This window comes from Hypanus sabinus, chromosome 3 (assembly GCF_030144855.1).
Source record: "Hypanus sabinus isolate sHypSab1 chromosome 3, sHypSab1.hap1, whole genome shotgun sequence".
NCBI classification, from domain to species: domain Eukaryota; kingdom Metazoa; phylum Chordata; class Chondrichthyes; order Myliobatiformes; family Dasyatidae; genus Hypanus; species Hypanus sabinus.
Window position 1 is genome coordinate 55,443,918 of NC_082708.1, and position 1,153,433 is coordinate 56,597,350.

Here is a 1,153,433-nt window from a genome sequence, read left to right on the forward strand (position 1 = left end):
CGCACATTAAATCTTACCCAGTTGTTACATATAATATAAATATCATCATCTCAACACGTGTACGCGTCTCCCAGGGGTCACGTTCAGTTCGGCGTTGGTGGCAGTGCAACCCCCATCCCCTAACCTACAAAATCCACATGAATCCACAGAATCACCACGCAAGGAAGGTTCTCTACCCGTCCGGTCTGCAAAGACTCGTTAAAAGGCTTCTGAAAGAGAGTCCTCACTTCCTTATTACTTTTCCCATGGCCTTGCAAATATTCCTTGTTCAACGAATACGGTGGAGACAAATTATTTAAATAATGTCATTCTAAAGGGAAAATAAAAGTAAAAGGAAAATTCATTCGGCTATGCCGTAGTAAATGTAGATTAAACCGAATTAAAGAACTACTTGAACTTAGTCAAAGATTGATTCAAAACTAAGAGCTGTTACCATCGCAAGTCACCGGTTATCTTCTTCCACACTCAAGTGGGAATGATTTCATACTTCAACACGATTGACGTTTTTATATACAATGAAAGACGTTGAAGTTTCGTGAAACAATTGACCATTAGATTGAATGAGCAGTCTATATTGAATTGTCATTTCTCTATCTAATATGACTTTTGCTATTTCAATTAAATTCAATAATTGTTGCATAACAATGTCAAGAAATGAGATAGTATACTCATTTTGCATGCCGCGTCTTAGCTCACTGCATATAGAACGACTGTATATAATTTTAGCAAGATATTAGTTCCAGCAGGATTATTCAAACAAATTCTAAATGCTATATATTATTTGGCAATATAATTTCAAGCATTTACTTGCACATTGACTCCTATAATTTATTTGCATTTCGGAATAAGCCTCGTGCGTCCATTGCAGGTTACCGGGTCTAATTCTGGTCCTTTGTCATTTGCCCGAGGGAAAATTAATCTCTGGATTGTATATGGTGACATATATGTACTTTGATAATAAAATTACTTAAGTGTTGAACTTTACTTTGGTCTTATAGATTACAGGAGAATGGGGTTGAGAAGGATAACAAATTAGCCATGATAGAATGGCGGGAAAAACTGCTCCTGTGTCTTTTGGTCTTATGAACATACGCCATCTAACTTAACATAGTAAATCGACTATGTATGACACATGTATAATATGCGTTACAGATATGTGCAGCCGCCCATCCGCCGTTCATGATTGGCCTTCTTTCGTCGTATTTGAGGCCAAAAGGCTGTAATTTTATGTGGTTAAAGGAGACTAACAGATTACATTTATTATATATTGGTCTCCAACTTCATGCGACAATACTCTGGACTACGCAACTTTTGTAATAACAATTATTATATACAGTATAGATTTGAATCTGAACACGGTGTGGATTACCGTGGTTATTTGTTTCAACGGGAAGTGAGTGTTCTGCTGCATGGCAAATGTGATTCAGAGAGCTTTGGGATCTCACCTCGTATTGTGTCAGCTTGGGGTGTGTGGGGGGGGGGGAAGCGTTTAGTTTGTAACTCATTCCAAACATAATGTATTGTTAAGGGACATGGGTGCGGTACAATCCCACTGTTCCGGGACTGTACAATCAGATTTCTGACTATGGTACTCCACTTGCTTCATGGAACAGGAATGACCACCAAACCCGATGAAGGAAGGCCAAAAATGGGCGGAGGGTGGGCGGCTGCACACATACGCAAGCTTACGTGCTTAGCATGTTCCTGGGAGAACTATAAAGTCAAGGCATATGACCTCTGAGGTTGACTTTTGTTTTTCTGAGTACCAATTGATAACTTGCACACCGTTCACCCATACTAAACACCATTCGCATAGGAAGGTTAATTTGACACGTTTTTCAGAGGAAAAAAATTGTTTGTAATTCTTACCGAGTCACACGAGACCGCAGATGTTAGAATCTGCAGCAAAAAACAAACTGCTGGAGAAACATAGTGAGTAAGACAGCATCTGTTGAAGGAAATAGAAAGTCGTCCTCTGGGAATCTCCGCCCCAATGTCGATTGTCCATTTCTCATCACAGATGCTGCCTGACCTGCTGAGTTCCCGCAGCAGTTTGATTTATTATTATTATTATTCTCTCAGTACTCAGAACTACTGCACAGGAAGAGGATGGCAGATACCTGTGCAAAACTTGATCCATTGTTTGCTATCTCCTGATCTTTGGCTAATGTTGTTACTGTTTCCGGGGCTTCTGACATAACACCGATTTCCAGATGACTCATTAGGCCCTGGTGCGTATTTCTTAGGTAGTCGTAGGAGACATAAATCCAACTGAATTGCCATAGGTAAATTAAACTAGTTTCCTCTAACACACTTAATAAATTAATTGCCACATACGTTGTCTTTAGTTTCGAAAAGCGAGCGAGTGTATTATGAATTAGTACCAGAAAGGTCTGATATTAGAAAGAGCAATCGGAACTCAGCTTGCCCTTCCTTCCACTTGTACTATGCAGTTTGGCTTAAAGCCTAAATTTCTCAGTTAACGTATCCCCACAAATGAAAGCTGGCTACTGACTGAACTTTACTCAGTTTTCTTTTTGCATTGTAATCGCGATCCGCAGGTGAATAGTGCTTGAGTGATTCTCTATGAAAACTGCGTTAAAATGCAAAATGCAAGGACTGGAGAGCTTGGAAGCGGCATTGTGGTTAGTGGCTATTGATAATTGCCCCCCATAAACATGATGGAGTTATTTCCCCCCTGAATTCTCAAAATACTGTTTTACACACACACACACACACACACACACACACACACACACACACACACACACACGTGTGCGTGTGTATTATTGGGAATATATGTTATTAGTGGGGTATTATTGCGAAAGTAAAAATGAAATTGAAAGCTTTTTCCGTACTTTGAATACATGATAATGCAGCACAATTAAAGCACAGTGCACGAGACCCGAGGATAAGGTTCACCGAATTTAAAGTATAGATATAAAAATCGTCAAACACATCATTTTCACAGCGCTGATAGAATTCTCACAAGAATTTTTGTGAACTGTAGCCATGGCTGAATGGTTCCTGCACATCGAAAATGATTCTGATTCAAGGTGGGCCACAGTGGTCGCAGTTATATCACTTCCTCCAAATCCGCTGTATAATTTTTAAGAAAAATCTCAATTATATCCTGAACAGCTGAGCAATATTCAAAAACACTATCTCTGATTAACTTATTTCTACTATGGATGTTTTCCGATTTACGAGTGGCTTAAATAATCCATACAACATGGTTCGCAAGTGTCAAAGTCATTTCAAAATATATATTAAAATAACACATACCTGTTCAGCTTAGTAGTGTCCCGCCGTATGTACCTTACATGAAATCTAAATCAGGATATAATAGAGTTATGGTAAAGACCATCTGTTGTTCATTTGAACAATCTAAGAAAAAGTGGACAGGTAAGTATCTGCCCACGCATTTCACACGGCCATACTCAATATCACAATAAGACCAAGGTATAAGACTCACTGTTAACAGCATGGAACAGAATTTTATCCAGTACTCCAACCATTAAACACATATGCCTCATGACATTTATCTTCAAGGTGTGTGCACAATCTACTGATTATGTAATGTACGTAGTTATATCGAACCATATTGTTATTGGTAAGAATATAATTTAGTCATTCCATGAGTACATTTCGTCCCATATTATCCTGTTTTGGTGCATGTTAACGAATACTACATCTCTCTACAGAGCAGAAAATTACAGGGGTCGTCTGTTTTGACTGGAGCTTGTGTTGACTCTGTTAATAAGGAGTCAGTCCATACCGGTCTTAGATTATCTTTCCTTATGTTGATAAAAATTAACCGTACAGCAGTTCATTCGTATACACAAACACAAGCACAACCAATGGTTAACAATCACGTACCCGATCAATTTCAGAATAATATTTTACCGGCCATTAGTTTCCATAAAGCTCAATGTGATTGTTATTATCGTGTTTTAATGATCTCTGAAACATGTACTAATTTTAACGTAAATTGTGGTTATAAACGAATTGGATTATATAATTCCAAAATCTGATTTTAAACACATATTGAATTGTAAATACAAGAATATGAAGCCATTATCGCCACCCGCGAGTAATCTCCTAGTGATTCATATATGCAAATCTTTGGTATTGGCTCGTCAATAAAAAAAATGGAGAAAGCAATTTCCATTTGTTCAATACACTAAGAAAATAATATTTATGAGGAAGTTAACATTGGGAGATACTTGGAAACAGTTCAGTAACAATGTTGTATGGCTTAATTTGTATAGGAGTCTATGGTGAAAGGGTTAAATAGCTCTAGGGCTTGTTTGATGTTTCAAATATTATCTCCCCTCCCCCATCCTCGATTCTGTCACGTTTGCTTTCCTCATCAGAATTCCTCTGACTTTGACAACCTTGTTCTTCACGTACTGATTCTCCACACTGGAGCCATGCTGGACAGGAAAACATTGGAAATAGTGGAATATTTGAAAGTATCACAGCCATAATCAAAACCACCACCTCATAAAAAACAGAATAAAAAAAAACTCAACTTGGCATTTATCTGGTCGAATCCAGAGTTCCTTTATCAGGCTTCAATATCGACTCGAGCAAGGCTACGGTTAAAGTGGAGAAATAAAACATGAAATATTTCAGCACCCTGCTACAATGTACATTCATCACTTTAAAATTGGACATTTATGATTAGAATATACACGGCAATCTTAATTATCTGCAAATAGAAGAAGTAATGAGGTTTGTTTATAGACATTTAACTTTTGCTGTTGGAAACCACACCGACAAAAAATAAGGATGTTGTATTAATTTGCTAACCAGAAACCACATAAACTGGATAAATCAAGCAGCAAACTCCCGAAGTATATCTTTAAGGTCTGCAATAAAGTCTGTATAAAGTCAATTTGTTTCCCCACTGGATACAACAGAGCAGTTTGAACAAAAGAACTCTCTACCTTTGTGGAGCTGTGCGGGAATCATTTCAGAGTCGGCTGATCCCGCACGGGTCACCGAATTCATTTGCTAAAAACTTCTATATTTCTCTTGAAGGTTTTTTTTTCTAGTACAATTGCACAGTATCACTTCAGACCCAGATTGATTACGTTGTTCCATCTAACAATTACTTCAGGTCGGTAAAGGTCCACGAGTGATCTTACGTTTTTTTTAAATTATTGGAGCATTAGAACCAATGGGTAGACCTGGCCATGAAACGAGAAGTCCGAACAATTACGCTTTAATAAGATGTTGCATGGAATATGTTGATTTATCAAGTTACTACATAGCTGCCTGTAGGCAATAATTTAACTACCACATCTATGCATAGTCATGCCTAGGTTCTTAAACATTCAAGTCTTGAACAACACGAATATAAGATTTTAATACATCCAAGTTGAAGGTGACAAATTAAATACAGTCTTTTAAAGTGGGATGCCGTATAGAAGGCACTACGCGTTTCTAGTATTAGTTTCTGTAATCAATCTAAAAGTAGCGATCAATTAAAAGATCATAAGAGATAAATAATAACGAGGTATAATTCAACTTAAAAACCAACCTGCACAATATACAGTCATGCGCAGAAAACTGTCACTTTAAATGCCTTAGTTAGAAATCTCGCGGGGCTTTAGGGAGGTTTAGCATAACACACGGATTCAGGCTCGAAGTGTAAATGTTTCCCCACCAGATGGAGTGACCTGTTCAATTACTACCAAGTCTGGGCAAGCACGCAATTCCTTTTCACTAGTCAATCTGTAATACTCTGCATGAGAAATCAGCTAAAGAACGGCCCACATCACAGAAAGAAAAACCATGGAGCACTATGCACTACGCTGATACAATTCTCTAAAATAAGCCTCATAATCCATTTTTGGAAACAAATCCAATGGCAGAGAACATTTTATTAACAGAAAGTGATGTTACTAAGCAATACGACTGACACATTCTCTCCGATATCTACCTCATCAGCCATATAAACTTTATTCAGTTTCGAAGTTCGGAATTTATTTGCAGCTGTGAATCTACACACACTACAAACAAGTTAACGTGGAGAATTGTTATTCCATTGTTATTCTTCGCCCAAAAAGTAATATAAAAATTCACTTTATTTCAACTCCACTAGAATTTGGTTGCTAAGCAACCGGTGCTAGCTAATCGATCGGAGAAATGAGGTTTTCTTTTAAGGCTGCTGCCTTTTAATGAAACCTGGAAAACAACTTGCAGTACGGGCAGCATCTGTCTTACGTGAAGGCAGTGCAAACTCTCGGCAAGAATCCTTACAAGCAATATCAGCACCTGTTAAAACAGATTCCCTAAATCATAATGGCCTTCCGCACAGCAAGGGTGAAGACCATGTTCGGCTGTACAGATTGCAACAATTTTTTTCAGATATATTTCTTTTCTTCTTGTATTTGGGAGCGTGTATCGAATAAATTATTGCACGTGCAAACCTGTGCCATGCACTGTTATTTTTCCCAAGGAGGAGGGAGTGGGTGGGTCAGTGGGAGGTTGGAACAGCTGAAACTGTAGCATTTATTGCAATGGGAACAGAGGTGAAGCAAGCAGAATGGAGTCACTTTGACTTGAGAGCCTAGATGGGCTTTCATGGCGATTTGCAAGTAAAATACGGATCAGTTCAACAAGACGCAAGCATACACCTGCGTTTAAACGTGACTGCTGCATATGGTTTTGAAAAGTTAAAGGTACTCGTATATAAAACTACTCTGCTTTGTGATTTCACCTTTCTGCTCTCAATATTAAAAATAGAATCAATTTGATCTCGAATTACGCTCACACTATTAGGCATGCGTACCAAGCATTTAAAAAAACTGTTTATAATGACGAAAGTCAACTATGGAAACACTCAGTAGTCAATGATGCCTTCCCAAGCTTAAGAACTATTCTTTCACAACGCCTTCTGCCACTGGCATGTAACATGTTGTCAAACTGTTGCTAGATTAAATTACAACACACCTTTGTTAGTGCAAGAGAATTAAGAAGGTAAGATATAGGAGCAGAATTTGGCCATTTGGCCCAAAGAGTTTTGCTCCGCGATGAACCAGAAACTAATATATTCATTCCACCCCTGAACTCGAATATCAAACCGCAGAATGAGTACATCTACCCACTGACATTAGTTTTTGGCGTCGTTTCTGATCCATTTCTAAAGTAGCACAACCTAGGCTCAGATGTCAGATTAGTAAATCGTTCCCGAGTCGATCCATGTCAAGCAAAAGAAAAGGAAGCATACTACTGGCAATTCCTTTAAAAGATAAGACGAGTTTATTACAAGTATTTCAACATTTGTTTCGAATGAAATTGGTGGAAACAGAGATTAATTTCCACGTTGTGATATGGGAAAACTTGCATAAGTATGCAAACTCAATTGAACAAGTTCGGTACAAAATACACCTGTTGCAGCAGCTCGTGGGTTTTGATCAATTAACAGTTAAGTTGGCAGCACAACTTCAATATAAAGTAAATGCTTGTGTGGTCAGTTCAGAATGTTCTTATAACTTTAAAAAAGATCAATCACGTAAAACCTCATTGAATAAATGATATTTTTGAATTTCGCTTATTTTTAAACAATTGCCAGTTACAGTGAAACTTACCTCACCGGCTGGTAGACTTATCAGCAACTTAGTTCACTCTTTCTTGTGACAGCTGTACTTGAAGCCGAATAAATTTCAACGGATGAAAGTCGCAGCTATTTCTGCACAAGCATGACATGTACTTTTGAATAATAAGTCCAAAACCCGGCATTCTCTTTCCGAAAGCGTTGTGAGATAACTTCATCACAATAGCAGCGGTTCAAGAAAGCAACTCAACCCCACCTTCCCAAGGGCAGTGCGGGATGGACACTAAACGCTGGCCTTGGAACGACACCCCACATTCCGTAAACGAGTGTATAATAACCATAAACATTCGCAGAATCAATAGAAACTGACGTAAGCATAGAGTAAAATATGTAATTGAAACACAGACACTGTGCGTGTATCTCAATGGCCCTACAATTTCTCCCAGATGATTATGGATATTCTAACAAGCCCAGTGAGTAATTGATAGTAAGTATTTTAACATTAGGAATTAGGAGATTTTCATAACACGACAGCTAGAAAACATGATGCGGCTTAGAAAATGCGATTCGCTGTAAAGGGAGGATAGCTAATATGTCGCTGGAAGATACAACTAAAGAGCAGAGAAAATAATGCAGGTTAGCAAGGGACCTTTCTACAAGTATACATATTCCACTTCAAATGGAAATAATACAGGAAATTATAAAAGTAAGTCCCAAGAAAACACAATGATAAAACAAAATCGTATTATACGATAAGCGGGTTAAATGAGTTCTTAGACCCAATCTGCTGAGGTAATATCAAACAGTTCAAAGTTTGCCACCTAGAATATTACGTATATATTGTATATAGAGATAGTGATTTATTACTCCGCCTTTGATTCTGCGTTTTTTTCACAGACTCGTCCAATAGATCGTCTCAGAATTGAGTGCAATTCTGGATTTGGTTCAAAAGGGGCCTTAAATAGAAATTCGCCGGGATAAATCGAACTAATCTGGAAAAGAGTGGGACACTTTTTATTGCACGCAATTCTCGAGTGGCTCTTCTGGGATCTAATGGAACACTTATAAGTAATCCAACGTTAACGCTTCATTTCCTCCAGAACATCAAACTTACAGAATCAGGTGTTGGCCTAAATTTCGGAGGCTTTAATCGCTCGGGATTGACACATGAATCATTCAGAATTGCACTACTTCATGAATACACGGATTAACACCCTCCAGGAGAGTTTATACAGTTCTCATCATTTCCCAACAAGCAGCCCACTTCATGTGTAAAACAAAATGTATTTTCGGAATCACATGTTATTAGTTGCTAACATCTTACTGACAAGCCTAAATTCCCATAGCGCCCACTATTCATTAGTATCACCGTGCCACTTATCAGCGCGGTTCTCAGTAACCACAAGTACCGAGAAACGTTTCTATTTGGGACTTAACAACTTCTGGTATTGTGATCTAGAATTCCCAGTACAACGCTGCGCTGACCCAAACTTCCAATTGGTATACGCCGCATGCACACATTTTCATAAACTAAAACAATGGCAGTAAAATACAATAACAAAATGATCATACATTCCGAGATCTAACAGTAATATAGCACTTCACTGACGTCACACGCCGAGCTGTTCAGGGAAAGAATATAATCCAGTGCATGCCAACAACCTAACATGTGTTGTCACCTCGTGTGATTATTTTGTATTTTAAAACAATAACGAATCTCTGCACTAAGCATCCCGCTACATCAATCTCCAGCACAACTCGTACCATTAGGGACGTTTTGACAGTCAAATATATCTAGACTGGATTAGAAGTATCGTTTCAGGAAATACAGAAAAGGCAGAATCACAATAGCATCGCACATCAATGTCAGCCTGCCAGGCATTTATATATTAAAAAAACGTTGAACTATAAAATAGTAGGAAAGCGGATATTCTGAAATATTTCAGGGAGCATATTTTGTTTAATTCTGAACACATTGCTCAAGCATGAAGATTATAATTGCGAATAGAAATGCAATAAACATAACTGCATCATACTTCCTATTCTACAATTGTATTTCTAGTAGGATGCTACAAATATAAAGCATAGGGGGGAAAAGAACAACAGAAAACTGTTATAAATCAAAGCGGTTTACGACCTTTGTCCGCAGGTAGGTTAAATATTAAATGCCATTAAAGGATTTCATAATAGTCTATAATTTTATTTTAATACATTCCCTCCATATGATATGTGGTTTACCTTTAGAGCTGTACTAGATTTCTTTTAGGGAAAAACGCCTTTAATTACGTATAACCAGACGCCCTTGTTCTATTGGACCCTGCTTTTGAAATACAGAGTAAACCAGTAAACTCTATAAACACAACCATTCAGTGAAACTGTGACCTGCGGATGAACTTCTTTTTGAAAATTCATTTACCACTCAACCTAAACAGCTCTAATATGTTTATTTCGAATAAATTACTCCATATTTAAACCGACCGATTAACGTCCAATATTTTTGACAACGCTATTTGTTTTGGTTTTTAAAAAGAACGAACTAATGGCGCAGAAAAAATACACAACTCAATACAGCAGACGGTGAGGCTTGTTATATTTTCCGTTTTGGAAATTCCTTAAAATATGGAAAACAGGTACAGGGCAATCATCCAAACTCATCAGATGACTTAAGCGTGATTAAAAGCCTATCTGTGTATGATAACATGGAAAATACTCTAATTAACTTTCATTTAGAAAATCATAACTTAACGCAAACTATCCTTTCAAAATAAAATAAAACGTGTACTGTTTAAAACTAAAAACTATATTAAATATCAAAACCGAAATGAATCATACCCCATTGAATTTATGGTTCATAAATAAATAAACTATTTATTCTGGGCTAACACTTTTCTTCAACAGAATCCCACTGTTATTGTACACCAGACACATGAGCCATAAAATCGTTTGACTCTAACAAATTTATTTCTTGAATCATCTCTTACGGAATCACTACTCAAATTAAATTACAATCAAATTATCACATCAAAAGATACCCTTATTACCTAACAACTGTCCATTTTTCATCGCATTTATTTGTGCTCGTTTTGAAAACATCTAATACAAGATCTGGGGAAAAATAAATTACCGTTTTGCAGCAGTTCATAGGTATTCTGAATAAAATATTAAAAGAAGTCAATTTTGATGAAAATATAAAGTAAATATTTTTAGATCAGTAACTGATCTACTGACTCTATATTGCCGTCTTTGTAAAGTCTATATTGAAACCTACCAAGAACACTGCTTGGAAATGGCAGTTTTATACAGTCGCATCCACAGCACCCATTCATTCAACTTGGCAATGGTTTTAGAAGAGGATAAGTTCAATAAGTGCAGCTGCAGATGGTGAAGTGTTTTTTTTTCTCTTTTTCTTTTTAATAAAAAATGTTTCTACTCCATTCGGCTGGAGGTGAAATTAGAAAACATTGGGGCGAAGGTTTTTTGGGGGATGGTGTCGGGAAGGGGGTGGGGATGAGGTCGAACACAACATAATGAACCAATCATCAAAGCCACATCTGGGACGATTTCTCGCCCAAATCCCCCAGTCCTTTGTCTTGTCTTTTCCAACAAGCCTCGCCGCTGAAAGTTCCATCTGTCATTATTTTTGGATCAACCCTTTCAATTATTTTATCTTGAAATTTTCCCTGCCTTGCAGGTTTATGTTGTTCGGAAGTTTTGCGTTTTAAAGGCCCTCTTTTACCGGTCTTCCTTTCTATATAGTCAGTACAGATCATCTCCTTTTCTTTCTCAGATGCCGTGATTTACATTAAGAAGAGTTTCTCTATTACAAACAACAGAATGAAAGATTTTCGTTCTTTCCATGTTACCGATGCACCTGACAAAACCAAGAAAAACAAGCCGCTTGAAGGATACCAGGCACCTTACAGTTAACCAGCGACCACGGCCGATCTCACTGGACCAAATCTAAAATTATTTTATAAACCAGTCCTTCTGAAACAGCAGGGAAATGAATTCACACTTATCTGGAAGTATCTGGGGGCATGGGAGTGGGGAGGGGTCCACCTGTCGATCACCACAAGCCAAGAGGGTTCAGATTTTTCATATTAAAAAAGACACCTGCAGTTTTAATGCACTCATTCTATGCAATCGCCAGCCTCACAATCACAGTAGAAAACCTGCTATCATTGCGATAGTCCTGATCTTGTTGATTTCGTTCTGTTCCATATTTTTTTAAAAAAAAATCCAGTCTAAACAGTCTATTTTTAGTGTTTTGCTTTCACTGAACGGCGGTTTGTAGTCCATGGTGAGAGGGCGGTGTGTCGGCGTTTACATTGCCGACCTGTGAGTACACATCGTCCGTCTGCTGCACTCCTCCCGGCGGCGTCATGCGTTTCTCTTTCTGCCTCCGATTGCAGAACCAAACCCGGACAACTTCTTTTTCCAACTGCAGGCTGTCTGCCAGGCTTGAGATCTCCTGTGCCGAGGGCTTGGGGCATTTCAGGAAGTGGCTCTCCAAAGCTCCCTTGACACTGACCTCGATCGAGGTGCGCTTCTTTCTCTTCCTGCCCTGAGCCGCTATCTTGTCGATGCTTGTGGGGCTACCGGTTGAAGAGTCGGCTTCTTCCAGCCACTTGTTCAGCAGAGGTTTGAGTTTGCACATGTTCTTAAAGCTCAACTGCAGCGCTTCGAACCTGCAGATCGTGGTCTGCGAGAAGACGTTGCCATAGAGGGTCCCCAGCGCCAAGCCGACGTCGGCCTGAGTGAAGCCTAGCTTGATCCTCCTCTGCTTGAACTGCTTGGCGAACTGCTCCAGGTCGTCCGAGGTCGGTGTGTCCTCGTCGGAGTGGTCGTGGCTGTGGTGCTGCTGCCCGTGATCCACCAGCTCCGGCGTGTCCCTCAGCCCCGGGTGCAGGCTCTGTCCTCCCGCTTGACTCAACATGCCGTTAACGGTGAACCCACCGGGTTGCGAGTAGATCAGAGGCTGAACGGCCGAGCCCATGGAAGGCAGGTGAGCCGTAGTCGTCGTCCCCCAGGCGGTCGGGTGGCCGCCGTGAGACGGCTGGTGCGGCGGCAAGTGAGGCGGGCGGTGGTGGTGCAGTGGAGCGGCTCCCGTGTGCAGCTCGTCCCGGCCCACGACCTGCACCGACGGCTTCACGTCCTGTTGCTGCTGCTGTTGTTGCTGTTGTTGCTGCTGCTGCTGCTGCTGTTGACCCAAGGGGCTGCCGGACATGGCCGAGGACCAGGGCGAGCCGGCATCGGTGTGCGGCAGCGCCGTCACCCACTGGTGTGCATGGCTGAGCATGTGGCCGTTGCTGGTGATGGCCCCCTGCATGAAATCGCTTTGCACCATTTTCGAGGGATCCCGGTACGTGGTCGCCTGCTGCATACCGCCTGAGTCGCTGTGCACGATAGAGTTGGACGACAGGATGCTATTGCTCGGCATGTAGGGATTGGACGCCGCTGTCGCCATCGCTTGGCTTTCCCCCTCGCTTGTCTTTTTTTTGTAGCAGTTGTTTGATTGCCAGAAATAAATAGAAATAAAAGTGTTTTTTTTTAAATCCCTCTCTCTTTTTTTTTGCTTTCGTTCTCTTTTTTGTTGTTGCTGAGAGTTTTGTTGTTGTGTAATGGGATGCTGGTGGTGGGACTTGGTAAAGCTGCTGTTTGACAGCTCCCTTCTCACATAGCCAGTGTTTACCTCGGCCGCCGTGCCGCGCTCTCCCCGCACACCACAAGAAAAGGAGGAAGTTCAGCCAGAAGCTCCCGCTGATTGGCTACCTGCTGAGTGATTGACGCGTCCCGACTGCGAGATTCGGGCGCGCGGCTTCCTTCCGGCGGTTCCGATTGGCTGCTTTTTAATTAGGGGAATGTCGTTGTGTTTGTGGTTTGGGTGAGGAGGGGTCGGTGGAGGGGGGGGGAGGGAGTGGTGGCGTGGGGTGGGGAGTGAAGGGAGATGCGACCAAGCAGAAAAGCTGCAAACAGTTTTTTCTCTTTTGTGGTAAATCAAGAAAATAGATATTTTTAAAAGAAAGATATTGACCAACATAATGGCGGGGGGGGGGGGAGGGCAAGTTGACAATTTCTGACTGAAGGAAAATTTAAACTTACTCCTGACTAGTCCAAACACGCAAGACGTGTGTTCACGAAAGTAATAGTAAGAAATTCATTCGGCTCATCTTGCATTGTAAACAGAACCTTTTTGGATAGTAGTCCAGTTTCATTTCACCACTTCACTCAGATCTGAAAGAATGAACTGAGTTTAGCAATCGACTTTAGTCCTATACACGATCTTAACAACTTGGGTGAGAGGAAGCGATTCATTTTAACAAGCAAGAGTTTTGTTTTAAAAGAGAAGAAATATATTTTCTAGTGGTAGTTAACCCGTTGTACTCGAACAATTTAAGCGTATTATTCTCTTCTTTACAGGGTTGCGAAAGAGTTTACAGATGTAACACAGATCTCATTTAAATCTCTGATCTCCAGGTGCAGTCGCTGAATAGTCTGTGCCAGAGCCCCAACAGCATGTTTTCCTTTCCAGCAGATTTTCCTTGGACCACTCTCAAACCGAGTCTCGTGGTTTTGTTTACACTGAATGGAGAGTATAGCAGTGGTGCCATGGGGCCGTCTTTCATTAATATACAGTGAGGATTTTGTCTAAATTACTGCTACGAATTTCACAGTACACGCATTTAAAGATGTCTCAGGTGGACTGCTGAAACCCGAATGTGCCGCCAAAAAGAGCTGCGTTAAAAAAAAACTTTAAGGTCAATGACAATGTAGGGAAAGACCTGAATGTATTCTGTCTTTAAAAAAATCCTTAAATTGTTTTCCCACCAAGAAAAAAGTAAAACATCAGAGAACAATTTGTACTGATTTACATTTGCATAAATTTTCATATATTTTGGTGAAAATAATAGACTAGCGAAAGTCGGGCTCAGTGAAGCCAGTATAAGGGCACATCCTAGCGAGGATCGACCAGGAACAATTCGGAGCGAAGGTAAAAAGCAAAATCAGTAATCCAAATACGCGAAACTTTTCTATACTATTTACCAGTTGAAAGCGGCTATCCCGTTGGTAAGTCTGCATTTTTATCGCAAAGTGTTTATTGACAGCGTCAGCTCGATTTTAGAAATCGGGACTTTAGAGGTTTTGCAATGTTAGTCTCGTTTTTTATGTGATATATTTTGTCAAAATCGATCTGTTTTACAAAAGGACAAGTGAAGAGCATGGGGCAAGGTCACAGTGGTTATGAGATTCTGGTACTAACTTTGAAGCGAAAACGCATTGAGAGATCTCACGGAAATAAACAGTAACTCTGAAGTAGATGGTGAAACGATACCACCGTCTATAAGCGAGCCCTGTGGTTTGTAGAAGTCCTTCCACAGGCTATACCCTCAATCATAACCAACTTGGCTGAGTTCTCCGGAGAGGTGGGTGCGAGCGTCCTGCTCAGACACGGACGTACACGCCGCCATCTCGCAACATTAAAATAATCTTCTTTAACTTTCCTTCCATCGAATATAAATGCTGAAACTCAATGCACACCGGAAGCACTTCGATTGTCAAGGTCAAGTGTAAAAGAAATCTTCCAAAATATGACATTTCAGGCAGTGTCTTCCTCCGCAGCTCCTGTCTTTAAATCGAGGCACTTCGTATTAGTGATTCCAAAAAAAGATTCGAGCAGTGACGAGTGGAATTAATTTGAATGTCAGGCTTTCTTAAAACACCACACAGACAGACAGACAGACACACACGCGCACACACACACACACACACACACACACACACACACACACACTCACACACTCACACACACACACACACACACACACACACACTCACACACACACACCCTCACACGCGCGCACACACACTCACACTCGCACAGACAGACAGATAGACAGACACACACACACACACACAGATATATATGTATGCGCGCACACACGTGTGATTACATAATATAACGGACCATAGTTTTACACCGTATTCAACTTTGATGCCTCTTTTTGATTCATTTTCATTGTCCGGCTTATTTTATAAACATCGACGTTGCTATGTTGTGAAGAGTTTGTGGGTACATGATGTCATAAGTAATTTTATTTGACCCTGTCGTGTCAGTGTTTTCTAAAATCCATAAATTATGACATTAAGCTCACATTGAAACCCTGACTTAAAGAATCGGTAACAAAATGTATCAGCATTAATATGATTTCTTTTCATTGTTCATGTTTTCATTCACAGGCCAACTCATCTTTTCAGACACATATATTTCACCTCCATCACGCTCACACATAGTCCATTCTGTATCACACTTACACTTTCACACAAACACACGCATTTTCACTCTTACCTTCCTTCCTTCCCTGTGTGCCCCTTTGGAACAGATGCCATGTAGAGCTGTTCCCCGAAGATCATTTGTTTTCTTGACGGGGTGCATTTCTGCGCACAGCGTTTTCGTTGCCATAGAGAACTAAATAAAAGGAAAGAACAGTAGTCACATTAACCTATATGTTTGTGCACTCGGGTTTAGATAAAGGATTCCATTTCAGCCAGGAAGAAAGCCCGGGACCCCGAGTCAGTGTATAGAGCTCTCTATATAGTCTCAATAAAGGTAGCTGTCTTCTGTTCCCAATTCTGACATTTTAAAACATATAGCTTATTTTTTATTTGGATGGCGTTAATTTTGTTAGACACGGGGTCTAGAGCTCAAATGCAAATTTGGCGAGTTTGAAAGACATTGCCTTTGCGCGCTGTGGGCGGTAGGGAGCACTGTCGTGCGGGGAAAGGTGCAGCAGAGCGAAGAGGAATAACCAGAGCTTGGGTGAAGTAATGAAAAGACGCAGGAGAACGAGGGAAGGCACAGAAAGAGTTTATAAACAAAACAATGTAGTGAAAAATAAAAAGTCAAATAACAACCGGTTAACTGTTTTGAACAGTAGACGTTGCGTGTGGCTACCATTCGCTTAATTTCTATTGGAAGTTTGAGAGACTTCTTAAACATAAAAAAAACATTAATTACTTTTCGCACAGCGACCAAAACACTTGAAAACGATAGCTACTGAGATTTTACCGGGCAGGGAAATTTTTAAATTTGAGAAATGTATTATTGACTACTGAATTGCGTAAGGGAGAGGCAGGCGCGAGGTGGTGATAAATGTTTTTCGTTAGTGTAAAATTCAAAGTACTTTACTGAAACACTTCCATACAGTAGCCTGTGACGGATACTCGGCAGAAACTGCAGGCCAATAGATCAGCATTAGTCTCCTTAATTGTTTTTTTTGCTGAAGTTGATAAATATGTATACCTGTCTGTGTTGTTGCTAATTACTTAGTTTTGCAATGGTCTACAGTTATAAGATGAAGAGAGGGAGGGCTCAGTCTCATATTTTTATATGCAACTCCGATCCCCCAGCTTATTTTAAGAAGTTTGAATTAACTTTGTTACGGTTGGCTTGAATATTAAATAAACACAGACCGTCTCCCTGGAGTTAAGGTGCATGTCGGAGTGTACTTTATGATGCTCTGATCGTTAACAGAATGTGGCGATAGTTTGGGGAAAACTTTGATTTAAAAGCTTAATTCTGATGTGAACAACCAGAAGCTCGTTTTGCTTTAGGGGATAAAAACTAGGTTAAACATCTGTAGTTTTGAGAGGGGTCTGGAGGATTGGAGAAGGTTTAGTGAAAATGCGACTTCCCACTGAGTTAAATTTTCAAATCAAAGCTCTGAAGTAACATAGGGAATTAAAGAGGCGAAATAGCACGTGAAACGTGTCACTGAGAGAAAAAGGATGAAAATCATCTTGGGATAGAGACTATTTAAAAGTCCCAGAGTGCGTAAAGAGGAGTGATTCTGCTCGCTAAAAGTCGGGGATCTTTCCGGTGATAATTAGTTCATTGCTTCCATGAAGTATCCCCATTATTTACACTGCAACATACTGCAATAATGTACCATTCTGGGAGACCGTCTACTGTGTCAGATGCCAGATTATAGATTTTCTTCCAGTTTGTGAATGTTGTGTAATTTTATAAACGGTAAATTATTTTCATACATTATAAGCCTCAACTTGTCATTAAAAAAGTTCAACATTCAGCACAAAATTAACGTTTAGCACAATTCGCAACGCAGATAACGCAGAAACAAGTTGTTCATCTGAAACTGTGGGTACGCAGTTTATAGGTTCCCAGGGATATTTGTGCATCATTAACTGCTGGAGATGAAAAATACACTCCCGATAAACATTTCCATGGTGATTGTGGCAATTCCACTCATTGTTTCCGGACCGGTTTATATTCGTTACTGTTCTCATTTGACACCTTATAATTCCAACAGCCCGACCTTACAGGCATTGTCCACAATGGGGTGGGTTAGTTATCTCTAGTAACATCGCTAATTATTGCATTTCTACGGAGAAAAAGTTATAGAAGGGCTCGGCTTCTGCGCTGTGTTTTGCATGACTCTGCATTTAGCGGAGTACAATATTACAAAGCTGAAGAACGCCTTCATTACACTGTTTATTTACAATTAACAGGCAGCATTGTTTTAAGGTGCAAGGTGTACGTTTACTACTGAAGTTTCAGATTGCCCGTCGAATAAGTAATTAACCTATTGTTCGATAGCGTACAACATATGCAAATATATTTACATTTTTTTGAGTTAAATCGGAAAGATATGGGGTGGGTGGTACACAGATAATGAATTTGCAAGTAGATATTTTAACATTTAAGCACACACACGCGCATAAGCTGTATGTTGCAATTATTACGCGATAATACAGGACAATTGTAACCATCTTGACAGCACGGATGGAAAACGCAACTTTCTACATCTTTAATTGATTATCGGCAACCTAACACTGACAAATTATGTTTCGCTACATAACACCTCAGGAGAAAGGCGCATCTTAGATAAGTAATGGTCGGAACATTAATATACAGAACATTAATGCTAAATGAACAATATTGCTACACAAGGCGGACTTGTTGATTCTGTAATGGTTAACTAAATGTAGGTTCAATTTGTATTGATTATCAACTCATAACTTCAGTATAATTTTCTAATCTGACAATAGATAGGATTCTAATATAAACACATTAGTCGCGCGGTTAACTTAGGACCTACAAAACACTGACACCATTTAAAGAAAGGAATTAAACTAGTACACAAAGTTTCGGTGTGTATCACTTTCGATCGTAGGTAATTGTTGAATCCTATTCAGGCGTAGCATGGAATTTCATCCTACTGAATTGACGTGGTTGTGTCAAGTGCCTTTTTGTTATAAAAAGAAAGTTATATTTACGCTGTTCTCAATAAAAACAATACTAAATAAATGTCCAGGCCCATTCCCAATCCCGTTGACGAGTTACAACCTGTGCAATTCAGTAGTGGCCATCCAGGTTTCTCATAAAGATCAAAGAGTCAGATTTTATTAATTGTTTGGCTGAGAATTCTGCATCATTTATCGACCGAAGCGAGTTAGAAATCCCCATTTTATAGAAGCTTCACGTGGGAGGCCCTTCATCTGCTCGTCCCCTCCCCCCAACCATTCTCAGCCTTCTTAATCTTAAATAAGATTTTAAAAAAGCGAAGCACGCACAAGAATGGACATATAACCGCAAAGTCTTATTGAAAGGGTTGTTTTGCTGCTAAATAAAAAAAAGATTGGATTCGTGAATGATCGGCAAACACTTGAATCTTAGTATGGTTCGATTTTCCTTTGGATTGTCTCTGTTTTAGCGATATTAACTCGTTTTATGACTTAACAAAGTTCATTCTGCATCTATCAAATAAACCAAGCACGGATTTCGAAGAGGAAGGTTCTTTATGTAATGGAAAACAGGAACATTGTTTTGGAGAATTGGTCTCTCTGGTTATGGATTGGAATAGCTACTTCACAGTGATTGCTCCGGCTGCTTTGTTGTGCACTAGCTTCATGTTAAAATATGCTTATCATTCATCCTGCTTCTTGGATGTGTTTCTGCTGGTTTTGTATTAGGGGTTAAACAGGATGTTGCTGGAGCCCGGATAGCATCTATCCCCGGACATTTTTCAATTGTTTCATGATCAGGATATGGCTGTCACCTATTCTGCATTATGTCTCCCAGAGGCCCTGTGCATTCTATATAGTTTGAATTACATTTGTGTGTACGGTGCCTATCTCCGAGACAGTAAGGGCGTGTAATAGGTCTAGTTCAACAACACTGTCTTTCTTTTAGCATTGTTTACAGAGTTGCTGGTTCGCTTGCAGGTGACGGTATTTGCAACACATGCCAGTTAATTTTGCTTTTTGTTTAATCTTCAGATCAATTTGATATTGGAGTATGCATTTTGCCTACCAGATGATTGTCCGTTGTCACGTTTTATTTAATGCCGCCGTGACATTGGAATATACATTTTATTCTGCAAATAAGAAAAAAACGTTCTTTTTTTTGCAGCGCTTTTACAAAGTTCTTTGATATGCAATGTTGCTGCAAATATTCAAATATAACAGTTTTTTCCCTCAGTGCAGCCTGAAAGGAATTTCCAACACGTATTATCAAGGGGTCTTTTTCTTGCTGTTTGGCGTTAGTTGAAACTGGTAATGTTCTGAGTGTGCGATTAGAGACTACATGTACCCCGCTGTCAGAGGCTGGGTGCAGAGCGCAGCTCTTGCAGTTCCCGTGGCTGCTCTTTTCCTTATTGTTAACATTAGAATGCATCTCTGCGAGTGGGTGCGGATTGTAATAGTTGCACTCGGCGTGGTCGCTCTGTTTTTGTTTGTCAAACAGGGCTCATCCCCTGGGAGCTGGGCATGTGGCGTATCCCTGCCTAGGATTACATTAATCAAAGCATTATTTCCCGAGGGATTCCCGTGCACAAATGATAGTATATCGTAATAAAATTGGATGGCAGGGAAATGGAATGCCAAAGTAACCTGCTCTCTTAAGATAAACACTAAAGCTAAATTATCTCGGTGTTGGACCTCCCCGAATTTCACAGCACCTTCACGGAACTATAATTATAACCATGACACTGGGATTTTAATATATATATATATATCATATATATATATACACACACACACGATATCTACTGTTACAAACATCTAGGTCCTGGCAGGGCAACGTGCGGCAACCAGCATCCAACGATTTCAAACACAAGTACTGTGAGCTGTGGCTGCCGAACATCAGCCACGGTGACAGAATAATGGAGCCTTCCAGCAGAGACAAGGCAGAGAGCGTACTGAGTCGCAATTATTGTGATGCAGAGCGAGATAAACGCTTTCAAACGCTGCGGAATATCTAAGTCGCTGCAGTAAAGGTCAGACTATCCTGATTACGTTACAAAAACATGCAGGCTGCTCACAGCCCCTGAATCCAACTGTACAAATCTACAGAAAAATCTACGGGGAGCTGCCTCAAAATTAAACGAATGCAACTGTAACCTGGACCAATAGAACATCGCCTGTAACATCGGAGAGATTCCCTTCCTCGTTGCCTCTCTTGGGGGAAATATCGGTTCTGAGTATGTGGTATTTAAAATAAATCAGCGCCTCGCCGAAACGGGAGGCGGTTTCTACGGTCGAAATAGAAAGGAGCCGAATTAAATAGCAGCCAGGATAAGAGCATTTGTACTTCAAAAGAACGGGAAAATTAGAAAGCAGGAATGTTTGAATTTCGGCCTCGAACAAAAAAATACAGTTGGTGCTGCAGTGGAAGAATAAATCACATGCAAAAGTAGTAGATATTGTCAGAAAGAGAAACAAAGACAATACCATAGATGAATGGAAATTTGAAGTACAACCAGCGAGTTATATAAAAAAAAACTCAGCAGGCCAGGCAGCATTAGTTTGAGAAAAAGAAAGCAGAAGGATAGAGTTTGCCTTTCTGTTAGGTGGCTTTCTGCAAGGCCAATTAGTGAAACCTGGGAGATTTATTCTTAAAACAAAACAATTCTTAAAAAAAATCAAAGATCTGGGGTAAGGCACCAGCAAGTTTTGAAAGCAAATAGGACTAAGGGGCAGAGAGTAGTTTTGACTAAATCTGGGTTTTGAAAGTTCTGTGCCCTAGCATATGGAAAACTCTGAAGGAGATAAAGAGCCACAGAGTTAGAGCTTCTTTAAACACTGACGGAAGCAGTGAGTTGCACTTCCAAGGGTTGATGCAAAAAGCTGATGCAAGACATCCTGGAAATCAAATGCAGGTAGCAAAGTTAGCATTTTTATTTGGATGGTATGGAGTTATGAGCAGAATTTGTATACAATTGTACTTTTAAGGTAGAGGGTCATAGGAGATTGTATGAAATGGCTGAGGACCAGAGACATGACTGGCAATAGGGAGTGAATATAGAAGTTGGTTCTGGATGTTAAAGTGGGAATCAATCAGCGGGCAGATAAACACCTACCAGAATATTGATAGACAATAGATTTATGAAGTCTGAATTCATCTGTTTTTATAACTGGAAGGGGACATATCTGGGTGGTTTAATTATTGGTCTACAAACATGCAGAAGTGTATCCAGATCTCTTAACAGCAGTATGAGAATTTGACATATTTTAAAAGTTTATTAATAAAGAGCAAGTATGACTAAAGGCGACCATGAGGCATGGACTCAAATCAATTCACTGTTGATTTTAGGGAGGGAAAATGTTCTTACTTTGTCTAACCACCATCTGATGCCAAAGTAATTGACTCTTGCCTGTCCTCTGAAGTGGCTCAGAAGCTGTTCAGTTTCCAGGGATGTGAAATAAATGCTGGACTCAAACACATCCTAAATTTCACAAGAATGAACATATAAAATATACAGCTTGGTTCAAATATGTATATGCGTTCTAAACATAAACATATTAACATTTTTGACAGTGATAATACATACATCTATCAAAATAAGTCATGATTAAGCATTAACAGACATATGTACATATTTATAACAATATATATGCAATGGCTAGTGCTTACATTACAGGTACAAATCCTCCAGTCACTAACAGCTATACACAACAACAGATTTTGGTATCCACACAAAATGAGCAAATATGCACATAGGGTAGTGGTTAGCATAATGCCGATACAGTGACAGCCACCAGGGTTCGGTTCTCACTGCTGTCTGTGAGGAGTTTGTACGTTCTCTCCATGACTATGTGGATTTCCTCTGGCTGCTCTGGTTTCCTCCTGCATGTTAAAGGTTGGTAAGTCACATGGGTGTAATTGGACGGCGTGGGCTCAGTGGACCTGTTAAGGTGGTGCATCTCCAAATAAAATAAATAGAAGAAAATTTATCCATTAGATCCTAACACTCAATTGCACAAACAAAATTGATACATAGAATAATCAAGAAATACCATTTTTTCATGCAAATGTACCATATTCACATTTAGCAAACAACACTTTCAAATTCATGCAAGATCATCCTGCAACATGTGCATTAATAATCTTCAAAAATCTATTTAATATTTGTAAAGTAATTGGCATGCTCCTTACACTTACATGCATTACAGTAATCGTAAAGCATCCATATAACAGAAATGTACTTTTTCATCTGCATACAAAATTAATTTGATACATATACATTCAGATTTCTGTTGCAGGTGAAGATATTATTAACTCCCACACAAAACCTCATTAGAAATGCAGTAACTATTATGTGTCATGGTCTTAGAAAAAACACTATATCTCAAAGTTCAGGCTATACCAATGCACATGGAAATGCACTGATTCACATGCACATAGACCATCGATCTACTCACAAGCTGTTTTTATTTGCTGGTATTCTTTAAATTTTATTTTAGAAGACCAATGTTCATGAAAAAAGATTTCAGTGTTTGTTAAATTGAAGATCTTTGTCCTGGGAGCAGATTTGTAATTTGCTTTTTAAAAATATCTGTATGCCATTGTTAAAGTAGCAACAAATATGTAAAATTACTCTGATATTTTGAAATGTAAATGATGTTTATGTAAGGACCTGCACATGCAAGAACATGATTACACAGAGAAACCCTCAACTGTGTACATGCAGATCTTTATAAAAAAGTCTAGTTATGTTGAATGTTGGTCTCCAAGAATCCTAATCAAAATGGTGCTCCTATTAAATGATCTATTATTAATTATTTCTATATCCAATCACAAACACACTCTCCTACATATCCTTTACAACAGCAAGAAATATACATTGCTTGATGCATGTTCCTAGATAAATGTGTTTTTTTTTTCATTTTGTATTCATCAAGAATACACTTATATTAATATTTTCATACACAACAGTACATATGAATGCAGTCAAATGCATATAAGGAAATGCACAGAGATACTCTTCCTATACTTACCAGATATATTCATGGAAGATATAATGACATAGAGACACTATACATAAAGTCCAATATAAATACAATTTCTCTCACCACTAAAAATAATCATATGAAACGATATTGTTAAACTACAAATTGCCCACACTATTTTTCTCCATAGGCTAGTAGTTGTTCCAAACTCAGTCAGATTTTTTTTAACACACGCAAATGTGATTAGACAATGACACACACAGATGTAAAAAAAACACATTTCTAGTACAAGAATAATTTGAGCAATGCACAGTGTGAGATATATTTTACATAGAGACACTTAGGTAACGCACTCACGTGGCAATATGCTTGCACTTAAACACTCCCCTGCACCCAACGCATTCAATACATCAGACTGAGTGAATTTTCCAAAAGCAGGGGTGGTATGCTTATTGAAGATAGGTAAAATCAGTTGGCTAATATCATATTCTTACATTATGTATGAATGATGTACTTAAATTATACTGATATTAAAAGTGAGTATTAGACTGTTAGTATGTAAACTTCCCAGAATGGAATTTTTATCAATCACACTGCTTGGATATAAACCTTTAGTTTTTTTCCCCAATTATCTTCTAAAACCATTATATTTAATTTGCATGCTTTAGTTATAAATATAAATCAATATAAGGAACGACAGAAGTCAAGGAGAATCAGACAGACAGTGAGCCCAATTGCTTCTTTTTTTGTATGCACATATTTTTTAAACTGTTGTGTTTAAAGCTCTGCCTTCTTATTATGTGAACTACGGTATACATGACATTCAGGAATTTGTCCCAGCCTGCCAGGTCTCAAGGCACTTTTTAATGTAAGATCCCAGATAAAAATTCAGAGGTACTGATTCACAATAATAAGGAGAAAAAAAGCAATTTAAAAATATTGTATGTGTTACTACTGACATTTGTGTGCATGCTTGTCACAAGCTAACATATAGCTGTGTAATGACATAATATTGGTTATTAGCATTCCTGCATAGGAGCATTTCTTGTGCGTTAATGCTGTTGGCACATACTCTGTACGAGTCACTCTAGTTCAGTGTTCCATTTACTTCCACCAGTTAGTATTTGTGACTATGATGGGGATGTATGTGCTTGCGAGAGGCAGGGTTCTTGTTATAAACCAATGAGAGAGTAAAATATGTGCATCCAGTCTTATATTTTCTTTATTGGTATTTTCCATCCTGGAATACATAGTGCATGAAAGTATGGCTTGTAAATGCTGTTCGCCTTTCTTATACTGCTGGAGGTCTAGATAGAGCATTGCTATAATTGTATCAGAGCCTCTTCATTTTATCTCCTTAGAATATATTTTATTTTCTCAGACTGACTTTTTCTGTGCATATGCATAAGAAGGAAGCTACACATACATTCATTTGCCCAGAATTTGTTTGGGATAATCTCTACAATTATTGTTCCATTATGCTCCCTTGCTAATGCCAACTATGCAGAAATCTCTTGAAAATGATCAGAAGATTCTGATGTAAAATAAATGGATGTTAGCAAAAAGACAGGATATCCCAAGGAATATGTGAACAATCAACTTTCTTTAGGTCCCTCATTATACTATAAATGTTACAAAAATTAAACAAAACTGAATCCATCAAACTCTTGCTTATTTATATTAGCATAATGCAAATAAGAATGTCTAATTGTTGACAGTTTTCTTTTCCCAGTTTGAGATGCCATAAATGAAACAATCAGATGTATCGAAAGTACTTTCCAGGTCTCATTAGGTAAAATTTACAAAACAATTAAAACAAAAATATGCTAAAAATAACAAAACGGTAATTGTAATATTTGGGTTTTAAGTCACAGTGATCAGAACTGAACTTATGCACCAAAAATTGTATTTCTAATTGTTAAACATGCCATTGAGGAGCTACGATAGTAAGTTATGTTGCCCAGATAATTGAGGAAGTATAGGTGAAGAGATACTGTAGCGTGATACTGGAGAAAGTTGCTACGTGCACATTTACTGAGAAAAAGGCACAACTGCTTTCTTACTTTTGCTCTGCATTTTTCCTTCAATTCCAAGCAGATGAGCTTCTTTAAGTATGGAAGTATCAATATACATGTGAGATGTGAGTAATAACATATATCTTTAAAAAGTAAACTCTCTGAATCATGGAAATGCTAAATTACGCACTAAGATTCCAGTAGTGAATCTAACTCATTTAATAATCACTTTATGCTAATTATACATTTCACATTGGTCATTGTGTGTGTGTATGTGTGCATGTGCGCACGCATGCGCGCGCACACAGGCATAATATCACAATAATGTATTTTGTCCTGTAAATTTCTTAATGTGTGTTCAGATTTTAGATAAAGCATTTAGGTAGCAGTAGCATCATACATGAATCTTTTCTTTCATTGCAATGTAGATAGATTCAAATAGTTTTGTACTTCATTCAATTTTTGTGTATCTCAGCTATGACAATACAATGTTTATAGTTTGTTTTTAACAATGCTCTTATGCATTATAGCTTTCTGTGTTATTCAAAAGGTTGGCGAACACTGATGTTCTACAGGGTTCTGTTTTGGGACCCCTGCTCTTTATGATTTTTATGAATGACTTGGATGAGGAAGTGGAGGGTGGATTAGTAAGTATGCAGATGATGTGAAGGTCGGTGGTGTTGTGGATACTACAGAAGGTTGCCATCGATAGGATGCAAAGCTGGGCTGAGAAGTAGCAGATAGAGTCCAATCCAGAACATTATGAAGTGATACAATTTAGAAGATTGAACCTGAAGGCAGAATACAGGCCTCTTTACGGTGTGTATGAATAGAGGGATCTTGGATCAATGTTCATCCCTCAGTGTTGCCACACAAGTTGGTTTGATGGTTAAGAAGGCAAATGGTGTGTTTGCCTTCATTAGTTGAGGACTTGAGATCAAGAGCCATGAGATAATGTTCCAGCTCTCTAAAGCTCACTTAGAGAGTTGTGTTAATTTCTGGTCCTCTCATTAAAGGAAGGATGTGGAAGGATTAGAATGGGTGCAGAGTAGATATTCCAGAATGCTGCCAGAATTATAAAATGTGTCTTATGAGGATAGTTTGAGCAAGCTAAGGCTTTTCTCTTTGGAGTGCAGGAAATAAGAGGTGAGTTGATAAAGATTATAATAGGCACTGATGGAGCTGTCAGTCAGCAACTTTTTCCAGGAGTGGAAATGTTTAATACAAAAGGGCACAATTCTAAGGTGATTGGACGATGGAGGCGATTTCAGAGGGAGGTTTTTTACACAGAGAGTGGTAGATGCATTAAATGTGCTGCCATGGGTAGCAGTTACATTAGGAACTTAGAAAGCCACATGGATGAAAGAAAACTGGTGGGGTATGTGGGAGATAAGGGTTAGATTGATCTTGAAGCAGGTAAAGAAGACCCACAACATCATTGACTGAAGGGCCTATACTGTGCTGTACTATGTTCTAAAATTTGGTTAAGAATACCACCTTTAGAATTTAGATGCTCCTTTCTCAACTATACTTCGATTGGATTTCCTTTTGTATCTGAGGGTGCAAGTCTGAGAAGTGATGGGATAACTTTAAACTCATCCTTTGTTCAATTTGAATGTTGAGTTGTGGGGTTAACATAGTTATTAGCCCTTCGTCCCTGCTCTTAATTTTTGCTGACTCTGAGATGGGTAAAGGCTCTGCTTCAGACTGTTAGGGTCTGAACTGAAATGTAAAAACACAAAAGATTGTCTTTCAATTTCAAATCCTGCAGGTTCAGAAACAACATATTTCTGCTAAGCTGGATGATTTTATTTTTATGTGGAATAGTTGTGTTTTAGAAGGGGGAGTATGGACAATTGAGTTTTCCAAGCTTCAGCCTTGCTCCTCTTTCCTCCAACTACCATTCAAAGTAAATTTCAAAGTTCAAAGCTAACTTATTATTGAAGTACATATATGTCACTATATACAGCCCCGCAATTAATTTTCTTGTGGGCATACTCATTAATTCCATAACAGAATAATAGCCATAATAGAATCAATGAAATACCACACCAAGCTGGGCATTCAACCAGTGTGCAAAGGACAACAAACTGTGCAAATACAAAAAGAAAGAAATAATAATACTAATAAATAAATAAGCAATAAATGAGAATGAGAGTCTTTTAAAGTGAAACTATAGTTTGTGGGAACATTTCAATAATGGGGCTAGTGAAATTGAAGTTATCCCTGTTGGTTCAAAAGCCTTGTTTGAGAAGCAATAATTGTTTCTGAACATGATGGTTTGAGTCCTGAGGTTCCTGTACCTTTTTCCTGATGGCTGCAGCTTGAAGAGAGCGTGTCCTGGGTGGTGGGGGTCTCTGATTAAAGATGCTGCTTTCCTTCAACAATGCTTCATGTAGATGTGCTCAATGGCTGGGAGGGCTTTATTCGTGATGGACTGAGCTGCATCAACTACTTTTCCTAGGGTTTTCCATTCAAAGGCTTTGGCACTTCCATACCAGGCTGCGTTGCCACCAGTTAATATAATCACCACTACACATCTATAGAAGTTTATCAGTTTTAGATATCATGCTAGATCTTCACAAATTCTTAAGGAATTAGAGGCATTGCTGCGCTTCCTTCATAATTACAATTACATTCTGGACCCAGGACAGGTCCTCTGAAATAATAACACCAAAGACTTTAAAGTCACTAGCCCTCTCCATCTCTGATCCTCTGATAACGACTGACTCATGGACCTCTGGTTTCCTTCTTCTGAAGTCTATAATCAGCTCTTTGGACTTGCTGACATTGAATTAGAGGTTGATTCGGTTACAGGTTTCTGCTCCATTCCCAATGGCTGTTGTTCCCTTCAAGTGCAAAAGTGATTTAAAAAATATAAGTGTAACCTAGCAGCTGAATTTGCTTCCTTCTCAGAGTGCAGTATGTCATGTATTTCAGGACCAGCCATGTACTGACACCACTGTGGGTAAAAATTCTTCCCTGCTGTTTGACAAGCAATTTATTTTTCTGTGGAGTTGGTTTGGTCCTGGTGTGGGCTGCAAGGTGTGTGTAATACTCTGTGAAAATCACTGACACCATTCTTAAATGAGTGGTGTTACTTTTCATTAAACAGCAAGGTCTTTCTCTGAGCAGAAAATACAAGAGATTGCCTTTGAGTGACAATGATAACATTGCTTCGAAGCATTCAGCTATGCAGTACACCAAGGCAGGTTTTCCCAAACTATTTTATACCACGGAGCCTTAGCCATTAATCGAAAAGTCTGTGGACCCCAGGTAGGGAACCCTTGCACTAAGGTGTCACCCAAGCCTGATGTTTAACTTGGAGAGTGGGAATCAGCTCAGAACATCCCCATCCTCCTGAAAGATGTTACCTCCTGAACTTCATCCATTGCAATAGGAAATGGCAATTGCTCAGCCCGCAGAGGGGTGATAACAGGCAGCAGCGATCCTAGGAACAGTCTTCAGCACCAAAATAAGCTGCGTTGAACAGGTCTGGAAACACTTTAGCATAAACCGTGGAATGAGGGCTTAAAGCAGTGAAGGCCAAAAGCCTTTCTTTAGAGGGCAAAAAGAAAACAAAAATATCCTAATCATTTAAATAGTCCATCCTTTTGTGGCATCTTTGTCTTCTGTGAGCTTACTCTGATTTCATTACCAGTTATTTTAACGTGTGATCCTAGCTGAAAGCATTATGAGATTTTAGCACTGATCCCTTTAGGCATAGAGCGAATGGACTTTGCAGGGTAAGGTGATGGGAGGAGAATTTATTTTCATTTAAAAACTTATAATTAAGTTATTTTAGCATTTTAGTTTCAAATCTTGATTGACTATGGTAATTAAGTTTCCAACTTACGTGAGAGAATTTGAACTCTTTAACTGAACTCAAGTGATACAGATGTTATGTCTGTGGTGGCAGTAAGCCTAACATCTGTAATGGGAAATTGCTATAATCTATTCTTAAAAAGTTGTAAAATGGCACTTGGAAATTGTATAATCGGATTAGGCTGTGGCAACATGAACTTGTGAAATGAATATCATATTTGACTAATCTGTTAGAATATTTTTTAGCTGTAACTAATAGAATATATGAGGGTGAACTATTTAATGTGGTGTATTTGAAATTTGAGAACACCTTTATTTAGGTGCCGTATCAGAGGTTCTTGGTGTTCAGTTGGAAGTGTGTCCTTGCACACGATTTAGTAAAAGTTAACATGCAAATTCAACAAATAGCTGTGAAGACACCATTTCTCTTTATTGAGTATGACTAAAAACTATCACTTCATTTTTACAGGAGCCTTGCTTGGTGAGACCATATCTAGAGTTTTATCCACCTAAGGAAGGATATAATTGTGAAAGGGAAGGAAAGTGAAAATGACCTTGGGGATGTAGGGTTTGTTGTATGAGGTGATATTCAACAAATTGGGCCTATACATAGAATTTAGAGGAATGCAAGTTGATCTCAACTGTTCAAGATTCTGAAGGGACTTGTCAGGGTGGATGTGGAGATGATGTTTCTCTAGTCTTGAGTGATTAGAACTGGGAATCAAAGCTGCAAAATAAGGAGTCAGCAATTTTGGAAGAATTGTGATGAATTTTCTCTGTTTAGAAAGTAGTGGATCTTTGGAATTCTCTCAAGAGGACTGTGGTAGTTCACTTGATGACTACATGCAAGAAATCAATGGGGCTTTGGTAAGAGAATCAGGGGAGTTTCAGAAGAAGGAATTTTGTAGGAAGGTGCTGTTGAAGATTGGCTCTGATTTTGATGTATGGTGAAAATGGGAGAAGGGGCCAAATAACTTCCTTTAAGCTCTTGTTCAAAAAATTAAACATGGCCTTCTTCAGTTTGTAAATAGGTAAGGTCTAAAACCTATCTTTATGTCTTCTCCTGTTATATTTTATCATCCCAAAAATAATCTGTCCATAGTTATTGGTTTTCTCTGTCCATTACTCAATCATCAATCTATACTGCATCAATATATTACCCAAATACCAAGACTCCTAATCTTATATCCTCTAAAATCCAAGTATATTATGTCCACTAATTCTCACTTATGTATAGTACCTGGAGAGTTACGTCTTCTAAACTCTGACAATTCTGTCAATCACTATTTCCTTTCAACAAACTGATCATATTGTGATTTCCCAATAGCTTATACTGTTTGATTGTATACTATGACGGCAGACTATGAGGTATGTTCTTCTAGTTTGCATTATGCTTCAGTCCTACTGTGGAGGAGGGTGGGGACAGACATATCAGTGTGGGAATGGGGGAGGAGAATAACAATAGCTGGCAAATGGGAGACCTAGAAAGTCTTAGTGGACAGAACACAAATGGTCAGTGAAGTGTTCATCAAGTCTACACATGGTTTTCCCATTGGTTCTCCTCTTCCACTGTTCCCATCTGCCCTCTCCACCTTGCTCACTTATTCCATTCTCCACTTTCCTTTGCTTTTAGATTCCATCACTTCAGCCCTCTATCACCTCTGCCTATCACCTTCCAGCTTTTCCGTCCAAGATTTGAGAATAGTTCTGAGGTTTACTCCCTTTGAACCCATGAGGGATCTCAATGGAATTCTCACAGGATGGTGAAAAGCTAACTAAAAGTAAGTTGTATTTTTGGCAGCAGGAGTATTTGAAATGGTCCCATGCAAGCATCAAGCAGCAAGGTATTAGTAAAGAGCAGAAACCAAAATAGTACATAGAAACAGAAACAATGGAAATATACAGAAGTCCAGGTTGCAACTGCAGAGAGAGAAAAAGAAGAGTCAACATTCCAGATTCAAGGTTTGTGATTATTCATTGGCATGTACCACATTAATGCAGTTTCATCAACTCTGAGATGCATATGTTACCAGAATAAAAAATCTCAGAGGAATTTCTGGGTTATTGAAGAATTGAGATACTGGAACTTGAAGTGTGCTATCAATTTGAGGAATGGAGATTTAAAAGAATGAAATATGCTCTGTCAGGCAATATATCCAGAAATGTGTGCCATTGGTTCTTCAGGCTATTGTTTAAATCTGTTCTCATTCCTTTCACCAAAGGGGATCCTCATTATTCTGAACACCTCAACTTTCAACTTTCAGTGCTTCTGTAGTCAGTCCCTATAACATTGTTCTCTATTTTGTGGAATCTTTCCTTGAACCTCTCTTCATGCTTTGCATGTTCTTCATGTCCTTGTACTACAATATTTATTTGGTTCAATACTCCAATTGTGATTGAGCCAGCAATATATAAAATTTTCTCATCATTCGTTATCTTTGTACACTTAGAAAGGTCAGACACTAGTTAGCTTTATAAGCTGCCTTCTCAACTTTCACTACTGTGTTTGAAAATTACTGTACAAGTACTGTACATCAGAGCCTCACTATTTTTACATTCTCCATAGATTTGTATCCTTCATATTCCACTGCCTTTTCTCTGCCTTCTTGCAAATATATGCCACTTCAGACTTTTGAACAATAAAACTATATACCCATAACTTCTATGCATTGAGCCCAGTGATGGAACACTTAAGAGAGGTTCCAGCATTAATCTACACAGGGCTGGTATTTGAATGGCACCCTTTCATTTGAATGGTTCCACCAACCCTGTTGAATCAGTAAAGTCCTTGGCTTATTGTACTTAATTATAATATTTTTAATTATTTGTTGTTACATTTTTTATTAATTTTGTCTGAATTATATAGTTTTCAAAACAGATAATTAGATCTACTGACTACAATAATTAGATCTCTGACTTTCAGGGGCATTTCAAAATAACTAATAAGCCTTTGGCAACTAATGAGCTGTTGAGGGTTGTCAAGGCATTATGGATATGGAAGCTCAGGATGTGCTGCCTGAGGCCTACTAACCATTGCAGTCTACTCTGCCTCCTCGAGTATCTATCTGATGTGCAGGCTGAGCTTACTGGTCTATATTTGGAAAAAGTGACATATGTGAGGATATCATCCAATGAATCACAGAGGAACACCAAACTTACCTATTTGAAAAGAACAGAATTTAACTCAGTCAGTGGAGTGAGTAATGTGAAACTGCAGAAGTCAGTTGGTCAGAATATCCGAAAAGATTTGCAGTGAAGCTTATCTACATCTTAGTTCAAAGCAAAAGAGCCTGATCTTCCCATTTCCTTTCTCTTCAATTTATTCCCGATTTCAAGTAAGTGAGCCAATTGTTTTTGAAATGGTAGGAGATATCCAGCCTTCATAAAAAAAACTGAGAATTGAGCTATATGCCTAAAATAGTATTTCCATTTTTATGAAAGCTCTTTTGTTACCCCTCCATGTGTTCTGTATTTTAAAACATCAAAGGTACAACTCTTCATTACCCAAAGCCAGAAAATGGTCAATTTGTGAGAAAGGGATTTCATTGTGATGTGGAAAGCACAGTGGACCATATATAATGCTCATTCCTAGACACTGCTCTAGATCACCTTAACTGGCGAAAGTGTGAACTAGTGAAGCATGGGAGTTTTGAAGAAGCAATCTGAACACCAACAGAGAAAAAAGCAGGTTTATCAACACTGTCCATAGAGTGATGACAAGCTCAAAGGATCCTAATGGTGTCCTGAAATCACAGAGTCACAGAGAGGGACAGCACGAAACAAACCAGTTTTGCTCATTACGTTGTACCCGCCGTCAAGTATCCATTTTTACACTAATTCTACCAGAACACATTTTCTTCACCCATATTACAATGAACAAGTAATACTACTTTCCCACACTGGGGAAAATTAACCTATCAACGCATACCATTTTTTGGAAGTAGGATTAAGCTAGAGGGTGCAGAGAAACCCCAGGGAAAATGTACAGACTCCATACAGATGGCATGAACGGTCAGGTTTGACTCCAGTTCTGTAGAGCTGAGAGGCAGCAGTTGTGCTAGCTGAACTATGTATTTGTTAGGAGGACACGGGAGAAAGAGGGAAGCCTGCATATTTACTCTGCTGCTATTAGAAAGCCTGGTAAAATGTCTGGTATAGAAAATATTATGGGAAAGTCCCACAGAGCATGATAAATGTGATGACTGATAGAGATACAGTATGACAATTAACATTGGGTGGAAGCGATCATTATATAGTGAAAACAATTATAATGGAAGAGAACAGTTTCTGAAGCAAATGATTTCCATGGAATAAATTACAAAAAACTAAGTCTTCAAGAAATTAAAAAACAAAAAAAATCTGCAGATGCTGGAAATCCAAACTGGAGGAACTGACCAGGCCAGGCAGCATCTATGGAAAAGTGCAGTCCATAGTTCTGGCTGAGACCCATCAGCAGGAATGTAGAGAAAAAATGAGGAGTCGAGTTAAAAGGTGGGGGGGGGGGAGGAGGGGAGGGAGAAGCACAAGCTGAAAGGTGAAACCGGGAGGGGGGGGGGATGAAGTAAAGAGCTGTGAAGTTGATTGGTGAAACAGAGGCAGGGCTGGAGAAAGGGGAACATAATAGGAGAGGACAGAAGGCTTTGGAAGAAAGAAAAAGGGGGGAGGAGCACCAGAGATGGGCAGACAAGCAGATTAGATGAGAGAGGGAAAGGAGGATGGGGAATGGTGAGGAGGTGTGGTTGTGGGCATTACTGGAAGTTCAAGAAATCCAATGTTCATGCCATCAGGTTGGAGGTTACCCAGATGGAATATAAGGTGTTGTTCCTCCAACCTGAGTGTGGCCTCATTGTGACAGGAGGCCGTGGATAGACATATCAGAATAGGAATGGGAAGAAGAATTAAAATTTGTGGCCACTGGGAGATCCCACTTTTTCTGGAGGATGAAGTGTAGGTGCTTGGTGAAACAGTCTCCCAATCTTCATCAGGTCTTGCCGATATACAGGAGGCCACAACGGGAGCACCGGACTCAGTATGTGACCTAACAGACTCACAGGTGAAGTGTCGCCTCACCTGGAAGGACTGTTTGGGGTCTAATGAGGGAGAAAGTGCAGCACTTGTTCTGTTTGCAAGGATAATTGCCAGGAGGTATATCAGTGGGGAGGAGGAATAGACAAGGGAATTATGTATGGAGCGATCCCTATGAAAAGCAGAAAGTGGGGGGGGGGGGGGAGGGAAAGATGTGCTTGGTGGTAGAATCCCATTGGAGGTGGCGGAAATTGCTGAGAATTACGTGCTGGATGTGGAGGCTGGTGGGGTGGTAGCTGAGATCAAGAGGAACCCTATCTCTGGTAGGGTGGCAGGAGGATGGGGTGACTGCAGACATGCATGAAGTGGAAGAGAAGCTGTTGAGGGCTGCGTTAATGGTGGAGGAAGGGAAGCCCTTTCTTTGAAGAAGGAGGACATCTCCTTTATTCTGGAAATAAAAGCCTCATCCTGAAAGCAGTTACAGCGGAGACATTGGGAGAAGTAGATGAAGTTTTTACAAGTAGCAGGATGGGACGAGGTATAGTCCAGGTAGCTGTGAGAGTCCGTGGGTTTATAATAGACCAGTAGATAAGCTACCTCCAGAGGTAGGGACAGAGAGATCAAGAAAGGGGAGGGAGGTATCAGAAATGGACCAGGTAAATTTGAGGATAGGGTGGAAGTTGGAGGCAAGGTGGATAAAGTTGATGAGCTCTGAATGGGTGCAGGAAGCAGCACCAATGCAATCATAGATGTAGCGTAGGAAAAGTGGGGGACAGACGCCAGTGTAGGCTTGGAACATAGACTGTTCCACGTAGCCGACAAAAAGGCAGGCCTAGCTGGCTTTCATGTGAATGTGCGTGGCTACACCTTTTGTTTGAAGGAAGTGGGAAGTGGAGGAACTTGTTCATTTGGTGGAATCAGAATCAGATTTCTTATCACCGGCATGTGCTATGAAACTTGTTAGCAGCAGCAGTTCAATGTAATACATAATATAGAGGAAGAGAAAATAAAATAATAAATAAGTAAATCAGTTACAGTATACATATATTGAATAGATTACAAATCATGCAAAAACCAAAAATAATATATATTAAAAAAGTGAGGTGGTGTTCAGGGGTTCAATGTCCATTTAGGAATCAGATGGCAGAGGGGAAGAAGCTGTTCCTGAATCGCTGAGTGTGTGCCTTCGGGCTTCTGTACCTCCTACCTGATGGTAGCAATGTGAAAAGGGCATGCCCTGGGTGCTGGAGGTCCTTAATAATGGACGCTGCCTTTCTGAGACACCGCTCCCTAACGATGTCCTGGGTACTTTGTAGGCTAATACCATAGATGGAGCTGACTAAATTTACAACCGTCTGCAGCTTCTTTCTGTCCTGCACAGTAACACCCCCACCTCCACACCAGACAGTGACACAGTCTGTCAGAATGCTCTCCACAGTACATCTGTAGAAATTTTTGAGTGTATTTGTTGACATACCAAATCTCTTTAAACTCCCAATGAAGTATAGTCACTGCCTTGCCTTCTTTATTATCCATATGTTGGGACCAGGTTAGGTCCTCAGAGATCTTGACACCCAAGAATTTGAAACTGCTCACTCTCTCCATTTCTGATCGCTATATGAACATTGGTATATGTTCCTTCGTCTTCCCCTTCCTGAAGTCCAGTATCTGCTCTTTCATCTTCCTGACGTTGAATGCAAGGGTGTTGCTATGACACCACTCCACTAGTTGACATATCTTGCTCCTGTACGCCCTCTCATCTCATCTGAGATTCTAGCAACAATAGTCGAATCTCAGCAAATTTATAGATGGTATTTGAGCTATGACTAGTCGCACAGTCATGGGTGTAGAGATAGTAGAGCAGTGGGCTAAGCACACACCCCTGAGGTGCACCAGTGTTGATTGTCAGTGAGGAGGAGATATTATTACCAATATACACAGATTGTGGTCTTCTGGTTAGGAAGTTGAGGATCCAATTGCAGAGGGAGGTACAGAAGGAAATAGACTCTGCACCAACTCGGCCCAGTCAGGACAGATGGTGCTTAAGTTGTTTTTTGTGCTGAATCCGTTAAAGCTGCTCTGGTAAAATAATTTTGGAGTTCTCATTTATGTCTCACTTGTGGTGACTGGGATCCAGTTTGAATCACACAAACACTCTTTCAATAAACAACCAAGGGACCTGATACAGGAAAGGCAAGTGATACTTGTGATAGTGCGAGCGTGAGTTGGAAAGATACTGCCAAATTTAATGCAGAACTGTTACCAAATTTTATTGCAATGTAGAAGGACTTTATTATAATTTTCCTGCTATTTCCCTTACCGGAATTGGCAAGAGTGCAAGGATAGCTGTCTGCCAGGTGGGAAAATCAGAAGCAGGAGGCACTGTCATAGATTCTTAGAGATGGTCAACAATCAGGGAGGAGACAACTGTAGAGTAGAGCTTGGTACAGTGTGAAAGTTATCAGGCTTGGGAGGAATGAGTTCAGTTAGGGTTTGGTGGGTCTGGTTGCCAACTGATGCAACATATTCCATAAGATTTGCTTCTGTTATTTGCCCATGTGGTTCAGCGATATTTACCCACCATTCACAATGTCACTGTTTTTTCTGAGCTGAGCATTTACAGATCAGCAAGCCTGCTCAAAATTTGACTTTTTTTTCATGTTGATACTGATATTTCATTCTGCAGAAGAATGCCTTCCATGCTGCTTGTCAAACGGAAGCAAGCTATTAAGCAATAAAGAGTAAATGAAAAATAAAATTAGGTCATCTCACTGACCACATTAGATCACATAATCCCAGCTTCAGAAATGACAAAGGACTGCTCAGAGGCTAAAGCAACTAAACTTGGCGCATTAAAACTCACTATAGTAAACCTGGATTGCAAGGAACTGCTCTCTTCCTGAGTTCATGTTTCCCTTCTCCTACCTTAGATGTCTCTCCCTTCTTCCTCCAGTTTGTACTTACCACTGTCGCAGTTTGTGCAGGGTGTCTCTGTCTCACTTCAGTATGGAGGCACTGATCACAATTCACTTGGATAGTTGTGGAGAAGGAAGAAGATGAGTTGACAAAAAGGGACTAGAAGGAGCCATTTGAAGGTGAGCAACCGTCAGAATAATAGAAGGGAAGTGTGAGAGCTCACATTGGATACATTCCCAGCAAAAGGGGGAAATCCCAATCTAGAACTGCTGGTTGTAAGAATGTTGTAGAATAGAATAAAGCAAAGAAGGGAACCTTATTATGCTGCAGAAAGGATATAAAAAAGGCAGAGAGTGACATTAAGAAGCAAAACGAGCATGACTAACACAATGCATGAGTACATATTGGCAGGAAATATGAAGGGAAACATGAGATTAATTTCTTTTTAGCCATACTGTGCGGAGTAGACCCTTCCAGCCTTTGAGCCACACCACTCTAGCGACCCCTGACAAATCCAATTAACCCTAACCTAAGCATGGGGCAATTTACAATGACCAATTAAGCTACATGGTACGCCTTTGGACTGTGGGAGGAAACTGAGCACCCGGGGAAAATCCATGCATTTCACAGGGACTCCTTACAGAACGGTGCGGGAATTGAATCCCAAATGCTCTGAGCTACAATATTGTCATGCTAACTGCTATGCCACACTCTCACCCAATTTTGAAATATGTGAAAGGGAAGAGGATTAGAAAGGAGAGAGGAGATCCTTTGGAGACCAAGGTGGTGGCAATGAACATAAGAAGGAGAAGGAAGACTCTGTTGCTCCCTGGACTCCAAGGCATGTTGTGTAAAGCACTTAATTTCTAATTACAAGTAGGTGTCTTGGTTTAAGAATATGAATAAAGTGTCTAGTAATCCAAGTAGATGGTACACAATTCCCTTACTCGTCAACAAGATGAACACAACTGGTAAACACTAAGTGGATGGGAGAATTTACAAAGAAATTTGTGTTTGTAAGTTCTACTCCAGGCAAAGTAGAACTTAGTGGAATTAGTACATTCTTTTTCTTAGGCAGCTCCTTGGGCTGAAGGATTAATTCTTCCATTCTGTTCTGATGATACCCTTCCTCTCAGCTCACTTTCACTTTACATACTTTCTTCTTCTTGAGCTCTTCCAGCTTCCTTTCACACTCAATTCTCCTTCTCTGTGTCCCTCTGGCCTTTTCTCAAATTCCAGCTGCTACCTGTGAGGGCAAAGTGGCCCACTGACTATTGCTGCTTACTGTCTTTACAACTACTACCCAACTGTGCATCACCCTCCAACCCAGACCCTGCCTCCTTCTTCTAGGACCTTCTTAAATCAAGGGAGCTTTGACTCCAATGCTCCTCCTCATCATAAGGTATCTCTCCCTCATGTACTTCCATTAATCCGAGGGGACTACTTCATTTCCTGTTCTCCTTTGAAACCAAGTGTGTCCCTTTCCATTATGCTCTTTTGAATCATGCAATCCTCTGCAACCTTCATTCGAAGCAACAACTATGAGCATCACACAATTTCTAGGCACTTTAGGTATCACAAAAGAAAATTGCAGCATCTCTTAAAGCTCAGCAAGACACTTGCTGGAACCGTTTCATCGATTTCTCTGAAGCATTTGAACTGGTGCTCCTGCAGCTGTCTTTGACTAAATTGGAAATGATGGGAAATTATTTTAAATAGGATTATGTACCCTGGCTGCAAGGTGATCAAATCTATTACAGAACTATTACAGAGAGATGAGCGCCCAATGGTTGTCTGGAAAATGAGAGACAGTGAGGGGAAAATCACTTGAGTACTTTTTCAGACATTCATTTGTTTTTCTGGTTCAAATCTTAGACAGGCATTTAACTGGACATCCAACATTAAACACAAAATTGGCCAGCTAATTTATAAATATTCAGTGCACCTATTATTGGATGGTGATTGCAGCTTCAGAGCACAAATACGTACAATTAGACAGTGTATACGGACCCCAGATGTGAGAGATGCTGATTGATCATTTAGGAGAGCAACTGAGAGTTAGGAGAGTTAGGCATTCAGTTTGGTGACGCTAAAAGTTCTTCCAGGACTCTCCTGCTTTCTTCTTAGGAAACTGTTACCTCTTAAAGGCCCAAACTACGAAATGTCTCTGAGCAGAAATGTACTGCTTTCTGAAACCAGAGCTGCGGACAATCTTGCTATTGTGGCGACCCATTTCCTGGCGCATCCGAACCGACTCACAATTAGATAGCCTACAGGGGTTTGCGAGCACAGAGCTTTGGAGCCTCTGCGCCATGGGGGGCCGGTTGAGGGAGGCTTAAAAGTGAGGCTGAAGTTTTCGAATAAATTTTTTTCCTTCGACTGCAGTTACCGACTCCGTGTCGTAATTTTAGCGCTGCGTGTAGCACACCGCTACACTATGATCCTTAGCTGGTGCATGGGTGAACCACTGGTGCCACTTCCCTTTTGGGCCAATGTCAAAATGTTTCCCACTTTTCAGGAGAGGAGTGGGCCAGTTTTATTCTCTGTTATTTACTCTAACATTCGTTCTGACAAACATCATCTTATGGAATGGCTGAGCCTCTATTCTGGCAACTTCAATGATGTGAAACTCCTTTTCACAAATGTTACGGTGTCTCAACTTGATATCTTGTGCTCAGTTTGGAGAGTCGTAGAACGTTGTCACATGATAAATTAAAACTTCCGTATACAGTCCATTGATTGGGTAAGGTTATAGCCTGATTCAAAGTAACATAGAAACAGGAGCAGTAACATATAATTAGGAGCTGAAAGCCCACGGTTTGCAATTCTGCACAGCAAGTATCTTTTTTGCAGACTATTTATCATACTTATTTAAATTTTTTATTGAAACCATTTACTTTTTGAAGGACCTAGGCAGAGTATTTAGTTAAAATTCTAGTTAGGAATTTTAATAAATGTGCATAAGAGGTAGTACTCAGTAGCATTTCAAGCCCCTTTGAACCATTTACTCTTTTAAGAGCACAAGGAATCTCAGTGTATGACTAGGTTCACCCTTGAACTAGGCAGCATGCCAGACACACATACTAATTGGTAAATAGATCGAGATGTGCTACGCAGAGTGTTGCATGCCAAGTGTTGGTGAGGACTAGATTGCAGTATGGTCGTTGATGAAGTGCCAGTCCCAAAAAGCTGAGTGTCCTTTTTGTTGAATTACACTTTCATTAAAAGCACCTTGGAACAATTTTCTGCATTAAATGTTGCATGTCGCAAGTTGCGACTAATGTGTTATATGACTTCAGGCACCTTCTTTTAAACAAGGATGCTGTATTAACGACGTAAAATTGAGAAGTATTTTATGCCCTAGAAAAAAGTATTTGAAGGTGAACTGATTAATCAAATGAGACTAATGCTTGGATATATGCTGCCATCTTCCACTAAAGTTGTTGTGGATATTGATTGCAGCTTTGCAATCTGTCATTGAGCACACAGCAATCGGAGCTGTCATGCCAACCTCAGTGGATCCTCATTTCTCATGAACTGTTCCATTGCCAGCATAAGGACTGTAGGGACACTTCATTTTGCTTGGAGCGCAGATAATAGTGACAATGAGATATTTTAAGAACCTAAGATACAAAATGAAAATGCTCTTTCTGATTGCCAATAATTATGAAGAGATGTTCTTCATCCATGGACTAACTAGTTGGCGCTCATGTCAGAAGCATTTTGATAACCTTGCACAATAGGATGCCAGATGCCTCCTCAATTTTGAGTAAAAATGGCCAAGTCACATTCATGCTGGTTGCATTAGTTATACTTGCAGATTATAGACTTTGTGCATCCCTTGAAGTTCTACGAATAGCCATCTTACCATTCACCATTACAGCCTTCGGGTCACAGAAGCATGTTGTACTAAATAGTCACTGTGCACTGTATGAAGAAGTTTATGGCAAACAAAAGGTAGGGGTTCTGTAAACATGCATATCGAACAACTTATAACCAAGGCATTTTTACTTATTGTTTTTTGTAATACTTTCATTTTCAAAAGTTAGCCAGCAGGGAAAGTATATATATATATATAAAAACAAAAATACCAATCAGTTGTTAACTGATCGTAAATTACGAAATTAGTTAGCAAACAATACCAAAACATAAATAGAAAAAGAATGGCGGATTGTATATTTCAAAATGTTCACTTCTGATTTGAAGCACCCACTTTTTTTAACACATGCTGGTCAACAGCCAAGCTACAGGAAAGCATCTGTGAGGTGTATTGGGTATTTGGAAAACCGAATCTTGGCATTCACTCAGTCTCCAGTCTGTGGGCAGAATCTCATGCTCTGTTTATACTGCCCACCCAAGAGTTGGCTGAGAGTGAACAGGGAAGCAGTAAAACATTAGCAGCATCAGAGAGAGGTCTGTCGATTCTTTGAGGCTCAGAGTTTGCCTTCAAAAGAATGAAAGGTAAAACATGCAAAAGCAAGTAGACTGAGAAGAGGGTCCACAAGACACATAGATAAAAACACACCCAAAGCTTGGTTTGAAAAAAGAAGAAATATCCAATGCACTATTCTTTATGTGCTTATTTTTCTATATTGGTTGCTAATTAATTTCATAATTTATGATCACTTCACTTTATTAGTGTCCTCAATTTTTTATACCTTATCTGCTGATTAATTTCTGAGTAATTAGAGTGTTACAAGGAACAATAAATAAAAGATGCCTTGGTTGTAAGTTGTTCAATATGCATGTTTATTTAATGCATATTTACAGAACTTCTACCTTTCATTTGCCACAAATTTCTCAATATAATGATTACTTACTACAAGGTACTTCAGCAATCTAAGGTCGACAGTGCTGAATGATAAGATGGCTATCTGTGCAGAGCTTCAAGGGACACAGAAAGTCTATGATCTACATGTATGACTAATGTTACCATTCCAACAACAAAAGAGACTTGATCTATTTAGCCACTTCTGTTGTCGAATTTCACTGAGCACTCATGCTTTGATCTTCTTTTATTATATCCTTAATAGGTCCTTCCATTGGAAGAATTTTTATCTTCTCCTCTTTGGTCATCTTTCATTTGTACATTTCTGACATTTTCGGGTGTGTCTTCTGAATACAAATTTTTCAGTTAAGAGTATGAAGCGATGGTTGCTTTGCATTTCCAGTGCAAAGTTTCAGGTGTGTTGCCTGAATTATGGTACAAGAACAACCTCTTGATGAGTTTGAGGGGATACTACCTGACATTATTTAACCTGAATTATCATGGAACTACAGGATGAGAGAGGACTGGAAACTATTCAACTCATCAAGCCTGAACTAGCTCTTTGGCTGGTTCAGTCCTCAATGATCAGCCATTTTCCATATTCCTATGTTCACCCCAAACTGGAGGAGTCAGTGTTCAGATGTAACTTGGGCAACAAACTGTTGTGGCAGTAATGCATTTGCCCAAGCCAATCATTCATAAATTTTTATGTAAACCATTAAAATGATTTTAACTTGCGATGAGAGCCTGATACCTGGAAGCAAGTATACCTATGTCACTGGCTTTTTAGTTTTGCCTCCTTTGAGTCACTGCCATTGGGTGAGAGGTCATCCAATGTGAAGTGATTTCAACTCCAGTATCAAAACGGTCAATTGAAATATGCCAATTGGCAGATGTGGATTTGGCTGACAGAGAACTGAGAGTCGAAACTACCTTTCACTCACATCTACCTGGATGTGGTGTTGGGGCCTCTGAGAAACATGATCAATGATTCTCTATTTCACTGATTGTCCTCAGGGTCAGCAACTGTGCTCAGCTGAGAAGAGCTTGGAGAGGGCAGCACCCTACTCCCTACTGCATGGAGTCTCCACCACGGTCCACGGCCTCTCCGTCAATGGATATTCACTTGTGACGAGGAAATACTGGGTGACTGGGTGACAGGAGCAAATCTGCGTGCTGCTTGCCAGTACTCTCACAGGGATTTTCGTCGTCTTTAGCGTTCAACAGAGTGACTCTGCATGGTGTGCATTCACTATACACGTATACAATATACAGTAATTCCTCTGTATGCATACAGGTGAAACTTCTCCAGTTTCTTCATAACTTGTACTTATTGAAGTCTGCTGTCAACACCCCTACTGCAAACTTGTTCCAAAACCATTTGCCAATGGTGTCACTTAATCTTCCGAAGTATCATAACACAGACTTAGCTGTAACTGTTTCCTTAATCACTTGCTCATAAAAATCCAACAAGCATCAATTTATATTTTTTTTGACCAGATCTCTGAGTGGCTCCATACATCTAAAAATTAGCCTTATTTGTCATGTGCACATCGAAGCATTAAAACATACAGTGAAATGTTTGTGTCAAACAAAATCAGCAAAAGTTATGCTGGGTAGTCCACAAGTGCTGCCTCATTTTTGGTGCCAACATAGCATGCCCACAACTTAGTAACAAAAACCATATGTCTTTGGAATGTTTGATGAAACCAGAGCACCCAGAGGGAACCTACACAGTCTTAGGGAGACTGCACAAACTCCTCCCAGACACTGGGGGAGAATCAAACCCTCATCTTACAGCTGGTTGCTGTCATGTTGCAGTAACTGCTAGGCAGTTGTGATCAAATGGGGCAGGAATCTGCTCAGATAGCTGATGCACCCAAGAGAATTTTGTACTCCTGTAACATCTGTCAGGTTTAGTGTCTCCTTGACTACCTTGACTTCTATTGGATCTGGTGAATGCGTGCCCTATGAAGGAGTAGTCCTTCAATATGAAACTTAAGATTTGTTTGTTCATCCTTAGTTGCATCTGTTCCATCAGGTCTCTCCCACATGCAGGGCATTTCTTCTTTTAAGCACCCCTTAATCCATTCATCTGCTTCTGGTTATGGCTTAACTTTTCTCCGAGAGCCAAGAAGTCATGCAGCATAGAAACATTCCCTTTGGTCCAATGAGTCCAGTACATACATCCTGAATCTCCACCTATAAGAGCATCATATAGGCCACCAAAGACATTTTTGGTAGGATCAAGTGACTATACAGTCCTATCCTGGACCCACAAGTTCTATTGCAGGTGGGACATGTATATGTGGTAGTGGTGGTAGTGATGGCAACCATGGCTGCATTTCTCCTGGCTCTCTTCTGCTGTCTTCTGGTTGTTCTTTCCATCTCCAGAATATGAAACCGTCCCTACACAGCTGTCGCCAAGTGTTACGGTCAGCAGCAACATCCTCCAGGTCCTCAGGTCTGATCTCGCACTTCCTTAAAGCATTCTTTAGCTGATCCTTATCGTGCTTCTTCAGCCCTCCAGCTGAGCATCAACTATGATGTAGCTGGCCGTATAACACTCTGCGGGTTAGCCGACATGGGGGCATCCTTATCACGTGCCCCAGCCACTGCAGCTGACTTTGGGTGATCATGGCCTCAATACTTCTGCAGTTGGTCTTTACAAGCATTTCAGTGTGAGGCACCCACTTACACCAGGTAATTCCAGGATGCGCTGAAGGCAGCTTATGTGGAAGCGCTCCAAGGACTTGATGTGATGGCTGTAGGTTACCCAAGCTGCACAGCTATAACGGAGGGTGGTGACACAGATCTGCTCCTACACACACACACACACACACACACACACACACACACACACACACACACACACACACACACACACACACACACACACACACACACACACCATTTACAATAATCTCTGCCTCACGATGTTGTGCTGACACAATAAACCATGACCATTGTGAAGATCTAGGCTGGATTGTACCAAAGAGTACCCAAAGCATTTCTGTAGCATTATCTGAGAATGAATATTGATGCATCAGGTGATTTATATGGGGTTTATTGTGGTGATGTTGGGCTTGGATGACTGGATACGTGATGACACAGAGGCTATCGGTATCCCTATTTTCCTAACAACCATTTCCCAATCCCATTTCTGAGTCTGAAGAAATTTGGGAACCAGGTCTTGGTATAAATTGAAGGAGCTTTGTCAACTGCCCAACTGTTTGCACAGGCTTGCACCTACTGAACATTAATGGAAGAAATAATGATTGTCAAATGTTCTAGCTGGATTGACATGAGTGTGACTAGAAAGGCATTGTTCATCTATGGAATCCAGTTAGTACCACAAAGCCTAACAAAACACCATTTCATTCTAACTGGCTTTATCAGTGACAAAGAAGTTATTAGCGACCTATCTGGTGCACTTATGTGTGGATGATTTGGACACATCTATCATAGAACTAAGGTGGGTTGTAGATGCTAAAAATTGCCTCCTTGACATCTATTGTAAGGTCTAGGAGCAACAAAGGTTTCTTTAAAACTGGATGTGATATTTTGAACCTTCAGAAGACATTGTTGCCAAGGAAACCAAGTCTTTGAACTTTGTTTTGTTGGCATTGTCACCTTTTATTGGCACAGTCACCTCTTTGTTGGTTGTCCCTCAGTTGATTCTCTCTCTGTTGTGCAGCTCTGTGCTTGCGACTCGCTGCTCGCAGGAATTGTTGCCATGCGGCTGCTGACAACTCAGTCTGCACCAAAGCCCCCATTTAAGGCAATACACAGCCTGGTACATAGAAAGCAACCTCCAAAATGTAACACGTAATCTCTCAGCAAAAACGTGGCAAAACAAATCCTTCCCCATGTATAAATCGCATTTCAGTAAGGGTGGTTAATTGAACCAACATTAGGAAGTCAGATAGCTGTATAGTAGAGGATAGTATAATATAGGAGAGTACCGTAGAAAATAAAGATTAAAAAGATCACTTAAGTTAACCAACAAATAAAATATTATACTGGGTTTCCACCATGTATCTGAATGCTGCTTTTCATATCGCTATGTAGTTCACATACTTCAGCAATGGAAATCATGTGGAAATTTCTAGGTTTGTGTTTTTACTCTGAAATGATACCCTGCTGTATATATGGAATGTAATTTGATTTATTTTATTTTATTATCAAATACACCAGGTTGCAATGAAATTGCTTGCTGGCATGAGTGAGAGAATGAGGCCTCCATTGGTCTGGGGCAACCATGGACGGTCTAGATTATTAAACCTGGGCAGTATGATATGGAGAGCGAGCTCCCTCTTTCCACACATCTGATGAACCCAAAGGAACAGCAGAGACTGATACAGTTTGGTATCAGCAATGTCGCAGGAGTTGCCCGTCAGCATTGATATCAACGTAGGACTGCCTTAGGGACCCCAGATTTTTCCTTTGGGGCTTACTCCCGAAGCCTTCCCCACGGGTGGGTAGAGCTGCAAGGCAGCAGAGGTTTGAGATCAGAGTTTTCCCGGATGAGACGCCAACTGTGACAGGCGAGCCCCATCTGCCCGAAGCAGCTGTTTTAAAGCACCTTTGCCCCTTCTCCTGTCAGTAGAAATAGTTCCAACAGGTTTAGTAGCTAAGTCACACATGAAGCCCAGGAGCTGGACTTGGTTGTCAGAGGCTATTTGCCTCCTTGACAGCCGTTGCAAGGTCTAGAAGTAGGATGCTGCACAAATGCAGTGCTGCAATGGGTGGTCGGGCAAAATGGAGTAGTGCAAATAGAAATACTGAAGTGACAATAACAGAATATCTGAAAAAGGGAGAATTAAGAGCCCTAGACTGTGACAGATCCTAGGAAGGAGCTTGTAGTAGGTGATTGGCTGAGAAGTCTGTTACCAGTGGGGAAGAAGCTATTCTTAAGTGAGGACATCCAGGCTTTCAAGGTCCTGTACCTTCTCCCAAAAGGTAGTAGTGAGAAAATGGGGTGGAGATGTAGGATGCCATTCTTGATGTTACAGCTACCTTCCTTGGAGTACCTACCTTCACAGTTGACTGTGAAGATCAACTGGGTGGAAGGAAGTGCTGAGGCTATGATGGACTGAGCTACGTTTCCCAGTATGTGCAGGCCCTGTCGCTCCAGAGTAGTTGCAATGCTAGGCTAAGATGCAGGATGCTTTCTATTGTGTATCTGTACTTCTAGATAATTGTCAAGAACGTGCTTGATTTTCTCAGATGCCTAGAGAGATAAATACATATACTGATGCATGTTTTTGCATCAGTGTGGTCATTTAATTGCTTTTGGTTTTCAACTACTGGCTGGTAGTCATTGAGACAGGATCCTTTATTGAAATTACCATCCTGCTTGAAGTTAAAACTTATTATAAATATAACTCCAACATAACCATTTAAATTGTATTTGACCATCTGGAAGGTAATTCAGAATTTTATTTTGTAATATATTAAACTTGCAACAAACAGTTGATGAAGGTGCCAGGTAAGTGATGGGAAAAAAGCCACAAGCCCTGCTTGCTCAAGTTTGGTGAGATAAAAGGAGGGTCAAACTCAGTGTTGGATCAAATGGGAAGTTGCAATTTCAGCTGTTACTAGTTAAACATTCAGCTTACTTCAAAATTGAGGCCTCCTGGTTATGAGGGCACCGTATTAGGGGAAAGATGAGTTGATCAGTCACAAGCAGGTGTACTTGATCAGGTCAGTGGTGGAGTCACACTGGCTCATTATGGAAGAAAGGCAAGGGGGTCATTTGTGCAAACTTTCACATTGTAACAGTAAGTTTATCTCAGGTAAAGGTACTTCATCACAGAAAAAGGAATGGGACTTCTAATATTTAGAAAATTCCTGATCAGAACTTCTGCACCACAGGTGGTAATTCAGTTACTGGTCTGCTGTAAGCATCAGTAGGCAGGGGAATACACCAGTCTGACACCGCACTAGATAGCAGAAGTTCTGTATGTATTAGCAAGTTTTCCTAAAGTTGACTCAGGTCATGAATTGCTGCTGTGTGTTCACTTTGCATTCAGTGCCAAGTTCCAGGAAACCTGTGAACCAATGTTAAAGTCAAAAGAGTTGAAATGTTTTTCTGACTGCATGACTAGTATTTGCCAATGGCAATCTATGTCTTCTGAGGGATGTCTCACATGCTCCAAATATACATCAGTGAAAGATGAAGGCTAATAAACTACAGTCAATGTCCCAAAATGCAGTCAGTTTTGCAGACTTCTACTCCGTACTTGCATAGGAATATTTTATCATTCAGTCCTATGCAACTGCTTATACAATCAGGACCTATCTGAAGCCAAACTGGGGTTTTTCCTACAGTTTTTTTTATCAAGTAGTGTAATGGTGAAAATGATACATATTGTGTAGACCATCAAATAATGTTGATATTGTCAGCCACACTCTATATACCTTATCAATAGTTTTCAACCACTTCTACTTTTAGTTTCATGGTTAACCTGCAGCTGGAGACAATTATGAATATCTCCTCTACTTCTTGTCCAATTTAACATTCTATTGAAGTAGTGTGTAAAATGGGTGCCATGGTACTCCATTTTACAGCTTGGGCCAGTCTGGAGTTTGGAATTCAATTCTGTTGTTGTTCTGTAGGGAGTCTCTGTACATTCTCGCTGTGGAATGTGTGGGTTTTTCCCTGGGTGCTCTGGTTACCTTCCATTGTCCAAAGGCATATTGGGTGGGATAACTGGTCATTGTAAACTATCCTGTCATTAGGTTAGTGTTAATCGGGTTTGTTGGGTTTGCTGGGGTGGTGTAGCTTGTAGGGTCTACTCTGCAATGTATCACTAAATGAAATTGAACAAAAATGGTGTATTTGGCAAAACAAAAGTTGGACTTGAATCTGAACACGAGTCTTCAACACCATTCCTATCAGGTAGTAAAGGATGGATTCTCAAAGCTTTTTAAATGACAAGCTTTAGATAGGTCCTGGCTTTATGTGGAGGCGCACAGGACTGAATGTTAACATACTTCTATAAGACCATCAAAATTGAAAAATGGATTCTGATCATTTTAAAGATGCATTTCTATACTATATTATACAAAATATATTAATTTATATTTGGAATAAATGAAGGTGGTATGATTTAATATAACCAAAATTATACCTTGTTTGCAAATTATCATTATGTTTTGGCAACTACAGGTGCAATTCAATTATTTCTAAGTATCACTGGTAAACCTGAATGATTGTTCTGTCATTACCAACCTACAGTTTTGGATATGTACTCTATGAAAGTAGTTGTGCAACTCAAACTAAACCCAAACTGACTGGCAAATACACTAAAGACAAATGATTTAATACTTTTTCAGGAGTTCTTCCAAAATGTAAGTTCAATATGCAGTATGTCAGGCAGCTGCAAAGTGGCATTTTCAAGAGTGCCAATTTGAATCGCGTTATTATCTTTGAATGTTTTGAAGTTAAATATTTTAATGTCCACCTTGAAAATTAACTGTTGCAGGGGAGTGTCAGTATAGCTGTGCACACACGACTGAACATGGATCATGAATGATGCTGGCCAAACCTGAACTTTTCAGCAATGCCAGCGATATAACCTATATATATATTGGAGACACTGAGATCAGTAGATGGATTACATTTATAAATTAAAACTTATTTATTTGATTCAGTTCTTGCAAAATATAAACCACTTTTGTTGATTTTAAGAGACAATGCAATAAATACACACCAATATTTTGTGATAACAGATATATTAAAGAGATTATGGCAGAGTACGCTATAAACCAGAGAATTCTGGTTTCCTTTCTGTTTAGGAAATCATAGTAGCCATATTCACCAGAATGAGTTGGAGAAATTTATATTTTGGCCAAAAAGCTGCAGATTGTCCAAGTGGAGATGAAGTGTTGTTCCTCCTGGTTACATTGGGCTTTGATTTTTGATTTTTTTTTCCCTTACTTTTCTTGGCCTGGATCTGCTGCCTAACCTGCTGAGTATTTCCAGCATTCTTTGCTTTTAGACAAATCTATGGCTAGTTGAGTGATGAGCAAGACCACTATAAAATTAGATTTTATAGTCCCAAGGCATACTTCACATCTCCACCGCTGTAAAGACAAAAGGACCCACTTAGAGGAGTTGGCATAATTCTTATGGTTTTATTTTAACGGTGCTATGCATTCTCAAGGTTGTTGTGATTATTTTCACAATCTCTCCTAATTTTGATCAGATGTGCGCACAATAATCTCTGAAAACTTTTGACTGAATCAGTATTGCCACATTTTCAGCTGCTAAGGAGATCATGATGGGCACTTATAAACCTACGAACCAGGTCAAAGCATGTCACTGTGGCTTGAAACCTAAGTGCTTTCTTCACTGCTTCAGCACTACACTCAGCAACAATTAATATCTCCAAAGTGTCAGAAATGGCTTTCGAACTGTTAGTTACTGATTCGATTGCCCGACACCTTGCAGCATAGTGAGATGGTCAGAAAGACTTTAGCCCACAACATCCATCAAAGGGGAGGAGAAGAACCCTTAGATGTTCTCAAAAGGCAATGAATTGATAATTTCACAATGATCATGAAGCGAGATCAAAGCACTTCGAACCAAGACCCACTTGTTACTAATTTCTCTCAGAATAATTTTCAAGCTCTGGTCCATAACATCTGAAGCAGTTTTGGATCAACATCTTTGATTTATTTAGCTCTGCCTGACATCTGGCTCTGGAGAATTGATGCATCATCACAACGTTCTCCTCTCCTGCAATCCATATCCAATCTGCAATGTACAAACATCCTCTTTATTGCCAAGAATATCAACTCTACATACGTTTCAGAGCAGTCATGCATTCCAATAAAACTTTCATGCCTGTGTAAGGTCTGACAAGTACTGTAGTGCTAATAATATTTGCTCACATCCCACTAAAATTTGTGCTTTAACTGCAACTTTTGAAGTGGACTTCTGCCTTCTTAATTTGAGAAAGATGTTGGAGCGCATCTTCTTGATCAGTCACTTCATTATATCTCCTGACACATGCTTTCCTGTATGTACACGGTTGTTATTCAGTGTCAGTGTGCAATACTCATTTTCATAACTTTCAAAAGTTGCTTCTTCTAACTTCATCGTCATAACTAGTAGCGAGATTGTGCAAACGGCTGAGTTATTTGAAAAGGTTCAACAATCCTTTTCTTGTTCAGCCATCTTTTGCTGAATGCATGGATACCTCCAGCAATCGCACTCTGTAAGATATGAGTTTTCATTCAATCCAACATCGCACAACTGTCATTTCTTCAATTTTTATGCCATTTTTTATCTCCAGAATTTGAAAATGCAGAATGCTATTTTCCTACTTGAATGCTGCCAAATTGTGCCGTAGGTTCTCATTCATATCTTGGTTAAGGCAAGATTTTCCATCACTCGTAATTAAAATATCTTGCTCTTGTCTATGTACTCTTGCAAGTCATGTGGTAAACATTATAAAACCATCAGGACTGCTCTGATGAAAGGGCATTGACCTGAAACATTAATTTGGTTTCCATGTTTTATTTTTTATGTTTTCATTGCAGTATTTTACAGTCCTAGAATTATTAGTGCATTTTACATTTGAGCATACATTGACCACATGTGAAAATAATTGGCTGTCGCACAAGTAACTGAACTAATCACAGTCTGCATGTAGTCAAAAATATCTTCTCCCTTAGGTGCCTCAAAACTTGAAATATTTGTATTGAATTAAACTTGACTTGTGCTTGCAGCTGGGATTTAAACTATTTAGGTACTGTGACCAGATTCCAGGGACAGCCATGTTAAAATACTGGCACAATGCTTCACAAATGCAGAAGTGGTGAACTATCCAAATCAGGCAACATTCTAGTGCATTGTCTCTTCATTTCTCTACACCATCCTTCCAATGGTGCTGCTATGTCCAGCTCCAGTAATCCTCGGGTGCTCTTTGTATGGAGTTATCATATTCTTCCTCTAACCACGAGGTTTTCCATCATATGCTTCCATCAAGTGCATCTCAAAGATATGCCAACAGGTGAAATGGCCACTCACTGGTGCTGATAGAGGATGAGGGCAGAGTTAATGCACACAAGGGAGCGTAGGTTTGGGAAGACAATTAGGGGTATGGGACTCGGGAATACTCTGAGAGTCATCATAGGTATGAAGGGTGAAATAATGCCTTCACTTGCTTTGTAAGGATCATCTAGATTAATGGCTGTAACTGTCTTGTGGCTTGAATGTTGGCAAAGTGAGCTGTCACTCCAAAACATATCTCAGCCAGTAACACCCCCGTTACAAAGTGACAGAGGTTCTCTGTTTTGTCCTGTCTCATCATTTGGCATGAGATTCTTTTCCTATATCAACACTTCTCCTTTTGTGCCAAGAGATGACTTTCTTACTAGCCAGGAACCCTGATGTTTATGTTCCATCGTTCAATTTTAAGTGGTTGATCAGGCTGCCATGCAGATGCATTAGCAGCAGAAAATTTCCTGCTCTGTTATGTGTGCCAACTTCCACTGATAAGTAGCTCCCCCCATCCCCCCCCCCTTCCAAAGGCACGCACAGCATATCCAATTAGTTCAATCACGGAAGTTTCACTGGGTCTGCAATGTGTTCATGCACTGTATGCTGCACACTGATCTCACTGCCCGACAATAAACCTGCTGTTCAGCTGGGGAAGTAGTTTTTACAAAATCATTGTTGCATTCTGTACAATATTGGCTTGACAGAGGCATGCATGATAACATTCATGGAGAGCATCTACGAATAAGGGGAACATGGTTTCACAACAGTCCTTACCATAAGACCATAAGATCTAGGAGCAGAATTAGGCCATTGGGTCCATTGAGTCTGTTTTGCCATTTCATCATGGCTGATCCATTTTTCCTCTCAGCCCCAGTCTCCTGTCTTCTCCCCGGATCCCTTCATGCCCTGACCAATCAACATTTGTCTTAAATATAGGTAAAGACTTGGCTTTCACATCAGCCTGTGGCAACAAATTCCACAGATTCACCACTCTGAAGAGATATGGCGATGGCCATGAGCTCTGCACATGGTTATTCAGCTTCTGAGGGATTGTTTCACAAACCAGGGAGCACAAAGCTCATTCGGATGAGGAAGAAGAGGAGTGTTGCACATTGCTGTCATGGCAGGTGGAAGCCTTCTCTTGTAGCACTGGATCTATGTGTGGGTGGCTGCCTCCTGCTGCTCAGTTTTGGGACAGCTCAAGGTGTTGATGGCTTCCTCCTTCTATAGCCCGACAGCTACAACTCTCTGATCCTGGGACTACAGCATGAAGGCACATTTTGTCTCAGTGTTATTGTGACGCCAACTCTAGAAACAACTGAATCTCATACTTAATTTCAACTCCACAATTTGAAAGCGAATTGTGAGGTCACCATCATTAATTCATCCAGTTGGGAAGGAAATCAAAAAATAATGGGGCAGATTTTTTTTATTTTTGCCTAGCCTTCCAATTCTGGCAGTGTCTCTCCAGGAACAGTGCTCTTCCAGGCCCCTAGATCATAGGTCTTCAACATGCCAGAGAACAGCACAGGGGCTATGCCAGCGCTCACAGCCTCTTGAACACGGAATGACTGCAGCAGGCTAAACCACTGCTGTACAGTCCATGCTCTCTTCTCAATACTACCACTGCACATGAGTTACAGAAGCCTTATGTCCCACACAAAGTGCTGAATGAACTCAGCAGGTCAGGCAGCATCTAACAAAATGAAAAAGAAAACAGTTGAAGTTTTCTGCCAAGAGATCTCTTCAGGACCATGATCTGAAACATTAACACTTTATTCCTTTTCATAGGTTTCGCCTGACCTGCTGAGTTCCTCCAGCATTTTATGTGTGGTAACCTGGATTTACAGCATCTGCAGAATCTAAACACAAGAGATTCTGCAGATGTTGGAAATCCAGAGCAACACACAAAAAATGCTGGAGGAACTCAGCAGGTCAGGCAACATCTATAGAACTGAATAAACAGTCGATGTTTTGGGCTGAGACCCTTCTTCAGGACTGGAAAGGAAGGACAAAGATGCCAAAAACTCTGCAGAACTTCTTGTGTTTATGTTTAGTGTTAGGTTCCATGCCACCAGTTTTAGGAGCCGTTATTATCCTACAACCCTCAGGCTCCTGAACCGGCCTGGATAACTTCACTCAACATGACTCAACCAACAGACTTACTTTCAAGGACTCTACACGTTATGTTCTCAGTATCTTTTTTATCTGCACTCTTTGTCTTATTTTATACATTGGTTGGTAGTCAGTCTTTGTTTATGTATAGTTTTTCATAAATTATATTGTATTTCCTTGTTTTCTTGTAAAAAGCCTGCAAGAAAATGAATTTCAAAGTAGTGAATAATAACATTTATGTACTTTGATCATAAATTTTACTTTGACTTTGACCCTTCCGCGCTCAGTGGCCATCAACACCTGCCAGTGCTCTTTGAGTCAGAGAGTCACAGAATGCCAGAGCACTGAAACAGGTCCTATGGCCCATCTAATTCACGTCAAACCACTTAAACTGCTTACTTCCATTAACCTGCACTTGGACCACAGCTCTCCATATCCCTCCCATCCATGTAGCTATCCAAAATTCTCCAAAATGTTGAAATCAAAATCGCATCCATTACTTGCGCTGGCAGCTTGTTCCACACTCTCACTACCCTCTGAGTGAAGAAGTTTCCTCTCACGTTCCCTTTAAATGCGTCACCTTTCACACTTAACCATGACCTCTAATTGTAGCCTGCTTGCATTTACCTTATTTATACCCCTGATAATTTAGTATATCTCTATCAAATCTACCCTCAATATTCTACATTCTAGGGGATGAAGTTCTAACCTATTCAAACTTTAATTATAACCCAGGTCCTCTGGACTCGATAATGTTGTAAATTTTCTCTGTATTATTTCAATCTTAATTACATCTTTTCTGTAGGTAGGTGACTAAATCTGCACACAATATACCAAATTAGGCCTCACCTACATTTTATACAACATCAACATAACATCCCAACTCCTGTACTCAATATATTGATGTATGAAACAAGGTGCCAAAAGCTTTCTTTATGACCATATCCTCCTGTGATGACACTTTTCAATGAATTATGGCCCTGAATTCCCAGATCCCTTTACCCTACAGCATTCCTCAGTGCTTACTCTAATTGGTCCTCCAAAAGTTCTATACCTCACACTTGTCTGCATTAAATTCTACCTTCTATTTTTCAGCCCATTTTTCCAGCTGGTCCAGATTCCGTTGCAAGCTTTGATAGTCTTCCTCACTGTCCACTACACCCCAATTTTGGTGTCATCCACAAATTCGCTGATCCAGTTAACCACATTATCATCTAGATGGTTGGTATAGATGACAAACAACAATGGACCCAGTACCTATCTCTGCAGCACTCCACTATTCGCTAATCAGAGAGACAACCATCTACTACCACTCTTTGGCTTCCTCTGTGAAGCAAATGTCTAATCCAATTTAGTACCTCATCCCGAATGCCAAGCTACTGAACCTTCTTGACCAACCTCCCATGCAGAATCCTGTCAAGGGCATTGCTAAAGTCCACGTAGACAACATCCACTGCCTTACCTTCATCAACTTTCCTGACAACATCCTTGAAAAACTGGTTAGACATGATTTACCACACACAAAGCCAGTCCCTGTCTATCCAAATATTTCTACTGTATATCCAGTCCTTTAGACTATCTTCCAATAAATTTCCCACGATTGATATCAGGCTCACTGGTTTATAATTTCTGGCTTATTCTTAGAGGCTTTCTTGAACAACCAATGATTCCACTACCACTACAGATCACATCTTCTTCCACTTCTATTCTGAGCCACGGAGCCAGACTCAATGCCAGTGACCTGCTTGCGGCAGCCTCTCCCTGGTATTCCCCACTAACAGTATACACTTATTTTTGAGTGAAACAGCCACAGGGGTACTCTGCACTGGCTGTCCATTCCCTTTCCCTTTCCCTCTCCTGACAGTCACCCAGGTATCTGCCTCCTTCATCTTAAGGGTGACTACCTCCCTGTAGCCTATCACCATCTCATTCTTCCGTATGAGTCATAGGTCATCAAGTTATAGCTCCAGTTCTTTCACACGGTCTCTAAGGAGCTGCAGCTCGGTGCACTTTGAGCAGATGTAGTTATCAGGGAGACTGGAGGTCTCCCAAAGTCCCCACATCTCACACAAGGAACATACCACTAACTCTGGACCCATTCTCAGTGCACTAGCTGTGTACTAACAGAAAGAAAACTTATTGGAAACTTACTTAGAGCCTATGTCTGTTCTCTTGAGTCATCGTGATATTCACAAAGCCTGATAAAAAGGAAAGACAATTTTAAGCAGTGTAAAATTATTATTTGTAAAATCTAAAATCTGAAGTAACATATACACTTAAATACAATGAAAATAATTTAAAATCACTTAATTACACAGCAGGAGCTCAATGTACCTTTCTCCGGCTGCTCATATCGTTTGACACTATTCCACTTTTGCAAGGTTTACTTGATTCAGGCTAGGTGTACAAGCTTCTGAGTCTGTTGCAGGGCTGACTGATACAAGGGCAGCTGACAGGACAGGTAATGGGGCAAAGGATGCTACTGCTGCCCTCCACCACACCAACACCAGATTTCTGGTGAGAAGTGTATGTAATAATTGTATACAAGCAGCAGATTATCTACTTGAATAGTGCTAGCACTGTGACTGAAGAAACATTTAAGTTTAGTAGCCTCATCAATACCAGAGTGTTGAGAAGGTAAAATTTAGGATTGCTAGAATTTAAGTTGTTGGAATAGTTTTGGAGCAACCTCCATGAAGTGTTGGTTACAGTGTCTTAATATCTGTTGGGAGATCACAGTGGGTCGAGGTGTGCCTGTGGGAGGAAAGGAATTGGTGCTATTTTAGGTCAAAACCCTACATCAAGGCGTACGCATCAGCACTTTTTCTGCCAGTTATGTTTCCTCCCCTGTACTGGAACATGACCTGAGCTCTGCTCTGCATTCCCTGCTGTTGATCTCCTGACACTATCTGAAAAATTATTTCCAGAATCTTCCCTTACCTTATGAGTATGAAATAATGATAAGTACACTTATTAGCAGTTTTACAAAAGCCTTAGTTACCCAGTCCACCAAAATATTTAGAGCAGGAGCTTAAAGTGACCCCCACAAGTAGGGCTAATCTGAGGCTAACTCATAATGTTGGATGAAAAGAACTTTTGCTCTGCGGGCTGATCCGATGCTGAATTGGTTACTTGAAAATGTGAAGTAAACCAATATTCAAAAGTTTGGAGTATGTTCAAACCCCTGTTTCGTATTTTGACATTGCTGTCATATTACTGGCATTAAGTTTGTGCAGTTGTTTTCTTGTGACAGATATAACATATGTTATTAGCAATTTCAGTCCAGGTTAGTCAGGAGAACCTTTCAATTTATTGCAACCTACATTCATATTTAATCAATACTATTCTACTAGCTGTAGGACATAATTGGCTTGGTGTATTTAGACTACGTGAAGTACAATTTTACTTACACACATATTCAGACTTGTCAGGTAGCATATCATTAACATGGGCTTGTTTACAATATCCACCTGCATTCACCAGATGTTGTTTTATTAACATTTCTTTTGATACTCATTCTCATTAAAATACTGTATTAAAGTTTGGAAATCTCTGATCTTATTTCAAAGTGCTTCTCTTAGATACAAATAACCACATTTCAAAAATCGATCAGTGCAATGGAAGTTAAGTTTAAAGGGCACGAGTATTTGGTAACTGCATTTGGAACTGGTGTGGATATAGTGAATGGCCAGTAGAAATGGAAATATTTTCTAAGGAAAATGTAAGCAACAGCTTCCCTGTAATAGCAAAGAGTTGGTTTCAGTACAATGGCAAATAAATTGCTATCTCAATGCAATGAAGCATTGTGGCTGTTAAATTGGTGGTCAGTAGTCACTGACCCCTCACTAATTCATCATTGCTTGGCAAGAGTGGTATGGGTTACTTAAACAAAGTGCAGATTGGATGTAAGCTAATTGATTGGTGAGGCACAAACCAATTTCTATTCTGTACCTTCTAGTATTGAGACCAAGGCCAGCTCTACAGTTGATGCACCTGCCTTCTATTGAAGTTACCTGATGCATTGCCCACAGAGAAATGGCTTATCTAGTCATGCAAATGTGATGTAAGGTAGGAAGTATTCAGATGATATGACTAACATGCTTTCCCTTTACCTTTCTCTTGTTTTCAGTACTTAAGTTGTGTAGAGAAACCTAAATCCCCAGTGAGAGTAGTCCAGAAAAATTGTTGGGAACAATCAACAGACCTATCATGTCCTAGGGACACTTGATATTCTGATACCTAAATGCCTGAGGCTCTTCAAATGCTTCAACCAGTACAGTCTGTCAAATTATGTACATAGAATGGCCTCATATTATGGATAGAGATTAATGTACTTCTGCAAGACACATGCAACTGTGATCAAATTACATTCTCATTGACAGGCCTCAGATTTTATTTTAGGATTTTGGTACATCATAAGTAATATTTATGCCTATATATCTAAGAAACTAAGAAAACAAAATGGAAAAAATAAGAAGATGGCACAAGGTAGAGGTCGTGTTTCAATATGTTTAAAGTCTAAACATGCCTGTGGGCAAATCCAGCTATACAGCTAGAACAAATATTGAAGATTTATTTTGACTGTACCAAGATTTATTCTTTTGAAGTCGAGTTGACTTAACATTCCCAAATGTTACATATTATGGATGTCTCTCTTCCTAACACTCACATATATTCACTTTCTACAACACATATCAAATGTGCTGTGATTGCCATGTACACAACGATAATATAAAGCATGTTCATAAATAAGTTACACATTGAATATCTTTATCTTACACTTTGAACATTGTGACAATTGCAGATATGCAGCTGATAAATTATGATTTCAGTCTCACATTTTGCAAATCATAATTATCATATCTAAATATTATTTTGGATTAACCATGTCACATTCAATGTTTCATGTCGGCTACTGTTATATTATGCATTATGGGTGACATACATGAATATATTATGACAGATTTAAATAATGATTGTTGTACATGCATATTGTTGCAGAAGTTCCTCAGGGGAGTGCCGTAAGCCTAGGCATCTTTATTGTCAAAGATCTTCTGTTATCATGATGTCAGAATAGGAGATATTTGCTGAGATTCACACAGTGCTCGGATGAATTCTAACCATACAGATAATAGTATAGTTTGGGCCAGATGCAGCAGCTTAGGTAACCTGTAAGTTTCTATTTATATGTGGTGAGCAATGCTCATGCCCCACAACTGATAGTCAATGGCCTTCTTCAACTGGAAAGTACTAAACTATATCCTCTTGATACCCAATGGCATTACCAATATAGGATGCAGATTAAGGCCTGAAGGCCTTAATGACCATAACGTTAACTGGATGCATACTGTAGTTAGAAGAATGGCCCAAAGGATTGTTATTCTGTAGAGACTGCTCATTACCTAAAACCCCAAAGTCTTCCCACCAACAGGACACATACTAGGAATCTGACTGGATACTTCCCCTCACCTTGGTGAGTGCAGAACCAATGGAATGCAAGAAGCTATACACCATCAATTTTGATCTGGAACATTTTTGTTCAGTAGCTGGCAAATGGCAGTTTAACTGAAGGAATGGTGAGTTGATATACAGATGCCTAACTACACTCACTGGTCACATTATTAGACACTTATTGTACCTAATAGAGTGGCCACCGCGAGTACTCTTGTACTGTTCAACGTGTTGTGTGCTCTTCTGCACACAACTGTTAAATAACACGTGGTTACTTCAGTTACTGCCAGCTCAAAGTTCAAAGTTCAAAGTAAATTCATTATCAACCTAAATATATGTTAGCATATACTAACCAGAGATTTATTTTCTTGCTGGCATTCACAGTCAGAGACGCAATAGTGAAAAAGTGAACACATGGATTCTATTGTGTTTCTTGGAGCAATCTGGACATTTTCCTCTTACTGCTCTCATTAACAAGATATTTTGTCCATAGAACTGCCACTCGCTGGATGTTTTATTTTGGCTTTTTGCACCATCCTCTATAAACTCTAGAGATTGTTGTGTATTAAAATCCCAGGTGATCCACAGTTTCTGTGATACTCAAACCACCCCATCTGGCACCAACAATCACTTCATGCTCAAGGTCACTTAGATCACATTTCTTCCCCATTCTGATGTTTGGCCTGGACATCAACTGAACCTCTTGACCATGCCTACATGCTTTTATACATTGAGTTGCTGTCACTTGATTGGCTGAACAGGTATTTGCATTAATGAGCAGGTGTACACTAAGTGTATAGATATGATGGTTTTAAATTCTTGTTTGTTGGTGGCATTATGGAAACCAAAGAAAATTTGTCATGCAAGTGTCAGAGAGATGAATTATATGGTTCACTGACATTGTATACATAATTTCACTCTTCCTCCACCTTGTTCTAATATGCTTCACTATCTCTGGTGCAATAAATTAGGCCTAAGCATCACCATTCTGGAGTCCTTTAAGATAAGTTGATACAGTTGAAACACATAGCATACTTGATGAGATTTCTTGAGGATGTTGCTTTAATAAAAATTACTTTCAGCCATGTCACTTGAATTCCTCACTGGAATCATAATGATGTTTTAGGGGAAGATCCTTTTTCTCTGAGCAGCCATGTTGCAAACCTACTTAGCAGCATGAATAGATTTGGGTGGGTGGATTGTTTTTCTCACTAATGCTCTCTGCACTGTAGTGTATTTTCTATATATTTGGTTTTTGTTTAAAAATTCCAATTCCCAGTATCTGTAGTATTCTGCTCTTAGCATATAATTTACCTGTTTTATTTTCATATGGTATTTTGAATTCTAACAATGAAGAGAATGTATTTGTGTATAAAAGGCCATAGGTTATGCTTGCTCATTCATTTTATTGGACAGAAAAGAAAATAACAGAAGAAACTGAAAAAAAACTCACAAAGGACACAAATCGAAAAGTTCCCAAAATACCCTGATGCCATTAAATAATTATTGTGAAACACATTGTGAATTTTGATTTAGCAATCAAACACCAAGCATAACATACTTTAAAAACAGACTTCATAAATGGGCCATGAAGATAAGATATCCAGGTTATATTAAGAAATATTGTACTCATCCACGTCGTCTGTCCACAGAAACCTGATATTCCATCTGCTGGTTCCAAAGTTTTTGAGTTCACAATGCTTTCAGAGGACATTTCTAGGTAGTAAGTGTCTTCAAAGGATTACTTTTTAAATAAAGCATTGCAACTAAACAGTCAATATCAGGCAATGTCAAAATTCCACTTTCCCACTAAGGTCAGTAATAATTAAGTGAATATTTTGTACTTTATCAGTTCTTTGTAAGTTAAAGTCATGTTTCAAATTATTTCATTATATAACTTTTTATTAAAGCTACATTATTAGTTTTCCTAAAATATGTAATCAGTAATAAATAGACAATGAATTTTGACTGTGAGAATCCTTTCGATGCTGCATTATAAGCCAATCTGTGGGATTTTGTGGGGCTGTTAGAGATTGAGATTCCTACAAGTTTCCTGAATTGTCCAAGAAGCAATTTATTGGTTGACTGTGGATCAAAGTTTAGTATCTGGAGATGCAGAAATTAACTCTTCATTACATATTCTTTAGTTATCTGACATTTGATCTAATGGTCATGCCATGGCCAGTAATAGAGGGTAACATATTTAATTGGAGTTTAAAAAACTGCATGACTCTGTGCAGTGAAAATTCCTTAAGATATTAGTTCTTCTTTCATCTTTTAAGTAGGCAATTGAACACACGGCCAACAAAACTTAAAGATAAGTGGATCAAATTATTGTGGCATAGCACTGTAAAATTATCTACAATCAAATGATTAACAAAAATGAGCAGGATTATGTTCAGGAAAAAATCATATAAATGTTTTATGATAAGTTAGTGGAAGCATCCAATGAGAGTTATCCTTTCCTAAAAAAATTGGTTTTATTTTATGATCAAGCTCATAGGAGAATTTGATTCTCTATTTTATTAATAACCAATGACAGCTACATTTTCCACCAGTAATGTTAAATTATAGATTATTGTATTATGAAGAAATCTTGATGTAGCACTTTCTGCATTATGAATCATAATGGAAGATGTCTTTCTAAGTGATCTTTTTTTTTGTATTTTAAGACTCCATTTACTCGGTCATTTGTAACCTAGCCCGGATGGCCACTGTCATTATGTATATAATTTTGAAGTGATACTTAAAGGTTTATGTGATGATAATTCCTAGGAAAAAATAAGGCTATTGTTCTGGACTTAAAAAAGCACAAAATTTGTTACTAGCAGAGGCATAAAAATTCCATTCACAAATCACAATCTTTTTAAAGTATTAATTTGTTTTCAGACATGATAGTTAATTGATGCAAAATAGTTTTTGGTTTCACACCTGCTTAATGACAGCTCTGTACGTTTCTATGCTATGGTGTAGTGCAATTGTTGTCTCCCGGTTAGAATGAGAAAACTCTCAGCTGGCATCACCTTGCTGGCTTTGACTCATTTTAATTTTATAACGTGAGGGCACAGAGTACTGGTACAACAGTCAACTGTTCACTCCCCAACTAACACACCTCACTTTCCTCCTAGAATCTGTCATCAAATCATCCCACCTTTCCTGTCCCAGGAATCCCTGTCCACTCAGCATATGCTGGCAATTCTCAGTTCCAGATGAGATTCAAAGTCTTAATCTGGCTACAGTGGTTGAAGAAGAGGTCCAAAACTTATAAACCAAGTACAGTTTCTTCTTAATTATACCATTTTGAAGATAATATTTCTAGTTCTTGTAGCAAGATAATTTTAGCTTTATTTTTTAGATTAACTTAAATAACTTTATGAGAAGTTTATGCAATTCAGTTTAATTACTTGAGGAGTCTTTATGAGTTGGTTAGGAATTTATCCTTGATTGCTGATACTAAACATGCAGTATGGTAGTGTCCATGTTTTGTATTCCACTTTTGCAAGTCAGTCCTTCAGACTTCAGTGGAACTGAAGCACACTGTGCAGCCACTGGTTACTATATTAAGAGTTTAGCACTAGCCATCAGGGACAGATTTGATACCTGCTCCTTCATGCTGTTTTGAAGCTGAAGGCAGCACATTACTTTCACAAAGTACACTGCAGATGCTGTGGTCAAATCAACATGTACAAACAAGCTGGATGAACTCAGCAGGTTGGGCAGCCTCCGTTGAAATGAGCAGTCAACGTTTCAGACCTGACGAAGGGTCTTGGCCCATTGCTTTCACCTTTTGCTACTTCCAGAAATAGGAGAGGAAATAGTAACGCTGCCCAAAGCTTTGCTGAGATGGTGGCTCCTATATAATTTGGCAGGTTGAGCTAGGATTATTTTCATTTGGGTTATCAGGTGCAGATAAATATTGCACCTCACTTCATATGCTACAACAGCATTAACAGCAGAGTCAGCTGACAAGCTCAGAAAATAAATGGGGCTGTGCACTCTCAAAAGTTAGGGGAGAATTTAAAAGCTCAGGTTAGAAACATTATTATTTTGTTATTTTTAGACTGAGAAGTTCAAACAAAGTTATATCTTCATTTGAAGGCTTTAGTATGGAAACCGCATTTTAAGCTTTGTAAACACTAAAACAGAATTCACAATCTAAGGTCATAATATCCATTTCTGCATCTTCTGCCAATGTTCTACTGATGAATCAGAATAAACAAAACTCAAATATTATACAAGGTCATAGTTTTGAACATTAATGAATTAGAGACTCCTCTCACACAGACATTAATGGCTGAATTGCCTGTTCTATGTTCTGAGCTTAGATATTGTTAATAACTAGATCCAGGAACCAAAAATAGTTTACTCTTATAGTCACTCCAGATGGAAAACAATAAAAGTTAGTCAAAGAGAAACTATTATTAAGTCTGGTGGGCTGGGGTGCAACTCTATTGGATATGTTTTGGATAGTAAGTTCATGAACTTCTTAAAAATAGTTTCAGAAAATAGTCATTTGAGTGAAATATTTTCATTATTACTTTCTATTGGGACTGTGAAGCAAGAATTTGCCTTTAGCACCAGTGCAAAACTGTAACCCCACACATCCTGATAATATGTAATATGCTTTCCAATGGAGACAGAAAAGACTGTAAATGCTACATTCTGGAGTGAGAAACTGCTGAAGCAGCTGAGTAGCTTAAGCAGGATTTGTGGTAGCAAAGAGGTAGTTAATGTTACGGGGCTTGTTGACTACCTCTCTGCCTCCACAGATGCTGCTTGACTTAGTGGATTCCTCCAGCTGTTTGGTTTATGCAATATATATTCCTCTGGATATTTTGTTCAATTGGTTTCTTTAGAGCCATGTATGAGAGGATTAAAACTGTTATTGTTTTGCTTTCAAAAGAGCAACAACCCAAAGAGTGTCAAATTAAAGAGGTATTGCTTTGTGTCATTATGAATATTCTTGTCTTAAATTATTCCTGCATGGGTTTTCTTCATATTTTCCATCTCTGGCTTTTTCTATTACTTGAGAAAACGTTCAGTGAAGATGTCAGATTCTTGCTCTATTCTTCTGCTGGCTGAACGTCGCTTCTTTCAGATTCCAACTAAACGTCATCGAGAACCTCTGGCTGTGGTAGGAAAGTACTTTAGAATTAATAAATGTGATAAGCATATTTCAGATCTTTTCTAATGACTGAAATCCAACATAACTCTAAAATCTCTGCTCTTCAAACAAAAAAAATCTCTTCCATCATGTTAACTTCAGTGGCTATTTGCCAAAAATAAAAAGAATCATTTCTATCATGTTAACTTCAATGCCACATTATCTTGCATAAAATATTATGGCATAAGTTTTGCAATGTTTTTGTCTTTTATCATATTTTTATCTTTAAACAGAAACCATAATAATTTTGTTGGTTTGAAGAAAATAACACCATGCAACATATTAAACAGATCAATTATCAAAGGTGAAATAAAACTGGATGCCAGTGATTTGAAATTAAATAGGGCTAACATTGGATGTGGTTAGAATCAGAAAACAGCTAGAATACTGAGAATTCTGTCACTTCAGCTTGGATGGCATGGGAACAGGGATGCCTAAAGTGAAATGGACATCTTTAACGAGAGAGAAGAAAATTGCCCGTGGTTCCTGATTGCGATGCAGTCACCCTAACTGTAAATGAATATAAGTCAGGTGAAGACAGCTTTGAATTTGATTGCTCACAATTTGTGAAGAGTAGCTATCAGTACTCTATATAGATAATGGGCACTTGCACATGATACAGGAGAGCCAAGAGCAGCTGTAAGCACTGGTAGGAAAAGAGAGAATTGGTGCACACCCCCTGGCTGACACCACCCCATCATTTGCATATCATGAAAGTGTTTTAGTTGGAATAAATCACAAATAAATTGAAACAGTGAGTATAAAAATTTCATCTCTTTGCAAGCAGCAGTATGTGCTATGCAATGCTAATCAAAATCCACACCTTGTTCATCCTTGCTTTTTCCTCATAAGGAAGTTTATTCATTGACTTGTACCCACTACCAAATTTCTCTCAGTTTTAGATAGGAAGACATCCAGCAACCATTTTAACAGGAACAATCAATTAAGTTAACAGAGAAACAATAAATCAATCAGTTAATTCCATGCATCTTTATGAAAAATCTGAGTTAATTTAAACACCCATAACCATGGTAATTCCAGAGAGACAGGTTTCATACCTAAATGACTTACCATTGTAGCATTTTATATAAAGAACACCAGATGACAAGAAATTACTAATAAGTGCCATCAACCAAGCCCTTACGCTTTCCCTGTCGTTCAATATGATCGTAATCGATCTATACTGGCCTCGGCTTCTCTTCTGTGCCTCTTCCCTATAACCCTCCATTCATTAACCTTTCAAATATTTATCTATTTCATCCTTAAATATGTCTAATAATCTGGTCTCCAACATCATGTATGGCAGAGAATTCCAGAGATTCACTAGCCTTGAAGAGAAGAAATAATTACGCAACTCAGTTTTAAATGACTGGCCACTTATTTTTCAGTAATGGCTCCTTGTTCATGTGACTCTTCCACAACAGAAAAGATTTTAACATCCATCCCACAAAGTCCACTCAGAATCTTTCATGAAGCTCATTTAGGAACTTCTATGCTTTAAAACGATCAACCCTCATTCTTTCAAACTCAATACACAGACCCAAACTCTCTAGCCCCTCTTGAAAGGACAGATTGTTGTTAACCTTTCATTGGAACTTATTCCTAAATGCATTTGATTAGATTTGTAATTACTATTTTGCTAGTATTAGATTAGATATTTTCCCTGTAGTTTATACTTGCTATAGTTTTATACAATCAGCTGTTTGTCAATACAGTAACTGTTTAGTGAATTTTCAGTAATAGTAGTTCAGTTAGTTCTGTATTTTTCCACAAGTTCCCCTATAGCCTGTCTCAAGCCACTGAACCTGATTATTCTATAGGCTACTTCCTAGCAATGGAATGTTTCTTTATTTATGTAGTTCAAATAACTTTTACTACAAGATAACCAAGCTTCTTTGTCCTTTTTCTTTCTTTGTTCTCTCCCTTCATTACAGTAGAGTGAGCTGGTTACTGTTATTTCTTTGTTAGGAAGAAATGGCTATAAACACAAGATTTATGCCTTATTCTTGACTTCCGATGAACTTCTGGATCATAGCATCTCCATCCAAGTATGTAATCATATCTAACACCCAACGAGATAAAGTGCAAGCAATTTGGTATGGTAACACAATGCAGCAGAGTACGGGTGATCTGGTTAAATCAGGGGTTGCTGGGCACTGTGGCTCAAAGAGTTTATTCTGCATTGTATCTCAATAAATCAACCAAAAGGTTTGGCAGATCATTGACTTCCTGAAATTCCATTATTATGATACAGGAAGAGAAACAGGAGAAAAATTATAGAAACTCACCTGCCCATCAGATTTATCAGCTAACCATGATCTCTTTTGACGAATAGTCTTGGAAATTTTAAAGTTGTACCATTTGTACAGCAGATCTCTTCCCAGACTAGAGCTTTGATCATTTAACTGTTTTGCATCATGAATTAACTGTTGGAGAAAAGAAAGACACAATAAAAATAAACAATTTGTATTCTTATAATGCAACGTTTAATGTGAAGTGGAAATGGATGGAACTATACTGTCCATGTCACATTTGTAGAAAGCTATTTTTAAAATTTGCATTGACTTAAGTCAATCTGATCATTTTTTAAATTGAGAGATGCAAGTGCAGAGCCAAAGTACATAAGGTCTACAGAATAGGAAAGGACTAAGGTTGAGTTAATAGGGCAAACAACTGAGAAGGCCCTAGAGTGATCCTAGAAATTGGATTGCATCTGATTCTGAAGTGCTGACCGTCTATATCTTTCTGAATAGAATATCTGAAAACTCACCGAAGTCTAGTTTAAAATGGAATTAGGATAGATTTACACCCAGAATCGGGTACCATAAAATGATAATGCAGTTCCCAGTGGACTCAGTTAATCAAGAAAGAGCTTCAGCTCTTAAAGACACACTCCCTATAGCTGTCGGACAGCAGCAAAACATATGCTATGACCGATTAGAGCATCTGTAAAAAAGTGCATGGCAGGAAGTGCTTGCACGTCCTTCTACAAGAGTGGGAATCTATAGCATGTAGCAAAAATTTGTGATCTTACAAGGGACGTTAGGGTGAGATACAGACCATGCTCCTATGCATACTTACCCAGACATGCACAGTCACATGGTCAGCCACAGTTCAATCACACTCATGTAGACTGTTCATGACACAAACTGTTATCAATCCTTCCCCAACCCCCACCTACTCCACCCTCTCTTGCATCCTCCCTCACATGCTTAGTATTCTACCGAGTCTACCAACCATACAGAGGACATGCTTCAAGAGATTGAATAGTTAAACACTACCTTTACACAATGTCCTCCATTCCTTTAATTTAGATTAAGACATTGAGGAACTAGAGGGAGGTGAGTAAGATGGTGCAGGGACATTGGGGCCTTGTGAGCTTATTCCTTCACCATGTTGGAGGAGACCATCTTTTTCCTTATGGGGCAAGGTTTATAAAAGTAGAGTCTATAAGAAGTCAGCTAGGTAAACTCACAAAACCATTTCATTGTGATATTTACGTCTGCAGAGATCTGAGCTAAGGTGACTTCATAACCACTTGTGCGGTTGCTTCACTACGGGCAGAGTATACCAGCCCCAGTTTTTCAGAGGAAGCACCCTATTTCCCTTGAGCACCATCCTTTTGAGTTATGATCCTTATTGTACTTCCACCATTTGTATCACCCCAATACATACCTCAGTTAAGAGCAATAATCTATACCGCAAGGAGCAGTGATCATAATGTTAGCCCTACGGTTCATCATTATAGATTTCCCTCCATTCTGAACATCTGTTCCACCATCACTTAGTGCTTTTCATAGCCAATTTAACATCCATATTGACACTGTCATGTTAACCCTATGGTTATCATTTTTGCTTATGTCTTTAATGTAGTTTCTAACCTTCAGTTTGAACTCCACACAATATTTCCTCCATCCCTCATGATTTCCTTCACAATCACACCTCCCTAATTTGTATTCTTGATGAAATTCTGTTTTTTGTTATGCCCTTATATTTTACATTGTACTTTAGCTATCACATTTACTGCCAACATTTACCGTGCAGGGCTGCTGGCTTTGGAAGCTGATGTATGTTGAGTGCTATCTCATGAACTGAGATGTGAAATGTAATCCTCACCTTTCATTTTAATGTGTGAAACCTTTACTATGCAAGAAATCAAATTAAATCAGAACCTTTGTTGTGGTGAAAATTTCTAAAGCATCATAGGAATCACCTCATTAATCAAAGTTATTGGCTGCACAAATAAAAAACACAAATAGATAAGAATTAGTGAAGTAGGCTATCTGATCCTTTATAGCTGTTCTAGTTCAAGAACATGGCTGTCTGCCATTATCCTGCACTACCCATGTCCCTTAATACCTAGAAATCTAACATCTCTGTTTGAATGAACTTAATGACTGAACCTCCACAGCCCTCCAGTCCTGAGTGATCCCTGAATGAAGAACTTTCTCCCCACTTCAGTTCTAAATGGCTTATGAATGCAAAGCCACATTCTAGATTCTTCTGAGGGAAAAAGAGCTTCTCTATTACCCTGTTGAGTCTCAAATCTTGTAAGCTTCAAAGAGACGACCTCTCCTTACTCTGAAGTCTAGAGAATACAGGTTTAATCTACTCAACTGCTCCGTTTACAGCAAACCCGCCATACCATGAAATAATCTAGTGAACCTTGGTTGCAGTTTATACAAGATATGTACACCCTCTTTATGTAAAAAGTTGAGTATTGTATACAAGATTTAAAGTGCAGTCTCATTAAGGCCCTGTTCAACAGTAATAATGTGTTTTTACTTCTGTACTTAAAAACTCTTTTAATAAATGTCAATGTACCATTTGGGTTCTTGATTACTTGATGCATCTTCACATCTACTTGCAGTGATTTGTGTACAAGGATAATTAGATCTCTTTGAACATCAGCATCTCCCAGTCTTTCACTATTTAAAAAGTACTGTGCATTTCAGTTTTGTGCTCCAGATTGGATGACCTCCCATTTTTCTATATTATTTCCCACCTGCTCTGTTCTTTATCATTCATTTAACTTGTCCACATCCCCTTGAAGACTGTTTACATCCTCGTGATCCTCAGTCTTACATCATTAGCGAACTTCAAGATAAATATTCATTGTGAGTCACAAAATTTTCAAAGAAATCAGGCCGCAATATAACTTAACAAAACATCTTTAAAATGATCGATATTCACCTGTGGATCTGACCAGGTGTAAGGAATTTCGTCTGCTTCCACCTTTCTCTTATGTTCACGATAGAATGCTTCACCCAGTCGGCTGTCAATTTTGTTTTCCTTCATTAGATTTTTGAGATTTATTAAGTCTTCATCGTCTTCATCCTGGAGATTTTTGACATCATCCTTAACTATTCAGATAAGAGCACAAAAGCTTTCAGAATTAACCCTTTTTTTTATTAGTCTCAACATAATTCAAATTAAACATGTTGGGAACATGTACTAGGTAAGGCAACATCTGTGTAAAGGAGAAAATGAGTTAACTTTTCAGGCTGTAGTAAGAAATCCGATTTTCTTAACTTTTTCTCTTCCTTTAAATATCTGACCCTCAGAGTTTCCTGATCCACTGCTTCAACTAGAAACTTATTCTGTGATGGTTCCTTCTTGCGGTTTTATTTTTTTTCTGCAAAGTGCAGCAAGCCAGGTAATAGTTGCTACAGTAGTTAAGAATGTTACACAACACTTATTGTTTTGTTGTAAATTGCTTCCAACTTCAGGAACTTGATTTGAGCTTTTTCTTCCTCTCTATGAGCTGTAAGATTTATTTTTAATCTATTTAATGCAGGAGTGGATGGAGTAGGCCATATTCTCTCAGTAGTGATGGCTATTTAAATCACCAAGACATAGTAATGTATGAACTAAGTGCTGATAGCTGGAATTAGTATAGTAGGTACTTCACGGCAAGAATGGGTTTAATGGGCTGAATGGCTGGTTTCTATCCAGTAAGACTATGACCCTATGGATGTGGATGTTTCTGGAAAATTGTTAGTTATGGTCTAGCTCTGAATTAAATGGCCTCTTCAGTCTATGGTTGAAGTCAATTGCATTGTTGTGGAACTAGAATCACGTTTAGGAAAATCTCCGACATCAGTAAAGCATATGGTTTATCTTGACAACAACCAAAAAGTTGCACGACTACTCTTAAAGGTAACTATTCTAAGATCATTAACTACTACCTTGGCTGGATTTTGAACATAGCCTCTGGATTATTAGTCCAGATTTCTGGATTACTAATCCAGTAACATAACCACTCCCCTTCTATATAATCCTGTGAAACAAATTTGGGCAGTCTCAAAACAATTTCAAAAAGGCACATACTCACAGCACTAAAAAAAAACTGTAATTTGGCACAAATTGCCATATTGGGCAAAGATTTGCTCTCTGCACCAGGTGCAATGAAATCAGAAATACACTTACCATTTCATTATACCCAAAGCACAGAGCAAATCTTCTGCTTAAATTGGCAATTCATTGTCGAAAGAAAGTAAGGATATTTGGTAGAGGAAAGAGAAAGCTTTACAGTTGTGCAACAATGATGACATCATTGTTAAAACACCAGTCTTACAGAGAAAAAGATTTATGATTCTTCTAATGAAACAATACTGCAAAACAAAAAAAGGAAATTAAAGATATCTTAAGTCAGCATGACATAATTATAAAATTTAATGTATTATGGTGCCAATGATAAATTCCTGTTGTCTTAGTTTGGAAATGGTGCACTAAATATATATCTTCCAATCAAAATTACAACACCCAATGGTCAATATTCCATAATTGCAGAAAAGTAATTCTTATGTTGAATGTGCAAGGAACTCAGTGAAAACAGAAGTAGATTCAACTCCTAACCTGAATGATGGATGTTTAAGACACATTGCTTAGAAAACATTGAACTTTGTGGTTTACATTTTAATACTAATTGGCCATGCCAATAAATCAATGGAGAAAATTTCACTTGAATATTCATTGTGCATTTATGCATATAAATTGGACTGTACTAGTTTTGATGTGCAGCATTTAATCCCAAATCAAATCCCTGGTAAAATCAAAATCACAAAACTAGTCAAAAACAAAATTGAAATAGTTTCAGGGTGTTTTTCACCCAGAAGTGTTTACTAAAACAGGACCTGAATTTTTCATATCGGGGCTTTATCGAAGTCCATGCAAAGCTCAACATTCTATCAGAATGGAATGAGAGAGGGGTTTCAACTGTAAAGCACACACTTCCATGGCAGCCATAATTCCCACAATAAATTAAAGGGATGTTGGTCCTGGTCAATGAGATTTAGAGTCATACAGCACAGAAACAGGCCCTTTGGCCCATCTAGTCCATGTCAAAACTATTTAAACTGCCTACTACATTTGTGTGAAGAAGATCCTAAAGGAGAAAGGAGCTTCACCAAAGTTACCATAAAAAGAGCTTGGTATGGAGGTAGCGATCATAACTTCATCAATATGAAGCCCTGTTAAAAGGAATTTCATGTGTTCATGGTGGCCTTCCAATCATTGTTTACGTCTTCAGAATTGAGTGTTCACAGAAAAATGTATGTCATCCAAAGGTCTGTATTATTTAGGTGAGATCTCAATCATAGAAATGCTGTAACAAGCTAAGAAATTACAATGTTGATTTGTTCATTCATATGCTATAATCAATGGACACGCTAAAGCAAGGTGTGGGAGATTGTTAAACATACTCAGGTCTCCCCAGCTATTTATTGATATGTCATGCTGATGGTGTTGATTAGAATGTATAGAGAGTCACTTAGTTTACACAGGGATCATGATGTGGGGGTTCCTTAAGAATGCTGTCGCTCTGTCAGGATTTCCTTTAAATTCTTCCCTCCTCTGCTCTGCTTGGCTTTGGATGATGAACAGGGAAATTATGCTCCAGCCATCTTTCTTCTGCTTCCCTTTTAGTTTGACTTCTTTCCCCAAGATTTGTTTGTCTTCATGAAATGGTTACTCTTTTCACTTTGCAAGTCCACACATTACGCCTCGCACAGATGAAATTTGTAATATAGTAGGTATGTTCCTCCTAGATTGATGCTTGCAGTGTCATTTCCCCCTGAAAGACTTTCCAATGTTATCATGGCTCTTGTTGTACCTGTACTCTGCTGTTGTGTTTGGAGAATGCCCATTTGGGAAGAGTCTACACCCACAGCCTTCATAGGCACTACATCCTACTTGGACACTTTCTCTGAACAATCCATTTTTAGGCTAAGGGTTTCCAGGAAATCATCATGTGACATCCTATGGGTATGCATTCAGTTATGGCCTTGCATCTGAAATACTCTCTCCACAGAGCTGAAGATCATGTCAGCTTTCAGCTTTCAACAATCATGAAGTAGCTGGTAATGGATCATATAAAATCCCATCTTCCAGCTATGTTGGACCCTTTCCATTTTGTTTAGCACTTAAATCAGTCCACTCTGTTCTGACTCCCTCAGAAAATAGTGCCTCATATGCTAGGATGTTGTTCATTGACTTTGGCCTGGCATTTAACATGATCACCCCTCAGAAACTGGTGGGTAAGCTGTCCTCATTGGGACTCAACACCCCTCTTTGTAACTGGATCTTGGAATTCTAGATGGAAAGAACTCCAGCCAGCCTGAGTTGGCAGCAAAATCTCAAGCTCCATCTCACTGAGCATTGTTGTTCCCCTAGAGTTGTGTGCTCAGCCCACTGCTGTTCATCCTGCTGACTCACAACTGCACTGCCAAATCCAAAATAACCACATTGGGTTCGCTCATGATACAACAGCGACTGGCTTCTTCAGCAACACTGATGAGTTGGCACACAGAGAAGGGCTCTAGAGGCTTGTCAAATAAGTGTGAGAACAACAAGCTGAGTCTCAACACAGACAAGACAAGGGAGATGATTGTGGACTTCTAGAAGGGGCAGGTTGACCACTCTCCATTTGCACATCAATGGCTCTGCCATGGACAGAGCTCACAGCACAATGTTTCTTGGCGAGCGTATAGCGGATGATCTAACCCGCACCCACAACACCTCCTCATCGGTCAAGAAAGCACAGCAGCCTCAACACTTTCTGAGGAGACTGAGGCATGCAAGTCTTGCAGTCCCCGATCTAATAACTTTCTACAGGATCCCCATTAAAAGTGCCCTGTCTGGCTGCATCATTGTGTGGCTGAGAAGCTGCAAGACCTTACAGTAAAAACTGCTGAGAGTATCACCAGGGTCTTCCTCCCCACCCTATTTGTGACACTTATCGGGGGCATTGTATAAAAAAGGCCCAAAGCATTGTTCAGGATCCCTACCACCCATTCCAAAACCTCTTTGACCTTTGGAGGTGCAGAAGCATTAGGATTAAGACTGCCATCTCAAGTAACAGCTTCTTCCCTCAGGCTATGAGACCCTGCCACTGCCGAGGCACTGTCCCTATGACAGCGAGCAGTAAACGTGCTGTGCACGACATGCATTTTCAATTATATTTATTAACTTATTTAATAATATTTTGTTTTACATTTTGTGTGTGATATGTTTTGCAGATGCATTGTGGTCTGGGTGAATGCTGTTTCATTTCGTTGTATATACTGTATGTGCAGTCAGATGACAATAATCAAGCAACACACACAAAATGCTGGAGGAACACAGCAGGCCAGACAGCATCTATGGAAAAAAAGTACATTAGACATTTTGGGCCAAGACCCTTCTGCAGGACTGGACAATAGTCATGATCAAGAATGTGAGCTTTCTTGTCACTTCTTCCACATGACCACACCATTTCTACCAACTTGCTGCTCAGTGCAGCATCAGAGAATGTACCCAGGCATTCTATTCTTGAAGAAATGATTTTTCCCATTTTGTTCTCACTGAGGAATAGATGTTTTGAGCTTTCAGAGTTGCTGGCAATGCTGTTTTCTATTTGGCTATCGCCCTTACATTTAATGCCCATCATCTTCCTTACTTAACAGTTTTTGGAACCTACAGAGCTTTGTTGTCTCCGTGTATTGCCTTCTAGTCCAGGGATTTCCAAATATTTTATGCCATAGAGCCTTACCATTAACCGAGGTGTCAATGAACTTATGTTGGAAACCCCTGCTCTACTCTCTCGCTCTTTACCTCCACCACTCCTCCCCACACTTATCCATTTGTCCATCGTCTCTCTTTTCTCCTGGTTGCTCTTCCACCTGCCGACATGTCCAATCTACACACTGTGTCCTGGTGTAAGGGCTTGACCGTAAATGTTGATGACTCCTTTGCTTCCACCAGTGCTACGTGATGCACGCAGTTCCTCCGGCAACAGGTTTAATTTGTATTGGTATTTACACTTATTGAGGAAGTTCAAAAAAGAGCAAATGTACATGCTACACACATCACACTACACAGTATTGCACTGTTGAAAAGGACATGTTCTGTCTGAGCCTTGTATCCATTGCAACTCCCTCCTACTGGCTCAAATCAACAGTCCTTCCACATCTTTCAGTTGAAGCGTTTAAAATCTTTTCCATTGCTGAAAAAAACTAATACCATGCCTGGGGTCACCTTCATTAAATCCCACTTGTTAGCCCATTGTTCAAGAGGGCAAGTAAGGCATGTAGGCCCTTGTGTAATTTCTATCCTGTCAATTAATCCTACAAATTAAATAATCTCAGAAACGGCAAGATAATACAAATAATAGGACTTGAGCTGTTTTCTGAAAAATCAACATGCACATGTGTCAATATTAAAATATAGGCAATCCATACTGTAGGGGTTGGACCTACAAAATAAATATAGCAACATAACAGTACTGTACACCACCTACTTGTGAGATTGTCATTGATAAACTCTGAATTTGATTAACTGAGCTGGTAGTCAAACAAGCCACGGAAGCAAATTTGTTTTTGGAAACTAAAGCAGCAGTCAGGAGATAGTTCATGGACACTACTTGCATGGACTTGGAGAAGACACTTGATTTAGTGATTTGAAATGAGATGGTTTGATATAGGTGAAGCTTATCAGATTGAAGACAAATTATTGACTTGTTTAGGAAATAGCACGACTAGCAGTATACTGTACGTGCTATCAGGTGACATTTGCCATGCTACCTCTGTTAAAGTTAGTTAGATCACATCAAAAAAAATCTTGGTTTTTGCATGGATTGTTACGGACACAACAGCTGAGGGACAATACTTTAGACTTAGAAGGATAGAATAGCATAGAATTAACAGAATGATAAATGGGCCTTGAAATTTGATTTCATACTTAACACAATGTGTTAAAATATTGGTGCATTTAATACCATGACCCAATCAGGTGATTTGTACCTTAACTTGTTTGTTAAGTGAGTCATTACCTAGGGAAATGAATAAATAGTCAATGTTTTGGACAGCCCCCAGGACTAGAAAGGAGCCTGAATAAGATGTAGGGGGAGGGGAAGCTAAAAGGTGACAGGTGAAGCCTTGTGGATGGGGAAGTGGGAGGAGATGAAATACGAAGCTCGGAGGTGATAGGTGGAAAAGGTAAAGAGCTGAAGATGGAAGAATCTGATAGGAGAGGACAATGGATCATGGGAGAAAGAGAAGGAGGAGGGGCACCAGAGGGAGGTGATTGGGCAGGTGATATGAAGAGAAGAGGTAAGAAGCAGCCAGACTGGGGAACAAGTCCAGAACTATCAAACACATCTCATACATTAACTCTTTCATTCCTGGAGTTGTAACACAACACAACACTGCTGATCTACCTCACTCCTGTACACACAGAACTCAACCAGCTGATCTATCTTATTCATGACTTGATAAGTCAAAAAACCTGTTTTCATTCTATATTTCTCTACAACTCAGTGAATCTAAGTTTGTGAAATGTTCTTTGTTCTGTACTGTTCCCAGGTTCCAAATTAATCTGTTGGCATGTTTGAATTACATGTGCCCTTTAATGGGAGGCCTGAATATCTATTGCAAAAATAACCTTTAAAAGTGTTGGCATCTTCTATATGAAGAACTTTGAAAATTATAATCTTCTGGTTTAAAATAACGCTACTGAAGTTTTATGACAGCTTCCTAGTAATTCAGAAGGCAAGAAATATAACTAATGTAATTATTAACACTTTCTTATGAGGTAAATTGAGCTATTGTGATACTGAGAGGGGGATCTTGATGATTGGGCATCTTAGGATCTCCATACCTTCTACCCAGGCTTGTGATGATGATCATCACTCCAATGTCCTTTGAGTCAGATGGATGCCAACCACAATCAGACAGACAGACAGACAGATATACTTTCACCACAATCACCAGAAACAATGATGAGGCAAGTGGAAGCAGAACTGACTCAAGGGATGAGCCATGCTGGTCCGTCGTAAAGTCAGGACGCAATGCGCTCAAGGTAGTTTTGGAAACGGAGGTGGAGTTGGAGCGAGTGACTTGAAGAGGAGTTGCGGTGGAGAATTTTTGTTGCCTGTCCACCTAGACCGGGTGTGCAGGTGGATCATTGTAAGCGCCAAGCTGATTTGGAGAGGTCGAGACTGTTTCAGGCTGGGTGATGAGGTCTAGGCCCTGCACTGGGTCTGGTGGAGCATGACCTATTGTTTGGACATTTTAACTGTCAGACCAGATAGCCAGGGTGCTGGGACTGGAGGTGAGGGTCGGGCCAACTTTGCTTGCACTCCCGCAATGTTAACTGCTCTCTCCACGGTGCTGAGGCTGTGCGCCTGCTCCTGCTGCTACACACTTTGAGTCTGCAAGTTTCGCGGTGGCTTGCTCTGCTATGTGATGAAGTGGAGACTGAGCCTTTGGATTTACTTTGGCTGCTTTTGGGATTCGGGTCAATGGACTCAATTTGGTGTGGAATGCTGTTGCTTCTGTTGTTTGCATGACTCGTGTGTTTTTTCTCTTTCTGTGCACATTGGGTGTTGGTCTTTCTTGATTTTAAATTGGGTTCTTTTGTGTTTCTTGCTTTGTGGCTGCCTGTTTGCAGACAAATTTCAAGGTTGTATAATTTATACATATTTCGATAATAAATGTATTTTGAATCTTTGACTTTGAATCTACATGTACTTTTGAAATAAGGCAAACCATCAGAAACCTCCAAGAGAAGAAATTTCATGGAACAAATTTATAAATGAAAAATGTTAAGACGACTATCTACTATCGTTTGTGCTCAGTTTCAGATTTACTTGGTACAATCCTTACAAACAATTGTAAATTAATGTTCCTTTCTTTTTAAGAGCAGCAATCTTGTTGTTTGCCTCAGGCTGTGGATAGAAACTGACAATCTCTCACTGGAAGCAACAAGCACTTCAGGCATTCAAAAAAAAAACTCTGTTGTTCTGGGATAACGTATCCTGTCTCACTGGATGCTCAGCCCAGGTTGTGTTTCTCAATCATGTCTACAGAAATAAGTGCAACATAGCCTTTCTTGACCCTATTTCTACAAGGGTTAAGGTTCTGGAATGATTGTAAATTCAGCAACTCAGCCTCACTCTGCTGCAAGCATGTTGATGCCTCTCAAAGTAACAGAAATACTCTTTTGAAGGATCAACACAGTAAAGTACATATTCTTCCTGCAGTTTTTGGTGAAATAGCAGAAACAACAAATGCAGCTGTTGCACTTGTACTCACTCTGAGGAAATGTTTTTACCACACATGTTTCCTTTCACTTGATAGACTGAAATTGGCTCATCTGTTGATGTTCAGTTTGTCATGTATCATTCCTCTCTGTATCGGTACAAAAGCTATTTGAGAGCAATGTCTCACCAGGATTACATTCAGAATGAAAGATGAAACAAAATGTCCCTAACCAATGGCAGTGATATGCTGTTGTCTTACAAATAGCTGAGAAAGTGCATAATACAAAATATACTGACACAACTATAATAATAATGAAACTGAAATATATAACAAATACGCACCAGTCAGGAAGCAAATGTGGAGGGAGGAGATAGTTAATGTTTAGCTCAAATACCTTTCATTGGAGCTGGTTAATGGAAGCCCACCAACTTGGAATGCTATCAAAGAACTCTGAATTTCTGAGCATTTCCTAAATATTCAGATTTTTTTTCAGTTATCTGGCATTTTGCTTTTTTTTTCAGACAAATTAAGGATTATCGTGTCAGAGATTTGTACAGCATTGAAAGAAGCTCTATCAGCTCATCTCATCCATGCCAACCATAATGCCTAGATATGCTAATCCCAGTCTCGTATCTGTCTGTGCCTTCCCTATCTAAGTTGGCACACTCTTTATTCTATACTGATGCTTGGCTGTAGTACTTCCCCAATGATGTCTAACTAGTTTTAAACTGAAACTTCTGTTTGCATACATATGTTAAGTATTATTTTAACTGCTTATTCTTTAAAATATCTATCAGTAGTACACCCTATCTAGAGTTTCATAAAGAAAAGACAATTTTACTACTGTCATCAGGAAAACATGCACACTCTGTACATAGTATTCAACAAACATAAATCAGTAAAGCCAATCTCTCTTTTGCTACCCAAGACACAAAATGCACAGATTTCTCAATCCCACTATAATGGCAGTAAGACACCTGTACGACTTAAGAGGTTTCATATCCTGCAGAAGCAGCTTGTAAACCTCAGAAACGTACTTCTGTATTTTCCATATGATATGTGTGCACTTCCCCTAAATCCCACAGATTGCTGTCTCTCATTTTGTCCCCAAGCCTACAAGGCCTCTGTTTATCACTGTTCCTCAACCCTGGGAGCTCTGTCTCATGCAATGTCCCAAAACCTAGCAGATCGTTGTCTCCTATGCTGCCTTAAAACTGTTGGGATCTCTGCTTCCCATGGTCCCTAATTTCATATGATTGTCTCTGGTGCCACCTTTAAACCCATGGAGCCTCTGTCTCTTGAACTCTCCTGAAACTTAAAGAGCCTCTGCTTTCTGCCTTTAAACTGCAGTGCTAATTTCAATCTCTGCCTCTGGTGGTTACTGAACTCTGGGGTCGGTCAGCAGATGAACCATTAACTGCTGAAACTTATCAGGTGAATGGTATATTGTAAGGTATTTCTCAGACCAGGCTGAGCTAGAAAATGAGGCCGTGCTGAGGGAAGAGAGTCAGAGAATGGAGGGTGAAAGCACGGGGTCAAGCATCCAAGGTGTAAGGGGGTGAGGGAAGAAAGAGAGCAGTCTTTGATGGCGATTGTTCTACAAAGAGATATGGAATTTTTCTTATGGCTGGAATCTGAGTGACTGTGTGCAAAGTGACAGGGGGGATACCAGAACCTGAGAGGAAAGGGAGGTGCAGAGAAGGAAGAGAGGACCAAGTGGCAGTAGTCAGGAGAATGGAGGGCCTTTGAAGGAGAGTAGGAGGACGTCCAGTGTGGGGGATCTGAAGAGATGCAATAACAATGTTATACAACCCGAAATAACTCTTTCTCTTCCTAAAGATGTGGCCTGACCTGCTGAGTATTTCCGGCAATTTCTGTACCTATTTTAAATTTCAAGCATCTGCAGGTTTTTTTTTGAAATTCACTTACTGTAGCTGTTAATTTTTGCAGCTCACCACTGCTGGCATTGAAACAGGCAGCTCCCCTTTCTGAATGGCCGCCATTAATGTTGCTGTAAATTTACCCAATGGAAGCAGTCCAGGCTTTTCTCTCAGCAACCGAAATTAAACGCCTCACTTTCCAAGTAAATAAAAGTGGAAGCTATTCTGTCCATCATCTCTGCATATTGAAAATTGTTGCTAATGATTTTTATCATGGGCTTTTAAAGAATTAGGCTATTTTGCCTGAAAGCTGGGTAACTGACAGCTTTTAAGAATTGCCTAGATGTGCACTGGAACTGCTTTAGTGTAGAGGGCTATGGGTCAAGTGCTGGGTGATGGGGTTAAGATGGAAGTATGCCCACTGGTTGGCACGGTTCCATGATTTCCAATTCTATGACTCTGTGATTCTGATTTACTTGAGACAGAACTCTAAAGCAGCGTTAGTTCACACAGTGCCTGAGTCTGAAGCCAAAAAAAAAATAACAAATGCTGGAAATCTGAAATAAAAGAAAGCAGAAAATGCTGGAAGCACTCAGCAGATCAGCTAGCACTGAAATACTTTCTTAGGAAATAGAGACAGTTTCTGATTCCCTTTCCTATTCCTAACCTACTAGATCTCCAACATTTGTTGTGGCTGTGTAGCATCTAAATGGTGCTTCAAAACTTGAATGAAGCAAATGAGTGAATTATGGTTCATAAACTGGACAAGATCGCAGCCTTGAAACTTTTTCAGTGAAAGAGATGGACAAAGAGTAAAAGGCAAGAGTTCACTTGGTAGAGAGAGGAATAATACTGGGGAGCTTGGGAAATGTCACAGATTTTACAATGCTCGGAAGTTTCTGTGGAGCTGAGATTGTTGAAGTGGTGGAAGTTCAGTGCAGCAAAAGTCAGGATGATATGATGATAGTGAGAGTGCTGTCATCCAGGCCTTTGAAAGCCTGACTCTCACTTGTACAGCCTTTTCTGCTCAAGCCTGGGAACCCAGGTCACCAAGCATACCAAGGTGAGATAAAGATGCAAACAAACCATTCATGTGCAGCACTTACTATTGGGCAGTTCGTTTACTAATTCTCAAGGATTATTTGCCTTTAACACAGATTTAATTTGTTACTAACTACTGAAATATGATTGATACTTAACTACATAAATGACAGGATTCAGAATTGCTCGAAGTTTCAATTGGATCAATAACTGGATAAAAATGGGCAACCTTGGGCTGTAACTTCAGAGCAGAACAGTGACAGGCTGAACTACTCTCCTTGTGCACACGAAAGATGAATGAGTGTGAGTTTTCAGAGTCCTGTTAATCGGACAGCAAGGTAGCAGTTAGTGGAACACTGTCACAGTGTCATTGACCTGGGTTCAGTTCCGCTGCTGTCTGTGAGGAGTCTGTACATTTTTCCCGTGACCGTGTGGGTTTCCTGCAATGCTCTGGTTTCCTCCCACGTTCCAAAGGCTTATGGATCAGTGGGTTAATTGGGTGACACGGGTGTAATTGTGTGGTGTGGGCTTGCTGGGACAGAAGGGGCTGTTGCAACCTATGTATCTATATAACAATAAATAATCGGTGACCACAAGATGAGAACACGACAGGTCAGCTGTTCGGTAAAATTCCAAAACATGATGATGCCGGCAAGCTGCAGGGAGCTGCACTGTTTGTCACCTCAATAATCCCACAGATCACAATACAGTCTTCAGATTATAACAGAGTTCTGTTCCTGAGGACCCAAAAAGTTTGTCAGTCGGAAAGGAAAGAAAACAATGTGTGGGAAAGGATCACAGAAGCTGTGATGGGAGAGTAAGCAGGCAGGGGAGGAAAGGCCACCAGTGGCTTAGTGTGTGAATAAGTGTGTTTGCATAGCATGCCAGCTCAGCCCAGACCCTGATTGCTGCAGCTTATGGGGGGGTGGGGGGGCGGTGAAGGCACATCCAAATATCCCAGGATGAGTGCAATCCCCCAGAAGTCACTAAATCCACCCCTTCCATCCCATCAGTACCCTTAACACTTCTGTGTATGCACAGGGTAGGTTAGGCATTCATAGTCTGGGGTGGATATATACTCAGCTGGAAATGTGCCTGTGCTCCATTGTTGGAGGAACTGAAACAACATTGTAAGGAATACTCAAAGACAACTTTCTTGAGCAGTAGTATCATAATAACCAGAAATCGCTTTCAGTAATTCTGACTAATGGATAAATATTGATTAAGAACCAAAAATATTTCTTTGCTCTTCACAAAGTTAAAGCCAGTTGGTATTATCCTTCAATTTGAGAGACAACAGTTGGAACCTCAGCTTAGTGTTTCATCCAAGTGATAAAGACTCTTATAATGCAATAGTTCCTTATAACTGCACAGAGCTGTCAGAATTGAACACAAAATCTACCAATACAGTGGCAATAGAGGGCTACCAATTGAGACACCAAGAGCACAGATTGTCAATGAATTCTCCCACTGAAAAGTTGCTGATGGTGGATGAAATTCAATTTTGAGAAATCTCCAAGGTATCAGTAAAATTCCTGCCTCTGACCAATTAATGGCAATTAGTTGAAATCCTCAATGATGATTATTCTAATCTCTTATTACTTTTGAAAGTTTCTGTACATTTTTTTCTGTCACTTCATCCAATATTAAATGAGCTGTTAGCAACCCCATTTTAGACACATGATTTTCCCTTAGATATCTATCCAGACTGATTCTTTTCCTTTGATAACCACCAACTCAGATTCTATGTGTTTTATTCATTGCTACTCAATAGCTCCCTTTTTGCCTGAAATACTCACACCGGACAGCATCTGTGCAGAAAGAAAGTTAGGTAATATGTCAAGTCCAAGGCATACCAAAAGATGGTAAAAAATCTGAGGAGTAATTGATTTTTCAGGACGTAAGCACATGCAAGAGGAGAGAAATAGAGAACAATGAGGATGGTCTGCCATAGGGATATCAAATGGTAGAGGGATGAAGGTGCAAGACAAGAAATAACAGCACTGGACTGAATAAAGATACCAAAATTGGGTCTGAGCGTATGATAATGGGTGTGATGGAATAATTATTATCTGAGCAATTGGGAGCAGCTCTTCATCAAAAAGTACTGAACTCAATATTTACTTCAGGTAACTGCACTATCAAGGCATTGTACTTTAACTTATTGTCGTAGATGAAGACTCTGGGTAGGGGTAGTAGATTAGGAGCAGGGCAAAGAATTAAAGTGAAAGGTGACTAAAATTTGGCAGCATGCTTAGGTCCCTGATGGAAAAATTTTATAAGGTTGTCAGCAACTTATTTCTTCACTCACCACCTCCAAACCAATTTAGAGGAGGCCACCTAGTGAACATCAAATGAGATACTGTGTACTGAACTGAATCAACCAAATCAATATTCAACCCTGCAAGTGGGCTTGAGGACCTACACTTTGGAAAAATATGGACTTGCATTGGAATGTACTTGAAAAAGGGAATGGTTATTAGTTATGATTGAGGCCTGAAACAGGTTATTATCAAGAGTGGAATAATTAACTGGTGCCTGCCAGTGGTTTCATGCTGAACATGAAGTAAAATGGCAAGTATATTGAACGTAGAGTGTGGAGGAAAGGAAGGTGAAAATGCATGAAACACAATTTCAGTTTTGCAGAGCAGAATTCTGGGAAAAGGGAAGAGCTCTGTGAAGTAATGTGGTGAAGAATGTTAGGGAGAAAGCGAAAGGAAGTCATATCAAAAACATTTTGTGGAAAGGTGGAAAGGAGTTTCAGTGTAGGTGTGCTCGAGACAGAAAACTTGGTTAAAGGAATAGAATATGTACAGGGGTCAGGAAATGAAGCTTCACATTAGGCACAAAACAGACGTTGATTGAAAACCTGGCTTCCAAAATGGATAAAGAACTTAAAGAAGAGTTAGGAATGGAGCTTGAGAAAGTAACAGAATTTATTTGGAATAACCTTTCATCAGAACTAGGAAAAGTTTGAAATTGAACAAGTCTTAACTTGCCAATAATTGCAAAGCTTTTCTCTCTTCTCTGTCCTCATTCAATTTCCTTCTAATTCAGCTCTAGTTAACAAGTCTTCATCATCTTCTAAGCCAACACTCCACCACTGAGTCTCTCTCTTGGTCTCCATTCTATCATAAATATTCCTTTTATTTTCTCCACCACCTCCCCTTGTCTACAACTTGAAACATATTCAATTTCCAACATTTCCCAGCTCTGATTTCAGGTCATTAATTCAAAATTCAACTCAATTTCTCTGTCTGTAGATGCTGCCTGGCCCCCTGCTGAGTGTTTTTGGTATTTTCCACTCATATTTCAGAATTTCAACATCTGTAATTGTCTTTTGCTTTTCTGTTAGTATATCATATCTACTTTATTACTTTTGAGCAATCATGTGAAATATGAAAAATGTTGAATCCATTATCTTTCTAATACTTATCTACATCATGAGATTCACGCACTTCCTCGTTTTTCATCCTTATAGGTTCCCCGCAAGGTTAACATAAACTTGTTGATATGTCCTGATATCAAGTCCTTGTCCTTTCGGTAACATTTCAGAACGGAACCAAAAAGATCAGTAATCTGAAAAAAACGTATAATTTAAGCAAAGGTGAGTTCAGACTTTGTTTTTTCTTTCTGAAGTAGGTTCAAATCATGGTAGCAATTTTGGAAATATGGATGCTAATTAGTGCTGCAGGTACAAGTGTGTAACCAATCTTACAGAGTTCTTCAAAGAAGTTACCAGGAAAATTGAAGGAAAAGAAGGAAATGTTGTCCACATGGTCTTTAGCAAGGCATTTAACAAGATCCAGCTTGGGAGGTTGATCAAGGTAGTTCAGTTGGTCAGCATTCAAGATAAGATAGTAGATTGGATTAGACATTGACTTTGCGGGAGAAGACGGAGAGTGGTCATAGATGGTTGCCTCTTTTACTGGAGGCCTGTGACTACCGGAGTGCTGCAGGGACTAGTGCTGGATCCATTGTCATTTGTCATCTGTACCAATAATCTGGATGAGAATGTGGGTGACTGGGTCAGCAAATTTATGGATAACACCAAGACTGGGTGAGTAGTAGACAGCGAGGAAGGCTATCAAAGCTTGCAGTGACATCTGGACTGGCTGGAAAATGGGCTGAAAATGCAGATGGAATTTGCTACAAACGAGTGTGAGGTATTGTACCTTGGTAGGACCTACCAGGTCTTACACAGAGTACTGATGAGTGCAGTAGAATAAAAGGATCTGGGAAGATAGGTCTGTAATCATTGAAAGTGGTGTCACAGCTGGATAGGGTTTTGAAGAGAGCTTTTGCCATTTTGGCCTTCATTAATCAAAGTACTGAGCATAGGAGATGGGATGTTATGTTGAAGTTGTATAAGATATTGGTAATGCCTGATTAGGTGTATTCTTTGCAGTTTTGGTCACCTACCTACAGGAAAGGTGTAAATAAGATTGAAAGAGTACAGTGAAAATTTACAAGGATTTTGCTGGGACTGGAGGTCCTGGGTTGTAAGGAAAGCTTGTATAAGTTAGGACCTTATTGCTTGGAACATGGAAGATTGAGGGGAAATTTGATAAAGGTATACAAAATTAAGAGGGGTATAGATAGGATAAATGCAAATGGGCTTTTACCATAGAGGTTGAGTGGGACTACAACTAGAGGTCGTGGGTTAAGTGTGAAAGGTGAAAAGATTAAGGGGAACATGAGGTGAAACAGCTTTTTTCAGGTGGCTGAATGAGTGTGGAATGAGCTGCCAGAGCAAGTGATGCATGCAAGCTTGATTTCAACGTTTAAGAGAAGTTTGGATAGTAGGGATATGGAGTCCAGGTGCAGGTTGGTGGGAATAGGACTAGAAATGGTCTGGTTCTGTGCTGCACTTCTCAGTTACTCTATGACTCCAAGTAAAGCTGAAAATGTAAAAAGCAAATCTTAATAGAATACAATCAGAATTATTATCATTGTAATATGGTGCAAAATCAAAGTGAAATTATTAAACTAAATTGGATTGGAAGGAGAGGCTTGCATAAGTACCTCATGTTTGAATTAACAGAAAAAGAATGGCAGGGAGATACACTGGGAGGAAATGAATGAGTTCAACTGAAGAGCTAATGCAATGAAGGGTAAATGTGTACGTCCTTGTGTCTGGAGCATGGGAGAAATATACTGTGAAGTAACATACCCATTGAATCCAATAGAGGAGATCTGCGATGGAGAAAGGAGACCAGATTTAGGAGAAAGAGTACATAATAAGCATTTTTAAAATTGTTAGAATGTAAAATAATGTTTAAAAGACTTCTCAGAACAGGAAGAACATTCAAGTCTTTGATATATTGGAATTTTTGAAGGAATTACAATTTGTTGAGAAGTTTGGTAGTAAAATGAAAACAAAATTGTTTGAAGGTTGTAGTAGTAAAAGGGGAGAGATGAAAAATATCAAATCCCATTAAGTACAGAACAACAACAAGAAATGTTTTGCAGGAAAAGCAGCAATATATTGATCCAACACAATGATTTATCTATTAAGAAGCTTAAGAACAATATTTCTAACACACAAAAATAAGTTTTGCATTCACACATGAAACATAATGCAGAAATTCAAGTTCGAATTCAAGATGTTGAATTGACAGACCACTGGAATAAACATGGGTGTTGCAAGGCAGAGTTGATTCATGTCTGCTGCTTCCAGTGCAGGCACCACTTCTGTGATTAATGTGATTGCCACTTGCATCCAGCAATAATCATTTCTTTAAATGGCTGTACATCACAATAGGGGGTTATGTCTAGTTAATAATTTTTAAAGACATGCCACACAATTTGAAGAACAGGATCATTGGGATTGCAAGAAGTAGACCATTCATATTAAAATGCAGTTGGTTCACATCTGAGTCATTGAACCATGGAGTCATAGGGAGATAGGGCATGGAACAGACCCTCAGCCCATCAAGTCAGTGCCGAAAATTATCCATCTATTTACACTAATCCTACATTAATCCCATTCTACCTGCCTGATGAGCCTATAAAGCTCAGGACAGACTTTAACTGTTAAATAAATCATCACTGGTGAAGCCAATTGGTTTGAGAAGTCACATAATTAGTTTATGGAGATCACCATGTGCAGTCAAGGTGTTTCAATTGATTATATTAAAAATACACCTGTATCTGGAAGGTTCAACTGCTGCTGAGTCAGTTACCTGGCAAAATCTACACCATGAAGTCAAAAGAACACTCCAAGCAACTCTGTGAAAAGGTTGTTGAAAATTTCTAAGTCACTAAATATCCTTTGGAGTACACTTATGTCAGTCATCAAGAAATGGAAAGAATATGGCACAGCTATAAATCTGCCTAGAGCAGATCATCCTCAGAAACTCAGTGACCGTGCAAGAAGGGGACTTGTGAGGGAGGCCGCCAGGAGACCTAAAGGAGTTACGAGTTTCAGTGGCTGAGATGGGAGACACTGTGCATACTACAACAAACCTGGGTGTTTCACCAGTTGTAGTTTTATGGGAGAGTGGCAAAGAGAAAGCCACTGTTGAAAGACACTCACACAAAATCTTGGGTAGAGTTTGCCAGAAGCCATGTGGGAGACTCTGAAATCAGCTGGAAGAATGTCCTATGATCTGATGAAACCAAAACTGAGCTTTTTGTCCATCAGACTAAATAATATGCTTGGCATAACCAAACACCTCACATCATCAAAAACACACCATCCCTACCATGAAGCATGGTGGTGGCTGCATCATGCTGTGGGGATGCTTCACTGCAGCAGGTCCTGGAAGGCTTGTGAGGGTAGAGGGTAAAATGAATGTAGCAAAGTACAGGGAAATCCTGGAGGGAAACCTGATGCAGTCTGCAAGAGAACTACGACTTGGAAGAAGATTTGTTTTCCAGCAAGACAATGACCTCAAGCATAAAGCTAAAACTGCACAGGAATGGCTTAAAAAAGCAAAGTTAATGTCAAGGAGTGGCCAAGTCAGAGTCCAGACCTCAAATCCAACTGAGATTTTGTGGCTGAACTTGAAAAGGGCTGTTCTTTCATGATTCCCATGCAATTTGACAGAGCTTGAGCAGTTTTGTAAAGAAGAATGAGGAAAAATAGCAGTGTCCAGATGTGCAAAGCTGATAGAGACCTATCCACAGAGACTCAAGGCTGTAATTGCTGCCAAAAGTGCATCTACTAAATACTGACCTGATAGGGGTGAATACTATGTAATCCATCATTTTATGTTTTATATTTGTAATTAATTTAGATCACTTTGTAGAGATGTGTTTTCACTTTGACACAAAAGAGTCTTCTTCAGTGTCAAAAAAGCCAAATTAAATCCACTGTGCTTCAATGTTGTAAAACAATAAAAATGAAAACTTCCATAGTGGTTGAATACTTTTTGTTGGCACTGTATATTGGTGAGACCCGATGTAGATTGCGAGACCACTTTGCTGAGCACCTATGCTCCATCCGCCAGAAAAGGCAGAAATTCCCAGTGGCCACCATTTTAATTCCACTTCCCATTCCCATTCTGACATGTCAGTCCATGATCTCCTCTACTTTCGCAATGAAGCCACACTCGGGTTGGAGGAGCAACACCTTATATACTGTCTGGGTTGCTTGCAATCTGATGGCATGACGTTGATTTGTTGAACTTCCAATTAATGCAACCCCCTTCACTATTCCCAATTCCATTTTCCCTCTCTTACCTTATCCCCTCACCTGCCCATCACCTCTTATTGGTGTTTCTCCCCCTTTTCTTTCTTTCATAGCTTTCTGTCCTGTCCTATCAGATTTCCCCTTCTTCAGCTCTGTATCTTTTTCACCAGTCAACTCCAAGCTCTTAACTTCACCTTTCTCCCCTCCTCCCCATTTTATCTATCACCTGGCCTTTCTTCCTCCCTTCCAACTCTGATTCCTCATCTTCTTTTCTCTAGTCCTGATGAAGGGTCTTGGCTTGAAACATCGACTATACTCTTTACCATTGATGCTGCCTGGCCTGCTGAGTTCCTCCAGCATTTTGTTTGTGTTCCTTTCTGGCTTTTCCTCTCTTGACATCCCCTGTGTGCACTCTCCTCCTCTTCCTAAATTGCAGTATGAATCTCTACTTGTCTGTGCGTATTTTATAACAGTTGGTTTGAATATAGAAGAAAATCCTTCAGCAGCTAATACAGTACACATCTCACTATTTATTTCAACTAAATTGCTTTGCACTCAACTCTTTATTGTTACCACAGACTTGCTGCTGTTGTGAAGGCTTTTCTATCCTCAGATCCTTGCCTCTTTTTCAAATCTTTTGCAATTATCCATGTCCTCAAAAACAAAATACTTGGCACTTTTGTTCTTGCAAACTGCCTCTTCACTTCCAGCCTTCTTTTCTTCTCCAAAGTGAATGTATTGTACTCTTCCAATTCAAAGACACTTTCTGCTAAACTCCTCAAGCCTAACCTCTCCAAATCAGGTTCCTAGCCCTGCCAGGTATCAAAGCAAGACTAAACTAAGTCACAAGTGAAATCCTTTCTGAATAGGACAATTGCATCTTTTACACCTTTTTTTCTTGAGTGGCCCAGAATCCTTTATCTTCTTATACTTCTTCTTCTAACACTTCTCTGCAATTCACCTGGTGTGGATCACAATCAGTTTTTACTTCTCTATCCAGCTATAGTCAGAGAATCAAATTTCTATCCATTATTGCAACAATAATTCTGATATTACCAAAAATCTATACCTAGCCCTCTCCTAATTTTCATGTATATTCTGGCTTTGGTAACATCAGCCCAAACATCAGTTTTTAAATGGAGACAAGAAAATGCAGATGCTGGAATCTCCAGCAACACATAAGACATTGAAGGACGTGGGTCAAGCAGCATTTATAGAGGGTAATGGACAGACAAATTTTAGGTCAAGATCCTTCATCTGGGAGGGTTTGAGCATGCACAACACTCAGCAGATATTTTCTCAAACTAAATAGTGCAAAATTTGACATAATTCTCTTTGTCCTCAAACTCCCCTCCCCAACTACCAACTCCATTCTGTATTCTGGTAGTTGCTAGAAACCGAGCCAGATGGTCTTACTGTCATACTGGACCACAGAATAATTTTGAGACCTTCTTGTCACTTCCTGAAGATATTCCATGAAGATATTACCTTTAGCCTTAAAATTAAAGTGCATCATGCGTAGACTCTTGATCAACATTCTGTCAAATTAAGATTATCCAAAGGTTAACAGAGGATGAGAGGTGACCTGATAGAAGTGTATAAGATGATGAGGGGGATTGATCATGTGGTTAGCCAGAGGCTTTTTCCCAGGGATGAAATGGCTAACACGAGGGGGCACAGTTTTATGGTGCTTGACAGTAAGTACAAGGGGGATGTCAGCGGTAAGTTTTTCACACAGAGGTTGGTAGATACATGGAATGCACTGCCAGCAAAGGTGGTGGAGGGTCTTCTGAGAGACTCTTAGATAGGTACATGGAGCTTAGAAAAATAGAGGGATGTGCAGTAGGGAAATTCTAGGCAGCTTCTAGAGTAGGTTACATGGTTGGCACAATATTCTGGGCTAAAGGGCCTGTAATGTGCTGTAGATTTCTATTTTTTAATGGTTCTATGTTATCATGGTTATCATAAATGGAAAGAACAATTTTTCACACGTAACGTATTGGAATTAGAAGTTTCTAGGTGAATACAATGTGTGTTTGGTAGATATTTGAACACTCTTTCCCTATTCCTACTGTGTTTATGCAAGCAATGGTTATTGATTTGTTATTGTCACACAAACCAAAATACAACGAAATGCTTTATTTTGCATACCATCCATGTAGATCATTCCAAAGCATAATTATCTCAATGTTGTGAAAAACGGGAAATTAATAACAGACAACAGAATGTATGGTTATAGGTGCAGAGAAAAGTGCAGTGCAGATGGACAAATAAAGTACAAAGACCTTAATGAGGTAGAATGAGGAATCAGGAATTAACCTTCATTGTATAAAAGGTGAATTCAAGAGTTTTATAGCAGTGTGAGCCTCTATTCTATTCTACAATGAATTTTTGCTTTATACGTTGCTATTTAGAATCTTTCTCTGTGAATTTGCACATTTCTAAGTTTCTTTCACTACATTTCAATGCTCCTTTCAGAATGCTTGCATAAAGCGTTGTCATTTGAAATAGGTCAAACATCAGGTCAAAAATTAATAGTGTTAGACTCCATGTATGCTGTGGTTGTGATTTTTGTTCCGAACGGTACCCATGCATGTGAGTAGATGTTTGAAAAGCCAGCTTTTCAGTACTGTCTTAAAGGAGAGATGTAAGAAAGAGGGGTAGGGAATTTTGGTTAGGTAATTTTAGACTATGGAACTTTGGCGGCTTAAGGGACAACTAACAATAATGAAATGATTAAAATAGGGAATGTTTAGAAGGCTGGAAATAGAAGGCTGAGAGACTTGTAGAATGTGTGAAGGTTACAGATGCAGAGGAAAGGATTTGAAAATAGCGATGAGAATTTTAATTTGAAGCTTTGGTTAATTGGGTGCTTGCATGAGTCAGAAGGCACAGAGATGATGCTGAATGGAATATAGTGCAAGCCAAGAGATATGGATCAGAATTTTGCATGGTGTTAAATTTTCTCCACACTTTCTAAAGACATTAAATAAAAAAGGGATGAAAAAGTAAACCTACTAGGCTCCCTTAATTACAATTATCCTTCAGTGCCTCACTGACTAATATGCCTTCAATGAGATTTTAGAATTGGAACTGGACAAAGTACAAAAAAATTAAAATGATTTCTAAATTGGAGTTGCTCCTTTATGAAATGGGGCTGGTAATAGGTATCCTGGGGAGATTATAAATGTTTAGAGAATAAGAAATGTAGCATTTCAGAATGTGATAGAAAGTAAATGATAGCACTGTAAGAAATAGAGCATTTTGGAATGACCATGAAGCACTTCAGATGTAATCTTTAAAATAAGATTGTACATAATTGCCCCATTTATTGATAGAAAGCTGCTTGAAACAAAGTGAAGAACATTCTCAGAAAGCAAGGATTCTGCAATTGTACATAATTGATGTAGGAAGATGGCTTTATAGGGACAGGCTTGACTTTAGACTATTCCCAAATAGTATGATGAGTAACTTGTACTACCTTCTCCTTGGTAGCTCTGTTCAATGGATGATAATGATTTTGGAAAATCAATTTAGGTTTACTGAGAAAGTAGAAGGGTGTCTTGATGAAAGATCTAAGACCTGAAACATTAAACTGAATTTTCTATTGTCCTCTCTCCCATATGCTGCATGTCAGCTCAGCATCTCAAATATTTTCCTTTTTTTCAGATCCACTGCATTTTCAGAATTCAGCTTTTGAAGCATTTGAAGTGGTGCATTTAAGATCCCCACAAGGAGCATGCAAAGGGTTGTTAACAGGGGTGACAACACCCTCCAACTACCATAACTGCCACCCTTAAGGGTGTAGACAAATGCATGTGTTTACAGTGAGTATCAGTTTAAAACAGTCCTCCAAAAGTGGTAGAAGTGAAGGGTCCGCATATGTCCTTAATCTCCAGTTTGATCCATGCCAGAGCCCAGCAAATGAAGAAGGAGCTAGATAGATATCTGATGGATAGGGGAATCAAGGGATATGGGGACAAGGCATGGACTGGGTATTGATAGTGAATGATCAGCCATGATCTCAGAATGGCGGTGCAGACTCGAGGGGCCGAATGGTCTACTTCTGCACCTATTGTCTATTGATTCTTCAGTCATCAGTGCCCATCAATCAGAGAGGCCATGGAAATAAACAGCAACTGTTTTATCAAATGAGACTTAGAAATTACTTAATGAAGGTTAAACTTGGATTCCATATTTATGACTTAGGAAGCTGCTGACACAATGATGGAAGCTGTGAACACCGCCCGAGATGGAGGATCTTCATTGCTGCCCTAAATGCCAATGGCTTAACAGGCAAGGAGAAAGATTTACCTTTACCACTCGATTCCTTGCCTTGTCACAGGGCTCAAGTACACTCGGAGCAGAATATCAAAGAGAAAGGGAGAGTTGCTGACCTAAAATAGGAAGTAGCTTCCCTTTGGTATGGACCAATTAATTAAAATAGAAGTGGGTTGAAGTGGAAACTCTCTGGAAATTTAACTCTCTCTGATACAAGGAACACGGATGTGGTTATTGGATATGTGTTATCATAGCCTTAGGACATCACTTTAAATTCCTCAAAACAACATAATTTGCCCAATCATCTTCAGCTACTTCAATAATTATTTTGTCTCTGTCATAAACGATGAGGAACGTCTCTTCACTGATGATCATATAATTTACATAATTATTAAGCTACAATAATATCTCATTTCATGATCTGATAAAATCAGTCTTGGCTTGGCAACTGGCAAATACTACATAATTACGAGGGATGATGTCTCCAGCAAGAAACATTGAAAACTTCAGTGGCATCTCTGTGGGGAGTTTTTCAACAATCGACATCTTGGGTCCATTATTGTTCTGAAGCTTGTTATTATTAAAGCTATGATGACAAATGCAGAGAGGTGGCTAGGAGATGTCCAATGATCAATATCTGAGAAACACATGGATAAAAGCAGTAAATGACCCCTCTACAGTTAGACACTGGGCCCATATTATGCAATATCCAATGAAAGCACTGTGGTTACTCAATAAGGTATTGCAACTGCCAAATCTCTTCATTTCTAGCACTAAGAAGGGAAAACTATCCCTCTATATCACACATCATGGATATATACTGTTGTTTATTTATTGACAAGCATTTTCTATTTTTGGAGCACAATTATGGCGACAATTTTAAAGTGAGTACTATGAAGAATGTAGCATTTATAATAAACAAGAAAAAAAAATGAAGATTTTCTCCGGCAAGTGAAAATTGACCTTTAGTCTGATTTCACTCTTCATTTGAGTTGATCATCTCTTGAGAATGTTTTTGGTCAATGTAAATCTTTTTGCTTTATAAAGTAGTCCTGCAAGCTGTCCGTTTGTGCATCAAGGGGCAGTTCTGGAATAGTCAATGAATGCAGACTTGTCTCCAATCCAGGGAACATCCTTATAACATTCCTCCTTCTTTACAATGTTTGAAATGAAGGATCCTCACAGCATAATTTTACCAGCTCATTCTGTACTGCAGATGTAGTGTGAAATTCCAGCTATTTTAAAATCCAACTCACTCATTGACAAAAACTCGCTCAAAAGAGGGAGGCTAACTACCTAGTCCTGATATTGAATCACATTATCATCACTGAGTTTCCCCACTCTATGCCTTGGGCATTGCCATCGATCAGGATCTAAACTGGGCCAGCTGAATAAATAACACAGACAAAATGCTAGAGGAACTCAGCAGGCCAGGCAGCATCTGTGGCAAATAGTATAGTCAACGTTTCGGGCTGAGACCCTTCGGTAGGACTCAATAGTTGCATAAATGCTGTGGCCACAGAGCTGGGCATCCAGCTGTGAGAGACCCACTTCCTGAGACCAAAAACTTTTCCACACCTTCAAGATACAAGTATGAGGAATACTGGAATATTTTCCACTTACCTGAATGAATGCAGTACCAGAACATTTCAAGTAGCTCAAAACTATCCAGGACAAAGCAGCTCATTTAAACAACATCCCATCCACAGAGAATCACTCCCTCCACGCTTGGTGCCATGCATGCCTCATCGGCAAAATATATTCTAAACTGCATCCTAGGTTTGTCTGACAGCATTTCTCAAGCTGTGACCTCTACAAAGGCCTCATCTACATGACAACACCAGCAGCTGCATTTCCCCTCTAAATCATGCACCATTCTGACCTGGAAATATATTGCTGTTCCTTCTTTGCCTCCAGTCTAAATCATGGACATCACTATGTAATAGCACTGTGACTGTAGCTTCACCAGAAAAACTGCAGCAGTTCAAGGCACAACTTTCTCAAGGACGGTTCAGAAACGTAAATAAACACTGACTTTACATAGGGGTTCCCAACCTTTTTTATGTCATGCACCAATACCATTAAACAAGGGATCCCTGAACTCCAGGTTGGAGTTGTCCAGATGCCCAGATGTTTGCCTTTTAATGTTCTTATTCTGCATTTTTCAGTGCAATATACCACATAATACTAATAGGGGAGATATGACTGCCTGAAATTTAAGAATTTTTAGTTATATATTAATTTCATGAAAATATTTACACTCTTTATGACTGGTCCTTGAAGTTTTAATAGCAATAAATCTGGACTTAACTGAAATAGGATCTTTTCTTTAAAAGAGAGAACACCATGTTTTCTTTATTGATTCAGTCCTGTTAGTGACTGAATGTAATGTTCTCTCAATCAGAGACTGTGTTAATGTCCTGGAGATCACTTGAAGCATTAATGGTCAGCTTCCTAAGAATAATAACAGATTATAGAGTTAGAGGAAAGATAATGATGGCTTTAGTCTAAGAATGTACTGTTAAGCACAGTCTGGGGAAGGAAGTAAACATCCAGGTTATTATCTCTCTAGGTTTCCTATTCTATTTTAGGCACTGTCATCCCAAGCATACAAATGCTTACCCATTTAGACAAAACTCCTGAAAAGTGGGTTTAAATAATAATTATCTGGTTATTTATAGTAATTTTTTCAGTCTATTCTTTATTTGGTCTTAAGGTGCAGAGATGAATATCAAAGAGTTTACCTCCCTTGCACATGCAATTGATGCATTGAATAAACAGCTCTTGTCAGTAAAATAAACAGTCAATTAAAAACTCAGCAGAATTGGCCAGAAGAAGAAGTGTGAATAGGAACACAGACAGCAGGGGAATAATAATGTTGCCTTTGATGTTGCTGAAAAATCATTTTTAAAGAAGGTTTCCTTTATGTTGATGTTATTATTCAAAAGGATTGGCTTGAAATACAACTTGCTTGATTGAATAGAAGCCATAATGATGGAAATAGACAGATGGTTCAGGAGTACTTGGATATCGGGAGTGTTAGTTAATATTGCGGATTTGAGCTCATCATCTGAAAAGTGCAGTTACTAGCAAATGGTCTATCAAAGGGTTGCTAATTTATCCTTTCTCTTCATTGTTGTTAGTACTCTTCTTCAGTGTAAATAGTGAATTGATAGTGCTTGTTCTTCCATGAAATGTAAGTGTTCTTACGTATCCAAATGGATATTTGGAGGGACAAGTCACTGCCAGGCTCTATGCTGTTGAGGACACAAATGTTTAACTCTACAAGTAACACCATCCGTCCTCACCCAACCGTCTTCATTTTGCTCACCCTACTGAAAGGGATTGTTGACTTTGGGAGGGTAGAGGAGGGCCGAGGAGTTGTGGCTATATATCTAGAAGCTGATCGCTATCGTGATTTTCTATTACATGATGTTGCATGTTCTATTTATTTGTCTAGAAATGCAAACTAAAAGAAAATTAGTTTTTTTTTCCAGCTCAAGTTCTATAAGAGTGAATTTTACTCTGAAGCTGGCACCTTAAAGCCCAGGTTGATTCAGGTGGTGGATGTGGAAGTTTCTGATCAGGTCCAGGTCCAGGATGACATGGAAGGGAACCCATGACCTTTCCTCTGGGCTATAACCCTCAAAATTCACCAAATAGTAGCACAAACCAGGTGGGAGTCCAGAAGCTGATAGACGGTGTGTACACTGGCTGATCATCAATGATACAAAGAGTCATGGACAGTCTCAGACAGCACAGAAGGTCCTTTATGCAGAGAACACGGAAGGTGGGATTGGTAGATAAGACGGGTAACAACTGCAGACAGTGTTGATGTGACAGATGACTTTGAACAGTCCAATGTAGCATGTTGCCAGTTTACAAAACTCAGCCTGCAGAGGAAGGTCTTTGGTGGAGATCCAGACATCGATAGACCAGCTGCTTAGCCGATGGGACTCCTGCCTCGGGTTTCTGCTTGTGAAACAGAGAGGATGGATGACCAAACTGACACTCAAAAGAGACATGCCCATAGAAGAGTGGTGCAGAGTGTTAAAAGCAAACTCTGCCCAGGGCAGGTGGTCACTCAAGAAGAATGGGCTGATCGATACAAGGCTCCTCAGGGTTTTCTCCAGGTCCCGGTTGCTCCAGTGAATCAACGGAAGGCCCTCCAGAACCAGGAGGTAAACTGAGGGCCTCAGTCGGAAACAATATCCCAGGGAAAGCCATGCACTCTGAACACATGTTTAAGCATAAGGTTAGCCATCTCCCAACCTGAGGGAACTAGGGTGGGGGCACAGAGTGGCAGATCTTGGAGAACAGGTCTACTATCACCTTAATTGTGATGGTTGTAGACTGGTAATGAAGTCCCTAGAGATATGGGACCAGGGATGGGCAGTAAGTGTAACAGCCCCTGTGGACATGATCTGTGTTCTTTGTTCTAGGTGCAGATAAGACAGACTGCCATGTACAGGTCATGCCCGGCTATCAGAACCACCTCCTGCTGAATTCTGTTGGCAGAGATAGAGATGAAAAGGTGAGCTAGTGGGTTATTCCCTGGTTCTGCCTTGTACTGTTGTACTCCTCTGATGATGGTCTCAACCTGCCATTGGACTGGTGCCACCAGATTGGACCTCAGGAGATTGGGTTCTGGGACAGTAACCATGTCTGGTGGTTCAAATTGCCTGGAGAGGGCATCCAGCTTCTGATTCTTCAAACCGGAGAGTAGATAATAATAAAATCAAAATGATTAGTACCACCAAACTGGCATGAAATTGAACTTTGGCCAGGGTCTTGTGGTCTGTTAGAACACAAATGGATATTTAATGATTTCCAGCCAATGTCTCCATTCCACCAGAGTTTCCAACAGCTCTCAATTCCCCACGTCATAATTCATCTCCGTGGGAGGGAGCCACCAGGAGAAGAAAGTACAGAGATGGAGTTTCTTGTTAGACGGGTCATTACGAAAAAACCACCCAACCTCAGCATCTGAGGTGTCTACTTCAACAAAGAGTGAATGGCAGCTCTGGGTCAGAAAGCACAAAGACAGGAAATGCTGTGAAACTATATTTCAATTCTTGAGAAGCTACCTGGGCTTCTGGGGTCCAGCGAGATGGGCTGGAGATTTGCAAAACTTGCAAATTCCAGAAACCACTGGAGTTGCTCGATCATGATTGGTAGCAGTCAATCCCTACTAGCCTGGGTCCTGCTAGGGCCAATCTACAGATTTCCCCTTGAAACGGTAAACCCAAGGAAAATCTTGCCCTATTGTCCTGACACCTTGCCCTATTGTCCTGTTTATTATTTATTGTAATGCCTGCACTGTTTTTGTGCACTTTATGCAGTCCTGTGTAGGTCTGTAGTCCCCCATGGGTTTTCTCGGTGTTTTTTACATAGTTCAGTCTAGTTTTTGTACTGTGTCATGTAACACCATGGTCCTGAAAAATGTCTCAATTTTACTATGCACTGTACCAGCAGTTATGGTCGAAATGACAATAAAAGTGATTTGACTTGACCTGACATGAAACTGTGGAGATGTGGATTTCATTCTTCTTCAGTTTGACAAACAGTTGATTCTGGATTAAACATTGAATTTCCCACTGAACATGTTGGCCATGTTTGTGATGGATTTTGGAGAAGATGAGTATATCATGAATGTAGACACACAAAAACAAGCTGATGTAGCATCTCATTGGGAACACCGTTGAGAAGGCCTGGAAGAAAGCAGGGGCATTGACTAAGCCAAAGGGCATCATGAGATACTCATAGAGGCCAGTGTGTGTGCTAAAGGTCGTCTTCCATTCATCACCTTCTTGAATGTGGAACAGATTGTATGCATTTCAGATTAGTAAAGATGGTTGCCCCCTGCAGCAACTTGAAAGCCGTGGTACACATGGTCAGAGTCCACCATCTTTTCTCACCACGGAAAAGTCCGCACAAGCAGAGGATGTGGAGCGGCAGAAGAAACTGGGTGCTAGGGCATCATGGACATACTCCTCAATGGCCAGTTTTTCTGGAACTGACAGGTCAGATAGGTTCCAGACAGTCATACAATGAGGCAGGAGTGTTGTGGCTGTTTTCTTGCCAAGTCTGCCATGCTCAGGATGAATGTGGGACAGCTTGGGAGAGGCAGGAGGCAGCCAAGTAGGGTGGGTAGGCAGACCAGGAGAGGTGGGTAGGCAGGAGGCCCAGCAGTGAGAAGACCATTCATGGAGTGTATGTGTGGACTAGTCAATTGATGGGTTGTGCAGGGCTAACTAGTGGTGTCCTAAGATCACCAGAAACTCAGGAGAATGAATAAATTGAAACTAGATAATTTTGTTATGATGTTCGACATGTTGACAGATGGGAGCAGTGAGGTGTCAGATCTTCCCAGAGAGAATGACAACCGTCAAGGACGCATTGGGATGTTCTCTTCTCTTTTCCTGGAGATGATTGAAGTATCGATCCGCATCTTGAGGACCTCAACAGCGTCTCTGGCTGCCAATTCGTTTTCAATTGCACCAGATAACCAATGGTGGAATATGACTATAATGGCACTCTCTACTGCCAGGGTGTGGAACTCAGTTGTGTAGTCAGCCATGCTACAGGGACCCTGACAAAGTTGGAGTCATTGATTGGCAGCCTCTCATCTGCTAATTGGGTAGTCAAACACCCTCTTCATCTTCTTGGTGAAGAGTAATATGTCTGCACAACTTGGACAGTTTTATTCTGAGAGCACCATAGCCCAGGCGAGAGCATTGCCAGAAAGGAGAGAGATTGTAAAGGTCAGAGGGCAACTTAGAGGGTTGCAGCTTGAAAGCCAGAAAAAACTGGGTAAGAAACACTCTATGTGTCTCTGGGTTGCTCAAAATTGCCCTTATACCAGTAGTTTCAGGGTGGCAGCAGGGGCTTTGCTGGCTCAGCCAGATGGCCCCAATGAGCAACAGCAGGGTGGTTAACACCTGCTGGAGTATATGTTCATGACTTCTGGCTGGCCAGCACTGATGGATATGCATTCTCTTCTGGATCCATGAGTGTCACAGTCCTGTTGTAACAGATGTGGTTGCAGGCTGGGTTTTACAAGGTGAAGTTTCATACCTTTAACAAGTGGACTTCCAGGAGAGACTGAGATCAGGTGGACCCAAATGCATACGGAGACCAGAGACATGGATGGAATTGAACACAAGTCTTACATTGTGGATTGGTTATTAGAAGACACTGGCTAGGACTCAGAATCACTACACACAGGGCAGGTAAACCCCATACTGAACAAAGACAATGAAAAATGAAACTTAAATGGAGAAACAAAACAAGGCACAGGTGCATTGATAATGAAAACAAGACAGATGTGAAAGTAGTCAGGAAAGGTGCTAGCATGGATAAAGCATTGGTTGATTGGCAAGAGGCAAAGACTGGGAATAAAGGTTCTGGTTGGCTGCTGGTGACTAGTGATGTTCTACAAGGTTCTGTGTTGGGACCGATTCTTTTTACTTTATATGTCAAAGACTTGAATGACAGAATTGATGGCTCTGTGGCCAAGTTTGTAGACAATATGAAGATACATGGAGGGGAAGGTAGTTCTGAGGAAGTAGAGAGGCTACAGAAGGACTTGGACAGATTAGGAGAGTGTTGGTGGAAGAAATAAAAGTTAGCCATTTTCTAAATTGAGAGAAAATTCAAAAACTTGAGGTTCATAGGGTCTCGGAAGTCGTTGTGCAGGATTCCCTAAAGGTTAAATTTCAGGTTGATTCAGTGGTGAGGAAGGCAAATGCGATGTTAATATTCATGGTGAGAGGACTAGAATATAAAAGCAAGGCTTTAGAAAGTAGTGGTGAGGCCTCACTTGGATTATTGTAAGCAGTTTTGGGCCCCGTATCTAGGAAAGGGAATTTTGACATTGGAGAAGGCTCAAAGGAGGTTCACAAAATGAATCTGGGATTGGAAGCCTTGTCATATGAAGAGTATTTGATGGCTCTGTGCCTCCGTTCACTGGAATTCAGAAAAATGTGGATTGACCTCATTGAAACCTATCAAATGTTGAAAGCCTAATAAAGTGGATGCGGAGAGGATGTTTCCTATGGTGGTGGAACCTAAGGCCAAAGGTCACAGCCTCAAACTAGAGGGGGATTCTTTTAGAACGCAGGTGAGGATGAATTATTTTAGCCAGAGAATGGTGAATCTGTGGAATTCATCACAAAAGATGGCTGTGGAGGCTAAGTCAGTAGATATATTTAAGGCAGAGTTTGATAGACTCTTGATTAGTCAGGGCATGAAAGGTTACAGGGAGAAGGCAGGAGATTGGAGCTGAGAGGGAAAATGGGTCAATCATGATGAAATAAGGGTACAGACCTAATGGGCCAAATGGTCTAATTCGGCTCCTATATCTTGTATATCCCAATCTTCATTTTGCTTTCAAAATGTTTTCACGGTTAAATGAAACTCATATTCTTAACTTCCAAATCTCTAGCAAATTTCTGCAGATGTACCATGGAACGCATATTGATTGGTCACATCACAGCTTGCTAAGGCATCATCCATTATTAAGGACCCTGACCATCCATGACATGCCCTCTTTTCATTACTTCTCATTACTATCATTATGGGGGAGGTATAGGAGCCTATGGATATGCATTCAGAATTTTAAGAATAGTTTCTTCCCTCCACCTACAGATTTCAGAACAGTCCATGAACCCATGAACACTACTTCACTATTTTTCACTCTTTTCGCATTATTAATTAATAATTAATTAATGGAACAGTTTTTTATGTATTGCACTGTACTGCTTTCGCAAAACAATGAATTTCACTACATATGTCAGTGATAATATACCTGATTCTGTCTTTGATTGATTGCAGGACTGCCAAATTGTCTCCAGCTAGGTTGAATATATTGCTTGTTGTTGCATGCCTCAAACCACCACTCAGTGATTGGAAATCCACACTACAGAAGCTGCTTAGTCTTTTATGGTACTTCTCTTTGAGGTCAGTACTAAACATATTTAACAATTCCGTTGCTGTTAGTCAGATTATCTATGCTATGTTTTCCTTTACATTTCTATTAGAATATTGAAATGAAAACAAATATCTCCTTACTTAATTGCATATTCTGTCACATCACATACCCTTGACCATCAACATCACCACTGAGAAATGCACTGCATTTGCCTGACAGAAAATGCAACTCATCAATAGTTGGGAATGAACTCATAAAATGTTAGGAAAGGATAAGGGGGTGGGGCTAAATTTGATGATATTCATCCAAAGCAAACTGAGACTGTGAATTGTAACTAATCTGATCTCATGGAATAGTATGTAGGCAACATGGTATCTTTGTAGCGTTTACTCATTTCAGTGATGCTGTTTATAGATTGAACCCTCAGCATGTGGTTATTGCATGAGGTTGTCTTCAGTTAAAATTCACCTACAGTTCATAATGTAGAGTTCAATTTTGGTGAAAAGAGGCACTTTTGATATCCCACAACTTCAAGCAACTCAAGACAGTACCACACATTTTTAAAATCACAGCAGCTTAAGGCTCCCTCACAACCATAGTGTTCAACATTACCTAAGAGCGATTTTGTCCAATGGAGAAGAACAGGGATCTTAAACCATCATGGCAACCAAACAGGAGGGAAGGGACATTCACCACCTGTGAGGCAAGATAAAGAGCCTGAACAAACAATTCAAAAACAGTTTGCCTGACGAAGAAGAAGATGATGTCAAAGATCTAACCAGCAAACTGCGGGAATTGTTGTGGCAGCTCGGGAGGGTGGAGCAGCTGCAAAAGCAAAGAAGGAAGAAAGAGAGGAGGAGAACCACTATTGTTAAAAACCCAGTCAGGTTCATCAGGCCTTTGCTCAGCCAGCAAAAATCAGCCACCCTATCCAGCTCAAAGCAGAAGGTGGAAGAATTTCTGTGGGAATCACACAATGATCCCTGTAGGAATCAAAGACTAGAATTCAATCCACAAGTCACCCAACCAAGAATCCCAGAAACTGAGCTGAACGTGGCAGAGCCCATGTGTCATCAAGAGACCAAAGTCATCTGCTGCCCAAGGACCAGGTGGTATACCCAACAAGGTATATAAGAAATGCCCAAAACACCTTTGGAGGTGCAGGAGATAATGAGGAAGATTTGGACCAATGACTCTATCCCTCCAAGCCAGAAAATGGCAGTAGAATGCTTTGTTCTAAAGGAAGAAGATTCCATTATGATCACCCAGTTTAGGACAATCTCTTTCCTTAGCATGGAGTGCAAGATATTCTCTGTGCTTGCAAGAAGGCTGACCTTTACTTATTGGAGAAACACTATATCAACACATCCATCTAGAAAGGTGGCATCCCGGGTTTCCCTGGGTGCCTTGAACACATCTCAATAATCAGCCAATTGATCCTGAGGCCAGGCAGAAGAAAGGCAACCTAACAGTCACCTGGTTAGACCTAGCCAATGCCTATGGATCAATTCCACAGTTACTCATTGAGGTTGGCCTGGACAACTACCATATTCCACCAGTAACATGAAACATGATCACCAGCCACCTAGGAGGATCTAAGCTATGCTTCACTTCAGCCCATTTTACAACCAGGTGGCAAGATCTCCAAAAAGGAATTCCAACCGGCTGTTCCATCTCCCCCATCTTGTTTATCATGGGTATGAACCTCCTCCTATCAGCAGCAGCAGACATAACTCGAGACCCAGCATTGGAGCCTGGGATCTGACAACCTGCAATACAGGGATTCATGGATGACATCACAGTAACCATTGTAACCCATGCCCAAGCAAGATGGGTATTGGAAACCTGGACAGCATAGCTACCTGGGCTAGGATGACCTTCAATGCCAGGAAGTCTAGATGCATGGTGATCAAAAGGGCAAGGTTACTAGCAAGTTCAGTCTTCAAGTACAGGGAGAAGTCATTCCATCCATAGAGGACAACCCAGTAAAGAGTCTTGGAAAGTGGATTGATGGACAGTGTCAACATCACCGACACTGTAAAGCAAAATTGACAAAACCAGACTCCCTGGTAAATTTAAAAATGGGTCTTCCAACATGGTCTTCTTCCACAGCTGCCCCGGTGTGGTGAACTACATATACCTGTCTAGGCACGACCCCTGATGACTGCTCCTGTGGCTCCTCCCACAGACCCCGGTATAAAGGCGATTGAGGTCTGAGCCCGGCCTCTCTGTCTCCAGGATGTAGTATGGTGGTCAACCACTGCTTGTTCCTTCTTCCAGTCAATAAAAGTCGATATCTCGCCTTTACGTCTCAGGGAGAGTTATTGATGGTGCATCACCTGGCTTTTCACGGTGTACAAGTTCCCCATGACCACTGTAGAAGGCATCGAGAGGAAAGTCAACAAGCACTTGCAGAGTTGTCTAGGGATCTTCCCAAGTTTCTCTTCAGTGGGGCTCTACACAAGATCAGGCCAGCTACAATTCCCATTGTCATCAGTAGTGGAAGAGTTCAAGGTGGCAAAGTGTAGAGTTGTGTTCACACTGAGGGGCTCCAATAACAAACTAATAAATCGAGCAGGAGTCACAACAAGATCAGGCTGAAAGTGCGATACTAACTCAACTATGGACCAGGCAATGAGCTCCCTGCAATTGAGAGACATCATTGGTTACCCATGCCTGGAACAGCAAGGCCTCGTCTCAGCACACTTCGAAATGCAAGGGATTAGTGTGACATGGTCCAGGCAGAGGTACAGAATTGTGAGGACGAAAGGCGGATATCGAACGCAGTGGAACTGGGTGTCACAGGACGCCTGGACGAAATGGAATCTTCCCAAGCACAAGATCACTTGTGCAAAGCTTTGGAGACTGGAGCCCTTCCGCATTTCTTTCCTCCTGTGGTCCGTGTACGACACTCTCCCTACTCCGTCACAGCTGCACAGATGGGGGCTGAGAGAGGATCCCAGCTGCAAACTTTATGGTCAGCGGGATTCACTGGCACACATACCGTCAGGATGGAAAACAGCTTTAACGCAAGGTTGGTTTAGGTGGTGCCACAACAAAGTCCTACTGTTCCTTTGCTGACACAGTGGAGCAGGAGAGGGGTAAAAAGAGACCAGCTGGCAGAGAGACAAACAGGGCAGTCATTTTCATCAAGGAGTGGACATGCTGGTCATTTCAAAGAAGCTTAAATCCAATCTGCTGCAAACTGCCAAATCATGGGAAATGTGGGGAGGAAGCTGTGATTCCTGGAGATGGTTGAAACCACACTTCGACCAGATATTGTATCGTTGTCTATCGAAGACAAGAAAACTATCCTGGTGGAGCTCACGGTACCATGGGAGGAAGGATGTGAGGAGGCTCATGAAAAGAAGGCCCTGAAGATCCAGTCCTTAGTCCAAGAGTGCAGGGACAAAGGATGGCAGATGTGACTATTCACCATAGAGATCTGCTGTAGAGGGTTCCCAGCAAGATCAGCATGAAGGTGATAGATCTGTGCTGGGCCTGATGAAAAGAGCAAGAACCAAGAAGCTCATGGGAAGGGGGAGGAAGGAGAAAGAGCCTCTTGCTGGATACGGAACAGGCGAGAGGAGTTGAGCTGGAAGGCAGGAGCAGATGGGCAGTGACTTGGCCAGTGCTGCTAGCCCACCAGTGAGAGAGGGTAGTGGTTAAGGGTAAAGACACTCTGAACATTGGGCGTAACCTGATGACATCTGCTCCTGGCCAAAAGCTACGGTTACCTCATTGGGCAACTGTAGAGATCACCCCAGTGTATGATGCAAGAAAGACCAACCAGTAATTAACTTCCAAATGGTTGATGAGTATTTTAAATGGTGCTTGTCAGAGGTCTTTCCTGATTGGCACTCATCCATGATAGTTAAGAGAGTCTGTTAGTTGAAGTGTTGAGCTCTATAATAGTTATGTTGAATGCTGATTGAAGTTATGATCTGCCTTCACCCAGAGGAATCACCCTAGCACTTAAATTCTTCACTGATATACCACGGGCACCATTTTGGAGTTCCATCGACTTTTACAGGGCCAAATCAAATTGCACTATTGAGCCAAATTCAATTCCCATCCACTTTCCTTGTAAAACATTTCCTTCCAAATAATGTCTGTAGCTTCAAGCTAGAAAATGTGGAGAAATTCAACATTCAGTTAACAACCAGAAAGACACGCAATAGGTCCAGAACTGAACATGCTGTGAATGCTAATTCAGCAAAAGTATAATAAAAAAAGAAAAATAAAACCAGCAGGCTCTCTAGCCATTATCCTCACCATGATGCAAGTAGATCTGAGGCACTTAAATAACTGAAATAGGATTAATTACGCAAGTTGATGTATAACATTATATCTCACAGTAATTTTATATAATGCTGTGGTTCAGTGTACTTCTACTGGACAATCATGAGTGTATAATAAGAGTGTAATAATGTAGCTAAATTACTTTTTAACATGGAACATTCTTCCGAGCACAACAATTTGGTACTCTACATTTCACAGATTTTGAGACATGATTTTTATTCTTGTCCAATAGGGATGGTTACTCAAATTTACAAGACTTATATTTGGAAGTGGGAGCAATAGGAACCTGCTGCTCAAAGACTAAGAGCATATCACAGGAGCTCTATTGTAATGTGCATACTCTTATCTATAAGCAGTTACACAGCCTGTAATTCATGGAGAATGGCATCTGTACATTCCTTTTTGCTTTTTTTTCTTGATAAGATTTGCTGTAGATAGCCTTTCAAAGAAGGCTGAAATAGGCATTCTAATTCTGATTCTAATGCACCAGCACAGCTTGAATGCATTAAAATCATTTTCCTGGCTGCTCCTTTCACATCTCTTTTCATGAAATTACATCTTTTATTTACTTACTTTATTTCTCTTTAAACATTTTTTTCACCCAGTTTTCTTTGTCCCATGTTTTATGGTTCTAGTCAGAGAATGGGCAGATGGCCTAGTCTGAGTCCTTTGTCAATTGTAGTCTTGAGCTGTCCGTGACTCAGTAAATGATAGCATCCCGATCTACTTATCTGCAAATTTCTATTCCCCACGCGCCAGAAATTAAATGTCAGTGGTGATGCTGAGATTTAGAATTACCATGCAAGGTTCTTTTCATCTCCTGCTAAAAACAGACTGAAGTATCATTTTTTTAAGTCAAAGAATACAGATCTTGGAAAGTAATATTCCTGAGAAAATTATTTAACTTCTAACTAGTAATCAGAAATAAACAATAATGAAGTACTTCTCCAAAGATGTTGTTTTCAATATACAAATACAACTATAGAACAATTGAAAATATTATCAATCCAATTGTAACTTTACACACAAGAGAAAAATCAGCAGATGCTGGAAATCCAAACAACAAACACAAAATGCTAGAAGAACTCAGCAGGCCAGACAGCATCTATGGAAAAAAGTACAGTCGATGTTTCGGGCCAAGACCCTGTACTGTTTCTCCATAGAGTCTTGCCGAAGGTTTTCAGCCCTAAATGTTGACTGTACTATTTTCCATAGGTGCTGTCTGGCCTGCTGAGTTCTTCCAGCATCTTGTGTGTGTAACTTTGCATAAGTGTTAAGGCCGAACTTGTATTGTGTGCAGTTCTGGTTGCCACACCACGGGGAAAAATGTGATTGCACTCAAAGAGTATAGAGAAAAATCAGCAGGATCTTGCTTGGATTTGAGGACTTTCGTCATTGGTAGAGATTGGATAGACTGGATTTATTTCCGCAAGAGTGAAGTATACAAAATTATGGGAGGTATAGATAGGGTAGATGCTTAAAATCTTTCTTCCATTGAAGGGCTATCAAAAGGAAGAGAGTTTGTGTTTAAGATTAGAGAAAGAAGTTTCAAGAGAATTTGAGGAATAAATGTTTTCACAAAGTGTGTTTCACATTTGGAACCCACTGTCAGAGGAGGTAGTGGAATCAGATATAATTACTCCATTTACAAAGGTTTTAAATAGACAAGGAATTGAAGGTTATGGTTCCAATATGGGCAAATAAAATTAGTACAGATGGGAAAACATGTTGCTATGAACCTGGTGGGCCAAAGGGCCAATTTGTGTGCTGCATAACTCTGATTCTACGATTATATAATCAACACATGAATGAATTAATATTCAATAATTAAATAATAATAGAAGATACATGCTTACAGAAGAATCCAATTTTCTCTCAGCTATAGTGTTTCTTTGAAAGTGGAGCACTTATTTAGTGCATTTATACAAGAACTGTCTGGAGTAAGGTATTTATTTTCTAGGTTGGCTGGATACACACTGTTGTGTTGGTGCATCATTTGTAGTTAGGATGAATGTAGAAATGCTGACTTCATATACTGGCGAATATTTATCTGACCATGATCAGAGACAAGGAATTCTCACATGTACCATACTTTGGTAAATTGTCTATTTGTAGCTTTTTACTGAAGGATTTCTTTTGGTAATTTGCAGATGATTCTCATTGAAATATTACAAAGTGGAAATGCCATTCCCAATGTGTCAAGTTAAGACAAAACATATTGGACCGACAACATTTGTTGCTTCAATTTGGCTTGTTCCGATATAGATAACGTTATATATACTGAGTGAACATATAGTTGATTCCGACTAATTGAGATACATGAGGCCCAGTACAATTAAGTGGCTGTTCTGATTAGCTGAAGTTTCATGGAAATATTTAAGGTATAAAAAAAGCAAACTACTGTTTAACTGAGTAATGAGCTGTGTATTTAAATGAAGTACAGAACAAATTAGAACATTATCAATACCACTACAATTTTATAAAACTGTGAATTAGTTCCAAATAATTATCAATGGAGGAATTCATTCAGTGTACACTGCCGTGTTCTTTTGATGGACTGTAAATGAACAAAATCAGAGCAGACACCTAGTGCAGGCAACGGACTGACGCCATACAATGCATCCAACTATTCCATATTCCAAATCTTCATTTTATTGTAACAATCAAGATGACTGTCAATACATTCAAATTTTATGTAGTTCCTAATTTGCTGACACAATGAAATCATTTTATTTTCACTCACGGCCACTGAATGTTTGAAACTGCAGTGAGCAAAACTGTTCTGGGTTTTCTTCCTGGTTATTTCTCACCCACTATCAGTGCGAAAACTCACTGCTTTTCAAACACAAGTACACGCAACTGACACTAATTAAAAACTGCTCTAAGCATGATGTAGTGTTGAATGGTCACGCAAGTGTGCAAGGCTGATGGTAGTTAAAAACTGTTTGGCAACAGATAAACTATATAACCATATAACAATTACAGCACAGAAACAGGCCATCTCGGTCCTTCTAGTCTGTGCCGAACGTTTACTCTCACCTAGTCCCACTGGCCCGCACTCCATTACTTTCCTGTCCATATACCTATCCAATTTTACTTTAAATGACAATACCGAACCTGCCTCTACCACTACTACTGGAAGCTCGTTCCACACAGCTACCACTCTCCAAGTAAAGAAACTCCCCCTTGTGTTACCCTTAAACTTTTGCCCCCTAGCTCTCAACTCATGTCCTCTTGTTTGAATCTTACCTTCTCTCAATGGAAAAAGCCTATCCACGTCAACTCTATCTATCCCCCTCATAATTTTAAATACCTCTATCAAGTCCCCCCTCAACCTTCTACGCTCCAAAGAATAAAGACCTAACTTGTTCAACCTTTCCCTGTAACTTAGGTGCTGAAACCCAGGTATCATTCTAGTATTTTATTTTGTTGACATCTTTCCTATAATTCAGTGACCAGAACTGTACACAGTACTACAAATTCAGCCTTACCTATGCCTTGTACAATTTTAACATTACATCCCAACTTCTATACTCAATGCTCAGATTTGTAAAGGCTAACATACCAAAAGCTTTCTTCAGCACCCTATCCACATGAGATTCCACCTGCAGGGAATTATGCACCATTATTCCTAGATCACTCTGTTCTACTGCATTCTTCAATGCCCTACCATTGACCATGTATGTCCTATTTGGATTATTCCTACCAAAATGTAGCACCTCACACTTATCAGCATTAAACTCCATCTGCCATCGTTCAGCCCACTCTTCTAACTGGCTAAGTTTCTCTGCAAACTTTGAAAACCTACTTCATTATCCACAACGCCACCTACCTTAGTATCATCTGCATACTTACTAATCCAATTTACCACTCCATCATCCAGATCATTAATGTATATGACAAACAACATTGGACCCAGTACAGATCCCTGAGGCACACCACTAGTCACTGGCCTCCAGTATCCACCACTACTCTCTGGTATCTCCCATCTAGCCACTGTTGAATCCATTTTACTACTTCAATATTAATATCTAACGATTGAACCTTCCTAACTAACCTTCCGTGCAGAACCTTGTCAAAGGCCTTACTGAAGTCCATATAGACAACATCCATTGCTTTACCCTCATCAACTTTTCTCGTAACCTCTTCAAAAAATTCAATAAGGTTTGTCAAACTTGACCTTCCACGCACAAATCCATGTTGACTGTTCCGAATCAGACTCTGTCTATCCAGATAATAATATATACCATCTCTAAGAATACTTTCCATTAATTTACCCACCACTGATGTCAAACTGACAGGCCTATAATTGCTAAGTTTACTCTTAGAACCCTTCTTAAACAATGGAACCACATGAGCAATACGCCAATCCTCCGGCACCATCCCCGTTTCTAATGACATTTGAAATATTTCTGTCAGAGCCCCTGCAATTTCTACACTAACCTCCCTCAAGGTCCTAGGGAATATCCTGTCAGGACCTGGAGATTTATCCACTTTTATATTCCCTAAAAGCACCAGTACTTCCTCCTCTTTAATTGTCATAGTTTCTATAACTTCCCTAATGGTTTCCCTTACCTTACACAACTCAATATTCTTCTCCTTAGTGAATACCGAAGAAAAGAAATTGTTCAAAATCTCCCCCATCTCTTTCAACTCCACACATAGCTGTCCACTCTGATTCTCTAAGGGACCAATTTTAGTCCTCACTATCCTTTTGCTCTTAATATAACCATAGAAACCCTTTGGATTTATTTTCACCTTACTTGCCAAAGCAACCTCGTATCTTCTTTTAGCTTTTCTAATTTCTTTCTTAAGGTTCTTCTTACATTCTTTATATCCCTTGAGCACCTCATTTACTCCATGCTGCCTATCTCTCTTTTTTAGATCTCTCATGTAGACAGCTCTCTTTTTCCTAACCAAGGTTACAATATCCCTTGAAAACAATGGCTCTCTCAGACTTTTAAACTTCCCTTTCAACCTAACAGGAACATAAGGATTCTGTACCCTCAAAATTTCACCTTTAAATAACTGCCATTTCTCTATTACATCCTTCCCATAAAACAAATTAACCCAATCCACTCCTTCTCATCCCTTTCACATCTCCTCAAAGTTAGCCATTCTCCAGTCAAAAATCTCAACCCTGGGTCCAGTCCTATCCTTCTCCATAATTATATTGAAACTAATGGCATTGTAATCACTGGACCCGAAGTGCTCCCCAACACATACCTCCATCACCTGACCTATTTCATTCCCCAACAGAAGATCCAACACTGCTCCTTCTCCAGTTGGTACCTCTATGTATTGCTGCAAAAAACTATCCTGCACACATTTTACAAACTCCAAACCATCCATCCCTTTTACAGAATGGGCTTCCCAGTCTATGTGTGGAAAATTAAAATCTCCCACAATCACAATACTGTGCTTACTACAAATATCTGCTATCTCCTTGCAAATTTGTGCCTCCAATTCTCACTCCCCATTAGGTGGTCAATAATACACCCCTATAAGTGTTACTACACCTTTCCCATTTCTCAATTCAACCCAAATAGTCTCCCTAGATGAGCCCTCTAATCTATCCTGCCAGAGAACCGCTGTAATATTTTCTCTGGCAAGCAATGCAACACCTCCCCCTCTTGTCCCTCTGATTCTATCACACCAGAAGCAACGAAATCCAGGAATATTTAGTTGCCAATCACACCCCTCCTGCAGCCATGTTTCACTAATAGCTACAACATCACATTTCCAAGTATCAATCCATGCTCTAAGCTCATCCACCTTTCTAACAATGCTCCTAGCATTAAAATAAATGCATTTAAGAAATTCTCCACCTCTTCCTCTCTGTTTATCTCTAACAGTCCAAAGAACTTTACTGTCTTCTTTTTCTTCCTTCTCCCATACATCTGTTCCTACACTCTGGTTCCCCTCCCCCCTCGTATCTAGTTTAAATCCACTGGAGCCTCTCTAGCAAACCTACCTGCAAGAATATTTGTCCCCCTCCAGTTCAGATGTAAACCGTCCCACCGGAACAGGTCCCACATTCCCTGGAAAACTGCCCAATTATCTGTAAGACTGAAGCCCTCCCTCCTGCACCATGTCTTCGGCCACATGTTGATCTGCACTATCTTACTATTTCTAAACCCACCTGCACGTGGCACTGGTAGCAATCCTGAGATTGCTATCCTGGAGGTGCTGTCCTTTAACTTGGAACCTAGCTCCCTAAACTCACCTTTCAGGACCTCCTCACTCTTCCTACCCATGTCATTGGTCCCAACATGGACCACGACATCTGGCTGCTCACCCTCCCTCTTGAGAATACTGAGAACTCGATCTGAGAGATGGCGGACCCTGGCACCAGGGAGGCAACAGACCATCCGGGATTCTCGATCTCTTCCAATGAACCTCCTATTTGTCCCCCTAACTATCGAATCTCCTATCACTACTGCTCTCCTCTTTTCCCTCCTTCCTTTCTGAAGATCCATTTGAAGATTTGAGGTCAACATAAACACCTACAAGAACATTAGTTCTTAATGCAACAATAAATTAAACAAAAAGTCAAAAGTGAAAATTATCCAAGATCAGAACAATCTCAGAGTGAGGAGCAGGTGACATTTTGAGGCAGTAGGAAAAGCTTCAGGTTTATCACCCCCTTTTTTCATCCCCCTTTTGTAGGGCACAGATTTTTCACAAACCCTCAACTAGTGCTTCACTCTGGTGGGCTTGTTTCATGTGCAAACTTGGACAGTGAATGCCGACAGGTTCTTTCCTATTGTAGGAACATGTAGCTGAGTGAATCCCGTATTTACACGAGTGCACTTATATCAGCAGTGCCCGGAAGATGAACATGAGTGGGAAATCTGCTCTGCACCCCCAACAGCTTCTGATCACCTCCACCCTTCCCCACAATCTACGTGCTTTAACTCAAGGACTTCTCCCTGATTTGGATGACATAATGCAAAGCAGTTAAGCATTCTGTCTTCGTGATCATTATTGGACTGCATTTTGTTGCTTCTGCTGACTGAAGAAGTTACTGATGGAGCCTACTGATAACCATTTTACAAGTAATAACACATATTACTAAATGAATGACTCTGTTACTATACTTTCTTCTGTAGTAGTAATGATGGTTGTATATTCCATATTGCTGGACAATCATAATCCTTGAGTTGATGCATGATTGTGACATAATTACTGTATGTTTATCAAGCAATTCTCTTTCATCGATCTGTGGGTAATTATTTACTCAGTATGTATTGAAAAAAATCTTTGTTGTGAAGTTAGCTGTAATCCAGTCTTCAAGCTCAGATGATGGTTATGAAGGAGCTGAAATAATATTAGTATTGTAACTGCCATTAACCTGAGCTATGCACACAAAATACTGGAGGAACTCAGCAGGTCAGGAAATGTCTACAGGAATGAATGAACAGTTGACGTTTTGGGCTGAGACCCTTCTTCAGGGCTGGGAAGAAAGGGGCAAGTCACCAGAATAGAAAGGTGGGGAGAGTAGGAGGATTAGCTGGTAGGTTATAGGTGGAGCCAGGTGAGTGGGAAAGATAAAGGGTTGGAGGAAGAGGAATCTGACAGGGGAGGAGAGTGGACCATACAGGAAAGGGAAGAAGAAGGAGCTCCAGCGGAGATGATAGGTGGGTGAGATGAAATGTCCAGAGTGGGGAATAGAAGTGTGGGAAGGGAGGAGGGAGGAAAAAATTGCCAAAAGGAGAAATGGATGTTCATGCCGTCAGGTTGGAGGCTACCTAGACGGAATATGAGGTGTTGCTCCTCCACCCTGTGAGTGGCCTCATTGTGGCAAAAGAGAATACTGTGCACCATCACGTTGGAGTGGGAATGGGGATAGGAATTAAAGTGGTTGGTCACCCAAAAATTCTGCTTTTGGTGGATGGAGTGGGCGTACTCAGTAAATCTATACGATAGTAACTAAAACAGGATCAATAAAAGATCAGAGTGCATAAGACAACAAACTGTGTAGCGCTATTATAACTAAATAGCATAAATACCAAGATCATGAGATAATGCGATAAAGACTTCTTAAAGTAAAGTAAAATGAATATTAGAAATGACTGGGGACCATCTTGGCCACCATATGTGGAACAAAATACAGAGTTAATATTGACCTGGACCTTTATCTCTTTCTCCCTTGTACCTGCTGCTTGACCTGCCGAACATTTTGAAAAACTTGGATTCAGTTTTAGACTTCCTGTCTTTGAAGTATTTTGCTTTTACGTTATCACAGATAACCCTAATTTGGTGTTATTTTACTGAATTCAAGCAATGTTATGTAGTTGGGTGTCTCATAAAACAATTAATTTGCTGTCCGTGATTGCAATTGTGCTTTATCAAGTAAGTGGTCCGCTGGCTGTGACTTGCAGAACACAGTAGCTGCTGGAATCCAAAATAAATATTGGCTGGTAGAAAACTCACCAAATATGCGCATTAGTTACCTGAAATTCTTGAATTTGGTATTAAGTCCTGAGGACTACAGTGTGGGTGGGTGGAAAATTTGAGGTGTGATTTCTAGAGTTTACCTTGGACTTAACTGTAATGGTTTGCTCTTCGAGACTGAGATCCAGGTGACAGTGGCCATTAAAACTTGCTCACCCTTCATTAGCTGCAGTTTAACAGTGATTTTATCAACATAGTCGAGCAGCCAAGTGGCCTACTCTTGCTCCAAATTTATTATGTTCATATGTGTCCTTTCATAAAATGTTCTTAATTCAGAAAAGGTACAACAAAACATTAGCCATAGATGGTGATAAGTGGGAATGGAAAAGAAAACCCTGGCCGAATGAATTCTTTTCAGAAGGACAATAATATTAGTGCCCAATTGACAAATGTGACTTCAGAAGTACGTTAATGGCACTGGAGCCTTTGGGAGAGTCCGAAGTCACAAAAGCCATTCAAACTGCTGTATAATTTCAACTCTTTCCTCCCTTATTTTGACTGGTGAATTTATGTTTCCAATGAATGAGAACTGAGTGAGGTCTGTTGATTACTCTGCAGGCTGCATCATCATGTACATTGACTGAAATTCACAAAGCAGGATCATGAAGGCCATAAGCCAAACAAACTGAAGCTAAAGCAAGCTGAAGCATACTCACTGTAAGTTCCCATTTGCCTTTGGGGTTCTCTCCCCAGGAGTGGACGGTCATGAATGTCCAGTTGATTAGTCCCATTTTGCTGTTATCAGCCTTACGAAATCCCAGGAGTTCAGATTTGGTACCATTTGGGGAGGTGAGATGAATGCTTAAGTCTCCACGGCAAACGCTTGATATGGTGACAGTCACCTGAAAAAGACAGATCCTTTAGTATTTGTACGATCAAACAAATGTGCCCAGTCAACACCTGTTCCCAGGGTTTTGTTTGATGTATAAAATGCTCATGCGAGATTCATCACAATCATAAAACATTTTTCAGCAATTGCACTGTATTTCCTTCCTGGCTCTTGCTTTGGGAAATCATAACAGATAAATCCAAAGCCACAATAGTGATTTTTATCTTCAGATCGAAGGATTCAAACTAAAGAACTGAAGAGTAATGAACCATCATGACTGACACTTAATTATCATTATACAATGATTCTTCTTATAAAGTTATTCTGGGCTGCTTTTGGGTCATTGTTGTTTCAATGGTTCAATGGTTCGATTTACTGTCAGGGCATGTATACAGTATTCAAGCTGAAATCCATATTCTTCACAGAGATCCACAAAACAGAGAGAGAAAAACCCAAAAAACTGAATGACAGCAAAACATTACAATCCCAAAGCCCCTCTCCCCAATGCACACTCAGCAGCAAAGCATCAACCCTCCCCCTTCCTCTTCTCCCACTTGTTCCAGCAAAAAGCATCGGAATCACACCCTGCCCCCACCACCACCCATTTTGCAAGCAGTAGCAAGACCCTAGAGACCATGATCCAGAGTCCGTCAAAAACTACTGTCCATCACAACAGGCCCTCTCTTTCACCGAAGAGGAAGAGAGAGATATCGCTCCTGTCTCATTAAAGGGGAGACCAAGTTTGTCATCTGCCTTAATAATTTGAATAACAATGTACAAGGCATGGGAAGTTTGTTGATGACTCTAAAATAAGTGGTATAGTAGTTAATGAAGAAAGTTATCAAAAATTACAGGGAGATATTGATCATCTAGTAAGCGGGCCAAGTGATGGTAAAGGGATTTTGATTCAGGTAACAATGAGGTGTTGCATTTTGGAAAATCATTCAAGGTAGGACATTCACTATGAACTGGTGGATCTTGGGGAATGTTGGAGAGCAGAGAATCTTGGAGTATAGGTATGTGGCTTAGTAAAGAGGTGTCATGGGGAGATGGTGGTGAAGGAGACTTGGCAAGCTGGTCTTCAGCATTGAATGTATCGAGTACTGAAGCTGGAAAGTCATGATACAGTTGTCCAAGATGCTGATGAGGCTGCACTTAGAGTATTGAGTTCAGCTTTGGCCATCCAAAGATGTTATCAAACTTGAAAGAGTGCAGAAAAAATTTATGAGGGTGTTTCCAGAACTCAAGGGACTGTGTTATAGTGAGCGCTATAACATTTTGTATTGGAGTCTAGGAAATTGAGAGGAGATGTTATGGAGGTGTATAAAATCATGAGGGGCATTGGTAGGGTGAAGACACTCAAACCTTTTCCCCCGGGTTGGGGAATCAAGAACTGGAGGGCATATGTTTAAGTTGTGAAGGGAAAGATCTGGTAGGAACTTGAGGAGGTAGTTTTTTTTTGCACAGAGGGTGTAATGGATGTGGATGAAATCTCAGAGGAAGTGGTTGATGTAGGTACAATAACAACTTTTAAAGGCATTTGGATAGGCATATGGTAGTAAAAGTTCAGAATGTCATGGGCCAAACACTGGCAAAAGAGACTAGCCTGGATGGGCTTCTTGGTTGGGCTAAATGTTCCATTTCAGTGCTCAGATCCAGTACAGATTGATAAGTCAAATGGCCACTTCGGTGTCATAATACACAAGCTCAGAATATTATGTTAAGGCTAATAAAAATCTCCTTGTAGGAAATCAGTGGGGAAATTGCACAAAAAGATTGGACTAATGTTGTTTGAAAAAGATCCTTGGGCCTCAAGTAAATGAGAAGCAATTGGTTGGTCATCATAGTGACAAATTGGATCAGCAGCATGGAAGTGGGAATTGGGAAGGAATCTTCCTCACATTTGGATTCAAAGGCTTTAGAGTTCAACTAAGTTATTGAAAACCCTCCAAAAAATGCGATATCAATAGGATTTTGAGCGGCCTGATGACAGGGAGTATCTAATTTTTGTAATCTGCGGATATTGCCTGTGGTATTAGTGTTTTTTCAATTTAATTTATCTGAGATCAAAGTGCAACGTATCAGTCATTTGCAGGAAGAACTTGGGAAATTTCAACAGAGTTTTTGGTAAGTGCCGCAATGTATGAAAATGACACAATTTTTGGGCACTTTTATCGTCTGTTCCTTTTCCGTTTTGTTGTCCGAGGGCTGGATATTTGGGGACAGGGAAGTTGATGTTCTTTTAGAGTTCCGTTAGTTTTTTGTGCAGGGGGTGGGGTTGTTTTTTGGGGGTCAATGTTCCAGTTTCAATTTGTGTGGGGGAGGGGTATTTTGGCAGGTTCGTTATTGGGATGCTGTTCTTTTTCTGTTGCGGGGGAGGGGAGTGGGTTTGATGTTTCTCTCTAAACGACTTTCATGTTCACTCTTTGTTTCTGGAGAAGACAATTTCAGAGTTGTATGTGGATACATGCTTTGGTAATAAATGAACCTTTGAAAATGCTACAACAATTAACTGTCTCACACCAGTGCAGATTTTTTTCTTTGACAGGTTTGTAGCTGTAATCTCCAGGACAATTTCCTGAGTATACATCAGTGAAGAGGACACTAAGTGTTCCAAGTGAATATCAGAAAAATTGCAGGTACGCTGCCCATGATAATCTTATAAAGTGAGCAAGGTTCCCCACCACAGGGAAAGTAATCTGATATTCTAACAGTTTAGAGGCCAGCTTTAATTCTATGAATCATGCAACATACTGACAGGGAAAGCATTCAATTTTATAGCTCCATGTCTTGATTACTTTCAATAATTTCTCCTCCTGACCCCCATGCCTCAATCCAGGCATCGACTTCCTCTAATCCCTCCCAAATAAAGTACATATATGGAACAACAATGCAATCCAAAATGACAATTCTATTTTTAGCAACTCTGCATTAATATGGGTTCATGTTAACTATATCATCATGTGCTCAATCTCAGTCCTCTGTCCTATTCCCAGCAAAAGGAGTGTGGGACATCAAACAACATATAATTATCCTACATTTTAATACCAGTGGGGCTATTATGTTAAGTGCACAGCTGAGAACACTGACAAAATTCACATATGATTGCAACACTGAATTCAATTTCATTGTAGTGTCAGTTTTGTAACCATGGAGGTGCCAGCCTATTGTTTCACTGAATGAGGCGATTTTACAAGTACTTTCCGGACACCTCCATAAGTTAAAGGTCTGGCTCTAGTGAAGCTAAATTTAATCTGATCTATTAAGAAGTCATTAGAGTTTCTTCTACAGTGACAGCAACATAAAAAATAAAATCAATATTGCACATGTAATAACTCCTAATTTTTATCAAACGTCATTATGGAATTAAGCCATTCTCAGTAAATGAATGGACTGGGATATTTGCTTTGTCGATGAACACTGCAACCATATTTAGAATTTCTTATTATATCATCAATTTCCTCCCATTTTATCTCCTTTTTGCAAACAGTATTGATTTGGGTGCAGCTTGTTTTCTGTTAATAAAAGCTTGCTGTTGCTTTTGCATTCATGAAGTTGAAGTGAGGAGTATCAAGTTTGCAACTTGGCACAGTCGAGGTCCCGTCTCGATGGCCAATCCGTGAAATAAAGTTGCAAGTTGGGCTGATGTACAGCACCGAGAATGTACTGCATGGACAGCGGCACACACTGTACTTTCCAATGAAGACAGAAGCTGACAACCCAGCTAACTGCATGGGCTAATCTTACTATTGGAAAAAAAAGCAGTAGCAGTTTTTCTGGTTTCTGGTAGGTATTTTTACTTCAACTAAAAGCACTGAAACAGATAAATTAGAGACTTAATTTACTGTTGTTTTGTGGGATCTTGTTTTACACATACAGAGAATATAGACAAGGATAAATGGCTGCCACATTTATCCATGCAACAACTGTGGCCTGCACTTCAAAGAGTTACTCGTTGGTTGGGACATCCTGCTGACATGATAAGTGCAAGTTTCCTTCTTAAATATAATTTCTGTTGCTTTTTCTGGAAATTGCTACTCTGTCAACAATAATCCCAGCAATGAGCCCACTGTGCAGCATCTGCTTTACCAGCTTGCTGCCCTGCAATTAAAGGTGGCACATTAGGAACGCTTAAAGTTTCCTGAGACAAAATTCAAATTGATTTGTAGTTTGGATGACTGTTTCAAACCTAAGTGATGGCATAGCCTCTGACTATAAGGACATCCCTTTAGAGCAGAGATGAGCCCTTTAGCCAGAGAGTGGTGAATCTGTGGAATTCATTGCCACAGATTGCTGTAGAGGCCAAATCACTGAGAATATTTAAAGCAGAAGTTGCTAAGTTCTTGATTATTCAGGGGGTCATCAATTACAGTAAAAGGCAGGAGAATGGGGTTGAGAGGTATAATAAGTCAGCCATGATGGAATAGCAGAGCGGACTTGATGGGTTGTATGGCCTCATCCTGCTCCTATATCTATTTGTATTTTATGACCATAGCCATATCTAAAAGATAAGCTGTAGCACAGTGGTAAGAGAGAAAATGTTGACGTTTATGGCCAACAGTGCCAAGAGTACTTAGTTAAAGTATTAAATGTTGATATTGTAGTCAAGTATAGCAGTCACCTCTACACAATGGGATATACAAAAATGAAATTAGATAAATGAGTAATTAATTTGTTTTTGCTGGTATTGGTTCAGGTATAAATGTTAAACATTCTTTACTCTTCTTCAATCAACGTTTTGAAAACTTTTATGTCCAAAACCATATGTTGCTTCAGTATCTCAAATAAAGGTTGGGATCTCCATAATGCAGTAACCCCTCAGCACTGTGCCGAACAGCCTGCTTAAATTAAATTATCTGCATAAATCGTTAGAAAGGGGCTTGATTGTACAACCTTGATTCTATGACTAAGACGCTGAATCATGCAACACTGCATAATCTATTACAGTGAACGAAAACACATGACTTGGAGTACTTGTACAGTAATTGATAAAAAGGAACCTAAAATAAATAGATCTGACCTCTATCTTGGCAATTTTTAATTGCTAAGATGAAACATTTAATTTTCTTGAACTAGTCAATTGATCAGCCAATGAAAGGCATGCCAAAACAGAGAAGTATCCATGTTGCCAAGTGCTGGCTTCTAAATAAATCTTCAATATTTTTATTGGATTACAGCATAAACAATCCTATTATTAGCCTCAGTTACCAGCAGGTTGAGTGTGCTGCATTGCACTAAATTCTGGTTCATCTGATAAAGTTAGTCAGACAGATTTAACAGGCAGCATTAATTTTTTAAATTTAAATGTCAGTAAAATATTTATTAGTGTTTACACAAAAAATTCTGACTCTACATAATTTGATTTATGTCAGCCATTGCCTGCTTCATTTATCTCCATTTTATGAAATATGGTTAGACTGGTGAAAGCTGTGCTTGTTAGAGCCTCTCTCACCTCTACATGCTCGAGTGTGTCAATCGCATTCTCTTTTCCCTGGCATGCATTTGTTTTCAGACTCAGCATCAGAGAACCTTTTGTGGGAATAGATCTGGAGGATTGAACAGAAGAGAGGAGAGGAAAATAGTCATTTTACAGAAACAGTAGCTTTTAAATAAAATGGCACATTCCAATCATTTAGACGGCACAGATCCACCACTGTTAGATAGTGCCCCTGCTTTTTTATGCACTTTTCAAATGTTCTGTCTATTTTTTAAAATCTCTTCTGGGAAAGAGGCTTGAAAGTGAGTTGCAGGTCAAGGCAATAATTACCTGCTGCTAGCGATGCTCTCTGATGGCTTGTTCTACCTTTGCAGCCATGCATTCCCCAGTCACCAGGGACTTCACGTTACCTATTCTAGTCACATCAGTTTCTGCTGATGACAGAATCGTGCCCTCATCCATCACATTTACATTTCAAAATGCCATACTGCTGGTATTGATTAATTATTAACAACTCTGGTCACTTGTGAGGATTATCAAATCTTGAGTCTGGGTTATGGTCCCTTTCATTTCCATACTCCTCTTATACATATTCTTTCCAATATTGATTCAATCTGCCTTTTAGATCTGATCATTTGGATGTACTAGTGGCACTCACCAAATTACATCAACTGTTAAAATACATGATGAAAAATTAACGGGTGTTATTGAATAGAGCCGACTATTCTGGTGCAAAACCAGAAATTGCTGGAATTGCTCATGGGATCAGGCAGTAATTGTGGAGAGAGAAATACACTATTTGCTTCAGGTTGATGACCCTTTATCAGAACTGGAAACATTTTTAGAAAGAAGATGTGTTGTAAGTTACAGAAAAGGTAAGGCAACAGATCTACAGTACAATCCTGAAGCCTGCCCCACAGATGTTTACCAACCAGCCAAGCATCCCCAGCTTTCTGTTCCCTTGCAGGACAACTCATGATTCAGATTTCAGTAACTGCAGTATTTTTCAGTCCAGTCCATGGTCCCTTTTAAAGTATCAGCTTCTATCTGTCCATGTTTCATTTTGGGCTTTCCCATTGTCCTTCTTTATTTCAGATTTCCTGCAACAGTTATGCTCTATATTGCACAGTTTCACTGTTCATTCCATTGTTGTCCCTCTGATTAACTCTCCTTTGAGTATATTTGCTGTCATCAAGAAGATTTCACTATTTCTGTCTCTGTGAAATCCATACCCACCCTGAACTACCCTACCAAAGACATTCCTTTTTTTCTCTTCCTCCCTCCTCAATGCTTGCAACTTAAAATTTGCGTGTCTTCTAATCTGCCTCAATTTGAGGAAGGGTAATCAACTTAAATCCCCATTTATTTGCTTTGTTTCTCTCTCTGTGGATGCTGTCTGAACCACTGTCCATTGTGAGCATTCTGTGCTTTAATTTCAGCTTTCTAGTATCTGCAGCTCTTACTTTCTCAATCACTATCCTGGCATCTTCGTGATAAATTTTCCAGTGGGGAATTGGCTGCATCAACTTCAACAAGAGGATGGAGTTAACATATCCAATTACGCACTGGCAGCTTTCTAATCTTGGCTGTTGTTGAGGTGTGGTTAAGATGAGAAAGCAGCTCTGAGTTTATTACTGAGAAGTAACTGGAGAATGAGAAATTCCCCAATCAGTAGATTTATTTATGATATGCAGGTATGGCTGTGGCAGCAGTGAAGACCATTGAGTGAGCATTCCTGTACTATACTAGAGAACAAATGGAGGATGTTTGTTTATCCAGTTTGATCCAAACTCAAATTTTATTAAAGCATTTAGCTTCTGACATAAATATTACACCTCAAAGATTGTGTTTGACTGGCTGTGCAAGTTTTTGCAGTTGAGTGAATGCTAACCAGAGTAGGTGGTGCCCCTTCCTTTGAAGCTGAAAAAAACCCAAAAACCAGCCAAGAGCCATAGTGAAACAGACCACTGATCAGACAGAACCTAGATAGGATGACTCATCTGAGAAGTAATTTCTTCTCGTGGAAGGTTGTGAATCTATCCAAGGTCTGTGGATGCTGAATCACTACGTAGATATGAGGTTAAGGCAGAATATTTTTGACTGCAGGAAGGTAGGATTGGAGCCAAAGTTCAGATCAGCTGTCCCCTTACTCAGCGCTGGAGGAGGCCTGCGGCAGATTTAAAGTTAGAGCCAGATGGGAGATGAGGAGCTTTTGTTTTACTTGAGTTACATTAATCTGTAATGTAGTGTCTGACAGGCTGAATGAAGACAAAGAGGAGCTTTCAGAAGGGAATGAGATAAAAACAAAAAGCAGGAAATTGTACAGTTCTGAGGAAGAAGCGTTGGAGTGGTAGTGTGGACTGCTCTTTCAAAGTGCTTGCATTATGAATGGCATCTTCTGTGCTGTAAGGTTAGAAAAGATGCACTTGCTTTGTGCCTTGTTCTTCAGCAATTTCCTAAAGAGTTGTATGCGTAGATAAGTCAGAAAGAAGTTCTGAGATCCAGCAAAGCTCTTGGCTGTGTGCAACTCTGAATAAATTCCAACTTTTCAAATGTAATGTCCATGTTCCAAACTGAAAGCAAATCAAAGATCTAGAAAGTGAACAATAGTTGACCAACAACTTCAAATAACTAGCACAACCCAGAAGATGCCAACAACTTGAGTGCTGCTTGAATGAGGGGAATTTTACAGCTGATGTGAACCCTACTCTCACCAGACAAGCCTACTTGTATCTCTCATCATTGCACAGAAGTCTGAAGGGGGATCTCTGATACTTGTTTCGAATCTATTTCAGTTATTGCTTAATATAATTCCTTTGGATTGAGTTCAATTAAACTAATGCAAGCTGTAAGTGAAAATCAGAAAATTTCAGATGCTAGAAACCTGAAGTAAAACCAGAAAATGATGGCAACTCTATGACTCAGCAGATCTGGCAGCATCGGCAAAAAGTGAAAAGTTAATCTTTCAGCTCTGGGACCCTTTGCTACAACTCAGAAACTGAGAAAAGCTTTCCCTCCTTCTGATAAATTGCATCAGACTTGAAATGTTATGTTTCTCTTTCCTGACCTACTAAATGTTTCTGGAATTTTTATCTCAAATGTTACTCCTTATCTCTTAGCTATCTATTTGTTAGCCAGCTAAATCATTGAACAAGTAAAAAAAAGCAGGTTTCAATCTCGTGATGAAATTTGGGGGCGTAATACTGATGTTCTGGCCAAACTTAACACTGCATCCCTGGTTTTGGTTACCTTGGTAACCATAATGCTTTGAAATCCACACAGTTGTTTCAGTTTTTTTTAGTTAAAATTACAGGTGACCTGGAACTGCCTGCAATTAAAGTAATTAACATTGATCATTTTCCCCAGGAAAATAAAAAAAAACTGCAGATGCCAGGAAGCTGAAATAAAAAAAAGGGAAAAAGAAAATGGACATTTTCAGCAGGTCAGATAACATCTGTGAGAGGAAAACAGAGTTCACATTTCAGGTCACTGACCTTTCAGCAGAAGCCTATAAAGTGCTATTTCATATTTTTAGGGTTTTTCTATGTTATACTGTATACATTATTTATCTCTGTATGCATTATATGTTTTTCTATGTTATACTGTATACATTAGTTTTCTATGTTATACTGTATACATTAGTTATCAGAGATTTTTTATATATAAAATTGCAGTCTGTCCAGTATTTATCCTGAGAAATAATGCAACATACCTTTGTTGTTGAAAAACATAATGATTCACACATTGCCTTTGAGGACCAACTGGTTTCCACGTAACAGCTTCCTTCAGAATTCGCCCAGCATCAAGCAGACCAAATCCATATCTATGAGCAAAAACAATGACACATACTGAATATAAACAGTTAGATCTGAAAATTACAAGCACTGCACCTCATCCAGTAAATAACATATTCGAGAAAAAACACACTGAAAAGGGCAGTCACTGAAGAAACTGGGGATTTTCTCTGTCCTTAATCTTTTGGCTCATTATGGTTAGTGGTAGCACTTAAATAGTCTTCAAAGGCACTTTTCAGCTTTTGCACTCATGCCTTTTTAAACACAAGCTATTATTCTGATAAATTAACCTAGTCATTATATTAATGAAGATGTAAGAGATTATTTAGAAACTGTTGCTGAAACCAAGAGGACTTTTCAGCCTGTTCTTTAGCTGCCAGCCAGCATAGCCTCTGAGCTCCCTTCATAGACATCAGCAACATACATCAGGGCAGTAACAGGAGGAAGAAAACAGGCACCATATTGGTGACAATACCTTTAGAGGTTAATGAAAATCCAATGTTATTCAACAGCTGTTTATTCTTCATTTTAAATGGTGTCAAATTGTGTAAGCTGCGTAAAAACCAACAAGGACAATCTATATATCTATATCTACCTACACACCTGCAGTGGAATACATTGGGAACATTACATTTTGGCCCAATTAAGCCCTGGCTCCAATTTTCATAGAAATAATTATAAAGGTATAAAGAATACAAACTACCTTTTAACTGAGTAACAAGTTATTTATTTCAATAAGATACAGAATAAATTAGAATACTACTAAAACTACTACAGTACTTCCGTATAAAACTGTGTATTAATTCTTAACAGTTATACAATTGTGGTATTGTTAATGTTCTAAATGTTCTAATCTGTTTTGTATTTCATTTAAATGCATAGTTTGTAACTCAGTTAAATAGTAGATTGCCTTTTTTTATAACTTTTTAACTATTTCCATGAAACTTCAGCTAATTAGGTCAAAATGTACTGGTCCTGATGTATCCCAATTAACCAGAATGCACCATATATGATTGTCTACTTATTTGGTTCTAATCCAGGAGAGAGAGAGAGAGAGAGAGAGAGAGAGAGAGAGAGAGAGAGAGTGTGTGTATATATATATATAGGTATGTATCGATGTGTGTGTGCACGCGGATGTGTGTGCATGTATACTGTACAATATATCCTGTATCTCTTGGATTAGAACCAAATATGTGGACTACAGGAATTTTTCATTAAATTAAAGATTGATTCCTGCCTATTGTTGTCTAGCCATTTTTGCATCACTAACAGCAACCTATAGGGTGAAAATAGGGTGAAAATAATGGTGGGAAAAGAAAGAGAAAAACGGACCAAAGTTGACAGGAAGAAAAGCCATTTAAAATAACAATGAAATTTCAGCAGCAGAAAATATTTGCGCACAAATTAATTCTGCTCATCATTGTTTTCATGAAATTTGTAAATGCAGAATTAATATAGATGTCCCTACCAACTTCCTCCTGAATAGAATTGATAACAAATTTGATTTAGAATGTGAAGTACGTATAACTCTTGCAATGTAGGAAAATTCCCTTTGAAAGTGTTATGAGCTTCAGTGGTTAACCTACAAATATGGAATTTCCATAGTAGCAGCAAATGATAGATTTTAGTTATATGCAGTAGCATTAAAGCTAATCAATGATAATGACTGTTAATTTTCTATGACTTCCCCCACCTCCAAGTTTCCTGCTGAGATTATGTCCACATGCAACTGCAGGTGATATCTGTTCCACAGTGAGTTAACACCAAATTTAAGTGTGCTTGAAAATGATAAACCATAGTATTCTAGATGCTGGAAGTTGGACTTAAAAACAAAGAATACCAGAAACACTTAGCAAGTCAGACAGCAGCTGTGGAAAGAGAAAAAAGTTTTAAGATGTAGGTTTGTGCAGGAAGGAATTGATAGGACCGAGGATTTTCTCTGAGAGGGTGATACTATTTTCACAGAAAGATCTCAATGATCAATGAATGATTGAGAGAAAACACAGGGGCATGTTCAAACTGTTAGATAGTATCTCTGGGGAAAGAATGAGTTACCATTTCAAGTCAATGACCTTTCATCAAAATGAGAAGGAACATAATGTTTGAAAGATCAAGCAAAGAATCGAGAGAACTCTCCTTACTAGTTTTGCAAAGTGAAGCTATCTCTTGTAAAAATAAATTCACAAAGTTTGTCAATTATCAAACTAAATAAATCAGACTGATCAAACAGATCAGTCTAGATGTGGAATTAAGAACAATTCAGAACTCAAGTAAAACCTGTATTGAATTTCTGCCAGTGTGCTTTTCAACAATCAGTGATTGGGTATGCTCCAAATATTCTTCCCCTTGAGAACGGATAGGCTGAACACAAGAAATTACTATTTCAAAATAGCCTCTAATACTGATAGGACACTACAGGAGAAGACACTTATTTTTGTGTGGAATATTGAATAAGAAATTGTACAGGTAAGCCATTACTGTGATCTGTGAGTTCATTGCCCCATTTCTTGATGTCGCGTGGATAAATCTTCTCACTGCATAGCAGTGAAATCCATGGCTGCTGTTTTGTTGATTACTTTTTGTCATGAGGTCCTTTCAAGATCATGGTGGAGATTGCAATGGAATTATTCACTACACTCAATTTATTAAGGAGCAGATTCTTTTTTACTGTTTCCTTCATGCTTCATTCATTTTTACAAAATAAAAACAACAACAAAACAATTGTTTGTCCAGCAGAAGCTCCACCCCAGACCGGAATGTGCTCAACTACATACACGTTGAGATATAGACAGCCTTTGAACAATTCACTGTACTGACTAGGAAGATATTTTACTCATAAAACATTAAGGTGATCTGCAATAAAGGGATTTTCTTTTCTTTTTGTTTAGTGTTACATTGTTCATTTCATATTTCTGGTCCCATTTAAAGTTTTCTTTTGGATACTATCTTTGGCAAAATCAAACATTTTCAGTAATAAGAAAGTCTTTAGGCAAACATATCAACTTTGGTTTGTATGATGAATTGCAACCAAATTGAAAATGACAATAAATAATATCTGCACCTTCAAAGTCATCCATTAGTGTCCTCTATTCTACTAATCCTGGTTTTCCTCCCTCTGAGATACCCAGCCAAGTCACTGACTAATATATTCTATTAGATGTCCACAAAGAAATGTGATTGGTCAGCAGGCTTTACACAATATCTGCTTTTTGAAAGCTGCATTCTTAAAGAAAACTGCTTGGTAGGCACTACGGAATATATTGTGAACATAGAGTTTAGCAATGTAAAAAAATACAAAAGCCACATTTTTAAGCAAGTCCTCAGGAGTATTTCCTCAGTTATTTTCAATAAAAACTATAGACTTAAACACAAATTAATATTGAACAATTCATGAATTGTTCAAAGATAGCTTCTTCAATGATAGCACTTGTGTACAAGTTGGAGTAGTTTTAAACCAAGGCAACAGTGTTCAAATCCAAAGAATAAAATTACAATCAACCACATGAGGCAAGCAGATATCCATAGAACAAGCCATTAGAACGCTAAAGAATAGCAAGTGTATTTTGGATAGATCAGGCAACATGCTTTCATGGACCAGTATTACTTCTCTGTGTTGTATGTGACATTGTATGGTGACAAGAAAAGACATGATGCACAGCAGAAGTACAATTTAACACTCTTTGATACCAATCTCCAAACAGTACTATTTCACCATTGTTGGGAGATTTGTTGAATCAAGTAATTAAAGACAATTTTTGTATTTGTTGTAAAAACATTATTTTAGCCTGACTAGCTAAAAAAATGCAAATCTTGCATTCAGATAGAGCCATTCACATTCCTCACAAAGTCTTCCAAAAATAGAGTATTTTTGTAGGAAGTCAACGTCGATTGCAAGAATGGATAGGATTTTTTAATTTGTGTGAAGCAAGTTTTCACGAACACCTCTACAATTGTGATCAATAATGTGTTTTTGATGGGTAATTATTGGACAGGTCACCTAGGATACCTCTCCTGGTCTTCTTCACAATGGTACTCAATAGGAAACATCGATCATCCCTCTGTTTCCACAGATACACCTAACCTGTGGAGTTCCTCCAACAAATTGTCTTCTTCTTTTCCAACGCATACTGTCCTCATTTACACTGTCTTACAAATAAATTTCACTTACTTAACTTCATTTAATTCTGAACTTCTGCTCTGTATTTCCTTCAGTTGCAAGAGGCTTTGAGGTAAATGGCCAATACCCTTCAACAAAGGCTTTAAGAATATGAGGTGCCATCTCCTAGTCTTTGACTGCTGTCAGTTAAGTATCCCTTGTCAATGGAAATTTTAAAAAATTCCTGCGGATGTGCAAGTCTGAAATTAAAAAAAAACCCCAAAATTGCTGCAAACAGCAGGTCAGGCAGCATCTCTGGAAAGAGAAATAAAATGAATGTTTTAGGGCTGAGACCCTTCATTAGAATACAACAGAAAAATGGGAAAAAATAAAATCAAGATAATGGAATTTCAAAATATAATGGATATCCAAAATATACTGTATGGTGGAAACCTGCGGAAAGAGAAACAGAGGCTGATGTCTAGAGACTCTTTGTCACTCTGTAGATGTTGCCTGACCTGTTGAGTGCATCAGGTATTTACCATTTTTATTTAAGCTTGTTTAGATTGAAGTTTAAATGTCAGATTAATTCCTTAATGTGTTAATCAATGGAGAAGAAGCTAAGATAATGGAGAAAATTTTGAGGGTAACTTTCCCTGTGTAACTGTCTTTTGCAGATTCTCTCTTGTCTATGTTACTGTCAGATGCTTCGGGATTTCTGTCTGATTATTTTATTGAGTTGCTGGTGTTTTTTTTTAAACTGAATTTGATGGTTCTGCATCCCTTCTAGGACATAGCATGTACAATGGGGCATTGCTTGAATAACCTGCACCAGACAGTTCAGTGAAGATCAGGAATTATATGGGATGAAGTTAATTTAGAACTTTTTACGTTAGCTGCATTTATTTAAATAAATGCTGCATAGTGGCACCGGACTTTAGATTGTACTGTAAGAGCACACCAGAAGGTTTATAGATATTAGAACCCTGCAGATATCTGGTTTATTGTGGGGGTGGAACTGGACTCTCTGACGGTGGTGTCTGAAAAGAGGATGCTGTCCAAGTTGCATGCCATCTTGGACAATGTCTCCCATCCACTCCATAATGTACTGGTTAGGCACAGGAGTACATTCAGCCAGAGACTCTGAGACACTGAGATGCAACACTGAGTATCACAGGAAGTCATTCCTGCCTGTGGCCATCAAACTTTACAACTCCTCCCTCAGAGTGTCAGACACCCTGAGCCAATAGGCTGGTCCTGGACTTATTTCCACTTGGCATAATTTACTGATTATAATTTTTATTATTTAATTATTTATGATTTTATATTGCTATATTTCTACACGATTCTTGGTTGGTGCAACTGTAATGAAACCCAATTTCCCTCGGGATCGATAAAGTATGTCTGTCTGTCTGTTTGTATTTTTATACCTTAGTAAATGATGGCACATGGATGGAGGAGTTAATCTGGCTGCTTCGCAACTACTGGGACAATTTTGGACCTGTACTGCTGAATGTATGGAGCTTGCATGTTCTCTCAGTGATTATTCCAATTGGTTCTGGATGCTGTGGTTTCCTACCACATCCCAAAGGAGAATGGGCAGCCACATGCTCTGTAAGTCACCCCCACCTCCCCAGTGTAGCTAATGGCACAAAAGAATCATAATGTAAAAGGCCCGTGGGTGTGCCAGGGACGCACACGGTGACAAACATCAAGTGCTGCTGATAGATTATCAGCTGGATGAAAGGCGCTGTTCGGTCTGCCCAGAACTCGTTGGTTTACCAGCACATTGAGATGCCTGTGGAGAAATGCTGCCAAATGGCACATTGCGGGCTGCAGGAGTCTGTGCTGTGGGGTGCACTGAGGCTTGTTGCAGCCATTGCAAGTCTCACTGGGGGAGGCCCAGGGTGCAAGCTGCTTCTCCTACTTGGGTGTAGGGAAGAAGCCCCTGAATTGTTGTAGCGGATAGTATACCACTCCAGAATGCCACATGACTGGCAGCAGAGCTATTAATGAGTATGAATGTATTAGAACAATAGGGAAAGCATTGATCTTATAGGTAAAGAATGAATAAGTATTGAGTGGTTTATTCTTGCAATTTTTAAAATTATGAATGAAGTTTATTTTGTTAAAAAAAATATGCCTGTGGGTTTATGAAGAGGGTGTGGAGAAAGATGCAAGGACCTGCGACACGGTTCATCCTGGGAAGCTGTGAGACAGAGGACTCTCTGATCTACAGGCTGCTCCCAGCTACACACACAGCGATGAACATCAAGGGCTGCTGGCAGCTCATCAGCACAGTGAAAGATGCTTTTTGGTCTGCCGGAAAGTTGCTGATGGTCAGCACATCGAGATGTGCATTGAGGAATGCTGCCGACCTGCACATTACAGGCTGCAAGAACAGATGCCGAAGGATGCACTTGGTGGGGAAGGGCTATCGCGCACAGTTCTTCAGCTACTGTAGGAGGGGGGACTCAATTATTGTTAGTAGTATACCACCCCAGTGGGCAATGAGTGCAGTGGCATAGAAACGAAACAGAAATTAATACAATGAATGAAAAGGCAGTGCACAATTTATTCTTCCAAATATCTTTTGTTATAAATAAAGTATGTGTTGATATAAAGAATAGGCAACTGATGTAATAGTTGATGACACAGGTAAGTGAGAAAGAGAGCATTCTGGTAGATTTTGCCTGATCTACAGAGTTCCTTCAGTGTCCTGTGTTTTGCTCTAGATTCCAGCATCTGCAGTCCCTTGTGTTTCCGTGTGAGAAAGAAAATTCTGTAAGTTTTGTAGATTCAGGGAAATAAGGAGAGAGCGATTGAGACTGCTGGACTGCTTCCACTAGAAACCACTGAATGGACTACTGAAAGCCTCCTTCTGTGCTGTAATAACTGCACTTATGCATTTTAAGGCAATATTCTGGTTCAGTACAATGAACTCTGGATTGTATCTGAGGTGTTTAAGACGTAGGAGTGCAAAATGCTTGCTCAGTGGAATGTCTTAGTACCAACAATTTCCTACAATGTAGTTTGCAAAGTACATAGTCCCAGAAGACTGGTGGAAAAATGACGCGTCCATCCTTCCTTCCTAAAGGAAAACTAAACACATTCATAAAATTATACAAATACTAAAATATTTCCTAAAAGACGAGTAATAAGAACATCTAGTCATAGAGAATATAACTTAAAAATATCTATGTGGCTTACTAAAAGGCAGATTGTATTACCCAGCATCGAGTTCCCTTAAGGTATAACCAGAGAGGACAATGATGGCATAGTGGATATGATAAATATTCTATGAGTTTTCAACAGGCAAAAAGCAAGGTCTAAGTGGTATAAGCCAGTTGAAATGACTGGCCCTATCCTTTCACTGAAGTTCCATAGATTAATAACGATTTGGGTTTGCTTAGTTACCTTCTGAATATTGCTGGCAAATTATAAACAGTGTTTAATACAGTGAGGGGAGCAGAGGGAACTGAGAAACATGGCATGGCTGTCTCCATTCACCTTGCTGGGTATCGTGCTGATAGTTAAGGTCACTTCCCTGCGAATAAAACCACAGGGTTATAATGGGCTTACTTGGAACATTAAAAGTGCAGCTCCAGCCGAGTTTGGCAGTAGGCCCACTGTGGAGGAAAATTTAGCTCACCAAATATAAACATTTCAATAAACAAAAGATTTTAAGCAGCTGCTATAAAGCAAGTAAATGAGAGATAATTAAAATGTCACATCAAATTTTACTGTCGACAAGTTAGCTTGACGGGCAGCAAAAGTAGGAAATCCATTTATTTAAACTATCATTAGGCTGGGTGAATCCTGACTGGTCTGCACTGTTGGCCAGTTAGATGCAGCATCAACAGCTCAGCTATTAGAAAACTGCAATGAAGTTGAGATCTTTCACTAACAGATGTTTAATATTTTATTTGAGAAATTTTGATCTTGATATAGAAAATTTTGTCCTGTGGTCAATGAAAACTTGATACCATAACTTTGCTAGGGAAATCTATCATTCATTAACTAAGTAACTAAACCTAATGTTAATTATTGCAAATCTACAGCTATTCATGATGTTCAGTCCGCTCATAATGTAAAACTCCTCAGAAACAAAAATAAAATCCAGATTTATAGACTTACAACTTACACCCACCACTCAGAAAAAGAAAAAGGTGCTGCAATTTTAACTTTAATGTGTAAAGGCACTTTTAATCTGCTTAAATAAGATAGATTGTTTCATGTTTTCTTTCAGTTAGGGTATAGTGTTACACTTAGGAGGAATAACAAGGGGTTATTCAAGTAGAATTAGCATCAAGAAGGTAATTGGAACTTAGGAGTGGATTCAGTGTATAGGAGCTTCCAACGTGACCTTGATTATGTATCAATGGGTGGCCAGTGTGCAGGTGCAGGAATTTGAGCAGTCAGAGGCCATTATGTGGGATCCATGGGAATGGTCTCCAGTGCAAAGGTTAAGTTATAAATTAACTTTATGAATGGTGATTAACTTGGTGTCCTTCAAAGATCTTGTCGTTTACAGTATGCATGTTAGCAGGAAGTTTCTGGGAAGCACTAACAAGCACACAGCTTATTTCCTCATAATCACATGCCAACTTAAGAAAATAAGATTTCTTTGATAAGTATCTTTTATTTCCAAATACATGGAAATCTAAAAATGTTTAATTGTATAGTTGTGTCACCAGTGAGAAACAGTATTTTGATGAAAGTAATACATTATTTTTCCAGTTATTTTAATACATATATTAACAAGGTTTACTAAGAATTCATTTGTAGTGCAAACAGAATAAGTTCAGACAGAAATTTCTCCACCTAGACGATTGATTTCTTAAATCACACAAGAAAATTAATTTTACTAGTAGCCTATGTGCTCAGATGTAACAAGACTACTGAGCTGTTCAAGTATAGTATGTCTTTACTGTCTTCCTTAACCCTCTTGTTCAGAGTCTACTAACATACAGTTCAACTTATTCATATCTTATTTTTACTGTGGTCACTGGGAAATATAAACTACATTTCTACCTCAGTGTAATTTGTAATATGTACAGTATATCTTTTAAAAAGGTATTGTTGCAACAGAAAGTCCAAACAATGTTGACATCATCACTTAACTGGGCAAAAGACTGAGACAACATGAAACTTTGTTTTGATTTAGCTCTCAATAACCAAACTGCTCCAAGTGAAATTAGTTGATGCCTTGAACAATTCAGAAGACAAAACTTCCTAAAAAAAAATGGCTGGAGAAAACCAGTGATCTATAGTATGGAAGGGATACAAATAATATACTGTAATAGCAGTTGGAAGATTTTCAGGAACTGCTTCATGGAAACTTGTCAAGTTTCTTTAAGCTTTGATACACATTGGGTTCCTCCCAAGCAAATCTACAGCTTATATAAATCTCCACAAGCTCTGTAGTATCATGTATTTCTTTAGAAATACAGACCTGGGCAGTGAATGCTGTTTGACTTTTTCCAACAAAGCAAGATTACTAACAGACATGTGCCAGACAGGGTGGTTTGAGTATCTCAGAGACTGCTGATCTCCTGGAATTATCGGGCACAATAGTCACTAGAATTCACCGAGAGTGGTGTGAAAAATGAAAAAAAAACTTCCAGTGAGTGGCAGTTCTATGGGAGAGAATGCCTTGTCAATGAGAGAGGTCAGAGAGAATGGCCAGACCAGTTCAAGCTGACAGGAGGGTGACCGCAACTCAAAAATCTCGTGTTACAACAGTGACGACGAGTATCCCTGAATGCACAATATGCTAAACATTGAAGTGGATGGGCCACAGCAGCAGAAGTCCACAAACTCACTCAATGGCCATTTTATTAGACATAGTCTTCCTGTTTGCCAATTTCACTCCATAATTGGACCTCATGAGCTTATTTGGGGTTAGTTTATCACAAATCGTTGCTAACACCATCAGAATGATCCCAGCTATTACATTAGAGTGCTGATTGTAGACAGCAAACAAAATCAACCAATGGTGCAGCATGTGATGTCACAGCATCAGTGCTCAACAGAATTGACTTAAATTCAGAGCTCAGCTTTCCATCCATACAGCTGAGGAAAATTAGAACTTGGGAATGAGCAACTATTCTTCATGCTTCATCCTCATCAAGAATTTTGTCAAAGGATTCTTCACTGGAATCCTAAATTGGATTACAGTACAAATTCCAACAACTGGAAAAGCAGACTAACATTTTTTCAATCAGGAAGTTCAGCTGCATGATTCAATCTGTTAATCACTATCCAGCCCTTAATGTGCCCATCAGCTTCCTAGAACCAATATTTACATAATTCCCCTGCTATTCCAGATACATGGATTAGAAACATTCAACTGCAATTAAAAACCAAGTGAGGCAAGTGTCAAACACAAGAGATTCTGCAGATTTTGGTCATCCAGAGTAACACGTACAAAACACTGGAGGAACTTAGCAGGTCAGGCAGCATCAATGGAGAGGTATAAACAGTTAACGTTTCGTTTCGAGACCCTTCATCAGGATTAGAAAGGAAGACAGAAGAAACCCATAAGTATTGCAGAAACTAATTCACAGTTAAGGTCCACAGTAATGCAACCTCCGTCTAACTCATCTGATGGGATATGCACAGCAGGGAGAAGTCAGCTGTACAAGGCCTCCAGCAACCGAAGAATCTGCCAAGTGACCAGGTGATGGTTTTGTGATGTTTTGAAGACCACCAAGAAAAATAATCGTCAAATACCTGACCATCATCACCTCTGGTGTGAAATCAGAGGACACAGGCAGTGCTGTGCTGAAAATTCTTGGCTTTTGAAAGTCTGTAAGGATTGACTGCAGCCAAAACTGTTGCTTATCCATGCCATGAATAAAGCATTGATATAAAGCACAATTTATAATGGTTGGATGTATATCATTACCAGCAATCTACCCTTCTTTTACTATGCATTTTAAAGCATAAATATAACATCACAACCACAGCTCCTTCAACTGCCACAAACAGTAACCTGAATGATCTACTGTAGTAACATCTATGCCCTGAGGTTTGTTTGTCCTGATCTGTATTGGCCCGGTGGGTTTAAATGAGTTAGTATGGGTATTCTACCTATGGCTTAGTGCCATATTATCTGAAGATAGCTAATTTCCCAAGTGGCGTTAATTTTCAACATCTTAATTCTAAAATCTTGCTGATATATGCAATATTGATTTTAGAGACATTTTCAAGAACCAAGTCCTGTTTCTTCTTAAACTTTTAAACCCCCAAATTTGCCGCTGAATTCTAATTGTTAAACTGTGCTTTAAAGGTTAAACAAACCTCTTTAGGTAATTCAAATGTAATGCATAAATTTTATGAAAATTCTTGCACTATGAAAGTCAGCAAAGGCAGAGAACTTGCATATTTTCTTTACAAGCAAATCCTGGGTGTTACACTTGTTATTGTATGAAGGTACAATGATTAGTTAATTTGAAGTGACTTTAGACTTTGAGGTTTAAAGAGTACAATGACTTTCTCATCCTGGATTCTATTTAGCTAGGGTATAGATGCAAGAATCTCAGAAGGATTGTGGGTAAGTATCTCCAATTCTGTGTAGCAGTTCAGTCAGACAAAGAAAATGAATCGTGAATTCAGCTTTGTAGGGCAGTAACAACTCAGTATTAGTGGTATAGCCACCATGCAGTTCTTGAGAAACATATAAAAACATAGTCAAAAAGAATGTGGATATAATAAAAGGTACATAAGCAGCACAGACAGAGCATCAGCTCCCGCTCCCTTCAATTTACCACCTTCTGAGTTAATGACAAGCATAGAAAAGTTGAATCAAATCATTAAAGGTGATGGAGAAATTAATCAGAAATATGCTGCTACACACACAGAATACTGGAAGAACTCAGCAGGTCAGGCAGCATCTATGAAAAGTAATTATGTTTTGGGCCAAAACCCTAGACCCATAGACCCTAGATTCCAGCATTTGTGTGTGTTACTCTGGATTTCCACTACCTGCAGAAATATGATGATTTCTTAGACCATAAGACCACAAGACATAGGAGCAGAATTAGGCCATTTGGCCCATCAAGTCTGCTCTGTGTTCCATGATGACTAATTTATTATCCCTCTCAATCCCACTCTCCTGTATTCTCCCCATAACCTTAGACCATCCTTATTGATCAAGAATCTAGCAAGCTTCGCTTTTAAATATATACAATTATTTGGCCTCCACAGCCACCTGTGGCAATGAATTCTACAAATTCACCACCATCTGGCTAAAGAAATTCCTCCATATCACTGTTCTAATGGGACGTACTTATATTCTGAGGCTGTGCCTTCAGATCCTAGACTCCCCCCGCTATATGAAATGTCCTGTCCATGTCCAACCTATTTGGACCTCCCAATATTCAGTAGGTTTCAATGAAATCCCCCCTCATTCTTCTAAGCTCAGTGAGTACTGAGTCATCAAGCATCAAGCACACCTCATATGTTAACACTTTCATTCCTGGGATCATTCTCCTGAATCTCTTCTGGATCCCCTCCAGTGTCAGCACATCCTTTCTTAGATAACGGGCTGGAAACTGCTCACAGAACTCCAAATGTGGTTTGAATAATGCCTTATATATAAAGCATCCAACTCTGTAAATAAACTGGGGCATGTCTTTTAAAAGTGGATAAAGCAAACTTCCAATCTGAGATTATTCATCAAATTCAGTAATGTATCTTCAGTGTTAACTAAAGAGTCCAGTTATTTTCTTTCCTTTTCTAGCTAGTATTAATCTTGCACATGACATCAATAAATTTTAATACAACTCCTCTCTTATCATGACTGGACTGACAGCAGTGAATAATACATACTTAAAAAAATATTCTAACAATCTGAAGTTGTGGCACGAGTTACCTGAATCATTATTTTCTCTGGTCTTCACTTTTTACAAGTATAAAACAAATCTGATAAAACAAATATTAGGTGAAATCTCCATTTTTATTCAAAGACTGCAAAAGTACTTTACTGATTTTACCGCACTCTTCTTTTCCAACTGTCATTTACATTATTTGAATTGAAGAAGAAATATTTTTACATTATCAACTAAAATATTGAAATCAGACAACATTAGCATAATTCATGTTATATTTAATAGCAGAATGGTTATAACCTTCAAGTTTCATTTATATAGGACAAACATTTTTGGCTTATTGGGGAAACTGTACTTTGTAATTAATTTAATTTGCATATATAAAGTGTGTCTAACGAGCAGCATGCACTGATATGCTACTTCTTAACATAATGAATATATCCTGTAACTTTTATGCAGATAGGCCTTACTGTTTTTGAGTTATAGAGGAAAATCTATTTTGTAATTAACCTAATTAGAATATGTAAATCACACTAATTAGCACATTGTTAATATGTTCTCCCATGTAGCATAACAAATGTGCCCTCTAAGTTTCAGAAAGATAGTGCTCAAATTGTGCAGTTATTGATGAAAACATGGAAAACTTTATTTTGATCCTTGTGCAAATCCATAGCAAATGTAAAATAGTAGTTTTGCTATTCAGCACCTTTTTAAAAATATATATACAATCTTAAAAGTTATGTTGGAAAATAATATAGAAAGGTTGTAACCATGTTTTCTCCTTCATTTTCCACATTGGATTAGCACCTTCCCAACATGGAATTGAATTCAACCCAAACTGAATGCCTCACCCTGATATTGGTTTCTATGTTACGTCCATCTATGTGATTGAAATTCTCAGTGTGACCATAATGCAAATCCACCCAGTATCCATTATCACTTGGACTAATGTGACAAACTTGATTAAAAAAGTTTAAAGATGCAGATATTGACGTTATAAAGTACCAGGTATTATGATGGCATTGGGCATTACATTGCATTTTTGCTGTAGAATTGAAATATGGGGGAAGGATAAAGATCATGCAACATGGAAGCCATCAGCACGCTCTGTGGATGGAAGTGGAGGGGGCTTGAACACCAATGACTCTACTTTCCAGACCCAGTAAGGAGGAATATTCAGGTTATTTCTGTCTCCAGGATATTAATTTACTTTAGAGTCCTTGCTGACCTTCCATTAGAGAAACCACAGCAAAAACATAAACTTCAGGGATAGGATAAGGTGACCATTGGCTCTGAAGTGAATCTTTGTACCCCAATTATCATTTTCTATTTATGATTCTTGCTATGATTAAAAATTTGCGACAGACAGACAGACAGATCCCGAGGGAAATTGGGTTTTGTTACAGCTGCACCAACCAAGAATAGTGAAGAAATATAGCAATATAAAACCATAAATAATTAAATAATAAGTTAATCATGTTGGGTTGTAACATCTTAGCTGCTTGCCATCTTTGTTCTCAAAAAGGGGAAATTAAAATTGCTCCCTGTTGTTAAATATCTTGGTAAGACCAAAATACGTTTTCAAAGAATTGCTTCTGATGACTTCATTATTTGTCTTCATTTGATGCCTCTACCAAGACCCAATCCCTTTCCTCCGGTCCCTTCAAAAGAGCGGCATTTTATTAAGATCAATATAATTCCTACTGAGAAACATAAGATAGGAATTAAATCTCAAAACAATGACTATCATACACTTGTTGGGCCAAACGGCCTGTTCCAATGCCTTCTATCATACCTAGTCCAATGTGAACCAGATTATCTGACTACTATCACCGTGGTTTGATGGAGATTACAATGATCAATTTGATGTGATGTATTGGTATAATGCATTACACCAGTGAATAAATTTCAAAAGTACTTCATTGGCACTAAAGTGCCTCAGGAAGAACAGAGCTCATGAATGGTGCTACATTAACGCCACTTATTTCCTTCATCAGCGCATAGGTAAAGGGGTAATGGACTTCTCCAGTTCCTTTTTAACTTCTATATGCTGAAATGTTTGTTGGCTTCCTGATCACTACACTCCTTTGTGCCCCTGCATTTACTCAAGTAGTACAAAATATACACATGATCTCTCTCTCTCACTATATATATATCTATTTATCTCTCTTTCTTTCCTACTCCCTCTCTCTGACAAACTGCTCATCTTACTTTGGTTCTAAAATTTAAGGTTCTTGCTTATTCTTGGTTTTCTGCTCTTTACCATACATGCCAAGACTCTTAAGTTCTGCAATTCTTTTTGTATACTTTTCTATTTCTAATTGTTTTCTCTCCTATTTGAAGATGCCGTAGGAAGCCAAGTACTTTGGACCAAAGCTTTGATTAACGTCATCTTCCCTTCACTTGGTGTCCGATTTTGCTTGATGAACGACTTTTAAAGTGAGCAGGGATGATTTATTACATTTGAGGGGCCATGCAATAGAAAGTTGGGTGCCACAGTTCCAATTTAAATATCAATTTTTTTATATGAGACTTTAATATATAACTTTCCAACTCAGATATATCTACCTGAGGCAAAATAATATTAAAATCCACTGCCATTATGTGGAATATTTTGACCACAGGGAACACTTAAACAACAGGGAAAGATTTTAAAACAACATAAATAAAAGCACTGGGATTAAAAGAAATTAACATTCTCTAGAATAGAATTGAAAATCTTGCTCCAACGATCCTAAGAATTATCTAATTCAATAGTCTGCCTCAGCAATTGTTAAGTACCTTTTCCAACCAGTCTTGGAGATTTGTATTCTCAGAGACTTGGGAGGACTCGTCTGTCATAGGCCGTCCTCTGGTGGTGAGAAAATACTGGGATACAGAAATATACAATGATTGGTCACATTTTTAATCTAAGAGCTGCATGGTCCAGCAAACACTCAACTGAACACAAAGTACACTGCAGATGCTGTGGTCAAATCAACATGTACAAACAAGCTGGATGAACTCAGCAGGTCGGGCAGCATCCGTTGAAATGAGCAGTCAACGTTTCGGTCTGAGACACTGTCCTGACGAAGGCCGAGTCCTGATGAAGGGTCTTGGACCGAAACGTTGACTGCTCATTTCAATGGATGTTGCCCGACCTGCTGAGTTCATCCAGCTTGTTTGTATGTGTTGAAACACCCAACTGAGGTGTCCTGGATATGGGAGAACAATTCAAAAACAATTTTGTTTATAGGAATTTGTTGCACTGTTGTCAAGAAATGTATTTCCTACTTTGTTTTACTGTGCGAAGGTAATCGTACTGAATGCTGCAAGTGAATTTGATCACAGATATTCCTTCAGAATGCAATTGTTTTTAAATCACACCTTCAAAATAATTATGATTTGGTCTCATTCTCATGAAGTGCTTTCTGCCTAATTACTAAATGGCCGGAAAGGTTTAAATGGGGCATGTTATGAGATCATGACTATCTATTTCTTAGCACAAAGAGATAGCATAGTTATATCTGCTTTGTTAGATACTGGGTATATCTAATAATAGCTTTCTACAAGGTATCAATGGGAATAATTAACTTGACCTAGAGTCACAAGATACAGCACAGAAACAGTCCTTTCAGCCCATTGAGTTTACATCGATCAACAACTTCTCAGTTACATTAATTTCATTTTTAAATTTCTAGTTTTTTTAAAAACAGAAGACTAATAAGACAAAATTCAAATTTGCTGCCCAGTGTCCTTTAATGCTTCATCATGCTACAATTTTGAAAATGTGACACGTAATGGCAAATGCTTCAGCAATTACTGGAGATTCCTTTTGTGGGGGTTTTGTTTACGTTAGACTGCAGACATAAGATTCAAATTTGAGGACAGTGGTAAACACTTATTCCTTACAATAGTGTTTTAATAATTAGTATCCACAGTTTATTGCTGATAGCTTTATGTAAGTGGATCATATCTCATAGGTAGAGAATAAATGTAATAAAATAATAGTACTGAAAATGCCTCTGAAAGCTTATATGATATAACAGTATCATTAGGATTTTGAAGCTAGCCCCTGTGCATGAATAATTCATAACTGTATGAGGTACAATAATGATTCCAGAACAAGGGAAAGTCATTCTGTATAGTCCTCAATTTTTCCAAATGCACTCTACAGTCAATAAAATTCTTCTGAAGTATAGCTATTGTTATAATCAGGCAAATGCACCAGGCAATTTTTACCTAATAAAGTATTACAAATATTAAAAAGTAAACAGAAAATAATACAGTATTTTTTTCCCGTAAGTGATAATTAAGGTGCAAATATTGGCTAGAATACAGGGAGATATTATATAAACATATGAATTAAGAGCAGGAGTAGTACGCTCAGCCTCTCAAACCTGCTCTGCTTTGTCATAAAATGGTGGCCAACAAAGCAATCCCCCTTTCTGCGTCAGGTCTCTCCAGTATAAAGGAGGCCAACAAAATGATCCCCCTCGATTTAACATTTAACTTTAATATCTTTCCTCTTGAGCTGAAGTAAGGTCAGGAACTCAAATGACATTCCTTTGCACTGTAACAATTCTATGGTCCTAAAGGGACTGCATCTCCAAGTGCAACACCACCTCAGGACAGCAATGGAACACAACACGAATGTGGACGTATGCTTCCAGAGGTGACCTTTACCTATATACTTCTGATGTGGCACCACTTCTGTGCCAAGGCTGATACCACAATGTGGCTGCGTGTAATCTATGAGAAATGTCAATCTCGTGTGTAAAGGTCTGGTAGGGTATTACAGATGATAAACTTCTTTATGAAACTTGCAAAGAATCGTATTTGAGATTTTTTGATGGTTAAAGAGCTTGCAATTATTTAGCAGTATGGACCCTTCAAAGGGATAAAGCACAAAGGATTTCCAATCAGTTTACATAGGCCAGTATAGGGAAATAACATTTGGCCAATTTTAGCCTCTATTAAAAGTTCATAGTTTTCAATAAATGTCATGAAGATCTTAATCACTCCTGCTTTGTAATAAGCATGTTGATTTTCTGAAGCTATTTTTGATGTTTAAAAAATCCACATGATGCATTTTATACAGTTGCATAGCACAAAAATTTTATTAGAATTTTGAACTGTTTTTGCAGCAATTAGAAAAAGAGCTGCTTAACCTTTTCAGAGATTTGATGTCCTTCCTACACTGACCTCCATGGGCTGTGTTTAATAGTTATTATGCAAGATCAGGTCTGCATATGATTCTTAAATAGTTCCCATTAACATTTCCAAATGATGCCATTTAAGATAAATCTGCCAATTGTATTGAACCTGCTCAAATGTGGATGCCAATATTCCTTTCACATGTGGAATTGACCTATTTATAAAACTTCATCAACCATTTGTGCCAAAATTCTGTTTAATCATAATTTAGTACATCATACCAAGAAACAGCCACATTACTATGTAATCCTTAAACTTCTGCTCTGTAATTTACATAAGTATTCACTCAACATAACTTAGAATGAGACAAGTCATGTTCTCATGGAATATGAAACATATTTAATAACACAGCTCCAACTAATATTGGAAAGTCATTTTCTATTAGGTAAGGTTCAAAGTAAATGTAAGCATTAAATGGTTAAGGATAATTTCATTAAAATTTTGCAAACAAACTACTTCAAAGAATATCTGAGCTGAAAAAAGCAGCAACACTTGAATTATAAGGATAAGGAACTGCTTTGTGCATTTCATTATCTTTCACAACTGACTAATGTGGAGCATCCACTATAGTATATTATCTGATATTTTAAAAAAATCATTCCAGAGGGTTCTGTTCTTTCCCCACTGTAAAATAAGACAAATTTAAAAGAATTGTGGAAATAAGTAGATTCTATTTGATGCTTCACTTTTTTTTTAAATGATGAAACTCTGACCAAACATCTGTATACAGTACACTTTTCAGCACTGAGCTGTTTCAAAGCTCAATTGTGCATTTTGCAGATAAAGTGAGAAACTACTGGAGGCTGTATTGTAAGCAGTGGTTGCCATGGCAACTCCAGTTTCGAGAGCTGGTTCTCCATTACCACTTAATTTAGGCTTCCTAATTGCATTCCACTGAAATAGTAGCGACAATATCTGCAGAGCTAAACTGCATGCCCAGTCTAGCACAAACCTCTTTGAAACAGGCTTTTTGAAAGCCAGGAGCTATAAAAACCCAGCATGATGCAGAGTATATGAGAAACCTGTAGCTTGGATGTGCTACAGACTGCTTTCTCATCCTCAGGAAGTTCAGCTGCACCACTTCAATCTATGAGTTCATCCTACATAAAGATCATAAAGCACGGCCATGTGGAAACTTGCCTCTGGACTGACATTTCTGTGTAAAATACGTTTAATTGTATGCAGCACATGGTGTCATAGCCATCTTATTTCACCACACATCAGCAGGTAGTCAGGAGAAGGCCATACTTCCCTTGAACTGTCCTTGTCCCACAATACAAGGAGAACAATACGTTCACAGCTTAAATTATTTGCGATTGTTCAGCTGTGCGCTGAGCAACCGTCCGTACGTGACCTAAAGAGAGTCTCGTCAGAACCACTAGACATAAAAGCATTCCAATTATCGACCATGCTGCTTTAATAGAGGAGGCAACTAATATGATAGTGAAAGTGATTCTGCCAGCAAGGAGCTCTTTGTAACTGTCAGATTAACACTTGAGCCAAATTCTTGTAAATCAGTCACATTACGTTAGTGGTTGCAAATAAATAGTGAAGTCATTCTGAATGTAATCACACAATATTCATTTCCTACACAATGTATGTTTCATGTTGTAAACTTTCCTAATTTTAAGAATATTAATTATTTTCCAATTAAAATGATTAGACTGAATGGGGGGGGGGGTTCTTGTTTAAAAATATTATATAATAGTTCCAGATTATTATTTGAAGTTTAGACTGGACTAATATAAATACAAGTTATTTATTCTGCCATTTAAAATATTCAAAAATGCAATGTTATCAGGATTTTTTAGATATTAATTTCTAGCAACAGTAAATTCCTAAGTAGGCAGATTATTTAAACATAAGGTACTTGACAGAAACAAAATGTGCTGTAAGTTTATACACTATTCTAAATTATTAGCACTGAGCTAACTAAATTTTACAACTAATAAAGATAATTAAATATTAATAGTATCTTGATATTCGGTTAATTCATTAACAGTCCCCAGAGCAGTCAGACATCACAACTACTGATCCAGAATAGATTGAGGGGAAACATAGTTTGCCTGTTTCTCTAAAGGGAAGTGACACAGAGTGTGATGTTGTTTTGTGATTAAATTTAGGGAGGGAACAACCTCAACTACCGTACACTCAAATATTTTACGCAGACTTAGCAGGAAATGGGACTTCAAATGCACCGTGCAACACAGAGGAAGTAACTCTCAAGAGAAATTAGCAGTTAAAGTGAATACAGATATGGGCTTGAAATGTGCTTCAAGGTGAACCGCACTATGGTGAAACCATTTAAAAAAGAGTGGACAACTAATGGAAGTTTTACCACAACACAAAATCAATTTTTATTTCCTGCATTGTACTGTGACACCTTTGCTACTTTTGGCTTTTAAACTACCTGTTCTTCCAATTTTAGAGAATTGTGACTTAAAACTGGTTTCTTAATAAGATGTGAATGATAGAGTATTGTTTCTATGTTTTACAAGTGTCTTTAGGGTAAAATAGCTTGAAACTTGCAATAACATGGCCTCTCTACTTATGAGTATTTTAGTCTTAGGCAAAGCAAATGAATTATTCTATGATTAGGGTCTGGAAAATACACAGACTGCTTCCTGTTGGACATTAGCAACCTTAGAGCAGCATTCTTTAGAAACAAGTACAACTGGTAAATGAAGCAATATTTTAACAAGAAATAAGATGGAAATTTGTTTAGGTCTGAAATTTTTGGTCTGAAAATAGTTCATTGCATTTCCCAGACATTGTATGTAGGAGACTCATTCAAATTTTATCTATGGACCACATCAGCCAGTCTTACAATCTACTGACATGTAGACAGCTTCCCTGCATGCAGTCCTCCGGAGATGTTGGTGGCAATGCTGAGAAAACATCCAGCAACAGGAGAAGAGAGTGGCCAACACCAACCTGCAGTAGTGGCCTGGAGAGAGAAACGCTGCTCCTGATCCCCTTGGCCCTTCATTATAGTAAGCTATGATTTACAAGTCTACTTATTGATTGTCTCTAGTTGTTCTGTAAAGGCAAAATCTTAGTCTGTGGTATGAATTTGAATCTGAGAGGAGCATAAATTCATTGGAACCTTAATCAGGTTTTAGGCACTTTTATGATGAACTATTGTTTGCTCAGTAAACGGAAGTATGTCTGGACTTCAGGAGCCATTTGGGCACAGTAAAAAAGGATTATGAAATTGATCCTTACAGTTGAAAAGAATAAGGGATAACCTTTTTCAAATTTATAATACCTTACAGAGGCTTGGCAGGGTAGATGTTGAGATGTTTTCACTAGTGAGAGAGTTTGAATAAAGGGGCCTAATATAAGGGGTCCAGTCATTTAACAAGGTGGTGTATAGAAATGTCTTCTCTCAGAGTATAATCATTCTCTGGAATTCTCTGCTCCAGAGGTGTGTGGAGACCAGATGAATAAATTTATTTAAAGTGGAGATAGATAGATATTTGAAAGATTAAGGAACTGAGTGTTATAGGGAACTGTACAGAAGAGGGAATAGAGGGCAGCATGGGTCAGCAGTAATCAGATAAAATGATGGGCAGGCTTGAAAGAGAATGGTCGCTGAATTCTGCTCTTATTTTCCTGTGGCTTAAAACTGGTTTATTAATAAGATGCAAATGATAGAATATTGATCTTCTTACAAAAGGAAAAAGGATAAGTTGGAACCAAAGTTTAGGCAGACAAAAACAACAGAACAAATGCCAGAATCACTCATCAGTCAGCATCTGTAGAAGGAGAAGCAATCAATAGTTCAAGTCCAAGACCCTTCATCAGCAGAGTTTTAGATATTGCTCAGAATCCTTTGGTTGGTATGCTTATGATGGTAGACTTCCCACTCATTCAAGTAGGGCATAACAAACAGTGGTGCAACTTACAGCTCACCTAATAAGTTCTGATTGGCATCAGAAGTCTAGAGGATTTCCTTGTGAGGCTTAAAGAAACCCCACTAGAGTTCATGAGAAAAAATTCCAAGACCTTTCTTAGGCTGCTTTGGTGAGAGACTCATTTCTGTTTCTTTTTAAAATTCATATAAAAATTTCAGGTTTGGTTATAAAAATTGTGGATCTCAGAAAAGGACCTAATTTGCCTTGGGCAAATTTCCTCACTGCTTGAATTGAATATGCATGATGGTTAGGTCCTATCTACTAAACTGACCTGGTGATTATAACTATCCACACATATAGTTTCATTAAGGGATAATCGTGCTTCACTGTCTATGAGTTAATTCAGTATTGTGGAATATCACTGATTAGAGGATCTTCCAACATTTACAATGCCAGTAATAAATCATAACATCTTGTTTGAGAGGCCTTGTGCAGAGTCAAATATAAACTGAAGGTTAGCGCATTGATTCACAAAACAGATATCTAATTGAATAGTAAGGATTGCAGTGTTTGTTTAAATAATTTTCAATATCTGTGCCTGCTTGTACAAAATCAAACGTTCTTAGGGTTTGTCATAACTAACACTCAGATAGAATTTCGGAACATGGAAATATGCCCCTTGTCTCAAATCGTCTAGACAAGATGTTACTTGTTTTAAATAATACTTAAGTGTAAGCATTATCATTTAGGTTACTAAACTCAGAATTGTAATGTAAGTCTTGAAGATCATCAAATGTAATAGTAAGTTTCGAGTGTTATTCTAGTTATATAAAAATAATGATAGGATTGTGATATCAGTCATTCTGCATATTTAGCGTTGAGCACATGAGCTCAAGATTATTGTGGCAATATTTGTTTACAGTTGTTTGATAGATTCTATTTAATATTATTACTCATTAGATGGTTTTCACTAAAAGCATGATAGCCCATATTTACTTGTATCCAATTGTTACATAAAAGCCTTTACAAATATTTACTATTTGTGCGACACTATGGGACACATAATGAACAGTTTGATGCTTATTCAAGTAAAAAATTGGTTTTGTACTGATGTTCCAATGCTTTGTCTTGTAGATTTACACATTTTATATCAATGAATTCACAGTTCAAAGGAAATAAGCACTCATGGATAGTCATTCAAGCTGAGTAAATTCTATGCATGAGCAAAAACTGCATACAAATATGGAAAAAAAATCTCTTATCATTATACAATGCTTAGTACTGATTAAAACGAATAGAAATCTAAGAAAGGCAAGAAAATAAAAGTTTGGGTAAGACGAAATCTTTGCTCAAAACTGCGGCTCACTTTTTTTATTAAACTTTCAACCAATATTATCTTCCCGATGTGTGAGAATTGACCAAGTTTTCAGTTAGGATTTATGATTATGGAAATTAGCTCTCGCAGAATCAACAGAACATAACTAGAGCACAATAGCTTAAAACTTAAGTGGAGATATAAGAATCACAATGAGTGGGTCACAAAGACAACTTTAATAAACCATATTAATGCCTGATATGAGGTAATGTTCTAATCACTCTCAGTGGAGTCACTGGAAAGATAGCTTTTGGTTACTATTGAGAGGTGTACCATCAGTTGATTGATTTATATACTGCGGCATTCAGGGGAAGAACTGAGGAGTTCTTGCTTCAGCTGTTTTACACTATCAATTAAAGTAGTGGCAATGTGGTTTAAATTGGGATAGAACTTACAAAGAGGGCAATAGCTGCGAAAAACAAAACAAAAAGATCTATGAAACTGAAACCAATGAGATAAATTCTGTGCTGCAGTGGAATTTTTGTTGTAATGAAGTTGGGCAGACATTTCTATGTACTGAGGTTTAACAAGGGGCCCCAAATTAGGTTACAGATTTATGCAGATACAAAGAAATGAATATTAGACTATTCAGATGATAATTTCTGTTCCATTATTATGAGGTCATAGATAATGTGCATCTTAACTCCAATCACTTACAGCATTCAAAAATAAATATCATGGAGATGTCGTCTCACTGTCTTAGAGCTCAAATCTTGATCATGAGCTTGGGTACTGTTTGTGTTTACTTTGTGCATTCTCTCTGTGAGCAGGTACTTTTCTCTAGAAGCTGCTTGGTAGGTTAATTGGCTAGTGCAGGTGGCTGGTAAGAGCACAAGACCATAGACCATCATATACAGGTGCAGAATGAGGCCATGACCCAATGTGAATACTGCACCTTTCAATCATGGCTGATTCTTACTTTCTCAACCCCATTTCCCCCCGTTCTTCCTATAATCTTCAACATCTTTTCCAACAAAAACATCAATAGCTGGCTTAAATATACCCGACGACAGCCTCCACATATTCCTGTGGCAATAAATTCCAGAGATTCACCACAGTCTAGCAGAAGAAATTTTTCCTCATATCAGTTCTAAAAGGATGTGCTTTCATTTTGAATCCATGTCCCTGGATCCTAGATTCTCCTACTAATGGAAACACCCTCTCCATGCCCAGTTTATCTGAACCTTTCAGTTTTTGGTAGATTTCAATGAGGTCCCTACTCATCCTCCTGAGCTCCATTGAGTACAGGTCCAGAGCCATGAAAAACTCCTCATACATAAAGCCTTTCCTTTCTTGGACTATTCTTGTGATCCTCCGCTGCACTCTCTGCAGGACCAGCACAGATACAGGGTCCAATTTGCTCACAATATTCCAAATGTGGTCTGAGCAACAGCTTACAAATCCTCAACAGTACATCTATGCTTTTATATTCTTGTCTTCTCAAAATGAATGCAAACATTGCATTTATCTTCCTTACTACCAACTCAGCTTTCAAGTTAATGTTGAGGGAATCTTGAACTAGGCTCAGAAGTCTCTTTAAATGTTTGATTTTTGAGTTCTCTCTCCATTTAGAAAATAGCCTGTATCTTTATTCTTCCTAGCAAAGTGTATAACACTGCACTGTATTCCACCTACCACTATTTGCCCACTCTCCAGGCCTGTCCAAGTTCTATTGTTGCTGTAGCACTAGCTGTACCTCCATCTGCCTTGGTATCAGGGCAATATTAATTGGCATGTGTGACTTGGACTTCTAATCTTTTTTTTTCCAGTTCTGATGAAGGGTCTCGGCCTGCACTGTTGTCTGTTTACTCTTTCCACAGAGTGAATGGGTTATGAGGAAATAAGTGAGCGAAAATGGATTGATGTGGTTTCTCTGAAAACTGGAAGTTAGATGGACTGCATGGCCTTTTTCCATGTTTCAAGAAAAATAAGAGAAAATATCAGAAATAAAGAAAAGGCTACAATGCTCCTTATTGGTATAATAGGAGTGCACTTCCATTTCCTGGTACTTACTTGGCCCCTTTTCTAGAACAGCTTCAATGCACGTCAACGTTGTTTTATTCTCTAACTATGCATTTAGTTTTTTAAACTTTTTCTATTATCCTCTTAATTTGACAGCTTTAGTCAGATTTATGAAGATTCCCTGGTCAATTATTTCTTTAATCAAGCATAGAATAATTTCAGTCTTTATTTGGGTGATCTGTTAGTTAAGATATTGGAAATAAATTTCATTGACATAGAGTTCTTAGGAAGAATTGCTACAATCTTAATTGGATTGATAAACTAAGTTTAATTTCTTTAACTGCATTTATTCTGCTATTTCATACTTACATCAACATTCATCATGAAAATTCTCACATTAACTTATCTTTATAATTTTCAGAAATTTTAAATTCCTTCTTTACTCCCATCTTCTCACTTTTTGCAAAAGTTCATCTTCTTTAAAGTACAGGCTTTGTATCTAGCACTTTGGTGCTTTATTCAGCTTCCTTAGTTGAGTACATTCTAATTTTGTCAAGTCTTTTTTATTTTATCAAACTGTTAAATATCTCAGTACTAGCTTCTGATTTGATACAACAGCCACATATGCATCTGTTCAATATTCTTGCACCTAGTGCAAAAGCACACTTAAAGTGCTAGAATTAAGTTGTTTTTGGCTCACACCCTCTGTGAGTAAAGCTAACTCACGAAATCTATGCCCAGAGAGTCAGGACACTTGTTAGACCAAAGCAAAGGCTATTAAGTTGCTATTACATGCAAAATACTCTTTTATTATATTTTCTTTTGACACATGAAGCCATCTATCACATATTTTTCCTACTGATTTGGCACATGGATGTTAGAAAAATTAAGGGCGATGTAGGAGGGAGGGGTTAGGTTAATCTTAGAGTAGGTCAAATGTCAGCAAAAAACCATGGGCTGAAGGATCTGCACTGTGCTGTAATATTCTATGCCGTGTGTTTGAATGTCAGCTCTCACGGCAAACCCATCAGATCCATTTCCCAGTTATTTTGCAGAACCCTATTCTCTCTTCCATGTTACTCCCAATGTTCCTATCACACATCGGCACTAGAGATAATTTACACAATCAGTTAACCCACCAGCCAGCACATCTTTGAGAGCACCCAGAGGAAACCCAAGTTTTCAAAGGCAGAAAAAGAAGATCCACAGAGACGGCATCAAAGGTTGTAGGAAGATACGTACACCAAACCTCAGCTGAAGATAAGCCTGGCAGTTGGTGATTAATTTACATAAATTGAAATGAACATAAATTCTCCTCCAGATGTTACCTTTCAAGCTTCTTCAACATCCAGGATAGACACTGGCGAGGCTGCCTTGTGTTTCAGTCACTCAGATCAAACCAGGTAGCTCCAGGAGTTCATTAGTTTTCCATAGTTCTATCCTTAAAAGACATAGACCTTGAAGTGCACTAAGCCTATCCTACCAATGAGAGCTTCAAGCAGGTAGTTTAGGATGTCTCCTAAATGACTGCCCAAGCATTGTGCCAACCTGTTTTGTGAATGTGAGATAGCTGAATACTAACTAAATATAGTTTATCTCTCTGCTTTCCACTCTGCATAAAATGAATTCTTCAAGTTCATCATTGCTGCATTCAACCTGCAATTGATACAAATTCTGATTTATTTTTAGCATCACCAAAAAATAACAATAGCTTGAACAAGTGCAGCCCCACTAACACAGAACAATAAATGGTTCTGGGACAGTGCCGACACTTATAGTGCGTTCCCACAATGCCTCTTTTCAATCAGAACTATTCTTCCATTTCACTCATAAACTAATTCACAATCATCATTGTGTGTCCCTGTGTACGGGACCATTTTACAGAAGTGCCAGAGAAGTTTCTCTGAATGTAAATCCTTTCAAACAACCACTTTATAAAGTGCAATTTATATTAGTTATTATGCTGATCAACCTACATACATTATTAGGACTCCTGTTTAAAAAACAGATTTGATATTGAATGCTAATGGACACTTAATAAAATATATATTCCACATTATGCTAGATACTAATTCGGGTCTCAGTATCGATGATATATGTTTTAAGTTAGACAGAGACCAGAACAAGAATTAACCACATTCATTTCTTACTGAATACAAGGCTTAGCTCAGATCATTAGTTCATTCTGTTTCACTGCCCAAGTTTAAAGGCTGTGTTACTTCTAATTATGTGCTGTAAAAGACGAAGCCTTGTATGTCCAACAGCCTGCTAAAGTTCTGTTCTCCATAAAGAGTATCAATTATTTTTCACAATGTAAAACCTTCCTGGAGTGTAATAAAACCTAGTGCAATTATAGTTAGCCAGTAGTCTTAGTTCCAGATCTGATTAACAAGGCTTTCCTGTGAAGATTGAAGATATCACTGTGTGTGGTAAAGAGAGCTCATCCAAATTTAGTGGCTTTAAAAAGTCATGGAGATGGGAATGTTAATCCACCTTGTATTAGTGAAAAAAGTTCATCAACTATAGGAAACCCTCAGTTTTATTGCACTTTAGAGTAGAAAGATGGTGTAAGGTTTCTGCCGAGATACGAAGAACAAGCATACTGAAACAAGGAAGCTCATTTGAAAAAGAGTGACCAGAATCTTGTTAAAATAATTATTTTTAGGAAATGTTTTAAACAGATAAAGGAGATGAAGAAGCAGATGGAATTACAGAACATGAGGCCCAGTTAAAAGGGAGCCTGACTCCTTGTAGACGAGGTGAAGCAAAGGAGAAATGGATAATTGGATGGAGTTAAGAGGACTGGGAAATTCATTGAACAGGGACATTGAAAAAGGTTTCATTCATGAACAGTTTGAGAAGAGAGTTAAATATAAGGAAAATAAATTTAAATTAAATGGGAGCTTAGGGGTAAAAATGACACTGCTGTTGCACCACAGCACCAGCCACTTGGGTTCAATCCTGACCTGTGAGGAGGTTGTGCATATCCTTGTGACATCAGCTTCCCCTGAGTGCTTTGGTTTCCTCCCACGTTCCAGAGATATGCTCTTTGGTAGAATATGATGGTCATTGTAGATTGCCCTTGTAGTAGTTTGGATAATAGAGTTGCTATGCACATGAGAAGCATAGGTTACTGGGAAAATTAGTGAGAAAATTAGGTTTGTTTTGGGAACTAGCATAGACTTGATGGACCAAAATGGCATTCTTCCATATCAAAATATGAAACTGAAGTCTGTGAGGGAAGGGGTGCTTGGTGAGAACGGTCTTTGCAATGTAGATGACATGGGACTGGAAGCTCAGATCCTGGATGAATAATCTACAAACTTTGCAAAAAGGTATCGGTCCATATGAGGCAGTGTCTGAGTGGGGCTTGAGATGTGGGTGAAGGGAGGGACCTAACAATAGTGCTGGAGATGATCGGACTGGTCTTCCAAATGTTGAAGTGAAGCCAATCGAAAGCAATTAAGGACCATAGGTTTGTCTAGTCATCCATAGAGTCAGCAGAGCTGTTGTTTGCCTTGGAAATCCAGAGCTGGTTGTCCACCAGCAAAAATTTTGGTGTTTTAATGGTGTAGCAATAGCTTTACCACTTTTTAATATTACTAAGGCAGAGTTTTCAACCACCCTAATACAACCACAGCCACACTATATTAAGATCTTTGCTTATGGGGTTTCCTTGTGTGATGATGCCATGAAAGTCACATCGCTATTTTTAGCCTGACATCTCCTATTGGTCCATTGCAAGTTCTCAAAGATGCCAGTTGATGAGTGACACAATGGAAGAAATAGGTTCTGTAATGATGGCATCAGTCTAGGAGATTGTTCCCTAGTCAGGCTGGTGAAGGTGCAGAAGGTAAGTTCTTCAAGGAGGACCTGTATGTTTTTCAGTGCCTTGGATATACCTGAATTGTGGACAAGTCACTGTGTACAGAAGGGAGATCAGATGAAGTCTTGTCTCTTTGAGCTGGAGTTTGTATAATTTCCATATTGCAGCAGCAGGAAGTGGGAAATTAGTGGCAGTAACCTGGGTTGAATGTAAAGCTAAGAATTAGCATGACATTAACCCCAAAAGCAAAGCATTTTAGAATATAAACAGAGGAGATCCTGCAGATGCTGGAAATCCAGAGCAATGTAGAACATGCTGGAGGAAATCAGTAAGGCAGGCAGAATATATGGAAGGAAATATACATCTGGAGAAGAAGGATGCTTATGTAAGAATGCTGTTCTTGGACTACAGTTCAGCATTCAACACCATAATTCCCTCCAGGCTCAACAAGAAGCTCAGAGACCACGGCCTTCACCCTGCCTTGTGTAGCTGGATCATGAACTCCCTCTCAGATCGCTGGCAGGTGGTAAGAGTGGGCTCCTTTACCTCTGCCCCTCTGACCCTCAACATAAGTGCCCCTCAGGGCTGTGTACTAAGCCCCCTCCTTTACTCTCTGTATACTCATGACTGGGTCACCAACCACAGCTCAAATCTGCTAATTAAATTTGTTGACAACACTACACTGATTGGCTTAATCTCAAGTAATAACGAGGCAGCCTACAGAGAAGAAGTCATCACCCTGACACTGTGGTGTAAACAAAACAACCTCTCCCTCAATGCCGCAAAAATAAAGGAGCTGGTTGTGGACTACAGGAGGAATAGAGATGTCCAGACATCAATGGATGTGGAGTTGAGGGGGAGGACAGCTTTAAGCTCATCGCCATCAATATTACCGAGGCTGTGTGGTGAAAAAGGCACAACAGCAGCTCTTTCACCTCAGATGGTTGAAGAAGTTTGTTATGGTCCACCAAATTCTAAGAACTCTCTATAGGGGCATGACTGAGAGCATCCTGACTGGCTGCATCACTGCCTAGTATGGGAACTGTACCACCCTCAATTGCAGGACTCTGCAGAGAGTGGTGCGGACAGCCCAGCATATCTGCAGGTGTGAACTTCCCACTAGTCAGGACACTTGCAAAGATAAGTGTGCAAAAAGGACCCGAAGAATCATTAGAGACCCGAGTCACCCACAAACTGCTCCAGCCGCTATCATCTGGGAAACAGAGCAGCAGCATAAAAGCTCCAGGACAGCTTCTTCCACCAGGCCATCAGACTAATTAATTCATGCTGACACAACTGTACTTCTATGTTATTTATTAGGTCTCTATTCTTTGGAGCATAGAAGGTTGAGGGGGGACTTGATAGAGGTATTTAAAATTATGAGGGGGATAGATAGAGTTGATGTGGATAGGGTTTTTCCATTGAGAACAGGAGATTCAAACAAGAGGACATGAGTTGAGAGTTAAGAGGCAAAAGTTTAGGGGTAACATGAGGGGGAACTTCTTTACTCAGAGAGTGGTAGCTGTGTGGAACGAGCTTCCAGTAGAAGTGGTAGAGGCAGGTTCGATATTGTCACTTAAAGTAAAATTGGATAGGTCTATGGACAGGAAAGGAATGGAGGGTTATGGGCTGAGTGCAGGCCGGTGGGACTAGGTGAGAGTAAGTGTTCGGCACAGACTAGAAGGGCTGAAATGGCCTGTTTCTGTGCTGTAATTGTTATTTAGTTATATTGACTACTATTCTGTTGTACATAATATTTATTAAAAATTACTATAATTGCACATTGCACATTTAGACAGAGACGTAATGTAAAGATTTTTACTCCTTGTGTATATGAAGGATGTAAGTAATAACGTCAATTCAATTCAAATAATCAGTCCGCATTTCAGGTGGGGATTCTCAACACCTCATCTCACCTACCCACTAACCTTCTCTCTCACCTGTCATCTGCCAGCTTGTACTCTGTCCCTTCCCTCATCTTATTCTGCTTATTCTCCTTCCTTTCCTGTCCTGATAAACACTGTTCCCACTAAGCTGGCCACACAGTAACTGAAATGCTCCCATACCCATCGCCTTTGTTGCCACACATCTGGAATAAAGATAGACCATAAAAATTTTACAAAACATGAGTGTTTGTTGTACAGGTGTCTCCCCCCCCCCTTTGCAAAGGTAGAGTGTTCCTATGAAACCTTTCTTAAGCTGAAATGGAGTAAAGCGAAGAACCATTCATTTATATGGGAAAAATTTTCGTAAAAACGAAGATCCTCTTTGTAATGCAATAACAGGTTTCTAATGTAGGTCTTTTGTAAAAGTGAAGTGGCATAAAGCGAACATTATGTAAAAATTCATAAAACACCTCTATTGTATTTCATTATACCCTTTTGTACACGTATTACACAATTAAAATATTTAAAATGCTGTGCAGTTTTAGGGCCATGTAAAATTTTCCTGCTGAGAGAAATGGTTGGTCCGCACAGCTGTAAAAAAAACATTAGAGGGAACTCTGCAGTCTCTGCCTGAAATATCCATTCTTTATTCCCCTTCATAGATGCTGCCTGGCTTGCTGAGTTCCTCCAGCATTTTGTGTACATTTCAGGTTTTGTCTGAGCTTGCAAGAGGTCACAGATCTCAGTGAGGATAAAGAATATAAAGTGAATGATGGCCCTTTAAGCAGCATGGTTTTGGGGTAAATACCAGTAAGAAAAACTGGCTGTATAATGAGTAAATAAGAACTGTCATTTTTCAGATCAGTGAGAATGATCAGTGAGTTGCTGCCCAACTGTAGACAATACTTCGGGGAGTTTTGTGTCAGAAAGATAGTGCCAGGATAAACAATAATTTTGTTTAAAATTTGGGTGTCATAGTTCCTGGCATGTATTAAGGCATACAGAAGTGTACACAGCAGCACAATATTAGCAATTATCAACTGCACAGCACTGAATTGGTCAAAGGCTACAGAGATGTTGAGGAGGACTGCTGATAAAGTATTGAGGTCATGGTCTAATACAATAATCATATTGCACTGAAAACACACAGTTGATGTGTTTTTTTTGCATCATGATTGCAGCAAATAAAGACAGAAAAATAGTGAATTATTAATAAAACTGGTCTTTGAAATTTAACAACTCCCAACTCGTCGCTTCAGTTTTATTTGAGGCTGTGAAGCAGGATACTCATATAAGGCTGATACAAACACCTGATGCAAATCGGTTGCTGATTTAAACTGTAAATTAAAAGTCAATGCACGTATTGGGCAGGTAATTAATTAAATTTAAGACCTTATAGCGTAAGAACTGACTGGGTGCAGCCTCTGCTGAAACTCTGGGGAAATCACGTTCAATCTGGGTCATCAGGATGCGAACTGAAGGAGATCTCAAGGGTTTGAAACAAGAAAAAGGATTTTATTTTCCTTTAAAGCTTGTTACTGCTAAAGCCTGCTGCCACTTCTTGGATTCAGCTTTTGACTGCACTTATACAGTAGCTACTGATCTCAAATAGTACAGTTACAGTCAGGCTGGCAGGTTCTCTTTTAATCTTAAGGTTGGGGGGAAAAAACATAGGGATCACAAAGAATTGCCCTGACTCTTCTTAAACCTGCTAATTTATGGAATTTAAACCTGAGCTTTATGACCTTATGTATGGATGTTTTTATGGCTTTTGGGGTGAGAGGGTGGGGAGAGCATGTGGATGCATCCTTAACCTTGACACCAGGCTGACAACGCAGTATGCAAGACATGTTCTTCCAGCAACTGTGTATATAACTTGATGTTACGCAGTGTTTGTTATGAGAACATTTGTGCTTCTGCTTGCCTGCACTTTCACCTACATGTCACCACCTTTCACATGATCGTGGAGACTGCTAGAATTATATCCTTTTGTTGTTAATAGCAAGGTTTTGCAAATCAGGTTCAATACTAGTCAAATGTATAGCAAAAGCTTTATAGCCAGCTCTAGTAATACAGACTAACCAATAGTGATAACAATATCTCGTCCTCATTATTAAACCTTATAGTCTCCTTGATCAGATTTGATAACTTTCAACATCTAATGCAGAATGCTGGGTGTGAAAAGGAACAGCGCAGGTAATGGCAGAGATAATATCCTCTCTGGTTGCTAGCACGAGTCCTGGAGGTTGTGTTGCCTGCCTGCTGGCAAGTCTAAGGGCAGCTTCTCAGGGATGGAGAGGGACATGGAGTGGGATGGGAAAAGACCCACATGTCAAGGATCAGATGAAAACCAACAATAAAGACAGGATAAAGAACGAGTTTCTACTGAAGGGGTATGAACATCTTAAAACCTAATTACAAAAACCAGAACCACAAACAAGGTAATCTCTGGATTATTATGTAAGCCACGTGCAAATTGGGTGAATAAGAGCAGAGAATTGAATGCACAGCTTGAAGTGTTGTGTGGGAGAAATGTGCTTTATTTTATGGGGCACTGGCACCACCTTCAAGGAATGAGGAAGCTTTTCTGCAGGAATGGGCTTGCCTTGAATTCGGCTGTGACCAGTGTCCTACTGAATAAACACATAGGCTGTAGCATAGACTTAAAATTAAAAGTGGAAGGGAGGTTTCTGATGAAGGAATGCAGAGATAAAGAGGAAAGACAATGTCATAGTCTGGGTAGAGAAATGTGAGATGATAACTGAAGTCTGTTAGAAAGGAACAGAGACCCAAATGCAAAATTATGCTTTTAGTTAAAGTCAGTGCAGGAAGAAATATGATACAATGTAAATGAATTACTGACACAAATAGAAAGAAATAGGTAGGATGTGATAGTCATGACAGAAACATGGTTACAAGGGAACCAAGGTCAGGAATTAAGTATTCCAGGGTACTTAACTTTCTGAAGAGATAGGCAAAATGGAAAAGGGGATTGGATTGCTTTTATTATAATAAAATGACAAAATCCATAGAGATAAAGGATCATATCTCAAAAATTGAAGAATTATAATCATGTTGTGTGTAGCTAAGAAGCAGACAAAGCAGACAACATTGGTGGAAGTTGTCTGCAGGCTGAAATGGCAAAGTAGAGCATAGTATAAATCAGTAAATTAGAGGGGTATGTAATAAGGGGTTTATAATAATCACAATGTTTATGCATATACGCTTCTGATTCTTGCTCAGCTTTAATCCCTTTGAATTTGATCCAATACGACTATCATGGTACCAGCTCAAAAGATTGCCAGGGTGCAATTTAAAAATCCTATCCTCTTTAAGTTTTTCGAACTAAGGTGAATCCATTTAACATTGGGAAAGTTGAAATCCCTATAACAGTGATCTTATTGTTTTTATACCACTGTGATTGGTCGACATTTTTGTTCATTCATCGTCCATTGGATATTGGGAGGCCTATCATATAACCTCAGCAAAATGATTACCCCTCATTTTTCAAACTCTACCTATAAGGAATGCTTCTAAGACATCCTACCTCATCTATGCAGTGATGATCTCCTTAATCAATATATGTTGTGGATATATGATTAACCACGAATGGTACAGCTATTATCCAAAAATAGTTTAACTCAGAATCAGATAGTTAAGGACCCTTTCATGAAAAGAGCACAATCAAAATTATATAAGACCATAAAATATAGGAGCAGAAAAGTCGCCAATTTGCTTCATTGAGTCTGCTCTGCTATTCAATCATGGCTGATCCTTTATGTTCCCTGTAGACTGAATGTGATTTAGTCCGATCTGAAACCATGGTCTGAGGTCTCACTGATATAAACAACAAGAGTTTTGGAGTTACATTAGGGAGAATGTCATGAGAAGTGTCCTCTTTTGTAAATTTGTCTACCCTTCTGCAGATTGAAAATGGACACTGGCGGTTGATGTGGGAAACACTTCTCGGTACAAATATTGGTAGAAATATGTTACACCACAAACCAGACTCAAGGCTTCTTTATCAATCTGTGCATAATTTTTCTCTGCAGTGGTAGAGAATGTGAAGCACTTCCATCACTCATAACATGTAACATGACTGCATCTATACCCTAAAGTGAAGTGTCACAGGCAAGCTTCACTGTATGATGTGGATCATAATGTGTAGGTAATGTCTGACATCACCATTTCCTTTACTTTTTAGAAGGCCAAGTCAAAGTGTTTTGGCCATTGCTATTTCTTCCTGATCTGTGGCAATGAGTTCAAAGGGTAGAGCACAGTAGCCTGGTTTGGCAGGACCCTGTTATATTATATTTAAAAGGACTGCAACTGTGACACTTCCTTTGACCTTGGGGCATCCACCACTGTTTGAGTTTTCTCAGCATACTTGTGTAATCCTTATGCGTTGATTGTGACACCGCAGTAAGTGAAGCTTAGTTTAAAGCATTTGCACTTGTTGCGTCATGCTCTGCGTCCATACTAACACCATCTTGAGATTTTGGAGATGTTCTTTTCCATCCTTTATCAGGAACAATCATGTCAACCTGGTAACACTGAGCATCTGGGCAGCCATGCAGAACCTGGTCCATAGCTTTCAGATGCAGATGCTACTCCTAAAATAAGCCTATAATAAGGATGAAGCCCTTTGTGAATATTTATTTATAGACAGACACCTTGGACTCTTCTTCCATTTCCATCTGTTGACAGGCCTTAGCTAATTCCTCTTTGATGAAGTATTTTCCTCCAGAAGGTTTTGCAAATATATTCTCTATCCTGGGCTTTGGGTATTGATCTGTGTTTAGTAATCAGTTGATGGTGGCCTTAAAATCACCACAGATCCTGACAGACCCATTGCTCTTGGTTATGGGGTCCATTGGTCTTATCCATGGGCTCCAGTCAACCTTGGAAAGAATTCCCTCAGCTTCCATTCGATCTAGCTGACTAGCTACTTAATGGATGGTAAAAAGAACTGGATCAGCTTTGTAAAACTTGGGCATGGCATTTTCATTTTACACTATTTTACCCATGATTTATCTGAGTTTTCCAATGTCATCCTTGAACACTGCTGTGGCATCATCAGGACATTTCTTATTTTGATTTCAGTTGACTTTATTCCAGTAAATGGTGGATGGATCTCCAGTCAAGTTCTAGTTGTCTCAGCCAATCATATTCCAACGATGATGACCCTCCTGTTTTGACACATACAAGTCCAATGTGGTTTGTTGGTTGTTGTATTTCACTGTTGGGTGGATTTCTGCAGCTTTCAGTTCAATATCTTTGAAATGCCAATTAAACTCATTTTGTGGAATGACTGAAACAGCCTAGCCAGTGTCCAATTTAATTTTAATTAATTTGCCATTCACTCCTGGTGTAAGCCATTTTTCTTGTCTATTGCTAGCTTTCTCATAGTAAATCTCAAGGCTACACAGTCCTGTGTCACTCCCATCATTACAAAATATTTGATCAACAGCATGCAGATTAGTGTTTTTTTATGAAGCTGCAACTTTTTATCTTTTATTTTTCCCTGTGTAGTCCACTTCTTTTTGTCTGCCCAACATGCTCTTTCTATTTGACCTACTTTGTTGTATTTTCTGCATGTTTGCCTTTAAACCTGTATTGGTAAGGTGTATGTGATGCTCCTGCCACTACAGTAGCATAATTTCTTCGGCCAGGCTGGTTTTTGTTTAGATGCTGCAGTTTTATTCATGCTCACTCTCTTTCTTGACTGCAACGTAATTACATCCCTGTCTGCTGTTTCTGTTGATAGTGATTTCAACTGCCCTTTTAAATGTGAGTTGCACTTCATTTAGGAGCTGATTTTGAATTGCAAGATTCCACAATCTCTATGATCTCTCAGTACATCATTAAGCCCTTTACTGAACTGGTACAAACTCTTCAATTTAGCCATGTATGCTGAAATGGTCTCCCCCACTTTTTGATTCCGCTTATGAAACCTAAATCATTCTGCAAGTAACAGTGATTTTGGTTCTAAATACTCCTGAATCAAAGACGTAATGCTGTGGCTTTATAAGGTAATGATGTGTCCTCACTTGGAGTATAGTGAGCTGTTTTTGGCCCTTATCTAAGAAAAGGTGTGCTGAGAGGTATTGGAGGAGGTTCCCAAGAATGATTCCAGGAATGAAAGGATTATTATATGAAAAGTGTTTGATGGCTCTGGGTCTGTACTCACTGGAGTTTAGAACAATGTGAGGTGACCTTATTGAAACATATTGAATATTGAAATGACTAGATAGAGTAGATGTGCGGATGATGTTTCATATACTAGGTGGGTCTAGGATCCGAACTTCCTCTATTAGAATAGGGGGATGTTAATTTAGAACAGAAAAAAGGAATTTCTTTAGCCAGAGGGTGGTGAAACTATGGAATTCATTGCCACAGGCAACTTTGGAGTCTGGGTCATTGGGTATATTTAAAGCAAAGGCTGATAGGTTTTTGATTTGTCTATGTGTGAAAGGTTATTGGGAAAAGTCAGGAGAATGGGGTTGAGAGGGAAAATGGACCATCCATGATGAAATGGAGGAGCAGACTCTATGGGTTGATGGGCATTATTCTGCTCTTATGTCTTATTACTTTCACGATATCAGAAAACTGAGTTTTGCTGGTTTAATTGGAGCAGTCAAACTCCTAAGCAAATTGTATGCGCTTCCACCTCGTACACTCAGCAAAGCTAGCACTCACATTTTATCAGATATACCAACTGCATCTTGCTGCACTTCAACAGGTAGGTAATCACCACTGTTACATTTTGTAACTCCCAAACATAAAACTAATTGAAAGGAAAATGCAGAGTTAGGAATAACATTTGTACTCTCGTTTTATTTTTACTTTAAGTGAGGTGCACAGTCATGATGTGGTGGCGTAATAACGTATGCCATTCACGTACTTTTGCATATAACCCATAATGAATCATTTAAACAAAGATCACTTAATCAAACAATATATCCACAATATTACTCAAATAGTACTGAAATATTAAATGCACAACAAGAACATATTTTTCTAAGCCCCATGTACCTATCTAAGAGTCTCTTAAAAGACACTATTCTATCCGTCTCTACCACCTTCGCTGGCATTGCATTCCACATACCCACCCCTCTGTGCGTGAAACACTTACCTCTGACATCCCCCTTGTACCTATACCAAGCAACTTAAAACTATGCCCCCTTATGTTAGCCATTTCAGCCCGGGGAAAAAGCCTCTGACTATCCACACAATCAATGCCTCTCATCATCTTATACAACTCTATCAGGTCACTTCTCATCCTCAGTTGCTTCAAGGAGAAAAGGCCAAGTATTCTCAACTGATTCTTATAAGGCACGCTCTGCAATCCAGGCAACATCCTTGTAAACCTCCTCTGCACTCTCTCTAAAGTGTCCATTTCCTTCTTGTGGTGAGGTGGCCAGAACTGAGCACAGTACTCCAAGTGGGAGTTTTCTGCTTAATATGAACATAGACACTCAGTATTTGAGTGTATTCAAGACACGGATTAGCAATTTTTTTGGATATGATAAAAAAAAATCAAAGGATATGAAGTTAGTCCAAGAAACTGATACTGAGGCAAAAGATCTGAACGAATGGTAGTGCAAACATGAAAGGCTGGATGGGGTAGACCTGATTCTATTTCTTGCATTCTTAATGTTGTATTTCATTGCCCACTTGAGGATTTGAGAAAATCTGGGCAGAAAATTGTCTTTCACCACTAGTGCTAAAAGACCACTATAGTACTAGCTGCCCAATGCACTTCTCTCAGTAATTAGAGGTAATAGAAAATCGATTAGTTGATGATTTCCTATTTTTTGTGTTGGATCTTGACTATAGGGAAATGATTGGTAAATTAAATTACTCCACTTAAAAGTAATCCAGTTTTCGAAAAATCTGGTAAAATGCAGCATAAGTAACATATGTTTACTTATTGTTTGAATAGGAACTCCTTTGACTTCTTTAAGTGGTGTCTCCAGTTTTTTAATGATTTGTGCAGAGTAAGTTGTGATTGATTTTGCCATTCCATACCAAGAAGTAGAGAAATACCAAATTAATCTCACTAAGATTTTCTTTGCATCTAAATTCTTAAGAGAATATCAATTTTCTCAGTATGTTATGCTGTTCAGTCTTATGACAATGAAACAATGGAATCCATGCACAATATTAGTGAACAATGTTTAGATCTACAGATATACTCTGTTTGAACTCTCTACAGGATTTCACAAATACTTAGGACACGTACAGTAGCTACGAATAAATGACCCACCTTCTCATTGTCAGCTCATTCAACTCAATTCTAAATTCACTCAAGTAATGGTTGATTTATTGTTAAGCACTGTCAGCAGTTTTTATATTTTCACATAGAGTATCAAGGTTCTAATGAAGTCATTTTCATATCCTGAACATACTTTCTAAGGCATGTTTATGCTTTTGCCACATTTCCTCCTCCATTCAGGTGAACCAAATACTGAAAATGTCTGTTCAAATGAAACTTGCTGCAAGTAATTTACATGTACAACATAAACAACATCCTAATACTATTTCCAGAAACTTAATTAGCCAACAATGGACAGCAAGTAGAAGATACTAGAAGGATCAAACAGGTAGATGCTAGAGATGGTTTTTAAGGAAGAGATAGAGGCAGAGATGCTTTTGGAAGGGTAGTTCAATCATGTAGCATGATTAATTAATAGCATGGTCTCAAATGTGAATGAAGGGAGGGTGTACACAATTCCAGAATCAGAGAAAGACTCTGAGGAGGTGATGTAGCTGGAGGTAGGTACAGAAACAGGGAGATACAAAATGTTGGAGTCCATTTGAAAATGACAACTGACTTTAACTGAGAAGCCTAATTACTTAATTCCTGCAATCAATTAAGTAAACACAGCTGATTTAAAGACTGCAATATCGTTAACTTGTATTTTTACCTCATCCCAAATCACCCATGAGAAGTAAATAAATCTTTCTGTCTGGAGCAACCCAGGTAGCTCTTCTTTAATAGAAAATAAATAATATGCAATCCATCATCTGGCGCAAAGTTCATCATTGGCAAGATGAAATATGTATGTATAATAGCACATGCATACCATAGCCTGCTTACTTTGGTTCCATTGGTGTCAGGAAATTATTTTTTTTCGCAAGAGGAGTAGAACAGCCAAAATCTGCTATACAGCACATACAAGTTCAGTTCAAACAACCAAGAATGAACTTCTACATCAGGTCACTTTCAATAAACGTTTCTTCAACTACTGATTCAAATCAACTAATGATGTTGTAGATTTTTGTTAAATTAATAAGTTTAGGTGAAAGGCTAACATTTATTGTGCGGAGGTCACCACGTGTTGAGAAAGCACAGATGACAAAATGTATGAAGATTCACTTTATTTGTCACTGGTACTTTGAACCACACAGTGAAATGAGTTGTTTGCATCAGAGCAAATAAGCAAGGACTGTGCTGGGGAGCCCACAAGTGTCGCCACTCTACTGGCACCAAATTAGCATGAACACAATTCATTAGCCCTACCCTAACTATATGCCTTTGGAATGTGGGAGGAGACCAGAGCACCCAGAGGAGAGCAACGTGGTCACTGGGAGAACAATACAAGCTCCTTACAGTCTCTGTAAGTTCCCTCACAGAAGTGAAGGAACAGTGGCTAGATAATACTGAGCAGACATTTTAAAAGATTGTTGATTTCAGAACACAGAAAGCAATGTGCAAGGATAATCAATGACACTGTGAGTCTTGACATTATACACAACCGGAGGACCCTTCATGTTCCTCGAGCACAGTTCCTTGAGCATGGTATGAGCAGGACATTGACAAATACCACATTCCTGAAATGGTAGGATAAGCTAAAGTTTTAGTGGAAGGTCACTGAATAAAAGAGGTTGCTTTTTGAATACAAAGAAAGAACGGCTGCTACAATGGAGTGATAGTCGCAAATAGAATAATTTATGAGATTAGGAAGGCAGAACTGGATGCTGCTCAAAATTACTTACTAGGATCATGATGTCTGGTTAGCCTTTTCCATAAAATATTCAAATTTCATGTTCGGATCAATGTGGTGAATAAACACTGACCTTGCTTTTTACTCTTTGTCCAATTTCCTCACTTGCCTGCGAGGGCCACTGACTAAAACTGAACTCATATCAAGAAAGGACGAGAGAATTTCTCTACACTGAGGCATGCAGAAAGAGGAGGAGCATTATAATAAAGTTAACACTATGAAAGGACTCCAAGGACACAGGAACAGGAACTTAATAACCTCATACTGCATGGTCAAGATCCGATCATCGTCAGATTCCATTCTGTACTACTGCCCACACACAATGCACCTACCTAACCACACTCACTCTATCAGATTTCCAATCTCACACATACTGAACATTGCCGGGAGTTTTACAAACTGACTCTGCATAGGATCACAACTGCTCAGATGTGATACCCACTTCACTAAGATGCAAGTCACTCATTTACATACTCCTCTCTCTCTTAACCAGAGAACAAAGCACACGGCTGTTTCCTGTAATACAGAAAACATCAGACAGACAGAGAACAAGCCTGTATCAGCTGACTCACAGCCATGAAGCCAAGAGAGCTGATAGTTACCTGAGTGGCTGCCACTGAGTGCACGGTCAACGTTAGAGTAGAAACCATTGAATATAGTGGTGTAGACATAACTAATCTTCTTCTTTACATCCTATCTGCTCTATATCCTGTTTGCTATTTCCCCCCACTTTTCTCTGACTTAAAATCAGCACATGGTGTAAGAACTCGTCTCCACCCACCATGACACTATCCTTGTACTTTATTCCTTCAGGCCCTCACATCCCAAGTGGCAACTAGGCAGTGAAAGGGAAGATGAATGTGTGTGCTGCCTGATCTGATGCTGCTGAGCTTCCCTAGTGTGTTGGAACAGTACTTATTCAGGCAAGTAAAGAGTACTGCATCCTACATTTGACTTCTGCCTTGCAGATGGGAGGAAAGTTTTAGTCAGTGAGAAGTTGGACCACTGATCACAGTATATGCATACTTTCTGACCGCTTAGACCACAGAGAAAAATAGAACTAAGGTTTCCGCTTGAAACCACGCCATTTCAAAATGGCGGCCACACCACTCCAAGATTAGCAGCACGATAATCACTCCTTTACTCCAGTGCTGGGGTTGCACAAGGTTTGACATCACTGTCTGCCTATAACTCAAATCTGGCTATGTAATATACATTCCACTGTGATACCAGAGTGCCAGCGCATGTAAACTGCTTTAAAGTGTGGGTACATCAACCATGTAGCAATTCGAAAGACATCAATAGTTAGGGTTCCAATACCACACAAAATTTTGTGGACTGAATTTCAATTTGTGTTCATCCAAAGGATTTTAAAAAAATTGATATTCTGAAGCAAAGTCACAAATAAGATCGAAACAGAACTCATTACAAAACTTCATAATATCAAGAATGTCAAAAATGTTGCCAGATCAATATTGTTTTAAACTTATGAAATATAATTTCATGGTACTATTACATTTCTGATAATAGTTGATACATAATTTCATATTTTGCATAGATAAGCTACTGCTGGAATAAAGAAGCAGATTCGAAAGGCAACAAAACCTGTTCAGAGAAGATTTGTAGAGAAGATCTCGGACCAGAACACTGGAACCATCACTTACAATGTTACAATGGTTTGATTGTCACATATAATAATAAATAGCTCTGTCTGTTTTCACTGTATTTCAGTTACAAAGAAATCAATGTGAAGAAATACAGAAGCAATTTTCTGAACATATGTTTGAGTTTTGAAAATGCAGTGGAATTGGTAATGAAATAGAAGTGGAAATCCATAGTTCAAAAACTGACCTGAAGCAGAAATTCTAATGTTACTGAACCTGCCAAAGGGTGAACAGAAGAAGCATTTAGTTCTGGAGTGTATCACTAGGACCAAAGCCTGAAGGGTAAAAGTTAAGATCTTTTAAACTCTAATGAGTTTATTGGTTGTTATTTTCCTAAGTTTACCAGATAATACAATCATAAAACCTTCAGCACATCAAGAGGTTTTTCCCATTATTCCAGCCCTGGTGCTTCCATATCAGAGCAATTTATTTTAATTGAATTCCCTTGTACCTATTCCAAACATTAACTCTTTGCTTTTTCAAGTGCTTTCTTTTATTCCCTCTTAGACATCATGACTAATTTGGTTTCAGCAGCCTCTTATGGCAACTGATTTCATCTCACTGAGTATATTTATTTCTTTAATATATAACATGCATTTTCTCTGTTTCTGTGCAGAGCACAAATGGGAAAATACAATGTCACATTGATAATAACAATATATGTGTGAAGACTGAAAATATTATGGCACTGCTTGTGGCATTTTGTGGTTGTTTTTTTTTCTCATTAGCTAACTGTTTAGATTGAATTGATCAGGTAGAGAGCTATAGTCTCTGATGATCATGGAAGCTATGTTCTGTTATCTCAAGTTGTCCTGAGAATGTGGCAACACCTTCTTTTTGAAGCTGTGGACAAGCCCTCCCTTTTCTCCTATGGTCCATCTCCTCTCCTATCAATTCCTTCTTTAGCCCTTGATCTTTCCAATCCACCTGATTTCTTCCTTCCCCCTACCTTTTTATGTCAGTGTTTTCCCCGTCTCAGTCCTGAAGAAGGGTTTCAGCCAGAAATGTTGACTGTAGATGCTAACAAGTTCTTCTAGCATTTTGTGTGTGTTACTATGTCAAGAACACTGTGTCCAAATTCATTGCAAAGCTGTGTAAAACCAACTTCAAGTTCACTTAAACTGAAGGCTTAGGGCTGAAAATATAGAGATTATGCAAGAGATAATAGGAGTAATCTTACATATTTGTGATCTTAGAATGGTGTTTAGGCTTCTGAAGTTTTTAACTTAGCTATCTCTATGGTTTTGGTTTACCCACAGTGGTATTGGGTAGTTAATTCTACCACTCAAATATTGAGGGAATAACAATATTTGCCCTTAACATATAGCATGTTACATTGCATGATCCAGAAAATGTCATTAACCAAAAATCTATGCAGTTCACCAGAACTTTCTAATTATAATGATATATTGCAATCAGGAGTTACACACCTGTTTGTATTATGCTATGTAATAAATCCTGGAAAATCTGTGTAAATTTGATGGTAAGTTCTCATGTAAATTGCATTGACTTAATCAAAAGACTGCTGCCTCATGCTGAAGTCATTTAGATTTCCATTTTGTCAATTGTTTTTTGAAACTTGCATCATCTCTAAGATTAATGTCTGAATGTTGAATGGAAGCAATATCATACTTGTTATTGATCCAAATCAATCCATTTTTTTCTGTCTATCACACGCCTTCAACCTTCCTTCTCAACCTGAATAACCATCTCCTTCCCAAGCCTCCAGATCTCCCATCTCCACCTGACAACATCCTCCATTTCTTTTGCTTCACTGCCTTGCATAATTCATGTATAATTTGTTCTAAGATTTGTTTAAATCTATGTACCTGTGATGCTAGTGCAAACAAATTTTTCAATGTACCTGTACCTCAATCCACTTCTGTAAATGATAATTAACCTAACTTGTCTTGACTTTCAACTGCCTTTTCCTTCTTGACAATTTTCCTTCCGAGCCCACTTACTCATCCTGTCACTCCTGTCTGAATTTGTCCCTTCCTAAAAGTTTCATTCTGCTTTTTTATTACCTCCTCAGTCATCATCACCCTCTTCTTCTTCAAAAGCTCCTACTTATTCATCCTTCTCTCTTAAACATCACCACCATTTTATCAAATCCTTTTCTCCCTTTCACTTCTTTCTCTTTTGACCTTCATCAGCCTGAGTTTCTCTGCACTTTCCTTCCAACTGCACTTGCCTCTAGAATGGTTCCTGTGGATGAATGTTCTTTGTTCAAATTCTCTGCCAATTTCCCATGCTGTGTTTGAGGCAAAATTAGCTGCTAAATTGAATTTTAGGTTCAGAGGTAAAATAGCTGACACTAAAGAACAGAAATTATATGTGAATTTATAAATTCGTGATTTTTGAAGCAATCTTTGCCTTGAGATTATCAATCATTAATTCGGCCTTAGATGTACTACAGACCTCTAGGAATATCCAGTTATTAATTAAAATTAATTGTTGTGTTGCCGAAGCACACTGGAAGACAACCGGGAACACTTAACAGCCTGCAGGTATGCTGAGGTAGTAGTGCACACTGCTAAATGCTGCAGTTTTCTGTAAGGGTCAGACAGAATGCTAAGCCTGCACGGAGCTTGTCTGCATGTGCACAGAGACAAACAGCAAACCGTGTGAAATGTCCTTTGGAGGCAGTACTTCACTAACCACGTAAGAGCTGCTTCTGCATGACCTGGTCTGAAGCCTTGTAATTGGCGCAAGTATTATTCTGAAGGTTTCTAATTTGTCGTCATTTCCAACTAACCTCCTCACTGCAGATGTTTTTGGGATTCTCATCACTAAACCTTGTTCAATTGTAACTTAGGACTTTCCTGCCTATTGATCGAACCCCATTCTTTGATTCCCTTTCACAATCTCCAATCTCCATCCATGTAGAAGAGGTGACTTTGAATATGTTTTCTCTGCATGGTCTATGCAAAGTAACATGGAGCATGCGTGTGACAGAATACTGCTCTGGGAAATCCATCCTCAAAGTATGCATGCTGTATCATTGGGTTAGCATATCTAAGGAGGTGTGGGTCGATTTCTAGACATCTTCAGAGGAAGGTTCTTAGGAAGAATTAATGACTCAAAACATCAAAATGATTTCTCTTTCCACATATGCTGTTCAACTGGCTAAATTCTTGTAGTTTATCTACTTTGGTTTCACATTCCAGTTTCTTCAGTTTTATTCGTCCTTCATCCCATCGCTGATAGCTATATTTTAACTGGAAGTTTCAATGTGAAAGATCATTGGATCACCCAGCTCCTTGTCCAATTGTTAAGTGTTGGTCATGTTGCATTGCGTAACAATCATGGATGTAATGACAGCATTAATGCAGAATTTGCTGCTGTCCCACAAACCTCATTTCTGAATGCAGAAATTCAGAATGCAAGTTCTGAATGCAACTTCAGAATGCAAGTTAAATAACGTCATTGTGGTTGAGGAGGTAAATAATAGGATGAAACAGCACCAGAGCGCTCCGCAGTTGAAGGCCAGTGTTCCCGGATGTTGGCTCGGCGGGTGCTGCAGAGATCAGCGATCTCCAGGTCAGTGAGTTCCAAGTCAGAGGTTCAAACAGCAGGAGTCACAGGGTCAGTGACCCCCAAGGCCTCCGGGGTTGGAGGTTTGTGTGAGCCTAGAAGTTGAGGCCTGAAGGTCAAAGACTCATGATCAATGAGCCCTGGGGTTGATACCCAGAGGTCGATGGGGTCTGTTGGGAAAAACTGAAGGTTGAAGTCCAGAAACAATGGGTCCCGAGGTACAACCTGAAGATCGAGGTTGGGGAGTCCGGAGGGAGAGGCCAATTGGTCAAAGCCCATGTGTTGGGTTGTCCAAAGGCCAGAACCCTGGTGTCTATGAGTCTAAGAGTCCAGGGCCAATTGGAAGCTCTGACACCACCCACCCTGGGGTTGGAACCTATTTGTGTGTGTGAGGGAGTGAGTGGGTCAGTAGGTGGGATGGTGGGTAAGAGGATTGTTTTGCTGTTGTTTGTTTTGTTTTTGTTGCATACACTCACCTTGCCAGTGAACATGAATAAGAAACTTTTTCACTATTTTCATTGAGAAAGTCTGAAAATTTAGCTTTGTCAGCTTTTCCCACAAAGTCCTTTGAGTTTAGTTTGGTCATGATCTATACAATCGTGTTCCAAGTCATGGCTTGGAAGTCATGACACCTTTTATTATCTGTACGAGAAAACAAAACACTCAACAGGGAGCGCTGAGACTATGCCTCGCTAGAAATTGTTACCAGTGTGCTCTCCTGCACCTTTGCTCTTCTGGTGATGCATTTGTTATAAATATCAGGAAAGCTCACTCAGATGGCTTTGCTACTTGTGTAAATTCTGAAATCTATTCACTGGCAGCCTTTAATCATGAGCAGACTAAGGAAAAAAGTGTTTTATGCAAAATCTGCAGTGTCACACTCCCAACTGTTATGCTGAGATAATGATTGCAGGTGGCTACGCCGCTGACCCTGGCAGTATAAGAGGACCCAGTGGGAGATCATCGTACTCGTATACCGTTGCACGGTCTCTTATCACCAGGTGAAATTCAGTTGGTCAAGGCTGTGAGAGAATTTACTGTTCATCATAGAATCTCTTTATGTGCACGTGAATAAAGACATGTCTGATTTATTGCCTCAATCATACTGAGCTGAGATACCATCCAAAAGTAAGAGTTTGGGAGTCAGAAAGTGCTTGACTCTGCAATCCTCCTTATTAGGAAGCATTACTACCACTATAGAACAAGGAATTGGAATAACGAATTAATGGAATGGTGTTAAAGAAAGAACCAAAGAGTTCAAAGGCAGAAGGTTGAATTGAAGCCTGATATGGTACCGACCAAGTAGGGAACGCACACATCCACCCTCTAACATTCAGCTTCCATGTCTGTGCATCATGGTGCAGCAGTGAGAAATCTGTCTGAACATAGATGCTGGAATATCTAACCTCTTGCTCCATTGCTGGCGTTAACCATGGAACCAGGTGGAATTTCTGAATCTCACTAAACTGGAGGGGCAGATACACTTTACAATTGGCACTGCAGCTTCATACCAGACATATATAAACCTCTATTCCATTGAATGAAGCAACGACTTTCATTATAAAGACAGGTTGAACAAGTTAGAGCTTTTCTCTTTGGAGTGAAGGTGGATGAGAAATGATATGACAGAGGTGTACAAGATGATGATAAGAGGCATAGGTTGAGTGGACAGCCAGAGACTTTTTCCCAAGGTGGAAATGGTTAATGGCCATGATGTTAAGGTGATTGGAGGAATGTATAGGAGGGATGTCAAAGGTAAGGGTTTTACACAGAGAGTGATGGGTGCGTAGAACACACTGCCAGGGGTATTGATAGGCATATGGATGTTGGGAAAATGGAGGGCTATGTAGCAGGAAAGGATTTGATTATTCCTAGAGTAGGTTAAATGTCAGCACAACATCAAGGGCTGAATGGCCTGTATTGTGATGTAATGCTCTATAGTTTTCAGTTTAAGTTTTTATTTGATTTCTTCATTTCACTTGACACTAATATGTCTTAACTAATTCTCTTAGCTTAATGAAAATCAATAAAAGTTTAATATTCCTTTAACAATGTATTCTTTTATTATGTTTAAATATTAGTGATATTTGAATACATTGAGACAGGCCAGGTCAAGCACAATGCAGTCCATTATTTCCAGGAGTAAAAGAGCAGAGTGGTAAGCCACAAGAGAGCAAACATCACTTGGATTCAGAAATAGAAGCATGGGACAAGCTTCCATTTGTTGTCGGGGAAAGAATAGTGAGGGCTAATAATTGCTAAATTGGGATGTAGATTGTGTTAAATTGGCAACAGGGAAACACAGACAAAGCCTACATGTAGAGACATGGAACGTAGCAGTGACGACACCCAAGTTTCAGTAATTATGTTATAGCGTGCACTCATTGTTGTGAGAGAAAACTGGATGTTCTGTTAGACTTTTAGAACACAGAAACATAAAACACAGAATCATAGGAAACCTACAGCACAATACAGGCCCTTCGGCCCACAAAACTGTGCCGAACATGTCCTTACCTGAGAAATTACGTAGGGTTACCCATAGCCCTCTGTTTTTCTGAGCTCCATATACCTGTCCAGGAGTCTCGTAAAAGACTGTATCATATCTGCCTCCACCACTCTTTGCGTGAAAAAACTTATCCCTGACACCTCTTCTGTACCTGCTTCCAAGTACCTTAAAACTGTGCCCTCTCGTGCTAGCTATTATAGCCCTGGGAAAAAGCCTCCAGTTATCCACATGATTAATGCCTCATCATCTTATATACATCTATCAAGTCACCTCTCATCCTCCGTCGCTCCAAGGAAAAAAGGCCAAGTTTACTCAACCTGTTCTCAGAAGGCATGCTCTGAAATTCAGGCAACATCCTTGTAAATCTCCTCTACACTCTCTCTAAAGCAAACTGCCTGATAGCCTCATACTTCCCCTTATTTGCCACACCCCCACCTCTTTTGCCTCCCTCCATGTCCATTCTGAAACATCTAAAGCCTGGCACTCGAAGTAACCATTCCTGTCCCTGAGCCATCCAAGACTTTGCAATGGCCACAATATCATAGTTCCAAGTACTGATCCACGCTCTAAGCTCATCCACTTTGTTCATGATGCTTCTTGCATTAAAATAGACACATCTCAAACCGTCAGTCTGAGCGCATCCCTTCTCTATCACCTGTCTATCCTCCCTCTCACATTGTCTCCAAGCTTTCTCTATTTGTGAGCCAACTGCCTCTTCCTCCATCTCTTCAGTTTGGTTCCCACCCCCCAGCAATCCTAGTTTAAACTCTCCCCAGTAGCCTTAGCATACTTAGCAAACCTCCCTGCCAGGATATTGGTCCCTCTGGGATTCAAGTGCAAAGAGTCCTTTTTGTACAGGTCAGTTCTGCCCTGAAAGAGGTCCCAATGATCCAGAAATCTGAATCCCTGCTCCCTGCTCCAATCTCTCAGCCATGCATTTATCCTCCATCTCATTCTAATCCTATACTCACTGTCGCCTGTCACAGACAGTAATCCCCAGATGACTACCTTTGTGGTCCTGCTTCTCAACTTCCTTCCTAACTCCCTGTTGTCTGCTTTCAGGACCTTCTCCCTTTTCCTGCCTATGTCGTTGGTACCAATATGTATCATGACCTCTGGCTGTTCTTCCCACTTCAGGATATTGTGGACGCGATCAGAAACATCTCGGACCCTGGCACTACCATCCTTACTCCTCTCCTGTGTACACAGAATCGCCTGTCTGACCCCCTGACTATAGAGTCCCCTATCACTGCTGCCATCCTCTTCCTTTCCCTACCCTTCTGAGACACAGGGCCAGACTCTGTGCCAGAGGCACGGCCACTGTTGCTTCCCCCAGGTAGGATAATCATTTTATTCTGTAATCGAGACCTAGTCTGTTACTTAACTGATTCTTCCTGTAGCTACTATTCTGTTATCAAAATGTAGTTTTTCTAATCTCATCAACTGAGAATGTAAAAGCCATGTTTATGAATTCATACACAAGCAGATCAGCTTTGATTGGTCTCTTGGTGAACACCATTTTTTTTTTGACAAATCACCCATTATTTCAAACCTCAACTCCGAGTGGCCTTTCCTACAACTTTTTGGTTACTGTGCCCCATTTCCCTTCGGTTTTTACATGATGATCACTACTAATGACACAAGCAGCCTGATCTTTCTGGCCTTCTCTGAGATCTACATGACGGCAGTTGTTAGGTGTCCACTCAACAATATCCTTAATCCCTGCTTGAAAAATGGCAACATTACTGACTCCTGGGAATTCCAGGCCTGTGACCAGAGTCATTCATTCAGGACACCAATGCAATCCTTAATTCCAGTCTTTAGAAGCATAAAGAAGCCCAGCCTTAACATAGGAGTGATGCAAGTGATACATTCACTTATGATATCAGACCCTTCTGCCCTCTCGATGAAGTAGTCTGTAGTTCTCACACTGAGCTCGTCATTCATGTCAGAGCCCACAGAAGTGAAATGGAAGCAGTCATCAATGAACCCAAGGGGCTGTCTTAAAAATAAAAGATAAAGGTGGCAAATCAGTTTAGTTACCTCAGCTGTGCTTTTGGATCTATCCTTTCAAGAGGGTGGATAATTGTAATGATTCCAGGGTGCTCGCATGGGTCGTACTGCTCACATTCTAGATTTAACCTATTTGTCCACACTCACAACCTCTGCATACATATTAAGTGATAATTCAGCATTTCACACAGAACGTAGGGGTGAGGGCGAGCCTGAACGAGCTGTAAGAAAGTGGCTGACACAAATAGTACAAATGGTTAAATCTGGAATGTTACCGGTAAAGTCATTCACGTAAAAAAAAGTTATTTTCACTCTTAACAGAGTAATTTTATAAATACCCATTGTGTCAACGATACTATACAACCTGAGTTTTGGGAGGCTGAGAATGTGTCACCTTTCTGCTTTGGACAAAATGAAATTGTTTCTGCACACTTTACATTGGTTTCATTCTCAATGAACAAAGTTCCATTTCTCCTCAATGTTGTTCAGCGAAATTTTCCAAAATTCCTCTCTGAATTGCTAAAAATGGTGGAGAAAAGAATCTTAGATAAGTACTAAGAATGGTACACTGGTATTCCGTGACATAATTTCAGAGCCCCATTGTCTGATGTGAGAATGCTCAGTTTAATTAGTGCCAGGAAAGTGCTTGTAATATGGTGAGATGACAATCTGATATATATAGATGGGCATACAAAAAGCAACATAATCTTCTGGTGATAGGTGGAAGCAGGATCATTTCATCCCACTGTTGCTTTGTGACAGCACATTAATAGGCTGATGAAGTAATTCAACATAGATGTGTCGTCTAATTGGATTTAAGTGTATATAGAATAACAACTTAAAAGAAAAAGTATTGAAAAAGTGCACCCTGTACCCATCATTATGCTCTTCTTGAAGTACTTTTTGCATTTTCCTTCCCGCGCCCATCCTTCATTCTCTGGGTGTATGTCACACATAACACAACAGAGAAGGGAGCAGGTAGATGACTCGTTCCCATCCTTCTGCCAGTAGCTGCAAGAGTGTGAGAATCTCTTGGGCTCAACTGCCCCTTAATTGTTCCTCCTGTACACTCTTCAAATGACATGGCACCTCATGACATGTGGTTTAGTGTCACAATTTCAGGCATTCCAATGTTATTCATGCACGTGGAAAAGTCAGGGAGGAAGCTTAGGGCATGATTCATAACTATTCATAATTTGGTGTGTGTGACGGTGCCACAGTTTAAAATTTAAACAAGCAGACATTTACTAACAAAACTTAAGAGTTGTCCCAAGCCTTTACTAACATGATAGCAAGATTTCTATTGACACTAATTGATAACTGAGAGACTCCTCCTTCTTAACCCGTTGACTTTTGCACTTCTCCTTCGCAGACCGCTGCTGCTGCAGTGTTCCCATTCATTCAGTCATGCTTGACCTGGAGGTCCTAGGTTAATATTCCCTAGTGTTATTCAACCCAGGATCTTTTCATTGTTCCACTCCGCTGACCTATGCCTCTCTCACATCTAACAAGGTGATTGGGAAAATAACTCATTTTTCATGTACTATTTCACAGATCATCTTTCACTTCCTTCTGCTGCTTTCCTTTTCTGAAACTTGCCAAAGGTTCAACTTGCAAAGCCCTTTTTTTTGTAGGAGGAGCAGCACTATTTCTGAACCCACAGCATTGTGAAAGTGATGCCTTCTTGACCTTTGAAACAACTTCCTATATTTCAATTGTTAACTTATTAGGTTTGGATTGCCAACTGGGAAGAAAATGACTTTTCCCACAGTCACCTCCAGTGAGAAACTTAGGCTGGAGCTGGAAATTGCCTCTGCTTAAATAGGTCATTGAAATCTCAGTCTTTAACAGGTTCCTGCACAGTGCTGACACAGCTATTTAAAAAGAAACAACAGACATGTTCTATATTGATATTGATATTATTGTAAGTTATCAAGTGATTGTTACAGTGTTTATTATTTTCATTCTTCCTTTCATTTCTATTTATATAACACCTTTAATGAATAAAAAGTGCTGAGGCATATGAAACAGAAAACCTGATACCCATACATGGTGACAATGAAAGCAGACCAACATTAAAATAGTTAAAGAACTATATTTGACCGAGATATTGACCAGCTCCATTAAAGAGGAAGATCTGAGCAAAATCTGAAAATACAGTCTCTCAGAGAAGGAATTTTAGAACTTGTGATCAGGTGTAATGACACAGAGGTTTCTTCACACTGCAACAGTACTGTGGGTCATTGTAATACTATTTTGAAAGTTATACAAACAGCAAGCACTATAGTTGTAACATACGTAATTATTCACCCCCTTTAATATGACACTCCTATTCATCACTAATGCAGCCAATTGGTCTTAGCAGTCGCATAATTAGTTAAATGGAGCCCTGTTATTGGAGACCAATGAGCAGTCAAGGTGTTTCAATTCATTGTAGTAAAAATATACTTGTATCTGGAAGGTCCATCTGCTGGTGAGTCATTATCCTGGGAAAGACTACACCATGAAGACAAAAGAACACTCCAAGCAACTCCACAAAAAAGTTATCGAAAAGCACAAGTCAGGAGATGGATACAAGAAAATTTCCAAGTCACTGAATATCCCTTGGAATACAGTTAAGTCAATCATCAAGAAATGGAAAGAATATGGAACAGCTGTAAATCTGCCTACAGCAGGCCGTCCTCAAAAACTTAGTGACTGTGCAAGAAGAAGACTAGTGAGGGAAGCCACCAAGAGACATATGACAGCTCTGGTGGAGCTACAAGCTCCCATTTACAAGCTGAGATGGGACAGATTGTTGCCTGGGTGCTTCACCAGCTTTATGGGAGAGTGACAAAGAAAATGCCACTTGAAAAAAAAACTCACATGAAATCTCACTGAAAGTTTACCAGAAGGTATATGGGAGACTCTGGAGTCAGCTGGAAGAAGGCTGATGAAACCAAAGTTGAGCTTTTTGGCCATCAGACGAAACGCCGTATTTTGTGTAAGCCAAACAATGAACGTCATCAAAAATACACCATCCCTATCGTGAAGCATGGCGGTGGCTGCATCATGCTGTGAAGATGCTTCACTGCAGCAGGCCCTGGAAGGCTTGTGAAGATAGAGGGTAAAATTAATTGCAGCAAAATACAGGGAAATCTGGAGGAAAATCTGATGTAGTCTTCAGGAGAACTGTGACTTGGGAGAAGATTGGCTTTTCAGCAAGCCAATGACCCCAAGCATCAAACTAAAGCTACATAGGAATGGCTTAAAATCAACAAAGTTAATGTCCTGGAATGGCCAAGTCAGAATCCAGACCATAATCCAATTGAGAATTTGTGAATGGATTTGGAAAGGGCTGTTCACTCATGATCCCCATACAATTTCACAGAGCTTGAGCAGTTTTGTGCAAAACTGATATAGACCTAATAATACAGACTCAAGGCTGTAATCGCTGCCGAAGATGCATCTACTAAATACTGACTTTGTGGGCTGAATCCTTGTGTGATCAATTATTATTTGTTTTATATTTGTAATTAATTTAGATCATTTTGTAGAGATCTGTTTTCACTTTGACACAAAAGAGTCTTTTTCTGTTGATCAGTGTCAAAAAAGCCAAATTAACTCCATTGTGATTCAATGTTGTAAAACAATAAAACATGAAAACTTCTAAGGGAGGGGACTACTTTATATAGGCACTGTAACTAACATTACTGGTTCAGCTCAACAGTTCCTACCATATTTGGCTTTTGCACGTTTCAGTCTATAGGCCAGACCTTTGCATAAAACTCTCACAGGAATAGGAAGACTAAACACATTGAGGATGTTCCTGGTGTCTGAGAAATCCAGATACAGAGATCACAGACTTTTGGTACCACCATACATTTTTTTTAGTGTGTATGTGGAAAACTACCACAGAAAGTTCTGGATATCGTCATTATACATATTTCAGAGGGAGATGGAAATATTTCCTGAGATAATAGCATATGCGGAAGAAATGAGAACTAGATATGGAAGAGGAGGATCAGCCATGTCTGTGTTAGAGTAGGCTTGAAGAGAAAACTATGTTATTCCTTCATATAGCATCTTTTAGCTTGTACTCCTCCCCCTCACCCCACTTCTTTATTCTGGCATCTTCTCCTTTCCTTTCCAGTCCTGATGAAGGGTCTAGGCCTGAAACATTGACTATTTATTCTTTTCCAGTTCCTTCAGCATTTTGTGTGTGATGCCCTGGTTGGTTTCTACTCCTGATTTCAATGTTTCTATCTGTGGCCAAACATCGTAGTGTCAGAACCACATTGCTGAAGTCAGGTTATTTGCAAAGCGATTGTGAATCTGAACCCAAACTGTCCTGCCTTGTGGCAGACTGAACTGAAAGGATTTAATCTTATTCCTTGAAGGGCACAGAAACAAAAACACTATACTACCTTTTTACTATCTCTGCCATACAAAGCAGTGTCTTCTATATTAGGAGACATGACTGTTTACCTCTAGCTTTTTGTCCACTGCATTATGGTACCATAGGGACACATAATGAATTCTGACTCCTCTGAGCCAGAAGGTCAACAATTCCTCCTGATCAATAACTCTCCTGGCTCAGTGACTGAAGGACTTTTCTTCAATTTTCCTGAGTGGGAGATTACAAAGAATAAAATAAGAAATTCTCCCACCAGCTCAGTGGTTCAGTGAGTTTACTTGGCTGAGCTGAGCCTGTCACAAAACTTTTAGATTACAGTTTCAGTCCTCTCTTAGCTTGCTGATATTACTTTTATTATTGTTCTGACTGACCTGAGTTATGGAACCAACATTTTCACTCTTCATCACTAGAAATTGGTAAGCTGGACTGAGAGAAGTTGGTGCTGGGTTCTGTGGATGTCAGACTGCAAAGGGACTCTCCTCCTGTGATGTTTCCAGTAGTTAATACTGTGACTACATGATTTGAGAGTTGGGGGCAGAAGTTTAAGGGAAACACGAGGGGGTATTTCTTTACTCAGAGAGTGATAGCTGTGTGGAATGAACTTCCTGTAGAAGTAGTAGAGGCCAGTTCAGTTGTGTCATTTAAGGTAAAATTGGATAGGTATATGGACAGGAAAGGAGTGGAGGGTTATGGGCTGAGTGCGGGTAGGTGGACCTAGGTGAGATTAAGAGTTTGGCACGGACTAGGAGGGCCGAGATGGCCTGTTTCCGTGCTGTGATTGTTATATGGTTATATGGTTAATATGTACATTGACATTAACTATCACTGATAATGAATGGCCTGAGTGGACTGCATTGTGGAAATCCACAGCATCCACATAACCAGTCCCACAGCATGGGCGGTGGTGTGAGAGGAGCTGGGTGTGGTGGGGGTGTGATTTAAGGATTTTATGTTTTAGCTGCTGTGTCTGGGTGGGTGATCTGTTAGTTTTTGTGTGAGAGAGAGGGCTGGGGAGGTGAGGTTTGAGGGTTGCGAGTTTTCTTTCCTCTTCCATGCTGGAGGGGGCCTCAACAACTTCTAGGGTTTTTCTGTATTTTATGGCTCCCTGTAGAAGATGAATCTCAGAGTTATATTCTGCACACATGCTTTGGTAACAAAATGAACCTTTGAAGCCACAGTACAGAGAATGGTCCTTAACTCGGAAAATGAAGGTGCAGAAATCATATGGCAGGAGCTAAGAAACAGCAAGGGACAGAGATATTTGTAGGACTTCACTATAGGCCTTAAACATTACTGGTAATGTAGGAGATACTATAAATAAAGAAATGAGGGGTTCATGTCCAAAGAGGACTTTAATCTACGTTTGTATATGTAGACCAGACAATTTAAGTTATCAACAATAATGTGGAGGACAAATTTATGCAGCATGTTAGAAATAGTTTTCAGATATGTTAAGGAACCAGAGGGACAACAGGCTATTTTCGATCTAGTAATAAATACTTAGTCTGGATTCATTAGTGATTTAAGAGTTAAAATGCCTTTAGGGAAGAGTGATCTTAATATAATAGCTTTTTATATAAAGATTAGAAGTCATTTTGTTCACTCTGCAACAAAAGTTTCAGCTAATTTAAGCAAAGCAAATTTACAAAGGTATGACGAGCAAGTTAGCCATGGTAGACTGGGAAACTACACTAACATGTTTGACAGTAAATCAGTAGTGCCTAACATGGAAAGAATTAATGAATTCCAACATAGTTTGAAACAAACCTGTATCCCTTTAAGATGCAAAATGAAAGTGGTCTGACTGTGGCTAATGAAAATGCTAAAGGCAATATTAGATCAAAGGGAGAGGCTTGTAATGTTGCCAAAGAAAGTGTAAGCCGGACAATTGGGAAAATATCAGATTTCAACAAAAAGAGATCAAGAAATTAATGAGGAAAGGAAAAGAAAAATTCCAGGGTAATGTACTGAGAAACAAAGAAGCAGACTATACAGTTTATACTAGTGTAACACAGAAAATGTTTGCAAAATTTAGTGTGAGACCCTTTAGCACAGGAGAAATAATACCGGGAAATAAGAAAAGGCAAAAACAAAAACGGTTGTGTATTTACCATTTCAGTAATACCGTTCAATTAAGCATACTTTGCTGTTTACATAATACATTGCAGATTATATGTAAAATCACGTAAATGGCATAAGTCAGCATGCCACCATATTATAAGTGCACAGTTTGCTAAAAGTAAAAAGGGAGTTTACACACACCTTTAGGGCTCTCCTGGTTTTCTTTTGATTTGTTTTATGTTTTGGAATTACAAAACTTAACTGTGGCAATGAGGAAATTTAAGTGAACCCAAAATGACAACTTACCTAATGAAGTGCAGTGAGACATTCAATTTCAAAAAAAGGGCAGCATGCATTCTTCACAAGAGGGTGGAATTAAAAAAATGGCGGAAAAAACTCAAATTCACAGGTTCGTGAACAGTGAGTACCAGGAGATGTTATTCATAAATTAAAAAAACAGCAGACATGGTTTGCTGCATTGGAAAGACAGGCACATTCAATTGTATATTTATTAAATTGTGCAGTTTTTAAAACAAATGAAAAGTAAGTACCAGCTTTGCTGTATCTATTAGGTGTGAAAGAATACAGTTTACTTAGATGTTTGATGGCTCAAACCAATCTGCTGAATTAAGCTTTCCTGATATCATGAAAGAAATGCAAGAACATTTATAACCAAAACCATTTTTGATTGCAGACACTTTAGGTTTCTTGGAGTCCATTTCAGCTTACATAGCTGAATTGAAGAGGTTGACTGCACATTGTCATTTCAGTGATGGGATTAATGATGTACTGAGGATCATTTAGTATGTGTAATCTTCTGAGAAAGCAAGAAAGAAAGCTCCTAACTGAAGCACAATTCACATTTGAAAGAGTAGTTGAAATCGGTGTATCAATGGAAACAGCAATAGAGATGCAATTGAATTGCAGTCAGGATTGAAAATGAGAATGAACAAGTTTACAGCTTCTAAACAGAAACCTGCCTGGCCAAACAAATTGTATTATCATTGAGGCAGGGCTCACATACATCAGACCAGCACAGATTTAAAGAGGAAACTTGCAGAAAATGCAACAAAGTAGAACACATACAAAGAGCATGTTGAGCAGACAAAATAAATGGACTGCACAGGGAAGAGATAAAAAGTCAAGTTGCTTTTTCAAAAAGAGCACTAATCTGCATACTGTTAATGACAAATCTGATAATGATGAGAGTGACACAGGACTGGGTAACCTTGAGATTTTCAGTGTGAAGCCTAACAATAGACAAACAATATGGCTTACACCAGACATGAACAGCAAATTAATTATAAAAGTAATTGGACACTGGTTCAGCTGTTTTATTCATTCCACAAAATGAGTTTGAATGGCATTTCAAAGTTACTGAACTGAAGCCTGCATATATCCAACTAAAAGATAAGTCTAGTGAAATAACATTCATAACAGTGAAGGAGAACAACCAACAAGCCACATTAAGCTTGCATGTGGTATAAACAGAAAGGCTAGCATTGCCAGTCATCATTGGCTGAGACCACTATAGCTTGATTAGATTCTAACCAAAATTTGCATGCCACATCCCCTGAAATAGAGACTATTGAAAATGAAATGAGAAAGGCACTGGATGATGCCACAGCAGCATTAATGGATGGCACTGGAAAATTCAAACCAATCAAGGTAAATCACAAGCATGAGAAAATCTGCAGATGCTGGAAATCCAAAGCAACACACACAAAATGCTGGAGACACTTGACAGTATCTATGGAAAAGACTAAACAGTTGTTGTTTAAGATCCAGACTCTTCTTCAGGATTGAGAGGGAACAGGTGAGCTGCCTGAATTAAAAGGTCAGGGTAGGGGAGAGAGGCTAGCTAGAAGGTGAAGGGGGAAAGGACCTAGGGGGAAGAAATAGGAAGGTAAGAAGAAGTAAAAGGTCAGAGTGGGGATTAGACTAGGAAGTGGAATTTATGTTCACTGGAAGGAGAAATTGATATTCATGCCATCAGGTTAGAGACTACCAGACAGAATATCAGGTGTTTATCCTCCACCCTGAGGGTAGTCTCCTCTTGGCACAAGAGGAGGTCCGTGGATTGACACATAGGAAAGGAAATGGGAAGTGAAATTAAAATCTTTGTCCACTGAGAAGTCCTGCTTGTGGCAGATGGTGCTCGACGAAGTGGTCTCCCAATTTATGAGCGTAGAAGAGGCAGCTTCAGGAGTACTTAATACAATAGATGACCCCAGTCGATTTGCAGGTGAAATGTTGCTTCACCTGGAAGGACAGTTTGGGGCTCTGAATGGAGATAAGGGAGGAGGTGTAGCACTAGACCGCTTGCAGGGATAAGTGCCTGGAGGGAGATTAGTTGGGAAGGATGAATGAACAAGGAAATCACAGAGGGAGTGATCCTTGCAGGAAGTGGAAGGTGGGGGAGGTAAAGTGGGATCCCTTTGGAGATGATAGAAGTTGCAGAGAATACTGTGTTGGATGTGGGGGCTGATGGGGTGGTAGGCAAGAACAAGAGGGATTCTATTACTATTATAGTGGCAGGAAGATGAAGTGAGCGCAGATATATGGGAAATGGAGGAGATGTGAGTGAGGGTAGTATTAGAAGGAGGACATCTCAGATATCCTGGAATAGAAAGCCAGATGATGAAAACAGATGTGGTGGAGGTGTGGAAACTGAGAGAAGGGAATAGCCTTTTAACAGAAAATAGGGTGGGAAGAGGTATAGTTGAGATAACTATGGAAATCAATAGGTTTTACAGGAGATGGGTGAAGAGGAATGGTCAAGGTAAAATAACATTAAATGAAAATGCCACAACCATGTTTTACACAGCCCATCCAGTTCCTTATACTAGCTTGATAAAGTAACCAGTGAACTAAACTGAATGGTAGCTGAAGGAATTCTTTCCAAGGTTGAGTTGAGTCCATGGGCACCACCTGTGGACCCAGTAACCAAGAAGAATGGGTCTGTCTGGATCTGTGGTGATTTTAAAGTCACCATCAGTCCAGTACTGAAAGACAATTGATACCCTCTGCCCAGATTCTTTGCAAGCCTTTGCAAGACTTCAGCAAAGTTAACTCAGCTGAGGCTTACCTACCAATAGAAATGGAAAAAGAGTCCAAAGTGTTTCTCACCATAAGCACTCACATAAGAGACATTGTAATAGGTTAATTTTTGGAGTAGCATCTCCATTTGAAAGCTATGGACCAGGTGCTGCAAGGCTGCCCAAGTATTCAGTGTTACCTGGATGACATCATTGTCACTGGTGAGGATGACAAGGAACATCTCCAAAATCTCAAGGCAGGGTGAAAAAGATTCGAAAATTATGAGCTCAGAGCATGACACAACAAATGTAAATTCTTTAAACCAAGTATCACTTACTGTGGTTACTCCATTGGCGCACAAAATTTACACAAGTGTGCTGAGAATATTGAAGCAGTGAGCAGGCCTCAAGGCCAAAGAACATGTTGCAATTGTGGTCCTTTTTAGGGTTTGTTAATTACTGTAACAGGTTCCTGACAAAGCTGGCTAGTATACTTCACCCCTTGAACTCATTATTATAGACTGGGAAGAAAGGGCAATGGATAAAGCAGTGTGAGGTGGCTTTCAAAAAGGTGAAGGAAATCGTGATGGCAGACAATGTACTCACACATTATGATCTACAACATCTAGTGAAGCTTACCTATGATGCCTCACCTTATGTTATAAGGTGCAGCCATATTACGTGTTACGAGTGATGGAAGTAAATGCCCCACAGCCTTTGCATCACTTTCCCTTACCACTGCCGAGAAAAATTATGTACAGATTGACAGAGAGACCTTGCATTTGGTTCGGGGTGTAAAATATTTCAACCAGTACTTGTATGGGAGAGAATTTACCCTCTTTACTGATCATCAGCCTCTAGCGTCTATTTTCAATCTACAGGCAGATATGTGCCCAAATAGGGAAATGGACTCTGTTTTTTGGATGGCACAAGTACAAGATTGAATTCAAGAGAAAACTGATGGATTGCCCCATTTACCCTTGGAAAAATAAACACCTGACAAATTTACAGAAGAGAACCACCTTCTTGACATATTCTCCCTAAAGCAAATTGAATGTCTCTCTATTAGGGCAAAGGTGTGATCTAAAGTGAAACCAGAAAAGACCCAAAATGGCTGGAATGTACAACAGAAATTCAAGTTCCCCCATTTTTAACAGTGCTAATGTTATCTGGAGATGGCACATCAATCAGTTGAGGAGAGCAGAGTCAATTGTTAGAGAGGAACGATGCCCAGAACCATCAGAACTATTTCCTGCAGTCCAAAGGTCAATTCCTACAACCACCAGGAGGAGGTCCCTGAACCTGAGATTGTTTCACAGCCACAAATCTCACCTGCCGTGCAGAGTGACACCACACTCCCCCATCAAGAAAAAGAAAGACGTTGTACCGTAAGAATGAGAGATCCGCCACAGTGAATAAATCTTTCGACCTAAATGGACAATTTAAAATTTACTATACCTTGGATGTATATTGTAGTTGTACTGTATAGAACATTGTGTGGTGTGTATTTTTTTATATATACATAGATAACTAGAAAACAATACGTTATATATTTGAGTTGAGCTGCATTTTGTATTGAGTTGGAGTTTATGGCTAAGCAGGAAAGATTGTTGTGTATTTAATACTTCTATTATTTGAGTAATATTGTAAATATATTTGATTAACCATTCTTTGTTGTTTGCATAACGATTGTAGGCTAGATGTCACAGTATGTGAATAGCATATGCCAGCATGTCATAAGTGGCACCAAACTAAAGGAATAATAAAGTTTACATGCATCCCTTGAGCTCCATTGTTTTTCTTTTGATTAATTTTATGTAGTTACAAAACAAAATTATTTTAGGACTGTGAAAGAAGACATGCAAAACTTACTGAAAGTAGTGGAGAACAGTCAATTTAGATTAAATCAGGTGCTAAATGAAATCAGCATTCATTTAAAAATTAACGGGATTGAAAGCCAATAAATTTCCAGGACCCGTTGACCTATATCCATAGTTTTGAATGTGGCGATAGGGAAGATATCAGATGCTTTCATTGTAATCTTTCCCTTTTCCATTGATTCGAGAATAGTTTTAAGAGATTGTGAGTTGGCAAGTGTAGCCTCATTATACAAGTAAGGCGGGAGAGAGAAAATGGAGAACTAGCAGTTAGCTTTGCAACAGAGCAAGGATAATAGAGGGCACAGGCCTCACTTTGGGGTTTAAAAGGTGCTTAAGCAGCCTGCAATGAATTTTCTGTTTATCCAGCCGAGCATCCTAACTCAGCATCCAAGTATCCAAGAATCCACCCAAGTTAATGTCCCCTTAATTAATATATGATATGCTTCCTGTTTTACTGAGAATCTTCCATTCAGTTTACAATGTAGGGTCAAAGTGTGTATTGTACAATGAATGTTATCATTGATTGCATGTCTGATGCTGAAGATATGTCAAGAATGCTATTACAGATCATAACCAGAAATGTTTGCTTTAATTTTGCAGAAAGTACAATTTCATCCAGAAGTGATCATTGATGTGATCTACTGTAGAGAAAGTTGATTTTTATGTGTGGTGTAAATAAAAACCAAATATAAAAGCTTCTTAGTGGTGGACACTTACTTTTCATCAGTTTGTAGACAAAGGATATGATGTTAAAACCAGTGTATCCATACTGTCTGTATAAATGGAAAAAGTTCAGCCTTATAATGGTTTGCTGGTCACAGCAGGAGAGGTGTAGTTTCTATACAGGTTTTTGCAATCAATAAAATACGCCACAGGAGGAATGATTTATCTTGTTGGTTGCAGAATCTGTCACAGAGAAAAATTGTAAAAGATCAATTTACACATTTCAGTCTGAAAAAGCCATTGATGTAATGTTGCTGATCAGCTTTTGGCCAAATGTACACCAGTAATCGGTAGATAGCTTGGGACACGGCTTTGAATGTGGTTGGTTCACCAGTCAAATTATAAATGGACTTTGTGTTTCACAAAATGAGTACTCGGCCAATGGATAACAGGATTCTTTGACCCGTGATAGGTTACCTAGCTAATTCCTAAAGTGATTATGTCAGAGCTGATTAGCTGTTTTTCCTTACGGAATACATGCATCATTTTTTTTCTGTGAGAAAACCTTACTCTGAGCCCAACTAGTTTAATTACAGTCAACCTTTTCATTACAGGTCATATGAGTCTGGCACTAGGCAGGAAATAAGGATACACACTACCTTCCTGCAACAAATACACTAACTACTAGTTCTCAATTTAGATTAATGAAGTTTAAGTCATTTGTCTTGATTACTGATTGGTCAACACAAAAATCAGCCGAGTGAATCATATAGACAAAGTATGTTTTAGGTTTGGTTTTCTACTGAATGACCTGATGCTAACCAGACTGATATGAAGACACTGCCATTGATCTTATTACTCCTGGACTGACAAAGAGATTGTTATGGAAAATTTCCAAATATGGATGAGTGTCAACTAAGAATATGACAGAGCTAATTGGTATAAAGCAATTGTATAGATGAAAGCTTTATAGTGCAGCCACATCCAACTATGGAAGGTACAGTACCAAAATATTTCCAGCAAACTGAAGTGGAGACCCTAGAAACATCTTCATCCCCATTGATGGAAGAGTGTTGAAAGCAAAGCTGAAACTTTTGTAACCACCCTCAGCCGAATATGCTGAGAGGATGATTAATCTACAACTTCTTCTAAAATCTCACCATTTGTCACCAGTAAACTCACTTCACATACTTTTATGAAACAACTGAGAGCACTGGCTATAGAAAAGGCCAGACAATGTTCTGGCTGCAGTATCGAACCATTTCAGAACCTACAATGCATATCCAAGTTATTCCAGTTCAAAATCAACATTGGACCTTGATGCACCATCAATAACTCTCTGAGATGTGAGGTGAAATATCGGCTTTTATTGACTGGAAGAAAGAACAAGCAGTAGTTGACCACCATACTACATCCTGGAGACTGAGGGCAGGGCTCAGGCCTCAATCGCCTTTATACCGGGGTCTGTGGGAGGAGCGGGGGGGGGGGGGGGGTGTCCAGACAGGTATATGTAGTTCACCACAGACCTTAGATGATTTATGCTACAATTGGCCAGGATATGCCTTGTCACTAGAATTAACCTCTAATCCAGTGTCATCAGTAGAATGATGTTTTCAGCAGTACTATCAAGAAGAATTTATCACCAATAACCTGCTTGCTGATGTTCAGATCATTTTCACCGGGGGCCACTTGATGCCAGCCTAAGTCCAAGCTTAACCAAAGACCTAAATTCTGGAATGAAATAACTCTGAATGGCACTGCGACCAGGTAATCACAGGAAAATTCTCCACTGCAATACTGAACCTCATATGTGATTGTTAGAGATCTGTTATCCCATCTCCAGGATGTCAGTGCAAAAATTATTCTGGACAGTCACTAGGGATGACCACCTTCAGTCACTTCCTTTCATTTCCCTTCCATCATAAGGTCAGAACTGGTGTTGGCGAGTATACATTGTTTAATTTGCAGTCTTTCAGAATATCAAGCAGTTGTGTTCAGCAAGACCTGGGTGTTAGCCATAGGCAGATAATTGGCAAATTACATTCACTTTGCACAAGTGACCACTTCCGACAAGAGAGAGTCCTACCATTACTATTTGTCATTCAATGGCAGTCGGACTGGTAAATCTATGCACTTAACTTTACTCAGGTCACCAGTGAGAGGAGCCTTTGCTGAACCAGCTAGAAAAACACCAGATTGAAGACAAAAGGTTAGCAGCTGGGTAACCTGTAGCAAATAGCCCTTTTTTCCTGATTCATGAAGACTTTCTATCAACGATAAGGCATAACTCAAGAGAATGATGGAATATTCCACGTGTCTAGATGTGTGCTGCCCCAGATTTATTCATAATACTATCCAAAATAAACCAACCTCCTTGAATGGTATTCATCACTATAATTATTCTCCTCTCCATCACTTACATACGATGACTTCAATGTGCAAAATGCACAGAGGTCATTCAGCAAAGCTAATCGACCTGTATTTGCTAAAGACATACTTTTTAACCATTAAGATAGTGGATATCAAGGAACATCAACAAGCACACATTCCCCTTTAAGCCACACATTATGCAGTCTGTTATCAGCTTTGGGGTTTAATCCTCAAACTTCCTATCTAACAGAGACAATGGAGTACCTTAACCAGAAATACTGGTGTGTCTCTAAAAGTGGTTCACCACTACGTCTTCAAGAGCAGTTAGAGATGGCTGGAACACACATAATTAATTTTTAAAACACCTATAGTTGTGATGGAGTGGGACATTATTCAAACCCACTATTTCATGAGTGATGATGTGCCAGTTAGAAATGAGCTTATTTGCCACTCAGTTCCCTTTCCAGTATTCAGCAGTATGCTTAGCAGGTGAGAGTATCCAGAGAGAACCCAGATTTCACAGATTTGTACAGACGATGATAGAGATCGATAAATGAGCATACGTATTCTCCTGTAGCCATACTGGTTGGCAGGTAATGATGAATATAGGCACTTGACATGATTGTCGTCAACCTCCTCAAGTCATCTTTCATTATGTACCAGTTCAACCATGAAATATTACAAAAGGAATACATCAAAATCTCAGTCATTGGGTTGAACTTGACTTTCTTAGGATGGATCACTGAACATTACATGATATGCTTTATGTGGCTCTTTTATTATTGTTACTGAAGTCTTGTGAATCCTACAAAGTAGTTCAGTTTCCTAAAGAATTAGGAGTAATATTTAAAAATGTTTTATATACTTATACTTAATGTTTAAACTTATTTTTATTTTATTTGTTAAAAATAAATCAATTAATTTATTGATTGGCTCATTTAATTATCTATTGAATTATTTAATTAAAAATCAGAATTTAGTGTGAAAGGATAAAAAGCTCCTTTTGTTTAAATTAATGATGAAAGATTTTTTTGTCAGAAGTCCAACAAAAATGCATTAAACTCTGATTAAAAATATAGTGATAATGAAAGCCTAAAAATCCTATGGCCCTTCAAGTATGTTGTTGCTCACGAAGCTTCCCTTGGGAGCACAAGACACTATAGATGCGAAAATCTGGAAGAAAAATCTTAACAGAGCGCTGGAGGAAATCAATGGTTTGAGCAGCACATGTAGAGTAAAGGGATAGTCAAAAGGGAAAACAAACACATGAAACCAGTTCATTTGTTGCTCGAGCTTCCCTTGAGGCCTTTCAGATTTGGTAGTGAGCTTCTTTTCAGGTCAAGATAAAGTTTTCTCCTAGTGTTCTTCGAATTATTTAAATTATGCCACAAAGACTAAAAACATTTTCAATGGAGAACCCATATCGATCAAGCTATGAGCAAATATTCTGAACCCTTATAATCACAAGAGACTCCGCAGATGCTGGAAATCCAGAGCAACGCACACAAGATGCTGGAGGAACTCAGCAGGTCAGGCAGCATAATGGAGGGGAATAAGCAATCCACATTTCAGGTCAACACCCTTCATCAGGATTGGAAAAGAAGGGGGAAGAAGCCTGATGGGTGGTCATCAAATAGAAAGAATGTCCCTCATGATGCAACTTGTGAGAGACCCCTGAAGACATTAGCCAGAGAACTGGACATCACAGGGATTGGGACTTGACCCAAAACACTGACAGATTATTCCCTTCCATAGATGCTGCTTGACCTGTTGAATTATTCCGAATCCTTGGTGGACATTTTAATCATGAATTATTGGTCTAAATATAGGGAGATCTACTCCATTTTGTACAGTGACATTTATACTTTGGTTTGGTTGCTTTTAATTTGCCAATAGAGGTCCTTGGCAGAGAAGTATGCTGCAGAATAAATGACAAACAGAATCACTGCAAATTTACTGAACAAAAATTAATTGTGTGGCACAAGGAAATTATGTGAATGTATCTCATATAAAATTTTCCTATAATGATGGAGAAAACAATACAGCTATCACAGGCAAATAGATTTGTGGCTCTTTTTAAAGCTATGTGTAGAATGCATATAATAACTCAGTTAGGTTCTGTTCGAATGGAACAGATTGTAAAATTGAGGTAACCTGAATTGATTAAGTGAAATAATCGGAGAATCTATGTGAAACCAAGCATTTTAAGGTGTTTCTCATGTCGTTAGTTAACCTGAAGAGAAACAAACAGCATTTTTTATTGCACATACAGTTTTTATTGTCCTTGTTTAACTTTCTCATTGAATTAATACTGCTGCCAATTTCATTAGGTACAATTTGGACTAAACAAGTTTGCTGATGACACCATTGTTGTTGGCTATATCAAAGGTGGTGATGAATCAGCATACAGGAGGGAGACTGAAAATTTGGCTGAGTGGTGTAATAACAACAATCTCTCACTCAATGTCAATAAGACCAAGGAACTGATAGTAGGCTTCAGAAGAGGGAAACCAGAGGTCCACGAGAAGGTAATCATCGGAGGGTCAGAGGTGTAGAAGGTCAGTAACTTTAAATTCCAGGGTGTCACTATCTCAGAGGACCTGCTCTGCGCCCATCATGTAACCATAATTGCGAAGAAAGCACAACAGAAGAAAGCTCCTACTTCCTCAGGAGTCTGTGAAGGTTCAGCAAAACCTTGGCAAACTTCTATAGATGTGTGGTGGAAAGTGTGCTTACTGACCACATTATGGCCAGGTATGGGAACAGTAATGCCTTTGAGCAGAAAATCCGACAAAATGGGTAAAACACTCCCAATGAATGAACACATCAACATGAAATGCTGCCGTAGAAAAACAGCATCCATCATCAAAGATTCTCATCACTCAAGCCATGCTTTTATCTCACTGTTGCTACCAGGTAGAAGGTCCAGGAGCCTCAGGACTAGCACCACCAGGTTCAGGAACAGTTACTGCCCCTCAACCATCAGGCACTTGAACAAAAGGGGATAGCTACACTCATTTAAGGACTCTGTTCTATTGCTATTTCATACTCATTATTTATTGCTATTTATTTATATCTGAATTTGCACAGTTTGTTTCCAGTTTCCAGTTCCTGATGTTTACAGATACTGTTCTATAGATTTGCTAAGTACACCCACAGAAAAAGAATCTCAGGCTTGAAAGTGGTGACTTGTATGTTCTTTGATAATAAATTTTACTTCGAGCTTTGAATATACAGTAGCTACTGACATGTCAAGGTGACAGCTTAGGATAAAGAAAAGCTCCTTAGAGATTAGTTAGTAGTGATTATTCTCTTTTGAGTTCTGAAGTTAACAAAAGTAGTTTTGGTTTTATCCGTTTGCTCACATCAGTCTGTGACTTTCAGTTTTAACTTGAGAACTTTATATTTTCTTTTTTTTTAAACAGGGATTGAAGTCTGAGGGAGAAAGGAAATAGGAACTGTGCTATTTCATGGAAGTTTCTAGAATTTGTGTTTATGACGTCAATATAACTTTTTGAATAGTGTCCCCTGCCAATTTTCTTAATTCACTTCTAAGTAAATTGGGTGTACAAGAAAGCAATATTTTTAATATCCATATCTTATCACATTGTGGTCTGTAAAGCCAGCAGTGAGGAGAACCACTGGCTTTAGATGTGTCTCCCTCCATCATTCAGCAGTGAAATATACGGCTTCAATTGATATACCAAGTTAGCATAACGAAATACAATAAATATTTTAACAATTGAAAAAGTGGATTAAACATGAATAATTTGATTTCAATGGATGACCCACTACTTTGTCAAAACTATTTAGACACAATAACTTATGTATGATATATGAAGTATCAAATTATATATGGTCCAATGTTTTAAATATTTTAGATGTTTTCAATTCCACTTTAATTTTTAATTTAAGTTACTTTTTGCCAATTATATTATTTTGTGATACCTCTGATGCCTTCTCAGAAAAGCAAATGTAACAACCAGAATAGTGAATTTAACTTTATTTACTGGAGTGGACTTTTGCTAGTTTAATGTAACTGTACAAATTCACAGCCAACAATTCTGGTGACAGTCTTTATGATCTTCCTATCTTCTTATGATTCCACATTATTACACGTAAATTATGAATGAATTGTAGTTGCTTTGTTTGGTGTTAATAAATCAATGCATTTCTAACTAAAGAGGCAGATTGAAAATCTGGCTGAGTGGTGCCACAACATCAACCTCTTACTCATTGTCAGCAAGACCAAGAGGCTGATTATTGACTTCAGGAGGAGGAAACCAAAGCTCCATGAGCCAGTCTTCATCAGAGGATCAAAGTTCAAGAAGGTTAGCAACTTTAAACTGATAAAGGTGTTAGCATTTCAGAGGTGTTGTCCTGGTCCCAGGACATAAGTGCAATTACTAAGAAAGCAAGGCAATGCCTCTAGTTCCTCAGAATTTGTGAAGATTCAGCATAACAACTAAAACTTTGACAAACTTCTATAGATGTGTGGTGGAGATTTATTATTAACTGTCTGCATCACAGCCTGGTATAGAAACATCACCACCCTTGAGTATCTTACAAAATGTGGGAGATGTAGCCTATTCCATCATGGGTAAAGCCCTCCCCACTAATGAGCACATCTACAAGGAGTGTAGTCGCAGGAGAGGAGTATCCATCATCAGGGACCTCCACCGCTCTTTTCTCATTGCTGCCATCAGGTTCTGAATAGTAATTACCCCTCAGCCATTAGTCTCCTGAACCAAAGGGGATAACTTCATTCAACTTCTTTGAAATGCTTCCCCAATCTATGGACTCACTTTAAGAACTCTCCATCTACATGTTTTTAATATTTATTGCTTGCTTGTTTGTTTGTTTATCTATCTATCTATTTATTTATTAATTATTTTTTGCATTCTTTTTGTATTTGCACAGTTTGTTGTCTTTTGCACACTGGTTGAACACCCAGGTTGCTGTAGTCTTTCACCAATTCTATTATGGTTATTATTCTATTATGGACAGCGAATATGCCCGCAAGAAAATGAATCTCAGGGTTGTATATGGTGACATACATGTACTTTGATTAAATTTTGTTTGAACTTTTGAACTTTGAATATGAGGTTCTCATTTGCAGAGTTTGAAAACTGTTTGCATTCCTAACCCCTTTTCCATGTAAGTGTGCAAAATTAATCCTAGTCAGAAATATTGCATGGATTGTTGATGATACTGGATCAGGACTGAAAGGGAAAATAGCCAGTATAAAAGGGGTGGGGGGGAAGGAGAGCAATGGATCAGTCCTCTTCCTTCTTTATGCTGGCCATCACTTCTCTCTACTCTCAATCCAGATGCAAGGATGTGATCTAAAACATCAGATATTCCTTCCCAGATATCCCAGACATCAGATATCCACTGATTGTGGATGATCAGCCGTGATCACAGGGATTGGTAGTGCTGGCTCAAAGGGCTGAATGGCCTACTCCTGCATCTATTGTCTATTGTCTATTCCTATTCTGTCTGACCACCACTCTACACCCCTCACCACAGATGCTGTTCAATCTGTTTCATTCCTCCCACAGACTGGTTATTGCTCCAGAATAACTTCTCATTTTCAACCAATTTAGATTGCTTTGGCAAACTTTGGTTTGATGTTGACAAATTTAAGGGCTTGAGCCGGTTAGAGATTACAGCATATGTCTTGGAAAGTTGTGGTTTGTCATGAAATAATAGAAGGATGTAAAGTAGAATTGGGACAATGGAAATTGAGAGAAGAATATGGAATTGAAGTCACAAGATGATCAGCAAGTTGATACACGAAGAGTTGTTGTAAGATAATGGAGTGTTGAAACCATTTGGCAGTGATTGTGTTTGAGGTTAAATAGTACTGGAGCATGTCCGGATTTCTGGAACATTTCATCCAGTGCTTTTTTATATATAAGTAATACATGGATTTAGAGGAAAGATTCCAAACTGAAAGTGTTTTGCATTTTTAAATCACAATGCCATTGTAATAATGTTTGTTAAGGATGTACAAGTTTGAAACATATTTGTAATGTGCAAAAATCATGTTAATGGTCAGCTGATGATGCACTAAAAGCATGACAGATTGTCCATGTTATATTTCAGGGAAGCTTGACACTCTAAATTATGTGTTATCACCATCGTGTTCCAAATGACACAAACAATAATTTCTATTGGACTAGATTCATACTTTTAATTAAATCTGAGATGAGATTTAATTGACTGTTTACACAGAATATATTTCCTACATTGTCCTTCTCTTTCAACTTTTCCTTGGTAACAGTATTCATATTTTAAATCATTACATATATAGCAGTTACTGAAAATCAAAGAAATAAAATATTACTTTTTCTGAAATATCACAAGCATTCATTCATTTTCCTTTGGTTATGCCAGTATACATGTTTTGCTGTGGTTTAAAAAAAAATACCAGCTTTCTCATTAAAGCATAATCAACACTTTATCTATTATTTGATTTTTTCTCCTACCCAGTGTAAATTGTATCAAGAGTTATGTAATAAAAAGTAATATAACTGGATTTGACCCATCTGCAACTGCCTGAGGTAATTAATTTTCTATGTTTAGTAGTCAGGAATGTTTATAAAAGGTGTACGTATGTTATTGCATGGGGGTGGGATGGAGCTTATTCAACATAACTGACATTCTTGGCTTTAGTTGTTATGCCAGTGAAGAAAGCATTTCTCAGCCTGTATATTTTTCTCTATCTTGGATACAGGAAACTGCTTATTTATCAGCTTTCCCTCCACTCCCCTGAGAAGGTGGCCTAAAACTCCAAGCTGCAATACCGAAGAATATTGTTCTAACACTATCAAATAGCCCTGAAGAGTTTAGGCTCAAATTAAAAGCTTCCCATACTTCTGGGAATATATGTGGCTTTAATAACTGAAATGTGTTTTTACTTTCCATTACTAAGGTCATAAGGTTCCCAGAGAAACAAAATTTAACAATTATTTCGACCTATTTTCTTCACAAGTGAAATTTTCAATATATTATTTGGTCTGCAAATTCAATGATCAGGACCTACTTTATTCATAACAATTTTCCAATAAAACAGATTTGCAGGGGAACTTAATTTTCACCACTCTGTTTGTGCTGCGAGATATCAGCTGTTTTAGACACCGACTTTAAATGGTGACTGGTTTATAGAGAAAAAAATCATACCTAAGCTTTTTTTTTGAGTCATTTTACTTTTTATTGCTGATAAATCATGCAGTCAAATTGAGAAAGCTTAATGATTGGAATTCTTCATGGATAAACTCCTGTCTTTTTATTATTAATGGTTACTTTTAAATGTTTGCCTTAGTTTCACTGGGGTGGGGAGGCAAGTAGGTATATTTTATTTTCCAGTGAGCTGTGTAATTTTGATGGGAAGATGGAGGGGGTAGTGTGGTAAATATATGTTGCATTGGGGTCTTGTGCCGGACTGCACACTGCCAATCATACCACCCCACCCCCTCACTGTTCAATAGATTGCTGACATTCATTGTCTCAGTGTTGCATGAAGAACAGTGACTGGGATAACCTACTGGAAGGTTTCTGGGTTCATATTTAAAAACCCTCAGGGTGAAGGAGCAGTAATGGAAGTTACATAGAAACATAAGAAACCTACAGCACAATGCAGACCCTTTGGCCCACAAGGCTGTGCCAAACATGTACTTACTGTAGTTGAATGAAGCTAAAATAGTAGGCAACACCCTTTGTAAGATGAAGCAGAAAACTGTGGTGAATATGTTATAATATCAATAATAACATTGGATTTTTCTTGCTTACACTTGTCCTAACATTCTGATGTGTTTAAAAATGTTCAACCACAATTATCTGGAAGAGCAGATATTTCTTTATCACTGGAGATAAAAATAATTATACCATTGTTTTCCCACAATGTCAATTGCAGGGCAGTATGTCACAGAGAGTGTAAATATTGGCACTGTTTTCAATACCTTTATTTATAGTGAGTATGCTTTACCACAGCATATCCTTGAACTTCCAGAGTGTAGAAAATACAACCAGTTCTCTCAATCAGGAAATAGGGATAGTCCAAGGTGCCTCTGCACTAATTGTTGTTTTATACCATCAAATAGGAAACCAGAAAGATTGTTCATTGGTGACTCCACCTTTCCAGAGTTGACTAACGCAGTATTCAAAATGACTCTTTCAAAGCCGACCAACACCAAGAAAGTACATGGATAATGAAGAAGGGGACTTGAATAAATTTATTCATTGGGATTTATGTTCAAACACTTCCTGTCCATCCTCAAAGCATTCCCTAAATCATTATCTAATGATTCTCATACCCATTTATCTCAGTATCAGTAGTGTGGGTGGAAAAGCAGGCAAATTTTTTACCCAGTGAGCTATATGCTTGTGGATATATGTCTGTTGGATGGCTGGGTGGGTGGAGAGAGGGCAGTGCAGAAGTTCACTGATAACGGGGGGCATGATGATTTGAGCTGTATTTTGGCCCTCTAAATGAATTAAAAGTAATCAAACTGGGGATCAATTTAATTTATACTAGAGTAATTTTACTTTTCATTCCTGATGAATAAATACAGTCAAATTGAGATGCTTTCAAATTCTTCATGGATTGTGCTGTTTATGATTATTAACTGTTTCTTTTAAATACTTGCCTCAGTATCACTGAGGCAGAGAGATGAAGTAAGCAAACTTCTTATCCAGTGAGCTGTGTAAGCCATGATGCATGTCTGTTCAATGTTTGTTTCATTTTCTATTTACATATTTAATATTTTTCTCCTATAAATTCCGTAATTGTATTTATATCTCAGATTTTAGGGCAGTGATGTGAATTCCATGGGGGCAAATGCCTAAAACCCAAATGGCTGTAAGATGGGGGTTGCCTGTTCTCTTCATCTGGAACATATCAAAGTACGGTATAACACAAGACAAAGGGAACTCTAAGGTTTCTGCATGCTTTATTGGAGGCAATCTGAAACAATTTGATAGAGCACTAAATATTTTTAGAATTATGTCCATAGCTAGAGGAAAAATTAGCAACTAACCCATGAACAGTTGATGATCGTCTCTAACAACACTGTTGGCTTGGGGGAAGGTTGTCCTTCCTGATGATGATTGTCACACAAGAGGTGGTTGGCTGTAACATTGAGGTCCAAATTGGCAGCTGCAGATCATGCCACAATAACATTATTTACATTATGTTATTATTTTGGACCCTGATAATCTAATAACATTATTTTGGACCCTGAAGGATAAAAAGTAGCTTCTGAACAAAGCAAAAAGTGTTTTTCAATACAAGCAGAAAAGTACTGAAGAACTGTTTTTCACAGGAGAGATTTTCAATAGTTTGAATTCAGTTCAGTTAAGGTTGATTCAAATCATTAGAATAATTCAATATTCTTCCAATTACTTGAATAAATAACGGAATATTTGGATAACATTGCAAAGCTATTACACTGTCAAAGTTAAATGTGTGCTCGGGATCTTTTACAAAATGCAAATATCTCAGTCGACCAAAACCCTACATCACTTGATGCTTTTTAGCCAATTCAGCTAATAACTTGAAACCAATTTCAGCAGAACATTTATTTATGTCAGTTTTCCATCGAATTCCTAGTCCTAGAATGTTAGATCATGGAAACTGAATTGCTGGCTCAAAATATTTTGTGAAAAGAATGTTAAACTGCCATTTTGAATGAGGTGATAGTATGATTGTGGCTTTTAGATAGGTGCACGAGTATATAGGGAATGGAGGATATGGATCATGTGGAGGCAGAAGAGATTAGTTTAACTTGGTATCATGCCCATCACAGACATTGTGCACCAAGGGGCTTGTTCATATGCTGTACCATCCTATGTACCTTGGCTCCAAGAAATAACACTGAGGAATGAAACTCACATCCAGAACGTCTTCTGATATACATGGTAATAATAAGTTAATGCTGCCAGAAAGGTGCACCTGGGCAATCTTTGACTGGAAACAAAGTCCAGCAAAGAGGATTGCTATGTTAACATTTACCCAGAAGGTAATTTTAACGTTAAATTTTGGTGAATTTCCAGAAAGCACTGACAGAAGAGGTAAAGAAACGGCTGATGGGAAAAGAGGGAATGTGGTGATGATCAAAGGTACAGATGAAGATGTACTGAATGAATCACCAGCAGAAATGGATAGAGGAAATTGATCAGCAGGAATTTAAAGAGAAAGAACTGGTACAATTCAATTCTGCATAACTTAGAATTTATTTAATCTGCAGTTTGTGCTATCAGCCAGGAAACTGAGAGGAAAATAACATTTGAAATTGATAATAATGTAACTCCCAACCTTCTTTAATTGTGGTAAGAGCAAAATGGTTGCCAACTACAGGAGGAATGGAGACAGACCAGTCCCTATTGACATCAATGGATCTGGTGTTGAGAGGGGGAACAGCTTGAAGTTCCTCGGCAAAAACATCACAGAGGATCTCGTGGTGTGTATGTATCGGCTGTGTGGAGTAAAAGGTCAGACAGTTGAAGAAGTTTGTTATGGCCCACCAAATTCTGAGAACTTACTATAGGGGCATGATTGAGAGCATCCTGACTGGCTGCATCACTGCCTGGTATGGGGACTGTACTTCCCTCAATCGCAGGACTCTGCAGAGAGTGGTGCAGACAGCCCAGCACATCTGTAGATGTGAACTTCCCACTCTTCAGGACATTTACAAAGACAGGTGTGTAAAAAGGGCCTGAAGGATCATTGGAGACCCGAGTCACCCCAACCACAAAGAGTCCCAGCTGCTACCATCCGGGAAACAGTACTGTAGCATAAAAGCCAGGACCAACAGGCTCTGGGGCAGCTTCTTCCACCAGGCCATCAGACTGATTAACTTATGCTGACACAATTGTATTTCTATGTAATACTGACAATCCTGTTGTACATATTATTTATTCTAAATTACTATAAATTGCACATTGGAAATTTAGACAGAGACATAATGTAAAGATTTTTACTCCTCATGTATATGAAGGATGTAAGTAATAAAGTCAATTCAATTCAATGCCGTACATCTGCCATGGTCTGAAACTTATTTCTACTATAAAGGCTGCATTATCCATTCCACTTGCACTTCCCTCTATTCTGAATGATGCAATACACTGTGTTATTGGACTATATATTTCAGCCTCAAACCCTGCAAATGTTGGCATTTGAAAGGATATGGTGAACCTTGTACATTTACCATATAATGTTAAAGAAGGTGATATAGCAGGAAAATAGAAAGACAAATTATGTTTTTAGGTTTTATTGGAGGGGGTTTGGAGTACAAAAGGAAGGAATTTGCAAAAGTTAAACAGGTTTTTGGTGACAATATTGTTGGAGTACATTGGTTTTGAACTGGTCTTCTTTGCTATGGAAGAATATACTAATCTTTAAAGGAGGGTAACCTGGCCACAATCAATTGATTGTTGAAAGTTATCATAAATTATCTCTATCTCTTTGCAGTTTAGAAAGTGTGGTTCTGCATTTAACTTTTAACATTTGACTGGCTGAAAGTATGGATGGATGCTAAGGCTGCAGAACCTAAAAGTGGGGATCATAGTTTGGCAATAAATTATTATTTATTTATTTAGTATTGCAATTGAGTAGAAATGTCCACACTCAACAAACTGTGAACATGTGGAAATATCTGTCTCAGTCTTATTCAAGGCCGATGACATAAGTCATGGATGCTCTGACATTAAAGGAATGTCAAGTGAGGGCAGAAAAGTCAAATTGAGACAGAAGATCAGCATAACCCTGCTGAAGTCAGGGCTGGGCTTGAGGGACATACTGCTTGTTTGTGCTCCTGGTTTAGATTCTTATGTATTCAGATTGATAAGGAGCCACAACTTGTGGGAAGCCAAAAGTACTCCCAAGGAACTAATGGTACTTTCACACTATTGTTGAAGATGTCCTCTGTTATTTTGGAACAGTGATTTTCTACTCTTCAGAATAATGGGGCAGGAACTGCTAACTACTTGGTTATTCATTTACTTGCCTGGGAGTGAAAAGAAGTTCAAAAGAAGTTTTTTGTTGACTGGGATGATACTTCCTTAATGATTTTGTCAAAGAAAAATGCATTCTGACTTTCTCACAGTAACAAGCCAGCCAGTAAACATAATATCATTTCAATAAGTTGTAATCACAGTCCAGAACATTTAGAACACAGAACATAGAACATTACAGCACAGTAAAGGTCCTTTAGCAAACAACATCATGCCGACTTTTTAACCTGCTCTACGATCCATCTAATCCTTCCCCTCTACATAGCCCTCCATTTTCTCTGTCATCCATTTGTCTATCTACAGTTGATAGAACATTACAGCACAGTACGAGCCCAATATCCCACATGATTATATATTGATTTCAAGGTAATTTTGTAGACTTTCATATGTAAAATTCTTAGACACCTTCACAGATTATTTATGTATTTTTTATCCCAGTAATTATGACAATACAAACACAAAAAAACACAACAATTGAAATTGCAGATGATACAAATATAGGTGCCCCTCCAGGTAGAGTTCAAGAAGCAGGGAGGCTGCAGAAGGACTTAGACAGATGAGGAAAATGGACAAAGATGTGGCAAATGAAATATTGTGTCTGGGAGTGTATGTGCATGTACTTTGGTAGAAGAAATAAAAGCATCAGGGTTCCCAACCTGTTTTATGTCATGGACCAATACCATTAAGCACGGGGTCCGTAGAACCCCTGTTCCAAGTGAAGAGAAAATGTTAAAAATCCAAGGTGCAATGGGATTGGGAGTCCTCGTGCAGAATTCCCTAAAGGTTAACTTGCAGATTGGGTCAGTGGTAAGAAAGGCAAATGCAATGTTAGCATTCAGTTTGAGAGGACTAGAATATAAAAGCAAGGGCGTAATGTTAAAACTTCATGAGACACTGGTAAGGCTTCACTTGGAGTATTGTGAGCAGTTTTAGGCCTCTCATCTAAGAAAGGATGTACTAACATTGGACAGGGTTCAGAGGAGGTTCACAAGAATGATTCCAGGAATGAAAGGGTTAACAAGAGGACCAAATGATGGCTCTTGGCCTGCACTGACTGGAATTCAGAATAATAAGGGGGCGGGACATCATTGAAACCTATCAAATGTTGAAAGGCCTCGATAGAATGGATGTGAAGAGGATGTTTCCTTTGTTGTCACAGCCTCAGAATAGAGGTTCATTCATGTAGAATGGAGATGAGAAGGAATTTCTTTAGCAAGAGGATGGTGCATCTGTGGAATTCATTGCCACGGGTGGCTGTGGAGGCCAAGTCATGGGGCACACTTAAGGCAGAAGTTGATTGATTCTTGATTGGTCAGGGCATGAAGGGTTACAGGGAGAAGGCAGGAGAATGAGATAGAGAGGGAAATGGATAAGCCATGGTGAAGTGGCAAAGCAGACTCGATAGGCCAAATGGCCTAATTCTTCTCCTAGATTTTATAGTCTTACAAGAGACTGCATATTTTGGAATCTGAGCAAAAGGCAATGGCTGGAAGAACTCTGAGATAAGCAGTATCGGTGGAACCTAAAGGATGGTTGAGATTTTGGGTCAAGGCCCTCTTTGGAAGTGAGAGTGTAGAAGTAAGATAGCCAGCATATGGAAGTGAGAGAGATGGGTGAGGTAGAGGCTGGTTGGTGATAGGTGTAACTAGATGAGTGTGGCTGATAGCCAGATGGAGTCAGGAGATTGTGGGAGTTTTGAGACAGAGAGTGACAGTTGAAAGGACACCTGAATTTCTCCCTGCCGCTGTAGGAGATGCAACACATCCATTTAGCTGCTCCCTCAATCAGGGATCTTCCAAATGAGGCAGAGATTCAGTGCATCTCTTCCAGCCTGATCTACTGCATTTGGTGCTTACAATGTGGACTCCTCTGTATTGGCATGTCCAAACATATGTTTGACAAATGTTTGGCAAAGTCCCAGTGCTCTGTCTGCAGTGGCCATCTTGAGCTTTTGACTGCATGCCATTTCAACTCTGCTTCACATATCCACAATGACCTGCGTTTCCTTAGCCTCTTGCACTGCTTTTGTGTGGGCAAATGCAAACTAGAAGAACAACTTGTACTCCTCTTGCATAGTCTACATAGAACATAGAATTCTCCCACTCACCCTGTCTTCTTTTCCCACTCCCATCAGTTCACTGATGGTCTATCTCCCTTTGTTTACATTTCCATCCATCCCTTCCTCATTACCCAGGTTCATCATACTCCCCCATCTGCTTTCACCTGTCTGTCATCGTTTCCTTACCCAGCTCCACCTAACACTTGCCGGGCCCTTCCTCAGCACTCTCCATAATCCCTTTCCCACTGGCCAATGGCGTCATTTGGGAGGTGGGGAGTGAGCAGGCACTCAGCCCAAATATCAAAGGTTCAAAAGTTCATTTTACTGTCAAAGTATGCATGTAAAATATAACTCTGATATTCATTATTTCCAGGTAGTCAACATGCTTCACCTGTTGAATTCTTTCTGCAGTTTATTCCTTGATCACAACTGTGGGATGCTTTACTGAATTAAAGTATTGTAATTAAATTATAGAATTCTCAACAGTTCCATAATCATTTAAAAAAAAGAAAATATCAAGTACGGAAGATTTCATTGGTGGAGAGGTGATAATGCAGGAAGGAATAATTGACGCATCAGAGCTTTGCCAATACCGACAACAACAATATTGATGACATGTCTTCACAGCACCATTAATGTAGTAAAATATTTCAAAGCTCCTCCTAGGAATAAGGTTTGATACTCAATTGCAGAGGGATGTTCTGAGCAGATGGAATAGTTTCATGGACTGTTTAAAGGAGGAATTAAAGTCAGAGATACAGATTTAGAATGGGAATTTTAATGCTTAGGGCCTTGGCAGTAAATGCCACAATTTCCAGTAATGAAAGTATAAAATTCAGAGATCATCAATCAGCCAGATTGGAGGAGGCAAAACATTTGAGGTTTATGGGGCTTGAGAGGTTACAGAAATAAGAAGAGGCAAGGAAATGAAAGGGATTTGAAAGTAATTTCAAAATCAAGGCATTGCTTAATTGTCTTATTCATCTCAAGGGGAATCAGAATTAGGTTTAATATCATTGGCATATGTCGTGAAATTTGTTGTTTTACAGCAGCAGTACAATTCAGTCCATAATAATAAAAACTATAAATTGCAATAAGCACACATAAAAATAAAATAAAATAAATAAATAGTGAAAAGATGAAGAAAAATTACTGAAGTAGTGTTCATGGGTTTATCATCCATTCAGAAATCTGGTGGTGAAGGGGGAGATGCTGTTCCTGAAACATTGAGTGTATATCTTCAGGCTCCTGTACCTCTTCCTTGATGGTAGCAATGAGAAGAGGGCAAGTTCTGGACAATGGACGTCCTTATGATGGATATTGTTTTTTTGAGGCACCGTCTATTTAAGGTGTCCTGGATGTTGAGGAGGCTAGTGCTCATGATGGAACAAGAAGCTGATTTTATAACTTCCTGCAGCTTTTACTGATACTGTGCCATACCAGACTATACCCCTCCATATCAGATAGAATGCTCTTTGGTGACATACTAATTCTGCTTAAACTTGCAATGAAATATAGCTGTTGTTGTGCCTGTGTTGTAATTGCGTCAATATGTTGAGCCCAGAATAGACCCTCAGAGATGTTGACACCCAAGAACTTGAAACTGCTCACCCTTTCTACTTCTAATCCCTTGATAGTGACTGGTGTGTGTGCTTGCAAATTCCCTTTCCTGAAGTCCACAGTCAATTCCTTGGCCTTTCTGACTTTGAATGCAACACCACTCAGCTAGCTAATCTATCTTACTGTTGTAGGCCTCCTCTTCACCATAAGAAATTATGCCAAAAATAGTTGTGTCAGTGGCAAATTTATGGATGGTGTTTGAGAAGTGAATAGATACACAATCGTGGGCTAGGCAGACATCCTTCAGGTGCACCAGTGCTGACTGTCAGTGTTATTTCTGATCCATACAGAGTGTGGTCCCCCAGTAAGGAAGTCAAGGATCCAATTGCAGAGAGAGATACAGATGCCCAGGTTTTGGACCTTGTTGATTTGAACTGAGGGCATGATTGTGTTGAATGCTTGTTGGGTTTTGCTTTGTTGGAAGTAATCCCTGCAAACCCTGCATCTAATTCTGTCTCTAACCTAAATTGGAATTGGGACAGGACCAAGTGAAATGACGTAAGCTTGAAAAGCAGAATGGAGAAGCTTACAAATGGTAGAAAATACAGCATATTGGCAGAAACTGAGGATACAGCACCCTTAGTGTGGTTGTGAAGGTATAGCTTAGGGAGGTGGAGGAGTGCCTACTGGACCACTTTGAATCGGTGGATTGGTCAATATTCAGGGATTCATCTTCATATCTGAATAAATATGCCACAGTTGTCACCAGCTTCATCAAGGCCTGTGTGGGAGAATGTGTGCCTTCAAGAACATATTGGACATAACCAAACCAAAGGTTGTGAATGAACCAGGAGATCTGCAGTATGCTGAGGGCTAGATTTCTGGTGTTTAAGACTGGTGATCCAGCTTCATGTAAAGGTCCAGGTACAATCTACAGAAGGCTATTTTAACAGCAAAAAAACCCAATTCTAATTGAAGTTGGAGACCGAAACACGTGCAAGTCAGCTCTGGCAGGATTTGCAGGCAATTACTTCCAACGAGGTGAAATCTAAAGTCATGAATGCTGTGATGTTTCACTCCCTGATAAACTCCATACCTTTTTTGCATGCTCTGAAATAAAACTACACCTGAACCCTCCAAGGTGTTAGGCCATGCTGGTGTGTGTACCTGGTAGGGAACTGAAAATCTGACCCACCTAACTATCCGGTGTGTTTAAGGACGTCTTCAATCTCTTACTGCTGCAGTTGGAGATTTCCATCTGCTTCCCAGGATGTCAATCATACCAGTCCCCAAGAAGAGCAGGGTGGGCAGCCTCAACGACGATTGCCCAGTGGCGCTCACATCTACTGTGATGCTGTGCTTTGAGAGGTTGATCAAGGCTCGAATCATCTCCTGCCCAAGCAAGCACATGACCCACTGCAATTCACCTATCTCCACAATATCTCTACAGAGGATGCAATCTCACTAGCTCTCCACTCAACCTTGGACCATCTGGACAACAACATGTTTATTGATTAAAGCTCAGCGTTCAATTCCATCATATTCTCTGTATCAATCAACAAGCTTCAAAACCTGGGCCTCTGTACCTTACTCAATGCGAGACCACAGTCAGTGGAGATCAGAAAAAATACCTCCTCCTCACTGAATATCAACAGCGGCACACCTCAAGGATGTGTGTTAGCCCACTGCTCTACTCTCCCTATACCCATGACTGTGTGGCTAGGTACAGCTCAAATTTGCCGGTGGCACAACTGTTGTTGGTAGAATCTCAGGTGGTGATGAGGAGGCATACAGGAGTGAGATAGATCAGTTGGTTGAATGATGTCACAACAACAACCTTGCACTCGGCATTAGTAAGACCAAGGAAATGATTGTGGACTTCAGGAAGGAGAAGTCAAGAAATCATCACCGGTCCTCAATGAGAAGTCAGCTGTGGAAAGGGTGAGCAGTTTTATTTTCCTGGGTGTCAACATCTCTAAAGATCTATCCCGGGGCAACATATTGATGCGGTTATAGAGAAGGCACAACAGAGGCTGTATTTCATTCATATTTTGGGGAGATTTAGTATGTCACGAAAGACTTGAAAATTTCTACAAGCGTACTGTGGAGAGCATTCTAACTGGTTGCATCACCGTCTGGTCTGGAGGGGCCACTGCACTGGATCTGAAAAAGCTGCAGAAAGTTGCAAACTCATCCAGCTCCATCATGGGCATTACATATTTAACTTAATTTTTATATATATATTGTATATATTTCTTATTACAATTTATAGTATTTTTGTTTCTGCGGTGTACTGTTACTGCAAAATCACAAGTTTCAAATTATACTAATTGTGATTCTGATTCTGATATAGAAGACAGCTAGAGTGAATTAGAATGATTAAGACTAAAGGTTACAAAGGCCTGGACGAGCTTTCAGCAGATGAACAATAGTATCAATGTTATAAAGATGGAAATAATTGGTCAAAGTGATAGCACGGATGTGTGATTATAAGTTCATCATTGGATCATATATTATACCAAGCCTATAGAGTCTTAATTTCCCTGAAACAACTGCTGAATAGGGACATAGAATCGACAACTTTGGAACAAAGTTTATGGCAGGGACATCATATCTGAGTATTCCAAATTTGATCCTTATGATATACTGTATAGTCAGCAGAAATTTCTGGTCAAGTAGTATTGATCTTGCAGATACAGTCTCACAGCCTAAAATTAGTTATAAATTCAAAAGAGATGTTTGTGAAGTAAGAATAAGTTTTGCCAGTCTACTAATGGAAACTTGGTAGATTAGGTTAAAATGTGTTCCTTTGGTGGCACGTTCCATTTCATACAAAAGCGGTTAAGTTGTAAAAAGCAATGAAAGATAATGATGCAGAGTTTTTGGGCAATTTTGGCTCTCTTTTGGGCTGGTTCAGTACTGTGCAGTTATTGAGAGGTAATCTATCTGTCTCTAATGGCTGGTGAACATAATGTCTAATCAAATGAGAAATTAATTCTTGGTTGATAGCACTAAATGTGTTGGAATGGATTTCAAATGCAATTGTAACTTCTACCAACCGGGGATGAATTTCTAGGCTATAAAAGATAACTAACCTTTGATTTAGTTGAGAAATAGAAATTCTTCAATAACTTAAGAATACAATTCAAGCCCTTGTTATCTCACATGACAATTCTTGTGATAACCCATACAAGGGATAATTGGTGTCAAGCTAACAAATTTTAAAAGAGCATGGTAGTAAATGTAATCCTTTTGTTGAATAATCATTACCAATAATTTATTTTCTGTCATATAAAAAGTATGAGGAGATCCTTCCACAATTTCTCAAAAGATAACACCGTGGAGTCAGTGTTGTGATTGTTTTCCAATATTATCATGTGGTTTATACCCGTACATCCCTTGTATCAAATGTTTGACAAGAAACAGAAAAATGGTAAATTGGAAACAAGGAGCCAACGCATTATAAAGGATGGTAACAAGTGACATTGAATTTGCTGCCTAATTCATACACTCTAAATGGAAACTTCAAGTGAGAAAATAACTTAGGAAAGATAATTACTATGCCTATTAAACAGCTTTATGCATAAGTCATCAAAAGCCATATCTCCATCTTAACTAGGGAAGCTGATCTAAACTCACATTAGTTTATAGTGTAGCTCAGGCCCATAAAGCATGATATCAATTTGTTTTAAAAACACCTTTTCAAGAACTTATTACACACTTTAGAGATATATTCCTTTGGCTCCAAGCAAGAAAAATTACAGGTGCAGTAACAGACCATTTTTCCAGCAGCTGGAATAATGCTGTATACCAGTCACAAGGGAGCAGTAAAAATTACACACAGACAGCAACAGGGCAGAAGCCCACAAAGCCGCAGTACTGCGAATGGCACGGCCAGACAGCATGCTAATAAATCAAGATAATTCTCTTTCTGCCTTGAACTTACACCCGACTACAATTCATTGGGAACAGCAGAAAAAGTCTGTTACTGGAATTCAGCTATACTGGGGGGAACGTGATTAGTCATCGGCCAGATTGAGCCTCGATTGCATCTAAATGGTCCACTTTATGAACCATTTATCTTCCACTCAGACCATTTTCATTACAGAGAAACTGATGCTGAGCTCCCAGCTGTAAGATCAGCCTTGTGAAAATTAATAACCTTTTTTTTGCCAGTTCTCCTGAATATGTGAACAGCAGCATTTGTCCGTGTTTTGTTGCTATTTGCATCTCAGCATCACTGGCAGTCTTTCAATTTTCTCAAGTCTCTTAGCCTTTGCCCCCTGTTTCGCTTTCCTTACACAAACAATCCATCCTGCACATTTAAAATTCTCTCAATGCCCTGACATCAGGATATAGCCTTAGAGCAAGTAGCAGTTTACACAGGAAGGACTTTTATTAATTCCTCTGTCCTAGTTTAGAGCTAAAATATAGGGATCTTGAGATTACTGCCTGGTCCCTTAAAGACCATTTAGAGTAGTGCAATTTTAAGAGGGAGACCTTTATTAATACTTGCTTAAACAACTGACTGCAGAGAGGGCAAGGGCTATGGCTATGATGGAAGATAGGCTCTTAGTGATTCCAAGTCACATGATGCATGATTCATGATGGGCACAGTGAGCAGTTTGTTGCTACTGATATATATGCTGATACAATTACAAAGGCACACAATGAAATTATGCAAGCTTATGCAGTGTTGATAGCTATTATCCACTGTTAAGAATTAGATCAAATGAATAAAAATCCAAACAGGAAATGTTAAAGATCTTTTGGAGTTGATTCAGAATTGTTTTGTCACAATATTTATTAATCAAGGGTATGTGCCTGTTGTGCACTTCACTATACTGTGAGTAGTTTATTAGGAAATAAATAGAAACTGATTTCACGTATATATTGCACTTTATGAATGCAGCATATACAAAGTTGGCAATTACATCTAAGCTTACAGTTATCTTACAAAATGAAAAATATTTTATCGTTATTTTTAAGAAACACTTTATTATAATCCTTGAATTCTCTCAGAAGTATTGATTCTAGAAATCTCATCTAGATTTTGAAGCAAAATGAGTTGAGAAAAAAAATTGCCATATTAGCTAAACTCAGGTAAGAGTGTGAGTGTGTATTTAAGAATAAAAAAGAGAAAGGTGCAAAAGGACAAAATGTGTTTTTTTTTGGTGGAATGATATTATTAAATCTAATTTTGCATTTACTTCGTCTCACCTGAAACTAGAAAAAACAAAATTAGGAGATATTTAGTTTATTTCTGGTGTACTGCCATCTAGTAGCTATGAAATTGAATTGGCCACAGAGGAAAGATCAATGTCCAGATACTTATACCCAGTGAAAAGGAAGAGAAATTACCCTAGTCCTCAGTATCAAAGCGGTCAAAAAATTATAAGCCTAAGATTTATTCTAATTAATTTAGCAGTGGTGATGGGCCAGGTAATATTTGGTCAAATATCAATGATAGAGAAGATGGAGAGATCCTTGAGTTACACTTAAGGTATTTAACTCCATTTCTTTTGAGGTGTGGCCTACTCTCAGTTTTTCATGTCTTGAGCACAGTGATACTGCAAAAGTAGGCAGGCACAGATATTGTATCATGCCATTTTGACCATATTAAAACATCCTGGGTTACTCAAGTGCTACTTATAAAAGTTGTCTAAATTATAGGAATATTAATTGTGAACATCACAGGACAGTGCTGTTGGGTTTCCTGAACAACATTAATGTTATTGGTTTCAACACACATTCCCGTACTGATTTGTTCTCACAACTGTTAACATGTAGGTACACACATGTAGGTACAAACTCCACATCCAAGCCTTAAAGGGGTGTTGCTACTGAACCGAAGGCTACTGATATCATGGGGAGAGTGCTCACAAGGGGCTTAATAGAGTCTATTAAATCCAGAATTATGGGAAGTTTGTGTTGCAAGCAAATGCCCATACCCATTTTATCTGCTCCTATGGCATAAAGGAAAAGACCATAAGACCATAAGATATAGGAGCATCACGTCTGCTCCATCATTTCATCATGGCTGATCTATTTTTCCCTTCAGCCCCAACCTCCTGCCTTCCTCCCCACCCTATCTCCGGTACCCCTTCAGGGTCTGACCATTCAAGAATCTATCAACCTCTGCCTGAATTCTCTCATGAAGTATGGAGTTTGACTGGACTATTGTAGCAGTGTGCTAAAATGGTTGGGTGCACCAGTACAGAATTTTCCTGAGGTTCAGAAGCTGTGACTGGCTATGACCCAGCCTGCTTATGGACATAGTGGTCCAAACACATTGAGGTTAGGAGAGGTCACAGGTCTCAGTGATGACAAAGGATGCAGATTGAGTGTCGGCCTCATTAAGGGCATTGTTAAATGGAAACATGGCCAGAGAAAATGAGATATTTGCCATAGGTGAAATTTGTGTGTTGAATTACCATTGAAGCACCAAATTTCTTGGTGTTCACCTGACGGAGAATCTCACCTGGTCCCTCAACACCAGTTCCATAGCAAAGAAAGCCCAGCAGTGTCTCTACTTCCTGCGAAGGCTGAGGAAAGTCCATCTCCCACCCCCCATCCTCATCACATTCTACAGGGGTTGTATTGAGAGCATCCTGAGCAGCTGCATCACTGCCTGGTTCGGAAATTGCACCCTCAGATTGCAAGACCCTGCAGCGGATAGTGAGGTCAGCTGAGAAGATCATTGGGGTCTCTCTTCCTGCTATCATGGACATTTACACTACACGCTGCATCTGCAAAGGAAACAGCATTATGAAGGACCCCATGCACCCCTCATACAATCTCTTCTCCCTCCGGCCGTCTGGGAAAAGGCTCCAAAGCATTCAGGCTCTCATGGCCAGACTATGTAACAGTTTCTTCCCCCAAGCTATCAGACTTCTCAATACCCGAAGCCTGGATTGACACCTTGCCCTACTGTCCTGTTTATTATTGATTATAATGCCTGCACTGTTTTCATGCACTTTACGTTGTCCAGTGTAGGTCTGTAGTCTAGTGTAGCTTTCTTTGTGTTGTTTTTTTTTGTGTAGTTCAGTCTAGTTTTTTGTACTGTGTCATGTAACACCATGGTCCTGAAAAACGTTGTCTCATTTTTACTATGTACTGAAACAGCAGTTATGGTTGAAATGACAATAAAAGTGACTTGACTTGACTTGATGTCATCTGGGAGAATTTAAAACGTGTTTAGGAAGAAATGAGGGGGTAAGTTTCCTGACGAGCAGTAGTGTAGTGCAAATTAAAAAATGTTGTTTTACCCTAAGTGAAGCAGTTTCCTATGACATGAAATATTTTCAGTTGATTGAATAATTTTCTAGCTTTTATTATATAATTTTAGTTGAAAATGACTATTACTTTCTAAAACTTCATGCATAACAATGCCATTGTTTAATTCATGTTCTTTTTATGCTTTCTCTCTACTTGCCAGCAAGAAACTAAAGTTGGCACAATTGTTTTACCTTCAAGTTAACTTAACAAGCAATAGCATGTTTGTTTTTGTGTCTGAAATTTATCATATTTTTAGGTTGAATATTTTTGCTTCTGCAGCTTTCTGATGAAAACTGATATGTCTTTTAGTAGGCTTTAACAAAAGAATATAAAAACATCTATGTTGCAGTTTTATAAATCTCTGATTCAGCCGTATCTGGAATATTGAATTCAGTCCTTGTCACCACATTATCAGAAGGATGTTGAAGCTTTGGAGAGGGTGCATTAAACGTTGACCAGGATGGCATTAAGAGAGGTTGGACAAATCTGGGTTGTTTTCTCTTAAGTGAGGGATGAGGAGGGGAGATCTGATACAGGTTTAAAACACTATGAAAGGGATCGATAGAACAGAGAGCTGTATATGAAGTTGACATTGTGTAGGAAGGAGCAATTAGTTTAGTTAGATGTTTGATTACTAATTTAATTAGTTTGGTACAATGTTGTGGGCAAAAGGGCCTGTTCCTTTGCTCTACTGTTCCACGTTCCATATTCTACATAAGTAACAGAAGCAACAGTGAGTCATTCGAGCTTTCAAGCCTGATCCCGCACATCAAAGTCATGCCTGGTCTACTTCAGAGATATTTTTCAACATGATCATGTTGATTCTCTTAACACTAAGAAATCTAATAACCTCTTTTATAAATGAACTCAGTGATTGCTCACTGAGGCATGCTCTGTTACAGAACCACCACTCTTTAAGGCTCCTCATCTCAGTCCAAAGCAGCTGGACCTTAATCTAAGACTTGTCCTCCCTTTCATCTAGCCTGTCAAGACTTGTAAGAACTTAGTGAATTTCAACATGGTCTCATCTTGGTCTTCTAAACTCTGGAGAATAAAGTGAAAATCACAAATTAAAAAATCCAGATGTTCAAAGTCTAAAATAAAAATAGAATATACTGGAAATAATCAGCAGGTCAAATAAGAAAGCAGAGTTAATATTTTAGATTGAGACCTTGTGACATGCTTACAGTAAGATTTCCCTTTTGAAACCATCTCCTAAATGCTAAAATAACATTTGCTTTCCTAACAGTTTATTACACTTGCATGTTGGATTCCATGGCTTGTGTACAAGCACGTCTGAGTTCCTTGTGAACATCCACACCCCCAATATCTCATCATTAAAAAAAATCATCAAGGACTGTACATGAAAATGGAATATCACCATTAAAGAATCAAATGGAATCTGCTAGTCTGCCAGAAATCAGATAACTTGGTTTGCAGAGGAATGGAGAGATAAACTAGTATATTTAAAAAAAAATGTTTTTGTTTGAACACCTACATTTGTCTCATTTATTTAAGTCACAGCTGTCAGCTGCTTCCTCACCAGTCAATATGACAAACAGTTATGGGATGTTGAATAAACTGGAACACATATACAGAGTACTATCTTTTCCATTGCACATCAATTTTGGAGGAAATACATTCACTGATACATTTTACTATAGCTTGAATGAAGTACAAAATTAATGCCAATTTAATACTTGGTTCTTGAAATTTACACTCAGTGGCCACTGTGTTAGATGCACCTGCACACCTGCTCATTAATGCAAATATCAAATTTTTGTATGCTCACTTTGACAACCAAAGTATGGAGGAACCTCCACAAAGTCTCAAAGCCACCAATGACACTGTGATTTTAGTCTCTGAGGCTGATGTGAGAGCACCTTTCAGGAGTGTGTACCTACGGAAAGCATCCAGGCCAGATAGGGTATCTGGCTGAATACTAAAAACTGATGAACTGGCTGGAGTGTTCACTGATATCTTTAACCTCTCACTTTGGCAGTTAAAGGTACCCACCAGCTTCAGGCAGGCTTCATTTAAACTGGTGCCAAAGAACATGATAACCTGCCTCAATGACTATCATCCAGTTACACTTACATCTACTCTGATTAAGTGCTTTGAGAGACTGGTGATAAAACACATCATTTCCTGCCTGAGAAGTGACTTTCATCTCTCCAATTTGCCAACCAGCACAATGGGTCCACAACAGATACCATTTCATTGGCTCTTCACCCAACTGTGGAACATCTTGACAGCAAAGGTGCATATGTCAGGAATCTATTTATTGACTACAGTTCAGCATTCAATACAAATTAATAAGCATCAAGTCCTTGGCCTCAATACCTCCTTGTGCAATTGAATCTTTGATTTCTAATGTGTACTTAATACTTCAGCAATATTTGAGTAATATTGTAAATATCTTGTTTGATTAAGCATTCTTTGTTATTCACATAATTCATTATGGGTTATATGTAAAAGTACACAAATGGCATACGTTATTACACCACCACATCACAAGTGTACATGCCACATTTAAAGTGAAACTAAACATAAATGAGTTATCCTCAACTCTGTGTTTTGCTTTCAATTAGTTTATGTTTTGGAATTACTAAAAATAACAGTGGTGAAAAGGAATTTTTAAAACAAACCTGAGATGACTACCTATCTATTGAAGTGCAGCGAGATGTTCCAACAAAAGTGCAGCATTTTTTCTTTGCTAGAGGAGAGAGCTGGTTGAGTTAAAGAGAAAGTGCAGCACATGGTACGCTTGGAAAAGGGGAGAGATGGTTGAGTTAAAATAAAAGGCAGAAAAAGGACAAAATTTATGGGTTCACAGACAGTGAGTACTAGGTGATAATAATCATAAATTTAAAAACAAACAAGAAATGATTGGCTACATTGTAAAGATCAATGCATTTGATTGCAGAAGAGCTAACTGAATGATGTATACTGAACAAATTGAGCAGGATTTAGAGGCAAATGAAATAGCCAATGCAAAGTGAGTGCCAATTTTTCTGAGTGTAATAGGTGGAAAGGCATACAGTTTGCTTAGAAGTTTGACTGCTCAAACCAAACCAGCCAAAATGAGCTTTGCTTATATTGTGAAGGTAATGCAGGAACATTTAGAACTGAAACCCTTGTTGATTGCATAATGCTTTAGGTTCCATTCGCAGAATCATAAGGAAGGGCAGTTCATTTCTGCTTACATGGTTGATGTGAAGAGATTGTCGGAGCATTGTCAGTTTGGTAATGGGCTTAATGATGCAATGACAGATTACAGAGTTCGTGGAATCTTACAAGAAAGCATTCAAAAACAGCTCCTAACTGAAGCACTGCATACATTTAAAAGAGCAGTTGAAATCGCTGTATCAATAGAAACTATAGATATAGAGACAAAATTGAGTCGCAGTCAGGAATGAAAGTGGATGGGAAAAATATTGCAACATCTAACAAAAAAACATCTGGGCTGAACAAATTCTGTTACCATTGTGTCAAGGGCCCACATACGCCAGACCAATGCAGGTTTAAAGGTGAAGCTTGTAGAAAATGCAACAAGGTAGGACAAATTCATGGAAACGCTGATGGATTGTCCTTTTTACCCTTGGAAAAGAAAATTCCTGAAAAAATTACAAGAGGGTATTCCTCTGGAAGTATTCTCCCTAATGCAAATTGGAAGTATCTCTATTACGGTAGACATGATCCAAAGGGAAATCAGAGAAGATCCCACACTGTCTCAGGTCTACCTGGAAGCCAAAATGGCAGAAATATGCAGCACAAATTCCAGTTCTCCCATTTTTATCACTGCCAGGATGAACTTGCCCTGATAGATGTTGCCTAATGTGGGGACTGAGAGTTATTGTGCCATCCAAACTTAGAGTTAAAGTATTGGATCAGCTTCATGCCAGTCTTCTTGGCATGGTCTAAACTAAAGTGTTGTCTGGTCACGTGAGATAGATCAGCTTATCTTTTCTCATCACTGCTATCAGGAAGAAGGTACAGGAGCCTTAGGACCCACACCATCAGGCTCAGGAACTGTTATTACCCCTCAACCATCAGTCTGTTGAACCAGAGGGGATAAATTCACTCAACTTCAATCACCCATCACTGACTATTCCCATAACCTGTGGACTCATTTTCAAGGTTTCGTCGTATACTGTTCTTGATATTTATTCTTTATTTGTTTATTATTTTTTCTCTCTCTTTTGTATTTGCACAGTTTGTTGTATTTGGCTGTTTGTCCCACCTGTTGAGTACAGTCTTTCATTGATTCTATTGTGTTTCTTGGATTACCTGTGCATGCCCACATGAAAATGAATCTCAAGGTTGTATATGGTGACATATATTTACTTTGAAATAAATCTAATTCGAAATTTGAACTAATCAGCCAATCGTGGTAGCAACCCAATGCATAAAAGCATGCAGACATGGTCAAGAGGTTCAGTTGTTGGTCAACCCAGATGTCAGAATAGGGAAGAAGTATGATGGAAGTGACCTTGACTGCAAAATGTTTGTTGGTGCCAGACTGGGTGGTTTCAGTAAAGTGCTGATCTCCTGGAATTTTCACACAAAACAATCTCTAGGTTTTACAGAAAATGGTGTGAAAGAAACAGCAAAAAGCTGTTGTTAGAAAGACAGTTCAGAGAAGAATAGCCAAAGTGGCAGTACTTAATACAGAGTGTACTTCAGTATTTCAAAGATGGTAAAAACAGAGATTTCATTCTTAAGTTCATAATGACCAGAATGGGTCCTCTGTTCTAACCTAATAAATAATCAAATCTGTTTATTTTCCTGAAATAGCCAGTCAAAGATTCCTTTTCAAGGATTATATCCTGGAAAGGAAGCTGCTGAATATCCCAGGCAATAATGTTTTCAGATTCCATTCATTCACATTTTCATCCAAAGTGAAATACTGTTCTACTCTAGACAAGGTACAGAAGTAACTTCGGAATCCTATTTGCAAACTTCATTGGAAGTCGGGAGTCAGAATGTAAATTGGGGAATAAAACTGAAACAGAAGCAGTGTTGTGCTGAGGCAAGGATATAGATGATTTCTTTTTTTGTAATTTATTTTTTTATTGAAGTTCATCATCAAACATTTCCATAAGAGATATTTCAGACATTGTACATATATATCATATAATCATATATATCACAAATCTCCACAAAGTATTTATCTGAGGTATACACTTATAGGAAAGAGTGGAAAGAAAAAACAAGCAAAAGGAAAGAACTATGTACAAGTAGGGAGTGATCTTTTTTACAACAGATTCATTGATTTGTGAGAATAAAATCAGGCCTATGAGGCATTATGTAGTTAAATCATTTTTACCAGTATGAATCAAATTGTTCCAGCTTATGGTTAACAGATGCTGTTATCTTCTCCATTTTGTAAATGTCCATTGTAATTTCCATCCATGTATTTAAAGTTGGGATCTCCTGTGATAACCATTTCCTAGTAAGAGTCTTTTTACCAGCCACCAATAATATATTCATTAAATATTTATCTCTTTTCAACCATTCTTGAGGTATATATCCAAAATATATGGTCTTACTCTCTAAGGGTATTTCGCTTTTAAAGATGTCTTGTAGGGCATTGTGTATCCCCATCTAATAGTTTTTGATAACAGGGCAGTCCCAAAAAATATGATAATGATTTGCATTTTGATTTCCATAATTTCTCCAGCAAACAGGGAAGTTACTATCATAATGGGATTTCTGAGAGGGTGTAATAAAATATCTTATCAAGTTTTTCCATCCAAACTCCCTCCATTTCTGTGAACTGGTACACTTCCATTGATATCTCCATATTGTTCTCCATTCTTCCTCAGATATAATTATCCCTCCTTCCTTCTCCCATTTTGTTTTAATGTATGAAGTCGAATGTGTTTTAAGATTTGACAACCTCTTATACATGCTTGAAATGATTCTATTACCATTATCTGAATTATATGCTTTTCTAAAGAGCTCTATCAAGCATGTATTTGCCTTGGTTACATTTTTAAGCATCTTATTAACATATTGTTGCATCTGTAAATACCGATAAAAATCTTGTTTTTCTAATTAAGTGTTTCTCTTTAAGCATTTCAAAACTGAACAGTGTTCCTTCTTTCATTATGTTGCAAAGAACTGTTATTCCTTTAGCTGTCCAGTCCTTAAATCCAGTATCCAATTTATTTGGTGTAAAATCTGAGTCATATGCACACCATTTAAGAATTGCAATATCTCCCTCTAGATTATATTCTTTTATAGTAGTTTTCCATATTTTAAGAGTCAATTTCACCCATGGGTTATCAATAGTATTTATGTATCTTTGCAGGTTGTTATCAGCCAAAATTGCCTGTATGGGGATGGGAAGTACCCGCTCCTCAATGTTTTTCCATTAAGCGTCATATGATGGGTTGCACCAACATATCACAGCTCTCAACTGTGCTGCAAAATAATAATCTCTAAGAGACGGTAGGCCCCATCCCCCCTTTTCCTTTGCTAATTGCAAAGTTTTGAGACGAACTCTAGGCCTTTTACCCTGCCAAATATACCTTGATAGCATCTTGTTCCATTCATTGAATTGATTTTGATTAATCTCTATTGGTAGGGTCTGAAAGAGATATAACAGTCTGGGCAGTACATTAATTTTAATAGACTCAATCCTTGAACTGAGACTGAGAAAAGGAATCAGGTTCCATCTTGCCAAATCTTCCTTAATTTTTTTATATAAAGGCTGATAATTACATTCTGATAATTTTGTCAACTCTTCTGGTATAATGAAGCCCAAATATTTGAATGACTCTGTGTGCCATGCCCAGGGGTATCAGATTTTCAATTTCTCTTGGTGGGCTATAGTAATATGAAAGTAATTGGGTTTTATCTATGTTGATCTTGTATCCTGATAATTGACCATATTGTTCAAAGGATTGCATCAATTTAGGCAAAGAGTATGTTGGTTGCCCTAGATAGATCAAGATGTCATCCGCATAACAAGCCAATTTATGCTCTGTCCCTTTAATAGTAATTCCCCTGATATCTTCATTCTGTCTGATGTATTGAGCTAATGGTTCCAGATACAACGCGAAGAGTAGTGGTGACCATGCACAACCCTGTCTCGTGCCCCTTTCTAGGGTAAGACTATTTGATAAATATCCATTGATTTTAATCCTAGCAGTAGGATTGTCATATAGTGTCTGTATAGTTTTAATAATTGTGTCTTGGAAACCAAATCTATGTAAAACACTGTAAAGGAAATTCCAATTAACCAAATCAAGTGCTTTTCTCAGCGTCCACGCTTATCACTATTGCTTCGATTTTTTTTTGTATATGATCCATAATGTGGAGTGTCCTTTGTATATTGTCCTGTGTCTGGCATTGTCGTATAAAACCTGTCTGATCATTACGTATCAGTATGGGTAGAAACTCCTCTAATCGTTTGGCCATGATGGAGGTAAATAACCTATAATCTACATTAAGAACGGATATTGGTCTAAATGACCCACATTCCATTTTATCCTTGCCTTCTTTCGGTATAACTGAGATTATCGCTTCCTTCCAACTGGGTGGCATTTGTGTCTTTTTTAGAGCCCAGTTCAGTGTGGGGAGTAAAACAGGAATTAACTCATGTTTAAATTCTTTGTACCACTCTGCCATATACCAATCTGATCCTGGTGATTTGCTTAATTTAAGCCTATTAATTGCAGCTTTTAATTCAACTTCAGTTATATCAGCAGTCATCATTCTATTTTGTTCTTCGCTTAAAGTGGGTAACTCTAGAGAATTCAAGAAGGTGTCAATTTGGGTTATGCTTCCCCCTGGAACTTTGGAATATAGAGTTTTTTTAAAACACTTCAAAAGCTTCTTGAATTTCACTTAGCTTATTTTTTTTATCATTTTCATTCTTGGGTCCCTAATTCTATGAATTGTATTTTCCGTTATCTTTTTTTTCCAGTTTCCACACCAGTATTTTCATAGATTTCAATCCACTTTAATAATATCTCTGTTTCAGAAACATTAAGTTTTTCCTGATTTCTTGCGTAGCCAAATTATTTATCTCATCCTTAATTCTTTTAATTTCCCTTAATGTATCCTGTGCCAAATTCAATTTGTGTTTTTTCTCTAGTTCCTTCAGCATATTTTGTAATTCCTCTAATGTTTTATTCCTTATGTTTTTCTTATATGAAGATATCGCTATAATTTTCCCTCTTAAGACCGCCTTTAGAGTATCCCATAACATGGGAGGTGAATTCTAATTCTAAGTAGAGACCAATTTCTTTTTTAATTTGTTCCTTAAAGTAGAGATCATTGAGTAGACTTGAATTTAGTTTCCAAATAGTATTCTTTGGTTGTAGGTCAAAATCAACAGATAAATATATAGGTGCATAGTCACTGACATCTATTGTCCTAATTCCACAGGAGTTTATTTTGTCTTTGTCTTTTCCAAATGTTATGAAATAGTCTATTCTTGTATATACAGAATGGGGAGCAGAATAATGAGTGTAATCCCTTCCGTCAGGGAACAGGTCCCTCCATATATCAGTTAAACCAACATCCTCAAAAAGTGTATTAACTTTCTTATGTAAAGATTTTGTTTCATAGGTTTTTCTATTGGAACAGTCTAAGTTTGGTTGTAATTGTAAATTTAAGTCTCCCCCACATATCAGGAGACCTTCTGTTTCTGTTACCATAATATCAGTAATTTTCTGAAAGAAACCAATATCACTTCCCGGGGGTGCGTATATATTCAATAGAATAACTGAATTGCCATCTATATTCCCCATTACCAGAATATATCTGCCTTCTTTATCTTCCATTTTGAATACATTTTTCAAAACTTACCTGACTTGAGATAAGAATAGCAACTCCTGTCCTATGTCCTGATTCATATGAGGAGAAAAACAGATTAGTGAAGCCCATTCTCTTTATTTTTTTATTCTCATTATCACTTAAATGAGTTTCCTGTAAATATACTACATGGGTTTTTTTCATTTTGGATAAAATTCTCTTACACTTGATTGGATTTAATAGCTCATTTACATTAAAAGAAAGGAAGTTTACCTTGTCCTTAGCCATCTGTATTTATCTGTCAATGTATCATTGAAATTAGAATAAAACTTAATCGATCTACTCCCTGAACAAATAAGAACCAAGAAACGCAAATAATAACAAAAATGGCAATGAATGTGTGATTCCAAGGCTGAGGTCTCTAGTAGATGACCCTACGTTGAGCTAGAGGAAATGTCTAGCTGTGGGGGATAACCCCTCCTACTTGTGAGTTGAGGGCCCCCATTGCAGTATTCATAAAAGTCAGTGAACAAATCCATTACACAGAAAAGGTTTCCCTGTGTACTCCTATATATACATGTGTATATATATATATATATATATATATACATACATACATACACACACACACATATTACATGCATACACATATATGCACACATATATGTTCTCATTTTGGTGGGGACAAAGGAGTAAGTGAGCGAATAAAGAATAACAACTAAGTAATATAAAATCCACATTATAATCAGTGTTTCTTGAGATAGGTATATCACCATGTACTTTTGCTTCTGTTTAGCTTCTCAACATTTTTAAAGTTAGCCAAACCTTATGGCTCTTCTGAAGGGGGTGAGAACTGTCTTTGGGAAACTCCTGGTCTCTTCCTGATATCTTTTTCTCGGCCTCCTCCTGTCTCCTGCCTTCTCGATTCTCGCAGTATTTCCCAGATGGAGTGGGATAACTCCTGAGTCAGGCTTTCCTTCATTTTGGTCATGCTGACGGGCAACCCTCTGGCCTTCATGTCTGTAATCGCCTCTTCCACTGCCTGGTACAACCGCATCCCGTTGTTATAAAAAACTCGAAGTTTAGCAGGGTACGGATTTTGAAATCTAATCGTATTTTGCTTTCGTACTCGCTTTACTTCAAAGTATTCTTTGCGTTTCTGGAGGACCCCGGGGAGGGGGGGTAATCTTTGTTGAAATATATTATCATCGAAAAACACTCTCTTCTTACCCCAGACCCTTCATAGAATCTGTGCCTTGCTGCTCTACCAAAGGAATTTAATTATTATTGAGCGTAGCTTTCTATCCTGGGTAGGTTTTGGCTCTCTCGATTTCCAGTTCCATAGCCGGGGGAAACTCCAGCGCGTCCCGCAGTAACTTTCTGACAAACTCCGTCATGGATGAGCCTTCCGCTCCTTTGGGAATATTGTAGATTCTGATATTTTTCTGCCGTGATCTTCCCTCCAGATCAAGCAGTTTACCTTCTTGGTGATGTATTATTTTTAATGTCTTGATCAGTATCCGCTCCACGTTTTGAACGCGATCTTCCACCTTCTCAATGCGGGTCTCTGCCACCGCTATTTTTTGATTGACGCTGGCGAGCTCCGACTTAATATTACGGAGCTGCTGCTTTATATCTTTCTGGACCTCCATTATTTCTTTCAGGATTTCGAAGACATTCGCCGCTTCGACTGAACGAGGCCCGGTGACCGCCTCGCTAGCACGCGGTCAGGTCGGAGCCGCTTGCTGCACTCCTCTTGGCCGCAGGCTCCGCAGTGTTGCTTGTTTTATTTCTGTTCTTCTTCCCCATTCTTGCCCTCTTTTCAGTTCAAATATTTTTTTGAATAATATTATATTTGACGGGTTAATGGAGCTTAATACGCATTTTTCCGGAGGAGCTAGTGACTTAAGCTGCCATTCTCGACGATGATCTCTAATCGCGATTTTCAATTGTCATGTGGATTTTGAGGAATGGAGACTAATGAGCCGAGCTAACTAGCAGTTAGGATTGAGAATGCAATTTACAGCGGTTTTAATGATTTGAAGTTTGTGCAAGACAGTTGCAAGAAAGCTGACAGAGCAAGGCTGATACAATATTGTAAGTGGATGCAATGCATGAACAGGTGAGAATTTCACCACCAATATAATGAGATGGAGAAGACAGCATAAGGGATTATGGATAGAGAATTTTGCTGACGAATATGATGCAAAGTTTGAAACTAACATGGAGCTCAAAAGAAAAAAAAATGTTATAGAATTATGGGGAGGAACCTGTCAACTGACTGGTAGGAAAACCAGACAGGGCAATACCTGACAATGTGGGAAAAGGCTCCGGAATATCCCTTTCGCAAAAAGCACAAATCCATTCTGGCAAATAGTTGCCTGATCAGTCTGCTCACAAACAATCAGCAAAGTGATAGAACATTTCACCAACTGTGCTACGAAATGGCACTTGACCAGAATTTAGTGGGGATTGGGATCACTCTGTGACCTGGCATATTCTCAATAGGTTGAAAAAACCTCCCTGTTCATAAAGATACATAGATAAACATAACCAATCGCAGATAGACAATGGGATTTTTGCAGGATGGCTGGGCTGAGGAGCTCGCACGACTTTCATGGAAATCTGGGCCAAGGGACTGAATTTCAGTGGTGAGGTGAGAGTCAGCACTCTTAACATCATGGTAGTATTCGACAAAGTGTAGCATCAAGACATCTCAGTCAATGTTCAATGGGAAAATATCCAAGTGGTTGGAATGATAGAAGTGAGTGTTGGAGGTCAACCAAATCATCTCCAGATTATCTTCAGGGCGGAGTCCTAGTTCAACATTTTCAGCTGTTCTATCAGTGACATTCCTGCTGGCATATGATTAGATGTTGAAAAGTCTGAGGATCATTGTATAATGTATAATTCCAACCCGAAGTCTACAGCAAATGAGCAGCCCATGCTTGCAAGCAGTGTGATTTAGACAGCATTCAGGCCTCAACTAAATAGCGGCAAATAATATCTGTGCCACTAAAGTTCCTGGTAATCACCATCTGCGGCAAATGAGATTCTAGCCATCTACCCTTGACATTCAGTGGCATTACCATTTCTAAGTCCATCATCAATATTTTGCAGGTGACCATTGAATGGAAACTTATCTACATCAGCCTTGAAAATAGTATGGTTACAAGAGTAAGTAAGAGGCCGTTGGTGAGTAATTACTCCTAATATCTTAAGGTGTTTATAAAATCTACAAGGCAAGAAATAGTTCCAAAAACTCTCAAGAGGCTTACTGTCATCCAGGTCAATGTCAACGTTCATAGTTACAAAGAGGTTGCTGAGCCCTGTTGTAATCACACCAGTTTCTCTGCAAATCAATAAAGTAGGTTTAGAAAGAATTATTAAATCTCAAACCTTTGCTAAACTTGACCTAAGTTTGAAATTATATATGATCTGTTCATTGAGCAACCAACCATTAGGTAGTTTTAGCATATATATTCCAATATAGTTTTATATTTTGTCTTTTCATACTATAATGGACTATAATCTAATTTAAAATGAGATTACCCAGTTGGGAATCAGATTATGAATTTGAGCCAAAAAGATCATAAAGTTTTTACTACCAGATCTCAATCAGGAAAGGTGTTTAACATTACCACAAGTTTAGACATTGTGGAGTTGGATAAGGAGACACACATGGTTTTTATCTAAAGTGCTGAAAGTGTGCTTCTTTGGATATTGGATATAAAAATCAAACTTGAATGCTCATTGGGTGATGTCGACTATTAAAACTCACTATTCAAGCTGAAATGTGACACATAGCTGTCAGCACAAGGTATTCCCCCACTGGATGACAGCTATGTAGATGTGCCTATCAGGAATCAACTTCAGGAGGTGAACAAGGAGTAAACTGCAGGAAAGCAATGTCAAGAAATAATAGTTCCTACATCATGTGCAGGTAAATTATACTTCACAATGGACCACTCAACTACTGATGTAATCCTGCTGGGCTAAGTTATAAGAAACAGTACACATCAGGTGAGAAGTATATTTTAAGAAAGTAGATATCAAAGTCTTTAACCCCACCTGAAAATTTTTAAAAAATCATTCATAAATAGAAGATACATCATATGATATGCATGTATGAATTGCAGATATGATTCTGGTGGCAAAACTAGGCATCTGGGCTCAAGTTTATAAAAGTATTCTATCAACTATTAAAATTCTATTAAAAGCTCCTGAATTATTTAATTTCTTTATCTTGATATATAGTTAGACCAACACATTAAGAGATGTGTTTAGAGGTAGTAAGCACTGCAACATGTTCTGAGGTTTATACCTTTCGTCTTTGTAGCCTCTCAGTTGATTAATATCATATAGTCAGATAAGAAGGGCCTCTTCAAAAGAATAAAAAGAGTTAGCCTAATCCATCATGCAGCTTTAAATAATATATGGTACACCGCAACTTCAAAGGATTATTTGTATTCAAAGTCTTTGTAGTATATTCCAATGCAATACAACCAAAAGGCAATAATATGCAAGCCCAACTAGTCCTTTGAGCATCAATGCAAATACCATTCTTATCATGTGCAAGAGTATGTTTTATTTAACCAAATATCAGCCTAAAATACATAAATCCATATTTGTGAAAATAATTGAATTAATGCAATCTTTTCCTTGCTATCAGCGATTTTACCTTTGTTTCCAAGATTAAAATGAACTTGGATTGCTTACATTCCACAGATATGTAAATTAAGGTTGCTGTCGTTGACATGTTGTTATCGTGCGGGCATCTTATTAACAGTGCACTGGATTGTGTAGTCAAAACAGCTTTAATTTAACCTGTTAATTCCCACTTTGTTGATCTTCTGCCAATCAGGAAAGTGATAAACTCATGAGAAATGCCACTAAATTACATCTACTTATCAATAATTTGAGTTTTACAACACAATTCATTTCAGTTTTAAACCAGAGAAGACGTCCTATTTGAATGGCAGGTGGAAAGTGGAAATGTATTGGGCCAAAATCTTCTGTCGAAGGCAATGCAACAGTATTTGCCGCTAACTTTGAAAGAAAACTCCCTATAAAGATGTAGCAATTTGTGTGGTAAACATTCACTTTTCTGATATATTGCTGTCAGGAGTCAATTCGAGGGAATCCCTAGCGTACTGAAGCTGTGCTGTCATCAAACAGATTGAGCAACCAATTACTTTAGACAATTCTCACAGACACCATACCAGAAAATAAAATTATGATTACTTGGACAATTTGTATGTTGCTATTAGGACTGATCTCAAATATAAGCATATGATTAATACAGAAGTTGAAATATATTTTAACATGACTATATTTAAAAATGCAAATGAGAGAATTATTTTATTGGGATAGAGTTTATTAAACAGTTATTATGGCCTGGTACATCTACAAAACTGATATGCCACTCATGCAACAAAATGTAACACCCTCAGATGGCTTTCAGTGGACTAATTCCTAGAAAAGTCAACTTAAGTATATTCCTTTGAATCTGCTGAAGGGACAACGAGCAGGATTACTGATGGTGATGGGAGGAGGGGAATGCTGCATTACTGAGAAATAAATAAGGCTTTCCTCATTGAAATGTACACAAAAATCCCAAATTTATGGTAGCTCAAGAATATTTTTCACTCATCATTAAGGTAATGATTGATCTTCTACAACAAAACAAAATGCTGAAAGAACTTAGCGGACCAGGCAGCAGCTATGGAGGGGAATAAACAGTTGATGCTTCAGACTGAGATACATCATCAAGACTGGAAAGGAATGGGCCAAATGCCAGAAGAAGGAGGTTGGGGGGGGGGGTGTAGGGGGAGGATGAAGAAGTACAAACTGTCAGATGGTAGGTGAGAGTAGGTGAGGTGGAAGGTGGGTCTGTGAGAGACTGGAAAATGAAGTAAGAAGGTGGGAGGGTTAGATGCAAGAGGTAAAGAGTTGAGGAAGAAAGAATCTAATCAGAAAGGGCAGTGGACCATTAAAGAAGGGGACGGAGGAAAGGAACCAGAGGGAGGTGAAGGGCAGCTGAGGAGATGAGAAAGACTGAGAACATAACCAGAATAGGGAAATGGTAAAATAAAGAGAAGGAAGGAAGGGGAAAAAATACTGTTGGTTCGAGAAAACAATGTTTGTGTCATCAGGTGGAGCTTACCCAGATGGAATATGAGGTGCTGCTTCTACAAGACTTCTATTTTCCTGCACTACCACTCTATACCTTGATCTCTTGGAATTTCAGGAACCTATTCATCACAAACTTCAATGAATTCAGTGACTGAGCCTTCACAGCCTTCTGTGGTAGACAATTCCAGTAAATCACTGGCCGCTGAATGAAGGCATTTCTCATTTCATCCATAAACTGTCCATCCTTAATTCAGAATCTTTGGGCCCTGATTCAGACTCCTGAGCTAAGGGAATTACATTCCTGCATTTAGAATGTTAGAGCATTATTTTTTAGATAAGAAATCAAAACTGTGCAAAATAACGTAGATAGTCTAGATCAGGGTTTCTAGCCTGGGGTCCACAAGATCCTTGCTTAATGATAATGGTATTTAAAAAAGCTTAGGAACCCTTAGTTTATATAATCTCTTGAAGGTCTTACATCCAATTATTCTAAGACTTCCTTACTTCTCTATTCAAATTATGTCATAATGATGATCAATGCAAACTTAGCCTTCTTAGATATATGTTGCACCTGCCTATTGGCTCTCTGTAACTTATGTGCTCACATGCCCAATTCTCAGAGTAATAATGGTGAAAAACAACAGTTTTAGTGTCAGTATGAATGCAAGATCCAACCCATTGTTGGCATTAATGGACTAATTATGACACGAGGGAGTTGTGGCAGAATTGCTCAGTGGAGATCCAAGATAAAATTGTCTAGTGGATGCGTCACGCAAACACTCTTCATGGAAATGTGGCCTTTTCGCCAAGTATTAACTAAAAATTATAGTCAGTGGCGCATTCAAGAGAGATGGCAATAAGTAATGGAAATGAAAGACCAAAGAGAGCAGAGGGTTAATTGTCATTTGATTTTAATATATCAACTAGCAAGTAAACACCAGCAAGCAGAAACCTTGAATGAGGGAAAATATATCAATTCTAGAATATGCAAAAATCTACTCGGAGTTAAGGGTACAGATTAATGGCTAACTAATGTGAGTTTCTATGTGATATATTTATAAAATCATGCAGGAAGTCCAAAGTTTCAAGTGGTTGATTCATATGATATGGAGTCCTGACCCAAAAGTACATAGTATTTAAATTATTCAAAAATTCAAATAAAGATCTGATCTAGCAAATAGATATTCATCATCTGTTTAAATTACAATACTTTTCCATCAACCTATTGGAATAACTGCCATGCTTCTAGTTGGACCAAATGACAGATGTTTAATGGAATACTTCATTTGTTGCAGGATCAGAAAACTTATTAAGGGCAAACCCCCTTCATTGTTGTAGTAAGGTTTCTGAGACTTATTTCAGAGTCAGAATCAGGTTTATTATCACCGGCATGTGATGTGAAGTTTGTTAGCTTAGCAGCAGCAGTTCAGTACAATACATAATCTAGTAGAGAAAAATAATAATAGTAATAAATAATTTTTTAAAAATAATAATAAATAAACAAGTAAATCAATTACATATATTGAATAGATTAAAAAATGTGCAAAAACAGAAATACTGTATATTAAAAAACAGTGAAGTAGTTTCCAAAGATTCAATGTCCATTTAGGAATCGGATGGTGGAGGGGAAGAAGCTGTTCCTGAATCACTGAGTGTGTGCCTTCAGGCTTCTGTACCTCCTACCTAATGGCAACAGTGAGAAAAGGGCATGCCCTGGCTGCTGGAGGTCCTTAATAATGGATGCCGCCTTTCTGAGACACCCAGCTTCCGCTTTTTAAATGAATGATAATGCACTATTTGTTTCCTTCAGGGTCAACTGATTACTACAAGCCTCTTCCACTATTGTCAAATTCTTGAAATTGTACTGGAAGCCTCCTGATGATTTCCTCACCCAACATGGCAACGCAGAACAGACAATATATATTACTAATGCTGCTTCCAGATGAACTGTGTTGGCAATGGAGTGAAAATGTCATCAAGGTCCAGTTATGGCTTTACAGTATTTTATGGGGAACACCATTAAAAAGTCCATGCAAACGGCTGCACTAGTAGTAATTGTAAATGCAGTGATAGAATCAAAGGCTAATACAGCACTCTGCAAAGCGATCTGTCCGCTTGTGACAATACTGTAATTAGCTTGCCTCCAAAATGCTAGGCATCTGTAGCCAGTAGGTGAGGTACTGACATCTGTATCTCAGCAGAATGAATTGTATCTCTTTGGAACGACTGTGCAGAAAGGCTCCTTCTGCACTTCACCACCCATATCAGTCAACTTGATGGATTGTTTCTGTCAGAACCGAGTGAAAGTGCCTTGGATGCTGCCTTATGAGGTAACAATCCACAATAAATAGGGGAGTTGGATGCTGGCCAAAAGGCAGGTAAACCATACTATACTTCTTAATATTTCTTCAAGAAGTCCTTAAATAGATCACGGCACTGCTGTTATTTGTTGTATTATATGTTCAAGGAGTCGACATTAATGCTTGTGGACTTCACTACCAAGATACAATAAACTCATATGGCTCTTTCCCGCTTGACAATACACTGGCACTTGAGTGAAATTTACAACACTGTAGTCATGATGATATTGTAATGGTTACCTTGAATTTTGGCCCAAAATGTTGGTATGAAAATCATGGTTGAAGTGATTTTGTGTCAGAAAGCAATGCAGCTTGGCATTCTGGATGTGAGTTTGAAATATTGCTTCATCGCTTCCTCGGAGCTGCAGTTTGTTCATCTTGCATCAGATGGACCAGCTCATAACTAATTGCAAAATAACATTCCAGCTATTAAAATGGGCATTTCATTACTATAATCAACAAAAGAACGATTGTGCAATTTGCTCTTTCCTGAGTTATAGAAACAATTGTCCTTAGAAAAGAGGGGCAGCGATATTTGTAAAGCTACTTGTTGTGCATTACCCATATTTCAGCATCTCAACTATTATAAACCATTTACTTGATAAAGAGTTGACATGCATCAAAGTAAGGTATATGATATGAGTCTGCAGAATTAAGGCTTAAAGATACAGATCATAATAAACAGGTATTACTGTATAAAAAAACTGCATATCCATTTAAGCTCATCTGTTTTCATTTATATTCTATATTTTTAGTCTGCATTTTGGAGTATTTGTTTCCTATTAAATACATTTTTAAAAAGATTCTGTGGAACCATCTTGACAACATAATTATAGATCATACCTGTTCAAACATTGATGAGCACTTTTGGAAAAAAGAACAACCTTAAATTTACAAGCATCCAAGGGCATTATTTTGCCGTTCACCAGGGATGGTTAAAATGATATCACAGGATTTAAAAATGGATCAGCTGTGCATAATGACCATAGAAAAGGTAGCCCTACTATATTGACTTGGTCTTTGCCTATTTTGCACGTATAAGATGCAATATAGACCAGTTTCTACCTCATTGACTCAAATTCTTAAGCATACAATGGTTTCAGTAGCTTGGAAAGAACAGCAATATCAAATAGTTGGGGGGGGGGAGGGTTAATGGGACTTAGGAAATCTGCAAAACCTTACCAGTATACTAGGCAGTCAGTTTACTAAAAAACATAAAAAGACCTGATTTCACTGAGATTTTTGTGTGTGAGAGCTAAGTCTCATTGAGGAATTTATTGATAAATTAAACTGCTTTTCAATTGGGACAAGAAAATAATTAATGCCACTTTCATCTTCCCTCCTCACCTCAAACAGTGAATTAAGCTGGTCTTTCAGAATGGCAATAAGGCACACCTTTTCACAATACTTACCTCAGATGGAAAACATTCTTTCTGTAAGGTTGAAGCAATCAATAATAGATATACCAATGGTTCTTAAAGGTCTCCATTAAGGCAAATTTACTACTGCAATGAACTGTTAGGCTGGACTTGAGCCAGGGCGTTTCCTTGATAAATTTGATTTGATGATGTCAGAGGTAATGCAATGTCCTTAAGACAACTCATTGTGGGCTCTATTACAAAATTCCTGTGCAGTACAGTAAACTTACTTTGACCCAAAGGTCAACCATCCTATCAAGCACGCCAAAGGTCTACAAGTAGTCATGGCAGAATATGTAAGGATGGTCTGCAAATGAGAGACTAAAGCTCATTGGGTATGGAGTACTGTGGAGTATCTGGTGTCATTAAAAAGAAATGTTAAAATGCATGTTATAACTGGGGTGACAAACTTGACTGCTTCTCCCTTGGGTTTCTGTTTAATGAGCAAGGAATGAAACTTGTGCATTGAAAGTCACCATTATTTTCACACTACCTGCATCAACTGGGTCAAACATGTTTGATGAAACTGTACTTTATGTTGTATTTGCAAGACTAGATTCAGGTTTGCCCTTCTAATGTAAAGGTCATAGGGTCGCAAATTCTGTGAAATTGTACATCTCGCTCTAATTTTCCATTCTCTATGATTTAATCTAAGAGAAAAAAAATTGTTTTGCTGCAGTTGTGTGATTGTGTAATTCAAGCCTATTAGTAGTAAATGAAACACCAGTATCTAGCCTCATTATCTGGAAAGGCCAGGACTGTAACTAAACAGATTTAAAAGTATGGAAGTACATTCTGCAAAAAAAAAATGCTGTAAGCGTGCCTCTCTGTAGGATTGAGAGAAGTATTCCATAATTAATTGTTAAATCTGACAATGATTTTATATGGAGTTTGCAAACAATTTTTAGTCTGGTTATTTTTATGAGCTATATCAAATACTCTTCTTTGCATTGATCAATAAGAGGAACAGATTTCCTTGGTGGGCTGTCATTTTACTTCTGGTTAAAAACATAAATTAACATGGAATGGTTAAAAATTGACTGTGTGTGTCTGAACTGAAACGTCAGCAGATTCTAGTATTTACTTTACTAATCTCAATTTATTTTGTTGTGCACACAAGCAGTGAAAAAGACAGAGCTTGTTTATTTGTTAAGAATTATTGTACCGTCAGTACTGATTAGAAACAAATGTAAAAATAATAGAATGTCTATCCTCCTACATTATTTTATGACGAGATTCCTTTCTAATTCAGCGTAGGAACAAGGGAAAAATAAGAACTAAATTCAGCAGACACATTGGAAGGCACACATTATTGCTTTCTGATTTCTCTGGCAATAAATTCTCTGATCCAATGATGATCCCAATTCAGAAACATTTCTAGGGCTCATCACCTATATATTTTCTTCCAGATATGTAATTCAGTTATAATCCTTTAAGGTGCGGATGTAAAGTCTTTAACTATCGCTATCATGGTATGCTGAATGTTCTCATTCTTGGTACCAGGAAATACTGTTGACCTTTGCTGCTAATCCCAGTTTTAGTGACTATAACTGCAAGTCCCAGTATTGAAATCCTGTGTCACAGTCTGATAATCTCATTACCACCAATGACCCCTCCCACCAGTGTTAGTACTTTGAGGGGAATATCTCTGTACAGTTAAAAAATAGGTAGTCATGTGAAGCTGAACCCAGCATAATCAGACTTCTGCTGTTGTACAACTAAGACCGGTTAATAACATTGTATAGACTCTGAAAATCTTTCTCACAATCTTTCTTTGGGAAAAAAGATAACAACTGTATATGAAATAATTAATAGTAAATGAGGCAGTTACAAGCTTATACAGTGTCACTGATTAACAGCTATTATTTGAGCTCCACTGGATAATAGGCTCAGTATTCTTCTGTCTATGTTCAATTAGCAGGGTAGAGGAGAGAAAGGCAGGGCAATCAAATACAGGTGTCTATCACTGGATTTTCATCACAGGTTCAATTTTTCATTGTCTACAGTATTAACTGGCCATTATTTGATCACCCACCACGTGGAAATTATGGTTAAGGATTGAGGGCCTATAGACATCATGTTCAGCTGCTTTCTGCTGATTGATCACTACTAGATGTTGACAGTGATTCCCGGAGAGTAACCGATGCTAGGAAGACCAAAAGATGAGGTACTGCTTTCTTTGGTTAGATGCCAGATCCTCACAATGTTTCTTTTAATCCTTTCAATACTTAAATAAACACCATCTTCAAACAGCTGTGTTAGTGACTTTGCACACTGCTCGATGCACTGTGATCATTCACCAAGACGATTGCAAGAAAAATAAGTAAAGGGTCTCACGAAAAGACACTTGATCCATACAGTTGGTCCATTCACCAAGATGAACCTGATTGTTGTAACAACTCCTATATCTCACTGCTCCACATGTACTGTACACTGCTTCTGTAGTAGGCACACCCACCTAACAAAGGTGATCAACCATAGCATGGGTACCATACAGGACACTGCAGACCCTCCATGGCACCTGACTCTTGTGTTGATTTTCCTGGTGCAGTGCTTCATAGACTAAACTGTGGTGCTGCTGGTTTGGAGGCAGATAGACCGAGAGCACAGAGCAGATATGGACGTGGTGCATCCAGCTTCTGTCATGTGATAAGATGCAAACTTCCTTGCAGTTGTTTATTCAGACCATGATGTGTAACAGGCCCAAAAATGTGGATCAAATGCTTTTTCATGCAGCCCTTTACTTATTTCTCTGACAATCTGTAGTTGTGACAAGATCATGTCCCTAAGCATTTTGTATGGAGGTCTCTATTGGAATTAGTTTTCCCTATTTCTTCCTTGCCAGTCATGGTTTCCTGGGCTTTTTGATATTAATGTTGAAATCAATAAGGAGAATCAATTTGTTCCTCATTGAGACTTGGATCAGATTGCTCACAGGTGGAGTGGAATTCCTTTTTGGCTTCATTCATTGAGTACTTCTTCAATTTTACCTTTTCAGAAGCAGGTCTACCCACTACCTTGTTTCCTGAACTGGCCTTCTCCTTCTCATCATGGTGGCAATCCCAATCCATATATCAAACACCCAACATACAAGAAAAGAACAAGTCACAAAAATGGCAAAAAGTGAGTGAAGACACATAAAATATCAAACATCCAACATTAAGACAAGAGCATTCAGGACATCATTAGGTTTTTCACTCATTGGATTATTCGTGTCTGGCTTTCGAAGCTCTAAACAGTATTTTGAAGTTTCGAAGATATCTGTGTCGGAATTCTTCTGTAGTGGCACGGCCTTTGCACATCAGCTGCTATATGATCTTTACAAAGCAAGATCTTGGTCCAAAGAACCAGGCGGTTCAGATGACTGGACCTCAGGATCTGATGTATGGACTTTGACAACATAGCAGGCACAATATTACACAGATAATGCACTCACTGATTTTGCACTCTGTTTCTGTAGGAAGTGGTATATTAATCACTACTGAGGTTATTCCTTTGATTGGCAATATTGCTTTTATTAAGTAATTTATCAATATTCTGATGTAAGAACTTCATTACTACAAAATAGAAACAAGTCCCAATGTCATAGAGTGAGTAAAATGGAGGGAATCCAGCCAGTGTAGAGCACCTTTGGAATAGTTGGGATGAAAGTCACAGAACAAACTATAGTTGCTGGGAATTTTAAATTAAAAGCAGAAAATACTGGAGACATTTAGCAGGTCCGGGTACAGGTGGTAAAGGGAAACAGAATTAATGTATCATGTCAAAAACCCTTCATCAGATCCGGAAAAGAGAGAACGTCTTTCATACAGTTCGGTTGTCTACGTGATTCCAATGTTTACGGAGCCGTCTGGTTAAAAGAAGGAGGCGAGGGTGAGCGTTTAAATACTCAGGCTTCATACTGGTACGACACATTGCTCACCTTAGTCTCAGTGTCCATCAGCATCATTAGTTCAAATCGGGACTTGTGGGACAGAAGTGCTGGTTGCAATGCTTTGCTCAGCACATTTGACGTAAAGATCAAAATTAATTCTACCTCCTGGCAAACCTATGTGTTATTCCATTTCTGAACCTCCATCCAGTACTCTTTGCTGAGTAGCTGTAACTTGGGAACAAAGATCACTATTTTGCTGCCTGAGCAGTCTGGTAATCTTTTACTCTTCATAACAGTGTGAAATATATTAAATCACATTTGATGCACCTGAACCAGTGCAACTTCATTCATATGTTATGAATTTTAAATTTAATACCACAGCATATTTTAAAGTGATGTATTTATTAAATGGCTGAGGTTGAACAATATTAAAATATGTGAAGAAATTCAGTTCAGTCAAAAACAAAATGAAAAGAGTCTGACAAGTTTATGAAGTAAGCACAATAACACTATTGTTTTAATATGTTGTACCTTAAAAATACAGACTCTAGAGAATGTAGATAGGGTATAGATTTAAAAAAAATACTATATCTATTACTGATGCATGCTATTACTTTCAGAGTGTTTAATAAATACCATTCATCGTTATACTCAATTGGACAAACAGTTTCAGTCATTTACTAACTCTGTGAACCAAACTACCTTGATGTTTTGAATTCCAGAGTTTCCTCCATGTAGATCCTTTTTTCAACATTCGATGCAAAATTTTAATTACAACTTTTAGACCTAATTTTATTATAAATTTTGGGAGTTGATTAATTTGACAGTTTTTTAAAGTACAATGTATAATTAAAAGGAGATTAAATAAACCACATTGCAGACAACTGAGATCAGAAAACAGACGGTAGTAGTGACAATCCAAATCAGGTTGTTCACACCAGAACTTGACTTCAGTGGACTACAGACTTTCTTTCTTAGATCATAACCATCCCAAACGTTCTCTCTTCTCCTGTTTCCCATTGGGCAGAAGGTAGAAAAGCCTGAAAGCATGCACCACCAGGCTTGAGGACAGGTTCTTCTCTACTGTTGTAAACTATTGAATGGTTCCCGAGTACAACAAGTTGGACTGTTAACCTCACAATCTACTGTGTTATGAACTTACATCTTATTGTCTATCTGCACTGCACTTTCTTCATAGCTGTTAGACTTTATTCTACATTCTGTTTATTTTACCTTGTACCACCTCGAAGCACTGTATAATGAATTGATTTGTATGAACAGTAGGCAAGACAAGTTTTTCACTGTAGCTCTAGACGTGACAATAATAAAACAATCCTGTTCCAATTCAAAATACATAAATTGCTAGAAATACTAAGCCTGTCAAGCAAGATAGAAACCCTTGGACCTGTAACATCAGCTACTTCTCTTTCCATAGATGCTGCTCGACCTAGTTTTATTTCATTTCCTACAGATGCAGTTCTTTGCCAATTTACCTTTCCTCCCAGGTAATTGGCTGAATTCCTTCTCACTACAGGTCTTTATAGCATTTGGCATGCAATGACATATTGGGCTCGAATTTTCTGTCAAAATAATTGTGAGGCTAATTGTGCTTGCCATTATTTTAGTAGAAATAGTACAACACTTCAGCCAATGAGTAGATTCACAATTAAATGTCAATATTCAATAAATTGCTGCCAGAGTTGTGGCATGAAACTCCATTTTGCTGCTCCTCTCACCAACATAATGCACTGAGTGTCATTACATTGCTTTGTTTCCCTAGGAGATATGAACCAAACCTGACGCAAAAAGGTAAGGCTTGTCATTTTAAACTATTTTAATGATATGATATATTAATTAGTGTTGTTCAACCTCTGGTAATATAAATGTGTCTACAGCAAGTGTGTGCAGTTTTATACCTTCAGGTGTTATTTGAATCATAAAACCATAGAATAGTTAGAATACAGGAGGAGGGCACTTGGCTGTTCTTATACATGCCAGCACTCTACTGAAGCTATTCTCTTGTGTTTGAGATTTTTAAAAAATGTCTGAAACTTCCTTGTAATTTCTTTTTCCCTTTTTAAGGATTTATTCTTTCTATCCAACGCTCTTTCCTTTTCTGATCTTTACCCAACATTCAATTCACCCAGAACAGACAACACACACATTGTCATTGGTGCTTCTATTAATTGTTTCTCAAATCTTCAGTCTTTTTGTTGCCCTGTTCATTCAGAGCCCACTTTTACACCTCACTGTGCCATGCTTTGTCGGCTCTTGCATCCATCCTAAATGATGGCATATGTGATACAATTTACAAAGCGCAAAAGTAAATTTAATGAAACTTCTGTAATATGTTAGAAGACTTTAGAATTGCAGATAAAGATATGTCTTTTTATAGACAACCAAAATATTCAACTTATGTTACATTTTATAACTATGCCAGTGCTGCTTATGATATAGTTGGTTTGTTCTGAATTCAGCTACCATGACCTAGGATCACTCCTTACCTTCTGTGCTGTATGGAATTTGCTCACTCTCCCTGTGACCATGGTCACCTCCCCCAGGAATCATTATAAATAGTGCTTATGGCCCACACGTCCACGTGTGAAGTGTCTACATATCTCTACTAAAGCCACTTGCTAGCACTTGGTATGTAGCCTTCAACAGCTTGGCGATTCAAGTCATACTTCTTTAAATACAGTGATAGAACCTGTCTCCCCCGCCGTCTTAGGCAGTGTGTTCCAGATTGCAATTACCCTCTGGGTGAAATTAATTTCCTTAGGTTCTTTCTAGCGCTGTAAATCCTCACCTCAAACCTTTTCTCTTTGCGTTTAGTCATCTCCATTATGGAAAAACCTTTTCATTATCCACCCTGTCTTGACCGATGGACTCTTTCATTCTGAGGAAAATAGACTGAGAATACCCTGGCTTCTTCTCACCTCCCAACATATACTGTACCCTTGGTAGGTGCTGAATTAATCCTGGTGTCAGTGTGTGGCAGGAATATCGGGGAGAGGTGATGGGTATGTCAAAGACAACACGTCACAGGGAAATGAGCTAGGGAATGGAATCAATTAGATTGGTCTCAGAAGGGGCACAGATTTGACTGGTTGAATGACATTTTTGTGGGAATATGTTAAGATATGAATGAAAACATAACAAATACTTTGGATGTACATCTAAGAATAGATGTTCTGGCATCGGACAGGGTCTGGGGATGCTTTCCAGAATGACCCCAGGAATGAAAGATTAACATATAAGCCTCCTGACCTGTACTTGCTGGTGTTTAGAAGAATGAAGGGAATTTCATTGAAACCTGCTGAGTATTTAAAGATCAAAATACAGTGGATATGGAGAGGATGCTTACAATAGTGTGAGAGTCTGGGTCCAGAGGGCACAGCCTTAGAATAAAAGGATGTCTCTTTAGAACAAAGATGAGGGTAGTGGATCTGTGGTATTGGCAACTGTGGAGGCTGTCACTGGGTATATTTAAAGTGGATGTTGGTAGGTTCTTTATTAGTAAGGGCATTAAAGGTTACGGGGAGAAAGCAGGAGAATGGGGTTGAGAGGTTAATATATCAGCTATGATTGAATGCCAGAGAAGATCTGATGGGCCAAAAGGCCTAATTCTGTTTTTATGTCTTATGGTCTTATAGACTAATTACAGCAGGTCTTTTATTTAACATCAATGAGGGGAAAAACAATTTTTCAATGCATACAGAATCTAAATGAAGGATGAGCCTACATGAGCTAAAGATATAGAAAGGTCATTGGCTATAGAGGTATGAAGAATAAGCTGCTTATTAAACTTTAGAAGATTGTTTCCCATACAGAACAATAGATATGTAGAACAGTCTGCATGCAAAAGCAATTAATTTGAGGTTGCTTTACTCCTTTAAAATGTAACTATGTTGGAATAAAAATCAGAGGTAGATAATCAAGTACCTGGTGTAACACTGTAGGATAAAACCTTTGATTGTGCTCCTACTTTTGTGGCAATCCAGTCCTACCCGACTATACACACAGAGTATACATATCTGTTTCTGAACTATTTGTTCAGCGACAAATTAAATATCATGCCAAGCTTTCACCTGTAATGTTGTTAGAGTCAGAAAGCAAAAGGCTAGTACTTGGAAACATTGCTGCTCTTCTTAAAGGTCGGCACTAGTGTGTTGAAATAGGCTGGATCTGTGAATGCAAACTTACGAGTGAAAATGGTGAATAATGCTGATGCAGTCATTTCAATGAAAATACTACATTTGGTAGAGATGGATATTTATGCCATCACCCTGAGTCAAAATTACTCCCCTGTTTGTTAAACTTTTATAATGGCACTGTGAAAAGCTCGCTGACAACACAACAGCTCTTCTAACCCTTAATTCCCCAGTAGTGGAACCACTTACCTTCCTCATTCTTACCATTTTCATACTCATTGCTAAATAGGCTCTCCCACTAAACATCCTTTCATTGCAGCACGGTTTTGTGAGACACAACCTTTGATCCACGTATGTGAAATATTGGATTCGTACTTGGATGCCACTGAATATAAAGTCAGAGCATTATAGAATATTACAGCAGAGAACCAGGCTCTTCAGCCCACCTAGACCGTACTCTGTCTAGTCTTATTGGTCTGCACTCATACCCTCTCATCCATGTATCTATCCAAATTACTCTTCAATGTTGAAATTGCACACACATTCACTACTTCTGCTGGTGCCAATTCCACACATTCACCACTCTCTGACTGAAGAAGTCCACTTCATGGTTCCCTTAAGCATTTCACCTTTCACCATTAGTCCATGATCTCTGGTTCTAGCCTCACCCAATATCAGTGGAAAAAGTGTGGTTGCATTTTCTCTATCTATACCATTCATAATTTTGAATACCTCTATCAGATCTTCCCTCATTCTCCTATACATCAGAGAATGTTGTTCAGACAGACATCTCAATATTTTTCCATTTTGCAGGTCAAACAGAACCATGGTGGAAGGCAACAAACATTCATCATGGTAGGGTTTACTAACCTCACCAACACTCAATATGATCATCTTCATGTGCACAAAGAAAGATGGGACAATGTGATATAATGTTACTCTTGCGTTTACAGTTCTTATTCTTGGTAACGTTGGGAATGTTTCACTTTTATCATATACACAAATTGTTTGTGTGGTTGGTTCAATTAAATTTATATTTAATAATATTTATACTGGCCCTTTCTTTAACTAGAATCATCAACAAAACAGCTGCCACTGCCACTCCATAAAACAGAATTGTGCTGCTTTAGTGGCTAAATGAACAGGCCTAACCAACACGCTGACGAAGCTGTGTTGACTATGATGCATGCTTCTGTTTCTAAGCTCAGGTACCTGTAACAAATACCGTGCATTTGGGGGTTATATTCAAAGACTAATTGATCAATGAGGTCTGGAGCCCACCTATTTGATACTGCTGTTGTCCTGAGGAGCTGCACTTCATCAGAGGAAAAAAATAGATGATTTGGGGATGCAACTCTGTCAGGAACAAGCTGACATGAAAAGAATGTCAATTCATTTGCACAATTATTTGTTCAGCTTGTGTTGGTGATTGTGGTGTTGGGGTTGCTCCTAGAAAAGGGAGTATAGATGAAATAAAGTCATTTACGGCCTCCTGTAATGTTGGGGGAAAAGTAGTTTGGTTATATTCAGTTTAGAGTTGGCTGCAATCAGGTAGGGTGATTAATGAGGTTACAGATTGTTACTTATTCTTTTAGAATTAGACAACAAAAATAAAACAATACAAATGCTGAATTATTCTATCCAGTGCTGTCTATTGGTAGCCACGTTGAGGTAAAGAGGGTTGATGTCCTGTCACAATATAGGATGGGCAATGGGCACTGGAAAATTTAATTTATTTGAAGTTAGAAGACATAAAAAGTTGCAGGTACTTCTATCTCATGAAACGATGTTTTCAAGGATTTGCCATTTCTTGATTTAGCCTGACATTATCATGCCCCAACTTAATCCTCTTTCTTCCTCCCTTTCTATGAAAATGGAAAACGAGGATATCCCTGTGGATCTTGAATCTGCTCCTGATGTCATCCTGGAATGAAAATCTTCCAAAATGTCCCTGTCAGAAGTGGATAATGGTCTATGCAGGCCAAATGGTAAGAGGAATCAGGTAACAGTTGCCTTGCAGTGGCAGAAGTAGGTCATAAAACACTTTCGATGAACTTGAGGCTGAGCTGACATGGTCTTATAACATTCTCAAGGTCCTTTGGGACTGTAGCAATAGGAAACTGGGAGCTGCAGTGTGACAAGTCCTTATTATGATGTATGTAAATTGGAACATATAATTCACTATATAGTTCAGTGAAAGACCCTTAGCACACAGAATTTTTTTGGGAGAAGCAGTGGATAGGAGACTGGTTTTAAATTTATTTGGCATGATCATGAAAAGCTGCTAGACAGTTGTGCTATGTTAGACACTATATGAAATTTATCTGGATACTGAATAGAGATTATTTCTTTCTTTCAGTCCTTCCTCAATAATGTTAAATGCCCCATCATGTAAACTACACAAAACACCAATGGAACTCATTTCATTAATATTTACTGATTTTCCAATCATCAAATATATTGATCAATGATTGGACATTCACTTTTCTAAATGTATACTAATAATTTGAACTTGGGTACGCAAGGCTCAGTTTCCAAATCTAAAGCAAGTACAGAACATGAAGTGACAGACTCAACAGAAATGGCTTAAGATAGTTCTGAGCTGTAACCTCTGATGAAGTTGTGGTTGACTTTTAGTTGATTTTTTTTGGGTTCCTGGGAATGGATTTGGGGATAGAGATGAAAGTTAGGGGTCAGGTTAGGGTTTAGGATATGTGGGAATTTGATCAGGTCAGAGCCTCCATTCCACGTTCGAAGGCCAGTGACATATATATCGGTCATCAGCAAACTGGGTCAGAATGTCTACCTGGCCGACCAGCATGGGTAAAGTCTGGTAGTTCCCCCCCAACCACTCCCTGGGTCAGCAAGTTGCCAGGGGGTTCTGGAGTTGGAATTTCATACGAGTAGAATAAATGAGGTCCAATGACAGCCTGGAACTGTGAATCAGTGAAACCAGAGTTCAAGGCCTAGTGTTTGGGGTACTGTCATCACCAAGTCTGGAGTTCAAGGCCTGGTGTTGGTGATCAGCAGATTCTGGGGCTGATTCCAAAGACAGAGGCTCAAGAATCAAATCAGAAGTCTGGAAATCGAGACCCATTTGGCTAGAGCCCCGGTAGTAAATCTCTGCAAGTCTGTTGGGTAGCTGAAGGTCAGATGTTGCTGCATCTGTTAATCTGTTATCTGAGTCCACTGGAGGCTGAAGTCCATCTTGGGTTAGAGGACTATGTGTGTATGTCGGTGGAAAGGAGTTAAGGGGCTTGATTAGCTGTTGTTGTTTTGTTGCTTGTCGCATTGTTGCTTTCTATGTTGTTTTGCTGAGCATTGTAGGCATGCTATGTTAGCACTAGAATGTGTGGCACCACCAGTGGGCTGCCCCCAGCACTCGCTTGGGTGTGTTGGTTATTAACACAAATGACCCATTTCACTGTACGTTTGGATGTATATGTGATAAACAAACTTGAATCTTGAAAACAGACAGGTAGAGGGAACTTAAGGCATGCAAGACTTGAGAATTAACATAGCAAATGCTGTATTACACTTTGGTAGAACAAACAGATAGGGTGTAATTCTATTAAAAACTGCAGAGTGGACAGATCTGGAACCATATGTGTACACAATGTTGATTGTGCAGGACAGGTTGAAAATATAAAGCACAGCACAGGAACAGGAACTTCAACCTTTGATGTTATGCCAAATATACATCCCTGACTTTCTTAAATTAAGAAAGGAAGTTATGAAAAAATTTTCTTAATACGTATATACTGGTAATTTGAAGACATTTGCTTTGGCTACAACTAAAATATTATTTCTCATTTTGGTGCAACTCTTTGTAAAAGTTTCAGAGATGATATAGAAAAGAATTACAAGAAAGTTTCAGTTATATGGACTGATTGAAGAAACACAGACAATCTTCCTTGGATCAAAGAAAATTGAGAATAATACTGATGAGGGTATTTAAAATGACAAAGGGTCTACCAGGGTTTCCGAATCTGTGGTTCACAGACCCCTTGCTTCATAGTATTAGTCCATGGATTAAAATATGTTGCAAACCTCTGGTCAAAACAGACTAGATAGATACAAACTGTTCCAATTGGTGGAGTCAAATACTAAAGGACATAGAAGAGACAGACTGGTAAAAAGCAAACCAAAGAAAAGTGAGTGTTTTCTCAATCAGTAATCAGCATTTGGAATACACAGCTAGGGTGAGTAGTGGAGGAAGATTTAACTGTACAAAAGGAAACCAGAGAACACTCAAAGGAAAATTATTGCAGAGCTATGGAGTGAGGTACGGGGAGTGAGGTAGCTCTTGTATAAAGTGAGGATGGACACGATGACTGAATAGCTTCCTTCCACAGAACATCCTTTCTGTGTGATTTTGTGCTTCCAGGCAGCTCCCTAGTTAATAACATTGTCAGTATGATCAGTACTCAGCATTATACCTATGCACGTGATAGAACCTGAATTATAGTATTTGAGTGAGGGTCTCACCTAAAACAGGTTGGCACTAGTGTTGCTCAGATTATCTAATTATCTTTCCTAATTATTACATTCTTGAATACAGTGAATCAAATAGTGACATGTTTCCATTTAATGGAACAGCAAAATGACAATGATTCTTCAATCTAATACTTGTATCTCTCAAACTGGAGAGACGACCACACTGCTCTCAGCTGACTTCTACAGCCTTGGCAGTGACTTGAAGTCACTCTGCAGAATGGAAGTAAAAACTGAGGCAGCCTGGACAGCAAAAGTCATACATCACTGCCTTATTCTATCTCCACTCCCAACTTTGTTTTCCTGGCACTGATAGCATGCATTCAGTAGAAGAGCAGAATGGTCTGACAAGTGAGCTCTGGAACCAACCAAAGTTTGCAGGATTAAGCTAAATTTGTTTCAGTTAAATAACCTACCTCTAGTATTCCAATATTGTTGGCAATTCCCTGTGCCAAAATGGAGCTTAGAGAATGAATTGCTAACACTAAGGTTGGTCAGGTGCCTCAGAAATGAAATAGGCATGGCTTGTAAACTTGTTTTGTCAAACATTTGAGCTTCATCTAGTGCCTGGAAACCTGATGTGGCCTGTACTATGGTTGCTAAAAGAAGTGGCACAGCAGGTTTCTGGCCTGTGAAAGCAGATAGGGAAAGTCTTAATCAATCATCTTTAACATTCTTGACATTGTCTCCTGCATCATTAGTCTCTTTTGAATTGGATAAAGTCTTTGTAGCTCTTACTAGGCAGAAATAACAAGAATCGACAAAGCAAATTTTCAACAAAGCCTATCCAAGTGTTCATATCATACAGTGAAGAATACAATTAAGCATTTCAAATATTTCATGATATGGTCTTATTCACCATCTTCACACTTAATTGCAGTAATCCACTCTAATACTCAGTGTACAGTATTGTTTACTTTTGCTATAAAATCATAACACATCTGTTACTGATTATAAAATCTCAGCCAAATTCTGCTCCAACTGGAGATGTAAATACCAAAAAGTAAAAATAACTGTGAAGATAATACAGGGGCATTTCATTTGAAACTATCTTGTTTTGTTTATATCATGCATCCTTCAAAACTATGAAAATTAAAAAGGAAGGAATACACCCTGCTAGGTAACTATTCAGAGAACCAATCGTCATGAAATATATGCACCTACTAGCCTGTCACTAGTAAAGACATAGAGTACAAAGAGAATAAAGGTCTGGAAACTCTGGACTTTTCCTTTCAGTCTCATAGTTAATTGGCTCAAACAACAATTAATTTGGTGAATTAAATTTGGCTATTTTTAGCAACCTAAAGCAAGAAATCCTATCTTAGGGCCTTTAATATAAAATTTTGATAATGCTTAAAGCAATTTAGTACTTTAGCAATGGGATTCTGGCAGAATGACTCTCATTCTGTGAATAGCCTTGTTCACTGATCCTTCTGAATCTAATTCTAAGATAAATAATTCCAGTGGGAAGATAGTGTATTTGTGAAATGACCGCAGTGCCATCAACAATTTTAAAGACCAGATCAAGAGAAGAGGAATGACCCTGAGTTGGGCAAAACATTTTGGTGCTGAAATCTTTACTTAAGACTTAGGAAGCCCATTAAGCACCTGTCTTTGAAGTGAACTAATCTTCCTACTGAGGTGACCCAAATCTGTTTGTTGCTTTGATTATGCTTGCATAATCAATCACCACCCGCACAGAGGAAGAAATGAGATGGGCTTGGAGAAAGGGATTGGTAAAATGTTATTGTTGGTGAGCCATTATCCAGCAATCAGTGCAGTAAATGCAGGAAAATCACATTCATTAATCCCTCCCCAGGATTCTCTCAGTGCCAGAGGGGTTAGGTTTAATCTGGCCTGCTTTCACCTCTCACACTGACTGCTGTATTTAAATAACATTGTGTCCAAACACAGTGACTGCTGTCCAGCAACAGAACTGGTGCCTGTGTGTTATTTTTACAATAGAGTTAACGGTTCACAATGAGATGCTTCTGTGTGGGATAATTTATTGGTCCTTCTTAATTGAGTAGCTCATCTGGGGATAACGTTTCAGAGAAAGTGCTAAATTGTTTAGCAGAAATCAAAGATTTACTGAGGGTTTGGTTCAATGCTGCCAAATGTTGACTATTTTTTGTTCTGCTTATCAACAGCTTCCTAAGGCCATGTTTTTATTGATAAATGCACAACCCCTCACATTAACACTATTAGCTTATCTGCCATTAACTTTATTTCTACTCTTAAGATTTTTTTTTGTCCCAGCAGGCTGCTGCCTCAATATGAAAAGAGATAAAAGCTGGATTTGAGCAAGAAATAGTTCACTCAGTGTAGGGGAAAATGCAAAAGATTAAACAAATGGAAAATTGAAATAAATATTAACGAAAGAAGAAATAAGCACATGTAGGGCTCAAAGTTCAAAGTATCAGAGTGTGTATATGTCAGTATATACTACCCAGAGATTTTGGCAATATTTTTTGTCAGTTGGATATGTTTTGTGTGGTTGAATAAAACAGAGTTAAGCCTTGAAAAGCATTTGACACTTGAAACTTGTGTACTTGCACGGGGATTTCTAGGAAACCTGGTTAGTTGTCAAAACTGTGCTAATCAGCCATCAATTTATCATGAATCTTTACACTAGAACACAACTCCAAAATGTGTTGCTGCCTCCAGACAGGGGCAGTAGCTTGATTCCATTTATGGGAACTGAATACAGGGATATTTAATTTAAAACGGACTTTGCATTGAAAAACAATATGGTTAGAGGCTAGACTATACTGGGCAACCCATTTTGGGCACCAAATGTTGTAACGTAAGCTCATTTCAAAATGAAAATTGACATTCACTCCAGATGTATTGATGAGCTTTGAAGTCCTCCATGCTCCTGATGTGACAAAATATAGAAAGAAAAGTCTGGTCATGATTTGAAGATCAGAATGGCTATCTATGCCTGGAAGCAAAAGAGATGAGGCAACCTTATAGGATTGTTTGCATCTGTATTTACTCAGCAGATGGACACAGAGTCTATAGAAGTGAGGCAAAGTAGCATCAACTTCATGGAGCCTATACATTGGAGGAGGTGTTTGCTGTCCTGAGGCAAATCAGGGTGGGTAAATCCCCAGAGCCTGACAAGGTGTTCTCTCAGACCCTATGGGAGGCAAGTGCAGAAATTACTGGGTCCCTAGCATAGTTATTTAAATCATCCTTAGTGACAGGTGAGGTACTGAAGGATTGGAGGATAGCCAATGTTGTTCCGCTGTTCCAGAAAGACTGAAAATAAATCAGGAAAATATAGGCTGGTGACTACTACATCGACTTAGGCCTTAGGGGTTGACGCCGGGCTGGTGGGAAACTTATTGGAAGGTATTCTAAGGGACCAGATAAATGATACTTGGACAGATATGGACTACCAAATACTTTGTGTGCGGTAGGTTATGTCTAACTAATTTTATAGAGATCTTTGAGGAAGTTACCAGCTGGAAAAATAGGCTGAAAAATGGCAGATGGAATTTGATGCAGACAAGTGTGAGGTGTTGCACTTTGGGAGCACCATCCAGGGTAGGTCTCACACAGTGAATGGTACGGCACTGAGGAGCGCCATAAGACAAAATGAATCTGGGAATACAGGCCCATAATTCATTGAAAGTGGTTTCACAGGTATATAGTGCTGTAAAGAAAGCTTTTGAAGTATTGAATGCACTAGATGGGATGTTATGTTGAAGTTGTATAAGACATTGGTGAGGCCTAATTTGGAGTATTGAGCGCAGTTTTGGTCATCTACCTACAGGAAACATGTAAATAAGGTTGAAAGAGTACAGAGAAAATTTACAAAGATGTTGCCGGGCCTGGAGGACCTGAATTATGAGGAAAGACTGAATCGTTTAGGACTTCATACCTTGGAACATAGAAGATTGAGGAGAGATTTGCTAGAGGTATACAAAATGATGAGCGGTATAGATAAGGTAAATGCAAGAAGGTTTTCTGGGATTTCCATTGCAGCATATCAGAATGCGCTGCTTGCTTCAGTATTACTCATAGAAAACTGCCTGGGTAAGCTTCGTGGTCTGCCATTAAAAAGCTACTTTAGGAAGGTTCTTTGAAAGTGATATACTTACCCTATCACCAACCTCAACATCTTTCTTGTTTGTGATTCCCAACTGCAAAACTCGTGACACTCACACAAATCCAGTATCAGATATTTCTAATTGTCACCTCACCCAAATGGCAATCTACTATCGGATTCATCCTCCCATAACTGATCTGTGGCTCATCCTGCCTTTGACCCAAAAGCCCTACCTCAACTTTCAGTATGACCCCTGACTCTGCAGGACATCCGCATATGAGTGAAAATCCTAGCTTTGCATTGATAGTCACTGTATATGTTGATGGCTTTCATGCACATCTGTTTTTCACGTGTAAGGGACCTAGAAGAAGAAATTACAAACTTCAGAATACACAATGTGTATCCAATGTAGCTGTCTTTTTTCTCAATAAAACGAGTGCACATAGACACTTGGGTTTATGTTTTAATTTCAGAAACTGTCACCTGAAATAGAGAGGTAAAGTGTACTTTTTATGTTAAAAGATTTGTGGAGACAGTTAAGAGACTGTTAGATAGGTATGTAGATGAAAGAAAAATAGAGGTGAATGTGGGAGTGAAGTGTTAGAGAGAAGCATTGGAATAGGTTAGAAAGTCAGCACAACATGATGGGCTGAAGGTCCTATGCTGTTCGAAATGATGAGCGGTATAGATAAGGTAAATGCAAGAAGGCTGTACTGTTCGGTGTTCTATGTAAGTGGGCATGTGGTGCTACTTCACATGAAATAAGATAGGCATGGAACAGATTTCACAGCACAGAACTGGGTATCAATAAGGTACAATGGGAAAGCTGTTGGACTACAATCTCCAATCTGTAATCTAATCATAAGGTTCACAAATATATTATTCATCTCTCTATCATGAAGACAGACAAATCATCAGCAGCACCAGACATGGTTACCGATAAGGACATAAAAAAAATAGAAGCGTGCATCATTTTTATGCCTCTTATACATGGTACTTTAATAGATACACCTATACAACTGCTCGTTAATGCAAATATCTAATCAGCCAATCATGTGGCACCAGTTCAATAAAAGCCTGTGGACATGGTCAAGAGGTTCAGTTGTTGTTCAGACCAAGCATCAGAATGGGGAAGAAATGTGATCAAAGTGACTTTGACTGTGGAATTACTGTTGGTGCTAGATGGTGTGATTTGGGTATTTCAGACACTGCTGATCTCCTGGGATTTTTGCACACAACAATCTGTAGAGCAGATTCCCAACCTTTTTTATGCTATGTACCCCTACTATTAAGTGAGGATTCTGTGGATCACAGGCTGCGAACTCCTACCCTAGACTTTATAAAGAAAACCAAAAAAAAACATCCAGTAAGAGGCAGTTCTGTGAGCAAAAATGCCTTGTTAATGAGAGAGGTCAGGAGAAAATGGCCAAACTGATTCAAGCTGACAGGAACGTGACAGTAACAAGCTGAACCTTGAAGTGAATGGGCTACAGCAGAAGACCATGAATATACATTCTGCAGCCATTTTTTTTAGGTACAGGAGTTGAAGTGACCACTAAATATTTGTTCTCTGCCACTCACTAAGATAATGTCTGATCTTTAGCCTTAGCACTATTTTCTGCACTCGATGATGCTCTTAATACTGAATACCAATTTCTAATTGGATATAGTTAGTGATTGAGCCTCCACAATCCAGTTGGCTAGATTTCAAAGATTCTTTTCCTTTGGTGTAGTAATTTCTTTGGAACCTATTTTGGAATGTGACACCTGTTTCTAAACCCTTGTGTCAAGGGAACAATCTGTCCCTGTAAGTTTTGATGAGATCAGCTCTAACTTTCCAAACTCAAGACCATCTATGTCCAACTGGCATAATATCCAAAGCTACACTCTTTGTGTCATCTGCAAACTTATAGGCCACCCTTCCACTACCACATCCTTATCCAAGTCATTTATGAAAATCACAAAGAGAAGGGGTGCCAGAGAAATTCCTTGCAGAACATCACTGGTCACCGACCTCCAGGTAGAATATCTACTACCACCCTCTGCCTTCTGTGGGCAACTACCCTTGAAGGAGACCAATATCAAAGGAAAATAATATCAATGTCACGAAATTGCCAGGGAATGATCATCACGAACAAGAGAAAAGTGAATAACCCACCCTGAACACCCAATAACATTACCAAGTACCCCATCATCAACATTCAGGGGAGGGCGGGTATCAATTTTCACTAGAAGCTGAACTGAGCCACATAAATACTGTGACCAGGAAAGCAGAAAATGCACTGGGTATCCTGCAACATGACCGCTTGATGCCGTTCACATGATATATGAAATATAGGACGGAATGCGCTTTTGATGAATGGAACTTTAACAACACTCAGGGAGTTTAACAGGATAAAGTAGCTAATGGGACACCCATCACCTTTTAGATTAATTGCTGCATCAACCAGCAGAATATGGCTGCTGTGTACACTATTAATAAAATGCATTGCATTTGGCCCTTCCTAAATTTCTGCTATCAACAAGCACAAGGGTAACAGAGAATACCACTAACTCTTGACTACGTTCTATCACTACATTCTTTCACTCTGGGTCTAAATCTTGTAAGTTCTTAATCATTAGTACTTCAGCTGAACCAGGAGAAGAATGTCTGCAGCAATACACCAAGGTGATTCACCAGGTTCTTTGCCAAGGTCAGTTAAGGTTGGGTTTTAAATGCCAGGTTTGCCACAATATCCTCACTCCTTGAATTTAATGAAAGGTAGACCATCAGTTTTCTGGGAGGGAGAGGGAGAGAGAGAGAACGAGAGAGAGGTAGGGAGAGGGAGGGGGAGACACACACACACACACACACACACACACACACACACACACACACACACACTCACTCACTCACTCACTCCAGGCTTTCTGGCAATCACATGCTCGTCAAAGTTATTCTAGAAGTTTTCTGAACTTGCTAGAAACCAAGGAAGAACAAGGCAGATTGGTGGCTAGATTTTCCAGTGAAATACTGGACTTTGTAGGAGCATGAAGAGGTCCTTTAACAAAGTGCAGCCAGGAATGTTAAGGAATGGGGTTGGGAGTGAGGCGGGGGAAGGGGGAGATGTGAATACAGCTTTTGCATTTGATGACATAGATGCTTAAACAAAGCTTTCAAAAACATAATTAAAAATCTCATCTCTGGGAAATTGCATCAGCTGTCTCAGGTTCCACTGCTGCTCACCATCTGGTGTTCAGACTTCTGCCTTGCAAGCCCATGCTGCTCTTCTACAACTGCAATTGGTAGCATTGCCATTATGGGTTTGGATTTCTGTAGCTGAAAGAGAATTCCCAAAATCTGTCCTCCATCAAATTATTGAGTTTGCTGAGGTGGTGCTTATGGAAAGTGGCAATGACTTTGTGTCCCCACAGCTGCTGAGAAGCAGCATTCAATCTTCAAGCTCTACTACTCCACCATTAATCTTGCTGTAGCCTGTCAACCAACTAGACCAGACTAACGTCACTTCTAGTGAACAGGGGAAGTTTGAAACAAGGCACCATTGACTGTAGCCTCCTCCACTACAAGTCAGTAGCCTTCCTTCAGCCATGCCCTGACTACTCAGGATTACACACCTGGTCAGTGGACAATGGTAAATTCTGGGATCCGTCCAGATTTTACCATTCTGTCAAATTACCTACTAGCCCAGACTTCTTTGGAATTTGGGAGGAAACTCACATAACTTAAAGGAGAAATGGAAAATGCCACACAGGCAGCATTAGCGATTACAAATGAACCCAGGTCACTGTAGCTTCTATTAGTTGCCCAGTTAAAGAGGGATTCTATGGGCTTCTATTTCTGGCATTCAACCATTTGAAAGTATTTTGCTGTCTTTTTTAGTTCAGAATTAACAACCTCACACTTACCTGTGATGAAATCCATTGGCAGCAGTTTGCCTGTGAAATGTTTGATTAATTTCTCCATGAAACATAATATGCGTACAGTATGTTATCTGCCCTTGTGCTATTGAAAAACTGAAGAAGTGCTTTTCTATCCTAACAGCTCCTGGTCATTAATGTGGTGAATAGCTCCAGCCCATACAGAAATCCTTGCACAGCTCCAGGTCCATAATTCCTTATATCTATCACCTACTTCTTAGCCAATTTTATCAGCCAATAATAAAGGAAGCTAATAATAAAGGAGAGAGAGAAATAAGAGATAAAAGAAATAAGAAATAAAACACATTATTTGTCAAAGTTAAATTATGTTTAGTTAGCACACTTAAATTTGCTGATGAATTAGGAGAAAGGATCAATGAGAAATTGCTCTTAGCTCCTGCTGGATGATCCACTCCAATTTGTCTACTGTTACGCAGGTCAAATGCAGATACCGTTTCATTGGCTGTTAATTCAACTTTGGAGCATCTGGACAGTAAAGATTCATACATCGGATTGCTCATCATTGACTGTAGCTTTTTTCCAATGTCCTTGAATGGAAAATCCTACAAAAAAATAGTGGATACGGCCCAGTCCATCATGAGTAAAACCCTTCCACCATTGGGCACATCTGCACAGAGCATCGTTGCAGGAAAGCAGGATCCATCATCAGGGAACCCCACCATGCAGGCCATGCTCTCTTCTCACTGTTGCCTTTAGGAGGAAGGTATAGGAGCCTTAGGACTCACACTGACAGGTTCAGGAACAGTTATTACACCTCAACCATCATGCTCTTGAATCAGAGGCCATGGCTTCACTCAACTTCATTTGCCCCATCATTGAACTGTTTTCACAACCTATGGACTCACTTCCAAGGACTCTTCAGTTCATGTTCTTTATATTTCTGGCTTATTTATTTATTATTATTATTTCTTCTTAGTTTTCTTTTGCATTTGTACAGTTTGTTGTCTTTGTTCAGTTTGTTCAGTGTTGTACACTGGTTGTCTGCCCTGTATGATGTGGTCTTTCATTGGTTATTGGATTTATTGAGTATGCTTGCAAGAAAACAAATCTCAAGGTTGTCTATGGCAACATACCGTACATGTACTTTGATAATAAATTTACTTTGAATTATAGATGTGGAGAGTATATAGACTGGTTGCATCACAGCCTGGTGTGGAAACAGCAATTCCCTTGAACAGAAACACCTACAAAAAGTAGTGGATGTGGCTTAGTCCATCACGGGTAAAGCCCTCCCTACTGTTGTGCATATGTACATGAAGTGCTGTAGCAGGAAAGCAGTATCCATCATCAAGGACCACCACCATCCAGACCATGCTGTCATCAGGAAGAAGGTACATGAGCCTCAGGACCCATACTGTCAGGTTCAGGAAAAGTTATTACCCTTCAACAGACTCTTGAATGAGAGGGGATAACTTTACTCATCTTCACTCACCCTAACACTGAACTGTTCCCACAACCTATAGACTCACTTTCATTGACCATAAGACATAGGAGTGGATTAGACCAATCAAGTCTGCTCCACCATTCCATTATCAATGATTTATTATCCCTCTCAACCCCATTCTCCTGCCTTCTACCCATAACCCATGGCCTGTCTAATCAAGAACTTATCAAACTCCACTTTACTACCATCATTTTTCTGTGGTTCAATATCTACTCTTGCCTCCCTTTTTCTCTTTATATATCTGAAAAAAATTGGTATTCTATTTTATATTATTGGCTGGCTTACCTTTATATTTCATCTTCTCTCTCCTTATGGCTTTTTTGTTGCCTTCTGTTGGTTTTTAAAGCTTCCCAATCCTCTAACCCCACTAATTTTGCTATATTATATGCTATCTCTTTTCGTTCTATGCTGTCTTTGACTTCACTTGTCAGCCACAGTTAGCTCATCCTTCCTTTAGAATACTTTCAAGAACACTTCATCTCTTCTTCTCAATATTTATTGTTTATTCATTATTAATATTTTGTGTTTTTTCCTTTGTGCTTGCACAGTTTGTTGACTTTTGCACATTGGTTGTTTGTCCATCTAGTGTGCGTCTTTTTCACTGATTCTATTGTGTTTCTTTGTATTTACCATGAATGCCCACATGAAAATGAATCTCAGGGTAGTATATCATGACATATATGTACTTTGATATTAAATTTACTTTAAACTTTGAAATAAGCTTCCAAATTTAGCTCAGAACAAGGATCTAGTGCTTTCCCAGTGTATCTGACAAATAAACTCTTCTCAGGCTTCCTGCCAGTACAGGTATTGATTTTAACTGATGTTTCAGTGACAAATTCCTCCATCTTTATGAAACGTCAGTTAAAATTGATACCTGTACCTGGCTGGAGGCCCGAGAAGAGTTCAGTTGTTAGCTCAGAACAATTCAGCAGATGCTTTGTCAAATAGTTTTGGAATTTTATATAGATAACACCTATTGGCATTCCTATAACAAACCCATCTTCAAAAAAAGTCTGACATATTTGTCGGATATCTTATATTTTTAATATAACCACATAATCTCTTTTTATAAAAGTGTTCATTCACTTTGTCTTTAATTATAGACTGTAGGAAGTTCCTGATAATAGATTGTAGATAAACAAATGTGTAATTATTAGGTTTGGTGGGAATTTTAGAGGAATTGTGAAAGCTGATTGTATGGCTGCCAGTGGTAGACTAATCAGATTTGAAAATGCTCAGAAGTCATTATTATCGGTTGCAAACATCTCAGAAAGTTATAGTTTGGAGAATATTACAAGCTAGAGAGAGAGAGTGCATGGAGGGGTTTGAAACATGGATAAGAATTGTAAGCAGCTGGCTTTATTAACTGGGAACACATGTAGGCACTGAAAGCTTTGGTGTCATTGCTAAGGAACATATTGTATAGGCAGAAAAGACTTCGATGATATCACATTTGCATGCAGCAAATTAATGTAGATATACTGAAGTGTAGTTAATGGAAGAGAAAGTACTGATGATTATTTCCCTGGTAGGAGGGATGAGGCAATGGTGGAATCAGATGGGTTTCACTGAGTTTATCTCCAGGAAACTGAGAAAGACGTGGTTGTGTCACCGTTCAGTTGGATGACATTTCTGCTCATCCATTGAGGGATGGTAAACCATCTGACAACTGAGGGACAGTGGATATGATGGCAAGATAAACCTGGGTGTCAACAAGGTATGTCAGGAATTTGATACTGTTTTTGGATTGTGTTTAGATGAAAAATTAAAGGGCAAAGTATAGAAGCTTGTGAGGCACCAGAGATAGTGGTGAGAGGTCCAGAAAAGATTCCATCAGTGGCTGTGGTTTGATCAATAACTACTAGTACTGTAGTAGAGAACGGGTAGAAGAAATATAAGAAAGGAAAGCTTGTGAGAGTAGATTAGTCAGTAGCACAAGAAGGACTTCCGGATATTATCAAGTCTTCATCCTCAAAACTGGCCATAATACATGTAAAAACAGACTGCAACTTTGTTTCTTACAGTTCCTATACTGAACTAGTGAAAAGGTAAACAAAAGAAGAGTAAGATTAATTAAGGACCAAAAGCAAAACCTTCTTGTGGAATTAAAAGGCTTGGATAGATAATTGAAAATAATATTGCCAACATCAAGCTTTTGAAATAAAAGGTTGAGAAATTAAGTCAAGTAAAATCAGCAAGATGGGAGACATTAAAAATACTGGCAAAAGAGAAAGGTCATCTAGTCGAGCTAGCATGTATTCAAGATTGCTGAAGGAAGAGAGGATGGAAATTATGGAAGCTCTGATCATTATCTTTCTATTCTTGGAAATGGTCTGTTGTCAGAGGATTGGAGAACTGGAAATGTTGCACCACAATCAAAAAAATTGGTGAGAAGTCTAAACTTGGCAATTATTAGCTAGACAGCTGAATATTAATAGTGAGGTCACTTTTAGAGATAGTGATCCAATATTATTTTAACAAGCACTTGGCAAATTTAATACCAGCATGATTTATCAAAGTTAAATCATGTTTGGTTAACATACTTAAATTAACTGATGAATTTGCAGAAAGGGTCAATGAAAAAGTATGGTTACTATTGAATGAATTAATTTTCAGAGACATCATGTAACAGAAGGGTAAGTAGCCGATTTAATGAATGATGCTACATGGCTATGAAAATGACTAAGTTCCAGAAAGCAGACAGCAATGATGATCTGTTGTTCACCTAAATGGAGGGAAAATCTTGTGGCAGGTGAGCAGAATGGGGTGGAGTGATGGTAACATTGGGATAAATGTTGGAGACCTGAACTTGGTTACTCAAGTCTTAAAATCAAAATTTGCATATGAAACAAAGGAGATAGCATTAGATTTCCAAAGGGCATGCAAGGACTGGTGAATACACAGACACCTTGCTAACAGAATTTAATACAGAGAAGTTTGAAATTTTCCTGTAGGTTGGAAAATTGAGCGGAAGCAATAGAAACTAAATTGGCAAAATTTAGCTCAAGAGCATGGAACCGTGGCAGCATATGTATTTGTAGGCTATGTCAAATCCAGTAGAAGACATAAAAGATTCACAAAAGGCTGGATAGCTCTAAAGATGGAAAAGGCATGATATATTTGAATAAAACATTGCCTACTTCAGTTGCAGCATTGAGATTAATTCTGGGTACAACTATTTAGGAAGGATTTCAAGATCTCAGGAAAGCTATGAGAATGATGAGAGTGATAAAAGATGGCATATTGGAGAAATGAAAATTGTTCTTCTTAAGCAAAGAAACTGAAAAGGAGATTTGATAGATATTATCAAGATTGCTCTGTAGCAGTAAATAGTTACCAGTGGCAGAAGAACAGGATGATCAGAGGACATCAGTTGTAAAATCTGAACACATTTCTTTTTAATGCAGCAAAAATTATTCTGATTATAAATGCACTGACTGAAAGGGAGCAAGCCGTACTAAAAAAAACTTTCAAAAGGGAATTGGATGAGTACTGGAATCTGAAATATCTGCAGGAGTATGGGCAAAGATTAAGGGTCTAGAATCATTTGGATACTTCTGTGAAATACATGCAGGGAAGGTGGGATAAATTGTCAATTTGCATTCTGTATCATTCTAAGATTCTGATCTACCAAACAAGAAAATTTAAAATAATGCACAAAATATTACAGATTTTGATTTTCTCTTAATATTGAATTTATGATTTCTGGTTACTTGCCGGCCAGTCATCAGAGTTCCCTATTGACTCAAACAGCTCCCCTGCCACAATCTTCTTTCAGTTCACCATTGATCAGCAATTCCTAGCAATTTACAACATAGTTACAATTGAATGAGGTAGACCAAATTGTGAGTCCACATCAGTGAGACCATACCTATTTGAAGATGAAATACCCAAATTGGAGGCATTCAGATGACTTCTGAATGAAAAATATATACATGAAAAAAGCAGGAGATGCTGGAAATCCAAATCAACACACACAAACTGCTGGAGGAACTCAGCAGGTCAGGCAGCATCTGTGGAAAAGAGTACATATTGATGTTTCGGGCCAAGGCCCTTAATCAGGACTGGAAAAAAGTTGAGAAGTCGAGCAAGAAAGTGGGGGTTGGAGAGAAAGAAGACAAGTTGATAGGTGATAGGTGAAACTGAAGGAAGGGGAGTGGTGAAGTAAAGAGCTGGGAAGTTGATTGGTGAAAGAGATAAAGGGCTGGAGGAGGGGTAAATCTGAAAGGAGGGGACAGAAGGCCATGGAAGAAAGGAAAGGAGGAGGAGCTTCAGAGGGAGGTGATGGGCAAATATGGAGATAAGGTGAGAGAGGAAACAGGAATGGGGAATGGTGAAACATGGTGGGAGGACGTTAATGGAAGTTAGAGAAATTGATGTTTATACCATCAGGTTGGAAGCTACCCAGACAGAATATAAGGTGTTGCCTCCTGAGTGTGGCATCATCGCGGCAGTAAAAATAATACTTTAAAATAATACATGGAAATTAACTGAAGCATTAAAATTAAGCAAAATAAAGGAAAGAACACTTAACTGTACTTGCCTTTACAAACAAGTTAGTGATCCATTTCATGTGAATATGACTGAGCCACCCAAGTCAATCACAGCTAAGGAGTAACTGAGGAACACTATGCAAAGTGCATCCAACTCCTCAGATTAGCAAATCAATGATGCATTCAGCAGCAAAGCGGGAGGGAAGAAACACCAACATCTGACTTCCAGCTTGTACTTAACAACCACATTTCAATGCTCAGGCAGAGAGATCAGGAACATGATGGCCTGTTCACTTCAACTATCTGGTGGTTCGTGACAGAACTGTTGTCTCATGTACAGCACAATCTCATCTTTTATATTATCAATATTGCTCAATTATTTCTTCATTAAAGTGATTACAATATAGTGTAATAATCAATGATATGATTTAATGTTCAACATTTCTAAAACCTTAGGCATTTAGAAATTACAATGACATTTTTATAACAAAAATAGTAGAAATAGGAGCAGCCCATTAGTCCCCTGGGCTTGTACTACCATTTAATATGACTGCACTTTATCCTTTAGCTTAGTGCCACTTTCCTGCACTAATTTCACATCCATGATTCATTCCTTCAGTATCAATAAAAGCTATCGACCTCTGCCTTGTACATGCAAAGTGACTAAGCCTCTAGAGTTCTTTTAAGTAGAAAAATCCAGATATTCACTATTCTCTAAGTGAAGGAATTCATCTCTGTCCTGAATGGCTGACACTTAATGTTGAGATTGTGAGTGCTTGTCTAGACATCCCACCCAGGAGAAACATCACCTCTACATCTACCCCATCAAGTTCCAGAAGAGTTTTATATTTCAATCTCCTAAACTCGCTGGAATACAGCATGAAAATAAAAATAATTGCAGATGCTGGAAATGACAAACAAAATCAGAAACTGCTGGGAACATTCAATAGATCAGTTAGCTTCAATGGACAGAAGAACAGAGGTAATATTTCAGGACAAACATCATTTATCATGTTTCCTGTGACAAGGCTTGAACTTAAATCAAAATGCATCGGTTCAAAAGAGGCCGTAGAGAGTCTCTGCCAGCTCCATCTCAGGCACAAGTCTCCCCACCATTGACAACTTTGAGAGGAGATAACTCAGAAAGGCAGCATCCATCACTGAGGACCCTCCCCATCTGAGACGTGCCTTCTTCACATTGCTAAAGTTTCAATTTGTCTAAGTAATGCCTTTACTTCCTTAGAGGTTTATGGAGATTTGGCATGTCAGCAAACATGTAGGTATATTTCTATAAACAAACAATGGAACTATCCAGAGTGGCCTGGTATAGAACCACCAATGCCCAGAATGGAAACAGCTTCAGAAAGTGTTGGATACAACCCAGTACATCACAAGCAAAGCCTCCCACCATTGAGCATGTTTACAGGGAATGCTGCCACAAGAAAGCAGCATCCATCATCAAAGGCTATCACCATGCAGGCCATGCTCTCTTGTTGTTACTACCATCAGGCTGGAGATACAGAAGCCTTAGGTCCCACACCATCAGGTTCTGGAACCGTTATTACCTTACAACCATTAACTCCTGAACCAGCAAGGATAACCATTCTACAGCTTGCAGGCTCTCCTTAAAGGAACTTTTACAATTTATGTTCTCAGCTTTATTTTTTATTTGCACAGTTTGTCTTATTTCATCATTCTTTGTTGGTGTATAGTTTTTTTTTTGTAAATTCTATTGGATTTCTTTATTTCCCTATAAATATCTGGAAGAAAATTAATCTCAAGGTAGAATATGGTCACATATAGGTGTTTTGACAGTACATTTTACTTTGAAGATGCATACTCAGTGTTTTAGAAACAGCTGCTTCGCCATCATCATAGATTTCTGAATGGTCTACGAACCCGTGAACATTACCTCACTATTTATTTATTTTAATTTTAAACTTACAGCAATTTTTTTTTTATAGCTTGCACTCTATTGCTGCCACAACCAACAAATTTCATGATATATGTCAGTGACAACAAACCTAATTCTATTCTGATTCTGAACTTGGTTTCTGTATTCACAGATGCTGCCTGGCTTCTTGAGTACAACATCTTCTGTTCTTGTTTAAGAGAATACAGGTTTCCCCCGCTAGCCAAAGGTAGAGCGTTCCTATGAAATGGTTTGTAAGCCAGAATGTCGTAAAGTGAAGAAGCAATTACCATTTATTAATATGGGAAAAATTCGTGAGTGTTCCCAGACCCAAAAAATAACCTACAGAATCATGCCAAATAACAAATAAAACCTAAAATAACAGTAACATATAGTAAAAGCAGGAACGATATGATAAATACACAGCCTATATAAAGGAGAAATACTTCTATGCAATTATTGCAGCACTGTAGTGCAGCGAAAATCTCACTACTTAACGGAAGCAGTCTCAGTGGAAGCAACCTTTCAAACCTTTAAGCAACCTCAGTCTCAGTAACCTTTAAGCTATGAAGCTGCCAAATCAGACCAAATAACACATAAAAATACACAGCCTACATAAAGTAGAAATAATGTATGTACACTGTAGTTTCACTTACCGGAATCGGGAAGACAGCGAGCACACTGATGATGATGTGTTAGGCTGAGTCGTCGGAGGTCGGGGTGCTCGGCAATTTTTTCCAATAAATTGCAGTTTTGTCACAGTTAAACACTTGCTTATATGAATAACCACCTTCCGCAATTATTTTCTTCAGTTCTGCTGGGAACTTTCCAGCAGCTTCAGTATCAGCCGAAGCACTCTCTCCAGTAAACTTTAAGCTTTGAAGCTGCCCTCGCCTCAGAAACTGATCAAACCACCCATGACTGCCGTTAAATTCCACTTTCACAATACTTTCATCACCAGTGTCCAGTGCTTTCTGTTTCAGCTTATTAAAAAGACTAACTAATTTCTCCTTAAGTATAAGATAACTTAATGGAACACCACGCTTTGTACACCCATCAATCCACTCAAGCAATAGACTTTCCATTTTATCCATTATTAGATGCCAACTAAGAGAGACCACTTTGCTACGAGCAGAACCAACAGTAATATCGGCAGCTTTCAAGATTCTTTCTCTGTGCGTATAAATATTGCGAATGGTGGACGCAGGCAAGATCAACATGCGGACAATGTCCTTATTTTGTTCACCATGATCGAAACGCTTAATTACGTTCAGCTTTACGCTAAGTGTAACACCCCTACGAGCTCTTTTAGGCTTTTCCGATACCATAGAACTCATCTTGCTAACAGATGCACAAAATAAATCGACATAAAGCACAGATGCTCACAAGCACGTGTTTAAGCAATGGCGGCTAGAATGCAGTTCTGGGCGAGGAGCTTGGCTGCCTTTTATCGTAACAGTGAAAACACCTTCTGTTAGTGAAAACAGGTAACTTTCGTAACAGCGAGATGTCATAGAGCGAATGTTCGAAAAGCGGGGGCCCCCTGTGTAAACCCACTCTGCTGACCCTCCCATCATGTGGCAAACACTGTCATGCCAGGAATCAATTGGTGAACTTACATGCCTTTTGTCAGAGTTACTTATTTCCTTAGGAAGGGAATTCCCAAGCTTTGTTACCCTTTCATTGAGGAATTTGTTTCAATTTCTCTTCTGAAGAGTTGTCCCATTAGGATAATAACTATCTAAAGGAAGGTTAGCATCTTCTGTCATTAAAGTTTCGTATTTTTCAATAAAATCATCATTCAGTCTCATAAACTCAAGATGGTATGGGAACAACCTGCTTTAGTCTCCTTATAAGACAAGCGTAACATCTCAGGAATTAGAATCTAGTGAACTTTTCCTACACCCCCCACTCTCTTCATCACAAATAGATCTTTGTTAGGGGGACCAGACCTTTACACAATATTCCTGAAGTGGTCTCAGCAGGGCTCCATGTAATTAAAATAATACATTTCTACTCTTCCACTCAAATCCACTCGCAATAAAAGCCAACAAACTCTTTGCCTTCCTAACTGCTTGCTGAAACTGCCTATTAAAATTTAGTTATTCACGTACAAGCAGAAATCATCCCTTTGAACAGTAAAGTTTTTACCAAATAAAAAAAAGATCACTTTTAATTTTTCTCTAACAAAGTGGATGACCCAATATTTTCCCAAGTTCTGCCATGACAGTGCCCAGTCACCTATCTTGACTAAATCTTCCTGATGCTCCTGAACATCCTCATCACAGCCAACACCTTCAGCTACCTCTGTATCATCTGCAGACAGCATTATATAGCATATAGCATTTGATCACCTTATCAAAATTACAGGTGCATTGTGCCCGGGTTTCAGCATTGATCTCTGCTTGCCCTGCTAGTCACACAGTAGTTCCCCAACCTGAAAATGATTTGTGTGTTCTTTCTGTTTTCTTTTATTTTAATGATCTTGAATCTGCATCCATAAATTAGACTTCACGTCATGTGCTCTAATTTTGTTCAACAATTCTTTTCTGTGCTACCTTATCAAAGGCCTTGACAATGAATATACTGGTTTCTCCCTATACTTTCCATTGTTTATAGCTTCTAAAAACCGCAACATGTGTGTTAAATATGAGTTTCTTTTTTAAATCCACATTCACTTTGCCCAGTCCTCTTGTTACTTTCCTAGTTACGACTTCCTTAATTATAAATTGCCTCATTTTTTGAAACACTAATGCCAGAATACATGCTTTATCATTATTTTCCCCTATTCTTCATAGAGCTACTTTTAGTAACAACACTTGAATGCTTCAGTCTTCATATCCTGAATGACCGGCCTAAGATTCCCATTGTGATAGTGTAACTTTCTCCTGATGGTAAATATCTGTGTCACAGCCTTCCATTGTTTAACCCATGGGCAAGGAGAAATGAAAACCAGTCACTTCTAGTCATAAAGCTAAAACATATGAGCATAGTTAAATCTAAAGAAAATCATTTTGGATCTGCTGCAGGAAATAGTTTCATTCTCAGACAGAAATCTTTAATAATTTCAACAGGAAAATATGCCTAACGTTGGAAATCTAAGCATTTTAATCAAACGTATATCCAAATGTAGATAACACTTGCAATTAATAGGGAAAACAGTTATGTTGCTTCAAGCAGCATTGAGTACTTTTTCTCTTTATTATTTTGAATTTATGATCCAGGGCAGTTTTGATCTAATGGTATTTTTTCACTATTGTCATCTCCAATTCAATCAACCAAATCTGATCATATTGCTACTCCTTATATATGAGGCACAACTCCACAAACAAAATCTTTCATGAATTGCTTTCTTACTTGTGATGAACATGGTAGCCTGCTCCATTAATCTTCCAGCCTTCGTTCATGGGGTCAGTGATTTTGCAGGTTTGAACAATCAGGTGCTGCACATCTCGCCATGTGAGATTAGGACTAAATAAAAAGAAAATTGTAAACAAACTGAATCATATTACTCTGGTATAGAAGAAATGGATTTAAATTGTCAGCTTCAGCTTTCCATCTTCAATCTACATTATCCTGCACTCGTAGTCACATGGAAGACAAAGAATAACTCAGCAGTGTATACAATTTCTCCAGATGAAGAGTAGCAGACTTACCACTAGACTGACTGCTTTTAACATTTTTGATTGACTCAAATATAAATGTTTGTAATAAAGTTTTTTTAATCTCTCAGCTCCATCAAAGGCTCTAGCCTCCCCACCATCAAGGACATCTTCAAAAGATAATGAAGGACTCTCAACACACAGGACATGCCCTCTTCTCATTACTACCATTAGGGAGGAGTACATAAGCAAGAAGATGCATACTCAACATTTTAGAAAGAGCTTCTTCCCCTCCACTATTATATTTCTTTACCCATGAACACTACCTTGCTATTTTGCTCTCTTTTGCAATATTTATATTTATATGTTTTTATTATAATTACATAATTTTTATGTATGGCACTATTGCAAAACAGCAAATTTCACAATATTTGTTTGTAATAATAAAACAGATCCATTAAAATATTATAGCTATTTGCTTGGGAAGAGATTATTCTAAAATTCTATTCTCTCTGCTATCTAGTATCCTTTGGTGTGAGGGATGGGCTGGTATGCTGTTGTCAAGAACATACTGGTTGCATGAGATTTGCTCAAAAATAAAACATTACTTTACTAAACATGCACAATATTGAAAGAGATTGCTGAATTGCAGTATATATTATTTGCTTATCCTTATAAGTACCAATGTTTTACACAGCTGTTCTATATTTTAAGGCTAAGCTTGGTTAATGTAAAACTTGCTTAACATTCTTTTATTAAAAATTACCAGTTACATGAGAATTCCAGATGCCCAAATCCAGATAAACAAGAGTTTACTGTATTTATATACTTCAGTAATTTTCCTATGTGCCCTGGATTCACTTTTGTTTCTGGTAATCGTTAATGGTAGAATGTGACCTTATTATTGCCACATTTTCTCCATGACCATACTCCTGGACTTAACAGTTTGCAGTGAGAAAACTGCTATAGATTTTGGACCAGTACCAAAATTAATCTTCCAGCATCACCCTCTGCAAGGATAAGTGTGACTTTCATTTTCAGCTAAGGGACATGTAATGCTATATGTTCCATGACTTGCCTGCTGATAAGGCCATAACCAACACTATGAATGAATGAAAATTTCTCACATAATAATGCAGCCCATGTAAAGAGGAAAAAATACCAACACAATATTATTTTAATACAGTATTTATTCAGCAGTAAATATGCATCTCACCAAGCCAGTGCCATTGTGGAAACAACAAAACATCACATACACAAACATTCACACACAAAGACAACCTTTGCTAATTTTAAACTGCATTTGTCATACACAAAGTTAAACATTCATACTTATTTGCATGCATTTAATGGGATAAACTGGTGAACCTATACCATTTCAGTGTTTATCCAAAAAGAGAAATGACTGTTCTATAGAGTGATGGAACACTACAGCACAGAAACAGGCCCTTTGGACTTTTAGTTCATACCAAACTATTAATCTGCCTAGTTGCATCGATCTGTACCTGGACCATAGGCCTTCATGACCGTCCTATCCATGCGCCTATTCAGTTTTCTTAAAAATTGAAATTAAACTCACATCCGCTTCCACTGGCAGGTTGCTGCACATTCTCACTATCATCTGAGTGAAGACGTTTTCTCTCTTGTTCCCCTTTAGCATTTCACCCTTCACCCTTAACCCAGGACCAGTGTTTCTTCTAAGCTGCTTGGGTGTGTTGCCACACAGTAACAGAAATGCTCCTGTGCACACACCCTTCATTACTGCACAGCTGGAATTTTCTTTTCTATAATATTAATATAGTTGTGAAATTTTGCTAATATAATTTTGTAATTAGATTGGCTGGTGATGTAGTGACATCAGCGTCAGACTTCGCTCCGCAAAAAGCAAATAGCTTGTTATGATAGTGCTCCGACAACTCCACCAGGAGTTAAGGGTGCACACACATACACGCACACACACACAAACACACACACAATTTTGTAATTATGATGATATAATATTGAACTGTATGCTAATATAATTGTGAAATACCCTGTAATTAATTGTGTTAATGATGTAATTCATACATTTTCTAAATAATAAATTATCTAAACCTTTACTTTGAAACATCTTAGAGTTTTAACACATTTATATTGACAGCGTTTCATGATAAAACACTGTTTTAAATTGTAACAGTAAACACAGAATGGAAGTCAGTAGCTATTGTTAATAAATTGCCGGCCACTGATATTTTGAACTATATGCTTAGAAATGAAGAATTTAAAGAATTGTCAATTCTACTTGACATCGTTGGACCACTTCAAGCTTCTAGTACTGACTGTAAACAAAATGCAGTTTTATGAATTTAATCAAATATAAATCCAGAAACAGAATAGAAGTGGAACATTTGAATGATCTAATGAGGATCTTTCATCTGGATGCAAAATTAATCTGACAGTGTTAATAGAGAATTGATTTATAATAAAGTTCTGCTCCATTTTCAGGCTTTGTAAAATTTTCCTGCTTAGAGCAATGGTTAGTCTGTGCGGCTGTATCAAAAATTAGAAGGAATTTTACCCATGAGCTCTAGTTCTAGTCTCACCCAACCTTAGTGAAAAAAGCCTGCATACATTCACCATATTTTATCCCTCATAATTTTGTATACCCCTATCAATTATCTTGGCAATTCTGGACAATGTTTTTCACCCTCTGCATGCCACCTTGGCTGAACAGAGGAGCACTTTTAGTAATAAACTAAGACAACTGTGTTGCTCCACAGAGCACAATGTGAGGTCATTCTTACCCTCGGCCATAGGCTCTATAATGAGTCAACCTGCAGCTGGGGAAGTAATGACCTCCCTCCTGTTGGATGCTTGTGGTAACTTATTTTTTATTCTTTCTACCTCTCTTCTAATATTTGTATCTGTGCACTTGTAATGCTTCTGTGACACTGTAATTTCCTTTGGGATCAATAAAGTTTCTATCTATCTATCTGTCTATCTATCTACATTATTATCCAGATTGTTGATATAGATGACAAACAGCTTGCAACACACCGTTAGTCACAGGCCTTTAGTCAGAGAGGCAACAATCTACTACCACTCTCTAGCTTCTTCCGTGAAGCCAGTTTCTAATCCATTTCACTATGTCATCCTGAATGCCAAATGATTGAATCTTCTTGACCAATCTCTCATGTGGAACTTTATCAAAGGCCTTGTTAGAAAGAGCAAAATATAATATAGAATCCCATCACACAGAAACACACATACTTTATTCCACATTTTGACCTAAATGTTAATTTTGGGACCCAGTGTTGGCATTAAACCGTTCCGCATCAGGCATACTAAAGATGGAGGTAGAGATAAAGGTTCCTCTTCTTCATGATTAAGGAGAGAAGAATCACGATCTTACTTCTTAATATCACAATAATAATAATAAATGTTTGCATGTTTTCCCCATATGTCTTTGCAATGAAAACAATACCCAAGTGCAGTCATGACAGAAACTGCATAGTTTTGATCTGTGAGCTTTAGCAGATGTAATATAATATAACCTGTTTTTTTCCCTTCATTTTTTATGATATGCTGACTGTGCCTGAATTTCTTTCCCAACTCTCATTGCCCTTGAGAATATGACACTGGGTCTTCTTTGTGAATAGTTGCAACTTATGTGTTGAGGGTGGTTTCATGGTGCTATTCAGTAGGTTTCAGGGTTTTCTCCGAAGAGCGAAGAGACTGAATTAATGTCCAAGACAGATAGAGACATGGCGATTATCAGAAGTGTATACTGTTTCCTTAGGCTTGTCGACTTAGGAGGATGTGAATTGCTGAACCATATCATTTGGGTAGCACACATTATAACAAGGGTGTACAAATTGAATAGGGCTGGTTGGAAGGATTGTTGTCATGTCACTAAGCTCTCGATCTCCCTTCTGTATTCTCTGACACATCACCATTTTAGATACGGTCCACTATGGTGGTATCATTTGTAAACTTATAGATGGATTTAGAGCAAAATTTCGTCATACAGTTGTGTGTGTACAAAGATTAGAGTAGATAGCCATATTGGGCACCAGTGTTGAGGATATTCATGGCGGAGGTGCCACAGCCTATCCTTACTGATTGTGCTCTTTTGATCAGGTAGTCAGGGATCAACTTGCAAAGTGCCATTTTGAATTCCAGGTTGAGGAGTTTGGAGATGAGTTTGCTTGGAATATACAGTAAGCAGTTTATTTACTTCATTATAATGGTTATGATTATTTCCTATCTATTGAGATGTTGAATTAACATTAGCTTTGATCTTGGTTTACTCATTTATTTTTCTTCTCATTATTTAAACCTACTAGACTAATTTTAAATACCATTGATGATCAGAAACCTTTCAAAACAGTTTCAAAATGAGTTGTCAAATATTGTTGGTTTGTTCTGGGGTTGGAGCTTTGGCACCTAATACCTGAGATGTGCCTGCTTCACTTCCCAGGTATGTGGGGCTAGCTCAGTTTGCTCCATTTTTAGAACAGTGTAATATGGACAGGAGGGCACTGCTGCTGGTTATTCTGCTCTGAGGTTCAGATACAGAATGACCCAGACTTATTTATTAAAATGCATTAGAGAGCTAGTAAATAATTGGAGCATTAAAATCAAATTAAACAGATACAAAGAATAAATAATTAAATTTTTCCTTCCTGCTTTCCAGCTTAGGAATGCTTAATCTACCTTTCCAATTCCATCCTGCCACAGAGTCACAGAGGTGAATTCCTCAGAGTGATACTCAAAAACCCAAGCATGGTTAGGCTCTGTTGCAGGATTGCACAGTTGCTTATGTGTTATTTTTTGATGGCAAAGAGGCTATTCAGCCTATCATGTCCATGTTGGACCCTTGCAGATTAATCCTATCATTTGCATTCCCTTTCTTCTATTTCCTTATGGCTTTGTGTCTTACTCTCTTTTGCATGCCCATCCACTTCCCTTTGAATCTTTTGCCACTCACCCACATTACCATCTTCAACATGACTTTGGCATGTGGGAGGAAACTGGGGCACAATGTGGAAACCCAACTTTGCATGGATTTCATCCAAATGGTCACACCCAAGGTCAGGACTGAACCAGGATCTTGAGCTTTGAGGTAATAGCACAAGATGATGTGCTACCATGCTTCACATGGCTTATCTCAGATTGACAATGGCACAGTGTAAATCCAGGATGCATTGAAAGACTGAGCCCTTAAGGCTCTCACAAGAACTATTGGTTATGATCAGGTCAATATGGCACATTATCATTTTGGGGTATGCCTCAGGTTATGAAGAACATCTTACAAACCCATTTAAGTTTCTAAAAGAAACTTAAGGATTTTATTTTTATTTGTCAACTCCATTAAAAAATATAAATAAACTTTTCCTGGAGTTTACACTCATTATTATCTTTCAACTGGGATCTGTACCATTACTCAGTAAAACATAACCAATCAGCAGGTAGGGACCAACCACTATAAGTAAGCTTTGCTGCACAGGTCGCTTTCCACCACCATTAGTAGCAACCCAATTTATGAAACCATTAGTGACACTTTCTTTCCTGCAGATAAAAACAGTCAAAATTATCTGGCAGCAATTAATCTTAATGGCTGTGTGCAGTAAACAGCAATGGGCTAATTCCAGTTCTGTCAGTCCCATCAAACAATCCCACATTAGGCAGGTTTTCACTGGTCCATTAAGGAAATTCAGTACAACAACAAATCTGGTGCTGAAGGCACTGAGCATTACTACAGTGATCTTCTGAAACCATCATTATCTTTTAAATAGTATATCCCCAGTGTATTATCATTGCACTCTACATTAGAAATACTTTGATTAAACTCCCCTAATTCATAACAGACAGCTGCAAACCATTTAAGCAGTTAATCTCAACACAACGGCTATTGAAGAAATATAACAAATGAAAGCTGTAAACTCTAAATCATTACTGCAGCAATGACTTGTTTTTGTTATAGCAAAGGGCTCACTTGAGAGGGTTTTTGTTTGTTAAGAAGAATTATATAGTGCATGCATTGTCCTTGTGTAACCGTTTTTTCCTCCTCACATTTAATAAAAATTTTCTAAATCGCAATGTGTTCAATTGATTAGAAATGTTATTAATACTGCAGCACTAACATTTGGATATCTATTTCGTTAGGAAATGATAATTATGAATACCTTTCCCTTCCAATGTTATATTTTGAGCTCCTTGGTTAAAAAAAAGGTAGCCAAGAATTAGAGGCGTGTTTCAAACCAATTTCCGTGCACAATGCCAGCCCTACTGAGTGGATCACAGAAGTGTTTCATCCAGCAAGTTGAAGAGTATTTCTTCTAAGAGATTTCACTTGCTTTGAATAGAAATGGCAAGAAAAAGACATTTACCTCTGAAAAAAAGAAAGACTCCCATTTATATAGGGCTGTTCCATTTGTTTTTGGATGTCTCAATGAGCTTTAAAGCCAAAGAAATACTTCTGAAGTATAAGCATGACACCATATTGGCAGTCAATTTCCTGAAACAAGCTCCCATTAAGAGCAGCGTGAGCACATCCAGATAACTTTCCCAGATGTACTGATCGAGAGATAAATAATAATCAGGTCACTATGGATAATTTTGCTGCTCTTCCTCAATATAGTGCCACTGGGATCCTATCCATTCACGTTAAAGAGCAAATGGAGCCTCAGCATTTTCAATAGCATTGCTTAAGTTCTGCAATGGAGATTTTGGTGGTTTAGTCTTTTGGAGCAGGACTTGAACCCATTACCTTAAATCACTGGAATTAGCAGAAGAAACAAAACCTTGCCATTTATGAAAAAAATAAACACTTGGTATTTCTGAAACTTGCACAGTCAAATACTTTGGGATTCATTATTTTCTCTGAGTGTGTAATATTGTAATAGTTAGGATTGATGCAATTATTGCCCTTACCCACATAAAGGTGTTACACTGTTAAATAGTATTTCACATAACAGCTATTTATTGCTGTGTATAGTTTGCCCACTTTATTGCCTCCCACGATCAGAATGTGAGCACTAGAGTCTTCTCTTCCGGCCTGCTGAAGTTCCTAAATGAACTCCCATATCTGCCCACCATACTCCGGGTTCACCTCTGTAATTTCTCACACTTCTAAAATGGTAAAACTGCCAGAAACAACTTCTCCTCCTCTCCCCATTTGCAATCTGTAAGGATCATTTCTTCAAAGCACTCTGTATGAACTTCCCACTTCCGCTAATAACCACTCCCCCTCACATGGCATCAAACAGATGAGATGTCACATCTGTCTCTTTATCACCTCCCTCTCACCTTTCAACATCTGAACAACAGTTGTGATGTTATGCTGAAGTTGTACAAGACATTGGAGAGGCCTAATTTGGAGCATTGTATGCAGTTTTCATCATCTACCTGCAGGAAATATGTAAATAATATTGAAATAATACAAAAAAAATTGTAAGGATGTTGCCGGCACTGGGAAGATTACAAGAAAGATTGAATAGGTTAGAACTTTATTCCTAGAACGTAAAAGATTAAGAGGAGATTTGATAGAGGTTTACAAAATTATCTGGGGTATAGATAGGGTATATGCAAATAGGCATTTTCCACTGAGCTTGGGTGAGATAACAACTAGGGGCTCATGGGTTAAGGGTGAAAGGTGAAATGTTTAAGAGGAACATGAGGGGAAACTTCTTCACTCAGAGAGTGGTGATAATATGGAATGATCTGCCAGTGCAAGTGGTGGAAGAGATTTTGATTTCAATGATCAAGAGAAGTTTGGATAGGTATATGGATGGGAGGGGATGGAGGGCCAGGTTCCGGTGTAGGTTGATGGGACTGGGCATTTGAAGTGGTTCGGCACAGACTGGATGGGGTGAGAGGCCTGTTTCTGTGCTGTAGTTTTCTATGGCTGTATGACTCTAATACTTTCCAGATGAAGTAGCACTGATCTACAAGAAAGCCAAATGTAAATTGGACAATGACTTTGCAGAATGGCAGCATTCAGTCTGCAAAAATGATCTGAAGTTTCCAGATACAATTCTCTGTGTCATTCCCTCTCAAATTTCTGTAATTGGCCTTCTACAGTTTTAACAAAATGCAATGTAAGCTTGAGGAGCAGTTTCTTATCTTCTGTATTGCCTTCCAGGCTCAACACTGAGCATAACAATATCAGATAATCTGCATTTTCAGTGCTTTTGTTTCAGATTTCCAACATTCAGTGTGTCTGTTTGGTCTTTGCAGATAATTGCTTTCCTCAATCACACCTCCTCCAGACCTAATTTCAGTTTCCTTCTATAACTACTATCATTTAATCACACTTAGTTTCTGCAAATAATAGAACTTTCTTTACGTGAGCAGGAGGCATGAGGAAGCATGAGCATTCAGATTTTGAGCCTGGAGTTTGGGGTCCCATCATCAGCTTGTCCAGGGGTTGATAATGAAGATCGAAGCTTGAAGTTTGATCAAAAGTTCGGAAGTTGAAGCCCAATGGACAAACTGTGGAGACTGGAAAATGAAAGCTGGAAGCCCGGAGTCCAGTCCTGGAGGAAGAGGACTGTCTATGTGTGTGGGTGGGTGAGAGGAAAGAAAGAGACTTGCTTTGCTGTTGTCTCCTTGTGATTTGTTGTGTTCGCTGTTGTTCTGCTGAGCATTGTGGGCATGCTATGTTGGTGTGGAATGTGTGGTGACACTTGTGGGCTGCCCCCAGCACGTCCATAGATGTGTTGGTTGTTAACACAACGACACATATCACTGTATGTTTCGATGTGTGTGATAAATCTGAATCTGAACTTTCAGTATCAGAATCAGGTTTGATATCACGGGCATATGTCATGAAATTTCATGTTGTTCTCTGATACCTTCTTTCTTATCTTTGCATCTTGAAAACTGTTTATCTCTAGCTTTTCTCTATTTTAATGAAAAAATCACTGGCATTAAACAACAATTTATTCTCACTTCACCAATAATCCCAGATCTGCTGAGTATTGCCAGTTCCACCTCTGTTCCATCCAGAGTTCCATCCAGCTTCATTATCACTGGATCAAGATGTTCAAGCTCCTTTCTCAGCAACAGTGTAGGAGCACCTTCACTAGAATGGCTATAGTTGTTCAGAGATTGCTTACCAAGTTCATAAATGCAAGACAGAATGGACAACATAATGGTGTCCTTGTTACCACCATGGTTGGTATCCGTCTGTCTCGAAGGACAATGGGTGATGATCATCATCACAACCCTGGGTAGAAGGTATGGAGAACCTGAGATGCCCAGTCATCAGGATCCTTCTCTTGACCTCACAAGTGTAGTCCAAAGGAAAGCTTATGAAGCGATACGTTTGGCACCAGCTTGGCTGCAGGAGCTGCCGGACGGATGTTCAAAGATGTCCAGCCGCCTGAGGGGCTCCACTCTGGATTTGCTACCTTGGCTTACTCCTGTAGCCTTCATCTCTCCCGGGGCTACTTACCCACAGCTGAGGATCTGGTTCATGAGCACCAGGGCATGTCCCCACACTGATGAGCCTGCGTGCTTTATGTGCAGGAGGCACACCTCCTCCCCATCCTCTGTAGTTCTCCGAAAGGAGTTCAGTTTCCACCTGTCGCCAGCGAGGAGGCGGTACATACGGCTTGCTACTGGAGTTGCTATGTTCCGGCAGACAGAGACTTACACATTCCGCTCTCCTTTTTGGAAGACTGTTAGCCAGTGGTGGAAACTGAAAGTGAGGGCAACAGGCAGTACCCACTACACGAGACACACCACAACAACCATATCCAAAAGTAATTAAACAAAGGTCTATTTTATAGTATACAAGATGCTTTATCGCTTTAAAGTGGAGCCAATTCCAATACCTGGAATGCATATTTGTACGTGAGTGTTTATGTGTGTGTGAATTTTAACACAAATCTTGCTGCCCCTCAGTATTTATTTTCAATTATCCAAAGAAGCAGTCAGAAAGCAAGACCCACCATAGCAATTTACAATGACATACAGAGTACCCAAACTGCTCTTTTTGAACTTGGTGGCACTTCCAACAGTACAGGCACTAGCTGTATGTTTGCGTTGTTTGTGTTAAACTGAGTTGTCAAGCTTTTCTCTGCAACATGCTGAATAGCATATTCTTCACAATTACACTTAAAGTATACGAAAAACAAATAGATAAATATAGTAAACTGTCACCATAAAATGTGAGAGCTTTGATGATATGCCATGTACACTTATAACTAAATACTTCAAAATAAAACATTCGCAAGTGAAAATCAAAACATGCCCTGAATTATTAGCACTTAAACTTGTCCAGAAATTTCTTCGGCTTCTTCAATTTCAGCTTTTTGAACTGCCTCGTCCTAACAGCAAAAACACAACCAAAGATGACAGTGAATCAGTTCTGAAATATTTGGATTAGAATTTCTTTGGTGTATAAGTATCTGCCAAGACGTTACGGATTTTCATCTGTTGTTTCAGCATTCTTATATTGTAAGTGGAATTTCCCCCAATAACCTTGAACATGCTGCTGGATCCAAGTACAGAAAGCAACAGCAGCATTGATCTAGGTAGCAGATTGGAATGGAGATTACTATGAAAAAAAAGGGAAGCAAATTTCCTTATGGAATAGATTAGTAAATTAAATGATCAGAAGCGGAAAGGGTGAGTAGTTCCAAGTTCTTGGGTGTCAACATCTCTGAGCATCTATCTAGGGCCCAACATATTGATGCAATTATAAAGGAGGCATGACAGTGACTATATCTCACCATATGTTGGGAGTTTGAGGAGAATGTTGGGAGTTTGAGGAGAAGTAGTATGCTACCAAAGACATTTGTGAGTTTCTACAGATGTACCACAGACAGCATTCTAGCTGGTTGCGTTGTCATGAGGCATGGAGGGGCCACTCTTTGGGATCAGCAAAAGCTGCAGAAAATTTTAAACTCAGACGGTTCCATCGTGGGCACTAGCCTCCCTGGCATCCAGCGCAGCTTCAAAAGACGATGCCTCAAGAATGTGATATCCATCATTAAGGACCCCCAGCACCCAGGACGTGCCCTCTTCTCATTGTTATCATGAAGGAGATGGTACAGGAGCCTGAAGACACACACTCAACTTTTCAGAAACAGCTTCTTCCCATCCGCTATCAGGTTTCTGAATGGACAATGAATCCATGAACACTTCCCTCAGTATTTTCCCTCTTTTTTTGGATTACTTAATTAATTTATTTTTAATATGTACTTCTTATTGTAATTTATAGTTATTATTACTATGTATTGCAATGTGTGTTGGCTCATGGCCAAGTGGTTAAGGCATCCGTCTAGTGATCTGAAGGTCACTAGTTCGAGCCTTGGCCGAGGCTGTGTGTGTGTCCTTGAGCAAGGCACTTAACCACACATTGCTCTGTGATGACACCGGTGCCAAGCTGTATGGGTCCTAATGCCCTTCCCTTGGACAACATCGGTGGCCTGGAGAGGGGAGACTTGCAGCTTGGGCAACTGCCGGTCTTCCATAAAAAAAAACCTTGCCCAAGCTAGCGCCCTGGAAACTTTCCAAGGTGCAAATCCATAGTCTATCAAGACTAACGGAGCCCTACCATTGCAATGTACTGCAACCGCAGAACAATAAATAGCACAGTATTTCACTGCTGAAGTTATTAAACCTGATTTTGATTCTGATATCCTTCACCATCAAAATGCACGGTGAATGCCTAAACTTTCAGCCGGTGCCTCTATACAAAAAACAAACTTCCATCCAAAGACAAAAGACGTTTTACTTCATTTTTTATCTGGTTTTGACATAATGTAGAGTAATTTTAAAAGTAAGCGAAGTCTATGTTTGCACAGGAGCTGTGGAATTGTAACACTTTGCCTTGATTTGGGGTCCTAAATGAAGTGGCAATCGAGACAGTGGATGTGTTCATTTTTAATACTCCAGAATTCCTTATTAACTCACAAGGACATTTAAAAAAAATCAACATAACTAGGCAAAGTCAACTTTGTTTTGTGAAAGGGGTATCATGTTTGTCTATTTCAGTGGAGCTATACAGGAGCTAGTAGTTGTATGATACCTAGATTTCCAGAGGACATTTTATATGATGCTGCATCTAAGGTTGTTGTGGAAAATTAAAGATCATATTGTAGGAAGTAACATATTGGCATGGATACAGGATAGAAATCTAAAGAAAATAGAGAAAGGGCATAACGAGACTAGATTTTTGGCCAAGATCTTCCTTGTCAATGCAACATTTGCTATCTCCGATTAGTTCCCGTCTTTCCAGGCAATCGCTCATCACATGCTTCAGATTTTTTTTCCAATAATTTCCCTGCTACTGGTACTAGACTCATTGTCTGTAATTGCTAGGCTTTTCCACACTACCTTCTTTGAAAAGGGGAACTAAATCTGCCATTTTCTGGTCACCTGGTACCTCTCTGGTTGCCCGTGATGATTGACAAATCTCAGCCAGAGCAGCTGCCCAGACTCCCAAAGCAGCCTAGGATAAGACCGATTTGCCCTGGTGATTTATTTACCTTCAAGTTCACTAAGACATCAAGTACCTCCTCTTTATTCACAGATACTTGCACAGGAATTTCACTTCTCTGATTGCTGAGTTCTTCAAATACAAAGTCCATTTGCTTTGTGAACAATGAGGAAAGGATTTCATTTAGGACCTCACCCACAGATTGCTCCTGCTGTCCCTATGAACCCTCCTCTTTCCCTAGTTACTTCTTTCCTTTGGACACGTGTGAAATATTTACTGATTTATCTTGATCCTGACAGCTAGTGATATTTCCTGACCCCTTTCTGCCTACAGGCCTCCTCCATATTTAGTATTTTATACCTGGAATATGCCTCCTTGATGTCCAGGGTTCCCTGAGCTTGTCACCCATGGCTGTCACACTTTTAGGAATATGTAGGTCCTGAACCCTCATTTATTCTTCCGATGTTTCCCACCATGCAGGTACAAGCCTACCAATAAATCGGCACCCCTAGCCTGCTTTTTACTGATTCTATCTATTTTCTAAGAAAATTGGCTTTCCTATAATTTAAGACCTCTATTCCTGGTTTACCACTATCTTTTTCTATAACCACATTGAAATATATGGAATTATGGTCACTAACATCAAAATGTTATCCACTTTAGCTCTCTCCAGCTGGAGGCTACCCTCCTCAAGGTAAGTAAGGCTCCACCATGTTCTACATAGTGGATCTACTCTAGTGGGTCATAAAGCTCTTCTGAATACACTTCAGAAATTTTACCCACATCCCTCCCCCCGCTGAGCCTGTCAATCCCAGTTAATATTTGGGAAATTTAAATCCCCAGTGGGATGTGAGCAAAAACCATCTCTTGGCTTTGCTCACATATCTGTTCTTCTGTCTATAATACATCCCCAGCAAAATGTCAACACATTTTTTGTTTTGAATCTCTACCTTTATGACCTCCCTTGATAAGACTTCTAGGATGACCTCCTTCAATACTGAAGTAATAAAGTAGAAGTAAAGTACTTTTCTCTATTATCAAAGTATAAATGATGTCACCAAATACAACCCTGAGATCCATTTTCCACTACACATTTATAGAAGCTGTTGAAGTTTTAGATGTCATGCCAAATCTCCACAAACTCCTAAGAAAGTAGAGGTGCTGCCATGCTCTCTTCATAATTGCACTTAGGTGCTGGGCCCAGGCCAGATCCTCCAAAATAATAACACCTAGGAATTTAAAGTTGGTAGCCTTCTCCACCTCTGATCCTGTGATGAGTGCTGGCTCAGCAATCACTGATTTCCTTTTCTTGAAATCTATAATCAGTTCATTGGTCTTGCTGATTATAATGCATGGATCTATTTCTTTTAGAGCAATGGCTCCCCTTAGCATTATGTATGGACTGTCATCTATGCATGCGTATTGATCTGTTGTCTACGTATGCACATTTTCTCTCTCTCTCTCTCTTTCTCTCTCTCTCTCTGCAATGTAAATTCACCAGTTAAGCTATCATACTTTTATTCAATTAATATGTAGTTGCATAGACACAACAAATTGGCGATGAGCACAAACCTGAATGTCAGGGAATATCACCAAATGCACCAAGTTACAGGATGAGATGGTGAGAGGAAAGAGTTAAACAGTACCAAGAAAGCTGTCAGGGACACTAACAAAGGCATGTGTGAGCAACTGCACAGTAGACAGTGAGAGATGCACAACTAGCAAAGGTAAAGTGAAAATAACGAGACAATGGCTTCAGCTGGGAACATTGACAAATTTGAGGGTACTAATGAAGGCTGGGAGTCATACTTTGACTGTATTGTAATGCGAACAATATGGATGAGGAGAAGAAAGCCCACACTCTTCTTAGCTTAATGGGTGCTAGAACTTACAGTCTCTTAAGCAACAGTAACCCCTGAAAAGCCAGCAAGCAAAATGTTGGACAAAATTGTTACAATCTTACAAATCACTTGAGCCCTAGACCACTGGTAATAGCTGAGAGATTTATATTTTACAAAAGGAACCAGTCAAAGAATACATTACAGAACTGCACATACTTTCCCAGTACAGTACTATGACTTTAGAGATAGACTTTCTGGTGCATTAAGGGATAGGCTTGTATGTGGCATGTGTAGTTAAAGCACACAAATGAGGCTACTGGCAGAAAGAGTCCGAACCTTAGATTGGACATCGACCACTGCAATATCATTACAGACTACAGCAAAGGATGCAGAGGAACTACAGAAAAAATAGTTTAAAATGTGAAATGCACAATACGTTCCTGAATGGAGCAAAAAGCCAAAAATGTTACGATGTGGCAAATCCTCCGCTGATGCAAATGACTGTTGGTTCAAGGAAAAAGTTTACAGTAAGTGTCACAGAAAAGGTCACATAGAGAGAGTGTGCAAGGCAGATAAAAAGCACAACTGAGTCAGAAGTCTCAAACACAAAACTAAGCAAATGCATAACGTGACTGAATGTGAAACAGATTCAGACAACACAGACTCAGACAAATGTGAACTGTCATGCCTAGAACTGTAAAGGATTACTGAAGCAGATCACAAAATCATACGGCTCACAATAGATGTGTCTGATGAAAAATTGAATTTGGAGCTGGGTAACACAGACCACGATACAAGAACTGAACCACTGATGAACAGAGCGGATGGTGGAGGTCAAACGTGAAGATGTCATGTGGACCAGATACTGGATGCGCAGCCGAGCACATCTGAAACTGACTGCCTCCGAGAAGACAGACACATTACAGCCATGGGACCGACCTCTCAGTGATGATCATATCACTGACTGCAACGTGATATGGGAAACTGAGAACGTTGTCTTAGGCAAGACACCTATCAAACCTAATGCCACTCCACAGGTCCAGAGGCTCTATCCTGAAAGAAACAGAGCACCACCCAAAAGACTGAACCTTGAGTAAGGAGAACTTAATTAAGGACCATTATTGTGAAAGCATGTTTATTTGAATACGGTTTGTAAAATGGAAATTGAATGCTCGATACATTTACAGTTTTATGTTGTATTAATCTAAAGGGGGAGGAAGTGTAATGTATGGATCTATTTCTTTTACAGCAATGACTCCCCTTAGCACTATGTATAGACTGTTGCCTATGCATACATATTGATCTGTTGACTATGCATGCACATTGTTCTCTCTCTCACTGCAATGTGACTACACCAGTTAAAGCCATCTCCCAAGTGCGTGCTTTTATTTAATTGATATGTAGCTGCCCAGACACAACACTGACAATCCTTGTCTAGCACTGCAAAGCCACGTTCTATTTTACATCCCCCACTGCCTCACTGCCCTGAGATACTGAGCTGTCATTCCTGCTTATCTTTCGACCATGTCTCAATGACATCTGAGGGATCAGTGCCAGGGCTTCAACATGAATAAAAATTACTCAGACAGAGGTGCTAAAGGTATAGTTGCTACATCTGCTAATGAGACAAATATAGGTAGAAAACCAAGCTGTGTAGAGCCCATAAAGAGGCTACAAAGAGACAGTGAAGTTAGTGAACAAAGATCTGGTAAACAATATGGGAAAATGTGAAAATGTTCATTTCCACAGCTTGGACCTCGAGCCTGCTCTGCAATTCAGTAAGATCATGGTTGATCAAAGCTTCCACATCCATCTTCCACCTTATCTCCATTACCTTGATTCCACTATCAACTGAGAAACTAATTATTTCAGCTTTGAATATATTTAAGGATTCAGTCTCTACAATATGGGGCAAGAAATTCCAAAGGCTCACCATCCTTTCAGATACAAAATCCTTAGATTTATTCCCTCTGGTTAAAGACCCTTCTTCCCAACATTCGGCCCACCAAGCCTCAAGGATCCTAAGAATCTTACATTTCGAGTCCTGACGAAGGGTCTCGGCCCGAAACATTGACTGCTCGTTTCAACGGATGCTGCCCGACCTGCTGAGTTCCTCCACCATGTTGTATGTGTTCATTTGACCACAGCATCTGCAGTGTACTTTGTTTTTACATTTGAATAAACTGTTCTCTTATTCATCCAAACTCCAATGAATATGTACCCAACCTGCATAAGCTTTCAATGCAAGAAATACTCTGTATCTGGGATTATAATACTGAACCATCTTTGAATGCCTCTAATCAATGATCTGGATGATAACGTGATTAACTGGATCAGCAAATATACAGGTGAGATCAAAGTTCAGGTGTAGCAGACAGTGCCTGATTCATCTGCAAATGTGAATACAGCACATTCACTTCCTTCCTCAAAATCATTAATGTATATTGTACAGTGTAGATGGGAAATAACATCTCTTCCTCACTGGCAATCAACTCTGATGCACCTCAAGGATGCATAGTTAGCCCACTGCTCTACTCTCTCTACACAGCTGTGTGGTTAAGCACAACTCAAACACTGTCTACAAATTTACCAATGACACAATCATTGTTGTCAGAATTTCAGATGGTGACAGGGAGGTGTACTGGAGTGAGATAGATCAGTTGGTTGAGTGGAGTCAAAATAACTACCTTGCACTCACTGTCAGTAAGACCAAGAATTGATTGTGGGCTTCAGGAAGGAGAAGTGGAGGGAACACACATCCGCCCTCATAGAGGGATCAGTGGTGGAAAGGATGAGCAGTTTCAAGTTCCTGGGTGTCAAGATCTCTGAATATCTATTCTGGGCTGAACATATTGATGCAATTACAAAGAAGGCGTGACAATGACTATATTTCATGAGGAGTTTGAGGAGAATTGGTGTATCACCAAAAACTCTCATGAATTTCTACTGATGTACCGTAGAGAGTATTCTAACTTCCCAACCTCCAGGCCACGAAGCGTGCAACGGTGCAGCAGTAGCCCGCACATCTTTAACAAAAAAGCCAAAATAAACAAGCTAATTAATTACGTGATGGGGGCATCTAATTAATTAGCTTGTTTATTTCGGCTTTTTTCTTAAAGATGTGTGGGCTACTGCTGCACCCCTGCACGCATCATGGTCCAGTATCTGTCCGCAGCCCGGAGGTTGGGGACCACTGTTCTAACCGGCTACGTCACTGTCTCATTTGGAGGAGTCACTGCACAGGATCGGAAAAAGCTGCAGAAAGTTGTATGCTCATTCATCATAGGCACTGACCTTCGAGGACATCTTCAAAATGTGGTACCTCAAAAGATGGCATCTATCATTAAGGACCCGCATCACCCTGGCCATGCCGCCTTAGACCATAAGATCATAAGACATAGGAGCAGAATTAGGCAATCCAGCCCATCAAGTCTGCTCTGCTATTCCAAAATGGCTGATCCTGGATCCCACTCAAACTCATACACCTGCCTTCTCACCATATCCGTTGATGCCCTGAAAGATCAAGAAACTATCAACTTCAGCCTTAAATATACCCATGGACTTGGCCTCTATTGCAATCTGTGGCACAGGATTCCACAGATTCACTACTCTCTGGCTAAAAACATTCCTCCTTACCTCTGTTCTGAAAGGTCACCCCCCAGGTTTGAGGCTGTGCCCTCTGATTCTGAATATCCCCACCATAGGAAACATACTCTTCACATCCGCCCCATTGGGTCCTTTCAACATTCAGTAGGTTTCAATGAGATCCCACTGCATTCTCCTAAATTCCAGTGAGTACAGGCCCAAAGCTGCCAAATGCTCCTCATATGTTAACCCCTTCATTCCCAGAATCATCCTTGTGACCCTCCTCTGGATTCTCTCCAATGACAACACATCCTTTCTGAGATATGGGGCCCAAAACTGCTAACAAAACTCCAAGTGCAACCTGACTAATGCCTTATAAAGCCTCAGCTTTATCTCCTTGTTTCTACATTCTATTCATTTTGAAACAAGTGTCTGCATTGCATTTACCTTCTTTATCACAGACTCAACCTGTAAATGAAACTTCTGGGAGTCCTGCATGAGGTCTCCTAAGTCCCTCTGGACCTCTGATGTTTGAACCTTCTCCCCATTTTGACAATACTCTGCATTGTTGTTCCTTTTACCAAAAAGCATTATCATACATTTTCCAACACTGTATTCCATCTGCCAGTTTTTTGCCAATTCTTCCAACTTGTCTAAGCCCTGCTGCAATTGCATTGCTTCCTTAGCTCCCCTCCACCTATCTTCGTATCATCCACAGACTTTGCCATAAAGTTATTATCCAAATCATTTGCAAATAATGTGAAAAGTAGCGGTCCCAATACTGACCCCTGAAGAACACCACTAGTCAATGGCAGCCAACCAGAAAAGCCCTCTTTATTCCCACTCAGTGCCTCCTGCCTATCAGCCATTCCTCTATCCATGCCAGTATCTTTCCTGTAACACCATAGGATTTTATCTTGCTAAGCAGCCTCATGTTGAACCTTATAAAATGCCTTCTGAAAATCCAAGTAAATGACATTCATTACCTCTCCTTTGTCCACCCTGCTTGTTACTTCCTTGAATAACTAACAGATTTCTCAGGCAAGTTTTCCTTTTACAGAAACCACATTGACTTTGACTTATTTTATCAATAGTCTTCAAGTACCCCAAAACCTCATCCTTAATAATATACTCCAGTACTTTCCCAACCACTGAGGTTAGGCTAACTGGCCTATAATTTCCTTTCTTTTGCCTTCCTCCCTTCTTAAAGAGTGGAGTGACGTTTGCAATCTTCCAGTCCTCCGGGACCACGCCAGAATCAAGTGATTCTTGAAAGATCATGACCAATGCATCCATTATCTCTTTAGCAGCCTTTCTCAGGAGTTTGTAGTCCATCTGATCCAGGTGACTTATCCACCTTGAGACGTTTGAGTTTGTCAATAAGTTTTTCTTTTATAATAGTGATGGCCATTATTCTTGCTCCCTGACACTCATGGACCTCTGGCACACTATGAGTGTCTGTTACGGTGAAGACTGATGCAAAGTACCCATTAAGTTCACCTGCCATTTCTTTGTCCCCCATTACTACCTCACCAGCATCATTTCCAGTGGTCCAATATCAACTCTTACCTTCCTTTTACTCTTTATATAACAGAAAAAAACTTACAGTATCCTGCTTTATATCATTGGCTACTTTGCCCTCATATTTCATCCTTTCCCTTTTTATAGCTTTTCTAGTTGTCTTTTGTTTTATTTTAAAAGCTTCCCACTCACTTTTGCTACCTTGTATGCCCTTTCCTTGGCTTTTATGCAGTCCTTAACTTCCCTTGTCAGCCACAGTTGCCCACCCCTGCCATCTGAAAGTTGCCTACCTCTTCTTATTCCTACCATCAAGGATGAGATAAAGGAGCCTGAAGACACACACTTAACATTTTATTATGTTTTGCAATGTACTACTGCCACAAAAAAAGACAGATTTCACAACATATGCCAGTGATATTAAACTTGAGTTTGATTCTAATTCACGGCCATGGTCCCAGCAAACTGATCTTTAGGAGGTTATATAAATTGGGAGTGATTACAAATTGAGTACTTGAAAATATCCCTCTTATCCCCATGTATTATCCAGTACTCTATCCATGCCAATATACTGTGTTACCTTCCACACCATGAGCTTATCTTGCAAAGCAATGTTCTGTGCATCTTGCTAAATAACTTTTGAAAATCAAATTATATTACATCTATCAATTCTGTTCTATCAACTCTGCTCAATTTTTCAGAGAAGTATATTGTTTCCCCTTCATTAGTTCTGTCTGATTATATGACTTTCCAAATATTCTGCTTTAATAATTAATTCCAAAAATAATGGAAATTAGACTAATCAACCTAAAATCAAAATTGCTTTTTGCCACCTGTCTTATTGATTAAGTGTTTCACATAGCCTGCTTGCCAACATTTTTCTAAAACTAAATATTTTTAGAAGATTGCACATATTTGGATTGCAATTATGAAATAAATTCACCTTCAGCTTCTGAGAAGAAGAATAAATTGCATTGCACCATTCTCAAATTTAACCACAGATCTGAGATAATAAATAAAATCTTTCTGGACTGTAAGGGCTGACCATAAACCTCTGCTTTGGTCTGCAGTTCTGCTTTCCTATAACATCCTGCTTGTTGCGCTTCTCCTCATCCTTCCTTAGATGGTTCAGCAATAGGGTTTGGTCTCCTTGAAGAAAGAACTGAGTGATGGAGTCTCACTTCAGTTTGGGGCAGATGGTGGTGTGGTCAGTGATGTTTGTGTTCCCCACATAACTGAATTAAATATAATTGAGTGAAGGTAGTCGCCTCTTACCATTTGGCACTGCTTAGCAAAGTCAGAATGAGCATTTAAGGAGCCAGTTGCTCAGAAAATAATGCACATAACAATTACAAAATAAAAAAATTAAATCTATTAACCCATGAATACAATTAATGATTTCCTTTTGATGGTCAAAGGGAAACCATTTTTAACAGTGTCATAAAATGAGTGACTCAGAATATTCAAATGTAACTCCTGCATTACTCACCATCTCACCATTTGTTTGTATAGCGATGAACAGAGATAGCAGAATTTGTTGGCATATCTTTGAATATAGTTCTAATTATTTACAAATAGAAGCACCTCAAGACAGGGTGTAAAATGATATATTTTTCTGACACAAGAGTTAAATTCTATGCTCTTGGAGAAAACTTAGTTTGAAACTGATCATTGCTTTCTCTGCTTGTGGGATATTGGTAATTTTACTTTTTAATATCATCATCAAAACAGATGACAATAGTTTCCAGTTGCTTTGTCTCTGTTCACTCCAAGGAAACAACCAATCAGAAAACAAAAGGAAAGGTTCAAAGCTACAATTATAAGATAAATATTTTGAACTCAGTTCTCAAATGTGCAATATGAGCTTTGTCCTGATATCCTCTGGTATGATCAGCAACAGATTCCTGTTATAATATCTGATTCTTATTTAATGCAACTGATATGGATTAGAAATAAAGAGAGTTTTATATTTAACAATGTTTGAATTTCACATTCTAAGAGATTGAATCCAAAATGTCATGTTCCTGATAGCATTCTTATTATCGAATCTTAGGGTGAAGCTCAAAAAAAAAACTTGAAGGAGAGCCCAGCTTCAGACTTAGCTCCCAAAGAGAGGAGCCTGAATGAAAATAATAGTGGTGTAGTGGTGTGCTACACGCAGCGCTGCAATGATGACACGGAGTCGGTGAGCTGCAGTTACAAAAGAGGTTTATTCAAACTTCGCGGCCTCACTTTAAAGCTTTCATGATCCCGCCCGGGGAGGGTGGGAATGCTGTAGGGGGTGCGTATTCACAGTCCCATCCCGTGCGCGGGCTTTTCCCCTTGCTGGTGAAGCAGGCTTGGTGCCCTCTTTGGGACCGGCCTCAATGCTGGCGCGCGCCGCTTTGTGAGCCAGTTCGAGTGCGCTGGGAAGTGGGTTGCCACAGTGGGAAGTTAAGCAAGGTATAATTATAAAATCTAAATGATGAAATATGAATGGTTAAATTTAACACATAGAAGGGAGTTTGATTATAATACTAATTTTACCATTATTTCCATGAATTTGTTGGCATATCTTTGAATATAGTTCTAAACTATGAGACAGAAAATATTGCGACTACACAGGATATCGGGCAGTATCCAAGAAGAGAGAAGCAGGGTTAATGTTCCAAGATAGTAATAATTCTTCACTTGTGGATTAAGTTCTACTTTATCAACAGGTACAGAAAGAAAGGGAGAGTGAAAAGAAGAAAAGGTTTATAGAGGTGATAATTTTTGTTAGTTTTTTGCTGTCTTAGATAATAAGATAATTGATCAGTAATGTATATCTCTATGTTATGTACATGATAAAGTTCCTCAGACAAGCTTCTCCTGGCGACTGATTTATTGTGATTACATTTTACCTGGACTTTCTTCAGGGAAAGGGGTCAATACCTCTTATCTCATCCTATTCATAAAACTCTATAAAAATACAATGTTCACATCTGGATCTTAGCAACCAATAGCTCTGAAAGTTTGAATTCAGAGCAAATGTTTGGAAATAGTGATTACAAAATGTTATTATCAATCTGCAATCTGCCAGCAATTTACAGTTAATTTATCAGTGACCATGCAGCTGCAGTCAGTATAACTAAGAACCCTAAATAACCATTACATTTGCTTTGAAAATATTGTGTATTTGCAGGCAAAAGGAAATCACTGGAGTAATTAGAAAGGTACATCGTAGTGCACATAATAGTAGGAGGCTGTTTTATTATAGTCCAACATATCATTAAATTTACAATTGTTATTTAATGTGGCACAAGCATCTTTCTGATTTTCATCAAATACACTTAAGTAATTACAACTTTCTTAGTTCATTGGCTCTGACAGATGGCTCGGCTAGCAAGCATTATATTTAATGGAATGTAAGTTTTTCTCCAACACAGAGTAAAAATGTTACATGTGTACGAGAATATATCGCTACAATGTCTCAAATAATAAAGAGAAGGAAAATGTCATAAGTGTTCATAGGTAAAGCAATATATCTCTATTGAGAAAGATTTAAGATTTGAGTTCACTGACCTTTGGTCAGAATTAAAGAAAATTAGTGTTTGAACAAAGTGGCATGATGAAAGAGGAGACTAACAAACATGAAAGAGAGGGAAGCATAAGGCAGTTAGACCCTCATTTCTGCTTCCCCATTCAACAAGAACATGGCTGATTGATTTTTAACTTTGGCACCTCTTTTCTGTAATAACCCAGTTTCCTTGATCCTTTTAATATTTAAAATCTAACAATCTTTGTTTTAAATGCACCTAGTGACTCTACTGGCATCTTGGATAGACAACTCCAAAAATCAGAAGCATCTGAATGAGGACAGTTTTTTTCTTATTTCAGAACTGAATGGCCAAACTTCTTTGTGAAATCTAATTCAGACAACCCAGCTAAGGAAACTTCATTCTTTCATCTACCCGGTTAACACCTCAGAGAATTTGTATGATCAACTTTAATTCTTCTAAAGCCTGGAGAGTATAGGCCCTCTTTGCATAATCTGTCCTTTTGGTACAAGACCTGTGCAGGAACAATACTGGACCTCCTCTCTCAGCTCTTCTAGGGACATATATAACGCTAATGAGTTATTTTTATTCTTGTACTTACATCCTCATGCAGCATAGGCCAATATACCATTTACCTTCCTATTTCCTGTACCTGTATGTTATTTGTCAGTGGTCACATACAAGGACAGCCCGATCCTTTGAACAGCAGCACCTTGTGATTTCTCATTCTTTAATATAACGCACAACTTCTAAACTTTTAGCTAGAAAAATGGATGAACATTTTTATACATCCACATCTCGTCACTTAGCTTGTCTATTTCCTCCTTAAACATTCTCCTCATAACTGCTTCCTGTATTTATGTAGCCCTTCACTGAAATCACTGACATAATTATGAGCAACTAGGGCCTGAACTGGAGGTAAAAATCAACTGTTTGGTGTTGCAGGGTGTAGAGGTTGAAAACCACATGTGGAACTCTTCCACAGCAGATGCTTGTGGAATAATTGCTGAGTAAGTTATCATCTGGCGAAGAAAGAGGAATTCACAGCTTTTTGGGCTCATGGGCAGAGATCTGGAGGTGAAATTTATCATTGGTAGGGGTACCAAATGGATAGGAGTACAAGGGTAGCTATTTTGCATCTTTCCTGTCTTTTAATTGACCTTCATGAAGAAAATTTCAGCAGATTATCTTACTAAATCAGGTGTTAACTTTGTGTTTAGGATATCAATGCCATCGAAAAACAAGGAAGAGGTTTAGTTGAACGATACCAAAATCAAGTTGGTGGGCTAAAGAGACCAGAAGCTATATCTGTTGATTGTAAGATTACTGAAGTAAATATTCAAAATTATGAACAATCTGAATCATCAAATAAGAAGCAAATAAGGTAATTCCTAAAGCAGACACAAATAGCAGCAACCAGAAGATATAAGCTTAAACAAACAAACAAATGAATAAATAAATCAGCGAGAACCAAAGCTGAAATCATACAACTCAAAGTTGACAATGTGTACTACCAAAATATTGGCTGATTGGATGATGAAGGCAATACACACACATTGCTGGAGGAACTCAACTGGCCAGGCAGCATCTACGGAAAAGAGTAAACAGTCGCTGTTTTAGGTTGAGACCCTTCTTCAGAACTGAGAAAGAAGGGGAAAGTTGCCAAAATAAAACGTTGAAAGACAGAAAAGAGGCTAGCTGGAAGGTGATAGGTGAAGCCAGGTGGGTGGGAAAGGTCAGGGGCCGGAGAAGAAAGGATCTGATAGGAGAGGAGTGGACAAAAGGAGAAAGGCAGATTTGATAGTAACTTCAAAAAGGGGGTTGCATAAAAGCCTGAAAGAAAGCAATGTAAAGGGTTTTATGAAAAAAAAGAGTGAGTGGCTATTGTTAGATAGTTCACCCAAAGAACCAGCACAGGCATTGAAGGCTGAATGAGCACCAACAGGTGCTGTATTATTTAAGATTCCAAGATGTAAAGTGCAGCTAATCAGTTCCCATGTTTTTTGCACCTTTGCCAGAATATAATTTTACTCCCAAGGTTTTGCTGAAGGACAGTTGGTAAAACAAGTTTAGGAGAATATTATTTTAACTCTGCATGCCTTCTAAATGATGAAATGAAAAGGTCCCTCCTGTTTTCTCGAATAATGAATGGAAGGTTTGCTCAGCTATTTATTGATGCTAATATCAAGTGAAAATGACTCAGTGCAAATCATGACAGTCACCTGCCAAAGAGATCTGTTTTATTCTGCAATTGAACGACAAGCCCCACAACCCCTATGACCTTTCAGCTCCTAACAATATGGATAAGAATCTAAATATATGCTAAATCCACCCCATAAAATACAAATAAATGACATGCATTTTATTGCCCCTTCTGTCATTACAATGGGTGCTTCAGGTGACCCTGTGTCTCCAACAGTGTATGTGGCTGTTGGAGACATCTGTGATCCATGGTGCAACAAACCATCTGCTCTTCCCACATCTACTGGAGAAGCTCCCTAAATTAACCGAGTGCAGTTTTTTAAGGTGCAGTACGACTTGTATTTATTGACCTACACATATACCGTACGTAGCTGTGTTTTGATTCTACAACACCTTTATACTCCAATTTAGGGTCAAGTACTAAAAGCAGATAAATGTAACAACTAATCCACATTTCTGGTCACTTTCAAAAGTCTGTAATCATGAAAATTATTGTCAGTGAAAAGGACTGGACCAGATTATGGTGGCTGGAGATGGAATCAGTGTCAGGCAGCAGCAATTTACATAATAATAGGTTCTGAGTGTTTCATCAGCACCTTTTGTTTGCTTAGTCTGCAGTGCTACAGTAAATTGTAAAAAAGTCATTCCTCTGCAATCAGCTGCACAAATCAACAGTAAATAAAGGAAAAGGAAAATAAATTTTTGATTAAAGGAATAAACAGAAACAGTTAAGATCAATCTTCTGTGACATATTTGTGACTTAGATCAACTGAATTTTTTTTAACATTTACTTGTGTACTGTATTGTGATTTTCCTGAAGTGCAAATAGGTTCACTTCAGTGGGCTTTACACAAGAGGAATCACATACACTGCCCCAGTGGTGAATTGTTTTAGTCACTGCAACATAAAAATTTATTGCTAGGAAAAAGAAGTCAAATTGCCATATAATAGTAATTGCAATCTTCAAATAATATTAAAATTAAAACTGTTCCTGAATGATGTCAAATATTCTTGTATTTCTTAAGCACAAGAGATTCTGCAGATGCCGGAAATCCTGAGTGACACACACAAAATGCTGGAGGAACGGAATATGTCAGGCAGCATCTATTGAGAGAAATGAAGGTGACATTTTAGACTGAGACCCTTCATCAGGGCAACTCCTTCAGCATTTTGTGAGTGTTCCAGCATTTCTGTCCTGTATGCTGAATCACAGGTCTTTCTGCTACATGGCCCAGAGCCTTTACTTGAATTTTAAAAGACTGGTCTTAGCAAACATCTTTTGATTATTTTTCCCTAAAGGCCCCTAAACAAAATATTTGAAGGACTGTTTGCAGTGGTGAGTTCTTTGTTCTTCAAAGGCTCTCTAAAGACAAAGAGGGGTTTAAGAGAATAAAACGTGCAGTGTCTGTAAAAAGTTTCATTCCCTTTGGAAGTTTTCATGTTTTATTGTTTTGCAACATTGAATCACAGTGGATTTAATTTGCCTTTTTTGACACTGACCAACTGCTGGTGAGTCACTATCCTGGCAAAAACTACACCATGAAGACAAAAGAACACTCCAAGCAACTCCACCAAAAGATTATTGAAAAGCACGAGTCGGGTGATGGATACAAGAAAATTTCCAAGTCACTGAATATCCCCTGGAGCTCAGTTACTTCAATCATCAAGAAATTGAAAGAATACGGCACAGCCGTAAACCTGCCTGGAGCAGGCTGTCCTCAAAAACTAAGTGACTGTGCAGGAAGCGGACTAGTGAGAGGGGCCACCAAGAGACACATGACAGCTGTGGAGGAGTTACGAGCTTCAGTGGCTGAGCTGGGAGAGACTGCCCAGGTGCTTCACCAGTCACAACTTGATGAGAGAGTTGCAGAGAGAAAGCCACCGTTGGAAAACACTCATGAAAACTTGGCTAAAGCTTGACAGAAGACGTATGGGAGACTCTGAATTCAGCTGGAAGAAAGTTCTATGGTCTTATGAAACCAACATTGAGCTTTTTGGCTGTCAGACTGAATGATAAGCTTGGCATAAGCCATAAACTGGGATGCAGCTCCCAGGACTGGACAACATCTATTCAAGCAGACTCAGCAGGAAAGCAATCAGCATAACCTGAGACATCACACACCCCAGTCATTCCCTGTTTGACCCGCTGCCATCCAGCAAAAGGTTCAGGACACTAAAAACCAGAACAAATAGACTGAGAAACTGCTTTTACCCCAGAGCTGTGGCCTCCATCACACCACTCCCACAGAACAATGACTGAGACTGTGAGCACGCACGTGCACACACAAGGGCTCAAATACTTGCACTAATGGCACATTGTGCATTACTATGATATTCTGGTGCTGCTGCAGCTTATTTTCTTCTACTTATCTATTTAATACTTTTTTTTATTACTGCCTTGTTTTTATCTACTGACTTATGTAATTGTCTGAGAGGAAGCAAAACAGACTTTCATTGTACCTATGGATAATGACAATAAAGATCATTCCATCAACAAAAACAAACCATTCCTAGTGTGAAGCATGGTGGTGGCTGCATCATGCTGTGGGGATGCTTCAGTGAAGCAGGACCTGAAAGGCTTGTGAAGGTACAGGGTAAAATTAATGCAGCAAAATACAGGGAGATCCTGAAGGAAAACCTGATGCAATCTGCAAGAGAACTGCGACTTGGGAGAAGATTGGTTTTCCAGCAAGACGATGATTCCTAACATAAAGCCAAAGCTACACATGAATGCCTTAAAAACAACAAAGTTAATATCCTAGAGTGGCCAAGTCAGAGTCCAGACCTCAATCCAATTGAAAATTGTAGCTGGAATTGAAAAGGGCATTTCACTCACAACCACCAGACAGTCTGACAGAGCTTGAGCAATTTTCTAAAGAAGAATGTGGAAATATTGCATTGTCCAGATATGCAAAGCTGATAGAGACCTATCCACACAGATTCAAGATTGTAATTGCTGCCAAAAGTGCATCAACTAAATACTGACTTGAGGGGGAGGGGGAGTAATAAAACAATCAATTATTTTGTGTTTAATACTTGTAATAAATTTGTAGAAATTTGTTTTCACTTTGACACAAAAGTGTCTTTTTTATTGATCAGTGTCCCAAAAGCCAAATTAAATCCACTGTGATTCAATGTTGTAAAATGATAAAACATGCAAACTTTCAAGGGGGGGGGGCATGTGTGAATAATTTTTATAGGCTCCAGATAATGTGCACCCGAGTGATCAAATTCCATAGTCTCCCAGCAGTCTGCTGTAATTTCAATGCAAGTGCTACAAAGGTCTTGGAGTTGAGGTATACCCAAGACTTTAAATTTGACCTCTTTTGGAAGGACATTTTAAACCGATGCACATATATTACTTCAATGTGCTTAATGATTACTGGGTAGATCCATGCTCTTGCTACTTCACTCACCATCAAGCCCTCACATCCACTCCCCCTTCCAAATTGTAAAAATTCCTTTTGCAGTGATTTGAACTCATAATATTCTGTGAGCTGCTCATTTTGACAAGCTCTGCTATTTCAGTAATCAAGAAAATTGCAGTTAACAGCTACATTCTACACTCATGCCAAATTCTTCCAGCACCTTTGTCGCTCTAAGCTTTCTCTCCCATTGCGACATTTTGTAATATAATTTCTCCCAAAAGAACCATTTACTACATTCTCAGTTCTCTTTATACCATCCCGTTTGCACTCAACATCCTTCAATGTTGCAGTCAATATTATGAAGATCTTTATGTCTCTTTCCCCAGGCATTACCATTTTTTTTTAACATGCATTCCTCCTCAAGAAGCCAACTTTGAGTCAGCTTTTCAATCACCTGCAAAGCTTTTCCATGACCTCCCCCCTCACTTGAAATCACTGATCATTTTGCAGCTGGTACTCCTTTCCCCCTGCCCCCTCACCTTCCTATTCTGGCTTCTTTCCCTTTCCTTTCAGTCCTCATGAAGGGTCTTGATCTGAAATGCCGATTGCTTATTCCTCTCCATAGATACCGCATCATTGCTGAGTTCCTGCAGCATTTTATGTCTGTTACTCTGGATTTCCAGCAATAGCCCAATCTCTTGTGTTCATAATTTTGTTCCTTTTCTCATCTCTTCTTTTTATTTCTCTATTATATTTGGATTGTCACCTTGCAGTCCATACTCCTGCCTCTCCAAAGATGTTAAGATTCCTTCAGCAGAGTTTCTGTCTCACTCACTGTACTAAAAGTGCAAGGTTAATACGTTCTGAATACATCATCACTCTTCACAATCCTGTCTTAAAAGGAGAGCTTTTGTGCAGGTTCAGGTCATGGAGCTAACAATCTGAAAGAGTTAATCTCATGCTCATTTTACAGTATTGGTTTCTTGTTCTTTTCCCCAAGTCATCATCCTCTGAGTACCCTCTTACCTGCACAGTCTCTTGTTATAACTTCTGCAGGCATTAGACCACTGCCATACTTGTGTCACTACCACTGTGTATTTCACTGTTAAATGATTACCCAGACGTTGTTTCTGTGACAATTTCTCCCACAAGAGCCATTTTTCGTTACCTCAGTATAGTGTGCAAAGGAGTGGTGGAATCTTTGGGGTGGTGATGGAAATGTGGGAAGAATAAAATAGGTTGGGGTAGCTTTAGTGTAAAACATGTTGCTTAATGGTTGCTGTAGATTCAGCAGGCTAAAGGCCTAATTTCTGTGTTATTTCTTTCTATGATTACCTTCATAATTGAAAAATAGATACATTTTTATATTGCAACTACAACCAATATTAATTTTTGAAGCTGAATTGAGCCCTTTTCCTCATTGAAGGATGTTCCAAACAATACAGGCATTCCATTTGTTCATTTAACTCCTGGTTTTGGATAAGATACCTCACCAAGCATGTTAACTTCCACCAATGGCAATCCCACTTCTGATTCATTCTATTTCATATTTGCTGACTAATCTGGACTTTATCACTAGCCTTCTCATAACTAATCTCTACAGCTTCTAAAGAAATCAAAAATTCACTATTCACCACTCATCTTTTGCCACCGTCCTCATTTGGTAAACACATTGTCTGCAGTGCACCATATTTAAAATCTTAACATAATTTAGAATTCCACTGCAGTGAACAACCTCATCTTTCCAATTTTCCATAGTCAACATCTAACAGTCTTCTGATATTGATGCTGTGTATTTAAATCTTTGCAGCAGTATTGGTGGCATCAGCTTCAGCTGTCTCCATCCAATTGCCTTGGATTACCCTTGTATCTCCAACCATCCTTCGACCTCCAACTTCGAGAAAGCTTGCTTAAATTCCAGCTATTTGACCAAGTTTTTAGTTAGCTCTTCCACTTCTTGTTCCTCCGTGACCTTTCCTTTTGTGTTAAGGTACTTCATAATATAAGTGGTGATTGTTGATATCATTCTGCAAGAACGGATCTTGTAACTGTTCTTATTACAATTGCTTTTTCTGAGAATGGAGACCTAGGGGCTGATTATGCAGTTCACTGCACTGGGACTGCTTCTCATCAAGCATTGCCTGTGCCTCCGCTGAAATGAAGTGACCTTGTACAATAATGCAAGGACAGTTCATTTAAATATTTCTGTGACACTGCTGACATGCAGTGCATGACACTTTGAAAGCAGCACGTGGTCAAGGGCTGGGATGCCGAGTGCGTTACCATGTTCCCTGGTACTAAAAAAAAACAGGAGAGCTGGAAGGGCATACCAAGGAGATAGTCAACCGAGATCCCATTCTCTTAATTCTCTAATACATTTAAAAGATAAGAATTTGGAAATAAAACAGTTTTGTTTTCTGTGCACAATGGTAGCAGACTTCAACATTTTGAAGCCCCATAACATTAACCTGCACAAAAACTTCCCTTTAGATTAACATTATTTTCTAAGTGAGAGCATCTGAGGGTAACCTAAACAAAATATAAGTATTCTCAGTGTTGTGCCACAGCGCTCGATCTTGCTTCTTCTTACTATTAACAGTAACGATGTGTGCTCTTGCTTCTTTTCTTTTCCTGGCTCCTGCTGAAGGCTGTTTCTGTGTGGTCATCACAGGAGTGCAGGGCTAGAGTTAAAGGTACCGCTCATTCTATGATTCGAAAGCCTAATGACACTGCCTGTCCTGTCACAGAATGACTATCAGTGTTCAACCTTCAACAGAAACACGAGGGATATAAACAAGAAGTATCTAATTATTTTTTAAACGTGAAATATTTTGATGTCTTTTTAACAAGAACAAGCATTAAGTTTAACACAATTATCTCTATTCATTAGAGCAAGTTTGATCTGGTACCATAAACTAAGGCTAAAAATTTCATAAACATTTTAAAAGTTATCCTGCCATTCCATTTTATTTTGTTTCTAACTGTGATATCAATTTGACTAAATGGGAACATAAATGTACTTAAGATTTGCAAATAATTATTAGAAATGCTGAGGGACATTTAGTTTTGATGAACTCACATAAATATCTACAACTACCCTGCTGCTTTAATTTTACCTCCAGTTGTTTTATTATGTTAAGAATTATCAGTAGGAAGCACTATAAAATTGTTATTGGTGCTGCTGCGAGATTGCCTTGTATACAAAGCAAACTTGCTTTTGTTGCTAAACAAGTGAAGGCAGGTTTTAAAATTCAAACTTGTAAAATCTTTGATCTCAGGGGAGCACCAAAACAGCCATTGCCACTGACAGTAAATCTCTATGTAGGTGGAAACACTTCAAGCTTTTCAGTAAGTACATATGCCAAGTAAGTAGGAGGAATTAAACACCATGAAACCTTTAGAAATCAGGGTGCAAGAAAACACATAGCAGGAAGGAAGCATCCGGCAAAATGGCAACTAGTTAGCAGCTGCCACTATGACCTCTAACTGCATCCATGGCAACTAGGCTAAAGATGAAGTTCAGTTTTATTATTCTCACACCCACAATGTCAAGCTTGTGAATCCCAGTGCTATTCTGTAGCTGAAATCAGTAAACAGATCTGTGTTCATTGGACCAGTGCTGATATCCTTTAGCTAATGAGTGCAATCATCACTTTCTTGCCAGAAACTGCTGCATGAAGAGATAATATGTACTATGGTAATATTTACCCAAAACATGATGAAATGGTCACAGAAAGGAGCAAAAGCGTAACACAATGCAGAAATATTCCTTTTTCTTCTGTGCAATATGGCCTATTTGTGTTTTTAATTTGGGTGCTGTTTTATAAGGAAACAAGCAAGCGGCAATATGTTGAAAATATACTCTGGCTTTCCACAGGAGCATTATTTCTTCAGAGACTTCATAAGGAGAAAACAGAAAGCACAACAGCAGAGGAAATTATGGACTCTATCTAAGTTCATTATTGTTCAAAACTCTGTGATAAAGATATTCAGCTATCCCACTGATTAAAATTCACCTTCAAGTTATTTAGTAGTGTTCAGGATCACCAATAGGAAGCACCACAGTATGTCGACACTGAGAATTTTATTGCATACTAAGCAAAGATGCTTTGATATCAAGAGAGTATAAAGAGACTTAATATTTAGTGTTACATGACCCATGAAACTTTAAATCTAGCGCTACCTTGCAGCACCTAAAGACAAGTGAAAAAAAACAGGTTTACATTGCACCTTTGCAAGCACAAGTATTTTTCCAATTTTCACTTTCTTGCTGGTGCAAAGGCATTAGATTGATGTTCATTTCGCCTAAACTCTGAAGGCTGCATTCAATTCTGGAATGTCCCACATCCAACACCCCTGACCCCACTCCATCACAAATGTATTTATACTGACCGCCACAACTGCAATGCCTTCCAATTAAACTTCAGCATCTCTCATTTAAATTCCATAGGTTTGTTCAGTTCTTTCTTTATAATCTCCTCTTCTCTACAATTACTCTCCCTCAGCTCTACACACAATCAAGCAAAGGCAACATGATAAAACATTATTTGCCAAATTTGTTAAAATTTTATTGAAGATGGAATAAACAGGATGGATAAAGGAGAACCAGTAGATGTGGTGTATTCAGTTTTCCAGGTGGGATTCAATAAAACACTATATTTTGAAAAGAGTTAGGGAGGTAATAAATTGGTATGGATGGAGAGGTGTTGAACTAACATAAAACAGAGAATCAGTGTAAATAGGTCACTCCGATGGGCAATCAGTATTTAGTGGAGTACCACTGGGACCTCATCTATCTCTAATGATAAACAAGTCAGCAAGTTGTGAAGAGGACGGAGCCTTCGAAGAAATATATATTGATTAAATAAGTAGGCAAAAGTTGGCAGATGGTTTATATCATAGGGAAATGAAAGGCTATCACTTTAAAAGTCTGAAAGAAAGGACAACTTGTTATTTAAATAAAGTAGCACTATAAAATGGTGTGGTACAAGGGCACCTATGAATCTTTACGTATGCAAAACAAAAGTTTAACATGCCTGTACATTAAGACATTAGGAAGGTTAATGGAATGTTGTCCTTTGTAAAATTGGGTAAGTTTTGATAAAATTTTACAGGGCATTGGTGAGATCGCACCAGGAGTTTTGCCTGCTGATAAGAACCAAGATGGCGGCGCGATGCAGTTTGCAGCGGCCACTCCGGAGCTGATATCTGTTATCTGTTAAGTGGGGTGCCGTGCACAATCCTAATCTGATGAAAAACAGATGCGGGAGCATGGAGGAACATCTGGAAATCTCCAGGAAGGCCTTCTTCATTGCTGCTGCTGTTGTGAGGTCCGGGTCTCTGCTGAGAAGAACAGGCCCCCAGTCCTCGGGGTCGCGTTGCCGATGGCCGTTGGCAGGGGTGTCATAGTGCACTCAGCAGAGGATGGTGCTCAAAAAGGCTGTGCCTCTCTGAGCTCGGTGACTTGGAGGTTGGACAGACTCAGGAGTCCGCTGCGGTTGGGGTGCTTTCACTGTGTGCTACGCCTGCGAAGGTTGGGTCCGACGGAGCTTTCATTGCGTGCTGCGTCTGCGAAGCTGAGTCCGGTGCCGTGGAAGCCCATAGCGGGGATATTCCCTTCTGCCACCTGGGTGTGTTGATGAGTCTATCGGGACCCTGGAAACTGTACTGTGGTTTCTTTCGAACTTATAGTCTTTTAACATCTTTGGACTATTTTTACTGTGCCTATGGCCTGCTTTTTTTTATCAATTATGGTATTGTAACTATACGTTAGCTATAACTATATGTAAATATGTGGTTTTGTGTAGGTCTTGTAGCTTTAGTTTTTGCTTTGTTGGGTGGTAGAGTTGGTCTCCTGACTTGGTGTGTCTGGGTAGTCTTGTTTTGTCTGGTGAGTTTGATGCTTCTTTCTGGGGAACATGCTAAGATGGTAGCGCGATATTAATGCACAGCAGCCTCTCGGGACTCTGGATTTGGGGATTACCAAACATTATGTGGATTTTCTGGTGTAGTCTGTTTTGTCATGTGCTTTTGTGATATAATTCTGGAGAATGTTGTCTCATTTTTTAACTGCATTGCATTTGTGGTTTCTAAATGACAATAAACTGAAACTGAACTGAACTGAACTGAGCTGAGCTCCAATATGTTAGGGAGGATGTGGAATCTGTGCTTTGGAATGAATGCAGAGGAAGTTCACCAGGATGATCCTGGGATGAAGGGAGTGGATATATGAAGAGTAGTTTGGTGGCATGGATATGCAGTAGTTGGAGCTGCTGTCACAGAGATACAGGAACATAGATTCAGTTCTGACTGCATTCGTGATATCAGCTCAACTGGCTGTTATAAATCACCCCTGAGTTCACATTAATTGGCATGGTGCAGGTTAAAAGAACATTGATGGGCATCTGTGAAAGTGAACACGTTGAAGGGGTACTGTGAATCAGAGAGAAATGGAAAGCGACTGAGGGGACTGCTCCCCTGAAATCTAGCATGGATCAGATGGGTCAAGTGGTCTCTTTCTTTCCTGATAAAAGCAGAAGCAGGATCTAGAGATTTGAACTCACTTGAAAACAAATGAAAACTGACATATTCCACCATGTCTCTTCCCCTCACTCCAAATTAAAATCATTTATCTGCTCCTGAAGGTTGGCAGATTATTTCTATTCCCCCAAATTCCATTATGTAACCATGATCACCTAATTTGCTCAGTACTTATGAATTCAAGAGCAAATAATAATTCAAAAGCAAAATGCCATGGATGTTGGAAATTAGAAACAAGAAAGAAAATTCTCAGCAGATTAAAGTGGACCTGTAACCTGTCATCAGAACAAGAAGGAGCATTATTTTCAAATAATTTTAGTACAGAAGCAAAAGAACTCTTTGTCCTAATTTTAGAAAATATAAGTTACCAACCTACAGAAACCCACAAACTTGGCCAATTATCAAACCTAATTAACTGAACTAATCAAATCCTTCTGCCTAGACAAGGAACTAGGAACAACCGAGGTTTGAACTGAAATCTGGAATGAGTGTATACCCTTTGGAGTTTAGAAGCATAAGAGATGATCTTACTGAGGAGGACCAAAAGTGTCAATGCTGAGTGAATGTTTCTCCTCATGGAGATATCCAGAATAGGGGAGCATACTTTCAGAACAAAGCTCATCAATTTCGAATGGAAATGGGGAGCACTTTTTTCTCTCAGTGGATCCTGGTTCATTTGGATTTTCTATCAGGGAATTGTGGGCTCTCTACTCACAGCCTAGAGTGATGTGGAAATTAATCATTGAATATATTTAAGTGAGGACTAAAAGACCTTTAAACTATAGGAGAGTCAAGAAGTATGGGAAGAACATGGGGAAAGTTGTATTGAGGTCAATAGTGGATCATTCTGATCTTACTGAATGATGATGTTTGCTAGAGAGACTCTTGCTCCTGCTGCTTCATGCCTTTATTGTTATTCTTGTGCAACAAGCAATGCCTGCTCCCTTTAGCCACCGTAGCTGTGCCTTCAACTAACTGCTAGGAATCTCAAGGACTGGACGCCAGTGGAGTTGCTTTTTTACGGCAGCAGTGACCCAGATTCAATCCTGACTTCTGCGTGGAGATCGCACTTTTCCTGTTACGAAGCAGATTTCCTCCTTGCACCACAGATTTTTTTTCCATCATATTCTAAAGATGTGAAGAATGGTATGTTAATTGGCCCCTGTAACTTACTCCCAGTGTGTAGTCGAGCATTAAGATCTTGAGGAGTTGGTCGGATCACGGGGAGAAAAACAAAAGATTAGTATAATTAGACACCTGAAGGTTGGCATAGATTTAGTGAGTAAAAGGACTGTTTCCATCATTCTCTATGACTCCAGGACTTTAAAATACCTCATATTCCCACTATGTATTATATTTATCCAATTTTCCAGCACTTTGCCTGTAGCCTGCTCTGTCTTGGTGTTTGCTCAAATGCTTATTAAGTGTTGTGAGAGGTCCTGTCTCCACCACCTTCTGAAGCAGGGTCTTCCAGATTATGACCACCTCAGGCCAAAATTAATTCCCCCTCAGATTCCCTCTGAACTCTTATTCCTCACTGGTTCTAGATACCTTGGCACTGGAGAAATATTTCTTATTATCTGCCCTATCAATAGCTCTCATAACTACGTATATCTCTGTCCAGTTCCCCTTCAGCCTGCTCTGGTCCAAGGTAAACAAGTCTAGCCTGTCATAACTGAAACATTGTCTCTTGGGGATCTCCTTCAAAATCAGATTTATTATCACTGGCATATGTTGTGAAATCTGTTGTTTTGTGGCAGCAGTACATTGCAATACTAAATATAAAAAACAGAAATTGCAATAAGAAATACATAAATATGCATAAAAATTGAATGAAATTAGTAGTATAAAGACAGAATGAGAAAAGTGAGATAGTGTACATGGGTTTATTGTCCATTCAGAAATCTGATTGTGGTGGGTAAGTTACTTCTCCTACAATGTTGAGTGTATTTTTACAGGCTCCTGCACCTTCTCCGTGATGGCAGCAATGAGAAGAGGGCATATCCTGAGAGATAGGGGAGCTTAATTATGGATACTGTATTTTTGAGACATCACATTTTGATAGTGTCTTGGATGCTGGGGGGTGGGGGGGGGGCTAGTGTCCATGATGGAGCGGGCTGGGTTTGTTGCTCTCTGCAGTTTTTTCCCATCCTGTGCAGGGCCCATCCTTACTATCCAGTGATGCAACCAGTTAAAATGCTCTTCATGGTAATCAGTTTAAATTGACGAGAGTCCTTGGTAACATAACAAGTCTCCCCAGTCTCGTAACGAAATCTAGCCACTCTTGTGCCTTCTTTGTAATTGGATCAATATGATGGGCCCAGGATAGATCTTCAGAGATGCTCAGGAACTTAAAACTGCTCACCCTTTCTACTTCTGTTCCCTCAATGAGGACAGGTGTGTGTTCCCTCCATTTTCCCTTCCTGAAGTCCATAACTGATTCCTTCATCTTACTGATGTTGAGTGCAAAGTTATTGTTGTGACACCACTCAACCAGCCGAACTATCTTACTGCTGTATGCCTCCTCATCGCCATCTGCCAACAATAATTGTGTCGTCAGCATATTTATTGGTAGTGTTTAAGCTGTGCCTAGCCACACAGTAGTGGGTGCAGGGAGAGTAGAGCAGTGGGCTAAGAATGAATTCTTGAGGTGCGTCACTGTCGATTGTCAGTAAGAAGAATATGTTACTTCTGATCTGCCGCTGACTAATGAAGAAGTCAAGGGTCCAGATGCAGATCGGGGTACAGAGGCCCATGGTTTGGAGCTTGTTGATTAGTACTAAGGGTATGATGATGTTGTACACTCAGCTCTTTTGTACTCTCTCCAGCACAATCACATCATCTTTTAGTTTGGCAAATGAAACTGCACACAATATTCTAGCTGTGGCCTAACCAATGTTTTATAAAGTTATATACCAAGTCGTTACTGCACTTATATATCTGCCCTGGCTAGTGAAGAGAAGCATCTTGTACACATTTTTCGCCATGCGATATATCTGCAAAACCTTCTTTTGGGATCTTGAGACTTGTACACAAGGTCCCTTTAAACGAAGTCCCTTTGGTTCTCAATACTTCCTGGTGCCCTAATATTTATGACATATGCCGTATTATTTTCTGAACCCCAGAATTCATTGCCTCAAACATATCAGGATTAAATTCCATCCGTAATTTTCTTGCCTGATTTACAAGCTGATCAGTATCATTCATTAGCTTAAGACTATCCTTCTCACTGTCAATAATAACACCGATTTTTGTGTTATCTACAAACGTACACATCACATGTCCTACATTGCTGTTTATGTCATTAATACACATAACAGATGACAAGGATTCCAGAACTAATCTCTGTGTTACACCACTGCTCATAGGCTTCTAGTCAGAAAAGTAACATTTCACCATAATTATTACCAAGTCAACTTTGGATCCATTGTGCCAGTTTCACCTACTTTCCAGGCATTATAAAAGGCCTCAGTGAAATCCATGTAAACCATACCAACCACACTGCTCTCATCAGATACTTGTTCCAAAAGCTCAGTTAGTCAGTCAGGATCTCCAGTAATCTCTACACTGATTCTCCCTAATTAACCTTTCCAGGTGGACTGCCCCTCAGAATATTTTCAATAATTTCCCTCCCTCATACCTTCGACTAACTGGCCTATAAGAACATGAGCTATCCTGTTGGTATCATTCAGAGCTCAGTTCTGGTCAACGAAGGTTCAAATATTGTTCTCTGAGCTCCAGTAAAACCCGACCCTTAAATCCCATGGCAAACTGGGAGTGATTTTATCAGAACCTGGCAATTTATCCATCTTAACACTTGCTAATACATCTAAGGCCTTGTCTTCTTTAATCTGAACGTGCTTGCGAATTTTATCATCTTAAGTGAAATTTCCAGCTGGAATGTTTTTCTCCTGTGAAAGACATTGGTTTCAGACCTTGTCATATCTTTTGGCTCCATGTACACATTGTACCCATGGTTACTATTATGACTTATCATAAGATATTAACATACACTATATAGGAGCAGAATTAGGACATTTGGCCCATCGAGTCTGCTCTGCCATTTCATCGTCTGATCCAATTTTCCTCTCAGCCCCAATCTTCTTCCTTTTCCCTGTATCCATTCATGCCCTGACCAATCAAGAATCTATCAAACTCAGCCATAAATATACATACAGACTTGGCCTCCACAGCTGCCTGTGGCAAATAATTGGACAGGTTCACCACTCACTGGCTAAAGAAATTCCTCTTCATCTCCATTCTAAAAGGATGCCTGTCTATTCTGTGGCTATGTCCTCTGGTCTTAGATTCTACCACTATAGGAAACATAGTTATAGAATGTCTTAGATTTTCCTTAATTTCATGTGCTATGAAGTCATACAATATGGATACAGGTCCTCTGTCCTACCAAGATGCCTGTCTAAGCTTATCTAAATTTTCCTGCATTTGGCCCATGTCTTTCTAATACATTCCTATGCATGTTGAGTAGGGTAAATCTGAGAAGATTATGACTAAGTTTGATAAGTCTGAGATATGGCTGGAACACTTGGCGAAAAAAGAGAACCTTCTCACTTTGTTGCAGATGAGAAGTAAACCTCATAATTATTGAAGTGGAAGGCACTAGTAAATGGCAGCCCAATTTTTAAGTATCTACCGTAACAAAGTGTAGGACTCTTCTATTTAACATTGAACAAATGGAATAGTTCTTTGTTCACACAATGGTGTTGATGTGGAGGATGAGGGTAAAAATATTCAGTGTGTGGCCTTGCACACTTGTAAGGAGAACCATGACTTGACTATGATTGTTGGGGCAATCAATGTCCCATTAAACAAAATAATAGAAAATCTGCAAAACTGTTTCAGCCCAGCACAGTTAGAAATGTAGAAATTTACAAGCTTGCAACTCAGATTAACAAATAAAACGTTTATTCTAATATATCTGCTTCAGCATTGCCACCTTATCGCATTCTTGGATTGCGCACCATTTGATAATTTGTTTGTACAGTAATCAAAGACATATGAAATTCAAGATACAACACATACTGGATCTTGTATTTGAACAGAAATACAAAGTATCTGCACTTAGAGAAATATCTTTCAGGATTCATGCATGAAAATTAAAAGGCACCAAACTTATATATGAAGCAAACCAATTGCTTAAATGAGAAAAAAAATACCAGTAACCAATGCAATGCATGTTCAAGCAGAGGCTAAATCTTCACAGACTATTGAGTGAAACCCATTATGCTGGTATTAGGAGTCAGTAAGAGTTTCTGGTTTTCTGGAGATTAATAAGTGACATTTAAGAGTGGTACATAAAAGACTATATAATTTGTTAATTTTTCAATATTTGTATACAGAGTTAGCAGGGTAAAGAATCTGACTTCTAACTATTCCAAATTTAATGTTGAGGGTGAAAATCAAAGTTACTTGATAATTTACAATCACAAATGATTAAGAATCATATGAACTAAATTGAATGGAATGGCATACTGTGCAGAGGATGAAGATAGTCTGCAGAGAGATATTGATAGGTTAAGTGAGTGAGCAAAAGTCTGGTAGATGGAGTACGATATTGGTAAATATGAGGTCAAACTTTGAAAGAAAAATAGCTCAAATTATTAGTTAATGTGAAAGAATGCAGCCTGCTCTTATGCGGTGGGATTTGAGACTACTTGTGCATAAATTGTAAAAGATTTGTTTGCAGTTGCAACAGGATACACAAGTGTAAAGAAGATGAAATAATTGTTACTCCAGATCTGTTGTAACACAAAAATAACACAAAAGATAAAAAAAACTTAATTAAAATAAAAAACCACAATAAATATTCATACGTAAGATAGATTTTATATATAGATAGATAGATAGTTTGATTTACATCTATAAAATGAAGCTGGGCTGTACATAAGATGACTGACAGAAAATAATAAAGTAATGGTGTAGTTAGTGGGTGGAAGTGTTGATATGTCTTACTGCTTGGGGAAGGTAACTGTTTTTGAGTTTGGTGCTTCTGGTGTAGATGTTAGCCTCCTCCCTGGAGGGATTGGGACAAACAGTCCATGAAAAAGGTGAATAGTATCCTTCATGATATTACTGGTCCTTTTCCAGCACCTTTCTCTATATGAGTCCTTAATGTCAGGTAGGCTGGTGCTTGTGATCTTTGGGCTGTCTTGACTACCCATTGTAGACCCTCCTCTCCACCCCAGTGCTGCATTTGTACCAAGCAATGATACAGCTTGTCAGGATGCTCTCTACCATCCAGTGGCCCTGACCTCATGCATCATGAACACCTTAGAGAGGCTGGTCAGATCAGCCCTCGATCCCCTGAAGTTTGCCATCCATCGACACATTGGACGATGCTGCTACCTACCTGCTGAACAAAGCTTATTCCCATTGGATAAGCAGAGCAGCACTGCGAGGATAATTTTTTTTGGATTTCTCAAGTTCCTTCAATACCATACAGCCCTCATTGCTGGGGGAGAAGCCCCATTTAAAGCAAGTTGGCACTTCCATTGAATCCTGGATAATGGACTACCTGACTGGCAGACCACAGTCTGTCACTTCAGAGCTGTGTATCAGATATGGTTATAAGCAGTACCAGGACCCAACAGGGCACTATATTGGTTCTCTTCCTGTTTACTCTGTATATCTCAGATTTGAGATACAACACTGAATCATATCGTCAGCAGAAATTCTCTGATGACTCAGAAATAATTGTGTGCATAAGGAAGGATGGGAAGCTGAATACAGGGCCCTGATGGAAGATTTTGTCAAATGGTGCAAGCTGAATCATCTGCAGCTCAACATCAGTGAAACAGAGAAGATGAGGAAATATAAGCCTACACTGCTCCCTGTTGATGGTGAGGACATGGATGTAGTCAGGACCTACAAGTACCTGGGGGTGCACCCAGATGACAGACTTGAGTGGAGCGCCAACACAGATGCTGTGTACAAGAAGGACCAAAGTTGCCTTTACTTTCTAAGGTGACTGAGGTGCCTTGGAGTATGCAGACTTAGGGATGTTGGTGGCTGATAGGAAGCATATGGGGATAGCACCCTGGATGAGTGATGCGATGAACTGTTGTGCACACTCCCTGAGTACTCGACTTGGGCTGTTGTCTGGCTGGGCCACTTTACTGGGCTTGACTTTCTGTAGAGTTCTTCTCATGTCTGCTGCAGTTAAAGACAATAGCTGCTCTCCTGGGAGGGGTGTAGTTTTCATGGCTGGCATTGTGTTGCATGCCTTGAAGTGTGCATACAAGTTTTTAGACATTAGGGAGGAAGGCGTTTCTGGTACAGTCTATGCTATTTTTCTTTCCATAGTCTTTAATGCCCTTGATGCTTAGCCACATACCCCGGGGTTCATTATTGGACAGATGTTCCTCAATTTTTTTGTGCTAGAGAGCCTTTGCTCTCCTGATGCCCAAGATGTGATTTCTCTTGGCTGCTCTGAGAGTTGTTCTGTTACTGGACTTGAAGTAAGGAGCACACCTCTACGTTCAGCTAGGGCTTGTATTTGAGCCATGAGATGACCTTTCATAAGGTACTAACATTCTCTACACACTCACTGATGTAGCTGATGGTAGAAGAGGCATATTCCTCGAGTTCAACAAGAAAGGAAATTAAATGTTGGCCTTCATTGCTAGGAAGATTGAATTTAAGAGTTGGGAAGTTATGCTGCAATTGTATAATTGTACTAGTGAGGCTGAACATGGAATAGTGTATGCAGATCAAAACTTTTTACTTGAGTAAAGGCATATGTGCTTTAGAGGTGGTGAGCAAGAGGTTCACTGGGTGGATTCCGAAGATAAAGAGAGATTGTGTTGCTCTTCAACTACTCTCACTGGAATTTAGAAGTATGATAGGGGATCTATTGAAACATCCAAAATTATGAAAGGGATAGTGTGGGAAAGTTGTTTCCACTGGTAAGTGAGACTTGTGCTGGGGGACATAGCCTCAAGATTCAGGGGATTAGATGTAGGATGAAGATGAGAAGAAACTGCTTTTCCCAGAGAGTAGTGAATCTATGGAATTCTCTCCCCAGCGGAATAGTTGAGGACACTAACTTTAATATATTTAAGATGCTTTTAGATAGATAGGTAATGGGAAAAATGCCTCTTTGATATTTGAGGTAGGAGCAGAGTCGTCTGCCAAATCAGACATGACCAACTGGCAAACTTCTGCTCCTTTTCTTATGTAGAATATAAAACTACACCTATATAACAAATTAACATTCAGGTTAAAATGTTAAAATCAAAAAATATTCTAGACAACTATGGATAAGACTATGGCTAATGAGGATGAATTTCTTTTGCCAGAGGGCCGAGAATCTATGGAATTCATTGCCACAAATGGCTGTTGAGGCCAAGTAATTGGCTATAGTTAAAATGGAGTGTGGTCTGTTCTTGATTAGTAGGGTTGTCAAAGGTTATGGGGAGAAAACAGGAGAATGGGGTTGAGAGGGAAAATAAGTCAGCTATGGGCAATGGTGGAGCAGATTCAGTGCCTGAGTGGACTAATTTTGCTCCTACTGTATGCTTTATTGTTTAAGACACAGAATGGGTTCTGAATTCATTGTGACATTTTACTCATGGGAAGTAGAAGCTCCAGCACTTTTGTGGAAGCGGTCAGCGGACATCACGAACATTCTGTCAAAATGGAGAAATGTAAATGTGCTTTGGTGCAGTAGGAAGTGATTTAATTAGGTCAGTGAGGATTTGAAAACAGGATGAAGCCGATTAAAGAGATAACTGAGGTGTTATAAGAGCCTGGAATGTTACTGAGTTCTGGTCATTTCCAATTTTGATATAATACCATGGCAGATTTCCGCCAGCCTTGTCATAATGTCAAGACAACATTATCAAGTATTAAAGAATGAAATTGTGCTAGTGGGGCAAACATCAATAAAAAGTATTCACCTCTGCAGGACAAGACGCAGTAGTGAATCCTTTCTGCTGCACTATGAGCTAAAAGATCCTTGTAATGCTTCCAAGTGTGAGGTTACTGTGATGAAGCATATCATTGACAAAGACCATAAAAGACTATTGTTTGCATGTTATACACATGGATCAAAAATGAAAAAAATCTCTGTTCAAGAGAAGGGGATGTTGGCAATTATATTTGAAGTTATAGTTTTCCCATTCTTCTAGCACTAACTGTAAGACTTTGACTAACATTTTGAGGTATGTCTACTATATTCATGATGGCAGTATCAATAATGCAAAGGAAGACCATTCAACTGTCAGAACGCAACTAGCAATTTGTTAAAACTATGTTTTGAAGAAACCACTGTGGACATAGCATGCATATTTTAGCACAGTAGGCAATAGAAGATGAATTCCATGTCGTAACAATGGCTTCACAGAAAGGCCCACTTCTACAAAAGGTGCATGAACACGTCTTTAGTGTATGAAGTAATTTAGATCGAAGTCTCAACCTGATGTTCCACTCACCCAGGTAAAGTGCATGCGCAATACATCGCCCTGTCCTCTCCCGGTGTAGTGATCGCCGCGTGGTCACTGTCCAGCTTGCTAGGCAGGAGGCCACGGCAAATGACCTCTCCTACACTACTGTGTCCGTAGCAGCACCTTCTCATTGGTGCCCCCCGTTTCCACTGAGCTTACTATGTCATGGTGCAACCGAGTGTCCAGTGGTATAACTGGATGGGTGGGCTGGGCTCATTAGCCTTGGTTGGCAGCCAGTCTAAGAGAAGGGCAACTCTGACTCCAAACCCGGGCAGGTGGGGCTCATCAGCCTTGTCAGGCCATCCACCTAGGAGAAGAACACTCCGATGTAACTCCTACGACCCAAGGACCTCGCTGTCACCATCCCAAGTTGCTAGGCTATGGCAGATGAACCCAGGGTGTAAAGGGTGGGGCCAGTACCATGCACACTGCACTCCACTTTAAAAAAACCATTGCGCAGGCAGAAGGACACGGCCCACGTCTACGACCATCCTCCCTAATGGCAGACGTGGGCAGCTCCCTTTCTAAATCTTCGCTCGCGAGCCAAGCCATGCTGATGATATGTAGCATCCTAACATGAACCTATAAATCAGTATGAAAAATGTGGAAATGATTTAATATTTATAAAAGCCCTTTAAGCAGACTGAAATAAAATTATCATTATTTGATCTCAGATTACCCGTCAGAAAGTAAGCCCTGGGTGCCTATTCCTTGCAATTCCTGCACCAACTTTCATCCCACTGCTGCTGGTAGAGACGTAATCCTAATCATTGGTCATTTATAAAACACACAGCAATATGGATGTCTTTTCAGTTGAGCACTTCATTGGAGTGGTGCTTTAGAATGGCAGTTCCATAATGTTGCTCAAGGCAGAATGATGTCCATTCTTTTCTAAGCATTGGAGTGTTTTGAAGCAAATGATACAGCCAATGAGATGTGAGTGCCATTTTGCTGAGTGAAATGGATTTAAAGGCTGACAGTTTGCTTAGAAGTTTAACTGTTCCAACAAAAAGAAAGCTGAAATGAGCTTTGCTAATACCGTGAAAATAATGCAGGAATAATTAGAACTGAAACCATTGTTACTTGCAGAGCACTTTAGGCTTCATAAGCAGTATCAAAAAGGGAGTCCATTTCAATGTAGGTGGCTGATTTGAAGAGATTGTGAGCTCAGTACTGCGCTTAATGATGCACTGAGATCATTTAGTTTGTGAAATTTTACAAGAAAGCATTCAAAACAGCTCCTAACTGAAGCAGAACTTACTTTTAAAAGAACAGTTGAACTAGCTGTATCAATGAAAACAGCAGACAGAGATGCAACTGAGTTGCAGTCAGGAATGAAAGTAAGCATGGACAAAATTGCAATGTCTAACAGAAACAGAGTTGGCCGAACAAGTTGCGTTGGCAGGGCAGGGGCTTACATACACCAGACCAATAGCTAAATAATAATAATAAGTTGAACAATGCAGGAAGTAACACAAAGTAGGACACACTCACAGTACTTGTCAGGCAGAGAAAATGGACTGCACAGGGAAGAGATAAAGATAAAAAGATAAAAAGTCAAGTTGCAGTTTCAAAAAGAACACTAATCTGCATGCTGTTGATCCAATATCTTGTAATGATGGGAGTGACACTGGACTGTGCAGCCTTGAGATTTAAAATGTGAAAACTAACAATAGACTAGCAAAACGGCTTACACCAGAATTGAACAGCAAAATAATTAAAATTGAATTGGACACTGGCTTGGCTATTTCAGCCATTCCACAAAATGAGATTGAATGGCACTTCAAATATACTGAACCAAAGCCAGCAGACATACAGCTGAGAACTTGTACTGGAAAAATTAAAACTCCTGTGGGAACGACATTTGTAACAGTGAAGTAAAACAACAACAAGCCACATTGGGCTAGTATGTGGTTAAAAACTGAAGGCCCAACATTGTGGGGATGTGAGTGGCTGAGACAATTACAACTTGATTGGAAATCCATTCACTATTTGCATTCCACATTACTTGTAATGAATTCAACTGCAAGTGAATTAAGAATGGTACAAGATGATGCCTCAGGAGTCTTCAAGGATGGCACTGGAAAACTCAAATATATCAAGGGTAAAATAGTGTTAAATGAAAATGGTACATCCAAGTTTTGCAAAGCCCATCAGGTTTCTTATACCATCCGTGATAAAGTATTCAGTGAGTGTTGAGGCCAAAGGAATACTTTCCAAGATTGAGTGAAGGCCATAGGCAACACCAGTAGTCCCAGTAGCCAAAAAGAATGGGTCTGTTAAGATCTGTGTGTGATCTTATGGTCATCATCGTCCCTGTATTGAACGTAGATCAACACCCTTTGCCCAGGATAGAGGATATCTTTGTAAACCTTTCTGAAGAAAATCCCTTCAGCTAAGTGGACTTAGCTGAGGCCTACCCACAGATGGAAATGGAAGAAGAGTCCAAAGTGTTTCTCACCATAAACACTCACTAAGGGCTTTATTGCTATAAACGTCTTATTTTTGGAGTAGTGTCTGCATCTGCACTCTGGCAGAAAACTATATACCAAGTGCTGCAAGACTGCCCAGGCAATCAGTGTTACCTGGATGGCATCATTGCTACCAGTAAGAATAACAAGGAGCATCTCCAGAATCTCAAGACAGTGTTAAAAGATTATAAGATTATGGGCTCAACTAAGATGGAGCGGTTATGTTGTTTGGATGAAAGACGAACGTCTGCCGAAACAAATCTTCTACTCCCAGCTTAAAGAAGGCAAATGTAAAAGAGGTGGACAACAGAAGAGATTCAAAGACATCTTAAAAGCCAACATGAAGAAATGTAACATTGACATCAACAATTGGGAAACCAATGCCAAGGACAGGAAACTCTAGCAAGCCATCATCTGAGAAGGAACAGCAACTTCCGAAACCAACAGATATGCAGAATTAGAAGAAAAGAGAAGAAAATGGAAAGAGAGGCAGCAACAACCAAAGCTTGATCTGCCTTCTGGAACTACCTGTCCTGAATGCCGAAGAACTTTCAAAGCCAAGATTGGACTAATAAGCCAATTGAGAACCAATAAATAGATCAACAGAATGAAGACCATCATCCTCGACCTCGAGGGATAGCCACGATGACGAAAGCATGACACAACAAAAGTGAATTCTTTAAACCAAGCATCACTTACCGTGGTCATGCTATTGACACACAAGCATTACACAAGTGTGCTGAGAAAATTCAAGCATTGGTGGATGCTCCACGGTGAATGGAAATGTCACGGTTGTGGTCCTTTTTAAGAATTGGCACCTATTGTAACAGGTTCCTGCCATACCCGACTACTGTGCTCAACCCCTCGAACTCATTACTGCAGATCAGAAAGAAATGGCAATGGACAAAGCAATGTGAAGTTGCTTTCCAAAAGGTAAAGGAAATGGTGATGTCAGACACTGTACTCACACATTATGATCCACATTGTCCAGTGAAGCTTGCCATCCACTGTTCAGGATGTCAACACATTGAGAAGAAAGATGTCCGAAGTTGTCAGAACAACTTCCTGCATTCCCAGAGTCAACTCCTACAACCATCACAGAGGAAGCCCCAGAACCTGACATTGTTTCACAGCCACAAGTCACTCTTGCTAAACAGAGTGATGTCCCCCTTATTAGGAAAAATGTTATCCCACAAGAGTAAGAAATCCTCCTAAATAATGTGTGTGTGTAAAACTGGGCAATTTACTGGCAAAACACCTAACTGGTGTCCTGTACCTAAAAGCAAGGTGGCAGTGATTTTAAGGCTCTGGGTCGGATCCTCAGTGGGTGTGATGTCTCATATACTTCTTGATGCAATTCGCTGAATTCAACCTCCCTGTATTGTCCTTGCCAATGCAGCAGCATTTTCAATTTGGAAGAGAGTGGAGGGAAGCTGCTAGGCAGCAATGTCTTTAGTGATTTTTGTGGGGTTTTGTGTCGTACTCCTGTCAATCCACCACATTTTGTATTTGATTTCATTTAGATGATATCAACTCATCTACTCCATCCTGGTAGGGCAGCATCTGTGGAAATGAGCAGTCATCGTTTCGGGCCAAGACCCTTCGTCAGGACTGAAGAGAGTTCCAGTGCAGGAATCGAGTGCAGGTAGAAGGCCTGGTGGGAGGAGGGTTGAAGACGGGAGAAGGGGTCATCAATAGGGGGAGGGGAATCCTCTTCAGTCCTGATGAAGTGACTCGGCCCGAAACATTGACTGCTCGCTTCCACGGAGGCTACCCGACCTCCTGAGTTCCTCCAGTTTGTTTGTACGTGTTGCTTTGACCACAACATCTGCAGTATACTTTGTGTTTACCATCTTGGTAGCATCTGTACTTAGTTCAATATGATTGCTGTGCATAATTTCACCAAATACAAGAGGTTGATGTAGAATATTACATGCAAAGTGGCAATTCCTGACCAAACTTCATTTGCTGAAGAATGCTCAGCAGCTGTAGCAGGGCTTGAATGTGATCGCCTCCTATAACGTGAAGCCAAGTGACATAGGTGGCAAAAGGTTTTGCTCCCAATTGAGCTCAATGCCTTTTTTCACTCAGCTTTATTGTCAAAACATGGAGGTATCTTCACAGCCTCCCACAGCCCCCAATGACGCTGTCATTTCAGTCACTGAGGCTGATGGGAGAACATAATTCAGTAGAGTAGACACACCGAAAGCATCCTGCCCAGATGGGGGACTTGGCTGAATAGTAAAGACTTATGCTGATCAACTGGCAGTCTGAGATACCAGGCTTCAGTTATACTGGTGCCCAAGAAGAATGTGGTAACCTGCCTCAATGACTATCATCCTATAGCACCTACGACCAATGTGATGAAGTGTTTTGAGAAGGTGGTGATGCAACATATCAACTACTGCATGAGGAGCAACTTGGATCCATTTCAAATTGCCTACTGTTGCAACAGGTTGACAGCACGTGCCATTTTATTGGCTCTTCACTCGAACTGTAACATCTGGGCAACGAACGTGCAAACATCAGGATGCACTTCATTGACATTCAATGCCATCATCCTCTCAAAACTAATCAATAAGCTCCAAGACCTTGGCCTCAATATCTCCTTGTGCAACTGGATCCTCGATTTCCTCACTTGCAGACCCCATCAGAACAGATTTGCTCCGCAATCACCATCAGCACCACAAGGCTGTGAGTTTAGCTTCCTGCACTGTGAAGCTAAGCAGAGCTCCAATGACATACATAAGTTTGCTGATGACACTATTCGTAGGCTGAATCAAAAGTGATGACGAATCAGCATATAGGAGGGAGATAGAAAATCTGGCTGAGTGGGGCCACATCAACAACCTCTCACTCAATGTCAGCAAGACTGATGAGTTGATTATTGATTATGGGAGGAGGAATCCAGGGGTCCATGAGTCAATCCTCATCGGGAGATCAGAAATAGAGAGAGTTAGCAACCTTAAACTCCTTGGTGTTATCATTTCTTTCTTCTTAGCACTTCTTTCTATTTTCTGTGATTGCTCACAAGAAAACAAATCTCAGGGTTGTATATGGTGACATAAATGCAATTTGATAAGAAATATGTTTTGAACTTGGACCAATTGATAAATATCTCATTTCATTATATCCAATCTTTCATTTCATGAAAACAGCATCATTCAGTGAAATAAATGCATAAAATAAAGTGGAAAGTGATTTCTTTTGCCCAAAATGTTAATGCATGTGCTTTTTGTTGCAGTTTTTTTGTTATTTTACCTCATGAAACCTTGGACTGTTTCTTTCTGCTTGTTCTAATTTTATATACCTAAGGGAACTATACTTTTGTTATAAAAATTAGATCCAAAAAGGATGTGGAATTTGAGTTGTAAAGAGGATATATGCAACAGTTAGCCTGATTGATTTTTGCACCTGAGTGCCTTGACACATCCTCTTTAAGGGAACATTTTCTCTCTAGGAATATCCTACCAGGAATATTTTCAATCTTTGTCAGATTACCCTATCAATTTCTAACACCATGGCCAATAAATTAACTTGGACCAGTGTTCAAGTGTCCCCTCGAAGACAAAAAACCCAAGCTCATCATAAAACTGGTCTTCAGACCTCATCAGAATAATGATGCAGAGCTGCTGACAGCGTCATGCTTTTACAAGCAGTTTGCTCAACTGAAGAATTGAATGTCAGATTATCTCCTTTGCTGTCAGCAACTCTCAAGCAAGTCTTGAAAAGGTGAAGGAGTATAGTAAGAAGATTGTTCATAAACACAACTTCCAACAATTGACAGAAATGTTGTGGATCAGGATAAAAAATACTGTTCCATCTATTTCGATGTCAATTTCAAGTCATTAATTGGACATGCTACTAACTGTCGCTGCTGGATAGACCATATAGACATCTAGAAATTACAAACAGAACAGATCCAGCCCAGATTTCCAGAAACATCCATTTGTTTTGTCAGAGATAAAAGAAACTCAAATCTGGAAGAAGAATCTGCTGAGGGAACTCAACAGGTTGAACTGTAAGTGTGGGAGGAAAGAAGCTTGCATTTTATTTGAAAGAAACAAATCAATTTGTTCAAAGCACCACACTGAATTTCAAATAAACACTGCCTGAAGCTGACATGAACCAGGACAATTATTGAAGACTCAAAACAGGACTTCTTTCCTCTTCTAAACCAAAGTTCACTCTGGTCAAAATCCTACCTTTAGCATGATGCTAAAGCTGTCCATTATTTAAGTTCAATCTGTGCAACAACTAGGTATATTTGGCCGCTCAGAAATAATATTACGTTGTGTAAAAATCTTAAATCATAAGGAACACTGTTTTCTATCGTATGTATGATTACTGCACTTGTGACACCATGCACACTAAGACATTAGAGATTTATTGGAATTTTGGGACACTGAGAAATTGTCAACAATCATTACTGATGTGGGATCTCCTGGAAACCATGCAATTAAACTTGCATACTTCTATCACCAGTTTGATATTAATAATGACATACTATTATACAAAGGAGAGGAAGAAAGGTCTTCCTGATTTCCTGGATAAAAATTGTCTTTTAACTAATATCACTAAGATGGCAGATCCATCTTCAGGGGGAAAAAACTGAAAATGCTAGAATTACTCAGCAGGTTAGTCAACATCAGTGGGGAGATGATCAGAAATGGTGTTTCAGTTCAAATAAGTTTCATGAAAATATTTCTGAATCCAGGAACAGATATTCCACTATGTATCTAATTTACATGTTTCCATATGTAGGAGTGGAAAATAGAGATGAGCAGAGCAGTGGCAGGGAGGGGGAGGATGGGGAAGGGGGTTAGAGTGACTTTCACCTAATTACATTTTTCACCGTGATCAGGAATACCTTACAGAAAACCTTAGTTCTAAAGTCCAATTAGCATTTCAGAACAGTATTAAATGTACTATGTTTGCATTTGTGTGATAATACTTACTTGGCCTGAAGGACCAGTGCAATTATACCAGCTGCTATTGGAGCTGCACTGGAAGTACCTTTGAAGGTTGTGGTGCATTGATTATCAAGTTCTGTTGTCACCTGTTGAAAACAAAGTAATTGCACATATTATACTATTAAACGGCTTAGCACTCCAATTAGTTCCCACCCACAACTGCAACAACATTGAGCACAAAGAAACTATGAAATGTATTAAGAAGTATTTATAATGGCACAATATGAAATATGTTAACAGAACCATAACTATAATGGAATATAATACTTGCTTGATATTAAATATGACACATTATTTCACTGACCTTAACATAAAGCAGTAATTGCTTAGCTATTAGAAACATAGAAAATAGATGCAGGAGTTGGCTGTTCAGCTCTTCGAGTCTGCACCGCCATTCAGCATGATCATGGCTGATCATCCAACTCAGAACCTTCATAGAACATTGAACATAAAATGAAGAACTATGCTTTCCCTCCATACCCCCTTATCCCTTTAACCACAAGGACCATATCTAACTCCCTCTTGAACTGGCCTCAACTGTTTCCTGTGGCAGAGAATTCCACAGATTCACCACTCTCTGTGTGAAGAAGTTTTTCCTCATCTCTGTCCTAAAAGGCTTCCCCTTTATCCTTAAACTGTGACCCCTCATTCTGGACTTCCCCAACATCGGAAACAATCTTCCTGCATCTAGCCTGTCCAATCCCTTTAGAATTTTATACGTTTCAATAAGATCTCCCCTCAATCTTCTAACTTCCAGTGAGTATAAGCCTAGTCAATCCAGTCTTTTTTCATATGAAAGTCCTGCCATCCCAGGAATCAAACTGGTGAACCTTCTTTGGACTCCCTCTATGGCAAGAATGTCTTTCCTCAGATTAGGGGATCAAAACTGCACACGATACTGCAGGTGTGGTCTCATCAAGGCCTTGTACAACTGCAGTAGAACCTCCCTGCTCCTGTACTCAAATCCTTTTGCTATGAATGCCAACATACCATTTGCCTTTTTCACCGCCTGCTATACCTGCATGCCCACCTTCAATGACTGGTGGACAATGACACCCAGGTCTTGTTGCACCTCCCCTTTTCCTAATCGGCTGCTGTTCAGATAATAATCTGTTTTCCTGTTCTTGCAACCAAAGTGGATAACCTCACATATATCCACATTAAATTGTATCTGTCATGAATTTGCCCACTCACTTAACCTATCCAAGTCACCCTGCATCCTCTTAGCATCCTCCTCACAGCTAACACCGCCGCCCAGCTTCGTGTCATCCGCAAACTTGGAGAAGCTGCATTTAATTCCCTCGTCTAAATCATTAATATATATTGTAAATAACTGGGGTCCCAGCACTGAGCCTTGCGGTACCCCACTAGTCACTGCTTACTTGGCCTATTTGTAAATCCTTATGGCATATTGGTTTATGTTTTTGATTTGAGCAGAATAAACACATAAATGTGGTTTTACTTGAACCAAATTTATAACATTTTCTATTCCAGTATCTTCACATGAATGGAATCTGCAGATAATAAACACAGGTTGAGTATCTCTTATCCAAAATTACAAAATCTGAAAACTTCCAAATTCTGAAAATTTTTTTGAGCATTGACATGACAAATGTAAATTTCCAAAAGGCATTGGGAAGGTTCCTAGTCAATGTGCAGGTCTCTGTGCATCACAGACAGTTCTGAGAAGTGGCCTCACATATGTAATGAGCAGGTTAATGAAAATTGAAAAACACTACATAGAACATAAAATGAAGATCTCGAATATGTATTGAAAGAGTGGATTCATCAGCATCAAATATAAGTATATAGCTAGGGTGCCTAAGACCTTTGCACAGTACTCTATTTGTCAACATGAAGTGGAGAGCATGTTTGTAAATCTGGCAGGAGCAACATTTGATGGGAATGGTAAGGGTGGAGTGCTAGAGGAGGGGTATGGGATATGTTACAGAGGAGTAGTGCCGGGGGGGGGGGGAATGGGACAGCTAGCCCTGAGACACCAGGCAAGGCCCTTTTATTGCAATTAATGATTATGACAGAATAAATCTCTGGTGCTTCCAATTCCCTCTCTTCTCCCTTTCCCTTTTCCCAATCATGATTCCCCCTTCCCACTCCCAGTCCACAATGGAGGTCCTATTTCAGAATCAGGTTTATCATCAGTTAAATATGTCTGAAATCTGTGTTTTTTTGTCTGGCAGCAGTAGAGTGCAATACATAAAATTACTACCGTATTCTGCAAAAATCTTAGACACCCTAGCTACATATATATGCGAGGGGTGAGTGATATGTTCATGGCCTAAGGTAGAAGGGGTCAATTTTAGAAAACCTAGCACATTTATTTATCAACATAGTCCCCTCCTCCATTTACACACTTAGTCCAGCAGTCGTGGAGCATACAGATCTCGGACCTCCAGGAACTGTCCACAGCAGGGCTGATTGATATGTGGTCTAAGGTAGAAGGAGGTGAGTTATACAGCTCTCGTTACATGCACATGCAGTTCAACTTTTTGAGTGATTATGCAGAAAGTTTGAAGTTAATAACTCTTTGGGGTGATTGATAAGTTTGTGGCCTAAGGTAGAATGATATGAGATATTAACTTCAAACTTTCTGCATAATCACTCAAAAAGTTGAACTGCATTTGCATGTAGCGAGAGCTGTATAACTCATCTCCTTCTACCTTAGGCCACAAACTTATCAATCACCCATCTGTGGACACTTTCTGGAGGTCCAAGATCCATATGCTCCATGACTGTTGGACTAAGTGTGTAAATGTAGGAGGAGACTATGTTGAAAAATAAATGTGCTAGGTTTTCTAAAATTGACTCCTTCTATTTTAGGCCACGATCGTATCAATTACCCCTCGTATATGCCTAAGAGTTTTGCACAGTACTGTATACATCTGTGTATATAGTATATATCTTGCACATGTATCATTCATTTAACAAGATAACTCCCTTTATGTGTGAGGTTTCTAATGATCTTCTGAGAATATAAGGCACTTTAAGAACAATATAAGTGACATTTGCATGTGCATTTTACTGTTGACATTTCCAGGTTAGGCAGGTCTCACTATGAAATATTGATCAATGATAGTAACATATTGCCTATTTTCTTCTAAATAGTGGTTCACAAATAGTAAAAATTGAACTAATTGCTACATGCTATACGCTTCAGTCTAGTTCATCAACAATATTTTCAAAAGAGAGACAGGACTGTTGTCACATAGTTGACAGTGTAGGTGTTTGGAAAAGACAACTAAAAGCTTCCTTAAAGCAGCAGGTTTTAAGGAAGATATTGAAAGAAGAAATAGGAAGTCATCTTTCAGGACTTCAGAATTAGTGGAGTATTGATATCTCAAAGAGGAGATTACCAATGCATTGGAAGGATGAGGTATTTGAAAGATGAGAATTTTAAGGTTAAACCATTACTTAGCTGGGAGCCAATATGTCAATGCTGGGAGATGAATTAATGGGGCTAGTTGTGAATTAGGACATGGGCACATAGTTTTAAAAGACATCAGGTTTAAGGAGTATATTCTGAGAATGCAGGCCAGGCTTGTATTGAAGTCTAGAGGTACCAAAGTTGTGAATGAAAGTCTCTGCAGCAGATAGACTGCGGAGGAAGTGCTATTACAGAATGCGACATAAATCCTCTGAATTATGCTATAGATGTCTGTTTTATGCTTATCTCAGGATCAAATGTAACTATGAGTAGTGAGTGAGAAGGCAGTGTCACTGTAGGGCGGGAGCCATTTGAAAAGAACAAGTCTCATTGGGCATGAGTCATAATTTGAAGTAGTGAGTGAGAAAGTGACATTATTGCAGGGCAGTGCCATTTGAAAAAAATGACCTTATAGGTAGAATAAATATGAAAGACCTATTTACCTTAGAGGGCATTTAGCCTGGGGAAGGAACAGAAAAACAAAAAGCTACAGATGTAAAATAATTGATAGATTAGAGAGGAAATGTGCCAACATGGATCGAATATTCGCTAATAAAATGATGGAGGAGCCATAAACTGTAATCAAATTTAAAATATATTTGAAGTGTTATGACTTGTAGGTTAAGGATCTAGAGCTGGACATTGGGATTAGGCTGGAGCGCTCCTTATCAATCAGCATGGACAGAATATGGAAATGGCCTTCTGCATCTTAAACTGTCCATGATTCTATGATCTATTGCAGGAGATGTTCCTCATTGATAATTTTGGAGCTTAAGAAAATCCCCAGATAGAAAGGTTATAACTTTGAGTCACAGGAGGAGACAATTAATCCTAGGGCATTACCCAGCCAAAATTCTGCATTGATGTACTCGGCCAGAGATGGCAAACATAACCATAAAGCTCTTACTATTTATCATTTCTAAAGGTGTGAACAACAGAGATTTTTTCCTGTAATTTCCATTTACTTCAGTTTTGTTAATGTTTGTAGTCAAATGCTGGCTCTGTCTCGAGGGCAGTTACTTTCTCATCACCTCTTCAACTCATTCTTTTATCCACTTTTCAACCAAGGTAGCAACAAAATCTCAAGTCAAACGATTCTGCTGAAAATCACCACAGAACAGGTTGTTGATGTGACACTTGATAGTGCTATTTATGACACCTTCCAATATTTGCTGCTGACTGAGACTGGTGTGGTTAAATTGGATGATTTTGCATTTGTTCTCATTCTTTTGTGCATTGGTTTGGCGAACTGCAATAGGTAGTTCTGGGGCAAAAACGTTCAACAACATCATTGTCAGGGTTCAAAGCTTTTTTGTAATCAGTGATGTTTTTTCTAACATTAGGCACTATTCTTAAAAGATCCAGCAAAGAAAAATTTGGAAATATTGGGTGGAATAATATGCACAAATCATTTGAAGTGCCAGAGCAGGTTGACAAAACAACTTCTCTTGTTAATTTAAATTATCAGGGATAATTAATATATGGGTGTCGATAAACAGGAAGCCTTTGAATTTATCTATTAAATGTGGAATTGCTAAATTATAGGAAGTTTAACAAGGCATTTGACAAAGTCCTACATGGGAGGTTGGTTAAGAAGACTGAGTCAGTTGCCATTCAAGATAAGGTAGTAAATTGGATTAGTCATTACTTTTGTGGGACAAGCTAGAGAGTGGTAGCAGATGGTTGCCTCTCTGACTAGAGGCCAGTGACTAGTGGTGAGCCACATGGATCAGTGCCAGGCCCCTTGTTGTTTATCACCTATATCAGTGATCTGGATGATAACGTAGTAAACTGGATTGGCAAATTTGTGGATGACACCGACACTGGGGTAGAGTGGACAGCACGGAAGACTAGCACAGCTTGCAATGGGATCTGGACTAACTGGAAAAACGGGCTGAAAGCTGGCAGATGGTATTTCATGCAGAAAAGTTTGAGGTGTCGCAACTTGGGAATTATACAATGAGCAATAGGGCACTGACAAGTGCAGTGGAGCAGAGGATCTGAGAACATAGATCCATAATTCCCTGAAAGTGGCATCACAGATAGGTATTGTCATAAAGAAAGCTTTTGGTACATTGGCCTTCATAAATCAAAGTACTAAGCAGCAGAGTTGAATTTGTATAAGACACAAGACATGGGTGAGGTTTAATTCGCAATATTGAGTACAATTTTGCTCATCTACCTACAGGAATGTGTCAATAAGTTTGTAAGAGTGCAGAGAAAATTTACGAGGATGTTGCCAGGGCTTGAGCACCTGAGTATCCATGATTCTCTGATTTGATGCAGGAGATGCCACTTCGATATAAAAGCGGAGGGATTGAATTGGTCAGGACTTTATTCACTGGAGCATAGATAAACGTGGGGAGATTAGACAGGGTAAATGGAAGCAGACTTTTTCCACTGAGGTTGGGTGAGACTAAAACTAGAGGTTAGGGGTTAAGGGTGAAAGGTTTAATATTTAAATATTTAAGTGGAACATGATGGGGAGCTTCTTCACTCAGAGGGTGGTGAGAGTGTGGAATGAGCTGCCAGCAGAAGTGGTGGATGTGTGTTTGATTTCAATATTTAAGAAAAATTTGGATAGGTACATGGATGGGAGGGGTATGGAGGCTAAGTTGCAGGTGAAAGTCGATGCGACTAAGCAGATTAGTGGTTTGGCACAGACAATATGAACCAGAGGGCCTGTCTGTCCGCTGTAGTGCTCTATGGTTCTATACTCTTACGTATTCGTGGCCTCATGAAATTAAAAACTACTTCAAGGTCAAATAACTACTCTTGAAACACAGGAAAATGTAGCAATCACTTGGTATAAATAAAGGTTTCACAAAGCACATGCACTAAATAGGCAAATAATATATTTAATTGTTGTTGGTTGAAGGATAACTGTTGTTCAGGATGCAAGGATAATATATTTGTTCCACTTTGCTGAAGATAAAGAGTGCAAAACTTTCTAAGTATTCCCTGATGCTTAAGAGGGAAGGATGCGGCACTTAAGACAAGATCAAACAAAAAGCAAGTCAGTTGACTATTGTTCCTATCCCAGATAGCAGTTCAGTAGATCAGAATCAGAATCAGGTTTATTATCACCGGGATATGCCATGAAATTTGTTAACTTTGCGACAGCAGTACAATGCAATGCATGATAATATATAAAAAAAACTGTGAATTACTGTAAATATACCGAAAATTTAAATTAAATAAGTAATGCAAAAACAGAAATTTTAAAAAAAGTACTTGGAGTACTGTGTTCAGTTCTGGTCACCTCATTACAGGAAGGATGTGGATACTATAGAGAGAGTGCCGAGGAGATTTACAAGGATGTTGCCTGGATTGGGGAGATGCCTTATGAGAATAGGCTGAGTGAACTTGTCCTTTTCTCCTTGGAACGATAGAGGATGCGAGGTGACCTGTTAGAGGTCTATAAGATGATGAGAGGCATTGATCATGTGGATAGCCAGAGGCATTTTTCCCAGGGCTGAAATGGCTAACATGAGGGGGCATAGTTTTAAGGCGCTTGGAAGTAGGTACCAGGGGGATGTCAGAGGTAAGATTTTCACACAGAATGGTGGGTATGTGGAATGCACTGCCAGCAAAGATGGTAGAAGCAGGTACAATAGGGTCTTTTAAGAAAATCTTAGTTAGGTACATGGGCTTAGAAAAATGGATGGCTATGTGATAGGTTTCTATAGTAGGTTACATGGTCAACACAACATTGTGGGCCAAAGGTCCTGTAATGAGCTATAGATTTCTACGTTTCTATGAGGAAATGTTCATGGTTTCAATGACCATTCAGAAATCGAATGGCAGAAGAGAAGAAGCTGTTACTGAGTCACTGCATGTGTGCCTTCAGGCTTCTGTACCTTCTTCCTGATGGTAACAATGAGAAGAGGTTATGTCCTGAGTGGTGGGTGTCCTTAATGATGGATGCTGCCTTTTTGAGGTACCGCTCCTTGAAGATGTCTTGGATAGTACCTATGATGGAGCTGACTAAATTTACAACAGCTTACTGCAATCCTATGCAGTAGGCACCTCCACTCATACAAAACGCTGATGCAACCAGTCAGAATATTCTCTATGGTACAACTGCAGAAACTGTTGAGTGTTATAGGTGACATCCAAATCTTCTCAAACTCCTAACTGTTGTCTTGTCCTCTTTATAGCTGCATCAATATGCTGTGACCAAGTTAAGTCCACAGAGATCTTAACACCCAGGAACTTGAAATTGCTCACTCCCCCCACTTCTGTTCCCTCTACAAGGAATGGGGTGTGTTCCCTCGTCTCCTTTCTGAAGTCCACAATCAGCTGTTTGGTCTTACTAAACGGTTGAGTGCAAGGCAGTTGCTGCGACACCACTCAACTAGCTGGTATATCTCACTCCTGTACACCCTCTCGTCACCATCTGAAATTCTGCCAACAATGGTTGTATAATCAGTAAATTTATGGATGCTGTTTCAGTTGTGTCTAGACACACAGTCATAGGTGTAGAGAGAGTAGAGCAGTGGGCTAAGCACACATCGCTGTGGAGTGTCAGAGTTAAACATCAGTGAGGTGGAAATGTTATTTCCAATCCATACAGATTCTAGTAAGGAATTCAGGGATCCAGTTGCAGGGGGAGGTACAGAGACCTAGATTCTATAGCCTTTCAATCAGAACTGTAGGAATGATGATGTTAAACATTGAACTCGAGTCAATTTCCAGCATTCTGACACGGGTATTTGTATTGTCGAGATGACACAATGCCGCGTGGAGTGCCAATGGGATCCATTCTACCGTTGACCTATTGTGATAAGAGGCAAATTGCAATGGGTCCAGCTCCTTGCTGAGGCAGGAGTTGATTCTAGCCATGGCCAAGCTCTCAAAGCATTTCATCATCATACATGTCAGTGCCACTAGACGATAGTCGTTAAGGCAACTCACACTGCTTTTCCACTCAGTGCTGCAAAACATACAGTACACTAACGAGAGAAAATCTGCAGTTGTTTGAAATCTGAGCAGCACACACAAAATGCTGGAGGAACTCAGCAGGCCAGGCAGCATCTAGGAAAAGAGTACAGCTGACATTTTGGGCTGAAACCCTTCATCAATCCTGCCGAAAGGTTTTGGCCCAAAACATCAACTATACTCTTTTCTTTGATGCTGCCTGGCCTGCTGAGTTCCTCCAGCATTTTGTATACTAAACTGGTAAGTTAAGCATGGAATTAAGAAAATCTTAATTAAGACAATCCACCTGTAATGCAGTATATGAATATAAAAGCTATAAAATCTTCACGGACAAGTATTTCCTGGTAGTTTAATATGCTGTACTCACAGCAGGTATATGTTTAACTGTGGATCTGTAACTTGACAAGCACCTGCTCAACCTTTTATTTTAAGACTTATAAATACCATAACATGAGGAGGAAAGACAATTGGCCTAACAAACTATCAAAACTCTCAAGCATAGCATACAGAAAACCAGGAAGAGTATTCAAAAGCAATTAGAAAAACATGACATTAATAACTTAAAAAGAAATGAGTGAAAACAATTAAATAATTCATACTTTTTAAGTAACATCATTTAATTCTTAAAAAGGTAAATTACCAAATTCTTAACCTTAGTTCCTTTTATTTTGAATAAATGGAAATTGTGTTCCTGCACCAGGGTACACCTAATATAGGCAGATTTCTAGGAGAACTATCAAGGTTTCCTTAAAAAACTTACCAGATTCTCAAGATACAGGATTTTCAGGTAAGAACAAACAGAAAAATTATTTAAGAAGTAATTTTCTATTTTGTTATCTTAAAACATACATATGGTTATTATATTTCTAGTTCTCCATTGTTACAATTGAGTACTAACTCACCATTTCGAGTTCAGGAGACAAAGCAGACTGAAAGGGTATTTCACTTGATCCTCCTGTAGGAGTTACTGCTATAATTCCTGAACAAGCCTCTGTGTAGAAGGTACTGAGACCCTGATAACTAACAGCTCCAACTGCCACTGTGAAAATACTATTCACATATCCATCAGCGCCGCAGTGATCGTAGACCAAACCTCCATTTCCTGACGCCCACACAAAAATATTCCCTTTACCATTACGACCCTAAAAAATAAAAAATAAATAAAAATAGTGTGCCTTCCCAAATGAAGTATACTCCTAAGACATTCAGTTATAAATTGTTGCTTGATTTCTTGATGATGTAATTCTTTTTTTGGATGAGAACTTCCCTGGGCACACTAAGAATTAGTTTCAAAATGAGGAGGTACATTCATTGCAAATACATCCATAGTATTGCACTTTAAGTTCTTTCATTAAGTGCAAAGAAAGATATGTTTACTTTACTACCCTAAGCTGAAAGTAACATCTGTTGAATTCCTTAATAACTCTATGAGTCTATAACTTTAATTTGAAGAATAAGGTGGAGCATTTATAAAAATGGCTAGAAGAAACAGTCATATATGCTGACTTCCAATCATGAAATCTTTGCTTAAAGGGGAGGGACAGAGCAAGGCATTTCTATTCTGGCAAATATTCCTGTTACTTGTAGACCTGGAGTCTTTCACATAAACTTGATGAATAATTAGCTAATAAAAATATTGTTTTTCTCTGGGTGCTAAAATTATAACAGAATCAGAATCAGGTTTATTATCACTGAATATGTTGCGAAATTTGTTAACTTAGCAGCAGCAGTATAATACAATATGTGATAACGTGGAAACAAAAAAAGTAAATCAATTACAGTAAGTATGTATATTGAATAGTTTAAAAATAGTGCAAAAACAGAAATAATGTATACTTCAAAAAAGTGAGAACATTGGTTCAATGTCCATTTAGGAATTGTATGGCAGAGGGGAAGGAGCTCTTCCTGAATCACTGAGTATGTGTCTTTTAGGCTTCTGGACCTCCTTCCTGATGGCAACAATGAGACGAGGACATGCCTTGGCTGATGGGGTCCTTAATAATGGATGCCATCTTTATGAGGCACTGCTCCTTGAAGGTATCTTGGGTACTATGGAGACTAGTACCCAAGATGGAACTGACAACTTCCTGTCGCTTCTTTCAGTCCTGTGCAGTAGGCCCCCCCCATGTCAGAGAGCAATGTACCCCCATTCTAACATGACGTGATGTTAGTGATGACACTTATTACAGACAGTTGAAAGATACTAATTAATCTGAGGTATTAGCACAAAAACAATTACTATCAGAGACCATCTTAATATGGCCTGCTTGATATCTACTTTAATAAATTTAGCTCAATATCAAAGTAAGGAAATTGTCAAAGTACATATATGTTGCCATAAACTACCTTGAGATTTATTGTCCTGTGGGCACTTACAGGAAAATGAACAAATACAATAGAATTTATGAAAAATGATATACAAAGAATAACAAACAGCCAATGTACAAAAGAAGATAAATTGTGTAAGTAAAGAAATAAATAATACTGAGAACATGAGTGGTGGAGTCTTTGAAAGAAAATCTGTAGGTTGTGGAGTCAATTCAGAGTTTTGGTAAGCAAAGTTATCCATGTAGGTTCTAGAGCCTGATGGTTGTAAGGTAATAACTGTTCCTGAACCCAGTGGTGATGGACTTAAGGCTTCTGTACTTCTTGCCTAATGGTAGCAGTAAAGAAAGAGCATAACTTAGATAGTTGAGGTCCTTGAAACATCCCCTCCCCTCTTCTTCTATTCCCCACTCTGACTTTTAACCTCTTCTCACCTGCCTATTACTTCCCCGGGTCCCCTTCTCCTACCCATTTTCCTATGGTCCACTTTCTTCTCCTATCAAATTCCTTCTCCTCAGCCCTTTCATTCCCACCCTCTTGGATTCACCTATCACCTTCTCATTCCCCTCTTCTCAACTTCTTTATTCTGGCAATCTTCCCCTTCTTTTTCAGTCCTGCAGAAGGGTCTCGGGTCAAAATGTCAACTGTTTATTCATTTTCATAGATGCTGCCTGACCTACTGAGTTCCTCCAGCTTTGTTGCTTGATGATGGATGCTGCTTTCTTGTGGCAGCACTTCATGTACTTGTGCTCAATGGTTGAAGGCTTTGCCTTTGTTGGACTGGGCTATATCCAAATTTTCAGTAGGCATCTCCATTCCTGGGCACTGGTGTTTCTATATCAGGTTGCAAAGCTGTTAGAATACACTGCACTGTAAGTTTGTCAAAGGTTTAGGTGACATGAAGAATGTGTGCAAACTTCTAAGAAAGTAGAGAAACAAATCCTCTAATATGATAATGCCAAGGATTTTAAAGTTATCAAACTTCTCCATGTTCAATCACCTAATGAGGACTGGCTCCTCACGTCGTCAATAATCAGCACCTGTTTTTGCAGATTTTGGGTGAGAAGTTATGATGTGGCACCATTCAACCACATTTTCAATCTCGCTCCTCCATGCTGATTAATTACCACCTTTGACTGGGCCATCAACAGTGGTGCCATCAGGAAATTTAAATGCAGCATTGGAGCTGTACGTAGCCACATAATCATAGGTAAAACACAATAGAACAAGGCTAAGCACGCAGCCTCGTGTTTATAAGCCTATGATAGAATTCACCCTGTAGTTTGAAGGGAGAAGATAAAATCAGCTGTATCAGCATTACAGTGGAGTAAAGGGAACTTTAGAGGCATGAGAGAGGAGCTGGCCAATGTTGATTGGAAGAGGACACTAATAGGATGGCAGCTCAACAGCAAGGGATGGCGTTTCTGTGAACAATTCAGACGGCATGGGATAGATACATCTCAAAGAAGAACAGGTATACTAAAGTGAGGATGAGGCAACTGTAGCTGACAAGGGAACTCAAAGACAGCATAAAAGCTTGAGAGGATGTGTATAATATAGCAAAAATTAGTGGGATTCTAGCGGATTGGGAAGCTTTTAAAAACCAACAGAGGGCAACTAAAAAGCAATAAGGAGAGAAAAGACGAAGTATGAAGGTAAGCTCACCATTAATATAAAAGAAAATAGCATAAATTATTTTCAAATAAATAACGAGTAAAAGAGAGGCAAGGGTAGTTGTTGGACCATTGGGAATTGATGCAGGTCAGGTCAGAATGGGGGACAAAGAAGCTGCAGACAAACTCAATAAGTATTTTCCACTAATCTTCACTATTGATGCCGCACAATCATTGGTAATAGGCCAGAAATATGCCAGAAATTTGAGTGTCAGGGAACAGAAGTAAGAGTAGCTGCTATTACTAAAGTGAAGGTACTTGGGGAGATAAAAGTTCTGAAGTAGACAAGTCAGCTGGACCAGCTGGATACACCCTGGAGTTCTGAAAGAGGTAGCTGAAAAGATTGCAGAGCTATTAGTAATGATCTTTCAAAAATCACTAGATCTGAAATGGTACCAGAACATTGTAAAACTGCAAATATTACCCCACTCTTTAAGAAGGGAAGAAGACTTAAGAAAGGAAATTATATGCCAGTTAGTCTAACTTCAGTGGCTGGAAAGGTGTTAGCGTCGGTTATTAAGGACAAGGTTTTGGGCTACTTGGAGGCACACAATAATATATAGACCAAATTCAGCATAGTTTCCTTAAGGGGAAATTTTACCTGACAAATCTGTTGGAATTCTTTGAGGAAATAACAGGCAGGGTAGACAAAGGAGAGACAGGGGATATTGTTTACTTTTATTTTTGAGGGCCTTTGACAAGATGCCGCACATGAGGTTGCCAAACAAGATAAAGACACATGGTATTACAAGAAAGATGCTAGCATCGACAGAAGATTGGATGACTGGCATGAGGCAGAGTTGGAATAAAGAGGACCTATTCTGGTTGGTTGCTGGTGAAAGTGGTGTTCTGCAGGGGTCGGTACTGGGACCTGCTTCTTTTCACATTATATGTCAATGACTTGGATGATGGCTTTGTGGCCATATATGTGGATGATACAAAGATAGGTGTAGGGCAGGTAGTGTTGAGAAAGCAGTGAGTCTACAGAAGGGCTTAGACAGATTAGGAAAATGGGCAAAGGAGTGGCAAATGGAATATAGTGTGGAGAAGTGTATGATTATGCGCTTTGGTTAGGAGGAAGAAAGGAGTGAAATCAGAAGTGCAAAGCAACTTGGCAGTCCTTGTGCAGGCTTTCCTAAAGGTTAACTTGCAGGTTGAGTCGGTGGTAAGTAAGGCAATAAAATGTTCTCATTCATTTGGAGAGGACTAGAATATAAATGCAAGCAAGTAATACTGAGGCTTTAGAAGACATTGGAGTACTATGAGCAGTTTTGGGCTCCATTAGTAAGAAAGGATACATAGCCAGTGGAGAGGGTCCAGAGGAAATTTGCACGAGTGATCCTGGGAATGATAGGGTTAATGTATGGGGAGCATTTGATGGCCTTGGGCCTGAACTCGCTGGAGATTAGAAGAATGAGTAGAGATTTTATTGAAATCTATTGAATATTGAAAGGCCTAGATAGAGTGGAGAGGATAACTTCTATAGTGTGGGAGTCTGACACTGGAGGGCACAGCCTCAAAATAGAATGATATTTCATTACAGCAGAGATGAGGAGGAATTTCTTTATCGACAGCATTGTGAATCTGTGGAATTCATTGCTACAGACAGCTGTTGAGACCAAGTTATTAGTGTATTTAAAGTGGAGGTTGATAGGTTCTTGATTAGTAAGTGTTTGCAAGATTATAGGGGAAAGGCAACAGAATGGCTTTAAAAGGGATAATAAATCAGCCATGATGAAATGTCACAGCTAACTTGATGGGCTGAACAGCCAAATTCTGCTCTTGTATCTTATTTTTTTATGGTGCACCTGTGTTGATGCTGATTGTGGAGGAGATATTGTTGCCAATCTGCACTGACTGGGGTGTGCAACTAAGCAAATCAATGTTCCAGTTGCACAAGGAGTTACTGTGGCTCAGGTCCTGGAGCTCAGTCATGAGTTTTGCAGGGGTGATCATGTTGAATGCTGAACTGTAGTCAATGAAGAGCATCCTGATATATATATGCCTTCAGTGTCCAGATGTTCCAGAGCTGAGTGAAAAGCCAATGAAATGGTATCTGCTGTTGACCTTTTGTGACAGTAGGCAAATTAGAGCAGAACCAGGTCACCCATCAGGATGGAGCAGATAAGTTTCATGACTAATCTCTCAAAGCACTCCATCACAGTCGATGTAAGTGCTACTGGGCGATAGTCATTGAGGTAGGTTATTATGCACTTCTCGGGCTGCGGTATGACTGAAGTCTGCAGGTGGGTACCTCAGACTGTCAAATCAAGAGGTTGAAGCTGCCCACAGCACTCCAGCCAGTTAATTAGCACTGGTCTTCAGTACCAGATGCTCTTGTGGATTCACCCTCCTGAAGGATGCTCTCACATTGGCCTCAGAGGCTGAAATCACAGAGTCAGGGGAGGCTGTGAGTATTCAGGAAGATACCTCTATGTACTGTTTGTCAAAAGGAGTTGAGCTCATCTGTGAGCAAAACCTTGTTGCCATTTATGCTGCTTGGTTTTGTTTTGTAGGAGGTTATGGCACTCAAGCCTTGCCACAGCTGTTGAACATCCTCCTCTGATTCAAGCTTGGTCTGGAATTGTCACTTTGCATGTGAGATGGCTTTCTGAGGTCATACCTGGACGCCTTGTACCTTCCTGAACTGTCAGCCCTGAATGCCATCCATCTAGTTGTACTGAATAAAAGCAAATATATTATAGGCAGCCAGTGTGAATCAAAGGCGGTTTGTTTTTGTAATATGCAAAGTCACATTACAGTTTTTCAGGATGGCACAGTAGCATAATGGTTATCACAGTGCCAATGACATGGGTTTAATTCTAACCCTGTTTAAATTGTCTCCCTGTGACCAAGTAGGTTTCCTTCAGCTGCTCTGGTTTCCTCCCATGTTCCAAAGGCATTTGTCACATGGATGTTACTAGGCCAGAAGGGCCTATTCCATGCTGTGTCTCTAGAAAAATCTCCTTTGTATTTCTGTACAGAGTACATATTTATATTACTAAATTAAACTCTGGCAACAAAGAATCTAATGCAGCATTCATTTGTTAATGAAGCTTCGGGGCCTAACAGGTAAGAAAAACTAAGTGGCTTTCTTACTTTAACAATAATAAAAAATTCAATTGCGTATATTTATTGGCACATATGTATGATCTTTGATGGAATTCAGTCATAGAAAACTTCATCTAAAACTTTCCTGGTTCCAAGATGTTTAAGAATAGATTTACACCAACAATCCTTCATCTCACAACTTTAAAAGAGGCAATCTTATCTAGGCAGCCATTAGTTTCTTTACAAACTAGGTCAATGTCACTTACATTTATCATGAAACAATCCTTTAAATAAAGTCTGTTTCAATATCTGCTCTGAATTTCTTACCTTCTCTGCCCCTTCTTGAAGTGCTTTGAATGTTAATACTTTGGGGCCATCAAGGTTCTCCCCATTGTCTTTGGGGCCCCAGCAACAGCTGTAGATATCAATATAATTGTTCTTGTAGGTGAGGGCTGCTGCTTCTATGGCATCAGTCACTATTCCATCTAAGGCGCGAATGCCTAAATCAGGAATACAATACTTATGGTTATATTGAAATGTGGCAGGGCATTTACTTTTGCATAATAGATTTCTTTTGATGAGCCATTACTATTAGTTAATAATTGCAGTGATATGTAAAACAATAGATTGGTATTTCCTCAATTTTCCTGATGGAATGCAGTCACTATTAATGTTGTCAATTTGTACAGAGCAAATTCCTGCGAACTACAATGCAATCATATACACCAAATGGACTGATTGGCCCAACCTACTACAGTATAAGTTTATTAGTTAGACAAAGCCTTATTCTGTGGTCCCACTGCAGGTTTAGAACTAGCAGCAATTCTGTAGTGTAGGCCTCCATTAGTCTACTAGCAGCAATTACAAGTATGGGTTATTGTATTAGTATAGAATATTGAAATTGATGGTTTGATCACCGGGGATTAAACAAAGTATGTGAGGAGACTGTAGGTTACTTTGCCTCAATCTTTCATTGTTCACTCAGTTCCACAATTGTTTTCTTATATATTGGAAAACTATAACTGTAATGCCAATAAAGTAACAATAATAGGCCTGCCATCAAATTGGAAGGAAGGGCCTTGTGGTAGATTCGCTCATTATTGTTGCATTGCATTATCAAGGAAAAGGAGAAACCTAATTTTGATTGCCATCCGTACCGGTCATTTCATCACATCTGTACATTGAAGCAGTACAAAGAAAAACAATACAGAATCATGAGAACGTCTGCAGATGCAGGAAATTCAAAGCAACACAAACAGAACGTTGGAGGAACACAGCAGATCAGGCAGGGTTTATGGAAAAGAGAAAACAGTCAACGTTTCGGGCCAACACCCGTCTTCAGAGACCTGAACGATGACAGAGGTCAATGTAAATTGTTATAGCTGCAGTGCAGACAGACAATATGGTGTAAGGCCATGACAAGGCAGAACATGAGGTCAAGAGTTCACCTTTATTTTAAAAGTGAGACAGAGACTTGGTGACCTTATAACAGTGAGACAGAGGCTTGGTGGTATGCACTTTCAGCCTTCAGAATTCTCTGCCTGATGGGGGTGGGGAGGTGGGGAGAGATTAGAGAATATTCAGTAGGGATAAGGTCTTTTGTTATTTTAGCTGCTTTACCGAGGGAGCAGGAGAAGTAGACAGAATATATGAAGGGAGGCTGACTTTTGTAATGTGCTGACCTGTGTCCACATCTCTCTGCTGTTTTTTGCAGTCTTGGGCAGAGCAGTTGGCATTTTGAGGTGTAATGTATTCAGATAGGATGCTTTCTATGGTGCACGTATAAAAATTGGTGAGGGTCAATGGGAACATGCCAGCTTCCTTTAACTTCCTGAGGAAGTAGAGGTGCTTATCTGCTTTCTTTCCAAGGGCATCTACATGGTTGGCCCAGGACAGGAGTAACACTTCTCCATAAGTAAGAGAGCTGGTGGCCCAGCTACTCATAATATTTAGTAATCATCTGAATTACAAAATAGAGAGTATATTATCCAATACTGCAAAGATAATATAAAGGAATACAAAAAGTGTACTGAAGCTTGGAGCACGAGATTAAAAGGAGACATTGAAGGGGTCTTGAATATTCAGAATCAGAATCGGGTTTATTATCACTGGCATGTGACGTGAAATTTGTTAACATAGCACAGCAGTTCAATGCAATACATAATCTAGCAGACAGAGAAATAAAAATCATAATAAATAAAATAAAACATAGTAATAAATAACCAAATATATTGAATGGATTAGTAAAAAATGTGCAAAAACAGAAATACTATATATTAAAAAAAGTGAGCTAGTGTCCAAAGCTTCAAAGACCATTTAGGAATCGAATGGCAGAGGGGAAGAAGCTGCTCCTGACTCGCTGAGTGTGTGCCTTCAGGCTTCTGTACCTCCAACCTGATGGTAACAGTGAGAAAAGGGAATACCCTGGGTGTTGGAGGTCTTTAATAATGGACACTGCCTTTCTCAGACACCAGTCCATAAAGATGTCCTGGCTACTATGTAGGCTAGTGCCCAAGATGGAGCTGACTAGATTTAAAACCTTCTGCAGCTTCTTTCGGTCCTGTGCAGTAGCCCCTCCATACCAGACAGTGATGCAGCCTGTCAGAATGCTCTCCACGGTACAACTATAGAAGTCTTTGAGTGTATTTGTTGATGTGCCAAGTTGCTTTGAACTCCTAATACAGTATAGCTGCTGTCGTGCCTTCTTTATGACTACATCAATATGTTGGGACCAGATTAGATCCTCAGAGATCTTGACACCCAGGAACTTGAAACTGCTCACTCTCTCCACTTCTGATACCTCGATAAGGATTGGTATGTGTTCCTTCGTCTCACCCTTCCTGAAGTCCACAATCAGCTCTTTCTTCTTACTGATGTTGAGTGCCAAGTTGGTGCTGCAGCACCATTCCACTAGTTGGCATATTCCACTCCCGTATGCCCTCTCGTCACCAGCTGGGATTCTACCAACAATGGTTGTATCAGCAGCAAATTTGTAGATGGTGTTTGAGCTTTGAGCTATGCCTAGCCACACAGTCATGTGTATACAGAGAGTGCCTGTCTGTTCAACATGGGTGGAATGTGTGATTATTCATTTACGGCCAAGGCAAGTCAGAAGAATGAGGGTTTAAAGAGACCTAGGAGGACAGGTATGCAGACCAATCAAATATAGTAATCGGGTGCCAGTTAGAAAGTATTTGAAACATAATGAAGTGGAAGATGAATTAAAATTCTGCACTTCTATACCAGTGGTCCCCAACCACTGGGCCGCGGCCCAGTACCAGTCTGTGGCCCGGTGGTTGGGGACCATTGATACAAACCCAGATTATGTCAGTTCAGGGACAATTTGTACAGTTCAGGGCATAATGCATTAGAAAGCATATAATAGCTTTAGTAAGAGACCAACACGGATTTACCAGAATTTACCCAGAACTTGGGGATTTGATTCAGTGGACCAAGTACACAAAATAAGTCAATTTCCCACATTATAGGCTAGGGATGATTTGGTTTCATTACTCATCTGAGAAGAATCTCTCAGGTAAGTGGGATGTAATTGGATAAGGGAATATAGCTATAGAGCCAAGCTGTTTGGAAGAGACACCAAAGGATATTTCTTGATGTACAGTAAAAGTGTCCACATAAAACAAAAGCAATAAGTGCAAGGTCAATCAATAATTTAAAACTGATATCAATAAAACTTTTCTAGATAGGGGTATTAAAAATATTGAAACAGAATCAGAATCAGGTTTAATATTACCAACATGTGTCGTAAAATTTGTTAACTTTGTGGCAGCAGTACAATGCAATACAAGATAAATGTAAAAAAAATGTGAATTACAGCATTAAGTAGTTAAATTAAATGAGTAGTGCAAAAACAGAAATCAAGAAGTTCCGAGATAGTGTTTATGGGTTCAATGTCTATCCAGAAATAGTACAGAAGAAGGGAAGAAGCTGTTCCTGAATTGTTGAGTGTGTACATACAGGCTTCTGAGCCTCCTTCCTGATGGTAACAATGAGAAGAGGGCATGTCCTGGGTGGGGGGAGGGGGGGAATCCTTAATGATGGATGATGCCTTTTTGAGAGACTGCTCTTTGAAGATCTCTTGGATATTCTGGAGGCTAGTGCCCATGATGGAGCTGACTAATTTTACAACTCTCTGCAGCTTACTTCCATCCTGTGCAGTGGCCCCCCACTCCCCCCATACCAGACGATGAAGCAGCCAATCAGAATGCTCTCCACAGTATATCTGTAGAAATTTTTGAGTGTTTTAGGTGACAACCTATTCTGCTCAAGCTCCTAATGAAATGTAACTGCTTTGTTGCTGCATCAGTATGTTGGCGGCTTGGAAGTGGATGGTGTAACAGGGCAAATGTGATTGCACTGTATCATGGAACAATTGTATTGTAGAGAAAGCTACACAGAACAACAGTCAAGTTACAATACTACACAAGATGATAACAGGATGGCAGCATTGTCTTTCTACAAGGATAGTTTGATCATTGGCATAAATTGTGATTGTTTATTGATCCATCCAAACCACTTTTCATGTCACCCATAAAGTGCCAGCAGTAGACTAAGTATATCACCTAATTTAACAGTTCATTTTAAGATTTCTAATTCAGCAGATTGGAATTGATTTGGTCTCAGTGGGGAACAAAGCACACGGCTTGAACATATGAACAAGAAATGCCTGAGAACAGCAAATGTGCTAATAGTAGGCAAAAGAACCAGCCAATAATTCTGTGCTCAGAATGTAGAGATGGAAATGTGACAGAGCAGGACCTTGTCTTGTTGCCACATGCAATTAGAGTGTTGAACAGGCCTATTAAGAGAAAAAGTGAGCATCTAATACTCCCTACTACAGTGCGAGCAGCTGCTGTGAGTGGAACTTTCATAATCTCAGAAGGACCTGTGTAATGTCAAAGAAGACAGAAAAGGTGAGGAATTCTCAGGTAATTAACAAGGAAGATAGCTGAATCAATTAAACATCAGCCTTTGGACTTTTTCACGGTTTCATGGCCCTTATCTGATGGCTTGGCTGGCCACGAGAGAGGTCCTCATAGTCAAATCCTTTCTGTACATTTGATATATCATCCCCATTGCACAATGCCCTCAGGACCAGTGAGGCGGGAAAGAGGCAATCAGCCATCTCTTTGCAGATTGTGGATTTGCTGTGAGAGTGTGAAGAAGGATACAAGGATCTTTGTTTTGGTTCGACCCCAGCAACGGTGTAACAGAGGACTCTTTGGTCTACATACTGTTCACAGGAGTACACACAGAGAAACGTGGAGGCCTGTCAGCACAGCAAGATGTCTGTAATGGGAATGTTTCAGACTGGCAAAGGGGTGTGCTGAAAATTGATGCTACCAATGCAAAGGCTCTGAGGGGGACAACCTCAGTCTAGGCTCCTTTTAATATTTCACATGGAAGGGCTGAATCAGGTGAAGAAGATCCTCAACATCAGGGGCCACATGAGTATATATAATGAATAAAGCTTATTTTTGAAATAACAAACAAGGCTTAGCTTCAGACCTAAATTTCAGTGCTGTCTATTTGGAACTTCCTGTAACTGCATAGGTTTCCCCAGGTGTTCAGCTTTCCTCCCACATGCAAAAGATGTGTCAAATGATAAGTTAATTGCCAATTGTAAATTGTCCTTCATGAGTGCAGGTGAGTCATAGAAATTGGGGGGTAATTGATAAGAAACCAGAGAGAACAAAACTTAAATGGGATTATTGTAGTATGGGTGATAGTCAGCATGGACCAAGTGGGTCACAGGCCTTTTTCACTGCTGTATCCTGCGCTGACTCTTTGACTATCCATATATGTGGATATGAGGAATAAAACACTGATTTAATACGTTCAGAAACCATTATGGCAGCTAGGAAAGTTATATTTAGTTAAAATAATTTGAAAGAATGAGATGATGTCTGTGGTAATGTTAGTGAATGTTGTAAAAGCCTTTTGAGAGAAAAAAATCTGTCCATTCCTGTTTGGTTTATATGTGGCTTCAGATTCATAAAGATATGAAAGACTCTTCATAGCCTGTTAAAATGGGTTAGAAAGCCATTGAGTTGTACCAATAGTCTATGGACAGGCAAAATAAAGATGGATGGATCATCTGACATTTATTTTGGACAAGACAAAGACTCCTCAAGCACTGCAATTGTATTTTTACTACTACCTAGTACCTGTCAGAACTGGGAGAGCAGAGGAAGATTAAACAATAGTCTAAAATTGTAATTGTAAAGGGATTGTGCCTTTCATCTGAGATCCACTCTATCCTATTACCATTATCAGAGAGTTTTCCATTAGGATAAACACATCTGAGCTAGTGTTGGTCATTTGGGAGGGAGCAACTTTGTGGCATGTCTTCATTGACATCAGTTCTCATGAAATCTCTTTGCATTCTGTCAAATAAAGGAAATAAAATTACTGGCTGAGAGCCAGCTATTCTCTCTTTCTCAGTTGATAATTCTGTACTCTTCCATATTGAACACCACTTGGAGAATATTCTGGGGAGAAGCAACAACTAAAAACATACACAGAATGGAGAACATCATTACCCATTACCAATAGTGAATTAATTGCTACTCACATAGTTAAGTCCTCAAGAAAAATTGGATTTTGGCAGGTGTTGAGATGACTAACACAAGGACTAAACCAATTTGACCTTGTCCTCAGAAATCTGTCTTGGGCAAGTGCACTTGCAAATGAAAATCTTTGCGTAGTCATATGTTTGTACTGATGGTTTTTGTCTTAATATGCGGCACTACCACCATGTTAAATGAAACAGTTTCAGATAACATCCAGTAAATGAAATGTGGACATTCATGAACATTGACAAATATCAAAAGCTGGAGAACTATATTCTACTAGAATATAACTCAAACCTAAATCCTGGTACTTCCATGACCATCAAGACTGGGGACTGATCCATGCTCTTTAAGGAAGATAGAAGAACGTGCCAAGAGCAGCACTAGATATGCTTAAAATTATATCTCAAAATCTGAATAATACAATTAGCAACATATGAGATCAAAATTCTATAGTTTTACTGCATCAAGTTGTGAATAGTGTTGGATATTTAAACAAATAGTCAATGGAAGTGGTTATTAAATATGCCCACTCTCTTTAATACACACTTCTTCACAAAGTGGAAAATTAACTAACTGTGTTGTTTACACAGAATCTGGGCAAGTAGTTTGTGCCCATCCATGGCAAGATCTGGATAACGTACATGCTAATAAATGACAATCAACATCATGGAAAAAGATCCTATCATCTCTTGATATTTAATGATACTACAATCAATGAATTGATTACAATCAATATTCTATCAGGCGTAACTCACAAGGAACTTAACTGGACCAGTACATATAAGAGCAGGTCAAAGGTTACACACATTCTCATTAATAATGCACCTCCACACTCTCCAAATTTTTTCCATTAACAACTGGGTAAGTCAGGTATGTGATGGAATACCGGGTACTCTCCTTTTGCTAAGACCGTTGCAACTCCAGTAATACCCAGAACGCTCAATGCCATCCTGAACAAAGCAGCCCACTTAACTGAAATCCCATCTACTACCTTTAAAAATCTGTTTTACTGGTGGCTTGAAACTACACTGTGTACCATCTACAGGATGCACTGCTGCAACTTGTGCGCCTTCTTTAACAGCACATCCTGGATCCACAATAGGTGGACAGCAAATGCAAGGGCCTGAGTTCACACACATCCTGACATAAAATAAATATTGGTGCTGGCTCAGAGTCTTTGCTCCTTAAATGGCTATGACTGTGGCAGTACCTTCAAAGCATGGACAGAAACTTGCATCTTACCATCAGCTTCACGAGGGCTGCTTGGGATAGACAATAACAACTAAACATGAAAACAATACTCGCATGATGAAAGATCACAATAAAACCAGTGAACTTTCACATTTTAGGTCCTTAATGTTTGATATGCACTGTTACAATAAATAATCCTGAAAGCTGTCAACTACAGAATCTGTGCCTGTAGCAGCTAATTAACACCATGGATTCCTCCTGCAGGAGAAGATAACACACTATGGCAAAGAATGTCAGACCACTGTTGAGAGGACGTGCTATCATTCAACATTTAATGGTACACATAAAGGAAATGATCATAATGATTAGTATTAACTATGCCTCACAGTGGGACATGAAGACATGAAGACCTTTACTCTTCCTGTAGACTGCAAGAATGTAATCCTTTTCTCTCCCCATAAGTATTCCACGTAACAGCAGCTCAAGCAGACCAAAATTAAGAGTAAGGTTGTTTCCATTGCCAGGACATGATGGAGAACATTTGCTTTAACTTACGGATGACCATTGACTTGGGCCATACTTCTCCTAATCTGACTGCAGTCCAATGACAATGACTCGGGGGAGTACAGGAAGCAAGTGCACACAAAATACTCAAAGCACAGGACATTTGAGAATCAAATAATGTAGAGTTCAGTACTGAACTTGATATGTGAGCAGAATTAACAAAAATAAAATGTCAGCCTTGAGCCAAAGAACAAAGCAAAGGCTTACAAAGCCAATCTCAGAAAATATCTCAAAAATACACTTACAATCTAACACTCTTCTGCAAGGGTAGAACTAGGTGGCTTGGGTCTCATTTGTTTTTCTTTCTCTCTTATTCCTATCTTTATTGCAGAATAAGTGAGGACAGATTCCTACTGGGGAGTCTATGGTTCAACTACCATTGGTGCAGAAGGACAGCTGCAAGCAGAATGGGTAATCAGCAGAATGTGTTCCCGGTCTCTTTGCAAACTCTTATTGGATGAGTATGCCACTGGTGGTACAAGCGCTGACAGTTGTGGGCTTCAAAATGAGGTGTGACCATAAATGTGGTTTGTGATTCCTGCGAGCACATTTGGGTAAACTCTCGAAACTCAGCCTGCCTGATATACATAATGAGTACAGCATAATGCATTGCCACTAATTTCAGGAAGGTTAAAGGCATTGCACATTTGCACTCTTACTCATTAGTGAACGCACCACACACCACTGCTGCCCTCCACCTGCTCCCCAAAGCAACTTTACACAAGATAATGACGGGATCTCCTTCCTTCCCTCTGCACTATATTATAATAGCATTGCTTGGAGTTTACCAAATCTCCTTTCATGAGAGAGAAATGGGAACTAAAGCGATAAATGGCACAGTGTAGGATCTAGTATAGGCACACCTTGGAGTTCAGGACTGCCTTTGAATTTCTTTACTTTCCATGTTATAGCCTGTTTCACAGTCCTTAATAAAGAAAGCAAACCTGATTTAAAAATGAAAGTGACAGTTGCATCATCAGCAGCAATATCAGTGACACAGAAAGGCAATTAAAGTTGAAAATGAATGTTCTGGAGTGTAGCAGAACTCTCACACAGAGTGACAGCCAATCACAGCAATGCCATTGTTTAACTCCAAGTCTAATGCCAAAGCCAGTATTTTGTAGCGCATTCCATTTGTGCTAGAAATGCTGAAATACAGATTTTATATTTAGGAAGTTGCTGATAAAAGGCTTTACTAAAATCACAAAGAAAATAGCAAGGTACTTGTGCTAAATCTCTATGATCTGTTTGCATCAAGAATGGACTTGTATTTGATTTTCTGTTGCCCACACTCCTTTAACAAAGAAACTATTCTAATAGAAATAAGGCAATGGCACAAAGACAGTAATATTAATCAATATTCAGAATTTCCTTGGCACCAAAGTACAAACGTTCGTACAATCATTACCTCCAATATTTGCATTGTATGCAATACCAACTCCACAGAAGCTATTGTTGGCTTCCATTGCTACTTCTCCAGCACATTTAGTTCCATGACTTGGAAACATGAAAAACACAAAGGCAGAGTCTGTGTAATATACATATGATATAAATAAATAACTACACACACAAACCCTCATCATTTTCACACATGATTCAGAACTATACCAATTCACTTTATATTATCCCCATTGGTTTTTCATAGTGAAATATTGTTGGATAAATCATGTTTACCAACTGGTCGCCCCACAGAGAAACATCAATTGTCACCCACTTGACATCTAGGATGATGTAGAATTGCCAGTGTCTTTTGAAATGTGGAAGTCTGCCGAAGGTCAAAAAGCTTTTTCTCTGTTGTTAGATTTACCACTGAGCCCAGCAACAGAACACTGACATTTTGAAGAGATGGTGTGCATGCACTGTATCTGACCTTTGGCTTTACACCATGGGCAACAAATTAATAATATTTAATTATTTGCGAGTATTTTTATGCTTCTTAAATTTTGTTTGTATTTTTAATTGCATTTTCTGGTATTAATTTTCAAAAGCTTCTGATTTTGCATTGAATTGTCAGGTGATCTAGGGTCAGGACCTTAGATTTGCAGGTTAGCGCCTGTCCCACCACCTCTACCCACATTCACACACACACTCACACACACACACACACACACACACACACACACACACACACACACACACACACACACACACACACACACACACACACACACACACACAACACTCTTCAGATGTGAAGAGTTGCACAATCTGAATGTAAAAGATGTATCATAGAGTGGTGAGTATGGGCAATGGGCCAGTTCCAGTATAATCTAGCTCATTATTTTCAATGTATTGGGTGCTATCTGTGAGTGGAGTTTGCACATTCTCCCTATTACTGTGTGTGATTTCCCTGGGCCACTGCTGTATCTAGACTCTAACGTGTAGGTACATTATAAGTGGGATGAGAGAAGCGTGAGTGAAAATGGGTAGTCAGCATGGGGTACATAGACTGAAGGACGTCTTTATGTTTGATTGAAACACTTTACCTGCCACGCATTACCTCATTCCTTCATTCACAAGTGAAAATTATGCTTGTCATATTTATTTTATTTAGGAGACGGAGAAGTAGGAAGGTGTCAAAGTGAGTCCTGGGGTAATAAAAATGTGGGCTGGAGGCCAGTAGCCAAGAAAAATGTAGGCCAGAAATGCATGATATTTCAGAAGTAAATAGTGAAATAGAACAGCAGCAGATCGGATGTAGAAAATGGTTTAGCTTGAGATTTGCAGTTTGCCAAAGTTCTTCACAAAGTATAAAGGGACAGCCAGGAAGAAGGCTGAAATGTGTGGAAGTGTTTACAGAAGCCAATGTAGGCTGCCTTTGCCTTTGGTGATATTTAGTTTTTGTTCCATTAAATTAAAACTAAACTAAATGTCAGTGATGACAGCAATTGCCAGTTGGGGTAGCATCCAATAAACCAAACATGTGCAAGTACCTGACACCAGATTTACTGTATTAATCAACTGCCCATTTTAGAAAATGACGCCACGTTTTTTAAAAAAAAGCTTATTGGAGATAAACTGGGTCATGATCTGCAATAAGTTCATGGCTATTTGACAGAGTCCAGATTGCAAACAAAGTCTGACCTCATTATAAAGACTTCGGCATTCAGTCACCTCACAATGCTCAGCTGCCTTTCATGCATAATCTACAGGACCATTTTGTGAATGGGGCCAGTTGAAGCAAGCTGGTGCTAGCTGAAGCCACACATGCACATTTTAAAGGACATCTGCTGTGTGAATATTATTGGCAGGGTCAACATTTAATGTTTATTCCTAATTATCTTTTCAAATTTAATGGTGATCTGTTTTCTTGGACCAGGCTACGTGGTGAATGTGTTCTCAATGCTGTTAAATGAGTAATTCCAGGATTTTGACTTAACAATGACAAGAAATGCCAATTTCATTTTCAAATCAGCATGGGTTTTCATTTGATTCTGTTCACACACACTTGCTTTTCCTCTCGTTGTTGTTGGTAGTCATTATAGTTCAGGAGGGGGTGCTGTCAAAGAAACCCTGATTAGATTAGTTGCTACAGAGCATCTTACAAACAGGCCAGTCAAGGTGGTTGTCTTGTCATCAATCTTAAGCTTCTAGACTTGAGTGTTGCTCAATCTCTACTCTTCCATGTAAATGAAAGTTTTGCTGTGCAGAGTCTTCAGACAAAGTCACTCTAACCTCTGACCTACTCTTAAAGACACAGTTTCCCAGACTCAGAGTCAGGTTTATTATCTCTGATATATGTTGTGAAATATGTTATTTTGCAGCAGCAGTATAGTACAATACATAAAAATACTATAATTTATAATAACAATATAAAACATATCTAAATAATGCAAAAAGAGCAAAATCATGATGTAGTGTTTGTGGGTTCAGAATGCAGCTGCTTTGTCCAATTAAATTTCAGATAACCATAAGGACATTGATCTGGAGGGAAGTAAAAATGGTAACATTGTAGATGAGACTTCATTGGGAGCATTGAAAGTAACAGATGAGATTGGAGGAGGCTCAAGGCTCACTACATCACTGGAAGGGTGTTTAAGTCCTAGAAGATGATGAGGGAGGAGGTGAAGGGATAAGTGGTGCACTTCCTGCTATCGCAGGAAAAATACCAGGGGATGGGGAGGAGATGAACAGACCAAATACGAAGTCTGTCCCGTGCATAAACCACAAATGTGGGGAGAGGTTAAGATGTGCCTTGTGGAATCTTCTTGAAGTTGATGGAAATGCTGAAGGATGATATCTTGAATGCGGAGCCTAGTGAGGTAAAAGGTGAGGACCAAGGGAATTCTCTCTCTGTTCTACCTAGTTAGGTGGGTCTGCAATCAGTCTCCTGCATCTCTATCTTCTATCACACTCTTGGAATTCTTAGAAATGTTAGAAATACATTAGAACAGGAGTTGAATCTTGCTCCACAGAAGGTCCAGCTTCTAATTCCATTGTACAAACAAGCTGGATGAACTCAGCATCCCGCTTTCAGTCTGCCTCCTCTTCTAGCTGCCTATCACCTCTCTCATGATTCTGCCTTCTTCTACTACCCATAGTGCTTTCCTCTTTCATTCCTTCTTCACCTCCCTGGCCTATCCCCTCCCTGATTCCCCTCCCCCACCCCTTGATCTTTCCTCTGATTGGTTTTTCACCTGGCACCTTCCACCCTCCCCCCACCTTTATAGGTCCTCTGCTCCCTCCTTCTTCTGTCTTGACAAAGGTTCTTGGCCCGAAATGTTGACTGCTCACTTCAACAGATGCTGCCCGACCGGCTGAGTTCATCCAGCTTGTTTGTACGTCTTGATTTGACCCCAGCATCTACAGTATACTTGTGTTTTCCAATTCCATTTTAACTGCAGTAAGTATGTGATTGTTTCAGTTATTTTTCTTGTCAATGTTAACCTCCAGCATGTTGATGTAGGTAATGCTATCAAATGCCAAGGGCAGTGCTTATTCTCCCCTGTTCCAGTTAGTCATTATCCAATGTTATGTGTAGCTAATGCTAGTGCTCGTGTATTATCTCATGCCTAAATGCTACATGGCTTTTGTGTATACAGGCAGGAAAGCTTTGTTGTCCGAGAAGCAAAATTCCGCATTTCTTACACTGAAAGAATAATGTTATTGCAGTTTCTCCCTGCTACCCTGTTCTGAAAGTGATCCAATCTCCTCCCTGCCCCTTGATTCTCCTCCAGCTCCACTGATGATGGACATTGCTGAACTTGTGTGATTGTCAGCTTGAGGAGAATGCAACGACTGACAATTAATTATGAATGAGAATCAGAGTCGGGTTTATTATCACTGATATATGTTGTGAAATTTGTTTTATTTGCAGCAGCAGTACACTGCAATGAATGGAGTTACGGTCAGTTACAATAAGAAATATATAAAAGTTGTGAAAAAGAGAGCAAAGTGGTTTTCATGAGTTCATGGACTGTTCAGAAATTTATTGTGAGAACCTTTCCGAAATGTAATGCAATGTGCAGACAGAAGGAGCTTTACTGGGGATGCTGAAGGTCTGCCGATTGGTAGTGTACTGACATCTGCATCAGGCTTCAAGCCCAGTGGTCCTGAATTTGTGCAAAGTTGAACGTCAAGCTAGCAACTCAGCCTCATAAAAAACAGAAAAATGCTAAAGAAAAGCCAGGATTACCAACCAATGTGCCTCAAGGCATGGAGAGGGACAGCTGAATGCCCGCTCAGTCTGTAGCAGATAGCAACAATTCTCTCATCTTAGAAATGAGTTCTTCTTTTAATTTGAGTCCATCATGGAATCAGGAGCAAGATAGATAGAGGACAGCCCTTGTCCATAAGTGATAGAGAACAAGTGCAAGGTAAATGCACCGTGAGGGCCCCTTGGCTAGTTGATATTGTCCATCAAATTTTGGTGCACTTAGCTGTAGGCCAACAAATGATCAGCTCAAAAATCCTCCGCAGCTCTGGTGTAACTCCACATTTTCATGTAGAATCATTAAGCTGCTGTTGGATCTCTCCTTTGCATTATACCATTGAGTGTACTGCATTTCTGCTGATTCTGCTGCTTCCTGTCCAAGGTGAAGTTCAAAGTCAATTTACTATTGAAGTACATATATGTCACCATGCGCAATGATAACTTTGCTTTATCTACCTATTTTACTGATACGTTACTAATACAGATATGCAGCCGGTGGCACTAGAAACAGCTGAGAGAGGCTGGTGGGTGGGGGGGATAATGAGAAAAAGAAATCATGGCCACAAGTATCTTAATTGCTCCTAGAAAGGTAGTTCTCACACAGATCAACGGCTCCAATCATGACAGTATCAAGTGGCTTGTCTTAGTTTGAAGAAGAGTCTCAACACTTCCTGAAAAAGAGAACATAGGCACACGATCCCATTGATTTCAATGGGATTTCCTTCCAATAGTTAAGGAGATCAAGGGAAAATCTAAATTTTTTCAACTATTTTGCTTTAGTTTAAAGTCTTTGAATGTTTCATGTGCCATTAATTGAATATTTTTAATTTTTTTAAAATCAAATGATATGTATTATTCTTTAATACCTTATTTTAATTTTAACAGATCTGAATGTTGGAGATATTTATAAACTGTTAAAATCCATGATAGTTGTACTTAAGACAAAACCTAATCCCCCCTCCCCCAGCCCATCCAGGAGCATTTAGGGGCAGGATCTCTACAATACATTATCCAAAGCCAAGGTGTCGGATAGACCTTTGAACTTGATTTAAATATGTAGGAGAGATTGCGCTGGTATTTGTGGGCAGTGGGTCTGGTCCAGCAAGATTTGGGGCTTAGGACATCAGTATTACCCTTCCCCATTTTACTATACTAAATGTCTACTACTGAGAAATCTACAAGTCATACTAATCTACAGTTCTTGCATCCATTTTGAGTTTCTGCAATTAATCCACTTTTTATTTTTAATTATTAGTAACCTTAGTAAGTTTGCTACTGTTTTCTTTCCATTAATAAATATAATCACTGCTATGTCCTTCACATTATTCTACTAAAATACATTTTTCTTTAAGATGGATACTAATGAATTACTTGAAATATTTACCCATTCTGCTCATTCATAGAATTTGGAATTGGATCATGCTTTTCATCGAAGTAATCATTGAAATCAAAGCTGGCATTAGGATCCTGTGAAAATAAAATAGTGAAAGTGATACATTTGTCTATAGATATATAAATAAATCATGTATGTGAATGACAAAGGTATCATCATATGTGTGCTGCTGGCAACAAAAGCAGGAATACCGATATTTTAGATTTCTTTAAGATTGTAACTCTGATTCATTGACCACTACTATAACTGTTAATTTTTAGTTAAACAATATGTACAGTACAAAAAAGAGTCTTTTTTCTAAATGACCTATTGGCAATACTGATCAATGGTACTGGCCAAAGGGCTTCAGTGTTCTTGTAACGTGAAATGAAGAGAAAGTAGCTCCGATGGTTACATCATTAGGTTACATTGCAACATTTAGGACAATTGAATAAAATAAAGATTGTGATGGTTTGTAGCACAGAAATGCTGAACAGAAAAGTTAAACACACAATAATGAGGTTGGGTGAGTAAATGAGTGTAGCAGCATTGCTGCTAAGATGGTAAATGAGACAAAATATCAGCTCTAGCAAAGCAGGCTATAATCGAAGGCGAGAAATATGCAATGAAGTATCGGTGTCCTTCACAGCATACTTGGAAAGGATGAAATGTTCCTTATGGTTAATCATCTTCTGAAAGCAGAACGTCATTTTGAATATGCGTAGATGCTGAATACTGCTATAATGGAAAGGTTATTGTATTGATGGAAATTGAGTAAAAAAAAATTGAAACGCATGAAGTCCCAAAGGGACTTAACAAGGTGAATATGGACAGGGTGTTTCCTTTTGTTGAGGAATGTAAAATTAGGGGTCATGATTCAAAGTTAAGGCATTGTCCATTTAAGAGAAATACCGTTAAAAAAATCTCTCCGAGTATCAAGAATCTCTAGAGCAGTCTTCTTCAGTGAGCAATGGAGAATGAAACTTTGAACATTTTAATGCAAAATTAAGTAGAAAAGTGATAGGAAGGGAGTGAAAACTTACAAATGATAACACAGATGTGAGATTACATTTAGGTCAGAGAATGTGAGGAGAATGAAATGGGTACTTGCTGGTCGCTGGTATGAAGAACCTGCTTTTGTACTTTATCTCTCTACACCTCCACATATTTAGTGTCCACTTAAATACTATGAAATCTAGCTTGGAGATGCTATGGCACAAATATTGCCTAGTCAAAATCAAGATTGTTTTTGCAAACTCTTGGAGATTAATTGAAAGAACAAGAGGCAATGCCAGTGTCCTCTCCCAGGCCACCATCCCAAGTACTGAGGACTTAGATACTTTAAGATGATAAAAATATTATTTGCATGCTCAACACCAAACTCCTGGTACAAGTTCTCTTGTAGGAATGACAGAGGAAAAGTTTAAAGGATGTACTCAAAGCCTCCTTGACAAAATATAAAATCTCTTTGGAATCCCTGGCTCATGGTCCTTCTGAGTGGAGAAACAGCATTCAGGATTGAATTTAGAAGCTTGAGTGGTGCATTGGGCTCATTATACCTTGTACGAGTGTCAGAATGAACCTTAGAAACTTCCTGCTCACCTAACCAGGCAGCTAGCTGCTATTCAATGTTTAAACCTACAGAGGTGGACTGGAAGCGTGGCAGCCATAATCACAAGATAATGTCCAAGAAGAAGAAAATGTATTCATATGAAAAAATAGAAAGATAGTTTAGATAGAAAGCTCAGAATTGTCCAAGATGATGAAAAGATTGCAGTGGAAGTCATAGCGAGCCACCCTGATGTGTTGGCTTTTATTCTAGAACTAGAAGGAAAATTTAGGAAAAGGAGACATGAATTAACAGTGAATTGAATGAAAATGGCACTGGTTCATCAGAATAAGAAATAATTATACAAGACCCCAAATATAGTCAAGAAGGTTTAAGACAGTAAATTAACAGACTAAACCTGTAATTATTTTCCATACTGGTTAACAATTTGGCACATATGCAAATATTATGATATTTTTCTAAGTAAGGTGTAAGCACACAACAGTTGTTGTAAACATATAATAAAATATCAATCCACATTTTAAAGACTATAAACTATCTCCAACATGTTTTATAAGTGTACTATCATCACTAAAGATATTTTGATTCATACAATGCCTTTAGTAAAGTCAATGTTTTTAAGTGCTTTGCAGGTATTCCTAGAGATTTTCTTTGATCATTAATATTAATATTTACAGACTCTCAAGTTTCTAGTCATTGCAAACTTTCATTAAATTGGCCACAAAAACCACTTTGCTGAGTGTTTGCATTGACAGGGTATTTACAAAATGAAGTATTGTGCCAATAGTGAAAACTTGTGTTTACTGACTACAAACATTGCAATACAAATATGCAAACATATGCAAAATGGAATCATTTGAACTGATTCTACAATATTTGTGAAACTTCTCTAAATTCCCAAATGTTTACAGAGAACTGAATCACATTGACTTTAACGTCCTGCTACTAATATTAAAACAGTGTAACAGTTTTTATATGGTTCATATTTTTGACTGGTGGGAGTATGGGAGAGAGAGTGGTAAAGTCAACAACTCCCAGATTATTTCATGTGTCCATGGAGGTTCTACTTCTGGCAAGATGGTATTAACTCCCAGTGAACTGGAAATAAGATCCCAATAGAAATGTTGGATTTGGAGCTCTCAGCCATGGGGATTGGTCAAAGTAAATCGTGTAAAAGGGAAGATGGACAAGTGAGGATGCATTGAAATATTTGAATAAGGGAAATAAAAAATTAACGCTGGCATAGAAAGGCAGAATTAAAAGTCTTGTTTCTGTGACACACATCCAATGCAATGCTGTGCAAATTACCCAGGCAGTTGTGGCCCACTTCACTTCAATTCTGGTTGGTTGCTCTTTCTGTCTGCCTTCCTTTCAGTCTTCCAGTCATGTCCAAAGGGGATGCTTACTGATTCATCAGAAAATGGCTTGCACAAGCCTCTTGAAATCAGCAATAATTTATTCAGCATTTGCCATGTAATGCACTATAGAGTTCTGCAACTTGTAGATGGCAAAGCTGGGCATAGTCCATATATATACATTGACATTGGGTAAGGCTTGTATGCCAGGTACACCTTGATGTGGAGCTAATGGTTTCAGGATCATTCATGCAACTGGACTGAATGCATTTTGATGCTGGAATGACACACTTAATGCCCCCAAAAATGGGCAACAATAACCAAAAGTTCAGGGAAAATAGTTTTCGGGTTTAAACTAAAGATGATTAGAAATAAGAACTGTGTGAACTTTCAAACTTATAACTGTATTTAATGATATCACAGCTGTTCCAGCTTTTCCACCATATCCCCATATCCCCGATTTCCTTATTACTTAATCACCTATCTGTCTTAGCTTTGAACATATTCAAGGAGCTAGCCTCCTCAGCTCTCTGAAATGAAGAGTTCTAAAGACTCAAAGCATCTGACTGAAGAAATTTTACTTAATCTCAGTCTTAACTGTGTACTTGCTTATTCTGAGAAAATGGCACCTTGTCCTAAAATTTTCCGCAAGGGGAAACATCTTCCCGGAATTTATCCTATCCAGCATAATGTGCATCTTCAAGGTCCAACATTTCTGTCATCCTGATGTCACTATTTTATCAAGTAAATGAGCAGATTTCTTTCGTTCCTAATTCCAGCACCTGCAGTTTCCTGCTTAGATTTATTCACCTCTTACTCACTTCTCAAGCCCCGCTTAGAATCTCTCCTCCTTATTAGGATATATTGTCACTTGGAATAATGAATTGACTCTTTTAACATCCGCCAATGCAGATCTATTGTGTTATCTACTCCTCCATCTCAACAATTTGCCAGTTCAATTCAGGCTCTCAATTTGCATTCCATTATAATCCTCAGAGTTTACGTTTAACACAATTGTTTCAAATTCAAGTTTTCCACTCGAGTTGAATGCTAAATTCTGTTGTCTTCCGATCACTCCTTCCAAACAGATTTTTTTTTCTCTGAAATCATTTATTTTACTGGTCTTTTTGAACATAGATAGATTCAAGATAACCTGTTCTCTGGTTAGCCCCACAATCATTGCTTTAGAAAACTATCACAAATTCTACTATATCTATAATACTAATAAGATGTAGCTACTATTTCCCATGTGTCCTACCTAAACCACATGAAAATTAAGGATAGCCACTACACCTTGTGTACTGCATTACTTCTTGATCTATATTCTTTCTTACTGTTTGGTGGCTGATGCACTACTCAAAGTTCAAAAGTTCAAAGTACAAAATACACTTTTTTATATATGTCTCCATATACAAAATATTAATTTTCTTGTGGGCATACTCAACAAATCTATGGAATAGTAATTATATCAGGATCAATGAGGGACCCCACTAGGGTCTATAAACAGAGTGCAGAAAAGAAGAAAACTGTGCAAAAGGAAATATAATTAAATAGCGAGAGCATAAGATCCTTGAAAATGAGTGCATGGGTTGTGGGAACATTTCAATGATGTGGCAGGTGAAGATGAGTGAAGTTATCCCCTTTTGTTCAAAAGCTTGATGGTTGAGCGTTAGTAACTGTTCCTGAACATGTGTGAGTCCTGAGGCTCTTGTACCTTCTTCCTGAAGCATCTTTCTCTGCTTCTCTTCTTTCATTTGCTGTTTTTTTCCTCCACCCAAATGAACTTCTCAGGCTCAATCGTTAGTCACAATCGTGCTTATTTCATACATTATTAACAAAACAAAATGGTTGCTGTGGTGCCTCTGGTGTGGTGGTGTAGTGGGCCATGCTCTCACTTTCAGCTCCCATTGCTGGCCAGCAGTCTTGCAAGAAGGAAAGCAGAAAGTCTAAGCCTCACCCTGCCAGTACATAGCCTTTCCAACAGCAAGCCTTATGCAGTGCCTCCTCACTGGCAACACACGGAAACTGAATTCCTTTCAGACTCAGGCTGAACCACAGAGGACAGGGAGAGCGTATGGCCCCTGCAGACAAAGCACACTGTCCCACCGGTGTGTGGACACGCCTTGGTGCTTATGAACCAGATCCTCAGCTATGAGTAAACAGCCCCACTGCCTTGTGGGCAGACTCAGGAAAGAAAAGGGTCAGGAATAAACCCAGACAGCAAATCTGGAGTGGAGCCCCTAAAGTTGTTGGATGTCATTGAACATCCTTCTGGTAGCTCCTGGAGCCAAGCTGGTGCCAAACGTATTGCTTCATAAGCTTTCCTTTGGACTGTACTGGTGAGGCTGAGAGGAGAATCTTGATGACTGGGTATCTCAGGTTCTCCATACCTTCCATCCAGGCTTGTGATGATGATCATCACCCATAATCCTTTGAGACAGGCAGATGCCAACCAACCAATCAACCATTAACAAAACTATCCACAACTTTTTCCTTCCCTGTCCTCCCTAAAAATCAAATACCTGTGAATGTTGAATTTCTTCCTTTGACTTCCATAATCGTTATCAATTATACTTACTGTTTGTGCTCCTGGTTTGTGGTTTCAGATATAATGAGTATTTGGATTTTGGGATCTGTCATTTTACTGCTTTTCCTTATGTTAATCAATGTCTGTATTGAACATGATGGTAAATTAAGCTAATCCCTTCTGCCTGCACATGATCTATACCCATCCGTTCAGAATATCTAAACAGTAAAGGCAAGGATAAAAATGAAAGACAGAGAAGTAAAAAACAAAAACAAAGTTAGGTCAAGTGGAAAATAAACTGCAGCATAGACCAATTGCATTGCCGGAGATGTTAGTGGAAACAGAAAAATAGTAGCATTCAGGAGGCTTTTAGAAAGACAAATGAATACATGAGTCTGTGAGACTCATACACCAATTTTCCTTTTCGAAGATGATAAGCACAATAGAGAGTTTACAAGAAGTGAGTACAACTCATTTTCACCTGTAAGCAAGCTATTTTTAGTTACTGCTGATATCTGGCTGAATAACGATCAGAGGAAACAATGTTTACTTTCAACAACAGATATGTGGGGAAGAAACCTCATCATTAATTCGCTCAGCATGTTTAAAGAAGGAGCCTGGAGTTTCGAGGAAAACATACTGTATATAAGACGTAGTGGGAGACAGGAAAGTACAGTATGAGCTGCCATACAGGAGATGCTGCATCTATGTCATTATTTCCCTTCAGTTGGTTTACTGCTTCAAAATCTGACATTAACATGTGAGTAAATGTCAAGTCTGGCTTTATAGTTCAGACACAGAGAATATTAATCACCTTAGACAGACATAGGACACAGAAGCTGAAGTATATCAGGTGAATGCTTGAGCTTTCTCAGTTATTCAATAAAACCAGAGCTAATCTGACCTTTGGTCTCAACTCCATATTCCTGCCTGATTGCCCGAATGTTAAATTCACAAATAAGATTCTTTGTCATGTTTCTGGACACTTTAAAATAACATAAAGAAAGAACTTTGCCTCTGTGTTTCAACAAAATCATTTCCTCCTTGCCAATACCCTCATAACAGCTATGTGTCTGCCCAGAACACCGGATCTTATGGACCTAGCAGGCTAAAGATACACAAGAGATAAATTTAATTTTGGTGTGTCTATTTTGTTGACAGAAAACAGGTGCAATGTAGTAACAACCAAGTAACTTATGTAGTCTGATCTATGCAGATACCGTATATGGCCCACAGCTAACTTGCTTGGTGCATAACTAGACAATGCTATATATATGTTTTGGGGCCCAAATGAAGGATAAAAAGCATCAATTTTCATGGCAACATTTGGAATCTGATGTATGTCTGGTGTCAGCTGGTAACAAGCTTCCTGTGCATGCTAATGAGTGGTCTAATGACCCTACCCTGAAGTTTTGCATGTGTCACCAGTGAAAGGGTAGTTTTGTTTTGAGTTTTAAACTATTAATTGGTAATTAGACAGGCCTGGACCCTCACTTTTAGATTGGCTGCTTCATCCCATGCTTGCGTCTTTCTCAGAGCTTAGACAGGCTGGTGGACAGGGAGTGGTGGCAGAGTAACATTCAGGGCTATGTCCTTGCAGGAAGAGCTTTGTAAGGAGTAATAGAATGTGAGCGAGGTTTGTGAATTTCTACACTGGGGGAGGCCTGCAATGCAGATGATTTCCCTGTGAAAAATCTGCCTACTCATATTAGCAGCAGTACAAGTCTTCCTCTCCTTGAATTTCAACTGTGGGTGACCTCATTAAACATGTAAGCCACAAACTGTGAGATATGGCAGAGCTCAGTGGCAGCAGCTTGGAATAACCCTGAGGATAGGAATCTTGGCCGGTTTGACTCAGAATCTGAGGGCACACATAAGACCATAAGATACAGGAGCAGAACTAGACAATTTGGCCCATAGAGTCGGCTCTGCCATTTCATCATGGCTGATCCAATTTCCCCCTCAGCCCAATCTCCTGCCTTCTCCCTGTATCCCTTCATGCCCTGACCAACCAAGAATCTGTCAACCTCTGGTTTAAATATACATAAAGACTTGGCTTCCACAGCTTTCTGTGGCAAAGCATTCCACAGATTCACCATTCTCTGGTTAAAGAAATTGCTCTTCATCTCCGTTCTGAAAGGGTGCCCCTCTATTCTGAGGCTGCGGTCAATCTTGTGAAAACTGAGCTGGCGTACCACTTAAAACAGTCTAGCTACGAACATGGGTTCCTTTAAGTCAACAACAGACACAGGTGATACCCTCCCAAATACTGCATGACCTTTGACACCATTCTGGGCAGTTCTGCCCTCCAAAAATGTTTATTGGGCTAATTAACATTCTGCTTGAGGATCAAAAGTAAGCTTCCTGATAGGTACTAAGAGGACAAGGAATGTTTGGATCTATACGATACTGCATTCTCAGCATTGTCAGAAGGATTTTCTTGTTGCATGATAGTACAATCAGTGTCCACTTTATTGGCCATAGGAGTGGAACCTGGTGTGGTCTTCTGCAGTTGTCACCAATCCACTTCAAAGTTCAATGTGTTGTGCATTCAGAGATGTTCTTCTGCACATCACTGTTGTAATGCGTGATTTTTTGTGTCACCTTCTTGTCAGCTTGAAACAGTCTGGCTATTCTTCTCTGACCTCACTTATTAACAAGGCAATTTTGCTCACAGAACTGCTGTTCACTGGATGTTTTTTTTTGTTCTCACAACATTTTTTGTGAACTCTAGAGAATGTTTTATGTGGAATTCAGTAGCTTCTGAAATACTTTAACTATCTCGTCTGGCACAATGATTCCATGGTTAAATTTAAACTTCTTCCCCATTCTGATGTCGATCTGAACAACAAGTGAACCTCTTGGCCACGTCTGCATGCTACTTTTATGGATTAGGTTGCTGCCACATGATTGCCTGATTATTAGATTTTTGCATTATTGAGCAGGTGCACGGGTGTAGCTATTAAAGGAGCCACTGAGTCCACAAAAGTTCAATTGATCAGGTTTGGCAGATCAAAACTGGAATCTGTGGGGCATCATCAAAATGTAAATTGTACGTCTCTATATTCTGCAGGCTTAAGGTCAAACAATTTCACCATTTTAATAAAGGAAGGTCAACTCAGGCTACATAACAAGAGTAAAAACCATGCCAAAAAGTGAAATTGAAAATTGGTTTTCGACAAGATGAAGCTACAATATAGATACTCACATGTACAAATACATAAGCAACAGACTAAAGCTTTTTGCATTCTCACAACATCCAGTCATGAATAATGGTGGGAATTAAAATGAAGGAGGGTGCTCCAAGAGCAGTGACACAGTCCTGTTCATGAATACACAAGACATGACTTGATGCATTGGTCTTAATCTTCGGGGATGGATTAGTCATCTCATAATCTTTCTGAAGGCTTGACCATCACAGAAACCAGTCAACAGACAACTTGAATCACTTCACATAACATGTGAAAGAAACAATTGCTAAAGCACTGAATATAGTGAAAACAATGGGATGATGCAGTTGTAAGATTAAAGATTTTCCCTTCTGAAATACCTGTACATAAGGTCTTCCAGTGCAGCTACAATATTGACTTTGATCAAGCAATATGGAAAATTGTCCAGGAGCATCTTAACCACAAGAAATGCATTGAATCTAATTGATGCACCATCAATAACTCTCAGAGACGTGAGGCGAGATATAGGCTTTTATTGGCTGGAAGAAAGAACAAGCAGCAATTGACCACCATGCTACATCCTGGAGACTGAGGCCGGGGCTGTGTCTCCAATCGCCTTTATACGGGGTCTGTGGGAGGAGCCACAGGAGCAATCAGCGGGGGGGGGGGGGGGTGCTTGTCCAGACAGGTATATGTAGTTCCCCATTAGTCCATGCTGAGTCATCAGTAAACTGATAGAAGATTACAAACACTATCGAACAACATTTACCCCTCAATAACTATGCACCAATGCACAGATTTGTCTTACCTATGGTCACAAAACGTATTGCCATCTTGCTCCAAACATTGGAATCATAAAGTCATAGTAAAATACAACACAGTTTGGCCCTTTTGTCCATCTAGTCCACGCTGTATCATTTAAACTGCCTAGTCCCATTGACTTGCACATGGACCATAGCCCTACACACCCCTTCCATCCATGTACCTACCCAAACTTCTCTTAAATTTTGAAATCAAGTTCGCATACACCACTTGCATTGGCAGCTCATTCCACACTCTCATGACCCTCTGAGTGAAGAAGTTTCCCCTTATGTTCCCCTTAAGCTTCTTACATTTCACTCTTGACCCATGACCTCTATTTTAGTCCCACCCAACCTCAGTGCAAAAATCCTGCTTGCAGTTACCCTATCCATAACATAGAAACATAGAAAACCTACAGCAGAATACAGGCCCTTTGGCCCACAAAGCTGTGCTGAAGATGTCATAACCCTCATAATTTTTGTATACCTCTATCAAATGTCACCTCAATCTTCTCTGTTCTAAGGAATAAATTCTTAATCTATTCAATCTTTCCTTGTAACTCAGGTCCCTCAATCCTAGCAACATCATTGTAACATTTATCTGTACTCTTTCAACCTTATTTACATCTTTCCTGTAGGTATGTGACAGAAGTGCACTCAATGTGTCAAATTAAGCCTCACCAATGTCTTATACAACAGCAACATAACATTCCATCTCCTGTACTCAGCACTTTGATTTATGAAGGTTAATGTATCAAAAGATTTCTTTTTGACCCTATCTGCCCATGCCACCACTTTCAATTAATTACGGATCTGCACTCCAAGATCCCTTGCTCTATGGCGCTCTCAGTGCCCTGCTGTTCAGTGTGTAAGACCCACCTTGGTTGGCCCTACCAAAGTGCAACACCTCACACTTGTCTGTATTAATTTCCGGCTGCCATTTTTCAGCTCATTTTTCCAGTTGGTCCAGCTCCTGCTGCAAGCTCTGATAGTCTTCCATTACTCCCCCAATCTTGGTGTCATCCACAAATTTGCTGATCCAGTTAACCACAATATCATCCAGATAATTAATATAGATGACAAATTACTGTGGACCCAGCACTGATACCAACGGTACTCCCTAGTCACAGGCCACCAGTCAGAGGAGCAACCTTCTACTACCACTCTCTGGCTTTGCCCACAAAGCCAATGTCTAAACCAATTTACTACCTCATCCTGAATGCCAAATGACTGAACCGTTTTGACCAACCTCCCATGTAGGACCTTGTCAAATACCTTGCTAAAATCCATGTAGACAACATCCACTGCCTTACCTACATCAACTTTCCAGATAACTTCCTTGAAAATTTCTATAAGATTGGTTAGACATGACCTAGCACACATAACACTATGCAGACAATCCCTAATCAGTCCATATCTATCTAAATATTCATTTATCCATTCCCTTAGAATCCCTGCTAATAACTTTCCTACTACTGATGTCAGGCTCACCAGCCTATAATTTCCTGGTTTATTTTTTAGAGCCTTTCTTAAACAGTGGAACAACATTAGCTCTCCTCCAATTCTCTGGTACCTCACCTGTTGTTAAAGATGATCTAACTATCTCAGTGAGGACCCTGGCAATTTCTGCACCCGCCTCCCACAGGGTCCAAGGGAACACCTTGTCAGGTCCTGGGGATTAATTCACCCTAATTTGTCTCAAGACAGCAAGCTCATCCTCCTCTGTAATTTGTCTAGGGTCCATGACCTCTCTGCTGCTTTGCCTCACTTCTTTAGAGTCTGTGTCTGTCTCCCACATAAATCCAGATGAAAAGAATCCATCTAAGATCTCTCCCATCTCTTTTGGCTCCACGTATATACTGCCATTCTGATCTTCCAGAGGACCAATTTTCCCCTTGTGATCCTTTTGCTCTTAACATATCTGTTGAATACCTTATGATTCTTGTGCACAATGTCCGCTAGGGCAACCTCATGTCTTCATTCAGCCCTCCTAATTTCTTTCGGAAGTGTTCTCTTGCATTTGTTCTACTCCATTGGTACCTTATGTGTTCCTACCTGCCTATACCTGCTCTACATCTTTTTTTCCCTCTTAACCAAGGCCTCAATATTCTTTGAAAACCAAGGTTCCCTAATCCTGTTATTTTTACCTTTTATTCTGACAGGTACATACAAACTTCATACTCCAAACTTTTCACTTTTGAAGACCTCCCTCTTATCAAGTGCAATTTTGCCAGGAAACAACTTGTTTCAATCCACACTTGCCAGATCCTTTCTGGTACCATCAAAATCGGCCTTTCTCCAACTTAGAATCTCAACCTGCGGATCGGGCCAATCTTTTTGCATTTTTACTTTGATCACAATAATCACTAGATTATCATCACTAGGTGCAAAGTGTTCCCCTACACAAACTTCCCTCACCTGCCCCCTCTCAAGTATAGCACACTCTCTCAGTGGGGCTTCTATGTACTGATTAAATGAACTTTCCTAAACACATTTGACAAATCTATCCCATCAAATCATTTTACAATATGGGAGTTCCAGTCAATACATGTAAAGTTAAAATCACCTACAATAACAATCTAATGTTTCTTGCAACAGTCTGCAACCTCTCTACAAATTTGTTACTCTAAATCCTGCAGACTGCTGGGCAGTCTATAATATAGCCCCATTAGCATGGTCATACCTTTCTTATTCCTCAGTGGCACCCATAAACCCTCACTGGACTAGTTCTCCAGTCTGTCTTGACTGAGCACTGCCGTGCCATTTTCCCAGACTGGTAACGCCACTCCTCCTCCTTTAATCCCTGCCGCTCTGTCACATCAAAACCAATGGAGTCCTGGAATATTCAGCTGCCAGTTCTGCCTGTCCTGCAATCAAGTCTCACTAATGCTTACAATATCATAATTCCAAGATTTGAACCATGCCACAAGTTGATTCTGTCTTTCCTACAATACTTCTTGCATTGAAATATATGCAGCTCAGAACAACAGTTGCACCAAGCTCAAGTTTTTGATTCCTGACTTTGTCTGAGGTCTTAATAACATCGAAGGGTGAAACTTCGGACGATGGCATCTAACGGCGACTCCTTTGCTTGCATCTTCAGAAACAGCTCTATTTCCATCTTTAATATCTCTATTTTTCCTTTTCAGGGTTCTTTTGAAGACCCTGAACTGGAGTTACACATTGCCTTTGGTTCTTTGGGGAAATGGGACCTGCTCTCAGGGCCTCAAGACCAGTCGCTTTTCAATTTGCCAAGGACGCAGCCTGGAAGAGTAGCATGCCTTCAGGGTGCTGGATTTTCAAGGCTCTGGAGGTGGGCAGATTCGAGGTCGGTGCCGCCGCCTGATGTGTTGTGGGAGTATACGGAAGATCGAAAGCAGTGAGCTGGCTGCTGGGTGTGTGCCCAGAGACCCGAGTTCTTTGGGCACAGAGCTCAGAAAAAATGATACAACAGACTTTTTACACCATAACGAGTTGTTTTGTTATGTCTCCTCTCTGTGAAACAGGGACACCTCCATTTCCCTTATTAGGGAGAGAGAGGACGCCTGTGGTATGTTGAATTACTGGGTGAGTGAGTAGTCTTTGGAGTACTGCAAGTCTGTGTCTTTATTGATGCTTTGCTGCGTGCTTGAGTGCTCGGTGGAGGATGAAGATGCTTTTTTGCTTGTGGGGGGGGTCATCACTTTGCTGCTGCTTATGCATGGGAGGGGGGAGCTGAGGGGGACTTTGGGGTTCCAACATAAAACTGTCATTCATTCTTTGGGGCACTCCTCTGTTTTTATGTTTGTTTGTAAAGAAAAATTATTTCAGGATATATTTTGTATACATTTCACTGACATTAAATGTGCCTATTGAAACCTGCTGAAACATCTGTCATCATGACCTCTCCACTGTCTGTTCTGGCACTCTGGTCCCCATCCCCCTGCATTTCTAAATTAAACCACACCCAAAACACTGTGTAGCAGTAGCAAACTTTCCTGCTAGGATACTGGTTCCCCTCTAGTTCAGTTGAAACCTGTCTCTTCTGTACAGGTCTCACCTTCCCTGGAAGAGAGCCCAATAATCCAAGAAGCTGATGTCCTCCCTCCTACACAAACTCCTGAACCACATGTTAAACTGTATGATCTTCCTATTTCTGGCCTGACCAGCACATGGCATGAGTTACAATCCTGAGATCACAACCCTGGAGGTCCCGTCATTTAACTTAGCGCCTGACTCCCCGAACTAACTTTGCAGAGCCTCAGCACTCTTCCTAGCTCTATCATTGGCATGTCCATGGGCCACGACCTCTGGCTGCTCACCCTCCCACTTAAGAACACTGAAGACTCAATCTGAGATGTCCCACCCTGGAACCCAGGAGGTAACATACCATCTGGAAATCTCATTCTCATCCGCAGGCCCTTCTTTCTGTTTCCCTAACTGTTCCCCTATCACCACAGCTCACCACTTCTCCCCCTTTCCCTTCTGAGTCACAGAGTCAGACTCAACGGCCCAGATCTGACTGCAGTGACTTTTCTCTGCTAGGTTATCTCCCCCCCCCCCCCAACAGTATCCAACATTTATACCTCTTGTTGGGGGAGATGACCACATGGGCACTTTGCACTGGCTGTTTCACCATTTCCCCTTTCTGAGTGTCACCTAATCTTGTGTCCTGCACACAGGGTGTATATTTGTGCTTTCTATATGTCCTATCTATCAACCCCTCCGCATGCCAAGTGATCCAAAGTTCATCCATTTTTAGCTCCAACTCCTTAAAGTGGAGTGTTCGAAGCTGCAGCTGGATGCACTTCTACAGATGAAATCACCAAGGACAGTGGTGGTCTCTCTGCCTTCCCACATCCCGCAAGGTGAATATTCAACTATCCTGCCTGGCAACTCTATTTTCTAACTGTGCCAGTATAAAGAAGGAAACAATAAATAAACTGGAAAAAACCTACCTACAGTTTTTATTGCTGTCTCTCACTCAAGGCTTTCCTTGATGAAGACTGAAAGAGCAAAGGCTTCAAATAACCACTCTACCACTGTCCATTCCATCAAAGGCCGCTCCAATATAGACAAAATAATTGGATTCCGCAGATAAGTGAAAATAGCTGAATAGACCAATTGTGACATCAAAAAGCCAAAATAAAATTGATCCAATGGGAATCAAGAAGACAATTCTCCATTGACTAAGGTCAATACTTATCATGAAGGTATCTCCAGGTAGCAGCAATCCTAATATGGTAGAAATATCTATTCAGAGAGAGGGATAGAACTCTAGTGCTTTAAACTTACATAAATACAACTATGAACATACCTACATTGAAGTGGAAATTTAGGTCAGTGGGATAAAGTTATTGAAATGCAGTTGTATTCAAATAGATTTTTAGAAATACACAGAATAGAATGAGAAAGGAAAATTCCAAGAGTAGGTCTCACCATATATGGTTAACAAAATTTAAAGCTGTTAAAAGTGGGATATCAATCAAAAAATGAGCACAAATGTGAAAAGACAGGTGGCAGATCTGAAGGACGGGTAGAACATAAACAACAACAATGAATCAGTAGATGCTTTAAAAGACAGGGAAAATTAAAATAAGATATGGAGCTTTGGCAGAAAAACCAACAGTAAGGGTTTCAAAGGTATTTAGCAAAGATGTTTTGAAGGGCTAGGAAAATTAATCAGGTATTTTGCTTCAAGAAGTGAAAATAAAAGAAAACCATAAATGCTGGAAGTCTAAAATAAAAAGAGAAAATTGTGAATGTGAGGCATTTTCTGGGGAAAGAGAAATAACATTAACATTTCGCTGTGATGACCACATATCCGATGGGGAAAAGAAAGAGAGAAAAAACATTAAGTCCGATTTAAGTTGCATACAGTATTGAGGAGATTTAGATAAGAAAAAGGGAATGGGTTTCCTACAGAGATGGTGAATATTTTCTACAAAGGTTCATAAGTCTTTGGGCCTTCCTTCTTCAAATGCTAGTGAAGGCAAAGCCATCAAATATTTTTATTATATTTTTAAGGCTGAAGTAAATAGATTTAGGATAAACAATGCAGTTGAAGGTTACTATGGCAAGTAGGAATGTTGAGTTGAGGTTACAGACAGATTATGTATGATTGTACAGACTGGCAGAGCAGGCATAAGGGACTTCGTTGCCTACTCTCATTCGTAATGTATATGTGCATATGCTCGTATTGTACAACAAGCACAGAGGAAGATGTCTGTGGCTGCTAGGGATCAACAATCTCAGCCTCAGGTTATTGCTATGTGAGTTCAGGACAATGCTCTAAACCTAACATTTTAGTTCATTAATATCTTCCCCTCTGGCATTTCACCTCTTTCTGATCGCTTTATTACTTCCACCTTATTTTCAATCGTGATCGTGGTTATTTTCGTGAACAGAAACACTGTGGATTCAGAGCTGCACTGCCAGGCCCTAATGTCCACCGCACTGAGACAGGTTAAATAAAGTCCGGGGTTCCTCTGGGTCCTAAAGACCACTGCACTGAGACAGGTTAAAAAAGGAACTTGAACATCTGCATTTTTTTGTTATCCGTGGGGGATCTTGGAACCAATCCACCACAGATAAGGAGAGCCGACTGTATACCAAATGACTTGGCCTTGACAGTCATCTGTGGCAATCAATTCCACAGATTCACCACCCTCAGGCTAAAGAAGTTCCCCTTCATCTCTTTCTTAAAGGGATGTTGTCCTTGCATTCTGAAGCTGTGCCCTCTGGTCCTGGACTCCCTCGTGATAGGAAACATCCACGACCACTCTATCGAGGTCTTTCAATATTCAGTAGGTTTTAATGAGATTCTCCCTCATTATTCTAACCTCCAGTGACTACAGACCCAGAGCCATCAAATGCTCCTCATACTTTAACCCTTTCATTCCCAGGATCATTCTTGCGAACCTCCGCTCCAATGCCAGCATATCCTTTCTTGGATAAGGGGCCCAAAACTACTCACGATATAATAGAACAGAAAACCAAATTCAGCTGTGATCCACCTGCTTTTCCATCTTGGCTAATCTTGGACCTGTCACATTGAGCAAATTATGAAGAAAGGTATGTCAGCCTCAATATTTTCATGAGAGGAGATATGGCATATCACCAAAGACTAACAAATTTCTACAGGTGTACAGTAGAGAATATTCTGACAAGCTGCATCACTGTCTGGTATAGAGGGGTCACTGCACAGGACTGGAAAAAGATGCAGAGGGTTGGAAAGCCGGACAGGTCCATGATGGGCACCAGTCCCCCCCCCCAGCATCAAAATCCGATAGCTCAAAAAAGCGGCATCCTTTGTTAAGAACCCCCTTCCCCCCATCACCCAGGACATGCTCTCGTTTTATTAATACCAACAGAGACATTGCACAGGAGCCTAAAGACACATGCTCAAAACTTCGAGAGCAAATTCTTCCCTTCTGCTGTTAGATTTCTAAATGGGCAATGAACTAACCCATGAATACTACCTCAATACTTCTGCTGTCTTTTAAATTTAAGTTTTTAATATATATTTCTCATTGCGATTTATAGTATTTTTTATGGATTTCAGTGTAATGCTGCTGAAAAGCAACAGATTTCACAAGATACTGTATGTCTGATACTAAACCTGAGTCTGATTCTAAAGGAAGGTGGTCTGATCCTGTTATAACTTCCTGGTGGAGGATATGCTGCCTGCCCATTAGTGGACAAAGAAGTGCCAATCTCCTCTCAAAGCTCAGTTGGATTCTAGGGGGATGGGAATGCTGTTAATATGTTGGTTGACAGTGAGATGTGTTGGTATGGTTCCTGTTAATGAGTTAAGTATCTGTGTCCGGATTGTCAAGGATACCTCAGTTATCTCAATAACCTTCTGGTTATTGTGTTCCTCCTGCCTTGATTCTCTTCTCCCAAATCATTTACTAGTTCTTCTTTAGATATAGGAGCAGAATTAGGCCATTTGGCCCATCGAGTCTGCTCCATTATTTCATCATGGCTAATCCATTTTCCCTCTCAGTCCCAGTCTCCTGCCTTTTCCCCGTATCTCTGACCAATCAAGAAGCTATCAACCTCTGCCTTAAATATACATACAGACTTGGACTCCACATCTGCCTGTGGCAATGAATTCCACAGGTTCATCGTTCTCTGGTTAAAGAAATTTCTCTTTGTCGCTGTTCTGAAAGGACACCCCTCCATTCTGAGGCTGTGGCCTCTTAAATTTCATTTCCTCTTTCCTGCCCAACAGATCAGACCATTTGTACCTCCTTACTACCTGATTCTCCTTACAGCTGTTATATTGTAATTGTGTGTAAACTCTTTGTCCAGAGAAGCACACACAAAATGCTGGAGGAACTCAGCAGGTCAGGCAGCATCTATGGATATGAATAAGCAGTCGATGTTTCAGGCCAAGACCCTTCACCAGGACTGGAAAGGAAGGGGGAAGGATGCCAGAATAAAAAGGTTGAGGGCGGGGAGAGGAAGGAGGATGGCTAGAAGGCGATAAGTGAAGCTAGGTGAGTGGGAAAGGTAAAAGGCTGGAGATGAAGGAATTGGATAGGAGAGGAGAGTGGACCATGGGAGAAAGGGAAGGAGGAGGGGTACTGGGGAAAGTGATAGGCAGATGAGAAGATGGAAGTGGCCAGAGTGGGGAATAGAAAGGGAGAGAGGGAGGAATTTTTTTTGCATGGAGTAGAAATCAATATTTTTGCCATTAGATGGAGTATAGGGTGTTACTGCTCCATCCTGAGGCTCATCACGGCACAAGAGGAGCCATGAACCGATACGTTGGAATGGAAATTAAAGTATTTGTCCCCCGGGGAGCTCTGCTCTTGGCAGATGGAGTGGAGATGTCCGTGTATTCTACATTTAGGTGTAAACCATTAGTATTTAGAACAAGGAGCAAAGGGCAGAGTATAGAGCCCCACTCATTCTCCCTAAATGCAATGTCAAAATAAACCCTTTGAAGACAGCCTTAATCTATGGATTCAAACCCTTTCCCATAACCTTCACTTTCATGCAGAGTGCATATACATCTGTGAAGAAGAAAAAAAAAATTGATAGTCTTTGGTGACGTACCAATTCTCCTCCAGCTCCTAGTGAAGCACACCTGCTGACGTGCCTTCTTTGTAAATACATCCATGAGTTGGGACCAGGATAGATCATCAGAGACGTTGACACCAGGAACTTGAAACTGCTCACTCTTTCCACTGCTGATCCCTCGATGAGGACTGGTGTGTGTTTCCCTTGACTTTCCCTTCCTGAAGTCCACAATCTATTCTTTTGTTTTACTTGCGTTGAGTGCAAGGTTGCTGCTGTGATACAATTTAACTAGCTGATCCATCTCGTTCCTGAATGCCCTCTTGTCGCCATCTGAGATTCTCACCAACACCAGTTGTTATCGGCACTTTAAATGCACTTTAACTGGACAGGGTGCTGGTGAGGACACATCTGGAGTACTGCATGCAGCTCTGGTTTCCTTACTTGAGGAAGGGCATGCTGGCTTTGGAGGTTGTGCAGATGAGGTTCACCAGGTTGATTCCAGAGATGAGGGGTTGAAACTGTGAGGAGAGATTGAGTCGCCTGGGACTGTACTCACTGGAGTTCAGAAGAATGAGAGGAGATCTTATAGAAACAGAAAATTATGAGAGGGATGGATAAGATAGAGGCAGGAAAGTTATCTCCACTGGTAGGTGAGACTAGAACTAGGGGACATAGCCACAAGAATTGGGGGAATAGATTTAGAATGGAGATGAGGAGGAACTGTTTTTCCCAGGGAGTGGTGGATCTGTGGAATTCTCTGCCCAGTGAAGCAGTGGAGGCTACCTCGATCCATAGATTTAAGACAAGGTTGAATAGATTTTTGCTTAGTAGGGGAATTAAGGGTTATGGGGAAAGGGCAGGAAGGTGGAGATGAGTCCATGACCAGATCAGCCATGATCTCATTGAATGGCGGAGCAGGCTCGACGGGCCAGATGGCCTAATTTTGCTCCTATTCCTTATGTTCTTATTATGAGACCAGAAGTGGTGATGAGTGCACAGAACGTGAATTGCAACTCCTCAAATAACAGAGCAGTCTGTGCTTGGATGGTGCAAAATCCAGACAACATTCGGGCGTTAGTAGATATGCTGCAGATATTATAAATGCCACACTAGTGCCAGGCAATAATCATCCTTCACAAGGACAGTGTAACCACCTACCCATCATCCTTACCAAGTACTCCATCACTTATATATTTCAGATGGACATTAGTTACAAAACTCTCTTAAGTAGTGCATTAAATATTGGATTCCCTGTATCAAATGATTCACCTCTTGACTCCCAAAACCAGTCAGGAGTTTGATGGTTCACTCTCTATCTACCTGAATTCATCTGATTACTGCAAAACTCAGGAAGCTTGATTCCACTTAGAGCAAAGCAACATATCCTTGTAGCACACAGTTCAGCAGCTTAAATATTCATTCTCATCAGTAGCACTTCATTATATCTGCAGGAATGAGAACTTATAGAATACACTGCAGCAACTCTACAATTTAATTGATACCTTCTCTAAACACTTCCACTTGTTAGACAAAAAAAGACAATAGGAGCCTGGAGGCACCACCATCAGATGTTTCTCTCTAAGTTAAACACCGCCTTGACTAGGAAAATGTTCTCATTCTTTCATTGTCACTGGGTGTAAATATTGGAACTTCTTATCAAATTGAAAAGTGGAGAACCCTTCACTGGAGAGATTGCAGAGATTAAAGACAATTGCCATTTATAAATAGTCTTTAAATATATCAGATGCCTTTATGAAAGAAGATGTATGTAGAAAATCACCTGGAAATAATGGAAATAATAGAGAACTTCTAGTCTAGACTAAATGATGAGCTCAATAAATTAGTACACATTTAAAACAACCTTTTATTAGTAATATTAATGGTAACAGAAGGGGGCTAGTTTCCAGAACCTGATGTTCTATATCCCAGATGTTGAAGGAGGTGGTCAAGAAGATGAAGGATTCTTTGGTTGTCAACTTTGAAAACTCAGAAACCGTTTATTTAGATTGGGTTTTAGCAAATGTTACTCTGCTGTTTAAGAAAGGAATGAGAGAGAAAACAGAATTATAGACAAGCTAAACTGACATTAAAGGCTTGGAAAATGCTGTAATTGTTAGCAGGACACTGAGAAATAATAATTGGATTATTATTTTCCGAGGCTGTAACTTTCCATAGTAAATCACTGTTTGGGACTTCAATTGCTAATAAAAAAGTGTGTCATTAAGTAATTCTCTTCAGTCTGGAGAGAATTAACTGAACTCCAAAGGTGTATGAGAATTGAACTTTATTCATGGCACCCAATGTCTCCTATGATAGGGATGACTTAACTATTGCCAGATGATCACTTCCTCGAATCTGGTCTTGGTGGATACCTGGGGTTCAATGTGTGACAGCATGGGAGCCTAGTCTACATCATTCACTAGTTCTACCTGAAAGCAACGTTCATTGCCTATGCACTTGAGACTTCAGTCATTGGGGGATTACTGAAATCTATGATGGAACAAGAGATGGCACTATAGTTTCACCCATACTTTTAATTACACGAACACTTTCCCATGAGTAATCTACAGTTAAGTGAAAACATGGCATTTTTATCAGCTATGTCAACAGCACTTACTGCTAAAATTTTTGAAACCAGTATTTGCATTTTACTTAAAAATGAGACAGAACAATAGGAGACTAAATAGACTAAATTTGCTAGTCTCTCAGTCAAAGCAGAGTAATGTCTGTTGATGCATCCTTCTACTTAACTGTCAACATTGGACTGAATATTCTCTTCTAAAGCTCTAGTGGATTTCTCATTTCATTTCTTTTCACTCCTAAACTTCTCATATTACTCCATTACGTGCACTGATTTCTCTGTCTGACAGCCATTATTCTTTCTCACCAGAGTTTTGTGCATTAGGTTCACTCTTTGCTTCCAATCTAATTGTGTCCAACAAAGGGTCCATTCTGTTCACTTCCTCAGCAGTATATATATAGGACATTACTTTTTCTGAAGTTTTCTCCATTATTTTTCCTTACTCTACTATCTATTTAAGCTTTCTGCCAGATACATGTTTTAATTTCATGCTCATTTTCTATCTTTCACTTCCTGTTCCAAATACTGTTATAAATCCGCCTGCAGACGTATTTATTACTTTGGATAGAAAACGTTCCAGAAAATTCCTTTCACTGCTCAGTCTTGTAATATTCCATGAAGATGGTGTGCCATAAATGTTTTCAAAGCTCCTATTTAGTGTTAATGTTACGTCTCTCCCTGTCTCTGTCTCAGCTTTAAGAAGGCTACATGTGATCTGTTTCTTTTTGGTGTGGTTGCCAATTTCCCCTAATGACAGTATTGGCTTCTGTTCAAATCTTGGTCTATCAGAGCCAAGTAATAAGTGGGCTATTTAATCTTGGAAGTAACACTGAGTCATCCTGTTCTCACTTCCCCCCTGGCCCCCCCATCAAGCTTACTGGACAGGAGTCAGGAGGTAAACCTATCAGATTTATTTTTTCCTTTAAGTAGTTGATGTCAATTGCAATGTTTAAATTGCCACCTAGTATTTTTTGAGCACAGACCAAGAAATAAACCATGAACTTTCTGATCTGTAGTTCAATCCTGTTATGTATTTACTGACTACACCTTTAATTTAAAACAACAACCACATTTGACCTATTCTTACTAAACTTGATGATTTTGTTTGCTAATTTTCTCGAATACACTTCAAGTTTTTTGGTTTAAGAACTGATATAGTTTCAATCTCAGTTGTTAGTCACTAACCTTAAGCAACAAATTAATTTTCTCATATTTAGGCAGAGCAATGCTAAAAGTTATCTGCCCAGTTCTTAGGGCTATGTTCAAGGCTAGAACACTCTTTTGCATTATGAACTTAGAAAACCACCATTTCTATCCTTATTTTCCACTGGTTTTATTCCTGTTCTATTTCCAAAAATGCTTTAGAATTTTCATCTTTGTGAAGCCAGCATGTCAGAATCTGACAGCAGTGATTTTTTTTTTAAAAAAGAAGGAAAACAAATCATAAATATATCAGCCAGTTATGAGCAGGTAATTCCAAACATTGTTTGTAAAAGCCCTGGATTAGAGAACTACAGAAAGGTCATGGTTGTACAGAGAAGTAATAGGAGAGAATTGCATTGTGATCAAATGATCAGTATCCTGTCAGGGTATCTTAGTTGAAACAGTACAGATTGACCTGGAGTATAAAGTAAATTACTAAGTTTCTGGAAGTGGTTGGATTTACCTGGCATCTCTCTGTATCAGGCAGAAAAACAGCCTTTCAGGATATTGTACTACCACCTTTTAAACAGACACAACAGCCAGCTTCTTACACGCTGCACAGTGTAACATCTGGGAAGCAGGAGGTAGTCAATCTCATGCTACTTTCAAAGGATTGGTGGAACAAATTATTATTTTAGGTGTTTTGTTTAATATTTATAAACTTTTCCTTTATTATTAACTTATTCAGTTAGATAAGAACATTAAACTTCAGAAAGAGAAACAGGAATAGTCCATTTATCTACAAGACTCTACTCCATCAATCAATATGATAGTGTCTGATCTTATAGGTCGGCACTACTTTCCTGTACCAGCCACATATCCCTTGATTCCCTTAATAGCTGAAAATCCATCTTCCTCTTCTTGACTATACTAAGTGATTGACTTTCCATAGCTGTCCTAGGAGGAAACTCCCTTAATTTTACTCTTCAGCAGATAATAAGATTTGTTCTCATTGCTTCCCTGAATGGCTGACAACTACTTCGAAACAACTTATTTTGATATACAGTATAAGTGGTTTTATACATCCCACTAGAGAAGCAACAACTCTGCCTCTATCTTCTCAAGTTCATTAAGAATTCAAGAGGCCACTTTCTCAGCCCTTTAAAGTTAAAAGAGTATGGGTATTGTCAACTTCATGTCTTCTCATAGAATGAATTTGCTTTCTCAGGAATGAATCTGGTGAATCTTTACTACACTCTTCTATCGTAAGCATTGGTATCAATATAGGTTTATTGTTGCCACATGTACAGAGATGCAGTGAAAACCTTAGTTTTGCACGCCATCCATACAAATCCTTTCAAAACAAGCACAATGAGGTGGTAAAAGAGAAAAATGAAAACAACGCAAAATATAGTGCTTCAGTTACAGAGATGGGGAAGTGCAGTGCAGATGGACAAAAAGGTGCACGAGCCATGGCAAGGCAGTTTGTGAGGTCAAGTAGTCTACTCAAACATTTTATAACAGCAGGACAGAGCTGTCCTTGAGCTGATGACATATGGATCTTTTGCCCAGTACATAACTTTCCTCATGTATTCTCACCAGGTTCCTCTATAATGGGAGGATTTCTCTAATTTCTCTTCTCTTGTACTCAAAGGCCCTTTCAATAAAATATATAATTTGCCTTCCAAATTGTCTGTGTACCTGAACGTTATGTTTCAGTGACCCCTGTATAAGGGCGCCAAGGTACACCTGAACACCAAATCCTTTCACCATTTTAAGCTACTTTGCCATTCCATTTTTCTCCACCAAAACAGAAACCTTTGTTGAAAAGTTGGCTCAATTTGGCTTGCTTTGAAAACAGGTTGGAAGAGCTGTTCATTTACAAACTGTGAATAGAGTGGATGTGGAGAGGATGTTTCCCATGGTGGGAAAGTCTGAGACCAGAGGACACAGCCCTGAGGCTGTTTGCAGTAAATGGAGGAGGTCCTTTTAGAACAGTGATGAGGAGGAATTTCTTTAGCCAGCGAGTGGTGAATCCATGGAATTCATTGCCACAGGTGACTGTGGAGGCCATCATTAGGTATATTTAAGACAGAGGTTGCTAGATTCTCAATTAGTCAGGGCATGAAGGAATATGGAGAGAAGGCAGCAGATTGGAGCTGAGAGGGAAAATGGATCAGCCATGATGAAATGACTGAGCCAACCTGATGGGCCAAATGGCCTAATTTACAGATGAAGTTAAGTCAACACTAAATGGAATATGGCTTGAATCACATTCCTGTCATATGTAGCTTCCTGTGGTGAGATAACACTGAAGATATTGATCTCTGTGAACCCTTCTCCATGAGTTCTAGTGACTACCATTATGAGCATTCTGACTCAACAACTCCCTACTACATTGCAGCAATGTTAATTTCACCCACATCTCACCACTGGTGTGACTCTATGGAAATTAGTTTAAAGGATCCCTAGCATCAGCTGATGCTGACTGAACCATATTGAAGATACAGTAGCCCATCCTGTCTAATCACCATGGGAAGTGAATGTACAATTTTGGTATGTTCACTCCACAGTTGTCAAACTAGTCAGAAATATCAGGTTGAGCTGGAGCCGGGAGAGAGGTCCTGCTTGGTTAGGGATCAAGGACACCCTGTGCAGCTGACGTAAAATGCCAGTGTGAGGAAGTTCCCCAAGAGATCAAATGGTTTTAGAGTTGGAATAGGTTTAATGAGTATGAGGAAATCAGGGCCAATAGACTCATTGACAAATCCCAGCCACACCTCCAGCACTCAGCTAACAAACAAATTCAGTCAATTGCCAATCCTACTGAATATTTCCCTGCACACTTTCCAATCCGACGCTGACACATAAGACCCATTGTTTTTATGTACAATCAGCTACTCAATGATGGCAGACACATACACAGCTACAATACAACACATTACTTCTCTCACAGGAGAAGGAGGCAGTGAGGTAGCAGACTATGCCCAAAGGTTCAGTCATCTGGAAGAAAGATACTCTTGATTATGGGATAGGATACTGCAGACATTATAGGCAGCACCTGGAGAAGATGAATGTCTTTGCACATTTGCTCTTTCTTCGTATGTCCTATTGTTCCACACTCTTTGTTTGTATGCTACTGCTACATGATTGGCTGATTAGATATTTGAACTTATCTACCTAATAAAATGGTCACTGCATGTACATGTTTAGGAATAAGTTTCTGAGCTAGGAGAAATGGAGGGAAAAAAAAGCGCTAGTGCATGATCTGGTGTTCCTGGCCACCAGCTCTGGCTTTACTACTTTTTTACTTAATGGGCAAAGTTATTCATATGTGGAATATCACCAGCAGCAATCAGCTCAAGTCAAGCCACTGAAAATGGATTGCTTGCATCCTGAGCCTCTGTTGGACCAGGTTATACTTAAGCTCTGCAGAGAGAACGGTGATAAAAATGAAAAGTGCACATTGAAAATTTGGAACGTTGTTAGGTTTGCTTAAAAGGCTGTCGAGAGGATACAAGAGAGTTCAGCTCCAGCACTTCCATATAGGTTTACAAAGTGTCTGGTTCCCCGAATTTCCAGGATGGAATGGTAGTCAGGTCCATGTTAATGCACAAGGAACCAACCATGGTGGAATGTGAGACAGCAGAACATCTGGCATTCATTCAAGTACTGAGAGAAACTATCCAACATTAGAGTGCATTGTTGAGAACTTGAGGTCTATAACATGAGCTGATTTTGCTGCCATGACGCTGTTGTCATATAGTGCTGTTGTCATAGCTGCAGAACTGCAGCAGTCTGAACTAGAATATATGGGTATATTCTAACAGGTTGTCCTGTGCTATGCTACCAGGGTTTCCCATGGGAAGGGCATTTGATTCCATGGAATGCAAATCTGTAACATTATTCCATCTTGAGGATGATTATCAGCCAGGTACCATGACAGCTACTACTCTTGGGAGTTGGTCCAGTACGAACTCAACCGAACTAGACCAAACACTGTTTGTGAAAATCCTTAATGGCCTTTTGTTGTCTCCATCATTACAAGGGTACAGCTCTCAATTAGGCTGGTTGCATTTAGTGACAGAAAACTGTGTAGAATTAGTAGAGCAGAAGACATTCTCTAGAATTTGCACGAAAGCATTAGGAAAACAATGGTATGGAATCTTCCATTTATCCTCTCCCAGCTTTGAACTTCATCCACCCTCCCCTATCTCCTCACTTGGTCTCACCTATGACCTACTACCATATATTCCTTCTCTTCCCCAACCTTCTTTTTTTGTCTTCCATCCCTTCCTTTCTATTCCTGATGAAGAGTCTCAGCCCAAACTCGCTGACTCGCTCAGTTCCTCCAACATTTTGTGTGCATTGTATTGATTGAATGAAGAAAAGCTGTTTTGTGGTTTCTTTCATGGCTTTCAGGAATAACTTTCCTGGTTTACTGCAATGCTGCTGGTGAAGTAATATCCAATTGTTCTGTTGGGTGGGCAGTTCCAGAATTGTTTTAGCTTAGGTACAGCAACTTCAGCTCCAAATCCAAACCATCTAGAACCTGAGGGCTGACCTGCAGTGCTGTGATACTCAAACAATAGAAAATCTGCAGATGCTGGAAATCCAAGCAACACACACAAAATGCTGGAGGAACTCAGAATGCCAGGCAGCATCAATGGAGAAAAGTACAGTCAAAGTAAAGTCCTGCCAAAGGGTCTTGGCCTGAGACATCGACTGTAGTTTTTTCCATAGATCCTGCCTGGCCTGCTGAGTTCCTCCAGCATATTTTGTTGCATTGCCTGGTATTGTGGTATTTATGCCTTTGTTGTCCTTGTTTCTCAAGGCTGAATTGTTTTCCTTTGCTGCCAAGAAAGCCTGGATGAGTTGCGAACACTAGCCACAAAGCATTGATTTTGCATAGAAAAGTCAAAGGTGTGGCACTGTAGATGGCTAGGTTTCCCTGAATGAATACAAATTTCTTCAATAACTTTGGAGCTGTACTCAGGAGATAAGTAGACGTAATTTTTTTATCAACCCTGACTTGTACTTTGTAAGTTAAGAGACAGGTTTCTCACTGTAGAATAACTAGCCTGTGATAAACTGCTGTGTTCCTTTGAGTTTATTATATAGTCAAAATCAGTGCCTGTTCAATGATAATCCATAGAATGGATCTTTCCTCAAACTGAATGACATGAGAACTTGGAACTTATCATCTCAAGTTTAAATATTGGCAACTTAGTTTGCTGCATGGGTCCACACAGACCATACAGTGTGCAGAGTCAATTTCATTTGGAAAAGAGAAAAAAAAAGAGCATCTATGTGCAAATTGTAAATTCAGATGTGGATACCATCCTATCCATGTGCAAATGGTATGAACCATGTGAAAGTGGTTAGCTTTATTTGCCACGTGTACATAGAAACATAGAGTGAAATGCATTGTTTGTGTCAAATCATCAATGAATATTGTACTGGGCAGCATACAAGTGTTGCTACACTTCCATAACCAACTTGCTAACTTTACCCCTGTATTTTTGGCATTTGGGAGAAAACCATAGCACCCAGAGGAAACCCATGTGGTCAAGGGGAGAATGTTCAAACTCCTTACAGCCAGCTGCCTGAACTGAACCCTGCTTGGTTATCACTGCCACTGTATAGCATTACACAAACTGCCATGCTACACTGCCGTCCCTAAGTGAGAATAAACTGAAAAATGACACAAAGGTTCCAACAGGTTCAAGTTCTGTGCAAGTGTGGGAAACTGTACTGATTCAGCTATTGATATAATGGAAGAGAAATTGAGAGAGGGTGCCTGAATACATAGAAATGAGGTTTGTTCCATTACCTAATGAAGGGACTGGCATAGCTGGGACCTGGGGATACACCTTGAAATTGGTGCAATTGCAGGAGAACATGTTCAAGTCAAGAACAAGTTCAATCTCACAAAAGGGAGTGGTTGTGGAAGGGCTCCTGCTCAAAACAGAAGTAAAGGATCCTCATATCATCATTGAGTGGGATGGAGACCTGGAAACCTGAAACTGCTCCAGTGACAGGGGGCATCAGAGATGTCATGAACGTACTTGGAAGGTTTTGGATAAGGAGGAGAACAAATAGAGTCCAGGTAGGAAGACATAAATTCTGTGGGGTGAGAGCAGGCAGAAACATTGGGTCTCTCAGCACAGTCCTGCTTGGGATAAGTAGAAAGCAGGTTATACCAGTTTAGGGGAGGGGGTAGGATGGTAGGATGAGGCTGGAGGCTAAGAAATGGGGCTGCGAGTAGAGGATGGAAAATCAGTCAATGAAACAATGGCCTGCCATTCAGTGTAGTGGTCACAAAACAAATGGTTATATAACGTGGTGTTTGACAGCTGATGCTTTGTTTCTGTAAGGTACAAACCATTTCACCAAATGACAACAGCACTACCCTCAACTGCAGGCTTGATGATGATATTAGGAGTGAATATCGGTGAAAAGGATGTTGCAATTCAGAGCAAGTAGTTTAGCATAAGTAGGGTCGGTGGAGAATTGAAAATGTCAATGTGTCTGCGGATCTAGAAAGGGTTAAAGGTGGGATCGAGTTGGATTGAGAATTCTGGTTTCAGGAGAAAGGGTTAACAATTGGGGTGAGGCATTCTAACCAAATATTTGAACATGAAAACGAAGAGTACGATGATATTTCAAAGGAGACCTAATGGGATGAAACAAAGGAGTCTGCTGAAAACTGATTCCATGCAGTCAGAAAGGGGACACTCAGGAAGGGTAGAGGAAGCATAGCAAAGGAATCAGAGAGAGATGGAATTGGAGGAAAGTGAAGAGGCAGAAAGATTTAGAGGAGTATCTTTGAATTCAAGAAAAATCAAGAGAATAGGTCAGTAAGTAATCATAGGATTTGTTCCAGCAGCTAAAATATTCAGGACCACAATGTCCTCTGTGCCTGCAGGGAATATTATCCAGTTGCTGTTCCTGCAGCGGGTGGCAGCTTTAATTGATCACTTATTTTGTAATTCCTGCCTCCAGAGACATGGCTGCTGAGGTATGTAGACATAGCAACCTGTACTTTGAAGATACAGAGAATAGGGCCTCCTGGCGGAGTCCTTCACTCCTGCACCTTCAGCTTCTACTAGCAAGAGGAACATGCCTTCAGGCTTCCCCCTCTTGCTCTTGGTCACGCTGCAGGCTCAACAACAGCTCTGCAAACAACTTCCATAATTTCCAAAAAAAAAATCATGACACCTCAGAGCATAAATCAATAAATCACAGAAATCTTTGCAGCTCCAATATTCAGCCTGTGGGTCATTGTGAGCTTTTCTCCAAACCCATCTTAATCAACTGGCAAGTACTTAGGATAGATTTTTAAATGACACAGGTGAGCAGTTTCTTCTTGCTATCTGGGATGGCTTCCTAATTTGGCAGGGGAAGCATCAAATTAGCATTGCATAGCACTACAAGCCAGCATGATGTACTCTGCATCCTTCTGACAAGAGCTACTCAATTTTGCAAGTTATGTGGGGAATGCAGTATTCTTGTGACTGTGATTTGCAAATGAGAATGAGCACGCATTGAGACCTGCAGAGCCATTAAAAATGGCATGACACACTCAAGTTTCTGGGTCAGTGTTTTCCATCAGGGATGTGTACCAGGTCAGATAAATGAGTCTTTATGCAGATAAGCAGATCTATCCACTGCTATTGAAACAATTCAAGCCAGCAGCCTATGTCTCTCACCTTACCAACTGGTAGGAATATAGAAACAAGGTCAGCAGTTTCTAAAGTTAAAGCAGTGGGGCCTCGGGACTAAAAAGCAATTGAGGCTGGAAAAAATTCTCATGTGGGGTGGGGAACGATGAATTAAATGCCATTTGACTAGAAAATGAAAAATGATTTATACCATGCACCCCAGATCTTTTCTCAGAATTTGTTGTCACTCGTTTACACATGCTAAACCAGTGACAGCACAATTAAGAGATTTTTAATAATGTCTGCAGTGAAAGCAAGGGGCAAGTATGTAATTATTTCAGAGGAGACATGATTTAATTTATTTGATGTTTTACTTTGTTCACACAGCTGGCTTTGGGATGAGGTTGGGAAGTAAACCCAATCTCCAAGGATCCGGAAATTACCAACAAGGATTTGTGGGAACTTCCTCTGAGCAGCAGCTGGGGACAGAGTGAGAAAACCAGAGCAGTGGGAATGCAATGGCTATTATGTCAAGACCTCAGCTGGGCATAGAGGACCTATGGTCATTTTCTTCAATATAAAGTTAAAAGCAAAGTTCATTGAAAATAAAAAAGTAAGATCATTTTTACATCATTGGCAGATAAAAGGTAGATAGAGAGAAGGGGGAGGAGAGGGGAGGGAGAGGGAGAGAGGAGGGAGAGGAGAGGAAGAAGGTGAGGGGAATGGGAATGGGGGAGGATGGGTAGGGAGAAAGAGTGAGAGATGTACGGCTCAGAAACAGTCCCTTCCTTCTCTTGAATCTGTGGCGAACACCATGTGACTACATTTACACTAATCCTATGCTAGCCCATTTTTATTCTACGCATATTCCCATTAATTCCTTCCAGCTTCTACTTGGGGCATTTTAGAGTGGCTAATCCAGCACGTTTTATGGACTTGGAACAAGAGCTCCTAGCATAACAGATTGCTGACCAGAGAAAGAGCACAATACTGAAGAGCAGGCATATGGAAAATGCAAATTCGTAGTTTGCTGCTTGATATTGAGTTCCATCAAACACCACTCTGATGGGAAGACACTAAGTAAAGTGTGGATATATGGTAAATGAATTTATTCTTGCATTTATATAGACCATTTCACATTTTCATCGTGGAGTGTTTTATAGCCAGTCTGAGATTTTTTTTGAAATATAGTCACCATTGTAATGCAAGAAATTTTGCAAACAAATTTTGCACAGGAAGCTCTCACAAATATGAAAATAACATGACCAGATAATTTTTATTTTTGATTAGGAGATACGTACCAAACCATTGACACAAATGCACCTGGTTTTCTTCAAAATATAGGATCTCTTATGTCAAAATGAACTAAAACATAGCAGAATGGACAGTGCAGCATCCCCTTAACTCTACTTCCATTCATTTTATTTTCTCTTCCTTCTTTTCCACAACCCTTTAAAAAACTTTAGTTTCAGTCTCTGTTTTTTGGTTACATCTGCCTTTTTCTGTTTTTTTCTTTGGTTTGGAATCTGAGATAAGGCATGTTGTACTGAGAATGGACCCATCCTTGGCAAGATTGCAAAGAGATGCTTCTTATCACCTACATATATTATTTCAGCTTTCACAATCCTTTCACTCCTACTTTTATCTCCAAGCTCCTCATCATTCTGTCTACTTCCTTTACCCTCAACATCTCCCAAAGCCTTTTTTAAAAGTTTCTTTATCTCTTCATCTCCTTTGTTTCTCTTTCAATAACCTTCACCACAATCTCTCCATTCATTTTCCTTCCGAGCACTCATACTTCTTAAGGATGAGTGGCAGCAGATCAGATGTTTCTCCTACCTGAAGTAATTTTACTCCTGACCACTCCTGGTCTCCCATCCCTCTAGCTTTCTTTCTAGATTCTATGGCTTTAAAAATGTTTTATTTTAAAGAAGCATATCACATTTAAGTGAAAAAGTGTTGCACATCTCCTATTCTCTCAGTTTTTAGATTTAGAGGTGCAAGTAATTAGCATCACACACAAAATGCTGGTGGAACGCAACAGGCCAGGCAGCATCTATAAGGAGAAGTGCTGTCGACGTTTTTGACCGAGACCCTTCGGCAGGACTAACTGAAAGGAAAGATAGTAAGAGATTTGTAAGTAGGAGGGGGAGGGGAAAATGCTAAATGATAGAAGAGGACCGGAGGGGGTGGGGTGAAGCTGAGAGCCGGAAAGGTGATTGGAAAAAGGGATACAGGGCTAGAGAAGGGAAAGGATCATGGGACAGGAGGCCTCGGGAGAAAGAAAGGGGGAGGGGAGCACCAGAGGGAGATAGAAAACAGGCAGAATGATGGGCAGAGAGAAAAAAATACAACTAAATATATCAGGCAAAAGGCAAATGGTATGTTGGCATTCATAGCAAAAGGATTTGAGTACAGGAGCAGGGAGGTTCTACTGCAGTTGTACAAGGCCTTGGTGAGACCACACCTAGAATATTGTGAGCAGTTTTGGTTCCCTAATCTGAGGAAAGACATTCTTGCCATAGAGGGAGTACAGAGAAGGCTCACCAGATTGATTCCTGGGATGGCAGGACTATCATATGAAGAAAGACTGGATCGACTAGGCTTTTACTCACTGGAATTTAGAAGATTGAGGGGAGATCTTATTGAAATGTATAAACTTCTAAAGGGATTGGATAGGCTAGATGCAGGAAGATTGTTTCTGATGTTGGGGAAGTCCAGAACGAGGGGTCACAGTTTAAGGATAAAGGGGAAGCCTTTTAGGACCGAGATGAGGAAAAACTTCTTCACACAGAGGGTGGTGAATCTGTGGAATTCTCTGCCACAGGAAACAGTTGAGGCCGGTTCATTGGCTATATTTACGAGGAAGTTAGATATGGCCCTTGTGGCTAAAGGGATCATGGGTATGGAGAGAAAGCAGGTACAGGGTTCTGAGCTGGATGATCAGCTATGAGCATACTGAATGGCGGTGCAGGCTCGAAGGGCTGAATGGCCTACTCCTGCACCTATTTTCTATGTTTCCATGTTTCTATGTTTTTATCAGGGATGGGGTAAGAAGGGGAGGGGCATTAACGGATTAGAGAATTAGAGAAGTCAATGTTCATGCCATCAGCTTGGAGGCTACCCAGCTGGTATATGAGGTGTTGTTCCAAGGATAAGGGCCAGGAGGGAGATTGGTGGGAAGGGATGAGGGGGACGAGTGGACAAGGGAGTTGGGTAGGGAGCGATCCCTGTGGAAAGCAGAAAGGGGGGGAGGGAAAGATGTGCTTTGTAGTGGGATCCCGTTGGAGGTGGCGGAAATTACGGAGAATTATACGTTGGATCCCTAGGCTGGTGGGGTGGTAGGTGAGGACAAGGGGAACCCTATCCAGAGTTGGGTGGTGGGCGGATGGGGTGAGGGCAGCTGTGTGGGGAATGGGAGAGATGCGTTTGAGAGCAGAGTTGATGGTGGAAGAAGGGAAGCCCCTTTGTTTAAAGAAGGAAGACATCTCCTTCATCCTGGAATGAAAAGCCTCATCCTGAGAGCAGATGTGGCGGAGACGAAGGAATTGTGAGAAGGGGATAGCATTTTTGCAAGAGACAGGGTGGGACGAGGAATAGTCCAGGTAGCTGTGAGAGTCTGTAGACTTATAGTAGATATCAATAGATAGGCAGTCTCCAGAGATGGAGACAGAAAGATCAAGAAATGGGAGGAAGGTGTCAGAAATAGACCAGGTAAATTTGAGGGCAGGGTGAAAGTTGGAGGCAAAGTTAATGAAGTCAACAAGCTCAGCATGTGTGCAGGAGGCAGCGCCAATGCAGTCATCAATGTAGCGAAGGAAAAGAGGGGGGTGGATACCGGTATAGGCTTGCAACATGGACTGTTCCACAAAGCCAACAAAAGGTCAGGCATAACTGGGACCCATGCGGGTGCCCATGGCTACACCTTTGGTTTGGAGGAAGTGGGAGGAGCCAAAGGAGAAATTATTGAGAGCAAGAACTAATTTGGCTAGACGGAGGAGAGTGGTGCTAGAGGGGAATTGGTTAGGTCTGGAATCCAAAAAGAAGCAGAGAGCTTTGAGACCTTCCTGGTGGGGGATGCAGGTATATAGGGACTGGAAGTCCATGGTGAAAATAAGGCGGTGAGGGCCAAGGAACTTAAAATCACTGAAAAAATTCAAAGCGTGAGAAGTGTCACGAAAATAGGTGGGAAGGGATTGAACAAGGGGGGATAAGACAGTATCAAGGTATGCAGAAATGAGTTCAGTGGGGCAGGAGCAAGCTGAGACAGTAGGTCTACCTGGACAGGCAGGTTTGTGGATCTTGGGTAGGAGGTAAAAATGGGAAGTGCGGGGTGTGGGAACTATGAGGTTATATATAATAAGTAATTAATAAATTAATAATATATTAAGTAAATAAGTAATATAATAAGTAATTAGCATGTCTTTTTTTTTGCTGTCAAATCAAACCAGTGAGTAAACTGTAGATTGGCTTCAATGTATAAGTTTTGGAATGATATAAATAAAAGGACATTTTAAAAATCTCTCACTCTATCTTATTTACTTCCCATATGTCTCTCTGTTTTACTTAACTTTGGCTTTTTCTCTGTCATTCTGTTCTGGAGTTCAGTGTCAATTCCCACCCTACACCCTCTGCACCAGCCCCCTTTCCACATGCCAAGAGTTTACTAGCTGAAGTGGTCAAAAGAAACAGCATTTTCCTCTCTTCACCTCTGGAATAATCTGAATTAGTGCAACCTTGGGGTACCACCATCATCTTTATACATTAACCCTTCACCATCACCAGAGCCATTCTCATAAAAGTCCACTGGACCCCTTAGCAGAAGCACATCGTTTCATGGGTATCGAACTCAAGGCTGATTACAATACTCCAAATATGGGGCCTTACAATGTCTCAATATTATACCTTTGCTTTTATATTCTAGACCTCTCAAAATGAATGCTAACATTGCATTTTATAAACATGAGAAAGTCTGCAGATGTTGGGAATCCAAAGCAACACACCCAAAATGCTGGAGGAATTCAGAAGGTCAGGCAGCTTCTACGGAAATTAATCAACAGTCAATGTTCAAGCTGAGACCTTTCTTCAGCACAGAAAAGGAAGGGGGAAAATTGTCAGAATAAAAAGGAGGAGGAAGGGGAAGGGGAAGGAGAAGGAGGCTAGCTGGAAGGTGATAGATGAAACCAGGTGGGTTGGAAAAGGTCAAGGGCTGGAGAAGAGGGAACCTGATAGGAGAAGAGAGTGGACTAGATGATAAAGGGTAGGCCCCAGAAAAGCAGCACAATGTTTAGTAGTCACTATAAAGCTAATTGCTAATCTGTATAAGTGGTACCAGATAAATGGGGACTAGGTTGGATTATTCAACATTTTAAAAATAAACTGAGATAAGTTTGAGCTACTATGTGTCGTATTTCTTAATATTTTATTTCATATGTTCATGCCTAAATGTTGTTTAATCATGTTGTTAAACCAGATAAAATCATTAGGTTAGCAATTTAAGTAGCACAAACTGGAATCCGTATTAAGTATTGCACAGAGGAACAGCAGAACCTCCATTACTTAAATTTAATAAAATATTTAGGCAATACACAATTGTTTTAAAAGCCCAAACTGCTTTTACATCAGGGATATTACAATTACAGATCTCTGTCTGATCCAGTATTCCTCTCATTCAGTTGCTGAATAGTGATAGGGATGACTGCATCTTGTTTGTAAAGCATTCCATGTGCTGAAAATAAGTAAGTTATATATTGCACAAGCATCACGTGTAATTCAATTGATTAGACGATTTCCACTGATATCAGCAAAACAATGGAAAATACACTGGTCCAGAAATCCAAAGGCATGATACATTTTTGACAGAATTATGTAATTGACATTTGATTTAATCCAGAGAGAAATGTTTCTTTGCTATGAAAATTGCACTGGGCATTCCCAACAAGAACACCCCTTTGTGCTGATGACACCAGTCATGCATGGTATGACATTATTCTCCACTGCTCCATTGACGTTTTGTGGATAAGCATAGACAATGCAGTCTGAAGGGAACTCTTCACTGGGTCTGAGGGCCTCAGAAATTCAGGGGGGTGATGGTGATGACTGAAGTAATCATTTGGATTTTGTTGTATCATCCTTGTTTAGGCTGATTAGAGTACTTAGGCCATCTCACTTTCACGTTCTCAGGTCAACATAATGGTAACTGTAAAGCTACTTGACTGTGTTTCAGTTGCTCTCAATGTTTCAAGAACTTTAATAAATACAATCCTTTCGTAAGCAAATTGGTTATCACCCATGTTACAACTCTGCCTATACTAGAAATATTTCATTAGTGAATTGACCTTCTGAATGGGGATTGCTCCAGTATAAAATCAAAGCCCAAGTTCTTACAACTTTTTCCATGCCTGACCCTGCCCTAGAAAATTAAATGTAACATGCTTTTAACCTTATGAGAATGAAATATTAAATTAATACATTTGGAACTTCTAACTTCCTTACAAGTTATTTTTGCACTAAGCAAATCATGATGACCTTGATAAGGTACTGAACTAACCAGGTCTGGCATGGTCTGACCCTACACGTATTATTGGAACATACAAGCAACCTTCCCCAAAGATGACACATGTGGTCAAGTTTCTGGACTCCGTCCCTTCGTTACGAAGGTGTTGCGCAAATGCAAACTTGCTGTTTTTTAAATGTTAACACTTCAATCTGCAGAGGCATTAACATGTTCCTAATAATTTTAAAATGAATATAACTATAACTTTATTAAAGCCTGAATATAAAATCCTGAAGAACAACCTCTACTTACATAATTTTTCTTCAGATCTGTGTTTCTGTGGTCAACACCTGGAAAAGAGTAGTGAGAATAAATTAAACATTTATGGAACCATGATGCGCACACAAAGATATGAGCTTTTAATATTTCTCTCCCTGCAGGTAGAGGCAGGCAGTGGTGTGATGGACATAAAAAGGAGCAACACAACACAGGATGCAGATGAGATTCTGAAGCCTGGAAGTATGAACAATTTGATTGTGATTCACAAACTACACTATCAGCCATGCGAAACAGGACATACACTACCTTTCTGCCTTACTGCTTCTGCTGCTAAAACAAAGCACTGCCATTCTCAGCAGGAGGCTAAATCCAAATGAAATTTTATTTAGACTGCAGAGACTGGGTTTTATAAAAGCTGCTTGGGGAGATGGAATTCTGTAGTTGCAGTGGATACATGCATTGCATATGAAAATAAAGCAGTAGATAATATATTTATTGATTGTAGGTGTGGTAAATATTTGTTACCAATAGAAATACCAATCCTTCAGCCAATTCATTAAAATATTTAGACAGTTAAAAACAAGCTACACTGATAATAAAAATATATAATTAATACAGTGTTCTATTAACTTGTACGTATTTTGATTACTCTGTTTGGATCTGCACACTGTATAAAAGAAAAGGCCAACGTTAATATACAATATAAGAAGAATGCAGGAATTAAAGATATTACACAACTTTGGGATAATACTCTAATTAATATTTACAAGTTCTACTTCACCAAAACATTGCATTGTATTGTCAATACACCAAAATTTGGAAAAAAACTTATAATCATGCAACACAACACAGTTAACTTTACTCATTGTCTTAAACTGCATTGAAAATTAAATTGTTCTTTATTTTTTCATGCCTCCGTTTTATAGATAGCTTTGAATCATTCTTCAGCTAATTTTCCTGCATTGAATTACATTTCCTAAAACAGGACAAAGACACTTACTTTCAAGTCTGATCACATTACTTTATAATTCAGTCATTAAAGGGTTTTAATTCACCTCTTCTTTCCGAATGGAAATATTTTAAATAAGAATGACCAATAATTTGAAATTACAGACTAGCTTTGTGTAGAATTAGGAAGCAACTGCTAGTTGCTCCATAACATGTTAACTTACAAAATGTGCCAGCCTTTGAAAAGTATTTGTATGTTCCGCTTCTAAAGGGTGAAGGTGTTTGGCTCCAGTTGCATTCCAATATTTCAGAACATAATTTAGATGAATCTTTAGTACAGAGAGAAGAAAGGTCTTCACAGAGAGACAGTTTTTGCGAATCCAAGTGAAGGGCCTATCCCTTGAAGATTGATATCAATGGCCTCATTGTAGGTTATGGAGGAACCTGGGATTTTTTTGGCTTGCTAATCAACATTTAACCTGATACTAAGGCCATTAGGGCAGTCTGAATGGCAATGCTTGTCCATAGGCTGTCTCCTTTCATAACATTATAATTGAGTCTAATTTCACAGGTACTCGCTAGCTATAATGTGAGATCTTAAGAAAAGTTCTTTCTCCTTATCAACATGCAGAATAATTTTGTTCTGAATTTTATTGGTGTTTTTGATAGATTTTAAACTTTTTGCAATCAAGATTTCTTTCCTGATCTGTTATAAATCACTTTCAAACTCCAGCATTTAAAATTGCCCCTCTAACATTCTCCATATCCCAAAACCCTTCAATCTCTTTCCATCCAAGATCCTGTTCTGTGGACACCATTCTGTTAATTCCAACCCACTATAACAATGTTGACAACTACCTCAGCTCTGTTCCTTGTTCTTTGCTCTCTTTTACTTCCGTTCTCCATCGGTTCCAATATTTGGCCCAGACTTTTATTATCCCTTAAGGACTTGGCACACATTTTCTTTCTGCCTATTTGAGAAACCCTTTGGTATTTGACATCACAGCAAGACAAGTTGTCCTGATGTTAATCATCATGGCTTCTGTCAATCATGTGGTTAGAAGCCAGGGGGGTGGAAGGCAAGATCAGCACTTTTCAGCATACAAACTGGTTTGAATAGCCCAGCAATAAAAATAAAATAAGCTTAAAGCAGATCTAGTCAATCTCATTTCTTTAGTGATAACCCTTTAGTCTGAAAAAGATGAATCACGAAACATTCTGCAACTCGATTACATTCTCTGGGCAATGGTACAGCAGCTAATCCTGGATCAACATGGTGTTCAAACTACAGTGGGGTTAATAAAGAGGAAAGATTGGCCATTTATTCTGCTGAATTACAACAGCACTTAAATATATGTACATGTATCATAGTATGGCATTTAACCTGTCTGGAAATGGAGGATTTTTGATGACCATTTATAGCAAATTATTTTAATAATACATAAATTGCGACTTATTTTGCATTAAAATATACAGAAAGAATGAATACACGCAAGTATTTACATATCGTTATTTCAAAGTAAAGCTTAGAAAATGGCTTTTAGAGAATTATAGAATCTAGGTTGCAGAAAGAGCCATTTGTGTCTGTACTGATCAAAAAAGAAAGTACACCCCTATCTAATCCCATCTTCCAGAGGTCCATGACACTGCAGGTTACAGCTTTGCCAGGTTTTCATCAGTCACTCCAAAGAGGGTCTGGTAGAACTTACTGGATTAAAGTAGGGGTTCATATCATACAGATTTCCCGAGGAGGAATTCCTGATCTGCCGACTAATTATAAAAACCAATAATGCCCAGGAATTCACTCCTCTCGCGTCAGCCCGAAGCAGGAAGTGTGCAAACCAAGTGGGTGGAGATGACCTGATTTCCAACTGGACAGGGTATGTTTTGAAGAAATTCTTTTTTGAATGACCCCTTTAGCTGATTCAGAGATGGTTAAGCATTTGTTTGAGATAACTTCCCTCACGGTGAGTAGATCTTCTATTTGTGTTTGTAACTGGGTTCTGATTTAGTGGATTTGCTGAAGTATGTGTCTGTCTGACCTTATACAAATGATCCTGTCCTTCCATTCACTCACTCACAAACATGTGGAGGGCATTGCTGGGGTAGCAAGCCACAAATATTTGAAGGACCCTGTTTTCCTTCATTGTAATTATATATTAATTATCTTTCATTTTGAAAGTCACAGGGCACATCCAAAAGTGGAATACATTAGTGTTTTGCAGATCACCTGGATTTTGACTTCAGTGTTGATTCTTCAGTGCTCTAAGCTTTCAGAAAATAAATTACAATATATTCACCAAATATTATAATATGTTTTTGGAGGTAATATATACTTCTCCCATTATTTTAATGTGTTGCATTTTCCCATGTGAATAACAGAGCAACACTCTACCTCCATTACCATTTCCCATTCCTCTTAGTATAGAGAATAATACCACACAATTTCTTGCATCACTGGTTCTACTTTTGGGAGGAAAAAGATTCAGGGATTGTATTATTTGAGAATTGCCTATATTTAAAAGAGTTTTGAATATTTTATTGCTTTTAAGAATTAAAATAAAATGATACTATGGGTACTCTATCGAATTTTCAATAAAGCAAGCAAAGTATGTAAATTGTTGTAATGCTGTCAACATCCTGTCCTTATAATTGTTCCCTATTCCACATTAAAAGGCTCAATAATGTTTATAAAATGTTGTGGAATCCCGGTAGGTTTCCTATTTAACAAGCCATGTATGACAAATCACACTGTAATGTACTATGTTCTTAATCTTTAATTAGAATGTGAAAATCTGCTGCTGAACCAGTTAACTTTGACACATTAAATCTTCTGGTTAAACTGACTCACAGGAAGTGCACAGATGAAACATTGTAACAATCTACTGCCTCTCTCCATTCACCCAGACAGTCTGGAAAGGATGATAACATCTTGTAATACCTGCTCCGCACTAATTAATCGCTGTGGTATTTAGGACCATTCAAGTAGACAAATATGACAGAGACAGGGACAATTAGGAACCTTGTTCAAGCTACATTAACTTTTCTAGTTATTACAACAGAGCAACTAGTTTGCTTGTAAAAGCTACTGTGGGATTGTTATACATTAGTCATGCAATTAAAAAAATGTGGTGTTATGTTTACTATAGTTCAAGATAAAAATAACCACAGCATCCCCAGCTCAAAAATGAACATAGGGCCAGACATTTTAACACTTTCCTTGACATTGAGATTTGATTCAGCTACAATTCAGGTGGCAATATGTTGTGTATTTAATATTGCAATAATACTTGGGGGATCTTGTATATATATTGTTTGATTAAGCATTCTCGTTTCTTTAAATAATTAATTATAGGTTATATGTAAAAATACGTTAATTGCCTAGGTCATCACGCTACCACCTGATACGTGCGCATCTCACCTAAAGTAAACTCGAACTACACCTGTATTTCTGGACTCCCTTGAATTCTTTGAATTAAATTTAATGTTTTGATGTTACAAAACATAACAAATAACCCAAATTTTGTCCTTAATTTAATTCATTATAATAAAATGCTGCATCTATGGACCTCTAAGATTCAAAATTAAGTCAGCTCTTTAGAAAAATATATTAACAATTATTTGCTGACATCCACATTAAAACAAATGAAGAGGACATACTTTTGGGATGGAAGATTGATCTGCTGATGCTTGTGTCAGTCTCAGTCATCCAATATTTGGGCCTAGTACAATATTCTGAAACGAACAGTCAACTTTACTCTTTGATAAGCAGTACAGACGTAAACCCCTTAATTATCTAAGGATTCTTATTTATTACGGACAACACTGGATTTCCCATTGATAGTCAATGTTTCTTTAGCAAAACTAATAAAGTTGTTGTAAATATTTGTACAATCTCTTGGCACTCTTGAGGGTCGCTAAGTCTCAAAACTTTCCAACCAGAGTTGAAGAAATATGGTGCTCTCTCCATCAAAGAAATCCCATGCTGCATTCTACAGTCATGAGATTTAGAGAATCTTCAGCATCGTATTTAGTGTTCAGGCACTTGGATGAGATAGATCTATTACCACCAACAGTAATTGCAGAAGACATAGTGGGTGGTTGCAGACTCTCAGTGGAGGAGGCTGGAAATGATTTTAGAAGATGACTTTAAGCAGCTCATGGCTAGAAGGCATATCTTCAGATGCCACACTTAAGAATGAGTAATATTCGTCTTCCAATAGATTACTTGGAACGGTGGGCCACCAAGTCAGGGAAATGACAGGGGCCAGGTATCCCTTCTAAAGATGGCATTATTTATCTTTACATTCCTGGCCTTTTACAAGGTCAATGACTGAAGACATAAAGGCACGATATCTCTCAGTTCAGATTAGTTTGCAGACTAACTGTCTTCACATGCCGTGATTACACTACAACCTTGTTAAGAATGGCTGGCTGGGATTTACTTAACATGCTTTTACAATTAGCACTGGACTCTCACAAATTTGTCATCTGCCGCTTATCTCAGGATTGAGATGAGAAGAGACTTCTTCTCTCACTGGATGGTGAACCTTGGGAATTCTATACCCAGGAGGGCATGGAGGGAGGGTCAATCACTGGGTATTATAACAGTTACATGCTCAGAATAAGTGGTCAGCCATTCAAGATTCAGAAAAGGTGTTTTCACCCAGAGGGTAATGGGTCTTTGGAAGACTAATCAACAAGGTTATGGTGCTCAGTTTCTGAGTATATTCAAGACAGATGCCAATAGATTTTTTAGATATTAAATAATTCAAAAAATTTGCAGTTAGTGCAGGAAAGTGGTGCTGAGATAAATTATGTTCAACAACTATGCTTATGAAAAAACAAGCACACTAAGCAACTTCAGGAACATTGAAATGCATTTAAATTAACTCAATTAAACTAAAATTAAAAGAATTGGGATCACAGTTACTCTTTGCCCTTTAATCAGTTTTTCCCATTGAAATCTACTGACCACTGGATTTGAACTAGTTTAACATGCAGATCATCCAGTCTAAATCTTTGTAAATTGCAAGTTCCTTGCTAAACCTTCTGACAAGGTGCATTTGTACTAGAACTGGCAAACAGATAATAGGAACTCTCCTCACAGGTCCTGGACTTACACCTAGTTGCATGAATAAGTACACATGGAGCTATGCTGGCAGTATATGTATATACTTTTCAATTGATTGTAAGCTTTGCTTGAATGCCGGTTTTGATATTGCAGCTAAATATCGTTATAATCTCATCAGTAAATTGTCTGGAAGATGTAAATGGAATTTCAGTATGAACCCGGATATACATTATCCACTTGATTTTTAGACATCCTTGAGAATCAAAGAAGTCAAGCTTCAAAACTTACTGTGGGAAAATACATTATTTCTTGATCAGAAAAAAAAACTTAACACCTACATTAAGAATACTATGTAAGTCATTTTGGAAAGATCTAACAAAATCAGACTGTATTTTTAGTAACTTTAACATAAGGTAGGATAAATCAAACACAGGGAGAAGCAGGAGTTGTAGAATCATAGTAATTAAGTTGTACAGCACAGAAACAGGTCCCTTAGCCCATCACATCCAAGCTGAACTTTTTGACCATTTGCTCTAAGCCAATGTGCCCTCATACAGATAGTATCCTACCATGTCTTGGCATTTTAAGTGTTTAAATGCCTCTTAAATATAGACATTGTATCTGATTCTTCCACCACTTTGAAAGCACATTCTAGATGTGTAAATGACATACACCTCAGATTCTCATTAAAAGTCCTACCTCTTGCCATAAGACTATTCCTTCTTGTTTTAAATAGCAGTGTAATGGGAAAGAAAGAGATTTAAACTTTCTTTTCTAGCTATGCCTCTCATAACTTTATATGCTCTATCAAGTACCCTCTGTCTCCTTCATTCCAGGGAGAACAAGCCTATTTAATTTCTCTCCATAATTGAGGTCATTTAATCCAGGTAACATCCTGGTGAACCTCCTTTGCACTTTATCAAACTTTTTTTTTAGGATAACTGGCATTTGGAATTTTAAAGGGATTTAAGTAGTGAACGTTGATGGGGGTGGGGAAGGGGGAGAGAGGGAGAACACAGTTGTCAGTTTCAGGGCATCAGAGGATACACAAAAGGTCAGAGTAAAGGTCGGAGGCTTCAGGATTAGACCACCAAAGCTGGAAGTAACAAAACAGCCAGCAAAAATCAAACAGCAAGTTACAGGAAAGATGGTCAGAGGCAACAACCTCGGAGAGGAAAGGAGAAGTTACAGATCAAACGGCAGCTTGTAAAGACAGGGCTCAAGGACGGTTATTTGAGGAAAACAGTTCCTGAAGATGTGGAATGCTTTCAATGCCAGATAGCATTGGTTTAAAAGGGGGGCGGTTTGGAAACTTTGGAGGATATTAAATCAAATGAGCAGAATGTGACAAAGTGAGAGATTGAAGAAGAAAAGCAACAAAACAGTGGAATACTTCATGAATTGGACCTTGATGGTCAATAGTCTATGAAAAAAATAATAAAAATATTTTAAAATTCTCTAAGATACCCTGTCAATTTATGGCTTTGCAAGAAACTCAGCAGTAACTTATGAGCAAATAGAACAGAGTTCAATGCTGAGAATTTCTGTGAAGAAAGTTCCACAAGCAGAAGTGAAATCTCATTACAGTATCATATTCAGGGTAGAATTTTAGAATGATGCAAAATATTGAAGAACAGTTATTTTTACTTTTCTGATGTTAGGTGACTATTAAAGGAATACTATCTATCAAAAAAAGTAAACACAAAAGATTCTGTAGATGCTGGAAATCCAGAGTAAAACACTCAAAATACGGGAGATACTCAGCAAGTCGGGTAGGATCTATGCAGAGAAATAAAGGATCAACATTTTTGGCTGAGACCCTTCATCAAGATCTGATGAAAGGTCTCTGCACGGAATGACGACTCTTTATTCCTCTCCATAGATGCTGTCCGACCTGTTGAGTATCTCAAGTATTTTGTGTGTGTTACTATCAAAAAGTATCTTTGATCATCCCATTCACTTCAGTAGAACAGGCATTTTTTTTTAATAGAATGACATTATTCATTGCTGTCCTAATGAATGTCCTAACTTCTATTTTGTATGCTTGCAAAGAGAAGATAAAATGTGTTTGCCATGTTCTTGCGATCAATGGCCTTTTATAAATTTGGCACAATGTTTGATCCTGGATGCGGCACCAATCAGATTTCATCTAGTCCTCAATTGCATTCCTCAGTTTTCATAAACCCGAGGGAATGCTGGAGAAGATTCAACTGAGCATTTGTGAAATCAATGGAACTAATATTTTAAAAATTCCTGAATGTACTCTGGATTTTATGGGGAAGGCAGAAAGAATCTTGGGGCCCAACAGAATTAAACCTTTAAAACAGACCCTTGACTGATTTTAATGAAAGATACTGGTGCTTCCATTTGCTATAATTCTCCAATTACTGGCCACAAATCTAGACAATAAACAAAGTCTCTTGGAGCTTATGTTTCTGGAACAGCAGTAAGAGACAGACATGTATCTCCTCATAGTTTTCTCCTGGTATGCATTACGTTAGGCACACAAAAGTCGTAATTTATAATAAAGCACAGAAAACATCTTATAGAAGACCCATACTATTTACCATGAATAAATTGAAACATAAGAATACCGTGAAACACCTTTAATCTGGCATGCTCTGGGCTTTGGTGCTACCGGACTGGCAGGTCTTCCACACTAATAGTTCTTTTTCAAATGAATAATTTAACACACTTTAAATTCACAATTGATTTTAGATATTACACAGTACAGGGGCTCCTTCGGTTCCAAGTTATTTGAAATATGAAAATCCACCTTTAAGCAAATTCTCCCATGTATTTTAAAATATTTTTCAAGCTAGTAATAACAATAAAAGAAACTATTCATTAATGACTGGATACATTACTATGTATTCCATTACTAATTATGAGTAACACTATGGTCATTATTCAAAGAAACAAAAACACTTTAACAACCATATGTCAAGTGTTATGATATGGCTAGCTACAGAAAATGTATGCTTCTAACGTATGGTGAAATCAGCTTAAAGATAGTTCTTAGGCATGATCTGTATGCAATCTAGTAACCACCTGTGAAGGGGTATAACAGCTTTTCCAGTGAGCCCAGTCAGTTTCATGGGCACACTGAATCTGGAGTATGGGAACCTGGTGCCAGTAGGCTAGATGGAGTGCAGGAACGTTGGCCCAGGACCGCAAGAGGGAATGTGGAACACAGGCTTCACTGCATTTGAGGAAGTGCAGGGAATTGTGGCTTCAGTGTGCAGCAGAGCGAGTGCAGGAATCTGCACCCAGAAATCCAAATGCCAAACAACTGGGATTTCCAAAGAATTGGACAATGGAATATTAAAACTAAACTGCATTTTTTACCACTAGGCATTGACAATTTATAGATATTGAATGCATAAGGAATATGTTGAACTTGTCATTAATCGCCACTTCTCCTATAGATGTTCTGTCATATATCTTGCTGACCAAACTCAATTCTAGACAATCATAATGATTCTCCCTTGGTCCCAGGGACAAATGTTCCTCTGGAAGGCCAGCCCCCTGTTGGTCAGTGAAACCTGGCAAAAGTACAGGACCTGTTGAAGTACAAAGGGACCAGCAATCTGCCTCAAACTCTTTGTCAGCTGGGGAAATGCTGCTCTCAGGCTCAGTGCCTGTCAAAGCTTCCACTGACATTGAATGCTTGTGAATTTCAGAGACACTCAGAAATACTTAAAAACAATTAAGTACATTTAAGCCAACCAAATTAAATCAGAAGTGCCTAATAACTGCTCTCCTGACAGCTGCTTATCCCCATTTATTTCAAAGTGACTGCTATGCTTGAACTAAGTTAGCCTTACACATTTGGGAGGTTACCGAGGAAGCCGCCACTATTGGACTCCATCAGGACTCTACCAGCATACTGCAGGATTCTCTGGATAAGCAAGTGCCCAGAGTGCAAGATCACTCTTCAGCCTACACACAATTAAGAACTTGAAAACCATCAGATACAAGTGAATAGAATGTACTAGGATAGAAATTTCACGGAATATCTGTTTATCTAATGCCCATCTTGCTGTTATGCTGCTATCACTTCGCCCTGCATTTAAAATGTGGTTGCGTGTTATGTGTTAAATAAAATACATGTCATTGTTGAAGCTTGTGCCCATTTATTGCTGACTAATGATGAAATAATTTCTCCCCCCACTGATGATAGCTAAAATATGAATAACATTTCAGTAGTGAACTTTACGCTGACAAATAAATATTAATTCAACCATGCTGTTATGTAATAAGCTTTCATAGCATGCTAATGATTAATGTTAATGGTGGAATCCATAGCCTGCTAATCATACACAAAGGAATCCCATCAAGGCATGTGGTTATCAAACTATTGTACAAAGAAGGCAATATGTCATTCCAATCTCATTAAAATGCAACATGCATGGGTCACCAATATGGCATCAGATTTACATATTTACTGCAAAGAGAAGCTTTTCAATACCCTTTTCCATTGGGTGATCACAGATTAGTACATCACTGTGTAAACTGTATTACGTTAGTTACATATGCTCTTTTTTTTCTCATTACTCAGTCTCCCCTATTTTGTTACTTTATTGCTTTTCTCTCATTCACTTAAGCATGTGTTAGACTGCCTTCCAAAGATTCTAAAATAAGATTATATTTTTGCCTTCCAAAAATAAATATTTTATTTTAAAATTCTCTTCCTTGGTTTAAGTTAGTACATTTATGGGTGACATAAAAGCTGGTGCTATAGTGAACAATGAAGAAGAATATCTACCATTTCCACTGGAGAAGATCAGCTGGGAAAGTGGGCCAAGTGTGTGATGTTGCATTTAGAGAAAGTAAACAATGGCAGAACTTGCACAATAAAGAGCAGGCCCACAAAGTGTTATGTCACAATTTCATAGTTTCCTGAAAGTGACAACATAGCACTTGGCACAGTTGCCAATGCAGTGAGTGCAGGCCTTGGGAACCTCCAGTAAGATGGCAACATGCTTTGTCGCAATGGCCTCTGCAAATCTAAACGAGATGTAATTGTTCATCCTTTGCGTCTTTTGAGTGATCCCAAGACACTGCTGAATACTGAAGACATCATGTGCTGTAGGTCTGTCACACTGATGAGTTATTGGATGGAGGTGGAGCAGGAGTATTGCGCCCTGTGTTACTGATGGCTACACCCACCCAGGGAGGAAGGCGTCAGAGGTGGTGTGTGGTCCAACAAACAGTGCGAATGATTGTGTTGGACATTTTTCTTGTGATTGCAAGACCTTGTTGGACATTGGTACTGGAGAATGCTGGTTCAATGGTGAGACCGACGGCAGGGCCTCGGTTGTTGTGTACACCAAGCCTTCGTGCTGTTAGGTCGCTTATTGCAGTTGCCCAGGGGAAGAGATGCTGGAGCTGGCGTGGGCGAGAGCTGGAGTCTATGCTGGGTTGGGGGTTCCCCCTCTGTTGGCACTGCTCTCCAGTGTCTGCTCAATAGAAGACGAGCTCATTGTGTCTTCTGTAGCTGCACTAGTGCGTGATGAGGACTGCTGCAGCATCAATCTACAGGCCATGACACTCAGGGACCTGGGCTATCTATCTACCTATCTATATATATAGAATGGATTCTGGTTAACCTGGACACATTGGAACCTGTACATTTTGGCCCAATTAAGCGGCAGTCCCAATTAGCCGAAGTTTCGTGGAAATAGTTAAAAAGGTATAAAAAAGACAAACTACCATTTACCTGAGTACCAAATTAAGTATTTAAGTGCAAAGCTCAAGTAGAATACGAACAATACTACAACAGTACTATAATACAGTACAGTTGGCCCTCCTTATCCACGGGGATTGGTTCTGGGACCCCCCGTGGATACCAAAATTCGCGGATGCTCAAGTCCCTTATTTAACATGTATCAGTGCAGAGGTCTTTAGGACCCAGTGGAACCCCGGACTTTATTTAACATGTCTCCGTGCGGTGGACATTAGGAGTTGGCGGCGAGCTCTGAATCCGTGGTGTTTCTGTTCACGAAAATAATCACGTTCACAATCGAAAATAAGGTGGAAGTAATAAAGTGATTGGAAAGGGGTGAAATGCCATCGGTCATTGGAAAAGCGTTAGGCTACAGTTGGTCAACGATTGGAACAATTTTAATGGAGCATGAGAAAGGCCCTGCCCCGATGAAAGCTACGATTATTACTAAGCAACGCAGTGATTAAATTATTGAAATACAATCATGTTTCTTGTGTTTTATACGCATAGAAAGCTAAAGTATATACTATATACTAAGAAAAATGTTTGACTAACTGACGCTAAATAATACCGGATGTACTTGTTCCGACTTCAAATCTGACTTAAAGATGGACTTGGGAATGAAACTCATTCATAACCCGGGGACTGCCTGTACTTCAAAGTCATTTCTAGATTACTTTCAATACCTCATACAATGTAAATGCTATGTAAATAGTTGTTATACTGTATTGTTTAGGGAATAATGACAAGAAAAAATAGTCTGTACATGCTCAAGCAACGAGTGCTGGAGAGAGAACTTCAGGGTTTTCCTGATCCGCGGTTGGTTGAATCCACAGATAAGAAGGGCCAACTGTATAGTCGTTTCTAATAGTTATCAACAGAGGGGTAAATCAAGTTACACTGCTGTGTTCTTTTGATTAACTGTAAATGAATCAGATCAGTGCAGACACTTTGAGTCGATAATAGACTGCCTTCATACAATTTTTTGACAATTGCATCCTCCAAATCTTCATTTTCATTGTAGCATTCAAGATGATTGTTGATATCTTCTAATTCTTCGTAGTTTCAAACTTGTTGAAGTAGTAAATTCATTTCATTTTCACTCCTGGCTGTTTCTGCCATCTCCAAGCCTGAATGCTTGAAACCTCAGTGAGCAAAACAGTTCTGAATTGTCTTACTGCTTATTTCTCAGTGACACAATTCATTGCTTTTATAACACAAACACTTTTTAAAAATGATTCACTCTAAGCACAGTGCAGTATCTAATGGCCACTCACATGCACGTGAATGATGCAATTTAGAAACTGTTCAGCAACAGGCTCCTGCCCCAGTTAAGCAGCGTATTACCCCAAATAAATGAAGGGAATCTCAGCTGTTTTCTCAATTTTTGTTCTTTAAAAGGTGTCTGAAATAAGCTGATGCCCTGATTAACTGGTGACCCAACTAACTGAAATTCATTGAATGTGTGTTGTGTGTTTCACTGCTAACATTATGGCCTTTAGAAGCAGTGTTTGGGTTATGGTTGGAGATAACAGGTGCTTTGAAATGTGAGCTGGCTCCTTTGTTTGGCAGGAGATGAAGAGAGAAGGTGTTGGAGAGAACCAGTCATAGGATTCGACCTAGTAGGGGACTGTGATTTGATCGAACAAGCTGCCGGTGTACACTGTGGATCGGTGAATATGTTTGACTTTTGGAAGAGATGAGCTCCAACATGCACACTTGACGGTTTAATTATAATGGGCCCTTTTAGTTTTTTATTTTATTTTCTTTACTAATCCTTTAGGTAAGATTCATAAATATAATTCCTTTAATTGTATGCAGCGCGCTGTCTGTTGTTTCTTGGCACCAAGTTGTAACAGGGTGGCAAATTACACAGCGCCCACACAAACCGGGGTTTGGGGTGGGACAAGCTGTCTCAATCTCACGGTTTTGCACCCTCGCCCTGGAGGAACACTACTTTGTGTGGCTGTATTCATGTGTATGGTTGAATGACAATTAAATTTGAACTCGAACTTGAATTATGTTTTAGCTGTACGGGACAATGGTGAGACCACACCTAGAATACTGTGCACATTTCCGGTCGCTTAGCTGAAGAAACAATGCCATTAACCTGGAAAAAGTGTAGAAGAGATTCACAAGAATATTATTAGGGCTGGGTGTGTTCCTGTATAAGAAAAGACAGTATAGACAGGTGAAAATTTTGTTGGAGTGTAAGTGGTTGAGAAGTGACCTTATAGAGGTATATAAAATCAAGAGAGGCAACCATCTCAGGTAGGCAACTTGGTTACAATAGGTGTTGAGCTGAAGTGTCTGTTTTTCTTGCTATGTAAGTTAAAGTTTTCAAGTAACTCCATATCAGAGTCCTTCCTAGTTTTTGTAGTCTTCATCAATCCAAAAAAAACCTTTGAGATCTTTATCCCTTTCAATTCTGAACAATTGATCTCCCTGAATTTAATTCCTCCACCACTAGCAGCAGTGTCTTGTGATGCCATAGTTCTGAACTCTGGAAGTCTTTCTCAAACTTTCTGCACTTCACAATTATTTTTCCCCTTTCAGACACCTAATAATCTGCTGCTTGATCTGTTGTCATCTGCTCAAATGGATATCCAGAGGAAACCCTACAATTGTTGGAATCATGTTGAAAACAATGTAGTCACAGTTGATGAAGGTCAGCCACCTCAGCCCAAGGACATTCTTATACTGTTGGTGTTCCTTGGGACAGTGTCCCAGGTCTAACTATTTAAAGCTGCCTCATCAACGACCTTCATTTCAACAACAGGTCAGAAACATACTTGCATTCCATGCCAAACCAAACTTTATATATTAAAACAATTTTTACTACTCTAACTTAAATGAAAGGGCACTATATAATAATGAACAGTTTTTGGCATCAGATCAGCATTATTAGTTTTCATTAATGAAAGAGCAACACACAAGATTTTGGAGGAACTCAGCAGGTCAGGTAGTCCATCAGCATCTTCTTCCCAACCTTCTTCCAGTCATTCCATGGTCTAGTTATCTTGCCTATCTGAATCCATCTTCTTCAGCTCATTGCCTCTTCCTCCTATCACCTCCTAGTCTCCCACCATCCTCACTTTCCCCACCTGCACTTAATTACCTACCCTCTCAAATGTCAGATTGTGCTCATAACCCTTCCCCACCCTTTTATTTTGACTTCTGCCTCCTTTCTTCCCAGTTTGGATGAAGAGCCTTGGGCCAAAACGTTGATAGTTCATTTTCCTTCATAGAAACAGCCTGACCTGCTGAGTTCCCTCCAGTGTTGAGTGTGTGTGTGTGTGTGTGTGTGTGTGTGTGTGTTGCTGCAGATCTGCAGCATCTGCATTCACTTGTGAAGGAGTTTAATTTAAGGGTAGCTCGTGCCAGGCAGATCAGACCTGTGGAATACTTCCCCCGCACAACGTTGTAAGTCAGGAATGCTCCCGGTATCCCTTGCAAACATTTGTATTCGAATGTCTCCAACTGCATCCACAGGTCGTCTGCATGTGGAGCTGGAACTCTGCATGGCTGAGAAGTAGATAGATAATATGTGTAGTGTGCTGGCCATTCTTCAGGCAGAGAGGAAGGGAATTGGTGACTGCCAGCCAGAGCGGTGCAGGTATCCTGTGTGTCGTTCATCCCCTCAACAGATAAACCATCTTGTTTACTATTGATGAAGCTTGCATCTCAGGGGAATGAAACAAGATTTTGGCATTGCAGGTTAATCTTCAGCATGAGAGGGGAGGGAAAAGAATTAGAATGAAAATGACTGTGAATTCCATTGTAAGGGGATCAGCTGTGTATTTCTGATGCCGCAGATATGGCAGCAAGGCGGTGTTGGGCTCAGTGTAAGCATCATCTCCCAGGCTAGCATGTCCACCACTGAAGCTCTAATTACTCTCATTTGATTATGATGGACAGCTGCACTTGCTTCCTTGACATCAGGCTTGTTTTCATTAGAAGAGGTATTGGATGCTTGAGCAGTCTCAAAGGTAGATAAATTCCTAGGCCGGATGATGTCTATCCTGGGCTGCTGTGGGAGGCAAGGAAGGAGATTGCTTGGGCTCTGACAGAGATGTTTGAATGTTTGCTGGCTGTAAGTGAAGCCCCAGCTGATTAGTGGAAAACGAATGCGGTACGCTTATTCAAGAAGGACATCAGGGATAAGCTAAGTAATTACATCAGTGGTAAGGGAATTACTGGAAAGAATTCTAGGGGACAGAATTAATCTGCATTTAAAGAGACAGGGATTAATCAAAAATATTCAGGGTGGCTTTATAAGCGGGAGATCCTGGCTGACCAACTGAGTTTTTTGAATAGATAACTAAATATGAGGGCAGTACAGGTGATGTGCATATGTAGTCTGCATTTGCTTTGACAAGGTCCTACATGGGATACAAGGCAAGCTGGCAAATTTGATCCAAAATTGGCTTCAGAGGATGATAGTGAAGGTTTCAGATTCAGACTCAGAATAGTCACATACACTAGGGCACAAATAAATCCCTTGCTCACATGAAACTCACAGAGTGAAAAGCCTGTGACAAGTAGTGTACCAAAGGCATTATCCTGGAATTCTTAGTGCATGTTACATACATAAACATTTTGGATAAAATTTTGAGTAGAAAACTGGGAACCCAGATGAAAGCAAGGCAGTAGACATTGTTTACATGGACTTTAACAAAGCCTTTGAAAGGTCGTGGATGGTAAAATGGCCTGGAAGTTTAGATCACAGGGTATCCAAGATATTAAGTAGGCTGGTGGAAGGAATCAGAGGGGGGCAGTGGACAGTTCTTTTTCAGATTGGAGGCCTGTAACCAGTGGTATGCTGCAGGGGTCAGTGATAGGTCCATTGTTCATATATATTATTGATTTGGTTGAGAATGTAGGTGGCTTGGTTAATTAATTTGCAGATGATATCAAAATTTGTGGGATAGTAGACAGTGAAGAGGTTTATCTGGGGTTCCATCAGGGTCTAGATCAAATGGTAATGTTGACTAAGTAATAGCAGATGGAGCTTAGGCAAATATGAAGTGATGCATTCTGGAACGCTAAAGCCAGGCAGAAATACACAACACAGAGAAACCTAGGGGTACAAGTACATAGTTTCCTGAAAGTGGCAACACAGTTAGGCATGGTGGTGGTCTGAATGTATGACACGCTTGCTTGGTTTCATCAGTTGGACTTGGGATGTCATGTCACAGCTGTACAAGATGTTGGTGAGATCAGATTTGGAGTGTTATGTGTTTTTCTGTCCAGCATATTATAGGAAGAATGAGGGGGATGGATGAAAGATTCACAAGGATGCTGCTAGGAGGGAGGGTTCCAGTTACAATGAGATACTAAATAAGTGAGGAATGTTTTCCCTTGAGTAAAAGATGCTAAGACAGGTTTATAAAATTATAAAGCACAGTATAACAGGCATAGTCTTCTTCTCAGGGATATAAACTCTGAAACTAGAGGCCAATAAAGTGAGAGGACACTAAAATGAGAGCGGGACATTTTAAAGAGGACGTGATAGACAAGTTTTTCATATGGACACTGGCCGATGTATGGAAAAATCTGCCAGAGGCCAGAAGAATTACAATGTTAAAGAAACACATTTGACAGGAACATAGAAAAGAAAGGTTTAGAGGGGTGAAGGCCAAATGCGGGCAAATTTATGCAGCACACTTACCTTCATTAACTGGTACATAGAATATAAGAACAGATAACTTATGGTACAACTCTATAAGACAATGCTAAGTCCTGAATGCAGCTCTGCAGTGGGGAGGGTGCAGAGCAGGATGATGGCTGGGATGGAACATTTCATTATAGAGGATGCACTTGATGGGCTAGTTTATTTTCCATGGAGCGGGGAAGGCTGAAGTGGAATCTGAGGAAGGTATACAAAATAACACAGACCACATATGGGTAAAAGTTAAGAAACTTAAACCCATAGCGGAAATCTAAAACTAGAGGGCATAGGTTTGGGAATGGGAGTATAATGATTAGAGGGAATCTGAGGAAGAGCTTCTTCAATGAAAGTACGGCAGGTGTTCTAACAACAACTTAACAAATAACTTGAGACACCAGACCATAGAAAGCTACCAAACAAGTGCTGGTAAATAGGATTAGTATAAATGGGTACCCAATTGTCAACATGCTCACAATGAGCAGAAAGGCATGGTTCTGTGCAGTATAACTTATGACTATGATTCCATGACTTTCAAAATAGACATTCTATTCAAAGTTCTGTCATGGGAGGAGGTTGCCAGACAAACATTGGAAAAAAAAATTCAAAGCTTTACTGAAGGATGTGTCTCCTGGGAATCTTTAGCTTATGACCGCGTCGTGCGGGCAGCGGAGTCCGTGGAAGCAGAGTCCTGGGCTTTGGCTAAGTGGGCTTCGGCGTAAGGGGACTTCGGTAAGCCTGTGTGATTGCTCGCTGTGGGGAAGAAGGTAAGGTCACTAGGTGCTTTTTAGACTTATTCTATCAATCCAGTTCAGGTATGGGGGAGACAGTCAGAGCAGTGGTGTGCTCCGTATGCAGTATGCGGGAAGTCAGGGTCAACACAGTTGTCCCTGATGACCACACCTGCAAAAGGTGTATCCAGCTGCAGCTCCTATCAGACCGAGTTAGGGAGTTGGAGCTGGAGCTGGATGAACTACGGATCATTCGGGAGGCAGAGGCAGAGATAGATAGGAGTTATCAGGAGGTAGTCACACCAAAAATCCAAGAAGTCGGCAGATGGGTGACGGTCCAGAGAGGCAGGGGGAGCAGGCAGAGAGAGCAGAGCACCCCTGCGGCCATTCCCATTAACAATAAGTATACCGTACTGGATACTGTTGATGGGGATGACCTACCAGGGATGAGATGTAGTGGTCCTGCCTCTGGCACAGAGGTTGAACCCTCAACTAGGAAGGGGAGGAGGGAAGAGAAAAGAGCGATAGTTTTAGGGGATTCTATAGTCAGGGGGCAGATAGGAGATTTTGTGGAGCAGATCGGGAGTCTCGGATGGTATGTTGCCTCCCTGGTGTCAGGGTCCGGGACATCTCAGATCGGGTGCAGGCTATTCTTGAGTACGAGGGCATGAACCCAGATGTAGTGGTCCATGTAGGGACCAACGATGTAGGTAAGGTGAGTGAGGGGGTTCTGCTTAGAGAGTTCAGGGAGTTAGGAGTGAAGCTGAAAGGCAGGACCTCCAGGGTGACAATCTCGGGATTGCTACCTGTGCCACGTGCGAGTGAGGCAAAGAATAGAATGATTATGCACATTAATACGAGGCTGAGAGCATGGTGCAGGAAGGAAGGGTTCAGGTTTTTGGATAATTGGTCTTTGTTCCAGGGACGTTGGGATCTGTTTCGAAGGGACGGTCTACATCTGAACTGGAGGGATACTAACATTCTTGCAGGAATGTTTACCAGTGCTGCTTGGGGGGTTTAAACTAGATGTGCAGGGGGCAGGGATCCAGAATACGAGAGAAGATGATATGAGGGACAGGTGGGGAATACACGTTTCCCAAATATTAATTGCGTAAAGGAGAAAGGTGAGACAGAACATGTGTTGGAAAAGTTACATGTACAGAGGGTTGGTCAGAAGGAGCATGGGGTTAAATGTGTAGAAGGTTTGGGTGATCTTGAGAAGGTCATCAAAATTCAAGGTGCAATTAGCCCGATGGAAGTTCAAGGAGCTGGGTTAGGTACAATAGACAGTGTTTTAAGCAAAGAGAGGAGGAATGGGCTAAGAATTCTATACTTGAATGCGCGTAGTGTCAGAAATAAGACAGATGAGCTTGAAGCTCAGATGAAAATGGGGAACTACGATATTGTTGGGATAACGGAGACATGGCTGCAAGGGGATCAGGCCTGGGAATTGAGTGTACCAGGGTATACGTGCTATCGTAGAGACAGAAATATGGGAAGAGGGGGTGGGGTGGCCCTGTTGGTGAGGAATGAGATTCAGTCCTTAGCAAGAGGTGACTTGGGAACAGGGGAAGTAGAGTCTGTGTGGATTGAGCTGAGAAACAGTAAGGGTAAAAAGACCCTAATGGGTGTTGTGTACAGGCCTCCTAACAGTAGTGTGGATATTGGGTACAAGTTGATTAGGGAGTTAACATTGGCATGTGCTAAAGGTAATGCAGTCGCTATGGGAGATTTCAACATGCAGGTGAACTGAGAGAATCAGGTAGGTGCTGGACCCCAGGATAGGGAGTTTGTGGAGTGTCTAAGGGATGTATTTTTGGAACAGCTTGTGCTTGAGCCAACCAGGAACGAGGCTATTTTGGACTTGGTGTTGTGTAATGAACAGGAATTGATAAGTGATCTTGAAGTAAAGGAGCCATTAGGAAGTAGTGATCATAACATGATAAGTTTTTATCTACAATTTGAGAGGGATAAGGGCAGATCAGAGGTGTCAGTGTTGCAATTAAATAAAGGAGACTACGGAGCCATGAGGGAAGAGCTGGCCAAAGTTAAATGGGCGGATGCCCTGGCAGGAAAGACAGTGGATCAGCAGTGGCAGATATTCTTGGGGATAATACAAAAGATGCAAAAGCAGTTCATTCCAATGAGAAGGAAGGATTCAAAGAGGGGGAAGGGGCCACAGTGGTTGACAAAGGAAGTCAGAGATTGTCTAGCATTAAAGAAAAAGAAGTATGACAAGGCTAAGATGAGTGGGAATACAGATGATTGGGAAAGATTTAAGGAACAGCAGATCTTAACTAAAAAAGCAATACGGAGAGAAAAAATCAGGTATGAGCTCAGTCTAGCCAGGAATATAAAAGGGGATAGCAAAAGCTTTTTTAGCTATGTGAAGAGAAAGAAGATAGTTAAGAACAATGTTGGCCCCTTGAAGAATGAATTGGGAAACAGGGAAATGGCAACAGAATTTAATGCGTACTTTAGATCTGTCTTCGCCAGGAGGACACAAGCAATCTCCCAGATGTATGGATGGGCCAGGGTCATAAAATATCAGAGGAATTGAAACAGATTGACATTAGGAAAGAAACTGTGATGAGTAGACTGATAGGACTGAAGGCTAATAAATCCCCGGGTCCAGATGGTCTGCATCTGAGGGTTCTAAAAGAGGTGGCTCAGGAAATTGCGGAAGCATTGGTAAGCATTTTCCAATGTTCCTTAGATTCAGGATCAGTTCCTGAAGATTGGAGAGTGGCTAATGTTATCCCACTTTTCAAGAAGGGTGGGAAGGAGAAAATGGAGAACTATCGCCCTGTTAGCCTAACGTCGGTCGTGGGGAAGATGCTTGAGTCCATTATTAAGGACGAAATAGTGGCATATCTTGATGGCAGTAATAGGATTAGGCCAAGCCAGCATGGATTTACCAAGGGCAAATCATGCTTGACTAATCTGTTGGAGTTTTTTGAGGGTGTAACAAGGATGTTAGACGAGGGTAAGCCAATGGATGTAGTGTACCTAGATTTTCAGAAGGCATTCAATAAGGTGCCAAATAGGAGATTGGTGAGTAAAATCAGAGCTCATGGCATTGGGGGCAGGGTTTCAACATGGATAGAAAACTGGTTGGCAGATAGAAAGCAAAGGGTAGCAGTGAATGGGTGTTTCTCGGACTGGCTGGAGGTGACTAGTGGGGTACCACAGGGCTCTGTATTGGGACCACAGCTCTTTACGATTTATGTCAACGATTTAGATGAGGGCATTGAAAACTATATCAGCAAGTTTGCTGATGATACTAAACTGGGTGGCAGTGTGACATGCGAAGAGGACGTTAGGAGAATACAGGGAGACTTGGATAGGCTGGGTGAGTGGGCAGATACTTGGCAGATGTCATTCAATGTGAATAAATGTGAAGTTATCCACTGTGGAAGCAGGAACAAGAGGGCAGAGTATTGTCTGAATGGTGTAGAGTTAGGTAAGGGAGAAATGCAAAGAGACCTAGGAGTCCTAGTTCATCAGTCAATGAAGGTGAATGAGCAAGTGCAACAGGCAGTGAAGAGGGCAAATGGAATGTTGGCCTTTATTACAAGGGGAATTGAGTACAAGAGCAAGGATGTCCTTTTGCATTTGTACAGGGCCCTGGTGAGACCACACCTGGAATATTGTGTACAGTTTTGGTCTCCAGGTTTAAGGAAGGACATTCTGGCAATTGAGTAAGTGCAGCGTAGATTCACTAGGTTGATTCCTGGGATGGCAGGGCTGTCTTACGCAGAGAGATTGGAGAGATTGGGCTTGTACACACTGGAATTGAGGAGATTGAGAGGGGATCTGATTGAAACGTTTAAGATAATTAAAGGATTTGATAGGATTGAGGCAGGAAATATGTTCCAGATGTTGGGAGAGTCCAGTACCAGAGGGTATGGATTGAGAATAAGAGGTCAGTTATTTAAAACAGAGTTGAGGAAAAACTTCTTCTCCCAGAGAGTTGTGGAGGTGTGGAATGCACTGCCTTGGAAGACGGTGGAGGCCAATTCTCTGGATGCTTTCAAGAAGGAGCTAGATAGATATCTGATGGATAGGGGAATCAAGGGATATGGGGTCAAGGCAGGGACTGGGTATTGATAGTGAATGATCAGCCATGATCTCAGAATGGCGGTGCAGACTCGAGGGGCCGAATGGTCTACTTCTGCACCTATTGTCTATTGTCTATTAACCACTCAAAGTGGAAAAAGAGCTTTTGGTGTTGTATTGAGATGTACCAAGAGTGCAGAACCTAATGAACCATCCATTCACCTGTCCTGAAAGCCAACTCCTGCTCCATTGGTGGAGGAGTCTGCAGTTTCCCCATTATCCTGAGTGGAAGCAAGCCACACTCTATCCTAAGAGACTATCTCGTAAGATAAAGCTAGGGTCATGGATAACATGGAATGGCAACAGAAAATCTTAAGGTAGGAGGTCGAAAACATTGGCACCGACGAAACTAATGCGAAAAGGATGTAGTCCTCCAAGACTCATTCAAGGAGTTAAATTAAGAAGATAGGCCAATTGTGAGTGAGTATAGGAGCATGAAAATAGATTAGTGAATAGCTGCCAAAATGATGCAGGAGGGAGGGATTTAGGTTCCTGGGACATTAAAGCATGACAGCTTATACCTAGGCAGGATGAAGACCAAGATTGTCAGTAGGCTGCTTGCTGATGTTGTGGGAGAGGGTTTTAACCCGAAAGGAAGCAGAATGGGAAACTAATAAAGACTGTGAGTGAGAAAGAAACAATGACTGAAATGAAAGAAGGAAAAGTAGAATGAAAAAAGGCAGGAAATCAAGGGTGAAAGGTAAATATGGTCAGAGAATAAAAAAAAGCAAGTGATTAAAAATGGCAAACCAGCCAGCCCAGAAGTTTTATAAGTTAATGCTTGAAGTATTCATAATAAGCTAGATGAACTAACAGCACAAATAGTGGAGCACTTGTGTGATCTGATGGCCATTACAGAAACACAGTTGCACTGAAACAGAATACTCAGCTATATTTTATACTGCATACATACTTCGATAATAATTGTATTTTGAATTTGATTTTAGAGAAGATGGGCATGATGGAAAAACTAATGGGTTAGTATTGTCTATAAGATTTGAAGTAAATACTGTAGTGGGAGACAGGCTAGGTTCAGAAGGTGTTCAATCACTGGGCGGAGGGGCAAACAACAAGGGAATGGAGTTGCTGGTGGGTTTAGTGTGCAGATCCCTAAACAATAGTCACACTATTTAAAATGATATAATTCAATAAATAAGTGATGTGTCAAAAGTGCAAAGCAAGATAACAGGATTGGATGAATCCAGTAATTGGGATAATCAAGCTGGAAAAGATAGTTACAAGAATAAATTCATAGAGACCATTTAGAATGATATGCTAGAACAAAAAGCCACAAAACTAACTAATGAACAGGATGAGTTAGATATGGTAATAGAGAATGTATAAGGTTTAACAAGTGACCTCAAAGGAACAGATCCCCAGGATGTAGTGATCATGCTATCATTTTTAATCGATCATTGAGAGGAAGAAACCTACATAATAAACAACAGTCCTTGAATTGAATAACAGAGATTACAACAGAATGAGAATAGAGTTGGCTGAAGAGGACTGGGCTGTTACATAACCAGAAAAGACAACTGGCAAGCTTTGGCAGACATTTAAAGATACAATTCATGAAGTTCAGCAAAACTCTATCACTGTAAAGAGGAATGATTGGAGAGGGAGGATTGAACTAACCATGGCTAATCAAAGACATTCAGGAGGTATTAAGTTGCAAGAGAATTTCTACAAGGAGGTGATGGAAAGGCACAAAGGGTCATAAAGGAAGCTTTAGGCACATTAGCTTTCATAAACCAGGACGCTGAGCACGGGAATTGGGATGTTATCCTGAAATACTATAAGATGCTGGTGAGGCCAAACTTAGAGCATTTTGTGTAGTTCTGTTTACCTACTAACAGGAAAGAGATCAATAGTCATGAAACAGTGCGGAGAAAACTTACATGAATGTTGCTGGATCTGAATTACAGGGATAGGCTGAACAGGTTAGGACTTTATTCTCCAGAGCACAAGAGAATGAGAGGAGATCTTATAGAAGTATACAAAATAATGGGAAGTATAAATAGGGTGAATACATACGGGTTTTTTCCCCTCCGGTTGAGTGAGACTACAATTAGAGGTCACAGGTTTAAGATGAAAGGTGAAATATTTGGGAATCTGATGGGGAACTACTTCACTCAGAAGGTGGTTTGAGTGTGGATTGAGCTGCCAGTGGTAGTGGTAGATAGGGATTCAGTTGAAACAGTTAAGTGAAGTTTGGATAGATACATAAATGAAAGGGGCATGCAGGGCTTTGGTCCAGGTGTAGGTCGATGTGACTTGGCAGAAAACAGGCTGGCACGGACTAAACGGGCTAAAGGACCTGTTTTTCTCCTTCACTGCTCTGTGACTCTCTGACTGTCTGACAAAATCTAGAATGGATCTCAAATCCAGCAAATGAGGACAAGAGTGATAGGAAAAGAAAAAGAACTGAACTGAGTGTAAACCTGCAAGAAATATAAAAGTTGCGAAGTGAAGTATAATGTGGGTAAAAAGAAATTTTGGAAGAAAGAACAAAAAAGTACCATCTAAATGAAGAGAAATTGCAGAATGTTGTAGTACAAGACGATTTAAGGGCCCTTATGCATGAAACACATACAAATACAACTGGTGGCAGAGAAAGGAACTGGAATGTTGGCCCTTATTTCTAAGGAATATAAAAGTACGATGTCCTGTTGCAACTAATGAGGTCACATCTATGGGTAGAAGGCAGAAGAATGTGGTTGGGTGGGATAATAAATGGAATGGCGGAAAAGAATCAATAGACGGAATTATTCTGCTCCTATGTGTTATGGTCTTATCATCTTATGATGAGAATTTTGATTCATAATAGATATTACTTTATTGAAGGCATGTAATGAGAGTCCTTGACAAGAATGGCTTGGACCCAGATGCTGGGGTATCCAAGGTTAGGATCGAGACACAGCTTTGAACTGGATCACGAATCTGATCACAAAACAAACAACAGACAAGATCATGAGTAGGCTTACGATTGAGCACTGACCCTCAGTTCGGGTGCTCCTTAAATGCTCAATCCTTGGTGCCCGAAATATGATTGCTAATTAGTGGGACTGTTCTGAATCTTTAAAGGTGTCATGCCAAGCTGCCTATACTCCGGGGAGTTGGAATGTCTAAACCTCAGAAGCTGGCAAGGTTAGATGTGTGTCGTAACAAGACAATTCAGAGAAAGTCACCAGCTTAATCTTAAATATAGAAGAATTATCTTACAAGGAAGGATTAACACTTTGATGGTCTTCTCTTTGGAAATGAGAAGAATGAGGGATAACCTTATTGATAGATATAAGGAGTTAGACATGGTAAGTGCTGAGAACAGTGGCAGAATGAGAACCATTTCAGAATGAGCTGAAAATTGTGAGATTTTTGAAGTTCTTGTGACAGAAAGCAGAATCCTTGGTATATTTAAGCCTGAGATAGATGGATTTCTACTCAGTAAGGGAAAGGGCAGGGAAGTGAACAAGGAATGTTAGATCAGTCTTGATGCTACTGCACAGTGGAGTAGCTTCCCAGGGCTGAGTGTCCTACTATTGTTTCCATTTCTTACTGTTTTATGATGTTCCACAAACAAAGGACAACATCATGAATAGTGTAATACTTCATTTACATTAAGCAATAGCAGCTTAAATAAAATTAGCATACCCACCACTTAAAACTAAGAGGATTTTTTTCTTTCTCAGAGATTTATGAAACTCTGGAATTATCTACTCTTGAGAGATATCGGAGTTGAGCAATTAAGTGTGCTTAAGACTGGGATAGATAATCTTTTACTCTATATCCAAATCAAGAATTATGTGAAGTGGACTGAAAAATGGAGTTGAACTAAACTTAAAACATAGAACTGAGAAGAGTACGGTGTAAAAACAGTCCTTCCAGCAGACTACACTCAATCTGAGCAAATTGACTGGTTGCACACATGCGGCATCACTCCATTCTCTGTCTGTTCATGTGTCTGTTTAAATACCAATTAAACATTGCTCTCATTTGGCTTCTAAAACCTCCTCTGGCAGATTAGAACACTCTGTAAAAATTGACATTTCCATTCTCTGTAAAAGACTCTGACTATCTACCCTATCTATGTCTCTCATAATTTTATCAGCAATCTCAATTTCTCTTTATAGCTAATACAGTCTAATCCACACAACATCACGGCAAGCCTCTTCTACATCCAGTCTCGTACGCTTTCTCTAGCTTGGTGGCCGGAACTACACACAACACTCGGGTGGCCTAACTAAAACTGTATACAGCTGCAACATGACTTGCTGAATTTTACATTCAGTGCTCTGATTAATGAAGACAAACACACCAGGCAGCAGTCTTATCACTTGTTTTGCCATTTTAAGGGAGCAGCTCTTTTTAGCCACACGCACATCTTTAGATCAGATTTCACTGATTGACAACCAGCTCAAGGGCTAAATGGACTGATCAAGCCCTGACTTGTAGACCCCAATCAGTTTGGATTGGCAAAATCATCTCCTCTACAACCTCCATCAGCACAGGTGTACCACAGGGATGTATGCTTAGCTCCCTGCTCTACTCACTTTACACCTGTGTGGCTATGTACAGCTCCAACACAGTATATAAGTTCATTGATATCACCACCGTTGTGGGCCATATCAAAAGTGGTGATGAATCAGCATACAGGAGGGAGACTGAAAATTTGGCTTAGTGGAGTCATAATAATAACCTCTCATTCAATGTCAGCAAAACCAAGGAACTGACTGTGAACTTCTGGAGAGGGAAACTAGGAGTCCATGAGCCAGTATTCATCAGAAGATCAGAGTTGGAGAGGGTCGGTAACTTTAAATTCCTGTGTGTCACTTTCAGAGCACCTGTCCTGGACACATCATATAAATGTAATTGCAAGGAAAGCATTACTACGCCTCTATTTCCATAAGAATCTGTAGAGATTTGGCATGGCATCAAAACCTTGACAAACTTCTATAGACATGTGGTGTAAAGTGTATGAGAATACCAATGTTTCTGAGCAAAGAATCCTATAAAGGTAGTGGATTCGGCCTGGCATATCATGTGTAAAACTCTCCCAACCATTGAGCACGTCTACATGAACCAATGTCATACAGAAGCATTATCCATCATTGAAGATCCTCACCGCCCAGGCCTCACTTTTTTCTCTCTGCTGTCATCAGGTAGAAGGTACAAGTGGCTCAGGACTTGTACCACCAGGTTCAAGAACAGTGATTACCCCTCAGTCATCAGGCTCTTGAACAAAAGAGGATGACTACGCTCATTCCTCTTCTGGTGATCCCACAACCAATGGTTTCATTTTAAGGACTCTTTATCTTGTTATCTCATGTTCTCGTTATTTACTGCTCTCCAAACTTCATTGCCCTCCCCAAACTTCTGTCAGTTGCTGAGATGGCAGACCTAGTTCTCCAATATGTAGTTCGCCTCTACCATTTCCCTTAGGACATTGTGGGCCCACAAGTCATCTCTTGCTTCTGGCAAACCCTCTGCTCCCTTCCGCAACTCTGGCTATCATCCGCAGACCAACAGTCAATCAGAAAGTGCCAATCAGTAAGTGGAGAAGCTTTTGTGATGCTTCGCCACTTCCGACCCTTCCACATAGAAGAAGTATCTGCTCTGGGCTGAACTGCCCCACAATCTACACAAGTCTTCTGCCATGGCAATGTCAGCTTTTGAAGGGCTTCCTGGCTACCAACCCTATGGAAGAACGATTGGTGGATGTCCCATCTGCTAGGATTTGGGTTCACCACTACTGGAATGCTCAGAAAAGGACCATCCTTGCAGCCAGCCGTGCCTACTACCGCCAGTCCAACCACTGCTGGTGCACAGGCAGACTACTCTGGTCTGGGCACCTCATCTGGCTGTCTACCCAAGATCTGTCCCTGCGGACCAACTCTTGCAAGCTCTCACCCTGATTCATCGAACCCTTAAAGATCATCCACTGCATCAATCCAGTCATTTACCATCTCCAGCTGCCCCATCTCTCAAGATAACTCCTACCTTCCATGTGTCCTGCCTCAAGCTCGTTGCCATTGACCACTCAAGCCACCTGAGCCTGCACCTCTGAAACCTAGGATGGTGGAAGTTGGTCCAGTGTACACAGTTCACCAGTTAATGGATTTACATGATCTTAAATGGGGTGTGCTGTACCTGGTTAACTGGGAAGGGTTTGGCTGGAGAAGAGGTATTGAGTGACGTTCAGTTTAATTTTGGATCCATCGCTCATTGCAGAGTTCCTTTGGATCCATCCCGATCATCCTGTTCCATCAGTTGCCAGCCGTAAGCAGGGGGTGGGTCCTGCCTGCTTGCACAGTGAGTGGCCTTCCAATCTCCACCCAGCCACTTCTTTTGAACTCATCACCTGCAGCCTATTTAAACCCAGTTCTCTTCCACTGTCCTTGTTCACCCAGTGAACCAGCCAGTCTCCACCAGTAGCTTCTAGCCTTCAGTTACATCATTGCCATGTCATGTTAAGTATCCATTCTCTCCTGGTTTGTGGCCCCTCATTGCTAGTTATTTTGAAGTTTATTATTGAAGTGATTACTCGCCACTGTGAAGTTGCCATTGCTGCTCTGTGTTTGGTTCATGCTTCCTCTACATTCCCTGGCAATATCTCTCATAGTCTCATGAGTATGATCTTTCTTTTACATATGTTTGACCTGCTTCCTATGAAATGCAATATTTTCTGATCAATTTCTCTGTCTTCTAACTTCTCTCCAGATGAAATGTCTCTGTGCTTCATATCAGATGCATCGGTGACCAGCTGATGTTTTATGACTGTTGGTTTTGGTTACCACCACCCTCCACTCCAGTGGAAACATTCTTGCTTGATCTGCAGATAAAGGCATTTAATAAACAGAAAAAACTCTATTGTGAAACACCTCAGCTGCTATCAGTTCAATTTACAATTCAGTTATCTTTCCTAGTTTGAAAAACAAATTCAATTAGAATAACAGAAATGAAAAGGATTCTCCACTGCAGAATATTGGAAACCCGAATCCAAGTTATGAGATAGTAGAGATGTATGAGATATATTAGTTCTGAGGCTCATTTTACCCAACTTTGTCTTTCAGTCACTGACTGACCTCTCATGCACTTCCAAAACATCATCAAGAAGTACTCTTACCTTACATTTGTTTGCTTAAATTAATGGCATATTTAACATAAGGGAGGCAATAAAGGATACCTTGATTGAAAACCAAAAAGTAAATGATTTTCAGAACATTAGTTTTCAGTGGGACTCATTGAGGCTGTGGTTTAGCTAAAACTTTGAAAAGTTGACAGTATATTTTTTGGGTTGCATTTTGTAAAATAAATGTAAAGATCATCCTAGCATAGCTGAAGCTAGCATCTCCACCCTTGAATCTGTTGTCTCAAAATTTAAAAAAACAGCTCAATGCACAAGAACAATTATTTCTCAGCTGAGCTGGAATGATGTCAGCTTTCTGATTACAAACTGCTTATTTATGCTTTAACAGCTGCCAAGAGCAGCAAATAAGTGGCTAAAAGAGTGTCTAGACCAGTCATTCAGTTCTCTATTGTTTGAGTGTTGCTACCTGGTTAACAGCAATCAGAACAGCTGTCTGGACTGAACGGAAGAAGGGTCAAGCAGGCTATGATTGACACAAGGCCCAATTGGTCAGGCACAGGCACCCTGATGGCCCCTTGCTTTTCATACTTTGTACTCTAAAGGGAGTAGCTGTGGTCTTGCCTTGGGGTTGGAGGTGAAAGGAAATACTTAGGCGTAATGAAAAAATCCTCTGGCCAGGTTGGTGATCATGAACGCTTCCCTCAAGGGAATGCTGTACTATCATTGAAGGTTATATATTATTCATTTCCAATTTTAAATCATTGAGTTGTATATATTATAAATGATCATCCTATTTGACATGAATTTTTTGTTGCTTAATGTTGTGACTCACTTCAAGATTTTGGCCTAGAATTTTCAGCTGAATTTGCATTGGTTTGTACCTTTGATTCTTCTGAGCATCTGATATCGAGATAGATGGCTTTAACTAGAACAAACCTTGAACTTAATTGATAGGGTTAATCACTCTTTTATCATATGGTAGGTTTAGAAAACTATAATTATCTTGAAGAAACAGTTTACAAAGCAATTTCTGAAATTATTTTGTGAAATTAAATAGTAAATTTGTCATGGACATTTCATTGATGTCTATAGATGTATGTAGTCAAAGATTACCTGAGCCAAGATCATTTGCTTTACTTGAAGGAAATACTGCCTCAGATTATCCTGGGGCCATGTATCATTGCAAATACTTATATGGAATATGTGTGTTTGAAAAATGAAAAAGAAGAAATTGTAGAGGAATGGGCCTATGCATTTAACCAAACTTTTGCATCTTCCTAAGAGATTTTCACACTGCATTCACTGCAAAAACTAATTTTAAGATTCTGACAATTTGAAATCAAGTTTGGACACATGATCAGCTGAATGGCATAAAATTTCAATGTCTATTATTTTGCTTTCCAGATTAATAGTAACATCTGTGTTGCTGTCACTTTTACTTAAAAATAGTGGAGGTAGTGGTGCCTTGATAATGTAGCATGTTTACTTTGTTCCTAGGGAGCTTGGTTGTTAACCAAATGCTGCCTTCTTATGGGTATTCATAGCTTTTCGGAAAATCAAGGCCAGAAAAATTTAAAAAATCAGAATAATTAAATCACAAATATGTGGAAAGGCATAATTTTCTTCCTGGTGAACCTATTTTCATGATATTTCCCCTGACAAAATGCACTATTGTTTTTCTGGCAGGACCAGGTTCTTCTTCCCATCTGATTGGTGTCTGATTGACTGTCTGGTGCAGACTCGAGGGGCCGAATGGTCTACTTCTGCACCTATTGTCTATTTATTGAGAGGGAAGATGCTGACCCTGCTTTATATTTCTTGGGGGTGTACAGGTTACTGAGTGGACTGAGCACTGCCATTTCACCCAGTTCATCCAATCAATTTCCAATAAGAATTAGTGTGCCTCAACTGGTTTTCCATTATGCTCACTTCAATGAAATCCTGCTGGTCAGGAAAGCAAGCAGGAAGTTGTCAACAGTGTGATCAACATGCTAGACAGCAGAATTTATATTTACATCATTAATCATTTCAATGCTGGGATGTCCAGGACAAAGTAAAGCTTCATAGAATCATGAAAAGAAATGACACAGAAGGATGTGATTTGGCCCATAGTATCAACACCAGATGTAAAAGAGTCCCTTGCCCTAATTCTGACTCCAATATGGGATCCAGTGCCCTGCAACATTTCAAACGCACATCCACCTTTTAAATGTGTTGATGGTTCCTGAATCTTCTGTTCCTTCTGACATCAAGTTCTAGCCTGGATGACGCTCCCCTCCCACTTCCGCCAACCCACCTCAGCTCCCTCTTAGGATTGGGAGACTTTTCCCAATAACTTGGTCAACCTGCGTGCTGCTCTGAACATTGCTGTCTCTCCAAAAGGAATGAAAAACCATTACCACAAACTAAGCAAACATTTAGTGTCTTAATTTAAATTATTAATGATTAATTTAGGATTATACCATTGCAGAATTTGATTAAAAGCAAAATATTTTAAATCTCATTATATCCAATATGTGTTGATTGAACAAAATGGGAAATCTGGACTTAGAAATGGCTCAATATTAATATGTTTGCAGTAATACATTGTTATGATTTTCCCAAGTCCTGCATCTGAAAGTTCTATGAATGAGATCTTCCAGAAAAAATATGCAGAACTACATACGTTAGAGGGTAAAGGCACAGGGATAATCTCCGAGTCGACATGTTATTCTTCCAGCACAGGGGAGTTTGTAATTGGGGAAAGATCTTTTGAAGGGACTACCAAAATCCCTCCAGGGACTTTACTGGGTGCAAGCTGCCAGGGAAGTCCCTGATGAGACTGAATTCCTGCCCTTTGGGGATGGCCATGTTGCAGGCAAACCTCTATGCTTGGATTACCTGTTCCTCCAGGATGAAGGAAAAATTGATTTTGCAGGGAATTTGGACAGCTTTCCTAGCACAGCAGTGAGCAGTAAACCATGAGATATGGCAGATATCAGCAGCAAAACAGAGGCAAGGAGCTTTGAGTGATGGTAAACCTGAGAAAAGCAGTCCAGGTGAGGTTGTAATGAAGGATGAAACTGGTCACCTATCTTTGTGGGAATAGAGAATGCAGTTTGAGTGCTAACTCTTTTAATAAGTTCAGCTTCAGGAGAAACAAAGTCACTAAATCTTGGTTGTTTAATGAATAAATTTTTAAAATAACTGTCATTTTGGAGACATGTGAGATGGAAAATCTCAGTCTAGACAGACAGCCCATGCTACTCCATCATTTGACAGTTTTAACATTAGAACCAAAGGTGCTAAGGAGAACAAAAATCCTCTCAGAGGTGATGAGACAGGGAGAAATGTGTGCCAAATGGCTGCCTAAATAAAGTATTGTAACAGGAAAGGAATGGAATGAGAGTTTTCTGATACATTAATTGTCAAAGCATGTTTCAATGGAGAAATACAAAAAGGATAAGTAAAACAGATCTAGCTGAAGAGGTCAAAGAAGTACAGACCTATTGCATGTATAACCCCAGGCAGTGTCAGCAACTATGTGCAATGGAGAAATGTTCTGTTGCATCGGTCACAATGTTGATGATATTACTTTGTTCCACTCAATTCTCTCTATCCAAAAAAATTACTTGGAGAGCCGCTGTGTCTGTTAGTTTAAAAATGTCAGTGAATACCAACCCATCTGTGTCCTCATTCTTTGGACTCTCTATGATTAGCCAATTAAAACTAATGTACATTAATGTCCATTCACATTAGATCTTGCTGTTGCCAAAATCATTTGGGTCTCAATGGGAAGCTCTCTAACTTCTTGCTTGAGAACTGCAAGCAGGAAATATAAGAGGAATCTCTCTAAAATGGGAGATCAATCTGCCACAGATTCATCCAGCTGATATGTTCAAAAGCTGCTAATCCTCTTTGTTATGAATGGCTGGAGAGTTTTGTGTTTGGATATTTAGGGTTAAGAAGCTGTAGAATTTGTTTCAAAGATTGGTAGTAATAATATTTGTTAAAGACTAGGGTTAGTTACTGTTGTTATGCAGAAAAAGATTGAAGGAATATAGAAATGTATGAGCTAATATGATTAGAATTACTGTGGATTCCAGTTAATTGGGCCATTCATTATTCAGGGCAGCTGTTTATTGGGGACAATTCTTAAAAGAACAAAAGCTTAATCGAGAAAGTAGCTGGGATTCCCTTAAGGGTACAGTGCTACTTAATTGGGGCAGGAGACAGTTGGTGCAGAGAATCTTACTAGTGTCAGACGTGTGCGTAAATGTGGCTGTTAGAAAGTACACCATGCTTAGACCAATCAGCTTTTAAATAGAGTTAGCTGCATGTGTTCAAAAAGCAGTGAGTTTTGTTAATGATAGTTGGTGAGAAATATGCAGTTAGAAAATCTAGAACTGTTTTGCTCTCTATGGTTTCAAGCATTCAGGCTTGGAGATGCCAGAAATGGCCAGGAGTGAAAATGAGATGATTTCACTGTTTCAACAAGTTAGTAATTATGAAGGTATCAACAATCACCTTGAATATTACAAAGAAAATGAAGATCTGAATGATATAACCATCTCTAAAACATTGTATGAAAACTGTACTTTTTCTGCATTAGGTGTTCTGTCCTGATTTTGTTCATTTACAATCAGTCAAAAGAACAGTGCAGATGAATTCCTCTGTTGATAACTATTAGGAGCCAATACACAGTTTTATAGTACTGTAGCAGTATTGGTAGTGTTTGAATTTGTTCTGTATTTAATTTAAATAAATAAATGTTTACTCAATTAAATGGTCTTTTGTCGTTTTTATACCTCTTAACAATTTTCATGAAATTTTGGCTGATTGTGACAGGCACTTAATTGGGCCAAAATGTACTGGTCCTGATGTGTCCCACTGTGTTTGTTTATACTAGGGGTGATTGATATGTTCATGGCCTAAGGTAGAAGGAGTCAATTTTAGAAAACCTATCACACTTATTTTTCAACATAGTCCCCTCCTATATTTACACACTAAGTCCAGCGGTCGTGGAGCATATGGATCTTGGACCATGGTGATTGATAAGTTTGTGGCAGAAGGTAGAAGGAGATGAGTTATACAGCTCTCATTACATGCACATACAGTTCAACTCTTTGAGTGATTATGTAGAATGTTTGAAGTTAATAACTCATCTCCTTCTACCTTAGGCCACAAACATCAATATTATGCCAGTCTAATGAATCATATTTGGTTGCATATGTGTCCCTCTATTCATGTGTCTTTCCAAATGCCTTGAGAACATATTCCTCCCTTGGCAGCACACCTGAGGCAAATTGCCTCTCACATCTGCTTTTGACTTTTTCCTTCTCAGCTTAACCCTATTCCCTTTAGTATTTACCATCTCCACCCCGGAAAAAAGACGGTCTATCCTAATTATGCCTCTTATGATGTTATATACCTTTAATCAGGTCAGTCCTCCCCCTCAGTCCCAATGCTTTAGTGAAAACCGAGCTTGTTCAGCCTCCCTGTACATTTTGGCACAGATTCTTGGTGAATCTCTTCTGATCTCTCGCCAAAGCCTCCTGTAGTGTAGTGAGCAGAACTGCACACAACACAGCCTAATGAAACCAAACCCCTTTCAAAATCTCCCACTCCCTGATCCCTTGCCCCAATCTTTGATGCCATTTCATCATCCAAAGCCCAGCTCTCACCGGTTACCTTGAGGACCAATTCTGTGTTATCAATCACTACTTATTTCCCGCCCCACCCTCACAGATCTTGTTCTACCTGGAGTCATCAGAGGGAAGATTTCATGCAAAGCCTGTTCTATCTTTAGAATTCCTTTGGCCTCATGCTTGTGAGACGTTGCTGCTCCCTCAGGCAAAACTGGCATGGATTCCTGTTCAACACAGCGCTGGTGTGTGTCTTTGGAGTGAAAGAATTTCAGGGCCATTGTGTTACATTGATAATGGTGGCACAAGGGCAGAGAAAATATGTGATTCCTTATCTTTTGCTCAAACATTAGAAATGTTATGTTGCAACATGAATGTGAACTAGAAATGTTACATGATGTAGGATCCTCATTTATATCTTTGTTTTGTACTGGATTAATAGTTATTGTTGGCAAAGTAGTTACTGTTGATGAAGGCTCATAGAAATATTTATCGTTAGAATTGCAATAATCTTTGCATCAACTTTTCCACAACTTCAGATTCTGAAGCTCAGACCTAAGGAAGATCATATTCTTTCAGGTTGTCTCTAGTTGCGTATTAGCACTCAAGTTGAGGATTTCAGAACAGATATCTATATGGTGTTCTTGGACTCTTCACCCTCATCTCCCATTAATTCCTTTCTTCAACTTCTATTCTGAAACTTTCCTTTCCCCTTTCTTATATTATTTCTGCCTTTCATCCTCCAACCCTTCCCCCTCTCCAGTTTCACATGTTTGTTCTACGATGGAACCAAAACTAATGAGCTTATAGTTCTTATTGGTCTACTTTGACACAGCACACAACAATGATGATGGTGAGGTCTAGCTTACTGAGACACATTACAACCTGATCATTATGCTGACACATCAGTGTCTGGCAGTGCTCAATAGGCCACTTTATAAGCAGATTTTAGCTTGGTCGTTTTGTGCTTAAGTTCAATATCAGTCTGGATATGATGGAATGTGTCAGGGCTGCTGACCTTGTATATCACAGCCTGTGTTGTCTAAATTAAAATGATAGATCCTAGGGTAGATTTTAACATTTTATGGAACAATTATTAAATACAACAAAACTATATATTTTTGACAAACTTCTGTAGATGTGTAGAGGAGAGTATATTGACTGGTAGCATCTCCTCCTAGTATGGAAATACCAAAGCTCTTGAATGGAAAATCTTACAATAAGTAGTGGATATGTCCCAGTCTATAACAGGTAAAGCCCTCCTCTCCGCTGAGAACATCTGCATGGTGTAATGTCGCAGGAAAGCAGCATCCATCATCAGGGATTTCTATCACCAGATCATGCTCTCTTCTCACTGCTGCCATCAGGAAGAAGGTACAGGAGCCTTAGGAATCACACTAGCAGGTTCAGGAACAATTATTAACCCTGAATCATCAGGCTCTTGAACAGGAGGGGATAATGTTCAAGGAGTCTTCATTTCATGTTCTTGATATTTATTGTTTGTTTGTTTATTTATTATTATTATTATTATCATTATTTCTCTTTTGTATTTACACAGTTTGTTGTGTTTTCCACATTGGGTATTTGTCTGCCCTGTGGAGTCCAGTCTTTCATTGATTCTATCAGGGTTCATGGATTTATTGAGTATGCCTAGAAGAAAATGAATCCCAGGGTTGTATATGGTGACATATAAGTACTTTGGTAATAAATTTACTTTGATATTTGAACTTTTGAACTTTGATTTTGCAAAATAGGTCATCAATGCAATCTCAAGAAAGTTCTGCTTTTTCCTGTACCCAGCAATTAATGTACTGAAAATTTTCGGGGGACTGTGATGGGAATATCAAAAACAAGAGGGCATGGGTTTAAGGTTAGAAGTAGGAATTTTGAAGGGGATCTAGCGGTAAGTTTCTACATAATGCTATCCAGTTGATAACTTAAATTCACTGCCAGAGGATGTTGTGCAATCACTTACAATGATTACATTGAATAGGTATTTAGACAGGCACTTAACTAGGTAAGACATAGTAGGACATTGTCCTATTGTGGGCAGGTGGAATTAGTATAATGAGCAAAAGGATCAGCATGGATGTGATTGGTCAAAGGGCTCACTCCTATGCTGTAAAAAACTACTGTATGACTGTGTTTATTGAAGAACAGTGGCAAGGGTAAATCCTCCCAGAAGAATTCCAAGTCAGTTTCTTTTCCAGAAAGATAATAACATGTTACAAGGATATGAAATATGTGAAATAACTGTAAAATTGTGTCTACCTTACACTAACATTTAGTTTGTGTGATGAAAATTCATTGCAAAGCAGAGTGAAACTCCTTATGCTTTTCGGTGATCTTCAGCAAAGTGTTCACTTTGGAATCAATCTGGTTTAAATCTGCAGTTGCTTTGTCTAGGTGAAGGGAAATTATTTTGTGTTGATCTCACTACATCATTATAAATTAATCATGGTATGTGTCAGACTTGCTAAGTAGATTTGACATATAGGTTATAGACATGATGAAAGAATCATTGCCATACAAACTAGTCAAAGCAGAGTCTTTGGTCATTCTTTTTCCTTTGTTTATATAAGTTGATTTTATATTTCCCACTTTTTAAATTTTCTGAACATGTTATATTGTTAGAGGAGTGTTGAAGCAATTTTAGTTCAAAATTTGAACAGAATACAAGGACCATTTTCCAAGTTTATAGCACTACGTGAGCTAAGTTTGTCAAAGATGTTCAGTGACAAATTTAATATGCTATCCACAACTTCCTGACAGTCAAAGACAGCAAAGTGTCTCCCTGCCTGGAATATGAAAAAGTTCTGAATTATTTCCAATTCTGAGTTGTTTATTGATAAACAATTGATAATGTTGTGATATGTTTAAAGTTTCTTTGCAAGTGTAATGTCAAATAAGATTTAATAACAAACTACAAAAACAGATCTTCGGGAAGATGAGCAAAAGGGAAAACTTCAACAGAGCTTTATAAGGGATTAAAGATATTGAGATTTAAGGAGTAAATTGCTGTATTATGGCCACAGCTGAGAAAGATGTTGTTTAAAGTTGAAGATGTTCAGGGAGTCAAGCTTGGATGAGTCTAGAGTTATAGGGTTGGGAAATATCACTATGATTTACAGAACTGAAATCCTGAGAGGATTTTAAACTACGTACTATATGAGAATTTAAAGATCCAAGTAAAACTTGACAGGGAGACAATATAATATATATATTATATATATCAAACCATATAGTGAAATGAGTTGTTTGTGTCAAGTCAAATCAGTGGGGATTGAGCTGGGCAGTTTGCAAGCGCCGCCATGCTTCCAGCACCAACATAGCATGTGTACAACTTACTAACCATGACCATATGTCTTTGGAATGTGGGAGGAAACTGGCAGAAACCCACGAGATCACAGGGAGAATATACAAGTTCCTCACAGGCAGTGGTCGGAATTGAACCCCTACTGGTGATTGCTGGCATTGTAACAGTGTCAACCTAACCATTACTCTACTGTGCTACCTTTATAGATCAGCTGTCAGAAGATGATAAGTGATTGCGACTTTGCCCATCAGAGCGCACAGTCTTCAGAACTGAGTTGGGTGTGTGGGGAGGAGCAGCCCAGCCTAGAGGTAGCAAAGGGAAAGGTGAGGATTGTGCCAATAGATAAGACAGGAACAGCTTTGAATGAGGTAATAGAGATAGAAATAGACCATCCTGGTGATGATCAAGATATACGACAGAAGCTCATCAGGTTCTCAAGTAGAAATCAAGGCTGTGAACAAATTGGTTTAGCCTCCGTTTCTTTAATCTCCAAGAAGCTTGCCAATGCTAAACATATGCATGGCATATCTTCCTTTCATATTGGACACTGCTAATTACTTTCTCCTGACTTCCCTTTGCAAAATACCCTGCAGCAAATCAAATTCTTTACAGTTTTATCCTGATCTGACTGTGATTGCTTTGTTATTCTTTGGAATCTCTTCTCTGTGGCAGTGATGTAACTGATGTTATTGTTTTTGGCATGGAAGGCTTCATAGCCTATTTTTCACTTTCCATCAAACCTGAGTATGTTTCATAATCATACCTTGATCAGACTTAAATATCTCTGACATCTTTTTCTTTCCTATAAGCTTTGCAAATTCACTCGTTGGCACCCCATATGTAATCTTATTGAACAGAAATGCCAAGTGTTATTTTGTTCTTGTCATTTCAGCCCCTCATTTAAGACCTGGCATAACTTTGATGAATGTCTCTTTCCAATCACCTTCCTTCAACTTTGGCGGTGGAAACACTTCCTCTCCAAGGAGGAAGATCTTCGCAACAGAATGACACTATCATATCACTGGGGCTGCTCGACCAGCTGCATTCTGGAGCAGTTTTTTGATGGTCTGTCTTCTTGTATGTTCAATTGCTGCCAAAACTATTCATTTCTCACTCTGATTTGATATTTCCTTCTTCTTTTATAACACACAAATTGTTTATCACCTTATTAATGTTATTCTAATTCATTGTTGCCAGTGTGGCTGCCAGTTGGATTATTCTGCTGTCAATCTCATTCCTCCGGCAACCTGCTTTTAAATTGGACACCTGCTTACCTTTGATGGCGTCTCTACAATTTTCTCTCCTAAAGACATCAGTTCCTTTAGAGATTCAGATCTGTTCAGGCCAGTTAGATTTCATGTCTTAACCAAATGCCAATGAATAATGGATAATGTTTGAAAGTGGGAGATGACAAGTGCATCACTATTCAATAGTATCCTCTTTGTAATTCATTTTGAATTAGGGACTTTCAGAAATTTCCCTGCTTTCAAAACAGGGCAGTAATGGTAACAGTAATAATTCTGAAACTAGCCAGCTGAGAATAGCCATAGGAATCACAATGATTCCTTCTTGCTAAATGTAAGTACATGAGAATAACAAGAAATGATTATATGGCCCCTCAAGCCTACTCCACCATTCAATAAACTATGGCTGATCTTCTGTCTCAACTCCAATTTCCCACAAGAATGTTATTCAAATGACTGACCAATACAAGGTGCTTCCAATGCTCTGAGTGAAGAAACTTATCCTCACCCCAGTCTTAAAAAGCCAAGTTTAAATTCAGTGGCCATTCACTGAATTCTGGACTTTCTGGATAGAGAAGACTGCCTGCTCCGGCATGACGGTACTCCCCTCACACAACAAAATCATCAAAATGACGGTATTCCCCTCACACAACAAAATCATCAAAATGGTCCACTCACTTAGTCACCCTTAGATATTACAGGGTATATTGACGGTTCCTATCTCGTATAACACGAATGAGGGATCAGATGGAACAATGGTTTAGCTTTCTTGACATTGACTTTAAAACCAATCCGAAATATTGGAATGGTATTCATGTCTTTGTCTATTGCTTCATGCTTGAAGAGAGTTAGAGTTATCTCAATCTATGTGAGAGTGAGCACATGTCCGCAAGATGCAGTTATCTTTAACTCAGCAGCCGTTGGAACTAAATTGAAATGGAATGGGAACTGAAAATGAGAACTGTGCTTTTCGGGAAGCAATTGGTTTATCCCCATTTGTGGAACAGACAGAGGACTCTTTATTCCCCATTAATGTCAATGTGATATGATGTGTTTCCCATTGGTAGCATAGTGTGAAAAGTAAAAATGTATAATTTCCAGACACTTGGAAAATTCATCTCAATGTGTAAATATTTAAAGAAAATCACTTTTTATCTGTTAATAAATGGTGTTAACAGGTACAACCTTAGTTCATTATTAAATATATGAATTAAATGTACCATCCTCTGTAACATTGTAACTGTACTTGGTACAGTGACAGTCATCATTTCATAAACAATACTTTTGGTCAAACTAAACACTTTATTGATCATGTATATAGTTTTTTTTTACTGCAGGACTGGCCTATTGTGACACTTTGGAAAAGGAAATCACTAATTGCATTAGTAAACTGAAGTTTTCAAGCAATAATGGTGAATATTTGACCGTGCTGAGAAGTTAAAGAAAACAGCTAGATTAACAGTCATAATGAACTGTGAATCTGATTGATTTCCTTTGTAATCTGCCGGTATTCACAAACTGATTATAATAATCATTGGACTGCCAGTTCCCTGTGATTCTGCTCAATCCTGCAGAATATTAAGAAAGCAAAAATCCCAACATCTCTATCAATTCAACTAGCAAATACATGTATATGACCCATACACTTGTTATTATTCCTCCAACCAAAAGGGCAACAAAGTAAAACTGAAAGCAAAACATGTCAGGGAACAAATTTCTAAGAGTTATCGGATTTTCATGTGGAATTATTAATAATCAAATGAAAAGACAGGATAACATTTCAAGTTTGACTCATCACTAGTTCTGACAAAGAACACCACCCACATAGTAAAAATGTATTATTTCAGATGTTTATGAACATAATCTGAATATTTCAGATTTTGCGTGGATGGTATTTTATCTTCATCTTCTAGAGTAGGCTTCACTTAAGGGGATTTGTTGGACAAATTATAAACGTAGTAAGTTGTGAGAATGAAAAGGACATAAAGCTTCAGAGTTCTGGAGATTTCTATAAACTAAACAATTTCCTCATGGTTTTCCATGTCATCCAAAACCCTAGATAAATTACAGCCACATTATTCACTCCCAGCCATCCTGGATTCGATATATCATGTGCTTACAGAAGTGGTGCTGCAAGAGCTGGGCACATTAATATGTTGTAACACCATTCTAAAAGGGTCTTTCCCATATGACTTACACAGGAGATTTGCACTGGCAATTACCTTGTTTTATATTCTCTCGTAGCATGGCTGATATTAATTTGTGCTTCTGAACACTGAGAAGGTTTGTCACATTTTATTGACTAGTTTTGAAGTTTGATTTCAGAGCTTGTATCAGCCACAATGAGATTGAGAACGTAATGGAATACATTGCTAACAAAGTTCTTTTTTTCTTGTTTGGAGATTGTTGCTTTGTTTTTTTATGGGGAAAAAAATTTGATGGAAGAAATCAGGTAAAGTTAATCAGATGGCAGGGTGAGGAGTTAGAAGGATGAAACTGAGAAATTAAAATAATGGAACCTTAAATTATTCACTCCAGATAATTCTGGCCGTTCTTCCTTGCAAGAACCACACAAACCGTTATTTAGATCAATTTTAGTACTGCAAGCAGAGCACAGAAATATATTTAGGGTTCATCATATCATTGGCTACACTAAAAATGCCAGTGCGCAAAAATATTATTAAAACAGTCCTAATATGATTTACAAATCATCCTTACTAGACTCCAACTAACTAGAAATCAAACTATACTCTGCCAACTACTTTTAACAAGCTTCACTATTTCACTTGGTCGATACTCCCTGTGAGTTTAATTTACTTTCCAGCTTTGAATCTATTGCAAATCAAATTAAATATTTTTTTTTACCACAGCAATAATTTGTAAAGTTACAGCAATAAAAAAATAGTACTTGCTGCTTAGATAACTCTCTCAAAGGTTGACTTGTTGTTGACCATGTCTCAATCTTAAAGGGAATTTACCATTTGGAATACATACGATATACTTTATTCAGTATTCAATGTTTCAAGTTTCAAGTCTTATGGTAAATATGCATTAATGGAATGCATGTTTGGTTACCTAAATGTTAGGCAATGGAATAAAAAAAACCTGCCAATGAAGTGTTTGTTTTCTGTAATGAAAGAGCTACAGATTACACCTTCATAAATTAATATATAACAGTAACTGTCAACTGCGCCCTCTCTGTTCAAGTGATGCTACATCAGAAATTTAGCAAGTAATTCTTTGGGAGTTGGAAAGCCTAACTTGAAACATCTTGTCACCATTAATAATAGATTTTTAAAATATATTATCAGTATTAAAGTATCATCAGATTGATTGAATATTTGTATTTTGGTCTCAAAATAACAAAAAGGCATGGAATGTTATTTTTAATATTTTCATCTGATCTAAAATTAGATGGATGTATTTGTTGGTCCTGGCCTGCTTCGGGAGGGAAGTTCCAGAGCAGCTGTTTAAGGTAATGAGTGCCCCCAAATGGCATCAACATTAGGATGATAGGTCTGCATGAATTTTACGAGTCTGGGTATCAAGGTTGCCTTCACCCGAGGGAGTTCACAACCAGTGAAAAAAAAGGAGGCAGATGTGTGAATAACTGGTATTGTAAATCTTCACCGTGGCAACCTGCAAGCAAAAAAAAAGGCCAATCTGCAGCAATCCTGCAACTTGTGAGCAAAGTGACATTGCAGAACGTGAAAGGATTTTTCCATAGCAAACTTAATGCATTGCTCACAGAACACCACAAGAGAGGGGAAAAAAAACTGTGAAAAGAGGTTGGAAGGAATTACTTTAACCATGCAGCACGGTCATTTCAAATGAATAGTGTTTACTCGCAGAATTTAAATGAGAAGATTTGGTGGCAAAGGTTTGGTCTATGTATATGTTTGTGCACATGGGGGGTTGGGAATTATGCAAGCAAGAAAACAATGAGCAAATTGGACCCTTAACAACACAGCACAAGGTCATCACATAAGTCACAGTGTTATTGTTGGGGTGTGGATGGGTGGGGAGGGGGTAGACGATAGTAGTTTCTATCATGGAAACATGATGGCAAAAACCTCTCTTCTATACTTGGGAAATATTATTTTGGATTACGATCACCTTCAGCTTTACTACAGGGTTTTACTGAGGTATGAAAGCAATCACTGCCATTAATTGCACAATTATGACACAATATATGATATGGATACTGCCACACAGCTGAGAATATAGTCAGCTAAATAATATTGTTTCATAACTAGCAAATAAAGCTCTGAGGGGACAGAGGTGACTGTTTCTGGCTCAGACTCATTAAGGAACCTGAACCATATTGTAAGGGAGAGATATTTAATTATGGGCTGGACTGATAACACAGATCATGGCCTCACTGGGAGAAGTAGACCCTGTGCTATCGAAAGCTGGCTGTTCCAAACATCAATTACCATCATTATGTACAGCAGCCCTGCAAAATATAGTGTGCTACGTATTTCAGCAGCGACCCGTGAACAGGCCTACATAGATAAATTTATTTTCACGGTCATTATTAAACAGGTGTGGAGACGGAATTCCTCATTGCCGGACTGAGGATAAAAGAAAAATTTGTCTGCCCCTTTGCTGAAAGAGCAATTCATTACAGACTGCTCCACGCAGACAGACTTTGTAGCCTTGGTTCATTCTTTGCCTCTGCTGCCTGCCTAAATGAGAGATGGGAGTACATTACCAACTCATGGGGTACAGCAAACAGCTTGGCTTCGTCAAATAAGCTTTACTCATCAAAGAGAGGTCAAAGGCCAAGAGAGTAAAAATGACCAATATTTTAAAATGTAATCCAAATTTCTGAGTGTATTTTCTGCATGTCCTATGATGGCAGGAGTTAAAAAAATGTTAATGCAATAAATGCATTTCATATTTATAGTGGACTCTAGTTGTGTAATAATGTAGAGCTTAATTCTTTTAATCTTTAATCTTAGCAATAAAGGTAGATGGCCCGCATAGTGTAGCTTAATATTTTCCAGTTATCCCTTGCATCAAGCTGCTATTTATCTCAAACCTTGTTATTTGAGAGCTACCTACTATCATCAGCCTGACCTCTGTTGAATGCATATTAATTTTACCTCAGTATTGCTACCACATCAATTAATAATAAGTGACTGTTCTCAACAAATGAACATGTCCTGATAAATGAGTGCCCTGACTTAATTATCTTGTACAAATAAAGAGCTTCTAAAGATGACACTGCATATTACTTTTAATATGGAAACCTACTAAAATGCTTCACATTTTAACAGGTTCTAACTGTAGAGGTTTCAAGTAAAAGTCAATCATAAAGTATTTTATCTTAGTAAAATGATGTTTCTAAAAAAAATTTAATTTTGTCCCATTAACTTTATTTCTTTATTTTCTTAAGGTGCCGTTTTTGTAATTATAGTTTTGCAGATGTAGGATTCCTTGGATTAATGCTACTCACAGGTGCTTATCTTAGTGGGTGAGTCAATGCGAAGATGAGCAGCCTACCAGTGAATCACAACATGCGTCACAGCTAAATCAAACTTCAGTGCATTGCCACTTTCCAACATGTGTCTCAGCATAGTGATTAGGAGACAGAAATATAGCTAATTAGCCCTCTACCTTTATCCAGTTTTAGTAGGGCCAACTGCTCCAGCCAATTCCGGTCTAATTTCAAACCAGCTATCTGCATGAACCAGCCATCAAAGCTGGGATCTTTCTGACTACAACAACTTAGAATGACAAGATATGGTGTGTGTTTTTCCAGGAAATATCACAGAATCAAGGTATTCCCACATCCACATTTGAAACTGGAAGCAGCTATTTCAGGTCTGTATTGATGTTATATTTCATGTCAATTCTAAGCTTTAGCTGTCTTTGCAATGAATAGCAAAGCTACGGTTTGGTGCTGTTTCAACAGATCTTCACAGACATAGTTCTTACTGACATGAGGCTGAAAGAACATAAACGAAAATACTAACCTTGATAGGCTTTATCTCATAGTGTTTTAGGAGCTCATAAAGGAATTGAGAAGGTAGTTAGCAAGCTTCTGGGTGTTCTCTCCAATTCCATCACTATTGCTTCAACATTGTCAACTCAAATGAGCATGTTAAGACTATGAGAAATAAGGATAATAGTAAGCCACCTCAGTCTACTACTAAACATGGTCAGAGCTGATCACTTTCATGTCCTGTCTCATTATAGCCAAAGCCTGCTTTAATTCCAGTTACAAGTTTGCAGGTGACACCACAACAGTGGGCTGGATATCAAACCATAAGACTGTGTGCAGGAAGGAGACAGAACCTATTGGCATGACGCTAAGACAACAACCTTTCCGTCAGTGTCAGAGAAACAAAGAAGTTTGACATTGACTTCAAGAGTCAGGTTGGGATACGATGTATCAATGGTGCTGGAGTGGAGATGGTTGAGAGCCTCAAGTCTCTAGCTATACAGTATCAACAATGTAAAAACATAAGAACATCAGAAATTGGACTAGGAATAAGAATCAGGCCCATTGAACCTGTTCTGCCATTCAAGAAGGGAATGACTGATTCAGCCATGGATTCAATTTCCTCAACATACCCTTTCTTTTAATTCCTCTGCTACCGAATGAAACCTACCAAATGTTGAAAGAACTAGATGTGGGGATATGTATGATGGGGGTATTCAGAACTAAAGGGCACAACCTCAGAATTGAGGGGCAACACTTTAGAACAGAGGTAAGGAGGAATTCTTTTAGACAGAGAATAGTGAATCTGCGGAATGCTCTGTACTGGAGGCCAAGTCCATGCATATAGTTAAGGCAGAAGTTGTTTGTTTCCTGATCCGTCAGGGCATCAAAGGATATGGAAAGAAGGCAGGTGAATGGGGCTGAGTGGGATCTGGGATCAGCCATGATGGAATGCGGAGCAGACTCGATGGGCTGAATGGCCTAATGCTTTTCCTATATATTATTACGGTCCTATGGCTTTATGCAAAATATCTATCTGTGTCTTAAATATATTCAATGAAGTAACCTCTACTGCTTCTCTGGGTAGAGAATTCCACTGATTTACGACTTTCTGGGAAAAGCAGTTTTTCCTCATCACCATCCAAAATCTACTGCCCTGAATTTTAAAGCGATGCCCCGTAGTTCCAGTTTCACCTACGTGGAAAAATGCTTCCCTGTCTCTATTATACTTAGCAATTTTAGAATTTGACATATTTCTAAAATGATCCTCTCTCATTTTTCTCAATTCCGGTGAAGTATAGTCACAGATGACTCAATCTCTCCTGACAGGCTAACCTCCTCATCTCCAGAATCAACCTGATGAACTTTCTCTGCACTGGTTCAGAAGTTGGTTCTTCTAAGAAGACAGAACTGCATACAGTATTCAATGTGTGGCCTTTACCAGCACAGTGTATAGTTGCAGCATAACCTCCCTGCTCATGAGATCAAGTCCTCTAACAATGCATGTCAGATTTTTGTTTGCATTCTTAATAATTCGTTGCACTTACAAACCAACATTTTGCAATTCATACATAACCTTCTGCAATTCTGCACAGCACCCCATTCACAAAACCTATCCATATTTCGCTGCAATTTCTCTGGATCCTCTACACAATCTGACTTTTTTGCTTAATTTAGTGTCATCAGTGAATTTATGTATGCTATAGTTGGCTCCTCTTTCAAATTGTTAATGCATATTGTGAACAGATGCAGGCCCAGCACTGACCCCAGTGGGACTCTGCTTACCACTGACTGACACCCATTCATTCCTCTATATTCTATTGGTTAACCGATCCTCTATCCATACTCACAACTTCATACATCCGTACCTTATGGATAAGTCTTTCATGCAACAGATTATTGAATACCTTTTTGAAATCTAAGTACACAACAAGCACCTGTTAACCTCTATGCACTGCACTCACTATATCCACAAGGAATAGCCATCAGTTTTCCAAACAGGACCTGCCTTTCATGAATCTGAGCTGTGCCTGCATGATGGAACCACTTCTGTCTAGATGTCTTGCTCTTTCTTCCTTAATGTTAACTTGAAACTTTTACCCAACTACAGATGTTAAGATAGATGCCCTGTAGTTACCCACCTTTTGCCTACATCCTCTTTTCAACAGTGTGATAGTTGTTGTCTTCCATTCCACTGGAAGCTGCCCAGAATCCATAAAATTTTGATGAATGATCACAAGTGCATCCAGTATAACTTCCACTATTTCTTTCAGTATTTCAGAATGCATCCCATCAAAACCACCAGGGGACTTGTCTACCTTTAGGCCCATAACTTTGCTCAGCACTACATCTTTAATGATAGTGCTTTGTCCTGGTCCAGCCATGTGGACATGATTGCAAATAATCATCCCCTTTGGTTCCCCTTCCTCATGAGGGTAAGGAAATTTGGCATGTCCCCAATGATTCCTAACACTGCCTACAGGTGCACCTTAGAATGCATGAGATCTGGATGCATTGTACAGTGCAACAGCCATAGCATTTGTTTATCTTCTGTTGTGTTGTCACAAAAACCCTGGTAGGAAAGAAACAGAACAATATGATAATACATCTTTTGCCATGGTAAATAATCCAAAATGCCAAAAGGATGCAAGTCAGTGAAAAGACTAACTCCAACAAAAAAAAAGGTTAAATTATAAATGACAAAATTGGAAAATGGTCATAATATGCACAGAATATCCAATGTAACTGAAGAATATACAGAACTGATTAAAGGGAAATTAAATCATGAACATGGCGGAAAAAGCAGAATAATTTTAATTTCAAAACATGTAACCTTTACCACCAAACATGAAAGCAACAGCTGGTGAATAGGATCACCACCATCTGCAGGTTCCCCTCTGGTCATGCATCAAACGTATTCTGAAAAATATCACTGTTCACTGGGTCTAAATCCTGGAACTCCCTACCCAACAACCAGAAGGATGGCAACAGTTCAAGACAACTCCCTACCACCTTTTCATAGGTAATCATGGGGACAATAAATACTAGCTTTACCAGTGAGGCACATATCCCACAGAAATGAGTGAAATAAAGCAACAAAAAAAAAAATTATTTTACCAGAGATTTATGCATTACTGTGATTTATGCAACATTAACCCACTACCTGACTTTGGGCATGCTGTTGCTAGTTCTAGAATTCAGTACATGACATACTGTTACGTTAAAACCAGCTCAAGTAACAAAATAAACAAATGAATCTGCAAATGTGGTCAAAGATGGAAATTTCTGCAGTGTACCTGTATATAATTAACAAAAAAGGGTTCATTTCTCTGGCCTGGATTTTCATTTGTTCCATCATTGGATGGTGAAGAGTCACTTTCCTGTGTCAACCATCTTTTACTGACCCATTAAATATCAATGATAGCTGGGAAGTGAGGACCAGAAGCTGATTACATTTTCTTCTTATGGTACAAGGGTTTATTGAAAGTTACAAAGTTGCAACTATGGTACAAGGGTTGCAACTATGGTACAAACTACAAGGGTTTATTGAAAGTTGCAAAGTGGAGCCATTAATATTTATTTTGCAGACAGAAGACCGATAAGTGGGTGGCTTCTACCATATCTATTTATATTGCAACTCTCCCTCTTTTCCATTTCCTCCACAATGCCCTTTGGTGTAGTGTACATAAACCATAGAATTATTTGACATGGATGGTAATCTTTCAGTTTATTGTGTCACCTTCAATATAAAAACACATGGCAGTACCTCCTCCTGCATTTTTGCATCTCCCTTTATGAGGTGCAGACTAGTTGGGTGGAGCCTATCTTCATGCTGATGGGACACTGTTATTTCTTGACTGTTGGCTACTGTTTTGGCTCTATTCTGATGTAAAAAAATACTAGATTTGCCCATTCACCTCCTTGTCACCTCCATTCAGGCCCCAAATAGTCCTTCCAGGTGAGGCAACACTTAACCTGCGAATCTGCTGAGGTTGTCTGTGGTGTTCATTGCTCCTGATGTGACCTCCTCTACATTGGTGAGACCAGTTGTAAGTTGGAGACTGTTTTGTCAAGCACCTCCACTCCATCCACCAAAACTGGAACTTCCCGAGCATTTTAATTCCGATTCCCATTCCTGTTCCAACATGTTAGTCCATGACCTCCTTTTGTGTCAAGATGAGACCACCCTCAGGGTGGAGGAACAACACCTGATATTCTGTCGGGTAGCCTCCAACCTGATGGCATGAATATGAATTTCTCCTTCTGGTAAAAAAAAAGTTTTCACACTCCCTCCCCTCTTCTTCTATTCCCCACTCTGACCTTTTGCCTCTTCTCATCTGCCTATAACCTAACCGAGTCCCCATCTCCTTCTCTTTCTCCTATGGTCCACTACCGTCTCCTATCAGATTCCTTCTTCTCCAGACTTTTAGCCTTTCAAACCAACTCACTTCTCCTTTCGCCTTTTAGCTATCCTCCTTCTCTTCCACCCATATTTTTATTCTGGTGTCTTCCCCCTGCCTTTCCAGTCCTGAAGAAGGATCTCAGCCTGAAACGTCGAACATTTTCCTAGATGCTGCCTGACCTGCTGAGTCCCTTCAGTATTTTGTGTGTGTTGCTTTGGAATTGCAGCATCTGTAGACTTGCTCATACAAGAAGAACGTTTGCTCATTGTTTTTGCTTTTGAAGCCAGCTGAAGCTATTTTTAATCAATCAGTTGGAAATACAAATTCTGCAAGTTTTAATCTTGAAATTGCATTACTACTGAAACTAACTTTAGGCTGATGGGGAAGAAAACTAATGGGGAGAACGTTATAGCCAACAGAAAATGCTACATGGTATTCATCCTCTAGAATTGTTAAACTCATATGCACTTTATATTTGAGGCTAGCACAGCTCACTGTATCTCAATCCCTGCTCAATCATTTAAACAGGATACAACAGCTCCATACATTTTTCAAAAAAAGTCTATGCAGCATGACCATATTGCCAAAATGGAAGGCTTTCAATACCTAAAATTTTAACACTCTCTTCCATAGATGGATCACAGTAAATGATCTTTTATTTCTGTTTGCTTAAACATTTCTCCAGTATTTCTCATCCTCGGGCATTGATATCAAGTTAATGGATTGTTCCATTGCACCATCATTCACTGTGTCAGACCCTGTTGGCAATCTACTTGAACTACAGGAGAGGGGGCATCATGATTGACCCCACAACATCCCCAATAGCTATTGATACACATGTGCTTTCAACAAGATCACTGAGTAGGGATCTGGAGAGGCGACTGAGATCAGCGCTGCCACTCCAGTCATTCAACTGAGGCAGAAGAGAGGAGAAATCTCCCAAACCTGTATGCATTATACACACTGAATCACTAAAGGAAACCGTTCAGTAATGTTTGCAGAAACAAATACAAACAGGATATTGGCAGGAAAGTTTTTGAAGGTTACTTACATTGATATCAAATTTTAATATGATCACATGAAAACAAGTGCTAAAATGCTGTCTTGCTTTGGAACATGCCAGTTTTGTGCAGAGTCATCATCTTACACTGAACACTTCGCATGGGAGTACTGCATACGCCAGTGTCTACCTGTGCTGTGTGAAACACGGATATAAAAACAGAGTCTCCCACTATGGTTATTAAGGTAAGTGATTACTTCAATTGGGATAGATAGATAGATAGATAGATAGATAGATAGATAGATAGATGGGATAGATTTGGGGTACTTTAGCTTTGAATTGGTCAGATCTGGGAGGGAAAATAACATGCCCCAGTGAATAGTAGGATTTTGTGAAGCCCTACCCTTCAAATTAGGAAGACATCTGTGTTATTTGGCTCATAGCTAAAAATATGGAGGACATTTTCCAAAATCCTGTTCGTCGACTCTTGCATTCAAGGCCTACTCAGATCTGAGATGCTTATATGTATGCACTTAAGTGTCTTAACAGCTCAACTGAAATGTGTTGAGGGCTGACTGATATCACAGTTACCTGCACTGCAACAACTGTCATCAACGGAGGACTGTTATACAACTTCCCATGAGCATCAATTACATTTAGCAAACACTGTTTAGCTTCACCCTTATAGCACAGAGCTATAAATCACAAGCTCTTCAATGGGATCTCTTGGCCACCAAATCTCATTTACAGAAACAGGCCATTCAACCCAATCGCCTATGCCAGTGTTTATAATCCACCTGAGCTACCCCTTACACTAACGACTTCTTCTTACCTTGGACAGTTACCTCTCTGTTTCCTTCCCTCATGTATGCAACAATTAATTTCACATTTTAAAAAAATCTCCAGAAACATTTAATATGGGCTAATGATATCACTGTATTGTCAGATAGCACCTGAGTAATTTTATTTGCATGCTTTAGGTGCACTAAATGCTGGAACTTTAAACATGCAGGTGGTCGGTAATTAAACTACTATATCCGTGAAGTGGAAAGGCACCATTAGTTAACTTTGCTTCATGAATTAACTGATAGGGAGGACACCAGAAAAAAAATAAACAGGTGTTTTTTGGTCAAATTGCAAACCAATTTATCGTGCAAATGATCAAGCTGCAGTGTAATACAGGACAATGAGAGCATTTTGCTGTCCTGCCTAACATCCTACTCAGTGCTGCCACTTTAATAAAAGGAGTGTATAGGAATCGCACTGTAAGGATTATCTTATGCATTTAAATTACAATTGAACATTACATACTTTGAAAGCACATTACTGTAGTTTAGAAAAAAATCTATTTTTAATCTTGCTTTTCATTAAGTAGCATGTAATCAAAATACAGAATAGGAAGATATTCAAAGTCTAAGGTTTACTTAAATATTTACATAAATAAAAGGGGTACATTCTGAACTTTATTTAACAACTGAAGTGTTTTTAGGCATGGTAGAGGGTGTATAGGGGACAAAATCAACTGGTCTTTCTTTTGTGTTATTTAGGAAGTTTGCTTCAGGGTGTACGTATGTGGATTACAACCAGGAATACATTGGATTTGACTATGGCAGAAATATTGTTGAATGTCTTCAGCTGAAAGTAAACAATGCTCCTATAGTGTGTCCTTAAGATCAACAACAACTCTCTGCCCAAACTGACTCATGAAGTTAAATCAAATGGCAAGAGACCACCAAAGTCGATGGATGTGCACACAAATATTAGCCAATAGATTTGGGAGACAAGGAGGGAAAATATAAACAAATATAATTTTCAGACAAGACTTACCGAAGACAATTGAGACAAATTAGAAATGCAATTTAGTATATCTTGAATGTAAATGTTATTAGAGGAACTTCTTCAATGGACCCTTAGGATTAATTACAAAACTTCTAGATAACCAAACTGAATTTGCACGAATACATATTTTTTGAATATTTTAACAATATCTAATTGAAGTGAGTAAAAGGATGGAAGATAGCATGAGTGGTACACTGTTGTTATATAATTGTATCAATTTCCAATCCCATATATTAGCCAGTGATATGCTCACAACTGTCTTGCTGTCTTCATTCTATCTGAAAAATAATCTTGTTTCTGTTCTATGTTGATGTAGATATGAATCAGTCACCTTGCTCCTCAGATAAATCCAAACATGAACTTCATAATTATAGAACTGACGATCAGTTTGGTTACATGTACCTTTCCTAATTATTAAGCCTTTATTGGTGCTAAGCAGATTTGGGTTAAGGTGCCAGAAAGCACTAATACAAAGGGCTGTGAAATTAATTTCTAATGTTTTTATCCTCTTCATGCTAATATATTGACTTCCAGAGAAATATTGAACCTAAATCACATTGTTGCACTTTGTATCTTGTAGTGCCTCCATCAATAACAAAACTATTTTGGTCTAAATTCAATAGCAGAACTAGTCAGACATGGAAAAAATATTTTGAAATTTCTATTTTGTTCTAGTTCAAATGGCCAGATACATAAAATCAGTTCACTACAATGTCACCTGCGCTTGGAAAAAATGTGTTGGAAACTTTTAATAAAATGTTGCACGGAGTAAATTAGTGCAACCTCACCAAAGCACAAACAATTGTCTTCCTGAATTGTGCTGGAAGTTGTGTGATTCTCTGTCTTTCTCATTTTAAAAGCACTGCCTTAGCGAGCTGAACTTGTAAAGTTTTCTTTGGAGCTGCTGTTGGTTGATTAGATCTATTTCAGCCTGGTAGCAGTAATAGGCTCCTTTCTGTGAAACTGCTTACCCTCTGCTCCCTTGGCAGCTGGAGAAACTAGAATTAATCAGGTCTGCTGGGAACTTCTTCAGCTTCTCCGCAGGCTGGCGTCTCAGGAATCATTTGCAACAGAATCTTACTGTCAAGTCTTTGTCATTTAGGCTTTTGATTATGCTTTCTCTTTACAAAAAAAAATGGAAATGGATGACAGATTTGCCTAATGTAGAGTTTCACTGGTTACTTTATATAGACATCTATTATTACCCTTTGTGCTGCTCATATACTGAAGATAGGTGAGCACAAGAAATTTTTGGCACAGAAAGGAAGGACATCTTTGCAGGTGATTGTTCCACTTTTAATTAAGATGGTTCATCTGCTAATGAACCTAAGCTGGCAACATTGACCGTGTTGCAATTTCTTCACTTCAACCAAGACTCTTGACCTTGTTTGAAGTTTGAGACAATAAAAAACATTAACAAAGTTTTAATGGAATAAGATGCTTCTGATTTTGCATAGATTATTTTTTAATATTAACTAGAATAACTACTGTTGAAAATCAAACATTCTGGTGAATCTTATGTTAGTAATTGTTAAAACAGTTAGGGCTGTGTTTTCTATGTCATTCATTATGAAATGTGCTGTTTTATAAATAACCTACAATGTTAGTCATTCATATTAGCTCTTATACACTACATATTTCAATCTGCCTGATCGACTAAATTGCAGTTCAGTAATTTTATTAAACATTTCTGAAGTTATAAATACAGTACATGTTAGGAAGTGTAGCACTTTTAAAGTATGTATTTAATGTCACTGTGATGCTTAAGACTGTTTTTTATATTCCCTCATGGTCATTCAAAAATTAACTAATTTTGGTTTAGTTAAGCACATATTGAGTTCAGCAGGAGAAAATACTTAACGAAGACAAATTATGCAGAAATCCAGGATATGTTTGTTCCTCGGGCCCCTGCTTAGAAATGTTGAGGCTCCCAGAATTGGACTTCTAGAATATGTACCTCTTGGCATACAAATAAACTACTTCTGCACTGAATGACAATTAAAACCCACTGGGTAGAGGAAAAAAATGTACAACATATTCTTAACTTTAGACATGGAGGCAGTATCCCAGTTAACAGAGCACTATAGGTATGAGGTATCTCCAATTTGATGTTTGGAGTGATCTGCAACCACATCTATTCTCTATTTACTACCTAAATTTGGCATTGAATTTGGAACCTAAACTACAAAATGCCTCTGCATTCAGATAAAATCTACAGCTTCAAATTATTTGTGGAAGATTACATGAAAGGAGATGGAATCAAGATTCATTTAACAATAAATAATCTTCAAACAAGAATCAAATAAGCCAGTTTAAAATTTTGTCTATCTGTTCATTAGTGGAGTTGGGAATATTCTGTTCCTTCTCTGCTAATGCCTCTTAACAACTGTGTGGTATCTTACTTTAGGATTAATGGATATGAAGATGAATGAATGGTTTGACTTTTTTTGTAAGTTCATGGAATTAGTTTTCTATCTACAAAAACCTTTCAAACATTCATTTAACGTTGTCCCTATGTAGCATTAACAATCAATTTCTAAAATTGATTTTCCCTTTAAACAGCAGGATCACCACGTCTCAGATGGAAAAGCACAGGAATTATTAATAATGGCACTAGTCCTTTTTCATATATCCTGTAGCTAGAGTATGCCAAGCTTATGCACACATTTCAGAAAACCTTTTGCTGTTAATGTGACAAATATGACTCATACCATGAATGTCATAATACAGACATCATGCAATTCCTCTTCTATGTGCTTTGGCAATGTAGTTAAAGTCTCTCTGCCCCCTATGCTCAGTTAATGTTTTACCAAGAACAGGCATCCATCCAAACTCGTGGCTCATTTTTACATAGGCTTTGAAAGAGGCTGTGATTCCCAGGCTCTGTTCTCCTATCTCTCAGCCAATAATTTATGAAATATTCAGGTAATGTTGAAATACATTCCTCATGTTAGTTTCCTACTTGCCATTTCCCATCAGATTCCCTGTTCATTTTAGGGCTCCATACAAGCAGCAGAGTTAATGTCCTGACAAAGGAAAATGCTCATAATGGATCAAGCAATGTATTTCTTCTTGACAAAGTAAACTTCTTGATCATTGATTATGTTCCCTCTAACCACAATTACAATATACACAACGGAAACCAATAAAGAACGATTACAAGTAATAACATTTATTTTACATTTCAAATATTTGTGAAAAATGCCAGCTTAAAGAAGCAACAATTGAAAGGTATTTAGTCAAACTGATCAGGGAATTTCATGTCAAAACAGACAGAAGCAATGATGTGGTGATGGATAGTGGTAAAATATTTCTTCCCTTACAGATTACATTGGTGTCAGAAAATGTGTAGTGATAACTAATTCTTCATGACAAGAGAGGGAAATCAGGATGATAACTTACACTGCATTGCATGGTTTTCAGAGGCTGACTGACTTTAGATTGGTATGAGCAGAGATTTGGGAGAAAGCCTCATGTCTGCTATCTGCTGTAACATTTCACAACCAAGAAAAGTCAACTTGAGAACATGGGTACATTGGCCATCCATTTCTATAGATTAGAATAATGAATTTTGATTTGATTATTAGAATACAAATCAAATAGCAAAAACAAAACTTTTTGTGCACTCTACAAGAAAATGCACCTCAATTTGTTTTCTATAATAGATATGTCCTGGTAGGGATTTCATTCTGAGCATGATGACTGATTCTGCCCAACACTGCATCTGTTTCATCTGCTCACTCCTTCATCTTCCCCCTCCAAGTTGCCATTTTAGTTTATCTGTATGTTGATAAACTTAGATCCGCTTTGAACAAGCATAATTAGCAATGTTTTAAAAGTTGCCTCTATTTCTTTAAACAGCTAAAGTTTCCTTCATGCACTTAAAAATCACGTCTTTGATGTTTCATGAAGCAATGCAAATGGGTTTATCACATAACATAAGCCTTTATAGTGCCAATCCTTCTGATTGACTTGATGTTAATCTACTGTATTTCATTTTCAGAAATCACTAAAACTATTTTCTTGTTACATTGGGGTATATTAGTCAGTTTTTATTTACCAAATTGAAACAAACATTACATTCAATAGTTTTAAAACATATGCTTTTAACTTGTGCACCCAAATAAATAATTCAATTGATAAAGTTTTCTTGAATTCCCATAAATAGTGGAAATTGATTAATTCATCTTATGTGACAATGTCAATTTTGTGCAAATAGTCTGATTTTTAAAGCTAGTGCAAAAGTATATAGGAATACAAGATGAGCTTGAAGCAAATTGCACTTTAAATTCTCCAAATATTTTGTTAATAACTGTTTGGAACTGTGAAAAGTCCAGCAGAAACTCTGGGCAACACTGCATAAGAATGTAGAAACATAAGAAACATAAGAAACATAAAATCCTGCTAATTAATACTTAAGAGTGGTTTATCACAGCGACACCTTTATATTTCTGTCCTGTTCATTTTTTTCTTCACTACTTAAATGGGTCTTCCTTCTAAAGATAATCTTATTACATTAAATGGTAAATGCATTTCTGCACTCTGGAATGTTCACAAATCAATGTTTGGAGTTATTTTTAGAGCTTAGAGAATCTTTAAGTTCACTGCAATGAATCACAAAAAAGTACAATGCAAAAGGAAATTTTGAATCAATTCTAGCTCAGCGACCACCCAATTTGCATGAGAGATTCAAATTGGATCCATTCACTCTTTCCAGCATGTGCTACAGATGAAATGTTGTAATTTCTATTGGCTGGGGGCTCAGTGGAGGCTGTCTGGCAGAAAGCCACTCTAGGGAGGGTGATGAAAGAAAGGAAGAAACATATAGGCTAGTCAGTCTGGTTAGGTCTGGGAAGGGAGCCCAGTTTAGTAAGGGGAAAATTGCTTATCTTAAGCTAAGGGCTATTTGGAACCCCGGGAAAACAAAGTTGGACTAGTGATGTAGAACATTGTGATTCACGAAGCGTTTAAAGTTAAGTGAAGCAAGTCAAATTGTGATTATAATCTCATACTGTACATTCACTTGTTCTTATAAATAAAGCAGCTTAATAAATTGGCCCTGACCAAGTCCTGGAAAAGCATCTTCATTAACTTACTGGGATAGAATGTGCAAAAAACATGCGCCAGTCATTTCTATAGAAACAGCTTTGCGTCTTGGTGGAAAATTGAGTGAAATGGCATATTTCATAGAACTTGTAGTGCAGAGATGAACCATTCAGCTCCAAATAAAAAGAGTCCAAGGCAGTTCCATAATATTACGCAGTGAATAATATCCAGCAATAGCCACCACGCTATTAAAAAGTTGCAATTCATGATGTCTTCATTTTGTGAAATGAAATATAAAACCGCTTCTTTCTTCTCTAGCTTTTGACTCCAGTAATATCAAGGCACATGAGCAGTCTCTTAGTAGACCTTTTCACCTTCAAGAATGGTATAAATTCTCTTTGATGGAAATACAGGAAGGTGCAAGTGCTGGAAATCTGGAGCAACCTACCTTTGCTGGAGGAACTCAGCAGGTCAGGCAGCATCTATAGTGGGAAATGGGCAGTCAATATTTCCAATTGATGTTTTGAGTCCAAGTGAAGGGTCTCAACTTAAAACATTGACTGTTCATATCCCTCCATAAATTCTACTTGATGTTCATTTTTTAATGCAATCTAACTTAAACAAAATATGTCTTAGGAGGAGGCTCATTTGCTTTAGATTATTTCACTAAGATTTTCAGGATGTATATTGTATACATTTCTCTGCCATTAAGTGTACCTATTGAAACCTTTTTAAACTATGAGGGAATATAGCCCCATATCTATTCTGTCATTTTCTTTTTAAGCCTCCAATTAGATCATTGCTTAATCCTAATTTCCTCATTACCATAAGATTTAGCCCTTAGCTTTCATTATTCACAGGAAATGAATATTGAATCAATACCAACGTTTATTGGCTAACTCTGGATGTTCTATGGTAACACACTGCAGTGCTGACGGTGAAAAAATCTCCCACAGAGTTGTTGGATGAAGAGTTTCAGAACATTTTCCAGTGATACGGAAGTAACAGCATTATGCATCCAGATCACAATGATGTGCAAGTTGAAGGGCAACTTGGAAGTGTGGTGTACCCAGCTCCTTGCTATGTTGATGCACGCAGGTGATAGAAGGTAACAAACCTTATGTCTCTTGGTCACATTCAATGCAGGCATCACTCTGATGAATTAAATGCTAGATTATCTTTCTTAGCATGAATTATCCAAAACCTGAAGCAATCTTCCAGAGCTGTGGATAACCTCAAATTTCAGCCTAGATCAGTTGACTCCTATCAGAGGATTCTGGATCAAAGCCTATTTAGCACAAAGTTCAGTTTGACTCCATTATTGAGAGAGTGCTTCAATGTCCCGCCTTTTGGATGTAAGGATAAACAAAAGATATATTTGTCTTTTCACCAGGACAAAATATTCAATCGGTCTTACAGTTAAGCCGTATTGGAAGTTCATTTGTTTAATATCTTCTCTAATGAAAAATGGGAGAAATTCCTCAATATCTCATTTAAAGATGGAGCTTCTGATAATGCAGAACTCTACTGGAATTGCAACACAATAATAGCATGGTGGCCATTGCCTGCATAATGGAACTGTCATGTCTCCTTTGAACTTATCCCCTCTCACTTAACCAAATGCCTTCTTATATCTATTATAATATATTTCAACCCTGGGAGAAAGATACTAGTTGTCTGTCTATGCCTCTCATAATGTTATAAACCTCTATTAGATCTTCCTTTGTATTCTGCCTCTCCAGATTAGAAAACCCAAGTTTCTCCAATCTTTCATAGTTGAATGCAATACTCCAAAAGTGGCCTATCTGGAGGTTCATAAAGTTGCAGCGTAACTTTCCAATGTCTGAACTCAGTTCCTTAATTAATATAGACAAGCCTGCCCGATGCCATCTTTGCCACCCTATCGATCATCTGTGCATCTATTTTCTGGGAGCCATGGACTTGGACCTCAAGATTCCTCTGTACATCAACACTATTAAAGGCCTTAACATTATCAGTGTACTGCTCTTTTACATTCAATCCCCAAAGTGCAATACTTTACACTTTGCCTAATTAAACTCCATCTGCCATTTCTATGCAACTGATCTACATTAGCAAATTTGAAGATGACACAAAGCTGGGTGGCTGTGTGAAATGTGAAGAGGATGTTAGGAGAATGTAGGGTGACTTGGACAGGTTGGGTGAGTGGGCAGATGCATGGCAGATGCAGTTTAATGTGGATAAATGTGAGGTTATCCACTTTGGTGGCAAGACCAGGAAGTCAGATTACTATCTGAATGGTGTCAAGTTAGGAAAAGGGAAAGTACAATGAGATCTAGGTGTCTTTGCTCATCAGTCACTGAAAGTAAGCATGCAGGTACAGCAGGCAGTGAAGAAAGCTAATGGCATGTTGGCCTTCATAACAAGGGGAGTTGAGTATAGGAGCAAAGAGGTCCTTCTGAAGTTGTACAGGGCCCTGGTGAGACCACACCTGGAGTTTTGTGTGCAGTTTTGGTCTCCAAATTTGAGGAAAGACATTTTTGCTATCGAGGGAGTCCAGCTTAGGTTCATGAAGTTAATTCCCGGGATGGCGGGGCTGTCATATGCTGAAAGACTGGAGTGACTGGGCTTGTATACACTGGAATTTAGAACGATGAGAGGAGATCTGATTGAAACATGTAAGATTATTAAGGGATTGGACACGGTAGAGGCAGGAAACATGTTCCCGCTGATGGGTGAGTCCAGAACCAGAGGCTACAGTCTAAGAATAAGGGGTAGGCCATTTAGAATGGAGTTGAGGAAAATCCTTTTCACCAAGAGAATTGTGGATCTGTGGAATGCTCTATCTCAGAAGGTAGTGGAGGCCAATTCTCTGCATGCTTTTAAGAAAGAGTTAGAAAGTGCTCTTAAAGATAGTGGAGTCAAGAGATATAGGGAGAAGGCAGGAACAGGGTACCAATTGTGGATGATCAACCATGATCACAGTGAATGGTAGTGCTGGCTCGAAGGGTCGAATGGCCTACTCCTGCACCTGTTATTTCATGTCTATTGTCTATTATCCTTCAGTACCCTGTGTCAATTTTCTGTGCTATCCACACCACCAAATTTTGTATCAACTGCAAACTTACTAACTCACTTATTGTATCTACATTTTCACCCAGGTCAATTATATACATCACAAGCAGCATGGATCCTTGTGGAACACCACTAGTAATGGACCTTCAGCCGAAATAACTTTCATCAACCAATGCCCACTGTCTTCTATTGGCAAGCCAATTCTGAAACCAAATAGCCAATTCACAATGTATTCCATTAATCTTCTAAATGAGTCTCCCTTGAGGAACCTTGTCAAATACCTTTTAAAAACCACACAGACAATTTATTTCTTAAAAATCTGTTTTCCAACTTCTCTATTGTTTTTTAAGATTCTTTTTAAACCTATCAATTTGAACAAAACTTAGTTCATTTGCTATAACATCTCTTTATATAACTCTGGTTTTGCTTTGTATTATACCTCTGAGGCATAGTGAAATGTTTTGCAATATGAGAAAGGTTTTTTTTAGCATTTTCTGTGTTGTACATTTTTTTGCTTAAACAATATGCCTAGGAGTTATTCTTCTCCATAGTTTTTATCTTCAGATAATCCCCTGCTTTTTCTAAGTGACAATGCTAAGTTTCTCCAGTAATTATTCATTAAGCAGATATCCTAATACTGGGGATCAGTCTTTAGCCTTTTCTCTATTCTTCCACCAAGCATGTCAATGTCTTGCTTGTTTCTTGGCAACCAGAACAGGAAATTATGTTCAGATTAAAGTGAACCTAAGCACCGTACGGTTTAACTAACATTTCCTTTGAACCATATTATGATTTTGGATATACTATATGGTAAAACCTCTTGTTTGTTTTGCTGATTGATACTCTACCTTGGTTGGATGGATTTAGCATTCAGTCTATACTTGAGAAGTATGTAAGTCATCTCCAGCTATCCTTCTACAATTTGAGATGTATGGTTCTCTTCATTATGGTAACATCTTTCATTGTTCAGCCTATTTACATTTCTGTTTGGTTGATACTATAACCTCTGAGGCACCTCCTTCAGTTTTACTACTTATCTGATTTGGACCCATCTGCCATACAACAGTCTTGGGGTTTCATTTCCAAAAGAAGTTCACTCATGTCAATTAGAAGGGACTTTGTTATCAACTCTGTTTTCTATGGGCATCTCCACACATTCCCCCTTACCTGGCAGTACACAAAGACCAGCATTACCACTACCTTTCTCATCAACCCACTTATTCTTCGTCATTTTGCTTCGACCACTTTATTAACATTTCTATTTCTAGTCTATTAACTGCCTTATTAATTCTCAGAATGTATCTTGATTTGCTATAACTTTAATAGCCTTTCAAACGAGAATGTACTGAAGTCATTTTGCACTGATATAAAACATATCAAAGGACTTATAAGGTCAAATTGGAATTAGTCAAGAAAGGATCTCAGAGAGATTGGCCTGTTTGGACCCTTCCTTTCTGAACTTAACTTGTAGGTACTAAGATAATATGTCCATGCCTGTCACCTGGTCATCTTCCATTTCACCAGGAGTTTGAAAAAGGATTGCTTTAGCACAACTGTGAGATACAGTACAGATCTCTAGAGCAGGGTTTCTCAACTGTGGTCCATGGAGCCCTTACTTAATGGTATTGGTCCATGGCATAAAGAAGATTGAGAACCCCTGCTCCAGAGGATGGAAAATGTACCCAATGTGGCCTTCAACCTGAAGATTACCATTGTTTTTGCATAGACCCTGGGTACACAAACTTAGGCATCAGATCTTTTTCTGCCCTGGGGTTAAGAGGGACGTGTCTAACCATTCCATGTTTTATTCATTTTGTGTCAGACTGTACCACCTGTCTCTCATAGATTTTTTTTCTATTCATCGGGCAATGGTCTGCATAGAATTTCCTCAAGGTCCTGCAGGAAACAGATGGTAGATCCTGTTAGATAGATCCTTGAGCAGACTGTCAAAGACATTTTGCTGAATGGCTCATCACCAACACTTTTCAATAAAAATCAAATCTCTGCTTGGCTGGTAGAGAGGAAAGTTCTTCCTGTCAAATACGTCATGCAAATCTGGAATCTCAGTTCTACCACACGTTGACACTGAGGTGCCAATAGCTGGGGAGACTGTCATCCATCTCCTTCTGGAATATACATTTGCCAAGAAGTTCAAGATGAATATGCAATGGTCAATGTCAAAGTTTCTCCTATACAGTACATAACACATATGTACTATGCTCTTCCTGAGGAAGTACAATGAGACAAATACTGATCACAAATGGAAAATTATCAATACTGCAGAAAGCTTACTTTGTTTACCTGAAAATTGCGGATCTAAGGCAAAGAACTTTTCACAACCAAATGCTAGTGACGTTGATATGTCAGAGCTCAGGATCATCTGTTGCAACATATACTGAAACTTGGCACTGAAGCTCAATGGGGAAAGGTCATGGTTTAAATCCCTCCAGCCATTGCACATTGTGGGGCTGGAATCTGTAAAGACCACTCAGACATCACTCATGGCTTATATGTAAAGGAAAAATTGCCAACATGCTTATATATTATAAATCTTGCAGCCACATGAAATGATATAATAGTGAATAGAGACAAATAAGTTTCTGTTTTATGCATTTACAAATTTTATGGATAACATATATTCTTGTACAGTGAAAGGCCCATGCTTTTTTTATTATATAGTGAATCCCTTCTACTATATCCTGTCTGGTTCATATGTTGTATCATTTCTCTTTATTTAGTTACTAGTTTGTTTATTGATCAATTTAAAATTACATTTGCTGGTTAATTTTGGAGAAGTATCCTTTGTGCATCCTTTAAGAGTGTTGCATTTGCTATTAACTAAGAAATTAAAAGCAAGCTTCCAAAGTCTATTTGTTTCGAATGTTGCCTTAAACAAATCTAGTCACTATAAAGCTTAGAATCTCCATTTTGGAATAATCATTACTATGACATCTTCCAGAGGATATAACTACCATTCTGCAAATATTTTTGAGATTTTTAAAGAATCAATATTAAAATTGGTGAAGAGGCCATCATTAACCACGTATCAACTCTGTTTACTCTGTTTATGTAACAGTCCTGATGAAGGGTCTTGGCCCAAGCTGTTTATTCATTTCCGTAGATGCTGCCTGATCTGCTGAGTTCCTCCACCATTTTGTGTGTGTTGCTTTGGATTTCCAGCATCTGAAGGCTTTCTCATGTTTATGTTTCTCTATTTTTGATTGAATACTTTATAAAAATAGCTTCTATGTTTTTGCGTATCATTCTCTGTGGTTTCTCATTTTGTGTCTGTAATATATCCCCATAGCTGATATTCTCCACATGGCAAAAAACCATTAAGAAGAGTTCATTTCTAGCTTATATTTCAATGTAATCAATTTCCTTTTCCTTCAATGTGTTCCCAAATCCAAGAATACAGCAGCTTCTTTTATTGCCCACACATTTCCTGATGTGTGCATTCCTACTTCTAGCATCTATATTTAGCCACATTTATGATATTCTGGTCTTATTGTTGCCCATGACTATCACACCCTCCAGTTTTCCCATTTAATTTCCAATGTTTCTACATCTTGTGATATATTTGTCTTTAATATTGTTCATGGTCTGCTTTTACATAATACTTCACTTGCTCATCAGCTGTAGCTTCTTCAGATGGAAACCTTGGAAACACCATTAAAGCAATCACATCATTTTCACTTTCTAGCAGATTCAACACTGAAATGACAGTTGATGTGGGAAAATTCCTATACAAATTCATAGCCTTTATGAAATATATGAAGATTTCTTGCCCAAACCTCACTGTTCACTGCTTTCTAACCTATTGTCTTATCTTATTTGAAATTATATTTTTTTCTGCCCTTTCTCCTAAATAAATCTCTGTTGTTGTCTTGAGTTTCACCAGAAATCTCTGTAGTCCTTATTTCATTCAAGACCAGTTCATTTTTGATGTGGGGCAGCATGGTAGGGTAGCGGTTAGTGCAATGCTTTACAACAGCCAACTGTAAGATCAGGGTTCGATTCCGGCCTCAGTCAGTAAACAGTTTGTATATTCTCCCTGTGATTGCACGGGTTTCCTCTGGGCACTCCAGCTTTTCTCCCCCACCCCCCCGCCACCGTATTCCAGAAAAAAAAGGAGACTGTTGTTTCCAGCGGGCAGCAGAGTGACAGGCAGTGGAGTGGTGGGGCTTTGGCTCAACTGGCTTAGGCAGTAATGGGACTAGGTGAGGTAGGAAGTATGTGTGTGAGGCCAGTTTTCTGTGCTCTGTATCAGATTTGGGGTACCTGGAGTCTCCCAGCCTCCTGTCAGCCATACCTGCACCAGGTGTGTCAAGCTGCTGCTCCTGAGGGACCGAGTTAGGGAACTGGAGATGCAGCTTGATGACCTTCGCCTGGTCAGGGAGAGCGAGGAGGTGATAGAGAGGAGTTACAGACAGGTGGTCACACCAGGGCCATGGGAAGATTCATGTACTAGAGAGTACCCCTGTGGCTGTATCCCTTGACAATAAGTACTCCTGTTTGAGTACTGCAGTGGGGGGTGGGGGGGAACAGCCCACCTGGGGGAAGCGGCAGTGACCGCGCCTCTGGCACAGAGTCTGGCCTTGTGGCTCAGAAGGGCAGAGAAGGGAAGAGGAAGGCAGTAGTGATAGGGGACTCTGGTTAGGGGGTCAGACAGGCAATCCTGTGGATGCAGGAAAGAAACTCGGATGGTAGATTGCCTCCCAGGTGCCAGGGTCCGGGGTGTTTCAGATCATGTCCAAGATATCCTGAAGTGGGAGGGTGAGGAGTCAGAGGTTGTGGTACATATAGGTACCAATGACATAGGTAGGAAAAAGGAAGAGGTCTTGAAAGGAGAATATAGGGAGTTAGAAAGGGAGCTGAGAAGTAGGACCTCAAAGGTAGAAATCTCGGGATTACTGCCTGTGCCACGCAACAGTGAGAATAGGAATAGAGCGAGGTGGAGGATAAATGTGTGGCTGAGGGAGTGGAGCAGGGAGCAGGGATTCAGATTTCTGGATCATTGGGACCTCTTTTGGGCAGGTGTGACCTGTACAAAAAGGACAGGTTGCACTTGAATCCCAGGGGGATCAATATCCTGGTGGGAAGGTTTGCTAAGGCTACTGGGGAGAGTTTAAACTAGAATTGTTGGGGGGTGGAGACTGAACTGAAGAGACTGTGGAAGAGGATGTTGGCTCACAAACAGAAAGCTTGGAGACAGTGTGAGAGGGAGGATAGGCAGGTGATAGAGAAGGGTTGTGCTCAGACCAAAGGTTTGAGGTGTGCCTATTTTAATGCAAGGAGTGCTGTGAACAAAGTGGATGAGCTTAGAGAGTGGATCAGTACTTGGAGATATGATGTGTTGGCCATTACAGAGACTTGGATAGCTCAGGAACAAGATTGGTTACTTCAAGTGCCGGGTTTTAGATGTTTCAGAAAGGACAGGGAGGGAGGCAAAAGAGGTGGGGGTGCGGCGCTATAGATCAGAGATAGTGTCACGACTGCAGGAAAGATGGTCGCCATGGAGGTATTGTCTCTGTGGGTGGAGGTTAGGAACAGGAAGGGGTCAATAACTTTACTGAGTGTTTTTATAGGCTGCCCAATAGTAACAGGGATATTGAGGAGCAGATAGGGAAACAGATCCTGGAAGTGAGTAATAATAACAGGGTTGTCATGAAGGGAGATTTTAATTTCCCAAATATCGATTGGCATTTCCCTAGAGCAAGGGGTTTAGATGGGGTGGATTTTGTTAGTTGTATTCAGGAAGGTTTTTTGACACAATATGTAGATAAGCCTACAAGAGGAGAGGCTGTCCATCAGATTCAGATTCAGTTTATTGTCATTTAGAAACCTGGTCAGGTGTCAAATCTCTCAGTGGGAGAGCATTTTGAAGATAGTGATCATAATTCTGTCTCCTTTGTCATAGCATTGGAGAGAGATAGGAACAGACGAGTTAGAAAAGAATTTTGAGGCTATCAGGCAGGAAATTGGAGGTTTAAATTGGAAACAGATGTTCTCAGGGAAAAGTATGGAAGAAATGTGACAAATATTCAGGGGATATTTGTGTAGAGTTCTGTATAGGTCCATTCGAATGAGACAGGGAAGTTATGGTAGAGTGCAGGAACCGTGGTGTACAAAGGCTGTAATAAATCTAGTCAAGAAGAAAAGAAAAGCCTACAAAAGGTTCAGCAAGCTAGTTAATGTAAGAGATCTACAAGAATATAAGGCTACTAGGAAGGAGCTTAAGAAGAAAATTAGGAGAGCCAGAAGGAGCCATGAGAAGGCCTCTTCCAAGTACCTTTTGGAAAGCATCAAGTTGGATAAGTCGCTGGGACTGGATGAAATGTACCCCAGGCTACTGTGGGAGGCAAGGGAGGAGATTGCTGAGCCATTGGCAATGATCTTTGCATCATCAATGGAGACGGGAGATGTTCCGGAGGATTGGAGGGTTGCGAATGTTGTTCCTTTATTCAAGAAAGGGAGTAGAGATAGCCCAGGAAATTATAGACCAGTGATTCTTACCTCAGTGGTTGGTAAGTTCATGGAGAAGATCCTGAGAGGCAGGATTTATGAACATTTGGAGAGGTATAATATGATTAGGAATAGTCAGCATGGCTTTGTCAAGGGCAGGTCGTGCCTTATAAACCTGATTGAATTTTTTGAGGATGTGACTAAACACATTGATGAAGGAAGAGCAGTAGATGTAGTGTATATGGATTTCAGCAAGGCACTTGATAAGGTACCCCATGCAAAGCTTATTGAGAAAGTAAGGCTGCATGGGAGACAAGGGGACATTGCTTTGTCGATCCAGAACTGGCTTGCCCACAGAGGGCAAACAATGGTTGTAGACGGGTCGTATTCTGCATGGAGGTCGGCCACCAGTGGAGTGCCTCAGGGATCTGCTGTGGGACTTACTCTTCATGATTTTTATAAATTACCTGGATGAAGAAGTGGAGGGACGTGTTAGTAAATTTGCTGACGACGCAAAGGTTGGACATGTTCTGAATAGTGTGGAGGGCTGTCGGAGGTTACAGCGGGACATTGATAGGATGCTAAACTGGGCTGAGAAGTGGCAGATGGAGTTCAACCCAGATAAGTGTGACGTGGTTCATTTTGGTAGGTGAAATATGATGGCAGAATATAGTATTAATGGTAAGACTCTTGACAACGTGGAGGATTAGAGGGATCTTGGGGTCTGAATCCATAGGACACTCAAAGCTGCTGCGCGGGTTGTCTCTGTGGTTAAAAAGTCATACAGTGCATTGGCCTTCATCAGTCTTAGGAGCCGAGAGGTAATGTTAGAGCTATGTAGGACCCTGGCCAGACCCCATTTGGAGTACTGCACTCAGTTCTGGTCACCTCACTATAGGAAGGATGCTGAAACCATAGAAAGGGTGCAGAGGAGATTGTCAAGGATGTTGCCTGGATTGGGGAGCATGCCTTATGAGAAAAGGCTGACACTAAGGTTGGAGGTGTTGTGGATAGTGTGGAGAGCTATCAGAGGTTATGGCGGGACATTGATAGGATGCAAAACTGGGCTGAGATTGGCAGATGGAGTTCAACCCAGATAAGTGTGAAGAGGTTCATTTTGGTAGGTCAAATATGATGGCAGAATACAGTATTAATGGTGAGACTCTTGACAGTGTGGAGGATCAGAGGAATCTTGGGGTCCTAGTCCATATGACGCTCAAAGCAGCTGCGCAGGTTGACTCTGTGGTTAAGTAGGCATATGGTGTTTTGGCCTTCATCAACCGTAGAATTGGGTTTAAGAGCTGAGGGGAAATGTTACAACAGTATAGGACCCTGGTCAGACCCCACTTGGAGTACTGTGCTCAGTTGATAGCTTCTGCAATTCGGGCCTCACCAGTAGCCCAGCAGGAAATCCCGACTCTCCCTCGTGGTCTTCCGGAGCATCCACTAAGAGGGCTTCGCCCCCAGGAACTCTGGGAAATTTGGGGGTCCCTATCATTCTCGCTACTTCCCCAGGGCTTACCACCGTCAACTGGGTGAACCACAGTCCCCCGTTTAAATTCGGTATCCGGCCCAATGCTGCCACGCACTTCCTCAAAATCAGCTCGAATCACTGGATGCACAGACAATGTCCCCAAAAAGCTCTCACCTGCCTTCTCCTTGCAACAGGGGTGTTGGTCCCCACCAAAAGCGCTCTCTAATGCATCTGGATACTCAGCAAAGGGAGCAGAGGGTTGGTTAGGTGTCACAGCTCTTACTACATCAGACGCCAACCCCCTCAAACTTCCTACCAATCTCTGTTGTTTTCATCATCACAGCACTGCCACTCATCTAACAAATGAGAGGTCTGCTCCACCCAGATCTCATGCTCCCTTTCCCCCTCGGGGATGAACATTATTCCAGAGAAAATTCTCAGCTTCTGGTCGGGACCTTCTGCCTTTGCACTGGGCCACTTATTTGCCAGCACAGTAAGGTCTGATGTCAACTCAGAAACTGCCCTCCTCACTGGGGGACGGGGTCTAATTAAATCCGACCATTCTTCCCCACTCACTCCTCAGAAATGATAGAACCCTGTCTCAGTTCTGGTCGCCTCACTACAGGAAGGATGTGGAAGCCACAGAAAAGGTGCAGAGGATATTTACAAGGATGTTGCCTGGATTAGGGAGCCTGCCTTATGAGAATAGGTTGAGTGAACTTGGCCTTTTCTCCTTGGGGTGAAGGACGATGAGAGGCGACCTGATAGAGGTGTACAAGATGATGAGAGGCATTGATCGTATGGATAGTTAGAGGCTTTTTCCCAGGGCTGAAATGGTTGCCACAAGAGGACACAGGTTTAAGGTGCTGGGGAGTAGGTACAGAGGAGATGTCAGGGGTAATTTTTTTTACTCAGAGAGTGGTGAGTACTTGGAATGGGTTGCTGGCAGTGGTGGTGGAGGCAGATACAATAGGGCCTTTTAAGAGGCTTTTAGATAGGTATGTGGAGTTTAGTAAAACAGAGGGCTTTTGGTAAGCCCAGTAATTTCTGAGGTAAGGACAAGGGCACAACTTTGTGGGCCGAAGGACCTTTTATTGTGCTGTAGGTTTTCTATGTCTCTATGTATATATTAGGGTTGGTGAGTTGTGGGTTGTTCGAGCAATTTTTGGTTTAGCACATTTACATTTAGCAAATGACTTGGGCCACCAGTCTTCACATCTGAAAATGTATTGTGGATTTAAGTTGGTGCAGCTCTGAACGATGGGTTTCTAAAAGCTGTCAATCTCAGACCAGACAATGCTGATTAAAATTCATTTGGATGTCTTTGGTGTGCGTGTGAATATGGAGGTGTGAAGTTTCTGTGTAGTTTCAAAGAAAGCATTGTCCATACTTTTGTAAATATGGAATTATCCTTTGATGTTTCACACATAAATACTGAGCCCTACATTGGGCCAGCGAGACCATTCACCAATAGCATCTCCGTATGATACCTGCTGTACCTTGTTTTGTCGAATAAGAAATCTGCTTTGTATCAAGCAGCACCTTTCTGTGGTGGCTTCATTCATGCAACAACATGGGTGTGCTAAGTTGGTGCCGAAAGCATAGTGACACATGTAGGCTGCCCTGAACAATCTTTGCTGATTTGATTTGAGACAAAACAATGCTCTTCACTGTGTTTCAATGTACATGTGACAAACAAAGCTAATCTGATATCCCTGCCAATTATGCATGATGAAAACATTGCTGCCAGAAAATAATTTACAACCTCAGGTTGATATCAGTGTATTTATTCATTTTCCTATATACTGCAAATAAAGAGAGTAGAATTTTGCTCCGATTCAGAATACTGAACGAATGCACTTCTAAGGGTCTGTTTCTCCATTTAATTCTTTATTCATTTATTCTAACCTTGACAACTATCATCTATTTCATTTTTTGGCCCCACAGTATTCCTTCTAAACCTTCTTTGATGCCTACTGCTTGAAACAGATCAAGGCCAAGAAATAGTTCATCAATCAGCAGGTATTGACTGCCCTTATAATTTACATAACTGTCCACATTCCAAAGAGTCTGCCATCCTCTACAATCAGTCTTTGACACGGGACTGGAATCATTGCCTAGCAAAGTTTTTCTTTAATAATTGTCTTCTCCACCATGGTCCCATTATTACTTGAGTGCTAAACACTTGACTTCTTTCAGTCCAAAGTCTGGGACAGTTTGGCAGAGCTTTCTACTTTGCTTCCTTTAGTAAATTACGGACACCTAGGATCATCAGGTTGAATTCACGCATCACTTGTCTCTCCACTTGTAGCAGACTGATTCAATCTGTGAGTGTTTACTCTCAAGGTATGGCACTTCTGTAGCCTAATCACTCAGCTTAAAGAAGTCACATGCTCCATCTAACACCATCTGCTCTCTTTCAAAAATCTCCACACCTCAATCAGACTTCTTAAGTTCTTGTTCTTTGCCTTCTAAATCTATGGATCTCTCTTTATAGTTAGAGATTAGCAGATAGTTTTGTATGTCTTCATTCTGAAGTTGCATCTGGGTCTCTCATCTGTGAACATCTAATAGTAAACTGACTCATACTCTCCACCTTGGTTACATCGCTCAGCTGTTTCCACTTGCTTCATTTCTCTCCTGTCACCTTTAAGTAATCCCAGGTGTCTGCTTTTAAGTTTGTTTCTATCTGGAGCCCACATTTAATTTCTGCTTCTCTCAGGAGTGTTGTTTTACTTTTTCCTTCTTTTGGGTACTCTTGTTCATCAGGACTTGTCTCAGAAGGTCCTATTGGTCAGCTGCTTCCCACAGGTGTTCTCTTTCATCTTATTTCTTCTCTCCTGCAACCCTTTAACCTTAACTTCTCAAGTGCTTGCCCTTTAAATCTGCTGCTCTTACCCTTTAAGAAGATAGCTGGAGCTATTGATCTGTTTTTCTTACTTGCTCCCCTATTTTGTTACCTGACAGCTAAAGCTTTGTGTAGTTCGGAAGTCTGGAGAGAATTGAGTTTATTTAAAAGTTGCCCGGTCATGCTGAAACTTTTGCTTTAGTCAAAGGACTACAGGTCTTTTCCTGCATTGGAGATGTCCTATAACACTCTATTTATACGCTTAGCAACATTCACAGCTACTGATAGTCTTCTTGTATTGATGATGGTGTTTTAATTTGGTATCCGTGTTCAGGTTTGATTGCCAAAGCATTTGGTAGCTTTAGAATTTTGCGGGAATCCTTTATGAGCAGCTGCCGCATGTTTGTTCCACTGCACTGATTTGTATTTTTTATTTGTGCTATATTTCACTTGCAATCTTCATTGCCCCTGACGGAGACTGTGATCTTTCTTTGCCAGCATTTAATTCTTTGGCATCTGTCCACTGAATGCCTGCAGATATTTTTCCAATGTTGGCGGAAGCACTCCCTGACAGCTGCCTCACTGGTCATCCGAACATCCACATCTGAATTCAAAGTTCCTGCTGCATGTCTTTAATAATAGCTCTTTCCAGACATCTGGCTTTTAGCAAAAATAAAACTCTGCTCTTTGTTCCCGCTATTATAGGTGGGACAACTACAATTGAATAACCACTGCAAACAATATAAACTAATTAAAATAGGTGCATAATATTGCTAATTAAAACATTAATGTGAAATACCTTTCACCATTGAAAGCCTTTAAACAAGCAGGTTACTTTTTTAAAACAAAGAACCAAAAAGTTCAATAAAATACTAACATGTTTGCTTTTAAAATTGCACTGTGGGGATTTTACAAATATCATACCTTTACATAAATATCCAGATTCTTTATGTACTGTACAGACACCTTTGCTTTGCTTAAACTACAAATTTTAAATAAAAGATACTCATCTTTTGGGTTTTGCCAGGGGAAAAAAATGTTAATGGATGTGAAGGAGACCGAAAGAAATGAAATATTTTTTTGGCAACGTGAAAACGCCATGAAAGTAATGCAATACCTTTTCATATCTCTAATGATGTATTAAGTGATTAATTTTTATTATAGGTTACGCAATATCTGAGAGTTTCATGCTTTTTAGTCATTCAGGATTCTAACTGTCCACCCATAACTTTTAAAGAAATGCTGGCTCCCTTATATACGTTCTTTTGCTGTAGGTAAACCAATATAAAACAGATTGCATTATACAGCAATGGGAAACCTAAACACTAACATTTTTGTAAGTTAAATTTATTTTATGATTTTGAAAAAAAGATGAAGATGAAAAGCTCATTCAGCGTGCCAAGGCCATCTGGTTTCTTATTCTACTGACCAAAAGGAAATTGCAAAAACACTGACATCTTCTGCTTTGATTTATATTATCATTTGTACAAAGGTTCCAGTCACATTTCTGAAGTTTATGAAGATAAGTTAGGAAAATATTGGAATGCTTAGAAAATACTTCCTGCCATATGCAAGCACTTTTATAAAAGAAAATAGACTGCAAAGAGTAAAACAAAACAAGGAATAATAAATAAAATGTATTTGTGGAAAAAAAACTGCAATCATCAAAATTCTGAAATCAAAAATCTCCGATGGTCAAGCAATAAGTGTGGAGAGGGAAACAGATGACAGTTCAAGTCAATGACCTTCCAGAATCAGAATCAGACTTTAATCGCCAAGTACCTGTGCACATACAAGGAATTTACTTCCGGCAGATGTTGTCTCTCTGCTCATAACAATAATAATGATAAATATAAATGAAAATATAGATTATACATACAGGTAGTGCAATCTAAGTAATAGTTAGCCAACAATTAACCAGCAGTTAACTGTTCAGCAAAGTGACCGCAGTAGGGAAAAAACTTCTCCAGTGCCTATTAGTCTTAGTCTGGAGGGATCTGAAGTGCCTACCAGACAGAAGCAGTTCAAACAGTCTGTGCGCAGGAAGGAAGGAGTCCTTTATGATGTTCCCCGCCCTCTTCTTCAACCTGGAAGAGTACAGGTCCACAATAGAGGGCAGGGAGGCTCCAATGATGCGCTCGGCAGTCCTCACTGTGCGCTGTAGTCTGGTTCTATCCTGCTTGGTGGCAGCTCCAAACCACACAGTGATGGAGGTGCACAGGACAGACTCAATGACTGCAGTGTAGAACTGCAGCAACAATTCCTGAGGCAGACCATATTTCCTCAAGAGCCACAGGAAGTACATCCGCTGCTGGGCCTTCTTCAGGATGGAGCTGATGTTCTGCTCCCACTTCAGATCCTGAGAGATGGTGGTTCCCAGGAACCTGAAGTTCTCCATGGTGGACACAGGGCTGCCGAGGACTGTGAGGGGGGAACATAACGGGGGGATGTCTCCTGAAATCCACTATCATCTCCTTTGTCTTGAGTGTGTTCAGCTCCAGATTGTTCCGACTGCACCAGAGCGCCAGTTGGTCCACCTGCTGTCGATATGCAGACTCATCACTGTTCTGGATGAGTCCGATGATGGTGGTATCGTCTGCAAACTTCAAAAGCTTCACATAGGGGTTGGAGGAGGTGCAGTCACTGGTGTAGAGGGAGAACAGCAGTGGAGAGAGGACACACCCCTGGGGGGGCGCCAGTGTTGGTGATTCGAGTATCCGAGGTGACCTGTCCCGTCCTTACCTGCTGACTTACCTGCTAATCCACCAGAATTATGTAACAATCACGACTAAAGAATTTTTAAAATACAGTCGAAAGATTGTTGACCTGAATTACTAACTCTACTTTTTCCTTCGTAGCTGCTGCTTGACCTGCTGACTATTTCAAGCTATTTTTTATTTATCATGACTTTACACACCAGAAGTAAAATGTGAAGGAGTACAAATCATTAAACAAGTATTATCAAAGTTATGAAAATCTCCAAGCACTAGGCTATCACAATCTCAATGTAAAATGGAAAAAAAAAATCCTCAACATTTTGTGTAAGATTGGAAGAGTTTCTTTTTCACTGACTGAAGATTGCTTTACTGTCCTGTTTCCAATTAAATGCCTTGACCTAAACACCCATCATTCTTACTGGAAGTAATTATTTGTTTTCAGATTTTGTGCATTCATCAGTTTTTTCTTTCTATAAACAAACAGCATCTGGATGCTATCAATATATCTTAGGTTTGTGAATTTTCAAACAATTACTCCTGATCTTATTTAACTATTTTGTTTATGGTTGAAGGAATTGTTCGCATGGCTTACATTTAATCTTCATCTCTAATTGTTCTTGAGAAGTGAGCTGCCTTCTTCCACTGTTGTTGCATATCTATTGATGGTGAGCCTAAGTTTTGCTAAATAATGAGCAGAGCACATGGCAGCTACAGACTATACGTGAAACTGGACAACATAGCTTACCAGTGTTCATATATCGTACATCTATTAAACATTTAAACTACATTACACATTTCCTTTTTGTAAGTGTATGTTATAGAATCATACTATTCACAAATTTCACCTGTGCCCAGGTTTTCTAAGCTTCCTTGATGTGTTGTGCAGGGAGCTCCAGCACTTGGACCCTGCAAATCATAAAAACACTCCAATCTGGATTCCTTTATAAAACGGAACAAAGAAAAACTGCAGATGCTGGAAAGCTGGAACAAGAACAGAGAATTCTAGAAGCACAAAGCCTATCAAGCAGCATCAGATGGAAGGGATAGGAAGAGTTAACATTTTGGGCTCATCAGATATTTTCACTGTTGTCTCCAGCTTCCTGTCTAAAATATAAACATGCTTTCATTTTTACATTTCCAACTCTGATGATGAAGGGTCCTTGACCAATTACATTGTCTCTGTTCCCAGCGAGATGTGACCTGCTACATGCTTCCAGTATGCTGTTTCTTTCTGCACTGAAAATTAAAAGGCTTGTGAGTTCAACTGAATACAAAGTATACATTGCTGTATATGTTCTTCCATGAGTTAGTTAAATCTGGTTCCAAATCCTTCTCTCATCTGGAAGAGTAAAGCAAGAGTTCTGAAAATACTGGAAATTTCTCAGAAAATGAACCTGTGGCAGAGACCTTTCAGCTAAGAAGTATTCAGTCCCATTACAGAATCTTATGAATGGTATAATTTCAATGTAATGGATAGGTATAAGAAGGATGTGAGGAGTACAATGAGATAGAGCATTTCACTTATGAGGAGAGATTATTTTCCTTGGTGATTGCTGGTGGCTGGGGAGGAAGAATCTAAATGAGATATATAAACTTCTGAGAGGCACTGGAAGGATAGTTAGTGAAAAAAATACTTTCCCCTTAGCACATTTACCTAAAAATTGGAAGCATAAGTTTAAAGTAAAGAAACTTGAGGAAGAATTTGCTATGTATTTAATATTTCAATAATATTTGAGTAATCTTGTTGGTATATTGGTTGATTAAGCATTCTTGTTCATTTAAATAATTAATTGTAGGTTATATGTAAAAATACATTAATTGCATATGTCATCACGCTACCACGTGATACATGCATGTCTCACTTAAAGTAAAGACTAAGTCACACTTGTTTTCGGACTCTCTGAGTCTTCCTTTGAACTAATTTAATGATTTGAAGTTACTAAACTGAAGAGAACTCTTCCTACAACAGCACTTGTGCCTTCATTGGATTCTGAGCAAGTTGGGGAAAATAAAACAAAATGCTCTTTCATTTGCCAGGTTTTGAACATGGAATTTGCTTTTGATTATTTTAATTAGCTGTCAATTTGTCTATGACCTATACTTGCATATGCAATGTGAATGAGGTGTACATGGCATTTAGAAAGTACCTCATATGACTTACCTGAACATTAGCTACTGTAACATATTTAGTAATAATACATGCAGTTCTCTATAGCTATTCCATTTCATATTTTATGCCCAATGCAGACAACCAAAATCAACAGCAACTCAACAGGTCAGGCAACATCCTTGGAGAGGAATAAGATGCTGCTTGATTTTCTGATTTCCTACAGTGTGTTTTGCACTGGATTTCCAGCATCTGCAAAATCTTTTTGTAATTACGTTAATAGGAAGAGTTCACAGAAATTATAATAAAGGAAAAGGATGATAATGAACATCATACTTCATGCATGAACAGAATTTGGATTATAACAACTATAGTTGCAGTTGTAACGAAACCTTTCTGAATTCTGACATGGTCATCTATTATGTAAAATATGAGGGATATTCCCTTCTAAATAAACTTAATCGAAAACAGAATCTGATTCAGGTTCATTATCACTGACACACACATCTATTTTGCAATTGGGCTACACCTTGGGTTAAAGCCTATTATACATTTGTGTGAATGTTCACAAACATTTTATAGACACATATTAAACCATTATACCAATACTGAATAGCTATCACTAATAAAATACTCTACTGACGACTATTTCAGCATTTCCTTCTTTAATTGTTAACTAGGCAATAAGCATTTAGTTTGGAGAAAAAAAAAAGATAAGTTCTCAATCCAAGTGGCTGCACTTTAAAAAGGAGGATTACTCACCATCATCTATGATTGTCACAACTACTCCAGCGCCAGTTATATTTTTCTTCCAAGCTGGCATCACATTAATGTCAAATCCTTTTGGTCCAGGGGTCTGGCCAGTGTTGAACTGCAAAGAAAAATAATAACTGAGTCCTACAAAAGCTGTGCATTGCCAGAGCTCAGAGAACCTGAAAGGAGATGCCAAGAATTGCAAACATGGTTTCTTTGAACAAAACTAAGATCTCCCTGAGGCAATCAGATCTCAACGTGCTTGAAATGAAACTGATGTAAAATAGAATGGCACTCAGCCTGCCATCAAAGAAAGTTTATCTAATATTCCGCTTGTGTTCTGCCAGGATTGATGTAATATTACACCAGGTTTTTGCAAAACAAATATGATCTTGTATTCCCTATCCAAGGCACCAAACACTTTACAAATCAACAAGCATAATTTTTGTATTGCGCAACACAGCAAATAAGAAAGAATGACGAATGAAAGATGGACATATTAAAAATAGCTTATAAGAACCCTGGTTAGAGAAAAACAGCAATACAAAAAGAAAACACTTCATGAAAGCCATTAAAGCAATAGTGAAATCAACAAAATTATTTTCTTTTTTTTTATAACAAAGATGTTATGGTCTATAATGTGAAATATAGATGCAGGCAGCAGATGACTGCTTTGGAATTTCATTTTACGAATTCTTGCAGCAAAACCAGGAAAATAAAAGGCCAATGGTATGTTGCCTTTTATTTTAACTTCAGCTACTGTACAAAACCAATGAGATCTGAGCTGGGGCTGGGCATAAACGCTGGCAGCACGTCCGGTAGTAAATGAGTTATGAAAGGCTTTTACTGCCTGGCTGCATTATCTTGTTGCAATGGAGGCTCTTTCATATGAACCTGGATAGACACAGTTGTGATGGGCCGGAATATTGCTTCCCAGTCCTTTAGGTTCTAGTTGCAAAGTGAACAAAATAGATCCCAGCAAAATAATGCTATTGTTTTTTAAATTTAATCACAATTTCTTGGAATGCAACCAGAAAACATTGGTACATGTTTTTGTTGCACTTAAATAATTTCAAAAAATGCAAAAAAATTCCTTTAGAAGTTAATTTTACAAGAATGAATTCTCCAAGGTGTTTAGGAAGCGAACCCTTTTGAGTTATTCTACATTGTCACTGTGACATCAGGGGTTTGCTCTCTAGGTTCTGGTTTCCTCCCACAACCCAAACATGTGTTGATAAGTTAATTGGCTATTGCATATTGCCCCTGGTGTATATGGTTGGCAAGAGCATCCAGGGTGAGCTGGTGAGCAGGCAAGACAGAAGAAGTTATTGGGAAATGAATGGGGGATGTGACTGGTGAAAATACCCTAAGATCAAACCTAGTCTCGATGGGACAAATAACTTCCTATTGGAAGATAATGAGAAATGCAAGGTTTGAAATACTTTGGCCTTGTATTCTGCAGTTGTTCTTATAGTACAGAGGTGGAGACTATTGGAATTCAGGAGAAACAGAGCATATAGCTATATAGATTTTCTTACTGGTGGTTACGTTAAACACTTGCTGGAGTTACAGAGAAACGCCAGAAAAGACACCAGAAAATTCTGAAACCTTTAGGTAAAATGGCAAAATGTTTCAATTTCTACAAGATGAGTTATATTCTTACGCTTTGGAAGAGAAACACAATCACAATGTAATAAACTGTCTTCAGAGTACAACAATTAGAAAGTATTTTTCTCCAGCTGAGACAGAGCATCACTGAGAAATCCCAGGAGAGCACACGACCTACCATTCTGTGGTTTGGTGTGTTGATGCATCAAATTACTGCATTACCAGGCAACTATTAAGAATTACTTTAACAGTAATATGTCTTTATTATGTTCATTTTAATTATATTAAAAGGATTATAATAAACACATTCAGAGGCTTATAACATCTGCTTTTATTTAGTGTACCAGATTATTCCTCTTAAAAATTGTAACAGATAAAGTGATGGAGTGACAAAGGGAGAAAATCACATGCCCTTTGATCCTTAAGTTTATATAACTAGAGTAGTTGTAGTCCTTCCAACAAATTCTGTCAGATTTTGTCAGGCCAGGTGCTTAATAATGGCAGCTAAACAGTGGAGAATTCCATGCACCTGCCACAGGAAAAGCCCATGAACGTGTAAGATGGCTCTAAATTTACGTGTCTTCAATCTTGTGTGTCTGAAAACTCAACTCAAGAGGATTCCACTTCCATCAGTTAGAAGGCCTATAACATCCAACATCCTTCCATGACTCAAGCAAAATTATTGCAGGAGAATGCTAGCAAAACACAAGATTGTATCCTTCCTTTGTTTAAAAATTGATCTTTCTAGTGAAGCCACACAAAGATTTTCCTTGTGAACTGCTAACTTCAAAGTTAATTGACTTTTAACAATAAGTCATAAACAACAATAGCAATAATGATGGTGTTAATGAGAATAATTTGTTCTTTAGAATGTGTAGAAATGATTCAAAATATTTCTCAAAGCCTGACTCTCATGAAAGGCGTATAAGGCATTTATGTTTCTACATTAATGAAATATTAGTGAAGCAGATTGAACAGGACTGCAGTTGCCTTTTGATGAAGAGTCTTGGTCCAAAAACAACAGCTGTTTATTCCCTGCTATTGTTATAAAATTATTGCTTATTTATTAGGAAATAAAGAGCAAAATGTGTAGGAGTAACAGTATCAAAAGCATTGTCCTCTTACCTTTTGTAAAACTGATCTAGCATCTAGATGCACGGAAAAAAACACAATGATCGAAACAATCCTTCTCCAGCCAATACATTGTTGCAATTTTAAGAAGGAATCAATGCTGACTCAGAGAATAAACTGAATTTCATCTTTGTATAGGGTATTCCTGTTGTAATGGTGACCCATTGGCAGATATTGAATCCATTGTATCTTTGCTGGCTCCTGATGAAGCATTCCATCAGTCCTGTTCCTGTTCTCCATATTTCACTTCAGTTGATAAAATCCCCCCCTCTCTTTCATGCCCAAAAATTCTCCCTCTTGATGTTTTGCCGCTAAACAAAGCTCATTAACCTTCAAACACACCTTTTGGACATGGGAGAATCTTTAACACACAGGGAGAAACCATGGTGTCCCAGGGAAAATGTGTAAACTCCACAAAGATAGCATCTGTGGTGAATACTGAATATGGGTTGCTGAAGTTGTGAGATGATACTGTCATCTATTGCACCAGCATTACCAACATTGTTCCACTAGATGAAGGGAAGTTTACTGGTTAATGATCTTGGGTGATGCCTTTACCATTGTTGAAGGGATGGTAGTATTTGTAAACTATGAATTCTGGGAATGAAACTTGGCGGATCTGTAACTGTGTGAAGATGTGGTGGACCATTATACTGTATGTGAAGTTGACAGAGTGGGTAAGCTGTGATAGTGTTCAGTATTGGGTTGTGTCTGAAGTCAGTAGTGTAGTAAGGAAAGGAGGTTTGATATTGACCACATGTATGAGGTCGTTATATGTAGGACATTAGTGCTTCACTCCCTTTACTGCTGCCTTCTCCTTTTGCCACTGTATACTTTTGAAGCTTTTTTCCTGACACCCATAAAGTGGATAATGAATTTGTCCCACCTCATTTACCAAGACAAATCTGAGTAAGATTTAGGAACTCTGTCTTGGTGCTCCCATATGCTCTGGCATGTATTCGTGCTAGTTGCCAAGCTCTGTAAAATTACTTCTTCCCATGACTTCCATTTACAAAATATTCTTGTGATGTTAACCAGCACTGGCAAGTTTGAACTGGTAGTAGCCACCCTCAAAATTATGTCCTTTGGAGCCAACTAGGAGAATAAACAGCATAGTTAACTTTGATAGGTTGTTACGATCATGGTAACACAGCCGTTGTATAGGCTGTGTGGGTATCTATACTCTGTCCGATGGATCTAAATCCATATTGTAACCCCAGCACTGGTTTTTACAGAGTCTTTCAATTTAGTTTTGAAACTTCATCTTCACAATGGTAGTGTGAGGTTGATGAATTTATCTATATATTCAATAAGTTCATAATAGGTGTGAAAAGTACAATTGCATCCCTTATGATGGATGGAATGATGATTAAGTACATATTTGAATAGGACTATCTCATGGTCAGGAATTGGATGCAGATTAAAGGTCACCATGGGATCTCTGACATTTTGCAATAAAGCTCAAGAGATGCTGCACAAAGGGCTGATTGTATTGTTAAATAGACTAAACAATTATGCAGTTGGCTGGAAATGTATCAATCACAAGTCATAATGCCATCTGTACAGTTTACAGGGGTGATAATGTTCAGAATTTAAAGAAAACAAAAATGAAGACCAAAACAGAGTTAAAGGATTAATTTAAGACAAAGGAGCATCTTTTGATGCTCTTCCTGCTAAGAAGTGCTCCTTCCTAAGCAAAGAAGCATTGATAAGCTTTCATACACTTCCCAGAATATATCATTGCCTCAGAGATGATCACTTCATCTGCAATTTTTCTACAAAGCTATTTAGCCCAAACATAAAGTAATATAACAAATCCCTGCTGTGAGTCTGCAACTCATGAATTACAATGGTATATAGTATGCTCAATGGCGCCATTTTGTCCCACTGCAATTTGCTCAAGATTTTCATGTGCACTTTATTGAAGCATGTGTCTACCTAAGTAAATCTGGCAATCTCTGAATTACAATGCAGTAACTATAAGTAATTTCAGGACTCTTATTCCAGTTGAATCTAATGTGAATTCAGAAATTTCACACCAGCTGTCCTTGAAGGAGATGGGATCAATAACTGTAACCAATGGTCCATGTCACTGCAGAGCTCAGGATGAATTGGTCAGAAGAATAATGGCATAGATATCAGAGAAGGCATGTTGGATTTCAAGATCCACATGAAGGGATGAACAACCAGAAAGAGTTTCTGCACACCTGGAAGCTCTTTTGGACAGAAATAAAGCATGGGAGACCATGGGCAGGAAGTGCCAAGGAAGAAGGTTAATGCTCCCCAGTAACATAGGTGTGGCCAACATCAGGGAAAGCAGCAACAAATCCCATCCATGAGCAAATGCAGGACCACTCTATGGCCGGCAGCTGCCTTTTTCTCTGCAAGTGAACAACCATCTACCAGCTTGATTGCAGCTGCTAAAAGAGCATTGTTATTGTAAAACAGTGTCTCTTTCAGTACATTATAGATGATACCACAGGCAATTTGCTAATTAATAGATAAGAATGTAAGAATAATGTGCACAGAAGAAAATATTCAGACAGTTCTCAAATTTAGAGGCTTATCATCATACAAGCTAAAATTCCCCCAAACCCAATGCCTATTAATCCATTATTCATCATTACGGTAAAGGATAATCCATTCTCGTCTCCACTACCCTCTGCAATTAAATCATTTCTATCGTGCAGGAGTCCCTTGATTATGTCCCCAACTCCTGTCAACAACAATATTTCAACTATGCCATCCACAATTTCACCTTTTGCTAAGAACCCTTTCATTCAGATATGACAATTATTTTTAATGTCTACTTTTCAGAAGAATATTTAAAAGAAAAAGGCTGGCTTTTGTTATTCAATTCATAATTGATTACAGCTGCAGTCATTACTAAATTTTATAGCTGAATGGTTGTTCACTGACATTTTGGGCATCAACACAAGATTCCCATGATACATCACTTCCACGGTTCCGATCCTGTAAGATTAGATCTGTATAATGCAAGTACAGTCAAAATACTATTGTCTAAGTACATGGAAAGCACCTGGTCAAAATTAAGTAAAATTATACTGTATATGGCTTTGAAAATAATAAACAGTGGATAAACCTGGGAGGAGGATAATTGCATTTTGATTACTGCATCATTAATCAATAATGGTTCCTGATTATTTTAGTGTGGCAATGTATAATCATTGCATTTTAATTATCACTTGCATTTTATTTAAAAACTCCCACTATGTAATGTTCTCAAATTTACAATGAAGAAAGATTTTCATTCCTTTTTAATAAATGTGCACTATGATTAAATAAATGTTTAACATTTTTTACTGTGGTTATTCCAATTAATCCAGTAGATTTCATTTTCATCATACCATAAAGTAAACTAACATAAAACCAAGTCAAAGAAAGCAATGAGAAAATAAGTTTGAAATGGAAAGCTGCAGAAATGAAATGTTTGGCAGAAGCCAAGCTCAATTCCTGCCAGGGAAAGTAAGTTCTACTAATACTAAACTTCCAGTGAACACAGTACATCTGGAATGTCCTTGGAGAGACTTGATTTTTTTCTGTTTGCCACCATTTGTCATCCCCTGTTTCCAGGCATCAACAATTTTCAGCATACAGATCAATATTCTTTTAGCTCAGACCGAATCTAAAGAGAGTTTCCCCGTGTTTCACCTTGGCTTACACCTGAAGACAGGCTTGCCCTTTTCTACAATAATTTTGCCAGCATGTGACAGCAATTTTTCATCCTTTGGTCAAAATTGGTGACAAAAGAGGGAATTATGGTTGCTGACATATCAAGTGATAGATTTGACACATGGCATGCTGAGCTGGGAGTATTCACGTGCCAAAGTAGAAAGACAGATAAGCAGCCTAATAGCTCTCCTGACATAGCTGTTTTTTTCAAACAAAGTAACCTATGCTGAGTAGTTTTTTTTCTGGAACTTTCTCAGAGAAACAGGGGAAAAATGCCTCATAAGCCAAAATGAATATTTACCCCAGCTCTGAATGAGTAATTTAATTCTCCTTCTGTTAGTGTGGCACAATAGTCAATGAAGCTGGTTAGGAGGTATTAATAAATAAAATCATCAAGAGAGAAACAGATGGGACTTAGAGATGTAACGGACAATTCTGAACTACATCAACATATGGCTTCGATGGCTGAACTAAAACCAGCATCATATTTTTCAAACAGTTCTTAATATGATCAGCAAGAGTTCGATCTTTTCCATTAAGTATCTGTTGTGCAATGGCACAAAGAATCTTTTTATCACCATGGTTAAAGTAAATTAATTCTTACAAAAGGCAGTGTCAGGTTGGAGATACAGGGCTTGTTAGTTTCTTTCACACTGGTACTGGGGCAGAAACAGCAGTCTGTGTACCACAGGGCATAGCTCCAGGCCAAGGCTCAAGTTACATCTTTACACACAAAAGCTTCTTTCAGAATCTAAACTAACAAAACAAGGAAGATTTTTTTTTAAATTCCTGCATGGTTTCCTTCATAGCATGTGCTCCTAATATGTTGCTTGAATTCCCAATTTCTGGCACAGTAGCTTTAATTGAAAAGCTCATTTTAAAAATGGTCATTTGTTATGAAAGTTCTAAAGCATTTTTAAATTGAATCACTTTTATATAGAGAGGCAGAACGATTGCAAGTCTAAATTACAGAATGACACAAACAGGGCTTTTCTGCCACTTTGAATTTGAAATGTTATAAAATATATTTCAGATTCCAGATAATAAAAAAAAGTGAGACTGTCAGCTACGTTTCAATGACAGCGATCGCTAAAGCAGACAATGCTTCAAACCGAAGTGTTATGATTGATGAATTCATCTCTGAACAAGTTGAAAGCAAGTTCCATTTTACACCATAAGTGTGATACCATAAGCTTTGGATTTTATAATATAACATCATGAGAAAATGTATAAATTAGATTATTTACCACAAGCTCTTTTAAGTACAGTAAAGGGATAATTTCAAATTAACAATTATGGTTAATTGAGATGTAAATGAGAAGTAATTAGTTGCAGTCAATTTGAATAACTGATGAAATAGCAGACCCCTTTAAGTGCAGCACCCCAAGCTCCTCTCTGTGTCTTTTGAACTGAATGGATATTTCATACATATTTCGTATACAAGTTCACAGATCAGCCTTTGGGGAAGGGGGAACCATTAGGCCATTAAAACCTTCACCAGATTATATGTCAACATTTGTCACCTCATTCTCTGAGAATGTTTGATACTACTTGCTGATTTATTATGTTAGTGGCTGTCTATTTTGTATCGGCAATAATAGAATCAGTACATTTTTTAAAACACCTTGGCAGACAATTTTATTGCAGAGTTGGGGGTGGGGAGATGACCCTGAGGTTACACCATCATATAGCTTTAATAACTACTATGGAGTGGAAGTAATTATTGGTTTTAACTGTTAGTTTGCTGGGAGGTCCAGAGAAAATTACAAGCTGGCCCAGGATATGAAGTTGAGTTTAGCAAAATATAATGAAGATGACTCAATAAGATGACAGTGAAACAACAACACATTCAGCTTCTATGACATGCTCTGAAAATAAATGCAAAATGCACAAGGTAAATAAAAGAAAATATTTTGGCCTTACCCTGAGGCCTTATGGGGCCTAATTTGACACAATAAATGCCATTTTTTTCTATTTTCATTTCTTGAGTACAGAGTTTTTGTATGACTCTTGCTCTTCAGTACATTGGAGAGCACAGTGGGATGTGTGTCACGTTTAAGCTTGTAGGGATGGTAGGCTCTGCAAAAAATCATTTGATAGCAACTAAATTGTGGTTCAGAAATCTACCAAAAACCATGTGTTTACTGACTTGGGGATGCTGATTTTTAGCAGGAGTTGGAGCATCCAATCATCTGCTTTCCAACTCAAGATATGTTAGCTAGAGGGACCCTGAATGCTTTGAGGATTGTTAGTGACTGGGTTGGAAATTGGTAGCTTTGAGAAACCTGCACAGTGAATAATAATCTTAGTGAAGGTAAACCAGGAGCTCTTTGAAAGTCCACTTGTGCATCATGGAATGTAGAAGAAGAGCAGAAAACCAGCAAAGGCAGCAACAGAAGCATGCTGGCCAAAAGACACATTAATACTGGGGCACAACTTTCCATTTCCTGACAGACAATGCCTAATGGGGTTTTTCTGTGGGGTCATGCCAAAGGATATGTAGAACTGGCCACTGCAGCAGATTCAGGTTTGCCCACTCTGCTCTGACTTAATATTATTACACTTAGCTTCTTCCAAACAGAACAAGCAGCGATCAGAAACTTTTCCAAGTTTGCAGCACACTAGTACTTAGAAAGAAGTTCCATGTAAAATGCTTCTCCCAATACATGCCTTATACTTTCCTTAGTCGATACTTTGAGTCTGTGGATGATTTGTTTCAGTTGTATGGATTCTGAGGCAGCAGGTGAGACCAGAGTGAGACCTCCAGACTCTGTCACAGATGGAGCACATGGAGCTCGACAGAGTAGGCAAGTATGGAGTTTGGGAGGGTATATGCTCTTGCTAGTTTGTCGGGGTTCTGCACAGTCCAAGGAGGATCAGGGATCCTGATGCCCCTCTCCCATTTTGATCAGTTACATGGAATAGTACAGTGCAGTTAATACAGGCCCTTTGGCCTATGATGTTGTGCCAACTTTTTAACCTACTCTCAGATCAATCTAACCCTTCACTCCTTTATAGTCTTCCACTTTCCTATCATTCATGTGCCTATCTAGCAGTTTCTTAACTGTTCCTAATGTATCTGCCTCTACTACCCCTCTGTCGCTCTGTGAAGTGCATTCCACTCACAAACATGATGTAAAACATTACCTCTCACACGTCCCACACTTCCCTCCAATCACCTTAAAATTATGGGCCCTTGTTAAAGGTTTGAAATTCCCATGAACTGATGAGTGTCTTATGTTTTCCCCCCAATGTTGCTCCTATTCATATCAAGGTGAAATCTGTTAATATGAGAACATATGCAACAGGAACGAAGGCTTGTTTTTATATTGCTATACTTCTACACTATTATTGGTTGGTGAGACTGTAAGGAAACCTAATCTTCCTCGGGATCAATAAAGCATGTCTGTCTGTCTGTCTGTTGTAACCCTTTTAAGATTGGCCTGCCGATCAATAAAATCATGGCAGATTGGAATTAGCTCTCTGACCCTCAGTTACTATTCGTCTCATTACCTATCATAAATTCACCTACCACTTCCATAAGAAGTTCAAAGACTGTGATTTTACTTTCCTTTGAGAAAGAGAGTTCCAAACATTCAGAGGGTAAAACATTTTTGCTCGGTTCTCTCTTAAAGAGCCAACCTTTATTTCCATAGTGACTCTATATCTCCCACAATAGAAGATATCCACTCTAGATTCCTTAAGAATCAATGTGCTTCAATCAACTTCTTCTCACTCTTTAACTCCAACTTTTCTTCATGAAACAGTCCACCAGTGAAGTATTAGGCTAGTAAACTTTCTCAGAGCTGCTTCCAATATACTACCATCTTTCCTTAAATGAGGAGATTTGTGAGAGATGGATCTAGACTCAACAGTTACCTGCAGCACACAGGAAGAATGTTCTCTACCAGTATTAGCTGGTTTTCTGCAGCCCTTTCAGAGAAAGTTTGTCTTGAGCAATTGCTTCAGACAGAGGGGTTGCTAGAATCTATGAAGTCAATAGTCAAGTGGTGGAAATGAGATTAGGATAGATGGAAAGTTGGTGGCCACAATGCATATGGTGTACTGAAGGGCTGGTTTCTGAGGTTTGTGATTCATCAAATCATTTGACTGGCTTCATTAACCTGTTAGTAGAACTGTGCAGCAGCTTGAAATTTCCCGACATTTTGACCAAATGCATTAAATGGGCAATACATTCTACCCAACACATCTCCAGCAGAAAGCACACAAATAGCATTGAAGATGTAGCAGGTTCCTCTCTGTACAATGGGAAGAAAAATACTACAAATAATCCAGAATTACAAGGCATTTCACACATCTCTCTGCAAATGTGTTTTTACTCAAACCCAGAAAATATTTTTTGGGAAGCTTTTACAGATTTTTTTTTCTGCAAGATTCAGTTTTCCTTGTTGTATTTATGCTACCATGCCAAATGAGTAGGCGTACATTGGAGAACAACAGCAATTCCCCAAAAAACAGAAACAGAACTTCAGTCCAAGAAAGAGAGCAGACCATTCCATGATGTGAACTACTTTGGAGTTTTTAGATGTGATCTTGCAGTGTTCGATTAGATGGGATTGTTTTCAGGGAAAGGAGCATCAGCCATGTGGGTAGTCTTTAAAAGTGTGACGTGAAGAGTTCAGAGCATGCATGCTTCTGTTCAGTTAAGGGCAAGGCTGGCAGTATTAGAGAACCATGGTTGACAAAAGATGTTGATGTTCTGGTTAGAAAAAAGGGAGGCATACACTGTGCAAAACCAATTGGGAAATAGCAAATCTTCTAACGATTTCAACATGTGTAGGAGTACACTTAAGAGAGAGGTCAGAAGGGCATAAAGAGGATATGAGAAGGATCTGGCAGGCAAGGTTAAACAAAATTCCAAGAGATTCCACTGTCATTTAAAGATTAAAAGAGTGGCTAGTGACAGAGTAGCTCATTGAGGCCAACTTTGTGGAACGAAAAGAAATTGTTGTGATTTTTAATCAATATTTCTCTTCAGATTTTACCTGGAGAGAACAATGGACTATAAAGAAATGGGGGGAAAATGAGTGATGTTGGTTTGGACCTCACATGAACTAGCAGGGAGCAGCTACAAGACCATAAGACAAAGGAGCAGAATTAGGCCATTCAACCATCATGTCTGTTCCACCGTTCTACCATGACTGACTTACTATCCCTCTCAAACCCATTCTCCTGTGTTCTCCCCATAACTTTTGACATCCTGAATAATCAAGAACCTATCAAACTTCACTTTAAATATACCCAATGACTTGGCCTTCACTGCCATATGTAGTACTGAGTTCACAGATTCACACCCTCTGGCTAAAGAAATTCCTCCACATCTCTAAGTCAGCCATGGTTGCATCCTGCTTTTAGGATACTTCTTCTTTGGGATGTGTTACAATACACTTTCAAGGTTTGAATGCTCCAACTCTCTGGAATCTAGATAGCTGGCACAGCCACTTTAAAGATTCAGAACAGTCCTGTTAATTGACAATCATACCTTGGGCGCCAAGCATTGAACACTTAAGGAGCCCTTGAACTGAGGTTTGGTATTCAATCATAAGCGACTTCATGATTTTGTCTAGTGTTTGTTTTGTGCTCAGAGTCTCAATCCAGTTTGAAACAGTGTTGGATACTCCAGCATTTGGTTCCAAGGTAGTCTGGTCAAGATAGTCTGAGCCAGTTTGGACCCATCGGGGTTTCTGAGTTTTTCGTCTGCCACGACCAGCCACAGTGAAGGTATTTCCTGACAAAGCCTGGTAATACACGACCTCCAGTTAGCCATTGGTCAACTTTTGCAAGGAGGAGACCAAAGTCACCTGGGAGAACTAGTCGGTCTTGCTCCAGAGCAATTACATCTATCAACCCCAGAGAGATTTGACAGTGATCCTGACTCTTGCCTTGGCTTCCTCATCCAGTGCTCATTAGTGTTTGAGCTCCAGCCATCCCAGGGAGGTGGGAGGGAGAATGTTTAGCCGCGGACTACACAATCGAATTTTGGACCCTGGCCCAGTAAAATGGTTGGAATGGGGAGCCCTTGGCAACACTATACCGCCATGGACTCCGAGGTAAACTGAAGGATGCCCTAGTCCTGGGAGAGCCAGCAGAGAACATAAAGGCTCTCAATGACTGGTCCATCTATTTCAATGATCGTAAGTGGGACTACATCATGAGGTTGAAGAGTGCTAGCCCAAGCCTGGCCTCAATGCTTTGTTGATCGACTCCCCAACCTTGGACCATTACCATTGCCATTGGACCATTACCTGCTCAAGTTCCAGTTGAACCTATGCACATTGGTTGCTCTAGACTCTCTGCCAATGAGAGATCCTGGCACTGGAGTCAGGGTTGCTGCTTTTACTACGGGGAAGCAGGTCACCTGCAGGCCAAATGTTCAATGTTGCAGTCACCGAGGGAACCGCTAAGACTGTCCAATGTCAGGACAGTCTTAGTCAGAGATTGGCAACTAGCATCCAGTGTGAAGCAAGTCCAAAGGTTCCTGGGATTGGCCAACTTTTATCAGAAAATTCAGCTCAGCGGTGGCTCTACTGACGGCACTAACTAAGAGATCAGCAGGCCCTTTTGTTTGGGCTACTGAGGTAGAGTCTACTTTCACAGAGCTCAAATAGTGGTTCACAACAGCTCCCATTTTGGTCGCACCTAACCTGGACATTTCCTTTATTGTGGAAGTTGGCATTTCGGCTGTTGAAGTGGGTGTAGTGTTTCCTCAACAGACACCTTCAGACAATAAACTGGACCTGTGAGTGTTCCTTTCCAGGTCAAAGATCTTATCCGATGCTGCAAGGAGAGATGGGTAGAGCAAGGGAGATTTTGTTAGCTTCTACCAGGAAGGCTGAAATAAAGGTTAACCACAAGAGAAGACAGGAACCCATTTTGTAGCCTGGACAACAGGTCTGGCTGTTGACTCAGGATTTGCCTCGCCGAATAGAGTCCAGGAAATTGGCACCCAAGTTCATTGGACCCTTCAGGATTCTCAGGAAAGTAAACTAAGTGCCCTACACCTTGAAACTCCCCAAGACGTTCAAGATCAATCCCACCTTCCATGTTTCCAAGTTAAAGCATATGAACACTAGCCATTGCTATTCTGACATCATCTCTGCTAGTGACCCCTTCTATTCAACTTTGGCCAGCTTCTCTCTTCATGGTATTGGAGGACTTAAAGTGAATTAAAATGGATAAATCTCCAAGCCCTGACTTGCTGCATTTTTGGACCCTGTGGAAAGCTAGGAAATAAATTATGGAGGTCCTTGCAGATACATTTGCTTCATCTCTGGGCACAGGAAAGGTTCTGGAGGACTGAAGAGAAAATAATATGGTGCTATTGTTTAAAAAAGGTTGTAAAAACAAGCCAAAAAAGACAGGCCAGTGAGCCTGACAGCACCCTCTGCCTAAAGAAATTTCTCCACATCTCTGTTTTAAATGAAGCCCCTCTATGCTGTGCCCTTTTGTCCTAGACTCTCCCACCGTGGTAAATATTTTTTCCACATCTGCCCTAAATAGGTCTTTCAACATTCAAAAGGTTTCAATGAGATTCCCCTTCAGCCTTCTAAATTTCTGAGAGTACAGACCCAGAGCTATCAAATGTTCTTTGTATGATAACCCTTTCATTCCGGGAATCATCCTTGTGAACCTCCTCTGGACCCTCTCCAAGGACAGCACATCTTTTCTTAGATAAGTTGTCCAAAACTGTTCACTATACTCAAGGTGAGGCAGAACCAGTGCTTTATAAAGCCTCAGCATCACATCCCACTCATATTCTAGACCTCTTGAAATGAATGCTAATATTGCATTTGCCTTCCTCACCACCAACTCTTCTTGCAAGTTAACCTTTAGGGTGTTGTGCACAAGTACTACCAAGTCCCTTTGCACCTCATATTTTTGTATTTTCTCCCAGTTTATAAAATAGTCTGCACATTTATTTCTATTTCCAAAGTGCATGACCATACATCTTCCAGCATTGTATTTCATTTGCCACCCCTTGCCCATTATCCTAATCTGTCTAAGTTCTTCTGCAGCCTACTTGTTTCCTCAAAACTATCTAACCCTCCACCAACTTCGTATCATCTACAAACTTGGCAACAAAACTATCTATTCCATCATCTAAATCATTGATATACAGAATAACAAGAAGTGATCCCAACATTGACCCTTACGGAACACCACTACTCACTGGCAGCCAATCAGACAAGGATCCTTTTATTCTCATTTCCTACCTCCTACCAATCAGCCAATGCTCTAACTAGGCCAGTAATACTCCTATAATACAACTAGCTCTTAACTTGGTAAGCAGCCTGATGTGTAGCACCTTGTCAAAGACCTTCTGAAAGTCCAGATATACAACATCCGCTGCATCCCCTTCATCTATCCTACTTGTAATCTCCTCAAATAATTCCAACAGTTTTGTCAGGCGAGATTTTCCCTTAAGGAAACTATGCTGACTTTGTCATATCTTATCCTGTGACTCCAAGTACTCCATAACTTCATCCTCAACAATTGATTCCAACATCTTCCCAACCACTGAGATCAGGCTAACTGGTCTATAACTTCCTTTCTGCTGCCATCCTTTCTCAAAGAGTGGAGTGATATTTGCAATTTTCCAGTCCTCTGCAACCACGCCAGAGTCCAATGACTTTTGCAAGTTCATTGTTAATGCCTCCGCAGTCTCTACCGCTACCTCTTTCAGAATGCTAAGGTGCATATAGTTCATCTGGTCTGGGTGACTTATGCAGCCTTAGGTCTTTCAGCTTTTTGAGCACCTTCTCCCTTGTAATAGTAACCTCTCTTCCCTCACACCCTTCCACTTCTGTCACACTGCTAATGTCTTCCACAGTGAAGACTGATGCAAAATGCTCATCTTGTTCATCTACCATCTCTTTGTTCCCCATTATTATTTCTCCAGCCTCATTTTCTAGTGGTCCTATATTCACTCTCATCTCTCTTTTACTTTTTAGATACTTGAAAAAGCTTTTACTATCCACTTTGATATTTTTTGCTAACTTTGCTTTCATATTTCATCTTTTCCCTCCTAATGATTTTTTGGGTTGCTTTCAGTAGGATTTCAAAAGCTTCCCAATCTTGTCTTACTACTTATTTATGCTTTGTTGTATGCTTTGTTGTATGACCACTCTTTTGCTTTTACATTAGCTTTGACTTCCCTTGTCAGCCATGGTTGTACTATTTTGCCATTTGAGGATTTCATAATTTTTGCCATTGTTCTATCCTGCACCTTCCTCATTTTTTCACGGAAACTCACAACATTGCTACTCTGCTTTCATATCTGCCAGCAGCTCCTTCCAGTTTACTTTGGCCAACTACTCTCTCATACCACTGAAATTTCCCTTACTCCACTGAAATATTGCTATCAGACTTTACTTTCACTCTATCAAATTTCAAGTTGAAATCAACCATATTGTGATCACTGTCTCCTAAGCGTTCTTTTACCTTCAGCTCCCTAATCACCTCCGGTTAATTACATAACACCCAATCCAGTACAACTGATTCCCTAGTATGCTCAACGACAAACTGTTCTAAATGCTATCTCATAGGCATTCAACAACTCACTCTCTTGAGATCCATTTCCACCCTGATTTTCCCAATAAACCTGCACATAGAAATCTCCCTTGACTATCATAACATTGCCCTTTTGACATGCCTTTACTATTTCCTGTTGTAATCAGTGGTCCACATCCCAGCTACTGTTGGGAGATCTGTATAGTACTGCCATCAGGGTCCTTTTACCCTTGCGGTTTCTTAACTCAACCCATAAGGATTCAATATCTTCCACTGATATGATGCCATTCTTTGCCAACAGAGCCACACTGCTTACCTTCCTATCCCTCCAATACATCATGTAACTTTGGACATTTAGCTCCCAACTACAACCATTCTTCATCCTGGCTTGATGATGCTAAGATGTTTCCATGGCTATGAGGTCTTTCGGTCATGATCTTAAAATACTGAAGGGCTCTTTAGGACACTAATTAAGAGAAATTTCATCACTGAATGATGAATCTTTGGAATTTTATACTCTTGAGGGCTGTGGTGTCTTGATCAATGACTATGTTTGAAGAGACATCAATAGATTTCTGGATATGAAAAGAATCAGGTTAGATACAGCATGGGCAGGCATTTGAGTTACAAGATCATCCATCTTATTGTTCAAAGGTAAAGCAGTCTTGAGAGACCTTTTGGTTTAACCTGCTCATATTCCTTAAGTTCTCATAAAAACAGAGTGAAAATAAGGGTAAAGGAAAAGGAGGAAAGGACATAATGTGAAGAGCTCTCTAGATATGATGGAAAAGACCATATCTAGATTATATAATGTAAAAGACTAGTTATTGGGCAATGGACTCAAATGAGGAGCTTATGCAGTATTAACATGGCTCAGAGATTGAAGGAATCCTTGCTGACATGCAGAACCATCTGTGTAACAGTTAGGCTTTGATTTTGCAGTGTTAATTGCTTTTCATGTCCTTCGAGTGCCCAGAAATGGCATCTCCATCAAATCTTCCTTTTTCCCCTTGAAACTGGAAAATTATATTCAGAATTCAGAATTCAAAATCAGGTTTATTATCACCGGTATGTGATGTGAAATTTGTTAACCTAGCCACAGCAGAACAATGCAATACATAATATAGAAGAAAAAAACACAAAATAAAATAATAATAATAAAAATTATAATAAATAAATTACAGCATACGTATATTGAATAGATTAAAAATTGTTGAAAGAACGGAAATACTACATACTAAAGAAGTGAGGTAGTGTCCAAGGGTTCAATACCCATTTAGGAATCGGATGGCAGAGGGGACGAAGCTGTTCCTGAATCGCTGAATGTGTGCCTTCAGGCTTCTGTACCTCCTACCTGATTGCAACAGCAAGAAAAGGGCATGCTCTGGGTGCTGGACGCTACCTTTCTGAGATATTGCTCCTTGAAGATGGCCTGAGTACTTTGTAGGCTAGTACCCAGGATGGAGCCGACTAAATTTACAATCTTCTGCAGCTTCTTTTGGTCTTGTGCAGCAGCCACCAACACCCCCTCACATACCAGACAGTGATGCAGCCTGTCAGAATGCTCTCCACACTACATCTATAGAAGTTTTTAAGTGTATTTGTTGACTTATCAAATCTTTTCAGACTCCTAATGAAGTATAGATACTGTCTTGCTTTCTTTATAACTACATTGATATGTTGGGACCAGGTTAGATCCTCAGAGATCTTAACACCCAGGAACTTGAAACTGATCACTGTCTGCACTTCTGATCCCTCTATGAGGATTGGTATGTGTTCCTTTGTCTTACCCTTCCTGAAGTCCACAATCAGCTCTTTTGTCTTACTGACATTGAGTGCCAGGTTGTTGCTGCGACACCACTCCACTAGTTGGCAAATCTCACTCTGTACGCCCTCTCGTCACCAGCTGAGATTCTACCAACAATGGTTGTGTTGTTAGCAAATTTATAGATGGTATTTGAGCTATGTCTAGCCGCACAGTCATGGGTATAGAGAGAGCAGGGCAGTGGGCTAATCACACACCCCTGAGGTGCGCCTGTGTTGAACATCAGCGAGAAGGAGATGTTATCACCAATCCGCACAGACTGTGGTCTTCTCTTTAAAGGCAGCCTAACATCGGCCTATGAGACAGAGATCACAGGGTCATCAGGTGCAGCAGGGATCTTCACACCTGTAGTTGTGTTCTCCCTCTCAAAGTGGGCAAAGAAAGTGTTGTGTTCATCTGGTAGTGAAGCATCGCTGCCATTCATGCTATTGGGTTTCACTTTGTAGAAAGTAATGTCTTGCAAACCTTGCCAGAGTTGCCATGCTTCCAATGTTGCCTCCAACCTCATTCAAAATTGTCTCTACACTGTTGAAATAGCCCTCTGCAAATCATACCTAAATTTCCGGTACAGGTCTGGGTTGCCAGACTTGAATGCCAGAGATCTAGTCTACAGCAGACGACATACCTCCTGGTTCATCCATGGCTTTTGGTTTGGGAATGTACAGCAAATCTTTGTGGGCACACATTCATCCACACAGGTTTTAATGAAGTCGGTAACAACTGTAGCATACTCATCAAGGCTTGAAGATGAATCGCTGAATACAGTCCAGTCCACCGATTCAAAGCAGTCTTGTAGGCACTCCTGTGCTTCCCTTGTCCATACCTTCTTGGTCCTCACTGCTGGTGCTGCAGCCTTCAGTCTCTGCCTATACTCAGGGAGTAGAAGTACAGCCAGGTGATCAGACTTCCCTAAGTGAGTCATCAAGTTTCCAAACAGCCTCATGTTAAGAAGCCATCATTGACTCCAAATGTACCTGTATTTTACTTGTGATTTTAGACTGACAGTTACATCATTTATTATTATATTGAAATTTGTCCTCTACTGTGCCTATTGTCGTGTTTATTTATTTATTTATTTATTAATTATTGTACTGCCTCGCACTATGTCTGTAGTCTGGTGTAGTTTTTGTGTTGTTTTACGTAATTTAGTGTAGCCTTGAGTTGTCTCACATAGTTTAGTGTAGTTTTATGTTTTTTCATGTAGCTCCAGGGTCCTGGAGGAATGTTGTTTAATTTTTACTGTGTACTGTACCAGCAGTTTATGGTCAAAATGACAATAAAAAGCTACTTGATTTGATTTAAGAACAGGTCAGAATTTTAGTATCCTACAGAAAGTAACTCGCTTATTAATACCAAAAAAACCTCACCATCTAGAAGGCAATGCCAAATATGAATATAGCTCGGTCAAAATTTAACTCCACATCACTGATGGCAAATGAACTTATTTAATTACCACTCCACCCCTCACCCTATACAGGTAATGCTTCTGCCACCCAGCTCTCTGTGACTGCAGTGTATACAGTCTGGCAGAAAGCACCACAGTAGTTTACCAAAATTTCTCTTGCAGCCTGTGGAAATCCATTGATCATACCATTTTGGGAGGACAACCATATTGTAACACCAACTCCTCCAAGTTTGCCACCAAAGTGCAAATTACCTGGCCTTGGAAATATATCTAAATGCCTCCATTGTTGCTGCATCAAAATCCTGCAGTTCCCTATAATAACAACAAAACTTTACCACCAGCACTACAGCAGCTTATGCGGATGTCAAGGACAATTGGCAGCCATCATTCAGTGCTGTCCAACACAATCAATTCCAAGTTGTTGAGCTGCTACAAGCATTGATTATGTACCACTTATTCCTGCAAGGCAGAGGGAAGTAAATTGGTGTTTGCTGAATAGGTGGCAGTACAATTAACTCTGAGATGTGAATGTGAGGCTTGGAATAGATGCATATGAATGTTAAGTAGGAAGTAAAATAGGTTGCTGTCAGGTAAGTTATTACAGCTTATTACTTAAGCATGATTCCATTTGTGTAGTTGTAAAATTGGGAATTAATGGTGACCATGCATCTACAGGCAAGACAAAATAAATTGTTCCACTGTATGCATGCCCTCAGTTCCGTGTTCCCGGTATTGACCAGGAGTGTGACTCTTTATTCTTCTAATCTTCTGCTGAGCATTGCAGATATATGGACTTTTGCCTGCAAAAGAACTCCTTTCACCCTTCTATATCATTCACCAAATCTGGGAAAAGAAGAATATTCCAGGGCACATCGTTATGGCATTGTTGCAACCGTCATAAAGGAAGGAGATAAGTCTGATTGTGGTATTTACAGAAGGATATCCCAGTGCTACCCAGCATCAGGAATGTCGTTTCCAGCATCCTCTCACTGGTGGAAGAGCTGCTCCACAAATAAGTTTGGATTCTGTTTATCCAGAGATCCAGCAAACACGATCTTTACCAGGCAGCAACTCCTATATAAAAAAACACATGGTCTCCTTTTGATGTCATCAAAGCCTTTAATTTCATCATTTTGCAGTGCTTGTGCAACACCTTAAATTTTTCTTCTGCCTTAAACTTGCTTTTTGACAGCTTGCAAGCTTGAAGCTCATCAATCAGCCTCGAACAGAGCCTTTCTCAGTGAAAATCAGTATCATACAAGGCAGTGTCTTTGTCCATATAATTTCTCAATTTTTCTTTCTATCTCTCTTCCACAACAAGCTTTCTGTGGGAGTGGAGGTAATGCTTAGAACAAATGAAAAGTAGGTCAACCTCCAGAACCAACTAACCCCAACCTCACACAGCTGTGTATGGATAATCTTAACTTTGAGCATTCTCAGAGGCCCAGCTCCAAGCCCAAAATTAAATGTTCATAGAAACATACAGAAGATGGACCTTGTAATGAACATCTAGAAGAAAAAGACCCTGGATATTATGGACCACTTGTATCTCAGGAGCTACCCTTCATCAAAGGCAGGCACGGGTGTATCAATATATCAGTGGAGCCTTTGGTTAAAAATGCGTTTGAAGATGAAGACCTGACACAAAAGCTCATAATTTACGAGGCAGCAGAACTCCATTGTTCCCTACAAATTACTGTGAATGCCACTAGTACTGTCTGCAAAAACCTCAAAATTTACCAGAAGGACCAACAAAGCAACATCTCCCAGGTCAACTATCCCAGTATTTAAATCTTAGTTACACTGAGTCATCCAGATTGGGCAGGTCATGTCACTTGCATGTCGAACACTAGATTCCCTAAACAAAAGTTCCAGTCTGAGCTTTGTCATGGAAATAAATTACCAAACAGGCAGGCAAAAAGTTTCAAGCAATGCATCGTCCACAAACTAGTGAACATCTAATCAGTCAGTTACCATCTTCCCCATTGGTGAAAGAATCTGCAGTTTCTACATTGGTCTCAATAGTGTCTTCAGAACTCAAACAAGCACTCAAAGTAAAACATCCTCAATCTTGAGGGATTGTCTAAGAAGGACGGTTCTTCAGCTGGATGCCGGGTAACTCAGAAGGAATCCAGGGTGCCTGGAAATCTGAAATCATGCAGGGATGGGGATATTTCCAGCAAAAATATTATTATTTTGAGCACCTGCATTTGTGACTCAACCTGACCTGAATTTAAACAACATTTCTAGTCAAATGGCCATTTTCCCAATGGCTTGAACCTAGCCAAAAAACTGCTGTATCAATGCTGGCTGGCTGGCCAATTAAATTAATATAAACAATGTGTATATCCCAAACTGACTGCAGTCGGCCTTTCTTATCTGCCAGGGATTGGTTCTGGACCTCCTGCCGATACCAAAAAATGTGGATGCTCAAGTCCTTTATATAAAATGGCATAGTATTTGCATATAACCTACTCACATCCTCCCGTATACTTTAATTCGTCTCTAGATTACTTATAATGCCTAATACAATGTAAGTGCTATGTAAATAGTTGTTGCACTGTAATGTTTTGGGAATATTGACAAGAAAAAAGATTTGTACATGTTCCTCTTGCTCACAACACAAGCAGTGAATGAACGAGATGCGAAGTGAACAATAATCAAACAACGAGTAAAATTTTTCATACCTGTACAGTAGTTGTTACACCGTCCTGCTTAGGAAATAAGGGTGCTTTTTAGGAGCTATTTTTTCACAGGAACAAAGCGAACGACGAGCTGTGAGGCGAACAATGCTTGAACTACGAGTGCTGGAAGAGCTCTTCCGGGTTTTCTTGATTTGCGGTTGGTTGAATTTGTGCATGTGGAGCTCGTGGAAAAGGAGGGCCGACTGTACATACACAATTGTCACTTTATTAGGTAACCATGTACCTAATAAAGTGGCCGCTGAGTGTATATTCAAGGTCTTCTGCTGCTGTACCACATCCACTTCAGGGTTCAATGCATTGTGTGTTCGAAGATGCTCCTCTTCACACTACTATAATGCATTGTTATTTGAGCTACTATCATCTTCATCCAGTCCGGCCATACTCCTTTGACCTCTCTCATTAACAAGGCGTTTTCACATACAGAACTTCTGCTCACTGGATTTCTTTTACCATTCTCTGTAAACTCTAGAGACTGTTCTGTATGAAATTCCCAGGAGATCACCAGTTACTGAGATACTCAAACTACCCTGTCTGGCATCAACAACTATACATGCTCAAAATCACTTAGATCACATTTCTTTCCCATTCTGATGTTTATTCGGAATAATAGGTGAACCTCTTGACCATGACTGCATGCTTTTATATATTGAATTGCTTCCACGTAATTGGCTGATTATATATTTTGATTAACGAGCAGGTGTGCAAGCATATGTGATAAAGTGGCCACTGAGTGCATATTTTTTAAAATAATTAATTTGCATTCAAATAATGCCTCAATAATATCAGAACAATTGAATAACTGTTTAGAATTGGCAAAATCCCTCTTTATAAAAAAAAAGTGTACTACAGAAGTTTAAAGCATGCTTCACTACATAACAATATATTTAAGACCAATTGTAAATATTCAGAAATGTTTAAAATTTAGTACAAACATTCTCTGTCCTTGCTGGTTGTTAATACAAGAAAATGTAATTAAATTTGTCATATTCAAGTCAGTCATCCAAGCAACTTATTCATCTGCACATGATATGTGCAGAAAATGTTCCCAACAAATCATTCACTTCTATTATCAATTTACAATGTGTATTGTAATAATTGCCATAGGCTTTCCTTTCCCTTCTTTGCAATGTAGAAGACTTTCCATATATTTTTTGTGAAGTGTTCATTTGTCATACTTATACAGTAGTGTGCAACAGTGTTAGGCATATGCATATAGCTAGAGAGCCTAAGGATTTTGCCCAGTACTGTATTTGTCAACGTGGAGCAGAGAGCAAGTTCGTAAACCTGGTGGTAAATTTCACTCACATATGTCAGGAAATTTTTTAAATTTGTTTTTTTAGCAGCAGTACAGTGCAGTATATGAAATTACTAAAGCATTATGCAGAAGTTTTAGGCACCTCAGCTATGTATATGTGTGCTAAAACTTTTGCACAATACTGAATTTAGCTAATATTCCTGGTCACATAAGCTGAAAGCACATACAGTAATAGACCTTTATGTTTATCATACTCCACCTTCAAAGTCAGTTTCAATGAAGATGAATTGTTTAACCAATAGGCTGTAAAAATGGTTGCTGTTGATCAAAATCTTTTCACTTTCTCCTGTTGAAATCCAATTTGTAAGTCTTTGACAGCACTAAACTATTGCGCTGTGCCAATGGCTTTTGGGACTGCCTGGTGAAGGAAGCCATTGAAATAGAACTAGAGGAAAAGAATTTTAGCAAAGATGAAGGTCTCACTCTAAATAAGAACTGGAATTCGATTGTAAACAAGGTGGGACAGCAGAAACCTGATTGGATGAGGACTAACCAATCAGGAGGGATGGATGATGTGGGTATAAATACCATCGGACTAGACATGCCCAGGCATCATTCCTGATGAAGATGGCAGAGTTAGTCATTGAAAAGTTGGTTAAAATCAATATCTGTACCCAGATGGAAGAATGAGAAGAGTTTATTTGTCATTTATGCTGGGAAAGCACTAGATCCTTTTTCAAATCTGAAATAGTTCTGCATTTGCAGTTTACTTTAGCAAATGAAGACAAAAGATGTCTTGTTTTCAAGTCATTTGATCTCAGTGGAAAAAAGGAGTCATATTATTCTATTCAAATAAATAACCAAATAAGTATAAAAAGTACCCTTAAACTGGAAAAATGCCCTTAAAACTAAATTTCTGCTCATTCTGCCATTGGATTAAGGGTTAACCATGGCTCAAAGTTCAGCCATTCAGTTTAAAATCCCTGGGGACTAAATAGCAGTAGATTGAAATCAGTTTTTAATTTGGACATTGAGTGCTCTGGTTTCTATCTGATATCATGCTTGTCCCTGCATATTTTAATTAATTCCCTTGTAAGTTGTGCTAACTACTGGACATCAGGCAGAACAAGTCTAACTCTGCGTCTATCACCAATATCAATGCTGCAGAAAATTTTCATCATTCCACATGAGCTAGTGATAATCCTAATGTGATTCCTTATCTGATTTACAATTCATGTTGCAGAATCTTTGAATGTACGTGCATTAGCCACTTTATTAAGTATCTCCTGTATCTAATAAAGTGGCCGCTGAGTATTTAATACTAATTGAGACACATTGTTGACCAACCAAAAATATCAACAGTAATGCTTTCAAATCTTAGTTAAGAAATAAATTTTTGTTTCCAGAGTTATGCTTATTAACTAATTCATGATTTTGACTGAAGTTGTTTCATGTTGTTGGTTTCTTCGCTACACTGGGTTAACACAAAGCTTCCAGAATTGTTTCAATTTGTATTCTTTAACAACATTGAATGTCATGGTGACATCGTCTGATACTCACACATCATAGCTTAAAACATTTGGTATCAAGGAATAATGAAGCTAAGATATGCAGTGGCATACACTGTGCAATCTTTCCCAGCTTGCATTAAATTGAGCTTTATCAGTAATGGAGCAGATCAGGTGAAGAACAAGTGAAGGAGAATGTTTGAAGTTGGGATAAGAAATCTGTCATTGCAGCATTTAATCAAAAGTATTTGCTTTAAAATATCAAACACAGGAATGCCCCTTATAGTTGGTTGTTTATCAAGACTTGTTAAACAGGTCATTCTTAATAAAGTCAGGATGTTCAAAAGATTAAAACAATCTGGATGATGTTATATTAATCTGCATTAATGCAAAGATCAAATTTCTTGCCAGTCAAATTGATTTTTAGGTATTCCTTCAACTTATTCTTCAGTTTTTGTGCAACGATACTACTGTATCTGTTAGTGATTGTTAAGTGGGTGACATACTTCATGAATCTTGGGATAATGGACAGTTTATACAAATGGAAATCAATCTTCAATATAACTGCTTCAATTGGATTAAAAAAAAGATTTAAGCGTCTGGACTTTAAAAAGATGTTTGAATATGCAGTTTTTCTTGTCAGTTGAGGCATGCTACTACTGTAAATATATAATACTTTGGAGTCATAAGTCTACATTCACAATACTGAAGTCTATCATAATTATGATAACTCAAATCATATTTAATCACTTGCTGTTACCTTGTGTTTAAAAAATATAAAAACTCAATGTAGTTTTGAGTTCAGTGAGTTTCTACTGAGACATTCTTCCACCACATCCCATCCGAAATGCTTGCTTGTTGTTCTAAATAAAGACTTATTACATCTTCAGCTCCAGCCTCCATGAGGTTCATTCAAAGTCATAACAATATCTATTGCAGCTGAACTTCCTTTGGCAGATTTTCAAATTAATTCAGCACCAGTTCTTCAAATGCTACAGAAGTCCAGAAATTCTAATGGCTACAAATCACTTACGAAGTTCGGTGTGCACATATTGTAAACTAATTGTATCAGCATGAGAGGCAAGTGCATAAAGGTTTGATTTCACTGTGTACATTAAAATGGGAGCAGGAAAATTAAAACCATATGAACATACCATAAAAACAATAGAAATAGGGGCCATTAAGATTGCTCAGTCATGCATTAGGATTCGCTAAACCTCAGTGAGCTTCATGGATCTTCTGCTTTGCTATCTAGTGAGGAAACTTCTCCAAATTTTCTTTCTAAACAACCTTTGCCATTTGCTTAAAAGATTCCCCTTCCCTGCCCACTCTTGGTGCTAGACCCCTTGACCAGAGAATGCATCCTCTCTGCTTCTAGTCTGCAATGGCCTTGAAGAATTGTGTTTGCTTCAATTATATTTCCTCTTAGAGAATGCAGTCCTATTCTTCTGAAGTTCTCCTCATATAACAAACCCACCTTTCTTGGAAGAAATTTGGTGTATCTTTGCTGTACTCTCCATCTGTTAAGTACACTAAGTCCTCATTGTGTGTTGGTTTAATAACCTAGAACCATCTAAGTTTGGCAGTATTGCATGTGTTCTTCCAAAGTCTTTTCAGTGGCATGTGGTGTATCCAGTTGACCATGAGATGGATTAAATTTGATGTTTTTTCAATAATTGGTGTGTATCCTGGACCAGATTTGGGAGTCAGAGTTGGAAACACCAGGGACTCAGAATATGGGGAGCCATAGTCTGGAGAACTTCTATACTTCACTTGTTATGCTGGAATTTATACAGAAATTGTAATATATCTATGGAGACTCTTTAAGCCTTAGCATCATTGTCATCATCCTTAAATAGCTGCATCTCAGCAGCATCTTAAATACCAACACTTTACTAATACTTTTTTCCGTCATTCTACATTCTTGCGAGACCCTTGATAATATTCCTGTACTGCTTAAAACTAGTTATTATTATAATGACTGAATTGAAAATGCAGCTTTTTTTTTTAAAAAGGAAAGCAAGGTTGAGGCCCGGATTTTTAATTGTGTGGTTTCATCACAGAGTTTAAGATTGCAATAAATTAAAAGAAAAGAGAAATAGTTTATGATTAATCAATTAGTAAGTACGATCACAATGGACAGAGGTAACCAAAAGATGTTGCTTACACAAATGTTAAGCAGATCAATTGGTATTGTTGCAAAGAACGGGGTGAACCCAAACACAGGACACTGGCACGGAGATTGAGTTAGGATGTAGACGACGGTGTGGGAGTGGCTGGAGCTGAACAGCAAACAGGAGGGTGAACAGGAAAGCAGGAGACAGGCAAAACTTATCTTGACACTGAGCGTAGAAAGGCAAACGGTAGACACAACTTTTCTTGACACAGAAAGGCGGAGCTACACAGGTAAACCTCGGTACTGAAGTAAAACTTAGAATACACAATCCTAAAGGCTGATTTATACTTGTGCGTTGCATCTATGTCATAGGTACCGCATACCCTACATTGTACCTATCCTGTACCTACGCCGTAGTGTGACATGCACCTCCCCAAAAAAGTAACTCACGTGTCGCAGCAACGCAGACCGCAAAAACTGTTATTGGTCCACTTGGTAGCATTGCATTTCCTCCTATACATCTCCATTTGCTTCTTCTCCACCATGTCTGTACACCGATGCGAAATAGATGAACCAAATGGTTAAATCTACCTGCCGACGTGCAAAAATGTTTGAAATGCATTTCCTCATCCATGTCTCTCATGAAGAAGCTCAACACAGTGGCATAGAAACCCCACCATCAACTAGCGTTTTGGCGCACACCAACACATGCTCACTATGGTGTGGAGCCAACGCAGAAGTGAAAATCAGGGCGATGGCATAGCCCATACTCACAAGTATAAATCAACCTTAAGCGGCTGGAAGTATTAATTACCACACTGGCTAAAACAATGATCTGGCAATGAATGAATGCAAAGCTGAGGTTTTTATGCTGCAGGTCTTGATGAGAACCAGGTGTGCCGCCATCAAAGGGAATTAGGAGAAAATGGGGAATTAATGGTCAGGACCATGAAAATACCTCTTCCCCACCCCTCAACAGGAGCCTCCAGGCGAGTCACCAGGCTTGACCGGATTGTCGCGATGGAAATCTCGGATGAGGGAGGGTGCAGGATGAAGGAGCGGGGAATCCAGGTGCGCTCCTCAGGACCGTATCCCTCCCAATCAACCAGGTACTGGAGACCCCTGCCTCAGCGACACACATCCAGAATTCACTGGGCGGTGTAAGCTGGGTAGTCGTCGATTTCCCGAGCAGGTGGAGCGGGTTTAGCGAGAGGGCACAAAGGTTTCAGCTTGGAGACGTGGATGAATGTGCATAGATCTGGACAGTTTGAGTTTGACCACCGAGGGGCTGATGAGGCTGTTGATTTTGAATGGTCCGATTTAATGAGGGGCGAGTTTCTTGGTTTCACTCTCGAGGGGGATATCTCTTGAAGAGAGCCAAACCTTCTGCCCGGGCCGATAGTTGGGTGCTGGAATTCGGTGGCGATCGGCGATCCTCTGGTTGCAGTCGGCTGTGCGGAGCAGGGCCGCGCGTGTATCCTTCCAGACCTTGCGGCACCGGCGGAGATGGGCCTGAACTGAAGGCACAGCAATGTCATCTTCATGGGCAGGAAACAGAGGGGGTTGATAGCCTCGGGAGCATTCGAAAGGAGACATTCCGGTGGCGGTGCTGACCAGGGAATTGTGGGCATACTCTACCCAAGTGAGATGGGTGTTCCAGGATGACAGGTTGTTGGCGGTTATGCAGCGCAATGCTGCTTCCAAATCCTGGTTTGCTTGCTCCATTTGGCCATTAGTCTGTGGATAGAAACCGGTAGACAGACTTACTGAGGCTCTGAGGGCTTGACAGAAGGATATCCAGACTCGAGAGATGAATTGGGGGCCCCGGTCAGAAACAATGTCAGAAGGAATTCCATGAAGGCGGAAGATGTTTTGGACAAGGAGGTCGGCTGTTTCACGGGCTGCAGGGAGTTTGGGAAGGGCTATGAAGTGCACGGCTTTGGAGAAACGGTCCACCACAGTGAGTACGGCAGTGTTACGATATGGAGTGGGTAGTACAGTGACGAAATCCAGAGCAAGGGTGGCCAGGGACAGGTAGGGGATGAAGCAGCCCAGCAGGTGGCTGATGGGAGGCTTTTCTGCCGGCACACAGAGAACAGGCAGAGACGAAGGAGCGAGTGTCAGCATCCACGGTGGGCCAACAGAAATGTCGCTTCAGAAGGGACAGAGTTCGACCGATTCCAGGATGGCACATGAACCGGGAAGTATGCCCCCACTGGAGGACCTGAGACTGGACAGAGTCAGGCACCAAGAGACGACTGGGGGTGTCCATCGCCTGGGTCAGGTTGAGTCCGTCATGCCTCTTTGACTGTGGATTCGATCTGCCAGGTGAGGGCAGCCACAACACAGGATGACAGGAGGATGGTCTCAGGGTTGGAAGAGCCCTCCTTGGAGACGTGTTGACGAGAGAGAGCATCAGGCATCCCGTTCTTGGAACCATGATGACAGGTGAGGGTGAATTTGAAACGGCCAAAAAATTGTGCCCAGTGGGCTTGGAACTCACACTTCTCTGCCTTAACAAATAGCTTGTTCTCCGAAAGCCTCTGAAGGGCCTGACGGACATGGTGGGTGTGCTCCTGGAGATTACGGGAGAAGATTATAATGTCATCCAAATAAACAAAAACAAAACAGTTAATAAAGTCCCTAAGGACGTCACTTACCAGAGTTTGGAAAATGGAAAAGGGCACTGGTGAGACTGAATGGCATAACCAGATATTCAAAAAGACCGAGAGGGGTGTTAAAAACTGTTTCCCATTCATCTCCCTCCCTTATCCTGACCAGGTGATAGGCATTCTGCAAGTCCAATTTGGAGAAAACTGTGGCTCTATGAGGGGATTTGAATGCAGAGTTGATAAGGGGCAGGGGACACTTATTTTTTATGGTGATGTTGTTCAGGCCACAGTAGTCGACGCAGGGGTGCAGTGAGCCGTCTTTCTTCCCCACAAAGAAGAAACCAGCGCCTACAGGGGAACATGAAGGTCAGATAATGCCAGCCGTGAGGGAGTCATTTACGTACGTTTCCATTGCTTCTCTTTCTGGTCTAGACAGGTTGTATAGCCAACTGGTGGGTAATAGGGCTCCCGGGAGAAGGTCAATTACGCAATCGTAAGTGCGATGTGGAGGCAGAGAAAGGGCCCGTTTTTTGTTAAACACTTCTCCCAGATCGTGATACTCTACGGGAACCTTGGATAAGTCGGGGGGCTCAGAGGCAGACGAGGTCGCGGTGACTTCCACTGGGGAAAGAGCTGATTGCTGACAAGAGGAATGGCAGAACAAACTCCAGCTGACTATCCTCCCGGAGCGCCAGTCAATGTGGGGGTTGTGATGGTTTAACCAGGGATGGCCAAGAACTATTGGGCCTTGAGGAGAGGAAGTTAAATTGAATCGTACAGGCAGTCCCCGGGCTACGAATGAGTTCCATTCCTGAGTCCATCTTTAAGTCGGATTTGTACGTAAGTCGGAACAGGTACATCCGGTATTATTTAGCGTCAGTTAGTCAAACGTTTGTCTTAATATATAGTATACATTTTACATTTCTATGCATATAAAACTTAAGAAATGTATGTATTCCAATAATGAAACCACTGCGTTGCTTAGTAATAATTGTGGCTTTCATCGGGGCAGGGCCTTTCACATGCTCCATTATTCTCACTTTAACCTTTAAAATTGTTCCGATCATTGACCAACTGTAGCCTAATGCTTTCTAATGACCGATGGCATTTCACCTCTTTCCAAACACTTTATTATTTCTACTTTATTTTCAATCGCAATCACTTCCCATCAACAGAACAGAAACACTGTGGGCAGCGGGCCCCGAGCTCCGCTGGGTCCTAAGGACCACCACACGTAATTCTCCGGGTCTGAAAGTCCATTGCATTGAGATAGGTTAAATGGTACAAGTGGGGGCAGTGCTGGGTTTGGGTATTTGATCCTCCACAATATTCCGCGAGGGAATTTAAACTGGAGGTGGCAGTGGTTTTTTTTACGATGTCAAGTTGCGAGCTCGACATCAACCCAGTACGGGAGCAGTCTCTCACTGGATCGAACTCGGGAACCTACGTTATCCAGCGGCGCTGATCTCACTGCGCCACCTGCCAACTGGAACGGGGGTGGGGGGCAGCATCAGGGTGAATCTTGATAAGAAAAATTTAAGCCAAATACAAAGTTACACACTCAACACAATGTCAATGGCATGGACTTAAAATGGTGGACTGTGCTACGATCCGACTTAAAATGGCGGACGGCATTCTTCTTCCTCGGTTTGTAAGTACGAGTTGTCCGTAAGTCGGACGTTCGTAACTCGGGGACTGCCTGTATCTGTTCCCGATGGTTTCCGGAGAGAAGGAGAAGCACATGTTCTGTGCAGTGTGAGACTCAGGCCAGAAGTCTCCTGTCTAGCGCCCGGGCATCCGGGGGTACCCAATGGCTCAAAAGGAATTCCGGCTAAGTTTTCATCCAGAATATTTCCCTCTGCGCTAGAGTCCACTAGTGCTAACAAAGGCAAAGACTGTTGGTTGTAACACGGAGTGGCTTGAAGCTGCTTCCGGGGTCGGGGAACGAAAGGGAAGATTGTCTGGCTCACCAGGGTCCTCCCTGCTACTGGTGAGTTTTCCCCTTCTGGCCGAAAGGGGCTGGTGGCAAGGGAGTGGCTGGACTGGCTGCAATATAGACACTCATCTGCTGTCATTCTCCAGAGCTGTTCAGCGGGAGAAAGGCGGTTCCGTCACAGCTGCATGGGTTCCTCTCCCGGGGCTGTAGAAGTGGCAGGACTGGGAGCTACTCGGGGTGCAGAAGAAGGAGAGAGGCCTGTTCTGGCAGGAGGCTGTAAGAAGTGCCGAGAAGTGGTCAAAGGTGGTGAACAACCAGTACTTTCTCTATGGCGTTCTCAGAGGCGATTGTCCAACCAGTGTCTAGGAAGATCAGGGAATCCAGGCCTGTAGTGCCATCTCTCGCCACCAACTCATCCTTCACCAGGTTGCTGAGTCCATTCCAAAAAGCCCCCTGGAGTGACTCATTGATCCAGCCTGAGTCAGCCGCTTATGCTTGGAACTCCACCGAATATTCAGCAATGCTGCGGCAGTCCTGGCAAGAAAGAGTAGGCCCTTGGTGGCGTCTTTACCACGGATAGGGTGGTCAATGATCTTTCTCATTTCCTCAATAAAAGTGGTGAAAGAAGAGCAGATATCCGGTTGGTTGTCCAGAACTGCTGTGGCCCACGCTAATGCACTTCCCCGCAGCAACCCTGCGATATAAGCAATCTTTGACTTATCTGTGCGGTAAGTTGACAACTGCTGTTCAAGCACCAGGGAGCACTGAAGGAGGAAGGCCTGGCACTTCTCCAAATCTCCAGCGTAGTGTTCCAGCTCCGGGATGTGATGCTCTCTGGGCAGGGGTGTTGCTGACACAGTGGGGATAGCTGCCATGGGTTGTCTGGGTTGGCTAGGCCGGGTTCCAGGAGTGAGTTCAGTGAAAGAAGTGGAGACACAACTCACCTGGTTATTGATCAGCGTGCTGTGAGCAGACAGGGAACGGAGGTTCTCCAGGACCTCCCGGAGGAGTTGGTCGTGCTGTCCCTGTAGAGTACCCTGGCCAGCGAGGGATTGTTGAAGGCTGTTTGTGTCTGCTGGGTCCATGGTGGCCACATCGTTCTGTTGCAAAGAACGGGGTGAACCCAAACGCAGGACACTGGCACGGAGATTGAGTTAGGATGTAGACGGTGGTGTGGGAGTGGCTGGAGCTGAACAGCAAACAGGAGGGTGAACAGGAAAGCAGGAGGCAGGCAAAACTTATCTTGACACTGAGCGTAGAAAGGCAAGCGGTAGACACAACTTTTCTTGACACAGAAAGACAGAATTACACAGGTATTCCTCGGTACTGAAGTAAAACCTAGAATACACAATCCTAAGTGGCTGGGGAACGTTAATTACCACACTGGCTAAAACAATGATCTGGCAATGAATGGATGCTGCCATCAAAGGGAATTAGGAGTAAATGGGGAATTAAAGGTCAGAACCATGGAAAATCAAAGGGAATTAGGAGGAAATGGGGCATTAACGGTCAGGACCATGACAGGTATAAGTAATACTTTCTTGATCCTTTTGATCATTCTCACATTTTCAACCTCTCCCTGCTCTAGGCAGAAGTTCCCTCTTGCTTCCAAAAGGCAACAATTATACCAGTACCTAAGAAGAATAATGTGAGCTGCCTTGATGACTATTGGCCAGCAGCACTCACATTGATAGTGATGAAATGTTTTGAGAGGTTGGTCATTACTAGATTGAACTCCTGCTTCAATAAGGAGCTGGACCCACTGCAATTTGCCTATTGCCACAATGGGTCAATAGCAGACACAATCTCAGTGACTCTCCACACGGCTTTAGACCACCTGGACAATACAAACACCTATGTCAGGATGCTGTTCATTGACTATAGCTCAGCATTTAATACTATTATTCCCACAATCCTGATTGAGAAGTTACAGAACCAGGACCTCTGTACCTCTGCAACTGGATCCTCGACTTCCTAACTGGAAGACCACAACCTGTGCGGATTGGTGATTACATCTGTTCCTCACTGATGATAAACACTGGAGCACCTCAGGGGTGTGTGGTTAGCCCACTGCTCTACTCTCTGTATAGACATGTCTGTGTAGCTAGGCATAGCTCAAATACCATCTATAAATTTGTTGATGATACAACCATCGTTGGTAGAATCTCAGATGGAGACGAGAGGGCATACAGGAGTGAGATATGCCAACTAGAGGAGTAGTGCTGCAGCAACAACCTGGCACTACACATCAGTAAGACAGAAGAGCTGATTGTTCCCTTCGGGAAGGGAAAGACGAAGGGACAGATACTGATCCTCATAGAGGGATCAGAAGTGGAGAGAGTGAGCAGCTTCAAGTTCCTGGGTGTCAAGATTTCTGAGGATCTAACCTGGTCCCAACATATTGATGTAGTTATAAAGAAGGCAAGACAGCGGCTATACTTCATTAGCAGTTTGAAGAGATTTGGCATGTCAATAAATGCACTCAACAACTTCTAGAGTTGTACAATGGACAGCATTCTGACAGGCTGCATCACTGTCTGGTATGGTGGGGGGGTGCTACTGCACAGGACCAAAAGAAGCTGCAGAGGTTTGTAAACCTAGTCAATGCCATCTTGGGTACTAGCCTACAAAGTACCCAGGACATCTTCAGAGAGCGGTGTCTCAGAAATGCAGTGTCCATTATTAAGTATCTCCGGCACCCAGGGCATGCCTTATTCTCACTGCTACCAGCAGATGGGAGGTACACAAGCCTGAAGGCACACACTCAGCGACTCAGGAACAGCTTCTTCCCCTCTGCCATCCGATTCCGAAATTGAGATTGAACCCTTGGACACTACGTCACTTTTTAAAATTTACAGTATTTCTGTTTTTTGCACATTTTTTAATCTATTCAATAAAAGTAATTGACTTACTTATTTGTTATTATCATAATTTTCATTCTATTTATTTATTTATTTTTCATATTATGTATTGCATAGAATTGCTGCTGCTAAGTTAACAAATTTCATGTCTTATGCCAGTGTTAATAAACCTGATTTTGATTCATGCATTTAAACATGTTTTTGAGTTCTTGTGTAACATAGATCCACATAATGTATGTAGAATCATCCTCTTACCTGTACATACATCGTGCTTGGGAACTGAAAGTCACTTATGCTTCAAGGGTTAAAAAATAAAATGAACAGACAATGTTGTAATGCTTACCAACACCCACTGTGAAGGCCACAAAGGGTCATTGAACTTCAGTGCATTTCCTATTACCCTTTTGGAGTCCAATACTTTGAAGACCTCTCTATGGATAAAATCTTTCTTCACTGGATCTGGAAATCACACATAAAGATCTCTCACTTACAGTTTTTTATTTTGTCAGTCAAATCTAATAAAAAAGTTAATGTTACCAAATATAATTTAAAACATTTTGATGAGTTGGTGCAAAGTATTATATTGAAAATGACCAGAAATTTCTGTTCCACAAACACACACAATCAAATTTCTAAATTTTAAACAGACTAAACTGGAGTAGAAATTCACCTATGGTTGAAAACGCCGATCAGTTTTGTGTGCATTTTATTCTGATTCTGAAACTTGCTTTCACTTAGGTACTTCCATAAAAAATGACCTTCATCCCAAAGTCATTCTGTTTTAAATTGCTGAGGACTTATAATAAAATAAAACTGATATGATGCTAAATTGCAATTCCAATTGATCACAGAAAATGATTGGATTTTTCAGTTCCCTTTCATTCCCTTTTCATTACTAAAGTTACTTATATGGACTCATGCTTGCCTCGTAAAACACAAGCTTTCTTCACCTTAGTCAATATTGGCAAGAAATTCTATTATGGATATTCTGGGCTTTGGTGGCTGGGGCACATATTACAATCCAGACACCTTTTGTTTGCATCAACATACATATATTTCTTATTTCCTGCAGGACTCCAAAATAAGAAAATAAACTGTCAACTTTTTCCCCCCATGCTCTAACTTAACAGAGGAAAAAAAGAAAAAAAAACCTCAGGCTACTCATCTCCTGGCCTTGGACCCATGCTCTATTTAACTACTTCTAATCACTAAATATCTTGATGGGCAAAAATCTCAGATTTAACACTATTAATTGAGCCAACATTCACTGCTTTTGGTGAAGCATGCCATATTTGTACCAGACTTTCTGTGAGGAAATATTTCCTAATTTGTAAATGAACTGGCTCCAATTATAAGGCTTTCTGGCAACACATAGCATCTTCATGTCAGTGGAAAGCAGTTTGTCTCTTTCTATTATATACTTCCTTTCACAATCAGTGATACTGTTATTCAATCACTCTTTTATTGGTAATGTATTCAGAACTAATATACATAAACTTCATCAGTTAATACTTTCAGTTTCCAATATCCAACTGATAAATCTTCTTTACACAGTTTTGAGGCCATTACACCTTCCAAAAGCAAGTTATAAAGACCTAATACAGTCACCAGTCATGAGTTTTGCAAAAGCAAAGTAAAAATATCCTTATTTCTCACTTTAAAAGCTATTATTACTTAAACTCCTTTGCTTATTTTTCATTGTATTTTACTGATCCTCATGAATACCATCAACATAATATAGGAACATGGACAATGATCCTGCTATTCAAAAGGATCATGGGATATCAGCCATCTTGTTATCATATCCCTGCTCCTTCCCCTTAGTCAATGCAGTTGTCTCTCCTTTGTTAAATATGTTCAGAGGCTGTTTGCATAGCTTCAGAGGAAGTGAATTCTATCAGTTTACTGCCTTCTGAGCAATCACATTTCTCTTCCTTTAAGTCCCAAGCCTCTTGTCCTGTAACCCAAAACAGTGACCCATCATTTTACGTTTGTAGACCCTCCTATTCTCCCTCCATCCACCAGACAGGGACTATCAAGTCTATTTATTTCTGTCAGAAGTTTGCAAGTTTCAATTAGACCTCATCTTATTCTTCATGCTCCAGTGAATCCAAACCTGGTTGAGCTAATCTTTCCTCTTAAGACAGCATCTCTTTCTCGTGAATCAGACTAGTGAACCTTCATGGCACTGACGTGAGCCTTGTTATTCTGCCTTCACTTCAGAATTTCTCTGTTTAGTTGCTCAACACTTAAAAATAACTCCAGTAGCCATTTTGTTTTGTCAATAAGGACCTTATACATATCTGTATTGCAATCCATCTTCTACAGCCTTGTCAAGTCACTTAAACAACTAAAGCATTATGGTACTGTTATTTTTCTATCTCCATGACTTACATCTCAAATGTTCTTGATGCCATTGCAAACCAAGTAGCATATATGGCTGTTGAAATAACAGTGACACAAAATATTTTGAACCTGACTGAAGTAAATAAAAATTGTGAAACGAGAAACAATACCCTGGAAAGCCTGAAAGATTAAATGGGGGAAAATGTGATGATGAAACAACTACAGGAACAAACGCAAGTAAATATCAGACCTAAAATTCAAACACCAGAGAGGACTAAAATCTTTTTTCTGCTTCTTAGGTTGCTTTGGTGAAAATCCATATAAGCTTGAGGAATAGTGGCTCATCTTTCACCAAGTGCACTGATCCTAACCTTAATGCTCTGGACTCAGTTGTGAATTTTGTGATTTAGGGCAATGCAAAATTCAGTAGAAGGTCATTGATCTAAAACTCTTTTTCTTTTCTCCCCTCAGATGCTGCCTGACATGTAGAGTATTTTCATCATTTTCTGATTTTATTTTAGATTTAAAATCTTCATCATTTTGCTTTCGTTAAGTACGGTAAATAAGACATCTTAAAATATATTTTATGCTTTATGGTCATAATTTTGTTATTTAATAAATAAAAAAATTGGCAGAACAAACATAATCTTTTCCTACAACTGACTGAGGTACTCAACAGTGGAATCAAAAGTGAGAAGAGAAATTATATCTGAAGCATTTATAAAATTTCAATAAGCAGCTGTATTGTGTGATATGCATTACATCAGAAAGAAAAGCAGTAATATTGGAGATGAAAAGTATGTGATCAAAGTTTAGCACAAACGTCATTAACAGTTACCAAATTAAGAATCAGAAAATGATCAGCCAGAACATATGGAGTTTGAAATGGAGGTCTCAAATACTTTATCTCATCAATTGTTGATCAAAGAACTTGTGTCAAGACAAAAAATAAATAAATGAAAAAAAGGTTTCTTTTCATGAAGAAGCTGTTTGCACATTGTAACCCAAAACCTAATTTCTTTTTGGCAGAGGGTGGATATTAAAACTTAAAAGTTTGTCAGGTAACAACCAAAGAATATTCGATATAGGAGGGAAGGGGACATGTTGTTGATAAGCGTCCATCATCCATGTATGTTATTAATTATTTCTGCTGCACAATTATAAATAACTAATGTGGTTTTGACAGTCAATATTTCAGATAGAGAATGCAGAAAAATAAATATAGAAATTCTTTCCTTAGTTCCATTCCAAACGAAAAATGTTCCCAAATGCACATGAATCAAGCACCAGCCAAATAAAATATCACCTTTCCACCAGGAAATGGCAACACAAACAGAAAACGCTAGGAATCTGCAGTTGATGAATATAAAGAAATCTCCATTTACTCTGCTATGCCCAAAACTCTAATAGAGGCTTTTTGTAGCTTAGTATATTCCCAAGGCTGGTCTCTGACTGTATGTTCAAGAAAAACCCATTATGAATTATGGTTGGAGAGTAAAGGTATCAAACATGCACTTAATAGTAGATATATAATATCTTTTTAAATCACTGTGCCAAAATCGAATGTACTTGAGGTTAGCAACAGTGACACTTAGCAAAATAACAATTAAAGAAAATTAAACTTCAAACATTATGCAACCATATTGTGTTTACCAGCTGCAGATCGAATCATATTTTCCAAGGTACAGTGCTCATTGGTAGTGGGAAAGGTTACTTTGTTATTTATTGCATGTGCATTTCTTTATGGACAGATTTTTAGAAAAATAAAGCAGCAATGTTACTGACTGTATTTGCCACAATTTGTGCTCCAGGGATTGTTGGAAAGAGAAACCTACTGCAACCGAGCACATTCAGGTTATCAAGGAAGCTAACTTTCCATAGAGCAAACACGAGAAAATCTGCAGATACTAGAAATTCAAACAACACACACAAAATGCTAGTGGAATACAGCAGGCCAGGCAGCATCTATAGGGAGAAGCACTGTTGACGTTTCAGGCCGAGACCCTTCATCAGGACTAACTGAAAGGAAAAATGCTAAGCGATTCAGAAGTAGTGGGGGCGAGGGGGAAATGCAAAATGATAGGAGAAGACCGGAGGGGGTGGGATGAAGCTAAGAGCTGGAAAGGTGATTGGCAAAAGTGATACAGAGCTGGAGAAAGGAAGGGATCATGGGACGGGAGGCCTCGGGAGAAAGAAAGGGGGAGGGGAGCACCAGAGGGAGATGGAGAACAGGCAGAGTGATGGGCAGAGAGTGAAAAAAAAACAACTAAGTATGTCAGGGATGGGGTAAGAAGGGGAGGAAGGGCATTAATGGAAGTTAGAGAAGTCAATGTTCATGCCATCAGGTTGGAGGCTACCCAGCCGGTATATAAGGTGTTGTTCCTCCAACCTGAGTGTGGCTTCATCGTGACAGTAGAGGAGGCCATGGATAGACATATCAGAATGGGAATGGGACATGGAATTAAAATGCGTAGCCATTGGGAGATCCTGCTTTCTCTGGCGGACCAAGCGTAGGTGTTCAGCAAAATGGTCTCCCAGTCTGTGTCAATATATAAAAGGCCACACCGGGAGCACCGGACGCAGTATACCACACCAGCTGACTCACAGGTGAAGTGTCGCCTCACCTGGAAGGACTGTCTGGGGCCCTGAATGGTGTTGAGGGAGCAAGTGTAAGGGCAGGTGTAGCACTTATTCTGCTTACAAGGATAAGTGCCAGGAGGGAGATCGGTGGGAAGGGATGGGGGGGCGGGGAATGAGTGGACAAGGGAGTTGCGTAGGGAGCAATCCCTGCGGAAAGCAGAAAAGGGGGGGAGGGAAAGATGTGCTTTGTAGTGGGATCCCGTTGGAGGCGTTGGAAGTTACGGAGAATTATACGTTGGATCTGCAGGCTGGTGGGGTGGTAGGTGAGGACAAGGGGAACCCTATCCCGAGTGGGGTGGTGGGCAGATGGGGTGAGGGTAGATGTGCGGGAAATGGGAGAGATGCGTTTCAAATCTACTTTCAAATCTCTTAGTATCTTTCCTTTCAGTTAGTCCTGACGAAGGGTCTCGGCCCAAAACATCGACAGTGCTTCTCCTTATAGATGCTGCCTGGCCTGCTGTGTTCCACCAGCATTTTGTGTGTGTTGTGTGAGCTAACTTTCCATGGAGTCTTTCCTTAGTGTGGCTGACTGACCTCAGGCAGCTCGTCTCAAACACTTCCTCTTACTTACTACTTGTAAAGGGCCTACCGATTCTCAGGGGTATTTTTCTCTCCTGTAAAAATGCCATTCCTTTTCTCAGTTCCTTCATGTCCGCTGCATCTATTCCCGGGATATGGCTTTCCTTTGCAGGATATCAGAGATGTCCTCCTTTTTCAATTAACATGGATTCCCTTCCTCCACCATTGATGCTGCCCTCACACACATTACCTCCATCTCCTTGACATACGTGCCCACCCCTTCTTCTCTCCATGGATAAGATTCCACCTGTCCTCACCTATCACACTTTGAGCCTCCACATCAAACACATCATTCCCCACACTTTCATCATCTTCAACAGGATCCTACCACCCAACACATACTTACAAGCACTCTTCGCTTTACATAGGAATCGGTCCCTCTGTGATTCCCTGGTCCATTTGTCCCTCCTCACTAATTTCCCATCTAGCACATATCCCTGCAGACGACAGAAATGCTGCAACTGCCCATTCACCTCCTCTCTCACCTCCCTTCCGGGCCCCAAACACTTCTTCCAAGCAAGGTAATACTTCACCTGCAAATCTGTTGAGGTTGTCTATTGTATCCTGAGCTCCTAATGTGATGTCCTCTACATCGGTGAGACCTGACGTAAATTGGGGGACTGTTTTATTGCATTCCTCCGCTCTATCCACCAAAAGTGAAAATTCCCGGTAGCCAATCATTTTCATTCTTATCCTCATTCCTGTTGCAATAAGTCAGCCCATGGCTCCTCTACATGAGGCCATTCTCAGGGTGGAGCAGCAACACATCATATTTCATCTTGGTAACCTCCAACCTGATGACATGAACATCGATTGCTCTTTCCATTATTTTTTTTCCTTTTTTTCTTTTCCTCCTCCAACAAATTTTGCAGACTCAGGCAACTTCTTTCAGTTCATCCACAAAACAGCTTATGTCTTCTTTTCTTTTCAAGGTGCTTGGGATTCCGTTGGAGCCCATGATCTACAGATCAAACTATGGTCCTTTGCAGAACTATAGTTTTTGGACCAGCTCTGTGGCTGGGTGCTTCGCTATCTCCAGGAATGGCCAGGAAGACGTATGGCTTCGGGCAGTGGCCCTTAAATGATCCAGTTCCTCATTGATTTTGCTGACTGAAGTATTGTGGGAGACTGAAACATTGAGACAGCAAGTAGTGTGATGCTGTCAGAAGAAGATCTGTCTCTCTCCCTCTCCCTTTCCCACCCCGCCAGTCCCCGAGATGGGGGCTTGGAAAAGAGACATGGAAGATTGTAACATTAGAACAGCAAGTTGTTGTTCTCCACTCCCGTTGTTGCAGGGGTGTCCTCTCTCTCCCTCGATTGAGAGAGAGACCCTGTCTGAGATACCGAAGTGCTGGGTTATGGACTGTGGCTTTTGATGGATTCTAGATGAAGGCCTCCTTAGTAGGCTTTTGCTATTGCTTGCATGGTGGTAGGTCAGTGCTTCTGCTGGAGGGGGAGTAGGAGCTGCTTTGGCATGGGAAGCTGAGGGGGGCTTTGGGGTTTTTATGCTTCTATCATTCATTCTATGAGTTTTCTTGTTTCCTGGATGTGAAGAATAAGAATTTCAGGTTGTATAATGTATATATTCTCTGATATTAAATTGAACCAATTGAACCAGTTGATTTGAACCCCTCCCTCTTCTTCTATACCCCACTCTGTCCTCTTAACTCTTCTCCTCACCTGCCTGTCACCCTCGCTCTGGTGCCTCTCCTTCTTCGCTTTCTCCCATGTCTCCGCCCCTCTCCTGTCAGATTTCTTCTTCTTCAGCCCTTTACCTTTCCCACCCACCTGGCTTCATCTATTACCTTCTAGCTTGTCCTCCTTCCCCTTCCCCTTCCCACTCCTTTGTATTCTTGGACCTCCCCCTTCTTTTCCAGACCTGATGAAGGGTCTTGGCCCAAAACATTGCCTGTTGATTCATTTTCATAGATGCTGCCTGACCTGCTGAGTTCCTCAAGCATTTTGTGTGAGTTGCCCCGGATTTCCAGCATTTGTAGAATCTCTTCTGTTTACCTCTTCTCAGCCATTTGTCAATATCAAACAACTTTCCTTGAAATTTTGCTTCATCTATTAAGTCTTTGCAGACCTGGGAATATAGTGAACATCTGTCTATCCTTCCATCAGCTTTTGTAGTTGAAACAGGAGAGGTTGCTTTCATTGCTTTCTTCCGTTACATTTCTCGTGGTATTAGCTTTGTACCATGGCTTGGTTAACTAAATAGCTATGAGAATGTCATGTATAAAATTACTTTAAAATGTTATGATTTAAAGAAAACTATCACAATTTGATTTTTTTCAGAGAATTATCAAATTGAAATAATATGACATTCATAAACTCCTCTGTAACAGGCTTGACAATAATAGGTTTCCACAAATCACATATATAATGTACTGTATCCACATTCATTTGTTGTGCTTGAATAAATTAAATCAATCATTGTTTCATTCTATGTAAAATAGTCTTGTAAATATTTACTGCTCAGGACCAGTGTATGAAAATGTGTTTTTTTCCCTCCCATGGTAATTGTTCAAATTTTTATTTCTTTGAATCACATTCAGAATCTCGCAACATTCTGGAGAGAAGATGCTGAGCCTGCTTTTAAAGTACTTTCAATGGATTCAGGGTTAACAAAACATCAGATCCTCTGTTCGACCTCTGATGATGGGGTCCCAATGTTGTGAGACTGTGTTTCCAGTCATAACAAAATCTTTCACCAAATAATGTAGACCAGAGTGTTTGGACATTGTGCCTAAAGAGTACATATCATACCTGGAACAAGCAAATGGAGAGTACTCTCCTGCTTAATCTGAGTACTTAAATCATAGTTTGTCCTAGAAGGTTCCTGCATTCTTCTGTGTTGACTTATTTTAAAACTGGATCAAAGAAATGGAGATTAAATTTTATGACCAGGGAGTTGGACATAAGAACCATCATGCATGATTAACCTTATCAAAATGGTTGGAATGTAGATGCTCTGTTTATTTACAGGACTGCTGCATGCATTCAGCACTACACAGGGGCTGAGTGCACACCTCAGCAGGAGATGTATATTACAAGCAGCCAAGCCCAGTTAAAGCTTGTCCACATTGCTTAATGACAACCTGCTTCTCAGAAAAGGAGGCTGTGGAAGCAGCTATTCTACTACAGAAACTGACACAGGGAACCAAGCAGGCCAGGCCAGAGAACCTACTCAAGTGTGAATGGCAGAGTGGCTTGCCACAGAATGAAGCCTGTATGTCAGCTGCTAGGACAGTAGGCATTGGCTTCCAAGATATTCCACATACAATCACATTGTAACTGGCTACCGAGAGGAGGGTTCATGTTGGGCTACATCACTGTTCATGGTTAACAATGTGTATACAATCAATGTTTCCTGCACTATGGAGAATGGTACAGCCCTCATAACCCTCAAATATACATGTATATTTTGTGTGGTTGTATTTTTTTTTACTGATATTCTATATGAGTTTGTTACCTTGTATATGCAAGGCCTGAGCCTCAAGCAGTGGTGACCATGTGGGATGGTGGGGGGTGGGGGGAACGCCAGGGCCAGTGCACTCCTTCGGGGGCATTGTGATCGACTGAAGTTTTCAATAGGCATTTTTTGTGGTTGTATCTTTTTTTCTGGTATTCGATATGGGCTTGCAGTCTTGCATCAGTGTGGGCTAGCCTTAAGCCGTGGTGCTGGGGTGGGGAGGGGCGGTAGGGCGCCATGTTCAGGCTGGAGGAGTCAAGCTCTATTGTAGTTGACTGTGGATTGATGGTGAGAGGGTTTTTTGGACTCTTTTCTTTTTCAATACTTTTTATTTTACTGTGATTATGATACTATTTCTAGAAGGTACCAATCACTTGTGGGACCATTATACAAAAAAAAAGGAACTCAACTATTAATCTGAAAGTGCTTGATCAGTACTATAATTAGACATTGCTAGAAAAGATCTGTTCAGATTCTGAACAGAGGTTCTCCTGTGCAATGTTAAGTAAGTTTAACCAATGGCTTGATTTCCAAAATAGCATTGACATCAAAGTAACTTGCTCGACTATTTGATGTACAGTATACTTTTTAATGTCCCCATAAAGAGGTTTTACAATGGATGCTGTTTGGATTAAACATGGCATCAAGAACTCTAAAAAATGCATGATTTAGTGCTGTACTTTGAACATAAATTATCCATACTGCTCATTGGCTCACTGTTTATGTAAAAATGTTGCCATCCTTTTAATACATGGGAATAAGCTCCATTTCCTTAGACACAGGATGGTTTGTATTTGGCAAGATTATATTAATCAACTGTTTCCTTCAAGCTTCAAGCGATCATTCACAAATCATTAAAAGAAGTGTGTGAGCATGCATAGAAATCTTGTTACCATTTTTAATCTTCAGGCACTCATGCTAGATAATAGGGGGAAAGAAAAATTCTTGATTGTTATGGTCACGATAGTTAGAAATTATACAGTTAATAAAATGTCAGAAAGAATTATTGTGAGGGAATACTAAAGCAAGTTTGAAGTGTTAGGGCCACATAGAAGCACAGAGGTAGATTCATGAAAATGAATCTCAGGCAATAAATTAACTTTTCCAAATATGTTGCCGCAGGAGAGATTAATGAGAAGATGGTATAGGAACCATGCATCTGTTTTCTATCTGCATTGCATTCTGTGTTGAGCGTTTATCATGGTAGCTAGTCACATATGTGGGAGTGTGTTAAAAACAAAAGGAATAAGTTACGTATTCATGCTTTGTTCTGAACAGTCTAGTTCTGGGGACTGCTGGGTGCCAGATCTTTTGTTGACCACTTAGATATGCTTAACGTGGTTTAATTACATTTGAAATCACTTAACTCTACTTAAATTTGATTAAGACTGCTTAATTTCACTTAATTGCACTGCTTAAAGATTGCATGTTTTGCTAGTTGCAAATAAAAAATTGATTACTGATCTTTGAGTTTTTGGAACATTATTACTAGATTGGAGCTTAGGAGGATGATGGCACCTAACGGTGACTCCTTTGCTTGCATCTTCAGAAACAGCTTTATTTCAATCTTTGATATCTCTCTTTATCCCTTTCAAGGTACTTTTGAAGACCCTGATCTGCAGTTACACGCAGACTTCAGTCCTTTGTGGAAATGGGACCTGCTCTCAGGGCCTCACGACTGGCCGCTTTTTGATATGCCAAAGATGCACCCTGCAAGACTAGTGCCCCTTCAGGGTGCCAGATTTTTATAGCTCTGGAGATGTGCTGATTCAAGGCCGGTGCTGCCCCCTGATGTGTCATGGGAGTACATGGAAGATCAAAAGCAGTGAGCTGGCTGCTGGCTGTCTGCCCAGGGACACGAGTTCTTTGGGCATAAAACTTGGAAAATACGACGCAACAGACTTTTAACAACATAAATCAGCGAATTGTTTTGTTATGCCTCACCTCTCATTGTGAAACAGGGACATCTCTTTTTTTCCTTATTAGGGAGAGAGAGAGCCAGTGATATGTCAAATACCGGGTGAACGAGTAGTCTTTGGGGTACTGCAAGTCTGTGTCTTTATTGATGCTTTGCTGCACGCTCGAGTGCTTGGTGGGGCGGGGGGGGTGCAGATGTTTTTTTGCTGGAGGGGGAGGGGGGGGGGGGGTCATTGCTTTTCTGCTGCTTGTGGGTGGGAGGGGGGAGTTGGGGGACATTGGACTTCTAACAATTAACCATCATTCATTCTTTGGGCCATTCCTCTGTTTTCGTGGATGGTTGTGAAGAAAAAGAATTTCAGGATGTATATTGTATACATTTCTCTGACAGTAAATGTACCTATTGAAGCCTATTGATCGGAGGACGGGGTCATACAAGATGATCACTAGAAGTGGCATTGGTTTGTTAGAATAGCAGCTGCAGATGGGATGGAGGAAACGTTCGGCAATGGGTTCATCAGAAGCTGTTCACAAGAATACTGTGGTTAGTTTCTGATTCCCCTTGGCTAGAAGCTGGCAAATATTTACTGTAACTAATTGCTCACTCATCAAAAGGTTAACATGCTGGATATGAAGATCTCGGGAAAAAAGTGAAGAAAAGCCAAACTTGCATTATATAGCACATTTCATATCTCTTAGTGCATCAATCAAAGATTGGCTCTTGGATTTTTTGCATTCATACTGAATGCAAAAAATGTCAACCACTTGTGCACAGCACGAACTGACTAATAAAAAATGAGACAAATGACCTGAAATCTGCTTTTAAGTTTAGAGAAGAATAAGGATAGCTCAGAACGGAAGCAAAGCATCCTTTACATGCATGAGAAGAGCAATGTTGAGGGATTTTATTTAGAACCTTCCAAGTAACTTCCTCTCCAACCAAGTAAACAATAACATTGAGCTGTTCCAATCCTTAAATGCAAATATTACATTAAGCCAAATAATTAATGGGGTAATAACTAATAAAAAATAAGACCAAGTAATTTTAAATTATTTATCTTCAGGAGTTTGAAAACTCTTTTGAGTTATATTTCAGCTACTTACTGAAGGAGCCATGCAACATTTTGCTTTGTGAGCAATTTCACAGAATGATTATTATATGCCAAAATATAATTACTGCTGCATTCAAAGAATACAAAGTCAAAGTAATATTATGTTTATATTTTTGTTCATTCTATCTATGTTGTGAGATGATGGAATTATTATGGAATATTCAGTCCTTGATTCTAAAATGGAGGCACCTCTCCACTTGCCTAATTTCAGGAGTATTCACAATAAGTGCAGGGTAGCTGCACTGGACCAAGAACAGCATCACGGAGCCCTGGTAAAGCCAAGTCAATATGCATCAAGAAGAAGATAGTCTAATTTTGGGCCATATCATGCACAAAGGAAGATGGCTGTGTTTGTTGGAGTTCAACTATTTCAACTGTATCCTATTGCTGCTGGAGATCTTAAGGTAGTGTTCCAGGTCCAACCATTTTCAACTGCTTCATTAATGACCATCCTTCCATCATAGGGACAGAAGTAGAGATGTTCATTGATGATTATACAGTTTTCAATTCCATTTGCAAATTATCAACAAATGAGGAAATCCATGCCTATGTGCAGCAAGACCTTATCAAGCATAAGTAATATTCATGTGGCAAAAGTCCCATGCAATGACCATCTTCAACAAGATATAGTTCATCGACTGCTCATGACATTCAATGACAAGTCCTTCACGATCCAAATTATCGGGAATTCAACTGGTCCAAACACAATAAAAACAATCTCCACACAGGGTGAAACAGTGGTGTAGTTATTACCTCACAGTTCCGATGTCTTGGGTTCAATCCTGACCTCTGGAATTGAAATTGGAATTGGTTAATTATTATCACAGGTACAGTGAAAAACTTGTCAAAAAAGAAGAGATGATGAAAAATGCAATACATTGATTAGTCCGGAACAGCGTGCTGCTCCTCAAGAAAATATTGGGCTTTAATTGGAGATTTAAACAATCGGTGAGAATTATCGGGAAGGGTGACTCTCCAATGCGCTTTTAAACAACAAAGTTTGCTTAAAACATTTTTGATTAAACTCTGAAAGCACGGATTTAAAAGACATCCGTTCCCTCAAAACTTCAAGACTGAAATCTTCAATGCTGAGAAATTTGAGACTTTGAAACTTCAACATACTCTTCTGCCGGGCAAATTGAATCAAGCCATCATCTTCAGGAGGTCTGATTCTGACTCCGAGATCAATTTTTGAGATCGATAATTTTGGATGTGTAATGTTCCAACACTTGAGAGGATGAAGATAACTTTTGTTCCGAAGTTTCAGTTTTACGATCTCTCCAACAAGCGGCTTCATCGAGTTCTGCAATTCTTGTTTGTTGTTGTTCAAATTCAAGTCTAAACTGTTTGATACTGTCTTCAACCATCTTTAAAATTCCTTCAAGCAAGGAGAGTTTTTGGCTGAATTTTGCGTCTAGTTTCTCATCTAGAAGCTTCAAAATTGCATCCAGAGTTAGAGGGACTTGCTTAGATGGTAGTTTAGCGTCACCATCATTTTTCCCGTTGTCTTTAGAATCTTTCCCATCTTTAGCTTCTCGTGCTCCAGTATGCATTTCCAGTGAACTAAGGTCAAGGCTCAAAGAATGTATCTACAATATAAACCCCTTTAGTGTAGGAAAAATAAGGAATTTAAGGGTGATTATGGGTAAAAGAAGTAAAAGGAATGGAGCAAAGCCAAAGTGTGTCTCACGCCATGAGCATCTCCTTGAGAGTTGTGAAAAGCTTGTCATGCATATTGTTCATATAGAGGCAGAAAAGTGCAGCTTTTGGCTGTGGCTGTGGAGGAAGGACAGAAATTGGGGGACCGACCAACCCCATTGGAAGCTGAAGGGCGTGGCAGCGAGACGTACAGCTCTGCCACCAGGAGGTGTACCAGGGCTAAGGAAGTGAAGCATCAATGAATGATGGTCTCTGCCTGATGACCCTGCAGCTGAGCTAAGGGCAAGGGCACTGTTGGAGGTGTGGCAGGGAGCAATGCCCAGCAGGAAACAACGTCGTCCTGAAAATCTCACTGAAACTTTGGGTATCCAGCGATGACTGTGAAAGGGCAGTTGGAGTCCGGGGAAGCCCAGAGGACATCCAGGACAGACTGGAAGACTGCAAGAAAGTCGGCACTAGGAGTGGGCAATTAGTCAACCAACCCACTGGTCTAAGATAAGACAACCTGGAATAAAAGACGACAACCTGAAGTCCCTCTGAGAGGCAGGATGAAAGATGGGCCCAGAAGGATGGATTACATGTCAATGACCAGAACTAATACAGACAATGAGATAAACACCCTTTGGAAGTGCAAGTGTGGATGGGGGAATGTGACAATGCATAGAGAGCTTTGAATCAGGTGCAGCGAGAAAGGCCAGTAGCAACCTTGCACTACTGAGGCAGATCAGACAAAAGTGACCCAAAGCCAGATAGAAAAACACAGAGCTGAAGAACAGGTGATTTGTTGGTAGGGAAAGAAGGCCCAACACCGACCTTTTTGGCGATTGCTCATCATAAGGCATGTCTTGGGCATCTGAAACCTGGTGGAGCCCATCCCTCTGCAGGTTTTTTTTATCGAGTTGCTAGCTCAACACTCAATCCAAGCACAGATGGAGAGCATGCAAGGAAGCTGGCTGGATTTGAACTCAGGACCTCTCGCCCTGAAGTCCAGTGCTGATGCCACTACACCACCAACACCCCCCCATGTGTGAGCACACAAAACACTTGACATCCCCCCATCTGAGGAGCCACACTGCAAAGCTAAGAGCAAGAAACCAGGAAGGAGGTACAAGATCAAGGGGCCAAAGGTGAACAAAGTGCCGAGTGATAAAGGCTGGTCATGGACCTTAGCGAGATCCTCAAATACACGCTACGTGGCTGATTGGAAGACAAGCTTAACTCAGTTGGAGAATTGCTCTACAAAGTGTGTAGAGATAGTGGAATGAAGTGAAGCAGAAATTGGCCAGGCTGAGAAGGGCAGAGCACATCTGTAAGCACAGGAAAAAGAAGAGAAGGAGAGCCAGCTTCTTCAGGAATCCCTTCAAATACGCCCGACAGCTGTCGGAGGATAAAAAGAGTGGGGAGATGGAAGCCATCAAAGAAGAGTTAGACCGGTACATCAGGAGCCAGTGCAGTAATCCAACCAGGAAAACTTCCCTTGGGTCACCAGGGTGTGTTCCATGTCCTGCTCCTCCAATCGACCCGTTTGACACCTCCACCACCCATCCCCCCCACAAGCTAAGGCAAGCTAAGTGAAGTCAGAGAAGTCATCAAAAAAGCAAGGTCAGTGTCAGTGCCAGGTCTGAACGGAATTCCTTGCAAGCTCTATAAAAACTGTTCTCATGTGCTAAAGATCCTGTGGAAACTATTGAGAACTGTCCTTGGAAAACCAGCATATCCCATCAGAGTGGAAACGAGCCATGGCCGTGTTCATCCCCAAAGAGCAGAACACCAGTTCAGGATCATTACACTGCTGAACATCGAGGGGAGAATCTTCTTCTCTGTCGCGGCTAAGAGGATGACCAGCTACCTCTTGGGCAATGGATGCATCAACACCAGCTGCCAGAAAACAAGCTCCAGGCTTCCCGGGATGTGTGGGGTATGCACCATCAATATGGGACCAGATCCAACGAGCCAAGCGTGAGAAAGGTGACCTATAGGTCTTGTGGCTGGATCTTGCAAATGCCTGTGGATCTGTGCCTCACCAGCTCATTAACTTTGCAAAAGCATTATTTTATATCCCCCACTGCACTAGAGGCCTGTTTTCTGATTACTTCAGTGACCTCCAGATGGGCTTCTCTTTTCAAGAGTTTAGAAAGGGGTGGCAGCACTCTCAGTACACTCCTCCAATTGGATATTCTGATTTACTACATTATTATCCAAATCATTAATATAGATGACAAACAACAGCTGATCCAGCACTGATCCCTGCTGCACACTACTAGTCACAGGCCTCCTGTCAGAGACACAATCATCTACTACAACTCTCTGGCTTCTCCCATCAAGCCAATGTTGCATCCAATGTACTACTTCATCCTGAATGCCAAGCGGCTGAAACTTCTTAACCAGCCTCCCTTGCAGAACCCTATCAATGCCTTGTGGACAATAACTACTGTCATCGATTCCTTCATCGATTTTCCTGTTAACCTTCTCAAAAAACTCTATAAGATTGGTTAGACATGACTTATCACACTCACACTCATGTTAACTATTCCTAATCAGGCTCTGCCTGTTCAAATCCTTATACTGTACTGTAAATTCTGTCCTTTAGAATACTTTCCAATAATTTACCAACTACTGATATCAGGTTCAATGGTCTATAATTTTCTGGTTTATTCTTAGGACCTTTCTTGAACAATGAAACAATATTAGCTATTCTCCAGTCCTCTGGCAATTCACCCTTGGCTAGGGATGTTTTAGATACCTCAGTCAGGGTGCTTACGTTTTCTTCACTAGCCTCCCATAAGGTCCAAGGCACCACCTTGTCAGGCCCTGTGAACATAACCACCATAATTTGCCTTAAGCCAGCAAGCACCTACTCTTCAGTTATCCAGATATGGTCCATCACTTCATTACTGTTTTGCCTCAGTTCTAGAGGCTCTGAATAAATACAGATGCCAAATTCCATTTTAGATTTCCCCCGTCTCTTTTAGCTCCATGCACAGATGACTGCACTGATCTTCAAGTTAACAAATTTTGTCCCTTACTATCCTTTTGCTCTCCATGTCTCTGTAGAAACCTTTGGGATTCTCTTTCACCTTACCTGCTGAAGCAATTCCATGCCTTCTTTTTGCCCTCCTGATTTCTGTTGCATTTCTTATACTTGTCTAGCACCTTATTTGTTCCTTCCTGTCCACACTTGCTGCACACCTCTTGTTCTTCCTAACCATAGCCTCAAACCCAACCAAATCCAAAGTTCCCTAAGCCTGTTCACATTGTTTTTAATAGGAACATATAATATTTCACTTTTGCAGGCCTCCCACTTACCAAGCACCCTTTGCCAGAAAATAACCTTTCCCAATCCACTCCTGCCATCAAAATTGAACTTCAAACATTTGAGGCCATCAAAGTTGCTTTTCTCCAATTTAAAATCTCAACCTGAGGACCAGTCCTATCCTTCCCCATAGTTATCATGAAACTAATGGAATTATGATCTCTAGATTCTAAGTGTTCCCTTGCACAGAATTCTGACACCTACACTGTCTCATTCTCTAAATGGAGAACTAGCATCAACTCTCTCTAGTTGGGAACTCTATATATTGACGAAGGAAACTTTCCTGAACATATTTGACAAACTCTATCCCATCCAGTCCTGCGACAGTATAGGGGTCCCAGTGAATCCGTGAAAAGTTAAAATAATATTCTACCTTATGTTTCTTGAAACTGTCTGCTATCTCGCTATGAATGTACCTCTAAATGCTGCTGCTTATTGCTTGGTCTGTTGTATAAAACCCAGTGATGTGGTTATCCCTTTCTCAGTCCTCACCCTTTCTCATACCCACATCACCTCAATAGATGAGCCCTCAGTTTCACTGCTATGATATTTTCCCTGGCCATCTAGTACTGTCATTCTTTCCCTTTTAGTCCCTCCTTTTCTATCTTGTCTGAAAAAAAACCCCTCAAATCATTATGGTTACTGGAGGTCTCCATGTCTCTCCACATCCTGCGAGAGGAGCACTCCCACTGCCTTGAATGTTACTCTTACTGCAATAACTGGGAGGGAGGGATAACTAGGAAGGGAGGAAGAAAGGAAGGAATTTGCCGACAGTGTACCCTAGTTGTTGCTATCTCTCTTGGAAGCCTGCTGAGCCAAAGCCTCAGCTTTCCACTCGAACACTGGCCCACTCACATTATGGCCCTTCCCACAATGGTTGATCTTTATCATCCTAATCTCTTTATAGGCCATTTCCAAATGCCTAATAACCTAAAATATTCCAATCTCCACAAAAGTCCTGACAAGTCCCGCTCACTTTTTAAATCTTGTATTTACTCACAACAAACAAAAGCCTGCACGATCTCACGCTCCACCTGTAGGCTTGTCTCTCCAATTGCATATACTTGAATACTCCTTCTCACTAAGTCTTCCTTACACACAGTAGAACGTTAACTGAATACCTCAGATGACTACTGCTTATGTGGATAACTGCCAAATACATTTATTAAAGTTAAAACATACAGGGAATTCTGCTGAAATTATTGGCTTAGCTGGGGTCTGTGGAAGTTAGAAATTAACCTCCAATTTCTCTCCACTAAGCTTCAATGTGAATTGGACCTGGAATAAAAAAATGTGTGCTGCTGCTGCTGACTTCACATCAGATCTCCTTGGACTTCTTCTCTTTCTCAGTTCAGGTGGACTGTTCAACTGGAATGAGATATAGTAGGTCAAGATACGTACTTTCCAAATTTGACCTGAAGGGATAAAATTTAACCACTTTTGCCTCAAGCTCCAATAGTTAAATACATAATCAAATAAAACCCACAGGATATATATTTAAAAGTGAAAGGTTTGACATCATGAATAGCTGCCGTTCATATAACTTAAGTTAGGAGAAAATCTGTTCTAAAGAAAGTGGAGTAATTTTGCCAACTTTATGAACCCAACAGAAAAGAATCAATAAACTTGTACATTAAGTTTTAGTTTTGTTGCAATTAATAGCACAATATCTAAGATTTATTGATCACAACTAATTTATAAGGTGATACACACAAAACACTGGAGCTCAGCAGATCAGGCATTATTGACCCTCTCCATAGATGTTGCCTAACCTGCTGATTTCCTCCAGCATTTCAGGCATTGCTTTAGTTTTCCAGCATCTTCAGAATCTCTGTTGTTTAAAATTCAGAAAACACCTACTTTATAATAAAGAAAAGATTTCAATGTGACATAAGGTACATGTAAAACTGAGATAAGAGATCTTGTTCTAGATTAGGCTGAAAAATAGCCATTGGATTGGTAGAGAACTGTAGTGTGAACACGGATCAACTTGGAAGCCAGATGCAGATGCACTTGATGTCTTGCTTTGCCTTTGGACATTGTCCAGGGTACTCAATAATGTCCTGAGCTAAAGATCCAAATAGTCTTTTAATCTGATTGCTGAAGTGTACACCAGCCATGGCTGACTTACTTATTATAGCTTGATTCATTTCAATGGTTCCATTGAATATCAGAGAATGTATGTATACCGAATACAGACTGAAATTCTTACTCTTCACAGACATCCACAAAACAGAAGAAAACCCCCAAAGAATGAATTGCAGAAAAACGTTAGAGCTCCAAAGTCACGTCCCGTGCAAAGTATCAAACCTCCCCCTGCCCCAGCTTGTTCCAGTGAAAAGCATCAGCCCCCACCCACCACCCACCAATAGCAGATCCTCCACAGAGACCATGATCTAGAGTCCAGCAAAGACCACTCTTTATCCCAGCATTCGACTTCCCACAGACTCTCTCTCTCTCTCTCTCTCTCACTACTGAGGGGGAGGGAGGCATCACTCTCTTAGCACCAAGGAGGGAGGCAAACAGCTTGCCCTATCAACGTTACAGTCTGCAGCATCACTTTATTCTGAGTTCCCCTGACTCGAGAATCAGCAGCAAACTCTCTCTCATGAGAGGGAGAAGGGGGGAGAGGTGGGAGAGAGGGGGCAGAGAGGGGGGAAGAGAGGGGGTAGAGAGGGAGGAGAGGGGAGGAGGAGGGGGGAGGGAGAGAGGGGAAGAGGGGGAGAGGGGGAGAGGGGAGGGAGAGGGAGAGAGATCACTCGTGCAGATGTCTCTAATGGCCCATTGTCTTGAGGTTCCAATCTCCTATGACACTTCAATCGGCAACACGAGTGAGTAATCGGGTCATCCATAGGACTGTAGGAAAGCATAGCTAAGTTTTCCTTTATTTGTTTATAATTCAATGTCCTTTATATTTTAATTAAGTAGTAATTTATTATGTATTAAATGCATTTGTTAATCTAAAACTTTTAACTTCATGATTATTAAAATACATTTTAACTGCTATTAAAAGTAGGCCCTTCAGCTGCTGTCTTTAACATACTGACTGCCTACCACTCATGACCTGACACAGTAATGAAAGGAGATCTTAAGGTCACTGGCATCAGACACTAGTTTGTTGGCAGTGACCTGGAGCACAGAGGCAGAATAAAGTGGATGGAACTCAGGAATCAGGCCAAGGATGAAAAGTAGAACCGGAAACTTTCCTGGAGAGGAGAGTTGAAAGCAAGTTCAGTTGAACTGGATGTCCAAGTTCTCCCACACTCATTGTACTTCTCCGCCACATTGTCATCTCTTCACTTGCCAGAGGTGCATTTATTTTTTTTAAAAATCATCATAAAGCTGGCAACTTTGGACAATTGAACAGGATGGTTTTGAGTTGCTATCATGGGAGAGATACCTGCCAATGAAACATAATGTAACATAGGTTTAAAAAAGCAAACTCACTGCCTCACCATGACTAGTGCCAAGACGATAGTGGTTCTATGATCACATTGGCACACATGTATCAGATGGCCTTGTGGGCATTGAGAAAATAAAGGATACTATTTATCTTAAGGGTGATTGTTAATTTGGTTTTAGGTTAATCCATTAACTTCTTGAAAGGTTAAATTTTTGGTTGTTCACAGACATTGGCAGGTATCCCTTTCAAGATAGCAACTCAAATCCATCCTGTTCAATTGTCTGAAGATGCCAGCTTTAAGATGCTTTTTTTAAAAATGCATGCCCTGGTGCTGGCAATGTAAAGCTGAGTTATGACTGAAAGCCCAAATTGTGACTGCTATTGTACAGAAATAGTAGTGAATGTTTGGAAATAAAAGTATTCTAAAAATACTAGTAAGATTTTCAACCACAATGAAGGTGAGAGGAGAAAAGATTTAAAAAGAACATGAAGGGCAAAGTTTTTTCACAGTGAGTGGTGTGCATATTGGATGAGCATGCAGAGAAAGTAGGTGAGGCAGGCACAAGGACAACATTTAAATGACATTTATTAAAGTACATGAATAGGAAAGGTTTAGAGGGATAGGCATAAAATGCAGGCCAGTGGGACTAGTATTGATGGACTCCTTTGGTCAGTACGGATGAGATGGGGCACTGGCTTTGATCCTATGTGTTTTACTCAGTGACTCTATGAATTTTCCAATTATGTTTACTCTGTCTACGCAGAGGTGAATGTTGTAGTTTGTGAAAGGAATTAGCTCACTCTTCTCTTCACCATATATTTTGAAATGGGTATGAATAATTCCAGGGGAAATCAACTGAAATCCATTTGTTCCATGTAAGGTTGTTAATTTTGTTGTAAATATTCCTCTCCTACCTATTGTTTTAATTTAAAAAAGATTTTTTTAACAATTTCCCATTCAGCATATCCTGCGAAACCACTAACAGATTTTCTAAGCTGCAGATGCCAGAAATCTTGAGCAACAAACACTAAGTGCTGGAGGAACGTAGCAGGTCATGCGGAACCTAAGGCAATGAATAAAGAGTCAACGTTTCGGGCTGCATCACTTAGGACTAGAAATGAAGGGGCAGAAGCTAGAATAAGAAGGTGGGGGAGGGGTACAAGCTGGAAGGTGATATGTGAAACCAAGTGTGGAGCAAGGTGGGGAAGGGGGCATGAAGTAAGAAGCTGGGAGATAATAATTGGAAGAAATAAAGGACTGAATAAGAATAAATCTGATTGGAGAGGGCAGTGAACCCTGGAAAAAAAGTGTAGGAGAGAGGGGCACCAGAGGACTGTGATCAGCAGGTGAGGAGAAGGGTTGAGGGGGGAACCAGAATGGGGAATAGGAAGAGAAAAAATGGAGAGGGGGATGCATGGTTTCCAAGCATTCATTATTTTATTCTGTAGTAGTTTGGAAAAAAATCTCTTTTCTTTATTGTCTATTCTTTTCCCTGCACAATGAAGGAGAATTGCTTAGCCTTCCATAATCTGTTCTCCAACCTGCAGGAGAATGCATTTGCTGGGTTTCTGCTTTCTATTTTTAAAATTCATGTCTGCCATTGAATAGACAGTTTGAAAAGAGTCTCCTTGCCACTTGATCTAAATCCTTGAACTTTCTATTGAACAATCTGAGCATGTATCATTACCAGAATAACTGTACCAACTTTAGACAGTAGCTCACTGCCAGCTTATCAAGGTCAGTTTGATATGGCATTTAGCAATATTCACATCCCTTAAAGTGATAAATATTAACTTTACATATAATTAAATTAGTGAATGTCCATGAACCAATCTAACTTAGTAAGCAAATTTCCACTTCATACATTATTATATTGCATATTTCCTATGAAACAGGGACACAGATGTTGAACATTTTATCAAGTCAATGCTGGCTCTCAGAATAATTGAATCCTATTCCCCCACTTCTTTCCCTATTATCTACGCTCTCATATATGCCCACTAACATCCCCCTGAATTTCCATTCATCCACCTACATTAGGCATAATTTATAGTAGCCAATCAACAAAACAATGAGAGGAAACCAGTACATCTGGGAGGAACCCAGAGCATCACACAGTCACAGTGAGTGTATGTAAACTCCATGCCGATTGCTCTTGCAGTCAGGATCAAACTCAGTCTCTGAAGTTTTGAGAAAACTACATTAACTTCTGTGTCATTATGCAGACCATGTTGTCTCTCTGAGCCAAGCTACTTCTTACTTACCTCTCTTTCAAGTGTTGATAAATTCTACTTAGATTCTCCTACTGCCTACCCTTATAATATCCAATAATGTCACTTGGCTAAAATAGCTTGGATTGGTTAATGTCATATAGATTAATGATTAAGCTACTGTCTCATCGTTGGTGTTCATTACATCCTGAGCCATTAGGCAGACATGTTGTGATGGCATAAGACAGAGTGCTAAAATTGATAATTAATGTCCAGTTATAAATTCTAGGATTTAATTGCTTGGCAGCATTAATTCTAAAAGTTGAAAGCTTTATTCTTGTTTGATTGTTTCTAAATTCACATAAAATGATTTAATAATTCTGAAGTAGAAGATGAATAATAAAACATCCCTATATATGTAACATTCACATGGCACACCAACATTTCATGATGAATGGTGTTGATGTAATGATTTAAAAGATCTCAGAATATTTTTGAACTATTTTGTGCAGACTTTAGGCTTTTGACATCAGTAGGTAATCAGCCCTGTGATGATGTTTGTTGAGGTCATCTGCTGAAGAATTTCATCGCAGACACAAATTAGCATGCAACATTTTGCTATGTGCAATTTCTCGATCATAATATTTTTCATTTCAGTCCTAGGCACTTTTATTTCTCTTACTTCTATTTAATTAATATAATTTCACCTGAAGTATTTAATATTCATGGTTTACAATATTCTTCAAAGCTGCAACACATTTACACATTTAAGGTAATTGTGTATTACCTTCAAGCTCTATGAATCCTATTTAAACATTTGCTCCACCAAAGGCCCTTTCACCTATCACACATTCATTGAATTATTAGATAGTAATTTTAACTAATCAGCACATGACTGATCTCTCTAAATTTCTTTTAATAATTGGCTAATATTTTTGAGTAATCAAGTTGTATGCACTGATAGAAACTCTGTACATCCAGAATCTAATTATTCTGACATGTCTATGGTTCAGCATCTGGCTCACCAGGATGCTGTTTACAGAATTCCTTTTAAACTCAGAAGGATCATATTTTCTATACTCCCTTTAAATTCACTGAAGTCCTGCTTCTAACACTCCCTTTAAACTCACTAGATTCTGGTTTCCTATGCTCCCTTTAAACTCAATGTGTTTGATGAAAAATTTATTATGTTGTCATTTAACATCCAAGAATAAAATGCGTTCATGGATTAATAGGCCTAATATTCAATAGTTCTAAAAATCTACTGTCCATTACTAAGATTCTCAGTGTGCAGGATTATTGGAATTTAAACACAATATACAGTATTTCTACCATGTCAAGGAAGAGCATTATGCACTTCAATAGTTATTCTACCACATTATTTGGCAATGTAGATAAACCTTATTCAAAAGAATGGTCTTTTTCTTTCCTGTGTGACCTAAGGGAAAATTAATGCTTAACTGTGGCTACGCAATTTACATCTCTTTTAGTAAAAGTGCTAAATTCTTCAGTACACCACTTTTAGCACATCTCCAATCATAGAAACACTTGTCATTCGAACAACTCTTATACCATAATCAGAATCTTTTCTAAGTAGCCTGTTGTGAAACTCCTTTTCTGAAGTATTCTTAAAATATATTTTTATTTTTTATTTTACTTAGCGATGCAGCATAGTAACCGATTCTCCCAGCCCAATGAACTGCTCAAATACAAGTATATGACCAATTAACCTACAAACTCATATATCTTTGGAATGTAGGAGGAAATTCACACCATGACAGGAAGGACATACAAACTCCTTATAGTCAGCGTCAGGACAGAATCTGGGTCACTGGCTCATTAATAATATTATGCTAACTGCTATGCTACTGTGCTGCTCCTAATATGTATTTTAATCATTTCCTTTGATAGATTTTAAAAACGAGCAAGTCATAAATGACTTGCATTTAACAAGCTATACTTATAACTTTAAACCCTGTCATGTATTCTATATACTATTTTAATATTGTATTTTTAACTTATGATGGAACAGGTGCTTAACAAGGACAGCCTAGGGCAAGTCCAAAGTCGGACTCCGTGCTTATTCCCTACAAAACACTAAATCAGCTGACACCGTCCTGGTGCCCTAATGCATCTCTCTAGAAACTTTCTTTTAAACCTTAAAATTACAATTTGTTGAGATTTGAAGATAAATGTAAGATAATGTGCTTTAGAATTCTTTTGTCCTTTGTTTTTAATAAGAAAATTAAATGAAGTCCTCCATTAAAATAAAAACAGAGTTGCTCACAAATTAAGCTGCTAAGCATTTCTTCATACAATATAATATTCAAGTCAGCTGGTAATATGATTTCACACAGATCCTAAAAAGGCCATTACTACTTCTCATACTTTTCATCTTCTTCTTTGGTTGTTCCTCAAGATCAATAATGTCTTATTTCCATTGTTGATTAATGGTGTCAGAATGGGAAATACAAACTGTTCCACAGATTGTGGCTGACAAAAAGGGTGGATGAGTTGTATGTGATGTGATTCGTCCTTTCTGCCCTTAAGGCAGGGTTTCCATATGTCACTAATGCAATGATTCAAGGTTCTGAATTCCATCACTTCTCCATTTTAAACCTTAGAATGCCTAGATTCCCAGGAGTCAGTACAGGTGATTCATACTATCAAAAATGCTTTGCGCTCATCCTGTCTGTCTGGGCATGTTTACCCTTAACAGAATAGTACCTGTTTCAGGAGTCTTCTTTATTGATATGAATAACTTGGCTAATGGAGTTGGCTAAGTGTAACAAGGGCGTCACTAGTTACGTACTGGCTTAGGAGAGGACACTCACATTGGTCTGCTTATTTGAACACAACAAGTTGAACATTAGCTGGACCATAAGTAACAGATTTGAATGTGGATGCTTTGCTGCTGAGTTACGATACATAGATTTGAGAATTAATGGATGGTTGGAGAGAAATTTAGAATTAAAGGGGTGGAGCTGTCAGTTACAGATGATGTTGATTGTGCAGCAGTAGATTAGAATTCATTTTCTCCCTTGCCTAGATTTTTCAACATTGCCCAATGCATGGAAGGATTCTGCAGAGACAGTATTGATAATATTTTTCCAATGCCTTGAAGCACATGATGCTGGGAGTCTAGGTCTGAAAAGCATTGAGGAGGGCATAAATCATCGCTGCCCAGTAAATTAAAATGCTGAGGTCTTGATCTTGAGATATGCCTTTTATGAAGTGAAGTAACGAATGCACATAAAAAAATTTGAATAAGAGTTTTGCACATCAGAATGCCATTATAATAGTGGGATGCCCTCAAACAGAGAAAAAAAATTAAAAATTATGAATGATGCAGGAAGTATGGCAGGGATAGTACCAAATTGCAGGTGGAATACAAACAGAAAATGCTTTAGAAAATCAGTATGTCTGGCAGCATCAGAGGTGAAAAAGGTTATTGTTTTGGACAATGACTTTTTTTTTCTTTTGAAGCAAAACACCATTGAAATAGGCAGTACGTGAAACATTGACCCAAAACACATTAATATTTATTTCATGACAGACGCTCTCTGATTTGCAGAGCATCCCCGCAATTTTTATCCTTATTTCCAAAATCTGCAGTTTTGTTTGCTTTCCAATTGCAGAGAAATATTGTGGAAAGTAAACTACCTCGTACTTTATGATAGTAATTTATACTGTAGTACTTTATTTCTGAAGATTGCTTAACCTCCCAGTTAGTTTACCCTTCGAGTGTGTTGGAAAGTAAGCAGTAAAAATAAGTCCATTGAACTATAAGGCAGTGATTGTAGTTACACTTCAATGTGGCACTATTCTGCCACATTATTAGAACAAAGCAGAAAAAATATCTAGTTTGACTCTTTGTACTTTTCTGCACCATCTGCATTACAATTGACTATATATTGTTGCCTCCCCAGGATTTTATTTGATCAGCACTGAAGCTCTTAACTGAATGTCTCAAGGTTCACAAAAACAAGTACAGATGTTGGAGAACTGAAATAAAAATAGAAAATGCTGGAACTACTCAGCAGGTCAGGCAGCATGTGGGGAATAAGAAATGGTTAATGCTTCAACTCTGGGACCCTTCTTTGGAAAGATGGTATCCTCTTTTTTGCAGCCGGAGAACAAAATGAGAGGCCATAACTAGAGCAAAAGAGATATCTTTGTTAGATTCAGAACAAACCCGATGAGAGATATCTTTTTAAGGAGTTAGTTAATACCAGCGGTAGAAGCAATGTATTGGAAAGCAGACATTCGTGGAGCTCTCAAATGTGAGAAAATCTGCAGAAGCTGGAAATGGAAATCTGCCTGAGGCTCACTTAAGGACAGTTGAGGAAAATATTGGAATTGTAATGAAAATGTTATATGGAGCATTTTATGTTATAAACTTCACTAGGCTAAACTGTGTGATAGTTTGATTTAGTTTAATATCCTCATACTGAAGCATTTATTTGTGTCTTTTACAAATTTCTATGCAATTTACACAGCCCACAACTTGTAATATTGTTTATGGGTGGTATACTGCAAATGGTAGCCATGGGAAAGGCCCATTGCTCACAATGTCAGTGTTGTGGGCTATGTGCTGTGTATTACAATTTTGTAATATTGTTATTAAACTGCAAATAGTGGTCTTGAGAAATGTGCTTTGTTTAAAATGTCAGCACTATAAATTACTAATATTTATTTATAAGTTCACCGTCATGTAGCATCAGCTGATCCCATTAATTTGACATTAATTATTTTGTAGTTTGTTGTCTGATAGATGATCTCTCAATAATTTTGATGATCCAAACTCATTTTCCATTAAAGATTTTTACTCTTCTGACATATTGATACTGCATATTGCTATAGTGTATTTCCCGCAGTATTGTCCTATGTTTTTCTCCGATATTTCAAGTACAAGAGCCTGTTTTTGTTTACTCATTGACATACTAATTGAGTCAGAGAGATCGGGGCTCCAGGACACAATATGCGTCTTAAAAAATAGGAGTTAAGTATAAGAACATGTATAGATTAAACATGATAATTAACCACAGCAGAAGCTAAGAACCAACAGCAGGTCTGAGCCATGTTGGTCAACAAGCTGCAATATGCCAAACAGACAACCCAATGTAGCTCACCTGACTTAAACCTTGATATAAGACCATAAGGCATAGGAGCAGAATTAGGCCATTCAGCCCATCGAATCTGCTCCACCATTTCGTCATGGCTAATCCCAGATCCTGTTCAACCCCATGCACCTATCCACTTACCATATTCCTTGATGCCCTGATCAATCAAGAATCTATCAACTTCTGTATAAATATACCTAGGGACGGCCTCTACCACAGTCTGTGGCAGAACTTTCCACAGATTCACTACTCTGGCTAAAAAAAACCTCTCCTGTTATAAAAAGTTGCCCTCAGTTTTGAGGCTGTGCCCTCTAGTTCTGGATATCACCAACCATCCTCTCCACATCCACTTTATCTAGTCCTTTCAATGTACAGTAGGTTTCAGTGAGACCCACACTCATTCTTCTAAATTCCATTGAGTGCAGACCCAAAGCTGCCAAATGCTCCTCATGAGTTAACCCCTTCATTCCTGGAATCATCCACGTGAGCCTCCTCTGGGTTCTCTAAGTATATTGTGGCTCTTTAGCAAACAGATAAAAGGAAGATCATGATTGTGCATAGGTTGAGAATGGTGGAAGGCCCATTTTTTCTGTATGCTCTGGAGCAGTTCCCCTGTAGTGCCTTTCTTCACAACTGATCTTGGTTGGACCTAGTTCCATTCTTACTGATGGAAACAATGGCTATGTACACATCATGGTTAACCATAAGTGATCATTTTTGCTTTAAGATCAAAATTTGATTATTGAAATAACTCCGCCATGGGAAATGGCCATATATTTGCAGCAGATCCACTTCAAAATGGTGCCATCTGGAAAAGGCCGTTAAAGCCATTAACCCTATCTTGTCCCATTCACTTCAGGCCATGCCATGCAGGATAAGATCCACAGGAATCTGAGAATACTGGTATAAATAAGAAGTGAAAGCAAACATTCCTGTTTTCAGGCCGTATGCATTAGTGATATTATTTCTTCTTTATTAATTGCTTCTTTACTTTTATTAGTTTTATTAGTTTGTTCTGCTTCTGTGAATTTCACACTTCAGTGAAGACACAGTCTCTCTTGATTCTCCTTGTTAAATATTAACAAAAGTGACTGAGGATCTTGGGGATAAAGTACCAGATTTCAATCATGATCATTAAACTTGGCAAAATTCTTTTGCACCACATGAATGAAACACAAGCTGCATCAAAATCCAAAATTTTGGCTTGCGGTCAAAAGTTTGAAGGCTGCACAGTAGAACACATTTATCAGTTCTGAAGACAAAGCTTACTCTGCGAGGCCTCAGCATGGATAACTGGCCACTTGAGAATCAAGAAATTAGTTAAAGATTCTGCTGAAGTTAAATGTGCACACGGCCTAATTGAATTTACTTTGGGGTGTGAAATACTGTGTTTCGTTTGATAGCATCTCATAATCCTATTTATTGTTAAGTTTTATGGATCACGTTTACTTCTTCACCAGAAATTAGGAAAAGGAAACCTGTGATTTAAATGGACACTGTTACCCTTGCTTGCAAACATCCTGACAAAGCTGATTGACAGAATGATGTCAGGAACATTAATGATGGATTCTAAGTTAAGTTAGATTCCTGACAAAATTCAGGGAATGCTCAACTCCCCCAACAGATCACTTTTAATATTTTCAATTTAATTTAGTGCTAAAATCAATTTGAATTTCATAGTGATCAGATATGAAAAGTACATTGTAATTTAGACAAATCTTTTCACAGATAGCTTGGTTAAAAACCTGTAAGTTCTATCTGCCTATCCTGTCATTTGTTATTCTCTCCTTTTCACTCTTTTTCTATATTCTTCTGTGTAAAAACTGATACTTTTTCCTTATGACTGAACAGTTAATTCAACATTGTACTACTTAAAATATAGGATATACTTCCTTGGGCTTAATCTAACTATTGCTAGTGCCACTACCTATGTTGGACAAGTTGCCTAATATCATATTTGACTTTTCATAACTAATGGCCATTTCTAACAGCATAAAGTTTTGAGTATTTATTTGAGGATATATTTATGACTATCAGACCTGTTTCCTTCTTGGTGTCCACAACTGACCTATAGCTGGATGAGCAAAATCAGCTTTAGGAAACAAAGTTTGAAAAAATATTACACTGTGATCTATGCTACAGTGCAAATCAATAGCCCAAAAGGTACATTAGCAGCACACCATTTGTACTGAGACTATTCAAGTACTCCATGGTAAGGAACTGTCTCTTTAAACAACCTAGGCAGTAGGAAATGTCATGTTAATGGACTTCTTAAGTTCTATTCCAAGTGAAAGAAACAACACTGGTGGGTTCAAAATTTTACATGTGCTATTTTCCATGCCATATTTAGCACATTTTGTATAAATTACTATGTTCAATCCTTTAAAAATGAGAGCTGTATAATAAACTAGAATCTCATAAGCAGAACCTTGGTGTCTGTGCTAAACAGGATATTAAAAATAGCATGAGAAAGGAATGAAACTCAGAAATGCAGTGTTTGATAATAATACGCATCCCTAGAAAATTCAATGGTACTGCAGTTAAAATGCTCCTGTCACAGTTCAGTGATTGTGATTTCTCAGTCCTAGCCCTGGGTGACTATTGAACCTCCCAATATGTGAAAAATAAGCTTTGCCAGAAACCAGCTGGCCAGCTTGGTGGGACATCCCACCTCAAGGAAAAGTGACAAGTAATTTACATACTATGGAAAGTGAGTCTGTATCTTAATGAGAAACAAGGTCTGTGGCCCTTTCACTCACCCTCGTCATCACTGAGATCTGAAATTCATCAAGGGCAAATGAGGTTAATAAGACAAAAGTCGCAGAAAATCTAAATAAAGTGTGCATTGGTAGTGAAAGTTATATCTAAATTTTAACTAAACAAAGTAATTTTGCAACTGGTTATTTGTCAAAAGTACAAGGATGATGAGTGGATGTATTCTAACCACAGTAAAATATCTGTAGTTTTGAGTTATTATGTATAAAAGGTGGTAATTTAGAGCAGCATTCTGAAATGTTGGTGAAAGCAAACTAATTAAAAAAGACTGTTTCACTGTATTGACATTTAATATCTTAGTCACACTAGGGGTAAAGAAAAAAGGCTTGATGACAAACCCAATAATTTCTTAATTCTGAATTGAAACAATTTTGTTTGGTTTGCATTGATGAATCACACATTGTAACATCAGGATGTTTCAAGCCAATGATCTACTTTTGAAGTGTAGTGATCGTTGTAATGTAGAAAACACAGCAACCAACTTCTTCACAGTAAATTGGCGCAACGTACAATATGGATTGGTTGGATCTTTATGTGTAATACCAACTGAATGATAAACTTTGGCCAGGAATAATCTGATACCCTGATCTTCTTTACAAATATTGTCATGGGATATTTTCCAGTCATGCTAAAGTTAAATGTCTTCTGAAAGGTAGGATCCACATTAAACCACAAACCTAGATTAGGTACATTGAAGATGAGAAACAGAAAGCAAACATACATAGATCGATGATATGAAATGCAAATTCCTAATCTGGTCAAGGTCAGTCACTAAATTTCTCTGAGTACATCACTGCATACTTAGGTTGCAAATGTGATTGAGTCTACTAATTGCCTAAATCAGATCCCTTATGTTTATTCTTTAATGAAGGTAAGTTACATCATGTAATCATATAATGAGTTTTGTTATTTGGCACTTACTTGTTGATCCAGAGTTTAAATCAGAATTGCCATCTTGAAGTAATGAGTGATTGAAGAAAATAAACTTGTCTCGTTTTTCCACTTCATGAACATAATGCTGTTGTACCCATTTGACCTAAATGAAAGAATCAATTCCAAACTTTAGGACACATTGGAAATATATTATGATACTACTTCACTTAAGGCTTAGTATATATTGTTAATTTGGTATTCTATTAAATGCACACCTAGCAATCTCCTATCTTTTAATTTCAAATACATAATAATGTATTTATTTCTAAAGGGAACTAAGTATTATAAGAAATGTTTAAGCTGTGTTGCTTGTTACATGTTATCATTAATAAAACACTGGACACTTGTCCACCAATCAGAGAACTTTGTTTTGTGAAGCGAGGCATCTTTTGGTTTCTTTAAACCTTCTGCCATATCACAGAGCCCTCTAGTGACCTAAGAAGGAATTTGTGTTAAACAATAGCTTCTGAAACAATATTCTTGGCAGCACCACAGAAATATCCTACAGCTCCAGCTTAGCAAATGTTACAATTGAATACTTTTTTCTTGAAATAAATATAACCCCTTTTAATGTACAATAAAAGCTCCTTTATGTTTTGAGCCAATTTTAAAATCTTGGACAGTTTAGAGAAATCTTGCTTCCCCTTCCCCTAGTGATATTATTCGATTCAGTGTATTGCTGAATGCAGAACAGCTTGCTCCACAGCCACCCAGCAGTGTCATTAAAACCCACATAAGGAAGCAATGATCTGATGGAATGCGTAGCTGACATTTTGGGCTTGATTTTATAATGTTTTCTGGATCCCATATTAATTTAAAGTAAATGTTATTCTTGGAAGTTCTCAGAGGGTCCTAGGGCAGGATCAGGTTACAGATCTGAAGCCTTAAGGGACTTTGGAAAGGAGGATGATAAAGTTAAAATAGAGGACTGGGGGAGGAGGTTCTGCAGTCAGAGTAGGTCTGCAAGTCGGTGACTGAAGCGGAGTGGGATTATGAGAGGGTTAGAATGTAAATGCAGCAGAGGATGGGTAAGTTGAAGGATATCAAGGGTGGAGAAGTCTGGCTCTGAGTCCAGACTTGATAAGGTACATGGGATAATTTCACCAGCAGATCTCCGGTTGTGGACTGTCTTGGCAGTGAAAAAAGAACTGGGATTGGTAGCTCAGCTCAGGATCAGATTGTTCCCCAAAAAGTACAAGTAGGTAAAAAGAGAAAACCGATCTACTGCTTTCCTGGTGTATATGACGAATAAACTCTTCGCAGGCTTCAAGCGGGTGCAGGTATCGACTATAACCAATGTTTCGATGACAATCTCTGCCATCTTCTGCAGAGTTTGTCATCGAAATGTCAGTTATAATAAGTAAAAAGTATTAATTTGCAGGAACAAATAGTGGATATTTTGAATATTGCACATAGAGTATTATACTAGGTGGAATTGCCTCATTGTGAGTTGAGCTGCGATTTTGCGACTGCTCTGCAACAAAATCTGTAAGCAAAAGATGAAAATGGGGCACTTCAATAAAAATGAAGAGAGAAAGTGAATAGTGAAGAAAGATCCTTCTTTACCAAATGGGTCTCAACCAAGTGCAGCAGGTAGATATTGGTTTGTAATGTACTAAAAACTAGCCAGAGGCTTTGTACAGAGCCAGCTGCAGTGTGAACATTTGCCACAGAAATACTAAATAGGTTGGAGGTCATATGTGAATGTCCTTGTTCTCCCACGCTGTTCACAACTTCACAATGGAGTCCAAAGGCATTACATAACTTACTGAGCTCAATGGCTGGACTAGCTTCAATACGCCCTTCAGATTTACCATCACTGTTGTATCTTGTGTTGTTTCACTCATTGAGTCAGAGTTGTACAGCACAGAGATAAGCCCTTCAGCTCAACCCCTCCTTGTTGACCATGATGTCTGTCTCCAGTAACCCAATTTTCCTGCATTAGGCCTGTAGCCCTCTACTCCTTTCCCAATACCTGTTCAAATGCTTTTTAAACAATGTAATTTTATCTGCCTCTACCCTTTCTGTAGCATCTGGTTCCAATTAATCACTGTTCTCTGTGTGAAAACCTTGTCTTTCAGATCTCTTTTAAATTTCTCCTCTCTTGGACTTATCTTCTTTGGTTTGAGACAGTCTACCTTACAAAAAAGACTTGTGACTATCTATCTTTCATAACATTAGAAACCTCCAGCAGGTCTTCCTGTACCTTCCTGCAGTCCAATGAGGCAATATCCTGATGAATCCCTTCTGCAGTAATGCTACCTCATCCTTTGGTAGTGTGGTGACCAAAGCCATCCACATTAGTCCAACTGCAGCTTCACCAACAGTATGTATGTACATGAGCTCCCAACTCTTAAAGTAAATGCATTAGCATAGGAAGGCAAGCATACCAAATGCCCTCCTCACCACCCTATCCACCTGTGTCACCATTTTCAGTGAGGTGTCAATGTTCCTGTGAACTCTGTCATTTACTGTACACGTTTTGTTGGTATTTGCTGGCCCAAAATGTGCTACCTCACACTTGTCTGGAATTTCTTCCTTTGAATGGAGTTGCTAACCTCCAGTAAAAGTGTGAGACCAGATTGTTCAGCTTTGAAATATATTTTGCAGTTTCAAGTAAGTTTTAGTCAATTATTTAAATTTACTTCTATTATTTGTTAATGTCCTGATTATCAGAGACATTGAGAACCAGAATCAGGTTTATTAACACTGATGTATATCATGTACTTGGCTGTTCTGTGGCAGCAGTGAAGTACAAGACATAAAAAAACAATAAAAATTACAAAAATGGAATAGTGAGGTGGACTTCATGGGTTCAAGGGCCATTCAGACATCTGATAGTGGAGGGGAAGCATCGAGCTTGGGTCTTTAGGCTCCTTTATTTCTACTTTGATTGTAGTAATGAGAAGAGAATATATCATTTAGCTAAAGATATCTTGAAACAACTATGAATCAAATTTAAACTAATCTCATCTGTCTCTTCATGTGCCAGTCCAAATGCTCCTTGAACATTGATATCATATCTGTTTCAAGTTCAAGTTCAGTCTATTATTGTTCAACCGTATACATGTATACCATCAAACAATACATTGTTCCTCTGGACCAAGGTGCACAACACAGTTCATATACTCACACACACCACACATTGAGTAATAATACCACAAATAAATTAATAAATGATAAGGTATATTTATGACACAAGTTAAAAAGTAAATTGTATAATGCTACTGGCACTTCACAAATGATGAGACCTGGGTGGTGGCAAGAAGTTCAGTAGTCTTATGGCCTGGAGGAAAATGCTGTTTACCACCCTGTCAGCTCTTGTCCTAATGCTCCAGTACCTCCTGCCTGATAGTAGGGGGTAAAAAAGATTGTTGGATGGATGGGAGGGATCACCGCTCTTCATAGCTATCTCTGATGGGCAGAAGAGAGACCCTGATGATCCTCTCAGAGGTCCTTGCAATCCTTTCTAAGGACTTGCAGTCATATGCCTTGCAATTCCTGTACCAAAAGGCGATGCAGCTGGTCAGGACGCCCTCAGTGGTGCTCCTGTAAAAGTTGGTTAGAAGTGGAGGTGGGGGGGGAGGGGGGAATCTCACTTGCCTCAGTCACCTCAGGAAGTGGACACACTGCTGTGCTTTCTCGATCAAGCACCTATCAGTCTCTGGGTAACAAAAAACTTGTTTTGCAAATCTCAATTAAACTTTTGTCCCATTTGCCCTCATCAAGCTGTGCCTTCTAGTATTTAGATATTTCTATCATGTCAACCTTCCGCCTCCAATACTCCAGAGAAAGCAATCCAAGTTGTCCAAATTCTCCTTGAAACTAATATTCACTTGAACCTTTTCTAAATCTTCACTGAAACATCCACATTCTTCTTGTAATGCAGTGAGCAGAACTGCTCATGATTTTCCAAAAGTGGCTTCACCAAATAGACAATAGACAGTAGGTGCAGGAGTAGGCCATTCAGCCCTTCTAGCCAGCACCACCATTCACTGTGATCATGGCTGATCATACACAATCAGTACCCCGTTCCTGGCCTCTCCCCATATCCCTTGACCCCGCTATCTATAAGAGCGCTATCTAACTCTCTCTTGAATTCATCCAGAGACTTGGCCTACACTGCCTTCTGGGGCAGAGCGTTCCACATATCCACCACTCTCTGGGTGAAAAAGTTTTTCCACATCTCTGTTCTAAATGGCCTACCCCTTATTCTCAAACCGTGGCCTCTAGTTCTGGACTCACCCATCAGCGGGAACATGCTTCCTGCCTCCAGTGTGTCCAATCCCTTAATAATCTTATATGTTTCAATCAGATTCCCTCTCACCCTAAATTCCAGTGTATACAAGCCCAGTCACTCCAATCTTTCAACATATGACAGTCCTGCCATTCCAGGGATTAACCTTGTGAACCTACGCTGCACTCCCTCAATAGCAAGAATGTCCTTCCACAAATTTGGAGACCAAAACTGCACACAATACTCCAGGTGGGGTCTCACCAGGGCCCTGTACAGCTGCAGAAGTGCCTCTTTACTCCTATACTCAATTCCTCTTGTTATAAAGGCCAGCATGCCATTAGCTTTCTTCACTGCCTGCTGTACCTGCATGCTTGCTTTCATTGACTGATGTACAAGAACACCTAGATCTTATTGTACTTCCCCTTTTCCTAACTTGACTCCATTTAGATAGTAATCCGCCTTCCTGTTCTTCCACCAAAGTGGATAACCTCACATTTATCAACATTAAACTGCATCTGCCATACATTTGCCCACTCACCCAACCTGTCCACCCTTCATTCTCATAACATCCTCCTGACATTTCACACTGCCACCCAGCTTTGTGTCATCAGCAAATTTGCTAATGTTACTTTTAATCCCTTCTTCTAAATTATTAGTGTATATTGTAAACAGTTGCGGTCCCAGCACTGAACCTTGCGGTACCCCACTGGTCACAGCCTGCCATTCCGAAAGGGACTCATTAATCGCTACTCTTTGTTTCCTGTCAGCCAGCCAATTTTCAATCCATGTCAGTACTCTGCCCCCAATACCATGTGCCCTAATTTTGCCCACTAATCTCCTATGTGGGACCTTATCAAAAGCTTTCTGGAAGTCCAGGTACACTACATTCACTGGCTCTCACTTGTCCATTTTCATAGTTACATCCTCAAAAAACTCCAGAAGATTAGTCCAGCATGATTTTCTCTTCATAACTCAATGCTGACTCAGACTGATCCTTCTACTGCTATCCAAATGTGTCGTAATTTCCTCTTTTATAATTGACTCCAGCATCTTTCCCACCACTGACGTCAGGCTAACTGGCCTATAATTCCCTGTTTTCTCTCTCCCTCCTTTCTTGAAAAGTGGGACAACATTAGCACCCTCCAATCAGCAGGAATGGTTCCTGAATCTATAGAACATTGGAAAATGATTACCAATGTGTCCACGATTTCTAGAGCCACCTCTTTAAGTACCCTGGGATGCAGACCATCAGGTCCCAGGGACTTATCAGCCTTCAGTCTATCCAACACCGTTTCTTGCCTAATATAAATTTCCTTCAGTTCATCCTTTGGCCACTATTACACCTGGATTGTTTGTGTCTTCCCTAGTGAAGACAGATCCAAAGTACCTGTTCAACTCATCTGCCATTTCCTTGTTCCCCATAATAAATTCACCTGTTTCTGTCTTCAATGGCCCAATTTTGGTCTTAACTATTTTTTTGCTATTCACATACCTAAAAAAGCTTTTACTATCCTCCTTTATATTCTTGGCTAGTTTACCTTCGTACCTAATTTTTTCTTGATACAGCCCCAATATGTCTTACGTTTATTCTCAATGCTCCAACTGATAAGAACTAGTATGCCCTCTGTCTTCTTTGCCATCCTATATACAGTCTTGTGTTGTCACTTTGAGGGAGCAATGCACTTACATCCCAAGATCCCTCTGAAAATTAGTGCCACTTACTACATTTGACTTCTCAATATACGGCACCAAACAATTGTGCAGATTAAACTCCATTTGCCATTTCTTAGCCCATATTTCCAACTGATCTATACCCTGCTGTTTCCTTTGACCACTGTCCTCACTATTGACAACTCCACCAATTTTCAAGTCATCTTTAAACTTACTAATCAGGACACATACACTTTCATCAAAATCATTTAAATATAATACAAATAACAGAGGCCCCAGCATTAATCCCTGTGGCAAACTATTAGTCACAGACCTTCAGTCAGAGTAACATCCCTCCTTAACTATTCTATATTTCCCTTGACCAAGCTGATCTTGAAATCAATCTGTCAAGTCCTTACGTAACCATGCACTGAACCTTTTGGGTCAAGCTACCATGAGCGACCGTGCTGCATCTTTTACTGAAGCCCATGTTTACAACAACAACTATCCTACCATCATCGGTCACTTTTGTCACTTCCTTAAAAAATGTTAATCAAGACATGATTGAGACAACGTAAAACATGATCTCCCCAGGAGAGCATACTCTTTCCCTAATAACCTACACTTTTCCAGAGGTGAGTAAACCCTATCCCCAAGGGTCTTCTGTTGTAATTACCTTACCATTTATATAAGGCTTGTTGTCCTATTATTTGCTATTTTGTTCCTTTTCCAAGAAAGGAACACCTTTAGCTTTTCTCCCATCCTCTGGACTTTGCCTCTAGCAATATATAATAAAACAAGACATATCAAGGCTCCATCCCACCTTCTTGATATCAACATTTGAAATTTGAATTTATTTAAATCTTACATACATCCCACATGGTGAGGAAATAAAAATCTTTGCACTATGATTGCAATGTACAGACATGTGAAATTATAAGTCTAATGGCTTATAGAAAGAAGCTGTCCTGTAACCTGTTGGTCCTGGTTTTAATGCTGTGGTACTATTTACCAGATGGAAGTACGTTTGTAGTTGAAACAGTTTATGGTTGGGGTGACCTGTGTCCCCAGTGATCTTCCAGGGCTTCTTCGTGCACCTGCTGCTGTTAGTCACCTCAATAGAGGGAAGTTTACATCCACAAATGCGCTGGGCTCTTTGTACCACTGTCTACAGTGTCCAACATGTTCTAGAATATAAGTATACCCCTCTCTTATCTTGCAATCCTTGGTGAATGTTTTCATGACCTCAATTGTGTTCATGTTGCTTTTTCTCTGTGTGGGTAATATATTAGTTTTTGTGTTTGGTTGGGGGGTGGGTGTTGGGAGTTTGCGGTTTGATGTTCGTGTTGTTTCATCACCGCATGGGTAATATATTAGTTTTTGTGTGGGGGAGTTAGGGGGCTTTGGGGTTTGATGTTCGTGTTGTTTCATCTCCACATGGGTAATATATTAATTTTTGTGTGGAGGAGTTGGGGGGGTTTGGGGTTTGATGCTCTTATTGCTTTTTCGCCACATAGACGCTATATTAGATTTTTGTGTGACGGAGGGGTTTGGGGATTTTGGGGTACTCCAGTTGCAATTTTCCAATCGGTCGACCTGCTAGTTTTTGTGTGAGGGAGGGGTTGGGGGTTTGGGGTTTGAGAGTTTTTCTTTCTTCTTCTTTTCATGCGGGGCTGGGGGCGGTTGATATCTTTTCTTTCAACTACTTCTACAGTTTTTCTGCATTTGCTGGCTATCTGGCGAAGACGAATCTTAGAGTTATATTCTGCGTACATAATTTGATAATAAATAGGTCCTTTCTTCTTTTTGAACATTTGAATAACAAATGTGCTGTATTTGCCTGATGACCTCATCTTCTTCTGCCTTTATCCTTGAGTGTTCTTACTCTTTACTGATCTGCCCACTTGCTTTCAATATGCGTACTCACCAAGAACATTTTGAGGCCCCTTTTAGCCCTCCTCTTCCACACCCACACCCAGTGTTCAATAAAATCCCACCCCAGCTTTCACAATTAGGTAGTTCAGAACCATTCACATCCTTCAGGAAAATCTGAGACAATGGATTGAAACACAAAATAAAGATCAGAAAAAAATAACACACAGTCTTAAAATATTTATTGAAGCACCTTAAATTAATTTGATAAAAGATTTAAAAAATAGAAACATAGAAACCAGGTGCAGGAGTAGGCCATTCGGCCCTTCGAGCCTGCACCACCATTCAGTATGATCATGGCTAATCATCCAACTCAGAACCCTGTACCTGCTTTCTCTCCATACCCCGCTGATCCCTTTAGCCACAAGGGCCATATCTAACTCCTTCTTAAATATAGCCAATGAACCGGCCTCAACTGTTTCTTGTGGCAGAGAATTCCACTGATTCACCACTCTCTGTGAAGAAGTTTTTCCTCATCTCAGTCCTATAAGACTTCCCCTTTATCCTTAAACTGTGACCCCTCGTTCTGGACTTCCCCAGCATCGGAAACAATCTTCCTGCATCTAGCCTGTCCAGTCCCTTTACAATTTTATACGTTTCAATAAGATCCCCTTTCAATCTTCTAAATTCCAGTGAGTATAAACCTAGTCGATCCAGTCTTTCTCATATGAAAGTCCTGCCATCCCAGGAATCAATCTGGTGAACCTTCTCTGTACTCCCTTTAAGGCAAGAATGTCTTTCCTCAGATTCGGGGACCAAAACTGCACACAATATTCTCGGTGCGGTCTCACCAAGGCCTTGTACAACTGCAGTAGAACCTCCCTGCCCCTGTACTCAAATCCTTTTGCTATGAATGCCAACATACCATTTGCCTTTTTCACCACCTGCTGTACCTGCATGCCCACCTTCAATGACTGGTGGACAATGACACCCAGGTCTCGTTGCATCTCCCCTTTTCCTAATTGGCCACTGTTCAGATAATAATCTATTTTCCTGTTCTTGCAACCAAAGTGGATAACCTCACATTTATCCACATTAAATTGCATCTGCCATGAATTTGCCCAGTCACCTAACCTATCCAAGTCACCCTGCATCCTCTTAGCATCCTCCTCACAGCTAACACCACCGCCCCGCTTCGTGTCATCCGTAAACTTGGAGATGTTGCATTTAATTCCCTTGTCTAAATCATTAATATATATTGTAAAAATGTATTATATAGTTTAAAGGATAGAGATCTTTCCTACATTGTAAATATTGAACAAATCTTGGTCAAAGAAATCAAGTTTTGAAAGGGTAGTTTAATGCCTTTATGTTAGTATATTGCGATTCAATGCATACTGCACGGGGTTATTTTTGCATGAATTATATACCTGGAAAAATTAACTTCTGTTTAGATAAAGTTGGTTGATTGAGGTTATTGACTTTGCTTAGCAGTTTACTGTTACATCTCATACAACAATTTACAAAGACCAGGAAATCATACAGTTCACCTCGGTTATATTGAAAGTCACAAAGACTTGAGGGCTAAGGGGAAGAACAGGCTCTTTGAGGGCTATCAGAGTTTCCACGTTAAGCTCGAGAAATCCCGATGTTGCTCTCAGCTTGTAGGTGTGCTAAGGGCAAATTAGAAGTTCAAGTTTAATACCTTTGGCATATGTGATGAAATTTGTAGTTTTCCAACAGCAGTAGACTAATAAATAATAATTAAAAATTATAAATTATAAGAAATAAAAATAAATAGTAAACTTAATACATAGTACAAAAAGAGAGCAAAAAAAGTGGTGAGGTAATGTATGTGGGTTCATTGTCCATAAAGAAATCAGATGGCATAGGGGAAAAAGCTATTCCAGAAACATTGAGTATCTGTCTTCAGGCTTCTTGGCCTCATCCTGATGGTAGCAATGAGAAACGAGCGTGTCCATATTGATAGGTGCATCCTTTTTGAGGCATCATCTTTTGAAGGTGGCCTGAATGCTGGAGAGGCTTGTGCCCATGATGGAACTGGCTGAGTTTCTAACTTCCTGCATGCCTCCATACCAGACAGTGATGTAACCAGTTAGAATGCTCTCCATGGTACATCTATAGAAATTTTCGAGTCTTTGGTGACATACCAAATCTCCTCAAACTCCTGATGAAACATAGTCACTGTTGTACTTTCTTTGTAATTGTATTAATATGTTGGACTCAAGATGGATCTTCAGAGATGTTGACACGCAGGATCTTGAAACTGCTCACCCTTTCCACTGCTGACCTCTCAATGAGGACTAATGTGGGTTTCCTTGATATCCTTTCCTGAAGTCCACAATCAATTTTTTGGTCTTACTGAGGTTGAGTGCAAAGTTGTTGTGACACCACTGAGCCAGCTGATCCATCTGACTCCTGTGCTTCTCCTCATTACCATCTGAAGTAGTTGTGTCGGGAGTATTTGAACTGTGCTTAGCCACAAGGATCAAAGGATCAAGGATTAAGGATCAACTTTATTTACCATATACATTTATATATATTCGGAATTTGCTAAGGGTGTTGGTCACAGCATGACATGCAACAAACAACAACATTTAACAAATGTAAAGAATAAAGAATTACCTAAAAAAAATACCAGAGATCTTATTGTTCTATAGCCAGAAAATCCAAACTTCAGGTAATTTTGTCAGAGTTGGTTTACTCAGACTATTTTGAAGGAGAAGTGGAGAAATGGAAACATTAAGGATGCAATCATGGAGTAATTAATATTGTAACTGCTGAAGATGTTAGAATTAGTGCAGCATGGATATCACAAAGAGTGTAATGGTTGAAGCAAAGATGAGTAGAGATAAGCAAAAAAGAAAATTGAATACAAAATGTTCAGGACTTGAAAACAAAATTGAGAATAGGATTGTTTCCTTTAAATATTCTGATGAATTCATAGCATCATTGAGCACTACAGCAGAGAAACAGGCCCTTCAGTCCATCTAGTCCATGCTAGCTTGATTTTCTGCCTAGTATCATCTACCTGCACCTGGACCATAGCCCTCCATAACCCTCTAATCCTTGTAGCAAGTAAAATTTCTGTTAAATATTACAATTGAACCTGCATCAACAATTTCCGCTGACAGCTTGTTCTACACTTGCACTACCCTCTGTGGGATAAAAAAGAATCCTCTTATATATTTCACCTTTCACCCTAAACCTATGACAGCCAGTTTTTGTCTCACTCAACCTGAGAGAAAAAAACCTGCATGCATTCAACATATCTTTGTACCATTCAGAATTTTGTATACCTCCATTAGATATCCCCTCATTTGCCTGCCTTCCAGGGAATAAAGTCCTAACCTATTCAGCATTTCCTTATAACTTAGGTTCCTCAAGTCCCAGCACACCTGTGTAAATTGACAAACACAGGTTTCTGGACACTTCACTTTCTTTCCCCTGTGCACCAAATTTGTTTTATCCAAGCAGAGACAAGCTCCAAAGAATTGGGAAAAAAAATATTGTAAGAAACAGGTTGTAAGAATCTCCTACATTTAAGCAAATTGAATTGTTTGATATCAAGATATTGGGTCAGCATTGGACGTGGTTGATGGCTTAGTGTGTTATAAATTGCAGTTTCCTATTGAAGTTTCAATAAGTATTTAACTCATAAAGTGCTCGACTAGACATTAATTATTTAGCCAGATTGTGATTCTATTCACATATTAGGCAGATAAGCAGTTAAGCTGGCATTTTATATATATATATATATATATATATATATGTATAGAAATTGAATACAGCTAAATACAGCTTATTCTTTTCTCTGTAGTCTTCATAAAGAGTGCATGATGGTGTATAGCAGTTCATTGATAAGCACATTCAAAGTGTAGTCAGACTTAAACATTGATTTTTAATTATAACAAAAGCATATGTTATGGTCAAATTTGATTTGGGATTTGAAATATTTGGATTAATAACTGACTTGAGGTGAGAGGCTGACTTATTATAAAATAAGGTTTCCTATTAGATTTACAGGCCTACTGCGGGTGAAGTGGACAAAACAGTTAGATTAATTAGCTCGGTTATGGTATTTTGAAGGATCAGCTTACTACATATGCCAAAATTGATTTTGTCTCAAGTACAAAACTGTAACAAGAGTACTGATGTCATTTAAGTTTGTTAAATAAGAAAATAAAAAAATTAAGTAAGGTTTTTAAATAATGGAGAGAAAGGGTGTGGTAAGGGTAAGGTATTCACTTAAACAAAAGTTGCGTTTTGTACCAATTAGATAAATGGTTTCCACATATCCCCTCAGTTCCAATTTCACACAACACAAAAGGTGTGGTACAAGTCGAATGTGAAATTGCTGATCTGAAGGGATTTGCCATTCCTGTAAGTAGTCTAAGAATACTTGATGTTCTGGACCCCATAATTCAGCTTCATATTACATATTGCACTCCTCCTTAATGGCTAATTGCAGAGTTTACTGGTGTAATTCAGTAAGTTAACCCTTTATTGTCTTTTGTCAAGTACACATATGCGTTCTTTGAGGTAATGACCTGAGATTGCAGAAGTGAGTTTGCATGGTAGCCCTGTAAAGGGCACTCTAGTGCGGTGAAAAATCAAACATTTACAATAGTCTGGTAACATTTGAGATATCTAGAAACTTACAGTGGGAGTTCTTAATCAATGGAGAAGTAGCATTACCGGAAAGAAATGTCGTTTTCATCCCTTATGAACATGTACTTTATTTATCATTTGTATACAAGTAGCTTGGTGGACTAGAAGCTGATGACAGCACTTCATTTAGTGCCAAAGTGCATGCCAGCAAACCACAAACTGCAAATAATCACAAACACTTCCATTCATTATTGTTTTATTAAATGCAATTATTATAAAAGAGCTGAATATTAACTCAAGCTGACTTTAAAGTGCTCATGTGCGTCTTGATTGGCTGTCATCCTAAGGCCACTCTATTGCGGAGTAAACTGCATTATATATCTTAAGTATGCAAATGTGATATTTTTCACAATTTATCATGAAGCAAATGTACCTAGACTCAAAGGTCATTCACCAGTGGAATGATCACCTGTAGTTTTCTAGTGCGCATAAATACAAAAACCACAGGAAACATTTAGCCTAACTCGGATTTGTGACTGGAAGCAGAAATGAATCCATGGCCCACTTATCACTCACTACAGCTGAAATGTTCATCATTTCTGCCTGCATTAGTAAACAAATCATGTATTTTTTAGGAGAAGGCTGTCACAATGATCAGGAACTAATTAAAGCACACAGGCACATCTTTCAAATGGGTTCCTTTCAGAAATGATCTAAGCATTGTTTCCCACTGATGGACTACTGGGATTTTTCGAGAAGAATGGCAGATGAGCTGGGTTATCAATCATTCATTCTATTAATTTTATCACTATTTTTGATGGCTCCTGACATTAAATGACATGGGTTTGGCCATAACGATTTCTAGGTGAGATCAACTTGTGTGCCTATTCAGATGATAATCAGATTTTGACTTTAATAAAAAGTCCAACAAAATCTTTTGTTTTGTCTCGGTGGTGGAAAAACCTTGGACTGGCCACTTGTATTGTTTTGCTGCTTATCCCCTCTGCTGTGCTCACAGCCTCGATGCTGCAGCAGCCCCTTGTAAGATTTCAATAAGTGCACTTGCTCAGGATGATCCAAAATAGTGCTGACACCATCTTTCAGTGAGATGAAGAACAGAGAATGTGTGATGATGAAGACGTTTCAAGGACACCCACACTATGTAATAGCTATCTCTCTGGGTCAGTCAGTGTTTCAGATAGCTTAATTACTGTCAACTCATGCAGGTAGCTGTGATGAACACATGGAAAGCCATTAGGAGGTCTAACTTGTTGTTTAATTACTAAAAGACAAGATTAAATATTTAAAACAGAAATTGTCTGTTGAACGCAATTTTGATTGCAAATTTTAACAATTACTGTTAGAATTCACAACCATTTTTTGGAAAAACTTGTATTTTAGCACGAGGATAATTGGTTTTACTTCTACATTTTGTTATTTGTATTCAGTGATTTTTAACTACAGTTTATCAAATACAAAGTAACTGAATTCTAAACATATTCAAATTAGTAACATTGCTGAGTTATGTTTAAGAAACAAATCTACAGCAGCTTATTCTCTTCTGCTAACAATATGATTTAAAACGGCAATCTAAACATAAAACAAGGGTGATAGGGTTCAGCATGTTTTCCTCTTTTCAACAGTTTTTGCTCACGTTTTGCTCATATTCAAAAATAAATGAAAATGGATACACCGTTCTGAATTTATGTATTGGTCGCAACACAGTCACACATTGATTTATATAACTGATGATTATTTTCCGATACAATTTTTGGGAATAATCAACATGACGGAGAAGGGATATGCACATATCCCTTTAATTCAGAGATTCCAAACCCGGAATCTGCAGGCTCCTTGCTTAATGGTATTGGTCCATGGTATAAAAATATGTTGAGAATCACTGATTTAATTGAAGATAGAATTTCTATAATAACGACTGTTTTGGGTAAATTTCTGTTACACACTGCAGCAGATATTAATCTACATAATTCCTCCAATATTTGTGTTGAAGTGTTATCAAATGAGAAAAATAAATCATCCTTCGCACACTTTATTTTCCTAAGAACTTCAGAACAATGTTAAGATAATCCATTTTAACATATAAAACATCACTTAATTACAAATGGGCCAAATTTTGTACGTTTACAAAGTAAAGTCATGGGTTAAAGTCCAGAGAGTTAAACAGCAATGACACTTAGAATAGTAGAGAAAGAGAGGTAAGGGTAAAGTTTTAATTTAATGTTGTCAAACTTGGGATTATGCAAATCTACAATTTCAAAGAAATTGACTGGGACATCCACATTATAAAAGTACTAGATGGGATAGAGTTTGACAAATGTGTTCAGGAAAGTTTCCTTAATCAATACATTGAAGTCCCAACGAGAGAATGTGCAATATTTGATTTCCTATTATGGAGTTAAACAGGGCAGGTAACAGAAATTTGTGTAGGGGGACACTTTGCATCTCGTGATCATTATGCCGTTAGTATCAAAGTAAATGTGAAAAAAGATAGGTCTGGTCCTCGGGTTGAGACTCTAACTAGGAGAAAGGCAAATTTTGATGCTGTCAGAAAGGATCTGGCAAAGGTGTACTTAGTAAGTGGAAAGCCTTCAAAAAAGTGTCAGAATAAAAGGTAAAGATAACAGGTTTATGAGAGATATTGAGGCCGTGGTTAAGGAAAAATACGGTGGTACATAGCGGATGTAGGCAGCTGGAACAAATGAGGAACTCATGGCATATAAAAAATGCAAGACAACTGATGCACCATCAATAACTCACTCTGAGACGTAAGGCGAGATATTGGCTTTTATTGACTGAAGAAGGAACCAGCAGTGAGTGACCATCATATTACATCCTGGAGAATGAGCGGAGGATCAGACCTCGATCGCCTTTATACAGGGGCCTGTGGGAGGAGCCACAGGAGCAGTCAGAAGGGGGCGTGTCCAGACAGGCACATAGTTCACCACATTCACCCCCCCTTTGTTTGAAAGAGTCCCCATGTGGCAAAGTTTCGTACAGGTCAAGTCTATGGTCGAATCTGTTGCTGCGATCTACGTAGCACCGGCTGTGATTGCACCGATGCCGGCAACATTGGTGATTGCACAGGGGACGGAGGTTGTGCTGGTTCCAGCTCATGCATGTGTGAGGCACCTGGTATAGAAATGTCATGAGGAGACCATGTAGGGCCTGGTGTGCGCAGTGTCACTTCGGGTACAGGGTTCATAGTTACCAGAGAGTGTTCAGGGTAGTGGTCTGCTGCACCTGCGGGTGCCAGGTCGCGGACGGAGACCATGTCCTCCCGCCCATCAGGTAAGACCACGTAAGCATACTGGGGGTTCGCATGCAGAAGGTGAACCCTCTCGACCAGCGGGGAGTATTTATTGCTCCTCACATGTTTGCGGAGCAGCACTGGCCCTGGGGACGTCAGCCAAGCTGGTAGGGTGACAGACTTCCTGGGAAAAGAGAATAGGATTTCGTGGGGGGGGGGGGGGGGTGGGGCCACCATCTGATCACCTGGGCCCTCCAAGGGCTTGTGCTTGGCTTAATGATCTCCTCCCTGAGCAGCCACTGCACCGGTTTACAGTCAGGGTCAGGCTGGCGAACAGCGGCGGGGAAGGGACCTCGAGAGCGGAGTGACTGCAAGTGGTGTCGGTAGCGCAGCTGTCGTGCTGGATGGGATGTGTGTGTCGCTGTGTGTGTGTGTGTGTGGTCAATAGTGATGAAGTCCCACAGAACTGAGGATTCCGGACAGTGAGTGGTGGGAGGGGCCCGTCATATACCATAGTCACACTTTCGAGACGGCTCTGGAAGTCCAGCCCCAATAGCACAGGTGCGCACAGATTAGGCATGGCCAGCAGCGCAAAGTTCCGATATTCTGTGCCTTACACCACCAATGTTGCTACACAACCCATCCAGATGTCTGTGGAATGCGACCCAGAAACCAAATGGATCTTCTGACTTACCGGCCGTGTTACGAGTCCGCAGTGTTGCACTGTGTCCGGGTGAATAAAACTCTTAGTGCTGCCCGTGTCAAACAGGCATCTAGTCCTGTGCCCCTCCACCCGGATGTCCATCATGGACTTTGCAAGCTGGTCTGGGGCGCTTTGGTCGAGGGTCACAGTGGCCAGAATTGAATCGCCGTCGGGGTACCCGGCAAGCATCAGAGGGTCGGGGGCGGGGCGTGCTGACGCCGACAAAGATGTCTTCCCACATCCGGGGTACCCGGTAAGCATCGGAGGGTCGGGGGTGGGGCATGCTGACGCCAACAAAGATGGCCGCCCACATCCGGGCATGCAAGATGGTGGCCCCCACATCTCACCTGCAGTGCTGCACTCCGCTCGCAGTTTAGACTTACAGACGTCGGCGAAATGGCCCTGCTTTCCGCAGCTGGAGCAGGTCGTTTCTCGCGCTGGACAGCGTTTTCGAGAGTGCTTTTTGTGGCCACAGAAATAACAAAGCACAGGCTTCCGACGGGCCACCGCCATGGTCGGGTTCGGGGAGCTCGTGGAATCGCGACTGACAGTGGCGATTTCGCCCACGGGAGCTGGTGGTGGCGGGGTCTGAGGCGTCCACGGAACCGGCAGGGAATCGCACGACTGGACAGCGTCGGCATAGTGCAGCGCAGCTTCCAGAGCGTTGGCCGTCTCGATTACCGAGCGTAGGGTAAGATCGGAGTGTTCCAGCAGTCGCTGGCACATGTACACTGACCTCAGTCCCGTCACAAAGGCGTCTCGCACTAGCAGCTCCGCATGCTGTTCCGCCGTGAGCGTCTTGCAGTCGCAAGGTCGGACGAGTGTCTGTAGTGCTCGGAGAAACTCGGCGCTCGATTCTCCAGGCCGCTTTCGCCGGGTAGCTAAACGATGTCTTGCGTAGACTGTGTTCACCGGCCGCAGGTACTGTCTTTTGAGGGCGTCCAGTGCCCCTTCATAGGTCGGCAGGTCCCGGATAATGGAATAAACTTTTGGGGTGACCCTCGAGAGGAGAATTCTGTACATAACGGCAGGGTCAGTCGCACGAAGCTCCACCAAGTATGATTGGAAGCATGCAAGCCAGTGTTCAAAGGCAAGAGCTGCTTCAGGGTCTTGAGGGTCCAAATCCAACCTTTCCGGACGCAAAACGGTTTCCATGTTTTAAAACTTTCAGTCAATAAAATTGATGCACCATCAATATCTCACTCTGAGACGTAAGGCGAGATATCGGCTTTTATTGACTGAAGAAGGAACCAGCAGTGAGTGACCATCATATTACATCCTGGAGAATGAGCAGAGGATCAGACCTCGATCGCTTTTATACAGGGGCCTGTGGGAGGAGCCACAGGAGCAGTCAGCAGGGTGCGTGTCCAGACAGGCACATAGTTCACCACAACAACACTTAAGAAAGAAATCAGGAGGGCTAAAAGAAGGCATAGGGATTCCCTGGCAGGCAAGGTGAAGGAGAATCCTAAGGGATTCTACAGATAAGTTAAGAACAAAAGGATTGAAAGGGACAAATTGGTCTTCTAGAAAATCAGAATGGTAATCCTTGCATGGAGCCAGAGAAACGGGGGAGATCTTAAAAGTTTTTGTTTGCATGTATTTACTTTGGAGATAGACCCAGAGCCTATAGGAGTGATGCAAAGCAGAATCAGAATCAGGTTTGATATCACCGACATTTGTTGTGAAATTTGTTAACTTAGCAGCAGCAGTACAATGCAACATGTGATAATATGGAAAAAATTAATTAATTATAGTAAGTACATATATGTATATTAAATAGTTAAATTAAAATTGTGCAAAAAACAGAGATGATAAAAATGTGAGGTAGTGTTCATGGGTTTAATTTCCATTTAGAAATCAGATGGCTGAGGAGAACAAGCTGTTCCTGAACCGCTGAGTGTGTGTCTTCAGGCTTCTGTACCTCCTTCCTAATGGTAATAATGAGAAGAGGGCACGTTCTGTGTGATGGGGGTCCTTAAAAATGGAGACTGCCTTTCTGAGGAACTGCTCTTTGAAGGTGTTTTGAATACTATGGAAGGAAGTACCCATGATGGAGCTGACTCATTTTATAACTTTCTGTAACTTCAGTAGTGAGGTCATGGACCATATATAGATTACAGAGCAAGAGGTGCTGTCTTGAGGCAATTTAGGGTGAATAAATCGCCAGGGCTTGATAACATGTTTCCTCAGACCCTGTTGGAGGAAAGCGCAGAAATTGTGGAGGCCCTGGCAGAAATATTTAAATCATCTTCAGTGATAGATGAGGTATCCAGAGAATTGGAAGATAGCTCAAACAAGAGAAAATCAGATTGGAGAAACAACACCTTTTATTCCGTCTGTGTAGCCTCCAACCTATTGGCATGAACATTGATTTTTCGAACTTCCGGTAATGTCACCCCCCTCCTTCGACATTCCCTATCCCCTTTTCCCTCTCTCACCTTATCTCCTTACCTGCCCATCACCTCCTTTTAGTGCTCCTCCCCCCTTTCTTTCTTCCAGGGCCTTCTGTCCTCTCCTATCAGATTCCCCTTCTCCAGCCCTCTATCTTTTTCACCAATCAACTTCCCAGCTCTTTACTTCACCACTCCCCCTCCTGGTTTCACCTATCATCTTGTGATTCTCCTTCTCCTCTCCCCTCCCTTTAGTTCTCTCCTCATCTTTTTTTCTCCAGTTCTGCTGAAGGGTCTCGGCCTGAAACATTGACTGTACTCTTTTCCATAGATGCTGCTTGGCTTGCTGAGTTCCTCCAGCATTTTGTGTGTGTTGGAGGATAGCTAAAATTGTTCTGCTGTTAAAGAAAGGCTCTGAAAATAAACCAAGAAATGAGAGGCCAGTGAGCCTGACGTCAGTAGAGGGAAAGTTATTAGAAGGTATTCTAAGAGACTGAATATATGAGTATTTCAACAGAAATAGACTGATTAGGGATAGTCAGCATAGCTTTATGTGTGGTAGGTCACGTTTAATCAATCTTATGGAGTTTTTAGAGGAAGTTACAAGAAATTTGATGAAGGCAAGGCATTGGATGCTGTCTAACATGAACTATGGCAAGGCATTTGACAAGGTCCCGCATGGGAGTTTGGTCAAGAAGGTTCAGCAACTTGGCATTCAAGATGAGGTGGTAAATTGGATTGGACATTGGCTTTGCAGGAGAAGCCAGAGTGTGGTAGTAGATGGTTGCCTCTCTGACTGGAGGCCTGTGACTAGTGGTGTGCTGCAGGGATTGGTGCTGCATCTGTTCTTGTTTGTCATCTATATCAACGATCTGGATGATAATGTGACTAACAGGATCAGCAAATTTGTGGATGACACTAAGATTGAGGATGCATTGGACAGGGAGGAAGACTATCAGAGCTTGCCGCAGGATCTGGACTAGCTAAAAGCATGGGCTGAAAAATGGCAGATGGAATTTATTGCAGACAAGTGTGAGGTGTTGCACTTCGATAGGACCAGTCAGGGTAGGTCTCACACAGTGAACTGTAGAGCACTGAGGAGCGCCATAGAACAAAGGGAACACAGGTCCATATTTCACTGAAAGGGGATTTACAGATGTAAATAAGGTTGAAAGTGTATAGAGAAAATTTACAAGCGTGTTGCCAGGACTGGAAGATCTAAGATATAAGGAAAGATATAAGGTTAGACTTTATTCGTTAGAACTTAGAAGGCTGAAGGAAAAGTTGATAGAGTTATACAAAATTAAAAGGGGTATAGATAGGGTAAAATTAAGAATACTTTTTCCACTGAGGTTGGTTTGGACTACAACTGGAGGTCATGGGTTAAGGGAGCAAGGTGAAAAGTTTAAAGGGAACATGAAGGGGAATTTCTTCACTCAAGGGGTTGTGAGAGTGTGGAATGAGCTGCCAGCAGAAGTGATGCATGCAAACTGGATTTCAAAGTTTAAGAGAAGTTTGGATAGGTACATGGATGGTCAGGGCATAGGGGATATGGTCCAGGTGCGTGCCAATTGTAGTACGTAGATTAAATGGTTTGGCATGGACTAGACGAGTCAAGGGGCCTGTTTTTGTGCTGTACTTTTCTTTGACTCTGTGATTCCAAGACCCTCAGTACATTAATGTTTGAAGACATACTGATAGTAATGTGAGCGACTGTCGGTGCTAGGCGGTAGATACTCTCTTGCTGGAGTTGGTCATTGCTTGCCATTTTCCAGCCGAAGTCTGAACATGTGCTAGATTATACTTTACAATGGCCCAGGCTGATTTAGTTTGTGAATATCCCCACTTCTGGCCTTGAAATTCCACTGATAAAAACCTAAGGAACATGAAACTCAGGATGCTGAAGAACAACCACGGCAGTGTTCTGGGTAAGCATGAGTGACCTTCAGTTCTTACAGCAGTTTCCCTTTCTGAGGCACGATCTCAAATATCACAGGACTCCTTGCATAGTCAAATTGCCTTAATATCAAGTGCACTCACTCTCAGTTTGGCTCTGAAATTTAACATTTTTGTCCATATTTTGACAGAGTTTGTAATGAGGTCTGGAGCATAATCCTCCAAATAGTGAATTGTAAACAGATTTTGCTAAGTAAGTAATGCTTTATAACATTATTCACTGCACTCCCTGTTACCTGTTGAAGACCGAGAGCATAATGATGGGGATGGTGATTACTTAGATTTAATTTGTCCTTAGGAGTCTGTGGAGATTCAACATGACATATAAAACTTTGACAAATTTCTATAGATTTATAGTGGAGTGTGTATTGACAAGCTGCATCACAGTCTGGTATGGAAACACCAATGCCTTTGAAAGGAGAATCCTACAAAAGGTAATGAATTCAGCCCAGTACATCATGAGTGAAGTCTTCCCAACCATTGAGCACATCTACATGAAATGCTGCCGTAGGAATGCAGCACCCATCATCAAGGACCCCCACCACCCAGGCCATGTTCTTTTCTTGCTGCTGCAAGACAAAGGCATCTACTCAATAATGTAAATAATTGCAAAGTTTTGTCCCATCTACAAAGTAAAGTTCAAAGTTCAAAGTAAATGTTATTATCAAACTACATATATGTCACCATATTCAACTCTGAGATTTATTGAGTACAAGAGCCTCAGGGCTTGCACAACCAGGTTCAAGAACAGTTACTACCCCACAACTATCAGGCTCTTGAACAAAAGGAGATATCTACACTCACTTGTCCTTTCATTGAGATGTTCCCACAATCAATCATCTTACAATTAAGAACACTTTATCTTGGTATCTCATGCTCTCATTATGTAATTATATTTATTTATATTTGTATTTGCTCAGTTTGTTGTCCTTTACAATCCGGTTGATCTTTATTTGATCTTGTTATAGTCACTATTCTATAGGTTTGCTGAGTAGGCCCACAAGAAAAAAATATCAGGGTTGTATATGGTGACATACAGAATATGTACATTGATGATAGCATTTACTTTGAACTTTATTTTGCAGATGGGACAAAACTGCATAATTATTCACATTGACAAGTAGATGCCAATGTTGTAACTGCATAAGGTCAGCTTGGGCAGAGTTATAGCTAATTCTAGAGCAAAAACTTTAGCTCTACAGCTAATGTTATTTGCTGGCAAACCTTTTAGTTTAGGATCAACTTTGTTCACCACATGCATCTACATGTATTAGGAATTTGCTGTGGTGTCTTGGTGCAAGATGCACAAATAATAATAACATTTGACAATTATAAAGAATAAAAAATGATACAAAATAAAGCTAGAGGTTAAAGTACATATATGGAATAAAATATGTATAAATACATAAATACCAGCATGTATTTGCAATGTAAACAGCATTATAAAAAGTTGTTTGAAGTGTTTACAGTGCAGTGCATTGAGGTAATAAATAGGAAGAGGCAGGGAGCTGAGGAGAATAGTTGATTAAATTAACTGCCTGGGGGAAGAAAATTTAAGATGGTGCAAAGTTTTTTTTATTTTAATAGCCCAATAGCACTTTCCAGAGGGAGCTTTTGAAGAAGGCAGTTTATTGAGAGGGTAGAGTCTGCATTGATTTTTCTTGCTCACTTCTTTGTCCTGGACACATACAAGCCCTGCATTGAAGGCAGACTGCAGCCAGTGACCTTTTCTGCTGACCTGACAGTTTGCTGTAGTTTTCATTAATTGTGAGAGGATGCTGCTGATGGTTGTTGTTTCCTGACATCACAAGGATTAAAGTAACAGGGCTGAAAACTGTACATGATAATGATGAGACCCTCAGGAGGAAGTAAAGAATTATCAGCCACTTGGCAATTCTTCCCTTCATTGAACCAAGGATGATCCTTTGTCTTGATAATAGATGTAGAGTAAAGGATAAACCAGTACTTGAGTTTACAGATTGTGGTTCCTACGCCTCTGGTGCTTCTCATGGTTCACTGTTCGTCATTTGAATTACCAGAACTGCTCTGAAACTACTCGATTCTGCACAATATTAATATCTTTCAATGTAATAGGATTGGTGAGGATAACATCAAGTAGGTTTCTCCCTTTTTTTTCAGCTCTCTTACTGCCTACTACAGATCAGTCTGGTAGCCTCGTTTTTCAGATCCATTATTGCTGTCACTGGGCTGTTCTTAGTGATGGGCAATGAAGCCCTTCATCCAAAGTCAGGTCTGTGATTCATCCAAGTGCTGTTCAAAGTGGGGGAGCCCTGATTTTTCAGCTAAACAGAACAGTTGCGGGTATTCTGCTCCCCATTTTGATCTGATGGCAGGAAGTATTGTGTAAACAAAAGTCAAGCCACTTCTTCCATTATGCCACCACTTCTGCTGAGACTGACATGCTGGTGGGACAAGAGGCACCCAGGGATTGATATGGATAAGCCTGGAACATTGGATAATTGCTAGGATTCTGTCAGTGCAATTCTGGAAGGCTGTTGCTTGATTTGTATGTTAGACAGTTATTTCAATTTAGACACATTTGCAGACTGAACATAAAACAGTACAATGTAGTACAGTACAGGCCCTTTGGCCCACAATGTTGTGTTGATCTTTTAATCTCCTTTAAGATCAATCTAACCCTTCCCTCCCACATAATACTCCATTATTCATTCATCTATGTCTCTATTTAAGAACCTCTTAAATGTCCCTAATGCACCTGTCTGTACCACTACACATAGCAGCATGTTCCCACATATCTATCACTCTGTGCTAAAATCCTACAGTAACCCCTGACATACCCCTATACTTTCCTCCAATCATCTTAAAAATATGCCCCCTTATATTAGCCATTTTCGATCTGGAAATAGTATCTGGCTGTGCACTTTGTCCATCCCTCTTATAATCTTACACATTTTATCAAGTCATCACTCATCCCCTCCTTCAGTCCAAAGAGAAAAGCAGCAGAATGCTCAACCTCTTCTCATAAGACATGCTTTCTAATCCAGGCAGCATCCTGGTAAATCTCCTCTGCACTGTGTCTAAAGCTTCCACGTTTTTCCTATAATGAGGTGACCAGAATTGAACACAATATTCCAAATGTGGTCTAACGAGAGTTTTTTTTAAAAGAGCTGCAACATTACTTCGTGACTCTGAAATTCAATCCTCTGATTAATGAAGGCCAGCACACCATATGCCTTTTTAACTTGATGGTAACTTTGGGGGATCTATGGACATGGACTCTAAGATCATTCCATTTCTCCACAATGCTTAGAAATCTGCCATTAACTCTGTATTCTGCCTTTGAAAATGTACCTCTTCATTCTTTTCTAAATTTAACTCCGTCTGCCACCTCTGCATCCTAACAATGCCCTGTTGTAACCTACAAAAACCTTCTAAACTGTCCGCAACACCACCAGCTTTGGTGTTACCTGAAAATTTACTAACTGGCTCCAAATCATCATGAAAATCACAAAAATCAGGGTTCCAGAACAGATCCCTGTGGAATACACTGTTTACTAACCTCCTGGCAGAATGTACCACCCCCCCCCCCCACCAACACCCTCTGTTTTCTATGGGCATGTTGATTCTGAACATCTGAAGCCAATTTTCCCTAGATTCCATGCCTCCAGACTTTCCGAATGAGCTTACGATGAGGAAACTTGTTGAACAGTTTTCAAAAATCCAGATCCACCACATCCACAACACTACCTTTGTCTATTTGTTTTGTCATTTCCTTGATCAGTCTCGTGAGGCATGACCTGCCACTCACAAAACCAGGCTGACTATCCCTAATAGACTGTGCATCTCCACATGCTTATAAACTCTGTGTCTCCAATCTGCATCCCAGGCCTCTGGATCCACAGATTCCCCAACACTTGTCTGCTCATAAGATTTCAGTGAGAGAACACAGAGTTGTGATAGTTCCTTTCTAGCTCTGGCAGAGAGTCCCTAAAACAATGTGTGCCAGATTGGATCTGGCATAAAGACTGCATCGCCATTGATTCCAGTAATGTGAAATTGCAGCTCAGGACAATAGATGTTAATTGTTTGAGATTATTTAAATGTTTTTAAATATGTTAGAATAATTAAGATACTTGGAATTCTTAAAAACTTTTCTTAAATTTTTAATGTTCCTAAAAATTTTTTGAAGTTGTTAGATGTTTTTAGATGTTGATTCACATTCAAGATTTCAGACAAATCTATCTGCTGGGTAGTCGGAGGTACGGTTTAGCTGGTTGTCAAAGGTTCTCAGAGTAATCTCTTTCACTTCCCTTACAAATTGCCTTCAGTCATCACTGGAAACTTTGGATTTCTACCTGTGGTGTTAAGTGGGTCATGGATGGGAAAAAACATGGCCTCAGATCAACAGTGAATCAATGGTTTCAATGAAGTATCACCCTGCCCTCTGGACTGACATGAAGCTAACCTTATTTTGTTAGAGACATTTTCTAATGCACACTGACCAAGTCCTTAGGAAAATAATTATACAGGTTTTGGATCCTCTCAACTGCATATTCAAGAAGTGCCTAGTGCTTCTTAGAACAGGCTGCTGAAGCCATCTAACAACAGCAAGCAGTATGTACCATGAGATTCGACACATTCTAAATTCTATGTTATAGCCAAAAAATAGAAAAAGTATCAGATTTCTGAGCCATTGTCTCAATTGAACACTGGCTTTAAAACAAAGAATTGTCCTGGAACATATTTCACTTGTCGGAAATTTTTATAATCAGCCTAAGGGCTTTACTAAAGTACCCAGACTGGTGGTTTCCTACAGCTCAAAATACCGTATTCGCTGACTCTGTGGAAATGCCAGTGTAAACTATTGTTGTGCTGATCAAAAACAATGATAATTTCCATTCTTGGTCACAGCAGTATTATATTTTACCTCACTGTGACAAAGCATAGCATTGTCTACATAGCATATGGTATTGTTTTTACTGAGGGTGGATAAAACTGATAACAGCAAACTGGGGAGACTAGCCTATTGATTGCATATGGTCTATTGTCATCAATGATGTCTTGGAATATTTTCACTTTTGGGGGTTTACCCTGAGAAAAACTTTATGATATCCCTGGGTTTCTGAGTATTTCCAGATTTTGCATTTAAGCTTTACCTTTCCAGTATGCACAACATTTAGCTATTTAATTATTGTATTTTTTCCAGTTTCAATCTCACTCTTTGCTCCACTCTGATTACCCCCTCCTCACTGTACGTGCAAAGCACTTTTGGCTATTTCACTGTATTGGTTCCTGTTATTGTTGATTTGTTTGACTGTTAGGGAGGCCCTTGCTCAGCAGAATTGGAACAATGTGGAGCAGATCACCATAATGAGCAGTTACTACAAGTAACCTTCAGTTATTACTGTGAAGGCATCGGAGCACATTTCTCTCTCATGAATTCTCTTTTAAGTAATCCAGTCCACATTTGATACCACAGCTTGACCTTGCTTCACATACTTTCTAATAAATGAACATTGCCTCTAGCCATTACTTTTAGAACTAAATGAAAACACATCTGTCTTCCTTGCCTTAGTTTATCATCTGATCAAAAATTCAGTTCTTCCAAAAGTGCCGCACTCCTTTGGTATGATGGAGGAGGGGCACTAACCTGGATTTCATGATCAAGTTTGTCAAATATGGGCTAATGATCTGAATCCTGCTTCCTGATTTGGAGGCGAGGCCAAAAGAGATATCTACATTAATGCTAGCTATTAATATAACATATTTTATTAGACAACATCAGCTGTATCCTTAGCAACGCACACAAAATGCTGGAGTAACTCAGCAAGCCAGGCAGCATCCAAGGAAAAGAGTGCAGTTTTGAGCTGAGTCCCTTCATCAGGAATGCATTCTTCACCAAATAAATTGAAATTTTGGTGTCTGGGTAAACTGGAGATCACCTTTTACGATCTTAACTGATACTATTTATGCGTTTTATCTGCTATATTTATTTGTGTGATGTGGGAGCTGTTTTTCAGTTTATAATTCATACCAGTTACAAAATAGAGGAATAATTGAAAACTTACAATTTCTGCTCAATGTTGACTAACACACAATTGAATGTGAATTTATCTGTAATTCTGAAAATATATTGATCGAAACATTTAATTTCAATTTGTTGTAGCCAGGTAATGTTCCTTTACTTTGTCCTATACACCATTTAAAATCTACAATAGCACTTAAAAGCTGTACATTATATTACAATGAAGCCTTGGTTAGTAATGTATTTCTGGTATTTTATGCTTTTAAGCACTAAATTCATTAGATGGGACATAGCACTCTCTTCTCAGCCAAAAGCCATCATTCAAGTTAAGTGCAATCTATTGTGAGTGATAAACATGAATTACACCTTATTTTCAAGCTCAATCTGTCAGCATCCACTACGAAAATCTAAGGTGTGAACATTGCTAGCTCCATGCATTCCATGTAGAATGTCTCAAATATTTGTTATCAAAAATGCATCTGATTCTGCAAACTCAATCCAGCATCTGTTGTTCATTGGGAATTGGCGATTCTCATTTTTCTGTCCATGTTTAATATTGGGACTGTCAAAAATTACTTCAATGGCTCAATAATGATTTGTTATTCCATTTGGATACAAGTCTACTTTTTACACTGATATAAAACTTAAAAAAAAAAGAACTCTGAATGCTTTTAGAAGATCAGGTGTCATCTACTGAAGGAGAAGCAGTTGGCTTTTCGGATCCTGGATCCTCCATGCAAATTTGGAAGGAAAGGGAAACCATTAGTTCTAAGTTGTAGAGAAGGTGAGGGAGGGATGTCAGATGATACAGTGGCTGCAGCAAGTTGAACTGCTGTCTCACTACTGCAGCAAGCAGGGTTCAGTTCTGACCAATGTGAGTTTTCCACTAGATACCCATTTCCTCCCATAGGTGGGTTGGCAGTTAACTGGCCTCTGCAAGTTGTCTCTAGTGTATAGCTCAATGATAGGATGTGGGGGAAATTGTTTGAAATATGGGAGAGTTGGATACTGGGAAAATTAGTGAGTGAATGGGATTGCTCTGTGAGCTAGTTGTGAACTCAGGAGACTGAAATAAATACCCTTCATGCTTATACCAAACAAAAATTTGGAAAGACTGTTATAGAACACAGAACAGTACAGACCTGCAGACGCAAAATGTTGTGCTGACCTTTGAACCCACTCTAAGTTCAATCTAACCCTTCCTTTTCATATAACCCTCTATTTTTCTTTCATTCACCTGCCTACCTAAGAGTCTCTTCAATGTTCTTATGCATCTGGCTCTCTTGGCAGAGCATTCCACTCTCTTACCACTGTTCCTGACTTCCTTATACATTTTTCTTCAATCACCTTAAAATTATGCCCTCTCATTTTAGCCATTGCCGCTCTGGGGAAAAGGTGCTGACTGTCCACTTTATATCTTTATCATCTTCACGTTACCTTTCATCCTCCTTTGCTCCAAAGAGAAAAGCTCCAACTCACTCAACCTTCACTGATAAGACAAAGTGTGCTATGCAAAGCTGGCAATTGGCCACTTACCAATTAGTTGAGAAAGGGAATATTTCTGAGAGTGAATCCATGCAGGTCAGTTGTGGAGGTCATCAGTCAAAGGGTGTACGGTAGCAGTGAGAGTAGTAGGATATCTGACTGTTTTCTCTCCCTACTAGTATAGCCTGAGCTTCTGGGATGACCTACAGCCTGGTATTTCACAACCTATTTTTTATTTCTATTTTCAACTCCCCTGAATGTTTTGCCTTTTTTAATTTCTTTAACTGCTGCCATTAACTCTGACTTGTGGAGGGCATTTCCAGAATTTTCCATTTTATCTTGGATTTCCAGCCTCTGTGTATTTTCTTCATATTTTTGGTCCCCATTTTGGTGATCTGATGTACACTTTCCGCGCTTGTGCCATGCTGGGAATTGGTCATCTCTCTCTCCAGTGAGAGATTACATTATAGTAAAGTTGTAGAGATGCATTTCATCAAAGGTTCCTTCAGTGTGCTCTTTTGACATCTTCAATTTTCCAAAGTTCAAAGTAGACCTATTCTCAAAGTACTTATGTCACAATAGATAACCCTGTGATCTGTTTTGTTGCGGGCATACTCAATAATCCAATAACCAAAATAGAGTTAATGAAAGACCGTACCCAACAGGGTGGACAACCAGTGTGCAAAGGACAACAAACTGTGCAAATACAAAAAAAGAGAAATAATAATAACAATAATAAAATAAATAAGTAATAAATATTGAGAGTATGAGGTGAGGAGTACTTGAAAGTGAGTCCATAGGTTGTAGGTTTGTAGCAACAGTTTAGTATGAGGCAAGTAAAGTTGAATGAAGTTATCCCCATTGGTTCAAGAGCCTGATTGTTGAGGGGTAATAAATATTCCTGAAACTGATGGAGTGATAACTGAGGATCCTGTACCTTCTTCCTGATGGCAGCAGTGAGAAGAAAGAATGTCCTGGGTGGTGGATGCTGCTTTCCTGTGACAATGCTCCATGTAGATGTGATCAGTAGTGGGAGGGCTTTATCTGCAATGGACTAGGCTGTATCCATTACTTTTTGTAGGATTTTATGTTCAAGAGCATTGGTGTTTCTACCAATTGTCCTCCGAAACTCACTGATTTGATTCATTCCCACGCAATAATTTTTATTAGTTTTCAGAATTCCCAAAACAGTTATTGAATCACATCCAAAGATGTTATTTACTTGCCCTTGAAGATCAAACATTGCTTGACTGAGAAAAGAAAGAAAGAGGAAACTTCCTTGGAGAAATTGTTGCAAATATTGATGGAGATTTGGAAAACAGCATCATGATCAAGAAGTTTGGAAATAATGCAAATTTATGCAGTTGGTTAAGGGTGGAAGATGTTTAGTTATGAAGTGTGGCATGATAATGGCAATATTGAAAAGGAGGGAGCAATTCTTATGATGGTAGAAACACTTATAGCATCAGCTACAGGTTAGCACCCCAACAATTCTCTCTTTTCCCCCTCCCATTGGCATAAAGATGCAAAAGTCTGAAATCACATACCATGATGCTCAAGGACAGCTTCTATCCCACTGGTGTAAGACTATTGAATGTTTTCTTAGTAAAATAACGTGGGCACCTGAACTAACAATCTACCCTGTTGTGTCCTTGCACTTCACTGCCTACCTGCACAGTACTTTTTCCATACTGTAACACTTTATATTTTTAATTGCTTTAGCTTTTTAATTTGCTTTATCTGAAAACACTGTTGTAATGAATTGATTTGTATGGATGCTATGTAAGTCAAGTTTTTCACTGTCTTCCACCTCAGTACATGTGACAATAATGAATCAATTTACCAAAAAATTACAAAATGTATAGAAATGATTTTATTTATGAACAAGAAGGGCGAAGAGAACCTCTAAGAAAACAATGATTGTAGGCCAAGCAGAAGGAAGCATAAAGGAAAATTTAGTTTTATGGAAGGGGTGATGTAGGAAAATTGTGAAGGTCCTAAACTTTTTGAAAAACATATCAATTGCAGGATGGTAAAAGCAGTGTCAAAAGGTTTATAGAAGCTGAAAGCATCTTTAATCTTCAGGGCCAATGCACACTTTTGGCCAATGAAAGTAGAGTGTAGTAGTGGTTGATGGTACATCTGGAAATTGTTGCCAAAACCAGCTGTGCAAGACATACTTAAAAATCTGTCTCTCGCACTTAAGAGAATAAAAGCAGATCTCTACCCAGAATTCTCTGAGGAAATAGTATGTGCTGTCTGTAAAAGGTGAATGTACTTTATGGTAGTCATATGATAAGGCACTAGATCAAAGGCTGATATGGGAAATGAAAGCTGAAGATGCAGGAGGCAATGCATTGGCATTGATAAAAGATTGACTGAAAAGTGGCTAAAAGGAAACAGAGAGGAGGCATAAATAGGTCTTTTTTCTCTTTGGCAAAATGCAATGAGTGGTAAGCCACAGTGGTTGTTGCTGGCGGCTCAGCATTTTACAATTTAAATAACTGACTTGTAAGAAGGCATAAAAGGTGTTGATAACTTTGCTGATGACAGAAGCATTGGTTGGAAAGTAAATTGAGAAGAGAACATAAATAGGTGATAAAGTTGAGTTCAGTAAGTGGGCAAAGATTTGGCAAGTGGTAAAATGTGAAAATGTCCATTTTGGCAGGAATAAGAAAATAGCAACTCCTTAAATGTTTGCGACCAAAGAACCTGGAGATACAGAGGTATTGGGTTATCCTGGTACATGATTCAGAAGATACCAATTTGTAAGTATAGAGCAATCAGGAATGCTAATTTTATCATTCACTGCTTGGGGAATAGAAAGGGGAGATTTTGTTTCAGTTGTAAGGGACATTGATGAGATCATATAGTGGGTATAGAATGATTTTCTTTAAAGAAGGATGTTAATCAGTTGAAAGCAGTTCAAGGAAGATTTACTAGACTAATACCTGGAAAGGCTGTGTTGCTTTATGAGGTGATGTTTTCCTTTATAAGGATAGACTATGCTTGTATCTGCTAGTGTTTAGAAGAACAAAGATTCAGAAGTACTTAGACGAGGCAGATGTGGAGAAGATAATTTATCTGAGGAAGAACTAAAGAATATTATTAAAAATGAGGAGTTACCTATAAAAGGTAGGGATGAGCTGAAATATTTTCTCTCAGAGATTCATAGTCTTTAGAAAACTCTTCCTCAGAGGGTCGTGAAAAAAAGTGTTTTTTTAAATATTCCCAAGGCAGAGATAAATATATACATATTTATATATCAAGCGAATAAAAGGTTACACCAGGAAGACAAAAATGCAGTTGAGTTTATAATCAGATCAGCCACGCAATTTCTAAATATTTGACAAAGCTTGAGGAGCCATGAGGACTTCTGCTCTTAATTTCTATGTTCATTAGTTACAACTAAGGAAGAACATGGCCCAGGTTCTGCTCTGAACAAGATCATCACTGGTAGATGTGGAAATAATAAGGTTAATTAAACAAGCTAATGACAGCAAGACTCAGCAGGTGAAAGTTTGAATAAGACTTATTTCCAAATGTGAATACGTAAGGAAGGGGAAGTTGGAGAATGGAGGATAGACTTTAATGCAGGAGGGTACAATTTCATTTTAGAAATAAGTCTACTAGTGATAAAGATTATCTGAATAACCTGGATCTGAGCAATTTCAGGGTTGAAATAATATTTATGAGTATGATGAGAAGAGTTTGTATAAAGTGATAGGTTTGTGGAAAGCAAGAGTTCAAAAGAATATAAACGCAGAAGCTTTGTCTAATATTCCCAAACTGCACATACCTAGAATTCACAAAACTCTGCAAACATGTTCCTACGACACAAGCTGAAGGATTTCACCTCAAACAGAGCTATATACCTTTAACCATTAACAGCTCTGCTCTTCAACCATGCCAATCCTTGGCATTTATGAAATATGTTCACATGTAATGCTGGGTACATCATCATTATAAAAATATAAAGATATATAAAATTGTATTTATTTTGAAAAAAGATCATATTGAAGGAAGAAATAAACCTTTTATTGTAGAATATCTTCAGAAATATATGTATGTGAAATATTAGGGTAGAATTTCCAGGATGTTCTCCCACTCAGTCATTAGAACTTCAATGAGAGTTTGCCGGAAATTCTAGCATAAACAGCAGCTTCTTTTTCCAGGATTTCTATTTGTCTTTTGCTAGAGATACAGCTGGAGTTTGGGAGAACCATAATAGATATCTTATCCCATGGCTCTCAGCATTTAAGTATGTACATATTGCAAAGAAACTGAAAAAAACAATGTGGAAGAAAAGCTAAATGCGAATGTGACTAAAATAAATTGTTTTAATATGTCAAGTAGTTTGCTATTGGAAATATTACAATACCTTAACATAAAGTAGAAGAGGAATTATAATGGTCACTTCATCTCTGGATGTATTATTAACTCTGAGCATATGGAGTTGAAGTCAACATTGCCTGCTGATAATAGACTGATTTATTCCAAACATCAAGCACCAATTGTTTCATCTTCACACTTTCAGCTGTTAATGAAGGAACAGCTCTTGGATACTTGCTATACATTGGGTGTTGTATTCTAATTACGTTTTAGTACAATACTGGTTTTCACCATCTTAATTATGTACACCATTCACCTAATTTTGCATACACAAAGCAGTCTTTCAGTACCAACAATGGAATTCAACAATTTCTAATTATGAGATACAAATATACATGCTGGAAAAACTAGAGAGACTTCATGGAGAGATTGATGGTGTTTATTGGATTTTTTGTTTTTGTTTCAGATTATCATCATCTGCTGAGTTTTGCTTTAGTCATGAAAATACCCAGTGGTTAATACCTGTGGTGTTGAAGTAGTTGCAATTTTGATTTCAAAATTAACAGAAGGATGTGAAGCCAAAATGGAATGACAGTCAATCAACAATTACGTAGTCAACTGCCGCTAGCTGTAGGCTTTATACTGAGACAGATATGCAATCCACCCCACTGAATCAAGTGGTATTCCAAAACTAAATGTACCGTGGGGCTTGATGTACTTCATACAAGGCCATATCCTTACATATGCCTTGGCTGACACATCTATTGCAGCCCTCTTCCTTTGAATAGGTTATCCACTCTTAATTAGGAAGGTAAGTTTAGCTAAATGTTTTCTGTTTATTCTACTTATTTTTGCTCTATACTTACATATTGAGAAGTTTGAGGCAGGGAGGAGAACCTTTGAGAGCATGAGCTTTCCAAGGCCATTGGGACAGATCAGCTCTCAAAGCCCGATTGGATCTTCCTGTCCATTCTGCTCATGAGGAAGTCATGAAATGTAAGAAAATGTAAGTAGGATCCACTTAGTCTTTCCTGCCCATTCCACCATTCAGTCATATCATCACCAGTCATTTTCCTCAGCACCACTTTCCTCTGCCGACCACAAATGGTTTCATTTTCCTACTATCCAGACGGAGGCTCTGCATCTATAGGCAGTCATGCAACAGCGAAATGCTGTTAAGATAAAAACAGAGGTGATACCCACCTCATTATTCTTCTGTTTGCCTGGGTCCAAGAACCAAGAATATTGTTTGAAATAATTACAAGATATTATCATTGATAAGATTTTAAATTGATGTTGAACAGGTGAAAGAGACACATTAATATTTAATTAAAGCAACAATCTAATACAATGGAAAAACAGGGAAACTGAAGGAAAAGTCTCCAGTGCCTTGCAAGTACAGCTAGACAGGGTGTGTTGCATATTTTTGCTCTTCCCCAATCATCAAAACTGTTAATCAAAATTAACACTCTTATTTCATGAACTTTAATTGCAAGCAGAAGTGTTAACTGCACCACAAAAGATAAACTTGTAAAAAGAAAACAAAAGACAGCTTATATAGTAAATCACTGAATATTTTGCATTATAAAGTAGTAGGGAAAGCACATTTAACAATGTGTTCAGCAACAGATATGGCGTTTACATGCCAGCTACTAATTTGCTTCTGTAGTGAGTTAGCAGCTGTACTGAATTACTTGAAACTGTCTACATCTAGCAAACTTGTCTGCTGAGACTTTATTATTAGCTAAAGGATGTCAATTTTAAGTTACTTTATTTTTAATTGCCTGAGCAGTAAAACAATTCAAACTTTAACTTACACTATTAATCAGTTGACAGTATTAAAATGCACAGAGTCGTAGCGAAGTACTACACAGAAACAGGCCCTTCAGCCCATCTAGTCCATGCCAAAATCATTTAAACTGCCTAATCCCAACAACCTGCTCTGGGACCATAGCCCTTCATACTCCTATCATCCCTGTACTTATTCAAACTTCTGTTAAACATTGAAATCGAATTCAGATAGACCACTTCTGCTGGCAGCTCATCTCACGACCCTTTGAGTGAAGAAGATTCCCCTTAAACTTCTCACCTGTCACCCTTAACCCATGACCTGTGGTTGTAGTCCCACACAACCACAGTGGGAAGAACCTGCTTGCACTTACTGTATCTATACCCTCATAACATGCATAGATACACATACCCACTGAAATGAGGGCTTAATGAATTTCAAGGTCCATTTCAAAAATGGTAATATTCTGAATTGAATGGTTAAGCATTCTACAATCCAAAAGTGAGGCTCTTTATAAAAAATTACATTCATTTATCTATGCATCACTTTTCATGGTCTTAAGTGCATCCCAAAGGGTTTAGTGGACAATTGGCTTGTTCTGTTACTGCAATACATAAAAAGTTGTAGCCAGATAGTCCAAAGTAAATTTTTTATATCACATAATTTGCTTATCTTCTCTTATCTTCTAGGTGTTTGACTGAGGATAGGCAACAGCTGTGCTGCATGCCACCTTCTGCTCCAGACCATTCTGGCTGACCTGTTGCTGGGTGACGGAGGCATTATTCTAAAAAACTCATTGAAAAAGTAGCAGTATTGCATTGCAGCTCTCAGTCTGTGGTAGGGGATTTCAATGTATGACATCCTGAAACAGAAGTGAGAGTAATATCAAGCTCTCAGTAGTATTACAGGGTGAATCATCCAAAGCAGCATTCAGGGATGTTAAACAGCAAGTGAGCTACAGAACACCAGCGGACTATGGGGTAGTTCTTCCATCCACCTGCAAGCTTCAGCAGCAATTGGCAAGTGGCAGATCGTAAATGTAAACAATGCAGCTGACTTGCTGACCCCACTTTGCAGACTGGTTCTTCCCGAAGTAAGCTATTGAAGGATTCTTTCAGCATTCAAGAGAAAAGTTTAGTAAAATCACTGCAGGTTATAGTTTAAAAATGTTGAGATTTTAATTACTCATTAAGGATTAGCAGTTTAAAACACAGTAGCAACAGAAATATGAGCCTGGAAATTAATGAGTAAGCTTATTCTAAGAATACCTAACTCAACTGCACCAAATTCCCACTCCACAATTATAATGGAACTGTTAACCCACTTATTTTAAGTATGATCATACAGTTGCAGAGTTTGCGATTACCCCTGGGCTTGAATCAATCTATCCAATAGTAATTTTTTCTCTCTCTGACAGGGTCATTACTTTTTACCCAGAGAATGTCTGAAGCATAAAAAATTCCAAGCACATTAAGTTTTTAGAGTATTTAAGGACAATTTGGAAAGAGAAAAACGAACAGCATGTTGACAGATAAGATAAAATGAGAGATAACGAGGCTATAGTGGATGGGCTTGGATCTAAAGAAGCTGCATTCTGTGCTTGGAAGACAGGGAAAGGCAGAAGGAGAAGCAATTGTTCTTTAATGTATCCAGCAGGAAAATGCTGTAAATAATATTCCAATGATGTGCTTTTTGGCATGTCCATTTCATTCATTACTTTAGAAGTTTGACACTTAGAACCTTTTATAATTACGAAAATTAATACTTCAAGTATACATTGGGCAATGCTAGCCTTTCAGTCAAGTCAAGTCACTTTTCATTGTCATTTTGACCATAACTGCTGGTACAGTACACAGTAAAAACGAGATAATGCTTTTCAGGACCATGGTGCTACATGAAATAGTACAAAATCTACACTGAACTACGTGAAAACAACACAGAAAAAATACACTAGACTGTGGACCTACTCAGGACTGCATAAAGTGCACAAAACAGTGGAGGCATTACAATAAATAATAAACAAGACAATAGGCACAATAGAGGGCAATAGAAGGGCATAGAAAAAAAATCCATTTGGCAAATATCTGAATTGTCCATTAAGTTTCTGGGCTACCCCCTCAGTAGTCTGCAGACTGATACCTAAATCAGTAGGTCTCATTTACTTCACCTATTACTCACAATTACTCTGACATTTTAGGTTGCTGAGTGGTTGATGATATAGAGCTTTCCAAATAGGTGTCTCCCTTTTCTATCATTTATTTTAATTGTCCCAATACCTTTAGCTTTGACATTGAGAATCTGTTGTCTACTGGTGGGATGATAACAAAATTTGCATCTGTACAATGATCCATTATATGAACAAATAAGATCCGACACAGATGTTATAAAATCTTGAAGTTCTGACAGTTCTTAAAGTGGTGCGAATTAGAACCATTTTACATCTGGAGATTAAATTGTCTCCAGGACCTTTTAAAAGAAAAATTCTGCAGAAGCTAGAAAAGTGAAATAAAGTCAGATAATGCTATAAATGTTCTGCACTTCATTTGCCATTTATGTAGAGAGAGAAAATATTAACATTTCAAATGATTGTTCAATTAATTTCAACAGTCTAGGCATACATGGCAATATACTGCATGTTATATTATTTCTTTTTAAAGTTACAGTACTCAGAAATTCAAATTAAAGACTGATTAGCTTAAGTTTAGATATATAAAAAGCAATAATCCAAAAATTGGAAGTGAAAGTAAAGTGCAAAATCATGCTCTGATGGGAACAAAAATCAATAGGAAAATGAAGAAAAAAAACAAAGTACTGATCTAAAGTGATATTAGAATATGGTATGGTATGAAGTTGCATTGATCATTTCCACAGAGAGAGACCTGGAGATCACAGATATGACACTGGTCAAGTGCTTCCATTCTGAACAGAAGAAAGTTGTTACTTCATGTTGATCACTTATTTTTTCCTTTGCCTTTGCATTAACATGTTTTAAAATTAATTGGGCTCATTCTTTTCATCCAAGTTTCATGTGAAAAAAACTGATGCATTGGATAGCAAAAATATAGATAAAGCATACAATTTGCACATATAATAATATGGACATAATAATATAATGTACAATCAATGGATTAGTGAACTCATAAAAATATTTTTGTCTATATTTAAACTAGGATCTTAATTCATTTGGCATTTTAATAAATTAAGGCTTTCTTCTTGAAGAGTAAGTATAGCGATATTAATCCTGCTGAATGGTTTTGGCACAAGTTATCAACTATACCTTTTCCCACAGATGCTACCTGGCCTGCTGAGTCCCTCCAGCGTTTTGTGTGTGTTGCTCTGATATTAATCAGTGTTTCACGATCACTATCATTTCCAATATCATGCCTTGTGATTTCAAACAGACCGTGTTAATTTCACCTCTACAGTTTTTAATCATTATTGTGACATAATTATTTCAGAACTTTTTGCATATGCATTCATTTTTATTAACTTGAATTCAATGTACTTAAGGAGACGAACAAATAATTAGTATAAAGTGGATTGCAAAATACATTACAATTCTGCTTCATTTGAACATATTGTAAAAAGAATTTTAGTCAATATTAGATCTGACTTCTAATTAAAATGCAGAACTGTCCCACTGGCACAGAACGTATCCACTTCAAATTAAATACGAGTGTGACAAATTTACTACTCAAAGTGAGTTTACTAGTATTCAGTTGCAATAAGCAATTCCGACAATAGCCTGCAAAAAAAATTTAAACTGGAATAACTTCAACGTTGTCCACGAACATCTGCAAGTGTACTTAATCTTATCTGAGTAATTATTTGGAGTAGCTTTGAACAAGAATACTTTAGAAACCTGTCACTAGAAATTTGAGAAATCTTGAAGCAAGCTATCACCACAGGAGGGCTAGTTGATGTAGATATAGGTGAACCCTTCATTGACAAGTAAGTCCATAAAAAGTGGACTTTATAATGTTTGTTTAAGTTGGTACACATTGCAGAACACTAATCCAGCCTAGAAAGCTCACCAAATCTCACAGTGGAATCTCAATCTATGTATCAAAAAGGCAAGATTTGGTTTGTTCATACTTCATTGCAGCATGCTTTAATTACTTTTTTTCCAGCAAGCTTCCATCTGTTATGCTTCAGATAAAACGTATTGTAGCTTTAGATTGTACTCGCCAGTTATACAGGTAAACTCCAGAATGTTAATGATCTAAATTAGTGCTTTATCAATTTTACACAGGTGCACACAAACAGGAAAACATCTGGTATTTTTCTTGCAATGTTCCCATTGCTACTAGAAGATCATTGTCCCACTGGACAATAAATTTTGATTTACCAAAATTTGCTGGTTTTCAGGCAATGAGTAGTCCATGACCAAATGTTGCAGATGAACTCACTGCAAAACCCAGAACTGTGAGCTAAGGAGTGCACTAAAGCATGGTGCAACCACTGCAAAATCTCCACGGAGAAAGATCCCAGTTTAAGGCTCACCTACAATTACACATTGAGTGGCAGGTCACTGTAACAATCTTTTGGACTTAACATTCACGGAATGTATGTGAAAAAAGTGATGTCTTGCTGAGTCAATAAATTGCATACAAATTGAGACATATCCTTTTTTATGAATACACTGTATATTTACAAATGTTATGAATAACGTATTTCTGAAGAAAAAGAATGAATGTATAAAAAGGTTATCCTTAGCACCATACCTCTTCCAATATCTTGGGCCACTGATTTCAATAGATAAGGGAAAGCGAAGTTGAAAACATTTGTAAGGATTACATTCACAGTGTAGAAATGCTTGAGGACAATAAAAAATGTGTGTGTGTGTGTGTGTGTAAAAGCTGCAAAGCAGCTTCGGAGTATTCTGAAGTGCTGTTCTTTATTTTTGAAGTGTACTTACAACTACAATGCAGGGAGCAGTACAGCCAATTTGTACATTAAGAAGTCCTACTAACTGCAATGCAGCAATAACTATATCAACAGACAGGATAAATAGTGACAAGAATTATCACGTGCCAGTCCTGTTCCTTTTCATTTTTAAATGATACCACAGAGTATGTCCCCCTAATGGGCAGATGAAGCCTAGGTTTAATGAGTCATTTGAGATTTTGCACTTCTTAAAGTATGGCATTGACTCAGTGGTGTACTGGGATGTTAGCTAAGTATCTGTGCTCAATCCTCTGGAGTGAAAACTGAACCTAAGACTTCCTAACTCAAGCAAGAATATTCCCCTTGAGCCATTACTGAAATGTGACTAGAGTTAATGATTCCCTTGAGCAACAAAATATCTGCTGGAAGAACTCAATGGGTTGAGCAGAATTGGTGGGAGGAAAGGAATTGTTGAAATTTTAGGTTGAAACCTGCAATAGGACTCTCTGGACTTGGGAGACATCATTAATTTGTACAAAGCCCATAGCCTTATTCTCCTGCTCCTTATTCTTAGGGAGAAGGGTAAAGCTTTCTGCTCAGGAATGATTACATTGTTTGTTTGTCTGATTGTGGAATTGCCACTAACATGTTCAGGAAAGATCTGCACTGATTTTAGCTGCAGTGGCAAGGTAGTGTCAGTTTTGATAGTGTCTGCAGGCATTACTACAGGAAATGACATGTCTGTCAATGTAACCTTGGAGAGTGGAATAGCCTTCTCAGAACTACTGGCACAATATTTTGTGTCGGAGGGTGAGAATTCCTATGCATCTCTTTTGTCTGTTCCCACTGCTGGTGAAGTTCTGGTAACTTTTCCTCCTATTGACTAAACTTCCCCTTTTCTCCTGCTGTTCCTCCAGCACAATGGAAATTCCAATAACATGGACATCATGGCTCAGGGAATTCCAGAACTTATATTCCAATTATTAATGATGCATGGACAATACTGTAGTTAAAAACAAAAAAAAACATGTAACAAAAGGATCACAAATGCCTCCAGAACTCTGCGATTTTCTTTGGACCATATAATGATTCTTTTAAATGCCTGTATTTGTGGGCAGTTTTGAGAACAGAAAGGACACTGAACAGCATTTTGCTTTTAAAACTATGATGTGAACTGTCTTTACACGTAGATATTAGAATCCTGCTGGCTTTGGGTTGGATTTTGGCCATCACTTTCAAAGTCTGCTTGAATATCAGATTGGACATGTCTTTGGCACCATTTCAAAACTTATATTAATCAAATTTCCAAACTACCTTTACCCAAATGTGAAGATAATGAAATGAAAATCACATTTAAATTTTGTACCAACAAAAAAACCCAGAATATTCTGAAAAAAGCAGTAATAAAAGTGACTCTTTTATATCACTGAAAGTTTTCCATTACAATAATAGAGTGACACAATGACTTTGCTGGTAGTGACAGATCCAGTGATTCTAGTTCGATACTGTGCTCAGATGTCTGTGTTGAATTTGCACATTCTTCCTGTGACTATGTGGGTTTCCCCATATGCTTCAGTTTCCTTCCACATCCCAAAGGTATGCTGGCTGGTGGGTCAATTGGCAACAGCAAACTACTCCTGGTGTAGGGTGAGTGGTAGGAGAAACATGGTAGAAATGATGGCCTTAGACTATGCTACAGTGAAAAAGAGTGGGAATGGACTTCATGGAATTGTTCTGAGAGTTAGTATAGACTTCATGAGTAGATGAGCCTCTTGTGTCACGTGAGGATAGGAAAAGTTTTAAATTTTAATTTCAAATAGAAGAAGAACACCTTAACCAGCAATTTTATTTTTCAAAAAGCAGATTTTAAGGTACAGATTGAATTCAGCATTTCAGAGATGCATCACCACAATGTTAATCATTAGATTGAATGAAGCAGAAAGAAGTAGTTCAGGAACAGATGGACTTAATTTTGTGTTACTGGGCAATTATTTTGTTGTGTGAAAAACCTGTCCAGAAACACTTGAAAGCTTGACTTAATTGAAATGGTATGATTTTACTATTTTACATATCAAAAGAAATTAATTTTTTGAAGTAATTATGTCCTCACCATACCTTTGTTCTTCTTCAGAAAGAACAACATGCCTCTATGGATACACAAGGCAATCTTAGATGTTTATGTGTAGTGATAACGTGAAATCAGATGTGGTTGAATTTAATGATCTTATATCAATGGTGAAGGTTAGCAAATGTATCTTCAAATATCCCATCAGATGCTCCACAAGCTTCAGACAATTCAACACATCCTCATCACATGCCTACAGAAAACATCTATATTCATCAGGACTCATGCCTAACTTTCATTTACTCCATCAGTCCCTCATGTACTTGGCACTATCCACATCTTACGGTCCAACCATGCCAAGCACATAATGTAACATGCAATGATGCACTTCTCTTCCACTCTCTCTTACACACACACACACATACATTCCCCCCCACCCACTTCCAAGCAGCAGCAGGTGGGACTGTTGTGTCTCACCAACACCCCTCTCCCTCAATAATGGGGGAGGTGGCAATTTATTACGGAAATGGTATGGATTCTGTGGCCAATAGAGGAACTGAAGCCTTGGTTAATGATGGTACCTTCATACCTGACCCTTGATCCTACTTCCAAGATATCCTACAATCTCTTCTGATTTTCAGATGCACATGGTATAAAATGTTCACACCTAATAACACCCCCCAACTAAGTCTTCTCCCAGTAAAAAAAAGCTGCTTCCTTTCAAATATCAAAGAGCTAGAGTTTAATACAACAATTGTACCCAGAAGAGAGGAGGACAATGAAGAGACACTATCTTCCAATTAAACTCTCTCAGCCCCTCTTATCTATCCCATTTCTCCCTATAACTTTGAGCTCATACAGAGATGTGACCTCTTCACCTAAGATAGGGGCATTTTCTCCCTACCTGTCCAGAAGTCAGGTTGACTTAATACCTCGCACTGATAAGCAAGAAACCACAGAGTATGAACAAAACAACCTTTCATGACTGATGGCATGAATAAGCAGGAAAGAGCACTTTTTACTGTCATTGCAGATGTGTTTATTGATGTAAGTTGGAGGGCAAGGAATTTTCGAGCCTCAATGATCCACAAACTCATTCACATGTAGTTGTTTTGTATGTCTGAGGAGGGATTTTCAAAGATTCTAGTGTAATAATATTATCAAATCACTTTATCAACTACCTCAAAGAAAATAAATTATAATTACTTGTAAACTTTGTATAACTAATAGAGATGTTCTGTGCAGTATGGAAGTACACCGGAGAACAAACAATATTTAAGTAAGCAATAACTAGTAATCCAGCAATGAGGATCAATTAGTCACAAATGATTTCCATGTTAATAGAGATTAACTTGAGAAATGTAGAACTGGAATATCAGTTTTTAAAAGAAAGTGATAAGCTATGAAGAAAGGCATACAAATTAATTAAGAGACAGTATTAATGAGGAACTGGTAAGGAATGGTAATGATTTAGTTCCATTGCCATTGTAGAACTTTATCAACCAATGAGCCCAGGCAATGGACCCTAATGAAGTAGCTGAGACTGGCTCATTTGCATTAAGGACGAGCAATCTCTGATAAATGTCTAACAGCTTCACTGTAGGACATGGGAGATCAGATTTCTGTGCAACTTAGAAATTATTTTCCATAAGGAATTCATATTAGTTATAATTCTGGAATTGTTAGTTTAGCAAATTTAATTTTATGTCAAAAATCCACTCTAAAATGCACCCATAGCTTAATTGACTGTATTTTCAATATATTGTAAATGAGAGCAGATGTTTTCATTTAATTTATATTTTAAAACAACCAGCTAATTAAAACAAGAAGGTAAAATCTGCAGGGATCAGACCAATGTTCAGGCTACAATAAAGATTCTAAACAAAATGACTGAGCTTTGATATGTTTATCTGTGCAGTAAATGTTAGTAACGTGAAATGTGCATATTTTATGTGCATATTTTCTTGTTTTATATTTCTTGCACTTCATTACGAAATTATTAACCAGACTCAACCCGTGGTATGATAATGCAAGTTGTGTTACAGGCTTTGAATTATGTGACAACTAACTTAGATGTCCAGACTAATAATCCAGAGAACTGAAATCAAATCTGCTAATGATCTAGAATACCAACTACAGGTTACACAGCGTTCCATTCCTGAGACGGACCCCACCCATCCATCCAGCATCCTCTTTGACATTGTCCCACCAGGCAGGAGATTGGATGCATAAGGACAATAACGGTCAGGATGGGAAACAGCTTCTTCCCACAGGCCATTAGGCTTCTGAACTCCGTGCTGCATCGCATTCGAAATGTCACCAGACGATTTATACTGTACATTACAATATTTAATTTATGCACTTCATTTTGTTTATCTGTGGATTTAATTGTTACTTCCCTAAGTTGTTTTGTGGTATATGTGTGTTATGTAACTTCTACTACACATAACTTCCCTGCTTTACACCCTGGTCTGGGAAAACATTCTCTAGTTTGGCAGATAAATGACAATAAACTTGACTTGCAACGTTCACAACTTCCAACAGTCACAACAGTTCACAACAGTCAACTTCCAGTTCACAAATGCAGTTATGGACAGAGTTCCCACACAGCAGAAGATGCCTGCTGAGGTGGGTTGTTCCATAGATGTGGGGTGTGAAGCAGCATTTCATATCTCATTTTGCATTTTTTCATAATAAAACTGACATTAACAAATTAAATCTGAGCTTAATGAAAGGTTTTACTGCAGATGAAGTTTTAAATGATATTGGTAATTTTAAAAACGATACTGCTGCTGTCCCATTTGTCTCGTGATATGATTTACAAAATGAACATCAGTATATTTACTAGAATGCGCAGGTTAATGTGACAAAATTCCAACTGGTTTCAATAATAGTTGACTGCAATTCTATGGCAGCCGGTAAATACATCCCACCAATGCCCTAAATTTTTATTCATGATTATGAGCTGTTCATGAGTTAAATATTTGTAAGCAGTCTGTTATAGCAACGACAAAAACACAAGACCACAAATTCTGTTCTAGGTGGCCAAATAGCCATTTCTCAAGAGGCAATGAGAAAAGGATAAGAAGTATGACCCTGACAGAGATTACCACATCCTGAAGGCGAATAATTGAAATAAAGCTGCAGCAGTTAGCTCACCTGATTTTGTGGTTAAGGTGTGATTTGCAAAGTAGTAATTTATATTTTAATTTTCTCAATGCATAGTAGTGCAATGCATAATTGTTGGGGTAGGATGGAGGAAGGCAGGAGAACTCAAAGGACAGACAGTGAGGAAAAAAAAAACTTACTCGGTCTAGAATAAACTCTTCTTGGGTTTCCAGTCAGGTACAGGTATCAATTTCAACCGATGTTTTGATGAGAATCTCTGCCATTCTCATCAGGGCAGGTGTGGGCTGCTGGTATTTATTGATTTTAATACCGCCGGACTAGCCATACCCAGACATCATCCCTGATGAGGGTGGCAGAGTTTCTCACTGAAGTGTCAGTTAAAAATCAAAGTTCGAGAAGAATTTATTCATCACATATGTTGGGAAGCATTAGATCCTATTTTTTAAAATAGATATAGTTTGCAGTCCCTTTTTGTTGGGCCAGAAACTCAGACTCAGAAATTTGTAAATCTTTTACGTGCATCTTGTGGAATTGGCTAGAAATAGTTCCAGCAGAACTATTGATGAGAGCTGCTATCAGTTCCATTCAGGATTAAGTAAAGGCAAAAACAATCAACAAATCATTGCTAAATTAAAGCTGCCATTTTCTTGGGGGGGTGGGAATCGAAAATAAATTACAGTTAATCCTAGGAGATTACTAATCAGAAATAATATTTACCCTTATACTGCCAGCTGTCCAGATTCCTCTGATGCATCTTCCTAAGTGCAGGCTGCTTGCCCAAATATAACATCGATTTAAATCCTGACAGCTGTAGGAACAGATCTAAAGCCCAATTCATGGACTGCACACCCAATGGATGCATTTCCATTGTGACTTACACTTTCTAGAAAGGAGCCATTAAGGAAAATGAAATTAAAATAACATCAGTGTGAGGAAGAAATGCAGAATAATAAAGGACACTAACTTGTTCCTGTGACCTTTACATAGAAAACTAGAAAGATATAGAGTTCTAGATCTGTGATTTTTTTTGGCTTCCATGAGCAGATGTCTGTTTGATATTTTAATTTAAAAATGATGAGTTGTTTTTGGTGTTTAGAATTTTTTGGTTCTTAGTTAAAATATGTAATTTTAATTTTTAAGAAGAGAAATGGTAAGTGAAGGAAAGAGACAGAAGAACAGAAAGCATGGGAACATGTAAGTCATTAAAAGATAGAAAACTTTTAGAAACCAGAGAAACAGCCATTTTATTAGAACAGAAGTAAAGTCATAAATAGAAAATTAAATGTGTTTTGGTTTTCTATTTCTAATGCCCCTTACACAGAGAGCTTCTGACCTCACCATTATTCTGATGGAAATAGTCTCAATTTCTCTTTAATTCTCAAACCAATTATTTTTAACCTTCACCTCTTAGTTATTCAAAGTCAAAGTTCAAAGCAAAATTTATTATCAGAGTATATACATGTCACCTCATACAACCCTGAGATTCTTTTTCTGCATGCATACTTAGCAAATCTATGAAATAGTAACTGTAAATATTGGGAACTGTAAACTCTAAACAAACTGTGCAGATATAAATAAATAGCAATAAATAATGAGCATGAAATAGCAATAGAACAGAGTCCTTAAATTAATGTAGCTATCCTCTTTTGTTCAGGAGCCTGATGGTTGAGGGACAGTAACTGTTCTTGAACCTGGTGGTGTGAGTCCTGAAGAACCTATACCTTCTACCTGATGGCAGCAGTGAGAAAAGAGCCTGGCCTGGGTGATGAGGATCTTTGATGATGGATGCTGCTTTTCTACAGCAACGTTTCCTGCAGATGTGCTCAATGGTTGGGAGGGTTTTACCCGTGATGTACTGGGCCGAATCCATTACCTTTTATAGGATTTTCCACTCAAAGGCATTGGTGTTCCCATACCAGACTGTAACGTAGTCAGTCAGCACACATTCTACCACACATATATAAAAGTTTGCCGAGATTTTCAATGACGTGTCAAACCTCCAGAGACTCCTGAGGAAGTAGAGATGCTGTCGTGCTTTCTTTGCAATATTTATATGATGGGTCCAGGCCCTCTGAGATGGTGACACCCAGGAATTCAATGTGACTGACCCTCTCCACCTCTAATCCTCTGATGATTACTAGTTTCCCTCTCCAGACATCTACAAACAGATTCTTGGTCTAATGGACACCGAGCAAGAGGTTGTTGTTATTACAGCACTCAGTAAAGTATACAATCTCCCTCCTGTATGCTGATTAATCACTCCCTTTGATACATCCCATGACAGTGGTATGATCAGCAAATTCGTATATGGTGTTGGAACTGTACTTAGCTACATAGTGTTATGTGAATAGAGCAGGGAGATAAATACACATTCCTGCAGTGCTCCTGTGCTGATGGAGATTATGGAGGAGATGTTTTTGCCAATCCAAACTGACTGGTGTCCACAAGTGAGGAAATACAAGATCCAATTGTACAAGGAGGTATTGAAGCCAGGTTTTGAGTATATGATGGTGTTAATTGCTGAGTTGCAATCAATAAGGAGCATCCTGATGTCCAGATGTTTCAGGGTTGTGTGAAGAGCCAAGAAAACAGCATCTGCTGTAGACCTGCATGTGGGTACTCATACTGCTGAAGCAAAAATATCTGTGAATACACCAGTCAGTTGGTTGGCACAGGTGTCAGTCCTTGGCCAGGTACTCTTTGTGGACCTGATGCTTTCCTTGGATTCACTCTCTTGAAGGCAGCCCACACAGCATCTTCAGATACTACAACCAAAGGATTATTGGGAGACATGGGGGTGTGTGATGGTTTCTTCCTGTTCTGGTGGTCAAAGTGAGCATAGAAGGCATTGAGCTTATCTGGAAGTGAAGCTCTGCTGTCCCCTATGTCACAAGATTTAACTTAATAGGAGGGTACAGCATTCAATCCCTGCTACAGCTGTCAAGTATCCCTCATTGATTCCACTCTAGTCTGGAATCTCTACTTTGCCCAAGAGATGGCCTTCCAGAGATCGTACTTACATCTCTTGTAGCTTTCTTGATTTCCAGACTTGAATGCCTCTGATCTGGCTCTCAGCAGGTTCTGGATTTCCATTGTTCATCTACGGCGTCTGATTGGGGAAAACCCTGAATGATTTCATAGGGACACATTCAGCCGCAGCTGTTTTAATAAAGTTCATAACCCTGGTGCTTTCAGGTCCTCAGATGAATTCTTGAACATGCCCAGTCCACTGACTCAAGACAATCCTGTAACTGTTCCTTAGCCTCCTACAATCTCCTCTTAGTTGTCTCAATCTCTGGAGCCCTGCTCTTTAGGCTCTGTCTGTACGCAGGTAGTAGAAGTACAGCCAAATGATCTGGCTTGCCAAACTGTGGTCTCGGGAAGGAATGATATGTATTCCTTATCATAGTGTATCAGTGGCCCAGTGTGTTGGAACCTCTAGTGCAACAGGTTATGTGCTGGTGATAATCAGGCAGTGTTTTCTTCAAACAGGCTTAAAGTTGCCAACTATAATTTGAAATGTGTTGGGATGGGAAATTTCTTGTTTACAGAGAGTATCGTGCAGTTTCACAAAGTGTTTGTTTATAATCGGCTTCTGGTGGTATGTAACCTACGATCAGGATCTTGGATGAGAACTCCCAGAGCAAGTAGAATGGTTTGCCTTTAATCTTTAGTTGTTCTAAGTTAGGGGAACAAGAAACTGACATAATCCCAAAGTCTGCACAAAAGTGAATTGACTGAAAGCATACACTGTCACCTCTTCCTCACCAGATTCGAGATTCAATCCATTCTGAAAATCATAAAAGCTTCTGGTCGGATTGATGAGTCCGGCGTGTTAGTTGTTAACCAAGTCTCAGTGCAACAAACAATTAAGATCTGCCTTGATACAGCAACTTTTCCCTGAGATTGTCCATCTTGTTTTCAAGTGACTGTACATTAGCCAGCTAGTTGTTTGGTAGAGGAGGCCTCATCCCCTGCGCTTCAGCCCAGTTCAAGTCGAACCTCTCCTGCCACATTTTCAGCCATGACGTTGACTGTTAACTGCTCTGTATTTAACCATTGAATGTAGGTTCTGAAGATCATTGATGTAATGTCCTAGTCAGTTGATAAGAAGAAATTTATATGCTTCAGATTGCAGTGAAAGTAATTCAAAAGGAGTATATTTAAAAGGAAATCTTTACAATTTCCAATAGCCCGCAGAGAGTCATTGATGTACACTGGCGCCATCTTGACCTTGCTTTTTAGTAAAATAAGGAATGAAGTGATCATTTGCTTTAAACAAGGGAAATCATCACTTTATTGGTCCAAGTTCCCTGACTGAGGACTAATTTGGCTTTGAAATGAGCAATTTCAGTGGAATTGGTCCAAATAGACAATTTGACAAAATGGAAATGCTGATGCATGATATTAACAGTTTTGTAGAGGGCTATGGCTGAAGTGGATTGGTTCTATAAAACTGATCAAAGCTCTGGTTCATGCTTCTTCATGCAATGGAAGAAACAATTGAGGAGAGCGGGACCCCAGCAGAATTTATGCAGATACGTTTAAAGGAATGAAGTAAGAAAAGCAGATAATTTCTTGGAAATGGCTTTGTGGCATTGAGATTTCAAAATATTAAAAAATTTCCAACTATTAATCTAATTTGTGAGAGACAGATGACCTTTGAAATCAGACTCAAGGGCTTTGCATCCGCAGTCTGAAAATACCTGAATTTTTTCAAAATTGGCTATCAAAATTAAATCTATATTAAGGGATAACACTAATTTATGAACAACATTTGATCAAAATCTGCTGGGGTTTAAAGTGATTTTAATATTACATACAGTATAAGGCTTTGCTTAAGATGTGTGATGAAATGCAAAAGCAAAATGTTGCAGAAAGCATTTTCTTAAACAAATTAATTTCTGAAAAGAAATTTATTCTATTACGTTAACAAGCATTAAAAATTGATGCACTCTTAGTGCAGTGCACTGCATTGCTAGGGATGGAATAATCTTAGTTTGTGGTTGTTTTCTAGAAGAATGCAGGCTCTGTGAATTGGAATTAGGGAGAAAGAATGTAATTTAGTGTATCAGTCTAAAAGGGAGACCAGAGACCCTGGAATCAGAATAAAGGGAAGCCAGAGATTGCAGGATTTAGCGTACTGGTGACCTCCTGAAATACAGATTCACTAAAATACATTTGCACCACCAGATTCAAGAACAATTACTACCCTTCAACCATCAGGCCCTCGAACAAAAGGGGATAACTACACTCACTTGCCCAACCTTTAAGATGTTCCATAATCACTGATCTCACTTTAAGGATGCTTTATCTCATTATCTCATGTTCTTGCTATTTAGTACTTATATTTGCAGTTGCACAGTTCGTTATCTTCTGCACTCTGGCTGATCTTTCATTGATCCTGTTTTAGTTATTATTCTATAGATTTGCTAAGTATGCCAGCCGTTGTATATGGTTGTATATGTTCTTTGATAATAGGATAACTTTGAACTTTGGTGGGCCGGATGAACCAGTATTAGAAGATCAATATTCTGTAATTCCCACAATGTCTCAATTTAAGCAGGACAAGATGCACATATAATTAGTACCTATATAAAGAATTGCAGAATAAAAAAAACCACAGAGAACAAAACCATTTAGCCCATTGTTTCTATGCAAATTACAAAGGAGCTGTCCTACTCAATTCCATTTTGCAGCCATTGAACCATGGCATTGTTAGTTATAGGACTTCAAGTGCATGTCGAAGTACACATTAAATCTGCTGTGGTCTTTTACTTCTAATGCCCCTTGCACAGTGAGCTTCTGACCTCACTAATATCCTGATGGAAATAGTCTCAACTCTTCTCCAATTCGCACACCAATTACTTTTAATCTTCCTGTCTAAATTATTGACCTTGCTTCTTGGTAAAATAAACTTTACTTAAGCACCTTATTTAGATTTCTACATTTACAGTACACACCAATTAAATTTTCCTTTGGTTTCTTCTGTTGCAAGGGAAACAACCTTTGTTTAATATGTTTGCCTTCATAGCTAAAATTTTCCTAGCCTGTCAATATCCACTTAAAACTATTTATAAAACATAGAACAGTTCAGCGCAGTACAGGTCTTTTAACCTACACCAAGATCAATCTAGCCCCTTCATTGTCCTCAATTTTTCCTTCATCTATGTGCATATCTAAGAATCCCTAATGTATCTGAATCTACCACAATCATTAGCCATGCATTTTATGTACCTACCACTTTCTATGTAATTAACCATGTCCACTCTTCAAAAATGTCACTGGCTGTCTACTCTGTCTATGCTTCTTATCATTCTATACACTTCTATAAAATCACACTTCATTAAGCTTCTTTCAAAGGAGAAAAGCCCTGGCTCACTTAACTAGCCCTAGCTACCTCATAAGCCATGCGCTCTGGTCCAGCCTGCATCTGGGTAAACCTCCACTATGGCTTCTCTAAAGCTTCACACCTTTCATATGACGAGCTGGCCAGAACTGAACACAATCCTCCAAGTGTAATCTAACGAGAGTTTTAGAGAGGTGCAACATTACATCATTACTCTTGAATTCATTAACCAAATAATGAAGGGAAGACCAACATAGCAAATCTTTTCCTAACAACCCTATCAACCTGCATGGCAACATCAAGGGATTTATGGACAAGGTTTCTAAGATCTTCCTCCTCCATTAACAGTGTATTTGCCTTGATATGACATTCTAAAGTGAATCACTTCAAACTTTTCCAGACTGAACTCTATCTGCCTTTCTCAACTCAGCTCTGCATCCTGTCAATGTCCTGTTGTAACCTACAACAACTTTCTGCTCTATCGACAACACTACCATCCTTTGTGTCATCTGCAAACTTACTAACCCAACCTTCCGTTTCATTTACATAAATCACAAAGAACAGGGGGCCCAGAACAGATTCCTACAGAACACTGTTATCACTGACCTCCAAGCAGAATGCAGTCCATCTACAGAACAGTTATCACTGACCTCCATCTACAGAACACTGATATTCACTGACCTCCAAGCAGAATACAGTCCATCTACAGAACACTGTTATTCACTGACCTCCATCTACAGAACACTGATATTCACTGACCTCCAAGCAGAATACAGTCCATCTACAGAACACTGTTATTCACCGACCTCCATCTACAGAACACTGATATTCACTGACCTCCAAGCAGAATACAGTCCATCTACAGAACACTGTTATTCACTGACCTCCAAGCAGAATGCAGTCCATCTACAGGACAGCATTATTCACTGACCTCCAAGCAGAATACAGTCCATCTACAGAACACTGTTATTCACTGACCTCCAAGCAGAATACAGTACATCTACAGAACACTGTTATTCACTGACCTCCAAGCAGAATGCAGTCCATCTACAGGACACTATTATTCACTGACCTCCATCTACAGACCACTGTTATCACTGACCTCAAAGCAGAATACAGTCCACCTACAGAACACTGTTATTCACTGACCTCCAAGCAGAATACAGTCCACCTACAGAACACTGTTATTCACTGACCTCCATCTACAGACCACTGTTATCACTGATCTCCATCTACAGACCACTGTTATCACTGACCTCCAAGCAGAATGCAGTCCATCTACAGAACACTGTTATTCACTGACCTCCATCTACAGAACACTGTTATCACTGACCTCCAAGCAGAATACAGTCCATCTACAGAACACTGTTATTCACTGACCTCCATCTACAGAACACTGTTATCACTGACCTCCAAGCAGAATACAGTCCATCTACAGAACACTGATATTCACTGACCTCCAAGCAGAATACAGTCCATCTACAGAACACTGTTATTCACTGACCTCCATCTACAGAACACTGATATTCACTGACCTCCAAGCAGAATACAGTCCATCTACAGAACACTGTTATTCACTGACCTACAAGCAGAATACAGTCCATCTACAGAACACTGTTATTCACTGACCTCCAAGCAGAATACAGTCCATCTACAGAACACTGTTATTCACTGACCTCCAAGCAGAATACAGTCCATCTACAGAACATTGATATTCACTGAACTCCAAGCAGAATGCAGTCCATCTACAGAACACTGTTATTCACTGACCTCCAAGCAGAATACAGTCCATCTACAGAACACTGTTATTCACTGACCTACAAGCAGAATACAGTCCATCTACAGAACACTGTTATTCACTGACCTCCAAGCAGAATACAGTCCATCTACAGAACACTGTTATTCACTGACCTCCATCTACAGAACACTGTTATCACTGACCTCCAAGCAGAATACAGTCCATCTACAGAACACTGATATTCACTGACCTCCAAGCAGAATACAGTCCATCTACAGAACACTGTTATTCACTGACCTCCATCTACAGAACACTGATATTCACTGACCTCCAAGCAGAATACAGTCCATCTACAGAACACTGTTATTCACTGACCTACAAGCAGAATACAGTCCATCTACAGAACACTGTTATTCACTGACCTCCAAGCAGAATACAGTCCATCTACAGAACACTGTTATTCACTGACCTCCAAGCAGAATACAGTCCATCTACAGAACATTGATATTCACTGACCTCCAAGCAGAATGCAGTCCATCTACAGAACACTGTTATTCACTGACCTCCAAGCAGAATACAGTCCATCTACAGAACACTGTTGTTCACTGACCTACAAGCAGAATACAGTCCATCTACAGAACACTGTTATTCACTGACCTCCAAGCAGAATACAGTCCATCTACAGAACACTGTTATTCACTGACCTCCAAGCAGAATACAGTCCATCTACAGAACATTGATATTCACTGACCTCCAAGCAGAATGCAGTCCATCTACAGAACACTGTTATTCACTGACCTCCAAGCAGAATACAGTCCATCTACAGAACACTGTTATTCACTGACCTCCATCTACAGAACACTGAAATTCACTGACCTCCAAGCAGAATACAGTCCATCTACAGAACACTGTTATTCACCGACCTCCATCTACAGAACACTGATATTCACTGACCTCCAAGCAGAATACAGTCCATCTACAGAACACTGTTATTCACTGACCTCCATCTACAGAACACTGATATTCACTGACCTCCAAGCAGAATACAGTCCATCTACAGAACACTGTTATTCACTGACCTCCATCTACAGAACACTGATATTCACTGACCTACAAGCAGAATACAGTCCATCTACAGAACACTGTTATTCACTGACCTCCAAGCAGAATACAGTCCATCTACAGAACACTGTTATTCACTGACCTCCAAGCAGAATACAGTCCATCTACAGAACATTGATATTCACTGACCTCCAAGCAGAATGCAGTCCATCTACAGAACACTGTTATTCACTGACCTCCAAGCAGAATACAGTCCATCTACAGAACACTGTTATTCACTGACCTACAAGCAGAATACAGTCCATCTACAGAACACTGTTATTCACTGACCTCCAAGCAGAATACAGTCCATCTACAGAACACTGTTATTCACTGACCTCCATCTACAGAACACTGTTATTCACTGACCTCCAAGCAGAATACAGTCCATCTACAGAACACTGTTATTCACTGACCTACAAGCAGAATACAGTCCATCTACAGAACACTGTTATTCACTGACCTCCAAGCAGAAAACAGTCCATCTACAGAACACTGTTATTCACTGACCTCCATCTACAGAACACTGTTATCACTGACCTCCAAGCAGAATACAGTCCATCTACAGAACACTGATATTCACTGACCTCCAAGCAGAATACAGTCCATCTACAGAACACTGTTATTCACTGACCTCCATCTACAGAACACTGATATTCACTGACCTCCAAGCAGAATACAGTCCATCTACAGAACACTGTTATTCACTGACCTACAAGCAGAATACAGTCCATCTACAGAACACTGTTATTCACTGACCTCCAAGCAGAATACAGTCCATCTACAGAACACTGTTATTCACTGACCTCCAAGCAGAATACAGTCCATCTACAGAACATTGATATTCACTGACCTCCAAGCAGAATGCAGTCCATCTACAGAACACTGTTATTCACTGACCTACAAGCAGAATACAGTCCATCTACAGAACACTGTTATTCACTGACCTCCAAGCAGAATACAGTCCATCTACAGAACATTGATATTCACTGACCTCCAAGCAGAATGCAGTCCATCTACAGAACACTGTTATTCACTGACCTCCAAGCAGAATACAGTCCATCTACAGAACACTGTTATTCACTGACCTACAAGCAGAATACAGTCCATCTACAGAACACTGTTATTCACTGACCTCCAAGCAGAATACAGTCCATCTACAGAACACTGTTATTCACTGACCTCCATCTACAGAACACTGTTATTCACTGACCTCCAAGCAGAATACAGTCCATCTACAGAACACTGTTATTCACAGACCTACAAGCAGAATACAGTCCATCTACAGAACACTGTTATTCACTGACCTCCAAGCAGAAAACAGTCCATCTACAGAACACTGTTATTCACTGACCTCCATCTACAGAACACTGTTATCACTGACCTCCAAGCAGAATACAGTCCATCTACAGAACACTGATATTCACTGACCTCCAAGCAGAATACAGTCCATCTACAGAACACTGTTATTCACTGACCTCCATCTACAGAACACTGATATTCACTGACCTCCAAGCAGAATACAGTCCATCTACAGAACACTGTTATTCACTGACCTACAAGCAGAATACAGTCCATCTACAGAACACTGTTATTCACTGACCTCCAAGCAGAATACAGTCCATCTACAGAACACTGTTATTCACTGACCTCCAAGCAGAATACAGTCCATCTACAGAACATTGATATTCACTGACCTCCAAGCAGAATGCAGTCCATCTACAGAACACTGTTATTCACTGACCTCCAAGCAGAATACAGTCCATCTACAGAACACTGTTATTCACTGACCTACAAGCAGAATACAGTCCATCTACAGAACACTGTTATTCACTGACCTCCAAGCAGAATACAGTCCATCTACAGAACACTGTTATTCACTGACCTCCAAGCAGAATACAGTCCATCTACAGAACATTGATATTCACTGACCTCCAAGCAGAATGCAGTCCATCTACAGAACACTGTTATTCACTGACCTCCAAGCAGAATACAGTCCATCTACAGAACACTGTTATTCACTGACCTCCATCTACAGAACACTGATATTCACTGACCTCCAAGCAGAATACAGTCCATCTACAGAACACTGTTATTCACCAACTTCCATCTACAGAACACTGATATTCACTGATCTCCAAGCAGAATACAGTCCATCTACAGAACACTGTTATTCACTGACCTCCATCTACAGAACACTGATATTCACTGACCTCCAAGCAGAATACAGTCCATCTACAGAACACTGTTATTCACTGACCTCCATCTACAGAACACTGATATTCACTGACCTCCAAGCAGAATACAGTCCATCTACAGAACACTGTTATTCACTGACCTCCATCTACAGAACACTGATATTCACTGACCTCCAAGCAGAATACAGTCCATCTACAGAACACTGTTATTCACTGACCTCCAAGCAGAATACAGTCCATCTACAAAACACTGTTATTCACTGACCTCCAAGCAGAATACAGTCCATCTACAGAACACTGTTATTCACTGACCTCCATCTACAGGCCACTGTTATCACTGACCTCCAAGCAGAATACAGTCCACCTACAGAACACTGTTATCACTGACCTCCAAGCAGAATACAGTCCATCTACAGAACACTGTTATTCACTGACCTCCATCTACAGAACACTGATATTCACTGACCTCCAAGCAGAATACAGTCCATCTACAGAACACTGTTATTCACTGACCTACAAGCAGAATACAGTCCATCTACAGAACACTGTTATTCACTGACCTCCAAGCAGAATACAGTCCATCTACAGAACACTGTTATTCACTGACCTCCAAGCAGAATACAGTCCATCTACAGAACATTGATATTCACTGACCTCCAAGCAGAATGCAGTCCATCTACAGAACACTGTTATTCACTGACCTCCAAGCAGAATACAGTCCATCTACAGAACACTGTTATTCACTGACCTACAAGCAGAATACAGTCCATCTACAGAACACTGTTATTCACTGACCTCCAAGCAGAATACAGTCCATCTACAGAACACTGTTATTCACTGACCTCCAAGCAGAATACAGTCCATCTACAGAACATTGATATTCACTGACCTCCAAGCAGAATGCAGTCCATCTACAGAACACTGTTATTCACTGACCTCCAAGCAGAATACAGTCCATCTACAGAACACTGTTATTCACTGACCTCCATCTACAGAACACTGATATTCACTGACCTCCAAGCAGAATACAGTCCATCTACAGAACACTGTTATTCACCAACTTCCATCTACAGAACACTGATATTCACTGATCTCCAAGCAGAATACAGTCCATCTACAGAACACTGTTATTCACTGACCTCCATCTACAGAACACTGATATTCACTGACCTCCAAGCAGAATACAGTCCATCTACAGAACACTGTTATTCACTGACCTCCATCTACAGAACACTGATATTCACTGACCTCCAAGCAGAATACAGTCCATCTACAGAACACTGTTATTCACTGACCTCCATCTACAGAACACTGATATTCACTGACCTCCAAGCAGAATACAGTCCATCTACAGAACACTGTTATTCACTGACCTCCAAGCAGAATACAGTCCATCTACAAAACACTGTTATTCACTGACCTCCAAGCAGAATACAGTCCATCTACAGAACACTGTTATTCACTGACCTCCATCTACAGGCCACTGTTATCACTGACCTCCAAGCAGAATACAGTCCACCTACAGAACACTGTTATCACTGACCTCCAAGCAGAATACAGTCCACCTACAGAACACTGTTATTCACTGACCTCCAAGCAGAATACAGTCCACCTACAGAACACTGTTATTCACTGACCTCCAAGCAGAATACAGTCCACCTACAGAACACTGTTATTCACTGACCTCCACCTACAGAACACTGTTATCACTGACCTCCAAGCAGAATACAGTCCATCTACAGAACACTGTTATTCACTGACCTCCAAGCAGAATACAGTCCACCTACAGAACACTGTTATTCACTGACCTCCATCTACAGAACACTGTTATCACTGACCTCCGAGCAGAATACAGTCCACCTACAGAACACTGTTATCACTGAGCTCCAAGCAGAATACAGTCCATCTACAGAACACTGTTATTCACTGACCTCCAAGCAGAATACAGTCCATCTACAGAACACTGTTATTCACTGACCTCCATCTACAGAACACTGATATTCACTGACCTCCAAGCAGAATACAGTCCATCTACAGAACACTGATATTCACTGACCTCCAAGCAGAATGCAGTCCATCTACAGAACACTGTTATTCACTGACCTCCAAGCAGAATACAGTCCATCTACAGAACATTGATATTCACTGACCTCCAAGCAGAATGCAGTCCATCTACAGAACACTGTTATTCACTGACCTGCATCTACAGACCACTGTTATCACTGACCTCCATCTACAGAACACTGATATTCACTGACCTCCAAGCAGAATACAGTCCATCTACAGAACACTGTTATTCACCGACCTCCATCTACAGAACACTGATATTCACTGACCTCCAAGCAGAATACAGTCCATCTACAGAACACTGTTATTCACTGACCTCCAAGCAGAATACAGTCCATCTACAGAACACTGTTATTGACTGACCTCCAAGCAGAATACAGTCCACCTACAGAACACTGTTATTCACTGACCTCCATCTACAGAACACTGTTATCACTGACCTCCAAGCAGAATACAGTCCACCTACAGAACACTGTTATCACTGACCTCCAAGCAGAATACAGTCCATCTACAGAACACTGTTATTCACTGACCTTCAAGCAGAATACAGTCCATCTACAGAACACTGTTATTCACTGACCTCCATCTACAGAACAGTGATATTCACTGACCTCCAAGCAGAATACAGTCCATCTACAGAACACTGATATTCACTGACCTCCAAGCAGAATGCAGTCCATCTACAGAACACTGTTATTCACTGACCTCCAAGCAGAATACAGTCCATCTACAGAACATTGATATTCACTGACCTCCAAGCAGAATGCAGTCCATCTACAGAACACTGTTATTCACTGACCTGCATCTACAGACCACTGTTATTCACGGACCTCCAAGCAGAATACAGTCCATCTACAAAACACTGTTATTCACTGACCTCCAAGCAGAATACAGTCCACCTACAGAACACTGTTATTCACTGACCTCCATCTACAGAACACTGTTATCACTGACCTCCATCTACAGGCCACTGTTATCACTGACCTCCATCTACAGAATACTGATATTCACTGACCTCCAAGCAGAATGCAGTCCATCTACAGAACACTGTTATTCACTGACCTCCATCTACAGAACACTGATATTCACTGACCTCCAAGCAGAATACAGTCCATCTACAGAACACTGATATTCACTGACCTCCAAGCAGAATACAGTCCACCTACAGAACACTGTTATTCACTGACCTCCATCTACAGAACACTGTTATCACTGACCTCCGAGCAGAATACAGTCCACCTACAGAACACTGTTATCACTGACCTCCAAGCAGAATACAGTCCATCTACAGAACACTGTTATTCACTGACCTCCAAGCAGAATACAGTCCATCTACAGAACACTGTTATTCACTGACCTGCATCTACAGAACACTGATATTCACTGACCTCCAAGCAGAATACAGTCCATCTACAGAACACTGATATTCACTGACCTCCAAGCAGAATGCAGTCCATCTACAGAACACTGTTATTCACTGACCTCCAAGCAGAATACAGCCCATCTACAGAACATTGATATTCACTGACCTCCAAGCAGAATGCAGTCCATCTACAGAACACTGTTATTCACTGACCTGCATCTACAGACCACTGTTATCACTGACCTCCATCTACAGAACACTGATATTCACTGACCTCCAAGCAGAATACAGTCCATCTACAGAACACTGTTATTCACCGACCTCCATCTACAGAACACTGATATTCACTGACCTCCAAGCAGAATACAGTCCATCTACAGAACACTGTTATTCACTGACCTCCAAGCAGAATACAGTCCATCTACAGAACACTGTTATTGACTGACCTCCAAGCAGAATACAGTCCACCTACAGAACACTGTTATTCACTGACCTCCATCTACAGAACACTGTTATCACTGACCTCCAAGCAGAATACAGTCCACCTACAGAACACTGTTATCACTGACCTCCAAGCAGAATACAGTCCATCTACAGAACACTGTTATTCACTGACCTCCAAGCAGAATACAGTCCATCTACAGAACACTGTTATTCACTGACCTGCATCTACAGAACACTGATATTCACTGACCTCCAAGCAGAATACAGTCCATCTACAGAACACTGATATTCACTGACCTCCAAGCAGAATGCAGTCCATCTACAGAACACTGTTATTCACTGACCTCCATGCAGAATACAGTCCATCTACAGAACATTGATATTCACTGACCTCCAAGCAGAATGCAGTCCATCTACAGAACACTGTTATTCACTGACCTGCATCTACAGACCACTGTTATCACTGACCTCCATCTACAGAACACTGATATTCACTGACCTCCAAGCAGAATACAGTCCATCTACAGAACACTGTTATCACTGACCTCCATCTACAGGACACTGTTATTCACGGACCTCCAAGCAGAATACAGTCCATCTACAAAACACTGTTATTCACTGACCTCCAAGCAGAATACAGTCCACCTACAGAACACTGTTATTCACTGACCTCCATCTACAGAACACTGTTATCACTGACCTCCATCTACAGGCCACTGTTATCACTGACCTCCATCTACAGAACACTGATATTCACTGACCTCCAAGCAGAATGCAGTCCATCTACAGAACACTGTTATTCACTGACCTCCAAACAGAATACAGTCCATCTACAGAACACTGTTATTCACTGACCTCCAAGCAGAATGCAGTCCATCTACAGGACACTGTTATTCACTGACCTCCAAGCAGAATGCAGTCCATCTACAGAACACTGTTATTCACTGACCTCCATCTACAGAACACTGATATTCACTGACCTCCAAGCAGAATACAGTCCATCTACAGAACACTGTTATTCATTGACCTCCAAGCAGAATGCAGTCCATCTACAGAACACTGTTATTCACTGACCACCAAGCAGAATGCAGTCCATCTACAGAACACTGTTATTCACTGACCTCCAAGCAGAATACAGTCCATCTACAAAACACTGTTATTCACTGACCTCCAAGCAGAATACAGTCCATCTACAGAACACTGTTATTCACTGACCTCCATCTACAGGCCACTGTTATCACTGACCTCCAAGCAGAATGCAGTCCATCTACAGAACACTGTTATTCACTGACCTCCATCTACAGGCCACTGTTATCACTGACCTCCAAGCAGAATGCAGTCCATCTACAGAACACTGTTATTCACTGACCTCCATCTACAGACCACTGTTATCACTGACCTCCAAGCAGAATACAGTCCATCTACAGAACACTGTTATTCACTGACCTCCAAGCAGAATACAGTCCATCTACAAAACACTGTTATTCACTGACCCCCATCTTCAGACCACTGTTATCACTGACCTCCAAGCAGAATGCAGTCCTCCTACAGAACAATGTTATCACTGACCTCCAAGCAGAATGCAGTCCACCTACAGAACACTGTTATCACTGACCTCCAAGCAGAATACAGTCCATCTACAGAACACTGTTATTCACTGACCTCCAAGCAGAATGCAGTCCATCTACAGAACACTGTTATTCACTGACCTCCAAGCAGAATACAGTCCATCTACAGAACACTGTTATTCACTGACCTCCAAGCAGAATACAGTCCATCTACAGAACATTGATATTCACTGACCTCCAAGCAGAATGCAGTCCATCTACAGAACACTGTTATTCACTGACCTCCAAGCAGAATACAGTCCATCTACAGAACACTGTTATTCACTGACCTCCAAGCAGAATGCAGTCCATCTACAGGACACTGTTATTCACTGACCTCCAAGCAGAATGCAGTCCATCTACAGAACACTGTTATTCACTGACCTCCATCTACAGAACACTGATATTCACTGACCTCCAAGCAGAATACAGTCCATCTACAGAACACTGTTATTCATTGACCTCCAAGCAGAATGCAGTCCATCTACAGAACACTGTTATTCACTGACCACCAAGCAGAATGCAGTCCATCTACAGAACACTGTTATTCACTGACCTCCAAGCAGAATACAGTCCATCTACAAAACACTGTTATTCACTGACCTCCAAGCAGAATACAGTCCATCTACAGAACACTGTTATTCACTGACCTCCATCTACAGGCCACTGTTATCACTGACCTCCAAGCAGAATGCAGTCCATCTACAGAACACTGTTATTCACTGACCTCCATCTACAGGCCACTGTTATCACTGACCTCCAAGCAGAATGCAGTCCATCTACAGAACACTGTTATTCACTGACCTCCATCTACAGACCACTGTTATCACTGACCTCCAAGCAGAATACAGTCCATCTACAGAACACTGTTATTCACTGACCTCCAAGCAGAATACAGTCCATCTACAAAACACTGTTATTCACTGACCCCCATCTTCAGACCACTGTTATCACTGACCTCCAAGCAGAATGCAGTCCTCCTACAGAACAATGTTATCACTGACCTCCAAGCAGAATGCAGTCCACCTACAGAACACTGTTATCACTGACCTCCAAGCAGAATACAGTCCATCTACAGAACACTGTTATTCACTGACCTCCAAGCAGAATGCAGTCCATCTACAGAACACTGTTATTCACTGACCTCCAAGCAGAATACAGTCCATCTACAGAACACTGTTATTCACTGACCTCCAAGCAGAATACAGTCCATCTACAGAACATTGATATTCACTGACCTCCAAGCAGAATGCAGTCCATCTACAGAACACTGTTATTCACTGACCTCCAAGCAGAATACAGTCCATCTACAGAACACTGTTATTCACTGACCTACAAGCAGAATACAGTCCATCTACAGAACACTGTTATTCACTGACCTCCAAGCAGAATACAGTCCATCTACAGAACACTGTTATTCACTGACCTCCAAGCAGAATACAGTCCATCTACAGAACATTGATATTCACTGACCTCCAAGCAGAATGCAGTCCATCTACAGAACACTGTTATTCACTGACCTCCAAGCAGAATACAGTCCATCTACAGAACACTGTTATTCACTGACCTCCATCTACAGAACACTGATATTCACTGACCTCCAAGCAGAATACAGTCCATCTACAGAACACTGTTATTCACCAACCTCCATCTACAGAACACTGATATTCACTGACCTCCAAGCAGAATACAGTCCATCTACAGAACACTGTTATTCACTGACCTCCATCTACAGAACACTGATATTCACTGACCTCCAAGCAGAATACAGTCCATCTACAGAACACTGTTATTCACTGACCTCCATCTACAGAACACTGATATTCACTGACCTCCAAGCAGAATACAGTCCATCTACAGAACACTGTTATTCACTGACCTCCATCTACAGAACACTGATATTCACTGACCTCCAAGCAGAATACAGTCCATCTACAGAACACTGTTATTCACTGACCTCCAAGCAGAATACAGTCCATCTACAAAACACTGTTATTCACTGACCTCCAAGCAGAATACAGTCCATCTACAGAACACTGTTATTCACTGACCTCCATCTACAGGCCACTGTTATCACTGACCTCCAAGCAGAATACAGTCCACCTACAGAACACTGTTATCACTGACCTCCAAGCAGAATACAGTCCACCTACAGAACACTGTTATTCACTGACCTCCAAGCAGAATACAGTCCACCTACAGAACACTGTTATTCACTGACCTCCAAGCAGAATACAGTCCACCTACAGAACACTGTTATTCACTGACCTCCACCTACAGAACACTGTTATCACTGACCTCCAAGCAGAATACAGTCCATCTACAGAACACTGTTATTCACTGACCTCCAAGCAGAATACAGTCCACCTACAGAACACTGTTATTCACTGACCTCCATCTACAGAACACTGTTATCACTGACCTCCGAGCAGAATACAGTCCACCTACAAACACTGTTATCACTGAGCTCCAAGCAGAATACAGTCCATCTACAGAACACTGTTATTCACTGACCTCCAAGCAGAATACAGTCCATCTACAGAACACTGTTATTCACTGACCTCCATCTACAGAACACTGATATTCACTGACCTCCAAGCAGAATACAGTCCATCTACAGAACACTGATATTCACTGACCTCCAAGCAGAATGCAGTCCATCTACAGAACACTGTTATTCACTGACCTCCAAGCAGAATACAGTCCATCTACAGAACATTGATATTCACTGACCTCCAAGCAGAATGCAGTCCATCTACAGAACACTGTTATTCACTGACCTGCATCTACAGACCACTGTTATCACTGACCTCCATCTACAGAACACTGATATTCACTGACGTCCAAGCAGAATACAGTCCATCTACAGAACACTGTTATTCACCGACCTCCATCTACAGAACACTGATATTCACTGACCTCCAAGCAGAATACAGTCCATCTACAGAACACTGTTATTCACTGACCTCCAAGCAGAATACAGTCCATCTACAGAACACTGTTATTGACTGACCTCCAAGCAGAATACAGTCCACCTACAGAACACTGTTATTCACTGACCTCCATCTACAGAACACTGTTATCACTGACCTCCAAGCAGAATACAGTCCACCTACAGAACACTGTTATCACTGACCTCCAAGCAGAATACAGTCCATCTACAGAACACTGTTATTCACTGACCTTCAAGCAGAATACAGTCCATCTACAGAACACTGTTATTCACTGACCTCCATCTACAGAACAGTGATATTCACTGACCTCCAAGCAGAATACAGTCCATCTACAGAACACTGATATTCACTGACCTCCAAGCAGAATGCAGTCCATCTACAGAACACTGTTATTCACTGACCTCCAAGCAGAATACAGTCCATCTACAGAACATTGATATTCACTGACCTCCAAGCAGAATGCAGTCCATCTACAGAACACTGTTATTCACTGACCTGCATCTACAGACCACTGTTATCACTGACCTCCATCTACAGAACACTGATATTCACTGACCTCCAAGCAGAATACAGTCCATCTACAGAACACTGTTATCACTGACCTCCATCTACAGGACACTGTTATTCACGGACCTCCAAGCAGAATACAGTCCATCTACAAAACACTGTTATTCACTGACCTCCAAGCAGAATACAGTCCACCTACAGAACACTGTTATTCACTGACCTCCATCTACAGAACACTGTTATCACTGACCTCCATCTACAGGCCACTGTTATCACTGACCTCCATCTACAGAACACTGATATTCACTGACTTCCAAGCAGAATGCAGTCCATCTACAGAACACTGTTATTCACTGACCTCCATCTACAGAACACTGATATTCACTGACCTCCAAGCAGAATACAGTCCATCTACAGAACACTGATATTCACTGACCTCCAAGCAGAATACAGTCCACCTACAGAACACTGTTATTCACTGACCTCCATCTACAGAACACTGTTATCACTGACCTCCGAGCAGAATACAGTCCACCTACAGAACACTGTTATCACTGACCTCCAAGCAGAATACAGTCCATCTACAGAACACTGTTATTCACTGACCTCCAAGCAGAATACAGTCCATCTACAGAACACTGTTATTCACTGACCTGCATCTACAGAACACTGATATTCACTGACCTCCAAGCAGAATACAGTCCATCTACAGAACACTAATATTCACTGACCTCCAAGCAGAATGCAGTCCATCTACAGAACACTGTTATTCACTGACCTCCAAGCAGAATACAGTCCATCTACAGAACATTGATATTCACTGACCTCCAAGCAGAATGCAGTCCATCTACAGAACACTGTTATTCACTGACCTGCATCTACAGACCACTGTTATCACTGACCTCCATCTACAGAACACTGATATTCACTGACCTCCAAGCAGAATACAGTCCATCTACAGAACACTGTTATTCACCGACCTCCATCTACAGAACACTGATATTCACTGACCTCCAAGCAGAATACAGTCCATCTACAGAACACTGTTATTCACTGACCTCCAAGCAGAATACAGTCCATCTACAGAACACTGTTATTGACTGACCTCCAAGCAGAATACAGTCCACCTACAGAACACTGTTATTCACTGACCTCCATCTACAGAACACTGTTATCACTGACCTCCAAGCAGAATACAGTCCACCTACAGAACACTGTTATCACTGACCTCCAAGCAGAATACAGTCCATCTACAGAACACTGTTATACACTGACCTCCAAGCAGAATACAGTCCATCTACAGAACACTGTTATTCACTGACCTCCATCTACAGAACACTGATATTCACTGACCTCCAAGCAGAATACAGTCCATCTACAGAACACTGATATTCACTGACCTCCAAGCAGAATGCAGTCCATCTACAGAACACTGTTATTCACTGACCTCCATGCAGAATACAGTCCATCTACAGAACATTGATATTCACTGACCTCCAAGCAGAATGCAGTCCATCTACAGAACACTGTTATTCACTGACCTGCATCTACAGACCACTGTTATCACTGACCTCCATCTACAGAACACTGATATTCACTGACCTCCAAGCAGAATACAGTCCATCTACAGAACACTGTTATCACTGACCTCCATCTACAGGACACTGTTATTCACGGACCTCCAAGCAGAATACAGTCCATCTACAAAACACTGTTATTCACTGACCTCCAAGCAGAATACAGTCCACCTACAGAACACTGTTATTCACTGACCTCCATCTACAGAACACTGTTATCACTGACCTCCATCTACAGGCCACTGTTATCACTGACCTCCATCTACAGAACACTGATATTCACTGACCTCCAAGCAGAATGCAGTCCATCTACAGAACACTGTTATTCACTGACCTCCAAGCAGAATACAGTCCATCTACAGAACACTGTTATTCACTGACCTCCAAGCAGAATGCAGTCCATCTACAGGACACTGTTATTCACTGACCTCCAAGCAGAATGCAGTCCATCTACAGAACACTGTTATTCACTGACCTCCATCTACAGAACACTGATATTCACTGACCTCCAAGCAGAATACAGTCCATCTACAGAACACTGTTATTCATTGACCTCCAAGCAGAATGCAGTCCATCTACAGAACACTGTTATTCACTGACCACCAAGCAGAATGCAGTCCATCTACAGAACACTGTTATTCACTGACCTCCAAGCAGAATACAGTCCATCTACAAAACACTGTTATTCACTGACCTCCAAGCAGAATACAGTCCATCTACAGAACACTGTTATTCACTGACCTCCATCTACAGGCCACTGTTATCACTGACCTCCAAGCAGAATGCAGTCCATCTACAGAACACTGTTATTCACTGACCTCCATCTACAGGCCACTGTTATCACTGACCTCCAAGCAGAATGCAGTCCATCTACAGAACACTGTTATTCACTGACCTCCATCTACAGACCACTGTTATCACTGACCTCCAAGCAGAATACAGTCCATCTACAAAACACTGTTATTCACTGACCCCCATCTTCAGACCACTGTTATCACTGACCTCCAAGCAGAATGCAGTCCACCTACAGAACAATGTTATTCACTGACCTCCAAGCAGAATGCAGTCCACCTACAGAACACTGTTATCACTGACCTCCAAGCAGAATACAGTCCATCTACAGAACACTGTTATTCACTGACCTCCATCTACAGAACACTGATATTCACTGACCTCCAAGCAGAATACAGTCCATCTACAGAACACTGATATTCACTGACCTCCAAGCAGAATGCAGTCCATCTACAGAACACTGTTATTCACTGACCTGCATCTACAGACCACTGTTATCACTGACCTCCATCTACAGAACACTGATATTCACTGACCTCCAAGCAGAATACAGTCCATCTACAGAACACTGTTATCACTGACCTCCATCTACAGGACACTGTTATTCACGGACCTCCAAGCAGAATACAGTCCACCTACAGAACACTGTTATCACTGACCTCCATCTACAGGCCACTGTTATCACTGACCTCCATCTACAGAAAACTGTTATCACTGACCTCCATCTACAGGCCACTGTTATCACTGACCTCCATCTACAGAACACTGATATTCACTGACCTCCAAGCAGAATGCAGTCCATCTACAGAACACTGTTATTCACTGACCTCCATCTACAGAACACTGATATTTACTGACCTCCAAGCAGAATACAGTCCATCTACAGAACACTGATATTCACTGACCTCCAAGCAGAATACAGTCCACCTACAGAACACTGTTATTCACTGACCTCCATCTACAGAACACTGTTATCACTGACCTCCGAGCAGAATACAGTCCACCTACAGAACACTGTTATCACTGACCTCCAAGCAGAATACAGTCCATCTACAGAACACTGTTATTCACTGACCTCCAAGCAGAATACAGTCCATCTACAGAACACTGTTATTCACTGACCTGCATCTACAGAACACTGATATTCACTGACCTCCAAGCAGAATACAGTCCATCTACAGAACACTGATATTCACTGACCTCCAAGCAGAATGCAGTCCATCTACAGAACACTGTTATTCACTGACCTCCAAGCAGAATACAGTCCATCTACAGAACATTGATATTCACTGACCTCCAAGCAGAATGCAGTCCATCTACAGAACACTGTTATTCACTGACCTGCATCTACAGACCACTGTTATCACTGACCTCCATCTACAGAACACTGATATTCACTGACCTCCAAGCAGAATACAGTCCATCTACAGAACACTGTTATTCACCGACCTCCATCTACAGAACACTGATATTCACTGACCTCCAAGCAGAATACAGTCCATCTACAGAACACTGTTATTCACTGACCTCCAAGCAGAATACAGTCCATCTACAGAACACTGTTATTGACTGACCTCCAAGCAGAATACAGTCCACCTACAGAACACTGTTATTCACTGACCTCCATCTACAGAACACTGTTATCACTGACCTCCAAGCAGAATACAGTCCACCTACAGAACACTGTTATCACTGACCTCCAAGCAGAATACAGTCCATCTACAGAACACTGTTATACACTGACCTCCAAGCAGAATACAGTCCATCTACAGAACACTGTTATTCACTGACCTCCATCTACAGAACACTGATATTCACTGACCTCCAAGCAGAATACAGTCCATCTACAGAACACTGATATTCACTGACCTCCAAGCAGAATGCAGTCCATCTACAGAACACTGTTATTCACTGACCTCCATGCAGAATACAGTCCATCTACAGAACATTGATATTCACTGACCTCCAAGCAGAATGCAGTCCATCTACAGAACACTGTTATTCACTGACCTGCATCTACAGACCACTGTTATCACTGACCTCCATCTACAGAACACTGATATTCACTGACCTCCAAGCAGAATACAGTCCATCTACAGAACACTGTTATCACTGACCTCCATCTACAGGACACTGTTATTCACGGACCTCCAAGCAGAATACAGTCCATCTACAAAACACTGTTATTCACTGACCTCCAAGCAGAATACAGTCCACCTACAGAACACTGTTATTCACTGACCTCCATCTACAGAACACTGTTATCACTGACCTCCATCTACAGGCCACTGTTATCACTGACCATCTACAGAACACTGATATTCACTGACCTCCAAGCAGAATGCAGTCCATCTACAGAACACTGTTATTCACTGACCTCCAAGCAGAATACAGTCCATCTACAGAACACTGTTATTCACTGACCTCCAAGCAGAATGCAGTCCATCTACAGGACACTGTTATTCACTGACCTCCAAGCAGAATGCAGTCCATCTACAGAACACTGTTATTCACTGACCTCCATCTACAGAACACTGATATTCACTGACCTCCAAGCAGAATACAGTCCATCTACAGAACACTGTTATTCATTGACCTCCAAGCAGAATGCAGTCCATCTACAGAACACTGTTATTCACTGACCACCAAGCAGAATGCAGTCCATCTACAGAACACTGTTATTCACTGACCTCCAAGCAGAATACAGTCCATCTACAAAACACTGTTATTCACTGACCTCCAAGCAGAATACAGTCCATCTACAGAACACTGTTATTCACTGACCTCCATCTACAGGCCACTGTTATCACTGACCTCCAAGCAGAATGCAGTCCATCTACAGAACACTGTTATTCACTGACCTCCATCTACAGGCCACTGTTATCACTGACCTCCAAGCAGAATGCAGTCCATCTACAGAACACTGTTATTCACTGACCTCCATCTACAGACCACTGTTATCACTGACCTCCAAGCAGAATACAGTCCATCTACAAAACACTGTTATTCACTGACCCCCATCTTCAGACCACTGTTATCACTGACCTCCAAGCAGAATGCAGTCCACCTACAGAACAATGTTATTCACTGACCTCCAAGCAGAATGCAGTCCACCTACAGAACACTGTTATCACTGACCTCCAAGCAGAATACAGTCCATCTACAGAACACTGTTATTCACTGACCTCCATCTACAGAACACTGATATTCACTGACCTCCAAGCAGAATACAGTCCACCTACAGAACACTGTTATCACTGACCTCCATCTACAGGCCACTGTTATCACTGACCTCCATCTACAGAACACTGATATTCACTGACCTCCAAGCAGAATGCAGTCCATCTACAGAACACTGTTATTCACTGACCTCCAAGCAGAATACAGTCCATCTACAGAACACTGTTATTCACTGACCTCCAAGCAGAATGCAGTCCATCTACAGGACACTGTTATTCACTGACCTCCAAGCAGAATGCAGTCCATCTACAGAACCCTGTTATTCACTGACCTCCATCTACAGAACACTGATATTCACTGACCTCCAAGCAGAATACAGTCCATCTACAGAACACTGTTATTCACTGACCTCCAAGCAGAATGCTGTCCATCTACAGAACACTGTTATTCACTGACCTCCAAGCAGAATGCAGTCCATCTACAGAACACTGTTATTCACTGACCTCCATCTACAGGCCACTGTTATCACTGACCTCCAAGCAGAATGCAGTCCATCTACAGAACACTGTTATTCACTGACCTCCATCTACAGACCACTGTTATCACTGACCTCCAAGCAGAATACAGTCCATCTACAAAACACTGTTATTCACTGACGTCCAAGCAGAATACAGTCCATCTACAGAACACTGTTATTCACTGACCCCCATCTACAGACCACTGTTATTCACTGACCTCCAAGCAGAATACAGTCCATCTACAAAACACTGTTATTCACTGACCCCCATCTACAGACCACTGTTATCACTGACCTCCAAGCAGAATGCAGTCCACCTACAGAACAATGTTATCACTGACCTCCAAGCAGAATGCAGTCCACCTACAGAACACTGTTATCACTGACCTCCAAGCAGAATGCAGTCCACCTACAGAACAATGTTATCACTGACCTCCAAGCAGAATGCAGTCCACCTACAGAACACTGTTATCACGGACCTCCAAGCAAAATGCAGTCCACCTACAGAACACTGTTATCACTGACCTCCAAGCAGAATGCAGTCCATCTACAGAACAATGTTATCACTGACCTCCAAGCAGAATGCAGTCCATCTACAGAACAGTTATCACTGACCTCCATCTGCAGAACACTGTTATTCACTGACCTCCAAGCAGAATGCAGTCCATCTACAGAACAATGTTATCACTGACCTCCAAGCAGAATACAGTCCACCTACAGAACACTGTTATTCACTGACCTTCAAGCAGAATACAGTCCACCTACAGAACACTGTTATTCACTGACCTCCATCTACAGACCACTGTTATCACTGACCTCCAAGCAGAATACAGTCCATCTACAGTACACTGTTATTCACTGACCTCCAAGCAGAATGCAGTCCATCTACAGAACAATGTTATCACTGACCTCCATCTACAGAACAATGTTATCACTGACCTCCAAGCAGAATACAGTCCACCTACAGAACACTGTTATTCACTGACCTCCAAGCAGAATACAGTCCATCTACAGAACACTGTTATTCACTGACCTCCAAGCAGAATACAGTCCATCTACAGAACACTGTTATTCACTGACCCCCATCTACAGACCACTGTTATTCACTGACCTCCAAGCAGAATACAGTCCATCTACAAAACACTGTTATTCACTGACCCCCATCTACAGACCACTGTTATCACTGACCTCCAAGCAGAATGCAGTCCACCTACAGAACAATGTTATCACTGACCTCCAAGCAGAATGCAGTCCATCTACAGAACACTGTTATCACTGACCTCCAAGCAGAATGCAGTCCACCTACAGAACAATGTTATCACTGACCTCCAAGCAGAATGCAGTCCACCTACAGAACACTGTTATCACTGACCTCCAAGCAGAATGCAGTCCACCTACAGAACACTGTTATCACTGACCTCCAAGCAGAATGCAGTCCATCTACAGAACAATGTTATCACTGACCTCCAAGCAGAATGCAGTCCATCTACAGAACAGTTATCACTGACCTCCATCTACAGAACACTGTTATTCACTGACCTCCAAGCAGAATGCAGTCCACCTACAGAACACTGTTATTCACTGACCTCCAAGCAGAATACAGTCCACCTACAGAACACTGTTATTCACTGACCTCCATCTACAGACCACTGTTATCACTGACCTCCAAGCAGAATACAGTCCATCTACAGTACACTGTTATTCACTGACCTCCAAGCAGAATGCAGTCCATCTACAGAACAATGTTATCACTGACCTCCAAGCAGAATACAGTCCACCTACAGAACACTGTTATTCACTGACCTCCAAGCAGAATACAGTCCACCTACAGAACACTGTTATTCACTGACCTCCATCTACAGACCAAAGTTATCACTGACCTCCAAGCAGAATACAGTGCATCTACAGAACAATGTTATCACTGACCTCCATCTACAGAACAATGTTATCACTGACCTCCAAGCAGAATGCAGTCCACCTACAGAACAATGTTATCACTGACCTCCAAGCAGAATGCAGTCCATCTACAGAACACTGTTATCACTGACCTCCAAGCAGAATGCAGTCCACCTACAGAACAATGTTATCACTGACCTCCAAGCAGAATGCAGTCCACCTACAGAACACTGTTATCACTGACCTCCAAGCAGAATGCAGTCCACCTACAGAACACTGTTATCACTGACCTCCAAGCAGAATGCAGTCCATCTACAGAACAATGTTATCACTGACCTCCAAGCAGAATGCAGTCCATCTACAGAACAGTTATCACTGACCTCCATCTACAGAACACTGTTATTCACTGACCTCCAAGCAGAATGCAGTCCACCTACAGAACACTGTTATTCACTGACCTCCAAGCAGAATACAGTCCACCTACAGAACACTGTTATTCACTGACCTCCATCTACAGACCACTGTTATCACTGACCTCCAAGCAGAATACAGTCCATCTACAGTACACTGTTATTCACTGACCTCCAAGCAGAATGCAGTCCATCTACAGAACAATGTTATCACTGACCTCCAAGCAGAATACAGTCCACCTACAGAACACTGTTATTCACTGACCTCCAAGCAGAATACAGTCCACCTACAGAACACTGTTATTCACTGACCTCCATCTACAGACCAAAGTTATCACTGACCTCCAAGCAGAATACAGTGCATCTACAGAACAATGTTATCACTGACCTCCATCTACAGAACAATGTTATCACTGACCTCCAAGCAGAATACAGTCCATCTACAGAACAATGTTATAACTGACCTCCAAGCAGAATACAGTCCACCTACAGAACACTGTTATTCACTGACCTCCAAGCAGAATGCAGTCCATCTACAGAACAATGTTATCACTGACCTCCAAGCAGAATACAGTCCACCTACAGAACACTGTTATTCACTGACCTCCAAGCAGAATACAGTCCACCTACAGAACACTATTATTCATTGACCTCCAAGCAGAATGCAGTCCATCTACAGAACACTGTTATTCACTGACCTCCAAGCAGAATGCAGTCCATCTACAGAACACTGTTATTCACTGACCTCCATCTACAGGCCACTGTTATCACTGACCTCCAAGCAGAATGCAGTCCATCTACAGAACACTGTTATTCACTGACCTCCATCTACAGACCACTGTTATCACTGACCTCCAAGCAGAATACAGTCCATCTACAGAACACTGTTATTCACTGACCTCCAAGCAGAATACAGTCCATCTACAAAACACTGTTATTCACTGACCCCCATCTTCAGACCACTGTTATCACTGACCTCCAAGCAGAATGCAGTCCACCTACAGAACAATGTTATCACTGACCTCCAAGCAGAATGCAGTCCACCTACAGAACACTGTTATCACTGACCTCCAAGCAGAATACAGTCCATCTACAGAACACTGTTATTCACTGACCTCCAAGCAGAATGCAGTCCATCTACAGAACACTGTTATTCACTGACCTCCAAGCAGAATACAGTCCATCTACAGAACACTGTTATTCACTGACCTCCAAGCAGAATACAGTCCATCTACAGAACATTGATATTCACTGACCTCCAAGCAGAATGCAGTCCATCTACAGAACACTGTTATTCACTGACCTCCAAGCAGAATACAGTCCATCTACAGAACACTGTTATTCACTGACCTACAAGCAGAATACAGTCCATCTACAGAACACTGTTATTCACTGACCTCCAAGCAGAATACAGTCCATCTACAGAACACTGTTATTCACTGACCTCCAAGCAGAATACAGTCCATCTACAGAACATTGATATTCACTGACCTCCAAGCAGAATGCAGTCCATCTACAGAACACTGTTATTCACTGACCTCCAAGCAGAATACAGTCCATCTACAGAACACTGTTATTCACTGACCTCCATCTACAGAACACTGATATTCACTGACCTCCAAGCAGAATACAGTCCATCTACAGAACACTGTTATTCACCAACCTCCATCTACAGAACACTGATATTCACTGACCTCCAAGCAGAATACAGTCCATCTACAGAACACTGTTATTCACTGACCTCCATCTACAGAACACTGATATTCACTGACCTCCAAGCAGAATACAGTCCATCTACAGAACACTGTTATTCACTGACCTCCATCTACAGAACACTGATATTCACTGACCTCCAAGCAGAATACAGTCCATCTACAGAACACTGTTATTCACTGACCTCCATCTACAGAACACTGATATTCACTGACCTCCAAGCAGAATACAGTCCATCTACAGAACACTGTTATTCACTGACCTCCAAGCAGAATACAGTCCATCTACAAAACACTGTTATTCACTGACCTCCAAGCAGAATACAGTCCATCTACAGTACACTGTTATTCACTGACCTCCATCTACAGGCCACTGTTATCACTGACCTCCAAGCAGAATACAGTCCACCTACAGAACACTGTTATCACTGACCTCCAAGCAGAATACAGTCCACCTACAGAACACTGTTATTCACTGACCTCCAAGCAGAATACAGTCCACCTACAGAACACTGTTATTCACTGACCTCCAAGCAGAATACAGTCCACCTACAGAACACTGTTATTCACTGACCTCCACCTACAGAACACTGTTATCACTGACCTCCAAGCAGAATACAGTCCATCTACAGAACACTGTTATTCACTGACCTCCAAGCAGAATACAGTCCACCTACAGAACACTGTTATTCACTGACCTCCATCTACAGAACACTGTTATCACTGACCTCCGAGCAGAATACAGTCCACCTACAGAACACTGTTATCACTGAGCTCCAAGCAGAATACAGTCCATCTACAGAACACTGTTATTCACTGACCTCCAAGCAGAATACAGTCCATCTACAGAACACTGTTATTCACTGACCTCCATCTACAGAACACTGATATTCACTGACCTCCAAGCAGAATACAGTCCATCTACAGAACACTGATATTCACTGACCTCCAAGCAGAATGCAGTCCATCTACAGAACACTGTTATTCACTGACCTCCAAGCAGAATACAGTCCATCTACAGAACATTGATATTCACTGACCTCCAAGCAGAATGCAGTCCATCTACAGAACACTGTTATTCACTGACCTGCATCTACAGACCACTGTTATCACTGACCTCCATCTACAGAACACTGATATTCACTGACCTCCAAGCAGAATACAGTCCATCTACAGAACACTGTTATTCACCGACCTCCATCTACAGAACACTGATATTCACTGACCTCCAAGCAGAATACAGTCCATCTACAGAACACTGTTATTCACTGACCTCCAAGCAGAATACAGTCCATCTACAGAACACTGTTATTGACTGACCTCCAAGCAGAATACAGTCCACCTACAGAACACTGTTATTCACTGACCTCCATCTACAGTACACTGTTATCACTGACCTGCATCTACAGACCACTGTTATCACTGACCTCCATCTACAGAACACTGATATTCACTGACCTCCAAGCAGAATACAGTCCATCTACAGAACACTGATATTCACTGACCTCCAAGCAGAATGCAGTCCATCTACAGAACACTGTTATTCACTGACCTCCAAGCAGAATACAGTCCATCTACAGAACATTGATATTCACTGACCTCCAAGCAGAATGCAGTCCATCTACAGAACACTGTTATTCACTGACCTGCATCTACAGACCACTGTTATCACTGACCTCCATCTACAGAACACTGATATTCACTGACCTCCAAGCAGAATACAGTCCATCTACAGAACACTGTTATCACTGACCTCCATCTACAGGACACTGTTATTCACGGACCTCCAAGCAGAATACAGTCCATCTACAAAACACTGTTATTCACTGACCTCCAAGCAGAATACAGTCCACCTACAGAACACTGTTATTCACTGACCTCCATCTACAGAACACTGTTATCACTGACCTCCATCTACAGGCCACTGTTATCACTGACCTCCATCTACAGAACACTGATATTCACTGACCTCCAAGCAGAATGCAGTCCATCTACAGAACACTGTTATTCACTGACCTCCATCTACAGAACACTGATATTCACTGACCTCCAAGCAGAATACAGTCCATCTACAGAACACTGATATTCACTGACCTCCAAGCAGAATACAGTCCACCTACAGAACACTGTTATTCACTGACCTCCATCTACAGAACACTGTTATCACTGACCTCCGAGCAGAATACAGTCCACCTACAGAACACTGTTATCACTGACCTCCAAGCAGAATACAGTCCATCTACAGAACACTGTTATTCACTGACCTCCAAGCAGAATACAGTCCATCTACAGAACACTGTTATTCACTGACCTGCATCTACAGAACACTGATATTCACTGACCTCCAAGCAGAATACAGTCCATCTACAGAACACTGATATTCACTGACCTCCAAGCAGAATGCAGTCCATCTACAGAACACTGTTATTCACTGACCTCCAAGCAGAATACAGTCCATCTACAGAACATTGATATTCACTGACCTCCAAGCAGAATGCAGTCCATCTACAGAACACTGTTATTCACTGACCTGCATCTACAGACCACTGTTATCACTGACCTCCATCTACAGAACACTGATATTCACTGACCTCCAAGCAGAATACAGTCCATCTACAGAACACTGTTATTCACCGACCTCCATCTACAGAACACTGATATTCACTGACCTCCAAGCAGAATACAGTCCATCTACAGAACACTGTTATTCACTGACCTCCAAGCAGAATACAGTCCATCTACAGAACACTGTTATTGACTGACCTCCAAGCAGAATACAGTCCACCTACAGAACACTGTTATTCACTGACCTCCATCTACAGAACACTGTTATCACTGACCTCCAAGCAGAATACAGTCCACCTACAGAACACTGTTATCACTGACCTCCAAGCAGAATACAGTCCATCTACAGAACACTGTTATACACTGACCTCCAAGCAGAATACAGTCCATCTACAGAACACTGTTATTCACTGACCTCCATCTACAGAACACTGATATTCACTGACCTCCAAGCAGAATACAGTCCATCTACAGAACACTGATATTCACTGACCTCCAAGCAGAATGCAGTCCATCTACAGAACACTGTTATTCACTGACCTCCATGCAGAATACAGTCCATCTACAGAACATTGATATTCACTGACCTCCAAGCAGAATGCAGTCCATCTACAGAACACTGTTATTCACTGACCTGCATCTACAGACCACTGTTATCACTGACCTCCATCTACAGAACACTGATATTCACTGACCTCCAAGCAGAATACAGTCCATCTACAGAACACTGTTATCACTGACCTCCATCTACAGGACACTGTTATTCACGGACCTCCAAGCAGAATACAGTCCATCTACAAAACACTGTTATTCACTGACCTCCAAGCAGAATACAGTCCACCTACAGAACACTGTTATTCACTGACCTCCATCTACAGAACACTGTTATCACTGACCTCCATCTACAGGACACTGTTATCACTGACCTCCATCTACAGAACACTGATATTCACTGACCTCCAAGCAGAATGCAGTCCATCTACAGAACACTGTTATTCACTGACCTCCAAGCAGAATACAGTCCATCTACAGAACACTGTTATTCACTGACCTCCAAGCAGAATGCAGTCCATCTACAGGACACTGTTATTCACTGACCTCCAAGCAGAATGCAGTCCATCTACAGAACACTGTTATTCACTGACCTCCATCTACAGAACACTGATATTCACTGACCTCCAAGCAGAATACAGTCCATCTACAGAACACTGTTATTCATTGACCTCCAAGCAGAATGCAGTCCATCTACAGAACACTGTTATTCACTGACCACCAAGTAGAATGCAGTCCATCTACAGAACACTGTTATTCACTGACCTCCAAGCAGAATACAGTCCATCTACAAAACACTGTTATTCACTGACCTCCAAGCAGAATACAGTCCATCTACAGAACACTGTTATTCACTGACCTCCATCTACAGGCCACTGTTATCACTGACCTCCAAGCAGAATGCAGTCCATCTACAGAACACTGTTATTCACTGACCTCCATCTACAGGCCACTGTTATCACTGACCTCCAAGCAGAATGCAGTCCATCTACAGAACACTGTTATTCACTGACCTCCATCTACAGACCACTGTTATCACTGTCCTCCAAGCAGAATACAGTCCATCTACAGAACACTTATTCACTGACCTCCAAGCAGAATACAGTCCATCTACAAAACACTGTTATTCACTGACCCCCATCTTCAGACCACTGTTATCACTGACCTCCAAGCAGAATGCAGTCCACCTACAGAACAATGTTATTCACTGACCTCCAAGCAGAATGCAGTCCACCTACAGAACACTGTTATCACTGACCTCCAAGCAGAATACAGTCCATCTACAGAACACTGTTATTCACTGACCTCCATCTACAGAACACTGATATTCACTGACCTCCAAGCAGAATACAGTCCATCTACAGAACACTGATATTCACTGACCTCCAAGCAGAATGCAGTCCATCTACAGAACACTGTTATTCACTGACCTGCATCTACAGACCACTGTTATCACTGACCTCCATCTACAGAACACTGATATTCACTGACCTCCAAGCAGAATACAGTCCATCTACAGAACACTGTTATCACTGACCTCCATCTACAGGACACTGTTATTCACGGACCTCCAAGCAGAATACAGTCCACCTACAGAACACTGTTATCACTGACCTCCATCTACAGGCCACTGTTATCACTGACCTCCATCTACAGAACACTGATATTCACTGACCTCCAAGCAGAATGCAGTCCATCTACAGAACACTGTTATTCACTGACCTCCAAGCAGAATACAGTCCATCTACAGAACACTGTTATTCACTGACCTCCAAGCAGAATGCAGTCCATCTACAGGACACTGTTATTCACTGACCTCCAAGCAGAATGCAGTCCATCTACAGAACCCTGTTATTCACTGACCTCCATCTACAGATCACTGATATTCACTGACCTCCAAGCAGAATACAGTCCATCTACAGAACACTGTTATTCACTGACCTCCAAGCAGAATGCTGTCCATCTACAGAACACTGTTATTCACTGACCTCCAAGCAGAATGCAGTCCATCTACAGAACACTGTTATTCACTGACCTCCATCTACAGGCCACTGTTATCACTGACCTCCAAGCAGAATGCAGTCCATCTACAGAACACTGTTATTCACTGACCTCCATCTACAGACCACTGTTATCACTGACCTCCAAGCAGAATACAGTCCATCTACAGAACACTGTTATTCACTGACCCCCATCTACAGACCACTGTTATTCACTGACCTCCAAGCAGAATACAGTCCATCTACAAAACACTGTTATTCACTGACCCCCATCTACAGACCACTGTTATCACTGACCTCCAAGCAGAATGCAGTCCACCTACAGAACAATGTTATCACTGACCTCCAAGCAGAATGCAGTCCATCTACAGAACACTGTTATCACTGACCTCCAAGCAGAATGCAGTCCACCTACAGAACAATGTTATCACTGACCTCCAAGCAGAATGCAGTCCACCTACAGAACACTGTTATCACTGACCTCCAAGCAGAATGCAGTCCACCTACAGAACACTGTTATCACTGACCTCCAAGCAGAATGCAGTCCATCTACAGAACAATGTTATCACTGACCTCCAAGCAGAATGCAGTCCATCTACAGAACAGTTATCACTGACCTCCATCTACAGAACACTGTTATTCACTGACCTCCAAGCAGAATGCAGTCCATCTACAGAACAATGTTATCACTGACCTCCAAGCAGAATACAGTCCACCTACAGAACACTGTTATTCACTGACCTCCAAGCAGAATACAGTCCACCTACAGAACACTGTTATTCACTGACCTCCATCTACAGACCACTGTTATCACTGACCTCCAAGCAGAATACAGTCCATCTACAGTACACTGTTATTCACTGACCTCCAAGCAGAATGCAGTCCATCTACAGAACAATGTTATCACTGACCTCCATCTACAGAACAATGTTATCACTGACCTCCAAGCAGAATACAGTCCACCTACAGAACACTGTTATTCACTGACCTCCAAGCAGAATACAGTCCACCTACAGAACACTGTTATTCACTGACCTCCATCTACAGACCACTGTTATCACTGACCTCCAAGCAGAATACAGTGCATCTACAGAACAATGTTATCACTGACCTCCATCTACAGAACAATGTTATCACTGACCTCCAAGCAGAATACAGTCCATCTACAGAACAATGTTATAACTGACCTCCAAGCAGAATACAGTCCACCTACAGAACACTGTTATTCACTGACCTCCAAGCAGAATGCAGTCCATCTACAGAACAATGTTATCACTGACCTCCAAGCAGAATACAGTCCACCTACAGAACACTGTTATTCACTGACCTCCAAGCAGAATACAGTCCACCTACAGAACACTATTATTCATTGACCTCCAAGCAGAATGCAGTCCATCTACAGAACACTGTTATTCACTGACCTCCAAGCAGAATACAGTCCATCTACAGAACACTGTTATTCACTGACCTCCATCTACAGAACACTGATATTCACTGACCTCCAAGCATAATACAGTCCATCTACAGAACACTGTTATTCACTGACCTCCAAGCAGAATACAGTCCACCTACAGATCACTGTTATTCACTGACCTCCAAGCAGAATGCAGTCAATCTACAGAACAATGTTATCACTGACCTCCAAGCAGAATGCAGTCCATCTACAGAAAACTGTTATTCACTGACCTCCATCTACAGAACACTGTTATTCACTGACCTCCAAGCAGAATGCAGTCCATCTACAACCACACTCTGCCATCCATGAACAAGCCAATTCTCGACCCACACAGCCATGCTTCCTGACTTCCTAAATGAGCATGCCATGGGGAACCTTGTTGAGCATCTTACTAAAATTTATAGTTTGCCTCCATCAATTTGATTTGTCATTTCCTCGAAGATTTCAATCAGGCTCATCAGATATGTCCTAGCTCTCATCAAGTCATGTTGACTATCCCTAATTAGAGTATACTTCTCCAAATGCTGACTATTCCTGTCTCTAAGAATCCTCTTCAATAGTTTCCCCACCACTGATGCAAGACTCATTGGCCTATAATTCCTAAAATGATCCCTATTATCTTCCTTGAACAAATGAATAACACTTTTAAATTTTTTGATACTATTCCTGGTGCCAGTGACAATCCAAAGATCACTGCCAAAGGCACAGCAGTCCCATCCCTCGCTTCCTACAGTAACCTGGGGTACATCCTGCCCAGCCGTGGGTTCTTATCTATCTTAAAGACTTTCAAAAGTTCTAGCACATTTTCTTTCTTAAAATTGTTATGTTTCAGCATGTCAGCCTGCTTTACACTGGCCCTCATTCTTTGTCCACCTCAAAGTTGCCATGTAGATTGATAGGGTTGTTAGGAAGACATATGCTGTGTTGGCCATCCCTTTATTATTTGGTTAATGAATTCAAGAGTAGGGACGTAATGTTGCATCTCCTCAAAACTCTCATTAGATTACACTTGGAGGATTGTGTTCAGTTCTGGTCAGCTTATTATATGAAAAGTGTGAAGCTTTGGAGAAGTCATAGTGGAGATTTACCTGGATGCAGGCTGGATCAGAGCGCATGGCTTATGACGAAAGTTTAAACGAGCTATGGTTTTTCTCCTTAGAATGATGGGGAATGAAGTGTGACTTTATAGAGGTGTATAGGATGATAAGAAAATACCAAAGCAAGTTAGTCAAGAGGGATCTCCCTGACCCCCTCTGGTTCCAGACACGTGTTTTCTCTTCTATTTCTTTTTGGTCTTCCCCTCACTCCAATCATCCTCCTGTTCTTTACATATGTGTAGAACACCTTGTGGTTTTCTTTAATCCTAATCACCAAGGTTTTCTCATGTCCTCTTCTAGCTCCCCTAAGCCCCTTCTCAGGCTCATTAACTTTCCAGATGCCTGTTTGATCCTTGCTTCCCAAACTTACATTTACTTCTTTCTTCCTCTTGTCTAGATGTTCTGCATCTCTTGCAAATCATATTTCCTTCACCCTACATGAGGAAATCTGCAGATGCTGGAAATTCAAGCAACACACACAAAATGCTAGTGGAACACAACAGTCCAGGCAGTATCTATAGGAAGAAGTACTGTCGATGTTCGGGTTGACCAAAGGTCTCGGCCCAAAATGTCGACAGTGCTTCTTCCTATAGATGCTGCCTGGCCTGCTGCGTTCCACCAGCATTTTGTGTGTCCTTCACCCTACCATTCTCTCCTTGTTTCAATGGGATGCCATGCAAGGGCTGCATAAACAACTTCCACGTTTCTGTTGTGCATTTATCTAAGTACATCTGTTCCCTATTTACACTCCAAGTTATTGTCTACTAGCATCATAATTTGCCCTCTCCCAATAAACCAGCTTTCCACGCAACAGGAAAAAAGCTGGTGGAACTCAGCAGGCCAGACAGCGTCCATGGAAAAGAGCACACTGAAGGGTGCTGATGAAGGGTGTCGGCCTGAAACATTGACTGTTTGCTCTTTTCCATGGCCTTGAATGGAAAATCCTATAAGAAGTAGTGGATACAGCCCAGTCCATCATGGGTAAAGCCCACCATTGAGCACATCTACATGAAGCATTGTGACAGAAGAAGAGCATTCATTATCAAGGACCCCCACCACCCAGGTCATGCTCTCTTTCTCACTGCTGCCATCAGGAAGAAGGTACAGAAGCCTCAGGATCCAGACCGCCAGGTTCACCAGCAGTCATTACCCCTCAACCATCAAGTTCTTGAACCAAAGAGGATAACTTCATTCAAAGTTATTTGCCCCATCATTGAACTGTTCCCACAACTTATGGACTCACTCTCATGTTCTTGACATTTATTGCTTATTTATTATTATTTTTCCTTTTTTATATTTACACAGTTTGTTGTCTTTTGCACACTGATTCTCCATCCTGTTGGTACAGTCTTTCATTGATTCCGTTCTGGTTATTGAATTTATTGAGAATGCATGCAAGAAAATGAATCTCTGGGTTATATATGGTGACATATATGTACTTTGATAATAAATTTACTTTGAACTTTGAAAACAGGACCTTTGGACTATAATATTATGTTGAACTAATTAAACTAGTAAATTAAGTGACTTACTAAACTATTCAATTGCACCTACATAATGTCCATATCCCCCCATTCTCTGCATGCACATGTGACTCACTAAGAGTTTCTTAGACACTTCTATCATATTTGCTTCCGCTACCATTCCTAGCAGCACATTCCAGGCAGCCACAAATCTCTGTGTAAAAAAAACTTGCCCTACCCCACTTGCCCTTCGAATTTACCCCTTTTTCATCTTAAATGTGTGCTCTTTAGTATTTCAACCCTGGGAAAATGATATCGGCTGCCTACTCAATCTATATCTTTCACAATCTTATAAACTATCAGGTCTCCCCTCAGCCTCTGTTTCTACAAAGAAAACAACCCAAGTTTGTCCAAATGTCCCTTAAAGCACATGATATTTAATCCAGGCAGCATCATAGTAAATCTCTTCTATACCCTCTCCCAAACCACCATATCCTTCCTATAACGTAGAACTGAATGCAATACTCAGGCTAACTAGAGTTTTAAAAAGCTGCAACATAACTTCCTGAATCTTGAATTCAGTGCTTTGACTAATAAAGCCAAGCAGGCCATGTGACTTCATTACCACCCTATCAACTTGTGCAGCTATTCATTCGTTGATTCTATCACAATTAATATAGGGAGTATTATTATGCATATACTAACACCTTGCCATTTATGCCATTCAGATATTTACCATATATTTGCATCATTAATATTGCCTATAATCATGAGCAGTTTGGTTATTATTGTTTTGTTCTTTGGCTTAGCATAATTCTGCCTTACAATTACAAACACATGAGATTCTGCAGAAAATCTGCCTTACAATTGTTTCTTTATCAAATATCGCAATAGTCCTTTTAATGCTTTGAAAATGATTTTTAACTATTAATCCAAGCGAAGATTCAGAAATAATTATGGTATAACACTTCCACTTATCTATCAGTATTTTCAACTCACCTGATAAAACTCTTTGTTCTTTTGTTTCTTCTGACTTTCAGACTCGTTGATTCCTTACCAATAATTTACAATTTTGCCTCTCTGCTTTCTGATCTCATTTTTAGGATATTAACTGAGACACTTCTCCAATTGTTCTTGAACCCTTCTCCCTCCTTGAGACAACATCAGTCCTAGTATTATGCTGACAGAGGATTCCATGAAAGGAAAATGTAGTCAGAATGAGACAGAATAGCAATTCTGTGTGGGTTTTTAGAAGTCTAACTATTTTACCTAGAAAAGATGCACAATTAGTTTAAATATACAATAAATATGAAGTTTGATGGAAAAAGAAAATAAACTAATGTTCAAAGGTTAAAAAGTAGACAGTAGGTTCTGCCTAATACATATTTATTGCTTATTAAATAAGGATATTTAATACAGGATTTTAAAAATAACTACATTTTTGAGAAAAGAAAATCTTGAACAGTCTAAAGTACAGAACATCCAGAAATTCAGCATTGCTTAAAATGGTGCAAAATCGAGGAAGTTAATGCTGAATGAGAATTCAATAAAGCACTTTCAGTAGCCAATTGTAGCAGCATAATCAAAGGACAGTTTGGTACAAGAATAAACCCCATTCATATTAACAGCATTGGAAGAAATAATTGATGAAGAATGACTGCCAATTCAAACAGCCAAGGACGTGGAGGTATTCCAGATGAAAGAGGCACTTGGCCTCTTAGCACAGAAACTGGTTGTTTGATGAAGGCAAAATGATTTTAAAACAAATTGGATCAGCACCAGTCCACAGTGAGGCTTACCTCAGCAGGGCCCATTTATTTTCTTTTGTTCTGTTTCCAATAGAAACAAATCTTTTCTCCCCCCATTATTTTTCTTATCCTTGTTTTTAAAAAAAATTAAATCAGGTACTTCCTATTTTCTGTTATTCTTCCATTTTGTTTTAAGCTGTCATTTATTTGCTCTGACTTTTAATTTCAATTTTCCTTTTCGCTGTATTTTGTTCTGAAGCAGTTTGCCCTCTTCAGACCTTCCTCACTGCTATTTCAAAATTTGATTTTCATTTACTGTGCTTGCTAACTTTGGGCTTGATCAGATACCACACCTATCATTGTGAGTGCTTTTTCTAGATTCCTTTGACTTAATTTAAATCACATTGGCTTAAAGATTCTAAGATAATGGTGTCATCAAATTTATATAGTATTATTAATATGATACAAAACTTCACTTAAACTATGAAATTTCACTCAAGCTGGAAAGGACAAAGTCAGTAAAACATATTCATTGAACCATTAGGTATTACTGGATGTTATTTAAGACAGATAGGTATATTCACAATAGAGAAGAGAAAAGCATAACAACTTCCAAACTCTGCTCAGAATGGAGTAGTACAGAACTTTAACGGGATTTACTACATCCCCAGATCGAACATTTCAATGGTGAGGCTATCAGCAATGATACTAAGTTATAGTCCTCAGATGAATCTTACTTTATGCCTACACTATATGTCCCAATTGTTATTTCTCCTTCACATCAAGTAGATGCTTGAATGGAACTTATACGTTAGATCCAGAAATATATGATAACGACTAAGGCTGCACAGCATACTGTGGTGTTGTGGTTATTGGACAGAGAAATATGAAGCGTACTCTAACACCTCATTAGTTCAACTCAGAGTAATAGAGCACAAAAACAGGCTCTGCTGCTGACCTAGTCCATGCAAACCTATTTTTCTGCCTGTCCTCATCTAACCAATGGGACCATAACTCTCCATAACCCTCTCATCTATCTACCTATCTAAATTTCTATTCAATAAAGTAATTTAGCCCACACCCATCAAATTCACTGGCAGCTAATTCCAGACATCACTCTCTGAGTCAAGACGTTTCTCTCCACTTACCCTTAAATGTTTCACTTTTCAGCCTAAGCCTATGACCTCTAATTCTAGTCTCATCCAACCATAGGGAAAAAAATCTGGCATGTATTTATCCTATCTATACCCCTCATAATTTTGTATACCACTTTAAGATGTCCCTTCATTCTCCTAAGCTTCAGGGAATTAAATCCTAACTTATTCAACCTTTTCCTATAACCCAGGTCCTAAAGTCTTGCAAATCTTCTTTGCACTCTATCGAGCTTATTGACATTTTTCTGTAAGTAGGTGACCAAAACTGCACGCACTACTCCCAGATTCAGCCACACAAACATCTTATCCTAACTCCTGTATTGAATGTTCTGCTGCATGAAGCCGATGTGCCAAAACTCTCTATATGACCCTATCTACTTGTGCTGCAACTTTCAAGGAATTATGGATCTGTATTCCCAGATTCCTTTGTTCTTCTGCACTCCTCAGTGCCGTACCGGTCATGGTGAGTCCCACCCTGGTATGTCCTGTCAAGATGCAACACCTCACACTTGACTACATTACTTGACGATTTCCAGCCCGTTTTCCCAGATGGTCCAGATCACATTGATAGCCGTGCCCCCAATCTCGATATACTCTGCAAATTTGCTGATTCATTTTACCACATTATCATCCAAATCATTAATATAGATAATAAACAGAAATGGAATCACTGTGGCACACCACGAGACACACACCTCCATTCAATCAGTCAACCATCTACTCCCACTCTGTTATCACCTATCTTCTCTCACTAAGCCAATGCTGAATCCAATTTACTATTTCATCCTAACTCATTGTGGCAATTTGAACATTTCAATTTGGTTTTAAAATATTTGGAAATAATAAACTGGCATTAATTAAATGTTAGACTGTGGTTCACTAATGCCATTTAACGCAGAACAAAAAAACTTCTTAGCTGATGTGGCCAAATGTATTTCCAGTCCAAAAATTTTGTTCCTTTGGAAACTTGGCTTTTTAAGAAACTACTCCCCCCAATCCAAACCCAACAATTTTCCTGAAATATGCGATATACACCAACATTTTTAGTTATGTCCAATGGCAATGAATGAACAGAATTAAATTGAAGTATTATCTTTATAACCTCTCTGGTATAAGCCCTCAAAATATCCTTTATTTCTTGAGCTAAAATCAGGAAGACACTCAAGATACTAAAAACAGATCTTTAAGAAAATGAAATATGAGATATTTTAATATCCTTTGATAAAAATTTAATGAGTGATAATGTTGAAATTTAATTTCAGCCTTTTTGATGTGTATAATATACTCACTGGCCACTTTATTAGGTACCTCGTTTACCGAATAAAGTGGCCACTGAATGTACGTTCATGGTCTTCTGCTGCTGTAGCCCATTGCCGTTATGGTTTGACATGTTGTGCATTAAAAGATGCTCTTCAGCAAACCACTGTGGTAACAGGTGTTTATTTGAATAACTGTTGCGTCCTGTCAGCTCAAAACAGTCTGGCCATTCTGAGCTCTCTTACTAACAAGGCATTCTTGCCCACAGAACTGCCACTCACTGGATGATTTTTTAAAAAAACTTTTAACACTCTCCTCTGTAAACTCTAGAGACTGTTGTGTGTGAAAGTTCCGGAAAATCAGCAGTTTCAGTGTTACTCAAACCACCCGGTCTGGCATCAACAATCACCGTAAGATCACATAACACCATGAGACCATAGGAGCAGGATTAGATCATTTAGCCCATCAAGTCCTCTCTGCCATTTCATCGTGGCTGATCCTGATTCCCATTCAACCTCATACACCTATAAGACCATAAGACATAGGAGCAGAAAACTGCCACTCAGCCTGTCGATTCTTCTTCCCCATTCTCATGTTTGGTCTGAACAACAACTCCTGACCATGTCTGCAAGCTTTTGTGCACTGAGTTGCTTCCCCTCACACAGAACTTCATGAATCAGCAAACAAAACTCTGAAAATAGTGTAATGGCAGTTGGCACACTGAATCATTCAATGAAAAGAACATCTGCAGTTCCCATCAGATCCTGAATGGAAAGGTACATAACTGCTGCGGTTAGCTGCATCGTTCAAAAGAAAGAGCATTTATCTTTAAATGGACTTCCTTCATGAAAGTCACTGAAGAGCTGCATAAAAAATAGAAAGAAAGAGAAATCTAAGAGGAGGGTATATGTAAGTCTGTGAGGACATATGCAGTTGTTCTATTCAAGCCCCATGCAGTGACTGGCCCCACACTACCGCAAGTTGCAGAAGGGCAGAGGGCAGAGATTAGAGCCTGCAGCTTTTGTGAGTTGTATTAAAGTGCTTTATTCAATGATGGACCCTAATGATGAAATCTTTATAAACCTGAGCATTGTAAATTGATTCTGTCTGATGCAATATTTGAAGATTGTGGGCAAAAGTCTTGTGAATGGGGTATGAGGTGAGAAAATATGAAAATTACCTTTTAGCTGGGAAAATAAAATGTAGCATATTATCTCAGTTGTGAGAGATTAAAGAGCTCTGAGATTTAGAGGGATCTGGGTGTTGCTGTATATATTTTGCAAAAGGCTAGTAAGGAAATGAATAAGTGATTAGAAGAGCTAACAGAATGCAATTGTTACTCATAGGGGAGAGAAATACATCAGTAAGAAGGTAGTGCTTCGGCTTTGAGAGATATTGTTGAGATCATATTTGGAGGATTGCATAAATTATTGGTCTCCTTATTTAAGGAAGGATGTAAGCAGTTCAGAGAAGATTTATTAAACAAATACATAGAATAAGCAGGTTGTCTCATGAGAAAAGGATAGATAGAATAGGCTTATACTAGCTGCAGTTTAAAAGAATGAGAAGACTATTGATGAAAATGGAACATCCTGATGGTTTTGGTAGTGTGAATGTTGAAAGGATATTTCTGCTTGTGGTCTACTAGCAGGATCCATCTGTTTAGCAAAAAGACCCCGTTTCTTTAAAAATAAAAGTTGTTGAGGCAGATACAAGGTGATTGCTTTTTCTCTCTCAGAAAGTTGTGTTTTTGGAACTTTCTTCCTCAGTGGATAGAGGAACCAGAGTCTTAAGGAATAGATAGATTGATACTTAACAGGTAAGAGAGTGAAAATTTGCTTTAGATTGAGGGCCTGAATGGTCTGCAGCAAATCGTAATCAGTATTGTCATGTTTCATAATGCGAATCTAGTAGATGAGGTGTATTACTGACTTAAGCATAATGTATTTACTTTTTACTTAGGAATGTACCAAAAGTTTATACCATCAATGGAAGAAATATGTAGCGTGCAGTGTTTGACATCTTTAATTGTGAGACTGATGCCAGGGAAATGTTGGCAATACCAAAGTGAATTTCATACAGATGTATGTGGACTAATTTCCAGATAGTTGCTCCTTCACCCAGACGTGAGTATGATCTTCCTCAGGTAAAATCCTTTAATACATGACTTTCACATGAAAAGTGTTAATAGATCCATTTTTTTCCTAGTTGGCTTCACTTAACAGATGCAGTCAACTAATTGGCACAATGAATGCAGACATAGTTACCCTATTAAAATAATTATAGAAAGTATCTGATTTACTAATGAGTGAAGAATTGTATATTTAGTGGCAGTCAGTGAGAAATGATATTAACTGAGTAGGTAATCAGTATGTGCTTGTGCAAAGATTTTATTTCCCTCTTTCTCAGTCCTCCTCTCTTCTTTTAGAATGACAGAAGCTACAATTCTGAATGTCATGCTGGCCTTTACCAGCAATGGATTGAATATGAGTGAGGGAAAGGTCTACGAAACATTGGTGAGGCCACAGCTGGAATATTGGATACAGTTTTGGTTGCCTTGGCATGAAAATTGTTTTGGATAGTGCATAGAGGGGACTCAGTAGAATATTACCCAGAATGGAGTGTCTCAATTATGAGGAGAGACTGGAATAGACTGGGTTTGTATTCCTTGGCGCAGAGAGGGCTGATAGACATAGACATAATTATAAATTTCATTAATTGGACAGACCATCATTAAATTTTCCCATTTCAGAGGGGCCAAAGGCCAGATGGTATTGTTTTAAGGAGTAAGGAGTAAGAGGTTTAGAGGGGATAATGAAAAATGGCTGCAGTTGAACTCTGGAATGCATGCTCTCAGCGGGTCATGAAAGCAAATACTCACAAGAAGTACCGAAATCAGCGCTGGAATCACCAATGCACAGAAGAACAATGAACCCAAAGGCTGGAAATGAGTTCTTGTCAGTTCGCATGAATGGGATGGGCTGAAGGGTCTTTTCCTGAATACCATGATTCTATAGCTCCTCTTTCATTGCATTCTTTTATATTCTTTCTTTAAAAAACTTAACAGATTCCATTTTGAATACTATTCAAAAGTTACTTCAATGAAGTATTCCATGTTCTAACAGTTTTCTGTTTGAAAACTATCCTTTTTTTAAGCTAGTGGTAAACATCATTCCATTCTCTTACATAACTGTTCTGTAATTTTGTAGAAGCAAGATGCGTATTAAATATTTTTAACCTAGAATATCCAATTTTCAGGCAGTTGTTCCAATAATTTAATTTTACATCATATTTTTCTAATGGGAATTCACACACAATTCAGATTATTACTGTTGATTTTAAGCCATTAGAAATACAGTAATGCATGTAACAAAATCAATCTTTGTCAGTATTGCAAAATATTAACTGAGAAACATGATTCTATAATTCTAAAGTAAATGGGAAATGGTACAATGGGTTGCTAATTTGCCATGTACACTTTTACAGTTTCAATCACAATGACATTCTAAAGCTTTTTTATGGAGAAATGAAAATATGATGTAAAAGTTATACTAAAGTAGAAAGACAACTTTTGAGTTTGCTTTATATTATTACACAATACCAAAGATGTTTAGTATAACAATTGCAATATGGAATTTGTGATGCATCATCTCATCATAAGGTTATGTAAAAGGGCAGTTTATCTGGGGTAGCTATTCTACACTATTCTCATTAAAGTCAGTTTTTAGTATCCTCCACCCACCACCGTGGAGAAATTTCTCAGCTTCTTTCACAGCTAATATAGTAAATTCAACAGCTTCTGTTCACACATGACATCTATTTCCTTTGATATTTACAGTCTACAAGAGAAAACTTCAATAGACTCTGTTCTGAAAGCAACTGTCTAAATTATGAAATGTACCTTCCTCATTAAAGAAGCTGAACAGTTGAAGTCAGGTTCCAAATTTCATCACCCTCTTAATTAATGACTACAATAGCAATCCAAATAAAAAGCCACATAATTAAATGTGCTAAAGTTTAAGATGACTAGATAACAACAATACAACATTTCCAACAACTCTACAGTTGGTACAGCCCATTTAAATGTGTCATTTCTTAGGCCTATTGTTTGGTCTGTCATCGTGTAGTTATACAAAGTTATTGGGAAAATAGGTTGATAACTGATCTTGGAAAATAATTAATTAACCTTTCTTTAAAGTGCTTCTCAATAATAAGTCATGAATAAACTGGAGGAATCTTTTCCTTTTTTGATTCATATTTAACTTTCCCATAAATTTCTGTAAGCAAATCTTAAATGTTAGAGCTATGAAATACCTTTGAGTTGATCAATAAATAATGATTATTCACAAAGATCATTACTTAAGACCTCAATCAAGAAAATAACATTATCACTGCTGCACAACCAAAACTAAAATCTGAAAGAAAGCAAGTCACAAAGGCTACTGTAAGGGAAGATCTTATCTAATAAGAAAAGGTAGTATAATCTGTATTTGTAATGATAACAAATAACACGAGATAGATATACTGCTGTGAGTACTTTATAGGCCCCCTAAAAATTACAATAATAGGAGGGATTTTAATTTCTGTCCAGATTTGGCAAATCAGAACAATTTGTAGAAGTGCATCCCAAAATGATTTTCTGGAAAACACAGTGCAGCACCATCAGGTAACAGGCTATTTTATTGTATACAAGTTTGAAAGCACAGTCTTAAATTAAAATTAAGCCATTTACAAGGGTGTGAGGGACCAACTAGCCAAAGCAGATTGAAATTTGGTAAGTGAATTGTCGCTGTTGATACAAATAGAAGGTTTGCTGACTTTGCGTAGAAGTGGAGAGGAGCAAAAGTCAAAGTAGTAGTATGGTGGTAAAGGCAGGAGAAATTCTAAGGAGCACTCTTGAAATTATTGAGTAATTTTATATTCATATTTAAGGGCCTAATGTCTGAACCAGAATTAATTAAGTTTTAAGGGGGTAATGATATTTCAGAACTTAAAATTACAATTATTAATGCGGAAAAAGTACTGGAGATATCAATGGGAGTAAAAACCAACAAAACCATAAAGAATTGATAACCTACACTCTAAGGTCTTGAGGTTCAGCTTAAAGTTTCAGTTCAAGTTTATTGTCATTCATCCATATGCATGTGTACCGCTAAACGAGACAACGTTCTTTCAGACCAAGGTGTGCAGCACTGTACATAAAACTCACATACACAACACATAAAGTAATATACCACAAATAAATTAGCAAATAATGAGGTGCATATACGATACAAGTTAAAAAGTGAACAGTATAACACTATCAACACTTCACATGTGATGAAACTTGGGTGGTGGCAGAGAGTTCAGTAGTCTTACCAATGTGGATCTTTGGAAGTCTTTTGCCGCTCCTAAGGAGTTAAATACCTATTGCCTTTATAGTCGTCCTGTACAAAGCGTGGACAATGCAGTTCACAAGTTTCTGATTTGTAACCCTGCATCATTGTAAGGCATCACATTACCTTGTGTCAATCCCTTGCTGCCACCCTTTAGATTTGCAGCATTCTCCACTACTACAATGAATAGACACCACTCTCAGAGTTCTTGACCTGCTTTATAATCACAGTGAAGATCCCAATTTTGTGGAGAACATTAATTAAAATTAAGTGATGACTTGCAAGTCTCCATTATTGCTGTGTAATGATTGTTTGCTGATGGAGTGTGTCTGGTATTAGAGTAGATGATACAAATGGCTTTGACTTTCACTGTTGAGTTAGTCAAATGTTTGAGGTTTACCTTTAATTCAGGTGAAATTTACTTTTAATTTGGGTGGCCAAGTTCAATCAGCTGTTTGAGTATTTCCATTTATCTTCAGCTTTACCATAATATTACAGTTGTGTTAACTCTGAGGACACCTAGTTATCTGCAGAGGAGCCAGGGCTAGTCATAGTTTACTGATCAATAATTTACTTTCCTGTGATCAATCCAACCTGTGTTGCTCCTTGACATATGTTTAACTAAAAGTTGAAATAGATTTCTGAGCTGACTTTCAGCCAAAGACCAACCTTCTGGGATGTTTTTTTCCCTGCTCCCAGAATAGATAATAAGAACCAGGAGGAGGAAAAAAAAATCCAATCAGTTTCTAACAGTCTGCAGACAATTATTATTTAGCAACACAGTCTCCTTTGTGTTTCATAGAGAATTACTGGCAGCACCTGGATACATTCTGAACTTCTTTGCGCAAAGGTCCATTTTAATTGGGTCTAAAAGGGTTAAATTATAAGAGAGTTTTTCATTGAGTAGTCTTGCACGTACTTTGGAGGAACAGATTGGTTTTGTTGGGATGTTTAAAATGAGCAATATAAGTAGTGAGAAACCATTTCCATTGGTAAGAGATCTGGAAGCAAGGGGCTAAAATTTAGTGGCAGGATATTTGTGGGTGATGTCTTGATGCACTTGACACCACAGGGGAGTGGAAACTTGCAACACTCTCTGTTAATAAGTTTTTGGATGTTCAATCAATTGAAAATATCAAAATTTAAGTGGAAATATTTGCATTGGATAAATAGAAAAGAGTCGATTAGAAGGGGTGGCATGATACCATAACAGTCAGGGCCACGCTATTATAGCACAGGGTGTCAGAGTTCAGAGTTCAATTCTGCTGTCCTCTGTAAGCAGATTTACATGTCCTTCCTGTGTGCATGTGGATTGTCTCTGGATGTTCTGATTTCCTCCCACAGTCCAAAGATGTATAAGTTAGTAGGTTAATTGGTCTTTGTAAATTTGCCTGTGATTATGCTGAGGTTAAATCGGTGGGTTGCTAAATGGCACGGCTAGAAAGGCTGTAAGGACCTGTTCCACACTGTACCTTCAAATAAAATACAATAAAATATGAGACTCTGTCATCTGGTGCACAGTGAACAGAAGTTGGCTGAAAAGATCCTGACTTACTCGTAGTGTAGTGGTTAGCACAACACATTACAATGCCAATGACCCAAGTTCAGTTCCTGTCACTATCTGTAAAGAGTTTGTACGTTCTCCCTGTGACTGCATGGGTTTCATTCTGGTGTTCCAGTTTTCTCCTATAGTCCAAAGACTTACTGATTGATAGGTTAATTAGTCATTGTAAATTTTCCTGTGATTTGGCCAGGGTTAAACTGGGGGATTGCTGGGTGGTGCAACTTGAAGGTGGAGAAAGGCCCATTCCAAGCTGTATCACAATAAATTAATAAGTCAGGTACTGATCAGTCTTTGCCTACATAATGAAGTACCGTAACAACCTCAAGGGCTGACTAAGTTATCTTCTGATTACCTTGTTTTAGGTACCAATGAAAAGAGGGAGCAGTGAGAGTGCATTATTTAAAAGATGAACAACTTGTACTTTTCTCTTCAGTTTGCTTTCTGGAGAGAACATCATCCATATATCTGAGAAACCTTTACTACTTCATCCAATAGCCCCCACTTGTTTCTTCAATAGTCTATCCCATCTTCACTGGAGAGCATGTTGAGACTTCTTTTTTCCAAATGAAATGCATCATGAAAATACAAGCAATGTTGTTTGATTCTCCATAAATATCTGACTCCCAACAAAACACTCTCTTTATATTCGATGGATATTATAAAAACACTCTCTCCTTCGATTTTCTCCCTTTGCTTTTCCTGTTGCATCTAGGACTACTGCATAATAATAATTGATAATACTATTTTCAGTCAGGAAGGATTCCAATCCAAATTCATTTTTTTCTTCATTGCCATTCATCACAATAGAAATGCAGATAACTATAGAACTATGAAGGATTACAGAATAAGAATCTGTATCCACTGTGTATCATGACCCCACTGGCATATTTTAATCTTTCATTTCAGTATGGTGTATTCTTTACAATAGTCTCTACATGCTTACGTACTGTGTGTAGCTGACCAAATACTATACTATGAAAGGAGATGCATGACTCAATTCTCCCGAAAGCTCTAGAAAACATTTCACTTTCTGGCTCTCATGGAATAAGAGAAAACCTGACTCTCACAAATTTGTGTATGGTTCCTGATTAAGAAGTCCATTAATTTCAAAATGAAAATAAGACACCTGTATATGAAAAGAAGGTAATTTTCAGCAGCTGATCATCAATGGAACTTGAACTCAATCCAGGTAGTAAAGTTCTTAGCATTCAGTCAATTAGTGAAAAGTTTTGCAACATCCTTGGGAATAAATCCTCTAGTGATCTTATTTAATCTAATCTTCATCCTTCTCTCACTAGGGAATTTCCTGTTATTCACCAACTTAGTTGATCATACTTTCCCACAATTGCACAAGCTATTATTTTGGCAGTTAATTAAATGGATAATATAGTGCTTAATAAGTAATTTAAATAGAGTGCATGGCAAGATCAGACTGGTGGAATTAAAAAGCATATTTGTGACATCTGTTAATCAACAATATTGGAAATTTCAACATGGAATGTAATGAACTTTGTTTATTCTTTACAAAGCTAATGAAAGCACAACATTTAACAAGATATGGAAAAACTCAAATCATTTCATTTAAGCTAAATCCAGCATCCTAATCTGTTTTAAATGATGTTAAGCAAAACCCAGGTGAATGGAAGTTGTCATTCAAATGCTCAGCTGCTTCCTAATTTGTGCTGTTACTGAATACATAAAATAGCTTTGACCTTTACAATGTACATTTTTATATTAATAGGTAAATTTAACAAGAATATTCCTATGTAAACTTTATGTCTGAAATAGAGATTCCCATCTCTAAAAAGCATCGTTCAATTGGTATCAATTGTCTGCATTGTAAGTCAGAAATCTAAAACCCAGGAGAAATGAAACTGTTGTCTTTTATTATATCAAAAAAAGTTCTGAATTTTGAAAAATGTGATCAAGCAATGCCTAGATATTTATATCAAAGTCAGGTCCTCAAGGTATCAGCTTAATGAAGAAAAATTCCCCTCTGGATATTTTGCTCATTGTATCAAGACTGAATAACATCTGGAATTTTAATTTTAAACAGGGGATCGCAAGTCCTCAAGCAATTATAAGAACCAACGTAAATGTAGATGTCAAAGCATTATATGCAATACTCTAACAAATATTTTATTCATAATTTCTTCCTGCAAAGAAGAAAGCAGGTCAAATGGGAATGATTTACTCCCTGTCTTTTTAAAGTAAAATAAACCTTTACAACTTTGAACCTAAATAATTACACCTGTGTCGCAATCTTTGAATCAAAGTCCTCCAATAAAAAAAAATAGGAATTGGGAAGTTTATTTTGAAGAAATAATGTCAGATGTGATGTAATGGTTTGGATTGCATTTTTAACCTCTGCAGCTTGAGTTCAAATTGTCATAAATGTCTCATTCTCTCTGTGGTAACTTCTACTTTACAAAAAGGCCACTGGATAACTTGATGGCCAAAAGAGCATCTTTATCGGGGATGGCAAATGATATTACAATACAGAGGCTTCCAGGTACCTCGTGCGGCCTGGGTGGAGGAACTATGTACAATGCATACTGGGAGTAAAAAGAGCGGAAGTAAAGACCCCGCCAACCCCGGATCCCACATCTTGCTACCAACAGCTTCCCGATTAGTATTAACTTACTTTTAATAATACTCACATTACAACACTTCTCCCCCTTTTAAAATCCAACATTCCCCAAATATAGAAGAACTGGGAAATAAAAACACTGGTATCATTAGCAACAGGTTACCAATACAAAAACACCTAAAAAAAGAGACAAATTTCAAAAGAAACTATCCAATCAAAGATTCAGTCTGTTAGGAGCTTTGCGAGGGCATTGCGATCTACGCACTACCCCCGGTGTGCCAGCAGGAACCGCTGGTGAGGATGTTTTGGGTGTCTTTTGGGGACAGGGGTCTGTGTGTCTGTGTGAGAATGTCCATCCTCTTCAGGGGACTCTGGCCCCTCTGCCAGTGTCTCTCCCTCTGGCAAAGTCACTGGTGGACATGCTTTCCTGGTATGCATTACGTGGTCATTGCTCCTTAACTGTTTTGGACTACTGAGCTTCTTTGAAACGGTGGCAGGCTATTCTCAGCATTACATGGGATAAATGGCATCTGCAGGTTTGCCACCTAGCTTGGAACGCACTGAAGAAGGAACTTTGGATTTTGAATCATCCAAAGTTCAGATGATCCATCAGGACTTTGGATTCTGACCGTGGCTCAGAATAGACCCAATTGCAAATTTTTCATAGAGTTCCTTGTTATAACTTGGAACTATCTGGAGTTCAACAGCAGGAAATCGCAATGCATTTTGGAAAACCTCTTGTACTTGAACAAAGGTTTTGTCTGTTAAATCACAGTAATTGATTTTGATGATACATTCATTCTCCTGGAGCAGGTTCTCTTTTCTTGAACGGCTGTTCTCTTCAACACCACAAATACTCAGGCCTAGGAATCTTCCACTCAGCGTAGAGTTAAAAGGCACCACATGGATTCCCAGGGGTCACCGTCTCCAGAAAATTCTACTTTCTTTGTCAAACCACTTGGGGGGCTTTCTGAATGCTTGTCTGGTGGTCCTGGAGGCTCTGTTCTTACATCGTCTGCGGGTGCCCCGTTTGCTACTGTTACGATTGGCTTCACATGCAGGTTCCTGTTAGTGGGATCATCAGGCTGAGATGCACCTTGCTGTAACTGGGCAGGTGGTACAAGAGCTGGGTCACTGCTTCACCGTACTAGAAGTGGCGTGCTGGCTTTCAGTGCCGAGGGGGTAACGTCAATTGTTCCTGTAACAGGCTGAAGAGCCGCCAGCTGCGCTGCAAGCTCACTCTCAAATGTGTCCGGACTGTGTCTGTCACTCATATTGCCATCGGCGACTTCATCTGCCCGCTGCACCTCATGCTCTTCCATCGTGTGTGCATATTTAAATTCACACCAGTTGAGCCGGATTTTGCAAAGCCAATCGCAGCCTGGAAGACTGGTCCCACTGCTCTTAGCTATCACCAACCTGGCTACAGCCTTCTGGCCCCTGGCCGAAATATCCACATATAACACACCTAAATGAGGTATGGGCTGCCCCGTATAGGTCCTGAGTTGGAGCTTAGATGGTCTGATGGGAGGCAGGTTGGATCCCCATGTCCTCCTGTAGGTCTCTTCACTAATGACCGATGCAGTAGCCCCTGAATCAATCTTGAATTTAATGTCCTTTCCCTTGACATTGACTGTGGCATAATATGGTTCAGGTGGTCCCTGATCCGTTTCCACCCCAAACATGTTGTAGGCACACACTGCCTCCTCGTCTGCTTCTCCTAGGTGGTGTGTGGCTAAAACGGGGTCGACCCATCAACAAAACCAGTTTATCTCATCACCAAAAATATGTGGTAATTTCTACTTTACAAAAAGACCACTCGACAATTTGATGGCCAAAAGAGCATCTTTATCGGGGACGGCAAATGATATTTACAATACAGAGGCTTCCAGGTACCTCGTGCGGCCTGGGTGGAGGAACTATTTACAATGTATACTGAGAGTAAAAAGAGCGGAAGTAAAGATCCTCCCTCTTGCTACCAACAGATTCCTGATTAGTATTAACTTACTTTTAATAATACTCACATTACAACACTCTCCAATATGTACAACATTTTCTGGGAGTAGATCCGGGAGGATAATATAGAGGTAATTGGCCAGGGATACAAAGCTATCACAGTACTGTCCATAATTTGTTGTTTACATTTACCAGAAAGCAAACTAATTATCAAGCCACACTTAGTGATGTTAGATTTAGAATGGGTGAAAATTTGGCTTTTAAAATCGGCTTTGATAATATTTTTCCTCAATACAGCTGAACAATTTTAGGGAACAAAGAAAGAGGGTAATATAAATGATTTAAAGCTTTAAAACCAACTTTGAATAGATTGGTCATTGAGGTTCTGTAAAGAGGATTGGGGACATTCAGAAATGTTGTTGAGTGGGGTTTGCATATGGTCAGGAGCCCAAGAGCAGGATTAGCATGTTATGGGAATAAATTAGGGACGTAGGCTAATTTGAAAACACTTCAGAGGCAGCAAGACAGATTGGGATGAGGACATCTCAAGTTTGCCATTAGAGATCAATAATTCACATGGGTTGAAGATCTTGTGATGTTTGGAAAGGGATTTAATCTAAGAAAGAACTTGAGTAGGTATTGTACAATGCATGTCTCCTAGTTTGGTGTCAATGCTTGAAAGGCCTAGATAGAGTGGATGTGGAGAGCAAGTTTCCTTTAGTTTCGGACCAAGGGCACACCTCAGAATAGAGGGCCATCCATTTGGAAAAGGGATGAGGAGGGATTTCTTCAGCCTGAGGGTAGTGAATCTGTGGAATTTATTTACAGATACAGGGCTGAGTAGGCATTTCCAGCCTTCTGAAACACGTCGCCCCAGCAACCACCGATAAACCTGATTAACCCAACTTGAACACAGGACAATTTACAATGACCTATTAACCTACGCGGTAGGCCTTTTATAGGCCTTTAATAGACTGTGGAAGGAAAGCGGCGGCCCTGGAGAAGACCCTGGAGAAAAACCATGGGTAGGAGGAACAGTGATTCCTTACAGAACAGCACCGGAGTTCATCTCTAAACCCAGGGACACCCTGAGCAGTAACTGCATTGCGTTAACTGTGATGCCACTGCGCTGCCCGAATTTGTTGCCACAGATGGCTGTGTAGGCCAAATCATTGGGTATATTTAAGGCAGAGGCTGGCAGGTTATTGATTAATCAGTGCATCAAAGGTTATGGGAAGAAGGCAGGAGAATGGGGTTGAGAGGGATAATAAATTGGCCATGATGAAATGGTGGAGAAGGTTGGAGGGGCTGAATGACTTAGTTCTGCTCCTATGTCTTATAATTTTATTTTGTGTGTATTGCTCTGGACTTCCAGTATCTTCAGAATCTCTTGAGTTTTTTGACAATCTTATCGTGCTTGTTTATTAATTTGCCCTACAGAATTAATTTATTTATTCGCTTTGTATCACCCTGAAATACTTGATATGGGGAGAACAATAGATCATAGACTTTCAGTTATTGTTAAAAACACTGTATGAATATGTAGCTGATACTAGTTTCCCTTCATGCATCCCCAGCTATGAGAGTAAGTTGGGATAATTCCTCACTGAATGGTTCCTCAGGTCAACTTATGTCTCAAACTCCAACTTTCACTGATGATAAATAACTAGACATGGAGAATTCTAATTAATCTTAGTAAATTTGTTTTACAAAGGTCTGAATAATTACATTTTGAGAACGTTAAGTAATTTTTAAAGGAATAGATTTGATAAATTATCTATTGACATTACTGCTATTCACACAGTTACTGATCAATGTGCATACTACACTAACCATTATGTCAATAAAGCAGGAAAAAACTAGTATTGATAGGTGATACTATGTGCATTGGCCATGATAGCAGGACACGTAACTAGAGAATGAAATGTTGGCCTTTTACACGTTATGTATAAACCAATCTATCTCAGCAAGCCCCAAATGCTGCAAACTGAAATATTGCTTAATCATTCTCAGGGCTAAACTAGGTATTTCCCTAGAGCAATTAGTAAACTGAATGAGTCATTAACTAATAAAAGTTCCTTGAAAGTTTCTGTATGGGCAGTTAACAATTGTTTCCCTATCTCTGCAAATGCATAAAATAGAAGGTAATTTAATTCAAATGCTCTTGATGATTCAGTTAGTGAAGCCTAATTAAACATCAAATGCATTGCAAAATTATCGGGTTTGACATCTTATGACTGCAACAAACATTATAAATTCCATGCTCTCAAGTAAACAACATTGATTGGGCTTTATTTAGTGAGCAGTTGGTTGCCACTGTGAGTTAGGCTCTGTCCTTTCACATTTGTGACTGGTGAAATCAGTTGAGCCAAGACTAAGATCGGTATTTAAGCCTTATGAACAAACTTTATATCTATTACCTGTACCTGCCAGTGGACCAGTGGCCCACTCTTCACTGGACCAGTGGAAGAGCTGTAAAAAAGATGCATAATTGAGAGAGAAGGCCATTTTGAAATACTTTATCTTCAATGTACCTCAGTAAGAAGGATAGAACTCTGGGCTGCTTACCCGCCTGACAGGCTTGAATGCAAGTCCTATGAGAGATTTAGACTAAATATGTGGATGCAACTGATCATGAGGTCCATGGAATCAGAGTATTCTTGTTTCCCCCACTTCCACGGGAAGTTTAAAAGAAACAATTTGGTCAGGGGAAGGGAAGTCATTGATTAGGACTCAAGGATCCAGCAATCAAAACCATTTTCTCAAAGACAGCAAAAGTAAACTTTTGGGTTTTAACATCTGTTAAGTAATCTTAAGAGAATGCATAATACAAGTTCAACTGAGGTGTATTTTGGCAAAAATCTCCCTTTTTCACTTCTGTCTTCCCCCAAGGTAATGAGTGCAACAGTACAAATTGCTCACTTCTCCCTCTGCTGACTGCAGTAGTCATGGCCATGACATAGGAGGACAGCACTAAACTGGCACTGATTGGGAATGTCAGACTCCATCGCCATAGACTGGCTAGTGGGATAGATATGCTGCATCAAATGAGCAAAGCATGGTCTTTCTGAGATTGGGGACTACAGCTTAATGTGCTTTACTTGTCTGTGTTTTAGTTCTCCTGCTTTTCAGTACAATTGGAAGAGTTCACTGGACCAGTGGAAGAGCTGTAAAAAAGATGCATAATTGAGAGAGAAGACCATTTTGAAATACTTTATCTTCAATGACCTATTAAGTAATACTGAAAACTAATACTTCAAAGAGATATCCTGAAATGGACAAAGTAATGAATCAGTATCAATACTGCAGATATTTGTGGCACACACTAGCAATTCTGATTCTGACATGCACAACGTGCGCAGCATCAGTTTGCAAGCACTAGTCTGGGCTGCATAAGGCATGTTGCTAATTTACTCCAGTTTCAAATCAGTGACAAGCCTGTAATTTGAATTTGGCTTCCTCAATACAAGCTAACAAGAAAACTTCCATATGTCTCTCTCATACTCTGTTTACATAACCAATAATGAAGGGCTGAACAAAGCACACTTCAGAATAGACAAAGTAAACTCTTCGAATCCAGAAATTCCCTTGCACACAAAAGGTACAATGGGCAACACAGTAGAAGGTAACAGCCGTTTTGTCCTTGAAATTTCAGTTGCACACTTCCTTCGTTGAGTATCTATTCTTTGGTAGTCAAACCCAATTTCAAGTTTAAGGAAGGGGCAGGAACAGAGGTAAGCAAGTATCAAAGCTTGTATCATCACTCGCTGCAAACCTTTTCTTTTCCAAAAATAGGAGGACAAGCTTCAATGCAATCCCTCCTAGGAGGAGGGATCATGTAGTTAACAGAGGAGGGGATGGCACTGAAGCTTGTTCTCCTTATGTGAGGTCAGGAAAAGGTATGCAGCAAGATTAGGTAGAGGATACGGTTAAGTGTTGGGTTAAATCCAGGCCTCCATCATGGGCCAAGTCAGATTGTAGGACAAGGATTTTAAGTCCATGAGGGAATCATGAAGTCTGGAAGGCCTCAGGATAAACAGTGGGAGGAAAATGAACAGTTTGGCAGGGGCTCAAAGGATAACAGACAACTGAGCAAGTGACCTGATGGGTGCCCTCCTCCAGGAAAGACCATTTGTTCATCATAAAAATACAAAAGCATGGGAATGTATTTGTCCTATTCATAACAGAGGAAGGATGGTGCACAGCTAGAAATGCTTGGTTAGGCTTTCTGAAACAATCTGGAACATGCTTATTGTGGTACAATCTGGGGCAAAAGCATGATCTTCAGATGTGCAACACTGCAGAATATGTATCTGTAAAACCTTTCAAGTGTACCATATGAATTTTAAGGCAATTGTTTTTCATTATTATGCAGATATATCTATTGTCCTAAATAGCCATGAGGGATTTATCATCTGTGCTAAGCTACCTGGGTTGGGATCTCTCATTCCCCTGTTTTTCCTCTGTTCATGGGATCAAATAATGATATTGGTATGCATATATGCATGTGTGAACTGAGTAGAGTTTGGTGATTTGTACAAGGGTTTGTCTTTCTTTCTTTAACTGGCTGAACAGAATTCATCAAAGCAGCTAAAAATTTGAAGTTGCATCATCATGGTGACTAATTACTAATGAATGCCATTCTTCAAGTCTCAGGGCACTGTGCAGTGTATTAGATTCCAATCAGAGCAAAACTGCATTCCTCTTAAAGCCTTATATGTGGAAATGGATTTGTCCTTTATTAATAAGGAGAAGTTACTTGCAAACCCGCAGTGGTTATATTCAGTGCTCCTGGATGTAAAGTCCTTAAAATCTTGATCCTGACCTGCATAGCAGCTTCTATGCAGAAGCTTCCTTAAGAGCAGGAAATCAGAAACATAAGATTGTCTACAGAATACTGAAAATCCTGAGTGATACACCAGGAATGCTAGAGGAACTGAGTAGGTCAGGCAGCATCTACGGAGAGGAATAAGCAGTTGAAATCACAGGCCAAGACCCATTAACAGGACTCATGAAAGCTCTCTGTCCTGAAACATTAACTGTTTATACCTCTCCATAGATGATGTTTCTTGACCTGCTGAGCTACTCCACCATTTTGTGTGTGTGTGTGTTACTTAAGAGCAGGTATATGCAGCAGAATTAAATTTGGGAGAAGCTGAGAAAATTGGAGATAATTACCCTCAGTGCTGAAGTGAAACAATATCTGTCGAAGTTTAATTTCACTTAAACTTGCTTTCATTCAAAGAATGGAAAGTGAAGGGAAACATTGATGATGAAATTCACCACTGTCTTTAAAATGTCGGCACAATCTTGGGGAAAAGGATTTTAGAGGATAAAGACTTCAGCCAAGACAGTGATCAGTCATGATCTTTGCTCTTCTGTTTCTGAGATCTGAAATGCCTACAGAAGTCACTTTGAGGCTTTGGCATAGCACCAGAGCCATCATCCAATTCACTGGAATGGTGAGCAAGCTAACACCACCATCCTTTCTCAGGCCAACATCTCCAGCAACAAAGCCTCAGCTTTACCAGGTAGGCCATAACGTTCACCAGACTCCCAAAATATTCACATGTCATTGAAGATTACAAAGTACACAAAGTAAAAGTTTTAAAGATGTGTTCAAAGTTTCCTTGCTAAAGAGTCATACCCACTCCTCGCTAACTCCTGAGCAATCTCTGGCCCATGAATGCTCCAGCTGGAGATTGAGGATGGTGCTGAGAATCATTTGGCAGCTCACAAAGGCTTGGTGTAAACAACAGAAAGAGTGTATCGCTTCATAAATTACCTGTTCACCCTCATGTTAACTCCTTCCCCTACCTTGGAAGACTTCCTTTCCCACATTGTCCTCATCAGCACCCTCAGAACAGTTGAGGAAGCAAATCTTTCTCAGTACTCAGTGACTACCAAAGAGCTTGAATAACAGCTCAAATAATATTTTACACTTTGCTTTCCCCTCACCTACACATAAAAAGATAACATTTATTTAAAGTATTTAATATCATTTTACATCGGACATTGGTGATACATAGAAAGTAACCAAATAATAGGAGGAACAGCAAAGGTATTTAAAAATGTTGCCAAAAGGATATGTATCAGAAAGGCATTTAAAAGGATTTCTGGTGCAAAGACTAATTTTTCAATAGTTGAATGAATAAAGGGGAAACACAAAGTCAGTGCCACAGGTTCATTGCATATGTGGTGTTATCCAGGTCTGAAGGCCTGAAAATAAGTACATGTGCACACGTGCATGGTTATTAACTCTACAGCTCTACTATAACACTCCTATTGTTTAACGTCCTGCCGGTGCACACGGTCTGGATTCATGAATGAAGTGATTTTCACCTGCACAAATTTAAGAGACAGTTGCTGATGCTTTTAAAGATGCAGGCAGCCAACAAGTTAACACCATTAGAGAAGTGAAAGTAAGAGGAATAAAATCAAGGGGAGCAAGCGGAAGAAGGTAGAGCAGGTCATCTTTTATTTTCACATGAGAAAATCCATCCATTGAGTACAGTAGTCAAATTGGAACTCTAACTATGATAAATCAGACAACATAAAATACAAACATCATACAAACATAAGCAAAGTTTCTTGATTTTTTTTCTTAGGAACTGAAACAATAAAGTAAAAACAAAAATATTAGATATTAACTTCCCACTTTTGATACTGTATAATAAATCTTTATATTTAATGAAATATATTCAAATACCTTAAAATATTTTTACAGACTTTTAAGTTTATCTATTAGTCTTTGCAAAGTTGAATTATAGTTTAAGAGCAATAAAAATTACTGAATACTGTATATCAGCACTAATTACCATTCATGCTAAAATTAGTGTGAGATCAGGAATGTTTTTGATCAAAACCACTGAATATGAAATCGTCCTCAGCTCTCCAGGCAACTTTATACAGCTTTCTATTCTCCATCTGTCAGTCACCTGGGAATTTGTGAACTATTCCATATGTCAGTCTTGTCAATCACTTTAGAATGTGGGAACTATCTGCCTACTGAATGATGATTCTTGTTAGCTGTGTAATCCATGTGTTGTGGAGCGAAAGAATCACTTACAGAAGTCCATTCTCGGGTCAAACAGAAGCACATGCATAGTGCAAGGTTGTTGAAAAAAATATTGGCGTTGTGTGCTTTATCATAATGAAAAAAATTTGGTCGAGAAGGAATGTAAAAGGATATATTTCTTTTAAAAAAAATTTTGGTGCATTGCTACATTCCATTTTAATTTTCTAATTAAAACTATTAGAATATTATTTAAGAAATTACAGATTTTCTTGGAACTAAAGTAATAAAGTAGTGATATTTGAACTTCAAATGCTACACTCAGAGAGTTTATTTCCAGGAAGATAATTTTATTTCTTGTTTTCCATCACTTCAGTGAAAGAATTTTAGAGACTCTAAAAGTACCTAATGCCAGTGATGACATTTATCCAAAATATTCATGATATTTCTGCCAGAATTATAATACAGTGAGCTATAACCTGCCTTAGAAATTCAGTCCCATTATATAGCTGATATAAGTTCCTTCAGGATGCAAATTCAACCATTACATTAAGATCATATACACCAGAAACTCCACTAATGTTTGTTCTGAGGATACCGAATCTATGATAGTGGTAATGTAAATGTACAAATACCTTTTATATCTGTGGAAGTCCCAATGTTACATTAGGTGTGACTTTGAATCCTAGAATTCTCCACGACAATCAAAATCTGTTTTATAATCAGTGACACGCGACATAAAATTTGTAGTTTGTAGCGGTAGTACAGTACAAAGATTTAAAAAATCTGTAAGTTATAAAAGTAAGTAAATAGTGAGAAAAAATGTATAATGAGGTAGTGCTCATGGGTTCAAAGATTGTTCAAAAATCATTGAGTATGGGTCTTCAGGCTTCTGTACCTCCTCCCCAATTATAGTAACGAGGATGTGTCTGGATGGTGAGGGTCTTTAATGATGGATGCTGCCATCTTGAGACTCCACATTTTGAAGATATGGTGAAGAGGGTTGTTCTCTGGATGGGGGTGGCTGAGCCTATAAGCCTGCGCAGCCTCTTTCAATCTTAAGGCCCCATAGCAGACTACTATGCAACCAGTTAGAATGCTCTCCAGCGTTCAGCTATTAAATTTGCCAGTTATTCGTGACATAGCAAATCTCCTCAAACTAATGAAGTAGAGCTGCTGGCATGTCTCATTCATGCTTGCATCAATGTGAAGAGCCCAGAATAGAATCTCCGAGATGTTGATGCCCAGGAACGTGAAGTTGTTTAGCTTTCCATTGTTGACCTCTCAGTGAGGGCCAGTTTCCCCTTCCTGAAGTCTACAATCAGTTCCTTGAACCTGCTGACATTTAATGTAAGTTTGTTGTTTTGACACCACTGAACCAAATGATCTATCTCGCTCCTGTAGGGCTCCTCATTGCCATCTGAGATTCCACCAACAACAGTGCAGTCATTGCTGAATTTAGAAATGGCATATGAACTGTGCCTAACCACATAGTTAGGAATTTAGACAGACCAGAGCAGCGGGCTAAGCACACATTCAGGAGGTGTACCTGTGTTGATGATCATTGAGCAGCAGATGTTAATATTGATCTATACTGTCTAGTTCTAAATAAAGAAGCTGATGATCCAGTTGCAGAGGGAGGTACAAAGACCCAGGTTTTGAAACTTGGCTATTAGTATTGAGGTGTTGAACACTGAGAGATTCTAACTGACTACACCCTCTGCACACAGCTGAACAATTCCATAAGTTAAGGAGTTTTTGGATCCTTTAATCTCTGCAAAAACTCACAGTATAGGTTAAGTATTATTTCTTGATTCGTTGCCATTGAATTATAGAAACAATGTAGTAGATTGGCTTGGAACTACCACTTCCATTATCTTCATCCAATTAACTAAATCTGTATTTACTACTTCTGTTAACTGGTTTCTTTGTTGTAGATCATCATTTGTCTCCTACTCTAAATAAAGTATTTGCTTTTCAGAACGCGTTATTTTACAACAAAATTTTAAAATTTTATTGAATGGAATGATATTTGCTTAGATAAATAAAAAATAAATAATGTGCCAAGTTAATACTTTCTCAGAAGAGTTAAGTCATATATTTACACAACATAGCAGTTTGATCATTTACAAATTTGGGAAAGTAATCAGTACACTATTGTAAAGGACTTTGCACCATTTTAAAGTGTCAGCTTCAACATTGGTGTGATATGTACACCAGAATTATGGTGAATAAAGCCTATCGTATTTATCCACTGAGTACTCAGTTTTCATTTTGGTTGCCTATAGCAACAGTAATTAAGTTATTAATTTAATTAATAATAGAAATAATGATTTAAAAATATACATGTGATTTATCAAAACACATTTTTTTAAATATCTGTTTTAATTCTGTATTACAAAAATAAGCTTACCTTAACTTAGCAGATGTAAACTTCTTTGCGTAAATAATCTCCTAGAGAACTGAATCTGGATGCAATTTACAAGTGGTATAAATCAGCATAACCACATGCATTTTGAGAATGGTGAAGTACAATAAAACCTTTTATTGGCTAATTAACATAGTTGACTCAGATAAAGAAATCCCTAATATCCAAATGTCAATCAGATGTAGTAACTACATCTTGCATAATCACCATCACTTCCTGTTCACATTAATTAATTAGCATATCTTGAACACTCTATAGAAGTTGCCACCAATTAAATGATTATCTGAGAATGTGCTTTTGTCCTCTGAGAATTATCCTTTTGCCATTCTGAATTTTTAAGTTGAAGAACTGGACAAAAACTGAACAGTGAAAAGGTGGTAGATGAGTTGTGTTATTACCATTTTTTCCAGCACATATGGAACTGCTGCCTGTATTTCTATTAGTATTAAAAAAGATTTAGGTTCAATACCATCCACATCAATTTCAATGCTAATACTAATATTCTCACCTATTGCAATACGATTATAAAGTGATTAGTTTTCCCTTGTCTATTTATGATAGATTTTTAGCAAGGTATTTTATTTCAATAGGATGTACAATTAAATAATTATTGGCAATAAATGATGTTTTATTTATTTTGACCAGTAACAAGAAAAACCCTCCAGTCTTTAAAATAAAATCAGAAAATGCTGGAAACATTTAAAGGATCAAGTAGCATCTATGCAAAGAGAAAATGCTAATGTTGCAGGTCCAGGTCTGTTCATCTGGCTGGAGTCAAGGACATATTCAACCTACCATAGCTGCAGTTGAAAGTTCCCACCTGTGTCAAAAGGGCAGCAATTATATCAGTACAGAGGAAGAGGAGAGTCAGCTGTTCCAGTGGCTGTCCCCTATTAGCACCAACAATGACTGTGATGAAGTACTGTAAGAGGTTGGTCACAGCTAGAATGAAATCTTGTCACAGGACCTGGACTTGCTGTGATTTGCCTCCCGCCGCAACAAGTCTGCAATTTCACTGGCTCTCCACTCAGCTTTGGAGCACCGAGACAACAGGAAAACTTATGTCAAGATGCTCTTTATTGATTGCAGCTTGGCATTCCACACCATCATTCCCTTACCACTAATCGACATGTTTCAAAACCTGGGCCTTTGTATTTCCCTCTACAAATGGATCCTCGACTTCTTTAATGGGACATCACAGTTATTATGGATCTCCACACTGATAAACATTACAAACACACCTCGAGGATGTGTGCCTTGCCCACAGGTCTATTATCTCTACAATTATGAATGTGCACTGGCATAGTGCAAAGACATCCATATATTCACCGATGGCACATCAGTTGCTGGCAGAATCTCAGGTGACAATCAGGAGATGTACAGGGGAGAGAGAGATCAACTGGTGAGTTGTGTCGTAACAACAACCTTGCACTCAATGTCAAATAGACCAAAGAACTAAAAATAGCTTCAGGAAAGGGAAGTCAGAAGAACATACAGAAGCACTAAGTGGAAAGGGTTACCTCAGATGATCTCTCTTGGGCCCAACACATTGATGCAATCATGAAGAAGGCACATCAGTGGCTTTGCTTCAAAGGATTTTGAGGAGATTTGGTATGTCACCAAAGACTCTTGCTGATTTGTACAGATATATGGTGGAAAACATTCTGACTGATTCTGATTGCATAACCACCAGGTATGGAAGTTCCAATGCACAGAATCAAAAGAGACTGCAGATTATTGTAACCTTAGTCAATTTCATCACAGGCACAATCCTCCCTACCATCAAGGACACCTTGAAGAGGTGATGCCTTAAGAATCCAACATTAACTTGTCATCTGAGATATTCCCTTTTCTTGTTACTGTTAATAGCAAAGAGGTAGAGGAGCCTGAAGTCCCACTCTCAATGATTTAGGAATAGCTTCTTCACCATCAGGTTTCGGAATGGGCCATGAACCTATGAACACTACTTTGTTATTCCTTTTCTGCACTGTTTTTCAAATTTCCAACAAATTTTAACTTTTTCATTCAAGTTAAAGACCAGAAGGCAATGGTTGATGTTGTGTCATCATTCATACAGCAGTGTTGTGCAGCTATTGATATCTTCAGAAGAACCACGTTTGTGAATACAGTCTCCGAAAAGAAGGTAGCAGGAACAACTAGAGCAAAAGCAGCATATTTGGAATTTATGAACTGAACCAATGAAGCAATACTAGTGAGACAAACAACAAAATTCTTGTGATTCCAGCTTTAAGATTTTGGTAAGTCAGGTGTGTTATTGTAAGTGTGCATCAGTTACTCATAGAATGGGTGCTAGAGTCTTACAATGGAAACCAGAGAATTCTGAGTTAAGAAATGAACTAATTTGTGTGATGATATGAGACATAATGACATCATAGCTCTGGGACAGTTGTAAAACACTTAATAATGTCATTCAAAGACTCATTAGTTCTGTATTTGATGGCAATCCCATACTTCCAATAATCATATCCCAAAACAACTTAATTTTGAAGAACATTCTTGAGAGCAGATCTGTAGAGAACTACATACATGGATTAACGGGGGGAGGCTTGCAGTGTTAAAACATAGTCTAAACTGTAAATATTAATTAATTAGTACACAATAAATAATCAAGCATATAACTGTATAAAAGAAACCACTTCTTTTTGATTATGCTCATATTAAAATCTTCACAAATTGTTCACTATGAAACTGCCGTGCGCTGTAGTGATGGGTTTAAATATTTCTGACTGCTAAGTAAATCAGTGCTAATTTACTGATAGGATGCTAACTTTCTGTATATTGGTTCATTTGTTAAAAGACAAACTACTTCACCATGTTTAAATCTGATTCATACTTCAGAAAGCCTTTTAAGAACATTTATTATTGCTTTGCTTTGTCGCTAATGTCTTTTTTTATATTTGACAGATCCTTTTGTTACTTTGATTACAAAAAAAAAGGGGAAAACTAGTGCCTTTGGGTTCAGTTCAAATCCTTCCCTCTATAAAATTAAGCCAAGCTGGTTGCTTTCAATTAGAGAAGAAAAGGAAAACCACATGAATGGAAGTTGGCATTGTTGCAACCAGGAACCTACAAGGCTCAAAATATGTGTCATTGCACATGTGATTTAGAGTTGCACAAGAAGTGGTTCTGTCAACTGTTATTCTTTCCTGCCATTCATTAAGAACACGATGAAATGAAAGAGAAAAAAATATTGGGCTTCATAAAAATGTGTAAACTGGAAATATGGAAGTGATGTACTTGCATATTTAGCTATGTTTTTGAGATTACATAACTCCTATATTTTACTATCTTTAACTTTACAAGATTTATACCAGATGTAGGCTATAAACTAATATATTTTTATAATAAAAATGAATCATTATCTTGAAGCAAGTCATACTATGTGTAAAGGTGACAGACATGAACTAACTCACAGGAGTGAACTCTTCTCCCTGATTCCTTTAAGATGAGAAGGCTCATTGCTGTAAGATACAGCTTATGCCATGCAAGTTGAAGGAACTGATCTGAACAATATGTTGCTAAAGTGGCAAACTAGTTTCCTTCAAGAGTTTTCTTCCAGTTTTTCCTGTCAGTAGCCCCAACCATGACAAAGTGAGACCATTCTTAGCATAATTTGCTGGACAGGTTTGCTGAAAATTGTTTGCAACAAATTTCTGAACAGTTCTCCTGATCCATAACATCCCTGGCTGCCTCCTGTAGATAACCAATTCCTTTTGGGAGTCATATACTACACACTGGAGGAACTCAGGTTGTCAGTTGTTGGGTGTTGTCCTGAAATGTTGGCTGTTTCCCTGCACAGATGCTGCCTGAACTATGGGGTCCCTCTGGAGCTTCGTGTTTTGCTCCACATTTCAGCATCGACCCCACCTTTAGGGGAAATGAAAGAAATGGCTGATGGAGAAACAATTGGGTGTTGGGTTATTATGGTATGTGTATGTTCTGGAAGTCTGGTGACTGAAAATACTTGGCTTGGAAGACAAATAACATGAAAGGACAATTTAATGGGTCCAGGTAAAAGGCTAATTTGAACAAGGATGAAAGAACCTACGGGGTAAAGGGAGACTGTTACAACAAATAGAGAGTTAAGAACAGGGGGTGGTAGAAGATGACAAGGTAAGAGATAGGGACTGGCGATTATGGTGTGTGGTGATCAAGATATGGAGAAATACGGAGTCTTTTTAAAACACCCATATGTAGGGAGGGAAGTTAAGAAGAGAACATGAGATCAGACCTGGTGATTTCATCTCATGCTGTGACTGTATTACTCAGCAACACCCTTCATATATTGAACCTGAGTGCAAGGATTGGTTTTGAAATTTTGATCTATGCTGAATTTGGGTTGTGAAAAATGTACAAACATCTAACCTACTACTACTTACGTGGTCACTCTGACTATAACATCATTCAGTGCTGGAGAATTGATATAGAAAAGTCTAAGAGCAGGTGGTTTCTGCGACCCCAGTTTAGAGCTGTTATGATCCAAAGAACCTGGGTCCAAAACTCAATGCAAGTGGGAGAAAGAGAGAAGGAGATTGTTGGGAGCAATGTCAAAAGGTGTACCTGACTACAGCTGGCACAGGAATGTCTCTGTCATGCTGAGCAAACTAAAGGCTTAGTAACAGACATTCTACCAGGATATATGAGTGATTGAATAATTTTGGAGGAATAAAAACTGATAGTTTTACAGAAGATGCTGGTATTGATTAAAGAGCAGTTTTTTCTGTAAAATGCCCTTTAATACTCTTGTCCTTTTGGACACAAAAGATGGAACTTCATTAGGATTATTGACAATTATTGTTAATTCTTTTCTGGCTGAACCTTAATAATTTGATTTTGGATAGAAATATTTAACGAGGAATTCACATGCTTCCAAGTGAAATTCTGAGTATTCATTGTTACAGTGACATCAGCGGTACATCCCACCACCTAAGAATGCCTCAGTTTTGTACAAATGGAGTTGCCATTATTCTTACACATTCCCAAAGTTTCACTAAGGCTTCAACAAAGACTAAGACTCTACCAAGTGGTTTTACTGATGGTTAAGCTAGTTTTAATTCTTCAGGTTTTTAAATTAAAATTATTATAGTGGTATTTTAATACTGCAATATTTGCTGGAAGAGATGAAAGCTTAGTTAGTTGCAGGATTATATCCTAATAAGAGATGATTTCAAAAGACAGATCTATTGTAATGCCATATAAGGAAACTGATTTTCCTTATTATATATTTCTGTGCCCATTTGCTGATATGGTTAGATCAACATCAACTAACAAATGTTTCATGTAACCTGTAGACCCATGCTCAAGTAGTATATTTACAGAAATGTTTAAACAGCAGTCAGACAAGTAAAACAGGATATAAACCTATGTGGGATTATAATTTCAAATAGATTTGTTCTTACGTTACTTTCTGGCCAACTTCTGTTGCTGCAAGTCGAAGCTTTGCTGGCACTTTGAGTGTTTGTGGTGTCTGGTACAGGTTCAACAGTGAAACCTGACAGGGATCAGTTTAACTTGCAGTCATCTGTGTTAAATGTTGTCATCGTCATTGCTCCATGGTTTTACTATTCACTCTCACTAACAAGAAGTGTAAATAGCAATGGAAACACACAATGTGATTTCAACACATACTTAAGGTTAAGTGCTAACAAGCTGAGCTGGCAGGTAGTGAGGCCTTTCCCAGGGGGCCTATTTCTCCTTTCTGTAAATATCTTTGCAAAACTCTGGTTTCACACTTACTTTCAATCATATTCTATAACCATTCAGCTACTAACTAGCAAAAAGTGGTAAACATCAGTTTCATCACTACTACTGTGAGGACAGATTGTTACCCAATATTCCCATTGGGCTCCATTACATAAAAATTAGAACTTTCCTCTTTATTTCAAATATAACACTAGCTGACAAAAAACTAAATGATAGTCTTGAATTAGACACTGTAGTATCTGTTTGCTTAAATATAGGTTTCATTTCAGGACTGTTCTTTACTGTATCAAATTAAGTTATTTAAATTATTATGAATAGAATTCATGAGAAAAGCTAACAATCCTTTTGGAGTAGTTTTTTTAATGGGTAGTTAGAAAAAAAAAGAAAGAAATTATTTGCTAAGTATACAAGCAAACCCAATGTCATAGAGACCTGTCCTGATGAAGGGTCTCGGCCCAAAACGTCAACAGTGCTTCTCCTTATAGATGCTGCCTGGCCTGCTGTGTTCCACCAGCATTTTGTATGTGTTGTCATAGAGACTTAGAACACTACAGCCCAGAAACAGGCCCTTCAGCGCAACTAGTCCATGTTGAACTGTTATTCTGGCTAGTCTCATTGACCTGCATCCAGACCATTGACCTCCGTACCCCTCCCATTCATGTACTTATCCAAACTTCTCTTAAATGTTGCAATTGAACCCACATCCACCATTTGCAGAAGTAGCCCATTTCACATTTGCACTGCCCTCTGAATGAAGAAGTGCTTCCTCAGATCCTACTTAAATATTTCACCTTTCACCCTTAACACCCATAACATATACTTCTAGTCTCACCCAACCCCAGTGCATTTATCCTATCAAATCATCCTCCATTCTCCTGCACTCCAGGGAATAACCTCCTCACCTGTTTAACCTTTCCTTAATATTCAGGACCACAAATCCTGGCAACATCCTTGTGAATATTTTCTACACTCTTTCAAACTTACTGAAATCTTTCCTATAGGTAGGTGACCAGAAATGCATACAATACTCCAAATTTGGCTCTACCAACGTCTTATAAAACTTTAACAAAACATCCAACTCAGCGCTCAATACTTTGAATATGAAGGCCAATGTACCAAAAGCTCTCTTTATGACCCTATCCACCCATGATGCCTCTTTCAGGGAATTCTGGATCTCTATTCCCAGATCCCTTTATTCTACCACACTCCTCAGAGTCCTACCATTCACTGTGTACGTCCTTCCGTTTGTCCTCCCAAAGTCAACACATCACATGTCTGCATTAAATATCATCTGCTATTCTTCAGCCCATTTTTCCAGCTGGTCCAGATCCCCCGCTAGCTTTGACAGCCTTCTAGCTGTCCAGTACACCCATAATCTTGGTGTCATCTGCAAATTTGCTGATCCAGCTTACAACATAATCATCCAAAATCATTAATATAAATGACATACAGCAATGGTCCCAGCACCGATCCTTGCAGCACACAATTAGGCACAGGCTTCCAGTAGGGATGCAACCATCTACTACCACTCTCTGGCCTCTCCCATTAAGCCAATGTTGAATCCAATTTACTATTTCATCCTGAATGCCAGACATCTGAATCTTCTGCATTGGCCTCCCATGTGGGATGTTGTCAAAGGCCTTGCTATAGTCCATGTAGCCAACATCCACTTCCTTTCCATTATCAGCTTTTGTGGTAACCTTCTAAAGAAGCTTTTTAAGTTTGGCTGCCCACAGCCTACCACATTCAGAACCATATGGACTAACCCTAATCAGGTCCTGTCTATCCAAATTCTTAAATATCCTCCCCCGGAGAATACCTTCCAGTAATCTACGTCAGGCTCACTGGCCTATAATTCGTGGTTTATTCTTACGGTTTCTCTTGAACAACAGAACAACATTAGCTACCTTCCAGTCCTCTGGCCAAGGACATTTTAAATAGCTCTGCCAGGGTCCCTGCAATTTCTGCAATAATCTCCCACAAAGTCCAAAGGAACAGCTTGTCAGTCCATAAGGATTTATCCACCTTGATTTTCCTCAAGGTTGCAATCACCTCCTCTCCTGTAATCTGGACCATCTGTAACAAAAGTAATTTATAAAACAGATGCACTCCTGGTGAATGCATTGTTAAATGAGATTGTGTAAATCAAACAGACTGGCTGAGAAAGTTAGGAACACCAAGGTTCTGGGAGTGCACATAATGGATTATCTCAGCTGGTCCCTCAACGCCACCTCGTTGGTCAAGAAAACACTGCGGTATTCCACTTCTTGAAAAGAATGAGATAACTGAGGCTTCCCTCCCCATTTTAACCAACTTTAACAAGAGCACCATCATGAGAGTCCTGACCAGCTGCATCACCATCTACCATAGGAAATGTGCGGCAATTGACCACCAGTCCCTACAAAGGATTTCAAGGACTGCTGAGGGGATGATTATGGTCTGTCTTTCACCCATCAGACATATTTATCAGGAGCACTGTGTACACAGGCCACTTAGCATTGCAGAAGTTTCCTCCCATTCATCTAACAACCTCTTTGACCACCACCCAACCCCCATAAGTAGGTAGGATGTATCCTAGTATTAGGACAAGAACATTTAGGATGGGAAACAGCTTCTGATAAGACTACTGAGCTCCCTGCCACCAACAAGATCTCATCAGGCATGAAGCACCAACAAGAGGAAACCTGGAGATGTTGGAAATCCAAGCAACACACACAAAATGCTGCAGGAACTCAGGAGGCCAGGCAGCATCTGTGGAAAAGGGTAAACAGTCAATGTTTCAGGCCGAGACCCTTCATCAGTTCTGATAAAGGGTCTCGGCCTGAAATGTTGACTGTTTAATCTTTTCCATAGATACAGGAAGCAGCAGTAGTTTTATACGATTTACTTTTTAGCTTGTGTTGTAAATTCATCTTATTTTTTGTTAATTTGCTTGTGGTAATATTACTTTATGTGTTGTGTGTGTGAGTTATATGTACTGAATTGTGCACCTTGGTCCAGAGGAACTTTGTTTCATTTGGCATATACAGGCATATGGTTGAATGACAATAAACTGAACTTGAATATGAAATACATTATGGGCATTTTGGTGCAGTGTGAATGCACTGTACACTTTAGCCAAAGGGTGGAGAATATGTGGTATTCATTGTCTATGGAGCCCAAGTCATTGTGTATATTTAAAGCAGAGCTTGATAGGTTCTTGTTTGCTAAGGGTGTGAAATGTCACGGGGACATGGCAGGAGAATGGGTTTGAGAAAGATAATATATTTGCCATGATCTAATTGCAGAGCAGACTTGATGGGCCAAATAGCCTATTTTGCTCCTGTTTTTTGTGGTTTTATAGAATGAAGAATTCCACGCTATTTATTGCAGCAAAAATAATATAGCAAATTGAACATACAGTAGTACAAAAAGGCAATAACATTAAATGAAAATTCATCAATTGAATGTTCATAGACCATGCTATCAGAATCAGAATCAGGTTTAATACAGAAAACCTAGAAATGAAAAAAAAATGCAGAGAGGAGGTGTTCATGGTTTGAATGTCCATCGAGGAATCAGATGGCAGGGGAGAAGAAGCTGTTCCTGGATCATCCAGTGTATGCCTTTTGGCTTCTGTACCTCCTCCCTGATGGTTGCTATGAGAAGAAGGCATGTCCTAGGTGATGGGAGTTCTTAAAGTTGGACTCTGCTTTTTTGAGGCATTGCTCTTTGAAGATTTCACTTGTGAAAGGAAATTTCTATTCAGCATCCAGTCAGTCAGCCATTCACATTCTTACATTTTAATAGGATAACCAGACAAGTTAAAGATGGTATCAAATGTAGGAAAAGGCTTACAAAGATGCATTTCTTGAAAATGACAAAATGTGATTAAAATATTGATAAAATGAGTAAACTATAAATTCAAAAACAAAATTTAATCAATTTTGACAAGTATGTAACACATGAGACAAGGGAATTAATAATGAGGACAAAAGAAATAGCAGAGATGTTCAATCTAATATTTTATATGTGTACTCACAGATGAAGACACTAAACACATGCCAAAAATAGTCACTCACTGAGGGCAAAAGAGAATTAAGACTGTAAAACAATACCACAAGAAAAAAAAGTGGTAGGTAGGTAATGGGACTAATGGGTGACAAATGATAAGCTGTATATTGGGATTCTAAAAGACATGGCTATGGAAAATATTGGATGGATTGGTTGTGATACCTTACAATTTCTTTGGTTTTAGAAGGGTTCAGTGGACTGGGAAGCAGCAAATACAATGGCAGGAAAGGAGAGAGAGTGATAAAAAATGAAGTTACAGTTGTTGAAAAAATAGGGAAAGAATTTTAAAGTGTTAACAGCACATAGAAAAGTATAATATGGTATGCAGAATGCACCCAACTTTGAGAGAAATAAATCTTGTTTACAACATTTATTAATTATTTGAGGACCTAACAGAGGAGGTTTTTGTTGTTCTGAAAGGAAATTGATGAGGTGCCCTTTTGTAGGCGATCCCTTGGGACTACGAATGAATGATTGGTTTCCACTCCAGTTCTGAGAGACTGAAGTGACCAAAGTGGGACTGATGGAGCAAGTGGTATTTAACAGGGCAGGGGTGTGGAGATATATTTCTTTCACCCTTGATGCTGGCTTCCATGTGCTCTGACACATGGACTCCATATTCGTAATGGCAACTAAAAAGTTACATCTCTACCCTGAGTGGTTATAGATGAGGGATTTCGAGGAGTCAGTGAACATTTTTGTGAACATTTTTGAATCTCTTCCTCCTTTAATCTGGTAATCCTTTGCTCTAATAGAACTTAGATTAGCGGAGACATTAAACTCCTCTGGGAATTTAGAGGCTCTTGTGGGGGTAGCATTAGTAGCATTTCCCTCCATTTTGAGGTGCCTGTAGTAAGTAGTATCATTTCTAGAAACATAGGGGAAGGAAAGAATCATGTTGCTTGGCACACGTTAATCTTTGTGCTGGGTTTAAGGTCTGATGAAGGAATTACTCACAAGATAAGTTCTCATGGGTAGATGAGTGGATTGGACAATAGACAGGAATGAGGATAGAAGCAAACAGGTCATTTTAAATCTGGAAAGTTCAATTAGTTAAGTGCTTTGGGATCAGTACTGATGCCTCAGTTATTTATAGCCTTTATTAATGACTTAGATGAAGGGATGAAGTGTAATGTTTGCTGATGATACTAAGAAGGTGGTAAACTGTGAGGACATACAAAAGCAAACAGTTAGACTAAATTATATGAAAGGATGGCAGACAGAGAACAATGTGGGGAAGTAGGCTATCCACTTAGGTAGAACAGAAGACCAGAATGTTATCGAAATGGTGTGAGATTATTACATGTTGCCTTCAGAGAGATTTTGATTTCCTTATCAAAAGGATTCTAAATGCTACCTTGAGGATACAGCAAAAAAATATTAAGTAGAGTAGAATGTTGGCCTTTACTGGAAGTGCAAAAGAGTGTTAGAGTGAAGAAGGCTTTCTACAACCCGGCAAGGTTTTGTTACAACAACAATTGAAGAACAGGGTAACTTAGATGAATAAACTCTTCACAGGCTTCCAGCTGGGTACAGAAATCAATTATAACCACTATTTTGATGATAAACTTCGCCATCTTCACCAGGGATGATGCCCAGGCACGTTTACTTCAGTGGTATTTATGCTCTCATGGTCCACCTCTCCTAATTGGTTAGTTCTCATCCGATCAAGTTTCCACTCTCCCACCTTGTTTACAATTGAATTCCAGTTCTTACATAGAGTGAGACCTTCGTCTTTGTAAAAATTCTTTTCCTCTAGTTTTATTTCAATGGTATCCTTTACCAGGCTGTCCCAAAAGCCATTGGTTAAGCACAGTAGTTCTGTGCCATCGAAGTCAATCCTATGGCTATTGCAAATGTAATGTTCTGCCTCCACCGATTTCTCCAGGTAATCCAAACGGATGCACCTCCGAGACAAGAGAAAATCTGCAGATGGTGGAAATCTGACCAACAGTGAGATCTAACATAGATTTGGAGACCACTTCAACGTGCATCTACGCTCCATCTGCCAGAACAAGCGGGATCTCCCAGTGCCATCCATTTTAATTCTACTTCCCATTCCCAATCCATTATGTCTATCCATAGCCTTCTCCACTGTCGGGATAAGGCCACACTTCAGTGCGAGGAACAACACCTTATGTTCCGTTTGGGTAGCCTTCAATCTGATGGCACGAACATCAATTTCTCAAACTTGCAGTCATGCCTCATCACCCCCCCCTTTCACCATTTCCCATCCCCTTGTCCTTCCCTCATGTTATCTCTTTGCCTGCCTATTGCCTCCCTCTGGCGCTCCTCCCTGCCCCCCTCTTAAACACCCCTTTTTCACGTCTGTCTATTTCACCAATCAACTTCCTAGCCCTTTGCTTCATATTTCCCCCTTCAAGTTTTACCTATTACCTGGCATTTCTCTCTTCCCTCTCCCCACCTTTCAAATCTACTTTTCAGCTTTTATTTTTCTCCAGTCCTGCCGAAGGGTTTCACCTCGAAACGCTAACTGTACTTTTTTTCCATAGATGCTGTCTGGCCTGCTGAGTTCCTCCAGCATTTTGTGTGGGTTACACCTCCTGTGCTCTTTGATGCAGTTTTCCACTGTGCATTCCGTCTGGGCGATATATGGTGCTTCTCATTCACAGAGAATCCTGTAAATGCCAGCCGACTTGAGTCTCAGGTCTTCTTTGACCTGCATAAGCTGTAATTTGAACTTCCTCACAGGTTTCTGGATAGTATTAATCCAATATTTCTTCAGGATCCTGTCAACACTTCCAGAAACTGTGGAAATATGGGAAAATAGGTGGTAGTGAAGGGTTCTTCTTCATTATTAGGGTAATTTAGGTTTCCTTATTTAGAAGTTTATCTTGGGAAAGGTGAAGGTGCACACGGTAGAGAAGGGAGCCCTGTGGAAAAAGTCAACCAGAACAGGTCTCTAGTGCCTGAAATTTAGACTGAGGGATGATTATGGAGATGTTTTGAGGATATATTCCACTGAAGGAAAACGTAGAACCCTCATGATAAGCGTCAGATAGATAACTCAGAAAAGGTGAAAGCTCACTTTCCAAGTTAATACCCTGGGTCAGGCTTACTTGTGAAGCCCAAAGAAGCATTGTTGCTTCAAAGTACCCCTAACATATCTCCAAAACCGCAGATGTTCTGTGCTCTCCAGGTAACTTGTATTTGTTTGAAGGAAGCATTCAGTCCAACAGGCTTTTGCTCACTCCATGTCAGACAGCAACAATAAAAGCCTACAGCAACTGCCATAATAACATGTCCAATGTTTGTGGTACTGATGTGAACAGCATTGGAACAGCCTACACAAACTGTAAAAAAAAAACTGAAGACAGTGGTACCAGGTTCTGATGCCTCTTTTATTTACAATTCAATCTTATAATGAGGTAAGTATTACAGTTATCATAGCCAAGTCTGATTTTGACAAGGAGCTTGGTTGTCAAGTAAGGAACAACAATACAAATCATAAGAATTAGATTTGACATTATATAACATTTAATACAAAGAAAACTTCTGTGACAGTGTGAAAATTTACTTCTTTTAATATTCTCTACTTAACAGATGCTCAAACTTAGTTTCATGGTAAAGGGAAGAAGAAAAACAAACTCTAGAGACTTTGATATTTAATTGGAAGATAAAATAGGGTCTTGAAATATACATGTCAAGATCACAACACACTAGAACTAATAGATCTAGTTTACTAACCTAGGCAACCGGCCAACGTGGTAATACCTGTTTATCAGAACAATTGTTGCAAACTACTCAGATTACTGGAGAGAATTCTTAGAGATAGGATTTATGAGCATCTGGAAAACCATGACCTAATTAGAAAGAGTCAGCATAGCTCTGAGCAGGGCACTTCATGTTTTACTAACTTGATTGAATTTTCTGACAACATGACAAGAGTTTTTGATGAAGGAAGAACTGTGGATTGTAGTAAGGTGTTTAATAAGGTGATTCTTGGAATGCTCATCTAGAATATTAAAATGCATGGACTCCATGATGAATTGGCCTTTTGGATTCAAAACTGGTTTGCCCATAGAAGATAGAGGGTTGTGGTTGAAGGGACTTATTTTAACTGGAAGTCTGTGATTAGTGGTGTTTCACAGAGACCCGCACCAGGTCCTCTGCTCTTTGTGATGTATATAAATGACCTGGATGAAAATATAGATGGGTGGGTCCGTAGGTTTACAGATGATATGAAAATTGGTGGTGGTGTGCATAGCATACTGCATGATTAGGGTCTGTTCCAGTTATGGGCAGAGAAGTGGCAGATGGAGTTTAACTCAGCCACATTTGAAGTGTTGTACATTGGTAAATCAAATATAAGAGGCAGTACACTGTTGAGGGCAAACCCTTTAACAGAGTACTGTTAAGGATGATGATTGCCAGAGGGATCTTGGGGTCCATGTTCATAGTTCCCTAAAAGTGGCCACACAGGTTGTTAAGAAGGCATATGGCTTGCTTATCTTTATTAGTCAAGGTAGTGAGTTCAAAAGTCAAAAAGCTATGTTGCAGCTTTACAAAATTCTAGTTAAGCTGAATATGGAGTGTTGCCTTCAGTTCTGATTGCTCCACTATAGGAAGGATGCTGAGGTTTTGAAGAGGTTGCAGAAAAGATTTACCTGCATTAGAGGGCAAATGCTACAACAAGAGGTTGGACAAACTTGGATTGTCTTCTCTGGAACAGTGCAGGCTAATCTGATAGAGATTTATAAGATATGAGAGGCATAAGTAAAGTAGTCAGACAGCATTTTTGACAAGGTTGAAATGTCTAATACTAGAGGGCATGCATTTAAGGTGAGAGTGGGGTAAGTCTCTTTACACAGAGAGTGGTGGGTGCTGTCTGATGTAGTGGTAGAAGCAAATGTATTAGGAACTTCTGAAAGATGTTTAGATGTTCACACGAATGTGAGTCAAATGGAAGGATATCAACATAATGTAGGCAGAAAAGATCAGTTTGATTTGCCATTTGATTACTAATTTAATTGGTTCAGCACAAAATTGTGATCCAAAGGGCCTGTTCTGTTCTGTGTTCTGTGATTAACTGTGGTGCTCCTTGTTCTGGTGCAAGATAATTGACCTGAAAGATTAAGATTGTTCCTGTCATCTGAATGCTGAGTATTTCCAGGTTATGGTTCAGATCTTAAGCACCTGAAATTTTACTGTTTTTCTGTTCATTGTTCATGCCTCAGCAGCAGCCCAACCTCTCAGTGACTGCTACTGCTAAAAGCCAGGCTACAGTACCCGTGCACAACTTACAGGAGAGGTGATTTGTCTTTCATGCTGATGTTGGCAGACATTTGACAATAGGAGTTGATCTGGGAAATGGACATCACGTTCAAATGTAAACATTTTTCCAATTTTGGGTGCTAAATTTTCTCAATTATTATGACATAGAAAGAGGCAAGTTTGATCATACAGTCAGTGCCAGCTTCCAACAAAGCAGTGGCAGGAGTCCTTCCTATCTGATGCCCCTCTAATCCTGCTACCTTTGTTGCTCACTTTGCAGATCAATTCCTCTGCTTTCTTTTGCTATGTACATTTAAATAGGGTTAGATTACAGCAGCCACTTATCCATCAGAACTGGGATGCAGTCTCAGGAAGAATATGCAAATTTGACACAGACAGCGCCAAGTTCAGGTTCAATTTATGGCTGCTGGATATGCAAATTGAAAAATCTCAGGGAAGGAGAGAAATGATCTATGCAGAGTGACCAGGAAGCCCTGCAGATATCCTCTCCAAAGGCAATGAGAGGTGGTAATGGGATGAGACAAGACCGTAGGCCCCGGTCCAGCAGACTGGAAAGTTCAATGCATCCATCTTCAAATGCTAGACTGTCTGGCATACCTGCCTTAGACATGAATAAATGCACCACGGCCCATTGCCTCCTAAATATGTTGTACTCCAAGGAGATGTACAGTACTTTATACATTACCACTTCTACATCATTACAAATGTATGGAAGCAACTAGTCTGAACATAATCCTTGGATTCAAGACAAAGTTCTCCACCACCTGGAGAAACACTCTGTTGACTTCAGCTCCAAAAAGCACCAAGCTCTGCAAAGCAAAAACAATACCCATAGCAGTAATTAGTAACTTACCGGCATGGAGTTGTGAGTCCCTTGAACAGCATTAGTAACATCTCATTCCAGTTGCTGTCCATGTGCTCAACACTGCAGCTTATGGAAACAATGTCGGCTGGAAGATGAAGGTCCAAAATAATAGTACTAATGGTAAATCTGTGCAGTTATTGTATAAGACTGTCTTTGGCTGCACATGTGATAACGCCTTCTTCATCAATTTGACATCCAGCATGACTCACACCACAAAAGCAAGCGTGCACATTAGATGCCATATCAGAACTGAGTCAGCACCCATAGAAGCCAATAATAAAACACAAAGTCCTAGGCTGAATTTTGCTGCCTGTCATTTCAATCTTTGGATCACATACCCATAGTTTCACATTTCTACACACACAGTCCCACAAAAGCATTTGTATACCAGCAATGATCCAGGTCTTATTTCAATCGTTTGTTTTCATATCTCATCTTTTCCCTTTTGAGCCAGTTTTCATGAACATTGCTTGCTGTCACATTTGAAGGTACATGAAACAATTTCTGAAAAAGTTCTGATAAATAATACTATCCTTCACTCTTAACTATTATGCATTTTTAGAAGAAAATTAGGAAACAGGAAAGAGCAAAAACACAAATAACCTTTAAAATTACCGTGTCCACAGACTATGAAAAATCACCTCACCTTGCATTGTACCCAAATCCATTTAATCCCCTGAAAGAGAGGTCTGCATAATACAGTCCCTGAACATCAAAAGATAATTATGGAAAAAAACTTACAAAATATCAGTCTATCTCCACAGTTCCACTCCCTCAGTGCAGCAGCACAGGAACCAATGGGGATGTATTTCAGCTTTACTGGAGGCACTTATTGTTAGATTTGTGTCAAAGGAAAGGAAGTTTTGGAAGAATTTTAAGTAGTTGGTAGAATCATGACTAACCCTCAAGTGCCAGCACAGAAAGTGGAGAATTTGAACATCACTGACAGCACCTTCACTTTTGGACGTTAGAGCTGTTTGAAACACAGGAGTCCTTCTACTTAACACTGCCACAGGTGTTTCTTGTCCAAAATTATACCAACCAACAAACTCTAATTTAGTATTTACCTCCAAGATCATTGTTAGTCTTAAATAAAATTATTTGTGCCAATAATTATCCTTACATTCACTATATTCATTCATTTAAATCTCTTTATATTAACTCGCATAATCTTTATTTAAAAATAAGAAGAAACTTTTCTATTGCTCTTCCTAAGAAAATATTCATAGATTTATGAAGCAACAAAATTAAAACTGCTTATCCAGCTACTTATATTCATTCAACATTCAAGGAAAAATGTGTATAATGCTTGTCTTCTGTGATTCCATGAGCTAATTAGATTGGTGAAGATTAATTACATAGAATATAGAACATAGAACAGTATAGCATAGGAAAAGGCCCTTCAGCTCACAATTAGTAATTGCCGAACCAATTAAATTAGTAATCAAGTGTCTAACTAAACTAATCCCCTCTGCCTACACAATGGCCATATCCTTCCATTTTCCTCAGATTCATGAGTCTATCTGAACGTCTCTTAGAAGTCTCTAATGTATTTGCCTCTACAACCACCCCAGGCAGTGCATTCCAGGCACCTACCAGTCTCTGTGGAAAAATTTTGCCCCCTCAGATCTCCTTTGAAATTACCCCAACCTGCCTTAACTACATGCCGCTGGTATTAGATATTTGTCAACTTGCCCCTGCAATTTTGGAAATATTCAGTGAAATATTTCTATGATAAAAGATGTTGTTTGCACTGAGATTTAAGTGCACTTTACTTCAGAAATTGTTTGTTTTTCACTGACACACATTTCATTTTAACTTGGTCCATAATTTTGTGACCCACCCTAGGGCACACTTTATTTCTTTCATCAAAACTGACAAAAGGATATGGCAGTCAATGTTATTAATACAGTTACTGATATTATTTGTCTTACAAAATAAAAACAAAAGGGTTGAGCAATTATAATACCTCCAGAACTTCAATCTCAAATGACAAATTGCATTCTCATTATAAAATTGAGTAGCCAGTTTTCCCCACGATAAAAATGCTAGTTCTCACATATGCCATTCATTGAAGGTGGATTCAAAATTAAATACACAAACTTCCTTTTGGAAAAAAAAGGGTAACCTTTCCTTTGGATATCCTGAGTGTGTGGAGACCTCACACATAAATACACTGCATGGCTTATGTTGCTGCTAAGCTAAAATTGCCATGTAATCATTTGTTTGTTTATTATTACATACTCTGAGGTTGACATCTTACAAAACATAAAATGCTTTTGAAACTTTGTATATCACAGGATACCTGCTCAAAAATGGTTAAGATTTCATGTTAATGTCATTTTTCTCAGAATGCTGCATTACTTTGGTAGTAATTTACAAAAATTAACCAGGAAGATTAAGTAAATATACTGGTTAGTTATAAATCCACTGATTCATAAGTTACTTAAATTAGTACATTAAAACAAAATTATTTCTAATATTGTTATGTGATTTGAAATGTTTCTACAAAATTATCGTATCATTTTCAGGATTTAGGGCAATTCTTAAAATCTTGTAGATTTTAAATCATTAAAAGAAAATATCAAATTACATTTTCACAGTAAGGATGTGACAATTCATTGTCTCTATAGGATAACATACTTTTTTTGTTTCCAAGTATAATTTAAAAAGTTGTATAATTCATTACTTAATAGAATTTTAACAGTAGAGAAAATGATCAGATTTGATCTGCATTGGTTTAATGTACATGAAAAAGATAATTAGTCTGTAATCACGTAATCTGCCATTTGTAGATTGAAAATGGTTCAGAACTCTAGTTGAATCTCATTTAACACACCAAGACTCTGCTGTGCATCAGGCAGGATTGTTTTGAAAATGTGAACATAACTGTTAGCAGAGGTATCCATTTCACATTTCAGCATTTACCAACATTTGAAACCCACCTGGGAATCCTGGGAAAGTTGTTTCAGCAACTGCTTTCTGCTCCTTTTTGAGATTCTCTTTCCGATTTGTTGATTTTGAATCTTCAAGATGTGGAACCCTTTTAGATTTCCAACCTACATCACCACAAAGTAAAGAAGATTATAGAATTATTGAACCATGGTATTGACTACCATGAGCACTATTACAACACAGACTTCTGACATGCTGTACCCTTGCCAAAGATATAACCCACTCTCCTAAGTGTACCTCAGACCACATTATCTTCAGATTAAGTGAAACACTTGCAGCTTCAAGGTCCAATGGGAATTTAAAAAATATCACATGATGGCAGCTTAAGCACTGTGCACTGTTCTGATAGGGGTTGGTGATCTTTATGTTGGTGCATTGGGGGGGGTGTGTTGTGTGGGTATGGAGAAAGAGAATCAGAGAAGAGGTGATTACAAGTGTCTGGGAGCTGCAGGTGAGACACTGAATCTCCTCAATTCTTTCTGGAAAGTAAAATATAAACCGTATCAAATTTTGATGTACGAGGAGGGCCAATTTAGTAATGCACATGCCTTGTCAAAAATAGAGGATTTTCCTTTTAAGCATCTTGACTTAAGGCAGGTGTGACATTCCCTGAACATGTTCATTGGAATTTCAATAGCCCTTTCTAAAAAATAACTATCTTGTGTCTGGGGCAGGCAGTAGGGTCTAAGTGCTTGCTTTCTTGATTCCACAACCACCTTGGTTGCGAGCTCTTGCTGTGTAACTGAAGATTAGTAAGACAAAAGTGTTGCATTTGGTTTCTTTTGGGTACATTTTCTGAGAACTGAGGGCCAGTTTTTACTGGTCCTAGACGTTGCTGTTTGCAACTGCATGTTGTCCCTACATAGCTGCTTTTGGGCCCTAGAAAAGACACAGAATCATTTTTGTGCCATTTATTTTTCATAGCCATCAATTTTATATTGATTATTGTAATATTATAATTGCAGCAGAGAAATCTATTTTGTTACAAGTCTAAGCAATATTAACATCCTAGTGCTGTATATTAAAAAGGCTTAAGTATAACAGATGGAATTAAGAAAATAATGTTCTATTTTTTACAATATAATTTTTCAGTTGTAAGCATCGCAGTAGTGGATATAAACATATAAATAAAAAATCATTTTTCATACATTTGCAATTTAAGTAAAATGACATCACTTTAAGAAATTCAATATCTTTTGATTCAGCTCAATGCATTATTTCTGAGATTTAAATAAAAACTATTACCATGTTGATTTCATCACAGTATAAGCTTCTTAAATGATCCCTTGAGATTAATGGTCTGGCATTTAAAGGCCACTCTTATTTACAAACCAACATGTTATTTAAGTATACAGTTATGCTATCATCTAATAATGAGGTGTAGTTGATTGCAACAGAAAATATGGTTCCTAGAGTAATAGCAACTGCATCATTAACTTTTTAAGAGGTTCCTACAATCCTTCTGTCATTAATGACTTGCTTAACAGTTTAAGTCCACTTTTAATTACGGCAGGCTGTCTTTTGAATATCAAATTTCTGTCTTTAAATTGTACTGAGTTCTTTATACGGTCTCAATTGTCACTGTAAATGTCATCACTTTATACCTTCACTAAAGCAGTGACAGGCCCACTCTTATCCCTGGCTTTATCTCCTTTTCCATCCTTTATTGTACTACAAAGATCCCTTTTTCATAGTTTACAGCTGTATCCGCTTTCCACACGTGGCAAATGATTGCCTCCATAGAGGTATTTTCTGTTTCAATCTTGCATTTTCCCAAGGGAGAACAAAAGGGACAAGCTCTCTGGAGTTGGTTTCACTGAGAAAATTGTTCAGAATTGCCTCATTCCTCAGCAGATTAACGAATGCATACAATCCCAGCCCAAGTGCTATTGTACAGCACAATTTGGCCATTATACTTTGTCCTTTCCATTTAGAAATCCTCCTTACCAATTAAAGTAATACAGCCTACCAATACCTGCTCCCAATTAAATCTGAGCTGTATTACCTGCCTTGATGCAGCTGGTCACAGATTCCTACCGCTCCCTTGTGTTCATTAGCCCTATTCATCATGAAGGGCTGATGGCAGGAATTCAAGCTTCTGGCTTTATTTCAGGTCTCACCAAAATTATTAGCTTTCAGTTTATGGTCCCAATAAGCACTGAATTAATTAGAAAGGACTGATCCAAGCTAAGTAATTTCTCTCCATCCACATTAGCATATCAGGATATTGCAACCAATAGTATCTTAATCAATGATTGTGCATTCAAAGGTCCTTTAGGGTTTTGTCCACGTTGCTCTCACCCTTCTCTTCCCTCCAAGGGAAGAACATTCTGAGATCTGAAGTGCAGGCGGATACTGATCAGTTTAAAACTAATACCTACATAGGGTCAGATTTCACTATTTGTTAAAAACAGTTTTAAAAGGTCCGACAAATTTTTGGATTAATATATAACATAAAAATCTTAACATTATTGTATTTTTTATATAAATGGTCTAAACAAATTAGGCTTTTTACTTAAGCCTACTCCTACCTGATGGAAGAAATCTTAGTTTTAATCCTTTTTCCACTGCTCTAGAGAGATACAATATTTTGCACTGAGATTGGTAAAGGGCCCCTCATTTCAACAGTGACAGGTCTGTCAGTGAGTACTCCACAGGGTTAATGAGAACCATCATCCTTTTCAGAGCTGAATATTCGATCAGGAGGTGTCAGCACTTTAAAAATTCAGTGCCAGCTGTGTATTCCTTTATACTTTGCCGGCACTGAGTTTTAAAATTGTCGGTTCCTCTCGATCTACCTCCAGGATTGAAAAGAATGCTAATTACACTGATAAACTCTGATGGACTTATAACACTGGTTTAAAAAAAAGCCAGATGTTACAAAATCCAGTGAAAGCAATGATGCTTTAAAAAAGATCTCAATGGATGGTATTTTCCCTTTGCCAAGCCCTGGCATTAATATATTAAAGTTTAAGAATATCGATCTACTCTATGGCTATGTTCATTTACAAAGATTTTAATATGTACATTTTATGATAATGCAAATGAGATGTATTTTGATAATTGTGCTTAATAGAAGTAAATTTATTAATCCATAACTTTTTCTGCACTTAAATAATTTCTGAAATTGTTTGCTGCTTCTAAAACAGAAGCCAGTTTATTGTTTAGTAAACTCACTCATGAGGGATGCAGAATGCAAAAACAAATCCGATGCTTTTTTTGAGCTATTTCATTTACATTTCTTGGGGCAGTGTTCAGTTCTCTTCTTAACAGTATTTCAGCTGTCATTCTTGTTTCAAATGATACTATGTATTTTGAGTTATTATTTTATCTGACTGGAAGAGAGTAAGATGGTTATATTCCCTGTCCTCATTTTTTTTTGTAGCTGCTGTGTAAATGTTCCAGGTCGTGACTTGGCAAGCTATGATGAAGGAAGGAGCAAACAGCAAACAGCAGAAGGTGTATTTTGAATCTGAGACACAACAAGACTGGTGACATGTTCACTCCATCTGGCAAAATGCTTGTTCAGCGCACTGTATTTAGACACTGCATTTCTACGCATCTTCTACCAAATGACAATATAGATAACTGTACTCTCCTTTTGGACACCACTGCTTTGCAAGTTTACTGAGGTCACTTTTGCATTCTTGAAGTCTTCGGCTCAGTCCTCTGTGGAGTTTTCATTGAGACAGGGTCAGAAACTATACCCTATCAGCTGAACCAATTCTTCTGAGGCTCCTTTGACCTGCTCGACCTGACAGAAATGACCCTATGTAGCTTGTTATTGAGCCAGCGGCTGAAAAGGTTCAGCCTTTTCGAACTCAGTCTCATTATAAATCCTAATCAAGCTCCTTTGATACAAAATAAAATCTTTCTGAAGCCCTCCATTGGTTGGGGTCGACTATGGATGTTGCAGCCCAGCTGTCGGTGTGATGTGCAAGGCAGTGCAGTATGACACGGAGAACAAATTGTTGCCCATGTACCACGCTCACCCCCTGCACAGAACTGATGAATCCAAAGGAACAGTAGAGAGCGATACAGTTTGGCATCAGCACCGTCATAGGAATTGTCATAGGAAGTGTTGAACTCAATGTAGGACTGCCTTAGGGACTCCAGCTCTGGATCTTTCTGAGAGGTTTAATCCTATAGCCTTCCCCATGAGCTGCAAAGCAGTGGAGATTTAAGATCAGAGTTTTCCTTCTCCTAGATAAGCTGCCAACTATGGCTGGTGAGCCCCATCTGCCTGAAGCAACTGGAATTAAGGAGCCAGTAACCCACCTTAGCCCCTTCTCCTGTCAGTAGAAACAGTTCCACCAGGATCAGTAGCTAGGCCACTGGTGAAGGCCAGGAGCTGGACTTGGTTGTTAGAGGCAACTTGAGATGCATAACAATGGGAGTATTTAATAGGTGGTCGGTGCTTATCACCACTACCACACCCGGCTTTAACAACCTTAAGGAATCTGTTAGAAAATTGTTTACTAACGAAATTATTGTAGACTACCACAACTTTTATCTCTTTACTATGCTTAGTGAATGCTAACTAGATTTACTGCATAAATTAATTTTTATTCATAGAGTCATAGAACAGGACCTTCTGCCCATCTACTCTGTGCCAAACTATTAATCTGCCTGGTCTCATGAGCCTGCATCTGGCCCAAAGCTCTCCATGCCCCTCCCATCCATATACTTATCCAAATTTCTCTTAAATGTTGAAACAGAGCCTTCATCCACAACTTTCACTGGCAGCTCATTTCATACTCTCACCGCCCTCTGAGTGAGAAGATCTCCCTCCTGATCCCCTTAAACATTTCACCTTTCACCTCTAATTCATGACCTCTAATTGTAGACTCATCGAATTTCAGTGGAAAAAGCTTGCTTGTGTTTATCTTATCCATACCGCTCATATTGTTGTATACCTCTGTTAAATCTCCCCCTCAACCTTCCATGTTCTAGGGAATTAAGTTCTAACTAATTCAATCTTTCCATATAACTCAGGTCTCCAAGTTCCAGCCACATCCTTGTAAGTTTTCTCTGTACTCTTTCAATCTTATTTACATCTTTCCTGGAGATAGGTATCCAAAACTGCACACAACACCCCAGATCAGGCTCAATACATTGACTTCTGAAGGTCAATGTGCCAAAAGATTTTTTTATGACCCTATCTACCTGGGACACCACTTTCAAGGAATTATGGATCTGTATTCCCAGATCCCTCTGTTCTACCATACTCCTCGGTGCCCTACCACTCACCGTGTAAGATCTACCTTGGTTCAGCACCTCACAGTTTCTGCATTATATTCCATTTACCATTTTCGCCCCGTTTTTGCAGCTGGTCCAGATCCTGCTGGAAGCTTTGACAGTCTTTCTCATTGTCCACTACACCACACCAAATGTGGTGTCATCTGCAAATTTTCTGATCCATTTTATCACATTATTATCCAGATCATTGATACAGATGACAAAAGCCAACAGACCCAGCACTGATTCCTGCAATACACCACTAGTCACAAGCTTCCATTCAGAGAGGCAACCATCTACTACCAATTTCTGACCTGTCCCACGAAGCCAATGTCTAATCCAATGTACTGCCTCATCTCGAAAGCCAAGTGACTAAACTTTCTTGACCAACTTCCCTTGCGGGGTTTTGACAAAAACATTCCTAAGGTCTTTGTAGACAGCATCCACTGCCTTCCCTTCATCAACTTTTCTGGTATTTTCCTTGAAAAAACTCTATAAGATTAGTTAGACACAACTCATCATGCACAACACCATGTTGACTATCCCTAATCAGACCCTGCCCATCTAAATACATATACATCTGTTTCCTTAGAATACTTTCCAATAAATTTCCCACTATTGATGCCAGGCTCAACAGTCTATAATTTCCCGTTTTATTTTTAGAGCCTTTCTTAAACAGTGGAACAACATTGGTTATCCTCCAATTCTCTGACACCTTACCCCTGCATAACAATGAGTTAAATATCTCTGCTAGCGCCCCTGAAATTTTTGCGCTAGCCTCCAATATGGTCAAGGGAACACCTTCTCAGGTCCTGCTAATTTATCCACCCTAATTTGTCTCAAGACAGTATACACCTCCTCGTTTATCTTTTTTGAGTCCATTACCTCACTGCTACATCTCATCTATAGGCATAATGTCCATCTCCTGAGTAAATACAAATGCAAAAAAAATCATCTAGTATCTCCCCCTTCTCTTTCAGCTCCATACATAGATTACCACCTTGATCTTCCAGGCCCTTTTTGTCCCTTACTATCCATTTGCTCTTAATATACCTGTAGGATTCTCTTTTATCTTGTCTCCTAGAGCAACCTCAAGCCTTCTTTTAGCCCTTTTGATTTACTTTTAAGTGTTCTCTTGTATTTCATGTATGCATCAAGTACCTTATTTGTTCCTACCTACTATGTACCTCTATTTTTCCTTAGCCTGGGCCTCAATATCTCTCAAAAACCTAATTTCACTAAACTTATTATCCTTGCCATTTATTCTGAAAGAAACAGTCAGTACTCCCAAAATTTCAAATCTGAAGGCCTCCCAGTTACCAAGGACACCTTTATCATTAAACAACCTGTCCGATTCCACACTAGCCAAATGCTTTCTGATACCATCAATATTGGCCTTTCTCCAATTTAGAATCTCATCCTGAGGGCCAGACCTATTCTTTTCCATAATTACCATTAAAATAATTGCATTCTAATCACCAGATGCAAAGTGTTCCCCTACACATACTTCTATCACCTGCCCTATCTCATTCTCTAATAGGAGATCTAGTATTGCACTCTCCAAATATATAAACAGATTACTGATTTATTGGTTTATATCTCACATTCTTACATGAAAAATTATTTAAAATATCCCCAAACTTAAAGGCCATACTTATATAAACATTTTTACATCTTGCCTTGCTGTTTTTTCCTCTATTAAGTACATATTAAAGTTTAGATTTCAGTGTCTATCTGTGCTCTGAGCTTTGAGAGTTATGAAATGTGGGGGTAGGTAGTGTGGGATTGATAGCGCTGGGAAAGGGCTCTCCAGTGGGCCATTTTTACCCAGCAGCACAGTTTGTAAATCTGTTTTATCTCAAGCACTTCATGTCATTTTCATTCTAGGTTTCCCGAATAATTAGGGAGTGTGGGTGTGATGATGATGCATATGCTTAGTTTCAGCTCTGGTATTTAAAGACATCTACCTACATTTGATGGACTTTGGAGTTGATATATTGAAGAAAATGGATAGATAATTATCCCTCATATTACCCTCAGTAAAGTTGAGTACAAGGGCATATTCATATAGATACTGATGCCACCTTTAAATTAAAGACCTCAGTATTTTTACTCCAACATATCATTTTCTTACATCTCCACTTATCCAGTCACTACCAACACTGAACCTCACCATTAATTTGTTTCATGCTTCTCCCTCATTATTAGCACAAATATTCACCGCCATTGTTCAGCATAGGCCACTATTCTCATCACGTCTTTTTTTATCCTTCATTAAAACAGTGGGGCAAAAATAAATCAGGAGGACTTAGACCATCACCCAGCTAATGGATTCTGAAGAGATGGCCCTGCATGTCACCAGAATACCATAATGAATGATGGTGGAACGGGGCTTCAAGGCTTCCTGGTGACAGAATTCTACTTTACAAAATCTAATTACTTGGATAAGGGTTGTGATTGAAAAGTGAAAAGTAATCATGCACATGAGCAAATATTACCACCTTGTACCTTGAAAGTTCTATGTTAGGTATTAACGTGGCACAGGACCTTCATTCGCCCATGCAGTGTTCACCAGTATGAGAAGAATAAATATCTCCAAGGAGGCCATGACAGCTCGTTCCACGCTGTCTGAGTGAAGAAGTTCCCCTCAAATATTTCACCTTTCACCCCTAACCTATGACTTCTAGTTCTAGTCTTACCCAAGGTCATTAGGAAATGGGTTTACTGTATAATACCTTGAGATTCATTTTCTTGCAGGCATTTACTGGAAAAAAGAAATATAACAGAAATTATGAAAACTATACATAAACAGGCAAAGGCTTTTAAGCAATCAATGTTCAAAAGAAGACAAACTGCACAAATAAAATATAATATTGAGGACATTAATGGTAAAGAGTTCTTGGATGTGAGTCTGTAGGTGGTAGATTCATTTCAGTGAAGTTATCCATTCCAGTTCAGGAATGTAATGTTTCTAGAGTAATAACTGCTCCTGAGTATTATGTTGTGGAACATAAGGTTTCTGTATCTCCTGCCCAATGGTAGTAGACAGAAGGAGGCATAGCCTGGATGGTGGGATTTTGATGATGGGTGCTTTCTTGCAGTGGCACTCCATGTAAGTGTAGTCAATGGTGGGGAAGAAATAATAAATAAATGCATTCTTCGGTGGATTTAGTATGACAGATGCTGCAACCTGTAGCTAAGGATGAAACATGCACATCAAGATTGTTATAGAAACACAAGAGATTCTACTGGTATTGGAAATCTTGAGCAACACACACAAAATTCTGAAGGAACTCAGTCAGTCACACAGCATCTCTGCAGTCTTGATGAAGGGCCACGGACCAAAATGTCAGCTGTTTATCTCCCCCCATGCACAGTTCCACTAGCTCACGTATGTTGTTCAATGTTGTCATAAAATATGCTCATAACATTGCAGCATCAGCAGACTCTGGATGGAAGGTTTTCTAGTTCTCTTAAAACACCATTAAACAGTTTCATGCCATAACATTCCTGCTGGACAAATGGTTCTGACTGTTATGAGCCTGTGTCTTGCTACTTAATATCTTGGTATGGCAGCCGTATTTTCATTGAACATTCTCTATTCCCAATTAGCTGGGCACAGTGGCTCCATCTTTGAGTGGAATAATAGAGAAATACAGACCAGAAACACTCACCATTAAGCAACCCCATTACACTCATCAGGTATTACTCCTGTTTTATTTGCACATTCACGTCAATCCCTGTCATAATTTGCTATTCACTGATACTTAACAGGCATTTTACTGTGGCCAATTACCCTACTGTGTCAAATACTGTGTCATATGGGAAGAAATAATAGCTCCTGGATATAATCACAGGGAGAGCATGCAGACTCCACACGGGCAGCACGTTGGTTTGCTGAATGCAGGCTGCTGAAACTGCGAGGTAGCTGCTGTACTAATTGTACTGCTGTGCTATTCTCTGCTTGGATGACTAAATAATACAAGATAATGATGTGCCACGAGATGAAGCAATCATGGGAATTACCCAGGCATCTTGCACACACCAAGAAACTATCTTCCCATGGCTGAAGACAAGTTGAACATTAATGGAGTGGAACCAATTCCAACTGATAGCTACTCCAGGCTTGGCCATGGCCTCTTGTCATCACAAAGATCATTACTGATTACTGTTTTCCCACCTCCACACCGCTGCACCTGTGGTAGACTGGTAAGATGCTAATCTATTTGACCCTTCAGTCTGACTAGCCCACCAGTTGTAATGCTGACTTGCATGCCTTCTAATAAAGAAAGAAAGTGTTACTTGCCAGTTTGATATGAGAAGAAGCTACTGATAAATTGTACCAATACTTCTGGTGTGCAGAGTGCCAGAGATCAGGAAAGCAACAGGTGGAAGATGAAGGAAGGTGAGAAGATCCAGAGGTGTGCATAAGTGTGGGCAGAATAGGAGACAGAACAAGGAGATAGTGTAAGAAGAGTTGGGTATATCAGGGGGTAAGAGAAGAGGGATGGTGGGAAGCAGTTTGCTGCAAGTTGAACACAAAATAGCATCAGAAACTGGGTAGCTTCTGTCACCATTTCACTCATCCCTGCTCCATATGCCCATGACCCCTCATCACTTGGATGCTCCTACCTTCTTCAAGCTCTTGCTCTAACCCTTATCTCCCCTATTCAAATTTACTTTGCCTTTCTGAATCATACATTTTGCATTAAGGATCGTTCAAATCATTTTCTCTTGGCGCAAAGCATACTTTACATTGATTTCTTTTCTAGTATTTCCATAGCTAACACAAGTCAGTTTTTCACTTTGTACTTTTGCAGTCTCATATTTACCCTTTTAATAACCATAAGCTCTTGAATTAACATGTCTATCCAATATTATTTTCAAGTCAGTTAAACTATAGGGCTAGAAAAATAGTTGCAAGACTACAATGCGTACAATTACATCAACTCGCAAGTTACAAATTGGAACAACTTACTAGTCAATTTATGCCATCTGGATGTTGGCTAGCTGCTTGTCTTAATTGACCAGTTGTTTTTAAGATCTTCTTGGAGTTACACACTTAACTCAAATTAAATATTCTTGTAAAATGCTATTCCCAGTGCTTACCTGTGTCAGCAACTTTTTAATGATACAATGATTATTAATGCAATGGTGATGAACCATTCTGGTCCGGAAAAGGAGCTACTTAATTTTTGAGACTCCTTGATGTATGGATAAAATTTTTAAGCATTTAAATAAATGTATTAAAAATCTATCTCAGATTTATTTATGACTTTTCTTCCTCGTTCTTAATCCAATCTTACTATCAATTTATATATCTTTCTATACCAGATTGAACTCTGCCTTCTATTTCCTTCTCAAACCTTAAATCTCTTGCTAAAGAGATGGACATTTGTTCCCATTATTCACTAAAATAAAAGTTTTTCAACATTCAAGATTGTTTAATGTCATTTTCAGTACACAAGTGTAAAGGAGAGCAAAATAATTGTTACTACGGATGTGACGCTGTACAAAATAGATAAAGAATGCAATAATAAAATAAAACACAATAAATATAATTATATATGATAGCTTATATATGTAGATTGATTGTATGTCCATAAAGTGACGCTAGACACAGGAGCGTCTGTACATAAGGTGGCTAACAGGAAATGATAAAGTAGTGGTGGCAGGGTGTGTGGAGGGGTGGATTACTGGGTGAAGGTGTTGATTATCTTTACTGATTGGGAAAAATAACTGTTCTGAGTCTGGTGGTCCTAGCGTGGATGTTTTGTAGCTTCCTCCCTGATGGGATTGGGACAAGCAGTCCATGAGTAGGATGGATGGGATCCTTCATGATGTTTCTGTCACCTCTCTGTATATATATATCTCTATGCTTGCAGGTAGGCTGGTGTTTCTGATGCATTGGGCAGTTTGCCTTCTTGTTGTAGAGCCTTCCTGTCAACCACTGAGCAGATTCTGTACCATGCAATAACGCAGCATGTTAGGATGTTCTCTACTGTACATCTGTAGAATGATGTAAATATAGGTGTGCATAGTTCAGCTCTGTCAAGTAATTCTACAAGTTTTGCATATATTATTCTTTCTTCCTGCCAGGTCTGCTAAAATTACTAGGGGAACATGTTCCAGGAGCACCAAAGTGAGAAATCCCATTGCTAAGAAGAGTCTCATGAGTTAAGAACATGACTGCTCAGTTTAAAAATAAACTTTTCACATATTTTTCCATTTGTTTGGACTGATCAACTGTTCCCTACCTACTCTGGCATCTAAGTATTGTCAGCCCCTCCCTACTTTTGGTCCCCCTCTACCTTTATCCACTTCTTTCTCATACATTGTTGCCTCTTGCTCTTTCTGTTTCTCTCTTCTCATTGTACAATCATGATCACCAGTGCACAGCACAACACAAGATATGACCCAATGTAGCAGGGACACAGTGCAGAGAGCCAAAAGTTCATCAGTAACTTTGCTTCAACATTGTTGTTAGTGACCTCAAGACCTTTACTGCAGGCATGCTGGTGAGAAGAAGCAGTCTCTCTGATGTAGAAGAATGAGAGAAAGAATAGGTGTCTCATGCTAAAAGACCAGTGAAATTGGTGCAAATTATAGATGGCTGTTTGTTTGTACAATGATAGCCCGGGTAAGGTTTCCAGTTAGGTAATATTTATGTCTGGTTCTTTATTGGCTTTGTGATAGCCATTTGTGTGGTCAATAATATCCTGTCTGCAAGGGAGCTAACTGCAATGTTTTGTAACTCCAGAACCTAATTGAAAGCAAAACACAGGAGCCGGGACAGTTTCCGCCAAGCCATTTATAGCTGGGTGGTACAGTGCAGATGTAATATGTGTTATTCCATTCATTTTCAGGCATGACTGAAACTGTCCTCCACAACAAATTGTGGTCCATTGTCACTGACAAAGTATTATGCAACACCAGTTCTTGAGAAGAGGCTTCTCAACACATCAGCAAGTGCAAGGGTGCAGTGGAGGCTAGGGGAACACTTTGGCCACTTTATAGCTGCTTCCACTACTACCAAGAAATTTGTGCCCATGAATGGTCTGGTAAAATGCACATGGATCCTCTTCCAGGGCAATGCAGGTCATTCCCAGGGATGGAGAGATGCTACTCTAGGCATCTTCTGGATGTGACAAACCGGCATCCTGAACTTTGCATAGCAAGCTGTTTGATCTGCTGATCTATCCCAGGCCACCAGACAAAACTTCAAGCTATCGCTTTCATATTGACAATGCCTAGATGACCGGCATGTGGCTCTTCCAACACTTTAGCTCTCAGCTTGGATGGTACAACAATTCACAATCCCTACGTAAGTTCATTCTGACACTGGTAAAAAAAAAGTTTCTGCAGCACATTCCAGACATTTTGAGTGGCCATATAGACCTGAGACAATGTGGATCTTCCGTGATTTCCTTTTGGATCATCTCTGCCCTAATAGTGAGACTTTTAATTTGCGTTAGAGAGAATATGTCAAGGAAGCACCCTCTTTGTGAATTTTTCAGGTATTTGCTTTTTCAAGGGTAAATGGGACAATCCATCAGATTTTCCATGATGAATCAACCTCTTGAATTCTACCTTGTAATTGTGTCCTCCAAGAAACAGGGCCCATCTCAGTATTCATGGTGCTTTTGTTAGTGGAGCACCTTTCTGTGGATTGAAAATGGACAGAGGATAGTGGATGATCAGTAATGAGGGTTAATGCTCTCCCATACAAGTACTGGCTGAAATGTTTTACACCCAAACCAGACTCAAAGCCTCTCTATCAAGCTGTGCGTAATTATTCTCTGCAGTGGTAAGGGAACGTGATGCAAAGTATTTGGGGCGTTCACTTCCATCACTCATAAAATCTGGTATGACTGTACCTATAACATAAGGTGAGGCATTACAGGCAAGCTTCCCTTGATGAAGTGAATCATAATGTGTGAGTACAGTGTCTGACATCACCATTTCCTTGACCTTTTAGAAAGCACCTAACTCTGCTTTGTTCATTGTCATTTCTTCCTGATCTGTAATAATGGGTTCAAGGGGGAGACCACAGTAGCCAGGTTTGACAAATCCTAAAAAGGACCAATTGTGATACATCCTTCAGCCTTTGGGCATCCAACACTGCCTGAATTTGCTCAAGATAGTTGTGTAAACTTGTGTGTCATTGGAGCGACCACAGTGAGTGATGCTTAGTTTAAAGAATTCACACTTGTTGCATCATGCTCTGGGCCCAGTCTTTTTAAGACTATCTTGTGATTTTGTAAATGTACCTTGCCATCCTCACCAGTAACAATAATGTCACCAGATAACACTGGATGCAAGGGCAGCCTTACAGTACCTGGTGCATAGCTTTCTGCCAGAGCATTGGTGTAAATACTACTTCAAGAATAAGCCTATTATAGTGATAAAGCCCTTTGTGAGTGTTTATGGTGAGAAACACTTTGGACTCTTCTTCCATCTCCATCTGTAGGTAAGCCTCAGCTAAGTCCACTGGTTGAAGTGTTTCCTCTAGAATATTTCACAAAGCTATCCTGGGCAGAGAGTATTGATTTACTTTCAATACTGGGTTGATGGTGACATTAAAATCACCACAGATCCTGGCAGACCCACCCTTTTTGGCTGCTGGGACCACTAGCATTGCGCATGTTTTCCACTCAACCTTGGAAATAATTCCTTCAGCCTCCATTTGATCTGACTCACTGGCTACTTTATCACAGATAGTATAAGGAAACAGATGGGTGTTGTAAAGCTTGGGTGTCGCATTTTAACTTAACACTATTTTACCCTCGATTTATTTGAGTTTTCCAGTGCCATCCTTGAACACTGCTCTGGCATCATCCAGTACTTTTCTTAATTCACTTTCAGTTGACTCTATTTCAGGGGATGCAGCATGCAAATTGTGGATGGATCTCCAACCCATTTGTAGTTGTCTCGGTCAAACATGACTCCACAATGCAGGACCTCCTGCTTTTACCACACACAAACCCAATGTGGCTGGTTGGTTGTTGTATTTCACTGTTACAAATGCCAATCCCACAGGAGTTATCTTTTCTCCAGTATGAGTTCTTAGTTGGATATCTGCAGGCTTCGGTTTAACTTCTTTAAAATGCTGTTCAAACTCATTTTATGGATGATTGATACAACTGAACCAGTGTCCAATTCCATTTTAATTAATTTGTTGTTCACTTCTGGTGTAAGCCATATTGCTTATCTCTTCTTAGCTTTCACATTGTAAATCTCAAGGCCACCCAATTCTGTGTCACTCTCATCATTACCAGATTTTTTCATTAACAGCATGCAGATTAGTGCTCTGTTTGAAACAGCAGCTTGACTTTTTATCATTTTCTCTCCCTTGTGTAGTCCATTTATTTTCGTCTGCTTGACAAGCTCTTTGTATACTGTATATCCTACTTTGTTACATTTTCTGCAAGTTTTGTCCTTGATCCTGCATTGGTCTGGTGTATGTGAGCCCTGCCTCAATGGTAACAGACTTTTTTCAGACAAGCAATTTTCTGTTTAGCTGTTGCAATTTTTTCACGGTCACTTTCATTCCTGACTGTAAGTCTGGTGTGCCTGTCTGCTGTTTCCATTGTTGCAGCTATTTCAACTGCTCTTCATAATATGAGTTGTTCTTCAGTTAGGAGTGCTTTTGAACGCTTTCTTGTAGGATTCCACATACTAAAAGATCTCTCAGTGTATCATTAAGCCCATCACAGAACTAACAATTCTGAGGCAATTTCTTCAATTCAATGTATGCTGAAATGGGCTCCCCTTCCTTTTGATTCTGCTTATCAAACCTAAAGTGTTCTGCGTCAACAGTGATTTTGTTTCTAAATGTCTTGCATTTCACTCACCATATCAGAAAAGCCCATTTGGGCTGGTTTTGAGAAAACAGTTAATCTTTTAAGTAAACTGTATGCTTTTCCATGCTTTGCACTCAACAACATTGTGTCTCATTTTGATTGGCTATTTCATTTGTTTGAAAATACTGCTCAATTCGTTCAGTATATATCATCCAGTTATCTGTTGTGCAATCAAATTCACCAATTCTACTTTTTTTAAATATTTCTTATTATTATCACCTAGTACTCACTGTTTGTGAACCCATGGCCGTACTTACTGCTTGTTAATTTCACCTATTTCCTGTCTTTTTTAAAAACTCAAATGCCTCTCTCCCCTTCTGATGAATAATGTGCTTTATTTTAATAGGTAAGTATTCATCTAGAATTTGTTTTAAAACTTCCTCATCAGCACTGGTTTGTTTTGTAACTTCAAAATCTAATCAAAAGAATCATCCAGGAGCCTATTTTGTTTTTCTTTCCATTCTTTTCGTGAGTCACTCCCATCTGACACGTACTGTATGATGTCTGCCATTCATGTACTTCATACATGTAACCCACAATGAATTATGTAAACAAACAGAAGGCTTAATCAAACAATATATGGATATTTGTATTTACAATATTAATCAAATATTACTGAAATATTAAATACAGTATACTACACTAAACACCTGCAATTTTTTTCTTATTCTGGGTTTTGGTGTCCGTTGGGAAAGTAATTTAACAATTATCACCAATTAACTTGTGTAATACAGCTGTGCACTGCTGACTGGTGTGGGGGTAACTTGTCCTACAGTAACTTGGTAAAAGCCTGAATGAAAACATTTGGAATAATTTCTTCAGAGCCTGCCTAAAACCATTCATTTACTCTTTACATCCAGACTAAGTCATAACAGAAAAGTCTTCCTGAGACATGAAGAAAATATGGAAATCATGCTTTTACTTGGAAGCAAAAAGGAAATAACATAGACATTAGTTCTAATATGTTGCAATATTTTCCCTCTTTAAAGTTCACCTTGTGGGATGTATAATGATTTCAAGTAGTCCTGTCATTTATTTTATCCACCATGCTGAAAGTTCCTTTTGTTATTGTGTCACCAGAAACCAGAAACCTTGACCTAACAAGTCTGGATTGCTTGAGGAATGTGTGTGTGTTCTGGTGACACAATACTCTGCAACTGTATTAGAACGTGGTGGGATGTGGGTTTGCGTCTGCAAATCCCACATGTTGAGTTCCCTCTCAGCTGTAGCAACATGGAGAGGTATTGAATGGAGGCCAGGTTATTCTCCACAGGAATGTGAGAGAAATAGAGGAAAAACAATTCCCAATTAACTGCAATTTACTCCTCTGTACCACTGGGTTTTCAGAAATGATATTAGAGAAAATCAAAAAAAAAGCATGGCTTCTTTCCAGCTAAAGATGGAAACTTATTTACAAGTAATTGCAGAAGTCGAGTTTTAATACAATAGAACATGTCTCATTTTGATAAAATGCAGTTGTCTGTGTATCATGTTTCAGTTTCTCTTTTGCAAACAAATTTGCAAAATTTGAGAGTGGAAACTTAGATAAAATGCTTTACCCTACCAAAGAACAATCTTGAAGAGTTAATACACACCTCATTAGAATTTTGCATAGATCTCACTTTTCTACCTATATTTATATTTCATGATCACAGATAATTCGACTTATTTGCAAACATAACATCCCCGGTACCTTCACTAGGCACATACGCCGGCCATGTCAAAAATGTTACTAATCCCATCTGCCTACACATGGTCTATTTCCCTTCATTCCATTCACGTTCATGTCTAAATGCCTCTCAAATTTTGTTATCATATCTTCTTCAAGTTCTTCTCCTTGCAGTGCATTCTGGGTATCTACCACACTTTGTGTAAAAACTAAAACTTACCTTGAAAATCTTGTTAACTTTCCCCCTCCCACCTTAAAGCTGTGTCCTCAAGTATTTGACTTTTCCACTCTGGGGGCAGAAAAAACTGTCTACCCCATGTCTTCCATTATTATACAATATATTGTATACATTATTAAATTAACCCCTCAGGCAAACAATACAAGTTTGTCCAACCTCTCCTTGGAGTTAATAATCTCTAATCCAGGCAACATCCTTGTGAACCTCTTCTGCATTCTTCCTGTAATGTGGTATTGGGACTCAGAGTCAGGTTTATTATCATTGTCTTAAATGATGTGAAATTTGTTGCTTTGCAGCAGCAGTACAGTGTAAAGACATAGATCTATAATAAATTTCAAAATAACCAAACTGTGCAAAGAAAGTATTAATAAGTTAGTGCCCATGGTTCATGGATGATTCAGAAATCTGATAGCAGAGGGAAAGAGCTGGTTCCAAATTATCCAGCCTAGGTCTTCAGGCAATATACCAAATATAGCCTCACCAATGTTTTATAAAGCTGCAATACAGGTTGCTAACCTCTCCACTCAATGGCTTAAATGATGAAAGTTAGCATGCCGTATGCCTTCTTTTAAAACTCTATCCACTTGCTCTGGACATGCACCCCAAGATCGTTCTGTACATCTTCCTCCTGGCATTATCCCTGCAAAGAGGACAAGTGCTATATCTGCCCCTACACCTCCTCCCTCACTAATATTCAGGGCTCAAAAAAATCCTTCCAGATAAGGTGACACTTCAGCTGTGAGTCTTTTGGGGTCATTTACTGTGTCTAGCGCGGCATCAGTGAGAGGCAATGTAGAATGGGGGACTTGTTTGTTGAGCACCTTTATGCCATCTGTCTCAAAAGGTGAGATTTCTGGGTGGAAAACTATTTCATTTTGACTTCCCATTACCATTCTGACATGTATGTCCACAAGCACAATAAAGTTGGAAAAGCGACATCTCATTCCATCTGAGTAGCATCCAAGTGACAGCATGAGCATCAATTTCTCTAACTTGTGGTAATTTCTCCCCTTCCCCCTTTTATTTCTCATTCTGGCTCCTCTCTTACACCTTCTCTTCTCCCTCCTCCTACCTTTCTTTGATGGACCACTGTTCTCTTCTGTCAGATACCTTCTTCTTTAGCCCTTTGCCTCCTCCACCTATCACATCCCAGCTTCTTACTTCATTACTTTCTCCCATCTACCCACATTCCCCCTCACCTCGCTTCACCTATTACCTTCTAGCAAGTACTCTTTCTCCTCCCTCTCCATCTTCTTATTCTGTCTTCTTTCCCCATTCCATTCCTTATGAAAGGCCTCTGCCCAAAATGCATCTCCATCGATGCTGTCTGACTTTTTGAGTTCCTCCATCATTTTGTATGTATTGCTCAATATTTCCAGCATCTGCAGAATCTCTTGAGTTTAAGAATCCTCCTGTGGTGCATTAGTATAAATTGGCGAGAGTCAGCAAGGACATGCCGTTTCCTTAGCCTCCTGAAGAAGTAGAGGTGTTGATGTGCTTTCTTGGCTGTGACATCAATGTGGTTGAACCAGGACAGACTACTGGTGATGTTCACACCTACAAACTGAAGCTCTCAGACCTCTCAACCTCAACACTGTTGATGTTGATAGGAGCATGTGCACTGCCCCAAGTTTTGAAGTCAATGACCAGCTCTTTTATTTTGTTAACGTTGAGGGAAAGTTTGTTGTCATGCTACCATATGAGCTCCCTGTCTTCTTCCTGCACTCCAGCTCAACATTATTTAAAATGCAGTCCAGTGCAGTGGTATCACCTGAAACTTATGGATGTCACTAGAGCAGAATTTGGCAAAATAGGGAGCACAAGGAGTAGAGTAGGGGGATGAGGACACAACTTTATGAAGCACCAGTCTTGAGAATAACTGTGGCAGAAAAATGGCTGCCTGTCCTTATCAACTGTACAGGAAGTAAAGTATGGGGCCAAAGATCCAACCTTGCGTAGCACTAGTGTTGAGGATGTTTGTGATGAAGGTGTTGTTGATTATCCTTACTGATTGCGGTCTGTTGGTCAAAAAGTCAAGGATTTAGTTGAGGAGGGAGGCATTAATTTCCATTTTTGCAAGAGATTTACAACATGTCTTCCAAGATTTGTGAGCCTTGTCATCTTTATCTTTCTTTCTCATAGTAACACATTGGTCTTGAATTCTTATCCAGCTGCCCTATAAACCACTCTCAAATGTGAGAGACCTACCCAATAAAACCTGATCACAATTTACATGCCCCAGCTCTTGTTTAATTCCATTGTAACTAGCCTTCCTCCAAATTTAACATATTCCCCTGAAGTTCAGTCTTATCCTCTTCCAATCTGATTACCTGGCCAGGCTCATTTCCCAATACAATATCCAGTATGGCATCTTTCCTGCTTGGACTATCTATATATTGTTTCAAGATAAACTCCTACCCCATCTAAGCCTCTGGCAATACAAATTCCTAGATGATATTAGGAAATTAAAGTCACCTATTGCAACAATCTTGTTGCTTTTATGTCTCCATGAATAGCTTAGTGTATTTAGACAGATAGAGTCAGAGTGATACCACATGGAAATAGACACCGCGTTCAAGCACCAACTTGTTTTAATGTTGCACCAATCCTATTTTATTCTCCCCAATTACCAATCAACCTCCCCAACTGTGCCCACTCATCTACAGTTCATCCTAGGGGGAACGTACATTGGCCAATTATCCTCCCAACCTGTGTTTTTTTTGGGATGTAGGAGGAAGTTGGTGCTCTCAGAAGAAGTCCATGTGAACACAGAGATAAAGTGCAAATCCCACACACTCAAGACCCGAGGTCGGGATCAAACCCAAGTTATAAGAAACATGAGAAAATCTGCAGATGCTGGAAATCCAAAGCAACTCACACACACACACACACTGGATTCAGTAGGCCAGGCATCATCTATGGAAAAGAGTAAACATTGAATGTTTCAGGCCGAGACTGATGGAGGGTCTCGGCATGAAAAAATTGACTATTTACTCTTTTCCATAGATGCTGCTTGGCCTGCTAAATTCCTCCAGCATCGTGTGTGTTGCCGAAGTTATGAGAGATGTGAAGCAACAGTTCTACTAGTTGTGTCAATGTGCTGCCCCTAGAGTATATCTTCAAGAAAGTAATGGTTGTGATTCTGATAAATTTGAGACATCCTATGGAGATGAATAAAACTGAGTTAAACTCCAGAATGAACTTGAGACTGAGTACAAACAGTTGAAGTGTTTTCATGAAAGAAACTGGAAGGAAATGAGGTCAGACATCAATAGGGTAAAGTGCATGCAACGTAATACAATTCTTACAAAAATTAACTAACACTAAACAAGAGGATGAATGCAATCTAATTTCTAAGAGTCCAGGCACCTGATACAGCAATTCTTCTACCTGAATTCTCAGACTCTTTTTTTAAAAAAACTAGCTTCGTGTAAGAGCACATAGCTCAAAAGAATTCCTATCACACTCACCATCTAAACTCTCAAATTACATTGTGTCCCACTCAATAGAATAGAAACTAAGCAGCCCATCACAATCATGTACAAGACCGAAGTCAGGAGTTTTCGATGGTCCTTTCAGCAATCTTTTCAGTATCTGTTTTATTTAATTTCTTACTTATTTTATGCTCCATAACTGCCTCACACTAAATGTGAACAATTAAGTATTACCCTATGATTATGAAAATATGAATATGGTATATATTTTAAACAGTTTTGCAATAGTAATACATGCAAAACTTTTTTGTTGTTTTTTTGCCAAAATCTGTTTCCTTAAATCCTGCTTCCCCCTACTGGTTGATGAATGTGGAATTGTTCTGAAAATTCTCCCGAAGTAGCACAGACACACAAAAAGGCAATTGTAGCCAAAGCATTGCCGTTACCAAGGAGCCTTGAGGAATCCCATTAAAGCAAAACTGAAATGGTCAATAGTGCAGTCACACTTTAGGTCTTCAGTTTACGTTCTGTCACTCTATTTGTGACCTGTTCTGCAAACTATGTATACTATGAAGGACGTGCAAAATTAAAAGTCATCACCAAACAAATCGCATTCACAGTTGGGGATCTGATGACATTGTAGCGTCTCGAGATTTTTTTTTCAAAATATGATCCTCTCCTTAAAATTTTTTCTCAGCATGATTTGTGTGTTTGAAGCACAGTGCAGTCACTCTGTTGTAGCAATGACGTACAAAACAGTAAGCAATTTTTATTTTTTTTGCAGTGTGCCAGTAGAGTCTTGAGTGCAAGTTGCCAGAATTAATTGAAATTGAGTCAAGTCTCTATCCTTGAGGGCAAAAAAAAAACCTTCTCCTATTATATCATAATGATGTATTCACTTTTGTGTTTTGTCCTTAGGTTTAATTCAAATGGATTAGTTAAACTGTAGGACTGTATGTAACAGATTAGAATTGTCCTTTACCAGCCAGTTCTCACCACATTGTCAGTAAGCTTTTTGTTTGGCTAAAATGCTCTGTGTCTTTTAGCAAAGCCATTTAATCACTTGAAGTTAAAAAGTCCAGAGGAGTAATTTCCTTCATGGAATTTCCAGTTGCGATAATTTTTCAAACAAAAATTTCACTGCTCAGAAATTCAAGGACTTTCAGAACAAATAACACGTGGCATCAAAGTGTTATAGTAAGTTATCACTCTAATTTGAAGATATTCTATTTAAAGCATTACATGGCTCTCAATGCAACTTTACAATGAAACAGTTAACCAAGTAAATTAAAGGAGGGAAAATAACTGTAGATGTTGGATATCCAGATAAAAAATGCTGTTGTGACCCAGGAGGGTGAGCAATCAGAACCTGAAAGGAAATGGCAAAAAGTTGATAAGATTAGTTAATATAGCAGGGCCGAAGCCATCAGAAGGGCCAAGTCCTGATTCTAGCCTCAGGTCTGTGATGTTTGGAACTATAGCAAAGCCAAACTGAAATTTGGAGAACCCTCTTGAAGAAATGACTCCTGGGAAAGTTCTAGGCGGGAATTGGGAACGAACTCATCAAAATAGTGATGTCCTCCCTAGCATATCACTGTAAAGCTGTGCTGATCTGATCAACACTGGGCAGTGATTATGGGGCTAATTTTTCAGCTGTTCTGAGTTAGGGTAATTCTCTGCAAAAAAAGGAGAGAGGTCCTTGGAGTGTCAGCACAAGTCAAGAGCAAATCAATTAGGATTCCTTTTTTTCCAATCATGAATCAATGGCTGAATAGATTGTGGGTGGATGTCAAGTAAGAAGGCTTGGCTAAAATTCCAACAAGTTTCAAAGGCTCATTGGCTGATGTCTATAAGGATGAGATAGAGGGAGGATGAGAAAGGGTTTGGGCCAGTTTCATTCTACTCGTCAGCATGTGGTTAAAATCACTTGAGTTACTCAGCCATCAGCAACCTTCAGTTTTAATCTGCTTAAGTGAGTAGACAGCAAGGAATCTGCCTAAAGCTGGTGGCAATTTATTTTTTACATGTTCGTTTCTGATGACATTGTGGTAAAGGAACTGCAATTATGGCTTATAGGGCTAGCTAGCAAGGCCCAGTAAATTTCATGCCAGATAAATCCAGCAGGAAAGTGAATCTTGGCAGAAGAAGTCAGGTGAGGTCAGACTTTAAACTTCATAAAATCTCCTACATGAGCAAGAGGTTAATCACCACAGCTTATTATTGGCCTTTTTGTAAAAATGAAAACTTGCTCTATGGTATATTTTTATGCTCTTAGTGCGAGAACCAAAGCAGAGATAGTATATATTAAATTGTTACTACCTAAGGAAGGTGGAAGACTATGGAAATATTAGGTCAGTATTGTTATTTTCCATCAGATTGGCAATGGAAAATGAAATATGTAAAGTCATTTGCAAAAATGTCTCCAGATTATGAAGTTTCTCAAATTTTAATACCATCATTGAGCATTGTCTGTTATTTTCTTGATTTTAATAGGGTCAAATCAGAAACAAGATAATGGTCATTGGCATGGCCCAATGTGTCAATCTAAGGGAATGTGCCTCTTAGGCCATGAAGTGTAGCCAATAAACTTTATACATTATATATTATAAATATATATATATAGTATTTGCATCTGCTACACTCTACTTCCACTTTATATAGCTGCAGCAACAATGCCATCTGGAATCTACATGAGACCAGGAACTACAGTGGGATCTGTGCCAAACAGCATCTTAAGTGGTTCGTTCATTAACCGTGACATCACCATTTTCCATGTACAGTCATGATTTTTAAATTTGTCTTTGACGTTTCTCTTAGTTTTTTTCATATATGTTTGTTTGAGCATGTAGTCAAGAATCAAATAACATTTTCAGTAACCTATACCTCAAAATCTTTTTGGGGTGAATAGTTTAAAATATTTCACTTGCATGCACTTATACCATCTAAAATTGTGGGGAAAATTAGTTTTATTTAAGAATTGCCAAATCATCATTTGCTGTGGATGTTATTTACAATGTGTATGTGTACTTTGAAGCTTATTGTGTATCTCCCATGTTTATTTTGGCCATCTGGGAATGTATAATGCTGTTTTAAGAAATATAATCCTAACATCTATGTTTTGGGATTGATAATGTTCAAAATAGCATTTTAATTAAAATCATTATATGATTTACAGAATGTGTCCTTTGAAATATTCCATCAATATATATATATATCAAGACCTCAGGTAATAAATTGGCTATTCATGTAAGAAAAAAAGTCAAGAGCATTTCTGTAAAGTTTAAGTACAGGCAAGTTTATTACATTTTAACATGTGTGGTTCATATTTATGTTAAATAGAAGCATACATCCACAATTTGTTTTGAAGTTATACAGTAAATGACAAGGTTAAAAATATATTTATACAAATCAACCTGATACTTTTGTTAGTCAGTGGAACATCATTTGCATAATTTATGTAGGTATGGTTACTAGCACTAATTCCTCATGTTCTGTTCATTCCTCAGAACCACTGCATCAAAGCCTCGGAAGCAGTAATTTGAATCATTTGTCTCAATAATATGCTAAACTTCCATTTCCACAAATCAATTGGAGTCAACATTGTATTCCTACTGCTGGCAGCTAGCAGTGACAACAGTGGTGATATTAATTTATACCCTTCTAATTTTGGCATTTTTATTATAATAAACAATAATCTCACAATATGTGTTCCATGAATCATGAAATATTTCTGACAAAATATTCCATACATTTGTTATTTCAAATATATCATAAGAAGAGGAAATGAAAGTGGTTCCATTAACAAGTTATGAAAATAAATCGTATTGGAGGCATAGAGAAAAGAAAATTTTAACTTTAATCATTGCAATTTTAAATTCTCCTTTGAGAACAGAATCATCTGAAAGTTTAGAAACTACTTTGTCCCAGTGATTAGGACACAGTAAGAACCTCTATAATCACAATTGGCAAGAGTAAGTTATGTTCATAATATTGATAAAATGAAGCATTATTTGTCAGTGCCTTCCAGAAATATTTGGAAATTAACTATCGAATATACAATTTAACTTCCTTTTCAGCAGGTCTTCTACAAATAACTTGCATGAGCATGTTGGTAAGACACAGTTACGTCAACTTTGAGGATTAATTCTCCATCTTGAGTTATGCATTAAATATATATGTATGCATGCACAGCAGTTCCTGTGCAGAATCTTGTATGTGGATTGGCATTTAATGGCATTAGAGTTATGAGTGATGTAGTTAAATATGAATTATAATGTAAACCACACATTTTTAATGTTAATGGTACCATTCATAAGAATGAAAAATGCTGGAAATTCAGTTAGTCAGGAACTGAAGGAGAAAAGATAGGTTAGTAGAATAGATGTGGAATCAGAATTGGATCAATTCTTTTCCTATGTCAGCAGATATTTTTTCTATCATTTGCAATTTTATGATTCTCTTGAGAACACTAACAATGCCTTTTTGTATTTGTATGAGCATATTTTATGACTTTTTCTTTTTGTAAGAGAATTACCTTAGTTTGATAAAGCAATTAAATGTTGTTCTATACTTATTGAATTGGGTTTAAGAATTTCAAACAATTTGCTGAATAGGCTTAAATGAATTGGGACTGTTACAACAAGAAAGTGGGGATCAGAAGTTAGTTATCCTAAATGAAACTGTGATAGTAATCACATACTTATCCATAAAATATGCTGGAAATTTTCCAATAAATTCCTGCATATTATAGAAATATTCATAATTATGGGCATAGTAATCATATTAACTTAAATTGCAGAAAGCTTGAAGATTTCAGATTACATGAACACTCTGAATGATTGATTTACATGTCTTTCTTCAAGCTGACAGGTTGTTCTAGTGTCTTTAATTATTGCCTTAAGTGTAGAGTCTTTTGGTTGCCTTAAAATATTCAAAGATACCATATTTTGAAGGAAGCTTTCAAGTGCATGTTACATATGTTTGTCCCATTGAAAACTATGGATAATGTACACACTTTTTGTAGAAGTTACATGATAATTGCTTATGGTGAAGTTTCTGATAATGATTATGGTGGTTCATTTCTCTTCCATGTTTATGCAGTTATCCAAAAATTATGTATCTTAATCTGCTTGAATGGATCTCAGTTAAAGAAGTAACTAATGACAGAAAAAAATCAATTATGGGTAGATAGACCATTTAATAGTCCGTGTTAATGATGCATTTTGGACATAATTGTTTGTCATTTCCAGCACAGATATGATATTTTAATGCAGCATCCTTATTTCCTTTGCTGATTCTTTACAAAACTATATATAATGCAAAATTAGTGAAAAGATCAAAGCTACTGTTTGAATACCAAATAATGACTCTTTGTATCCTTTAAACACACATTGTGCGTCTCTGAATAACATTATATAATCTAATACTTTGGAATTCTTTGTTTTTTTGCACTAAAAGCATATCTTCTTCTGACAAAATTATTTCGAATTGAGGCTTATTCAGTAATGAAATATACCACAAAGATGTCATGTGAACAAAAATGTGTTCTTATTTTGAAATTGGCTAAGGATAAAGAGTGCTCTTGGGGAAAATACAAGTGAAATAGGAACATGTTTGAAAGTACAGTATCTACTTCAAATAGGAGATTAATTTCACACGGTGGATTTGTTACTAGTATTGTACTGTTGAATTTCACACCTATGGTTATTCCTTTTGAATTGGTTTTGATAAATTAAAGTAAATCCTCCCTCTTTGTAGAATGACGTGCAGGTGTGTATGCACTTCATATAAAACTGTCAATTCTAAATTTATTTAATTATACAGAAGAGACATATTACACTAACTTTTTAACCAACATCCATTAAGTAAAATATAAAAATCTATCTTCTATTAAACTTCCTAACTGAAGTACTACTGAAAAAGTACAGCAAATGAAAAAACTAACCATTCTTTAAAAAATTTATATTTTATATACTTTAAAAAATTATATTTTATGGTGGCACAGATAAAATACAAGCAACAAATACAACTTACTATTTGATGTCAGTGTAAAGATCTCTATTTTGGTTCATGTTCTGTAAGTTTTACAGCCACAAAGTAAATTAAAATCCTGATCTTATCTGATCTAGCAATATTAAATAACTATGTAAAGGTTTGGGGAACGTAAGAAATAGTTGAATTGCAGAAGATTAAATCAATCTGTTAAGAACTCTGTTCTCAGTCACTATTCCTCATTTCTACTCCAGTGATTCTGCAGTCAGATACAAGCACAATAAGGTCTGTCAGAGACCCTGCTCTATTCCCGGCCACCTCCAAAAGCATTTTCTCCACACTCTCCATTAGCTCTGCACGTAGCCAGTCAAGTTTATGCATGGTTTGTGCTGGACAATGTTTTGCAATCAGTTTCAGAACACGATGTCACTCAGTGCTGTCACACATGTGCAGCCTCAAAGGGTGAAAGAAAATGGGACAAGGCAGGGGTCAGTGACAAGTGGCCATGCACGGTTGGTGTACAGGGTGAAACGGGGTGGAACAAGGGCAAGAGGAACTATAGGATTTTGTTTTCCCATGCTCTGATACCCTCACCAGGAAGGGATTCTCTCTGCCATGTGCACTGCACAACACATATCAGGCTTTCAACAAGACCAAGGTTGGAGGGAAAAAAAAGGCCAAGCACAGCTCAGTTACAGACCTCAGGGCAACATGTGTTCATGGCATTCATACAAAGACAAAACAGACAGCTGGAGTAAGACTGCCAGGGAAATCTTATGCTCAAAACTAATTTGTTATCACTCCCATGGAAGCATTGTGTGTTAAATATCTAGAACATTTGGCTTTGTTTTTGCTTTATTAAATATCAAAAGTGTAACAGGTCCAAAATCAGCCTGCTTTGTTTTGTTCAGTCTGCTTAGAGCATTTCAGACAGTTTTTATTTGTAATCCTCTCCAAAGAGATGCTCATTACTGAAGGACAAGCAGGTACTTCCCAGCAAATCAGCATATTTGAAGTCACAAAAACAAACATGATACGATGTTCAAATTCTGGTTACTGTTCATTAAAGGGATCTCAGCACTAAAAATGTGATTTGTCCAAATTACAGACTCAGGCCACCTGAACCATTTTGGATCTCAAAGTGTTGGCAACTTTGCCCAGTCTTTTGCTTTGGATTTGTCATTTTATTGTTTTGTGATCTGTTGGGGTGGGGGTGGTGTTCAGAGATGATTGTTTTAAACAGTTACCAGAGAAGGCAAAGAAATCTTACACAATCATTGGAATAGATGTAGGGAACATCAGGCTGAGGAATAAGAATTTCACTGTGTTCACAAATTTATGCTAGAAATATTATTGTGGTAATTGCATCAAGATACATGAAATCCAGTTTGTTGCCAAATAATAATTTATCCCATTAGTACAGTTGGTGTAAGGTTTGCTGCACTTAGGCTAAACATGGTAGTAATTTTAAACAATCAACCAAAATTTAATTTACTGATTTGATGGGCTATTTATGGGTATTTAGATTTTTTTTTCTTTGCTCAAGTTCAGGTGGCGTTGTTCTTCTGGACTTCTGTTGCAATCATTTTGATCTACCATACGTTTGAAAGAAGTTGCTGAGCTACCTGACTACCAATGCTATCAGGGAAATTACCTCTCCCTAGCATAGACAATGAGTGCATGAAGAACTTATTGAAGCTGATAGTTCAATATTGCAGTTGATAGGTCAATAAATTGTATGGCACAATTAAGATATCTGAATGCTTGGATAAAGGTAATACTAATTAGTTCTTCAGAAGCATCCTATTCATAGCCTGGCATGCTTTAAGTGGCACAGTATGTATAAAAGCAAACACAGGTAATGTACTTGTCACCTAGTATTGTCTAATTGTCCATACTAAATGAGATGCCACCAAACATGGAGCCCAGGCCATATCTTTTATATTTCCCCATATACCAAATAAGGGGAAATGAGACAGCATCACTGGAAACCAGATGACAGACATATGTTATCTGAAGTCACTGTATCTGTACCCCCTATTTAACACCGGAACTGCTAACACTAGTCAGTTGAAGACCTTTTTATTTTCTGTGCATGCAATAGTGAGGCAATGAATAGATTGGAAGGCAGGCTTTCTCATAGTAGGCTCACTCCAAATGATCTCCAGTTCAACAGGCATCATACAAGTTTAGCTACATTTTGATTTGGAAATTGTAAGCAAGACTCCAAGTCCTGATAAGGTTTACAGTGTTGGAGCCAATACACTTCACGGCGCCCTTCTCTTATAGCTTTGCTTTTGCATTGTTCCCTTCTTTCCAATGATCTCCATACCAATGCTAACCTAGTTCCTTTTAGTTCATGCCCCTCTTCTTCTCGCATCTCACTGGTTGACTTTTGTCTTGAATCTTAGGCATTAGACATTCTCTACACTTAATGCTGACAGAAGATGCCAGCATCAAAGAAAGCATATCTGCTGAGTATTGAAGTATCGAAAATTCCAGTTTACCTCCTAGAACTCCAACGGGATGACATGAAATGCTCGTGATAAAGAGCAGGGTGGCATAGTAGCATAGTAGTTAGTGTAATGCTTTACGGTATCAGCGACATGGGTTTAGTTTGCGCTAGTGTCTCTATGCGATTTGCGCATCCTCTCTGTGACTGTGTGCATTTCCTCCTGGTGCGCTGGTGCTTCTTTCCTCCTGCACTTCAAACATGTACAGTTTAGCAGGTTAATAGGCCAGATGGGTGTATTTGGGTAGTGGGGGCTGTTACCGTGCTGTATCTCTAAATTCTGGGCAGTTTTATGGAATGGGGATCTAAGAATGCGGGTTCATTTAAAGTTGTGTCATGTGTTCACAGGCTGGTGAAGAAGGCATTGGCAGGCAGGCCTTTATTAGTTAGTGTGCTGAGTCCAGCAGGTGGGAAGTTATATTGCAGTTATCTAAACCATTGTTGAGACTGTACTTGGAGCATTGTGCGCAGTTTTGGTCAAACAGTTAAAGGAAAGATGCTATAAAGCTAGGAAGACTACAGAAAAGATTTACCAGGATGTTGACTGGATTGGGGGGCCCTGAGTTACAAGGAGATGTTTCATATAACTTTATCCCCTGAAACGTAGGAGACTGATGGGTGACCTGAGAGAGGTATATACACTACTGTGCAAAAGTTGTAGGCACATATTTGTAGCTAGGGTGCCTTAGGCTTTCTCAGTGTGAAGCGGAGAACCAGTTTGTAAATCTGGCCCTCTCCCTGCCCCCTTTCCACTCTCAGTCCACATCTGAGACCCATATCAGAATCAGGTTTATCATTGCTCACGTATGTCATGAAATTTGTTTCTTTTTGTGGCAGCAGTACAATGCAATACATTAAATTACTACAGTACTGTGCTAAATTAGGCACCCAATCTATATATATATATGCCTAAGACTTTTGCACAGTCCTGTAATATCATGAGGCACATATTTAGGGTAAAAGCAGACAGCCTTTTTCCCAGGGAAGGGTAACTAGAAACAAGATGGCACAGGTTTAAAATCAAAGGTTAGAGATTTAAAATGGTCATCACGGGCAGCTTCTTCACAGAAAGGGAGGTGCATATTTGGAATGAACTGCCAGAAATAGTGGTTAATGTGGCCACATTGGCTATATTTAAAAGCCATCTGGATAAAGTACATTGATAGGAGAGGTTTACAGAGCTACGAGCCAAATACAGGCAGATGGGACTAGATTGCTGGGTAACAGAGTCGGCATAGATGAGTTGGACCAAAGGGCCTGTTTCCATGATCTATGACTCAAATTCCCTGCATCTTACTATTGTTCTTCTACTCTGCCTCACTCTTTGACTTCTTCCTGGTCTCTTCCCGGCACTCACTCTGCTCACTCTCCTAGTCACTTTGTCATACCACCCCTCTTCCCAATGGCTCACTTCTCTATTTTACTATTGGTCTTCCTTTACCAGTCTCTTTCCGCTACTATTTAACACCTTTTCAGTTTCCCAATCATTTTATGTCACTTTTACCTTTGTTATCCGTGTGCAACCTCTCATTAAATGTCAAAACATATCGTTCAATACCACTTCCATTTTCCAGAAATGCTAACTTTAAAACATCAGTTTTGTGTCAGATTAAATTGCATAATTTTTGAAATACTTCCATATTTGCATATTTTCCTGTAAGTTACAGGGAAACTATAATTAAACTAATTACAACTAAGAAAAATCTCAAGCCTTGCATTTCTGATGACTATATTTATTAGCTTTTACAAAAATAGCTTCATGTAAGTTTTTATTATTTTCAGCCCATGTTATGCTGGATCCCTCATGGTGCCAAATCATTTAATATTGGGCAAACTGCAACAATATCTTTGACAAAACATTGTTATTATTTATTTCCCCATGAATTTATAGGGAAGACAGCAAAATTAAAAGGAAATTTATACCATTTAGACAATTGGAACACAAACCTCACAATCTTAAGCTATACTTAATTTAGATACAGTTTACTTTAATGCACTGAAAAACATTTTGAAATAGAAGTGTTTCAAAAATTATAATTTTTAATCTTAGGAAATAGATTTCAGAAAGATAATGGCACCAAAAGTGACAGTTTGTCCTATAAAACCCACGTCAACAATCTCTCTTACTTTCATCTCTCTGTTGTCCATGTCCTTTTAGATTCTTCTACTCAAATGCTTATAAAATGCCTTTTTAAAATATATTACGTATTGCCTCCAAAGCCACTGTTCTGATAATTAACAATGATTTAATAGTTAAATAAAAGAATCATTAATATGAATTGCAAAGTTGGCAGTGAATGAATAAACTTTATTTTATTATAAAATACTAGGTTGTACATGCAGTGTAGATGAGATAATTATGCTTAGCAATAACACTGAAACCACTGATTAGAACATTCTGGTGCTACGAATGACTGTGAATGAATCCTGTGTAATTATGTTTTCTTTTAAAATCTAGAGGCAGTGCTATACGTTCATAAAATTAATGAATGATTAGAGTGTAGTCAGAGGGGAGTTTAGTTATAGATTCACATGTAAGCCAAACCAACAAGCAAAAATAACATTGACATTTGCTGTTTTAAAATCCTGATGGTGCACACGAACAGTGTTACTGAAAGGCTTCAAGAGTGAATAGGACCAATGCTGAAAATGTAATCAATAAATCAAGTTGGGGCAAAGCAATTATCACTTCACTTATTGCTCATTCTCTCATGAAACTTAGTTCTAAAGAAGTAATTTTATGCAATAAAAATCATAATCTGGTAAATCCAATATTTTAGTCATTATATTTTAATTAAAGAAAGTATGATTCACTTTGTGAATTCAGTATATTGCAGAGCTCTGTTCAACTCATTATTTACTTTTGAAATGCAGTCACAGTCAGCACATGGGAAATGTGCAACAGTACACAGTAGGATTCCACAAAAAAAACATCAATGAGGTAATGATCAGTGATCTTACCTGAAAGATAAATTGTTGCTGGGAAAATTCCCTACTCTTTTTTAAAGTGTCTTGGAATTCTTGTGTTTAATACCAAAGAACAGACAGAGATTTAGTTGAACACCTCATCTGGAAGATGTATCCAATTGCACAATACTCCTTCAGCATAAGGTGTCAGCTTAGATAATGTTCCATGAAAGGTGTTCAACTTGAAATACGAATCTTGTTCTTCTTGCTATAGTTGCTGCTTGACCTGCTGAGTATTTCCAGCATTTTCTACTTTTGTTTCAGAATTCCCCATATGTTTAAGTTTAATTTTAGGAGATATTTTGAAAATAAAAGGGGTGCTGAGGACAACGATATCTCCACTTGTAACCTAAATAATATTAAGAGGAGGCACAATTTGCTATGGACGGAGACTTTGTGAACTGTTCCAGTAATACGTCATTAAAGCATATGATATTTTGTTGTGAACGGCACATTACATTGAAAGAAACTTTATTATTTATACAAATGGTTTACACACCCCCAGCACCACCACCATTATTACTGCAATGTGTCTCCTGATTTTTTTTCTTGAATAAAGACTCCATTTTTAAAGAATAGAGTTCTTCGTTGTTGTAAAATCCCATCTGGTAACAGGTGATTTGGTTTTTCATACATTTTGAATTGTCTTCTCTATCTTCATCTTTTTCTGCTGAGGGTTATTCTGTTGCAGTAGTGGCAGCAACTGGCTGCAAACAATGACCTATCCAACCCTGCATAAATGAGGTCGTTAATAAATCACACGTGAGCCCATGCTTCAGAATTTCATCAGCTATGCTAGCAATTTTGCACTGTCAGACTGTGAGATTAATGGGAAATACTATACGTGATGTTGTAAAGCAAATAAAGCATATAAGCACCAGTCTAGTCCAGAAACCTACAAGATGCAAGCTATTAGTCAGTAAGCAGAGAAAAACCTGCAATGTTTCCCCAATGTTAACACAGAGCTGCACCATTTTACCCATTTACATCTTCTGTTAAAGTTCTATAAACGGAGGTACTTTCAGTGTGTGCTACAATATGATGAGAGCTTTAGTATAACCATTACGATCATGTAAATGCTAATGTACGTTACATGCATGCTCTAACAACTGCAAATCTTGAAAATCAAATCATGCAGAACAGGCCAAGAACAAATTTCACTCAGCTTTAACTGTGTTTCCATGTTGTGTGATAAATGCATTTTCTCATGCTTGCTTATAGCTTTTTAAACCAGTAACCACTGTAGTATCAAATACATGCTGCTGAATTACATATTGTATGCATATTATACTGTGTAAAACCTGATCAACTCTGACATCTACATTAAGAAAAATAATCCCAAATAACAGTCACTTCCTATTTTTGTTGAAATTAAGATCGCATTTCAATCGTAAAAAAAACATAATTGTTCTCCAAATTATTCTCCAGGTTTACGGTTTTAGAAGCCAGAGAAAACATAACCAACTTACACATCTTTGTCCATTACTTATTTAATTATTCATTCAGCAATGTTATTGAAACCTGAGCATCATGAAAATATTGACCAAATTAGAATTTTATTTTCACAACTGTGTCTAGAAAACTGAATGTGTAATGGCCCAATAAATAGATGCTGAACATTATAAAATGGCCTCTTGCTTGGATCAGGGTTTTAAGGCATATCTCATTTGGATTAAGATTTCAAAATAATATAAGCGAACAGGAAGATGCTTAATCAACTAGAACTGAAAGTGGTAAGATTCTTTAGGTTGTTCTACACTACATCTTCATACTTACAAACATATTTACCTTTTTGATACTTCTGACAATGTCATAAAAACCTTCCTTTAAAGCCCATTTAATATTTTATTTAAAATAAAAGTGAAAAGAAGTCTCCGCAAATGCATCTAATATCTGTATCTATCAACAGTTGAAAGAGGGCCCTTAACTTCCGAGGCAGGTGCTTGAGGTCTTAAGGGTACTTTGTTTCTGATTTCCTTCAGTCAGACATACAGCAACTTTGCTGTCCCTTTTACTAAGGAAACCGGCGAGTTTGAAATTAAATCAGAACATAAAGAGAAAGCTGGTTTATTGTTTTGTCTCAACTGGACTGATAAAATATTCTTCTCCTTTTAAATGTTTGTAGTCCTGATATGTATGTCCATCATTGTGTGCTGTAGGAGGAATGAAAGTCAGCCTGCTACATAAAACATACACAGGATTTATATGTGACTAGTTTAGTAGGAGTACATTAAACAAACACGTATGTACATTAACTTGTATCTTTAACATGCATAATGATTATTAAGGTGCAGTTAAGGTTATAGCAGTGCCTCCCCCACTTCCACACTCTGCCCATACCCTTTCCTATTGCACGGTATGACCTACATTAATTTGATTCCTGAAGTTAAAGTGCAGAATAAACAATTCAGCCAACATTGTTAATAAATAATATTTGCAAATAATATTCTGAAGGTTCACAATTTGTCAAATTGAATGATGAATTGAGCTAATTAGGAAAGGCAATGCCAGTGAATGGTGTGACAGATATTTGTCAGAGATGGAAGTTGTTACACACTAGAGTTTTAAATGAATGGGTGAAGAAGATAAGGATCATGTCTAAAGCATGTTACAGAGCTTGGGAAAAAGTAGCAGTTCCTAAATGAATGTCCTATTGGCAACTGTTGACCTTTGTATTTCCTACTCTGAAAAATACACAAACAAGACCATGCATACTGGCAGGTTCTCGGAGTAACCTGCTGGAATATGGGCAGAATATTCTGAAGCCATTTTGCATGCACAATTTAACAATTATGTGGTCAGAGGCAGGATAACTTTGTAGAGCTGCTGGGTGCTGCAGACATGGAGGCTTAAAGCATTAACAAAGGATTCTTATGGAGCTTTTTTTTTCCACACTGTAATCAGGTCTTAAGCCCCAAAAATAAATGCATCAAAATATGTATTTTTCTTCCACGCTGACCTGCATTGCATTTCCATGCAAAAATGATTTGATTTAATTAACCAACCTAAATCTATTCATTAAATTTCTGAAACTCGGTCTTTCTCCAAAATACATAAAACACTGTAAGCAATGAAATGCCTTTGCTCTCAATATATCTCAGATTTCATTTTGACAAAAAAACGGCCTGTGCCATAATTAATTATTGCTACACAAATGAAAAGAAGAGATAGTCGGTGCCTGTGACATTCAAGTGCTGCTATGTTTTAGAAAATTGAAACAAGACTATTTTCCAGATCTATGACAGTCCATGGTTTTAGAATAAGAATAAAAAGAGCCTATGTTGGAGGTTACTCAGGAGATATGCATCTAATTGGTTGTTTCCACATTCCTCATACCTTCATCAATCAGATGTAAATTGAAGTATGCCTGATTGGTTCCCCTTCCACCCTGCCTGTTCCCTGCTGACTGGCACTGGCTGCCAACTGCTCCAGGAAGTGAGTGGAACAGCAATTACAGTGTTCTGGTGGGCCTTTGCCATCACAAGTGAGAACATGGAGCAGCTGCTCCTACAACACCTACAGTGTGGCCAGAGCACAATTAGATAATGCTTGAATTCCACTCCCCCGCCACCCCCCCTCCCCACCCCCTCCCGGCTCAGAACTCCCAACCCCCATCACTGCAAACACCACCCGCCCACCAACTTTTACTGCAATGTAAAAATCAAAGAGATGATTTCTCAAAATAACATCGAATGAAATTAAACCATTAACCCCCCCCCCAAAGCAATGTCATAGGTTTATAAACTATTTTAATACATTGGTTATGACTTAGCACTCACAACGTTCTCATTTCTTTCCTCTCAGTTTGTTTCCATGGTCACATTTAGTTGCTGATGTAACATATTTGTTGTCAGATATTTGGCTCCTCCACATGTTAACTCAGTTTGTTCAGTGAGGAGACTAACAGTAATTCATTGTGCCTCTCTCCTACTCTCAACCAGACTGGTTATGTTATTTAGGAAGATGAATGGGATTACTTCAGAGCCTTCACCAGAGAAATAAAGCTGACCCCCTCCCCCGCACCAACATTTACAAATGAGCAGTATTTAAACCTTTGCTCTCACTAGTAGACTCTTTTTTCACCACCCAGCCATTCAATTCAATGGAAGCATTCCTTTTGTTGTGAGGGCAAAGGGTTAAGGCATGACGAAGTGTCAAAAGCAAAAATCCTGTTATTAGGAAGTAGAGTCTGAAATAAAACGTAAAAGGAAGGATTTAAATGAAGCTGCGGGAAATGTTTTCAGCAAATCGGTATAAATAGTGCAAAAAACTCTCAGCCCCTTTTCCTTTATCAACAGCATTATATTAATTAACGGGAAAATGTAAAATACAAAGGAAAGACATTTCCCAAGAAGGCTGAGTTAGCCATTCAACATTTCCACCCAACATGTGTTTTGTTTTCTCTCCTTGAAAGTGGCTGAAGGAAAAGTCCAGTCTTGGAGAGAGAATGGGAAATAATCACCAAAGTGCTTCTTGCCAATTTGAACCTAAGGTGAACTATTGACTTCCATGAAAGATTAATTCAGTGATATGGCTGAGAAATACCAATGTGTACTGTATATATCCTTACGTTGCTGATCGCAGTAACCAATTTGCAGTACACTTGGTTCCAAGTAGGATGTTTGTGGGATTAAATTCAACTCCAGGGGTTTGAATGGAAAATCTTGCTTTGAGGTTGCTGAGAGAGTGCTCAGCATTGCTGGAGCCATCTTTTGCGTGAAATATTAAATTGACAACTTGCCTGCCATCACAGATGGACAACAGGAAAATCCCGCAGTACTACTTTGAAGAATAACATGTGTTCTATGTCCTCCACTCATCCCTCAGCAATATTATAAAAAAAAGAGTACCTACTAATAAACATATCACATGTTTTAGGAATTTTCTATGAAATTTGCATTGAATTGTTTCCTATATTACATTAGTAATTATGCTTCAAAGATATGTCATTGCTTGCAAGCACTTTACTATGACCTGAAAGCATTAAAGGAACTATAGAAATGAAAGTCTATCTTTCAAACAAGCCTGGAATGTTATAACATAACTCAGAGTGGGAATAAAGGCTTCTGCACAAAGAATAGAGCTCTCCTTTGATTTTTCCCTCTACTGTTGGAGTCTCTTCTACTCAATACATTCGCACTATCCATATAAAGGAAATTTATACAGGACAGGATTTACCTAATGTGGCCAGGCATCATCAACTTACATTTTTATCAAGTCAAAGCCAAAGCTGAATCGATTGTCATATGCACAAGAACATGTATGCACAGGTGCAATGAATAACATATTTGCAGTAGCATCATGTGTACATAGCTTTCACATGAAATACAAACTATACACAATTATACAAGAAGCAATGATTAGCTGTAAAAAAATTAAATCCATTGTAGTGTTGAGTTCTTGATGTATCATGGTGTTGCTATAATTAGGGTTGTGTAGGTTGGTTCAAGAGCTGAATGGTGGAAGTGAACATCTCTTTGTGAACCTGCTGGTTTCACAGTTCAGGCTTCAGTACTGCAATGCGGCTGGTGTGGATGCTTGGTGATAACGGTGCCTTTTTGAGGGAGAACCACATGTAGATATGCCTGGCAGTGATGTGCTAGTGATGTATAGATCCTCTGCAATTTCTTACAGTTTTGCACATTCAAATGATCACATTAGACCATGTTGCAATGTAGCAAGACCAAGGAGCTGATTATTGACTTCAAGAGGAGGAAACCAAAGCTCCATGAGCCAGTCCTCATCAGAGGATCAGAGGTGAAGAGGATCAACAACTTTAAATTCCTCACTGTTGTCACCTCAGAGGGCCTGTCTTGGGGACAGTATGTAAATCCAATCATGAAGAAGGCATGGCAATGCCTCTGCTTAGAAGTTTGTGAAGATTTGGCATGACATTTTAAACTTTGACAATCTTCTATTGATGTGTGGTGGAGAGTACAGTGACTGGCTGCATCATAACCGGATATGGAAACACCAATGCCCTTGAATGGAAAATTCTACAAAAAGTAATGGATCTGGCCCAGGCTATCATGGGTAAAATCTTCCCCAGAACTGAGCACATCTACATGAAGCATTTTTGCAAGAAAGCAGCATCCTTCATTAATGACTCCCCACCACCCAAGTCATGCTCTCTTCTCACTGCTCCATCTGGAAGAAGGTAAAGGACACACACCACCAGGTTCAGGAACAGACTAGGCTAGGAACAGGAACCCCTAGGCTGTCAGGGCCTTGAACCAAAGGGGCTAACTTCATTTGCCCTAACATTAAAATGTTCACACAACCTATGGGCTCACTTTCAATTTTTCATGTTTTTAATTTTTGTTGCTACTCTATTATTTATTATAATTATTATTTTCTTTTTCTACTTGCACAGTTTGTAGTATTTTGCACACTGGTTGAATGCCAAAGTTGGTGTGGTCTTTCACTGATTCTATTATGGACTTATTGGGTATGCCTACAAGAAAATGGATCTCAAGATTTTACATATATGATGACATATACAGTGGCATGCAAAATTTTGGGCACCCCTGGTCAAAACTTCTGTTACTGTGAATAGTTAAGTGAGTAGAAGATGAACTGATCTCCAAAAGTCATAAAGTTAAAGATGAAATATTCTTTTCAACATTTTATGCAAGATTATAGTATTATTTTTGTTTTGTACAATTTTAGAGTTAAAATAAGGAAAGGAGCACCATGCAAAAGCTTGGGCACCCCCAAGAGATTTGAGCTCTCAGGTAACTTTTACCAATGTCTCAGATCTTAAATAGCTTTGTTAGTACTATGGCTTGTTCACAGTCATTGTTAGGAAAGGCCAAGTGATGCAAATTTCATAGCTTTATAAATACCCCAACTCCTCAAACCTTGTCCCAACAATCAGCAGCCATGGGCTTCTCTAAGCAGCTGCCTAGCACTCTGAAAATTAAAATAAATGATGCCCACAATGTAGAAGAAGGCTATAAGAAGATAACAAAGCGTTTTCAGGTAGCTGTTTCCTCAGTTCATAACCTAATTAAGGAATAGCAGTTAACGGGAACGGTGGAGGTCAAGTTGAGGTCTGGAAGACGAAGAAAGCTTTCTGAGAGAACTGCTCATAGGATTGCTAGAAAGGCAAATCAAAACCCCCGTTTGACTGCAAAAGACCTTCAGGAAGATTTAGCAGACTCTGGAGTGGTGGTGCACTGTTCTACTGTGCAACGACACCTGCACAATTATAACTTTCATGTCATCAGAAGAAAACCTTTCCTACGTCCTCACCACAAAATTCAGCGTTAGCAGTTTGCAAAGGAACATCTAAACAAGCCTAATGCATTTTGCAAACAAGTCCTGTGGACGGATGAAGTTAAAATAGAACTTTTTGGCTGCAATGAGCAAAGGTATGTTTAAAGAAAAAAGGGTGCAGATCTCATGAAAAGAAGACCTTTCCAATCGTTAAGCACGGGGGTGGATTGATCATGCTTTGGGCTTTTGTTGCAGCCAGTGGCACGGGGAACATTTCACTGGTAGAGGGAAGAATGAATTCAATTAAATATCAGCAAATTCTGGAAGCAAACATCACCATCTGTAAAAAAGCTGAAAGTGAAAAGTGGATGGCTTCTACAACAGGCTAATGATCCTAAACACACCTCAAAATCCACAAAGGACTACCTCAAGAGGTGCAAGCTGAAGGTTTTGCCATGGCCCTCACAGTCCCCTGACCCAAACATGTTCAAAAATCTGTGGATAGACCTCAAACATGCAGTACATGCAAGACAGCCCAAGAATCTCTCAGAACTAGAAGCCTTTTACAAGGAAGAATGGTCGAAAAACCCCCAGACAAGAATTGAAAGACTCTTAGCTTGCTACAGAAAGTGTTTACAAACTGTGACACTTGCCAAAGGGGGTGTTACTAAGTACTGACCATGCAGGGTGCCCAAACTTTTGCTTCGGGCCCTTTTCCTTTTTTGTTATTTTGAAACTGTAAAAGATGGAAAAAAAAGTAATCTTGCTGAAGATATTAAAGAAATGTGTCATCTTTAACTTTATGACTTTTGGAAATCAGGTCATCTTTTACTCGCTTCGCTATTCTCAGTAACAGAACTTTTGCCCGAACTTTTGCATACCACTGTATTTACTTTAATAATAAATTTTCTTTGAACTCTGATACAACCATTCACAATACTTTCAATAGTACATCTGTAGAGCTAATTAGTGTGTTCCATAACATGTTTGATCTCCTTGAATTTCTAGGAAACTAAAGATACTCTGTGATTGTTTTGATGTGCTCTGCTCACATATGTCTAATATGTCAATGCCCAGGAATTTTAAACTGTTGACCTTCTCCAATGCCAATCCACCAATGTCAAATAGTGAGGATGTTCACGCACCTTTCCCTTACTAAAGTCAACAATCACTTCTTTCATTTTAGTGATGTTGTCTTTGAGTTTGTTGATAGTAGTCCTTAGAGATAAAAGAAAATTAGGTACCAGAAATGTTGAAGGATTTTGAGGGAAGTACTCACATACTTTTAAGAGGCTCCTGGATAGGTATATGGAGCTTAAAAAAAATAGAGGACTAAGGGTAACCCTTGGTAATTTCTAAGGTAAGAACATGTTTGGCACAGCTTTCTGGGCTGAAGGGCCTGTATTGTGCTGTAGATTTTCTATGTTGCTATGTTTTTTTTAACTTCCTGTACATCTTGTCGGGAAGCAAAATTATTATATGAATGATGCTGAAATAGGCAAGAATGAAAGGGAAAAAAAATCTACAACTTGTGGAATTCGAATTCAAGGCAGAAATCTGAGATATCGAGAAACAGACTTTGAATAAGAGAGATCAGCTGCTTGAACCTACTCCCTCATTTAATATGATCATGGTTGCTCTGGTTTTAACTTAAATTCGACATTCCCATCTATCTGCTGCGATCCTCTACAGGGCTTGCTTATTTCCTTCTGTCTTTAAATTATGCAGATTGCTTTCATTGCTTCTTTGGGGAAGAGAGTTCCAACCACTTAATGTTCTGAAAGCAAAGAAAAACTTCTTCTTTGTCTCAAGGTTGAATCCTCACCTGCTACTCCAAAAACACTCAAGACTGCATGGATAGATTCTGCTCTTACTCGTTTCCAAGCTTTCAGATGATACCACTGCTGTGGGCTGAATCTCAAGTAACAATGACTCAGAGTACAGGAAAGAGACAGAAAACTTAGTGACATGGTGTTATGGCAGTAATCTTTCCCCCCAATGTCAACAGAACAAAGAGCTGCTCATTGACTTCAGGAAATGGGGCAGTGCACACGCTCCCAAGTATATCGGCAGTGCTGAGGTTGAAAGGGTTGAGAGCTTCAAGCTCTTAGAATCAAACATTACCAATAACCTATCCGGGTCCAACTACATTGAAGCCACAACCAAGAAAGCTCACCAGGAGGTCAAAAATATTTGGCATGTCAACTTTAACTCTCACAGATTTTAACAATGTACCTTAGAAAGGTGACTATCCAGATGTATCACAGCTTGATTGCAAGAAACTGCAGGAAGTTATGGATACAGCTCAACACATCATGGAAACCAACCTCCCCTCCATGGACTCAGTCTGCACTGTCACCGCCTCGGTAAAGCAGCCAACATAATCAAAAGCCTCATCCATCCTGGACATTCTTTTTTCTTCCCCCCTCACTGGGCGGAAGATACAAAAGCCTGAAAACACATGCCACCAGGATCAAGGACAGCTTCTACCCCACAGACATAAGTCTACTGAACAGCTCTCTGCTATGATTAGATGGGCTCTTGACATCATACTTACTTACTGCCTATTATGCCACTGGTGCTTAGGGCAGCAAACAAGGCCCTCCATCTCTGGTGGTGTTCAGAGCTTCCTTCAGAACTTCAGTAGCTTCCTCTCAATTTTCACAACTGTCAGTCACATGTCCCGGGTAAAGACTCAGGAATACCATCACACTCAGATGTAAAAGGATTCTTCATTGCTGTTTCTGTAACAATTTTACCAGTCAGAGTTGTTAGCTCTGAGCCGAACCCATGAACTTGGAGGATCAGTGGACCATTCTTAGTCCGGACTCCACCCTTTGATCCGTTGGCCATAAGTGACCCTACCGAGATCCAATGTATAAAGCCCTGACTCCAGCCAACATAGCTCTCTGGGTCATTGAGGCATGCAAGCTTCCAAATGCAACAATGAGGTTCTGACCTTATAATCTAACTCATTATGAACTTGTAACTTATCTACCTGCATTTTCTCTGTAACTGCAACAAGTTATTCTGCACTGTTAATGTTTTATCTTGTACTACCGCAATGCACTGTTGCAATGAATTGTTCTGTAGACAAGCTTTTCATCGTATTGCATATGCAACAGTAATAAACCAAATTTACCTGTTCAACTCAACTGTGCACACTCATGTTCTGCCATTTCTGTCAATTACAAACAGAAGAGTTTTCAATAACCCTTGACACCACTTAGTTACCAGTACAATTTGAAGCACTGTCTACTCAATCAATCCATGAAATAAACAGTGCTCAAGAGAAAACCAAACCAATCTTTCACATTCCTATATTATTCCAAGCCTGAGTGCTACCAACAATAAATCTATATTGTCTGTTTTTTTTTAGTTCCTCACACTACTTCCAACTCTGGTTCAAGAAAGTGTTTTCCATCAATAACAAAAATCATCTTCTCTTCAACAAATGTCTTCCTGTCACATGACAAGTACTTCCTGACATCTGACTGATCACTATAGCATTCAGCTTTAATTAAGCTGTTTTAAGCATTCAAAAGGATACTAGAAGGACACCTAGTGTATATATGCTTTATTGATGACAACAAGGCCTACGACTGCATTGATCATCACAAACTCTGGATCGTATTAAGATACTTGATTATACTGGAACATTTGATCTTAAGCACAATTTTTTACATAAATCAAGAAGCAGCAGTTCAAATGGAACAAGGAGCAACAGTATGGTCCAGCATCTGTAAAGGGCTACAACAAGGTTGTATTTCCTCCCCCGCTTCTTTAATGTGAACGCTTCAGAGAAGCAGGAGTATACAAGGAGAAACAAAGAGTGAGAATTGTTGGCAGAATCATCAATAACCTTCATTGTGCTGATGACATGACAATACTGGCTGAAAGCAAATGGGACCTGCTAACCAGCATCAAGGAACATCGCCTAAAGATGGGTCTGTACCTTAATCTGAAAAAGACCAAGATTATGACTATTGGCAGCACTACCAATTTCAATCTCAGTGGAGAGGAAATTGAAATGGTTGAGTTTCAACTTACTTGGATCAATGATAAACACTAAAGCGATGAGTAGTCAAGAAATCCAATGAAGAATTACCCTTGACAGAGCAGCCATGAAGGATTTAGAGAAGATCCTTGGGAACAGGAATCTACCTCTACATACAAAGATTTCACTGGTGCAGGTGATGGTGTTCACAACGACATTACATGGATGCAAAAGTTGGATGGTAAAGAAGAAGGATAGAAAGCGTATCGTCGCCTTTGAACTCTGGTGCTGGAGAAAAATTATTATGCATCTTGTGGACTTCACACTGAACAAATGAATCAGTCCTCAATGAGATCAAACCAAGTCTCCTTCCGGAGGCTCAATTGACAAGACTCTACATATTGTACTTTGGGCTCACCATGAAGAAACAGCTCTCTGGAAAAGGATATCATGCTCAGCAAGGTGGAAGGAAAACGGAAGAGAGGAAGGCTGCCATTCAGATGGAAGGACACAATAAGAACAGCTAGGAATGTAACATTATCAACAATCAGCCACCTTTGCGAGGATCAAAACTCATTTATGGCAACTATCCATAGTGTCACCATGAGTCGACGATGATGCAATGGCTCTTGATAGCAACAACAAACATTAACAATTGGCAAGCTATTGTTTTTATTAATGAAGTTAGCTGCACAGGCTACTAGGCTATGGTAAAATAAGTAGGATATATAGTATGACTTCCTGAAACTGATTACAAAGTGTTTGCAGTCTTCTGCATCATACTCACAATCATAGCCAATACTTTTCATTGTTTATAAACTTATGGAATTGATTATGCAGTTATCAGTTTAATTGTATTCATTATTTTTGAGGGATTGTTTCCTTGGTTTTTAAAATGCAGTAGAAGTTGGGGGCTGTGTTTTAGTAATGAGGATGGGGGCATGAGTAGGGAGGTGAATAAGGAGCAAGAGTAGTTTTCAAGTCTTGTCCATAACCTAATCAGGTCATGGCTGATCTCATTCTAACCACATTATTTGTGATAACCATTCACTCCCTTTTTCCTGAGGAGACTGAGGTCCTTTAACATCTGTCGGATGATGCTGAGGATGTTCTAGCAGGCTGTGGTGGCCAGTGCTATCATGTTTGCTGCTGTGTGCTGGGGCAGCGGGCTGAGGGTAGCAGACACCAACAGAATCAACAAGTTCATTCGTAAGGCCAGTGACGTTGTGGGGGTGGAACTGGACTCTCTGACGGTGGTGTCTGAAAAGAGGATGCTGTTCAAATTGCATGCCATCTTGGACAATGACTCCCATCCACTCCATGATGTACTGGTTAGGCACAGGAGTACATTCAGCTAGAGACTCATTCCACTGAGATGTAACACTGAGCATCATAGGAAGTCATTCCTACCTGTGGCCATCAAACTTTACAACTCCTCCCTTGGAGTGTCAGACACCCTGAGCCAATAGGCTTATTTCCTGGACTTATTTCCACTTGGCATAATTAACATTATTTCATTATTTATGTTTTTATATTGCTATATTTCTACATTATTCCTGGTTGGTATGGCTGTAACGAAACCCAATTTCCCTTGGGATCAATAAAATATGTCTGTCTGTCTGTAAATCAAGACCCTACCCACCTCCCTTAAACATTCATATTCTAATTTTACCATTCTTTAAGGAAGCATACCAAAGTCTCATTAGCCACAGAGAAAAATCGCCTCTTCTCTCCCTTCAATGGACAACGTCTTGTTTTCAAACTGTGACTTCTAGTTCTATATTCTCCCAAAATGGGAAATATTATCTCTATGTTGCCACTGCCAAAACCCCTCAATATTTTCAAATTCGAGTCTAGCTGTCATTTCACCATACCTAAAAATGCAACTGAATGTAACAGAGTTCCTCTGCGGCCAAGGTACAAAGTGCAGTACCTGAAGTCATGCACCTTCATTACTGGGACATTATTTTGCTATTAATGAGGCAAAATCCTGGGAATTTCTGAGAAAAGATGCAGGAGTACCTTCATACAGACTATAAAAACAGCTCCTTATCATTTACCTGGACAGGAATAGGCAGTAAATGGTGATGGCAAATGAAAATTCTGATACACATGACACCAGTATTGCAAAGCCAATTCTGGAGGGTAACAAACCAGACATGAACAGAAGGATTTAGGGGTTCAACTATGCAATTTGCTTGAAATTGTTGTAATTTCTATATTTAAGTAACAGCCATAATATTTAGACAGCTCATTCAGTGGTTCTTCATTTTCTGGATTGGCCATACAATCAGTATAGTCTCCATTATTAGTTACCACAATGTAAAAGAGGCATACTTATGGATCAAAGGCTATCAGAAATGAATCATGGATGATCATATTCTAGGGTCTTCAAAGCAAAAGGCTTGAAAGGAGACAACTGAAAGGTGAACTAATCACAATTTAAAAGTAGTGTGACAAAAGTAAAGTCAATTTAACTAGAACTACTGGAAAAGAATGGAGAGAGGGGTGGATGTCACTACAGTAGCAATGACACATTTAGGACTAATATCAGGTCTGTCAGTACCTCCAGTTGAACTTTGTCTTTTTGTGTATTTTCCCCCTGGCCATTAGTCTGTGCTTTTGTATTGTCATGTGCTCTTGTTTGTTTTCATGCCCCATGTGTTCCTGTCCCCACTCCTGCTCTATTCCAGCCCCTGAATTACTGAGGACTCCGTCTCTCACCTGCTTCTCATTATTACCTGTTTTGCTGCCTCTTCTGACTCACTGTGCTCCACCTATCATCTGCCTCTCTGTTTATTGCTCAGTGTATTCCAGTCCTGGGTTTTCACCTGTTTGTTGTCAGATTGTGCCAGTGAATTTTCCTGAGCCTTTCCAGCATTTGTATCGGTACTCTGTTTGTCTGAATATTGACTCTGCCTGTTTCCCGATTCTGGCTTTTGGATTTCTCTGGATGTTTTGATCTCTACCTGAACTTTGACACGGACTTTGTTTGCACCTCGGGATTTGTTACTCAATTAATATCACTGTGTGCACAGTAGTGAGTCTGCGATTGGATCCCTGATCCAGCGCCCTGACAAGGTCACACAAGAGTGTCATTGAGGTATCTGATGTATAACCAGATGGAGTAGAGGAAATTAAATCCAGGACTCATTAGAGAAATGAGTGGGTGATGTAATGAAAATAATTCTAGAATACTTCAAGATGAATGAGTCATTTTTGGCTGAATGGACCTCTCATTGTAACTTCCATTTTGCAGCCTAAAACTACAATATTCCTTAAAATATTCTAATAGACTAATAAGCCCTGTTGTACTTAGTTGAGTAGATAGCTGGAGTCTGTTATTTAGTGACTTTGGCATTTCTTGTAATAGGTGGTTGTTAACGATTAATTGTACAGTATTCACAGAGATTAATTAATCAGATGGCAACATCCTTAGCATTTCTTTAGAATGTAAGCCAAATTTTAAGATTGTAGCCATTGATAAAGTACAGATAGTTGGCTGGGCAAGCTTCTTGACTAAATGGGGAAAAAAAAACAGTTGCAGTATTATAATAATGTGAAGGTCAATCCAAACTCAACTGAATGAACATTAAATGAGGCATGGGTGTTGCAACATATGGAATCCAAATTAGTCCAGATTTACTGAACTGCAGTCATTCAAATCAAATAGGACTGATACTTATTTGGGGGCTATCAAATAATTCTAGCACTTGTAGTTTTTTCTGCTGTTGGTTTGGTCTCCTTCTTTCCCAAAGACTCCTGCAAGCACAGTAGAACAAAGTTCAAAGTGTAAAATTCAAAGTAAATTTATTATCAAAATAGATATATGTTACCATATACTATCTTGAGATTTATTTTCTTGCAGGCATTAACAGGGGAAAAATAAATACAATAGAGTTTTACAAAAAACTATACATAAACAAAGACTGACAACTAAACAATGTGCAAAAGAAGACATACTATTCAAATAAAAATAATGCTGAGAAGCTGAGTCCCTGAATGTAAGTTTCTAGGTTGTAGAATCATTTCAGAGTTCTGGTAATTGAAGTTATCCACACATGTTCAGGAGCTTGATGATTGTAGGATAATAACTCTTCCTAGCCCTGCAGATGTTGGATCTAAGTTTTCTGTACCTCTTGCCTGATGGTAATAGCAAGCAGAAAGTATGGCTTGAATGGTGGGGATGCTTGATGAATAAATTTTGCTTTCTTATGACAGTGCTCCATGTAAATGCATTCAATTGTGGAGAGGACTGTTTCCATTACTTCTTGTAGACTTTTCATTCCTGAATGTTGATGTTTCCATACCACAATGTCATGCAACCAGTTGGGATACTCTCCAATGTGCATCTGTAGCCACCAAAATTGTGCTTTATAATGAATCTTTGTGGCTTTAACTAACATTATAACCTTTCCACAGCTCCTTAAAGCCATGAGTGAATGCCCGTTTTTTATTATGTGGTCTGGAGTCCTTGGATGACCTGTGTTGTGTAGGAGATAGGTCCTCTAACCACAGGAAGCTCCCCTGGAGCCAGTGAAGTTGTAGCTGCTGAGGTCTATTTGAATAATGCAGACTGAATGAAAATGATTCACCACAGGGAAATGGTTACTAACCTCATACGTGGGGAAGGTCACTGAATATATTTTTAAATGTAGTCTCTTCCTACTGTCAAACATGTCCAATGCAAGTTAACCTTGGAATTTACTTACCTACCTTGCAAAAATAAGGATCCCGACCTGACATTCATATGTTCTGACATAACCGTACCTCATGCCAATGACACTTAGCTTACACATGCATTAGCTATTCCACGATGGCAGGTGTGTATGCTCTTCATTCGATTAGTTGCACACATTTTCCTTCTCTTGTTAGATAACCAAGCGAGAGCAGCAATAAACCAGATTGGGAGATTTGTGGCTCTGCTGAGGACAAAGTGCTGGACCCATCGCAGTGTGCCCAAATACCACCGATACCGTACTCACACCCAAACTTTCTCCTTTTACGTTGCCATTCCTTGTAATCCTACAAACCCCCAATTTAGTAAGATCTGTTGGTCACAGTTAGTGGATGATGTAACGATGCAAAACTCAGTTCTTCAGTTTTCTACATCTGTTGCCTTCACCATCTTTCCTTATTCTTACAGCCTAGACCTCCAGTCAGCCATCAGTAACTCAGCATTGAGAAGATACTGTATCGTTGATCTGAGCCATGAAGTAGCCCACTGAAATAACCCCTGACACTGAGGAGGGACCTGTGTGAGCTGATTCACCAGGCATGAGAAGCTAGCAGCCAGGGTTGGGGCTGTGAAGCTCTGCGATTAAGTGAGGTTACACTGATGGCTTGTACTCAGGAGAATCTGTTGTGCACTTCAAGCTGTTATCAATGCAATAACAATTGTAGAGTAACTGCTTTAAGATGTTGCATTCAACAATGATGGGTCCTGTTTTAAGGATGGATGTTCTGCTGGAGGCAGAAGCAAGATAGTGAGCCGACATTTTTCACTCTCGTCTCCAGTACTCTTCGCTGGAGTTTAGAAAAATTAAAGGGGGATCTCATTGAAATCTACTGAATGTTGAAAGACCTGGATTAAGTAGATGTGGAGAGGATGATATAGTGGGAAGTCTAGGACCAGAGGACGCAGCCTCAGAATCAAAAGATATCTCTTCAGAATTGAGATAAGGAAGAGTTTCTTTAGCCAGAGGTGTTGCATTTTTGGAATTCATTGTCACAGACAGCTATGGAGGCCAAGTCATTATTTAAGGTGCAGGCTGATAAGTTCTTAATTAATAAGTGCATCAGTGGGAAGAAGGCAGTAGAATGGGGTTGAGATAGATAATAAATCAGCATAATGTAATGGCAGAGTAGACTTAATGAGCCAAGTGGTGTAATTTGCTCTTTTGTCTTATGGTCTTCATCCCCATATTGGGACGTATGGCTCAATAATAGAGGGTACAAAGGAAACGAGAAAATGTAAGCACCAAAGACTGAACTGTGCTAGCGCAGTCAGATGTTCTATCAGGAACCACTAACATACAAGACTGGGGCTTCACAGAGCTGAGAGGCCAGCCTGTGGGCAGAGATGCACTTCAGTTCATCACTAGTTCAGGGCCCCGTCTTTCTGGGATTCCTTCACACTTCCTTCAGTCAGACTGAAGACACATTTCATTTAAAAGGGGTTTCCACCAAAAAGATTCGGTGGAAAATGGTCAGTTAAATTTTATTTCATTTTCGTGTTTTTCGTTACATTGTGATGCAACTAATTGTACTTATTTACTTAGCTTATTAACAATTTTCACATTCTTAAATATTTATGACTATTTTTATATCTTTTAATTTCCCTGAATGTTAGAGACATTTAAAAATTGTAGAATAATTATTCCAACAGTGGCAGGAAGTGAAGAACACTCAAATTTACCTCCTAGCATCCACCCTGAGGACTTTCTGAACCTAGCCCTTCTGTACATACCTCCCCAGATCTGCGGTTTGTAAATCATTTGCCTCTTACTGCTTCATCAGCACTCAAATCACCCAATCCTTCCCTCCTTTCACACTTACCTTTTCTTCGCATTGTCCCTCTCCCCTTCTCTGCAACTTAAAACATTCTATCTCTATCTTTTCCTGATCTGCACCTGACTGCCCCAATATATCAGCATATATTTGACACTAAAGCTTTCAAACGACAGACACTTTGCAGCCAGATTTCATGGGCAGAATGTTTCTGGAGATTTTGATTGATAATGGCAAACAATTCTTGGATTTTTCTTCATCCATCAGTGGAAAGCTCAGGTTGATTGTGACTGTTGCTATTGGTGAGATCCTAAAACCAGTCCCTCCACACTTTGGTCTTCTCGGCTGAATTCTATTCCAGAAGGCAGTTATGTGCAATATGGTAGTAAGGAAGTGAAAAATACCAGTTATTCTCCCCTTATGCTATTCTCTTCAGAATCCAGGAGAAAGCAGACCTCTTCAAATGCATATTTCAACTTGAATACTGTTGACAATCTTCCGATTAACAATCAAACCTCAAACAGGAGATGAAAAGGAAATCTTTTCCTTTCTTACATCAGAAATTTTCAGTTTGTCTCACAGCAGAGCCAGAGATCTGTGGTACTGGCAGCCACCCAATACCTAATGTGGTAACGCATTGTTCAAGCTCAGGCATTGGTCACCGGTAAGCAGTAGAAGAATTACAACATCCCAGTCAGCTAGTTCTTCTTTCTTTTTTGCTTGAGGGAAAAATGGAATTACTCTAATATTGTTCTGACTAAGATCAGCTAAATTAATCCAGAACTTGACTGGGCCCTGCTTATGTTACTGACCACATCCAGTAAAGGTTCAGCTGGAACATATCGGTGAGCTATAAATTGTGAAACAGATAATGATAGAGTAAACCTTGAGGACATTGATGTATAGAGGGATACTGGGATTCAAGTAAGTAGTTAATTAAAAATGGCCACACATTGATAGAGTGGTAAGCAAGGTATACGGCATGCTTGTCTTTATTAGTTGAGTTATTGGGTTCAAGAGTCAGGAAGTATGCAACTTTTAATTCTCTGGTTAGACAGCAACTGATATTTTGCATTTATTACTGATTGCTCCATTATGTTGTGGCTTTGGCAGTGGAGTATCTAAGGTATGGCAGATATGGCACATGCCCTGGGCACAGCTTGAAGGGTATGCTACCGAGCATTTTCTATTAAAGTCAGACAAGCCATTCTCAGAAAGTGAAAAAAGAATTTTTTTCTGATGTATGATCTGTCTTTGTTTATTATGGGTGAGAAGCACTAGGATGGCCTAATTCAGAGCATTGTGTAAGAAGACCATGAAATGTTTCTTCACAAAGAAGTAGGAAAGTAGAGCTGAAGGACGGAAGAGACAAAAGTTGGAGGTGGAGGAAGCCAAGAAGTCAAGAAAGTTCTTCATGCCCTTCTTTGAAAAGCCCGGAACAAGGTAGTTCAACACGTTCCATGGAGTTGCCTGCACCTGCTACAAGTTTGTTAGAATCTGAAGGTAGATGGAGTTTAATGCTGATAAGTGTGAGGTGCTACATTTTGATAGGACTAATCAAAATAGGACATACATGGTAAATGGTAAGGCATTGAGGAATGCAGTAGAAGAGAGTGATCTAGGAATAATGGTGCATACTTCCCTGAAGGTGGAATCTCATGTGGATAGGGTGATGAAGAAAGCTTTTGGTATGCTGGCCTTTATAAATCAAATCATTGAGTATAGGAGTTGGGATGTAATGTTAAAATTGTACAAGACATCGGTGAGACCAAATTTGGAGTATTGTGTACAGTTCTGGTCACCGAATTATAGGAAAGATGTCAGCAAAATAGAGAGAGTACAGTGGAGATTTATTAGAATGTTACCTGGGTTTCAGCACCTAAGTTACAGAGAAAGGTTGAACAAGTTAGGTCTTTATTCTTTGGAGCGTAAAAGGTTGAGGGGGGACTTGATAGAGGTATTTAAAATTATGAGGGGGATAGATAGAGTTGACATAGATAGGCTTTTTCCATTGAGAGTAGGGGAGATTCAAACAAGAGGACATGAGTTGAGAGTTAAGGGGCAAAAGTTTAGGGGTAACACAAGGGGGAACTTCTTTACTCAGAGAGTGGTAACTGTATGGAACAAGCTTCCAGTAGAAGTGGTAGAGGCAGGTTCGATTTTGTCATTTAAAAAAAATTGGATAGGTATATGGACAGGAAAGGAATGGAGGATTATGAGTGCAGGTTGGTGGGATTAGGTGAGAGTAAGCGTTTGGCACAGACTAGAAGGGCCAAGATGGCCAGTTTCCGTGCTGTAATTGTTATTTGGTTATAGATCAAGTACAAATGCGTCACAAGCCAAGGAGGAAGTCAAGTCAGATAAATCCAAGTATGATGAGTTTAAGAGTGAGGCTGCCACAGAGAACGTGGACATGACAGGAGGGGAAGACGATGGTGTGGTGGTGTTGTTGAGTTTATTGACGAGATTTTACCTGACGACACTAAACATAGTGGACTGGATGGTGTCAAAGAGCCTCGAACTGTCATACCAGAGTGATTGAACAGCATGGCATTGGACTTTTGAAGTTCCACAAGGATACTGGAAAAGCAATTCTGCCTGACATGTTGAGAACAGAAACAATAAAGCTGGGTTTGATGTATTTCCAAAACAGTGAGGGGCCTTTCCTACCGATAAATAACCGCTCAATGAACAAAACTTGGTTTAAGAGGAAATTGGGAAATGGTCATGGTGAGGAAGCGACTCGCTCATGGCTGGTCTATTCCCCTTCTACAAAGTCTGCATTTTGTATCTGTTGTCTTCTCTATTTCCCATCAGACCGTCAATCCTTATTGGAGCAGGAAAGTAGATTCAACCAGTGGAAAGCACCTGAAAAAATTAGTGTTCATAAAAATGCCAAGAATCATTCAGAATGCTTCATACAATGGAAAGAATTGGAAAGAAATTTAGCTGGAAACAGAGGAGATATTGACACAGTATTTCAGTCACAGATTGAGAAAGAAAAGACAGAAGTGGCGTGATATCTTGATGAGAATCCTTCACTGCATAAAATTCTTTGCGACTCAGAAACTGGCTTTGTGAGGACACAGGGAATCACTTCAGCTAGACGATGACTCCAATGTGGGAAATTTACTTGGCTTACTGAAACTACTGGCCATCTTTGACCCTGTCATAAAAGAAGACATCACTCATTTGGAAAATCATCCTGGTTCCACGTCTAATCTTTCCCCGGGTGTCCAAAACTAATTCATCTACATGATGGCATCCACTGTTCGCCAGAGTTTACTGAGAAGCATTCGTAAAGCCAAGTGCTATGGTCTCATGACCGACTTGACCCCTGATCAGGCACACTGTGAGCAGATGTCAGAAGTAGTGACATTTGTGGAATTTGATTTTGAGAGGAAAACAGTCCATGTTAGAGAGTCCTTCCTTGGTTTTATACAGATAAGCCAGAAGGATGCTAAGAGCTTTTTTGAAGACATCTTGAAATAGTTAGAGAAGGATGAAATGGAGCTACAAGATTGTTGGTCACAGTGCTATGACAATGCTACTGTGATGGCTGGACACAAAAATGGTGTTCATCAAAGAATAAATGAGAAAAACAACCTGGCAGCGTTAGTGAATTGTGGCAATCACTCACTCAACTTGGTGGGTGTACATGCAGCCAAGCATGATACAATGATGGTCACATTTTTTGGAACCATTGAAACTCTACGTGTTTTTCTCTCGTTCAACACAGCGCTGGGTAAAACTCAAAAACACCGTGACGGTGGTTGTTAAGTCAGAGTCCGAAACCAGGTGGAGTGCAAGGGCAGAAGCAGTGAAGCCTGTCAACAAATACCTTGAGGAGATACTTCAAGTTCTCCAGTACATGATAGACAATGAAAACGAGACCAGTGAAACAAGAAGTGATGCAAGGCAGCTGTACAACCACATGTTGAGTTACGGTTTTCTGATTTTGCTAGGATTTTGGAACAAAGTACTCATTCGCATTTACCGTATTCAAAAGAGGCTGCAGGATCCCAGAATGAACTTCCATGATGCTGCCCCTGATTTGAAAGCCCTCTGAGATCATTTTTATGATGAAAGAGAAGTATTGGTCAGTGAGTCATTCTAAGAAGGAGTCGGTCTCCATCAGGAATGGAATATTGAAGTTGCAAGACGTTAGAGACAAAAGAAACAAATGGCTAATAAAAACTCAAGAGACGCTGGGTTAACAGTGAAGGAGGAAATGGAAAAAGTCGAGAAGGGAACACTCAACCATCTTCACAGAGAAATGGATGAAATGTTCACTCGTTTGCATGACACTGACACGAAGTTTGGGTTCCTTCTCAATGTCGTGGGACTGTGTTACGGTGCCAACAGTAACAACCTAAAGAAGTGAGAAAATTTGGGCGAATTGTACAGCTGTGATGTTGATGGACAGCAGCTATATGAAGAAATTTTGGATTGCAGAATGTTACTATCAAGGCAGGTAACATGAAACTATCAAGACCTGAAGAGCTTCTTGAATTTATAGTTCAGTATAGAGATGAGAGCGTCTTCCCCAATCTTTGCATTGCTATTCAGATAATGCTAACCATTGCAGCTTCCATTGCCAGCTGTGAGAGATCTTTCAGCAAGTTAAAACTAATACTTTCATATCTGAGAGCCTCCATGGGTCAAGGCAGACTCTGTGATCTTGCTGAGCGTAGAAAGAGAAGAAACTAAAAAACGAACTTTGATCACATCATAGACCAATTTGCATCAGTGAAAGCAAGGAAGGTGCAGTTATAATTTTCATGTAGTGCCATAATTTGTTAATTAAAAGATTAATGAGCTTGACTTGTATTTTTGAGCTGATGTTATGGTAAAGTCATCTAAAAGATGGGTGTCAGATGTTTGGACAGGGGCACAATTTCAGTGTTTGCCGTAGGCGCTATTTTCCATAGATACGCCCCTGGGCTTTGGAAATAGTGCAGAAGAGGTTTAGCAGGAATCTACCTGAATTAGTGGGCATATGATATCAGCAAACATTGGACAAACTAGGGTTGTTTTACAGAATTTACAGAATCTGGATTTACAGAACTTGAAGAGCGAGATCTAATAGAATATAAAATCATGAGAGGAATTGACTGACAGCCAGTGTCATTTTCCCAGGCTAGCACTAGAGTGTATGCTCTTAAAGTTAGAGGGGGACAGTTTAAAGGAGATGTGTTGAGTATATTTTTAAATACAGAGAGTGGAGGATGCCTGGAATTTACTGCCAGGGATAGTAATGGAGGCAGATACAACAGAGGCATTTGAAGATTCAAAGTACATTTTTTATCAAAGTATGTATACAGAATACAACTCTGAGATTCATCCTCCCACAGGCGACCACAAAACAAAGAAACACCATGAAACCTGTTCAAAGAAAGCAGCAAACTCCCAATGCATGAAAAAAGAGCAAGTAGCACAAAAGGCCAAAAGCGAGTGAACAAGACATAGAGTATCAAACATCAAACCAAGAATGCAGTTTAGTAGATGTTGGATAGGTATGTGAATATAGACAGGCAGAGAATGGGGGGATATGGACCATATGCAGGCAGAGAAGAGATACTGTAATTAGGCTTCATTACCTTAACTAGTTTGACACAACATTGTGGACCAAAGCACATTTTGCTTTGTTACACTGTTCGATGTTCTCTCTTGTCCATACCGACAGTGTTGCCTTTCTTCCCTGATCCCATTTGCCTACAACAGGCCCGTAACCCTTTACACCTTTCCTACTACAGAGATATAGAGGTACAGCGGGCCCGTAACCCTTTACACCTTTCCTACCTGATGCAGCATCTCAGACCTGAAATGCTGTTTCTCCTTTTACTGATGTTCTTGATCTGAGTTTTTTCATCATTGTTTTGACTTCAATAAAAATCAAACTGCTGGAGTATTAAGCAGAGGGTTAGGCAGCATTTGTGGATGGAGATAGTCTGCCATTTCCTGCTTTTATTTCAGAAGTGGGTGGTACACTGGTAAGCTACTTAGCCTCATGTACAACACACTGGAGGAACTCAGGAGGTCGGGCAGTATCCGTGGAATTGAGTAGTCAACGTCTTGGACCAAGACCCTTCGTCCAGCGTGTTGTACATGTTGCTTTGACTACAGCATCTGCAGTGTATTTTGTGTAAGTTACTTAGCCTCACGTACAACACACTGGAGGAACTCAGGAGGTTGGGCAGCATCTGTGGAAACAAGCAGTCAACGTTTTAAGCCAAGACTCTTTGTCAGGTCTCGGCCCGAAACATTGACTGCTCGTTTCCATGGATGCTGCCCGACCTGAGTTCGTCCAGCATGTTGTACGTGTTGCTTTAACCACAGCATTCGCAGTGTATTTTGTGTAAGCTACTGTTACGTATTCAGGCAACAATAAATATATATGAGTTAGACAAGGGTTCATATAACAAATAACACGTTTATTAAACACTGAAAACAAACCCCCCAAAAGTAAACAAACACTAACATAACCGGAAACCAGCTGCTGTGCGGCAGCTTAAACAGTTCTTAAAGCGATGTTGCAAAAACAGTTCTTTTAAGTAGGATTGCCACAAGTTCAAAATGCTCACGGTTCATTTAAGGGAGAGATTTTTAAGATGATTTAAATTCTCTTTCACGTCGTTTTGCTTCGATCCCCGGCGTCGAACTTCCTACGAAGAATTTACGAAACGAAACGGCTTAAAGGCACTGACCTTTCCTTTATCACACTGTCCTCAATCTTCTGCTATCCCACAGAGATTAACACGAGAACAATCCACGAATTCCTTTCGAATAAGGAATAAATAAGGTCGAACCAGTTTCACCGTCGTAAATCGATTCTCCTTGACCTTTAGCTCCCGAACTCCGATCTTCACTCTCCACTGATTCTCAAACTAGCAGTATTGTAAAGAAACTGCTGGCAATGACCTTTTAAACTTTAGGCATTAGATAAAAACTTCATCCTTCAACTAAACTGCATCATGACATTAAATCACGTAGTGGCATGAAGTCAACTTGGCAAATCCAGCCACCAACTGCCCCTTCTCACAGGGTGGGGTCTTCCTTTTATATCCTGTAAAAAAAACTGTCACATGATCTCTACCGGCAGGAAAATGACGTCACTCCACCATCACAAGACCATTACCTCAACCCCAGTCACGTGAAAAGGGTACCACTGTCATGTGTCACGAGTACATAACACTACTTAACCTGTTTGCTCACACCTCCAGTGACCTGGTTTCAATGCTGACCTCTGTTCTACTTGGGTGGTTCTGCTGAAGGGTTTTGGCCCAAAACTTTGACTGTACTTTTTTTCCATAGATGCCACTCGGCCTGCTGAGTTCCTGCAGCTTTTTATGTGTGTTCTTCAGATTACCAACATGTGCATATTTTCTCTTGCCTGGAGTTTGTAAGTTCTCCTTGGGACCCAATGGATTTTCTGTTATAGTTTCCTCTCACAGCCCAAAGGTGATGTGAATGGTAGGTTAGATGGTGAGAATAAAATGAGCCCAATGTGTAGGTGAGAGGTAGAATGTGGAGAGATATGATAGAAATGTTGGGAGAATAAAAACTATTTGTAGTAAGTGGGTAAGTGCTGGCCAGTCCAGACCTGATAGGACAATAAGCTTGTGTCCAGCAGTAACTCTGTATGTCTCATATGATCTTTATTGAAATACCTATAGGCCACAACCGAGAATTTCTGGTAGGAGGTTGACAGAAATGTCTGCAGGTGAAATAATATTATAAGCATGCCGCCTCCGAATGTAAAGCAAATGAATTCCTGAGCTTGCTCTGTCTTTCCAAGTGAGGCAGTGTGCAACAAACTGGGAGAGGTGCAGAGATCAGTAGCAGTGGCGTGGAGTCATCTTGTGACCAGGACACTAAGTAAATACAACCTTGACTTCCACAGGCAAAGCATTCTAAGCATACATGTGAGGCTGTATTTAAGATTTGAGGAAGTTGCATATGTTATTGAGGATGAAGAAGGCAGATTAAGTATGAAGCTTTAAATAGGATGGTTTCAAGGAAAATAGAAGCAAACTTGAAACTGAACAAAATTGAACAACCCTGCACGTTATAAGTAAGAACTGTATCAATTTGGAAATGACATTGGACTTGATTTAGGGTGTTACAAATGTGCCACAACTCTGAGGGGCCGAAGGGTACAAAGTCGCCCCCTCCTTTTTGAGAATCGCAAGATCGCTATTAATTCGGGTCTGGGACCCAGGAAATGAGAGAGAATCCACAAGGTTTGGAATGTGTCCTGGCCTCAGCAAAAACAAAACCCCTGATAACGGCGATTGTCTCTTGGAGACGGAATTGTGTATTGAGTACTGTACTGTTCATTGAAGCCCCTCAGGGGACAACCAGAGTGGGCTGGTTGAGGGATTGCATCATCCCAACATGATTGACATCTGAGACCCCGTGAGTAAGGATAAAAGAGGGTCTGGGGAACAACCCTTTTAGACGCACCAGGAGAAACGCTGGAAATCCTGTGACAGCGTTTAATAGCGACAGCCGGTGGGCGGCTCACGTGTGTCCTTTCCCTTTTGCCTGGTATTGGCAGCCTCACCATGGAAGAACGGCTTTAGATAAAGAAGAGGCCACAAGTGAACGGCCACCCCAACAGGACTCCTGAAGGATTGAAATCATAAAGGTTGGAAAACACGCAGCGGTAACTGTTCCCATTCTATTCCTATTTCTCTCTCTCTCCAACAAAGTGCAACACAGCGACAACCAAAAGGCTACAGCCTGAATGAACTGAGTGACTTTTATATTTCCATCGGACAATACATTATCCACTAGACAACGACAGAGCTACTTTTTATTGATTATTATTATTCCTGCACTTTTAGATTTAGTATTGATGACATATATTATCTGTATGTTTGCACTGATATTTTTTTGTGTATTTTTACTAATAAATACTGTTAAAAATAGTACCATCAGACTTCAATGGACCTCTCGATCTTTGCTGGTAAGTGACCCAGTTACGGGGTTCGTAACAAGGGGATGAAAAAAACATGCAAGAGCAAAGGAAAAATCTTGCTGAAAAGTCAATAGTTAAATTTCCCGCTGATTTCTGAGACACCCAGTAACACCTACAAAGTTTGCACTGCTATGGGTTCAGCTAGGTTTCCGCAATATAACACTGTTCTTGCAGAATAGTGTGAAGGAGTTTCTGGGTGAGTGGATCCATTCTAATGAAAGGTCATCAGCTTGAAACATTGTCTCTGCTTCTTTCACTACAGATGCTGCAGTCTTCATAATGCATGTTCTGTTTTTGTTTATATTAAACTCTTAATATAACAAAATGTTCCAAGCTATTTCATTAAAATGTAGAGAAAATCAGTGCAAACCAATTGATGGGGATATTAAGGGTGACTAAAAGCTTTGGCCAAATGTTGTGCTTCATGATTTGTAAGTAAAGGATGAATGGTATGATAACATATGGCAGTCCTGTCTGAGCATTGTCCCTGTTAATAGCACAAAACTGCTGATCTAATTTGAAAGAAAAGCAGGCGGGAAATGCACAGGTCTAGCAGGAATTATAAATCACAGAAAGGACAATATTATTGCTGACATGGGCATGATTTTCCCTTGTTGCTTAAAGCTGCTACTTCCTTGGCTTCTGCTCATAATTTTGGAGAGCTGTAGAGACCCTTCTACCAATGCATTGTTGTGTCCTCCAACTCAAGCAAATGATTGGTTCAACAGTGTTTGTGCATAGTGTATTACCTGATGAGATGTTTTGATTGATTGTGTTAACATAGACAAATGTATTATCAGCCTGAGAACTCTTCATTAATAAATCATCAGGGCATGTAGATTTATGATAGTTGCTCCTAAAATGATCACTTCTTCTTGGAGAAGTAGCAATCTAGCAATGTACAATTAAGTGAACATAAAATAAATAGCATTAGCTATTGCCAGAAAAAAAAGTCTCTGCCGTTCACCTTCTGATAAGATAGTCTGTGTCCTTCTTCTCCATTGGCTTAGACTCCACAAAATAGCTAAACATCTTAAACACCTACAGGCTGACTAGGTCCACAATTAGAGATAAACTGAAAACCTCTTCAAAAGATGCCATTTGTAATTCTGACAGGACCAGACACATTTGTGGGTGGGAAAAGCTAATCCGTAATTCCAGATTGCTATTGTGTTTGAATCTCTAACACTGCCTACTCCAGATGATAGTTTATGCATTATAAATAGGGATCCTCACCAATAGTTCTGGGTTTGCTTTATCACCAACACTGATGGCAATAATTATCAAATAGATGCAGAGCATTAGCACCAACCCAATGTGTGCACCATGACATGGCAACAGCTTTAAAAAATGTGACAACACGTCAGGGCCCTAAAACCAAAATGAGTACTTATTGTAAATCTTCAGTGGGGCACAGGCTATGCCTGGCATTCCAACGTGTATAAAAGGGAAGATTGTGGTAAGAGTGTTAGAATTGTCCCTCATATTATTATATGGAAAGTAAGCAATTATGAGTCCTGTTGATAGCTTGTTTCACATACATTATCTTGGCATTAAGGAACATCTTTACTGTTATCCCTCCTCACCCTCACTACTTGCCTCAAGTTATTCTGATATTCTACCCAGCTTTTGTTCCATGTAGTTGTGCTTTTCTAATTCTTCCTGACATTCTAATCCCATCTCCATTTCACTACCTTCAAGATAACAAGTAGCTCAGACTCCAGAGCAGTGGATCAGGTCAGACCCTCCCCTTTAGATAACACCGAAGCAGGCATTCTAGGCAAAGCATTTAACACCATAGGTGGGCCTTCTATACATATGAGAATTTTGGGCACATTGTATCGAAATGTCCATTGCACACTGTTTAACATCACTTCATATCAATGTCTGTCTGCATACAATGTGGATTCTTCTTGCCATTCATCTGGTTAAAAATACTGTCACGTGAATATACTTCCTCTGTTCCCTTCCACATGTTTATTGCATGCTGTGAGAATACGGGTCAGATTTTCAGGAGTGTGTTATGTATGTATGTAGTTTAGCATTCAAGGTGCTTTGGTCCAGTGTTTTCACATTTTAAACCATCCAGTGGAATCAAACTTCCGTGTGCCCTGTTTCCATAAAGTTATTAATCCAATTAGGATATTCTGTTGTGGTAGTGTGAAGGACAAGAACATAAGAAACAAGATTACAAGCCCACCAGCCCCTAAAGACCACCATTTGGTTTCATCATAGTTGAAGTAACATTGAACCTAATACTATTTTCCTGCTTCCTTCCCTTACACCTTGACTCCCTTGTAATTTCAATGCCTTGAAGTCTCCATCTTCCAATAATACAATCATTAAAACTTTACAGCACTCTTGGTTAGAGAATTTGAAATATTCTCAACTCTTTGAAAGGTGAAACTCTTCACCTGAAACGATAACCTTTAATTTTACCACAAGCCCTTTAGTTTAGAATACCTCAACTTGAGTAAAATCTTTTCAGCATCCACGCTGTTAATTGCCCTCAGATATTTGAAATGTTTTTTCTGAATGTTAGTGTGTGTAGAGCAGCCTACTCAATATTAATCCCAGGGGTCAAGCTAATGGACATTCTCTGCACTAACTCCAATTCACAGTACTGAAGATACAATCTCACAGATTTCCCAGGAAGATATTTGCCAGATGTCTGCAGACCAGTGCTGTAGGTAACCTATTGAAACCACATTCCATAAGCTATCTTTTGAAATACTTCACTCAAATAAATGCTTGTATTTTGTAGGACATAGATGGGTAAATTCGGTAAAGTTAGTTGGTCCACAGAATTTAGGATTGGGAAAGAAGCCTGTACACTTGGAAGCTGATTATTTGGTTTATTTATGTACTAGAAAGAAAGAAAGAACTTGCATTTATTTAGCATTTTCCACTTGTTCAAGATAATCCATTAATCTTCATGGCTGGGGAATTAGAAAATCTGTGAACTGGACCACTGACTTTCATGCTCCATTCTCCAACCTGGTCTCTTATCATGTAAGGTTGTACACGGGAAATATTGTCGCTCCCTGAATTCAAGCTGCAATCTTAGTTGCATAAATCACATTATAATGGGTTCAGTTTGTAATTCCACTGATAAATTAGCCCAACGTAATTAATGTTCCGTAATTAGTAGGATAAGTTACCAACAAAACAGTGATGGTATTTTGTTTGCTGTATCACCGGGAGATTAGTTAAAGCTGTGCTCATTGAAAGACAATAAAATGGAGCACACTATGGGTCCTCCAAATTCATGAGGCGATGCAGGTATTTGTGTTCTGTAGGCATGGGGATCAGCTACTTTCTAATCTTGTGATATGAGAGACATTTCTGCCATCCAGCCTGTTTCAGATCTCAGAGCAACTCTATTTCTTCACTATTTTTTACTGTGACTATTCTTCCCTCATTCTCATCCCAAAGTGCAAATTTTAAAGTAAAATTTATTATCAGAGTACCTACATGTCACCATGTACAGCCCTGAGATAACTTTTTCCTACAGGCATACTCAGCAAATCCATAGAACAGTAACTGTAAAGAGGATCAATGGAAGATCAAGAGCATTGAAAATGACAAACTGCTGAACTAAATAACAAGAGCATGAAATAGGAAGATAAAGAGTCGTTAAAATGAGTTAATCAGTTGTGGGAACATCTCAATATATGAGTGTAATTATCCCCTTTTGTTCAAGAGCCTGATGGCTGAAAGGTAGTAACTGTTCTTGAAGCTGGTGGTGCAAGTCCTGAGGCTCTTGTAACTTCTGCCTGATGGCAGCAGCGAGAAAGGGCATGGACTGAGTGGTGAGGATCTCTGCTGATGGATTCTGCTTTCCTACAACAGCGTTTTATGTAGATGTACTCATTAGCTCCAATCAACCTGTATGTCTTCAGTCCACCAGAATGTCTGAAACCCACACAGTCACTGAGAGAAGGTGCAAAGCAGCACTAGAATTAAGGATTGAACCAAGGTCACAAGAGCAGTGAGATAGCAGCTCTAACCACTATGCCACCCAGTGATTTAATAGCCTCACTACCTTATAGTGACTACCACAAGCCAAGGAGATTGAATCTCTTTGTGAAACCACAAGAACAGTTTCACTGCTGAAGAAATTTCCCGAGTTCTCAGAGGCTCTATATTGCCCAAGCTCCTATCAAAGTTATAATAGAAATCTAATGAACGTAATTTTCGTACTATTTTCTCTTTCCTTAAATGAAACAACCCAAGTTAAAACCTGCTCCATAAGTTCCCATTTCCCCCCCATTTAGTCCAATGACATCCCAGTTAGTGGGTTAATTTAGCCATCATTAGTTGTTCTGTGCTTGGATTAAATAGGTGGGTTACTGGATGCTGTGGCTTGTTGGACTGGAAAGGTCTGTTCTGCACCGTATCTTTAAATAAAAAATAAATTCCTGATTTCTAGGGTAACAAGGGAGTAGCGTCAAAAGTCTCATCAATGTTGAGTTTGTTGTCATGTGCGCATGTATATGTATGCTCGGGTGCATTAAGAACATTGTTCTCCACAAGCTGCACAAGTGCGCAGACACAGACTAACTAAAATTCTCCAGCATACATAGCCTTTGTTGCCACGCAGCTGGAATTTTCTTTTATAGATGACAGAAGCGTAGCCTCAAAAATATTGCAACAATACTGTGATTTAAAATCTGTTGCTTCTGAGAAAGTTAAGACTGGTTCAATTAAGTTGTTCACTGATATGTTGAACCACGTGTTTAGAAAGAAAGAATTTGAAGGACTGTCAATTATGTTGACATCATTGGAACAGTTCAAGCTTCTAGTGTTGACTGCGAATGTGGATTCAGTCTTATGAATTCAATCAAATGTAAATCCAGAAACAGTCAAGAAGCAGATCATTTGGATGATCTACTGAGGATTAAGACATATCTTCATCTGAATGCAAAATTAATCTGGACAGTGTTTATGAACAATAAAGACAGATGAGAAAAAGTTAACAAAACGTGAAAGATTTTCTTTGCTGTACTGCATTTCATTATAATTTTCAATTAATAAAATCAAAAGTATATAATTTTAAAATTTTCATTTCTAAGTATTCATTGTATTCATATTACATAACAATAACACCTAAAGTTCTGTGCAGTTTTCAGGCCGTGTAAAATTTTCTGTTCAGAGTAATGGTTGGTTCACGCTGCTGTAAAAATAATTAGAGGAATGTTGATTGAGATACTTACTTGCAGCAGCCTCACAGGCTAATAGCACGAGAAACACAACATTCACAAGAAAAGCATAAACTAAGGATAAATTATAGACAATTTTACAAGAAACAACACGATTACAACAAGAAAAGCTCATTGTACTGCAAGTGGTCGAAGTGGTCATAGTATGTCTATACTGTGGGTTGTGCAGCTTGGTTCAGGAATTGAAGCATTGAAGGGAGGTAGTTGGTCTTGAAATGGGTGGTGCAGTGTGGCATGCGAAGACTCTTGACTGACTGGGTTACAGCAACACTAGCAGCTACCTTATTACCAGGCAGTGTTTTGGTTTGATCGGTGTGTCAGCTTATTCTTGTTTGACTTAGTGAGACCACTAAGCCAGATCTTCTTACCTTCCAGGTACCTACTGACCTCTGTTGGAGATGGTGACAATAATGCTAAGAACGACAACTTTCATGCAATTCTTTGGAGTGCCATGCATTGAGACTGACCTAAGGAATACTGCCAAATTTCTCAACTCATGGAGTACAAATCATCTTGAAGTTTCATTTTTATCACCAATGAGCTATGTTGCACTCATCAATATATCCAAGAACTTTGATGCCTTATGTGTATTTTTATATTTCTCTGCATTCTCTAGTGTTTAGGTGCATACACTGGCTGTACCTGCCTGTAGCTGAATGATGAGATTAATCTGACACATAGTCCCACAAGTTCTACATGTGTTATAGTAGTTTACAAGTTCCATGGTTTAGTTTTCTTTCTTAGGTAATCATTCCTACCTCACCTAGCTGAAACCTGACATCTAAACTCCAGAGTCATTACATCATACAGCATTATAGCACAGAAATAGGGCCGTCAATGTGGAATTATGACATCGTAGCTATTAGTGAGACTAGGTTGCAGGAGGGACAAGACAGGCAGCTCAATATTCCGGGGTTCCATTGTTTTCGATGTGATAGAGCAGGAGGGATTAAGGGGGGAGGGGTGGCATTACTAGATACAGAAATTGCCACAGCAGTGTTCAATCAGGATGGACTGGAGATTAGTGAGGCTTTTTAGGTAGAAATGAGGAATAAAAAAGGTATGACCATGTTAATAGGGCTATATTGTAGCCCACCCAGCAGTCCACAGAATTTAGAGAAACTAATTTTTAGAGGGATGTTGCAAGAAACATAAGGTTGTGATAGTAGGTGATCTTAACTTTCCACATATTGACTGAGAATCCCACACTGTAAAAGGACGAGATGGGATAGAGTTTATCCACTCTGTTCAGCGAAGTTTTGTTAATCGGTACATTGAAGTCATAATGAGAGAATGTACAATATGTGAAGTCTTATTAGGGAATGAGACAGGGCAGGTGACAGAAGTCTGTGGAGGTGAACACGTTGCATCTAGTGATCATAATGCCATTAGTTTCAATGTAATTACGGAATAAGATAAGACTGGTCCTTGGGTTAAGATTCTAAATTAGAGAAACACCAATTTTGATGGTACCAAAAAGGCTTTGGCAAGTGTAGATTGGGACAGGTTGTTTTTCCAACAAAGGTGTACTTGATAAATGAGAGGCCTTCAAAAGTGAAATTTTGAGAAGACAAAGCGTGCATGTGCCTTTCAGAATAAAAGCCAAGGATAACAGGTTTAGGAAATCTTGGTTTTTGAGATGTATTGAGGCCCTGGCAAGAAAAAAAAGGAGGTGTATTGCAAGTATAGGCAGAATAAATGAGGTATTGAGGAAAGTAAGAAAACAAAAGAAAGATCAGGAAGGCCAAAAGAAGGCATGAGGTTGCCCTAGTAGACAAGGTAAAGAAGAATCCTAAGGTTCACTACAGATATGTTAAGAGCAAAAAGATTGCAAGGGACAAAATAGGTCCTCTGGAAGATCAGAATGGAATCAAATGAACCTATGTATGGAACCAAAAGAGATGAGGGCTATCTTAAATTGATATTTTGCATCTCTGTTTACTCAGGAGATGGACACTGAGTCCATAGAAGTAAGGCAAAGCAGTATCGAGGTCATGGACCCCATTCAGATTACAGAGGAAGAGGTGTTTGCTGTCTTGAGGAAAATTAGGGTGGACAAATCCCCAGGGCGCAACAAGGGGTTCCCTCAGAATCTGTGGGAATTAAGAGGTATTTAATTCATCTGTAGTGACAGATGAGGTACTGGAGGATTGTTGTTTAGCTGTTTAAGAAAGGCACTAAGAATAAACCAGAAAATAATAGGCTGATGAGCCTGACATCAGTAGTGGGAAAGTTATTGGAAGGCATGCTAAGAGACCAGATATATATTTGATAGAGGGGCTGATTAGGGATAGTCAGCATGACTTTGTGCATGGTAAGCTGTGTCTAACCAATATTATATAGCTTTTCAAGGCAATGACCCTGAAAGCTGATGAAGGCAAGGCTGTGGATGTTGTCTACATGCACTTCAGCAAGGCATTTGACAAGGTCCCGCATAGGAGGTTGGTCAAGGAGGTTCAGTTACTTGTCTTTCAAGATGAGGTAATAAATTTGATTAAACATTGGCTTTGCAAGAGAAGCCAGAGAGTGGTAGTTGATGGTTGCCTCTCTGACTGGAGGCCTGTGACTAGTGGAGTGCCACAGGTATCAGTGATGGGTCTGGTGCTGTTTGTCATCTATATCATTGATCTGGATGATTATGTGATTAATTAGATTAGCAAATTTGCGGATGACACCAGGTTTGGAGGTGTAGTGAACAGTGAAGAAGAGTATTAAAGCTTCCAGCAGGATCTGGATCAGCTGGAAAAATTACTGTAAAATGGCAAATTAAATTTAATGCAAACAAGTGTGTGGTGTTGCACTTTAGGAAGACCAGCTTGGGGAGGTCTTACACAGTTGGGCACTCAGGAGTGCTGTAGAACAAAGGGGTCTGGGAATACAGGGGCATGATTCACTGAAAGAGGTGTCACAGGCTGATAGGGTCATAAAGAACATTTTCAGTAAATTGGCTTTCATAGATCCAAGTAGTGAGTACAGGAGTTGGGAGTTATGTTGAAGTTGTATGAACTGGTGAGGCCTAATGTGGAGCAAATGTGCAGTTTTCATCTTCTAACTGCAGGGAAGATGTAAATATGATTAAAAGAGCACAGAGAAAATTTACAGGGATGTTGCCAGGACTTGAGGACCTGCCTGAGTTATTTGGAAAGATTGAATAAGTTAGATCTTTATTCCCTAGATCACAGGAGATTGAGGGGGTGATTTGATAGAGCTATCCAAACTTATGAGAGGTAGTAATAGGATAAATGCAAACATTTTATTTTCCTTTAAGGTTGGGTGACATTACAACTAGAGGTCAAAGGTCATGGATTAAGGGTGAAATGTTTAATGGGAACAAGGGGTGGAAATTTCTTCACTCAGAGGGTGGTGACAGTATGGAATGAGCTTTCAGCACAAGTGGTGAATGTAAGTTTGATTTTAATATTTAAGAGAAGTTTGGATATATACATGGACGGGAGGGGTATGGAGGGGTATTTTTTGGCTTCAGGTTGATAGGACTAGGAGGTTTAAATGGTTCAGCATGGAATAGATGGGCCAAAGGACACATGTCTGTGCTGTAGCTTTTTATGATTCTATCACACAATGGCACATCCTGTCCATGCCAAACAATTATTCTGCTTTGTCCCATTGCCCACACGTGGACCATAGCCTGCCTACTTCCTTTAGCCATGTACTTATTCTAATTTCTTTTAAACATTGCATCCTTTACTTGTTCTGACAGCTTGTTCCATCTCTCACCACCTCCTCAAGTTCCTCTTAAATTTTTTACCTTTCACCCTTAACCTATGGTCTCTAGATCTAGTCACATCAAACCTCAGTGGAACATACCTGATTGCTTTAACCCTTCTATACCCCTCATAATTTTGTACACTTTTATCAAGTCTCCCCTCATTCCCCTATGTTCCAGGGAATAAAGTCATAATTTTTCAACTTTTCCCTATAACTCACAACCTCAAGTTCCGGCAACATTCTTATAAATTTTCTCTGTAAATCTTATTGATATCTTTCCTTTAGATAACTGACCAGAGCTGCACAAATTCTGGGTCAGAAACCCTGTCAAGTACATTCACGTTTGAACTTTTCAATCATAATTTCATGGCTTTTTGGTTCCAAGGCCCCTAAATGATGAACAATCGGGAACTGTACATTAATCCCATGACTATTTTGTTTGTGGGCCTGCTGCTTCAAACTTAGCAACAACTAAGTCCTCACTACTGATGGCATATTTTCCTGGAGAAAGGGTTGAACAGGTGGTGGTTATAGGCATAATCAGAGCTTTGGTCTGAGCCAGCAATCAGATATGTGACCAAGGTTAGATATCATTAGAGGATTAGTCGATCATTGATTTGAGAGATGCCAAGACCTGTGCCAAACAAATCATGAGCAGCAAGGTGGAGATACATAATGAAGACCTTGAATGATATGTGGTTTAGATAGGGGATTGATTAAGGTGTGCTTGTATTCTAAACTATGCTGGAAAGAAATATTTTTGGGTAATAGAGGGCATCATGAGGGGAATGGGGGGGCATAATGTTATGAAGATTGAATTTGTGGTGTGGGATGTTCAAAGTAAGTTGTGAGCCCAAAGTGTGGTTACATGCAATGTTGCTCTACAAGTACTTGATTGTCTTAAGAGTGCCTAGTGAAGGTATCTCCCAGGCCATTTTGGTGTAATTTCCCAGATACCGCATAGTAACAAGCTTTGCAAAGGAAATGACATACTCTGATGTGCATCTCACATCAGGCACACAGAAGTGACTCATGCAGAAAGTGCCTGTTCAGTTATCTGGAGGGATATTAAATGATCCAGATAAAATTGTTATTGCATTTTACTCCATCCTCAGTTTCATACAAGAACATATTCAATTGTTCAGCATTATAAAACAGCAACATAGAGTTGAATTTTCAGGCTGGTATGCTTTATAACTCAATCATTAATTCCCATAAGTGTCTCATGAAATTTTCTTCATGTTTATATTTTGCCATTTATGCTCAAACTTGAAGTTGCAATCAGTATGATTATAACTTGACATTTGCAGCATACACAGAAAAGTATAAGCATGCACAAAACGTACGTTACAGCTGAATGAGGTAGAAACCGTCAAGCCCAGCAACTTTTTTATTGCAAATGGTGCAAAGCAATACCATTATTTATGTGAAATGATCAATGTAATCCATTTCTTTAAAATAGGAAATTGTTAATTATGCAGATAATGAGAAGTCCCATTCCCTTGTATAGGGCAGCCACTGTACTCACTGTTCTCCTTCTATGCTACTTCACTTCTTTATGTTATTACTTCATCTGTGGGCAGCTTCACTTCTATTTGCAATTGTCAAATCCATCTTTTACTTCAACAGTTATGTGAACATTCTGTATAGCTCCCACATTCAAAACACTTATAAGTCAATCCAACTTTTAGTCTTTTAACATCTTTGGACTATTTTTACTGTGCCCGTGGTCTGTTTTTTAATCAATTATGCTATTGTTTGCACTGTTGTAACTATATGTTGTAACTATGTGGTTTTGTACAGGTCTTGTAGCTTTAGTTTTTGGTCTTGTTTTGTCTGGTGGAATTGGAGCTCCTTTCCGGGAAACGCACTAAGATGGTAGTGCGATATTAATATGCAGCAGCCTCCCCAGACTCTGGATTGGGGATTGCCAAACATTATGTGGATTTTCTGTTGTAGTCTGTTTTGTCATGTGCTTTTGTGATATCATTCTGGGGGAACGTTGTCTCATTTTTTAACTGCATCGCATTTGTGGTTTCTAAATGACAATAAACTGAATCTGAATCTGAATCTGAATCTGAACTTTCCTCATTTTCGAAACTGTCTACAGTTACTTAGAATTTTGGTTGGCAAATTCTAGCATTAGTTGTAGAACTGCTTCATGCTCCAACTGGATATTACTTCACTCTTTAAAATTGATAGAATGTCATATTACACAGCTTCATAGCAAAGCTTCCACTGTGCAGTTATCTTGTCTGTGGTTGCACATGAAGCTTATTACTACTTCCTGATTATTCAACTTATTGAAAACAATTTAGTTACTTTAACGCCTTTTCATTGGTTACTATGGGTGGTTTCTAACTTTCAGAAGTGATAGTCAAATTAAGCATTCTGTATGTATGCATTCAAAGGAAGTCTTGCCTTCTTCTCAGTTGCCCCATGGCATCTTCACTGTATAGTTTGAGCCACTGCATTTGGGAGCAGTAATGAACAATGAGTAAATGAGTCTAGTGAACTCATATAGGAACAGGACTGAGAAGAGGAAAATTGTGCCTATTTTTGCTATTGATACAATAGCTATACACCAAAACTGTAGCTTCCTTCAGGAAACAGTATATTGGCTGATGCAAATAAGAACATTTTTCTGGAATTCCGAATAGAATTTTGATTTCCAACTTCATAAAGCACAGTGTTCACTTTATCCTTTTCATTTAAATAAATGAGATATTGATACCAGAAAATAGCTGAAGTTAAAGCTCAGCTATTCAAGTTAATTGACACAGCAGGCTGCTTAGTAGAAACCGAAGAAAATGTTAGAAATACTTAGATTTTCAGACAGCATTATTGGAGAAGGAAATGGAATTAACATTTCAGATCATTGACCTTTCATCAGAACTGGAAAGGTGGCAAAGCTACTGTGTTTTAAATCACAGAGTGTCATGGTGGAGGAAGCAAAGGGAATACCTGTGATGTTGAGAGCCAGGTAGCTCAGTTTATACAAATGCTATTGATACAATCTGAAAAAAAATTTAAGAGTGCTTATCAATCAAATCTATTGTGTCTGGATGAAGGTAAATGGAGGAAGATAAATAAGGGAATAGAGGAAATGACTGTTGGAATAGTGAGACATGGAACACCAAGATGTTAGAAATCAGAAATAAAATGAATTACTGGAAGTAGTCACAGATCAAATATTATCTGTGGAGAGGCCAATGACCATCAGACAGTTCCAAACAGAATCTGGTTCTTCCTTCATAGATCCTGCGCTTGACCTGCTGAATATCTCCAGCATTTTTGTAAACACAGGAGATTCTGCAGATGCTGAAAACCCAGAACAGTGTATACAAAATGCTGGAACCTCAACAGATCAGGCAGCATCAATAGAAGAGAATAAAGAGTTGATTTTTTGGGCCGAGATCCTTTATTGGAACTGGGAAGAAAGGGAGCAAAAGTCAGAATAAGAAGGTAGGTGGAGGGGAAAGAGTACAAGCTGACAGGTGACAGGTGATGATTGTACTTTCTGCAGATGGAATCGCATGGAATCAGCAGCAATGAAGTAAAGACCAACAAAAAATAATTCACTCGTGAGTATTAGACATGTTGTGCCACACCATACTGTGCTGAATAATTTCACAAGCCTTAAGAGCAACTTTCTGAAGGTTGTGATTAATTTTCATGGCAGAAAACTTAAATACTAGTGATTTTTTGATAGTTTATATTTTTTTCTTTTTTATGTTATTCTCAGAATGCAATACACAAGTTTCAGTTTCATCTTCTCTCCTGATTTCAGTGTGCTGGATCTCCACAATTCAACCGGCTAAGCAATTGCATACGTATTGTAAAAAAAACCCAGAGGTCTTAGATTTACTGACAGATTCAAGAGTTTGCGCTGCTGCTGAAGTCATGGAGTCCAGACGCAGACATAAAAGAAGGACTAGGAGGCAAAAATTCATACCTTCAAAAAAAATCACATTGATGTTCTTCATTTCACAAACAAGGGAAAATCTGCAGATGCTGGGAATCTGAGCAACACACACAAAATGCTGAAAGAACTCAGTAGGCCAGGCAGCATTCATGGAAAAAAGTACAGTTGATGTTTTGAGTTCAGCTGAAAGGTTCCTCCAGCATTTTGTGAATGTTCTTTATTTATCTGTATGTTTTTGGTTAACTTTATCTCTTAACCTCAATAATTAAATAATGTTATTTTTAGAGATATTTAATCACACTTAAAATCATATATAGCAATTACTGCTGGACAAAAACCCAGCCCTAGTTCCGACAGCTGGCAAAGCCCATTAGGAGTCTTTTGGTGTTGGGGCTTTCTCGCTGCTCATACGCTTTCAGTACCTGCTGCGAAATATAGAGGTGAGTTTGGCTCTCTGCTTCCTGGAGAAGTTACATAGAGGAGAATGCCATAATTGAATGAGTAGGCCCACAAGATTTAATCTAACATATTGTTCGTCCTTTACATTCTTCTTTTTGCTGTCATTGAAGGTCCATCCACCTGTCTGGCTGATCACTCTGTATGGAGACATGAGTCACCTTGCCGAACGTCCCAAGTTCAGGCAGACATGGGGAGCGAGGAAATTAAGACATTTGGGGCCTGCTAATATGTATGGGTAGTTTTATAATCAAAGTGAATGGCCTCTATAGCTCTTTTACTGCTGATTGAAATATCAGAGACAATTTGTTTGGATAATTTGTAGTGAATAGAATATTTGAAAGCAGCAGTATAAATAGTACGGTATTGCTTTACAATGCCTTGGGGGATTGAAACTAGATGAAGGTACTTTTGTCAAAGCAGTGGAAGCCAAACCAGATGATTCTCTGTTTGTGATTATTGAAAATCCTCTCTCCAGACAACACATCTTTAGCCTTCTGAAAAACCTTTAGCTTAGTTATAGGCATTTAGTTTCAGAATTCAAAGGTCATTGCTGACATGCTGATGCAGCTCTCTCTGAAGCCAAAGCAAAATTCCTAAGCCATCTCATTTACAATTTCCAACTGCTATAAATACTGGAATAATAAAATTCCACATCAGACATAATGCTTTTTACTTGGTCAACTTCCTTCTCCTTTCAGTATTTATCCTTTACTCAGTATGTTTGGATGTATTTAAGAACCATTTCATTTCATCATCAATTAGGTAGCTGGAGGTAGTTAATCTTTGCTTATCATTAACAGGTGTCATACTGTGACCCTCCCAAAGCAAATCCTTTATACGTACAGCTCCAAGGAAAGTGAAGAGATTATAAGAAGGAAAATTGGGAGATCTTAGGCCATGGTGATTGATCAGAAAAAGCCAAATTATGCATTTTGAACTTGAAATATATATATACTTATGATTCCAAATACAAATAAATTCCCAAAATTGTAGAGGCCAACATTTATTTGGGAAATGGCCAATCCTATCTGAATCCTGTTTTCGGGATCCAAATCTCAGACTTTCTATTTATTTATGGAACACATTATAAATGACTTCATTTGTATTCAGCAAACAAATCATTAGCGGTATCATTGCAAATGTCACATACACAGACACATAATCAATCTGTCATACTGAGCATACTGTAAAACTGTAGAAACAGTCCAAATAAAATTTAAAGTTCCTCTATTTTATTTTTGTCAATTCTCTATATGATCCATTTGAAAACATCCACCTTAAACTTGTATTGTTCCTTATCCTGAGCTCTTTAGATCAACAGTGAAATCAAGCTGACAGAATAATCTCTTCTTTTAAAACAAAAGAACTGCTTTGGGCAGAATTTTCAATATACAGTATTTTAGAATACTTATTTTAATGACTTGGGCAATAAAAATATTGAGATTAATTTTGAATTTCTATAATCACATCTATTGTATCTAAACACTTTGAACTTCAGTTTTATACTTTGATTTTCCTGTCACAAATGAGTGATTTGATTTGCTGTCTAGCTTTGCACTCGTTCTCCTGTTGCCAAAGAGACATGCATGCAGCAGCTGCATGGCAATCGAAGGCAACATCTCCCTGTACCAGCACGCAAGTGCTCCAACATTTCACACACAGTTCCCTCTTCCTGATCCCTGTATGTCTGTAAACCTATGGCTTAAATTTTGAAATCCATTTACTGTAAATGTGAGCAACACTGTAATGTTCCATCTATATTATTAATTTCCAAACTGTAATCCTCAATATCACACTGAATCTGAAGTGTTTCACCAACCATTTCAATCCTTTGCACATAATTATTCATATGGCTTTGATTTGAGTTCTATTTTGTGATTGACACAAACATGCCTTTCACAAAGTAATAAGGTAGTGACTTTTCCTTGACTCTAAACTATAATTGATTAGCTATGCATATTTTGAAATCATCTTCATGCTGTTCACAATCAATAAGTAGATTCATATTTTGTATAATTCATAACAATTATTTATCTGAATTACTTTATGGTACATATAACATATGAAATGTGGTCATGATGTAATATTGCTCTAATAAAATTCTGTGGCATTGAAAATATCATTGCTATCCTTAGCTTCACAACATTAGGATTTGAATAATCAAATATTATTGAGAGACACTTGGGAGAGACAGAGAATAATATGGTCGCCCTAATGTTATGAGAGTAAGTGGTTATAATCAGTTAAAAGGTAACTATTAAGACTCTCTCTTGTTGGATGGATCAGCTTTATTTACTCAACTCCCTTAATCCTTTCACTTTATAGATCCACATTAAGCTCTAACCAGCCCTTACAGCTCTTTCACCACAATCCAAATTCCATTAAGATATCTGGTCAAGGCATTACTTCTAGTTCAAATCCTTCAATATCTTCCCCTATCAGACAATTAAAATGTTAACTGGCCATAAGAGAATAAGTTTCAAGACGTGAAGGTACTGATGATTGATGCTTTGGGAGAAGGCTGTGCATAACGACTCAAGCAACTGTGTAATGTTACTCTGAGAAATTCTATAAAAGTGGTGGTCTTACAGAATGAAGTTACAATCATCTCGTTAGCTCATACTTGTGTGGTATATGAACTGACATAATCGGGGAATGAAGCAGGGCAACATCTGTAACTGACACTGCTTGTCCTCAGTAACTACACTAGGTGTGACAAGTTATTATCTTATATTTTTTGTGGGGTGCCTTTTTTCAATTAGCACTAATTTTAATCACAAATTATTGTATTTGACACTTATAAAAATATTTTAAGCAATAAAAGTGGTTTTTTGAAATTGAAATGCAGAAATAATGGAAATATTCTGTAATCATAGATACTATGTTTTTTATAACTTCATAAGGCCAGCAATATCAGGAAGGATCACTCCCACCCTGTTCATGGACCGTTATTCCCACTCCCAACAAGGAGGAGGCTATGTAGTATCCACATCAGGACCACCAGACTCAAAAACAATTACTTCCTCTGAGCAGTAAGGCTGATTAACATCTCCACCCACTAAGCCACACCACCATACACTCCACGACCACCACTACCTTATCATTTCCTATTAGAGTCGTGTTATGAACAGACACTTCTGTGTCTAGCGTCACTCTATAGACATATAGTCGACATATGTATATATGCTATCTTACATATTTGTATTTATGGTGTTTCTTTTATAATTGTGTTCTTTATCTTGGTGTGTTTTTTAAATGCTGGAATGAATCCAGAAAAGTAAATATTTCATTTTCCTTTACACTTGTGCACTGGAAATGACATTAAAAAATCTTGGAACTTTAAAATAATCCATTAATAATGTAAAGAACTGCAATGACTTTGATATGGCTACCATTCCCATATGTATAAATTTCTCCAAATTAAGGCAGAATGTTATGTGTTTACTTGTGTATAGATTTCGGCTTAAACAGAACCAGTCCATGCATGATTTCCAGGCTTCAGACTTCAGCACTATAACACTCTCATCACATTAAATTCCATGGCAGAGGCTACTGCAGACTGAAGGCTTCCGTCCCAGAAAATGCAGTGAGCTAGCACCTTTCGTGCAAAGGAACATATTATCAGCCCCAGGCTGTAATCTCTGCTTGAGCTGGGTAGCTGACTTGATGCTGACTATGCTTTGCACAAAATCATTACCCTGAGACCAACTCATGTATTTAAACTCAAGTTAATGCTTCTACAAAATGTAATTAAGAGATTTGGTCAGTGCACAGACAAATATGAAATTGCTTTATGACTAGAGGCATGCTTTCTCTTCATGTATGAGGTAAATTCCATTGCTTCTTGCAAGTTAAACAATAGAAAATTAGTGTGTGATTGCTGCAGTAAGCAATTAGCTATTTTACTATAAATGGGAACGTCTTGCCATTTCTTCACTTGAAAAGTGGGTTAGGAAACTAGAGTTCCGGTTTAATCATAAACAAAATGCAATGCCAGCCAGAATAAAAACAAAAAATACAACATATCGCCCATTAACTTTTACAAAATATAAGATGGTCTTTTGGCTTATCGAGTATTTTTTTTTATTTTGATGTTGAGATTCCGGTCAATGTTAGTGTTCATTGCCTATCTGTAATTGCCCTTGAGAAACTGGCAGTGAGTCACCTTCTTAAATCACTGCAGTCCTTCACAAAGGCCTAAAGACAGGGTTCAGACTTAGATTCAGTGACAATATATGTCCAAGGCAGGGTAATGCGTTATGTGAAGGGTACTTGCAGGCGGTGGTGTGCTCATGTATCTGTTGTCCTTTTTCTTTTAGGTGAGAGAGGTTGTGGATTTGTGAGGTGCTTGTTGGAATAGCCTAGGCAAATATCTGCAGTGTGTTTTGTATATGGTACATACTGCTATTGCTATTGTTAGAGGAAATGAATGTACTATATTTGATGGTTGATTTGGTGCCATACAAACGGTCATCTTTATCCTTCTTCTTGCAGAACTTCCTGAGCTGTACTCGTGCAGAGTGTACTCCCTCCCTCCTCAGTTAATGTCATGCAGACGTTGGAAATGCTTTGTGGGTGAATTCGGAGGTGAGTAACTTCTGACAGGATAACTAACCTCTGACCTGAGCTTGTAGCCAGCGTACATATGTAGCTGGTCCAACTGCATTTCAATGACGAGCCCTGAGGATATTGATCAATGGGAGAATCTATGATGGCAATATTATTGAATATCAAAGATAAGTGGTTACATTTATTTTTGTTGGACATACTGTTGCCTGGTACAAAAGTTAACTTTCATTTCTCGTGCAGTCCTAATTATTTAGGTATTGACTGCTTCATTTGCTGAGGAGTTGTGAATGAGATGTAACATTCTATAATTATCATCAGACATCACCTCTTCTGACTTTATAACGGATGATAGCTTATCGGCAAGGTAACTGCAGATGGTTGGGTTAGGACACTGCCCCACCCTAAGGAACACTCTTGTGCTGTGGCTGGGATGATTGACATAGAATCATAGTCAGACTGCATCAAGAGTTCCTTCAGTGCAACCCATCTATGACAACTGAGAAGTCTGTCTACACTAATGCCATTTTCCTACATTTAGCTGATATCTCTCTACTCCTTTCCTCTCCTCAAACTTGTCCAAATGCTTTGTAAACACTGTAATGGCATTCATCCTTATCACCTCTTCAGGCAGTTTGCTCCCTAAACCTACAATCATCTATTTGAAAATTTGCTCCTTAGATCTCCTTTAAATATTTCCCTTTTCACTTTAAACCTATCTTATCTGGCTTGAGACTCACTGCCTTTCGATAAAGACTCTCAATATGCACTCAGTGGCCACTGTATTAGGTACAGTGATTAAAAAAGGTTCAAAAGTTCAAAGGTTCATTTATCGTCCAAGTATTTATTATCAAACTCTGAGATTCGTCTTCTCCAGATAACAAGAAAACTATGGAAGTCAGCTTAAACAGAAATGACAACACCCCCCGCCAACCGCTGCATGAAAAATGAACAGCAACTCGTGCCTAAGTAGAATAATGTGAGCTGCCTTAATGACTAACGCCCAGTAGCACTCACATCTACAGTGATGAAATATTTTGAGAAGTTGGTCATGAGTAGATTGAACAGCTGCCTCAGCAAAGACCTGGATCCACTGCAATTTGCCTATCACCACAATAAGTTAACAGCAGATGCAATCTCAATGGCTCTTCACACGGTCTTAGACCACCTGGACAATACAAACTCCAATATCAGGATGCTGTTACTCAACTATAGCTCTGCATTTACCACCATTATTCCCACAATCCTGACTGATAAGTTACCGAAACTGAGCCTCTGTACCTCCCTCTGCAATTGGATCCTCAACTTCCTAACTGCAAGACCACAATCTGGTGATATTTCCTCCTCGCTGACCTCAGGGGTGTGTCATTAGCCACTGGTCTACTCTCTCTAAACCCATGACTGTGTAGCCAGACATAGCTACACAGTCATAAATTTGCTGATGACACAATCATTATTGGTACGAATCTCAGATGGAGAAGAAAGGGCGTTCAGGATCAAGGTATACAAACTAGTGGAGTGGTGTCACAGCAACAATATTACACTCAAAGGAACACATACCAATCCTCATAGAGGGATCAGAAGTGGATAGAGTGAGCAGCTTCAAGCTCCTGGGTCTCAAGATCACTGAGGACCTGACCTGGTTCCAAGATGACGATGCAACTGTAAAGTAGGCAAGACAGTGACTATACTTCATTAGGAGTTTGAAGAGATTTGGAAATGTCAACCAAAGCACTCAAAAACTTCTATAGATGTACTGCAGAGAACATTCTGACAGGCTGCATCACTGTCTGGTATGGTGGGGGTGCTGCTACACAGGACCAAAAGAAGGCACAGAAGATTGTAAACTTAGTCGGCTCCATCTTGGTACTAGCCTACAAAGTACCCAGGACATCTTGAGGGAGCGCTCTCTCAAAAAGGCAGTGTCCATTATCAAGGACCCCCAGTACCCAGGGCATGCCCTTTTTTCATTGCTACCTTCAGGAAGGAGGTACAAAAGCCTGAAGGCACACACTCAGTGACTCAGGAACAGCTTCTTCCCCTCTGCCATCCTGTTCCTAAATGGACATTGAACCCATGAACTCTACCTCACTTTTTAAATATATATTATTTCTGTTTTTGTACATTTTTAATCTATTCAATATATGTGTACTGTAATTGATTATATATTATGTATTCCATTGAACTGCTGCTGCTAAGCTAACAAATTTCATGTCACATGCTGGTGATAATAAACCTGATTCTGATTCATCAACCCCTCAAATCACCCGCCCTCCGCACAATGCAGAACCTCAATATAATCCTCCAACATTATCAAAAGAGAGAGACAGAGCTTGAACGTAGAGGCCTACCCTCCAGGCACAGTGATAGGCCACAATACTCTGGCAGCAGAGGAGGATCCCATCAGTGATGAAAAGGCAGGTATTTGGCACTGAGCCTTTGCTCGCATTCTGCATTCACCTTGATGTTTTAATCTTCCTCATTGCTTTAATCAGTGATTAATGGGCATTTTAAGCAGTGAAATGGAGTCGAACATCAGCTCATGCCCCGTTTTGTAGTTTCTTCGCCTTGAGGCTCGTGCTCACTTCCCAGAATCTTCTCAGAGACAGCAAGGTTCTGCATCACTCAATAGGTCTCCAAACTGTAAATTGCAGGCTTTAACAGTAACAGAAACATATTTAAGATGAAAAAACAGATGTAAAAGGTTTGAAATAAACAGTTTCGTGGTCTATCCAGAAGATGTTGACTGAGGGAGATTTATACGCAGATGCTTATATTCAGGCCATTTACAAAGACAGGTGCGTAAAGAGGGCTAAGTATTATTGGGGACCCGAGTCACCCCAACAACAAACTATTCCAGCTGCTACCATCCAGGGAAAGGTTCCGCAGCATTAAAGCCAAGACCAACAGGCTCGGGGACAGCTTCTTCCATCAGGCCATCAGACTGATGAACTCACATTGATACAATTGTATTTCTATGCTATATTGACTGTCCTGTTGTACATACTATTTATTATAAATTACTATAAATTGCACATTGCACATTTAGATGAAAACATAATGTAAAGATTTTTACTCCTCATGTATGTGAAGGACGTAAGAAATAAAGTCAATTTAGTTCAATTCAAATCCATCTTGACTAGCTTGTTAAAATACAAAATTCAAAAAAAAATTATTATCAAAATGCATATATGTCACTCTGTATATATACAACTCTGAGATTCATTTAGCTGCAGGCATTCACAACAAATACAAAGAAACCCAATTGAATCAATGAAAAACCACAAACAGCAACATGGGCAAACAACCAACGTGCAAACAACAACAAACTGAGTAAATACAAAAATGCAATAAATATTGAGAGCATGAGATGAAGAGCCCTGGAATGTGAATCCATAGGTTGTGGGGTGAGTGAAGCTGAGTGAAGATATCCCATCTGGTTCAGGAACTTGATGGTTGAGGGGTAACAGCAGTTGCTGAATCTGAGGACATGGGTCCTGAGGCTTTGCACCTCTTTCCTGATGGCAGTAGTGAAAAGAGAGCATTGCCTGGATGGTGAGTGTCCCTGATGATGGATGCTGCTTTCCTGTGACAGTGCTCCTTGTAGATGTGCTCAATGGTGCAAGTGGCTTTACCCATAATAGTCTGGGCTGTAACTACTACTTTTGTACGCCTTTCTGTTCAAGGGCATTGGCGTTTCCATACCAGGCCATGATGCAACTGGTCAGTATACTCTATGCTGCTCATCAATAGATGTTTGTCAACGATTTAGATGACATGCCGAATATTCATAAATTTCTAAGAAAGTAGAGCTGTATTAGATATGCAAATGTCTAATCAGCCCATAATGTGACAGTAACTCGTTGCATAAAAGCATGCAGACATGGTCAAAAGGTTCAGATGTTGCTCAGACCAAACATCAGAATAGAAAAGAAATGTGGTGCCAGTGACCTTGACCATGGAATGATTATTGGTGCCAGACAGGGTGGTTTGTATATCTCAGAACATGCTGATCTCCTGATCTTTCCATGCATAACAATCTCTAGAGTTTACAGTGAAGTGTTTGAGAAACATCCAGTGAGTGACAGTTCTGTGGACAAAAATGTCTTGATAAAGAGAGAGGTCAGAGGACAATGGCCAGACTGGTTCAAGCTGACAGGAAGGCAACAGTAATTTAACTAACCACAGCTTACAACAGTGGTGTGCAGAAGAGCATCTCTGAATGTACAGCACACTGAACACTGAAGTGGATGGGCGAGAGCAGCAGAAGACCATGAACATACAGAAATACACTCAGTGGTCACTTTATTAGAATATTCTAACAGTGTACTTTATGCCCCTCGTAATGTTTCAAACTTCTACATGTCACCCCTCAGGTGCTTGTTTTCCAGTAAGTATAAAGCCAACTTATACGATCTCTCTTTGCAACTAAAGTCATTCCTTTCCATGCAACATCCTGAGGAATCTTTCCTGCTTCTCCAGTAATTTTTTTGGTGTGAAACATAACTTCATCCATTGTAATGCTTTCTGTCCAATCCCCACTGACTTACTCTTTGCCAGGTCTCCAAAAGCCATCAATCAAGAGCTTTCATTCTTACTTTCTGTCTGGAATTATTTTATTCATTTATTTTTATTTTATTTAGCAATACAGCCCTTTGAGCTACACATCACCTGACAACCTCGATTGACCCTATCCTAATCACAAGAAAATTTACAACGACCAATTAACCTACCCGTTACGTCTTTGGACAGTGGGAAGAAATTGGAGCATCCAGGGAAAGTGGACACGTTCCATAGGAAGGACACACAGAGATTCCTTACAGACGACTCTGGAATTGAGCTTGAACTCAGATGCCCAGGCTGAAATAGCATAAAGTTAAACCGCTATGCTACTGTTGTGCCCAATTCTATCTTTAGGTAGCACTAACAATGACTCATTTCATCGCCACACTCTGTTGCTTAAAAGCAGACTGGTGGCAATTAGCTAAATTTGATTTGTGCTGCCTTTTGTGAGCTGGTTATACCTGGGCAATTTTCAATGCAGGTGGCCAAGTGTCAGTTTCGGGATTGTACTGCAACACCTTGATAGGGATTTTTATTTCATTGTACAGACACTGCAGCAGAAGTGAAGGAACCAGTAAGCAACATACACCCAAAGCACAGGATAAATGTTTAAATTGTCACAAATTACAGACTTACAGGTGCCACATGACTTCTTGTTTTCAGAATGAAAATCAGTAGGTCTCAGTTTCTGGAGTAGACGTTGGTCAAAAAAAGTACTGATTATACGTCTGGGTAGCAAATAGAAAATCTATCCTATTGAGCCATATTATTTCTATAGCTCTGCTTTGTCTCTTCAGTGTTTCACACCTTCATTCCATTGCCCATCACCATTATACAAGATAATATGAACAACATACCAGCTGGAGTTAAATATCAGGAAACTGAAAATGTGTCAGATTCTGAGATGTACAGTAGAATTGTACATTCAGGTTCTCCCAATGAAGATTGAGGAACGCTTTCTCAAGCATCTTCAATCTATCCACAAAAAGCAGGATTACCCGGTAGCCAACCATTTTAATTCAAATCCCCATTCCCATTCTGACGTGTCAGTCCACAGCCTCCTCTACTGCCACAATGAGGTCACCCTCAGGATGGGGGAGAATCACCTCATATTCTGTCTGGGTAGACTCCAAATTGATGGCATGAACATTGATTTCTCCAACTCCAGCTCTATTAACTTTTCACTCTGCCCCTCCCCTCTTCTTTAGTTCCCCATTCTGGACCCCTTCTCTTACTTCTTCTCTTCTCCTTATCTGCCCATCACCTCCCTATGGTGCCTCTCCTTCTTTGCTTTCTCACACAGTCCACTCTACCCTCCTATCTGATTCCTTCTTCTCCGGCCCTTTACCTTTTTCACCTATCAGCTCCCCCACCTGTCTATCTTCACATCTCCTTCTACCTTATACTCCTTCCTCTTCCCTCACCTTCTTAATCTGGCTTCTGCTCCCTTCCTTTCCAATCTTGGTGAAAGGTTTTGGCCCAAAACATCGACTGTTCATTCATTTCCATAGACGCTGCCTGACAAGCTGAGTTTTTCCAGCATTTTGTGTGTTTTGGATTCCTAGCATCTGCAGGATCTGTAAAAACATTCCTACTTTGAACTTTCAATACTCTACTGCAGATGGGACAGAGCCTGGGGCAAGAAGCCTGATTTATATTACCTCCAAGCAATTAATATAAGTAATGAAGTTGGTGTTTGTAACTGGTGCATCAACCTGTGCCTGACCCTCTATATTTGTTATATTTTCCTATATATCTTTGGTATTCTTTTTTTTTCTTTGCTTCAGTACATGAAATGGTTTATATTTTATTTAAAGACTCAAATTATACCCACATTTTCTGTCAATGTAGATATGTTTCTCCCTTTCATTGTTTATCATGTATTTCTATTCTGGTTGGTTGCGTGTGACTGAAGATGTTTCACAGGGTTTGGTATTGTGACCATTTCCTTTCAATGATTTGGATGATGAGATTAATGGCTTTGTGGCCAAGTTTTCAGATGATACAAAGATAGATGGAGAAGTAGGTAGTGTTGGGGAAGCAGGGAGTCAGCAGAAGGATCTAGACAGATTGGGGTAATGAGCAAAGGAGTAGCAGATGGAATATAGTGTAGGGAAGTCTATGGTCATGCACTTTGGTAGAAGGAATAAAGGCACAGACTATTTTTTAAATGGGGAGTAAGTTCAAAAATCAGAGGTGCAAAGGGATTTTGGAGTCTTTATGAAGGATTCCTGAAGATTAACTTACATGTTGAATCGGTGGTAAGGAAAAAAATACAATGTTAGCATTCATTTCATAAGGACCAGAATAGAAGAGCAATAATGTAGTGTTGAGGCTTTATAAGGCACTGGTGAGGCCTCACTTGGAGCATTATGAGCAGTTTTGGGCTCCTGCTCTAGGAAAGAATACGCTGGCGTTGTAGAAGGTCTAGTGGAGGTTCACAGGAATTATTCCAGCAATGAAAGGGTTAACAGATGGGGATCGTTTTATGGCTCTAGGCCTCTACCACAGGAAAATGTGGGAGAATTTAATTGAAACTCATCAAATATCGAAAGGCCTAGATAGATTGGATGTGGAGAGAATGTTTTCTACAGTGGAGAGTCTAGGGCTAGAGGGCACAGCCTCAGAATAGAGGGATGTTCATTTAGAACAAAGGTGAGGAAAACTTTCTTTAGTGAGAGAGTGGTGAATCTGTGGAATTCATTGCCACAGACGGCTGTGGAAGTAAAGTCATTGAGCATATTTAAAGTGAAGTTTGATATGCTCTTGATTAGTCAAGTCATCAAAGGATATGTGGAGAAGGCAAGACAATGGGGTTGAGGGGGAATAATAAATCAGCCATAATGGTATAGTGGAGCAGACTCAGTGGGCCAAATGGCCTAGTTCTGCTCCAATTTCTTAAGGTCTTATGATCTTATATATCTGACTGTGCCATAAGCGACATGAATTATAAATTTCGTGGGAGTTCTACTGGTTACCGCTGAAAGATCGAACAATATGGCTGTTTATCTTTCCAATCAAAACACAAGCAAAAATCAAGTGGAAGCTGATACCATTTTATTTCAAAGTTCAGCTGATTAATTTTATTTTTAAATAACTAACTGGGATGTAGACTTACAGTTTATGGTTGTTCTTTTTAAAATGTATTAAGTGAATTAGAATCATGTTCCAGGAATATATTAATCCACTGAGTCATTATAGTCAGAGGTATAATTCAAGGATCTGGATGCTTCATTAGTCACTTCTTAAATTAACAGATTATATTTTCTCATTCCTTTAGGTTGTGATTTAACATTTAAATAAAACTTTTTTTAATATAGTTAATGAATTTTGGCGCTGTCAAAGCTAACTCTAGCTTTCCTGAGAACTACTGGAGTGATGCAGGATAAAGTTTTGTAAAAAAAGTAAATTATTTTAGAAATAACAAGGTTTCTGAAGGATTAATATAATGGAATTGTGAAAGTAGCTGTATGAAGCAGTAACATTATGTAAAAAAGCAACATTAAAAATGAATCATGAATTATGTTTAAGGATCCCAGAACCCAAGTGGACCAGGACCTGTCCACAAATCTCAATGGCCATGAGATCACAAAGCAAGTACGGCGAAAGGCCCAGCAGTGATAATCTGGGTTCACTCTTTCAAGAAGATAAAATTATTCCCTTGACATGGCATTTCATGAATGGTTTCTGCCTATTCACTTATACTGTTCTACTCAGACCTCTGTTCCCATTTATTGGTTGATTTAATATAAAGAATGCTTAGATCTCAATCGAATCATATAGCTAGAAATTTGTCATTGATCAGTAGTAGTGAACTCATAATACTGTAGATTGTCCTCATCCTTCGCCATTCAGATCCACTGAAAGGAATAAAAATTGTATCTTAAAGGTTTAGTTTGAAGCAATTTGCTGAATCTACCTGATCTTAATCTACCTACACTGCTATCTTAAATGCAATACCATCTTTTAATTATCCTTTTCCATCTCTATAAAATTCAGTTACATTCTGTCCATTATTTCCATCCTAGGTTTGTTCATAAATTGTGAACAATCTGCACACAGATTGTTATGTGTCTCGATAGCTACAAAATTGCTATTGCCTTTAATAACTTCAATATTAATGAGCACTGAACATATGCAGATTAGACAGGCAACATCTTTCAGGGGTGACTCTGATCAGATATCAAATGTACTTAATAGAAATTCTGGCTTGCCACTTGTTGCTATAAAAGACTGGAGCACATTCCAGTTGCTCTCCTTGGTGAACCACAGGTGGAGAAAGCAGAAGAATTTACAATAATTATAAACATCCTCATGGTGCAAAGGTGTCATTGTCAGTCATTTTAGGAACCCTAAATGTTCACTCAAAAATAAACTGAAACTGTAAGAGATTTCGAACTAGCTTATGACTGAACTAAGGCATCACCCATCACACAACATTATAATTAGGTGTACAGGTACTGAGACATACCTGATTTTCACTTTCGTATGGGAGAGGAGGTGTCTAAGTACGCAGCCCAATTACATAGAGTAACAGCTTGTACTTGGGGCTTGCCCTTGGGGAAGTATGGCCCGTAGATTATCTGTTGCTGTGTATCAACCAGCATGTGCTGCAGTGGAGAGTGATGTGTGTCACTGGGAGGGATGTTGAGTAGATAGAATTGAGCCATCTGTGGGATGCAGGTTTCATTAGTGCCCTGGGTGAGAGATGAGGTGTGCCCCAATAAACACCATGAAAGGTTGCTGATAGAATTGCTTGTGAATGTATGTTCAAAGTTCAAAGTAAAATTTATTATCAAAGTACATATACATTGCCAAGTCCAACCATAAGCTTAATTTTCTGAGCTCATACTCAGCAACTCTATAGAATATTACCTATAACAGGATCAATGAAACATCAAGAAAATACAAAAGACAACAAACTGTGCAAATGCAACTATAAATAAATAGCAATAAATAACAAGAACATGAGCTAATTAGATTAAGAGTCCTTGAAAATGAAGTCACTGATTATGGGAACATTTGAATGATGGAGCAAGTGAAGTTGAGTGTAGTTACCCTCTTTAATCCAAGACCCTGATGGTTGAGGGGTACTAACTCTTCTTAAACTTGGTGGTGTGAGTTCTGAGGCCCTGGTACCTTCTACCTGATGACAACAGTGCAAAGAGAGCATAAGCTGGGAGGTGGATATCTCTGATGATGGACTGTATTTCGTGTAGATGTGCTCAATGGTTGGGAGGGCTTTACCTGTGATGGACTGGGCTGAATCCATTATTTTTTGTAAGATTTTCTGTTAAAGGGTGTTTCCATTCCATGCTGTGATGCAGCCAGTCAACATACTTACTGCTGAAAATTTTGTGCACTGCATACAGGGCCCTGACAGCCTGCTCCTGGCATTGATTATCAGAATCAGGTTTATTATCACCGGTATGTGATGTGAAATTTGTTAACTTAGCAGCAACAGTTCAATGTAATGTATAATCTAGCAGAGAGAGAAAAAATAACAATAATAAATAAAACTCATTAAATAAACAAGTTATGTATATTGAATAGATGATTAAAATGTGCAAAAACAGAAATATTGTATATTAAAACAGTGAGGTAGTGTCCAAAGCCTTGAAGTCCATTTAGGAACTGGATGGAAGAGGGGAAGAAGCTGTCCTGAATTGCTGAGCGTGCTAGCTTCTGAAAATAAGGAATCCATGATCACTTGTAGATATGTCTCTCTTCCTTGGCCAGGACTTAAAAGTAGTGACGACCACACTACCCCACAATGCATCTTTCTTGAAAGTCTCTCAGGTCAGAATGAGTTCAATAATTCTGCAAGAGCCACGATTTCCCTCTCCGTGCAGTAGTACAAGGTGGCTTTAAGCTGTGTACCATCTTGACCAGTTGCAGCCACACAGAGAGGGCTCCCTGGTGAGCTGTGCAACCATAGAACTGTATGGTCAGTGCCAGTTCCGCGCTGAGATCATTATAGTGAAAACGAAGCAGCAACTTGAACAGCTCTAGTCGGTCAAATTGTATCACAACCTCTGCAGTGAAATCTGCTCTGCAGAGACTTTTTCTGCTCCTCTTTACAACCCAGTTGTTTGTGCTGTGTTTAATTGTTGTTGCTGAATGCATGCAGGCCCATGATATTAGGGAAGCAACTCATTGTGTATATTTTAAATTTAGTTAAATGGTGAAGAAGATTTGGTTATAAAGATTGCTCTATATGGACAAAGAAAATAAAACACAAAGAGGATTTACAATAATGTTCTGCTTTTGTAAATATTTGAGATGGTCTGATCAAAGACAATAAAACTCCTCCTACTAATCACCGAATCACAGTCTGGAATCCATCCATCCCAAGACATAGTGATCTTTATTCTATGTCAACTCCAAGAAAATTGCAGGGACTGGCTCCAGAGGAATAGATTATGGACCATTCTCCTCGAAATTTTGCTGCCATAAATTTTTTTACCATCTTAGGTTTTCTAAATGATGACACATTTGCCAAGATCCTAACCAACTGGCCTACAACAGATCTATATCAGTGAAGGCCAGTGCCACATAAAGGTGTGATGTTGTACTGACATCAGCTTTTGGCCCTTCTCATCACAATGCTCTACCTCCCCTCCAACCAGCTTCCCACAGAACTAATGAGAAAATGTACATCTCGGATAGTTGTGAATAGTATTGCTGCTTTAAGACCAAAACACCTTTAAGGCCTGTTTCATGCATCAGCCCTTTTGGCTGTACCAATGTGAAAGTAGACGGTTCCAGAGGCAGTCCATGAAAGGCCCTTAAATAAACAGCTTGTTTGGGCCCAGTGAGTATACGATCTGTACATTCTGCAATAGACCAGTCTGCATATTTCCCAGTTCCCCAATTTCCTTATAACACAGGCCATTCCAGCCCAATGAGTCTACGCCAGGTCACAGATCAACCCCATTCACTCAGTAATGTCCCCTGTAAGAGTGTCTCGCCACATTCTCAAGAACTCTCTCCAGATTCTATCACTCATCCACATACTGCATGCTAGGAACAAAATTAGTGTCCGCCTAACTAATCAAATTGTGTATGTTTGGATTTAGCAGGAAACCAGGGTGTCTAGCTGAATCCAGGGCTTCTATGCATGTCCCTACACTGGACATCAGGATTGAACTTTGTGCTGTTATCATAGTTTAACTAAAATAGTATTTGAACTGTTATGAAGGTACCACAGCTCTGAGGGGCCGAAGGAGCGGGAGCAGCCCCCTCCTTCTGGAGAATCGCAAGATCGCTATTAATTCGGGTCTCGGAAGTGAGAGATAATGCAACGGTTCTGGCCATTGTTCTTAGAGCACCTGTGTGACGTGCATGTCCCTGCTACGTGACAGCTGCCATGGACATGGACACCCTCGGGCAATGTGGGGGTGGAGATTGCATCACCCTACTTTGATGGACATCTACAGCTCTGCAAGTAAAGATAAAAGCGGACTGCAGGAGGCAGTACCCCAGTGATGCACCAGAAGAACTCGCTCGTTCAACACTCCCGGGAGAGCTGGAAGCCACTCAATGCCATGTGCGTTCCTAACTCCTTTGGCCTAGGGAGCGGGTGGCTGATAATACCGAAAAGGGCTTCGAACTAACAACGGGGAAAACAACGCTCCCCTGATTTAACTGAGTGGCTTCATAAAGACCCGGGAAAGTTTTCTTTTCATTTTCACCGATCCCTCTAAAACACGTGAAACCCAACGATTCCCCGAAAGGCTAAAGTCTGCAGACTTCTGAATGACTTTTTATATTTCCAATGGACAAAAATATTATCCCCTAGTCAACAGCCGAGATTACTTCTTAATGATGATTAGTACTATACCCGCGCTTTAGATTGAGTATTGGTGACGTGCATTATCTGAATGTTTGTATTAACCTTACTTTTGTGCCCCTTTATAAATAAAAACGTTTGAAAATAGTGACATCAGACTTCAATGGACCTCTCTATCTTTGCTGGTAAGTTATCCAGTTACGGGATACGTAACAGAACTAAAATAGATAAATCTGAAACTAATTTACACAATGAAATTAAGGGTTATAATGAAGCTAGGAGGGCCCTCATTGAAGGGTTTGTGGTAGGAAGGTTGAGCAGCTTCATATTCCTGGGTGTCAGCATCTTGAAGGGACTCTACTGGGCCTAGCACATAGATGCAGTCATGATGAAGTACACCAGAGTCTCCACTTGCTGAGATGTTTATAGATATTTGTACAATTCTGAATGGTTGCATTACAGCTTAGTATTGGAACGCCAATGCACAGGAACACAAGAGGATCCACAGTGTGAGGAGTGGTCTCAGCCAGTAGCATCATGGTACGGCTCTCCAGACCATTGTGAACACCTCCAAGAAGTGATGTCTTTGGCTGGTGATATCCACCATTAGGGACCACATTCAGGCAGGAGGTACAGGATCTTGAAGATCCACAGCTCAAGGTTAAAAATGGCTTCTTTCGCACTGTCAGCAGGCTCTTCAACCAACTCAAAAAACCCTAACATTTCTGAAAATTTTTATCTATTTAGAGAGACAGCGTGAAACAGGCGCCATCCAACAATCCCCTGATTTATCCCAGCTTAATCATAGGACAATTTATAATGACCAATTAACCTACTGACCACACTGTATTTATTTTTCTCTCTCTGAGCTTGCACTAATGTCATTATATTTATCTTGTTGTGTAAATTATGTATAATTTACATTAAATTAAGTTGATGTTAATTCATGTTTTTCATGTTTGCATTGTATTAGATGCTGCTGAAAAAAGCTTATCTTTGTGGCGTTTAGACTCATGTCCGTGACAATGAACCTGAACCTGAGTATAAAATTCAATGTCATAGATATTTACAAGTGTAGTTATAACTACTAGGTGATCACAAAGACATTAGGAGCCCTGTATGATCCCAAGCACAACATGATTTTGCACGATAAAGTTGCAGATCCTAAAATTGGCGAGTGGGAACTAGGTCAACTCACACAAAAATACTGAAGGAACTCAACAGGTCAGGCAGCATCCATGGAAATGAAGGAACAGTTGAGGTCTTGCCCCAAAACATCAACTGTTCACTTCCATTGATACTGCCTGATCTGCTGAGTTCCTCCAGTGTTTATGTGCATTGCCTTGAATTTCTGGCATTGCAGATTTTCTTGTGTGTGTGATAGCTGCAACCAGTGTTTCTTTGCTCATCTGAAGATGGAATTAAGAAAATTAAATAACATGAATACCAACTATGACACAACAGAGAGGGTGACACTGTTGATGGAGATTATGATCACAGACCTAATGGACACAAGAGAGTAACTGACTGAAATGATTATTTTCTGATCAGCTTCCTAATGAAACCAAGTTTCAGGAAGATGAATTCATCAAAATAAGCATAAAAATGAGTGGCCATTTTCCAAGGAGCTTTTAATTTCTAACATTAGGTTTTTAAGGATGTTATAGTTTCATATCTCTTATTATAGAATTTTGGGAATGTGAAGAACAGCACAAGTAATTGACTAGAAATATAGCAAAGCAGCAACAGAGAAGAGGAAACAAATTAGTTTTACAAAAGTAACAGCATTTTGACTGATGCAAGTAATCCATAAAATTCAACTGATATAACACAAATGAAAGATAAATCAAGGGTGAGTAAACTAATTAAAATGTATTTGCTTAAACAACTTACATACTTAATTGAGGCTATTTTGAATATTGAATCAAAACAGATTTCCGTATTAGTTTGTAAGACCACAGCAGAAGGAGGGATGTCAATAGCAATAATATAGAGAAAGCTTCTGATAATCCATTACCTGACTATTCAGAAATCACATTTGTTTGGCATCTCACTCAACAGGTGACATTTGCAGCACCTCAGTTCATGGAGTCATTTACCTCACTAAGAAGATCACAAATCACGTAATAAATATAAGGACTTAAGTTAGTGAACAAAGAGATCTCAGAAAATAATGCACTAATCACTTGTTGTAGCCACAACATTTAAAACAGATATTAAATGAATTGGCAAAGGGAAAATGTGATTCCAGGGCTTTTTTTTGAAGACCTGTGGATTTCAAAAGTAGAAGTTTAAGCAGAACTTCTTTTGAACTTTGGTTACATTAGAATTAAAGTGTTGTGAGTAAACCTGCTCCAAGTATTATAAAAGAGGATGCAAAAAAAAAATTTCCACAAAAATAGCTTCATGGTTGCAAGATTATACATCCAGTAATAGGAGGAGATCCACAGATGGATAATTTATCTTGAAAAGAAAAGGGGAGCAGGGTGGACTGATAGGAGTCATTAACAAGATGATCAGAAAACAAACATCTTTTCTTCTGTGTGGAGGAGCAAAACTAAAGGCCATCATTTGAAGATAATGACCAGACCAGGCATATTAACTGGCTTTTGTTTCTCTGTGAAATCATAATTCAAAATCAATACCATCCCACCAAATACTTTTACCTTTCAAATTTTTAATCCTTTTAAGTATCTGTGTGATTTTGTAAAATGCTGGCATTTATTCTTAATTCCCTGAACAAAAGCGTTTGCTAGGCCACTTCAAAGACACGGAAGGAACAAACATATAGATATGTTTACCATATTATTATTTATTACCAGTTTAATGCTAACTTATTAACTGAAATGAAGTTCTATAGTTGTCATGGTGTTGGTGTGATCTCTTATTTCTGAATTGTTAGTTCAGGGCTCTGAATTACTAATCTGGTTTGTCTCCAGCATAACTTTAAAATAAATGTCAGCACTGAATCCAACATAATGGACACTAACCCTATCCAAGCTCATTTGGATAGGCTGCCCTTTACCAAAGATATGAAGTGAAATTCTGCGTGGATTGGGGGAAAGTGAACAAAGACAAGCTCATGTGAAATGTTCTCATTTTCACAGAAAAATAGAAATTCTACTCATTTTAAGGTTGTCCACTCCACAAACCAAGCACTAAAATAAATTAGCAGTACCTTTTCCCCAAATGGGAGCTTTGAAAAGCAAGAGAAATGTGCAGACCTCAGTGGGACCAGTACTGTGACCCAGACAACAGTGCAACGTTGACGTACAAGTACACAGACTGATTAATGGGCTGTCACTTTATTTGTTGATTAGTGAATTATTTATATCTAAAACTCTTTAATAATTCAAAACTGATAACTTCACAAATTACAGCTGAAAGCAAAATAGGTGGCAGTGAGACTCCAATGTGATCAATGTGTCCTTGTGCTTTCTGTTCCTATTCCTTCTGGATTCTATTGAGGCTTCTCAGGACTGGTTAATGGCTGGTTTCATAAAAGAATTAGATGTTATATACCAACCTGTGCAAATAAAAATCAACAGCAATAACAATGCCATGATAACTAACTCAGGACTTCACCTGTTCATGGAATTTGAGAATTTCTTATCCTGGGACTAATTTTAAGAATTGTATTGCTTGACATTTTACAGTTGAAGAGGCTTGCGTGCTGAGCTAAGTTATTTGCAGGTAATTTAATGTAATTGTCAGTAAGATCTGAAGTCAAGATGCATTGAAACCCCTTTGCAATCTCTTCCATTCCAAGGAGAACAATACCAGCTTATTCACATAAGCTGAAGTCCTTCAAAGCTGGAATCATTTTGTAAATCTCCTCCCCACTCTCTTCATGTCTTACACCTTCTCTATAGAATGCCACCCAGAAGTGGATAAAATGTTCTTTAAGTCAAACCAACGTTTGATTATTATTACTTTTTGCTCCAGTACTCAGAGCATCGCAATATGTTTAAGAAGTCACTTTCTCAACCTACAGTGCCACTTTCAAAGAGTCATGCACATATAGCACTGGGTCTGTAGTCTTCATTTTAGAATGACATACTTTAGCTTGCTCTTCTTATTCATCTAACCAAAGAGTAACCCTTCACATATCACAGCAACAAGTTGCATCTGTCCCCTTATGTGCCCACTTCCACTGACCTCTACATTTTCTTACCAGCAAATTTTGAAACTGTGTCTGAGACCCCTAAATACCCCATCAAAAGTCATGTCAAGTTTATATGTTACGAAGGCCTACATTTGTCCAAACTCCCATAATATTATTTCCTTCAAAAATCTGATGCATAAGCATACTTTTGTTCCTACAAATGACAGAAGCACATAGTTTCCTCTCTTCTTCCGCTTTTATTAATTGTACTTTCTTATCAGTCTTATGGTCTTTAGTTGTCACTCATTACAATATTTGGATTGGTAACCATATCTCATACAATATTACAATACTGTATAAGGCATCTTTACCATATGAAGTAATTATTTTGTATTTTTATCACAACTGCAGGCTCTCCTCTGGGGTCTGCGTGTCCTATCAAGCAGGCTGCAAAAGGGATTCACCAATCACACTCGTGAATATGCCCATTCTAGACAATTAGTGTTTCATTGTAGAGGTATTTAACTCCCTTCCTCTCATTTCAGTCTTGTCAAGACTTGACCAAAGACAGAGCAACATCAACACTCCCAGCTTATTGTTGGCCTGGTTCTAGGAAAGAAGACTTCTATTTATACTGACAGTGTTAAAGAGCGGTAATTATTTAATATTAAGCTACTACTGCTGAGCTGCTGGATCAGCATTAGCACTAGTTTGAAAATTATAGTTATCAGACCTGTTGGCCTAGTGTTTATTGTTTTATTTTTAATTCTGCACTGTTCTTATTAAAATTCAGTGAACTCTTGATCAGCTTCAGTCCCCCTCCCCCTCTCCCTCTCCTCCTCCCTCCATTTGAGCCCTAACACCCATTCTTGTCAGCAAAGCCCAGTTTAGAGGAAGTTCTTGGGGGAGAAAATAAAATAGGTAGGAGCTGGGTTGGACAATGTGACAGCTACTTTCAGAGTGGCAAGCTCAGTCCCAGGTGGAAGAACGCATGTCAGCTCTTGCGGCAACGGTTGGGCAACTCACCACAGGCAGGTGGAATCAGGTGGTAGCAACTACTGCTGTCGCAATTGTGGTTCAGCAGCCTACTACCAACAGCCAAAAGCAGGTGACAGCCACTACCACTCTTGCAAACACACCTCAGCAGCCATTAGCCATGTCATTCCCACTCTCAGAATTTCCCAGATCCCCCTTTTCATCAGCCACAGCAATGACCCAACTCCCATAACCGCATTTGAACCATTTGAACCAGAGCCAAGTTTTCCTCTGCCAGGCAGACACGCTGATGACACCAATGGCTGCAGGAATTTTGTTACCCAGTGTGAGGTGACTTTCCAAGCCCAGCCTGGTTGGTTCGATGATGATGTGCATAAACTGGCATATATGATGAATCTCTTCAGTGGACTTTCACTCAGCCTGTTCAACACTCCACAGGAACAAGGTTCCTCCAGAGCCCAGTCATTCAGCAATTTGTTGTCAAATTCAAGAGAGTTTTCGATCTCAGTATGGGGTGGGGAGCCTGGCGACTCCTGCTCCTGTGCTAAGATAGAGGGCCAGCGAGGGACTATGCAGTAAAGTTCCACGTGATTGTTGTGAGGACAGGATAGAATGAGAGATCCCTAATCACTGCCTTACAGTGGGGACTGAGTGTAGGGGTCCGGCATGAGATCACAGTGCATGATGATCGTGACAACATGGATGACATACTTAATATGGCCATTTGAACTGACAACTGGGCAACTGAGTGGCACAGAGAAAAAAATGCCTCTAGCCACCTTCTCCTTAGATCAGCATTTTCCTGTACCCTCCCTCACTACACAATCCATGGAGGAATGAGCTTGGCACAGGAGAGCAGGTTCCTAACTCTATTGTGGCAATCCAGGACACTTCCGGGCTTCTAGTCCCAAGCACTCAGTAAAAGAGGAAATCCGTCAGCGGGAAGGGGACTTCTAACAGATTGATACTCCCTGCAAGCATCTTCCCCTAATAATGTAATGCCCCCAGCTTGCCTGTCATGGAGGGGTCTCAGACCCATGAGCTTCAGACATTTATTCAATTGGGAACCTCATGGATATCTTTCTGGCATACAGATAGGGAGTTCTGACTCATAAATCGAGAGAAGATATTGCTGCCAAGACCCTGGATGGACATCTGAGCAGCAGCGAGATATATCTTTCTACAGAACCCCTCCAACCTGGGCTATAAGAAAACTATAGGGAACAGCTCCTGTTCTGTCTGGTTGATTTGCCTGAACTGTGGCTGATGCTTGATCTTCCCCGGTTATCTCAACAACACCCAAGGATTAAAACACACAAAAATGCTGGAGGAACTCAGCAGGCCAGGTAGCATACAGGAAGAGAGTATAGTTGACATTTCAGGCTGAAACCCTTCGGTGGGATTTCCAGCATCTGCAGATTTTCTCGTTTGTGTTTGGAAAACCCAAGGATTGATTAGTCCCTAAAAGCACCCCAAGGCATGCCTGTCCGCCTGTCTGTATACAGCTCAAGCCCCTGTCCATGACACACCATCCAATGGCTGTCAACTGCTATTGTCGAACTGCCTGGTGTATGTTGATCTTCTTGAAGTCTTCAGAAGCAAGAAGGCCACCTCAATGCCTCCACGTTGGCCATATGAATGCACCATTGACCTGTTACCCTTTAATATTCCACCCTGGGGTTGGCTCTTTCCCCTTTCTCATTCTGAAATGGTGGCCATGGAAGAGTACATCAAGGAGCCATTGGCCTTAGGATCTATCCATCTGTCAACCTCGCCAGCAGGAGGTGGGCTTCTTTTTTGTGAGCAAGAAGGATGGAAAGCTCTGTCCCTAAATTGATTGTCTGCCCCTCAATAACATCAAAGTGAAGAACGATTACCCTCTTCCCCTAATTGCCTCTGCAATCGAACATCTTCAGACAGCAACCACATTTTCAAGGTAGATCTGCATAATGCTTTTGTATCCGATAAGGGGAGTAGTGGAAGATAGCCTTCAACACTCCATTGGCCACTATGAGTACACCTGTTGCCTTTTAACCAATGTCCCTGCAGTTTTTAAAGCACTGGTCAATGATGAGCTCAGGGACATTTTGAATCAGTTTGCTTCTGTGTATTTGGATGACATTGTGATGTATCCCTGCTCTCACCAGGAACATGTATATCAGGTCTGGATGGTGCTCAGATGGCTCTTTGAGAGTAACCTTTATGCCAAGCCAAAGAAGTATGAGTTCCACAAGGAACAGCTGTTGTTTTTGGGCTATGTGTTCACCCCTTCCAGTGTTCAAATGAACCCATGTAAAGTTCAGGCAGTCACAGAGTGGCCCAAAACTTCTAAGGTCAAAGAGATGTGGAGCTTCATGACGTTTGCAAACATTCTTTTCTGCTTCATCAGGAGCCTCAGTACCATTGCTACACTACAAGCACATGTGGAGACAAGCCAGGGCTTCTCTGCTGCGTGCTCAGAAACAACAGATCCGCCAGGTTGATTGGCTCTGTTGACAGGTGAGGCCTCTCAGGCCAGAGGAGGAAGTTCAGCTCCCATCCAGGGATCTTGCTTTGAAAGTCATGAGCCACAGGTTGGCCAAGTGCCACGTGGGACCAATTATAGTGGAGAAGAGTATCAACAAGATCTCATGCAGATTCCGCCTACCATCATCAATGAAGATGCACCCAGTGTTCCAAGTATTCCAGCTCAAGATGGAGACTTCCTCCCTCCTTGCTTCAGTCTTCTTGCTTTAAAATCTCTCTTTCTCTCTATCTCTCCCTCTCTCTCCCCCTCCCTCCCTCCCTCTCCCCCCCCCCCTCTCTCTCGGCACTTGGGTCATAACAAACATTCTTGTCAATTTTCTCACTTTCAGACAAAATCAATGTGTGGACATTTGTAAAAACAACCTGTCTGTTACCTGGGAACAGCCTGTTGTTAGAAACGATTTGCTATTAATGAACCTTTGCTATCTTTCTCTAATCAATCCACATCCTGTCCAAGTGACATCTAATTCTGTTGTTAATTATTCTTTCTCCACCCCTGAGGTTAAACAGACCAGTCTCCAGTAACTGGTTTCAACATATGCTCCTTTTAAGGAAAAAAGAGACACATTTACAAATTTCCTGTTCACAGATATCACTCCTGAATCTGTAGGTAAGAATTAGGGAGGTGCATCAGGATATAAAAGTGGGAGTTGGAAGGAAGAGCTGTGAGGCTTGGGTTGGAGGAATAGCTCCAGGATAAAAATTAGGAGCTCTGGGATTTGAATCAGAGGAGGAGCACTATAGAATGGAAATCAGTAAAATAAATAATGAATTTAAGGAGTGTTAACCCTGGACAGCTGGTTTGTTGGTGAATCATCCTATTTTATTTACTCCGTAAGCTAAGGTCTTCATAGACATAGAGGACTGAAACTGTCTTTTCTGCCCACAGCTTTCCCAGGAACCACCACCCCCTACTTCACCAATATTTCTGCCACCCAGGGGTAATTTACAGTGACCAAGCAAGCTACTGACCAGCAAACCTTTGGCACATGGAAAAAAAACAAAGCATCTCAGAGGAATAGCAGACACGGAGAATATGGGAACTCCGGACATGTAGGTCAGATCAGGTTTGGAGCTGGGTTGCTCAAGCTGTGAGGAAACAACGCGAGATGCTTACATCTCTGTGACAGCAGTTGACTTTGAGGCCAGAATGAACTTGCTATTACATGATTAAATAAGTGCTTTCAAAAGGATAAACACATTATTTCATAAAACTAGAGGCGCAGAATGAGCAAAGCTCTGACATAAAACTTGTCGAGGCAGGGTACTGCTGTGACTGCAGTGTGTCTGTGTTGGTGACTGCAGAGTGAGATGCCTCACAATCACACCTGCCGTAAAGTAGCTACATCAGGGACTCTCCACTGGAAGAAATTGAATGGAGTCCAAACTTCAGAAAGTGTCTGTGCCCAGGGATTGGAGGAGACAAATTAATGAAGAAGGTCTAGTCTTTGACCATGCCCAATAGTATTGAAGTATTTACTGTCTAAATGAACAAGAACAGGGGCTACAGGAAGAGAAAGCAAACTGACCACAAATCCAGTCACGTTGGCAAAGAGAAGCTGAATTCTCTGTACTCTACCTAAGGCAGGATATAGTTAACTTAAAGCCAGGAACAGAGTTTAATCAGATTGATTCCTGAAGTTGGAAGAATATCCTACAAGGAAAGATTGAGTAATATGGATCTGCTTCCTGAAGTTTATGAGAAAGCAAGGTGATCCCATTGTCTATTCAGGTGGTTAGCAGGGCTGAATTTGCTTTCTTCCACTGGGGAGCTGGAAATTTGGAGAAACTCATTAGGATGGAGGTTTGTCACTTTAAAGATTGAGGAGATATTTCATCAGCTATTGTGAATCCCTGAAATTTGCCACTCTAGAGAATTGTGGATAATCACTTATCAATTATAATCAGGCTTAATTTTTTTATTTATGCAAATTAATGAGGGCACTTGGTAGTAATGTACACTTTGGGTGAGTAATCTCTTCATTTGGGTTTGAGAAACCAGCCATAACTAATGACAGAACAGGCTTGAGGGCTTAAACCTACTCAAATTTCTTTAGTATTTCAGTTTATTGGAATTATCTAAGATCAAAGAACTATCTGGCATTCAAATGCTACAAAAATAGCTATCATTCTAACAGTCAGTAATAGCTCATGACATCTACATATAAATTTAGTGAACAGGTGTCTATTGTTCAGAAACAATAAATACTGCTTTAAACATATGAAATTTATTTATTTAAATTCTAAAAGATAATAAGAAACAATGTTAAAGAAATTTATTTCATCTTCTCTCCTACTTGTATTAAATTGAAATGTGTTACTTGCTTGAAGTTAACTTTGTTAATTATATTGTCTAGTGATACAATTCAGCACCTATAACTTCATTAACTGCTTCACACACAGTACCTCACAGTATAAAACACAGCAGGTTTAATCAAAAATGCAAACTATCGGTGACATTTCTAGATATTTTTTCGATGAAACCAGCTCTTGTATTTTAAATAATATGCTCCATTGAATAAAATAATCAATTGCACATAAAGCTTCTGTCCACATCTTACACAACAGCACAAGGTGATGGGAAAATAACCAGAGGCAACATTGCATCAGGTGAAAGCTACTAGCATATGTGAAATTTCAGAGCCAATTTGCACTTTGACCTTGTTAAATTTGAGTTTTATTTTTTTTGTTACAGGAAAAGTAATTTAATGACCTTTAAGCTAATTGGGCAGACAAAGATGTGACCCTTTTCAAATTATTTATTATGAAGTGAATAAAATGGTTATTTAAGTGAAATCAATAGCTTGCATATAGAAAATTATTTCACATTAGTCTTGTACAAAATAATTATTCAAACATCAAAATATATATTTTCATCATCAGTGCATAAAACTATTAGCAATAGCTGTATCTTATTAGTAAAACCCTAATGAATAATTGCTGTGGTTACACTCATTAACTGTAATTTTTTTCTTCATTCCTGATCCAAATAATGTTTTAATCCAAGCATAAAATTCCATATATCATGAATTTCCCATTCATACACATTTGTGGAATTTCTTATCCAGGCATACTCACATATTTAATCAGGTCACAAACTCAGATTTTTCTGAATTATACAATCAATTAATACTTAAAATTCTGTCAATCTATTTCCCCTATTCACAGACCAACTGTTAATGAAAATTAATAAGGCAGATGAAGAATCCTGAATTTTTTTTTCTCTCATAACAGGTAATTTTGCTGTAAAACTTTTCTGATACCCACACAGAGTGTGAAACTACAGCTGCCAATTTGACATGATTTTTTTTGTGTTTTACCAGGTGCACAGAGTTACACCATCCACCATTTTGGGAAAGGTGGCAGTGTGGGTGTCACTTGTTGATGCTAGAAATACTTAAGATATCCTGACAACAATCCTCATGCAATGCTGATTTAATGTGGCTCCCGCCAACTTGCCAGCAAAGATTCAGCTAATTCTATATGTTCAGCAGGTGTAGGGGATCTGGCCTTTAGCAAGAAAAACTTTCTCCGTTCCTTTGTTTTTCCCCATGAAGCTGTATTGCTTAAAGGAATCTTCATTTTTTTCATTGAGTGACTGATTGATTGATTGATTGGAAGTTGTGTTGGCAAACAGATTAGCTAGGGGTTTGATTAGTGAATACTATTTGAATTTCTGAAGCTTGGTTTAGAAGAGCATTTAATTTAGGCTCAGAATAGATTTAACCAGACATAAGGGCTTTTGTGGGTAAAATTCCAAGTCCTCACCATGGCAGGGAGGAGAAGTTAGAGATGGCCAGACCCAAATTTGAGAAGAAAAATGAGTTTGAGAAGAGAACTCATAAGAACTGTCCCTCTTATTCACCAATCCACCAAAACTGGTTTTAACAATGTCAAGAGGACTCTGCTTTTCCCAGTTAGTTGCCACCTGCTGCAGTCACACCTGCAGCTGCACGGCAGGGCCTGAACTTCATTGCTTAGCAACTGTGAGAGTCACCACTGCAATGAATTTCTCTGCCTCCAGCTACTTCCAGGCTTTTGCTGAGAAGATTAATAACCTCTTGCAATTTGCAGCACATTGCTACAATAGAAAGACTACAAAGGTTCCCCACTGCAGTAAAGCCAAATTTTTCTCCTCCTCAAGTGGAAAGCAGTAGGCAGAGCAAGTGTGCAGGTCTGAGGACAATGGGGTTCTCGATAATACAAGAAACTGCTAGCCTCTCCCTACTAATTCTGGGGATGTGGCACTCAAACTTCAAGGTAGACGAGGACCTTGGTGGGGTCTGGCCCTTTCTTTTCTGCCTCACCTCAAATCAATGATGATGAATGCTCAATCCTGGGAAGCAGCAGTGTGCTTTTCTCTGTTGTGGCTGCTATTATCAGTTGTAGATTCAAACTTATGTCGATCTACATGGGGACAAGGAATATATGCTCATCAATTAGCACGTCTAGTTACAGTATTATATGGAGACAAGGTGGTGTTTCCGCTACTTGTTCTACTGCTTCTTATGTCTGGACAACTTTGCACATTCACCTCTTCAGTTCAAAGCAGCAACATTCACAACCTGGCAATCGTACAGCCTTTTGGTGGTCAGAAGGTAGAGAAATGGGATTAGAGTTAGAAAGAAACAACACCAAAAAGTCAAACAGTCAAGGAGGGACTAATAACACGGCAGCAAAGAGAAGTCTGAATCCAAATGTCTCACCTCAGAAAATGAAAACATCCAAGATGGTATGCATCAATACCCAATCAATGTTCGTGCATAGCTGATAAGTGGCTTGAAACAGTCACTCCATACAGGTGACTACCAAAATGAATCTAACCATCTTCTGTTGACGTTTAGTGCCTTTAGTGAGAAGGGATTCCATAGAGTAGATACGAGATTCTGTGGATGCAATAGAGACACTGGATGGTACGTTGCCTCCCGGGTGCCAGGATCAAGGATGTCTCAGATCGGGTCCATGGCATCTGAAAAGGGGAGAGTTAGCAGCCAGAAGTCTTAGTAAATATTGGCACCAATGACATAGGTAGGAAAAGGGAGGAGGTCCTGAAGAGAGAATTTAGAGAGCAAGGTAGAAAGCTGAAAAGCAGGACCGCCACGATAGTAATCTCTGGATTGCTGTCTGTGCCATGAGGAACTGGTGCATGGGGCAGGGTTTCAGATTTCTTGACCACTGTGATCTCTTCTGGGGAAGCTATGACCTCTACAAAAGGGATGGGTTACACCTGAACCAGATGCTGACCGATATCTTTGTAGGCAGATTTGTTAGAACAGTTGGGGAGTGTTTAAACTAATTTGGCTGAGTGAGACAGTTGAGGATGGGGCAGTTGGTATACAAACAGAGACAGTGTGAAGTGAGATTGTCCTGTAAAGTGAGGATAGGCAACTAATAGAGCAAAATTACAGTCAGTGGGATAACTTGCAGGAGGACAATATCAAAAAGAGTGATGAATACAGGACTGAAGGTGTTATATTTGAATGCAATATATGGAATAATGCAGATGATCTTTTAGTACGGTTAGAGATTGACAGGTGGACATCATTGACTCATGGCTGAAAGAAGATTATGGGTTGGAGCTTAACATCCAGTATACACATTGTATCAATAGGACAGGCAGGAAGGCAGAGGGCGTGGTGTGGCTCTGTTGGTAAAAATTGATATCAACTCCATAGAAAGAAATGACATAGAATTTTTCTGGGTACAGTTGAAGAATTGCAAGGGAAAAAAGATAAGAGTTATATAAAGACCTCTGAATAGTAGTCAGGATGAGGTCTACAAACTACAGAGCGAGATACAAGTTGCATATCAAAAGGGCATTGTTATGATAATCATGGGGGACTTCAAATTGCAGGTTGATTGGGAAAATCAGGTTGTTGCTGATTTTGGATCCCAAGACAGAGAGTTTGTATGAGATAGCTTTTTAGAGCAGCTTGTGTTTGAGCCCACTATGAGATCAGCTATTTTGGATTGGGTGTTGTGTAATGAACAGGATTTGATTAGCAAACACGAGGAAATCTGTAGATGCTGGAAATTTAAACAACGACATACACAAAATGCTGGTGGAACACAACAGGCCAGGCAGCATCTATAAGGTGAAGCACTGTTGACGTTTCGGGCTGAGACCCTTCGTCAGGACTAACTGAAAGGAAAGATAGTAAGAGATTTGAAAGTAGTGGGGGGAGGGCGAAATACGAAATGATAGGAGAAGACCTGAAGGGTGGGATGAAGCTAAGAGCTGGAAAGGTGATTGGCAAGAGTGATACAGAGCTGGAGAAGGGAAAGGATCATGGGACGGGCGGCCTCGGGAGCAAGAAAAGGCGGGGGAAGAACCAGAGGGAGATGGAGAACAGGCAAACTACTAAATATGTCAGGGATGGGGGTAAGAAGGGGAGGAGGGGCATTAATGGAAGTTAGAGAAGTCAATGTTCATGCCATCAGGTTGGAGGCTACCCAGCTGGTATATAAGGTTTTGTTCCTGCAACCTGAGTTTGGATTCATTTTGACAGTAGAGGAGGCCATGGATAGACATATCAGAATGGGAATGGGATGTGGAATTAAAATGTGTGGCCACAGAGAGATCCCGCTTCCTCTGGCGGACTGACTGTAGGTGTTCAGCGAAACTGTCTCTCAGTCTGCGTCGGGTCTCACCAATATATAAAAGGCCACATCGGGAGCAACGGACGCAGTATACCACACCAGCCGACTCACAGGTGAAGTGTCGCCTCACCTGGAAGGACTGTCTTGGGCCCTGAATGGTGGTGAGGGAGGAAGTGTAAGGGCAGGTGTAGCACTTGTTCCGCTTACAAGGATAAGTGCCAGGAGGGAGATCAGTGAGAAGGGATGGGGGGGGGGGAGACAAGTGGACAGTGGAGTCGAGTAGGGAGTGATCCGTGCGGAAAGCAGAAAGGGGGGAGGAGGGAAAGATGTGCTTGGTAGTGGGATCCCGTTGAAGGTGGCAGAAATTACGGAGAATTATACGATGGACCTGTAGGCTGGTGGGGTGGTAAGTGAGGAAAAGGGGAACCCTATCCCGAGTGGGGTGGTGGGCATTTTTGATTAGAATTTTGATTTTGATTAGGATTTGATTAGGGTGCTTACAGTAAGGAACCTTTAAGAGGGGGTGATCAAAATATGACAGAATTCATCCTGCTATCTGAGAGGGAGAAGCTCAAGTTAAATGTATATTACAGTGGAGTAAAGGGAATTACAGAGGCATGAGAGGGGAGCTAGCCAAAATTGATTGGAAGGAGATACTAACAGGGCTGATGGCAGAGCAGCAATGGCTGGTGTTTCTGGGAGAAATTCAGAAGTCACAGAAAAGATACATCTCAAAGAAAAAGTAGCATTCTGAAGGTAGGATGACACAGCCGTGGCTGACAAGGGAACGCAATGCCAAAATAAAAGCAAAGGAGAGGGCGTATAATACAGCATGAATTAATGGGAAGTTAGAAGATTGGGACGCTTTTAAAAATTGACAGAAACCAATTAGAGAGCCATAATGAGCAGCAAAAAAATGAAATATGAAGGTAAGCTAGCTAGTAATATCAAAGAGATAACAAAAAGTTGTTTCAGATATATATAGAGTAAAAGAGAGATGAGAGCAGATATTGGACCACTGGAAAAAAACACTGAAGAGTTGGTAACGGGGGACCAGGAAATGGTCTTTTCTTATTAGCAGCCGGTGACTAGTGGTGCTCCAGTGACTATGTGTTTGCATCGCTTCTTTTAATGTTGGATGATAGAATCGATGGCTTTGTGACCAAGTTTGTGGATAATATGAAGATAAATGAAGAGGCAGTCAGTGTCGAGGAAGTTAGGAGACTGCAGAAAGGCTTGGACAGATTAGGAGAATGGACAAAGAAGAGCCAGATTGAATACAGAATCATGAAATGTATGATCATGCATTTTGGAAGAAGAAATAAAACTGTTAACAGGAGAAAATTCAAAAATATGAGCTGCATAGGGACTTGGGAATACCCATGCAAGATTCCCTGAAGATTAACCTGCTGGTTGAGTCCATGGAAAGGAAGGCAAATAAAATGTTAGTATTAATTTTGAGAGAACTAGAGTATTAGAACAGGAATGTAATGCTGAGGCTTTTCAAGGCTGTGATGAGGCCGCACTTGGATTATTGTGAGCAAATTTAGGCCCTTTATCTAAGAAATGATGTGTTGAGATAGAAGAGGGTTCAAAGGAGGTTCACAAATATGATTCTTGGAATGAAAGGCTTATTATTATAAGGAGCATTTGAAGTCTCCGGGCCTGTAGGCTCTGGAATTCGGAAGAATGAGAGGGGATCTCATTGACACCTATCGAATATTGAAAGTCCTAGATAGAGTGGATGTGGAGAGGATATTTCTTAATAGTGGTGTGTCTAGGATCAAGGGACACAATCTCAGAATATAAGAACGTCCACTTAGCATGGAGATATCAGTATTTCTTTAGCCAGAGGGTGGTGAGTCTGTGGAATCCATTGCCATGGACTGTTGTGAAAATCGGGTCATTGGGTCTATTTAAGACAGAGATTAATAGATCTTGATAAGTCAGGATGTGAAAGATAGGCGAAGGGGGTTAAGAGGGAAATGGATCAGCCATGAACAAATGGTGGAGCAGACTAGATGGGCTGAATGGCCTAATTCCACTCCTATGTCTTATAGTCTTAAATGTAGTAGAACAATATGCGCAGATCTTGGAATTCTTTACTTTCTGCTGTGCAAAATATGTACTTTTGTTTATACCAGTACAAACTTCAATCTTTAAAATAACAATGAGTAAAACTGGGCAAAAGTAAATGAAAAGTAGCACAATAGTATCAGCACATACAGTACATTCACACCAAAAAGTGGATCCCCTGTGGTTCCTATCAGAAGATAAGTGCAGAGTTTACAGTGTTTTCATCTTTGCCAAGGCACCCCACCTTCCCCAATATAATGAAGTGACATATTCCGTGCCTAGTAAAGTGTGGGTTGATCAAGAGGACAGAGACTGCAGTGTGAAGCTCACAAGTGAGCTAGAAAGCAAGCTGTGATCAGTAAAGAGAGCTGCAGTGAATTATCGAACACGATGCTCCCAACTGCAAAGGGAGCCTGAGAAGTACAATGTGCAGGAGATCGATGTGACAGTGTTGACCCTTAAATTGCCATCTCATTCCAAAATCCTGCATGACGTGCTCCTGTTTTTTGTGTTAATAACAAAGGTTGTAGGTTTCTCCCAGAAGCTTCAATTTTTCTGTCCACAGCAGAAGAAGCAAATGCTTCACAACCTGTGGATCATTAGCTGTCAGGGAAATGTCAGCCACTCGAAGGTGATTCGTACTGGGAAGTGCTGAAGGTAATTTCCCAGTGGTCAGAAATTGACCCAGAAATGATTGTCAGTGCACTCTAATTTGTACAAAGCAACTGTTATATGCATGAAAATCATGTGCTAATAGATCCTATTTCTAGGCAATTGTGTGGCTTGAAGAACAAGTCATACATGAGAATCCTTCAACAAGTGGCTCAGGCCAACATCTTTCCACCACTCATACTACAATTATCAGTGGGGTGATGAAATTCTCAACTCTGGCTTGAATGAGTTAAGTTCCAATAATATTCGTGATCTTCGTCCTTAGAATGATTTGTGAGCATTCTATTGAGCCCCAGGAAGATCTATACCTGTGTTTCATTGATTATACCAAAGCTTTTGATGAGGTGATACATGAAAAGCTTATAAAACTCCTTCGGCCCTTAAGACGTTGATGGGAAAGATATCAGAATCATCAGAAGTTTGTATTGATAACAAAGAGCAGGAATCAGATTTGCAAATGAGACAAGTGATTTTGTCCAGGTTAAGAGGAGAGTCAGACAGAATTGTATTTTCTCACCCGAACTATTCAGCCTTTATACAAAGAAGACTCTAAGAGAAATTAGCAGTATTCTAGGCATGATAACTGGTGGATACTATTTGAACAACTTATGAAACACAGACAACACAGTGCTGATAGCTATTTTGAAAGAGAAGCTTCAGGAAATATGAGATGAAGTCATTGAAGAAAGTGCAAAGTGAGGATTGACTATCAACTGCAAGAAGACAGAATGTATTGTTGTCATAAAGAAGAAAGGAATACAGAAATGGGAACTGAAAGTAGACAATGAAACAATAAAACAAACATGGAAGCTCAATCTCTTAGGGAGCAAGCCAACACCTGATAGTAGGGGTGGTGTTGAAATTAGAAGAAGGATTGGCATTGCTAAATGCTTGTTTGAGTATTTGAGCAGGATTCTAAAGAATAACATAATTTCTAGGGGTACAATATTTGGTGTTATCGTGCTATGTTCATTCCACACTAACATATGGAAGCAATTGTTGAACAATACCAAAGCAAAATGAGGGAAGGCTCAAAGCTACAGAAACATGGTTTTTGAGAAGAGTGATGAAATATCATGAACGGGCAGAGTAACAAATGAGGAAGTGTTACAAAAAGCTGGAATAAGAAGATAACTGAAATCATCAATCTGGATATGGCAGCTGGAATTTCTGGGACATGTACTGAGCAAAGAGAAGCTCGAACATCTTGCAGTGGTGGGAAAAAATGATGGAAGAAAAAGTCATGGTTGATGGTGCATGCCATTCATGGGTTACATCAAGGAATGGACAGACAAAGTTTTGAAGAGCTTTCAGATTAAAGACAGATGGAAGATTATGACCACCCACGTCATATGACATGGCACATAATGATGATGATGATGGTAATGGATATTTGTCAAACTTGAAGTCTTCTAAATATAAAGTTCTTTTGGAAATATTCTGCTTGCATTGAAACAGAAGATGAGACATTGGTGTCTCAGTGGTGCTTCATATGTTCTTCCTGGGATCGACATACTCCAAGTTCTCTCTAATGCCATGTGGAAGTTTGGAGCCAGGCATGATATTCTTATTGATATTTTTATATCAGCTTCCAGGCAGGTCTGACAATGTAGCAACTCTTTCACTGTGCACATTAATCAGCCATCACTTAAAGTCCAGTACACTAAAATTATTATTGCCAAGTAGAGAGACATGGTTTCTGAATCATGTGGAGCAGAAGGAATTGGAACATGGGCACAATCCCATTCCCTTCTCGATCATTGACAGCATCTAAAGGAGGCACAGCTTCAAGAAGGTAAAGGATTTCCACTATTTGGATCTCTTTCCTGCTACTGTCAGGCAAGAGGTACAGAAGTCTCAATTCCCATATCACCAGGTTTAGGGACAGTTAATTTACAAAAACCATCTGATTCATGAACTGGCCTGCACAATCTAAACCTACTTCACACAACGGTCCACCTCTTGCATGGATTTGTCTCCAACTGTCTTTTCCTTGCACCGAGGTCTTGTTTTTGCATAATCTTTTTTCTTCTCTCTCTCTTTACTGTCTTGTATCATTTATGTATAATGTACACTCAGTGGCCACTTTGTTAGGTACACCTGTACATCTGTTCATTAATACAAATATCTAACCAGCCAATCAATAAAAACATGCAGACGTGGTCAAGAGCTTCAGTTTTTATTCTGAACAAACATCAGAATTGGAAAGAAATGTTGTTGTTGCTAGCTGGGGTGGTTTGAGTATCTCAGAAGCTGCTTATCTTGTGAGATTTTCACACACAACAGTCTCTAGATTTACAGAGAATGGTGTGAGAAAGAAAAATAAAACATCCATTGAACAGCAATCCTGTGGGGGAAAATGTCTTATTAATGAAGGAGGTCAGCAGAGAATGGCCAGACTGGTTCAAGCTGACAGGAAGGTGACAGTAACTCAAATAACCATGTGTTGCAATAGTGGTGCGCAGAAAAGCATTCTTGAATGCACAACGTGTCAAACCTTAATATGGGCTACAGCAACAGAAGACCACAAACATACACCATTTGCCACTTTATTCAATAAAAGAGCTACTTCATAAAGTGGCCACTGTATGTTGTCTGAACCAATGCATCTGTGATGCCACAGCAAATAGGTTTTCCATTGCACCTGTACCATAGATGGACTTGTACACGGGTCAATAAACTCAACTTGACATAACTTGAAATGGATCTGAGAAGAAATACTAAATATGGGTAAGGATCACCCACAATCCTCCTATGCTGCAGCCCAATTAAAACATCATATTTTGTTCTTCACCAAGGTGAACCAATAGATTGGTCTGGCTCCTGCTGGACTTCAGTATCAGTTGTGCTGTCTTCACTTTCAAAAGGAAAGAAACCTGTTATTATTAATTTAGGACATGCACTGAGTCTGCTGATGTTTCTACTATAGTAGGATAGCTAGCAGAAATAGATATGATTGCCAGGTTGCTGAAGTAGTAAATAATGTAAGATGCTTAGATGAGATATTGGGGTCCTTACTGGCATAGATTGCTAATAGCTGGACAATAGCAGCAGCTTATAAGGCTAATGGTGCATTTGGTGGTTAATGGGATCTAATGATATTTTCACAAATTTTGATCATCCATGTGAGATCTATAATCATGTTGTTTCTTTGTACCAAGACCTTTAGAGTCTGATTTGAATCTTCCTCCCCATACCAATTGCATTGTTTGCCTGGATCACTGATCCTGGAGTCCATTTATGGGAAGTGGGCCACTCTCTGCCACACAACCAAAGCCTTTGTAGCAACTCTAGGAGAAGCAAGCTGCCTGCTTGAATAAACCATGACTTCCAGCTAGTTTCAATAGAATAATTTCGAGCATGTTTGTTATGAAAAAAACAAGTTTTCTAAGTTTTCTGGACGCTGGTTGCTGAAGTCATATCTGAGATTGCAGAACAAATTGTGTGTATTTCTGATCAAAAGGGGATCATATTGCATGATCTAAGTACCATCCAATTAAACCCTCAGACTGTTTTGTGTATTGTTCATTCAGAATTACTGTAGAATGTGTGACTAAATCCAGGTATCTAAACTATACTTCTGGCAGCTAGTCATTGTAATCATTAAAAAACGAATGAGAAACTAAATGCGTTTCAAAATAAATGCAATAGTATTTGGTAATGAAGTGAAATAGAGTTGTGAAAATGTATTCACTTATTCTGCTTTTACTGTCTATACAACTGCATGCTTCAGAAAATTAAACTTCTTTAAGGAATAACTTCAGCAAAGATTTTCAAACAGTTGTTTTATCAGAATTTGTAACATGATAATTTTTCAAAACATATTGCTTGATTAGCTAAATTCTGCATTATCCTCAAATATACAACTGATCTGTGTTTTACTCCAGATCATTCGAGTGTTTTTAGATTTTAATAAAATTAAATCAGAGTTCGTGGTATGATTTAATAAGAATCAAGAGTCCTGTTGCTTCAGAGCTGCAACACTTGCCACAGAACACATTACCAAAGAACAGCATTCTACATTTCTCTGGGTCTCCTCACCTGAAGCCACTAATAGCTCATGCTTCAAATTCCATTCTCTGGCTCATAATATGTAACTTCCAATAGAGAGCTGAAAGGTCGCTATTATACATAACAAAAATTAAGCCCATGTTCTTGGTTGCCTTACTGTTCTTCTAGTTCAACTACTCCAATAAATGAACATGTACAACAAGCCAAAGGGCTTTTTATTGTAAATTTAATTCATTTCTCTAGACAACTGTGAAATTTGCCATTGACATTAGTCATTACCCCAAGGCAAACTAAAAGATGATCTCAGTTAATAAATGATCCTTAACAAGGAACACTTCTATCTACTGTGATAATGGCACAGGCACATTTTATTAATGCAGGCTAGCTTCCTGCCAGAATCATAGGATTCTCAACTATTTGGTGTCTGCTTGTTTCCTGTTCCCACTCATGATATTAATAATTATGCAGTGGGATAATTAGCAACACAAAGAGTCATTCCTACCAGCTTGCAGCGAGATTTTTTTTAGCATGTTAACCTTCTGGGAGCAGAAATGACAAGCTCAGTCAAATAACCAACACAGGTTGAACTTGCAATGTCCAAGAAGGTTAACTATGTATGGCATCTTTTGCCTTAAATAAAAAATAAAAACACATAGTAAGTCATTTTATATTATCTGTTCTCTACATGCAAAATAGGCTAAGTAATTTAAGCCTGAATCATAAAATGCCTAAAATGTCTCTATTTATATCGGGTTGATATTTGGTTGTTCACATGATTTTAAACCTTTATTTCCAAAACTAATATTCTTTGAGATTCCTAATATTGTCCATACAAAGGGAAAATATAAAATAGAGGAAATGGCAAAAGGTAACTTATATAAAAACACATCTCATATGCTTGTGCATTCACTATTTAGCAAAAATGCAAAAGAAATCAAAGCAGCAAACACATTCAATATGCATGTTTCACCTTTTCTCATTCATTGTTTCGACTTCTTAAAATAATAGGGCAGAAAATAAATGAGGCAGCTGTTTCACTGTATTGAGGAACTGTGCTTTGGAAATATAAAGCATGAAGTGCTGCATCTCAATAGTTGCCACCGTCTCTCCAATCACTAAAAGGAACACCTTGCATTCATCTTCATGGGGATTAACAAAACTGGCTTCATAGCTATCCTCTTTTTTTAATAGGAATTAATCTCAAACTCCATGCACATTCAATTAAGAAGAAAAAAAATATTTTTCAAGGATATTAATTAAATTATTGAAATATAGTGTGTTAGGTCAAAGAAAAATGAAGGCATGCAAAAATTATCTGACAACTTGCAATTCACTATTTTTGTTTAATAGCCTGAACAGTGGAAGTATCATTCTTTATCCTCAATGATACTTTTAACAGCAGTGACTCTGGCTGTAGGAAATACATTGCTTTATGCAAATAAATATCACAAGAGCATTGAAAATTTCATTTAAAATATATTTAAGTGCTATACAATATTTAAAACAGTTGCACTGACCGGTAGAATGTAGTCTAAGCCATTCCTTTTAGCCACGTCCCTGGCTGTGTCCTCTCCCTCGTCAATCTCTATGGTGTAGTAGTTGAGAGGACTAGCAGTCTCCTTCCCCCTAGTGGTTACTAATACACTTTGCAGGAAGCAGAAGCAAAATGATAGCTGGACCAGCTTTCGAAAGGCCATGAATCTAAATGTGAAAATAGGAAAAGAATCAGACAATAATTATCACACGTAAACCTTTCCGGCTCTGAAGCTGGTGGCAGGAATTTAATCATCAGCACACAATATAATATACTTATGTACTTAAAGTTGCACTTAACAACTAGTCTTGACTTGTTCGTGGTTTTATTATTTCATAAAGGTTGTATTTACAAGTATGCCTAGTAGAAGGCAAAGTTATCTCAAAAGATGGACTTTAAGGATACAACTTTACCATATAAAAATTCAGTCCAGGAATTTAAAAGGCTGCAGCACATTCATGGTAAAATTTGAGACACAAGTTGAAGCGACACATCCACTCTGCTGCTTTGGGCACAAAACCTGAATTCTTGGTGCCCATGCTGTGCTTCCAGCTAGACCTCCAAAATGGCACCTGTGATGCACACACCTGTGGGGGTGATATGCACTTACTGGCAGAAGCATAGGCACAGGTGTAGTGAATTCCTGCCAGAAGTAAACAGAGTAGGAATCTAATGTTGGGTAATTGAGAGTGCAAAACCAAAATTGGAACTGTCAAATTGAAGTCTGGTGCTCCTGCTCTTGCCTTCTTTTACCCTTGAAAGTCTGGATACTCTTCAGCCTTAAGTTGTCATTACTTAATTGCTGGTCAGTTATTTTTCTAATCCTATAAATAAAGGGCAGGGGTTCCCAACCTGGGGTCCATGGACCTCTTGCTTAATGGCATTGGTCCATGGCATTAAAAAGGCTGGGAATCCCTGGTCTAGGGTGAGAGGGGAAAGACTTAAAAGGAACCTTTAGTAGGTCAAATTTGAAGACAGAATACAATATATTAATGGTAAGACTCTTGGCAGTGTGGAGGATCAGCTAGATCTTGGGATCTGTGTCCATAGGGCACTCAAAACCACTGCACAGGTTGACAGTGTTGTTAAGAAGGCGGTGGTGTGATGGCTTTCATCAACTGTGGGATTGAGTTTAAGAGCCGTGAGGTAATGTTAAAACTATATAAGACCTCAGTTAGGCCCCACTTGGAGCACTGTGTTCAGTTCTGGTCACCTCACTACATGAAGGATGTGGAATCTATAGAGAGAGTGCAGAGGAGATTTACAAGGATGTTGCCTGGATTGGGGAGTATGCCTTATGAGAATAGGCTGAGTGAACTTGGCCTTTTCTCCTTGGACGACAGAGGATGAGACGTGATCTGATAGAGGTGTATAAAATGATGAGAGGCATCAACCATGTGGATAGCAAGAGGTTTTTTTTTCCCCAGGGCTGAAATGGCTAACACAAAGGGGCATAGTTTTAAGGTGCTTGGAAGTAGGTACCAGGAGGGTGTTTGAGGTCAGTCTTTCACACAGAGAGTGGTGGATACTTGGAATACACTGCCTGTTACAGTAGTAGAAGTGGATACAATAGGGTCTTTTAAGAGACCCGCAGATAGGTACCTGGAGCTTAGAAAAATAGAGGGCTATGCCATAGGGAAACTCTAGGCAGTTCCAAGAGAAGATTGCATGGTCAGCACAACATTGTGGGCCAAAGGGTCTGTAATGTGCTGTAGATTTCTATGTGTTATGTTTTTATAACCTGAGAGGCAATTTTTTCTACCCAGAGAGTGGTGATTATATGGTATCAGCCAGCTGAGGAAGTGATTGTGGCAATACTATCAATATTATCATTTCAGAAGCACTTGAATAGGTACATGGAGCAGGAAGATTTAAATAGATATGGGCCAAACTCAGGAATCTGGGAGGTGGGTGGGCACTGTGGTCAGTATGGACATGTTGGGATGAAAGGACTGTATCCATGCTGCATTACTCTAAACAACTGGTGGTTTTGGACATTTTTTACAAGAGTGGCAGGAGAAGGTCTATTTGTTTGTTTCAAGGCTTCTATACAAACAATATGTTCCCATGATTTGGTGTATTACTAGATGTTTTGCTTCTAATACAGAGAGCTTTCATGAGAGATTCCTCACAAGTTAAGAAGTGCTCAAGCGTATGGAGAACAGGGCATACTTAGAGGAGGAAATGGGTTCACATATCGATCCAAATCCCGGCTGTTTCCCTCTGTAGCACTTCTGAGATTCATTGAACCTTCCTCATGGAAATTTGTCATCTTCTGCACCTTCATTTGCTGACTCAAAATATGATGGTTTTGGATTCACTGTCCACAAAGTCATATAACCAAAGGGAGAATATGTCTTATCCAAAATTGGTTTCTAAGGGTACCCTCACTCTAGGGAGGTTATACTTTATCAACCTAATCTTTAAAGCCCAGTTTACCTCCCTATCTAGTCTCTCCAGCAAGACAAAGCTGCCAATACCTACTACCCGAGTGGTGGGTCCCCCCTCCCTACCATCACCTCCACAATTAGCAGCAGCATAGGTGCACAATAAGCTGCGTGTTTAGCCCTCTGCCTTACTCACCTTATACTTATGACTTTGAGGCTAAGCACAGCTCCAATACCATATATAAGTTTGCTGACAACACCACTGTCATTTGCCGAAACAGCATGTAGGAGGGAGACTGAAAATCTGGCTGAGTGGTGCCACAACAACAACCTTTCACTCAATGTCAGCAAGACCAAGGATCCGATTATTGATTAAAAGAGGAAGAATCCAAGGTCCACGAGTCTGTTCTCATTGGGGGATCAGACATGGAGACGGTCAGCAACTTTAAATCCCTTGGTGTTATTATTTCAGAGGACCAATCCAGGGCTCAGTATGTAAGGCAATTAGAAAGAAAGCACAGCAGCACCTCTATTTCCTTAGGAATTTGTGAAAATTCGGTATGCCATCTAAAACTTTGACAAATTTCTATTAGATGTGTGGTGGAGAGTATTAACTGGATGCATCATGACCTGCTATGGAACCACCAATGCCCTTGAAAGGAAGAACCTACAATAAGTAATGAATACATGGGTAAAGCCTTCCCCGCCATTGAGCACATCTACATCGTGCCCTATCCCAGGAAAGCACCATCCATCAAGGACTTCCACCATTTAGGCCATGTTCTCTTCTTGCTGCTTCCATCAGGAAGGAGGTATAGGAGCCTCAGGACCCACACTACCAGATTCAGGAAATTTATCATTCCTCAGCCATCAGGCTGTTAAACCAGAGATGAAAACTTCACTCAGCTTCATCACCCCACAACCTATGGACTCACTGAAATGTTCCCACAATGTATAGACTCACTTTCAGGAACACTTCCTCTCAAGTCTCAATATTTATTGCTGATTTCTTACTTTTGTTTTTTTAATTTTCTTTTATCTTTTTGTATTTTCAGTTTGTTGTCTTTTTCACATTAGTTGTTTGTCTTGTTATGTGCAGTGTTTCATTGATTCTACTGTGTTGCATTGTATTTACTGTGAATGCTGGCATGAAAATGCATCCCAGAGCTGAATATGGTGATGTATATGTATTATGATGATAAATTTACTTTGAACTTTGAAGAGATACCCAGTAACCAAATAGTTTAAATACAGTTTATTTTACTTTTTAATGGTAAACATTTAAATTTAGACAAATAGTTCTTAATACACATTTAAAGCTCACAGTGGATTTCTGATTTTAAAAAGATAACCAAATTACAAAAGTTTTAAAAACTACAGGGGATTTCCAAATGTAGGTACATTTCTTATGAACTAAAAGAACATACCCACAAGTTGCAGATGAATGACTCATCCACCACAGAAACCAAAAATTGTGGACGAGTGCCAGTTCTTTTTGCCTTTACATGTAATCCCCAGTTTATATTGTTTTGCTGCAAATTGACATTATCTTCATATGATGTTTTTCTCATATCTCTACTGGGACAATGTAAAGCTTCTGGAGTCAGAGATCCCAGACACCCAAAATTAATGCTGTGAGGGCTGACTCTCTGAGTACACAAACGTTCCATCTCTAGCTAGATCAACAGTACGTATGACAGTATTGCAAGTTCTAAATGACAAAATCATTCTGGTCTGCAAGTTTCTTTGAATTCAGTCACAATGATGCAAATAATTTTGCCAGTGCCATATGGTTTGAAACAGGCCAGTTAACATGACCCCATTGGCTTATATTGATGGGCCTACAAGACTTCGCTGTTTACTTGTTTACAACAAGGAGCTTAAACAAGATATATTAGTTAGAAGTTCAAAATAACTCCGACCCTTGGGAAAGGCCATGCTGCTGTGCTAGAAAGCTAAGGTTCATAAGAAGCCCCTTGGGCCTTGGAAGGTGAATGTCCATCACGTGAACAGGTCAAGGACACTGGTGTCAGTGGTTGATCATCAAGGCAAGTGCAGAAGGCGAGCAGATGCTCAGCACCATCTTCCAGCCTCTCACTCACTGCTGCCAGCGCAAAGTATCTGCGTGTGACTCTCTCTCCCTCTCTCTCATGGTTTGGAGACTGGACTCTGTAGTTCATGTTATGACGTATTTCTCATTTCTGATCTTTTTTTCTTGCTAGTTCATGTGATTTTGAATCGGGGTGGCTTGCAGGTAATGGACTCTGAGCTAAACGGAAATGTCTGGACTCTTTTTGATCTTGTGTTCTATATTCTATGTTTTTTTGCTTTTTTTGTTGCCATTTGAATGCTTTGTTTTTTTTTTTGCATTGGGGGTATTTGAGGTTTTTCTTTGCATGTGTTCCAATGTTTTTCTTTGTTTCTGGGCTGTATGTGGAGAAGGCGATTCTCAAGCTTGCATATTGCATACATACATTGATAATAAATATAATTTGAAGTTTTGATACTTTATAAGTCCTCTTCTTACAGGCAATTATCTTGAAGTTACCATCAAATTTGTGAGAGTGATCACTGCAACCGTATGTGTGAAGACTGAACTATCATAAGTTGCAGGCTTCTCATTGACTGCTTCCCTATCACTTCAAATGTCAACTAAGCTTTACACTAAATATTTTCTGAATTATGAAACTAATGTGCAACAAAAGCCAGCAAATCATGTGAAGAAAGTCATGCTGTAAAGAAAATTGGGATAGAATAGATGGCCATGATGCTGATTTGCCACTTCTAGGACATTCTGGCCAAAATGTAGGTGGTAAAGAGCCTGAAGACACTCTGAACTTTTCAGGAGCAGCTTCCTCCCCTACCCCACTGGATTCCTGAATGGACAATGAATCCATGAACACTATCTCAGCAATTTTTTCTGCACAACTTATTTAATTATTTTCTTATAGATACTATTTATTGTAATTTATAGTTAATCATGTATTTTATGTTGATCATGTAACTTATAGTTGATGATGTACTACTGCCACAAAACAACAAATTTCATGATATCTGCCAATGATATTAAGCCTAATTCTGATCCTGAGTGTGACAGAACAGAGGAATTTGAGAATACAAATCCATAATTCCTTGGAAGTGGCATTTCAGTTTGTAAGGAGAGCTTTTGGAACACCGTCCTTCCTTAATCAGTGTACTTAGTACAGGAGTTAGGATGTTATGTTGAAGTTGAATAAGAAGTTGGTGAGACCTAATTTGGAGTATTGTTTGCATTTCTATACAGGAAAGATATTGAAAGAGTCCAGAGAAAATGTATGTAGATGTTGCCAGGACTTGAGGACTTGAATTATAGGGAAAGGCCGTCTACAATATTGACTGCTTATTTCTCCCCAAATATGCTGCCTGATCTGCTGAGTTCCTCCAACATTTTGTGTGTGGTATTCCCCTGAGTTGAGGTGAGACTAGAATTAGAGGAAAATAGGTTAAGGGTGAAAGGTGAAATATTTAATTTGAATCTGATTGAGAACTTCCCTTAGAGGGTGGTAAAAGTGTGAAGCAAGTTTCCGGCAGATGAGGTGGATGCAAGTTTGATTTCAATATTTAACAGAAGTTTGCAAAAGGTCATTGATGGGAGGGGTATTGAAAGTTATGTCCCAGATGGGACCAGGTAGAATAACAAATTCTCCATGAACTAGATGGGCTAAAGGGCTTGTTTCTGTGCTGTAGTTCTCTATGACCCTATCACGCAAAACCAGGTGGGAGGGGATAATGATTCTAGATAATAGAGTGGGGAAAGAAAGGAGGGACATTGGAGTGTGAAAGGAACATGGGGGTATGGGTAACCTGAAACTAGAAAATTAATTGTTCATGCCATTGAGTTGTAGACTACTCAAATGGCATTTGAGATGTTTAGCCTTACAGTGTCAGTGGAGAAGATGGAGGACAGAGTGAGTGACAAAGTGGGAGGAGGAGTTGAAACAAAGTGCAGGTAGACACCCAAGATGGCTTTTGCAGGTCTTCCACAAAACGGTTGCTTAGTCCATGTGAATCTCACCAAAGTAGGAGGGGCCATATTGGGAGGACTGAATGCAATAGACGAGGGGTTTGTTTCTCGGTCTAGATTCCAGCAGTAGCAGTCTCTTGCATTGGCAGAGAATAGAGAAATATGGCAACTACAAATGGCCAGTCTGAATGTAATCAGAAAGACAGAGCAAGTTATCTGAAATTAGAAAATTCAGTAATGTACCTTGTAGACTGCAATGTGTCCAGCCAAGAACAAAAGTGTTGCTTCATAAGCTTACATGGGTTTGTTCTAATAGTACGGGTGATGTCAAAGTGGGAGTGGAGTGGTGAATTAAAATGGCAGACAACCAAATGCTTAGGGTCACTCTTGCCACATGAGCGCAGGCACTCTACAAAAATACCCACTGTGTGTTATAACACCCTACCATCATGCAGCATATACCACAGCATTAGGACAAGTCTGTTAGGATGGGAAGCAGCTACTTTCCCCAAGACGTAAGACAACTGAACTCCCTGACACCATCCAGGTATCATCATAAATAAAGAACCAGTAGCGTTTTACTGTATATGTTTTAACTTGTATCATACATGCACCTTGTTATTTGTTAATTTATTGGTGGTAATTTTACTTTATTCATTATGTGTGGAGTTCACGTACTGCATTGGGCACCTTGGTCCAGAGGAACTTTGTCTTGTTTGGTGGTATATATGTGTACAGTTAAATGACAATAAACTTCAACTTGAACTTGAAAATGTAGAGGACACCATACTGTGTACACGGAATGGAATGTACTAAATAAAGTGATTTGTTTCAAATTCTAGAATTTTCCACTTCATTACTTTCTTTTCTGCTTGAGTTTTCAGTGTAGTTGAGTACAATAGCAATAAATATATGGTTAATTTCCTCCTTCACAGCACTTGGGCATCTCCTCCACTGACTATCACAGTCTCTGCTAAAATTCAATGCAGGCGTGCGACCCATCGCAAAAGCAAGAGATTCCAAATCACATTTAGAAAACATCATGCCACATTGCACATAAAAGTTGACTGTCCATCTTCTACGTTCCAATGTGTTCTGTTTCTCATGGACTTTTAGCTGTGCTAGTATCCCACCTCTGGCTGGAATGTCGATGGTGCAATGCAGGGGAGGAGTGTTGTAGATGAAAGAATGGTGAGGGCTAGTGATTAGTGAGTAGGGATGTGGATTGTGCTAACGCAGTAGCAGGGAACCACAGATAAAGCTCAGAAGAAGAGACAGGGAAGACAGCAGGGATGATGTCCAACGTTCAGGAGTTTCGTTACTTGTGTTACAGAGTGAACTTATTTTTGTAATAGAAAACTAGGTTCACTGTGGACCTGTGGAGAATCATTTTACTCTGTAATCAGGACCTAATCCATTACTTGTTTAAGTCTTCCTGTAGATGCCATTCTGTTATCAAAATGTAGCTTTGCTGGTAAACTCATCTAATGAGAATGTAAAGGTCTACTAAATTCATACTCAGGTAGATCAGCTTTGACTGGTCTCCTGATACATATCAGTTTTTTAAAACTTACCCGTAATTTCAAACCCCAACTCTGTGTGATCTTTCAGTTTGCTCCTACAACTGACGAGCAGGCTACCCCACTGGATTGCAACTGACAGTGAGGCTCCTGACTAGGTGAGCATGTTATTAGGTTAGGGGATAACCCCATAGTAAACGGCAACTATAAATTGTGGTAAAGAGGAGACCTTGGAAGGTGAAGTTTGGTGTCAGAGAATAGGGGATTGGGCTGTCTGGGCAACTGGTGGTTATAATTGATTTGGTAAATTGGGCACCTAACCAACTTGATTTGAGAAATAAGCTCGGGGAGCTGGAATTGGAGACACAGTATGGTGTGCAGACATCATATCCACTCTGGATGGGTGGAGTCTGGGTGGTTACAGATTGCAATTTATTTGGGAAATCAATTGACTAACCAGCTTTATTTGAGACATAGGTTTAGGGAGACAGAATTGCAGACAGTGTAGAGCGTGGCCAAAAGGAAGCCTGAGGAAACCATGGAAGTAGTGTGGGAATGAGAAGGATCCCTCATACAAACAGTAGCACACTATAATCATGAGTCGACACCAAGAATGGTAAGGAAGGTTACAACAGAGAGACACCAATCCTGAAGAGATTGCTTGGTGGAGAAGGACCAATATAAAAAGCCCATTGTAACAGTAACATCATTATCGTGCAATCACCATAAAGTAGTGATCACCAAACAAGCTCAGAGCCCCCAATCCTGGGGCAAATGGTAGATAGTGTAATCCTACATGCACTCCCAGTACATGATGTAGATTGGGATGATTAGGATGAAGCAACTTATGATTGTGGGACTTTTAATAAAGATTCACAACTTCCACCCTAAGACAAGGCAGCAGCGGATGCCTCGGAACCAGCGTGACTCTGGGTCATCTGGAAAACTGTAGGGAACAGTGCTACTGAATCCAGGGTGGACGAACCTTTTGCAGCAACAGAGAACCAGATGTTGCTAAGTGAATTTAGCAGCAATATATGTCAAATGATTTGGATGAAGAAATTAATGGCTTTGTGGTCAAGTTTGCAGACGATACAAAGATAGATGAGGGGTAGTTGTACTGAAGAACCATATAACCATATAACAATCACAGCACGGAAACAGGTCATCTCGGCCCTCCTAGTCCGTACCGAAGTCTTAATCTCACCTAGTCCCACCTACCCACACTCAGCCCATAACCCTCCACTCCTTTCCTGTCCATATACCTATCCAATTTTACCTTAAATGACACAACTGAACTGGCCTCTACTACTTCTACAGGAAGCTCATTCCACACAGCTATCACTCTCTGAGTAAAGAAATACCCCCTCGTGTTTCCCTTAAACTTCTGCCCCCTAACTCTCAAATCATGTCCTCTCGTTTGAATCTCCCCTACACTCAATGGAAACAGCCTATTCACATCAACTCTATCTATCCCTCTCAAAATTTTAAATACCTCGATCAAATCCCCCCTCAACCTTCTACGCTCCAATGAATAGAGACCTAACTTGTTCAACCTTTCTCTGTAACTTAAGTGCTGAAGCAGGGTGTCTGCAGAAGACAGACAGATTAGGGGAATGCACGAGGAATTGGCAGATGGAGTATATTTGTAAGGACTTTGGCAGAAGGAATAAAGGTGTGGACTATTTTCTAAATGGGGAGAAAATTTTAAAAATCAGAGGTGCAAAAGGACTTGGGAGTCCTCATGTAGGACTAAATTCTCTAAATTCTGAGGATTTATAAGGAATTAATCAGACCGTATGGAGTATTGTGAGCAGTTTTGGGCCTCTTACCCAAGAAAGATGTGCTTGGAATTGGAGAGAGTCCAGAGGAGGTTAACGAGAATGAGTCCAGGAATGAAAGGTTTAATGTATGAGGAGCGTTTGATGGCTCTGGCTTGATAGTGACTGGAGTTTAGAAGAATGAGGAGAGATCTCACTGAAACCTATCGAATATTGGATGTGGAGTGGATGTTTCCTTTTATGACCAGAGAGCAGAGGCTCAGAGCAGAGATGAAGAAAAATTTCTTTAGCCAGAGGGTGGTGAATTGGCGGATTTCACTGCCATAGACAGCTGTGCAGGCCAGTTCATTGGATTTACTGAAGGTGGAGGTTGAAAAATTCTTGATTAATCAAGGCATCAATGGTTATTGGGGGGAGAGGCAGGAGAATGGGATTAAAGGGAATAATTAAATCAGTCGTAATAGAATGGTGGAGCAGACTCGATAGGCCGTCTGGCCTAATTCTGCTCCTGAGATTTATAGTTTTATGGTTTTAATTACCACCTATCAAGTATAATGATGACAATGTGCTTTTCTAGCAAAAGGTTGAAGAAGTAAGTGAGGCTCACCATCTGACTCTTGATGATATACACATCTTTTTAAAGGCTAAATTATCCAGGCAGGTCTGGACTATGTTTCCCGACCATATCCAATATTAAAATTGCCATAAAGGCAGAAGCACATCTCCAGAGGACAAACTGGAGCACTGTACTGAGGCAGGAAAGGATGGGATAGGTAAAGGACAGATGAATTTGCCCAGGATTACTTTAATTAAGCAAGATACAAAAGAGAAAATTGAAGATTATGCTGAGTGAAAATATCAAGCATAGGAGCAGCATAGCAACCTAAGTGGCACTAAACAGGATGATAATGTCTTCCTCCGGCTTCTGAAAAATCATCCACTTCTGACCCAGATGATGAAAGCGGGGCTACCCATTGGCCACACATTTAATCAACCAGGGAATGAGAGCAGAAGCAGAGAGGGGAAAAACCGGAGAATGTGCATCCATGGTGGCAGATGCAAGACAGGACAGACCAGTGCTGAATGTTTCAGCTGAGGAAGAAGAGGGCATATAGCCCAGGATTGTAATGACATGGCAAAAGGCCAAGTTAAGTGAAGTTCCTGTGGGAAGACAGGGCCAGTGTTGGTTAAAAGGTGGAGGAGAAGTGAGATGGCCGTAGACACAGTAAGATGAGAATCCCCACTTTGGTTTGAGCGGTAGCACAACAAAGTCAGTTTTCCAGGTCTTCAGAGAGGAATTAATATGACTCCTGACGAAATGACTAGTATCTGTCCTTGGTGACAAGGGTGGGGACCCTAGAATAATTGTCACTGCTCTATTAGGGGTCCAGCAGTGCACTATATTGGTTGACACTCCACCTCAATATTGATAACAAATCTCGACTTACCCATTACGTGTAAAACTACAGTGGTGGTGTGGGTGGGGGGAGGATCTATGCTCGCTCATGTAAGTGAACCTATCCCAAAACAGACCCAGGACATGAGTACTACAGTCTGCATCAGGGTTTGCAACAATCATGAAGGTAAACACAAAGTACACTGCAGATGCTGTGGTCAAATCAAGACGTACAAAAAAGCTGGATGAACTCAGTTGGTTGGGTTGCCTGCTCCTTTCAACGGATGCTACTATTTGGGGAAGGTACTATTTGGGGAACAGATCTATTGGAATGCCCAGATGCTGTAATCAAGGCAGGTACAAGGGAAATTATTTGGGGAATGAAGACTTGCCCTTGGTGGTAGAAGGGTAATGCGATGTTTTATATACAATATATCACAACTCCCAATCTTAAGGCTGAATGGACAGTGGCGTGAGTGTGGTATATTGCTGCCAAAACATATCTCCGGGTGTGGGCCAGTTACAAACTGTGGCCTTGTTAATGTCACACCAGCTCAGATAGAAGGTCCATCTTATGCACCTCATAAACAGAATCCTACTAAACCTGAAACAGAGGCTGCAGTGATAAAGATAGCCACAGAACTAAAGCACCAAGGAGTGATCCGACCAACCATTCCCATAAGAATTCCCCAATCCGGCAAGAGAGATCCTACTGGCTATATCTCACTGAACAAATACTTCACTCAGGGATATCCTATAGCCGAGAACCTATCATTGTGAATGGCCTGAGGCTGGAAAAGGATATTTTTACCGCGCTAGATTTTGCAAATGATTTTTGGTCAATTCTGGTACGTCCCTATAGTCAGGATAAGTTAGCTTTTACCATCCGGGGATAGCAGTATACCTGGAAAAGGCTGCCTCAGGGTTTCCATCACAGCACCACCATTTTCTAATGATATCTGGCTAAAATAATCATCCACGTTCCCTTGGTGGGTGCCAGTAGCAGTGCTCTATAATATGCGGGTGATATTCTAATTGCATCTCTGGGAGAGAAAGCACATCTGGATAGTTTCATGAACTGTACAGATGATCAAAAATGTAGGTCTGAAGATAACCCTCCAAGGTGCAGGCTGGATAGCCTGATGTAGTGTATTTGGGACTCAAGATTAGACAGGATGAGAAAGTGATACCTAAGAAACATAAAGAAGCAATTCTTAAAATCCCTGCCTGTACACAATGACGGGAATCAGTCAGACTTTAAGGCTCCTAAATAACTGTTGCAGTTTTGTGGAAAATTTTGCTGAGTTCACATAACCTCTGCAAGCTCTCAGAAGAGGAGGCAAATAGGGCAAAGAACAGATATAATGGACATCAGAGTAAGATCAGGCAATTTGCATTGAAAGCAAACTCTAAATGCTGCGCCAGCTTTGAGCGGGAGTCTTATACTGCTGTTGAATGTCAAGAACATGGTGATAAGTTGTGACCTGTAGTATATTGCTTTGTAAAATATAGAAACATAGAAAACCTACAGCACCATACAGGCCCTTCATCCCACAAAGTTATGCCGAACACATCCCTACCTTAGAAGTTACTAGGCTCACCCTCTATTTTTCTAAGCTCCATGTACCTATCCAAAAGTCTCCTAAAAAACCCTATTGTATTTGCCTCCACCACTGTTGCCGGCAGCCCATTCCACGCACTCACCACTCTCTGAGTAAAAAAACTTACCCTGATATTTCCTCTGTACCTACTCCTCAACACATTAAACTGGTGTCCTACTGTGGCAATCATTTCAGCCCTGGGTAAAAGCCTCTGACTATCCACACGATCAATGCCTCTCATCATCTTATACATCTCTATCAGGTCACCTCTCATCCTCCATCGCTCCAAAGAGAAAAGGCCGAATTCATTCAACCTATTCTCAAAATATAATCCTGTAGCCATGGGAATGCATTGGTGTATGCAAGCAAGAGGCTGCAACTTGTGCTATTGGATCTTTGGAATTTGTTACTATGATAGGTTGAAAAGTCTCAACATACTTCATAGTACAGTCACTGTCCTAGAGGCAGGGAAATTCTGGTTAGTGTCCAGAGACAAGTGAGCCAAATGGGAATGGCAGTAATGTTACCTGCTGATAAACATGTACAGGTAATAAGGATAGTTTGGTTAACCCAGCCAGTTCGATAGGACAGGATGGACCCCCTCATCAGTGCATGGAGCAAATGCAAGAGCCTGAGGAGTCAGAGAGAAGTGGTGTGTTGACATTTTTAGTAGATGGGTCTTGGAAGTACCATGATGGTAGTCCATGAATGGACTGGCCTGTTGTGGATTAAGGAGGGAACTTAATGACAGGAGGGAAACTCCCAGGCCACAGGTCGGCACAAGTGGCAGAACTAAAATTGCCAACAGAGACCTTCAATTAGTTAAAGGACAGAGGGTGAACATTTTCACAGACAGTAGTTACACATTTGGGGTTGTACATGATTTTGTGGCAGCTTGGGCAAGGTCAGGGTGTGTGATCTCGTCAGGAGGCCATATACATCGTGAAGAAACAGTGAAGGAATTAACTGAAGCTGCTAACCTGCCCCCAGAAGTGAGAGTCATAAGGATTAAGGTGCACAGAAGGGTAGGTACCCCTGAGTGAAAGAGAAATGCTTGTGCTGAAGGCAGCTAAAGCATTTGCGGGGTATCTCGTCCAGTTCTAGTAGAGGCAGGGGTGATCAGAAAGGTGAAGGAGTAAGATTTAAAGGCAATACAAGAGGGGGAGGGCCTTCAGAGGAAAAGTGGATTTGGGAACAGGCAGGAGCAGTGCAAAAAGAAGGAAGATGGGATATGGTGAGAAGGTGACCACATGGTAGCCCCAGAGTGCATCAGACATACTTTGTTGAGAAGCTACCATGGTTTAACTCACATACATAGGATGGGATTAGATGAGGACCCAGCTAGAAATTGCTGGTGGCAGCCAGGAATGAAGAGGAATGTTGCCAAATTCTGCACGCAGTTCATAACATGTGCCCAGTGTGATACAGAAAAAGCAACTAAAATTTGACTAGGCCATCAGTCATGACCTAAGTGTCCATGGGAGTAACTTCAGATGGACTTGTCTGGGCCATTAGCCCAGTCTAGGTGTAAATGGTATTGTTTGGTGCTTGGTGTTTGGTGTCTAGGTGTAAATGGTATTGTTTGGTGCTTGTCGGTCACTTTACTGGGTGGATGGAAGCATTCCCACATTGGGATTGCTCTGCTGAGAAAGGTAGCCCATGTGCTAGCTGAAGTGGTATACCCGGCCTTTATTATGATCGGGGCCACACTTTATTGAGAAGGCAATCAAGAGGGCTTGCATGCTGTTAGGAGTCAAACAAAAGTTTCATGTTCCATACTGACCAACTTCAGAACTCCAGCATAGTTGAGAAAATGAATCACACCCTAAACGGGATCCAAACAAAGGCTGCAATGGGAGCTGGGGAAAGTTGGTCTAGGGTCTTACCAGCAGTGTTGACAAAAGTACGAGTGAGCCTTACTCATGGGCCAGGACTTGCTCCTTTTGAATTGATGACAAGGTCACTATGTGACCACCAGAGGATGTGATCAGGGGAGGGCTGGAGAGTTGCAGTGTTAACCCATTTTGTACAGGAGTTGGATGTTCATCTGCATGGTCTAACAGGGGAAGTCATTGATAGCGAGTGTGGGACTGGGATACGAGAATGCCCAAGTGAAGGGGAACCTGCCAGAAGCGGGAGGTAAGGTAATGGCTAAAGTTGTACCTGCAAAACCAAGACTATAACCCAGATGGATAGGACCATTAAAGGTGATCTTGACAGAAGAAATACGTACCCTGGTGGACACCAAGTGGAAATACTGGTCCCACCTGAAAAGTTACCTTGAGGGGGGAATCATTTATTTCTATATATAGAAATATATTTCTAAAGGAACAGTATACAAGGAACCTGACTAACTATGCTCAGAAGAATTTGAATAATTTAATCTTTTGAGCTGTCTCTGGAGAGTAAACTGTAAGCGAAGGAAATAATGGAGAAAGAATGGGCTGTGGGGTATCCCAATGGTACTGGTTTCAACATGAGGGAGATGATAGTATGCGGTACTGTGAAACAGACATTTGAAATTGCACAGCGGTTGGGGGACATCCGGTGGAGAGTGGGAGTGTGCGAGAGGAGTTCCCATGTTTATATTTGCCATGCTGAGACACAGGACCATCAAACCATTCACACTGAGTGTAGCAATGAAACTTGTATGGTAACATGACAAGACTGCTCCATTTGAGATTCGATCACTCTGGGATCCCCTGTTACCACAACAGCACCGCAGTGGAGTGAGGGCCAGAGGGACACTGGCGGTATTGGGTTAGTATTGAAAGATACATGTGAAAGAATTAATCTAGTAATCCAACTACAGACACATGCAGGTAGTCTTTATCTTGATCGCTTCATGACTCCCCAGTTTTAGCGGAGACATTATGAATCACCTTTTCCAACATTTACTCTATACACAAGTTTCTCTGTGAGTTTAGAGCAGGGAGGCAGAGAAGGAAAAGGGATGTGACAGAGTTGTTAGGAACAGGTTATTCAGCCTGGGTCTCCACAGTCAATATTTTAGATATCACAGAAATAAACACTGAAATCAAATTATTGTGACCTGGGACGTACTAGTAGAACAGGGAAGCAAGGAACAGAAGCGGATCTGGAAAATATCCCGTTATTGCAGCCATTGTAGGATATAGCTAACGAGGTTATTGATAGAGTGAACAATAACACCCAATGTCATGATGAAACTGCAGTCTGTACAAAATATACTGCCTTTTCTCTGTAATCGGGACAAATATTCCGCAGTTTGAAGGTCACAGATTCCTGATCAGATAACCAGCTGAAAGAATGAATGGGTGACGCTGCCACTTCGTGCAACATTTGAGATCTCACTTTGACTAATCAGGTTTGGGAGGCTGCAAAAATGAGAGGAATTTGTTGTGTACTGCAGCATTCTCCACATTCCCCAACACAATGAAGATCAGATGTACTCTCTTATGAGAGTGCATAATGCCGGAAAATACCCTGAGGGAACTTGTATATCTCTAAGCAACCAGCAGGCCTACACAATCAAGATAAACAAGTCCATTATCACCAATATCACCAAAAGAGGAAACCACAGGGCATGTCCAGAGGTGGTTGTATGAAGAAGCCTGTTGGAATGTGGTTTTGTTGCATATGACAATTGTTCCCTGCTCATATGCCAGTTAATAATGAAACCTTTCTAAAATATACTTTGGTAAACAATATCTACTATGTCACAACATCAGCATGGGCATATTATAGTGCTGGGTGCAATGCAGTCTGACCGGCTATAATGTGGCAATCAGTGGTGTTTCAACTGAATTAATGATTGCAAAACAGAACTTCCCTAAGCCAGCTGCAAAAGGGATGCTGGAACTGGAGTTTACAGTTTATGGTGGTGACACAGTCAAAGGATTTCAGAAGTATAGTATGTAGCCACAGATTTTCTTCTTATTCCATACTTCACTGCTGATTGGGAAAAGATAATCTGAGAGGATAAAGAAGTCATTAAGAAATGGGATATATTGTCAAAGAGGATAATGGATCATGGCAATGAAACTCAGGTGTCTCTAGAGAATCCCTTCCTTTGGGAGAGTGGAATTGGGGACTGAATGTACAAGTCCACCCCTGGATTTGACATCTCTCATACTATTTTTATTTGCTGATTGTTTTAATAATTGTTATTCTTTTAATGTACATACTACGATGGCAGGTAAGGTTTTGGCATTAAGAGGATTGGCATTTAGTAAGCCGAACAAGGCCATTGTTTGAAATCTATCCTTAAGGCCCTACTGGCCATTTTATGCCAAAGGTTTAGATGGGGGACTGTTGTAGGCAATAGTGCAGGCTCGTACTTCATGTACTAGGGTGTGGATTGTGCTAATGTGGTAAAAGGGAACCATAGATGAAGTTTAGAATTAGAGACGTGTAATGCAACAGTGATAATGTTCAATGTTCAGGAGTCTGTTAATTAGGTTATAGTGCACACCCATTGTTGTAATAGAAAAATGGATTTACTGTTAGACCTGTGAACATTCACTTTACTCTATAATCAGGACCTCATCCATTACTTGATTAAATCTTCCTGTTGCCCCCATTCTGTTTTTAAAATGTAGTTTTACTGATAATCCCATCAACTGAGAATGTAAGAACTCTAACAAATTCATGCTCAGGCAGTTCAGCTTTGACTGGTCTCCCGATGCGCACCAGTTTTTAATAAATCACCCCTATTTTGAACACCAAATCTGTGCGATCTTTCAGTCTGCTCCTATAAGTATTCAATAGTTTTCAATAAAAATGTTAAGCTGCTAAGGGTATACTAGACCCAACTGCAGATTGCAACATTTAAGCAGGAATGATGTTAGTTCAGCTTGTTGACTGAAAGCAACAGCAAAGTTGGTGGCTTTATGATAGAGGTGCTGTATATGGATAAATGTCATCTCTGGGAGGGTGGAAGGTTTGTACTCAATGGAACTGCTATAGTTTGTAGGTTTGTGTCTTTTCAATCCATGTAATCTTATAGAGCAGATTAGACTGAAGACGACCATCATTTCTTTACCTCCCATTACTACTTCTCCAATGTCATTTTCCAACAGTTCAATATCCACTTTCACTTCTCTTCTGCTCTTTATTTATCTGAACAAAAAATATTAGTATCCTCTTTTTTATTATTGGCTAGACACATTCATATTTAATCTTTTCTCTCCTTATGGCATTTTTAGTTGCCTTCTGTTGGATTATAAAAGCTTCCCAACCTCTAACTTGACGTTACGTTTTATTACAACTTCTCTTGTAAGATTTTTATGAGAGACATTGAAGAAAGGAAGATTGAGTCTGAAAATGCTTACTCGAAAAGCAAATCAAAATAATAAATGCTACCATGTTATGGGTCCTAGCCTACTCGCTTAAATCTGGAAATTACATCCAGTCTAGACATTTTAAAATGGAAGTTTTTCTCTTCACGTATTTATCATTAAAAAGTGAAATTGTTTCTTAACCTCAGTTAGATATGTTACTTACCTTAAAATGAATGGTCACTAAATTGGTCCTTCAAGAAAACTCTACTTTAAGAATCACCATACTGAGTAGATTAATATTTTTTTTTCATCAGTTGAAGCTCATTATGCCTTGGTGAATACAGAAGGAAAGAAAATGAAGTGCATGGGAATTTGAGATTTTACATTCTTTTTTGCCAATTAGAAAATATCAGTGCAGATGATCAATTGGATCATTTCTTAATTGGTCATTTTCATGAAAAGGGATTTTATTATTTTGATGTTAAATTTCAGGCAACTAGTCTATGACTGTATATGTATGAATTGAATATATATGTATTGAATTTATTACTTACATCCTTCATATACATGAAGAATAAAAATCTTTATGTTACATCTCCATCTAAATGTGCAATGTGCAATTTATAGTAATTTACAACTTACAACAGGAAAGGCAATATAAAATAGAAATACAATTGTATCAGCGTGAATTAATCAGTCTGATGACCTGGTGGAAAAAGTTGTCTCAGAGCCTGTTGGTCCTGGCTTTTATGCTGCAGTACCATTTCCTGGATGGTAGCAGCTGGATAGTTTGTGGTTTGACTTGGATCCCCAATGATCCTACAATACCCTTTTACACACCTGTCATTGTAAATGTCCTGAATAGTGGGAAGTTCACAACTACAGATGCGCTGGGCTGTCCGCACCACTCTCTGCAGAATTTTGCGATTAAGGGAAGTACAGTTCCTATACCCAGCAGTCATGCAGCCAGTCAAGATGATCTCAAGTGTGCCTCTATAGAGAGTTCTTAGGAGTTGCAGCCCACACCAAACTTTTTCAACCGTCTGAGGTGAAAGAGGCACTATTGTACCTTGCTTACCCAGTATGCACAGACTACGTGAGATCCTCGATGATATTTATGCTGAGGAACTTAAAGCTGTTCACCCTCTCAACCCCAGATCTATCGATGTCAATAGGGACTAGCCTGTCTCCATTCCTCCTGTAGTCCACAACCAGCACCTTTGTTTTTGTGACAATGAGGGAGAGGTTGTTTTCTTGACACCACTGTGTTAGGGCGATGACTTCCTCTCTGTAGGCTGACTCATTATTATTTGAGATTAGGCCAATCAGTGTAGTATCAGCAGCAAATTTAATTAGCAGATTGGAGCTGTGCATGGCAACATGGCCATGGGTATACAGAGAGTAAAGGAGGGGGCTTAGTACAGAGCTCTGAGGGTACCTGTGTTGAGGGTCAGAGGGACAGAGGTGAGAGAACCCTCACCTTTTGTATACAAAAGATCTGACAAATTATACAAACTCTATTAGAACTATTCACCTTGAAATTTCTAACCACTTAGTAGACCAAAATCGTAATCAAAAACTTGTTTCTGACATAAATCTTTTAATTATTTAAAACTGAAATGTAATTGAAAATGCTTTGGTTTTTACAAGACTAGCTGGCAAATCTACAGTGAGCCATTGACTGGATTCAGTTTAAGTATTAGTGCACGCCAAGTCACTGCAACTATGTGTTAAAGTGCAGAAGAATGGAATAAACTGCAGGTAAAATGAAACATTCAGGTCTCTTCCACTGCTCATAGTTGAACTAAAGTGAGGTGTAGGTTACATTTTATGTTGGATAAAGGAGGCCATTGACTTCTATTAAGAAGAGGGATAAAGGGAAGTCACTTTTTTCCATTTCACTTTCTTATTTTAATTGTACTTTTGAGTGAGTGAATTGTTATTTTTATGAGATAATTAGTTAATATTTTTCAATGGTTTATCATCTGATCATCAAAAAGTTTTGGTAACACTGAATAGTTTTATTTGATATCTTGGTGATAGCATATTCTGTTGTCGTGATGGAACCGATATCTTCTGCCTTGCTTCATTTCATGCAGCTATACCAAGTAGTTATCGATTCCTTTCTCTATATTGATCTTTTGGAAAAATTTCATGGTCATTTCTAACAGTCTGTAGGTACTGTCTTCAGTTTGCTTCCATAGTGTTAACTACCGCTATGTATTAGCTTGCCATGAACTCTGCAATCCCAGTAAAGAAATAAAACAATTTTATGCTCAAAATGTTGGAGTGTTCTAGGTGAAGCTCCTTTAAAACTTGCAAATCCATTTAGTATGACAACCCTGTGTTGCAATTTGACACAAATGGGTCTGTTGGCAAAGGATACTGTCAGTTGTAGTATGGTCCAAATTTTCTCCATCTCTACAATCTCGCTTATTTCATTCTGCTAAAGCAAGCACTAGGCCCTTTGACTGAGTGAATCTGCAGTATCAAGCATTCAGTTACATTAATCTTACAGTAATTCCATTATATTTTCCTTTCATTCCCATCAAACACCCAAAATTTCTATCACTCACCTACTGTACATACTAGGGGCAATTAACCTATCAATCACTTATGTTTTTGGGATGTGTGAGGAAACTAGAGCACCCAGAAGAGACATGTATACTCATACGAAGATCATATAAATTCTACATTTTTAGCACAAATTCTATTCTGATGCTGGGATTGAACATATGGACATCAGCTCTACTTGTGTATTCATTTCAGAAAAAATATCTGTTCATATATTCTTGGCCATCCCTATTACTGTCACATAAAACGTCATCTTTTTTCAATATGATCATCCATTTATTCCCTATATCTGATTTCTCATATGATAACCTTGATGATGTATCCATGATAGCATTTTGTTTTGAACTTCAATATCTTTTTATATAATCACATTACAATGAGAGAATAGATCATCTTTGCATTCTCAAAGCAGTTATTAGGCTGATAGTTAGCCAGCAAGTCAACAGAAATGCATCCATTAACTAGTGAGTATAGAGAGTCAAACAGCAAGGAAACTGATCTTACAGCCCATTGAGTCTGTGCTAAGCATTGGATTCCCATTTACATTAATCTGTCCCACCTTCTCATCAAATCCTCTTACCATTCATTCACTGGGGGGAAAATACTGTAGCCATTCACGACACTGACTACATGTTTTTACATGTGCAAGGAAACTGGAGCACTCAGATCAAACCCATAAGAAAACAGGGAAGATGTATAAAATACCACAACACATGAGGTTAGGTTTGAATCAGTTTGCTATATCAGTGAGGCAGAAGCTCTGATAACTGTCCTGTTGTTCTGTCTATAGCAGTGTGTTCCAGACTTGTGTGCTTGGAAGCTGGAGGTTAGACAAACAAGTATTTGGCTTTGGCCCTGGATTTGTCAATGAGTCCAAGTGCATTCTCTTTCTAAGTTACAGAACAGATGGGTTGGTTACTTCTCTTATCTGGTTCTTTCCAGATGAAGATTGACATAAGTTTAGCTCACTTATTAATTTACTTTTCTATATTTATTTCAATAAATTTGACAGTAGTTTCATCTGCTTAACTATATATATATATATATAGTTTGATCATTTTAAATCTATTTAATTGATGATCTGAGACACTTGGAAAGAATGGAAACAACCCCTGACAGCACATGACTGGCTACTGCTTGTCCATAGCAGTGATGCTAGGAGCTCCACAGCCACAAATATTTAGTGCAGCTGCTTTTCACAATAAAAACAGCTTGATATCTATAGTTCCCAAGTTTCAAGTGAAATACTTTACAATTCTAATCAATGTTTGGAGTCTAATAGTCATTTTTTTCACAGCATTGGGATAAAATATATTCTTTTGAATGAGAAGTTTTAAGGTGGAAATAAAGACTAAGGTATCAGGAAGAAATTTGCTGTTCTTTCAAGTGATTTATATCATAGTAATTCTTTGGTTACTTTTACTGAAAAGTCTACTTATGTTTCTAATTAATTAACAAAATTTCATGATAAACAATTTGAATAGATTAGTATATTATCCCACAACTATCGGGCTCCTGATGTAGCATGGATAACTTCACTCGCCTCCATTCTGAATGGTTTCAACAATCTATAGACTCACTTTCAGGGAATCAGCAACTCATGTTTTCAGTCTTATTTAATCATTTATTTATTTGCACAATTTGTCTCCTTTTGCACATTGGTTGTTTTTCAATTTTTATTTATGTAGTTATTCATAAATTATACGGTATTTCTTTATTTTCTTGTAAAACTGTGAAAGAACAATACCCTCTCACTCAATGTCAATGAAGCAAAAGTGCTGATTATTGACTAAAGGAGGAGCACTCTGAAGTTCCATGAGCCAGTGCTTTATATTAAATTTTGTGAAGTATTGAATGAACGTTTGAACAGTTTAAAATGGCAATTTAACTCTTTCTAAGCCATTAGTGTGTGGAGTCTGCATGTCTGTTAGTGAGTAATGTTTGCAGAATGTCTGTACCAGGTAAACGTTTTAGATCTGCTAATGTTTGCAGATATCAACTGGATTCTTTCATAGTCTTAGGCACCAATAAAATGTGAATATTTGTCAAGTTAGTTTGATGGATTTTTTTGGACTAGGGTTTATCACTTATATGTAATATTAGTGTTCTTTTGTAAATCCAAAGGAACGTTTTATCCAAAATATTGATGGACTAATGGTTGAGGATTGACCATTACAATATCTAATTGATTTATGAGGACTGTGTTAATGGACACAGGATGTGTTTGAAAAAAGGCTGGCTGTGTTGAGATAAAGATCAATGAGTTTGTCCATCTTGTAATTGCTCTATGCTTGTGAAACTTGTATTTATTGTGGTGCCTTTCCCAATTTCATCAGACTTCAACTGAGAGACAGAAATTGTGATTAATACTTAGGATCCAGGTGCAGTTTCACGAGTGAGTCAAAATTCAACAGCAACAGTCAAGTGGTGACTATGAAATGTGAGCCCTGAAATCTTTACAGAAATCTTTGTGACTTCCTATGTGGTATATTGTGTGGTTTATTTATAGTTTCTAATTTATGGTAATAAATTAGGCTTAAGTTATTTTTTGTGCTTCTACATCTATACCACAGCTCCTGGACACTCAAATAGTTTGGGTTTAATCAAACCAGCCCATTATAGCCAGTATTCATCAGAGGATCAGAGGTGGAGAGGGTTAGCAACTTTAAGTTCCTTGGTGTTATCAAGTAAGTGCTTTTACAAAGAAGATTACATCATGGCCTGTCATCAAAACACCAATGCCTTGAACAGAAAAGTCTACAAAAAATGGTGGATACTGCCCAGTCCATCACAGGTAAGGCCATCCACACCACTGTAGCAGGAAAGCAGCCTCCATAAGCAAGGAACCCCCACCCATGATCCAAGTCATGCTCTCTTCTTGCTGCTGCCATACCACCAGGTTCAGGTGCAGTTATTACTTATCAACTATCAGGCTTTTGAGCCAGAGTGGATAACTTCACTCATCAGTCAGTTGGGAAGAAGGGGAATGCAAAGTTGGCATTCATTCTAGAGTTATAGAATATAACAGCAGGGATGTGATGTTGAGGCTCTATAAGGCATTTGTGAGACTACACTTGGAGTATTGTGTTCAGTTTTGGGTTCCTTATTTTATAAAGGATATACTGACATTGGAGAGGGTTCAGAGAAAATTCACGAGAATGTTTCCAGGAATGAAAGGGTTACCGTATGAGGAATGTCTGGCAGCTCTTGGGCTGTATTCCCTGGAGTTCAGGAGAATGAGGGGGGATCTCATAGAAACATTCCTAAAGTTAAAAGGCCTGAACAGATTAGGTATGTCAAAGTTATTTCCCATGGTAGGGGATTCTATGACAAGAGAGCACCACTTCAGGATTGAAGGAAATCTTTTTAGAACTGGGATGCGGAGTTCAGAGGTTTGTAAATAAATCTGTGGAATTTGTTGCCAAGAGCAGCTGTGGAGGCCAAGTCATTGGGTATATTTAATACAGAGATAGATAGGTTCTTGATTAGCCAGGGTATTAAAAGGTATAAGGTGAAAGCAGGGGTGTGGGGATGACTGGAAGAATTGGATCAGCCCATGATTGAATGGCGGAGCAGACCCAATGGGTTGAATGGCCTACTTCTGCTCCTATATTTTATGGTCTTATCCCAACGCTGAGCTGATTCTACAACTAATGGACTCACTTTCAATGACTCTTCATCTCACATTCTCAATATCTATTATTTTTTCTTGTTGTATTTGCATATTTTGTTGCCTTTTGCACATTGCTTGCTTCCCCATCTTGTTGTGCTTTGACATGCGTGCTTTGAGATAATAAACTTACTTTGACTTTAACTTCCTAATGTATATGGTGTCTTAGTGATGGTGTTTCGTCTCCCTGCCTAAGGAAGAGTGAACCCATTAGAAAGAGCGCAATAAGGGCTCATTTGATTGATTGATTCAGGAAATGTGACAGTGGTTATATTTCATTAGGAGTTTGAGGAGATTTTGAATGTCACCTAAAACACTCGAAAATTTCTACAGCTGTACCATAGAGAGCATTCTGACTGGCTGCATTTGCGTCCATTATGGGGGTGGGGGGGGGGGTGGCGCTACAGCACAGGATTTAAGTTAGCTGCAGAGAGAGGTAAAATTTGTCAGCTCCATTATGGGTAATAGCCTCCATTGTATCCAAGACATCTTCAAGGAGTGGTGTCTCTAAAAGGTCCATCGTTAATGATCCACACCACCCAGGACATGCTCTCATCTCACTGTTACCATTGGGAAGGAGGTACTAAACCCTGAGGGCACACACTCAGTACCTCAGGAACAACTTCTTTCCCTCTGCCATCTGATTTCTGAATGGACATTGAAACAATGAACACTACCTCACTACTTTTTAAATTTATGTTTTTGCACTACTCATTTAATTTAATAATTTGATATATATATACTAATTGTAAATCACAGGTTTTTGCCTTATATTATCATGTATTGTATTGTAGTGTTGCTACAAAGTTAACAAATTTCACGACGTATGCTGGTGATATTAAACCTGATTCTGATTGTTCCATAAAGAGAGATTAATCAGATTAGGTATATATGTGCTTCATTGAGTTTGAAAGAAGAATCTTACTGAAACCAGCAAAATTCCTGAAGGGCTTGACAGAATGGGTGCAGGAAGTATGTTGCCCAGTGTCAAACCAATGGACAGAATCTTAAAACAAGTTGTTTTGAGCTTGCCATTGTGTTCATTATATTTCCAATGGAATAGAATAGAATGTTCTTGTGATTTCTCAAGACAACAAGATTGTGGTGCTACTTGATCCAGAGCAAAGCAGATACTTACAATGCATGTGGAATAGCTTACTAAAAGAAAATCTCATATTTACATGCAACAAGTGACTTCGATAGTTCATAACCCTCAAAGGCCATTGGTAAGCTGGTGTGTAGCATTATTCATTTGCACAACAGCCCCCTGGAAGAAGCTGTTTTTCAGATTTACTCTCCTGGCTAAGATGTTTCTGTATTTTCTACCAGATGACAGGCGATTGAACAGACTGTGTCTGAGATGAGATGGGTCTTTAGTGATGTTACAAGCATACTATAGGCATCAAGAGTTGTAGATTGTCTCCAGGTCCAGTAGTTGGGTACCAATAATGTGCTCAAGAGTCCTAGTCACCCATTGGAGTGCTTTGTGATCTGTCTTGCTGCAGCTAGATTACCACACTAGAATTCCCTATGTTGAGGTTGTTGACGGAGCAAGAGGCCAAGAGAGCTCCTCAGTGATGTTTACTCAAAAAATCTTGAAACTGGAGTCCCTTTCCACTATCTCACAATTTATGAGTAGTGGGGCCTATTTGGGATCTCTTGCCTTCCTGAAGTCAATTATCATTTACTTTGTCTTCTTGATGTTGAGTGATAAATTGTGACTTGTGCACCAATCGGACAGTTTCAGCAGCTCCTCTCCATATGCAAATTCTTTATTGTTTGTGATTAAACCAATCACAGTATTAGGAGAATTTTCGGTTTCAAGATTTGTGACTACAGATGTATGCCCTTGACTGCACATACAATGATTTATATCAGTTCCATTGATGTTTGAACAGTCAATGACAATTTCACCCTTGGTGTATGGTTATATATATTATTTGTCAAATTTTGTGAATTCTCATTGTCCACATTCTATGAAGTGAATATATGTACACCTAAAGGAATGACAGTACTGCAATGGTCAACAATGCTGCCTTTGATCTATGACTGGTCCTGACCTTGGGTGATGTCAGTTTGCATACTCTCCATGATAGGTTAATTAGCTACATCAGATAACCCCTAATGTAGATGAGTGTGGATGTGGGGGGTGGGGTTAATGAGGAAATGAAATGAAAACTGGTATAGTGCAGATGTGAACTGGGTGGTTGGTGCAGACAGGGGCTGACCATGACTCAAGCTCTAGTTTGGTGAAAACTTTGGCTCCTGCCAACTTTGTATTTAAATCTTACAACTGGTTCAGTTCAACTTCTGCTCATCATCAAATGCTTGGCTCAATGGCATTTTTGTTATCAGCAGATGAATAATCCTAGTGCTTCAGGCACCAATGATTGGTTTATCCCATAATTCTGGATTGTCTTTATTAGAACTCCATTTTATTATTATAACTTTTCTTTCATTTGGTTCTTCAATGCATTTGCATCTGATCAGGCTTGGAATTGATACCTTAGGCATCCAGGTTGATAAGCTTCTGTACACGGTATCTTTAAAACCTGTATAGATATCCTTGAAAATTTCTGCATGTTTTCCCAGTATTACATATCTCTAGGTTTGATTTGAAGCATCCATACTGAATTATTCTTTCTTGCCTCTAGCTTCAATTTTATGAGCCAGTCTTTGCCCACTTAATCAGTTAAAACATGTGATAGTTCTATTTGCTGGCTGTTGTGATTCACTGATCATTTCATTTGGCCTAGTATCTTCTAAACTTTGCCAGAATATATTTTCAAATTCAACATATTCTGTGAGTGGGTACTTGGCTGAACTGACTTTGATAGGTATCCTCATCTTCACTTGAGCAACCTACTGTAGAGATGATAAACATACATTTTTAATTGCGCTCTTATAGCGAACATATTCTTATTTCCACCATTGCCGCTGGCTGGGTAGACAGCATTGCAAGCCCAGTTCTCCATTGTTCACACTGGCTTCCGTCCCGGGTAGTCTTCCTCTCTGTGAATTCCTGCTGTGAAAGCGTACCTTCTGTGATAAAATTGTACTACTGGAGTTCTTTGATTCACAGTCTTGTGTTTTATCTTGCTTGCTGAGGATACGTGCCTTTTATTCTGATGCTTAAACATTCTGTCATCTTGAATTGACATAAGCTCCATGGATAGCTTCCATTACATCTACAACTGAAGTTCATACCAGGCACATCTACATGTCTATGCAATGGATTCTAATTTGGAATACTAGCTTTGCCTTTGCTAGGTGGTTGTAAACTGCAGCCATATCTGTATGCTACATGGACAAAATTGTTTAGCACTCCTGTAAGCCAACTCCATACATGCAGCATTCTTGCATGATGGATCTAGTGTGAGCTTCGGTATGTTTAATATCTTTGAGCTAATTAACTCATCAATTAAACAACACATTTGTCATTGCATTGTCCAATAAAGCAGAAGGGTGCAGTGCCAAGACAAGTCCTTGATCACAATATATTTGCGGACAATCTCATCCTTGCTTCCAGTTCCAGTTCGATAGACCCCTCCAATATCTGATGATGAAATTATCTGGTAACTTTGGTATGAGTTTCTTCTGTATTGTTTCATTAAGAAAACTGTTAATATGTTTCAGAACTTACTTCGATTGTAAAATTGCATTTCTTGGACTCGCCATAGCATTTTTTTGTCCAGACTCATTCCCACAATTCCTGCTCCTGTATATTACTTGCTGTATATTAAAAAAAATTCCATGCACTCTGAATTGAACAATTCATACACTTGACCATATGCAACAAGACTTGTAATATAAGCTGCTTAAACACTAGCAGCCATTTGGACCCTCTCATTTATCTTCGATGCCAAAACTGCTGACAGCACACCAAAACTGGCATACAATTTCCCACCTTTGTAGTGCTTGCTTCATTCATCAGTAACAACTTCTGCTTCACTAAATTGGTTATCTTTTCTAGTTTATTCTCTGGGTTGGAGTTTTCTAATCTTGCATGCCTCATTGTATTCCTCATATATAATATTTGGTACACTACCCATTTTCTCCATGCCTTGTGTCCTATTTCCAAGACAGTTACTTTCACGAATAGCTTGTCTCAGATTCCATATGGTTTTATTTTGGTAACAGTATGTTATGTGAAATGCTATTCAATTTTTTTCTTGAACACCGAACAAATATTTTTAGATATTCCATTATCTATAATGTTAGTTATTTCTTCAGTGGAACTCATCCTGATTCATTGAACATCTTATTTAATATTCTCACTGAAAAGCTCACGTTTGCTCAAATGTTCAGACAATACTTTGCTGATAGCAGAGCCAGTAGTTTCTCCACAACTGATGTTATATTAATAATTACATCTTTTTTTTCTCTGAAGTATTGCTTACCTCTTTCAATACCTGATTTTCATTGGCAATGTTCTAATCTAGAGATAATTTTCAAATCAGGAGTGTTTTAAATCAAAACTGTGGATGAAACAAAAAATGTTTGATTACCAATCTATGCATTGGAATCCAGACTATAAAAGTAGTTCTACTTATTTGGATCTGGGCAAGAAACCACCAGGTCCTAACAACGTGTACACAATTAACACTAATTTTAGAATTAATTTATTTTTACTTAATTTGAACAAAAATCATCTCCTAGATTTGTTTCTTCCGATATTTCAGGTATTTCTGGTATCCTTTGTTATGAATACCGATATAATGTATCAATTTAATCTGAAGATCAAAAAATCTTCAGATGCGGGAAATTGTACATAAAACTATAAGATTCTGGTAGCACTGGGCAGATCAAGCAGCATGTGCAGAAAAAGAAATAGTGTTACCTTCTCAGCCCTGGAATCCCTTGTCAGAATCAGACCTAAAATATTAACTCTCATTTTGCTTTCCACCTTGATATGAAACACACTGGTCATTTTTGCCATTGCCTTTACAATGATCAGTTTTGTTTTCCTCTGAATAATCTAGAAAACATTAGGTACTCATTTTATTTCAAAGCTCAAAATTCAAAGTAATTTTCTTATCAAAGAATGTCTATGTCACCATATACACCATTCTTGCGCCCATTCACAACAATGAATTAATGAAAAATTATACACAAATACACAACAATGTGCAAAAGAAGACAAACTGTGCAAATACAAAAAAGAACAAATAATAACAGTAAATAAATAATACTGAGAATATTTTAGTTGATTTTTTTGCCTATATTTGTTTGATGTTGTCAAATCTCCTCTCAAAACATGGATTAAGAAACATGCATTTTATAGTCATTTTGCCAAAATATTCATTTCTGTGCATGGCACATTCAAGGTCCTGGAGTTGCCATTGTGGAATGTGCAAAGGGAATGTTGTTTGGGCCAAGAACATGGCCAAGGACAGATCTAGTGGGGGAGTCACAGTGCAATAGGTGATGAAGGATCTTATGTTTGGAAAGGTCACAGATTTTGTGCAAATCCCATCAAGTTCCTTGGTTTACAATGTTGATTTATACCACATTGAGATTGATCGTGAGGCAGATATTGTGCTTAGCACTCCTACTACTATACTGTTTGATCATCTTTATATCCCTTCCAAGATTTCACCATTGCAATTGGAGTTTAACTATGTGATAAAGTTTTAACACTGACAGCTGTTAAGAAAAAATGATTACTTATCCATACACTAGAATCCAAACCATAAAAGGCCACTAATATATATTTTTTTCTTTTACATTTGTTTTTCAGTTAATAAGAATAAACTGCAGAGCAAAACAAAAGATTCTTTTTCTGTGGATTTGAATGCATATGGGCCTCAATTGCCTCTTCAATAGTATTAAGGTCAAATTTAGATCAAACTCATTGATATGATTGTTCAATACTTTTATGGGCTGAAGTTTATATTGGTAACATTACTGGCTGTAAGCTTCTTTTGAATTCTGCTGGGACCTCTTATAAATCTAGTTGTGTGGAACATCAGGCTTATAAGAAAAAAAGTATTATTTTGCAGTGAAATCTATGGCATAAACTCCTCACACCAGTGGCACTGAGAACTAGCTCATCCCCAGAATAAAAACTACTGCTGGTAAACATTTATTGATTTGACAAGAACATGAAAGTGAATGTTTAAGATCTGTAAGTGATTTTCCTTAAACATTGCTCATCACAAAAATCATACATAATATTCAGAAATACTTCAAGAAAGAAGGATATGCAAAACTGGCAGGTATATCACTATATCCTTTAAGACTGGCATAGAGAGGAATGCTGGCTTAATTTAAGTTCAAAGCCTGTCAGAACCAGAGGACCTATCTGAAGTTAATTTTGATCCTTAGTGGAACAGAGCAAAATATTTCTTACTCAAAAGGAAGGATTTGCACTTAAGCAAAATAAATGAGTTTTATCACTCTGTACATTAACTTGCTGTCTATAAAATACAATACATTAATGATTCATAGTGTGCAACCAACCTACACCTCGTCTACCAGGCATGACATTGGCACTGCTTGCTGATTGCAATTATTGCTACAAGCAACCAGCATGTACTGCTTTGTTCTAAGACATTCTGCTTTGGCCAGGGTCACGATTTTGTGAGTGGCCAAAATAACAAACTGTAGTGCTTAAAAGGGAGGTGCACTGTGGCTAGAGCAGGTATCAATAAGCCCTTTGCAATCAGAACTGACCTGGGAGATGTTCATGAAGTTTGAAACATGGAAAACAAAAGTCACACGGTGTTTTGGTATGGCACCGCAGGTCTTGGTGGAGGACATGGGGCTGAGGAGAGTTAGTTCTTTCACAGGAGCCAGGAGTCTTTCATGCTAAATAATCAGAAAACAATGCAAATTGATAGTTATGGCAGCAAGTGCCAAGAGTCAAGGATGAAGTGCATTGGTGCAAGACCATTAAGTGATTTCACGTGTACAGTTAAAGTCATCTTTATTTGCTATATACCACCAACTACGCAGTGAGTGTTTGACACTGTTTTTGGCATCAAACCACCATTACTCAGTGACTAATAACGCTTTTCAACCAGAACTCATAAATAACATTCATATGTTCCACCAAGCCCTCACAAATGTAGCGCCACTGCAATCCTCATACCCATATCTATTAGCTCAATCAATCTGCCAGCTACTCAATGTGTGCACACGATGACATGAACAGATTGCAGGACTCTCACTGACACACTGCCCACTCTCTTGCCACTCAAGGTGGCACACAACCAGGCACAGCAACAGCTAACCAGCTGGGGACTGGCCCAGCTGCATTAGCTCACTGCCAAGGAGAATACAAAGCTCTCCATCATTGGCCTCTCATATCTTCTTTCTCTTACATTCCACCGAGTCGTCTATATGTTCTATCCACCATTTCCCATTAAGAAGGATGAAATGCTTCACATTACATCTGCAAAGAGATATTTCCTTTAAGCAGCGATGAATGAGCAGAGTGAGATGTTGCAAAGATCCTGCCCAGAAGAAACTCTGCACATGATCAAAGAGGACCACAAGTGCACATTGGTTTTAGTCCTCTTCATCTTCAATCTTCAAGCAGCCTGCCCTCCTCTGAATGCCTTCTGTGCACTCATGCTTGGAAACAGTTGATTCCTTCAGCATGTGGCATATCCCTTCCTGTAGCCTTTAAAACAAAGATAGGAAACAGCGAGCATTTGTAGAATAGCCAGCGTAAATTGGCAACCAACAGCCAAGTAGTTGATAATCTCTTCAAATAGCTCTGTTAAGGGGACTTTCCTGTTGTTAAATGCATGTTCAGCTGTGCACGGTTAAGAGAGGGCTTCAGCTGGAACACTAAACTCTACTTGGCATCACTGGTGTCAAATCAGCATTGCATGCTAATTAAAACTCAGATGTGTTGGCCTGGCATACGTCATGCTCTAATGCCTTTATCAACATGGCAGCTGCCATCCAGTGACTCCTGTGTAAATATTAAGTATTGCAGATCATCCTACAAATGTGTGCACACACTTTGGTTGCCACATTAGAAGCAATTTAACACCAGTAGTGTCCAAACAATGAGCGCTGTGGAGACAAATGTTATAGCCACACCATGCAGTTTATTTGACAGGAGTAGAAAATTGGTTAACAATTAGAAGACACACTGTCGGAATAAATGTTATGTCCTCTGTTTCTGATTGGTTATTTTCTCCAAGGATTCCTGTTGGGTTTCACTGCCAAATTTCAAAGTTTGCAGACATCATTTTGGTACAGTAAGTACTGTGGATGAGTGCAATCGAACTGAATAGGCATTGGTGATCAGTTGTATGGATTTAACAGTGGCAGATGGTGCCTAATATGGGAAACTGCTGAATTCAGGATCTGTAAACAGGAAATACATTTGCAGGTGTTAAGGGAAATGATGATGCTACCGAGAAATGCCAGAAGTGATTTGGTATCAAGTAACTTATTTGCACCAAATGTAATGATCAAAATCACTTCTGTATTCACAGAGGAGCCTATGGGCAAGCTCCTAGGTATGAGGGGAAGAAGTACTAAAAAGAAACCAAAATTTAAAAGCAAAACTGATGCCGACGTGTAGAGGGAGATAGATTTTTAAAAAAGCGAATCAGCACTTTTTGTGCGCCACAGTTCCGTGGATACCGGATTATGAAGAGGGAGAGGGAGTTTAAAAGAAGCAAGCAGGAGCATTCAGCACATATTTGCATGCCACAGTCCCCAGGAGACACACCAGATTGCATAGAGAGAGAGAGAGTTTAAAAACACGAATGGGGCAGTCAGCACATATAGCGTGGCACAGTTGAGAGGAGACATTGGATAGCGTAGAGGGAGAGAGAAAGTTTACAAGAAGACAGCGGTGGCGGTCGGCTCAGTTGCATACCACAGTTCTGAGGAGACACCAGACTGTGCAGAGGGAGAGAGTATATAAAAGATGGAATCGCGGTATTTGGGACATTGTATGCTCCACGGTCCTGTGAAAACTCCAGATTGAGTAGAGGGAGAGAGAGTCTAAAAGAAGTGAGTGGGGCCAGTCCACATATTTTGCACACCACGGTTCCCGAGGAGACATCGAATTGCACAGAAGGAGGGAGAGTTTAAAAGAAGCAAGCAGGAGCAGTCAACACATTGGATTGTGTATAATTAGGCACTTGGAATGGTCCAATAAAAAGAAGTTAGGCTTAATCAGAGTGACCATTGTGTGAATGGGTCAGCATTGGGGTAGAGAGTTGAGACTTTGGCTCTTCCAGGCTTCAGCGAGGAGAGGCGTAGGTCTTAGATACATTTTTTTTCTGTTATTTATTCTTTCTTTCTTTTACACATTTAGAACAATTCCAGACAGAATACTGAAATGCTCCACTTGTGGGATCTAGGAAGGTAGGAGACCTCCAGTGCTCCTGATCATTACTGCATCTTCCAGGAGACCATGTTAAGGAGTTGGAAATGGAACTAGATGAACTCCAGATTATTCAGAATTGATAGACAGGACCAACAGAGAGGTTGTTAATACCCAAGGTGCAGGACATAGGTAACTGGTTGATCATCAGGAGGGGGGATGTATATTGGCAGCCATGGAATTTCCCTCAGCAACAGGTATGCTGCTTGAGATACTGTTGGATGTGGATGACCTAGCAGAGGAAAGCCACAGTGGACAGGCCTCTGGCAATGAGCCTCTGGCTCTGTGGCTCAGAAGGGAAGAAGAGAAGATGAAAGCTGCAGTGATAAAGGATTCATTGGTTAGGGGAACTGAAAGGAGGATTTGTGAATGAGAATGAGATTCCAAATGGTTTGGTGCCTCCCAGGTGACACGGTCAGGGAAATTTCAGATTGACTTCATGGCATTCTTAAGTGGGAGGGTGAGTAGCCAGAGTTAGTGGTCCTTGTTGGTACCAATGACATAGCTAAAGTCCTGCAAAGTGAGTTCAGGGAGTTAGGTGCTACGTTAAAGGACAGGACCTCCAGAGTTGCATTCTCAGGATTTCTGCCTATGCCACTTGTGAATGAAGCCATAAATAGGCGGTTCATGTAGATTAACATGTAGTTAAGGAGTTAGGCAGGAGGGGAATGGGCGTCAGATTTTTGGATCATTGGGCTCTCTTCCAGGGAAGGTGGGGCCTGTACAGAAGGGACAGTCTACACCTGAACTGGAGTGGGCATAGTATCTTCATGGGAATGTTTGCTAATGCTGCATGCAGGAGTGGGTGAGGCTAGTCTAAACTAGAGTTGCAGGGGGATGGAAACCAGAGTGGAACAGACAGTGGAGTGGTTGTAGAGAAAGATGTTGTTACCTACAAAGTCAGGAATCAAGAGTTTGAGCATGGTGGGACTAATATCCTGAGTTGTGTTTATTTCAATGCAAGGAACATTGAAGGAAAGGCTGGTGAACTTAGGGCATGCATCAGCGCATGAAATTATGCCATAGTAGCCATTTTTGAGACGTTTGCAGGAAGAGCAGGACTGGCAGCTCAATGTGCTGGTCTTCTATTGTTTTAGACATGATAGAGCTGGAGGTATTAAAAGGGGAGGGGGGCATTACTACTCAGGGAAAATGTCGCAGTAGTGTTCAGTCTTGACAGATTGGAGAGCTCATCTACTGAGCTTCATGGGTAGAAATGAGGAATAATAAAGGTATATCCATGTTAATGGGATTATATTATAGACCACCATATATTCCGTGGAATTTAGAGGAGCAAATTGGTAAAGAGATCACAGACTGTTGCAAGAAATATAAGGTTGTGTGAGTAGGGGATTTTAACTTTCCACATATTGACTGTGGAAAAGTCAATATATTGACTGTCATATATTGTAAAAAGACTGGATGGGAAAGAATTTATCAACTGAGTTCAGGAAAGTTTCTTTAATCAGTACATAGAATTGCCAACTAGATAGAGTGCAATACAAAATCTCCTGTCAGGGAAAGAGACAGGACAGGTGATGGAACTTTGAGTAGGGTAGCACTCTGCATCTAGTGATCATAATGCCATTAGCTTCAAGGTAATTAATGAAAAAGGAGAGGTTGGTTCCTTGAGTTGAGATTCTAAATTGGAGAAAGGCCTATTTTGATGGGATCAGAAAATTCTGGCAAGTGTGAATAAGGATAGATGTTTTTTTGACAAAGGTGTATTTGGTAAGTGGAAGGCCTTCAAAAGTGAAATTTTCAAAATAGAGTTTGTTTATGTTTGTCAGAATAAAAGGCAAGGATAACAGGTTTATGGAACCTTGGTTTCTGAGAGATATTGAGGCCCTGGTTAAGAAAAAGAAGGAGGTGCATGGGGAGGCATTGACAGGCAGGAACAAATGAGATACTTGAGGAGTGTAAGAAATGCTAGAGAACACATAAGAATGTAATCAAGAGGGCTAAAACAAGACATGAGCTTGCTCTACCAGACAAGGTGAAGGAGAATCCTAAGGGCTTCTATGGATATATTAAGAACAAAAGAATAACAAGGGACAAAATTAGTCCTCTTGAAGATTAGAGTGGTAACCTATGTGAGGAGTCTTGGAGGATAGCTAATGTCATTCCTTTATTTAAGAAAGACTTTAAGAATAAGCTGGGAAATTGTAGTCCATTGTTTCTGACATCAGCAGTGGGAAAGTTATTGGAAGGCATTCTAAGGGACAGGACTGATTAGAGATAGTCAACATGGCAATGTGTGCGATAGGTTAGAAAGTAACCAGAATAGTTGCTGAAGGCAAGGCAGTGGGTGTTGTCCACGTGGACTTCAACTAAGCCTTTGATAAGGTCCCACATTGGAGATTGGACAAGAAGATTCAGTCACTTGGCATTCAAGATAAGGTAGTAATTTGGATTAGACCTTGGCTTTGCAGAAGAAGCCAGAGAGTTGTTGTAGATATTTGCTTCTCTGATTGGAGGTGAGATAGGTGGTGTGCCACAGGGATCAGTGCTGGATCTGTTATTGTTTATCATCAATATCAACCATCTGGATGATAATGTTCAAAGTTCAAAGTAAATTTATTATCAAGCTACATATATGTTACGATATACAACCCTGAGATGTATTTTTGTGTGTGCACTCAATAATCCCAGAATGAAAGAATGGAATAATAACTGTGATGGAATCAATGAAAGACTGCACCAGCTTAGGCATTTAACCAGTGTGCAAAAGACAACAAACTGAACAAATAAAAAAGAAAGAAAAAAAATCATAATAAATACATAGCCTATAAATATCAAGAACATGAGATGAAGTGTCCTTGAAAGTGAGTCTATGGGTTGTGGGAAAATTTTAATGATGGGGCAAGTGAAGTTGAATGAAATTATCCCCTTTGGTTTAAGAGCCTAATAGTTGTGGGGTAGTATCTGTTCCTGAACCTGGTTGTGTGAATCCTGAGGCTCCTTTACCTTATTCCTGATGGTAGCATTGAGAAGAGAGCATGTCCTAGTTGATGGGAGTCCTTGGTGATGGATGCTGCTTTTGTGCAACCATGTTTTATGTAGATGTGCTCAGTGGTGGGGAAGCCATTACCTATGATGAACTGGGCTTTATACACTACTTTTTGTGGGATTTTCCATTCAAGGGCATTGATATTTCCACACCACGCTGTGATGGAGCCAGCCAATATACTCTCCACTACACATCTATAGAAGTTTGTCCAAGTTTTAGCTATCATGCCAAATATTTGCAAATTTATAAGGAAGTTGATGCGCGGCTATGCTTTATTCATAATTACTCTTACATGCTGGACACAGGACAGTTCCTCTGAAATAATAACACCAAGGAACTTAAGCTGCTGACCTTCTGTAGCTCTGGTCCTGGTTCATGGACCTTTAGTTTCCTTTACCTGAAGTCAATAATCAGCTTCTTGGTCTTGCTGACATTTAATGAGAGTTTGTTGTTATGATCTCAGTCAGATTTTCAATCTCCTGCATCACCAATCTGCTTCATCACCACCTTTGATTTGTCCTACAACAGTGGTGTCATCATCAAATTTGAATATAATGTTGGAGCTGTGCTTAGCCAGCTTAATCATAACTGTAAAGCGAGTAGAGCAGGTGGCTAAGCTTGTGGTTCACCCGTGCTGATGAAAATCGTAGATGAGATATTGTTGACAACAGAACTGACTGGGATCTGCAAGTGAGGAAATCGAAGATGCCATTAAACAAGGAGGTATTAAGGTCAAGGTCTTGAAGCTTATGGATTAGTTTTGAAGTGATGATGGTATTGAGTGCTGAGCTGTAGTCGATAAAGAGCATCCTGATATATGCATCTTTGCCGTCTAGAAGTTCCAGGGTTGAGAGATGTGATAAAATGGATCAGCAACTTTGCAGATGACATCAAGACTGGGCATGGAGTAGAAAGTGAGGAAGACTATCAAAGCTTGCAATGGGATTTGGACCAGCTGGGAAAATGGGCTGAGAAATGGAAGATGCAATTTAATGTAGCCAAGTGTGAGGTGTTGAACTTTGGGAGGACAGCTTACTCAGAGTCAGATTTAATATCACTAGTATATGTTATGAAATTTGTTGCCTTTGAGGCAGCAGTACAATGCAATACTTGATAAATATAGAAAAAAAGTTGAATTACTGTAAGTATATATGTATACTAAATAGTTAAATTAAAATATGGAGTGTGAAAACAGAAATTTTAAAAAAAGTAGCAAGATAGTGTTTGTGGGTTCAATGTCCATTTAGAAATCAGACGGCAGAGGGGAAGAAACTATTTCTGAATCACTGAATGTATGCCTTCAGGGTTCTGTACCTCCTTCCTGATGGTAACAGTGAGAAGAGGTCATATCTTGGGTGATGGAGAGGATACTGACGGACACCACCTTTGTGAGGTACCACTCCTTGAAGATGTCTTGGATACTACGAAGGCTAGTACCCATGATGGAGTTGACTAATTTTACAACTTTCTGTATCTTCTTTCAATCCTGTGCAGTAGCCCCCTCCCATACCAGATGGTGATGCAGCCAGTTAGAATGCTCTCCACAGTACATCTTTAGAAATTCTTGAGCATTTTGTATGACAAACCAAATCTCCGCAAACTCCTTAATATAGCCAGGTTAAATCCTGAGGGATATTGACACCCAGGAACTTGAAATTGCTCACACTCTCCATTTCTGTTCCAGCTATGAGGATTGGTTCATGTTCCCTCATCTTACCCTTTCTGAAGTTCATCATCAGCTCTTTGGTCTTACTGATGTTGAGCCCCCTCATCTCTGGCTAAAATTCTGCCAACAATAGTTATATCATTAGCAAATTTATAGATGGCATTTGAGCTTTGCCTAGCCAACAGTCACAGGTATAGTGAGTGTAGAGTAGTGGGATAAGATGTATCAGTGTTGATTGTCAGCAAGGAAGAAATGTAATTAACAATCTACACATATTGTGGTCTTCCTGTTAGGAAGTTGAGGATCCACTTGCAGAGAGAGGTACAGGGGCCCAGGTTCCTTAGCTTTTCAATCAAGGGTATAGGAACAATAGTGTTAAATGTCAAGCTATAGTCAATGAATTGCATCCTGACATAGGTATTTGTATGGTTCAAGTGATCAAAGGCCACGTGGAGAGGTACTGAGATCGTGTCTGCTGTAGACCTATTGTGGTGAAAGGCAAAATTCAGTAGGTTCAGGTCCTTTCTGGGGCAAGAGTTGATTCTATCATGACTAACCTCTCAAAGAATTTCATGCAATGTTGATGTGATCGTCTGCTGGATGATAATCATTATGGCATCTCACACTGCTCTTTTTGGGCACTGGTACAATTGTTGCCCTTTTGAAGCAGATAGGAACTTCTGAATGTAGCAGTGAGAGATTGGAAATGCCTTTGAATATTCCCGCCAGTTGATTGGCACAAGTGTTCAGAGCCTTACCAGGTACTCCATCTGGGCCTGCTGTATTGCGAGGGTTCACCCTCCTGAAAGGCAGTCTGACGTTGGCCACCAAAACAGAGATCACAGGGTCACTAGCCATGGCAGGAATCCTCACAGCTGAAGTTATAATTTCCTTTAAAAGCGAGTATAAAAGGCATTGAGCTCATCTGGTAGTGAAGCATCACTGCCATTCAAGATGTTGGGTTTTACTTTGTAGGAAGTAATGGCCTGTAAACACTGCCAGAGTTGACGAGCATCCAATGTCGCCACCAACCTCTCTCGGAATTATTCCTTTGCTCTTGAAATAGACCACAGCAAGTCATACCTGATTTTCTTCTATAGACCTGGGTCACTAGAATTAAATGCTAGAATTAAATTCTCAGCAGATGATGAACCTCCTGGTTCATTTACGGCTTTTTGGTGGGGGAATCTACTTCTTCTGTTATACAGTATCTTCCTTTTCTTTTCAAATTGGTCAGAACCTCACCAACAACCGGTAGACTACCCAGTTCCTCACCAAATTTGCCGGCTGAAATGTTGTAAGAGACAGAAGCCTCGAGACAATAGGTGGTGTGTGCCACTGTCAGAAGAAGGCCCCTCTACTTGAGTGTTCCCTCTCCCTCTTTCTTTTGATGGCGAGTGAGAGCTTGTCAGTCCTCGAGTTTGGGGTTGCTTGGAGAAGTGACGTGGAAGGTTGTAACATTGAAACAGTGAGCTCTTGGTCTTGCTCGTCGTTGTTGTAAGAGTGATCCCACTCTCCCTTGCTGGTGAGAGAGGACCTGGCTGAGGTACCGAAGTGTTGGGTTACAGGCACTTCTTGATGGACTCTAGATCAAGGTCCAGAAGGTTGGTATAACCAGGATTATAACCTATTAAATGCTCCCATGGCATGCAGTTCAAATAGCCTCTGACAACCAAGGTCCAACTCCCGGCCTTTAAATGTGGTTTAGCTACTAAGCCCAGTGCAACCATTTCTATTCACAGGAGAAGGAGCAAAGGCGGACTACTGGCCCCTTAAAACCAGTTGCTTGGGACAGATAGGTCTCATCAGCCATAGTTGGCAGGTCATCTAGCAGAAGGAAAACGATGATCTCAAACCTCCACTGCCTTGTGTCTATACTTACTCATCAGGAAGGCTTCAGAAATAAACATTGAGAGAAATATCTGAAGCTGGAGTCCCTTAGGCAGTCCTACATTGAGTTCAATGTTGACTGGCATCTCCTGCAATGCTGCTGGTACCAAACTGTATCAGTCTCTGCCATTCTTTTGGTTTCATAAGATGTGTAGAGAGGGGGAGCTTGCTTGTTACATGGGCAACAACTCATTCTCCATATTGTACTGCCCTGGATTGTGTAACTAGACAAAGAGAACGCTTCATCCTTGGTCGATGATGACTGACGGAGGCCTGAGTAGGTCAAGGTCTCTTTGTGGGGCTTTTGTCATTGCTTGCACGGTAGGGAGGGGTTGAGAGGTTGGTGCTTCTGCTGGTGCAAGTGGGGGAATGAGAGGAGGAAGGCCGATGCTTCTGTTGCTGCTTATATGTGGGCAGGGGAGGGGGCTTTGGTGCTGTTTTGTTTCTATCATTCTTTGGGGCTTCTTGTTTCGTGGATATCTGTGAAGAGCAAAAATTTCAGGTTGCATACTGTGGGTTTTACACAGTAAACTGTAGGGCACTGAGGAGTGTGGTAAAACAGAGGGATCTGGGAATACGGATCCATAATTCCCTGTAAATTGGGTCACAGGTCAATGAGGTCAAAAAGAAAGCTTTTGGCCCATTGGCTTTCATAAAGTAATGCATTGGGTACAGGAGTTGGGATGTTATGTTGAAATTGTATAAGGCATTGGTGAGGCCTAGTTTGAAGTATTCTGTCCAGTTTTGGTCAGGTACCTTGAGGAAAGATAAAAATAATATTGAAAGGGTGCACATGAAATTTACCAAGGATTTTACTGGGACTTGAGGATCTGAGTTATAAGGAAAGGTTAAATAGGTGAGGACTTAATTCCCTAGAACATAGAAGATGAGGGGAGATTAGATACATATAAACAAAATTACAATGAGTATAGATAGGGTTAATACAAGTAGCCTTTTTCCATTGATGTTGGGTAAGACTGTAACTCGAGGCTGTCGGTTAAGGTTAAAAGATTTAAGGGGATCTGGAGAGGGGGGTTTTCTTTACTCAGACGGTGGTGAAAGTGTGGAATGAGCTGCCAGTGCAAATAATGAATGTGGTGTCGATTTCCACAATTAACTGAAACTTGGATAGGTATATGGATGGGAGGGGTACAGTGAGCTGTGGTCTGGCTTCAGGTCAATGGGACTAGGCTGATTAATGGTTTGGCATGGACTAAACTATCCAAGGGCCCTGTTTCTGTGCTATAGTGTTCTATGACTATTAATCTATAACTGCATCATATTCTTGACATTAGCTTTGGAGAGTTATTCAAAACCATAAGAGGTGTGAATGGTAGCAAAAGTTACACCAGCATATCGTCCTTATTCCAAACGTTTGATACCATTGAGGAGGCAGCTAAATCTGTGTCATGATGAAAAAGTACTCCATTCATATCTATTTACAAATTACAAGAGCTTTCTGAGAATGCATCTTGTTTGCATTGAGACATATATAATGATCTTTTTCTCAAACTGCATTTTGATTAGTCAACATTTTAGAAAGCAACAAATAGGAGGCAAGTTAATAAATAGTATACATATTTTAGTTGTTCTATATCAAATAGATGGTTGCTCTGATTTGAACTGTATGGACATGACAAGGTGTCAGTAGTGACAGGTGGAACACCACTGTACAAATAATGTAAATTGTTTGAAATTGACACGAATGTGAGAGGCTGAGACATTCCAAATAAATAATAAACTAAATACAAAAGGCTCCAGGTTGGCTGAGAAAGTGGGCTGAAGTACAAGAAGTACCATGTAATGTTATCTATCACAAAGATATATAAACATAAAGTGTAAATCAAAAATAGCCTCAGAATCAAGGTCTGAAGATTAGTGATAAATAGAACAATGAAGCCAAATATTATATTTAGTGTAACCTAAAGCACTTGTTCATTGCATATGGAGAAAAAGGAATTATAGTCTTTATTAAGGTGCAGATTTGGATCAATACCTGCATTGAAAAAATTAAAAATACGTATAAGGCATTAAAATGAAAAATAATTCATGTTATATAAAAAGAGATTAATTTTTGGTGCCCTGCAAACACCTATCATTTTAATTGTCGAGAAATGAAAGGCATCCAATGCAAGAGAGCAACCTTAGGGAATATTCCCTCAGCACTAAAGCAGCTTCAAGAAATCGATGGAATTGGCAAACGATTTGTTGCTAAATGCCTAAATTTTCCAATAAACCAAACAGATCATATGTCTCAATTAACGAAAGCAGTTTTGAGCAAAGTCTTTGAATTAAATCAGTACCTGAATAGACAGACTGTGGAAGTGCTTTCACGTGACTTTTTGCAATGAATTGGCCACCATTTTGAGATATACAATACTTGTACGTGCATACTCCTGACAAACCAGCTCCATTCATGCCATAATATCATGTTCTGTTGTCATCTCTTCAGAACTAAGTGCAAGATGTGACAGGTTGTGTTTATCCATGGCACCTAAGTGTGTTCTTGGGGCTTGTGAAGGATGCTTCAGACAGTACAACATGGAAATGGCTGACAGAAATAATAATGGGTTTACATTTTGAATGTTGCAGTTATATAGTTACAAGCAGAGAGCTCACCTCAGGCGGGCAGAATCATAAGGTGGTGATATAATTGGGCATAGATGAAACTGAACAACAGAATCAGACAATGTTGCTGGTTGCATCTTAAAATGGTATCTGTTGTGCTTGCAGGTGCATGAATGGTACTGATTTAGCTGCATTATCCCGTACAAAAACTCACTTTTCTCATGCAATAAATATGATCCATTGGGCAATGTACTTAAACTTTTGCCCGAAATGTACACAAATTTAGGTATTTTTCAAAAGATCTCTCACAGAATTAACATGTCAATAGGTATGCTGCATGCACAGATTATGCAATTTCCAGTCTGGCTTCTGGCCACTTCTTTATTGCTTATTCCAGTTCATCCTCATTTCATCAAGGAAGGCTGCATTCAGCCAGGGCTCACATTAAATTGTAAGCTCAAGTATAATGGATTCACCCCAACTCGGTGTTTTAACTTGATGGGATGACTCTGTTCTGCACAGACAGAAACACCCAGTCAGGGAAATCCAAATGAGGTGTAATCTGTGTGTATATTAATAAAGGTTTGTGCACAATTCATCTGTAATTAGCAGTCACTGCTCTGGGGCAATAGAGCATCATCCTACAATTAAATGCCGGCCATATTACCTGCTCAGGGAATTTGCAGTTGTGTTCATCACTGGTGTTTACAATCACCAGGGATGCACTGGGAGAGTTTTACGGTATCATCAGCTCTCTACAGAACAAGCATCCCTATAGTCCCTTCATAATTGCAGGACACTTCAATCACCTTAGCCTGCAGGACAATTTACCCAAGTTCCACTAACATGTCACCATGATCACTTGGGAAACAGACAGACTGGTCCATGTTTATATAAACAGACACAATACTTCTAAAGCCATCCCATGTCATCATCTTGGTGCCTCTGACCGTATCTTCATAATGTTAACCCCAGCATACTGACTGCTGCTGAAAATGGAGAAACCAGTCAAAAGTTCCCTCGCTGTATGGCCTAATGAGACAATCTCTATGCTTCAGAATTGCTTTAAACGGATAAACTGACAGATGTTCAAGAAGGCCACCACAAATAGGGAAGGCACAGACTTCAAGGGATATCCCTCATCTGTTACCGACTACATCTGTAGGTCTAGTGGACATTGGTAACTCAAGAACAGTCGTCTCACGGCCCAACCAGAAGCCATGGCTGAATGCAGAAGTGTGCTCCCGACTGAAAGCCCGGGATGCTGTCATCAAGTCTGGAGACAGAACGTCTTTCAGAACAGGCAGGAAAATCCTCACCTTGTGCATCAAGGGGGCACAAATCAAATACACACAAAAAATTTAAGAACATCTATCTGAAAGTGATCACTGGTGTACGTGGCTAAGCATCAGCGAAAAAGACTTTGACTGTACAGGTGATGCCTCCCTCCTTGATGCTCTAAACAGATTTTATGCACACTTTGAGACATGCAACACAATGCCAGCCATGAAAGCTACCCCCTCCCAGGTGATCAGCTACTATCTGTAGCAGCAGCAGATGAGAGAAGGGCTCTGCAGAGAGTCAATGTCCATATGGTGGCCAGGCCAGACAACATCCCAAGCTGTCTACTCAGGGGGAGTGCACACCAGCTCGCTGACGTCATCAGAGACGTCTTCAGCACTTTACGTATCCAGGCTGCTGTCCCCATATGCTTGAAATTAGCCACCAACGTCCCTGTATCGAAGAACTCTACACCTTCAGAACTAAACAATGATTGCTCAGTGGCACTGACACCAGTCATCATGAAATTCTGCAAATGGCTGATAGCAGCACACATCAAAAACTCCATTCCTGTCACACTGGGCACTTACCAACAAAATCTCTCTAGTCCTGACACACCTCAAAAACAACCACACTTACATCAGAATGCTGTTTCTGGATTTCAGTTTGGCATTTAACACTATATCCGTGGGTCTTGGTGAACAAACTTTTACTCGTCGGTCTAAATACACCACTGTGTTAACACTGGACCTCTTAACCAACAGACCTCCAACAGTCCTGATGCACCACCGCTCCTCCCTCCCCATAATTTCCAACAGGGGTACCCCCCAGGCTGTGTGCTGAGCCCACGGCTGCACAATCTGCTCCCACGTAACTGTGTGGTCAAACCCCCGAGTAATCACATTGTCACGCTGTGCTGGGGCGCAACAGCAACAACAATGACACAGGCTGCAGAGAGGAGGTGGAAGAGCTTCAGGTCTAATGCCAAGCAAATAACCCCTTCCTCAATGTCCCGAGGCAAAGGAGATGGTTATCGACATCAGGAGATCTCGTAACACGGCTGTCTTTACGTTGGAAACTGCAAGCACTCTCTAATTCTTGGAAGTGCTCATTCTGCACAGACTCTCTTGGTCCCGGAACACATCCTACACAATCAAGAAAGCTCACCAAAGCCTGTACTTTTTAAGAATGCTGAAGAAAGTTGGACTATGTAATTCTATACTCACATTATTCTACAGATGCACAGTGGAGAACATCTGCATGGTATGGAAACTACACAGTGGTGGCCAGGAAAGCTCTACCATGGGTAGTCAAAATTGCCCAATGCTTCATTGGCACCAGCCTACCCACCATCAAGGACATACAGTGCCGAAGTCTTGTGCACATCCATATATATATATATATATATATAGCGGAAGTAAAGGATGTTGAGAACGGAGAAGATGGAGTGCCATGGGAGGGGTATGGGGCAGGTGGCAGAGGACTGCAAGGGCAAGTGTGGCACATCTGCAGACACTGAACATCAGGCAAGACACTTGATTCCAAACAATTAGTTTATTAATCATTACAGAATATGCTGCCTACTCCCTCCCCTGTCCTTCCCCTTTGCCCAACTATGATTCTGCTCTCCCTGCCCGTTTCCCACTGTCAGTCCATTATAGCGACCCATATCAAAATCAGGTTTATCATCACTCACATAACTCACAAAATTAATTTTTGTTTTGTACATAAATTACATAAAATTACTCCAGAACTGTGCAAAAGTCTTAGGCACCCTAGCTATATATATGTGTCTGAGATACATGTACAGTACTGTGTATTCATAAAGTTGTTAGAAATGGGCCAGTAACATCATGAAGGATCCCACCCACCATTCTCATAGACTGTTTGCCCTACTCTCATCAGGGAAGATGTTACGTAGCATCCACACCAGGACCAGCACTTTGCCCAAGCAGAAAGGCTAATCAACATCCCCACCTACTAATCCACCCCCTCCACATCCCCCACCACCACTCTTTATCATTTCATGTCAGAATCACCTTACGTTCACACACCCCTGCGCCTAGCGTCACTTTATGGACATCAAATCAATCTATGCATGTAAACTGTCCTATGTGTTTATATTTATCGTGTTTATTATTGTTTTTTAAAAATCTCATTGTGCTATTTTTTGTGCTGATTTGGATCCGGAGTAACAGTTATTTCATTCTCAATTACATTTGTGTACTGGAAATGACATTAAACAATGTTGAATCCTGAATCATCAGTAGATGGAAGTGACTCTCCCAAATGCTCTGATCATGAACTACATGCGCTCTTAGTGCAATTTAGCAGCAGGAGAAATGTGCTGTCTTCCTCAAATGAAAGAAGAGGTTAACACAACTGAGAAAATGGTGTCTATGGCTGCCTAAAATGTAAGCAGGATTTGGACTCCAAGAATCCAGATTCAGTTGTGAGCTGTTTCAATAATCTAACCATGACAGGAAGAATGAATTAAATCTTTATGTTTAGTAACTTACTGTAAAAAACCTGATTTCATACCCATTTCCTCATTATTTATACTGCTCCTTAATCATATTCTTACCATGAATCACTGTACCATATCCTTGATAGCTAGTCTTAAAGCTGGCCTTCCCCTTTAGCAGGATTGAACTGACTTGAATTAACTTTATTTCTTACATCTCTCACATACACGAGGAGTAGAAGTGCAGAATAGGAAGGCCTAGACTAGGATGAAATTGCCTCAACAGAGCAAGCACTATAGCTGAGAAGTAGATGCAACACCATCCACATTGGCAGTGTTGATGAGAAGAGCTGAGAAAAAGCAAGAGATGTCAGGGGTGAGCTTTTTATGCAGAGAGTGGTGAGTGTGTGAAACGGGTCACCAGCGATGATGGTGGAGGCTGATACGATAGTGTCTTTTAAAAGGCTCCTGGATAGGTACATGGAGCTCAGTAAAATAGAGGGCTATGGATAACCCTTGGTAATTTCTAAAGTAAGTACATGTTGGACACAGCATTGTGGACCAAAGGGCCTGTATTGTGCTGCAGTTTTTCTATATTTCTATGTTGCTAAGATGACTGGTTTACTTAAATTGTTTTATAAAGCAAACTAATTGATTAAATAATTCCCTTAAATTTATTCAATTTCCTCAACCGACTTTTGCATCTTCAGATAGATTCAGCACCCCAGTCAATTCTCTCAAATATAAGAAAAAAAGTGGAATACTCGGTGCTGGAATTATTGCAAGAAAGAAACAGTGATATCATTTCACATTGAATAAAGGCCATCGAAATATAAAGTTAACTTTGTTTCCCTGGTACTGATGTTTTGGAATGTCCTGAGTATTTCCAGTACTTAAAGAAAATGTAATGTAGTTAGCCAAACAGGTGTAAGATCATAATAAGTTAGATTGTGAGATCAGGAGTCATTGTAATCATATTACAGAACCATTAAATAGTCTTATTATAGTGTGGTAGAAGTTGTCCTTGAACCTGGCCGTATATGCTTTTAGGTTTTTGTATTTTCTGTCCTATGGAGAGGAGAGAACAGGTGAATGTTTTGTGTAGGCCGGTCTTTGATAATGCTGACTGCTTGATTGAAGCAGAAAGAAGAATAGATAGAATCCATGGAGGGAAGCTTGCTTTCTTAGATGTACTGAACTGTAGGCTGGTCTTGTTTTACCTGGAATAAAGGATGCTGAGGAATAATGTCATTGAGGTATGTTTTAACATTTTGAAAGATACTGAAATGATGGTAGTCAGAATCATTTTCCAATTGCAGGGGTATCAAAAGTAACAGGGATTTTATTTCATTGACTGGATGGCATGTACGGAGTTCTGTGTAGACCACACATGATGATCTGCATTCATTTCTGAATTCACGTTTCTTAATGGCTCCTCATCCAAATAAAAGATGGCCCCATTGTAACTCATATCAAGTCCTTTTCAATCTTAATTAAGCAGATCAACATGAGCTCCAGGCAGGCTACTTGACAGTTTAATTTCAAAATTCATTTTCATTTTCAGAACTCCACTTGCCCCATTCCTGTAACCTTATTCAGCCCTACAACTATCTGAGAAGTTTGGATTCTCCCAATAAGGACTCTGTGTACTGGACTGATGGTAATTATTCCAACAATGGGGACCTTGCTTTCAGTTGCCACAGTTCCAAAGTCCATTTTTTTCTTATAAACTATTTCCTTTACCTCTCATTTTTCTTTCAAAATGCCTTTTAAAGCCTACACCTTGACTAAGCTTTAAGTCTCCTGTTCTAATCAAAAGTTGTAACTTCTTGCACAGATATACACTGAAAGGTTTTCCTTGGGTATGAGATCTGCTGTTACTATCCATAAGAAGTTTCCTTGAAACCTAATTTTCCACTGATCCTTAAGATTGTACTGGGTCCAAACCATGCCAGAGGAGTTCAACATATACTGAGTCATGTTTAAGTTTGCATTTAACTAGAGTCACCCCACAGGGAATAACTTTCATGTTATTCCACACTCTTTAAAGTAGTGGTTGCCAATCAGTCAATCACAATCAACCGGTCGATCTTTGAGACTTTCCCAGTAGATCCCAATAAAAAAAGAAAAATAAATACACAAATACATTATGCCTGATAAACCTTTTTGATGCAAATACATAGTAACTTCTACTTTGAAAACGGACCATTTAACAACTTCATGCCCAAAAGGAACAACTTTATTGAGGATGGTAAAACCATATTCGCATTCAGAGTTTTTCACTAATGAGCATCGGGCAGAAAAGACCGGAAGGAAAACCCCGCAATCCTGGAAACAATCTCTCTTTACAATCAGTTTTTCGTAGCCGGAGTATTATATTTATAATGCTCATATTACAACACTTCTCCCCCTTTAAATTCCAACAGAACCCAAATGTAAAAGAAATGGGAAACAAAAACAGTGGTGTCATTAGCTTGCGTATCTCTGAAACTTATACTAGTGTCTCAGTATCAGTTTACCAATACCAGGAAAGTTGAGGAGTTGAAATCGGGGTTGAAGGCCCAGCAAACGTGCTGCTCAGAGGACGTGGATCAACAAGTGTTAAAGGACTTGTCATTCTGTAAATATTTTTCACGACAGTTCGATGAATCCCTGGATGTGATGCAAGCAGTTCAGATGGTTGTATTTGTCAGAATGGCCTTCCAGGATTTTACAACAAAGGAGGACTTCCTCACTCTTTTGCACTTAAAGGAGAGAACGAGAGGTGAGGATATTTACAATGAGTTAAAAAAAATGTCCGTGAAGATGACATCCCCATTCATAAACTGGTGGTAGTTACTACTGATGGGGCCCCAGCAATGCACGGTGTGCGTGTTGGTATTATAGCACTGTGCCGTAATGATCCTGATTTTCTCGACATCCTGGATTATCACCGTGTGATTCCTCAGCAGGCCTTGGCTGGGAAGGTCGTGGACTTTTCTCATGTAATGACACTGGTGGTCAAACTGATAAACTTGATTCGAGCAAAAGCACTTCAGCACCGCTTATTCAAGGTATTATTGGATGAGCTCGATGCCGCTATGGCCTGTTTGATATGCTAGTTACAGTGTTTCCTTGGTTGAATTAATTTGAAAGTTTGACAAAAGCATTTTATGTAATTAAAATACAATTAGCCCAAATAAAGGGCCTCAAGTTGTAAGTACAATCTGAGCTGTTTTTTTCTCTAAACAATTTAGTAGGTCGATCTTGCCTTTCACTAAGGCTGAGGTAGAGGATACTGGGCTTTAAAAGGGTGGTGACCACTACGGTAAAGCATCAGTACCTAATAAGGAAATAAGAAAGGAAGTTGAAAGTATACAAAGGTAATGACTAGAAACATGTGTAGACCATTCAGCCCTTTACATCTGCTCCAGCATTTGGTCTTTTACCTCAGCAGCACTTTCATGCACTTTATATTCCTTGATTCCTTTTCCACATAAATATGATTAATCCCTTTCTTTAGTATACTCAGTGGCTGAATTTCCAGAGCAACTCCTGTAAAGAGTATTCCTTAAACTTACTAAACACCACCCCCCCCAAGACTTTTTTCCTCACCACACCTTTGTTGAGGTAGACGCACCATTTATTCATTGTGTCAAATCAGGTTAGGATTTCTTTATATGTTACTATACTATTAAAGTTTAAAGACTATTTGAGCAAATCTATTAATTGTTGTGGGTAGAACATCAAGTTCTGAGAAGAATGGTTCCTAAATTTGGTATTTTCCTTGACATACAGAATATAATAATTTGACCATGATATATCATGTATTTGAGGTAAATAATAAAGAACAATATATAATATTTGAGGTATGTAATACAGAGAACAATACATGTCTGTTGACAAATCTAAAGTAGCAATTTAACAAGGTTTGACTGATGATTGTAAACTCTGATCTTCCAAAATTGTCAGAATTATTAATTTGAATTGCTTCCCAATAATGCACTGTCAGCTACTTATTATATTCTGCAGTAGCTTTCTTTGACATGCAACTTTTATAATCTCTATACAAGAATGGCTGATTTTATAGCATTGAAGTTTTATGACATCAACAAAGTGGGTAACTAAACATTTCTGTGCTGGATGCTGAGTACTATTTATGTATATGAATAAATAATATTAAAGATGATAACTTATCTGCAGTAAATGATGACTGTCGTTAATCACCAAGTAAAACTGCAGTGAGCAGTATTATCAAACACCTTCATTTTCATAAAAATATCTATCACACACAATAAAGACCTGATGAAAAGAAAGGTGGAAGTAATCAGGACAGAATGCCAATTACCTCATTACTTGTCATAGCACATTGTAACTGGAAATTGCTTATTTCAGGTTCTGTTTGCTTAGGCAATTACAATGAACTCTCTGCTTGACATGTTGTTTGCACAGATGTAGTGCATTAATAAACATGAGGGGCTAATCTGAATTATCGAACCAGCTGCAATCATTCAGACAAAAGGCTTTTTAATAAGTCAAAGAAAGGAGAGGTATCACTGGAATTCCCTTTAAGTAATACTGACATACTTTATCAAACGTGAAATCCACAACTTTAATGTGCAGTATTGAAAAGCTTCCCACTGGTATTTTTTGCTCTTGTTACTTGTTCTATAAATTGATAGTCTACAAAATGTGCATTGTTATCAATTTATTTTCCTATTATATTCAGAGTGGCAGGGTCTTATTTTTTAATCATAACTTGATTATGCTTTGGAGTTTGAGATTATGTTACCATTTTGTCCCCTAAGTAGTCATATACATATTTTTCAATAAAATGCAAATGAAGAAATGACTATACTGTGGAGAGATTCCACAGTAGCTTGCATATGGTGCATAAGGAATGGTTTTGTAAAACCTTAGGTTACGCAGCTAAAATTTGCTTACAGAGTGTAAAGAATTAAAGGGCCATGGTTCTCTAGCTGTCCTTTAGAAATGCATTGATAAACATGAGAAAGCGCATAAGTCTATTTTTACTTGTCATGACCTTGCTGAGGGAGTTACTAATGAAGTGATTGAGTGATGTACGAACTGAAAAATGGTCCATAGAATTGTTGCAATGGTCCTCCAGCTACTGACTATATCCTTGAGCAAAGTGCAGAATGAACCTAAGGAGTAGGGCATGGCCCCCCCTCCCTTGATGCTGTGGGGCTGAAACCTGGGTCATTGAACCCTTGGATACTACCTGACTTTTTAAAAAATATATAGTATTTCTGTTTTTTTTGCATGATTTTTAATCTATTCAATATATGTATACTGTATAAAGTATACAGAATAAGCTGTATCTATTGATTTATTATTTTCTTCTACATTATGTATTGCATTGAACTGCTGCTGCTAAGTTAACAAATTTGATTCTGATTCTGATTCAGAACCTGGCAAACTCTTTATACATTAGATCTTCAATTTCATTAGAAATGATGTTTGAGATTCAGTAAAGGAGAAGATTTCAAAGTATGCCCACATCAGTGATATGTATGATGTCACAATAGAAACAGATCAGGGAAAGAAAGGAAAGAATTCAGCCCTGAAATTCTAGTACCTTTTTGTAGCTGAGAAACACTTACAATAGCATAAACATGAAAAAGAAAGCAAAAGAAGTATACGTTGATCAGATGCGTTGAAACCATGTATAGGGTAGCTTATGTCAAGTACAACATTAGCAGGAACTTGGTCTATACTGTATGCCTGTATGTTCTAAGTATTGTGGTTTAGAAAGCTATGCTTAAAGAGACAGTGGATGTTGACAGTACTGGTAGCTAAGAGGTCATAGGGAACATAAAACTTGATTACACAGGATGCCTCCAGGCACCCAAACATGTTCTCCAAAGAGTATTTGGTCTTTCTGATAATAGACAAATCATTTCTATTAAACAATACATTACAAAGTACAGTCAATGTGATATAATTCTATTCTATTGGTGTTTATTATGTTCTTTAGGAAGTTTTATTTTGTTTAGAGATACAGCACCATGTCAACTCAATGAGACCGCACTGCCCAATTACGCCAATGTGACCAATTAACCTACAAACCTACACATCTTTGGAATGTGGGAGAAAACCGAAGCACCAGAAGTAAACCCGCACAGTCATGGGGAAAATGTACAAACTGCTTACAGATGGTGGTGGGAGTTGAACCCAGATCACTGGCACTGTAATAACATAATGCAAACCACTACACTACCATGCCATCCCTTACAAAATACAATGCAATACAAATTTACCCTATCATTTTGTTCTTCTGCACTAGTATCAAAAATCTTGAAAGACAAACTGAAAAGAGCATACTTTATTCCATTTGTTTTACATTTTAGTCTCCCACTAATCGGTAGGATCTCTGAACATTTTCTTCTTATGCTGAGATTGAGGTGAACTTGTGATGGTGGTGGGCAGGGCACCGTTTGTGTTTAATGAGATCATTGGTTTGGAACTACAGGGTCCCTAAAGTATTTATTTCCATCAAGCACGAACCTATTATTGAGAAAGAGGGGTACTTTATGGTATTTAATATTGGAAAGGATGATGAGAAACTTAAAAGTAGTAAAAAGAACTTCATAGCCATCTTAATACAACCTTCCACTGAGTATTCACAGGTCAGTTTTGGAGAGAAATGAGACAAGATAATAGCCATTATCATCTCCTGGGTATTTCCATTTAACTAGTGGAGAAACTGACTGGTGGCCTTGTCTCCCCCAGATTTTACCATTCACCCATCATTAAGGACAATTTATTCTGGCCAGTTTACATGTCTTTTCAATGCAGGGGAAACCAGAGATAGTGGAAAGCACCAAAAAAAAGATTGAACACCGGCCATTCATGATTTTGGACAGCGACTCTACCAGCAACATACTGTGCCAACCAAAAAGCAATATTATGAGAGAAAGTGACTAGGAAGATCCATACATTTAGAAAGAGGCCAATGCAAACGTTAGGTGCTGAGATTTGGCAGTGGTTTGGTGGCTAAAGTGATCATTAAAAAGTGCAGAAGATGAGTCAAAGTGAAGAGAGTTCATGCTTGGTGATGGAGGTTCGAAGTTCGGTTATGGTGAAGTCTGTCAATTTGGGAGTTACGGATGATGGTCAGAATGTTAGTACCAACTTATACAGCTGAATCCTTGCTTTCCTTAATGGGAGACAACAGGCAGTGTGTATTAGTGTGGATCATATCTCCTCCTCACTTCCAATCAACGCAGGCACACCTCAAGGTTGAGTGCTTAATCCACACTCTACTCTCACTGCACATGACTGCGTGGCTAAGCACAACTAAAATGCCATCTATAAATCTGCAGATGACATCACTGTTGCTGATAAAATCTCAGATGATGAGGAGAAGGTGCATGGAAATTAGATAAATCATTTGGATGAGTGGTGTTTCTTTCAACATCAGCAAGACCAAGGGAATGTTTGTGGGCTTCACAAAGGAGAAGATGGGCGAACACACACCGGTTCTCATTCAGGGGTTAGCAGTTGAAAGGATGAGAAGTTTCAAGTTCCTGCATATTAACATCTCAGTGGGTCTATCCTAGGCCTGACATGCCACATTTCTCCATTATTAGGTGTCTGAGGACATTTGATGTGTCACCAAAAACTCTTACAAAATTCTATTAATGTAGGCCGGAGAACATTACGTCTGGTTGCGACATCACCTGGTATGGCGGCTCCAATGCACATGATCTCAACAAGTCATAGAGGGTTGTATATTCAGCCAGCTCCATTGCAGGGACAACCCGCCCTATCATCGAGGACATTTTGAAGAAATTGTGCCACTAGAAGATGGCATCCATCACTAACAATCATCACCAGGACAAGCACTCTTCTCATTACCACCATAAAGGAGCATGAAGACCACACTTATTGATTTAGGAACAGCTTTTCCCTTCTGACATTTTTCTGAGTGGTGCATGAGCGCATGAACACTCTGTTGTTATTCCCTTATTTACATTATTCATTTTGTAACTTACAGTAATGTTTACATCTGCATTGGCCGGCTGCCGCAAATTAGCAAATTCCGTGTCATATGTCAGTGTTGATAAATCTGATTTTGATTCTGATTGCAATCTGTAACTGGTATCTTACTCTAGTCAATGTGCAACTTACTATTACAAGTCCTAATGAGTCAAGTAGAATAGATACAGTCAAGAAGAAGCTATAAGTATTATGGAAGAGGAAAGGATTGTACAAAGTGAATAAGATATAAAGTTTTGTGAGTAAAGAAGTGACGAGTATGATTGGGATGTGGCAAATTGTTTTTATACTTCTGTACAATTCTTGCAAGAGTTATCAAATATATATCTCTCTACTAATAGCAAGAAAATTATGAAGTAGGATTTTTCTCTTCTTTCTATAGCAACTTGAACATCTATTCAATACTGCTCCATCCGTCCTCATCCACCAACATTAGACTCTTGCAAATCAAATTCATGAAAAGACATTGCGTGTTCAGTTCAAATATCAAATGAAATAATCTCTCTTATATATTTACAGTTTGTTGTTAAGATATCAAATAATAACTTTAGCAAGGTAGAAAACAACTTTCTAAAGTTGTGGACTTTGGAGCAGTTAAGTCGATTCTGGCTGCTGGAAAATGCCTAAGATCCCATGTTGTTCAGACTTGCCTTCCTTAGGAGAGTTGCTTCATCTACCTTTGTTATCCTAAGCATGTAAGAAATTGCAGCTGGAAGCTTAAATGACTAGCATCCCTTCGCACAGGACTGCAAGCAGCAAGTTAAAAGACTTTTTCAAAAATCCCCTGTTCTTGACATTCGCTTGTTGGAATTTAATAAATTCTGGTTCACTGTTGGCTTGATTGCAGGTCATATTAAGGTATTATTGATGCACAACAGGTCATTCCCTTCAGGAACTCACAGTATACACACAACACATACCACATAGTTTGTACTTACCCCCAACTTTAATACAGCAAAATGTCCCAAAGTGCTTCAACTGAGTATTAGCAACAACATTTTTGCATGCTTCAACTATGAAACCAAAAGATTATGCAAAGGGATAGATTTTAAAGGAAAGGAAAAAGAGATAGTGAGAGGAGCAGGTTTAATCATTGGCAGCTGATGGCACTGCTGCCTATAGAAATAAACACGGGGATTATCAAGGAGCCAGACTAGAAATTAAACATTTTAGATAGTTTTCAGATTGAACAGATACTGCTTGACTGGCTTGGTATAAGACTCTGATGAACTACCACCAACAATTCACCTGCATAAGTGGAGGAGCCAACACACTCAAACTCTGTTACATCACCAACAAGAACACCAATCATACTATCCTACACCTGCACTTTGGCAAGTCCGATCACCTAGCTGTACTTCCATTCCCAGCATATAAACAGAGAGTAAGGACTGCAATACGGGTGGTGAGATTGGTTAATGTATGGTTAAAGGAAGTGGAGGACCATTTACAGGATTACTTTGAATAGATGGAGTGGATCATATTCAGGGATTCATCTTTGGATCTGAATGAATACACTACAGCCATCAATGATGCCATCAATATCAGTGTGGACAAGTGTATGTCTGAATAATCTTTCAGAACAAGTGTTCTGACCAGGGCTAGACCTGTATGTTCAAGATTGGTGATCTAGAACTTTACAAGAAATCTAGATGTGACCTACTGAAGGCCATAGTGCGAATGAAATGACAATTCCAAGTGAAGCTAGAGACAAAATTGAATGCATAATGCTATGCAGGATTTGAATACCATTACTGCCTGTAAGGAGAAGCCAATAGCATATATGGCAGTGATGCCTCACTCCCCAATGAGGTCCACATATTTTATGCACACTTTGAAAGGGAGAACAACACTATACCAGTGCAACATCTGATGACATTGTAATCTCTTTTTCACAAGCCTTTGTTGGAACATCCTTCAAGATGCTGAATCCTTATGATGTGTCAGGCAACATCAGTGTATCTGGCCAGGGACTGAAAACCTATATCGACCTGCAGTACCTATGGATATCTTCAACCCTTCACTTTTGCATTTGGTAGTTTCCATCTAATCAAAAGGCAGCAATTATTCTGATGCCCACGAAGAGCAAGGTGAGCTGCCTCAATGGCAATTGCTTGGTAACATTCATACTGACTATAATAAAGTCATTTGAGAGATTGGTTGTGGGTAGAATAGTGGAGAAACGTTGATTTGTTTTTTGTATATGTGTTCAGTCAGATGACAATAAACTTTCTTTCTTTTTCAATCTTTTTAATATTGTTATTAATATCAACAAAATAAAATTGATACATAGATAATGGGATTACAAACATACACATTTCAACTGAACATGAAAGAATACATAAGCAATGGTTACAGTATAAATGAGTATTCCCAAATCATGGACGATACAATATACAAATAAACAAGGCAAACCTAGGTATATCATAATATAATATAAAAAAAACAGAAAAAAGAAAAAGAAAAAGAATTATTCAAAAAAAACTGATCTAATAATCTAGTAACTAATAAGGAAAATAAAACAAAAAAAGAAAAAAGAGAAAAAGAAAAACTGGAAAAAGAAAAAAAAGGGCTGTTTATAATATCTCACAAAAGTACAAAATCATCAGCGTCGTCAACTCTGATCCTCTCAACGTATATAAAATCAAAACTGGAAAATCAAATAGGCTTGGAACAGGGTCATATTACATCATATGAAAATATTGAATAAATGGTCTCCATATCTTTTCAAATTTAATAGAAGTATCAAATACACCACTTCTAATTTTTTCTAAATTTAGACATAACATAGTTTGAGAAAACCAATGAAATAGGAGGATTAATTTCTTTCCAGACAATAAACTTGAACTTGAATTAATTCCAGCCTGAGCAAGGACCAGGTCCTGCTCATCTACCACCAGAACAGGTCCACAGCAGATGCAGTCTCATTGGTTCTCTAATCTACTTTGAAACACTTAGACAACCACAGTACAAGATACATGTCAGTCAGGCTACTTTTTATCAACTACAGCTCATCATTCAACACAATTATTCCCTCAGTTCTAGTAACCAAGCTTCAAAACCTGGCCTTTGTAATTGGATCCTTAATTTGCTTATGAAGAGACTACAGTGAATGCAGATGGGTAATAATACTCCTCATCTTTGACAATGCCCTCAAGGATGTGGGCTTAACCCACTGCTCTATTCTTTCTACATCTATAACTGTGTGGCTAGGTACAGCTTAGCCTCAATCTATAAATTTACAGATGATTCCACAGCTGTTGGTGAAATCTCACATGGCGATGAGAAGGTATACAGGAGTGAGATAAATCAGTTGGTTGAGTGGAGTCAAAGCAACAAAATCAGGCTCAGCATCAGTCTAGAACTGTTGGCAGCCTCTTGTGATCTGGTTAATTGAAGCCTCCATACCAGGCTGTGTTGCAACCAGTCAGACTGTTCTCCATTGTACATCTATAGAAGTCTGTAAAAGTCTTTGGTGAATCAACTGTAGACTGCTCCTCTCCCCACAGGTATGGATCGATGCTGGTACACAGATTTTCTTCTCGTACGCCATCGGGCTTGGGGCCCTCACCACTCTGAGCAGCTACAACCAGTTACACAATGACTGCTACAAGTAAGGATGGGGGGGGGGGGGGCACAGGGCAGGTTGGGTTCAGGAGTCAGGAGGTGGCCAGCAGACTCTCTGTGGCAGGGCTGGGGTTAGTAGGTGGGGCCAGGTTAAATGTTGCAGGTGAGGTGTTGTTGGGCACAAGAAAAGGTTAGGGTCCGAGGGAGGATTTAAGGTCGAATTCAGTTGCCTAATGGCCGGCCTACTTTCAAGTTCACTTTCTAAGCTGAGGAGGACGTTTCCTGCAGGGCACTGCCTCAGGCGAGAGCAATGACAGTGTCAAATGGAGAAGCTGAGGAAATTCTTTGGAATCTGCAGGATTCGTGGCTATAAGCGGCCGTGGAGGCAGAGGTTGATTGGGTCTTGATTCGTCGGGGTATGAATGGGGTTGAGAGGCAGCTGGGTTGCCATGGTAGTGGCAAATACAGTGGGACGTTGGGACAGGCACTCGGAGGTGAGGGAGATGGAGGGTTACAGACATTGAGTTGGTAGGAGGGATTCGTGTTTGGGGTCTTTTTTTTTACTTACTTTTCAACTCACCCAGCACAACAATGTGGGCTGAAGGGCCTGTTCCTGTACTGTACTACATTTAGACTTGATGGGCCAAATGGCCTAATTCTGCTCCCATGGTCTTACGAGTCACGCCCATGCAAGATGACGAACTCCACTGTGTCTCTGTAGTCCGTCTCCTGAGCCACATCTGATCTCAGAGTACTCGGAGCCTTGTGATTTGCTTGTCCGGAGACACCGTGGCAAGCTCTGTTTGCCAGCCATCCGCATGGAACGTCGTGAAGGCCCGGGGGAAAACCGTATCAGAGAGTTACACTTGCAGAGAACTTGCAGTGCTAAAGTGCTCGACCAGAGATCGGTTCATCTTCCTCGATCAATATAGTTCATTGAAAGCTGCATCACGAGTTAGAGTTAGAGTTAGAGTTGTTTAATCAAATGCTTTTCCCACTTCAGCTGTCACAGATCAAAATACTGAGTACAGCAGATGGGATGTTGAAGCTGTATAAGGTGTTGGTGAAGCCTAATTGGGAGTATTGTGGGCAGTTTTCATCACTTGCCTACAGGAAAGATGTAAATAATGTTGAAAGTGCGGGGAGAACTTACAAGGATATTGTCAGGTCTCGAGGACCCCAAAGACCGAGGAGAGATTTGACAGAGGTATTCAGAGTTATGAGGGGTAGAGGTTGGGGGGAGTAAATGCAAGCAGGCTTTTTCTGCTGAGATTGGGTGGGATGGCAGCGAGAGGTCATGGGTTAAGGGTGAAAGGCAGATATTTAAGGAGAACTTGATCGGGGAACTTCTTCACACAGAGGGTTGTGAGGATGAGGTGCATGTGAGCGCAGTTTCTACGTTTAGGGGAAGTTTGGGTAGGTACATGGATGGGAGGGGTATGGTCCCGGTGGGAATAGGCGGTTTAAATGGTTCAGCATGGACTGGATGGGCCGAAGGGCCTGTTTCTGGGATGTACATCTCTATGACTTCTGGAAAGAGAAGTCAGGAGAAGACACACAAGCCCTCATCAAGGGGAGAACAGCAAGCTCTTTCAAGTTCCTGTGCATCAATAACTCAGCAGTCTATCCTGGCCCCACACATTGATATAATCACAAAGAAGACACCCCAGTGGTTCTAATTTGTTAGGAGTTTAAGGAGATTAAGTATATCGCCAAACTCTCTTGCAAATTTCTATAGATGTGCGGTGGAGAACATTCTGACTGGTTACAACGTAGGCTGGTATGGAGACCCCAAGGTGTGGGATCACAAGAAGCGGCTGAGGGTTGTAGACTCAGTTAGTTCCATCATAGGTACAACACTGCCAAATACTGAGGAACATCTTCAAGAGGTGATGCGTCAAGGCGTCAGCATCCATCACTAAGGACCCTCAACATCGGAGACATACCTCCTTCTTGCTACTGCCATCAGGAAGGAGGTACAGGTGTCTGAAGCTCCAAGCTCAATGATTTAGGGACAGCTTCTTTCCCTTGGCCATCAGATTTTTGAACGGTTCTTGAACCCACAAACACTACCTCATTATTCCCTTTTTTGCACTATTTATTCACCTCTGTAATGTTCATATCTTTGCACTGTGCTGCTGATGCAAAACCCCACATTACACTTCATGTCAATGATGATAAATCTGATTTTGAGTCTAAGTATTTGTAGCATTCAGTGTGTTTTTGGTTCAGATTTCTAATACCTGAATTTTCTTTTTTCTTTCATGATACAGAAAAAAAAAGTGTACTGCCTTGATCTTTCTAAGATTTAATTGATTGCAGGATATTGGCAGGTAGAATGACTTACCATTAAGTAAAGAGAAAACAATACCTAAAGGAAACTTCTCTGGAAAATTTAATAGATAGCAAAGCCCTGCCTCCAACTTTGTCATTTGTCAAAGCTGTGTGCCTTCTTTCTCCAAGACTTTGAGTGTCTTGTGATGTTTTTAAGGTTTGATAGTGGGTGTATGGCTGTGTTGCAATTCTTCATGGAAATCACTAAGCCATGAATTATTAGCACTAGATTTTCTGCTTAGGGCTCATTTTCTGGCAGTGTGGGACTACATTCATCATCAAGGATAAGGAGGGTGAATCAGCGGACAGAAATTATTGGTCGTATGAGGGCGTTAATAAATTCAGATGTCAGGGCATGTCCATCAAGCTGGGAACTATGATGGATGGTTATGGCTATAATTCCACCAATGTTCAGAGTGATATTAGATTCTGGAAGAATATTATGTTGGATGATGTGTTTATGCTGCTTTAGGTTAGAAGAATATTGAAAGGCCTAGATAGAATGGACGTGAAGAGGGTGTTTCCTACAGCAGATGAAACTAGAATCAGAGAGCACAGCCTCAGAGTAGTAGGACATCCCTTTAGAGCAGAGAAGAGGAGGAACTTCTTTAGCCAAAGGGTGGTGAGTCTGTGTAAGTCATGACCACGACAGCTATGGAAGCCAAGTGATAGCATATTTTAAAGTGGCGGTTGATAGGCTCTTAATTATTAGGATAGAATTAGGCCTTTTAGCCCATCGATTCTGCTCTGCCATTCATAATGCTGGTTTATTAACTCCCTCAATCTCATTCTCCTGCCTTTTCCCCATAACCTTTGACACTTACTAATCAATTCCTTAGAAAGAGGAGACATAGGCTTGAAAGATGTAGAATCATTGTGGGTAGAGATAAGAAACTGCAAGGGTAAAAAAAACCCAATGGGCAGTATTTACAGGCTTCTGAACAATAGCCAGGATGTGGGTAACATATTACAGTGGGAGATAGAAAATGCATGTCAAAAGGGCAATGTTACAATAGTCATGGTGGATTTCAATATGCAGGTAGATTGGGAAAATCAGGTTGGTCCTGATTTTGCATCCCAAGAAAGAGAATTTGTAGAATGCATACAAGATAGCTTTGCTGGAGCCTTATGCTTGAACCTACTAGGGGATCAGCTATTCTGTAATGGGTGTTGTATAATGAACTAGATTTAATTAGGAAGTGTAAGTTAAAGGAGCCTCTCGGTGGCCATAATATAATAGTATTCACCTTGCAATTTTAGACAGAGAAGCTAAAGTCAATTGTATCAATATTACAGTGGAGTAAAGGGAATTACAGAGGCATGGGAGAGGAGCTGGTCAAAGATGATTGGAAGGGAACATGAGCAGAGATGATGGTAAAACAGCAAGGACTGAAGTTTCTAGGAACAAATTGGAAGCTACAGGATAGATATATCCCAAAGAAGAAGATGGATTCTAAAGGCAGGTTGACGCAATTGAGGCTGACAGGGAAAGTTAAAACCAAACATAAAAGCAAAAAGAGGGCATTTAACAGAGGAAAAAAATTAGTGCGAAGTTAGGGAATTGGGAAGATTTTAAAAACAACAAAAAGTAACTAAAAAAGCTATAAAGAGGGAAAAGATGAAATATAAAGATGAGTTAGCCAATAATATCAAAAAGGATATCAAAATATGTTTCAAAAATATAGAGTAAAAAAAGGTGAGAGTAGACATTGGACCACTGGAAAATTGACTCACACTGGTGAGGTAGTAATGGGGTCAAGAAAATGGTGGACAAAATAAATCAGTATTTTGTATCAGTCTTGACTGTATGCTGTAAGTTTGAGGCTACTTAGCAAAGTAAGAACCTGTGGTATTTAGAAAAGATATGTATGGATACGCACTAGGTGATTGGCTGGAGGCAAAGATTTTGAATAAGGGGATCCTTTTCTTGTTGGCAGCTGGTGTCTAATGGTTGTCCATAAGGGTCTATGTTGGGACTGCTCTGTTTTATGATATAGGTGAATGATTTGGATAACAGAACTGATGGCTTTATGGCCAAGATTGTGGACAATATGAAGATAGGTGGAGGGGCAAATGAGGAAGCAGGAAAGCTGCAGAAGAACTTAGACAGTTTAGAAGAGTGGGCAAAGAAGTGGTAGATGGAATACAATATCAGAAAGTATATAGTATGCACTTTTGTCGATGGAGTAACGCTGTAGACTATTTCTTAACAGGGAGAATATTCAACAATCAGAGGTACAAAAAGGGATGTGGGAGCCCTTGTTCAGGATTCTCTAAAGGTTAGCTTGCAGGTTGAGTCAGTGGTGAGGAAGGCAAATGCAATGTTAGCACTCCTTTCAAGAGGATTAGAATATAAAAGCAGGGATGTAATGCTGAGGAGTTATAAGGCACTGACAAGGCCTCACTTGGAGCATTGTGGACAGTTTTGGGTCCCTTATCAAAGAATGGATGTGCTGACTTTGAAGATGTTTCAAAGGAAGTTCACAAGAATGACTCCAGGAATGAAAGGTATATCATATGAGGAGCATTTGATTACTTTGGGTCTATATTCATTTGAATTTTGAAGAATGAGAGGGAATCTCAGTGAACCCTATTGAACATTGAAAGGCCTAATAGAATGGATGTGGAGAGAATGTTTGCTCTAGTGGGGGAGTCTAGGACCAGAGGGCAAAGCCTCAGAATAGAGGAACATACGTTTAGAACTGAAATAAGGAGGAATTTCATTAGACAGAGGGTGGTGAATCTATGGAATTTGTTGCCACCTGCGGCTGTGAACACCAAATCATTGGGTGTATTTAAGGCAGAGGTTGATATATTCTTGATGTTAGGGCATGAGAAGCTACAAGGAAAAGGCAAGAGAATTGAGTCAACTCTGCCTTTCCACCATGGCTTACTTACTATACCACTCAATCCCACTCTCCTGCCTTCTCCCTGTAACCTTAGACACTAATCAAGAACCTATCAACCTCTAACTTAAATATACCCAGTGACTTGCCCTCCCTTACTGGGAGCAGGATATCTATGGCACTGGGAGGGTTAGTGCAAATGACCTTGCAAATTTTAGTTATGTTAATCTGTGACAGAATATCAGAGGAATAAAAGTTATTGTTAATCAGATAACCTAGTTAGTGAATTAATAGCACAACTACCTATAGACTAGTAAGATTTAAACAAAATATCTTTTAAATTGAAGGAATAGCAATAGGCAGGGGTATAAATCGTAAAGTTTCTCAAATATTTGAATCTAGAAATTTGCCTTAGAATCGACACACCAAAATGAATGGAAATGTACTGTTTTCATGTGTTTTTACAGAAATCTTGCAGATCCAAAAGTAAATGTACAATGGCAGCTTACCTAGATTTTAGTGTTGTGCTTGATGTTAGCCCTTTCTCCATTACCATTAATTTTTGATTTGCTTTGTATGGTTTGGACTCACTAATCTTCTTATTTGTACATGCAGTGCTCAGATTGATCCTTCTTGTATTTAATGTACTGCTACCCACCTGAGACCATTGATTATGTAGCAGCTCCAAAATACAGGAGACTAGCTGGATTTTAGAGAAAATCTTTTTTCACTTTAAGAAAACTAGCTTGTCAAGTTAAAGCTCAGTAAAGGCTGTGAGAGTTACTTTGATGTCTCTGCACAGTTCAGTTCTTGGGATTAACCATTTCTCTAGTAGCTATAATAAGACCTTTGCATCTCGCATCTACCCATAAATTATTTCCTTCCTTCTCTTTCCAGCTTTGTGTGCTTTTTTATCATTGGCTTCCTATTGCATTCCACAATACGTTTTTAAAAGAATTATCTAGTCACATCAAAACATTCCTATGTTTCTATATTTATGCAGACCTAGACTGGCTGGTGGCTGATAAAGTATTTTGTTCAACTCTGGCCACTTTCTTAAATAATTTGCATTCATTTTCCTGTGCATTGAGACATCCAGGAAATTTCTAATTGCTTCCACTGTGTTACATTCTATTTAACATGGGCCCTTTTTTATTACATTATTTTCCTTGCTCTTTCGACAATTTGAAACTTTACACCTTATGCGCTCTTCCTCATTTGCTAGCTACTCTGGCTCATTCTTCAGAGACAAATCTTCTTAGTTCCTTCGACTCTCTGAAGTGCTCTTACTTGTTTCCAGAATCATCTCTGCCTAATATCATAGTAGTGTCTGTTCCACTTCCAAATTTAATTGTTTAAGCAGAATAGAGCCATATAGCATATTTAGCATTACTTACCAAGTGTTGAAGGAAGGAAGTTTTATCTGTAATCTGGAGAGTGGCTAATTGTGTAGTTCTCCAAGTTTTGGTCATTCAGAGCTCTGTGCAATTTGGTTGCAAAGTAGAATTGTACATAGTGTGTTTAACGATTGGCTTCTCATACCATCAAAATGGAAACTGTGGGTTGACTTGCAGCCTTCAGCGGGAAATAAGCTGTAGGACAAGCTGTGTGGATAGATGTGGGATGGGAGTGGTTGGAGAAAGCAAATTTGAAAAGAATGTGGAGACACAGGAGGCTAATGCTCAGTGAAACCTAACTGCATTGCATTATTGAACGATAACTAATCAAAACCCCATGCCAGCTTTTGTATTAAACTGGATAAATCATCACTGGCATAACTCTGAATCTTTATTAAGGGCCTTGGTATCTTTCTTAAAGAGCAGTTGTCAAAATATGGAGACTGAACTCCAGCTAGATTTAATCAATGGTTTTGTCACTCTATGTCATTGTAATTAATTAGGTAAATCACCAACAACTGCCCAGAAGTCATTCTTGGCTGTCACTGCCCAACATGCTGCACAATTCCATCAATGACATGAATGCAGGAGATAGAATGCAATACACCGTGTGCATTGTGCAATGCAGCTTTCTAAATATAAGTTTCTAACCAATGCATTTTCTTTCAATGGCCTGCTTAACTGTCCTGTCACCTTCAAAAGTTGTTTATATTCTAGCTTCTTGCTAGACCCTATTTAGTTGGGATTCATTATTTTAGTTTCTAATTGCTATACTCTCTACAATTATAATTCTTATTCTATATGTTTTCCTTTTTCTTTTCCAGGATCTCATTTCCTTTGAAAAAACTATTGCAATCCTCCTCTTTTTACACTAATTTCCCAAGCTATCTATGTTCTATGAAATTCTACCCTGTATATCATGTATATTCATTAATTTACATCAATATGATAATTCCTTCTATACTGCCTTCTGGGCTGAAGAACAACTGTCCGCCTTTCTGTCCCTAATTTATTTCTACACTGCCATTTCTCCTTTAGTTACATGAATTTTAATTGTGCTAATGAGTATAATAATGAGTTTAATGCAATCCTTTGACAAAATGTGTTTTGAGTGTTCATAAACACATCATACATAATACCCTTCTTACTCTTCCCTGTTACTTCATCAAGCAATTCCGTTAAGTCCGACCTTGTTACTTTTAACATATAGAGTTTCATGACATCACTGTTAGTAGAGGTATTGTCAGTCAGACTTAGTGAGCTGGACTCAGCCTGATCTCTATTGCTGCTTTGTTTAGACTTTGCATGTTCTCCCTGTGGTCAATTAGGTGTCCCCCTAGTTGCTCCTGTAGCTTCTCACATTCCAGATACATATGCAGTGAGAAGTTAATTGGCTATTATAAATTATCTTTGGTGGTTGGTGGTCTAAATGGAGATGATGGGAAGGTTCAGGAAATAAAAAAAGAATGAGTGTAAATCAATGTCAGCTTAATGGTTTGCACTAACCTGGTGAGTTGAAGTGCCTATTTCCATGTGGTATGATTCCATCACTGGGCATGGCAAGTTCTGAAAGTATTTCCTTTATAGATATTCAGTATTGATATATTCATGTTACATGTACCAAGATACAATGACAAGTTTGACTTGCATGCTGATCAGAATGAGAAACAGGTTTTAATATTAAAGGCATATGTTGTGAAATTGGTTAACTTTGCAGCAGCACTGCAGAGATAAATATAGAAAAATATGAATTATTGTAATTATTTTCATGTGTATATTGTAGTTAAGTTAAAAACAGAAATAAATAAAAAGAAGTGGTGAGGTACTGTTCATGGGTTCAATGTTCATTTAGAAATTGGATGATCTGATTCACTGAGTGTGTGCCTTTAGGTTTCTGTACCTCCTTCCTGATGGTAACAATGAGAAGAGGTCATCTCCTGGGTGGTGGGTGTCCTTAATGAGGAACACTGCTTTCCTGAGGCACCCATCCTTGAAGATGTCTTGGATACAACGAAGGCTAATAGCCATGATGGAGCTGACTGATTTTATAACTTTCTGCAATTTACGTTGATCCTGTGTAGTGGTGCCCTAAAACCAGATGGTAATGCAGCCAGTCAGAATGCTCTCAAAAGTACATCTGTAGAAGTTTCTGAGTGTTTTAGGTGACAAACCAAATCTCTTGAAACTCATAATGAAACATAGCTGCTGTCCTGCTTCCTTTATAGCTGCATCAATATGTTTTGCAGCCAGGTCAGGTCTTCAGAAATACTGACACTCATGTAGTAGAAATTGCTCACTCCCTCCACTTTTGTTTCCTCTTCTGTTTGTGTTCCATTGTTCTACACTTTCTGATGTCTACAATCAACCTGTTGGTCTTACCAACATTGAGTGCAAGGTTGTTGCTACAACACTACTCACCTAGCTGTATCTCACACCTGTATGACCTCTTGTCACCATCTGAGATACTGCAAACAATGGTTGAAGACCCAGTTGCAGAGAGAGGTACAGAGGCCCAGGTTTAGTAGTTTTTTGATCAGGACTGTGATAAACTCTGAGCAATAGTCAATAAACAGCATCCTGACCACCATTGCATATTTCACTGAGGTAGTACAAAGCAAAACAATAACAAGGCAGAAAAAAGTGTAAAACCCACAGAAAAAAATGCAAGGCAGGTAAACAACAAAGTTGTTTATAATAAAGTTTTTATAAGTTGTTTTTGATCATAACGAGGTAGATTGTTCATCTTATCATTCAAGAGTTCTATTCAAGTGTCTGATAGCAGTAGGATAGAAGCTGTGTTTGAGCCTGGTGATAGATGCCTTCAGGCTTTTTTAATCTTTTGTCTAATGAAAGAGGGGAGAAGAAAAGATGTCTGTGGTAGGTGTGGTGTTTTTTCTTAAACATCATTATTGTCTCCCCATTCCCTGTCTACACTGGAAGCAAACTCCTTTCAATTTCTCTTGTGATTTAAGACTTTTCTTTTAGGTAGATTTAAATCTTCTGATTTATTGAGTATTTTCATTTTGTTTCTTTTTCATTTTAGTAGCAAAATATAGACATATAAGAAAATGTGAATGTAACTTGATTATATTTTTTATGTTCAACTTCACTCTAGGCAAATTATTGGAGAGGATTTTTAGATGCAGTATTCTATGTCTAGTTGGAGAACCACAGTCTGATTATGGATACTCAGCATAGCTTTGATAAGGGCAGGTCATGCCTCATAAGCCTGGCTAATTCCTTTGTGGCAAAGCACATTGATGAAGGTAGAGCAGTAGATGTGGTGCATATGGATTTTAGTAAGACGTTTGACAATGTTCCCTACAGCAGGCTCATTCAGACAGTCAGGAAGCATGGGATCCAGGGGAACTTGGCTGTGTGGATTCAGAACTGGTTTGCCCATAGAAGGCAGCATATGGCAGTAGTCGGAGAGTATTCTGCCTAGAGGCTTGTGACCAGTGATGTTCCACAGAGTTCTGCTCTGGAACTGCTACCCTTTTGATTTTCATAAATGACTTGGCTGAGATAATGGAAGGGTGGGTTAGAGGGTTTGCAGGTGGCACAAAGATAGGTGGAGTTGTAGGTCGTCTGGAGGGTTGTGGTGGATTATAGTGGGATATTGACAAGATGCAGAGCTGGGCCGAGAAGTGGCAGATGGATTTCAGCTGTAGAAAAGTGTGAAGTGATTCATTTTGGAAGTTTGAATTTGAAGACAGAATACAGATTTAATTGTAAGATTCGTAGCAGTGTGGAGGAACAGAGAGATTTTAGACTCCAAGCTCATAGTTTCCTCAAGCTGTTGTGCAAATTGATAGGGTTGTTAAGAAGGCATATGGTGTGATGACCTCATTAGACATTGGATTGAGTTCAAGAGCCATGAGATAATATTACAGCTCTATAAAACCCTGGTTAGACCACACTAGGAATATTGTGTGCAGTTCTGGTTGCCTCAGCATAGGAAGGATGTGGAAGTTTTATAAAGGATGCAGAGGAGATGTACCAGGCTGTTGCCTAGACTAAACAGCATGGCTTGTGAAGAGAGATTAATGAGCTAGGACTTCTCTCGTCGGAGTGAAAGAAAATAAAAAGTGACTTTATAGAGCTGACAAGAGATGTAGATAGAGTGGATAGCCAAAGCCTTTATTTCCCAAATAGGAGGGAAGTATAAGGGGAACGGTGGAGGTAAGAATTGTGGGTGCATGGACCATCCCACCAATGGTGATGGTAGAGGCAGATATATTAGGGCATTTCAGAAACTCTTAGATTAACACATGAATGATAGAAAAAATGGAGGGGTATGTACAGTAGAAAGGAATGGTTAGATTGATCCTAGAGTAGGTTAAAAGGTTGGCAAAACATTGTGGTCCAAAGGGCCTGTACAATGTTGTAACGTTCTATGTTCTATGTTTACTAAAACCTGAGGAAATAAGCAAGGCATATAACAACATAGTTAAGTTAAATGGCAATACAAAATTATTTGCACAATTTAACCTATTCAGCAATTCCAGAAGTAATGTGTCAACAGTTTATCATGTTTACAAAGCACACTTAGACTACTATATCACTGAATTGATTACACACTGTTTTAAGAATGTTGCTATAATATTATTGTATTACAAAGTACAATATTTAAAATTCTGAAGAATATCTGCTGTAGTTCTCTTTCAAAACATGCGCTAAAAATGGTGCATTATTGTCCATTCTGTGAATCACTTAGTTGAAATGATTGCAGAGTATTATCACCCTGATATTGCAATGCACATTTATAGTCCAACGTGGTCTCAGGTAAGGAAAAAATAATAAACATTCTTCCCACTTCCAGATTTCAGAGACTTTTTTTCTGATTTACTGTGACATGGAATTTATTAGCAGTAATTGGCAAACCTGGATTTTAAAGTATTAGAAGACAACACTGCCTTTAAACTGCTGAAAACGTAATAGACCAAATGTAAATAGTGTTTACTGGTGACAGGAAGACATGGCTTGGAGGGAGTGAAGGGAACTGACTATTCAGAGGGAAGCTCTCCTCCCTGCCAATGCATTGACTTTCAGGGCCAGGCTGAGTACATGCATCACATGGGAGGGCGGGGCTGATAATTACAGCAACTCTTACAATGGTGTTAATATGGCCTTTGTCACTTAACTCTGTTGCAGAAGTCTACATTTCATCTGGTTTTGAAATAGTCAGCAGAGGCACAGATATTCAAGGTGGCCAGCAACGGCGCCTCCAGGAGGCCCAGCTGCAGGTGGTATGGTGATGCAGCAAGGAGAGCCACTGCCTCAGAATGGGTTCAGGCACATAAAATCAGCTCTCTGGCGCAGTGAGATAATGGCTCCACTTGCTGTGCCACCAAACTCCTCCACACTTCCTGCAGCATGCACCTTGGGTGTTTAGAATATTGAACACAGAACAGTAGATTGCCAGCCCTTCGGCCACAATGTTGTACTGACCCATGATTGTTCTAGCCCTTCCCTCCTACACAACCATAATCCTCCATTTTCCTTGCATCCATGTGCCTCTCTGAGAGTCTCTTAAACGTCCCTAATGTATCAGCCTCTACCACTACCTGGGCAGTGCATTCCAGGCACCCACCTCTCTGTGTTAAAAAAACGTTCTTTGAACCTCCCTTAAAATTCCCACCATTCACCTTAAACGCATGTCCTCTGGTATTGCTCATCCTGGGACGTTTTGTACCAATGCTTTGTGCAGCTTAGCACTGGTCAAGAAGTATCCTGATTGTGAGCGTCCTCAGGTAGCTAGGCAGCCCTCCAGTAGTCCCTGATGCAGACATTGCCCCTGCATGTGTGAGACGGCACTATCTGTCCCAAAGAGACTCCTTTGGTATACGAATATCTGATCTGGCACACGGCCCGCATGAGACTTGAGATGTTGCAAGCTTGGAGGGAATAATGCCAAATTAATTGCCATAGAAGTTGTCCCAGATGTCTCCATACCAGCCTGAATATGTGTTGTATGAACACCAACTTCCGCAATCACAAATCCTCACCCTCCTCCAGCACAGGCAATGGTTTAACAGAATTAGAGAAGTGCCATCTTAACTCTGCAATTCACAAATTACTTTCTAAAGTGCACTGACTTCCAGCAAAATGGTTCCCATTATTATAATCATCCAATGATAATTAATGCTTGGCTTATATTTAATTACCTACTATGTTTTAAGGCTCATTTATGGAACACTGCACTTTGAAGAAGAACAAAATATGACCTTTCTAATAGTTAGACTCCAGTGAACTATGAAGCATTTGGAACAATGTGAAAATTTGCATTTGTAAAGGTAAAAATGAGGAGGGCCATTAATCCCAACAGTGTCCATGAGCTAAGGTCATATACTAAATCGAACAGAGAGCCATTAAAATTATTGTAGGGAGAATTTAGCTTTTAAAATCTACCCTTTTCTAAAGGTGCAGAGTTGGGCTGAACAGAATGCATTTGCTGCTCACGGCATTTGAAATTCCATTGTGCTCTAAGTGGCTGAAAGCTGTGGCGTTAAAGGCATCGGAGAATGGTTACACGGAAATAATTAAGATTGCCATAAAAACTTAACGTTGAGTGAGTATGCAGCATGGATTAGATCGAGCTGACAGCCAACAGTACTCTGTGGCATGTGTGCTTTTACATTCTGAACTTCCACGCTTGCACACTACTGTGTCTAGTACAGAACACACCAAGGGTCAGATGCAAGTGTGTCTGATCTCTTGCTCCATACCTGGACTTCTCAGTGAGTCTAGGACTGAGCTGGAGAGTTTGTACCTCCTCTCTAAGCTTTACATCATGCAATGCAGGTAATCTAGATCTATTGATTTGAATGAATCAACATTCATTAAAAAGATGACTGAAGGTTTCTGATAACTTCATTATAATTAATATTGATATATTAAATTAACTTAAATCAGTTAAGCATAGTGAACATGCTGGCAAAAGTAGGCACTGGGCCAAATGAGGAAGTGCTAGGATAGGTGAAGTGGGCCTTAGTAGTGGAAAGTATGTTGAAGAACAAGGTGTAGTGCCAAATAAGATTCCTATTCATGTTGCACATTTCAAAACTTTAGGTTCTCGCATGCCACCGTATAACTCAAAGAGTTTCTTTACTCAAAGAGTGATAGCTGTGTGGAATGAGCTTCCTGTAGAAGTAGTAGAGGCCAGTTCAGTTGTGTCATTTAAGGTAAAATTGGATAGGTATATGGACAGGAAAGGATTGGAGGGTTATGGGCTGAGTGAGGGTAGGTGGGACTAGGTGAGATTAAGGGTTCGGCATGGACTAGGAGGGCCAAGATGGCCTGTTTCCGTGCTGTGATTGTTATATGGTTATATGGTTATAACCAATAAAGTAATCACTTGAATTCTGAACTGTGATCAGCATATGCTGTTTTCACTTCAACGTCTGTGTGGGAAATTAGTTGAGTAATGTTACACACCATTTCTATTTGATGCAGTCATTTAACTTGATTAAAACTGCTTTGGCCCTGCAATTCTATAGCAGCCATTGGGCCATATGGCCCTCTTGGGGCTCCTGGCAAACTTGAAGGGGGCCACCGACTGAAAGCTGTGAGAAGGGGAGCCCCAAGTGTTTATGGGGGCCCTGGTAATTTACAGACAGACAGACAGACATACTTTATTGATCCCAACGGAAATTGGGTTTCGTTACAGTCACAGCAACCAAGAATAGTGTAGAAATATAGCAATATAAAACCAGAAATAATTAAATAATAATAAGTAAGTTATGCCAAGAGGAAATAGGTCCAGGACCAGCCTATTGGCTCAGGGTGTCCGACACTCTGAGGGAGGAGTTGTAAAGTTTGATGGCCACAGGTAGGAATGACTTCCTATGACGCTCAGTGTTGCGTCTCGGTGGAATGAGTCTCTGGCTGAATGCACTCCTGTGCCTAACCAGTACATTATGGAGTGGATGGGAGACATTGTCCAAGATAGCATGCAACTTGGACAGCATCCTCTTTTCAGACACCACCATCAGAGAGTCCAGTTCCACCCCCACAACATCACTGGCCTTACAAATGAGTTTGTTGATTCTGTTGGTGTCTGCTACCCCAACACACAACAGCAAACAAGATATCACTGGCCACCACAGACTCGTAGAACATCCTCAGCATCGTTACAGCAGATGTTAAAGGACCTCAGTCTCCTCAGGAAGTAGAGACGTATGGTTTTATCGCATATCCTCAAAACCCAGCTTTGCCCAGCTGCTTGAACTGCATGACTACATTGTCAAATGAAAGCATGATGCCAAGCAAATTGAAAAATCTTTTGGATACTTTGCATCCAGAGAAGAAGGATAAACACTTAGATTTCTTCAAAAACCTTCAAGATAATTTCAAGAGAAGGCCAATGCTGAAACAAATGCTTGCTGAAATGTCACAGAAGTTAGAGAAGAGTCTTGTTGCATCATACAAAATTAGTAAGCTGATTGCTAAAACTGGAAATGCTTACAACATTGGTGAGTTTCTTATCCTGCCTTCAGTGTCCATAATAGTATCTGATGTCATGAATTTGAGTGCCAAAGAAACAATTCAGGCAATTCCTTTGATTAAATCTACTGTTGCCAGAAGAATCAATGAGATGGCACAGGACATTGAAGAGAGATTGGTCAGTTCATTATAATCCAAGAAATTCTCTTTACAATTAGACGAAACTACTTTACAAGCTAACGATGCTCTTCTCATGCCTTATGTGGGATTCTGGAATGGAAACGAACTGATGGAACAGATGTTGTTTGCCAGGAGGATTAAAATGGATACTAAGGGATTGTTTATCTTTGAGGAATCAAAAGTTACTTAAGCGAGAACAATATTCCAATGGAGAATATAATTGCTTGTACATCTGATGGTGCCGCTTCCATGGTTGGTCGATACAGAAGGTTCATTGCCCATCTAAAAAGTGTTATTATTTCTGTCTTTACTATTCATTGTGTCATTCACAGGGAGCACCTAGCAGTTAAAAACTTAGGAGGACGTCTCAATCTTTTGCTTTCAGTTCTCATAAAGGCTGTAAACTTCATCAAATCCCATGCCCCTCAGGATCGTCTTTTCTGGCAGCTGTGTGAAGAAAATGATGCAGGCTTCCAGACGCTGCTGTTGCATACCGAGGTGAGGTGTCTTTCCAAAGGTGTCTTCTACGTTTTGTTACACTCTGGGACACCACAGTTCCCTTCATGTCTGATAAAGAGCATGGAGAAAGAGTCATTGATGCTAAGGCAGACATATTTAATCTGGCAGATATCTTTCAGAAACTTAATTTGTTAAACAAGACCTTACAGGGCAAAAACAGTAACCTCGTAGATTGTAAGGAAACCATTATTTCTTTCCTTAAAATATCGCAAGACGAGGTGACCTCCAACTGTCATTGTCTAATTTGGAGCCCGACATCATGAAACTTGCAGAAAAGCACCAAGCTCAAGGATTACATTTGGCCTGATAGATGTTTAATTTCATACAGTCTGTTTTTAAGTTTTGTCCAGTATGTCAGAATGTTCAAGTTTTCTTGGTGTTCAATAATAAATGATTTTCTTTCTATCTGTGTTGTATCCTTGCTTGAAAGGGAACCTGGAACCTGAGATGGGTTCCTAAGGGGGCCATGGACAAAAGACGGTTGAGAATCACTGATCTATAGGACATCCTGCAGCTGTTTCCTCACTCAAGCCCACAGTTAAAGTCAATGGCTTAGTCCCAATTACAGCATTGGTACTCCTTCAAGCTTTGTTGGGTGTCCTTTCAAATGCTGACAGGAACAAGTCAAAATCATGGTATGAAGATTTGTAATGTGACACCATGGGATTGTCATATATTTTACAAAGAGACATAGTTGAAATTGCCTCTTGCCTTTCTGAAAGTATATATGTTTTTAGTGAAGACTGCATAAATTAATTCTATCTCACTGGGCTAGGGAGATCAAAAAACAATTAACCGATGTGTTCCAGAGCTCATCACTATTCCGTTCCATTGTTTGGAAAGCAGTAATGTATAGATAGAATCGTCTTAGCTTATGATACCGTTAAGGTTTAATGGCCTATTGGTACCTGACATGATAAAGGTTTTAAGATTGATTATATCAGGAGATAACAGAGAGCTGTCAATACCTTTTGGAGACATTTATTAGTACAAATCTCTATTGTATTCTGAGGAAGATTAAGAAGGAAGAAAATTCAGTTCAGGATAGGTTTCCATTGGTTGGGAATAACAACAACAACAAAAAAATGCAAAAGCAAATCAGATTTTGTGGATATTATTGATATGCAATAAGAAACAAATCCTAGCTATCACACTAGCTGCCAATACAGTAGTGACACTTGAGCATTTTTTATGTTCTGTCTGAATTAATTTCAGTCAACAAGCTTACACAAGACTTCCATCAGTCAGGACATTGATTATAAAAGATAGGAGGTGATATTATGTTTTTGATTATTATGTTCAATTTTGTTCATCCTCCTGCAGGATAGAGTTCTTAAACTGGGAAGTGTGCAGCAAGATTTACAAGGATACTGCCAAGAATTAAGATAAGAGACTGAGTTATAGGGTGAGTTTGGACAAACTAAGGCTTTATTTCTTGGAGCATTGAGACTGGGAGGTGATCTGAGAGAGGCATATAAACTGATAGGCTGATTGGACTCAGTCTTTTCCCTGAGTTGAGGAATCAAGCACTGAAGGGCATAGGTTTAAGATGAGAGGGGAAAGATTTAATAAGAACTTGAGTGGAAATACTTGTTACACAAAAGATGTTGTGTATGTGAAATGAGCTGCCAGAGGAATTATTGAAACAAGTACAATAATAATTTCTAAAAACCAGTTCAACAGGTACATGAATTGAAAAGGTTTGGAGGGTTATAGGCTTAATTAGACTTGGGGCACAGCCAATTCTACACCACATTATGAGCTGGTTGTTGTTGGGACATAATCACATTGCTGTCTCCAATGCATTCAATAGTTTCAGGTTAATGTTGGAGCAAACCAGTGCCATAGAGAAATATGAGGTGAATCTGAGAAGTGCAAGAAAAGATTAATCAGAATCAAAAGATACAACTAACCCACGTTGAAGGTGGTTGCTTGATTTTTTTCCCCCGGGAAACGAGGCCAAAACTAGAGAACATTGATTTAAGGTGCGAAGAAAAGATTTAGAGGGCACCTGAGGCATATTCCATATACCCACCACTCATATAGGGGTTAGGTATATGGAATGAGCTCCCTGAAAGCTATAGGCTCCTGGATAGGAAAGTTTTAGAGAGATATGTACCAAATGCAGGTAAACATGTTTAGCTCAGGTAGGTACCCTGTTGTGTTAGACAAATTATACGAAAGGTCTCTTTGTGTGCTCCATAACTTGTTGACTCAATGACACAAACAAGAGGAAATCTGCAGATGCCGAAAATCCAAAGCAACACGCATAAATTGCTGGAGGATCTGCCTGGCCTACTGAGTTCCTCCAGCATTTTGTGACTCAGTGACATACCTGTCTAATATAGGAAGAGGCATGAATTCACTTTAACATGAATTCAGAGTCTAGAGTCAAACTGTAATAATTCTGTATTAGAAATAGGTTTTGGTAAGATGCAGACATAATGTCCAATGTCACAGGTGTCACTCAGTGACTTCCTCTTGTGCCCAATACCTTAGATTGCATTGGAAGCTGAGACTTCCAATATCCAGCCCACATAGTGGCATCATGGTTTATAAATGCTCTGAGTGTGTAATACTCTCTTGTAAGCAGATCATTACTTGCTTACAAGAGTGGTAGTGGTTCAGTGGAGAGCACGTCTTTTGTCCTCTCTTAAATCAGACAGATTCTGCAGATGCTGGAAATCTTAAGCAATACATAGAAAGCGCTGGAGGAACATAGCAATTCAGACAGCACCTACAGAGGGGAAAAACGGTCGATATTTCAGGTTGAGATCTAGCAGGACTGGAAAGGATGGGGGCAGAAGCCAGGAGAAGAATGTTGGGGAAGGGAAATAGGATAAACTGACAGCTTAGACCGAGTGAGGAGATGAAGTAAGAAGTTGGGAGGTGATAGGTGAAGGAAGGGCTGAAGAAGAAATCTACTGGAAGAGGACAGTAAGTCATGAAAGTAGAGAGGGAGAAGGGAAACCAAAAGGAAGTGTAGAGAGTCTGGGTGGGCACATGGTCAAAGAGTCAGAGAGCAGTAGAGATCACAGAGGGAGATCAGTGAGAGAGGGTCTCACTGAACTCCCTTTGAAGAGAAGATTTAAATTTCTTCAGCGTAGGGATACCTAAGAAACTTCACAATGGGGCAGCAAATCATAATTGTAAGAGGTTCTGCAGACCCAGCTTCTTACTTCATCCCTCTTCCCTGTTTCCTGGTCTCAACTATCTCCTGCCAGCTTGTTCTCCTCCCCTTCCTCCACTTTCTTATTTTGGCTTTTCTGATTCTTTCCTTTCCAGTCCTGATGAAGTGTCTTAGTCCAAAACATGACTGTTTATTCCTCACTCCAGATATGGCCTGACTTTAGATTCCCCCAGCATTTTGTATGATTTATCCTCTCTGCCAGATTTGCTGCTGATTTCTACTTGTACTTTCATATAGTTTGTCTCTGATCTCTTCCGTTCCCACTCTCAACTTCTCTGTCCTTCTCAGAAGAGTAAGTTAGTGACCAATAATCCTCACAAGTGCGCACACGTACAGTTGGATTGGCTATACTGCCACCCACTCCTCCCACAAAGACCTCCAATATATGTTCCCAGTTTCTTTGCTTTTGTAGTGTCTGTTATAATGAGGAGATGCTCATGACTCTCACACACTTTTTTCCAAAGTAACCTCTGCTCTGTAATGAATTGGGCATTTGAATAATTGTATTATGAATATTTTATGTCTAGTGTTGAAATTTTAGCTGTTGAGCAAACATCCTTTTGCCATTCTTGTAGACAAATTGCACACTGATGGACTATTATTCCAATCTGTTCTGAAACATACCTGGTTCCAGGGGGAAGCCCTCAATGAAACCTGGGTACAGTCCATGATCTTTGGACGCTTTGGAATCAAGCAACCTGGAAAATCCGTCTCTGCTATCTACACAACAGGACAGAGAGATTTGACTAAGTCCACAACCTCCTATCTCTTGATTGAACTTGATTTGTTACCCAAATTCTAACCTGACGCATTGCCTCTAACATCAGAAGATAAATCTGATGTGACTACAATGAGTATTGGATTTCCATTAGCCTCTTCCAGTATTTACAACGAAACCCATGCGGAAAACTGGGCAATGAAGATGCATACATCAGGATGCTCTTCATTGATGACATCTCTGTATTACCCTCAAAACTAATCAATAAGCTCCAAGACCTAGTTCTTCGCACTTCCTTGAGCAATTTGTTCCTAGATATGCAGACCTTAGACAAGGCTGTGTGCTCAGCCCCCTGCTCTAGTCACTTTACACTTAAGAACGTGGGGCTAAGTACATCTCCAATGCCATATTTAAGTTTGCTGATGACACCACTGTCATTGGTGGAATTAAGTGTGGTGACAAATCAACATATAGGAGGGAGATTAAAAATCTAGCTGAATGGTGCCACAACAACAACCTCTCACTCGGTGTCAGAAAAAACAGAGCATTGATTATTCACCTCAGGAGGAGGAATGAGCTAGTACTCATCAGGGGATCCGAGCTGGAGAGGATAAGCAACTTTAAATACCTCGGTGGTATCATTTCAGGGGATCTGTTGGGGGTGCGGGACTTAACTGCATTACAAAGAATCTTAGAAATTTGCGAAGATTTGGTACGTCATCTAAAATTTTGATAAAGATCTATGGATGTCCAATGGAGAATATCCTGACTGGTTTCATCACAGCCTGGTATGGAAACAGCAGTGTCCTTAAATGGAAAAGCTCAGTCCATCATGGCTAAAGTCTTACCCATCATTGAGCACATCTAAAAGGAGTACTGTCAAGGCAAAGCAGCATTCATCATCAGGGTAGTATAGAGTGACATATGTACCTTGATAATAAATTTACTTTGAACTTTGAAAACTTTTTGAATAAATCTGAGGAGTTTTCTGGCTTTCTTCCTCCTCCTCTCCAACTCTTTTACCCCTGTTATATGAAAGGTAACGTAGACCATTGAAGTCCTCATTTTCAATTAGAACTGTTGTTTCCTGAGGCACAGCACGTTTGCATTACCTCAGTGGCATTCAGGGATGAAACTGGAGCAAATATGAACACCCACTCTCATCCCAATTAATGTAAAGCAAAGCATTATGCCTTTGGGAATCTCAATAAATCACATACATAGGGGGAGTTCTTCTTGATTTTTGACTATTATTAAATGGAACAAAGACCAATTTAGGAGCATTGGCATCAAATCAGCATTGTGATGCTGCTGCAAGTTTTTCATTACACTATGCATACGTGTACTTGTGCATAAGACAACTTGTCTCGAACATCACAAATTGCACACTCGGCATGATTTATGCTGATGAATTTACAAATGGTATGAATTATTGTGCCCTCACAATTCACAAATAAAACTCCCAGAAAATTAACACTCATCCCAATAGTTTGAGTCCTTTGTGCTCATATAGCCTGCCGAAATAATGAGTTCTTTCATTTCTGACGACGTGGAGTTCAGGGATTCTCATACAGAGAGCTTTTATCAATTATCCACCACTTGATATAGCAAGGCTGTGAATGTTGCCTTCATCTGTTTGTTGTGATCTCACTCAGCTCTGTCTCTAGTGTGTTGCTTTTGCTTAGAATGCTTTCAGTGCTGTGTTGTAAGTTGATCAGGTTGGTACCTCATTTTCATCCATGCTTGGTTTAGTTGGCAGCACACTGTTGTACTCTTTGATGCCTAGTTGGAGCTTTTGATACATTGGCTTTTATAAATCAAAGTTTTGAGTATAAGAGTTGGAATGTTATTGTGAGGTTGTATAAGACATTGGTGAGGCCGAATTTGGAGTATTGTGTGCAGTTTTGGTCATCTAGTTACAGGAAGAATATTAATAAGGTTGGAAGAGTGCAGAGAAGCTTTACAAGGATGTTGCCGGGACTTGAGAAACTGAGTTACTGAGAAAGGTTAAATAGGTTAGGACTTTATTCCCTGGAGTGTAGAAGAAGGAGGGGAGATTTGATAGAGGTGTATAAAATTATGATGGGTATAGATAGAGTGAATGCAAGCAGGCTTTTTCCACTGAGGCTAGGGGAGAAAAAAATCAGAGGACATGGGTTAAGGGTGAAGGGGGAAAAGTTTAAAGGGAACATTCGGGGGAGCTTCTTCACGCAAAGAGAGGTGCGAGTGTGGGATGAGCTGCCAGTTGAAGTGGTGAATGCAGGCTCACTTTTAACATTTAAGAAAAACTTGGACAGGTACATGTACGAGAGGGGTATGGAGGGATATGGTCCAGGTGCAGGTAGTGGGACTAGGCAGAAAAACGTTTCGCACAGCCAAGAAGGGCCAAAAGGCCTGTTTCTGTGCTGTAATGTTCTATGGTTCTAGTATGCTAGCCATGAGGTGATTAGCTATGATAGGATTCTGCTGCAAAGAATCTCTAATTTTGAGCTACTACGCCTGTACTTAATCATTCTCACAGCACAGGGCTTGTGGTTCAAAAAATGGTGGAGGGATTTCTTCAAAGAATATTTTACGGGTATTGCTAATACTACTATCATTGACAGACCCATATGTGAAGAGAAGATTGGTGAGGGAAATGTGGAATGGATGAGGTCCTTAAATTGGTTCTATCATTACTTGTCAGCCCATCCTATCAGCCAGCTCGATCACATGCAATGAATCTTATGGGAGCTGTCCTGTCCAAGACCGGAAGAAGCTGCAGAAGATCGTGAACCTAGCCCAGCACATCACACAAACCAATCTTCCACCCTTGGACTCACTTTACACCACACGCTGTTGGAGCAATGCTGCCAGGATAATCAAGAATAAGTCCCACCCAGCCAACACACTTTTTGTCCCACTTCCCTCCGGGAGAAGATTCAGGAGCATGAAGAAACGTACAGCCAGATTTGGGAACAGCTTCTTTCCAACTGTGATAAGACTGCTGAACAGATCCTGACCTGCATCTGGGCCGTACCTTCCAAATATCCAGACCTGACTTGCACTACCGTACTTTCCCTTTTCTATTTTCTAATTATGATTTATAATTTAAATTTTTATTATATTTACTTCGATTTGTACTTAGGGAGCGCAAAGCGCAGAATCAAATATCACTGTGATGATTGTTTGCTCTAGTATCAATTGTTTTGTGACAATAAAGTATTTATATTTGTATTTGTATTTGATTACTTCCCAGGAGAATTATTGAATCATTAGTAATAATACATGGGAAGTTCCATATTTCTACTTAACCAAAAGTTATAAGACTTAAAAAGTTTTAGGATCACAGATTCTTAATATCACAGGCTTTTGCTTGCGTTATATTGCACACATGCCACTGTCAGCATCATTGCACAAAAGGAAACCATCACTTCTGGCTCTGTGTGAAAGCAGTCCAGCTTATTCCATTCTCCCACTCACATCTCACATAACCGAACTTAGATCCCGTATCAATTCAAGATGGCACTAAGCTGTGAAGGGCATTGGGTACGTGGATCAGACCTAGCTTTTTAAGTTTGTAGGGATGGTTTCTGGGAACTGCGTGGGAAGTTAGGGGTCAGTTTAAGGGTAGGGATAGGAATGAGAGGAGTGAGAAGTCAGGGCAGTAAAAGAAGTGGTAAGGGAAGGAGCCAGAGGCTGGAATTCAGATTGGAAAGATCCCAGGTCAGAGACCAGTCAGAATGGAGGTCCAAGGCATGAACCGTGATGTTTGTGAGGCCCTGAGGACAAGGGCTGGTGATCCCTGAGATCAACTAGTCTTGGTGTCCGAGGGCTGAGTTCGGCATTTCCTGGGATTGGTTAGTCAGTCAACAGTTCTGGAGGTTCAAAGCCCCTAATTGTCGCTTCTGAGGTTAAAGCCCAAAGGTCAGCAAGTCCCAAGGATGGTGGCCCAACATCTGCAAGTCTGGAAGTCAGAGGCACAGAGGCTACCTGTCCTCAGGTTGGAGACTTGTTTGTGCGTGTGGGTGGTGAGGTGCAAAAGGGGCTCATGTTGTTGTTGTTGCTTGTTGTAGTTTGCCTGTGTCTTGTTCTGCGGAACATCGTAAGCATGTTATGTTAGCACCAGAATATGTAGCCACCATCAGCACATCCTCAGATTGCTAATACAAAAAAAGCACATTCCCCTATACGTTGGGTTATTGATAAGTTGATAAGAGAGAAGGAGTCAATTTTAAAAAACCTAGCACATTTATTTTTCAACATAGTCCCCTCCTACATTTACACACTTAGTCCAGTGGTTGTGGAGTATACAGATCCCTTCTTTGTAGTTGAACTGCACGTACATGTAACGAGAGTGTCTTGGACCTCCAGTAGTCCCCAGCAGGGGTGACTGATAAGTTTGTGGCCTAAGGTAGAAGGAGATGAGTTATACACCTCTCGTTACATGCATGTGCATTTCAACTCTGAGTGAAAATGTTGAAAGCTTGACATTAATAACTCATCTCTGTCTACCTTAGACCACAAACTTATCGATCACCCTATGCTGTGGACCACTTCTGGAGGTCTAAGTCGCCGACTTCTACAAAGAAGGGATCCGTATGCTCCACGACCGCTGGACCAAGTGGGTAAATGTAGGAAAAATATATGTGGTAGGTTTTCTAAAATTGACTCCTTCTACCTTAGGCCACAACCTTATCAATCACCCTTGTATATTTCAATATACATGTAATAAATCTAATCACATCAAAACAATATCCAACAGAGTGACATTTGCAAAATATCTGGAAAAAGACAGGAAAAGAAAACCTTAAAAAAAATCTTACCAGCATGTGCATGCAATCCCAGCCTTTAATCACCGCTAGGAGAGAGCCTGGAATCCTTAGTTTCAATCGCTATCTCCTGGCCTTTCCGCATTCACTAAGTTATCCTTGTAACACATAGGCTATTTATACAAAGTAATTTAGCTTGGCTGATTCATGTTACGTCATAAAATTTAGCAGTAAGAATTGTCTAAACCTGTTCAACCTGTTAAGTTTGGTTCTTTTCCTAACCCTTCCCTTAATAGTTCCAAAGAAATAGCTACACATTGTTCAGGTCTGAAAACTAAATGAGTCTCAGCTTCCTGAAGATTATGAAAGCAAAATAATATAATGATATTAACATGATTCAAAGGTGCATAATCTAATATTCATATAACCAAGCACAAGCATGGACATCTAGGACTATGACAACAACTTTGTCACCTATATATACAATGGTGCAGAGAAATGAGTGAAGTTAAATCTCACCTACTGACTTTGCATGTCCCGGCTCATACTTGTGCTTCCTGTGAAATTTACTGCAGGTAATTCAGTTAAAAGTTTACCATGTAAGTGTAGAATTGATCTCACCTGTACAGTAGTATGTACGAAATATGAAAATGATATTGTAAATTAGCTGAGCTTTACCCCAATCTGACAGCCAACTGGACAAAATTATTCATTTTTGTTTTATATATATATAAATTTTCAAAACTTAATTTCCCAGTTTACTATAACTTTATCTTCTCTAGATTGTTAGTACAACAATCTTGTTTACTAATTCAACAGCATTCTCAACAGATCTGTATCATGTTTCTTGCTGGTAATTCCAAGTGTAAAATAAAGTTAAAGTTGCACACAAAGGAGATGGAGGAACAGCCAGCATCTATGAAGGAAAATGGATCATCAATGTTTTGGGTTGAAACCCTTCACCTGGATTGGAAGAAAGAAGTGAGATAACCTGTATAAAAAGGTGGAGTGTGGGTGGAGGGTTGGTGGGAGGGGTGGGAAAGGAGGGAAACTGTTTAGTAGAAATTAGAGAATTTGATGTTCACACTGACTATTACTGCATTGTTCTTTTAATCTGTGTCGTCCTTGACTCAGCAGTTGGGGAGGCTGTGGACAGTGTGAGAATGGGAAATGATATTAAAGCAGCTGGCCACTAGGAGATTCCGCATGGCACAACAGATGGAGTAAGTCTGCCAATGGCCTTTACCACTGAGGCTCAATGCTGAGTTAAGGAACAGAACCTCATATTCCACCTACGTAATCTCCAACTTGACAGTGTAAGCATAGAATTCTCAAATTTCTGCTAACCACTCCTCTCTGACCCTTCCCTATTTTTATCTTCCTCTTGATGCACCTGGCCTCCATCACCTTCCATTCTTACATCACTGTCACTTTCTCCCTCTGTTTTCTGCCTGTTATTACCCCCCACCTTGGTCTGTTGTGGCTCCAGAGATGAAGTACTGGTTGTCACCAAAACAATTACAAATTACAATATTTTTGCTTTAAACATGTAATTCAGTGAAAATAAACCACAATGTTGCTTAGAAGTTTGGAAGTGCTTTTGATAGAAGTGAGGGATATATCCTCTCACAGAATAGCCAAGAGTGCCTAGTTTCAAGTGATCCTGAGTAACTAGGAAGTTCAGATACTCATTGGATCTTTCACAGATGGTTCAGCTTCTTTGCATTTTTTAATGTTATTTGTTTCAGAACAATATTCTAGCAAAGTGACCTTTGCAAAATATCTGGAATAGGATAAGAAAAGCAAATTGGATGAGTAGCAATCCCAGCCTTTAATCACTGCTAGGAGAAAATCCTGAATCCTTAGTTTCAATTGTTATCTCCAGGCCCTTCCGGAATCACCAACCAACCAATAGGCTATTTATGCAAATGAATTTAATTTGGCTGCTTCATGATACTTCATAAAATCTAGCATTAGATTCATAAAATGTAAGAATTGTTTAAACCTGTTCAATCTGTTAAGTTTTCTTTTCCTAACCTTAGTTTGAAAGAAATAGCTACACAGTGTTCAAATCCAAAACTAAATGAGTCACAACTTCCTGGAGTTTATGAAAGGAAAGTATTATAATTATATTAACATGTTAAAAATGCATAATACTTTTTAAATGCCTCTTTTTTGAGTCTCCATGCAGTCTCCACCATCACAGATGAAGATAAAATGAAGATGAAGGAGGAGGGAAGGCATTACTAGTCAAGGAAAATATCATGGCAGTACTCAGTCAGAACTGTCTGGAGATTTCCTCTGGTGAGGTGTTATGGACAGAAATGAGTAATAAAAAGATATGACCACATAAATGGTGCTATTTTATAGACCTCCCAACAGTCTGTGTGATTTAGAGGAACAAACTTGTGGAGAGATTGCAGATTGTTGCAAGAAACATAATGTTGTTATGGTAGGTGAGTTTACCTTTCCACACATCAACTGGAACACCCATGCTATAAGAGGACCAGATGAGATAGAGTATGTGAAATGTGTTCATGAAAGTTTTCTTAATCAGTGCATAGAAGTCTCAAGGACAGAATGCGTGATACTTGATCTGCTATGAGGGAATGAGACAGGACGTGCGACAAAAGTTTGTGTAGCGGAACACTTTTCATCCACTGATTCCAGTGCATTAGTTTAATTGTAAATATGCAACAAGTTAGGTCTGGTATGCAGGTTGATATTCTAAATTAGAAAAAAGCTAATTTTGATGGTAACAGATTGGATCTGGTAAGTGTGGGATAGGTTGTTTGCTGACATTGGTGTACTTGGTAAGTGGGAGGTCTTCAAAACTGTCATTTTAAGAGTACAAAGCTTGTATGTGCTTGTCAGATTAAAAGGTAAAGAAAACAAGTGTAGGGAACTTTGGTTTCCAAGAGATGTTGAGGTCCTGGTTAAGAAAGAAGAGAAGATTCATTGGAGATGTAGGCAGGTAGGAACAAATGAGGTGCTTATAGAATATAAGAAATACAAGATAACACTTAAGGAAGAAATCAGGATGACTAGAAGAAGACATGAAGTTGCCTTATCAGACAAGGTGAAGGAGAATCCTAAGGGCTTCTACAGATATGTTAAGAACAAAACGATTGCAATGAACAAAATTCATCCTCTGGAAGATCTGAATGGTAATCCATGCAGGGTGCCAAAGAGGCAGGGTAGATCTGAAATGCAATTTTTACATTTGCATTTACTGAGGAGACAAACACAGGATCTATAGGTGAGGTGAAATTACGTTAATTTCATGGACTCTATCTAGATTTTAGAAGAGGAGGTGTCTGCTGTCTTGAGGCAAATGAAGGTGGAGAAATCCCCAGGATCTGACAAGGTGCTTTCTTGGACCCAGTGGAAGGCAGATATTGCTAGAGGCCTTGCAGAAATATTTGAATCATCTTTAGTGACAGGTATGGTTCCAGAGAATTGGAGGATAGCCAATATTGTTCTGCTGTTTAAGAGAACCTTCTAAAAGTAAATCAGAAAATTATAGGCCAGTGAGCCTGATATCAGTAGTGAGAAAGTTATTCAAAGGTATTCATAGGGACTGGATATATGAGTATGTGGATAGACATGGACTGATTAAGGATAGAGAGCATGGCTTCGTGCGTGGTAGGTCATATCTAACCAACAGAATAGAGTCTCTTGAGGAAGTTGATGAAGGCAGGGCAGTCGATGTTGTCTACATGGACAAGGTCCTGCATGGAAGGTTGCTGAAGAAGTTTCAGTCATTCAACATTCAAGACGAGGTAGCAAGTTGGATTAGATGGCTTTGTGGGAAAATCCAGAGAGTGGTAATAGATGGTTGCCTCTCTAGCTGGAGGCCTCTGACAAGTGGTGTGCTGCAGAGATTAGTGCGGGGTCTGTTGTTGTTTGTTATCTATATCAATGATCTGGATGATAATGTGGTTAACTGGATCAGCAAATTTGTGATGACATCAAGATCGGGAGTTTCGTGGACAGCGAGAAAGACTTTCATGGCTTGTAGCGGGATCTCAATCACCTGGAAAAATGGGCTAAGAAATGGCAGCCAGAACTCAATGCAGACAAGTGTGAGGTGGTGCACATTGGTAAGACCAGAGAGGGTAGGTTTTGAAAAGTGAATGGCAGGGCACTGAGGAATGCAATGGAATAAAGTGACCTGGGAATACAGATTTATAACTCATTGAAACGGCATCACATATGGTTAGGTTGGTAAAGAAATTTTTTAGCACATTGGTCTTCATTAATCAAAGTATTGAGTACAGGAGATGGGATGCTATTTTGAAGTTGTATAAAACCTTGATGAGGCCTAATTTGGATTATTGTGAGCAGTATTGGTCACTTACCTACAGGAGAAATGTAAGTAAGGTTGAAAAGTACAGAGAAGATTTACAAGGATGATTTACAAGGAATTTACAAGGAAGACCTGAGTTATAAGAAAAGATTTCATAGGTTAAGACTTTATTCCTTGGAATATAGAAGATTGAGGAGGGATTTGATATAGGTATTCACAATTATATGAGTTGTAATAGGGTATACGCAAACAGGCTTTTTCTTCTGAGGTTGGGTAGGAAAAATGAGGGTTCTTGGGTTAATGGTGAAAGTTGAAAAGTTTAAGTGGAACATGAGGCAAAGCCTCTTCACTCAGAGTCATGAGAGTGAGGAAAGAGCTGCCAGTGCAAGTGGGGCATGCGAGTTTAGTTTCAACATTTAAGAGAAGTTTGAATGGGTATATAGATGGTAGGACTAGGGAGGGATAGGGGCCAGGTACAGGTTGATTGGAGTAGGCAGTTCCAATAGTTCGGCATAGGCTAGGTGGACCAGATCGCTTGTTTCTGTGCTATATTTTTCTATGACTCTAAAAATATTCCTTCAATGCAACACAAAATGCTGTTGGTAATGGTAATTTGTAGGCATATACCAATTATTCTATTTCTACCCTCTTCCACATAAGTTATACAATAGGAATCCTTCAATTTTCAAATTCTCTTCTTGGAAAAAGAACATTATATGCAATTTATATTTCTTTGTAAAAGGAAGATCAATAGCTTGGTACATGAAGGGCCAAATTTCATTCAATTTCATTGGTGTCTGACATCATACTGTAACACTTGTTGAGCATTGAAACCACATTTTATTCCTGATAATTAGACATTGAAAGGTAATAAAATACTTATACTGCCATAAAACATAGAACATTACTGTGCAACTCTAAACACTGAAGAGTAGCTGTTAATTTATGTTATGATTAGTTATCACATATCTGATAATAATGTACAACATTTACTAATCAGACCACAGAGCAAAGAGTAATTAGTCCCATGTAACCACTAACAGAAGCAGAAATTATGGATCTACAAACAATCCTTTAACAGTTGTATTCCAATCAGATTCTACTTCTACAAATAGCATTTATAAAAAAGGTTTATCTTGTACTACATGTACTTGCACAAAGAGGTTAGGTATTTTTAAACATTCTTTCTACCTTAATGAGTATCTCAAGAATCTAGAGTCCGAACTTTGATGAAGAAGGTGTAAAAGGTCTGAAAGTGATTTGAATCACAACTACGAAGGGAAGATCCTTATAGTCTACTTTGCATAGTTCGCTTGTTTGATCTCTTAATGTGGTTCCCACCCACTTTTACCATGATCTATTCATAACCTGGCCAGGTTTAGGTTACAAAAAAAAGCAAAAGGCTAATGTAAATTAGTCTGTGAATAGGTGATGAATTCTGCAAATACCTGATGGAGCCTGCGTGTCAATTTTCTTTACACACTTAGAGAGAAAAAATAATCTTTATTTATATAAAGGATTGCTTTAATGAAATATTTTCTTAGAGAATATCGAAATTAAATGTACTAAACAATATATGCAATCATTTGCACATACTTCCTCTTCAATGTCATATTGCAAGTGATATTTTAAACAACAGGCAACTACAAAGCCCACATCCACACCGGTTATGAAATGATTCACTCTGCTATTTGCCCTCAGTATGCATCAGCCATTCAGGAAGTAAATATGTTATTGGCATTGTTGTTTCCAATGAATTAATCTTGCATTAAATGCTGATTAAACAAACATTTATGACAGGAGTATATTTCTAAATGTGTTTATTCTAATTTTCATTTTAAGTCCAAAGTTAGCAGCTCCCTGGTAATATCGTTAGAGTACTAAGTTAGCCAAAAAACAAAAAACTATTGCTGAGCTGACTGTCAGCAATACACTGGGGGTGGGGGGTTATTTCATTCGAGAAGAAAGCTTGGACAAATGAGTTTGCATTTGTTGAAAAGAACAATGGGAAACGTTACTGGCATTTACAGCAAGAAGTAAATTCCATTGGTGTTTAGAAGAATAAGAGGAGCAAAGCTGAAATACACAAAATCTTCAGCTGTCTTGATGAGATGGATGTGCAGCTGCAGTTTCTACCTGCAACATAATTTTCAAGTAACCAAATGCATGTACTTCTACATTCCTCTGTTCTAAAACACTCTCCTAGACCCTACATTGTGCAAGCCCTAACCTTACTTGCTTGTGTGAAAAAAAAACCTCATCCCATTTCAGTTTTGGATGGCCAATCCCTTATTTTGACACTGGATCCTGACAATTCAATAGCAGACACATCATTTCTTGTGAAGAAAATCAATTTGAATTTGTCTAAACATGTACCATATCCATATCTGCTGTTTACTCCCAACAATTTCTACTTTACTTTCAGATTTCCACTTTGTGCAGTTTTTTCTCATGGTTTTCCTTCAGTAGCACCTCGTCCATATTTATTTAGACCACAAGAACTAGGACAACTGGATCTTTTACTTTCCCCTGCAAATCTTTCTTGGACCCAGAGAAGATGCCTTAACCCTGCATCAAATAACTAACATAACTTTGGAGTTGTTACTTGCAGTTCCAGAAATTAGTAACAACCCCCACAAACATACCATTCCCTACTCCCGCGAGATCCTATTCCTTCTCCTAAATTGAATCATCCAAAGCATCACAGGGCTGTGGTCAGTTTGCAATCTCTGACCTCAACTCCACAAGTTACAGGAAATGCAACTCTTGTTCTACTTTACTTTTGGATACCGAGTCTTCCCTCACACATAGTCATAATTTCCTACTCCTTTTTGCCTGACTAATTCAGCAGTACTTAATCTAGGAGCAATAACTGGCTCCTGGAACAAAGAGAATAGGTAACTTTCTTGCATTCTGATACTTCACAGTATTCAAACTTAAGACTTTAATTGATAATCACAATAGATCCCAATGCCTTCTGTTAACTCCCACATACTAGTGGCAACCTTAAACTATTTAACACACACACATTACATAGACTGAAGAAGAGATTGGCTTTACGATGGATTCAGAGATTTATATTCCCAAATAATAGCATGAATCATATGAAATATGGTTAGGCGGAAGAGGGCACAGTAGGCTTATCTTTTAGTTCTTGTATTTTCAGTTATTTGGGAAGTATGAGTGTGAGGGCAGCTTGTTGTTCTCGGTGTTGGATGTGGGAGATCCTGGAGTCTCCGAGCCTCCCGGACGTCCACATCTGCGCCAGGTGCGCCGAACTGCAGCTCCTGAGGGACCGAGTTAGGGAACTGGAGCTGCAGCTCGATGACCTTCGCCTGGTCAGGGAGAGTGAGGAGGTGATAGAGAGGAGTTACAGGCAGGTGGTCACTCCGGGACCACGGGAGGCAGATAGGTGGGTTACAGTCAGGAAGGGGAAGAGGCAGGTACTAGAGAGTACCCCAGTGGCTGTACCCCTTGACAATAAGTACTCATGTTTGAGTACTGTTGGGGGGGACAGCCTACCTGGTGGGAGTGACAGTGGCCGAGCCTCCGGCACAGAGGACGGCCCTGTAGCTCAGAAGGGTAGGGTTAGAAGAAAGAGGTCCATAGTAATAGGGGACTCAATAGTCAGGGGCTCGGACAGGCATTTCTGTGGAGGTGACCGGGAGTCCCGGATGGTAATTTGCCTCCCTGGTGCCAGGGTTCGGGACGTTTCTGATCGCGTCCAAGATATCCTGAAGTGGGAGGGTGAAGAGCCAGAGGTCGTGGTACATGTAGGTACCAATGACATAGGAAGGAAAGGGGAAGAGGTCCTGAAATGAGAGTATAGGGAGTTAGGAAGGCAGTTAAGAAAAAGGACCGCAAAGGTAGTAATCTCGGGATTACTGCCTGTGCCACGCGACAGTGAGAGTAGGAATAGAATTAGGTGGAGGATGAATGCGTGGCTGTGGGATTGGAGCAGGGGGCAGGGATTCAAGTTTCTGGATCATTGGGACCTCTTCTGGGGCAGGAGTGACCTGTTCAAGAAAGATGGGTTACACTTGAATCGTGGGGGGACCAATATCCTAGCGGGGAGGTTTGCTAGGGCTACAGGGCAGACTTTAAACTAGTAAGATGGGGGGGCGGGAGACTATTTGAGGAGACTATGGGAGAGGAAGTTAGTTCACCAGTGGAGCAAGTAAATAGACAGTGTGTGAGGGAGGAAAGGCAGGTGATCGAGAAGGGATGCGCTCAGCCCGAAGATGTAGGGGAGAAGAAAGAAAAGGATAATAAATTTGAATGCATTGTTAGGGATGGAAAGAGAGGAGGAGATGGAGAGTATCTTAAATGTATCTGTTTTAATGCTAGGAGCATTGTAAGAAAGGTGGATGAGCTTTAAGCGTGGATTGATACCTGGAATTATGATGTTGTAGCTATTAGTGAAACATGGTTGCAGGAAGGGTGTGATTGGCAACTAAATATTCCTGGATTTAGTTACTTCAGGTGTGATAGAGTAGGAGGGGCCAGAGGAGGAGGTGTTGCATTGCTTGTCCGAAAAAATCTTATGGCGGTGCTTTGGAAGGATAGATTAGAGAGCTCCTCTAGGGAGGCCATTTGGGTGGAATTGAAGAATGGGAAAGGTGCAGTAACACTGATAGGAGTGTATTATAGGCCACCTAATGGGGCACATGAGTTGGAAGAGCAAATGTGTAAGGAGATAGCAGATATTTGTAGTAAACACAAGGTGGTGATTGTGGGAGATTTTAATTTTCCACAAGTAGACTGGGAAGCTCATTCTGTAAAAGGGCTGGATGGTTTAGAGTTTGTGAAATGTGTGCAGGATAGTTTTTTGCAACAATACATAGAAGTACCGACTAGAGATGGGGCAGTGTTGGATCTCCTGTTAGGGAATGCGATAGGTCAGCTGACAGATGTATGTGTTGGGGAGCACTTCGGGTCCAGTGATCACAATAGCATTAGCTTCAATATAATTATGGAGAAGGACAGGACTGGACCTAGAGTTGAGATTTTTGATTGGAGAAAGGCTAACTTTGAGGGGATGCGAAGGGATTTAGAGACAGTGGATTGGGTCAAGTTGTTTTATGGGAAGGATGTAATAGAGAAATGGAGGTCATTTAAGGGTGAAATTATGAGGGTACAGAATCTTATGTTCCTGTTAGGATGAAAGGAAAGGTTAAAGGTTTGAGAGCACCATGGTTTTCAAGGGATATTAGAAATTTGGTTCAGAAAAAGAGGGATGTCTACAATAGATATAGGCAGCATGGAGTAAAGGAATTGCTCGAGGAATATAAAGAATGTAAAAGGAATCTTAAGAAAGAGATTAGAAAAGCTAAAAGAAGATACGAGATTGGTTTGGTAAATAAGGTGAAAGTAAATCCGAAAGGTTTCTACAGTTATATTAAAAGCAAGAGGATAGTGAGGGATAAAATTGGCCCCTTAGAGAATCAGAGTGGTCAGCTATGTGTGGAACCGAAGGAGATGGGAGAGATTTTGAATGATTTCTTCTCTTCGGTATTCACTAAGGAGAAGGATATTGAATTGTCTAAGGTGTGGGAAACAAGTAAGGAAGTTATGGAACCTATGACAATTAAAGAGGTGGAGGTACTGGCGCTTTTAAGAAATTTAAAAGTGGATAAATCTCCGGATCCTGACAGCATATTCCCCAGGACCTTGAGGGAAGTTTGTGTAGAAATAGCAGGAGCTCTGACGGAGATCTTTAATATGTCATTAGAAACGGGGATTGTGCCGGAGGATTGGCGTATTGCTCATGTGGTTCCATTGTTTAAAAAAGGTTCTAGAAGGAAGCCTAGCAATTATAGACCTGTCAGTTTGACATCAGTGGTGGGTAAATTAATGGAAAGTATTCTTAGAGATAGTATTTATAATTATCTGGATAGACGGGATCTGATTAGAAGTAGCCAGCATGGATTTGTGCGTGGAAGGTCCTGTTTGACAAACCTTATTGAATTTTTTGAAGAAGTTACGAGGAATGTTGACGAGGGTAAGGCAGTGGATGTAGTCTATATGGACTTCAGCAAAGCCTTTGACAAAGTTCCACATGGAAGGTTAGTTAAGAAGGTTCAGTTGTTAGGTATTAATGCTGGAGTAATAAAATGGATTCAACAGTGGTTAGATGGGAGATGCCAGAGAGTAGTGGTGGATAATTGTTTATCGGGATGGAGGCCGGTGACTAGCGGGGTGCCTCAGGGATCTGTTTTGGGCCCAATGTTGTTTGTAATGTACATAAATGATCTGGATGATGGGGTGGTAAATTGGATTAGTAAGTATGCCGATGATACTAAGGTAGGAGGTGTTGTGGATAATGTGGTGGATTTTCAAAGCTTGCAGGGAGATTTATGCCGGTTAGAAGAATGGGCTGAACGTTGGCAGATGGAGTTTAATGCTGAGAAGTGTGAGGTTCTACATTTTGGCAGGAATAATCCAAATAGAACATACAGAGTAAATGGTAGGGCATTGAGGAATGCAGAGGAACAGAGAGATCTAGGAATAACTGTGCATAGTTCCCTGAAAGTGGAGTCTCATGTAGATAGGGTGGTGAAGAGGGCTTTTGGAACGCTGGCCTTTATAAATCAAAGCATTGAGTACAGAAGTTGGGATGTAATGCTAAAGTTGTACAAGGCATTGGTAAGGCCAAATTTGGAATATTGTGTGCAGTTCTGGTCACCGAATTATAGGAAAGATATCAATAAATTAGAGAGAGTGCAGAGACGATTTACTAGGATGTTACCTGGGTTCCAGCAATTAAGTTACAGAGAAAGGTTGAACAAGTTAGGTCTCTATTCATTGGAGCGTAGAAGGTTGAGGGGGATTTGATCGAGGTATTTAAAATTTTGAGAGGGATAGATAGAGTTGACGTGAACAGGCTGTTTCCATTGAGAGTAGGGGAGATTCAAACTAGAGGACATGATTTGAGAGTTAGGGGGCAGAAGTTTAAGGGAAACACGAGGGGGTATTTCTTTACTCAAAGAGTGATAGCTGTGTGGAATGAGCTTCCTGTAGAAGTAGTAGAGGCCAGTTCAGTTGTGTCATTTAAGGTAAAATTGGATAGGTATATGGACAGGAAAGGAGTGGAGGGTTATGGGCTGAGTGCGGGTAGGTGGGACTAGGTGAGATTAAGGGTTCGGCATGGACTAGGAGGGCCAAGATGGCCTGTTTCCGTGCTGTGATTGTTATATGGTTATATGGTTATAAATCAATTAATTAGTTCTAGCTTGGGCAATTTCTTAGGGGATTAAATGCTACTTTATATTGCTGCTATTCACTACAAGATAACTTAGCTATAGATAACTGAACAAACACATTTTAAGTTAACCTGAAATCACCACCTTATTCACAAATGTTTACACTCCACAGATGCTGTTCTAAAAAGGCATTGGTTCCAGAACTGGACTTTATACTCCAAGTGAGATCTAATTGCTAATATATAAAGGATTAGCTGTTATTGGTTGTGTTAAGGATTTCATGCATTTTATGATATCCGAAGACTTGTGACAGCAAAAATACAGCAAGATCTGTGGTTGTTTGTATCCTTTTATAAAAGTCCTATCTCCAGCTCCCTGTACAGTTAAGCCATCTTTATTCTATCTCCAATATTTTCATAACTAATGACCAAAATATTGAAGGACAATGAAAAAAACTCCTAGTTACTGGCACAATACAATAGATTACTCTTTAATTTCTGGAGACTCCTGTGTGTTCATGCACAATAACTATCTATTTTGCATGGATTGGAGTAGCACCACAATTTTGTTGTTTTGAGTAATGACAATAAAGTTCTATTCTATTCTAGGTATTTTGTTTAAAAATTTTGAGCTAAATAATGTTGACCAAGTAATATAATGATCATCATAGTGAAAGAAAATGATTCCAGGATTGAACAGCTTGTCATATGAAGAGCAATTGATGGCTCTGAACCTGTATTCACCAGAACTCAGAAGAGTGAGCGGCAGGGGATCTTACTGAAACCTATTGAATCGTGAAAGGCCTTGATAGAGTAAATGTCAAGAAAATGTTTCCTTCGGTGGAAGAGCCTTAGACCAGAGGACACAGAATAGAGGGGTGTCCTTTTAGAAAGGGGATGAGGAGAGTGATGAGTCTGTGGAATTCTTTGCCACGGGCAGCTGTGGAGGCGAAGACTTTATGTATATTTAAGACAGAGCTTGATAGATTCTTGACTGGTCAGGGCATGAAGGGATGCACGGAAAAGGCAAGAGATGAGGGCTGAGAGAAAAATTGGATCAGCCATGATGAAATGATGGAGCAGACTCAATAGGGCGAATAGCCTACTTCTGTTCCTATAACTTACCGTCTTACGGTCTTGTCATCAAATGTCTGTTATGCTGCTGGTGTATAGAGCAGCAAAATCCAGTGATGCATTGGAATAAAGTTAATGCAGACAGCCAGAGGGGAGAAGGCTTGTAAGATCAGAGTGTGTTCTCTCCAACAAGAAAGGGCACATTGTTTGATTTAGAGCTGGTAAATGAAGTGGAGTAATTATATGCTATGAAGTTAACTGAACTATGGGGAGAAAAGGGAATACAGCATAACTGCAGCAGACTAACTAAAAACAAAATATTAAAACTAAACATGCTTTGAAATAAATAGGACCAAATACAAGGAGATAAGAAATAATTTTCAGATTATTTCAATAGAAAATTGAGTCAATGAGTTTGTAGAATATGAGAAGCTTAGCAAATAATGTCCACATATCCTTTAAGTGAAAAGGAAATTAATCAAAAACTAGGGTTCCATGCATAGTAAGACTGCAATGCATGTTAACATTAGATTTAATGCCGAAAGCAATCACTAAGAATGTGGTAAATTCAGTAGGGCAGTGAAAAGAGAAATTAAAATAGTTTTAAGGGAATCTGAATAAAAGCAAAAGAAATTAGACAAATCTACATTGGGCAGTTGGAAAGTAAATCGAACAAAAAACATATAATAGTCCAGCATAGAATAAGCCCATCAACCTGTAATGTTGTGCCAAATTTTAAACCTAATCCAAGGCCAATCTAACCATTCCCTTCCACATAGCCCTTCATTTTTCCTTCATCCATGTGGCCATGATTAGAAAATGATAGGACAGAACTTCCTAGGGATGAAAGTGCTTGAAGATGTGAGCAAATATAAAATGATTTCCTTTCTTTGGCAAATGATTATGTACTTAAGCGTGATATGGAACAACTGTTATGATGTGGGAAATTCTTTCTTTCTTAACACAAAGAAGAATTCTGAGTGGGTAAGGTACTTGGCTCAAAAACCCATGAGCATCTAAAGCTTCAGGAAGGTATTAGAGGTGTACTGCCCAAGAGCTTTAACCGTAAATTTTCTCAGTGAAATGTAATTGCATTTTATATTGCAAATTACAATTGTATGAAATGATTGCTTTCATATTTTTCTCATCAGTATTACTTAAATCACTTTACAAATCACAAAACCAAATTTGATTCCAATAACATACAAGTGTGAGAATAAGTCATTAGTAACAGTACCATGCAAAACAAAAATAAAACCTTTGAGTGATCAAAGAGGACTACTGGATTGACTAATTTAAGTGAAGTTTCATTTTACGAGTAACTTCTGAATGAATACACCACTGATGTCACAGACTTGATTAAAACAGTTGTAGACAAACATTTCCCCACAAAATCATTCAAAGTCTTCCCCAACCAGAACCCCTGGATGAACCAGGAGATCTGCAATCTGCTGAGGGCCAGAGCAGAGCCATTCAAGTTTGGTGACCAATAAAGTTACAAGAGGTCCATGCACGATCTCCAGAAAGCCATCTCATGGGTGAATTGGCAATTCCAGACTAAACTTGAATCAATGAAGGATGCTCAATAGTTGTGGCAGAGCTTAAATACCATCACCTTATAAAAAGTTATAAAGTTAAATCAGGCAAAATAGACAACAACAGGGCTTCACTTTCAGATGAGATCAATGCCTCCTATGCTCGCTTTGAACATCAAAACATGGAGAAACCTTCACAAACTCCCACAACCCCTGATAATCCTGTGATTTCAGACTCTGAGACTGAAGCGTGGGCAGGCTTCAGGAGGGAGAACTCACAAATTGCATCCAACCCTGATGGAGTACCTGGTTACGTCCTGAAGACCTGTCCTGATCAATTGGCTGGAGTATTCATTGATATCCCTAACCTCTGACTTAGGCAATCTGAGGTTCCCAGCTGCTTCAAGCAGGCTTCAATTCTACCGGGGCCTAAGAAGAATCTCCCTCAATGACTATTATATAGTAGCACTTGCATCCACATTTATGAAGGGTTTTCAGAAGTTTGTGATGAAACGTGTTAACTCCAGCCTGAGAGATGACTTGGTTCTGTTGCAATTTGCCCACTGGAGGAGCAGGTCCATAACACATACAAGAGACAATCTGCAGAAGCTGGAAATCCAAGCAACACACGCAAAAAGCTGGAGGAACTCAGCAGGACAGGCAGCATCCATGGCAAAGAGTAGAGTTGACGCTTTGGTCTGAAACCCACAACACATGCCATTTCATGGGCTCTTCACACAACACTGATACACCTGGACAGCAAAGATGCATAGATCAGGGTGCTCTTTATTGACTTGCTATTCAACACCATCTCCTCAAAATTAATCAATAAGTTTCAAGACCTTGGCCTCAGTACCTCCTTGTGCAATTGGATTATCGATATCCTCACTTGTAGACCCCAGTCAGTTCAGAATGCAGAGGAGATTTACGAGGATGTTGCCTGGATTGGGGAGCATGCCTGATGAGAATAGGTTGAGTGAACTTAGCCTTTTCTCCTTGGAGTGACCGAGGATGAGGGGTGACCTGACAGAGGAGTACAAGATATTGAGAGGCATTGATCGTGTGGATAATCAGAGGCTTTTCCCTAGGGCTGAAATGGCTAGCACGGGAGGGCATAGTTTTAAGGTGCTTAGAAGTAGGTCCAGAGGAGATGTCAGGGGTAAGTTTTTTACGCAGAGTGGTGAGTGCGTGAAATGAGCTGCCAGCGGTGGTGGTGGAGGTGCAAGTGATAGGGTCTTTTAAGAGACTCCTGGTGGCTACATGGTGCTTAGAAAAATAGAGGGCTATGGGTAAAGCCTAGGTAGTTCTAAGGTAGAACTGCTGTTTGGCACAGCTTTGTGGCTATATTGTGCTGTAGGTTTTCAATGTTTCTATCTCCTCCATAATGTCCATCAGCACTGGTACACCACTAAGTCTCTTCTTAGCCCTCTGCTCTACTCGCTTTACACTGTGTGGCTAAGCACAGCTCCAGTGCCATTTTCAAGTTTAATGATGACACCACTGTCAAAGGTGATGACAAATCAACATATAATCAGAATCAGAATTTGAATCAGGTTTATTATCACCGGCATGTGACGTGAAATGTGTTAGTTTAGCAGCAGCAGTTCAATACAATACATAATCTAGCAGAGAGAAAAAGATTAACAATAAATAAAAGAAAAATAATAATAATAATAAATAAACAAGTAAATTAATAAAATATATTGAATAGACAATAGGTGCAGAAGTAGACCATTCGGCCCTTCGAGTCTGCACTGCCATTCTGAGATCATGGCTGATCATCTACTATCAATACCCAGTTCCTGCCTTGTCCCCATATCCCTTGATTCCCCTATCCATAAGATACCTATCTAGCTCCTTCTTGAAAGCATCCAGAGAATTGGCCTCCACTGCCTTCCGAGGCAGTGCATTCCAGACCCCCACAACTCTCTGGGAGAAGAAGTTTTTCCTTAACTCTGTCCTAAATGACCTACCCTTTATTCTCAAACCATGCCCTCTGGTACTGGACTCTCCCAGCATCTGGAACATATTTCCTGCCTCTATCTTGCCCAATCCCTTAATAATCTTATATGTTGCAATCAGATCCCCTCTCAATCTTCTTAATTCCAATGTGTACAAGCCCAGTCTCTCTAATCGCTCTGCGTAAGACAGTCCAGACATCCCAGGAATTAACCTCGTGAATCTACCCTGCACTTCCTCTATAGCCAGGATGTCCTTCCTTAACCCTGGAGACCAAAACTGTACACAATACTCCTGGTGTGGTCTCACCAGGGCCCTGTACAAATGCAAAAGAATTTCCTTGCTCTTGTACTCAATTCCCTTTGTAATAAAGGCCAACATTCCATTAGCCTTCTTCACTGCCTGCTGCACTTGCTCATTCACCTTCAGTGACTGATGAACAAGTACTCCTAGATCTCTTTGAATTTCTCCCTTACCTAACTCTACACCATTCAGATAATACTCTGTCTTCCTGTTCTTATTCCCAAAGTGGATAACCTCACACTTATTCACATTAACTGTCATTTGCCAAGTACCTGCCCACTCACTCAGTCTATCCAAGTCACCCTGAATTCTCCTAACATCCTCATCACATGTCACACTGCCATCCAGCTTAGTATCACCAGCAAACTTGCTGATGTTATTCTCAATGCATTCATCTAAATCGTTGATGTAAATTGTAAACAGCTGTGGTCCCAATACCGAGCCCTGTGGCACCCCACTAGTCACCACCTGCCATTCCGAGAAACACCCATTCACCCTTACCCTTTGCTTTCTCTCTGCCAACCAGTTTTCTATCCATGTCAATATCTTCCCCACAATGCCAAGAGCTCTGATTTTACTCACCAATCTCCTATGTGGAACTTTATCAAATGCCTTCTGAAAATCGAGGTACACTACATCCACTGGATCTCCTTTGTCTAACTTCCTGGTTACATACTCAAAAAACTCCAATAGATTAGTCAAGCATGATTTGCCCTTGGTAAATCCATGCTGGCTCAGCCCAATCCTATTTTAAAAATAGATTTTTAAAAATGTGCAAAAACAGAAATACTGTACTGTATATTGAAAAAAAGTGAGGTAGTGTCCAAAGATTCAATGTTCATTTAAGAATCGGATGGCAGAGGGGAAAAGCTGTTCCTGAATTGCTGAGTGTGTGCTTTCAGGCTTCTGTACCTTCAGCAAGAAAGGGGCATGGCCTAGGTTTTTGAGGTCCTTAATAATGGACACTGCCTTTCTGAGGCACCGTTCCCTGAAGATGTCCTGGGTACTTAGTAGGCTAGTACCCTTAATGGAGCTGACTAGATTTACAACCCTCTGCAGCTTCTTACAGTTCTGTGCAGTAGCCCCTCCGTACCAGACACTGATGCAGCCTGTCAGAATGCTCTCCACAGTACAACTCTAGAAGTCGTTGAGTGCATTTATTGACATGCCAAGTCTCTTCAAACTGCTAATGAAGTATAGCCGCTGTCTTGCCTTCTTTATAACTACATTGATATGTTGGGACCAGGTAAGATCCTCAGAGATCTTGACACCCAGGAACTTGAAACTGCTCACTCTCTCCACTTCTGATCCCTCTATGAGGATTGGTATGTGTTCCTTTGTCTTACCCTTCCTGAAGGGAACAATCAGCTCTTCCATCTTACTGACATTGAGTGCCACGTTGTTTGCTGCGACACCACACCACTAGTTGGCATATCTCACCCCTGTACTCCCTCTCATCCCCAACTGAGATTCTACCAACAATGGGTTGTATCATCTGCAAATTTATGGATGGTAGTTGAGTTACGCCTAGCCACACAGTCCTGTGTATATAGAGAGTAGAGCAGTGGGCTAAGCACACACCCCTGAGGTGTGCCGGTGTTGATCGTTAGCGAGGAGGATATGTTATCACCAATCCGCACACATTATGGTCTTCCGGTTAGGAAGTCAAGTATCCAGTTGCAGAGGGAGGTACAGAGGCCCAGGTTCTGCAACTTCTTAGTCAGGATTGTGCGAATGATGGTATTAAATGCTGAGATATAGTCAATGAACAACATCCTGACGTAGGTGTTTGTATTGTCCAGGTGGTCTAAAGCCACGTGGAGAGCCATGGAGATTGTGTCTGCTGTTGACCCATTGTGGCGATAGGCAAATTACAGTGGGTCCTGGTCCTTGCTGAGGCAGGAATTCAGTCCAGTCATAACCGATCTCTCAAAGCATTTCATCACTGTCAATGTGAGTGCTACTGGGCAATAGTCATTAAAGGTAGCTCACGTTATTCTTGTTAGACACTGGGATAATTGTTACCTTTTTGAAGCAAGTGGGAACTTCTACCCGTAGCAGTGAGAGGTTGAAAATGTCCTGAATTCTCCCGCTAGTTGGTTGGCACTGGTTTTCAAAGCCTTACCAGGTGTTCCATTGGGACGTTCCACTTTGCGAGGGTTCACTCTCTTTAAAGACAGCCTAACATCAGCCTCTGAGACAGAGATCACAGGGTCATCAGGTGCAGCAGGGATCTTCACAGCTGCAGTTGTGTTCTCCCTTTCAAAGCATGCATAGAAGGCATTATGTTCTTCTGATAGTGAAGCATCACCTCTATTCATACTACTGGGTTTCACTTTGTAGGAAGTAATGCCTTGCAGACCCTGCCAGAGTTGTCGTGCTTCTGATATCGTCTCCAACCTCGTTTGAAATTGTCTCTTCACCCTTGAAGTAGCCCTCCACAAATCATACCTGGTTTTCTGGTAAAGGCCAGGATCGCCAGGCTTGAATGCCAGAGATCTAGTGTTCAGCAGACAGCGTACCTCCTGGTTCATTCACAGCGTTTGGTTTGGGAATGTCAGTAAGTCTTCATAGGCACACATTCATCCACACAGGTTTTAATGAAGTTGGTAACAACTGCAGCATACTGATGCAGCTTTGAAGATGAATCCCTGAATACAGTTCGTCCACCGATTCAAAGCAGTCCTGTAGGTATCCCTGTGCTTCCCTTGTCAATACCTCCTTGGTCCTCACTGCTGGTGCTGGGTCTTCAGTCTCTGCCTATACTCAGGGAGTAAGAAGTATAGCTAGGTGATTGGACCTCCCGATGTGAGGGTATGGAATAGCATGGTAGCTATTCTTGATGGTGGTGTAGCAATGGTCCAGTGTGTTGTTTCCTCTGGTATTGTAAGTGATCTGTTGATGGTATTTGCCTGGTGATTTTTCAGTCTGGCCTGGTTAAAATCTCCCAGCACAATGGTGAAAGCAGTGGGGTGCTCTGTTTCATGCATGTTGATCCCAATGCTCAGATCCTCTATTGCAATTTTCCATACAAATTTGCAAATTAGATAGAAAATCTGGCTGTATCATAACAACAACCTCTTACTCAATGTCAGCAAGACCAAGGAGCTGATTATTGACTTCAAGGGGAGGAAACTAGCGGTCCATCAGTCAGTCCTCATTGGAGTATCAGAGATGGAGAGAGTCAGCTAATTTAAATTCCTCAGTGTTATTATTTCAGAGGATCTGTCCTGGGCCAAGCATGTAAGTGCAATCTCAAAGAAAACACAGAAGTACCTCTACTTCCTTAGAAGATTGTGAAGATTTGGAATGGCATCTAAAATTTTGACAAACTTCTATAGATGTGTGGTGGACAGTATATTGACTGGATGTATCACAGCTTGGTATAGAAACACCAATATTCTTGAATGGAAAATCCTACAAAAATTAATGGATGCAGCACTGTCTATCACAAGTAAAGCCCACCCACCACTCAGCACATCCGCATGAAGTGTTGTTGCAGGAAATCAGCATTCATCATCAGGGGCATGCTCTCTTCTTGCTGCTGCCATCAGGAAGAAGGCATGAGAGCCTTAGGATTCATTCTACTGGGTTAGGGAAAAAGCTATTTCCCCTCAACCATCAGGCTCCTGAACCAAAGAGGATAACTTCACCTCCCCCATCATTGTAATGTTCCCACAACCTGTGGAGTCAATTTTAAGGACTTTTCAACTCATGTTCTCAGTTTGTATTGCTTGTTTATTTATTTTTATAATTTCTTTCTTCTTGTGTTTCCATGGTTTGTCTTCTTTTGCACACTGATTGAATATCCAAATTGGTGCAGTTTTTCATTGATTTTATTATGGTTATTATTCTAGAACGGATTCATAAATATTGCCCACCAGAAAAAGAATCTCAGAGTTGTATATGGTGACCTATATGTGTCTTGATAATAAAATCTACTTTGAACTTTGAAGTTACTTTTAAGTTTTGCAAAAACAGACAAAGGTAACTGGGAAGAAAATTCCAACTATGCTAGACATCCTAAATAGTGTTGTGAGACATGTAAATCAAAACATCATCATTGTCTGAACCCTTAGTGCCTAGGTGACACACGGGGCCTCTCAGTTTCTGTAATGGTAAAGATTTTATAGGGTAGGATTGCTAGCCTTATGCTCATCCCTCATCCTGGAGGACCAGGTGCTCTTCACCTGGAACCTGCCCAGCAAGGTTGAACCAACCAGGGACTGAAGTCCCAGCTCGTATAGCTCCCAGGATCATTAAGGCACACAAATCTCCCCACCACAATAAGGAACAACACATTGGGAAAAATCAAAACATAGACAATGTTTATTAAAAAAGCAAATTAGATGCAAACTAGTACATGACTAAAGCATTAGTCCACATGCAGATAAATGAATTTTGTGTTGCATAATCAGAGACATTCACCTGCATGCACTGGGAACACTTGTCTTGGTATTGTTTCACAATTCAAAGTGCACTGGGGCTGAAACGTGGTGAAATAATAAATCGATAGGGTTCACACTGTGTTTAAGTTGCACTGGAACAGCCTGAAACAGACTTTGATGGATGAACTGGCTTTTTCTTGCCTATTATAGGGCCAAGAAGCCATAGGGAGAGTAACAAAACAGGCTCTTGGGCCCACCAAGTTCGAGCTGAACATCAAGTGTGTATTTTTACATTGCTCCTAGCCTAACCCACTGTATTCTCCTTATGTCCTCATCAACCCTATTCAAATTCTACTACTCATCTACAGACTGGAGTCAATTTACAATGGTTAATTGGCCTAACTTTTTTGGGATGTGGAAAGAATTTGGAACACCTTGAGGAAATGCTCAATCATAGGGAAAACCTGCAAAACTCCACACAGAAAATAGGGTTTTCCAGGTCATTGGAGGTATGAGGTAGCATTTCTATAAGGTGCACAATTATGGTGTCCTGTATTTATTTCAGAAAAGTATCTATTTATGTCTTCTCGATCATTTCTATTTCTCTTGCTAAATGATCATTGTTTGTTTCAATGTAAAGTTCATCCATGTAATCCCTATTTATGACTTCTCATGGGACCATTTTGACAATGTATTCACATGGAGAAGTGTGCAGGATGAGAGGACAGGGAATCACTTATAAGGTCAGTTGTCCTTTAGTTTGAGTGTTCACCAGTTTAGTGGATCAAAACAGGCATGATGGAGGGACTATACCCTGTCTGTGTCCATGAAAAACTGATAAAGCTGCCTATTTCAGCTGTGAATCACAGGCTAGGATCCAGTAATCTACTCACAGCACACTGAGGGATCACAATTTTCTGGTATTGTTTAGTATGACCCAGAGGCCTGAGGGTTCTGCCACGACTGTATAGAAGTACATATATAGTCCCTGTATGGGGTATTCAAGGCAGCAGGTTGTGAACTAGGTGGTTAGTAATTGGGAAGAGGGTGAGTATCAGCAGACCAGGGACATCTTCACTCAGAGAGAGTGAGCAGCTGGCAACAGGTCAGGGAAACTGGGATTGTAGGGAGAACAGGGAATACAAGAAAGGAGGGCCAAAGGTCCTAGGGAGAAGGAATGGAAAGAGGAAGGGGATCACGGCTGGAAGGTGCAAGGACGGGGATTGAGGAATAGATATTTGCCAAGTCTATGTACGTGAGTGTTTGTATATGTGTGCTGCACAGCATGTTGTCACAATGATGCACTCTTAGCAGGTGTGATGTGCAGCAGGGTCTCATCGCCAATACTCTTGGACTGTGTCACTAATAGATTGAAATCTCTCTCTGTCAAGACCATGTGATACCTGATGTGCAGTGACTATCCCGTGTTAAAAGAGTTCACACTAAGTCCCTGTTCTCTTCTCAAAAACTGGAGCAGAATCAAATCATCCTTGAAGGACTTGCTAAGAAGAAGGAAACTAGACAACATCCATGTAGTAGAGCAGATAAATTCATATCCAGTTTACAATGAAATGGGGACGAATGGGGAGTTATAAGTGACAACAGAATGTTTGTTGTGGAAAGAATTCACAAGTGGACAAATCAGGGAGTGTTCCAATTATACCAGAATTTGCTGATTCACCGAAACTAAGACATTTTCATAGTTGAGTTGGGCAATACAGACCTTTAGCAGGACCTGTATTGCCCTCAGGAAGAGTTTTCTCAAGTGGTTGGCTATTGACTTAACAACAAGGAATGCACAAACTTATTCAGAATATTTAGCATGCTTTAGGGAGCAGGTACTATACATAAATAGAAATTTATGCCCGAAGTCAGAATAGATTAGGGCTGGTTGATTATTATCGACATATTTATGTTAACCAAGGGAGTAAGCATCAGTTAATACATTTTGTAAATACTAAATTCCTTTCAAAACATTGATATCTGGTTTGGTTGCTTCCTCATCTGAAAACTGGACTCCCAGGACATATCTATCTATGCCTGGCATTGATTCCCTTTGATGTAAGACATGTTTAAACTTCTCCTTTCAGAACATTTCAGTCCTCATGAAATATGTAAGTTGTGCAGTGGGATTGCAGAATTACTGATGTAACACTGTTGTTCAGCCAGAAAGAGAAAGGTAAATCCGATATTTATAGATCAGCCAATGTCAAATATCCTTAAGCTCTTAGAATGCATAATTTATGACATGATATGTAAACCTTTAGAAAAGGGCTGGCTAAACCAAGACAGATTGTGCAAACTTTTTAAAAAAGTAATTTTTGCTTAAGGTTCTTTTTATGACCAAGGATGAAGGGAATCAGCGAACTTGGATTATATCGTCCAGGCTTCAGGCAGCTGACTAGACTTGCCAACCATGAGCTGTTCATCACAGCACTTCTTCTCAAGGTGGAGAAGGATGAGCGGATCCCGCACCCGGCAGATGGTTCACGTTTTGAGACACTCCAAGCAGCAAGGAGGCCTGGGCCTGAAGTTTTGAATCTCTGCCTCAGTATGTTGTTTCAAAGATTACTTACAGAACTCAGAAACATTCATGAACTGTTCATTAAAAGGTATACAATTAAAACAAACAGAAGTGAATCCTCAGAAATAGAAAATTAGAATATTTTAAAGCAACAAGTAATTAAAATTGTTAAAGTAAGTAAATTAAGATGCTGACACCTGCACTCATGTTCCTTGACAACTGTAGGTGATATTGTTTATTCCCTGAGCTTCCATGTGAGATCAGTGGATAATGAGGCTGACTGGTGTCTGACCACCAACTCATGTCAACTTTCCATTTCTCACTAAGTATGTTTGAAAATCTAGATGAGCTGAGATGTAAAAACCTACTACCCAGTGGTTCCCTTCATGTATGTGAGTCCACAGAACCCCAGCCACTGAGGTGATCACTAACTCCAGTAGCGGAACCATAGACTCTTCTACAGATGGAGCAGGAGTTAGATATTCAGACTGAGATGGGGAGGGGGGAGGGAAATAGTTCGTAAGGAGGTGTCCTACTCTTCCCTCCTGGGTGTCCCTGATTCATGGCCTTAAAGCCTGAACATTCATCCCCCCCTTTGAGTGGTCTTGGGACAGAGATTCTCAGCAGTCAGTGAGGATGAAAATTTAAAAAAAGCAACTGTATATGCTGGAAATCTAAATTATAAACAGAAAATGCTTGGAATACTTAACAGTTCAGTGGTAGTGGTGAATGTTACATTTCTTCAAAGGGAGTTTGAACTGATCCTGAAATGCTTTGAGTTTTTTGCCTTGAAAGCTCTTTGTATAAAAGAGGTTGGGAAAGATTGTTTGGTGGAGTTAGGTGAAAGAAGAGATTATGAAGAGTGGTGTAGAATAGAATATGTAACTGTTTTTGTTTGTTTGTTTTAGGAATCCTAGGCCTGAAACCTTAGATGGGGTCCACTTTCCTGCACCATTATTATATTTATTTATTTATTTGGAGATACAGCACGGACAGGTCCTTCCAGGCCAACAAGTTGCACTGCCCAGCAACCCACCTATTTAACATTCACCTACTTACAATGACCAATTAACTTACTAACCAGTATGGCTTTGGACTGTGGGAGGAAACTAGAGGACCCAGAGGAAATCTATGCAGTTATGAAGAGAACATTTGAACTTCTTACAGAAGGCATCAGAATCGAACTCCAAACTCTGAATAGCACTACTGTGGGAATGATAACCAGTTATTAATTGGGTGGGCCTGAGGAAGTTTGACCTTGGCTGTTTGAGGATTCCACCTCCAGGCCACATCTTACATTATGCCAGCATTTGCACCCTTTCATTCCCAAGTAAGTCTTTTGGAATCTTGTACTAAAAACATCAAGAAAAATATTACGGGTTGGAAAAATTGCATTGATACAAATGGGTCAATGCTGTGTTTGCTCCTATATTTACAAGCAGAATTTGACTGAATTTAGGTATTCATTAAAACATGTTAAAATTGGCAGACGGCATTAACAAGATGATTAGATTTGGGGTATGAATGTATCTCAGCTCTGGGCATGACCACTGGAATTTTAGACTCACCAGTCTTCAGCAAGTCATAACAGTGATATTTGCTGCATCAGTAGTTTGGACATTGAAGTAAATGCAGGAGATCCCATTTCATGCACAACTCATCAGAACACGGAACAGCCCAGTACTGCCTGCATCAAGAATACGCACTGGGGAATCTTACACATAATCTATTGAATTAAAGGGATCCGGTGTAGAGTGGAAGAGAGTGCATAGCAGTGACATAAGCAGATGATTAAACAAGGAACTTGAGTGCTCATCTTAATTCCAATTAAAGGTAGACCTACGCAGCAATCTTTAATTTGAATTGGAGGATGTCAGCTGCTGGGAATAAACTGGGTGTGGGATCTTTCTTTAAGTACGTGCATTATATTCTGGTTATATAATTGGAGCGTAACTCATATTTTCAACAAACATGAAAAAAGACATTGTCTAGTCCCAGATTAGTAACATGAGGCAAATTTATGACTTGTTGGAGGATAAAACTGTAAATGTAACTTGAGTAGCTGTTTGAATCCGTCGCTGGTGTTTGTATAGCTAAAAGCAACATTTCCGTCTAATAAGTATCTTGGCAAAAACTTATGCACTTTTTACTGCACTTGTAACCTGCTTAAAGATTTGTATAAGCCTGAGAAACTTCACATATTTTGATGTTTATGAAAGGTAATGCAAAAAGCAGCCATGTGCTTTATCACAAGCCAGGATTTAGAAGTGAGCTAGTGGATAAGATGCAAGAAGCAGATTTTCATTAGCTCCTTCGATTTCATTGTTGAAAAAAATTCTACATTTCATGATAAACAATTATTGAGATGAAGATTGTATCTCAAATTTAGTAATAAGACTGCATTTTAAATTAAGCCAAAGCAAGATTATTTGTTTCACTTACAAATATGAAACAAAGAATTTAATAAGATAAAGAAATGATATACACAACTCTCTTTCCCTTTTATAGCCTGATATTTTGACATACCTTTGATGTCAACATTTGGGTGGAACAAAAATATTACAATTGCATATTTTAATATGGGTAACCAAGTGGTATTGACTACAGCTGGCTGTAAGATTTAATGGGAAGACTTTCCAAGCCTCATTGGAAGTTGCTCCTGCCTAATGTACAGATTTTATTGAGACAGGACAAAAATGTAAAGCCTGTCTGTTACATTTGAACATTTTGCAGAAGACATAGAAATTTGGTGAATCTGTGGATTTCATTGCCATAGGCAGATGTTGGTATATTTAAGCCAGAATTGGATAGATTCTTGATTAGTCAGAGCATGAAGTGATATCCGGAGAAACAGGAGATTGGGGCTGAGAAGGAAGATACATCGACCGTGAAGAAATGGCAGAGCAGACTCGTTTTGCTCCTATACCTTATGATGTTATGGTCTTTTCTAAATACATTAACATGGTTACAAATACCTAATTTAACCTTCTTTACCAATTTTAGAGTCCTTGGAAAACCTATCTGTGCATTTTTCTTGTCAAGTCCTTCCCCAGAGAGCACAGTTGTCCTGGTTTACTTAAAAGCCGATTCAGCAGACAGAAAGCTTCACCATAATGCCAGTATTTTTGATGTGGACCCAGCAACTGCAGTAAATTAATGACAGTTTTGGGAGAAATCCTTCAATATAGGGCAAATGCTTCACTCTAGGCTAAAACTCAGAGCTGATGGTAAAGTAGAACTCCTGGTCAATTATTCCATCATGACATAGAGCACTGTTGCTGTCCAGGTGGTTTTAAAGATAAGTGCACTTCAAAAATCAGGCCAAAAAGACAGAAGTGTATATGTAGGGAGTGAACACCCATGGTGAAAATGAGGAAATTAAAAGTTGTTAAGGAGATCAAAAGCATGTGAATTGTTGAATTTTGAATTGAATTGAATTGAATTGAATTTTGTTTTATTGTCATTTAGAAACCACAACTGCAATGCAGGTAAAAAATGAAACAACATTCCTCCAGAACGATATCACAAAAGCACACGGCAAAACAGACTACACCAGAAAATCCACATAACATTTGGCAATCCCCAAATCCAGAGTCTGGAGAGGCTGCTGCGTATTAATATCGCGTTACCATCTTAGCACGCTCCCTGGAAAGGAGCTTCAAACCCACCAGACAAAGCAAGACTACCCAGACAGGAGACCAACTCTACCACCCAACAAACCAAAAACTAATGCTACAAGACCGACACAAAACCACATAGTTACAACAGTGCAAACAATACCATAATTGATAAAAAAAAAAACAGACCATGGGCACAGTAAAAATAGTCCAAAGATGTTAAAAGACTATAAGTTCGAAAGAAACCACAGTACAGTTTCCACAGGTCCTTAGGGTCCCAATAGACTCATTATCCCACACAGGCGTCAGAAGGGAATGTAAGTGGATGTAAGTAGGAAGAGACTGGACCAAGGTGGAAAGAATGCAGTCGAGATATGTTACATGAGTTCATTGGGGCAGGAGCAGGCAGAAACAATAGGCCTACCAAGACAGTCAGGTTAGGTGGTACAAGAGAACAGACTGGGGGAAGAGTGCTATGAGCTTGGTGGCTTGGTGGTGGGAACCCGTTGAAGATGGCGGACATTGTGGAGAATGATGCGCTGAATATGGAGGCTCATTGGGATAGTAGGTGAGAACAAGAGGAACTCAAACCATGTTAAGGCAGTGAGAAGATTGGGTAAGCGCAGATGTCAGAGAAATGGATGAGATTCAGGTTAGGGCAGCATCATTGGTGGAGGAAGGGAAACCTTGTCCCCTCCTGTTGATCTCCCTCCTGGCACATACCCCTGCAAGTGACCAAAATGATATAACTGCCCATCTTCCTCCTCACTCACCTCCATTCAATGACACAAACAGTCCTTTCCAGGTGAGGCATCACTTCACCTGCCAATCCTTTGAGGTCATCTATCTGGTGCTCCTGATATGACCTCCTCTATATTGATGAAACCAGACGTAAATTGGAGGACTGCTTGTTGAGCAAATCCTGCTACATCAGCAAAAAGTGGAATTTCCTGGTGGCCAACCATTTTAATTGCTATCTCATTCATATTCTGACAAGTTGGTCCACAAACTTTTCTTTTGACAGAATGAGGCAAGTCTCAGGGTGGGGGAGCAACACCTCATATTCGGTCTAGGTAGCCACCAACCTGATGATATGAACAATAATTTCTCCTTCTGGTAATTTTTTTTCCCTTCCTCTTCTCTGTTTTCTCCCATGGTCGACTCTCCTCTGTTATCAGATTCCTTCATCTCCAACCTTTTACCTTTTCCACCCACCTGGCTCTACCTATCACCTCCTAGCAAATCCTTCTCCATACCCCACCCCCCACCACCTTGTATTCCTGACATCTTCCCCTTCCTTTTCAGTCCTGAAGAAGGGAAGCAGACCAAAATATCAACCGCTTACTCATTTCCATGCCTAACCTGCCGAGTTCCTCCAGCATTGCCCTGGATTAACCACATCTACAGAATCTCTTGTGTTCATGATTTACAAAGAGAGTGTTAGTAGCATTTAGCTAATCAATCATAAATTTGCTTCCTATGACCCAGAGATTTTGTACTGGATTTGTGTCCATTCCTTTGCTCCAATAAACTGCAGGTACTGACTTAACTGGCAGGATATTGACAAAGGCTCAATTAGTTAACAAAGGCCTTTAGCAATGCCTGGAGTATTGTGCACAAGTGCATGTACATGTAAGTGAATTGTACTTGTAAAACAGCAAAAATACCCTCTTGATTAATTTCAACACTTCACATTCATGCAAAACAGAACATCAAAGACCTTTGCTTGAGGATTATGCTGACATTGTTATAACGCAGTATAAAACTGTATAGAGCAGTCCACATCATATTTATCAGAATGTAGCTATTGCATATTAAACCGAAACACTTCTGTCTGCTTGTCCTCCTTCCATTTCTCAGATGGTCCACTCTCCTCTCCCATCAGATTCCTTCTTCTCCAGCACTTTACCATGTCCACCTATCACCTCCTAGTTTCTTACTTCATCCTCCTTCCCCCATTGACCTACTTTCCTCCCTACCCATCACTTTCACTTATCCTTATCCAGCTTGTAGTCCTTCCCCTCCTACCACCATTTTATTCTGGCACCTTTCCCCTTCCTTTCACATCCTGATGAAAGGTCATTGCCCAAAACATTGACTGTCCATTCATTTCAATAGTTGCTGACTGACCTGCTGAGTTCCTTCAGAATTTTGTGTGTGTTGCTCTGGATTTCCAGCATCTTCAGAATCTCTTCTGTGTCTGTCTGGTATTAATTTAGAAACATATAAACTACTCGGCACTAAAAGTAAAATATTCTAAACTCTTTTCATGCATCTCAATTTTTCCCACAACTTTGAGCCTCGTGGTTTTGGTTCTAAAATTAAGCCAAGGTCAATAATATTTTTGAGGCTAATCCTACATAAATTGTAAATGAATTTGGATTACATTGGACTGTTCATTTAAAATAATTTGAACAAATGTCGAGGTCAGCTTTGCAGATTTTAATAGGTTCTTGCTGTGGTGCTGCAGTAAAATTCCAGGAGGGCATACAAATCATATTTAATCCATTCATTTTTCCAAGAAAACATTTTTTATCCAATTATTTAACATCTGATAAAAAATATCCTGGGAAGATTTCCTCTGTGCATCTTATGTCATAACATTGTGAACATTCTGTTTGTAAGTGAGTTATAATTCTATTCTTATTCAGAATACTAGGAAAAAGTTCAATTGCCAAGGGAGTATAAAAGCTGAAGAAAGGTTAGGAGGAGATGCTTTGTTGTGTAGGTTTTTGATTACTTCTAAACCACAAACAAAATGAAATTTGTGACACTCCATGAGCAGAAAGAAGTTCAATTGATCATGTACTTGGGCGGGACTGAAGTACTTCCATCACACTTCATCACACAGCAAAGAGACTTTTGGGAACTAATTTGGATTTGGTTAAAATTCTACCAGTTCATATTGTTCATATCAGGTATAACTGTCCACTTGCTATTTTAAAAATCCTCCCGCCAATTTAATGTTATTGAGCAGAGCCTGTTTAAAGAGTGAATTCAATTTTTATTGTTTCAGCAGTTTTCCAAGGGGACAGTTTCTTTCAGATTTGATTCATTTTTGCTAACTATCTTGAATCTCAATCTGTAGACTAGATTAAAGCCCCACCAGCACTAAATACTGGCTGGTACTCCAGTGCAGTACTGAGTGAGATTTGTGCAGTTGGGGGTATTGTCTTTTTTCAATGACAACTACTTGTTCTCTAAAGACAGATAGAAAAACCTCCCATTGCCCTATCTTGAGTAAGTGTTTGGCAAGTGCTAATATGGGTTCCTTGATTACTATTACCAGAAGAATAAATTATCTGGTTACTTTCACATTACAATTTGGCTGGCAAGTTTCTAATAATGTTTAAATACCCTTTTCATTTTATATTTTTTCAGGGGATGTAGACAATAGGTTTCAATGAGGTCATCCCTCATTTTGTCTGAGTTCTAGTGAATACAGGCCCAGAGCCATAGAACATTCTTCATATGACAAGCCATTCAATCCTGGAAACATTTTTGTGAACCTCCTTAGCTCCCTCTCCAGTTTCAGCTCGTCCTTTCTAAGACATGAGGCCCAAAGCTGCTCACAATTCTCCAAATGAGGTCTCACCAGTGCTTTATAAAGTTTCAGCAGTACGTCCTTGCTTTTATATTCTAGTCCTCTTGAAATGAATGCCAGCATTGCATTTGTCTTCCTCACCACAGACTTGATCTGCAAATTAACATTAGGGAATCCTGCACAAGGATTCCCAAGTCCCTTTGCACCTCACTTTTTTGTATTTTCTCTCCATTTAGAGAATAGTCAACCCTTTCATTTCTTCTACCAAATTGCATGATCATACATCACAAAACTATATTCCATCTGCAATTTTGTTTCCCATTCTCCTAATCAGTCTAATTCCTTCTATAGCCTCTCCACTTCAAACCTACCTGCAACTCCACCTATTTTCATATTGTCTGCAAACTTTTGAACAAAGCCATCAATTCCATCATTCAAATCATTGTCATTAAATGTAAAAAAATATCAGTTGCAACACAGACCCTTGTGGAACACCATTAGTCAATGGCAGCCAACCAGAAAAGGCTCCCTTTATTCCCACCCCTTGCCTCCTGCCAATCAGCCACTGTCTTATCCATGCTAGAATCTTTCTTGCAATAACATGGGCTTGTAAATTGTTAAGCAGCCTCATGTGTGGCACCTTGTCAAAGACCTTCTGAAAATTCAAGACAAAACATCATTGATTCTCCTTTATCTATCCTGCTTGTTTTTACTTCAAGAGCAACAAGTGTTTGATGAGCACAAGGTTAGATCTGTATATGTGTAATAGGCAGGAAGCATTTGATAAGATGGGTGGATAGTTGTTCTGGGAAATGATGTCATCATTCCTACCAGTTCTTCTGCGCTTCCACATTAAGAGATTCAAGATTCAGAAGTTTCTCCAGGATGTTTCTTCAGATGTTTCTCCAATGTTCTGGATTCCTCTGGGTCAGTGAGAAGGCTACACTTTTAAAGAATATCCTTGAATTGCTTCCCCTGTCACCTATCTTTTACTGTGAACAATATCAGAGAAGGGGGCTCACCATGCCATTGTTGTCAACTCCCCATCAGTGCTGAGTGTCTGCCATTAGAGCCTTGATACAGGGGATACAGCCCAGGGAAGATAATAACATTAGTTTGTTTATCCAATGAATTAGGCAGAGACAGATGCCTGTCATCTCGTAAGTGCTTGTCGTGCTTGCTGTAGGTAGTTCATGGCTCCCTGACAGTGGAGGTGCCTTTCAGCATTGACATCTGCCATCACTGAGAGATTGTTTCCAACAAATGGGACATGATCAAAGTTACCAAAGCTTCCAATGTACCCATTTAAAAGCAGGAGAGGAGTATTTTCTACCAATTAATATCAGGAGAATTACTGATCTGAAGAATATATTTGTTCAGTAAAACCTTTCACTAAACTGCAATGATGCATTAGAGGAGATTCATATATTTTTAGCAGAATTGATTGGCAATTCACCTGCATCCCACCTATTCATAATGTTAATGAATCCACACCACAGTTCATATAACAATATTCTCAATAAATCTAATTTAAGGAAGAGCATTTGTTGTAAATTTGCAAATTTAAATTGTATTCTTGGTCACCTTGAAATTTGTTATTCAATTTAAATATAATCTATAGATACAGTCTATGAATAAAACAACTTAGTGTAAGAAAACAGTATATTGAGTTCAATTAAATTGTCATTAAAAAGTTTCTACTTTTATTTTACTTTGGTTGCATTAAGTAAATCAGATCTGTGACTTAATGGTATCTAGATTACTGACTGATTATTTTCCACTGTGTTCAAGTTTATGTGGAATCAATGTTCGTTGACATCAATTGCACACAGTCAGTAAACAAGCAAGATTATAGTCTTGAAAAACTTCAAATAATAGATGATGCATTAACAAAATAGATTTTATGGCTCACAGATTCTTTAATGGATGTCCATTGCATACAGTTCCAGTCATGGTGCAACTGATTCCAAACTAAATGGTGTTCAAGTACAACAGACTAAAATGTAGTTTCTTCATCATCCTGAGTTTCCATGCAAAATCTTTTTCACATTCCAGAATGCAAAATCTGCACAGATCAATTTATTTTACTTTTATGTTTTGCTTTGCTTTATATATTTAAGAGTAACATATTCAACTTTAATAATAAGAAATGAAAATGAGTCTATCACCAAAACACAAATTATATCAACATACCTCTTTAAATTTCTGAAATACACTTAATAAAAATATCTGAGACTATTTTCTAGTAACATTGCAGTGAATATTTAAGATGGTGCATACTGTTCCAATAAAACAAGATATATTGTTCTGGAACTTTTTGAATGTTATTGAATTTTCACATAGTGAAGTTAGTGAAGAATATCATAGGCCTTGCTTAATTTTGAGAGTGAATTACTTAGCTCTCTATCCTTTGTTTCAGTCACTATTTCTGCTTGCTGGTAACTCCAGGATGTTAAATGTAGTCATTTTGGTCATGGTATAAGGGAAGTTGTCAGTCTTCCTTTGGTTTGGAAGTGGTCACTGCTTGATGTTTGTCAGGTATCAATATTTCCTGTATCTTACTAATTGATCCAAGTGCAATTATTTCATTGGTGTTGTGGAATGCAAGCTTAGCCTGCTTCACTGTGGACATTATGCAATTATTGGCAAACATCTCACTTGTTTAAAGGTTGAAGTTTAAAATAAGGAAGGATTGTCAAAGCAACTAAATTTTTAATCTTTTAATGTCACTACCCAAACAAAGCACTGAATTTTAAAGTACTTTTTAAGGCCTGCATACATGTATGTTTAGCAGAATTTTCCAAAGGTGATTAATTCTCCAAGTCTCAAATCAAGTTTGTGGGTTTTACTTAATTCTAGCAAGACATTATTAGAATTAATGGAGAACTGCTTAAAAGTAGTATTGGCACTGAATGAAGTTCTGCTTCAAATTCTGGAATTTTTTATGCTTCCTATTAAGGCTTTGAATGAAATCTTGGAAAGAAACAGCAGAATTGATTGAAAACTCCAGACCAATGTTTTCTTTCTAATTTGCCTGAGTTACTTTCAATAGATGAACCAGGAGGTTGATGTTTCACCGGACACATCACAGACATTCAGTTGCTTTGAAGTTGATGAAATTGAATGTGTGGAGTTGAATACAGCTCATGGGCAATACATTTGCACTTGTTTAGTGCTAGTAATCAAAGACAAATTTCTCCCTCATATTTTGGTTATTGCTTATTCTTTTATTTGTCCTCATCCCAATAATGAGCACAGGCAGTTTTAAAGTTTATATATAATATTTTGTGGTTGTGCCTGATGACAATAGCAGGAACATCTTGTACTGTACCTTAACATAATGAAATGTACCAAAGTGTTCGCAAAGCAGAAATAATTGGAACTGAAGCTGAAGACAAGGGAACTAAAAGCAAGATAAAAGTATCTGTTTTGAGTTGACTTTGAAATTATAATAAAGGGTGGAATAAAAGAGTCAGAAGGAAAGTAATAATGGACTTTGAATTAAAGTAACAAAACATAAAATATGTCAGGCAGTATCTCTGGGGAGAGATATCCAATTAACATGAAGAGTTGATAGCCTTTGATTGCATAATTAGAAGTGGTGACTAACAACATTCTGAAAGCGCATGCTCCAACTCCCAAAGATATTGCAATCATAAGAGTGAAGTTGTGGAGGCAGCCGGTTTGATCTTATCACTTAGAATTTATTAGAATTGATTCAAACTCCCATTGTTTAAGTCTCTCACCCTTCCTACCACTGCATCTGCACAGCAAAGTATAGTCTCTTACTATGTCCTTTCCATCAAACATTGGCTATTATGCATTGTCTCTGCATTTGCTCCACCATATAGCAGAACCATTGAACTTCTCAAGGTCACGGAAATAAATATTTTGCACATCCTTACCGTAGATGGCAAAATAAACAAAACTGAATTTAATGTCAATGATGAACTTAAAATAAGTAATATAATTGTGGAGAAAGTACTGTAGAAAAGCAAACAAATCCCCTGTTCCTGTTGGTCTACTGTGCATCCAAAAGATCCATTAGTAATTAAATTAGTATGTTCCTTCAAAGATTCATGATTCTGGACTGGGCCCAGCAGACGATTGTGAATGCACTCTACATTTAGGAAAGGAAAAAGTAAAGGAGAAAATAGGGAACAGTTGACCAGTTAGTTTGACATCAGCTATTGGATGAATCCTGGAATTAATTGGCAGAATGAAAATTTCAAAAATTTTATAAGACTACAAAATCAATACAGAAAGGTGAAAACCATTCAACGTAGTTTTATTTTTGAGCGTATAATCTATTAGCTATATAATAGGAACAAGAAAATCTGATATATTTGGATTTTCACAAGTCTCTTGATAAATCACAAATCATTAGCTCCTAAATAGAAGTTAGAAGAGGCATAGTAACATGGATCTAGGGATAATTAAAAGCCAGAAAACAGATATTAGGGAAAGGCAAGACAGGTGGTTTTAGTGTTGATGGACTATTCTTAGAGAGCATCACTGGACTACCAGTGTCCACAATAAATATCAATAATTCACTAAAAGCTAGTGCGTAGTATATTCAAGATGGCTGATAATATTAAATGGGAAAGTGAGCTGTCAGAATGGTACAATGATAGAAGGAGTATTTGCGGGTCTATATTCCAGCAAATTGAATGAGCAAGTTAGTGGTAGTTGGAATGTAATACAATTTTGGGAGCAAGTGCTGATTAACGACACAGTCAACACATCCTATAACTTTGCAGATGATTGATGACACTGGACAACAAAGATTTTGCTTCCTGAATACTTCTGGATGTATACCTCATGGATTCTGGACTGCTGATAATGAAAATCACCATGAACTTTCCATATTACGGACCATTGTTTTTTTTTAATCACCTGTATTTGCTATTCCACTTCATAATTCAAGTCAGTTAAAATGTTGCCCACAGCGTACTAAGCTGAAAAGTTTTCTTTCTTGTCCAGGCATACCTGGGTATGCTTAGGCAGGATGGATGCTGCATGTCAGGACAAGTTTTAGAAAGGCTGTAGAAGCATCAGGCATGCACCATTCTATACATTGTATCTACCTGCATATTGGTTTGCGATCACTTTGATATGCATCCTCTATGTGCGCAGCATATCGTGTGTACCCATTAAAATAAGATAATTGTATTTTCAGGAGTATTTGTGATAGCCAAATGTCTTGACAGCAGGGTCACAGCTGTGATACTTACAGTTATATTAGTGGTGAGTATTCCTTTTAAACTAAATGCCCACCACCCCACTCGGGATAGGGTTCCCCTTTTCCTCACTTACCACCCCACCAGCCTATAGGTCCAACGTATAATTCTCCGTAATTTCCGCCACCTCCAACGGGATCCCACTACCATGCACATCTTTCCCTCCACCCCCCTTTCTGCTTTCCACACGGATCACTCCCTACGCGACTCCCTTGTCCACTCGTCCCCCCCATCCCTTCCCACCGATCTCCCTCCTGGCACTTATCCTTGTAAGTGGAACAACTGCTACACCTGCCCTTACGCTTCCGCCCTCACCACCATTCAGGGCCCCAGACAGTCCTTCCAGGTGAGGCGACACTTCACCTGTGAGTCAGCTGGTGTGGTATACTGCGTCCGGTGCTCCCAGTGTGGCCTTTTATATATTGGTGAGCCCCACGCAAACTGGGAGACCGCTTTGCTGAACACCTATGCTCTGTCCACTAGAGAAAGCAGAATCTCCCAGTGGTCACACATTTTAATTCCACGTTCCATTCCCATCTGATATTTCTATCCATGGCCTCCAATACGTTCCACCAGCATTTTGTGTGCGTTGCTAAAAAAAAAATTGTTGTCCAGTTTTATCAATCACAGTAATTAACTGGACTTCATATGTCCATGTTTTGTGGACAGGCATATTGGAGCAATTTTTGGTACAACATGGCTGGAGGCATAACTAGTTTGGGGGTCTCTGTCATCAGTGTTGTAGCAGGATTGTTGTGTGCTCTGTAACCTGTGTTCTATTCAGTGCTCTCAGCCATTTCTTGTTATCACATAAAGTGAATCAAATAAACTGAAGATGAGCCTCGGTGGTGGAGATGATCTCCAGAAGACACCGGTTGGAAGTCCTTCCACTAAACGTGAGTACAAACTGAGAATGGGGATAATCACGGAGCCTCCTTTTATTGTTAGCTGCCTAATTAACCCAATACATTAGTGACTAACTGTACAGATTAACAGTATGATTCATTGATTGTGAGTTGCCTTGATCTATGCAGGATGCTTTAGCTGATCAGTATCCTCTGTTGCACTTTCATTTGGCTGGAACACATAGGTTACAGGCATTTTAATGCTGTTGCTATTGCAAGCTCTAGTCTCCTCACTGAACCAGGATGAACCTCCTAGTTTGGTAGTAATGATACTGCAAGGACATGTCAAGCCAATAGCTTACATATTTTAGAGGTATACATTTCTGCTATTGATTATGATCCACAGCTCCTCATGTGTGCCTAACTTCGAGCTGCCAGATAGTTTCTGCGCCTATCCCATTTACCACAAATGTGCCATACAACATGATGGAAGGTGTCCTCTGTTGCAATGAATGAGGCAAACCCAAGCACAGGACACAGGCTTGGAGATTTAGTTAGGTTGCAGACGTGGGAGTGAGAGTTGAACGCAAACAGGAGGGAGAGCAGGAAGGCAGGAGCCAGGCAGAATTTATCTTGACATGGAGAGACTGAGTTTCACAGATAAACCTCGGTACTGAAGCAAAACTTAAGACACACAACCCTAAGCAGCCAGGAAGTGTTAATTACCACACTGGCAAAACCAATGATCTGGCAATTAATGGGTGCAAAGCTGGATTCTTAGGCTGCTGGTCTTGATGAAAACCAAGTGTGCTGTCTTCAAAGGGAAATAGGTGAAAATGGGGAATTAACAGTCAGAACCATGGCACAATGAAAGGTAATTAGGAGAAAATGGGGAATTAATGGTCGGGACTGTGACATCCTCAACTTGAGGACAAGACTTTATCTTCACAGCAACTCTGCAGTAGTCACCTACCAATGCTATTATGGACAGAAATGACTGCCACAAATAGACTTTGCTGTGCCCAATTTCAATTCTTGACTGATGTCAGATAGTAAGTGTGGATTTATTATATCTCATTTTGGAAAAAAAGAGCAGAGAAAGAGTAGTTTGTTAGGTTATTTCAGAAGCCATTTAAGTATATTCACATTTAAGTATACCATGGACTTCAAACAAAATTAAAAAAAGCTCATGTGATAAGATAAAGCAAGGTGATAAATGCAATTTCCATGGAGTTTCTTTGTTTCATAGCAGTCTTCTTGATCCTGATCTTTGTTGTCATTATACATAGGTACAATGAAACTCTGTTTGGCTGTTGGGCTTTGACTCTGTGGGTCGATGAATGCCAGAGTTGGATACAGTGTGCAAACTTCGATGATAAGTGTACTTTGAATTTGAATTGAATTGAACTTTTAAGGTTGAGCTCATTGAATGCTTTCACATTGTTTCCAAGAACAATATTTTCTTGAACCTACCAATGATTAGGTTAGTAAAGTAAGACACTTAATAATCTCATGGTAAAGCATACTTTGAAGAAGAGTGAGTGTAATGTGACAGAGTTTCACAGTCAATTGGGAGCAATAAATTTAGGTCATAAACAGGATTGTTAAATCTGAGTAAAGGCTGCCACATGTAATGCAGAGTAAACAGGCTCAGGGGATTTGAAAATTGTTTAAAAAAAAGGCATGACAATATAGAATATACACAGTGATAGGCATCTGAAGAAATGTTTCTCAACAAATACCCATTCCCTTGAGAAGCAGATCTAAAGGAAATATGTCCATCCACGTCCAATGAAAGAAGTTCAGTTTAGCAGTAGACTGAACTTTGAACATAGAACAGTACAGCACAGTACAAGTTCTTCAGCCTGCTATGTTGTTTAACCCACTCCATGATCGGCTAATGCTTCCCTCTCAATACTGCAACTTGAGAGGGAGAAGCACAGCTCACGTGTATCTGTACTACAGTGGAATGAAGGGAATTACAGAGGCATGAGAGAGGAGCTTGACCAGGTAGATTGGAGGAGGGTACTGGCAGGGATGATGGCAGAGCAGAGATGGCTGATGTTTCTGGGAATAGTTTACAAGGTGCAAGATAGATATGTCCCACAGAGGAAGAAGCTCTCAAATGGCAGGGGTAGACAACTGTGGCTGACAAGGACTACATAAAAGATAAGGAAAGGGCATATAAATTAGCAAAAGTGAGTGAGAAGTTGGATGAATGGGAAGCTTCTAAAATCCAACAAAAGGCAACTAAAGAGCTATAAGAGGGGAAAAGATGAAATAGGAGGGCAGACTAGCCAATAATATAAAGCAGGGTGCCAAAAGATTATTCATTTGTATAAAGTGTAAAAGGTAGGTGAGAGTTGATATTGAACCACTGGAAATTGCTGCTGGTGAGGTAGTAATGGGGGCAAAGAAATGGCAGATGAATTTAATGGGTACTTTGCATCTCCACTGTAGAACACATCAGCAGTGAGCCAGTAGCCTGTGAGTGTCAGGGAGCAGGAGCAGGAGCAAGTGCCATTGCTATTACAAAGGAAAAAGTGCTAGACAAACTCAAAGGTGGATAAGTCGCCTTAAGCCCTCAGACAGGTTGCTGAAGAGATAATGGACATATTGGTCATGATCTTTCAAGAATCACTTGATTATGGCATGGTCCCAAAGCACTGGAAGATTGCAAATGTCACACCACTCTTTAAGAAGGGAGGAAGGCAAAAGAAATTACAGGCCAGTTAGCTTGATCTCAGTGGTTGGGAAAGTGTTGGAGTCCATTATTGACAAACAATATGAAAAGCAGTGGTCCCAAATACTGATCTCTGAGGGACACCACTAGTCACTGACAGCCAACCAGAAAAAGCTCCTTTTATTCCCACTTGCTACCTCCTGCTTATCAGCTATTCCACTATCTGTGCCAGTATATTTCCAGTAATGCCATAGGATTTTATCTTGTTAAGCAGACTTTATCAAATGCCTTTTGAAAATCTAAGTAGAAGACATCCACTGCCTCCCCTTTGTCCACCTCCTCGAAGGACTTCCTCAAGGAACTCCAAAAGATTTGTCAGGCAAGATACAAAAACCATGGGTGAGTTTGACCTATTTTACCACTAATCTCAAAGTACCCTGAAACCTCATCCTTAATAATGGACTCCAACACTTTCCCAACCATTGAGGTTAGGCTAACTAGCCTATAATTTCCTCTCTTTTGTCTTCTTCCTTCTTAAAGAGTGGAATAACATTTGGAATATTCCAGTCCTCCAGGACTATGTCAGAATCAAGTGATTCTTGAAACATTATGACCAATGCATCCGTTATTTCTTCAGCAACCTCTCACAGGACTCTAGCCCAGGTGACTTATCCACCTTAAGACCTTTGAGTTTGTCTAGCCCTTTTTCCTTTTTCCTGCTCCCCAACACTTATGGACATCTAGCGTACAGGCTAGTGTCTTCCACAGTAAAGATTGAAGCAAAGTACTTATTAAGTTCATTTGGCATTTCTTTGTCCCCATTAATAACTCACCAGCATCATTTTCCAGTGGTCCAATATCAGCCCTCACCCTTTTACTCTTTATATAGCTGAAAAAAACTTCTGGTATTCTGCTTTATATTATTGGCTAGTTCATCCTCATATTTCATCTTTTCTATTCTTGTAGCTTTTTTTTTAATTTGCCTTTTGTTAAAAGCTTCCCAATCATCTAATTGTCACTCACTTTTTCTACCTTATATGCCCTTACTTTGGTTTTTATGCATTCCTTAACTTCCCTTGTCAACCACAGTTGCATAGTACTGGCATTTGACAACTTCTTCTTCTGTGGGACAAATTTATTCTGAACCTTGTGAACTATTCCCAGAAACTTCAGCCCCCTTTATTCTGCTATCATCCCTGCCAGTATCTACTTCCAATCCATTCAGGCAAGCTCCTCTCTCATGCCTCTGTAATTCCCTTTATTCCACTGTGATACAGATACATGTGAGCTATGTTTCTCCCTCTCAATTTGCAGTATGAATTCAATCATATTATGATTACTGCCTCCTAAGGGTTCCTTTACATTAAGTTCCCTAATAAAAACTGGGTTATTACATATCACCCAGTCTAAGATAGCTTTTCCCCTAGTTGGCTTGAGCACAAGCTGCTTGAAAAGCAATCTTACAGGCATTCAACAAATTCCCTCTCTTCCAATCAGATACCAACCTGGTTTTCCCAATCCCCTTGCAGATTGAAGTCCCCCATTACAATTGTGACATTACCCTTATTACATAGAGTTATACAACACTATAAAGTCTCCTCCCATCCTCCTTAGGGAAAGCCCTACCTCACTTCACCTTTCCTTATCAGCCATGCTCCCTAATCAAGGCAGCATCTTGGTAAATCTCTTCTTCATCTTCTCTAAAGCTTCCAAATCAGGAGCGACACAGAAGCGTTGTGGTTAGCGCAATCACTTTACAGCACCAGTTACCACTGACCAGGATCCAACTCCCGCCACTGCCTGTAAGGAGTTTGTATGTTGTCCCAGTTAGTGAGTTTCCCTCACACATACCAAACACGTACGGTTAGTTTCGTAGGTTGTGGGCATGCTACGTTGACACCGAAAGTCTGTGATACTGTATATTTCGATATTTTGATGTACAGGTGACAAATAACTCTAGCCTTTATCTTTACATATTTCCTAAAATAAGGTGACCAGATAGAGAGAGAGAATGAGAGAGGCCTCTCTGTTGGTCAGGTCAACCATAGATGTTGAGTCCCAACTGTCCTGTGATATGCAAGCCAGTACACCAGCCAGGACAGTATGATATCAAGATCAAGCTGTTGCCCATGTAGCAGGCTCCCCCTCTTCATGTAATTGATGAATCCAGTGGAACAGCAGAGACCGATACAGTTTGGCCCCAGTGGCATCACAGGATTGCTAGCCAGTGTTGAACTTATCATAGGCCTGCCATAGGCCAGCTTTTGATTTTTCCTCGGGATTTAATCCCAAAGCTGCTCCATGAGTGGGTATAATCACAAAACAGGGGAGGTTTGAAGTCAGATTTGTCCTTCCCTTAGCTGAGCTGCCAACCACGATTGAGAAACCCATCTGCCCAAAGAAACTCATTTCCCCCTTCTCCTGTCAGTTCCGCCTGGTTTAGTAGCCAGGAGCTGGACTTGGTTGTCAGAAGCAATTGGAGGTGTGTGCCTTTCGGAGCATTTACTAGGTGGTGGGAGCTTATCCTTATCTACCCATGACTATAAAAACCTCAAGGAACCAGGGTGATCAGAGCTGAACACAATAGTCGAGGTGTGGCCTATCCAGTTTTGTAGCAGTGCCTCATTACCCCTTGGCTTCTGACTCAAACCCCCGACTAATGAAGGCAGTGCACCATAGCTCTTCTTAGCAAATCTATGATCTTGTGCAGCAACTTTGGCTGTGGACCCCAAGATCCTTCTGTTCCTCTACACTGCCAAGAAACCTGTTATTAACCCTGAATTCTGTCTTTAAGTTCAAACTTCAAAAGTATATCACTTCAGACTTGAACTCCATTTGCTATTTCTCATCCCAGTTCTGTATCCATCAATATCTCACTATAACCTTCAACAACCTTCTACACTATCCACACCACCACTAACCTTCATAACATCCTCAGCTTACTAAACCACTCTTCTACCTCTTCATCCATGTCATTCATAAAATTCACAGAGCAGGAATTCCAGAAAATATCCCTGCAGAACACCTTCAATCACTGACTGTCAGGCAGAATACCCTACATCTATTAACACCTGTGCCAATTCTGAATCCACACAGCCAAGTTTCTTGGACCCCATACCTCCTGACTTTCTGTAAGCCTTCCATAAGTAACCTTGTCAAATGCCTTACTAAAATCAATACACCACATCATATGCTCTACCTTCATCAATTTGTTTTGTCACTTCTTTATGGAATTCAATCAGGCTTGTGAGGCATAACTTACCCTTTGCAAAGCTCTGCTGACTGCCCCTAGTCAAAATATATTTCTCCAAATGCTTATAAATCTTGTCTCCTAGAATCCTTTTCAATAGTTTACATGCCACTGATTTACAATTCAAAGGTCTGTAATTCCCTGGATTATCTCTACTTCCTTTCTTGAACAAATGAATAACGTTTGCCACCCTCCAAACTTCAGGTACTGCTCCTGTGACCAGTGATGATGCAAAGATCATCACCAAAGGCACAGCAATCTTTCCTTGTTTCCTGTAATAAGGGTCATGGAGTTGTGGTCATTGTCTTTGAGCTGCTCTCCCACTGAGTGATCTGTCATCTGACCAGTTTCATTCCATAATACTAGATCTAATATGACCTCTCTTCAAGTCGGCCTGCCTACATAATGAGTCAGAAATACTTCCTCGACACAGTTAACAAATTCTGCCTTATTCAAACCTTTTGCATTATGGAGGTGCCAATCAATATTAGGGAAGTAGAAGTCACCCGTGAAAATGAACTTCTTGTTTCTTTACCTTTCCAAAATCTGCCTACCGATCTGCTCCTCAGTATCTCTACTGCTGATGTGAGTCTATCGAACAGTGAGATTGCTCCTTTCCTGTTTCTGACTTCCACCCACAGTAACTTAGTGGACGGTCTGTCCACAACACCTCTCTTTCTGCGGCTACACTAATATCCCTGATTAGCAATACCACTCTCCCGCCTCTTTCACCTCTTTCTGTGTCCCTTTTGAAACATCTAAACCCCAGTACATCCAACAGTCGTTCCTGCCCTTTGTGACAGTTAACTCTCTGTAATAGGCACAATGTTGTTGTTCCTTGCACTCATCCATTTTCTAAGCTCATCACTCTTATTCCTGATAATTCTTGTATTGTTTCACCATCCGACTATCTGAAGGAATGCCTAATCCACTGCCAATCCTCCCTCATGTTCCTCTGACCTATCACTCTTGTTCCCATCCCCCTACCAACCTAGCGTAAACCCTCCCCAATAGCCCTAGCAAACCTGCCCACAAGGATATAGGTTCCCCTTGAGTTTAGGTATTTATCATAACACATCCCTGTGGTACAGGTCATTCCTTCCTATTGATCTGTAAATCTGAAACCCTGCTCCCTGCACCATGCCCACAGCCACTTATTCATCTGCCATATCATCCTATTTTTAACCACACGGGCACATGACACAGGTAGCAAATCAGAGAGTGCCATCTCCAAGATTCTGCTTTTCAGCTTCCTACTTAGCTCCCTATACTCTCTTTTTAGATCCTCATCCCTTTTCCTACCAATACGTACCATGACTTCTGGCTGCTCACTATCCCTCTTAGGAATGGTGTGGACCCAATCTGAGATATACCTGGACCTGGCACTTGGCAGGCAATGTACCATCCTGGAATGACTTTCACATCTACAGTATTTCCTGTCTGTTCCCCTCCTTAAGCCATTTCATCGATTCTTTACTCAGCCCTGAAACATCTAATAGTGAAGATACATATATCAGATGGTTTTTATTGACTACAGTTCAGCATTTAGCACTGTGTTGCCTTTATGGCATTTGTTTAGTTTATAATATTTTCACTTTAGTAATTCGTTTGTTAGCATTTTCTAGTTAAAGTTAAGATAGTTTAAAGTAAATTTGTTGTCTGTGATATATTGCGGCATGCAATGACGTCACTTCTGGTTTCGCCGCGTCTTGTGGGAAAATACCGGTTTGGAGAAACGGGAAGGAGGGGGCTCACATGTGCAGGACCAGCGCAAGAAAAGTTGTCTTTCTACGCACTAGAAACATAGTGAAGCAGCGCCGTAAGTTAATGAGATAATCGATATGTTGAATTAAAATGTTAACGCTGATTCTGTTAAAAGTAATGACGGCTGATAAGGTTTATGTTTTCGTTAGTTAAAGAGTTGTGGATAGTTTGTGTTGAAGTGTATTTAAAGCAGTCAATGGCGTAAGTAGATTCTGACTGTATGCTGCATTTTAATGTAATGTAGTTGTTGTAGTTTTGCCTTTGCAAGTATTTACGATGTAAATGTGATATTAAGAAGGAAACAAATACTGTACAAATCTTCTATTGTTTTATCAACAGTTTTCACCATACATTAATGAGGATGAGTGAACAGTAAACGGTTAATCTTACTGCGATCTTGTTTTCATTGACTACGGTTTACCTCGGTGTTTAGTTCAGCGTTCTCTTACACCTGAGCGAGAACACTACAGTGAAAAGGCGTCATTATCAGGTGTTTCAAGTGCTGCAATGACAACTCGATCCAGCATCAAGTCGTTGCCATCTAGTGACAGGGACAGTAGGGCATCATCAAGTAAGGCCACCCATGCAAGAGCTAAGGCAGAAGCGCCAAGGTGCACGCGTTCTACGCCAAACAAGAAGCAAAATTGGAAATGGAAGCAGCTGCCAGAGAAGCCGAAAACCTGAAGGAAACGGCTGCCAGAGAAGCCGAAAACCAGTTGGAAAGGGCAAGGATAGCATCAGAGTTAGAAGGGCTGACGCTAAACCGAGAAGCAGAAGCTGCCAGGGTGGAAGCAGAGTTCATAGAAGATGCTGAAGAAATGCATGTTCTGGTTGACGTAAAATCTACCTCAGAAAAGATCAGATTGGAATGCTCAACCGACTATGTCCGATCTCAAATAGACTGGAAGATTCATTCTTCCTCTCCATACTTATTTGATAACGTCCCATTTCATGAGGAGTCTCAGAGAGGCCCGATTGCATCACATCCATCTGAGGAAGAAAATTTACACTTGCAACTCCGCGATGAATTCAAGAATGAAAGGGCTGATGACAAATACTTCTCGACACCAAACTTACCAGATTTGGTGAGAAGAGAGGCAAAGGCCAAATTCAGAACAGCAAATTCCATAACAGATGTACGCCCTCGGTCATATACCCGCTGATCTATTCCCACAGCCCGCATGCCACTTGCAGTTGAACCCATGGCACAGTATTTAGCACGACGAGATTTCGTCACTTCAGGACTATACCAGTTTGACGATAAACCTGAAAATTACCGTGCATGGTACTCCACGTTCACCAACGTTATCAACGGAGTCCAGCTCAGAGCAACCCAAGAGTTGGATCTTATGGCAAAATGGCTGGGAAAAGAATCATGTGAACAAGTGAGACGCATACGTTCAGTGTACGTCAAAAACCCCGAGCTAGCCTTAAGCAAAGCATGGGAGAGCCTTCAGGAGGGCTATGCGGCCCCCAAAATTATTGAAGCGGCACTATCCCGACATCTGGAAAATTTTCCTAAGGTGTCAGCCAAGGACCACACTAAGTTAAGAGAGCTCGGAGATTTACTCATGGAAATTCAAGGCGTCAAAGAAGATAGCTTCTCAACTGGTCTATTATACCTAGATACTCCATACGGGATTAGACAAATCGTGGATAAACTTCCATTTGGGCTGCAGGAAAGGTGGGTGTCCGTTGGCGCAGAGTACAAGGAAGAGAACAATGGTTGATTTCCTCCCTTCGAGTATTTCACTAGGTTTGTGTGCAAGGAGGTGAAGAAGCAAAACGACCCTAGCCTCATGGGTCCAGGAAGCAATACAATTTACACCAAGCCAGATAATTTCAACATTAATAAACCTGTCTCAGTGCTTAAGACTGAAGCCTTTACAACTAACAACGACCCTAGCAAGAATTGTCCATTGCATAACAAACCCCACCCCCTCAAAAAATGCAGAACGTTTAGGGAAAAACCCCTTGAAGAGAGGTTGGCCCTTCTCAAGGAGAAAAGAATATGTTTTAAATGCTGTACCTCTACCTCTCACCTTGCTAGAGAGTGTACGATCGCCGTGAAGTGCCCGGAACGTAATAGCACTAATCACGATGGGGCCATGCATCCTGGCCTGTTACCACAAACTGTCAAAGCTCCTTTACCCCCACAACAGGACGGTGGGGAGGGAGAGGCTCACTCCAGGAAAACTGTTGTCAGCTCAAGCTGCACAGAAGTTTGCGGTCAAGCTCAGTCAAGCCGTTCTTGCTCAAAGATCTGCCTCACTAAGGTGTACCCTAAGGGAGCCAAAGACAAGGCCATCAAAGCCTATGTAATTCTGGACGATCAGAGCAATCGCTCACTAGCCAGTCCAGAGTTATTTAACTTGTTCCACATTGAGAGTAACCAGTTCCCATACTACCTTAGAACTTGCTCAGGCAGCGTGGAAACTTATGGAAGGAAGGCAGAAGGCTTCCAACTCAAGTCCCTGGATGGAAAAGTCGTCATCTGTCTCCCTCCACTCTTAGAGTGCAATGAAATTTTGAATAACCGCACTGAGATCCCGACACCAAGTGCGGTGCTACACCAGCCACATCTCCACCACATCGCCAAGCACATCCCAGAACTGGATCCAAAAGCAGAAATACTCCTGCTATTAGGAAGAGATGTTCTCCAGGTGCACAAGGTTAGGCAGCAGGTCAATGGACCACACAACGCCCCCTTTGCACAACGCCTGGATCTGGGCTGGGTGGTGATAGGAGAGGTGTGCCTTGGCAATGTACACAAACTGACAGTTAACACAGTCAAGACCAATGTGTTAGAGAGTGGCCGCCATTCAATTTTTCAACCCTGCACAAGTGTCATGTGTACCAAGGAAGCTCGACAAGGCTTTAACAAATGTAAAGTAACCGACAAGACGCTGGGTCAGTCAGTCTTCGCTCAGACTGAGCATGATAATAAATTTGCTCCATCAGCTCAAGACGTCATTTTCCTAAAAATAATGGACACCAAGGTCTTCAAAGATGAAGCAAATAATTGGGTCGCCCCACTACCTTTCAGCGAACCACGCCAGCACTTGCCAAACAACAAAGAGCAGGCAGTCAAGCAGTTCACGTCCTTGCAAAAAACCCTGAAAAGGAAACCTGAGATGCAGCAACAATACGTAGCATTTATGGGGAAGATCTTCGCTAATGGACATGCTGAAGTAGCACCGCCACTGAGGGAAGGCGAGGAGTGCTGGTACCTCCCAACGTTTGGGGTTTACCACCCACAAAAGCCCAATCAGATCAGGGTGGTCTTTGACTCCAGTGCTCAGTGCACTAGTATCTCCCTTAATGACGTGCTCCTTACAGGCCCCGACCTTAACAATATCCTTCTCGGGGTCCTGCTGTGCTTCCGGAAGGAGAAGGTCGCAATCTTAGTGGACATCCAGCAGATGTTCCATTGCTTCTTAGTACAGGAGGACCATCGCAATTTCCTCTGTTGCTTATGGTACAAGGACAATGACATTAACAAGGAAGTCATTGAGTACCAGATGAAAGTCTCCGCTTGCATAAGTTCACATCAAACTGTCAGGCAGTAATGGAGGCCTTTCCACACGATGACTGTGCTCCGGCAATCAAAGACCTAGATTTAGATGGAGAAACCATGCCCACACAAAGGAGCTTGGGTCTCCTCTGGGAGATTACGACCGACACATTCATGTTCTTCATGCTGACCGTGATCAAGCCATTTACCCACCATGGAGTTCTCTCCACTGTCAACAGTGTTTTCGATCCCTTGGGTCCACTGTCACCAGTTACGTTCCAAGAAAGAGTCCTTCTCAGAAAACTTACCTCTGAGCTCTCTGACTGGGATACCATCCTACCAGAAGAGAAGCTAAGCAAGTGGGAGGCTTGGAGAGATTCACTTCAAGATCTAAAACAGCTTCATATCCGATGTAGGTACACTGCGACCTCACCCACCGAGGCAGCGCACACAGAATTGCGTCTATCAAGGCCATCGGTGCTGTGCCTTATTTAAACTGGTCGGGAAGGATGGTCGAGTTGAAGTAGGATTCGTAACTGGTAAGGCAAAGCTTACTCCTCAGTCTGAGCCGACAATTCCAAGGGTTGAACAGTGTGCAGCTGTCCTGGCTGCGGAAATGGCAGAGTTTATGCAGGATGAGCTAGACCTAGAGCTGGACGATATCAAGTTCTACACAGATAGCAAAGTAGTGCTTGGTTATATTTATAATGAATCAAAACATTTCTACATGTGCGTTCATAATAGAGTTCAACGTATCCGCCTGTCTTCAAAGCCCGAACAATGGCATTATGTACGTACCGAGGATAACCCTTGCAGACCATGCATCGAGATCCTTACCTGCATCCTGCCTGGCTCAGACATCCTGGTTCACCGGAACCCCCTTCCTGTATCAGCCACCAATGGAAAAAACTCAAATGAGCGAGACATTTGAGCTGATCGAACCCGAAAGAGACTCGGAAATTCAGCCACAAATACAAACAGGAGCCACCCACCTCGAAGAATCGATACGTATTAACGAATGCTTTCAACGGTTCTCCACTTTGCATTCTTTAGTGAGAGGACTTGCGTTCCTCATTCACATGGTCAGATCACACAAACATTCATCCCGTAACAGTAAATGTAGGGGATGACACAAATGTAACTTACCTCGCACTGCGGACGAATTGGCCCAGGCAGAGGATGTCATCTTTAAAGCAACTCAAAGAGCAGCTTTTGCAGAGGAGTTTTCAGCTCTCCAAGCTAATAAACCAATACCAAAGGACAGCCCTTTGAGGAAATTCAGCCCGATCCTGAAGAATGATATCATCTGCATTGGAGGCCGGTTAATACACTCCCAACTTCCAGCTGCAGAAAAGAGTTCAGTAATCCTGCCCAAAGATGGCTATGTGTCCTTACTGCTAACTCGCCATCACCATGAACAGGTAAAGCATCAGGGCCGTCACCTGATGGAAGGAGCAATAAGGGCAGCAGGACTGTGGATCTTGGGAGGTAAAACACTGATCAATTCAGTACTTCAAACTGCAGGAAACTGCGAGGCAAGTTGGAAGCTCAACGTATGGCGGACCTCCCACCAGAACGCCTCGAAGCCTGCCCTCCTTTTACATATGTGGGGCTCAACGTACTTGGTCCCTGGACTATCACTACGAGACGCACCAGAGGAGGACAAGCAGAGAGCAAGCGGTGGGCCATCATGTTCAGCTGCATGAGTTCAAGAGCAGTACACACTGAGGTCATCAAATCTTTGGATACTTCCAGCTGCATTAACATTCTCAGGCGCTTCTTTGTGCTAAGAGGCCCTGCAAAACAGTTAAGGTCTGATTGCGGCACGAACTTTGTTGGAGCATCAAAGGAGCTGGGGATGGACAAAACGGTGCAAAAGTACCTCAGTCAGCAGGGATGCAACTGGGAGTTCAACACACCACACACCTCTCACATGGGAGGCGCATGGGAGTGGATGATTGGTATCGCCAGAAGAATTCTTGATTCAATGTTTCTGCAGCAACGCACCCAATTGACCCACGAGGTACTGTGCACACTAATGGCAGAGGTCACAGCCATTATAAATGCATGACCACTCCTACCTGTGTCTTCTGACCCAGAAAACCCCTTCATTCTCTCGCCGTCAATGCTCCTTATGCAGAAGGCAGGAGCCCCCCCCCCCCCCCTCCACCAGGGGACTTCTCTGATAACGCTTTGTACACAAAGCAATGGAGACAGGTCCAGGCTCTGGCAAATCGGTTCTGGTCTCGTTGGAGACATGAATATCTACCTTTATTGCAACACAGACAAAAATGGACAGAACCCTGCAGGAATCTTCAAGTTGGAGATTTAGTCCTGCTCAGGGACAAGCAAATCACCCGCAACAGCTGGCCAATGGCCAGAATCACTGCCACATTCCCTAGTAGGGATGGACATGTCAGGAAGTTTGAGTTGAAAACTACTGATCAAGGTGATGTGAAAATTTACCAAAGGCCAGTTACAGAAGTCATTCTACTTCTACCTATGGACTGATTTAGAGACTGAAGTTTTGTATTATGTTCATTGTGACCTTACGAAGGTCAAGCGGGGAGTGTGTTGCCTTTATGGCATTTGTTTAGTTTATAATATTTTCGCTTTAGTAATTCGTTTGTTAGCGTTTTCTAGTTAAAGTTAAGATTGTTTAAAGTAAATTCGTTGTCTGTGATATATCGCGGCATGCAATGACATCACATCCGGTTTCGCCGCGTCTTGTGGGAAAATACCGGTTTGGAGAAACGGGAAGGAGGGGGCTCACATGTGCAGGACCAGCGCAAGAAAAGTTGTCTTTCTATGCACTAGAAACATAGTGAAGCAACGCCGTAAGTTAATGAGATAATCGATATGTTGAATTAAAATGTTAACGCTGATTCTGTTAAAAGTAATGACGGCTGATAAGGTTTATGTTTTCGTTAGTTAAAGAGTTGTGGATAGTTTGTGTTGAAGTGTATTTAAAGCAGTCAATGGTGTAAGTAGATTCTGACTGTATGCTGCATTTTAATGTAATGTAGTTGTTGTAGTTTTGCCTTTGCAAGTATTTACGATGTAAATGTGATATTAAGAAGGGAACAAATACTGTACAAATCTTGTATTGTTTTATCAACAGTTTTCACCATACGTTAATGAGGAAGAGTGAATAGTAAACGGGTAATCTTACTGCGATCCTGTTTTCATTTACTACGGTTTACCTCGGTGTTTAGTTCAGCATTCTCTTACACCTGAGCAAGAACACTACAAGCACTATCATCCTCCTAATCTGTAAACTCCAAATCCTATGTAGTGATACCTTCTTGTTGCAAATGGATGCTCAATTTCATCACTTGCAGACCCCAGTCAGTTCAGATTGGCAACAACTTTTCCTCCACAATCACTATCAGCATGGGTCCACCACAAGACTGTGTGCTTAACCTTCTGCTCTACTGGCTATATAATTGTTTTTGTTTGCTGACAACACCACTGACACCAATGTTGCTGGCTGAAACAATAGTGGTGATGAATTGGCATATAGGGGGATAATGAAAATTTTGGAATTTCGGAAGGAGGTACAGAAGTCTTATATCCTTCACTACTAAGTTCATTAACTGTTATTACCTTTCAACCATCAGGTTCCTGAACCAGCATGGATAGCTTCACCCAACTCAACACCAAACTGACTTCACAACTGATGCTCACTTTCAAGGCTCTAAAACTCATGTTCTCAGTATTACTCACATATTATTATTATTATTTTATTTGCAGTTTGTCTTCTTTTGCACAGTGGTCGTTAGTTTTTGTGTGCAATTTTTTTTGTTGGTTCTATTGTATTTCTTTGTTCTACTGTAAATTCCCACAAAAAAATTGAATCTCAGGGTGACCTATAGGTACTTTGATAATAAATTGACTTTGAACTTTAACTTTGACTGTTCTCTCACCCCTTCTCTCCACTTGCCTTCCCAGTCAGTGAGCCAGGCTGAGTGCCAGTGCCCTGGTCATTGCGGCTTTTCCCTGGTAGTTTGTTATTTTCAATGGTGTCCTAAGTGATAGGCTTATTATTGAGGAAAGTGGCCATGGAGTGCTTTGCAATGTCTGCCTATTCCCTTGCCTTCTCCTGACAGTCACTCAGCAACCTGCCTCCTGAAATTGGAACTTCCTCCTTGTAGCTCCCATCTGTGAACTCCTTATTCACCCTAACAACTTACCCTCTGGGTTTTTTTTTAAAGCAGCTGTGCAGACCAAACATTGCACTGAATAGGGAGTCTTTACACAACTTGAAAACTACAAGGCATCTTAAATGTTTTTATATAATATGCATACTACGAATATTTGGAATGAAAATTGAAAAATCACATAACTTTGACTTTATTTATTAATTTAAAGGTATAATGCAATACAGTAAAACAAAGAAAATCTTTGCTGGTGTTCAGTAACCGGTGGATTATTAACAATGAGCTACCAACTTCCATTCTGTGTGCATTGTTACAATTTGTAACTGTGTAACTTGAAGTACTGACAAAGTAATTTCATTGAACTCCTTAAATAATGTTTCAAATTAAAGCTTGTGCTACATTTATTATTTGGAACATTTATCAATTATATTTATTAACACACAATTAATCACAGGGTACTTCACAATTATATTAACATAGATTTCAAATCATGTTATCATAATTTTTAAACTATATTAACATAATTTCAAAATTATATTAATGTTACATAAAAAAAATCCAGATACGTGGCAAGAAAAACTATGTGGTGGACCATTTCAGTTACTGTGTGGCCATGCACCTACTCAGTTTATAGGGAAGAGCGCTCTGATTTAAAGATCATTTAGCTCCAAATAAAGGATTGGCATTTGAAAACATAGGATTTCTATATGTAACCCCCTGGGTCACCTCAGGCTCACTCAGCTTATTCTCGTCTAGGGGGAGCAGCCTTCGGCCCCACCACACTGGGTAATCAGCTGGTGTGGATGCTGTGTGATGTCCCCGCCTCGCCCAAAAACAGACAGTACACCATATGCGATTAAATGAGTACAATTTATAAAGGTTGCTATAACTAAGTGATTAATAACGATACAGTATATATGAAGAAAAAAATAAAGAAAAGGCACCAAACTTATCAAAGTCCAAACCACTTCGTGCACAACCGTTGGAGCTCAATTACTGAAGTCTTCTGGCCACCATTCAATACCCTCCGAACTCCTCGACTCGCAGCTCAGGACCACCCGAAGTGGTCAACCAAGCATATCTATCATCGTCTCCTCTCCTCAGGGTACCTCCTGGCCTTGGATCCCCCCCCCCCCTTGGGATCTGTTCCTCGCTCAGTTTACAGCATCGCATCCTCTCTCTCTCACCCTCTCGCGCCGATCTCCCCAAAAGCCCGCCAACAATAGCTTACAGACTCAGAAGAAAGAACAACATTAATCCCAATTGGCTTACAAAGGAATACAATTCTCGTTATCAGTAAATTTTAACCCAAACAAGCTTCCAGCACTCTCTCGCAACAAAGAAGCATTCCTGCTTTTAACAAAACAAAGAAGCCATTTTGATTACATACACAGTAACAAAGAAAAAGAAGAAATCCCCTTTACGTATAGAAAAACAGTAGGCTTGAGGTTTGAGGGAACATGAGAAACCATAAAAGGAATAACCGAAAACATTGGTAAAGAGCAGAAGATAGAACATGAGTAAATCAGAAAAAAAAACACAGAAGAACATATTGCAAATACTTCTGCAAAGGCTGAGATTTGCTTAAGTAAATATTGATATCTTATATAGCTGAAATAGCAGAATTAATAATCGAGAATATGGAAATCACAGATATGTTTAAAATGTATTTTATATTTGTCTTCTTGGTAGAAAACAGCAAGAGGGCAAAGAAGAGGGAAAAAAAAACAATTCACATCACTAGAGACAAAGTACTGGGCAATTCAATGGAACAAAGGACTGATTAAATCCTCTGGACCAAACGGCCAACATCTTATTGTTCTAAAGGAGATAGCTGCAGTGACTTTGAATAAAACGGTTAAAATCTTCCATAATGTCTTGTTTACTGAAAAAAAATCCAGTAGATTAGTAAACAACAATTGAAATTAAGTGAAATGACAATTTCATAAAATCTAAAAGTAAGTATTCAGCAGTCAGGCAGCATCAGTGGTGGGAGAAATAGAATTAACTCTATTACAGATCTGTCCTTTGTTTTTTCTATGGCCCCCAGTTCCGCATCTTAAAGCCCCCAGACCTTTTCACTTTTCCTGTACTGATGAATAGTTCTTGACCAAAAATATTGGCTTCTGCTTTATTCTTCACAGATGCTACTTAATCTCCTGAGTGTTTCAAGAATTTTCAATTTCTAGGAATGATTTTAAAGAGACAATGTTAACAGAAAAATAGTATTTGCCCAACATTTTCTGAAGATGGAAAGTGTACTGTAGATAATGGAGAGGTAGTCAACAATGTCTTGATGCTGCAATGCGAAAAAAGTATTTGCTGGGGGTTGTAGATTTAGTCAGCTCCATCTTGGGCACTAGTCTACAAAGTACCCAGGACATCTTACGGAGTGGTGTCTCAGAAAGGCAGCGTCCATTATTAAGGACCTCCAGCACTTGAGGCATGTCCTTTTCTCACTGTTATCATCAGGTAGGAGGTACAGAAGCCTTCAGGCAAACACTCAGCAGGAACAGCTTCTTCCCCTCCGCCATCCGATTCCTAAATGGACATTGAACCATTAGACATTACCTCACTTTTTTAATATACAGTATTTCTATTTTTGCGCATTTTTAATCTATTCAATATATATACTGTAATTTATTTATTATCATTATTTTTATTTTTTCTCTTTTATGTTATGTATTGTATTGAACTGCTGCTGCTAAGTTAACAAATTTCACATTGCATGCTGTTGATAATAAACCTGATTCTGATTCTGTGTGGGATTATTAAATGTTGGTGCAGATGTCCTCTTGCAAGGAAACAAAAGGTAGCTTTCTTCAATCAAAAGTAGGGAAGGATGTTCACTGATTGTTTTCCAATATTCAGCTCTACTCATAATTCCTCTGTTAATGAAGTAGTCCACAAAGTAATGCAGCAAAACTTAGACAATATCCAGTCCTGGGCTGATAGGTGACAAGTAATGTACTTGTCACACAAGAGGAATGCAATGATAATAAACAACAACAACAACAACAAAAAAAAATCCAGCTATATCCACCCTCAATATTTAACAGTACGTCCTTCACTAAATCCCCTACAATCCACAATCTGGATGTTCCCATTGACCAGAAACTGAACAGAAGTAGCAATATACTGTACACAATTTTAATCAAGAGCTAAGTTGAAGGGTAAAAATTGAGAAGCAAGTAACTCATCTTCTAATTCCCCAAAGCCGGTCCACCATCTACCTTTGCTTGATGTGTGGAGATTAATCAAGACCCAAGAAGTTTGGCATGATTCAGGACATAATTGTTAGGTTCTGTGAGGTTACAGCGGGACTCAAGTGCAGACCAATGAATAGTCTTTTACCAGGATTTATTAGGGAGCACAAAGGCAACAGTCCTTCAAAAACAAGAGGCGGGCACAAATCTGAAATGGCAGGCAGAGGTCTTACCCAGGAAAGGCAGTCCAGCAAGGACAGACGATCCAGAGAGCACAGGCAAAAATCAGGTCCCAGAACAGGCAAAATTGGTTGGCAGCAGTCACAATGACAGGCTAGAACAACTCAGGTCAGAACTGGGACAAACTGGCAGAGAATGTGAGTCAAGGCAGGGTTTAAATGGACAGGGTAATGAGTGAAAATAGAAACAGGTGGGTGCAAGTGAGGAGACAAGCAGGTAATTGGAGAGTCCAAAAAGGAAAGGGGCTAGGCCAAAAACCACATGGCCAGGTGAAAGAAAGCAGAAGTTAAAGGTCCAGAGCTACCAGCAGAGTCCCTTCGACCCAGTGTTCAGGCCGGATCCTTGACAATAATATTCTGCTTGATAGGCTCCCTTTCCATAACTATTCACCCATTCACTCCACAACCAATGCATGGTAGCAGCAGGATGCGATGCAGCAACTCACCAAGACTCCAACTTCCAAATGCTAGAAGGATAAGAGCAGCAAAAGCCATGGGAACACCAGCACCCAAAGTTACCCTCCAAGCCACACCCATCCTGATTCGCAAATGTATCGTTATTACCAGTCGCCATCTCTAGAAATCACTCACCAACAGTACTGTGAGTATACCCACAACATCAAGGATTGCAGCAGTTCAAAAACTCACATCACCACCAGCTTCTCAAGGGCAGCTAGGGATATGCAATTAAATGCTTACTTAGAACATCACCCTAAACTTTCCATGTCTCATCTTAAACCTGCACCCTCTTGTATCTAACATATCTACAGGAGGAAAAGAAAGGTGAATAGCTATGCCTTGCACCATGTTGTCAAGTTCTATCAGGTCATCTCTCAGCTTCTGATGCTCTAGAGAAAACAGTTCATATCTGTGCATATAACCAGATAACAATTACAGCATGGAAACAGGCCATCTCGGCCCTTCTAGTCAGTGCTGAACGCTTTCACCTAGTCCCACCTACCTGCACTCAGCCCATAGCACTCCATTCCTTTCCTGTCCTTACATTTATCCAATTTTACTTTAAATGACAATACAGAACCTGCCTCTACCATTTCTACTGGAAGCTTGTTCCACACAGCTACGACTCTCTGAGTAAAGAAATACCCCCTCGTGTTACCCTTAAACTTTTGCCCCCTAACTCTCAACTCATGTCCTCTCATTTGAATCTCCCCTACTCTCAATGGAAAAAGCCTATCCCACTCATAATTTTAAATACCTCTATCAAGTCCCCCTTCAACCTTCTACGCTCCAAAGTATAAAGACCTAACTTGTTCAACCTTTCCCTGTAACTTGGGTGCTGAAACCCAGGTAACATTCTAGAAAATCTTCTCTGTACTCTCTCTATTTTGTTGACATCTTTCCTATAATTCGGTGACCAGAACTGTACACAATACTCAAAATTCGGCCTTACCAATGCCTTGTACAATTTTAACTTTACATCCCAACTCCTATACTCAATGCTCTGATTTATAAAGGCCAGCATACCAAAAGCTTTCTTCACCACCCTATCCACATGAGATTCCACCTTCAGGGAATGATGCACCATTATTCCTAGATCACTCTGTTCTACTGCATTCTTCAATGCCCTACTATTTACTATGTATGTCCTATTTGGATTATTCCTACCAAAATATAGCACCTCACACTTATCAACATTAAACTCCATCTGCCATTGTTCAGCCCACTCTTCTAACTGGCCTAAATCTCTCTGCAAACTTTGAAAACCTACTTCATTATCCATAACACCACCTACCTTAGTGTCATCTGCATACTCACTAATCCAATTTACCACCCCATCATCCAGATCATTAATGTATCTGACAAACAACATTGGACACAGTACAGATCCCTAAGGCACACCACTAGTCACTGGCCTCCAACCTAACAATTATCCACCACTACTTTCTGGCATCTCCCATCCAGCCACTGTTGAATCCATTTTACTACTTCAATATTAATATCTAACGATTGAACCTTCCTAACAATCCTTCTGTGCGGAACCTTGTCAAAGGCCTTACTGAAGCCAATATAGACAACATCCACTGCTTTACCCTCATCAACTTTCTGCGTAACCTCTTCAAAAAATTCAATAAGGTTTGTCAAACATGACCTTCCACTCACAAATCCATGCTGACTGTTCCTAATCAGACCCCGTCTATCCAGATAATTACATATACTATCTTTAAGAATACTTTCCATTAATTTACCCACCACTGACATCAAACTGACAGGCCTATAATTGCTAGGTTTACTCTTAGAACCCTTTTTAAACAATGGAACCCCATGAGCAATACGGCAATCCTCCGGCACCATTCCCATTTCTAATGACATTTGAAATATTTCTGTCAGCGCCCCTGCCATTTCTACACTAACTTCCCTCAAGGTCCTAGGGAGCATCCTGTCAGGACCTGGAGATTTATCCACTTTTATATTCCTTAAAAGTGCCAGTACTTCCTCCTCTTTAATCATTATAGTTTCTATAAATTCCCTACATGTTTCCTTTACCTTACACAATCAATATCCTTCTCCTTAGTGAATACCGAAGAAAATAAATTGTTCAAACTCTCCCCCCTCTCTTTCGGCTCCACACAGATCTGTCGACTTAGATTCTCTAAGTGACTAATTTGCAATGCTCTCTAAACCAGACAGCATCCTGATGAGCCTCTGAAACCCTTTGTTTGCTGATATAAATTTACTGGAGATAAAGAAAATCACTTATCTACACTTGCTATTGTTTTCCAGGTTACTGATCCCATTCATTCATTAAACACGCCCTAGTATACAGTTGAGAGGCTGGTACAAAGAGGAAGTAGCATCCCAGCTCAGCATGGCTGAATCAGCCAAAGAATGGGAGGTCACATAAATTAGTAAGTGAGAATTAGCATATTCCTAATTTTGACGTTCTAATACACCAAGATAGAAGTCAGGAACCTGTGAAGTACTCTTAATCAGCAATTCCCTGGCAAACTAATAGCCACACTTCAGGGTGCTTCAGCCCATAGATTGGAAGATTTTTATATTATGTGTTTAGGCAAGAACAGAGATCAGTGATATTACTGAGAGCAGAGCAGTTCATAATAGTGACATAGTTTACTCCCACTTACTTCTTATCCTCCTGTGTGTGGAGTCAATCTTAGAATTATTTTGGGGTGGATATAGTGCAGTTATAATTAGTTAATAGAAGAATTACTCTCATTTCACATCCCTAATTAGTCGAATGCATTCTTTACAGAATTACAGCGATATGCTTAGCATATTGTTGCATGCCATCTTGGACAATGACTCCCATCCACTCCATAATGTACTGGTTAGGCACAGGAGTACATTCAGCCAGACTCATTCCACCGAGATGCAACACTGAGCGTCATAGGAAGCCATTCCTGCCTGTGGCCATCAAACTTTACAACTCCTCCCTCGGAGTGTCAGACACCCTGAACCAATAGGCTGGTCCTGGACTTATTTCCACTTGGAATAATTTACTTATTATTATTTAATTATTTATGATTTTATATAGCTATATTTCTACACTATTCTTGGTTGGTGTGACTGTAACAAAACCCAATTTCCCTCGGGATCAATAAAGTATGTCTGTCTGTCTGTCTGTCTATATATTGTAGCTGTTGGATCGATTTTATTTTTATTTAGAAATAGAGTACAGTAACAGGCAGTTGTGGCTCAGTGAGCCTGTACCACCGAATTACACCCATGTGACCAAATAACCTAGTAACCCAGACATCTTTGGAATGTGAGGGGAAACCAGAGCACGCAGGGGAAACCCATGTGTTCTCAGGGAGAACTTGCAAATTCCTTATGAACAGCGGCAGAAATGAACCTGTGTTGCTGGCGCTGTAGTAGGATTACGCTAACTGCTACACTGCCGTGCCATTCCCACTGTCCTGCTTCCTCCCCTCTATAAACATCAGAATCAGGTTTATTATCACCGGCATGAGACGTGAAATTTGTCAACTTACCCATTTTCCATTATCCATTTTATTCAAGATTAGTTCCTTTATGCTGCTGTGGGAAGGAGTGTTCCATGGGGTGCTGTCTGCCTCGAAGTGATGGCAGAAATGCATCATTTTCCTCCTGTCCTGCAGTTGGCATGCAGATAGTTACCAGCGAGGAGAACAGTGGCAGCATTCTCATTGTCTTTCAATAAGCTGAGGGGACCGTCTGAATGATGACAGGTTTGTGTAGTGTACTGCTTATTCCTTGCTCAGTTGTTTTCAGGAGTGGTCACGTATTCTATGGCAGTGGACATTATAAATGTACCATCATCACAAATATGCCCTTTATGAAAGGTTTGTTAGCTACTTCATTATAAAATAATATCACGAATAAAAAAGCTTTTGTGTGCTCCCAAAATAGCCCCAAGCTTTAACAATGCTAGAATTAAGAAACAAATTGAATGATATATTTTGATAATTGATAGTGCCAATCATATTTAGAAAAATGACTTTCCACTTCCTTCCTTGTCCACTGGTAATAATGTTAAAATGACTAAGTACAGTTCAGGGTTACAACAATGTTACATTGGAATTAATGCAAGCAAGCTGCCACCTATAAATAACTTGGTGCCCAGGGCTGTGGCTGGTGAAGCATCACATGCAGATTGTTTTAGCCAGATTCATTGCTGTTTTGTTAAGTAACAATATAAATGTGGACTACAAACCTGACAGTTTTAGAGTGTCCTGTTTGGGCAAAAATTAATTAGTTGCTCAGCGGGAGCTTAGTCGCGTGATTTACATGACAGTATCTGACATTTTGTCATCTCACCAGCTGATTTTTTTATATGGAGCTGCTTTTGCAGCAAGTTTCTGTACAGGTGAAGCATTCCCATCAAAGGATCAAGAGGAAAACAGAATATGGAGAGAAGCTGGATGCTCTGATGTCCAATTAACCTATACCAGTCTGACCTGATAAAGGCAGCACCTGAAAATTGTGCATGCTCCTCACTGTCATGATCTAGCAGTAAACTATCCTAACCTGGGCTCTATGGACTCTTTGCGTAATGGTATCAGTCCAAGGCATTAAAAAAAAGTTAAGAAACCCTGATCCTAACCATGATAGCCTCTATATTACCTTTCATGCATAGAGTGTAGGTGTGTAAGTTAAGATGACGTAAGCTAGCACTGACAAAATTATCTTTAAAATAGATGATGTTTGCAAATATGTGTGTGTGTGCACGTGTTGTGGTAGCAAAAGCAGAGATGAGTAAAGATCCATGTCTGATAGCACCACAGTATAATAGGTCTATCTCTCCTGATCTCTACCACTGGAATTCAGCATGTAATGATTGTGTGTGAGAAAGTGGTAGATGCTATTTCTTTGAATTTCTTGTTTTGTTCTTTTTCCACACCCCAGTAACGTGTCTGAAGTCCAACTCACCAACTACATGATAGGTTGGTTCTCCTTTCTCCACTGGGAATAGCAGTGACACTTCGTGCTCAACCAGCAGAGTGGATTAGCCAAGTTCATGAAGCAGCTTGGGTTCTGCCAGTTCTTTTCTGTTCCCAAGATGGAATGTCTTGTACTGTATCGAGTGACCCAGCACAAAGCTGATGAAACTCACTGAACTGAGGCGAGAAGCTCTGGCTGCCAGGCTGCTCTGGGATTTCATCTCACAAACTTACAAAGCTCCACCGTATGAACTAGCGCAGTTGTTAACCATCCTCCAGTACAGTTCCTGATTCTTCACACACGTTCCCCTTGCCCACATTTTACACACTGCTGCATTAAGCTCAGAACTTAAAATTTATAATAATTTTATCTTCATGATTCATTTTACTCTTTTATACTTTATTTCTGTTAAATGGCCAATTATCTTTAACTTCCTTTGCATTGAATTTCAGATTTGTAAAACAAAATCTTAAAAGCTTTGCTTTATGTTAATTGACCAAGGATCAATATTCCCCCCTGCACAGAAGATGCTGCCCTCAGGAAAGGTCCCAGCGGAATGGAAGTATGCAGATTCCAACTGAAAGGAAGAATCAAAATTATTAGTGAAAAAATAATGTGTTTTGCTGAATTTTGCAGCTGAGTTTATAAGCATCTGGTACTTTATAACTTCTTGGAATGTATCAATGTTACAATATCACCAAAACAATGGCTAACACATAATCAGAGCACCTTTGCAGGAAAAAGCACTTAAACGTAAACCTTTATAACATAAATTCACATTACCTCCAAAGTAAGAAAACATGTGATTTGTGAGGTTTGATGGGATTAGATTAAATAAGCATAGCAATTGTTTGCAGTTGCAATAATTTTTCTCTAAAAGCTACTTTTTAGAAGTGTCTTTGCATATTTTTCCCACAAACAATAATTCATCATCAGTGGAGTAAATTATTTTCTTCTGTTTTTAATATGTTACAGATGAATGGTTGTATGTCTTCCCTTTTAGAGTATTACAAGACAGACCATTTTTGCATTTGGCTCGTAATATAGCTGATACCTGTGGTGTTCTTCATGGTTCATGTGGTACTAATTTAAATGGGAAGTTGCACATATTTCATTGAAACACTCCGAAAGCTAGCTTTCACAGAAGGGTGCAGATGATAGACTGTTCTCTCCATGTAGCTGAACCACTCTAAATATGTCAGGGAGGGTTATGGATCATTTCATTCACCCATCAGCTTTAGTCTACTGTGTGTACAAATCACTGTGCGGTGTCATCGAACAGAACATTCCTGACAGTGGCAATACAGTGGTGAGACTACTTGTGCTAAATGTGAGTCTGTATACACTTGCATTGAAAGCACTGATACAGTTACTCCAAAATCAGCTCTTCTCTTGCAATGGTTGCACTTAGTTCTTCTTACAAAGTCCCCAGGATTTTCTTCATCATATATTAAATGTAGGGGCGTTGATTATTTATGCAAATTCTGCAGTTTCAGAATCATACACTGGTTATTCTGTCTTCTTCAAAGTTGCTGTAGTTTCATTCACATACCAATTGACACATTGAGAATGACTGAGCAGCAGCCACCATTTAGCCCGTTCCATATGAATTTCCTGCTGTGATCTTGTTTGCATAACCCGGGAAAACAGAACGGTAAACAGCTTGGTCACCTGCAATCAGGTATTCTATGCTTCCACACAAGCTTATGACCTAACACTTGTCTGATTCCCCTTTTCATTCAATTTGCCTTATTATAAAATTAAAGCAATGGTTTTTCTAGATATTGAATTGCTTGTAAGAACACACATTTAAAATTACATCAGATGGGATATCCATTCTGCTTTGACCCACAAGTGTGAATTTTATTCTTGCAAGAAACCACTAAAGGCAGTTGTTTTCCCTATCAGTGCACATCAACCAGCAGAGGTCGGCATAGCAATAAAGCCATATTTAATCATCCACACATTCCCCTTTCCTGTTGTCCCACTTAAACACCAACCTGACACTACTCAAGTTGTTTAAGCACGCTGTTCTCACCATCTCCTTCCTTCAACTTTGTTTCCTTCAGTCATGCTTGAAACATTAACCGGCCAGCCCCTGACCGCTCAGTCACTGCATCATGAAGGGGAAGAAGATGGCAACATTGAATGATGGTCTTGTTTGTAGAAAGTCACTTTGGTGCAGATCCCCACTAGCCAGACCGGTGTAGCTAATTGTACTGGTATCCCAAATGCTAGCTCAACTGAAGACAATGCAGATGAGGGCATGATGGGGTAAGCTGCAGATAGAGGCTTCTGAACTTGCAAGTAGAAATGCTTGAAAGATTTTCTGGCCAGCTTGGATATCAGTACCATGGGAGGGTCCAGTTCTAGGTTTGAATAGCTTCCATGAAAGAACAAACTCTGACCAATGCCTTTCTCATTCTGGATTGCACTATTGTCAAGGTATCACAGCACTCTAGATGTACACTGAAGAGATAGAAGTCCTTAGCTGACAGATGGTGAGTCCACAGACTCTAAATTGATTCTTGTCTCTCTGGGTGCTGCAATAGATTCCACCATTCCCACTCTGATCATTCTCCTGCGGTTGCTCGTCAGTAAGTAATCTCTAGAACAACTCTGGCTGTGGCTGGACCCTGCAGTCCTAAGATTACCAGCTCTGCTAAATGACATTGGGTGTTCTTTCAGGGTCAACTGCACTGCAGCCAGATTACACTTCTGGAGGAGCACGAGGAGAGGCATCCAGAAATACAGAGTGGTGGTTAAAGAAAACTGTGTGGCTTTTGTCTTAATTCATATAAAACTATATTCTAAAACATCTTGACACTTTGATGACCTTGGATCTGTCTGTCATGATTTGTGCAGCAACGTCGCCAGTAAAGAGGGAGAGCTATGAGGCAACTGTGATCTCTCGACTTTACTTCATTTGTGATCACTTGCTCCTGACAGACATTTCTACAGTAGGGGTCAAGATCTGCTGCTTTTCCCATTTTGCTCTTGACTATGTTGAGGAACCACCTCACCGAGCTGCTGCAGGACCTGTGGCAAGGGTGCTCATGAACTGCAGCAAATACAATACAGGAATAGAACTACACCACTTGACCAATTGAGTCTGACCTGACATTCAATTATGGCTGACCTTTTTAAAGTTTCATTCTTCCGTCTTCTCCCTATAACCCTTTACCCCTTTACCTTGGGAATGTATGAGCAGACATGGCAGGAAAATGTATTTCTAAGTGAGGAAATGCATGGCTTCTGGTGTACCCAGAAGGAGAGATTTTTTTTTTAATTTTACAGGTTATATTTTGCTTACAGCTTTTGTGGAGAAGTGGGGACGGGCGGTAGGCAGCTTTCACAAGTTGCTATTATCAATTTGGAAACAGAAACCACAGCCATTCTCCTGTCAGTGTCAGACTGTGGTGGAAGCTCAGCGTGCTTGGTGCCTAATCTTCTGCGCTGTGTGAAAACCAAACATTCTGCATTGTCTTTGGATCTCCCACCGCACAGTAAGAACTCTTTAATGACATTGGAACTGCAAAGAGCCTCCCAGAGTCCTGACATGAGCCTTGAACGGCTTGATTCACTCACCACTACATACTCAGTTCTGACTGCTCCTGCAGTCACAGTAAAGGTTGGTTGAGACTGGGTTCTGGCACTTGTTAATCATCAGGGTGCTGCTCTTTTGAGGAATAAATATGGTGATGTTATTGAGTGCAATTGAGGTGAAGTTGTTTTCACTTTTATAACAATGGTATGCTTTCAGTTCTAAATGTGACATTTTAATCTCACACATTAAAGTGGCTTTATATGTTAGGAAAAGCATCAGATTAAGAATTAGGTTTATTGTCATTGACATATGACAAAAAATTGTCATTTTGTGGCTGCAGTGCAAGGCGGGAAATTTACTATATATCACAATAAACAAAAATAAACAAGCAAACAAACAAGTAAATAAATAAATGGTGAAAAGAGGACCAGTGATTAGTGAGGAATAGTGAATAATATTGTTCATGGATTCACAGATTGTTAGAAATCTAATGATGGGAGAGGGGTAGAAGCTGTTCCTAAAAGGTTGAGTGTGGTGCTTCAGGCTGCTGACTTATTCCCTGAAGTTAGTGCGAAGTTAGTCCCAGGCAGCAGGTCGAGGAATTCAGAGAAGATCAAATGGTGGATCAAAGGCTTCGATAATTGAGCTCCAATGGTTGTACATGAACTGATTGAACTCGGATAAGTTTTGGCACCCTTTCCTTTCCTTTTGTATTGTATCACTATTAATTACCTAGTTCCAATAAGATTTATAAAGTGTAATCTGTAAAACATATATTGTGTGCTGTCTGATATTGTATGTGCAAGTTTGTACCAGCGTGCATTACACAGCATCTATGCAAACAGGAAACACGGTTTGGCAGGTGGACGGATTTTCCCCTAGACAAACACAAGCCGATAGCCCTAAGCGTTACAATAGCAATGAGAAGAGGGCATTTCGCAGATGGTGCATGTCTTCTTAACTCTGACAGCTGAGCTGGCATAGCTCAAGTCAGGTCTTCCATAACTATCAGGGCCATTTTGAGCTCAGAGGTTCCCATGTGCATTTTCTGAAGCTCTTCTAGGGATAAGCTGTAGGAATCCACAATGTGTTGGACTGCCAAGGTAGGCGCAATGCTTCTGGGCTTGGAATGATTGTTTGGCCCCTGGATGCTGGGGAGGAAGGTGAATGGACAGACTGTTGCATTTGTTTTGTTAGTATGAAAGTGATGAGAGCAGAATTGTATTTGGTGAAATCCTAACATCATATCAGACCTGCTTTGAGGGTGGTCTCTTGTAGTCTGGGGAACTGACCTCAATCTTCTTACCTTCCTCTGGACCACAACCAGTAAGTACCAGGCCATTGTCCGCCAGTTAGAAAGAATGTCTTTTCCATGGGAGATCTTCCAGAAGGGCAAAACACCAAGTAACTTAGACTTAAGGTAATAAGTGGCAGAATTAGAGGAAAGGTGATATCTATATTTTCTCTCCATTCGGTGTAGGTGTCTGGAACTCACCTGCTGAAGTGAAGGCAGTGACTGAAACTCCCAACACATTTCAACAGTAGTAAATAAGATGCTGGAGGAACTCGGCAGGCTAGGCATCATCTGTGGTGGGAAATCGTACATCGACTTGTTTGAGACCCCTCATCTGGACTGGAAGATAGAGGGGACATTGCCAGTATAAACGGGGAGGGGAAGGGTGAGGCAGGAGCTTGAAAGGGATAGGTGGATCAAGGTGAGGAGATTGATTGGCTCTTGCTGTCTGGTGAATGGACATAATCTCAGACGTAGAGGGAAGAGTAGAAATGTAACAGAAACTGGAAGGTGATAGGCGCAAGTAGCAATGGTCTGAAAAAGATGAAATCGGATAGAAAATGAGGGTGGAGACAGAAACAACTAAGGAAGCTGGAATGCGTAGGTGGGAACAGTAGTGGGGGAGATGCATTGGGCGAAGAATGTGGGTGGTGCGCTGATAAAGTGAGAGAGGATGGGAAACGGAATGATGGCGGGCTGGGGAGTGGGGGGACTGTCGGAGGAATTGGGTAGACCAGGATGAAAGAGAAAAGGAACAGATTGGAAGCAGCGTGATTGCTGCTTGAGGTTCCAGCATTTTCTATCTCTTGTGTCTATACCTGAATAGTTCTTGGATGAGTAGAAAGAGCGGGGCTGTGGACCTGGAGCTGAAACATGGCACTTGGGTGATAATGATAGGTGGGTGTTCCCACAGAAACAATCTCTTCTACTAGGTATTTCCAGAATGTTCTATTTTTACTTTAGATTTCCAGCATCTCTAATTTATGATATTGAGCAAATTAAGCTCCAGTTGAGTTAACAACACGCCCACAAACAATGGAAGATCACCTTAGAAAGCATGGTACAAACCTAGTTCCTGCTTATCTCTGACCATCTCACTGGGTTTATTTCATGTGTGTGAGTATTTCATGAAATGTACTGAAAAAACAAAAGCTATAAATATATCCCAGAAAACTATAGTCACAGTTTCAATTAATGATAGAATGCTGTTTAGTTCTGCTTAGCCTGTGTTAAGACATCAAATTTCCAACAATTTAACATTGTAATCCTTTTATTTTTCAAGTTCCTCCATGTCTTCATTACTCCCAATTTCCATTAGTCTTTCAATCTCTGCATGGTATCTGTACTCTGTATCCCCGCATATTATCTGTACGATCAGCTGAGTGGAATAATTCTGCTCCTACATCTAGTGTCTTATGGTCTGCTCCTTCAATTTTGTCCACTTCCTCATCTCCGATATAATTACTTAATCATCATTTGACCAACCCTCCAGGGGCTGAGGACTTGTTTCTCGAGTACCTTTTCACCATCCTCTGTTTGTCTCTCGTCCCCCATCAAATTCAACAGCTCTGGACAAAATTAGATGCATTATACAAATGCAATTATTTTTGTACAAAAACTTGTTTCAGTGGAAAATTACAGAAAGACCTTGAATTAGAACTGTTTCTCATCTCACGTATACACTTCAATGTTGCCTTAAGTCAGAAGCTGTACTTTGCAAAATGCTGACACAACAAAAATGGGAATAGTGAAAGCAATTGAGATATATTATTGATTGAGATTTTGAAAAAAATAAACCACTGTTCTCTCAGCCTTTCCAGTACAGTTACCATTGTGTGCTTCAGCTACTTTCATGAAGGATATCAAACAACGATAAATTGATGTTTATAGAAAACAGCTCTCAGTTTTCATAACAAGCATGTTTCCAGAGGATAAAAGAAACAAACAAACCTTTTCTTTCCCCGGATAGAAAGTGCAATTCCCAAATGCCATATATCAGGTGAGGGTGGATTTTCACTAGTTTTACTTTCATGTAAAGCAAACATATAGATCTGACCTCCTCAACGATTGCCTTTGGCAAAGAACAGGAATTTCTCCAGAGATTTTGGTTGGATTCAAGCGCTTATAAATATTTTAATTAAGTCTTGAACTTCACCAGCATCTTTTGAAAGATCTGTTGAATACTGTTGTAGAATAACCCTATTTACACATAATTGGTAAAATGCGTATTTGTTTATTATTATTTATACAAGCAAACAAATCTAATAGTTGATGATGAGTAATGTACACTGCCTTTGAAAATCAGTTCTGTTGACTTCAAGAAAATAAGTATATGCACGTTAGCGACAAATGCATATTAGGTAAAATAAAGAGGTCATGTTTTACCATAGGTTTATTAATAATTTATATGCTCTTGTCCAAACCCTTACTGTGCCTTGGAGCATTCAGAGAAACAAATGAATAATTGCATGGCAGCAAGTTACCATCACAGACCTGTGTAAAACTTCAAGGAAAATCAACTTATTTATTTATTTGTTTGTTTGTTTATTTGATCTTATCCGATCGTTTTGCCCTATTTTTTAATAAAGAAGTTTTATGGTTTTGAGTACCAAGCGGAAGTCAGCAGTGTCAGTTCGGAAGAAGCGATAACAACATTCGATCAAACAAAATAAATAAAGGAGACAAACTTAAAAGATTGGCAGTCTTCAAAGTAGAAAGGTCACCGACTTTGGATGGGATCATAGGTTACTAAGGAAAATCAGGTTACTGAGGAAAGTACAGCTGAAAATTTAGTTTCATTAGCTCAATCTTCCAACCTACTTCATCTGTGGTTAGGGGTGAGGTATAGGGGGCCCAAAGATTTTTGTCCTAAAATAGCAAGCCACATTTATATAATTTGCTTAATTTTGTCAAGAGGATTGGAACTTGATGGGGACAGAGAGAAGGCGGAGGAGGGGTGGGAAGGTGCAGGGAAATTCGGGAAACAAGTCCTCAGCTCTTGAAGGGATAGCAACGATGATGCAATTGTATCGAAGAATCCGTGAGAACTCTTCAGTATCAATGAACGATGAAGGGTTTCCACGTGAAACATTAAGTCTTTATTCCTCTTCATAGATGCTGCCTGGCTTGCTGACTTCCTCCAGCATTTTGTGTGGGGTTACTCTGGAGAGGGGCGAGACCTGCAGATGAGGAACTAATGAAGAATATTTTCGAGATTATAAATCATGACAGTCTTAAAATAGCAATTGGACAAATGTGGCAAACAAATGAGAAGACAGAATGGTTTGATTAAAGGCAACCATGCTTCAATTAACATACACAAATGCTTGGATTTCCAGCATCTTCAGACTTCCTCTTGTCCATGCTTCAATTAAGTGTTTTTTTCTTCGAAGAAAAGGGAAGTTCCCTTTATAATGCTTCTATGAACTCCCAAAACAGTCTGCTAAGTATCAAATGAGAGGCACATCAGCAAACTGAAGATCCAAGGGGTGAAGATAAAACCATAAAACCAACAGGCATAGAAGCAGAAATAGGCTATTTGGCCCATTGAGTTTGCTCCACCATTCTATCAAAGCTGACTTATTATCCCCCTCAACCCCGTCCTCCTGCCCTTTCCCCATAACCCTTGATACATCTACCAATCAACAACCTATCAACCTCCACTTTAAATGTACCCACTGATTTGGCCTCCGCGGCTGCCTGCGGCAATGAATTCCACAGATTCACCATCTTCTGGCTAAATATGCATCCTTTGTGATTGGAGATGCAGTGATCAGCAACTCTGCCTGTGAAATTCTGACCCACAGACTGCAAAAGCAGGATGTATTCCACTGTGCTGTGCAATATTGCCCAGAAAAAGTGCAAGCAGATCCAGTGGGGCAAGAATAGGCAACAGAGCAGACTGGGAGCCTCCACCGGCTGCTCCAGGCTTCATGTCTAAGCACTCACTTTCATTCTGAATGCTGTTTGCACAGGTTGCATTATTTTCTCTCTCTGCATATTGGATGTTGGATGGAGTTTTTAATGGGTTCTTTTGGGTTTCTTGTTCTGTGAGAAGATGAATCTCAAGGGTATATAATATCCTCATACTTTTATGATAAATATACTTTGAAGTTTGAACTTTAATTATCAGCGACCAAAACAAGATCATATTCCACGACAATCTGCAGATCCATGGCTTGATATATTCCACATTCTAACATTATCACAGGCCAGTAATTAGCCCAGGTCAAGTGAGACTGTCAACAGGAAATAGCTAGTCAGCTAAAGCGCTGCACAGGAGCACATGCACACAGATTGGTTCAAATGGAATGCTCCTATAGCAAAACTGTCTGATAAAAGCCCTGCAGTATTGTCACGTGATAGCGGACAGATGATAGCAGAGAGTGGCTTACAGCTTAATTTCTTCCTCTTAATTTTTTTCCATTTCAAGTTGGAAGGGGTTCTGTCAGCATCCATGATCTACAGCTGCACTCAAACTGCAGTTCTTTCTGGTGATGGTTCCCATACCTGGTGCTCATCGACTGGCCATTTTTGGAATTGCAATGACGTGACCTGGAAGATGAGCACACCTTCAGGGTGAGGCCCTGCTGTCCTGTGGATGAGTCGATTCCATGCTGGTGTCACCGAGTGAAGCCAAATGGAACATTATGAACAGCAGATCAGCTGCCACAGGTCTCTGTACTCAGGCGATAGCTCTCTCTCCCTCTCTCTCTCTCTCTTTCTCTCGATGGTCAAGGAGAGTTTGCTGCTGATTCTCGAGGTGGAGAACTTGGAACACAAGTGATGCAGCAGGCTTTAACTGTAATTGTTCTGTTTTCTTGGTCTCCCCTCTCACTGTGAAAGGGTGTCACCTCCCTGTCCCTTTATTAGGAAGAGCGAGAGCCTGTAGCATGTCAAATTGTCGGGTGAACGAATAGTTTTTGTTGTGCTGCAGATCATGGTCTCTCTTTGGAGCTTTGCTATCGTTTGCTTGGTGGGTGGTGGGTGCTGATGGTTTTTGCTGAAATAAGTGGGGGTGGGCAGGGAGTAGGGTTGGTGTTTTGCTGCTGTTTGTGCATGGGAGTGGGGAGAAAGGATTTCTGTTTTCTGGATGTATGTGAAAAGCAAGAATTTCATGTTGTATATTGTATACATACTTTGATACGACATAGAGGCAGTTGAAGCATTTGAGCAAATAATGATATGTTGAAATAAGACTCTCTAAATACCAACAACACTCCCCCCCCCCCCCCACACACACTCCCATCTCCCCGCAACTGGTGGGGCGTTGTATATGAGTGCAGAATAAGTAGCTGAAACATCTCCATCTATTGCAGCTTCCTTCCGAGGACCCTTTCCATCAAAGTTTCATGGATGCAGTCTTAAGCCAGTTTGATTGACCCTCCAGAATAACGAGACCTGGAGTCAGCAAATCAGCACAGACTGCACCCCTCAACAGCAGCCAAAGTGCAGTGTTGAAGTTGAGTGCTCCTGAATGAAGCTTATCTTCAGCAAAACCCTTTCAGTGGAGCTGTAACATTGCCATCTACCAGTCAATGTCAAAAATTGATCAGGTGTGCCCTGACCACAAAATGAATGGAAACTCTAATCCAGTCAATTACTGAGACATTAGTCCTCTCATAATCATCAGCAAATTAATGCAAGATTGTTATCAAGTTATATTAACACAAAGTTCACCACCAATATCCACCAGGACTGCTTAGGTCCAGAACCCATTTCAGTTATAGCAAGGGATCTTCAGTCTGAAACTCTGTGACTGTTTCTCCTCCCCCAGACATGGCTTGACCTGCTGAGTATTTAAAGCGGAGGTTGATAGGTTCTTGATTAGTAAGAGTGTCAAAGGTTATGGGGACTGAGCAGAAGAATGAGATTGAGAAGGATAATAAATCGAATGGCAGATCAGACTCGGTGACCATATCAGAGTTAATTTTTTTCACAAATCTTGTTTCACTCTTGGTTCACGTTCTGTTGCAGTTTCAGTTAACAGGAGCAAAATACCACATTTCTTCTGGATGCACAATTTGATAATTGCATCTATATGAATGATGTCGCTTTAAGTAAGCTTCCATTCTTCACATTTTCCCACTATTGAACTCACCCCCAACTTTCGCTTTAGCACAGATGGTGCATTCAGCATTGCCAGTATCTGCTATCCAAAAATATCACCAATTTTCATTTTTTGTTTTTGATGCGGAAATGGTAGATCAGTATGAGTTGCAAAAACCATTGAACTTTAAATTTCATACAAGCTTTGTTCTTCAAAGCATTAAACTCTTTTTCTGCTTTATTCTTCAACATCCTAAGGATACTGAAGATAATAATAATTATGATTTGAGAATATGAAAAATATTATTATTGTTTGAACAAGTTAAGTCAAAAAAATCATAATGTTAATAAAATAACCACAGCCATGCAAACAGATTTATAGAAGCTAATGTTTACTTTGTTCTAACAAATTTTTAATTAAAAATTCTTATTAGATTACAATTTTTTGAAAGATTACTTACCAAAAAAATCAGGATATAGAAATTTTCACATCAAACAAACACAAAGCACAACTCACAACACAAGTAAACGATGTCAAGTAGTCTAGATAATTGACAGGCCCACTGGCAAAATTAAAATATTTTGACTAGACACTGCTGGTGTTTGTGGGCCGATGATTTATTGATAATGGGGTACTGAATTCCATTCTGTGTTTATTGTTACAATTTGTAATAGTGCTGTAACTTGAAACACTGAAAATGTAAATACATTGAACCCCTAAAATGTTTCAAAGGTTGTGGTATAATTATTATTTAGAAAATTAATCAATCATAATCAGTAACACATAACTAATTACAAGGTATTTCACAGCTATATTTACATAGATTTCAAAATTATATTAACATTATATAAAAGAAAATTCCAGCAGTGCAACAACAAATGCAACGTGCACGGGAGCATTTCAAATATTGTACGGCCATGCATGTGAGCAGCTTAGAGGGAGCAGTGGTTGAGAGCGATAATAAATTCATCAAGATCAAATGGTGGAGCAGATATGGCCTAATGCTGTTCCTATCTCCTATGATCTTATGGTATTTCCAGCATGTACTGATTTGATTTTAGCTTTCCGTCATTTGCAGTTGTTATGGTTTTTATTGCAGACTTATTTGACACATGGTCAGAAATGGGGTGAAGTGTGAGTGACTGCCCTGAACTGCAGCTCTTGGCAGAGTGGCATCAAGGAGTAGATGTTCAAAATTCAATGTACCTTTATTATCAAAGTATGTATACATTATACAACCATCAGATTTTCATCCTTACAGGCAGCCACAAAGCAAAAAAACCCAAAGGAACCCATTAAAAAAAAGGCTGACAAACACCCACTGGGCAGAGAGAAGAAAAGATCATGCGAACAATAAAAATAAGCAAATAACATTCAAATTGAGAATGAGTTCTGAGACACAATGCTCGAAGCAGCCAGAGCGAGCCATGGCCTCAGCCTCAGGTAGTCACAGAGAACCTGCAGACAGGAAGCCCAGAGCAGCTGGAGCAGACCACCTCCTCAGCCTCAGTGCAGGGCAGAACGGTGTAAACATTGCAGAGTAGCAAGCAGAATCGGCCTGACCCTCACCTCTATTCCCGGCACCCTGCCTTACCAATCCATCTGGCCCGGTGTATAAACTGGTCAAACATCAGGTCATTCCCCACTGTAAGACCCAGGCCCCGTCGCATCAACATGCTCTGGGCCCGGACCCCGCAGCCACGTTTTGGCCAGTACCTGACCTTTCCAACTCAGTCTGGCACTTAGATTGATCAAACCTTGCTCTCCTTTTAAGTGGACGGACCTCGAAGCTCCCTCTCTTCTGTTCCGCTCGCCTCAACTTCACTCAAATATGCCTCGAACTCACCCCGACTTCACCTCACAGCTGCACAATTTGTCCCTTGACTCAGCTGTGCCCTTGCTTTGCTCGTCATTGTTTGCAGTGATTGTTTACCATAAACCTGGACAAAAACTGAAGTCAGTGGGAAAGGAGGAGAGATCTCAACTGGCTGGAGGCATAGCTCGTACTAGGGATGATGTCTATGGAGGGTGACAGAGTAACTGAGCCAATATTAGAGATGAAGTTCTGCTATATACTGTACAGAGAAAGCAAGTTACATGAAGTTTTCAAGTTTAATGTCATGTCCAGACTGAAGACCAGGTTTGTGTTGGTACTTGTTATAACATTGCAGAAGGCCATACAGTACATCTGCCTCCCTTGCAATGGAATGGAAAATAAAACTGTAGGGAACTGAACTGAAGTGCTCTGTAAAGAGTTGTGTTTAGTTTCTCCTGTGTAGATGACATCACATTGTAAACACAAAATGCAGTACATTAAAGTAGAAGCTCAAGTGATCCAATGTCTTATCTAGAGGGAGTTTTTAGATCCCTGGATGACAAGGAGAGAGGAGCTAAATTGATGAATTAAATATCTTCAGCAGTTGCATGGAGAGGTGCCAAGAAAATTAAAGTGGTTGTTGGAGACAGCAGTGTGGGCCAGCAAATTGAGAAGAGAAAAGTCTGTTCAGAAGCTGAAAGAGGAGGGGAATGGAAAAAGAGCATGGTGATGGAAGTTGCTAAGGGAGGTTCTTATGGTTGTTTCAGGGCTTTACAGGAGGACTTTCAAAGACCCAGTCATCAACTTCTTCATCAACAGCTTTCCTTCCATCAGCGAGATAGTGGGATTGGTGGACATGATTTGGCCAAGAATGGTCTCTTTGGAATTGCTGTGGAATTTGGAAAAACATTAGTTCATCCAAACTCCACATTCAGTAAGGTTTGGTTTTTTGGCCCTCTGCTTTGGCTGCATGTTATTTAGATTATCCTGAACACAGTCAGTGCTCAGGGATGCCTAATCTTCAAATTGTCCCCTATAACTGGCATTAGATTCCTTATTTCCAAAAGGCCTGTGAAACACTTAGGTCCTCTGAGCTTATACATTTCCAATGAATAACATGGCAGATGATTTGATTCTTCTGATTCAATTCAAATCTGATCAGATTTGATTCTTCAGTGTTCACTTTACACCTGTAAAACTAGCATAATGTCAACAAGTATCTAGGCCGGATGCTAAGCCATTGACAGCAAATGCTTATAAAGGTCCTTGCAGAGTGAGATGTAAAATGACCAGAATGGCTCTGAGAAGTCTAGGAATTAATGGGAATGTGAGGTCGGCAAAGAGAGGGGACTCCCTCACACAGCTTCTCATGACCAGAGGAGTACCTTATGGGATACTTCAACACAGGACGTTTGTTCCTGATGATTTCTGGAAGTAGACATTGAGCTCATGAACAGTAATTTACGTCTGGTCCCCAAAATGGGTTACATTTTTTTTGGAGCTTGTGGCACTGCAATTTCCAGCTGCTTTTCTGAGGCCCACAATGTAGACCTGACAAGTGGAGACATTAGAAGAAACCTGGTGCTTGAAATACTTCTCATCACAATTCACATCAGGACCATTACCAGACCCTAATATTACCTATCCCCACTCCAAACTATTGCTAATATCTCCACAATCAGGACTCAACAATGCAGTTTGAATGGTGTTCTACTCAGCTGATATTAGCACATAAAATGCTGGCAGTTATGTGGGCAGGCACTATGCGTTTTGCATCCTGAACAATGCTATAAATCTGCAAACATAAGCTCCTCATCCACTTATCCAGCACCACCAAGTCTCTCCATGTCAAAGCAATTCAGGTCTACTGTTCCACTTCAAACTTTACCATGTCCATTGCTTCAACAAATAAAGAACTTCTTGCATTTAATTGTCAAGGATGACAACTCTTGAACTCCCATTCAGACTTTTCTTCCTTTCACTTTCTGCTGGCTCCATCTTTCCCTACAATTGTAGCCCTTATTGTATTTTCATCTTACCTTCTGACATTCCTCTTCCAGACCTTAGAAAAACCTGTTCTACTTAGTATGTCATACTTACTTTGACATGTAAGTTTTCTATTTTTATTTTTGCCTTTCTGCTTTTTGCTGGCTAATACTGGTCATGCCAGGCAAATAAGCTGTGCTGGGATCATTTGAAAAGGTCTGAGAATTAACTGAATTAGGTCCTTAGACCTAAGAACTTCTCTAGGACTGTGTTCCTCCTTCCTAGACATTTCAAAGCCTTGTTTTAGTTCAAAGACTGGAGTCAATTGCTAGCTCTGGCTGGGTTCTTTACCTTGTTGTCTGCTTTACTTGTAATACTTAATCACTTGCCTTATTTTTCCAGGGCATTACCCTCTAATCTACCTTTTTTTAAAAAAAGGACACTTGGTTTGAAACAAAGAATACTTTTTCTCTTAATTTATATTTCCAATAATGTTCATACATGGGATTAAAGCAAAATGCATTCATTTCATCGACTAAAATTTAACACATTTTTTGAAATATTTTTGATTGCAAGTAGCTCTGTGGTTGAAACTATTAAATTTAAATTGGACTATCTTTAAACATTGTTTTCTGTACATTCTGCTCTTCAAATACTGAGGAAAATCTTTCAGATTACTCGCAGGCAAGAGGTTCTGGCACGTTGTGCAAAGCAATTAATAGATATTTTTTGTTCCAAAGTAGCTAGTGCCCAGAGTTCATCTGTACACAGAACAAATCATGCCTTCTTCAAGTGTGAGGATCGAAAGCAATTACCATTAGTGACCATCTTCTGCAGCCGATCCTTTCTGTCCTGTGCCTGAATCTCAATGATCTCCCAAGTGTGCCCATGCAATTTAACAGAAAGATCAATACACCATGGCTGTTAGCGGCAGCTCTGTTGAAGTGCTTCACAAAACATGTTACATTTCTTCACCGAATAAATGTCAAAACATTCCACCAGCTACAATTCTTGAGAGAAATTGTTCTTGTGAAACATTATTGACATACTTTAACCCACATTTCCCGCTGCACTCCAGTTTCCTGCAGCCAAGTCAATTCTCATTTGGCATGAGCCACATCGACATGCATCCCCTGGTGATTTACTCTGGAGGCATGAAAGCCATCAAAATCTGGCGCAGAGGTTTCTGAAGGCAAAGGTCAATGACCTAGCACTGACCCAAGGTCAAGGTGACAACTGCCTCTCCTCAGAGGCCTGTCTTCATCTCTAACATGGCCTTGAAGCCGATCAATATCATTAGAATGTCTGCCTGTCTTGCAGTCTGCATCATCTGATCTATGTGCTTTCTGCAGCAAGGTTACTGGCTCCAGTTCCTCAGAGTGTCTTTTCCTTGACATTGTTTTGCAAAAGCAGGTAGCTATTTGATTGAGGAATTGTGTGTGTTAAAATATTGTAGAATTGATAATCTTTATTTTTAGCTATTGATTGTTATTGCTTTAACATTATGCCTTTTATCCTGTCATTTATTTTGTTGTCCATTTAGATGAGTGCAATGAAGCAATTTTATAAGTGAGAAATGTATCACTGCAGAGGCAGGAAGTGCTTTCTCAACATTTCATAAATGTCATGATAGTTTTCATCATAAGACAGTGTTTTGCTTTATAAGGAAAGATGAAGTATATCATCATAAAGTTTAATGTTCACAATTTTATAAATCATCACTGTTTCTGTTACAGTGTATATGAGGTTGTAGTGGCTGCATATCAGATCTGACAATGAACATCCTCTGACAGCATTACGTTTTTTTTTGCAGCAATTGTTTTACTCTTGTTTGATTCATTAAAATTATTATCCCCTTTACTTTTCAACAATGTGCCAACTAATATTGCCCTGACTTTCAATTTATTAGTTATTTATTTATAAATGCATGATTAGAGTGAAATTTCCTGCTGACTAGTATTGTACAAACTAGAAGCAGCCCAGCAACACACAAAATAACTTTAAAGAATTAAGCAATATTAAAAAGATAATTTGATTGTTAGCATAATTGAAATCAGTCTCTATTGAAAATTATTTTACAAATATTTTTCACAATGATGAATTTACTCAAAATATCTTGATAAAATTCTGCAGTAATATAAAAAAATGCCTGAATATTTCTTCAACAGCGGTGGTTTCCATTCATTTCTCTATCTCTAAATAATTGTTGGAATAAAACATATAAAGTGCAAAGCAGATCACTGCTCACATTAGTTACAATAGAATGAAACACCAGATTATATACCGAGTCACATGCTTATAGAAGCATTCTTAAAAACCTTAGGAATGGTCATTCTTCAAGTCTTTTGAGCTCCCACAATATATCTCCTTGTGTTCTCCCATATCTTTCAATTTGCTTTGTTAATTTTTCCCAATTTTAATTCCATAACATCATACAAGTTCATTTGTTTTATACCTGCACATACTTCCTTGTCTTCAAAATCATATTAAATGTTGTTAGTTACAATCACTACTACGGTACTCAAAAAATTGACAAGGAACCAGAGCATCAGTGAGGTAACAAAGAGTGAGGGGAACAAAACCCAGAACATTTAAAGGCAGTGGAGTACACAAGGATCAAATGCCTTTAAAGGGAGTGTAGGAAATGGAGCTAAAGTGTATCTAAGGGGAACATGGGACATTGGGTCCTGGTGAGTTTAAGAAGAGGTGGGAAGTTGGGCCCCAGTGAACTTAAATAAAACATGGGAGTGTGATGTCTGATGCGCTTAAAGGGAGGGAGGGAGACAGAGCCCCACAAGTTTAAAAAGAGTTTGGGAAATGGAAAGCAGTAAACAGGGTCTTTTTGAGTTGAAAAAAACATGAAATTTGGGTACCCAGTGACATTAAAAAGAGCATGGTAAATAGCTACAGAGTTTATTGGGAGCAGAAGGCATTAATAATATTGCAATAATAACAGGTAATGAAAGGGTTATAGGGAGTGATGAATTTTAAACTAAGTCCATCCCAAGAGATAAAATATTAGGCAATAGGTTAAAAGCCAATACATCTGCTGGACTTGATGGTTTGCATTTTGGGGTATTGTAAAGGAAATGACACAAGCAATAGTGGATGCATTTCTTGTAATCTACAAAAATTTGCAGGGTCCTAGAGAACTCAAAGAAGATTGGAAAACAAAAGGAAGGAAATTGTAGGCCAGTTAGCCTAACATCTATCAGTGGGAATTGATTATTAAAAAGGTAACTGAGATATAGAAAATCATAAAATAATCATGTCGAGGCAATTTGGCTTTATGAAAGGGAGATTATGTCGGAAAACTTTTCAAGAGTTCTGCGAAAATGTAACAAATGGAGCAGATAAAGGGAAACCCATAGATATAAGGCTTTTGATGACCATAAGTTCACTGCACAACATGAGAGCACATAGAGTTGGAAGTAATATCCTGGATGGATAAAGAGAGTTTGGATCAATGGGTCATTTCTGGATCAGCAGTCAGTAACTAGTGGGGTGCCACAAAGATCAATGACAGAGTCTCAAGTGTCTACAAACTCTATTAATGACTTTAATGAAGGGAACAAAATTACTTAATTGGTCAAATTTCCAGGTGATACAAAGATAATTGGTGAGCAAGTTGTGAGGAGGACACCAAGAACCTTTGACTGTAAGACTAGTAGCGAATATACATATCTTAAGATATAAGATTTTGGATTATGAAGTTTCAAATACAAATTACTGCATGCAGGAGAGCAAATGTGAAATATATTGATGCAAGTTCAAAAGTGAGTTTATTATGTACTCAAACATTAATATTTCATATATCTCCATTTTCCCTATTCTGTTTCCAAGGATAAGCATAAAGACCCATAGTAATGCAACGGATATAATTGTCATTTGAATGTCTTGTACAATTACAACATCTGAAACAAATATACCACTTTCTTTGTTCTTACCTACTGTGGTAACTTTATTTATTTATTGAGATATAGCAAGGAATAGAACTGCTGCCTGGCCATCAGGGACAATTTACAATGACCAATCAACCTACCCGACCGGTACATCTTCGGACTACAGGAGGAAACCGGAACACCCGGAGGAAACCCATGTGGTCATGGGGAGAATTCGAAACTCCTTACAGGCTGCAGAAGGAATTGAACCTGTGTCTCTGGTACAGTAAAGCGTTATGCTAACCACTACTCCACCGTGCTGGTCGAGAATCAGAAAGTCATGCAGCATGCAGACAGTCTCTTTGGACTATCATGTTCATAATGCCAATCAAGCTCATGTCTATACTCATCTCAATTTCTAACAATCAGTCATTGATTTACTATGTTTTCATAATTCAAGTGTCCGTCGAACACAGAAAAGTACAGCACAAGAACAGCAAAACATTTAAGGACATCCTAGCATTGATCCTTGCAGAACACCTTTGACGACCGACCTCCAGTCACAATAAAACCTTTCCACCACTATCCCCTGTCTATCATCTCAATACATTTGAGAGTATGGTTTATGAATACCAAATTTATATACAGTCCATACATACAAACAAGAATTTGGGAGACTTTTGGTATGAATTTGCCAGCAGTTGCAGGGATTTGGAACTCAATTTGTGCTGCATTTCTCACTTGTGAACAGCTTGGGGTTAGAGCAGTTCACAGGAACAGAACCATGCTGAATCCTGGGAAGAACCTCTACATGCTTCTACCATTCCTGTAGCAGCATGTTCCAGATTTCAAACACCCTTTGAAAGAGTCTTCTTCAAGAAAAGTCTTTCTCACATTACCTCCAAATCTGGATCTCCTTATCTTACATTGTGTTCTCTGAGTATAGATGGCAAGTATGTTCCATACCTATGACAGTCATGGTACCAGTTTGCTCTGCTCTAAGGAAATCAAACCCAGCCTATTCAACCCTCTCCTCTTACTGCATGAAACATCCTCCACCCACTCCAATCAAATCACATTCTTTCTACATTGTATTGAGTGAAATACTTCAGCTATGCTTTAACAATGCTCTATTTAACTGTGGTTGTACCATTACTATTTTATTCCATCCCTTGCTCATGAAGCCATGAATCCTTCCTGTCTTCCTGACCACCTTACTTTCAATAGACAAACTAGAGAAAAAAATCCGAGCAACACACACAAAATGCTGGGGGAACTCAGCAGGCCAGCATCTATGAAAAGGAAAACAGTTGACGTTTCAGGCTGAGACTCATCAGCAAGACACCTCCAGTCACATCTGGTTTTCTAATACAAAACATTTCCCAGCACCAATCACCTGGGTACACCACTGGCTATATGCATCCAATTGCAAAGGTAATTCGCAATCATCACCCACTGCTTCCTCTCAGTAAGTCAGTTTTGGATCCACTTTGCCAATTTGTTTTGAATCCCATGTGCCCATTGTGCCAGTCTCTTACGTGGGTTCACATCAAAGGCTTCGGTACATTGTGAGATCATCAAGTGCACAACTCTCACTGACCCACTGTGTTGCCTCTTCAAAAAATTCAGTCCAGTTAGTCAGATAGGTTTTCCCAAAACTATATCAATTATCCATGATCAATTACTGCCTCTCCAAGTGCAGACTAATCCTTATACCTGAGATTTTTTTTCCAGTTATGTTCATATCACTGACATTGAATTCATGGGCTTGTAATCCCTGTGACGCTTTCCAAAAGCTCGGTACCACAATTTCTGCCTTTGAGTCATCTTGAGCCCCTTCTGTGATGAGAAAAGATGAGAACATTTTTGTCAGAGCCCCAGTTATCTCATCCCATAGCAGCTTGGGGTGCATCTCATCTGGCTGTTGGAATGAAGACATCTAGTACAATGTTAATTACCTTTACGATGATATTTTGTTCTAGTATCCTACTGTCACCCACTCTGAAAGCTCCAAATCCAAGTGGATACGGATGAGAAGAATTTATTCTACAATATCAATATATCCTCTGGCTCTATGCACAGATTCCCATTTTTGACCCTCTTCTTCTCTGGTTCTATTTCTGTGTGTAATAGTCTTAAAATGTTTTAGATTATATTTTGAAATCATTCTTTCTAATTGTATTTAGTGCCCACTCTTTGCCCTCCTAATTAACTTACTTATCCTCTAAATTTTCTACTAATATTGTAGGGATTATTTTGTTTTCAGTTCTCTTAACTCTTTGCAAGCTATCTGTTGTTGCGTGAATGAAATTGCCAGAGAAAATTACTGGTAGATACAAAGCAGCTTCTTTATTCGACAAAACAAGGTACAGCAGGCATTATGTGGAGACGCTTTTGGTAAAAAGGTTTGCTGGGCCAACGTGGGGCTCGATATTTATGTGCTAAACACAAAGGATAATTCCATATTTACAAAATATAGACAATGCTTTCTTTTGAAACTACATATAAACTTCACACCTTCTGATTCGTATTCATCCCACAGATGCCAACATCATCTGGACTGGGATATGCAACTTTTATGAATGCATTATTCCAAATTAAATCCACAATACATTTTCAAGGAACAAAAGACTGGTAGCCAAAACCATTTGCTAAATGTAAATGACCTAAACCCAAATATCACTCTAACACTACCCTATTTGTCTTTATCGAATCTATGATATTCCTTAATATCCAAGATTCTCTGGACTTATTGGCTATCCCTTTCAATGCAAGTGTGAGAATATTGATTAAATTTTGCATTCATTACATTTTTGTAAAGGTGTTTGTTGTATCACTAGTTTTAAGTAAAAGTTGCATATAAAAATACTCTATATAAAATGTTGTTGTGCACAGAATTCTAGACATACTTGTGACTCATGCTTCGATGCAAATTCTGTAGCAATCTTATTGACCAATTCAAATGGAAGATACTACAGATACTATTCAATCTGTGATACGCCACATTTACTCAAGTGTCAAGCTATGCAATGCATTCAAGTAAACTGTTGAGAACTTTGGAGTCATGAAGCTTGCTCTAATCTTTGCTTAATGTTCATTCTTCACTTTCCTTTAGGGAATATGTCAGTGATTAGAAATCTCGCTGAAAATGGTATGTTCCCTCATGTAGGGAAGGTACGACAATTACAGTACTTTCACTGAGTCACAGTGAAAAGTCACAGCACAGAAAAAGGCTCTTCAGCCCATCTAGTTCATGCTGAAAAACCATTTAATCTGCCTACTCCCAACGACCTGCATGGGAACAAAACCCTCCAAACCTTGACTATCCACATACCTATCCGAATTTTCTCTTAAATGTTGAAATCAATCTCACATGGACCACTTGTGCTGACAACTCATTCCATGCTCTCACAACCCTCTGAATGATGAAGTTTCCCCTCATGTTCCCCTTCAACTTTCACCCTTTAGCCATGACCTCTGGTTGTAGTCCCCCCCAACATCAGTGGAAAGAGCCTGCTTACACTTACTCTATTTATACACCTCATAATTTTATCAAATCTCCTCTTAATTTTCTATGTTCTAAAGAATACAGTCTTAACCTATTCAATCTTTCCTTATAACTCAGGTTCTCCAGACCTGGCAAAATCCTTGTCAATTTTCTCAGCAACTTTCAACCCTGTTTACATCTTTCCTGTTGATAGATGTCCAAAACTGCCACAATATTCCAAATTAGACCTCATCAATCTCTTATACAACTTCAACATAACAGCCTATCTTCTGTATTGATTTATCAAGGCCAATGTGTCAAAAGCTTTCTTTATGACCCTATCTACCTGTGACACCACTTTCAACAAATTATGCATCTGCATCCCAAGATCCCTTTGTTCTACAACACTCCTCAGTGCCCTACCGTTCACAATGTAAGAACTACCCTGGTTGTTTCTACCGAAATGCAAAACCTTACACTTCTCTGCATTAAATTCCATCTGCCATTTTTCAGCCCATTTTTCCAGCTGATGCTAATCCCTCTGAAAGCCATGATAACATTTCTTACTGTCCACTGTACCCCAATCTTGGTGTCATCTACAAATTTGCTGATCCAGTTAAACACATTATCATCCAGATCATTGATAGAGATGATAAACAACAAAGGACACAACACAAATCCCTGTGGCACGCCCATCAAGCACAAAATCATGCAGACTATACTTGATCAATCCATGTCTATCCAAATATTGATATATCTAGTCTCTTAGAATACCTTCCAATAACTTTCCCACAACTAATGCCAGACTCACCAGTTTCTGCTTAGAGCCTGTTTTTAAACTGGGGAAAAACATTAGCTATCCTCCAATCCTCTGGTACCTCTCCTGTCGCTAAGGATGTTTTAAGTATCTTTGCTAGGGCCCTGGTTAATTTCTGCACTTGCCTCTCATAGGATCAAGGGAACACCTTGTCAGGCCATGGCAAATTATCCACCCTCATCTGACTTAGAAGGCTTCCCCCTTTCCAAATACACCTTAGCCAGAAAACAGCCCATCCCAGTCCACACTTGCCAGATCATTTCTGATACCATCAAAATTGGCCTTTCTCCAATATAGAACCTCAACCTGCATACCAGACTTACCTCTTTGCATATTTGCTTTGGCAATGGTTTCAGCCCATGTTTCCAGCTGATGCAGACCCCTCCTTGAGACAAGCAATGATAGCCTTCCTCACTGTTCACTACCCCACCCTCCCAATCTCAGTGTTATCCATAAATTTTCTGATCCAGTTAACCACACTATCATCCAAATCATTGATATAGATGAGAAAAAGGACCCAGCACTAATCCCTGCAGCACACCACTCGTCACAAGCCTCCAGTCAGAGGGGCAACCAGCTACTACCATCCTCTGGCTTCTCCCACAAAGCCAATGCTTAATTTAATTTTCTGCCTCATCCTGAATGCCGAGCAAATGAATCTTCTTGATCAGCCTCTCATGCGGGACCTTGTCAAATGCCTTACTAAAGTCCATGTAAATGACATCTACATGGCCTTTGCCTTCTTCCACTTTCCTAGGAACTTCCTTGAAAAACTGTGTAAGATTGTGTAGACATGACCTACTAAACATGAAGCTCTGCTGGCTATCTTTAATCAGTCCATGTCTATCCAAATACTTTGTATCCAGTCCCTTAAAATACCTTTTAACAATTCCTGTACAGCTGCCACCAGACTCACTAGTCTATGATTTCCTGATTTATGTTTAGATCCTTTTGAGATAGCTGAACAATTTTTGCTATCCTCCAATCCTCTGGTATCTCTCCTGTCACGAAGGATGTTTTAAATATCTCTGCTAGGGCCCCTGCAATTTCTGCACTTGCTTTTCATAAGGTCCAAAGGAACACCTTGTCAGACCCTGGGGAGTTATCCACCCTGGTTTGCCTAAGGGTAGCAAACAGCTTCTCCTTTGTAATCTCTACATGGCCCATGAAGTTGATTCCACTTTGTCCCTCTTCAATAGAATCTGTATCTATCTCCCAAGTAAACACAGATGCAAAGAATACATTTAAGATTTCCCCCATCGGTTTTGGCTCCACCCATGGATTATCATTCTGGTCTTCCAGAGGATTAATTTTGCCCCTAGCAATCCTTTTGTTCTTAACACAACCGTAGGCTCCCTCAGGATTCTCCTTCACTTTGTCTGCTAGAGCAACTGTATGTCTTCTTTTAGCCTTCCTGATTTCTTTAAGAGCTCTATTACATTTCTTGTAATCCATAAACACCTCATTTGTTCCTTCTTGCTTATACTTGCTATGCACTTCCTTTTTTCTCTTGACCAGGACCTCAATATCTTTTGAAAACCAATGTTCCCTATGCTTGATATCTTTACCTGTTATTCTGACAGGCACATACAAGCTTTTTACTCTCAAAATTTGTTTTTGAAGGTTTCCCACTTTCCAAATACAGTTTTACCAGAAAACAGCCTGTCCCAATCCACATATGCCAGATCACTTCTGATACCATCAAAATCGGCCTTTCTCCAACTTAGAATCTCAACACGTGGACCAGACCTATCTCTTTGTATCAGAACACCAAAATACTGAGCTGTCAGTCCTGCTCCTTCTGCAACTTAACTTCACTAATGGCTGCAATGTCATAATGCCTTGCCCTGAGCTCATCCACCATTCCTATGACACTATTTGCATTGAAGTATACGCAGCTCAGGACTCTAGTCACAGGACTCTGTTCAACCTTTTGATCCCTGACTTTTTCTGAGGTCTTAACAACATCTGCCTCAACAACTTCTCCACTAACTGTTCTGGCTCTCTGGTTCCCATCCCCCTGAAACTCTAGTTTAATTTCCATGGTGCAGCATTAACAAACCTTCCCACTAGGATATCAGTCCCCTTCCAGTTCAGGTCTCAAATTCTCTGAAAGAGCGCCCAATAACCAAAAAATCTTATGCCCTCCCTCCTACATCAAATAATATAATCTTCATAGTTCTGGCCTCATTAGCACATGGCATGGGTAGCAATCCTGAGATCACAACCCTGGAGATACTGCCCTTTCATTAGCTCCTAACTCCCTGAACACCCTATGCAGAACCTTGCCACTCATCCTACATGGACAGCGACCTCTGGCTGTTCACCCCCTCCACCCCTACATCTACTCAAATTGCTGAGGATTCATTCCGAGATGTCCCAGGTCCTGGCACCTAGGAGGCAACACATTATCCAAGAAACGCGTTCTCACTCACAGAACTGCCTGTTCCCTTAACTAACAAATCCCCTATCACCACAGTGTACCTTTTCTCCCTTCTGAGTCACAGAGGCATACTTAGTGCCAGAGACCTGGACAATGTGATTTTCCTCTGTTAGGTTAACCACCTCCCCCACCCCCAAACAGTATCCACAGTGATATACCTGTTGTTGAGGGAGATGGCCACAGGGATGCTCTGCACTGACTCTTTAACCCCTTTCCCCTTCCTGACTGTCACCAGTTTCCCATGTCCTGCATCTTGGGTGTAACTACCTCTCTCTATGTCCTGTCTATCACTCCTTCAGCCTTGCAAGTGATCCAGAGTTCATCCAGCTCCAGCTCCAACTCTTTAATGCGGATTGTTAGAATTCTTTGTTTTTGTTTCGCTTGTACTTCAATTGACTTACACAGATCAGACATGGTATAATGCAACCAATCCTTTTGTAAACAGAATGGCTTAAACCACCTTGAGCAGTACATTTATCAGTGAAGCTAGAAGGAAGCCAGCACTCTGTTACTTTTACAATGTTTATTTATGAGCCAGGATAGAATGTCATCACCAACATCTTGACTTGCATCAATATATTGTCCAAAAACCTATTCCCATTCATAGTTGAACAGCTTTTAGTTGGGTAGGTACACACACATTCAGACAGCATTGACCAGTGCCGAGCAACACCAGTGATCTCTGCATCATGACTCCTGTTACATCCTGAGGTGTTTGCTTCCATGGATGCTGTCTGGTTGTAGCTCCAGATTCTTGTGTCTCCACCTTTGTGCCAAAGTTTGCTGTAAAAGCAATTTTTGGTTTTGTAAGTTGTGGTGGTGGTTATTGGTTCTGCGGGTGGGAGAGTTACTTATGACACCCATTGCCAAACTTTCAACTGGATCTGAAATGTGTCTGTTGAGCCCTTTGAGGGGTTCAGCTTTGCAACACAGCCTCAATTGTGCAACAATATGAATGCATAGAAACTGATGATAATGTGCAAACCAGATGTGGTACATTCGGGTGTAGCGATAAAAAATAAATGTGTTATCCCTTAATTCTATATCTCCTATAGAGGTATGGGAGAATACAGAAGGATAGGATAATACAGTTCTCTCCTCTCTATCCCATTCAGAAAATCCATTTGTCTAATGGACTCCCCCCCCCGCCCCCCACCATGCCAAGAGAAGCTGAAGCCATTTGGAGTTCAGGCTCGGCAAGGATTAATGATTGCAGCACCATGCTGTGAGTTTTATAAGACAGAGGTGCAACGTCCTTTGATATTGATACTTGTAGATAAAATTAATGAATAGAACAAAAATGTATCTGTGGGCAAAACATCAACATCCCAAAGGAGACATTTTAATTTACATCCTTCTACATTTACAGCAGGATTTGCTCCATGTTTCACAGGTCATGGGCTCAAATTGTGAACGGACATAATTGTTCACTGTGTACGTCAAAACAATTAGATCAGTTTGTGCATTAAAACTGCTTTGTTATATTAGCCTGGACTATTGATCAGTTTGGGCCAATTAGAGATGATTAACAAATTTGCCAAACATTTACTAGCTAGGTGTCATTCACTTAGATGGTAGAAATAATCAATAATTCAAATTAACACCAGGGCTACCCTATTGAACAAACACACAAAACTAAAATGACAATGAGCAATTCCATCCTAATTGTAGTTTGCTTCCCGACAGGAAAACAATTTTGCCAAATTCTGCCCTGTACATTGTTCCACAGATCAAGAGCACCTAATTAAAAGGCACCATATATGCAGTATATAATATTAAAATTGCAATTATTCTTAACAGCTTATATTACCTATGACATCCATCTGTTAGTAATTAAAAAACGAAAACTTGAGATCCCAGGTAACTGATCAATATACTGTAGATGCTAATGTTAGAAGAGATTTCCATCCCTCTTTAAGTTTGACATCAGAGACCATCCTCTAACAACCTTTAGTATGATCATTTCACAAGGGACACATGTAGAGCTGCAAATAGCTAATCAGACAATCATGTGACAATCAACTCAATGCATAAAAGCATGTAGACATGACCAAGAAGTTTAGCTTATTTATTTCTCTCTGGTCCCTGCCCATGTTGGGGTTGAAGGAAATGAGGTGGCAGACATAGTCACTTAAGAGTAAGGATGTAAATGTAAAGGTACCTTTGCATCTAGGGCAATAAGTAAAAGGTCTATTTGACCATTGTGCTAATAATTCAGGATAAGGAAAAGAAAGGATGGCATTTATATAAATTTCAGAGGACTGAGGGGACTCACTGAGGGATGGGTATAACGGTACTAAAGAAGTTATTCTTCCAAATTTACATATTGGACATACTAGGTTGAATAATACTTTGCTCTGAATTAATGATATGGGCATTTGTAGAGAGTGCATTTTTGAAGAAACTGTGCAGCATTATTGTTTGAATGCAAAGGAAATATTTAATAGATAAATTCAGAACTTTTGGTGCAGACACGGTTTAACATGGAGAGTGTGTTAGGATATCAATGACGTTGTTATGTACTTAAGTACGTTTTTGACTTTCTGTAAAGCATTAAACATTTTGATGTTGAGTTTTTTTTTGGAGTGGAGGGAATCAGTGGGTAGACTTCCTGCCTCTTGCTCCACACTTCACCTCAGTAGATGGCAGTAATGCACCTGATGTTGGTCTGCCAAACAGCGTTAAGCTTTACAAGAAGACGAAGAAGAGATGTTGTTCAGACCAAACATCAGAATGGGAAAGGAATGTGATATAACTGGCTTTGACCTCGAAATGAATATTGGTGCCAGCTGGGCTGGTTTGAGTATCTCGGCAACTGTTGATCTTCTGAGATTTGCATGCACAACAGTCTCGGAAGTTTACAGAGAATGGTGTGAAAAGCAAGAGAAGATCCACTGAGCAGCAGGTCTGTGGGCAATGACAGTTTGTTAATGAGAGAGGCCAAAGGAGACTGGTCAGACGTATTCAAACTGTCAAGAAAGTAACAGTGATTCAGACAACCATGCATTACCGTAGTGTTTTTGCAGAAGAGCATCACTGAATGCACAACACATCAAACCTTGTGGCTGATGGGCTACAACAGCAGAAGACCACAAACATACTCAGTGGCAACTTTATTAGATACAAGGGGTAATTATAAAGTGGGTACTGCATATACATATATATCACGTGATTCATTGCTTTCAAATGTACTAACCTAAGATTGCTGAACTTGTTTCAGAAGAACATTACATGAAGCTGAAGTATCATTGGCTGGCTTTGCACTTGCATGCTGGTGGAGGCATTTCAATTTGTTTCCACAAAAGAGACTTTATTTACTATTGCAGCACACACAAAATGCTGGAGGAACTCAACAGGTCAGGCAGCATCTATGGTGATGAATGAACAATCAAGGTTTTGGGCTGAGACCCTTCTTCAAAGGGGGAAGGGGGAAGATGCCAGAATAAAAAGTGGGGGTAGGGAAAGGAGTCTAGCTGGTAGGTGATAGGTGAAGTCAAATGGGTGGGAAAGGTCAAGGGCTAGAGAAGAATGAATCTGATAGGAGAGGTGTGAAAGGGGGCCCAGGGGGAAGTGATAGGCAGTGCAAAGATCAGAGTCAAAGGAGGTAAAACGTAAAAGTTAATTTACTGGTGTTGCTTTGAAACTGATCCCGTCTCAGTTCATGCATTGCTCATGTTGTCCACTATATGGAGCTTCACTGTAGAAATTACTTAGCAATCCATATACTTTTCCCCATTTGCAGTAATTTCTTTTGGGGTATTCTACCACATACACCTTGAGCTTCATACTCACAATAATAGAATGAGCAAAATGTGCAGGGAGTTGATAAGGAGAGTGTTCTCTCTGGAACATTGATATTTTGTCAACAGCCTCTATTAATTGCACTCTTCTGTTCTCTGTTTTCATCCACAATTATCACTGCGTATCTGAGTGGGTGATGCTACCGCTAACGGCTCCGTGACAACCCTCCTCCTGCAGAAACTCAGGAATCTTGTGGCATGGAGGTTAATTCAGCGAATCTATCAAACGGTAGCCTCCCACTTTTTTCTTGCCTCCATGATTGCTTTTCATTATTTTCAAGATTCAAAAACTTTATTGTCATTCCAGCCATACATCAGCTCTGCATGGCAGAATGAGACAGCGTTTCCCAGGTGCAAGTGCAATCATAACATAACAAATGCAACAATAAATAGAAACACAACAATAAATAATAAAACACAACAGCCACATGTCGGTTAAAATCAAGTTATAAGTATCCAGTGTAAATTAAAAGTGTCCAAAGCAGAGTCAGGTAGAGCAGCTATTTAGCAGTGTGACTGCCTGTGGGAGGAAGCTGTTTAGTAGCCTTGTGGTTTTTGTTTTGATGCTCCTGTAACATTTGCCTGATGGCAGAAGAACAAACAGTTTATGGAGAGGGTGTGAGGGGTCTTTAATGAAAAATCTTCAACTGAAAAATCTTTGACATCAACACCCAGTGGTCAAGATGTGAAATTCAGATCCAGATTCATTTATTTATCATATGCACATGAAATGGGTCTCTTGTGTTAACAACCAAAACAATCTAAGATGTGCTGGGAGCAGCTTACAGGTGTTACCAGCCATTCCAGCGCTAACGTAGAATACCTCCAGTGTTGTGCAGAGCAACACAAATAAAAGGACCAAAAACACTACACCAGTAACATAACAAAACTAAACCAACCCCAGGGGACACACAGACATACAGCTTCCAACTTCTGGACATGCCGACCCAGAGGCTTCAAATTCCAGTCTCCCCAACTTTGAACTTTGACTTTTGGTATTAATCACAGGATTCACCGATCATGAGGCAACAAACGCCAGGCCTCGAATTCTGGAGAGTTACTGAAACTTCAAGATTGTTTAATGTCATTTACAGTACACAAATATAAATGAGAATGAAATAATTGTTACTCAAAATCAGAATCTGGTTTATTATCACCTGCATATGTCATGAAATTTGTTAACTTCGTAGCAGCAGTTCAATGCAAAACATAATATAGAAGAAAAAAATAACAAAACAATAATAAATAAGTAAATCAATTACAGTATATGTATATTGAATAGATTAAAAGTCATGCAAAAACCAGAAATAATATATATTAGAAAAGTGAGGTAGCACTCATGGGTTCAATGTCCATTTAGGAACAGGATGGCAGAGGGGAAGAAGCTGTTCCTGAATCGCTGAGTGTGTGCCTTCAAGCTTCTGTACCTCCTAACTGATGGTAACAGTGAGAAAAGGACATGCCTTTCTGAGACAACACTTCTTGAAGATGTCCTGGGTACTTTGTAGGCTAGTACCCAAGATGGAACCGACTAGATTTACAACCTTCTGTAGCTTCTTTTTGTCCCTCTGGCTTCAATCCACAACAAAAAATGAACACAATAAGCTATGGAATATAATGATTAAAAATATAAATACAAAAGATTCCTTATATACATAAGTTGATTGTACGTCCATAAAGTGACATGAGGCAGAGGAGTGTCTGTGCATAAGGTGACTGCCAAAAAATGATAAAAGTAGTGGTCGTTGGGGGTGTGGAGATGTGTGTTAATTGGACTTACTGCTAGGGGAAAGTAACTGCTTTTTTTTCTCTGGTAGCCCTGGTGTGAATGGTATATAGCCTCCACCCTGATGGGAGTGGGGCACACAGTCCATGAGCAGGGTAAGTGGGAACTTTCATGTTATTAACTGGCCATTTCCCAGCACTTTTAGGCATACATGCCCTTGACGGTGGGGAGGCTGGTGCTAGTGATGTGTTGATTACAGTTGTCCACTACAGTGCAGTTCCTGCACTATGCAGTGGTGCAGGTTGTTTGAATGTTCTCTACCGTGCATCTGTACAGTGACACGAGTGTATTTGTGTATAATCCAGCTCTCATCAGTCTGCTCAGAAAGCAGAGGTGTTGGTGGGCTTTCCTGATCGTATAGAATCTGTTCTGGGACCATTTCACAGCAGAGGGAAAGCACTTGTAGAAGTATTGCACTAGCTTTCTCAATCTTCACCTTGCCCACTGAGATACTTATCTGAGTTCAGCTGAGCAGGTAATGAAATAAAACCAGAACTATTTGGTTGGTCAGTCAGCAGTGATGGATTAAAAGAAAGATAATATTTTATGTCACTGAGCTTTGATCAGAACAGTTGAGAGATGGGTGACAGAAAGCAGATGGAAAGCTATTCCTCTATAGTCATGAATGCAGGATAAAGTACATTTTGAGAACTGATGTTCGAATTCTGCAGCAAGACAATATTGAAAAATTAAAATATTCTTTTATTTGTGCTCAAAGCATATGCTGCTGCATTACTGACAGCCTACTGCATGCATATTATTTATTTCTGATTGATTAAGTCTGACTTAGAACAATTTGAAAGATGACTTCTGGTACTTATATTGTCAGAGTAGCACGAATATTACAGAAATTGACTCTTCTTTATTTGTATGGTGCATGCGCTAATTGACGTGGCTCTTTGGGAAATGTTTTTTTTGGAATTTTATATATGATTCAAATTATACATTATCATGGTGCAAAAGTTTTAGTAAATTAATATTTCATCAATTGCTGAAACAATCGAACAGTCAGATACATTGAACCATCAAAAGACTGACAGCAGTTTCTGGTTAAATGTATGTTTCCTCGCCTTATAATTAAATGTTAATGTCACACTCCATGAGCTACAGCTCATTCCGGTTATATTTATCTTCGTGCAAACACATTAGTTTTCCAGCAAATAAAATTAAAGACCAAACAACCATTTCATTTCTTGAGAAAAAGTAATGTGTTTTGTGAAACTATCTTAACTATTAAATCATATTTACTATAGTACAGTTGTAAAATGCAAACTTACAATGCAATTAAGTGATTTATCCCATGCTGAATTCAAATGGACTAAGTACTATTGCCCATTGGAGAAATGTGATGCTTTTTGCATGTAAATCTGCAGAGCCAAGACACATCAGTGTGTGTCAACTTTACTTCAATAAAATATATTTTAGTTTTTTATTTTAACACCCCTGACCTCTGAAATTAACATTTATTTTACTACTTCTCTATTAATAACCCCTCCCTTCAAATGCTCTTCAGTTTCACTGATGAACACTCCCTGATCCATGTCAACTTCTCTTGGATGTAATGGCTTATGAAAACGTCTGTAGTAAGTGAAATGCTAAACACGGAGTGGACTCCAAGGGAAAAGGTAGCAGAAGCTGTGGTTTCAGCTCACGTCAGTGCTTTCTGTATTTTGAGATTGTTGCAATGGAATCTGTCTAAAAATGCACATAGAGCTGCCTGTTTGAGTCAGCACACGAGCTGACGAGAAGTGAGTGCTGAAAGTCTGAAGTACATTAAATTCTATAATTATGGCCTATTGTAAATATTCTGCTGGCAAAAACAGAATACATCATCATCGTACTGTTCAGTTCAGTATGATCGATGGAATTTCTGTCCTTCAAGTACGATTTTAAGGGATGGAACTAAATAATGATTCATGTCTAACGTAGTTTCAGCTTAACTTCATGTCTTTTACTGATTTCTGATCCTTAGTTGACAGTGGGATGCTAAGGTTGAGGTGGAGGCTGTAAATAGGCATGACTGCCATAGATGAGGCAAGATGACTTTGCAAATCAGTCTGAACTGAGAAATGAAGCAATCAGTGTTATGGCTGACAGGATGGACATGCAGCTATGGCATTAGAGTGAGTAGGTTCGATCTGTGACAGAAGAGCCTCTTTCCAGAAGATGATCAGAGCATTATGAACGACAGTGGTAAAAGCAGAATCAATTGGCAGGATCAGATGCTAATAGAGATGAAAAAGAAACTGCGAGAACCTTTCTGCTAATCACTCACAGTCTAAGAATTGCGTGTTACACTGCACCTGCTTCACAATCACACTTCACTATTGCTAGCTCTCTTTCAATCTCATATCTCCTTCTTTGGATCACAAGTGTTATTCCTTTAATTTGCAACATGCATTTATAAACTCTGCCGCACTGTCTTTTTAAAGCTTATGTCATATTCTTCATTTTTAAAACAAACTAGTTATATCATGTGCAACTAGGGAGAGTAGTACATTCATTGTCAGTTCTGGTCTTTAACTTTTGGAGGTTACCTTCCTGTTATAACTGTCATCCTTCATCATGACCTTGGAGAGACCTATCTCTACAGGTCATCCATTGATGGGCAATGATTTTAAGAGGCATCTTTTTAATAAGTCTACTAAAACTTCTGTCAGGCCTGCACAGCCAGGCAACTCCCAGACTCCACCCAGCTAACAGGAGTCACCTGTCACTTATTTCCATTTCATCACCTGCAGCCTATTTAAACCCAACTCTCATCCACAGTCCTTTGTTCACCCATTGAAGCAGCCAGCTGCTCCTTCAGTTACACTTGTGTTAAGTGTATGTCCTCACTTGTTTTGTGGCTCCCCATGGCTTATAATTTTGCAGATTATTAGTAAAATATAATTTACTGCTAAATTGCCATTACTACTGTGCTTTTGGGTTAAGCTTCCTCTACATTTCCTTGGGATGGATGAACCAGTAATTGACCCAGCAAAGTATATTCACCTAAAGGAAATCATCCGTCAACAGGACCACATGATCCTAAAGCAGCAGAAAAGCAGTGACCATCTGCTTACCACTCCCAACCAATTCTCGGTCTTGATACAGCAACCCCACAGCAGTCAACACCCCCTCCTGTCCTAGTGCATCTTGCACTTTGAGCTCCCACCATCTCTGTTTCTGACTGAGTGAACCCTGACCAGGGCTGCTAATAACTGAGACAATAAAACTCTTAATTTGCAATAAATGAGGGACCCTCCAGATCATCATCCAGAATCCCAGTTCCATTCCCATTTCCAGAAAGGATGCAGGACCCTCATCAGCAACACCTCCATTAACTATGCAGGTAGGGAGAGCTCCTTTAAACCTCCCAAGAGTAGTGAGACTCATGGAGAAACAACTTGTCTGCTTACTGTGCACTCTCACATCAAATGCCCATGGCATCCTGGAAAATGGCATCACCAAGTAGGGATGAGGGACCTTCTATCTGGTAAGCCCTCCCTGGACTCTTATTCCAGGACCATAGCCCGCCAGCTTTATGCGCACAGGAAGCTCAGCTGGATTCTGGTGCTGCGGGCAGCTTTTGGGACTGGACTCTATGTGTGCAGCTTGGACTCCCTACTGAGCCTGTCTATCAACCCTTCTGCATCATGGCCATCTGTTGGGATCTAGGGTGGTCAGAGCATGCACAAAGCTTCAGCACATGAGCATCAGAGAGCACTGAGAGTCCATCTAGTACATCCTTATTGACTCACCCAGCACACCTCTTACCCCAGCTCTCCACCCACAACCCTCACTTCACGTGGTCATTCAGTTCACTGCCGAGTTGGGGACCTACCTGCTTGCAACCTCAGCTGACTTCACCCTGTAAATCCATGGAGATGAAGGAATCTCTCATCCTCACCAAGCTCACACAGGGATACAATTGCTTAGCCATTGCTTTCAGTCAAAGGAAAGCCAGCACCTTGCTGCCTCACAGACCAAACAACTGCGTGATCAACCTCCTTCTGGGCACCAACACTTATTGAAGTTGTTTGTTCTCCCTCTCCCCCCAGACACCCAAGCCATAAATGACTACATCGCCAAAGCGCTACAGCGCAGATTCATTCAGTCACCGGCTGGTACAGGATTCTTGTTTGTCAAAAAGGAAGATGGGGAGGCAGGGTGGGTCTTTGTCCCTGCCCAACTATCATGGAGTCAACAAAATCACCATTAAGACCATCTATCGTCTCTCCTTGATGGGGGGGCCAGAACTTCGTCAAACTGAATCTACTGAGCGGGTACCACCTGATCCACATGCACCAGGGAGCTGAATGGAAGACAGCATTCATAACAAACATGAGTGCTTGGTAATGCCTTTTGGACATTCCAACAGCCTGGCCATTTTCAAGCCTTCATCAAAGAGGTACTCCAAGATATACTACGTAGGTATATGTTCATCTACATCGATGACATCCTCCTCTTCTCCAAGGACCCCCAAGACCACATCTGCCATTTTTGTGTAGTTCTTCATCATCTCTGCAAAATGCAGCCGTACCACAAGTTAGAAAAACTCCAGTTCTACACCCCAGTCATTTTATTCCTGTGTTATGTCCTTGCACCCTGAGGCATAACTATGGACATAGAGAGAATGTGCACACATCATTGATTGGTCCTGACCCCCTCAGTCAAACAGCTACAGTACTTCTTGGGGTTCTCCAACATCTAGTGCTGCTTCATCAGGAATTACAGCCAAATCACTGCTTCTCTCACCTCCCTCACCAAATCACCTACTTTATCAAAAACCAGGTCTACTGCCGCAGACCATGCTTTTGAGGAGCTCAAGAGATGATTCATCACTGCCCCAATTCTTTGCCATCCAAATCCCTTTAGATCTTTTGTGGGCACCGGGGCTATGCTCTCTCACTGAGGACTGGATGGGAAGAGAGACCCTTGCGCCTTTTTCTCATGCAAGTTCAACTCTACATAGTGCTGTTATGAAGTAGGAAACAGGGAGCTACTTGCCACTAAATGGACCTGGAGGAGTGGAGACATTGGCAGATGGGGAACACTGAGCTCTTTCTGATATAGACTGATCACAAGAAATAAAATCTTGGACAATAAGGAAGAGATCAGTCTACCTGACACAGGGGCACTTGTAAAATGAGCAGAATATGGTGGATGAAATTCATTGCAGAGAAGGACAAATTGTTGAAATTTGTAGCAAAAAGTGAAGACAGGCAGTACAAGCCAAACTGTTAAGATTAAAGGTGGTGCAGAGGAACCTATGGATTCACCTGCAGTATTTTTGTAATGTTGCTGAAACTGTTAGAAACATTCTGAGTTTTTAAATAGAATAACATACACACACAAAAGTTATGAAACCCATTATAAATCACTTCTTAGACTTCAGCTATAGTACTGTGTCCAATGAAATGCATGTCTAACCCTTTGAGATATTGTAGGGGAGATTTACTGGAACAGTACCATGGATGAGGGAATTCAATTATGTGTGGAGTGTGGGCAACTCACCTTAGAACAAAGAGGGTGATTTAATAGAGATGTACCAAATTATGATGGATTTTGATAGGGAAAATCTGTTTCTGCTACCAGGAGGGTCAGTAACCAAAGGATGCATATTTAATTTAATTATCAAAAATTGCCACAAGGGAGAAAAGAAGTATTTTTTCTTTACTTGGTAATTTGTTATGGTCTAAGTGAACTGCCTGAGAGTGAATTCAATAGTTGTTTTTGGAAATGAGCTGGATGTATGGTTGCAAATTCATTGGACTCTGAGTACAGAACAAGCAGATGGGATTAATTCAAAGAACCAGTGTGTGCACACTCAGTCGATGAGTCACTCCTTTACTGGTTTTCCGGTGCTTAAGTTGCCCAGGGGAAGAAGTCTGGCTGTAGCCAGAAAAATAAAAGTGATTGGCTCATGATCCAGAAAGGGTTTTCTTAAAAAAAACAATACTTTAAGAAAATTGAATACTGAGGCTTACCTGGTGACTTTCATGATTTTAGGAAATATATCTAAATGGCATAACTGAAATTGCTGCCTTTTATACAGTTGCTTTTTAATAGATTCTGTGAATTGTGGAACTAGAATTGCCTGTCTCAGTGAATGAGTTAAGTCTGACACCTGCTATTGGCAGAGTTAATGTACCGCTTTACAGGTTTAATAAGTGAGAGATGATATAAAGGACTTTTAATTATTATTTTCTCATGGTTATGCAGCTTCCTTTTCCCATTAAACATCTCCAATGCTTCATACCATAGGCTATTTCCTGTTGAACAGTGGTTGTTTTGATACAGACCAAAAAAAATTTCCCTGTAAATTGAGAAGAAAGATAATGTTAGAAGATACCAATGAATGTTTTTGAAAAAGATTTACTTGTACTTACAACTTACGATGGACGATGAAAACCATGAACTAACTTGTGATTACCTGAAATACTATTTTAATGAAGGCCCAAACCAAAGTAAGATAGAGAACTGCATATGAAAATATAAAGAAAGAGCACAAGGTCTTGCATTTCTTTCACTACCTCTGCTGTTCATTGGCTGCACATATCACCAGCGTCTTGAATATTAAAAGCATGTAACACTATTTATGCATGTTCTCTATATCCCTTAAAAGGGAGATGTATGAGCTGCAAGAAACGATAGAAGTCACTAGAAAAATCATGCTAGGCTGTGATACTCTGGGAATTGATTGTAAATATGAGAATGGGTGTCTGAGAAAGTCTTCTGGTAATTCACGGTTGATCTCAATTCAAGTTTTAAAGGAGATGTTGCAATAAATATAGAGGTGGCAGGTGCACATGCAGAGAAGCATGGATGGGAGGAAGGATTCATTGGGTGCTAAAAACAATTAACTAAAACAAAATATTTTTGGTAATTAAATGACCTTTTGCTTTTCCTCTAAATCAGAAACTCTACATTTCTCATTAAAATTAATGGGATTGTGGATTGTGACCAGGCAATGAGGTAAGCTGATGGACATTTTTTTTATTTATTAAGTGTAATCGTGAACAATAGCCAGATCAGAAATGCTGATCAAGTCAACTAGTTCCTAAAGAGAACTCTGATAGGCCAGTCAGATGGTTCACTGCTGCTCAGCGACAGAACATAAAAAAATCATATGTACAATTAAGAAACATTAAAAAACAGTAGAAATACTGGAGTCATGATGAAGTCTGCTGGAGAGAGACATCTATACACATGCTGTCCTCCATAATTCAAAGAGACTGAAGGATAAGGTTGCAGGGTGACAAAACATGACAGCAGCACTTGGAAATAAAAACTAATTCCCTACTGGGAGAGAAACAGTACCTGTTCTTTCCACACTGTTCTCCAGCAGTTTAAGGACCAAGTCTGGCCAGAACATAACTCTCAAGTGCTCTTGAAAGTCAGGTATTAACCCTACCTACCAACAACATTGCCATCCTGGTCCACTTCATGATAGCTTATGAAGAAGCATATGACTTCCCTCCCAGAGATGATCGGTGTTTGTGCACTCGACTCTTGAAGGCTTGGACCCCATCATCACAGATGTGTCCAACCACAGCATCTGGAAGGCTGTTCCAAATTCGGATAGCACAGTGAAGGAAGCTATCCATTGTGTGGGTTCTCACATCAGGCATAGATAAACTTGATCATATGGTGCGCCGTCTCTCATAAGATGAAGACAGCATGGCATGAAGGCCTGAAGGCCTGTGGCTGGAGTGCATTTTGTACAGCACAGTAGCTGCAGCAACCTGTCGTCTGTGGTGTAAGCTACTGATGGCTAGCTTCTCACGAGCTGTGGATTCCTCTACACCTATAATCCTGAGAGCCTTTCTTTGAATGGAATCGAGCTGGCTGAGGACACTCTGTGAGGCATTCATCCATGATAAGCAGGCATTCTCCATGATACTTTGTACCTGGGCTTTGTAAACCATGGCTCTGCCCTCTTTGTCTAGTTTGGGTGCTACTTTCCACAGATCTCCAAGCCTTTATCCAGCCTTGTTTGAAATAGTGGAAAGGTGTTTATCCCACACCAACTTGCGGTCAATAATAACACCAAGAATTACTAGCTCCTTCTTTAAATCCAGCTTGCAGTTCCCAAAATACAGGTCGGGGGTAGATGGATTCCTCTTCCTAAACATCATCATCGCCTCACACTTAGTAGGCTCAGAGGTGACATTCCAGCAGTCTGCCCAGGCTTTCATTCTGTCAAGATCCCCATTCAGGCCTGCTGTCACTGTATTACTCTCTCCTGCTCTAATTGGTGCAAATAGTGTGGAGTCATCAGCGTACAGGTATAGCTCGTTACTGCATGCATCAAGCAAGTTGTCAATAAAGATGGAAAACAGAAGAGGCCCAAGTATTGAAGCGTGTGGTACAGATGCATTATGGTTGAAGAATCAGAAGCCTGACCAGAGATAACAACTTTGATGGTCCTATATATTGGTAGTCCACTTCCTGCTCCACTTTCAAGAGCAGTTAGCTAGTCACCAGAAGTCCTGTTTGGAAATGCCAATAACAGCCATTGAGATCTGCCCTAATGAGAATCATTTCCCATTTTGTCAATACAACTCTGATGGGTTTTATAGATAGTTGTCTAGAATACACATTACAGGTCAAACCCAAATCCAACTATTTCATGGTGAAATTAATAAATCAGAATCAGAATCAGGTTTCTTATCATCGGCATGTGTCATGAAATTTGTTAACTTTGCAGCAGCAGTTCAATTCAATGCATAATATAGAAGAAAAAAAGTAAAATAAATCAGTAAATCAATTACAGTATATGTATATTGAATAGATTAAAAATTGCACAAAAACAGAAATAATATATTGTGGCGACCCATTTCCTGGCACACCCGAACCGGCTCACAATTAGCCAGCTTTCCGGCTAAGGGAGATAGCCTACGGGGGCTTGCGAGCACAGAGCTTTGGAGCCTCTGCGCCACGGGGGGCAGGTTGAGGGAGGCTTAAAAGTGAGGCTGAGGATTTCGAATAAAGTTTTTCCTTCGACTGCAGTTACCGACTCCGTGTCGTAATTTTAGCGCTGCGTGTAGCACACCGCTACAATTGGTGACCCCGATGGTCCAAACGATTTTTGGACCAGAAATGACCGACGCCGCCTCTGTTCATGCGGTTTCGTTGATACTGCCGGGTTTCTGGACACAGCGACCGAACCTATGGTTCCAGCAAGCCGAAGCCCAATTCCACGTTCGCCAGATTACCTCAGAAGACACCCGCTACTACTACGTGGTGAGCTCCCTCGACCAGGACACAGCGGCCCAGGTCGCGGAGTTCGTACAGTCGCCCCGGCAGACGGCAAGTACACGGAATTCAAAGCCCTGCTCCTCAGGACTTTCGGACTCTCAGGGCGCGAGCGGGCTGCCCGTTTACTGCACCTGGATGGCTTGGGCGACAGACCTCCTTCGGCTTTAATGAATGAGATGTTGTCTCTGGCCGACGGACACACACCCTGCCTCATGTCTGAGCAGGCATTCCTGGAGCAGCTGCCCGAGGACATACGCCTGTCGCTGTCCGACGCGGATTTCAGTGACCCCCGGAAGGTGGCAGCCCGGGCGGACTTGCTGTGGAACGCCATAAAGGTGAGTGGGGCGTCCATCGCACAGATCTCCCAGCCATGCTCCCAGCAGCAAACCAGTCCAGGCCCGGCCGCAGAGCCCGCCAACCCCCAGCCCAATGAACACTGGTGCTTCTACCACCAGCGGTGGGGCGCAGAAGCCCGCCGTTGTTGCCTGCCCTGTAAGTTCCCGGGAAACGCCAGGGCCAGCCGCCGCTGATGGCTACGGCGGCTGGCCATCGGGATAGCCTCCTGTATGTGTGGGATAGAAGGTCGGGACGCCGGTTTTTGGTCGATACTGGTGCCGAGATCAGCGTTTTACCTCTGACGAGTTACGACACCTGCAGCAGGGCACCAGGGCCCCACCTGAGGGCCGTGAACGGCAGCACAGTAAGGACCTAAGGCACCCGTCAGGTGCAGCTACAGTTCGGCTCCAGCCAATTCACGTGGGACTTTACTCTGGCCGCCGTAACCCAACTGCTTCTGGGTGTGGATTTTTTGCAGGCTCACAGCCTACTGGTCAACCTGCCCAGGAAGAGACTGGTACACGCCGAGACCTTTCAGACGTTCTCCCTGGATGCAGCCCAGTTGCCAGCCCCTCACCTCGGCTCCATCACGCTGTCCAACAATGACTTCACCAGGGTCCTGGCGGATTTCCCATCGGTTCTGGCACCACAGTTCACAGCGGCCATGCCCCGACACGGCGTACAGCACCACATCCCGACCCAGGGACCACCTCTCTATGCCCGCACTCGGCGGCTTCCCCCGGACAAGCTCCGACTGGTGAAGGAGGAGTTCCAGAGGATGGAGGAATTGTGGATCATCCGGCGGTCTGACAGCCCATGGGCCTCCCCCCTGCACATGGTGCCCAAAGCGACGGGAGGCTGGAGACCGTGCAGTGACTACCGCAGGTTGAACGAGGCTACCACACCGGACCACTACCCTGTGCCGCACATTCAGGACTTTGCAGCAAACCTGCATGGCGCAAGGATCTTCTCCAAGGTAGACCTCGTCCGAGGGTACCATCAAATCCCGATGCATCCTGACGACGTCCCCAAAACGGCTCTCATCACCCCGTTTGGCCTTTTCGAGTTCCTCCGCATGCCGTTCGGCCTGAAGAATGCTGCACAGACGTTCCAGCGGTTAATGGACGCGGTGGGACGGGACCTGGACTTCGCATTCATCTATTTGGATGACATCCTCATAGCCAGCGGCAGTCAACAGGAGCATCTGTCCCACCTCCGTCAACTCTACGCCCGACTGAGTGAGTACGGTCTTACAATCAACCCCGCCAAATGCCAGTTCGGACTCGATACCATTGACTTCCTGGGCCACAGGATTACTAAAGACGGGGTAACCCCTCTGCCCGCTAAGGTAGATGCGGTCCGCCACTTCCCCCGACCCACCACGATCAAAGGCCTTCAGGAATTCGTAGGTATGGTCAATTTCTACCACCGCTTCCTCCCTTCAGCTGCCCGGATCATGCGCCCCCTGTTCGCCCTGATGTCGGGTCCGAGCAAGGACATTACCTGGGACGAGGAGTCCGCCGCCGCTTTCGTTCAAACGAAGGAAGCTTTGGCAAACGCCGCAATGCTAGTACATCCCAGAATGGACGCCCCTACCGCCCTCACAGTGGACGCATCTAACACGGCAGTCGGTGGGGTGCTGGAGCAACTCATCGCAGGTCGCTGGCAACCCCTGGCGTTTTTCAGCAAACACCTGCGGCCACCCGAGCTCAAGTACAGTGCTTTCAACCGGGAACTGTTGGCGTTCTACCTGGCAATCCGGCATTTCAGGTAGTTCCTAGAAGGTCGGCCCTTCACCGTGTTCACGGACCACAAACCGCTTACCTTTGCGTTTACGAAAGCATCCGACCCCTGGTCGTCCCGCCAGCAACGCCACCTGTCCTACATCTCTGAATACATGACGGATGTCCGGCACGGGTAAGGACAATGTCGTGGCGGATGCGCTCTCTCGCCCTACCGTTCATGCCCTTTCCCAAGGGGTAGACTTTGAGGCACTGGCGGAGGCACAGCAGGCAGATGAGGAGATTCCAAATTACAGAACCGCAGTCTCCGGTTTGCAGCTCCAAGACCTCCCCGTGGGCCCGGGTGAGAGGACCCTACACTGTGACGTCGCCACCGGCCAGCCCCGTCCCGTCGTCCCGACAGCCTGGCGGTGCCGTGTTTTTGACTCCATTCATAACTTGGCACATCCCTCCATCCGGACAGTTGTCCGGATGGTTTCCAGCAGGTTTGTTTGGCACGGACTCCGCAAACAGGTCAGTGAATGGGCCAAAACTTGCATGAACTGCCAGACGGCCAAGGTGCAGCGGCACACCAAAGCCCCACCGCAGCAGTTCCATCCCGCCCACCGGCGTTTCGACCACATTCATGTGGATATCGTAGGCCCCCTGCCAGTGTCGTGTGGAGCGCGGCACCTCCTGACTATCGTGGACCGGTTCACAAGATGGCCAGAGGCGGTCTCGCTCACTGACACCACCTCCGAATCTTGCGCCCGAGCCTTGATCACCACCTGGATATCTAGCTTTGGTGTACCGGCCCACATTACCTCCGACAGAGGCGCCCAGTTCACCTCCAGCCTGTGGTCAGCTATGGCCAGCCTTTTGGGGACTCAGCTGCACCACACAACTGCCTACCACCCACAGTCGAACGGGCTAGTGGAGCGTTTCCACCATCACCTGAAGTCGGCCCTCATGGCCCGCCTGCGAGGAGCCAACTGGGCGGACGAGCTTCCCTGGGTCCTACTCGGCATCCGCACAGCGCCCAAGGACGACCTGCACGCCTCGTCGGCCGAGTTGGTATACGGCGCGCCCCTGGTCATCCCCGGGGAGTTCCTACCAGCCCCACGGGGGCAAGAGGAAGATCCCGCAGCAGTCCTGGGCAGACTACGCGAGAAGCTCGGTAACCTGGCCCCCATACCCACTTCACAGCATGGGCGGAACCCGACCTGCATACCCAAAGACCTGCAGAACTGTAAGTTTGTGTTTGTACGAAGGGGCGGGCATCAGCCACCGCTGCAGCAGCCATACGAGGGGCTGTTTATGGTGCTCCGGAACAACGGGTTCACTTTCATGCTGGACGTTGGGGGGAAAGAGGAGGTTTTCACGGTGGACCGACTCAAACCGGCCCATGTGGACCTGGTGCAACCAGTCGAGTTTCCGGCACCTCGGCGCAGAGGCTGACCTCCCAAGCAGGTTCCCGCCAAGACTGTGGATATTGGGGGGTGTATCGCCAGTTCTGGGGGTGGGGGGGGTTATGTGGCGACCCATTTCCTGGCACATCCGAACCGGCTCACAATTAGCCAGCTTTCCGGCTAAGGGAGATAGCCTATGGGGGTTTGCGAGCACAGAGCTTTGGAGCCTCTGCGCCACGGGGGGCAGGTTGAGGGAGGCTTAAAAGTGAGGCTGAGGATTTCGAATAAAGTTTTTCCTTCGACTGCAGTTACCGACTCCGTGTCGTAATTTTAGCGCTGCATGTAGCACACCGCTACAATATATTAAAAAGTGAGGTAGCGTTCATGGGTTCAATGTCCATTTAGGAATCGGATGGCAGAGGGGAAGAAGCTATTCCTGAATCATTGAGGGTGTAACTTCAGGCTTCTGTATCTCCTACCTGATGGTAACAGAGAGAAAATGGCATGCCCTGGGTACTGGAGATCCTTAATAATGGACACCGCCTTTCTGAGACACCGCTCCTTGAAGATGTCCTGGGTACTTTGTAGGCTAGTACCCAAGATGAAGTTGACTAAATTTATGACCCTCTGCAGCTTCTTTCAGTCCTCTGCAGTAGTCCCTCTATACCAGACAGTGATGCAACCTGTCAGAATGCTTCCACAGTACATCTATAGAAGTTTTTGAATATATTTGTTGACATACCAAATCTCTTCAAACTCCTAATGAAGTATAGTCACTGTCTTGCCTTCTTTTTAGCTGCATCGATATGTTTAGACCAGGTTAGGTCCTCGGAGATCTTGACACCCAGGAGCTTGATAATGTGGGACCCAATAATGGTAACTGCAATGCAAGTCTGTTAACTTCTAGTTAATGCGCTGTTTCTACATTAAGGCATTGAGATATATGGTTATCCCCTGCCATATTGTTAAAAGATGATTGTAGCTCAATTGAAGATCAAATGCACTCAGGTTGGAGGAGCAACAGCTTATATTCTGTCTGGGTAGCCTCCAAATTGATGGCATGAACATCGATTTCTCTGGTGATTCCCTGCCTCCTTCACTATTCCCATTCCTGTTTACATCTATCAACTTATCTTCTTACCTGCCCATCACCTCCCTCTAGTGCTTCTCCTCCTTCCTGCTATCTACTAGTGTGGTGAACTACATATACCAGTCTGGACACACCCCTCTGCTGACTGCTCCTGTGGCTCCTCCCACAGACCCCTGTATAAAGGTGGTTGGAGGCACTGCTCCCCCCTGTCTCCAGGATGTTGTGTGGTGGTCTCTTACTGCTAATCGTGGTCTCTTGCAGCTAATAAAAGCCTATCATTCGCCTCCCATCTCCGAGAGTTATTGATGGTGCATCAACTAGTAGAGGTTTTCTATCCTCTCCTATCAGGTTCCCCCTTCTCCAGTCCTTTATCTCTTTCACCTATTAACTTCCAAGCTCTTTACCTCACCCTGTCTGCCCTCTGCTAGCCTCAGCTACACATACCACCTTCTTACTCTGACTTCTCTTTCTTTTCAATCCTGATGAAGGGTCTCTCCAAGACACTGAGCTCTTTCCGCATTTTGTGCGTGCTGCTGTGGTTTTCCAGCATCTGCGGATTTTCTTGTGCTTTTGACATTAAATGATTTGCCACTAGTGTAGGTGTATGGTAGGGGAATCACAGTGACATTTATTGACTTCTGAGAGACAACAGGTAACGGGATATGTGCGATTGCTCTGAGAGGTGGTACAGACTCAACAGTAATTTTGTTTGTCATAAGGAATTCATTTGACACACTTCGTCTTTGCGAGTAAATAAGTAACAGTGATACTTGGCATCACAGACTATTTCATGCAGAATCTGCAAAGTACTGTTATGAATGTGGAGCAAATCTGATACAAAGTTCTCCTTTTTGATTCTCCTGATTCTCCTTTTTGAGAATCGCAAGATCGCTATTATTTCGGGTCTGATACCCAGGAAATGAGAGAGATACACAGCAAAGGCAGTCGTTGAGACATCACAGAATACACAAGGTTTGGAATGTCTCCTAACAAACGTGGAACGGAACCACTGATAACGGCTATTGTCTCTTGGAGACGGAATTGTGTATTCTAATAGTACTGTACTATTCATTGAAACCCCTCAGGGGACAACCAGAGTGGTCTGGTTGAGGGATTGCATCATCCCAACCTGATAGACATCTGAGACCCCGTGAGTAAGGATAAAAGTAGGGTCTGGGGAAACACCCCTCAGATGCACCAGGAGAAACGCTACGAGATCGGTGAGGGGGCTTGTGTGTGTGTCCACCCTTGCCTGGGTGACAGGTCCTCCATGGAACGATCTCGCTAAAGGACAGATACAGATCAAGATTGTAACAAGGAAAGCCGGCAAGTTTTTCTATTTCTCTCTCTCTCCAACAATTGCAACACAGCGATCAACAATGGTTGCAGCCTGTATGAACTGAAATGAACTTTAGATTTTCCATCGGACAATTCATTATCCCCTAGACAACGATAGAGCTTATTTCTTAGTGATTATTATTATACTCGCACTTTTAGGTTTAGTATTGATGACGTATATTTTTTGTATATTTGCATTGATATTATTTTTGTGTATTTTTGCTAATAAATACTGTTAAAATAGTATCATCAGACTTTAATGTATGCCTCTATCTTTGATGGTAAGACACCCAGTTACAGGGTTCGTAACAGTACAGACAGACAATGAGACATAATATGTATTGAAATTCTAAACTGCAAGAAGTAAGACTGCTTAAGATTTTAAATCCACCAGTCTGTGTCAGGAAAGTAAATTCTTTAAAAGTAAAATAATATTCGTGCATACAATGATGGACCTGAAGATTAAATGGCAGAACAACACAAATAAAATCAATTGAAAAGCTCAAGAAGTAAGATTTAATGCATGAAGCATTTATAATTTACTTGGTGGCTTTGCACTTGTTTATTGGGTCTGACACATTGCAGAGGGAAACAATATTAAATACAGAGCAGTGAAAGACGTATTCTCTGTATAGTAAAGATGTTGGAACCATGAAGTGTAATAAACCTCCCACACCATGAATCAAAATCCTCAAAGTACCCAGCAGATTAGACAGTGAAAGTGGAAAGAGAAACTGAACATTTCAGGTCATAGACTTTCAACAACATACAATTTTAAATGGAACTGCCCCATTGATGAGATTATTGAAAGCTAAGAGCAAATTTCAACCCAGTACCATCTAAAATATTTCAGTCACAGGATTGGTGCTCGTAATCAGATGTTGGTGGGTGGGATAATTGGGAATTATATTGCCAGCACAAACACAAGAGATTTTGCAGGTGCTGGAAATCTTGAGAAACACTCACTATATGCTATAGGAATTCAACAAGTCAGGCAGCATCTATGAAGAGGAATAAACATGGGTAGGGGAAGGAGAAGAAGTGAGAAGCTGTGAGGGGATAGGTGGAAGAGATAATGAGCCAAAAGAAGAGATTTAATAGGAGAGGACAGTTGACCAAGGAACAAAGAAAGGAGGAAGAGAATCAGAGGGAGTTGATGGGCAGGTGAGGAGAAGAGGAGAGGTGAGAGGGAAACCAGTAAGGGAAACAGAAAAAGAGAGAGGAGGGAGAGGAGAGATTACTGGAAGTGGGAGAACCTCAGGTTGGAAGCTATCCAGATGGAATATGAGGTGTTGATCTGCCTACAAGTGTTTGATCTCATCATGGCGTGGAGGAGGTTGTGGATAGACATGTCAGTATGGGAAAAGAAAGTCAAATAGAAATGAATGGACACTAGGAGATCATGCCTTTTCCAGCAGACAAAGTGAAGGTCCTCAATGTGGTACCCCAATGCATGCCATATGTCCCCAGTATAGAGAAGGATGTACTAATTACAACAGATAACCCAACAGATTACAGGTAAAGTGTCAACTCACCTGTAAGGACTGGAATGGTGGTGAGGGAGGAGATGCACGAGCAGGTGTAGCACTTGTCCCTCATGCAAGGGAAAGTGCCAGAATGGAGACCAGTGGGGATAGATATGTGGACAAGGAAGTCACATACTGAGTGATCCCTGCAGGAAGCAGATAATGAGGGGAGGGGAAGATGTGTTTATTGTTAGGATGCCATTGAAGATGATAGAAGTTGATGAAGAATCATTGAAGAATGATGTGCTGGATATAGAGGCTTGTGGTGTGGTAAGCACAACCCTATCCCTGTTACAGGGGTGACAGGATTGAATAAGGGCAAATGTATGAGAAATAGAGAAATTGCAGATTGAAAGCACATCTTCCCCTTCCCTTATTCTCTGATTCCTGCAGGGATCGCTCACTACAGGACTTCCTTGTCTGCATATCCCTCCTGACTGATCTCCATCCTGGCACTTTCCCTTGCATGAGGGACTAGTGCTACACCTGCTTGTACATCTCCTCCCTCACCACCATCCCAGTCCTTTCAGGTGAGGCGACACTTTTCCTGTGAGTCTGTTGTATCTGGTGTGGCCTCCTCTACATTGGGGAGATACGGCACACAGTGGAGGCAGGAGATGGGCTGGTACTCAGCTCGCGGATTGCTGAGGTTTACATCTCTAAGCTGAACTGAGGCTGTGGCCTGCAATCAATTGGCTCCTGGACTAGCTACAGTGATAACTGGCTTTCATGGCTATGAACTCACTTTCGTCCTGAACATTATTTGCATATGTTTTATTTTTTGCACATTGGGTGTTTGATTGTCTTCTTTTTTAATGGGTTCTATTGTGTTTCTTTGTATTGTGGTTGCCTGTACGGAGATGAATTGCAAGGTTATATATAGTATACCTGCTTTGATAATCAATGCACTTTGAACTCTAATCTTTGAAGTTGCAGGTGAGGATAGTATTAATGGTGGAAAGGAAGCCCCACTCTTTGGGAAAAAAAAGGATTACATCTCAGATGTTACTGAATAGAAGGCCTCATCCCGAGAAAAGAGACAGAGGACCTGACAGAAGGGAATAGCATTTTTACAACTAACAAAATGGGAAGAGACATAATCAAGATAACTGCGAGAGTCAGTAATTTTGAACAAAATTTATAAGTGTCATAATCTGTCTCCAGAGATGACAACAGAGAGAGATCAAGAAAGGGGGCAGAAGTGCAGAGATTTTATTTTACTGCTCATTAAGCCTCTAATATTTAGGGCAGCAATGAAGGTCCTCCATCTCTGGTGGTGTTCAGGGCTTCCTTCATCATGTCTGTAGCTTCCTCTTGGTTTTCAATTGGTCAGTTCCTCTTGGTCAGTTATGCAAGTTCTAGGTGGAGAGTCAGGAATACCATCGTATTAGATGCAGAAGGATTCTTCATTGCCATTTTCATAGCAATTTTGTTTTACTAGTCAGGGTTGTTAGACCTGAACTGAAACCCTGAAACTGGAGGACCAGTGGACCATTCTTAGTCTGGCCTCTACCCTTTGACCTGTTTGGCATAGATGATCCTACCAAGAGCCAAAACACAATGCCTTGACTCCAGCCAGCGTAGCACTTCAAGTCATTGAGGCAGACAAGCCTCCAAACTACAACAAAGTTGTGGTCCTTTTGGAGGGAAATGCAGAGATACAATAAGCAAATTTTAGTGCAGGGCGGAAGTTGGAGAAAAAGTTGATGAAATTGATGATTTCAGCATGAGTGCAGGAAGTGGCACAAATGCAGTTGTCAATGTCATGGAGGAAAACTTGAGGAGTGTTGCCAGCGTAGGTTGTTTTGTTTACCTAACAAAAAGGCAAGCACAGCTAGGTGCTCATGGCTCCCCTTTAGTTTGGAGAAAGTGGGAGGAGCTGAAAGAGAAATTGTTAATGATAAGGGTTAGTTCTGCCAGATGGAGACAGGTGGTGGTAGAGGGGAACTGCTTAGGTCTTTTATCGAGAAACAAGCAGGGAGCTTAAAGGCCTTTCTGAAGGGGGGGGGTGTAAATGTAGAGGGACTGAATGTCCATGGTGAAAATAAGGCAATCTGGACCAGGGGACTGAAAGTTATTGAAGTGATCTAAAGCATGTGAATTGTCACGGATGTAGGTAGGAAGAGACTGAAGCAAGGGTGACAAAATGTAGTCGAGGTATGTGAACGTGAGCTCAGTGTGGCATGAACAAACAAAAATAATTGGCCTAACAGCACAGTTATATTTCTGGATTTATATTCTGTTTTTGGTCTGAGGGCTCATGCAATGTAATGTAATTCAATTAGTTTTTGGAGGCAGGTTAGAATGCAAGTTACGTGGCAAAAAGTGCAGAGCAAATTCTTTAACCCACAAGACACCACATCCAGGCATTCAATAAAATCAACATGTTTGATGGACTTCACTCTGAGAAGTCTGAAGGACTTCCAGTCAATTCATAATGTAGCTACACATTTATTGGACAGTAATACTGCCTCAGCCAATCTTCTGCACCAGAACTTGGTCACAAATATTTAAAGTGATTTTGGTAGCAAAAGCTAAATATGGGAACCTATGAGATGCAAACGATGTAACATGTTTGTGGAAGGTTTTAGGCTATTTTACTGATGCTATATAAAACTCTGTCTGCCCATCCAAAGCAATTTACTATAGCCAATGTAATAAACTTGGGTACCTATTGTTATTTTGCAGAAACAAACAGAACATGGCTGACATAAAGAGTTGCAATCCATTGTTTTCTCAATGGCAAGAGAATACACACACCAAGTTCTCCCAGAGTAATGTTCTGAATACCATTGAAACTAACAATATTATTGAGGGCAGAAAGTAGGCTGAACAGTTTTTATGCCTCAGATGGACGCACTACAAAGGAACTACAATAAAGATTATAATAATTGATCAGAATGTTGTAATGAATTTGAATCCTGCCGCAGACTACCACACAAATTATTTCAAACAAAATTAGTGCACAGAGAGTTAGATCCTCTTGAAAACTTCCTCTGAAGGTGTGACTAACTCAGCAAAGAATGAGGGGTTGCCAAAGGTTATCAAGAGGTTGAATGGACAATAACTGTAGTACACTATATTTTAGAGGTCCACTGTGCTGGTACAAGGGAACTTATATTTAGAGTATGTTTCCTTCCTTTCACTGTTATGCAAAGTAGAACAGAGATAGAGAAGAAGGACACCATTATTTCAATAATTGCAGGCTTCAGTTTCAATTCCTTGAAGCTAGGTAAGAGAGTAAGGCTGGCAGCTGGTATGAGACAGTTCTCAAAAGTAGCTGTAGATACAGGCCAATGAGCAACAGCAGTCTATGGTCATAACAAACCTCAGCTCAGCAAGGTGGAGGAGGTGGCCTCTCTGACAGAATATATTTACACAAGTTACAGAAGGTAATATCTAAAATCAATATCTTCAGAAGCACATCAATTCTAATTCAGAGAAAGTATTGAAAATGCAAATAGATGATTGAAAATTAGAGTATTATCGGTTAAAGAAGTAATTTTTGGGTTGCCAAGCAAGTGGGTAGATAAACTAAGCAAATAGTCCACTGATAAGAGAACTTGGCTCTTTACAGAATTGAAACAAATGTTAAAATAGCTCATCAACAGGCACTAAAAGACTTTCAAAGTAGTTTTTCTAAACAGTTATTCAATTTTAAGGGAATGTAAATCAAAGAATAAGATGGGTTGAGTGCAAACTTCAAGTAGTTAGTTTTTGTTAAGTAAGCATTCCTAGATGAATTGCCAGTTTTAGTTTTAAGAGGCACAGATGCTGGTAGAGAATGAAAATTGGATCTACTTGAGAAAGGAAAAGACATTGCAGGATAGCAATTCAAAGATGTTGAAGAAAGCATGTGTAGTGAATTGTTTTTAGAAGAATGTTCAGGAAGCCAACAGCAACTCAACATTTGGGGCTGGAAGTTCTCTATATAGCCAAGCTTCAGGTACTGGAGCTATCATCACTGAATCAACAGGAAGACAAGTACTTTAAACAAGCATTACTAACATGACATGGGAAAGAAACAAGTCAATATTTCAGAGCTGAATTTATAGGATGTCCCCATGAGGAAATGCAATGAAGGAGAGAGACTGCTCAGGAGGAAAGTTCAAGCCATATAATTAACTGGAAGGAATCTAACGGAGGCGTAGAGCAGAAATTTCAGAATCAGGTTTAATATCACTGGCATATGTCATGAAATTTGTTAACTTAGCAGCAGTAGTTCAATGCAATACATGATAATATAGAAAAAATAAGTAAATCAATTACAGTATATATATATATATACACACACACACATACACACATATATAGTTAAATTTAAAATGGTACAAAAACAGAAATAATAAAAAGTGAGGTTGTGTATTGGCTCAATGCCCATTTAAGAAGTGGATGGCAGAGGGGAAGAAGCTGTTCCTGAATTGCTGAGTATGTGCCTTCAGGCTTCTATACCTCCTGATGGTAACAGTGAGGAAAGGGTATGTCCTAGGTGATGGAGGTACTTAATAATGGATGTTGTCTTTCTGAGGCACTGCTCCTTGAAGGAGTCTTTGTACTGTGGAGGCTAGTACCCAAGATAGAGTTGACTAATTTTACAACTTTCTGTAGCTTCTTTTGATCATGTGCGATGCCCCCCATTCCATACCAGACAGTAATGCAGCCTTCCAGAATGCTCTCTACATTACTCATGTAGAACCTTTTGAGAATTTTAGGTGACAGACTAAATCTCCACAAACTCTTAATGAAATTGTTATTCTTTATTCACTCACTTACTCCTTTTTCCCCACCAAAATGAGAACATATATATATATGTATGTAATGTTTGTGTGTATGTATATATTTGTGAGTGTGCATTTGTGTGTGTATATATATAGGAGTACACAGGGAAATCTTTTCTGTGTAATGGATTTGTTCATTGACTTTTATGAATCCTGCAATGGGGGCCCTCAACTCACAAGTAGGAGGGGTTATCCCCCACAGCTAGACATTTCCTCTAGCTCAATGCAGGGTCATCTACTAGAGCCCTCAGCCTTGGAATCACACGTTCGTTGCCATTTTTGTTATTATTTGTGTTTCTTGGTTCTTATTTGTTCAGGGAGTTGATCGATTAAGTTTTATTCTAATTTCAATGATACATTGACAGATAAATACAGATAGCTAAGGACAAGGTAAAATTCATTTCTTTTAATGTCAATGGGCTACTAAATCTAATCAAACATAAGAGAATTTTATCCAATTTGGAACAATTTGATTCATACCGGGAAAAATGGTTTAACTACATAATGCCTCATAGACCTGATTTTATTCTCACAAAACAATGAATATGTTTTAAAAAAAGATCACTCCCTACTTGTACATAGTTCTTTACTTTTGCTTGTTTTATTCCACTCTTTTTTTATAAGTGTGTACCTCAGATAAATACTTTGTGGAGATTTGTGATATATATGATTATATGATATATAAGTACAATGTCTGAAATACATCTTATGAAAAAGTTTGTTTGACGATGAAGTTCAATAAAAAAAATTACAAAAAAAAATATATAGTCAGGGTCTTGCCTTCTTTATAGCTGCAACAGTATGTTGGGACCAGGTTAGATCCTCAGAGATCTTGATACCTGGGAACTTGAAATGGATCTCTCTCTCCATTTCTGATCCCTCTATGGTGATTGGTTTTGTTCTATCTTTGGATTTTAACATCCATGTTCCTAAATATAATGAATATGATGGGTACAAGTTGCATAGAGTTTGTCACAAAATCTTTAGTATAATTGGATGGATGAATGAAGATGCCCACTGTTTGCCTTGTCATGTATGTAAGCCCTCAATTTTAACATGCTTTCCATATTGTTCACCCTTTTTTATTAAATGGGAGAAGTAGTTTGAAGTACATCTTATAACTTACGGTTAGAAAATTGACAACTTGAAAGACGTTGTCATGTGATTGAACTTTGTCACCTTTTCTCAACCATGTCTGCAATTAGATTGGAGTTTGACTTCTAAATATGTATATTGAAAGTGCAGGAAAAACTCAACAGTTGTAGAAAGAGAAACAGAATTAACATTTCAGGTCAAAGACATGAACACTGATTCCCTTAATGCAGATGCTGTCAGAGCAGATTCAGCTTTTATTTTAGATTTGCAGCTATGATTTTCCACAAGTGGAGGCTATGTTTATTAATAATCTATGCTTCTGTGACCAGATGAGAAAACAATAATTCTAAATTTCAGGTGCCAGTTCATAAAGAACAATTTACTATAGTGACATTGTTATATGTCAAGAGGAGTGAATTAAATACTTGCATCATAGACCATCAGATATAGGAGTAGAAGTAGGCCATTTGGCCCATTGAGTCTGCTCTACCATTCAATCATGGGCTGATCCAATTCTTCCAGTTATCCCCACTCCCTTGCTTTCACCCCATCCCCTTTGATGCCATGGCTAATAAAGAGCCTTGGTGATGGTCACTGCTTTTCTCATTTAAGGAGTATTGCAAATTATCAACCACACCCAGCCTGTATGCTGTTCACTTGTTTTATGAAAATGATGTTGGTATTAATGTTACTTCTTCCTAACTTAAGTAGCAACAGGAGTTGTGAGGACACTGCACTGAATGCAGATCCTATTTTCACCATGAATTCCAGAACATTCAAAATAATTATAGAATCATAGAAATCTACAGCACATTACAGGCCCTTCAGCCCACAATGTTGTGCTGACCATGTAAATTACTCTAGAAACTGCCTAGAGTTACCCTACTGCATAGCCCTCTATTTTTCTAAGCTCCATGTACCTATCTAAGAGTCTCTTAGAAGACCCTATTGTATCTGCCTCTACCACTGTCACTGGCAGTACATTCCACACACCCACCACTCTCTGTGTGAAAAACTTACCTCCTAAATCTCCTTGTACCTACTTCCAAGCACCTTAAAACTATGCCCCCTCGTGTTAGCTATTTCTGCCCTGAGAAAAAGACTCTGGCTATCCACACGATCTACGCCTCTCATCCTCTTGTATACCTCTATCGGGTCACCTCTCATCCTCCATCACTCCAAGGAAAAAAGGCCAAGTTCACTCAGCCTATTCTCATAAGGCATACTCTCCAATCCAGGCAACATCCTTGTAAAACTCCTCTGCACTCTGTCTATCATATTCGTATCCTGCCTGTGGTGAGGTGACCAGAACTGAACACAATACTCCAAGTGGGGTCTAACTAAAGTTTTATTTAGCTTTAACATTACCTCAGGGCTCTTGAACTCAATCACATGGTCAATGAAGGCATTCATATCATATGTCTTCTTAAAAACACCATCAACCTGCGCAGCAGTTTTGTGTGTTCTATGGACACAGACCCCAAGATCTGACTGAATTTTGAAATGCCCATACAAGTGACTTTAATGGCTGGACACAGGAACAGTCCAATATTCTGCAATTCCGAAATCAGCATTTGGCTCATTCGGCGTGGACTCCTATCCCCTTTTAACATACTGGGCTCAATTTCCATGCTCCCTTTAATAAAATGGAGCCCTGCTTCCATGTGCATTTTAACACACTTCCTACCCTACATTGAAATTCACTGGGGCTACATTTAAACTTACTGGAAAACTTACTTATAACATCTAAAAAGAATGTAAGTTAAATATGTGTTGGAGAATTAATTGGAATAGTGTCCAATAGTCCAGAAAATCTGCCAGTCAGGCACCACTGAAGAATATAGGATGCAGGATTAATGTCTTTTTTCACTCCACCTGGCAAGCAGTTAAAAGTCAGCGCAGATCTTTTCCATGGGCTGTTTCTTATCTAAGGGATAAACAGCCCATTTAAGCATGATATCCATTTCCATAGGACACAAGAGCAGAATTGGGCCCTTCAATCCATCGAGTCTGTTCTGCCATCTGATCATGGCTGACTTATTTCCCCTCTTAACCCCACTCTTCTACCTTCTTCCTGAATCTTTGACAGCCTTACTAATCAAGAACCTATCAATCTCCACTTTAAATACGCCGAAGGACTTGGCTTCCACAGACATCTGTGGCAAAGAGCTCCATAGATTTGCCACCATCTAGTGAGAGAAATTCCTCCTCAGCTATGTTCCAAAGGGATGTTCTTTGATTTAGAGGCTGTGTCCTCAGGTCCTATAGACGTTCCCACTAATGGGAATATACTCTTCATGTCCACTTTATCTAGGCCTTTTTAATATTAAGTTTCATTGAGATCCTCCTCATCATTCTAAACTCCTGAGACTTCAAATGCTCCTCACGTAATAATTCTTTTATTACCTGATTATTCTTGTAAAGGTCCTCTGGACCCTCTCCAAACCAGCACATCTGGTTTTTTTTAAACAGTTTTTGGGGCCTAAAACTACTCACAACACACCAATGTGGTCTGACCAAAACTTTATAAAGCCTCACCAGTACATATTTGCTTTTTATATTCTAGTCCTTTCAAAATGGATGCCAGATTTGCATTTGCCTTCCTTACTACCAACCCAACCTGCAAGTCAATCTTTTAGAGAATACTACACGAGGGATCCCAAGACCATTTTCATTTCTAATTTCTGAATTTGCACCCTGTTTAGCAAATAGCCTTTAGTCCTTCTACCAAACTGCATGACCATACACTTTCCTGCACTGTACTCCATCTGCCATTTCTTTGCCCATTCTCCTACTCTGTCTGAGTCCCACAGCAAATTCCCTGCCTCAACACTACCTGCCTCTCCACCTATCCTTGTGTTATCTGTAAATGTGGCTACAAAACCATCTGTGGTTCAGGTGTGGGTCAATGGGACTAGGCAGAAGAAGAGTTTGGTACAAACTAGATGGGCTATATGCTTGTTTCAAATGCATATTTCAAACACAGCAAAAGCTTAACAATCCCACACATACAACATTCTTGTGGTCAATAATTAGTATATTAATATTTATAAGGTTTTATCATTAACATGACAAAAATATTTTGAATTACTATAAGCTTACAATTCATTAAATATCAATAGACAGGCTATATTACTTAGAACACTGAATGCCGATCACTATCTGTTAAAGCAGCAATACCACTGTCACAACATTCATCCTTCAGTTAAGGTATTATTGTGCATCAATTAGCTGGAGCACATTAGCCAGGGTTAGTGAAAATAGTGAAAAGTAATTCAATAAAAGACCCCCACCCCTGCCACCTGTCATCAGCTCTAGAAAACATACAATCTGAACATCAGATATAGCACAGGCCATATATTGGGTTCAGTGATTGTAAGACACTCGAGTGTTACTTCCATAGTTTATTAGGAGTACCGAACCCTTAATTAGATTATTGCCTTGTAATTATTCACAAGCATCAATTATTTTCTATATAATTGAAGCTGCATGCAATGTAAATTTTATTCTCAAACCACAGTTGAAAAGACAAGCATTTATTTTCACACAAAGGCATCAAAAGGGATCAATGTTTCTGCACCTGGCTTGGTGTAATTAGCTGAGTACTGATTTTTACTTTGGGTTAGTTGTGGGCTTGTGGATTTTGGTTTCCAATCAATAATACCCTGTACATGAGGGGGAGTGGAGTCAACCACTACTACAAACCTCATAGTTCTTTTATTCTGGCTATTGTTGTCCATTAATAAAGTAGCATACACCCTGGGTCTGATTAAGAGGGAACTCATTATCTGCTTAAACCAGCTGTGCATTACAGAGAGGAATGTGTGGCCAATGAGTTTCAAACTACCCCATCTCCCTCTTCTTACTTCCCATTCATTTTAACTATGCTTTGTGCCCAACTGTCCCTTGTCTTATTTATAGACTGTGCCAGTTACTAACTAGTCCAGTATCGGTTGATCATCCCTGGTAATGTTATATCATTTTAGAAGGCATGTAAGCATTGTTGATAGTTTCAGAGTACACACATAGGCAGAGCTTCCTTCCCTAAGGACATTGGTTAACTCATGGAGCTTTTATATTTAACCAGTAATAACCAACATCACCAATAATAGATTTTATTCCAATTTTATTTGCTTTTATTTGATTTTCAGGCACAATCACTTTCAGCTGCTTTATTAATGACTTCTCAGTCATTGTTAGATTAGAGGTAGAAGTGTCCGTTGTTGACTGTTCAATGTTCAATTCATTCACGCAACCAGGAAGCAGAATGGGGAATGGAAAATTAGAGAAAAATCACTGCCCTTGCCATTAGTTTGGAGTCTATATAGTCTTGTAGCCTTACCTACATTTTCTTCTAATTCTGTCTTCTGGCCACAGCAGTCTTCTGTTTCTCACATTTCCATTTTGGATTTTGTATTGCTGTCCTCTGTTGCTATTCTCTTCGTGCTCTTTCTACTTACATCTCCACCAGACAGGTAATCTGCAATTATCAAGCCTTCACTAAGTCAGTAACATCACCATTTGTACCATTTAGTCTCTATCAATCAATCTAGTCTCCACACAATCACAACCATTCATGTTGTTCTTTTCCTCCCTTCCTTCTCTCTGCAAACCAAAACATGCATAATAACTTCTGAAGTAAGAAGAAAACACTAGCTCTTTGGTAGAAGCTCCAGAAGTCAGGATTGATGAAGAGAGTGAAGTTACCAGAACTTGTGAGAAGGTCGTTGGGAAATGAAAAGGTCTGAAGGTAGTTAAGTAACCTGGACCAAATGGTGTACACTCCAGGGTTCTGAAAGAGATAGCTGAAGAGATAGTGGAGGCATTAGTAATGATTGTTCAAGAATCACTAGATTCTGGAATAGCTCAGGAAGACTGGAAAATTGTAAATGTTGTCCCACTGTTCGAAAGGGGAGAGGGGCTGAAGAAAGAAAACTATGGGCCAGTTAGTCTGACCATAATGGTTGGAATTGATTATTAAGGATGAAGTTTCAGGATATTTGGGACGCATGATAAAATAGGCAGCAGTCAGCATGGTTTCCTCAAGGGAAAACCTTGCCTGACAAATCTGTCAGAATTCTCTGAACAATTAACAAGCAGGATAGATAAAGGAGAATTAGCTGATGCTGTGTTGGATTTTCAGAAGGACTTTGACAAGGTGCCACACATGACACGGCTTAACAAGCTACAAGTCCATGGTATTACAGGAAATATTCTAGTGCGACAGTAGACAAAGAGTGGTATTAAAGAGAGCCTTTTCTGGTTGGCTGCTTGTGACTAGTGGTGTTTCACAGGGGTCTGTGCTCGGACTGATTCTTTTTACGTTACATGTCAAAGATTGGGATGATGGCTTGGTTGCAAAGTCTGCAGATGATATAAAGATAGGTGGAGGGGCAAGTAGCTTTGAGGACATAGAGAGGCTACAGAAGGAATTAGACAGATTTGGAGAATGGGCAAAGCAATGACAGATGAGATAAAGTGATGGGAAGTGTACGGTCATGCACTTAGGGAGAAGAAATAAAAGAGTTGACTATTTTCTAAATGGAAAGAAAATACAAAAGTCTGAGACACAGAGAAACTTGGGAGTTCTTGTGCAGGATTCCCTTAAAGTTAATTTGCAGGTTGAGTCTGTGGTGAGAAAGGCAAATGCATTCATTTCAAGAGGACTGGAACATAAAAGCAAGGATGTAATATTGAGACTTTATAAAGCATTGGTGAGGCCTCTCTTGAAGTATTGTTAGCAATTTTGGGCTCCTTATCTTGGAAAGGATATGCTGAAACTGGAGAGATTCAAAGTAGGGTCACAAAATTGATTCCAGGATTGAATGACTTGTCATATGAAGAGCATTTGATGGCTCTGAGCCTGTATTCATTGGAATTCAGAAAAATGAGGGCTAACTTCACTGGAACTTATCAAATGGTGAAAGACCTTGATAGAATGAATGGAGACCAAGTCTTTATGTATGTTTAAGGCAGAGGTTGATAGATTCTTGATTGGTCAGGGCATGAAGGAATATGGGGTGAAGGCAGGAAATTGGAGCTGAAAGGAAAATTGGATCAGCCATGATGAAATGGTGGAGCAGAATCGATGGGCCAAATGGCCTAATTCTGTTCTTATATGTTATGGTCTTAAGTGCCTTGGCATGTTGTATTTATTGTTTCTCTATCACCAAAGCTGACTGATCCACTGAGTATTTCCAGCTTCTGTTTTATTCCAAGTGTTTTAATCATCTAATTTTGAGCTTGGTTTTGAATAGAATTCAAATCTTTTGGGAGTAAACTGAGAGCCAGAGCAGGATCAGAAAGGCAAGCTAAATTCCTTTAAGTTTCCTTATTGATTAAGAAGAACAAAAGCAGACATTTAGGCCTCAGAAAACCTTTGATTCTATTTCAGGCTTTTCCCGAAACTTTGATTCATATCCTGAATTAGCTGATGGTTAGGAACAATCTTCACAGGTACAGACTGACCTGCCCCAACCTAGGATTGAGACCACTAGGCTGTAAAGTATTAGGCTGGAGACTACAAGTAGATAGAACAATTTAATGCTTCAACCACAATCAGTATTAAGGATTCTTAGTTAATAGCTATAGAGAACATGATTGCATTCAAATTGAAATTACTTTTCATACTACTGGGGAGCTTAATCACAAATTTTAAAGAGATATTTAAGCCAATGAGGAAATAAACAATGAAGGCAATTAAAGTTATGAATCTGAATTCAGTTTTTAAAATGTTCTTTGTTTTAAAAAAATTGGTTAAAATCTGAACATTATAAGTTCTGTCTGTATTTGACAGAACATAGAATTCTACAGTAACCCAATGATCAGGTTGCACTATCTGAGTGATGAGTCATTTTGATTATAATCCAACTGCATTTGTTTGAATTATTGGAAAAGTTTGTTACCATCCAGCTAAGAGAGTAAGTAGGTCTTCTATTCAAAATACAGAACCTACAGCAGCATGCAAGCTTATAAAACAGTGTAGCAGCACCTACCCCAAGTTTTTTTAAGCCTTTGCAATGGGATCTTCTGACTCAAAGCAAAGAGCACTGCTGAAAAGACTCAGTAAACATCAAGGATTATCAGAGAATGCAACAAGTGCAGTTCCTCCTTGTTTCCATTTTGTCTTTATATTTGGACTGAATGATTACTTAAGCTTATGATTGTTAATTGATCTTTGATTGCTTTATTGATTAAAGGCATATAAATATGTTGACATCACAAATTATTCTCAGCTAACAACGTGTGCTCCTATTCCACACTGGTTAAGCCATTCATTACAAACCCAAAATTACATTATCAGATCAGATTTAATTTAGGCAAGATTCAAACATGTTTCCCAATAATAAAGCTCCTTATGTGCAAAATATTTTAGATTAAACAGAATAATCCTTTTAATGTGAAACGGTCAAGAAAAAATATTTTTGAGTACTAATGGATAAATGCTTAGAAGACTCCATTGATATTCCTTAATTCAAATTTTAATCCATCTGTTGTAAATATCTAATGCTTTGGAATAATAATTTATTCACATACTTAGTACACAGGGAGACTCTCAGTTTCTACTTAGAAGTTCTAAGTTGCTGATTTATACCACAAGTAAGCTATTTTATCAAGCCTCGAGATATCTTACACAAGCTTCATCAATTTTGTAAACATGGTGCCTTGCACTAAGTGCAGGACATTTCAGATACCATTTGAACATCTTATAGGCCTCTATATTCTTCACGCCAATTGAAACTTGCGAACCAAATATTGACAAATATAATCCTTTATGAGGAATGCTTTGACTAAACATTAAACAAGAAACAATTGGGAATAAATGTTTTAAACACCAGTAGGAACTAATGCAAAGTCATATATCAGAAGTCATAGTAGGAAGAATTAAAATCAGGAAAATTTTAAAAATCACTGAAGGGTACCAAGAATAGAGAAGTGTGAGAAGTTTTAACCATGCTTTTTTTTATGGAAGCTAGTAGGAATAATGTTGAATATCACCTTGATAAACCTGTATGGAGCAAATATGGAATTACCAGTCAATTACAATCAATATTGTATCACCATATCTAACTCATTTAACAAGCCTGCAAACTGGCACATTGCAATCTGTTACAAAACAATATGGGCTTGCAGGTGGTGAGTAAAATGAGTGTTTGCTATATTTTACTCATTTTTTTGTTTTAGTGACATCATGGCACCTTCGAATGTAATTTTAACATGAAATCCATCCTTATGAGATCCAAATAGTGGAGATGATCTGCGATATATTAAGTACAAACAAATGGTTGGATCTAATTAGCATGTCAGTCAGTGTCTTTAAAGGGAAAGAAGAGATTTTTGCATTTTCAGCATATTAGTTTTTATTCAAATTGAAATTTTAAAGAGCAAGCATTCTACTAAAGTAGTGAAAGGAAGTAAGGACAAAGCAGAGACAAAATAAAGAACAGATAGAGCATAGCTGGACCACGTTTCATTAAACTACTGGCTGGGGAAAAGATCTGCTGCAATGTTGGTTTCTGACAAAGAATGACTAAGGAATGAACAAGCACCAGAACAAAATACAGGTGAGAGTCAGTGAGAAAAGCAGACTAAAAATCAGAAGGTAAAAAAGATTTTAAAAATCTGACAGCATGCAGTTGTGTAGGGTTTCAGAAGAGCCATACACATTGCACACAGAATAAGTAGGTCATCTCTTGCCATATTGAAACATGATTAAAAAGTCTAAAGATAATGTAATAATTATCATGTGGTTGACAACGAGGAAGAAATCTTAAGCACAACAGATTCTGCAGATGCTGAAAATCCAGTGTAATAAAATGCTGGAGGAACTCAGCAGATCAGGCAGTGTCTATGGAAAGGAACAAGCAACCAATGTTTTGGGTCAAGACCCTTCATCAGGACTGGAAAGGAAGAAATATATAAGCTACAGGAAGATATCCAAGGAATTTTAAAAGATAATTCCATAAGAGATTTGTAGGCATCCTGCATGATGTGTTGGTAAGATATGTGCTTTCACTCTTGAATACAGTGAAGGACTGATAATAAGTAAAACTGAGCAGCTGGACATACTTTTGAAACTCAACCTCTTCGATATACACTGGGCATAGCTGGTGCATCAAAACAGGTTCCATTAGTTTAATTAAGGTCAACAAACACCATTAAAAAGATAGTGTTTTCCCCTTCATATATTAACATTAATGTTTCAAATATTTAATTAAAAACATTCTAGTCATATTTCTAATTTTTGTATTTAATTACTTAAGTCATATTTAACGTTTTGAATTATTTAAGTGTACTTCCACTTTTACTAGAAGCCGACAATCAATGGAAGCATAGAAAGTGCAACAACTCAGGCAGTGAAACAGACACCAGGTCAATCTACGGATGAGCCTTGACAATTTACTACCTAATGCTTAGTCAATGTTTGCAGACTTCTCCACCCTATGAAATGGCTGCAGCACCAATGCCTCCAGGGCTTTGGGGCCCATGCATCCTTACAAGGTGACTCTGACAGCTGATGAGAATGGGGTATGGGCCAGATTGATCAAGATCTGGCCTATTACTGGACTAAGCTGACGTACAGAAATGTGAAAGATAAAATTCAGTCCAGAAAAATATTAATCCTCAAGGATGTTTGCTTAGCTCATCGCTCAACTCTCTCTATGCTCATAACTGTGTGGCTACGCACAGGGCAAACACCATCAATCCATTCAATGATGACACCATTGTTGATGGCAGAATCTCCGAAGGCAATGAGGAAGTGTACAGGGAAGAGATAGACCAGCTAGTTGAGTGATATCTCAGCAAACTTGTACTCAATGGCAGAAAGTCCAAGGAATTGATTGTGGACCAGGAAAGGGAAGTTTGGAGAATATACACCAGTCCTTGTTGAGGAGTCAGTGTTGGAAAGGGTGAGCAGCTTTAAGTTCTTATGCATCAGTGAATCTCTCCTGGGCCCAATACATTGATGCAATCATGAAGAAGGAGCACCAACAGCTATACTTCATTAGGGGTTTGAGGAGATTTGGTATGTCACTGAATCGTCTGGTAAGTTTAGACAGCTGTACTGTGGAATGCATTAGGACCTGGTGCATCGCTGTCTGGTATGGAGGCTCCAACATGCAAGGCTGAGAGAGGCTGCAGAAGGTTGTAAACCCAGCCAGCTCCATCGCAAGCATAAGCTTCCCTATTTCGTAATAATAAACCAGATTCTGAATATAAATGTTTTTACACTGAAAATTCTTGAGGATAGAGGGATCTTGAAGTGCTTTTTCATTTGTCTCTGAAGGTTGTAGGACAGGTGGACAAATAGGTGAAGAAAGCATGAAAACACTTAGCATTTTTGACAAAATTATAGAAATTTATATCCAGGAAAAACATATTTGAACTGTCTTAAATATTAGACCACAGGGTATATAGCTGTGTATCATATTTTGGTAAAATGGGATTACTCTAGAATGTTTCCTGTACTTGAATATTTGAACACATGAGGAAAGTGTTGCTAGTTTGCAAATGTTCTCTTTGTAGAAAAGGAAATTAAGAGAAATTTTAATAAAGGTGTGTAAATTTATTTAAATCCACATATTTAAAGGCCTAGATATTGTGGATATGAGGAATCACTTTCTTTAGCAGAGATGTTTATAGCCAGGAAATTTAACTTTAAATAATTATTGGAAAGATTAGATGGAATTTAAGGAAACAAAATCATTAAGAGATTGGTGGGAGACTAGAACTCAGTCTGAAGGGATGTAAAATGCTGAAACCCTCAAAACATAACAGATACTTGGATGTCTTTAATCTGCAAGGCTATTAATCAAGAACTAGAAGTGAGATTACACTGTAGGGAAATTTTCCAACCGGAATCAACCAGATATTCTAAATGATCTTCTTCTCTGCCAGAAATTTAATAAGATTTTATAATTCAATGATCATGAGGTCAATCTGGTATTTGGTGATTAGCATCACTTTCTGAGCATCAGCACTGTATTCATTTTGATTTTAAGCCTGGCTTCAAGTAATGCTCACCTTTCCATCTTCATTGCTGCTGGAATGGTTAAGATTACAGACAGCCCCTATGTTACAGGAGTGGGTGAGGTTCCTCGAAAATGTCTGTATCATAATCTTCCATAGCATAAAGCTGTGTCATCTGCACATGTGCCAAGAATTGTAAGATGAGAAGACAGGGTTGTGTTGATTTATTTAATTCACAAAATTTCATGAATGAGTGTTATTTCCATTTCTCAGAGTTTTGGGTTGTAGGTTTTGAATACAGTTAAGGTGAATTTCTGTAATTCAAATGGCTATATCCTTGGCATCACACATAATTTTGAAATGCTAATAGTTTTATTTTGGGACCCTTTTGATCTTCATAAACTTGATCGAGTTAGATTTCAGAAATTCTCCAATGGAGTAAAAGTGTTGTATTATGCTATCTTATGAACAGTAATCACCGGGAAAAAAGGATTTTGGAGAAATGATCCCTGGAATATGGGAACTATTCTCGAAAAAGGGTAGAAGAATCCCACATCTTGCAGGAGTAATGAGAGAAGGATGTGAGGACAAGTAGGTGACCATGAGCAGCTGCAAAGCAATGGGACACAGGAGGGTAAGGTATGCAACTTCTCGAAAATAGAGGCTCTCTGTTTCCCATTCCACCTCCTTCACCAGGATCCACAGTTCCCCTCCCTCAGCGCCTGGACAACTTCAGAGGAAGTGAGTGTAAGAAATCCACGTATTTTACTCCTTAAAATTACTTACACTTGCATTAAGACTGCAATTTCGATATATAGAGGTCAGCAAAAGGCCAAAACTTATCTATTTCATCCAAACGCACCGAATCTGTTGGAACACTCAGCCCCATATTGGTGTCCACTTACCTTCTGAATCAATTCCAATATACCACTTGAAATGTATGCATCCATTGATTTACAACCCTGTAACGGCTGTCTTATTGAAAAATTTGTTAATACTTGTACAGCTGACATCTACTGGAAATTTGCAGGGTCAACAGCTGAAATGATAAAGGTATTGCTATTTTGCACCTCTCTCTGATAAACATGTATTCCACAGCAGGAAGGGCCTTCTGTCATCACAATTTGAATAAGTCAGCTACACCTTTTGGGTGTTACTTGCTGGCTGACCTCCCATAGTTATCATAATGCAGTTTGGCATAATGGCACCTTCTAGATATGGTGTATGGTCTACATCATGCAGTGTATCAGGTACCCAACAAGTCCCGCATGAAAGGCTTCTGCACAAAGGCATGTACACAATACCTGGAATTCCCCTTTGGAGTAGAGCTTTACAATGAAAATCAAAGAAAGGGCACACAGTCTGGGCAAGCAGTGAGGAGGAGCAGAGGAAGATTAACTCTCAGAAGGAGGCTGAAATTCAGAGATAGGAGTTGTGATGAAAATCATCATCCATCCTTTATTGTTCTTTGGTCTCAAAGCAGGAATTAATGACCCAGCAAGGCTATGGGAGTTCATTCAACAAGGTGGCTCACTATTTTATCATCACATTTATTCTTTGTAATTTTCTAAAATTTAATAAATAAATAAATAAATAATAAGAATAAAAACAAGGTGGCTCACTACCACATTCTCAAGGGCAGTTAACGAAGGGCAATAAAAATTGGCTTTGCAAGCAAAACGCAGATCCCGCTAATAAATAAATACATAAATAAATAATAATAATAAAGAAGGCATCAGAGAAAGCTGTGAGAGAGCTACGTTGTCAGTGATCACTGACTGTAATGTCCTTTTTAGCTGGTGGGGCTGGAGATCACTGCAACAATGCAGGTTACATTGAGAGAACTTAGACATTTCCCATCAAATGAAATATGACCTCATCCAGCTTTCCTTTGCCAACGTTAAATTGATAGAGTGATGAAACAGAATTAACATCTCAGTTAATGCGAAGGGACGTACATAATTTAGGTACACTCAGCGTCTATTTTATTAGATACTGTGTACACCTGCTTGTTAATGCAAATATTTGATCAGCCAATCATGTGGCAGAAATTTAATGCATAAAAGCATGCAGACATGGTCAAGAAATGCAGTTTCTGTTCGGACCAAAAATCAGAATGAGGAGAAATGTGACCTAAGTGACTTTGGAATGATTATTGGGATCTGTGAAGGTACTTAGTGTATCTCAGAAACTGAAAGTCTCCCAAGATTTTCAGGTACAACAGTGTCTAGAGATAACAGAGCATGGCTCCATCTTGGGTACTAGCCTACAAAGTACTCAAGACATCTTCAAGAAGCTGTGTCTCAGAAAGGCGGTGTCTATTATTAAGGACCTCCAGCACCCTGATTCTGATTCTGGTGGAACAACAAAACAGACATCCAGAGAATGACAGTTCTTTTTGGCAAAAACACCTGGTTAATGAGGGAGGTCAAAGGAGAATGGCCAGACTGATTCAAATTGACAGGATGGCGCCATAACTCAAATAACCATGTATTAAAACAGTGGTGCGCAGGAGAGCATCTCTGAATGCACAACACCTTGAAGTGGAGGAACTAAAGTAGTGGAAGACCACAAGCATACACTCAGTAGCCATTTTATAAGGTACAGAAGGTTCCTAATACATTGGCTATTGAGAATACCTTACAAATTTATTTTACTGCAAGACCAACCATCAGTGTGTTAAAGTGAATAAAATTATTTTAAAGTTTTGTCATCAATATGATGTTAGAAATATGATGCCCAGTTGTGAGTAGTATATTGTGCTAAGCAGAGATGCTATAACATCCATATCATCAATTTTTTAATTCAATTGAAGTATATTGACCAGGACAGAAGGAATAACTCCTCCTATTTGAAAAGTGTGTTCAAGAAGGTTTCCTTAGATAGGTAGATAGATATATATATGGACCTCTCAAATTCTCGGCCTATCTTTGTTAACAGGGCAGTGCATGTGACTGAGGGACTGTCAGGGAGCATTTTGGGACTAGAGACCATACTTTTATTAGTTTTAAAATAAGAACCTGAAAAAATAAGAAATAGGAGCAAGAGTAGGCCATCTGGTCCGTTGAGCCTGTTCTGCCATTCAATAAGATCATGGCTGTTCTGGCCATGGACTCATCTCCACCACCCTGCCTTTACCCCATAACCCTTAATTCCCCTACTATGCAAACATCTATCCAACCTTGTCTTAAATATACTTACTGAGGTAGGCTCCACTGCTTCTTTGGGCAGAGAATTCCACAGATTCACCACTCTCTGGAAAAAGCAGTTCCTCCTTATCTCCATCCTAAGTCTACTCCCCTGAATCTTGAGGCTTTGTCCCTTATTTCTAGTCTTACCCAGCAGAGGAAACAACTTTCTTGCCTCAACTTTATCTACCCCTTTCATAACTTTATCCATTTCTATAAGATCTCCTCTCATTCTTCTGAATTCCAGCAAGTACAGACTTAGCCGACTCAATCTGTCCTCACAGTCTAAACCCCTCATCTCTGGAATCAACCTGGTGAACCGCCTCCAAAGTCAGTAAATCCTTCCTCAAGTAAGAGGAGCAGAACTGCACACAGTACTCCAGGTGTGGCCTCATCAGTACCCTATACAATTGCAGCATAACCTCCCAGCTCTTAAGTTCAATGCCTCAAGCATTGAAGGCCAATGTTCCATTTGCAATCCTAATATCACAGCCCTGGAGGTTCTGCCGTTTAACTTAGCACCATACTCCCTGAAATCCCTTTACTGAACCTCATCACTCACCCTGCCCATGTCATTGGTACCTAAATGGACCACAACCTCTGACTGTTCACCCTCCGTCTTAGGAAAGCTGTGGACTTGTGTTACCCTTAAGGCATTTAACTTTATTACATTTTCACTTTAAGACATTCATTTGTAACTATTTTCTAGTTAAAGTTAAAGGTTGGCAACTACATTGCAATTTGTTGAAGGTAAATTCATTATCTGTGATGTATCTCGGCATGTGATGACGTCACACCCGGTTTTGCCGCATCTTGTGTGTAAGTTCCGGTTTGGAGTAACGGGAAGGTGGGGGCTTGCTTGTGCAGGAGCAATGCAAGAAAAGCTCCTTTTGACCCACTAAGAAACATCATAGAAGCAACACCATAAGTTTGTATGACAGTCGATATGTTGAAGTAAAAATGTTAATGCTGATTCTGTTGAAAGAAATGACGGTTGATGAGGTTTATTTTCTTGTGCTACTTTATTTGTATCATTTTATTAACAGTTTTCACCATACGTTAATGTGGAAGAGTGAACAGTAAACAATTAATCTTACCGCAACTCTGTCTTCATTGGCTCCAGTTTAACTTGGTGTTTAGTCAGAGGTTCAACGCACTGCATGAGAACACTACTGGACTTAATCCTAGATGTCCTGGACCATAGCACCTGGAAGATAACATTCCATCCAGGAATCTTGTTTTCACCCACAAAACCTCCTTTCTGTTCCCCTAACTAATGCTTGCCCTATCTCCACAGCTCGCCTCCTCTCCCCCGCTTCCCCTCTGAATCCCAGAGCCAGACTCATTGCAGAGACCCAACCGCTGTGATTTTCCTCTGCTAGGGTCATTCCCCAACAGTATCCAAAGTGATATACCTGTTGTTGAGAGAGATGGCCACAGGGTTACACTGCACTGGCTGTTTAACCCTTTCACCTTCCTTACCATCACCCAGTTTCCTGTGTCTTGCATCTTGTGTATAACTACCTCTCTATATGTTCTACCTATCACCCTCAGCCTCCTGATTGATCCAGAGTTCATCCAGTTCCAGCTGCAACTCTTTAACATTAATAGTTAGAAGTTGGATCTGGTTTCATTTCCTGCAGATATAGTAATATGGGACACTGGAGATCTCGCTGCCTTCCCACATCCCACAAGCCAAGTATTCCACTTTACTGCCTGGCAACTTTACTGTTCTAACTGAGCAACTGTAAATAAGGAGAAAAAAAGAATTTCAGTTATAGTTTTATTTTGCCTTCTCTGATTGATGCTTTACCTTGCTGAAGCCTCAAATACTCCATTCTAACTCTGACTACTTCAATGATAACCACTGTGATGATGGCCACTCCACTTGCCCCTGCCTTACTTTAATTTGTTCTTGCTAATTAACCCTGAATGCTGATTGACCACTGCTCAAAGCTCCAAAAAACTGTTGCAAGACTCGGCCTTTAATACTCGATCGGTGAAGCCAAGTGAATTATGTCCTCTCAAGCTTCTGATCTCCCCAAGTGGTCATTGCTCATGAACTGTGTTATGCTGCCAAAGGAAATGCTTAAGGCAGGTGCAATAACAATTTTTAAATGACTGTTGAGTAGATATGTGGATAGGAAAGGTTTAGACCAGGGGTTCCCAAACTTTTTTTTATGCCATGGACCCATGCCATTAACCGAGAGGTCCATGTATCCCAGATTGGAAATCCCTGGTTTAGGGGGTTATGAGCCAAACACAGAAAAATGGCATTAGCTTGGTTGGGGAATCTCGATCTACATGGACCAGTTGAGCCTAAAGGCCTATGTCCATGCTGTATGACTTGGCTGTTGAGTATATTTAAAGCAGAAGTTGAGAGTTTCTTGGTTAGGCAGAGCATCAAAGATTATGGGAAGAGGGTAGGAGAATGGATTTGAGCGGGATAATAAATCAGCCATGATGGAATGGCACAACAGACTTGATTGTCAGGCATATCTTATGGTCTTATGATAATATTATCTATGGTGAAAATTGAAGGATAATATAGTTCAGGAACTAGTATTCCAAAGGTCTGAACAAATGACTAATTTAAAATGCAATCATACCAGATAGAGAAGGGAGATGGAAATAGTTAAATACATTTGGAATAGAAAGCTAGTGTTAGTAATGGTGACCACACTATAGAATTATGGTCAAAAAACATAGAGTACCTGAATGCTATTTAATTAGAATAAAAACTGAAAATGCTGGAAACACTCAGCAGTCAGATAGCATCTGTGTGTAGGGAAACAGCTAATGATTTATGTTGGAAGCACTTCATCTATGTCAATATCACAGATCTGAAATATTAACTGTTTTTCTTTCCAAACTTGCTGTCTGACATGTTGAGCATTTCTGAAATTTTCTGTTTTCACATCAGATTTATAGCACCAGCAATTATTATTTTAATTTTTCATTGATGGCTTGTGTTTATTACCTAAAGTTCAAAATAAAATTTATCAGAATACATACAGGTCACCACATACAAACCCGAGATTCTTTTTCCTGCAGGCATACTCAGCAAATCTATAGAATAACAACTGTTAACAGGATCAATAAAACGAGCAGAGAAGACAACAAACTGTGCTAATTCAAATATAAATAAATAGCAATAAATAATGAGAGCTTGAAATAACAGGATGAAGAGTCATTAAAGTGAGACCATTGGTTGTGGGACCATCTCAGTAGATGAGTGTAGCTATCCTTTTTTGTCCAAGGGCCTGATGGTTGAGGGGCAGCAACTGTTCCTGAACCTGGTGGTACGAGTCCCCAGGTAGCTGTACCTTCTTGCTAATGACTGCGGCGGGAGAAGAGCATTGTCTGGATGGTGAGGATCTGTGATGATGAGGATCTAGCCAGTTTAGTTTGAACTTCTCTGCTCTCTGAAATGGTCCAGCAAGTAAACAGTTGTACCATACCTTAAAAAGATTAAGATCTGATGAATCACCTTTCATTGACCTTGACATCAATCTGAGTATGACAATAAAAGGGCCAAATGTGTATAAAAGGACAAGTTGTAAAGTGTTTACAGCAGCTTCATCCAAAGGTCCAAAATTCCAGAGTGGAAATAGAAACACAGAAACCACTAAACTTAAGTCAACCCACATCAGTAAAAGAAACAGCTGAGTACATTAGATAACAGTTATTGACCTCGGCAACATTTTTGATTTTCGATAGAAGATCTGAGATCCACAGATTGCTGAGCCTGCAGCCAAACTGCTGTGCCATCTCAGCTTCAACACTAATATTCTCCTTGATCAGTGGTAATCCAGACTGACTGATCAAAAAATAAAGTACAAGAGGCCATGTACGACTTCCACAATTCTACCTCATGCAAAAAGGCAAATTTGGTCTACCCTTGAATCAGAGGCATGCTTGGTAATTGTGGCAGGGCTGGATTGCCATCAACTCTTACAATGCAAAGCTAATTAGCATAAATAAATGAGAACTCCCAAATGTACTCGATGTCTTTTCTGCTTGCTTTGACAGACAGAACATGGAGGCACCTTTATGAACCCCCACAGCTGCTGACAACCCTGTGATCTCAGACCCCGAGGCCGATGTGAGAGCAGCCTACAGGAGCGTGGATCTACAGAAAGCATCTGGCCCAGATGGGGTACCTGTGTAGTGAAGACTTGTACTAATCTACTGGCTGCAGTGTTTACGGTCATCTTCAACCTCTTGCTTCAATCGCTTGAGATACCCATCTCCTTCAAGCAGGCTTCAATCATACCAGTGCCCACACATACCTTCCTTAATGACTTATGTCCAGTAGCACTTAAATACACTGTGATGAAGTGCTTCGAGAGGCTGGTTATGATGCATATCAATTACTGCCTGAGGAGTGACCTGGTTTCACTTCAATTTGCCTACCATCACAACAGGTCAACAGCAGATGCCATTTCATTGGCTCTTCACTCAGTTCTGGAAAACCTGGACATTGAAGATATATACATCAGGTTGTTCTCCATTGAATACATCTCAGCATTCAATACTATCACCCCCTCAAAACTCATCATTAAGCTCAAAGAACTGGGCCTCATTACTTCCCTGTGCAAATGCATCCTCAATTCCCTCACTTGCAAACCCCAGGCAATGAGGATTGACAAAAACTGCTCTATACTCACCTTCAACACAAGTACACAAGAAGACAGTGTGCATAGCCTCCTGCTCTACTCACTTTATAACTATGATTATGCAGCTAAGTACAGCACCTATTTCATATTTAAGTTTGCTGATGTCACCACTGTTGTTCACCAAATCAAAGGTGGTAATGAAGCAGCAAATGGAATGGACATACAAAATCTGTTGAGTGGTGCCACAACAACTCTTACTCAATGTCAGCAAAACTAAAGAGCTGATAATCAATTACAGGAGGAAGAACCTGGGCATCCATCTGCCAGATCTAGTCAGCAATCTGAAGTGAATAGGGTCAGTATCTTTAAATTCTTTTGTGCCATCTTATCCAAAGTGTCACAAGGGGACATGGAGACTCAACCCAAATGCAGGACACAAGCACTGAAGTACTAGGGGCAGGACAGGAACAAAAGGATAGAACAAGATGGGGAGACCATGGCATGCAAGAGTGATCCTGGGGTTCAGAGAGTTCATGGCAAAGGCAGGATCTATGGGACAAGGAATGCTGGGTGGATAGCCCCCCCCCAGACAGGCCACATTACTTCTGGGCAGTGCCACCTCCCAGGCAGGAACATGGGAGCCTGGGCAGGTCACAGAGCACCTGGGCAGGTTGCAGGGCACAACCCATCAGAAAAGAAGGGTAGGAAAGGGTCAGAGTCCCCCCCCCCCCACACCAGGCAACAGCAGTCCAGCCTGCTTACCCAACAGCTGGGGGTCAAAACAGGGTAGCCAGGCAAACCAGACAGAACAGCAGGTACAAGACACAGATGAACAGGACAACACCCCCCAACCAGACTCAGTCCCAGAGCCCCTTATGTCCACCTGCAAGCCGATAGGTCTCAGGTGCAGGTCCTTAAGCCAAGATGATCCTATTTGGGCTTAAGGATGAAAGGAGGGATGGCTACAAGACCCGGAGTCCGGAGTCCGCAGACCAGATCAAGACCCGGTGTGGTGAACTACATATACCTGTCTGGACACGCCCCCCCCCCCCCCCCCCCCACTGACTGCTCCTGTGGCTCCTCCCGCTGACCCCGGTATAAATGCGATTGGAGCCCGAGCCCCGGCCTCAGTCTCCAGGATGTAGTGTGGCGGTCAATTGCTGCTTGTTCTTTCTTCCAGTCAATAAAAGCCTACATCGCGCCTCACATCTCCGAGAATTATTGATGGTGCATCATTGGTATTTAAAACTCTAATCATCGCCTGGGTTCTGGATATCCACCTTGTTCAGAATACAAGCATTTGATGTGGGCAATCTCTTTGTATCACATTAAAACTTAAATTCTGCAGTGTCCATAATCAAGTATCTTTCTCCTTTCCCAAGCACTACTTTTGAGCACAGGCTGAAGCACACAGACCACTTCATCAATTCATACTGCAAATGCACAGTAATAGTGAATCAGATCACGGACGACAGCCAGACAATAAAAGCCTATATCACGCCTCATGTCTCTGAGAGTTATTGATGGTGCATCAATTTTATTGGCTGGAAGTTTTAAAACATGGAGAGTATTTTACATCCAGAAAAATTAGACTTGGACCCGCAAGCTCCAGAAGCAGCTCTTGCCTTTGAACTCTGGCTTGCATGCTTCCAATCATACTTGCAAGTGATTCCAGTGACTGAGCCTGCCACAACGTACAAAATCCACTTATCACCAGCTCCCCATCTGCCCAGAGGACCGCCCCTACACCGCCTTCGAGACGGGGGGCAGGCTCTATCACTTCTTGCGCGTCCCTTTCGGTGTCACAAATGGTGCCTCTGTCTTCCAGAGGGAAATGGACCGGATGGTGGACCAGTGCCAACTGAAGGCCACATTTCCCTATCTGGATAACATCACCATCTGTGGTCATGACTGGCTGGATCACAACGCCAACCTCCAACAATTTTTCCAAGTGGCCAAAGCCCTGAACCTTACTTATAACAGGGACAAGTGTGTGTTCGGAACTACCCGACTCGCTATCCTTGGGTACGTCGTGGAGAATGGGGTCATTGGCCCTGATCCCGACTGTATGCGCCCCCTATTAGAACTCCCTCTTCCCACCACCCTCAGAGCCTTCAGACGGTGCCTGGGCTTCTTTTCCTATTACACCCAATGGGTCCCCCATTACGCAGACAAGGTCCGCCCCCAGGTCAAGTCTACCACATTTCCCCTCTCTGCCGAGGTCTGTGCAGCCTTCAGCCGCATTAAAGGGGACATTGCCAAAGCAACGATGCATGCGGTAGACGAGATCATTCCCTTCCAAGTAGAGAGTGATGCCTCCGATTTCACGCTGGCTGCTACACACAATCAGGCAGGCAGGCCAGTAGCATTCTTTTCTCGTACCCTTCAAGGCCCTGAAATTCGGCACTCTGTGGTGGAGAAAGAAGCCCAGGCCATAGTGGAAGCTATTAGGCACTGGAGGCATTATCTTGCTGGCAAAAGGTTCACTTTGCTGACCGACCAGCGCTCAGTTGCATTCATGTTCAGCAACCAACAGCGGGGCAAAATCAAAAATGATAAAATTTTGCAGTGGAAAATAGAACTCTCCACCTACAACTATGATATCCTGTACCGGCCTGGAAGGCTCAATGAGCTCCCTGATGCCCTATCCCGGGGAGCGTGTGCCAGCGCACAGCTCGACCGGCTATACGCCCTCCATGCAGATCTTTGCCACCTGGGGCTCACCCAATTTTACCATTTCGTGAAAGCCCGGAACCTGCCTTACTCCCTTGAGGACATCAAGACGATGACCAGGGACTGCCAAGTCTGCGCTGAGTGCAAACCGCACTTCTACCATCCTGAAGAGGCGCAATTTATCAAGGCCACCTGCCCTTTTGAGCGACTGAGTGTTGACTTTAAGGGCCCCCTTCCCTCCACCGATTGCAATATCTATTTCCTCAACATTATCAATGAGTACTCACGGTTCCCCTTTGCCATCCCCTGCCCCGACACCACTACCACGTCCGTCATAAAAACCCTGCGCCAGCTCTTCACTCTGTTCGGATATCCCTGCTATATCCACAGTGATAGAGGGTCCTCCTTTATGAGTGACAAGCTGCGCCAGTACCTGCTGGCCAGGGGCATTGCTACTAGTAGGACAACGAGCTATAATCCCCGGGGAAATGGACAGGTGGAGAGGGAGAATGCCACAGTTTGGAAGGCCACTCTTTTAGCCCTTAAGTCAAAAGGGTTGCCGGTCTCTCGATGGCAGGAGGTCCTCCCCGAGGCACTCCACTCTATCCGCTCCCTGTTATGTACGTCCACCAATGCCACCCCTCATGAGTGCCTATTTCCTTTTCCCAGGAAGTCTACCACTGGGACCACCCTACCAGTTTGGCTGACATCCCCAGGGCCAGTGCTGCTCCGGAAACATGTGCGGAGTAATAAATACTCCCTGCTGGTCGAGAGGGTTCACCTTCTACATGCGAACCCCCAGTATGCCTACGTGGTCTTACCTGATGGGCGGGAGGACACGGTCTCCGTCCGCGACCTGGCGCCCACAGGAGCAGCAGACCACTACCCTGAACACTCCATGGTAACTATGAACCCTGTACCCAAGGTGACACCGCACACACCGAGCCCTACACAGACTCCTCACGACACTCCTATACCGGGCGTCTCACACATGCATATACCAGGTGCCTTGCGCACGCATGAGGGATCACTGATGCCTAGTGGGCTGACACCTCCAGTCAGGCCAGAACCAGCACAACCACCGTCTCCGGTGCAATCACCAACAGCACCTGTGCAATCACAGCTGATGCTACGTAGATCGCAAAGACAGATTCGACCACCTGATAGACTTAACCCGTAAATATACTTGTGAGAAACTTCGCCCTGTGGGGACTCTCTTTAAAAACAAAGGGGGTTGAGTGTGGTGAACTACATATACCTGTCTGGACATGCCCCCCCCCCCCCCACCCCACTGACTGCTCCTGTGGCTCCTCCCACTGACTGTGGCTCCTCCCACGGACCCCGGTATAAATGCGATTGGAGCCTGAGCCCCAGGCTCAGTCTCCAGGATGTAGTGTGGTGGTCAATTGCTGCTTGTTCTTTCTTCCAGCAGATAAAAGCCTATATCTCACCTCACGTCTCTGAGAGTTATTGATGGTGCATCACCCGGAAAGCGGGCTCCAAACTGATCAATACGTAAGTGCCATCACAAAGAAGGCACGATGACACCTCTATTAGAAGTTTGCATAGGTTCAGCACATCACCAAAGGCGTTAACAAACTTCTATAGATGCACTGTGGTTAGTGCTAGTTTCATCACTGCCTGGTATGGAAACACGAATGCCCAGAAATGGAAAAGCAGTGGATACAGTTCAGTACATCACAAGTAAAGCCTACCCCACCATTGAGCATGTTTACAGGGAACACTGCCACAAGAAAGCAGCATCCATCATCAAACACTCTCACCCTCTGGGCCATTTTCTTTTCTTGCTACTACCATCAGTGAGGAGATAGAGGAGCCTTAGGTCCCACACTAACGGGTTCAGGAACAGTTATTACCCTACAATCATCAGGCTGTTGAATAGGTCTGGATAACTTCACTCACCGCAACTCAGAACTGATACTACACCGACCGAATCACTTCTAATGACTTTAACAAGTCAGTTTCTCACTATCAACATATATTATATTTTTTATTTGCACAATTTGTCTTCTTTTGCACAATGAATATTTGTCAGTCTTTGTTCATGAATAGTTTTTCATAAATTCTATTGTATTTCTTTATTTTCCTGTAAATGCCTACAAGAAAATGAATCTCAAGGTAGTGTATGATAACACATACAGTACGTACTTTGATAACAAATTTTACTTAGACTTTGAATTTGACGAAGTGTATAGTTGCTCAGCTTCATGTTGCATTCAAAAGTCAGGACAGATCCTGTCTAGTAAATAATTGCCCTACTCTTTGTTGCAATGATCAACAAAAGATGGAAAGAGTTGCTGTTTATTGTTTCTTTCTCATTGAAAATATGATTTGTAAATATTGATAATCAGCAATATTTAGAAAATTAGCCTTAGCTTTAAAAAATAAATCCTTTTTAAATTAAAAAGTGATGCAACTGAAGAGGTAAAATGAAGGACAGAACTTGGCTCAGTTGGAGAGAAAAATTAACTGTGAAACTTTGAAGCAACAGTCAGAATTATTCAACTCTAGGATTGACATGAAACTGCCAAGGATCATTTAATTAAGGGAACTTCTGCACTGTAGCTTATGGGCTATATTTTGCAAATGATAAGGAATATATCATTGAGAGCTGCAGTCAGTGGAGAATATGAATGGTTATTGAGGATTAGCCTAATCCCCTAACCTGCTGAACAGGAGGCAGAAGTGTCACCTCTGAGGTAAATGGTAGCCAGTAGAGTTGGCATTTGAACAGGATTTGCAATTATTTTTGTACAGCAGATATTATAAAGGTAGATTTTAGTTTGCTATGGGATTTCACCTAATTTTAAAGGTATACATAATCACTTGATAAGAGAACACCAAAACTACACTTCATGAAAGAACGTGGCTGAGCTGAACATTTCTGATCCTGTTTCCAATGGTATCTGTAATTTTGTTTTAAATATATCCTCACCATAGGAAGTTGATGGATGGTTTAGAGTCTTGTGGTGACAGTACATACATTTGGGCTATTTACACTTCAATGACCTTTACTCCTCTGGAAAAAAAGGTTATGTACATGATTAACAGCGTTTGAATGCAAGGAACACCAGCTTGTGCTGTTTGCTTTAGGAATTAAGAGGATACTGCCAATGCTGCCCATAACTAGAGGCAAGAAACCTGTCTAGGCTCATGTTAATTGGAATTGATTGATGGGACACCTTTATTGTCTCGATTGGTCTGTTACCTAGAATGGCTGTGGTTCTACACAGACTTCTTATTATTTCTATACTTCATTAAGAAAAGTTATTTAGAGTAATATTTCTAAGGATTTTTGTACATTTCTTTAGGAATTCATCCTGAAGGAAATGTTCAAAGTTTGAAGTAAATTTAATATCAAAGTGCATACATGTTACCATATACAAACCGTATCACCATATGTAAATAAACAGTAAATTTCAAGAGCGTGAGATGAAGAATACTTGAAAGTGAGTCCATAGGTTGTGGGAACAGTTCTGTGAATAGACAAGAGAAATTATCCCCATTGGTTCAACAGACTGATGGCTGAAGGGTAATAATTGCTCCTGAACCTAGTGACGTGGGACCTGAGGCTCCTGTACTTTCTTCCTGATGATAGCAGCAAGACGAGACCATGCCCTGAATGGTGTGGATCCTTCATGATGGATGCTAATTTTCTGCGACAACACTCTGTGTATATGTGCTCAAGGATGGGGAGGGCTTTACCCACAATGGACCGGGCCATATCCACTACATTTTGTAGGTGTTTCAAGAGCTGTGATGCTTCCATACCAGGCTGCAATGCCTCACACATCACACATCTTTTGAAGTTTGTCAAAGTTTTAGGCATTATGCTGAATCTTCAAAAAGTTCTAAGAAAGTGGAGGTGCTGCTGTGTTTTCTTTGAAATGACACTTACATGCTGGGCGCAGGAAAGGTCTTCTGAAATGATAACACTGAGAAATTTAAAGATGTTGGCCATCTCCACCTCTGATCGCCTGATGAAGACTGGCTCATGGACCTCTGGTTTCCTCCTCCTGAACTCAGAATGATTGACAAATTATTCACATATCACCAGGGAATCATTGTCATAAAAATATCCAAACATATTACCCAAAAGGTGTAATATCTTATCTTGACTCTCACAGTATAATAATGCATCATTTCATACAATCAGAGTTATAAAGCAAATGTGTTATATGACATACAGTAGTATTACATACTCGATGTAGCACATAGCTACAGTATTCCCTACTGTGCTTTAGAGTTACATTTCTCACCAGTGTAAGTTAAACTCTCTTTCACAGTCTGGCAGATTACTTTTGTATAATTCCAATTGAAACTTTTTTATTATTAAAATCAGCAAAATACAGGGTGAAGTAAGGTGGATAAAGGTGTCCATAAGTGAATAAGACAGACAAGGTATTTTAGATATACATATGGATTATAGTAATAATACATTGTATTGTTGTATTGTAGGGTTTGCTTGAAGTCAGCTAATTGAACAGGGTACATTCCTTCCATTGAGGACCCTCTTTTCACATACTGTATTGTACTGCAGTCCACACTGATAACTGCAAGTTAATAAGAAGACAGTCATCTAATAGTGGAAGTCTGACGATGACATGAACACTGACAATGGAACTCAAGACAGATGCTGCCTAAAATCAGAAATTAGATAAGTGCTTACATTTCACATATATGTCCTGTTATCTTTCATTGTGTGTAAAGTAAGATTGTCACCATTTCAAAATGGTTCACAATGCATTGATTATGCCAATAAAAAAAGATAAATTACCATCATCAATACTTTTAAAGACCCACTATAATTGCCCAGAGATTATGGGCATCAAATCTCATTCCAAAGTGTAATAAACTTCAGACTGACACTTCTGCATAGATATTGTCAGGGATGCATTCGTTCAGATAAAAAAGTTAATTACACTTGAAGATCTAATGTCACATTGAATGTTTTCTGCCAGAGATAAAAACATTCTGACACAATTTCAAAAGAAGAAGTCAATTTTTGTCTTTCATTCAGCATTGTACATGTTTATTTGGTCATAGGCACATTGCTGCTTCCACCAACATACTTGAAAATATATTTTTTTCCTACATGATGACAGTAACCACGTGTCAAGGGTACTTCCATGAGCTCTATACCATTCTCCTAAATTACCTCCTATCACCGCTACTCGGTTTTCCCTCCCATTCTTGAAGGAAAACCTTTTAACTCTGGAGGCACTGAGTAATATTCCCAGCAAAACATCATGAAATCTGGGTGCAAGCCTTACTCGCCTTGAATGATTAACAGAGAAACCACTTGACTCAATCAATCTTAATTGGCAAAATATTTCTTTAAATAGAGTCAAAGTCACAACATATAACAATACATGAGGAAATAATACAGCTCAAAGTGAATAAAAAACCAGAAAGGTATGATTTATTATTTCATTTCAGGTGTGAACTTAACTAATCTATTGATTTCTTGGAGTTACCAATTCTGTGTTTCTCATCTTTCAGAATCCCATTACTAATTAATCTCAAGTTCATGGAAACAAAACCACTGTTCTTTGGTTACTCTAGTTACCCAGGTTAGTAACAGCTGATCTTGCAGTCAACAGGATGAGCTGCAATGTAAATGCAGACAAAATTGAAAAGGGTGAATACAAAATTTAAGGTGTTAAATTTGAATTCATGCAGAATATGGAATAAGGTAGATGAACTTGCAGCACAGTTGCAGATTGGCATGTGTGATGATGTAGGCATTAGTGAATCATGGCTGAAAGAAGATTATACTTGGGAGCTTAATGTTCAAGGATACACGTTGTATTGAAAGGTCAGGCAGGAAGGAAGAAGGGGTGGTGTTGCTCTGTTGGTTGAAAAGGAAATCAAATCATTAGAAAGAAGTGACAGGGTTGGACAGTGTTGAACCATTATGGATAGAGCTAAGGAAATGCAGGGTAAAAAGACCATGATGGGAGTTGTATACTGACAACCAAACAATAGTAAGGATGAGGTATACAAATTACAATGGGAAATAGAAAATGCATGCCAAAAGGACAATGTTACAATAGCCGTGGAGGAATTCAATATGCAGGTAGATTGGGAATTTCAGGTCGGTGCTGGATTCCAGGAGGGGGAATTTCAAGAGTATCTATGAGATGGCTTTTTAGAACAGCTCATGATTGAGCCCACTAGGAGATCAGCTGTTCTGAATTGGGTGATATGCAAAGAACCAGAGTTGATTAGAAAGCGTAAGGTAAAATAACCATAAGTAGAAAGTGATTGTAATATGATCAAATTCAACCTGAAATTTGAGAAGGAGAAGCTCAAGTCACATCTATTACAAGGGAGTAAAGGGAATTACAGAGGCATGAGCGAGGAGTTAGCCTGAATTAATTGGAAAAGAATACTGGCAGGGATGATGGCAGATCAACAATGGCTGGAATTCAGAAGGCACAGGATATATACATCCCAAAGAGGAAGAAGTACATCCGTGGTGAATGAAGGGAAGTCAAAGCCAACATAAGAGCCAAAGAAAGGACATACAATAGAGCAAAAACTAGTGGGAAGCTAGAGGATTGGAAATCTTTTAAAAACCAACAGAAGGCAACTAAAAAAGTCATTCAGTAGGTAAAGATGGAATATGAAAGTAAGGTACACAGTAATATTAAAGAAGATATCAAAGTTTCTTCAGATACATGAACTGTAAAAGAGATGTGACTGTGGATATTGGACTGCTGGAAAATGATTTTGGAGAGGTAGTAATGGGGGACAAGGAAATGGCTGATAAACTGAAAAAGTATTTTGCATCAGTCTTCACTATGAAAGAAACTAATAGTATAGTGCAAGTTCCAGGTGTCAGAGGTCATGAATTATGAGATGTTACCATTACTAGAGAGAAGGCTCTTGGGAAACTGAAAGCTCTGAAGATAGATAAGTCACATTGTACAAACCGGGGTTCTGAAAGAAGTAGCTGAAGAGATTGTGGAGGCATTAGTAATGATCTTTCAACAATCACTAGATTCAGGAATAGTTGTGGAAGACTGGAAAATTGCAAATGCCACTCCAATCTTCAAGAAAGGAGGGAGGCAGAAGATAGCAAACTATATGCCAGTTCGTCTAACCTCAGTGGTTGGGAAGCTGTTGGAGATGATTATTAAGGATGAGTTCTCAGGGTACTTGGGGGCACATGATTAAATAGGCTGAAGTCAGCATGGTTTCCTCTAGGAAAAATCTTGCCTGACAACTCTGTTAGAATTCTGTGAAGAAATAACAAGCATAAAAGAAAAAGGTAAATCAGTTGATGCTATGTTCTTGGATTCTCAGAAGGCCTTTGACAAAATGACACACATGAGGCTGCTAAACAAGCTACGAGCCCCTAGCATTACAGGAAAGATTCTAGCATGGATAAAGCACTGGCTGATTGGTAGGAGGTAAAGAGTGGAAATAGAGGGAGCCTTTTCTGACTGGCTGCCAGTGACTAGTAGTGTTCCATAGGAGTCTGTGTTGGGACCAATTTTTTTACTTTATATGTCAATGATGTGGATGATGGAATTGACAAATTTATTGCAAAATTTGCAGACGATATGAAAATAGGTAGAGAGACAGGTAGGTTTGTGGAAGCAGAGAGGCTACAGAAGGACTTAGACATATTAGAATAATAGGAAAAGAAGTGCTAGATGGAATACAATGTTAGGAAGTATATAGTCACGCACTTTGGTGGAAGAAATAAAAGAGTTGACTATTTTCTAAATGGAAAGAAAATACAAAAGTCTGAGACACAGTGGAACTTGGGAGTTCTTGTGCAGGATTCCCTAATGGTTAATTTGCAGGTCGAGTCTGTGGTGAGGAAAGCAAATGCAGTATTAGCATTAATTTCAAGAAGACAAGAATATAAAAGCAAGGTTGTAATGTTGAGACTTCATAAAGTACTGGTGAGCTTGGAGTATTGTGAGCAGCTTTGGACCCCTTATCTTAGAAAGGGTGTGCTGAAACTGGAGAGGGTTCGAAGGAGGTTTACGAAGATGATTCCACGATTGAATGGCTTGTCATATGAAGAACGTTTGATGACTCTGATGCTGTATTCACTTGAATTCACAAGAATGAGGGTTGACCTCACTGAAGCCTATTGAATGGTAAAAGGTTTTGATTGAGTGGAGGTGGAGAGGATGTTTCTTATGATATGAGAGTCTAAGACCAGAAGACCACAGCCTCAGAATAGAGGAGTGTCCTTTCAGAATGGAGATGAGGAGAAATTTTTTGAGATGGAGAGTGTTGAATCTGTGGAATTCTTTGCCACAGGCAGCTGTGGAGGTTATGTCTTTATGTATATTTAAGGCAGATGTTGACATATTCTTGATTGGTCAGGACAACGAATGGATATGGGGACAAAACAGGAGATTGGAGCTGAGAGGAAAATTGGATTAGCCAAAATGAAAATGGTGGAGCAGACTTGAAGGGCCAAATGGCCTAATTCTGCTCCTATACCTTATGATCTTAAGGTCTTATAATATGCATTGTGAATATGATCTGAGTATGCACTACTTCGATGAAAATGTCCTAATGCACTTTGGTCACTTTGAAACTCTGAGTAACAGGAATCCACTCATGGAGAAAGTGATGGAGGCAGAGGTGCTGGCAGCATTTAAGAAATGAATAGACAAATACTTGAATCACCTGAGCATTGATGGTTATGGGCCATGTGCTGGAAGATGGGATCAACGTTGATGGGCCAACATGCATTAAATGCTGGAGGAACTCACTGTGGGAGGCAGCATCTATGCATTTTAAGTGTGTTGATCTGGATTTCCAGTATCTGCAGAACTCTCTTGTGTCTCCTTACTATAGGTGGGAGCCCATTGATCAGGGGATATGCAGTGGACTGCGTGGCCTGTTTAAGTGCGGTTTGACTCTATGACAATGAATTGTTGAGGTAATGGTGGAGAAAGCAGCAACAATGTTTCATGAGACATTAGTGAACTTCGACCACCTGCTCTGGATATCACACTCTAGCCAGGTGACAAGCAGCAGAGCCTTTTTTTCACTTGGTGACAGAACCCTAACTCCGAAGAGCAACACAGGAATCTCAAGGATAGAGCTGGCAAGCATAGGTGCTTTCGCAAAAGGCATTTTCAAGCCGCAAAAGGGTTGCAAAAGGGAGTGTCATCACATACTGCCTTTTTATACACACATAGAGTTTTCTATCAAGCTTGGCAGAGCTTCACAGAGGGAAAATGGGTAGCACTTGGCAGCTGTTCACCTAGTTCTAAATACATTGGCATTCCCATGTTTTTTTGGCACATGCTTTTGGCATGCCAGTACAATTCCCCTCTGCCCCATAAAATGTGGAAAGGTGTGAACAGCAAGCGTGGATTAACACGCTACTCATAGTCAAAGTCGAGCTTATTGTCATACGCACAAGTACATGTATGCACAGGTGCAAGGAAAAACACACTTCCCACAACATGACAAGCACATAGCATCGAAGCCACAACAATGACAAGGGAAAACATAAAGTGACATAAACGATACACGGAAGAACACAATTCGAGCAGAACAAAACAAAGTTTATTGTAGTGCAAAGTGGTCCTGTGGTTACTATACTCACATTGTAATAAGGTTTGTGCAGGTTGGTTGAAGAATTGAATGTTCGAAGGCAAGTAGCTTTACTTGAATCTGGTGGTGTAGTACAACGGGTTTGTACTTCGGGTTTCTTTACCACCTGCTTGCTCACTGGGAGCTGCCAGACAACGGTATGGACTGGATTATCTTTGATAATGAGTGAAGTTTCTTGAGGTAATACCTCATGTAGGTGTTTCTGATGGTGGGGAAGAACATGCCAATGATTGAGTGTGTTGAATCCACTACTCAAACTTCAAAAGTAAATTTATTATCAAAGTGCATATATGTCACCTTATTCAACCTTGAGATTCATTTTCTTGGGAGCATTCATAATAAATGCAAGGATACAGTTTTTATGCAGGATCTTAAATTCTTGCACATTCAAATTACTGTACCAGGCCATGATGCAGCCAGTCAAGCTACTTTTAACAGTACATCTGTAGAAGTTTGTTAGGGTGCTCAGTGACGTGCTGAACCTCTTTAAACTTGTATGAAAGTAAAGACACTGGTACGTAATCCTTCTGATTGTATCTAAGTGGTGACTCAGGACAACTTTACATTTAATATGATAATGTCCAGGAATTTAAAGCTGCTGACTTTCTCCACTACCAAACCACCAAGGTAGACTGGTGCATGTTCAGCCCCCACTCCTCCTCTTGAAGGCAACAATCGATTCCTTAGCTTTATTAAAGTCGAACAAGAGGCTGTTGTTGCGGCACCATTCAACCAGGTGTCCAATCTTGATCCTGTGTACTGACTCATCACCCCTGTGATTTGCCCAACATCAGTTATGTCATCAGCACACACAAATGCTAAGATGTTCATATCTGACATGGGGTAAATCGCTTGATCCAAGGCAATGTTATTTTGGGAGTAATGTTTACCCTGCCATCTGCAACTCAACAATGCTGAAACAAAACTTTATCTTACAAGGACTCACTCAGATAAGTTTGCTTGGGGGAATTCTGTTATGCTTTGCAAGAGAGTGTGTGTGGTATCTATGAGTATGAATAAGGACCACAATTATAATTATACACAATATGTATTGTATAATTAGAATTAAACACATTAGACTCTGTAAATGCTGTAATCCAGAACATCAGACACAAAATGCTGGAGGAACTCAGCAGGTCAGGCAACATTTATGAAGGGAATTAAATAGTTATGCAAGGATGCATAAACCCAAACAAGATGTAGGCTAACAGTGGCCACTTCAGTGTTTTCTTAATAATAACAATAATAATAATTTTATTTATATAGCATCTTTCATACATTAAGAGGCAGACTCGAAGTGCTTTACATAGATCATAAAGATAAATCAACATAGTCATAAAAATATGAGACAATATTAAAAATCATTAGTAAAGATAAGGATAAAATATGATAGAATATACTAAATTATACAATATAAATGTAATCAACATTTATCCTAGTAATCTTATAAGTAAGCCAAATTAAAAATGTAGGTTTTTAGAAATGTTTTGAAATGTTCCACAGTACTATCCTGGCGTATGTAAGTTGGTAGAATATTTCAGACTTTTGGTGCATAAGAGCAAAAGGCTGCATCATCAGTTCCTGTATGGTTGGCTCTAGGAACACTAAGCAAGCCAGTATTTGCAGATCGAAGATCACGATTAGGGATGTAAGGGGTAGACACTTCAAAATATAGAGGAGCTAGAGCCTTATATACAATTAAAAATATTTTAAAATTGATCCTAAAGGACACAGGGAGCAAGTATAATGATGTCAAACTGTAATTGATTGATTGATTGATTGATTGATTTTCTTCTATATTATGTATTGCATTGAATTGCTGCTGCTAAGTTAATAAATTTCATGACACATGCTGGTGATAATAAACCTGATTCTGAAATTCTGCAATGTGCTTAGATTTTCTTTTTTTTTGTTAACATTCTTGCTGCTGTATTTTGAGCATACTGCAGGTAATTTCTTTCTTTCTTAGGCAGTCCTGAAAGGAGTGTATATGGTCGCCTAATCAACTAAAATCAAAAGCATGCATCAAATTTTCTGCATCTTGAGATGTTATAAGAAATCCAACTCAAATGAAAGAATGCAGTCTTAATAAGTTTCCTCCTGTAGAGCTCTTTATTCCATGAAGGTTGGACACATCTTCAAAACACCATCTAACATAGGAAATGCTGAACACTCAGCAAGTCAAGCAGCATCTTCCACCTAGCTCTGTTTCTCTTCTACCAGGTGCTGAATGCTTTCCTTTTGTTTTAAATGACAGATTTCTTGTATCTGCAAATTGTCACTTACATTTCTAACACAATGATTGTGAAGATCCGAAACCCTGGACTGAAGTATACAACAACTTATCATGTCTGGATTCATTGTTCTGGGGAATTGGATAGTTCTATCAATTCGTTCACACAAGCAACAGAATAAACTGCAGAAGGAGAATGAATGGAGCAGGCATAGACAAGTTACTGACTTCTCGGGATCAATAACAACAGGGAGCTACTATATTACCTCCTGTTGTGTCAATTGTATCTAATAAACTGTCCCTAGAATGACTGATGCACCTCACTTTGTCCATCTACTGAGGAAGTGCAGTTCATGAAAGCACTCTTTTTAAATTCCCCATTCTGGCTCCCCTTTTACAATACCCTGCCCCCTCTCTTCTCCACACCTGTCAACTCTCCTCCCCTATCACAGTCCTTCTTCTTCAGCCCTTTAGCCTTACATCCTATTTCTTCCTAGCTTTTTACCATCATCACACCCACCAATCTTCATCCTCATCTGACTCCAACTATCACCTGACAGCCATCTTCCTTCCCCTACCCCCACCTTTATACTTCGGCTTCTTCCCCTTCCTTTCCACTCCTGATATACAGTCTTGACCCAAAAGGTTGACTGTTTATTCCCCTCCATTAAATGCTGTTTGTCCTGCTGAGTTCCTCCAGCATTCTGTGTGTTGCAGAGAAAAAACAGAGTGCTAATAAGTAGAAAACATAATCTATCCAAAGGAATAACATTGATGTACACCTATGCAACAGGAATTATGATATGATTAAATTTGGTATAACCATTGTTCTAATAATCTATGATTATTATTTTTGTGGTGGGGGGTGATTTTTGATAGCAAATATCTTTTTCAATGGGTATATGTATTAATTTCATGTGTTAGACACCTAAAAATTAAGTAGCGCACTTTGGATAATGCAGGCACTTCAACAGAAATAAAGTTCTGGGTCTGCTTCTGGTCAAGTGATTCCCCAGCATGTGGTAATTAAAAGAACTGCATGCTATAAGTCTGAAAACAAAGACGGAATTGAAATTTGAAAACAGAATTCCCAACATAACTGGACAATATACTCTGGGCTTTTGCTTTCTCGCAAACTGTCAAATTGTCAAACACAAATACACATCTTATGAAAGATTGGAAGAGAAAGAGAAGTCACTGAGGATGAACAAGACAAAAGGGAAAGATGAAAATGGCATCAGCAAGCTGAAGAGAAATTATTCTAGGGTGGAATTTTGGAGGAGAACTGGTAGTGAAATCAATGTAAAGAAAAATTTAACAGTGGCAGTTAATGGAAATCTAAAATAACAATAGAAAATTGTGTGAATAGAAGCAACATACAAAGCAAAAGAACTAAGTGGTTCAGGCAGCATCTATGGAGGGAAGTGCACAGCCGATGTTTCTGGTCACGACCTTGCATCTGGACTCTGTCTTTCTATGCATAAATGCTGGCTGTCTCACAAAGCTCCCCAAGTACTTTGCAGTCTCTAAATACATTGTCCCAAAATGCTCAGGAGTTCAAGCAGCATATGTGGGAAGAAAAGCAGAGCTAACGTTTCAGGTCAAAGAACCTCATGGTCTAGAGAAGAGTTTCTCATTTCACATTAATAGTGGTTTATTCTATCAGGGTGCCTATATCTCAGAGACCATCTTCTCCAAATAAAGAATCAGCCACTCAGAATTGAAATACAACCTATTCTGAATCCTTTATCAGTAATTTTTTTTGTTCATGTATAGAGGAGCGGAGTTAACGACAAATTATAATTTTAACTGATGAAATATGACAGCCCAATCTTTGTTTTTTTTTAGTTTAGCTTTTTTTAGTTTAGGGGTTTTCTTTTCTCTCTTTTTCTAAAATATCTTCCTCATGGTTAGTTACTAAGAGATCGGGAGGCTAAACTCCATTTGTTACGTGGAACCTGTGTTTGTACATGTTAACCATTATTAATGTAATCCCGATCTCGATGTACCATTATCAATATTGTTTTGTTTATTGATTTGAAATTTAATAGAGAGATTGAAAAACAAGAATTGAAATACAGCAGATACTAGTTAATTGAGACACATTGAGACCAGTACATTTTGGCTCAATTAGATGGAAGTTTCATGGAAGCAGTTAAAAGGTTTAAAAAAAGCAAAATGGATTAATAATTCAAGTATTTAAATCAAATACAGAACAAATTAGAACACTACCAATACCACTATAATACTATAAAACTGTGTATTAGTTCCTAATTGTTATCTACAGAGGAATTCTTCTACCGTGTTCTTATGATTGGCTATAAATGAACAAAATATCTGCAGACACCTAGTGCAGATAATGAACTGACTTAATACAATGCCAGACGATTACATCCTCCAAGTCTTCATTTTCATTTTAACATTCAAGATACCTTCAAATTCTTTGTAATTGCTAACTTGTTAAAGTAGAGAAATGGTTTCATTTCCACTCCCCCTTGTTTCTGGCATCTCCATGCCTGAATGCTTGAAAATGTAGTGAGCATAATAGTTCCAAATTGTCATACATGATTCCAAATTGAATATTTCTCACCAACCATCAGTGACAAAAATCACTGCTTTTTGAACACACACATAACCAACACTATTTAGAAGCTGATTGCTTTAAGTACAGTATAGTGTCTAACAGCCACACAAGTGCATGCAACTTCTGCTAGTTAGTAACTGTTTGGCAACAGTCTCCTAAACCAATTAAGCAGCACAGTGTCCCAAATAAATAAAGGGAATCCTGGCTATTTTCTCGATTTAGTTTTTTTGTTCTTTACGAGTTGCTCCAATCAAACAGCTACCTCAATTAACCAGAACACACTGTATAAATAAAATAATTCACCAGTTGCTATTGAATCTTCAGAATCCAAGAATGTACTGTAAATTCAGGTCCTTATTGTATTCAAATCTGCTGTAAGCTTTTTGATATTGAGAGTCAAGACATATGAGATTAAGACAGGAAAATGGTCCTTACATAAAAGAATTGTTGGGGCAATAAAATCATAAAAAGTTTATTGACTGGTAGAGCAGGCAAGAGGGTTCAACTGGCCAACACTTCCTTATATTCTTATGTAAAATATTAAACACTGGGAATAAGAGTCAAATATGTAGAAACATGTTTCCAGTGTTGTAACCTGCCAACTCAGCTGAGAGAAAACTGCGTTAGAGAATGTCTGCAGTAGCACCACAGGGCCAGTTGTCTTTAACTGTTCAACACTGAACTTCTTAATAGCTATAAAGTACAAAACACATTTATTATCAAAGTATGTTTACATAGTACAACCTGAGACTCATCTTCTTGCAGACAGCCACAAAACAAAGAAACCCAAAAGAACCCATAAGAAAAGACAGACAAACACCCAATTTGCTGAGCGGAAAAAAAAAACAAATTGTGCAAGCAAAGAAAGTAAGCAAATAACATTTAGAACAAACATGAGTCATCAGACATGAAGCCCAGAGCAGTTGGAGCAGGCCCACAGCATCAGCCTCAGCGCTGCAAAGAGTAAAGTAAATGTCGTCAGTAAGCAGAACCAGCCTGACCCTTTCTCTGGTCCCAACGCCTTGCGTCTTCAGTCCATCTAGTCCAAACATTGGGTCATTCCTCACTGTACGACCCAAGCCTTGTCATATCATAAAGATTCTGGAGGGGCTGCATTTGGAATTTCTGTTTAGTTTTTGTCACTATACCAGAAGAATGTTGTCATTAAGCTCAAAGGAGCATAGAAAAAAATCATAAGTGTGCTGCCAGGACTCAAGGCACTGAGTTGTGGAAAGAGGTTGAGCAGATTGGAACTGTCTTCATTTGACAGTAGGATAATGGAGGTGGTCTTATGGAGATGTATAAAATATTACAAAAGACAGTGAATTTGGCCCAGTATATCATGGGTAAAGCCCTCCCAACCACTGAGCATATCTACATGAAGCATTGTTGTAGAAAAGCAGCATCCATCATCAAAGATGCTCACCACCCAAGCCATGATCTTTTCTTATTGTTGCCATCAGGAAGAAGCTAAAAGTACATCAGGTTTCACACCACCAGATTCAAGAACAGTTACTATTCCTCAACCATCAAGCTCTTGGACAAAAGAGGATAATTACACTCATTCTATTTCAGGTGTCCCCACAACCGAGGATGTCACTTTAAGGACTCTATATCTTGTTATTTCATGTTCCTATTATTTATTGTTATTTATTTATACTTGCATTTGCACCATTTGCTGTTCACTGATCCTGTTTACAGCTACTGTTCTACAGATTTGCTAAGTATGCCCACAAGAAAAAGAACCTCAGTGTTGTATGTGGTGACATGTATGTATTCTGATAATAAAATTTGACTTTAAACTTTGAACTTCGAAATCATGAGGTGCGTTGAGAGGGGAGATATTTGATGGGAAACAGTTAGGGGGCAAAAGTTTCACTAAAAGGGTGATCGCTATTTGGAATGAGCTTCTAGAGAGGGTAGTTGAGGCCAGTACATTAAAAACATTTAAAAGTCACTGGACAGGAAAGGAAAGGTTTAGAGGGATATGACTCAAACACTGCCAATGCTTAGGTTGGAATCTTAATCAGTGTGAACTTATTGAACTGAAAGGCCTGTTTTTGTGTTGTGTGACGCTATGATTATGATTCCTGAAAGGAGTCAATGTCTGCATGCAGCCAGATTCCCAAAAAGTCTATACAAGTAGCAACTAAAATTTGCCCCACGTGCCTCTAAAGAGGGTACAGCCTAGTCACATCCCAGTGATATTTGGTAACATCAAGATATCCTCAAAAGAGCTCCCAAAGCCATTTATGTTAATACTCTAATAACCGGGGTATTAAAAGACTAGGTGTACAACTCCTTATATCTCCGTACTTCTTAAATCCTTCACATTTTAAGTGTCATGTTCTCAGTTTGCCAGGTTGGGTGAAGCTGTAGTACTATGCCTAAGCCATCCAGACTAAATATCTTATTTGTCATTCATCTAATCTACTGATGTAAACCTCCAACATCCAACACTTGCATTCTGTGACTGCATTGTATGTAGAAACCCCCTTTCTTCTCAGTTGTATGTAGAAACCCACCTTTCTTTTCAGTTGTACCTCCAAAACCAATTATCCTATTGCCCAGAAGAACAAAGACTGTACATACAAGGTATCCATCACATCCAAAGTTGCATCTAAATCATACACTAACACAGTCAGAATGAATTAACGAAAACCCTGAAAATGTTTTCCTATTAGTATTGTGACAACACTTTTAACAAATTGCCTGCTACAGGTAAGTAAGAAAACAAAGTGTGTGCTTTTTCATATTCTTCTTGGGGTAAGGTAAAGTATTTCACAGCTAATGAAGCACATTTTAGATCCTGGCATGGCAATTCATTGTGTACAGTCACCTGCCACAAACAGTAACACAATAATGAACAGGACATTTCTTCCATTGCCCCCAACCTGATGGCATGCAACACCTTATATACCGGCTGGGTAGCCTCCAACCTGATGGTATGAACTTTGACTTCTCTAACTTCCATTAATGCCTCTCCTCCCCTTCTTACCTATCCCTGACATATTCAGTTGTTTGTCTTTTTTCTCTCTCTCTGCCCATCACTCCGCCTGCTCTCCATCTCCCTTTGGTGCTTCCCCCCCTTTCTTTCTCCCAAGGCCTCCCATGCCATGATCCTTTCCCTTCTCCAGCTCTGTATCACTTTCGCCAATCACCTTTCCAGCTCTTAGCTTCATCCCACCCACTCCGGTCTTCTCCTATCATTTCGCATTTCTCCCTCCCCCCATTACTTTCAAATCTCTTACTATCTTTCCTTTCAGTTAGTTCTGACGAAGTGTCTCGGCCCGAAACGTCGACAGTGCTTCCCCTTATAGATGCTGCCTGGCCTGCTGTGTTCCACCAGCATTTTGTGTGTGTTGCTTGAATTTCCAGCATCTGCAGATTTCCTCGTGTTAGGACATTTCCTTATCTGGGATGACGACTGAATGACCTATATAGGCCAAAACACCAGGAATCATTTCCCTGCTCATATTCAGAATAATGCCATACAATCTGTAAGATCTACTTGAAGAACAGGCTAAATTGAAAGTATTATTCAAAAACAGTGTCATTCAGCACTCCCTCCTTCTGCAATGAAGTCTCAAGCTAGGCATTTGAACGTGGTGTCTCTGGACATAGGGCATGGAGACTGGACCTTCTCTGCACCCTTAACTTGGAGACATCTCAACCTCAAGTGATACCTTAAGGAGGGCTTTCACCTTCTTCCTAGAACTGATAAGGATGGACAAGAATTACTAATCTTCCCAGCAAACTCGCATGTTGAGAATTATGATACTAAGAATTCATGGCACAAAGTGTATTTCATATAACTTGTCTTCCTTGCCACTCATTAGAAATTAAAGAGCCCAACTTTGATAATTTTGACAGGCAAGCGCCACTGAAAATATGTGGACTTCAGGCAGTGGTGAAAATGCTGAGCTGAACTGAGTTTTGATATGCAAATACTAGCTGTAATCATCCTTTACACAGCAACTTCAATTGATATTTACTCATTCCCTTACCCAGAGAGCAACAGTAAAGTTAAATTATTTTTAAATTGATATTACTGTCTATAAAGAGTGGAGAGGGATTGCATTTTTCATAAAATCAGTCATCCAAAATTGTGTCTATTTTGAAAGTACATTTTATTTCAATCAGTTTCTACTCAAACGCTTTTGTATGTCTTCACAGGCAAAATTTGTACAATTGTCCAGCATTTCAAAACATAATTAAAAACATAAAAATTATGTTGTTATGTTTAGAGGTGGCAGCTACTGCATATACCTAGAAATGGGCATATTATTAAACAAAACATGTTTTGTCAATCAATCTGCTTGCTCTGAGCAACCTGATTATGAATTATATGAAACAAAAAATAACTTCTGAAATTACGTAGATATATTTACATTGTATTGCAGTATATTAGATATATTTTTAAGTTTAAAAAAGGACAGTCAGAACCTTCTCCTTAGAATGTCTCAATTAAAAGATGCAGATTGATTTTGGAGCCTTTTTCAAAGCCTGCTCGTGGGCAAAATTACAAAGATTTGTCATGGTGTTTACTTCATTCCTGAGGCTTGGCCAGTTGTGCAGGATGGGATAGGATTTATTGGGATGCTTTTCAATTAAGTTTAAAAAGAATGCTGAGACTAAATTTGGGCTGAACATAATTTTGAGTTAAAATATCACTCTTTTTGTGTGTGGGCTATGTTATTTATGAGCCAAATATGCTGAGAGGAACAACACACAAAATGAAACCTCCGCCCCATTGAGTAAGTTGGTGCGCAGTATAATGACCCATTTAATATTATGCTTTGTGCTGGTTTAATGTTCAATGCCAGAGACTCATCCTTCTTCCTAGTGAATCGGTTATATTATGTAGCATAACTAAGGAGGAGTAAACCTATCAAATGAAAATAATATCTTATATTAGAAATCATGCAAGATGTTTGTTTCATTCTTGTAATAGGCCTTTGCAATTTTTATTTATCCTTCACTCATCCGAAAGACCACTTTAGCAGTCAGAGCTGATCATTGGCCATAGAAGCTTGATTTTCTGAATGTCTACAAAAATATTTTCCTACTGTCTTTCAAAAGCTTAAAGATGGGTGGAAGCCACAAAGAAACAGACAGACAATGACATACATTCAGATAGATTATGTGTGAAGCCCCTTTCAAACCCTCAGCTCTCTTATTTGCTATGATTTTTCAATTGCAGCTTGTCTTTCTATTCATTCATCTTAAGCAATTCCAGCACTCAGAATCAGAATGGATAGTGAATTATTAACTCATTCATTGGTATATAGAAAAAGCATACTGCTTGGCTTCTGGAATCAAAAAATGCAAGCTAAACATTCAAATTAAGCATTCTAGTTTTTAAAAATTGCCTTTAAAATTATCTGAAAGAAAGGAAAACCATGCATGCATTCATTGTGTTTTCATCAGACTTTCTCATTTCATTTTTATCAAATCATGCGGCACAGAACCAAGCCCTTCAGCCCACAATGTCTATACTGATTATAAGTACCTATCAACACCAAACTAATTTACCAACACTTGGTCTATAGTCCAGAATGCCTTGGCAATTGAAGTGCATGTCCATAGACACAAGAGATTCTGCAGATGTGATTCAAGTGCTTGTCCTGATGTTTCTTAAATGTAGTGAGAATACTTTGATTGTTTTTCCTTTCTTCTCAGGCAGTGCATTCCAGATATCAATTATCCACTTGGTTAAAAGAAAACATCCCCCTCATATTCACATCTGAGAATCTTATTCCTGACCTTTAACCTATGCCCTCTGTTCTTAGAAATGTCCACTATGGGGAGAAAGTTACCCGTCATTTACCTTATCTACATCACTCATAATTTTCTTTCAGGAAACCGCAAACCCCTTTGCTCCTAGAAATATGATACTAGCCTATTTAGTTATTCATAGCTGAAACAGTCCATCCCAGCAACGTCCTGGTAATTCTCATCTGCACATTCTCTGATGCAATTACATTCTTCCTATAGTGCCATGACCAGAATGGCACACACTTTTCTAGCTATGGCCTAATCAACATTTTATAAAGTTGTAGCAGAATTACCATGAAGTTACACTCTATGCCCCAGATACAGAACGCATGCTTCCCATTGGTTTTTGTCACCATGCTATCTAACTATGTTACTGCCTTCAGAGACCTGTAGACTTGTACACCAAAGTTATTTTTTTTCTTAGTGCTCACTGGAGATCAAGTATACCCTTGGGGATATACCTGATCCCCAGTGGTGGGGAAGATGCTGGAGTCAATTATAAAAGATGAAATAGCGGCACATTTGGTTAGCAGTAACAGGATTGGTCCGAGTCAGCATGGATTTACGAAGGGAAAGTCATACTTGACTAATCTTCTGGAATTTTTTGAGGATAGAACTATGAAAATGGACAAGGGAGAGCCAGTGGATGTAGTGTACCTGGACTTTCAGAAAGCCTTTGATAAGGTCCCACATAGGAGATTAGTGGGCAAAATTAGAGCACATGGTATTGGGTGTAGGGTACTCACATGAATAGAAGATTGGTTGGCAGATAGGAAACAAAGAGTAGGGATTAACGGGTCCTTTTCAGAATGGCAGGCAGTGACTAGTGGGGTACTGCAAGGCTCGGTGCTGGGACCACATTAATGATTTAGATGAAGGGATTAAGAATAACATTAGCACATTTGCAGGTGACACAAAGCTGGGTGGCAGTGTAAAATATGAGGAGGATGTTAGGAGAATGCAGGGTGATTTGGACAGGTTGAGTGAGTGAGCAGATGCATGGCAGATGCAGTTTAATGGGGATAAGTGTGAGGTTATCCATTTTGGTGGCAAGAACAGTAAGGCAGATTACTATCTGAATTGTGTCAAGTTAGGAAAAGGGGAAGAACAACGAGATCTAAGTGTCCTTGTTCATCAATCACTGAAAGTAAGCATGCAGGTACAGCAGGCAGTGAAGAAAACTAATGGCATGTTGGCCTTCATAACAAGGGAAGTTGAGTATAGGAGCAAAGAGCTCCTTCTGCAGTTGTGCAGAGCCCTGGTGAGACCACACCTGAAGTATTGTGTGCAGTTTTGGTCTCCAAATTTGAGGAAGGACATTCTTGCTGTTGAGGGAATGCAACGTAGGTTCACGAGGTTAATCCCTGGGATGGCAGGACTGTCATATGTTGAAAGATTGGTGTGACTGGGCTTGTATACACTGGAATTTAGAAGGATGAGAGGGGATCTGATTGAAACATATAAGATTATTAAGGGATTGGACATGCTAGAGGCAGGAAACATGTTCCCGATGTTGGGGGAGTTCAAAACCAGAGGCCACAGTTTTAGAATAAAGGGTAGGCCATTTAGAATGTTCAGGAAAAAACTTTGTCACCCAGAGAGTTGTGAATCTGTGGAATGCTCTGCCTCAGAAGGGAGTGGAGGCAAGTTCTCTGGATGTTTTCAAGAAAGAGTTAGGTAGAACACTTAAAGGTAATGGAGTCAAGGGATATGGGGAGAAGGCAAGAATGGGGTACTGATTGTGGATGATCAGCCATGATCACAGTGAATGGTGGTGCTGGCTCAAAGGGCCAAATGGCCTACTACTGCACCTATTGTCTATTGTCTATATCTTCTCTTTATTAAAGCCAGCATGTTTTATATCACACTCATCAGGATTACATTACATCTGCCATTGCAATGACCAACTTACCAATTGATTAATGCCATTCTGCAGCCCAGAACCTCAATTGACAAGCTTGCTAAATATTCAACACAAAAGAGCTGGAAGAACTTAGTGAGCCAGGCAACATTTATAGAGGGAAACGGACATTCAATGTTTCAGATCAAGGCAGTTAATCTGAACCCATTACCTGGACTTCATCTGGACACAGCCACATGTCCTTACTAAGCAAAGATACTACATTCACATTTCAGTTGTTAATATATATGACCAACAGCAAGATTCCTAAAATATGGCTGGTCACAAGGTTCCAATCACAAAAGCTCATCAGTGGCACAGAGTGATGGAATTTAATCTTGACAAGAACAAGGTGATGCATTTTGGAAAGTCAAATAATCATAGAACAGTGAATGGCAGGGCACAAAGAGAAGCTGATGAACAGAGTCATAAGGTTTGGAGTCCTTCCTTCCTCGAAAGTAGCAAAACAGGTAAATAGTGGTGAAGAAGGTATATGCAGACTTGTTTTCGTAGGTTGACCAGTGTAACAAATCAATAGTTATGCCACATGTGGAGTATCATACGCAGTGCAGGCCACTAACCTGTAGGAGCAATAACTGGAGAGGTTACAGGGGACATTCATCAGGATATTATCTGGGTAGGAAAACTTTAGTTATGACAGAAATTGCCTCAGCTGGGCGATTTTGATAGAAGAGAAGGAAGCTGAGGGATGACCTGATTGAGCTATATAAAAACTGTGAGAGGGATAGATCAAGTAGAGCTAAAATCTTGGAATTAGTGCAGATGAGCAAAAATGCTGGAATGGATATAATGGACAAAAGGGACCATTTTGGTGTTGTATAACCCAATGAATCTGTGATTTTAGATTTATTTTTTCTTTGTGCTTATTGATCACCTACTTCCTGCCCATTTATTGTCATTCATTCCCTATCTGACTGCTTTCAAATCCAGTCTGACGTGAGCCAGCTGCCATGGGCCCAGGTAGAAAGCTTTTCTCTTCTCACTGCTATTCAATGTTAATGGCAACAATTTCAACAAATGTTTCCCTGAAAGCATCAATTTTCTAGGTGTGGCCTTCAGCAGTACGAGGTCAACTCTATTAATTTGAGGTTCAATATTGTGGTTTTTAAGTCTTTCCCATCACATGTTGTCTTCCTTTGAGTATCAGAAACTTTTACTCATCTCAGAGGCTGACAATAGTAGCCAAAGGAACAGCAAATACCATATCTCTCTTCTTGCTGGTTCTGGTAAAATTGACATCTTGTGGTAAGCATGATTTATAGCTGACACAAGCAAACCACATAACCTTTTGGAAGCTGCACATGGGCATATTTAATTGGAGAATCCTATTAATTAGTTGTCCTAATTGCAGTTTTCCCAATAGTGTCAGAAACAGCTTCCAACATTTGAATTTATGCTGTATATTGGAAATTAGAACATTAGGACAAAGTTAACCTCTGTGAGCAGATGGATTGAGAGTGGGTAGGGATAAATCTGTTAAAGCTGACAGTGTATCATACAATGCACTTCAGCAGTTAACTCACGATCGCTCCATTCTCTCAGACACCGTCCTTGCTGTTGACTGTCAGGCAGCTGGATAGACAGCTACTTCCTCTTGCTAAGGCTGTGTATTCAAACATTGTATATTTTAGGGCTGATATATATTCTTGCTGGTGCTGCTGTCACTAACATGAAAAAATGCAATATAATCTACAAACTGTATCAGTTAACAGCAAACTGCAGGAAATCTTTTACCCTGGCTTCAACAAATCTATAGAAATATTGAATTGTTATAGAACAAAAGGATTTAATCTGCCCTTTGAGGGCAGGTCAAAATCATGTAAGCAATCTCTAGTTTCAAACTCTCAGTCTTTCTGTTGGTGAGGTATCTCCATTTCCATCCAAGAAGATGATAAGATGTTTCCAATGTCTTCATAGATGCATAACAATTCTCACAATTAGCTATTTCTTCATCTCCCTCCTGGCCTTTCCACCATCATTTTGAATCTGCCTGCTCTGATCCATAAAACATCTGATTATTGGAACAATTTCTCTCCTTTACCCTACCTAGCTTCATCCTGATCTGTACATCTTTATCAAACCTCCTCCCAACCAAGCACATCAATCTTCCTGGCCAAAGTGACATCTGCCAGTACTGAAGATGCAGTTATGTTGAACATGATGGTAAAGATTGATGACAATATAATCATCAATATTCATACAATGAGAAAGGTAGTATGTAATCTCTGATCAGAGCTCTTCTCCTCCTCTTGTTCACCTGAGTAGCTGCATAGTAAAGCACATTGAGTTCCCTTATATTATCCCTGCCATACTGTGGATAAGCGAAAGGGTCAATTACATCTACATCTGGAAGCAACAACTTTCTACATTAGCAAAATAGCGAACAAAGCCCTTCAAACAGGAATTTAAATACTTCTAGAAAATATAAACCACCAATTATTATTTAAACTTCCATAGATCACAGTGCAGGGAGTAGGTGGAGAGGGTGTATCATTGGCTAGAGTGAAGGTCTAATTTCACAGCATTGGAGACGAATCACCACCACCACCACCACTTATTGATTGAAGTCACAATCCTTCTATTTTTTCTCCACCCACTGGTGTCACCAAAATAAGAGCTGCTCCACAATTTTGGATGTAGACACTTCTCACCATATTAGAGAGGAAGGACAATGGATTTAATTTTTACAGCTTTCTTCTGCCTTGTTCAATTCACTTTGTGTCAAATCTAGAAAGTGTACCTCCTTTTCAGTTAATAATTGATTTCTTGTGTGCAGGAAACTTGTGTTCTTGCGTACAGTATTACATTATATTGATAGATCTCTTATCTACTTACATTAGAGAAAAAATCTCCTGTGTTTAATAAAGATTCATTGTTGTGTCAGTCATTTGGAATTTGTAGAGCCTCATCACTGTTGTACTCCATCTCATGATAATATGTTTCAATTGCAGCATCATGGACTGAGGTAACATACTCTGATATAACAAATGACAGCAAATTGAAACTTTTCTTATGATCTGACTCTTTAATGGCATATCTCTTGGAAACAAATCAAATTGTCAAAAGAATGTGGATGAGTTTGTCCTTGTAGTGTATTTGAGTAATATTAGATAAATGAGGAAGCTTGCATGAGCTAGGATGCTGAGTAGTGACAAGTTGAAGCCAATGACTGAATCACACGTTGTGTTAGAGCCTAAATAAACACATTCTTTTGAGGTAATTATTACCATTAGTTTACATGTTTTTGTGTTTAATTTTTTTGCCATTTGAAGGCTGTGATCCTTCTGCAATCACAGCAGCTTGCATGCAAATAATGACATGTCCTGATTTGGGGCCAAATTGTCTCGACTGTGGATTTTAATACCATTCACAAGTAATCAGAACATGCCCATAATCAGAAGATTTATATGCAACTGAGTATTTAAATGTTAGGAAATCTATGTATCAATTTCTTTTCTCGCTGCTCATTTACATTCCAAATATTCATATTGTTATATGTAATAAAAGAAATCTGATATTAATCTGTTAATAACAGTTGTGATTACATAGGGTATTCAGATATTTGATGGAAAACTAAAAATTGTATGAAATAGAACTAAATTATGATAATTGACATATTTTACAATTGTATACATTTACTTGCATTACTCCTTAGGCAACATCTTCAAGTGTAAATTAATGAAAGATAAATGCAGGTATTACTCTGGATGAACTCTTTTTGTCCCCTTGTTTTTAAATGTCAGAAATTGATCTCAACTTTATCCAACAATGCATTTAAGGCATTTTCATTGTGTGCCACTGATATGCAAAGGTAAATAATAGCTTAAATACAGCAAGTTTATGGAAGCCGTAAACTGCTACACAGTCATTTATTTCCTTGTCAGAGCTATAAGTGAAGATTGAAATGAATTGGGCTTAATCTCAGTGGATCAATTAACAGAGGGACCTGCCCTTCAACTGCAGAAGCTCTGCTTCAGAATTTGCATATCACTGAAAAAATTATAAAGCTGAGATAAATACTGAACTGATAATAACTCACTGCAGATTTGGCTTTCTTCCTAGATTTTCTTGGCTGCTTGTCCTAATAGAGTGTCTCCATGGCATATGGAGCACAAAGGTTATTAGTAGCTGTCAATCAAAGAACTAGCAGCATGTACCAGCAGGCCTGAGATGGGAGAGGGTGACATTCATCCTCCCATCTCACTTATCCCTGGTTTAAAAGTCATTCAGGGCAAGTGGCAGTAAAAGATGGGTTGAGCTCTCTCCCAATGGAGAACTTTGTGCAGTGCTGACATGCAATACTGTAATAGCAAAAGTGAGAGAATAAATCACCCCTTCTGTTGCAATCTCTCTCGCTGCATTAATTCTGCAACCCAAAAACGATAATATCTCAACAGCCAGCAGTGCTAAGCGTTAACTGTACTTTATCCTGACGATGCACGATGAAGACTGTAGACTTGTAGTCTGTTTTCTTTAGAGTCCCATGAAGAATAATTTCTGTGATCACTGTACCTGACAAATTTATAAACTGCTTAGAGAAATAGATTTTGCTCATTTTTTGATGCATTAAATATATACCCGGCTAAGGCCTAACCAGGTTGCTAGAAAAATCATGGAAATATGCTGGAAACAGAACTGGACTATTCCAAAGCTGGACTGGTGTGGTTCCTAATGGGTTCAGACTCAGCTGGATGAGTTTTCGGAGAAATTGCTACACGCTTATCTGATGAGGATCGCATTTCATAAAGACACACTCCCCAAAGCAGCTGGACACCAACAGCATACACATTAAGCTGCTGTGGAGGGTGGAGAGGCTGCAAAGAAATGAAGAAGTTCCTGGGATTTAGTGAAAAATATCTGATTCCCACAGAAATGAGACAGGGACATCCTGTGTATGTAGGGAGTCAAGGGAAGTGTAAGTATCTCCATAGGAAGATGGAGATGATTCCAGTGATCTCATCAATTAACTGAACGATGGAGATATAAATTTCATTTCCTCATGGTTTGTCACAGTGATTTACACTGAAAATTGTTGTAATAAATGTATTAGAGATTCATTCACTGATGCCTGATAATCAATATAGTTGAACATGATATAGATTATATAGATTATGATGATATAGATTATGACATGTTACCTGGACTCAGATGAACAAATGTACTCTATTGCTAAGAGTTAGAGTGTGGAAAGGGTCACTTTGTCGGGATTGAGAGTTGTGATTTTGCAGAATAAACACATAAAAGGTAGAAGAAAAGGCAAGGCATTCTGCCCCTTGTCCCTGCTCCATGATCCTATAAAATCCTGACTGATTATTTTACCTGCTTGCAGATCCTTTTGAAAAGAGAGACTCCATTAGGGAACTCCAAATTGCCTGTTCAATCTCTACATCTCTCCTGGCTCTGATGAGAGATTAAGTTCTGTTCTTCTGCTGTGATTTTCCCTGGTGGATTACACCTCTAAACTATACCATGTCCTACACCTCTTGTTCCTCCAAATCTTCAACCTGTGCCTCATGTTCTTCAGCCTCTGGATCCGCCTGTCCCTCTTCCTCCAGTACCAGCCGCTCTCTTGGGATTGCTGAGTTATGTGGCACACAGTGCAAAATTACTATACCTGTTGAGTGAAAACTGCAAAGTGGCCTCACCCCCACAACCACTACCCCATCCTCGCTGAGACTGGCGCAGGACCTGAAATCCCAGATGACCGGTGTCCTTCCTGGTGTTTGTCTGTCATTGTTACAGCACCCAGCAGATTTCAGAGGACTGTGATGGGGGATCTGGAGGCAAGGAGAATCAATGGAAACAGTTTTGTTAATGATGACCATGTCATATATGCTTCCTGGAAGCAAGGTATAATTTCTCATTATCCACAGCTACCTGAATGTTCAGGCAGTGGCAAGTCATTCTATTGATTAACAATATGGTTTATTAATGGAAGCACTAATGTTTTCATTTTGCCAAATTCAAGCCCACAATGGCCGCCTATAATCAAATTGCGAAATTCTGACAAAGGTCCATATCCAAGGTGAACTCTGCTTCTTACCAAAATCACCTCCGTGTGACAACACCTGAGTGGCTTCCTTGATGAAGCATGAGCAGCAACTTGAATGGCATGATGGCTGCTGCCTTGTTGAGGCACTGCAAATTTGAAGATGTGTTTGATTGAGGGGAGAGTTGTGCTACAACCTTCTGCATTCTTTTGCAATCCTCTGCATTGTCGTATTCATACCAACCTGTGATGCAACTATCCAGATGCCCCCCACCACACCCCTATAGAAATTTGTAAGAGTTTTTGGTGTCCAGCAGACTCCTGACAAAATAGAGCTATGGGTGTGCCTTGTTCATGATTATATCAATTTTTAGGGGTTAGAATCAATTCTCAGAGAGATTGGTATCCAAGAAGTTGTAGCTGTTTACTCTTTCCACTGATAACCCCTCAATATTGTGTTCTCCTGCCTTCCCCTTCCTGAAATCCACAATTAATTTCTTGGTTTTGCTGACATTGAGGGCCTAGACGTGCCCACCTCTTCTTTCTACCAAGGAGAAGTAGTTAGGGGAGCCTGAAGATCCCCAGTCAGTGATTCAAACACAGCATCTTCCCCTCTGCCGTCTGATTTCTGAACAGTCTGTGAACCCATGAACATTATCTCATTATCCCTATTCCATGAACTCATGAACCCATCTCATTATTCTTATTTTACAGTATTTATTTATTTATGTAATTATTAGTAATTGTATGTCTTTCTATTGATCTGCTGCTGCAAAAGTAATTTTGTGTCATTTAGTCAGTAAATATAAATTGATTCTGATTCCAGCATGATGGAGACAAAATCATAGAATGAACTAGCAGAGAAATGGGACTTTGGCCCACCAAGTCTGTGTTGACCATTAACTACCCATTAACTGCAGTAATCTCATTCTTATTCCCTCCATATTCCCATCAATTTCCCCTAGATTCTTCCAGTTAACTTCAAACGAAGGGAAACTTATAGTGGCCAGCTCACCTATCACTGGACCAGCTGAGGAAGCCCAGACCAGGATCTATTATGGATGTTTGGAATTATTTTGTGGTGAGAAAGTTGGGACTCAAGGTAATCCTGACTTCACAGAAAGAGGAGTTCAGGCATAAGACTGTGGCCAGAGGTCCTATTGTAGCATTCCCTATTTCTCAGACATGAAAGCCTTCAGAAACATGTCTAAGAATATATTGCACATCAGAGAAACTGCACATGCTGTAAGCTAATCCAACAGCAAAGTGGGGGAGTGCGTCTGGCATCATCTAGGGATAGCGCTCATCTGGAATAATTTCAGTCTGAAATATCAGCCCTCCATTTCCCGCTACAGAAGATGCCTGACATGTTGAACTCCTCCAGTAGTTTGTTTTCTGCTCCAGGTAGATTACTGAACCATCTAACGGGATTCCTCTTGAAGATGGGCATGCCTTTACCTCCTTCTCTGATTTGACCATTCCATCCTAGTCAATGCAGAATCATGACTGCAGCAATAAATTGCTGCCAGCACTTTATCACAGAGGCAGCCATTATATACATTTCCCGGCAATAAAGTGCTAATTAAGCAGCTCCTGTTACTTTAAGCACATTGAGGACTTTGAGACGAGTATGAGCAGCCCACAGTCAGTTTTGAAGATCTGCTGATGTCAGTAGAGTGCTTCTTTAAATAGAGAAAAAAATCAACAATGTAACACAACATATCCCTGGCTGTTCTGTTGCTATTTGACAAAGTTCCTGGATTTTATTTTTGCCAGAGAGAGGAGGCATGTGGTGCCATGCAGTGATGTTCCTATGCTTATGATTGACTGTAAAAATCGTCAGGTGAATGAATATGAATTGTATTTTTTCCATTAAAACAGGCACTAATACATATATTTTAAATTCTGGCTTCTTTTGAATATTCCTGTACTATTTCCACACACCATGGCCATTGGGAATTTTGCTATAGTCTGAATTTCTTATTTCAACCAAATTGACAGAGAACTACCAAGGCCAAATACAGAATGCAGAGTAAAGAGCTATTTCTTGCTGAGAAAATAAAAATCCAGGTTAAATGGGTTCACAGTGCTCTAGATTATTTTATCAAAATTGTATTCAAAATTTACTGAGAACTGATTCATACCATTCTTGAGAACAGTGTGTGTCCTAGAAAGACCAAAAAGATAACTGATTTGCTACATTTCCCGGAACATTCGTGTAACACTTACCCAACAGGCTGGTATATGTCTAGGGGAAAAGGAGATCCAGCCACACACCAATCCCACCTCCCGTACACGCAGGTGCTGTGAGAACCGAGTTTATGCCTCACGCCCGCCCACAGTATCAAACCCACAACAAATACCGTTATGAAATACACTTTAAAGAGTTTACTAAAATTAAGAGTATTAGGCAATACAATATATATGCAAGGGAAAAAAACAAAAAGGCTCCAACTTATCAAAGTTCAGTCAGTTTAGTGCACATCGTTGGATCTCAAACATCGAACCATTCGACCCCTTGTCGCTTGCCTCCGACCACGTCTTCGCACCTAGGACCACCCCCGGTGGTCTTCCGAGCAGTGCAGCGCACGTCCACCTTCCTTGGCGTCTTCCCCCCGACTCTCCACGTCTTCGCACCTAGGACCACGCCCGGTGGTCTTCCGAGCAGTGCAGCGCACGTCCACCTTCCTCGACGTCTTCCTCCCGGCTCTCTACCAAAAGCCTGCGAAAAACCCCTCCCCCAATTTCCCAGCCTCACAAGACAAAATAACATTCCCCATTGGTTAACAAATGATTACAATTACCATATCAACAAGTATAAAGCAAAACAACTGCGAGAGAAACACTTATCAAAGAAGCATTCCTACTCTTAACAAACCAAAAAAAACCATTTTGAGTAACATACACAGGACATTGTACATTCGTAAATAGCTTAGAATTTAAAATGAATTAGAATGTAGGGGAGAAAAACTCTCAATGAGAATTAGCATTCAGACAATCAATTCTATTCTGATAAGGGATACCTGATAATGCAGCATTGTAGATTTCTTGATCTAAGCACCTCAAGAATGTTTGGTTAGTCCACTACTCTACAGTCATGTCTGTATTGCTAGGCACAGCTCAAATTGATCTATAAATTTGATGGTGACACTGAACTGCTGGCAGAATCTTGGATGGCACTGAGGAGGCATACAGGGGAGAAATAGATTGGCTGTTCGAGTGGTGTTGCAACAACACGCTTAACCTCAACATCAAATAAGAGCAAGGAATTGACTGTAGCTTCAGGAAGAGAAAGTCAGGAGAAGACATGATAAGATTCACTAAGGAGTCAGCAGAGGAGAAGATAAACAGTTTAAAGTTCTGGAGAGTCCACATCTCAGAGAATTTATCATGGGCCCATCATATTGATGCAATAACACTGAAGGTACACTAGCAGCTACACTTATTAGGAATTTGAGAAGATCTGTTATCTCAGTAAAGATGCTGGCAAATTTCTACAGATGTACTGTGTATAACATTCTGACTTCTTGCATAATCGTCTGGTATGGTGGTGCACAGGATCATAAGAGGATTGAGAGGTTTTTGGCCTCAGCCAGCTTCATCATGGGCACAAGCCTGCCCAACATTGCGTATATCCTCAAGAAGGTGGCATCCATCATTAAGCACTCTCACTATCTGTAACATGCGCTCTTCTCATTTCTACCACTGGGGAGGAAGTACAGGAGCCTGAAAACTCACACTCTATGTTTCAGGAGCAGCTTTGTCTTCTCTACCACCAGCTTTCTGAATGGTCCATGATCCTACCATGCTAGCCCTGTTTTGCGCTACTGATTCATTTATTTTTACTGTAACATATTAATTTGTTATGCCTGCACCCTCCTGCTGCCACAAGCAATAAATTTCATGATTTACATCACTGACAATAAACCTGATTCTGATTCAGATGAATTGCCTCAAAAGTTTCTCCATATTCCAGCCCACCAGCCCAAATTCCAAAAGTCTTTCTATTTTTCTCATGTTAATTTTATTCACAAAATGTCCATAACTCCATTTTTGTACACTTGAGGTGATTAAGGAGTGATAAATTGTCCATGTTCACCAGCATTTTCTCAATGTGCTAATACTAGTGCTGCCTCATTGATTGTAATGTGCAGAAGGAACTTCGACCAGAGGCTGATGCTCTCATGCTTAATGCCAGCAACCAAAGACAAATATTTCTCCCAGTATCTTGCATTATATCTATTAACCCCATTAACAGGTACTCTAATCTTTTTGGATGATGAAGAGAAGTTCATTAACTGGGGATCCATTCCACTATTTGTTTCTTTTCTAATTAACAAACAAGGTTAAAATTGGTGTATTTTTTCTACAGCTTATCAGGAAGATGAATAGGCCAGGATACAGCAACATTAGCTCCTGGCTTGACTTCAGGAAAGTCACAGTGATTAGAAAGTCGAGAGGTTCCAAACTCCTTAAAGACAGTGATGGAGAAGGGGCTGGATTGGGGCCAGATCAGTGATTCAGAAAACAAGCCACATTCACATTTCTGGCAAGCTGGAAGGTGATTGAAAGCTGCAAATCGCCTGGAATGAAGTGTATCAGAATACTAAACAGAAGAGTAAACCACATCTGAAAAATTAGGCTAGTATGTACTCTTAACCAAGATGCCCATTTGCATCAACTGTGTATCCACTGCCATTGTTCCTTGCACTTAAGCCCACTCCCCACTCAACTCTGCTTGTTAACCAAGGTGAAATCAGTAGCAGACATTTATCAGGATACTCTTTTCCATCCACTGATGATCTTTAGCTCCATTAACTTTACATATGAGTGCAGCCTGTCCTTTAGGCAGAATAAAACTGTTAAATTGGCATTCACTAGTTTAAGTATGCAAAATTACCTTGCCATTCTAGCTGAAAGGATCAAGGAATAAAAGTTCCATTATGTTGTTCATATTCATGGTTGTGTATTTAAAGCTCTTCGATAACATTCCTTTCACTCATATTTTGTTTTGATTAAAATGCACCTCTGACTAATAGAGGACAAATTACAAGTATGTGAATTTATTGAATATCTTACTGTTATTCTGTCAACTATGGTTTTCCATTTCATATGTGTTAATTCAAGGCAATATTGGAAAGTGTTGGCAGCCATGGAAGTATTGGTGTTGATGGTAAATGACAAACATAAACTGCATTAATTTACCTGTTTAATCCTCAGTATATCTAGGACTTCTGTGCATGTGTTAACAAAGGCAGCAATCACAAACTTTGTGAGGGTTTTAGGGTACTCTCTTGGACCCTATATGAACCTGGTACAGAAACCAGACCCTACTCCCTTCTTAGAGGGGTTCAGTATGTTGTGAGGAAAGCAAAGAAAAAAGTAATCATCAGGTGACCAAAGTTCTTTTGATTTTAATTATCATAGTTGATTTGATGCTTTGGTTATTTTTGCATTTTGTAGATTCTGGCTAGTATTTTCATCACTTTGGTTAATTTATCACTCCATTTTTAAAACTAGATTTTATGTGTCAGATCAAAAATAAGCAGAAATGTATTAAAAAATTGTTTATTTTGATGGCCAGTAAAGCTGGGTGAGGTGTTTATTTACCAGCGGTCAGAACTTTTGGAAGTGTTTCAAGAGTGAAGCTTTATCCATACACTTAAAGCTACTCAGGATATCTCATGAAAATACAGCAGGATAAACCATCAACTGTGGACCAAATAAACATAGGCATGGATGGCCATAATAGTGGATCATAACTGTAGAGAGCAAACATTTCCACATGATAAGACACATTAAAAAGAACAGAAAATATAGAACCATATCCTGAACATAGTGGAAATGCAAATCTGTATATGTGGAGAAAAGCACAGCGTAGACTCTTTCATACAGCCTAGAAACATATCTGCACATGACAACTTAAGTGGGACGAGGACAATTAAACTACTGGAAATGATACACATTTGCAACAGAAATAACAGATACAGATATTAAAAAATACAGAGACATACAAATTGGAACTCTCACAGCATCTCAAGGATGAACAAGCTAACAAGCACAAAAACCCAAATAATTCTGCACTAAAGATGAACTGAAACCTTCTTTCACTGAAACAGTCGGTGGGATGTGTTGAAGTATAACATGGGGGCAAAATCAAAAAGGATGCCAAATACTATATTTAGTTTTATATTTGAATGCACGCAGTATACAGAGTAAGGTAGATGATATTGTTGCACAGTTAGAGATTGGTAGATATCATGATGTGAGTATCATTGAGTCATGGCTGAATGAATAGTTGGGAGTTTAACAGCCAAGGATACACATTGTATAAAAAAAAAGGCAGGTATGTAGAAGTGGTGGGGAGCTCTGTTGGTAAGAAATGAAATCCTTAGAAAGAGGTGGGATAGGATCAGAAGCTGTAGAATCCTTGTGGTTAGAGTAAAAAGCCCCTAATGGGAGTTATATAGAGGCTTCCAAACAGTGGCCAAGATGTGGGATATAACTTACAATATGAGATAGAAAAGGTATGTAAAAAGGGAAATATTATGATAGCCATGGGGGATTGCAATATGAAGGCAAAAGGGAAAATCAATTTGGAAATGGAATTTGTAAAATCGCTACAAGTGGCTTCTTAGAGCAGCTTATGGTTGAGCCCTTTGAGGAAAAAGCAATTCTGGATTCAGAGTTGTATAATGAACCAGATTTGATTAAGGATCTTAAGGTAAAGGAACCTGTAGGAGGCAGTGATCATAATATGGTAGAATTCACCCTGCAGTTGAGGTGCAGAAGATAAAGTCAGGTGTAACATTATTATAGTGGAGTAGAGGAAATTACAGAGGCATGAGAGAAGAACTGACCAAAGTTGTTTGAAAAGGGATACTAGCAGAGATATTGGCAGAACAGCAAGGCCAAGAGTTTCTAGGGGTAACTTGGAAGGCACAGGGTAGATACATCTCAAAGATGAAAAAGTTTTCTAAAGTGAAGATGAAGCAACTGTAACTGACAAGGGAATTCAAAGACAGCATAAAAGGAAAAGAGAGGGCTTATAATATAACAAACATTAATGGAAAGCTTGGGAAGCTTTTAAAAACCAACAAAAAGTCAACTAAAAAGTCATAATGAAAGAAAACATGAAATATAAATGTAAGCTAGCCAATAATAAGAAAGATGATACCAACAGTATTTTTTTACTTACATAAAGAGTAAAAGAGAGATGATAGTGGATATGGATCCACTGGAACATGACAATGGAGGACAAAGAAATGGTAAATGAATTTAATGAGTATTTTGTGACATCCTTCCCTGGATGACACTAACATATGCAGGAAATTTGAAAGTGTCAGGGGGCAGAAGTGAGGGTTGTTGCTATTTCTAAGGAGAAGCTGCTTGGGATGCTGAAGACTCAGAAGGTAGATTAGTCACCTAGACCAGATGAACCCAGGGTTATGAAAGAGGTACCTGAATAGTGGAGGCATTACAAATGACCATTCAAGAATAATTTTTGAAATGGTTATGGAGGACTGAAAAATTGCACATGTCATCTCCACTCTTTAAGAAGGGCGGGAGGCAGAAGAAAGGAAATTATAGTTAAACCACAAATTTGAGAAAATCTGCAGATGCCGGAAATCCAAACAACACAAACAAAATGCTGGAGGAACTTATAGTTAGCCTGACTTCTGTGGTTGGGAATATGTTGGAGTTCATTATTAAGGACGAAGATTAGGGTACTTGGAGGTGTGTGATAAACTAGGCCAAAGTCAGCATGGTTTTCTGAAAGGGATATCTTACCTGACAAATCTATTAGAATTCTTTGAGGAAAGAACAGGCAGATGACAAAGGAGAATCAGTGAATATTGTTTACTTGGATTATCAGAAAACCTGATCCAAGATGGCGGCGCGACGCAGCTCGCAGTGGCCACTCCAGAACTGATTATCTGTTATTTGTGAAGTGGGGTGCGCAATCATAATCAATTGAAAACGGACGTGGGAGTACGGAGGAACATCGGGAAATTCCAGGAAGACCTTCTTCATTGCTGCTGCTGCTGTGAGGTCCGGGGTTCTGCTGGGAAGAACAGGCTCCCAGTCCTTGGGGTCATGTTGCTGATGGCCGTTGGCGGGGCCGCCTTAATACACTCGGCAGAGGATGGTACTTGGAGAAGCTGTGCTGGAGGGGATGGTCATCGGCTCGGAGGTTCGACGGACTCGGAGTCCGCTGCGGTCAGGTCGCTTTCAGTGTGTGCTGCATTTGCAAGGCTGGATTCGACGGAGCTTTCATTGTCTGCTGCGTCTGCAAGGCTGAGTAAGGCAGCGCCATGGAAGTCCATAGCGGGGGTATTCCCTTCTGCCGCCGGCGTGGGATGGTGAGTCTGTCGGGACCCTGGGGACTTGTGGAAACTGTGTGCTGGTTTCTTTTGAACATCTTTGGACTATTTTTACTGTGCCCATGGTCTGTTTTTTTTTAAATCAATTATGCTATTGTTTGCACTGTTGTAACTATATGTTGTAACTATATGGTTTTGTGCAGGTCTTGTAGCTTTAGTTTTTGGTCTTGTCTCCTTTCCGGGAAGCGTGCTAAGACGGTTGCGCGATATTAATACACAGCAGCCTCTCTGGACTCTGGTTTGGGGATTGCCAAACATTATGTGGATTTTCTGGTGTAGTCTGTTTTGTCATGTGCTTTTGTGATATCATTCTGGAGAACATTGTCTCATTTTTTAACTGTATTGCATTTGTGGTTTCTAAATGACAATAAACTGAATCTGAATCTGAACCTTTGGCAAGGTGCCACTCACGAGGTTGCTTGATAAGATAAGATTATATCATATTACAGGAAACAGAAGATTGGCTGATTGATAGAATGCAAAGAGTGGGAACAAAGGGGGGTGTTTTCTAGTTGGCTGGTGGTGACTAGCAGTGCTCTGCATGGGTTGGGATTGCTTCTTTTCACTTTATGTGCCATTGATTTTAATGAAGCGATTGATGGCTTTGTGGCCAAATTTGCAAATGATATGAATATAGGTGGACAGCAGATGGTGTTGTAGAAGCAGGGATTCTGCAGAAGGACTTAGGCAAATTGAAAAAGTGGGCAAAGAAGTGGCAGATGGTATATAGTGTGGCAATGTGTATGGTCATCCACTTTGGTAGAAGGATAAAAGGTGTAGATTGTTTTCTAAATGGGAAGAAAACACAAAAATTAGAGGTGCAAAGGGACTGGGGAGTCTTTGTGCAGGATTTCCTAAAGGCTAACTTGCAGGTCAAGTCAGTGGTAAGGAAGGCAAATGCAATGTTAGCATTCATTTTGAGAAGACAAGAATATATAAGCAAGAATATAATGCCGAGGTGTAATAAGGCATTGATCAGACCGCATTTGTAGTACTGTGAGCAGTTTTAGTCTCCTTATCTCAGAAAAGATGTCCTGCATTGGGGGGGAGGCTGAGGCGAGCATGAGGTCCGGAGAAAGTTAATGAGAATGATTCTGGGAATGAAAGGTTTAAAGAATGAGAAGCGTTTGATGGCTCTGGACCTGTACTTGTTGGAGTTTAGAAAAATCATTGAAACCTATTGAATATTAAAAGGCCTAGACAGAGACAGTGTGGAGAAGATGTTTCCTACACCGGGTGATCCAAGGATGAGAAGGCACAGCATCAGAACAGAGAAACATCCGTTTAGAACAGAGATGAGGAGGAAATTCTTCAGCCAGAGGGTAGTGAGTCTATGGAATTCATTACCTCAAATGGCTTTGGAGGCCAAGTCATTGATATATTTAAAGCAGATGTCAATAAGTTCTTAATTAATCAGGACATCAAAGAGTTTATGGGGTGGAGAGGGATAACGTATCTGCCAGGATGGCATTGTTCCATTAGGTTGTCATAACCATGCTTGTCATAAGTAGTGGGGATTAGCTCCCAGTACCTATTAAATGTTCCCAATGGTGTGCATCTCAAAAACCTCTGACAAGGGGGAGCCTAGTACATGGGCAATAGCTTGCGCTCCATATCATAATGCCCTGGCTTGTGTACTGGCTAGCATATCAAGTAGACAGCTGGGACGCAACATCTACGGTAGATTCTGACCAAATGAGAGCCTCACAATGGAATGGCAGAGCAGACTCAATAGGCCGAAAGGCCTAATTCTACTCCTATGTCTTACAGTCTTATGGACTTCTTCAATATCAGTTTTATAACATAACCAAAGAAATCCATCTTATTCCTTGTTGAAGAGCCTCTAACCTGAAAAACAAATGACCTGGGTGTGCAGGAATCAGCTATTCTCCTCTTTGTGTCTGCTCTGCCATTCAATTAGATCATGGTGATCTCTATTTCCATTTCATTTATCTATGCTGATCCACATCCACTGATACTCTAAGCTCAATTTTTTATTAGTCACCTCACTCTCCAGAAGTTCCAAGTGCCTCTGCAATTGTGGTCTATTTTTTTGAAACAGACTCTTAAAGTTTTCCACTATCTTTGGGGCACTCCTTCATTTTTGTGGATGTTTGCGAAGAAACAAAATTTCAGATGTATATCATATACATTTCTCTGACATTAAATGTACCTATTGAAGCCTATTGAAACCTATTGATATTTTGTGTGAGTAATATGCTAAATATTTCTCCAATTGCAGTTTTATTTTAACTAATTAATGTAGTGTAAAACTTTCAATGTATATTAGAGACTAGCTGATGGATAAATATTTTGAGTGCAATGGGCTGCTTTGATATAAGATCTCCTGAGGCAATAGAAGACTCAGAAGAGTCTTGCAAGATCTTTCTGTAATGAACAATTATAAGATTATTGTTCTTGATTTTGGTCTTGACTTCTCTGCAGAAAGAAATAATTCAGTATTGAATTATTTTAGATACCTTAATCACTTTTCAAAGAAATTCAGATAATATTCCTGCAAATGATGTAACCAGTGGTTTAACCGTCTAAAACAGTGCTTTTAGGTGAACCTTGTATTGATAACCTTCCAGGGCAGTTAATCCTTCTTGAGCTGCCTGAAACTAAATTCGATGGTTAGATGAAAGCTGACCAAGGCTCTCAGCAATTGCAATCCTCTCCTTCACATTCCATATCATACTTCCAAAATCAAAATTCCATCAGAGATGAGAAAGATACACATCTCATTGCTCAGCAATGTTATGCATCGGGAGACTTTTAAATGTTGATCTGCACTAACAGTTTTATTGACATACAATTGGAACATAGAAATGTAAACAGCTTGGAGTTGAAGTGTTCTGGAAGACTTGTGACAAGACACTAACAGCAGGAGTATGTGATATTTCAAAAAATTAATCTTCGATATTCATCTTATGAGCAGGAAATCCATAGACTATTTAATTTCTAAATAACTTTCAGGCTAAATCAATAACCAGTATTTTATTGCAATATTACATATTAACACATTATAGACGTAATGAATTCCCCGGGATTGATCAGACTCCTTGCGTGCTTGTGTCCCAGAACCTTCTCTGTTCTCTATGATTTAGGGGGACAGTCAGCAACTTCATATATACAGAAATATTTCATATCTACAGTAAAAGACCTTGTGCTCCACAATGTTTCTTACTGTGGCTTTGTCTTCAATGATAGGCATCTTATTCTCGGAGACAGAGTCATAAAAGTTATATTCTACACAATGATAGTAAACCTCTGGTATGTGTGCTCAAGATGGCATGCACAAAAATTTTCTTGGCACACAACATTGAACAGGTTTTCAAAAATGCTTCAATATGTCTCTTTTACACTTCTATTAATAGTAACACAATGAATACATATAAATAAGCAAGAGATTTCATCCTTTTCCCTTACAAATGTCAAATAATTGTTATTACTAATTATTTAAAAATTGGTTATCTCTGCTCAGAGTTACCAAGGTCTGCAAAATAATTTTTTTAGATTACCGCCCATTTGGGAACTGAACACAGGTCCAGAAAGGTTCACCATCCCTGTCCTGCACATTGTTGCAGTATATACCTTGAGAAGAACTAGTTACATGACATAACTCTTAATGGGGAACACCAACACATCCAATCCTACCTAAGCCACATACTGTAAGTTGCACAGTTGATGAGACAAAAACCTGCAGAAACGTGTTTTCAGAAGAGCAGAGCTGTAAGCATGGGGTGATGGCTTCTGTTGAGGTGACCTCTGAACTGCTGCTTGTTTCTTCTTTACCTTTCCCAGAGAGGAATCATCAGGAGAATCCCCACATTGTCCAAAGCTCGAGCAGTTTTGAGCATTGTGAACTATCTGTGAAAACTGTTTAATGAAGTTGTAAGAGCAACAAATAGTTTAAATGTAACATATAAACAATGTGCAAAATCTCCTTAAAAAGCCCATACCTTCTAACTTGAAGTGCCTGACGTTTGAGGGTGAGACACAAATGGATAGTAGCAATCATGGATAGTTACGTAAATAGCAATAACATTTGGTATTACTGTTTGACTCCATTGACTTTCAGCAGGAGCTTAGGTTTCTTAATTCAAAATTTACTTGAAAATTGTAACAGATGGACCTCAAAAAGGAAGTTGGCAAGTTTTTCCTGCTGTGACTTAAGCTCATCAACACATGTGTTCTCGGGTATAAATGGGGCAGTAGATAGAAAATAAACTAAAGAAGATATGCAAAATTCAGTCATAGTACAGGTTTCAGTCCCAATGTTTCTACAGCTAATATGAAGATTTTTCCTAATTTAATTATATCAAGAAGAAAATGTGAGGAGGGAGGACCTCTGTTGGTTAGAGTTGACCATGGATATTGTGCCCTAGTTGTCTAGATATGCAAGCCTTGGTGGTACGATATGGAGGGCAAACTGTGGCCCATGTAACAAGGTCCCCTCTCCATGCATCTGACGAACCCAAAAGAAGAGCAGAGACCAATACAGTTTGGTACCAGCAGCATCGCAGAAGTTGCCAGTCAGCATTGAACACAATATAGGACTGCCTTGGGGACTCCAGCTCTGGATTTTTCCCTCCGGGTTTACTCCCAAAGCCCTCTCCATGAGTGGGTATAGCTGCAAGGCAGCGGAGTTTTGATATCAAAGTTTTCCTTCTCCTAGATGAGCTGCCAACCACAGCTGACGAGCCCCATCTGCCCAAAGTGACTGGTCTTAAGATGCCAGTAAACTACCTTTGCCCCTTCTTCTGTCAGTAGAAATGGTTCCATCGGGTTTTGCAGTTAAGCCACACATTAAGCCAAGGAGCTGCATTTGGTTGTCAGAGACTATTTGAGGCGCACGTCATTGAGAGCATTTAATAGGTAGTGAGAGCTTGTCCCCATTACCAACCCCTGCTTTAACAACTATAAAAAGAAAATAAAGTAGCTAAAAACATTAGGAAGAGTTATTTCAAAAGCCCAAGTTATTAATTCTGCATTATAAAATCCAACCATCTAAAAGGTAACTGGCTAGAAATGTAATCATCTCACTCAATACTTTCATGATCATTTAGAAGTATTTTAGTGATTGAATTTGTTGTGTGTGTTAAGACAAGTTGCTGAATTTTTCCACAGCTTTTATGCATTCAGTATGTCAAACACCTTCTTGTGCAGAATTTACTTCAGCTTGTACAGTATAGCTTACATATGGCACAAGCCACTCATATAGAAACAAGCATTAAAAGAACAGTTAAAGCCTATTTCTGTCTTAAAGGGACATGATTTTATTGCATCACTAGCCACTGAGTCTGGGAAATAGGTATTGCTCAATAATTTTCCTTATTGCTCTTTGTCACACTCTCTCCTGACATATTTGAATGCTTGCTCATGGATATCAGTCTGATAAATTCCCTGAAGCCCTTTCCACCTGGCAGCCCTGGATACAGGTCTGATCACATCCCCAAATATCCCCCATCTCAGACCAAGTGGAAGAAATATGGTTATCCATGTTCAGATGGCTTAAGCTGATTCTATCCGTGGACGTGTGCTCAATACAATATAGCTGTGGAGATTCTTCTCTTGTTCACAAAATAGCCATGGCGATATAGGGAGAAGTCTAAAATTTTTAATTTAAGGGGCCTGGGGATCATACATCAGTGGATAACTGAAACTTCCTCTGTCCCTTTCTCTCTCTGATCTACTCAGGCTCTTTCATACAGACACTTATTTCAAAACTACCCCTCAAATTTTGACCCTGCCCCAGGTCAGGTTCCATCAAGTGAAATTGTTATTAGCATTGCCTCTGAAATAGCTTTCTTCTAGAATTTTCCATACTCCAATGGAAACTCACCCACACATTCATATTTTGGCCCATCTCCTCACTGTTCTCATTTGTCCACCATACCACTCTTTGGTTCCTCTTCCCCTTCCTTTATTATCTGATTCCATCATCTGCAGCCATTGCTCGCCTTCAGACACTCAGTGGCTAATTTACTCAGTACCTTCTGTACCTAATAAAATGGCCGTTCAGTGTATGCTCATGATCTTCTGCTGTAGCCCATCCACTTCAAAGTCCAATGTGTTGTGCATTCAGAGATGCTCTTGCACATACCACTGTTGTAACGTATGGTTATTTGAGTTACTGTCGCCTTTCTGTCAGCTTCAGTCAGTCTGGCCATTCTTCTCGGACATCTCTTAAGGTATTTTCACCCATGGAACTGTCGTTCGTTAGATGATTTTTTTTTGCACCATTCTCTGTAAACTCTAGAGACTGGTGTGCTTGAAGATCCCAGGAGATCAGCAGTTTATGAGGTACTCAAACCCACCCCATCTAGCACCAACAATCATTCCATAATAAAAGTCACTTTGATCTCATTTCTTCCCCATTCCGATGTTTGGTCTGAACAACAACTGAACCCCTTTACCATGTCTGGATGCTTTTATGCATTGAGTTGCTGCCAAATGATTGATTGATTTACTATTTGCATCAACAAGCAGGCGTACAGATGTACCTAATAAAGTGTCCACTCGTCGAGTGTGTAGTCAGTGATGAGTAGGTGAAAGGAGTGAAGGTGCAGGAATACAGAATTCTCAGACAATTGCAGCATGGAAGAAGATTGCAAGTATATAGAGGTTGAGGGATTGGAGTAAAAAAAATATGGATTTTTAAATTAAAGCATTTGGGACCCAGAGTCAAGGTTAGGCTGTAAACGCAGGGGCGGGGGGAGGGTGCAGTTTGAAAGTGAAGGAACACACTGTGTTAAGCAATACATGTGATCTTTGATGTCTGTACACTGAAAGGGCAGTAGGCTTTAGGCTTCAAGTACTCCTACTAGTCCTGGTTAATTTAACTATGTGCATAATAGAGCCGGCCTTTGTTAATTGCAGGAACTGGGAGACCAACAATAATCATCACCCTCAAGCAAAATAGTCTAAATCTTCTGGGAGCCAGTACAAATTAAACCAGGACCCAGACATCTGGGGTCCCGCTTCTCAATGAGTGTATTTGAAGCCTTTTCCTGCCTCCTTTGAGGATACTGATCTAATATGGGCCTTTGCCAAGCAGAGAACAATTAGCTAATAGTGTGAATAGGACCAACTGTACTTGCTGTCCATTTAAAGAAATGGGGCCTTTCTTGGGGTCTCCGGGTGGATGCCTGAATGTTAGTGCAGTCTTCAGAGATGTGCGTCTTGTGGTTTAGATCCCTGACTCTTACAAATAATCTTTGCCTGATGAGTTAAGTGGGATCATGCTGACTAGTAAGGATGCATGAAAGCATTAAAGATGCATTCAGATATTCATTCCAGAACAGTGAATGGACTTTGAGATAATCAATGTCATATGCCTGACCTACATGAAAAATACAAGTTGTTTGGGATTGAACAAATGGTGACCTGCTTTACAGGTACCTCAATAAAATATTTCTTACCACCATTACAATTATGTATATCATTAACAAAGTGTTTGTTTTGGTCCACAAATGTGCTGGAGACTAAGCAGTTGCTTTTACAAATGCCATTTGAAAAATTATCATGAAAGTATGATATTAACAATTAACTCATATATAGCATAATAAAAATGCAACATTTACTCCAAATTCCAGAAGATGCGTCACTTCATCCTTCATACATACGTATAGTAGCAGAGAAACTGGACAAGAAGTCGAAGCAATTATTTGATTAATAACTGAATATAGTTTATGATTAATTAATCACAAATTATCTTAATTAATATACCACTATTACTTATGTCTATCATTTAACTCAAGTTACCTGTGTATGTAAATTTTCACAGTTAACAGCAGTCAGAGGATGTTAATTGAAAGTCTGGTCTCCTGATAATATTTCACCTAAGTGAAATGACAATTATAGCCAATTAAAATTCACTTTGCGTACAGCTTATCCATAATGCATGTATGTAATTGGTGGGTGATTTCACAGTTTGATTGGACACTTGCATTCCTGATAGACAGTGACAAAGCAGTAAGCTCAAGTTTCCCAGGATTCTTTTCTGTAGAAATGTGAACTTCATTGATGTACAAGTTTGTACATAAAATGAAGAAGCATTCTGATGAAGAGAGATGATGAAATGATGAAGAAAACCTCCATCTTCCTCCAACCGTACCTTGCCTGAATATGCCAACCCTCTCTTCTTCCCTGATACCACCAACTCTCTTCCCCTTTCTGATTTCAGCTCTATTCCCTACTGTGTCTTCACCATTCCCTCTGACCTTCACTCACTGAGGCAGAACGTTCTGTCCTCAGCAAGTGCCTTATTTTTACCCCCTTCACCCACAGTTCAGTGAGTTCTTTACCCACCACTTCTTGCATCGACCCATCTCTGAGCCCACTTCTTTGGCGAGCATTCCTCACCCGGCAAAGATGACCCTTTCTCCCATCTCAAACCCTCCTCCTCTTCTTGGACACCCTGCCCTGGTTTTCTGCTTGCTCTGGATTTTTCCATCTCTACTTGTTGCAACTTTTACCAGCTTGACTTCAGCACTCCTCTCTCCTCTTTGCACCTTACACTCTCTGAACACACTGCTCTCCACTCTCTCTGCACCAAACACAACCTCACCATCAAACTGAAAGACAAAGACAATGATGGTGTTGTTGTAATGTGGCTGACCTTGATGAGGTCAGACAATAACTCTCACACATCTTCTCTTTATAACCCCTTGAAAAGGACCTCACTCAGGACAGTCAGCACATTGCCTCCTGCACCATTACCAACCTCATCAACTGTGGAGATCTCCCATCCACAGCCACCAACTTCATAGTTCCCTTATCCTGCACTGCTCATTTCTACCTCCTACCCAAGATCCACAAACCTGACTGCTCATAGTTTCTGCCTGCTCATTCCCGACTGAAGTTGTGTCCACTACAGTACCTCAAACACATTTTATCCTCCTTAGTCCAGATCCTTCCCACCTACATCTGTGACAGTTCACACGCTCTTGATCTCCTCAACAAATTTCAATTCCCTGGCCCTGATCACTTCATTTTTACCATGGATGTTCAGTACCTATACAATTCTATCTCCCATCAAGAAGGCCCTAAAGCTCTCTACTTTGTTCTCAACAACAGACCCGAACAATTACTCTTCTCTACCACCCTCCTCCATCTGACAGAACTGATCCTCACACTCAACAATTTCTCTTTCAGTTCCTCTTATTTTCTCCGAACTTAAGTTGAGGCCACGGGTGCCCGCATGGGCCCAGCTATGTCTGCTGTTTCGTGGCTATATGTAACAGTTTATGTTCCAAGCCTTCCCTGGTAATGCTCCCTAATTCTTCCTATGCTACATTGATGACTGCACTAATACTGTTTCATGTGCCCATGCTGAGCTCATCAATTTCATCAACTTAAGTTCACATGGTCCATTTCTGACATCTCTCTCCCCTTTCTCAATCTCTTTGTCTCCATTTCTGGAGACAAACTGACTACCAATATCTTTTATAAACCTACTGATTCTCACAGCTGCCTTAATTATGCTTCTTCCCCCACTCCCGTCTTCAATAAAAATGCCATATCCTTTTCTCAGTCCTTTTGTCTCTGCTGCATCTGTAACCAGGATATCAGAGATATTCTCTTCATTCCAACAATGCTTTCCTCCACCATTGATGCTGCCCTCGCCCATGTCTCCTCCATTTGCTGGACATCCATGCTCACCCCACCTTCCTGCCAATTAAACTTGTCCTCATCTACCATCCCATGAGCCTCCACATCCAACACATCATTCTCTAAAACTTCCATCATCTTCTATGGGAACCTACCATCAAACACATCTTTACTCCCTTTCATCCTCCACCCCCCAGCTCTCCGGTTTCTGCAAGGATTGCTCCCTCCATTATTCCCTTGTCTATTCATCACCCTCCCTCACTAATTCCCCTCCTGGTACTTAACCCTGAAAGCAGCAGAAATGTTACACCTGCCCATTTACCTTCTCCTTCAACTCCGTTCAGGGCCCAAAGAGTCATTCCTGGTAAGGCAAACTTCACCTGTGAATCAGTTATGGTCGTTTACTGTAGCCAGTGCTTCCAATACGGCCTTCTTTACATTGGTGAGACATGACAGAAACTGGGGGACCACTCTGACGAGCACCTCTGCTCCATTTGCAAAAAGCAGTATTTCCCTGGTGCCCAACCATTTTATGTCCGATCCCATTCCCATTCCCGTTCCAGTTCCAAAATGTTGGTCCATGGCTTCCTTTTCTGCCACAATGAAGGCACACTCAGTTTGGAGGAGCAACACCTCATATTCAATTTAGGTAGCCCTCAACCTGATGGCATGGACAATTTCTCCAACTTTCAGTAAGTCTTTCACCCCCCCTTCCCTCTTCTACCTTCTTACCTCTTCTTCTCACCCGCCTAGTACCTCCCTCTAGTGGCCTTCCTCCTTCCCTTTCTCCCATGGCTCACTCACCCCTCCTATTAGATTTGATTTTCCTTTACCTCTTCCACCCATCACTTTCCAGCTTCTTACTTCACTGCCCACCTCCAATACACCTAACTTTCTTCACCTATCACCTTCTAGCTTGCCCTCTTTCCCCTCCTTCACCCCCCCCCACCTTTTTACGTTGGCATCGTTCCCCTTCCTTTCCAGTCCTGATGAGAGGTCTTGGCCCAAAACCTCGACGTTCATTAATTTCCATAGATTCTACCAGACCTGTTCAGTTCCTCCGGCATTTTGTGTGTGTTGCAAATGAAGAAGCAGTTATATAACCACCTGAAAGAAAAGTAACTCCCCTTGCCTACAGTAATGGCACCTGCATCTTCCATATGACAGATAAAAAGCCTGTTCAGTATGTTGGATTAGACTGTGTTATGACAAAGTGCTTGTGTACACACAATGGCCCACACCTGAAACTGAGCTGCTGATAAGTGATGAGGGTTTCCTGTCATTAACAGTTGTAAATATGTACAGTGTGCAACTGCACTCTGCCAGTGGAGCCAGTACTATTTCAATTTGTTAGTGGTTAAGCTCTCACTGCTGCTTTAGTAAGTCTTCCAACAGCCTTCTCCTTTCTGTTCATTTGCCAGTCATCAGCACTGAAAATGGTCATATGCTTTATTTAGTAGAAATGATGTTATCCCATCGTTTAACAATGAAAAAGGAGTGACATTTTGTTTGGATTGTGATTCAATAAATGTTTGTGTTTCATAATAATTATTGTTGGCATTATTAGGAGAAATAGATTTGAAGTGACATGTAATGCACAAATCTTAGAATGACATTAGGAAATAATTATAGATGATCACAACCCATTTTTCTGAAATTTTCCTCTTAGCTCTTTCAGTGAAAATAATGACTCTGCTAACGTCTCTGCTAAATACCAGAGAGGGTCTCAGAGAGAAAAAAAATCAGAAATGCAGCCTGGCACGGAATAGGCCAGAAAGGGAGAGCTGAGACTCAATCGAACTGGCCTCAGGCATCATTTAAATGAGGCTGGTGAACTGTAGACTCCGGCCCTTCCCCAGACAGCAACTTGCCAGTAGAGCAGACGTCATGCTGTGCTGCCATGGTGCTACGGAGCCCTTGAGTATATGTCAGGAGTCAAATTATGAAGCCATTGGGGCAGAAGGCTATTTCTGCTCCTCCTGGCTCTGGACAAAAGATGAGAAAATGTTTAACACTTGCTTTCTGATGGGGTCACATGGGTTCTTAAATATTATAAGAAGGCCGAACACAGGCTGAAACAACTTTTAATGGCCACTGTGCTCAGAATCAGCTCATTCAAATGCCTTAAATTCTATACTATATGTGTGCCCAGGACATCTGAAAGAAAGAGCCCAATAAATATAGTAACAGGATACACAGTTGTGTTGGCGTGCTTTGTGCCTGCTCTACACCCAAAAACAAACATAACAATTTGAGGTGTGACATTTCACAAATTCATTAAAAATATCATTTCACAACACATAAAATAAATACAAACTATTGAATTGGCAAATCTAATGAATAGTTACCGATTGAATTTTAACTGTTTTATATTGTCAGTAAAGAGCTCTGACCTTCCACTTGCACAACGTTTTCAGCAGCTGTTGTATTAGGGAATTAACAGTATCCTTTGCATTGAGTTCTGGGTCCTGCAGTTTAGAAAGGATGTAGGTGCCTCATGGAGAATGAAGAAAACAGGTTAAGGGATAAGGGTGACAGATAGACTGGAGAAGATACTGTTGTCCTCCTTCCAAAGAAGCCTGAGAGGAGAATTAACAGATGATACAAATCCATGAATTGTTTAAATAAGGCAAATGAAGAGACATTATTTCTGATGATATGAAAACTAGAGGATACATATATAAGATTATTGACTAAAGAGCTAAAGGAAAACACAAAGAGAATCTTTTAAACACAACAAGTAATGGAATGATAGGTTGTTAGAAGAAGATTTCATTGTGGCTTCCAAAAGCGCTTGAAGATAAGGCATGAAAGGCTATTGGGATGGTTGCAAGGAATGCAACTCATTTGATTGCTCTTATTAAAGTTGGCCTGGATTGGATGAGCTGAATCATGTCTCTCAATGAGTTAGTGTTTTTATGATGCCATGATTCTTTTTCACTGAATAATTTGTTAACTTTACTGTCGACTTTCTAAATAATACAGAGATTTGACTTCAATACTACAATGTAAAATTATTGGCCCTGCCTTCCCCTGTGCAATCACAAGCAGACAATGGGGTATAAACATCTGCCTGGACCCTTGTGTGCTCTGTGAATACATTTCAATTATGCCTTTGTGGGCACTACACAATGTTCAGAAACCAGTGCCAAACCTTCCTAATCTACATACAGAATGGGAATAATCCTGTCAAATGTTTCCCTTAGCTTTCAGCTGCTGAACAACTCTCCGCTGAATATGAAAATCCAAAACGTTGGGTCACTGGGGAAGGAGGAAGTCGCATTTAATTTTGAATGCTTTTTACAAGGAAAAGGTAATTGCAAACATTTAACCCATTCTTCTGAAATTCCTCCCTCTGCTGCTTCAATGAATGCAACCCACTTGAGAAAATGTAAACAATTAGAAAGTGCCTTAGATGAAAATATCTCCATATTCCTCATTCAGAGAAATTTCCATGGATTCATAGGCTATGATCTTCACTCTGGTGATGTTGTATAAGTCCTTTGTAAGATGAATACGGTGCTAACTCCATACACCAGTGAAATCAGTGCACCATGGGATATTTTAGCTCATACATCTCCAGCCTGATTCTTAACTTGGACAAACTTGTCTGTGGGCTAGTTCCAATAAGTGAGGTATCAGAGTAGTGACAAAATGTATTTAAATTACTAAATTCATTTCAATTGTAATTTCAGAAGTATTTGAGGCTGAAATATCTATTTGAAATGATATTATTAAATTGTTCTGCATTGAATATTTTTGCACTAACATTTTCACTGTGTCATTTCAAGGCCACAATTTTTCATTAAGGGCAGATTTAGGTAAAGAAAGTAAGTGACAATCTGACCAGATTTAAAGAAAGATTGCTTAATAAGAAGCTTAAGAAGCAAAATGTACTAGTAACTGCTACCATTAATCCATCTGTACTCGGTCTCTCAAAAAATGAGTTTGTTTCTCTGTCCTGAGCATTCTATAGATGCTGCCTGACTTCTTGAGTGTTCCCAACATATTCTGTTTTTGTTGTGGAATTCCAGCACCTTCAGGTAAACTTGCAGAGGCTACCATTACGTTTCTAAATACCACTGATCTCAGGATCAATTGCCTTTTCATGAAACACATCCATTTTCAGAGCAGAACTTTTTGGATGTAATGTCATTCCAAATAAAGTAAAACATTGAATCTCTTCCTTTAAGTTTCAGACTTATGTTTGGAGTGGAGAAACAGGAAATTGTGGTAACACTTGAAGGCTTACCTGCAAGGTTAATTGTAAACTGCATGGAGATCCTGATGAGAGGTCAGCATAAGGTCTAAATTTGTCTTCCTAGTCTGTGCAAAAGCTGATCTGTAGATCATTGCCCCAGAATCAAGATGTTCTGGCTGAGGTACAAGGACTTCAAATCCTCCCAGAATAGGTGAGGATGAGTCCAGCTCTTCATTTTTGAGGACAGGCTTGAAACATTATTTCAGCTTCACTACCACAGGGTGCTAATTTCAGTAATCACCAATACCTCTCACAATTCCATTCCATCATCTTAATTACTCCCTACCATTCCTGAACCTCTTGCATCTTCTGTATCACAATTACATGAGAGAGGAAAACCCACACCTCTGCATAAACTAAATACTCCCATTAATTCTGATGGAAGATCATTGACCCAAACCTGATCTGATAAATATTCTGAGCTTTGCCTGTTCTATTCCCCGTTTCTAATTCAGATAATGTCAACATTTTGGCTTTGAACATTAAGTAACACTCCATGACTATTAAGGTTTATAATGAATTTGCTTGCAATTTATTCATCTGCTATTTCAATGGAAGCATAATTGTATTCAGTGGTTAATGTGTCCATTTAAAATGATTTAACCAAAGAATTTCCATGTAAACATTTTATATATTTTGCTTTACTATTTCTTCTCAAGCCCTTGATTTTTAGTTTTGTCAAATATAGCAAAATAAAGAAATCTAAGCAGATTTAAAGATGGGTTAACTACTCCAACTGTCCTGAATCAGGATTTGCTATATTGCATATAACAAACCTGTTTGTGTTGACATAATGTATATTGAATGATTTCAATTCAGACTAAAAAACAGACATGATGTAAGCAGAGCCAGTGATAAAGGTTTAAATCTGCCCATTGATACTGTACCTGACTACACTTATTTATGTCTCAGTTATATCTTTTCTTGTGTTAATCTTAGTTAATGTTTTCAGTTTAATTGAAAATTCCTATGTGCAAGACAGCCTGCTCTGTAAGCAGACAACAGACCTCTTATTGTCTTTAGATTGGCACACAGGATTTGTATTAGAAACTTGCAACTTTGGTGGATGCTCAAAATTCCTCTGATGACGATTTTTACTCCAACAGCCGATTGACAGGATGTTATTTTGATTTTATCCAATAGATGAAGGTGAATCAATTGGGTACCCCTTCTCAGGAAATTGGAGCAGTCTTTCACAGAGGCAAAAAGTACAACCATTTAATAATCAATGGAAATTTTGAAATTTGGGATGGACTTTCTAATATTCTGCTGTAATGATGATTGCATATCATCAGAATATAAACAGCTGAAAACAATTGTGGTATAATTTCTCCATAAATTACACTAAAGTAGCGGGAGAACATCAGGAATATTCGGAATATGAACACATTTTGGAAATTCAGAATAAGAATACTTTCTGTGACATTGAACACACATGTTTGTGAGTATGAAGGCTTTCAGCATGCAGATATTGGTTTGCCACTACCTCTCAGACAGAAATGGAAATCACAACATCGGCTATCAAATATTCAACTTTCTCCTCCAATCTAAATGTTTATTTCCTCCAACACCAGTGCAATAGGCAACTGTGTGGCATATTGTAGTCACTCTGTAAGACGTCATCAACAAACCTTGAGGGTGTGGCGACTCATTTCCTAGCGTATCCGAACCGACTCACAATTAGATAGCCTACGGGGGTTTGCGAGCACAGAGCTTTGGAGCCTCTTCGCCATGGGGGGCCGGTTGACAGAGGCTTAAAAGTGAGGCTGAAGTTTTCGAATAAAGTTTTTTCCTTCGACTGCAGTTACCGACTCCGTGTCGTAATTTTAGCGCTGTGTGTAGCACACCGCTACAAGGGTACCAGAGCAATTTTCAATATGCACATGGGAATGCATGTACTTGCTCGGTTCCTCTCAATCACGCATCATCCATAGGCTTGAAAATAATTCATGGTTGTTTGAATATTGGGCCAAATACTGGAACTCCTTACTCAACAGTATCGTTGTACTACAAAGTCTGGATTGCCACCACATACTCAAAGGTACTTAGGGATGATTAACATATGCAGCCTTGCCAGTAGTACCATCTCAAGTAAGGAAATAATACAAGTGAAGTAGGAAGGGGTATGTCATGCATTGGGTTTCTCTTTCTGAAGATGATTGCAGCAAAATTTGTTTCATTTGGAACATGGCTCCAGTTAAGTTTAATTAGCTTAAAGGACAATACTGCTGCAGAAAGCATTTACCTGTTAATGCTCTTGCAAATGAGTATGCACTAAACCAAAATAGCTTATTAATGTCTTTGTTGGTTCAAGTGGTCTCAATAGTACATAAAGGGAAAATGTCAGACCCTGAAACTGAAAGACCTGTTATTTTTAATTTGATACTAAGGATGATGTAAGTGAATATTAGATGGAATGTGATAAATGATTAAGCAGGAAATTGGCAGCCATTCTGCCTGCATTTACAAATTTTCTACAATTTTTTTGTACAGATGGCTAATCTTTGTATTGTTTAATTTCTTCTAACATGGACAAAAGAGTTAAACATCTTAATTTCACCAGATGTTTCCAATTAAAACCCTGGTTTCAGCTTGAAATGGGCCTGATTAAAATTGCAGACCCACAGTCTGATTAATGTGCTATGGTACTTCGAAAGATAACGTTAACAACTTGGGAAGAACCTTGAATAACAATTGATATCAGAGGCCAAAACTTTTATCATGATTTAAATACAGCAAAAGCACAGGGAAGATAACATTTAATTGGAAATTCGGCCTCAAGGGGAACAGACTCTTAACAGATTTGTTGCATGCCAAGAGAATTTGGGATGGAAGTTGAATCTGCTGGGTATTCGGACCAATTAACATGTGCTTAATTAGATGATTAAATAGAAATTTCCGAGTCGGATGAAGTGGGCTTCTTCTGACCACATATCCAACATCCCAGAAGTATTAGTTAAGTATTTGACAGTCCAGTTAATGTGTATCAAACCAAAACGTAATGTCTGATTCCCACCACAGAGTCTGCTTGACCTGTGAAATCACCCAGCGTCTTGTTTGTTGCTCCACATTCCAGCATTTACAATCCTGTTTGTATCCGCATTTAAAACAGGTTATATGTAAGCAAATGATTCAAAATCCTTTACAGAAATATAAATCTAGAAATTCATGTATCATCAATGGCCAAAAAATAATTCTGCAACAAAAAATCTCATTGACATCAAGTAATAAATCATTTTGATATATCTCTGTATGAAGCAACAAAGTTATTACTGGTGATGTACTCTAACTTTGATGTCTGGTGTTCACTTTTTACAACTGATATCAACAGTACTGATGAAGGATCTCAACCCAAGAAGTTCTCTCCATAGATGCTGCCTGACCTGATGAGTTTCTCCAGCATTTTGTGCGTTACTCAACAGTAGTATATTTCTTTTTCTGGTAAGATTTTCAGCTATATTGGTCTGAATCATGACTACTTTGTGGGAGAAGCCAGAGAGTGGGTTGTCTCTCTGACTGGAGACCAGTAACTAGAGATGTGCTGCAGAGATCGGTGCTGGGTTCTTTGTTGTTCATCATCTATATCAATAATCAGTATGATAATATGGTTAACTGGATCAGCAAATTTTCAGATGACTCCAACACTGGGGGTGTGGTGGACAGTGAGGAAGGCTGTCATGGCTTGATGAGGAATCTGGATCAGTGGGGAAAATGGGCTGAAAATGGCAGATGGAATTTAATGCAGATAAGTGAGAGGTTTTGCACTTCGGTAGGACCAACAAGGGTATGTCTTACACAGTGAGCGGCAGGGCACTGAGGAGTGTGGTGGAACAAAAGGATCTGAATACAAGTCTCTAATTCATTGAAAGTGGCATCACAGATAGATAGGGTTGTTAAGAAAGCTTTAGGCACTTTGTTTTCATAAATCAATGTTTCGAGTACAGGAGATGGGATGTTATATTGAAGTTGTATAAGATGTTGATGAGGCCTAATCTGGAGTATTGTGTGCAGTTTTGGTCACCTACCTTACAGGAAAGATGTAAACAAGGTTGAAAGAGTACAGGGAAAATTTACATGGACGTTACTGGGTCTGAGAACCTGAGTTATAAGGAAAGATTGAATAGGTTAGGAATATATCTATAAGAAGGTAGGGGATTGAGAGGAGATTTGATAGAGATATACAAAGTTATGAGGGGTGTAGATAGGGTAAATGCAAGCAGGCTTTTTCCACCGAGGTTGGGTAGGACCACAACTAGAGGTCATGGGTTAAGGGTGGAAGTTAAGGGGTTTAAGGGGAACATGAGGGGAAACTTCTTCACTCAGAGGGTTATGAGAGTGCAGAATGAGCTGCCAGCACAAATGGTGCATGCAAGCTTGATTTCACCATTTACCGGAAGTTTGGATAGGTATATGGTTGGTTGGGATATGTAAGGCTATAGCTCTGACACCGGTCAATAGGTGTAGGCAGTTTAAATGGTTTTGCCATGAACTAGAGGAGCGGAAAGTCTTGCTTTAGTGCTGTATTTCTCTATGACTATGACTAATGTTCTCTTTCAGGAACTCTTTCACTAATAAAGCTTTTCACACTCACAGGCACAGAGCACTCAATCAGGTTAGCTCGTAATAAATTGACTGCCACTTTGATTCCAATACCCACATCACAAAGTGGCTTCAGTAACTATCCCTTTAATTAGTGTCCAGAAAATACTCTGCCTAAGGGCCAATACACAAAATGCTGAAGGAACTCAGCAGGAAAGGCATAATCCATGGAGGGGAATAAACAGTTAATGTTCTAGGTTGAGACCCAAAATGTTGACCATTTATTCCCAAACAATAGATGCTGCCTGACCCATTGAGTTACCCCAGCATTTCGTGTGTTGCTCTGGATTTCCAGCATCTGCAAAATCTGTCATGATTATATTCTGTATAAACAAATGTGGCTCCATCTTCTTAGTATAATTAAAATACCAGGTAATGGCGTCTGAGGAAAGAAGTTAGCTGCATGGCACGAGATTGTTAAGGAGATATCTATAAGGGCAACGTTCCTACTCTTGACTTCTACAGCACATCAGTGAGCAGGATGCTGCAAGGATCTTGAGGCAATGTTTTTAGTAGTGAGAGTGACTGAATTTTACAGAGGCTGTGAGAGCAATGCAAGCACTTGTATTTGTTTGGTTGGAAAAAAAACCTTTGTCAAGAATAAGTCTTCCAATAAATACAGAATATTCCATCTTTTGATAAATGTTCCTTTTGCTTTCATAGCGAGAAGAGGCTTTTATTGAATTCAACAGCCAGATCCGAAAGTCATGGAGGTGACTCATATCTTAACGCACACCTTCTAATTTCCTGCCATCATTCTTTACTTTTCTGTATGTCTTTCTCTGATTTGTTCACTCCTTACCATCATTGTAGTATGCAATCATTGTCCCCAGTATCCAAAAGGACTACTTCCTGAAATCAGAGTTGTGAGAAAAGGTGCTACTAACACAAGGGAAATTTTACTCCTGATGTTTGTTACTCCTGAAACAGAATAACATAAATGAGATGCTGCCTGGCCTGCTGAGTTCCTCCAGCATTTTGTGAGTTTTGCTTGGATTTCCAGCATCTGCAGATTTTCTCTTGTTTGTAACATAAATGAGACATGCCTGATGTTGTTTTGCATCTGCCATTAATTAATTATATCATTGTAAAGGTATTTTTTAAAACTTTAGGGGAACAGCTTCGGCATTTAAAGTTGGATGATAGCACAGATTTTTTTGCAGGTCAGAATATACTGAATTATATGGTCAGCAGCAAAGTGATTGAGCTTAACACTAAACTAAAAGAAAACTGCAGGACATCAACCTAGTAACTTAAATGGCAGCAAGCTTTTTGATTCAGGGCACACATCTCCATATTTCTGAGTTCAAGAGGATTCCCGACATCCAACAATAATTATATTATCAAGCTGCTTGAGTACCCAAATGCATTGAAAATTCCCACTGACTAGGAAAAGCAGAATCTACATCTGACATTTTGAACAATTTACAATAAAATATACAAAGAGCAAATTCAACTAAGAGAGGGGTTGAAACATTACGAACACCCTGACCCCACCCCTTACCCCATCCCTATCTATAATTTTAGTCTGGTTCTCTTTCTCTCTCTTTCCCCCCTCACTATAATCTCCCCCTAGCCCTACCTTTCTTTCTCTTTTATTTCCCATAATTCTCTACCTTCCCCATAGTCCATTTCCCTTCAGCCTATCACTTCCCAGGTCTCTACTTCATCCCTTCCCCTACTTCTTATCCCCCTTCGACCATCCCATGTTACTTGACTGCTGATGAAGGGTTTCGGCCTGAAACGTCGTCACTACCTCCTCCCATAGATGCTGTCTGGCCTGCTGAGTTCTGCCAGCATTTTGTGTTTTTATAATAAAAATTATTTTTCTTTTCAAATTTATTTGCTTGTTCTTAGTGCTAAACAAGTTATGAGCTGTCACATCAATGGTATCCTGACTAACGTTTGTTCCATTGAAGTAACTTATGGCATGTGAGCCATTAAAAAGCAATCCACTCTCATGCAAGAACACATTACATTTTCATTTTATTCTATGGCAGAGTAGATAATACACAACTTAATTTCATCCTTGCAGATTTCTGGATTATCTTGGGGAAAGCTAGAAAATCTGTTGAATTTGGAAAATCATTTAACAATATTTTGGGTTTCTCTGTTTAATTGTTCCCGTTTGTACTCCAAAAAATGCTGTCTGTTTTACCAATGTCTGTTAAAACGAAAAAACACCATAAACACCCAGTTGAATAAATATGGAAATATGCATAGAGGTCTCAAAATATGAATAATAAAGTTTGCTTTTTATGTGCATGAAATAGAGGTGGGTCTGGATGTCAAGGTGGTGTGCATAGATGAAGAAGATGAGGTACAAGGAGAAAGGAGGCATTTGAAAGCCTAGTGTCAGAGAAGTGCATATTCCACTGAAAATAGAGATGGTTTCAGGTAGAGTTGTGAGAGTGACAGATGTATACTTTTCAGCTTCTTGGGAAAATTGCTATCGTGCAGAGATGAAGCAGCTTCTGCAGCCTCCAATAATAGCGGTACATTTAAATTCTTATTTTGTGTTTCAAAGTTTCTACTCAGGGATTTCAGTCAACCAAAGCTCCTCGAATACAGCACTGCTGAACTTTAGACAAATTACTTATAATCTATTGGCAGCAAAGTTAAAGATGGTACATGTAACTCTCAGGTTGGCCAGCATGTGTTCGTCTAGAGGAAAACAACTTCTGGCCCCGCCAAATGGAGAAATCTCGTTTGTGTGGATGCTGCGTGATGTGTTGCCCGGTTACAAACACGCACCAGAAAATATCAAACAGTAGACAATAGGCAATTAAGTGATTGATCTTCATAATTTTTAATTTGACTATGTGGTAAGTAAAAAAACAAAAAGAAGAAAAGGGCCCATTCTCATGTAACAGTCTATTGTGCATCGTCGGAGCTCACTGTTCATTCACTTGTTCCCGTTGACCCCCAAATGTAGCCGGCCTTTGGATCCTCGCTCCGCAGTCCACTCCATCCAGTGGTCTTGCGACTCTCTCCATTCGCATCCTCTCTCTCCATCGCTCCCCGACGAAAAACCACAAAAAACCTGCCTCCCAGACACACAAGAAAGACCAACAGTCCTGACAATCACTGCCATCCTGCTTGGCTGTACCGCCAAGGCTTCTGCAATTCGGGCCTCACCAGTACGCCAGCAGGAAATCCCAACTCCTCTTCACAGTCTTGCAGAGTGTCTACTAAGAGGGCTTTGAACTCAGGCACTCCGGGAAAATTGGGGGGTCCTCATTACTCCTGCTACTTCCCCAGGATGTACTTCGATTGGGTGAACCACATGTTCCCTCGTCTGAATTCAGTATCTGACCCAATGCAGCCATGCATTTCCTCAAAAGCAAATTGAAACACCAGGTGCAATGTTGCCAGAAGCTCTCACCAGTCTTCTCCTGATGCATGTTCTGAAACCCCATCATGAGCTCCATGGAGCTTCCTCTCAGGCCAAAAGCAATGTCCAGTGCTTGCAGATAATTGACAGCTGTTGTTATGGGACCGTGCAACCTGACAGCCCTCACAATGTCAGTGGCCCGTCCATTCGAACTTTCAACCAGTCTCTGTTGCTTTATATTATCAGAGTAACCATATAACCATATAACAATTACAGCATGGAAACAAGCCATCTCAGCCCCTCTAGTCTGTGCCAAATGCTTACTTTCACCTAGTCCCACCGACCTGCACTCAGCCCATAACCCTCTATTTCTTTCCTGTACCTATCCAATTTTTTTTAATGGCAATATCGAACCTGCATCTACCACTTCTACTGGAAGCTCATTCCACACAGCTACCACTCTCTGAGTAAAGAATTTCCTCCTCATTTTACTCCTAAACTTTTGCCCCTTATCTCTCAAATCATGTCCTCTTGTTTGAATCTCCACTACTCTCAATGGAAAAAGCCTATCCACATCAACTCTATCTATCTCCCTCATAATTTTAAATACCTCTATCAAGTCCCGCCTCAACCTTCTACACTCCAAAGAATAAAGACCTAACTTTTTCAACCTTTCTCTGTAACTTAGGTGCTGAAACCCAGGTAACATTCTAGTAAATATCCTCTGTACTCTCTCTATTTTGTTGACATCTTTCCTATAATTCAGTGACTAGAACGAAGTGACCAGAGTGACCAGAGTACTGCACTCATCTAACAACTGAGAGTTCTGTTCCACCATTTTATCAAAACCCTGTGCTACAATTTCAACTTTGCCAATAACTTTAATCGTATGCAAAAATCAAATTAAGAATTCATCTGGGGTATCCAGCCCGCTCAACATGTACGCATTGGTTACCCGTAACCCCATGGAGGTGCACTACCGCTTCACCCCAGCAGAATCCATACCAGCACAGATTTAAATACACAACCCACTGATTCAATGCCCAGGGCAATCACGCAGCATCCAATGGAATCAATCCCGGATGAGCCCCCACAATTGTAACACTCAGGTTCGGCCAGCACCTGTTCATCCAGGGGAAATAAACTTATGGCTCTGCCAGATGGAGGGATCTCATTTGAGTGGATGGTACGTGATGTGTTGCCCAGTTACAAATCCACACTGCAAAATATCAAACAGTACACAATATGAAATTTAAAAATTGATCTTTATAATTCTTAATTTGACTATATGGTTAGTAAAGAAACAATAAAAAAGAAAAGGGCCCATTCTCATGAAAAAGTCTTTTGTGCATCGTTGGAGCTCACTGTTTGTTCATTTGTTCCCACCGATCTCCAAGTGCAGCCGGCCTCGGTAGCCTCACTCCTCAGCCCACTCCATCCAGTGGTCTTCTGACTCTCTCCATTCGCATCCTCTCTCTCCATCACTCACCAACAAAAAACCACGAGAAACCTGGTTCCCAGACACACAAGAAAGAACAAAGTTTCTCTCATTGGATAACCTCTGCATTCCAAAGCCCTGTTATCTCTGGTCATAACCCAAACATTGCTGCTGCAGAGAAACCGTTACCTTAGCAGTGGAACATTACATAGAAGCCATTAGATTAGCCTTAGCAGTGAATCCTTACAGCGTGTTACATAGGCAATAGACTCGGCAACAATGACCTGGCCTAGGTGGCACAACCAAGGGAGAACAGATGCAGGTGGTGCAAAAGGAGGCAGAAATGTGGCAATAGAGCCAGGGCACTAGCTAGGCTTAGTGCTAACCTGACCAGGCCGAAGGTGCCATCACTTTTTCTGGGCAAGCTCCATTCACTATAAAACAAAATGGACTCACTAAGACTGACAATGAACTCACAGAAAGAGACAAGAAATTCTGGCATTCTGGGGTTTTCACCAAAATGTGCTTAAACAATAACATGTCTGACTCAGTTTTTCAACTCAATGGGATGACTTTGTTCTGTGCAGACAGAAACTTCCTGTCAGGAAAATCCAAAAGAGGTAGAATGTGTGTGTGCATGAACAACGTTTGATGCAGAAACTCACTTATAGTTAGCAGTCACTGTTCTGGGAAATCAAACATCTTAATATGAAATGGGAGATCTTAAATACAGTGTTATTGCATCTGTATTTACTCAGGAGATGGACACAGAGCCTATAGAAGTGAGCAATGTTCCCTCTAAGATATGTGTGCACAAAGGAATTTAAAATGTGCACAAAAGATTGTCACCCTCTACCTCATTGGTATGTTAAGTGTATTTCACAATCATACACAATCACGTTTCCTTTTCTGGTTTCTGTTGCGGATGATGTTGACAACATGGAGTTTGTGATGATTTGTCTGCAGATTTTAGAACTCATTTACTTATACTGTTTTTATTGAAGAAATTATTGTTTCACCATGTCAAATTTCAAAGAAGCAAAGGGCATAAAGAGAAAAAGAACTGCTAGTTCATTTAAAACGGAATGGTTTAATGAAACAGTAGAAACTAATACACCAAAAGCTCATGAGGTTAGGAATATGCAGCTATGAGAAATATTTATGTACAATGCAGAAACTGGTGTTACCTGCGTGTATTGCAATGATGCAAAAGTTGTTGGAGAATTTGTAAGTGGGAAGAAGTGGTGTGATATTTGGAAACTTGACTTCTTAAAGCATCATTTAGCAAACCTATCACATATGGACAGTGTGCAAAAACTCTGGCGAGAAAATCCTTCATTACCTGCTTCGTATGATTTGTAAGATGAACAAGAAGAAAAATGATCAAACCCTGAGAGATAAAAGTTCTTATTGACAGTATTTTACTAGCTGTTAAAATGAATACTTCTATATATAAAATTGAGTGTGCATATGTTTTTGTCATTGGACAAAAAATTGCCCAACACAAGATTTTAGCGCACACTAGTTATTACAAATTAGAGGGAACATTGGAAATAAAGCAAAGCAGCAGCAAGCTTTTAGCCCTGTATTGGTTACAGAGAATATGTTTGCTGTATTGAGGCAAATTAGGGTAGATAAATCCCCAGTGCCAGGTGTTTTCCCAAACCCAGTGGGAGAGGCTGGGTCGAACAAGAAACAGACGTCATGGATTAACGGTGAAAGGAGAGAAGTTTAACTGGAACATGAGGGGAAACTTCTTCAATCAGAAGGTTGTAAGAGTGCGGAATGTACTGCCAGTGCAAGTGGTGCGTGCAAGCTTGATTTCAATGATTGGGTTGAGTTTTTCTACATTCTTGGCAAATTACTTGCAAACATTTCATCACCATACAAGGAGACATCATTAGTGCACTGTTAATTGTGGTGTGTCCTCCAGCTGCTTGGCCTTTATAAACTTATCAATCAGCTGATTGGTCATCATTATAGAAACTCAATTGTAATGCAGGGAGGAAATGTTGTCACTGATTGGCTGCATGGCGAACGCTGTGCATTGTCTGAAATTTTTCCCTCATTGGCTCATAAGTAGGATCAAGGCCTACATGTCTGTTTGCAGAATTTTTCATGGGTAACCATGCTTCTAGGAATTCTGTAGCATGCTATGTGTTTGCTTGCACCATGACTTTCACTGATGCCTCGTCGAATTTGTGCCCCTCCTGATCTTCCTGGGTGGGGTTTAGGGAGAGTTGGTCATGCCACTTTACAGCCAGTTTTGATGTTCATGGCTGATTGTGGATAGTTTTCTCCCAGCTTGGCCAAAAAAATATTTGTTGCAGTCCCTGCACTGGATTTTGTAGACCTCATTGGTCTTGTCCAATAGCTTAATTCATTTTTTTTTGCAATGTATTGTCTTAAATGTTGCTGTAGGCTTTTGAGAGACTGAAATTCTATGTCCTTGTAGCAGTTGGGCGATCATTTCACAAGCATGTTCAAAGAATAACAATATTTTGTAATTGTGAACTATGGATTTTGTTTTAGCTGCACAAGGGTTTGTAATAATATTGAAGAAGTATATTGAAAAATGCTAATAAATTATTTTTGAAAGTTTAGGTAACATGTTAAAGTTATTCTCCTGCACATAAAATCACCTGCAGTTTGCCAAAAGAAGTTAACAAATTATGAGGCTAACATTTACAGTAACACATGAGAAAATGTAATAACTAATTGGAAGAATCTTCAGGTTGGAATAGAATTGAAAGTGTTGTTGTTTTGCCTGATAGTACTCCTCAGACCTGGAAACCTATTGGGTGATATCGACTTGGAAGCTATTTTTAGTCATCAACTGTCGAGTTTGGCACCAGCTTTCCACTAACTGTAGCTAGCTTGTCAATCATTCCCGAACTCTTCTTATTGCCAAGGATTTATAGGCATGTCATAGTAACCAGTGCAAACCTCACTGGCTACAGACAATTGTTGTATTCATTCAACAATTTTTCATATTTACCGTCATGCATTTTTGTCCGAGAAGCATCTCCATATTTTAACAAAAAGCCCCAGAATGTTTCAGGCTAGATAAAACAATATAGACATTACAGCAGGGAGAAAAGATAGACAAAAGAAGCCGAGACACAAGAGTAAACCTGTTGCCCATTTACACTGGACAGGTTCCAGTTTGGACTTGGCAAGGAAACCTATCCCAGAAGTGTATGACAGTATGCCATAACAGATTCATAGTGAGGAACTCAAGCACAGTTATTCAGTAAAGCAGCAATGACTCAGAGTAGACAACATACTGATTAGAAAATAAATTGCGAACAGCCTTACAGTTGACACACAGAGGAAAACAAATATTTCATCAGTTTGAACTGATTCCATCCCTAGTTCTGGTGAGTAGAGTTTTAACCTACAGGGCCACCGAATCCCCAGCCACTTATTGCATCACATAACAAAATGTCTGTTTTTTTCCAATGCCAGAATGACCATTTTATATTTCTCTTGTGATTCTTCCATTATTGAAACATCACGTTGTCGTTCAATGGTATTTTTCATCGAAATATTTTTGTTAAGGATAAGATGGAAAGCATTGACATGGATGTGACAGGTCACATGTCCTGTTGGCACATGGACAAGAAGGAGGACAATAAAGCGTTCCCAGCTGGGATGGGGTAAATCCAGAGTGATAACAATCCATCAACTGGGATTCAGCTAAAGATGATGCACTGCAAATACTAATAGAGAAACATGCAACTCTTTCACATGACTCGTCTAATTAACCCAGTAAAAGCAGAACTCATTACCTTCACTTTGCTGTTCATAAAAATTACAGCAGCAATCAAATTAACCACTGTTACATATTCGGTTCTTAGAAAAAAATAGACTTGGGCTATAAATACAAATGCTAAAATACTCAGATGATACTGAACTTGGAGGAAGGTGAAAGTGCAAATTACAGAATGCAAAGGAATATTGGGCAAATTTGGTGTAGGAAAACATAAAGAAAGTTACTGTACATGGTAACTAAAAAATTAGATGATAGATATACTGGTTGAGCACCTCTAATTTGAAATTCCAAAATCTGAAAATTTCCGATGTTCAAAATATTTTGAGCACTGATATGACGCCACAAATGGTAAATTGCACAGGGCACTGGGAAGGTTCCCAGGCAATGTGCAGGTCTTTGCACACGACAGATAGTTCTGAGAAGTGACCTCACATATATAATGATTAGAACTTAATTGAAAAATAGAAAAACACTGCATAAAGTGAAAAATGAAGATCTCAATCATGTATTGAGAGAGTCGTTTCATCAGAGTTGGAATGAACATATGCTGCTTAATTGTATGTTGATCATGAAGTAAACTTAGATCTATCAAGAGTAACGGAAAATTTGAAGGTAATTGTTAATATTCAGTAGGCTGGTTGCAGAAATTTAGGAAAAGGCACAGCATTAAATTTTAAAAGTGTTTGCTGATCACGAAGCAGCAGAGAAATTCATTGAGTTTGCCAAGATCATGACTGCTGAAAATCCGAGACGAGAACGAGTCCACAATGCTGATTGCTTTTATACCTTGTATAAAACCTAAAAAAAGTAAAATACAGATACAATGCACTGTAGTCTAATAATCAAAAATTTAGCAATGTAGGTGAAAATTGAAAACCTGTGTTCAGGTGTTCTGCTGATCCTGCTGTGCTGCTGTAATTATCCTGCACACCTTATATTTTCATTATATTTATGGTATGTAATAATTTTACTGTTAAGTACATATATATGATGAATAAGTGTCAGATAAGGAGTGTTTACCAGTAGCACTTAAATTTAGAGTGGGAAATTATGGCGATCTCAAGCTATCTCATTATATATTCCAAAAATCAGATAATTCAGAAATTTAAGACTCTTCTGGCCCCAAGCATTTTGGATAAGGGGTACTGAACCTGTATTCCAAAATAAGTAAAATTTTGGAGTTTTATTGGACTTGATGTGAGACATGACCAATCATGCAGCAATCCACAAAACTTACAGAAAGCTGAACGTGTCATACTGACCAAATTAATTTGAAGCTCTTGGAAATTATTTTACTGTCCATGTATAATGCAACACATAATTTCTGACACCACTTGAAAATGAAAGTGTGTATCTATTTGTAAATTTATTGTAAACTTAGATAAGCCAATATGAATTGGCAAGTGGCAATGGTGACAAAGGGAATGGAATATAAGTACATTTTGACTCAGCTTGCAAAATATAAACTCATTTTACTTTTCTCAGAGAATTCAAGATTCTTTATTGTGTATATGCTAGACATCTTACACTTCAGCAATGACTTGTTTTATGTAGCTTCTGTGGACAATTTCCTGATTTTATAAATTTGTCCTCAACCATTGTAAAGCCATATATCTTGGCTGCCATCCAAATCACTCCAATTTGCATATCTTTGTTATCATTTCAGGTTCTCAGAACATACTGTGGGCTATCACACCATCTGTACCCAGCTCCTCACATCCAAACACAAATTAAAAATAAAACTGTAAAATTTGCAAAGAAACAATGTACACCTTTTATCTCATTTTCCCTCTGTTCAATTTCAAAAGAGGAATTCGCTTCTGGCCAAGCATAGCAAAAGGGCTTTTATTAATTGGACTGGCATCAAACATGCATGCATAAAATTGTTTTTTTTTTACACACAGGGGTTATCTCTTATAAAAAGGGTCTTTGAAGATGACATTCAGATTTTGACATTTGCATGAAATAAATATTAGCTCAGGCTACATTGGCACTGTTCAACAGAGGCCATCAAGAGCCATCCTTTGAAAACAAAATCCAGGTTTTTCAGAATTACAAAGTAGCTTATTGCCACACTATCCAACTGTATTTTAACATTTAGCATTAAAAACTCAATTTAATTTCATTTTTTTTAAAAAACAGTTGCTTTGTTTGGTAACTGCATTTTACCCTTATATATAAATATAGACTGACAAGCAAATACAGTAAAATATCTGCATAACTAGATATGTAATGCTGTATATCTAATCCTTGATCTAAAATTACAGAACTGTGTTTATGTTAAATATGCATGCAATTTTGGTAAATGATGTTTTAGGTGATTATTACAGTACGTTACAGATCCATTAAATATAACCAGACAGATTACCTACTTTTGTTTGATATATATCTTTTCAATATTAAACAGCATAATACCTATGTATATTTCCAGCATCAGAATTAAAAGACCTTTTATTTCTAGATCTTTTGACTAAATGTGGTGGTTTCTAGACTTCCTTCATTTTAGCACTTTGTGGTTTGACAGACTTTTGTAGAGAGGTGCCTCCCAGGCCTCCATCTGTCACTTAAGATGTGTTGAAATTATTACTTCCCTTCAATCAAACCTGGGATTTCTGTCTTATGCAGTATGTTTTTTTCATTAAAATATTCAGATATGCTTAATGTTAAATATGAGTGACTCAGAGTTCATCAAAGTTTAGGAACCTCATCATAATCTTCAGTACATATTATTAGCAATGGATATTTAGAGGAATGATCCCAAAGATGTATAAATTGCATCTTTGATTACTAATACATGGATAATTATAATACCATAAGGCCATAAGATATAGAAACAGAATTAGGCCATTTGGCCCATCAAATCTGTTCTGCCATTTCATCATGGCTGATCCAATTCTCCTCAGAGGAATTATACGAGGATGGGAAAACTACACATTTGCCTTTTTGCTTTTTTTGGTTTACTGATTTCTCTGCTTTCTTTAGCATTACCAAAAGAAATGAATCATATAAATAAAGTGAATAAGATAAGGAGTCAGAGGTCAAATGGTTGAACTACTTAAAATCTAGCTTCAGAAGACAGAATAACTGTACCTGTGATGAGTGAAGGATTAATTTCTTTGGAAATTGGCTTCCAAGATGCAAACAAGAGAAAAACTGGACTAATAGACATTAGTTTCATCAATCAACTCTTCATAATTGTACAACTGGGGAAGATGGTTCCATGTATTGTATATTGACAAGAGTAGATGCAGCAGGAATTGACATTTTATTTATTTATTCATTTTCAGGTTATTGACATCATTGGAGATTCCAAAATTTATTGTCCATCCTGAATTTCCCTTGCGATATACTGACAAGTTATCTCCTTGAGTTTAAGTTTCAGGTTCAAGTTTAAGGTTAATTATCATTCAACCATACATGGATGGTTGGTTGGTTAACATCCTTCAAAAGACAAAGGGTGATGATGATCATCATCACTATCCTAGCCAGAAGGTATGGAGATATTGGGTTGCCCAGTCACCAAGATCCCCCCCTCAGCCTCACCAGTGTTTAATGTGCAATGATGTCCAACTGCCTTGGGGACTCCAGTCTGGGCTTGCTGTCTAGGTTAAATCCCATAGCCGCCATCTCTCCAAGGCATTGGGGCTATTTACCCAGCACTGGGGATCTGGTTCATAAGTGCTGGGGTGTGTCCACACACCAGAGGGTCAGCAGGCTATGTGTACTGGGGCCAGACCACACATGAATACAGCCAAATAAAACAGCATTCTTTCGGGACCAACGCAGTACCAATAGTCATACACAGTACAAGGCACACAGCGCACATCTAAGATAGAAGTAAACATACAGTTACACAAACAAACATAGCATAGCCCAAGTCCCTGAGTTCATAAATGTTATTGGCAAAAGCAAGCCCACAGCTTGACGAACACAATTCAGCTTTTCTTCATTGAGCGAACACTGGGGAGCAGCCGCATTGCCTCCAGGCGCCAACTCCGACACCAATTTCCTGGGCTCCTGCAAACAGGTGACACTGCGACATGAGACTAAGTCCATGCTACAACCGAGGCCATGCAGCTCCCCTGCCATCGGTTTCTCCAATAAACCAGCGAACTGGACTTATAGCATTCCTCATTACTAATGTTTAACAGGGTCTTGCAATCACAAGAAAAACATTTAAGACAATCACTTGTTATTAGGCTGCATGATGCCTTTGTGCAACTACTCTGGTGCCTTTCTGTAGCAGGCAGCACCACAGTCCACATCAAGTCCAGCTCCTCCAACTCCTCTGTTAACAAGCAATTTGCTGATGTAGTCCTGCAGTACTTGAAGTTCATAATGTCTTGCAATTCTAAAAAAGATGTTTTAAAAAGACAATTACACTTTTGTTTGCCCCTGTAGAGGCCACTGCATCCAAGTGTACTGCCATCTTACCAGGAACTATGATGTCAGTCTCTCTGGTGAAGGTATTCACATAGCTGCATTCAGTAATCTAGGATTTAGAACCAGTGATGATAAAGGACCAGCGATACGTGTCCATGTCAAGATGGTATGAGTCAGTGGAGAAGTAGAGCTGTTCTTAAGCACCTGATGCCAACTATCTTCCTCATGGTAAAAAACACTTTTAAATTTAAGAGATGATGATATTGATGATCAAGGTGATATCTTTACTTGCAGAGATAGAGCTATCATTAGAGCATCCTTTATTGAATGCAGACAACTCTCAACTAGATACCACTGGCTGATAATAATAATGTATCAATGTCATACCAAATGGTATATTCAAGACTTAAAGCTACCCTTACACAACAGTTTCTTATTTAATAAGGAGTATAAACCATCAATATATCTTCCTTAATACGATATATTGGATTATATAATGACATATGTACACATACATGGTTATTAACTATAAATTCAATTTACCCACTAGACTTAACATCAGTTGCAGAAAAGGATTTGTCATCTTGTGTGTCCATTCTTTGGGTGCCTGATGATCACCTCCTCTAGATGTCTGAGTGTTATCTTCTGGGCTTCCTGACCCCAGTATGGCAGTGGTTGTAACATAATCTAGTAACTTAAATTCAGAAGATGCTGAAGGAACTCAGCAGATCGGGCAGCATCTATGGAAATGAAAACAGTTGACTTTTCAAGCTGAGACTATTCACTCAAATCCAGGCTTATCCTACATATCATGTTCCTTATTTTTCCCTTGGATATCATGAACATATACCTATCTGCACCATATAGCTCCTGATTACCAGTACTCCTGTGATTTCCTGTGCTCAACCTCAACATTACTCAGTGACCTAGTTGTCAGACTGCTCTTGCAGTGTCTCTTACTTTACAAATTTAACCTGTAACAATATATTTATGTGAAATCTTTAATATGCTGTAAGAAAATGTGTCAGATCACTTTACAGTAGAAAATCAGCCAAGAGTTGACAAGGAGCCAATAGAGATTGAAGGATTGACTGAAAACTTGATCAAAGCTGTGGGGTTTAAAAAGAATAAATCGTTAACAGTGGAATTTAGCAATAGGGAATAGTTGAAGGTATGGTTATTAATGCATGGATGAAATGAAGTGGAAAAGCCAAAGTTTGTCTGAAGCAAATCAAATTCATTGCTAAGGCATCATTGCAGGACATTGAAAATAAGTCACATTAGATGGCAATGGAAATTAAGTTTAAAGTAATTCAAAAAAAACTATTAAAAGTTGAAGCCATAACAAACAAATTATGGATTAACAGAAAATGTCAAAGAACTAAAATTGAAATACATTTTTATAAAGAGTAATATCTTATAAAAATATCTGAAATGTCTGAAATAAACCATTTGAAAGTGGGTGGAACAAAAGCTAAACCTATACTCAAAAAGGGCTATTTTATGACAATGGAGGGAGAACTGAGTTTGAAATTAAAATGAACATTTTCAAGGACAGGTTTGCAGGCTGAAGGGTCTTCTCTGGCTGTGAGATTCTATGATCTGTGACAATATTACAACACATAACAATTTTGCAAAAGAACAAATGATAGAAAAAAGAAGAGATTACTGAATAAAGTGTAGTGGTAGAATTCTACAATTAACATAGTGATATTATCTGTTTGTAGTTTAAATATCATTCAGACTATATCTTAATACAGAAACTAATACTTCTTGATTGATTTGTGATTTTGGCTTTTTGCTTAAAGCTTGTTATTTTTTTCAATGAATCTCATTTTGCCTTACTGTTTACCAGCATTCAATTGATAATTATTACGATTACAACCAAAACATGACAAATCAAATGCTTATAATTTTCACTAATTTGTTACTGCATTCCTGTAGCTGTTGCTAACAGCAATGAAGCAACAATAAAAATGTTGCCCCAGTATTTTCCACTGTGATTGTGTTCACTGAAATCATTACACTCATTCAGGTCCCCATTTAAAATTTTTGTTCCAAACCATGTGATTTTGTGCATATTTCAGAGGCAGCTGGCCAGGCTGTGCTACGGTAGGACACTGACATCCCCAAATCCAGAAGCAGCTGTTTCCTTTCCTTTCTGAGGCAGCCACTATGACAGGTGGGAATCCTGCTGGGACCTGGCTGAAATTATTAAAATGAACGAGACCCTGGGAAATCAGCCAGAGTCACAGAAACAGGCATGGATGGGCAGAAGCCTCACCCTATTGAACCTAGAGTAGAAAAAGGAGCAGGAGAAGAGCTACTCTTATTATGTGCACTTCTGGGCATAATCAAAGAGACATGGATGGCTTGAGACAGGTTGAAAGAAATTCCCAGGATTATTGAGGTTCAAAGACCTACTTATTTTAATTATGCAAAAGAACAAGAGAAAGGTAAAATAAAATTTTCTAAACTGCAAAAAGTGTATAATTACTTAACTTGATTTAAAATCATACATAAAGCTAAAAATAAATTAATATGGGTCCCATATAGACAGAGACAAGAGAAATTATATTGTGGATCAAGAAATGGTAAATTAATTAAAGAAATACTTTGTATTGAACATCAGAAATAAACTGCAGGGGCTGGAAAATCTAAAATAAAAACAAAAAGTGCTGAAAGTGTTCAGCACATTAAGATGCATTTGTGGAAAGAGGAACAATTAAAATTTCTGTCTGAAGACCCTTTGTTAAAATATTTCTTATTTGTCTTTACAAAACAAAGATGCAGAAAGGAAAAGCAGAAATGCTGCAGAACAAATCCTAAATGAAAGAGATTCTGCACGTGCTGGAAATCTAGAATAATATATTCAAAATGCTGGAGGAACTCAGCAATTCAGCCAGAGTCTATTGACAGGAACAAGCAGTTAATGTTTTGGGATGAGACCCTTTATCAAGATTGGAGAGGAAGGGTGAAGAAACTACAATAAGGATTCACAACAAGGATAAGACTTCTGGCTTCTTCCCCCTTCCGTTCCAGTTCAGATGATGATATTCTTGGCCTGAAGCTTTGACTGTCTATTCCTTTCCAAAGATGTTGCCTGAGATGTTACTGAGTTCTTCCAGCAATTTTTGTGCATTTTGCTGTATAACAACCAGTCTAGTAGTTGCTGAAAAAAATTATCTCTATCCGAAACAAATGTATTGAAGAAATTAATGAAACTAGATCTGATAAATTCCCCAGGATCTGATGATTTTGCATTCTAGAGCTTTGGAAAGGCAATGGAGATAGTGAATGTAGTGGGGTTTATCATCTTCCAATCATTACAGTCTCATCAAAAACACCCTTTAAATATATTGACCCCACTCTCATTTTGAATATTCTAGTGAGACTACTCAGTAATATGCATATTGGCATATAATTGCCACTTTTTTTTAATTTGGAGTTTAAAATGATGTATTATTAGGTGCAGCCAATTACTACACAAACAAGAGAAAGTCTGCAGATGCTGGAAATCTAAGCAACACGCACAAAATGCTGGAGGAGCTCAGCAGGTCAGAAGGCATCTATGAAAATGAATAAACAGTCGATGTCTTGGGCTGAGACCCTTCTACAGGACTGGAAAAAAAATGATGAGGAGTCAGAGTAAGAGTTGGGGGAAGGGGAAGAAGAAACACAAGGTGATAAATGGAACCAGGTGGGGGTGTGTGGGGTGAAGCAAAGAGCTGGGAAGATGATTGGTGAACGAGATAAATTACTACAACTTTACTCTAAGCGTTAATGGTATAGATAAAAACCGTGAAGTTGGAAATCAATGGAAAGGTCCTTTCCTTGTTCCAAATTTGTGATCATTAAAAATGTAAATAAAAATATTAAAGTATAACACTTTTGTAAAAATAGGGTCTTTGTTGACATATAAACTGAAATATTGATTTATTTTTATACATATAATCAAATATAACTTAAAATGTGTAAAAAGTTTCCTAGAGAACTAGTTTGATAAGGAATCTGTAAATAATAGCTTATGGAGATTACCCATGTAATGGGTCTTTTGGGTATAGTATTTACAGTGAGGTGGATGATAGTGCTATGGATGAACACGTACAAAAAAGTTGGATGAACTCAGCAGGTCGGGCAACATCCGTTCAATGGCATAATGAGGAGACAGAGTAAAGGGAGGAGATATAGAGTGAAGTGACATGGTGTCATGACAATAACCTTCCCCTCAATGTTAGCAAAACAAAACAGCCTGTCATTGACTTCAGGAAGGGGCTGGTGGACATGCTCTTGACTACGTCAGTAGTGCTGAGGTTGAGAGGGTTGAAAGCTTTCAACGGTTCATCCAGCTTGTTTGTACATGTTGATTTGACCACAGCATCTGCAGTGTACTTTGTGAGTGCTGTAGATGAGGTAGTCGGTTGACAAACAGAGACCATGTGTAATGAGCAGATGTTGTAGATAAAGTAATATTGCAGTCAATAGCTCATCAGAGATGATTGTTAAGTTCATGGCCTAAGGTAGAAGGAGATGAGTTATGAACTTCAAACTTTCTGCATTATCACTCAAAGACTTGACCTGCATGTGCCTGTAACGAGAGCTGTACAACTCATCTCCTTCTTCCTTAGGCCACAAACTTATCAATCAGCCATTTGAGGACACTTTCTGGAGGTCCAAGATCCGTATGCTCCATGACCGCTGGACTAAGTGTGTAAATGTAGGAGGGGACTATGTTGAAAAATAAATGTGTTAGGTTTTCTAAAATTAACTCCTTCTACCTTAGGCCATGAACTTATCAATCACACCTTGTATATTCTGCCTGGAGTACTTCTAATTAGAGATATGTTCTGCCTGGATTTCCGATATGACCACCTATCACACTCATTGTTAACACAGTAATCCAAGAAAGTATAGTGACCATCAGGAAGCATTTCTTTACTTCAAATGTGATCAGCAGATGGAAGGGGATGCCCTCAAGGATATTGTATTTACTTAAGAAAAGTCATGATGTTACACAGCATGGAAAACAGCCCTTGGCCCAATTCATCAATACCAGCCAAGATGCCTTCCCAAACAAGAATGTAATACCTCTAATTCTGAGGAATGTTGAGTAAGTTGATGGGCAACATCATGAGCTTCATATATTGAAAAATACCCATTTCCCAGCACTTAAAATCTATCAATATTCATTTAAAATGGATCACTTCCCTGCGAAGACAGCTACTGGATTTGGGAAATGTAACCTTCTCTGTAGTTTCCCAGATTAAAGGCTTTCTAGATTGATCCTATCAATTCTAATGAAGTGTCAATTCAGCTGGTTAATCTTGCTCAGATTTTTGTGATTTATTTAATTCACATGTGCTATCTACCTGAATTGGGTAATGGAAATTATTTCTTTACACAAGTGGAAGGAATTGCATAAATATCATAAGAACCAGTGCACTGAGAATGTTTTAATGTAGCAGGAAAGTGAAGGTTTAAGAGGAAATCATATACCTTAGTACAATTTATTCACAAGTCTACATAGGGATATGCCTTCCAGATATCAGTTGTGACTATCTTCAGCCAATTGTATTCAATAGAACAATGACTCTCCCACGCAGCAATTACTAAATTGATCTATCCACTTTTATTACCAGATTGCCCTCTTCACAGCTGATGTCCCTACCAGCCTGTTACACATTGTCAAGCAGACCTCTCTACTACCAGCATCAGCTTGCTTCTCTACTTTGGCTACAAGAACAACATATTCGGCCTTGCTGGCAAATTGGAATTGGAATTGGAGTTAGTTTATTATTGGCACATGTACAAAAGTCCAATGATGTACTGAACTATGTCCACAAATCCGTTGAGTTTCCTGTGGTCGTCAGCAAAGCAGTTGCCTTACCATGCCACGATGCACTTCGATAGGGTACTTTCTATGGAGCACCGAAAAACAAAACTAACAAGGCTTGAAGATTTCTTTAGCCCTCTCAGGAAGTAGAGGTGTTGGTGAGTTTACATGGCCTTGACATCTTCATGGTTGGACCAGGACAGACTATTGGTGATGTTCACTCGTAGGAACTTGAAGCTTTCAACCCTCTCAACCTCAGCACTACTGACGTAGTCAAGAGCATGTCCACCAGCCCCTTCCTGAAGTCAATGACAGGCTGTTTTGTTTTGCTAACATTGAGGGGAAGGTTATTGTCATGACACCATGTCACTTCACTCTAGATCTCCTCCCTTTACTCTGTCTCCTCATTATTTGAGCTATCACCCACTATGGTGGTATCATTAGCAAACCTGTAGATGTTAAAGCAGAATTTGGCCATACACTCATGGTTCTATAAGGTATAAATTAGGGGTCTGAGGATATAGCTTGTGGGGCACTGATGTTGTGGAAGTGTAGCATTCTGTCCTTACTGCCTGCAGTCTGGTGGTCAGAAAATTAGGGAACCAATTGCAACGTGGGATGCTTGCTCCCAGGATTTGGAGTTTGGTGATGAGTTTTCTTGAAATTATAGTGTTGGAAGCAGAGCTTCCGTCAATAACCAATAGTCTAACATTGGTGCCTTTACTATCCGGAAGCTCCACAAGTGAGAGTAGGCCACAGAGATAGCACCTGTCATTGACCTGTTTCAATAAATGTCATGACTAACCTATCAAAGTAATTCTTGATAGTGGATGTCAGAGCCACTGGCTGGAAGCCATTAAGGTAAGTCACCTTGCTTTTTTTTTAGGTGTCAGGATGATAGTGGTCTTCTTAAAGCAGGTGAGAACCTCAGTTTGGTGCAGGAAACAGTTAAAAATATCTGCAAATATACCTACCAGCTTATCCATGCAAACCTAAGGACGTAGTCAGGGATACCATCCATAATTCTCCATTGCTGCAGGATAGCCACCTCCATTCCCAAGAAGGACCAAAGGGAACATGATTTTTTTGAAGAAATTAAAACTCTGATAGAGAAGGGATTGGGTGTGAGTTGTGGAAGGGGGAAGGAGTGGGAGGAAAAAGGTTGCACATACATTTTGTATGATTCATACACTTGATTTTACAATTATTTTGGCTAACTTTGAAAACAAACATCACTTGAATTGGTTTTATTTATTGCCTTTTAAGTTTGATTTTATTTGATCACAAGCTTTCAGAAGCATTTTTACTATCCCCATATCCATTTGATAAGATAAGTGAGTATTCATTTAAGAGTCTGTTCTCTGTCTTCTTTGAGGATCACTCCTAAGTTGACTGGTAAGATGCAGAAAAAAAAATTATTAGAGGGAGCCGTGTCTGTTTGATGTTGGTCATTGATTCATTTTATGCCGGAGAATAACAACAATCCAGGGCATTTCACTGCATAACTAAGATACTGGAAGTTATTGCCTGGTTTACTTCATTGCAATAATGAATATTGCTAAGTCGTTTTCAGGAATTAAGTTTTATAGCAAAATATTAACTTCATCAACTAACATCAGCAAACGGTCTTTAGACCTGAACATGGATTGTAGAATAAATTTAAATTACAGCCTTGGACAATAGATTCCTGGAGACATAGATGCCAGTTAATTGAAAGCTGGACACTGTTGATCAACATTCATTTTGGGTATTGAAGTCTGGATGCAAAGAAGAAGGTGTGAAAATTATATGTAATTCAAACGAAGCATTGTAGATACATTGTAACTATAGAATTAAATTTTATAGAACTATAGAATTGACCTTCGATCTTTAGCATATAAAATGTGATGTAATATTAGCTCAAAGAAGCCTCTTCCTCTGAAAGGATCGCAATATGATGCATGCTGCTCATTTTTGTTGAATAAAATACTTCGATATCCACTAGCTTCAGTGTCCCTCCAGCAACGTTGTTCACTTTACAACAAACATTTTTCATTGCAGGATCTGAACCATGACATAAATTCTGTCCTCAGACTAGCAGTCCTCTGAATAATATTGGGAAAGCCAACAATCTTTGTAATTCATTGTCCAACAGATGATTGCAAAATGTTTGAACAAATCAGTCAAATCAAAGAAGTTGATAAGATGTGATAGAAATAGGTTACAGGGGAAGTTTATGGTGATAAGGTTAATAGAATTGCTTTGGAACCAGTATAGAATCAATGGCCCAATTGATCTCCTACTATGCCTTATTGTAGTTTCATTTTGTTCCATGAGTATTACAGATTTGATGAAAGTCAGTTTAATTGAACTGTCAAATTGGAAAATTAAAGCAAAATTATATTTAAGCTATGACTAATTTGATGAATAATATGGCTCGTTCATTTCTTTGAAATTTCACACTTAATGCATGTTGCAATGTAGGATTTCTAGTAATACCTTAGAAAACTTTTCTGTAGACTTGCAGTTAATCCAATTGTGTCCAAAACCCAAATAAAGTACCTTGGGGGAAAATGCAATGTAAACCATTTTTAGAATTGTTCAAGAATTAACTCACTGGAAAATCAATGAATTACTTGATAAAGAGGCTGTTCCAAATATGTGTATTTAACAGCTATGTGTGATGCTTCACCTGTGAAATTCCACCACCTGTCTTCTATGTTAGTAAGAGCAATGTGGATTAGCTGTGTCACTTCTGTTACATGCAGCAGTTTTTCCTTCAGTATGTTTTTTGTTAACTTTAATGTCATTTGCAGAGCTGTGTTACTTTAACTTGTAAAAAAAACACTTTTTCCTTTTTCACCATTTCCATAGCTTTTTTTATATAATCTCCCAGTTCTTTAATGCTGAAGATAATATTCAGAATATTGACTTGCGTTCCTCTCATTTACCAGTCTTTCTTGGCCACCAAATATCTGAATACAACACTTCATTACATCAGTTACTGGAGCTTAGAGCATTTTATTGTTGACATATGCTTTGATGGTCAGTGCACTTTCTACTAATGTAAATTTTTATGTGCTAACATGTTCTTAGTTCCTTTGAGAAGTCTTAAGTAAGTATTATTACCAATGTGTTACAATTGACATACCTATATTATTAAAAATCCATTTCTAATGAAATTGCATGTTGCAAAATGATGCATGCCTAAACTTTTACTACTATGTTATTATCAATAACAGCAGAACCTTCACTGATTTATCATTAAGGTAGTAATTCGAGGCTCATAAAAATCACAATTGATGTTCCTATATAATCCATCTTTTATCATGTGCAACAATCCTTTTCAAATAAAGCTTACAAATTTGCATGCTAATATCAGAGCCAGAAGTATTTGGGGAATTTAAAAACAAAAGTTTTTAAACTGCAAAATGGAACCTGCTCTAAGCTGCAGTCAAAATCCAGCTTCCATTGATTACTTGGAAGAAAATCCTAATTACTAAATATAATTTTCACTAGATCTTGTAGTGGAAATGGGCTAATTTACATGAAACCCAGCACTAATACAAACAATAAATTTGGATTGACTCGGGTAAATTAGGTGATTGAATTAAAAATTAAAAAAGCCATATCATTTGATCCATTTAGATGGAGTTGCTGTTTAATAAATGTGACTGCAAGATCAGGTCCAAGCCTTGGAATCTTGCAATGAGTAACTCACCTGCTACTCCTTAAAGCCTGTTCACCATCTACAAAGCTCACGGAAGGAGTGTGGTGGAATGCTCTCCAGTTGCCTGGATGAGTGTAGCTTCAATAACACTCAAGAAACTCAGCGATTACTCCCTCCATCAATAACAGACTGTAATGAGCTTTCCAGGGCTGTGTGGGGAGCTGGAAAGCATTGGGCTCTGAGGTTTTCAGAGCACCTGTGTTGGTTAATTGTTGTTTAATGAGATTCATTGATCATTTATATTTCCTTGTTAAGTTTATTGTGATAGGCTTGGGAATTCTGTGTTGCTTGTACTACTTAGTTGGATGCACCATTAGCACTATCGCAGGGCCCTAGTTCTGACCAAGTTATGTCTTGATGTGTCGCTCAGTTAAGCCGCCGATATTCTGTTAGAATTCCTGTGTATAAACTCTGGTTGCTATCTCTATATGCGAGTCTATATTTCTCCACACTTGGGTTCTGTCGCTGCCAGAGTACACCGTGACACACACAGTAGCAGCTGTTGTACAGTAGCATGCACAGCAACAACAAGCCAATTCTCCTTAGACCCATCTTCCAAACCCAGCACCTTTACAAGCTAGAAGAAGAAGGTAGCTAATGTATCGGAAATCACCACCTGGTAGTTGCCGTTCATCCACTCACCATCCTTCACCATCACTGGCTCAGACTCCTGATGATCTCCCTCTAGTTACACACATTTCAAAGATTGTAATATTTAAAGCACCACCTTTTCGAAAACAAGCAGGCATAGCCAATTAAATGCTAAGTAAGTCTCTGAAGTCAGCATCCCTTGAACAAATATATTTAAGAATAGTTTTGAAAACAAACAGAAGAAATCTTGTGTTTTCAAAAGGCAACCACACCAATTTTGCGCTTGTGATCACAATTCCTTTATAATGGATTAGCAGTGCAATTAAATCCATATTATTTTGTGCTTTGATCCCTGAAATATCGGAGTTAATGTTGAAGTTACCAGCAATTCTCCTTTCATCATATCATATTATATGTACTTTCTGAACCCAACCCATTTCAATTGGAATTGCATAATGAAGTAGAAATTAACAAGTGTCCAGTTATTACTAGGTTGTAAGTCATTTTTATATGTCTGCTGTCTCATTTCCTCTGACTGTCACAGGAGCAGATATTTTTCTAATCTTGGGAAATTAAAAAGTCACTTTTTTAATATTAATGACCGAATGATAAATAGTTCAGTGAAATTTCAACCGATAAAGGGACTACATAGCAGTGCACTGAACCCATTAGCCATTATTGGTTATTGGCCAGAAACTGCCAACATTGAGTACGTTCAGGGAAATACTGCAAATCCTGGACTCAGTATAAATCTGGGAGAAGTGGAGTGGCTGATACTTCATCTTCAATCAATAAAAAATAAACTTCGGACTAGAATCGCCATTTATTTGTAAATAGGTTCCTGCTCTGGAGACTTTGAAGCAAAACAACCATTAGTTTGTTTTGCTTATAATGGTTATAATTATTTATTACTGTTTTGATGTGTGCATGTGCTTTAATTCATACAATTGTTCAAAACAATAAAAGATATACTAGATGCATACCCGCTAATCCTAATCATTCCCTCAAACAAAAGAATGGCTGTACTCTCAACATCTTCAAGGAATTATCATAATGACTGCCACATGATGCAGAGTGATCCATGAGAGTTAGGAATCACAGTGATCACAACACCATTAGTTTCAAATTAAATATGCAAAAAAAATAGGTCTGGTATGTGGGTTGAGGCTCTTAATTGGAGAAAGGCCAGTTTTGGAGGATCTGGCAAGGGTGGTTTGGGACAGGCTGTCTTCTGGCAAAAGTATACTTGGTAAGTTGAAGGCTTTCAAGAGTGAAATATTGGAAGTACAAAGCTTGTATGTGCCTGTCAGAATAAAAGGTAAAATAACAATTTAGGGAACAAACTAGAGGGCCTGAAGGTATATAATTCCACTGGTCCTGATGGGATGTATCCTAGGGTGCCGGAGGTTATAGTAGACACGTTGGTAATCATTTACCAAAATTCTCTGGACTCTGCGCAGGTCCTGGTGGATTAGAAGATTGCAAATGTCACACCACTTCTTAAAAAAGGATGTAGGTAAAAGACGGGCAACTATAGGCCACATAGCTTAACAACTGTAGTCAAGAATATGGTTGAAGCTGTCATTAAGGAATAAATAGCAAAACATTTAAAAAGGAGTGGTTCCATTAGACAGATGCAGCATGGATCCAGAAAGGGCAGGTCCTGTTTGACAATCTTACTGGAGTCCTTTGCGGGCATAATATCAGTGCAGTGATAGTGGGGAACAGGTGGATGTCATATACTTGGATTTGCAGAAGGCATTTGATAAGGTACCACATAAGAAATTTATAAATAAGATACAGATGCATGGAGTTGGAGTAAGTGTACTGGCATGGATAGTGGATCAGTTAACCGATAGAAGGCAGAGTCAGTATAAATGGGTGTTTCTCTGGTTGGCAGTCAGTGGTGAGTGGGGTACTGCAGGAGTCAGTGCTGAGCCCACAGCTGTTTACCATTAACATTGATGATTTGAAAGAGGGGACTGAGTGTAACAGGAAAATTTGCTGATGACACTAAACTGAGTGGAAAAGCAAATTGTTCAGAGTTTTCTGGAAAGTCTGCAGAGGGATATTGATAGGTTGAGTGAGTGGGCCAAGGTCTGGTAGATGGAATACAACATTGGTAAATGCAATATTCCTTTGAAAGGAATAATAGAAGAGCAGATTATTATTTAAATGGTGAAAGATTGCAGCATGCTGTTGTGCAGAGGGACTTGGGAGTGCTTGTGCATGCATCACAAAATGTTGGCTTGCAGGTACCACAGCTTATTAAGAAGACAAACAGAATGTTGGCCTTCATTTCTAGAGGGATTGAATTCAAGAGCAGGGAGGTCATGCTGCAAACATACAGGGTTCTGATGCGGCTGCACCTGGAGTACTGTGTGCAGTTCTGGTCTCCAAACTTGAGGAAGGATATACTGGCTTTGGAGGCTGTGCAGAGTAGGTTCACCAGGTTGATTCCAGAGATGAAGGGGTTAACCTACGAGGAGAGATTGAGTCACCTGGGACTATACTCTCTGGAATTCAGAAGAATGAGAGGGGATCTTATAGAAACATACAAAATTTTGAAAGGAATAAATAAGATAGAAGTAGGAAAGTTGTTTCCATTGGTAGGTAAGACTAGAACTAGGGGACATTGCCTCAAGATTCAAGGGAGAAGATTTAGGACGGAGATGAAGAGAAATTGCTTTTCCCAGAGAGTGGTGAATCTGTGGAATTCTCTGCCCAGGGAAGCAGTTGAGGCTTCTTCACTAAACATATTTAAGATACAATTAGATAGATTTTTACATAGTAGGGGAATTAAGGGTTATGGGGAAAAGGCAGGTAGATGGAGCTGAGTTTACGGACAGATCAGTCATGATCTTATTGAATGGCGGGGCAGGTTTGATGGGCCGGATAGCCTTCTCCTACTCCTATTTCTTATGTTCTTACATGTTTATGTTCAAGACATATTGATACCCTGGTTAAAAAAATATAAACGAATGAGTTGCATAGCACACATAGGCAGGAAGGAACAAATGAGCTGCTTTTGGATTATAAGGAATGCAAGAAACCACCTAAGCAAGAAATCAGGAGATTTAAAAGAAGGCATAAAGTTGCCTTAGCAAACAAGGTGAGGAGGAGTCCTCTGGGATCCTACAGATATGCTAAGAGCAAAGGATTGTAAGGGACAAAATTGGTCCTCTGGAAGATCAGAATGGTAATCCATGTGTGGAACCAAAAGAGATGGGGAAGATCTTAAATGAATTTTTTGGAACTGTGTTTACTCAGGAGTTGGACACACAGTCTACAGAAGTGAAGCAAAACGGCATCAACTTCATGGACCCTGTACTGGTTACAGAGGAGGAGGTGATTACTGTCCTGAGGCAAAGTCGGGTCTGACAAGGTGTTCCTTTTGATCCTGCAGGATGCAGGTGCAGAAATTGCCAAAGCCCTAGCCAAGATATTTAAATCATCTTTAGCGACAGGAGAGGTACCAGAGAATATTGTTCTGCTATTTAAGAAAGGCTCTAAAAATAAAACACAAAATTACTGGCCAGTGAGCCTGACATCAGTTGGGGAAGGCTATTGGCAAGTTTTCTAAGGGGCAGGATATATGAGTATTTGGTTAGGCATGGACTGATAGAGAGCATGATTGCATGCTGAGTAGGTCATATCTAGCCAAAACCAAACATAGAGTTTTTGAGGAAGTTACTAGAAAAGTTGATGAAGGAAAGGCAGTGGATGTCTGCTTGGACTTCGGTAAGGCATTTGACAAGGTCCTACATGGGAAGCTGATCAAGAAGGCTCAGTCACTTGGCACTCAGGATGAGCTAGTTCCAACGGGGGAGAAAAAGACTGCTCTAGAAGCAAGTGAGGTCAACGGCCAACATACTGTGTCCAGGAGTTCACCAAGAGATTAAGGTGAGAGGCACCGAAAATTCCGGTAAAGGATAATCTAAGGCCCCTGCACCTATGTAACCTTACCGTCAATTTAACAGATTATGTACTTGAATTGATTCAAGCAATGATTCAATATGTATTTAGCAGTCAGTGGCCTGGATGAAAAATTGAAAGCGTGTATCTTTCTTTATGTAATTGGCGAGGATGCTTTGGACATCTATAACAGCTTTCAAATTGATGAGATGCCTTTCAATCTGATGACAAAAATTTGTGCAGAACATTGTCCCAAGTGAACACATAATTTGGGAGAGATACAAGTTCCACTTGTGACAAAAAAACAAGTTATTAGCTTTGACCAATACTTAGCTGAGCATTTCTCACGGAGCAAGTCCTGTGAATTTAGAGCTTTGAAAGACTCACTAGCCAGAGACAAAATAATTTGTGGAATCCTAATAATGGGCTCAGGGAAAGCTTGCTCTGTGAAAAAGATTTGACTCTAGAAAGAGCTGTGAATATGTGTAGGGCTGCAGAGACAAGGAGCTGCACCGAATAGAAACCACAGTGCATGTTGTGAAACTGAGGGGCGCGCACAAGGCATTTCCCAAAGCAACAGCAAAGAAAGAGGTAGGCTCAAGCAGCAAATGCAACAAATATGGAGGAAGGCACATCCTAAAGATGAGTCCTGCTTATGGGAAGTCCTGTATTAATTGTTGGCAGAGCAATCACTTCACAAAGTGCTGCAAAGCTACCAAGTGCAAGGTGCACATGGTTGATGAGGAAATGGAGGAAGTCTATGTAGATTCCATACAGACTGCAGGTGCTGGTAAAACAAAATGGATTGTTCCAGTGAATGTGAATGAGACGGTAATTCCATTCAAGCTTGACACCAGAGCCCAGGTAAATCTGTTATCCATGGATGATTACAAGACTCTCAAAGTAAAGAGCAAGATTTACCCAGTGAAGTTAAATGTGACAGTCTATACTAAAGAGAACTTTCCAGTAAACGGAGCTACAGTGACCTTCAAACACAAGGAGTAACACTTAAAGGCACAGCTACTGATTGTAGAAAACAGAGTACAGCCAATATTAAGTCTGAGAGCATATGAAAAGCTCAAACTGTTGAAAGGAGTTTTCTTAGTAGCTTCACAGACCAAAGATTGTCACACTTCACTCATGGAAGAAAATGCAGATATCTCTGAGGGGCTCAGATGCTTACCTGGTGCACATAAATCCATGTAGATGAGACAATAGCTTCTGTAGCCTGTGCATGTGGGAAAGTTCCATTTGCACTTAGAGACAAAATTAAATAAGAACTAGCACATACATAGCAGGTAAATGTTATACAGAAAATTGAAGAACCAACAGATTAGGTGAGCTCACTGGTCATTGTGCAAAAGAAAAATGGAACATTGTGGATATGCCTAGCCCAAAGAGATCTCAATATAGCTGTCAAGAGAGAGAGAGTATTTTAAATAGCCAGTATGGGAGGAGATCATGTCCTGGTTTGCAGGTGTCAAGTGGTTTTGCAAACTCTGTGGGTTTTGGTAGGTGAAACTGGATGAGACAAGTTCAAGATTGTGTACTTTTAACACACCACAGGGAAGATATCGCTTTCTTTGGCTACCATATGGAATTCTGTAAACACCAGATGCCCACCATTAAACCATCTACATGATCTTTGAGGGCATACCTGGTGCTAAGTCCATGACATCACCATCTGGGGGGCCACCAAGGATGAACATGATGTATGATTGAAACAGGTGCTTGACGTGACATGCAATGTCAGTTGCAAATTAAATAAAGAGTAATGTGAGCTTAGTGTTAAGACACTGACTTTCATTAGAGATGTCATATTGGAAGATGGAGCGAAGCCTGACCCAAGAAAGGTGCCAACCTTTGCAAGCATGGGCAGGCCCCCAAAAAAGGAAAGCAACTATCTGGAGGCATTACGGTTTGCCATGACAACTGCTCTGACCATGATCACCATAAACTGCAGAGTTATGGACACAGCTCAGCACATCATGAAATCCAGTCACCACAAACCCCCCTCCCAATGGACTCTGTCTGTCTGTTCTTGCTGACTCAGTAAAGCAAACATTACAGACAAAGATTCCACCCATCCTGGATATTCTCTCTTCTTTCCCCTCTGATCAGGCAGAAGATACAAAAACCTGAAAGCACATACCACCGGACTCATAGACAGCTTCTACCTTACTGTTATAAACTATTGAATGGTTCCCTGGTACAATAAGATGGACCTCACTCTCTACCTCGTTATGACCTTGTACCTTATCATCTACCTGGACCACACTTTCTCTGTAAATGAAACAGTGTATTCTGTACTCTGATGTTGTTTTATTTTGTACTCTCAATGCACTATTGAAATAAATTTATACTATGAACACTATGAACAATGAACTTTTCTTTGTACTTCAGTATTTGAGACAATAAAAATAAAAACAAATTGCCAGTTTCCTTTCTTTGTCCCATTTTTGCCTATTCCAAACTTCTTCATGATTCACTACAACAGAAGAACGTGCAGACAGACTCTTGGCATCTCAGACAAATCTGGATAGTTAGTTTATTAACATGATAGCATGGCATGGATTTTACTTCCCCTAATTTTGTTTGTTTTAGAGGTTAGCATCTATTTTCAATGGGGGACAAATTTGAACTATTACTGGGGCATTGTAATGATAATGACTGCCTGTAATTCAAAATTCATTCATTATTGTCAAAAATATTGAGATACAATGAAAATCTTTATTTTGCAATTCATCAATAAAAATCTGAAATCACGGCTTCAGTCATTTTGTAGCGGGGATTATGTAGCCAAATAAAACCACATTACATCAATTATATATATGTAAATAGTAACATGGAATGGCAAAATGCAACAATGATATTTTAATAAAGCAGGAGTATTTGCTAATAAGACCATAAGACATAGGAAAAGAATTAAGCCATTTGGCCCATCGAGTCTGCTCCACCATTCAATGCAGGCCGATCATTTTTTCCCCTCTTCAGCACCACTTCCCGGTCTTCTCCCCGTAACCTTTGTTGCTGTGTCCAATGAAAAAGCTATGATACCCTCAACAACCTGGCCTCCATAGCTGCATGTGTTAATAAATTTTACAAAGTCACCACCCTCTAAATTTCTTCGCATCACTTTTGGCTAAAGGAATTTCTTCACATCTCTTTTTTAAATGGATGCTCCTCTATCCTGAGGCTGTGCCCTTTTGTCCTAGACTCCCCCACCATGGCAAATATTCTTTCCACATCTACACTGTCCAGGCCTTTCAACATTTGAAAGGTTTCAATGAGATTCCCCCTCATCCTTCTAAGTTCCTGTGAGCACAGACATAGAGCCGTCAAACATTCCACATATGATAACCCTTTCATTCCTGGAATCAACCTTATGAACTGCCTTTGGAATCTCTCCAATGCCAGAGCATCTTTTCTTAGATGAGGATCCCAAAACTGTTCACAATACTCAAGGTGAGGCCTCACCGGTGCCTTTTAAAGACACCGCACCACATCCTACTCTTGTCTTCTAGACCTCTTGAAATGAATGTTAACATTGCATTTGCCTTCCTCACCACTGACTCAACCTGCAAGTTAACCTTTAGGGTGTTCTGCACAAGGACTCCCAAATCGCTTTGCACCTCAGATTTTTGGATTTTCTCCTCATTTAGAAAATAGTCTGCACATTTATGTCTACTACCAAAGTGCATGAACTTGCATTTTCTAACATTGTATTTTATTTGCCACTCTCTTGCCCATTCTCTAATCTGTCTGTCGTTCTGCACCCTTCCAGTTTCCTCAACACTACCTGCCCTTCCACCATCTGCAATCTTTACAGTAAAGCCAGCTATTCCATCATCTAAATGATTGATACACAACATAAAAAGAAATGAGTCCCAACACCAACCCCTGTGGAACACCACTAGTCACTGGTAGCCTACCAGAAAAGGATCCTTTTATTTCCACTCACTGCCTCCTACCAATCAGCCAATGCTCTAACAATACCATTAATTTTCCTGTAATACCATGGGCACTTAACTTGGTAAGCAGCCTCATGTACAACAACTTGTCAAAGGATTTCTGAAAATCCAATTATACAACATCATTTATTTATCGTACATGTAATCTCCTCAAAGAATTCCAAAGGGTTCACCAGGCAAGATTTTTCCTTAAGGAAACCATGCTGACTTTGTACTATCTTGTCCTGTGTCACCAAGTACTCCATCACTATATCCTTAACGATTGTCTCCAACATCTTCCCTACCATTGAGATCAGGCTAACTGGTCTATAATTTCCTTTCTGTTGCCTTCTTCCTTTCTTAATGAATGGAGTGACATTTGCAATTTCCAAGTCCTTTGGTATCATCTCAGAGTCCAGTGATTTTTGAAAGATCATTAGTAATGCCACGACAATCTCTACCACTACCTCTTTCAGAATCCTAGGGAGTAGTTCATCTGGTCCAGGTGACTTATTTACCCTTTGGCTTTCAGCTTTTTGAGCTCCTTCTCCCGTGTAATAGTAACTTCTCTTCCCTCTCACCCTTCAACATCTGGTACACTGCTAGTCTCTTCCAAACCAAAGACTGATGTAAAATACTCATTTGGTTCATCTGCTATCTCCTTGTGCCCCATTATTATTTCTCCAGCTTCATTTTCTAGTAGTCCTACATCCACTCTCACCTCTCTTCTATTTTTTATATTCCTTTAAAAAGCTTTTAATGTCCACTTTGATATTGTTTGCTAGCTTGCTTTATTATTTCATCTTTTCCCTCCTAATGATACTTTAAATTTCTCACTGTAGAGTTTTAAAAGCTTCCCAATCTTCTGTTTTCCCACTAATTTTTGCTTTGCTGTATGCCCTCGTTTTTGTTTTTACACTAGCTTTGATTTCCTTTGTCAGCCACAGTTGCAGTATTTTGCCATTTGACTGTTAATTTGTTTTTGGAATGCATCTATTATCCTGCACCTTCCTCAATTTTTCCAGTAACTCACATCATTGCTACTCTGCTGTCATCCCTGCCAGCATCTCCTTCCAATTTATTTTGGCCAACCCCTCTCTCATATCACTGTAATTTCCTTTACTCCACTGAAATACTGTTACGTCAGACTTCACTTTCTTCCTATCAAATTTCAAGTTGAACTCAGTCACATAAAGAACCTAAGGGTTCTTTTACCTTAAGCTTTCTATTCACTTCAGGTTTATTACATAACACCCAATCCAGTATAGCTGATCGATAGTAGGCTCAATGACAAACTGCTCTAAAAAGCCATCTCGCAGGCATTCATCAAATTCACTCCCTTGAGATGTATTTCCAACCAGATTTTCCCAATCCACCTACATGTTGAAATCTCCCATGGCTATCATAACATTGCCCATTTGACATGCCTTTTCTATTTCTGGTTGTAATCTGTGTTCCACATCCCAGCTACTGTTGGGAGGCCTGTATGTAACTGCCATCAGGGTCCTTTTACCCTTGCAGTTTCTTAATTCAACCTTTAAGATTAAACATCTTCCAAACCTGTCACGTCTCTGTACTGAATTGATGTCATTCTTTACCTCCTTTGTCTACCTTCCTATCTCTCCAATACAACATGTAACCTTTGACACTTAGCTCCCAACTACAAATATATTCAGCCACAACTCAGTAATGACCATAAGATGATACCTGACAATCTGTAATAGTGTAACAAGATCATCCACCTTATTTTTTATACTCCGTGCATTGAGATATAATACTTTGAGTACTGTATTTGCTACTCTTTTTGATTCTGCATCTCTAGTGCACTATTACTCACCATGCCAGCTGCAATTCTGTCCTATCATCAGCCTGCCCTTCATGACAGTCTGACTGCACGCTATCTTTGCTTTTTAACCATCCACCTTATCCTGAGTCCCATCACCCCGGTTCTGCTGATTGTCTCTGGCCACTTCCTTAATCCAATCTAGTGGAAGCTGGGCACGATCTTGTCAGAAATGGCAAAGTGGAAAGAATGAAAAGCAGATGGATCCTAGGAAAGGGAAAAATGAAAGTATTCTATGCAGGAGTTAAAAACTTTTAATCCTGTTGTCGATAATGAGAATTATAAATTTACAAAGCAAACCATTTCTGGCAGAACTTGTTTCTCATTTCATAATATAAGATTTGTGAATCCTTACCCCTAACCACAAACGATCCAGGCCTTGTATCATATAGTAACTCTAAGCTACTTAAAACTTTAAAATGTTATATTTTGTATTGGAAATAATCTGTATATTATTAATAATTAACAAACAGTTATTGCAAAACAATTCTCTTGATGAGTGCTTAAGTCCTGAATAGTAGAATACAATCAAATCTGCATCAGTATAAAACAAAAAGATTGTAAAATATGAAAAGCCTCACAATAAAATCATTCTAGAATGGTATAATCTTACCTCGTGTGTTTATTTATTTCACAGCCATGTCTCTCTGGGGATCAGTGTTAGGACAACTGTTCTTTTTGATAAAAATAAATGATCTGGGCTTGGATATGTTTGTAGATGGCACAAAGGTTGGGAGCATGTTTATTGTACAGGGGCTTGAAAGTGATTTTAGGAGGTCACAGATTAGTCTGTGAATTGGGCATCTAGATATCCAGCTCCATCTGTTGAAGAGAAATTTTCAGCAGTAATAAGAGCAGAGGCTCTGGGACAAAGAATAAGACTGATTTCTTTGGACATGTTATATAACTAATATTAAAGAATTCCACAGATTCACCATTCTCTGGCTAAAGAAATTCCTCCTCATCTCTACTCTAAGTGGACATCCCTCTATTTTGCGGCTGTGCCCTATGATCATAGCCTCCCCATTAATAGGAAACATCCATTCCACATCCACTCTACCAAAGTCATTCAATATTCAATAGGATTCAATGAGATCAACCCTCATTCTTCTAAACTCCAGCAAGTACAAGTCATCAAGCACTCCTCATATGTTAAACCTTTCATTCTCAGAAACATTCTTGTGAACATCCTCTGGATCCTCTCCAGTGCTAACACATCTTTTCTTAGGTAAGTGGCCCAAAACTGCTCACAAGTGTGTCTGAGCACTGCCTAAGAAGTCTCAGCATTACATCCTTGCTTTCTTGTTCTCGTCTTCTCAACATGAATGCTAACATTTGATTTGCCTTCCTCACCACTAACACAATCTGCAAGTTTAACTTTAGGGAATCCCAAATGAGGACTCCCAAGTTTCTTTTCATCTCTGATTTTTCAATTTTCTCCCTTTTTAGAAAATAGCCTATTGTAGTGGTGTGCTACACGCAGCGCTAAAATTACGACACGGAGTCGGTAACTGCAGTCGAAGGAAAAAACTTTATTCAAAATCTTCAGCCTCACTTTTAAGCCTCCCTCAACCTGCCCCCCATGGCGCAGAGGCTCCAAAGCTCTGTGCTCGCAAACCCCCGTAGGCTATCTAATTGTGAGTCGGTTCGGATGTGCCAGGAAATGGGTCGCCACACTATATATTTATTCCTTCTACCAAAGTGACTGACCATAAACTTCCCGACACTATATTTCAACTGCCACTTATTCCTTCAGTCTGCCTTAAGTCCTTCTGCAGACTCCCTGCTTCCTCAACACTACCTGCCCATCTTCCATTTCATCCATAAATTGGGTCAAAAAGCCACCAGTCCTATCACCCAAATGATTGAAATATAACATGAAAAGAATTGGTACCAAAAACAACCCACACAGTATATCACTAGTCACCAGCAGCCAAACAGCAATGGCCTAATTTATTCTAACTCAGCCTCCTGTCAATCAAACAATCTTCTATGCATGCTCGTATCTTTCCTGTAATACCATGGGCTCTTATCTTGCTAAGCAGCCGCATGTACGGCACTTTATCAAAGGCCGTGTGCAAATCCAAATAAACAACATCTACTGACTCTCGCTTATCTATCCTGTCTGTTATTTCTTCAAAGAATTCCAAAAGATTTGTCAGCAAGATTACCCCTTAGGGAAGCCATACAGGCTTTAGCTTAATGTATCATGTTCCTCCAAGAACCTCATCCTTAATAATGGACTCCAACATCTTCCCAGCCACTGAAGTCTGGCTAAATAGTCTATAATTTCCTATTTTCTGCCTTCAGCTGTTCTTAAAGAGTGCAGTGAAATTTGAAATTTTGCGCTCCTCTAGAACCATTCCAGAAACTAGTGATTCTTGAAAGATCATTACTAATGCCTCCTCAATCTTTTCACTTACATCTTTCAGAACTCTGGGGTATAGTCCATCTGGCCTAGGTGAGTTATCTACCTTCAGACCTTTTAGCTTCCCAAGCAAGTTATTCTTATTAATAGTAACTACACTCACTTATGCCCTTGACACTCTCAAATTTCTACCATACTACTAGTGTCTTCCACAGTGAAGACTGCATTAATTTTGCCTGTCATTTCTTTGTCCCCCATCACAACCTCTCCAATGTCATTTTCCAGCAGTATGATATTCACTCTGGCCTCTCTCTTACTCTTTACATATCTGAAAAAGCTTTTGGTATCCTCTTTTACATGATTGCCCACCCAACCTTCATATTTAATCTGTTCCCTACTTATAGTTTTTTGTTGCCTTCAATTGTTTTTTAAAGCTTCCCAATCCTTCAACTTCCCACTATCCTTTCATATATTATGTGCCCTCTCTCTTTTGCTTTTATGTGATATTTATCTCCCCTTATCAGCCACGACTGTGTCATCCTCCCTTTAGAATACTTCTTCTTAGACCATAAGACCTTAAGATATAGGAGCCATTTGGCACATCAAGTCTGCTCCATCATGGCTGATCCAATTTTCCTCTCAGCCCCAATCTCCTGTCTTCGCCCCATAACCCTTCACACCCTGGCAATCAAGAATCTATCAACCACTGCCTCTACAGCTGCCTGTGGCAAAGAATTCCACAAATTCACTATTCTCTGGCCAAAGAAATTCCTTTTCACCTCTGGTCTAAAAGGACACCCCTCGATTCTGAGGCTGTGTCCTCTGGTGTTAGACTCTCCCACCATATGAAACATCCTGTCCATATCCAGTCCATCAAGGCCTTTCACCATTCAATAGAATTCAATGAGGTCACCCCTCATTTTTATGAATTCTAGTGAATACTGTCCTGGTCCCAACCGTTAATTCCCCATTTTCTCTTAATTCCCTTTGATTGTGCCACAGTTCTGACCATCAATACTTTATTTTCTCCTAATTTCCTTTGATAGTGGCACACCTAGTTTTCATCAAGACCTGCAGTATAAGAACCCCAGCTTTGCATCCACTAGTTGCCAGATCATTGGTTTTGCCTGTGTGGTAATTAATGTTTCCCAGCTGTTTAGGTTTGTGTGTTCTAAGTTTTGCTTCAGTACCGAGATTTACCTGTGCAACTCAGTCTCTCCAAGTCAAGGTAAGTTTTCCAAGTTCAAGATAAGGATTGCAAATTTACTCCAGTGCTGAGGTTTACCTGTGTAACTCCATCTCTCCATGCTAAGAAAAGTTTTGTCTGCCACTTCCCTTTCTATGCTCTGTGTCAAGATAAGTTCTGCCTGCCTCCTGCTTCCCTGCACTCCCTCCTGTTTGCCATTCAGCACTCATGCTCACGTTTGCATCCTAACTCAATCTCTGAACCTGTGTCCTGCATTTGGGTTTGCCTCGTTTGATGCAACAAACACAGGCGCTCTTCATATGACTTGCCATTCAATTCTGGAATCACTTTCATGAAACTTCTTTGAATCCTCTCTGGTTTCAGCAAATCCTTTCTAAGACAAGGGACCCAAACCAGCTCACAATTCTCCAAATGAGGCCTCATTAGGTCCTTATAAATCTACAACACTATTTTCTTGCTTTTATATTCTTGTCCTCTTGAAATGAATGTTAACATTTGCTTTCTTCACTACAGACTCAACTTGCAAATTAACCTTTAGGGAATTCTGCACAAGTACTCCCATGTCCTTTCCACCTCAGTTTTTTGTATTTTCTTTCCATTTAGAAAATAGTCTACCTTTTCAGTTCTTCTACCAAAGTGCATGACCATACACTGCCCAACACTATATTCCATCTGCCATTCTCCTAATCTGTCTAAGTCCTTCTGTAGCCTCTCGACTTCCTCAAAACTACCTGCCCCTCCAGCTATCTTCATATCATCTGCAAACTTTGCAACAAAGCTAGAAATTCCATCATTCAATTCACTGACATATAGCATAAAAAGGGTCGGTGCCAACACTGACCCCTGTGGAAAACCACTAGTCACTGCTAGCCAATCAGTAAAAGGTTACTTTATTCCCATTCTTTGCCCCCTGCCATTCAGCCACAACTAAAAAGATGCTAGAATCTTTCCTGTAATACCATGAGCTCAAAGCTTGTTAAGCACCTTCATCTGTGGCACCTTGTCAAAGGCCTTCTGAAAGTCCAAGTACGTAACATCCACTGATTCTCCTTTGTCTATCCTACTTGTTATTTCTTCAAAGAATTCCAATAGATTTGTCAGATAAGATTTTCCCTTGAGGAAATCATGCTGACTATGGCCTATTTTATCATGTGCTTCCAAGTACCTTAAGACTTCATCCATAATAATTGTATCCAACATTTTCCCAACCACTGTGGTCAGATTAATTAGAATCAAAATTAGGTTTATTATCATTAGCATGTGACATGAAACTTGTTAACTTAGCAGCAGCAGTTTAATGTCATGGATAATCTAGCAGAGAGAGAAAAAATAACTAAAAGAAAACAATAATAAATAAACAAGTAAATCAGTTACATATATTGAATAGATTATTAAAAAATGTGCAAAAACAGAAATACTGTATATTAAAAAAGTGAGGTAGTGTCCAAAGTTTCAAAGTCCATTCAAGAATCAGATGGCAAAGGGGAAGAAGCTGTTCCTGAATCACTGAGTGTGTGCCTTCAGGTTTCTGTACCTCCTGCCTGATGGTAACAGTGGGAAAAGGGCATGTCCTGGGTGCTGCAAGTCTTTAATAATGGATGCTGCCTTTCTGAGACATCACTCCCTAAAGATGTCCTGGGTACTTTGTAGGCTAGTGCCCAAGATGGAGCTGACTAGATTTACAACCTTCTGCAGCTTCTTTCGGTCCTGTGCTGTAGCCTCTCCATACCAGGCAGTGATTGGCCTATAGTTAATTAGCCTATATTTTCCTTTCTTCTGCCTCTCTCCTTTCTTGAAGAGTGGAGTGACATTTGCAATTTTCCAGTTTTCTGGAATCATTCCATAATCTAGTGATTCTTGAAAGATCATTACCAATGCCTCCATAATCTCTTTAGACACAACCTTCAGAATTCTGAGGTGTATATCATTTGATCTAAGTGACTTATCTAGCTTGAGACCTTTCAATATCACAGGAAACTTCTCTCTGGATATGGTAACTTCACACACTTCAGGTCCCCTGACACCTCGAACTTTCATCAGACTGCTAGTGTCTTCCACAGTGAAGAGTGATGCAAAATACTTATTCATCTCATCTGCTATTTTGTTGTCCCCCATTACTTCCTCTCCAACATCGTTTTCCAGTGGTTACATATCCACTCTCGCCTTTTTTTTTACACTTTATGTATCTGAAGAAACTTTTGGTATCCTTTTTAATATTATTGGCTAGCTTACTTTTGTTTCCATCTTTACCTTCTTGATGACTGTTATTTGCTGTCTTTTATTTGTTTTTAAAAGCTTTCCAGACCTCTGACTTCCCACAAATTTTTACTCTATTATATACCTTCTATGGCTTTTATGTTGGCTTTGACTTCTTTTTTTAGCCACGGTTGTGTCATCAGACCTTTAGAACATTCCTTCCTATTTACAATGAATATATCCTGTGCCTTTCAAATTGCTTCCGGCCATTGATGTTCTGCCATCAGCTCTGCCAGTGTGTTTTTCCATTCAATTCTGGCCAACTCCTCTCACATGCCTCTTCAATTCCCTTCACTCCACTCTAATTCTGATACATCGGACTTCAGCTTTTCCTCCTCAGATTTCAGGGTGAATTTGATCATATTATGATTACATTAATCTAAGGGTTCTTTTATCTTAAGTTTTCTAATCAATTCTAGTTCTTTGCACAACACCCAATCCAGAGTAGCTGATTCCCTAGTCAGCTCAACCATGAACTGCTCTAAGACACCTTATTGTAGGCACTCTAGAAATTCTCCCTCCTGTAATCCAGCACCAATTTGTTTTTCCCAATCAACCTGCATTTTGAAGTCCCCCATGAATGTTGTAACATTGTTCTTTTGGCATGTAATTCCCCATTTTACTCACATTGTATTTTGCAGGTAACATCCTCACTACTGTTTGAGGGTCTGAATACAACCTCCATCAGTGCCTTTTTACCCTTACAGTTCCTTAGCTCTATCCACAATGATTAAACGCCTTCTGACCATATGTTACCTCTTTCTAATGATTTGATTTCATTTTTACCAACAGAGCAACACTGCCCCTTCTGCCTTCCTGCCTATCAATACAATGTGTATCCTTGGACATTAAGCTCCCAGCAATAATCTTCCAGCTGTGATTCCATGATGCATACAACATCACACCTGTCAATCTGCAACTGTGCTGCAATTTCATCTACCTTATTCTGTATACTGCACATATTCAGATACAACACCTTCAGTCCTGTATTCACTCTTGTTGATTTTAGAACAGAGAACATAGAAATGTTGTGAGTGCTTTCCATGCACTCACCACTCTCTGTGTGAAAAACTTAACTCTGACATCCCCCTTGTACCTACTTCCAAGCACCTTAAAACTATGCCCCCTCACATTAGCCATTTCAGCCCTGAAAAAAAGCTTCTGACTATCCATACGATCAATGCCTCTCATCATCTTATACACATTTATCACGTCACTTCTCATCCTCCATTGCTCCAAGGAGAAAAGGCCAAGTTCACTTAACCTATTCCTGTAAGGCAGGCTCTCCAATCCAGGTAACATCATTGTAAATCTCCTCTACACTCTTTCTATAGTATCCACATCCTTCCTGTAATGAGGTGACCAGACCAGAACTTCATTTTGTCACACCATGCTCAACCTTTTGATTCTGAGCTTTGTCTGGGGTCTTATCAACATCTGTCTCCACAGCCTCACCACTTACTGTTCTGGTACTCTGGTTCCTTTCACCCCGCAACTCTAATTTAAACCCCAGCATGCAGCATTAACAACCCTTCCTGCTAGGATATTGGTCCCCCTCCAGTTCAGATGCAAACGGTCCCTTCTGCATAGGTCCCACTTTCCCTGGAAGAGACAAATGACCCAAAAATCTTATGCTTTCCTCCTACATCAATTCCTTAGTCATGTATTAAACTGTATAATCTTCCTTCTTCTAGCATCACTAGCATGTGGCACGGGTAGAAATCCTGAGATCACAACCCTGGAGGTCCTGCCCTTTAACAGTGCCTAACTCCCTGAACTTCCAATACAGAACTTCATCACTTGTTCTATCCATGTCATTGGTACCTATATTGACCATGACTTCTGGCTATTCTCCCTCCTATTTAAGAATGCTGAGGGCTCAATCCAATATAGACTGGACCTTGGCACCTGGGAGGCAACATACCAGCCAGGAATCTCATTCTTGTCCACAGAAGCTCCTTTCCACTCTCCCAATGAATCCCCTTTCACCACAGTGTGATCCTTTAAGACAAATCTATCCTGCACCATCCGAATTATTCCCAGAAACTCCAGCCATTGCTAACCTAATATCATCCATGCTAAGTCCTCTTCCAATCAAATTGGCCAGCTCCTCACTCATTCCTCTGTAACTCCCTTTACTCCACTGTAATACTGATACATCTGATTTTAGCTTTTCCCTCTCAAACTGCGGAATGAATTCTATCATATTATGATCACTGCCTCCTAAGGGTTCCCTTACTTTAAGCTCCTTAATCAAATCTGGTTCACTGTGCAACAACCAATCCAGAATCATCTTTCCCCTAATGGGCTCAATCACAAACCGCTCTAAAAGCCAACCAATAGATATTCTACAGACTCCTTCTCTTGGGATCTAGCACCAACTTGATTTTTCTAATCTATCTACATATTGAAATCCCTCTTGATTTCATAACATTGCCTCTTTTATGCCTTTCTATCTCCCTTTGTAATTTGTAGCCACATCCTGGCTACTGTCGACAGTCCTGTATATAACTCCCACCAGCGTCTTTTAAACACGTACAAACAAGCTGGATGAACTTGGCAGATTGGGCAGCATCCGTTGAAAGGAGCAGTCTATGTTTCAGGCCGAGACCCTTCATCAGGACTGAAGAAGGAGGGGCCAGGGGCCCTATAAAGAAGGTGGGGGGAGGGGAAGGTGCAGGTGAAAAATCAATCAGAGGGGTGGGGGAGGGGAAGCAGGGAGGGGATAGGCAGATGAGGTGAAGAAGAAATGTAAGGAGAAAGCACTATGGGTAGTAGAAGAAGGCAGAATCATGAGAGAGGTGATAGACAGCTAGACGAGGAGGCAGAGTGAAAGTGGGATGGGGGAAGCGAGAGGGACGGAATTACTGGAATTTGGAGAATTCGATGTTCATACCAAGGGGCTGGAGGCTACCCAGACAGTATATGAGGTGTTGCTCCTCCAACCTGAGTTTGGCCTCATCATGGCAGTACAGGAGGCCATGCATGGACATATCATATCATACATATCTTCAACTCTCCCTAACAACTCCAGCAAACCTGCCTGCAATGATATTGGTCCCCCTCTGGTTCAGGTGTAACCTATCCTTTTTGTACAGGTCATAACTTCCCCAGAAGAGATCCCAATGATCCAGAAATATGAAACATTATCCACAACAAAGCCACACATTCATTGGCCAAGTTATCCTATTCTTACTCTTATTGGTGCTTTACACAGGCAGTAATCCAGAAATTACTATCATGGAGGTCCTGCTTTTCAGCTTTCTACCTAACTCACTATATTCTCACATCAGTACCTCCTCCCTTTTCCTACCTATGTTGTTTGTTTGTACCAGTATGTATTACAACTTCTGTCTGATCACTTTCCCTTTTTAGAATGCTGTGGACCTGATCTGAGACATTCCTGACCTGGGCATCCATGAGGCAACATAACATCCAGGTGTCCTTTCATGTCTGAAGAGTCTTGTGCCTGTCCCACTAATGAGAGAATCCCCTTTCATTACTGCATTGCTTTTCTTTCTCCTTCCCTTCTGAGATTCAGAGCCAAACTTAGTGCCAGAGACCCAGTTGCTGTGGATTTTTCCAGCATGTCATCTCCCAAAGTTATTCAAGCCTATATACTTATTATTGAGGGAATACCCATAGGGGTACTCTCCACTGGCTGCCTATCCCATTTCCCTCTTCTGACAGTCACCCAGATACCTGCCTCCTTCAACTTAGAGGTGACTACCTCCCTGGAGCTCCCATCGATCACCTCCTCATTCTCCCATATTGAGCTGGAGGTCAGTCAGCTGCTGCTCCATTTCCACAATATGGGTTCTAAAGAGCTGCGGTTGATGCACTTCTTGCAGTTGTGGTTATCAGGGAGACTGAATGTCTCCCAGAGTTCCCATATCTTATGTGAAGAGTATACCTCTATCCCTGTATCCATTCTCACCACACTAGCTATGTACTAATTAGACAAAGAAAAAGAAAATACTTACTAGAAACTTATTTAGAGCTTCCTCTTTGTGCCCAAGCCTGTTGAGCCAAAGCCTGACCACTCTAACACAGTTCACCAATAATGGCAATATTTGAGGTGCTTCGGTCACTTTGAACAGATTATTTACCATTTGCTTCCAAGTCACCAGAGTGTGTGATTTGAAATTTCAAAGTTCATGAACTGAAGACATAATTTCATGAAAAAGTATTGTGATGTCCTGAATAAAATTTATGACAGAAGCACTTCAAAACATAAATGAAAAAATGTTTGAATCCTTATTAATATATACAGAAAAATGGTATGAGTAATGTATTTGATCCTCAAATCCATTTGTTTGTAAATTTTTGGATTATACTTTAAAACATATCGGATTTTAAAAAGTGAAGGAAGCACTTTTACAAGTACAAGAAATTTGCCCAGCATGAGAGAAGTTTTAAAAAAATGTGAAATAGTTTTATCTTCACAGCTGGGTAATAATCTGTCAGAGCCAATTCACTGCCCATTTCAGACCTATCTATAAGTCTAAAAGAGTGATGATGAGATGAAAACCAGGTGGCTCCCATAAATCAGATTGTCAGAGGAAGAAGGAATTCAGTCAAATGCCTTCAAAGTGAGTTGGATAAATGTAACGGCTGAACTTTTGCTTTGTAAACTCCCATGATGAGTTGGAACCAAGCATTTGATTGTCACTTAAAATGTGAATAGTTGTTACAAGAATCATATATTGTGTGTTCATTTACATTTTTAATAAAATTTTAATTACATAGTTTGCAGCACCACCTATTGGTTGTCAGTGACTAGTTGTACTCACCTGTTACCGAAGTATGATGTCAATCATATTAAAGGATTAACAACTGGGGCAGAGTCACGGGAAGTTTATTAGACACAAAATACAGCTGATTGCTGAGAAATTATAATGGAATTGTATTTTATATGACAATCATAGGATTTTGAAGATAAAAGGAAAGCCTAATACATTCTTTGACTATTTCTCATGTAGGTTGAAGTGGAATAATAAACAGTGGAGTTTTCCAGAAATGAATTCTGTATTATTTTATTGTAATTTCACAGTCATCATTTTAATCCTGAATCTCTCAGGTGTGTATTTGTGAATTTAGTACTGTGAGGCCACAAAGGATAAAGATGCTCTATTTTGATAACTAATGGTGTCATAAATGTAGAACAAAATCAGAATTTGCCATTTGAAGTAAAACTAATAGAACACAGTCAATATATCCCAGGTTGCTGTGATGATTCACATTTGTATCCTGAGGATTCAGTGGCTATAAAATGCTGGCTCATTGCTATGGTGTGACATCCTGTGTAGTGTTAGGTTGTCACTGCAGTATTCAGCCTAACTATTATGCACATCAGTAATGATTTGGAATTAAAACTATTATATACTGGACAATAATGATTCTTAAGATAAACAAACTACATATTGAGCTTCCCCAGCAGTTTAATTTGGAACCATAAACTCTCAATGTCAAATTGCCTATATATAAAACCAATTATCATCTCTCTCAGAACAGCTTCAACACTGACTGATTCATGCAGTCCAACTGCAGTATTTTTCTGGATCATATATCCTTTGCAAATGGATCATTCTGCAGATAAAAGAACTTAATAACCAGAATAATTTGTTCCAATCATAGATAACAGTGCAAGGGAGGCCATTCTGCCCACTGAGTCCAAGGTTTCTCTATCCACTTTTTAATCTCTCAGGCTGCCATCTTCTCGGTTAGAGCATATTATTTGTTCTTTCAGACACTTTTAAATTTGGGATGAGGATTTCTGCTGGCCCCCACAATATCAGACAGAGAGCCCAAGGACCTGCCACAGCAGCAAGTTCACACACATAACCTCCAGCAAAATAGAAACTCCCACAAACACAAAAATGCAAACAGAAATGGAAAATAAGAACACTGATATTACAGTATAGCAGTCTAAATTGCAAATTTACAGTTGAAGCTCCCCCTGCTGTTTAATTATACTTGTATGCATACATATACTCTTTCAGAAAAATGTATGTGTGGGTGGGAGATAGGGACAGTCACTTTTGGTGCCTGTAATTTTGTTTTCCTGTCTCCCTTCTATTCTTTCTGCTTTTCTACACTGGAGCATCACTAACTTATCCTTCCTTCCATTCTATTTCTGTTCTGTGACTCACCCACCTTTCTCTCACCTCTCAAATCCCATCCCTATCCAGATTCCTTGGAAGACATCCCTTTAACCACAATAATCACACCTTCTGGATTTCTCTGTTCAAACAATTCACCTCTCCAGAGCCCATTCCTTTTCAGATTTTGCTTAAGACCCATCAGTCTGATCAAGCTTTTGGTAATCTTCCAAGGCAATGGAGTAAGGAAGGGCATTATGTTTCACTGAGAAATGGTGTAGGTTATAATGAGTGCTTTGGAGAGCATGTTGCCAGGATTGGAAGGATTTAATTATATGGAGGAATTAGATATGCTAGCTTGCTTTCCATGGAGGAAAGTAGTCTGAAGAGTGATTTGATAGCGATATTTAAGATTATGAGGGGAAAGATATGGTAATCAAAATCCTTTTCCATTGGTTGGAGTAACAAAACACAAGAGGGATAATTTTAAGGTGAGAGATGGAAGCTTTTAGGAGATCTCAGGGGCATCTTTTAACGTCTAGAATACTGACAGGGGAAGTGGCAGAATCAGATATAATTAATACATACTGTATGAGACATTTAGAAAGATGAATAAACAGGAAAGGCATAGGACATTGACAAATGGGATTAGAATAGAGAGCTTGGATGTGATGGGCTCAAGGCTCATTCCTGTGCTGTACAGCTCTATGATTCCATATTATCAGAAGTTTAGGTTATCTATAGACAGGATGAAGGAGCAATTTAAAGTAAAAAAAAAACAATTAATAGGTGTATGGCTATTTATAATATGATGACAGTGGATCTGGCCCAGGCAAATTGGAATCAACAGCTGACAGACATATCTGTAAAAGTACAATGGACAGACTTTAAGGAAAACATGGTCAGGTATGGACGAGACCTATTCCCATGTAGGGTAAAGAAAGTATAAACAAATCCAGAGCTCTTTGGATGTCAAAGGACTTTCAAAATAAGATGAGACTGTTTATAACAACAACGAAATTTTAAATAGAAACAAGAATCAGGACAATTAGCAGACTGAAAGAGACAGGAGAAACCAAAATAGGAGAAATAAAGAGAGCATTTGAGAAAGATTTAGTTCCCAGCATAAAAGGGAATCTGACTATTCTACATGCTATAATTAGAGAAAAAGTGGGGAAAGGCAATATAGAACAAATGGGAGATTATATATGATGGTCACATTTCATGCAGGAGGAAAGTAATAAATACCATCCTCTTGAGATCAGTATTAGAGCCATCTTTAAAACTGAGCTGGACATGGGAATGCAAGCTGGTAGCAGTTTGATCTCTGCAAGAAATAAAGTCTGAATGGGCAGACACATGATAGATGAAGTTTAATGCAATGAAATGTGGGGTGATGTATGTTGGTAGAAAGAATGAAGAAGGGTAGAGTAGAATAAAGAATACTCTTCTAAGAGTGGTCCACGTGCAGAAAGACGTGGGGATAAGTGTGTGCACATCATTAAGTTTAGCTGGGCAAGTTAGGAAAGCAGTTAATAAGGGAAACAAATATGAGCTTTATCAATTAAAGTATAGAGTACAAAAGTATGGAACTCAAGTTAAGCCTTTAGAAAACATTGATACACGTTTAAATCAAAGATTGTATTACATTTTGTTCTCTACATTATTGAGGATAAATTTGATAGAATTATATAAACTGATGAATTATTTTGATAGGATGCACAGTGCAATCTGTTGCCTTCAGTTGGAGGTTTGAGGGCAGGAGGGAACAAGTGTAAAAATACAAAGGGAAGAATTTTGGAGTGGTGTGAGAGAAACCTTTTGCATAGTCTGTGATTGGGATCTGGAATACACTGGGTGTAGGAATGTTAGATGCAGGTTCATTGTGGCCTTCATGATATAAATTGTGCTGTGACACATTGAAGAGAAAGTTTCAAGGCTATGGTGTAAGAGCCAGAATGTGGGACAGTAGTTAAGATGCAGCAACCACAATGGGCTGAAAGGTGTCTTCCTGTGCTGTATGATTCCCTAACATCTGCCTCTTTGCTCATGTTTTATCTGATGCACTGAAGATTTCAGCTGTTGACTTAATCTTAAGACCCAAATGACAAAAAAAATTCCAAAATAAAACCAAATTTCAATCAGTTAGAAATTTGAGGTATTCATTTTCTGTTTAACAAAAAAGAATAGAGGGAAAAGCACAGAGAGGAAAACAGAGGTCTTATTTATTACAGAGATTTATTTATTTATTTATTTTTACTTTTCTTCTTCTATATTATGTATCACATTGAACTGCTGCTGCTAAGTTAACACGACATATGCCAGTGATAATAAACCTGATTCTGATTCTGAGGTCTTCTAGACCTCACCAACCTCTACATCCAACATATCATTCACCATGACTTCCACCACCTTCAACGCAATCCTACCACCAAACACATCTTTACCTTACCCCCACTCTCCACTTCCTTCAATGATCACTCCCTTTATGATTCCCGTGTCTATTTATTCATCGCCATTAATTTCTCTCTTCGCATGTATCCTGCAGCTGACAGAAATGCTAGACTTGCCCATTCACCTCCCTTTAGGACCCCAAACAGTCCTTCCAGATGGGGCAAAATTTCACCTACAAATCTACTGTGGTCGTCTACAGTATCTGATGCTCCCTCCTCTACAAAGTTGATATGCAACATAAATTGCAAAACCACTTAATTGAGCACTTCTGCTCCAACAGCAATAACTGGAATTTCCCAGCAGTCAACAATTTTAATTCCTATCCCCATTCCCGATTTGACATTTCAGCTCATGCCCTCCTCTTCTGCCACAATGAGGTCACTTTCAGAGTGGATGAGCAACACCTCATATTACATCTAGGTAGCCTACAACTTGTTGGCATGAATATTGATTTATCGTTCTGATAAATTTCTTTTTCCTTCTTCTTCTATTCTGCCTTCTGGCCTCTTACCCCTTCTCTTCCCCTGCCTATCACCTCCAGTGGTGCCCCTAATTCTTCCCCTTACTGCCATGATCCACTCTTCTCTCCAATCAGATTCCTTCTTTTCCGGCCTTTTGCCTTTTCCACTTATCAACTCCCAGCCTCTTCCTTTATTCCCCCTTCCCCACCCACCTGGCTTCACCTATAATCTTTGAGCTTGTCCTCCTTCCCCTCCCCCCATGCTTTTATTCTGTTATCATATTCCTTACTTTCAAGTCCTGATAAGGGGTCTCGGCCTGAAACATTGACTGCTTATTCATTTCCCCAGAAGCTGCCTGACCTGCTGAGTTCCTCCAGCATTTTGTGTTTTGCTGGAGAGAATAAATGATGATCACTATGAATGATCCTGGTTTCCCACTAGACCTGTTAATAGGATTTGTGGCAATAAATTAATATAGTGGCAAGAAAACAGGGAAGTGGGGACAATATTGACTTTTCTATATAAAGGAATATAATGCTTCATTATTTTATTGAGCTAAAGTTTTGCCATGTAAATATGATAGCTAGGCAATTGGTTTGTTGTGATATAGTCAGATCTAGATAACAAACAACATCCTAAATATCAATTAATTGCTTCTGTAGGTCGTTTCCTCGTTAGTTCACAATTAAAATGCAAACCATTCCATGTCATTCCTTGAGTTTCATAGTTTACCAAGCTCTCTTTGCTATTATCATGCAGCAGAAAATCAAAAGGAGTTATTATACTTTGAGCAATGTAGACAATATTCCTTTAAAATATAATCTTGTTTTTGTGTTTTTAAATTCTTCAGTAAAATGTAAAGCTATCAGCACCAAATTGTACATTATTATTCATAAATTCAGAAGGAAAAAATAAGTAGGTTTAGAAAGGCTAGGTGGCTAGTGTCGAACCTGATTAATTGTAGAAATGGGTTGGACAGTAGTTTAAAATGATAGATAGGCACTCCCTTCTCTGTCACAGCACTGCTGTGCCCTGCGTCATTTTAACCTGCAAATTCACAGCAATCTCAGAACCAACCAAGGGGGTAGATTTAGGATCTGGTATCATAACAGTCTGCAAAAGCAAGAGTGAGATGCAACACACGCAAAATGCTGGAAGGACTCAACAGGCCAGGCAGCATCTATGGAAAAGAGAACAGTTGACTTTTGGGGTGAGATCCGTCCTGCTGAAGGGTCTCAGCCCAAAATGTCGATTGCATTCTTTTCCACAGATGGTGCCTGGTCTGCTGAGTTCTTTCAGCATTTTGTGTGTGTTGCTTGGATTTCCAGCATCTGCAGGTTTTCTCTTGCTTGTGATTGGACTATTTTCACTTTATAACTTTCCTTCAGTTGAGAAAACCAGAAGTGTTTCAGGATTGAAAGCCGAGAAAACGGTCAGGTTTTTGTACTCGACCTTCCCTACACAAAACGTATTTGGCTGCATAGGGATTTGACCACATTCTATTTACTTATCTTGCACCATTGGTAATGTACAATCATCATATAGCTGTCCAAAATTTGACTACTTCCCACTGACCAGATATTGAATGGTTCTGACTCAGGTTAAATCTGACCACACAATACCTGAGTTTGCTTACTATAAATTTGATATCACTTTTGCATGACAGAAAAGGCATAGTATTGACATTTAAAATACTGACAGCAAAATGGTCCACATTTTATCAGTAAAAAGACAGAGCTACAATCAGAAGAAGGTCATATCCGTGGACAAGGTGTGATGACTAAGCCTAATTGCTTGCATTATCAAGTCTTTCCTGCAAATTAAAGGTCATAACAAGGTTACTTGGATTCTATTAAGACTGTTGCACATGGTGAAATGATTTTACGTAATTCCATTTGTTTTTTGTTTAAATTTTCATTTGTGTTTAAGTCCTGTGCATGTCCACAAGATGAAACAAATTCAGTTCTGTTTCTGAACAGTATTTTGGCATTTCAATCCTACTTGTGAACCTGAGTCAAATAAATTACTTTTAAAATTAAGATTGTAATTATTTTTTCTGTGGTAATATTCCATTAGATAAAAGGCAATATTTTAGGGATATGTGTCTACGTTGAGAGGTAGTAGATGGCATCCACCCCCAGTATCAATCAAGCGTTATGCCAACTGATAAACTCAGACATTCATGTGATGTCATTCATGGCATGAGATATCATGCTTGATAATGTTCTTCATGAGGAATTATACCTCAGTGCTGTTACTAACTGCCAGCCATATTCAATTGTTTTGGCTGAAATTCCCACAGTTATCAAACCTTGGTACACAGCATTGTCAAAGGAGCACTATTTCTGGTGTGTATGTACTCCTTTTGTGTCATTGTTTTAAATTATTTTCGGAAGTGGTGTCACAAAGGACAATCTCTACATGCACCAACACCTTTCAGAACTCTGAATTGACTTTGGTGTCATTCAACACAGTCAGATTTATTGGCAGGAAGAATGAGATTTTATCTGGTGAACTAGGTATCACTTTCAGGTTGAACAGTCACGGATTTGAACTTAGGCAGAGCTCTTTAACGGTTCACCCTTTAGTTTCTCTCAAAGCTTTTAGAGCTTCATTGACATTTTTTTTGTTTGACTAGCAGTGAAAGACCCCATGATCATCCTGGTATATTATTATGTTAATAGAACTGAACAGATGACAATGAATGGAAGGGGGATGGTGGGTATGGTTGTTGGGAGGCAGTGGGAGGAGGTGGGGGGGACTGACACAAAATGGCTTGCTCTCTGGGTGCCAGCACTTCTGTATAAAAATCAACTTCCTTTTCGACAGAGCACAGTCCCATTTGTGGTTGTTGTATGCCTGCCGCAGCATTGCTGCTCCTGATCTGTGTGCATGAAATGCCTGATAATATTCATTACCATGACAACATCAAACAAGGGGGCAACATTTTATTAGTTGGTATTGTGGTGAGACAATAGTTAAAATGTACTGTTGAGTCTGTTTACTACCCAAGAAAGACCTCTGGAAGTTATATTTTAAGAAGTCACTTTTTTAAAGACTTGCTTCTCGTACATTTTCTGTTCATTATCAGTGAAATATTAACAAAACACTCAATGTTTCAGATCACAGGAAAGTCAAGTGTATTGTTTTAGATTCACAAATTGTTACAGTGTACTTAAAGGCAACACTTTGATCATTGTGAGTGAGTTTATTTTAGAAGAGTGTCACCTCTGAGTTCACTAATAAAGAGAGGAAATGCAATACATTTATTGCAAGGGCACATATATTTTTCAGAAAATGTATCCCAACAAGGCACTTTATATTTTCTGTCCTCACCTGAACTGGCCTGCACTTATTCCCCACAGGTGCATTTTCTGCCATTTTAATCCTTCTGCACAATGAAGCTGTACCGACAATGTACAAACCCATTTACTTATTTACAAACATGTGGCAAAGCTTAGCAATATTTATTGGACAATGTTGATGTTGATCATGCATAGATTTTTAAAATTTGAACAATATGTAATAATGTGTTATAGGCTCCCAAATCTGCTGTGAATTAAATGAGCAATAGATGGTCAAATGCTATTGTTCTGAGTTGTTCATTGTAGTAATCCATTGAATTATTCTTTCTTTTCACATTGAACTTGAAAATGATTCACTCGTACAAACCACAGCAGGGGTCTAGGCCGTTCTGCCTCACTGATTCAAGTTACTCTTTATACTCAATACACACTTCTTCCTGGAGAACTATCTCTACACATCCTGATCTCATAATTTTCTGTTCTTTTCACTCTCATAAATATTTATTGAACAACATGACAATACTCTTTTAAATTTTTGGAAAGAGAATTATAATATGGACATAAAATACTTGGCTATACTATTTAAAAGAAAAACTAACATATCAATGGTGACATTGTAGCTTTATAGTTATGCATTTTGTCAAGGAGAACATATTAGCTCTCAACTCTGAATTTAGCCATAAGAATCAAAATTGCTTAATGAGAATCCTCCAGTTGTAGTACAAGCTGAATGTAAATGTAATTATGTTTGTTTTTCTATTTTTTTGCTAAGTGGAAAAGGTTTCTGCTCTCGGACAAGTCACAAACAAAAAAACCCATAACATAATCCCTTTCTGACCTCGACACTTCTCACTTCCTTGCTGCTTTTATTTTCTTTTTTCTATTGATATCACTATTACCTTTGATCCTTTGAACCCTGCTCCTACTGGTCTTTAAGTTCTGTTGGTATTCTCAATGTAACTTCAGCACTTTGACAACAAAGTACACTGCAGACCTCAGGCTCTCAATTTTATGGAACTTCTCACATCTTGCAAATGTTTCTTTTTTCTGACAGCTTCAGAATGTAGTTAGAATGAAGTGACAATCTCTGCCGGAAGTCATCTCCCCATTCAACACTTCTGAAATTAGTTTAAAAAGAATACTCTTAATTTGGAATAAATTGGGGTCTGATATTTCTGGGGAAACTTTGTATCAGAATTCAAACAACCTGGAATTTTAGTGTAAAAAAACACTCAGGCACGGGGAAGGGAGGACTTCCACTGGCAACCTGTGAGTTGCACTGAAGGCAAACAGAAACTAGATGAATGACTGAAGAGTTGTGTTTACAGTTGCTAGCAGCAAAAAAAAATGTAATAAGATAAATATAAGGATTTAAAAAAATTGAGTTAAAAACAAGTGGTGAGGAAATGATATCTCAGAAAGATGGCAATGCCCTGGGGTCTCAAAAACTATATTTAAAAAATGCAGCCACCTGCAAACCTGTCTTTAGGCTGTTCCATGTATTTTACCACATTTATGCGGGAAAGAATTTCCTGAATTTCCTATTTTCCATTTCCTTTGTTGTTTCCAATTTGAAATCATGTCAGATTACCAGACTGCTTCCATCTTGTATAGGTCTCTTGATTTTTCATTCTTTTCAGTTTTGTTAGGATTTTATTTTGCTCAGTTGTTTGTGTCCGGCAACAGCACTTTGTATAAGTGAGGTGGGTCTGGTTTATAGGTTGAGATTACAGCATTGTTTTAGAAATGATAAATTGGGCAACTAATGTTTTCTAATATTAAAACCGTATGTTGCAAGTTTGAAATGTCATATCACTGGATTTCCAAATAGCATTTTGGCTTACAGCAGCTGAATTCAAATAATGTTAACATCCTGAGCAACAAACAAAAAAAATGAAAAAAGTACAGTTTAATGTCATGCTTTCAATAAAACATAGTTATCAGCAGCGATTTTATTTCCAACATTAATACTACTGAGTGATGTGGAATATGTTACTACTTAGGCTGTATCTGATTGATTGTTAAGCACATTAGGTATATTCATCTTGCAATACAAGATATAACATATTTGACTGACATACATGGAATCTCAAAATGAACTCTAGTGATACTGCAAAGCGTGCTTAATCAGATTTATTATCTCAGAACCAGTGAACCTCACGTTAACTGCATTTCAGCATCATCGGCACAGGAAGGACAGGACCCCTTATATCTTATTGCTTTTGCCAAACTTGCAGGCGTGATTATTTGAATAAATGTTTAGTCAATTGGAGTAAAGCAAGGCAGCTTCACAGAGCCACATCAGTATAATAATCATATATTATGTTATAAAATGGAGAATTGTCACATATTCTATTGCAAAATGGAGAACTGTGGACTGTATGTAAGGTGTTGTGGGACTTGACCACATTGCTGTAGTTAATTGCTCATGCATTCTGATAGGCAGGGCTCCAAAGGAGTTGATAAAGGAATTGTGAACTTTGTAAGTGAATAAAATTCTCTTTGTACTAATCCAAGGGTGTTTGGTAAGATGTCTGAAAAATATAATGGGATGGTGCGGAGCTTTCCATAAACCAGTCAACTAACCACATGATGCTTAATTGTTAATTTGATACATCATTGGTATGTAATCAGTTCATGCTATGGTAGGACTATGGTCAGCTAGGATGGATTGGAGAAGCTGCCTTGGAGGATCTTCCTCTTCAAATCTCCCAGATTATGATGTTAATCTGGCATAATCAAAGCATATACATTTACAATGGAAATATCACTAAACCTTGGTGTATAATCCATTGTCCATTTCATACATTTCATCACTTTCTTTAAAAAAACACTTACACTCAGTGGCTGCTTTATAAGGTACCTCTTGTACCAATAAAGCGGCCACTGAGTGTATGTTTGTGGTCTTCTGCTGCTGTAGCCCATCCACTTCAAGGTTCAATGTGTTTAGATTGAATTAGATTGAATTCATTTAAATCTTACATCCATCCCACAACATGAGGGAGTTAAAATCTTTACCTTATGACTCCATTGCAATGTACAGACATGAATTTATAAGTCTAATTGCTTGTAGAAAGAAGCTGTCCCGTAGCCTGTTGATCCCAGCTTTAAGGCTGTTTTCCTGTTTGCCAGATGGAAACAACTGAAACAGTTTATGGTTGGGGTGACTGGTGTCTTCGATAATCTTCCAGGCCTTCTTTATGCACCTGCTGATGTAAATGTCCTTAATGGAGAGAAGTTCATATCCACAGATGCACTTGGCTGTCCGTATCAATGATCAAGGTTGGTGCAGTTTCTGCACCAGCCAGTGATACAGCCAGTCAGGATGCTCTCAAGGGTGCCCCTGTAGAAGGTCTTCAGGATGTTGGGGCTCACACTGAACTTCTTCAATCGCCTGAGGTGGAAGAGATGCTGTTGTGCATTTCTTGCCACACACCCGGCATGTATAGTCCAGGTGAGATCTTCAGTGATGTGTATACTGAGGAACTTGAAACTACTCACCCTCTCAACTGCAATCCCTTTGATGTTGATCAGGGTAAGCCTGTCTCTGTTCCTCCTGTAATCCACAATCAGATCTTTTACTTTTTGGACATTTAGGGAGAGATAGTTATCTTGGCACCACTGCGTCAGGGTGTCAACCTCTCCTCTGTGGGCTGTCTCGTTACTGCTAGAAATAAGGCCGATCAATGTGGTGTCATCTATAATTTGATCAACAGATTGGAGCTGTTCGTTCTGCTGGTGGCACATCCAGAGACACTCTCCTGCACACCGCTGCTGTAACACATAGTTACCTGAGTTATTGTCACCTTCCCATCAGTTTGAATCAGTCTGGCCATTTTCCTCTGACCTCTCTCATCAACAAGGCACTTTCACCCACTGGAGTGCTGCTCACTAGAAGTGTTTTTGAGTTTCTTACACCATCCTCTGTCAACTCTTGAAGCTCTCGTGCATGAAAATCCCATGAGATCAACGGTTTCTGAGATATTCAAATCACTCCATGTGGCACTAGCAATCACTTTACAGCCAAAGTCGCTTTGATCACATGTCTTCCCCATTCTGATGCTTGGTCTGAACAGCTGCTGTATCTTTTGACCATGTCTGTGTGCTTTTATGTATTGAGTTGCTGTCACATAATTGTTTGATTTGATATTTACATTAATAAGCAGGAACACAGGTGTACCTAATAAAGTGGCCACCGAGTGTACAGTCTAAGTTATGAATCTTCAGTAATCTGTTACAGTCCCTCAGATGCATGGTTTATTCAGTGCTTTGGTCATACAATCTATTGTATTATTGGTGAGATGGTGTCTGATGGCAGCAACAGGAGACAAACCTTGAGATTTCACTGAAAGTAGTGTTGAGGGAATTGAGGGTCAAAGCATCACTCAGCACACAGATCCATTGCAATCATCAAAGGTTTATTGTTCTACATTAGTGCCAAGTGAGGTGTTGGCCATCCCAGCCAATTTCTTCAATGAAAAATTGAAATCGTATTCCTTCATACATTTACATATAGACTAATCATGACATAATTGTTATGGGGGTTTTTAACTTCAAAACATTAAACTAATTCAAAGGAAGAAAAAGGAATCCAGAAATGCATGTCTAACTTTATGTGAGGTGTACACATATCACATCATAGTGTAGTTATACATATATTCAGTAATGAATTATTTCAATAAACCAGAATGCTTAATCAACACGTATATATACAAAATTATTCAAATATTACTGAAGTGTTAAATACAGAACTCTCCTCCCTGCTTAGCTATAAACTCTAGCACAATGCAGAATGCATCTCAACTATATACACAGTATATTATATAATACAACTACGATGTATATATAGACATACACAGCATAATAATTTTTAAATGGTTCCATTCAGGCTGAAAGATTTTATCACTGTGGAGGATTTCTTACTCTTGTGAGATTCTGATTTCCTGACAAGGAGGATCACTCTGCTTGGCCAGTGAGACGTTGTTGTGACAACAATCTCAGGCTCTGAGGCCTCCACCATAGTGGTTGTAGGAGTTAACTCAGAGACTATCAGAAGTGGTTCTGGCCGCTCTGGATACCTTTCTTCTTCTTGTCATTCCTTTTTCTTCTTCTATATTGTGCATCTTGATCTTGGGAAGATGCATCTAGTTCATTGGAGTTTTCTCTTATTAATTCTTCTTTTGCTCCCTGTGGTAAACTACATATACCAGTCTGGACATGCCCCTCTGCTGACTGCTCCTGTGGCTCCTCCCACAGACCCCTGTATAAAGGTGGTTGGAGGCACTGCTCCTCCCTCAGTCTCCAGGATGTTGTGTGGTGGTCTCTTGCAGCTAATAAAAGCCTATCATTTGCCTCCCGTCTCCGAGAGTTATTGATGGTGCATCACTCCCTTTACAATCTGATCCCTCCTCTTGGTTTCCTCATCCACAACATTATCCGATGAATCCTCTGATTTCACATCTCCATTGATTCCTTTCTTTTTGGCCCTCATGCCTTATGAGAATAGGTTGAGTGAACTTGGCTTTTTCTCCTTGGAGCAACAGAGGATGAGAGGTGACTTGATAAAGATGTAAAAGATAATGAGAGGCATTGATCGTGTGGATAGTCAGAAGCTCTTTCCCAGGGCTGAATTGGTTAGCATGAGAGGGTATAGTTTTAAAGTGCTTGGAAGTAGGTACAGAGGAGATGTCAGGCGTTAAGGTTTTTTTATGCAGAGAGTGGTGAGTGTGTGGAATGGGCTGCCGGCAGTGGAGGTGGAAGTGGAAACGATAGGGTCATTTAAGAGACTTCTGGATGGCTTCATGGAGCTTAGAAAAATAGAGGGCTATGGGTAAAGCCTAGGTTGTTCTAAGGTAGGGACATGTTTGACACAGCTTTGTGGGCCGAAGGGCCCGTGTTGTGCTGTCTGTTTTCTGTTTTTTCCATTTATCCAGCTGGGCTTTGGTAGTTGCATCTGCTTTTACAAGCACATTTTTGGCTCCCACTTGAAGTTTGTGCAATAACCTTAACACATGCAGGGTAGATTCCTGTCCTTCGTACTTACAAAAGCCAAATCCTTGCAACTTTCCTGAACTTCCTTGAACTCTCTTCCAGCTTAAAACCAAGTCATGTTTCACAAGTAACTGCCTGATGAACATATCGGAATCTTTCTCAGATATGTTGCGAACAAAAACTGTTATAGTTGGATCAGTGTTTTTGTCACTTTCACATTTCCTTTGAACAGTATGGCCCCTCCATGCTCCAATATGCTTTCCACCAAAGGCTCAGTATCTTTGAAATACCTCTCAAACTCATTTTGTGGAATGACTGAAACAGCTGAACCATGTCAAATTCCATTTTAATATTTGACCTTTCACTTCTGGTATAAGCCACATTGCTTGTCTATTGCTAGCTTTCACATTGTAATTCTCAAGTTTACATAGTCCTGTGGCATCTCATTATTATCAGGTTTTTCTTCAAAAGCATGAAGATTAGTGCTTTTTTTGAAATTCCAACTTGACTTCTTATCTCTTTCTCTTCTCTGTGCAGTCCATTTATTTTTGTCTGCCCAGTATACTCTTTTTATGTGTCCTAATTTGTTGCATCTTCTCCAAGTTTCGTATTTAAATGTGCATTTGTCTGGTGTATATGAACCGCTGCCATAACAGCAACATAATTAGTTAAGCCAGGTCAGTTTCTATTTAGATGTTGCAATTTTGTCCATGCTTACTTTCATTCCTGACTGCAACTCAGTTATGTCTCTGTCTGCAGTTTCTATTGAAACAGCAATTTCAACTGTTCTTTTGAAAGTGAGTTGTGCTTCAGTTAGGAGACATGTTTGAACACTTTCTTTTAAGTTTTCACAAATTAAATGATATCACAATACATCATTAAGCCTTTTTACAGAACTGACAATGCTCAGGCAATCTCTTCAATTCACTTATGCTGAAATGCCCTCTCCTTCCTTTTGATTCCATTTATGAAACCTATAAATTGCTGCAATCAACAACGGCTTTGGTTCTAAATGGTGCTGCATTAACTTGACAACAACAGCAAAGCTACCAAAGCTGGTTTGGTTGGTGCAGTCAAACTTCAAAATAAACTGGATGCCTTTAAACCCAATTCACTTAACAAAAATGTTTCTCATTGGCTATTTCATTTGCTTCAGTAAATTAGCTCAGTATACTGTACATATTCCAGTTATATTTTGTGTAATCAAATGTGTCAACTTTTCTGATGCAGCTAGCAATTTCTGCTCTTTTTATTTATGATTATTATCGCCTGGTACTCACTTTTTATGAACCTGTAAATTTTTCCACTTACTGCCTTTTTTTAAACTCAATAGCCTGCACATGCTGGGCTACATATTTTACTTGCTGTTCCTCGGTGCATTTTTTATTATTTCAAATGCTTTGCTGCACTTCAACGGGTCAATAGCTGTTTTGGGATTGTTTTGAAACTATCTTGCCACCAAGGTTATGTTTTGAAACTTCAAAACATATAACTAATTCAAAGGAAGACACTGGAGTTTGGAAGTGCGGGTCTAACTTTGAGTTTACTTTAAGTGAGGCATGTACATCACATGTGAGAATATGATTAGATTGTGAGTACACAGTCCACATTTTTTGTCATTTAGTAATGTATGTATTAAGAAATGATACAATGTTCCTCCAGTATGATATCACAAGAACACAAGACAAACCAAGACTAACTTACAAAAACCACATAATTATAACATATAGTTACAACAGTGCAAAGCAATGCCATAATTTGATAAGAGCAGACCATGGACACGGGAAAAGAAAGTCTCAAAGTCCTTGTTAACCCATCATCTCACGCAGACGGCAGTAGGAAGAAAAACTCTTCCTGCCATGAAGCTCCAGTGCCACAAAGCTTCCCGATGCAGCCTCTGGAAGCATCCGACCACGGCCAACTCTGAGTCCGTCCGAAAAACTCTGTGCCTCCGACCAGCCCTCCGACACTGAGCACCATCTCTGCTGAGCGCTTCGACTTCAGCCCCAGCCACCAAGCAGCAGGCAAAGCCAAGGATTCGGGGCCTTCCTCTCCTGAGATTTCTCGATCGCACAGTAGCAGTGGCAGTGAAACAGGCATGTCAGAAGTTTCACCAGATGTTCCTCCGTGCTGCTCAAGTCCGTCCCCATCAAATCAGGATGGTGCACGGCCCTTACTTACAGATAACACATATTCATTCCTGGAGTGGCCGCGCGTGCTGCCGTCACACCGCCATTTTCTCATGTAGATATTGTATCCAGTTCACATATTTATACATATAATGTATTATTTAAACAAACAACAATGCTTAATCAAATAATATATATACAAGATTACTCAAATATTACTTAAATATTAAATACACAACAATAAGCATGATATAAATCTAATCAAGTTGGCTGAATTCAAGCCAATTATGATATTATGTGATTACCTACGTTAACACACTCAAGTCAATTACTAGGCAATAGGCATCAATTTCCACAATGCCACACACTTAATCCACGGTATTCCATTTTAGAGGATAATATTTAGTTATTGGTTGCAGCCTTTTCCATGCTCAACCATAACAGTAGTCCACGTTTCTGACATTATTCAGAAGAAATTAATTATAAAGTAGCTATTCTTTACATCTGTAGATGCTGTTTTACACTGAGAAATCCTGAAGCAAGGAGATAATATCTTGGCATCTTGGCATCTTGGCATCTTGGCATCTGTTTTGATCATACTCCATAGCTTTTCCATTTTAAGAAAGAGTTTAATGAAGGAAATCTGAATAAAGAAACCGAAATATGCAAGGGAAGATATAAAATGCATTAAACAAAAGTAACAGCAGTATTTCCTAACTTATACACATATCACCGTTAACATTCCACACAAACAGTGTGAATGATATTGACAACTGCAGATGCAATCGGCAAAGGGTTGTAATCAGGTTAAGCACCTTAATCAAGATGCTGGAAGGTGGGGAAATGTGTGATTGTGCACCTTGCTAAGAAGAATAGAAAAATATGTATATAATTGAGAAGCTGGTTGATGTTGGAGTAGAGAAGGATTTGAATATGCTAGTACTTGAAACACAGAATAAACACCAGGAATAGCAATTAAGAAGGCAAATGATATGTTGATTTTATTACAAGGATTTTACTACAAAAATAAGATTATCTTGCTGCAATTGCAGAGGCTATAGTAAAATTATCGTGTGAAGTAATGGTCTATGATTCTTGATTTTCTTATCAAGGAGTCAGTGCAGCGTAGATTGACTAGATTGATTCCAAGGGTGAAGTTTTGTCCTATGAATTGGAGTAAGATTGACTTCTACCCACTGGAATTAAGAAAAATTAATTGTTGTTTCATTGACACACAAGACTCTAAGAAGGAATAACAAAGTAAATGCTAAGATGCTACTTCCTTTACTTGGAATATCACAGAGTTGGCTGTTTGAGATTGAGGACAGTTGGATATTTCTATATGCAGAAGGTTGAGAGAAAAGTCAAAGTCAAATTTATTGTCAAAGACGTGAATACATATATGCACTAGTGCAGTGAAAAACTTATTTGCACTAACATCACAAGCTCATAGCATCAGATAAGCAGTATTCACAAAAAATAACAAATTAACCATAAATTATACACAATTATTTACAAGAAAGACCTGCTAGAATAAAATCAATTTTAGTTTCAAAATGAACAAATTGGTCATAGTTTTATTATACTATAATGATTATGGTTCTGTCAATCAGTTCAAAACTAAATAATTGAAGGATAGTAGCTGTTCTTGTGGTCTAGGACTCCATGCTTCTCTTACTCCTGAGATGGTAGCTGTAAGAAGGTAACATGGCCCAGATGGAGGCCTCATTGATGTTGCCTCTTTGAGGCAAAACCTCATGTAGGTGCCTTTGATGGTGGGGAAGGTGGTATTGGGCTGAGTCCATAACTCTCTGCAGCTTCTTATATTGATGTGCGTTCAAGTTGCTGTACCAGACAATAATGCAACCACTCAGGATATTTCTAACACTGCATCTCTTGTTATATTGTGTTCAGTGACAAGCTGAAAATTCTTAACCTACTAAGGAACAAAATATGCCGGTTCAACCTTCTTATGATTGCATCTATCTATTGTTTCATTGGGCAGAATCTTCAATATGTGAATCCCCAAGAATTTAAAGCTGTTGACTGACTAATGTACAGTAGACTGGCACAAGTTCGACTCTTTCCCCTTCCTGAATTCAACAATTATTTCTTAAGTTTTACTGTCATTGTGTGGGAGCTTATTGATAGTGATCTTCACTGATTGAAAAACAGTCAGGCTCAGTCTATGGAAAGTGTAACAATCAATGTTTGCAATTTGGCACCTTTCAGAAGAACTGAGAAACAGAGAATCAAGTTAGTCCAGGAAGATGAGAGCAATGGGTGGAGGAAAGGCTGTTTCTCTGATAGGATGAAATAATGTGGTTAGTAAGAGACAAGCAAACTCCTTTCTCTGCATTCTCTGTGATGTTATATTGTTTACTAGACATGACCAGTAAACTAGTGCATGTATGTGGAAGACCGGGGTTGAAAGAGCTGGCAGGCAAACATGGGCAGTATTGATACAATCAGAGAGAAAGAACAAATTGCCTAAAGTAGGAGAATTCAGCATTAAATCCTGATGGCTACAATTTGTCCAGATGGAAAGTGAAGTGTTTCGCAGGTGCAAGTTTGGCAAAGAGCCACAGACAGAGAAGTAAAAAAAAATATATTAAAATATTAATGTGTGGTTTTCACCCAGATTCCAGTTAAAAAACCTACCCAGTTTGTGATGGTATCTTTCTGCAGAGATCACTGCTGTGAAGCATGGAAAGATGTCAAAATTATTAAGAACCTTTATGAATTGATCTGCCATTTCATGTCCTCCATCACTACCTCTCCAGTGTCCAATATGCATTCCTGCCTCTCGTTTATTCTTTATATACAGTACTGTCCAAATGCCATAGGCACATATATATAGCTAGGGTGTGTGAGAGACATTGACACAATACTGGTGGAAATTTATGTATTAAAACTGTGCTGCTACAAAAAAACAAAGATCATGAAATATATGAGTGATGATAAACTCAATTCTGATTTGGGTCTCTATTGCGGACTGAAAGGGGGAAGGGAGAAGAGAGAGTCGGAATCACCAGAGAGATATTTTGTAATGATTAATAACCCAATTGTTTGGAATCAGTTGACCTTGCCTAGTGTCTCAAGAATAGGTGTGACAGCACATGCCATCTCATACCCCTGGCACTCTTTCTCTGCACACCCACCTTTCCTTTCATCCTCACCATTCCCTCCAGATTTGCAAACTTGTTCTCCATTCCACATTGACAAATACAGTTTTGTGCAAAAGTTCTGGTGCACTCTCTCTCTCTCTCTAATAAATACATATAGATGTAGGCTTCCGTTAGTCTCAATAGACCATGGACTTGCACCTTGGAAAGTTTCCAGGGCGCAAGGTTTTTTTTATGGAAGATCTGCAGTTGCCCATGCTGCAAGTTTCCCCTCTCCACGCCACCGATGTTGTCCAAGGGAAGGGCATTAGGACCCATACAGCTTGGCACCGGTATCATCACAGAGCAATATGTGGTTAAGTGCCTTGCTCAAGGACACACACGCAGCCTCAGCCAAGGCTCGAACTAGCGACCTTCAGATCACTAGACAAATGCCTTAACCACTTAGCCACGTGCCAACACACACACACACACACACACACACACACACACACATATATGCCTAAAACTTTTGCACAGTACTGTATCTGAGAAAAAAAGCCTTTGCTACCCACTTTTATTGTATTGGCTATCTTACCTTCATGTTTCATCTTTTCTTTCCTTGTTACATTTTTAGTTGCCTTGTTTTGTTTTATAAAAATTCCCAGTCCTCTAGCTTCCTATTATTTTGCCCACTTGTTTGTTTTTATGCTGTCTTTGATTTCCCATGCCAGTCATGGATGTCTCATCCTCCTTTCAGAATATTTCAACTTTTTTGGGATAAATCTATCCTATGCCTTGTAAAATGCTCCCAGAAACTCCAATAATCGCTGCTCTGCCAGCATCCCTACTAGTGTCCCTTTCCAATCAACTTCGGGCAGCTCCTCTCTCACGTCTCTATAGTTTCTTTTACATGACTGTAATACTGATACATATGATTTTAGCTTCTCCTTCTCAAAATGTAGAGTGAGTACTGTCATATTATGATCACTGCTTCTTAAGGGTTCCTTTACCTTAAGTTCTCTAATCAAATCTGTTTCATTACATGACATCCAATTCATAATTGTGATTTCCATAGTGGGCTCAACCACAAGCTGCTCTAAAAAGCCATCTTATATACATTTTACAAACTCCTTCTCTCAGAATCCAGCACCAACCTGATTTTTTCAATCTTCCTGTGTATTGGAATCCCCTTGTCTATCATAAGATTAACCCTTTTATGACTTTTCTATCTCCCAGTGTGATTTGTATCCAACAGATCAGCTACTGTTTGGAGATCTGTATATAACTCAAGGTATTTTTACCTCACAGTTTCTTAATTCTAATCACAAAGATTCTACATCTTCCGATCCTAAGGATTAGATTTAATTTTTTACCAACAGTATCACCCCACTCCCTTTTCCTACCTGCCTGTCCTTTTGATACAATAAGTATCCTTGGATATTAAGTTCCCAACAATGACTTTCTTTCTGCCATGACTCAGTGATGCCCACAAATTTATACCTGCCAATTTCTAACTGTGCTCTACAAGTATATTCCATACACTACATACATTGAAATATAATACTTTCTGTGCTGTATACATCACCATTTTTCATTTTTGACTCCATGTGACCAGAGGTTAATTTATTTTCCCTTTCTAAACTTGTTGCCTTTTTATTTATGCTGTGGACTCTTGTAACCTCTCCTGTATGCTCTTATCCTTTTATTTTATCTTCATTTTTCCAGGCTGTTGAATTGTTGAACCTACTATTTAGTTTAAAGACACACTTATACTCATCCCACTGACTACAATTTTGCCCTATCATCTGCCTATCCATCCTCATGTTCTCACTACACACTGCGTCTGTTTGTAAACCAACTGTCCCAACCTCTGCCCTATCCTATCAAATACCATCCAATACACTAATCTGAAAGCTTAAGCTGAATCATGTCTCCTTGCCAATCCACCATGTAATTTAGTACTGGCTTTTTGGTGTGTTGTATAGGTTATAAAGAGGTAATGTACACTGGATAACATCATTAGATGCATGCTTAGCAATAAATGCATTTTCTTTAGGCAAAGTTGAGTCTCACCCAAGGAGTGCCCTTTGGTCAGTATATAGATTTGGAATTGATCACTGATGCTGTAGAATGGCTATGAAGTGGGGTTCGTGCCAAGCTTACCTATAAACAACATATATTCTAGGCATTGTTTTATTTTTCTCTGGACCTTAAGGCTTTAAGTCAATTAATCCCAATCTAAATTCTTCATTCTGTTATTTTGAAAAAAAATAATAGAAGCAGATAAAAAAGAAGCCTTGATGAGCTCCAAACTTTTCTACTTTTCTCCTGAGTGAAGTGAGAACAAATGATATTGTTTAGATACAACTTATGGTGTGATTTTTAATAGTTATTACTTCATCTGGACAACCCCCAAGTTTAAATTGCTTGAAAGCTCTGATAGTTATGTGTTGTTCATTAGTTTCAATCAATGTCAAAAATGTTCAGCACTTTCTTCAGTCTTTTTTTTCAGTCATCCTCCTCCACCTTCCCACTTCTACCAGTGTGTTTAATCCCCAGGTTGCACCATCAAATTCAGCACAGCTCTTGAAATGGCTTCACTTTCCAGGCTGCACTAACGTCAGTGTACTACTATGATTTCTACTATAAATTGGTGACATAATTTGCCAGATTGTTTTCATTTTTGGAGATAATTGCTTTTAATACTCCCTCAGAAGGTTAAAATTATCAATTACTCACATGTTGTATGGCTCTTTTCTTTCCTCAAGTTGTGTAGAATACCCTTTATCTGACAATTGAAAGACAGAAAATCAAAAAAAAACTGTAGATGCTGCATCATGATATATAATAAAACACACAGAAACTGGACAAACCCAGCAGTTCAAAAAGCATCTGCAGAACAAAAAGTCTGAGTTTCAGTTTGAAGCCCCTTCGGCCTGAAACACTGAATGTTTTCAGCATTTTCTGTCTTTTTAAAGATTGAAGCAGAACCGCAGCAGAGAGCAGAGAAATGCTTTGAGTGTTAATATGGCTAGATATCTCCTTTCGTGATTGTCATGACTATGGCATCCCTGAGGTTTCCTGGTACATTGCCACCATCTTAATGTGGATGATGAGGTTGTGTATTTGTGACTGAAGTATTCAACGCCATGTTTTAGGATTTCAGCGCGGTTTGCTAACTGCTCCTAAAGCTTTTTTATTTTTGGTTTTTAATGCAATCTTCATGTCCTGGTGTGGTTGGAAGGTTGGTCTCAGTAGTCAGGTGTGAAATAAAGTTAAGGGCACTCATATCAAAACAGAGGCTCAGTTGAAGTCCTCCAGATGCATCTTGCAGTGGATGATGACTCCCTCTTGGTCCCTGATGGTTACATTGTATTCTTGACCATTAGTATGGTCAGTCTTGGGTGTGTGGGTGTAGAAGACTTTACAAATGTTGGAGAAGACAGGTAAACCAGGGCAGTTAATAAATTGTTGAACCTTCTGCTCTCCTTCCTTCCACCTTCTATTCTATGGATCACAGGCTTTCTGCTGGACCTGTGGTGGACTTCAAAGTAAATAGCAGCAATTTAGCAAAGGTTTAACATTAGACCATAGATCATAAGACCATAAAGTATAGGAGCAGAAGTAGGCTAATTGGCCCATCGAGTCTGCTCCACCATTCAATCATGGGCTAATCCAATTTTTCCAGTCAACCCCACTCCCCCTGCCTTCTCCCCTTACCCTTTGATGCCCTGGCTAATCAAGAACCTATCTATCTCTGCCTTAAATACAGCCAACGTCTTGGCCTCCAAAGCCACTCATAGCAACAAATTCCACAGATTTACACCCTCTGACTAAAGTAATTTCTATGCGTCTCTGTTCTAAATGGACGTCCTTCAATCCTGAAGTCATGCCCTTTCATCTTAGACTCCCCTATCATGGGAAATAGCCTTGCCATATCTAATCTGTTCAGGCCTTTTAACATTGAGAATGTTTCAATGAGATTCCCACGTCATTCTCATGAACTCCAGGGAATCCGCCCAAGAGTTGCCAGACATTCCTCCTCTGGCAGCCCTTTTATTCCTGGAATTATTCTCGTGAATCTTATCTGAATCCTCTCTCTCCAATGTCGGCACATCCTTTCTAAAATAAGAACCCAAAACTGCACACAATACTTCAAGTATGGCCTCACAAGTGCCTCATAGAGCTTCGACATCATATCCCTGCTCTTATATTCTATACCTCTAGAAATGAATGTCAACATTGCATTTGCCTTTTTCACCACCAACTCAACCTGGAGGTTAACCTTTAGGGTATCCTGCACAAAGACTCCCAAGTCCCTTTGCAGCTCTGCCTTTTGAATTCTTTTCCCATCTAAATAATAGTCTGCCTGTTTATTTCTTCCACCAAAGTGCATGACCATACACTTTCCAACAGTTGCCACTTCTTCGCCCATTCCCCTAAACTATCTAAGTCTCTCTTCAAGCTCTCTGTTTCCTCAACATTACCTGCTCCTTCCCCTATCTTGTAGCCTCAGAAAATTTTGCCACAAATCCATTAATCCCATAGTCCAAATCATTGACATACATTGTAAAAAGCAGCGGTCCTAACACCAACCCCTGTGAACTTCACTGGTAACAGGCAGCCAGAATTTGATCCCATTATTCCCACTCTCTGTTTTCTTCTGATCAGCCAGTGCTCCACCCATGCTGATAACTTCCCTGTAATTCCATGGACGCTTATCTTGCTAAGCAGCCTCATGTGCAGCACTTTGTCAAAAGCCTACTGAAAATCCAAGTACACCACATCCACCGCATCTCCCTTGTCTACCCTGCTTGTAATTTCCTCAAAAAGTTGCAGAGGTTTGTCAGGCAGGGTTTTCCTTTCAGGAAACTATGCTGGCTTTGGCCTATCTTGTCATGCGCCTCCAGGTACTTGGTAATCTCATCCCTAAAAATCAATTCCAACAACCTCCCAACCACTGATATCAGGCTAACAGGTCGATAGTTTCCTTTCTGCTGCCTCCTACCCTTCTTAAATAGCAAAGTAACATTTGCAGTTTTCCAGTCATCTGGTATAATACCAGAATCTATCGGCTCTTGAAAGATCATTGTTAATGCCTTTGCAATCTCTCCAGCTGTTTCCTTCAGAAACCACGGGTGCATTCCATCAGGTCCAGGAGTTTTATCCACCTTCAGACCATTAAGCTTCCTGAGCACCTTCTCAGGCTTAATTTTCACTGCACATACTTCACTTCCCTGATGCTCTTAAATGTCCGGTATACTGCAGATGTCTTGCACTGTGATGACTGATGCAAAATATGCATTCATTTCCTCTGTCATCACTGTTTCTCTCATTACAATATTTCCAGCACCAGTTTCTATTGGTTCTATATCTACCTTCAACTCTCTTTTACCCTTCATATACTTAAAGAAGCTTTTAGTATCTTCTTTGATATTAATCATCTGATGACCTTCTTAGTTTCCTTCTTCAAGTTTTAAAAACTTCCCAATCCTTTATCTTCCCACTGGCTTTGGATTTCTTGCATGTCCTCTCTTTTGCTTTTACTTTGGCTCTGACTTCACTTGTCAGCCATGGTAGTGTCCTTCTTCCATTCAAAAATTTCTTCTTATGTGGAATATATTTGCCTTGCACTTCCCTCATTTTTTTTGCAGAAACTCCAGCCAATGCTGCTTTACTGTCCTTCCTGCTATTGTCTCTTTCCAGTCAACATTGGCCAGTTCACCTCTCATGCCATTGTAATTTCCTTCATTCCGACACATTGGAATTAAGTATCTGCTTCTCAAATTTCAAAATGAACTCAATCTTATTGTGATTCCCTGAGGATTCCTTAACTTTAAGCTCTCTTATCACCTCTGGATCATTGCACAACAGCCATTCGAGCTCAGCTGATCCCCTAGTGGGCTCAACGAACTGTTCCAAAAAGCTATTCCTTAGACCTTCTACAAATTCTCTCTCATGAGATCCAGTAGTGGCCTAGTTTTTCCAATCTACTATCATGTTAAAATCCTCAATGATTATCATGACATTGCCTTTCTGACACACCTTTTCTATCTCCTGCTGTAATTTGTAACCCACATCCCAGCTGCTGTTTGGTGGCCTGTGTACAACTGCCATTAGGGTCCTTTTACCCTTAACATTTCTTAACACAACCCATAGAGACTCTACACCTTCTGATCCTATGTCATCCCTTTCTAATGATCTAATATTATTTCTTATCACAGGGCCACACCACCTCCCCTTCATATATCCTTGGACATTCAGCTGCCAATTGCAGCCATCCTCTTGCCAACTTTCAGAGATGGTCACAATGTCATATTTGCCAATCTGTAGCTGAATTTCAAGATCATCCATTTTATTTCCTATGCTGTGTGGATTCAAATATAACACTTTCAGTCCAGTATTTGTAGCTTTCTGTTTTAACTACAGCACATCTTTATTGCTCTGTAACTCATCCCACTGGCTGTTATTATGCCTCATCTCCTGCCTGTTGTTTCTATCACCTCCGTTGCACACTATCTTTGATAAATTTTTGCTTTCTCCTTTCTCAGCCCTATCTCTCCAGTTCCCATCCCCCTGCCAAATTAGTTTAAACCATCCCTAACGGCTTTATTAAATCTGCCTGCTAGGATATTGACCCAGTTTGGGTTCGGGTGAAACCCGTCCTTTTTGTACAGGTCGTACCTCCCCCAGAAGAGGCCCCAGTGATCCAGGAATCTGAAGCCCTGCACCCTTCACCAGTCTCTCAGCCACACATTATTATGCCTGATCATGCTATTCTTGTGCTTGTTAGCACATGGCACAGGCAGCAATTCTGAGATTACTACCCTGGAGATACTTTGCAGTTGGTTAGCTCCTCAGTCTTATCAGTTTGGGTCTCCTTGGCAAAGAAGTCAATAATCTCTTCACATTTTCCAGTTATAGCAAATGTCAAGCAGTCTATGAGCTGTGGATATTCCTCAGTCCCTGTAGGCTGGGAGTTGACATGTTACCTGTCAGATACTGCCTCAAGAGCAGGTTTGTGAAATTCTTACCATTGCTCTTCTTATGGCAATGTTGTAAAGTCTGTGAAATGATGTATAGACAGGCATACTGGATGAGATCAGCATGTTTGTAGCTAGATTGATGAGGATGATCAACAGTTCATCGGTCATGGACACCCATGATGTCTTCACCTTCATGGTGCATTATGTCTGGAGAAGGAGCCTATTGGAGTGCATTATGTCTGGAGAAGGAGCCTATTGGAGTTCTATTGGAGACTTCCCTACTCCTTCCTTGCAGATTACACCTTCCCACCCCAGTGCTGAAGCTGTCCAGAAGGTTCTGTTTATCAATTGTTGAGATGCGGACCAAAATCTTTTCAAGATCACTATAGAAATTCCCCTTGGATTCTGAGAAGGCAACACATGCAAAAAATTAAGACTGTTGGTTCCAATTTAGATTGACCCAGAGTAATAAGACATCAGTAACTCTATAGGAGGAGCTGTTGAGAGTTTCACTCCGTAAAAATTCTCCCTTCAGGTTTGTCCCTTCAGAAGAAGGTGTACCCCCTGTCTTGTTCTTTATACTGCCCCCCCCCCACCTGAAGTACATTGCTCAGCATGGTGATGATGATGTCCAGGTGTCTGAGTTTCTGCGCAGAGCACCTCTGGGACTGTTCATGTTCCAGGATATGAAGTTGTCTCTTTGTTTTCATTTAACGTGGGGTAGTTGTTGCATGTCAACTAGGGCAATTCCTTAAGATAATAAGAACCGGGGTGGCAGTGGGGATAAACCCACACTACCCATTAAACGCTCCCAGTGGCGTGCATCTCAAATAGCCTCCGACAACTAAGTCCTGCTTCTGGCCTTCACACGTGCCTTAGCTATTAAGCCCAGCAGAACTGTTTCTACTGACAGGAGAAGGGGCAATGATGGATTACTGGTGCTTTAAAACCAGTCGTTTCAAGCAGATAGGGCTCATCAGCCATGGTTGACAGTTCATCTTAGAGGAGGAAAGCTCTGATCTCAAACTTTCACTGCCTTGTGACTATACCCATTCATGGGGAAAGCTACTGGAATAAAACTCGAAGGAAAAGTTTGGAGCTGGAGTCCCAAAGGCAACCCTAGGTTGCATTTAACACAGACTGGCAACTCCTGTGATACAAAACTGTATCGGTGTCTGCAGTTCCTTTGGATTCATCAGCTGCATGAAGATGGGAATCCCATTACATGGGCAACAATTTGCTCTCCATATTGGTCTGCCCTGGTTTGTGTTTCACATAGACAGCTGGGGGAAACTGTTGACCATGGCCAATGGTGGGCTTCATGGAGCAGTTTGGTAGCTTAGCAGTTAACACAATGCTTTATGACACAAATCATCAGTGATGGAGGTTCAATTCCTGTCACCGTCTGTAAGGAGTTCATATGTTTTCCTCACCACCATGAGGTTTCCTCCCATATTGCAAAGACGTTCAGTTAGGGTTAGTGATTCCTGTGGCACCACCCAAACTCTGTGTTCAGTCTGGATGTCTTTGGAATGTCGGAGGACACTGAAGCACTTGGAAGAGACCCATGCAGCCTCATGGAGAACATACGTACAGCAGGAATTAGATCCCAATCTGACAGCTAACATTATGCTAACTGCTACATTCTTCAAAAGATGCAGAAATCAGTTGTAGGTGCAATAAAGTAGCTCAGGACTTAGGGGTCTTGACTTACGTATAGTCTTCATATAATGTTGTAACAAATAATATTCAAATTAAATAAATAACTGGAGAATAAACATTAAATATTGAAAACATATAATACTTGCTGATGAAACAACTTCATTTTATCTACTCAACCTTATTAACTTGTATGTTTATTCCTCTTCTCACAATCTTCATGATATACTATAAGAAATGTAAATTAGTGACTCATACAAAATGTTGGAGGAACTCAGCAGCGCAGCCAGCATCTATGGAAGTTAATAAACAGAACGTTTTGGACTGGAAAGAAAGGCGGAAGATGCCAGAATAAAAAGGAGATGGGAGGGGAAAGAGGATAGCTTGAAGGTGATAACTGATGCCAAGTGGGTGGGAAAGGTAAAGGGTTGGAGAAGAAGGAATTTGTTAGAGGAGGAGAGTTGACGATAGGAGAAAGAGAAGGAGGAGGGAGACCAGAGGAGGTGATAGGGAGGTGAAGAGAAGAGCTAAGAGGCCAATGTGGGGAATAAAGGAAAAGGGAAGGGAATAAAAATTACTGGAAGATGAACGTTCATGCCCTCAGGTTGGCGGTTACCTAGATGGAATTTGAGTGTAGCTCCTCCTCCCTGAGGTTGGCCCCACTGAGGTAAAGAGGAGGCCATGACCAACATGTCAGAATGGAAATGGAAATAGGAATTAAAATAGTTGATCACTGGAAAATTCTGCTTTTTTGCAGATGGAGCAGAGGTGCAAGACAAGGTGGTACTCTAATTTACATTAGGTCTCAGCAATGTGGAGGACACTGCATTGGGAGCGCTGGATAGAAGAGAAAACATCAAAAGGTTTGCGTGTAAAGCGTTGCCTTATTTAGAAAGACTGCTTGGGGCACTGGATGGAGGTCAATAGTGACTGCTTTCTTCAATCCCTAATTTCTTGCACCTTTGGATCCCTATTGACTGCATTTCTTCACCTCCTTTGAACCTACTTGATACACAGGTAATACATTCTTTCATATTTTATGTACGATCTCCATCTCAAATTTGCAAATATCTATACCTTGACTTCACATTTCATATCTACATTTTCACATCATAACTATTCCATTGGATTTAGTGATCTAACTGCCTGCAAAATGTTTACTCTTTCTGACTCTGGTCAAGGCCTTTGTATAGGGTCAGTTTGATGTCTCTTGATAACCCTTGTTACCATATCTGTTGATGCTCCTGTTCCCTCTCTGGTTGATGCTGCTGTTTAGCCCTTTTAACCACTCTTTATTGCATCTCTTTAGCTTCTTTTCAACTTCTGTTGTCTCTATTTGGCCTCTAGCTCCACTCTGTTTGTAATCTCAATACAGCTCTCTTCATTTTCTGAATGTTCCCTCTTTTGCACATTTTGTTTGCTGAACTCTTCTATTGAAGAAAACTTTGCCTGTTTCCATTCTTACATTTACAAATGTGGGAAGTGCATTTCCAGCAATGTGTCCCTTGCCTGAACTTAAATCAGGGTACCTTAAATAACTGTCTTTCATTCGGTATTTTTGTCCCATCTATATGTTGGTAAGATCATCGTGTGTCTTGGTGATACCCCAGGTTTCCCTCCCTCTCCATGACTACTGTAATATCTCTGATTGTCAAATCTTGAGTGTATATTTTACTTGGTTAAAAATGAAGAGACCGGTGCCATTATATTTGACCTCATAGTATTGAGGTAGGCTCAGATTGTCAACACTGGTGGTGGCTAATGTATAAATAATAGCTTCGTAAATCAAATGAGCTTTCACGTTCCAAGGTGGTCTACTTCTCTGCCATTCCATCCAATATTCTGTGGCTCAACATTCATTTTTTAAATGATTATGTCTTTAAGAGGCATTTTAAGATATCTTATGGCAATAAAATCGCAATATAAATCCAAAATATTGACTATTGAGAAGGCAGAAGTGACATGATATCAGAAACCATTGTTCTGCTATATTTCAAAGAGTTCCAAAATTAATATTCAAAAAGCATCTCAGCCTTGTGTGGCTACCAATCAGAAGTATTAACCTATCTTTCTCTTCCAGGAAGAAACTATAATTCTCACGTCTATGATTTGTTTCCCACATTTCCAGTAGTCACTATTCGTTTTTCAGTCATCATCAATATAAGAATTATTAGTAGCTATCACAATTTTTAGTCTGTAGCAGTCAATGCATAAAGTTGTTTAAAGTAAATATGGTTTTATGCTTCTAATCAGTGAATAAGACAAATGAAATTGCAGACATTGCTGCTGTCAGATGAAAAATACCACAAAGGTGAACAGGAAACTGGAAACTGGCCAGCAGCATGTATCCCACAGTGTTTAAAGGTTACTTTCCAGATTGTTTATAAAAATAGGGCATCCCTTTTGTAACAAAAAATGCAAAATAATCTTCTTATAATCAGATTTGCATCATTTTTACATCCAGCAGAAAATCATTATATATAAACAATATATTTGAACAAAGTCTTGTTTATCTGTAATTCATTATAACTGAATTAGGTAAATATTTCTAATCAGAATTAATGCTGGTAATATGTCTTTATATTTAAAGCATTTAATTCAGTCTCAATTTTGACAGTGGGATGGAATTGCAAAAATTACAATCCACTAACAAAGTACAGAGTGTCTGTTGACTTTTTTAATATATTGCACAGGGCACGGGTTTCCTTCATGCTTGCCTCAGACTCCTGTAGCTCCAGCTGTCATGTGTAATTAAACATTTAGTCCACACAATTACTCTACAGTATGGATACACCAATGTTTCAAGCATAGAATATGCATTTCAAAGAGAAATAATTCTCTAGAATTACTAAATTGACAAGAGCAAAGACAGCCTGAAGGAAGGTAGCTCAGGAAAATTCAAGGTCTAGCTCTAATGAATAAAAAACCTTCACAAGAAACTTTTGCTTGTAACTAAACCAATGGGAGTAGAGCCTGCATTCAAACAAACAGAACTGTGCACAAGGACACTAATTAGGCAGCGCCATGGTGCCAATTAATACGTTTGGCTTAGTTTTTCTCTGGCCCTCCTCTGCATTCAAGTAATGCTGTTTATGCTGCTCTGCTACACCTTAAAAATTCAATCGCATATTTTGAAATTCAGTTCCAGCCACCATATGCCCTGGCATTATTTCTAACAATAACCTTTCACATGTGCGACCCTTCATTATAGCACAAGCCTCAAAGAGTCAAGAATTGTGCATTTAATAAACAAATAGTTATTACTGTGCATATTCTATAACATTGAATTCAAATCTATTATGATCAAACATAATCTATAAGACTTGCAACAGAGACAATGTTATAACTAAAATGTTTACAAAGAAGCATATACTTAAAGGAACAATGTCATTAAAAGTAGGTTTTGATATTATGTGTGGTGTAATATACATATAAATGCATCAGACATCATATCAAAACCTGCAATAACACTTCATTGCATTACTTCTAGTGTTTGCTAATACATCTAGTTTTTTTTCTCCAAAGATACTTCAGAATTAGACCAAACTTGGGACTAATTAAAATATTAAATTTTTAACATTATGAATGAAACCTTGTTAGCTGAATTTCACTGTGGTGTTATTTGTAACAATTTATAAAGTATTTCAATTTTATATCAAAAATGAAACCACAGAATAATACAATCTTTGTCATTTATTACTTAAGCAATTGGCAAAGTGAAAAATGGAGCTACAGAGAAACGCCATTCAAATGATTGTGCTACCCGTGGAAATAGAAGCAAAGTATTGTCAATATTACTGCAGCTTTTCCCAGACTTTTGAACACAGATGTTTTCTAATTACTATTGAAAGTTAAAGTTGCCACATTGTAAGAAAGTAAATTGCTATTAAGCCGTATGAAACATCATACTGTTCAATGGTCTACTTTGGGTGAAATAAGTAAGACTTGTGTGGTGTTACCAGGGAAGAAATTATAATTTTAGCTAATCAATATGGTGAACTTCACCCTATCAATTTTAGGAAAAGTTATTGCATGTACTATTGTCATCCACTAGTTAAACTAGCCTCATTATAAACAAAAAAGACACTAGAAGATATACGTATTTAGTATATATTTTATGTTTAATAAATGTTTTATGCTAAAGAAATCCCAGTAAAAATTTGCATCAAGAAAGGCAAACAGAAAAGAAGCTACTATAAGCTACCTGATCAACAGGAAGTTTGTCTGCTACCTGATCAAATTCTAGACATTAAACTATCACTCATTCAGCCTGTGAACAATGTTTGGAGTAGGAAAATATTTGAGCTACAGTAATGCACTAGCATCCTTCTCTTTACCACAACCATTAACAGTTGGTTTATATTACTATCTTCTTGCTCGTAGCAACTTCTTGTCCGCAAAGTATATATCTTTTTCAGGGCATTTAAGAGCAATAATCATGCAGGAATCTTTTTCACATATGAGCCATGGTAGCATAACAGTATGAGAGTTCGGAGGTCTGGGAGTTCAGAGTTCAATTCCAGCGCCGTTCTGTAAAAGAGTCCCTGCAGAATGCTTGGGTCTTCTCCATGTCCTCCAGCAGCCCAAAGACATACCAGGTAGGTTAATTGGTCATTGTAACTTGCCTGTAGTTTAGCCAGGATGAATTGGGCTTGTTTGGGGTTGCTGGGGTGGTGTGGCTCAAAGGGCTGGTAGGGCCACACTACTGTATTGTTAAATAAATTAAAATAAAATGACATGCTTTAGCACATTTTAAATGGATGGTCCATCCCATAGGCTAAACTTATGAAGACCTCTGTGACAGGAATGGAGCAGTTGCAAAACATACTGTTAAAACTCTTTTCCAAACATCTATCAACATTTTGCAAAGGACATTTAATAGGATAATACAGAGTGGCTGGAATCTATCTATCTAAGTAGTACAACTCAGAGCTGCCAATTTATTCATTTCTGTCTATTGGCACCCAAACAGCAGACTTACCAACAGTTACAAGTTCGGAAATTCACCAATTCACTGAATGGCACTGATTTTTTTCTCTCTTTGATACTAATAGAGATATCACTGATTCTTCTAACTGAACAAATTCTTGTAATCAATTGTCTGATCATCTGTACTGACCCTTTCTTCATATTTGCCTCCATCTCTCAATGAGATTTTGCTTTGACTCAGGTCTGTTAAGGAATCAGATATTTTCTTCCCAATTTAGGGAGTAGGTCCTGAGAGCTCAATGGTTAGAATGAAAGTCAGGATCACTCCTTAAACTTGTTAGGTAGCTCATCAATTAGACAGGTGCACCCAAAGTCTAAACTGGACTTAGGGCTACAGAAAATTTTACGTAATAGATGGCTTATTTGAACCAACTACTTCCATCAAAATGGATGCTTACAAAGCAGGAAGGCAGAGTACTGGAGTTTGAAAGGTCCTGCGGTTCCAAGGGAGCTGGTTGCCCTATAAGTGTAATCACTGAAAGTTAACATGCATATTGAATAAAATGTGATCCCATCGACAAATTCTCATGTGACTTGAGAGAATAGATGCAGAGCTGATGTATGCCCTGGCAGGTGGACCAAATTTAAAATAGTTGGAATTTACCATTCAGAGATTAGAATTTTTTCACAAAGAGGGAAGCAACTCTTTGAATTCTCTACCCAAGGTACCTGTGAAGACTTAATCATGGGCATCTCCAAAATGGGGATTAATAGATTTTTATGTTATATAAAGATATCAAGGGATAGAAATGAGTGCACCAAAGCAAAGCTAAAGTAAAACGATCAACTAGCCTTTCTTGAATGGTAGAGTTGACAATGACGCCTGCTCCTTGTTCTCTTTCCTATGATACATTCTTATGTATAGACTTACTCATTCTTTCCCCATGCTGATTAAAATTATTTATTTGCTAACTCTTTAAAAGCAATCAGTGGTGAACCTATTGGCGCTTCATATCTCATGGCATGTCTGGTTTGATCTTTTCAGATCAAATGGCTTTTGCCCTTTAAATTGCAGGAATTGAGAGCTGATAAAAGCAAGGATAAGAGGGCATCTGGAATCTCCGTGATAACCAGAGCAACAATGAATCTCATTAACTAATTTGATTAAATCATTGTGTAATAAGTAAAGTAGCAATTGAAAAGCAAGTGTAAATTAGAGCCTGTGAATTTGAAAAGTGGGCAGAGGAATTAAAATAGAAGGAAGGAAAGAACAGTTTAAAGAAAAGAAAACAGAGGGGAGGAGAACATAAATAAACAAAATGGAGTTCAAACCTCCAACCTGAATTAAACTCACAATTTAGATTGTTCATATTTTAGGCTAGGAAGATTGATAAGCAGTCTTGAATAACTAATCAATTTTTCAGAAGATTGTGATGCTAATAATTATACTCATAATTTTCTCTATTAAATTGAATGGAAAATATATCATTTCTTGAAATGTTAGGAGTGTTTAAGATGATTAGCCATGTTTTACAAAACTGTAGAGTATCAATTGCATCTGAAATTGTTACAGCATGTACCCGTCCATGCCAGCTTCTGCAGTATGGATAGCTGACATGGCCCCTTTAAAGATTCAGAACAGTCCCACTAATTGGCATGGACCCCAAGAATTGAGCATTTAAGAAGCAACTGAACTGAGGTCCAGTGCTCAATCATATGCCTACTCGTAATTTTGTCTAGTGTTTGTTTGGTGCTCAGATTCTCGATCCACTTTGAAACTCTGTCTCAATCCCAGCATCGGACACTCCAGCACTTGGGTTCAAGCCATTCTCGTCAAGGACTCTCATCACTGTATGATTGAGCTCGTATGGATCCAGAGGGTATCTGAGTCTTTCATCCGCCATGACCAGCCATAGCGAAGATAGAGCCTGGAGATACATGACCTCCAGATAGCCTTTGGTCAACTTGTGCAACGAGGAGACCAGAGTTTCTTGGGGGATCCAGTTGGTCCCACTCTGGAGCCAGTACATCTTCCAACCCCAGAGAGATTTGATGGTTCTTGCAACAGCTTTAGAGCTCTGTTAGCGTTTGAGCTCCACCCATTCCAGTTCCCTTCAGAGTGCAGAAAGGTGGCCTCCATTATCTCTCTTCTGACTGGGAAAGCCCTGGTCTGGGCCACTGCATATTGGGAATGCAGGTCCGAGATTTGCTCAGACTCGGAAAAATTCATGGCTGCCATGAGGGAGGAGTTTCATTACCCTGCTGGAGCCAGCCGAGCCTCAGACCACCTGGTGAAGGTTTGACAGGGAATTGTCAGCAGCCAGCTACTCAATCCAATTTTGGATCTTGGCCTAGGAGATTGTTTAGAACATGGAGGCCTTGGCCATGCTACACCGCCATGAACTCCAAAATAAACTGAAGGATGCCCTCGCCTTGAGAGAGCCAGCAGAGGACTTAAGGGTTCCCATCGACCCGTCCATCCATCTGGATAATGGTCTGACAGAGCATTTGTGGGACTACATTATGAGGATGAGGTGGGATCAATACATTGCTGTTCCACTCACCAACCTCAGACCATGACCAACCCATCGCTTGCTCAAGATCCAGTTAAACCCATGTTGGTCCCGATGCCCGAGTCAAGGTTGCTGCTTTTACTGTGGGGCAGCAGGTCACCTGTGGGCCAAATGTTCGAAGCTGCATCCACTTGGGGAACTGCAAAGATCATCCCACATTGGGAAGGCTGTGACAGTAGCATCCCAACCCCATGGATTCTGGTTTTGTGCTGAAGGCAGAGTTTACCTGGGGTAGGAACCTAAGGCAGGCGAAGTCTTTTGTGGGCTCTGGGACAGCAGGTAATTTTCTAGATCAAGGAACCAACCGTCAGTTCGACATACTGCAGCAAGAGCTGAAACAGTCCTTGCCCGCAACTGTCTTGGATAACTGCCCACTAGGTTCCAGGCAGATCCAGCAACAGACTGTGGTGTTGCAGATGAGAATAGGGGATCATGTGGAAGACATTAGTTTCTATATCATTGACTCTTTACTCATGCCCCTGATCCTTGGGTTCCCTTGGTTGTCTCAGTATAACCCATCCGTGGACTGGAGGGAGGGGAGAATCACTACTCGCTCCACCCTTTGTAAGAGGGTTTGTTTTTGGCTTGGTGCTTCGACCTCCAGATTCTCCTGAGCCCAGCAGCCGACAAGGAGACTGCTGCTCAGGGTAAGGTGGAGCATTCAGCAAACTCAATCCCAACTTCAAGGAAAGACAAGCCAGCTCCAGTCAAAAGGTCCATGTGAGTCCTGACCCATTCCATTCAGGTGTGTGCTGGAACGAGATCTCCAGTTCAGATGACTATCAGATCTCCAGTTCAGGAGACTTACAACTTTGGAAATAGAGATGTGCTCACAGTTAAGTTGGCTCTGGAGGAATGGCGTCACTAGCTCAAGGATGCCAAGAACCGTATGGATGGACAAGAAAGACCAGGCTTATAATCAGGAGGCCAAGCGACTGAATTCCAGGCAGGTGAGGTGGTCTCTTTTCTTCAACTGTTTTAATTTCATCCTGACTTATCGACCAGCATCTGAGAACCAAAAGCCGAATTCTGTGTACCATCAGTTCAATGAACCCAAACAAGAAAAGCAGCCTATCACCATTGTGCCCCAAGCCAAGGTGACAGCACCAATTTACTGGGGGATCAACACACTTGTTCACAAGTCCAAGGTGCAAGGGGAGATTACTTGGAAAGGCCCTTTGGTTCTGTTTATTTCTAGTCCTGTCCAGTCTCAGGATCTCCAATGGGTACATGCATCGAGACCGTCATTTCACCAAGGGATTGCCAAGGCTGTCGAGTTCATTAAGAGAAGATATTGGCACTATGGAATACCAAAGAAGGTCCGTTAATACGTGCAGGTATGTGAGATCTGCGCTCAGAAAACAAAGCTCCATACCCAACCTCAATGGCTCCTTCTACCTTTGCCTGTTCCGGAAAGGCCATGGACTCACATCTCCATGGACTATGTCATGTCTTCCTCCTTCCAAGAGGAAGACCATTACCATGGTAATTGTGGATCATTCATCGCAGGCCTACGAACTCATTGTTTTTGGACAGACTTCCATCTGTGGTGGAGCCGGCCGAGATATCCCTGCGGCAGGTCTTCAGACCATAGATTTCCAAGGGACGTTGTGTTGAATTGCTGTCCGCAATTCGCATCACTTTTCTGGAGGATGTTTTGCAAACTGATTGAGGCAACAGTGGGCCTTTGGATCTTTTCTCTGGGCTTTACCCACAGTCCAAAAGCCAGATGAAGTGGGTGAACCAACATATGGAATGTACCCCAAGATGCCTGGCCTCAGAAAGACCAAACAGGTGGAGTGACCATTTGATGTGGGCAGAGGTCGCCCACAATGCTTTACAACATTCAATGCATGGGATGTCTCCTTTCAAATGCCAATTTGGGTATTCTCCATCACTCTTTCTTGAACAGGATGCAGACATTGGCATTCCTGTGGTCGAAGATCTCGTCTGACTCAGCAAGAAGAGATGGACTAGGGCAAACGAGATTTTGTTATTTTCTACCTGGAAAGCTGAAATTAGAGGCTAACTGCAAAAGAAGGCAGAGTCCAGTTTTGTAGCTTGGGCAACAGGTCTGGCTGTCAATTCAAGATTTGCTTGTCTGAGTGAAGTCCAAGTAACTGGCATCCAAGTTCATTGGACCTTTCAGGATTCTCAGGAAATTAAACTCAGTGGCCTACACCTTGCAGCTCCCCAAGACTCTCAAGATCAATCCCACTTCCCACATTTCCAAGTTAAAGCCTGTGAACACTGCCCTGTTAGCCCCACTGCCACCCAGATTTGATTATGAGGAACAGGTTTTCACCATGAGAAGAATCTTGGACTGGCATACTGTTCGAGGTACTTGGCAATATCTTGTAGAATAGGACAGATTAGGACCATAAGAAAGGTACTGGGTGCCTGAAAGAGACAACTTGGATCCAGCTCTCATCATTGTTTCTCCGAGCAGCCAGGGCCTTCAGGTATTAGCTATGGGGGAGGGACGTCCTATTCTGACACACACTCGTCCGTGCCGGTTTCCAAGGTTTAGGTGCTCTTATTCCCCGGAGTATGGACAGCCGGTGCGACCCCTTTAAAGATTTAGTTCAGTCCCGCTAATTGGCAGTCATGTTTTGGTTGCCAAGGATTGAGCATTTAAGGGGGACCCAAACTGAGGTTCAGTCCTGAACCATATGCCTATTTGTGATTTTGTCTAGTGTTTGTTTTGTGCTCAGATTCTCAAGCCAGTTTGAAACTGTCTAGATCTAAGCATTGGATATTTCAGCATCTGGATTCAAGCCATTCTCATCAAGGACTCTCATCACAGAATTGCTACGTCAAGCCGATCACTTGCTTGAAAAGCTGTTGACTTTCATATTGCAGCTTTCATATTTGATTCTTTTTTTCATAAGATGCTAGACTCCACATACTTCTTTCCAGCTTTGGACAGAATAGCACATGACCCATTAATTTTCACTGACTTTCACAATCCATCCTTTTATGACCTCCTATTATAATTTTAAATAAACCTGAGGTTGGCTTAACCTGCAATGACATTGAACTGTTAGTACCTGAATTTTGAACTTATCCAGTTAGATCACCTATTGGAAGAGTTCAAACCCCAAGGAATTTCAGTTCAGCTTTATTTCTCCACTTTTTCCCTATAACAAAATATACTCAAAATTGATTTAATTTTATGCATACTTTCTGTTACATTTGATGTCCTTGAATAACATTTCCCAAAACTGAACATATTAAAACCAATGACCACAGGCTAATCAAATATACCACTGTAATCCAAATCTCTTACTATATCTTAATCATAAATTTACTTCTGGCTTGTACTAGGGGGCAGGGCCTTCCAGAACTACAGATTCACTTATTCATTCCATACTCATAATAATATTTTGGTATGATTTTTGAAGGTAATTTTTCAGGAAGTAAGTGGTTCAGGATTCTTCACAGGTTAGTATCACAGGAATAAAGTGGTACATCAAGATTAGTACACTTATATTTACACTTACTTGCCCTAAATTTGATTAGAAATGCAAGTGTTTTAATGTGCCAAGACATTGTGATATCCTCACGCTGATGACTGTGATCACACAAATGAAGCAAACTGCTGATGGCAAAATACATCTGTACTCATTGAAGGCTCAAACGTCAAGGTAGTCTTACCTTAGGAGAATGAATTTTACATTTCTCATTGTGAGCCTCATCTCATCGTAGCCAACAGCAAATGATCATTCCCATTGCCGGAAATTAAACATGTTTTTCCATGGGTTTGCATCTTAGAGGCGAGCTCATTATAAATTTGCTTCCTTAAACTTTCTTTTCTATAGAGATCATTACAGATTCAGCTCTGGTTTAATGATTCCCAAAGAAGAGATCAGTTTTGCAGATGTCACTGATAAACAGCACAATGGATAACAAACAGAGATTAAAAATGCTGATGATGCTGTAATATTCATTTATTCAAGCAATCACTACCCCTGCTGAGAGCTGACACATTGGGGGTGGAAGCATTCTGAGCTGTAATGCTTTTGTTTCATGTCTTGGCACATAATCTTTACAAGGACAATATCTTACATGGATTGCACTGTTGGCATAAAAAGATAAGCAACAGAAAGTGTAGCAGAAACTGAACTTCCCAAGTTTGTGTGCAGGCTGAAGCTAGTCTGGAGCATTCAGAAGTCCTGACTGTTGCATCATACAAGTGATATAGGATTCAGAGGTTACCTCCGATATGTACAACTTAACATAAAATACAACTTTTAGTCTTGAAGAACATCCAAGTTTGAAGAGCCAGAATTACAAGAACCTAAATGCTTAAATAAAGTTTTGGTTCATGTTCCCTCTAAACTATATCTCTTGCACTAAGCTTGCAAAGAAGAATATTTACCTTGATTAGATCTTCTTCCACAAAACATGGGAGGAAGAGAAGAATTTTAAGAAACTATAAATATTTACTTTCTGAAAATTGAACGAATTTGTCACAAAACAAATGAGTTACATTCCCATGAAAATTGCACTCCTTCTGAATGACTGTTTTCTTTATGATAGCTTTAATTTAGCAAGATATGACTTCAAACCAATGAATCACAGGCATTTGATTGGAGATGCTGATTATCCCTGGATGATAGCCAGAACAAATTAATTGTCAGCAAATAATATTTATCTTTGCACAATGTGAACTTGAGTAGGCTAATAAGCTACGCCGAGCACTTTTGAGACTGGGACAATTCATTAATAATGATTTCTAAACAGGTCATACAGTGTATTCTTCAGTGCATTGTAACAGAATAAAATAGTTTCCTTAGGTTTTTGGTGATTTGTTAATGAAGTTTCACTGTGTAATTGAGTTCCATTTCTGCATTTGGATTATAAAGAAAAACAGAATCAAATTCAAGATGATTAAATTTCAAGTTAGCTTCCATGGGATTCATGATGAGTTGGTAAGTTGGATCCAAAATGGCTTAGTCATAAATGGATGATTCTCTGACTTGAGGTCTTTGACCAGTGAAACAGAAGAAGCTAAGTAGGGACCTACTCTATGTTGGTTATTTTATATATGTGTGTGTGTGTGTGGAAAAATGGCACATGGAGTTTAATCTGAATTAGTGTGAGGTGATGCATTTTGGAATTTCGAATGTAAGAGGAAAGTTCACAGCAAACGGTAACACCCTTATAACCAATGCTGTATGGATGGATCATGGGGTGCATGTCAACTGGTCCTTGAACGTGGTAATACAAATGGATCATGTAGTGACAAAGGCATATGGCATACTTGGCTTCATCAGTCAGGCTTTGACTATAAATGTTGGCATGCTGCAGCTGTATAAAACTTTGGTTCCACCACTTTTAGAATACTGTGCACACTCCTGATCACTACATGATAGGAATAATGTGGAGGCTTTGCTACAGAAGATGTTTGTCAGGATGTTGCCTGGATTAGAAGATAATGGCTATAGCATCAGCTTCATATTTATCATCACTAGTGTATAACAAGAAATTTGTTGTTTTTTTGCAGCAGTATAGTACAAAGGCATAAAATCCCATTAATTCCAGAAATAAATAAATAGTACAAAAAAGAACAATGAGGTAGAGTTCAAGGGTTCATGGACCATTCAGAAATCTGATGGTGGAGAAGAAGAAGCTTTTCCTACATCTTGTACTTTTTTCCCTAAATGGCATTAAGGAGAAAAGGGAGGTTTAGCAATGATAAACATGAAAAGGTCTGCAGATGCTAGAAATCCAAAGTAACATACACAAAATGCTGGAGGAACTCAACAAGTCTGGTAGCGCATATGGAAATTAATAAACAATAGATATTGATGATGATGCCTTCTTGAACTACTGCCTCTTGGAGATATGGATGGTGGGGAGAACTCTGCTCATGATAGATCTGTCTGAGTTTATAATCCTCTGCAGCCTCTAGCAAACCCGTACATTGGAGCTGCCATTCCAGGCTGTGATGAAACTATCCAGAATGCTTTCCACTGTAGATCCCTAGAAAACTGTAGTTTTTGGTGACATAGCAAACCTCTTCAAAATCATAACTAGGTAGAGCCGCCTGTGTGCATTCTTTGTGATTACATTGAGGTGTTAGGCTCAGCATGGATCCCCTGAGATGTTGGCACCCAGGAACATAAGGCAGCTCATCCTTTCCATTGCATATCCCCCAGTCTGAGCTGGTGTGAGTTCTCCTGACTCCCCCTTCTTGGAATCCATGAACAGTTCAACAATTGTCGCAACACCATTCAACCAACAAATCCATGTCACTCTTGTACGCCTCGTCATCACCATCTGAGATGCTTCCATCAACAGTGATGTGATTTGTGAAGGTAAGCACTGTTAGGTACACTTGGATTGTTTTCTCTGGAGCATTAAGGTGAAGAGGTAAACTGTAGAAGTACATTATATCAAAAGAGAGGCATTAATTAGATAGGTAATCAGAATCTTTTTATCATTGCAGAAATGTCAAATATTAGATGGCATTCATTTAAGGTGAGAGGATGAAAATCTAATGAAGGTATCAAGATATCCAAGATGAGTTCATGTTTTAAACAATGAGTTCATTGTTTAGTAATAGGTGCTTGGAATTTGTTACAGGACAGATGATATAAACAAGTACAATAGTAATGTTTAAGAAGCATTTAGACAGACATGTGAACAGGTAAGGAATTAAGAGATATGGACCATGTGCAGGAAAATAGGATTGACTATATTGACAGCGTGGTTGGTGCTGATATTGTAGATGAAACAGCCTGATCCAGTGCCTATGTTCTATGGTCAACTGAGTAGTTGGTTATTAATGGTTTAATACTTTTATCCCTATATTATGTTAAGCTATAGCAGATATAATAGCTTAGGCAGACCTATATGCAGACCTAACATTTCTAGAGCTGGGATGAATAATAGGGAATGCACAGATGTATTGTGAAATTAACTTCACCGTGCATTGCTACACTGGTGGAGAAAGAACTAAGTTTCATTGAGGTGGATGCTGATGTGTTGTGGCAGTGCTGGTAAGGTTAAGGGACAGCGGTGGTACACAAAGTTTGGAGTACGAGCGCTACAATGAACAAGTTATTCTGATAACTCAGACATTCCTTCTCACCATCTTGCCTTGTATTTTAATGCAGGGAGGTTTTTATAATCAGGAGAATAAAGACGTTAAAGCATTCCTGTTCAGAAGTAAAGTGTCTCAATACCTTAAGGTTACAAGAAAAGCATGTTGGAACATGCTGAAGTACTCTGCAGTTTGATGTTAGTGCAGAGATACTGATGCAAGCCAAGGCATGTTTTTCTGTGGGCTCTGGTACACCATGTCTGTTGAAAGGTAATGAATTATTTGAATACCCCCTTCAACACCCTAGTCTCTGACAATAGATGCAGGGATATTTGCATTTGATGGGCTGACACTGTCTACAGATAACTGTACAGTTAATACAGCTATTCTATGTTTGGAGAATGGCAGAAAACAAAAACTCCATCTTTTCAGCCAGTCCAACTTTTCTGAATTGTTGTTGTGAATCCTGACTACAGACTTATCTCATTTATTGAGTCTCATGCATACTCACATCTCACCGAAGAAAGCAAATCAACATACAACATATGATTAAAATCCTTGTGATATTTAAACATTTAAAAATATTTGATGTGAACACATTGTAATAATAATTGACCCATAGAAATGTGCCAATCTAGTCACAACGGGGATATATTAACAATGTTTTAAGAAAAAAGGTAGATGTGATATTGATGCTCACTTTTGCATCTTAAGTAGGTGGCATTGATGGTCTTGTTCATAACTGGTCTCACAATACATATCCACCATATATATCCTTGCCGAAGATGATAAAATTTTTCTCTTTTGACCAATAGAAATTAGTATCAGTTGTCTTGTTAGTATGGGCATCCTCAGATTTGCAAATTTGCTTGGGCTTAAATTCAGTCAAGCTGACTTTCATCTTATCTCCCTCCATGATATGTGCATTAATGTGATCTTTCAACTTTATCTACTTTTTAAACAATATTCAACGGTGTGTGAATTAAACTCCTATCAGATTGATCTGATTTCATCAATACCTACAGTAGAACACAAGGAAACTTGAAATAAGGAGACTGTGTTTGAAAAACTATGGCACTTCTTCCAAGAGTTGCATACAATTTACCATGTAATTGACCCTAATATTTATTAAATTGTCACAAGGGTATTGATACTTTCTCCCATTCTTTAAAAGCATCTCAGAGTATCTGCATGTTTTTCATCTTGATTTGCAAGCTCACTCAGTTATATTCTACATCTGGTTCCCTTGTTCCAGTAACATGCAATCTATATGTTCCATGATAACTATCTTGATCTTCAAGCATTCCAACAGCCTTCAGTAACGTTTCCAATTGGATATGCATACAGCTTTTTCATAAATTTTGTTACATGATCAACTTTTCTTAGTCTTCAACTTCTAGTTAAGGTTGGAGAAAGGGAAGAAGTTTTAACAATTCTTTTCATATCTTATTATTCTTGGGATATATTGATTGAATCCTTGAATTCCAATCTACAAGCGTACAGCAGCCATTTTTGTCTGTCCATTTTAACGTATTAAAGACTGAACTCACAGTGTCCCCTACCCCTCTCATTTTGCTAATATCTTGTGTCTAACTTTATGAGTCACTAATTTAGAATTAGAGCACTTAAGCCAAGAATTATTATCCATTCTGTTTTCAACATGTTGCCAAACACTACAAGAATCCATTTGTGGCCTCACCAGTGTTTCAGCATTAGCTTAGAACAGGTTTCATCAAACCATTAACAAATGTTCCTGAGTCAATTCAAGCTTGCATTGATGGCAGCTTTTTATTGATTGGAGAATTTCACTGGGCTGTCAATTACCTCATTTACAGTCTGTGTAATTCTTGGCTTATTTCCCATTAGAACACACTAAAATGTATTTGATAAACTTTAGTACATCCAAGGTTCTTCACAATGTCTTTGAGGATTGTGAATCTTTCTGGTACTCATTAACAGAACTTGGCATTGTTAACAAATTCATAAAATCAGAGAAAGCTCAATTGTTACATTGTTTATGAGGTAGGTATGAATAATCAGAACAGATGCTCTATAAATTAATTAGTCACTGCCCACAAGCCAAAAGTAAAATGTCCTTTTATTGTCTGCTCCAGTTTTGTTAGCTCTGTTTTTGGTTCTATTTGCTTACTTACAACTCAGAATGTTAAACTGGTGATTACAAAATGTCCTTTTGGATTTGTTATGCACTGAAAATCGCTCCCATTATATTTCATGATTGACAGTTTCCAGATTGCAACTCTTGGATGTGTGTTCTTTGACAAATAGGATGAAGTAATTGAGGAGAACGCTTGAGATGAACATGATCTTCACATTGCGACAAGTACGAGAAAAATACAGAGGTCATCAACAACCTTTGTAAATGGATGTTCCAACCTTCAACTCTGTCAATCAAGAATGATTATGGAGAATTCATCTCAAATGTGTCTATCCTCAGCAACACTTCATCATTATATGTCTGCTACATAATGGAATACAAGCTATGATCCACTGTAGACCCTGTTCCAGGGCAGATTTGGGTCTAATAAGGCTATGTCAATCTTCCATACTGCAATATGATTCACATTCAACAGGCTTGCTGCTGAAGTGCAGTTAATCTAGTGGTCAAACAAGAAATTGTACTCATTGAGGGGTCATTGGAGGTAAGGGTGGGCAGCTTCAAGTCCCAGGGTATCAACATCTCAGAGGACCTATTCTAGGCCCAACACATTAATGCAATCACAAAGGAGGCAGGCCAGGCTTCATTAGGAGTTTGAGAAGAATTGTTATGTCACCAGGGACTCTTGTAAATTTTGATCGATACGTAGTGGAAAGCATTCTGACTGGTTGCAGCACAGCCTGGTACAGAATCACAAGAGACTTCAGAGGGGTATAGAATCAGCCATTCCATCATGGGCTCATCGCCCCCACCATCATGGGCACCTTCAGGAGGTAGTTACTCAAGAAAGTGGCATCTGTATTCCTCTTTGATGTTTAAGCTACATGAAAGGAAATGTTCTTTGTATTAGGGAGGAAGCACAGGAGCCTGAAGACTTGCATTCAACATTTCAGAAACACTTCTTCCACTCTGCTAACAGATTTATGTGTGGTCCATGAACTCATGCACAGTGCCTCTGTATTTGACTTTTGTACTCTATTTTTGTAACTTATACTAATTTTTATGCCTTGCACTGTACTGTTGCTGTGAAACAACAAATTTCATGACATACAGTTTGTCAATGAGAATAAACCTACTGTAATTCTTAGTCACTCAAACCTCTGTCATGGAACTACAGTTTGCAGGTGATATTTATGACTATGCAAATTCTGAAACCAAGCTCTGAAACATTATCAGTCTTTCACTGCAGCAAATGATAAGGTGAGCCTTGCATCGAGCATCTGGAAGACAAGGATCCTCTACCAAACTACAACTGAAGTCCAATACTGCTGGTCACTAGAACAAGAACCACATATAGTAGATGCCTTAGAAATTGTCAATCAATTTTGTTTTGAGTACAACACAGCCTTTGGCCAGCTGAGAGAAAAAGTGTCTGAAGACCAAGAATGTAAAGCTATGCAGCAAAAGCATAGTTTATTGAGCAGAAGTTCTCCTTTTATGCACTGGAGACACGGACAGTCTAGAAAGGCAATTTAAAGAACTGGAGGCATACCGACCAAGGCTGTCTTCATAAAATCCTTCAAATCCATTTCCGGAGTAAGCCCCCAGTAGCTAGACTCGAACATCTGCACGCCCTAGACCAGACTTCTGAAACAATCATTTCATCAGGGATCCAAGGACAGACCTCTCTCATGATTCTTCATCTTGAAAAGTATTCAGCGCTCAACACCTGAAGCACCAGAAAAAAATGAAAAAGTAATAGTTGTTAAATTAATACTTCTCATCTTTACAGTCAATAAGTATATATCAAATGTAAAATCCTCCTCAAGACGTATGGGCAAGGAATTGATAGAATTTTTAAAACCTAACTTCTATAGATAAATACAGAATTGTTAAAAATTAATTTGTAATTCAATAAATTCAAATGTTCTTGTTCATTTATGCAAAATGTATGATTATAATTATTATCTTCATTGAATTCTGTTTCAAATAACTGATTCTACTGAAGTTATTGGAAATAAATATCCAAAGTGGAAGAAATAGAAAAGATTTTATATTCATTTCATCACAAACAAGAAGTTACTAGCTAATAGGTGATAAATGCAATAAAGCAATGAACATCGATTCTTTTTTTTGAATATTAATTCTTCATTCATGAAACACTGGATTGTGGCATTTGAAATAAACTATTTTGGAATATTAATCCACAATTTTTGGTGGATAATATTTTGATTTTTTTAGGCATATGTTAATTAGCATGAATGCAACATATGTCAGAAGAAGTCAATTGAAGGACTTCTTGGTTGAGCTTTCTTGACAAGTATGAGAGGTGCTGCTTGAATTCTTTTGAAATTACCTAACATGGAAGGGAATACCTAACATGAAAATTATTTCTACATATCCATGGAGCAGGAAAGAGAAATGAATGGGATAATAACTGATTAGCTCTTTATAAACACATGGGATCAGATTTATGGAGTGTGCTTGTGCTGTGGGATATCTTTATAGCCTTGCTTTTACCTTGACTTTGGAGCAATAAAGATCATGAGGGGCATAGACAGAGCATACGGACATTATCTTTCTCCCCAGGGAGGTGGTCTGAAAACAAGAGGGGATAGGTTTAAGATTTATAAGGAACATTAGGTGCAGCTTCCGCATATGAGTGAGCTGCTATAGATAATGATTGAGGTGAGTGCATAAGCAACATTTTAAAAGCATCTCAATAAGTACATGAATTGGAAAGGTTCAGATGGCTTGTGGGAAGATCGAATTAGCTTGCTGGGCATCACAGTCACCATGGAAAGTTGGGCTGAAGGGCCTTCTTCCTTGCTGTATGACTCCACGACTCCGTCCAATGTGGCCCACATGACACCACAAAAATGTTCTTTCAAACAATTTCCCACAAAATATGTTATCATTTAATGTTGCACTACTACTAGAACAAAAATATCATTCTAAATTAAGCTTTTTGCTATGAGAAATAAATCCAAGGATCAAGTGTTCATCATCAAAAAATGAATGCAGACGAAGCTGCCAGTAGTGGCCTCCATACAAATTCACAGCTCTCCATTCTCCTTGGCCATATAATTTCTACACTGGTTGAGCAGCATTCTAATCTGCTTGTCCCACACACCATTAATTTTTCAAACAGTGTGAATGTGAAGAGAGTGATTTACTGTGGTTTTCAGCATGTGTCATGTTGGCCCACTTACTATTTGAAAAGCCCAATGGGTACCTTCCCACAAATAACTAGATTTAAATATTAATTTCTGTTCTTTAAACCATGATTAATTTGCTGTTATGTAAAACATAGATATTTATGTTAATATGAAAATCTTTCACATTTCTTGGAGGCAGCCAAGATAGATGGTGTAAAATGCAATGATATTGGTGCTGATTTTCAGTTTGCTAACAGGACATAAAACCGATGGAGATAACAAGTTCCTCCTTTTAGTAATCACCCCATTTATCTTCCTATTGGAATCAACAGTTCCCATCACATGTGGCTGAGGCATAACATAAGGTTATACTGGGGCCTTAAGATGAATACAACCTTCTGTATTTGAAAGGAAATATTTATTTTCTGAAAGTTTCTTTCCTACATTGTTAAGTATTAACCTGTCTACTTTAAAATATGTACTAGCTGTAACAATGAGGTGAATTGAGCCTTCTCTCATAATAAATTATGAACAAATGAAGCTATAACTACAGAGTTATATTTGTTTCAGAAAATATGGAATTTGGAAAATCTGGATAGCTCAAATTTACTTTGTTTAGACAATTGAAGGTAAACTGAATTTGAGGTATATTTTGGGTCATATATTGAGCAGCCAGATATATCTATCAGTACTCACTTCTGTCTAAATTAATCCTGTTTGTAGTTGCTGGAAGCATACAAGCTGAGGAAATGGTGAGATAGATTCCCAAAACCCTAATGACATGTTATTTAACAATCTTGATTTTGAATATAATGATTAGCACACAAACAACCACAGATGCTAAAAATGATTTATTTTATTTAGAGATATGGCATGGTAACAGGCTCCTCTGACCTAATGGGTCCATGCTGTCCAATTACACCCATTTGACCAATTAACCTAGTAACCCATAGGTCTTTGGAATGTGGGAGAAAGCTAGAGCATTGGAGGAAACCCATACAGTCACAGGGAGAACTTGCAAACTCCATATGGACAGCAATGGGAATTGAACCCAGGTCACTAGTGCAGTGATAGCATTACACTAACTGCTACTCTACTATTTAAAAAATACATGCATTATATCCTGAGGCATGGTTTCTTTCCAAAATGCCGACAAAGCCTTTTCCCCCCATCAAATGCTACTCAACTTGCTGAGTTCCTTCAGCAGGTTGTCGTTGTAGTGAGACCACGCAGAATATAGACCAGTACCACACAGGAACAGACCTTTCAGCCTGCAATGTTGTGCTGAACCAATTAAATTAGCAATCAAATGGTTAACCAAAATAATCTCACCCACCTACACAATGTCCATTTCCCTCCATTTTCCTCACATTAATGTGCCTATCTAAACATCTCTTAGAAGTCACTAAAGTTTCTGCTACTATCACAACCCTAGGCTGCTCATTTCAGACACCTAACATTCTGCATAAAAAAACTTGCCACTCTCCCCTGAAATGTGTGCCCTCTGAATTACACATTTCAACCCTTGGAAAAAGGTATTGTCTGTCTACTCTATGCATGCAACTCGTAATTTTAAAATCCTCTATTAGATCTCCATTCAGCCTCTAATGCTCCAGTGAAAACAACCCAAGTTTGTCCATCCCCTTGTTATAGCACTTGCTCTCTAACTTTGGTCATCTTGTCTGAACCATCTCCAAAGCTACAACAGCCATCCTATAATGGGGTGACTAGACTGTTAGCAATACTCCAAATTCAGCCTATCTAGAGTTTTATAAAGCTACAACATAACTTACTGACTTTTGAACTCATTGTCTCAATTAATAAAGGCAAGCATACCATGTGCTTTCAAACCACCCTATCAACCCTTGTAACCACTTTCATGGAGCTATGAACTTGGATGCCACGATCCCTATGCTCATCAACACTGTTAAGGATCTTGTCCTCAGCAGTGCACTGTATCTTTACTTTTGACCTACTAAGGTGTAGCATTTCACATTTGCTTAGGTTACACTCCATCTGCCATTTCTGCAATTGATCTATATCCCATGGTATTCTTTGCCAGACTTTTTTGCTATTCTTGTATATTTTCATCCAGGTCATTTATATACCTGACCAAAAGCAGAGGTCCCAATACAGATCCTTGTGAAACATCACTAATCACAGACTCCAGCTAGAATAACTTCATTCACCCACTATATAATGTCTTCTATGGGCAAGCCAAATGGCCAACTCACCATGGATCAAATGAATCTTAATCTTCTGGATGAGCATGAGCCTCCCATAAGAGACCTTGTGAAATTCCTTACTTACCAAAATCCAAGTTAACAACATCTATAGTTCTAACTTAATCAATCACCTAACGACACATGTGCCAAGTTGCTTGGGTCCTAGTGCCCTTCCCTCAGACAACACCGGTGGTGTGGAGAGGGGAAGGCTTGCAGCCTGGGCAACTGCCGGTCTCCCATACAACCCTGCCCAGGCCTGCGCCCTGAAAACCTTCCAAGGCGCAAATCCATGGTCTCACGAGACTAACGGATGCCTATTCCTATTCTATTCAATCACCCTAATCACCTTGTCAAAAAATTATATCTAGTTCGTAAGACATGACTTGCTCCATACAAAGCCAGGTTGCCTCTACCCAATTAGACCAAGTTTTCCAAATGCTTATAGATCCTATCCTTAAAATTGATGAGTACATTGTCAGGTACCTCAGCTCCATCTACAAAAAGCAGAATTTCCCAGTGGCCATCAATTCAATTCCCGACCCCATTCCCATTCCGACATGTCAGTCTATGGCCTCCTCTTCTGCCATGATAAGGTCACGCTTACGATGGAGGATGAACACCTCATATTCCATCTAGATTGCCTCCACCATCATAAATATCATTTTCTCCAACTTCAGGTAATTTTGCCCTTCCCCTTCCCTCTTCTTTACTTCCCTTTAAATTTTTTCCTCACCTGCCTATCATCTTGCCTTGGTGTCTCTCCTTCCCTTTCACCCATGGTCCATTCTCCTCTCCTATTGCATTCCTTCTTCTCCATTACCTTTTTCACCTATCACCTCTCAGCTTCTTACTTTATATCTTCCACAACCCACCTAACTTCACCTGTCTCCTTCTAGCTTATCTTCTTCTCCCTTACCCTCACCTTATTTTGACTTTTTCTCCTTTCCATTCCAGTCCTGATGCAGGGTCGCAGCCTGAAACATCAACAGTTTATTCATTTTGTTAGATGCTGCCTGACCTGTTGAGTTCCATCAGCATTTTCTGTGTGTTGCCTGAGAATTATTTCCAGTAACTTTTCTACCACTGACATGAGTTTTCAGAATTACCCTTGGTTCCTTTTTCAAATAATGGAATAGCATTAGCTACTCGCCAGTCCTCTGGAACCTTGTCTGTTGCTAGATAGGACATGAAAATATTGCTCAGTGCCCCAGAAATCTCATCTCTTGCCTGTCACAATAACCTGGGATAGATCCACCTTAATGCTTTCAAAGAGACCCAACACTATCTCCTCCATGTTAGAGTGCCCTAGCATATCAATACGTTCATCACTGATCTCCCAATCTTCCATCCTCCTCCATGTTGAAGTGCCCTAGCGTATCAATACATTCATCACTGATCTCCCTATCACCCATATCCTTCTCCTTGCTACATACCAAAGGTTCATTAAAGACCACACCCACATCCTCTGCATTCAATAAAATGTTCCTTTCTTTATCCTACACTCTCCCTAGTTGTCCTCTTCTCTTGTTGTAAGTATAGAAAGCCTTGAGACTGTCTTTAATCCTACTTCCTAAATACATTTCATGGCTCCTGCTGGTTTTCCTAATTCCCTTCTTGAATATTTTCTGGCTTCTTTATAATCCTCACTGGCTCTCTTTGATTCTAACTTCCTAAGTTTTACATACTTTCCCTTTTTCTTCTTGACTAAATTCATCACCTCTCTTGACATTTAAGGTTATTTTACCTTGCCATTCTTGTCCTTCCTTCTGACTAGAACATAACTGTCTTGTACTCTGTGCAGTTAGTCTTTAACAGACTCGACATGTCAGATGTCGACTTGTCCAAAAGCAGCTGTTCCCAATTAACACCCTGCATTTCTGCCTAATGCTCTTGTAAAATTTGTCCAGTTCCAATTTAATACTCTCTTGCAAGGTCTATACTTACCTATAGCTATCTGTTGCTGTCTTAAGATCCACTTTGAACTCTTGCAGATGAGAATTGAATTTCATGCCACAGGTCATGGAAATATTCCCACAGTGTGTTAACTTTAAAGTCAGCCTTTTCTAAAGGTAGTTTAAATGTGGGCTCTATATTGGAGGTTCCTGCATTAATTTGTGCTCATTGGGTTTTGGACTGGATTTTTACCTAGCATATTGCAATCTTGTTTATTTACTTATTGGAAAATTCATACAGTGCAAAGTAAGCCCTACTGGCCCTTCAAGCCACACCACCTAGCAACCCTCATTAAACCCTAACCTAATCAAGGGACAATTTACAATGACGAATTTATCTACCTAGTATGTCTTTGTACTGTAGGAGGAAATCAGAGCACCAGGGGTCTTCTGCAACAGCAGATAAAATCGCATGTCTTCTCATCAAGGTGCTATTTTATATACTGTTACTGTATTTTTCTTTTTTTAGCATTCCTTCAGTATTTTGATTTACTAGGGTTTCTTCAAGAGTGATAGGTAGAGTATTTTGGGGAGTAATGTCTCTCAGTGGATCACTTTTCAGGGGCTGTTACTTGCTTGTAAATATCAATGACCTACAATAACCCATTTACTGAATTTATTGGTGGACATTCGCCCATGGGAATCTTCAATCTCTGCTTGCCCTGTAATTTGCTCTATATTGCTTTAATTTGAAGTTGCATTAATTTTAAGATTGTTTGTCTTTTTTAGCACATCTTAATCCTTCTAACTGTCCCTTTCATGAATCTTGCATAGAACGTGTCATGGAGTTCATCTTGGTTAAATCTCTTTCACCCATTTCATCCTCATTAGAATTCTCTCGTTGCCTCCCAGGAATCTGCTGTTTTTAAATTTCCCGCATTGCCTTTTGATTTTACTTGTTGCACAAATCTTCAAAAGTCCGAACTTAAGCATTGGAATTTCCTATCTAAAGCTTCTTTGTCCTCCAAGATTCTCAGTAAATCAGGAATAAATGATGTATTATGAGAGAGTAGGTAATGCAGTTTGTCCTTTGTCCAAAAATACTTACTATTGTTGTGCTGTATTAAAAGTGCTTCTGTTAAAAATTTCCAGACATTTTAATGTGTTAAAAGCAATATGAATTATTATTCTCTCTGATTTAATTATTCCTATTCAGCATTTTAACATTGCTCATTCAGCTATGAAGTCAGTATTTCAAAATGATATTTTTGCAAAATTTTTTGAAAAATTATTTTAATTGTCTTCCTTTTATAAGTTCCTTTATTTCAACAACTTCTCTGAAAGCCATATGGTGTGCATTACCAATCCAAACCTTTAGGATTTCTTCTGTGTTTGAGGTTGCTGATTGCTTTCAATCTCACACCCATTAATCCTCAGTCTAAATCTTTGTCTTCGGCTACCCTCCTTAATTCTGTAAGAGGTAATGTTAAGGTTTGCAAACATGAAAGTGACCAGAAGTTTTGTTTAACATTCATTCAAGGAGTGTGGACTTTGTTGGCAAGGATAATACTAGGTGCCCATTCTCAATTACCCTCGACTTGTTTGTGATCCAGTTCATTTTGTGAAGGTTCTTCCACAACACTGTGGGTAAGGAGATCAAGAGTTATGATTCAGCACAGTTAATGAAATTGTGCTATAATTCAAAATCACACTGACATGCAATTTGCAGGAGAATGGAGCTGGTAATATTCCTATGTACTTATAGCTGGTAGATGTTGCAGATTTAAGAGATGCCGTGGAAGTGTGGTGTCTGCTGAACATCTTATACATGAAAACCATGCTGCATCAATCATAAAGAAAGAGAGGCTTAGTGTTACAAATACATTTCTTTTAATTATTAAATAATCTGGCCTTATTAGCTACTATTTGCATTAGGTACTGTTATGTAGCTACTAATAAGTTGGCTTTTTGGAAGCACAGTTAGCAGTGTAACTGAGTTACATAGTATGGACTGACACAGGTATAGAAAAGCATTTTTATTATGTAGAACAATACATTAACATATCAGGATTTCACCTAATAATCAAAAGGCAAATATAACAATGATTTAAAAAATACTTTGCATTGTTCTATGGAATAAAGAATCTGTCCTGTGCCGAGTGATCCTTCCTCTATCAGCGTCTGACATGAAAGATATAAAATACTCTACTAACTGAAGACAGCCATAAAGTAGCTAAGTGAATATTAATGGAAGAAGGCAAAAACACATACTATTTAAACTTCTATAGATAAAGACAACCGTATAATTGAAGTATTTGGACATCATGTCCTTCACTATGATGAATGGAACGTGGCTGCCTGAGTCTGAAATATCAAAGGTGATAAATAGAGCTTCTTGTCTCAACCTAAAACTATCTACAATAAAAGTTAGTCACCATCAAATGGCTAAGTGCCAATAAAATGGTGAGAAAAGAAAAAAGAGTTCAGGACTAAGCACAGTGTTAGAAAAGGGCTGAGAATCTAGGGTAGAAAGTAAAAACCTTAAAGTTTGATTGTCTAGAAATTACTACATAGGCAACAGGTTGCTTCAATATTCACAAATAAAAGGAACCGTGACGAATGTGAGGACAGAAGAATGAGAGGGGATCTTATAGAAACATACAAAATTTTGAAAGTGATAGAGAGGATAGAAGTAGAAAAGTTTTTTCCATTGGTAGGTGAGACTAGAACTAGGGGGCATTTCCTCAAGATTCAGGGGAGAAGATTTAGGATGGAGATGAGGAGAAATTGTTTTTCCCAGAGATTGGTGAATCTGTGGAATTCTCTGCCCAGGGAAGCAGTTGAGGCTTCTTCACTAAATATGTTTAAGATACAGTTAGATAGATTTTTACATAGTAGGGGAATTAAGGGTCATGGGGAAAGGGCAGGTAGGTTTACGGACAGATCAGCCATGATCTTATTGAATGGCAGGGCAGGCTCGATGGGCCAGATGGCTTACTCCTGCTCCTATTTCTTATGTTCTTATTTTCTTACAGCATAAAGCAGACTGATATGCTGGAACTTGTCGATGTTAACAAAGAATATGTGCAGGAACATTTGAAAAAAACATTAGAATCGATAAGTCTCTGGGGTTGGTCTGGATATACCCAGGTTACTACAGTTGTGGAGGGAAGAGATCACTGCATCGTTGCTGATGATCTTTTTGTCCTTACTCACCAAAGAAGTAGTAGCTGGGGCTGGGGGCAAATGTTATTCCTTTCTTTAAGATAGGCAATAGGGATAATTCTATTATAGAATTTATGGGTCTTACATCAGGGGTAGACAAAATATTGGAGAGGATTCTTAGAGACTGGATTTACAAGCATTTGAAGAAGCATAATCTTATTGGGGTAAGTCGTCATAGCTTTATGAGGGCAAATCATGTCTCATGAGCCTGATTGAATTCTTCGAGGAAAAGACAGAAACTAATTATGAAGATAGAGCAGCGGATGTGGATTTTTGTAGGGTGTTCAACAGTTCCCCTTGGCAGCCTCATTCAGAAAGTCAGGAGTCATGGGGTCTAAGGAAATTTAGCTTTGAGGATTCAGAATTGTTTTGCCTACAGAAGGCAAAGGGTTGCTGTAAGTAGAGAGTACTCTGCCTGGAGATCAGTGACCAGTGGTGTTACACAGAGATCGATACTGGGACCCCTGCTCTTTATAATTTTTACAAATTACTTGGAGAGGAAGTGGAGGGAAATGGAGAGGAAGTAGCTTAGTAAATTTGCAGATGACACAAAGTTTGGTGGTGCTCTAAATGGTGTAGGAAGTTGTAGTAGGTTGCATCAGGACACCGATAGGATGCAGAGCTGGGCTGGGAAGTGGCAGATGGAGTTCAATACAGAAGTGTGTGAAGTGATACACTTTGGAGGGTTGGTTGAATGCAGAATTCAGAGTTAATCTCAAGATCCTTAATAGTGTGGAGGAACAGAAGCATCTTGAGATTCATGCCATTCAAGGATGCTGTGCTAGTTGGTAGGATGGTGATGAAGATGTACGCTGTTGGGGTATTGAGCTCAAGAGCTCTGAGGTAATATTGCAGCTCTCTGAACCTGTGGGTAGATCACACTTGGATTATTGTGTCAGTTTCTGGTCACCTCATTAGAGTCAGGATGTGAAAGCTTGAGGGTGCAAATCAGGTATACCAGGATGCTGCCTGTATTTGGGAGCAGGTCTCATGAGGAAAGGCTGAGTGAGCCAGGGATTTTCTCTTTAGAGTGAAGGAGGATGAAAGATGACTTGATAGAGGCATATACGATGATAAGAGACACAGTTAGAGTGGACAGTCTGAGACTTCTTCGCAGGGCAGAAATGGATAATGCAAAGGGGCATAATTTTAATATAACAGGAGGAAAATACTGGAGGGCGTCTGATGCATACACGGAGTGGAACACACTGCCATGGGTGGTGGTAAAGGGACATAAAGAGACTCTTAAATAGGTACATGTACTGTTTGTAAGAAAAAAACTAGGCCTATATGCAAAGGTAGGTGAATTAATCTTAAAGTAGGTTTAAAAAATCAGCACAACATCGTGGGCTGAAGAGCCGATACTGTTCTGTGGTAGCAATGTGGTCACTTAAGTTGAATATGATGTTCTCCAAGAGAGTTGTCTATTGATGGGTCCTCAGATGTGTGTAAAGGCCAAACCAGGGTCCACTTACTGTAACTGTGATGTTAGGGTGGATTCTGTTGATGGAGAACACACGTGAGTGACTTGTTTTACGTGGAGAGGCTGATGCATGGACAGCCACCACAAGGTCCTTGACAGATAAGGGTCAGAGTCCAGTGGCATGGCGACTGGGGACCGTTAACTATGCTTTACTGCTCTCCGTTCAACGAACACACTTGAGGATGCACAGCCTGGAAGCTTCTCTACACGGCTGAATGAAATGTGTGAGAAACAAACAGTTCAACTCCTAGGCACGAGCAATGAGCCCGCTGCAATGCCGTATCAACTTCTGAAAAGTTCTGGGAGGCCTTAATGGGACAGAACCCATGCGGTCACAGGGAGAACATTAAAACTACTCACAGACAATGGTAGAAATTGAATCAGATCATTGGTGCTATAACACATTATGATAACCACTCACTACAACACTGTTATGCTACTGTGAATATTTATTTACCATAAAAGGAAATGTAAAAACTTCAGTCTGTAAATGTCTGACATAAAGAGAAGTTTATTGAAGGCCTCCAACCTGAAGATGTAACATTTGTTTCTCTCTACACAGATGCTGCCTGATGTGCTGAATTTTTCCAGCATTTTCTGTTTTTATTTTAACTTACTAGTTGGATCTCAAATTTACAAATCTGCAGTCAGGAAAGGACAGAACTGGCTCCATAGCAGGTGCACAAGTTCTGTTATAGATGATAATGACTGGATAGTGGCCAACCTACAGATTTCCACATATGAAATGCTTTGGCAATCTTTCATAAATAATGCATGCAATGTCCTGGACCACAAAGGAGTCCAGTTCCACACTGCACAAGGCTTTGACCAAGAAATCATCATTTACAAACTAGGAGCTAGTGGAAATCTCCAACTGAGCAACAGGACTAACTACTGTGACATGTAATGGCCGACACCTCCATTTCTGTTGCTACACAATTAGTTCCAGTGCTGCTGTGGAAAATCAGTTGCCCACACAAATGCTCAGAACCCACCTAGCCATTGCCTCCGGCCCCAACACCTTGCCTTTTCAATCCCTTTTGCTCGGCGCTTAAATTGTCCAAACATTGAGTCATTCCTCACTTTTAAACATGGGTCCCATTTGTATCAAGATGCTCTGAGCTTGAACCCCTCTGCCACATTTTGGCCCATACCTGAACTTCCTAAGTTAGCCTGGCACTGATTTACTCCAGATTTATAAGATTTATGAAGCCTCACTAAGGGGAGAGACCATGATTCACTGCTCTACAACCTGTCAGGATGGCAGAATTTATAATGCCATTACCAATACCCTCACCAATGCCCATCAGCCAATGAAGAGTGCAGTCTGAAATCAGGCTTTCTTCCATCAAAGCTGCTTCCAGGGCAATCTGCAAGTCATTGAGCTGCAGGTTGGCAGCCTTCAACCAATGATGCTATAATCAGAATATCTGAGCAGACTGACAGGCAGAGGCACATGGGAGAAAAACATTAAAGAGCAGCACAATTAATTGGTACTTGTTAATTGTGATAAATGGATCTATAAATAAATTGGGATGTTGATTGATGTGGTCTTCTCATATTGGCCAAATTAACATGTTATTGATCATTAAGAGGGAGATGAGAAGGTGGAAATCACTGTGGACTAGACTTAGGACTGTTTACAGAAATCTCAAATGACAAAGGGCCTCTGACCTGAAACCCTTAACTTTTACTGCTTCCACTGATGCTACTTCAGCTTTTGAAGTATGCATTTTGAATTTCTACGAATGACTGCTTTTAAAGGAGCCTTGACATTTGATATTCCCTCTCTTCTTCCTCCTGCCCCCAATTTGCCAGTATATAGGGTCAAATTTTTTGCCAGAATGCAGAGAATAAAACAAATGAACATAAATTAGAAGAAGTCCTAACTTACCAGGCTGTATAGATCACCCTAGAGTAGACTGAGTAGAAGAAACGTTGTTTCAGATTGAAATCAAGATACCTCTCATGGCATCAGTGTTTTATTCATTTGCATGGATTTCTATCTAAGTAGGAATCAGGTGGTATGAAGTTTCATTTTATTGTGGAAGTATGCATGTACAATACATCTCTGATATTTGTCTTCTCTAGATAGCCATTAAATCATTACTCAAAAAGATATCTATTCCCACCCCTCACCCCAGCAGGAAAAAGAAAAAGAAACAAAACTCTCAAACTCCAAAACCTTCCATCCCTCCCTCCCAAAAAACAGCAATAATAACATCAAAACCCCCACCCCACCTGTCACACACAAATACTAACTGATTGTCTTCATGAAAAATGGCAGCTGGAACATCAGAAACCCCAATCCCCCAACCCCCTCCCTCACAAAAAACAGTGACAATAACATCAAAACCCCCACCCCCCTCTGTCATACACAAAAAACTAACAGATCGCCCTCACAGAAAAACACCAACAAGAACATCAGACCCCAATTCCCCAACCCTTACGTCTAACCAAAAGTAACATATCACTCAATCGATAGTAAGAAAGAAACCAATGAAAATAGGAGGCCAATATAAAGTACAGTCCAATAATCACATAAATCTCCCTCCCATCGGCATTTGAGGAGAGCAGCCACATACATTCAGTCCTTCCATGAAGAACAACTGCCAAGGCAGGTCCGACTGCCATCAACCTGGCTACCAACCTCTGTTGCCCCCTGTGGCTTCTGTTGAGAGTGATCACTGACCTCCTCCACATTCACCGCGGTGCTTCAGTCTCCCTCAATGCTTCGAAATAGAGTCATTCATGACCCTGTGCCTCATCTCTAGTTTTTTCCATGAGGCAGCTTGTGCTCGTGCTCTCGGTCCTCTTCAGACATGGCAGAGAGTTACAAAGATCTTTCCATCAAATTCCAAACTGCACGTCACAGACTCCAACAGTTTCCATAACATGATCATGACAAAAAGAATAAGCAAAAAGCCTAGAGCAGTGAAATAGTTGAAGAGATTAGCTATCTGAAGGATATCGCCTGAGGAATCATCGTGAACTGGTGCCAGCTTTTCCAGTGGCAAGGTGTTCTTATCCTCAAGAAGCCAATGATTGTTCTAAAGTAGCTGCTGTAAGACAGACAGTATAGCAGATTATCAGATTCTTTGGATGTAGACACAGATCATCTGAACTCACAAATCTTCTCAGTACCTATGATTGTATACGTTCTCAGGATTCTACCAATCATTCCTTGCCTCAAACAGATCACATAGAAACCTTTCAAAACACCAGTAATCCCTCTTTCTTGGTATATTTTTCTAAAGTCAAATGATAGGATTCTTTAATTTAATGCAAAAACTGATTGAATTGCTGTGTTAGTATGTAATGTAATAATTTATAAAGATACACATAATAGAAATACAAGAGAGAAACAGACAAAGAAAATAACTGTTTTGAGTCAGTCGTGATCTTCCCCTTGGAGGGGAAGAAGGGGTAAAAAATAATAACCATATAACAATTACAGCATGGAAACAGGCCAGGTCAGCCTTTCTAGACCATGCCGAACACTTACTCTCACCTAGTCCCACTGACCTGCACTCAGTCCATTACCATTCATTCCTTTCCTGTCCATATACCTATCCAATTTTTTTTTATGACAATATCGAACCTGCCTCTATCACTTCTACTGGAAGCTCATTCACTATGCAATCACTATGGAATTTTAATGCCACACCTGTCTCTTCCAAGTGATCCTCAAGGACGAATTTGAATATTTACCAAGATTTACTTTGTCCACATCTCCTTTCAGCTTCTAGGGTCCCTTTGTTTAAAGGTGGACGAAAAATAAATGCACGTGGTCTTATTTGATTATTTATCAGATGAAGCAACCCCTTGGCATTGTATTGGTTACCTTGTCCCTTTCCTGCCCTCAATGAAAATTAGCTTCATGGATGTGAGTAGGGGGTCAGGAATGAGATTGTTAAAACCTTCACAGCCCACCTGCCATAAATTCACCTGCTTTGTTTTGATGTAAGGTTTAGGGATCGGCAGTGCTGCAATTCACAGAGGGTCTGAGCTTACATATCCACGGGACAAGAACAACAATGGAGTAGTACGATTAAAGGTTTTTACCAAGTTATTTTAATTACAGTACACACTGTGCAACTTACAATGCAGGAGCTATGAACCGGGCCTGCTGAGACCAAAGACGTGTACACTCGAAAGCCCACACACAAAAGAAAGTCCTCCTGCAGGTAGGAGGCCTAATCGATTCACTGCTCGATCGATTAGCCTCATGTGAACTCACCACATTCTTGCAATCTATCCTATATGGCACACTGAGAACAGAGTGAAGCCTACTATTTGAATTGCTTCTTCGTAATTGACTTCCACAACTAGCAGTATCTAGCTAAAGTTGATTAGAACGAATCAAAAGAAAAGTTGACCAATGTGAGATTGGTATCATAGTTTGTTAGCTGTGACGAACATTTTACTGGGCTGTAAGATAATTTAATATAAGGAGCTGTGATTGGGAAACTTGATTTTAGGAAGTTAAAGATGATTAAAAAAACTAGCATTTCAAAAATCTACTAACAAGTTTTTCAGTAATATGTAGATTTGAAAATTTCAATAACATGTTGTCTCTGTATTTATTGTTCATAATGAGGAGTTTCATTCATGATTAATAGCTCCAAGTGCTTAACAGGATTAAAATGAGCAACAAGTACATAATATACAGTAAACAAAATGTCCAGAATCATTCAATACACTGGGAATAATAGGATTCATTTCTCCCCATCCGAATCTGTCCATCTCAGTCTTCAACTCAACTCAACCAAAAGTTAAAAGTAAGTAGAGATGGTGGAGATGCACAGATTAGTTATTAATTCTCACTGTCGGGAAAAAGTGATGATTCATCTTCAATTGCATTGAATTTATAGGAGCATCTAGGAACCAACATTCGCAGTTCAGAGATTTCTTTTCGTTTGCTGCACAGAATATTTGAGCAGAAACATGAGAAGAAACATCTTCACTCAGAGGGTGGTGAGAGAGTGGAACGTGAGGGGAAACATCTTCACTCAGAGGGCGGTGAGAATGTGGAACGTGATGGGAAACAACTTCACTCAGAGGGTGGTGAGAGAGTGGAACGTGAGGGGAAACAACTTCACTCAGAGGGCGGTGAGAGTGTGGAACATGAGGGGAAACATCTTCACTCGGAGGGTGGTGAGAGTGTGGAACGTGATGGGAAACAACTTCACTCAGAGGGTGGTGAGAGAGTGGAACGTGAGGGGAAACAACTTCACTCAGAGGGCGGTGAGAGTGTGGAACATGAGGGGAAACATCTTCACTCGGAGGGTGGTGAGAGAGTGGAACGTGAGGGGAAACATCTACACTCAGAGGGTGGTGAGAGTGTGGAACGTGAGGGGAAACATCTTCACTCAGAGGGTGGTGAGAGTGTGGAACGTGAGGGGAAACATCTTCACTCAGAGGGTGGTGAGAGTGTGGATCGTGAGGGGAAACATCTTCACTCAGAGGGTGGTGAGAGTGTGGAACGTGAGGGGAAACATCTTCACTCAGAGGGTGGTGAGAGTGTGGAACGTGAGGGGAAACATCTTCACTCAGAGGGCGGTGAGAGTGTGGAACGTGAGGGGAAACATCTTCACTCAGAGGGTGGTGAGAGTGTGGAACGTGAGGGGAAACATCTTCACTCAGAGGGTGGTGAGAGTGTGGAACGTGAGGGGAAACAACTTCACTCAGAGGGAGGTGAGAGTGTGGAACGTGAGGGGAAACATCTTCACTCAGAGGGTGGTGAGAGTGTGGAATGTGAGAGGAAACATCTTCACTCAGAGGGAGGTGAGAGTGTGGAACGTGAGGGGAAACATCTTCACTCAGACGGTGGTGAGAGTGTGGAACGTGAGAGGAAACATCTTCACTTAGGTCTTTTTAACAGCTTGTTAATACATATCAGATATCTGATATAAAAAGGCATGTAGTAATGTCAACATGGTGGAGAAAGTACATACTTCATTGTATTATATATGATCTTTAATTTTTCAATAGTTAATTGGCTATCATTTAATAATTCAGAACAGTTAATTTGTTAATCTGGATAGCTTCACATAACTACTGCAATGAGAACATGGCCTCTTCTTTGCAACGATATCAGTCAGTGCTGGTAATAAATGATCAGAGAATGTTTCCATGTCCTGGAATTATTTCTCATGATAACTTCAAGCAGAGTTCATGGTTAATTCTTACAATCTGATTATGTCCTGCGTAACATCTGTGTGATCTATTAAAACATTACTTAGTATACACATTCCTTCTGGACTTTCTATTTGGAGTCACTGCAGTCTTTCTCAGTGGAATTCTGTTCTCCGTTCTGATTAACCGGGTCACGATATGAACGTTCCTGACTCAACCCTTGTATTTTTTTACGAGGCCGAGTGGCTAGCTCAATGCTCAACCCAGCACGGATGGAAAGCGTGCTCAGGAGTGGCCTGACTTGGATTCGAACTCAGGAACCTTCGCTCCAGAGTCCAGCGCTGATGCCATTGTGCCACCAGCTGAAACCTACATATTCTACCAGCAGGATGCACTGGTTTTGCAGAAAACTTACAAAATGAAATATCTAGAGATTAGCAGTAAAAATCTTAATCAGGGCATTACATAGTCTATTTGATATAAAGACATGAATCTGCTTTTCAGCATCGTTATGAGACAGAAATGGACATACCATTACAATACTTCTTATATGTGCTCTGGTCACTTTCTTTACGTGGGATTTAAAATACAAATCTGAATCGCAGATAATATCCAGACTTGTTACTTCTGATATTGCAGGGAGAGCCACCTTCCCAGATTTATCAAGAAGTTTATCCTTTTGACTTTTGGACCAACCAAAAGTATTTCAGTTTTATTTACATTTAGTTTTAGGAAACTATTGTTCATGCATTAGGACTAAGGAGGAGGAGTAATGGCACCTAAGGACTCCGTTGCTTGCATCTTTGGAAGCAGCTCTATTTCCATCTTTAATATCTGTAGTTTTCCCTGTCAGGGTTTTTTTGAAGACCCTGACTTGCACACTGACTACAGTTCTGTGCGGGAGTGGGCCCAGCTCTCAGGGTTTCATGACTAGCTATTACTCGGCACACCGAGGGCTCAGCCTAACAGCTCTGCTCGGCCTCAGAGGGCTGAGATCTCATGGCTCTGGAGACGGGCGGATGGAAAGCCGGTGTCCGGGCAGGAGACCAGTGTGTTGTGGAAGATGTAAAATCTACGGCTGTGTGCCCAGACACCAGAGATCTTTGGGCACAGAGCTCAGAAAAAAAGTGACGCAACAGACTTTTAAATCAGTGAGTTGCATGTTATGTCTCCCATCTCACTGTGAAACAGAAACATCTCTTTCTGCCTTACTAGGAAGAGAGAGCCTGTGCTATGTTGAATACTGGGTGAACTAGCAGTCCTTGGAGTACTGCAAGTCTGTGTCTTTTCTCACCCTTGAGTGCAGGTGCCGATGCTTTTTTTTGCCAGTGGAGGGAGGGGGGATCATTGTTTGTTGCTGCTTACGCACAGGGGGAGGGGGGCTGGGGAGGACTTCAGGTTCTAACATTTAACTGTCATTCATCCTTTGGGGCACTCATCTGTTTTTGTGGATGGTTGCAAAGAAAAAGCATTTTAGGATGTATATTGTATACATTTCTCTGACATTAAATGTGACCTTTGACCCCATTTGCTTATTGCAGCCATTCCAGAATCAGAGAAGATAAGGTATTATCATCATTATGCTCAACTGAGAAATACAATCATGTGTCATCTGCATAATTGTGGAAATCGTTTATGCTTTTTAATGATGCTTCCTAAGGGGAGCATGTATAAGATGAGTCGGGGTCCAAGACAGCTTCCCTGAACAACACCAAAATGTACATTGTACCTCTTTGAAAATTGATCGCCAGGACACACAGAAAAAATGATCTCTAAGATATATGAGCAAAACCAATTAAGGGCACTACCACAGAAGCCAACGCATGTTGGAGCTGACTGAGTTTACACCTTCCCATACTGAGTTTACATGTTAGAGCTTACTGGCCTTTTCCAAGAGTAAACGGGACAATCAATCAGCATTTCCATGATTAGCTTCCTCTTGAATTTGATCTTGTAATAGTGTCCTGCAAGAAACAGAGTCCGTCATTGCATTTGTGTTGCTGCTGCTGTTGGTGGCATACCCTACTGTGGTGTGAAAAAGGACACTAATGTTTGATGATCAGTAATGAGGGTAAGCACTCTCCCATGCAGGCATTGATTGAAATGTTTTACAGCTCAAACCAGACTCAAAGATTCTGTCAAACTGGATGTAATTTTTCTCTGCAACAGTAAGGGGACATGATGGGGCATTTACTTCCATCACTCATAACATATGACTCAGAGAACTTAAGTTGCATTGCAGCATCAAGAAATCATCTTTCAACTGTAATGTCTTTTATGGTCTTTGTTAAAGGCAGGAAGGCATCAAAAACCACACACATAAGTAATCACAGAAATGTTATCAGAGAGAGATGTCAATAATATTTAACCCTTTTGGCACTACTAAGTATTTCCAAGCTGATGGGTGGACTAGGTGACATGCTGGTTAAAAGCTAGGCTGTCTACTGAGTTCATGAATTCAGATGCCACAGGGTTCACATTTAAGAGATTATTTATATGAATATTGAAGTCGCCAGTGATGACAATCCTGTCATAGTTCAATATAATAGAGGATCGCTTCTTCAGTGTTTCTCTTATGTTCATGATTAACTACATTGTTAACCTCCTTTCCTTGAACACACTACTGGCTTCCATGTCCATGACTATCTTCCTCTCAGTGCCATGGCTGAATCAGATTTCCTCCACTATCATAATATTAATACAACCCATCAAATGCACATGACCATGGCAGAATTTGTGTCATCCAGTTCCGCCTGCAGAGTTTCAGATGATTGACTGTAAAACTCTCTTTCCCAATGTGGTGAACTATGTGCCTGTCGGGACACGCCCCCTGCTGACTGCTCCTGTGGCTCCTCCCACAGGCCCCTGTATAAAGGAGATCTGAGGCCTGACGCTCGGCCTCAGTCTCCAGGACATTGTATGATAGACACTCACTCCTGGTTCCTTCTTCCAGTCAATAAAAGCCGATATCTCACCTTACGTCTCAGTGTGAGTTATTGATGGTGCATCACCCTCAACAGCATGGGACAACAGTCATCTGGTTCTAAACTTTTCCAACCCATCGTAGTCAGTGGATCACACAACAATATATCGTCCTGTTCTCTGCACACCTTCCTCTGGGGTCCTTCAGCCATTTCTGCATCCTAGTGACAGCACAGCCTCTCATAACCACGGGAAAGTATCAAAGTCCAACACCTCATCTAAGCTGATAAATCCTTATATATCATCTATCCAACCCTTATGGATTGTGGTTACTGTCTCTTGTGAAGTACCTTGGGCTTCTTAATGAAGTACCTTGGGCTTCTTATGTCCTTAGTAAATGCAACCTATTCTGAATTTAAAAAGTGATGTTCTTCTGAATGTCAATAACAAAAGACTGAATCACAAAGGGAAATAGAACATTGCACAACTTCCTTTGATTTGTGAATATCTCCAAGGTTTCACTATAGCTTGTGCACATTATTCACAAAGCACTATGCATCTTTATCATAATATACTGCTAAAGGTCATTTAGTCTTTAGTCACATTTTAAAGTGCATTAATCAAAAGTAGCACCTGAAGCGTAACTCCCTGGCATGTTAGCTACCTCTCCAGTGTTTATAATAACAGAAGAAGAAAGACCATCTCTGGAAGGGGTAGTATAGCTGAAAAATCAATACCTCTTTAGAAAACCCTAATAAATGTTCCTCATTTTAAATGCTAATTCTTGGCTAAAAGTTTATCAGAAGTATTGACAATGAGAAGAAGGAGAAAAGCTTGATAATCTTCTGAAAATACATGTTAATTATGATATATGAAACAAATTTAAGCTTTTAATGAATGATTTCTAATCATCTGGGAGGACAAGTTCTGCATAAAATAGTCAATGAGTCTATAGATGAATACTCCACAAAGTATATTGAAAGCAATGTTACTAACCATTTTTAATAATTTAAAGGATATTTAAGCTATGAAATGGCATTCCCTGAACATATAGTGAATTACATTGCAACAGGACTGCTGCCGGAAACTTTTTGCAATGAGTGCATTAGCACATTGAATGTAAGCTAAAAGCCATGCTGAAACTGTACACCCACTATTTGCTCGATTCTAGATACCCTTTTGCACCTGGCAGGGTAGCTGATACAATTTGCAGTAGAGCACTCTGAGCTGCTTAACACTTCTGTCATGAAGTTATTACCTTTGTGAACTCCAAAAGCAGGAAGAGAAAAAAAGGTAAGAAAGAGGTGGTAATGAACGAGTAGATGACTTCAGACAATGTGCAGGGTTGATTAGACATCCATAGCTATAATACTGCTGGCCGGGGTCTGAAGCTTTACGGCAGCGTGGGTGTCAAATCACCATTAAGTGGCAGATCAACATTGTATATAAACATGTTGGGAACATGCCAAAACTGGAAGAAAGAGCAGAGTAGAAAAGTTGCTAAAAGAGAGAATAGAAAGAGGGATAAGTTGCCACTCAACTAAAGAGCAAATCTGGTCACGGTACTCGAGCAAACAGCCACACTAAGACATAGTAGCAAAAGGTAAAGCTGGCCTCATCGATGTCTACCACCTGCAGTAGCCCAAGTGTAAAATAAGGAACACGTTGCCAGCAGCAATCAAGGTAATCATGGCCAAGAAGTTTAATATGTCCAATTTTTCTCCAAGGTACATAATCATCTCACAGTATGCATCTGTGGTGAACTACATATACCTGTCTGGACACACCCCCCACCCCACCCCCCCCCACTGACTGCTCCTGTGGATCCTCTCACTGACCGTGTCTCCTCCCACTGACCCCGGTATAAAGGCGATTGGGGACTCCGCCCCGGCCTCAGTCTCCAGGATGCAGTGTGGTGGTCAATTGCTGCTTGTTCTTTCTTCCTGCCAATAAAAGCCTGTATCTTGCCTCACGTCTCCAAGAGTTATTGATGATGCATCAGCATCCAAAATTCTCAATGGGAACTTACCAATGTTCTTGGAAGACATCAGCAGGGAAATCAAGTATATACAGTAGTTTGCTGTGAATTAGAAGCTTCTCCTTGTTAGATACATCCTGTACATCTGATGAAGATGACAATTGCAAATTAAAAGATGGTTACTAAGTGACAAAGCGCTCTATCAGAAAACTGAGCGCACAACACTCAAACAGCCTGTATAGATTGAGAAATTTAAATCTGGTGGAACAATCCCTGCCATGCTGAAAGAGTGCACCCAATGCTCGCTCCGCTCTAGAGATCCTTTTGTACTCAGCAGGGTAGCTGATAAGATTTGTAGTGGATCAATCCCAGCTGCATATTATCTTTGTGAACTCCAGAAGCAGGAAGAGAAAAAATGCAAGAAAGAAGAAGTTCTTCATTGGAAGAAGTGGAAGTGGATGATTTTCTGTCTGGGAGGAAAACAACTGTGTGGTAATGAAACAACAATTTGTGTATTCATGTACCATTCATGTATCTTTAGACTATTCCTGCTAATTAGAATTTTCTTTGACTTATTAGGCAATTCAAATGAGAATGCAAAATATGATTAATGTACCTTTCTAATGCAATTACTAATTCAATTATCTGAATAATTTGATATTTTAAGTGTGGAGTGATTGCAACCATGAATTGGCAGAAACAATCTGTAACCTCAGCTAAGTAGGAGATTTTCGTAGAACTAAAATGCCATACACAATTTTGTATTTCTTACCCAAGAATTTGTTCCCTTCCACCATATAGCAGGATTATTTCCTTTTACACAGTCAGTTCCATATCACCAAATGAATATGGCTTTGGTTTCAGCTGCCCAATCAAGTGTGCTTAAAAGGTATGTTTCTATGTTGTGAGACTCAATCTTTCATTGCAACAGATAGTTTCAATTGTTTTTTTTCTCTATATATTTCGATATCACGCCACTTCTGTAAAAGTTATCACAAACTTGTAAGGGAAAAGTAAGTTTCAGAGTTACTGATTATAATTTTAAGATAGTGAGTGCTGTGTTGAAAGCATTAAATTAAAAGATTTAAAAGGAATAGTACAACACATTACAGGCCCTTTCGGCCCACAATGTTGTGCCGACCTTCAAATCCTGCCTCCCATATAGCCCCCCACCTTAAATTCCTCCATATACCTGTCTAGTAGTCTCTTAAACTTCACTAGTGTATCTGCCTCTACCACTGATTCAGCCAGTGCATTCCACGCACCAACCACTCTCTGAGTGAAAAACCTTCCTCTAATATCCCCCTTGAACTTCCCTCCCCTTACCTTAAAGCCATGTCCTCTTGTACTGATCAGTGGTGCTCTGGGGAAGAGGCACTGGCTGTCTACTCTGTCTATTCCTCTTAATATGATGTTCTCTTGTGATTTTGCCAAGCATAGTGACAAGCATTCATAATTACTTCATGTTGAATGATGTTAATGCATTATTTATTTCTGGCATAAACCACCGAAGGATAAATTTTAATGTAATTCTCCTGCAACATGATAGTAGCCTTGTTTGGTAGTGATTGGAGATCCTGGTGGATAATCTAAAGGGCTTCTGGCTTGTGCTCCTATTACTAATATATAATTTTTTACTTCGTGAACTGATATCCAACTCACAGCAAGTGCAGCATGCAGTTATTAGTCTATAGGAGTCTTAAGGGTAAAATTGTTTATGCCATTTGCTCCAGGTGGACTCAGGTATCATTCGCAGGTTGATAGATCTTGTGTACAATTCTCTTTTCTCATGGCTGTAGCTAAAATAAGATGCACTAATAAACATACAACTGATTCACTAAGGGTTGAACTGGTAGAGACCATTACACCATACAGTCAGTTGGTTCAGCCTGTTATTAATGCTAAACTTGCTATAATGTACTGATAACATATTTTACTCTGATCCAAAAAATTCAAAGTATTGTCAATATGATAAATTTCAGAGAAAAATGCAAGGAACTTCGCCCAGCTGTTCTATCATAGAAGATTTGGTTTTGATCGATTAGAGATATTCATTAATGGTCGCACAATGTTTAAGTGCATTAAATACACTCAGATAAAGAAACATTCTTCCCTGGGTGCTGCAAGGCTTAGACAATGTTCAAACATGGACAATTCAGCAACAGTGCCAAGAAGAAAGGAAGTTGCAAGGAATTCAACAGTAAGTGAAAGTCAAAACTTTTAGGTACTGCAGATTGGAAGTCAAAACAGCAGAAGTTGGAAACACTCAATAGGTCAAAGCTAAAATGTTATCCCTGTTTTTCTCTCTCTATAATGCTGAGTGTTTGCTGCATTTTCAGGCTGAGTTAAGCTGCAAAGATCTCAACTAAGTGATTTACCGGTAGACCATTTTTACCCTACTTCCATTTCAGGAAGAATGAAGTTTATCATTGCTCAGTGTCTGTCTGTGATGACAGCAGAAGGATTGTTATGAATTATAATGCATTTACCCCCATGTGGTAAAGGAGGTTGGACTGCTGCCTCTTGGAGATGCCTACAATTGTTTAGACATGCCACCAGCTCTGAGGTTTGCATTCAAATGCTGTTTCTTTCAGGCTTTATGTCCAAAGCCTGTGCATTCCGGGTGTTCCAGCAGCTTGTGTACTTGGGTTCAAAATAAACAAGCCCCAAGAAACACTCAAGAATGATTGGTAGATTTATTAACCTTACACATTATTTATTTCTCTTTTGATTGTAAGTAAAAGTATGTGTATTTTTGTGGTTTTTTGGATCAGATCCACAGCCAAAGCTCCCAATGTTATGTCAAGTAATTTCTTCTGAAAAGAAATAGATAAATTTGTCTACAAATGGTAATTTAAAATGATGAGTACAGGCTGGAATGCGAGAAAGATATGGAATGTGATTGTTCCTTTTGTACACAAGCCTTACGGCAGTTGTCACCTCTACAGCCCCCTCCCACATCCATTCCCCTCCTCCCCCACCCCTCACTCCACACATTTGCCTCACTTTTCCAAGGGTATTATGCTCATGATGGCCATGAAGGAATTAAAGTATGGAAGAAAACATCAATCTTGAATGAGTCAAGGGCAGTGGAAGTCAACAAACCAACTGTCTTTGTTCTTGCCATGTGATTGGAGGAATGGAGGCTATCATTTTGTGAGCTGGTTTTGCTCAGGAATAGCTGTATCAAAGTTTGTTTTAAAATGGACACAGTGATACTCCTGGTAATCTGGAGATCATTTACAAATAAGAAGTTATTTGGGAGGTGTTCTTTGGTACAATAGAACATATAGGTTTATGACTAATGGAGTGTCTGTCTGATCTGAGTAAATTGAGACCAGTAGCTGGCTAATTCAGAACAAAGAGACATCAAACAAGTTGTCACTTGTGAAGAAGGCAATAAATTGGTGCTGGCTTAGACCAGAGGTAAAGGGAAAATGACACACGTTAGGCAGATAGGCCAGAGCCAATGAGAGTGAAACAACATCTTAACTGATATGAAAAGTATTTAAGGAAAGGCTTCAGATACAAAGCAGCAAGGCAAGGACCACCTCCCCCACCCTCCATGCCAGGGGTTGGGAGAAAAAGGATCAATCATTTGGCCAATGGGAGACTCCCTGTTTCAAAGTTGTAAGATCAGGTCAGGTCAGGGTCAAGGTCGGGTCAGGTTACAGATCTGTCAGCGGGTGAGCATCTGGGGGACAGTGATCACTGCTCCCTGACCTTTAGCATTATCATGGAAAAGGATAGAATCAGAGAGGACAGGAACATTTTTAATTAGGGAAGGGCAAATTATGAGGCTATAAGGCTAGAACTTGCGGGTATGAATTGGGATGATGTTTTTGCAGGGAAATGTGCTATGGACATGTGGTCGATGTTTAAGGATCTCTTGCAGGATGTTAGGGATAAATTAGTCCCGGTGAGGAAGATGAAGAATGGCAGGGTGAAGAAACCATGGGTGACAAGTGAAGTGGAAAATCTAGTCAGGTGGAAGAAGCAGCATACATGAGGTTTAGGAAGCAAGGATCAGATGGGTCTATTGAGGAATATAGGGCAGCAAGAAAGGAGCTTAAGAAGGGGCTGAGAAGAGCAAGAAGGGGGAATGAGAAGGCCTTGGTGAGTAGGGTAAAGGAAAACCCCAAGGCATTCTTCAATTATTTGAAGAACAAACGGATGACAGGAGTGAAGATAGGACCGATTAGAGATAAAAGTGGGAAGATGTGCCTGGAGAATGTGGAAGTGAGCGAGGTCCTCAATGAATACTTCTCTTCAGTATTCACCACTGAGAGGGAATGTGATGACGGTGAGGACAATATGAGTGAGGTTGATGTTCTGGAGCATGTTGATATTAAAGGAGAGGAGGTGTTGGAGTTGTTAAAATACATTAGGATGGATAAGTCCCCGGGGCCTGACGGAATATTCCCTAGACTGCTCCACGAGGCAAGGGAAGAGATTGCTGAACCTCTGGCAAGGATCTTTATGTCCTCGTTGTCCACGGGAATGGTACCGGAGGATTGG

The 1,153,433-nt window shown here is 39.6% G+C and overlaps 2 protein-coding genes across 2 annotated transcripts; both read right to left on the reverse strand.

The window, feature by feature from the left end:
- Nucleotides 1-10,506: 10,506 nt before the first annotated feature.
- On the reverse strand, nucleotides 10,507-13,433 carry pou3f3b (POU class 3 homeobox 3b). The gene has a single exon (XM_059964394.1). It carries the CDS (start codon nucleotides 13,032-13,034, stop codon nucleotides 11,841-11,843), a length of 1,194 nt encoding a protein of 397 aa, XP_059820377.1. The 5' UTR covers nucleotides 13,035-13,433; the 3' UTR covers nucleotides 10,507-11,840.
- Nucleotides 13,434-61,101: 47,668 nt separating this feature from the next.
- Nucleotides 61,102-847,906, reverse strand: LOC132390902 (PC3-like endoprotease variant B). The gene is made up of 23 exons (XM_059963438.1): nucleotides 847,849-847,906; nucleotides 765,400-765,583; nucleotides 654,014-654,127; nucleotides 651,715-651,773; nucleotides 624,920-625,211; nucleotides 526,122-526,236; nucleotides 525,185-525,202; nucleotides 494,991-495,106; nucleotides 460,471-460,579; nucleotides 383,300-383,337; nucleotides 346,685-346,767; nucleotides 341,056-341,144; nucleotides 331,624-331,796; nucleotides 325,150-325,389; nucleotides 315,850-315,950; nucleotides 263,707-263,820; nucleotides 125,137-125,247; nucleotides 121,440-121,533; nucleotides 115,815-116,000; nucleotides 85,009-85,129; nucleotides 70,303-70,472; nucleotides 67,398-67,535; nucleotides 61,102-65,074 (listed from the first exon to the last, which is right to left on the reverse strand). The coding sequence occupies exons 2-23, from the start codon at nucleotides 765,577-765,579 to the stop codon at nucleotides 65,051-65,053; spliced, it is 2,685 nt and encodes an 894-aa protein (XP_059819421.1). The 5' UTR covers nucleotides 765,580-765,583; nucleotides 847,849-847,906; the 3' UTR covers nucleotides 61,102-65,050.
- Nucleotides 847,907-1,153,433: the final 305,527 nt, after the last annotated feature.

What these genes read in the sequence shown, in the direction of transcription:
- LOC132390902 (XM_059963438.1), bottom strand. Translation starts at nt 765,579, where the DNA reads ATGGCCTTTCGAAAGCTGGTCCAGCTATCATTTTGCTTCTGCTTCCTG. An exon ending in TTCAAGAAGGGGCAGAGAAG is followed by an intron (nt 325,390 to 331,623) that starts GTAAGAAATTCA and finishes TTTATTTTTTAG; the next exon opens with GGTCGTAATGGTAAAGGGAA. An exon ending in ACACACTCGAGCATGTAGAG is followed by an intron (nt 116,001 to 121,439) that starts GTGAGAGAGGCT and finishes TGTCTTTTTCAG; the next exon opens with GTGACTGTCACCATATCAAG.
- pou3f3b (XM_059964394.1), bottom strand. Translation starts at nt 13,034, where the DNA reads ATGGCGACAGCGGCGTCCAATCCCTACATGCCGAGCAATAGCATCCTG.